General features: G+C 37.7%; 5 protein-coding genes and 1 pseudogene across 13 annotated transcripts; 2 read left to right on the forward strand and 4 right to left on the reverse strand.

Annotated features, from left to right (window-relative positions):
- Positions 1-34,462: 34,462 nt before the first annotated feature.
- On the forward strand, positions 34,463-938,728 carry EYS (eyes shut homolog; the record flags this gene model as incomplete). The annotated part of the gene is made up of 45 exons (XM_082305491.1): positions 34,463-35,216; positions 37,357-37,470; positions 92,801-92,971; positions 137,564-137,668; positions 137,940-138,079; positions 145,436-145,549; positions 149,014-149,147; positions 155,925-156,178; positions 169,855-169,959; positions 280,204-280,326; positions 291,705-291,809; positions 315,717-315,839; positions 317,609-317,722; positions 318,897-319,010; positions 319,462-319,575; positions 338,401-338,598; positions 341,013-341,134; positions 369,262-369,383; positions 397,794-398,053; positions 408,708-408,804; positions 409,825-409,932; positions 410,617-410,762; positions 438,241-438,412; positions 438,939-439,017; positions 454,878-455,077; positions 525,355-525,479; positions 535,281-535,405; positions 544,838-545,090; positions 629,897-630,087; positions 631,869-631,960; positions 649,955-650,105; positions 685,287-685,399; positions 708,315-708,544; positions 761,457-761,625; positions 769,824-769,973; positions 811,705-811,813; positions 815,814-816,034; positions 879,805-879,977; positions 893,726-893,908; positions 899,286-899,452; positions 899,639-899,783; positions 906,830-907,004; positions 913,013-913,185; positions 926,423-926,584; positions 936,495-938,728. The coding sequence occupies 45 exons, from the start codon at positions 34,463-34,465 to the stop codon at positions 937,682-937,684; spliced, it is 8,385 nt and encodes a 2,794-aa protein (XP_082161617.1). The 3' UTR covers positions 937,685-938,728.
- On the reverse strand, positions 208,836-210,459 carry LOC309588266 (spastin-like; annotated as a pseudogene). The gene has a single exon. The product of its transcript is annotated as a spastin-like (transcript).
- A 2,127-nt stretch (positions 938,729-940,855) lies between the features above and the next one.
- Positions 940,856-993,784, reverse strand: PHF3 (PHD finger protein 3). 8 transcript variants are annotated; one of them, XM_082305305.1, is made up of 17 exons: positions 993,588-993,705; positions 986,495-986,603; positions 982,658-982,926; positions 972,423-972,584; positions 969,421-971,245; positions 958,825-959,152; positions 957,619-957,796; positions 955,024-955,174; positions 954,745-954,901; positions 953,600-953,716; positions 951,217-951,348; positions 950,634-950,766; positions 949,879-950,074; positions 948,099-948,246; positions 946,531-946,620; positions 945,105-945,300; positions 940,856-943,905 (listed from the first exon to the last, which is right to left on the reverse strand). In XM_082305305.1, the coding sequence occupies exons 3-17, from the start codon at positions 982,899-982,901 to the stop codon at positions 941,723-941,725; spliced, it is 6,240 nt and encodes a 2,079-aa protein (XP_082161431.1). In that variant the 5' UTR covers positions 982,902-982,926; positions 986,495-986,603; positions 993,588-993,705; the 3' UTR covers positions 940,856-941,722. The 8 variants fall into 8 exon arrangements, with proteins under 8 accessions (XP_082161431.1, XP_082161434.1, XP_082161438.1 ...); XM_082305308.1 differs by lacking the exons at positions 982,658-982,926; positions 986,495-986,603 and adding exons at positions 972,846-972,920; positions 973,150-973,306 and having other exon boundaries at positions 993,588-993,628; XM_082305312.1 differs by lacking the exon at positions 986,495-986,603 and having other exon boundaries at positions 993,588-993,784.
- Positions 993,785-1,003,438: 9,654 nt separating this feature from the next.
- Positions 1,003,439-1,010,250, reverse strand: PTP4A1 (protein tyrosine phosphatase 4A1). The gene is made up of 5 exons (XM_082306863.1): positions 1,010,114-1,010,250; positions 1,008,424-1,008,516; positions 1,007,909-1,008,039; positions 1,006,206-1,006,280; positions 1,003,439-1,005,007 (listed from the first exon to the last, which is right to left on the reverse strand). Exons 1-5 carry the CDS (start codon positions 1,010,216-1,010,218, stop codon positions 1,004,890-1,004,892), a joined length of 522 nt encoding a protein of 173 aa, XP_082162989.1. The 5' UTR covers positions 1,010,219-1,010,250; the 3' UTR covers positions 1,003,439-1,004,889.
- A 279-nt stretch (positions 1,010,251-1,010,529) lies between these two features.
- Positions 1,010,530-1,018,786, reverse strand: LOC309588070 (uncharacterized protein). The gene is made up of 2 exons (XM_082306865.1): positions 1,018,530-1,018,786; positions 1,010,530-1,010,663 (listed from the first exon to the last, which is right to left on the reverse strand). Exons 1-2 carry the CDS (start codon positions 1,018,566-1,018,568, stop codon positions 1,010,568-1,010,570), a joined length of 135 nt encoding a protein of 44 aa, XP_082162991.1. The 5' UTR covers positions 1,018,569-1,018,786; the 3' UTR covers positions 1,010,530-1,010,567.
- An 82,441-nt stretch (positions 1,018,787-1,101,227) lies between these two features.
- Positions 1,101,228-1,124,751, forward strand: LGSN (lengsin, lens protein with glutamine synthetase domain; the record flags this gene model as incomplete). The annotated part of the gene is made up of 4 exons (XM_082306739.1): positions 1,101,228-1,101,257; positions 1,109,249-1,110,242; positions 1,121,076-1,121,254; positions 1,123,552-1,124,751. 4 exons carry the CDS (start codon positions 1,101,228-1,101,230, stop codon positions 1,124,749-1,124,751), a joined length of 2,403 nt encoding a protein of 800 aa, XP_082162865.1.
- Positions 1,124,752-1,153,433: the final 28,682 nt, after the last annotated feature.

The following is a 1,153,433-nucleotide window of genomic DNA, read 5'->3' on the forward strand; positions in this document are numbered from 1 at the left end:
ATTAAATATTTATATCTTGTCATTTCTTCAGGAAATGTTCTATCTTTAGTTCAAGCATATGAATTTTGTAACTGGAACTGGGCTTCTAAAAGGTGTGGAGTTTCTGACTATGTTTGTGCCTTTCTGCCTTGATAAACACAGAATATTCACATTATTTTCACAGCTTTTTATATTGGCATGAAATTGTTATGAACCCTAAAAAGCAGTGCACTGAACGGCATTGCCATTTCAACAACACCAATCAAATGTTGTAGGCTAGGCTTTCCACAGAAATGCAGATAATAGTAAGTTTGATTTGTTTCTCCTAATACTTGAATGAACATAAATTCTTGGTGTAAAGAGATGTATATTTATTTTACAGTGAAATGCTGGATCTAGACAAGGGAAAGAAGTTATATTTTGTTTTAAATATTATCATTAAGGGAATAATGTACAGTATAAAGTTACATAACTTAATAAAGAGTAGGCAGGCACTGGAACAGGCTGCCCAGGGAAGTGGTTGAGTCCCCATCCCTGGAGGTATTTAAAAGATGTGTAGATGTGGTGCTTAGGGACATGGTCTAGTGGTAGACTTGGCAGTGATAGGTTAATGGCTGGACCTGATGATCTTAAGGGTCTTTTCCAACCTTCTGATTCTATGATTCAGTGATTTTATAACAGTGCTCAGAATTTCGTGTTCATTTTTTGCAGACTTTGTTGATCATACTTCAGTGAAAGTTTTGGTTATATAGGGTCATATGTCTTTCTTTAATCAAATTTCTCCTAGCGAAACTACTGTCCTTGAGCAGCTGCTCTATCTGCCAGACTGAGCAGTGAAAATGTCTATTTTGAGGTGCAGAAGCAGCTGGGTCTCCTTAGTAGGTGCTAAAGGGAATCTCAGTCAGTGTCTAATGAGTTTACACCAAGTTCTGGTCCCTTGTGTCATTATTATTTAATCAATTCCTTTTTCAATCATAGTCTTTGCCAAAATGAACACTATTAACATGCTAAATTTCAAATATTTCATCTGTTTTAGCTATCTGTGTAGAAAAGGTGTGATAGTAATTTTCACTGCTGGCTTTGGGGATTGTTCTATAAGGACTTTTGTTTTCATTTTCATCTAGCTACAAAAAAACATAGATCAGCACACTTCCTCTAAAATGAAAAAAAATGAAGGGAAAAAAAGCTACAAAGCAAAACCAATATCCTTACCTGCAAAGCAGTAGCAAGGAAAATTATCCTTACATTAAAATGCACAATTTTTTATTATTTACCTTTGTTGTTGAAAAATTTTAATACCGTTTTCCATTTCTATGTGATAGATATAAATTGATAATTAATGATTCTGAAAAAAATGAAATATAAATTGTCAGTTTTAAAATAGAATCATTTAGGTTGGAAAAGACCTTTAAAATCATTGAGTCCAACCGTAAACCTAGCACTGCCAAGTCCACCACTAAACCATGTCCCTAAGCACCACACCTACATGTCTTTTAACTGCCTCCAGGAATGGAGACTCAACCACTTCCCTGGGCAGCCTGTTCCAATGCTTGACAACCCTTTCAGTGAAGAAGTTTTTCCTAATAGCCAATGTAAACCTCCTGTCATGCAGCTTGAGGCCATTTCCTCTTGTCCTATCACTTGTTTCTTGGGAAAAGAGACTGACAAACACAGTGTAATCAACATCAGTTAACTGATGATTTTATGTTCCACAGCAGATACAGAAGTGAAAAAATTAGAAACTCTATGCTATATAAAACAGTTTTTCTGATCTCCCTCACACAGCCCTACTTCCCAAGTCACAGTGAAGTTGAGTTGCATAACCTACACCTCCTTTTGATTGGAGAGCGTTTATATTGCAAAGATCACCATGCAACTTCTTTTCACTGTCAGTCTGTACTCAAAAGAGGTTCAGAATTTGTGGTTGAAGCTTTTTAAGGGTCAGTAGGACTGCAGAAAATTCAGTAAGATTATTATCTTAACTTCTTTCTGAATTTGCTTCATACATAAAAGGACTTGATTTCTGCAAAGACTATTAATATTTTATTTCAGTGAGTACTCAGTTATCTTCCACTTTCAAAAGAAAAAAGTTCTACCCTAAAATAAGTATTTATATGTAAGGTAAAAACAGGAGACAGTTGTGAAAATACTTGGTTTTCTTTGACATTTGTGATGGGTTGGCCTTGGCTAACATCCAAGCACCCACACAGCTAATGAGGGGGAAACCTTGATGGGATAGAGGAAAAAATAGAAGGAAAAGGAATGAGGAAACTCACAGGTTGAAATAAAGACACAAAAATCACTCACCACTTACTGTCACAGGCAAAACAGACACTACTTGGGGAATTTAACTTAATTTATTGCCAATTAACATAACCTAAACATTTAATTACTGCCTGAAGTATAGGGAAACAAAGAAGACGAACATCTAAACAGTTAGGAAAGTACCTTTCCTTTCACTTTGCCAGACTTAACTTCACTCCAGACACTTCTCCTCCCTGCCTCCTGGTGTCCACTTCCCTTATTATTGCCACAGGTTACATGCAGTCCCTTTGGTGAGGGTGGCACAGGAACAGGATCAGGGCATAACAGTTTCTGTCTGCTGCTTTTTCCTTCTCACTTGACTCTTCTGCTCCAGGATAGGTCCTCCATGGGCTGCAGTCCTTTCAGGGTGTCCCTGTGCCAGCATAAGCTTGTCCATGGCCCTCAGTCTCTTCAGGGGTGTTACCAGCTCTGCCATGGAGCACCTTATACTACCCTGACTTTGTTCCCTTTGTTCTTCCCCTGTGCCATTGTTCCATTTTTCCCTCCTTCCCAATGTTTTCTTACCTTTCTTAAATGTTCTTTCACTGAGGAGCCACCAGCTTGGTAGATGGGCTCAGCTATGTCCTATGGTGGGTCTGTTGTGAAGGCAACTGGAACAGGCTGTGTCCAGCATGGGGGAAGCCTCGACATCCTTCCACAGAAGACACCCCTGCAGTCCCCGTCCTCTGCCCCTGCTATGAAAACCTTGACATTTATGACAATTAGCACTTACATTGATGTTTTTTTGTAGGACATTGTCAGTAGTCTAAACCAGTATCTTGTATGAAAAATCACAATTTTTGTCATGACTGGCTTGTTCTTCATCATAGTTTATTTCAGCCAAGTTAGAAAGAGTGATGTGACTGCTGGGCATCTGTCTTCAGATCAATCAAATAAAACAAGCAGCTGAGTATGATTTGATTCAGACATATCTATGTAAGACACAAGGGGTTTTTTACTGTTCTTTCAGTGACTGAGAGGCAGCTAATAGGAGATAACTAGCCCTCTGCAAATCAGATGTTTAACTTATTTCTGAAGACAGAAATACAGAGCTTAATAGACTAGAACAGGAAAATAAGATTTTGTTATAAATGGATTCATTACTGTATCCCTTTAAACTGTGCACCCTCCAGCAAGGTACTGTAAAAACATGAGGAAGCAGATGCTACCTCAGGAAGCTTCAGCAGGTGCTCTTGGAATGGGATCCATGAACTACGTAAAATCTGTTATGTACCATTACCTGATAATGACTTCTTATTCTTACCTTTGGCTAGAATTCAGTACAGGCAAATTAAGATAACAAGATTGTAAAATATTTAATACATAAGCTATTCTGATGGTGCTGCAGTGGTATGTCAACAAAGACAGGAAGTCCAGTCAAATAGTTCTATGACAAAATGTCTTTTAAAATTAAAATTGTATATTAAAAAAAGAGAATCCCAAAATGACAGTATGTGCCAGGTCTGTACATATGAGCCTTACCTGTCAAATAATTTATAAGATAATATGAGCACGTAAAAATGAATTTTCAGGCCTTGGTACTTAGATCCAAACACTAAACCAAAACTGTTTCAAGCTCACAAAAATAACGAACTAAAATTTTCATGCCATTATTCAAAACAGTCTCTGATTGTAGGTTTATTTTCAAATGCATAATATATCTTTAAATTGTGCCAAATGCTCATGAAACAGCATGCTTTCTTCTAAATTGTGTGGTTTTCTTTATCAAGCTTATAAGGAAAATAAAATTAGTATAGAAAAATATTAGTAAATCAGATAAACAATATTACTATTAATAAAATAACACTATTTCGTATTCCATTCCAGTTCAAGTAGGTAAAAGCTGCTAAAAAAGAAAACTATACTTATTCCTCATACTTTTTTCCCAATATTTATTTAATTAGATAATTTTTCATAACAGTATTATTTATAAAAAACATGTATAAAAACTTTTAGATCCTGTCAGTTTATTTACTTTTGTTTCATACCAAAGTTTACTCTTGTTCGGCGATGTGTAAAGAATTCCCATCTTCAGTTCTAAGATTTCCACCCTTGACTGCCAGTTTGTCAGTTCCTCACAGAATCATCCCATGCCTTCACTCACATGCCTCCTTATGCATTGCATCTGATCCCGTGGCTTGTATGCAAGGCCTCTTCTCTGATCATATTTCAGGCCCTCTAAGGACCCATTTCTTTGATTCTGTAAGCATGTAGGCATTCAATCTAGTAAGCTTATATTTCTTTTTAATCCCATTCTTTTTTTCTGTAATTTTTCCCTTAATTCTTCTTCTCTGTCCTTACAGTGTAAATGCCTTCATGACAGGGACCATCTTACAAGTGCAAAGATGTCTTGCACACTGAGAGTGCAGCTATAAGAAATGTTATTGATATTGTTGTGGTTTAACCCCAGCCAGCAACTAAGCACCACACAGCTGCTCGCTCACCCCCCCCACCCCAGTGGGATGGGGGAGAGAATTGGAAGGGTGAAAGTCAGAAAACTCGTGGATTGAGATAAGAACAGTTTAATAATTGAAGTAAAATGAAATAGAATAGTAGTAATAGTAGTAGTAGTAGTAGTAGTAGTAATAACAATAACAATAATAATAATAATACAAAAATAACATACAAAGCAAGAGATAGGCTGTACAATTGGCTCACCACCCGCCAACTGATGCCCAGCATGTCCCTGAACAGCAATCACTGCCTCCTGGCCAACTCCCCCAGTTTATATACTGAGCATGACATCATACGGTATGGAATAGCCCTTTGGCCAGTCTGGGTCAGCTGTCCTGGCTGTGCCTCCTCCCAGCTTCTTGTGCACCTGGCAGAGCATGGGAAGCTGAAAAGTCCTTGACTAGTGTAAGCACTACTTAGCAACAACTAAAACATCAGTATGTTGTCAACATTATTCTCAGCCTAAATCCAAAACACAGCACTATACCAGCTACTAGGAAGAAAAATCAACGCTATCCCAGCTGAAATCAGGACAAATATGTAATAGAATACATGTATGAATAGAATATGCAACATTTTGAGGATGCTGCAACTTCTCATTTTGGAGCAAATTATGATTACATTAGTTAGCCTAGCATCCTGTAAAAGTGAGAAATTTAAAAATAGGTAAAGAGTAGAAGTGTTTTCTGGACAAGATATAACTTAACTGAAAGACATCCAATGGTAGCCAGGCGCTCCAGCTCAGCCTAATAGGAAAAGAAAGGGGGATTTGACTAGACAAGCAGGAAATCAATACCTCTGGATTCTAGACAACATGGAAAAAAAAGGTACCGCATCTCTCAAGCTCCTTTGAACTTCTTTGTATGTTAAGCAGGTGTTGGATAGGATTGTTACTTTCAACGCTGCTTGGACTAAATGAGACATTTTTCCTGTCCATGCGTGAACTTAAAGAACTCTTCTTTGGCAGATAATCTCTTCAGCATCTGCATGCAGCTACCTTGCTCCTTATCTCGGTGTTATTTTGTCAAGTAAACTCTCGAGCACATCCTAGGGGTTTGGCTTTGGTTTTGCAGTAGTTTGCCAATTAAAGTCCCCAAGGCAACCATGCAGGAGGTGATGGTTATAGTTGCTTTGCTATGATTCTTCTGATGTAGGTATTTTCTTTCATGGCTGAACCACAACTTCAAGAAGACATCCTAGGACAGACAGGAATGTAGGCCTCTACAGGGTATGAGGTGGCGGAGGCTTCTCTGTGAAGAGCTTCATTTTGTTTTACAGGAATGATGCTTATATGCATTTGAAGCATGATATTTCTGCTATAAATGGAAAAGACTTTGTAGTGCTGCCATCTATTAGTTGTTTGATAACAAAGATTTTTTTCTGTACTTTTTAACTTGATTATTAATATCTTAAATAATTGGTGACAAAGCAATTCCTGAAATTGCTGACAATACATTCCTGTTTGAAATTTGCACTGCCATTGATGAAATCAAGATATTTTTTTTTTTACTTTGCATACACATTTAATTAGTATGGGTTTTTTTTGTTCTCCTTGCAAGCCTCGTTCTTCTTTGCATGTTAAACAGAAATTATTTTAAAACATTCAGACTATGTGGATCTTAGATTATAATAACACTTTCTGCATCAGAACTAGATACTGGCTTTCATTTCCCAAGCTGAATATAGCTTGCTGAAGTTAAAACTTGTAACTCTATGGATTAAATGCAACAAATTATATGCACGCTTTGTAATGGACTTAATCCAGTGAAGATTTCTATGTCTTTTAGTTTTTTTTTTTTAGGGGGGGTGCTGGTATGCAGGAAAGCTGCAGAACAATTTGCTTTGTAGTTGTCAGATCTTGCACTCCTATTTTCAACATTAGACTTTCATCGGCTGTGTAGTTACAGAAGTCAGGAAGCTTGTACTGAAGAATAATAAAATATTTGTTGAAGAGATGCTTTATTCAGTTTAACTCCATAAACACAGACTACAGATTAACAGAGTTCTTTTAGATCTGAATTAACTGTAAGTAATCAAAAGGGTGTAAGAATTTGGTGAAGTACTCTCAGGTGATTTCAGAATGAAGGTCTTCCCTGTTTTTTAAGTTCATTCTCTTCTAACTAGCATATATACACCTCTCAGTTGCATTATTAGAAAGCAGAAATTATTTTAGACAAAAACACTTTCCAAAAGAGTTTTGGAAGTGATGTTGCCAAATAATAAGTGAATCATTCGATTTCAGTTTTGGGATACTGCATTCACTGTTGTCAGGTTACAATATTTGTGGCTAACTGTCCTTTTATAACAAATTAAACAATTTTAAAGCCTTGTTATGCGAGTGCAATAGCTTTATCCTTTTCAGGTATATCACACAAAATTTGTAGATAAAGGATAATTGAGATGAAAAGCTCTATAACAAATATAAAACTGAAATAATTGTGGATCAGGGTGCTGGCTCTTACCAACGGTAGTGTTTTTAACACTTCCCAGCTTTCTTATTCTCTGAAAATCCAAAGAACATCAGGTTCAGTAGATTTTTATTTTTCATCCAGTGATGTTACTCCTGTACTTACGCTGTTTCCTGCATGACACAGATGATGCTCTAAACTGACTAAAATGTTGGGTATTGTACGTTATGGTTTACCTGGGCTGTTACTTTTAACAATGCACCTGGTTGTGCAACTGACACTACATAGATTATGCTTCTGGAGTACATTATTTTTATTTTTAAAAATGAGAATTTGATGCCTAACAGGATTCTGATAAAAAGCTATTTTGAATTCCTGTTAAAATTTGTGAAATTTTTGGACAGTCACAAAAGTCTTTACAATGAGTCTGAATTACCAGAGAACTCAGCACTTTTCCTGAAATCACAGTATTTTGAAATCTGTGTTCTATTAACAGAAATAATTAACCTCCTGCAATGATTATTTTCTTGGATGGGAAAGGATGAGATATGTATTATTTTTTAGACTAGAAAATTTAAAACCTACATCTTGGGGTTTTTTTGGCTTTTTTACATTTAAGTAATAGATTTTTCCATTTATAATAAAGCAACATATAGTAAAACTTCTGATAATTAGTTTAATTTACTTTCCTTTTGCTATGTCTTATCACAATTGCTTCTGCAAATATGTATCATTACCTCTCAGCCACTAGGAGATTGTCTCAGTAGAGTTAACAGCTTTTTTCAAGTTCATTAACTGTTCTCATGATCATCACCTGAAATGCTTGACTGATCAAATCTCATTTTCCTAAAGCCTATAACTCACCTCTGTAAACTCATCTTTTACAGGGATCTTCTGTATGTATGAGGCATCATTAGCACTCCTTCACACATTCATGTGAAAGTGACTTCTACCGTAAAGATTATGTTTTCTACCACAGGAGAAGTTCACTCAGTTAAAGGCTGCAATAGACAGTTTTGAAACAGAGCATAAACCTCTCTCTCTCTCTCTCTCTCTCTCCTTCTCTTTTTCCAGTTATGTACTCTGGACCTAAGTGATACTGAGATGATGACAGACGTACACTGGTGGTACTAGATTTGTAAATGGGAGACCTGACCAGTAAACACATAGTCCTAAATACTGCACATGACAAAATGTATTAGGCTGAGCAAGACTTTTCTTTAAAAGACATTTTTTCTTCCTATTAGCTTTCTGTGTATTCAACATTTAACTTCACAGCTTTCTCCCACACACACCAAAATGTCCAATGTTGCAAATCTCCCTGTTTACTTTGAGAGAGTTTCATTCACATAGGGTTCATTTGCTGCCCTCTTTAGCAAATATAGGAAAACCTAGCATATGACTGATATATTTCTACAGAAAGTTACTAGGCATACACCAAGTTCCTAACTCTTGGCATTTCATTTTAAGCTCAAGTATAGGAAGGACAGAGATTCTAAATAGTAGCAAATGCTTCTAAGTAGCTATTGTGATTTGCTTATGCAATGTCTGCTCCATGCTACAAGGAAATAAATAAGAATTTTAAAATAGGTCATAAGAGTTTATGTTTGACTATTTCAGTCACAAAAGCAATCTGTGAGTTAGAGGATAATATCCTGGCCTGTTCTGTAAGAACGATTACTATCAATTAACTGAACAGATGTTAAGCCTAACTACTTTATGAGGAATTATTACCATTTTTAAGTATTTTAGTCTGATGGCTAGCTAGCAGCACATTTGTATATAGTTGCTTTTTTAAATGTTCCGTTGATTGCCAATTACAATTCTAAAATTATTTATGCATTTGTTAGGGAGAAATAGAAATTTCTGCCTTTTTTTTCCTAGTAACACTGAAGAGTATGTTGCTTATATTACTTATAAAAGATATTCTTTTTGGAAAAAAACCATAGAATATTAATAATAGGAAAAATCAAAATTATATACTTTTGTATTGTCAAAATGTGAACTGCCACAAACATAACCCAGTTCTATACTGTTATGAATCAAGTTAAATCTTCTGTCTGGTATGACAATGTAGTATTACATCTGTTCAATAAGCTCAAATGAAAAGGTTACAGCGTTATTTGAATGCATTAAATATTCAGTCTGAAATAATTAGCATCAGTTTAAGATTATTTCCAAATGCAACATATGCCTACGTATAATACTACAACAAAGATTTATTTTAGAGAAGCTGTGTAGATTAGCTGATGTGCTCTGTAGATATCAAGCTCTATATCACATCTTGGAATGATAGTTTAAAGAAAAATTGACACACAGTTGAATATAAGAAGAAAGTATGACTTGTACCCAATTAATGACTTTGTAATTTATAGATATGTGTGGATTTGCCTGTGGAAAATTTACAGTAGGTAAATAGGTTTCAAAACCCAGGCCAGTGTTTGAAGGTACCATACTGGGGCTGCTCTTATGCAGTCTTATTTATCTGTTTACTCATTCAGATTATGCAAGATGAGCAAGTAAAACTATCTAGTAAAGAAAAAAAGTAAGTTTCAAAAATTTGTTATAGCCCTTCACGAGACTTTTCAAAAGTATGTGCTAATTGGTTAAATGGAGGAAAGAGAAAAAAGTAAAACAACAGAGAGAGGAAGAATGCAATATTTACTAGAGAAATCAGGAAGATATTTATGATATAGGAGATTTAGGAGATTTCGACTCTATTTACTATACTAGTAAATCAAATGATTCCAGGGGACTGTTTTTTTGGTTTGGTTTTTGTTTGGGTTTTTATTGGTCATTTGTATATTAAATTACCTTAAATCTGTTTCGAAGTAAGGACGGCTAATTTACTTCTGGAACAGATAGATGTTTTCTAATGTACAGAGGCAAAGTGCCAAGGCAAAGTACAGTAAACTCTGGCAAAAGCAAAATGGGAAGCCATATGAATTGTTTCTGTACTCAAATAGTATGCGAAGGGGGAAGAGGATAAAACCAGGCTTGTTAGGGATGAGCCTAGGGGTAGCATGCCTGTGTTGGAGAAGAGACCTATAGCCCAACTGAGGTGCATTTACACCAATGCACGCAGCATGGGAAATAAGCAGGAGGAGCTGGAAGCCATTGCGCGGCAGGAAAACTATGATGTGGTTGCCATCATGGAAACATGGTGGGATGACTCACAGAACTGGAGTGCTGCAGTGGATGGCTACAAGATCTTTAGAAGGGACAGGCAAGGACAGAGAGGTGGTGGGGTAGCCTTGTACATTAGAGAGTGTTTTGACTGTCTAGAACTCAGCAACAGTAATGATAAGGTTGAGTGCTTACGGATAAAGATCAGAGGGAAGGCTAATAAGGCAGATATCCTGGTGGGAGTCTGTTATAGACCACCCAACCAGGATGAGGAAACAGATGAAGCATTCTACAAGCAGTTGGCTGAAGTCTCACAATCTCTAGCCCTTGTTCTCGTGGGAGACTTCAACTTACCAGATATCTGCTGGAAATACAACACAGCAGAGAGAAAGCAGTCTCGGAGGTTCCTGGAGTGTGTGAAAGATGATAACTTCATGACGCAGCTGGTAAGCGAGCCAACCAGGGGAGGTGCCCTGCTGGACCTGCTGTTTACGAATAGAGAAGGGCTGGTGGGCAATGTGGTGGTCGGAGGCTGTCTTGGGCTCAGCAACCATGAAACGATAGAGTTTTCAATTCTTCAAGAAGTAAGGAAGGGGGTCAGCAAAACTGCTACCCTGAGCTTCAGAAGGGCAGACTTTGGATTGTTTAGGAGTCTGGTTGACAGAGTCCCTTGGGAGGCAGTCCTGAAGGGCAAAGGAGTCCAGGAAGGCTGGATGTCATTCAAGAAGGAAGTCTCAAAGCCACAGGAGCAGGCTGTCCCCATGTGCCGTTAGTCGAGCAGGCCAGGGAGAAGACCGGCCTGGCTGAAGAGAGATCTTTGGCTGGAACTCAAGAAAAAAAGGAGAGCTTACCACCTTTGGAAGAAGGGGCAGATGACTCAGGAGGACTACAAGGATGTTGTGAGGTTATGCAGGGAGAAGATTAGAAAGGCCAAGGCCCAGCTAGAACTTAAACTGGCCACGGCCATTAAAGATAACAAAAAAATGTTTTTACAATATATCAGTGACAAAAGGAGGGCCAGGGAGAATCTCCCTCCTTTCCTGGATGCGGAGGGAAACTTTGCCACGAAGGATGAGGAGAAGGCTGAGGTACTTAATGCCTTCTTTGCCTCAGTCTTTAATAGTCAGACTGGTGATCCTCAGGGTATTCAGGCCCCTGAGCTGGGAGATGGAGATAGGATGCAGAATGAAGCACCGGTTGTTGAAGAGGTGGCAGTCACTGACCTGCTCCTCCACCTGAATGCCCACAAGTCCGTGGGGCGCAACGGGATCCACCCGAGGATACTGAGGGAGCTGGCGGAGGAGCTGGCCAAGTCACTCTCCATCATTTATCAGCAGTCCTGGTCAACCGGGGAGGGCCCAGATGACTGGAAGTTAGCAAATGTGACATCCATTTACAAGAAGGGTGGGAAGGAGGATCCGGGGAACTACAGGCCTGTCAGCCTGCCCTCGGTGCTGGGAAAGGTCATGGAGCAGATCATCTTGAGTGCCATTACGTGGCACCTGCGGGACAACCGGGGGATCAGGCTCAGCCAGCATGGGTTCATGAAAGGGAGATCCTGCTTCACTAACCTGACCTCCTTCTATGACAAGGTGACCCACTTAGTGGATGAGGGGAAGGCTGTGGATGTTGTCTACTTGGACTTCAGCAAGGCCTTTGACACTGTTTCCCACAGCGTTCTCCTGGAGAAGCTGGCTGCTCAAAGGCTTGGATAAGTGCACTCTGCGCTGGGTTAAAAACCGGCTGGACAACCGAGCCCGGAGAGTGGTGGTGAATGGAGTCAAATCCATTTGGTGGCCAGTCATGAGTGGTGTTCCCCAGGGCTCAGTGTTGGGGCCTGTCCTGTTCAATATCTTCATTGATGATCTGGAGGAGGGGTTTGAGTGCACCCTCAGTAAATTTGCAGATGACACCAAGTTGGGTGGAAGTGTCGATCTGCTGGAGGGTAGGAAGGCCCTACAGAGGGACCTGGACAGGCTGGATCGATGGGCCGGGGCCAACTGCATGAGATTCAACAAGGCTAAGTGCTGAGTCCTGCACTTTGGTCGCAACAACCCCATGCAATGCTACAGGCTTGGGGAGGAGTGGCTGGAGAGCTGCCTGGCAGAAAAGGACCTGGGGGTGTTGGTTGACAGCCACCTGAACATGAGCCAGCAGTGTGCTCAGGTGGCCAGGAAGGCCAATGGCATCCTGGCTTGTATGAGGAATAGTGTGGCCAGCAGGACCAGGGAGGTGATAGTGCCCCTGTACTCAGCACTGGTGAGGCCGCACCTCGAGTACTGTGTTCAGTTTTGGGCCCCTCACTACAAGAAGGCCATTGAGGTTCTGGAGCGTGTCCAAAGAAGGGCAACGAAGTTGGTGAAGGGTCTAGAGAACAAGTCTTCTGAGGAGCGGCTGAGGGAACTGGGGTTGTTTAGTCTGGAGAAGAGGAGGCTGAGGGGAGACCTTATTGCTCTGTACAACTACCTGAAAGGAGGTTGTAGTGAGGTGGGGGTCAGTCTCTTCTCCCTAGTAACAAGCAATAGGACGAGAAGAAACAGCCTCAAGCTGTGCCAGGGGAAGTTTAGGTTGGATATTAGGAAAAACTTCTTCAGCGAAAGGGTAGTCAGGCATTGGAAGAGGCTGTCCAGGGAAGTGGTTGAGTCTCCATCCCTGGAGGTATTTAAAAGATGGGTAGACGTGATGCTCGAGGACATGGTTTAGTGGTGGACTTGGCAGTGCTAGGTTAACAGTTGGACTCGATGATCTTAAGGGTCTTTTCCAACCTTAATGATTCTATGATTCTAAATATGCAGAAAGCAAAAAATGAATAGGAATTTGTGTCAGATAATAAAACAATTAGAAAAAAATCCGACACAAAAACTTCGGTAAAAATATTAAGTGACACAAAGAAAAATGTGGAAATACAGCACTTCTCCATTAATTCAGCTTCACAGTTGTTGCGTGGAGGTAAGATGATGATTATTACCCAATGACAAACGTAGGAATGCACTAGTAAAAAAGGGATGCATGCAGGGTACTAGCAGAAGTATTTCATGATTTGAAATTAACAAAAAGGGAATTTTTTGGAGGGTTTTTGTCATTTGATTAACAGACAAAAATAAAATGTATACAATTTTTAAAATATTTGGGCTTTTTTTCAGCTACTTTTCTGCTTTCTCCACTTTTAAAGTGACAAGAGGAGAAAGAGGCAAAGAAATGAAATAAAAAACCACTTTATTTGAAAATGGAAAATAATATGAAATTGTGGAATTTTTTTACACTTTTTATGAAAGGTTTCCTTTTTAATACAAAAAACTAACACATTATCAAAATTTATTGAAGAAGATTCTCCTCCAAGTGTCCTAAAATAATCAAAACAAGTTGTTGTTTGATCAACCCTGCTTATAAATCAGGGAAAAGTATGTTACTAACCACAACGTATAAAAAAATTATTGAACTTCCGTCTCTTTAAGAGGTCTACTTATTTCCATTTCATTCATGAGACTGTCAGTTTGCTTCTTTAAGTATTTTACACTGCAGTCAACTTATGACAAATAACTTGAGGTAGCTCTGCAGTACATGATCAGGTGGTTTCTCTTGACTCTACTTTCCTGTGTCTATCTGCATAATGTCACTATAAATTTGAAAGAATTGAATTTAATGTACTTTTACTGCTTAAAGGATTATAATAATTTTCTATTTGAACTACAAGTACGAGCGTGGAAAAAGGAACTAGTTAAGAGGATTACTTGTGAGACTGGATTTATGCTGAAGAGGCCAATGTCAGGCCAGAGTTTCAGCCTTAATTCTAACAGGTCTTCGTTTCATGGCTTGGAAGTCAAACCTTCAACGGTTTTAAATGTATCCTTTTGTAATGACACAGTATATCCACAAAAAAAAAGTTGAAAGATGCATTCACAAGGCAAAGCCTGGGAACAGAGTAATAGCAAATGTACAACTCAAAAAAAATCCCACACTCAGAAAGGCTATTACCGCTATAAATGGGGAAAATGAGTAAGATATAGTAAGGAAATTAAAGGAGGCTTTCAACTGCTATGTGGTAAGAATACAAAAATCTTTTTAAAAGTAAAATGTACCAATGGAAACGTATAAAGGAATAAAACTGGGGGCGGGGTGAGAAGAGAAGGTCTGAAGTTCTGCAGATAAATGCATTTCTAATGACTTTCTAGAAAAGCCAGTACCTCTCTGACCCTGCTATAAATTTTTTCACTAACATTTTTTAACTTGCAGACCCAGTCTGTGAAGACACATGGGAGTAGGTCTTTTTCTTCTATGTTTGTACAAGCCAATGTGCTAGAATCTTGTTATATGATTAGCTATAGGAATAATATTCATCACAATTAATGAGTAATGATTAATGGTGGTAATGACACAGAGAAGACGTACTAAGTTAGAATAAAATAAAGAAAAAAATGTAAGAATGAAAAGACAACACTGTACAATAGTTACATCACAAGTCTTTTGCTGTCCTAAATTAAAATCTTAATTTAGTCATTTTCAAGCATTTTAGTGACCATAACATGCTTTTAATAAGACAGAGCAAAATGAGAAGTCTGCATTTAAATCATATAGAATGATATGATTGAGTAGTTCTTCAGGAAAGCCACTGTCAGATTCCAGTACCCTCTGACCAGGTTCTTTTAGATAGTCCACACGTGGAAAGTGTAATGTTTGATATAAAATTTACTTATTTAAAAATAGTTGATGTTACACAGAATTTTTGATTTAGTGGAGTTATACAAAATATGCTGCATAACACAACACAAATATAAGCTAAACTTATCAAAATATAGCAAAAATTACAATATGCAGTTGAATCATAATACCAGTGATTATAATCCCATAATACATTCACTGTCACAATGCTGGGTATCCCCGGTCACCGCAAAGGAAAACATGGGTTGCAACCAGCTCAAGCTCCTTGCTGTCTTCAAAATTCTTTTGCTAGTTGTCTGGTTTTTATAGACTCTATTAGGTTTAGCCACGTATTCACACCCCCTATGCAGGTCTGGCTAACTCAGGGAGACATTCATACTTTTAATGAACTCAGGGAGAAACATTTACACCACCAGTTGATCCACTCAGCTGTTGATAGCTATTCATCTAAAACAAAGGTCACCCTCTGGTCGTTTGTGTTGAGATAAAGTCAGCTTCTTTGCAACAGCTGTGGTCAGTCACACCTTACGTTATTCCCTGACCTTCATGGGCACACCAGCCTTGCCCACCTTCTCTGAGCCTTCTTCTGTTGTAGGGGTTTATTGGTCAGTCACAACCACCTTCATGTGAAAACATTTCCTATGATTAGTATTGTCTGCTTTTTAGATTTTTGAGGGGATGTCAGATATAAATCCTACAATCATGAAATTTACAGTGTATGACAAAAAATATTATGAACAAATTATCATACCTTTTGCAGGTTTTTTTCCAATTATACATAAATACTAAGAACGGATGTAAATGTTAACATACTATTACTCTTTCTCGAGGCTGTTAAGTAGCTTACTTATATCCATGGCTGATAATTATCCATGACCTTTCCTAGAGGTTTTCATTTAACATTTGATAACACTCACTGAACCTTGAAAATTTCTTTGTAACTTATTAAGATTTATATAAGCTATTTATAAACTGGAAAGAGTTGTTTGTATCTTTTCTGGGCAAATATTTGCAATCCTGCATTCTCTTAGCATTCTATCCAGACTTCGGAAATCAGATTTGAGGAATTGAACTTTCTCAGTTTATGGTCTAGGCTGGCCAGTCATAAGCCACTTCCTACCTGAAAGCTATATAAACAAAAGTTTGACAGACCCACCAGCTTTAGCACAGATCATGATAAAGTTAATATACAAATTCTGGTTCAGATTCTGTTAGAACCTTGACAGATCTTGCCCAAATCTTGACTGTAATAAAGGTTTTAGTGACAATGGGTGCTGTGGAGTCATAAAGGGTCAATTGTTCAGAGAAAAAATTGTCATAGCTTCAGATAAATGAGTGAAACCATGGCAGCTAAGACAGCTCAGGGTTTGTATCCACTGCTTTTGAATATTTTAAATGTTGTAACCCTAGCTGTAAGGAGTTTCATCTTCAAATCTTAACAAGAATGTCATGAAAGCAGCAGCAAGACTAGCTTATGATTTATTAAGTATAGTTGGACAGTTTTTAGAATCTGAAATAAACACCAGGGACTGGCAGATTGCTGCTTTAACAGTTAAGCTTTAAATGTGAGCAGTGTCTGTTAAAATGTCTGTTCACCACTCTACCCTTATTGAAATAGTATGAAGCTGCCTCAGGGGAAGTTCAGATTGGACATTATGAAAAGGTCATAAAACCTTCACTAGAACAGGCTCCCCAGGGAAGTGGCCAGAGCACCAAGCCTGTTCAGAGTCCAAGGACCATCTGGATGATGCTCTTAGTCATATGGTTTACTTTTGGTAGTCCTGAGAGGAAGAGGGAGTTGGGCTTCATGATCCTTATGGGTCCCTTCCAACTCAAGGTATTCTATGATTCTGTGATTCTAAACCCATGAAGAAAGTGAATTAAAAAAGATCATGGAGATCCAGAGGATCATCATGACAAACCAATCTCCTCTTACCCATTGTTCCAACTGGGATTAAAAACAGATTTTTTCAAAAAATAATTCTTGGTAAAAGCATGGTATGAATTCTGAAATGTTTGAGTCATAGCCATACAGCTAACCTCCCCTTTCTTCACTCCCTTCCCAACTCCTTCAAAGAACTTGGTGACTATAGTGGGTTAACCTTAGCTGGATACCAGGTGCCCACCAAGCCACTCTATCTTTCCCCCTCCTCAGCTAGACAGGGGAGAGAAAATACGATGAAAGTCTCTTGGGTTGAGATAAGGACAAGGAGATCACTCACCATTTACCATCACAGGCAAAACAGACTCGACTCGGGGAAATTTATTTAATTTATTTCCAATTAAAGGTCAGAGTAGGATAATGAGAAATAAAAACAAATCTTAAAACACCTTCCCCCCACCTCTGCCTTCATCCTGGGCTCAACTTCACTCCTGATTTTCTCTACCTCCTCCCCCCGAGCAGCACAGGGGGACAGGGAATGGGGGTTGAAGTCAGTTCCTCACATCTGCCCCTCCTTCCTCATCACACTCTTCCTCTGCTCCAGTGTGGGGTCCCACCCACAGTAGACAGTCCTCCATGAACTTCTCCAATGTGGGCCCTTCCCAAGGGCTGCAGTTCTTCATGAACTCCTCCAGCATGGGTTCTTTACATGTATCCTTTCCACAGGATGCAGTCCTTCAGGAACAGACTGCTCCAGCGTGGGTCCCCCATGGGGTCACAGGTCCTGCCAGAAGACCTGCTCCAGTGTCAGCTCCTCTCCACAGGGTCACAGATCCTGCCAGGAGCCTGCTCCAGCGTGGGCTCTCCATGGGGTCACAGCTCCTTCAGGCCCATCCACCTACTCCAGCACAGGTTCCTCCACGGGCTGCAGGTAGATATCTGCTCAACTGTGGACCTCTGTTGGCTGCAGGAGGACAACCTGCTTCACCATGGTCTTCACCACAGTCTTCACGATGGGCTGCAGGGGAATTTCTGCTCTGGTGCCCGGAGTACCTCCTCCCCCTCCTTCTTAACTGACCTTTTTGTCTGTATAGTTTTTTCTCTCACATATTCTCACTCCTCTTTTCCCTCTTCTGTTGTGCAGCAACTTTTTCCCCTTCTTAAATATGTTATCACAGAAGCACTACCACCATCGTTGATTGGCTCAGCTTTGGCCAGTGGCAAGTCCATCTTGGAGCTGACTGGCACTGGCTCTATTGGACATGGGGGAAGCTTTTGTCATCCTCTCACAGAAGCAACCCCTGAAGTCCCCCTGTTACCAAAACCTTGCCATGTAAACCCAAAACTAAAAGAAGTCTCATCTACAGAAAACTCACCCCTGGAATATTGACTGTTCATTTAAGGCATGCCATATTTATAAATTACTTTTTCCAGTGTAGGCTCAGATAATATTAACAATGTCAGTGAGGCCTGATTTCATGTGTTTCAGTTTGTGCCCATTGCCTCTTGTTCTGTCAGTGGGGACTACTGATAAGAGTCTGGTTCCCTCTTCATTCCCTCCCATCAGGTATTTATACAAATAGTTAAGATCCCCCCTGAGCCTTCTTGCTTTCAGGTTAAATAGCCCCAGCTCTCGTAGCTTCTCCTCATATGAAAGATGCTCCAGTCCCTTAATCATCCTAGTGGCCCTTCTCTGGACTCACTCCAGTATGTCCATACCCTTATTGTACTGGGGACCACAGAACTTGGGGAGCACAGAACTGGACACAGAACTCCAGTTGTCACCTCAGCAGTCCTGAGTATAGTGGAAACTCCATCAGAACACAAGAAAACACTTTTTTTACTGTGAAGGTGGTCAAACACTGGGGCAGGTTGCCTGGGGAGGTTGTGAAGTCCCAATCTGTGGACATATTCAAAACCTGACTGGACACAGTCCTGGGCCACCAGCTCTAGGTGATCCTGCTTGAGCAGGAGGTTTGGACAAGATGACCTCTAGAGGCTCCTTCCAACCATTTTGTGATTCTGTGAAAGCCAAATATAGAACTCTAAATTCAAATGACACTTCTATATGTAGAACTGGGTATTCTATTGCCAAGAATCTACAACTGTATGTTGACATTAGTATCACATCCTTGACTGCAATACTTCAACTTTGATCTTTGATTTCCTATCTCAGGTATCATTTTTACAGCTGGTCTTTTCCACAGGAGCCAAGCCCAGGTGTTACAGAACTTGATTTGCAATGAAATAATTTATCTGTTCTAACATTCCAGTCTTCCAGATGATCTAAAAGCCAATAAAAATTCAGCTATCATTCCATGAAATAAAATTATCTAAATATTATTAGAAATATAAGTTTACTTCAGAATTTTTCTATCTGTGTTTCTACATGATACAATATACTAGACTATGCAGAGAATGATTAATAAAAATAATATGCAACTTCTAGACTAGGAGTACTGAAATGTCACATTCTGTAGATTTTAGAAATATATCTGTTTGCATTATTTATATAATGCAGAAATACAGCTTTATTTTACACAAAATAATTTTCAAAATTAGTGCTTTTTCTAGAAAACAAATTAGAAACATTGTTCAGATGTGCAGATTTTAAGAATGATGCTTAGTGATGCTTAGTTCGGATAAAGGACCCTAAGAAGTGAAAACAATTTGTGACAATTGAATTTCACAGATGGAAAAGTAGCAGTAATGCTATGGCAAAATGCAAGATCATGAATTAAATCATACATCAAATAAAAGTAATTGCAAATGTCTCAAATGGATATTGAAATCTCCAAGTATAGCTCATGTATTGCAATGTGTTATAGAAGTTAACAGATAAAATGTTTTACACAGATACTGCTTTTTGAATAAGGATACTTATGCACAAAACAAGCTGACAAAATGCTAGAAAACTTACAAGACCCAAAAGTGAGAATAAAATATAATTAGATTATAAATCTCAGTTATGTGAGGTGAATGCCCTGAGATGTTAGTCAATATATCTGAAACTGATTCCTTTTTCATTTAATATTTCTGGGAAAACACATAAAACAACAAAAAAATCCCATGAACAGCTAAATAGTATTTTCTAAAATTAAATGGTTGCATTTTTATCAACGTATGTACATTCCTTCAGAAAAAAATTGCTATGAATTAAAAATATTTCATAGCTTCTAGAATGTTGATACAACTTTCTGAAAAGCTTTAGAAGACATTTTACCAACAGTAAGTTGAATTAATTTTCAGATATTATTTACATAATAGTTAATATAATATTCAAAATTTACTGTGTGTCAAACATTAAGTCTTCTTAATATTGAAGACTTTTTAATGTTAAAAATACCACTGTGACTGATGCTATTTGTCACCCAGGCTAAAAAAATCCAGAATTTAGGTAAAAATTTCCAGTGTCTTCATTTCAAATGTTGCATAACATTTCTAATGCCAAAATAAGAATAATAAAAGTCAGAAACTCAGAAACTCTTTTTTTAGTTCTTAAATTACCAAGTTTTTCTGTTTCAGTTCAGATTAAACATTTACTTTTAATCACTCTTATCAAGAGGTGGACAATAGATCTTTTGGTGTGCTTTTAGAACTTCTTATGTAGTTCTCAGCTTGACCAATTAATTTTATAGGATTCTCTGTTTGTCTCCCTCTACTTGTGATAGATGGTATCAATTTTATTTGTTTGCTTGCACTTTGCTGTGTTTTACATAATATGCTAAAATAAATGTGGCTGGGCAGCAGAGAAGAAAGTTATACATGTTCCCTGTCCTAACAGATGCATATAGATACCTCTATGGAAAGAGTGAAAGATTGGGCTATGTTTGATTGCAGCTCAGTATGAGCTTTTGAAGAAGCTCTTGCAATGCAGGCGGTGAGCAAGAACCTCAGTAAGCAAGGATTGTCAAGCATGAACAGAGCCGGGGAGATCTTGGAAAGAACAGGGAGGAAGCTTCAGAGACTACAGGAAATACAAACAATTTTTTTTTTTTTACATTCCTAGAGAGAACAGTGTAGTTTTTTCAATCCAAAAGACCTCTGAAAACTGCTGGACCACAGCAAAGGGTATACCATTCAATTACACAATGGGTATTAGTAATGTAGTTTACAAAATACTTCTCTTCTTGTCTTATCAACTCTAACTTATAAGTCTTGTTCTAATAATCCTAGGAATCCAAAACAATCTGGCTCCTGAAAAAATGAAAAGGAGGTGATTCGGGGTGAGCAGCTATCAATCAGTTTCTAGGTTTAGAAGTTCTGGAGAGACTTCACTATTTTTTTCCGTTGTCAGATGTTCTAAGGGTTTTGTTTTGTTGTTTTGCTTTGGTTTTTTGTTTGTTTGGTCGGTTGGTTGGTTTGTTGTGGTTTTTTTTTCCCTGAGTTCTGCTGAGTTTTACCAAAGCCTACTGGGAAAAATGAAGTGCTCTTGGCAGGAAGCATTGAACCAGTTTCTGCTTTGCTCTGACAATTATAGTCTGCATGCTTCCTTCAGAGCTGAAAGCTACTCTGGCACATACATTTCTTTCATGAATGATCAGGAGAACAGCAAGAAATCTCTCACAGTTTTGTGAGAAATTACTTTTCTGACATCACGATGAGAGTCTGAATAAAATATATGCATTTTACTCATCCAATATTTACCATTGGGGCAATGTTGTTTTAAGAAAAGAAAATCAAAGTTCAGATACCAACATAAATTAATTTTGATGCATCAATAACCTTTTTCTTCTGAGCCAGGAAACATTGCTGCTTTGACTAGTAAAACAAGTATATTTGAATAAAGTCACCACTTGAATAAAAGCAGCATGAGCTCCAAAACAGATCTTTTCAGGCAATTAAATTCAAGCACAATCTCATCAGAGTTTCATAAAACTTTCTCTCTTACAGTCTGTTTCTGCAATGGAAACAGGTGACAAGATACCTACTTCCTCACAAGTAGAGAGTTTGAATACTGTTCCAGGAACACTAAGACATTTATGTCAGCAAAAGATAACTCATCGTGATCATTATTTGTGATGAGAATCTGGAGACTATTGTTGATACACTTTTTTTTTTTTTTTTTGCTATCCGCAGGTTTTTTTCCCACCATCAGTTAGAATCTGCTTTTGAGGTTTATTTGTAGAGTCTTGATTACCAAGTGTGATGTGACTGTCCATTTCAGCTGAGGTTTTAGGAGAACTGCAAGTTCCTTTCTAACATTATATGTGTTAGCTCTTCATACCATTTTGACATCAAGACTGAAATTCTCTTATGCAATCCAAATGATACCTTCTTCAAAATTTAGATTAAAACTGTATTCATCTCATCTTGACTAGTGGAAGGTTTGGCTTTGAAAATTATCTTATTTTTTCTATGCTGTATGTGAAAAAGATTTTCCCTGTGCACCTGCTGCAGCTTAACTCAGATAAATAGAACTGAGGTTATTGACAGTGACTTATAAAGGCTTGGCTGATATTCAGGGTGTTCATAGTGACTTCTGAAGACCTCAGAGGATTTGATTATCTGCTTATTTAGTCGGATTTTTCAAAATAGATACAGTGAGAATTGTGAGCTTTCTGATTTTTCATTCTTATCCCTGAAATGTAGAGGCCCAATATTCTTTATTCTATGAATTTATACAAGAATTATGATGGAGGCAACTAATACCACAGAAAATGGTACACAACCATGATAGGCAGCATTAATTACCTTTTTTTTTTTTAATTCTTTCAAGAATGCAGCTAACAAATTGGATAAAAAGCCTAAACTAAATTCCTCATCATCAGAAACAAGCCCTTCAAATTGGTCTAGATGAGAATGTTGTTGGAGGAGCAGTGGGAAGGTGGTTTAATTCTTGTTGTCCTTGTAAAGCAGCAATTTGCAAAATCTTAGCAAAGATAAACAAGTTATTCAGTTTCTCTTGTTACCTGCACTGGTATCAAATATATTAAATCTGAACATTTTAAGTGGAATGACTTTGTTAATTCTGTTATTAAACAGAAGCTTCTGTCATCTCTGTTAGGAATTTTCAAAAAAGTCCTTTTAGGAATATACATTATAAACATTATTACTTCTAGTAGGTATGCATTCCCTGTGTGTATGTGCTTCCCTCTCAGTGAAGTGGTTCAGTCTCCGTCCCTGAAGGCATTTAAACGATGTGTAGATGGGGCACTTAGAGACATGGTTTAGTGGTGGACTTGGCAGTGTTAGGTTTATGGTTGGACTTGGTGATCTTAAAGGTCTTTTCCAACCTAAATGATTCTATGATTCTATTTACACATTGTGTTAAGAATGAGATTTCATCACTATGTTAACCTAAATATTTATCTGTGGTTACATATTGTGTGTGCTGTGTTGTTACATATTGTGTTGGCAGCTATGGAATATTTACAAGGAAAATGTAGTTACTGAATCTGAATTCATAATGTCTAGGATTAAGTAAAACACAACACTATTGAACTGATAATTATCATTCAGACCCTTTAGTATTGTGAGTCATACAATTTAATTTATTATCATTATTCACAGGTCCAATTATTTTGCTTTTATATATATCTCAAACTACTAGTAAAACACCAGTCATATATTCTGGGTCATATATTCTGGGCAATTATTTTTTCAGGTAGACATAGACATTGTCTTTTGTCTTGTGCTTCCCAGCTCCCTGCAATAGTATAATCATATCCTGAAGGCATTTTTCTAGTAACTGAAATTTCCAGAGCCTGTTGTCTAGTCCTGAGGCTTAATGGCATTGTCTGACCTACCCAAACTATCACTTTTTCTTAGCCTCGAGAACATGTGTCTGCTCTCTGACTGCCTATTGGGAATGATTCTTGGCCTGATGTCTCTCACGGATTGTACTTGAGAATGGACTATAAAAGTACTAGTTGGTAATGGTCATAATCGTTCCAAGAACCAGTCTGACAGTATAACAGTATAGAAGATGAATGTCTTTTTCCCACTTCCAGAACTGATAAAATAAACTGATACTTGATTATTACTATAGGCATAGCTATTGTATCTTGTATTTTTTACTTCCTACCATATTAGTATATTTTAATACTTATTTAGCTCCTGAACAATACTGTTTGGTTCTCAGGTATTGCTAATAATTCCAGTCTTTTTTTTTTTTTTTTTTTTTTTTTTTTTTAACCATTTAGTAGAATAAGAGTCTACTTCATCATAGAAAAAATGCATTTTAGCATTTAAAAAAAAAAAAAAGAAAGAAAAAAATTACAAACAAAAGACAAAAGTGAAACTATAGCTATGATCCTTTCTGAATACTTTGATACAAATTCAAAAGAGAACTGAGCTTTCCTTTAACACCTGGCTTGCTTCTATGGTGATTCATTTTTCAGTTAAGTAGGACCATCTAGGAATCTCCAAAAATCTTATTCTTTCTTTCTCTCCTCGACTACAATTACAATAGACTGCAATGGTCAAGCAATCCTTGACTAGTATGGTTCCTTAAGAATGAACAAATCAGGCTAATACTTTTTCTAACACAGTGCTGAGACCAATTCACTGGGCCTAAATTAGCTGGAGTTGGCAAAAATTAATTTTCTTTTCAAGATTTATGCTCATTTTCAGGCAGACTAGTCTACATGATGGACTTAATTCCTTTGCTGTAATTAGGGAACAATTCTGTTGAATATAACAGTTTAACTCCTTGAATAGTTTAGGAAATTTTTTCTATTTTAGTTCACATTTAGTTCACAAGTATGTCTACATTTTCACGCAGTGTGGAGCAATAAGAGAGGATTTTTAAAGTGAAGCAGTATCATTGTTTAACCCCAGCCATCAACTAAGCACCACACAGCCACTTGCTCACTCCCTACCAGTGGGAGGGGGGGAGAGAATCAGGAGAGTAAAAATGAGAAAACTCGTGGGTTGAGATAAAGACAGTTTAATAGGTAAAGCAAAAGCCACAGACGCAAGCAAAGCAAAATAAGGAATTCATTCACTACATCCAATCGGCAGGCAGCTGTTCAGCCATGTCCAGGAAAGCAGGGCTCCATCACGTGTAATGGTTACTTGGGAAGACAAACAATATAGCTCTGAATGTCCCCTCACACACACACTTCCTTCTTCCCCCAGTTTTATATGCTGAGCATGACGTCATATGATATGGGATATCCCTTTGGTCAGTTGGGGTCAGCTGTCCCAGCTGTGTCCCCTCCCAGCTTCTTGTGCACCCTCAGCCTACTAGCTGGCAAGGGAGAATGAGAAGCAGAAAAGGCCTTGACTCTGTGTAAGCAGTGCTCAGCAGTAATTAAAACATCCTTGTATTATCAACACTGTCTTGGTCACAAATCCGAAACATAGCCCCATACTCGCTACTATGTAGAAAATTAACTCTATCCCAGCCAAAACCAGCACAAGCAGTGAAGCTCCCTGATACCACTACCTGATATCCATTCTAATCTTCTTCCAGGGGTGTTACTGCAGACTAGCCCTACACACATAGATCAACCATCCGTTAGTGGCTGGAGTGTACTAGGTACATTCTTGAAGTTTTTATTTCGTGTTTGTTTCATCTGAAGGTTCACTTATTCTGAGATTGCTTCATTATGTGAGCTAAAGCATGCTAGAGAGGGGATGACTTGGAGCTGGCTTCAGAAGGATATATCTGGTCTTAATGAAACTGTTACTGTAAATGCACCTCTAAAATACCTGCTATAGGAACTAAAAAAAAAAAATCAAATAAATGGAAACAAAGTGATAATAAATTTAAAACTGATTTGTGGATCTGTGTGTCTAGTGCAATAAAGATCAATTTGCTCTGCACCAGAGACTTATGTCCTTTATATGGTTCCAGATTTTGAATACTGAAAGTGTAAAAGATATAGAAGAATGAGATTCTTAAGAATACACTTACATAGTATTTAATGTACAGTTAATCTTAATTTAGTATGAGTTGTCTTAGTGACTACTTTCTAAATTTAGAAATATGCCACTTTCCCTAGTAGAAAAGAAAAAAAAAGTATTGAAAAAAACTAAAAACAAGATCAAAAGACAAAATTGTTTGTGAAATCTCTGTAATTATTTTTTTATTTTTAAGAAACTGTATGCTATCTGAAATTGATCTTTTCTAAGTCTAGCAATTTTAATAACTACTCTGTGTTTGGAGCATATTCATGAAAGTTTTACATTTTTAAAGTTTTAAAGTTGCAATCAACAATTCAACTGCACCTAGATTTTTCGGTCAGATTTTAACTACAGTTGAATGAAAACCGTATTGAAAATATTTATTGGTAATAGTACATTTGTTTGACTTTGAAAATGAGTTCATTGTAATATATAAAACAAAAAGCTAAAAGTACACTGAGAGTCAGATGTAGTATAAAATCAGGCATTACTGGGCACGTATAAATAGTTTTACACATAGTATATTTCATGATATAGTAATCTATTAAACTGAGAAATGTTAACATTCAAGGTCTAACTGTACTCATGGTACAGTGCTCATTACTGCATGATGTGTTAACATTTCCTTTTTTTTTTTGATGGTGTTATCTATCATTCACAGAGGTCTCAATTCAAATTCAATGAAACTAGTGTAAATATTCCAGTCAGCTGAGTGTTAGGTACTTCACATGTTTTGTGATTTGCTGTATTATAAAATGGGCTGATATCCCCATATGTAATTTAATAACATTAGCAGTACTTTTATCTCAAACTGTTTCATTGCTCAGCCTTTTACAGAAAAAGAGTACTGTTTTCCTAAGAAAATTCAAGCAACTTTTCTAAAAAGTAAAATTAGCATATAATATTCAATTATTTTTTATAACAAAATTCTTCAAAGAAGGAAAAGGAATGAAGAATTATTGGCTGACCTTTTCACCTCTCTGATGAGGATTTATAGATTAAATTCTAATATTTGTATTTTTTGATATGTGAAAACTGTAATGAAGAAAAAAATCTCTAAAGAAAAAAAATCTCTAAACACTGTGTCTTTGAGATTTTAAAGCAGTAACATCCTGGGTCAATGCACATTCTTCAGAGAATGTAAGAAAAAGTGCTGCATCAAGCATATTGACAGAAACAAGCATATTGATACAGCCTCTGTCAACAGGAGAAGCAGATCTACTTTCTACAGGCATGCTCTGCATAGACCATCTATTCAAGCAAGTTCCTCCAAAGGTTTTAAGTTAAGAAATAAAGCCATGTTTTATTCAAGCAGCATGTTTGATTATAAGCTTTTTCACAGAGAAAATCAAGGAAGACAGAACATACACAGAAAGGGTTTATTAACAGCTCTTACCTATTGCACTGTACAGATCACTGATTCCAGTCATCTCAATGACTTTCTGACTTGTCTCAAACTCTGTTCTTCAGTCCTTAGAAAGTATTGTCATCATTTTGGAGGCCTGTGACTACTCGTTAAGAGTTGCAAGCACCCAGCTCCCTATTGTGCCTGCCTCACCAGTCTCTTGAACCTTCTCTCCCAAACATGAAACCTTCCTTCATCGTTCTATCATGTCCTTCTATCACCAATGAGAAGATAAACTAGATTCACAGGAATCTACTTTTCAACTCTCCTCCAAAAGAAGTGCTAACACTGAACAGAAAATAACTCAAGTTTCACTGGTCATTAAGAATGAATGTAGTAGGGCACTCAACTGGGAGGAAGGACTAATGTGTTTTGATTCTTCTACAAACGGTTCTTGCATTTAAATTATATAAAATGCATTACTTTCTTCTTATTTTGCAGCAAATATACCTTAACAGACAAAGACACAATCCCAAAGTTTTTAGAGTGATTTTGTAGTGTTTTGTTTATGAAGAATCAACGGAGAACTCTGATAAGTCTCTTGAGGCCTGACTTTGCTTCACAGGAGTCATATTGACTCTTCTCCAATGTTTCATACCACGGGAGTTTTATGTAAGAGGTCATACACAAAAATAAGTTAATCTATTTAATTCTTGAGCTCCCTTACAACTGGGTATTTCATGGGGCCTGGTTCACTGTTGCTGTTGACTGTTTATTTTGTTTTAAACATCTTCTATCAACACTTCAAACCCTAACAAATCCTTTGTACCAGTCTCATCAAACTCTTTCATAGTGAATACAAAGACATATAATTTATTTTTTCTAAGTATCTCCCTGAGTGTTCCTTTTGTACCCAGAATGTCTGTTGGTCATGGAGGCTCTCTGTTAGGCTTTCTATCACTGCTGTCTTTCTAGAGATTTGTTGTTGGTTTTGATACTGTTACTTGTTCTTCAAATTCTTTTCTTCCCTCTAGTGTTTTTGTATGCATCTATGTTTTCACATTTAATCTACAAGGGTCTGTGATGTTTTTATTTCATTTATTTATAGGCAATTGCAGATTCCAAGGTCTGCTTCTTGCTTTCCTTCCTGTACCATCTGGTTTAGCCATGCCAGCTACCTTTTATCTATTTTCAAGCCCTGATTAATGGTACACATTTTTTGTCTATCTATCTCCAATACAGTATCCTTAGGTAATCTCTGCTTTTTCTATGAGCATTTAACACCATTTTCCTTTTTTAAGCCTCCTCCTAAGAAATTAATTGCTTTAGTAGCTTCTCTTTTAGAAATTGAGGACAATTGTGGACTCTTTTTTTTACTTTTGTTCCTTCTGCAAGCATTTTGAATCTACATACATGATGGCCACTGTTAGAGAGACACTCTTCAATTCGGAATCAGGACATATAAAATAACTAGAATCATGGCAAAGGTTGCTTTGCCTTTTGTGTTTTCTAACCTACTGCTCCATCAAACCGTCACTGATCCTATGTAAAAAATTAATATTTAATCTTTAATTATGCTGTGTTGAGCTATTTGTCCAATGTACATGGTAGCTGTAATCTCCCATTACTGTTTAGTTTCCTGTACTCACAGCCTCTCTGACCTCAGCAGGTCACAGCTGTGGTCACAGCCATGGTCAGGGGCTTCATCATGATCTTAGAAAGAGAACTAAAATAAAGACGACAGGCAAAAAGAATGTCTTTTTTTTTTTTTTTTTTTTTAATTTAGGGGAAACCATGGCATTTGAAATAAGACATACTTTTTCTAGCATCTGCTTTGCTTCTGTGACTCCTCAGACTGCCTTTTTGGCAGGTTTCTAGTCCTTACATTGGTAGGTGTGCATGTTCACCACACAAAGCTGTGAGTGAAGTAAATGAGAGCTGTGTCATGTGTAACAGGCACACAGGACTGGGTTTGAGTAGCAGTAGGATCAGGCCATGAACCGTCTTGTCCTCCTCTTGGGTGGTTCCTGAGGGTTCTGGACCAACATAAAGAGTGGTGGGGAAACCCACCTGCACCAAACTGTCATCAAACCAGAGGAGCTTATGGCCCTGCTCAGACATATGTACAAGAGGCACTGGTAACTGCTAAGGGCTGGAGACATGTTGGGGGAGGCATGCCATTCCACAAGGGTATGCACGTCCTCAGAGACTGCGGCCATGGGCAACCCACACCAGGGCTGGGACATTAAGGAACTGAGCATAAAGGATCCATTAAGCACAGGACAGCAGAAAAAATTGTGTTGCATGCAACATCCCAACCTCCTACAACCACTCTGGAGGAACTGGGACAGACTCCAAACAGACGTTTGGGTGTGGAGGTAGTAGGTGTTTATGTATGTGTTTGATCATTTGTGTGATTCTTTTTCTCAATATCAGATGCACTGAACAGAGTTTCATGTTGTCTGGTGTGCTGGTTTTGGCTGGCGTAGAGTTAATTTTCTTCACAGTAGCTAGTATGGGGCTGTGTTTTGGATTTGTGCTGAAAACAGAGTTGATGATAATACAGAGATGTTTTAGCTGTTGCTGAGCAGTGCTTACGCAGAGTCAAGGCCTTTTCTGCTTCTCACTCTGCCTCGCCAGCAAGTAGGCTGAGGGTGCACAAGAAGTTGGGAGGGGACATAGCTGGGACAGCTGACCCCAACTATCCCTTTATATACCAAAGGGATATCCCATATCATATGATGTCATGCTCAGCAATAAAAAGCTGGGGGAAGAAGAAAGAAGGGGGACATTCAGATTTATAGTGTTTGTCTTCGTTATGCATGATGGAGCCCTGCTTTCCTGGACATGGCTGAACAGCTGCCTGCCGATTGGATGTAGTGAATGAATTCCTTATTTTGCTTTGCTTGCGTGCGTGGCTTTTGCTTTACCTATTAAACTGTCTTTATCTCAGCCCATGAGTTTTCTTACTTTTACCCTTCTGATTCTTTCCCCCATCCTACCAGCGGGGTGTGAGTGGGCAGCTGTGTGGGGCTTAGTTGTCAGCCAGGGTTAAATCATGACAGCTAGCAATAAATCAGAGTCAAGTAAAATTCTCTGACTCAATAGTGGTATGCCTACACTGATATATGGATTGGTGAGTAAAAGACTAGCCATCAGAAAGCCCTGATAACTTCAGCGCTGGCTGCATCACCACTCCTTCTGTCTGTAGATATAGTATAACTATAAGGTAGAAATAAGGATTCTGTAATTTGAGGTGCAGGTAAATTCACTGTCTAGCATGTTCAATATTCTAGAAAATCATATTAGCAAATTAATAATTCAGCAAACACTGTATGTTTTGAATCATGTATAGTAAATAAGGAAAGGATCATTTACACAGAATGATTGGCATAAATACGGCATCATTTCCTAAGAATTATTAATTTTGTGATGAAAAATGTAGGGGTGCAAAGGACAACTTGGTATGTCATCAAGACAATTAGTGCATACTGTAAAACACACAGAGGTGGAAGTCAAATTGTGCAGGCACTATAATCTGCATATTCCTATATCATGTGTACATATTAAGTAATGCTTAAATTTGATGTTTTTAAATATGCATTAGAAATAAAGTGAGCATGATATCACAGTCCCAGGCAGCAGCAAACATGGGCTGTCCTGCAAGGGAAGGGTGCTGGGAGGGGGGAGTGACAGTGACATCAATGGCAAGCGTCGTCGTCCCACAGCATCCATGCAAGAAGTGCAGAGCGGGTCTCGGGATGGCACCCAAAGCTAGCCAACAGTTCAGTGGTTCCCAGGCAGATCCACAGTGAGAAGACAGGTCCTGAGATCAAGCCAGGAAGTCAGTTATTCAGGTCAGGGTCGAGGCTCAGGTAAGGAAGGTATAAGGTCAGCTACCAGGCCACTTGCAGCATAGCCCAGATGAGGACAAGGGCGAGAGCCTGAACTTAAATGAAGCTCCTGAGCGAGGTGAGGGACCCCCAGCAACCCTCCCCCCCACAGCTCCCTCTCAGTTCTTTTCACAGCGGTTTGATCCAAGGTCACAGCCTCACCCTACCAGAGCTGACCTCAAGCACAGGCCAGCAGTCCACAAAGTGTGGGTGTGGCATGTGGTGAGGTGGCAAAAGGAGGCTCATTCCTGGCCACCACATGGTGACATGGTGTTCCTAAACATTTTCTGGTTTATTCTCTTCTTTGATAAATTCTTTTTTTCTGAGAGGTTGTTAGAGTTAGATATCTTCTGTCGGTATTTCTCCAATCTTGCTTAAAATATACTTTATTTTTGTTATTACTATTTAATAACTCTTATTAATAGAAAAAAATCTTTAAGAGGCTGGACTGGAATGCAAATAACACAGGATTTATTTTTGCTTTTAAGTTACTTTCCTGGGGTTCTGCATAAACCTTTCTGCTTTACTTCTCCTTTAGTACAAAATAGAGCACTGTACTGCTTTTCACCCAGTCTTATGTTACCTTAAGAGTTAGATTTTTTTCAAGTATCTTACTGTGTGTCCATATAAGTCCCAGTCTTGGACTTTTCTTAGTCTTCATCAATTACACGGAAGCTTCTGGGATTATAGATAGGAAGATTTTCTCCTTGCCTAAACTTGATCTAATATATAACAGGCATCATAACCACTTTCAAATTTCATCTCATGACATCTTTTTGTCTCATGACATGGCATGAGCATTTTGCAGATATTTAATTTCTTGGCTGATTTTCTAAGTCACGTATGTTAATATTGTAACCGTATTTCATGCATAGTTCTTTACTTTTCATACTCTTCACTATATAACTTTTTTTCCCTCTTGATTTTATTGCTAAAAAAGCAATCTTTGTTCTCTCTTGATATTTCTTTTCCATCTTCCCCTGTTTTTTTCCACTGCTTTTACAAAATGTTTTTGTTTACTTAACATTATTAATTCTAGTATTCCCATAATAATCTTTCAGTTACATAAAGACTAATAATAATTTTTGTGAAGACAGTGTCAACTGTTATAATACTACTGATTACTTATTTTAAAATAGTTCAGAAGTTTTATCCCATACAAATATTGTGAGGAAGTACATTTTCTTTATTAGTAAAAATGAAGCTTGTCTATGATACCAGAACTATGCATAATTACATGAATGAAGGGCAAAATATATTATAACTGGGCAAGAATTCTTCTGCATTAGACATGCGGTAGCTTTCTTTTTGAAGTGTCTAAAAAGAAAAATAACCTTTTATAAACATCTATTTTAGTAACCCCTGAGAAAATCTCGTTATGAAAAAGGTATGTAAAGATGGGTTGCTGAATGTAGGATTTCTAAATATACAGTAATATAGAGCATAGACTTTTACACCTGATAACAGTGACAGATGTAATAGCAACTATAATGGATATAATAGTTCAACACTGCTACCTTAAAAGAAAAAATGTTAAATGATCCAAACTATACATTTGATAACACATTATCTAATGGTATAATTGAACATCATGAGATTTTGAAGATAATGGAATGGTCTCAAAATAGAAAGACTATGAGTATTTTTTTAACAAGGCTAGTAGTTTTCTTTTAGATCCATGTCCTTTCTTTTTTTCCATGGGGATTAGCTCCCAGGGGTAGAAATACAGAGACAGAGATAGGAATGAGATATTAGCATACTTGCCTGGCTGTGGAGCTAGGTGGTTACAGTACTTCAGCTGTTTGAATGCAGAATTGGGATTCAGCAATTAAATTAAACCAAAAACTATTCTGAGAGAAAGGTCAAAATCTTTCTGAGTTTGATATTCTAAGCCTCAAGTCTGCTATTATTACTACTAGTTAGTCACAGTCCACACCTTTCTGATATCTTCAAAGGCTTCAACAGTGTTGGTCACTCTCTTGAACAAACGTCATTGCGACAGGTTCACATGCAGAGCAAGTTACTAACAGGACATAGCTAAATTTTAGATGTTTTCATCCCAATTTAGGTGCCAATAGGAAAGACTGAGTACCACCCTTTGATATTATCCTATAATTTTCAACAGCTTGGTGACTCATGTAATATTCTCCAGCTTAAGGTTTCCACAAACAGTATCTTTCCTGTCCTACTTTGATCTTTCAGCATCGTCCAAAGTGTGCTCCAGAAAACTTCTGAAGTACATGGGGGAAGAGGAGGACATTTAATGAAATGATATAATTAAAGCCTTATCATAATCCATGTGCACTTTAGAGACGGACCAGGTGTATGTAGGTGTAGAAATATACACACCCACATGTCATTCCACGTGCTGTGTAAAAATAAAAAGTGTAAACAAATTTCAAAATATAAATGCTATTGTTTATTTTTAATAAATGGCTTCCCTTGTAAGATACAGTTTATTCTTTGCAATAATTTTCTTATTCGTAAGTGTCAGTTTAGAGGCCACTATCTTAAAGTGTAAAAGATAAATATACTGTGAAAAAAAAGGTATTATAGAACTAAAAGGGAGAAAACCCATTATATTTAAGGCAAATTAAACTGTTACTAACTCAAAGCTATTGACAATTTCTAAGGTATTAAGCATCATATTGAGTTTTCATAATTTTCAGTATGACTCCAAGAATAAGCTTCATAATCTTATTTTGGTTTTATTTCTGTTCTGTAATCATTCATCTCCATGCAATAAAAATTACCAGACATATTGAAGGTCCAAAAAAAGCTTTTCTATAAATTAAATAGTCCTGGAGGTCTCTGTAGTCTGCTGGCTTTGAGTGTGATACATCAGAAACCCCAAGCATATGATTAAAGACCTTTGGTTTTCAGATATATACTTTGAAAACTAAGGATTTAATTAGATGTTTTGCTTAGTGTATGTGAACATAAAAGACTTGAGGATGAACTTGTATATTTTCTTCATTGAAGACATAATTCACATGCCTTCATTTTCAGAATATCTACTTTTATGATGAAGAAATGATAAATCATTATCAGGAAAACATCTATGGTTAAAGCTCATGAGTAGAGCTTAGATGTTCTGGTTTACTTCTTAGTTTTGCTACAGATGTCCTATCTTAACTTGTTTATCATTAGTTTTTGTCAACAGAGTAAGGGAACATGGAAAGTATGCTTTTAAGCTCTGTATCTTCCATACACAAGTTCAACGAAACATACCAAATGAAAATCAAATCTTTAGCAGGAATAGAAACAGGAAAAATCTGACTTTAGCTACAGTGGTGTAGTTCTGATCAGTTAATTGGGCTTATTCCAGTTTCACATCAGTGTAATTAGATGTAGACCTTGTTTTGTTGTATATTTTCTATTTTTGTAATAAGGCTTTGATATTCAACTGTATTTGGTGTGAAAAACAAAATATTTTTCTCTGTTTGAATTCCTAGGCTGGCCTGGAAAATACAGATGAACCTCAAGGAACAAGTGTTCTGAAGCTGTCCTCAGTAATGAAGCAAGTGTGAAAGACAACTCCCACTTGCCAGGTGAAACAATGACTACAAAATCAGCAGTTCGCATGTTAGTGTGGTTTCTTCAATTATGCATTGTAAATGGGCAAGTAATATGTGAGAGGCAAATGACTGCTGAATGGCGAGTGGAACCAAAACCTATTGTAATAAAATGGACACCAAGGGAAAACGTCTGCTCAGACTTTTACACTGAATGCTGGAATACGAATAAAAGTATTACTGAGGAAATCACAGAAGAACAAAATCTCAGTATCCCTCAGATATGCCCCTTACAGCTCCAATTAGGTGATAGTCTCTTCATCTCCTCTGAGCCATCCTTTCAGTCCTATGGAATGAATTTGGTAAATGTCTCCAAGGAAGAATTTATTAACTGCCCTAAAGCTGGTTTTCTTCAAGAGCGGTTGATTTTTGTTTGCCAGATAAGAGGACTGCACCAAGTTGACCCTAACTGGCTTAGTGTTGGAACTCATTACTTTGCAGAGCTTCATAAGAGAGGCCCGCTGTTGTGCAACATGGGCCTTCGTGTGAACATAACCGTGAAGCAGCAGTTTTGCCAACAGTCTCCAAACGCACCATTATGCTCTGGGCATGGAAAATGTCTAAGCCATGTTTGGGAAAAAGCATATAATTGCCATTGTTTCTCACGGTATTCTGGAAGATTCTGCCAGGAGTTTGATATGTGCTCCACTAAACCTTGCCACAACAATGCCTCCTGCACTAAGAAATCAGAACTTTCTGGAGATTCTTATGAATGCACGTGTCCTCCAAAATTTTCAGGTATTTCTTTTCCCCTATAGGAATAAATGTTACATAGATAACATTTTCCTTAATGGATAATAGAACGGAGAGAACATCATTAGCAAGGTTTTTGTATAATTTGACTGTTCATTGCCACTACCACACCTGCACTGAGTCTCTTTTATATGTAGTCACTTCAAATGACTGTGCAGTCATTTGAAGACAGTTTGTACTTGCTTACATTCATGTGTGCATTGTGGGGAAAAACTGAATAAGTTCTTACCATGCTTCTTTCCTACTTAAGCACAAGACATAGGTAAGTACTTGTGAACTTACAGAAGTAACTGATTTTTTTTGTTTGTTTATTCAGCAGTTCAAGTTCTTACACCAAATAACATAAATCATTTGGAGTAAGCTCCCCCAAAAATAGTAAGCTAATCTAGTCAGTTAACCAAACTGCTGAAAAACAACAAATGGTTTTGTTGAAATGAACATTTCATTCAACCTGCCACAAAATCTCCCTTTTCAGTTTAAAGACCTTTTAAATTAAATTAGAGAAATTTTTAAAATCAAAATTTGTTTTTAACTGAAAAGTTAAACATTTAATTAGAAGAGCAAGCAAATCAAAATACTTACTCTTTTCTTCCAGATTGTTTTGCACTGTCAAGTTCCTTTCAAAAGGAGTTTGCTAAACATACTGTTATCACCAAATTAAATATTTCACAAATGAAAAAAAAAATCACCTAATTCTATCTAGTAAATATTGCAGTATTTACTCAAAACACGTTAGAGAAACTGAATCTGGGTTTGGGATCATACTACCAAAGAGTACAACATGATTAGATACATTCTTACCTAACCATTATCTCTATTTCATGGAGAAAGAAAAGGGGTTGAAAGAAGTTATGGGTATATTGTTTCTGCATTCAGACCAATGGAGTTCAGGAATCCTTTGGAAAGTACCAGAAATATTCATTCACATCACAAAAAGGATTGTTGTAGCTCTTTCTGTAGTTGTGGAGCAGAATTCTAGCAATGTTCCTTTGATGGACTGCACTTCTGTGCTCTTGCAATAGCTATGCTATGCTATGAAACACTGCTGATGGGTCAAGAACAAGTGAGGTTCATAGAACACAGAAATTAAAGATATGTTCCATAACATTTGCAGTAATTTATTTTTAATTGCTTTTCAAACTGCATTATGCAGGTATGAATAAGTCAATGTTATCAGAAAAATATTTTTACAATTATTCAAAGTTTAGTAAAATAGTGGGAAACATTGATGGTATGCAGTATGTTTTCTATTTCTTTTATGATTTCTGGGGACTGTGTTAAATGCTTTGAAAATAATAATATCAAAAAGTGTCTGGTACTACTTTAATTCAAATTAATGGAGAGATTCACAAGCAGTTCTGTTAAAAACAATCATCATGCTTAATGTTATCAACAAGCAATTCTTAAAATATTCTGTTAACCTATATGGGGCAGTGTTGGCTAATGCCATAGTTTTGTACTGGCAATACTGGTCCAGTGAATAAGCTGTAAGTAAACAAAAACAACTAGGAGATGAAACCATCATATATTATGGATGTGGCTGCACAAGAGTAAGGGAGGAAAAAGTGCCTCCCATAATATAAAGTCTATTAGAAATTTGAAAAGTTGCTGAAGCATGAATAATGTCATAGCAAGAATTCAGATGGCAAGCATAATTATATGCTATTTAGACCCAAATGCTGTAATAGCATAAACAACTTATAATTGGAATTGTAACTTCCAGAAAGCTGCATATTAAGAAAAAATGAGTTGAATTGGACTCCACATGAGAACATCTTTTGTTCTCAATGCCGGAAGAAAATGTAAGCTAGATTTGTGTCAAAAAGAAAAAAATACTACAGTGCTAATGTCATTTCTGCATTTTAAGCTATATGTGAATTTGTAACTATATAGCAGATGAGGTTGAGCACAGTAGCTCATATAACAGCAGCTGAATATCTGTCTGCCTTGCTTCAGAATTCAGTAATTTTGGTGAAAACTAGCAACCAACATTAGCACAAATACTTATCTATCCATCCACCTATCTATTAAATATAATGTTTTATTTTATATATAAATTTGACATTTCAGGAAAAAATATAAATATTTACTAAAGTTCAATGTTCCTATTATCCCTTTTAAATAGGTAAAAATTGTACAGAAATAGTTGGGCAGTGCCAGCCACATACGTGTTTCAATGGTTACTGCAGCAATGTTACTCCAAACACCTTTATTTGTGAATGTGACAAGGGCTTTACAGGTAAGAAACACCTTTGTTTCCTCTCTTATAATAACAGTTTCCTGTGTTATAATAATGGTGTGAACTTTTACTTTACTGAAACAGTTGTTTTAGATGATTGTTGCACAGTTTGCAATTTCCTCAGATTTTTTTTTTTTAATACATTTTGTAAAATAAAGAAATCAGGCTTCCATGTGACTGTTCTAAAATACTCGTGTACTAAAGTAAAACCATAAAAATGATAGAGGCTTTTCATAATTGGATCCCATCCACAAGTACCTTTCTCCTATTGGCAGTATGACAAAGGAAGACTCATAATCACTAACTCACTGGTTCTCAAATACAGAGTTCACAAGAATAGGATCAGAAGCTCTTGCTGGATGATTTAGAATGATCATGACACCTGTATTCATAATTTCAGCATCCTCTTAATAGATGTGCTAGAAAAATAAGATGGAAATAATTTAAAGAGTCAATAATGTCATCATTTAGTGGTGTGTTGATTAAAAAAACCAACTCAGAAGCTAATCGGTTTACTTTTGATATATTGGACATATAAGATGCTTTCATGAGAAAAGCTTGAATCAGAAAATGAATCTAAAGCCATCCTATTGTCAACACTTTTTCTTGGGGGTCAGAGTAGCAGCCAGACTTAAAACACTATTTATTCTTGTACTTCACAGCAGAGATTTACTGTGTTGGTATAAGAGAAGTAGCAATACTCAGAAGAACATTCTTTAAGAATGAGATAAGTATAAAGCTAGCACTTGAATATCCAAGGACACTAAAACTTTTAAAAATGTCTCTTTCTTGGAAGCATCAGTTATCCCTGGCAATCACAGAATATAAATAAATCATTACATTGCGATACAGAGTTAAAACAAAACAAAACAAAGGAAAAAAAAAAAAAAAGCATAAGGGAGTAAGAGGGATCAAGAGCCAATCTTTATTTTCATAGTGAAAGCCTGAACATTCTTGTTGACATTTAGTTAAGTCTGTGTAGAACTATATTTTTAAAAATGGGATAGATATGCCTAATTCTAAATTCCTAGTAAATCTGTCTTATATTACTCTCCTTTTCCTCCCTTTCCTTCACTGTAGAGGGTATCATGGTCAGTGTCATTCTGAGAAAACTAAAAAAACCCCTTTTTTTTTCAAAGGAGGAAAGTCCATCAGTAAAGTTTTCTAGAACTAGCTTTTCCTCCATGCATGTTCTGTATTTTTTAAGAACACTTATGTTTGTCCCTTTCACCCAAATTGCGCTGGCACATTGCTTACGAAATTTTCCACACAAAAATCTTTTGTATCCTTGCAATTTTGACCTAATGAGGGAGAAAAGGGGAGCAGAGAGGAGGAACAGCCTTCCAGATACAGTAAACCCAAACCCATAATGACATGGAAACAGTTCAATACACTCAGCTCTGGTGGATGGCAGCAATCATTGCAATCTACTCTCCAGGTAGCTGGTAAGGATTGAGAAGGAGACAAGGAGACTATGAGTGTAATTAGCTTCCTTTTTATTCTCCAGTTAGCTAAAAGAAAATTGTGAATCCTTTCTTGTTTCTAAGCATAATAAGTACCAGAGGAGGAGAAGGCAGACTTCCAGAATTTACCTCTTTTTTTCCTGCTCTGATGTAAGTTGCCTCAGGTCCTGCTGTAACAGAAAAGTATGGAGTACATCAGCATACCTTGCAACAGGACTGATTGACTAACATACAGTATAATTTTTCAATTATTTTCTGACCAAATGTGGTTGTTTTAAGTCTACGTTTCTTCCTGTGATCCTGTGTAAAAGTGTTTGCTAGTACTAAGACAATTTCAAGAACAGTTACCTAAAAAACCCCAACCCATGTGGAAACAGACATTTTTCTGTTGTTATTCCATCGTGGCTGTATTGTGTTCTCAGAGAAGATGAGCTGTCTAATTATGAATCTTGTATCCCAAATGCTATTCTACATGTGTGAAGTTGGCAGCAAATTCAAAACATTCCTCTGTTTTGACATTGAATTTATGCACAGAAAACACAAACAATACCAAGATTGTGCAAATGATGTTTAAGATTTGATAAACTTTGACATACCTTTTTTCTAAAATGAGGTAAGACACTGGCAGCAACTAGTTCACATGATCTGAATGAAAGTATGAAATATTCTTGTCACTGTAAATTGATGAGATGTAAATAAATTATAATAAAATTATTTTACATTTATAATTGTGATTATTATTTTCAAGCATTTATTCAAAATAAGCAAAGGCTGCCTTGTCCGAGTTGTTGTGTTCACAATGACAGAATGGCCCCATTGGACTAGTAATGTATATGTTTGTGTCAGTTATGTATTTTTATTTTTTATTGTTTAGTTCATTCACTGAGCTCTCAAAACTGCCTTCACTCTTTCCTGAAAGAACATTTTTAACATAACTTAATAACAAACATCTAACATTAGGCATGCCATTATTCTTATGATTGAATATTCCAATTCGTACCAGAATTTGCACCCTTAAACTTATTAAGGAATGTTCAGAGAAAGGGGATCTGGATAAAACAAGGACAGGGTGGGTATAGAAAGGAGGGACATATAAAATAGGCTGGTAGTGTGTGAGAAATCACTGGTCAGTACACTTCTCTGAGCCCTGCACCAAATCATTCTAGTCTATCCTTTCTTCTTATCAAATCCTTTCTTAACTCTCTTTCCATGTAATGTCAGTTTCTCCCTATCTGTGAGTGCTGTAAGGTCTAGATGCCAGAAACTGGAGAGACGAAAGTGACTGAATTTGGGGCCTGCCTGCAATTGGAGTTAGACCACTGTTGATACTGGTCCTAATGTCTGTCATGCCAGCAGCTGGAGCGAATGACGGTCAGCATCAGCAACTGAAGGGAGACCACAGATCGTATGAGTGCGTGTCTGCAGTGAGTGAATTTAGTGCCAGCAACTGGCATCAGACCTTGGGTGATAGTGGCTCCCATGTCTGGTGCCAGCTGGAGCAGGTGAGAGTCCCAGCATCAGCAAGTGCAGAAGGGACCAAGAGTGATAAGGGCTGTTATTATGCCTGGGCATGAGCCACTGGGAAGACCAGAATGTTTATGTTTTCCCCTAACCTGGGCGGTGTGTGTGTGTGTGCACACATGTGTGTGTGCACATGCATGTATGTGCATGTGTCATTCATTAGCAGACTTCAAGCTGGACTATCTGGTGAGCAGGAGGCCTGGGATCTGGGCATCAATATTAGATGAGCTGAGGTCCCATGCTACTATTCAAGGGCTCCACAAATGTGTCTGTCCTTTTGAACTAGAGAGTAAGGGGCTGCATGTTTTCCCTAGTGAGCCTGAATCTGATCAGAGAGGAGGACTGGGATTTGGCTGTTTGTACATATGTTTTATGTGTGTTCTGGTACTGTTATATGTGGCTGTTTTTAAAGGCAGTGCCCTGTCTATGGGCAGTCTACGTAGCTGGCTGTGTTAGCGTCCTCTGTACGTGTGTGTCTCTGGCATACACGCTGCTCTTTGCTTACTGGTTGAGCCTGCAAACAGGAAAGCAACAGCTGCATCCATTGGCCTAGGACAGAGGGACTCCCAGGTCTCTGGGTGCACTGGGCTGGGCTCCAGCAGCTGGGAAGGAGGCTCCTCAGGCCCCAGAGTCCACCAGAGATGCTGCCTTTTATACATCCCCTAAGAGGATGTCTCAGAAATTCTGATGGGTCTTGTGGTCCTGTTCTGAAGATGCACAAAAAATTAATGTGATTCATTCACAACCTACAGGAAATAGCAATATCTTAACTACCTCGGTAATGATAATGCTTAGTGTGCTTACCCTAGACAGTGTTTGGTGGATTAAGAGCAGTTGTTTTCCATTTGAATACATTTTGTTGAATCTGGGGGGCTTTTTATTCCTTAGGTGCAAAGATGGGAGGTAAGACAAGTGATTAAAAACCAACTCTCCATAGAGCTCTTGAGCTTGTTGGGTTTTTTTGCATATTCCTGTAAGGGAGACCTACATTCCCTGCCTTCCCCAAAGGTCCAATTGGCCTCTTTACAGGCCATAACAGGTTCCCTCCTCACTTGTGGGACAGGAGATACTATAAAAATGAGGTGGTTTTGCTTGGAGCCACTTTGCTAGAGCTTCCATCATCCAGGTGCTTTAGTTTAAAATGGTCTCTTTGCTTCATCAGTGAATTACAGCCAGCGTACTTTGAAAAAGGTCATAATTGTAAAAGGACTTCACTATGTATATATATGGAGGGAAGAATTTATTGTTTGTACAATTAGTGTTTTAATAGCCTAATAGTTCAATTTGTCTAATACTAACAGCCCAAATTAATACCCAAAGCCTTATTAATAATACCCTTAAAATATTATACAAAAATGCCTTTCTACTATCTATTTTTTTGCTTTGGTATTATGCTCAGCTTTCCAGTACTCCTCTTGGTCCCAAGAGCAATACATTAATTTCCCTCAAGAAGAAGGGGCAAGACTTGAAGCAAGTCATCAGAATCCTGAGGTCTTTGTCGGGAGGGGTGTGACATTCATGCTGGAAGTTTCTCCCCTTTCAGTCAAGGGTTCATCTCAGCCTATTTCTAAATGTTTTCATATCATTATCTGCTTCCTTCTCCCAGGCTGCCAGCTGCAGCCCAGCAGTGGTCCCCAGCTGCCCCCCACAAAGGGCTATGGTTTGTCAGGCAGTGACTGAGGTGGGGATGGTGTCATCCCCTTCCCAGCAGCGCCATTCCCAAAACTGAAGCTAGAGGAAAGGAGGCAGCAATCACTGGGACCAAGCACAGGGATTAAAAGAAACCAGATGAGTCCTGAGCCCTTGCACTGTCAGGTCAGCACACCTGAAGAGATATTCCTGCTACAGAATTTGTTTTTTAGTGTTCCTCTAGGGGGCAGGGATGATAGTAACAGGAATTTGGGAACGGGGAAGAGAAGAGGGCAATTAGAGATTATGTTTTTCCAGGCTATTTTAATCTCATTTGTCGTTTGTTTTGTTGGGTGTTTTGTTTTTAACTGACTGACTATGGTTTAATAAAACAGTTTGTCAAGGATGACAGTTTCCTCAGAGAAAGCTGTAGATTATGGGGATTATGATCCTCAGTCATATAAACATCTTGTGAAATATTCCCTGATCACTGCTCAATGTCACTGGAATGAAGAAAATATAGTCAAGCTTTTTAGCCATTTTTATGAGTGACACTGAAATGGCCATAGTTCTTTTAGTGTTAAGGAAGAAAATGCATGTTGTGTTTGGGGTTTTAGTGAAGTTATGAAGATTTTTTTAAATTGCATCTCTTCATGTATATTTCATGCTTGTTTCCAAAGTACCGTAAAATCTGTGACAGCATGTCTGGAATAAGAGTTTGCATCTCTCCCATGATTCAAGTATCACAAAACTATTTGGTTTTTGTTATAAAATACTTCCTGTACGAGAATTCCAGCTGATTTTTTTGCTTTGCCTTTTCTATAGCTTATTTTTAACATACTTTTAAAACAATTTAAAGTAGAAATTTCAAAGTTAGAGTTTTAGTCTTCCTCAGCACCCTTTGTTACATTTAACCTCTGTCACAAACTACCATTCAGTAGACACTTTGTTCCACTGTGCTTTCACCATGGTCCACAGGCAGTACGTGTCCTCACTTTCTGTGTATCCAAGTGAAGGAACTTAATGACAGGTGAAACTGATCTGATGATTAAGAGATTCAACTCTTCTCCAGACTACATACCTATTCTATGCCAGAGACCATAATATCTGTCAGTCATATAGGACCCAGATGTGAAAACAAAAATGCAAAGCCCATGTCCCTGTTCTCTGATCCAAATACTATACGTGCTTCTTTACTAATTGTTTTAAATTCAGAGTCAGCGAGTTTACAACATTTTGTTCACATCATGTTTGATTAGGGTACATAATTACCATGGAAAACCTATGTTTTCTAGGGGCTTGTGTTTCCAGAGAGTGATTCAGGGAAACAAGGCCCTGAACAGACTACTTTAGCAATGAAGGAATATTCTAGTTTGAGTGTTAAGGTAAATGCCCTTAAGTTAGGTGATGATATGTGACAGGACTTTTCATATGTCTTTTTGAGGCTAAAGCAGTTTAGGCAATTGTCACTTCACTACTAGATAACTCTAGTACAAATAGCTATAATTTACTCTTACAAACATGGTACAGATCAATCTATCTTAGCTAGTAGTAAAGGTATATACATGACAAAGACTTGTCAGAACTACACCAAATGACATGAATTAGTTTGTCTGACCTAGTAAATTTAAGTTTTCTTAAGTGTACTCTCCTGGTATGATTTCATTATACACTTCAGTAGTGTATTTTTCAAAACTTCCTATGACTTTTGATAATATTCTTGCATCACACATTCTTTTTGCCTTTATTAATAGAAAAACATAATTGATTTATAAGTAATTTTCATATTCATTGACTATATCAACTCAACATTAAGTATACTCAAGCAATATAATGATTGAATATATCTCTGATAGCACTTTACGACAGACAAGTATAATTACTCTGGGACAACACCAGACATGTATGCTTCTTGTAGTTTACTGTTAATTACTAAATAGAGTAGTTTCAAATGATGAGCAGCTCAGTGATCCTTTTAAAGGAGTTAGCTAACTTGCACTCAAGTATCCTTATTATTAACGTTATGTCAAGGCAAATTCCACTGACCTTTCCCAAGGTTAAATGTAGATCAAGACCTTGGAGAGTAAATTGTACATTTCACTGACACTCTAATCCAATATGTCAACTAGTAAGTCTTTAACAAAATGAATTGTAACAAATTATTAAAAAAAAATGGGGAAGATTACTGACCATGAGATGAATAACAATACTTAGTTTTACAGTAAAAAGTGGAAATTGCCCTATTATAAGAGAAGACTGACAGCTCTAAAATAACTAGGAAATGCATGGCAATGTGCAAATTTTCATGGGTGCTGTGCAGATTTTAAGTATATTGCTTATAAGATGCTTTGGGGATGTACGCTTGAGCTGCGATGAAGTGAACAGTTTGGCTGATGAAATGCAGGGCAGAATACTAAAAGATGACTCAGTTCAGGAAATGTTTTTTTTCCCTTGTCTTTTCAGTTTTGCAAAAGCACATTGTCAATATTGGCAGCAGTGTGATCTTAAACATTTGGATGAAAAAAAGTTTATTTATCACTTTCATTTTGTATTTAATTATCTGGGCTTTTAAAAAGATTTTTACCCCAACATTATGATTTGAAACTTTATTTTCTAGATTTCTAAAAATAAAATGCTCTGTACAAAATAAAAAACAAAAGAACTTATTTAATAGCTGCTTTATTTTAAAGCAAAAAAATGGTAAATTTATTTTTATTACTGTTTCAAAATTCATTAAAATGTGAGATCCGACCATACTTAGGCTATATGTTAGTGTCCATAGAACACATCAGCCTGTCGAATATAGATACTTTTTATGAAGGCAGGTATATGACCACTCATGTTATTTATAATAACTGATGTGACAGTTTGGTTCAGGATAAAGTAAATTCCTGGTATCTTTTTTATTTTCACCCTCGCAAATGAATAATTTTCCTACATATTCTTCTTGAGAGAAGGTTTTTTTTTCCCTGAAAGATTATTAATATCATACTCCACAATGAATTTCTAACTGAATGACTTTTTTTGATTACTTCTATTAAATTAAATCTATCTATTTTTAAATAAGTGATTGTGGTTTTTTTAGTAGTTGGAGAAGCAATATAATTCTCACTAAATCTTAACTAAATTAAATCACTAATGCAATCGCACTGTACACTTTAAATGAATGAGTTTGTTGTAAGGTTACAGAACCTCCACTATATTAAGTAATACAATTTTTCATTCTAACCCATGAGCTCCTTTGTTTCCTTACTACATTACTATTCTGTGCAGAAATGAGATCATAGAATATAACAAGGCATATCAGGCTGCAAATCAAACTAAATCTTTACCATCTCCTTACAGACAGAAAGTCTCTTCATTCTTTGCATACCTGTCCTTCACTAGAGATGTTCACTAGTAATTCTTAAATTACTTTCTATTACTGCAATTTCTATTATTTTTTGAATTTTTTTTTTTACAGTTCTTCAAGAAAAACAGAATAATGCCTGCACATGGCCTTGCAAAAGGTAGTGAGAAAAAATGTTTTATATTTATAGATGTTATCAGCTGAGAAATATTGATAGCACTGAACATGGAATTAGAAATAATCTGTAAAAGATACTAGAGTAAAGTGACAGACACTCTAGTGTATGAATGCTCATGGCAATTAAAATTCTTAAATATAAGTGTTTACACATAGGTATAAGAGTCAAGTGTCCAAGTTCCTATTGCATTCAAGGGACATCTAGTCAACACAAAGTGGAGCTAAGACATTTATTCAGCCAAGTGCCCCATGTTTAGAGTTAGTTGAATCACTCTCCAAGCTCCATTAACTGGTATTAATCATAGAATACCAGGTTGGAAGGGACCTCAAGGATCATCTGGTCCAACCTTTAAATTATTAGCATTGCAATATGCTGACATTACTGCAACTGTGGCTGAAATAGTTTGTAGTCAAATTTATAATTTTATAGAAGTATGAATATTTAATAGTTCACTTTTTAAAGATTAAAATCTTGGAAAAGGAAATATAATCTTCAGAAATATTTTCATTCTAAGAATCTATTATAATGATGCATTAACAGGTTCACTTTATAAGAATGTGTATGCTCTATGCAAAGTCAAGCAAAATTCTCCATACTAACCTAAAATACATCTTTGGCTAAAAGCATTTTTAGGCTTATAGGTTTAAATTTTCATTTTGAGTTTCCCAGCTGTAAATCACATTATACAGAAAAATCCCCCAAAACCTTTATGTGCAGGATTACAAAAGATATTTTTTTACCGAATTTCTCTAATCTCCTCTGCCTCAAGGGAGATAAATTTAAAATGGCAATAATGACAGATGAGATATAATTTGCCCTCAAATACAAGTTTTCTTATATTAGCCTACCCTCATGAGAGATCAGAACCATGGACACATCAGTTCCAGAGTACACGTGTGGAGCAGAAGGGCTGGGTTTATCTGTGAATCCAGCAACTTGCTCCCTCTCTGCCAGGCCTGAGATGACTGGGGATCATGAATAGCTTACAGCTGGTACTGTTGGCAGCAGGAGTCACTGGGAAACAGATCATTACAGGACTGCAAAACTAGGGGAAGAGCAGATCTGTGTCATGCCACATATCCAAAAGTAAGTTTCCAGTAACTGAAGACTAGTAGGAAATTAAGTATGGAGTAACAGATCAGGAAGGGGACAAAACTCCATGTTCAGTGCTGACTTACAAGATATGGAGGATAACATGGAAGACTGGTAAGAGACAGAGGTACTCATATGGAAGGGGTCAGTAATATAGATTAGAAAGAAAACACAGAATAGTTTGAGTTGTTACTGAGTAGTGAAGGAAAGTAGAGCTGGGGAAAAAAAAAGAAAAAAAACCTTTGTCTTATTATGGGGAGTAATTGGTTTAGGGCTGGCCATAAGGTAAAGCTTTGGAAATAATTCAAACAAACTAGTTTAATATCAGAGCCTTAAAGTGTTGGTGTTTTAACAAAAATACCAGTTTCAAAAGTTCTGTGAAAAAAATTAGACCACTGAGCACAGAACAAACATGGATGTTATTACAGTCAGCATGGCTGCTGTAAAAGGTAATGCTGCCTCACTTGTCTGCTGAAATTCTGTGAGGTCATCAATAAACATACAGAAAAATGAAGTCCAGTGGATATAATACAGATGAATTTTTTTTTAAAAAAGCCTTTAATGGTATTCCACTCAAACACTTAAGACAAACAAACAAACAAACAAAACCTCAAACAACAACAACAACAACAAAGTTATGTGGAACTGGAGGAAAGGATTTAAATCCAGTTAAAGAACAGGACACAAAGGGTAGGAGTTAATGTTCATTATTTCAGGATAGAGATAAGTCACCCATGCATTACCCAAATACTAACACCCAAATCAAACACATGTTTGATTTTATTCAGCATCTTCAACAATGATTTGGTGAAGGGAATGAACAGTGATATCTCCAGGTCTCACCTTTTTTTATTCCCCAGTGATTATGAAATTAATTCTGCAAATAATCATCAGAATTCATAATTCTAATGTTATTCATTTATCTCCTAGAAAGAATGTAAATCCAAATGCTATTTATCTCTAGTTGACATAACAATTGAGGAGAAAAGCTGAAATCTGACTTTTTTTTCCCTTCATATGATATATGTATGTGGAAATACTTCAAAACACACATAGATTTTGATTTACCACAGAAAAACTTCACTAGAATTTAGGAAATATTTTTGTAAAATGAAGTTCTTCAGTAAATCCATAGATTTCTTACTAATTAAAAAAAAATCTAATTTCATGTGTACATCACAGTACGAATCTTTAATTTCCCTTTGGAGAATCTTTTGCCTAGGTTTTTTTTTGAAAAATTATTGCCTGATTCCAGACAAGTGATACTTTATATTTCTTTCAACATTTCTATCTGCATCTTCTCAGTTTTTAATATAATTTGAGATAGTAAAACATATCAAGAAAAGTCCATTAACAAGACATTCATTTGGAATGTCATCCAAAATGAAGGTCTGGAGAAGCAAGTAAATATATGCAATGAAGAATTATCTCCTTCTGTTTGTTTTATCTGAAGTCTCCCTCACCTGCATGTAGTTTTCTGCAACCATTTTATCCAGAGAAGGAAGAGGTCTTTGCTGTAATTTTATGTCATCCTAGTCTTTAGATGGCATGCCCCTGCTTGATTACCTTCTAGCTTTTTTAAGTAGACTTCAAAGATGATTATTTATCCTTACCATGAGGAATACATATCAAGCATGATTGTATTCCTGCTCTTCCTCTTACAAATGAAAAGATACAGAAAGCAAGAGAAAAGACAATTTACACATCTGTCCTTTGCACAACAAGGATGACGAAAAACCAAGTCATTTTGCTGTAGGGTGTCTTTACTGCTTAAATGAGAAAGCAAGCCACAGTTATCTTTTTTCAGGCTTGATCTAGAAGGAAGAAAGAAAAAGAAAAGATTCTGGAAAAATCTTGGATCTCTCTGAAATCAAACAAAATTCCATTTTATTGTGGTCAGGATTTTCTTGGCTCCCCATGGCTGTGTTTTTAGCTGACTTTCTTTTTTTTTCCCTTTTTATTATTATTCCAGGATTAGGATTAAATAGAATCGACAATTAAAGTGATAATTTTTAAAATGGTTGATATTTCAGCGTTTTAAATGAAGGTATTGTTCCACTTCTCCATGCCCAAAAACTGACCCCTAGCTTTCTTTAGTTAATTAGTACAGACACAGACTGCAACTCTCAGTAACTATGTGTTATTTGTGTTATTGACTGAAGCTCACGTACACTTCAAGAAAAGAAAAGAACTTCATACAAGTGCTATAAGTGCATATGTACATGAAAGTGTATGACTAGACTCAATTACATGCCTTCCTAAGTATTTTGCTTGATCAGGGCCATAGGCTATTTCTTTCACACTTCCTTTACAACCCAGTCTTAAAATTTTGTGTTTGATGTTACAGTTGGGAGAGTCAGAATTCTACTAAAAAGAAAAAAAGATAGAGCATTAATAACTTTGCGATATAAAAAGAAGAGTAATTGCGTGCATTACTGTGTGACCTACAGTGATTTTTGCTATGAGTTTCAGTAAATAGTTTATATTACTAACTTGTTTTGAAATGATACATTGCAACTCGATTTGAATGAAGTTTAAAACTGAGATTTCTTATGAAATCAGCCTTACCAAAAAACACGACTCATAAGAATGATCCAAATGCTGCATTTTACAAATATGTTAAATATTACTGTAGTAATTATCTTTTATATATATATATAATACTGATATTTTAACAAGGCTTTGGAAGATTTAGGCACATCTAAATGTTCATAAGTTACAAGAAAGAAAAATAAATTATATCTCTAGGTGCAGGCAGCTTTTCTAGTTGCCTGCAAAAAAATAACAGTTCTAGTAAAAGTTAAACATTACATTTTTATGTATAGATAATAAAAGGAACTACAAAAATATTTTTTCACTGAGATTCAGTTAAAATACGATTTACAACAAGCTTAATTTTACTAGGAATATAATTTAAGTGTATTTATGTCAAGTTGATGTTCCTTTTCTTTTAGACATTTGTGTATAAAGATAATTGGTGTCTTTTATAGTCAGTCTTTACCTGCTTTCCATGTCCTATAAATTAATACAAGGTAAAGTCTGTGACTTCACAGCTGTAGTCCTGCATTATAAATGCATTAAAAAAAAACACAACAAAAAAGCAAAAAACCCCCAAACATCATGACTGAATGAGTATAGGACATTGATTACCATAGAATCTATTTTTGGTTAGCCTTTCATTTGATAGGGCCAGATCCTAAGTCTTGTGAAAATTTTTATAAGACAGAACTTCTAGTTTATCTCATGTTAACCTTAGTCATTTAACCAAATATTTAGTGTGTTCAAACACCCTGCAGAAAGATCTGTCTTACTGTTGCCTCTGGATGAAGTAAAGACAAATTCAGTAGCAAAAATGAAAATTCTGGAGAAAAATAAACACTTCCACAGGGTTTTGAGTTTTAAACCACATAAAGTATACTGTTAAATTTTGTTTCACAGTAATTTAGAGATTGTTATAGCCTGAGTGTTCCAGGATTTCTGTACTAATATTCAAGCATAGTATGAATACAAAGGCATAGTAAGGTTTTATTTTTTCCTTTCACTTTCTCAGTCCCATTGTTTTCTTCAGATACTTAACATAGCTGTTCATAACAATGTTCTCTTTATAAATCTGTCTGCTCATTTTAATCTGAATGCAATTGTAGTTCACTTTCTGTTTAAAACAATTATAGTAGAAACAATTGTTAAGGAGACATGTTAAGAATACAAATTTCTGTTCAAAGAAGCTTGGAGATCAGCACAGAGTTGGATTGTGTAAGATGGAAGTAGAATTTCTGCCTGCATTTTCCTCAAATACTTCACATAATTGCTCTGAATAGAGAGAAAAATGAACCCAATATTGTACAGTCCAGGGTCTACAGTAGTTTTTATTTAAGTATTACAAACATAATATTGTGACAGTAGGTATAATAATAGAAGCTCTAAGGTACAGCTCCTAGCACTTAAATGGCACTGATGCATATATCTTGATGGAATGATACAGATTGCGACCCTTGCAATACAAAAGCCATTACAGCTCAACAGCCTTTTGATATTTCAGGAAGGCATAATCATGACTAGAGAAGCCAAGTCCACCTGTTATCAGCAGGAGATATTATGAGGGTGCACTACCTTATGGTCAATAAGAACAACAGCAGTCTAAGCTCTAAACAGTTCCGAAATGGACAAATAGTGACCATAGTTTTAAAGCAGTCAAAGCATATGCCTTGAGAATGGACATGGTTTAATACAGTCACAGGATGAGTGACCTACTACGAATGCCACGTGATGCAGATGTTATAAAAGGTGCCAGCATGTATGCACATGTCATGTAAGAAACCAACTGTCTTGTTTTATAGATCTGTAAGGTAAAATTCAGTACATATGTCTTGAATGTTATCAGCTGAAGGAAAAGTAGGAGAGGAAGGAATGAAGGGAAGGGGAGAGAGAAAGGAGGGGGGAAGGAAGAGGAAGGAAGGAAAGTGAAGGAGGAAGGAAAAGGAAAGAGAGAGGGAGACAAGGAAGAAAGAAAGAGAGGGAGGGTGGAAAGAAAAGATTAGGCAATTTCTCAGAGGCCTCACTATGGCATCAAAGCTGACTGCAAGATAATGGTACCCACCTGCTCATCAGAACATTTTGTTGTTCACTTTGTCATGCTGTAACATCTCAAGATTTGTACAATGAGGTACCTTTTGCAATCCTCAGTGCTCCTGGGAAGAAGTTGTATTCCTAAAAAACCCACAGTCCCAGTCAGACAAGTGGCTGAAGAATCTCATCACATGTAACAACTGGTGATGATTCCAGTATCTTAGTTTCATTAATTATGACTTCATAACATTATACACCTGATTAGTTAATTTCCCATCTTTATATTTCACTTGTGAAAAAATGTCTTTTTTTTACAAAAGGGATAAAATAGATATAGTATACCTAATAAGGACAGACACATTTACTGTTTTGTGCTTTAAATCATCTAAAAATCTCATACCATTCTTCTTGTGTCTTCTTTTGCATCCTGATAGTGCAGGTATCTTTTTCTGTTTCAACTTAGAAAATAAATCACCTATACCGAACGAGCTATTTCATTTGACATTGATGATATGCTTTGGACTAAACTACATATTTAAATGATATTTTTCAACAACTGATTGATTGTAAATAGTTTTATTCATGTGATTTAAAAGAAGTACATGTTGATAAAGGCCTTACTATATAAAATATTAGCATGAGTTCTCAAATGCAAGAAGTGGAAGAATATGGTTAATCTCTCAATACTCTTGATGACTATATGATTAACGCTTAACAAAATGGTCTTCTGGAAAACAAATCTTCCTGAAGAAACCTTACATTATGTTTATGTACTAAATTTAGACTTTGGAAAACAAGAGCATCTGTAAAGTGCTAAAATACATAGCAGCATGTAAAAGGTACAAACAAAACTGATTGATTGACATTTCAGATGTAGGCGTAAATCATTAACTTCTGTTATTATTGTTCCTAACCTGATCAGTATGTTTCCATGTATGATAGGAAACATGAAATCAACATTTGTAAACCTTTTAAAACCAGGAGTGTGAACAATGGTGCTGCAGGTGATGCAACTACAGCTTTTAATATAGACAAATATAATCTCATATAACTAGGAGAAAAGAAAACATCATCTTTACAAAGAGCTTTTATACTTGCAAAAGGGGCTGTTACTTGATTTAAAAAGATGTAAAATTATCATAGAAAAACAGAAGAGGGCAAGATACCAAAAAGCAATCTAGAACCCGTCCCCTTCCTTCAGGGGGATTAGCTATATTTATCATCATAGAGGGTGCCTGTTGCAAGCTGTTGGCAGTGGTGGGGCTGCAGGGCGGCCTCTGTGAGGAGAGGCCGGGGCTGCCCTGTGCCAGACACAGCTGGTTCCAGCTGGCTCCAACTGACCCGCCGCAGGGCACGGCTGAGCCCTGTAGCCAAAATGGTGGCACCTCAGGGAAAATGTATTTAAGAAAGGGCAAAATGCTGCACAGGCATAGAGGAGTGAAGGAAAAAAATGTGTGAGAAACAGCCCTATGAATACCAAGGTCAGAGAAGATGGCGGAGAGGAGGTGATCCAGGTGCTCTAGCAGAGATTCCCCTGCAGCCCATGGAGAGACCATGGTGGAGCAAGTATTTCCCTGCAGGGAGTGTAGGAGTCTGGAGTGGAGTGAAATTGGGCCTGGGAAAGTGGGGAAGAAAGGTGTAGTTTTAATGTTTATCTTTGTTTCTCACCACCTAAATCTGTTTTAATTACCAATAAATTAAATTAATTTTCCCCGAGATGAGTCTGGTTTGCCCACAGCAGTAGTTGATAAGAAACCTGCCTGTCCTTATCTCAACCCACAGGCTTTCTCATTCCTGTTGTTCTTCCTATTTTCTGGCCCTGTCCTGTTGAGGAGGGGCAGTGAGCAAGCAACAGGGAGGGCATTTTCCCTTAGGCAAGGTTAAACCACGACAATCATTCATACCAATATTCTTCTCACATGTTCTTAAAGATCTCCAAAGATAAGAGCCTTCATAATCTCCCAAGCCATTCTGTTCTAGCTGCGTCATTAAAAGTTTTCTTAACAACTGATTTAAATCTTTTTTGCAAACTTATGTTTAGTGCTGTGACTTCAGCATAGCAAACAGAATCGACTTCCCTAGTTGCAACAGTCTTTGATGTACCTGAAAATGGTTATAGCTCTATTCAGTCTTATCTTCCCTAGTCTAGACTACCCCAAATATATTAATCTCTTTGCTATTTTCTACGTGCTTTGTTCCAGACTTTTTCTGGGGCCTGATAGTAAACTGACTCATCTATAATTCTTTGTTTTCTCTTTTGTTTTCTTTCCTTTCTAAAGTTAGGCATTACACTTAAATCTATTATTTCAGTGAAATGAGCTCATATGCTAGGCAGGGACCTGAAGACAATTACATGTTTTTTGCAAAAGTGTGTATTTGCTACAGTGTAATAGAACCTACTTACTTAAACTTTATTTCAAATTAAAAACCAAAACCAATCAAGCAAAAAACACCCTATATGTTTCCTTGTTCTGTCAGGAATGAAGACACAAAACATAAACAGAAAGGAATATAACATAGTTTCCTTCTAATAACCCAAGGAGTTGTAAAATCTCTATCTGTTGCACCCTGAAGACAGCAATACTCAAGGGCACTGAGTATAGGTGTATTAATATTTTTGGTAAATTGAGAAAAGACAATGACAGATTAAAAAATCCAGATGCTTGTACTTCTTTTGAAGAAGGTAGAATTAGCTGCATAATTATGTCTCTACTTAACTCAAATGTTACATCTAGTTTAAACAGAGTCATTAAATATAGGTAACCAGACCAAACACAGTCAGAAAAGCTTCAGACCAAATACTAAATAAAATTTCCTTTGATGACAATAAAACAATACTTAGATATGTAGCAATACATTGTAGGATACCAGAGTAATCAGTTCTGCATACCCAGTTCTGAAGCATGGCTTCTGCAGAATCAGTTCTTTTTCATGTAGTCTTGTGTACGCTATAAAGGCACTTCCAGCCATGCTGTGAGTTATGGGCAGCTTCATTAGCTTGTTACACAATTTTATGTCAGTAATTGGCCATTCGTGTGCATTGCACTGCAGTCTTTGATATGTTTCTGTACTTTCAAAGCCTCTGCTTTGAACTCTCAGGGACCCCTGCTACAGTCTTGTGATTATTCACTTTTACATACCTGTCTAGTCTGCAATAGCTGACAGTGCACAACACTGGTGTTTAAAAGCATATCACTGTATATATATATCACTTTCTCAACTAATTATTATTTATATCTAACTACTGCCATTTTTGTTACAGTTTTGAATGTGGTTCTTTTCAGATTATAGCGCAATCGTAATATGCAGTCAGTGGACACATGCATTTTGATCTTACTTGGTCTGCCCTAGAATTGTCTGTCTCTCCACTGACAATAAAGATATCTACAGAAAGCAAGCTACTAACTTGGTTGTCTCAGTTAAATGCATAAAATCTGATGAAGAGATTCTGTGGTTTTTATTTCATTAGCAAAGAAAAAGGGGACGAGTCAAACAGTATAAACAAATGGGGAAACAGGGAATGAGAAAATGTTTGGACATTAATTCTAGTTAATTGTTAATTTTAGTTCATTGTTTCAACATCTGCTAGATGCATTATGAAAAGGAATATCACCAATAGTATTCATTTATGAAGGAGCCAGTTCTGTAAAATATTTTTTTAAGGGAAAGCTACAGGCTGCTTCTCTTATGGCTGCAAAGCACACTGCTGTAATAATCTTTATTTAATAAAATATACATGAAGTATGACAAGCAGTAGAAAACAGCAAGAGCATTTCCACTTCCTTCCATAGGACCAGGAGAGAGTATGCATTTTCTTTTCTTAATAGCCCTGTACAGCTACATTATCAAGAACAATTCTCAGTTTCGTATTATAAGTATCATCAGTGAAGAACTGGAAGGATTTAGAGCCAAGACTTAATAATAACATTTTGTATAACTTAAGAAGAGAGGGCGACACCACAGAAGAGATCATAGTGGAAGAATGGCAGAAAAAGAAAAAAACAGGAAAAGGAGATTTGTTTCTATACAACTGAGTTGAATGATTGTGACCCTTCATGGAAGACAGGCTCAGAAAGTGGTATCAGCTGAGAGACTGAAGAGAAATGAGGAATCAGAGAAAGACATTTTAAATTTAGTAATCAGTATTTAAAGAAAAAAAATCCTGAAAACAAAAGAAGAGATAAAATAATGAAAAATAAGAGGAATGAAAATGTCTGAAATAAAAACAGAGCCATGCTTTGCAAAAAGCCAAAAGTGAGTGTGAGGAATACCAGTTACGCGTGGGAGTCTAGGGTAGCCAACAAGGCTGATGAATGAGAAGTAGCTCAAATGTGACATTCTTTGTTAACCATAAACCACAACAAATACCAAGAACAAAAGAGCTCTACCCCAGCACAGTGCTCGGCCTGAAATGGGAGACATGCCAAAGGCTCCATTAAGTCCACAAAATATATCACTATTCATTTTTATGGAAGTGATTGGATACTGGGATGATGGATGAATAGACAGATAGGTAGATAATACAACAAACAGAGATTGCTCATGGTTTGACTGTCATTATTCATATTTAGCAATCACAGTTGGATTGGTGAAGACAAAGCATACATTGCAATATATTGGGTTAATATTGATGAAAACATAGAGATGTAATATTTCTTTTTAGTTCTGCCTGTGCTGCCATTTCACTTACAGAGTTGTAAATTACACTTACTGAGAGAAAAAAACACAAGGTGATATGAAAACAAGTACAGACAGCACACTGAAGTCTCAAAAACTCTGACAAAGCAAATATTAAAAACAATAGTAATTCTAGAAAGAGGACAAATACTGTAGGAAATAATAAAAGTGATACAGTCAATAAAGGTAGATGTTACTATTTCACAGTGGTGTGATAATAATGGCTTATGAAATCCTTACAGGGGAGGAAAAAAGAAAGGCAATAAGACAGAATGCCATGAAATTGAAAAAATAGAAGATATCGTTTCTTTTTTCCCCTTTTTTTCTTTTTTTTTTTTTCAATTCAGTACCTTACATTAATTCTAGCTGAAATTCCAGTCATTGTTGTACTAAGGATTGTGCAAGCAAAATTATCTCTTCTCCAAAGACTTTATGACTGAAATAACATGACAGCTGAATTCTAGGAAATTGGATGAAGCTCCAAAGTCGCTCATCAGGACACTACAGGGGACAAGAATACAGCTCAGGTGCCAAATGTAAAACCCTGCTTATTTACTGAATAAGTGTAACCACAGTGGAATTCTGTATGCATAAATGACTTGCATAGTATGTATCGCTTCGATATATCCTAGTATAATGTGCAGGACATATCAAGAGAAAGTGACTGATTAACCAAAATCAAATTTCCTGAAAAGGGAAGGTTTTTGATAATACCTACAATAGCAAAAAAATTATGCACAACAATAGAAATCATAGTACCTGACTGCTTACCAGTTCATAAAAATGAGTGTTACTATGATGAACTCTTTTATATCCACAGTGATTTTACTTCATAGGAAAATATATAATCTCCACCTTGCTTAATATTACAAATGTTTCATGAAAAAGCTATAGCAATCAAATAACATATTCATCTATAAATGTTCAAAAGCATTGTGGCTTGCAAATCTGTATCAGACAACCACGTAGAAAGGTGATTACATTTGGAAATGCAAACCTACAAAGACTGGTTCTTAGAGAAGTGAGGTGTGCAAATATGCATGAGAAATGATCAGCAGTGACTTAACAACAACCCATTAACGATTCGAGTATTGAAGGTAAAGCTGTGGTAATTAAATTTGCTAAATATTCCAGATAGGATGCTCTGTCAATAACAAGAATTAGAAAAGTTTTACAGGAAGATTTGGGTGACCTGGAAGACTGGAGTAATAAAAGCATTAAATGTTATACTTTTAAAGAGTTTTAAAAAAAAAAAAAATGTCTGTTGAAACCATAAGCTCATCAACAGATGGAGGGGAAAACCTATGTATTTTGACTGATCTCAAAGAAATCCACACAGAGCTACCAGTACAGTACCATCATGAAAAAGGCAATTGCGATCTTGTGACATTTTACTCAACGTATTTTCAACTGACATATGGAAGTATTCGCACCTTTACAAAGTACAGTAATGAAGTAAGAAACTCAGTTGACACATATTCTGTAAAGTTCTGCTTGTCCTCATGCAAGAAAAATGAAGTTGGGCAAGTAAAGCACAAAGGAGTGAAGACAAGACTATATGAACTTTTTTTTTTAGTCTAGCAAAATACAGTGGGAGAAGAAATACGATATTTTGTTTTCTAAGTGGGGTTTGAAAGATTTCTGTAGTTGTGCTACTGTGAATGTCCTGTAGAACCAAAAACCTAGCTTGTGAAATAAACAACTTGACTAATTGTAAAATGAATCATGGAATGGTTTAGGTTGAAAGTGACCTCTGGAAGTTATTAGGTCCAAAACCCCTGCTCAAGCAGGGACACCTAGAGCCAGTTTCCCAGGACCATGTCCAGTTGGCTTAATATCTCCAAGGATGGAGACTCCACAACTTCTCTGGGCAACTTGTGCCAGTGCTGTTACCCTCACAGTGAAAAAGTGTTTCCTGATGTTCACATAGAACCTCCTGTGTTGCAGTTTGTGCCCATTGCCTCTGATCCTGTCACTGGGCCACAGAGACAGCTCTGTCTTCTTTGCACCTTCCCTTCAGGTATTTATACACATTGATGAGATCCCCACTTGAGCCTTCTCTTCTCTAGGCTCAGCTTTCTCAGTCTTTCCTCATAGGAGAGGTGTTCCAGTCCCTTAGTCATCTTAGTGGTCCTTCACTGGACTCTCTCCAGTACTTCCCTGTCTCTCTTATACTGGGGACCCCAGAACTGGACACAGTACTCCAGGTGTGGCCTCAGTACCAGTGCTGAGTAGAGGGGAAGCACCACTTCCCTCAACCTGCTGGCAAAACTCCTCTGAACGTAACCCAGGATAACATTAGCCTTTGTGGCAAAAGGGATATTGCTGGTGCATGTTCAATTTAGTGTCCACCAGGAACCCCAGGCTCTTCTTTGCAAAGCTGCTTTCCAGTTGGTCAGCCTCCGGCATATACTGGTGCTTGGGGTTATTCCTCCCCAGGTGCAGGATTTGGCACTTCCGCTTGTTGAACTTCATGAAGTTCATGTCAGCCCATTTCTCCAGCTGTCGAGGTCCCTCTGGATGGCAGCACAACCCTCTGATGTATCAGCCACCTCCTCCCATTTTTGTGTCTTCTGCAAACCTGCTGAGCGTACACTCCACCCCATCAGTTCAGATCATTAATCAAGATGTTAAACAGGACTGGACCCAGTATTGATCCCTGGGGTATGCTGTTGGTTACTGGCCTCCAAGTACTTCATGCCATGGATCATCTCCCTCTGGGCCTGGCCATTCACACAGTTTTCTGTTCCCCTCACTGTTTGTTCATGCAGCCCCATACTTCATCAGCTTTTTCGTGAGGATATTGTCGGAAACAGTTCCAAAGACCTTGCTAATGTCAAAGTAGACAATATACACTGCTCTCCCCTCATCTACCAATCCAGTCATGTCGTTGTAGAAGGTTATCAGGTTGGTCAAGCATGTGAATCCATGCTGACCACTCCTGATCACCTTTTTGTCCTTCATGTGCCTGGAAATAGTTTCCAGGATTAGCTGCTCCATCACCTTTATAGGGATTGAAGTGAGGCTGACCAGCCTGTAGTTCTCCAGGTCTTCCTTCTTATCCTTCTTGAAGGTAGGAGTGACATTTTCTTTCCTCCAGTCTTCAGGCACCTCTCACAATTGTCATGATCCTTCAAAGATTACTGAGAGTGGCCTGAAATGGCATCAGACAGCTCCCAACATGTATAGGCCCATCTAATCAGGACCCGTGGGGTTTTGTTTGTTCAGTTTGCTTAAGTATTTATTGACTTGATCCTCTTCCACCTTGTTTCTTATTTTTGCCCTGGCCTCCAGAGCCTGGGATTCCTGAAAGATGTTCTTGTTAGTAAACACTGAGGTGAAAAGAACATTCAGTACCTCAAATTTTTCCATGTCCAGTGTCACCACATCCTCTGCCACATTCAGCAGTAGGCCCACATTTTCGCTACTCTTCTTTTTGTCACCTATATACTTATAGAAGCCATTCTTGTTGCCTGTGACATTCCTGGCTGGATTCAATTACACTTGGGCCTTGGCTTTCCTAACTGTGTCTCTGTGTGCTCGGACAGTGTCTCTGTATTCCTCCCAGGTTATCTGTCCCTGCGTCCACCTTCTGTATCCTTCCTTTTTATGTTTGAGTTTTACCAGGAGCTCCTTGTTCATCCATGTAGGCCTCCTGGCATTTTTGCCTGACTTCCTGCTCATTGCGATGGACCACTCTTGAATGTGAAAGAGGTGATGCTTGAATATTAACAAGCTTTCCTGGGCCTCTCTTCCCTCCAGGGCCTTATCCCATCGGTCTCTTCCAAGCAGATCCTTTAAGAGGCCAGAGTCTGCACTCCTCAAGTCCAGTGTTTTGATCTTGCTTTTTTCCTTCTCTCCTCTCAGGATCCTGAACTACATCATTTCATGATCACTGCAGCCAAGCCTGCCTTCAGCCTTCAAATCCCCAATGAGCCTATCCTTGTTTGTGAGTGTGAGGTCCTCATTAGCCCCTCTATGACTTGGGCCAGGAAGTTGTCATTAATGCTCCCCAAGAATCTCTTGGATTGCTTATGTCCTGCTATGTTGTTCCTCTAGCAGATATCAGGCTGATTGGAGTTCCCCATGAGGACAAGCTCTTGTGAATGTGAGACTGCTTCTAGCCATCTGGAGAAGGTACCATCCACTCGTTCTTCCTGGTTAGGCAGCCTATAGCAGACACACACTATAGTCACCCATACTACTCTGCTCTTTCGTCCTCACCCGTAAGCTCTCACTCAGCTCATCATCCATACCCAGGTGGAGCTCCATGCCTTCTAGCTGTTTTCTCACATAGAGAGCAACTCCTCATCGTTGTCTTCCCTGTCTTCCCTAAAGAGCTTGTATTCCTCCATTGAAGCACTTGTTATACGAGCCATCGCACCAAGTCACTGTGATGCCAACAAGATCACAGCCCTACAACAGCACACAGATCTCCAGTTCCTAACATTATTCCCCATGCTGTGCACATTTGTGCATGGGTACTTCAGAGAAACACCCCAGCATGCTGATTTCCCAAAAAGGGTCTGTTGTTTTTTTCCATAGTAGTGCTTTGTAGGCACTTCCTTGTTTTCATGCAAATGCTGGAGGTGATCCCACTTAGGCCATGTTTCGCTGGTTTTGTGTTCTCTTTCATTCACATCACTTCAGGCACTTGTCAACCCGTCACTCCCTCACAGGGCTGCTGGTAACTGTCTCCTTCCTGTGTTTGTTTCTGGTTTACCAAGTCAGCCATCCTGCTGGCAATAATACCTTTGCCTTGCCTATTCAAATGGAGCCCATCTCTCCCAAAATGTAGCTTGTTCATTGTTATAAAGGTGAATATGCAACATCATAGTGCTTTCAAGAGGTCATCGGACTCCGCAGTCCAAGAAGTCCTTTTAGTTCACGTATACCCATGAAGAAACCCTAACCTGTATTTATCAACAGAAGGTTGTTAGTTGCCTGCATTTGTGGCAACTAAACAACTGGAAAAGAACTATTCATTCTGGCTTGATTTTTTACTTTAGGACCTCCAATGCAAATTTGTGCCACCAAGTAGTATTACATTTTCAGTATAATGTGCTCCTGTTAATACCATGTAATATTATCAATTCAGCTCACTCAATATCATTCTCATATGAGTCTTCAATGAATACTAATTGGAAAAAGGAAGTCTGAAAGGGAAGTTAAAATGATTGGAGAGAAAGAAGTACTGAAAAAGAAGACTAAATTATACAACTAAAGAAAACTGTAATAGACTGCTGTAGAAGAAACCAAGGATTATCTTGTTGATATTGTAGAATAAACTAAGGATTATTTAAGAGTTTATTAATCTTTATTAAAGAAGCAAAAATAAATGAAGATCCTTATTTAAAATATAAAAGAAAGAAATGAATAATAACAGAAGGTTAACCTGATAATCTAGTTGCTATGGTAACCATAAGAAGCAAAAGGCAATGGTGTCACTGCTGAATTGTACACAGTAGTAAAATAAATAAGTTAGTATTTCCTGACAGGAGAAACTCTGTATCATATCCATAAGTTGTAATGAGGTTAGTTATCTCTTTAGAAGCCTTCACACCAAACTACCTATTGCTTACTATACACCAAAGAAAATAATATACCAGCAGCACAGATGATAACAAGGTAAATATTTTCTTAATGTGAACATGTGTTATTTCACTTGGCTTCATCCTCACAAATTAATCTTGTGCTGGCTTTCTTCACATAGTGGGTCAGACTTACAAAACCAACTTTAAATCACATCATCAACATCCTGGTGGAAATGGTAGTAATTATATTTGCTTAGCTAATTTAATTGTACCATATATGTTACTAGGCTTTTTCAGAACAATTTAAAAAATATATCTTTAAAATAAAAATGCGACCAGTCCACAAACATTTTGTTCCACAAAAATTAGATACTTTGGTCTACATTCCTCTGCCACAACTGTAAACTTTACTCATTCTGAATAAAATAAGCCTTTTTCTACACCCCCCCACAAGCTCTGCAGTGCCAGACTTCCACCAGAATATCCTAAATCTCAAACTGTTTCCTTTTTTGCTGTAGACAGATAGGTTTTCCAGAAATGTTTTTACAGACTCATTACTAATTCAATATGGGAAGATTCAGTCTTGTGGCTTCTTCATGAGAAATTAGTCTCATTTTTGTAGCCACAGTAATTTATGGCACTGTTTTGTAGCCAATCAGTACCATAAATGCCATAAAAATGTTTTGTACTCTTCACTGCAGTCACTTTGAATGGTGTCTTTTGTCAATGTGGTTTGAATTAGTTTTTGCCTGAAGGCCTTTGCATTATCAGTATAGCTTCTCTGACTCAGCAAATTACCCTTAGCCTTTAGCTTTCCATATTGTGGTGGTACTGCTGCCACTGCGCTAGAGATTTATCTTGAGCAAGTCCATATAATGTTTCATCAGCCTTCTTTTCAGCCATTTATGTACATATTATATGGCCAGTGAAAATAGGTTTAAGCAATCTATTATCTGACATACAGATGTCTGGACCAGCGTATTTGTGCTTAAAGAAGCATACAGCTGTGCTGCTGATCTCAATATTCAAAACTATATTCTATCACCTTGTATCAGCAAAATCATTCATACAGATTCATGTGGAAAGCATTGAGATGTTTATTCTGATGACTGCAAGTTTCTTAACTTCTGCACGTTACATAAAACTGGTTTTGAAAAATGAATAGAACGTACTTTCATTAAAAAGGATTTTTTTTTCTATTTAATACAGAGATGAGTTTTTAATGTCCCAGAACCGAACTTGAGTTCATCAGTATTGTCATCCATGTATATTTTATCAGTAATGTCAACCTAGCTAAATTGTCCCACAGATTTTTCAGTTGTCCCACAGATTTTTCAGTTATTTGGTGGCAACACACAGATTGAACTGACTCTTCAACATCTTCTAGCTTTTCAATGTTGTGGAGCTGGATGAAGACCTTAATTTCCTTTATATTGATGTGCAGGCTTAATCGCTTGTTCTTGTAATCAAAGGAGTTGATGATATATAGCATACATCCTAATATGTGCATAATCATTGGCAAAGAACAGCCTACAGTACAGCAATTATATACATTTTGATTTAGCACAAGATCTCTCTCATGTATATGCTGACAAATACAGATTCCTTTATGCCAGCTAAGTACAACCTAGAGGTTGTACTACAGAACAAGCTGTTGCATTGTAACTTTTGCATCACTGAAAGACCTAAGCAGTCTGCTTTAAACAAGGACCTGTGCCCTCATCCATTATGAAATAAAAGAAATATATTTGAAAACTTGTCTGAATAACGAAATATTTCCTGAAGCCTTCAAAGAACCTGATAACTGATAGTACTGAAGATTTTAGATTGACTACATAGCATTTTTGTTAAATTTCCCTCATACAAATCATATCAGCTTGATCAATGTCATGATTTAACCCCAGTAGGAAGCGAAGCACCACACAGCTGCCCGCTCACTCCCCATCAGCAGGATGGGGGAGAGGATCGGAAGGGTAAAAGTGAGAAAACTCGTGGGTTGAGATAAAGACGGTTTAATAGGTAAAGCAAAAGCTACACACACACACAAGCAAAGCAAAACGAGGAATTTGTTTACTACTTCCCATCAGCGGGCAGGTGTTCAGCCATCTCCAGGAAAGCAGGGCTCCATCACATGTAACAGTTACTTGGGAAGACAAACACCATCACTCCGAATGGCCCCCCCTTCCTTCTTCTTCCCCCAGCTTTATATGATGTCATATGGTATGGAATCTCTCTTTGGTCAGTTGGGGTGAGCTGTCCCAGCTGTGTTCCCTTCCAGCTTCTTGTGCACCCCCAGCCTACTCGCTGGTGTGGTAGAGTGAGAAGCAGAAAAGGCCTTGACTCTGTGTAGGCACTGCTCAGCAATAACTAAAACATCCCTGTATTATCACCACTGTTTTCAGCACAAATCCAAAACATAGCCCCATACCAGCTACTATGAGGAAAATTAACTCTACCCCAGCGAAACCCAGCACAGTATCATAAGTCCTTCAGTATATATGCATCAGAAGTTTATTAGCATCAGCACTGTCAACCATAATTCTCCTTATAATATTTTTATCACTGAGAGAATCAATATGGTCATTATCATGCCTGAGAGGTCATATTTCTCTTTGTAAAGATGAACATTACTTTTCATGTGAAAAAATCTTTATGTGAAGTTTGTCAAAAGCACAGTATTTCTGACTCACTAGTGTCTCCTGTATTTCTGTATTTTAGTGGGAATACCATAAGTTTCTGTTAAATGTCTCTATTGCAGCTGTTCAGTAGTTTTAAGCATATCACAAAGGTGATACTGCTACTATCTGCTTCTTGATGGGTAGCTTAAGTTTCATTTAGCATTTTGTCAGAAATGATAGATGAATGATTTAATGGTGTCAAATTGTTCACTTTGCACCAGTGATTCAAGATTTCTCTTCCATCAGTTGACAGAATTTGATCATCTCCATTGAAATGTTGTGCAATAGCACCATCATAGGGGCATATATAATTTAAAGCCACTGTAGAGGTGTTTGATATGATACCATTTTGCATTTTGTTGACATTTATATTTTTCTTCATTAGCATTTTAAAACTTTCATTTATGGTAAGCAGCTTTCTTGTTTGCCAGTTTTACATATTACTCAAGTTTTGTGCCATATTTATACTTTAACAGTGTTCTGATGAAATTATTTTAAAAAAACCCAACACATCTCACATTCACCTTTGACAAAGGAAAGAGCCTCCTCTGATGTAGTGCATGCTGCCTGGCTTGCATCCTGACAAAAAACAAAGAAATATAACATTAAATTCATCCCAGTATCATCTACTCGATTCCTATTCTCCAGTGCAGGATCAGCTACACTTGTAACATCCCTTATAGGAAAAAGTATTTTCTTTTATAAGGCTACCACAAGATAACTACCATTGAATTCCGGATCAGTGTCCCTGTTGGCTTTTTTTTAGCACTTCCTATCACAAAGATATTTTTTGCCAGGAGGTGCTGGTCTGTTATGACCCCAGTAAGAAAGGCCCTCAGACTCTGTAAAGTATTATGCTAAATGACACTTTAAAATTATATCTATCAGAGCTAACAAAAGAAAGATAAAATAGTGTAGATAGTCTTATATCCCTATAGATTCTGGTAACCCTGAATGGTGCAGCATTGAAAGGTCCTCCAAGCAGTGTGCAGCACTCCATGCTGAACCTGTCCATGGAAAGGGTTACTCCATTTTCGTCATTAGAGCTATTATAGGATTTTCTTAGAAGGAAAATCTTGAAATCTTTCTTGTGCTTGAAAATTGTTATCACATTATCCCTGAGCCTTTTTTTTTCTTAAGTTGAACTCAAGTTCATTCAAACTGTCTTTGTAAATCATGTTCATTAAACTTTCAATACTTCTTTAAGCAGGACTTTCTGTAATGGTTCACTTTCTTTTTTTCCACTGTTTTTTAAACTGATCCAGTAATCTGAGATAGAACCGGATTATGTTTTCTTCAACTATTTATGGAATGCAATGTAAAATGCAGTATTAAATTTAATATAAATGGCATTGTAAGACTTGTTGTCCTTCATAAACCTAGACTGGTTTGACAAGATTTGTAGCTTACAACTCCATGTTGTCTTTTATGTTTGTTATTTTATGCTATCTTTATTGTCTTCCAGGTGCTTGTAAATAGCTTGATTATTTGACATTTTCCATTTGATCTTTTAAAAAGCTAAACAGCATTAAGTATGACTTCCATTAATTTCTTCTTCTCTGCTCTTCTGAGTAATTGAATCTGAACCCTTTAATGTGTTACAATTGGTATTTAAATTGCAATTGTCAGGCATCTTGTGACATATAGCACTCTATAGGTTGATCATCTGGCAGGCAAACTGCATCATACATAGGTAGTTCTAACATCTGCAAATTCTAAATTGCCCACAGTGATATAACTAGCAAATTGCTATGCCTAGACTATGTATGAATCTAGAATTTTTGCTTCTCAGCTTGTTGAAGTACTATATTAATGATGACCACCTCAAACTCAGGAGGATACTATTTTTATTTTCTTCCCTAAAACTATGCTTATCTAGATCCTTTCTTTAAATAGGAATTCAAGGGTTTGTCATTTCATGCCATCAACTTCATGACGTTGTAAAGATGTAGTTTTCTGACCTCCTATGTTCTTTCATCATAGTGAGTGTATTGCCTCAATAGTAGCAAAATAACCAGCTGGCTCTTTGTAACACGAACAGCTGGCCTACCAGTTCCTTAGGTAGAGAACTCATTTGTCAGTAATCACGTACTGTTTTTTTTATTTCTCCAGTTTGCCCACCCAGGCAGCTTCAAAGTCTTCCAGTTGAGATTTGCTGCCCAGGTATTTCTAAATTCCAACTGATATCTGCGTATCACTTTTTCTATTTTTCTGCACTGCGGGACTTAATATAGTCAGGAATAAGAGGAATAGTGCAGTACTGCTTTACCAAAGATATTCAAATTATATCATCATAGCAAGAAAAATTGCATAATCCCATTCAAATTTTCCTATCTGTGGCTATTAATTATCTATTGACATAACTAATTGAAAAAAGTGGGTAGTAAAGTGCAAATCGATTGTCTGCATATGGTCAATTAATATAATTTTCTCATATTTGGTAGTATAAAATGCAGAAACCTCTACAAATCTGGGTTATTTCAAACCTGCCATGTGTCTCCATTGCTCAGAACTGCAGCAGTGCCACATAAGGATAACAGCAGTTTCTGAGCCTTTAGGACTTTACGAAGTATCACTGTTGTCTTAATTTCTATCCAAAACCCAGCAGGCACCTAGGACCTGTTGGAATTGGTCCAGAGGAGAGCCACAAAAGTTATCAGAGGGATGGAACACCTCTCCTATGAGGAAAGGCTGAGAGAGTTGGGGTTGTTCAGCCTGGAGAAGAGAAGGCTCTGGGGAGGCCTTATTATGGCCTTTCAATACTTAGAGGGGGCTTATAAGAAAGATGGGGACAAACTTTTTACTAGGGCCTGTAGTGATAGGGCAAGGAGTAATGGTTTTAAACTAAAAGAAGGTAGATTCAGACTAGATATATGGAAGAAATTTTTTACGATGAGGGTAGTGAAACACTGGAAGAAGTTGCCCAGAGAGGTGGTAGATGCCCCATCCCTGGAAACATTCAAGGTCAGGTTGGATGGGGCTCTGAGCAATCTGATTTAGTTGAAGATGTCTCTGCTCATTGCAATGGGGGTTGAACTAGATGACTTTTAAAGGCCCCTTCCAACCCAACCTATTCTATGATTCTATTACCCCAAATTATAAACTATGCCTAAAGAAAAAAGTAGAGGAGAAAACATTTGACAGGTTACAGAAAACACTTTTTTATTTATACAGAAAATATTTCCATTTATACAAGTAATTTTTGCAACAGCAAGAAATTACTGAGTCACATTTTGATTGTGGTGGACAAGAGTATTAAACTCTTTTCTAAATACTGTTATTTAGCCAGTTATTGCATAGATGAGTATTCTTACCTAATTGTAGACTCTGCACATGTTTCACTGGATTGCATCCTGCTTTTCTGAAGTATTTTGCAATCCATATTCCATAGCAAAAAGCTGTCCCCAACACATTTTAATAATTTGTGTTTACAGACTCTCATTTGTATCAAACTCATTTTTCAGTGTGACCAACATGATTTTATGGATTTATTTCAGTGATCATTTACAAAAAATTGAAAACCCCAAGTCAAACAGCATTCTGTAAATGAATACACATTTAGAACTGCAAGAAATATGTTTGGAATGGACTGAATTGCAGCTGCAAGATAACCATGGCTTTATTGGGTAAGAGGAACAAATGGCTTCAGCTTATATTTAGTTCTGTGCAAAAAAGTAGCCAAACAGCATCTACTTCTGTACTTCAGTTTTAAATGCATTTTTGTACTTTGTGATTGCATTATTTATAACAAATTAAACTTGATTTAATTATATTCATTTACTAATCATTAAGTCTTTTTAAAACAATGAAGTTCTTCAATACAGTGATCTCTTATGTCCACCGATAGTATTAGATCACTGTAATTATATTTCTATATAAAGATATTTTCTGAATATTTGTGCTTTAAACACAAGGCAAAATTTTGTGAACCAAACATACAAGCATTCTGCGGTAAGTTTTTGTGAAAGTAGTATGATCTTCTCCACAGTAAGTGGGTATAGCTCAGTTTTATTAAAATTAACTGTGATTTCCCATAACTGTTGCTTTTCATGCTGTGGAGTGAATTCTTTCTGACTGATATGCAAGAATTTCTCTAATTGTGTATATCTTGTTGAACTTTTGGGGGAATTTAGAGAGGCTCCTAATTCTTGTGTCTTCGTGGAACATGGGTATAGTAGCATTAGAGTGTCAAAAAACAGATAAGCTGCTGTCCGTGGTGTATGTTACTTCAATTAGAAGTGAATAAATGTCATTTGGCTCGGTTATCTCAGTTGCACCACTGAAGAGAGGCAGTAAGCATATCAAACTGGGGTAGCTCAAGTCTAAATATGGCATCTGCATGTTAGACAAATATAGAATACTGAAATCATGATGCCTATAGAGTGTGAGTGCCTTGATGATTAGGTGGTAGATGTTTAGAGGGTATTTTATCACAGTTTTGGATAGAGAGAGAACTTAGTTGCCAAAGTCCTGCCACCAACATTAAAGCTTTCATGAGCTCTAGGCTGCAGTCTCTGCTTCCTCTCCATATCCACAAACTGAGTCTTCCATGCTTAGACTTGTCTCTCCTTTGAGTTGCCCATGAAAGATCTGATGACTGTAACTTGAGGTGTTCTCTTACTGTATGTTGGTATAGAACGTAGGCATACACTCATAATTTGATTTGTCCAAAAGAAATCTATTTCACTGCAGGAATAAAAAGCTTAATAAGTGTTCAGTACAAAACCCTACAGTTTCACAGTTTCTCACTGTTATTATTGGCCTTTAAAACCAGCAGGTACTCTCTACTCAATTAATTTTGTAGAAGATCACTTAGCAGGCACCATTTTATCAACACTTGACAACTAAAGAATGCTTTGCTTATATCAGTAGGGTTTTTTTGTTGCTATTGCTTTATAAAAAGAAAACATAATCAGAACTGTTCCTGAAACCAGTTTTATTCAAAATTCAGAAAGCCTTAATATATTGTGTTAAACTGTTGTACAATACAGCAGCTTGTGTGGATGCCTATTAACACAAGAAATCATACACGGAGTGTATCCCTGTAAAAAAATGCTGTGCTATGTGAGGAATAAAGTTTTTTTTAAATAGGGGAAATCACTGCAAACACAGAGAAGTTAGAAAGGTAAAGCAAATTGTATGTGTTTGCTGTTGAGATTGATTCATTCTGAATATTTTCTTTTTGTTCAATGGGTATCCTTGCAGAAAGTAAACTTGTAAGTTTTATTCTGACAGTACGTTGAGTGGATTGAACACTGTGGAGTCTGAAAAAAAAAGAAATTCTGCACATATTTTATTGATTTACCATATATTGTAGACATGCGATTCTATTCAATATAGTACAATTCCTTCTTTTAAACAGTGTTAATGGGGAAAAAAATTACTGCCGTTAGTTTTCCTATATTTCAACTTTTCTTGTTGTTTTTATGAACTCACTCTAGAGAATCATTTCTTTAGTTTGCTGCTGGCATCTGTTATTTTTCTCTTACTTAAGCCCTTAGTGCTTACTGGTCAACTTGTAGTAGCTTGTTCGAATGTAAAGCCAAAGTGTACACGAGCAGTAATTTGAAATTCCTTTTGACACTAAGCATGGCTACAGGAGCATATCAATCTATAGTCAAGAGAACTGCATTGCTTCTTCGTCTCCGTTTGTTACTATGACTTATTTCTTCCCTCTGGCTTTTCAGCTTTCTCCCAAGTTAATGGGTTCTCAACTCTGAGATACCTGATACCTTGTCTTGTCATTAATCACTCTGAAGTTAACAGATAGTACACCTTTCAGCACTATCTTGATTTTAAATTTGTCCACATAGTAATGAATCAAGGTCATGAAAATATAGAATAGTACCATTTGAAAGCAAAGCCTCTTTTCTTTTCATATTAGACAGTCTTTCATTTTAAGAAAATCTTTTCACATTGTTTCAAAAGAATGGCAGCCTGATTGAAGTCTATGTGTTAAAAAAGCTAATTGCACATAGAATTGGAGAGACCAGCATTTCCTGTAAGTAAATTTGAATTAAAGCAATTCAATTTATTATATCTAGAAATGTAAGGTGTTAAAGAAGCATTGTATAATTAAAGAATGTAATACATTCAGGTCTTTTACCATGCCATTTCAACTTAGAATTTTCATGTTTTGTCCATTATTATGTGGACAAATTGATCTGTACATTCATGGTCATACATTTCATTTAAATACAGTAGTTCAGGTCAGGAGCTCCAAATAAAGAAGCTTAAATAGTTTGCAAACTACTTTTAACCCATGGTTCATTTGGGATCCATGCTGGACTTTGCTGGTCTTGTCTGCAAAATAGGAAGAAAGTTCAATGCAGGGCAGAGAATGATTGTTGACTGATTATTTAGTTTACTTTCCAGAATAACTCTTCCAGTCCTGAACAAGCCATTAACACAATAGATACTTTATCACTCATCAGGGAGAGGAGTTGGACCCTGGGAGTGTTGATGTGTTTTAAAGACTTCAGTTCTTGTTTTAATTTTGACTCCCAATGATTTATAAATATAATAGGCCACTGTTCTGAGAATGCAAATCCCTTGAAAACCTTCCAGCACACTGACCATAATCACACAAAACAACTATGGCTTATGTGCGTTGAACCAAAAGCCCAATAACCAAAACATATAAAGTGTATTCACACTAGAAAAAATGTTTCAAAATTTTATCTACCTAGTCAAAAACAGTAAAAAAATCAAATATATTAAATATTCATAAGTATAATCCTCCAAATGCATAAATAGATTGTAACATTCTATATACTTCATTACTGGACTGCATCAATAACTATAGACCTTTTACAGCTTTGCTTAATGGAATCTCTTAAAAGCAGCCTCTGTACACAAATGCACACATGCATCTCTTACAGGCATAAGAGATTTAGAGAGATTAAGAGAATATCCTTTAAAAAACATCTTCTGTATGCTAATTAATAGTAATAGTAGTAATAATGAACATATATCGTGACTCAAGATCAGCAGTACCTTCATAGTTTTTGTAGGAATATTCAAAGTATTTGATACTATGCAATAAGACAGTAAATTAAGAATATAAGGCTGTACAGTCACAGTCCAGGTAGAAGAGAAAGGACTGTAAATGCATCAGAGTTACTGACACCAGTAACATCATTTTAAAAAAACAAGAATGAGCAGTATGGAATAATGGCACCTATCCATCAGAGCACTTAAAAAATGGAAGTGACAAAAAGAATCACTGTTTTTTGTCAGTCTCAGTTGATATGTTCGGTCTCTTTTAAAAAAAAAAGAAAAGACAAAAAAAGGTTGCTTCTTCCCTAGTGAACAACTGAGCAGACTTAGGGGAGAAGCCTCCACATGGCAGTGTAGCAAACAGGAGAAAAAGGCAGTGAGAAGAGAGACCACAGCTTATACAGAAGACTACTGGAGAGGAGTAAGGATCAGACAGCCAGGAGTCAGTGGTGTTGAAAAGAACTTCCTAGGTACTAGGGTGATTGTGCAGTTACCCAAGAAACCAAGCCCAGAAACAAGAACTAATCTGCAGAGAAACCATGGAGGAGGAAAAAGCTATGCATGAATTCCTTTTATTCCAGCTGGCTGGGTCACTTTGAGCTCTTTTTGTTTAAAAAACTAGTTGTTCTAGCTTATAACTCTAATAAAATCTGGCGTTTTCTTTTTTTAATTTTAAAAAACTTAAGGTGCTATTTAGAAACTCACTGTAAAGAAGATGTCCACCTCAAAGTGGTGGCTGACTTGGTGAGCTGTTCCAGTATATTTATATCCCACTGAATACAATAGAATTTAAATATATGCCTGTGTATTTTTGCATAAATTTTATTCCCTTGCTAAATCAATTCCAAAGGCAATTCTAAAAATTCCCAGCTCACTAATATCTCCTTCAGCTTGTTTCATAACTTCATCCATCCAGATGGTTTTCCATTTCTTTGAGGAAATCTAAAGGAAATCAAAATTTAAACAAAGCCAAAACCAGCTACACCAAAATCAGAACAAATTTGGTAGGAAAAAAGCAAACCAAAGAAAACCAAATCAAACCAAGCAAAGCAAAACCAAACTACAACTGTCAATTATAGTATTTTAAAAACTCGGTTTACTTCAAGAGGCAATGATGTGATTTGTTCTTGAGGTCAAATTACCCAAAAAAGGTACTGACACATTCTAATACTACTTCAAATCAAAGAAATTTTCAGATACATAGTGAGACTCAACTTGGGGATGCTTGAACAATACGACATCTTCTACTGGAAACAGTACTTAGTGGAAAGGTGGAAAAGGAATATGGGAAGTAAGCTTTCAGTCACATTACAGCATAGTTCTACATAGCTCACCAAATGGTTGTTGTGGGTTACTGCGGTGGGCAGCTAAGCCCCACACAGCCACTCACTCACTCCCTTGCAGTGGGATGGGGGAGAGAATTGGAAGGGTAGAAGTGAAAAAACTTACGGGTTGAGATAAAGACAATTGTGCTGGTTTCAGCTGGGATAGAGTTAATTTTCTTCATAGTAGCTGGTATGGGGCTATGTTTTGGATTTGTGCTGAAAACAGTGGTGATAATACAGGGATGTTTTAGCTGTTGCTGAGCAGTACTTACACAGCGTCAAGGTCTTTTCTGCTTCTCACTCTACCACACCAGCGAGTAGGCTGGGGGTGCACAAGAAGCTGGAAGGGAACACAGCTGGGACAGCTCACCCCAACTGACCAAAGAGAGATTCCATACCATATGACATCATGCTCAGCATATAAAGCTGGGGGAAGAAGAAGGAAGGGGGGGCCAGTCGGAGTGATGACGTTTGTCTTCCCAAGCATCATGGTTTAACCCCAGCCACCAACTAATCACCACACAGCCGCTCGCTCACTCCCTCCCGGTGGGATGGGGGAGAGAATCAGAAGAGTAAAAGTGAGAAAATTAATGGGTTGAGATAAAGACAGGTTAATAGGTAAAGCAAAAGCCATGCATGCAAGCAAAGCAAAGCAAGGAATTCATTCACTACTTCCCATCGGCAAGCAGGTGTTCAACCATGTCCAGGAAAGCAGGGCTCCATCACGCGTAACGGTTACTTGGAACAACAAACACCGTCACTCTGAATGTCCCCCCCTTCCTTCTTCTTCCCCGAGCTTATGTACTGAGCATGATGTCATATGGTATGGAATAGCCCTTTGGCCAGTCTGAGTCAGCTGTCCTGGCTGTGCTCCCTCCCAGCTTCTTGTGCACCGGGCAGAGCATGGGAAGCTGAAAAGTCCTTGACTAGTGTAAGCACTACTTAGCAACAACAAAAACATCAGTGTGTTACCAACATTATTCTCATCCTAAATCCAGAACACAGCACTATGCCAGCTACTAGGAAGAAAATTAACTCTATCCCAGCTGAAACCAGGACACCAAGTAGCCATTGTGTGTGATGGACTTCTGCTTTCCTGGAGATGACTGAACACCTGCCTGCCGATGGGAAGTAGTGAATTAAGTCCTTATTTTGCTTTGCTTGTGTGTGTGGCTTTTGTTTTACCTATTAAACTGTCTTTATCTCAACCCGTGAGTTTTCTCACTTTTAATCTTCCAATTCTCTGCCCCATCCCACGGGGGGGAGTCAGCAAGCGGCTGTGTGGTGCTTAGTTGCCACCTGGGGTTAAACCACACCAGTTTAATAGGTAAAGATTAGAAAATATATAAATTGTGATTAAAAAGTATATATAAAAAAAAACCTGAAAAACACACACAAAAAAACCCTAGAATTGAGACAGAAGAGGAAGAAACCCCTTCCATGAACATCATAATCATCAAGAAGGCATCAAGATTCCCATAAGTCTCATAGCTAAGGCTTGAACATTTACCCCCTTCTTACTGAAAAAGAAGGAAACTATCAGCCTTGTGCTCTAGAGAGAGACAGTGGGAGGGTGAACATAACACCGGAGAATGGAAATATTGGAAAATTAGTAAAACCTATTCTACAGGTATTTTGGGGCTTTTAAGTGTTTCTATATTAAATAGAGTGTATGGACCATTAGACAGTTAAAACATTAATTGAACTAACAGTAAATTATTAGATCATATGGTGTGTTTCCTTTTGTCCATAATATTTTGTGCATAATAGGTAGCTCTCGGTTTCTACCAAATTCATAACATGGGTAAGCAGAATCGAATTTTTCTCCAGTCAAAATCTGCACTGTATTGACCACTGTGTCCCCTACGCCATTTTGTCACTTCCTCTAGTTCTTGATCCAGGTAAATCCATCCTATCTTTCCCACTTGATATTATCCCAGTTCAGCCTCAGCCTAAATACCAGCAGAAGGGTAACACTGGTTATTAAACAACAAATGAGACAAGAAGTTATAGCCAGAAGCTTTCTTGCTTTTTGGTTCCATCTTCAAGAGCAGTGCGTTTGGAGATGTAGCTCTAGTCATCCAGTATCAGAAACAGTGGCATTAGTGTGTAGCACTTAAATAACTCAAGAATTCATTTAGCTAATGTTTACAGTTCAGATTTAGTTCCTAAGAATTCATGCATTAAGAAATAATAGAGCAGATTGAATGGAGCTGTCCTGACTGATAACACTGTATATTGAATGGGGCTGAAGAGCTCTCACTCTTGAATTAATTAATTAAGATTGCATTTGGTTTTGTTCATTCTGAAACTTGAGTAGTTTTAAAATCAGATAGGCAGCTATAAACAAAGTATTTGTGAACACATGTTCATTTCCTAGTGCTATTAGCATTTTTGTCGTCTATATTCTCAAATGTTTAATTTTGCATCGTTTAAAGCAAAATATTTCTGACCCTTCAAGTCAGGAATAGGGTAATTAGTACATTTTGTTAGTAAACCACCCAAAACCTTTTTGTTCTAGCTAACTTGTGCTGAGTGTATGTGTATTTTAATAATACTCTACAATACTACAGTATACAACCTTTTTCTTCTATGGAGTGGGAAAAATAAAGTTAGCAACTGTGACACAAACATGACTCAGCCAGAGCTTTGAATTGAACCTCCTTGCACTTTCTCTTTAATATGGAAGTGCTTTGAATTGTTAAAGCTATATTTTATAAAATCATAATAAGATCAATGAACTTATAGAGACATTATGACAAAGACAAATGAAAAAAAAAGTTCTTTGTTGTGTCTTTTCCTCCAATTTTGCTATCAGTTCCCCAGTTGTTTTGTCAATCCAGTTCTCTGGTTTGAAACAATTTCTACACTTTACTTCCTGGGACCACAAGAAAAATGTCTCTCTGCCCTTCACCATGGTACTTTAGCTCTCTATTTGTTTTCTTTACTTCTCGCAAATCCTTCGCTTTGTGCTTTGTGCTCACCTTGCTCACAGCTCTGCCTGGATTCCTGCAGCTTCAGTTGTACTCAAGAGTGATTTCACCCCTTCCACCCAGCAGCTTTCTTCTAATGCATAGTGCAGTAGACAGGAAAAGTTAAAACAGACAGCGTTCCTTTATGCTGCTTACTCACATACTTTTAAAAATAGTTTAACATATACTAACTTATACTGTCATTTTATATGAAGTAAAAAAATGACCTAACAGGTACCTAACTTTTTTGTTTGGAACTCCCTCCACCAGAAATACAAACTTCCTTTAAAAATTAAAGTTAAATCTCTTGCATAATGACATGCCACCCAAAGTTTGTGCTCTGGGAAATATTCCCAGACACAAAGTCACAGGACTGATAACACCACTATTCAGTATACTAATCTTTCTCCCCAGGCTAGTAATTAATTACCACTGATGAAAAAGGATGCTAGAATTCATTGCACAGTTTTCTTTATTCTTCAGAATAAGTATAGGAAGACTGACATGTTTAAAATCTCAAAATATTTGTTTTAGTACAAGATATTAACTAAAGTAATATAAAATAAGGTTGATTTTCCTAGAAACAACAAATTAATTTATTATTAACTGTTATGGCTTTTGATACAATTTAGCATTACCATTTACAAATGACACCTTTAAGACCCTCAGGATTTCTTGCAGTTTTATGTCTGAAATTTAAGACCTTAAGGTCCTGGCTCAGGACCTGATCCTATGGCAGGACCTAATAGCATCCATCTATAACTACAATGTAGGTTACTGAGCAGATGGAGTCAGGCTTGCCACCGTAGTGCATGGTGGGAGAATGAGAGACAACAGGCATAAGCTGAAACAAGACAGTGTCAAATGATATTAAGAAAATATTTTTTACTGTGTGGGCAGTCAAGGACTGGAACAGGTTACACAGGTTATACAATCTCCATCTTTGGTGGTTTAGAAGACTAGACTACATGAAGCCCTGACTAACCCAGTCTGACCTCATAGTTTATCTTGCTTTGAACAGGAGGTTGGACTACAGACTTCCTAATGTCCCTGCCCTTACACCCTATGATAACAATGGTGAAATAATCTTAAACTACGTGTGAATAACAACATTTAGAACCAGTTTTAGTTTCAAAATAGAAATAATCCTAGAAGCAAAACACATGCCAAGTCTACATAATTAAGAACAAGCTATAGTTTATATAAAGTGAGAGTGTTCTTACAATGACATTTTGAAATTTTTTCATTTTCCATGAAATTCATTAGGCCAGAGAGAGAGAGAGAGATAAGTCTGACTCTGGGCTCTGACCACCAGGACAGGACCCTCATCCTTATCCATGAAAGGGATAAGAATCTTGAACATATTATGCATTTCATAGTTGCTATATAAGTTCCCCAACCGCTAGACAACAAAGCCATATTCACTCACATCTTGTCATTCTCTCTTGCTCAGTAAATATGTAAATAGGGAATCCATAATTTTTCCTAATAGAGTTTTAAAGTAAACACACTGAACACTTGCAGACTTGGATACTTTTAACAATAACAGATACTGAATACACATAGTGGAGCTTTTACATTTACATATAAATAAATTATGGTTATACAGACTTTTTAAATAGAGAAAAGACAAATTTATCTTATAAGGAGATAATGACAACCTGTGGATTATGTCAAAAAGCTTTCAGAAAGCTTTGAGAATACCTTTGTTCATTTTGCTGATAGATTTAAATCCTTTTAAAATGAATTTAAGTCCTAAAACTTCTAATTTGCTGAACCATTCAAACATAATACCAATAAAAGCAATATTGGATCTTTTAAATTTAGAGCATTTTCAAAATTAATGGAGATTACAGATGAAAATAAAAATACTATATAGGAAAAGTGAAAAGATTACATTAACCACTGTCCATTTAATTTATTAGTATATGTGTGAATGAAATCCCTAAACACATATGTAGGAATACATCATATTTGAAGTTGCTTTTCTTCCAAGATCCAGGACATCATTTCATTGGCTTTCTTCCAAACAGTAATCAGTCATTTCAAAACATGTTTTACCACCTTGGCAGTAAAACCAACAGACTAAAAAAGATTATTTTTATCAATTAGCCTTTGCAGCTTGCTGCAAAGTGAATGCTTCTAAAGATAAACCTGTGCTAAAACTATATTCTCTGATTAGCTTTAATCCATTCATTTGTCAAACTCAGATGTTCTTCATTGACTGGTTGCATGTTATTCAACCTCAGCTGTCTAGAGTTTGGTATCTAACCTGAAAGGTTAGAACAATTAGAACAATTAGAAGAAAAACAGGTATCCCAGGAACAATTCATTGCATCTGTCCTAGATATCTTTTTTGGATGGAATGAACTATCTTTTAGAGTTGTCTAGTTTAAACTGTTAATTCTAACAGGGGTTAGAGTGAACATCTAGTTTTTATATAACCCAATGTATAAACTTGCATTACAGAACACAGATCTCCCAAATGGTGAGAGAAAATACAGTCATCTGATGCTGTAGAGTTCTGACTTACTACTGAAGGGGTCTTTTTAATAATCCAGCAATTATCTTCAATATTAAATTCATGATGGTTTTTTTTTCCACTTTTCCTGGCTTTCATTTCATTTGGTTTTGTTATCTTGCTGCCATTATATGTGTCAGTATGTACACAGGATTCTGGAAAAAAACAACTGCATATATAAAGCCAAAAAATTATAGTATAATTGAAATCTTGAGTCATCCATGCAGAAAATGTTTCAATAATAATAATACAGGTAAATTTCTTATATATATACACGTCTTGGTTTCTAATCCTTTTCCAGATGCTATGTGCGCCCTTTCCCTGCTCATTTTACAGCTGTTGGCAGCAGGGGTGTTATGGTGAGTGTTATTGTGAGCATCTGGAGTCTTTCACCAGGAGGAATATAATGTTTGTGCTGATGATTTCATCTTCCTTGCTCTAGGGTCTATTTAGGATCATGTTTATATGTTTGCTAACATGCTTATGTACTTTTTCTTCATTGGGCTTCAGTTTTACATCACATCTGAATTTACTATATATGGTGGGGTTTATGCATGTTAGATACTATTCTTTTGTTCTTTTTGTTGCCCTTAAGACCAGTTTTGTCCAGCTCCAGGTCTGAATTTCTTTAACTGTTCACTGGTTAGTTGTTTACAGCTGTGGGGTCTCTGGTGCCAAGCCTGTGCCTCACCTCTTATTATTCCATACCTGTACTGCCCTGCGCTGCACGCCATGTCTACAATTTTCAAGGCCTCTTTTACCACACCAGGCCTGTATTTCTTTGTATTACACCACTTTGTTAGAGCCATAAACCCATGGTGGTGCTATCAGCTTTTGAGGATGATTATTCTTTTTATGAGAGATCCCCAGACCCCATTCTTCTCTCGATATTAGTGCCCTGGCATATAGTCAGGCACTGAGTACATTCTACGTCTATAGTGCTTCCAGAACTACCAGGTGCTGCCACCCTCTGCCCAATATCCAGGGATTCGAATACACCCAGTTTGTCCCATTAAATAATGCTGATGGATGTAAAATTCGGCCTCAGAAAATAGAAATATACCCAAAGGTCACCAGAGACTAACAGTTAGAGTTCTAAGAAACTTAGAGTATTCAAAAGCTGATTTTCTTGCAAAAAGTATAATACTCTGTTGTTTCTCAGTCTAATAATGTTATCAACTGCTACAATAAGCAAACTTTCTCCTTCCCACCACAATTCTAATAGAATGTATGGATGTACAAAACTTAGTTATCTAATTTTAATTGATATTTATTTTGTCTTTCTGGTTTTCTTCTATAGGTACTCCTAGGGATTTTTTTTTCCTAAAGATTAATTCATTACAATAAATTAATGCATAACCTAGAATATGAGAAGATAAATTTGGATTATGAGATGATGTGATGTGGTCACTTGACAACATATCACACATTTTATCCATATGAACAGCTTTCATTTTAGGCATTAACACAACTGTTCCCTCTTGGGATTTTTTGTGACAGTCAATAATTCTTAAAATTTAGTAGCTAAGGTAAAAAATCAGCAATATGGAAATACTGAAGTTAAAAACAGCATCTTTTTCTCACCAACGTAAAGGTTACAAACTGTTTTTTTAAACAGCTATTCTCAACTTTTTTTCTTCTTCTGTCTCCTAGGATACAGGAGGTATCAAAACAGGTCTATTGGTAGCCACTCAGCCCATCCTACTGTTTTTGTGTTACTGTGATAGGCTCCTCTATTCCTGAGATTCAAGGGCTCTTTTTGCTCTCACTTTCTATACCACCCACTCTCTCCTCCTCCTCAATATTTTCAGTCCCCACTGCTGCCTCAGACTTCCCCTTATTCAGCACACATCCCTGGTCTCTGCAGTTGCCTAAGGGCACACCTTCCCAGAATATATTCCTATCATTTACAATTCTTCCTCAACCTGTACGGTGCTGATTGAATTTCAAGTGGGTATGTCTCCTGAAGATCTGTTTCCCAGGTCTTTAGTAGTTTCCTCAAATCTACAATCATGTTTCTGAACATTGTTAAGTAATTTAGTAGGAATTTATCTCAGCAAAAATCCTCTTTATCTGTAATGGAAGGACTTTGCTATTTAGACTTGTGATTTCTGAGGACCATGAAAAAAAAAAAAATTATATATCTTGAATATTTTCCTTTGTCAAAGACTTGAACAATCAATTATCTTTTGATAAGATTATTCCCCATGTCAGTTTCTTTCTTCTTGGCTAATTGTAAACCTGCTTCTACACTACTACAGATTAGAAAAAGAAGATATATCAACTTTAACAATAATTAACAATTAACTGCAAACTATAGAGACAAATGAATCACTGGCTTCAGTAATTCACATCTGTCAAACTAATTTTGAAAAGAATTTTGTTAAGGGATTCATAAGAATTAGTGAGTTCTAAAGGCTGAAGCTGTTTAGGGGAATTAAAGGGTCCAAATAACTGTATATTGCTGAGGACTCTATCTGAAAACTTGACAGTGGTGAAACTATGTCAACATTTTTGTCAAGTTCAATATTTACAGCTGTGTATAATATACTAGTGCTGTGAGCTGCATTTGACTGCAGGTGTAGTTTGTTGATTTAGAACTGATGTACAAAGATGTAAGCGGCTTGGTACCTGCTTACTCAAGCTTTTTTGTCTTCTCACACAATACAGTTTTGACTGCAAACAAGAGAGAAGGCTGAGCTACACATGATATGATTTGTTATAGAGGAAAGTGCTCGAGTATTCTAATGAATCCATTTGGTTTTTCAGCCCATACATATCTTTCATCATCAGTCAGCTGGCTGTGGTAACTTTGAGGAGAGAGAACAAAAAGTTAATCATTTGTCATGTGCTTCTAGAAAGTCTGTATATTAGCAGAGAAATACCAAAATGCCACCTTTCCAACTTCTGCTTTATTTAAGGCTCTTCTTGCTGGATTCGTATAACTAACTGAATTGCTCTATCAATATTGAATTACACTATCAATATTCAAACAATTGCATCTTTAATTTATTCTAGTTTCTGAGGAATTCTTGAGAATATTACTGCCAAAAGAATGGATAATAATAATAATAATATAATAATAATAATAATAATAATAATATAACAACTAAAAACTCCTGAATAGTTTTACAGTTCTTAAAGGTTTACATTTATTATGTTGTAGTCATGATATTGCTGAATATTGGGATACGTAGTACAGGCATGTTAGAGCCAATTTTTAGAAGTCTTTTAGGGAGCTTCCAGTTTCAGGTCAGTTTCTTTATTTGGATCTCAATAGGTGTTAGCCTAAAGCTTTTGGTGTTCAAATATCTAAAAACTACTGATGACTTCTACTCTCTAGGAAAGAAAGTTGAGGAATTTGGTGAATCTACTTATTGTATCTACTGATGCATTTTATCAATATCCGTTCATCAAGTTTTATAGGATTTCTTCTGATTTACACCAGATTATGTGAGATGATACTGACATAAGTTAGCAAATAAACACGTGATGGCCCCTAAACTGGGAGGTGTGTCATTTTGCATGTTTGCATAAGTGAATTAAAAATAACCCAACAAATCTAGCTTATATCACTTTACCAAAGAAAAGTGTGGCCAGAAGGTAGGCAGAATAAATTATTATGTAGACTGCAGTAAGCCTGTTAGCACAGAGTTAACAATCACTTTTCAAAAATATATGGTTGACTTATGGGTTCCACCTTCTAAAGTTGCCATTTATCAGCATATTTTACAGTGCCAGGAACAGAATTTCCATTCTAAAGGTGCCTAGATCATTTTTGAAAATGGGACTTCATAGGATATCAAAGTATCTAAGTCACCTCAAAAATGAAATCTAAATTTCAATATGGAGTTGCCAACACTACTTCATACAAGATACTTTAAGATGTGAAATAGTCTAGCTATACTAGAAGAGACCTCTAAGTGAGGTATCTCACATAGTGCATTTATTTTGTATGTCAAGTTATTTAGATGTTTCCAAAAATGTCACTCAGGCTCTTTATGTGTTCTTTAAAATCTCATCTAGTTTTATGGTGCTAGAAAGGTAAGTCCTAGCAATCATAAATAACCAGATTGCACATAATGTGGCTAAAATTGTTATTTGTGTTGTGAACATTTATAAAACAGAATGTCCCAAAGTGTTTTGAGTGGTTCAGAGTAATTCTGACCCATGTATACATAATTGTAGGCATCTCATCAAAACTTCTGTGCATTCAATGCCTTTTGAAGGGGTTTTGCTCTTTCTAGCCCTTTGTCGGTCTCCATTTTAAAGAAAAATAAAAAGTCTAGAAGAAAATTAATTTATTTTTTTAATTTAATTTAAAAAATATTCATTTTCCACATTGCAGTCATAGGGTTTTTATCTGTGAGGAACAAAATCTACAGGTAAATCAAGATTGGTGGAAGCAAAAATACATTTATTAATTTGACAGAAACAGCTGAGAAAAAACCAAACAAATAAACTCCCAGTTTTGGTCTACAAAAGCTGTTTTGTCCCTACAAGACTTCTTTTGCTTAATAATGTAGAGTATTTTTAATGTTCCTAAGGAGTCTACTGAGGAGGTAACTTCACCAATATATTATCAGGAATCTCAAACTGCTTTAATTTTTAAATAACTTCTATTACTATAATACCTAAGGTTTAAGGTAATCTTTGTGAGTAAGACAGAGTGTTCAAGATCTGCGAAAATAATTTGTTCAGTTGTGCCATACATATTACTTATCAGGATTGTACTGATCTGGTAAAATTAAACTGTCACATGATTTTGTGAATCTCAAGCAGTAGTACAGAGGTAAATAAAAATGTAGGAAATTTCTACATTGTCTCAACTAGAAGCAGACAAGCTCTGTCTGTCATTTACTCTACTGACCTCAGGTATTCAACAGAGATGATGATGATGATGACAAATGCAAACACATTTTCTTTTCAACTTTTCACTAAGAAGAAGGTCTAGCCAAATTTGCCACTGTCTTGCATTAAATTTATTTTATCCATGAAGTCACTGCTTTTCAAGATAGTTGATAGTGAATTTAAAAAAAAATAATTAAACATGAGTAGGAGCCAAAGTTACACTTTAAGTTAGGGGAAAAACACTACTCAGTCGTTTAACATAGTCTTGAAAACATACACCTATCCCATTTCTCAAACTAGCTCTCCACAAATGTGTCTTGCCTATCTCAGCAAATATGTATTTTGCAGATAGCACAACTGAATGCATGAATAATACACAAATATTAAAAGTAAAATCTAAGCACCACTAATATTAATAGGATCTTAAAGCTTGATATTAGTAATAAAGAGGACTGTACCATCTGAGCCCAAAACTAAAACCTCTAGTACCTAGCTTTACCATATGATTGAAGTGATTCTCTTGGTAATCAATATAAATCATAGAATCAAAGAATCATTTTGGTTGGAAAGGACCTTTAAGATCATCGAGCCCAACTGTTAACTTCGCACTGCTGAGTCCACCACTAAACCATGTCCCTAAGCACTACATCCACACGTCTTTGAAATACCTCCAGGGATGGGAACTCAACCACTTCCCTGGGCAGCCTGTTCTAATGACTGACAACCCTTTTGGTGAAGAAATTTTTCCTAATATCCAACCTAAACCTCCCCTGGCACAACTTGAGGCCATTTCCTCTCATCCTATCACTTGTTACTTGGGAGAAGAGACCAACCCCCACCTCGCTACAACCTCCTTTCAGGTAGCTGTAGAGGATTAGAAGGTCTCCCCTGAGCCTTCTTCTCTCCAGACTAAAAAACCCCAGTTCCCTCAGCCGCTCCTCAGAAGACTTTTGCTCCAGACCCTTCACCAGCTTCATTGCCCTTCTCTGGACACACTCCAGCATCTCAATGTCCTTCTTGTAGCGAAAGGCCCAAAACTGAACACAGTATTCTTCTTTACAGAACAAAGAATTAAGAATATTTTACCTTTATTGTGCATAGTGATCAAGTTACCTCAGTTTCAGAAAAACATTTATTCACATTTTCAGCTAAATATTGCTGTTCAAAGATTCAAGAGAGAAGGCCTAAGTTCCAAACATGCCTATGGGACATGGAACAACCTTATTTTACTGTTTCCTTTGATGTGAAATAGATATCTAAGCTAAAGAGCTTCCAAAGGTTTAACCTTTGGAAAAGAGGCAAATTGAGAAAACAACTGAGCAACTCAGACACTAAGGAAAAGCAGAAGCCCTAAGGTCTCCACCACCAAAAAAAAATAAAAGTGGTAGAATTTCAACAGGCAGCTAATCATTGCCATTACGAAGTATTGAAACTACCACTCATTACTCCACTAAACAGAAGAGAAGGAAATATGGTTTGCCAGCTTCACAAAGAACAGAAAGGTTCAGGACCTTTCCGTTTCCAATGGGATTTTTATAGACATCCACAGAAGTCTTAAGTAACACCTTGCCCATTGAGAATTTAATAGACTTACAGTGTTCCTTGAGGCATGTTCCCTTTCCCATATTATTAAGCTCTTCAGGAAAGATATTGCTTTTCAGTTCTAGCTGGCCGTAAACACACAGGCAATAAAGCAGAAAGGACTAGATGATATTTGTTCTAAATATAAGTTTATTTTCTTCATTAAGAATTTTACACTATCGTTTACTAATAAATGCTTTTATTTTCTGCAACGGCTCTTAACAATCCGGAAATATACATCCCTGTATTAGTAATATTAACAGCTAAAGATAGATGCCCTTTTGGTCATTTTACCCCTTTCTCTCTTCTGTGAAAGCTTTTTCTGTTCAATTTATTCTTGTTGCTTTACCCACAACAAATTTTTGTAACTGAAATGGTTTCTATCTGTTTCCACAGGAAACTTCTCAAATATCTCTAAATAACTTTTTCTGTTCAATGGTTCTACCTTGATTCCCATCTATACTAGATTAATCAACCATTATCTGTACATTGCAAACCCAGGGAGAACTTGCACCTCTTGGATTCTCTGTTCTTCCTCCTCTATTTCAGCTGCATCCCTAGGTTTCACCCAGCCCAGCATGTCATGCCCTTGCACAGCCTGCCTGCCTTCACTTGCGATACACATTCTGGTATTAAATTTCCTTGAATCGCCTCTGTCATTTACTCAGAACAGTATGAAGTATTTAATTTTAGTCTCACGAGTCATGTATATAAAGCAGCACTTTCAAATCTCTCACAAATGATCATGATGTTTTATTTCCTGTGAACAATGAGAAAGTATTTGGTTCTCCACTGAAAAGTGAGCAAATAAAGCCTAGTTTTGATGCCCAATAGAGTTCCTTCTGTTTTGGTTCACAGAGCATTTGCCACTTTGTTGATGTATGGTATCCATTTATGTACAGTTATAGACTTAATATTTTTGTGCAGGTTTATTTTCATATTTTGGACTTTTGCAGTTTAAATCACACAGACTTTTGTACTTTAATTAAGAAAATTTCTGTCCCACTCAGTATATTGACTTGATCTATTATCATTTAGGATTTTAATAAAAAGTGTATTTCCCATTCATACCTTTAGAAACCATACTGAACAACATCAGGCACAGTACTAGTCCACGAATGGCAGGAGAGACCTCCTCATCTTTAAGAGGTGGAATACTTCAGAATTCAGAAGTATTGAGTCTTTTACAGAAGTATGTGAGCCATCAGGAAAATACCTTGCATTTGAGCATAGGAAAGGTCTTGTTACCTGAGGGGCAACTGAGGAGCTGAATTAATACTATCTGGAGAAACTGTTGCCTTAGAAAAAGGAGTGATTAATCATTGCATTTTTAAAAACACCTTCCCAAAAGATGGGGAAGTAGTCATATCATTTTACTGTGGTAAAAACTGTGTAGCATTAGTGAATTTACTGTTAATGGATACACTTGTATTTTCTTCTGCACCTGGTGTGTGGTACACACCAGCAGCTGGCTGCAAGAAAGGTAATTTTATATCTAGACTTTCTGTGAGTGGGCAGCATTGGTGTTCTTGATAAAAGTCATAGCTGTCAATTTGAACATTATGGTATTCTTCCTGCTGCCCCTGGTAGTGTTTTGAACACCCCTTTCTGCAACAAACTGAGGCAGTAGTAAGTTACTTTAGGCTAAGAATAGTATATTGATCTGTTATAACTAGGGTGATGCCCTGCTGTTGCCCCAGGGAATAACAGCCTTCCAGAAGCAGTGATAGCCCATGCACACTGCCTTAGCAGTGGCCAGGGCAGCATCGGCTCAGAATCAGCCCAGCTCTATCTGCTTTGGCTATTTTAGAATTTCTGAACACTGTGGTTACTCAAGATAAAAAGTAAAACTAAAAGTTTACAAGGACTCTTGATGAGTTTTTCCAGCAGTACTGTAATTTTCTCTCTAATAGGCTTTCCTCTGATGGAAGCTAATGTTCTTCTCATTCATTTACTTCCAAAATGTCTATTTTCAAGTGTGCTGATTGGAGCTTTTGTATAAAGCACATCAGTGAGCTTTGATACTGCCTATTTGGTCTAAAATTAAGATTGTAGCCCTTATAATCTCTCATGGAGATTTGCACTCACTCTCTTCTGAGACCTGGATTTACAGTGCCTTAAGTAGATTTCATTTGGATTCAAACTTTATTGAAACTTCATATGCAGAAAAAAAAATGTGTCATTCATTGGTTTTGATTGATTAGAAATTTATATGAAGATGAAAATACTGTATTCATATTTCAAACATTAATTCTTTTAGTGCACCAATAGAAATATTGGTATATTTCAGGGTTTAAATATATAAGACAAGAACTTGTGATTCAGTGATGTTTTTAAATAGAAAAAATATAATCTTTCTACAAAGAGAACTTTTAAAAATATTTTTCAGTTTTACATTTTAAAGGAAGGGTAGCTGACAAAACTCAGGAAACTAAAGACAAGCATGAACTGGATTGGACTAATTATAATGAATTTTTAACTGAGCTGTGCAGATAAGGATTAGTTTAATTGCAGAAATATTTTCACTTAATCAACTGAAATCTGATGTTCCTCAGATTAAAAGAGCCTTATTTTGAATTTAGTTTCAAACTGAACAAGAGTGCTAAACATTAATAATGGCATGACATAAGAAGGACATGACGTAGGAGGTGGGCTTCTATAATTTCCGTTGTGAAACAGAACATATTAAAATATTAACAATAATTTTAACAGTTGAATTATCGTACTTGTCTTCATTCTCAGACTTTATGCTGTTTACTGCCTACTGTGTATCTTGGTCCTTGATTGTAGCTCCTAGCAACCACTTGTTTCATTTAAACTGAAAATAAATCTCTCTCCCACTAAATAGTTCATTGTTTATGCTAACCGTGAAATATTATTGCTTCATTCTAACTAAAGTACAAACAAGGGAATGTATATGGGTGTAGCATATGCTGTTCCCTGAAATAGTCTACTGTGCCTTATACATAATTGCTCTAGAAAATATTGATTTTTCATTAGAGGAATAAGAAAAAAGTACTGAAATCATATTAAAGAGTAGTATACTAAAATGATCTTTCACATATTTTAATCCTTGGAAAGAGAAATGGTTGTATAAATATGAAGCACAGAAAGACTATTAAAAATAAAAACTATTTATTTTAATCAGTAACCCCAGATATTTATGTAAATGGCACTATATGATATCTTAATGAACTGACTGATGCTTACCAAATGTGTCAGGAATGTGTTTTGACTTTTAATGGATTATCATTATAACATGGTAGCGAAACTAATGAAGACTAGAACGGATACGGTTAAATCAAACAAGGGCTGGGGTTTTTTTGTTGTTTGGTTGGTTTTGGTGAAGGGTTTTATTCTCTTCACATGTAAAAGCAACAGAAAATACTGGAAATAACGTTCCATTCCTTCAACTAAAATTCATTAGCTTTCCTGTTGGTCTATAGGATAATCTTTACTCACTCATTCCTGCTTTTTAATCTTCCACAATTTTCATTTCATTGAAGTAAACCAAACAAGAATTCACTCTGTTGAAAGACCATAGTGAACCGATCCTGCAGATGATGTCTTTAATTTCTTGACTTCTCCTCTTTAATCAGGATATTCAATCAAGCTGATAACTATTTTTTTTCATACTGAAGTTTCTTGAATCAGCTGTCTCCCATTAGAACATGGTTTCTGCATTTATTTTCCTGAGAATTTGAACAATATATCATAGCTTTGAGTAGCTAATCATTCATCAATGAACACTAAAGGGACTTCAGTATTTTCAGCAAATGTCTCTTTTTGGGTCTGACTGAGGGAAGAAATACTTCTGTTGAAATTGTTGGCAACAGAAATATACAGCACCTATGTCAAATACTATGCCTGTACTATGTTGTTATTGATATCAAAGTAAAATAGAAGGTTAAGCATCAAATTATGCAGTTAAAAGAATTTGCCTTGCACTTTTTTTATTTAAATCTCAAGTCACCATAATTTGTACAAACATTTTCAATATGCATTTGCGAGTTGGACTGATGTGTTGTTCCCAGCTGCATTGTTTGTTGCTTAAATATTGTCCTCCTTCAGGGGTTTACATTTGACTTCAGATTATACAGATCTATTTTTATGCCGTTCCCTCTTTACCTTGCTTCTAACAACAGCATTAAAGAGGTCAGTAAATGTTAACATGGCTATGAAGTTAAGTATTTATTTAAACATACCTAAACAAGAGGCACTGATGATGACAAAAATGTGTAAGTCTTTAAATGGGAATTTGGAATGAATTCCTAATTTTACACAACTATTAAGAGGTTTTGTATACATTTTGAGTCCAAGTAAATAAATAGATTTGCAAGTTTAGAGGACCAGTTGTTCATCTGTTCTGACCAAAGGTTGCTGTATTGCTTACCTATATATTAAGGCTTCTGTCTTGTATATAGTTAAAGTAGTATCTTTCAAAAAGCATTGATGTGAAGACATCAGCAACTGTAGAATCCAGTTCTTTCATGGTAGTCTGGTACAGAAACCTCCCTGGTAAAAATATGCAAGGTGTTTCTAACTTTGTTTCAGTTTGCTTCTCTCTTCAGTCATTTGATTTTGTTACACTTTTCTCCACTGAATTAACGATCCCTTTAGCGCTTGATATTTTCCCCATCCAAGGGCTGTAATCTAGTCACCTTTCAGTCTTCTTTAGAAAATAGATTGTGTGTGACATCAGGTTTGGGAATGACAGATTAAAAAGCTCAAAACAGCAATTCTCAAGAATTCCTTTTATTGAATTGATTTGTCAAACTCATCAGGCGTGGATGTTCAGGTGAAAGAGTACTGCTCTTGCTTTTTGCATAAGATGTTGAATACAAGAAATTATAAAGTAGAGGAATGTCAAAGACATAAGTAGTGTCAATGATTAAGAAAACATTCCTGCTCAAGACTGAATTCTTCCTAAAACACGTTAGGCAGTTGGTAGAGTTTTTTTTTTAATTCACTCTAGATAGACCTATGAAAGATGTGACTTATGTTTTAGACCATGAGTGCAGTGGCTGCCTCAGTACTTTAATTTAAAATCATGTAACAGAATCATAGAATTGTCTAGCTTGGAAAAGACCTTCAAGATCATCAAGTCCAACCGTTAACCTAGCGCTGCCATGTCCACCACTAAACCATGTCCCTGAGAACCACATCTACATGTCTTTAAATGATCCCCCTTGACCTGGTTAGGTAATTGGTTCCCAATTCACACTAAATGCACTGTTTTTTCCAAATTAACAAAAAGCAAAATGTAATGTTTGGCCTTTGCAAGGAGATGCCAAGGAGAAAAGAAGTTAAACACCTTTTTTGCCATCCTTGTACCATGCATTTTTTCCTTGATACATCTCCCATGCTGTGAATAACAATATTTCCTTATCTCCTCTCAAGCTTTTCTCTATTCCTCTTCTAGCTACTTTTAGTCTTCCCTAAAAGAAAGTTACACTGTCTCTTTTTTTTTAGCAGAACAATGCCCCTTTCCTCGTTTTGCTGCAAATAAGCATAGCATTACCAAAAAGACACCTCTTTCATCTGGTTTCCCCAACTGGCCTTCATTGTTCTGTGTTATTTTATTCATTTAGTCTTTCCCTGTTCTAATAATCCCATCTAGTGCCATTTTTTGACAAAAGGCTAAGAATATCTTGGTAGTGGTGGCAGAAAAAATGGGGAGGACTGAATGTATTCAGGGGTATAAACAATGGCAGGAACAATGCATTAATCCATTTTGCTTGTGGAATTAGGCTTTCTGGCTTTCCTTTGGGCAGAGCAGTTGGAGTCACTATTTTGCTGATTTGCCTTCTCCTGTTTAGTAATGTGGGTGGGTCAGGGGCACCCATTCTTGTCAAATGTACCCAATCAAAGGAAAAAAAATAGGATAAGCATTCATATATAACTTCATCTATGAATACTGCTGGGGTACAATATTGTACTGAAGTATAACAGGACAGCTAAATATTAAATTAAATAATAAGAAACAATTGACCAATCCACATCACCTCATGTTGTAAATATGCTCTTATATATGCACTAATAACAGTTAATGGCCTTGTTCTGAGGAATGGCCTTCTTGGCTTTTCCTAGTAGCAAGTCCTAACATCTGCAAGTTGCAAAATACTTTTACTGTGATTTGGTTACTATGGTGATGAGGGATTGCAACAAATTTATGAAAGATTCTTTGAATGTCCTCTGACGCTAAAGAGAAGTGAATAATATCTCCTAAAAGATAGATCCAATTCATTTTGCCTTATTGGAATAACTATTTCCAATGAACTGAGTGATAAAAAGGAAATTGTGCTTTGACCCTTTTTCTGCTAACAGGATTTTCTTGTACAGTGTTTCTTGCATCAGCTATTCTGATATGTAACAGAGGTAGTGTGTGATATTTGGATCTCCTAGTAAATGTTGTTCCATATACTTACAGTTGCTCTATGTAGCTATTCTATGTTGGTAAGAAAATTATTAGAGGCTTGCATACTTATCTATTAATTGGTTTAGAATGAATTAGCTATGTTTACCTGGCACTTTACAATTCTGAGTTAAAAGTATTCTGTTTACCATTTCAGGAGTATACATCTTTTTGTAAAGTATAATTTGTTGTTTTATGAATGTCTGTTTTTAATTCAGTTGATATAAGTGACTAACAAAATGGGGAATCAATACATACTACTACTTCAGAACAGATTTATTATGAAGTTAATGTTATTGCTACAGCAAATTATTGAAAAATGCTCCTAATGTAATCTGTAAGTATGTCTGAGGAAGGTGGTTTAAATCAGACTACCAAAGTACAGGATATGTAAAAAGCATATTTGCTACATAGTTTTCCAGAAGTAAGTGGAAGTAAATAATAATTCTGCTGTATCTTTGACGTTGCACAATTAAAAAGAGGCAGCTTATAATGGCTGAGGTATGCAGGCAGATTAGTAAATCCCTGCCTGGGGTTACAATAATTGAACAAAGCATGGGAAACTACTAGATGTAACATAAGAAGTTGCTGAGCTTAACAAATAACTGAGTGAGTGGCTGACAAAAGTTACAGATAGCACCATGAGGGATGACTGGATTCCACAGATGGTTTAGGGAGAATTTTGTGAGAGACAGGAAAGCTTCACAGATAATTAAAGGGGAGGGAACTGGGGACTTTTCAGTGATTATTTTCTTGCAAAGCCGACAGAGCCTGAGCAACCGTATCAGTAATCCCACATAAAGCCAAGATTATCTAAGTAACAGTATCAGAAATACTGAATTTGTGTATGGAGGTGACAAAACTGGGGCCAACAGGGACAAACACTTAGGTAAGGGTTGTTTATCTGGGAGAAGAAAATGTTAAAGAAAGGTAGGGATCAAGGTGGATGGGAGAAGTACGAATATGGGAAAATGCAGGGAAAAGGTGATAAAAGGGCTGTCTGAGTGTAAACAGGCTGCAGCTCATTACGCTTGTCTGGCTGAGCCCTGCATCTGATCACTGCAGTCCTTTTTCTTTACTATTTCTGTGTTACCACCCTTCCTAGTGGGCAGGGGTTAAGCTGAACTAGCCAGCAACTAGAATGATACCCAGATCTGGAATGACTCAAGGTCTGAGCCAGCAAGTTGGCAAGAGGTCCAGGGTCCAGGTATGGATATCAGATAGACTTAAAACCTGTGCTAATATTTGAGGGATCCATCAATGTGGGTTTCTGTGTGTGTTTAGAAAGCAAGGGAGTGTGCATGTTTGGTGGTGAACTTCAATACTGACTATCCAGAGAGGAGGAAAAACATTGAGCCATCCTTGTTGTTCACGCTCACATGACTGCTGTTTGTGTTTATGTGGTGCAGGGAAAGACACCACTCTCCATGTTGATCCATGTGGACACTATGTCTGTACTGTGTCTGTGTCTGTGTATGCATGCACGCATGATTGTGTGTGCACCTACTGAGAGTACGTTCAGCTTCAATACTGGCTGGATCTATAAACAAAAAAGGGAACAACCTCCCTTAGTAATAACTGCAGCAAAAGAGATGTCCAGTGACTCCTCAGTGTCATCTGGGACTATGGTTCCAGTTCTCATCCTCTCTTTGCTACAGATGAGTTTACTCACTCCCACATATTTCTACCATGTTTATTCACCAAGACAAACAAAACATGCAGGAATATTTTAAGTTCTTTGCTTTTTAAATGGTGATAATTTACAGGTGTCCCAGTCAGTAAGTGGAGCTTCACAGCACAGACAATGTAAGAAAAACATAATAAATAAAAACCTCTCAATCCCTCCTAAAATTAAAAAAGTAGAATTAATGAGAAATAATAGTGAAACACAACATACTGACAAGATAATATTTATGGACAGCATACCAAGAAGCATCATTCACTCAAACACTGCCTAATTTTTTATGCTTATTTTTTAGGTCCATTTTGTGAGGAACCTAGTGATCCTTGTGCATCTCAGCCATGCCTGAATGGGGGCATATGCCAATATAATCAGTCTGGATATGTTTGTGATTGTCCTGCTGGGTTTCTTGGTCAGAGTTGTGAAACTGATATCAATGAATGTTCTTCAAGTCCATGTCAGAACAGAGGTACATGTATCAATTTGCCAAATGTAAGTATAAACTTCAGAGATCCCTATTTGAACATAGAATCATAGAATGATTTGTATTGGAAGGAACTTTTAAAGGTCATCTAGTTCCACCCCTCCTGCTGCGGGCAGGGACATCTTCCACTAGGTCAGGTTTCTCAAAGCCCCATCCAACCTGACCTTGAACACTTCCAGTGATAGGGCATCCACAACTTCTCTGGGCAACCTGTTCCACTGTCTCACCAGCCTCATCGTAAAAAATTTCTTCCTTATGCCCAATCTAAACCTACCCTCTTTCAATTTAAAACCTTTGCCCGTTGTCCTGTCACTAAAGGCCTTGGTAAAAAGTCTTTTTCCATCTTTCTTATAGGCCCCTTTATATATGGAAAGGCCACAATGAAGTCTCCCCAGAGCCTTCTTTTCTCCAAGCTGAACAACCCCAACTCTCTCAGCCTTTCTCTATAGCCATTTTCATAGCACTCTTCTGGACTCACTCCAGCAGATTCATGTCTTTCTTGTGCTGGGTTCCCAAAGCTGGACACAGTACTCCAGGTGAGGCCTCATGAGAGCAGAGCAGAGTGGGAGAATCACCTCCCTTGACCTGCTGACCACACTTCTTTTTATGCAGCCCAGGATACAATTGACTTTCTGGGCTGCAAACACACATTATGGCTCATGTCCAATTTTTCATACACCAATATCACCAAGTCCTTCTCCACAGGACTGCTCTTAATCCATTCATCACTCAGTCTGTAGTCATACTGGTGACTGCCCCGATCCTGGTGCAGGACCTTGCACTTGTCCTTGTTGAACTTCATGAGATTCACATGGGTCCACTGCTCAAGGCTGTCAGGGTCCCTCTGGATGGCATCCCTTCCTTTTAGTGAATCAACTGCACTACTCAGCTTGGTATCATCCACAGACTTGCTGACGGTTCACTCAATCCCACGGTCTATGATATTACTAAAGATATTGAACAGTACTGGTCCCAGTATGGGCCCCTGAGGGACATCACTTATTGTTACTAGTCTCCATTTGGACAGTGAGATATTGACAGCAACTCTTTGGACATGGCTATCCAGCCAATTCCTTATCCATTGAATAGTCCATCCATCAAACCATATCTCTCCAATCTGGCAACAATGATGTTGTGTGGGACAATGTCAAAGGCCTTACAGAAGTCAAGGTAGATAGCATCAGTTGCTTTTCCCTTATCCATCAACACAATCACTCCATCATAGAAAGCCACTAGATTAGTCGGCATGATTTTCCCTTTGTGAAGCCATGCTGACTCTTTCTAATCACCTCCCTGTCATCCATATGCTTTGACATAGCTTCCAGGAGGATATGTTCCATGGAAGTGCCAAAACATATAATTCTAATGTAACTTTTTAAATTAGCCTTGCATGCTTCATGAAGAAACACAACATTGTCTGCATGTGTAGTGTTTCTAATATTTCTATGGTTAAAAAGCTCAAATTCCACATTTTCCATTTGGTTTCTTGGAGGTCGTTCTAAGAAACTACTGATGTTTCTTTTTTTTTTCCCTCTCTAATAAAATCTGATATAAAACATGATACCTCAGTCATCTTTATTACCTAGTGGTTGTTTTCTATTGTTGCTTTTCCTGTGATATCTGGTTTTAATTCCTTTTTTCCCCCTTTCTTTTTTCTTTTTGTAAAATAGAATAAATTCATGCAGACTCACAAAGGTTTGATAATAAAGTCGTATCTGGTAATATTTCAAACTGCATTGTCAATGTTCTGTCATTAGCATGACTATTGCAAATAGCAATGATTATACATAACAAAAATAGTGAAAGAAGAGTCCAAAAGCTCAGTTATCATATACCAGTGATACATACTCACTCACAGAAAGAGAAAAAAAGAGACATCTAAATTGCCAAACAAATCAATAGATTTCCACATTATGCAATCTGTCTAAATATTTTGTCTAGTAGATAAACTAGCAAATACTATTTTGTACTATTATTTCTATAGACAAACAGATGCAGTAGTTTGTTTCACACACATAGAAATCTCTCAACAGATGTTAAAATAAAATTCCCTCATGATGTCTTTAAGACTGATTCTGAAGAAACACCTGAACACTTCCAATTTCACTGGGGGAATAAACCCCTATATATGTTTCCTTTACTTTCTGATGACAAAAGGCTTATAAAGAACATTTCTTGATATAGAAAAATAAGGGTGAGAGTGTCAGCTCTAATAAATATTCTGTTTTGTAAAATAACTTACTGTTCTTACTGTGTAAATTACAGATTGCAGTGACTGACAGATGTCTCACCATCATAGAGAAGTATAGGCTGCTTCATATTGAAGTGGAAAAAGAACATAAGCTAATTTCTTTCCTACTTTAGTTAGTGAATACTGTTTGGTATCTGAGATACCTTGTGCATTGTTACTGTTTGATAGATGCAAACATTACATTGGAACAAATTCAGAAATGAGGAAAAACCATAAATGAATTATAAAGCTCCTTCTTGATTCAGTTATGAAATCACAAAGCCAGTCAAATTTAGAGCTGGTATATTTCCAGATAGCAAACCCAACTGTGGTATAATCTGTTCTGGAAGGCCTATTTCACTTGTCCTAAATTATGTTTGCAACCTATCTGGGGCTAGGACTGCTTTTTGTTCTGTCTTTGTAAACTGTTTAATATGATGAGACCCTGTCCTAGTTAGGGTCTCTATAGTAATGGAAGTAAACACTAATTTCTGTATTGCCTTGGTTACAACAAATAATTATTTCTAATTTCCTTCTCTTCCATAGGATGTGGCATGTATCTGCCTGCCAATATTCACTGGCAAGTTCTGTGAGAGGGTACTGAATCCATGTGAATTGTTGCCTTGCTTAAATAATGCAACTTGTGAGGCTCAACAGCAGAACTATAACTGCCGGTAAGATTAGAAATTAATTTATTTCAGTACTTCGTTGGATCACTTGATGATATCCCACTGATATCATCCAAACAGACATCATCAGTCACAGAGAACACAGAAAACTATAAACTTTTCTTTTAACAATTTTTTATTCAATTTTGGTGCCCTACTGTCTTAGTCTATGTGAAAACTCTTGAAGTACTACAAAAATAAGCAGTAATAAGTTAACCATGAGCCAGCAATGTGCCCCTGTGACCAAGAAGGCCAATGGTATCCTGGGCTGCATTAGGAAGAGTGTGACCAGCAGGTGGAAGGAGGTTATCCCTCTACTCTGCCCTGGCGAGGGCACATCTGGAGTACTGTGTCCAGTTCTGGGCTCCCCAGTTCAAGAAAGACAAGGAACTACTGGAGAGAGTCCAGTGGAGGGCCACAAAGATGATTAAGGGACCGGAGCATCTCTCTTATGAGGGAAGGCTGAGAGAGCTGGGTCTGTTTAGCCTGGAGAAGAGAAGACTGAGAGGGGATCTTATCAATGCTTACAAATATCTTAAAGGCAGGTGTCAGGAGGATGGGGCCAGACTCTTTTCAGTGGTGCCCAGTGACAGTATAAGGGGCAACAGACACAAACTGAAACACAGGAAGTTTCATCTGAATATGAGGAAAAACGTCTTTACTTTGAGGGTGACAAAGCATTGAAACAGGCTGCCCAGAGAGGTTGTAGAGTCTCCTTCTCTGGAGATATTCGAAACCCACCTGGATGCAATCCTGTGCAACCTGCTCTAGGTGAACCTGCTTTATCAGGGGGGTTGGACTAGATGATCTCCAGAGGTCCCTTCCAAATCCAACCATTCTGTGATTCTGTGATTCTGTGAAAAAGATTTAAAACATTTGAGGAGTTATAAATTGTTTCATAATTAATTCAGTAAGATAAAATATATAAATCCTGACACACTGATGACAAGTGAGACAATTAAACTACAGGTACCACTCCCATTCAGGGTGTATGATGTTTATGCTACGTTTTTGAAAGGTTAACACAAGTGTGTTACTTTCTAATTCACAGACATGCATTAGCAGGTCTCAGATTGATCCTTCAAGCAGCATATTAAAAAGTGCTTCATTCAGAAAGACGATGCTAAAAAATATCCATTTGAAAATAACAGAAGTGACCCAGTAGGTATATAATTTCATTCCATTTTAAATAGCTTTTTAGATATTTTCTTACACCACTAAGGAGTACAATTTGTGCTCTTCACATTTGCTTGACTTTTATCTGGCTGCCTGAAGTAAGTTCTGCTAAGAATTACTGAAGTGCAGTAAACAACTTTCAAATTTTAGGATATTCATAAAAGCAGAAAATTGAAAGCTATTGCACACAAAAGCCTGAAAACACATTATGAATGAACTTAGAAACTGTAAATACATAACAGGAGTATAGAACATAAAGTTACAGTCCGTCAGAAGAGATTCAGTTGAGAAGTCTGGAAGTAGAACTATGTTTACAGTCTTCCCAAAGAAGAATAAAAGACATATAATTTTTTTATACTTACACCTAAATACATATATACAAACATACACACACATACAAACACATACGCAGTTAGATCTTTGCATATATAGAAACGTATAAAACAGAACAACAGTGTTATCATTTATTTTCGAATACTTCAAACCAAGATATAAGCTACTAATAATTTACTATTAATAGCCAGTCTTTTACACAGTATGTTGGTGCATGAATAAGTATAAATGATGCCTGAAGCTTACATTCAAAAATATGCATAACATGAACAATTAATATCAAGATGCAGATTGCCTTTCTGACACAGTGGTTTAACAGTTTCAGGTTTTTTAAGTCACAGACTTGGAAGCTTTCTGATTGTGAGTCATGTTTTAATTCATTTTACCCAAAGGAAACCTACCATTAACAATGTTGGTTTATTCAGGAGGTTTGGAGCTGCTTATTCAAAGTTTTAAGTGGAGGTTTTCTTTCATTTTTGGTAATTGTTGTCAAAATACTGTAGGTTATGACTATGTTTAGTTACTCCACAAAAAACTGCATGTGTTTGATTCAGTGTAATACTACTACCTGATCCACTTTTACAACATTTCAACATTTTAAATAAATGTAATGGTGTTTAGCTCACATGCATATACAAATTCAAATAATAGCTGAATTGACCTTTTAATCCTTTTTTTTTAATCCTTTTTATTTTGTTTTGGCTGTCCTTATTCTGTCTGCTTCTCTTTATGCCCAAACTGCATTCTGCTTATATCCATCACCATCTCAGCTTCTATCTACTTATCCTTTCTTCTTTGTTTTCCATTCTAAACTTATAACCAGACTCAATATAATTTTCTTCACTTCAGTTATGATGTATGACTATCTTGTATCCTCATTCTATCCTTTCAGTCTTGATATCATATACAACTTTGTGCTAAGAATCTAATAGTAGCATTTTTTCTTAAATGTCAAAATTTAAGGTGAATTCAAATAGTCAGTGAACAAGGATATCCATCACAATAAATTGTGATTGTTTACTTTGTATGTTCTTCTATTATCCTTGTTCTTTAGGACAATAAAAAGTCACAAAAAATATTAAATGGTGTTCTGAGAAAATTTGTTCTGTTAGTGTCATCTTTGGAACATTACTGTCAACTTTCTTGCTGTTAATTTATTCTTACATTCTCTGACATTGGTATGTCTATTGCAAAACAACAACAAAAACCAAAATCGGAAAAATGAGCAAATATAAAAATTAGAAGAAACAATTTCTAAAATTGCCTTACTAAATTATCTATTTTATGAAACAGTCATAGATTATCTAAATAAATTGAATCAAGAAAGCTAGGAGCTCTTTCACCTAATTTCAGATTATAGGTAAAAACAAATCAGTAAAACAGTTGTAATTGAATTGTTCTGATTTGGTTTAAGTGTTATTTAAATATGGAGTTATAACAAAAGACACAAAATATTTTTTTTTACTTTACATTCCTTTTGTATATAAATACCATATATGGATGAATGGTGCTATAATATAAAGGACAACAAATATGCTATCTGTTGATATGAGTACTTTTGTTTAGAGGGAAAAATAAGTATGTAACTACCTGATATCTTTGAACATGCTGAAATAAAAGCAGCTAAGTATTATGAAAAACTTTTAGCTACAATAAGTGAACTGGAAATTAACAATAGGCTTTGCAAGAATTTTGATTCCAAGTACTTGAAATTGTAGCAATATAATTATAGGATTTACATACAGCAATTTTTTAAAGAGGAGGGTGAGGATTGTGTAGTCAATTGCTACTTGCATAGAGTGTCTTCCTGTGGTCATGTCTACACTAGCCTCAAAGAATATAGCTATTTAGACAAGGTTTTCCCATATCCACCTACCTCTGTCTAAATGGTCCTACAGATGGACTGTGTGGGTGCTCTCCAGGGGTTTCTGGTGAAATCCAGCCTGTTTAACACTTCACCAAAGGCTAATAAGTGACTTAAGCTTCTGGACATGCTAGATGCCTCTGTGCATCCCTCAGAGGCACAGCCATACCCACTGATTAGGCATCTTTAACTGATTTAGAAAATATGGTTAACTCAGATACTTTCTATTGAATGTTGTTGCCTGACCATTTGCTATTGAAAATATATCCTTTACTTTTGTATGCTACATAACTGTGAGAGGCTTCATGTATTCTGAAACCAGAGATGGCATTATTTTTTTAAATGGGGAAACATAAGCAACATGACTGAATCTCATATCCATTAGGAGCAAGAGCATAGAAAAAAAAGAAGCAATTCTGTATAATTTTCATGATTTTCAGCTTCTGGGACAAGTCTTAGACAAAGCACCCCTCAGAAAAAGTTAAAGAAACTTGCCATCTATTACTTTTGCATTCCTTCACAAACACAAATTTTCAGCTAACTGGCCATTTCCTTTCTCTTCTACTTAAATCTTTTCTTTCTATGCTCCCAGAAAGAGCCTTTAGACAGAGGAACATGCTAGGCATGTCTGTAATAACATATTGAGTGAATTTCACAGGGATTATGTATCTATCAAAACACAAAAGAGAGGTTTTGCAGTCTGGATTTTACTTTTTTCACATTTTGAGCAAGATATAAATATTCAAATATTTCTCTACACTGTTCCTTTATTGCTTTTGAATAAGACTTGTTTACTATCTGTTTGAATCTCATCTTTGTGTGTGTTTGTGTATAGGGGATTTTTTTAAACACTGGAGGGCTAAATAAGAAAAGGTTTTTCTCCTATTAATGACAAGTGCTGACATGAAGCAGCAGAAATGTCTGCAGTTCCTTTGCTATAGAAGAGTCATCCATGGCTCCATTGGCATCATATGGAACTAACAAACTGTCACAAAACAGAATGCTACTTTTGTCCTTTAAAGAAAATACTGAATTACAATTAAGCAAATATAAAAACAACCATGCATTGTCCTCTCCACAGGTTCCTTACATTGCCCCTTACATACCTAAGCATGTCATTATTGACTATTCTTTGTTAATCACTAGTAATGATTGATGCTAACTATTTTAAACCCCATTTATCATCATATTTCTAATTTTCTTCTCTGATGGTTTAATTGACACATCCTTTCTAATAGATTTCCAAAACCTCATTTCTAGCTTTTTATTAAATATTACCTCATTTGAGATTGTTTTTTGTTTCAGAAGATTATATGTAGTATTGGTATGAAAATGCTTTAATTAATTAAAAAAATTGTTTTATGGAGAACCAAAAATATCCAGAATCATGCAACTGATTTTTAATTGCTTGAAAACACATTCTGTTTATTTAAAATAACATACAAGGTCTGTTTTGTTACCACAAGAACATTATTTAATAGAATTATGGAATATAATCAAATACAATTAACTTTTAAAATGCAAGTCCTCTAAAATACACTGGTGTATTTGCAGCTGCATGCCAGGATTCACTGGAAAGAACTGTGAGGAAGTAATTGACTACTGCAGGCTGCTCAGCATCAACTGTCTGAATGAAGGATTGTGTCTTAATGTAATTGGAGGATTCACTGTAAGTAATTTAATACACGTTAAACTAATTCAGTGCTCCATAGTATAAAAGCTTCAGACAAGCAGAACTTGAAATGCATTCATTACTCTAACAGACAAGAGGGACATACATTTATGTGTTTGTTATTTATTTAAATCAATAACACAAGCACAATTCACTTGGGTAATATGGATTTTTATATTACTTTTCTACTGAGACTGAGTGTTACACTATATCAAGTAAGAGAACTGAAGAGTATTTTTATAGTAAAAAGAATATACAACTAATTGTGGTCAAGTGCTATTATCCACACAGATGATAATCACAGCCATGTTACAGCCTTTAAAAATACATTACTTGAATTAGAGGAGATCTGTTGCCATTGTTTTAACCAGAATCAAATTAGTAATTTAAACATAAGCATATTTAAACTTAACACAAACTTAGAAGTTTGATGATTAAACCGCAGTCCGGTGAGGTTGATTCCAACCAACAATTTGAAAAAAACATAATTCTGCTTGTTTTAACTCTCAAAATAGCTCCTGAAAATGTTGAGCAAGATCCATCACGTACCAAGATTCTTCTGGCCACAGCTTTTCAAAAGAGAGGAAATAGTTTCTCCAACAGCAGTAATTGGAAACAGCTTTAAGGTTATTCTAAACAACCACTTGTTCTGCAAATAACAGGAGATGATCACAGAATCACAGAATGGTTGAATTTGGAAAGGACCTCTGGAGGTCATCTTGTCCACCACCCAGCACAAGCAGGGCCACTTAGAGCCATTTATCTAGTTCTAGTCCACTTACCTGTTTGGGTGTTCAGACAAAATGTGTTAAGATTACTGTTACTCCTTGCTTCAGGGAGTGGGAAGAGCAGCCTACTCTGTAAGGGAAGGAGAGTTGAAGTGAGGTGACAGCAAGGCCAGGAGGGACAGTGTCCTCACCAACAAGGGGCACAATCCCTCATTACCCACAAGAACACAGCAGATCCACAGATTCAGCCGAAAGTCCAGTGATCACCAGACAAGTCCTTAGTGATGAAGGAGGTTTGCAGCCAAGCTGGGTGGTCAAGTCAACAGATCAGAATCAGCAAGATACAAAGCTGGATACAGGCATACTGAAAAAATAGCTCAGAAAAGGATCTAGTGCAAAGACCTGAGCTTAAATGCAGCTCATAAGTAAATGAAAGAAAGTGTGGACATCTCAGATGCAAGTTCTGTTTTCACAGTAGGGTGATCCAAGGTGACAATGCTGGGCCACATCAGAGCTGACCCTGAACACAGGCAGTTAAACCTGTGAGAGCAGGGAAAGAGGTCACCAAGGAAGAGTGCAGCGAAAGATGATTATAGGCTGGTCAGGCCAATTAGAGCCTGTTGATACATTCAAGGTCCTAACAGTTTCTCCTAGTATTCCTTGTAGTCACAAAAGCTAAAGAGGCATTGACATTTTCTCCCCAACACTTTCCACCGGACACCCTTGTGTTTGCTCATGTTCTTTGAGTCTTACCTGATCTGAAAACTGCAATATACAGGTGACCAAGGGTTGTTTCTCCTATTTACGTATGGGAATAAAGAGAAAAGAAGTTTCTAGTCATTTGTTCAAAGTGACCAGCCCATATTTTTGCACCTAGTTCTGTGTACACATTCAAAGTCAGATACTGTTGTGGACATTTCAAGTCTCACTAAGAAACAAATTCATACCACTGTTGACTGCATCACAGTCTCCCAATTGCTGCATCTTGTCCTTTCCCTTAGTCCCTGATCATAATTGCCAGGAGAAGCTTAGGTTGCTTAGGTTGACCTGTTACTCATTCAAATACTTGCACTTTCACAGATATGTAATCAGACCTATAACAGATCAGTAAAAAGAATCTTATTTAAAAGCATGATAAAGTTAGTGAAGGAAATACATGTAAATCAACATTTCAGAAATTAATGAGTACTGTATTACTAGAAGAAATAAGTATATTTTATCTGCTACATTCTGAATTCTGATAAAAATTCTTTTAAAATTTGTGTTTTAAAGACCTTTTTAATACTACCTATAAATATATATTAACTAGAGCAATAGTATCTAAGTGTATTTTAACACACAATCTGAGGTAATTTGCAAAATATTGCATATCAGAGATTTATGCTAGTAGAGTACTAAAACATCCATACTTAGAAGAACATAATTCTTGCTTTGTAGAGTATCTTATATATAAAGTACTCACAGAAGAATAAAATAGATGGCAAGGAATTCTCTCTGAGAATTTGCCTCTCCTCATTGTTGATAGCAGATGAAATAAATAAATACCGAGTCCAGTTCTGCTGCACTTAAATATAAGGGTTCATGAAAAGATATACTGATTTTAAAATGTTTGTGTATCCCAGTTAACTTACCTACATGATAGAAATATTAGATTCAAAACAGACACACTGGTTTTAGCTCTTTTCAGCTACTTATGTCCACTTATATCAAGCAATAACAAAAAATTACAGTATAACAATTAGAATACAAAAGTGATGTAATTAATCAGTGAGTACAATGTGTGTGACATATGCAGACATCAAAGTGAATACTAATCAAACACAAAAAGAAATGAAAAACCAAAGTTTTAGGAAATCAAACAAAAATTGTGTACCAAATTTTTGTGTAGTTAGTAAGTGTGCTAACATTTACTGCTAGACACAAGCAAAATAGTTGTATAACAGTAAATGTTTTCATAAAATAATCCTCAAAAATATACTTCCATGACCAGTATAAGATGTGATACTTTCTTAGAAGATGCTGAATTAGGCTGCAGGATGGAGCTAAATGACCTGGCACAGCAAAGGTTAGATTTTTTTTGTTTAAACTTTGATGCCTACAGAAGTGAATGGTATGGTATAGTACCTGATATAAAACTAGTATGGCAGGCCTTTGGGACTGACAAATAAGATTAAGCAGACAAAGGGAGGAAAGGAAGAAAAATACTAAAGAACCAGATACAAATAGCTGGAATTTTTGTTGAAAATATACATTGTACTGAACCACAGTTGAAAAACTTTGTCCTTTTCCTTGACAGTCAGTCTGTGGTGTGTCATCTTCATTTGGAAGATAAGCAGTTTTACACCAATTATAAGTTAAAACTTCTCAAACTTCTCTTTGAAGACACAGACAACTATGGATTCTGTCCAGCCATTTTTTTTTTTGTTTCTCTTAGTTGTAACTTTCCTGATCATAATTCTTTATTTCCCTATACAAAATATGTATTTTCAATATTATCAGAAAATCAAATACTGATAAGTAATTGGAGAATTCCAGCTGAGAAAAATTTGGGTATTCGATTTTATTTTTTTGGTTTTTACAAAAGCAGATTTGGAAGTACTGAAACATTCAATGGATTTGTATAAGAGGCACTAAGCAGTCCATCTCAAAAAAAAAAAAAAAAAAAAAAACGCAGCAAAATAATTTTTAAAAAATCAAGGTGTTGAATCTTGAAATCTGATTCTAAAATTCATTTTGCTTTGAAATTAATCTCTAGTTTCATTTCAAAGAGTAGTAAATACTTAGAATTGAAACAGTATAGCTTTATTTTTTCAGTATTCCTGTAACAGTTATTGGCACAAGTTCTTGATCAGTAATTAGTATTAATTATAAATAATTGTAATATTAATAGTTACTCTGCTTATATTTATTATATTCAGTAATTTACTATATGTTTCTAAAATTATTTCTGCCTCTATTAAGAAATCCCACTGACTAATACATGTTAACCTTATGCTAGATAACAATGCTTAGCTATAGGAAGCATTTATTGATGATGTTGTTGTGTCAGATAAACATGGGAATTGCTGCTTCTTAGGAAATGGAGCTTCTCTTTGCATTTCATATTCTCATATTTCATATTTTTATATCTCGATTCTCTTATCTCATATTTCAGACTACAGCTGTAGTAGTAACAAATAATTTCCTTTGTTCTTTCCGCTGTTGCCCATCGTCCTGGGAACCAAAGTGATGATATATATACTGAGATAGGATTTATCAATAGAAAAATAGTGTGCAGTTGTATAATTAATTCCAGTTAACATAGCTTAATGAAATCAGATCACATCAGACAAAGCAGATTTAATGAGATGACCTGACAGATAGTGATGGAGAAATATTTTCTGCTGCAGTTCACTCATTAAGAGAAATAAATCATTTAATGGAGCAAGTTCAATTCTAAGGAAAAAAACCTCTAGATGTTGATGACACTTCAATGCGTGTAACCAATCAGATGTATTGACACAGGAAAGTTGTTTTGTTTCCAAATAGTCACATGTTCTGCTTTTTGCAGCATGCACACCACACATCCCCCCCACCCCCCAACCCCATCCAGATGAAGCAGAATATACCACAGTTTGTGTAGCTAGATGTGCATGTTATGGCCAACTGCCAAGATGACTGTAAATGAGCTAGACTTCTGCCCAACATAAATTTTGGATTTTTTTTTTCAAAATTAAAAAAAGTACAAACTGATTAAAATATGACTATATTATTGGGCTATAGGCTTGAAGATCTGTGAAGTAGTTGTTATTCTAATTTTTAAATTTTACTTAGATTTTTTTGTAAACCATATTAAATTAACTAAAAATGAGTGAATAGTGAAAGAGAAAAATAATTATAAATTGGGAATTATTGTCCCCTGTGAGTGTATTTAATAGACCTCATGGCAATTTGGTTTTGGACTAGTGATTTGTCGTACTTTGACATAGTACAAAATAGAAAACTGTTTCTGTTGAAATGTGCAGATGATCGCAGAAAATTGTAGTATAGTTAATAATAAGCAAATTTGGTCAGTATTTCCTGGTAGGCTATACTACTTAGAATAAAATGTATTCTAAGAGAGGCAAATGCAGTGCTGTATGCATGGGAAAAGGGATGTGAGTTACACAATAACAACTGTTTCCTGAAAGTCAGTGATAAAGAAGACAACTATGAGCTCAAGGTGGATATTAAATTTAACACCACGTTATTGATGAAGACAGAAAGGCTATCCCTGTAGTCATAAATAGAGCACATTTATAAGTGGTCGTACTTCTGTGACTCAGTGGAGGGCACATCATAGGCATTTCTATCATCTAAATTGTTTTAACAAGGCTGAAAAACTGGAAAACTCTATTAACAATGAATTTTATGGAAAAACAACACTTTAAAACTATATTCTCAAATGTATGTACAGATTCACAAAGTTAAGCCAATCCATGGGCTATCAGTTTTCCTCAGAAGAAAAATAAAGGAACAGTTGTATTTGAAATATTTGATTCTGGGTACCAAAAAATGTTGAAGCCACATTAGCAAGGAAGTGCTAACAGTACTGTGCATAGTTCTGTGCAGCTGCTTCTTCTATGCACTACTGATTATAGCAGGAGCATTTTCAGAAATTGTTAGGTAATAAAATATGATGTAATGCAGTGTATTAGCAGTTTTCCATCAGCTTAAGAAGGCCAGGTCACATCTGTTCTGTCCTAGTGAATAACTTCGCCAGATACTAAATTTCATTAAGATCTACTACTGTGAGATCCAAAACCCAAGATTCTCACAGAAGGCTGAAGGCTGGAAAACTTATTGCGGATTGCTTCTAGTAGTCAATGCAGCAGACTCATTCCACTGATATTAAAAGGTTGGCAAAAGGATTATATTTCCCCGAGTTGCCATAAATACTCAAATCATTAAACAAAACCCGCTTTATTTGGGGTCTATAGAAGGTCAAATATATGGTGTTTATTTTGTTAGCTAGTTTCTAAAATACAGAAAGAAAAGATTACAGCCTTGCCTCAGTTTAAGAGATCTGGATATCATTTGAACATGACATTTTAACAGGTAGCAAATAGAGTGTTTGAACATTACAGATCTTCCTCTCTCTAAAAATACTGCTATGTGAAATTCTATAATTTATTATTGATTTGTCAATTATTGCAAGAACACTGCTACTGAATTTCTCCTGTTTTGGAGCTGCAATGTTGGAATCACTTTTTAAAATCTGTATAATCACAGTTAAACTTCTGAAGAAAATATAAGGTAGCTTATTTTTCTCTGATATCCATCATATGGGAAAATGTTTAATTAATACTGTCCTGATTTGGCAACTTTATCCTAAACACCTCCACCTATTCAGTATTAGAAGACAGGGACCACTGTTTTAAGGAAAAATTTAAATTGAAACAGGTTTAACGTAAACCATACTTTTACAGTTACTAAAGTGTGAATCAATTGCAGATTCCAGCAGAAGTTTATTCAATAAAACTATTAATCTGCATTATTTTGACAATATGATAACCTCCTGCTTAAAAACATTTTTTTTTAAATCTGCCCACAGAGACACATTTCAATAGACATTTCTATTTTCATGGCAAGTTTTATTTTTCTTAAATGGATTTTATAAATGAAAAGTCAATGTTCTTAATTTGCAGTTGATAGTATTTCCTTAGAGCTTTTAGTCTGAGTGTCTAAAGCAATTTATGGCTACAGGTATCTGTTATCCTTATCTTTATGTGAAGATGGGGAAAAGATGAACAGTTCCCGAAGGACAGCTGACAGGGAAGAAAAGAGCTGTTGTTTCTAATCACACTGCTGCTGCATGCAAACCACCTGGGGGTATGTAGTGGTTTGGGTAGAGTACTCCCAGTGAATTAGACTGGCTCCAGCAACACCTCTCACACAAGGAGACTGGGCAGTAAAAACAGGTAAAAAGGGAATGTAAACAAGGAATCACCTGGGGACTGTAAAGCTTTCCTCTAGGTCCCAAGGGGGAGTTGGCTACCTAACTATCTGTTTATCCACAGCAAGTTGCTTAGATCAAGGCAAAAGAATTATCCCTGCTTAAGATCTGTTTTTTTTCCAGAATCATTAGTACTAAAGTAAAAAAAAAAAAACAACAACAACAAAAAAAGCAGAGATACTGGATAAAAAAAAAAAAAGATTAAACTAATTTAGTGTAAATTATGAGGATAACAGAACTGTCAATTATCAAATTTTGGAAGATGAACAGTTTCTAAACCACAATATTGGGAAAGTCAAGGGTTTGAAGACTGTCAAGTTTCTGATATACCAGCTGTCTTTACTCTCTAGGGAAAGACAAGAGATTTTGCTCTTTAGTTTCCACCACCGAATTGCATAGAATTTACAGAGTTCATAGGCCAATTATGACTACCTACAGAAGTGCGTTGAAGGAAAAGAAGGTGCAGCCCTACAGCAGTTGCAAGCAGGAGATTTGGAATAGCTACACACCCTTTCCTATTTCTGCTCTGCCACATACTTCTTATGGAAGGGCATACAGATTAAAAATGCATTCCACTTTTTGCAGGATATAAAAATGCTCATTCATAGCATATTTTTTTATTTGCCTAACAGCTCCTTAGTTTGTTATGAGCAACTATCTTTCCACTCATATGGTCTGCATAGTGTATCCAAGTCTATTTTGTCAATATGCCTTTCTCCCATCATCCTGACAAACCACTCATTCATGCAAGGTTATGTGCTTACAGCTAACAAAGGAATTGAGTTATATAGGCACAAAAACTGAAGCTAAAAGATGAAGCAAAAGCAATGCTATTGTAAGGTCCATTTCCATTTGCACGCACTACACTTGAGACAAGGACTAAGCAAATCATACATATTGCTTGAATAGCACGGCTGTGTTGGCAAGCAAATAAACACTAGAGCAGCATTAAAGAAAGAGACAATAATTTGTGCTATAATTATGTGGTTTGCAGTTACACCTACTGTTGGTCATTCAAAGCAGATATTTACATTTTCTTTGAGAAGCTGTACTGAGACTTAAATGTGAAATTTTATGTTGGAATCATTGTCAATGGGTGTTCTGGTGCCTTCCAAAGGAGCAGCAGTAATTGCTGCGGCTCTCTGGCTAGTGTTCATACAGCGCAGTGCATTTAGATTGTGCTGTTAAGGGATAGTGAAGCCAACTAAAAAGAAGTAGTGCTTTTAACTTTGATAAGTAACTTGCAAAGTATGTATTCTGTAAACACCAGGTGTTTGCATATGCCCAGGGAATACCGATTAATAAAAACTTGTATGTATAAACCAGAAGCAAACCAGAAAACACCTAATTACATACCAACATGCATACCTTTCAGATAATTGCTCCCCAGTCACTGAATTTTTTCTTTCTTATATGGACATGCATTTAATAGTGTATATCAAATAGTATGATCCACTGTAACACGACAGAAAAATGAATATGATAGAAAAGGTTGGTATCTAAAATCTTGCCCTGCAGATGGCTCTGTGGCTGTTCATGTCATATTCTTTTGATCCTTTTCCTCACAACCATATATCAAAGCCATCGCAGTTATATTTGGAGTTTTATGGTGAATCTGAGATATTTCAATAACAAAGTATAAACCAGGAGGGTATATGGTTGATAAGGTAAAATTGTGACTACGAATGAATAATCATGTTCTCTGGTAAAGCAGAAGAGGCTTACATAGTAACATAAAGAACTGTCTTCACTGTAGGCAATATGTTTCTTCAGGGAGAGAGGAGAGGAGGGAACCTCTCTCTCTCCTGTGTTTTTTCCCCATATCAGAAAGCTGGTACATGATACGCATTCAAAAGAACTTGTGCAGAAATTACGATCAGGCAGACGAAGCTCCAGGTGTCATTCCTAACCAGACGACGTTTGCCCTTGTGGGTGCAGAACCAGACCTGTCAGCCAGCTGTCAGGCTGGGAATCAATCTTCTTCTTTTCAGGGGAGTGGCAAGCAGTGCCAAGCCCCACAGGCCTGTGGTACACACTACATCAGCCTGAACAGCCTTTGAGCAAACTCTGCTGCCACTGCTCCTCTTTCTTTGCCACTTTGTAAGTTCTTCTCTGAGGAGCCACTCTCAGTCCTAACACTTTTTGATACTATATCCCCAGAAGTCTGGCTAAATCTATAACCCAGAAGCAAAGCATCTGTATGCAGAATTAGCAATAATCTCCAGAACTGAGCTACATCAGTCACACTGCTTAGATCTCATAGCCCTAAGAAGGCCTCAGACATATTCTTAGAGAAGCCATTTGTATTTATTGCATGAGACGAGAAATAAGTTCTAGATAACATATCCAGAATGAAGAGGAAATATAACAGAGAAAACATTAACTTGTTTAACAAATGTAGTTCTTTAAAAAAAAAAAAAAAAAACAAACAACACACTAGGGCTTTTTTAAAGCTCTCTGCACTGTATCTATCAACATTTGTTTTCCGAGTATAAAACAGCCATAAGGAAACAAACATTTAATATGTTTGGCATATTATATATTAAAGCAGTTGGTTGGAGTGATAAAATTGTTATGAATATTTATAACAGCTCTACTAGCAATGCTAGAAGCAATGAAAATTGGCACTGCAAAATCTACTGCTCTCAGATGCAATTTTTGTACTTATGTACAACATATAAAATAGATTATTGTCATTTTCCTTTTAAAAAAAAATCTAGAGTCTCTCCTGCTGTTTTCTCCCCATGGACTATCTGAGCAATACAGTTTCATCTCCGTGAAGCCACTTTGCCACCATCATTAATTCTACTGATGTCTCTCCCATATTTGTCCTTCCAGCTGACTGTTCAAACAGCAGTAGTTCGAAGTCAGATACTTCCATTAGGGGCTAGTTTTGCACAAGTTAATTAGTCCATTTTCTTCCACACAGTAGCAGTAATTCTACAGAAGAGTTCACATAAATTTTGACATGTCCTATACAGCTTTGTGCTTCTTCAGTATTTAATTTGAACTTTATTAAAACCACCTTTTCCTGCTTTTCTTATTCTATTGAAATAAACAGCATCAAAGCACCCTAGGTACATTTCATATGTGCTATTAAGTATCTCTAAGCTGTACAGAAGTTAATGAACAGTAGAATTCTTCATGTAATAAACTAAATATCTTGCTTTCCAAGGGTTAATTTAAATGAAAAATATTTAGCCAAAGCTCTGATCATGTAATACCTTTATAAATCTTCATACAATGTATCTTAATTGATCTACTAGTATAGGATATAATATAAATACACAGTAAAATACACCAGAAATAACCAATGAGAATGTTTTATTTCATTTTTAAACAAAACTTCTGTGAGAAGATGACAAAGTCATTTTAACCCGTTGCCAGTAAAGTAAATAAAAGCATAAGCCAGCAAAAAGAATGAAAAATAAAATACACAAAATAGGTAAATATTACAGTGAAAGACATACTACATGATCAGTATGAAACATTTTTTATTGATAAAATGCAATGCCATTTCTATGAATTGTATGCAGAGGAAAAATAATTAGATGATTTTGAGATGATGAAAGACACAAATAATATAGGATGAGGTTTAGACAATGGGAATGGAAAGACAAAAATACCTCACAATTTTCAAGGAGAAAGGAAAAATAATCTTAAGAAAACAGTATTCAAATAAGAATAGTATCAGTATTCCTTATTACTTTTGTATTGTGAAATAGTTTCTGTATCAAAGACTATGCAACCTACAGTCCAGATGCTTCAATTTTATATAGAAAGTGATGAAATATATAAAGAGAGATTAAAACCTGTACCTGGGTGGAATATAATGTTCATTAAAAAGGGACCATATGCAAACATAAGTGTCTGTAATGCACTTTCATGTTGTAGAAACACAGAAAGGACGATGCTACAAAGCAACTATATAATTTCTTTGTTTTTCAGTAAGGAATATAATTTTTACTGCATATAACGGAGCCAGAATACATGTATATAAAAGTTTAACATGTTGGATACTAAATAGCCACAATGTTAATAACCACAGCTCTTTAAAAAATTCTTTTTAAGTAAACTTTCAATGAGCTGAGGTCCTATATATTCAACCACATACAATTATATAAAATAATATGTTATTTCCTAACGTAGCAACTAGGCAATTCAAGGATTAAAGAGAACAGAAAAGATTAATTTCATTTGGTATGAAGAAGTTCTCCAGCCAGAAGCATATTTTATTTTCTTTAGATAAGATTTTTAGTCTGTTTGCATCAATATGTATCAACGGACACAAACTGATACAAGAGAGATTCCTACTGGATATAAGGAAAAATGTTTTTGCTGTGCAGTTAGTCAAGAACTGGAACAAGTTGCCCAGAGATGTTGTGCAGACTCCAAAATTGGATGTTTTCAAGCCTCAGCTGAATAAAGGTCTGAGCAACCTGGTCTGATCTCATAGTTGACCATACTTTGAGCAGGAGATATTACTAGGGACCTCCTGATGTTGCTTCCCTCCTGAATTATTCTGTGTACTATAGTGTACACTAAATAACTAATAAAGCGATCTACAAACAACAAAAAAGAGCAACTTACAGATAACATCCAACTTTAATGTTTTCAATGAAATAATGCTATTATTGAAAAATATGTTCTTATTGCATAATATAATGTTCTTTTGTAAAATATTCATGTGATTCCTGAATATTATGTTTCTGTTTCCCTTGCCAGTGCATTGTTGACTTCTTATATCCTCAATGCTTGAGTCAAAACTTCACTAAATTTTTCTGTCCTAAAATTATGTTAGGCAACAGTGGAGTACATAGGTATTTAAATGGGAGCTATACAAGGACTGGAAATGTACAGTTTATACAAAATGTCCAGATTAATCAACTATTCCCCACAGTTACCCAGTTCTGGTAAGTAACACATAAAATCATAGAACCATAGAATCATAGAATATCTCAAGTTGGAAGGGATCCATAAGGATCATCAAGTCTAACTCCCTGCTCCTCACAGGACTACCTAAAACTAAATCATATGACTGAGAGCATTGTCCAGATGCTCCTTGAACTCTGACAGGCTCGGTGACTGACCATCCTCTCAGTGACGAACATTTTCCTAATGATAATATATAGCAATGTACATTGAAAATGTACTGAGTACATTTCAGTGTCAACTAGCTCAAGCTCATAGTTAAGCCTCTAAACATTTGGGCATTTTTTTCTATAGCTATACTTCCATTGTTGGTAGACAATCATAAACGTGCAATGTTAGATTATGATATGTCAGCGTCCTTTAGTGTCTCCCGCCTGAATAAGGTGTACAATCAAAATATTAAACAGTCATCACAATGGTAGGTTGCAACCAGAATTCCCTTGTTCATCTTGACACTTCAGCTGAATATATCTAAAGTCATTAGGCAGCTGTGCAAAATTTAAAAAGTTTTTATCTGGAATTTTCTGTTTTATGAATTTCCTTTTCCAATGTAGAAACTGGTGGCTCAGGATCACCAAACATTTTTCATATCTTAACAGAATCACAAAAAGCCTCAACAAAACCACAAAACCTTTATACAAAGAATTATTTTTTTAATGAAGCAATGAATCACATGGCAACAACTATCCCCAAAACAGAAATAACAAGTAGAGTGAAAACAGCATCTAATGTTTCTTTTATGTTGGTTGCATAAACCAACCAGAACAACCGTTAGAATATTTTTGAATATTTTTCACATTGAAAAATAATTGCACTGATTTTCCAAATAAGATGTCCTGATGATTGAGTGATCTTCAGCCAACAGGAATTAAACTGGCATCCCAGAGTAGCAAAGGATCATGATAATAGACATACTCATTGAAAACTAGAAAACTCCAGCTTTGATTATTCACAGTCAGGAGAAAATTAAGCAAACAAAGAAAGCTTATGTAAGCTCATGAGTTCATGAGAAATATGAAAAGAAAGTAGTGGCTGGGTCTTTCACAATTTCAACTTCTTTTACACTCTCCTGACTCAACTAATCTAAAAGATCTGTTGCTTTTGGGTAAAAGAAAAACAGGCCCTGGGTACTATGAGTCCTATGATTAATCAATAACATAAGAAAGAAATCTGGATTGAATTTTACTATGGTATTACTTTACTTTTATTAAGAGTGTAGGCTCAGTTTTCACTGTAAATAGAACAACAGGTACCTTTCATATCAGCTGAATCATGAGGGTTAATAGCAGAGGAAGAGGTGAGCTCCTCCCCTGCCAGTCCCGATATTTTACTATTTTGTAACAAAACAATACTGAATAAGGCCATTGCACCTTCACACATTTGCACTGTGTATATGAAAGCTGTTTGCTCAGCCTCACACCTTGCATATCAAAGTATGAGTTTAATAATATGGAATGGACAACTTCGTGTATCATTGAAATAAGTTCTTTTCCCACGTCTCATGAAAAAGTTCAAGGAATGGGCAAGCTAGCTGAGTTTGAATTATTTTTTGACAAAATCAGTTAAAATCAAGCCTGTGCTCAAGTTTAAACCACTTTTCAAGAATACAGACATTCCCCAAACCTCTTCTTTTCTGACTTCCCTATCTAATAAGGACCTGGCCCCTTGAGATAAGGAGGATGATTGTAGAAAGATTCCATAAAAGTTCAGCCAGCCAACTCAGCACTGTGTATTTCTGAAGTATCTAACTTAAAATAAAATCCTTTAACCTGTTCATTAATGCTGGTAAGATCAGACATACATTCTCCATGTGCTGTATAAATTTTGTGGTGCCTTCAGCAGCTGTTTCCAATACTGCACAATAAGTTTCTAGTACATGCTACAGCTTCTTGCTGATTATTTTTCATCCTTCAGTATCCGCCCTTTCTTCCTCTGCTACAAAACACTCAAAAAATGCACATTCTTAATTTACCTTTCTACGGTATAATTAAATATTAATAAAATTTCATTATTTTATAAAGTCTGATGAAAAGAGAGGTGGCACCTGCTCAAGCTACACAAAAGTCAAGTTCATTTTCCCCCTCCCTAAATGAAATGTGCATGGACAGAATTCTACTTCATCAGAGGGCAGAGGAACACTTGTCACTATAAAAAAGTAGTTTCTGTTTTTGCCCCATATGTCCACCTGAAAAATGAAAGAATATAATATCTGTTAAAACCAATTAATTAATTCAAGGTATGTCATTTTTCTGCCCAGACTCCTAAGTTTTACCCAAAATCAGGGATTTGCATGAATGAACATAGCATATTAGAGTTGATGTACCTCATCTCCTAATATCACTGGATATGAACCAGTGGCAAAGGCTCTGGCCCAAGTTCAGAGTGATGAACCTCTCATAACATCTGTTGATGTGAGAAGTTAAACTCCAGTGGAATGGTAGCCTCACTTACCTTTTTTTACAATTGCTTTATTATCTATATGCACATATTCATTATATGTCATAAAAGAAGGCTCATTCTAATAAAAATTCTAGATCATCTGAGGTCTGGATAGGGTGAGAGAGGAAGGGGAAAACAGGTGACTCTTCTTGCTAGAGTACTCCCCTGAAGGGGCTCTGGGCTTCATAAAGAAGTTTGAGGAATCTGCAGAGGTAGACCGTCACCTGAGAGACCCCCAATGAAAAAATTCACCTCTTCATAAACTGCACTGCCAACATATGAAAGAAAATCCATTCTGGATTATGCATGGCATAGCAACTGAAGAGGTGCAGGAGTTACTATCATCACAGTAGACAGGATACTACAGCTGTACTAGCAGAAAGCTGAGCCTCCTTTGTGGGTCCCTTAGCAACTCAGATCTGGGACTGAACGAGTAACAGAGATCAGCCACTTCAGCAGCCATCAAGAACCAACAGGGTAATAATGGGTCATATAACATAAGCAGGATGTGGGGAACTGAATACCTCCACTTTTACAGACTTTGCTAGCTCCCATATACTCTGAAAGAACATCGTTAAAGGAGAAGCCTAACTAGAGCATTTTCACTGAATCTTTGCACTCTGTGAATTGAGAGAAGAAATCACGTGTTCCCACAGCAGCATCACTTAAGAGCTATGAAAATGGAATTTCTGCCCTTGGAGTTTCCAAACTTCTAACAGTGTGGAATTTATTAGGTGGGATATCCATGTGACAAAGCAATGTACGGCCACTATGATTCATCTCCAGGAGTCTAAAACAGCATGTGTTACAGTAGTATTTCATACAAATGTGGAAGCAGACTTAAGAAAACTTTCAGTAAATAATTCTACCTTTCTTTTTTCTTTTTTGTTTTTTTTTTCCCAGAATAATTTGCAAGACAGTAATGTAATGCTTGGAAAAAAAAATGTTGACCCTGTGAAATGACAGATGTAGTAAGTTAGGACTTGGGGTTTAGGAGTTGGGGTTTTCTCCACATATTTTAAAAGTAGCAGAGCACCTTATACACATGAACATCTTCATTTTGCAAGTCATCTTGCCAGGCAATTGAAAACTGAGAAGAAAAATAAAAAAAGGTTATTATACCACTTTTCAACAAAATTACCAGTGTGCTGTTGGGGTGATTTCAATTCAGCTTAAAAAAGTCACTTAATGTTGGTGGAAAGTGCTGTCTTAAGCATCCTGGAGACTTGTCTTTTAATTATCCTCAAAACAATTCAGGTATAATCTGGAAATAGTGATTTAATTCCTGAATGTTGTCTTGCAAGTAATACATTTCACCCCAGGTGCAGAAAAGCCACTTTGCTAGATGAAAAGTAAATGTAGTTTTCACAACAACTCAGCCTCTGGCATTTTTCCCCACTCTGAGAACAGATTTTTTAAATGAACATGTATCCACCAGGAAGAAGGTTAAACTTAAGTGAACTTATTTGAAGAAGCTTTCTTGCAGAATGGACTTAATAAGATATTTAAAGAAAGAAAATACTGATTAAACAGTGTTAATATTGTAAATAGTAATGTTTAGTGACTGAGCAGATAAAAGGTTGAGTCTAGTCACTAAGAATTTCCAAATAAATGCCATCTTTATGAAAAGCAATCATAAAGGAGAAGCTATCCTATAAACTCCATTTTTATAGGTACAGCAGCAGAAAAAAAGGAGACCAAGGATAATGCAAGCCCACTACTGAATGAGATGGCTGACATTCAATGCCTTTGCCCTGTTTTTTACTGGCAATATCTGCTTTCATGTTTCCCAAGTCCCTGTGCCAAGTGGCAAAATTTGGAGGAAAGAAGTACTGTCAAGGATAGAGGAATGCCAAACTAGGAACTACTTAGGAAAAGGGAGTATATATATGTCCAAAGGGCTCGACAGGATGCGTCTAAGGCAGATGAGGGAGTGGATCAATGTAATCAGAAGTTGGTAAAGGCTACCTTCATCTAATACTGGCTTGCATTAGTAAAAGCGTAGTCAGAAGATCAAGTGAAGTCATTACTCGCTTCTGCTCAGCACTTGTGAGGCCACCCCTAGAGTACTGTGTGCAGTTTTGGGCTTCAATGTAAAAAAAAAAAAAAGTCTTTGACAAAATTGGAACAAGTCCAGCAGAGAGCCATCAACACTGTAAAAGGATTGTAGCACATGATGTATGAGGAAAGGCTGAAGGGTCTGGGTTTGTTTAGCCTTGAAAACAGAAAGCTGAATGTGGATATAATTCTTTTCTTCAGCTCCCTATTGGGTGATCATAGACAAAATGGAGCCAAACTTTTCTTAGAAGTGCACAGCAATAGAGTGAGAGGCAACTGGCACAAGTTGCAACAAGGGAAATGCTGTCTAGGTATTAAGTAGAAATTTTTCACAATGTGGTGTGAGTGTAGTTAAGCACTGCAACAGGTTGCCCAGAAAGGCTGTGGAATTGCCATCCTTGGAGATATTCAGACCTAAACTAGAGAAGATCCTGAGCAACCAGCTTGGATTTTAAAGTTGACCTGCTCTGAGCAAGGAGTAGAATTATATGACCTCGAAAGGTCTCTCTCAACCTAAATTATTCTGGGGTTCTATGAATGTAAAATATACTAACATACAGAATAAATCATATTTTTATAGTTTTGTTTGAGGAAAGCTTTGTATACTGAATGATAATGGCAGATATACCCATAGATACAGTAACCTAAAACATGCCACCATTTTTTTACATTTTTATAGTAGTGTCAAATTTAACCAAACATAACATCAGGGACAAGGACAGTACTTAGGGAGTGGCAGGCATTTCTGGAGATTGAGAGGAATGAAATCTGGAAATGGCAGAGTCATGTATGGGCATTGTCACAACAGAGAGGTGCAGGGACAGTAATTTGGAAAATAGGGACTAAGGAATATACAGCCGCTGGAGAACATTATATTCTTCCGGAACCTGGGAATGCAAGTCACACTAATTCTGTTGCATATCATGCTCCTCTTACATCTGTGTCACTCAGGAGATGACAGCCCGCTTTAGCTATCTGCTGTTTCATTAGTTCAACTCAGAGATACACAATGTGGGATTCCCATCACTGCAGTTCTCTTAAAGGCTTCACTTGGCCATCTGAATACTGTTCATTTTTACAAAACATGTATATCAGTTAGGGAATCAGAGATCACTGTAATGGGAATGTTTAGAAGACTGATAGGTCAGGCCAGTTTCAAACTTTAAAACAAATCTTTACTGAATTAATTTATAAACAGCGTACTTAATGCTAAAAGTTTTTGCACATTTTTAGTCATTCTCACTATGCTTACATACTGTTATTCTGCAACACTTTCTAAATTATACGTGATTATACAATACTATGGAGCTGATGCCATATAGTTAGTGCTGATGGCTATGGTCCTTGGTGATTCTTAGTTCCCAAGGTCAAGGTAATCTGTCTCGTGAGCTTTTTGATGTCACTAATGAGGTGATATTGTCTTCCTTTTTCTCCATGCTTCCTCTTCAGACTTGATGTTTTAAGTTATTTTATCCCCTCGCCCCCTTAAAAAAGGAGGGTCTCCTCCTGGTATTACTGGCCTTGGGGTTTTTTTGTGTCTTCCCAGTCATTCTTCTCCTGTATTCAGCAATGTTCTGCCTATTTTCCATGCCTTATGCTAATCTTGTCCTTTGGCAACTTTTTGTTACTTACATGATGTGCAACTGCACCTATCTCTGCCCTTCGGGTGGTACATTGTACACATACTCATGTAAAATTCTTATACATTGTGCCTGGCTACACTCACACACTGTTCTAAAATATTTTTATGCTACCGTTGGCTATACCATTTCATTCCCCTTGTAACTGAATTCAAGACAAGCTACTACTAATTATATCCTAATCAGTGCACTTGTAATTTATAGGTTTCACAGGACTCTTTTGCGAAGTTAATATAAGCTTGTATTCCAGTAGAATATTTTCAGTGTAATTTTTTTTTTTGTTGTTTATGGTTATAACCAGTGTCTTCCATTTTTTTAATGATGTGTCTTGGTCCTTGAAAGATATTGAAGTAAAAAGACTCTGCCAACATGTTTCTGTCATAATAATGTTTAACAATAATTCTGTCATAATAATGGAATAATAATGCTACATGTTTGTTCCTATGTTTTAATTCCATTTTTCTGTAAATGAAACTCTTTGTCCAATGAATCATGATTGTATTGTCATTGTCCCAAAACAAAAGACAGGTAATTTGTGAAGACTACCAAAGATATCTCCATTACTCCAGAAATTTATTTTTAATTAAAGGAGCGGCTCTAGCCTTGTACTTAAAAACTTCATTAGACAGCTTCAAATCTTCCCCTTTCCTCTGAAGAAATTATATTTATTTATTTTAGTTAACAGATTGGGTCAGAATGTATAACAGAAGCTCCATATTATGTTTTCTCATTACTGGTTGGCCACTGTCTGTCTTGCTGGCTGTTTTAGTATCACTGCCTGGTTTCTCCCTCACCTCCAGGCCTTTTAAATCCTTTTTTCACACTCAGTTCTTTTTCTGCAGGCAGCTCCATTCCTCACAGCGAGTAATTATCTTTGCCATTTCCTCCTACTCATGTGTCCTTTTTTCCCACACTTTATCAACAGACATGGTAGATGAGTTCTGCCTCTCTCAACTGTTTTATCATCTGCAAATACAGGCATGAAGAAGTCTCAGCTGGGTGTAACACTCTGCATTCTAACATACTTTTACTCAGTAGTAAAATACAAGACCCAAAGAAATTTTCTTCTACCCAAAGAAATTTCTACATTACCTTTTCATTTTGTGTTTTCTTTGTTGTTTTTTGTTTGTTTGTGTGTATGTTTGTATGTTTGTTATATCTAGTGTCTCTGTGCACCTGGATGGACAGGAGAATTTTGCCAATTTGCTGAAAATGCATGTTTAATTTACCCAAATAGTTGTTCTGATGGAGCAACTTGCATCGATATGAGCCAACTGAGAGAGCAACCTATGTTTCAGTGTTTGTGTCCTCATGATTTCACAGGTAAAGCATACACATATAATGTAGAAGTTTGTAGTTTCATTTCCTTTTAAATATTCAAGTACAGGAATGCTGAATTTTCAAAAATAAGGAATAGAGAAGTGTTTGGAGGAGTAATCACATTTCTTTGCATTTTCTGCCCTCTGCTCTGATGCCTACAAAATCTAAATCAAACTTAGAGATTACTTTTGAAGCTTCCCCATGAAGGCTGTAGTAGGAATAGACCTAGAGTAGGCTTCAGCCTCAGTTTAAGAGACTAAGTGTATGTCTACATGTAGAAGTTCTGCATATGAGCTAGATGTCTGCCTTCTCATTATAGTTCCTGGAGATCTAATTAATGAAAGCAATGGATCACAGGGAGTTTGTTAGTTTGTATCAGGCTGTATTTGTTCAGATAACTTTAGTTATTTTCCCAAGAGCTGAATCCCACCACCTATTTTAATCCCTCAATGGGCCACCAATGACTTATGCAACTTCATTTGGGGTGGGGTTAACTGATTCACTTAACTTTAGGCTTCTAAAGTAATGTGAGACCTAGTAAACAAGTCTTCAAGGTTCCATATATCACCAATAAGTAAGCATTTTTAGAGGGAAATTAAGACCACCTGTGTTAGGTATCTGTTAGTGGTTGGAACGCTTTCTTGAGGAGTGTTTCTCTTTTATTGGCTATAAAAGAAACCTAGAAAAATAGCCTAGATTAACCACATTGGTTTTTAGCTGGCAAGGAAAACAATTTCTAATTTTTCCTCCAGTCTTACTCTTTAAATAGAAGCTCATTTAAGGTGGATTGTACAATCCTTCACTAATTTTTGGTTAGAGAGGGCACTGAAAGAGAAGCATTGAATGTGATTCACTCCAGTTTTAAGTAACATTAAGGAAAGAGATATTAGCCATATGTATATCAATTTAAAGATAAGTGTCAAAAAGATTAACAGAATTTTAAAAATAATCAATTGAAAGATAGAAACTTGATATTTAGTACCTAAAGAATGAAAATTAAATTACTCTAAAGAAATGTTATTAATACACAGAGGAAATGGATTTTAAATCTAGCCATTGAAAAAGAAACCACAGCCAGTAGCAACAATCAACCTCTCTTTTCACTTCCACCTTACCACCTGTATGATTTTCTTTTTTCAATCGAATCTTGCGTTATTTTTTTTATTGGTGTGACAACCAAAATTATGTATTTATTAGTAAAAGTAATGTTTCACTACAATACTTCAAGGCTTTTGAGATAATAGAAATGTCTCTACTGTACAACATAATCATGAAACAAAAGTCTGTCAGGCTATAGTAAATGGCAATTTACGATATGAGTTCAAGTGGAAGTGACTTTAGTGTTCAGGGACATGTTACTATAAGGTCAAGATTCTTTCCTTTGTGGGAACTCATTGTAAGAAAGAGATTCTTTATATTGTAATAATTTATTTATACTTTTTACTTCTTTCTATTTTAAAATAATAAGTTACTCCTTCACTCTTGTTCCATAGCATTTTTCATTTATAGCTGTTTATTGTTTCTTTTATGTGCCTGGGAAGGTAGAGAGGGAAGGACAATGCAGTGGCAATTTTGGCATGTTTACTTGACTCTGAATTCAGTAATGTCTGCAACCAGAAAGGTTATTGCAGTTTCATGTCTAATTGTTCCTAATTGTGTTTATAAATTATAAACACTACAGCTGCAGCCTTTGCATCAACATTTAAATCATATTTGGAGTAGACTTATCTTAGGGAAAAGAAAGTATGACATGATGAGCCATTCTCAGCTGTAAAAAGCAGAACTTTGATTTAAAAACTAATATAAACATTTCATTTTGCTTTCATACTCTTTAATGAAACCTTGGAGAAGCTTAGCGTATACACACAAATGCAATTTTAAAATACATTTCTTATTTCTGTTTATATGTAAAATACATTTTGGATAATTGACTCAGAAAAATATCCATGTGTTTGGTTTAAACTTTCAAAGGAGAGAATAAAAAGGTTATAAAATATAGTTATTTTTGTTGAATAGACATCATGACTTCTGTGCTTTTGATTTCCTTCTACTGTTAGTTCCTTATTTTCCTTTTCCTTTTTCCCTTCTCTGAGTGGATAAAACCCCTTGTATCTACAACAGTACATGTAAGTAACATGGCTTATGACATTGAAATGAAACAATCCATGTCAGCAATTTCTCAGGTTTTCAACAGTCGACCAATTGTCCTTGAAGAAGCTTCCTCTAATTAATTACTATCTTTCCTTGTGTGTAGAGCAATCATATTGGCAGGAATTGATTGGGCATGCTAGACACTTCATTTAGGTGGTAGAAAAGTCCTTTAATTAAAATAATCTTACTGCTGCTAAAATGAACTGCACCCCAAGCAAACTCACCAAGCAGAATTTAAAGTACTACTTCAGTTACATACTTTTTCCTCATCTTCAAACTTTTCTTTTAGAAGACTCATTAAGATCATTCACAGATCAATTTATTTTTTCTCTTTCTCTCTGTTTTATTGAGTTGAGACAGGGCTGCCGATTTCTACAGGTACACAGGAAATTAATATAAACAGATTTGGATGGCACTTGCACTATTGAACTATGTAGGTGGTTTGAAATGGTCTTCTGTAGAAAGAATCTCTGGTGCCATGATAGCTAATGTCCCAGAGAAGAAGAGACGGGATATAAAATTTCCTATCTCTTTCACAATCTAGTTAAGACAATGTTTATAGTAGTGAACAAAACAATGACATGGCCTAATAGAAACACTTCTGTCAGGTCAAATCCACATTTTTAAATTCTTTTGTTCTCCAAAATGCAGTGACGTCATGGCTTAACCCTGGTGGGCAACTAAGCACCACACAGCCTTTCGCTTACTCTCCCCCAGTAGGATGGGGAAGAGAATCGGGAGGGTAAAAGCAAGAAAAGTTTTGGAAATCGAGGTAAAAACAGTTTAATAGGTAAAGCAAAAGCTGCATGTACAAGCAAAGCAAAATAAAGAATTCATTCACTACTTCCTATTTGCAGGGATGTCTTCAGCCATCTCCAGAATATTTGGGGAACGTCTCTCTTTCATGTTGAGGTACAGTGTAAGACTCAAAACTCAAATAGATAAAAAGAACAATAACATTTCTTCCACAGCTCTGTTCCCTGTACAAAGGTAAAGGAATTTTGGTAGCATCATGAAGGTCCCTATATCACAGGAGTGTCACTGGAATTACACAGCAGTATATATCTCAGCAACACATGCTGTCATTTTAAGCTTTGTTCATTGCACTTTATGTGTTATTACCTTTGTCATCTTTGAAAGAGAAATTGTTAGTGCACACAGATTTGGAACATCAATGACTGTGGACTGAAATAATGGAATAAAAGAAGTCACTTGCTAAGTGTTACTAGAGGAATTCACTCAGAATACTTGTCTTCATTAAATGAAGAAAAAAGGAAGAGCTCGCTGCTTTGCAGAGGATTCAATTTTCTCTTAAAGACCTTTCAGTGATTACTGACAGAAAGCAAAAATAACAACAAAAATAATTAAATCTCTAATACTCTTCAGCAGATGTCTAGAAATGTTTCCTATTGCTTAAAATGTCTTTTAGAATAGGGTGTGGCTGAATAGCATTAGTTAGGGCAAAAGGCAGATGGTTTTAGCTAGGGCACAGGTCCTTACAAAGATCTCTTACCTAAGAAGATACCAAGGGTAATTACATGAAAACACGACGGTTCTACTCTATCTGGAGCATTCCACTGTACTGACTGAGATAAAAGGATAGAGAAGTATGCAGTCCAAAAATAAGAATAATACATTAAACCATGTTGGCATAATATTTAATTTGAAACAGATAAACTCTAGAACACTAAGCGAGGGCTAATGACTAATGTACCATACTTGTGGGAACTCCAGGCAGAATGTGATCTGCAGCAGTTTAAGTCAACAATTTTTCTCAGGTCTTGATTTCCAAAAGAAATAGTAAGACTACTAAATTTTTTATGCTGGAAATACTTTTCTTTCTTTGGCATGCAGCAATTGCATGAAAAGCCAAAAGACTGTGGAAATGTTCTACCTGATACTTCAAAGAGAAATATAACATCAGTATTTAAGTTCTGGCTGCTTTTAAAATGGAACAAAATGTTCCCAATGTATGGGGATTTTTATGAATACGTTCATATCTCTTAGTATTTCAGTTTCTGGTTTAAGTCGCTGTACAGTGAATATATTTGGCCCATATGAATAAGAAAGAATTTCGAAAGAATTCCTGTCTATTGAGAATAACTACATATTACACCATTAACTTAAAGATGCTGTAGTTTGTTAAGAAGCATATATGATATCAATGTTTATGGATTTCTAAGTAAATAGTTGAGTAAAGTCCTCGACTGAAAGAGATGCTTAAAAATGTTCCCTTAAACTTGACATATAAAATACTCTAGCTGGCTACATCTGCTCATGAACTCCAAAAATTACCTTCACCCACCTCTGTCGAACTTTTTTTTTTTTTAAGCAAAGTACAAAACCCTTGACCTTTTACGTTCTGGGACTATTAGACCAGCACTCAAACCAGAGTGGTGCTCTACATCACTAACTGCAGAGAGGTGCTCTACTGCACTAACTGCTACATTTTCAATGTAGCAAAGTTTCAGAGACATAGTGGGAGTATTTCCTAATCACAATGTGTTCATGTGAAAGTCTGACTTCAAAGTCAGGTGCATGCAAAACAAACTACCCACTTTACCACTTTCTTCTCCTGCTTTCCAATTCCTACCAGCCTTCCACGGCTCATTTTACTAAGGCACACAACTCCCAAATTTACTCTCAGGGGGTTTCCAGAACTCTGCTGATTTGCTTTAGCTTGTCTGTCTCTTCTGGCTTTACATCTATCGATGTCTGTTCTTTCCTTGTTTACTCATCCAGAGTAAAACCTAAAAGGAATCTAAGATCTTTTCTCTGTGGATAGTTTCCTAAGTCTCTTATAGATAACAGCAGTGCATTATTCATTCTCATTACCCAACATACAAATCTGCTGTAGACAAGGGAAACTAGGAATGTGAAGCTTTCTTTAAGCATCCAGAGAGGCAGCTGGAGAGATAGTGTACATTCAAATAGCTGCATATCACTCCCAAAAAATCATCAAATCATCAATAAGAAAGAGGAAGAAAGTATGCCTTTTGTGTAAATTTAGTCAAAAAGCCTTCAGAACAACTTGTTTGAAGTGGTTTAAAAAGTTGATGATCTATAATAGCCATAGAAACATTTTTTCTGCTTCTCAACTGAGCCTGTGTTGATTAGCTCAACTGAGTACAGCATTTCCGGTGTTACCTAAGTACAAAAATTATCAACAGCATTATAAAATCACCTATCAATCACGCTAATGGTTTTAAAACATGGTAAGGTGTATAGTGTAGATGTAAATATAGCATGTTTAAAGATAGAAAATGCATTGGAGAGATGAACAACACTATCATGCAGACCTGCTGACTGTTTTCCTTATGCAGCTGATCTTTGTAGCTCTATTTTATTTCTTTAAAAGTTCTTAGTCTTACACTTTTTAGCTCCTGAAGTCTTTCTGTATAGCGGAAGCATTCAAGTTGGGATTTAGTGTGTCTGAAGAAATTATCATGAATGAAACTATGTAGAAAACATGAATAAGCAAAACAGTTACCTGTTTTACCATGTTCAAGTAAACCAATCCACCGCAGTATTCTTATACCAACCTGAACATCGACTTTCTTCTTTGAAGTATGGATAATCATGCTTAACCACGTATTGCTTACTTTTTCTCAGACACAATGTACCACATCATTAGCTGACATAGTCCAGTGTATCTCCACTGAAGCTAGAATTATGCTAACATATGAACTCAATCTTGAAGGCTTTCTTATGCTATTTCTCAAGCTCTGTGTTCAGTAGTTGTTCCTTCTAAAAAAAGAAACCAAACACTATTCTGTTGAAATACTATATACAATACTACAATGTGACAGACTGAAGGCATAGCTTCATCTGTGTTATTGATGTCTGTCATTGATGTATATTTTTTCTGTGACATAAACAGTTTTGATAGGCACTATAAGACCTATTCACTTTTTTAAACCTGTATTATATTGGAAACTTACGTTCAGCATCAACTGCTATACTTTGGTCTTCACTCTGGGACTCTATCTCTCTCTGAATAGCTCTGGTTTACTTTTTGTTTTTCTGAAATATACTTGCTTCTATTTCCTGAGACATATCTCACTTTTAAAACTTGTTCCTTTAAAATATTTAACCTCTTTAGATCTGTTTGTATTATACCTTTCTCCTCAGTATTTGGCACCAATTTAGTACAAACTCTGTATGTGATCAAATTTTTGTTTAATCTACTTTCCGGATCATTAATAACATTAATAAAATCATTAATAACAACATTAAATAACATTAGAACTAACAACAATCTTTGTGGCAAATTCAGGCTGTCATCTCAGTACACTGACATTCATCTTTACTCCAGGTTTATAACCCATCTCATCCTGTTCTCAATCCACAATTCTGGTGGATAATTAGAGTCAGTTTTCCAAGAAATTTTTATAAAACTTAAAACCACCACCTTTCTGGAACTCCAAGTGTAATATACATGTCACTTATTGCAAATTATTTTTCCTCTTGGCCAATGCAAATCAAGGAATAGAGTGCTTTAGGAGCAAAAAGATTGGCTGTGCAACTAAGGCTGTCAGGTTTGGTACCCACAATAGCCTGCTGTTGTCCATATCATGTTTGTACTAAGGACACTGGGCAATATCCTGATTCTACACATTCTTTAGGCAAACTCCACTAGTCTTTCATCAGGATGTATTCCTTACTGGACTCTATGATCTCTGGAACGTTAGGAACATTCTGTACAATGCTGCACAAGGAAGTGTAGCCAAATATTTCAGTATAGCTTCAGTACAGCAAAATAATATTTCTAAAACAGGGTAAACTTTATTCACCTGGCTTGGTGAAGAAAGTATAACATATAGAGAGAAATGAATAGAGCACAGGTTTGCTGCATTAAAAGAAGCGTGGCCAGCAGGTCGAGGGAGGTGATTCTGCCCCTCTGCTCTGCTCTGGTGAGACCCCACCTGGAGTACCGTGTCCAGCTCTGGGGTCCTCAGTACAAGAAGGACATAAACTTGTTGGAGAGGGTCCAGAGGAGGGCCACAAAAATGATCAGAGGGATGGAGCACCTCTGCTATGAGGAAAGGCTGAAAGAGCTGGGTTTGTTCAGCCTGGAGAAGAGAAAGCTGTGGGGAGACCTTGTTGCAGCCTTTGAATACTTAAAGGGGGCTTATAAGAAAGATGGGGACAGACTTTCTGGCAGGGTCAATAGCGATAAGACAAGGGGTAATGGTTTTAAACTAAAAGAAGGTAGATTCAGATGAGATATAAGGAAGAAATTTTTTACAATGAGGGTGGTGAAACACTGGAACAGGTTGCCCAGAGAGGCTGTAGATGCCCCATCCCTGGAAACATTCAAGGACAGGTTGGATGGGCCTCTGAGCAACCTGATCTAGTTGTAGATGTCCCTGCCAATTGCAGGGGGAATGGACTAGATGACCTTTAAAGGTCCCTTCCATCCCAAAGCATTCTATGGTTCTATGATTCTTTTGTATGAGAGAAGAATCTGTGAGGGTGATACTGAGTCCAGAAGTAGACGAGAGCACAGAAGTTAAGGGTAGATTGACAAATAGTATATGGGAGTAAAGAGAAAAGTATAAGAATGTCTGTCATACTGTGAAATCAACAGCAAATTCTGTCATCATCTAACACAGTCTGTAATCTTATGACATTCCTCTGAGTAAGGGAGTATCCTTTTCTCATAGAGGAGGGCATTGATATGCAGAGAGATTAAAATCCTAATTAGCTTTGCCTAATTTTAGGCAGCCCCAGCTGCAGATTGAAAATGTCTAATGAAGCCAGGAACTAAACTTACTTGTACCCTAACATTAAAAAAAAAATTATCTATTCAAAAGATCTTTGACAGATAAACCTGTTTGATCTGCTTCCATTGCAAGAAAGCTAGCTTCAAGTTCCAGTTTGATGGGGTTTTAAATGGAAAGTATAGAAGATCTTTCTGGGAACATAGCATGTTTTATTACATTTTACCCTGACTTTATGTCAGTATGTGGAGTAAGTGCACTGAAATGTGCGTATATGAATATAAATGATATTTATACTAAAAATTAAACAAACAAACAAACAAACAAAACCCCTTCTAACTGTTAAAGGTATCAGTCTTTCAGATTCCCAAATGAGAGGAAAATATCTTAGCTAAGATGGAAGTTAATCAGTTCATATAATGAACTTATGTGGGATGCCTACATACATATGTGATCAGGTGTAAGGGGTGTATTCAATGAGGCATTTGCAATTTTACTTTTGTTCTAGGAATGAAAGTCTGAATGTCTGAATGTTTGATATTCATCTTGTTAAAAGCTATTTTCCCTTTTAACATTTCACCTGACCTGTGCTGGAACTGAATTATTATTCAGTCTCTCAAGCATGCTTGAAGTTATTCAAGGAAATTGGAGGTGCGGGGAGAGAGAGAGAGATGTTTGCATTGACAGTGTAATCATCTGTGGTTTTAAGGTAAACAAAAATAAGAGCCAAGGTAAACGTTTTCTTGCTGATCTTAGTTGGATTATTTCTTTGCTAATGACCTTCATGTAGAGGCTACCAGCCAGCCAACCGTATAAGAACTCTCTTTCTGTTTCCATGCTTGTCAAAGCAGGTTCACTCAAATTTGAGAGAACAGTAATCTCTCATAGCATTTTATCTACCTCTGCAAACACACAGTTGTTTATGCTTTTTTTTTTAATCATTAACCTAATTTCTATGAATACCATTGAGAAGTCCTCATTTCAACAATGTAAAAGTAAGTTTGGCAGTGTGCCTTCTTAAATATGAAACTCAAATGTAAGTGAAAAAATATTCTTTTGAGATTTTTTATGGTTAGACAAAAAATTATAAAGCAGAGGTAATTTTGGCAAATGGGAAAATGTGAAAAACTGCAAAACTAAATAATTTTCTTTTTTTTTTTTTTAATTGGAAATGTGTATAATTTTCCATCACCTGTGACAGTTTTTCTTGGACTCATATGAGGGCTCATACAAACCACTCATTTTTTAAAAAATCTGAAGTTTTCATTAAGTACCCTACTGCACTATCTGGGCTTATAGCAAAGGTAGAGGAAGAATGATAACATCCAGAGCAGGTATCTGGTTAAAGAAGAGACCCAGCTAGGAGAGCTACAGGTTGGAGATAGCTGTTGGTACAGCTGTGAGCACACTGCCTTCCTGTAATATTCTTTGCTCCTCTTGTCAACACTGAAATTAATCCAATAAGCATTCATACAGAAATATCAGTGCTCTACTAGTTGCATCCTCACTGTTTGGCTCAGGTAGGTGGAGCACCTTCATGTCCCTTGGAGAGTTTCTGTGGGATGGTTAGGGGATCTGTGGGATCCAGAGGACAGAGGAACCTGCAGGGATGGTGTTGTTTATCCAGGTTGGGTAGGATGCTCATTCTGGAAGGTTCCCTCTCTCTGTGAGTGACTCTGTGAGTGGTTGTTCTGGATTTCTTCATATTTCACATACAATGATTGACTGATTCCTTTCAGACAAGGAAGAGTTTAAAGGAGAATGAAAGGGGATAAAAATAGAGGAAATTTCTCTCTTTCAGGCATGAAAAATGTTTTGCATATTCTTCTAGTATCCTGGTGTGGGTTTTTTTAATGAACAAGATTTTTTAGTGAGACCTATGAAGGGCACTTTGACTGGCACCAAAACAAACAAACGAGAATAAGACACTATTTCAAAGAAAGGTCTGCAAAAGACTTTGCCAAGGTCTGAATCTTTAAGACCAGATTTCCAGCTAAATCCTGGAGGCAGCTAAGAGAAGGGACAGATAATCTATTAAATGGTCAAAAGTCAAATTGTATGTTCCAGAATAATGAGTTCATTTAAGAGCCAAGGTTAATAAAATACATCTCAAACAAATATAAAGACATTCTGTAAAAAGTAGCTCAGCTAAAAGACTCTGTGCTAAAACAACAGTTACAGAGGAACTTTCAGGAAGGACTATTCCTAAGAGTCCTTGAATGATTCATTTCATTCTAAAGCAGGAGAAGGTGAAATTTTAACTGCATATTTAACATTTGAGAATATGTGCCCATGTTTATAATTCATGCAGCAGTAGACAATGGGGCTCAGTCATAAGCTGACTGGCCAGGGGAAGTTTTTCTGATCTTTTCAAAAGGCTTTTAATCCATCTCCATGTAAATAAAAATATGCTAGCTGGTAAAATTTGAGAATAAGTATACTAATGTTCACTTTAATTGGAAAATATTTGTATTAAAGTTTGAGTCCCCTTAGTCTATGAAGCTGGGACAGTATTTAGTGAATATATGTGTTTCACTTTGGCTGCTCTCAATCTCTTTTTTTTTTTTTTTTATCAGTATACAAACATATTTTATTCTAAGAGGACTGAAAAACTACCTATATTGATCTTAAATAAATCTTCATTTTAATATTTATAACTAGTTTATTAAAGACAGATTTTTCATGTAACCTATAATAGAATTTTCAAATTCTAATGTTAAAACCAAGTCATTTAAACTTGATTGTTCAACTGTCTGAGATAGTCAGGCAGACACTTTTAACACCATGTGTGAATTGTCATTTCAGTTCTTTATTTCCACTTTTTTTATTCTTTTCTCATTCACTGAAACTACTGTACTTTGAAAAGCACAAAGATTAATTACTATACCTAGACTTCTCTAAGAATACATTTACTGCACAGTTCTACACAACTCCAAATGAAAACAAGGAAATATTCAGAATCTATGAAAACCTATTTTCCGACTTCTAGTGGGTCCAATAAAGATTACTGTAAGTGGATTTATTGTCTTTCAAAGTAATTAAAAGTAAAGTTCCTGGGAGCGGAATAAATCCCGTCTAATTTTTAAGTGCCTACAGTGTAAATGTCTGTACCAGGCTTGTCACTCTGTGCTCTCTGCAGGTTCTGTGGAAAGAAATGAGAATTTTAAAGACTCCAATCATCTGACCTATTTTGGACGTAGAGTTCAGGGTGAGACAAAACATGCTTCAAAAGTTAAGAGTTTTTCATGGCCTGTAAATGCAATAGCATGGATGTAAAGGCCCACATTTCAGAAGGTGAATCTTAACAGTCCACGCTCTGCCAAATAACATATTTTTTAATGTTCCTACTAGCTTCTTGGTTGAAATGGTCAAGAAGTAATGGGTCTGTGTGTATGTCTGCATGCACACACATGTGTACATATGTACTAAATCTAGTTAGGTTTTATACCATAACTACATTCAAAAACAGAAAAAAGAAAAAAATACACTTAAGTTGTAGCTTGCTAAAATTACTTTCATTTTAAAGAAAAAAAATATGATGCAGTCCCAGTACTTGTGCACTGAAGAAAATCGTTAGGTCATGTAATATATTTTGCTTGATGAGCTCATTGCCACATAAAATAGGGAATGGGAAATGCTTAGTGTAGATTATCTTTATGTACTCTTTATTAACATACTGGTTGTTACATAGTTTCTGCAAAAAAAAAAGATAATATTAAATTCAGAGCAGAAGTGCAAAAATAAACCAAAGCAGATCACATACATAAAACTAAAAATAGCTCTACCAACTACAAGTTCAGCTAAACTCCTAAGAAATGCAAATTCTGATTTTAGAGCTTAAAATGTTTGGGTCAGTTAAAAATTAAACACTCTTATTAGAAGTGTTGACTTTTCTACACTCTGTAATATGGAAGGTAACTGCGAGTTATATTCTTTATAAGGACCTTCAGGAAGTTATTTGGTAAAATCAGACTTACTAGTCTGTACATCTCTAGCTGATTCTGTTATGCTCAAAATCTTGGTTATGGGCAAGGGAGGAGCACACCTTATATATGTGTAAAGCCAAGAATTTATTGGTCATGTATCTGAAATGTTAAAAATAGAATCATTATTGGGCCAGATCTAATCGCTGCAGAAAATAAATAAAAATGCAGTTTAAATTGGTACTCACACAATTTTTAATTTCTGCCCCTTTTCATGACATTATACTCTCCCTTTTCCCTCTTTCTCCAGTCTTAAGGTCAATAGTTTCATAGTGGTGGTGTTGGGGGCAGTGTTACAGAATCTATAGTCCTTCAGTGGGAGGATACAGGTGGTTTCTTCTTCATCTCTCTAGGATCCGCTTGGGGTCATTTCTGTATGTCTGCTAAAATGCTTTTACACTTTTTCTTCATTGGGATGCAGTTCTATTTTGTATCTGAATCTACTTTTTATGGTGGCTCTAATATATATTAAATATTATTTCTTTGTTCTTTTTGTTACCCTTAATACCAGTTTTGTCCAGCTCCCGGTCTGCATTCTTTAACTGACCACTGGTGAGTTGTTTCTAGCCATAGGCTCTCCAATGCCAAACCTATGCCCCATCTCTTATCATCCCATGCCTGTGTTTCTCACATCATATCCTGTGTCTCCACTTCTCAAAGCCTCTGTTATCATACCAGCCCTGTATTTCTTTACAGCATTGCATTAGAGTTGTAAAACTCATTCTACGTAGAATAACTACTTATTACTACTACCTATATAGAACTATGGTCGTACCATACAAAGATAAACAAAAGTAAAGCAAATTAGAAGAAAAAAACTGCTGTCACAGTTAAGCCAAGTAAAACATCACTGCAGGAAAGACAGGTCAAGCCTGACGAACCTCAGTCCTGAGGCCTTGCAAATTCAGTGCGAAGCTTATGGCCTGTTGCTAGCAGTCGCAGTATTGTATTGCAGGGCTACACAGTAAACCCCCTCATGTTTCCTTTCAGAATTTGTATTGCATTTGCCACCTTTCCTACTTCTGGTCCCAAAGTCAATTTAAATGATTGCTCACATGCCACTGACAGTACTTCAGCAATGTCATTATTTTAGTCCCTTTAGAATTCTTAGGTGAATATCATCTGGATTTGGTTATTTGTTATTGTTTATTTAAATGCACTCGTAAGTTTATAATCAGGTACAGACATACGTATGCCAGTTTATCTTAGCTGGCTGGCACCAACCCCAGAGCTATGTACTTGCCTTAGTGCATCATGGATTCTAAGCCAACAAACACAGATGAGAAGCAAGGTATATTCTTTCATGTTTAGTATGCTAATGTAGTTAAATGTCTCATCCCATAGTGCACAGAAAGTAGAAGTGGGGATGAGCTGCTTGAGAGGAATATAGATACATTACCTGAGTGTGCATGGATAGAGTTAGAAAAGCTAAAGCTCAGCTGGAGATGGAACTAACAAGAATCAGGGAGGACAAGAAAGTTTTCTCTTAGTATATTGGTAGCAAAAGAAAAGACAAGGAAAATAAGGGCCCTCTATTCAATGGCACAGTGGGTACAATGCAAAGTAAATTGCTTTTTATGCCTCAGTTTTCACAAGTGTGTGCTCAGGTGCCTTCCAGTTCCTTGAGCCTAGTAGCAGACAAAGTCTGGGAATGTAGCATCACCCACAGTAGAGGAACATACTGTTAGGAGCACATAAGTACATCGGAAATGTGCAGGTCCATGCGACCAGAAGAGACATACCAATGGGTGCTGAGGAACCTGGCCAATGACATTGTGAGGTCACTATCATCTTCGAAAAGTCATAGTAAGCTGGTAAGGTCCTTGACAGGAAAAACTTAAATGCCAACCCCATCTTCAAGAACTGAAGTGTATTGAATTGCCAGATTCTCCACCTGGGATGGGGCAATCCTGGTTATACATACAAACTGGGGGATGAAAGGCTGGAGAACAGCCCTGCAGAACAAGATCTGGGGGTTTGGGTTGATGGCAAGTTTTAATATGAGTCAACAATGTGCTATGGCAGTCAAAAGAGCCAACCATGTCCTGGGGTGCATCAAGCATAGGAGAGCTAGCCAGTCAAGGGAGGTGATTGTCCCACTCTACACTGCACTGGTGTGGCCCCACCTCAAGTACTGTGTGAAGTTTGGGGCACCTCCAGAGGAGGGCGACCAAGATGGTGAAAGGTCTCGAGGGCAAGACTTACGAGGAGTGGCTGAGGTCACTTGGTTTGTTCAGCTTGGAGAAGAGAAGGCTGAGGGGTGACCTCATCATAGTCTACCACTTCCTCAAGGGGGGCAGCGGAGGAGGAGGTGCTGAACTCCTCTCTCTGGTGATCAGCGACAGGACATGAGGAAATGGAAAGAAACTGCATCAGGTAAAGTTCAGATCAGACATTAGGAAAATGCTCTTCACTGAGAGAGCGGTCAGTTACTGGAACAGGCTCCACAGGGAAGTTTGTTACAGCACCAAGCCTGTCAGAGTTCAAGGAGCATCTGGACAATGCTCTTAGTCATATGGTTTAGTTTCAGGTAGTCCTGAGAGGAGCAGGGTCCCTTTCAACTTGAGATATTCTATGATTCTACGAATCACAAAATCACAGAATGGTTGAGGTTGGAAAGGGACCTCTGGAGGTCATCTTGTCCAACTCCCTTGCTCAAGCAGGGTCACCTAGAGCAGGTTGCCCAGGACCATGTCCAGATGACTTTTGAATATCTCCAGGGACAGAGACTCCACCACCTCTCTGAGCAACCTGTTCTAGTGCTTGGTCACCTTTGCAGTAAAAAAATGTTTCCTGATATTCATGCGTAACCTCAGTTTGTGCCCGTTTGTGGTCCCACTTTATTTCGCTGATATCTTGGGCCTAGAATTTGTAATTAAACAGTTTAACTCATAAGAACAGATACTTTGGTAAAAAATGTGTAAGGTCATTTTTAAAAATAAACAGTCCAACAGTAAATTGTGATCAAATTATTTTCCCTCTCTCTTACATTGTATAATTTCTTTATTTTTTTCCTTTGTTCCTTCTACCTACTGAACTTATTTCTGATAGAAGAATAACATGCTTAATTGCACACAAAAATCTTGTTTGAGTTCTCCAAGTATTGCATTTCTCAATTATTCAGCCCTCACTCACTATGAAGTGATAATTAGGCATTAAAAGCTAAGTGGATTACTGTGGAGATCTCTCCTGACATCCATTTAACACTTAATCAGATCTTAATACCATAAATTATGCATTTCTCAGCAGTATTCAGATTCTAATAAATTTTATAACAGTTTGGAGTTACCAGGTTTTCTTGACCTCATTGTGGCAGGGAAAAGTTGTACAGTTTGCTTGAAGAATACAGCCGTTATAAGGATTTCAGATTTATAGCAAAATAATTTTTAAGTTAGTTTGATTATACTAATATTTATTCATAAGTGTTTCTTGGAAAAGACAGCTCCACCTTCATGAATAAATACGAAAAAATGGATCCAAGATACATATTAAGGCGAAGTTTATTCCCAGCTTTTTTTTTTTTCAATTTTGCCCTCCAGACCTCATTAAGAAACAAAAATGGAAAAAACCTCCCACATTTCCTAGGAGATAGCAACTTTCTGAATGTATTTCAGTTGATTTCATAATTAAAATATGTATTTATTTTTTAGCATGCCTTTTTGCCAACCAATATTACACAAAGTTACATTTTATAACTCCTGTCCTGGCTGATAGCATGGCTTTCTAAAAGTATTAATCATGATGGTATCTCCCCAGAGATACAGATACATATAGTTACCATTAGTGTCAATACAAAGTGAGCAAATGAGAGTCTTGTAAATGTAAGGTCGTGTTGTCCATAGTTGCCCATGTAATATTACATATTATATTATAATAATAAACAGCAAGAAGTATCTAATTTCTTATTTTCTCTATTTTTTTAAATTTTATAGTAATAATAAACTTAAAAAAATATTTCTAACTTAGTAAGCTTTATAACTTACAGTAAAATATAATCATCTTGGCGGTTGAAAAATTGATATAGGTTAATACAGGGTTATTTTTGGCTGAGCAGCAAAGGGACAAAATAAACATTAAATGTCTGTATAGCATGCTGGTCAACCTCTCTGTAAATACATGAGATTCTACATGTGGTTCAGCACCTGTTGGCCCAAGATTTCTCGCCAACAAATCACAGCATTAAGGCCTTAATAAGTACATTCCTGTTTACATTTATAGAAGTTGATAAAAAGCAATCTTTAGGTCTTAGTTTGACACTCCATTCCAGCATATTAAAAGATGCAGTGTATGTTTCTCAAAGCTTAAGTGTTTTACATTAGGAATGGACTAAAGTGAATTAAATTGACAGAAATGCTTTGCTGAAACAGAGACATAGTCATTCCTTACCAAATTTTATACTATTAGTTCATATTGTCTTGATGTCTCTGGCTTTAGATCAAAAGGAGCACTGATTAAAAATTTAAAAATTATTTCATTATTTGAAGTAAAATTATTTCTTTTTTTTGCCATATGAAGAATTTCCAATAGAATGTTAACTTTTGACACAACATTTTACAGAACATATTATCTGATTAAAAGAAACGATCCCAATTTCTTGTACATCTCTCCCAAACATTTTTCTCCTGTACAGCTCTTTCATTTTTTCTTCTTAAGCCACTGAGTGAAGTAACACTGATTACAAACAAGTTGGTGGTAAAAACATCAGTAGTCTACTCTCATTTTCTTTTTGAAGTTTTCCTCTTTGAAACTTTTCAAAACTCCTCCACCTTCTTCTAGTTTTCTCAACAGTAAAGATTGTTTCACTTTTCCTTTCTCTATTCTTTATCTTTTCTAAAATTGAAAAAAAAAAAAATGGAACTCCTGCTGTAGAAATAGTAAATTAAAAATAAAAAAAATATCATGGAAAAAGGAACAATAGCACACCAATAACAAGAAAAAAATCTCAAGAACCTTCACACAGAACTCATTGTATTGTTTTCAGTACAAAAAAGAATAAGGAGAAAACCTTAATGTGTTTTCTTTCCTGTCAAATCTACTGGTTTTCCAAGACTAACGGTAAAGCTGACAGTCTTCCTTATTGACTCTTATCACATTGGCAGAGATATATTTCTCTTCCGTACATTTTTTTAGAACTATCCAGTTACAAGTTCAGTTATTTCTTCCTGCTGAGCTAAAAAAAAGTCTTCAGCTAAATGAGCAAGTAATTGTTCAGTGGAATGACACTAAAGGTTACCTCAGACAAATATGGACTAGCTTTTACCTAGCCAAAATGGAGCCCAGAAAAGACACAATGAATATACACATAATAGTATTGAAAGTCTTGAGTAGAGATGACTCACGCAGCAGTAAAACGCAGAAGAAAACACGAAGGTATTACCTCCATTTCAGATAATTATTTCCAGTGAAAATCCTCCCTCTTCAGCTCAGTATCCCCATTTTGGGTCCCATCTAAAATTGTTTTATAATGCTTTTGTTTTGACCTTTTCCTTTAAGACCTTGAGATTTTTTTTTTTATATATACATGGAGAGAAAGGCGTCTGGAAACTTACACAAGGTCTTTAAATTCTAACCAATTTCCAGAAAGATTATTTAAAGCAATAGTTATTTTACCAATATTACTAATACTGTTCTTGGCTTTTTGGTAAGAACATGATACCTTTTTAGGATTTTTTTTTTTCAACCCCAGGAGAATTCTGTGAGGTGCAAATTGATAACTGTGGTTCCAGTTTGTGTGAAAACGGAGGAACATGTGTTGACTATGAAGATCATTTTAAGTGCACTTGCCCTATAGGTGAGTAATTGGAAATTTATTGTATTTTCTAAACAGAACAAAGAAAATGTCATCTAAATATTTAAAGTTTAAGAAACAGCACCATAAAAATAGCAATATATCTCAATGTATGCAATGAACATTTTTATGAAGAATCCCACTTTTTCACTTTGTTTTGGAAATAAAACCACCAAATTACTCTAGTAGAATGGTGTTAACTGCTAACACCCTGAACAGACATAATGTCAATATTCTGAATGAACTGTGATTAAACATTCTCTTTGTGGTGCAGGTTTTGAAGGTGAAAGATGTGAACTGGATATTGACGCCTGCCTATTCTACAATATAAGCTGTGCCCCAGGAGCACTGTGTATGGATAAATCTCATGGATTTAATTACACGTGTTTATCACCATGTATTGGAAACACAGAGGTAGGATAAAGTGGTATATTCCCCTCAGTGTTTTTGGGAAATCAAACAAGTTATTCTAAGAGCAGTGAGCTGACAAAGCCTCATTTCCCATGGGTTTTCTGAACACAGTACTCATTCTTGATACATTCTCATGCTAACCTTCCTCTTTCCTGTGTAACACGCACATCCAAAAGTGCATGATGTGACTAGTCTGGTCATTGTCCGACAAACTGTGTAATGCCTGAGCTCTGGCTTTCTTGCTCTTTATACGTTTACTCGCTGATGTCTCCTTCTATCCCCTGCTTGCTGCTGCTATGTTGTGAAACTTCTAGGAACTTAAGGAGAAATTTCCTTGAAATGTTTGATATGTTTAAAAATCACTAGAGAGAAGACTGATGGTACACCAATGCACAGAAAGAATGACAAGAGCTTAATTTCCATTAAAAACAAAAATAAAGACCATAATCAATAAAAAAAAAAAAAAAGCAAAACTAAATACGCTGTAATGAGAGCTGAAAATGTAGTTAGAAAAAATCAAAATTCTCCTTGCAAGTTACTCTTAAATGCTCACAGAATATAGTAATGAATGCGATTTTTGTACATTCAAAGTAGTCTAGAAATCTTTAAGTTAGACACTGGCAACACTTAGGCCAAAATAGCATCCATCTTGTACCCAGATGTCTTTAAGAAATGTATTTGCTATATCCTTCTCACTTCCCTTTAGTGACCTTTTCAATTAAATTACTGGTTTGGGTAGGACTCATTCACATCAGGGTGGACTACAGACCCAGGCCTGTGGGTTACTGAGATTAGAATACGGGATAAAGTAAAATACCGTTGCACTTTTTTATGGTGATAGTTATTTTAAAAGCTATGTACACAATGCTACATAGCCCTTTCAAACAGCTGCTCAAACATGATAACCAGTGTTTCAAAGGCTTAATCAATTCTTTTATTGAAATACATTCACCGTAAAAATATACTATGCAGAGCAGGCAATGTGTTTACAAAGAAGCAATCAACATTTCTGTCACCTTGAAGTCCATCGGTACACACTCACCAATGAATATGAAATGTAACACTGAAATACTCATTGGCTCAAAGGTTTATATTTAAATTGTTCAGCATCTGGTAAATTTTAACATTTTTATGATTTAAAATGTCATACTGAGTGCAAATTTATTGTACATGGCATAAAACCATAATGATGCAATAATCATTACGGCTAGTTAGGATGGGAGGTGACGGTGTGCCAAGGATGCTGATGGGAGCTACTAAAACATTTTCCTGTAATATTTGCTTAAAAGCCCTCAGACATATACAATTTATTCATACAAACATTTCATAGCCCATCATAAATGTCATGTGCGAAAAAAATTTAATAATATATGTATGTATCTAATATATACTCATTGTATGAGACATTTAATTTGGGCATAGTGTGAATAATTAGTAGATTTTCTAATGGGAAAGGGAATAGAAACTAAATTAAAGGAGTTATATATTTGGATTTGACTTGTTTTCTTAGCCTACAGATCATTAAAGTAATATAATTTACTTATTGGAAAAAATAAAGGCCTTATTCAAACAAATGAATATTTGAATACTTTTTGAAGTAGTGTAAGTAATAATTTGAAATTAAAGGTTTATATTATTCAGTAAATTACATAATTCAGCTTTTAATTCTTTATTTATTCTTTGTGGGTGGAAAGTAAGTATATATTTCTGCATTCTGTCATTTCTTTTCCATTTCCAAAGGTACCTTAGTTGTGCTGAACTGCTTTACTTCTGTGCATTCAGCACAATAAGCTGAAAAGAATGGTACTATTTTTAATATTTTCTCAATAAACAAAAAGTAGATTTAAGTCATTTGGGCTCTTTTATCTCTATATAAATGTATAATGATACTAATGTGTAGGTTTTTTTTTCCCTTTCCCAGAACAACACTTAAAACATTAAGGTTATTTTTAATATTATTTTATTTATAATTTATCTTAAAATAAATATTTAAAAAAAAAGAAATGTGAATGTATTAAAACAGGGGATATCTTCCTTTAAATTTCAAAATCTAATTTTGTAACCAGGATAAAGCCTGCCTGCCCTGTACCTAGAATTATGAAGGACCTCCAAATAAATCAAAATTTTGGCATCTTTAAATTAATGACTTCCAACAAGATCAAATTCAGCCACTTCATATTATAATATCTTTTATTCTCTCATCTACTCTGGAAGACGTCAAAAGAAATAAAGAAAATATCCTTGTCCCATATGAATATAGGATGTATGCTACAAACCCCAATATTTTTACTATCAGGAGTTCATAGAGAATTGGTAAGAGCAGTGGTAATAATAAATAGCTGTAGTGCAACATACTAGGCGTAGATCATAGAACCATAGAATAACAGAACACCCAGGTTGGAAGCAACCTCAAAAGACCATCTAGTCCAACATTTCATAGGAAAGGGAGCCTAGATGAGATTATCTAGTACCCTGTCCAATCACATCTAGAAAACCTCCAGTGATGGGAATTCTAGCACATCGCTGGAGAGATTATTCACTTCAAAAGCCCACCTGTGACCCAAACAATCACAAATGCAGAGGCATCCTAAGATGTGTGATTATTTTTAGTGTCCATGGCTAAGTCCTATCGAGCCATTTTATTGCTTCCCTCAAAACACTAGTTTTCCAAAACTCTGTCAGCAAGCTTACAAAATCATAGGTTCTGTTAGCATTTCCTAAGAAAAGATTTGAAATAGTAGCAGTAACTATGGGAACTTCAAGATCTTGGCCAATGGCTATTGTTTTTTAAAAGAAATCATAAGAGTTAAAAAGTACTTTTCAATTATTTTTTATTCTATTTTCAGTTTTAAAATGTAAACAGACACACTTAGTGGGCATCAACTTGGTTTGTTAAAAATAATTCCCATATGAATTAGGAACTGAACCATCTCTGAAAATTCCTCTCAGTGTCTATCTACATCTTTATGGTACTAAAGTTGTGTCCAACTGGATTATTGAGCTCCACTTGCATAATTCCCTTGGAAGTTGTTTCCTCTTTTTATGAGCCAAATGATCCCAAGTTACCGTGTTGTTACGTTTGCAGACAGGATTACCGTTCCAACCTTCTAAATGGAAATATCTATGTGCTCAATACATACTTAGGGTTTAGAAGGGCTGCCACTTTCATGCTTGTCCTGGTCCTTACATGCTGTGCAAGTTTATACAGTTTCTGCATCTGTAGAAGTAAGACAATCACATAAATCATAGAAGAGTGATATAAATACAGCACAGATGCTTACGTTGTGTTCTTTGAGCTTGATGTATTAGGAGGGAAAAAAAAAAAAAACAAACCCACACTTAAAAGATCTTGAAAGCGAGAAAAGTAAAGCTTTTCTGGTTAACCTCAAAGTTGTACCTGCAAATAACTCTTCAGCAAATCTCGGTTGCTTGTGATGCATGTGACATGATGTGATGCTTGACTTTCAGATTAGAGGTTGACTTTGCAGTTCTGACATATTGCAAATACTGCACTGATAGTTTCATTTAAATAGATTTTTAAATGCCTTCACGAAAACAATTTGTGTATGTATTTTTGTCAATCTGTTTAATGAATTTATATATAAAGAGAGGCTTGTGAGCCTCAAATCTTGGTGGTGTTTTCAAGTTATGCCTTCTTGTTTTAAGGCAAACTTTTCAATATTCAAACAAGAGAGAAAATACTTAGATGCTTTAATAGAAGATTGCTCTGGGGAACTTGACAAAAAAATTTGAAGGTGGCTGTCTTTGAATCACTGTTTATCATCTTTGAGAACCTGTACAGGATAGTGAAGACAGGAAAAGTAGGAAAAGGCAGACATTATTTTATGTCTTATATGATTATATACATTCATATATCCAGAAGTAAAGTCTTTTTTATTTATCTAAAGGAAAGTAATGATAATCAATCCATTTAAAGTTTCTGGAAAAAAGTGTTATTTGTAAGAAATATAAAAAAAAAACCAAACAAACAAAAGGTCAAAGAGAGGTGTAGTTGGCCAAAAATTGCCAGAAGTGAATAACTTCAAGGCAATTTATTTTCTTCCTATAACAAGAATAGAAGTGGCAAAGTAAAAAGCTTTTACAAAAGTTGACATCGATCAGCTTCTTATGTAGTAATCTCATAAGCAAACTAGTGAAACAATGCACCTGCTCCAGCTTGATGTAAAACAGATATGATAATGATACTCAATTATTCTAGCAGTAGTTGCCTGGACAAATGTCCAAGGGAAATAGTAAGTAGTGTTCTGCAAGAGCCTGACTTGCACCATGTTCCACTCAGTATTTTCTTTCTGAATGGTGGAACAGATTACACATGATAAAACTGAATCTGACACCACCTTGGAGAAATGATCTGGAAAAGTAGGATGGAATTTAGTGTGTACATTTGCAAAGGACATGTGACATCTGTGAATTTCAGGATTGTTGTGTGAAATTAATCTCCAAAATAAGAAATGACTCTTAATTACTAGTGCTAGTAGACATTGCAGGTAGGGTTTTAGATGCTGAGCAATATAGCCATCTATACAAATATATTTTTTATATAGTTCTCTACAAACTTTGTTTCTTAGAAACTGCTTTAACAGTACTTACTGCAGTTATGGAATGGAAAAATATTGCTTAATTGTCAGGAACCAGAGTAGCAAAACTGAATTAAAGGAAACAGAGTGGAACTGAGTCTGCATAAATTAAGAGAACTAACTCATATTCTGGAGAACAAGAAAGGCATCAGGTTCTGCTTATAGGCAATATAAGGAATTTAAGCATTTGCTCCATGAGGAATAACTCAATAGTATCTACAATGTAGGTAAAGAATAAATGTACAAGCACTTAAATTAAGCAGCGCCTATTTCATATTAATCATACTTTTCCAATTTTTATTTTCATAATTTCTTCCAGACTTTTCTGCAAATATTTCTTGAAATTCTGATATTTTTGTTTTGAGGAGGGATTTTTTTGGTTTTTTATTTGTTTTAAGAAAATATTTTTATCTATTTGCTTAATGTACCATTACTCCACGAAAGAACATAGGGCAGATAAACTAAAATTACAGTTTTGGAAAATTTTGTATATCCAGGTACAATTGATTTTTTGGTAATAAAGCCTGAAGACTGAAGTAAAATTATATGCCTCAGGAGAAAAAAAAAAAACAACAACATATATGTGTGTGTGTATATATATGTATATATATAAAAAGTACAGTTTCATTCAAACTGCAGAGAATTCCAGGAAAAGTAAGATGGAAGAAGTGTTAGGAAACAATGATTGCACTGAGTAAGATCCTTATAGCTAAGTGTCTTATCTCGAGCAATGGACAACAGATGATATGTAGAGAAGAGACAGCCATATAGTAGTGTTACTGCAGAGTGAAGAAAGGAGAAGAATAAAATGTAATAATCTAGGGACTAATTATCTTTCCTTGCTGTAATAACATTTCCTGGTTGCTATTAGAAGGAAGCGATTCTTATGTTTTTATCAAGACTACATAATAAAGCAGATTTGTTTTAAAGTACTTGCCGTAGACAGAATTGTGATGAACAGACTGACCAGAAGAGCCCTTTTTTATATTCTGTTAAATCATATGATTTATGTTTAATCCTAACTATGAGGAAGGTTTACTTTGAGAAAAAGAAAAAGCTGATAGATGTGAGGATGCTGCTCTTTCTAAAAGTCCATTTGTCTAATTATTTTCATTTAAAAGTATTTCTTGTATTAAAAAAAAAAGTAACAAATCTTTGTAGTAACTTTAGAAAACCACAATGCAGGTTTGAACTTTAGAAAACCACAATGGTGTGATGTTTAGTAAGGTTTTAGTAATAGATTAATAAATTTATTTAACCTTAATTTCTTATAAAATCCTTAATCATTCTAACTCAGAGCTTTCAATATTTAAACCAATAGGGAATTTATTTTACAGCAGAGATAAAAATCCATCTGATAGAGAAAACTGCTAACTAGATTTGATGCTAAAAATATCTTCCACAGCTTTAATTTTAATTTAAAGCTGCTTTAGATCGCAGTAACATCTTAAAGGATAACACCCTTCTTCACAGTAGAAAGTATCAAAATTGCATAAGAATATAATATAATAATATTGTTGCAATATTGAAATATAACCTTTGTCTTAATTGTCAAAGTGTTTTCTAGATGGTTTCTTGAATGTAAGTTTATTGGACCTATTTAAGCTTTGAGAATATAGTAAGCCTCAGGACAAAATCCTGCAGAAATGTTTAAATAAAAAAGTAAGAAGACACATAAAACTCAAAAAAGAAAATATTTCAAAAACCATACACACAGGAGTTTTCTTTGCATTTATGTTGAGCTGTGCTTTTCTTCAAGAAGTTGTCCTATTGAAAAAGGATCCCAAGTTAAGTCTAAAATTCAGTACTGAATAGCAAAAATCTCTTAATTTAAAGGTCAATTTAAAACTTAATCAAAGAAAAATGAATATTAGAGGATTTCTGCCAAGAACTGTTATTATTACAAATCTTAATGACATTATAAAGGGATTCAGACTCAATCAAACTGAAGTACTAGTGCATTAGCTCATCTTTCAGACACCATTTTCTTTAGAAACCAATTGATTGGAAGGAGAGGTCTTAATTGCTTTGAAATGAAAATGTAGTTATGTGGTTTTACACTGGAAAAATTTTCATGGAAATGAAATGGTACCCTAAAAGTAAAATGAAGAAAGGAGCATTCATTCTGACCTAGAACTTTCTGTAATTTTTGAAGAATACAGGAAATACTGTTTTAGTAAGTAATATTAGTAAATAAAAGCTAAAAGAGAAAATGCTGTTCCAGTCTTAATTTATTATTTTTTCAATATCTACAGGCTGAAAAGAAAGAAGTTTCTGGTCTTTCCAGAGCATGGATATAATATATATATATATAAATAAAAAAGATTCAAGGATAGGTTGTGAATCAGAATTATGATTAAAATTTAAAAATTATTCATTTTTTTCCTGATAGCCACAAATTCAATTAAATTATACATAGATTTTAAGCACAGGAACAGTTGTTCTACTCTTTCAATGGAAAAATAACAGACTAGTTCACTATCATCCCTCCTAAAACAAGCACATTTTAAGGTCAGTTATGATAATGGCACTGTTAATTTGAATCATAAATGCCTCTTTCCAACTAAGGAATGAATTGATATATTGATTTAATGACATTCAGTATTTTAGGTTCTTGGAGATCTGTCTTTTGTAACATTACAACATAAAAACATTAAATAACCATATTTATTACCAACAGCTTATTCAGTTAAACTCATTGGGGAAAAGACCCAACACGTAGAGAAAAACCTCTTTATGTATTTGTATTTCTCATCTTCAGGTATGTGAAAATGGAGGTAGCTGCTTCTACAGTGAAGAAAACCAGAGATCTCACTGTGTCTGTGCTGTTGGATGGACAGGAAAAACATGCCTGGAGAATATTAATGACTGTGAGGTAAACCAGTGCCAACATGGAGCCACCTGTGAAGATGGAATTAATAAATACAGGTACTAACATGATGCTTTCTATACAAGCCTTCATAAAGAAGTTTATGCTATATGAAGAAATATTTCCTTTCAACAAGAATTACAAAGGGAGTTGCTATTGCAGTAATATTTTTCTCAGATTATAAAATGCCATGGACACTAACATTGAATGTGCATGCTTATTGAAAAAGACTGTGTAGTCTGAAATGTTGCACAGGAAAGCCTCACAAATATTCCTCTTTGCTGGACAAAGAAGTTAAACCAACTATGCAAATTCTCAGATAAACAAGTCATCTATTTTAGTAAAAGGTAACCACTTTATAAGCCTGGAGTGTGACATGGAGTGACTTTTCTTATTAAAACTTGAATTATAATTTTCAAGTGAATAGTTGAAATCCTGGGTTAGTTGTGGCTTTTTTTTTCCTGGATATTGACAAAACTGTCAAGTATGTGCTTTCCTTAGGGAGCTGTAACATGCTGTAGATATTTGAAAATTAGACTCTACAGGTATAGGGAAAATGAATGGAAAAGTCTTTCTTCAATAAGCAGAGTTCAGCTGTTTTTATCAGACTTGAATTATTTATTTTTCCTCTACAAAAAAACAGAATAACTAAAATCTCTCCATAATATCTGTGAATGTATTTTGAAAGGCTTTAATTTTATGCTCTGTCCTGTACTTAGAAGCACTGTAATTAATGTGCTTTAATGTTTCTATTTAGAAAAAGTTGCAACAGTGGACACAATTAAAATAGAAGTAATTAAAAATTTCTTCCACTCCACCTCTACTTTTATAGGATTTTCTGTATTAATAACTGAAATCCCCAAATAAGCACATAAATACAGGTAAGTATATGATTCTCAATATACCAGAGTTAAAAGGAATTTATGCCAGAGTCCTTATGAAGTATACATCCTTCCTTTTTGCCAGCTTGCAATCAACTCTTGTATCAAATTACTGGACCATATTTTGACATTTTATTTGACTGACAAACCTGTGTTTTTCCTGTCTGTACCAGGAAAAGAATTCTGATAGAAGAACAAAGCCATGTTTACCTTACAAAATCCACTAGCATTTACCGAGAAATGAATAGGTCTGAAGACTTCTGGTAAAACAAGAACTTTTGAATTTAGCTCACTAATCCAGACTCAGGCTACTGACAGAAAACACTTAAGTCTTACTTTTTCAGTCTTTAAAAGACAAATTAAGTTGACAGATCAGCCTGTTTATTTAAGGAACAAGAAAACATGCCATTAAGATGCCAATCCTAGATGTGCTAGCAGACACTTTTGTTATCAGAGAACCTGACCCCACAGAAACACAGTTGGTTATTTTGCAAAGACAACGTGCAGACTGTTTACTGTATAACACCTGCTCTGTTGACAGAGGATTGTTGTTTCTCAATGACAGTTAAGCATTTTTTAAGAGAACTGAACTATTCCTTCCTTAAAATTATGGTATTTCCCAAGAGTTATTTACTGTCAGCAAATAAAACAATTGCTATTTCCCATTTTCAGTACACCATTCAAACCAAAAGACTAGGAGAGGAAATGCTGAACGTAACTACTGTAGTCACCCAATTTTTTGAAAGACTCTTGCAATTTGCATTTCTATCCTAAAATAGGTATCATTTTTGATAAGGCAGTTATCAGGAGCTGTATTTGATGCAAAGTAGTTTCAGGAAGACATAAGAAAACTGTCAGCAGAATATATGGAGAATTAGATGTGTAAGTGCCATTAACAACACTACTGATACCCATTTTTAAATCTATTGTAGTCATTCAAAACATCACTTACCTTTATCTCCCCCACTTATTAAGTAAGCGAAAATGTTATGTATTAGTGGTTTTTTTTAAGGAAAATTAGTGTAAAACTTTAGACTTTTCTCCTAATTAAGAAATCTTAACTTCTAAACTATTATTAAACTCATACGTTATTGTTCCAGTGGTGGCTTTTTATAGTAATGCTAAGACCAGGAACGCATGGAAAGTATCCAGCTTAGCTTCAAGAACATCCCCTTCTTTTAAGGTCTCACATTCCACAAGCTGTCAGGTTTTTCCAGATCAGAAATGTCGTGGTTTAACCCCAGCTAGCAACTAAGCACCACGCAGCTGCTCGCTCGCTCCCCCACCGGTGGGATGGGGGAGAGAATAGGAAGGGCAAAAGGGGAAAACTCATGGGCTGAGATAAGAACAGTTTAATATAAGTAAAATAAAAATAGAACAGTAGCAATAGTAATAATAACAATAATAATAAAAACAAGTAATAATAGTATAATAGTAATACAAAGCAAGCGATATACTGTACAATTGCTCACCACTTGCCAACCAATGCCCAGCACATCCCCCCAAGCAGCGATCGTTGCCCCTCCCCTGGCCAGCTCCCCCCGCTCATATACTGAGCATGACATCATGTGGTATGGAATAGCCCCTTGGCCAGTCTGGGTCAGCTGTCCTGGCTGTGCCCCCTCCCATCTTCTTGTGCACCAGGCAGAGCATGGGAAGCTGAAAAGTCCTTGACCAGTGTGAGCGCCACTTAGCACTACTTAGCAAGAACAAAACATCAGTGTATCATCGACATTGTTGTCATCCTAAACGCAAAACACAGCCCCATTCCAGCTACCAAGAAGCAAATTAACTTTATCCCAGCTGAAACCAGGACAAGAAATAAGCACTCCGTTGTATGTAATTTTTCTAACTTTCTGTCTCCTTGCTATGGCATATTCTGTTTCTCCTCCCATTTTGAAATTACTGTCCCAGACAGTAGTGTCAATAGGTGTATATTTAATATATGCAGAAAATTTCTTTGAGTTCAGGATGGGGAATCACTCCAGGTGAGGGGGGAACTTTAAACTATGATATAGTATAACGTTCACTAAGGCTACATAATAAGAGCAACATAATCACAATAATAAGACTAAGGAGTTTCACTCCTTTGGTTTAGTGAGCCTTCTCTTATAACTAAAGTGGCCTCAATCACACTGACACAAAACCTCTTATTAATTCAAATTAATTATTGCACTTCCAGCTGAGTCTTTGCTGTTTGAGATATCATAACATAAGTTAATCAGCATGTATTTAAAGTGACAACTTCTGCAAAGAATTACTGCTGCTAACACTGGGTGGATGGTGTAGCTGTTGATATGATGAATCTAGCAGATATTATGCAATAGACCAATTGCATCCACACATGAAAAGTCTCAGCAATAGAACACAGAATAAAGTCTCAGCAATAGTAATAAAACAGTTAAAATTGCTATATACACACTTAGTTTCTACCCCTTTCCTGGTGTTATGCTCATCCTTCCCCTGCTCCTCTGGCTCCTGAGGCTGGCAGCTTCCTTCTGGTAGTGGTGGGTGAATTATCAGCATCTGGCATGCTTTGTCAGAAGAAATATGATGTTCATGTCAATAGTTTCTTCTTCCTCATGCTAGGATCTCTTGGTGTATTGGGAGCCTTGTGGCAGACACTGTATTGGAGGAGATAGTGATATTGAGCAGGCCATGTCTGGCAGTTACGCCACCTGCTTGGCCTTGCCTTTATCTAACAGTACAGCAAGGAAGTTCCTGTAAGAACATCCTTTAGGAACAGAACATCCTTTAAAGAAAAGCATCTCTTGACCTTTGGTCACATACACCTGAAAGAAAAAACAGGGAAAATTCATCACCTCAGTAAATATACAGTGCTGCTACATAAAAAAGTATTTGAATTTTCCTTTCAAAAGAACCTCTATTGTTTCATTATGTCCTCTGTAGGAGAAGAGAGAGAAGAACTGGTTTAACATGGCCCAATAAGAAGCATTTAATGAATAATTAAAGTGGAAGAATTCTTCAAGGACTTGATACTCCTGTTTTAAAATCCAAGAGGAGTTTTATTACTCTTTTTTCTTCACTCTTGTAAATTTATTCCTTGCCAACGTTATGTTTCAGACAACCAAGATACTAACTGAAATAAGTCCTAATAGATATTTTACTGTAGTCTATTTAGTGAAGGAGAGCAACAGAGGGAAAAGTCAGAATTTAAAATTCAATGTAGTTTCCATTATCTGTCCTGTTTCTCCTGTTTCTTCAGTCCAGTCTATTCAGATGAAGTTCTACAATTATCATAGCCCCAGGAAAGCCCAGCAAGAAGTACTGAGAACTATTAGATTAGGACATTTGAAGAAGCTGCATTGTAGGATTTACCATTGTTTAAAAGGTCATGATAAATTCATATGTTTTAAAAAACTTATTTTAGTCTACAGATATAGCTCTGAGGTCAGCATTTCATGAGGTTTTATGCATGAAAACTTCCCATTAATAAGTTAGATTTGGTGTACAATAAAGCTTGAATTGCCAAATCATTTTTCAGTATTGAGTATATAAATTTCAGCGTGTATAATTTAATCTTGAATTAATCTCACTAGAAAAGAGTAAAGCCTTACCTAGTGACACATTGTTAAACAAAATAGAATATTAAATTAGAATATTAAATATTAATTAATTAGAATATTAGACACTTCTTTGCATGATGCTAGCAAGACTATGAAAAGTAAACATAATTTAGATAACTTTTAAGTATCACAAAATTTAAAGCTTCTATTACTTTATTCATCCTTGACTTTTTCCATTTTCTGCCAGCTAGATAAATTAAGCTGTTTGATTAGATTATTTTTTTATATCTAATTTTCCATTTTCAAGCTTATTCATCCTATACTATATATGCAATTTGACTGCAGGACCTAGTTGGCAGTGCCATATAAAGTTAGTGCTCTGATATACACAGTTTTCTGTAGCAATTATAGGCTTCTTCCACTAGAGAAAGAGGAAAAATACTTTTCCTCGCTTTGCTACAACTCCAGAAGGTAGGTGAATATATGTCACAATTTCTTAGGGAATATCTCTGTAATAAGTTATACAACAGCTTTTCTGCAGAGAATACAGATGCTTACAAAAAGCCAAAGTGAAACTAAATAACCTTTTAGTCCATTTATGAATGTGTGTGCAGTTCATATTTCAACTAGAAAACAAAATAATACTGAGTAAATACAGTTAATCTGCTTGGACTACTCTAATAAAAAAAAATAAAAAACAAAGTAGAGAGATACTGGAAAGTCTTTGCTAATGTCAAGCTTCAGTGCTCCTATGTGCCTTCTGTCTCAAGATGGAAAATAGCTGGATCATCTCCTAGCACAGATCAGCATAACCACATCTTCAGTCTGGTCTTTGGCTTTTTTCAGTCATTTTAAAGATTCATCCATTGTACACAGTTATTTACTCAATGGCACAAGTCATAAATCTCTTTACTGCAGGCAGTCTGTGGTGATGTTGTGACCGCTGCCCTGCCTGGACTAACTAGTACCAACTTGCTTACCTGCACACCTCCTGTTCTAGACCTTCAGTAATAAAAAGTTATATCCTACTGCATATTGGTAGGAACATATTGCAGCTATGCCATAACCATCTGCATTTGAGTAATACATTCCTTCTTAGACTAAATTCTATGCCTGACTTATCTGCAGCTCCATTTAACATTTATTTCATAGATTTCATAGACATATCAAATTATTGTGCAATGTTAATGCTATGGACAAAAGAGGACATATGTGAAGCTAAGAAATTGTTATTCCTATTAATGTCAACAAAAAACTTCATATTTACCTTTTCTTTGGTGCCATACTCATCCTTTCAACGTTCCCCCAGTTTGTAAGGTTGAAATTTTAGTCTTCCTTAAGAACGTAGTTGGAGGGTGTCATTAGGATCTCCTGGTCTTTGCTGGGAGGTGTGTCCTCCTCCCCAAAGGGCCATTCCCAGGGCTGAAGCTGGAGCAGGGAAGGCAGCAGTCACTGGGACTCGAAGCAAGGCTTGTACCATTGAAAGCCAGCTCAGGCCATGGTAAGGCTGAGCCCCTTCACTGATATGTCAGCACACAGCTGAGGCATCCCTCTGATAAGGGCAAAAACATGTTTCCTGAGCTAGGGATTCACTCACAAATAGAAATTCTGGTATCATATATATCTGTATACAAATTCTTTTTGACTTTATTGTAGAGAAGCATTTCAGCTCTGCAGCAAATGAAAACTGCAAATCAATCTATGATTCAAAGCTTTTGATATCATGTTCAGTATTTTAGTACTGCTGAAGTATTAATGCAAGGTCATATTCATTAAAATCTAATGTGCTGATGGTATTTTTCCTACTACAAGTGTAAAAGACTTAATTACTTAGAGATCATTGGTCTTGATATTATTTCTAAGACAGTCAGGAAAAGATATTTGAAGTTCAGCTATGTCAGTGTTATACCAGCACAGTGTTTAACAAAACTGTGTTCAAGACCCATTTCATAGATTGACTTAGAGATGAAATAACCTCCATTAAACATCCTAGATCATTTAGAATCTTATAAAAATGTTAAAGCTACAAATAAATGCAATCAGATGGTGCTACACAAAGCCCACAGAACTGCACTTACACTATTATACATTAAATTTAAAAAATATGCACAGTTCAATCTGTATCTGCTTTGTACACAGTACTGTTGAATATATAATGCATTAATGTAGGTTGTAACTATTATATGTTAATGCTGTTAACAAAAAATGGACAAAACTTAAAGACCTGACTAGTTTAGACTTTTACTGAATAAAAATGACCCATTTTTCTTGAAAAATACACACATTATAAAGTACAGATTTTAAATAAAGACTATTACTAACTTATTAATTTAAATATATTTTAGCCTTCCTTTGCAGATCTTCCATATATGATGTTATGTACTAAAGTTATGTGTAAACATGCCATTAGAATTTGATGTAGATTATTATAAATTATGTTTATAAGGAATTTGTTGAACTTCTAGAATCTATCACCTCTAAACCTCAGTTTGGATTATAAACAATAAATGAATGATTCTTAGATGTTTTAATCCTCAACACACAATAAGAAAGTAACTTGCTATTAAGAGGACTAGAATACTCCTGTTTGCATTAACGTATGTGTTTGGCAAACACTAACAGAACAAATCCTCTTTCTGCACCATTAGTTTGTAGTTTTACATTGTTTTGGGCCACTGTCACAGATTTGGGCTTGAATAGCTGTGTAAGACAGTTACTTTGCTTCACATGACATGAAGATCCAGTTTTAAAGTTATTTTCTAATCGTGTTTACACTGAAGAAAAAAAAAAACACAACAGCTTCTGTATATGCAAGAAAGTAGTCACCTGTACTTAATAGCTAAACCAAGCAAACTTTTCACACTGAAGTGACAAGAGAAAACTTCATTATTTTATTTTTCCTGAGAAATAATATGAAATGAAGAGTCTAAAAAAATGAGAGCTTAATTTATCTGCTGCAGGAGATAAGCCATATTAAACTGAAAGACATCCAGTTATAATTTCAGCAGGAAAAACAAAGGACATTCCATTTTCAGTTGTTTTAGATTTTGTCAGACACCGAAGCACTGAAAAATACGATACTCATAACATCATTGCTTGTAATATGGAATCAGAAGCATGAAACTGAAACTATAAGATTCTTCATTGCATCTGTTTCTGTGTAGTTCTGTGGTATCTGAAAGTAAGCTACGCAACTAGTAATAATAAGGAAATTATAGAAAATTCCTTCTCTTTATCCTCTCTTTCCTGTTAAGGAGAGTTGTAAATTAAATATTCTATAAAATATTAATGACAAGAGCCACATTTTCAAAGAATGATTGGATAGTTGCATTTTCACAATGCACACACTAATCATTACTGTAAAAAAATATTTTTTGACTGCATACCAGTTAATCGAGGAAATAAAGGGATTAATTGCACCAGAAAAATTAGTATGATTGTTTGCTGTTTCCATACTGAAGTTTTAATGTTGGAGGATTCAGAAACTGTGCAACTAAAGGTAACTAAAAGTGCATGTGCTTTGCATGTTTATGCACAATGAAATTTCATGTAAATCAACATTTACATTTAGCTGTAAAGCAACTGTATGAGACGATTCGTGTGAACTTCATTCCTTTAAAAAGTGAGAAACAGAATCAGCTGGAGCTCTCAAGAGGAGGCGAAGATTTCTCCTTTACTAAGGAATGACTGATGTTGGAAGAGAGAATACAGTAGTTATACCTACTTTAAGTAGGTACTGAAGTGCAGTAGCAGCGGATCTGTAAAGCAAAAATGGTGGTCCTGAAGAACTCACGACCAGACGATACAAGATATGGAGGGCTTACTACAAGCAAGCTCTATTTTGGTCCATGGACTAAAAGCCCATTAGCGGTTGGTGTGCATTAGCTGTACTCCAAGGAGCACATCTACTGATTTAGTTTCAACTGAAATAAATCAATTTTACATGCTCTGATACTGCTCTGCAATGTGATACAAAACACTGCCATTTGGAACAGCCAGGAAATTAATCATAGAATTTTTCTCCTCATCTGATCGAAAACAGTTATACAGATGCACCTTGAGACACGAGGGAGCACAAAGTCAGGCCTCAGGTATTATAAAAAAAATTTCCTAGGGATCAAGACGACACAAAGTTGACAGAAGTCTGACTGGGAAGCCTGGACCTTCCTGCAAGGAGCCACTGGAAAGGAAAGCAGCTGATGTTTGTTTATATACATATAAAAAATAATAATTGTGACTCAGTCACTTTGTGATTTTGCTGTTTAATGAATTAACCATTTTATTTTCTAATAGTACTTGGCTTTTCCATAGATTAAAAGCCTTTTAATTATAAGAAAATGACTAAGCCATCTCTAAACTCAGTCCACTGTAGACTTCCACATAACCACAAACAATATCTCCTTATAAAGATACATTCTTTACTGTAGGCTTCTTTTAATCACAACATAAAAGGGAAAAATCACCTAATTTTCTATGTGCTCTGAAGCTACTCTTCAACTCTCAAAGCTGCACTAAGGTCCACAGATTACCTTGGGAGGAAAAAAAAAAAAAAATTAATTGGATTAAACACTATGAGCTATTCATTTTATACATATCCCTTTTCACCCTTCCTTTCTCTTCAGAAGTATTTCATTAATATTATGATAGATGGAGCTCCCATGGTATTCTGCTCTTCTCGATCTCTAGTTTGTACATAGACAAAGTTCTTTGGTCTTTCAAATTCTCTCTTGCCAAGAAGAATTGCAGGTAAAATTAGAGTCTAACTGAACAGAAAACAAAGTATACCACTGGTGGATACGGTTATAACTTCCTTAGTCCGAAAGTTATATTGCAAGAAGCTTTTGTGAAATAACATTCAAAATAGCTACCATCATGCTATCTTTTATAGGATCCTTTCTGTACACAGAATCTTACATGGGGTCTTTTTCCTACTGACTTACAATTATCCTGTTGGAAATTTGATAGGGATATAAAAATATCTAAGTGGAAATTTCCATAAGTCTAACATAAAAATGCAGGAATAATAAGCAAGGACTGAAGCAAACAGCCATATGAACATTCACTTCTGTTAAAAATAAAGAAAAAATATCTTTTCTGCCACATGGATCAGCAGATAAAATTGCTATAATCAAGGCTTCCTTAATATGTTAGTTAATTCCAGCTTCTAGATAACATCTTCATGGATCAAGAATAGGTAAGATTATTGTATGATTATCTCCTCCTGTATGAGGAGACCTCTGGACATGATAAAGAGAGGATCAATCAAAGAAAATATTGCCAAGTACAAGGGATTTTCTAATTTTATGAACTGTGGATCAGCCATGAGATAATCCAGCTTTGTTTTCATTCACACATTAAAAAAAAAAAAAAAAAATGGGAGAAAGGCATGACAGAGTCATCTCCAGTCTTATAAAATTTATATGTTATCCTACATTGTGGGAAAAAAATATCCTGCTGAATTTCTTTGAAATGTATAGATCAGAGATTTTTTCAGTTACAGACAGAAATTGCAACCTTTGTTTCTAATGATAAAGCATTTTTATACTGATTTTATGTCCAGAACAAGCAGGATGTAATATTGTTTTTTCTCTTAGTGATCTTGTAGCAAACAACTAATAATTTTCAGAAAAGAAATTCTTAAAATGCATAATAGTCATAGTTTATACCAGCTTTCTATTTGAATATTGTCACTGGAAGCTTGATATTAAAAGCTATATAGCTACTAGTTTGTCCTATCTAAATAGCTAACATTTTGATTATTGTGCAGTTCCATTTAACTGTTGCAAGCAGTCTATGTGAAACAGTTACTTAGTGACTAACTAAAGGTAAAGAAAGAAGATTGAAAAAAATTGCAATTCATTTGTGAGTAATTCAAAGTGAAAATATTGTTAACATTATTAGTCATTATTGACCTATATATTCAAGACTGGTGTTTTTGTTGTTTGTTTTTTTCTCCTCTCATTTCAATAACAGGTGCATATGTCCCCTTGGTTACACTGGCACATTTTGTGAACTTGATATAGACAATTGCATTGGAAACCAGTGCTCTGAATATGGTTTCTGCCAGGACCACTTGCATAATTACAGCTGTAACTGTGTGCCTGGATATGAAGGACCCTTCTGTGAAGTTGAAGTTAATGAATGCTCAAGTTCACCTTGCAAAAATGAAGCTACCTGTATGGATTTAATTGGCCACTTTTCATGTTATTGTGCTGCTGGGTTCAAAGGTAAGTTTGTTTCTCTTTTGAAGTGCCTTGTACTACAGATATGATTGTCCAATTCTATGTAAGTGATGTTTATATAATTGATAAATAACAATTTTATATATATATAAAAATATGTATATATTTTTGTGTTTGTATGACGTAACAAGGGTTTTAACTGAATTAGCATGGAAACTCTTAGATTGTGTCTCCTAATTGCTCCTCAGCTGATGTTCCCTCCACTAAATGTACAATTCTGAGCATGAGCTTTGATGCCATTGGCAAAAAAAATCATCAAGTTCCAAAACACAATTTTAATTGTATTATTTTTATTTCATTGTTATGCAGTCTTAGGTGTCATGAATTTAGTCATACACAGGCTGATAAGAACAAATGTTTTGGTACAGAAAAGGAAAATCTAAGCATGAGGAGGAATGAGATCAGCAGTATCATCTCTCTGCGTGTATGGAATATAAACAGCTATATTTGAGTGAGTTGTTCAGACTCCTCTTCTACTCAGCAGAGTCAGGGCATCTGCCTGTCTTAGACATCTGTTCTAGGATAAAATGGGCTGTAGAATTCTGCATTGGGTTATATGAATCCCACACAAGCTGATAACATGATTCCTTTTTGTCCTAATTTTCTGTTTTGTGTGAATACCCTGATACTCAGACTATGTGTGGGAGGCAGAAACTCATTTTGGATTCAGCACTCCCAGCCTTTAGGCTATATCATCCAGCACAAGCATTAATGCTCTGAATGCTTCTCTATCATTACTGACAATCTGTGGTACACTACCACTAACAAAGACAAAAATAAATAGTGTAGTATGCACAGTGTGATCTGTGCTAACTAATTGTTAATTTACAGCTTCCAAGTTGCTGAGAGCTCTTGCTCCAATTCAGGGAGCATGTGTAGTACTAGATTTGTAAGTCCCAGTTAAACCACTGATATAACACATGTATTTGGATCTTTCTGGGTCACTGCCAAAGTGCTGAGCTATTAAGTAATTATAACTTCAGTGCTAATTTTTCATTATAAATTCTGGCTAGCTACATTTACTTTTAACATTTCAACACTAACATTTTTAATTTCAAATATGTTTATATTCATTTACATATATAGACACATTTATGTGTGTGATATACATTTGCAGATTTGTTGTCCTCAATTTGAGTTGAGTATATAATTTCTTGGTCATTTGAATACACATTTAATAAAAGATGATATTTCCTCTTCATGCTCATTTATAAATAAATGTGTAAAAAAAGAGAGGATTGTCCCTGAGGTGGCCTAAATTCCATTAAGAGAGCACAACTAAAGGTAAAAACATACTGGCTCACCTATACAAAATCTAACATATTTCCATTTCGCTGCTGAAATTTCAACCCTTATTTTGCACTTTGCTCATCTTCCCGGGGGACTTCAACCACCCCAATATCTACTGCAGGGGCAATACAGTGGTGTATAAGATCTGCTTGGAAGAGTCCCATGGGATAAAGCCCTGGAGGGAAGTGGGGCCCAAGAAAGCCTGTCACCTCCTCCAAGCTCAAAAGCAATTAATCTCAAAGAGCAGGAAGTCAGGCAAAAACGCCAGGAGGCCTGCAGAGATGATCAAGGAGCTCCTGGCTAAACTCAAACACAAAAAAGGAAGCACACAGAGGGTGTAAGCAAGGACAGGTAACCTGGGAGGAAATAGAGAGACATTATCTGAACATGCAGTGATAAGGTTAGGAAAGCCAAATGCAGTTGAATCTGACACGGGATGTGAAAGACAACAAGAACGGCTTCTACAAGTGCATAGGTAACAAAGGGAAGAGTAGGCAAAATGTGGGCCTATTGCTCAATGAGATGGGGACTTAATGACACTGGAAGTGGAAAAGTTTGAAGTACTGAATGCCACCTTTGCCTCAGTCTGTACTAGTAAGACTGTCCTTCAGAAGTCCAATGACCTGGAGACCAGAGGGAAAGTCTGGAGCAAGGAAGACGTACTCTTGCTGGAAGAGGCTCAGGTCAGGGAATACTTAGGCAAACTAGATATACATAAGTCTATGGCCCCTGATGGTATGCACTCACAAATGCTGCAGGAGCTGGCAGATGTCATTGTGACGTCACTGTCAATAAACTTTAATTGATCATGATGATTAGGAGAAGTGCCCAAAGACTGGAGAAAAACAAATGTCACTCCTATCTTCAAGAAGGGCAAAAAGGAAGACCTGGAGAACTACAGGCAGGTCAGCCTCATTTCGATCCCTGGGAAAGTGATGGAGCAGCTAACCCTAGAAACCATGAATGACAAGAAAATCATCTGGAGTAGTCAGCATAGATTCACCAAGGGTTAGTCATGCTTGACCAACTTGATAAACTTCTACAATGACATGAATGGCTTGGTAGATGAGGGGAGAGCAGTGTATATTGTCTACCTTGACATTAGCAATGTCTTTGGAATGGTTTCCCACAATATCCTCATGAAAAGGTGATGAAGTATGGGCTGGATGAGCAGACAACAAGATGAACCAAAAACTGGATGAACAACCAGACCCAGAGGGTGGTGATTAGTGACACAAAATCAAGTTGGAGGCCAGTAACTAGTGGTGTACCCTGGGGGTCAATACTGGGTCCAGTCCTGTTTAACATCTTCATTAGCGGTCTGGCTGATTGGGACAGAGTGTACCCTCAGCAAGTTTGCTGATGACACAAAATTGGGAGGAGTGACTGATACATTAGAAGATCATACTGCCACCTAAAGGGACCTCAACAGGCTGGAGAAATGAGCTGACATGAACCTCATGAAGTTCAAGAAGGAGAAGTGCCAAGTCCTGCACCTGGGGAGAAATAACCCCAAGCACCAGTACATGCTGGGGGCTGGCTAGCTGGAAAGCAGCTGTGCAGAGAAGAACCTGGGGGTCCTGTTGGACATCAGGTTGAATGTGAGCCAGCAATGTGCCCTTGTGACAAAGAGGGTAAATACCTGGGCTGCATTAGGAGGAGTTTAGCCAGCAGGTTGAGGGAAGTGGTGCTTCCCCTCTACTCAGCACTGGTACTGAGGCCACACCTGGAGTACTGTGTCCAGTTCTGGGGTCCCCAGTATAAGAGAGACAGGGAAGTACTGGAGAGAGTCCAGTGAAGGACCACTAAGATGACTAAGGGACTGGAACACCTCTCCTATGAGGAAAGGCTGAGGGAGTTGAGACTGTCCAACCTGGAGAACAGAAGGCTTAGGGAGGGATCTCATCAATGTATAGAAGTACCTTAAGGGAGGGTGCAAAGAAGATGGATCTGGGCTCTTTTCGGTGGTGCACAGTGACATGACTAGATGCAATGGGCAAACTGAAACACAGGTGTTGTCTGAACATCAGGAAATACTTTTTTACTGTGAGGGTGACTAAACACTGGCACAGGTTGCCCAGGGAGGTTGTGGCATCTCCATCCATAGACATATTCAAAAGCCATCTGGACGTGGTCCTGGGAAACTGCTCTAGGTGTTCCTGCTTGAGCAGGGGGTTTGGACAAGATGAACTCCAGAGGTCACTTCCAACCTCAACCATCCTTTGACTTTGTAAAAATGAGGACTTACTTATATAAATGATATAATGGTATATTACTGGGAGGTACTCTTTTTTATTATTTTATTAATACCAACGAGGTATTATATAAAAGCATTCCCATAGAAGCAAATTCAAAGAAAAAAGAAATTTCACGATATTACTCATCTAGTGTAACTCATTTTCACATGTACTGAATATATTGAATTCTGATTTTTCATAGAGTATAAACCACAAACAATTAATAAGAGGCTGTTTAAACTTATAAAAATGTTATCAGTACCCTAGCAATTCCATTTTCATATAGTCTCCAAAGGTTTATGATCCTGGGATATTTTCCAGCACAGAAAAGATTTGAAGTTTGGTCATAACTGCATGTTATGAATCAGTGAAGAGTATTTTAGTGTAGTACTGAAAAAACACATTTATTCTTATCTCATTTCTTTTTCTGTGTGTGTTTGTTATGTCATTTATCTTTAATTCAATTTTTTTACATATCCAGATGTACTTCATTTTTCTTCATAAATAGTAAATTCACTTTCAGATGAAATATCAAAGGCAACAGTAAATAAACTAAAGAGTAAAAAAAGAAGTTATTGTTGCTGAGGACTCTGTATGTCTTTGGGGAACTATCATACTTTGTGTACTAGGATTCATAGATTTGCAAATAAGCCATAAGTTCCCAGCCACCAGTTTCGTTTCTCTCCTGATAATAAATGAATCCCTGGGTACTCTTTGATATAACATTAGAATCATTTTTTATTTCAGAAGCAAAATTTTACATAGACAACTCATAGCTGTCTCCTCTGTCTAGATGACTGATCAACCTGATGTCTATCAGCATTTCTCAAATGCTTCAAATTCTATTAGCTAGGGACCCCTTAGGCACTGTGATGAGATTTGTCAACATGAAAAGAATGATCTGATTTGGTAAAAAACAAGTTCATAAAAAATCCAAGGCTTGGATATTTGCACAGTAAAAACAAATACTTTGTAACATCATGTACCACAGTCTTTCCTTTTTGAACAGTAAACTGTACTTGTGATGGAAACTTTAATATGGAGACTTTTTGTAGATGTCTGGAGTACTCTCCACTGCCTATAAGAGAATTTGGCCTATGTCAAACTTGGAAGTTTGCAGCATGATCTTTAAAAATGGAGTAAGTAATTTTTTTTCAACAAAATTATCCCATCCTTTGATCATGTGATGACCCTCTATATTGCCCTCTCCTGGCTCAGTTCTTCAAACATAACATAATTCTGTTCACCTTCAAAGTCATTCCCAGTCTATCCCTTCTTCCATATCTTTGTGTTAACTCTATCTCAAAACATCAGTGTTCAACATCAAATGACTCCAGCTTTCATGATGACTGGTATTTCTAAACAAATACCACTGTGCTTCATTTCTGGTTTAAAAGAAGCTCTTCTTGGAAGTATTTGAAAAAAGGTTGTCTTTATCCAAACACATCCTGCATTAAAACTCTTATTTGTTTAGATGCCTACAAAAATGTGAAGACAGCTGATGAGAACTCTAAGTAGATAGACAATATTGTCTCATTGGTTTCTCTTGAGGGTTAGTATCTACATGATATTAATTTTATTTTTAGTTAAGATTTAGAAAATCTTTTTATTTTGAATATATACTATATCTCACATAACAACATACCGATCCATCATTGCTTTACCAATGTGTAAGTAACAAAAAACAGTATTAAGGCTCAATGTAGGTCTTCCAGTGGCTTTTTGAGTTTGACATTAATGTATTTTATATATGATGCTCTTCAGTATTCTCTCTTTTTGCCCAAAAGAGGAAAATGGCATGTGGGTATTTTTAATATCATTCTATTACTTTAAATTTCTGTGCTTTGGTTTTACTTTTTTATTCCACAAACACATCAGGCAAGTCCACTTAACATTTGGAGTATATCTGAGGAAGTATTTAAGTGTTTGTACTTTCACTAAGTTATTCATTGGTTTTAAATTGTTTGGATGTTTTTTAAATAGTTTCACCCTTCTGTGATAGATGTGAGCAGTGTATCCTTGATGCCATTAAGAAAAACAAATCTTGAAGGAAAATACATGAAGTTGTGTGAAAACCAATCCTTTTCAACACAAGTAATTTTAGGAACACTTAAACCCTCATACAAATAAAGTCTAGAACAGCTGACAAACACCCTAATACATAATGAAGATTGACCCTGTTAACAGGGAGCACCAAGAGCAAAGCTGCTCCATGATGGGAGTCATGAACCAGGATCCAAGGGTAACCCCAGTGCAGGCAGTGCCATCACTAAGCAAGGCACAGTCCTGCAAATTCTAAACAGGGTGAGCAGAGCCAGGGGCTGGTTCATGGAGCAGATCATCTTGAGTGCCATTACACGGCACGTGCGGGACAACCAGGGGATCAGGCTCAGCCAGCATGGGTTCATGAAAGGGAGGTCCTGCTTCACTAACCTGATCTCCTTCTAAGACAAGGTGGCTCGCTTAGTGGATGAGGGGAAGGCTGTGGTTGTTGTCTACCTGGACTTTAGTAAGGCCTTTGACACTGTCTCCCACAGCATTCTCCTGGAGAAGCTGGCTGCTCACGGCTTGGATAAGTGCACTCTGTGCTGCGTTAAAATCTGGTTGGATGGCCGAGCCCAGAGAGTGGTGGTGAATGGAGTCAAATCCAGTTGGCAGCCGGTCATGAGTGGTGTTCCTCAGGGCTCAGTGTTGGGGCTGGTCCTGTTCAATATCTTCATTGATGATCTGGAGGAGGGGTTTGAGTGCACCCTCAGTAAATTTGCAGATGACACCAAGTTGGGTGGAAGTGTCGATCTGCTGGAGGGTAGAAAGGCCCTACAGAAGGACTTGGACAGGCTGGATCATTGGACCAGGGCCAACTGCATGAGATTCAACAAGGCTCAGTGCCGGGCCCTGCACTTGGGTCACAACAACCCCATGCAACACTACAGGCTTGGGGAGGAGTGGCTGGAGAGCTGCCTGGAAGAAAAGGACCTGGGGGTGTTGGTTGACAGCCACCTGAACATGAGCCAGCAGTGTGCTCAGGTGGCCAAGAGGGCCAATGGCATCCTGGCTTGTATCAGGAATAGTGTGGCCAGCAGGACCAGAGAGGTGATAGTGCCCCTGTACTCAGCACTGGTGAGGCCACACCTCGAGTACTGTGTTCAGTTTTGGGCCCCTCACTGCAAGAAGGACATCGAGGTGCTGGAGCGTGTCCAGAGGAGGGCAACAAAGTTGGTGAAGGGTCTGGAGCACAAGTCTTCTGAGGAGCGGCCGAGGGAGCTGGGGTTGTTTAGTCTGGAGAAGAGGAGGCTGAGGGGAGACCTTATTGCTCTCTACAACTACCTGAAAGGAGGTTGTAGTGAGGTGGGGGTCGGTCTCTTCTCCCTAGTAATAAGCGACAGGATGAGAGGAAACAGCCTCAAGCTGTGCCAGGGGAAGTTTAGGTGGGATATTAGGAAAAACTTCTTCAGCGAAAGGGTAGTCAGGCATTGGAACAGGCTGCCCAGGGAAGTGGTTGAGTCCCCATCCCTGGAGGTATTTGAAAGAAGGGTAGACGTGGTGCTTGAGGACATGGTTTAGTGATGGACTTGGCAGTGCTAGGTTAACGGTTGGACTCAATGATCTTAAGGGTCTTCTCCAACCTTAACGATTCTATGAACAAGGTCTCTCACTATCCTGAGGCATCACAAGCAATGGAGCAGTTCCAGCGTCCATCCATGGAAGGAAGTTAGAAGCAGCAGAAGAAAGGACCAGAGACAAAGCTACAATGTACATACAAGCAGTCCATCCAAAGAGAAAAATTACTTACAGTGTGGGCTAAGTCCACTCTTGAGAGAGGGCCAGAGACAGGACTGGAAACAAACACATCTACAGAATAGCTCAGGCCAGATCTAGGTAAATACAGCTGAGTAGAGCTGAGCTGAAATGGAGATCAATGGGCAGGGTGTGTGGGAAGGTCCCAGGTGCAGCTGATCAGGGCAATTAGGGCCTATTAGTGGTCTCAGGGCCCTGATATCTGCTTATCTTAGCAGGGTCAACCTGAAATTATGAAATTATTATTTCTGCTACACAAAGGAAGGCAATTGGGTTTAGTTGGTTTGTTCACACACCCTTTCTGTGTTTGAAACACCTGCTTACATTTTCATTCATACAATTCCTGTTTTAACAGGGCAAGGTCATCCTCTGACCACAGCTCATTTCTGCTCCCGCATCTCCAGCACCAAACAGGGCTGGGCTGGGTGTATGGCTCAGGGCATCGTGCAGTGCAGCCTCTGTGGGGCCTCTGGCTGGCTTTTTCTGCTATGGGAGACTGATTATCCTTGGCACCTTGTGCCAATGTAGCCTGCCGGTCAGATATACAGCGTAATCCCATGGACAGAGATGAGCCGAGCTCTGGGAAGTTTACAGCTGAAGAGCCACAGACTTTGTCTGAGTTAAAACTCTTTCAGAGAAGCTAAGCCAGTGTAGTGGTTTAAGGCAACATCATATAAATCACTTTCAATCTGGAATAAGTGTTCACAGAAAGGTTTACACTGTATGAAGTAAATAAATGAAAAATACAATTGTTTTGGATTTTGAACTACTGCAATTTCTTACACAGAAAAGACCTTGAATAAAAGGAAAATTCACGAAGTGTGTAGAACAACAAAGTTGAGAAAAGGAAATATCAGTTAAATTCACTAAGGCTGCACCTTGACTGCCTGTCTTGCTTTTTCATAACTGCATTTTCTGCAAAGTAAGCAGAAATGTTACTCAGGATGATACTTCTCTTACCTAACACAATAACTTATGTTGCTTAGAAAGCAACAAAATTACACCATTTGTTCTCAGGTACATGACTTGAATGCTTTATATTTACATACATTTTACAGAATGGTGGACAGTAAGGCAGGAGTGTTGTGAAGACAACCTTCAAATATATTGTTATTGTTTTGGATACTATTTGAACTGTAAAAAATCCACTTGGCTTTCTCATAAATACTTCATTAGGATTACATTAAGTAGAATTTTAAATAATTTGCTTTTCATCTGGTCTGGGAATAGAAAGAATCAACTTATGTCTTGAAGTAATATTTCCTCAAGTAAGGAGTTTTAGTTAAAAAACAATATTCTGAGACATCCTTTTATTAATTGTGATCATCTGTCTGCCTTTGCATTGTCAAACTTTATATTCCATTATGCCTATAAAACAAAAGTTGGTATAAACAGTATGTAAATTAAACTTTGTATTTTGATATTTTTGCATGTGTTTTGTAATTCAGATAGAGATGTTAATAGTAGTGGTGGCAATTAATAAGAGATACTTATATAAAATGTGTATTACATTGAGAAAATAAGCTCTCAGATCAATTCCGGTTTTATTCTAATGTCTGAATGTTATATTTGGGAATTATATGAAGTTAAACTTATTCTGATAACAAAACAAAAATCAGTTTTGTGGATATTCTGCAAAATCTAAAAATTGTTCAATTATTCCAGATAAAGGGTGAAGTTAAGCTCTTCAAGTTAAGCAGAAATAAAACATCCAAAGTTTAAACCACTGAAAGGTGCAAACTTTCAATCTAGTGATCTTACAGAGTTGCTCTTACTTTTGAAGTGAAGGAATATTCATCGAGGCTTCATCCATTATATTTATGAAAGGAATATTTCTTTGTTGTCTTTGATCTCCAGTTATATCTACCTGAGAACTTCAGAATGTCTCCATTTGCTGAATAGCATGATTTTTTAAACAGAGTAAGTTACATCAGTAGCAGTGGTCAAGGACTAAATATCTTTGCCAAATTTTTTAGCGTGAACTTACTCAGGTCCTTAGGCTCTTCTCAAGACTTTTGTGCTCCTGCAGAATAATCTGTCTCTTTTGTGTCATCAATGTGCCTGTAGAAAATGTTGCTGTTAAACACTACGCCATTCAATTTGCAAGAGTGACAGAACTTTCCTAAGCAGCTGTAATTATTTGTTATATATTTTAACTACACTGCAATTTTATACAGGATAAAACGCACTATAGAGTTAATAGAAGTAGGATTGCCTCATGATCAGTTTTAACATTCTCTTTGTACTTCAGAATTAGGTGACATGATCCCTGTAAATTGTTTAGGAATTCAGACCCTGAGCTATGATTTATTAAATAACTAATTAAATATTACAGTTTACTCCTAATTATGTTTGGATGTGTTGTATTAATGTTAACCTTAAAAGTGCAAACCCAGAAAATATTTATATTAACATACTTTGATGTTGAAAGTAATTTGTAGCCAATTAGTGATTTTTATCTGATGTTCAAAGAAGGTTCTTATCATCCATTTCAAATGCATAGTTGAGATTAGCTGCATACTGAAAAAAAAGGCTTCTCTGTACATGATGTCCAGCTTTTTTTGTGTCTTCAATACTCAGAAAATATGGTCTCACAGTAGCTTCATAGATTCTTTCATTCTCTCTGAAATATTTAAAAAATACTGTCCATATATTGCCTTTGTACTCTGAGGACATGAGTTCTTAAATTTTCCCAGCAACTATTTGCAAGAAGTTTTGGGACATGCCATTTGTCAGGTGCGACTAGAAGTTTAATGGCACTCCATGTTATGGCACATAACCTAGAAGAGCTAGTTATTGTCTATAGTACACAAAAAACAATTACCTTTATTTTCACTATATGTACATTTGATTGGCAGAAATTGCACTAAAACATGAAGGGTTTTCCAAGTTTTAACATGATTCATAGAAAAAAAATACTATTCTCCTAGCCTTTTCTGAGATGTACAGAATTACCAAAACTGCACTGTTAACTTCTAGATGAAAAATAACATCAGTTTTTCATATCTGTAAGTAGTATATTTTTCAGTGGTTAGATAGCACAATTAGAAGGAAAACAAAAGTGATCTTGAAGGAATGGTAACAGAGATGCATAGGAACTAAATCTTAGCTGCATATGTCAACAATACTACAAGTTTGTCAGGAAAAAAAACAGTGAACTCTGTATTTAATGTGTTAACAGCATTTTCAACTGAAATATTTCATAAATATTGATATCTTTCTAAATCATTCTTCAAGTACTGTTAGCTAGCACAACTTGTAAATCAGTCAGTGGTTTTCGCAAATATTTTCATCAGTTATGAGAAAGGTATTCTCAATGCTTGGTAACTCAGATGAGGCTGAGTGGCATGTAATTGTTTCTTTGTCAGCTGAAGTAATTTAGCTGTAATAACAGCCTCCAGCATAAAATCAGCACCATTGTTATTAGAGCAGGGATTTTTTTCCCCCCATTTCATTGTTCTCCTAAATGAAGGATGGAATTCACATACGTCTAGCATGGCCATAGGTAAATAAAAGCAAAATGCCTGAAACCAGATAGTTTTGTGTTAACCAAGTATAGCATGTATATCTCTACTGTACAGTACTAGTTTGGACATATGGGATTGTCTAAATTGGAACTTAATCCCTTAATCTATGAAGTGTTGCAATATAGATTAATACATTAAGAAAAACTGCACTCACTGAAGTCTCAAAACAATGGGGGTTAGTGATATGATATCGGAAATGAAATTCAGTTTCTGATGCCACTAATGAGAATTTCTTAGCTATATGTCATAGCAGGTATTTATTTTTTTCCAAATGAAGATGTACAATAAATTATCTTTTTCTTCATCCTTTCTCATATTGACAGAATCATTATGCTTCCTGCCAGACTTGGAATGGGAGAATGTCTTTGACTTCTTTCTCACCTTTTCTACACGCAATCAGGTTTTGTCACTACTCCTCAACACAGCTAAAGCTCCAGCATTTGTCTCATGTCCCAAATGCCTCTAGCCTTCATTATTTCATAATCCTCTCAGGACTCCCCAGGTGTTGTATCATTTCATATAGTTCAGTCAAAACATGGCCACAGAATTAACCTTTTGATCAGGTGTCATTTTGCTTTTCAATTCTTCAAAGGGTTCACCTTGCCCAGTACATGCTATTTTTTGTTCCTTTTTGGAAATACTCCTCAGTTTACAGCTGCCCTCTGTGTCTTTGTTCTTTTCGCTTATTTCCTACCATCTCATCAGGATTTCTAGACTGAATGACCAATTTATGGTACTGTTATAAAACTGTTGCAGCTGTCTCTGCTTACTGTCCATTTCATCCCCTAAGGACTATTTTCTTGAGACTGAATACAGGATATCCTATGTTGCATTAGATACTGACATTTAGGAACTGAATTTCACCCTAAATGTTCAGCTTTAAAGTACAGATCTGTAGTCAGAAGCCTACATGTAGTTGACCCATTTTCCTGCTGAATGCCACACCCAATTTCCTATCCCAAAAAGAAAAGAAAACCAAAGGAGATGGATAAGAACAGTTGACAAGGAATTCTAGTTATACCTGTTACAGTCATGTCTTAAAATTATAATACTATCCAGTTTGGTAAGATATTTTTGCTGCCTTAGATTCAAGAGGAAATCAGAGCCATCTTCACATAAAGGCAGTAAGAACTTCACAAATCTTGGATATCATGAGTAAATGAGGATGATCTCATTCCATTATTTCCTTAAGAATTGCATTTGCTTTATTTTAACCTATTATCTATTAGGAGTACACAACAACTCAAGGGAGGTGAAAGAATCTGTTTCAAGGAGCTTTTCTTGTACATGCTGCTGCTTACCCCTGGCTTGTGGCCAGATGATTTTCTAGAGGAAACTTTTGTTTGTGCTACTCTCCACTTGTCTATGTAGAAAAGAACAGATGCCAATTCATTTCCATTTATCTTCCTCAAAAGAGACCTACCATAATCAGGGACTTAACTGTGGAAAAGGATCTGAACTAGAAAACATAAGGAAAGCAAAATATCAGAATTAGATCAGAAAGGCTGCACATAGTGCTGTTACCTTATCAGGACTTCAAAGAAAATTTTAAAAAATTAAAAGAACTTAGGAAATAATTTATATTTTGGCCAGTCTTGACTGTTTGTGTTCCTCACTGGTGCCACAGCCCACTCTAAGCAGCACTCAGCAGCTGCTGCTAGCAGATAGCTTTTTAGTTTACCGAGTTACCTGAACTCTCCCTGGTCTCTCTTTGTGTCTTCCCCTTTTCATCCAGATACATTGAAGTCTTATGGAAAATGCAGAGCATGTTTAGAAGCAGGAAAAAACCCTAATAGGAGCCACTCGGTCTTAAGTTTATGTGTGAAAGAGAACCTTGGTGTTACTATGGGCTTCTCCAATGAAGGCCTTTTATATCTAGTAGATTCACAAAATACAGGTTTTGAGAGCTGTCTTGGTTCATATGATGGTATGACAGGGTATGTATGTGTGCTGCAGATAAGAGACCAAATATTTTCTGCAGTGCAAAGAATTCAAAGGAATTTCAGCATTAGTTTTGGTTTTATCTTCTTCTGTGAGGTTCACAGAAAGCCCAGCATGCTTTGTACACTGCTGACCTGTGATAAGTACTGAACATATGATTTGCCTCTGTATTCCTGTGGCTGGAAACAGCTTTTCCTGTTACAAATCAAAGCAACCCCTATTGTAGATGACAAATCTATATTTCACTATACTTCCCAACTTTGCTCTTTATTATTTCATTCCCTCTCATCTGTATTTTGCCTCATTAAATATTCTCCAGTGACTTGATCATCCTCCTCCTTTGTATTACATGGAGAAAAAGAAGTATCCAGTACCATAGTACTGACAACTTTCTGTAGAACATAGGCTGAACTCTACTGTTACACATAACTGTCTGTAAATTAGTGTTGGCCTGATTTTCACATGCAATGATACTTCGCCATTCTTTTTCAAAGGAGATAGTGAGTGAAATGAAAGAAAATGATTGACATAACTGAACGAAAATTGCCTGAATATAGTAATTTTGTATAATGGAGAAAAGCTCCAGGATTATGCATACCCTCAGTAGGAAAGCTTTCTATTTTCCTGATTGTCATGCTTCCAATATTGCCTGACAAAATGGACTGTCTTGTAACCAATGATGCAGAAAAATTCATGACACACAGGATGTCTATCAGTATCCCTGTGTACTCAATAAGTGCACCTTGGCCAGTGGCGTCAACATTTAGACTATGACAATCCCATAGTCCTTTTTCATTACAAATGTGTCTCTATGATTTGAACATGCCATCACATTTGTCTTTTTTTTTTTTTTAATCTAAAATTCCAGGAGAAATATGTTCTATTCGCATGAATGAGTGTCTAGACAGACCCTGTTGGAATGGAGGAACCTGTGAAGAGAACATAAATGGCTTCAAATGCAATTGCCCCTCTGGTAAGCATTTATAGTTTTTATACAATTACTGGTGTCCCGATCCAATGTCGGGGGAGGTTTTGATACGATCCCAAGGACGAGATTAAGATGCAAACGAGGTCAAATGCCATACAACCTTTTGACTTTATTTTGGTGAACGAAGGGGTGAGGACCGGGTAGGGAGACGGCAGGGGGAAGAGAGAGAAAGAGAAAAAAAATTGAGCAAAAGAGCAGGCAAGAGAAAAAAAAAGAGAGAAAGACCGTGCTCAGGTGGGTGAGAAGAGGGCCACGTAGGGGAACTAGCTACCGCCACTCCAAGTCTGGCGTTATCCCGTCGATCAAAGGTCCAGTCGGTCCAGCCTCTGTGTCCGCAGGAGCAGCTTCCAAGGAGTGCACAGGGTAGGAGTAGAAGAAAAAGAGAACCTCAAAAGGCGCATGCGGTCCTTTTATAGGGCCATGCACATGCGCAGAACGGGTCTGCGTACATGCAGCTTGCGCTTCTGCTTTTCGCGCCCTGGTGTCTGCGCAGGCGTATGTGCAGTTCATGGCCCCGCCTTTTGCGTCGTGGCCTCTGCTTTTTGCGCCCTGGTCTCTACGCAGGCGTACGTGCAGTTCATGCCCCCGCCTTTCATGCCCTGGTCTCTGCGCGGGCATCCTGTGGTGGTTTTGTCGGGGGCTAGATGTCGAAGCCAGGAGATGGCGGTAGAACGGCAATGTCGAGACAATTCTGGTTCCGTAACAGTCCTCGACAACTGGTTTGGCACAGTGTGTGAGTTCCACATTTGTTACTCGGGTGCTATAAAGTCTTGTATGGTGAAAACATTCTGCTTACATTTTGAAAGGTACACAGCTAGTTATTTAGACTAATATAAAAGAAAATTTTCTCAATGAGTGTCCATGACAATTTGCCTATGACTAATTTTTATAAATAATAGATTACCTAGATTAAAAAGTACTTGTAGTACTGGAACACACTGGTAAAGAAATATGACAGAACTGGAGATTTCCAATTATTTAGTGTCTATTTGTATAGTCACCTTACAGCAACACATTCCTTAAAAAATGTGTAGGTTTTAGGCAGCAAAACATGTTGAAATTGAGCAAACATCCAAAATCCCCGTTTTTGGAATCCTGTTCTGCTGGTCATATTGCTCACACCTAAAAGAACTGAAGACTGCTCTAAAGTATGTATGACCTCAATCTAGATGCTTGACCATGTTCACTTTGTACCATCTGAAGTGCACTTAAGTATCCAAGATATTGTATGAGGCTGGAAGATATGGTACAGGATATAAGGGACATCTGAGATGGATCAGGCCAGGTAGCAGTTGAACTAAGCACACAGTGTAAAAAGACCCAGCAAAATAAACGGAGAAAGAAATACAATGTTGAAGATATTGCTTTGCTAATTATATATACGCTGTATAATTTGGGATTTTGTATGTTATTGTATGTTGACTAAGAAAACATAGAGAAGGGTGGGTTAGAAATTACTGACCTTACAAATCCTTTGACCAGGATCAGCACACTTTGTCCATTTTTTATAATCATTGTGGCCAAAGGAGTCTGGGGTAGAGATTTAGCAACTGGTAAGTTCATTCATAAATATGGATAAGAAATTACTGATAAATTCTAAAAAGATTTTTGTTTTTGACATGTGCATTTATAAGCTCATTGTTACCATGGAAAATATGGTCAGAAAAACTAATTTTATACAGTCATGGTCTAAGAAGTCTTACAGTACTGGGGTGTTTAGAAGAGAAACTGATAGTGATCAGTAAAACCTGGAAAAGTCAGAGTACTGAAACACAAGTCCCCAACCATCCTTTTCAAGCAAAGAAACTGCTTTTAAGAGTACTTTAATGTACTTAATATCAAGAGATCCTTAAATGCTTTAAGCACAGTATCCTGCTGAGCTGGGAACTGAAGACTATACTGGGTTATATTTTCAAAGGCAAGATGATGCTTTCATGTTTGTTGCTTCATTGGGACAAATGTAGGCATGTGTTCAAGTGTTTTACTGAATAAGGGCTGTAGCTAAACATTAACACAAACATTTTCTCCTGTCTTCTGAGATGGAGATTCTCACATTCAATGCACTGTTTTGCTATCCCATGTTTAACTCCCATTGGTGTTCACTGACAGTGTTAAATACAGTGGATTTTAGACCAAAGCATCCTACACCTCCTTCCACAGATCTGAAAGGAGATCCCTTTCATGCAGCAGAATGTGTGTCAGTGATAGGAAAGAAAATTGCTGGGACATTGTCTTAGTAGGTCGCTTGTGCCTCTTTCTTTAAAGAAAAGTCAGTCACTCTGTTGATGGACCTTATCCAATTTTTATTATCCTTCTTGGTGGTTGTGTGTGCATGTATGGTTTGAATGTCTGTAACTATTCATTCCTTTGTGCTGTGCCTCTGAGGTTAATCCAGGTATTCACCTGGAACAATGAGGTTTATGTAATGGACACAGATACACTAGAAACTATGAGTTTCATTCTGTTGACTCTACTAAAATACTGTGCATAGCAGTGATTCTTCATCATCATCAGTCGAAGGATCAAGTAACTCACAGTGAACCAGAGGTTATCTGTAGAAATGATCAGTTATTTTTGAAAAGAGTTAAGACTTTCTGTATTAGTATTTGCAGCTACATTATTAATATAAGGGCAAGCTGCATTAGAGAGGGGGAAAATTTTGTAGTGATGTGCATACCTAACAATGAGCTGAAAACAGGAGAATTTTAATCTAAATGTGATACAGGTTCCCTTTGTGCCCTTAGGTAAATTAATTAATATCCCAGTTCATATTCTCCACATGAAGGTGCAGATAAATAAATGTAACCATCTCACAAAGATATTGCAATGTTTAAATAGATAATGTCTGTAAATTGCCTGAAAACAAAAGTCGCTACATTACTAGATATTTTTACTGCCAGCTTGGTTCTAACAAGAGTATCACTTCAAAACATAAGACAGCTAACGTGAGCTAGTCTTTAATTGAAAAAATGACAATTTATGCCTCCATGCTTTCATTGACAACCAGTGTCATATTGGATTTCTGAAAAAAATAGGTTTTGCTTATCAGAGGATCTGTAGTTGCTGGCTTTTAGCAAGAAAGTAACAGTAAATAAATAAATAATAAAATCATCAAATAAATCACATGTTCAATAACAAAATACAAGGGATCACAGAGAATTTGGATACGCCTTAATGATCAAGTTTTTGTAAATTAAAATACTTGTATCTGCAACTGTCTGTCTGACTAGAACACCAATAACTTGTTTTTCACTGCCTATTTTTCTTTGGAATACATCTTATTCATTAGGTAGGTGGCTGCTATCTTTCCACTTTTCTGCTTTGCCTGCTGTTGTCTGAAACAGTCTCTGCCTCCATCTTATTTTTAGGTGCATGATGATGTCTTCCCAAATTAGACCTTTCAATATTATCAAATATGTTACAGATAATGAACATAAAGAGCTTTCCTCTGTATGCAGTGGAGGTTCTATTCTTTTTTTATTTAAATTATTATTTTACAAGGAATTTTAACTCTATTTTACTAGACACAGCTCAAGATACCTTTGCTGGGCAAGAAATATGTCAATAGCACCTCTGAAATGTCAAAAGTGAGCAGCATTATTTTTTTAACTTCAACTAAAAAATTTAAAGGCGATCATAGTTAGGAGTTATATACATTAAAATTCAATGAGTTTTTTTCTTCAAATTATGCCATAACAATAATGCCATTTATTTGGGGATATGAGAGCATAAGTTATCTTGACATACAATTTAGAAGAATGAAAAAGAAAGAGAAAAGGAGGAATATCCTTTTAGTTTTCCCTTCAGAAACTCACTATGCTAAGCTAAGATAAATCTGGAAGGACTCCTGAAGAGTTTTGTGTTAGCAATGGGTGAAGATAGCTTAATGAATGATCTTGGCATGGCTTAATAGTGAAGAGATGATGCATAAATAGTAAACCTATATGTTTTGAAAGGAAAGAGGTTTTTTAATCTTCTTTTATCTTATATAGTTTCTTATGTAAAGTGGATGTAATAGTAGGAATTTTTATTATTAAGATATATATATTATCAAAAGCTCATGTGGTTACACATGATATATAATGCTGTATCGGGAAATGCATAACTGTGCCAAAGAGAATGCAAACATGATCGATGAAAGGCTGGATTCTTCACTGTACTGTTTGGTATAGACATTTGGTTGGACCTGAAGAAACCAAGCTAATTAGCCTGATTAACAAGCAAGGTTCATTAACCCAACAAGAAAGCTATGCTAATAGTTACGCTGCTTCTGATACTGAAGTAAGCTCTTTCAGATATTGTGTCTTTATAAAGTACTATATTTAAGAAGTGCAGAGATACTAATACATTGCCATTGGCTGGAGTTAAAAGAACTCCATTGTCAGAGAAGATTTATAGACTGATCAAACTGCTTTTGATTGAGAATTGTGGTCTTCCATTTTTATTTTATTTAAAGAAGAGTTTGAAGTGGGACATAAACGCAAAATGAACAATGGGACCTCTGCTTTACCAGGGCAACCCTCCAACAGACCAAGCTCCAGTCTGCCATGTTTATGTCTGTAGGAACTTTCCAAGACAGTTTCTATATTTAGAAATTGTCATAAATACAAGTGTAAAGACCTCAGTATTTTTATTCACTGGAAGTTCCAAAGTTGTTGGGTTTTTCCATCACCAATAGTCACCGTGTTAATAGAAACCAAGGCACACTAGCATTGCACACTTCTGTAATTTGTATATAGAAAATACTGAACACATACTGTTGGATGCAGCCAAAATGAGAATTTTCTTACAATATTTATGTTCTTCAGTGTATTAAATATGTTTATATCATGTTTCAAAAGACAGAAGTATTCAAATTTAGCACAGCACTTGCACTTTTCTGTAAAAGCGCAGATTTTTTTTTCATTTTGAGAAAAATTTAAAAAACTGATTTAAAAATAGATGCATTAAAGTTTTTACTAAGCATGTGAAATACATTTCTTATTATTTGAATGATTGATGATACTGCTATCTCATTTTTAATTACTCTATAGAATATTAGTGAAAAAAATTATTTACATCAGTCATAAAAATAAGAGATCTTGATGATGTGCAAAATTACAAGCATTTTCTTCATTTCTTTCACTATTAAATAAAGGATAAATCAACAGGAAACTTCAATAGGAACCTTCCAAAATAAAATCTAATTGCTGGAATTCTTGTGCTATATATGATCATTAAAACAACAGTGAATAATGCCAAAATAATTTTTATTTACCTAAAACAAAATAATGATTTTTTTAATAGCCTTAGAACTGTAAGATACAGGTCACAAAAATTTCAACATAGCTGTGTAAAATAATTTATCACATAAAAATATTTAAATAAATAAGATACATTGATAGATTTAAAGCATTACAGTAATGAATAACTTAAAGTTGTTAAAACATGCTTCTTATTTTTAGAGATCCAATTCTGCCCTCTTTATGGCAAAAATTTCCTGTTACTGAAATTTGAAATTTTTACTATTTTTACCGAATTCTTACTTTTCTGATTCACATTTCGTATCTTATGTGCAGAAAACATTCTCTCTAAAATATGAGTAGGCGTGTCTTCTCTACCTAAGTGCCAGGAAAGTAGATTACTTCTGAAAACTTTGCTACTGTTAGCTGAACCTCAGTATTAATCCTTCTGAGGGCTCAAGAGATTAGCCTGTCTTGGAGTCACTGATGCACTAAAACCTTCTACAGTCACAACAGTAACACAAATACCAAAGTACTACTTTGATTCATTGGCAGTCCATATAGTATGTCTTGTCAAATCATGTTTTAACCCTCATACAAAAATACAAAATCATATTTATCCCCAATCCTTTCTCAAAAAAAACCCCAACTTTGAAGAAATTCACAAAGTTTTTCAAAAGATACATATTTATAATGAAGGGCATGTTCTCTTCAGATATACAAATTCAACCTCATTCTTTTAATGTAAAAAATAATAATTAAGAAAAATTACCACATCAATCTTCATATCTGTTCTGTCTCAACTGAAATCAGGCAAACTCCTAAGTCTGCATATGTGAACATAAACTAGTAAAGTAAGATGAACACCCTTAGTGATACATTTTAGCTATTTATAATGCCAAAAAACCCAAGTATTAGTAATTTGAAATTTTTAGTGAGGAATATATAGTGTTGTATTATATGAAATCCGTTCATTGTTTTCCACCGAGCATCCTATAAACACATTCAATATATTCTTAAAAGAAGAACTTTGGGGGGATATAAGAACAATTTTAAAAGTGAAGAAAAGACATATTTAAAAAAATTGTATGCTTTTTTGAATATATATGTCTGTATATCTCTATCTTCAGAGTATGTTTAGGGCTGTAATAAACCAAAATTTAAAAAAAAAAAAAGTTACAGTGTAGACATTCCTATTCCAAGACCTTCAATAATTTGCAATGAATATTTACATACTTTTAAAGTAGGATGCAGCTGGAATAAATACACAATGACCACAAACTGCTGAAATATTTAAATATAATGGATAAGAACTCAATACTGAGTAACAGAGAAGTGCATGAAAACTTGAAAAGAACTCTTACTTCTGGAAAACTTTAAATTTGAGAAGAGTATGCTGGATTCCTTTTTCATCCACCTATCCAGTGTCAAAAATGCAATTGACTTGGTACGGTTAAACATGACAGCAAACTCTTTTTTTTTTTTTTATTCCAGAAAGAAAACCCACATTTTAGAAACTAAGAGAACACTAGCAAGGAAATTCTTCATCTATAAAAGCTGAAAAGAAGGATGGCCTGAGGGCTAAAGCAATGAACTTTGATTTAGGAAATTTGCTGCAAGTTCTACAGTACTCCAGAGTGAATTTTTACACAATATATTTAATACCACAAGTTAGTCAAAACATTGGTTCTGCTAATATGCACTGTAAAATGATGTTGATGGCAGAAGGTTTTGAGCTGAGTTTTCTGATCACCGGCTTCTGCCCATCCAAATCTGAATTCTAATTCTAACCTTCATCTGGATCCTTGGTGCCAGTTTAGTTATGCATTCTCTCTCTAGACAGCTACCCAGATCTACCCTGAATGCTTCTGTGTCCTACACAGTCAGTTAAAATGACCAGAAAATGACCTTATTTAGTTTTAGTTTTCAAACTTACATATACAGTTCCTCCATCCTTGAGAAGCAGGATTGCTTTTCAGAAGAACCATATGTATTTAGCAAATCTAAAATTCACACATTTAACTTGCATGTGCTAATTTTACGGAAATATACCTTATGCTTTATTAGTTACTGTCAGGTAGTTCATTGTCTTAATATGTTGTCAATTTTAACACTAAAACTCTTATTTTCATATGACAAACCTCCTTTCAGCAGCTTTAAAAACAACACATTAAAATTCTCTATGGTACAGCTGAGATATTTCTTAGAAATTATTCCAGTACTCCATCCTGCTGTTGATAAGATATTGTCACTAAATAGGATGAAAAGAGGTCATTTAATCATACAGATCATTAATTCACATAAATGTACCTCAGCGTTGCTGGAAACCTGACATAACTGGAGTCTTAACTTTTAAAAATACATAACCAGAGAAAACTCCTGGCTTTTAAGCATTTGGGTTTGGTTGTTATCAGATTTTTTTTTTTGGGGGGGGGGGGGGGGGTGTTTCTATTTCCGTGTACTATAGTCTAATTCTGTATCACAACGTAAGAACCCCATCCATCAAAAGGTACAGGTTACCTTAAGTAATGGACTCTTGTGGGACTGTCCTTTTGTGATAGAGTACAAATTTTTTTGCATCTCATGATAAGAAATAGGACAGAGAGTAACATAAAATGGATAAAATGGAATCAGACAATGTCTTTAGCTACTGTATGACATCATTACGTAGTTCCTTTTCTCTCTGTGTAAAAGACACGCATGGCTTTCAGGTGAAAACCGTAACCATCTTTTGAAAGTGTTTAACAGGAAAGTAATTTTATAATAATATAGCTTGGGTGACTGGTTACTGCTCGTATGGCTTTTGGGATGCTCTGATGACCTTATACAAGAGATCTTATAAGCATTATATTTGAACTTCAGCATTTTAGATAATACTATTTCCATTTAGCTGATGAAGAGTATTGGTTGATTATGGCGTATGATTATCAACAGTGAATTTCTTCAAGGGAATTTTTTTTTGTAATGCTAAGACAGCATCCTTTTATAGGGCTTTCTTTTCAGGGGCATAGAATATACCATCTGAACATCATCTGTCTATCTATATACCTTTATCTACATGTGTATGCCTTTCTGAAAGGTATATATTTCTATATCTATACCTTTCTAAAAGAGTAGCTTCTGGAAAAGTGATCTCTGCCTCCCACTTGATATATGGACCATTGTGGACAAACTGAACACTGGCACTGTGTGACTGGCGTCTTCAGGTACATGGGTTTCTTGTGCACAGGCAAATCTCCAGTCTTCAAGGAGGAAGGGTCATGACTTTGGAACTTATCATTATATGCACACTGAAAAAGCTAAAACAAAGAATTGTGGCACACCAAATTCACTGATTGTGTTTTAGATATCTAGGACAGAGTGGTTTAGAGGATTTGGTTGTGCAAAGTGTATTGGGTATCCATAGCAAGATGCTGGCAATGGGGGCTGCAGGGTGGCCTCTGTGAGGAGAGGCTGGGGCTGCCCCTTGCTGGACACAGCCAGTTCCAACCGACTCCAGCCTACCCATGGCAGGGCACAGCTGAGCCCCGCAGCCAAGGTGGTGGCACCTTGGGGAAAACATATTTAAGAAAGGGTAAAACACTACACAGAATTTTGTGAGAGAGAGCAGTACAGAAAAAATATGTGAGAAACAGCCCCACAGACACCGAAGTCAGAGAAGAAGGTGGGGGAGGAGGGGCTCCAGGTGCCAGAGCAGGGATTCTGCTGCAACCCCATGGAGAAGACCATGGTGAGCCAGGTTGTCCCTCTGTAGCCCCTGGAGGAGCACAGTGGAGCAGATACCCACACTGCAGCCTGTGGAGGACCCCACGCCAGAGCAGGTGGATGTGCCCTGAAGGAAGCTGCAACCTATGGAGAGCCCACACTGGAGCAGGCTCCTGACAGGATCTGGGGCATGTGGAGAGGAAGCCCATGCAGGAGCAGTCTTTTCCTGAGGGACTGCAGCCCTGGAGAGGACCCATGCTGGAGCGGGTTTATCCTGAAGGACTGCAGCCTGTGGGAAAGACCCACACCAGAGCAGGAGAAGTGTGACAGGAGGAGGGGCTGTTATGGACTGACCACAATCCCCCCATTACGCATTCCCCTGTGCCATTTGGTGGGAGGAGGTAGGCAAGTCAGGAATAAAAGAGTGAAGTTGAGACTGGGAAAAAGAGGGGCGGGGTGTGTTAGGTGAAGCATGGTTTAGCTTTTGTCTTTGTTTCTCACTAACCTACTACATTTTTAACTGGCAATAAATTAAATTCATTTTCTCCAAGTTGAGTTTGTTTTGGCCATGATGCTCACTGGTAAGTGATCTCCCTGTCTTCATCTCAGCCCACAAGATTTTTCATCTTATTGTCTCCCCTCCTCCTGTTGAGGAGGGGGAGTGAGAAAGAAGCTGGGTGGGGATCTGGCAGCCATCCAAGGTGAACCCACCACACGCCCACAAGCACCAGTCTTGGGGATCAGCAGATTTAATAAAAAGAGAAGTAAAAATAGGTTCCTTCAATATTTTAACCTCCTCAAGTATGTCTTGCACCTACAGACAAAGTTTGTAGCAAGATATATTGTAAATTATTTAAAATATTTAAAATCCAGGTTAGCCAGTGATATAATTTACATGAGGAATACTGTTTATGATTCTTGAAATATGGTGAAAGCACCATAACAATAAGCCCTATAAACAGGGTGGAGAGGCTGTAGACAAACCTTCTGCTCAGTACTTTGACAGAGGCAAGTGCTGTGCCTAAGGGGAGACCTTATTGCTCTCTACAAGTACCTGAAAGGAGGTTGTAGCGAGGTGGGGGTCGGTCTCTTCTCCCTAGTAACAAGTGATAGGACGAGAGGAAACAGCCTCAAGCTGTACCAGGGGAAGTTTAGGTTGGATATTAGGAAAAACTTCTTCACTGAAAGGGTAGTCAGGCATTGGAACAGGCTGCCCAGGGAAGTGGTGGAGTCCCCATCCCTGGAGGTATTTAAAAGAAGGGTAGACGTGGTGCTCAAGGACATGGTTTAGTGGTGGCCTTGGCAGTGCTAGGTTAACGGTTGGACTCGATGATCTTAACGGTCTTTTCCAACCTTAATGATTCTATGATTCTGTGATTCTATGATTCTATGATTCTATGGCAGATATGTCGGGAAGATGGCACTGGAAAAGAAAGGGATTCCAAAGAGTCTGAAATCTGTGTTCCAACACAGCAAGAAGTCTTGCATTGTTAAATAATACCTTCTAGAAAGATGTTTTCCACCCATTGTATAGGAAGAAACTCCTGCCTCTTTCATTGGAGCAGAGAAAACCTCCAGCCAGAACTAGAAGTACTAAGGAAAACATGATAGGCACTAGCAGTGTGTCTCATTCCATCACTCACTATCATGTGATCTTTTTCCATCAGAAACATAAGGACTGTTCAGTGTTGATTAATTTGTATTCCAATTCAGTGTAATAAAAGTGCAACATAATGCCATCTTCATCAATGGAAGGAATGGCAGAGGAAATTTCAGTGATGATATATATGCAGCTAGTGTATTATATTCTATTTAATATGTGATATTGGAGGTAATATGGTGTTGGCTCAATACAGAGTGAATGCAATTCTTCACACGGTCTGTGAAGAAAACTGAAGGGCAGATAACTGATGAGGAAGCCCTAAAGGACAGTATTTGAATTTATGTTGTGCTCCAAGATTTGTTAAGACTAATGTGTCCACAAAACATTTTAGCTATCAGTGAATCATCATTTTTAGCAGGAAAAAAAATGTCAGTGAAGTGTGTTAGATCTGCTCTTGTTCCAAAAAATAATATACATGCTTTCAAAACCCGTGGATTCATTGCCTGTATATTTTTACTGTCTTGTAGCTTCATTGTACATTCTCCTCCTTTTATGTGGCTCAGTGTTCAGATTGTTTTTATTTGCCCCTCATTGTTTTTGTCATTTTGACAATTTATATTGCTTATTGAAACACTATTAATTTTTTTTTGCTTTTAAGTTTGTTTTATATTCATAGCTTCAGGTTGTTTTCTGAAGATGTGCCACTTGTTGCCCTGTCCATTCTTCTCCCAATGGTATTTAACACTTCTTTTGTTTGATGATAATTAATATTTAGAAACTCTTATTTATTGCAGGTATGCTCATACAGGCCAACTAAACTTCTGTTTCTTGCAAGCAGGCTAGTTAGCAAGCATTTTTTTTTTTTACTTTGTCACCTGAGTATTTGTGTTCCTTTTCTGATTGACCTGGTACTTATTTTGTTTATTTGTTTTAATTTTAAACCTTTTTTTTTTTTTTTTTTACTTTTATAGATGAGCTCTATTAGTTGATCCTTTCAATTCACATATTACATTCATATAGAATAAATAGTTTAAGCATTTTAAATTTGGGGGGACTGTTTATACATGTTTTATTCTTCCTTTAGTTCACTCTAGGTAAAACATTGTCTAGAATGCCATGATAGCATTTTATGGAGAGAGTGACTAACTCTTTTACTCACCTTTCTCTTCTAATCTTTCAGATAGATGACTGTAGGAGTAAAATGGAAGTTTTTATTTTTGTAGGTTTCAGTATAGATGAATATGCCATTAGTCATTGCCTTGCATCTGAAAAGTTCTTAACGTAGTATCTTGTTTTGAGAAAAATAAAACAATGAATGACTTGAAGAAGATTAATTTATTAAAATAACATAAAGACCAAGCAGCAGCTAGATAAAATTGTAACAACAAAAAGATTTCTAACCCAGCTGTTTCCATGACAACCTCCCTTTTCGGAGTTTCAAAAACCATTCCTGCGTTACTCCTGAGCTACTCATCACTTTCATTGTAAGTTATTTCAATGGATAGATATTTCTATTTTATCCCTATAAAAAAGTCAGGTGAAATACATGATAGAAGATATCTCTTTATTTGTATTATAATAGTGTCTGTGATGCCTGATTTATATTAGGGACAATTATACAATGTACTTTATGTACGTGCTTTCATTTTACAGTAGCATAGGCATTAATCTGATCCAGAAAGTTTTGTTTGTTTGTTTGTTTTTTAAGTGCAATCATCATTGTTGTGAACAAAATAGGAAATGGTTGGATATATTAAGTATTGCTTTCCCTATTTTGTAGCTGTAGAGACAGCATGAATACAGGTGGGATGAACATTTTGCTAGAGGTACCAGTCTCTTGTACCAGAGCTTAAACTGAGAGACCTTAGATTTAGAAAACTAAGTTTTAGACAGCTGAAGGTAGATGAGATGAGATGAATCCCAGCTGAAGTGATTTTCTCTGTGACTAGAGACACAGCAGTGAAAGTGGACAGAGGTCTCCTTAGCCTTTCTGATGCCTTTTTTCCACCTTTGCAACTGAATTTTGGGGATTTTTTTTTTTTTTTATTTACAGTTTTCTTCTCTGTTATTCTCATTATACCTTTAAGGTTTCAAAAAGGGTCCATCTGCTTTAATAAAGCAAAATTTTTTGCTTTAATCCACTGACTAGATCTGAAAAGGACAAGTGGAAAATGTGTATGTATGATAACTAGATGTGAATCATCAAAGTAATAACATGAGTGAAGTTATGTGCAGCAGAACGTTAAGGGCAGAATTGCAGTCCCTATAAGACAGTGAAAATAAGCTGTAATAAGGCACCATTAAAAAGTTCAATAAAATGAAACCTCACAAAAACTACCACACAATTTTATTAAGTTCAACCTTTTGGCAGCTCTTTTTAAAGAATAACTCAGGACTGAAATAGTAAAGCTACTGCCTGAATTGTTGAAGTACACTGATAATGTTCGAGGCAAACTGCATGCTATCTGCATACGTTATACCTTCCACAATTGAAAATAAAAATTTAAACTAATCAATAGCATGGTTTTGCTACAGCCAAATTACAGGCTAGGCTGCCCACATTATTCATCAGTTGTTGTATCCAGCCTTAATAGGCAGTCCTCAAAGTCAAGTACTCAGGCCAAACACAACCACAAAGGCCTTAGAACAGATTCACACAGTTCACTTTAATGACAATAAAACAATGTTGATGTAATTAGCAATAAAATAAAAGCTATGAGTGATCAGTTTGGCATAGCTATTTCTTAAGAAAAGAGCACCTGCACAACTCACTGGGGTTTACAACAGCATTATGTACCCAAACTAGGGGTAGCTCTACCCATGCTACTAGTTATGCTCAACTTTAATGATTATTTACATGATTAAACTGGGATCCATTTACAAGATTAATTGATTTTTCCACAAAAGATTTCACCTTTATTTAATTTGAGAACCAGTTATGTCAACTACCCTTCATTATGTATTTTCTTAAATAGCCTGTACATCTTAGACAACCTGTTCATCTATGCACCATCTACCTGGGTATATTTTTCTTTGGTTGCAGACTGACTTTTTTAAAGACATAGTATCTTACTGATGTTTTTCCTAAATAAGGTTCAATACAGCCTTAAAACATTCTTGGTCACATGTAAAGTTTCAGTTTCGGGGTTGCGGATTTCTTGTGATCCCTAGAAATTCAAGTTACATAACAATAATAAAACCATATTTTTATAAACACAAACTCATTTGTAAAATATACATATAATATCTCTAACTGCCTGTTATTAATATCTATTTATCACTGTTAATGTAAGTAATCAAACTTGCTTTTGGAAATTTATTTGATTTCACAAAAAAAAAAACAGAGGTTGAGGAAAAAGGTCTGTATGTACTTTCTCAGGGAAATATTTAAAAAGAAAGCACAGTGACTTTTTTCTATAGGTGATGAATTTTTCTCATTGGAAGCAACTTTATGAGAAGTTTCTTTCACTAAATTCTACATAAACTCATTTACTTACCCTGCCCATAGTTTTCTTCTGTCTTCCTTAATATTTCTTAATTGAATGAAAAATATCTTTTATTTGCGTGAGCCTGGATTATAAACCGTCCTGTACTTCATGGGAATATGTCATCACTCTGCAACATTTCTATGCCTTCTCTTATTACAGTGCTTATACTCCTGTATCACAATGCAGCCCTGCCACATTTTTTTGACTTCTTAACTATGACTTGAATTTGGTAACAGGGCTGGGAAAAGATACTTCATATCCTCACAGACCAACTTTGAATGGCAAATTTATCATTGATGGACACTGCCACACAATGAAAAATTGATCCATTGCAGTTAGCAGTGCAGAAGATCTGTTTGGACTTCTAGTCTGTCATCATAACTAGGCATGGTTATTCTCTCCAGCCTATTTTGGATAAACTGTGGTTAGATAGGAAATTGGCTATCAGGTTATTCTTTCTACTTAGGAGGCAGAAATCCTGTGCACAACCCATCCACAAGCAGTCCGAGAGGGCTCAGCAGCTTGCTTCCTCAAGCTTGTAACTCAGCCTGTGCCAGCTGTGTCAGCTGGACTTCCAGATAATAAAAAGCATGCTTCTGACAGCTGGATGGGGAGGCTGTACACCAACCAACAGAGAAACAGAGCACAGTACAGCTTGCATACAAGCTCAAGAGAATGATTCAGCTTTGATAACTGGGATTTAGTTAAAAAGTGCTGTTCCTCTTGGTCTAATTCAAGTTCCTTTTTTCAAGCAAGTCCATTTAACTTCCTTGTCATGGAATTAGCTTCCCTGTCACCCAAAACAAACCTTTACATTGTTTTTTATCTGTATTGGGTTTGGCTGGGATGGAGGTAACGTTCTTCATAGCACCTCATATAGTACAGTGTTTTGGATTTGTGCTGAAAACAGTGTTGACAATACAGAGATGTTTTAGTTACTGCTGAGCAGTGCTCACACAGAGTCAAGGCCTTTGCTTCTCACACTGCCCTGCCAGTGAGTAGGCTGGGTGTGTGCAAGAAGTTGGGAGGGGACACAGCTGGGACAGCTGACCTCAACTGACTAAAGGGATATCCCATAGTATGTGAAGACATGCTCAGCAATAAAAGCTGCGGGGAAGAAGGAGGAAGGGGGACAGTTGGAGTTATAGTGTTTATATTGCCAAGTAACCGTTACATGTGATGGAGCACTGCTTTCCCGGAGATGGCTGAATAGCTGCCTGATGATGGGAAGTAGTGAACAAATTCCTTATTTTGCTTCGCTTGCATGCACAGCTTTGCTTTACCTATTAAACTGTCTTTATCTCAACCCATGAGTTTTTCTCACTTTTGCCCTTCCTATTCTCTCTCATGCCACTGTGAGGGAGTTAGCAAGCAGCTGTGTAGGGCTTAGCTGCCCACTGGGGTTCACTAACCACATTACCATATCTTTTCCTCCCTGTTTTCGTTCCTTAAAATGAGATGCAATGATATACTAAAAGCATTAATGTATTATCATTGATCAATGTACATTTTAGTTAAACAGATTTGTTACATATTCTTGTATGCTTTTATATAAAATTAGCTCAGCTGTTGCCTAGCTCCAATAGCACAACAAATAGTTAATCCCACCAGTCATTTCCGTTCTTCAGGTATATGTAGGAAGTTATCAGTGGATAATCCTTTCTCTCACCCACCTATGTCTTTCTAGTTACATTTTTTTACTTCAATTATTCAGTCTTTCAACACAAATTATCTTCTCAAGCCTTTATATCAACAACTTTTCTAGTGCCAAGGTACATGCAATAGCATGAAATGTTTGGGTGTGATACCACATGACTTGTACAGAATGACAACTGTCTTCATCCTCCATGACTTGTTACCTTTGCTGAATTGCATTGACCTTTCTTCTGTCATATTACACTGCAAACTCATATCTAATTTGTCACCCATGGTCACCCACAGGCTCCAGTGAGAGAGAGAGTCTGTCTCTTGAAGTTTATCCTGTTTGCAAGATTTTATATTCATTTCATTCCTGTGGACCATTGCTGTAATACAAGGACTCTAAGTACTCTTCAGAGTGAAAGGAGGATTACCTTTATCCAGTGCTGTGATAAAGGTACATAGCCATAGCTTCTGAGACAGGCTGAAGGAAAAGAATGAATTAAATAAGGTTATTAAAATTGTTTCATTTTTCCAGAATAAAAAGCCCATGACAGAACTATACTCTGTCTTCAGAAAAAAAGTTAGCCTAGGATAAAAATAAGGTACAAATAATACTTTAAAGTACAATTGTTATGTCAATATTTTGTCACAGAATATCTCAGTTAGAATGTAAAATCCTGTTTCAAACCAAAGCTACAAAAAATGCAAACCAAAGTAAAACATGGCTAGTGTGATTCGTACTGAACATGGATTTTTCTTCTAGTATCAAGTGCTATAAAGTTTTGGGGTTTTTTTTGTTTCTGAAAGACCTAATGACTTAAGTTTATTGTGCCTATTTTGCCAAAGTCTTGCTAATAAGAACTATAACATGTATTAAATCTGGATTCACAAAGACAAATTCACATCTTTCCTGCCTTCCTTTGTAGGGATGGGAAGAGTGAGAGGCTATTCCAGTGGGCAGTTCAGATCAGGAATTAAATTTCGTTGTTCTGAATAATTCTCTGGAGTGTTTTCTAATCATATTAACTATGAACTGAACACTGAGAGATAAGCATCACTAACTACAGTTAGCTTTTTTGGAAACTTTTTTTTCCCCTTATTCTCATTTAACTGAGAAAACTGAACACAACATCTTAAATTTATTTGCATTCCTTTAACGCAGTGCTGGAATCTGCAAGAATTTTCTGCCTGTAATCTAAAATCTATGAAACAACTCTGAAGTCCTGTGAATAAGAGCTTCTTCCTTCAAGACATGTAGAATTTAAAGCAATAGCTGTATAATCCGATACAAGGGTTTTAACTAAATGAGATTTGGAAGTATTTTCCTTTTGTACTTTTTCCTCATATTTTTAGATTTTGCAAATTATTTGTGAATAATAATTCAAAAATAGCTATTTATGAATAATAATTGTGGCCTTACTAGGTGTTCACTCTGGCTAAGCCAAGTCTTTTAAAAGACTTGGTTTAGGTGCTTCATATTGACCAGACTTTGCCATGGGATGACTGAGCATACACCTCTGCTACAAACATCCCTGTATTTACCTAAATTCTTTAAGTGTCTATGGCAGAAAAAATCCTACCTATTAACTTCAGTGGTTGTTGTATGTATAAAGTTGCTGGTCTGAAGCAAAAGAGTTCCAGTTAGGTGACTAACATAAACAGGCTGAAACACAATATATACGAAAACATGATTTTAACAAGTTGTCCTGTTCAATACGCCAAAATGATGTAGGGTCTTACACATTCACATATAATTTCAGCTGACAACAATGAAAGTGGGTTACATTGGTTCTGTGGCCTTTATATTCAGAAGCAATTTTTTTCTCTTTTAATTTTCAGTATTAATCCAATACAACCCTTCTTTTGGGGGCTAGAGAGAGAGGAGCTTGTACTAGTTCAATGGCTGCGTATGGAAGACCAAATTGGGGTGTCTGTTGTTACAATACTTGAAAGAATATGATCTGTAATGTCCAATATTTAATAAATTTCTAAAAAATTTAGCATAGTGGCAAATCTCCCTCTGTTTTTCAGTGTATTCAGTTCAAAATCTATTGTGTTTTTTTCCTAGTAAATGAGTTATAATTTATGAGTTATATTTATTACTATGTCTTTGAAATTTAAAAAAAAAAATTGAAGGATGGCCTCGCTTATGCAAATTGTGCCTTAAGGAAAGCTTCAAAATATATAGCTTTTCTTTAATCTCAAGCCTTTATATGCCTGAATTTTCTTCTCAAAAATTTATGTAAGTTTTTGTCTAAATCTTCCTGAACTTAGATCAGATTAAACGTAGCATCTCTCTCACTTCCTCATCGTTTCTCACAAGTTTTAATAATGAATCAAATCCAGTGCAACACTAAATTAACTTTACGTCCTCTTTTTTTTTTTTTTGTTTCCTTTTTTTTTTAACATCTCTAGGTACACTAAAAGCCAGCTTCTCAACCAGTGCCAGTTATTTTATACAGTCCTGGAATACAGCTCAGTAGGGACAGAAATGCAAAAAACTGCCAAAAATATCCACTTTTCCTTGCTAGGTTGATTCAAGGAGTAGCAATCCCCTCAATAACGTTCAAAGCATCAACATGAATGCTTCAAATGAAGTTGCCATGAAAAAATATTGTAGCAACACATGAACATAATCATGGCTTCTTTTAATGTTTTGGTTTGATTTGATTTGATTTGTTTTTTTCTCCTAATGCTCATTACCAACAGCTCATTTCTAGGATCTACAGTCACGGTACAAAAAAAAATGCTTAAATTCATCCACAACCCTTTATCTACCATGAATAAAAGGAGATTTTGGATTTTGTGGGGAAGGGGGGCCTTTCATTGGCCATTTACAATCTGTGAGATTGTGCAATCTGCATCCTGAGAGCCTAGTTCTTTACACACAGACGTTACTGAAGTCACCCAGGAACTGAAGGTGTCTGCCTGAAAGTAAAACTCTGTTCTGGTCTCTTTAATTAGATAGTGCATACGTAGTTAGTGCTAGAATTTATTTATCTTGGCAAAATATGGAGGTCTAAACTGTCCTTGCTGTAACTGGCACATTATTTGGGGAAGGTATTATTCATAAAATCTTTAATGCTTGTCCTTGTTATACATTATATCTTTTAGAATTTCCCCATTAGTGGAGGCTTAAGTCTTCAAAATACATCAGTTTTTTCTTGTTCTTATGCTTATATTATACTTTATTTCATTCCAAGATATTTTCAATTCCTTCTTCAAAAACGTCCTAATCCTTTGTCATTGAATACTCAGTTATCTTAGTCTGCCACATGCATTAGTCAGCTGTTAGCAAAAGCAGTTCTTGTATTTTAGAAATTCTTCTTTGTGGAAAAAGGCATGCTTAGATTTCATAAGAAATTTCCTTTGGCTTATCTACAGACCAATCAAAAAATAAATCTCAAACAAGAGACTTGCTTATTCTTTTCGCCCTCCTTTCCACTCTGGGTCTAAACTTTTACAATATAGTATCTATATTCTTAGCTACTGTAGTCAAAGGATTAAAGATGTGACTTGATGAGGACTGAGGCAGAAGTTTAATCCTTCATGCTGTAACTTCCACCAAAAATTTAGTCATCCAGCTATTTTGAGCTAGTCCTGCAATTTCTAGCTCTATATTAAGCATGAGAAGAAAGACATGTGCCAGCAACTGGTTTGACTGTTTTAGCTGGGATAGACAAAGATTCAGGACTCCAATCTACATATTCACAACACACCTTAAAATCTTATCTTGCCAATGGAAAGAAATTAAAACTTCTAGGACTCATTTCACATAATGATTTAAATGTCTACCAAGTGATGATTCACAATCCAGAAATGCCTTTGTTTTTTCACCACTGATGTAAAAGTTATTAGGAAGACTAGATCAACTGTATGATGTAAGTCTGCACGGTAAATATTTATGGTTAGTAACACAAATCCCATTCTTGGTTGTTAATTATCCAAATTTTGCTCTTCTCTCTCACATCTCTAAGTTACTTGTCTTTTTTTTTTAAGAACATACATTGGAAAGGTATATTTATGAAACAGCTTTCTCTTCCCATCCTTTTTGCATGGAATTAAACAACATATGTAAGATAGAGAAGCATGGGACAGATAACATCCTGTATCACTGAGACCTGAAAGACTGATAGCAGTATTTGCATATTTGGTTATTATTACTTCCTTGTCATAGACTGTAACTTTTTGACATTTAAGATAACATGCTTAATTTTAGCCACATGATGGCCGAAATCCCTCATGAATTCCCTGCTGTGTTAGAATAGGAGAGCTAATGGTAAAGATTCTCAGTCATTAGAAGCATCAGAACTCAACTTTCACTTTCATGGGATATATAGAAACAGCACTTTTAGACTTGTGTCTTTTTGGAATTTGAAATTAGTCAGTGAGTTTAATGGGCTTTTTTCATGCGTACATGCAAAAAACATCATTACATAAAGTTTACTTCATAAAGAACATCATCACATAAAGTTTATTTTATAAAGAGATCTGGATAAACATAATAAAATATTTAAATGCTTAAGATACTATTTCTTAGTCTCTGTTTTCTAATTTTAATTATGACAAATTTGTAACAACGATAGAACTTTTTAACAAGTTAAAAAAAAAAGATTTTTGTATACATTCTAACATACAAAGTACTATCTTGGTTTCGAAGGAGAAACTAACAGCCAAGACTTTCAAGAAATAATGAGACTTGACATTTCATAAAGAGCTTTATTAGAATTTAGAGAAAAAATAGAATAATCTTACATTTCAGGAAGATTTATACCTAATTTAAAAGATAGGCTATCAGGACATGTATTAAGTTGAATACACTAGCTATCTTGTTGTGTTTTATGAAGGCAGCTGGTATTCAGGACATCTGAAGGAATAGCAGCAAAAAGTGCCAGTGTCTATAATGCTGTCCTTTATGAAAGTGTATTGATCAGATAATCGGGGCTGCTAGCTGTGCATGTGATGAATCAAATAATTACTTATTCTACTTAATGCAATCCACAGAAATTATTAGTTATACAAAATGTCTTCTAATTATTCATTTTCTGTGGAAGAATTAATGTATTTAAAATCATCAAAAGACCAGTCATTACCAACCAAACTTGATTACTCGGTGAAATGCACGTGAGATGCCTCCAGAAGAACAATCCTAAAAGCAGTGGAAGGAATATTATAAGTGAGTTAATTAGGTTTCTTGAGGAAGTACCTGCTGCCATGTTGAAACTGATATTTAGACTTCTTATTATTTATATCTAAAATGCCATATGGTTTAGCTGATTTTCAAATTAATATGATGAAAGTGAGAAAGGTCTTACTGGCTTGTCACTTCTTTACTCTGAGACAGTTGAAACCTATTTAAAAGTCTGCTTTTCTCAAAGTATTGCTCCAAAAGAATAGCCCATAGCAAATAACGAAGATTATCACTATTCTGCAATACATGCTTCCCTCCTCCTTCCTGCCCCCAAAAATGCCACCAGCCCTAGTAGTATCAGAGGAAGTTTGCTTGGCCACAATAGACCAAGTAACACAGTAGTGCTCCTAAGTGTTGGGATTTTTTTGTATTGTGGGTAACTGGTTTTATTGCAATATGTATTTACATGGGAAAAAAACAGAATAATAGTGTTCAACAACCGGGTGTAGCTACAGAAGCGGGATCTTATTAGAAAGACTTCAGAAAGCCAAGGTAAAATCTTGACTCTGTTGAAACGATATGGACTTCACTGGTTGTTTACAGTGAATCATGTATTTTCCAAGGTGAGTATAGCTTTGAAAAAGAGCATACTGTATGAACTGCTAGCTTTGGAAGCACTGGGAAAATATCATAATGCTAAGATGTTGCCTTGGCTGTCAAACTGCATTCAATTTCTGTATATTTCTTTTTCTGGGCGAAAAAAACATTTTAATAGAAAAATTTGGGTTGGAAGAAAAATGTCTTTTAGCCAAAACTAAATCAAACAAAAAGTGGTGTTGCCATGGTGGTACATTTTCTTTATTTCATAAACTACAATCTCTGATCGTTTTTACATGATAAATCATAGTCTCATAGCTACATCTTGGAAGCTGAAAGTCAAGCTTTCTCAACAATTTAGGCTGTTTTGATAAAATGATTGAAAGTTAAAATCCAAATACTAGCTCTGACAAAATGACAGAAGTAAATGGGAACCATGTATCATAGAAGGGTGAGCACTTGTCTGGACAAACAGTACAGAACAATTGGGAAAAGAGGAAAAGTGAAGAGACATGGATACTATCTGTAAAGCCTGGGGTGTAGAGCTGACTGAAGTGATGTTGAGTTAGCTCTATAACAGCAGAGACCTGAATCACAGAATGGATAGGAGAGTGTGCAGCCATCAGCAGATAGATATGGCGTAGCTGAAGCATGCTAACACTGGAAACGCATTCAACTGGAAAAGGTACTAGAGCCAGGAACTTTCCTCCTCAGTAACAAATAAGAGAAGAAATATGATATTCTGACAACCTCTGGCAACAAATCAGATGCACAGAGTTCTGAAACTGAGGAAAATAGCAATCTATCAAATGCATTGTCTTAGCAGCCACCTATGGGTATGACAGTTTGGTCAGGTTTTTTATCTTAATCAAACACATTTAATTGGATCCCTTTTACTGAGGTCTTTTTTCCCCCTCTCTGCCAGTAATCTTCTCTTTAATTTAAATGTTTAAACTCATTTTTTTAAATTGGGAAATTATTGCCATTTAAGAACACCCAAAATTCATTATTTAGGACATGTCTAGATGCATGCAATATGTTGTGTCATGTAACTAACTCTATATGTCACTCAGGTTTTTGCCACTCTATTTTCTTCATATTATTTTTTAAAGTTTTACTTTTATAAAAAATTCAAAGTAATAATAACAATTGAGTGCAAAATATTTTTATAAAGAAATACAAGACTATGAGCCAGATAGCGTTGCTGTACTAGGGTTTCTCTGCATTAAGGGAAATGTAATAGGCTCGGTGGATGAGTACACTGACTAGGTGCAGGTCAGAAGTTTCCATGTATTAACAGGAAAGATCAACTCGCCTTATAACATTTAAAATCAGTTGAATTCTACATTGTTTGCAGCTTGCAGACAGAACTGTTGCTATTTCGGTAGTCTTGTTGCCCTAGAACACCCTCTCTCATTTTCTCGGAAGGCTATGTCTTGTCATTCAGTTTTACTGGTAAATATACTGAAGGTTGGTTTTTTTTTGTCTAAATGGCAGACAGAGGACCTGACTATAAAAGCTTTATTGTCATTCACGTGATTGTTCCTCATATATATCTCAATTCCATATACTTTCTTTTAACAAATATAGCTAATAAACATAAAAAACATATTTATGATTTGTAATACAGGTGCATGCTCTCTGCAAAAATAAAATACCTGAAAATAGAAAAACAATGAGGAAAACCACGAAACTCCTCCAAATTCTAATTTGTTTTTTGTTCTGTATTTTGGTGCTTATCCTTATTAAGACGAGTTTAAAATAAATGTATTTCCATTCTGCTTTATGGTGTCCTGCACATTAGCAGATGAATCAACCTGTTAACTAGCCATGATGAAAAAGCTAAAATAACCTAGTGCTCCCGTATTTCCTTACAGTTGGGTGCTACATACATTTTTGAAAGGACATTTCATGTATTCTTAATTCTAAAGGCATTCATCAAAATGTATGTTATTCTATTACTGAATTTGGTTCTTTCAGATGAATTTCAATGATTACTTAATCACAGTGTATAATTACCAGCCTGTTTAGTAGTCCATCACTCGTGAATGATATTAATATTCACAGAATTCAACTGCTGTTTGAAAATATGGAAAGCAACCTCAAGATTCGGTTGCCTGGCACACAGATACGGACTGTAGGATCAATACTCTGGCCCTTAATTATTATGTAAGATACCTCTGTTTGAACACAATGAATTATATTTCAAAGAAATTAAAGATCTAAGGACATATGCATCAGAACAAAGAGTTGAATTCCCAAGGAAGATGCAGGTTTGGACATGGAATGATACAGGAATGTACTAAAATACTATGCAAAACATGGCATGATGTTGCTTTAATAACCACTTTATAACTAAGTGAATCCTCTCTTTGCTCTCTTTGTTTAAACTTTTAAGTTCATACTAACTGCAGTTACCATTCAGTTAAGAGCAAATTGTGATCATAGTGTTCAGCCATATTTGGAAAAGAAAGTTAAAGCCTTGATTTCTGCCTCAAAAATGAGTGTTATTATCACAAGGCAAGAAACTTCTGTAGAGCTCCAGTATGATTCTCAGAAGTATGAGAGAAATTGAGGTACAGGATAGGGCTAAATTATTTCCCCACTGCAGTGAAAGTGGACAGCCATAATTTAGAGCTTTTTTTTTTTAAAAAAAAAGTCATACTGTGTGTATGGTTATATGGTGTTTTGAAAGAATCCTTGAGGCCGCTTACAACACTTTCATATATTTGTTGTCCACACAGACTGAGAACCACAGCTTTTCACCTTGCTGGAAGCATCACTGCTATTTGTAGACAGACTGACTTCTGGGCAGTATGGTTTTGCATTCTTATGAGCCAGATTCATTGACAAAAGCCAATACAGGTTTACCAAAGGTAAACTGGGTTTAACCAACCTGATTGCTTTCAGTGATGAAACAGTTTGCTCACTGGATGAGGGGAGAATTGTGGATGTTATCTACCTTGATTTCAATAAAGCATTTGACACAGTCTCCCACAACATCCTTGTTGACAAGCTGGTTAAGAAATGGACTGGGCAGATGGACCACAATTGGTGGAAAACAACCTATACTACTGAGATCAAAGGATGGTGGATAATGGCTTGAAGTCAAACTGGCACCCATTCATGAGTGGGTTTGCTCAGGGTTCCATACTATTCCATATCTTTCTAGATTATATGGATGATGTGACTGAACATATCATCACCAAGTTTGTGGACGGCACCAAACTGAGTGGAGAATTAAGTAAGTCAGAAAGGAGAGCACCCATACAGAGAGACCTCACCAAGCTAGAAAACTGTGCCAAGAAGAATCACACAAAGTTCAACAAGGATAAATGTAAATCCCGTAAGTGCAATAACCCCAAAGAGCAGCCCAAGCTGGGGTCTTTACCCCTACAAGCAGGTAGGGGTATATCTCTGCCAGGAAGGCCCTGGGGTCGTGGTGGATAGCAAGCTGAACTTGAGCCAGTGGTATGTCCCTCAGCAGCAAGAAAAGCAAACCACATCCTGGGCTGCAACATCTAGCGTATAGTGAGAAGATCAAGGGAGGTGGTTACTCATCTCTACTTGGCATTTTTTTAGGCAACACCTGGAATACTGTGTCCAATTATGTTCCTCCCACCTGAAGAGAGACACAGGAAAGTTGGAAAGTGTCCCACAGAGGGACCCAAAATGATCAGAGGGTTGGAGAACTGGACATATGGAAAAAGGTTGAAGGAAGTGGGTCCGTTGAGCTTAGAGAAGAGACATCTCAAGGGGGATCTACTCACAGTTTTCCAGTACCTAAAAGGTAGTTACAGAGAACATCAAGGTACTTTCTTCACAAGGATGCCCAGTGACAGAAGAGACAATGAACATAAGTAGCTTCAGGGCAAATTCTGTCTGGATTCAAGAAAAGAAGTCTTACCTTGAGAACAATTCAATATTGAAATAAATTGTTCAGAGAAGTGATGAAATGTCTCTTGCTGGATATATCCAAGACTTGGCTTGTCAGAGCCCTGGATAACCTAATTTAAGGCCCTGCTTTCAACAGAAAGTTGGACCAGATGGTCTCAAGAGGTCTTTTCTGACCTAGACTTTTCTATTACTGTATACCACTAGTTGTGTATAGACATGCTGGTTGTAGGTTGCTTACAAGTAGGATGTGGGCTACTTCTGCATATCAAAGCCTCACAAAAGTGGGCTGATCTGTGAGTACACATTAATTCCAACTTCCCTATAACTTTATTTTATAAAGTAGCGTAGACATATCAGATTATTTCAGTATCAATAACTGCATAAATAAGGACTTTGAAGACTAATTGGATGAGGAGATCCTCAAAGGGAGACATAGCATTCTTCATCAGCTCTGGTAACTGTTATATATTGTGAAAGTAACGTAATACAGCACATCAGTTCTGACATCTGTGATACACCATATCTTTTCAAATTTGTTAAGTCATATGGACTTACTTTGTATCTTAAATCTAACTTGATGTGTCTGATATGACATCACTAAATTTATTGTTTCTGAAATTAATAGCAAGTTTTTGTCATGTCAGAATAGAAGCAGAATAGACACAAGGAAATGCTGGAACTGCACAAAACTGGCAACTTGCTTAGCTTTGGTCAAAATGACAGGAGTGTTTACAAACAGTATTTTCATGACTATTGTTTCACAAAGCAGACCGTTGTTTGGTAATATTTCACTAACACATTTGGAGGTTGTTTCTTTCCAAATATAGTTGTTCAGAATGGATTGAATACCAGTTATCCTTTTAACTATGACCCTTTGTTTCTTGGAGCTGCAGTACCATTCATTATTCACAACCAGTCCTGCAGTCTGAGTACTTTCTGAATATCCTCTGAGAAGTCAGAGCTTGTATAGAGGTGGACTGACACTGTTATACACAGTTTCTCCTGTGTTAGTTCTTAAAAGATGTTTTGTCTGAGCATATCAACATGTTCAGATACCATTATATCCAGTTATGTTCTAAAATATGTGCAGATACCACTATATCTAGTTATGTTCTAAAATATATCCCTGGATAGAGTTCATTACTCAAAACATTATACAAAACAATTTACAGTATAAAAATAATGAAAGAGAGACGTTACTTGCAACAGGTCAATAGGTCTTGCAATATCTGCAGTGGCATCCTTCATTGTACTTCATATAATGCACTTAATTACATTTTTATTCACTCAGTAAATAAATATCTAGGACTCCATTTTCATCAAGGCATTATTAAAATGATGAAGTTACTTTGCAGAATCATGTATACACTTCACACTTATACAATACATAAAAATAATTTTTTCCAGTGTACTGTAATAATTGCAAAAACACTCTAGAAAGTTATAGATTTACAGAATATTATATAGAAATACAAGAAATGATCTGTTGTGAATTTTTAATAGAGCTGGATACCAAATCCATTGGCAATATATTCTATGCTGCTCTGATCATCTAATTATAATTATTACATATTTTAGAATACATGGGTTGGGTCATCATCTCACCGATGTCTAAATATAAAATAATTTTATTAATTTACCTCACTTCACCATACAGAATCAATTACTCTGGTCTCCAGCCAATCTCACTGTAAAAATGTCCTTTTGTTGCAGGGATGCTTGTATATAGACAGTTGGAAGACATTGTCTTGACCTTTTAGTATGATATTGAATATTTTGTGAAGAGAGTAATTACAATATTTGGTTAGTCTAATAGCACTATCATCTTGTATACATATACCTATAAATTTTGTAATTTGGTCAATCATTATGCATGACCTAAAAATAATAATTCTATGGTTTTATCACACTGTATTTTATTTAAAGACTGCCAGAATAAACCTAAATTGAAAACATAAGATTTCATCTCATAATAGGGATAATGAAACTCTCAACGCAGCTGTTCAGTTTCATTCTCTGAAAGAAATCTCTCTTTGTTTGCAGAAGATAAAAGGTAGAAAAGGTATTTTTAGAAGTCAGTTATTGAAATTCAATATATTAACTAAAACATTCATTTATTTAAAACAAAATTCCAAATGTTTTGCCTAGCTAAGCAGTGTGAAAAAAAAATCTAAAGGCAAGGTGTAATTTCTCACAAAATACCCTGTAGGCTATATTTGAAAATCAATTTTATTTAAGTTCATTGATTTTTTTAACAGTAAGCATGTTAAGGACAGTACAAACATTATGCAATAATTCAATACCACAAATAAAGGATGGAGGAGGAGAACCAGGAATAAAGGATAAGCATCATCAATGTGAATAAATCACTTGGTGCATTCTACACTAAGCCATTTCCTAGTGAGGATCTGGTGATCTGACTGTACATCTTATCAAGTATGTGAGTACGCACATTTCATACACGTACGAATGAAGAAATATATCCAATAAATAAGATAAAAGAGTAGCAATATTTTCCATTGCATTAGCTGGGAACTACATTCCATACAAAAAGAAATGGTTGAGTTGCAGAAGGTTTCCTCCTTTTTAATCTTCCAGAAAGAGAGACATTTCTCACCCTTCCCTGTGCCCCAGCCCTCCTTTTCCAAAGTGCTAATAAAGGAAGGACCCGAAATAACTCCTCAGTTGAAAAGGCAAAACAAAGTAGGTGCAATAGTTATGCTGAAGTTGATTTTTTTTTAAAAACAAATCATAAACAAAGGAAAACAGAAGGGAATGCTATAACTGATCTGAAAAAAAAAAAAAGCAGGTAAGGTGAGTATTTGTAACATGTACAAGATTGGCTTTTATAGTAGTTTACCAGACAGGTTACATCTGTTATCACTATACTGCAACCTCTGCCCCAGGGCTGTCGCTCAGCAGAAAGCCATCATGCACTTGCCAGGAATTCTCTGTGCAAGTAACCGTTCGGGTGTAGCCAGGCTAGTATGCACTCCCAGTTCTCTCTACACTGCCTTTCTCATCACAGCATCTCAGGTCTGACCTTTGCCCCCTCTGACCCAGAGAAAGGCCTTTTCATCCCTCATAGTGAAATAAAAAATCAGCTAAAGACCACAAACCAAACCCAGTCCCCTCATTCATAGATGTGCAACAAATGTATTGAGGTTGGGTGTGTGTGTTTTGGTTTTTGGGGTTTTTTTTGCGTTGAATCTTGTATTTCTAAACTTTTCTTTCCATAGGCTTCAGTCTTGGGAGCGTAAGCATAAAGAATAGAAACCAATGCATCCAAACTTGTAGATTACCAACATATGTATAGGCTGTTATGGTAGTATTAGTGCATATGGCTTTCTTAATCTTGCCAAGGAAAATAAAAGTTATGTGCATAAATCTATCAAGGTCTGGGCTCTTGCTCTTAATTTTATTGATAATTAATTATGCCAGGGCAATTCAGAGGTAAGTCACAATACTTGAAGTGCTTACTACAAATTTCATTCTCAGGCAACTTGACTGTAAAATAATTTTTTGTTTTGAATTGGAGGCAGATACTTAGATCTTTCAAGTACTATACTGAAGAAAAAGAAGGTGATCAAATACTTGACTATGTCAATGTTAACTTCAAAGTATTAAATGTATGCATCAACTGTGTACTCTTTCACTCAGTCTTTTCACATTATATAAAATAGGAATTCTTTTTTTCCTCCACATTAAGAGTTAAAAAGTTTTTGTTTCTTTAATCAGATTCTGGGGAAGCATGTGTTTAAGCAACAGTGAGAACTGTGAGTTTCAAGCTCCATGGCATCTTTTTTTGCCTCACAGTGTACTGGAAATGAAATTGTATTCCAGATTCATTCAAGAAACAACAAGTGTTTTAGCTGCTACTGGAATTCCATTACATGGTAATGATAATGTTGCAGACACCTTCAGTAAGAAGAGGTGAATCCCACACTGAAGCTTTCACCCCAGTAATGTCCCAAAGAACAGCAGACCTTGTAGATAAGATTTCAGAAACTGGAAGCACATGGAGAGCCCCTAATAGCAATCTTGTCAGTTCCCGGTATGAAGTCCTTAGCCAGAGATGGTATTCATTTCATTCAGCTTGAACTATCTTTCTCTGAAATAGTCATGGATAAATGACATAGCTGCATAGTAAGCAGGGGAAAAGAGGTACTTTTAGTGAATGATTCATTTCGTCATTTTTAGATGTCTATTTTGGATGAAATCAATCACATTCAAAAACTTCCCAAACAGGTTTCTCTCAGAAAATGTAGATGTCTGCAAGCAAATAATTTTATCTCCCTGTATCTATCTGAACTCTCTCCTAAGGCTTTGTGTGTTTTTGTGTGTGTGTACACAGATATAAAATTATACTTCAACAAGGACTGCTCTGGGTTTCCAGTGCACTGGAAGAGCACTGCAAAGATAAGAGACTGTGCAATTTAACAAATTAATTCAGAGAGTTACAGAGACTGAGAATGGCATTTCAAAGGATATACTTTGAGCTATAAGTACCCTTCCTTCATTAATAAAACTGTAACTCTAACATATCTGAGTAGTAGGAGAGAAATAAGACTTTATACACATGACTGGGTATGATTTTAAACTATCCTGTAAAGGAAAGTTTGAATTGAAAAACTTGTTTCACAATGTGAACACACAGAGAGGCTTAAAAACTTCTGGTATACCAGTGGCAGTTATATCTAGTATGTGTTAATCTTTTGGATCAACTTAGGAAGAAATTACAGGAATGAAAGCCAGCTGACAGAAACATGTAAATAACATACTTTGGTTTACTGTGTGATGTTCATTATTACCATATAATGGAATTCCAGTAGCATTTGAAATATCCGTGTTTCTCAAATGATTATGGAGTCTTGCTTCTATCTTCCTATTAGAAAGCATTCACTTTTTTTTTTTTTTTTTTTTTTTTTGAAAAACAGGGATTTGCCAAGTCTTAACTCTTTTAAATCACTTGTATATGAACACAACCAATCTGAGGTGTAATCAAAACATTGTCAGAATGGGAAGAGATGATTACTCTTTCTAGAAATAGTTAATTATTCTTTCTGTAAGTAGTGCTCTGATATGACGTAATAAATTGAGAAAATATAGGCTTCCTCCTATATTTTCTGTTTGTGCCAATAATTTAGGTTGGAAGGACCTCAAGAGGTCATCTATGCCAGCCTCCTGCTCAAAGTATGTCTAACTTGAAAGTTAGATCAGGTTGCTGAGGGGCTTGTCCAGTCAAGACCTGAAAATCTCCACTGACAGAGATGCCAAAGCCTCTCTGAGTGATCTGTTCCAGTAACTCAGGGATCAATACTGCATCTGACTCCCTCAGCAAGTTCACAGATAACAACAAATTGGGGGAAACAGCTGATATGCCGGAGGGAAGGGCTGCCAGTCAGGGTGAGATAACCAAGCTGGAGAAATAAGCCAATGGAGCTTCATGAAGTTCAACAAAGACAAATGGGAAGTTCAGCTGCTGGTACAAAACAACCTCGTGCATCAGTGCTGGGACTGATGTGCTGGGGAAGAGTGCTTCAGCAAAGGTCCTGAGTGAGTGTCTTGATGAACAAATTAACACGAGCCAGGACTGCACTCTTGTGGTGATAAAGGCTAAACACAGAGAAGGCTGCTGTGGTGGCTTGACCCCATCTGGCAGGTAAGTCCCCACACATCTGCTGGCTCACTCCTCTGCAGGAGGATGGGGAAGAGAAACAGAAGGGCAAAAGTGAGAAAAACTTGCTGTGTGCAAGCAAAGGAAAATAAGGAATTCATTCACTACATCCCATCGGCAGACAGATGTTTAGTCACTTCCAGGAAAGCAGGGCCTCAGCACATGTAAGGGTTAATTGGGAAGACAAACACCATGACCACAAATGTGTCCCTCTCCCCGCCCCTTCTTTTCCTCAGTTCTTATTGCTGAGCACGATGTCATATGGTATGAAATATCTCTTTGGTCAGTTTGGGTCAGCTGTCCCAGCTGTGTCCCCTCCTAGCTTCTTGTGCACCCCCAGCACACTCTCTGTGGAGGCAGAGTGGGAAAAAGAAAAGGTCTTGACACAGTGAAAGCACTGCTCAGCAATAGCTAAAACACTGGTGTGTTATCAACACTGTTTTGGTCAGAAATTCAAAACAGCACCATATCAGATGCTATGAAGAAGATTAACTCCATCCCAGCCAGACCCAGTACAGCTATATTAGTAAGATCATTGCCAGCTGGCTGGGGTAAGCCATTATTGCACTGGGGAGGCCACATCTAAGTAATGTGTCTCATTCTGGGCCCCAGTACAAGAAATATGTTGATAAAGTAAAGCAAATCCAGCAGAGGATCACTAAGGCAGTTAGAGAGCTGGAATACTTAACTTGGGAGGAGACACACAGGGGCTGTCATGGTTTAACCCCAGTTGCCAACTAAGCACCACACAGCCACTTGCTCACCCTGCCCCCACACCGGTAGGATGGGGGAGAGAATCAGGAAAAAAAGTAAAACCCGCAGGTTGAGATAACAGTTTAATAGGACAGCAGAGGAAGAGAAAATAGTAGTAGTAATAGTAGTAGTAGTAGTAATAATAATTATATTATATTATATTATATTATATTATATTATATTATATTATATTATATTATATTAACGTTTCTGACATTATTTCCATAATGGATCTACTTCTTACAATTAGTGCAAAACTCAGTGGTTTCATGCATTTTCCCAGACAGAGTTAATTAATAAACAGTTGTTTTCTATCTGATACAGAATTCATTTACCTGCACTGATATATCTTCAGGGAACATGTTTTTGTTAGTAGTTTTTGCTGTTACATTTAAAGATACTATTTTTTTTAAAGGGAAAAAAGGAAGGTTTTTAAGCTGCTTGAAAGGGAGCTAAGAGAATAAAAGAACACTCCTTGTCATTTTATCTTTGAAGTGAAACCTTTGTGTAAGTAAATATGAGTCATTCGGATTTTCTGCCTGCTGAAGTAAAGTACTTGCATGCTGTAGTACTGCAGATATATATTGTTTCAATTACAATTTCTGTAAAATTGAGCTTCTGCGAAGGTTTGAACCAGTGAGAGTTATTGTTTTAATGTGTCCTTTCCTGAGGCACCTTCTAAATGATGACAAATAGTGATAGGATGAAGCCTCTATTAGGCTGCACTTCATAGGGTATGAAGCTGTAGTCCAGGGATACTGCAAAAGAGTAAAAAAATCATTAGGAACTTTAAAAGAGAATATAAGTTTTCTTTTATATATCAAGAAGCCATAATGTACTATTGCTGTGTTCAAGTGTCTTTCCATGATTTCATTATTAACCTTCATTTTCAAGAACTTTGTAACTCAGACATTTTAAATCATATTACAAATACACCTTATCTGTCCAAATGCATGCATGTTAATTTTGGTTAAAAAAATTGAATATACTTAGTTTAAATATATTGACATTATTGGTTGAGGGTCAGACAGTAGTAGCAGCCTGACAAGATGTTGCTCATCAAAGATCATGTGCTGAACTGGTGATGTTAATTCAGCTAAGGTCAAATTTGAACAAAGCTTAGTTAAAAATAATGGGTTGGACTCTCCTGTCAGGCAATTCAGTCTGTGAAATAACTGGGAGTTCAAAAAACAACCTAGACAGAAAAGATAATGAGAAGAAAAACTCTGAGAAAAATTAAATGTCAAGGCCTGAAAATGCAAAGAAAGGTAGCTGTGAGCTCTGCAAGTATCCGAGACTAAAGTCAATTATGGCTTCACTTAAAATTGTGCTGAGTAATTCAGGCCACTGATTAAGCTAAAACTGGACTACCCACAAGCTTGATCATTGCATATATGGGAATATTTTTCAGTATTAATGTATTTTTCACAACCTTGCTTGAAACCATTTTATTTTTGCCTACACACAACATGAAGTTGGGAACTTGTTTCACTGCCTCCATTTTCTCATTTCATGAGTTAATCACTAACCAATGTTCCCTTGGAAACCAGTAATGTAGGGAAAAGGTATACAAAAAAATGCATAAAATTGTTTGGAATTTTATTTTTTTTTTAATTTTTTTAAACTAGAAAAACAATCACCATTAACAGTAGAATTAACTGTACCTTCTCCTTCCCTCTTCTTCCATCCAGTATCAGCATTCACACCTAGACATAAAAGTTGACTGTAGAATTAAGTGGTCTTTCAGTTGCTGATTAGTACATTTGACCTCAAGATATTTTTAAAGCTCATTGCATGAATCACTAAATGATAAGCTACTGTGTTGGGAATCCTTTTTAACAGTGTTTACTAGAAATCTAGCAAGGAAAAGTTAGTGTGTATGCTTATTTACAGATGTTCTGGGTTACCAAAAATGCATTTGAGAATAATTGATTGTCAAAATCTGCAGGTATCTTCTCATTCCACGTGCATTTTGACTGGCTACTCAGTAACCAGCTATCTTAAACATTCCATAAAAACAAGTTCCTATGAAGTAAAACAAGTTCCTATGAAGTAATACAGTATCAGAAAGTGTCTTCTGGGTCTGAACTTGGTTTCCTGGTATTGCAGATGAGTCCATTTTATAGTTATTTTCACAAACCACTGAAGTTCCATTTAAAAGTGGTAAAGTTTTTTTCCATGACTTGTGTAAAATTATTCTGGAAACTCAATCACTTTGATGGCTTGCAACCTTATTTCTATTCAATCACAACCTGTTTATACCAGTTTATTTCTCTGCCAGTATTATTCTTTTCATGGAAATATATTTTAAGGAGAAAAGATAAGCATATTTATGCCTCTTTTGTGCTACAAATGCATAGTTAGATCCTTCCAACCCCTGTTAAAAAAAAATTAATCCTTTTTTCTGTCCTGTTGTACTGATATACATAATCTTTTCATATATATGAAAAGATTCATTTATATATATGAAAATATTATGTATATCAGTACAACAGAAAAATTACATGTCTATATACTTATATATATATATAGAATTTGTGTGGGTCACAAGGAATCATATGAAGAGGAGAATTTTTTGTAAAATGGATGTGAATGAAGATACAATAACTCATAGGTGATGAAGGGGTAAGATGTGTCCTGACTTGGGCCTCCTAAGAAAAAATCCAGTACATAACATTATTTGTAAAAGACAATTATCCTCACCACAGCAATATTTGTGCATCCTGACCAAATCCTATCCAATTGTTCTGCTGATGTACAGACTCAGCCCTGAGCTTGTCAGGTCTCTAGGAGATGACCATTTTCACATATCAATACCAGACTAATGCATTCCTGATTTTACTAGGCAGCTTTTATTCATTCTGTAATAGAATTTGAGTTCCTCTGAATTTTTGTCTAAGCATGAACTATATATTCTTTGCCTAAGTTTAATATGTTAATTACCTGCTTATGCATTGCATAGTTCCATAACTTACCAAATTCCTGAAAGCAAATAAGTATCATACTTCATGAAACTTCCGTTTTATTTATTTGCCATCAAATAGTCAACTTCAGACTTTTCTGAGATAAACAGACTTTTAAAAAACTTGTTAAATGCACCTTACATCTATTTTTTCCATACAGTGCTGCCACTTTTATACTTTATAAATGTTTTCTTTTGCATCTGATAAACACTAACTGAGTTGTACTTCACAGCACTCAAAACATATTTATTTTGCTGTATGTCAGAATAACTGCATATTGGGTGCTCCAGCATTTCATTTACAGTTTCCATTGACTTTGCATTTCAGCATGACATTTACTGTTGCCAGGTTTATCAGCATATTCTGAAATGAAAGTTTGGCCTTCTAGTCAGAATAAGAAAGTAGTATCTTGTAATATAAGTTGCATTGAAATATATTCCTATATTCATAAAAATACATTTTATCATCTTTTTCCACCTGTCTGCTTTGACAAATTTCACACAAATGACTATTTTTCTCATAATCAGTTTCAAGGAGATTGTAAATATTCATGAATTCATCTCACCAATATTAATTTGCTGGGTTTTTATTCACATAATAGGGAGTCTCTGATGCATCTATTATAATCTCACATACCTTTTCAACTTGACACTGGTAAATGAGATCCAGGAAACACATGCTTCTTCCATTCATAGAATTTAAAGAGTGATAATAAATTATTACAATCGTTCATAATAAGTTTATAACTATATAGGAGAAAACAATCCACACAGGAGGGAACCACAAATATATCCCTCTTTAATTCCTCTTTTTAATGTGTTCCAAATACATGCACTAGAAGATCTGTGTATTCCATTCTGTGTGATTAAGAATTCTGAGAGTTTTAATATTATTTGTTTAATTCTCAACATTGTGTGTATGCCCATATATAGTAAAGCTAACGTTAGACCTTTAAGGAGGGGAGGGGAGGGGAGGGGAGGGGAGGGGAGGGGAGGGGAGGGAAGGGAAGGGAAGGGAAGGGAAGGGAAGGGAAGGGAAGGGAAGGGAAGGGAAGGGAAGGGAAGGGAAGGGAAGGGAAGGGAAGGGAAGGGAAGGGAAGGGAAGGGAAGGGAAGGGAAGGGAAGGGGAAAATCTTGTATTCCTCTTACATTGCAAGTCAGCAGCATGGTTGGGTTTTACTTCTACACACAGTGGTGCCAGACAAAAATTGTGGGCCTGAGGTAGTCAATGACAGTCCAGCAACATTATGCAAGAGGACTGTGCAGTCTGAAAAACAAATCTGTACATAAGAACAAGGCTTAGTAGTAGTGTTCCTCATAGGAAATGCTGTACATCTGTATATAATGCCTATCCATGTTCAGCTGCTATTATAATACTGATATGGATTAGTTTGCTAGTAACCTATTTTATTTCACTAAAGTTATTTTAACAAACCTACAGATAGAAGGCTTAGTAAAAATAAGCATATAACTCCAATATTTATGTTCTGAAGTGAATGAATGTCCCACTTAAAAGTTCCCCAAACCTTGTTTCTTACCAAATTCACAAGTATATCAGTCTTGTCAGGATCTGGAAAGCATGAGCTAAACATTGAGCAAAGCCCAGTATGAATTCATAGAGTTCTCATTCTTAAGTCTATTTCTCAAGATGAATTTTGGCTCGTACGTATTCTCACAAGGTGCTTATCACATGGAATTGTACACAAAATAAAATGATAGGTTTTGCTTTCTTTAAAGTTGTTCTAATATTGTCACTATAATCTTTATTCATAGTGTAGTGGTCATGATAGTTGCCCAGTTTTTTCTTCCTTAATTGACATGCAAGCACTGGAGAAGCACCTTTCCATTGTCATTATGCTTGTTTTTTGACGTGCCATATCCAGAAGTTTGGTGAAGGAAGGGAGGGAGCAGACTTGTCATTATAAGATAATGAGTTGCTCAGCTGGCATTAGGCAATAAAATCAACATTTTTTTTTACTAGCAGTCAGAGTTCTACACAGCTGTTGTTTCAATCAATATAGAGCCCCCAGTGGTCTTAATACATTTTCATTATGTCCATGCATGACTGAACCCAGAAAGCTTACTGTAAAGAATAATCACAAAACAGAGAAATAGAAAGTGAGACAAGGATATGCATGAAATCAGGTAAAAGAAAGAAGTGCTGTGTGATGATCTACTGGTTTTGCTTCATTTGGCGCCATAAGATAGTACTATTTCACAGACACCCAGAGCAGGTAGACTTGGATTCATCTCATGGGTACTCTCCCTAGATTCAGATCAGAGATGACTGTAGCTGACGCATATGGCTGGGTGGGGGCTGGGTTGGGCCAGTCACAGCCTGCCCGCTCCCCTGGAGTGCTAGAATAGAATGCAGTAGCACTCCTGTGCAAATACATGAGATTGCATTGTCTCAGTGACTTGTTGGATCCTGACATTTCAGACCATACCTCGCTCATGGATTTCTTTACCATGCTCCAACATGTATTATAGATATGTTGGAGATATGTCCTTTCATTTATTTTTTTTAACATGCACATATATTCTTTCTTCAGAATTACTTATATTCTTCAGAATTACTTATATTTCTTTTTATTTGGGTGTGCTGCAGCAAGAAAACATTGTGTATGCTTTAATCTTGCTGCATACATTAAATTTTCAGGAACTGGATATTGGTGTTTGGATTTAGATTTCAGCAAAAGAGGCTTGTCTATGCTACAGCATACCTATGCATCCACTTATGTATCCATGCAAATGTAAACAAACAAGTTACGCTGAGGACATATGCAGATGCTACCTCATAGACTATTCCTTCCAGTATAAATTAGTTTACAGGGTCCTTATTTCAATTACCATTCAGCAGAAGAGCAGTAAGACTAAGAAATGTTCATTCTCCTAGTGTCTATTCTGCATACAGGAAATCATAGAATCATAGAATCATAGAATACCAGGTTGGAAGGGACCTCAAGGATCATCTGGTCCAACCTTTCTAGCACGATCTAGACAAGATGGCCCAGCACCATGTCCAGCTGAGTCTTAAATGTGTTCAGCATAGCAGAGTCAACCACTTCCCTGGGGAGATTATTCCATTGATTGACTGCTCTCATTGTGAAAAATTTACTTCTCGTGTCCAATCGAAATCTCCCTGGGACTAACTTGTACCCGTTACCCCTTGTCCTCTCCATGTGACTCCTTGTAAAAAGGGAGTCTCCATCTTCTTTGTAGCTCCCCTTTAAGTACTGGTACATGGTGATGAGATCACCTCTAAGCTTCCTTTTCTCAAGGCTGAACAAACCCAGCTCTCTCAGCCTATCCTCATACCGCAGGCTTCCCAGACCCTTGATGATCTTGGTAGCCCTTCTCTGGATCCCTCCAGCCTGTCCACATCTTTTTTGTGTAACGGGGACCAGAACTGTACACAGTATTCCAGGTGTGGCCTGACAAGCGCTGAGTAGAGTGGGATAACGACTTCTTTATCTCTGCTGATGATGCCCTTGTTGATGCAACCCAGCATCCTATTGGCCTTCTTGGCCGCAGCAGCCCACTGTTCACTCATGTTGAGCTTCCTGTCCACCAGAACGCCCAGGTCCCTGTCCACAGAGCTGCTCTCTAGCCAGGGGGATCCCAGTCTGAGCTGCACTCCTGGATTATGTTTTCCCAAGTGCAAGACCTTACACTTGTCTTTGTTAAACTTCATAAGGTTCTTGTTAGCCCACTCTTCCAGCCTATCCAGATCTTCCTGCAGGGTGGCTCTCCCTTGCAGAGTGTCTACTTCCCCACTCAATTTGGTGTCATCAGCAAGCTTCATCAGGCTACACTTGATCCTGTTATCCAGATTGCTTATGAAGATATTGAATAGCATTGGGCCCAGTATCAATCCCTGGGGGACCCCACTTGTGACTGGTTGCCAGTTTGAAAAAGAGCCATTTACCACCACCCTTTGGGTGCGGCCCGTCAGGCAATTCCTCACCTACTGCACAGACCACTTGTCCAGGCCATAACGCATCAGTTTCCCCAGGAGGAGGCTGTGGGGAACCGTATCAAAAGCTGTGGAGAAGTCCAAGTAGACAACATCGACCGCTCCTCCCATGTCAACTGAGCAGGTCACTTTATCATAGAAGGCCACCAGATTTGTCAGGCACGATCTGCCTTTTGTGAAGCCGTGTTGGCTTTTCCCAATCACATGCTTCATTTGAATAGCTTGATATTTCTCATCTCACTGGCAGACATGTTCTTCACCTGTTCTGGTTTTAATTCTCGAATAGGGCCCAGCACTGCAACCTTTGCTAATGCAGTTAAATCACTTCCAGAGTATCCGTCTGTCATTCTAGCTAGTTGTGCCAACTCTTTTTGGGTCAATGGACTTCCTTGCTTGCTTAGAAGATTTTTTAGCAAAATCAGTCTTGTTTTCTCATTTGGTAAAGACACATATACCCGTTTGGTGAATTGTCTGAGAACAGCATCATCAAGCTCCTGTGACCTGTTTGTTGCTGCCATCACAAGTATCCTGTCCTCTCCAGAAGACTGCACACCACCAAATTCTATTAAAAATTCTGTTTTTAGATGCCTACTAGCATCATGTCCACCTTCTTGTCTTTCACACAAAAGGCTATCAACTTCATCAATAAAAATTATAGAAGGCTGAAGTTCTCTGGCTACTGCAAATAGAGCACATGCCAGTTTCTCCCCTTCACCCACATATATTGAAGTTAAGCTCACTGCACTTATATTAAAGAAAGTAGCATTTGATTCTGCAGCAACTGCTTTGGCCAACATTGTCTTCCCATTTCCTGGTGGGCCAAACAGCAGTAAACCAAGTGCAGGAGCTCTAAGTCCTGTAAATAACTCGGGTCTAAGAGAAGGAAGGATAACAATTTCTTGCAAAGCTTGTTTAGCCAGTTCCTGCCCTGTGATATCATCAGATTTGACAGCTGGCCCACTATCAACAATTTCATTCAGGATAAGATTAGCAAGATTACTGTCCACATTTCTAAATATCTTCAAGTCTTTCTTTTTTCAAGGAGCAGTGGTAGGAGTAGAAGGCTTATTTGTTCTGCTGTTTTTAGGAGCAGCCTTATGAGTTGAAGCTGCAGGATTAGGTGCTGGTCTAGACACAGAAGTAGCTGATATCCCACTGTAGCTACGTGTTCTATGGTGACCTGAAAGGCCTGTGGATCCAATTTTTGCAATGGTTTTTGAATGAGGAAGGGAATTACTTGTGTGTGTTAAGGGATCCTTGTTTTTTGGAACAGCTCCACTTTCTAAAACCTGCAAGTGATCTTTGGCCATTGCCAAATTTGTCATCATTTTAGACTGAAGACGTTGAGCCCGTTCACACTGATCACCTTGACCAATTACTAAGACAGCTATTCCTTTTTTCAGTTCTTCAATTCCTTTCTTATACCATTCAACAGCTTGTTCCTTTTGTCCTCTCTCGTCCTCGTCGATGCGCAGGGCCATGGAGATGCACTCGAAGGCCCACTTGTGACAGGCCCACGCCATCTCAGGCGCCCCGCCGGGCTTGGGTGCATCACCGGCCCTGGCCCTGCTGCCCTTGGCAGCTATGAGGGCTCTGCGGGAGAGGCGCTCACAGAGCCAGGCAAAGAGCAGTCCGAGCTGCCAGGTGACAAAGTGGAGCAGGGCGAAGGCGGTGAAGAGCGGGTACGAGAAGTAGTACAGGTTTCACTTGTGGGGGGATGCCACTGACACCATCCCCATCGGTGGCACGGGGTGGGGTGGCCCAGGTGGCTGGGGGCATGGAGCTGGAGCCAGCTGAGCCCTTCTTTTTCCCTCTGCTGCCTGGAGAATTCATTCACCGCTGTTGCCATAACCCGCTGCCAGGGACTGACAACAACTGGCCATGGTGGTGGCGGTGGCAACCAAAACCAAACTACAGATTATTTCTTAGGGTTACAACTGTGGATATTTAGAGAATGTACCTCCCCTGTGTTTACTCTTCAAAAGGCATTCAATCCCAGGCACAGAATGGGGCAAGTTGTTCTGCCATCACACAGCCCCTTCAGCCTGTACTTTATTCAGTCATAAAATACCCAGCTGATTTCTTGAAGCCTACATAAAGTTAACCATAGTATGCCAGCTTTTTTCCTAGTAGTAAGTTCTCTACATTGTTTTATACATTCTTGAGAATCTGGATCAGTATGTCCTAAATGAAGTTACAGTTATGTAACAATCCTTGCTTTGAAAACTCCATATAGCAAACTAGGTCAGGATGCATTCATAAATGCTGAATCCTGTAATAAGAAGTACAGTCATTTTGTGAGCAGCCTCTATGAACCTATTAGTAATTTTCTTTGCATTCAAATTGCAAACAATTATATTAGCATCTCTCTAGGCTCCCTGTAGAGAACCATTTCAAATCAGACCTATGAGGGGTATTAGAAGAGAACAATGTAAGTACAAAGATATTCTGCTTCTGTGTGTCTGGTGATAAGGAGCCATACTCTATAGCTGGCCATTCACTGTGTGTAATTAAGACATAGGTAGGTAACAGAAACTGAAAATGCAGCACTAGATGAATGATTGCAATTTAACACATTCTGTAGTAGAAAACTAGCACAGTACATCAGATGAAGTAGAAGTAGTTTCCCTCTGGTACAAAGTGTCTCTGACACATGTGACACATGTAGAAGTAAAGCCTATAAACAAAGGCAAAAAGAATAAAGAAACAACAACTGCTGCCAGTTTTGGAATAGGATATCTCTAGTGATTTACTGAGTGAATCACTGCACTATATTTCTCAGTATTTACTGCATAAAACCATAGCTCTGGGTAGTGAAAATTTATTCCTTTCATGGTTTTTTATGCATTTGTGCATTTGGTATTTGTTGCAAGTTGATGCAGAAATTAATAGCAAGAAAGAAATTAATAAAAAACATGTTTCAGCTGTGCAGTCTTTATATTGGTAAAAATATTCTTGTTCAAATAGCCTTCTTATCATTCTATTAGGCAGATATATGTTCCACCAAACATTCTTGTTCCTATCAGAAAGACTAAGCCATAGATTTCTAAGCCAAGTCCCTGCTTTAGCATTTCAGTTGCTTTAATGTCCATAGGCATTTATTAATTTGACAGTAGAGTGGGGACATGCACAGAAAGGATATAGTTTTGATGGATGAGGACTGAAAACCTACATCGAACAAAAAAACCTGGCATCTTCCATTGTTATTTAACAAAAAATACAGCAATAGTACATTTTTTTTCTGTAAAACAGCACTGTTTACTAGAACAATCATACAGGAAGAAGGGTACAAAATTTTGGTTCCCTACTCAGCTTACATCTCCCACCACTGAGAACAATGCCAAGCCTTACTTATTGGACTAGCATATGACTTGGGCAAGATGTATATACCCTTTCTGTAGTAACCAGACTACTGCACAGTGAGGGTTTCAGGGTTCACAGATGTGAGAAAAAGCATGCAAGAGTGTTTGTGCTCCTCAACAGCCTAATGCTGACAAATTCCCACTGAAAGTATGAACTTGCATTCAGTACTTGTTCCCAGGAATGATTCTGTACTCTACTTGAAACAGGTCTGAGCTAAAACAGGTGTAGTCAAAAACCTGCCAGCCACAAACCTGTACTTTCCATTTTTCTTTCCCAAATATTGCATTTGTTGCTGCTCATTCCCAGAATGAAGCTGGGTACAGGGAGCTCAGAGTACACCCTGTTGTACAGGGCTTGGTACTGCAACAGTCAACCTTGAACATCTTTAGTTGAGAAGACACATGATACTGTATCTCCACCTTGCCCCATGAGTGGGGCATTCACTTTAAAAGAGGGGATGACTTCAGTACTTGTCTTGCACATTCTGGTACGCACATCCCAGTTCAACACAGGCACCTTTAAATCCAAAGAAAAATCCCTTCCCTGTTTCCTACTGACTTGTTTTCATAGTTTGCTGCCTAGTGCTCTTCCAGCTACAGGCTGTCTGATTCCCATTTACAGAGAGAGACACAGCTTTGAGCAGTGGATTTCATTGTGTCACTCAAGCAGGTCAGATACCCAACAACTAGGCCTAGTAAAACTCATCAGTAACATAATTTTATGGTTGTACCTGTAAAAAAAATGACTTGAGAAAATCATCATTGAACATCATCTTCTGATGAAAACAGGACATGGAGACAAATGACATTCGGTCCACAAGTGCAGGCTTACTTATGTGGAAGTTATAACCTGTGGTTATTGAAAGCTCTAAGAAATATAATGAATACTGTAATTAATGAACTATGCTTAGTGTAAAGTATACATATTTATCACCACAAACAAGAACATAATTTGAGGAGGATTCTACGAGTGTGAGTGTGTGCGTGTGCGTGTGTGTGAGAGAGGGAGAGAAGACGTTTACTGATTTGGTTTAAACCAACGTTGATTTATTGGAAGTATGCCATTTTTACACTATTTGACCTCAGATTTTACAATAAAGTCTACCAGGAAAACATATTGAAGACATAGGAATTGGAAGTCAGATGGAAGAACCTTTTTTGTTGTTATATTTCATAAGGACATCATGAAACTGTACTGTTTATTTGACCTTTTCATTTCTGACCACTAATACGGGATTATAAATGTCTCAATCATCTGTAGCTCATAAAATTTCTGCCTTTGTTATAAACTAAAATATATGTAAGGCAAATGAGGAAAGTGAGAGACAGTCTTACAAACATGAATTTATGGGTCTGCCCACTACAGTCTCTTCTTCAAACTTTATGTAGTCTTTTTTGTAAATGAATTTCATAGCTGTCATTCTGATATATTGATTTGTGCAAAATATACCTCAGGGCTCTGTGGCACTCTTCCTCACCAAAAATAACAACACAGTGGGAGGAAGAAATTGTAGCAAATTGACATTAAGGATAGCAAAAATGTGTCAGTAGAATGACAAATTTAGTTTGATTGGGTTTCTCATTCAGTCTGTATAGGAAGTTATGCATCTAATTATCTTTCAAAATGGCTTGTATTATACCATGCACTATTCAATGTAGCTTGAAATGATGTCCTTACCACTGCATCTTAGGTGGATGATTTGCTAGCTGATGTTGCTTAGAGCTAGTGTCTATGTTTGGTAATTTTTATTCCACACTTCTCTATCTGCATGATTTATAATTTCACAGGGGATTTTTTGAGAAAAAGAGCACCTTTTGCATAAGTCTTAAATTTTTCCTATGCATTAAAAAAAAAGAAAAGATTGCACCTATATGGCTGTGTATGCATGAATAGCAGATACAGATGTATTTTGCTCTGTTCCTTGACTTGTGAGTACCTCATGCTTATCAGCATATCAACAAACACTAACACATCCACCGTTCTGAACCAAATGCCTTATAAAAGCAGTGGCATTAGCATTCATGCTCTCTTTCTCCCTTTCACTCTTTCTGGCTTTGTAATGTATGTCTTCTCAACTTTCTGTGAGTTTACTGATACAGAGTTCTCGGACCATTATAGTTCACATATAAGTGCACAGAAAACAATTCAAAATGACAATATGGTGTTAAGAACCTCCATTCTTCATGTAAAAATGACTTGATACAGCTATACTGTAAGCTGTTTTGAACTTGTTATACCATATACATGTAATAGCTGACCTGTTGGCAGAGGTGGTAATTTATACTGCATTTTAAAACTAGTATGTTTTTATTAACCTCTTACATTGAAGTACACTGTAGTAGGTAGTATTTGGAATGCTCATTGTAGGTGCAAACTGGCAAGAGGCTTACATGGAAGACTTCACATGTCTTTGGGCAAGAAAAAACCTTTACGCTTGGTCTTAAAATTGCTCCACCTTGACTGTTCCATTAAGGTGCAAAGCAACCTTTGGCATTTATTATAATTCCATTCCTTTATTACTTAAAATTCATGGTATCACTGAGATAGGTGCCAAGTATTGCCATATAAGGAACTGGCTCAAGGCTTAAATTCTGTAACAAGCTTAATGCAAGACTCAGCCAGAATAGGGGCACATCAAACCCAAAATGCAATTCCAAAGCCTTCTGCCTAGACATTGCATAGGCTGAGAAACAAAGTGAAGACATTGTCAAAACCGTTAGAGAGTTCTCTCTCTAATGAGTCTTTTAACCATTAGGGTAAAAAGTCATACATTTTTGTCTCTATCTCCACATTTTCTTTGCCCATTGTATGTACTCTTTCTTCACTGAGGAAGAAAAAAGTGAACGTTGAATCTTTTGCAAAGATATCCAATGGCCTTGAGGCTAGGACACTCTCCTGGTAATAGAAGATGTCAGTGCAAATAATTTCAGGGTGTGAAACTCTCTAAATCAATCATTGGTTAGGATTCATGTCATAAAGCTATGAAGTAATAGGAACACTCTGTCAGAGAGCAGTGAGTGTGACCACAGCACAGACAGTGCTCCACAAACAGGGGCTGAACATTGTGGGCAGAGCAAGGGGCTGGTAGCAGGGGACAACTCAGACACAGTAAGCAATGAATCAGGTCCTGGGTCCATCAACAAAGTTCAGCCAGGAGCAAAAGGAAACAGGGCCAGAGGCAAAACCAGCGACAAGGGTACAAGGTGAGTCTGAAGGGTCCATCTACCTAGAGTGTAGGGCTGAAGTTCATCCATGAGACAGGACAGAGACAAAGATGGAGACTGACTCTCCTACAGCATTGCGACAACAGAAATTGGGATGAAATAGGGCTCTTGGGCCCATGGGAAAGGGACAGAGGAAGAAGCAGGGAGGCTAGGTAGGGCCACAGAGGCCTGGTGGTGCCCTCCAGGCCCTGACACATGCCTGTCAATCTCTTGTGTTTTATCACTTAAAACCCTGAAAGAAGATGAGTAAAGGTATTGATTCTCAGTAAAGGATTCCAGGCTTTACTCTTGAAGGGGATGGAGGCCGATAGCTAGAGATGAAATGGATTCAAGGCATGGTCATCTGGGGATATTTCTTATCAGCCAACTCCAGGTGGTTCCTCCTTTGGCATATGACTTTTTGCCATTTCACAGTACCAGTGTCACCCCAAATCCTGGTATGGGAACCTCAATATTTCACTTCAGCAGTATAACATCAAGGTCATCTATTGGACTGTGTGACAGATGACTTTCCGAAGATCTGCACTTCTAGGAGCAAAGCATGAACATTTTGAAGACAAGCACAGATTGTCACACTGAATCAAGGACAGAATGAAGATAGTCAACAACGTCGTGCAGTACCTCTGTTTCACAGTTGTCTTTAATTACAGTACAGAACATGACTTTTAAAAGCTAAAGGTTCAAGAATAATATATTCCAATTTGATTTGGGAAGAAATATTCTATTCTTTTGTTTTGGTTTGACTTTTTAACTTCCAATAAGCCAGTGCAGTATCCAGATATTAATAAAGCTCTTTTGCATTGAGCTATTGAAATTCATCAGTTCAACAGGAGTTCAGTATCTTGCAAATTTAAAATTGTGATCATATGTCCTCCCAAACATTTACTCAGCTATAAAGTATGGAAGGCATTTTTCTAGTTTCAAATAAATATGGTAAAAATAAAAAAGTAAGACTAAGATTTCCATTCACTTAAACAAAACAGTGTTACTTTAGTTGATAAAGTAAATGTGCAATATTAGTGACAGCAGCAAAAATTTCACTGAATTCTACATAGTTTGCAATTAGTTTGAATTTCAAATATTGGAAAGGTTTTGTAAAGTTAGGTATATAAAACATATTTTTAAAATGCATTCATACCAACTTACAGAAGTTAAAAAATTGCCTTTGTGCAAGTATTAAGATGTATTTGGCTTTTAATTAGTAAGCTCATCTGATTGCATATGGATTGTGAAAGAATTGAGTTATGAGGTAAAACAAAAGATCATGAAAGGTTTTCAATTACCACTGCCTCAAAATTAGGAATTTAGATTAATTTTTTCATATTCTATGCCAAACACAAATTTATTAAATGGATATTGCAGTTAGCTCTGTTTCATGCCTGCACAGTCAAGATAAGATATCTAGTAAGGAAAAGGCTATGGTCAGATAAAATGTCATAGTATTATATGCAAAAGAACCAAAGTCTGCTTAAGATGCAAAACTATCAAGTTTTTATAAATGCCAAATGCTCTTTGCAATATAATCTCTGTTTGCAACACTGCTTTGTCTCTTTTGCTCTCTCTACTCAGTAAACTTTTTTTTCTTTTTACTATGAACCCATTATGTGGTTGTCATTATTCATCTCAGTTATGAGCTACCTCCACAATTAGCCTTTTTTGTTTTGGCAGAATTGTTTATACAGTAAAGATTTTTTTTAATATGAGTAAAGAGTTATTAATAACACCCCTTGGGATTTTTGCCTGTAAGGGTAATTTTTAGTAATAAAACTCTTAATTTTGTTTGCTGGCATGATCTCACTGCATCTTTATATATTAAGATCTAGATGTTTCAGAACAAGGTCAAATATCTCAGGCTAAAAGTGAAAAAATTACCATGATTATGCCAAACATCAGTAAATACCTAAAGGGCTATATCAACCTTTTATAGAAACAAGGAAGGTTCTTCCAAGATTTGTAAGAGGCTGCATTATCTATCTCTAAACATTTTCATCTCTTGTAGTGCCACATCTATATGGTAGATTTGGTCCTGCTATATAATTTCCTGGAAAATACCTTAAGCCTCTAAGCCTCTTTTCAGTCATGCCAGGGAGCTGAAACTGAGTACAATGGCCTCTATTATTTTGATTGTTACTAAATGAAATGGAATTTGACTTCCCTTCCTTTTTTCTAATGCAAGGGCTATGTTTTCAGAGGGGTTTAGATCAAGCCATAACTCATTTAAGAAAAGTAAATGTTTCAAGAAAAGAAAATTCTACTGTACACCAAACAATGAAAAAGAAGAATAGCAAATAAAACTACCTTTTATTCCTTATTCTATTCATATGATCATTTACCAAAAACTTATTTTAGTAAAAAGCAGATTATCCAATGTCAACAGCAAGCTAGTCTGAACTCCTAGCCCTCAAGAGAATTGGATCTCTTATATGTAATGCAAAGATTCACTAGTTTCAATATACATGACATTTGTAATTGAAAATAGAGAATGAATAAATCTGAAGTGATATGTACTGACATATGAGGCTGACGTCCCTGTCACAACAGCCTTTTCCCCTATTCTTTCCTGCAGTGTCAAAACTCATTTAAAAGAAAGTTGACTTGATACGATTTGTTGTTTGTTTTTTTTGTTTTTTTATTGTAGATGCAAATTAGTTTTCTCCTTATACAGTTTAACAATGTTGTCCTAGAAGGAACAATAAGAAGAATGGGAACAAAGAGAATTATGGAAGGACCTTGATCTCATCCAGCGGTGATCTTATAACCTGTAGAGGTGGTGGTTAGAGCTGGAGGGCTGGGGTTATACGTGAGAACACATAGCCAGCTAAAAATACCTATGAAAGAAACATTATAAACAATTTAAAGTATTTCTGAGAACTAGTAGGCAGGATAATCCAAAGTATAGAAAGCTGTACATTGAAATTTCCAATACTGTAGTTTTATTTTATGAATTGTAATTTACTTGAGAAGTATTGCTTAATTGTTCTGTCAGAAACTAAACAGTAAAGATGTAAAATGTCTGGTTTATCTCCATTTTGGGGCCTCAGGAGGGGCAGTTTTTCTCCTTTCTGTTTCTGTTGTTACATGCCCCTTTGAGGAGTTCCCCAGTCTTTAAAAGCTTCAAGCAAGATTTTAAGGGAAAGGATCAAAAATAATCACTTCATCACATCAAAAATCTGCATAGTCTAGTTTGAGTCAGAAGAGGGTATGTCTAGAATTTCATATGGGGATACACAATAATATAGTCATTGGAGTATGGTCCCTTATCAGTGATACTTTTAAAAATAAAATTGTTAAAAATAAAACCTGTAGATATTATATATTAGATACCTGAAAGAAAACTGAAGTTTTGCTGTCTGCCAAATGTTCCTAGTCTTTACCTGCACAAACCAGTTTTGACCTGTACATGAGGGAAATTGTAAGAAAAAGAAGCCCATGTTAAACAGAGAAAAGACAAGAAAATTATTTCACTTAAGTGACAATTTTAAAACTTGGCACTAGACAATACTTTGCTTTATGTTTTAAGGAGAGCTTTTAGCTTACTTATGAAGTCTCTGAATTCTAATTTTGTATTCATTTCACTATCCTGTATTTCCCTTTGTTACTTGTATTCATTCACTCTTAGTTCTTTGGGAAGAAACATTAGCATTAAACCTTGACACGTTAAAAGCAGTACTGGGGGAAAAAAAAAAACAACAATATATAAAACCAAGATATCCATTTTGTCTCGTAGGTGCTTCAAAGTTCCTCAGAATTAATAAGATTTCTTATTTCTTCTCTTCCTAAATGGATTCTTTGGAAACAAGGTCTCTTTTTTCCTTCCTTTTTTACGGAGGGGTGAGTGGCATTTGTGGAATTATGGCCTAAACACTCCGGGGGTAACAACAATTGTAATAGAGCAATCTGTCCTCTCATATGCAAACTTCTCTTTACCATGTATAATTTATAAACAGATTAATCCGTAGGTGTTTAAAAAGTCAATTGTCAAAAGTACTTAAGTAAATTAGAAGCCCAAGTCTTATAGTTATATCCAGGCAAATATATTTTAGAAATTTAATTTCAGGATGTATTTTGTAATGTGTGATCCAATGCTCTATTTTGTCTCATTTTTTAAAAGAAATTATAACTCATGTTATCATTAAAAATGTTGGTCCATCTGCTTCAAAACTTCAAGTTTACAACAATGATAACTTCTTTCCCCTTATTTATTCTCTATAATGAAAGAGAGAGGGCTAAAACAATAATGTCATATCAGAACTTACATAATGCCAGTAGCCGATGCTAAAGATGGTTTTAGCATGGTTAAAGGAAGTTACCGGCCTTGTGTCTACATTGCATAGCCATATTGTAATGAAGTTCTCCAGTCCACTAGAAATATGTCTATTAGCTTAGGCAAGATAGGTAAGCTAATGCCTATTTAGTATGGACATTCAGTTTCCCTCACCCTTGAGACACTGACAGGATAGCACACTGTCTGCTCATTTTAAAGTCTGATGGGAAGTTAGAGTGGACAATGTTGAATGTCTAAAATTGATTAAACGGTTTATAGTGAAAGATGTAAGAGTCCGATTTATCAGGAAGAAATAAAGGAGGGTTGTGTCATAGCTCATAAGAAAACTTCCGTGATGTAGAAAACAGGCAGCAATGGTCTCCTTAGTGACAAAGATATAAGAAAGTTCTTAATGAACCTGTGTATTCTCTATCTCTGTAGCTGTCAATTGGGCTACGTGTCTTTCTAGAAAGACGAAGTGAACTGTAATGCCCTTTTGTCTACAGAAAGCCAGACCAGGTTGAAGTCCCTTCTGTCTTTAAACTCTACACATAACATACTTTACTCATCACTATCCTTGCAAATGTTCTGAACAATCAGCAATCAAACTGTTCACTGCACATTTGTAGTTTTGTAGTAAACAGAAGGAAGTTCTCAATGTTGCTAAATGGACACTGAATGTTTGCATAATGGCAAATGCACAGGGACAATTATTTTCATTCTTTTACTCCTCTAATTGTTGAGGAAGAAAAAAGGAAAATTAAAATTTTGAAAGGCACTTAGTGATTTTCTCTGTCAGGTATACCATCTGAGAGCTGTCATTATATTTTATGAAAATTCAAGAAGATAATTGACATTTTTATTGTGGAAAAAAGAGTCTACACTCTAAAAGTTCTAAGTATAAAATTTTTAAGGAAGCTACTATATGTTTAAAAAACAGGTAAATGGAAGACCTAACAAAAATATATGTGCTTTTACACTAAATAAGTTTAAAAGCTGAAAAAAAAATCCTAAGCCTAAGCATAATGTTTTAAATTATAAGACTTGTTTTCTAGCTGATATAGTTAGGAAAACCATGAAATTACCTAGCTGAAGTGTAATGGTCTCCAGTGAGTTATCAAAACTCAGTTAAAATAGAAAGAACACACTTCTGTAGATATGGGTGAATAAGACTTAACAAAAATCACAGAAGGATTTGGTCTGAAAGGACTTTCTGGAGATTATCTTGTTTAACTTCTGCTCAAAACAGAGCTACATTCAAGTTGTTCAGAATCTCATGCAGTAAATTTTTGAAAATCTCTAAAAATAGAACATCCCTAACTTCTCTGGGCAACCTTTTCTCTGTCTTTGCCATCTTAAACAGTCCTTCCAAAGCATTATTTTAAACTATTAAACTCAAATTGTTGCTTTAAATGAAGGCCTATCCTCTTTTTAGAATAGCTTTAATTACTTTTTTCTTTGTTTCTGCTCTTCCTTAATGGGGAAAGTCGTGGCATTTGCTTTTCAACTGCTGCAGCAATATGGGCTAATATTGCTACTGATCTTCCATATTTTTTTCCAAATTGAATACCTCAGTTTACTCATCTGTAAACTATCTATAATAAAGCACTTTCCTCCCTCACAGGGGTGTTGTAAGGTTTAATGAGATAATAATGTGCAGTACTCAAGATCTTCAGATAATAGATCATGTGTAAGTGCAAAGCATTAATTATTATCATTCCTGTCCCTCAGAGCATACTTTAAATTCAAAATCTATCAGCATGAGGATGTTTAGATTATTTTTTACCAACTCTGGTTTGCTATGACTTTTGTTCAGCAGTGTACTATGGGTCTCATATATTTCTCACCTAAATTTATTTCGTTTTCTAGAGTTCATACTTCCCAAATCCATGGTTTGTAATAAATTAGAAAAAAAAAATGTCAAAATTCTCATTATAAATTTACCACATTTAGGTGTAGTATTCCATTTAGGAGGCAGGAGAATTTCCGTTCAATAAAAATTGAAAAATTGTTTCTTCCTACTTTAAAAGTGCAGGGATTGATTCTGAGAAAGGTTCTATAAAAACAAGCCTGCCTTTATTAATTTGATGTTCTACTACCATAGCAAAAGTCCAGAACTAGGTTCCTAACCTTATATGTAGGCATCTCTAACATTTTTCCAAAAGGATGACTGCCTTGTAATATCCAGAATTCTAATTATGCAGATAAATTGAATGAAAATTCACCTGTCAATCAGTGCCAGGACACAGGTTGCAGCCCAGTAAATATGAATTCTGCCCTCAGCAAGGGGAGGCCCGGCAGTGCAGGGGCTCGGCCTTGCCGTGGCCTGAGCTGGGTGTCACTGGTTTAACCCCAGCTAGTGATTGTTGCCTTCCCTGCTCCAGCTTCAGCTCTGGGGCTATTGTATACAACACAGATGATTGGCTTGTATCCACTCTGGGTGGGCCTAGATCCATGTAAAACAGACTGGCTCCTTCCACAGCACTTGGACGTGTTTACTTGAACTCCATGTATGGGAACTCCATATATTTTTCAGTTCAAAGTGTCTACAAGGCATGAAAGCTGCATTGTAGCCCAACAAAATTTTGTAGCCTAAATGCAGCACAATAGCTTGAGATCAGAAATATGTGTTGTGTACCTCAGAACACAATATGAAAGCATGTGGCAACATTTGAGAGCAAAATCTTCTGGTATAGTCACAGAGGACTATGTAGGGCTGAAGTTTTGCTTCTTGGGAGCAATCACTGGAATAAACCGCCTGGAATAAACCGCCCCAAGAATCAGGTCTGAGCTTTGGTTTGGAGAGACCCTGCTGGAGACAGCCAGGCAACAAACCAAGGACCTGCAGGTATCACAAACTCTAGACATTCTGTAAACCTCTCCTGCTTTCCCAAGGACATGTCCTAGCCACCAGAGGAGCTGGAATGGGAACCTCCTCAGCCTTAGCTCTCACTGGAAGGAAGAGTTCAAGGAAAAGGAGTAAAATGAGATTGGTAGGAATGTGACTGCTAGTATAAACATTAGGACATTTAATAGATATTTTGTGTCTTGTGCCCCTGTTTCTCATTAAATGCTTTTTAGGTGAAAAGGAAAGAAGTAAAAGGCATGATAATTAAAAAGTCACGTTGGTAATAACAATGAAGTTCATCAGAATAACACCCAAAGGTGTGTTGACTTTGAAGGTTGCTAAAAGTTGTTGAGCATGAAGACACTTCTGGCTTTTCAGTTTATATTCCTAATGTAGCTGAAGGATGGCAGAATCTTCAAAAGCTTTGTACAATTTACTTCTGGAAGAAGACTGGAAGAGATTCGGGAATATTCTGGGGGGGACAGAGTTCAGGAAGTGACTGCAGTTTCATGTTGAACTGTTCAGAGTCAGCAGTGACTCACATGTCCTGATCTCAATAGAAATCCTGCATGGATAGGCAGGACAGCAGGAAAGGTGCATTTATTCACCTTGTTGAGACTCAGCTTGTAGGAAATCAATTGTAAAAACAGGGAGAACAGTGTGGCTTAAACTATATTGGATTTTTTTTCTAAATTACTTTTTGTCTTGGCTTTATCATTTCTCTTTACTTCATCTTTTTTTTTTTTTTCTTCCAAATTAGTATAGAATTTTATTTTGAAAATAATACCAAATGCACTGCTACTTATTAATAAATGAAATATGTACCTGAAAGTAAATATAAAAGCATTAAAAAGGGAACACTTTGTTGTCAAAGTGTCCCTATTGTTGTTATACATTATAGCTATTAAGAATACTGTTCTTGTGCTTGATTGCTTTCTCTCTCTCTCCACCCGCCTCCCCAGCCCTTGTCAACCAAAGTGTTAATTATACTGTACGACATACAGGGTGCTGTTGTCAAATACAACTGAATAATTGGTACTTAAAATCATTCTATCTATTAAAAATATTATTTGTTCCATTAAGAAGGTTGCATACCTGTTATCAATCCCCAGCATTTCATTTCTGCTGAAGTTGCTTATAAAATATTTTTGTATTAAATCATATTAAATGCATTTAATATATGCAAAACTAATTCTAACTGTTAAGGAATATATACCAGTGTGCAGCAATGCATAATATTTATGAGCAGAGCTTGTAGAAGACAGCACTATTCTTATGGGATTTATGTTCAATCTTCCATTCTTTTTTGTAGTTGTTTAAAGGGTTTTTTGGTAATTAAGCATTGAAAAGTATTTCCATCACTTTTACTGTCTTTCATATCTTCAAAGCAAAACAAGAGACATTTAGAAAATGGATTTTTCTGAAGCAAAGAAAATTACAAGAATATTATATGGACCAAAAAACAAATTACACAGTATAAACAATACCACATTCAGAGATTCATTCACATGTTCACAGCATAAACAAGTCATGATAATAAAGGCAGCTAACCCTCCTTCCTTTTTTCTTAGAATCCATAGCTTAAATACATTTTTAAAAAAAAGTTTTGAGCAGTTCTCCTGAACTGCCTGTCAACATTATATTTAGAATATTAGAAATTTGCCAGCCATTATCAAGTAGATAAATGTCATGAAAACACACATATTTTTACACATATTGTTGCATATATTTTTTACCAAAATGCTAAATTCCAAAACTTTTATGGTTCTTCTATTTTTGTAAAATTCTACTCAAGAACTTCTGCTTTCTCTTATCCCAACTTTCCTAAATCTTTCTATCCATCAAAAAATCAAGCCTCTCCACCTACTCATATTTGTCAGTCCAAGCACTTCAGAACAGTCTGATTAATTATACATATTGCCATGCAGCCCAGAATTATGCACTCCTTCAGTAAAATGCTTCCTTTATTTTTAGGTATTATACAGGCACAAGCAGCTTACCAATACTTTATATAGCAGAGTGAGTCAGTCAAAATGGGCTCTGATGAAGTGGAATAAGCATCACTCTCACAGAAGCAGGTCTTTATTTTACACTTTGGCCCTACCTACAGATTAAACTAAAAGGCTGTTAGATTAGCACTATAACAAATAAATTGATTTTGCACGAGGAGAGAGAGGACTGTTCTCGATCCTTGTCATACCCTAATCACATAGAACTTTAAAATTAAAAATTCTTTTCCTCATTTTTTGTGAGAAAAACAACTGTAGCTGTTTTTAGCTACCGAGAAGCTTTCCTATTGTGTTTTCTTCATTCAGATTCAATGAATCTCAACTGAACTGACTTTGTAACTGCACTCCACGAGTAGCGTAAGTGTTCATTGGGCTATTAAAATGCCTATTGGCCTGGAGCTTTCCTGAAGTGGATATCAAGTCCAAAGAGCAGCTGGAAGATACACAGGGAAACTAACTTTGAAACAAAGCTAGCTGTTGTTTCTCTAAGCTTCTGATCATATTTACAGTAGCATGTGAAGAGTAGACCTGAGAGCAAAATGAAATTGTTCATATTTTCCAAGTGTCCTTTCATTCATTCTGTTGGATATATATTAGGAAAACTTCTCTTGGTTATGAGAGACTCAGCCTTTTCTACAGAGATTATGTTGTTTGAGAATGATCTCTGGGCTTTCTGGAATGTTTGCAGCTCTCTTGGCTTTCCGTATCTAGGGACAAAGCATAAGTATTTCAGATGTGGAATTAATTTTCCACTTTACTATAGAAGCATGTAATGAATGAAATTTCAGTTTAATGTATTGCAAGAAAATGTCGGACTAACTGTATATGACCTGCTATGAATCAGAGGCAACTTCTATTTCACCTTGAATTGGAGACATAGTGGGCTAGATTCTTAAACATATATGTGTATATTTTCTGCAGCATCCCTTTAGTTTCATGCGGCATTTGAAACAGGAAGTTCTTGACTTTAGGTGTAATAAAATGTATAACATATGAGGAAAAATGTATTCACTTTTTTTTCCTTTTTTTAAATTAAAAAAAAAAAAAAGAAGCTTGCAGGGCTACTTTGTAAACTCTTTTTCAAATTATGCATTGCACATGCTAAAGCTTCTAATATTTCACCAGTGGAGCAAACACCAAGGCCATTCAAGTGTTGATTTCTAAAGATATTAACTGGTATCAGCTACTTATTTCTCTGGGGTAACTTAATATTGTCCTCTGACCCTGAAGAGTGACTGTGATCCATCATTCTTTGGTAAGCAGTCAGAGCTTCAGAATATGTACCTGTTTTTCTCTTATGAAGGAATAGCTTTCAAATTAATCTTAGAAAAAGTAGAAAACTGCATTAAGAGAAATATGCCTTGATTGATTTAGTATTATCCTGAGCTATTTTGATATATACACATCTGTTTGTACCATTGTACAAGAGAAAATTTTTTTTTGTTTGTTTGTTTGGGCAGGGGGCATTTAAATGACTCTTCATGTCACTGATACAATTTCTAAAATTTTCATATTGACTTCGCTTAATTTTTCTGCTGGCAATTGAATTCTTATTTTGTTGTAGTTTTCATGTTTGAAGACGATTGTACTAAATCAGATCTATGCTGCTTTATAGTCTGTGCTGTCTCCCACAGGATAAACTTGGGGATAAATTCTGACTTACACAGGTTCCAGTAAAGAATATTTAACTAATAATCTGATGTGAGTTTTAAAAAAATTTTCAGAGACTCAAACTGTGTCTTTTACATCTCAATTATTAAATGGTCAAGACTATCGTTTATCTTTTTTTAGAAACTTCAACTGAATTTTGAAGTGAAAAATACCATTTATCAGCAGTATAGGTCCTCTCCAGGAAGTTCAATAAAACTACTTAAAATGAAAAGGTTAGTTTCAAACACAATTTGCAGCATATGATGGCAAGGAGTACTTCTCACTGTGTGAGCTTTCAGAATGATGCACCTTGCAAATTGGATTAATTTTTTCTATAACTGTTTCACAGTAAGCCCAAGAGCAGTTCATAAGATGAAAACATTTAACACAAAAAAGAAGGTTGTGATTATAAAGTAAGGAATAATCTTTATTTCTACTAGATAGAATGTATATGTAGAACTATATCCAAAGAATGCTGAACTTTTCTAGCATTTTCTTTCTTTCCATTTGATTCAAAGACATTGGAATTGGACAATGGAGTGCTCTCAAATCGTGAGCCTAATTACCATAAGAACTATTTGGAAATTTTCTAGTAAAAGTCTATTTATGAATTCTGTTCTGGTTTGTAGAAGCCAAATATTTCACAGAAATATCTTGAATTCAACAAACTTCTGTCTAGTCATTGTGAAATTCACCTGGGTTTCCAAATACACTTCTGGGATCCAAATCTTTCAAAGCCTGTGACTTGAAGTGAACTTTCAGGGCTTCCAGGAGGCCTAACAGAGATCCCAAGGCCTGTAGCCCTGGTTGCCCTTGGAAAATCCCATCTGTCACTCAGTATCCAGGCTCCTTTGGCTTTGTAGTGGAGTGGAAAGCTATATCCTCTAATAATCTTTACAGTCTGGAACAAAAAAGAATATAAATTTCATTTGAAAAAGTTCGCAGAACAGGAGTGTATATTATCTTGTTAACATCATGGACAGCTTTGTTGCAAATTATTTCTTGTCAGGCTTTCTATTCCATAGGATGTTTTAAAATTGGTTCATATTCCAAGATCATCTAAGATATAGTGTGACCTAACTCTCAGCTTATCAGCTCTCAACCTGTGAAGTCCATATCAGCAGGTTGAAACAGAGGCTGTTGAACTCTCTCAGGAAGCCATCCTGATGACTTCTTCAAGTCCTTGGCTCATTGCTCCCTGCTCAGGTCTTCTGATCCCCCACAAATGCTGCCTGCAACTTCAGCTACTTGTCCAGAACATGTTTGCACAGGCAAATGGCCCCATTTCAATTACTAAGATCCATATTATTATTTTCTAATAGTACATAAATAATTTCTGTGGCTGCTATTCCATCATTAAACATGTATTCCTTATGGCCAGAGGCCTCCATTGTATTTGGGAATCCACTGACTTACATGTGAGGGCAAAAAAGCCCTGCTCTGTGGTCCATTCTAGGCTCGTGTGACTGTACTTTCTGTAGTTGTTCTTCTCATGTGAAACTCCAGGTTTCTAATTCTCTTGAACTAGAAACTGGAGGTTAAACTAGCAAACCTACAGATTTCAGGGAAATCACCAGAAGAAATGGCATCCAGCTTGGGCTTTTCAGTGCTACTTGATTTTCACAACTATTACTAACTTGGCAAGCCTTGTGACTGTAACTATTGAAGTTGACAGCTGACATTTGTTCTCAGCATGAATGAGAAACAGACTTTCTCTGGTATACTATTGACAAATTGTTCTTCTTGAACTTTTTCTCTTTTTGGAAGGCTCTTGCAATTTGAGCTTACTTAGTACCCACTAGAAAAATGAAAATGAGTTAATGTATATTAAATAAAAAAGAATAGCCTGCATACCTACAGCAGCAGTCGTACAGTTAATTTTCAAGTTCAATGAGATGGATTATTTTTAAGAAAAGAAGTATGATATCTCTTCATGGTATGTTCATGGCTTTGATGGGCATAGTCTTTGCTGGGTAAAAACTGGCTGGATCGCAGGCCCAAAGAGTTATGGTGAATGGAGTTAAATACAGCTGGTGGCCGGTCACAAGTGGTGTTCCCCAGGGCTCAGTACTGGGTCCAGTTCTGTTTAATGTCTTTATCAATGATCTGGATGAGGGGATTGAGTGCACCCTCATTAAGTTTGCAGATGACACCAAGTTGGGTGGAAGTATTGATCTGCCTGAAGGTAGGAAGGCTCTACAGAGGGACCTGGACAGGCTGGATCGTTGGGCCAAGGCCAACTGTATGAGATTCAACAAGGGTAAGTGTCAGGTCCTGCACTTGGGTCACAACAACCCCATGCAACGCTACAGGCTTGGGGAAGAGTGGCTGGAGAGCTGCCCAGCGGAAAAGGACCTGGGGGTGGTGGTCGACAGTCGTCTGAATATGAGCCAGCAGTGTGCCCGGGTGGTCAAGAAGGCCGATAGCATCCTGGCTTATATAAGGGATAGTGTAGCCAGCAGGACCAGGGAAGTGATCATCCCCCCGTACTTGGCACTGATGAGGCCTCACCTTGAATACTGTGTTCAGTTTTGGGCCCCTCACTACAGGAAGACCATTGAGGTGCTGGAGAGTGTCCAAAGAAGGGCAACGAAGTTGGTGAAGGGTCTAGAGCACAAGTCTTATGGGGAGCGGCTGAGGGAGCTGGGGTTGTTTAGCCTAGAGAAAAGGCTGGAGGCTGAGGGGAGACCTTATTGCTCTGTACAACTACCTGAAAGGAGGTTGTAGTGAGGTGGGGGTCGGTCTCTTCTCCCAAGTAACAAACAATAGGACTAGAGGAAGTGTCCTCAAGTTGCACCAGGGCAGGTTTAGGTTGGATATTAGGAAAAATTTCTTCAGTGAGAGGGTAGTCAGGCACTGGAACAGTCTGCCCAGGGAAGTGGTGGAGTCCCCATCCCTGGAGGTATTTAACAGATGTGTAGATGTGGTGCTTAGGGACATGGTTTAGTGGTGGCCTTGGCAGTGCTAGGTTAATGATTAGACTTGATGATCTTGAAGGTCTTTTCGAACCTAAATGACTCTATGATTCTGTGTGTCCTGTATTCTGTTCAAAATTTGTCATAGGTGATTTTGTTGAAATTTTTACAGCCAAGCATAAATAATTCTACACATACCAAAAAGTATAAAGGGTATTGTGTTTCTTTTTAAAGAACACAAGATTTTTTATTGTGGAAATAGATGTAAAAGGATCAATACTCTTACATTATTACAATTACTCTAGATGGTTATTTTCAATAATGCAATTATAGAGCTAGCATTATAAGAGGATGGTAATGAATATCAGTATTTATATCTATTCCGATATTCTTCCTTGTTTTCTCTTTCATGTTCCTGCCTGATACAAAACTACTTCCCTATGGATGTTTTGGCCTATATTCTGTTCTCAGCTATAGACTAAATCAGTGGAATAATTTTATTAAAATCATTGTATTATCTGTTGAAATTGATTGAAAATGATTTTGCATTAAATATTTAATTTTAAGACAACATTTAATCCAAGGATTTGGTGTAACCTTCCATACCACTTAGGTGAAATAATGTGGCATTAAGTAATCAAGGGCAAAATTTCATGTTTAACTTCTTGACAGCATACATTATAAAAAGAAGGAACTGTTAAAAAAAAAATCAATGGTCTTTTGCCTAACTAAAGACTGAGTAAGCAAATCAGGCTTAAAATGCATACCTACAAAATTATTTCAAAATCTGGTTTTTAATCTTTCATCAAGAAAATAATATGATAAGGAAAGAGTTTCAGCCTTTATGCACAAAGATGGAAATGGTCTATGTATTCTTTGGATATAGCAATGTACTACAGTAGACACCAAATGAGCATGTTCAGGACTTTGAAGTATGGATACCATCAGCATGATGTTCCTTACAGCTTAATTTAGTCTTCCTAGAAATCTCTCCATGGGTCTTTGTGCAGTGTGTGTGTCTCTGGGCATGCACGTATGTATATATGTGCGAGAGAGTATGCATACACACAAACTATACATATATATTTGTACATCCTTCATATTTGTCACGAATGGAAAATCAGAAAATGGATGTGTGATGAGTTACATCTCAACAACAGTAATTCCTTTATCCTTCCAGGGAGTTGGTTCCCCTCAGTTCTTTGCAAGGAAAGTTGTTTTCATTTTTTCCTCAGTTACATCAAAAACCTGCATGGAATTAACGATTTTTTTTTTCTTTAATCTTTCTATTAAATGATACAGATTATTTTCATAACAGTATATATTTATATAATTATTATTATTTGGTGAATAATTTGACTAATACCCTGTTTATTTAAAAAGTGGAAGCTTAATTAAGTGTTTGTTAGTTGTAAAGATATTTTGAAGCTATGCAGTCTTTGTATTCTTCATACCTCACGTAACAGTGTAGAGTGTGGATCTTGAACTAATTCAGAAGATACTTGTTAATCAGTGCAGCTGACAAAAAAAAATACTTATCTTGACCTATCTAGATGAAAACGTATTATTGATTGTCCATGTAAATGATAATGAGCTATGACCAAACCTTTAACCTGATCAAATATTCAACATATCAAGAACAAGAAAGAGATCTTCAAATTTTCTTTTTTTCAAACAGTTTTTTAATGTATTAATTGTTATTAAATGAAAGATTAAAGATTTTGGTTTTATCAATCTTGGGGTCATTGCAGCAGAAAAACACTGGATAAAAAATTTTCTTATTTTTAAAAAAATGCACAGATAATATCTATAAATGACTTAAGATAGGTTTTGCATGGTTTCTATTTAGACTGTAAGATTTCATTTTTAGACCTATCTGAAGGGTAAAAAATCATCATTTTGATTTTTACACTGCACAAGGGCAAGGTTAAAATGCTTTTCATTCTAAATAAGATTATATTATTTTTACTAGAAGTGGTAGAACAGAGAAACAAACTAGTGAGTACTGAAATATAGCTTGTTCAAGGTCAAGTAACTATCAGTAAAAATATTTTTCAAATACGTAGATTTCTTTAGAGACATAGGTTATTGTATTAGATCTGTATCAGTATGGTCTGGGTGATGAATGGATTGACAGCAGCCCTGCAGAGAAGGACTTGAGGATACTGGTGGATGACAAACTGGACATGAGCCAGCAATGTGCACTTGCAGCCCAGAAAGTCAATTGTGTCCTTGAGGGTGGTGAAACACTGGAACAGGTTGCCCAGAGAGGTGGTAGATGCCCCATCCCTGGAAACATTCAAGGTCAGATTGGACAGGGCTCTGAGCAACCTGATCTAGTTGAAGATGTCCCTGCCCATGGCAGGGGGATGTTGGACAAGATGACCTTTAAAGATCTCTTCCAACCCAAACTATTCCATGATTCTGTGATTCTATGGACCTGGGCTGCATAACAAGAAGTGTGGCCAGCAGGTCAAAGGAGGTGATTCTCCTCCTCTACTCCACTCTGGTGAGACCCCACCTGGAGTACTGCTTCCAGCTCTGGGGTCCCCCACACAAGAAAGACATGGACCTGTTAAAGCAGGTCCAGAGGTAGGCTGTGGGTATGATCAGAGGGCTGGAACACTTCTCCTGTGAGGAAAGGCTGAGAGAGTTGGGGTTGTTCAGTCTAGAGAAGAGAAGGCTCCAGCGAGACCTTACTGTGGCCTTTCAAAACTTAAAGGGAGCTTATAAAAAAGATGGAGAGAGACTTTTTGCCAGCGCTTGTAGTGATAGGACAGGGGCAACTTTTTTAAAGTGAAAGAGGGTAGGTTTAGATTAGATATAAGGAAGAAATCTTTTATGATGAGGGTGGTGAGACACTAGAAGAGGTTTCCCAGAGAAATTGTGGATTCCCCATCCCTAGAAGTGTTCAAGGTCAGGTTGGATGGGGATTTGAGCAACCTGATCTAGTAAAAGATGTCCCTGCCCATGGCAGGGTGGTTGAACTAGATGACCTTCAAAGGTCCCTTCCAACTTAAACCATTCTGTGATTCTGTGATTCTATGATACATGTGATTCTATGATGATCAATAACTAGGTAAGGTATTAATAGTATATTATTGTCAGTTATTAGAATATTCTTTTCTTCCATTTAATTTTTCCTTCTTTTTCTTTCTCTTCCAATTACATTTGAATTTTTAATGCTTAGGGTTTAAACACATAAATTTTCTACTGCATGTACTAAACGTATTTTATCTGTGATACAATCTCTTCTTTTCTGTGTGAATATAGTCCCTGTAAAACTATGTAAAACAATTCAGGACTTCACACATACTTTGCAGAGGTAGAAATGACTATAAAAGCTTTTTAGAAATAGATAATCAAGTTCCCTTTGTGCTGAATAACATTTTGCATGCAGAGACCTTGCCAAGGAGCACTCAAGCTTTGTTAGACGAAAAAGCAAGATTGTGCATAATAGTAATTGCTACATACCCTGATATCTGTAGCAGCAAACAAGTTTGCATGATTCTGAATTCAGGACAAAGAGATAAGGAATGAATATTAATCCTTATTGAAATGAATTAATTTCTGATAAAGGCAAATTTAAATGTTTTTAAAGAGTATTTATGCAGATTAAGATATCTACAATTATAGCTGAAATGAATGAAATTAACTCAATTATTCTTTTCAAGATAAAATATATCAATCAAAAATTATTATCAGTCTTAAATTTTGACATCACTACTTTTGATGACCTTTACAGCTACAAAAAAAAAAAAAAAAATTTCTTGTCAAAAATATTGGTAGTGGCATTTGGGGCACAAAGTTTATATATTAAAAATTAGGTTTACTTACAGTTAGCATAGTTATTTTCAGATTAGAAGTTTTATCATATATCTGTGATAAAGAATACTTTACTTTAAGAGGTCATATAGGGCAAAATAGTCCTTATTACAAGTGTTTGTTCGTAATATTGAAATAGATGGTTAACTACTTTTTAAGATGTCCATATTACTTTAATTCTTACTGAAGCATAATATGCATTTCCTGAAAATATGTACATAGTATTACTGTGAACATGATTTTACTAGCATTGGAATACCCTGAATTAAATAAGTAGCTTTTTAAAGACAGATTGTCTCTCAATGCATTTGCTATTTGTATAATAGAAATTTTCGTGCACACAGAGAAAAGCAGTGCCTGCCTCACATTTGCTCTTCTGCCATGTAACTCTGCACTCTAGTAAAGTTTTGAATGTCTAGGTAGCACAGTTTATGGGAAAACTATTTTGTGTTAATTTTTGGAAGTATGGAGGATTTGTTGGCATTAGTGCTATAATTCCTAGCTTAAGAATGGATTAAGTCAAGAGGCTGAGAGTGTAGCTTGATCATGAGCTCAGACCAGTGGGCCATGTGTTCCTACATCATGTGACATTGGTAATGCTGAGTAGTGCTACTCTTAATTCAGATGTCAGCTGTATCTCTTTTTGCCACAAATGCCTGTTTGTGACCACTGTACTATATCCCATATCCTGAATAGTTTAAAATTGGGGATAGAATCCAATTTGACCAATTGCATACCTAAAGTTAGGTAAACAAATTGTCTTGATAGATCCTTTTCAAGAAAAAACACCTGTTTTAATGACTATACTACAAACGTAGGCACTATCTTGTAAGGACTGCTTCACTACAGACACTGAAAATTTAAGTAAGTGCAGTCTAGATTCCACTTTGTTTTATAACAGTCTCTTCTCAGTCACTCATGATTTAAAGACTTAATTAAGAGATCATTCCAAACCACAGTGTGCAAAATTGATGTACTGAGTGATACATTCAGTACCAACAATTGCAATCTCAGCCTTCATTTTACCTTTTTTTTAATAAAAAAAAAGATTTTATCTTGTGATGAGACTTTGTGTTATTTCTCCCTGAGGAACCAAAGCTTTCATAGAGTGTACACTGATCTGACCTTTGTGTCCCTCCAGTGTTATTTCTAGTTGTGTGCTCTCTCTTAGCTGTCCATGCAGAGTGCAGCGCAATTTGGTAACTCATGGATTTTTCTGGAAATTGTGCTAATTTGGTTCATATTTTTACATATTTACACCTTCACAGGCATAACACTCAAAATACCAGTGATCATCAATGTAGTTAAAAGGCAAAAAACACAATGCAGATAAAAGTATCTAGAACCCACATTTCAAGTGGAAAAAAATTTCTTTGCATTACTTAATTTTTTTCTGATAAAAGGAAATGTTATAAAATGCTATAGATATCAGATAGATATAGAGATATATATATATATAAGGAAGAAAAAGAAAACAAATGTTTCAGGAATGGTAAAAAATATTGTCAGAGCAACTCAGAAAAAGTGAGTTAAACAACTTGGGCTTCAAGAAGGACTCTGGAAGGTGTGCACATAGCCACTTACATGAGAACTATTTAAATGAGAATAAGCTTACCCAGAACAGCAGACAAGCATAAGTCAAGTGGGAGTGATGATCTAAGAAGAGATTAATTGCTGCCAAATGTTCCTGATGGTGCCTTGCTGTCTGTTAATAATCCCTAGAAATTCTTCATCACATATAAATATAAACTCTACTTTCTATTTTATTCTATTTTTAATTATGGGAGGAAGTGGTGAAGAAGAAATGTTATATGGAGTTTTATGCCAGAAGGTATCATCAAAACATCTGTTCCCACTTTCATATTACAAGCTCTTCCTCTCACCTCTCTATATTAATCACTAAGATGTAACATATCAGTCCTCTTGCACAGTTGTAGGGCATAGCTTATGAAAAGGAAATGTAAAGATAAAAAAAGTCTTAGACCCCTGCAATGGTATAAACAGGTTAAAAGGAATATATTAATTTGATGTCATAAAAAAATAAAAAATGATAATATAAAAGAGAATTGCCAAAATTTGAGATCCCTGGCAATCTAGCATAGAGCAATATTCCTTCTCAAAGATAAATCCAATGATCAACCTGACCACTCGGATGTAAATAGGATATACTTCTTGGGTACAGAAATAGATGATTTTGGTGTTCTCTGTTCCATATCCTGTCTAGCCTGTACTGTATCCAGTTTCAGTTAGCATAAACTTGTGTAGATGTTTTGATCATAGCTAGAGAACAGAAGAGTATGAATGAGCCCTCTGCAGGTGACCAGCAAATTAGTGGTTTTGGCTGGATGGGTATTTTGATGCCACTCTTCTTCCGACCAGCTTGTAGAGCAATCTGTATCAGATAGGATGGCCAGTACCACTTCCCAAAACAAAGTCTATGAAAAACAGAATTATCACAGCAGGTTGCCTGTCTCACTAAGCAAAAACTTAAACATTTCAGTAAAGGAGATACAGAGCTGTCAGATATGAAGCTCCTTCAGAAGACAGAGTGGAATGGTGTTGGCGGAGCTTGGCAAATTGTTTCACTATGAAAATACCACTTGGATGATTACATGAAGTGAAGACTATGTGGCAGTAAGTTTTAGCCTTAGTTCTGACACTGCATCTTCCCAGAGGCCTGGGTCACTTACTCTCAGTTTTGATTTCCCCAGCAGTAAAATAGAGACTGTATGATTTCAAGACAGTGTCTGCTAATTCTTAGTTCTGCCAAAAACACATAGGAAGGACTCAATCCAGAAACTTCTAGAAGACAATATGTGCCTATACAAGGCCTTCCCTCAAACAAAAATTCTAAGAATATAAAGAAAATCTGATGCTAGTCAATCCTTTTGACAGTTTATTCTGTGTCATCAACTATTTCTTTATTCTTTTTATCATTTCCTCACCCAGTTTATAATTAATCTAAGCGAATCTGACTGAAGAATATCTGATTCGCTGGAATGAGTGTCTGTTAGCCAGCCAGTAAAATGGTAGGAAGGATGTCAAACTGTCTTTAATTATGGCTGAGGTTTCATACATTAAGGGTGATGGCTGTCAGTGATCGTTTATGTGAGAAAATGATATACACATAGCTCTTGGTATTACTCTGGATTTCAGGTTTTCAATGAGTTTGGCATGGCTGTCCCTTAGCAGCCTGGACCTTATTTTCAGAAAGGTTTTTTTGCTTCAATATTTTAAAAATATTATGAAGCGAGTTCCTCTTGTAAGTCTATGTAATGTAACCAAACATGAATTACCATGCCTTTAGCTCATTACCCATGGATTTATAGAAAATTCAGTAAATTTATGGAGTAACAGACTGTAAATAAATGTTTTCTCTCTTTTGAAAATAATATAACTCTATTGAACTATTTCTATAAATGGGGTTTGACTATCAGAATATGCTTCAAGAGAAAATTGGTTCAGATACTGTCCTCACTAGGACAGTTTTAGCTGACTTGGCTTATAATTTCAGTATAATTTTTCCTTAATATATTGTAAATCAGTAAGAAGAATCATTATCTATAAAGAAAAAAATCCCAAGGTTCCTTTCTGTCCTTGTTCCTGATTATGTTCAGTCACTCCTTGCTTTGAAGCATTCAGCAGAAACAACCAGATGTTGGCTCCAAGGCATCAGCTGTTCTCCCTTGGGTTTATGTTCAAGATTCCTGATGCTCAGTTGTTCAGTGGTGGTGTGGGTCTTTTTCTAATGACATGAAAGACTTTCTGCTCAGTTCTGTAGACACTATCATTCTGTGCAGTTCTGAGGCATGAACAAATCCCGGAAAAAAAAATCTCAAAAAGAAATTATATAAATGTGCTCTATTAATTTAATGGTAAACAGAAGACTACAATTCAGGTGAAAATGAAAATTCAGGCTGAATTGAATAAATCTACATGAGAGATTTGATGTATCCCCTACTGTCCTTGATGATATCATGCTTTTTAGATTTCCTTTCTTCTTTATTGTAATAATTTGGCCAAAGTCTGTATCAAAAAATCTGTATCTTAACAATCCATTTTACTTTCCCTTATATGTTCCCACTCCTCAAGCCTGTGGTCAGCAGATATTAATGGTGTCCAGCCCAAACCTCCCTCCTTCCCCCCAGACTTCCAGCAGAGATTCCTGTCACTGCATCACTGCCTACAAAGTATGTTGTGTGCCTCATTTGAACCTTTTGAGGGTCTTTGCTTTGTAGGCGTCATCCTCCCCAATTCCAGACCTTGCCCATGAAATCTTCAACAATCCTTATAAAATCTCTTCTTCCCATGTTCACAAGGAAGGATACTTGCTGCTTTAATTAGAGTTGCATTAAGGTGGTCTAGAGCCTGCCCATCATGTTGCTTTTGAAGCAAGTTTTTCCCCATCCTGTTCAGTTCCTCTCCCAGTATGAAGGGGAAAAGCAGGGGGAAAAGTGCGGATAGCCCTGTTTAATCAGTTTGGACTGCTGAATGCAGAGATTGTCTTAGACCAAGCCATCGGTTTTGGTGCAATCTGACCTCAATGGCTGGAACAGGATTGAGAGAAACAGAAGAGGTGAGAGAAAGACTGAAGGACATTTTTGCATAGTTGCTCATTTTTTCTTTATGTCTTTCTATACTTTTCACCATTACAGCAAAAGGATGGGGGAGGAATGTGAGGGATCTGCCTTGCCTGCCCCCACCTTGACAGCTGTTGGTGATGATACAGTATGTTTTCTACTAGCCCTTTGTTCTGATCAATATGTTAGAACTGATTTGTACCTTATGCATATTTTCTTTATTTAGGAACAAACAGATCTGGACTATCTGCAGAGACATAACCTGTAACCAGTGAGACTAACATTTCTCATTCACAATTGTACATTGAGGTCGGTGAAATTCCTTATAATTTATCCCAGCATAAGTGAGCACAGACCTCTTTTTTCAGCCCATCGTGTCTGGAGCCATCTCTTCCAATTAGATGCTCACAAGTTAATGGCCATTGCGGCTCTTGATGGGTCACAATGCTGTCTGTGTAGGGAAAGTGCATCCGACAGCAGCACAGACATGTTCCCATCCTGTAACCTAGGCACAAATTGATGTCGGCAGGGATAGAGGGACACTGTACCACTGTAAATTGCTTAGCCTAATAAATCTTACTTGCATAATTTGTAATTTGCCAAATTAATTTATGCTACAGTACCTACTTGTCACAATTTTGGCAAAGTTGCAATCACCTCTCTTCCTGATTGCAGCAGATTAGCTCCTGTCTACACCTGGATGACCTTTGACAGCCCTTTGCCCCAAAGCAGCCCTTTGAAATCAGTGATGTTACACACACATGCTCTTGGGATTTGTTCATGACTGATTTCTGTTGTTAAATTGTGTTCTGTTGCACAGCTTACCCAGATGTACAAAGACATTTGACATTATATGAGAGCCCCCAGCCAACTTTAAATTCAGATCACGTCTGTTAATCAAATGCAGATTTTCTTTTTCAAACTGGTGAAAGGCGTATACACCTATTTTTATAGTTGCCAGTTATAATAACAGTGTCAAGATAAAATACATGCTGGTAATTAGTAGAACACTAAATATTTGGTTAATGTGAGATTAAATGTAAATACAATGAGAATTTTAAAAAGTCAAAAGGTATCTGTTTAAAACAGGTAGAACATTACTTATCAAAAAAGACTATAGATAACCATTGACTTTAAGCAGTGGAGGGTTTTTTAGAATACTTATGTCTTTCATGGATTGATAATAATGTTTGATTTGATTGCCTATTAGATAAATATCCCCAACCCTAAACCTTTAAAAGTTTGAAACTTTGGTATCTGATGTGTTAAATAATTGCAGTTGACAAGTCATTAGTCATATGGTTTACATAATTATCCACACATATTTTAAAATGCAGCATATTAGAAACATTTAGTGTATTGTAACTCCTGATTTACTGTTAGATCAACAAAATTCATAAATACTGCTTCAGTGCATTTATGATTATATGTATTTTGCCTGAGGCAAATCTGACAGCCTGCATATCCATACTGCAGTCATCTATTCTCTCTCCTCATATAAACAATTAAATGAAGATACATGCTCCTAGCATCCAATGAAGGAGGATAGTCATAAGTTTTTATTTTCTTTGTTTTTTTTCCTTTTTATCTTAGCATGCACGTACTTTAACTGTCAGGTTTATACTCTTACTTGCACTTGATGCAGTCCACTTCTTAGTTAATTTTCTGGATATTTTTGATTTTCTAACATAAAACTCTTCATGAAATGTTTTTCATCCTTGATTAAGCACATTCAGTGTAGAAATAAAATTAAATGAGGAAAAAAGAATTCCTGGCAAAGTATTTAATTACCTGTTTTTATAGCCATTATACAATGGGGACTTTGGGGACTTGAATGTGAATAGGGAATGCAGAACAACGCCCTAAAACACAAAAAGCTGTGATTATTCTAGATCCTTATCTGCTACTGAGCTGTCAGGAGGAATGAAGATGAATTCCTATAGTCTTAACATGTTGATACCAGTACAGAAGAGACTAAAATAATTGAACTACTGTAACTGAAGAAATTATTGGCTTAAACATAAAATATCAGATAAGATATATCATGATACAAAGCCTTACATTGTTGTTATTTTAATTTTTAAGGCAATTACCTTACAAAAGTAGTCATAAATAAAGTGTTGAAGTGTCATTTTCTTCACATAACTAATATTCTAAAAAAACAGTGAATTTATACCTGTATAAGTATTCTTGAGTCTATCCTGTTCAAATAGAAGCAAAAATATAGGCAACAGAAAATATTGAGCTTCCCAACAAGTTTTATGAATGAAGAATAGACCAGTTCTTTTTATTACAAATCCTTTTACTTTGATGTCATTATTAATTTAATTGCTGACTTCCCTATATCTTCCTTACGCAGTCTTCTCTACATTCTGCCTAATGAGTCATGAGAAGTTATCACAGAAAGTGTCATAAACATGAGAATGTGTGGAAAACATTAGAAGTCTAGCAGATGTGGTTGCATAAGTCATCTTCTAACATTTAATTATGGAAATATCTGATTGTCTGCCAGATGATTTTATGCATAGTTATAGCTATTCTGATTACAATGTGGAGCAATTCAAATTGAAAACAGTCCTTATTATCCAAAGTTTAACAAATACCTCCCAATGAAGTACTGTGTCATCTTCCTGAGCTTTGGCTATGTATTGGACTAGCAAATGAAATCCTCATTATGGAGGTCTTGGCTTGGGGAAGTTAAGATCTAAGCCAAAGACAATTTAAATGTTATTTTGAGAAGTCACGGCAGTCCGGTGAAGATCCCGCTGACTGGAAAATGGGAAACATAACCCCCATTTTTAAAAAAGGAAAAAAGGAAGACCGAGGGAACTACAGGCCAGTCAGTCTCACCTCTGTACCTGGCAAGATCATGGAGCAGATCCTCCTGGAAACTGTGCTAAGGCACATGGAAAATAAGGAGGTAATTGGCGACAGCCAACATGGCTTCACTAAGGGCAAATAGTGCCTGACAAATTTGGTGGCCTTCTACGATGGGGTCACAGTGTTGGTGGATAAAGGAAGAGCAACTGATGTCATCTACTTGGATTTGTGCAAAGCATTTGACACTGTCCCACACAACATCCTTGTCTCAAAATTGAAGTAACATGGATTTGACAGATGGATCACCTGGTGGATAAGTAACTGGCTGTATGGTCACACTCAAAGAGTTGCGGTCAACAGCTCGATGTCCAAGAGACCACTGACAAATGACATTCCCCAGGGGTCAGTATTGGGATTGAGTGCACCCTCAGCAAGTTTGTCTATGACACCAAGCTGTGCGGTGTGGTCGGCACACTGGAGGGAAGGGATGCCATCCAGAGGGACCCTGTCAGGCTTGAGAGGTGGGCCCATGTGAACATCATGAAGTTCAACAAGGTCAAGTGCAACATCCTGCACATGGGGCAATCTCAAGCACAAATACAGAGGCTGGGTAGAGAATGGATTAAGAGCAGCCCTGACATGGGGGTGTTGGTTGAAGAGAAGCTCAACATGACCTAGCAATGTGTGCTTGCAGCCCAGAAAGCCAAACACATCCTGGGCTGCATCAAAAGAAGGGTGGCCAGCAGGCTGAGGGAGGTGATTCTCCCCCTCTACTCCGCTATCATGAGACCTCACCTGGAGTGCTGTGTCCAGCTCTGGGAAACCCAACATAAGAAGGACATGGACCTGTTGGAGCAAGTCCAGAGGAGGGCCACAAAGATGATCAGATGCACCTCTCCTACGAAGACAAGCTGGAAGAGTTGGGGTTGTTGAGCCTGGAGAAGAGAAGGCTCCAGGGAGACCTTATAGCAGCCTTCCAGTACCTAAAGGGGACCTACAAGAAAGCTGGAGAGGGACTTTTTACAAGGGCATGTAGTGATAAGACAAGGGGTAACGGCTTTAAACTGAAAGAGGATAGATTTAGATTAGATATAAGGAAGGAATTCTTACTGGCAGCCAAGAGGGCCAGCCGTGTCCTGGGGTGCATCAAGCACTGTATTGCCAGCCGGTCGAGGGAGGTGATTGTCCTGCTCTACTCTGCACTGGTGCGGCCTCATCTTCAGTACCGTGTGCAGTTTTGGGTGCCACAGTACAAAAAGGATATAAAGCTACTACAGAGTGTCCAGAGGAGAGCCGCAAAGATGGTGAAGGGTTTAGAGGGGAAGCTGTACGAGAAGCAGCTGAGAAGGTCTGTTAAGCCTAGAGAAGAGGAGACTGAGGGGAGACCTCATCGTGGTCTACAGCTTCTTCACAAGGGGAAGAGGAGGAGCAGGTGCTGATCTCTTCTCCCTGACGGCCAATGATAGGACCCAAGGGAACAGCAGGAAGATATGCCGGGGGAGGTTTAGGTTGGATATTAGGAAAAGATTCTTCTCCCAGAGGGTGGTGGAGCACTGGAACAGCCTCCCCAGGGAGGTACTCACAGCGCCAAGCCTGACAATATTCAAAAAGCATTTTGACAACGCCCTCAGACATATGGTGTGAATTTTGGGCTTGTCCTATGCAGGGACAGGAGTTGGACTCGATGACCTTTGTGGGTCCCTTCCAACTCAGGATATTCTATGATTCTATGATTCTAAGTGCCCTAAATCCAACATTACAGGTTAAGTAGCTATTGATGTGTGACTGAAACAAAAGTACAGAGGGGCAGTTGCTCTGTAGATATTGTAAATTATCCTGTACAAATAATTATCTTAAACTGTACAGTATTATAGCAAGATAAAAGTATAAATCTTCTTTCTATAAAGAGTTTAAAGTCTTTAAGCACTTAAAACTTGAAGTTCTCTTTGCTATAGCCTGTATCTCCTTCTGTCTCTGCTCTGATTTTTAACATAATAAAATATAGTTACAAGGAAAGCTAAAAGCAAATTTACAAATGGAAAGGGAGTAAATATAGTGACAGATCTGGCAAGAGCAATAGCTATATTCAGAATTTGAAATATAAAATATGTTGAGAGTAAATATTTCAGTAGAAGCAGTAAGGCTCTATTGTAAAGCAATGTACGGAAAATATATGCCATAGAAGTCCTTATAAATTTTCAGAAAACCCAGATATGCCACTCATTTACAACATAAAAAGTAAAATGAAGAAAGGCAGTTGTATTGTAGTTAACCAGCATTAAGCAAGGATGCAGATAGAAGAGAAAGCACTGTAAAATAAAGCTGTGAAAATCCCGGAATGAAGTAAATTACATACAGGTCAATGAACTGAATAAAGCTATCATCAGTGTTTACTTCCATAATATTTACGTTTTTAAGCTTTTTCTTGCTGTGCAATGATTTTATACATTTGGTTCAGCTATGCTACAGCTGCAGGAGTACATGCTGTAAACACTATGAAAAATCTGGCCCTGTACTCAATGCATTCCTTGTTTAATAGCATATAACCAGAGTTCATATACAATATAACATATGTTCTACCTTTATTCTTTTCTTCAAATAAAAAATAATTGTGGCGCATTATATATCTGGGTGTGTTATCTACTGATAAATGGTGATTTTTGCTGGACACTGTTTATATCATCACTTGCATAAAGCTGTGAGTCACAAGCCAGCTAGCCCAGAGTCCAGCTGCAAATGGCTAGGTATTAAATACTGCCTGTGTGAACAACTATGACATGGAAAACAATACTTGAAATATTTCTATTCATCTTCAGGATACAGCAGTTCCAACCTATTTCTGTTTCATCTTTGTTTATGCATCTTGCAGAGAGATTCAGCTGCATCATTTTCATCAGTAGTTAATGAGCTTCAGTGCAGCCTACTGGCTTTTAGATTCTTCTTTTCTCTCTGAAGGTGTTGTACTGCATTTTTCATTTTCTTATTTGTAAAAACAAGAACTAACACAGTCAGAACTATGATTTAGGTAGGTGAAACCTGGATTGCCTTTTCAAATCTGCTCAAGATATGAGAAATTCTTGTTTGTGTGCCTGTTTCCATTTCCCTGCTTTGTCTGTCTTGTCTGTGTGGGTTCTAAGCTACTAGAACAGCCATATTCCTATGGGCCATATGTATACCAGCATTTAGGCCAATGAATTTAAACATCTGAACAAACTGGAATCTGCAACACGTTTAACTAATAATGAAAAAGCAATAAGTATAAGAGAAAGAAAGATTAAATATGGACACAACTTGGAAATCTCTTATCAACAAGCTTATTTCTTTTTAGCCAAAGGCCTATTTTCTTTTCATAGAACTTATTTACTGTTGTTTTTAAGTTGATATGAAACCTGCCTAGAAGAATTTTAAAAAAACTTCTTCAGTTTAGACAGTTATAAAACAAAAAAAAATAGAAATAAAAGAGTCATGATGCAAAACTAAGAAAAAAGAAAAAGGAAAAGTGAATGGACTGTAGTCAGTCCTTGAATGATAACTGCACTTTGAATAGAACTTCATGAAAAGTATTTCAGATAACTATTCTAACACCAAAATATTCAATATAAAGATCTAAAAATTATATATATGTATAGATAATTAAGTCCTGCAGTGACTGACTGGTTGTAAACTCACAAGAGGAAATGCATGTTGACAAGATGAGAGTAATTGCAGCCTAGTGCTGGTGTAGTTGATATGTCTGCATTCCAAAGCCATAGATGTTTTAAATACCAGTTTAAAGGAGTAATGCTGAGTAATTTTCTCATATAATTAATTATGTGGTTATGTAAATTAGTTGTAATAACAGGAATCAAAAATATCAGAACAATTTAATTACTACACTGTGAAGCATATCTCAACTTTAAATGAATCTGTCTCATCAAACTGCTTCAGCAATTGTTTGGCTTTATAAAGAATTCAGTGAGTGTTTCTGCAAAAAGAAAAAAAAGGTGAAGTCATTTGAGGTTGAATCAGATTGGATAAAAACCCAATACTTTAGATTTTGTGGTAATCTCAGATAGAAGCTTGTTGGATAAATTCCACACACATATGCTGAAGTCATTTACTTATAAGTCCTATAAGCAGGCATGTGCTAAAAGGCTATAGCATTCTAAATTAATACCACTAATAATGCTGATATAAACCCTTTGATCTGTTTTTAGCATGCAGTTTTGACACAGAGCTTTAGAGACCTAGGACCCAGATGGTCTCTTGCCCGTTTTCACCAATGTCAAATGACAGTAAAATGCTATAATGTCTACATTATAGCTCTATCTCCCACTTTGAACAAGCATGAATTATGTTAGATGAGGAGAAATGGTGAACTGATTATGGTGAACGACACTAGGATGGAGCAAGTCCCACAGAGTGTGAGTGAGGTTTGTGTTACTAGCCACCGCCCCAGACCACCCTGCCACTAGTCCTGTGTCCTACTCTTATGGACAGTGTTACGCCACGTCCTCCCTTCCACTCTGCGATGACACATAGAGATTTCTGGCCCCATTTCTGACCAGCATACTGTCTCTGTTCGGTAGGAGGCCGCAGCACTGCGCTGCTCCCTAACTGAACCTCAGAGAAGCCTCATTAGCACCCTCCTAGAAATAGGTGGGTGCGCCCAAGGGCATCCATCTGTGGACAGGATTCTGGTCTGCAACCTACCCACTCACCCACTGACTGCCTCTTCCCACCATACAACCCATGAAGTCTCCCACTTTGGAATATAATAAATCAGTTTCCCACACTCGTTCGGTGTCTTCTGCAAGTTCAGTGGCAGATTATTCCCTGGGTTACATTGGGTATACCTGGAGTGGCCTGTTCTGGTTTGAAAAATGACTGTAGAGGAAACAACTGTTTGAAAAGAAAACTAAGAGATGCTACTCAGCCACATCATTCTTTGGCCATGTAATTTGTTTTATAGCCGGGCTGGTGTTCTGTTTTCCAAAAATGAAAAGTTTGAGTGTAAGCCCACACTGGAGTCCCTATTTTGAAAGTTTTATAAGATCTTTTTCATTCTGCTGACTCTGCATTTCTGCATAAAGGTGAATTTTATGCCATGCCAATGGGGTCCAAGTCCAGTAGAGTATTTAATCACCTGAGTAACTCTAATTATATAAATGACTCCACTGAAATCAATACCATTCCTCACATGCTTAAATTGTACCCCTACTTAAGTGCTTTCTTGGATTCCAGCCTAATATACTGTTATTAGAAGACGTGTTCCTTTGTATTTCAGAGAAATGCAACAATAAAGGGGTATTTCTGGAAAACTTTCATATCTCAGATGCATGCTCATTTCATAAGGTCAGACTGAGTCAATGGATCACATTAATAAAAATTATAAACAAACTGTGTCATTTAATATGTCTATAGATTCTCTTCAAATAATTTGCAAAGCCTCTTTTCATTACAAACATGGACATATTTAATTAACATTTTTTCTACATAGTCCTGTATGAATTAAGATGAATTAGAATGGAGTTTTATACAGATTTCATTCAGACCTGAACAGAATGATACAGTTTACTGTTATTGTCATTTCTGTGAGCCCAAGCAAGAACTGCTGTTTGACTGAAAGGCAGCATTACAAATTTCCACCTGAGAAGTAAAGATCTGAAAGTAAACAGAATCAGTAATAATCACAAGCTATTCTTACCACTGGAATGAGCAAAAAGTGTACATGATATGAAGTCTGCTGATAGAGGTTGTCTTCTACATCTTTGTATTCTATGCAATATTTCGTATTTGTTCAGAAAAATTTGATTGACTGAGGCTTTTAAGATTGTCCTTGCAAGACAAAGTTTTGAAGACCTGAAGCTTTCCCAAATTGTTTTAGAAATGCCAACCCAAGGACTAAGTAGAGGATTGCCACAATGGTCTCACTAGCACCATTCTTCCTATTCATATTTAACCTCTCTCAGTTCATACATCAACACCTTACATACAACATCATATTTTTTGCAACAGGTGAGATGTTGCTGTGATCCATAAGCCCTTTGTAAGTATCTCTGAACTACAGTTTAATCCTTACCTGCAAGTGTGGCCCACTTTCCTAGTTTAACCATTTGATTTTGGAACAGTTTGTCCAAACATTCATCTTACAAAGCCATGTAATTTTTATAACTTGCATGTCTCCATCAATATTTATTACTCTTTCAGCCTTACTTCCAAAGTAAGTGCAAATTTTGCTAATAGTTATTTATATTTTTATTATTAAAATACTGAACATCATTAGACCAAGAACAGATGTCTTCCATGTCTGTCTAAAAAATTCCTGCTCTGCAGAGGTTCTGTAGTCAAAATTGCTTACATCTCAGTAAACTAATTTTAATTTCAGTAAATCTGAGGACCCCTTATTTTGCATAGCATTGATGTGTTAGTCAGAATACTTCATGATACTAAACCAAAAAATATATAGAAATGTAATTTTTTTGTGTCAGCATGCTTTCTCTTAACTGTACTTGTGATCATGCCATAAATGTCAATTTTATTTGATATTGCCTATTTTCCTAAAATAGTGATCACTGATGTCATTTATATTGTTGTCCTTCAGTTCATCTCCAAGTTCTATCCAAATCTTACTATAACTGATTTCTGGAAGTACAGTAAAGCTAACAAATCTAAATCTCTAAGAGCCCTCTTACTGGGACTTTTAACGTAGCAGTAAAATGTGTGCCTCTCCCCTCCAACCCTCTGAAGTTTTCCTGTTATTCCAAGCTTTGTTACAATTAATAATAATTATCAGACATGACTCGGTTAATTCTTTTAATAATCTTGAATGAGAATCCAGTGCCCCGTAGAGTGAAAATGTAGTAAATTGAATACTCGTCTTTTAGTGTTATCTGTAACACTGATGAATAGAAAATATTTCATGATCACTGTAAAAATAGGAATAGTTCCTAAGTTAAAAGGAAAAACTGGTCTTGTCTCTTTAGTTTAGCTTCACAGTATTTTTAACAAATGCTTTAACAATGATAGGGAAAAATGAGTTTGTATGCATTAAAGAAAAATTTTGTAACGTGTCCATATGTAAAACATTTTTCTTTACAGTATTTTACTAATTTCACTAAGTATTTTACTTATTACTAATTTAAATCTTAATCTTAGTTGTGCTTCTTCGTAATTGCATTTAACCTAGATGACACAAAATTTGTATATCGGTAAATTCTAAAGTAAGGGATTTTTAACATTATTTCCTGATATTTGCAGTGTCATAAGTAATACTGTTTTGTTTATGTTCTCAAGGTGTGACACTATATGGAAGAATGACCTTCAGTACTTATAGTAAGATGTTGAGGTATGGTATGGTATAAACATCTGATGAGGAAGGATTATGCTGAGATTTTAACAGATTGACAATATCTTATCTTATAACTGCACACATGCTTCTTGAAAGCAGGAAAGGCAATTTACCCTCCACTGTGACTATTTATTAGCTTTTTAATTGTCTTGGACTAGTTCTGTACAAGAAACCATTAAATCATTGTTGAAAAGAAAGGATATGCATGGTGGGTGAGAGCATCTGTGTTGTTAATTTCTAAGTAAATAAACTGCACCTATTCAAACACTATTTCTAAAACCTGTTCAAGAGCAATTTAAGATAATATTATATTTTTGGCCAGTTACTTTTTAAGCAGTTGTTGCTGGAATGGATTATTGACACAAACAAAGCAGCAATTCTATAGTCACAACTGTCCTCAAGTTTGCGGTAGGAATACTCAGAGATGGCATTTAGATTTGATTCTCTAGAAATAAATATTGTCTTTGAATGAAAACATACAGCTTTTGAGGAAAAGTTTGTTAAAAATAGTAGGTTCTCATGTTTTGTTTCAGTAGGTGCAAAAAAACTTTATAACAAACTGATATCACAAGAAAAGGTTATTGAAACATATGTGCTAAAAGTAGTTTAAAGTATACACTCTTTGAATAAAAATTTAAGAATCTCAAATAGAAATTTTATGGCTGAACCAGTGTTCATGGAAATCAGCTCCCTGTAAGGGATTTGGTTTAAGTCCTTATACAACAAAGCTGAATTCCTACATCCCATTAGATGACAGAAGTACAAAGGAACTGTAGCAGATCTTGGTATCTCATAGAGTTTTTCCACTGTGTGCCTATCAGACTGACACTAGGTTTTGAGACGAACAGTGACAGGAAGTGAAATTTAATATGGACCAAACCCTGTGTGAAAGATGCAACATATAAATTGCCTGTGTGGGCATCTCTTGTGTTTCCATTTGGATGGGTTCTTTTTCCTGACATTGCCTCAGACTTTATTTGCTTTTTTACTGTTTCATTTATTTTCAAATACACCACAGTGAACATTCTCAAAATAAAATTTGTGATCTTAAAAACGTGTGGATAATATACATTAGCTATATCCTGGGCAGCCGATACTTGCTGCTTCTCATGATCTTAATATTAAGTTTAACCGTGTGAATTTACCTTATCAAAAATGTTTTAATGAAATCTCAAGTATTAGAAAGTACAGAACTGCTCTTTCCTCATTTTCTATCTTCAAGGAGACAGTTTCCAAAACTTAAGGACATAGGTGCCTGATTTCCACTGACTGCTAATTGCAGCTAAACACCTGACTTCCCCTGACAAAGTAGGTGGGGAATAACTCCCACAGGTACCTTTCATTTAGTCTTACTGAAAGTAACACCACAGCTCACATATCTAAGTACCTGACTTTATTAATTGCACTCAAGATTTCTTCCCTGTTGGGTTCTTTTATAAATATTAAATATTTTTAGCTTTCTTCTGTACCACAGGCCATGCTCAGATCCTAAGATAATCAGGAAGTTTTATCTAACAAATTCTCTGCTGTTCCTGTATCTAAGACTTTAGTCCACCTCTTGATCTTTAATTTTTTTCCCCCCATATAATTGATTTTTTTGGCACAGGTCTTAATTTTATGACAGTGTACTTAAAAGATTTCTGAAGAAGATGTGAAGAAAATGTTAACTCTTCTGAAAGAAGCATTTATTTCATGATCAGCAGCTTTCAGGAGTGAGAAAGGAGGAGATGACTGATTCAGTGACTTCATTAATTCCTGCCAGTTATATGTTCCTGTGACTTATTCTGCTTCTAAAATTAGCTGATTCCCACAACATTTCCCTGGAGAAATGCCTACTGTCTTTCTAAGATCTGTTATCACCTTTGATCTGTTTTTTAATTTTTAAATCGAAGAATACTTTAGCATAATCAGATTAATAACCTGTAAAGCATATACTCAAAAATCTTTAAGCAACTGATAGGAATCCAAGTTCAGTTTGGAAAGGCCAAAATTGGCTACAATCTGTAGACGTTTTTTATTTCCATTATGGATTATATATTTTATGAAGAATTCACCTAGAATGCTAAACGTAAAGTGAATGTTAGTTGTAGGATATGTGTGGACAGTAATATGCTAAGTTTCATCTGTCACATCCCAATCATATATTAGCATTCAAGTGATCCTTTTCTCCCTGATACTCAAATGACCATAGAGCTATTTCTTTTGATTTGCTTCTTAATTTACCCTATCATGCTTTCCCACTAGGTAGTTTCAATAACAAAGTATAACAGATATTGGAAAATGAAATTCATTTTAACTCTCAGAGGAGGTCCCTCCGAAGCCTGAATGAGTCACATTGTTTAGGATACCTGTGGGATACCATTGTACTTGGTTTAAGTGTCTGTATTTAAGGACAATGCTTGTTCAATATTTTCACCAGCACTATGCTCGCTTTTTAAAGGAAACATTTCTAACTACATAGCTAAGAGAATACAGAAGTCTTGGCTTTGCAAACTCCAATGCTTTGTGCCATGGAACAACACGCTTGAGACACTCTGTAACTATTCCCATACCTACTGGGGAAACAAGACAATTATCAGAAAGTTCTTTTGTTACCTGGCACAAGGGATATGAAACAATGCTGAATAAGTTTTTAATGCTGAGTAAATTTATCTTGAACAGACAGACTTCTTACCATTTTCTTCTTAGTTGTTTAGTAAATAAGGAAGTTCAGGCTAGTGTTTCTCTAAAAAAAGATAGCAGAAATAAATTTGGCTAAATATGGATTATACAAAGAGATGAAATTTAATAAAATATCTAGGAAAAGGATAGAGGAGTGAACAAGAAAATTTAAAATTTACAAATAGCATAAAACACATTTTTTAATTGAAATTCCTAGAAAAGGTGGGTCTATTAGTAAATTGAATAACAATAATGTTGACTAAAAATACTTCAGGTAAGTGAGGCTTTTATGAGAAAAAACAAAATAGCCTTTGATTTGTGAGTAAGGAAATACTGTTTCCACAAAGAAAATCACTGATCAAGAAGGGCAAATAATGAAACATTGGGAAATATACATAAAAATAGATATGTTAGTACAACTGAAAGAGCAAGCTCAAAATTTTTTTGTTAACAAAAGAACTCTAAGTTGGCAAGTGTGTAAGAATAATGGGACTGGAGAAAGGAAATGGAAATTTGAGTAAGTGAGGAGCAGATACTCTATTTTTTTAGATTATGACAGCATGGATAATTGATTTGTAGTTATGTGGTTTTGTTTGTGTATTTTATCTGTACAAGATGAATTTCTGTTGAGGGTAAATTTGCAAAGAACTATTTTGATTTAGCCTAAAGGCAGAATTTTTACACTGAGTAGAGAAGAATACATGATTAACTGAAGGTAATTCTGATAATTTATTTTTATATTAAGTTCCCTTACACTACATGTGAATTAAAACTTTGCAGTTAGCCAGAGTTCTATTCAGAATACAGGGGGGAAAAAAAAAAAAAAGGCTTGCATTTCAGTTGCTATATATCATTAACTCATGCTGGAACAACATTGTCAGGCGGTACAAATTTGAATTTTTTTTTTCCCCATCATAATTTCACACTGTAATGCCAGCATGATAGACTCATAATGGGCTCCCTATAGACACATACAGAAATCATTTTGTCATGGTTATCTCACCTTGTAACAGCACTGAAAGCAGTTGGTCTCCATGGTCTTGCATTAAACTGTCAACATCATTGTTAAAATTCTCTGTTTCAGGAAACAGTGATGGTACATCTTGAGTGCTGTGAAAAATAACTGCTTCATTGCCCATACTCAGTGGTTCTATAAAACCAGATTACTCTCTTATTCATGAATGGGAGGGGAAAACATTTTTCAGTAGTAAGTGATGATAGAGATTAACCATTTTTTTTGCTTGTTTAGCTGCCTCAGAATGATCACACCAACATTTTACCAACACAGTGCTAAATCTTGTAGCAATATTTATGTTTCTAGGTAGCTGTACTTTGGCTTGCCCTGATTTTCAAGCCATTTTAAATATACTCCAAACATGCAATTTTTCCTTATGGTTATTCAATTTCTCATACTAAATATAGCTCAGCTACTCCCATCAGAGAACACTTACTGGATTTTTTAAATTTCTGGGTGTTCATTTCTCAGTGTTTTTTTTCTGCTTGTATCCTGATCATAGCTTCACACCAGTTCACTGAGATCCTAGATGGAAGATAAATTTATTATCCTGTTGCTGCAAGAGAAAAAATTAGACTGACTCAAATTGTTTGGCTCTAAGGTCAAATCTTTTTTATTTAATAAAACCTCCCATTTTAATCATACCAGTAGAAAGCAGTATCTGTTTAGCTGTTCCAGCAAGGTATGTTAGAGTTGAATTACTCTTTGAGTACTTAGCAGATGAAATATATCTGGTATACCAAAAGCACAGCTAAGAGTGTTTAAGCAGTTGTTACAGCAGGGGTGCAGAGTGGGCCAGGAGAGGCCTCTGCCAAAGTTATGCAGCAATGGTGGTGAGGCATCACGTGGCACGGACTCCAGTCTTGGATGGAGCACAGTCCCCAGAACACCAAGAGCCTCAACCCAGACAGAGCTCCAGGGCACAGTGCTGCCATCCAGGTCTTGGGTGGCAGGCAGTGCCCAGTGGCTGCCCTGGCGCTGGAGCAGGGGACAGCAGTGGGGACTTGCCTCCATCCTGCAAGGGATGGAGGCACCTATTTGCTAGCCTGGTTTGATGTCCATGGAGGTGTACTGCTGTCCAGACACTTGGATCCAGAATGTTGTGAAGAGACTGCTGAGGCTTGACTGGGCCTCAGGACATTGCATCTGCTGTTCTTCCACATGGACACCAGCAATGTCAGGGAGACCTTGAGAGTAGTAAGAGCAACCATGTAGCTCTGGAAAAGAGCATCCAGGGCATAGGGGCACCAGTGGTGGACTCCTTGATCCTGCTGGTGAATAGGCAAGGCCTGAGGAGGAGCAGATGGAACTAAGAGTCTCCATCCCTGGAGGTATTTAAAGAATGGATAGATGTGGTGCTCGAGGACATGGTATAGATGGACTTGGCAGTGTTAGGTTAACGGTTGGACTTGATCTTAAGGGTCTTTTCCAACTTTGACGATTCTATGATTCTATGATTCTAAGAGAGGTTCTGACTGGATATAAGGAAAAACTTTTCAACATGCGGACAGTCAAGAAGTGGAACAGGCTGCCCAGACAGGTCGTGAATTCTCCATCCTTGGACGTTTTCAAGACAAGACTCGATAAAGCCCTGAGCAACCTCATCTGATTTCATACTTGACCCTGATCTGAACAGGTAGTTAGACTAGGTGATTACCTGAAATCCATTCCCTCCTGATGTATTCTATGATTTTGTGATTCTATGATAATTGGGTTAAAGACAGATGATATTCAGTTTTCCTATTTTATTTCTATACAATTATTTTGTTTTACAAATACAGAAAAATACATGTCTGAATTATCATCTTCATATTTCTGTATCATCAAAATTTGTAGTACTTAAAATATTTCCGCCATTTATTAATTTATTGGATTTTGAACCATCACAGTATATGTTGTCTCCTTTATTTTTGATATCTCATTCTCTCCCCTTAGGCTTAGACTGTAAATTATTTAGGATGCTGATGGTATCTTTGGCTTGTAAGTCTTTAGTGCAGTTAGTTGCAGGACTGTATATCAACTGGCATATAGCTAGTAGAAGAAATTAAAACATAATAAACTACATTCCTCTCTGGTAAATGCATTTCTAGCACTTCAAAACCACTGAACAAGAATGCCTGTCAACCACCTCCTTAATTATTCTGGAAACCCACAATGAATCATTGAGTTTACTTGAAATGTTAGCCACTTTGATTTCTTAAGGACCCAAAAGAGAACAAATTATAAATTCAGTATTAGAGTACCCTCTGGAATAAAATAACTAACATATTATTATATTTCTTAGAATTACTTTATCAGCACTCAAGTTTAATTAGAACTAGTAATACAGCTGAAAATATAATGGTGGTTCTTTGACAACTTGTAAAACTTACTTAATTGTTGTGGTTGGCAAAATTCTATTCACAGTAAAAGTAGTAAGGATTCATTAGAAAATAGATAAAGAATGTTTTTATGATTATTATTTTTGAAATCTTATCTTTTATATCTCTTCTGCTACACTATTTATTTGGGAATTTAATTAAATTCTCAAATATAAAGCTGAACTTGCTGATGTCAACAGCTCTTTCAGTGATGGAAACACAGAACACAGAGCACAAAAAAATTGGTTCAAAAACCAGATCTGCCACTACAGGAGAACTGCTTGTTCAGTGCACAGCAGTCAATATTCTATCACAAGGGTCTCCCTCTGTGGGTCCACCACTAACAAGTATGACTCTCTACTTCTATTCTGAAGTAATACTGAGATCAGGGTGAGATAAGAATTTCAAGAAGATGTTATTCTTGTCACATGCTCAGGAAGACAATAAGAGAAGCACATCCATCAGAGATCTTATTGCCGCCTTTCCATATTTAAAGGGGGTTTATAAGAAAGATGGAAAGAGACTTTTTCCAAGGCCTGTAGTGACATGACAAGGGGCAACAGTTTTAAACTGGAAGAGGGTAGATTTAGATTGGACAAAAGGAAGATATTTTTTATGATGGGGGTGGTGAGACACTGGAACAGTTTACCCAGAGAAGCTGTTGATGCACCATCATTGGAAGTGGGTCAGGTTGGATGGGGCTTTGAGCAATGCAGTCTAGTGAAAGATGTCTGTTCATGGCAGTGGGAGATGATCTTTAAAGGTCCTTTCCAACCCAAACCATTCTATGATTCTGTGATTCTTTGATTCTATGATTCTATGATCCAAACATGGGGTAATACCCATCAAGACCAATGATGACAGCAGTGAAAACAGCAGGACAGTTTATGACCAGTTGACATTGATAAGCAGCTGTATTCTGGATGGTCTGTTTTATCAGTATGGAAATGAATGTGTCTCATGCGACACAATCCCCAAAACCCTGCAAAGAATACTTCGTTAGTCAGCTCGATATAGGCTTTTAGATATAAATTTGCCATCTAGTATAATTCTTGTTTATTGTAAATAAAGTGACATTCTCTGTCAAGGGAAGTCACATATTTTCAATCCCTTCAAAATGACATCTTTCATAGAATCACAGAATCATAGAATCATTAAGGTTGGAAAAGACCCTTAAGATCATCGAGTCCAACCGTTAACCTAGCACTGCCAAGTCCACCACTAAACCATGTCCTCGAGCAACATGTCTACCCATCTTTTAAATACCTCCAGGGATGGAGACTCAACCACTTCCCTGGGCAGCCTGGTCCAGTGCCTGACCACCCTTTCGGTGAAGAAGTTTTTCCTGATATCCAACCTAAACTTCCCCTGGCGCAGCTTGAGGCCATTTCCTCTCGTCCTATCGCTTGTTACTTGAGAGAAGAGACCGACCCCCACCTCGCTACAACCTCCTTTCAGGTAGTTGTACAGAGTGATAATGTCTCCCTTCAGCCTCCTCTTCTCCAGGCTAAACAACCCCAGCTCCCTCAGCCACTCCTCATAAGACTTGTACTCTATACCCTTCACCAGCTTCATTGCCCTCCTCTGGACACGCTCCAGCACCTCAATGGCCTTCTTGCAGTGAGGGGCCCAAAACTGAACACAGTATTCGAGGTGTGGCCTCACCAGTGCCGAGTACAGGGGCGCTATCACCTCCATGGTCCTGCTGGCCACACTATTCTTGATACAGGCCAGGATGCCATTGGCCCTCTTGGCCACCTGAGCACACTGCTGGCTCATGTTCAGGCAGCTGTCAACCAATAGCCCCAGGTCCTTTTCCTCCAGGCAGCTCTCCAGCCACTCCTCCCCCAGCCTGTAGCTTTGCATGGGGTTGTTGTGACCGAAGTGCAGGACTCGTCACTTAGCCTTGTTGAATCTCATACAGTTGGTATCTTTGGTGCCAATCAAGCCACTGCCATAGGCAACAGTGTAAATGACAGCCCATAGTGGATCTGGATAATGGGGCTTATTTAAGAACAAACCAGATTAGAGTTCTTACCATACTTGGTTATCCCACACGCTCACCCACTTGTACCCCTTCGGCACTACATTTACCACGTTTTGATTTTCTGGGAAGCTTGAGCAGAAAGTCATGCTGGTTCATGCTGACCTGCTGCTCAAAGTTATCAGTCTTGGGCATTACTGACCACAGTCCCTGTGCATCCCCTGGCATTTGTTTCCATACATTGCTCTGATCTCCAGGCTCTTCCCACACTTCCAAGATCTTCACCTCCTTCTTTACCAACACCCTTTTTTACAATATCACTTCTTGTTTTCAGAAGCTCATATTTTTTCAGCGCCAGCTCTTCTCTCTGAAAGCCCAGCCTCCCAGTTCTCCCAGTTTGAACAGTCTTTGTGCAGAAGCACAACAGGTGATCAGATGGGTGATGCTCTCTCATGTCTCTCCATTAAGTGGAAGATTCAAGATGTGCAACTTTTATTTGGTCCAGGTGTTATCAAAATTTACAATAAGGCCACACAATAACTGCAGCTAACAAGTTGCAGGCTTCTGCTTGAGATGTTTACCCACACCCACATCCACAATTATCTGCTGTCTGCTAGCATTTACGATTTAAGCTTTTATTTTTCCTCTGACAGTCACATTAAGGATTTCTTTTTGTGATGAATGGTTATCAAATTTCAAGGATGTCAATTCAACCACCTTCATTGGGAGTCATATTCAGCATCTTTGCCTCTATAAATTATGGGAAATTAGGGAGCCTTCATTAATTCTTTATAATATAGAATTTGTGCAGGCTGTCGTGATTTAACCCCAGCCATCAACTAAGCACCACACAGACGCCCGCTCGCTCACTCCCCTCACAGTGAGATGGGGAGAGAATCAGAAGCGTAAAAGTGAGAAAACTCATGGGTTCAGATAAAGACAGTTTAATAAGTAAAGCAAAAGCTGCACACACAAACAAAGCAAAACAAGGAATTAATTCACTGCTTCCCATCAGCAGGCAGGTGTTCAGCCATCTCCAGGACAGCAGGGCTCCATCACACGTAACGGTTACTTGGGAAGACAAAACTCCGTAACTGCAAACATCCCCCCTTCCTTCTTCTTCCCCCAGCTTTATATGCTGAGCATGACGTCATATGGTATGGAACAGCCCTTTGGCCAGTTGGGGTCAGCTGTCCCAGCTGTGTCCCCTCCCAGCTTCTTGTGCACCCCCAGCCTGCTTGCTGGTGGGGTGGCATGAGAAGCAGAAAAAGCCTTGACTGTGTAAGCACTGCTCAGCAGTAAAGAAAACATCCCTGCATTATCAACACTGTTTTCAGCACAAATCCAAACCATAGCCCCATACTAGCTGCTATGAAGTAAATTAACTCTATCCCAGCCAAAACCAGCACAAGGCTTTATCAGCAAGAGGCAAAAATTAAGACTCAAGTCCTAGTTCAAATGCTACATACTCTGAACTATTTGTCATTTAGATTTAAGGTTAGTCTCCAGACTATTTCTAAACTTATGTTTGAGTTTTTCCTAGGGTAAAATTGTGTCCTGAATACTTTGCTTATAAGGACAGCTAATTTAAACAGACTTATGAATCTAAGAAGTTGTGGAATTATTAATATTCTGTTGAATTATTTAAAAGAAATTAACGATGCTCCATGTCCCCTGAGATATTAATCTGGAAAAAATGGCATCCGTCTTGCGCATCTGCTGGGTAATGAGCATATCACAGTTTTATGCATGAGAATTTTAGTCTATTGGATAGAATAGTTCCCATCTGGGTATTAGAGTCCAGATGCACAATTATTATTTCTAATACCATTTGCCCATTCTATTTCTTTTACAGTGAATTAATCAAGAATATTTTTGTTTTATTTCAGTTTAAAATCTGTTAGAAAAATCAATATAGAATAAGACATTAGTACAAAAAAACAGAACAGCCACAATAACAAAGGAAAGCAGAAACAGTTCTTTAAATCCCTGTAAATATATTGCCTTTAATACATTTAAACCAGGGAAAATTTTGGCTATGTAGATGTTCTGCATTTTCTTACAACTGTGTGCACTTCATAAGTTATTCCTTTTATTCGAGCTGTAAATCCTGTTATTCTTTTCACTCAAGCACTAAGTCCTGAAAATCACAAATGCAGGAAGAGTTTCCTCAGGCCTAGAGATAAATGAAACAATAGTTGTCCCTGTGCTGACTGCGGTAACAGGTATGTTCAGCATCTCGCTTGGAACAGAGCTCTTTGTGCTGGCATCTGTAGCTTTTTATCCGTGGGAGGTACCCAGGTGCTGTTCATGTGTCCTTAGTTTTGATGTGGCTTTAAAAATTTGTCTCCAGTAATGACATCCTCTCAAAAAGACAGATACTAATGTTAAAAAAAAAAAAAAAAAAAAGCTATTCTTAATAGGAATGGAAGAAACCACTCTGATACTTTTCATCTTTAAACAAAAATTTCATGGGGCATTTGAAAATTAGAATGGGTTGAAAGAAAAGCCTGGAAGATCTCCTGCTGTAGGACAAGTAAAATCAGTAAGCCCCAGCTTGCACAGTTTTTATACAATCATCCTGTCAGGGGGCATAGTTTTCTATTCAGGCCCACGTTATGGTTGTGTGACTAGCATCTCCCACATGCAAGTCTGTCTTTATTTTTCTCTGCGAGGGCAAGTCATAAAAGGATTTTTTAAAATAATTGAATACATATACTCTCTGCTATATGTTTGTTCTTAATTCCTATTGAAATTTGTTCAGCAGTCTTGAACTGGCTGTCAAGAAAGCTTTATCTCCTGTACAAATAATTCTAACCCTTGTACTAGACAATTCTAATGTGTCTGTTCTCTCCTTATTCTGAAGTTTTCTGATACTTTGGTATCCTAGGCTCAGACTAGTGAGTGCTTAAAAAATAAAAATATGACATGAAATCCCATAGGGATGCAGGGTGGTTTGCAGAAGACAAGATAGCTAAGTTATGGATGTCCTCCTTCCCCTCCTAACTCCGTGGAGTTACTAATGGCTTAACCCTGAACAGTCAGAGATGTAAAAGAAATCATTTGAATGGAGATTTAGAAAACTGAAACATCTGGGAGATGAGATTCTGTTCTTTAATGCTTCTAGATTAATCTCCAGTATTTGATTCATTTGGTTTAGATTAGTACTGCAACCAGAAAGTTAAGTATGTTTGTTGGTGACACCCTCAGCTGGACCAATTCATCCTATGAAGGTCAGTGGAATTCTGCAGAAGCAGAATAGTTTGCCTATATTGTATCCCTTGCACGACTGGGGACTTTATTCTTCCCTTATTAATACCTGAATGCACCTATTATGTACCTACACACAAACTAAAAGAATGATTGAGGTTTCAAAATCTGGAAAAGCTAGAATTAATGTTGCCAGTCTGATTTCCTGTACCCTCTCTCTTCCTGTCTGTGAAAATCCATTATAATCTCAAGTTGCATCATTTGTTTTTGCTTACAGTAGGCACAATACATTTAACCCAAGAGCAGATGTTCCTACACATATCCTCCAATATTCTTAGGTGTCAGTTAAATTCCAGAATATTATGGATGTCTTCTGTTTACAGGATTATTTAAAATTTTAAATTAAAAGGTAATAGATACTTTCTCTGCTTTTTCCTGTATTCTAACAGTTGAGGAGGCTTCTTTATTATGAATAATATTCAGTGCAGTGATAATTCAATCATAAATGTAATCTTGATTTTTGGAAAAATATTTTCTTCTGCCACATTCAGGCTGCTGATATATGTTGTTAATACAAAGCTGGCATGTTATCGTATGAAAATGTCATGTAAGCAATTTTATATTCTCTTTTTAATACCCAATACTATCACAATTCATTTATGCAGATTTAAGAAGCTCATGAGAGATGATGAGTACTTCTGTGAAAAGATCTAATGAATACATGTATACAGCAAGTAGCAGTAGCAAATCTAATTTTTACCTTCGTATAATACTTCGGATGCATTTTAATCTGAAACAAATGATAATATTCTTTTAGGTAATTTAATAAGACTGGTGAATAAGGAAATAAGTTTTGTTTCCCTGACTGTGTTGTTGTATTTGGTCCCCAGTACAAGAAAGACAGTGACATAGTAGAGTAAGTCCAACAGAAAGCCAGCAAGATGGTTACGGGAGTGGGGTAGGTTATACACAGAGAGACTGGGAGAACTGGGTCTGTTCAACCTTAAGAGGAAAAGAGTAAGGGGGATTTTATTGCTGTCTACGAGTGACTCATGGGAGGCTATAGAGAAGGCAGAGCCAGAGTGTTCTCAGAAGTGGTCAATGACTGGAGAAGAGGCAAGAGACCTCTCCAATCTCCAAATGCTGATTAGATTTTTTTTTTTTTTTACCATGAGGATTTTTGAAAACTGGACCAGGTTTCCCAGGGTAGTTGTGGAATCAATATGCTTGGATATTTTTTATTATAGGATCATAGAACAGCCCAGGTTGGAAGGGACCTCAGATGACCATTTGGTCCACCCTTTCGTGGGAAACAGAGCCTAGTTGAGATTATCTAGCACCCTGTCCAGTCACATCTTGAAAACCTTCAGTGATGAAGGCCTACCACGTCCCTAGAGAGGTTGTTCCAGTGAATGTTCTCACTGTAAAAAAATTTATTTCTTACATCTTCTTGAAAAGCAGTGCTTTCCTCTGACGAGACCCTTCCTTTATTTTGCCAATATGCATTTGAAATAGAAAATACTGTGTCATTCCTCTGGCTTTCTATCCAGCCAGTTCTGTGGATTGAACTGTTGTTCCTTTGTTCTCAGAGGAGGCTTTTAATAAAGTAATGATCTTGCTTTGGAAGCAAGACATAAAAAAATGTAATCTCAACAAGGAGGGTTCACACATTATTGCTGGAGGGGCAGACAGTTCAGTTTCCAAATGCACCTTATTTTTCAGTGCATAACCTATGTGCAAGAGATTCACATATAACCTACTTCAGTATCTGGCTTAGTTTGACATTTTAAGAGTTGAGACTTTAAAGACTGTAACATAAAATATTTTTCAGTTTTATGCTTTCATCCTTGGAACATGTCTAGGAGTCTTACCACTTTATACTACTATTACTTTGATGTAAAGTGTCTGAATTCAAACTCCCATGAAGTTGATCCTAGCTCACATTTGTATAAACGTAATTTTGTAGAAGTTAGTAGAGTTATACAAAAGATAGATATATATTGTTTCCTTTTTACAAATTATTATTAAAAATAAAATTTAATAGCAAAGATTTCTTGCCTTTAGTGAGTAAGGATGTGATCTAATAGATTTAAGCATCCAGGGAGTTCTTGTTAAGCAGGATGCCTATAGGGCTCAGGAAATCTCTCATTTCTCTGACATATTCGTAATGCAGATAACTTTTTCTGTGGTTGTGGCCTTTCTGCTAAGAATGAGAAGGAATTATTTAGACCTGTTTTTTAGATGGAATCATAATTCTCAAGTATCAAATATTACAAACATATTTTCATTCCATATTTTCTATTGAAACAGCAGCATTTTTTAGATTTGACCCACAGTTTCTTGGATTATTTATGACACACTGAAAATATTTTTTCCTTTTATGATTTATTCCTAAACATTAGTCTCTGAAAAACAAAATAATGCTGAGGTTTTGACATATGAAACATCATTATGAGTCATCTGACTGCATATATGTCTTCACAGAATATCTACAATTCTATAAAAATTACTCTATTTTTTAAAACAACTTCATATATGTAAAAGACTCTTGCAAGCAATGTTGCTTTCACAAAATTGCTTCCCAGTGAATCTTGTTCCTTTTCTTGACTATTTATGCCTTATTTTACCTTTCCATTAGCTGAGAAAACTATGGCTAGTACCAGTGGAAAGAGAGATCTCATCCCCATCTTGAGGATGAAGTCTAAATGAAGAATAAAGCCTGAGAACCAAAACTAATTACTTTGATGTAAGAGTGTGTTGGCAAAAAAATTATGAAATTATATCCTTAGTAAATAATTACGCTATATTTTTCCAGACCTGCAGCCCCAGAAACTGTCAGTTACCAATTCCTTCCTTGCGATAATTGAAGTAAACTAATTTAATATTTTTAATTCATCTTTTGGATGTATTTCACCCTTGAGTTTTCAGTGTAGAGAAAAGTTGTGTAGCAGCTGCATCATCTGTTACATGCTCTGACAATAGCTATTTGCCACTCAGTGAAGGCAATGTCAAAATATTTATGCAGATCATAATTTGTTTACCTACTTTTTATGCTAATACAAAACCAATATTTTATGATCAAGCTCTGAATTACAGTGTGTATTATATTATACTATACTATAAAATAAATTTACATTATATCATATTATAATTTGTATTATTATATATTATGTTATGTTATGTTATGTCATGTTATATGTTATTATTATTATTATATAATAATAATTTAAAAGAATTATTATTACTACTACTACTACTACTACTACTACTACTACTACTACTACTACTACTATTATTATTATATTAGGGGGTATTATAAATTAAGCCACAAATTATATCAATACATTTTTACATAAAAGATTCCCATAAATGTGCTCTTGACTGCATGAAAGTATGTACTTATGGGACACATGCCTTTTCACTGGACTGCGTGGAAATATTTATTCATGGGACAGGTGTCTCTTTGATAGCACTTATCATTGGCTGATAGAGAGAGGAGTTGGATGGATGAAGGAACAGAACTGTTTACGAGTTCATAGGGCATAGTGTTGGGATTTCCAATGTCATCATATGGTATAAGAAGGTGGAGGACAAAGGTTTGGAGTACTCACACAGAGGAAGGGTAAATGTTTCTTACAGCAGCATGTGTGAGGAGGGAAAAGAAATATGTATTCTGCATCTGCATGTGAACCAATAAACAGCTGGTACTTACTGCCAGTGCCACTGGTACATGTGATATTTGAATAAATGAAGTTCTATTTTATAACTTACTTCCTTAATACAATATGATCATTGCTACTGCAGTATTGATGTTTGAAACACTAAAAAGCCTCCTTTAAAATACAGCAATAAACTTACTTATAAGCCACTGCAAGAATGAAAATTATGTCTGATTCCCTAAAGTCAGGTAATCTGAATACAAAGTTACTTTGGTTTTGTGCTTGTAAATTCTAGCTTCTTCATATTCCTGACTTATGGTTTTGTGGGGTTTTTTGGTAAAGAAACATCATGTTGACTCCTCAGCGCTGGTAAGGCCACTCCTGGAGTACTGTGTCCAGTTCTGGGCTCCCCAGTACAAGAGAAACATAAAACTACAGGAGAGAGTGCAATAAAGGGGCCACAAAGATGACTAAGAGACTGAAGCATCTCTCCTATGAGGAAAGGCTCAGAGAGCTGGGGTTGTTCAGTCTGGAGAAGAGAAGGCTTGGAGGGGATCTCATCAGTGTATATAAATACCTGAAGGAAGGGTGTAAAGACAGAACCAGGCTCTTTTCAGTGGTGCCAAGTGACAGGACCACAGGCAATGGGCACAACGTGAAACACAGGAGGTGCCATAGGAATATCAGGAAACACTTTTTCACTGTGAACACTGACACAGGTTGCCCAGGGAGGTTGTAGAGTCTCCATCCTTAGAGATACTCAAAAGCTGTGTGGATATCATCCTGGGCAACTAGATCCAGGTGACCCTGTTTGAGCAGAGGGTTTGGACCAGATGACTTCCAGAGGTCCCTTACAACCTCAACCTTTCTGTGATTCTCTGATTTTGACTGTGAAATCATAGGCTCAGAGTACTCTTGAAAGGCTTTGCTGACATAGTTGTACAGCAAAGCACTGGCATGGATGCATTCATATCACAAAGCTGCATGCTTCATTCTTGTGGTCTTTACAAGTGGGAAGAAAAGGGGGTTGATCTCAACTGTCTCAAATTTGATTCTTAATGTTCCTTGCATTTTGCACAGAGTAAATTTGTCTTTTCATATTTCTTCTTGTAGTAGTCTTATGTCCATTATGAAGTTACCTTAGTTTTCTAAATCTGAATTGTTTGGCGATACTCACAAAATGTAAAATAGGAATAGTTTATACACATGATCATCTTTGAATTATCATTCATATTCTTATACCTACAAACTTTAACTAGATATTTAGTTTTTCAGTTTCATTACCATAAACTAATTAAATACAAATATACTATTTCCCCTCACACAGTATTTTGTGTACTATCCCAGTAGCAATAATTTTATGTTCTATGTTAACATTCACGTCAATTTCTTTTCATATTTTCATGTGTATGGAATTAGTGAAACTTGTATGGTATCCCAAGGAAAACTGTATCAAGCTGGTACAATTTCAAGCATGCAGATATATTTATATTTTAGTTCACTAATTTCTTCTATTTTCTTGTCTAACTTAATTTTATTATATTAAAAATAGGTAATTAAGTGTGAATACATGGATTATAATGTAGTTAAAAACATCCCTCAATTCATTCTTGATTTAAAAATAATGCAAATGAAGCTTGCTCTTCCTCATGTTCTTCCAGCACATTAAGATAGCTAATTGATGTTTGTGAAAGAGGCGTCATTTGACAGCATTCTGATCAGCAAGAAACAAACATAATCAAAGTATAAATTATATTGAAAATTAATAATCTACTTTAGCAGAAACAAATTAAGATAAATACAAATTACATTTAAATTGTGTTCTGTCTGCAGGACAAATTCTCTTAAAAATGTGACAAGGAAGAGACAAAGAAATACAAATCTATCAATATGTTTTCCGTTGAAATCTTTCAGAGTGGATAATTCACACTGTGTACACCAAGCAACTCTATTAAAGACAGATTCAACTTATGCCTTTAATGTCTTCCCTCCCAAACCTTAGGTTTATAATATACCAAAGGCAGCTCTGAACAGCTGCAACAGCATGAGGTGAACTATATAATGAAAACCTTTGAAAAACAGTCTCTGCTATCTGCAGCTCTATATTTGCCCCTATGATATTTCTCCTTCCCTACTAGTCCTCCTGTAACAAATATCCTCAGAATGTCAGGAACAGACACTGGACATTTACACCCCTCCTGAGAAAGGGTGTCCCTGCCATGACTTGTCACAGGGAGTTGTTGCAACATCCCAACCGGACATGTTGAGGGCTGGGAACTCTTGAGTCACTATAATTTTCTCAGATTTCAGACTGTCTCCAACGGGAGGACTTTTGCCGCAGGTAGGATCAAAATGCATTTTTTCTTTTTCTGATTCTGAAAGGGGAGCAGTAGTTCCTAAAACATTTGCACAGCATTAGCAAAAACTATAAGAATGTTAAGTATTCATTTAAAAAATTACCTGAGTAATACACTTCTTGGTAGCTCTGTTAAGAAGCTCTCTACAAAGTGTTGCTGTCGAGAGATAATTTCTGAAATAGGGACTGCTAAGAAAGAGGAGAGTAGCACTGAAAACTATTTTTTTTTTCCATTTTTAAAAAATGAAGTGCTTTTCTCTGTGCTTGTTAGTTTTCTGTCCTTTTAGGGGAAAAAAAAAAAAAAAAAAGTTGTTTGGGCCAAATTACAGGTTGTCAATCTGAATTAGTTTCCACCTAAATAGCTAGTTCTTAGTTAACTTCTGGGAAGTGTCAGAAGCTAACATTTTCAAAAGGACAGAACTGCTAGGAGAAAACAATTCTAACTAGTCAAAACTTTAAAAAATGGCCTGTAGCAACTACATTAAGGTGGGTTGGCGGCTATGCCTACCTACCTTTGTTTCCCTAAAGGTCAAAATGTTAAAAAGCACAGGCAAAAGAAATTTGTTCTGTAGTTTTTTAATACATTCACATGCAAAACAACTTTTTATTTGCATTTTCTTCTGCTCTATGTTTTACATTTTAAATGTATAAAGTATCAGCTCATTTCAGTGGTTTTAGTATTTTGCATTTTTTTTCAAGTTTCTTCAGTGTTGAGTATCATCAAAACAAACTAAAATATATAGGTCTTGGTTCACACTACAGGCCCTTTAGAACACTTCATTATACTTCAGATTAAATTTTGCACCTTTGGTTGTCATTTATGAGAATACCAATTTATCTTGTCTTCATCTGGCATATGTAAGTTAGGAGCAAGTGGGTTAGCTCTGCCCTCTTTTCCCACAGTGAAAGTTAATTTAAATTTTTTGGTGTTTTGTACGTCTGCCAAACTGAAATTCTGGCTCCGTGTTCCTAGGCTAAAAAGTAAGGCAGTTTAATGCCTTACACTGTTTCCAGCTTTAGCCATGCAGACATATACTTAAATTTGTCACAAAGCGGAATATGAGCCAAGTTAAAGCTTGAGCGGCTCAAAGCTTACGTGACCATATCCAGGGTTTAAACTTTGTATTTCTACACCCAAGAACACAGATCTTGTCCTGTTGTGGCTTGTTGAAAAGTGCTGAAGTTTAGAACAAACTGCCATTTCCTAAGGAGACAGGTCCAATCTGTTACGAGCTGCTGAAGCCAGTAGCCCAACAGTGGTGACACTGCAGCAGTCCCATGCTCCCAGGTCCAACCAGTAGCAAGGCTGGGAGGGTTTTCCCAACAGGCGCACACACACACAAATTCAGTATGTATACATGTATGCTCACAGCCAGCCACACAGACCACCACAGACAGGAAACATAGCACTCACACAAACACAAACAGCATCAACAGCCTCCTCCTATTCCCTTCTCTGTCCAAACAGGATTCAAGATAGTTAGGGGAAAATATATATACATATATGTACATACATACAACATGGATCCCCCTAGCAGCTTGGCTCAGACACTTAGTCTATCCAGTAGCTGCCCCTGGATCCCACTTTCCCCTGTTGCTGGTACCTAGGCATAAGAGACCAAGGCTACATGCCACAGCAGCTGCTGGAACTCAGACCTATACACATACACAGACAAATGCTCAGATACACACGTGCATGTACACACACACACACACACACACTCACCCCCCACTAACTGACTTTAGACTACCCAGCAGCTGGCCCCAGGATCCCCTGGTCTCTGAGCTGCACGGACACATGCAAACGCGTCTCTCCAGTAGCTGGCCCAGACCTACGGCCTCATCAGGAGCCGGCCACTAGACCTCATGATTTCCTCAGTCACTCACTTGGCCTTCCTGGTCCCTCCAGTAGCCAACTCACAGACCTTCTGGTCTCTCCAGTATCCAGCCCAGAATTAGGGCAGCTCCAATATCCTGCTCCCGGGTACTCCAGTCTGATGTTTGCACACAATGACATAAGCACCCACACCATGTGCATCCACCCCGGTCTCTCCGGTTGCTGACGCCCAGACACACAGCCCCTCTGACCCACAGTCCCACTCCCATTGCTGGCACTGTGACCTCCACACACACAGAGGTACAGAATAGAGAGAATAGAAGATTTCCTTCATCCAGGAAATCAGTTAGAAATGGAATTTAGTAAGAAGAAAATACAGACCAGTCAGGCACAGGACACGGTCAGACACACACACTGACCAGCACCTGTTGACAGGTCACTAGCACTTCTTATATCCTTATCCCTCTATTTTCCTGCATTTTTTCCTCCTCTGAACATCTAGTCTTGTGCAATCTTTAAATGCTCTTCCCCTGCACTCCGCAATGAGCCCTGGACTCCTGGGCAGTGACCCCCTGCAGTCTGGGAGGTGCCCAGGGTGCTGTCCCTGCTGACTCCTGCTCTGGGGTGGCCCCTGGGGATGAGGCTCCCCTGGAACAGCTCAGGGGGAGCTGAGGTGGGGGTTGGTGTCCCTGACTGGGACATTGGGGTGCCCCCACCTGCCATTGTACCTCTGTGCTCCTTTGCATGTGTGGAGACAAGTCTCTAATCACATAACATAATCTGTAAAACAATTTCACATGTTCAATAATTTCACCTGAAAGCAAAATGATTTCTTACATTGTGATGTATTCCTGCAAAATTATTTCCATCTATTCATTCTCCTCTACAAGACAGCCTATTGAGGAAAGCTGTTACCAGCACAGACGTGAGTTGTTTACTTTTATGGGCCACATTTAAAGAATTATTTAAAGAATCCTTAGAGATGGATTAAAGGGAGGTTATTTAAAGGGAAAAAGCCATTGAACAGGTCATTTAAGAGTAACAGCTTAGTTAAACAGAAATTAGGCAGAAGCTAATAAGGAGGCTAATTGTGGCAGGCAACTGGAGGAACGAGGTGCGGGATAGAGTAAATAGGGCAGAAGACTGTTGAAAGAATTTGTTCTCATTCTCATCTTCCTTTAACATTGCATCATAGTCATCTCTTTACTGCCTTCTTTCTTCCTCAAATTTTCTTGATGATTTGGCATGTCTCTGCTGGTCAGCAGTACAGGTACAGGTCTGAAAGAACAGAGACTTGTAAGGCAGTAGGCAGGGTGAGTGGGAGAATTTTCTTGTTTCCTCCTAATTTATATCTCCTCCCTGAGGGAGAGGAAACAAGGAAGAAAGTAACACTTGAAAGAAAAGGAGTGATTAAACCCAATTTTCTCTCCTGCTCCACTATTTCTTTGCCTGCTCATCCTCACCTGAAAAATCCTTTAGGAAGATGTTATCACTGCTTGCAACTGTTTTGTACTCTGAACATAGGGTGGTCAAACTCTCAGATCCCATGCCTTAGAAGGACGGTGTTTTGGGATGTCCTGGGTGATGATGTTTCCATATTTGTCCCTTGATATTTGGACAAAATTGCATCATTGACACAAGAACAGACAGCCACTGTGTCTCTGCTGACTCAGCTACTATGGAGTTAACCATTATAAATTTGGGAAAATGGGATTCAAGCCTGTGAGGCTGTGGCCAGGAAGTGTACATATATAGGGAAGGAAAAAAAAATATATATCTACATATGTAAGTTTCGTAGGGATCTTTTCCTTGAAGAATTAATACACTATACTATTACTGAGAAATCTTCTGACTTAATACAAATTGTATTGTATTTAAAACAATTTTTAAAATATTAGACATATGCTGATATGAGCAAATTAGCTATTAAAATCCTTTTATCACATCCTAATGCCCTTATTATTTTTACAGGTTCCAAGGACAGCAGTTTTAAGTCTTTGTAAGAAAGAAAATGTTGCCAAACCCTTGAATTTTTTGAACATTGTGTTTGGCTCAGAAGCACCATGCTGTCTAAAGAGACACAGGGCATGGTTTAATACACATACACCAGTTTTACAGCAGTATTAGGAAACTGCACTGAATTTCAGCTGTGTTGCTGTGATTTACAATGGCGTAAGTGAGGGCAGAATCAATCTTATGGGTTTTTTAAGCGGTTCAATTTTTAGCAGTGTGAGCTATCTTACAATTCTGTATATCATCGAAGTACCATGTCCTATATACAATAAACCTGTTGCATCCCATTATATCAATAAGGTACTGAATTCATAAGCTATTACCCCATACAATATACTTTTTTTTTACTTTAAGAGTGCAGCAATACAAAGATTAACTGAGATAAATGCAGATGTAATGAAATGGATCATCTAGGAGGCTGCAGAACCACATGCTGCAACCAGCTACTGTTTGTAGAGATGACAATGACTAAGATCCATCCCTTTTCTTCTTTTTTCTCCCAATATTCTCTAGGGAAATCCATATCCAAATTAAGATTTTTAATACAAATAAAGAAGTTTTACTTTGATTTGGCATGCTTTTATGCTTTCATGCAAGCAAGGTCCTAGAAAAATTTTTGAACAAAGAATATAAAGTGTGTGGAGAAGGAATTTTGACCTTCACAGTTGATGTGATCAGTGCAACCCTGTTATTTACTCAAAATTAAAAATTAAAGAAAGAACCACATTTTTACTGTTGCAGTTTGCTCATTTGACTAATGTCTGTTAACAGGTGAGGATACAGACCCAAGTAATATATAAAGAACTGAACAAAATAAATAAAGGAGTTAAATAGTAAACTAAAACATAAGGGAAGTAAATGAGGATGACCTATGATGTGAGAAGAATTATTCTCTTGTCATAAATAATTTTCTGCGTCTTAGTACTGTTCACAAGATTGAAAAAGTACACTTCCATAAATGCAGTACTACACATTCAATCAGTAGGCGAGTTGCACATTGGATTGGGATGTGCTGAAGGTTGTCTGCTCCTGACAGCTTGGAAATGTTGCTAAAAACAAACAGTCCTAATGCAGTATCATTCTGTCAACCGACAAATTAAAAACATGAGCAGACTCACCTCAGTTTATATTCTCAGTACCTTAAAAGTTAAAGCTTGTCTAGTGTGCTGGTTTTGGCTGGGATAGAGTTAATTTTCTTTCTAGTAGCTGGCATGAAGCTATGTTTTGGATTTGTGCTGAAAACAGTGTGGATAATACAGGGATGTTTTCGTTACTGCTGAGCAGTGCTTACACAGAGTCAAGGCCTTTTCTGCTTCTCACCCCACCCCACCAGCGAGTAGGCTGGGGGTGCACAAGAAGCTGGAAGGGAACACAGCTGGGACAGCTCACCCCAACTGACCAAAGAGAGATTCCATACCATATGACATCATGCTCAGCAATAAAAAGCTGGGGAAACAAGAAGGAAGGCGGGACATTTGGATTTGTAGTGTTTTGCCTTCCCAAGTAACCGTTACGCATGATGGAGCCCTGCTTTCCTGGAGATGCCTGAACACCTGCCTGCTGATGGAAGTAGTGAATGAATGCCTTGTTTTGTTTTGCTTGCGTGCATGGCTTCTGCTTTACTTATTAAACTGTCTTTATCTTAACCCATGAGTTTTCTCACTTTTACTCTTCCAATTCTCCCCCCATCCTGCCAGGGGGGAGTGAGTGAGCAGCTGTGAAGGGTTTAGTTGCTGGCGAGGGTTAAACCACTACAGCTAGGTCTGTCTAGATTCTTGATTTGATTAATTTGGTGATGCAGAATTTTTGTTCTATGTTTTTTCCTTTTTTAATGCTTGTCTAATCCAAGGATATAGGGACCTTTTATAAAATTATGGGATTTCCATTTCATGTCTTCAAAATTAACTACACTTTCAAGCTCTTTTCCCGTCTTCTCCTGGAACTTCGTCCCCTTTGATGAAAGTCTGAATGTATTTCTATTTTACTCCTAACTGCAGATTCCTATTTTGTTATTATTATTCCTTAAGTATAGCTAGTGTTATGATTAGGATAAGGTCATCCTTGTCATAACTTAGAACAATATAAATGTAAGATATGAACATATTCTACCTTCAAAAACAGCACCATTTTAACTGTCTCCCATACTTCACTTTTCTTGTGCTTCTCTGAACTCTTAGAAATTTCCTATTACACTGAAAACAAAACAAAGAGCGTAGTTAATTCCAAGCCATTGTCTGTTTATACTGGGATGATATTCCAGAGATGGCAATCTTCAGATTGCATTTCTAAGAAAAATCTTATTTTGTTTTTCTGACTGGTATTTTTAAGTCTTTCTTTGTCTTTGGCATTTTCTCTATTCTGAGGGAAGCAGACACTCTTCTTTTCAATCTTTATTTAAAGAAATCTAAGAAGAGATCTCAGCTGCCTAGTCTTTGGAGGTAAACTGAGCTCTGCATCTTCTTGTGAGCCATATGGAAGTGGTGGTACAGAATACCTTTGTAGGGAAGAAAATTGTCAATCACAGTTTAACAGGATTGCTTCCCAAACTAGGGCTTCTCAGAAAGTGAGACATTTTTTCCCCTGTGATTTGTGTGGGTCTCTTGTTAGTGTGAAAAAACTCTTTTTCTTTTCTTTTCTTTTTTTTTTTTTTCTGAGATGTAATGCCACGTTGTAGGAAAACATTGTAAGGTCTTCAATACCTTTTCTTTTTTCTTCCATTATTGAGCACTTCTAATAAGTTGGTATATCTAGTTCTTTTTCTTTTAGTTGGGTGACCCCCCCCTTTGTTGGACACAGGATAAAAGATGGCTACTGCTACTGTGAAAGATGAGAAATTATCAGAACAGTAGTGTTCTCTCATCTTTTCCATACAGAATTGTTCAAAGAGGCCAAATAATGAAGATTCTTTATCATAAGAAATAAAAGTGATGGTAACTTGACATTTTGGTGGCTAACAACAACAGCTAACATACTGAAGAATTTTCTTTATATCTCACCATGTTAAAGGAATATCTCTTTTCATTACAGCTTTGTTTCCCATCCCTCCTCTTTTGCTTTGTGACTGCAGGAAATTCTTACCTTCCTCTTAGCAGGAAAGAAAAGCAGCAAGAAGCTGTGGTAATAACAATTGTTAGTTAATAATTCATAATATTTATCTTAAAGAGAATAAGTGGCAAAAGTGTCTTTTTTCCTCATTTCAAGTGTACCATATGGAAAATTACTAAGGTTTAGGCCAAACTTCATAGAAAATGCAGAAGGAAATGCAAAAGATACTAAACATATACGTGCTAAAGAAATAGTGCTTTATTCTACCTATCAATGAATATAATAAAACAAGAAATACTTGAGAAATCAGGTATTGGATAACTGTTCGTTATCAGTCCCCTGAGAAAAGATTTTTTAAATTATTTCTGAGAAACCTGTATATCTATAAAAGGAGTGAATAAAGGTTCCCATCTGCCTTTAACAATCTAACTTCTTGAACATTTATTCTATCATTGGAAGCTGGCAGGAGTTCTCGTGTTAGAACTCCTCCTGAATATCTGATTGTGCATCTGCAGAGCAATCAGATACAAATAACAAAACCTTGAAGTTATCTATTTCTTGCCTCAGAAAGAAACAACTTTCACATTATTACTTTGAGAAAGGCTCTGGTCTCAGAGTTTTGCAGTTTCTGCGGTGCCAACTTGATGTTGTAGCAAAACTTAAAATACTAAATTTTAGGATGTCATGATTGGTACTACATGTGCCTCCAAACTCACTCCTCTGGACTTTTAAATTAGGAACTCTGATGAGCCCTGTGAAACAGCTAATAACTTCCCTGGAAATCTGATATGTTCTTCAAAGCTCCGAGTTTACAATGCATTAAAGAAATAATTCTATATTAATTAAAGAAAAACTAAACCTGTGATAAATCATGTATGTAGTCTGCTAGAATTTATAATAAAGGATTTATATTAATTAATTTTGCCTCTCAGCTTTTAATTTTCATGATGTTTAATCTCATAATATACTGGCAAATGATTGCTTGTGTTTAAAATATGAAGAATCATTTTACATGTCTTCACTCACGAGGAAGTTAGGTCACGTAAAACATTTTAAAACTAATTCATTTTGTCATGTTTTCCATTGGAAGTTTGAAACCACAGCACCCATCTAGTAATTTGTGAATCGAGTCTAATTTTACAATTTTTTAAAAATTTTTTTTCATGGCAAAATTCTCCGTTTACAGAACTGAATGTAAAATATGCAGGCTGAGTACTTGAGTACATTCCCATCATTGCACAGGTAAAATTGCTATCAGCTACCACTTTACATCTTGAGGGTTTTTATTTACATTCTCACTATAGAGCTCGTCCCAAAGTACTGTTCTGATGATAAAATCATAAGGAATAAACAAATAGGCAGTTCTGCATTTGGATATGTTGTGGAACAGTTATATTAAAGGACATTGGCGTTAAACTTATTAGTTTATAAGACTTTCAAAATGTCTTTTCAACAGCACTTAATCTCATTCTTCTTTTATTATTTTCCACTTTCTTTCGACATGAGGCTGTCAGCTGACACAAATCAGAATAGGCAAGTTGCCTACTCTGAATTCCCAAGTGGAAGAGAGTCAGATTGGTTAGGACTAGCCTTGGAAGTAAATGTGACAATGTGTGTCTATGAGAACATGGTATCTTTGAACCAGGTATATAGCAAACCGTGTTATCACAGCATAGAGCTCAGCCTCTGTTCTACCCCTTGCTTAGACACTTCATGTAAGCAGCTGTCCCATTAAGAGGTGTGAGCTGCTGTAGCTATGCTGTGTGCCATCCATATCAGGTCTAGTAAGTTCAAAGCTAGTTCAAAACCATAGTCAGACTGTTTTGAACAGGCTATAGCTCTTTTACCAAATTACCCCAGCTGAAACATACACAAGCTCTTCTGTAGCTACTTTTTTTTTTAAAAATAGAGGATCTTCAGAAAAGAAAATGCAATTTCAGAGTTGTTACTGTTCATGTAATGACCTGTTTGTGGCCTGTAATCCTAAGCAATCTGAGGAACTTTCCTAAGCAATCTTCAGTTTTGTAGAAACTAGACACATTGGTCACCTGCTGACTGTTGTGTTTCTTTCCAGCTAGTACTCATTACTAGAAGGGGTTTGGAGACATACACTTCCTAACATTAGTGCTTACACATGCAATCACTTGACACTACAAATGAACTGGGATATTTTGTTCTTTTGAGGTTTTTTATTTTTATTTCCTTTACAATGGCCAGTGATAGTGGCCAAGTGTTAAAACGGGAACTATCTCGGCAATTAGATCATGAAACATATTGCATATAATTCCCAATTTTAGCAGTTTAAACAAGTTTAAGTTTGTGATATGCAAAGCTCTATTTCTGGAAGAATACAAATTTGTTACAATAAATAACATAAAATAAAAAAAAAAAAGTAGGTCAATATGGAATATGCAAAAAATAACTCTTCAAAATTACCAATTATGCAATCATAAGTTGGACAATGACTAGCAAAGCCTCAGTTCAACAAAAATGTTCTGTGTTTTAGAAGACCATAAAACAAACATTAGTCAATGGGATCATAATAAAAATACTTCAGATTACACATTTGTATATATTTACAAATAAATACATTTACAATGTATTATTTACAAATAATACATTTGTTGGACTCTTTCAAGCAGTGAGAATTTGCAATTATCTTTGGGTTTTGAGTGATATTATCTCACAAAGATATCTAAGAATCTACAATGGAAGAATATACATGGGTGTAAAGACTATACCTATGCAGGAATAAACTGCACAAATAAAAAATGTAAAACTGTTTAGATTGCAGTTCTGCAGAGGGCAATTTGGGAGCTATAGGCGATTTGAGCTAGACATGATTCACAAACATCACAAAGTTGTAAAAATATAACAAATATTGTTCTGAGAAGCGTAATACGTGAGGATACACTACACATTACAGCCTGACTTAAAATACTGTATTATACATGAGTACAGGAACAGAAAAAACAGGAACTTGACTCATCAGAGATCTAATGAAAAACACCTGTGAGGAAATGTGGAAGAAATTGTTTGCTTGGGGTTTTTTTAAGCAACAGACGACTGAGTGGAAACATCAGTCATGGTATGTACATAAAAAAATCAAGATATGTAAAAATCTACAAACAGAAGGGAAATAAGTTTTTTTCCACATCCCTTGCAAATAAGCCAGAAGGGTTAACTGAGGTAAGGAAGTCTAATTCAAAGAAAACCTGCAGGAATAGTGAAGACAGAGGCTACTGGCCCATAGGGACAGTGGACCCTGTCCCCAGGAAAACTTAACCAAAGATCAATTTGGTTAAATCTCTATGAGTTATTTTCTTCTTGAGCTAAGGATGGTCTACGGTAACAAGGTCAACATCATAACACACAGGGACAGCAAGCATGATGGCATCCAGGAGATAGATCAAAGAGAGAGGCAGAAACATCATGTTACGTTGGTTCTTGGTTCTGTAGGGGGTGTCACGCATGGGTTTTGACCCTAGGATCCTGTTTGAGGAATGAGACTGCTGGGAAGATACAGGTTTATCTGAAAGAGCAGCTAAGGACATCTTTGCCAACAGACCTGTTAGTGAGGAGGGCATTAAAACGGTGACCAGCACTTTTCGTTCTGGAACCTTGAGTATTTTATGGTCCAAACATTCATGTTACAAGTGTCTACACTGGTAGCCCCTGCAGTTTGGCAGTCTATATCTCATAGTACCTTGTTGTAGGTTTTTCATCTTCAAGAAAGATAACTAGGCTGGCAATTTTGATATTGAAACAAGGTATGTAAGGTGGGCTTGGTGTGAGAAAGCTCACCTACTCTCAACTGAAATGAACTGGACATAGATGTGTATTTGAGCCTGCTGCATGAAGGATTATTGCAATATTTAGCTTGCTCCCATGCTGTGTTCCTCCTGGTAGCACAGCTGCATCCAAATATTTCACATCTTAGTTTACTTTTGATCTTGAATATGGGCTTAAAGGCTACATTTAAAATATCATATAAAATGGAATCAACAGCAAAGATATATATCACTAAAGATAACCAATTAATGAGGAAACTTGATTAGTAGTGAAAGCTAAATTAGACAAATTTAGTTCAGGACTTGAATGCTGTATAATAATTTTATGATACTTCCACTTTCTAGAAAATGAAGTCTGTTATCAAATATCCAAGTGGTGGGAAAATAAAGCTCACTGGAACTTAGGACAAGTGGGGACATCCTAGGTTATTGAGGCCAGTTCCACAACGCAACAGAGTGACAAAAAACTAACCTGGAAGGGACAGTGTGGAGTTCCCTGGTTTGACCTTAACAATGCTTCAACCTGAACAGCACTGCTTGTTTTCCTTTTATTACATCTACGAGTGGAAACAGTGTTTCACTTCAGGAAGAAAGCCTTGGGGAAAAAAGCGTTCTTAACAAAAAATCTATTCCCTGGATGATATTTTTATCATTAATGTTTACTAATGTATCCTCTCAAAAAGTAAGGACTAATCATATTTTCAAATATAACAGCATGGCTAGCAAAGCTGCTAAATTATAACATCTGTGAAATGAACACAGGAATTACAGTTTACCTCATATTAATCGCCATGATTTGTATCCTCTACCATCAATATATCAACTACTACAGATTATCTACATTTTCTTTGATAGTTAGGTAGAATCATGGGAAATATATGATACCAAACAATCCAGAATAAATAGTGATGATTTTGTGGTGCCTTCCAAAAAAGTTCAGTCTAAGACATGACTGAAAAGGAGATTCTTTGAAACCATGTCTGATATCTGATGTCTGTTGTATTCTGTGCAGTTTGTGCTCTGTATCTTATGTGAGAACTCAACTGTATATTAGAATTCATAAATAAATTCTGCAAGAAAGAGGGAAAAGAGATCACACATTGATCACACTGGGACAGTCCATTATTTATCTGCATTTGTTGTTATTTTCCTGACACAAATATCAACTCTATACAAATTATTTTTTCTAGCATTCATAAATGCATCATAACTTGACATTTCATGATGATTCTGAAGGCTTTTGAATTTGTTTTCTAAATGAGATAAGGTTGAGGGACTTTAAACATGGTATAAAAATAGGAAAGAAAGATGTAAAATTATCTGTCTTTCCTAACATATACAATTATTTTGTTTTATTGATTTTTTTTTTTATTTGGTAGTTTTAAAAATAATTTTCTAAGAAAATAAAAAAATTGGTAATTTTTTTGCTTTACATAAATAAACATCTCTTTAATAGTGTGGCATGCTTTCATTATACATTTTTCGCAGTTCATGTCCTGGGAACCTAATACAAAAAAGAATGCTTTTTCTCCATTCGAATCATTACTCTAAGGTACATGGAAATAAACTGAACAGAAGAAAAGAAAAACATTCAACAAGGACAATTTCATTTAATATATGCTTTTTTTTTTTTAATTTTAGTAACAATGAAGATATGATGTATTTTGTTCTTCCAATCAAACTGAATGTGTTAATGGTTGTGCAAAGATTAGTGGTGATATTTGGAATTACCATAGAACAAAGCTATAGATGTATGGTGGGTTGACCTTGGCTGGCTGTCAGACCCCCACCCAGCCACTTTCTGACTCTGCTTTCTCATCAGCATGGGGGGAGAAGATAAAAAAGCCTACACATTGAGATAAAGACAGCATCCTGGTTTCAGCTGGGATAAAGTTAATTTTCTTCCTGGTAGCTGGTGTAGTGCTGCGTTTTGGATTTAGGATGAGAATAATGTTGATAAAACACTGATGTTTTAGCTGTTGCTAAGCAGTGCTTACACTGGTCAAGGACTTTTCAGCTTCCCATGCTCTGCCAGGTGCACAAGAAGCTGGGAGGGGGCACAGCCAGGACAGCTGACCCAGACTGGCTAGTGTAAGCACTACTTAGCAACAACTAAAACATCAGTGTGTTATCATCAACATTATTCTTGTACTAAATCCAAACCACAGCACTACGCCAGCTACTAGGAAGAAAATTAACTCTATCCCAGCCGAAACCAGGACACTACTTTCCTTTTAGCAACATAAACAGCATTCTCATCTATTGTAATTAAGCTGTGCACTTTACACGTGCTGAAGACCTGACTCGTATGGCATGTGTTTTGTTACACCTCAATGTATTTGTACTCTGTATTTTTTTACTGCTACTTTCCACAGTAGATAGCACCAGACAATGGATGAGAGATAACTGATGTACTGTCTCTTATATTAACACAGGAAAATTCAAAAAAAGATATCATAAAAATACTAAAGTTACTCTAACACATGCAAAATACTTGAAAATCTGTGTATTGTTTGCATATTGCTATGAATGTCTTCTTACTTTCTGGAAGTACTTCCTACTCCATTTATTGCTTTATTCAAGCAATAAAGACATGTATTTCTAATATTGAATAAGAAATGAGTGAAATTTAATTTTTGTAAATAAAATACAGAAGCTCTGACTTCCAGATTCCTTTTTCAGGGGAATATGGATCCTTACACCTCTTGGTTTTAACTACAGAACAACATTTGGAATAAAAGTTTCATGCTAATAGCACACATAAAGATGAAGAAAATCAAAGCTTATCTTGCTTCCTTTGCAGGTTTTTCAGGTCAGTACTGTGAAATAGAAATGAATGAGTGTGATTCAGCTCCCTGCTTGAATGGTGCTGTCTGTCAGGATGATGTCAACAGCTATGATTGTTTTTGCCCTGAAGGTAAGTTGTTCAAAATAATTTATTTTTATTATCTTTGACAATTTTCAAAATTGCCTGCAGTCTGCAAACATCTTCTTGACAGTCTTCAAAACTATTGTTAAAATTTCCTTTCTATGAAAGTTATTCATTCTTTTCTGAAGTCTCATTTGCATTTTTGTCCACCCAGGCACCCAATAAAACATGCATGCTCATAAAGAATGGAGACAGATATACTTGTAAGTGCTACTTTTTTCAGACAAAAGCTCATGATTTTAGCAAAGTCTGAAGGAGTGGAGAAAACACAAATGTGCAGTATGTGAAATCCACAGAAAATGTCATCAATAAACTCACAAAGAAAATATTTTATCCTGATGTACTAACTTGCAGCTTTGTGACAGAGCATAGCAAGCAAATTACAATGGCCATAATAATGACTGTAATATATCTTCAGTACAAAAATCTATTAAAACTTTCACAGACAAAAATAATGTGATTTCCAGAGCTTCTGGTCTGTTTCTTTAAAAATGCATATCGCTCAGTGTTATCAGAAGTGTATGAACAAATTAGTTGTTTCAAGAAAAAAGTATTTAAAGGAAAAACTAAAATGCTTTAAAACATTTGAAATCACAGTGTCATTCTGAGATACTTTCACAAATGGGTTTCTTCTGAATATTTATACGGTTTTTTAAAATTGGATTTTTAGTTAAAAATAAAGTCAAGGTTGTGATTTATAACCTGGTACTTTGTTTCTGCATTTTAAGCTTTCTTATACTTGTTTGATTTTAATCTTCAAATAGTACTATTTTGTAAGTACTGACTGATGGTGAGTTGATTGTAAGCTATGAAGCTTACAATATTTCGGGTATTTATATATCAATGCAAGCATTCTAGTGGTGATGATAAGTTCAGAACCTCATCACAAAAGATGAAATTGCTACAAATAATTCTCATAAGTACAGCCTCTGTCATTAGTTAGTTTAAATTAGAAGCCAAAACAGATATTGGAAGGCAGCTTAAAATTAAGCTTGGAAAAGATCATTCTGCTGTTTAGTCTGCTTGACCAGCTTATAGAAAAATAAAACTTGGCATCCATATTGATAATTTTGTAGCTTCCTTGTTACCTGTGAGACATGGGTCTGATTAAACTCTAAATGCAAATGAGAACTGTTACTGTATACATTATTAATGAACTAAGGGTAATTCTAAAGTTTTATGACTTAAGGATCAGTGGAAATTGGTTCCATGGTCAGTTTGAGAAATTATGGGAATATGCCTTGCACTGAGGGTGCTGATAGCTTAGCATTAGTCATGGTCTTCCTGCAGCCATGGCCTGTGACAGCACTAATGATAGTCATTTTGTAGCATGACCATGAATTAGAATACATTTACAAGAGCGTAAAATGTCAGATATTGGAGTGGAGATTCTCCAGCAATTTCAAGTACAAAAAAACAGTTGGGCTTCTGAGTTTGCTAAAAGTCACTATGACACAAGAAACAAATAGAGAAAAAGGAGAGAACTAACTATTTGAGAGCTGATATTTAAAACTATAATTAGATGTCCAAATCCCAGCATCACTTATCTTCGTCTGCAATGTTCCCAAAATGGCAGAAGATATATAGATTCTTAAGTCTCTGCTAAAAAAAATGTTCAACTAGATTAATGAAAACACTGAATCCTAAATTTATTCTTTCAATTATTAGCTCCTTTTAAAGTATATTTGATGGCAAAATGTATTTTCCTATTAATGACAGAGCAGAAAAAGCTTTTAGAAAGATCTTTCAATAAGACTTCAAGATATTTTTTTTACAAGAGTAAATTGAAAACAATCTGGTTTTTTAGAAGGGACCCAAATACATGCTTTATAAAAGAAGGCATAGATATAGCTGAATAATACATAGCTCTTTGTTTTTTTCCAACCAAGGATTTGAAGGCCTGAACTGTGAAATCAACTTTGATGAGTGCACTTATGGCTTCTGTAAAAGCAATTCAACTTGTTTAGACCTGGTTGCAGACTATAGTTGTGTTTGTCCTCCAGGATTCACTGGTAAGATTTATTTTAACTCTGGAAAATACATTATATAGTTAAACTTTTTATTTCCTTTTCTGAAATTAAAACAAACTCTTTTTAATTGCATTTTGTTCAGTGTTTTAGCATTAATGAAAATAAATTCAACTCAGTTCTCTGTTCTATTGATAATCTGCTTTAATTTCCCTACTAATATGATAAAAATTGAAAGCAGTGTGTATGCTGTTTGATTAATTGATGGAAAACAAAACTGTATTTTGTCTAGAAAAAAAAGTGTTCAAAAAACACCTAATCTATGAAAAGTAGGTGAGCAACGATAGCTACAGCTGGTGCTGTTTGTCTTCAGAAGATCGTATCACAGCCATACTTGATTGAGACAGAAATGAGAATACAATTTTAACAAGAGGACACTTTGTTCTCTTCAAGAAAGATACCATCAGATCCTTATGATAAATAGGTTTTCAATTGCTCAATTATTTGTGCGTCTAACATGTTTAAGAAAATATAGCTCTTGCATCAGGAGCAGCCTTCACGGCCCTACTTTCTGCCAGAAGCAGCTAACAGGATCATGGGAAAATCAATAAAACTGTCTCAAAAAATATGCCATCTTAACAACTAATATGCTGTGATGTCAGGGACTGGAACACACTGACTTTGAGCTGCTGATTTCAGAGAGGCAAATACAGCAGCATTAGTCATAAGCAGTAACAAGAAGACAAGCAGTGGCAGTCTCAGAAATCATACACAGTTAGTGTGTGCTGTAATAAAAAAGCCAAACAGATAGGTACAGAGAGCTCAAAATCTGTGCTGACCAATGGAAAGGAAAGAAAAAAATGAGAGAGATCTATTATGGAGAAATGAAAGGTTAAAGAAGCAAGTAGAGCAGTGAAGGATAAGGAGGCAAAATTAAGTTACAAGTAAATAGAGCATTTCAGGTTGATAGTAACACCAGTGACATCCAGTTTAGGAGCACTTCATACATATTTTGTCAATGGTTAAAAATAGGCAGATGGGACATAAGGAATGTAAGATGATACACAGAGATTTAGAATCTGTGAAAGTGATAATAGTTGCAGTTCCCACAGATGTCTGTGATTTTGCTTGATTCGTGCCAACATATTCTAATATTATTCAGCATTACACAACTGAGATGTGCTCTATTTCCTACAGGATCATATTCTCCTTTTCTTCTTTCTTTGATAACTGGCTTTGCTGTCATGAGTTTGCATAGTATATGCCTATTTTGTGTCAATCATGAAAATAATGGAGCTGATTACAAAGTATTTGTTCATATAAGTAGAAGCATTTTTAATGCAATAATTTTAAAAGAAGGAGCTTTAAAAACTCTTACTGCTATACTGTAAGGATCAAAAGGGAAAACATCTAACTTTTCTGTAGTAGGTTGCAGTCAGTTTCAACTAGGGAATGCAGGAAAAGCTGTTCCTTTGAAAACACAGCTACACTACTTTGCAATATTATGGAGTCCATGTTACAGAACCAGAACTATAAACTAATGTGTGGGTGTCACCAAGGCAGCCTGGAACAGGGTATGTTCTCCTTAGGAGGAACACTTTATACTAGATTCATACCGATGCAAACAGTTTGCCAATAACATATCTGTTCATCCCAAGACAAAAAGGAGTCAAGATCTGTCAACAGTAAAACAGTTACCAGTGAGTTATGGGCAGATTTTAATGGATACCTCGAGGCCTATGTTGAAGTCATAGAAGTTCACATGACTGCATACTGGCCGCTATGAAAAGGCTCTAGTTTCTCCTGGATTTCCTGTATGAGAAAATTCATCATGAATGTGCTGTTGATCTCACTTCATATTGGCTTTTTTTGTGACACAGGGCAGCTCCCACAAGAAAACAAATTAGCCAGTCTACTGACTGGAATTGGAAGTGGGGATAACGATCCTCCTGACTACACTGAATATTTTCTTCTGTGCTCATGCTATTTGTATAATAAATGCACAGTCAGCCACTGTGGATGTCATTAGGTCTGCTGTCTCCACAGGCCTGCCAACAACTGCTTCAGCCTCCCTAGAAAGAGTCTTTGAAGCAAAATACTGAATATTTGAGCTTCTATCTTCTAAGAAAAGCAAACAGTGGTAAAAGAATGTTCCATGTCCTGAGTTCTAGGACTGATGTAAATGGCCCAAGAAGATATTGCCATAACAACAGTGATACACTCAAAACCTTTTTAAGGGCAAAAGGAAACATAGTGTATATATAGGATTTTTTTGTTTATCCATTTAATATTTAAGCAATGTAGAAATCCATATTACATAATGAATGTAGAAAAGCGCCATTAAAAGCACAGTCAAAATTGTTATACCAGAAAACTTATTAACATCTACCCATTTTCTTTGGTGTTGTGTTCAACGTTCCAGCATCCCTCGGGGTCCTACAGGTGCCAGTTTCAGTCTTCTCAGGAAGGAGTGGGGGAGTTTAGGCCTTAGTCATCAGCATCTTGAGCCCTTTCGCAAGAGAAAGATGATGTTCATGGTAGGGACTTCTTCCTCCTTAGTCAGGGGTCCAGTTAGGGTTATTTATATACACTTTCTCATCCAGCCTGTATCCTTCTCCTGTACTGCCAGCTGCAGCCTGGCAGTGGCCGCCAGCACCCCCAGACCCAGTCACACAAAGGGCTATGGTTTCTCTGGCAGTGACAGGCAGGGAATGTCACCCCCTTCCCAGCGGGGCCACCCCCAGAGCTGAAGCTGGAGCAGGGGAGGCAGCAGTCACTGGGCCAGGTGCAGGGGTTAAACCAGCGACACCCAGCTCAGGCCATGGCAAGGTCAGCACACAGCCAGGCCTCCCCCTGCTGACGGCAGAAATCTTATTTGCTGGGCTACAACAGTACCTCTGACTATATGGAGGCACAAGTTAGAAAGTTCATCAACAGATCTGCTAACTCCGTGTCGATTACATCTGAAATTTTTCTGATGAGTCTTCATCAAGGAAGTGAAATTTGAAAAAGTCCAGTAAATGTATAGGGCTGATTTCTTCTTTTCAATGCTTTCAAATGCATTTTTGTTTTCCTAGCACGTTAAAAGGCATTTCCAAAGAAAGTTTAGCTTTAGCATCTGAACTGATCAGGTACAAAAACTGTCTTAGGCCTAGCTGTTTGCTTGTCTTGCCATTTACTAGCGCCATGCCAGGCGGCATCACGCCAGTTTGGTGTTGCATGCCTTGTGCATGAACGCTCTGCTGGAAGGGCAGCGTTGGATGGGAAGGAGACAGCTGCCTGTTCGAATGGCCTTGGCTGTGGTTCTCCACAAACGGTGGAGTCCTCCCCAGCCTGAGGAGCTTGTTCCTTCCCTGGGACCAGAGCCGGGAAGAGGGAGCAGGCCTGGATGGAGGGAGCAGCTCACTGCTGCTGAGGAAAGCCAGCAGGACAGGAATACCCAAAGCAACTGAGCGAGTCCTGAGAGGAGCAGGGAGTCTTCTTGTAGCTTCTGCTCCCTCGTGCAGATTTTATTGTTAAAAGGGTGAGCACCTGAGTGCTGACAGCTTTGCAATCTGCTGCATGGAGTTTCCGTTACTCTGAGCAAGATAGGCAGACCGAGAGAAGCAGCTCCTGAGAAAGACAAAGACGACTTTCCCTCTCTATTAAACCAAAGCTTGCTCTCAAACACCCTCTTGTGGGAGTCAGCATGCACAGGATTACCGTAACTATCCCATAGTAAAGAGCTACCGGACAAATGGACAGATGGCGGCACTGCCACCTCCTTCCCTCACAATGTTTTGTTTGATTTTGTCAGTTAGAGCGGGTTTAAGAACAACTGGAAGTTAACATAGGTAAAGGCAATCCAGGTCTGTTAACCTGGATTTTGAGGCAAGCCTCAAAAATTAGAGAAAGACTTGCTCAGCACACCCACAGTAGTTAATTCTGGGCTTTATCCAAACCTGAAGAAGGTGAAGTAGGGAATTTTAATATTGAACAGTAGGAACGTTTAGTACCTTAAGTAGTAAGACACTTTGAATCAAAGCATCAATCAGGTGGGCTGGTATGGAATTCACCAGTGATACAGAAGGAGGAGGCATTTTTGTGAGGTGTTGGTTACTGATCATTTTCATTATTTGGGTGGATTTCCTCTGGTAGTGTAAGTGCCTGGAACCCAAGAATTTTGTAAGTCAGTCAGTGTTCTGGGATGAGAAGGCATGTTTTTTTCATCTCAAATAAGTGATGGGATTATATTTTGTCCATTGTAAACCCTTTGCCTATTTTAAATTTTAGAAGAGATTATTAATTAAATGGATTTCAAAATTGTGCACGTGCCTGAGTGCAGAAGTGATCCCTATGCTAGTCAGGTGACACCAGTGAACACTGGGTAGAAAAAACATGATTCCAAATTGATTTTTACTTTAGCACTTAACACGGAATTTTATTGTAATTTATATGCATGAGATTCTTAATCTGAATTCCTCACTTATATCATGGTCCATATGAATTCTCTATGTGTAACATTATCCTTGTTTTAGGCTTTGCCTGTGCCTCATTCATGTTTATTATTATCATGAGGCAGTATGAATCAACAGTCAAAATCTACCATCAGTCACATGTTGACTTAAATAAGCCTTTAGGCTTTACACAGCACACTAAAAAAAATTGCAAGCCTTTTAATATGCTTTCTGAAGATCAAATCTATGTAATTTCCTCTGGCATGTGTCGTAATATGAGCTTTCAGAATCCTGTAGTACATATTGAGGCTAAACAAGCGGTCCCTGCAACAGTGACCATTTGAAAACCAAAATTATGAAAGGATGTGCAGTGTCTTCTAGTTCAACTCACTCCATCACAAGGCAAAAGGTGATACCTTTTTTTTTTTGCTTTCAAATATCTTTCCTTGTAGGTTCTTTTTCTAAGGCTTTCTAAGCTTTGTTTTCAGTAAGCCTGCAAAAGCTGTTCTATTTTAGGCAGCTTTTGGCTGACCCAGATGGTTTTAGTTAATGTCAGGACCACCGCACAATTTAAAATCATTGAGTCACTCCATCCTCCATTTCATGCTAATGATGTCCAGTCCTGTCCTCAACAATTCAAAGGAAAGAACTGGCCTGAGAAATCTATTGGTGCTTACCCATCTTTAGAGACAGTCACAGATGCTCAGTCTCGCTTGCATCTCATGCATCAAATTATTGTTCCTCATCAATGGCCCTTACAGAAGCAGCCCAAAAGCCAGGTATTCTTTCTCTGATGTCCCCTAATGACCAAGTTTGTATAAACAACATGCATGTATCTAATCGTCAGTCAAAGCGCTAAGGTTTTTCAAACCAACCGAAGACCTGGAAGCTGAAGAGTTAAGAGGGCAGGATGGTTCCCCCGGCTCCTGGCCAGCAGAGCTCTGACTCATAGCGGGCCCATGGTGGCATGAGAGTGAAAGGCTGCCTGCCTTTCCCCCTGCTCAGCTGGGAGAGTGCCGATGGGCTGCTGCTTTTCAGAAACACTCCAGAAGGCTGGCTGTTGAGGGCAGGCTTCCCACAGTTGGGCATGCAAACTTAACGTGCTGGAAAATAAACACTGTTTATGCATACATGGAAATGTATTCAGTATGTATTATGGTTATTAGAGAATGTTTATCATCACGTCTAATGTGTAAATGTACCTGCTTCCCCTGGAAGGAATTCAGGTTAGAACACTGAGTGGAAAAAAAAAAAAAACATCAGTAGAGTGCAGAGAAGTCTGTTTAAGTTTCATCATGCTGGAAATTACATTACATAAAAAATTTTATAAACTAATACATAAAAACTATTGAATTGCATGAAAGAAAAACAAATCAACTATAGTTCAGTAGCAATGTTTTTTCCAGTCATGTAAAAAATAAGGAAAGTCTCTTTTTTTTTGTGAGAAATCAAACAGCACATTTCTCCAATAGTTTTCCAGTAACACAGTTGACTTTTTTCCTTCTTCACTCTTTGGCCTTTTTCCTTGTCTTGATTTTTGCTTTTTTTTTCTTTTTTTTTTTACACCTTTCTTTTTCTCAGTTCTGCAACTCCCTATAACTACTGATTTTGCTATATTTGAGGCATTTTACATATGTTAGGTGTTTGTTCTTTGCCCATTTTTTTATCCCTAGAACTGTTTTTGCCCAGCTCCTATGTTGGCTTCACTACCAGTAACTGGCCACAGGTGAGCTATTAATAGACTTGGAGTCTCCAGCACCATCCTACAAACGCACCTTCAAGGCCTCTGCTCTCTCTCTTGTACTCCTTCACACTGCGACCTTACTCTAGGGTCATAATTACCTCATTCTATACAGAGTAACTACTTGTTATTCCTGTTTGCATCTTATTAACAATAAGCATAACATGATGCAATTGTCCAAAATTAAAGAAAACTAAAACAAATGAGGCAAGATCCACCTGGCCACTAGACAAGTCCTGAGGCCTGTGGTGTTAGCTTGACACCAAACCTGATGCTGGCAATGGCAATGGCAATGCCATACATACTGGGCTACAGGGCTGCAGTGGTGATAACTGGGACATTACCCCACAGCTTGACTCACCTCACTTAAACAGTAGGTTGACCAGAGACTACTGCTTGCCCAGATCTGAGGAGCCTTGAGGCAGGAGGGGAAAAGCGTTAAATGCAAAGTGATGTTTTCAAAGCTGTTTATACAACTTTTATAAGAACATTTTTTTTCCTTGGCACTTTTGCAGTCAGGCAAGAAACAGAAGTGCATAGATTATTTGCTCTGGTAACAGCAGAGCAGCACCTGACAGCCACTTTTCCTAAGAATGTCCAGAACCTCCAAGGACAGGACATACTCATTCCACGTGGTGACAATGATGCTACAGGGCCCAGCTGCTGTCACAGAGATATATCTGGCTCGCAGAATTGTCTTGATGTTTTCCCAGGAAAGACTCACAGAAGGCTACGGGATGAATGAATTTATTCTGGAAGTTGTCTAACAACCCATAGATTGCTGGTTGTATGCTCTACATTAGGTCTGTATACCAGAAGGCAGTTAATGTTGCCCATTAACCACCTTGTACTGAACCTAATTACTTAGTTTTGATTAAAGCACACATTGAATCCAAAAACATTCAATCCTGATTTGAATGCATGAAGAGAAGCCAGAGTTTCACTGGCATTTCTTTCTCGTAGTAATCACCATCAGATTTAGAAGTTTATATGAAATATTTTATTTAAATTTTTGTCTTCAACTTCAAGCTATTGAGTCTCATTACCTTTTCTACACAAAATGAAAAAGCCTTTTACTACCCAAGTATTTTCTCTTTGTAAAGACACTTATACACTGTAATCAAGTCACTTCTTGGTTTTGTTTGTTCTAAATGAAACAGATGGAACTCTTTAAGCCTTTGCCGACAGCATGCTTTCTTCAGTTGTTGAATAAATTTTGTAGCATTTCCTGCATCCTTCCCATTTATTTTTAAATACGGAACACTTTAGTCAATGTTTTATGCAGAGGTACTTTACACATCAATATTCCTTCTTGGTTTTTTAAATACATCCGAGAATTATTTTTATTATTTTTTTTGTCACAGCACTGCAATAGCACTCATATGCTGAGGTCTTCAGCAGTCCTTTTCAGATCACTTTTGTTGTTTCCTCACATACAATTCAGCTACAGTTCAGTACCTATAACCTACATATCTTTTTCTTTGCTTGTATCTGGCAGCTGCAAGTGACCAGAAGTGACCTGCAGTACATTGAAAAATGTACTGTATAACTAAACAAAAGTTATCACAAGATTTCAGTTACTGCATATGCTTGCTCTCCTGTAGCAGGGAGATACAGGAAGTGAGAGTGGAAATGCAGAGTTTGTTTAAAAGTCAGTGTTGAAATAACAGAGTAAGGGCTTTTCATGTTCACCTACAGAAAAAGAGGCTCAAGGAAGTATGAAGTGGCTCATTTGTCTCATTATGTCTCATGAGAAAGACTTGAGGGGTGAATATAGGTTGAATGTGCTGTACTGCTCTCTTTGTAAGAGTAGGACTTTCCATCTATCCCTCTGTATTTTTAACCATGTACATTTACGGTGTGCATGAAGAATGTGATTGTTCCTGCCTGCTACTGTTAATATTTTTACTACATCCTGAGCGTCTTCTGCTTCTTTGGCTACTGCATGCCTGGACTCACCTCTATCTTATCTGACTAATACAGAAATGTGTTTTAATGGAGAGACAGAGTGGAGATGCAGATTTGGATAGAAGCACTAGGTTCCAAAGTGGGAGCTCTGTTATCATACACCAAGTAACTTAAGACCTTTCCTATCCTATTTTAAATTTCCTAGACTTTTTGATATGGATGACTCTTGGTCCTTCCTTACATGACCACAGATTTGGAATACTTGTCCTGAGGCACAGCAAATTTCCAGACAATTGAACTCACTACATGAACATAAAAGCCTTTGGACCTTCTTCTGTGTTATAAACAGTGTGTGTGCCCTGTAAATTATATAATCATAGCACTAGAAGAAGAAACTGAAGATCATCTATTCCATCCTCCTCGCAGCAGAAAACGTATACTACACTGTGTCATTCCTGATATGTTTATCTCACCTTAAAGAAGTCCAACGCCATTCCTTATTTTCCTCAGGCAATCTTTCCAGTATGTTATTATACTAACCATTAGGAGTTCCTTAACATCTAATCTGACTTTCACTGCAGTTTAAATGCATTACTTCTTTTCCTGTCCTCTATGAACATGGAGAACTACTTTTCTTATTTTATTTTATGACTGTCATCACATTTCTATTCAAATCTTCCTTATTTACACTTTACAGCCACATTCATTTTGTTTTTCCTAAGAAGTGATGCTTTCGAGTTCTTTGTCATTCTTGTCATGCTCATCTGGACTGTCTTCATTTGGTCCACAGGTTTCCTGAATGCAGCTCACTGCACAGTGCAAAGCTCTCCAAATGCAGCTTTACTCCAGCTAGATGAGAATGGAAGGATTACTTTATGCTTTGAACTGGCTATGCTCCTTTTTATATATCCCAGAACACTATTTTATTTGGAACAAAATTCTTGGTTTTGTTCCTACTTAACTTGTGATTTGCTGTATTATGATATCTGCCGCTTGTCCTGATTGGGGAACATTTGTTATTTCAAACTCTATCTCCAATTTGACAAAATTTGTGAAGACTTCTAATCCTACCCTCCAATGTACCTTTTTGTGTTGCCATCAATAACCTTACTCTGTTGTCCACCACCAAGACTATTGTTGAAAAAATTGCATGGAACTAGATGGACAGCAGACCTCTTTCAAAATCTGTGCAATTCATTCATCCATTTGGGTAGTAAAACCACTAACTAATGTACGAATATGCCTTTCCAACAATTTTTACTCATTTGATAATATTCTCTTGTAGTTCAGATCTCGATCAATTATTAGGATTTCACACGAGATAGCAGTAGAGTCAAGGAATATGGCATATGCTACTTTTTTTTATTAATCCACAAGGCCTGTAACTCTGGTGTAGAAGGGAATTGGTTTGCTTACATAAGGCTCATTTTTAAACATTATTTTATATTTCTAGGGTCTTACAAGTAATCAGTTTACTAACTTTTTCCCATATTTCCTCCAGGAACTGAAATTACACAAATGGATCTGTAATTTCATGTTTCTGTCTTTTACTCCTTTTTAAAGGCTGACTGTATTGAGTCCTCAGGTACTTTACCTATCGTTCACAAAGAAAATGACTGGTTTTATCAGCCAGCTCTTGAAGTACCCAAGGGTGAAGTTCATCAGACCAACCTATCTGAACATCTAACTCACCTGACAATTCTCCAGCCTACCTTCTCTATTCAACACTGAAGTTTTGCCCTTTAATCATAGGTATCAATTATGATAACAATCTGCTTCCAGCTGACCTTTTTACTGATGATTGAAGCAAAAGAAGCATTGAACAATTTGGCATGATTACCATTATTAGTAGCTGTCCTTCTCCATTGAATGGCAAACCATACCTTTCCTTCATCTTTAATGTTGAAGTACTTACAGCATGATTTCTCATTACCCTGACCATCCCATGATAGATGCATCTTATTCAGTGCCTTTGCTGGTCTCATTTCATGCCTACGTATTTATGCTGTACTTCTTAGGTTATCCTTACTAACCTAACTTATTTTTTATTAGTTAGGCATTTTCATCCTTTGAAAAACAGGAAGTGCCAAGTTGGTCTCCTAATACCCAGTGCCTTTTTCCCCTCAAAAAGATAATTTGTCCTGGTGTACTTAAAGAAAGCAGTACCTTTGTTAATTACCTTTTTATTTTAGTTCAGCCTCTCATCAGGTTTCACATCAGAAATTTTCCACATTCTTTTCAATTTTTCTGAATTCCTTTGGGTTTATGATGTTGTTCTCAACCCTCTCCTCTCCCTTCACATGGATCTTGATTGATCTCACCCAAGTTCTTCACATTCCTTTCTTCGCACTCTGGGATTACTCTTACCTTTTACTTAGAACAAAATCCCAGAAAATCTGTTTGTAGTTGCCTTTTCCACTGCTGCATGAAAAAATTGCCAATAGCACTTCCAAAAATCTTTGTATTTTTTAATGATTCCTTTCCAAAATGTTGTTTTCCATCACTTTCTGGATAGAATGCCAACAACCATTTTGCTCACTCACATCAGTGACAGCTACAGTTTTCCTTCTCTGTCACTGGAGTAGCTTCCGGTATTCATAGGAGCTCTTAATGTCTACAGTTGTCCCTTGATTTTGAATCAGTTTTGTATCGGAAAGATCCCAGTATAATTTATACCAGGCTAGAGCTTGCTCTAAATTAATGCCGTGCACAATAGAAAGATGAGGGACTGTGGATTTTCTTTGGTATGCCCAATGAGTTAATTGTTTTCATAATCCACTTGTTATGCTGTCTTCTAAATATTCTCCTCTATATGTCTTCTGTGTGTTCTCCTATATTTTTGTTGTTTCAGGTTTGAATTAATTTGAATTGTAGCTCAATTAAATCTCTTTAAAAGAAGAAAAATTAAGAAACAGCTGAGTGAATTTGTGGATTTCTGTTGGGATCTGAGAAGTAACTTTATTCATCTAAACATGAAAGCAACCTTGAGAACTATTTTTCTTATTATTGTTCCTGAGGTTATAAAACCTCTAAAATAGTTTTAAAATTGTGGCATATAATTCTAGTAATTATGATGTCGAGATGTAATGCTAGAATACACAAAGAATATATTTGCAAATGTAGCTCATACTTATTCCTTTAAAATATTTAATTTGTTAACTATCAGCTATGATCTATGAATATTTCTAGTTTTAAAGCTGTCAAGCAGAATTAAAATAGTGTTTCCGACCTGGAAAAGTTAAATTATGCAGTTGTCACTTGTACTGTGAAGTAGCTTTTCTGCTTTCCCAAACCCAGCATGATTTATAGTTTTAATGTTTCATTTTCTTTTCTGTCAGACAAAAACTGTTCCACGGATATTCATGAATGCTCCTTCAAGCCCTGCAAAAATGGAGGCCATTGCCATGATTTGATTGGTGAATTTTACTGTAGCTGTTTGCCAGGTAAGAAGTCAGGTGATATTTAGGTGAGAAATGTTCTGTGGTATTCAAGAAAGAAATATAGTTTTTCATAAGCACACAACTAAGTAGTCATTTATTTTGCTTGAAAAGAGAGAAGGACTGAGCAGGTATTCTTTAAGCATACTCTACGATTGCTATGCAGCTGGTGTCAGCAGAATTTTTTTACAAAACATAGCTTGTGTACCAGAAGTCCTGCCTTGCAAACTGATGAATGGAGTCTTAGAAATCAACCAACACTGTCAGTGGTATTCACTCCAGAATCTTTGAAGAATTCTGAATTTCTAAATCTTTGCGAAAGTTAATTTTTTTCCTTCCATGAATGCAGAATGACTTTGTTTCCTTCTTTTGTACTAGCAAAAGTTACTTTTTAAATTTCTTATTATACACTGAAGAAAAAAATGGGGAGAATTTATACAGTAGTTGTCATAAGGGTTGCGTGCAGTGATGAGAGAAGCTAATAACTGAAGTCATCAATAATATCAGACAAACTTTTCTATCTTCATATGGCACACATAATTTTTATCAAATATAAGGTATCTTACAAATACATGAACTTACATGCTTCAGTGTGGCTTTTTCTCTATAGAGTTAGATTGGTGCTACAGGCCAGCTTCTATAAGTTGGAATGTAATATCTTTTAATATAACCAGCTAATTTAAATATATGATACTTGTATAGTATAACTAATTGTTGAATTTTTTTTCCCTGCTATCTTTATTGTGGGTCAACTAGTCATCATCTGCTTGGAAAGCAGCAAGTAAAACATGAAATGATAGTACTTTTTCAATTGTAGTTATTTCATACTCTTATTTCATACTCTTAGGTCACTTGCATTGCATTAAACCTTGTTCCATCATGTCAAGTTATCAGTGTAATGTTAAAAGGACCAAGCTTATATGTGGACAGAAATATTTCCTTATAATGGATAGGAAAAAGAAGCGGTTAAAATTATTTTGTCCCTATAAGAATTAAATATGTTTTTATGTAAGAAATTTAAAAATTTATACAAGCTATTTAAAGTCTAATGTGTAAATATCTTGAAAGTTATTGAAGTGTGAAACACAGAAATAGCACTCAGAGCCAGCACTGCCACTAAATAGTATATGTGCTTAAAAGTATCTTGAATATATACATAAATACATATGGGTATTAGTATATATAGAAGTGTATGCATGTGTGTATTATTCATGTACATACATATGCATACAACCTCTTTTAGGACCTGAGAGTCTCCCGATAGACTTTCATGATGCAGAATATCTAAGTTTTGTCTTTTTTATTGTTATTATTATTAATTTCTATGGCTAATTTGTTAAGACTAGATTCTTATATGTTGATGTAATAGGTTAGTTCTACTTTTAAATTGCAAAGCCTATGACTATAGAGGGATGCTGGAAACTTATGACTAGCAACAGAAGGAATATTCTTTCTTCGCCTGCACACCTGCAACTACTGGACAGGCACAGTGCTCTGCAAATAGGTGAGGACAAAGCATATCTATCAGAGAAGGCACTGAGGCCAGTGGAACCTGAACCAACTGCTTGCACCAAGCACAAGTGGTGGGTAATAGTTAGAAGAGATTTCCTTCTGCAGGGGATGGAAGAACCCATCTGCCTACCTGTCTTCATTTCTTGGAAGATTTCCTACTTGTTGGGGGCTTGGATCTCAGATCCTTTGGACAGAATGATGATGTTCATCTTGCCCTCAGCCTGCTACCTCTGGCTGCCCACCCAAATGGGAACCAGCAGTCCTACCAGGGGAGACCTGGAACAAATCGAAAAGTGAAGAAGGGCCTGGGCGATGATGTAGCGTTTTCCTCAGTCTTTCCAGTGAAAGTCAAAGACTTAGGTGGGTTTGGGTATGTCATGCAGGTGAATCCTTGGCTGCATGGCTGGTAATGCAGACAGATCTTTAGCTTTTAGTACCCTCTCTGAAGAGCTACTGGTGAGAGATGTGGCCCAGCTGACAAAGTGGAATAAGAGCATTTTTGGCAATGGGCTTCCTACCCTAAAGAGAGGGTGCAGCATGTGATAGAAACATGAGGAGCTGGAAGTGTGTGTGCAGTTGCACAGTAATGATCTCATGGGGTTTAAAGAGACATGGTGGTCTAGCCAACACAAACAGAGTGCTGCAGTGGAAGGATACTGGGTCTTCAGGAAAGATAAACTGAGAAGGTAAGAAGGAGGAGTTTCATGCTATGCAAAGGAAAGCCTCAGATACACTGAACTTTGCTTTGGAATGAATGATGGGCCAGTCAAGAGCTTATAGGTAAGGATTAGCGGGCAAACCCATACAGGTGGGGTAGTGGGCATCTGCTACAGACGACCTGATCAAGAAGAGGAAGTAAATGAAGCCTTCTTTAAATATCTTGAAGAAGTGTCACCATCACAGGCCCTCATACTCATGTGCAACTTCAATGATCACAGTATTTGCTGGTGGTTTAATAGGGCTGGGCACAAGCAACCCAGGAGACATCTGCAGTGTTGAGAAAAAATTTTTGATACAGGTGATCAACCAGATGACAGCGGACATGTTCTCCTGGACTTGTTGCTCACAAACAATTTAAAACTAGCAAGGGATGTAAAACAGCCTTGGCCCCAGTGACTGAGTTGAAAAACTTGTGAGAAGACAAAAGCAGCAGAATCACAGCCCTGAATTTAAGGAGAGATCATTTTGTTTGAGGAATCTGCTTGACTGGATCCCCACCCTAGGAGAGCAAAGGAGCACAGGACAACCTTCTCAAACACAGTAATGGTCCATTCCAACGTGCAGGAAGCTGAGCAGGTGTGGCAGAAGGATGAAGAAAACATAGTCCTGTTGATGAATGATGTGCATGTAGTGACAAAGGGTACGAAAAGAGAGAGGTTATTAATGGCTTCCCTGCTTGTGTTTACTGATAAGTTCACCCTCAGGTGACTCCCAGATTGCTCTGCCTAGAGGCAGAATCTGTGGGAGTGAAGCATTATTCATGGCAGAGGAAAATAATTAGGAAGGACTTAAGCAAATTAGGCATACATAAGTATGTGGGACCTGATGAGATGCATCCACAGGTGCTGAGGGAGCTGGCTGGCATCATTGTGAGACTTCTGTCTATTATCTTTGAAGAGTCATACTGATTAGGGGAGGTTTCTGATGACTGGACAAAGGCAAAAGCAACCCCATCTTAAAGAGGAGGATTCAGATAACTACAGGCAAGTCAGCCTAACCTCAGTCCCTGGGAAAATTATAGAACAAATGCTCCTGGAAGCTGTGTGCAAGAACATGAAGGACAGGAAGGTGACTGGAAACAGTCACCATAGATTTACCAAGGCTGAATCATGCCTAACCAATCTGGTAGCCTTCTATCATGAAATAGCCAGCTCTGTGGATAAGTTGAGAGCAGTGGATGCAATTGACTTTTTAGCAAGGCTTTTGACATGACCTCCCTGAGTAATGCTGTTGTCAAAATGAGGTGTACAGACAAGTAGAAAAGTAGACAGTAAGATGGGCTCAAAATTGGCTGGACCACCAGGGTTAAAGGGTTTGTGGTAAGTGGCACAAAGCCTAGTTGGCATTTGGTAACTAGCGGCATTCATCATTATTTGATACTGGAATCAAATCTGTCTAGTGTTTTTATTAGTGACCTGGATAACAGGTTACACTCTCAGGAAATTCAGAGGTGATATAAAACTGGGGCAAATCATTGATATGCTGAAGGCTAGGGTTTCTATTCAGAGGGACTTTGACAGGCTGGAGAAACAGGCCAATAGGAATCTCACAGAGTTCGACAAACAGAAATGCAAGTCCTACAGCTTTGGAAGAATAGTCCCATGCACCAGTAGAGACTGATGGCCAACTGGCTGAAAAGCAGCTTTGCAAAAAATGACCTGGGGGTCCTGGTGTTCAACAAGCACAACATGAGCTAGCCACGTGTCCTTGTAGCAAAGTGTCCTGGGCTGCATTAGGAAGAGTGTAGCTAGCAAGTCTGGAGATGATTATTTTTCTACGCATGATTTGTGAAACTGCATCTGAAGGACTGTGCCTAAGTTTTGCCTTCTCCACTAAAACAAGGACATTGCCATACTGGGGCAAGTTCAGCAAAGGGCCATGAACATGGCCAGGGGCCTGGAGAACCTGATGTACAAGAGACGCTAAGGTAATTGGACCTGTTCAGCCTGAAGAAAAGGCTAAGAGAATATTTTACTGGGGTTTACAACTACCTCATGGGAGGACACAGGCTCTTCTCAGAGGTGAAAATTGTGGCAGGGCAAGAGGCAATGGACACAAGTTGGAATGCAGGAGAATTCTGGTTAGATATTAGTGGGGGAAAAAAAGCACTATGAAGGTGGTTAACTATTGGAACAAGTTGTCTGGAACGCTTGTGGAATCCCCATCCTTGGAGACGTATTCAGATCTTGACAGGATGATTCCCTGAACTACCTGATCTAGCTGGTCTTGCTCTCAGTGAGGATTAGACTAGATGGCCTCAAGAAGTCATTTCCAACATAAATTATCTTGTGATTCTATTACTAAATAAGGAATCTTGGCCCAATTTTATGTACACTTAAAAAATGTAATACTTGGAATATGTACTGTATGTAATACAAGTTGAATTTGAGTTGAACTACCTGTGCCTCCATGCACAGTCTTTAAGACTGCAAGCATTTTGGCCATATCTAAAAGTTTTCTATAATCTTTGTTAGGGTGTCACCTTTTATCAATCAACTTTGTAGCTGAAAAAAATAAAAGAGTTTGTTTATATGAAATGCTTTTCCAAAGCCAGAATTTGTTTGAATATTTAAAAACTTCTCTAATATCACTTTTTTCCCATGTGCATATTTAGCCTTCCACTAGGAAATGGCTTCATATCTATACTGAATTTTAACAAGGGAAAAAGCAAAATGAAAAACAAGTGCTGTAGTGGTGTAGCAAAACATTTATTACAACAGTATTCTGTCATCTGGAAACCTTGCCTTGAAATGGTAAAGAAGCACAGTTTGAGGAATAAGTGAGGAGTCACTCTTTAAAGTAACTTCTCCCTGGGTAATCTGACATTTAAGGAAATATTAATCTAGAAGATGTTGGATCTATAGAATGTATTCAGAAAGGCAACAAAAGTGATCAATGGAATAGAGCAACTGCCTTATGAAGAAGCAAGGACCCTTTAAGTCTGTAGAAGAAAAGCATGAGGGAAAAAGAGGAAGCTTAAAAACAAAATCATGAAAGCAGGGGCTAAGCTGAAAGCAGAACTGTTGTTCACCGAAGCCTGATGAGAAGAAGCAAGAAGGCACTTGAAGAACCTAGTGGGATTTTGGACTAAAACACATAAAAGAACTTTTAACAGGTGACATCATTACATTTCTTAATTTGTTACCACAGGTTGTGATGTAGCTAGAGAATTTATTTAGAAGGTTTGGTAAGGGATTAGACAAATTCACAACCAAAAAGGCTGTAAGTGGATACTAAAGGATCCTCTGACTTATTTAATACACCTGAATGCTTGGAGATTTCAAAGGGAACAGACTGATGCAAGTGGCCAAGCTAACATGCTCTCCCTAAATAGCCTCTCTTTTTCCTCTCTCAGACAGTTCTAGGCTAGATGCACCATTGCACTCACCACATAGGATGTTTCTTAGGTTCTTACAGGCCGTTCTCATGTTTTTGTCTTTTACAAAACCTTACATATATTACACAGTTTCTTTCCCATCTCCTTTCATGCCTCAGTGATGTATTATCCCTGCTACACCTAACTGAATATATAAATATTTCTTTTTTTTCAGTGGGATTAGTGAATGATTAGCATGATTGCTAAAGCAGACTGATTTTGAAGCAGAAAATCCTGTCAGTTGAGATGCTTGGATTGATGGATTCAACCTAGGATCAATTTTTGTTCAACTTTTAATACACTGAATCAAAGGAGCAGTACTTCTGATTAAAAGTAAACTCACATACAGAAAAATTGTAAATCAAATTCTTCTTCCTTTTTGGGAGGTTTGCTGTTTTTAATGTTTACCATGAAATAAGACTTTATTTTCTTTCAAACCTTTCTGGCAACACTTATTATGAAGTAGAAGCTTATACATGAAAGTTTTCACTCCAGGAAGAGGCCTTAGGAAAAGTGTTGCATGCTGTGACTCAAAAAATAAAGTGAATCATCAAGATTACAGATGGGAAATGTTTAGGAAATCATTCAGTCCTTCACACTGCTACTGCACAATCACTCTTAACGCAGAGTTTGTAATGATTTTTTTTTGCTTTGATTTCAAAGTTGCCCGATAAGAACGTCTGGCATTTCTTACATTAAACCATTGCTCAGCTTACCAAAAAGATTACCTGATGCATAGTTTACAATTCCTATTATCAATTTCTTGCTCCAAGTTACAATTCATTTATACACAATTTGTAGGTCATTTATTTTTCTTATACCTCTAACATCCTAATTTATACTGGGATAGCATTCTTTCTAAACAAGTCCATCTAATCAGCTGTAGAAATGCTATTCAGCAGTCTACCAAATACAGAAGATGCTTTGAGTATTCATATAGCAGAGTACAGAACTGCTTGAAGGCAGTTGTTAGTGGACTCAGTATTTTAGGGAAATAGAGGTTAATACATTCACATGATGTTAGCTCTTTTGCAAAGTCTTTATACTGAACCTGCTGTAGGCAGTCACCTCCATGAGATATCAGTGTTGACTCTTCATCCAGGAAGAGGGCTGAGGTCACTGATTGTCAGAGATGTTGGAGAAGCAGAGGGTATGCAGATGGCTCCCCAGGACCTGCCACGTACCTGACTCTTGCAATGGACTCTTACCTGGAAGCAATGAGTGAGAGGGAACATCATTAGCGGTCCTTCCCAGGAGTTCCTCCTTACATTTATAGCTGATCCACACACTAGCATTAATTTTTCTCTGATATGTGTGAAATGTTAAATATATTTTCAGTAACTCTAGTAATTCTTCTGTGTTTTTGAGAATCTTGGTATATTTAGATGTTTTTCTAACAGTGAGCTTCCTGAGAATGTCCAGCCATTTGCTACCATAGAAGGTCTGATTGTTCATTTCACTTTTTCATGGAAGTTTTTACAAAATTAGCTGAAAACTTCAATTGTTACATTATGTGTAATATTTTAGTCCTAAAAGGCCTAGCAGAAAAAGGTGACAATTCTAAAATTGGCACAAGTTATGAGAACCCTCTTTTATAAAGAAAAAAAAAATCAGAAGTATTCTGAAGTATTTTCAAAATAAAGAAGTAGAAAAAATAATCGTCCTAGGTTGTTCTTTGCTTTTTCACTCTGCAGTGTAGTGGCTAACCTGTCCTTCCTGTCTCCTGCCCGGTAACATTTACATCACACTATTTAAGCCTGGTACGGGAAAGGGTGCCATTTAGTTTAGCTTTCTAAGATGCATGAAATAACATATTGAATAAATCATTATATACTCATGAAACTCATGCATTACTACAGAAGGGTGGTTACTAGAATTTTCTGTATCAGCAAAAACATCAGACAAAATTAAGTACAGTAATATAACAGAAGAATGCTGATCAGTCCTAGCCTCAACCTAAGAGAATGGCAGAGGGAAGATGATAACAAGGCTAAGCAAAAAATGCCCCATTTGGGGACCTAGGACAGAATCTAGAAAGCAAATGTGTAACCTGCCCTTTCTGCACAGAACATCACCCATACCATCCATCCAGCAGGCTCAGATCCTGAAAATGTGAAAAAAGTTGTCTACCTTTACCTTCAGTATCTTATTCCTTTTTCTCTGTCACTGTTTCATTAAGGAAAACAAAACAAAACAACTCACTATTATTCATTATTTGGAATTGAGAAAGATATCATTAAAAAGAGTCCCTGACCTGCTCATCATCAGAACCGAAAGACTCAGAAAGACTAAAAAAATATGAGTCATTAATGGGTATTCCTCCCAAACAAAGAATTGATTGGCTCTGTGTACTAGGTGTGGTTAGGATGGAGTTAATTTTCTTCATAGCAGCCCATATGGTGCTGTGCTTTAGATTTGTGACCAAAGCAGTGTTGCTAACACAGGGGTGTTTCAGCTGTTGCTGAGCAGTGCTTACACAGCGCCAAGGCCTTCTCTGTTTCTCACTCTGCCCTGCCAGCGAGGAGGCTGGGGGTGGGTAAGAGGCCGGGAGGGGACACAGCTGGGACAGCTGACCCCAAGTGACCAAAGGGACATCCCACACCATATGGCACCGTGCTCAGCAACAAAAGCTGGGGGAGAGTTTTTCTAACATAGCTGTTGCTCAGAGACTGGCTAGGCATCAGTCTGTTGGTGGGAGGTGGAGAGTGACTGCTTTTCCATCACTTTGGGGTTGTTTGGGGTTTTTTTGTAACTTATTAAACTGTCTTTATCATGACCCACCAGTTTTCTCACTTTTGCCCTTCCAATTCTCTCCCCCATCCCACTGGGGGAGCATAAGCAAGTGACTGGGTGAGGGCTAACCTGTCAGCTGGAGTCAACCCACCCCACTCTGTTTGTTTGCTTTTATACTTTAAAACTTCCTCATGTCTCTTTTTTTTTTCTGCAGATTTCTACTTTTACTTGTTAGGCTCTTTTGTCATTATTCTGTGACTTCCAGTTTCTTGCTGATATTAATTTTTATTAACTTATCCAGTTTTATATTTGTTCTCTATTTGTTTCTTAAGACTATTATCTCTAGACATATGCTTTAATTGTAAGTTTGATTTTTTAAGCATCTAACATTTAGATCTACATAAGTAAAATTTCTTGAAAGATACCTTGTTGTCATTTATAGTTTTCAGTTTAAATTCTCTCAGCTGATTTTTCTTCTAATTGTGTTTAATTTTGTAAGATCTGTCGTTTGAAACTGTTAAACTATACCAGAGTGGTTCAAAAAAAGCTAGATATTCTTGATGGATGTATTAATTACAGTTAGATTTCTGATATTTAATAAAAATTAGTAACCCACAATAAATTTAAAATAATCCTGGAAAAGAAGAAGATGAGTTTGTTTGTTGGCTTTGTTACTTAATTTAAATGCTACATTTGCATAGTAATAATAAATAAATGCATCCAAAATTTTGCTTACATCTAGGTAGTGCCATCAGGGCTATTTGTAAGCAATCTGTAAGCTGGGTGATGATGTCTTCATTGTCTCTCCTTCTGACTCTCATGTGTACGTATGTCTAGCTACAGATATGCACACCAATCTATATGCATTTATGTATGTGCACACGTACAGAACCTCTTCATACATGCTTTCAGAATATTTTCTTATCAAAGTAGATTATTATGATATTTATGATACTTTCTAAATAACTCCATTGTTCATAAACTTAATGGAGGACACACTTTACTAAGCAATACAGTTCTTTAAAGACAGTTCTAGGAATTGAGTAACAGGTTGTACGTTTGCTAATGACATCCAGGAAGGCTCAACAAACATTTTTTCAATGCAGGCTGTACTTTTCTTTCTTAAGAACACAGATAAATTTATATAAATTAATTCTGCCAAACATTTCTGTTTTTCTTATTTATATATTTAGGTCAGTCATTCAGTTGTAGGCAATTGTAGTGACATTGCCGCTTGTTGCTTACAAAATGAAAAGCTATAAATGTCAAGGCAGCAGAAGGACAACATCAGTTTGTCTGTTTTATCTTTTCAATGATGTCAGAAGAATTGTAATGATATTGTAGTGCAACATTGTTCTGCTTTTAAGCCATAAAAAGAATGGGCATTTAAAATACTAATGTATGGTATGTGCAATATATGTAAATCAGATTTCAAGATATACGTACCTCTCCCTGCTTTCATTAATTTCACTAAAAGAACAAGATGACAGTGCAGTGTAAGTAAGTTTCCACACTCGTAATTTTCATACTTTTGTTTTAAGTTGCCATACATGTTTTAGTTGTAATACAAGCCTTAATATACACATTCCATGCAAAGGAAAATCTGCACTTCAATATTTATGTCAATAAAAATACTGGTAAAAAAGAACACAGTAGGTCATTCCTGAAGTGATCATGTAATTGCACAGACACTGTGTATTCAAAGCGTGCGTTATGATGTAACACATAACTGTGTATTCTGTAATACACTGGCAACTATACCTTCTATTTGTTTATATTGTTCCCAGAAGAACAGTAAGATTTTATTTTTTAAACCTAATCTTTATTATCTGTTAAAAAGTGGACTTAAATTTATAAAAGCAAATAAAACTCTGCAATTTCTACTTATGTGAGGTTTCATTGTATTATACTTACACAAATAAGCATTTAGTGAGCTTTTGCACTCAAAGACGGAAATGTGTATAATTTTGGTAAATTAAAAAGAGGTAAAACAAGATATGATGATTAAAAATATTTCTTGAAATAGATATACCTTTAAATTACAGACAGTTTTTACAAAAGATAAGAAGTAAATGAGGAAGTAAGAATAAAATTCACATGATGGCATTGAAAACCATTTTTTATATACCAGCACAGAGTAGGCAGTGTAACGAAGCATGCAACCAAGTGTTGGAGAAGGAAAAATATGGAATCCAAAAGCATTGTCATGAAAATAGGAAACAAGAAGCTAAGAAAGGGCAAATAAGAGCAATATACTTCGCAAAGTTCATTAAGGAGTCTCTTACAAGGGTTTGACATTAAGGGAGGCTGTGATGAAGAAAGAAGAAGTAAACTTGTGATTAAGAGAGCACATGGCGAATTTCTCACCATTGTGAAAGGATCTGAACTTATTAGGTGTAATAGCTTTACTAAGTTACTTTCTCTTTTATAATTCCATTTTTCTTCCTGTGTTCCTATCTTTATTAGTATAGTGCTTCATGCCAGTGGTAAGTGAAATTTTCCTGCAATAGAACAAGAAAAAATTGCTGGCTTCCTTCCTTTTTTCCAAAAATGTGCTGTCATTTATGAGGCTAAAAATACAGGAAAGAAGTTTCTATTGATTAACAGCTCATTCATAGCGTCAATTCAATCCTCCAACCCTAACAGATAACTTAAAAAATTGACACTTTTCTAATAGAAACAACACTATTTATTTCAAAGTGGATAATAAGACATTGAGTTACTGTTAACAAAAGCAGACACAAAACAGTGATGTCTTGAGAAATACTGTAGCAACCCATTACAAATCCCCCAGGTGAAGAAATATCTTTATGACAGCCTTTAGCTTGAGTCTATTCATTTCTAAAACTACTATAATGGCAGAAACACAATGAAATGGAATCAGCTGTTCTCTCAATGTTAAACAGTTGTTTTAAAGACGTGTTAAAACCATCATAGCTGTATTTCACAATTCAACAAAGTTATACTCTTCTATAAAGGATTTAACTCCCCAGCTGTTGACTAATTTTTCATTTGCTGCTTGTTATATTTGGCATCTTTGCATTTTTATTAGTCTGATACATTAATGGAATATGTTACCATATTTAAGTGCCTCTAGCTGACAGAATAAGCCCATTCACATGGATTAAGAAATAAATAAGATCACCCCAAACAAACAAACAAAAAAACCCTAAGGTTTATTACTCAGGTAAACAAATGAATCAGACCTAGAAAGCCACTTAATTCCATTTTGCATCTGAGATATCTCAAGGTTTGTTTGTATTCATATGACGACTGTGGACAAGAAGAATCTGAGGCGTAGCAGCTCCAGATTTCTACCCCACAGTTTCTTCCAGTGTGTACCCTAAAAATGGGATCTCTCACACCCTCATTCTTCGGTATGTATGATCCTTTTGTCAACGACATGCACAGATGTCATTATACCTATACCTTTATGCAGAAAATAAATATCTTTCATTGCCATATGCATGTTTAGAACAAGGCCCTCATGGACAAAACATAAATAATGCTAACTGGAAGGGTAGGCATGCAAGATTACCTGCATAGACAACTGACGACATGTAGAAGGGTATCTGGGCTTATTTATGGTACTGTTATTGGTGAGAAAGAAAAGGAGTAAGGTAAGACACTGATGGGTCTCTCAGAAAAGAGCACTCAAGCTCTTTATTAGAACCTTCACTGTGAAGAACTGTCTGGAGAGTACTGCATGCTATATAAAATCTATAGTAGTGTAGATAATTACATTTTGTAGTTGAAAAAATCATATTTTACTACTCTCATGATGATACTAACATTTTTCTAAGACTGCAGAGAGTAACTACTTGTGCATATTGATTTTTTGGCCACAGATATTTTAAAATTATGTTTTCAAGATGTCACTTATTTTCCACCAAACTTTATGTCTTTACCAGCTTTTAACTTCTTTTGAAAGCATACCTTGGAGATAATGAAACTTTGTTTCCCCATTTCAGAGAATGAGAAGCAAACACAAAGTTACTGAGTGTTAACAAAAAGCCTAAATTGAATGCACTATTAAGTGTAAGTCTGCTTATTTATAGTTACCATATAGAGGCAAATACATGAAAGTTTTTACTTCTTTCACATAAGCCAGCTCTAAGCATGCAGGGACTAGAAGGATATTGAGAGCAGCCCTGTGGAGAAGGACTTGAGGGTACTGGTGGATGAAAAGCTGGACATGAGCTGGCAATGTGCACTCAGAGCCCATAAGGCCAACCGTACCCTGGGCTGCATCAAAAGCAGCGTGGCCAGCAGGTCGAGGGAGGCGATTCTGCCCCTCTGCTCTGCTCTTGTGAGACCCCACCTGAAGTACTGCATCCAGATCTGGGGCCCTCAGCACAGAAAAGACATAGACCTGTTGCAGAGGGCCCAGAGGAGGACCACAAAAATAGTCAGAGGGACAGAACACCTCTCCCACGAGGACAGGCTGAGAGAGTTGGGGTTGTTGAGCTTGCAAAAGTGAAGGCTCCAGGGAGACCTTATAGCAGCCTTCCAGTACCTGAAGAGGGCCTATAAGAAAGATGGGGGCAAGCTTTTTAGCAGGGCTTGTAGTGATGGGGCAAGGGGTAATGGTTTTAAACTAAAAGAGGGCAGATTCAGAGTAGATATACAGAAGAAAATTTTTACAATGAGGATGATGAAACTCTGGAAGGGGTTGCCCAGAGAGGTGGTAGATGCCCCATCCCTGGAAACATTCAAGGTCAGGCTGGACAGGGCTCTGAGCAACCTGATGTAGATGAAGATGTCCCTGCTCATTGCAGGGGGGTTGGACTAGATGACCTTTAAAGGTCCTTTCCAAACCAAACCATTCTGTGGTTCTATGTTTCTAATAATGAGTAATTCTCATTTCCCTTCTGCATGGTCAGACATAGGTGGCCAGAAGGTGGCAGAAATGATCAGAGACAACGTTATGAGTATTGTTATATTATAATACTTAATTTCAATATACCTCCCCAAACCTACCTTGGACAATGCTTCACAAAACAGCTATGCAAGATGGTTCCTTAAAGGAAAATTAAGCCAATAATGTATGCATCCCACTGAGAGATTCCATAATGTTGAGAAATGAAGCATTTGTTACTAAGCAGGAACACTCATACCAAAAAAAAAAGGTATATATGTGCATGGGGTGAGGTATGGGGGTATATAAACACGTATGCCAACACTCACATACATAGTTTTCCATTTTTCCTGTTATTTTTCTTTATTTTACAGACTTCCAAAGCTTGAGTTTTAGTCTACCCACTGCTCTGCTTAGTCCTTAACATTGACGCAATCTCTGGCTCCTCTCTATCTTCTTCTGTTTCTGATATTAGAAATAACATTTCTTTTCAGACATCCTTTTCCAGAAAACAGCTATAGACACCTAAAATTTTGGTCAATATGCTTAAAATCATATTATTTGTAAAGCAGTTAAAGTGATAATCAAACTATGGCCTTTTTCCAAAGCTAGTATGCTGTGTCTACTAAACATAATTTTTATATGTTTGGATTATATAATATTTAACGATTGTTTAGTCCAAAACTTCTATTGCTGGAAATCAGATAACTAATAAGTGATTTGTCCAATACATGTCTAAATATATTGAAATTTCTAATCAAGGATCTAGAGGTTTTGGAATTACGATCTGCTATGTTTTTTGGCAATCTCTGATTTAAAAAAAAAAAATCTGGAGTGTATTTATATGGACAAAACCAGAATGGTCTTTGTTCTACTGCCAATTTTTTAGCAATATTAGCGTTCCTTATTTTGGACAGCATTTATTCTTTTCCTTTGACATTTCCATACATTCATTTAATTCTCCACCTATGTTTTTATTCTGTCTTTATGCTTTCCTGCCCTTCTCTAAAATAACTTCCTTCTTCAACAATTCACTGCCAAACTAATCTTCTACTTCTGATCCTGCAATATACTGAAAAATAGCTAACATTTGTTCAGTTTTCATTTTCTATGGCTCTATTTGCATTAGTAAGGAGTAAAAATATTGTATAAAATTCTTGATGTTGTCAGCTAACAGAATTGCCTGGCCAGACCTTCAGCAAAGTCTATAGCTGTTGCATTATGGTTTTTAATCACTTTTTTTTTTTTTCCCCCTACTTATCCGTTACCAGAAACAATCTTGGGTTTTTTCCAGCTTTTCTGGTATCATATGGTGTTCTTGTCTGATAAGAAATGAAGGATCATATTTGGATCTTATAATTATACTACCTTTGATAACTATAAAAGATAAACTAGAAAATACATGATGGATGAAAGGTAATGACTATGTGCTTTCTCTCTGTCCAAGAAGTTGCTTAACAGCAAATTCTAAGAAATGGTTCAACCCCAAAATTTTTGTTGCGTATTATCTGCCAACTTAAGAGCATGAACAACATGAATAGCAGGCTAATGTATTTTTATTTGCTTACTTGTCTTCCTGAATTTTACTTTAAAAAACTTTTACACTCCTGAGGAAATATATACCCAGCTCTATGTTGCACTTCAGAAATCATTCTCTTTTAAATAAAGTCATTGAAAATACTTTCTGTAACAAATCTAATTTATCTCTAAAATAAGAATATTTCACAGGAGAGCTTTTTATTTAATCCAGTGTAAGATCACACTATGGGGGGCATCTCATCCTCTTATCTCCTTATTTGTGTCACATGAATTCTGAAAGGCAGGCAATGCCTCCAAGACGTGACTGACGGAGGAAAGCAACACTACTTGTGCTGATTTTACTGGGAGCTTCATATTTCACTGATCTTTTTTTCAGAGATGTTAAGCTGAGTTAAATTTTGTGTAATTATCAGAAGTTAGAAAATATATATTAATTATTACTGTTGTTGTTTATATTGTTATTATTGCTTTATAACCAGACCTCTTTACTGGTTTATAAGGAGGTGTTGTTTTGAATTAATCATGTACTCTATTGAGGGAATGAAAGAGCTATTTCTCCTCATTAAATCTTAATTCTTTCCACTAGAAACTCTTCCTATTCTTTTTCAGAAAAAAAATAGATTAGCACAATAGACACAATAGAAAGACTTTTTGGTGGTGATACACATTCAGGTAAGGCTATCAATAATGAACGGGAATTGGATATACAAGATACATCACTAAAAGTAAGTAATAGCAGCAAGCAATTATAAATTAATTCAATTAAAAGGAAGTGTCAAAGAACACTATTAAAGCAGGAAAAAAACCCTCAAAACATAAGCTGTTCCATATATATTCTATTAAAGCATGACTGTTGCATATATCAGCACTGAAAAAAGGACACACGGAGAAAGAGGTGATTGTTTTTTGTTTTAATTCTAGACAGCCAGAAATATTCCTGTGTAATCTACCTGGAAACTACCAGTGAGAGAAAAAAAATCAAACAAAGTCCTCTGAGGAATACGCTTTTACAAAACAGGCATTCTGAAAAAAACTTTTAAAGAATTTTTTTATTTCCTCTTTTTCCTCTTTTTTTACGAAGAAATATGGCTCTGCTTCTGCTTTCTCACTCATGGAGCACCATCATTTTAATTCGAGTTAATCTTGATACTGGTGCTCTGAATCAGGTGAGAATCAAGGCATGTTATTTATTTTCTAAGCAAATTAGCAACATTTGAGTGGTAAGATTTTTTTGTTTCTAGATTACTGATCTATTCCTGTGAACTATTATAATTTTTTATGTTTAAAAAATGCCACTGGCCTAGAGGCTGAAGCCAGCTGTTACATACTGACCTACTAGCAGCATTGCTTTTTCCCTGATTCTAACCAGTTTTGCCTGCTTTGGAAACAAATACCTCAAATATTTATTTTGGTCTTGTTACACATAATTTGTTTTAAAAAATATCAAAGTAGCATGTACAGTCACTCCTTTATAGAGGGAGGAGAGGAGTATGTCTCTGGAACTTAGCTTCAATTATCTGCTGAAGTTTTGCAATTTTTCAGGTCCTGCAGTTATGTTTCATCAAGTGATATCATATTAGACTGATCTATGAGATGATGCAACAAAAAAATGATATGGAAAAATCAAACCTATTTCTATTAGGAAATTTCTTACTCTTATTTTTTCATTATGCATAAGGGAATTTATAAATGCCGTAGTTTTTGCACGTAAATTACAAGAAGAGATTATATAGGAAAGGGTAATATATTACCTGTTGGTAGTAAGAAACAAGGAATGTACTGTGATATACATCACCTTCTCAGTGTGTCTTGACATCCTCCCAGAAGAAGCCACAAACCCTGACCACTTTGCAGTCCTTCTGGTAAAGTGAAAATGGATAACTGCTATTATTTCATAAGGTTTTTCTTTTTCCTTTCTACTTTTGCGGCTATGTTATTCTGCAGTTGTAAAATAGCATTAGGTCCTGTTCTAATGCATCATACCATGAAATGATAAGATAGTCTGACACATTCCAGGGCAGCAAGCACAGCCAGAATAAAAACTTATTCTGTGGCTTTTTAGTGTAAATAATAGAGAATCTTAAGTTGCTTTCTGTGGTACAGTAATCAAACTTCTGTTGTAATAGCTATAAGTCTTCTGGTGTATTTCTGTAAGATGTATAGACTATGCCTCTGTTCTTACTTAATCCTTTTTCTCTAGGTTTAATCCATCTTTTAGTGGAACTGACAAAAATGTTCCTACAGTACTGGAAGATGTATTTGGCCTTTGTGGTCCTTTTCCTAGGTTTGAGGGGTTTTTTTGAAAGAAAAACATTGTAGAGTAATAGTTCTCTTACATCTTCTCATTAAATTGTATGACTTCAGGTCCAGCTTGTCCAAAGCAGTAAAAATGGTCATTCAGCTCAGGCTGCTAAGAGAGAAGTGATGTGCTCATTAGCCCTTATTGGCAGAAAAAAGTTCGAGACAGGAGGAGAATGAAGAAAAAGAAAGTGACAGAAAGGTCAGATCTTACAGAGAAATTTGAAGACCACTAGCAGCAGAGTTTATGAAGTCACTCATTTTAAAAGAACTTTCTAGATAATTAACTTCTGTTCTGCTGTTTTGCTCTATATTCAAGAAGAGATTAAGTACCCTTAAAAAAAAAAAAAAAAAAAAGGGGATGAAATGTATAGCTGATATTTGTGTAACTCTTTAGAAGAGAGAAAGAAAAGTGTGGATCTACTTCCTAACAGAGAGAGAAAGTTGTTGACATATGATGCCAAGAAGTTTTCAACATCCTTTCTGCTTGACCTTAATCAAAAAAAGTCAACTACATTGAACTGTCTAAAAGGAAGATCTTTGACCATAAAAAAAAGAATAATCTAGAAAACACTTATATGAAAATGAATACTTTAAAGTCTGTTTGGCCACTGCTTCAGCTGTGGTATTTAGAAATGTTTCAGAGCAATTTCAGAGCTGTTGGCTTGTGGATAGGTCAAATAACAGAACTGTAGAAAAGAGCAGAGGTGAAGTATAGAACTGTCAGGTCTAACTTAAATTCTTGAAAAAATACTAGAGAAAATGTAAAGATGAATTATTTATAAGTATCTGAAACCAACAAAAAGATGACAATCACTAGGTAACATGGATTTCTCAAAGGCAAAATGTGTGAAACCATTGCAATTTCTGTTCTCAGGTGGTAATAAACCTTCTGGATAAGGAAGAAGTAGGTGATATATAGCTTGAGTGCATCAGCATTCTTGTAAGGAAACCAAGGGAACACTGTCTCAGTGAAACTACCACTAAACAACATGAACTCACTGGAAAAAAATAGTAAAAGATGATAGTGATTCAGTGTTGAAAAGAATTTCACTGGAAGTGTTTTGGGTCCGCTAATGTTCTTCATCAATGTTCTTCATCAATGACCTAGATGATGGAATTGGAAACATTGTGAACTTGCAGATGGCACCAATCTGGGGGAGAGACAGGCAAAAGCTCTAGCAATGGTCTGGAAAAGAAAGAAGATTCAGTTGAGTGAAGATGCATCCTCTTTGGCAGTCATAAACAAATACATACAAATTGGGAACAACCAGGCAGTAATCTGCAAAAACAGACCCAGAGAATTCAAGCTGAATGGGATTCAGCAATGTACTGGTGTTGTGGGAAAAGAAATCTCTATGCTGAGATATTTGGTCAGGAGTTCTGCTTATGTAAGAAGTGATGTAGTTCCCTGCCATATATCAGAGTGTACCAGCAGGCTCCTGCCAATTTGACCTTGCCTTGCTGACTTTGACTTCCCAGCTTCATCTCAGACCTACCTTGTCACTGCCGGCTGTCTGGTCATCACTGGGCTGTGGCAGACCCTGGTTCTCAGCATTGGACCTGCTCAGCTCTTCTCATTTGGGTACTGTGGGACTGTATTAGTTGTCAGTGAGACTGTGCCCTGCCTGCCTTGCTGTCACACTCCCTATATGAATAATAAAAGGTGATTCAAAATTTGAAACTAAACCTAGCTGAACACAGTACTTTAAAAAACGGTGTTAAGATGTAGACCTGCCATGGAGAGTCACCATGTGGAATGTGTGTGTTGCCAACCATTACCCATCTCCCAAAGGCTATTAATATTTATTGCTCTAAAGGATTTGTGCCTCTGTATGGAGCTGTAGGTATTCAGATTTTGATCATGAAACACAGAAAAAAGTCGTTATTATCCATAATGCTGGAGTTCACTGGTGAATGAAGATTGTTATCAGAAAAGCCCTGGTGTTCAGTAAGTAGTGACCAAACTCTTAGAGAACAGTTTGTTATTGTTAGAGAACTCAGTTTAATCTGACAATTTGTTAATTTGTACATACGCCAGATAATTTACGTTTAGGTACCCAGAGTTCATACTAACCTGTAATATCAGTCTGATTCCACAACGGACTGCATTCATGGAACAGAAATAACAATGCCCTTTAACTCTCCTGCGTAGGAGCACAACCGAAGCATGTGTCGGTAAAAACAGATCTCCAAGGTTGAGCAGCACCTGCAAATTTATCAGTGAAGGGAAATTACTGCACCTGTCCCAAGAATTTCTGCCCTAGCACAGAGGTGACTAGGACAAATCGTACAACAGTAATTGCTTAGTAAAAGCCTAGAAGGCGGCCAGAAAGGCATGTGGATTCAGGCTCATATATGGTATGCTTCTAGGTCTGCAAGGTCTACCTGTGAGGTCTGTCCACTGGGAACTATCTGAATCAGAATTGATCTAAGCTGACCAAGCTTCATTGGGTCCCAGTCATAGAGCAAATCCATTTTGGAGAAAAGATATTATCTGTAGCCTAGATGAAATCTCCTTTTGTTGCCTGTGACAGGTACATCAGCTTGCCATCATTGTCACATTAGTGTTTACAGTAAACAACATAATATGACTGCGGCAGAACTTCTGTGGTGTCAAGAATATTTTAAAATGTACATATATTTGTTGATACCAAAGTGAGTGAGTGGTAAGCAGAAGGTGTACTGACTGCTATTTAAGATTCCTCTCCAGACTAAATTGACCTTAAACGACGTATACAAGTTTTTCCTGAAAAAAATATTTTTTAAGTCTTCCTGTCAGAAAATCATAATGTAAAATTCAAAATGAGTTGTCATGATGACTTTTCAGCAGCCAGTAGAGCTTTTTGAGGAATATCCAATGAAATGTTATTTCATCAGAAAATGCTGACATGATGGGATAAAAACTGGCTTTTGGCCTAGGAGATTTATTTTTTTCACTTATTACTTAGTTGAGAAAACTTTGCAAAAGATTTAAAACTGTTGAAACACTTCACTTCAAACCTAAATGACAGAAAATTGTAAATCTGTTAAAATTATATTGCCTTAGAATATTTATCTATTTATTTCAGGAATGGAATATGTAGGTAAGAAACTAAAGTACAAACACCCTAAATACTCATAATAGCACATTCTTACAACATGTTTTAACTTTATTTCAGATTAGGCATACATAAACACAAGTTTTGACTTGTCCCTGAGCTAGACTGCAAAATAAAATGACAACTGAATATCTCACAGGAACAGAATACCATTTTTCAGATTGTGGCTGTTGTTAGATCAGGAAGTCTGCTTGTGAAAATGAGCAGTCTTCAGAGAACACAAAAGCTTTCTTAAAGTCACACATGCATCATTTCTCAATCTCTTTAATTTTAGAATATGAAGTTTTAAAAACTTTTAGAGAGCAATTCTGTTATTCTAATCTAATTGCTGAAGTTTGAATTGTCTTTACTGAGAATTAGTGGGTTTTGATCTCTGAGTTCCAGAAACCCTATATACAAGAAGGATACAACAGAGAAAATTGCATCTTCCACTGTGTCTTTTGTAGTTGTGACTGGTCACTTCAATACAACAATCACATGTATTTATTAGAGCAGATGGTCACAACAAAACACTTTCCTGTTGTATTGTCTGAGGCAATAGCACCATTTTTTTCCCGGTCTTTCATCCAAAGGTGGATGATTTTTCCTCTTTATTACCATTTCTCTATTTTGTTCAACTACGCTATTATTAGTTGCGTAGTTTTTACAATTTTTACGTTATGCATAACTTTTGCAATAAGCACAATTTTTATATTTGAAATTCCAGAGGACCCAAGCAAAAGCAGGATTTCATTATGATAGGTGTTGAATGACAAAAACAGCAACAATGACTCTGTCTCAAAAAACAAATTAACAGAAGGGGTTGTATGTTATTATTATCACACCCAGTGCAAATAAGAAGAAATTAGCAACCCATTAGTATGTAAAAATCTTAATGACAGTGAAAATATTGTCTGGGTTTTAAATGAATTTATTAAATTCTGATATTTGTTTCTTTCAGTCTGTTTAAGTTTTTCCCAGCTGTAATTTTAAGAGGAACCATATAACTTTTTCCCTGGAAGTAATATTAGTTTAATAAGAGTGAATGAATGCACATCAAATCCTGCTGGCCCTGACAATAAGCCTTAATGGGAGGTTCCAGCTAACAGCTTCAGATGTAGCTGCCATCCAGAATATAAGGAGCCATGTAGTGAAATTGCCATGAATCAGTCTGTGGCTGGACTATGTCAGAATGGATCACAATGCAATGATCTCCCTGGAGAGTTTAAGTGTCACAGTCTGACTAGTAAAAATCACTTTTGTCATGAGGCATTTGGGTTTGTCAGAAAGAAATGTCTGAAGAATATAAATGTGTCATTTCTGAAAAAAAAAATATTTTAAAGACTCTGCTGCTAAATTTCCATTATCTAAATTCATGAAGTATCATCTTTTGATTGTCTGTAGCAGAAAAATAAACCAACACTTGCTCATTTCTTTTTATAGGAAATAGCATATTCGTAAGAACTGCTGCTGAATCTGTTTTTATAAGAAACTTCATACAAAACCAGATGTTTAATATTAAAATTTGGCCCTGAAACCACCACCCTTTGTTCTTCAACTTAATACAGTAACAACTTCAGATATATTTGTCCATGCTGCAACACTTTGATAATTAATTCAAAACACCGAAATTAAAGCATACATAGGTTAACATCTTTATTTCCAATCTATAAAGTTATTATGAATACTTATTTTTAGTTTGTCAAATGAAAAAATCATGTTGGCTTTTCTATATTCAGTATCTCCACTTGGATGACAGTCACATAACCGCATATAACAGTTATACATATATCTGTGCATAACTGTTACCATCATTGATTAATGTTTCCATTTTACTTTATCGTAATTTTTCATATTAGTTTTATGTAGTACTTCAGTAGACAGATGTTAACAGCTATTTACGAAGGCAAAAATGAGAGAGGTACTTAAATTTTTAATAGCAATCAACAGGGAGGAAAACTTCAGCTGTGTGAGAATGTTACACAGCTGGTGTTTGGGATGGAATAGAAACATAGCTTGAAGACACCTTTCTGCATCTACTGATTTGGAAACTAAAGTGACTGCATGTGTAGGGCAGTTTTAATATGCATTGTCTTGTATTTATGCCTCAAAGGGTTGTTATACAAGCCAGGATTTCTAAATCGCAGTGTTTCAGCAATTTACCCTGATGGTCAGAAGTTGCTGTCTTACCTCATCTAACCAGCTGTTCAAAAACTAAAACATATTCCAGATCACGAGCTCTTCAGTCATGCCCTAAGTACATGGTTTACATTTCCTTTAATTTGAAGACTATGCTAAACTAGGCCCAAGTAGGACTGAACTTTTAAAATTTTGTAATAATTCATTACTCTGGATCTGCACTTAATAAATGCTATAAAAACTGGATTATGTTTAGTTTTTAAAGCTATTGCAATACACTGTAGGAATACAGATTTGTTTCAACATATTTGACCAAAGATTCTTCCTTTTTCTCCTTGTTGTGTAAAACATTGATGAACACAAGGTCAGATATGGGGCAACTCGATGGCACACTAGAATCTCTCCTGGCAATACCTATGCTACTGAAGCACAGCATTCCTTTATAAATCTTTTTTAAAATGAAATGTGAAGTTCAGATCTTCAGCCAGACTTGGTATCCCAGTTTGTAAGACATTGGAATTAATTATATTTAGCTCACTGAACCAAATCTCTGGTTTAAGTCTTTAGTGGCTTTTCATGCTGTAATTGTTAAATTATAATAAATTGGTCCAGTCTCTTTTGATCTTTGCTGGAACATTATTTTTGCAAGAATCTAAAAATCTTTAAAAACTTTTTAAGTGCTTGGTTAATAGGAGAACAGAAAACTATACTTCTTATACTTTAACTCACTGATTTTTTATGACAAAAGTTACAACAAAAATGTCTAAAGTTTGAAACCTGGTATTTCTATTCAGCACTTGGATCCTAGCTCCACACAAAATGACTGATTTTTTAATTGCTTTACATCAATTAATTAAAAAATATTTATTGGGTTTGAAAACAACCATTTTTCAGTGAAACGAAGAAAATTACTTGCAACTATTTTTTCTGTATGTTCTAAAATAAAGGTGCTGTCATCAATGAACCATGTGATTTTCTTGCCAGATGATGGCTTCAGAAACTATAACACCATGGCCAATATACCCTAAGTGTAAAATGTAGATTCATATTTTATCTTTGAATTTCTTTTTTAAATTTTGTGTGCATGTAGAGCTCAACAGGAAACACGGATGCTCAATGTTTCACAAGATTAGGTTTATTATTAGCTATAAGTTAACGGGTTAAAAAAATCAGTATCAATAAGCTGCCAAACCTGTCAGATCTTGTAATACCTGCTTTATAACAGAATGTATTGGGACAATTTTCTTTTTTGGCTTGGAAACATAGGATGTTTTCTTAGCGTGGTATACAGAACGCCACACCAAAAATGAGAAGGCTTTTGTCAAGAGTGTGCTTACTGATATTTCAATAAAAATAGGAATATCTGCATAAAACCACTTGAAGAAATTGATATTCTATCAAATTTTCTTGAAGACCCATTGTATCTTGAATTGTTTTTATTATTATTGCAAGTATGGCTTTATTATACAGTTCTTTTGTTCCATGAAACTGAAACTTTCAAAGAAACTGGAATATTTTACTCTATCCTAAATAAAGTTTTGAAATATAAGTAAGGAACACAAAAGTACTTAGCAAAATTGGTGTGTTACTTGTCTGTTTTCTCAGACTAAATGTGGTAATAAAGGTTTTATATCTTCTGTTGCTCTATTTTTCATCAGGTTTTACTGGTCAGTTTTGTGAAGCAGATGTTGCTGCCTGCCTGTCACAACCGTGTGGAGCCTCCAGCATCTGTAAAGACATATTGGGTGGCTATCTTTGTTTCTGTGCACCTGGTTTTATAGGTGGGTTCAAAGGAGTGTTGTTTAACAAGTTTAAGTCAGTCTTACAGCACAGACAAGAAGGTTATTCAAAAGTAGCCGTAGATACAATTTAGCAGTGTGCCTCTGATTCAGTCAGAAGCAACTTTTGTTTCCTGGCACACAAAAGTACTTGGCTGTGTAAGAGTATTCAGCTGTAAAAAATACTGACTACAAGGGACTATTTCCACTCCAATAACTCTTACTTTATACTATTTTAGACAGAGTGTCTGTCTTACACTGATGTGATTGCAACTCCCAGCCATGCGCAAGTTGGCCTTAATTTATCTGCTTTGTGCTTCCTGTAACAATAAGGCTGCAGTAACAAGGGCCTCAACTGCCCAATATACATCCAAGATTCTGGGCAGGTTTAACTACTCATGCTTAAACCTACCCTGCAGGTCATTGTCATTAGTACAGAGTCTGACTAGATTAAAATTAGTTTGGTTATGTCAGCATACTGTCATGGTAATTCCAGATTTCAGTGTAAAAAAAAAAAGAACTTTTCTAAATACACATTCAGATCTTTTTGATCACCTGTATGATGAAATAAAGCGCAGTACGAATTCCCTGGAATTCCCTGAGTGGCAGGTCAGCTCTGCAGCCCAGATCCATCCTGTCTAACTGCAGAGACTTTGACGGGGCTCCTAAAGCAGGAATAGGATGACTCTAGAGTCTCTCGTGATAGTCAAGGAGGAAAGAGGCTACCAGAGGAATTCAGATCTTGAGTAGACTCCATACCTCTTAAATTGTTGCTCTACATCCTAATGTAGGCATCCATTTAGATGAAATAATCTGTAATTTAATAGCTGTAGTATTTGTGTCTGTAATATAATGAACTGCTATATCTTGTTTCTATGGTTGGTTTATTTTATTATTATCAAAATATAAAGTAAAATTGTTTGATGTTAGTTGTGATAATTCTTGGTGAGGTCTCATTTTATTGGAATGTTTGTTTAAATTCTTATATCTACATAATAGTAGATTATTATTTTTAATTTATACTTTCTCTGTTGCCAGATAAAGACCTCAAAACCCCTCTGAAACAATCAGGAACTTTTTACCTACCTTTTAGGCATAAATAATAATAAATTTGAGGCCATTATAATCTTTTTGGATAATTCATATACAAAATGCAAATAAATAGTTTCTGAGCTTTGTTCTACCTCAAAGGCCAGAAAAAATATTAGGTATGTATCATTCTCAACCAGAAGTCAGCATCTATAATTTTTTCCTCAACATATATAAAAATATAGGGTAATAGCTAACTTTTTGATGATTAGTTTCAGAAAAAATTTCTTAAAATATTTGGGCATAATGGAAGCCTTTCCCAATATTTCCCATAGAGATCTTCATAACAAATCCAGAAATTAATAAAACGAAAAAGAATATTATAGAAAAAGACTGTGATATTTTAATATTTTGTCTTAGAAATCATACTTACACTTTTGTGATGTTTCAGGAAAACTCAAGACTTTACTGCCCTTAAAATACGAAAAGATGCAAATTTTTGAGTAAATCTATAAATGAATCCATAAAATTCCCATCCGATCTTTGTTGAACATTATCTGTTAGATATACATTTCACTTTTGCCTTTAATCAACAAGAAATGAATTCCCCAAAGACAATTCATGGCTCATTGGTAAAAGTCCCCTGTACCTAACCTCAGTTATTTCATTTTGTTGTTGCTGTTTGCACTGGTGACTCACCGGTGGCATGTTCCTAATGAAGTGAATCCTTCACTTGTTTCCAGGTAATAACTGTGAGATTGAGGTGGATGAATGTCTTAGTGACCCTTGTCACAATGGAGCTACTTGTGTTGATCATCTGAATGCCTTCAGTTGCGTCTGTCAGGATGGATTTCAAGGTATTAAAAAATCCATAGAACTCTAACTTCGTAAATCTACTTTGAGTCTTACACCAATTTTTTAACATATTGGATGAGATGCGTGTATACTTATTTTAGTGTCATCTGAAGTTATAAACATGTAAATTCAGCATAAGCGCATCTTGACTAAAGTTATATCTACTTTGTTTTCATGACAGCATGGAATTAGGTGTTTTCTGCTGGTGGCTTAGCTGTTGAAAACGGATCAGTGGGGTTCAGTGAAATTTTGCAAATAGCATATACTGTTTTCTGTAAGCTTTTTAAACTGTTGGCAGATTTAATATAATAGAATCAGAGAAAAAACCTGTGCGGGAAAGGTTTTGTTCTTGGCATATTTGTACAATTTATATGAAATATGTAATCACTTTGATAAGTGGATGCATTAATATCTGCAGCTATTCTTTGCTTTCAGCTCAGATTAGGAATTTAAACTGCATCCATTTTCTTTTTAGTGCATCATTTTTTAAACATCATGGATTTTTAATCATTGAAATACAAAGCAACCTATAATTCAAATGTCACAGGGCAAAATATTACATTTCTACAGCTAGTTATATTCAGAACAACTATCACTTGCATATTTATTTATTAAAATTCTTTGAACTTCCCAAACCTTGCAGTTGATGTTACTTTTTATTTATTCTTCAAATGATAAAATTAATTTCACTCAGAAATACTAGCAATAGAGTATTTTTATACTTTAAGTAGCTATGTGGTTATGTTAGCTATAGTCTGGACTGGAATAAATTGTGTTCGTCTGCATCAGATTTCTTTTTCCATTTTCTGGGAGTACATCTGTTGCCTTATCATGAACATAAGTAGTATTTACTCTCATGTCATTGCAATGCAGTCCATTATATTTAATGATGTAATTTGTCTTCTATTCTTCTATATTCATATAATAAGAAAATTGTCTGCTTTAAGCCTTAGGAGTCTATTCAATGACTGTACTTTTAATCTTTTGGGAAAATTAATGAATAGCTTAAACATTAAAAATATCAACATGCTGTCATAGATGCCTAAATTTGAATACAAAAAGGGTGTCAAGTAGATTGCAGTATATGAGCTATATTTAGTTAAAATAAAAGTTGGTATTTAATTATATGTGGTATGCAGTAACTGCTCTCCCCTTTGTCTGATTGTATATTTACAGGCACAACTTGTGAAGCAAATATAAATGAATGTCACTCTTCTCCATGTCTTCATAATGCATCATGTTCAGACCTTATTGGTGGCTATGAATGCATCTGTCTAGCTGGCTTTACTGGTGAGTTGTATTCATAGTAAACCTTGTTTTCCACAGCAAGGTAGTCCACAAAGCATCCATTAAGACATCATTGACTAATTTGCTTGTGTTTCCTTCTCATTTCTCTTTATCTGCCCTGGTCTAACGTTTCATTTGCATTCCAACAAACTGGAACACTGACTCCATCTGTAAACTAAATAGCACAAGATAAATTAGTCTGCATTTAAAAAGGCCTTCAAAGCTTCCACACACCGGGAAGATTAGTTACCATTTAGCAACTCAGAAATAAGTTGTTATGTATTTGTGGTGATAAGAATTAAATGGATGCTGACATTGGTATGTGTGGCTCTTTCTTTGGCTGATGTATGTTAGTTTCTCCTCACAAGTTGCTTGAGATTCTTGTGGTGCAAATGAATTAGAAATTGGCACCTGATTGTCTTACTAAATGTTCAAATCTTTCGTCTTTTCGAAGGTGCAAGATGTGAAACAGATATAGATGAGTGTGCTTCATTTCCCTGCAAGAATGGAGCCACCTGCATTGACCAACCTGGTAATTACTTCTGCCAATGTGTGGCTCCGTTTAAAGGTAATGAACACCAAGGGAGAGGGGAAAGCAAATATAATTAACTTTAGAAAGCATTTCTGTCAATTGTCTGAACTCATTTCACTCTTCCTACAGCATTATTAGTCCTTCATTTTCTCAAGCAAAGCTTTCAAACTGACCAGCCAATTATGCCTTAGGCTGCAAGTAATGTGAAGTAAACTTTGTTTACGCATCTACCAGGAGCGCTTATTTATTAATCAAAATGGATACTTTAAAATCAGTTTGTTAACAGAAGAAGATTATTTACAAAATGAGAGGCATATGCCTATTAAGCTGCCATCACAAAGATTGGTTGCTTTTCTACACATTTTTCTCTCTAATTTGATTGGTCATGGCATTCTCTAAATTATTTTTTCATTCTCAGAAAACCATTTATAGTTATCTTGGAATCCATAAATTGTGTGTGATTATTTGTGTTGATGTTTTTAAAGGAAATACACTTAAAATGTAAGTTTTATTGTGACCTTTTTCATAGAAATTTTGAGGGTTTAATTTTAAATACTCACTGCTAAAATAATTTAAAATAACAAATTGTGTGGTGTTCCTGAGCAAATCTAGTTCAAGTGATAATCTCAATTAAAGGTGCTTGTTGATTGATAAATTAAATACAAACACATTTTTCCTCCTGAAGTTCAATATAATGATACATACTTTGGATTCCAGAATAATCATTAAAAGGCAATTTTCTTGGTATGTTGAGACAGCAGGGCTTTTTCCCTTTAGGGAAGATGGTTGCATTAAATTCATCATTCATGAGAAAAGAGTGAGCTCTAATGTTTGTTCTTATTATTTTAGTTAATGGTCAAAATACAGTTTGTCATTTTTATTAGTTTTAATTTATGTTCTGCTGAATAAAATCTAGTGTAATAACAAGGAAATGAGTACTGAATGAGTATAAGAATTGCCTCTGCTCAGAAAGATGTGAAATCATTTTCAGTACATGGTTAGAAATACTGGTCTCTTAAATACTTGTTTCACAAGGAGCCAGATTTTCAGAAGACTTTGGTATTCATTTAGATATTTAAGTAAGTGATTAAAATTTCAGAAAGTCAACATATCTGTAGTCATCCTTCATGAAGATAGCAGCGTCTAATACTCTCAATGGAAAAGTTAAACTCTGCTGGGAAGATTCATAAATGGTAACTGAGATCCTCTGAAAACATAATATTCTTGGTACAGATGTCTAGAATTTATATGATTCTTGTTGAAATAAAAGATTTTTTGAGACTGTTTACTTCTTTACAGGTTTACTCGGCATCTTTCAAGATCAAATTCTTATATTGATGTTACCTAGATTTATGACAGTATAAATAAAAGCAGAATTAGTTTCATATGAAAACTCTACCTCAGTTTCATGCCATCTGTTTATTTAGTATTAAACCACTGTAAATGTAGTCTTTAACAGATTCACAGTAAGCCAACATAATGGGTAGTTAAACTATGTTTTCTAATTGTGTGGAAATATTCACATTACTGTAACAAATAACTTTGCGTGCACTAATTACAGATTACAGAATTGCTTTATTAAGAAAGTAAATACATTATATTAACAGTAGAAGTTATATAGGAATATCTGTTTTATTTTTGGAATATTTTCACAGATTTTCTTGCTTCTTCTGTTATTCTCAGTGGAAAAGCACAAATGCTATATTATGAATGCTGTCATTTACTTACCAGAAAGCAATCTGAAGTTGTATTTCCATAATACATTGTAATGGTTTGATTCTCCCATCACAAAATCTGACTTGAAGGGTATGCACCGCTATTAGGAACATATACCAGTTGATCCGGATGTGTACAGCAGACCTCTATTATATAGAAAGTAGAATTAAGGAATTCAGAGCACGATTTGGACATTCAGGTGCATTCATGCCTGTCAGATTAAGCTAGAAATTGATTCTATCTATAGAAACTGGTTTGCATACATTTATCTTTCTTCCTAATTTCTTTGACTATTCTCGTTTGTTTATTTAGACAAGGAGACTATGCAAGGAAGTTTTGGGGTTTCCATTTTACTTTTTCTTCCCCTTTATTTCCTCTTCTTTAAAAAGAAAACAAAAAATCTTCACATTTTTCTTTCTTTCCATTTCACTCCTTTTGAGAGCAAGTATAGCTACTTCTTATTTTTATGTGGTGCAAACATTTTGATATTCTTAATATGTATTTTTGTATTTTAACATACTTTTATATTAGTCCTATATAAATATGAAAAGTCATCAGAAATTTTATTAAAGTATTATTATACACTCACAGTTTCTTGTGTTTTTCTTGTGCATTTTGTTGGGTTTTTTTAAAGCATGGATTTGTCTACTTTGACAAAATGTTTTAACTCATTCCATTGGCTTCCATAGAATACTGGAAGACATCCAAAGCTTTTAAGAACAATGATGCTTGGGCAGTGGTATATATCTGGATTTTTCTTCAAACGTCTGACAGTCCAGACTGTACAAATTAACTCTACAAGCCTGATGTATGAATGATGTTTTAGTTTTCCTATGGGCACAAACCTTCTTAAAAAACCCAATTTCCATGGTAAAGTCAAAGCATGGAGAGCACTGGAGAAGTAGTACATCTTCTGACGCTGTTGCTGTAACCCTAATAGTGACAAAACTAATGCATTCCTCTCCATCACTGTTCCCCTGACAGAGGATTTCCCCACAGCTAGTGTAGATCACTAGTCTTTCTATATAGTCTAGTATTTCATTGGAATTATTGCCACTGAAATTGCTACTTTTGACTTTTCCCAAATGTTCAGCTGAACAGCTTGAGGGTACTAGCAGTCCATCTATGCATAATTCAAAGAAAACTCAAGAAACTTATAAGACTGCCAGATATGAAATAACATCCTTGTCAACTTCTAGTAATGTTCTAATTGCTAAATATGATAATTGAAGTATTTTTATCCTACTTCAGCCAAGTTCCTTGTCCTGTGGAGGAGAAAATTGAATTTCTTTTTTCCAAAATCATAGAGCTTTACCTGTAGTCCTGATAAGGTATAAAATAATGAACTTCAAAGTCCATATACTTTCATACCATAACTCTTTTGACCTTGGTTTGGAGGAGGCTTAAGATTTGATTAAAGAAAAAAAAAAATCTATACTAGATTGTGTTATTACTGAAGAGATTCCTGTATAAACCCACACAGAAATCCTAGAAGTTACTGAGCCTCACTGATCATGTGTTTTAACTAAGATCAAACAGAGAAAAAATAATAGCATCTAAATTTTTATAAAATGCTTTTGCCGTTTGTAATAGTTATCTATGCCACAAACACTGTATGTGCTTGTGAATATGTTCTAATTACGCCAATACAACAGTCCACTTTTTAAAGTCCAGTTCTCTGTTTCTGCCTGCTTTCACTAGCGTTTTATCACTGACTTGTATAGTAGAAATTACTATTACACCTCACACTTAAATGCTGATTTGCTTTTTACCATTCTGCCACTTACACATACGGTAGTATAATGTTCTTTTCATACAAGATTTAACATAAGAACATATCTGATATAGTTGCTTCTGCTTGGTTCTAATGTATTAGTCTCTGCAAATATGCTACTAATAGAAATGTCTCCATCTTCCATCCCTTTTCTATCATATCTGAGGTACAACACTGATAAGTCATGTATATTGGACTTTTTTTATCAGAGAACATTCTGAAGTTAAGTTTTTCAGAAACAGAGAAAGGGGATCAGCTGGTTTTCTGTTGTTTCCCCTACTGGCAAAGTGACTATTGGAACTGGGAGCAGGAAGGAAGATAAACTTGATTTGGGTGCAGGACAAATCAAAGATTTTAATATTAGCAACAGGAGACAAACAGCTCAGAAGTATATTCAGCTACAGTTCTGGCCAATACATTATCACTGATAGTCTTTGGCAGTAATTTATCTATTACAGTATTAAACAGGCCTCTCAGCCCTCTCATGAGCTTGATTCCATTATAGTATCCTAGCTGGGGAGTTATTATAATAACTTTTCTATTATGATATTGATTCTACAATTGTAGCCTTTCTTCTAATAGAATCACAGTTATTATGGAATTGATATTAAGTGCTTCAGAAGAGAGCAGAGTGTGTGAGAAACGTATTGTGAGAGTGTATCTATCTCATTTAGGGGTCCTAACAGTTTCATGGAAGGTAGACTGAAAGCTCCTGTGTCTCTATCGCTGTCTTGTTCCATTAAAAATTCACACACAATTCAAGAACAGTGCAATTAGTAAATTTTATAGTCCCCATTGTTATATTTTATCTATCTAGATATATATCTATATTTTATCTATATTTATATCCAGGCTGTTCCTTCGAAGTGGAAGCATGTTAAATGCAGACCTGGAAGTATTTATTTACAGAGAATAATAGGAAGAAAAAGTTGATAATGATCACATTTTTTAAATCAACATGCCCTTTAATTTTTTTTCAATGAAAGAGAGAAAGACTCCTCGTTCTTTTATGCTATGGAGTAAAAAAAATATTTTTTCAAACCTCAAACCTACCATATTTTTCAACCCCTTGCTGGTCTCTGTTATAATTTAGCAAAGTACATTTTTTGTCTTAAGCTATTTATTGTGTCATAAGGCTGAAACATACCCATTATATTCTTCCATCTGTGCCAGCAAAATCAGAACTGCCTTTTTGGGTTGCTACAGTTTTACTTGCTTTCCTTAGTTTTAAGTCTTCATACAACTTACAGCTGGAGGAGCACATCGGTTTACAGATTTTATCTGGCTCTTGCTCAGTTGTATGAAGGGAAGGGGAGGAATGCCTGCAGTTCATTCAATTTTTCAAAGATGTCTTAGTGGAAGACGTGCTCAAGTGCTCCACTGATAAACACTGGTTTACTGTTTCTTAGTAAAACTGGCCCGCTACATAGTAGACGAGTCTTTCTTACACTTCTGAGTTGTTCTAGCATTACGTACCTACTTTCAAGGTACTCCTAGGTGCTTCACCCCAATCATTAGCTGTTTCACCCATATTTAGACTTATTGGTGGTTTTGGTGTTTTGTAGGAACCTTGCAGTATATTCAAATATTCTTCTAACAAAGAGCCAGGGCCGTAGTAATAAATGCAACTTTGCTGTTCACAACTTTGAAGTGCCAACATTTTTATGTATCACATAGCCACATCAATGAAGTTAGTCATAACTATTAGACATCAGTCCTTGCTGAGATTGTAGCAAAGTGGGATTGCTGGTGTATCAGGAATGCTACTTTTCAGCATTTTTAGCACGCAAAAGGAGAATGATCCCAATACAATTTCTAGACCAGCTCATTTTTACAGAAAATAAAGCCTTGTAAGGCTGCTTTATTCTTACTTGGGATTGAAAGCTAAGAACAGATCTTGCACTCCCACACCAGAAATGCAAATTTTCCCCATTTTCTACACCGGTATTTAAGGAAAAGGTGAACCAAACCACTTTACCAACATTTATGTGACCCATGGCCTGAGCCAGTATTCTGCTATTCTCAGAGAAAGCTCAGGAAGAGCGAAAGCACTAAAATGTCCCTTTCAGGTAGAGATTGTATATTTGGTATGTGATAGCCCTGTAGAAGTTGTCAGGAATATTTTCTTCTTTTTTTTTTTTTTCTTTTTTTTTTAAAAAAAAAAGCTGTTTAGTAACTTGTTTTTAATAAATGGAGGAAAGAAGTTTATCCTTTGATCCAAATTATTACATGAGTCATTTAAAAAAAAATGCTCTGTATGTGTTTGGTGTAGATGTTGCTAATAGGTATGACCTTTTTAATCAAATATATGTAATTGTAGAGGAAAATTGAAATTCAGTTCTGAGGAAATGTCTACTTATTTGTTGCAGCCTTAATGACACATGTCTCCAAATGTGTTCCAATTAAGATTAAAGCAAAAATGGTAATTGGCCATTAAACATGTTGCAAAAGAAAGTAAACTAGTGAGAAAGGCAACTCAGCAGAAAAAAAAATGCTTAAGTCTGTTGAAAAGCAAGAGTAATAATGGAGTTTTCAGCATAGGACACTCTATTATGGGAACAGCTAATTACAAAACAGATAATAAGTAAGAAATGTAAGTGCTCATGAAGGCAAAAAACTAGAGTAGAGATAATGGAGCAATTACTTTTTCAGTGCTCATAGGCCAAATCTCAGTCTTTCCTGTGCCAAAACCCATGCAAAAAGGCAGTTTTGCAAGACCTGTGGCTCTTTCTAGCATATCTCTGTGTTAGACCATAAAAGAATATCTCCTGTTCAACATCAGCTTATATCTGGTTTTGCCACTCTCTTGACACTGAACAGCCAAATAAAATTTTATTTAGGGGAAAAATGAAACTGGTGCATAGAGCTATGAAGGGCACTTTGCATCACATAGGAGCTTTTTGTAGGTAGAGAAGTGGAGTGGCCATGTTTGTGGTATATTACCTAGAAAATATGCATTGCTTCTAAGCAATAAAGAAGAAAGTTAGTCTAAAAGGCTATGCAATGCCTAAGTGGGAATCAATATGAACTGAGACTTGCTGTTGGCTCATATATGAAGTCACTGCAGAACTTTGGAATTTTTTTCTGGTATTTCTACTGTTTTATCTATTGTTTCTAAAAGTTGCTACCTAGATACATAAATTTAGGTGTTTCTGCCTCCAAAAGGAAACAATCCAAAGAGCAAGTCTTTTGCCTAGCCATTTCTACTGTCAATTTAGATACTCTTGGTTACATTAGATATCCACAGGGGTCTGGCAGATATGACAGGATCTGTAGGAGACTCATGGCCTTCCAGAACAGCACTGAGAACACAAAGGCATCTCTAAAAGCCCTGGTTGCTTAACTCTGTCCATACAAATTCAGTGAGGTATGTGTTGTAGTTTCAGCTCTGCTTTCAGTTTGCACCTTGGGACACATCTTGATCCACAAGAAAAATTTTCTAAGCCTTTACAGCTGTGAGTACTCGGGGAATACTGTATGTGTAAATCCAGTCATCTACAGCAGATAAGGGGTTTGAATTTCATTATTCATTCTGGGAGAACAGTGTACAAGAACCTTGGTTACAGGAAGATTTAAGTTATGTAGATGATACAAGGTATATTCATTGCAAATGAGAATCTGTATGTATCTGGCCCTTAATTTTCCAGAAAGTATTTGCAAACCACAATTCTTCAAAGACTTAAAACATGGTTACGTTTTCCCTGGCTGCCCTACAAATTATGAGGGCATTGCTGTTGTTCAAAGAAAAGCTTACCAAATTTGGGGGTTTTTTTTGGCTGGTGAAACAAATGTTTGCAGCTTTATTTTTCTACATGATGGGCCTATTTGTGGTGCAGGTTCATCTGCTAATACACAAATAAAAGTAATAAAACAATAATCCTGGTATCAGCTACTATATACAAGGTCCGGCCAATCTATCAGATTTTAAGAAAATGAAAACAGTATCTCAAAACACAGAAGGGTTTGGCCTCCTGAACTAAAGTTGGCCATTACTATATCTGAAAATGACACCCATGGCTCCTAGGCCATAAGGAAAAACTGAGTTTGATACCAGCTTTCTTTAAGTTTTCTGCATATATTAGTAATTTCAGGTGAATTCTCATGTAGTAAACAAAGATAAGATACAAGAATGAAAAGAAAAGCATTCCCATATATTTCAGTAGGAAATAAATTTGTGGTAATTGTTTTCCTTAGTAGCATTCTTTTATTTTCTGAGAAAGAGCGAAGCATGCTTTTAGCCTGAAATGTGAAATGCACAGATGTGGATACAGACATATCTTCATTGTTTAGTAGTTATAAAGTTGTATATTTTAAAAGAAAAAATGCACCTAAATAATATATTCAACTTCTATTTTTCTCTGTTTTTACAGAAATTTATACAGGTATGGAGCAATAATATATGCATCTCTGTGATTTTCATTTTAAAGTTTGTGATGTGGGTCTATCTCATGCTTTGTTGCAGCATTGTTGCATGGTTTGCATTATCATATAGAATTAAGGAAATGTTTTTTACTTGAAAAGTGCTAAGTATTGCTTTTCAAATATCGTTCCTTTAAAAAACAAACAAACATTGATTTTTAATTAGCATGGATTTCACAGAAAATGGCTTTTCACAGGTTATATATAGAATCACAAAGCAATTCCTTTCAAGGAAAGTAGAATTTGCATTCCCAGGAAAAGAATGGATTTGGTATAAATTTGAAAGTGAAGATAAGTCTTGCTATATTTTTAAACTGTTAGAGTAATACTTTGCTTAATTTCAAGTAATAATATATGCATGCTTCTGCAGGTATTTTTTTCTTCCTATCCACTTCCAGGATACTTCTGGTTTTTCATTTACTAGCCTTTAATCATCTCAGTTGTGGAGGCGTTTTGTTTTCTTATGCCACAAAGTAGATCAAGCTAAGCAGGCAGTTTATAAAATAATGGCAAGCTTAGAAATGCATCTGAACTTTTCAAAGTTATACAAAATGACAATTTTGAACTTTTAATAGAGACAACTCCATATTTAGCATTAAGATGTTTAATCTTTAGAGTTGCAGGGACCTCAAATTTTAGGCATCTAACTTATTGCTCATTAGTGTTCCTAGGATTTTATGACAGGTTTATGAAAGCCTTTGCAGGTGGGAGCCATTGAGCTGTATAAAGTTGATGAAAACCAAAACACAGATTTCTCTGAAGTGATCAAATAATTTTTTAAATTAAAATTATTTTATCCGCTAGTTTCAAAAGAACAGTCTTGGGAAAAAACAGAAAGTTGCATATAAATTGAGGGCAGGGATTTTTTTTTTCTTTGTTTGTTTTGTTTTTATATAGCCTATAGTGCCTTTGTACGCTAGATGATTATTTCCCATAAATAAACACATTTTTACTTTTATTGAATGGTATTCAATTTACTTAATTTACCTTGGAAAACAGTGGCGATTCACTTTAATCTTAGAAGTGTCTTTTCGCACTGTTGTTACAAGGTGAGTTACAGAAAGACTGAAACTTAATGCTGTTGCAGTGATGTTATGATGATGAAGGAAAAAAAACCTAAAAACATAGAAAACATCTAAGAAAACATATTTATCATGGAAGATTCACATCAGTCATTGGCTTTTACTTCATATATGAAATCAGCTTAGTGCCATTTTGAAAAAAATGACCTCTGCGTTCTGAACCTGAGCATATGAACTAAATAATGTCAATTTAAATAAAAAACATTCCTGAGTTAACATAAACTTTTGAAAATTGTCATGTATTCATGCAAGGCATATAAAATTAGTCTGTTGTAGATTTTCTCCCTATTCTTTCCTTACTGACATCCTTTAAGCTGGTATAATTTTCTCATTTCACTGAAGCAAAATGCTATTAACTTCATTCATATGATACACATTCTGTTTCATCAAATTTATAACAATGGTAATAGACTCTAAGCAAGGCTACTGAAATCCAGTGATACCAGTGTCATAACATTACTGGAGCTGGATCCCGATAAAATGAAATAAATTTAAAAAAATAAATTAGTTAGGTAGTGTCTAAAGATCAGATCAGCATCATAGTTTCCATCAGTGCAGCTAGTAGAACTGGGACTGTGACACTCATGTCATAATTTCACAGCACAACTACCTCCTCTGACCCCAGCCTGGTGCTCAAGGGCAAGTGCTGCTACCTGGTTGGTTCTTCCTCTCTTGTCCGAATCCCCACATGGACCACTTGGCAATGACGGCACTTGGGTCTGTCTTGAGAGCTTCCTGTCCTCATGAGTGCATATTTAACACCAGTACCAGACTACTTGGTATTATTTAGGAAATATTGCCATCCACATGACACACTTGTTGTTCTGGTACTAGCCATAGATAGTTTATTTTCACTATATTGTCATAATCATGCCAGCAGTTTGCAATCAGATATATTTTGTCATTGATTCAGTTTGTACTTTTACGGCAAAATGCTGACTTTGAAAGCTGTTGTCAGATTTAATTCCTTAAAATGTTAGTAGCAAATGGCTTTGTTACTAAATTATTTTCCAAAAAGAATAACAACATTGAAGAGATGCCATTTCTGATTATAAGATAATTCTGTACTACACATCAAAACGTTTAATGTACAGATTTATGCTGAGCAAATAAAACAAAAAAAACAAATGTTAATAGTTAGCATAAAGAAATGAAAACTTATCTCAGGTAATTTATTTTCTATGTCATTTTTATAAATTATGCTTTTGACTTTTAATAATAGCCTTAACAGAACAGTCTTTTTCAGCAAAAAAAATCTATTATTTTCAGTGTTCATTTATATTTAGAGATTCTACTGTAGTAATATTATAAGCAAACACAGTAGAAAAAAGTACTGATTAATATTAGCAGAATGACATTTCTGGATATGCAATATGCTTCTCATTCCTAAACAAACAAAAAGAGGATTTTCCAAATAAATTATTCATTATTTGATACATATTGTATGCTAATAGAGAAGCATAGTATATGCTATCAGTATATGCTTCTATATATATAGAGAGAAGTATATTTAATCCAATATATTGTGCCACTGAAAAGGAAATTGTCCTTCAATAGATTGTGTAATTTAATCATTTGTGCATATTCTTTTGGGGTTTGTTCAGGTTTATTCTAATAGAGAGGCCTTTAATTGTCTAGTAAAGTAAAGACAATCTATTCTTGTAATCAATAAAATATAGCCAAGAATTAAACAAGCAAAAAGGTTAATTTTGTCTAATGGATTAAATAATAAGCATGGTTGGAAAGATGTGCTGGACTTATTAATTCATTAATGAACTTCTTTGTTTGGTTCTTTCACATTTGATCTGTTGAGCATACTTTCTTTCTCTTTTTTGTCAGCTAACTATGTTTAGTGTATATTACCTTTTTACTCCGTGATGGCCAATTTAAAAATCCTGATATGTCAGTGGGAGAAGACAGTATATAAACCATTTCCCTGGCACAGCATTCCTTTCTGTCAACAATCACGGACTTACTATTTCAGAAACTTCCCAGATCAAGTGAGAACTTTCCTATATTTAGTAAAAAATAGATGTATTCCAATTGATCACCTACAGTTAAACATTTAATATTTATATATTTGCACAAAAATTCTCTAACAAATATTTTACAAGAAAGATAAAATGCAGAAGACATAGAATCAATCATAGAATCATAGAATGCTTTTGGATGGAAGGGACATTTAAAGGTCATCTAGTCCATCCCCCCTGCAATTGGCAGGGACGTCTTCAACTGGATCGGGTTACTCAGAGCCCCATCCAGCCTGGCCTTGAATGCTTCCAAGGACGGGGCATCTACCACCTCTCTGGGCAACCCGTTCCAGTGTTTCACCACCCTCATCATGAAATGAATGAATTCTGTATTCTGATTAACCTACTTTAATAAAGAAATTTTTCACCTATAACCTGTTTGCTGGTTGATTTATCCAAATAGCTTTAATGACACATTTACAGCTTTGTAAAAAAATGTTGATATGAGAGCAACAGCAGCAGTGCATTCATTGTACTAACATGTAAACACCATTGCCTATTACTATCCAACCCTAACCTTTGTGTAGATATGCATTTTTTAAAAAAAATCTACTTTAAATCACCCAACTACCTTTTATTGTTTTCTTCCTACTTATCTTGATTAGCATTAATAATCAATTTTTTAATAATGAATGATTTTCAGAATTGTATTAAAATTATATAAACAGTTGTGATCCTTTGAGTGAGGGAATGGTCTTTTAAATGATTAATTCTCAACACTTACAGTTAATTAATTGATTCCGGGAAATGGACTGAGTGGGTGGGAGACAGTCTTATTATTTTCTTTTTGTTTTCCCAATCTTCCAGTTTGAATACAAATGAAAACTTTGCCATTTCTGCCAGTAGCAGAAAAAGATTTTCCATGCAGTGATATGCAGGAAAGCTGGGTGGGACGAAAAAGAGGTTGAATTTCTAATTAAAGAGTGGTGAAAGTTGATTGAAAGAAGGCACTGAAAAAGCTGGTTTTGTGCTGTTTTGCTTTACTATAGCTAGAACAAAAGCAGTAATTTATGTTTCCCCTAATTCCTTAAAGAGGGGGAAAAAGTCTTTTTTGTCAGGGAACAATTTTGGTGTAATTTCAAATCAGTACAAACTTCACTGGAATTCATACCCTTCTGGGGAGCTACCTTGAGCAAGAATCTGAAGAAGAGGTATAAACCCATGCTCCTGCTTGCAGAACAGCATGGGAGGAAGGTGTACGAGCTCCTTACCAGCCAGACATGCATCCTGGTTGAGTTGCCATGCTGCCAGGGGAAGGAGCTGGGGAGGAAGAAAAGGCTACACAGCATCAGTGACGACAAAATGGAAGATGAAGAGGTTTTTTTTAAAGACCCTGAAGGGACAAAACCCTGATACCCACAGCAACAGGATCAGAGGAGGAGGGAAGGATCAGTAGAAGATACACTCACGCACAGGGGGACAGAGACTCTACAACAGTGAAGGCTGGAAGATGATTACTTCTGACAGCTAGAAGGAGACTTTCTCTTCACCTGCTTATGGAGGTTCACATATGGAATAAGTATTGGGCTGTGACAACAGGTGAGGAAGAGTCAGTTTCATCCGGAGAGGCATGTAAGCTGTCTGAGTCTGACGCATACACCTTCACCAGCACCACTAAAATGAAGCAATGGTTGACAATAGCTAAAGACTCCCTTCTCTGATGGAGAGTGGCACCCACCTGTTGACCAGATCTGATCTCTGAGGAGGTTTATTTGCATGTCAGAGGTCTGGATTCAGGATGCGGGAAAGAGATTGCCAAAGCTTGTCTGATGCCCAGATTACCACTTTTTGCTGCTTGTCCATGCAGGCACCAATGATACTGCTACCAGAGACCCTGAGCATATCAAAAGTGACTAGCGGACTCTAGTGGCAAGGGCAAAGGCTGGGGGGCCCAGCCAGAGTTTTCCACAGCACTGCTGGCAGGAATAGAAATGTCCTGGGGGTTAATATCTGATCTGGTATTGGCAAGACTTCATCTTTTATTACCATGGGATCCTCTCTGAGCAATGAAATCTGATGGGGAAAGATGGAATCCATCTAAAAAAAGAGGGGAGAGCATCTTTGCCAACAGGATTGCTAACTCTGTGAAGAGAGTTTTTAAACTACATTAATCAGGGAATGCAGAGAAAAATGTTAAGGGAATTGGAGGTACATGGAGATAGAAAGAATTGCCTGTGGGAAAGCATGATCAGGGAAGCCATCATACTTCCTTGGGAGTGCAACAGGGGGCCCATCACAAGTGCCTGCACACAACGTATGCAGCACAGGACAGACAGAAGGAGTGAGAAGTCTATGTGCTTTCTCAGAACTACAGCCTCCTATCAGAAGAACAACACACAGAGTGAGATAGCTCACATTACTGGTATGCTGCAATGGATGGATGCAAGCTCTCTGGAAATACAGGCAGAGAAGATGAGGAGGCTGGACTGAATTTCATGCAAAGCAGTGCCTTGAATGTATGGAGCTTTGCTATGGAAGGGGTGATGGTAATGCACTGCTCAAGCTGATGGGGCAGGATGAAAAGGGAACCATTTAAAGAAATATTGTGGTGGGTGTCTGCTACAGACAGCTTGATCCAGAAAAGTTTATGAAGTCGTCTTCAGGAAACTGGAAAAAGACTCATGAACACAGGTCCCAGTTCTCATTGGGATATTATCACCCTGACTTTTGCTGGAAAGACAACATGGAAAGACACAAGTAATCCAGGATATTTTTGGACCATGTTGAGTACAGTTTTTTGAAACAATTGCAGGGTGAGACAACTAGGGGAGGTACTTATCTGGAGTCTCTATTTGTGAATAAGCAAGAGGTGGTTTGGGACGTAAAGGTCAAAACCAGCTTTGGCCACAATGGCAGTGAGATGATAGACTTTATAGTCCTGAAGAGAAATGAGAAATTAAAGTAGCAGAATAATGGTTCTGGACTTCAGTGAGCTGGTTTCGGTTTGCTCAGGGATCTGCATGGCAAGCTCCCATTAGAGACTGCACTGAAAGGAAAACTGATTTATCTCGAAGGACAGTTTCCTCAAAGCACAGTTTTTTCCAATGTGCAGGAACTTAAGCAGATGTGGCAGAAAAATGGACAAATGGAGAACTCCTGACTGAACTTAATGAAAAAGGAAGCGCACAGAAGGTAGATGCAATGGTGAGCTACTTATCCAGAAGGCACCCAGTCACACAGGAACAGAATTAGGAAAGCTAAAGGGCAACTGGTGCTAAAACTATCAAGGCGACTGAAGGACAACAAGAAAGATTTCTATAGGTCTATCAGTAAAAAAGAAAGATGGAGAAAAATGATATCACATTGCTGAATTGACAAAGGACATGGAAAAGTCTGATACTCACTGCCTCGTTCACACTGTTTTTCCACCAGTGGGGGAGCTGGGCTTGTTCATCCTGGAGAAGAGAGTTTTAGGGGGACCTAACAGCAGCCTGACATTATTTAATATGAGCTAATAGAGGAGACAGATTCAGGCTGCTTTTCTCAGAGCACACAGTGAAAGACATCTATCCAAGCGTTCATAAAAAAAACCCCAAAACCTTATCATCACTTATTGGATTTGAGGTGATAAATATGTCAATATGTGTTAAAATTTATGAAAGCAACAGAAGAACCTGGAAGTGCGGGTCACCCCTGTACCTTCCTTTCTGAGTCTGTTCACATTGAACCTTTCCATTTCAAATATTTCCAAAAATCTTCTTGGAAATTGTGTTTGAGATAGTAAGAATCATCTGCAGCTGAAGCTTAAAAAAATTATGAATTTCTGAATGAGAAAAATCATTTTATCCATAGTTCTTCAAAGATCACTGTTTTTTGGAGGGACTGAGACTAGACAAAAGTTGATCAGTTACTCTTTGGTCAATGATACAATTCTCTACACACAGTGTAGAAAGAAAAGGCAGAAGAAACCCAATATGTTATTGAATCAGCAAAGCAAAATGTTTGAAATAAAAAAACACACATAGAAACCAGGGGTCTGGGATTATATTGAGAGTTTAAAAAAATAAAAAGGTAATACTCTTCTGAAATATATAGTTAACTCATGAAACTTTGCCACAAGATACTGAGATTAAAAACTTAAAATTAGCATTCATATGACAGAACTGTGCATGGTCCTATTTATACTGGACAAATATTTGTAAATGATAGAAACCTGTGGCCTTCAGAACATATGTCCTCACTGTTTCTTATTGCCTCTCTATTTTCCAATTGTTCACCAAAACTCTGTTATGCTCTCACCCAAAAAGTGGCATTATCTAGCGTTGGAGAAGAATACTACAGTAGTGGAAAACTGATGCACCGTGGTATGACTTTTGCTTTATCTACTAGAAATGTCTATCCCCACAAACACTTGGCATGTGAGAGGATGGGCAAATCTGTTTAAAGGTTCTTCCATCAACACAGAAGTAAAATGAGTACTGCATTACTGGATCATCTGACAGTTCCACTTACCATTGTGAGCCATGTGTTAAGCTTATTTGTGTGGGTGTGAATTCCACTTCAGGAATCAGCAGGGTTGTCACCCATGTCAAGCTGTTGTGATATAAAGATGAAAACTTCAGGGCAGAATCTCAATGTGCCATATGGCTTCTTTTGCTATGCAATTTCATGAATTCCAGATCTGAGAGTGCCGGCTGCCTATGGCAGGATCATCCTGCACTGGAGAGACCACTGGTGACATAAAGACAGGGAACAACTTGTGCCGTTCTTTTTCTCCTCTGTCAGCCTGACTACTGGGGTCAAAGGGTTGTTGGTTTTTTTTACCTCAATTCTGTTCCTACTTGTTGCTTTTGCTATTAGAAGCCTTAAGAATTCAGCCCTTAGATGACTCTGCCTTACAGTAAGGAATCAGCTCACTTAAAGTCCTGCTGACATTACGGACAGTGCATGTTTCATTATTATGAAGAAGGCCTGTTCATAGCCAGTGTGCTACTATGTGATCAACAGCTACTATGTGATTAACAGTAAAACAAAGGCAGGCAGCTAATGTGGAACAGGCCAACTAAATTTTGTCTATAATGACGGTACAAGCAAAGGAGGAGATATGCAGGCTCAGCTGACTGCAGCCAATACTAGGTGTATAATAACTGTGCGCCTGAGCATCCCCTTTTATAGCAGAGCCCAAATCATTTTACTGAGAACATATCTCAGTAAATATAAAAGTACATTTCCCAAGTTAAAGTTAAATAACATTCAGTCTCATGGACACCTTAATATTAAAGTTATCCAATGAGTGTTTTTCATCCTTTCACCATATCTTACAAATTTAAGGAATTTTAAGCTTTCAAACAAGTCACAGAATGGCACTAAGTGGCACTGTAGCTTGATCTCAACCAATATGCTGTAGTTAGAGGCTTGTTCTTCTGAAACCATAATAAAATATTCAATATATTCCTCCAGAATAAGCTAACCACTTAACTGATACAGTTTCCCCAAAATTATATCCAAAAAAACTGTATGAATTGCCAGTTCTGTTAGTTAGCAACTGGTCTACAAACTTAAAGCTGCTATATACTATAGGTGAGTTGTAACACTAGTTGATTCTTTGTCAGGAATTCTTGTCTGAAATGTTGAGCCTGAAAAGAAATTTAAAATTCTCAGTACTACTATCCATCTCAAGAACATGGCTTACCTCGTGCCCTGGGTGCAGGTGCTGGCAGCGGGGGCTGCAGGGCGGCCTCTGTGAGGAGAGGCCGGGGCTGCCCCATGCCAGACACAGCCGGTTCCAGCCGGCTCCAGCCAACCCACCACAGGGCACAGCTGAGCCCCGCAGCTGAGATCGTGGCACCTTGGGGAAACCATATTTAAGAAAGGGGAAAATGCTGCACAGGCAGTGAGGAGTGAGGAAAAAAATGTGAGAAACAGCCCTGCGAGCACCGAGGTGAGAGAAGGAGGAGTAGGGAGGAGGTGGTCCAGGCATCAGAGCAGAAATTCCCCTGCAGCCTCTGGAGAAGACTATGGTGGAGCAGGCTCTTGGCAGGAGCTGTGGCCCATGGCGGGTCTGCACTGGCACAGCGGAAAAATGTGAGGAGAAGAACTGTTATGGACTGATCACAGCCCCCATTCCCCATCCCCCTGTGCTGGTCAGGGGTGGGAAGGAGGTAGAGGATTCTGGAGTGAAGGAGTGAAGCTGAGCCGAGGAAGAAGATGGGGGTGGAGGAAGGTGGTTTTAGTTTTGTGTTTGTTTCTCACCATCCTATCCTATTCTATTCTTAATTGGCAATGAATTTGATCAGTTTTCCTCGAGTCTGTTTTGTCCGTGACAGTAATTGGTAAGCGATGTCCCTATCTTTATCTTGACCCACAATGATTTCTATTTTGTTTTCTCCACCTGCCCTGTTGTGAGGGAGTGAGAGCGCGGCTGGGTGTGTTGTCCCAAAGGCTTGGGTCCGTTACCTGGTGTGTATTGCCCAGTTTACACACAGAGTTGAGGTATTTTCCTTTATTATGTAAATGCGCAGATATGGGTGCATGGTACAAACCAGCACACCATTGGTGTAAGCTAACAGTTATTTATATACAAGATTTTAACAGGTGGGCATCTGGCAGCCCGCCAAGGTCAACCCACCAGAACATAACTGTATGGATTTGATTTTCCACATGACTACCCAGGTGCTTTATGTTGTAGTGTCACATTGCCCACCACTGGGTTAAGGTTACAGCCTGTCTAAGGAAGAGGGAGGTTGTTGGGGCAGTGAGAAGCTGCTCCAGGAAGGAATGGCTGGGCAACCAGAGCTGGAGCAAGGATGCTGGGCAAGTCGGCAGAGGGCCTGCAGTACAGCAAACCCTGGGCAGCTCCACCGGAAAGCATGGCATAGGCACAGCCCAGCCTCAGCAGCCACAGAAAGGCAGATGGGCTTCAAAGGGACTCAGAGGGGCATGTGCGCAGTTTGTTGCAGCCTCGAAAACCACCAAGTTCTGTCTGAAACTAAGCCTGAAAGAACAGACTTGCCTTCAGCAACACTGAGGGAAAAGGAGGCAGCTTTACAAACCCAAACCTATTTGATCTCTGTTCTCTCTGCCCTCATAATTTCGAGTTTCACTACTGGAAAACATGAATCAGTCTTGCTTATGTACTAACAAACTAAGACTCACTTTAAAGGGCCTTTTAGTCTTTTTTGATCTATTTATTGCAAATTAAAGATTTAGATGAGGGCATCTGTGACCCAAGATCACCATCACACAGTTCCTTGATTAGCCCAGATAAACGTACATAATCTGTTATACACTAGAGTGTTTGTAAGGAAAGAGTAAAAAGGGACTGTGAGTTTTTCTATTGCACGGAATTTTATAAATGATGGAGACAGTCATTCATTATTAGATACATACATAATTTCAGTAAAATAAGTTGTGTGTAGTCACAAATTGCAAGCAGAACAATTATATAAGGTTACTTGCATTTCATTCATCTTCAGGATTATGGGTTAATGTATAAACAGCTCATATGGTAGCTGTGACAACAGGATATCAGGAAGAAATAAAAGGAAGCTTCAAAACAAAATTAATTAATTATCTTTAAATACACTCTGAGATGTTTTAGAGGACAAAGGTAAACAGAAAAACTATAAAATATATTGAGATAGTCATGATGATTTTAAAATGCAATGTCACTATATAAACAATTTTGTTTAATTGTTAATAGATAAAATTTTCTTTTTTTGTTTGTAATTCTACAAAGCAAATAAATGTTTCTGCATGGTAATATACCTATATGTACCTCTGAGACCGTCCAACTCAATTTTAGCCAGGGATATAAAGAAAATATAGCTCATAATAGGCAGCAGCTGCAGGGATATGTTCATTAGTTAAACACTGACAGCTTTGCCATTTTCCTTTTCAGGTTTGAACTGTGAGTTTAGGCCTTGTGAGGCCAGCAATCCCTGTGAGAACGGAGCTCTGTGCATAGAAGAAATGAATTTGGACGTTTTCCCCCTTGGATTCCAGTGCCAGTGTGTGAAGGGCTTTGCAGGTCCGCGTTGTGAGATCAATGTCAATGAGTGCAGTTCTAACCCTTGCCTCCACGGATACTGCTATGACAGTGAGTTCAGTCTGGTTACTCACTTTAATGTAGAGTAGTCTTTCTGTTGAAGTGTCTGTAGCTACTGAGCTGCTCTGGGGAGAACAGTGGATAATTTACTGAAATTTAGCTTGTCTGAAGCTCCACAGGCAGTACCAGGAGGATTATTTTTGCCAAAATGCCTCAACTCCTGGCACTGGGGTTTGTGTGTTCAGGGGGTCAGAATTGCAGCTAATGAGAAATTTTAATGAGATTTGTGCTGTTTGCTTTGATACCTAAATTAGCCAAACACATCTTACATTGTGCATTCGATGAGAGAATATTCAGGTGCTGAAAAGGAGCTCATGGAGCAGTTAGGCAGTACATGTCATAATTCTATAGAGTCCAAAAACTGCATTGAATATCAAACTGATGCAAAAGAGAGTGTCTGTTTACTATTAAGCGCCTTCCATCACCTAACTGTGTAACTTACACTTTCACTGATACATATACTTAAAGGTTTTTAGAAGAAATTTGATGATGAATTACTTTACTATATTCTGTCTGGATTGGCAGACCAAGTTTAGTAGCACCCATTATGTATGGATAACTTACTGGAAAGTTTTATGGGGCTATTACCACCTATCAGACATTTTCTACGCTTGGTAAAAAAAAGTGAAAGTGGTAATTTTCAGAGAATCTTATAATGGTGGCTGGAAAAAAGAATGACATCTGGAGGTCATGTAGTCAAACCTGCATGAAGCTGGACTATCAACAGTGCTAGAACATGTAAGTCAGGGCTTTTTCTACCCAAGTTTTGAAAGCCTCTAAGGATGGACAGAAATTCCACAAACTCTTTGGGACAGCCTATTCCACTGATGCACTATGGTTGCAGTGTTCCCCCCCATGCCAGCTGAATCTCCTAAACTGTAACTTTTGGCCATTGCCCCTTATTATATCATCTAACACTACTAAGAGGAATTCAGTTCTGTCATTTGTGCAGCTGCCCTTGAAGTTACTGCTATATAGCCCTCTAACTATTAACCCTTCCCTGAAGGGACTAATACAGAGCAAGCCCGTCTGACTCAACTTTTCCTCATAGGTCCCACACTTTAAGCACTGAGCAATGGCGTTTGTCTTCTGCTACATCTCTCTCCTGTTTCCTCACATGCTGTTTAAAATGAGAATGATGACTGGAGAATTTCCCTGAATTTCAAAATTTTTACACAAATTTGCAGAAGATCTAATCAACTTACTGGCTTCAGATGAGATCCTGAAGAACTGACCCCAAATTGCTAAATATATCATTGCCTAAAACTCTCCCAGTTAAAAAAAAAAAAAAATCACTTTCAATAAGCTTTAAGAATTCTATCTTTCCATATATGGGAATAAAGCTTCATAGTTTATCTAGTAAAGACTATTTCCTAACAAGTTTACAGATGTTTTCTATGTACTCTCCATTGGTTCAGAGATATTTTTGAACTGGAATTTAGATGAGCTGCAGTAAAGTTCTTCATGCTCACAAAATGCCAGGTCTTTTGGGGATAGCTTGTCTTTGTGGTGCTTCTGGACTTGAGTAGTATCATGTGGATGTCTCAGTTCCTCTGCACTATGTGCACTGGCTGCAGAAAGCTGGAATCCTGAGGAAGCTAGGAAGCTCTTAGCAGATGAATAATGCTCCTGCTCTGAAGGACTTAAAGCATTTAATGAATACAATAGCAGCTACGTGTACAGACACAATGGCAGAATAGATTCCATGGTAAATCTCAGCGATAATGAAGAATCCAGGGACCTCTTTGAGGTTAGAATAAATGCAGGCCTGAAAGAAGTGCAATTATTGCTGTCACGAGCTCCTTAAATGGACATAGCACGCTAAAGATTCCTCTCCGTGTGGATCGCTAATGATGAAAAAGGGAGAGGATTCTTATCATTAGCTTGTTAAAATTCAGCATGGAAGCATGGAAATACATCATAGGTTGAGCTGCCAAATTCAACTCAAGCAAGTGTTCCTTTAATATAGTGGTATAACATGAGACATTCCTTACCAAAAAAACCCCCAACAAACCAAACAATGTTTAACTGCCCCATCGCATTTAGGCACAATATCAAAGATAAAATCTTATGTACTTTGTGTACAGTTTTGTGATGGAAGATTACTCCTTAGCTTATGCCTTCACTTTTTCAGAAGCTAGTAATGGGTCATTGATTTATAATTCTTATGTCAAAACATTTCACATGTTGAAGTAAAATGCAGTACATTAATCTGCTTTCATATTAAAAAGGTGGTTTGAGATATTGCATTTCATTTATTTAAATTTTTTAACATGTCCACACCTTTTAGGTAAAGCCAGTCCAAATCTTTTCCAGCTAGTAGTTGTAAGTGTAACTGACTTAATTTTACTACTCTCAGTCATTATTCTAAAACACTTAGCACTATAATACTCTCTCTGTTACAGTTGTCGATGGCTTCTATTGTTTGTGTAACCCAGGATATGCAGGACTAAAATGTGACCAGGACATTGATGACTGCATAATCAATGCTTGTGAACACAATTCTACATGTGTTGATCTACATCTGGTTAGTAGAGAATATTTTTTAATTAAGATGATTGTTAAGTTTTTTTCCTGAAATCTAAAGCAATACTATTGTGAGTTCTAATCCTCCACTTAATCCATATACCTGTCAAGAGTTTTATAGTCGTGCCTTCCAGTCACTGTTTTTTTCTTTATTTGTAATGATATAGGCAGTGAGAAAGACAAGTGTTTTTATCATTTAAAGGCAGTTACTGAGTCAACATGGTTATTTGGGGAATTCAAAAGGAGCGAAATATTTTCAACTAGGTGTGTTTATGGCCTCATTATAAGTGACAGGTATACTCATTTACACCGATGACATTGGCTTCAAAAGGGCTTAAAAATATCTTACCCCCCAAAATGGCTTTACTTTAAGTACTTCAGCATTTATTTTCAAAATTCTTCAGCTATATTAGTTTCTGAAACATGAAAAGTGTTAAAAATAACTTCTTTCTTCTCAGAAATAAAAGCATTTTATCAACTGATTCCTTCATGGGAGGAAAGAAGAAGACAGACATACACATTGTGTAAACTTTGGCATCAGAGGTGGCCCATGTTCTGTGTCGCTCCCTCCAGGAATCTATCAGGAACCAATTTGTTTTCCATGTACTCAATAGGGATGCTAAGACTATACAGTATGGATATTGTCTTCAAGAAACATTCAGACTGTCAGAGAAATTTGGGGTGGTTAAAAAAAAACCCAACCAACCAAACAGACGGTTTGGCTTTTTTTTTCTTCTAGTTTCTCCTAGCATGTTTGTGAGAACATTAAACTAATAACATGTTAAAGCAAGGTTGTAGAATTCAGATTAATATTAAGACGCCTAAATGTAGGTGTCTATATATGGCATGAGCTAAGCATCGAAGCACCCACCAAAGGTGCTAGAATCCTTGCTGATGCAATCAGCACAACCCAGACAGTGATTCAGCTGCCCATACTGTAGATATCCACTTTGGGGGAACTGAACAACCCTGTAGGTACCACTGACTGTATAGCTAGGCTGCATTAGTGCTGAAGAAGACACCCATGTTTAGGTGTCTGCATTTCTAGCTGAAACCCATCCCAGAATCCCAGAAGTGTGTGAGGAGTGTATGAGTTTCTGGGGTTTTGTTGTGTTGGTCTTTTGTTGTTTTGCCTTTTTTTTTTTTTTTTTTTTTTTTTTGTACATACATAAAGAAATTGCACTTCTTTCTGACAAATCCTGGTGGTAACCCACAGCTATCACTATTTCCTAAACTGGAACAGAAGTTATATGCTTCAAGAGAATTTTCTCAAATCCTCTACTCTGATTTTTAGAGTTGTTTCTTCTTTACACAGTCAGAATACTTTATGTATTTTATAAATTTTCTTGTCGATATGCTTCAAGAACTAGTCAATGCCTTGGACAAAATTAAATGCTTGATAAGGAGACCACAAAGCTTGTGACACTTTTGTTCTTGTCTTTGGACGCTATTGCAAATGCGCATTTTTTTACCAGTAGACTGCAATTAATATTTCAAGCTGTCATAGTGGACACATACTGCCATCTTAAAATCAGGTTAGAAAGCATTCCAGAACTAAATTTTATGCTCACAAGGCATGTACTGTCCTATCCTACATGAGATTCTGTTGTATATGTAGACATTCCAGGTATTATTCCTAACTACAGTTGATGCTTTAACTGAGACTGATAAAATGGAGTTGTATATGCAAAAGTTTAAACAACATCCTTCTGCAAAAAATAAGATATCAGAAATGGACAAAATTATGGGTTCTTCATAAAATAAACATATTGTTCCACCAAGGATGTCTGCTAAGCTTCACTGAATGAACTGTAATATTGATCCAAGGGGACTTTTTAATTTGGGCAAAATTAAACCTGACAAAGAATGGTAGCTCACTGCAATTTTTAATTCTGTTTTAGATTTTTCTTCATATGCCTTTTATGCTTTTGTTTTCTTGATTTTATTTTGTGTTTATTTTTGTCCTGCAGTACCTATACATTTCTCATCTTCTTTGTCACAGACCTATACTATTTTGTTTTAAATGGACTGTGACACAGCAAATCAGTGAGATCCATGCAGACTCATTGTTTCAGAGAAAGCCTGACATTAAAAAAATCTAACCTATGTGGATGTGGTTACTAACTACAGAAAATAAATACTGTAGAAACTTAATGGCAAGGTGTCATTTTAGCCCTTGAATTTGACCTTTTTCAGACCTCAATGGCATTCTCAACATAGTTCACCTATGTTGTCGACATTACCATAAGCATTCATATTAAAGTGTTCATTTTGATGTCAGTTAATGCACAGACAAAAAAATCTTCAGTATTTTGTTTCATTAGAAGATTGTTCTTTGGCATTTTTGATAGTAAAGTAATTTTGTGCTCCAAAAAAAGGAAAATGAATACAGAATGGGCTCTGCTAAATTGAAAAGTTAGTATCAGCATATTTTTAAGACAAGAAATAAGGATTTGCTAATAGCTTTATTTTGCTATAGCAATAATAATGTATTGGTATTCAATATTTCTACTTTCTCCTTCTCTATTCTATAGTCTATTTACTGAAACTAAAATTTCTGATATAAGTTTCTGAAATAACTTTCATGTGGATCATCTTTTAAGTTGAATCCAGAAAGGGACAAAAAAGACTCGCTCACTAAGTGATTGCATTATTCAGTTTGTATGCGACTATATTGTTCCACATACAATGTGCTTCTTGTATTCAGTATCAAAGACTACTGAATTTCTTCCACATCAAATGATGTCGTTTTATACACCAAGATTCCTCAGTGATGGATGCAAAGAGGATTAATGAATTAACATATATATTCATAAGAATGGAGGAAGATCCATTCCTTCCTCTTCTTCAGCCAGAGCAGCTGTAAAAGAACAGATATTGAGGTAACAATTCCCTAGAGAAGGAGTTTTTAACATTTAAAGGGTCTCCTACTCCTCCTCTAAAAGGTAATAAACTGAGGGGTTGGGAACAACTAAGGCATAATCAAGGAAGACTTAAAAACAGATGGAGATCTCAGGAGTTCCATAATTTATCCATCAAATACAATTTTCTTCCAAAGATATATTACAGTAACCTTATTATAATAGTCAAGGACCAAGGATCTTAATGTGAGAAAGAATTCAAATACACACCCTAATTGCAGCATATACTTCACAGCCTTTACCTTGGCTCTCCAGGCAGTAGGTGGCATTAAGCAATTGGGCCGTGGGATGAGATTGGGATGGGTGAAGTAGGCAGCTGAATGACACAACTATGTCAGCTTAAGGAGGCTCCAATTTTCTACAGCAGCTGAGAACTCAAGTCACCCAAGAGCTACTATATACCAGCACAAGCCACTGTCAGTCATATTAGACCCTCTGGTGGCTCAGGAATAATTAATTGGCTCCCCCTATGCTAATAAAAGTTCCATTCTACAGTCCAACAGCTCAAATACCTTTGATGCATTTTTCTAGGTCAAAGTGAGACAATTAGCATTGCCATGAATGACACTTGCATATTCTTCTTCAAAGATGTATTCTTCCTCTTTGGTGTTGGTAATCTGGTATAATATAGAGCCTTAAAACTAGATAACTGTGTTATCTTAACAAGGCGTCAGCAAAAATGGGCACAAACAATGATGCTCATGTGATGGGTTGACCCCAGCTGTCAGCTAAGCACCACACAGCCACTCAGTCTATCTTCTCCACGGGACTGGGGAGAGAATAGGAAGAGCAAAACCGAGAAAACTGGTGGGTTGAGATAGTTTAATAAGCAAAGGAAAGAGGAAGAAGAAAGAAAGAAAAAAACAAATCAAGTGATGCAAAGGCAATCACTCGCCACCTTCCACGTGTACACCAATGACCAGCCAGTTTTCAAGCAATGGCTACCTTCCCAAAACCCACCTCCCCTCTGTTCTTATTACTGAGCATGACGTTACATAGCATGGAATATCTCTTTGGTCAGTTTGGGTCAGCTGTCCTGATTGCATCCCCTCCTAGCTTCTTGGGCACCCCCAGCCTACTCACTGAGGGGGCAGAGTGGGAAAAAGAAAAGGCTTTGATGCTGTGTAAGTACTGTTCAGCAATGCCTAAATGTTGGTGTCTTATCAACATTGTTTTGGTCACAAATCCAAAATGTAGCACCATATGAGGAAAATTAACTCCATAACAGCCAGACCTACTACAGAATAGAATTCTACAACAGGAGGTTGGTTAAACTTGGCAGCAGGAAATCACAAAAGTTGGGTTTGTGATGCAGCTCCTGATGTTTTAAAAGGTCTGGTTTGTAAAATCTGTCTGTAGAATATTTATGTAAGGTGTTTATGTTGGCCAGTCCCACCAGGGATGTGGTCCCCTTCATTCTGATACAATCAAATCTTCTAAATGACTCTAACGTACTACTACACCATAAGGGATTAGTCTTTCTTTCTGAGTGGCATATTCATAATTTTAAGGTTTCTCTATGATAAATATTCTCAATACCATAAAATTCCCACCCAAAAAGTATTCCCAATGCTAATGTAAGACACAGTGAGCAGCAGCAAGAAGGACAAAAACTCAAAGTGTTTTGCTTAACTAACCATAGAGACAAGCAGGAACACAGCAATTGTATTCTCAAGATTCTAACAGTAGAGTGCTCCGAGACTGTATGCCAAAATGTAAGGGCAAATGGTTATAAGTGAGGACTCAAAAAACATTATGTCTGAGTTGCTCAGATAAAATTTGGGACATCTATTGTTTATTCAGGTCCCAAATTTGTTCATATAGTGAGACGGCTGGGCATTACATTAGTCACATGCAATGTTAAGAAAACAGAGTGCTAAATAGTGACAACCAGACATACAGAATTAACAGATGATTTTTAAAAAATAGAAAAGTCATCTTACCAACATATCAACTGCCATCTACCTTAAACAATATGTGACAAATTATAAAGTGCTTTTCTATAAAAGTATCATGGAAGAACAAGTAATTTTACCTGTTGCAACTAATCTGAGACATGAGTAAGAGGAACCAATTAGAGTAGACACTTCCTTCATGAGGTTGCACAGGCCAGCAAAAACTAAAAGCTGGTAATACTTCCAGTACTATTAGCACAGATGCCTATGCTATATATTCTCAATCATTGGTCAGCTCAAACAGAATTGTTGTCTTGTTTTGTAGCCTGACTATAAAAAACTTAAGATATTGAAAAAGGAGATTGGTGCTGGGAAGGTTGGTCTGACACTAGTTGCCCTTCATAAATCATTTATCTTCTTTTCTTTTTTTGTGTGTTAATTATTAAACATTCCTGATAAAGGTCTGTCTAAGTAAGTAATAGTTTTCACTGTAGTAAGAAACATTTGGCCAGTCCTCTTCTAAACTGGTGTGAAATCTTGGATTTACATGCATGTAGAAATAATTCAATTGTTCAGTCAAACTGATGGATCAAAATAATAGAATGAGAGAAGTATGAGAATGGTTGAAAGGCTGTAGCGTTGTCACTGCAAAAGAACGAGTTGCAGTCCTCAGTAATTGACGAAAAGAAAAGGGGTGAAGATTTCTGCACTCACTGTATAAGTAATGAATAAAAATAGAATAATACTGAAAGATATGAACAGTAGAATATTTTACCAAAAAAGCTAGCAAACAGTAAGTAAAAAAAAAAACTTTGGAATATTAGCCTCTGTCTGTGCTTATGGTAAGGCAGGGTTTATCCAGAGTAATTTGCAAATTCTTCTAAAAAAGGTTGAAATAATTAATTCAATGTATTGTGTAAAGTTGAGATGTTGTCCCTCATAATTTTTATAAGATCAGATGGAGCATGTAGTGTATATAACATAAACATTATTTTGGGGTATTTGCATTAAAAAAAAAAAAAAAAAGTAGCTTCACAGTAGCTCTGACTTCAGTTTTTGCTTGTACTGTTCCGTATGTCAAAATATAATGCAAATCCTGTCACTTTAGTGTATATGGATATCAATGCAGCAAATTGTAAGAGATGCTTCTTCAGAGCTTTGTTTCTGGAAGCTATTATTTCTATGTACTCATCACATAGTAAAATAAAAAATATAAACTGTAGGTAAAGTTATAGTTGTGTAACAGTGCTTTTAGTGCAATCCCATATCCTCTCTATCACTACTTGATTTAAAACACAGTTATTTCCCTTTCTATAAAATGTAATGTTATGGAAATGAGCTCTCCAATACAATAACAGAAGATACTGTCAATTTGAATCTAAAGAAGCAATGATTACTTGTTTGGTTTCTGTTTTTAAAGTGGCAGAAAAAAAGGACTCATAACAAGGTGAAATTCAGTCATTCAGGTCTTTTAGGAACTTACATTTTGTGTTGTAGGGAAGGTTTATGTGAAGAATGGAGAGACAGTACTATTAAATTTTTTTTTTTACAGAAAAAATATTCAGAGCTGACAGGAGGTCTACTCCACAGACCATATTTCAAGAGCATAACCCACAAGTAGGTTAGCTCATTACATAAATTGTGAAAGGAGGATTAATTAGAAGGGACTCTGGCATCAAGAACTAAGATACAAAGTGGTAGTTAACTGTTAACAATTTATATTACCCAAAAATAAATTAGTCAGGTCTTTGGACTAACCTAAGATGATTTCCTAAATTTGTCATCCACCCTTAATTTCCATTTAAAACAGAATCTCCTGTACTTTCTGCTAAACAGGAAGAAGAAAAAGAATCATGTCCAAAACTTATAATTTATTTTAGAACATTGAGAGACACTCAAGGCATGATGAAGTAACTGAGCTTCAGGAGGCTCTTCCTCCCAGCTGATGATAGCAGGTGGTCTGACACTTGAAATGAGAATAAAGACTAGATGGGCCTGCACCAATGAAAAATTTCCAGATTTCTGTGGGAGTAGAAATTCTCTAAGGTCTCAATAAAGCAAACAAGCTCTGCCACTGAAATTGGTCTGAAAGAGTACCTTGGTTTAACTAAAGGTCAGACCACATACCATGAATGACATACAGTATATAACCAGCAATAAGCTCTTAACAGTTCCCAAGTCACATAAATTCAAGTTGAGTTGTACATGACTTAAACTTATGCATTGACTTCACTGAGAGAATCCATGTGCTGAAATTGTGAATGTGCTGTTTGACAAATCAGTTTCAGATTACCAATTACGGATCTGAGAAAAGAGCTATACAGCAGCTGGAGTTCACTTAAGAAACTAGCAACCGCAGCAGTACTTCTGCAAAGTACTACTGCTAATACAACTCACTGTGCTTCCCTGAAGATTTGAGTTGCCACCCCTGACATATTTCATGTTCCACTTATATTTAGTTAAAAAAATGACCAGTGTCTTCATAGTCCTTCAACAAAAGTTTTTGAAGCTCTATAACTCCCTCCCCTGCCTTGTACTACAGACCTAGTGGATGTAGCAGTACACAGACTGAAAACTTAGTCATTATGAGGTGTACTCCTTTATGCTCTAATAAGTCCATTTGAGTGAAAGACATCTGAATGCACAAAATTAACTATTGTTTTACTGCCTTAGGATAATGTCCTTAATATTGATCCATGGAATTATACATTGCTTGGATAAAGTGATTATGATGTCTTATGCCTTACTCAGCTAATTGAAAGTTGAAGTCAGCAAACAAGCATCAACTTTCCGTTTATTGTTTTATTTATTACATTATTTTTAAATGCTTTAATTTGTTTTTTTTGAAAAAAATTGCAGACATATATTAAAATTCTTAGCTTTAACCAACAATGTCAGTAAATACCATAGGAGTGAAAGCCTTTTATTGTCTTTTTCATAAACTGAATTTGAAATACTCTACAGAACTGAATAAAAGCATTACAAAGTGGAGGAAAGGAAGATTAAGAGGAAGTTAAACATGGGCTTTCAAATGAGACTTGTGAACAGATGGCAAATCAATGCGATAAAGATACAGGAAGGTGGTCCCAGATGGTGTGCTGTAAGTTCTGCCAGCAGCGAGGAGGCTGGACAGAGAAAATCAGCAACAGCAGGGAAAGAAGTGAAGAACTTCACAACATAAGGGACAGGCTGGAAAACTGTGGCCTGTTTGTGGAAAGCATAACCTTAAATTCAATTTTTACATGATGTAGAGACTAACATTTTGTTTGAGGCGGGATATGAAGTGTTTGTATCTTCGAAAACATTAAAAGACTGGCAGTGGTATTATAGAGACTTGGGACTACAGAGACTGCTTGACTCATAAGGAAGAGAAGTCTACACAAGAGGATTTAGCTGCAGAGAAGTGGATACTGTAAATTGTCTGTATTTAGTAGATTTATAGAGCAGAAGGTCACAGAAGGGTATGGGTCCACAAGGAAATTACTCTGAAATAAGTTAAATGGTGAAATTTATAGGTCATCAATCAGTCTTTGAAAACTGCCCACATACATGTCTTTTCTTTACCATACAGCACACAAGACTTAAATTTATTTTTCAGTAAAAGGATGATGAACTAATCCATTTACTGTGGGATAAGTCTGAGCATCAGGACAATTACTGAAAAGAAGCTCTTGGACAGTAATTTCACACCCCAATTTTTATTGCAATAAGTCATTGTCTCTAAAGTCAAGCCAGATGATTCTGGGTAGGAATTTTTAAGCCTCATCTACACCCTATTCTGAGAATAGCATTGCTCATTTTCTCATGATGTATTTTTGTGACATTTGTTATCAAAGAAGCTAAGTATCTTGCCAATATTTACTTTTTAATTTAAAACACAGCTTCTATTGGCTTCAGTTGCAGGTGCTGAGTGTTCAGAAGTTCTGAAAATCACACCTTAAGCTGAAAATTCAGAAAAACAGAAAAGGAGGAATTTATTTCTACCTACAAAAGATACTTGCTAGGCTAAACCAACTTCAGCTAATATACGATTTATTTTAATTTCCTTAGGGCAACATTCAACTGAAACCATAAAATTAACTCTTCTTTCCTGGTTTCCTTCTTTATTCTAAGTACAAGTGAACAGAAACAAACGTATTTCCCGTTACTGCACCTCTAGAGCAGACAAGTTTTCTCATGCTCCCTTATGCACTGAATGAAGTGATGGAAAAGTATTTGATCCATGTAGGTAAAGACTCTTTCATGGTATTTAGGTGAAGAGGGGCTAAATTTAATAAATCATTAAAAAAACTTAGTTCTGGCATTTCCTAAGCTTTGAGTGTATATGATTTTGCAACTCCTGCATTTTCATTTTAGCATAATTTTTATACAAAATAAATGTAATGGATCCAAATCATTACAGGGATGGGTTTTGGTATGGAAACCATTTTCTGTCATCCCTATAGTAGACGTTTTTAACTCTTAAATGTGAGAAGATGCCACATATATTTGCACTCAGCCCTGGCCTTGCTCTGCTCCCACTGTAGCTGACAGAAAAATTGTTGTTGATTTCAGAGCTCCAACAGCCAAGTATATTCTAATTTCAGGATGGGCTTTTTGTGTAGTGGCCGATACTTGATGTATATTACCCCTTGCCAAGCAAATTTTTTACCTTCTTTATGCAAAAAAAAAAAAAAAAAAAAAAAAGTCCAGAATATTATCCATAGATTATCTTCTTCACAACTCACTACTAGTTGGAGAGCATTAGGTGTGCTCTTGAAGCACATCTTCTGGTTCAATTTCTTTCAACAGTACTCTGGTTTGTGTGCACTGAGACCACTGCGTGATGTGAGGCAAAGCACAGTTAAGTGAGGACTGTTGAGAAATTCATGTCAAAAGCATAGTCCTGATCTAAACTAAAACACTAATGAGTCTGAACTTTATGGACCCTGAGAAACATATGAACACATGGTTGTTTTTAAGTTACGTGGGCCAATAGATTCATAAAGGACAAGTCTTCTGAAACAGCAGTTTGTGATCTCAGTACGGACAACAGCTTGGAAATCTCTGGCTTTAAGTCTGTCCCTCATTAGTCAGCTGAGATACTCAAATTATGTGTAAGTGTACTGATTGCCTATAAATGTTCTCCATATGTTTGTCTGGTTTTGTGCCCACTAGAAAATCAGTGGTCCATTTAATGGAGCCAGACAAAATGTGCCAAGTGATTGAAATAATTTAACTCTTACTGGTCCATAACAGTGCATCTCATACCAGTTCACATGTGACAAACATAAATGAAACTCAGCATTCACACTTCCAAAAATTCTGCTTATTGTCCCAAGCCCTAAAAGAGATCAGAGCAAGGAGACTAAATTGAGACAGTTCTTACTGACAATCTGCCTGTTGGCAGAGGTATACTATGGAACTGAATTGAACAATGAAGAAACCAGCTAGTTGTTAGCACTGCACTGGCAGATACCAAAGAAAGTGCATTTTCTTTTAAAGGTGAATAGCTAGATGCTCTACATAGCTTCGCTGTGTGACAAGCTTGACTTATATCTCAGTGTCACATCTGTCTCGATGTAGTTCAGTTAGTGATATGAAATAGAAGCCTAGTGAGGAGGTATTTCCAGTTGCTTGATTCTGAGTACTGAGGACAAAGATATTTTGTTTCTTAATATATCTGTTTTTTGATGGATTGGGCGCTGAGTAGTGTTCAAAACCTTGCTATTCCAGTTTCACTCAAATTCAGTCACTGAGATATAGAAATACTGAAGAAAAAAAAAGAAGATTGTTGATGGAGGATTGCAAAAGTTTTCAACTGGTCTGGTTTCTTGTAGTTTATGAGTACACATACTGCTCTACCTTAATTACAGCACAATTGTATGAGACATTCCTAAAATGAGTAACTCTGATACCTACCGATACTATATACTTCCCTTGTCTCACGTTCTTGCTATGTTATGTCTGAAATGTCCTTTGAAACAAGTATCTGCACTTTACAGTCTTTGTAGAACAATTTTAGGATCTGCAAAACTGTTTGTAATTTCTCATTTAAGATTCATGTTAGAAGACGATTTCTGATTTTCATGTTTGAAGACACTAACAGAATATATAAAGTACTTTTAAAAATCAGCTGAGAAATGTTAATCTTAATATTAGCTTACTCCTAAAATACATATATAGTGTAAGAAATTGACAGTTTCAAATATTACTCTTTTTTTTTTCTTTTGTTAGGAGAAACAACTGTGAATTTTGTACAGCATAGCAAAACACAATACAATTTTTGGTTTACTCTGTTGCCACTTGCTGGTTAGCTATCCATCTGGGATGACTGTCACTAAATGAGTACTAAAGAAGTCCAAGCCTGGAAAGCATCTGCAGGGAAAAGTCCCAGTGCTATACAGAACAATAATGTGCATTCTGCATGTGTGCACACAGGGGAAAGACAAAAAAAGCACATCAAAGAGCCTGGCATTTTTATTTTCCCAAAACTAAAGTGATTTTATTACCTAGGCAACATTCCCAGTCTTCTCTGGCTGTGGACATATGCTTTTTAGTCATGTTTTAATAGTTGTTTCATGCTTGAGGAATGAACAACAATTGAGACGCTGTTTTTTACATGCTTTAAATATGTCAGTTTCATTAATAAGAGTAATTATGAACAGTAGGCTAAATACACCTTCCCACAGTATATATGACTCTAGAAACTCAGTTCCTCTTTCTCCTCAGCCTTCATTATGTACACCTGTAGCTTCCAAGTTCCCAGCTTTACCTTACTTCTGTTGTTTTTGGCTGTATTCCCAAATGATTTACAATTCATACCTTCCAGACTGTCAGGTTTTCTCCACTAAATCTTTGCACGCTAAAAAATCCACACTATTTCTATTAGTATCTGTATGCGTTTCATTAAGGGAGCTAAATAATTCTTGTGAGTTTGTTCTATGGAATACTGACTTGTAGCTGACGGAGGGGAAGGAAAAGAAATGTGTGAAAGAAACAAGCTTTTTAGCCTGATCTTTTAGCAATAAAAACATCCCTTTGGCAGAAAAGACTTTGGGGGCAAATTATAAGAGTAACCAAAGCTTTCAGCATTATGAAGAACGAATCAAGAAGTGAACTAAGACAACCACCAGTTCAGTAGGAATTTCTGAGTCTCCGTTCCCAGCTGCTCTCCATGATACAAGTGGCAGATGCAGAAAAGTAATGTGGGTTTAGACAAAAACAAATTATGAATAAATGCATATCAAGGAAAAAAAAGAATCAGAAATGTATTTTAAAACTGGGTAATTAATATACAAGAGTTAAGTTTGATATAATACTAGTTTTGATCCAGTTCAAGTGTACTGAATCTCGTGCATGCTAATCTAAGAAAACCCAGACTTCTACACAGTTTTAGGCTTTCCTCCTCTGTCTTTACTGAATATATCTCCTCCTTATAACAGCTGTCTAAATCTTCCCTCATTTTTTTTAATTGCCCTGATTATTTCGCTGTTATTGTCAGATGTACGATTTTTTTCTCTTCCTTATGATATACTAGATTTTCAAACCCAAGATATCCTTCTATTTCTAAACTGGCAGATAAACAGAACACACATCAAACTTACTCAAGTTTCATTTAGCAAGGGTATATCAGAGTATCTTTGTTATGTATTTTGTGTCTCTAACCTGTAGGTGAGAGAAAAATGCACTGCCAACTTAATTTCTGTGAAAATATCATTCCCCAGAAACAGAAAAGTCACAGCAATGCTTACATGGTTATAACTGAGACTCTGTATATTGGGAATGTCCCCTGGCCAATGTTACTCCTGAACTGTGCCTCCAAAGTGTCTGAAAGCGCACTCGCTGTCCCAGGCAGGAGGCATACTAGGGACCAGACCATTCTAATGATTTAATTTAATGATTTATCAAGTTTCAGTGCTGGGACACTGTCCATGTCCTGGCGCTCTTTAACCCACCAGGATAGACATAGCTGTTACTTCAGAGTAGTTCAAAGTCACTAGTGGGGCAATGATGTGAAAAAAATACATCTTTGTTCCACTGCATTACTCTTGTTTAAAATTTCAAAGTCAATAGAAGGATGGAGGAAAAAGAGGAAGCTGCTTCTTTTAGGAAGATGTTAAAAAAATTAACTGTAATTATCAGTGAGATTGAAGCTACAAGAATTTTTTTAATAGAGTAACTAGTAATTGTTACATTTGCATGCTTAGAGATACTCTCTTCCTCTTCTAGGATCACTGTATTAAAACAGCAAAGAAAGTCTTATCATCCTAAGTCATTATGTGATTTTCTTATCTGTAGCATTAAAACCACACATGTATGCAGAAGTGAATTTAGCAGTCAGATTATGAGCTTCTCCACTCTCCCAAAAATCTGAAACCTGTTCCCGCGAGATAACTCAAGCAGCTGCATCTCCTCCACCCTTGTCTGCACCGCCCATGGGTTACCAAATTTTATTTACCATTTTCCTACTAGAAACCCAGGTTTTCTCTGACTGAATCATGTGTTGAGGGAAGAAAGAGAAGAGCAAGCTATTAGTCCAGTTTGCTCTTTTTTGTTATTTCACACTGTTCTTGCTTGGAATAACGACAGCCACTTCCTCTTTCATCCTGTCTCTAGCAATTTTCACACTTCTTGACCCTACTTCTAGACTTGATTCTTGTTTTGGTCACGTACCCCTAATGCATACTGCTGCTTTATTCTTATGTACAGAATCTTTAAAATTCAATTCTGTACTGTCCTGTATAATGTCACAATTTATTCATACGAACCTAAGTCCCTCCTGTTTGGCTTCTTAGGCATTTAGATGGCAAATGAGCTTTTCTTCCTTCTCCTACATATATCTGTGCTTTTCATGAGGAAAAGAGTACACAGAAGGAAGCTTGATGTATTTCTGGAAAAACTTACACATGAGCACGAAGTCATTGTCTCCTACAAAGATTCTGTGTGTGTGTATGTGTATGTGTACAGTCACTTTTTATTATTCAATAATTGCTTACTAACAGATTGGTCATTCTGAAAAAAAATATTTTTTTAATTTAAAAAACTTAGAGTTTTTTTAAATTTTAGATAAAGACCTCAGTCTGCTTCTCATCTTCATTTTTAAATGAAGAGAATTATAAATTAAGGGTTTGTATTCTAAATAAGCACCATCCTGTTTGCCTTATAAAATTGAGACCTCCTTCCTCATCTATTATTGAGTACAATGGCAGCAACTAATCCAGAATAGTGCTTCTGCTGGCTTTTTCCATACATATCGGTAAACAAATATTTTTTATTCGTGTTCACAGTATGCATGTTTAATGAAATACCAAAACAGCAAGATGCTCTGCTGCACTTCATTATCTCATGATTTCTCAATGTACAGAATGTTACAGAGCTCTGTTTTGTTTTCTTCTGCTGTATTATCTTTCAGAAGATTATACACACATTATGCAAATGAAAATAAGAGCAGGAGCAATTCTTGAAACCATTTTTATTTTTAAAGTAACTTTCAACATTCAGCATTTTTAAGCAGTGATTTTTCTAGCTCTTTATACACTTTGCAGAAACAATTATTTAATTGGAGAAAAATAACTTACTTACACTTGTATTTTAAATAATTCTGCAACTATCCACTGACTTCTTAAAACATCTGATTCAAAGAAGCTGGTCCGATTTTTTCCCACTAAGTTTCAGTCTTGAATTTCCACCCCTCTATCCCTTACCTTCAGCTCTTGGTATAAAATTTTGCAACAGCAACTCATCCATCTTATGACTACAACAGCCTGTCCCTGCCTTCTTTAGGCCTATACTGGCCTGTGAGTTGTTACTAATGGGAAAGTAAGTCAAACCCTTTCCATGCTGGAGTAAATTGAACCACTTTGATGGCAACTGAAATCCAAGAAAAAATTCTTACCCTTGCCTTCTACAGTGTCCCAGATGTATGCTTCACTTTTTAGAGAGCTCGGCCCCAATTCTGGATCAGCAGTATAAAATAATTGGTCCTTATTAAGCTTCTGTCTCAATAATGGAATAATCCAGTACGGGACTCAACTTACTCAGTTTTCACTCTATAACCAGAGGACTAAGGGCTTTGGGCGTTTTAAGATATGCTTGTATACTGATACTATGCTTTTTAAAAGAAAATACTAAAGCTTTCTGTTAAAGTTAATGAAAGAGAAAGGAAAAAAAAATCAACTATGCCCAGTATAATATTGATTTAATATCAAAAGTTAAATTAAATCATATGCTGCTGCATGAACTTAAAGTTTTACTTTCCTCTGGGCATATAATCCAAGTGAAATATCCAAACACAGAATTTAGCAAGATATATGAAGTAAAAAGAATTTGAAATCTAATTTTTTTAGATGACAGATAAGTGTCTGCTTTGTTGTATCTCAACATCCTTAATGAAATATTTTAAGAAAAACTATGCTGTATGTGCAAAAATGCCCTCTCCACCCCATTCTCGCTCTGGTTTAACAACTATTTTGAAACTATATAGTTACAAATGAGTGGAATGAGTTTCAGCAAGCAATGCCTACCAAAGTTTTGTAGAAGAAAGCCCCTGACATTGGTTACTATGCTTTGGAAATGATAAAGCAGAAAATTTTTGAGAATTCCTGAAAAACAACTAATTTGTAAGAATAACATTCAATGGTAATATACTCTTTGCATAACTTCTATTTGAGACTGCATTGAGAGAACTAATTTTCTGTTTTCTCTTTGTTTAACCAAATGGAGTTGTTGTATATGCAAGGTGTTTATATTTTCCAGATATTAGCATCTTAAAATTATTTCACATAGCATTGCTGTACCTCAGGAACAAAAAAAGATGACACTGTAGGTGAAAAAAGGAGAGCAGTGATCTTGCATGTGTGTCTTGACAAACCATGGTTCTAAATTTATGTGCCTGAGATGGCTGCTGGGAAATACATCATGGTGATCTCCTAAGTCCAGAGTTCTCACAGTGCTCTTGCAGCTTTTTTCTTCCAAACTGCAGAAAACCCATTTCTCCACAGCATCCCTCAATTCACAGTTTGACCCATTAACAGAAGATGATCAAAATTAGATTTGCTAAAGATCTACAAATGCTAATAAAGATTGCTTAGTCAGAGGTTATGTCCTTCCATGCTCATTGCTCCGAATCTTCAGTTCCCTATCTGACTTTCCTATCCTATTTTGCTACTGCTTTCCCCCATTTAAAGCTCCCTAAGTCAGTACATCCCTCCAGGGTCCACCACTGTCTCCTCATATTCCTATCATCAGTTTTGCCCTTCAGCCTTTTTTTTTTTCTGTTGGCTTATAGTAACCCTTGCTATTGTCCCATTAGCTGCAATGGCTGCACAAATCCACAACTTCGTCCCGTTACTGGCAGGGCCTGGGTAGGATTCCATAAGTAGAAAAAAAGGATGCATCTTTAGTGGTGGAGAGAGAAGGAGGGAGAATAAAGATAAAGAAAGAGAGAGTCAGTGGCCTCATGATGACACAACTGCAATTACACAGATAGGAAAAGAAGAAATGTGATTTATCACATTTGTAGACAAATTTCAGACACAAATAATCTTTTTGTGGCTCATTGATGAGATTGCCTGTCTCATCAATATGCTGCTGAAATCCCAAGAATGAAGAAAAGCCCTAACCATGCACCAATATCATAAATTGTAATAGATTTAATAAATATGGGTAGTGGGTACGGTGCTTGCAATACCATTAAAAGGTGTGGAGCCTTATGAAATCCTGTAGGCAAGCACCCTCAATATTCAGAAATTGAACTTCATTAGAGTAATAAGAGGCAAGCTCCAGGAAGGCCCACAACATGCAAATTACAAAAGATTTTCCTTAATAAGATCAAGCTCTCCCAGGGAGTGGAAATAAGACAGAAAAAGTTATAGCTAAGATTAAATATTTTTACAGCCTTACAAGATTGGAATCAAAGTCTTTAAATTTGCTGCTATCAAACAGAGAGAAAAACCATTTCTCTCATATGAAATATGAGCTAACAGGTAAAGAGTTGTTAACCTCTACCATACCAAATACAGATAGAACCATAAAATCCCAAGTCATTATTTCTTAAAGCATAACTTCCCTAAGCTCACAGTGTAATCTAATTACAGCACAAATTGTTGATGGTTTTATCGCTTCATCCTAAATACTATTAAAATTCATTTTAACTATGTGTTAGGAAAACAAAGAGGGGAAGACAGTTCTTAACATTTGAATGCATCAAGTATTAAGTTAGGATTTTATTGTAAGAATACTCCTATTCCCTTTTCTCTTATCTGTATAAATGTTTCATAATGGAAATCCCTTCTTAATAGTTCTTTAATATGCTAATAAATCTAGAATTGACTTGCATTTTTCAGGAAAAAGAGAAAAAGGTTGTTAAAGTCTGGAGCTGCTGCTGCTATTAAAATCATGTTCTGATTTTCAAGACAAAAAGTAAGACAAACATATTCAAAAGAAGAGCCGGAAAACTTGACACTGGAAAAAGTTTCTAAAAATGGTGGGAGTTGGTCATGATGCCATTGCTCAGTTTATCTAGTCTGTCTCCAATTTCACAGTTCCCTTTTTCTCTCTTCCTGCTCGTAAACTGTATCTTTAAAATGGTGACAACCGTTAATTAATTAAAATGTATCTCAGTATTAACTTTTGTGTCCTGGTTTACAGCCTCTTTATTCATATTTTAATTGACATACGAATTTTAGAAGAAGTCTCAAAAGTAAACTCTCACTGATTTTTCAATTAAATAATTTGGTTTTCAAAAGAGTACTTGTCTTTGACTTTTGGTGACCTATTTATAAATCATGTTATGTAACAAGTGTATTAGACTGTTGGACACAATTTGTGCCTTTTCCAGAAAGTATTGATTCCTATAACAAGCCACTCTGAGACCATAAGTATTACTTCTAGAAATTCTCTTGCAATCAGAAACTGCTATGAATTTTTTACTTGTGAATGCAGCTATCACTAGGTGACTGCTAAACAGACTCTTCCAAGTTCTTAGTGTATGAACCAATTTCAGGTGTGCATTAACAAACAGCCATGTACTCTTAGTTTTGGTAATGCAAGACTGCAAGTGAAGGAACAGCGAAAAGAGCACTGAGGTTTAGTTTCCAATACAGAGGACACGTATCAAATACAAACATCTGCACCACTGTGTTACTTTTTGTCCTGGGATAAGTTCTAGAAAATTGTGCTGCCTTTAATGATTCAGAATCTGGGGACACTGGAATTCCCCTTTTGTGGAACCCAACCCGTCTGGCTCCAGGCACCCACTGGCCTTCCAGGAGCTGCAGCACTGGGCTCCGAATGGCAAAACTCTCGGCAATAAAGATGCTGGACTTTCTCATAAAGGCATGCACAGCGCTACCCGGACATTAGTAACGATCTAGCTGTATGAGCTAAAGACATGGGGGAGTTTCCACCAGACTTTAAACTTCTGTGCACATTGATCTAATTAAAAAAGCAAAGAATGATAACACAGCTCTGAAAACGAGCACAGTTAATCCCCAGGAGCTGCAAATTCAGCCCCAGGTGAACGTGGATCCATGTTCTCATTCTTTCAAATACCTGACTGCCAATGCACACCTTGTTTATCTCTGTATTGGTACAGCTATAGGATCTCCTGTTGGTTTATGCCCTGAGCTTTGCATCTTCATTTGCATGCTCATAACCTAACACTAGCACCACCTATTTTATTTGAAAATATACCCCGTAGGTAACTACTGCACTTCAGTTGAGGGCTGCTACCAGACACCACCCTGAGCTGCTGCTGACAGGAGCACTCCTCACTCACAGACTTTGAGCCAAACGATGCCGTTTGAGAGCACACTGACAGCGTGACAACTAACTGCGCCCCGATGTGAAAGCACTTTCAGTCACACATTTAACGTTAACGACCGACCCCGCCCGTGGCGGGGGAGATGGGACAGCCTGGGAGAGAAGCCGGGTGGGTCAGGTTAAGAGTTCGCCACACAACGTCCCTGCCCTGCGGCGTTGGGGGTGGAGGAAGGCAATACGGCGCGGAAGGAGGTGAGGCGAGTCACGGCTGTACTCCCAGCCACGCGGGCCGGTCCCTTCCTCGTCGCCATTAGAGCCCTGAAGCGCTCCACCCGCCGCCACGGAGCTGCCTCTGCCGGCTCTCTCCCTCAGCGACCACAGCTCCTGTCAGTCATAGGAGCAGGGAGGGAATACCCGGTTCTGATTGGCTCAAGTTCCCGCGGCGTCTAGCGATTGGTTGCCGTGCGCGGGTGCTCCTCGCGTGTCCCTCTGGAAGGTTCTCTGCGGGGTGGCAAGTGGCGCCATTAGCATGTAGTCACAGGGAAGTCGCCTGAGGGTCAGTGAGGTTTAACCAGTCCCCGCCTTGTACCGGGCTGCCACACTACACAAGCAAATTTTCTCGGTCCTTTAAAAGGAAACAAGCAAGCGGATCCTTTCAGTGAGAGCAAACAGCTATTCTGGATTGCTGTGAGGTACTGAAATGCAGAATCAGCATGTGACCAGCCAGTCTGTGTGCTTTTAGTTTCAGAGACAATGGGATAAATTTAATGTCATGAGAATTTAATATTAATGATGAAGGTGATGGTTAATTGAGGTTGATCAGGTCTCATTTTGTCACAAAAAGTTTGGGTTTGTCTTTTTTCTAATGTTTTGCTTCTTGATTGTTGTCGTTATGTTCTTAGGTCAGGTCATACTTCCCCCTCCCTCCCGCCTTCTCCCATTCTCATAATTTGGTTTTCATAGGTTCCTAGTTGCTATGTTAAACCAATTTCCTTTGTCCAATCGAGAGGTTCTGTCAGCCATTTTATGTCTATTGCTAGAGCTGATCCTTGTATCATGTCTTTTAGTTTGGAGAATGACATCACTTTCGTAATTTTACAGCTTGTGTGTATGATTTTGAAGCCCTCTTATTCTAGTCTATCGTAATATTGAATTAGATTGAATGAAATGTCTCTAAGCATACATATTAATATTGGACTAGGTTGAATAAAATTTGTTTATTACAGAGTCATGTTTTCTGCCTTGATCCTTGTCCATTAGCTGTCTAGCTGGTTGGTTTTATGCCAGCCATACTTAGAGCAGGGCACAAGTGCCTGGGTTTGGCACTTTCAAAAACTTACCTCTTTGTATTAGATATAGAGGCAGCACATTAATTTGTAATGTGATTTGTTATACGGAAATGCTCTATAAATTTAAAGTAGGGATGAGTGAAAGTTCAAAAGAGGAAACTTGACATCAAATAATTCTGTGAATGTCTGGGTGCTTCTAAGGATATTTGGGTTGAAGTATTTTCAGAACAGCCAGTTTCTTTAACTTTCCCCTACTTTTGAGCCTGAGGTTGGCAAAAATGGCACTTTGTGGTATTTGAAGTGTAGTGATGTGATAATGGTAGTATGCTTAAGATTTAAATTGGAATCAGCTGTTACGTTCAGGTACCAGATAGCTTTGTGTTATGGAAAACAGTAGTTGTTCTGCTGCTTTTTCTTACTTTACTTAAAAAGCTACCAGCAGCAACACCAGGTTTGAAATTCAGAAGCAAAATGTTATTCCTGTCTTGTCAGTACCTAGACTATTCTGGAATATCACAGTTAACTTCCATAGCTCTCATGTTACCTGAGATCTAGGGGCAAACTGAAAGCTCTGGACAAGCTTTTAGGTGGGTCAAGTTCCTGTCCGTACTTCTGTTTAACAGGCATGTGTTTATGACCTTTCACTATTCATTGAACAATTGAGCTGAACGTCAAACCAGATATACTGATCAAAGGCTGATACTCAAATGTCTGTCACTAGCTGGACTAGTTATTTGGTTTATTTTGCACAAACAACTTAAAGCTGTTGTTTTTCATTAGTTTTCCTGTGCTATTCAGTACCTGTCATGTTGAAGGTGATTTCTTTGACACATTTCCTAGTAAGCTCTCTAGGAGAGGAAGGAAAGGGGTATAAATAGAATAAATGGCAGAGGTAAAGAAATAGATTATTTTTTGTCTCTATCACCAATTATTAATCTGTATGAGATCTCAAACTGACTTTGGTTTGTTGTCATAAAATTACTTCTAATCTGGTTAGATTAGGCCCGTACTTAGAATTACATTTCTAAAAACAACAAAAAAATACAAATCAAAACTTGTTTTTTTTCCCCAGAAATCCTTCAGCTTTCCTAAGAAGAATCTTTCCCAATTTGCAGCAACAATTCTCAAACACTTTGACTGTCACAATTGTTTATTTTGGTGATTGTTCTTATATATTTCTTAGGGTCTTCTAATGCTCGTATTTCTTACAGCGTCTCCTGGAATAACATTTTAAAATTACTAGAAAGCTATAAGTTTACAGAGGCATGGATTTGTTATTGAGTATTTTTCCTTTTTCTGCAAACCTAACACATAATTTTTAATATTGGCCATGCTCAAATGGAAAACCTGTGTCAATATGAGTAAAAGCCATGTTGCATGCTTGTATTCCTCAGCATGTTATGGATGAATCTCCACAGAGAAAACTAACCCCAACAAGATTTCCATTGGACTATGACAACTGTCATATCTAAGCAGTGATGGAAATAATTGATTAAATTCTAAAGGCATTTGTTTGCAATGGGAACATGAAATCTAAAATAATTGGAAGAGAAGTCTGTGCTAGCATTAGTCATGATTTAATTTTAAGAGCACTAAACTTTCAGCAAAGTATTGTATTTTTACAAATGTGTCACTTTAAAATGATTACTATCAAAAGCAGCAATGATAATGAATTTATTAGCAAAGCTACCATTTTATGAAATGGTAGTGTATAAAGACATGCAGTGCAAATAACTAGTATTCCCATTCAAGATCATTTTCCTTGTGGTCACAAATTACAGTACAGTGCAGTTAGAGTTGTAAATATGCAACTGTCTAGATACCAGCCATATTTCAAGCTGGAGCCTGCCTTGAATGAAAATGTAAACTTGTCTTTCTACTGGTGTGCTGTTGAAATAAGATAAAAATCATACTTTTTGCACATATGTATTAAATGCATTTAATATACACAGATATAGAAATATTACAATGTAAGGCAAAACTCATTACAACTCATCAAACCTTGCCTGTACTAGCTGTTTTAAATATGCTTCTTGCTAATTTAAGTAATTCATTATTTAGAAGGTTGGAAATATAAGCAAATTAAAAATGTTCTTTGTTTCTCCTGTAAGCCTTGCTTAAAATTTAAATAAAAGAAATTCTGTTTTGTCCTTGATATCAGATAATATATAATTTATAATAACTTAGGTTTATTAGAATATTAGAATATAAGTAGGTTTGGAAGGACAAAGAAATATATTGGTCAGCATTCTTAATGTCAAACTGTTTAGGGAAGGGTATATGAATAAAAATAGAGAGTAGATAAGCTTTTGAAAATCTGTAATGCTATCTCAACTTCTGTCAATAGCTAGTAATTAATATTAAGTTATTTATCCTTGTATTTCACATTTTTCTGTGCTTAGTTCAAAAATCACGTAGGCTTTGTAACTTACATAGCAAAATAGGAAAAAAACTTTTTTTTAATAAAGTAACATAAGAATATGACAGCTAATTATTCTAATAGTAAGATTCAGTAACTTATTTTGATGATTTTTAAATAGTGGTTTTATCAGAACCATTCGGTTGTTGTAGCACTGTTTAGAAATTAGACTTTTTATTGTAATTTTTCTACACTTCTGAATCCATGTTTCATACTTTTTTCACCTTAGTCTTTCATGTTGCTTATTATGATTGTTCATGCAATTAATATCAGTATTAATAATCACATTGCAAACCTCATAGCACTTACCTCCAAAAAGTGTTTCTTTGCCATGAGTTAGGCAGTCTGACTCGATCTATTATGGAGTTATTAACTAATACTAGAGCAAGCCACATATGTCTTTCAGACTAGGAAGAACAGGGCCAATTGCAGATTTTCTTCATGCCTCAGAAGGCAATTTTCTTTCACTTGTGGAGCAACACTATTAATACATTCACTGTTCCAACATGCTGTGAAGAACAGGTAAATAATTCATTTCCAGAAGACTGAAAGGTAGTGGAGTTGCTGGGCCTTCACTCTGCATAGATCTTGTTTTAGCTTGGTTTTCTTTAGTAAAAGTTAAATAAGGGTTAAAGCAGCTGAAGATAGGTATAGTTATAGGTATAGTTATATATATATGTATATGTAAAAAACAGGTATAGTTTCTTTTTTTTTTTTTTTAAATAACCTTGCTTATTTAGGATATAAATACAAACAGACTTGCGTAATGAAAACAATGTCATCATAAAAAAAAATGGGAATAACCTAGTTTGGTTAGTGAATATGTATGGTTATGTAAATGGATAAATGAATAATAACTTAAAAGTGAAGCCTTAGAGTAGCAACTTGGAAAAGACCCCTAAATTAGCAAAAAAAGGCTGCATAAATAATGTTAGGAACTCAATATGGTTTAGAGCAATTGCAAATATGATTTCACAGATGCTTACATTTTTATGTTCACATTTATTTCACAAGGTTAAATGAACTGCTGTTAGCACTAACAAAATTAAGTTGCGTGAAGGTTTTCTGCAGGAAGAAGCCCTGCTTCCAACAGAACAGAATTTTGTGATGAAAAGTTTTCTGTAGAGACAAAAAGACCGTAGTTTTTCAGGAGGGAAAAAAAAATCTCAAAGGCAGACCTGGGTTTTCTTGCTGGAATACAACTCCCATTATGTACGAATGATAAGTAGTCTTATGATATGCTCATCCTGTTTGACCTTAATGGAAAAAGAGTTGCACCACAAGAAACATGGTCTCACAGAAGAACTCAGAACACATGGAATAACGGGAGATTTCTACATTTCCATTTGTGCATTGCAGTTTCCAGGCGAGGTATTTTTTGTCCTTTCTGTTTACCAAAAAATTAAAAACTGTAACACCCCCCCACTTCAAAATGCCCCAACTCCATAGTATCTTTAAAAATGAAATGACTTCCATTCAAATTTTGCTGTAAACATGGAAAAAGAACCTGGAGTATATAGCTGTATGGTAAAAATTCTGCTCAACCTACACATGCAAAGTACAGGCTTGAAGATGTACCATGTTCATAATTCAGATCCTTGTTGTGTGTGATGAACCATTTTCATTGTAGTTTCTATTTGCCAGATGTTCAGCTGCCATTTTCCAGTAAAGTAACATTGACTGGGACTTAAGGAAATGATTAATTCTTCATTTACAGTGTTGGAGAAGGGAAAATATGCAAATGCTCTTAACACTTTTTGACCACACACAGTTAATTGGATAAAGATATGCTGGTGTGCATATGTGTTTCTGGGTATGTATGCAGGACATTAAAAAAATTACAGTTTTTGGACCTGTGTATAGCTGGTAAAACCCACTCTTCTTCTAAATACTGTGCTATATATTGTGCAAGGGAAAGCTATGTACAAGGAATAACTATGGTGTTATTTATGCATTTAATGTGTTCTTTAGAGGACAAGCAAAAGATGATTTGGAGGAACTCAAAGGTACCACGTATTTTAATGTGTCTACAATGGATAGTAATACATAATTACAATAAATGAAGGGGAAGAAATACGTAAATAGGGGTCAGATCCTATTGTTTCAGTCTCTTGCTTGATTCGCTGCATACTGTCCACCATGCAGCTTCCTGTCATTTTATGTTGTTCAGTGTATACTGTGCCCTGACTGACAGTCCCACCTCTTTCAGCCTTTCCTCGTATGAGAGATGTGCCAGTCTTTAAATAACATTAGTGGCCCTTCGCTGGACTCTCTCCAGTAGTGCTCTCTCTGTCTTGTACTGGGTAGCCCAGAACAGGGCACAGTCCCCCAGGTGTGGCTTCACCAGTGATGAGAAGAGGGGAAGGATCACCTCCCTCTGCCTGCTGGGAACACTCCTCCTAATGTGGTTGAGTGGTTGAGTCTCCATCTGTGGAGGTATTTAAAGAACAGGTAGACGTGGTGCTCGAGGACATGGTATAGTGATGGACTTGGCAGTGATAGGTTAACGATTGGACTCGATCTTAAGGGTCTTTTCCAACCTTAACGATTCTATGATTCTAATGCAGCCCAGGAGGCTGCTGGCTGCCTTTGCTGTAAGGGTGCATTGCTGGCTTGTGTTCAACTTAGTGTCCACCAGGGCCCCCAGGTCCTTCTGTGCAAAGTCTTGTATCTATCGATACCTTTTTTATAATTTATTGTAACATAGCACCATCAGTTACTGTAAATCTACACAGAGATGAAATATTATATGACTTTTTAGTTTACCTATCCTGCGCCTACACGATACACATATATGTGAGTAATGTTTTGTGCTTGATGCGAGAGTCCTCATGTAATGAGAAACCTGCAAAGCATAGAATTTCAGTAGCTGATTGATAGATGTTTTTAGTGAGACCAGAAAAAATACTACTGCTTTCTAAACAAAACTATTGGCAGCCTCCTTTCACTTCTGATTTTGTCATCCATCTCTGTCAGAGTTTTTTGGAAGTAGGTCATTATCTCACATTCCTGGTTTACGTGAAAACCTAACCTGACAATAGAACAATTTTTAAGAGATGTCTAATAGTTACTTGTGGGTATGGATTAGTAGTCCCCATTTTTGCCTTTTGTGTTTGTATGTTTGTAGCATCTTTTTTTTTTTCCATGCTAATACTTGTTTTTATGGCACTGACAAATATGCAAAGAATTGAGGAAATCTCAGAAAAACTTTCCAATTCATTAAAGTATTTAATAACTAATTTGGGTGTGGCTATGATGTAATAGAAGACATTGACATGTGGGCTAGTACATGTTCCATGCTAATACTTGTTTTTATGGCACTGACAAATATGCAAAGAATTGAGGAAATCTCAGAAAAACTTTCCAATTCATTAAAGTATTTAATAACTAATTTGGGTGTGGCTATGATGTAATAGAAGACATTGACATGTGGGCTAGTAATGTAATTTGTCTCAATGTATTTTCTTTTTTTCTTTCCTTGGCACAATTGCCAGAAAACTATTTTCTCTTTCCAAGTTTGTCTCTCAGTATTTTATTTAAAAAATGCAAACTATTTTAACAGAATCTTTGTGTCTCCTATATTAACCTTTGATTTACTGTCGTTTCAAATAGTACCCACTTCTTGGACTCATGCTGCCAATTTTCTTCTCTCTTCACAGAGAATATTTTGCAGTTCTTGAGCCTGAGTTCGGGAGTACAGAGAAGTAACAGTAAATTATCAATTAAGCTTCTTTTTTTTTTCTTTTTTACCAGATGGAGTCCACAGGTTGCAAGTTGTATTAGTTGCGTGGAATAACTTTGCCTATGTAAAACACAGAGGACAAAATGTTACTTTCCTTCTTTGACTAGAATACGTAGTTAACGCATTAGCATATACTGAGGTTATCTTGAGTGTCCAACCTGCTTTCACGCAATTATTATCTTTCTGTTTTCTTAGTTTGCTCTGTAAATAAGGTACTGACATTTAGTATTTGTCAAAGTGCCCTCTCAACTTAGAAAGATAGACTTCAGTTTTATTTTCTGGCTTTTAAGATGTATCTCAATAGGTTCAGAAAATCCATGTTACAGAAATCATGGGTGTGTCCCAAGCAAGCATAGCATCTGTGTTAGTCAACATGAGCACAAAACAAATGGGAAAAATATTAATCATGAATATGCTGTGTACAAATTGGTTGGCACAAAAGTTGATTTGACCAGCTATAGTAGAATATGCATGTAAATAATTTAAGTACTGGAAACAGTGGAGCTGCTCAGTACTATATGACACCTCAGGACAAACATGCTGAGCTTGACTTAAAGGTTTAACTTCCTTTCTTTTTTATTTTGTTATCTTTGTTCCAATAAAAATACTCTAAGCTTTTAATTTGGCAGGAGGTGGTAAGAGTATGATCACAGAAAGGTCTGGGACAATTGCCCAATATGCATTTCCTTCAGAGTTCTGATGCTTATTATATTTTTAAACTGTATTAGGAAATTAAATAACTTCTCTTTACTGTTAATGTAAAAGTTCATAGCCCATATCTCTTTGAAACACTGTCGTCTCTGTCTGTTTCCAAAGTGCAGATTCGGTAACAAAACGGTTAAAACGCAGCAATATGATTTGCAGACTGTAAACACCTGTAGATGCCACATTTGATAATCATGCTGTGGCAGTTTATTTATGCACTCAGCTTTTAAAAAATCTCGTAAACTTTTTTTGCTGTCTGTTAATGCCTTCCAACTTACATGGATTTTAATAGGCTTTAAAATCTACCCTGAAGGCTGTTGCAATGTTTAGCAAGTAATGAAATAATTCACATTAGTCATGCTTACCATTAAAGGGATTCCTAAGTTTTGGTAGAAAGAAGCCTTGTTAAAAGCAAGCATGTTACAAAAGAAGCAATTAAAACTTCTGCTGAATAGATGTGTTTGCATTGCTGCCCCTCTCTAATTAATAATCAGTTCAGCAGATGTTCACCTTTCTCTTTTTTTTTTTTTTCGGTAGAACATAGGAAAAAGATTCTTTATGCTTTTCACTTCTGTGAGACTATGTCAAACACCCCATTGCATGCAGATACTGGATAATTTTGAAGCTGGAGATATTGGAATGTGGTTACAATTTGGTATAATAGCTTTGCAGTGTGATGAAAAATGTCCTGTAATACATGTCATTTTGAAGTGGATATACACACTGCTGAAGTTTTATTCGGTTTAATCAGTCAGAAATTTTGCACTAACACCTGGTCATTAGTATATTTAATACTGTCACCATAGAGCTAGAAGACTTGTATTTATGCTGTCTGGATTACTACCTAATACACCGTGTATTCTATCTAATACACTGTATAGGAGACAGTATTTCTCATGTGATGAGTTGACTAGTACTGCTTAATTAAGATACTGATACACAGTTTCATATTGAAGGTGTTAAACACATTGGATAGCTATATAATCCTGAGAATTTCCATAAAAAATTATTTTATATTGAGTTCTGTTTGGACTGCATGCTGAACAGTACAACTCAGATGATTGTAAATACATGTGTTTTAGACATAGTGTAATATCTAAACAAAGTAGCTTTATAGAAGAGAGTATCTTTTCTTAGAAAAACTTGGAGGAGCGAGGAAGAGATAGTAAAGGATTTGGGGTACACAAGTTGATTATACAAAAAGGTAGATAATAAGTAGTGTTGCATACTTAGCTCATATCCTCTCTTTTATCATATTAGTAGGTCAAACTATTGCTATATTTATAAAAATTCCAAGTTTTGAAATGGTGAAGCACCTGTTAGAAGACAAAAGTGCACAAAAATCAGTAATAATACCTGTTGTATTAAAAATACAAAAAGTAACAGGTTATTTATTTTACTTAATACATTACAGAGATACCAATGTGTTTGCTTGCCTGGATGGGAAGGAACATTTTGTGAATATGAATCAAATGAATGTAATTCAGAGCCTTGTATAAACAATGGCACCTGCATGGATCTTTTCAACAGCTATCGGTAAGTGTTGCATCTTCTCACTATATGATGATGTTCCAGGAATGACAGACTTATGCATCTAGTTATTCTTTCATTTCTCAGCTTGGGGAATGGAATGTTATTACACAAAGACGAGCAAACAACTTGTGTCATGGATACACTGCCTCACTGCACGTTCATTTGAAGTCAGCAGACATAATTAATTGTAGATGGAAAATTAAAAAAATGCATCAATTCAAAACGCTTAGCAAGTAATCTGGTCTGGAACTGTATTTTGTCAAAGAAAATACAGGATCTTTTTCTGACACATACGCCCTGTAAGCACAAGACATGCTTTAAGAGTAAAAGTAGTGGGAGTGGACATAGTTGTACAATCTTAGATGATGAGATTATATCTTTGCTGCCACCTTGTGGCTTAAAATGACAGCAAAATAGTAATTTAACTAAAATTTACAGCCACAGCGGGAGAAAGCATGAGGATTTGACACTAACCGTAACATTTTTAACTCAAACCCCAATCTTTATTTCATGCATGCATTTATGATTTAAAAATTATTTTATTCCAGTATTAGGAGGATAAGGACTCTGTAAACAATCTAGCAATCCACTTCTGGTATTTGTAGCCAGGATTGACTTACATTATGATGTCAATACTAGAACACTCCTGTGTCTGAATGTAAACTTTTAGTAGATACTTATACAGCTGCATAAAGAACGCAGTATAATGACTGTACACAGTACACAGTCTAGTTCTTGTGCAATGATTATATTCCTGATAATATAGACAATAATCAGAAAGAAAACCTACCACAGTTGAAAACAGACAAACAATTCCCCAAATAGCCAAAGATAAATTAACTAAGTTAAATAATATATATAATATAATATAATATGTAATTTTTGCAGTAGTTTATGTTCAGAATTTAACTGATATACTTCGCGTTATCCTAGACCTGCATTTACATATAGTATTAGATGTGTTATTTTGGTAATTTTTTTTTTAAGTCCAATAACAGAAAAAGAAGAGTCTAGTGAGCTTGAGAAAATCCGTTAAAATATTTTTAATTGCTTTTTTCACTTTTTTAAGTCTGTTGGGACATCATAAAACAATTTGTTAAAGATTTTTTTATTTTTGTAGTTCTTATTTTTATGAAGTTTGTAGTTCTTTGTATTCTACTCAAAAATAATTTCATAACTGTATAGTGTTTATGTCTGATTAGCTCTTACATTATGGCAATTTGAATTCTTACATGATATAATGGATTGTATAGGCAAATGTACAATTTCACCATCCTCAAGGACGATTCTAGGTTCCTGAATATTTTGCAACCATGTATCATTACCTGTCCTTATGTTTTACCTATTTCTTCAGCCTCTGGAAGCATTATATATATATATTGCAGAAGGTAATGTGGCTTCTCCTGATTTTATTCATAGCTGAGTCAACTACGTGTGAGCAAATCCAAGGACTCCCTATTGTTTAATGAGAAAAAAAATGCTCAAAAAGTAGTTTTTCTGGATTTGGCAAATACTGAACTATTACAGAAAATGTTTACAAGAGAATTGGTTTGAACTGTAAGCACCACACATATTTTTCCTCAGAGCTCTTTGTCCTAGTTGACATAACAGCAGGAAAATTAGTCGCATCATTGAATCATCATATACAAGGGTCATGATAAGCCAAACAAAAACGACTTCTTCAGAGAATACCTGTAGTTGAAACTGGGAGTCTAAGACTTGGCAACCCCAAGGAAAATTAGTCTAGACCAATTTTTTTGTTGTATAATCTAAAGCAATTTCATTTCAGTCATTAGAGTTGTCCTAGTTTATACTCACAGATGTTAAAAGACATTCTGCTTTTTTTCCACAATTAATCTTACTTAATATCAAAAAAAGCATTGATTTCTATTACCTCTTTTAACACTTTTCTCTTAAAAACTACAGCAACAAGTCAAAGTGTTCATCTTGTGGTAGCTAAGCAGTAGCAGTGACTAGTATCCAATCCTGAGGACATCTAGCCGTATCTTTGAAGTCAAACATAGTCTTTAGAACAGGATACCTGGATTTTAACTGCCTAATAGAAAAGGTCATTGGCATTCTTGAGCTGTGCCTAGGCATTGTTTTGGACAAGCACTAGTCGGTCTGGACCAAAGTCAGGCCCGGAACTGCTCTGAGAATGCAGCAGCGATAGAGAATGCAGTTTCCTTGCCTGTGGCCATGTTCTGAAAGTGTTTATTTTCCTGATGTAAGTTTAGCTGCTGGCAGGTCAGAATTTTCTGAATTTCTTTGAAGTTGGCCACACCACTGCTGGAGCTTGATACCACTTCTAATGTAAATTAATGTAAAGGATAGATAACATTATCTTTCTTTTATGGCTTGGTAATACTCATTAGTTTACTTTCTCTTCAGTATTTGCAGATCTATCTGAAAACAGCAGTTCTTGAAAAACTAGGTAATTTATTGTGCAACGGCATAAAAAATATATTTGTGTACAGAAAAAAAAGCAGAAAAGAATATAATAGAAAAGGAAATATTTTTGTACCAGGTTTCAAATCTGTAATAATGAGACTAATAATAAAAACCATAATTACTAATTAAAAATGTCTCTTTTAAGTTCACTTATTTATCTGGCACTATTCATTTTTGAACCTTGATATGAAAACTTGCTGCCAAAACTGAAGGATCAACAAGTGTGGCAGAATGGAATGCTTTTCTTTATGTATTCCATCATAGGAAAATAAATCACATGCCAACGCGGGGGGGGGGGGGGGGCCTTCTCAGTTGCATACTTTTATTTTAAAAAATCAGAGTAAGAAATTTGGAATAAGAAAGATGCTGAATCGATGGTTAAGCTTGAATTGGTAGATGTGAATAATTGGTTACATAATTCCTGTTTCATTCCAGTTAATTTTTGTTTAGCTGATAAACTAGGAAATTCCTTTTTCTCTCTTCTCACTTTTCAGTTTGGCACATGGCACAGCAAAAAAATGAATTTAGAGTAGTTTCATGCATATATTTCCAGTACCCTGTGAACCTCACTCTAATTCTCATGATAGCATAGTCTCTCAAATTATGTCTCTGAACATTTACAGACAGATGCATCTATTATCAGCTGAATTCCCTATTTCTCCTCTATCCTATATTATCATCTCTCCTGATACTTCTGAGGTTTTGCCCTAATAATATCAAACCCTAATTAAAGCCCTTGTGTCTCCTTTGCTGTTACCAGCTTACAGGGAAACTTTAAGTGAAAATCTCTTCAAGTCTTCTTGCAAAATAATAGGCAACATAGTTTTATGGATGAACTGGTGTTTCTAATGATGTAGAATAGTTTGGAACTTCGCTGTAATCGTTATGATGTTAAAACTTGGAGAATTAACCAAGTGTGTTTCCAAAGTACTCAATTCTTTCTGTATGTCCACATTGAATCCCACAGATGCATGCTATTTCCCATTTTGTCAATATTTGTTGTTGAAGTTGTTATAAAGAATAAAGATGGTGAGCGTGTTGTTGCTTTTCTTTTTATAACATACCACTGGACTTCTCCATATTAACAGGAGAGTAGACTTACTTAAGTATTTCCTTATGCCATCTGTTGATCTTATATTCTTTGTAACAGTTTTAGTGTTTGCTTCAGTAGAGAAAAGATACCCTTTGTTAGCGGTTGAATCCATCCACTAAGATACCATTTTATTATCTCTGTGTAAACTGAAGTGCAGTTCTATTTTTATACCTGTAGTTTATCCTTTTTTCCTCTTTGTTACTTTTTTTTTAACATTTTCCTTTTAAAAAAAACTTAAAAAAATATAGAATAGTCATCCTTACAGTATCTTGGTTCACTGATTGGGACTCATGCTGACTGTGTTAGTCAGTCTAACAGTGCCAGTCCTTAGCACCAGAGCTCTATCCAGAATCTCTACTCCCTATGACTTTACCATAAAGTATAAATTCCTTTCATTGTAACTTCATTAAAGATAAGTTTGTTGCAAATGAATATATAGATAACATATCAGTTAGGAAATTAGTGATCTCTGTGATGGGAATATTTAAAAAGACAGACAAATAATGCAAGTTCCAAACTTCAGAATGACTCCTTACTGGATTGCTGATACTCATTAACATTACACATTGCCAAAGGTTAATTCTTAATCGCTGCTAATCATTATCATTGTGTATACAACACCATTAGTCCTTAACCATTAGTAACTTTACAAACTAGTATTTTTATTTTTGTATTTATTTATATTTGTATATTTATTTATCATTTATGTTTATAAAATCATGCAATACTATGGAACTGGTGCTGTTTAGTTAGCACTGTTGGCTGTGGCTGTTGATGGTTCTTAGTTGCTGAGGTCAAGGTAGTCAGTCCCCAGAGTTCTTCAGTGAGGGAAGTAGGAACCACAGTGGCCTGTGTTCTTTTTTTTCCTGTCTTTTCTCACTTATCATCAATGTTTTAAGCTTCCTGCCTTCTCTCCAGAAGAAAAGTGTGATCTTACCTGCCCTTGACATGTTGTTTTTGGAATCGGGACCCCTTCTTGTTTCACTTACTTTTGCAGAGACAGATGTCTTTCCTGCCTGCTCATTCTCATCCATTAGATTTTACTTCTAGCACGTTTTCTTACACCCTATTTGTGCAGCTATATCGCAGGTCTCCATTTGCCCTTTCACAGGTACGGATATTACTTACATATTTAAGCGTAGTTGTGTTAAAAAATGCTGTAAGTGGTGTTACGGTATTATGAAATGCTTATTCATTTTCTCCGGTTATCCTATTTTAGTGTACTTATGTCTGGAACAAATATTAAGTACAATTCCTTTAGCCTGCTTCTAAGCACCATTTCTTGGGTGCAGTGGTCCTCTTCTTTGGCTACATATGATACAGATCCGAATTTTGTCTAATGTTATGACTGGGTCACAGATGGGTACTCAGCGAAAAATTGTAGACAGTTTTGTAATGTTATTTGTATGGCTCTTACTATAGGAGCTAGCTTTTTAATTTCCGAGATGACTCTGGTGCTGAAACACTTCTTTCCCACTAGCTTCTGCAAAGACAAAAGTTGGTAAAAGCCAACGTTACCTTTAAATATGAGGCTTAAGTTCCTTAAGCAGTTGTGAGAAATTACTGGTAATGTGCAAAAACGTTGTCTGTGTTTAAATGCTCTTCATTTAAACCCTTTTGTTGTTTATCCTGTCCTGTAAGAGGCCCTGGTTTTCCTAACTCCTTGTAGACTCCAGTTGAAATAATGAGTTGTGTTTGTAGTAGAGGGTCTTCTGAGTAATTTCAGAACTCATCTCAAACTACACTAGTCTTCCTTAGCAATGCTTCTTCAATTAGTAACCATGCCACAATCTTTCTTTGTCTTTACTTAGATAATAATTTATGCCAGCTGACAATTTGGGTAACCATACTGTCAACCAGAGTTAGACTTATTCTGGCTCTTCCCTGTTACTTTCTCAGTCCATTCTCAAATACATCATCTTGCCCTATAGCTCCCCTCTTTGCTTCTTAGCATTTGAAACCACATCTTTTCAGAATAAAAAAATAATTTTTCTTTAGTGTAACTGTCATCTACCTGTGCTGAGTTCTTAAAAAATGGCTTGTCTTATGTCATTAGAATGTATTCAGTGTTATGCATACCATGAACTTTAATTATAGTATTGTTACAGAAAAGCAGCATACTGTTTCGCTCTTCTTTTTTTCTCCCCTTATGGAGAGGATTTATTTGGAAAAGCAAAGTTAAAATCAGCCTCTGCGTTTTCTCAGAACTATGCAAGAATTGTTCTGTGCTAAGTTGTATAAGCAGGTGATTCCTAAATCAGGGATGGGTGAATATCCGAAAGATCCATAAGTAAAAGCATGCATATTTATGCAGTATGTTTTTAAGATATGCTTATTTCTAAATGAATGGATTTTTAACTATCATGGGATTTGAAAGTAAATCATGATATAATTATAATTTGAATGCTGAGTTCAGTCTGCCTTCTCTTTTTACTGGCACTGCTTTAAACTACTGCTATACTCTTTCTTAGTCCCCCACCCCCCCCCCCACCCCGAAGCAGTAAACAGCTTTTCCCACAGATGGAGATCAGCTTGGCATTTAATGGTCCCAGATGCCAAGCTCTGGAACATTTTTTTGCAAGCAGCATCTGGCTTCTTAGCTGGCGTTTCTTCAGGGTTCTTTCGCCAGCTCTTCCTCTCTGGCTGCAGAGACGCTTCCCAAAACATTTGTCTGTTGTGCTTCTGACTTATCTTTAGTTCTGACTTGTAAATTTTTTTTCATCCTAGTACCAAGATATGTATGTACCTCTTACTCAAAACCATCTTCAAAAGACTTATATGGACAGTCAGATTTACTGATGAATTAGCTAAAGAAATTTGTGAAAGCGCAAACAAGTGTTTCCTCCAAAGACAGCAAGTGTTTTATAGTTTCATCTGTGGTAATACTGCTAACAACTGGAAATGTGTAGTGTGCTGGTTGTTATACTGCAGCGTGTGAAATCAGCTTCGGGGTTTTCGTTGCCTTAGGCAAACAACAAAATATCGCTGTGCCATGTCAGTAGCATCTCCTAAAAAGTCACTGGCATTTTGCACCCCTCAGGGCATATTTTGGCCATGATTCAATAGTTCTCTGAAAGGACAGTGGCATTTTTGTTCAAAATCCCAATGAAACATGAAATTTAAAATAACACACAGTAAGTACCTGGAAAATACTCCCCCCCGCCCCGCTCTTCAACTTTTCCTTCCTGAACGGTAGAATTGCTCCTCCTGGTATATTTAATCATTAGGTGACATATTTTAAATAAACGTTTTATAATATCTTTTGGTTACAGACACCCAAAGAGACATGAAATGATCATTCGATGAACTCACAGGTTAAATGGAGGGACTACAAAACAGTTTCTAAAATAATGAGGTACCTGAGGCATAGCTTTGAGAGTGCATGGAATGTGATCCAAAAGTTACCCAAATTCATCATAGCTTTAGGGCAGTTAAACACTTCCAATGTAAATAATGTACAAATACCTAAGCACAGCTAACAGATGAAGCAGTTTGCACAGCAGTTTCTGGGCTCTGGCTTCAGATACGCTAGATTTTCTGGGAACTACTTGTGGGGTCATCAGAGGACTGCTATGAAGTCTGAGGAGCTTCAGGGTGCCTGCTGTTCCTGGGAAGGGATAGCTATAGGAGGCTGTGACTGCTAGCAAGCTGTAGCAGTTTCCCACAAGCTTTGTTACCTACTTTTCTTGATCGATGGGGACTTAGAGCTTTTTGTTTCCAGCTGACTCCTCATTAGGGACAGTCAAGCATCCTTTCAGCAAATGCTAGCAAGAGTGTGTGTAACTACCAAGCCTAGAGCACAGCCAACAGAGGGAGTAGTGTAGGAGGGGGCCAGAAACTCTGGCTGTGTACTTCGGTAGTGAGGTGCTATGGGGCACTATCCCTGACCATCCTCAGCACACTAGAGACCTCAAACCAGACTGAGCTCCTCAGGGAGGATGTCGTTCTGCAGGCCTGGGGCTGCAGAGATGTATGGGGCCTCCTGCTGAGGCTGGGACCAGAGGATACAGTGTCCTTGCCTGCAGGCGAAGTACTTGTGTGCTGGAAGAGGATCTGTGCTGCCAAGTAAATGAGCTGCAGGAGGCAGTCAGCAGACTGTGCAGCTTCAGAGATGATGAGAACAACATCGGATTCTCCAAGACCCTGCAGATAGAGGAACCTGAACTCCTAACTCTAGTGAAGGAGGACCAGCCGGAGTCTGTGCTTAGGAGATTTGGAAGTGGAGACTCCAGTGATGATGAAGGCTGGAAGTTTGGACCATCTTAGAATATTCCTGTTGTTCAGGTTTGAAGATAAGATGGTGGTGCATTAGAAAGCAGGTATATGAGCTAAAGTGCTGGATGAAAGAGTGGATAAAGCTTAAGGAGAAGTGCAAGAGAGGCAGAAAGCTGGGTGCTCATAATAAGATTTGGTCTAAAAAAAATGATAGAACAAAAAAAATGCCCCGTTGCCTTCAATGCAGATGACAACAGGTAGCATTGTTTCTTTGATTTTTTTTTTTTAATTTATTTATTTTGCCATAACCTATTTATGGTTACCTTAAAATGAGTATGTAACTCTTAATACTTGGCATTTTTCTGCCTGACAGGTCTTTGATGGAAGTCATCCCCCCATCATGTTATATAGCAATGACATTAAAAATTGAAATTCCATGGCTTGTCTTCTGTAGCTACAGTTCTAGGCAATAACAAAAATGCTGCCACCACTAAGTATTCTTGGGGGGGGAGAGTGAGAATTAAAACTAGAATGGATAGAAATAAGATAGGCAACGAACAGAAGAATGGCTGAAAATGTTTTCAAGACAGACTTCACTACCTCATTATTTCTAATCCAAATCTGTTAAAATGCTTCTGTTGCAGATGATTCATAATAGACTCAATTTTGCTTGTTCTTTTGCCCTTTATTTAACAGTTCCCTAAAAGCACATTCACTTTTTTTATTCGGGAAACTGTAGTAAAATAGGAAGTTTAAACAAACAAACAAAAAATGGTGCTGACACTTTAAAAATGGCCCATTAGAAATGAACGGGAAAACCATCTGTCATTGTTAGCTGCAGGTTAGATGTTTCATGCATCGGCAGTGTCTAATACATGCACAAAGGAACAAAATTTAGAAAGGATTATGGGCATTGCTGCTGACATTATATCCTGTTGAACCATGGAGAATGGGTAATAAACAGTTCCGCATAAAAGGACAGGGTGTAGATTCCCATTCTCTTTACTATAAAACTATATTTTTTTTTTCCTTTGATTTGAAAGGTCATTAGTAAAATCTTCATGTTGCACTTGTTAAAACAGAACCGATTTCATCAGTTTCATAGGTATTGTTCCTTTCACTTGCTTTCTTAAAGCAATTCTGAAGTAGTTAAGTGTCAAAATTTTTGTAAATTAGTTGTGTCAGTTTTAATGCCAAGGTGTTACCTGTGTTTATTTTGACCTGAAATAACTTTCCAGCCAAAACAAAAGCAAGGTTTCATCTTCAATTATGAGGCATTTTCTTTTGAAATAGAGAAAGATTTTTAGAGAATAGCAGTCACAATTTCCTTATTACTAACAACGTACAAGACTGTTTTGCAGACATAATTTTCTCTGTTTTGGGAGATAAGAGGGAGAAAATGAAGCCTGACTATATATTTAGTTGTAGTGTAGGTGAATACATTTTAGTTATGTCAAGCATTTCAGTAGTGAAATACTATCTAACCCAGACAGCATTGATTTTCATCAGTGGTGCTCAGATACTTAGATGAGTAGATTATATTACTGCCGTTAGGTCACTGGGGTCATGAAAATAACATATGTGAAAAAGAATTCTGCAAGACTATTAACAGCATAGAGTAAAATCTAGCATATGTGAAACTGGCAGTATATGGCCTATAGCTAATGGAAGTAAAAAGAAAGAGAGTTTTGTTTTGTTTTTTTTCCATTTAAGACGTGATAAAAGAAATTAAGACTTTCATTTTAAATTTTTTTTTTTTCTTAAAGATTGTGCTAGCAACTACAAAATTGGTTTTGGAGAAGAGTATAATTGTATGTTTAGAAAATATATGTTTGAAAAGGTATGAATTATTCAGCTAAAGCAGTTGCATCTTTGAAATGATTGCTTATGTATGATAGTACAGTATGAAATCCATGTACAAATTATGTGAAATGGTTCTAGTATAAGTAAACTGTACACAATACATAATTGGAAAATCAACATCGTCTTCCCCACCACTAGTTTCTATGGGTAATCGAATTTCAGTTAATGGTCTTTTGGGTTTGTCTGGGCTTTAAGCTGTTATGTACTGTTAGATCAGTAGAAGTATTATAGGAAAATTTATTTAGACTGCAGTTATAGATAGTACACTATTAAAGGTCCTCTATAAAGCAGTGCTCGCTCTTCAGCAATAGCAAGCAGACTAATGCAGGATCTGTAATTATCGTATTTGCTTTCACCAAATGCCAGTTTGGATGTCTGAAAAAACATCTATCACAGTTATAGTAGGAAGCCTTTATTTTTGAAGGTCACAAGTAGAGAAAAGGGAGCACAAATATAAAAGTCACACCTCTCTATGAGCATCCATAAGTATTGTTATGTATATCTCTTAGGCTTGTTCATTCCCTATCTGGCAGGGGCAGTCATAAAATTTTCATAGGTTTGCTCTATTGAAATAACTCAGTGAGACAGCTATAGTAGAAAGTTGGATTGTATATATTACAGTAGATACCAAAGGCAGATAAAGACATAGCTGACTCTTGGAGACCAATTGAAAATAATTTTTGTTGTTTCCTTTTATAGCTTTATATCAGAACAATAATCTTTTTAAGGACAAAGCTATTTTTGAAATGCTGGTTGCCAGGACATGACAAGTCGAATTTTGTTTTGTGACAGAATCTGTAGTAGGGAAATATCTACCTCATCTTGTGACTGCAGTATTTGAGCAGCATATATATATATATATATATATATATTTAACACTGAGAAATACTGTCTGAGTTGAACTTAAAAATGCTTACATTTGCTCTTTTCCTCTTGTTTATATGCTTGGAAGTTGTGGCACTCCTTTATAAAATATTTCATGGGTTTACTTAAATAATTCTTCTCAGGCAAACTTAAGCAAGGCCTGTGTTAGGTGATCTTTGGTAAATTTAGTTGTGGCAAAATGAAATGTTACTGCCTCAGTTATTTGTTGGAAGTTACAATCCTCATACATGATTAGGTGAAAGGTAAGAGATTATAATTTGACATATTAGCTTAAATCATTAATGAAGGTCAGTTTGTGCAAAACTTTTTTTCTTTTCTTTCTATTTTTCTAATAACGAATGCGAGAATAGAGGCATCCTTGCTTCTTAATCTTTTTCTGAAATATTTTCTAAACTGCCAGTATTGATGATAACAAACTCTGTAGCCTTTCCAAATGTTTTATTTCATACAGGCTCCTTTGAAAATCTGAGTTTATAATGTTGAAATTAGAATCATAGAATCATTAAGTTTGGAAAAGACCCTTAAGATCATCGAGTCCAACTGTTAACCTAGCACTGCCAAGGCCCCCACTAAACCATGTCCTCGAGCAACACGTCTCCCCTTCTTTTAAATACCTCCAGGGATGGAGACTCAACCACTTCCCCGGGCAGCCTGTTCCAATGCCTGACTACCGTTTCGGTGAAGAAGTTTTTCCTGATATCCAGCCTAAACTTGCCCTGGTGCAGCTTGAGGCAGTTTCCTCTCGTCCTATCGCTTGTTACTAGGGAGAAGAGACCGACCCCCACCTTGCTACAACCTCCTTTCAGGTAGTTGTAGAGAGCAATAAGGTCTCCCTTCAGCCTCCTCTTCTCCAGGGTAAACAACCCCAGCTCCCTCAGCCGCTCCTCATAAGACTTGTGCTCCAGACCCTTCACCAACTTCGTTGCCCTCCTCTGGACACGCTCCAGCACCTCAATGGCCTTCTTGTAGTGAGGGGCCCAAAACTGAACACAGTACTCGAGGTGCGGCCTCACCAGTGCTGAGTACAGGGGCACTATCACCTCCCTGCTCCTGCTGGCCACACTATTCCTGATACAAGCCAGGATGCCATTGGCCCTCTTGGCCACCTGAGCACACTGCTGGCTCATGTTCAGGTGGCTGTCGACGAGCACCCCCAGGTCCTTTTCCGCCAGGCAGCTCTCCAGCCACTCCTCCCCCAGCCTGTAGCATTGCATGGGGTTGTTGTGACCCAAGTGCAGGACCCGGCACTTAGCCTTGTTTAACCTCATAGAGTCGGCCCCGGCCCATCGATCCAGCCTGTCCAGGTCCCTCTGCAGGGCCTTCCTACCCTCCAGCAGATCAATACTTCCACCCAACTTGGTGTCACCTGCAGACTTACTGAGGATGCACTCAATCCCCTCCTCCAGATCATCAATGAAGATGTTGAACACAACCGGCCCCAACACTGAGCCCTGGGGAACAGCACTTGTGCCCGGCCGCCAACTGGATTTGACTCCATTCACCACCACTCTCTGGGCTCGGCTGTCCAGCCAGTTTTTAAGCCAGCGCAGAGTACACTTATCCAAGCCTTGAGCAGCTGGCATTGTGATAGTTGTTCAAATACTAAATGATTCACTAGATAAACTTTGATGCATAATTGACTACTGCTGAGTGTTGAAAATGCTTGAATAGTGCTCTTAAAATATATAAACGTTGGTACTGTATGGTTAAGTGATATCCTGATGACCTGATGTGTTCTGCTATACTAAATATCACAGCTGTCCTTGATTATCACTTGTTTACTGGCAGCTAATTTGTTCTAGGCGTAAAGTATTCAATGTGTTCTATATACAGAATGAAAAAAAAAAAAAGAAGATTATTTAACATGGAGCATTAATCCATTTGTTCAAAGAGATGGTTTTTTATGCCATCGGTTCCATTCCTGGATTTGATAGTGCTTTGGTGTCAGACTGAGCCAAAGATGTACAGTTTCTTCTGTAATAAACCTCCTTGGAGCTTGAGTAGATCCAAGGTAAAGATGAAGTGACAGTCCTGAAAGAAGCTTAAAAATAGGCATAGAACATTGGGAAAAAGGCTGATAAAGACATCTTGTTTAAATGACAAAAGTGTATACGGAGTTCAGAAACAGTCAGAAACGTGAGGGAGAGAAATGTTTCTTTGTCTCATCTGTTCAAATCATTCAAATCATTACACAGAGGTCATTTGCATAGTCTTCTGAATTTGTGTGCATTATGTTCAATTATTTTTCATGTCAGATTTTCTAAACGTCGCAGTAATCTGTCTTCAGGGTTAGATTCGTATTGCTTGCGCTTCATAAAATTTCAGAGTTGCAGCATGCCATCTACCACTTCATGTTGCTGTGCTAATTATTGCTAATAAAGATTATCAGTTGTAATTACCTTTACTTGGTCTTCTTTTGTTGTCTGTGGTGGAAGGAACAGACCAGGAGAGATCTGCTTTACTTCCTTAGAGCAAAAGTACCTTCTGGTGTCAGCACTCCTTACCTGAAGAGTTCACTTTTCTGTAATCGGTGCCATCTCTGTATACTAGGTGAAGAGCTTTGAGGTCAATTGGCAGAACTACTGTTGCATTGCTAAACTTCCCAAATGTAACAAAAGCCTTTCCTGCAGGGGCTGTTACCTGCTTGCAGGTGATTGATAGCTTTTATTTTTTCAGTGCAGCATTCTTCTTCCTTTCAGATTTCTCAGGTCAACGAGGACTTGTCTCAAAATCAATGTACTAAAACACAGTAAGTCACCTGTAACTCTCAGAAAACATCAGAGCAATACTAAGCTGGAAAAAGGCATTGAGGCAATTTCCATATCAACTAGGCCCTTTACACTGAAATCTAGTAGAGAGGAAGAGATTTCCAAAGGGAATAGTGCTGAAGGTACCACTTTCCATAGGTGCAGCAATAAACCCAATACCGAAAGACTGGCATTAAATTAAGATGGGGGAGCACAAGCAAACAGGCGACTAGGGAGATGGAAGCCTTTTGCTGAAGAATCCTTCAAAGATGGATCATCTTCCAGATAGCTGATTTATTCAACATCTGAGCTCTAACAGATTAACTTTATGTAACATCAGCTTCTTGGATGCAGCATGACAACTGATTCCCTCTGATTCTTGAAAGAATGAAATACTACTTTTTTCTCTACCAAAGTGAATCAGTACCATCCAAGATACTGGAGGTAGAGTCTTAACTTATTGTTCACCGTAGCATTGATTTACTGATGCTCTGTTTTCACAAGTGAAGGTTTTTCTCTCTGGCAGGCTCGATCTTTGGAGAAATGTTGCCTGTTAAAAAGGATGCAAATTATGTATTTTCCTCCAGATTGCTGGATGGAGTCTTGAATTACCTTGTTGCTGTTGTACTTGTTGTTTCAGTGTGGGATGAAGGACGCATAGGCAAAGAATGCAGCTCTTGATGTTAGTGACAACAGATGGTAAGATAAAAAGGAATGTATGTCCTTTTCTGTTTGCATTTTGTCAGAACAGAAGAAAGTCTAAAGGAGGTTTACTTCATAGACGGTGTTACTCAAAAGAGCAGCTTTACGTACCAGAATGCATAGACACCCTATGTGGGGGTCTGCAGTGATTCAAGAAATTAATGCTGCTACTCAGAAAATCGTTTTACACACTGAACACAAATTTAGGCAGATCTTTTTTTCTCTTTACCCTGCGCTCTGTGCTGACTTGCTCAGCTGCATTCCAAAATTTTCACATGACTATAACACCCTTCTGATATAACTTGGGGAATTTAGGAGAAGGAAGTTCCTATTTTTTTAAGGGATGATTTGGTATTTTTTAATCTTTCCATCATTTGTTTTGGAAGTCTTGAACATGGTAAGTAGTTTTTCGTAGCACCCTAGATAATAACCAAAACTAAAGCAAAACTAAAAAAAAAAATACTCCCAAAACATGAAAAACTTTTTTTGTAATTTGTAATGATTTCCTGCTGCATCTCAAATAGGACTTTCAGGAGGTAAGATTGATAGGAAGGCACTTTACCAACTGTTTTCTATGTGGTCATGATCTATGAACAAGACTGTTCGTACCAAACTGTATTGTATTTTCTGGTTCCAAGCCATATGACCGAAGTGACAGTAATAATGCTCAGTTTTACTTGTTTTGTCATCTTCCTTAATTAGAAGTATTCAAAGTATTCAGTGTTTGTGCTTTTTTAAGCACAAACATTCGTTCTAATGAGACTGCCCTCTAGCGACAGTTTTACTGGTGATTTTTAATTATTTTAATGTTTCCCAGCCAAAACAGAAAAGAATTTAATTTCATCTGGCTTTGTAGATAGGAGGATTTGCTGCAAAATCCTTCTTGAGATAAATATGCAAATAGTTTGATTGAACTGAAAAGGAACTGAGTGTACCTCATCTCTGTGGTCTAGTAGTCTGAAAGTTGCATCCAGTGTGATGTAAGATGTATCTTGCATTTTGATTTAGGAAAATGGAAAAAGAAAAAAAGCTGCATTAAAAAATTGGGAGTTGAAATACCCTTTGTAGGACATAAAATTCTGTTTCCTAAAATAGAAATGTGTGCATTGCAGCTGAACTAGAGCTTAAAGTAAAAGCTGAAATATAGCTTTCTGTCTTATGGAGCTGAATGTTACCTTGTGATTGTGTGAACTCATTGCTTCAAATAGAGGATTAAGGAGGAAATATCTGGAAAACAAGCAAATACAACTTTGTCTATTTGTGCCTCTAAAACATTTTTTTCTTTGTGTCATGTCCCTGAATACACAGAATATTATGAATTACTTGTAGTTATTGCTACCTAAAGGAAGAATGTGAGCAGAGGATTGTGGGAGCAAAAGTATACAGAATAGAGAAAATATATGCTAAAAAGTGAGAAAAAGGACAAGGATAAAAAGGCTGAAGCAATTAAACTGGAAGGGAATGAAAACTACCTAAGGTCTCTGAAGTTTTCTGCATCAAACATGCAAAAGGCACACTTACACACTATTCTAGTAGCGGAAACGTAATCTTTTTATCTCTTTTTCCGGCAATGTACCTCACAAATCCTTTTTCTCTCGTTTGGGGTCAATATCCACTTCTATTTTCAGCTTTAAGAACAAGCCGAAGGGGTTCGGCATACTTGTATTTGCAGATTTTAGTTATTTATTTGTATTGTACTTCATGTTTTCCATGTAAAAGGGTTAATCCTTCTGATATCTAATTCAGAAATCTAAAAGCAGAAAAAGATGTATCTGTCTTCAGAATGAGAAAATGCAAATAGCTTTTTCTAACGTGCATCAGGAATGTATTATAAAAGTACAAGTCTAGCTTTTGAAAATGGTAAGGAGAAATCAAGCAGTTGCTATGGAGCCTTCTGTTTATGGTATACTTTGAGTAGGACATGATGAAAATTAGCAGTTCTATATCTGATGCACTTCAGTTTTATGCCTGCTTTTTTAAAGACAATTATAATTTTAATTGTTTCAGTGCTCAGGAATATATGAATATAGAGGGAATAAGTATTTATTATTATGGTTATAATTATTAAAATTACATAAGCTCTACCAGCTCCACATACCAAAAAACTCTTACAACAATTTCTTCTTCAGTTCTATGAGAAATTTATGTGAAACTGTTCACTGCTGGACTACCTTTTTAGTAGAATACAGCTGCCTCTGAAATATCAGGGATTCATAGCATATCAGAAAGAAGAAGCTAGAACAGTTTAAAAAAAAAAGGGCAAACCAAAAAACAACCAACCCACCTGACTTATTTAATTTAGACTGTTAGATAGTATTTTCAAATTTGAGGAAAGCGGTTTGGTCCAAAAAGTTCTTTGTGTATCTGACAGAGAACCCTAAGTTCATAAGCCTACTTGCACTATTTCCTTTATAGCCAATGAAGATAAGTAGATGGAGAGATTCCTTCCAAAAGCCATTCAGCTTGTCTGAGATCTGAACTTCTAAGTAACTTCTCTCCACTGACAAAACAGCATCTTCAAAGTGGCTTAACTCATAATGTATAAACTCCCAGTGGTTAGAATTGCATGGGTGAAAGACAAGTCTGTTCCTAGCTGGTGTGCTCTGCAGTCTTTCTGAAGGCCAGATTCCTCAGCTGTTGTCGTGGTTTAACCCCAGCCAGTAACTAAGCACCACACAGCCGCTTGCTCACTCCTCCCTCCCTGGTGGGATGGGGGAGAGAATTGGAAGCGTAAAAGTGAGAACACTTATGGGTTAAGAACAGTTTAATAATTGAAATAAAGTAAAATAGTAATAACAACAATAATATACAAAGCAAGTGATGCACGATGCAATTGCTCACCACCTATCAACTGATGCCCATTCCATCCCTGAGCAGCGGTCCCCCTGCTCCTGGCCAACTCCCCCCAGCTTATATACTGAGCATGGCATCATGTGGTATGGAATAGCCCTTTGGCCAGTCTGGGTCAGCTGTCCTGGCTGTGCCCCCTCCCAGCTTCTTGTGCCCCTGGCAGAGCGTGGGAAGCTGAAAAGTCCTTGACCAGTGTAAGCACTGCTTAGCAACAACTGAAACATCAGTGTGTTATCAACATTATTCTCATACTAAATCCAAACCACAGCACTATACCAGCTACTAGGAAGAAAATCAACTCTATCCCAGCTAAAACCAGGACAGCTGTCTAGGTGAAATGGAGCTTAGTCCAGGGTGAGTTTTAGTTCAGATTGTGAGTAGATTTTTGAAGTAAATCTCATAGACATACCCAGTTACCATGCTTTAGTTAGCTTGTAATGTCAAATGATCCTGTACATGCAAACTGGAATCTTTCTGGATGAAACTAAATTAGAGGGTACACTCAGAATGTATCCCGTGTGATACAAATACTACTGGATATTCAGTCCATGCCAAATGACTGGAACTAGTCTGAAGTAAACCAGGCAAAACATATGTAGTGTTTATGTAGGGTCTGCACCAACTCCTTTGCTTCACACATCATCTCTATTTGTGCCATACTATGGGAGCATAGCCTTTGGCTCCTTTCTTTCCTCTATGTCATCCCAGTGTGGAGTGACATGCGCAGGATGGGCAATGTAAAGAAGACGGCTTCTGGCTGCATAGGCAGAAACAGTGAGGCTCAGGCACTCCTTTTTTTAAATGGGACTAAGATGATGTTTTGTGCTGCTTCATTATGATCCACTAAGAAAGGCACTCAGACTGTATATACAGTGTCACTAGAATGACATACATTGGAGCTAACACTACAAAGAAGAAGATAGTATATAATTGTACATCCCTTCAGGGAAGCCCCAGTTGTGCAGCATCAAATGGGCTTCTAGTCAGGGCCAGCGTGCCATGCAGAGCCTGCCTATGGAAGGATTACCCCATTCTGGTTATTGTAGCTCTTGCAGGATTTTCTTACAAGGAAACAACTCAATTCATTGTTTCTGCTGTTAAATAGAAAGGATGTTCACATGAGAACTTGTTGCTGCAGTCTTAAACAAAGGCAGGGACACACAGTTAGTGCAGTCGCATGTACTGAGACTCCTCTGTTAAAATTAGCCAGCAAAGTTTTTCCAGTGGTCAAGGGATGCACGCAACACAACACAGACCACACAGCCAAGGTCTACATGCTACCCAGCACAGCACGGTACTGGTTAACTGTTACATATATCACTGACACCTTGATGCACAACGGGATTCTAGTCTGGATCACTACAGATGCCTTTGCTACCTGTCTTTTGCAGAAGTTCTTGATACTTTCTTTCATTAGTAGACCATGAATTGCTGAAATGTGTGACTTGGATTAGTATTCTACTGCTTAAACAATCTTCCAGTGCTCAACAGTATTCACATTCCTACTGAACTAACGGACAAACGCTAGCAATAGGTGGTTCTTTTTCAATATTAGCAATGGCTATTGGGATCAAACTCTAGCTTATATTCATTCAGTGCTTCCACTTTGCTATTATTCAATAGATAATACACAAAGCATCAGTTGGTCAAGTAAATAGTTTGAAAAGTAATATATTCAAAATAAATAATAGATTGTTTTACAAATATTAGTGTTAACTTAGGAGGCGTGTTGACTTGCATAGTATTCAACAACCTTCATACAGCATATGAATAGAGGAGAAGAGTGAAAATTGTTTCAGCCAGTTTAACCAGGTATCTTAGGATACCTGATTCACACTGATCTCAGTGTAAATTTTACTGTAGCGTTCTTTTACAGATAAATTTGATTTCTCAGGTGTAATGGCAGCAAGGTCCATTGCATTTACAGTTCACGCACTGTATTATTAGTCATCGTACTACTACATGTAGTTTGCATTACATGATGCAAACTTCTCGGACACTTAAAATGATTAGGCATGCAATAAAGGGTTCATCCGTGCATGTCTGTTATTACCTGTACCATTCCCCAAGTATTTTATCTATGCTTTTTTAGTCTCTACTTCAGATTCAACTTGAAGATTGCAAGTGGTACATGTACTTCCAATAAGCCAGCATATATCTCTCTGTTAAATGAAGAAATTGTAGGTATGACAAAGGTAACAATTTTGTTTTCCTTAATTCCACCTTCCCACCATTATTCTAACAGCTGATAAAGGCAGATGGAATTTCTTCTATAATTTGTGAAATTGATATTTACTTACCAGTTTACTTTGTGAAAGACAAATTGCTCTTTCCTCACTTATTGATTAATCCTTTGGAGAGAGGTGAGAAGGGAAGAGGTGATACTTCTTCCTGCATGGCCACTTCCTTGCTGTACACATTTACACAGTTTGGAAAGATATTTATCATTTGGTCATGGCAGACATGAGTGTATTGAGGAATCAAAACCACTGGATAATGGATGAGCTTCTTGACTCTTTCTTCCTTTGTTTAATCTTTTTATGCCCTGAACCACTTCATTGAAATCAAACCAAGTTTATTTCACTGCTAATGAAACTCCCCATTGTCAGATTGACAGCCCAAGGAGCTGAACTTGCTTATTGACTAACCACAGCAGTGGTAGTTTAATACCACTTTCTTGCACTGAATTGAGAAGATGAGAGGATAGTTCAGTCTCTGTGTTCAAATTGATAACTCAGTTTACAGAAAGTGGTGATGACTATTGCAGTAATTGTGATAATGAAGGGTGATATTGTAATAATGAAGGATGTCCTAGTATTTCTCAAAGGCAAAGCTGAAAGGCTTATATCTGACTTATTGACATGGTATTGTTGACTGGGACAGCAGCTAACCACATCTGGAATTTATCTAAACCACAATTAAATATATGTATTTTTACTTTATTTTTAACTTACTTAAGAGTTATAACTTAAGAAGTTAAGAGTTGCTTTGGACAAATGCAAGCAACAAGACATGCCACTCCTAAAAAAAAAGTTGGTCACCTAAGCTGAGATACTGCAGTACTTTCACAGTGCCCAGCACTCCTTACAACAGTCAGGCAGACCTTGGGGATTCGTTGTACACCTGCACTGAACTGTATGATTCAGTTCAGGAGCTTGAAGTAGAAAGCACTGGTGTGGAAAAGATCCTCCTGTTACTCACATTAACCAAAAGTTTTCTGGCACACCTCAGAAAAGGGCAAGGAGTGAGCAAGTTTATAACACAGCATTTTTATTTCAGGAGTTAATTGGTCCTGCCTTCTTAACCGCAGCAATAAAAGAAATAGGAATTTTAGTCTTCGCCATTATTATCCTTTATGACTTTGCCTCGATCATTTAAATATTCAACCCCATTGCTACTATTCATAAAGATTACCATATATGTCCCATGTTAAGAATATGTAAAAAAAGAGCAGAATAAAAACTAAGAATACTTCTGCAATGTGGAACAGATTAAGCAACTAGTTTCATCCTCAGTCTTGGGCGTTTTTCCCTGTCACAGCTCACTTCCTTCTCCCAGGCTGCCAGCTGCAGCCTGGCTGTGGCCCTCAGCCCCCCCAACAGAAAGGGCTATGGTTTGTCAGGCAGGGACTGCAGGCAGGGGGGGGCGTGTCACCCTCTCCTAGAGGGGCCACCCCCAGAGCTGAAGCTGGAGCAGGGGGGGCAGCAGTCACTGGACCCCAGTGCAGGGGTTAAACCAGCGACACCCAGCTCAGGCCCAGTGAGGCTGAGCCCCTGCACTGCCGGGTCAGCGCACAGCTGTGGGCCTTATACAAGCAGTAGCAAAAGTCATAAAATCACAGAATTGTAGAATGGTTTGGGTTGGAAGGGACCTTTAAAGATCATCTAGTTCAGCCCCCCTGCCATGGGCAGGGACATCTTTGACTAGATCAAGTTGCTCAAAATCCTGTTCAGCCTGGCTTTGAACACTTTCCAATGATGGGGCATCCACAACTTTTCTGGGCAACCTGTTCCAATGTCTCACCACCCTTATTGTAAAAAAATTCTTATGTCTAATATAAATCTGTCCTCTTTCAGTTTAAAACTGTTGTCCCTTGTCCTGTCACTACAGGCCCTGGTAGAAAGTCTCCATCTTTCTTACAAGCTCCCTTTAATTGTTGAAAGGCCCAATTAAGTCTCCCCAGAGCCTTTTCTCCAGGCTGAGCAACCCCAGCTCTCAGCCTTTCTCCATAGGCATTGTCTTGACCATCCTCTGGACCTGCTCTAGCAGGTCCCTGTCTTTCGTGCACTGGGGACTGCAGAGCTGAGTGCAGTACTCCAAGCGGGGTCTCACGAGAGCATAGCAGAGGGTCAGAATCATCTCCCTTGACCTTGCTTCTTTTTATGCAGCCCAGGACATGATTGGCTTTCTGGGCTGCAAGTGCACGTTGCCAGCTCACGTCCAGTTTTTCAACCACCAGTATCCCCAAGTCCTTCTCTGCAGGGCTGCTCTTAATCCATTCATTCCCCATCCTATATTGATAACTGGTGATTGTGCCAATCCAGGAGTAAGACCTTGTACTTGGCCTTGTTGAACTTCATGAGGTTCACATGGCCCCACTTCTCACACTTGTCAAAGTCCCTTGGGATGGCATCCCTTCCTTCAAGTATATCAACTGCACCGCTCAGCTTGGTGTCATCTGCAAACTTGCTGAGGGTACGCTCAGTCCCACTGTCTATGTCATTGACGACGATATTAAATAGTATTGGTCCCAGTCCTGACCCGTGGGGAACACCACTTGTTACTGATCTCCGTTTGGACATGGAGACACTGGCTATAACTCTTTGGACACAGCCATTCAGCCAGTTCCTTATCCACATAACAGTCCATCCACCAAACCCATATTTCTCCAATTTAGCAGCAAGAATGTTGTGTATTAAAGGCCTTACAGAAGTCAAAGTAGATGACATCTGTAGCTGTTCCCTTGTCCACTGATGCAGTCACTCCATCATAGAGGGCCCCTGGGTTAGTCAGGCATGATTTGCCCTTGGTGAAGCCATGTTGGCTGTCTCTAATTACTTCTCTGTCATCCATATGTTTCAACATAGCTTGCAGGAGGATCTGTTCCATGATCTTCCCAGGCACAGAGGTGAAGCTGACAGGTCAGTAGTTCCCAGGGTCCTCCTTTTTACCCTTTTTAAAAATGGGCATGACGTTTCTGTTTTTCCAGTCACTGGGGACTTTGCCTGACTGCCATGATTTTTCAGCTGTGATGGAGAGTGGCTTAGCAACTACATCAGCCAATTCCCTCAGGACCCTGAGGTGCCTCTCAGTGAGTCCCACGGACTTATGTATGTTCAGGTTCCGCAGGTGGTTTCAAACTTGACCGTCTCCTAGGATTGGAAAGGCTTCGTTCCCCCAGTCCCTGGCATGAGGTTCAGAGGCTTGAGAGATGTGGGAAGAGAGATTAGCATTGAAAACTGAGGAAAAAAATTGTTGAGTACCTCAGCCTCCTCTGTGTCAGTTGTCACCAGTTCTCCTGTCTTATTTATCACAGAGGTACATTTTCTTTAATCTTCCTTTTCTGGCCAACATACCTGTAAAAGCCCTTCTTATTTTTCTTTGTATCCTTTGCCAAATTCAGCTCCAAATGTGCCTTAGCTTTCCTAATCCCATCCCTACACATCGGGGCAGCATCCTATATGCTCCCCAGGATACACATCCCTTGTTCCATTGCCTATGCATTTCCTTCTTATGCTTCGGTTTGTCCAGGAGGTTCTTACTAAGCCATTCTGGTCTCCTGCCTTCCTTGCCTGATTTCTTACATGTGGAAATCGAGAGCTGTTGTGCTCTAACAAAAAATGTCCTTAAGGTTCTGCCAGCTCTGTTGAGCTCCTTTGTCCCTGAGGACAGTTTCCTAGGCGGTCCCATCTGCTAATTCCTGAAATGACTGGAAGTTTGCTCTCCTAAAATTCGGGGTCCTGACTCATCAGCTGGTCCATATCCCTCAAGACTGTGAATTCCATCAGGGCATAAGCACTGCAGCCCAGGCTGCCACCAGTCTTGACCTCTCTAATTAGTTCATCTGTGTCACATTTGATTGGATACAAATGGAGAGCTCTAGGAAGAAGGTAGCAAAGGAATAACAGAAGTGGAGAGATTCAGATGAATTCAGGGGAGAGGAGGAGAGATGTGTGGGAATTTGAGGAGAACATCTAGGAGTGCCATATGAGAGTGGAGAACTAGTATCACTAGAAGAACATCAGAGATAAACTCATAACAGGGCTTTTGGTGGTGAAAGCTGGTGGAGTATGTAAGGTAGGTCAGATAGCTGAACAAAAAGTGCGTTAAGCTTTCAGAGAATAAAAGAAGAAAGATGTTTGTGGGAGGAAAGAGGAGAGAGAAAAATTAATATTTGAAGTCTCTGTGGTGACTGGAAGTGTATGTCTGGAGCTTTGTAGTGTATGTTGGTGCTCTAAATTCAAAGCTGTGCATGTATTGAAAGTGAGCTCTCATTTTACTACTTCAGATGGTCCAATAGCCTCTAGCTTACATGGAATAAATTCATCAGTGAGCACTGTGGCTTTTCAGGCTGTTAGTTGATTTGATTAAGTGCACTAGACAACATAACCTCTTACTGTAGAATGGACCATTGTTGCATGTACTGTATAGCTAACAGGCCGACCTAATCTTCACTGAACATCTTGCCATTTCTCATCAAGATCTTGTCAAATAAAGAGGCAGGTGAATGATGGGCACAGTGCATCCGAGGGTTCAGTTTAGGATTCCTGTTGCTTTGACTGAACCAATAAGGAAAAAACAGTTCTGCTGCATCTTGAATATTGCATTTTTTTCTGTAGAAACACCTCTGTCTGTGGCAAAGACAGGTGCTTTGACTGATACTTTCTGAAAATTTGGTACAAAATAGAGGACTGAAAAGACCAGTTTCTTTTATTTTTCTGCTGTAAGACATCTGAAAGCAAAAACTATCTCTTTCTGAAATCTGTTTTGTTCTGGTATAACCATCTGCATTACTGCTTTTGTCAAGCTTTGGCATTTTTCCAGAGCTGCTGGCTGAGCTAGGTTGGAATGAGCCCACCAACAGGCTTTCCTAATTGGTAGAAAGTCACTTTAGAACACTTAAGATTCAGAGTGGTTGACATGCTGGAAAAAATGGCTTTGGCTGAGGGCAGCTCTTACCAATGTGTGTAAATAACTGATGGAAGGGAGTGAAAAAGATGGAGGCAGACTCTTCTCAGTGGTATCCAGTGACAGGAGAAGAGGTAGTGGGCAAAAGCTGAAATACGTGAAATTCTACTTTAAGATTAAGAAAGTACTTTTTTTAATGTGAGGGAGGCCCGGTGCTGGAACAGGTTGCCCAGAGAGTTGTGAAGTCTCCATATTTGGAGATACTCAAAACCCGACCAGGCACAGACCTGAGAAACCTCTGGTTGACCCTGTTTAGGGCAGGGGGGACTAGATGAGCCTCAGAGACGTTTTCCAATGTCAACTATTCAGGGATTCTTAAGACTCTTCCCTGTTATTTGATTCTTTAAAACCTATAAGGTAGAACATAAGGCAAGTGATACCAATATATTTCACTGCAACGTGAGAAGTAAAAAGGGAGTTTTCAGGCAGGTGAGAACCAAATAATTTAATACTTAACTGACCATATAGAGATAGAGGAACTTATAACATTAATATTAGACTAGACCTTGCAATTTTTAATTTTTACTTTAATGTTTAAGCAGGTTGTAAAATACAAAACCGTGGATATGATTTATATTGTATATTTTCATTATCCTATTCTTTTATTTGTGTCTGCATGGAAGGCTCTTAAATCTATGGAGAGATGTATGGAAAGTCAACAGATAATACTTATGAAAGCTGATCTGTATGTGTTGGAGGAGTTCTACACATGTCACAATCAAAGCACCGTGTGGGGTTTATATTATGAAAATGAATAATTTAAAGAGAAGAATCATGCATGATTTGATTTTGTAGTATCAATGGAAATATTTGGATTTGGTTATTGAAAAGAAAATATTTATATGGATTCTGGAGGAAGGGAAATTAGTTTAAATTAAGAATTTTTACATCAGCCTAAGTCTTCTGTTTCTCTCATTATGTGTGCTAGTGCATGTTTCCTTGCTAGTGTATTCTTCCTCTTTTTGAAGATGTTGTAAATTATTCTGCTGTTTAATAGATGCTTTTGTTATTTAAAATTAAAATATCATTTCAACAGCCTGTCAGATTATTTTTGACAAAATTATTTTCAACAAAAAATAACATTGTTGGCTTCCCCCCCCCCCCCCCCCCCCCCAAGTTTTTCTCACAACTTATTGTAAAGCATAGAACAGAAGGAGTGGGATACGACTATTCTTGATGTCAAAACTCTTATAAGAAAGGCCATGTAAAAACTTTAGCTTCAGAATGTACAGCTATGTGTGAATAAAGATAGTGATTTTGTTTGATCTTAAGAGAAAATGTAAAAGATGCTTTCCAGTTTATTTTCTTTCTGGAGCTTAGCGCGTTTCCTGCATTGTTTCTTTAATTTTATAAGATTAGCTATGATAAAGTCGTTTCAGATACCCAAAGTAACTTGTATTTATGTGTATAAATATAAGTCTTTTAGATTTCTATTTATTTGGCTTTATGGAAGTTTTAAACTCACACAGTTTCTAAAAAAAATTCTGAATATATTCCTAGTGAATACAGCAGAGAAGTTTACAGGGAATAGCAAACTTTCATGCTTAAAGAGATTTTGATTAATAAGTTTGATTAATACTATAGTTTTTATATATGTAAAACTTGGATTTTTAGATCGCTTTTATGAAACTTGGCATTATTTAAACACCAGGTATTGGCAAATAAGTTCAAAAAAAGTTTATATCATTTCTAAACGATTTAGGAATAAACACAAAGTTGTGTACAGAACATCTACCATATTTACATTTTTCTCTTTAGAAGATATATGAAAACTTTCATTGTATTTTGCTAGCACTATTAGAACTTTTTATCTGAGTTTACAAGGTGGTAAAAGAACAGAAAGAAGTTGAGCAATAGCTATCTTTATGGGGTCTCCTAAAAGCATGCATTACCTTCCCCCCCTGCCCCTTGAAGATCCTGGAAATAATCTTGATTTTTCTAATGTGGTGAATGAAATGGTAATTTTGAAAAAAGACAGTTTGTTTGGGTTTTTGCCTTTTGATCAGATAATTTACGAGAACATCGGCTATAGTGTCTTAATTGGTAATCCACAGTTAAAAAACTCTGCTCTATATTCTATATTCTGTGCTTTTAATATTCCTAACACTACCTTACCTTGTTTAAATAACAGTTCTCATTAAGACAAAATCTTGCCTTGACTGTTAAAACTAGGCCTCAAGATAGACACTTCTATGTATTTTTTTCACATTTAATGAGGGTACCAGCGACTTCTTAGTAATACAGCTAGGAGTACAATAAAACTATGTTGTTGTCTCTTTTGCATTAATGTTGATCTTTACATCTCAGTTGGTAGCTGGCATGAAACCAGGGTAGGGCTGGCTAGTTGTGTAGTGTAGATAATGCTGTGTTTCAGTGATCTCCATCTGACATGCTGTTCCCTGTGGCCATACAGGATAGTTTTGATAACTCAAAGGCAGTTACAAAACTCATTAGGGAAAAGGAAATGGAACATGTGTTAGTTTGCTTCTCTGCACCTCAGTTACACCCATAACAGTTGGACCAGTTAAGAGTTAAACCCCATTCTAACATGAAGTGAAAGGCTCTCCATTTAATGAGCTTTCCAAGCTCCAAATGGAGCATAGAGAAGGTCCTACATGTCAGTTTGGAGTGGTTCATTGGTAGTAGTTTATTCAGAACTTCATAAATTAAGTCAAGAAAAAAAAGAGCAGCTGTAAACCAATTAACATCTAAAATACTTGTTCTGATCTGTTGGGACAGAGTGTTCTACTGTGTCCGGTGTCAGTGATTTGGAGATACATAATTTGTAGTAGAGGCTCATACTTTTCTAGATTGACTACTTAGGAGAAAAGTAAACAAAGCGCTGAGTAGTGGGTGCGCTGTTATTCAGTGGGTATCGCCTCCAGATACCAAATTGATGCTACCATGTATAGCAAAAGCAGATATGTTTGTTGTACTTAAACACAGATGAACAAAACATGTTTGTTTATAACCATATTTCCAAAAATGTGTTTTGGGTGCTGTAACTGATAAATGAGTCCTGAAATGTGATTTTTGTCATAGTTACTTTAAGAATGCCTGAATGCCTTTTGATAGAACTATTTTTCTTCCCGTGAAAAACATACAGTAACCTGATTTTCGAATACTCAGGACTTTCAAATGATAAAGTTCCTTAGTAATAACGCATTTCATTTCATGTGACATGGAAATCATACCCCATGAACCAATCACGCAGAACATCAAAAATGTCAAGGAAAATACTGTGTTTGTTTTAAAGGGGCCAGGTTTGCCTTTTGTCTGGCAAGCAATACCTGTGCCTTACAGAATAGAAGTACCTAATTGATTCTCCATTGAATGACCTATTTATTATTTAAGAGCAATTCCTTTTATGAAATTAGAACTATATTTGAATGGTTTAATGGTTTAATTACTCAGTATCAATCAAAACAAGTAAGAGCTGGAATGTTCTGTATTGTCTGTTGTCCTGCAAAATAGTTGCAGATATATCTTGAATTTAACTGTCTTCAGTGAAAGGAACAAGAACGTGTACCTTTTAAAGCACATAGAACTTTCTTTTATTGCAGCTAATGAGGAAATTTTTTCTGCAAACTTTGAAATCATAAGCGAATTGTTATCCTTGAATTTTTAGAGCCTTATCATCATATGTTGTAAATAAAACGAGATATTTATCTAATTCATGAAGATAGATTCTTTACAATCAGATGTAGTGTAGATTTTGGTCCAAGTTTTCTGTGTTGTTAATAACAGGTCTTCACAAGAGCACACAAAAACCGGAAAGAATGTCATAAAAAGAGGATTTTTCTATCATTTATTGTGCCTTTGTCCGCCTACCTTCTTTCTTAAAAGTGTACTGAATGCTACTTTGTGCATTTCATCCCAAACACTGAAGTACCTACTTAGTAGTTCTACACATATGAAAAGATGTCTTTCTAATCCTAAAGCTTAAAGAAATTTACGTTCCCCATTTGGTAATTTGCGGCAGTGTTTCAGCTTAAAGAATATCCACAGATGATTCTGTCAGCATTAACTAAACCAGGTGATTCTCCAAGTGGATAAATCCTGTGATTTAGAATAAGTCATTTTGCTTTTGCTCAAATAAATTGTGGGAGAAGAACCTGAATATAACTTTTATTCATAGTGCAGTCTGATACAATTGGCAGAAAAAAAGCTATGCACAGAAAAAGAATCTTGATTTTTTTTTTTTTTAATAGTTGGAACTGATTGGGCTAAGTTGTTGATTTTCATTCTTCTACCACGTTGACGCTTCTTTTTCTTTCTCCCTCCCTTCCCTCCCTTCCCTCCCTTCCCTCCCTTCCCTCCCTTCCCTCCCTTCCCTCCCTTCCCTCCCTTCCCTCCCTTCCCTCCCTTCCCTCCCTTCCCTCCCTTCCCTCCCTTCCCTCCCTTCCCTCCCTTCCCCAGATGCACGTGTACAGCAGGGTGGACAGGGCCAGACTGCAGTGAAGATATAAATGAATGTGATTCTGAACCATGCTTGAATGGAGCCACCTGTTACGAATCTGTTAAGCAAGGACAGTTTGTATGCATTTGTCCTCCATTTTATACTGGTGACTTCTGCCATCAGCGCTTCAGTCCCTGTGAGCTGCCTTACAATCCGTGCATAAACAATTCAACCTGCTTGGCACAAGTCGATGGAAATCCAATGTGCATTTGCAAAACAGGTATGAACTGGTATAGTTAATATTTTCTGTTGTGCTACAGAAAAGTTGCAAATATGCCTTGAATTTAATGCTATCTTCAGTGTAAGTAACAATGTATACCTTTCAAACCACATAAACCCTTCATGAATTACAGCAGGTCTATCAGTTATGTTAAAAGACTGGTAAGATAGCTGTCAGTTTGCCTACTATTAATTTCTTACATTATAGTACTTATTAAATCTATGGCTGTTTAGATTCCAGCAGTCAGAATTATTATTTCTGAGTCAGTTGTTACACGACATATAGACATGCACCTGGCCGGCAGAGCTGACAGACTAAATTGACAAAACAGGCAGGCAGAAGTAGATAAAATATATGCAAATTGTTAAAAGTACAAAAATTGGAGCAAGTTGGAAAGGGTTCGTCTTCTCACTGAGCTGTTAGGAAAGTCTGGCACATGAGGGGAGTAATCTTCCCCTGCCTAATGGATAGAGCGGATTGCTCTCTGTATGCACAACAAACAAAATCAGAACAGGTGCTGACAGCTTTCCTGGGTCGTGGTTTAAAAGACAAGATCTCTCCCTTGATGTACAAGAACTGTTAATGTGGAATGGAGCAACAGTTTAACTATGTAGAACATCACTATGGAATTCTGCACAGGAATTGACGAATACATTAACTAATTAAAACTGTAGTGAAAATCTAAGTAGGGAGAGTACAATTACTAAATTTGGAATTTAGGCAGGATTTTGAAGTCATCACTTTTATACCTATAAATGGTAGGGGTGTACCAGTGTCTTAGGGACCAAGGATAGCAAATACATTAATTGCAGTGTTACACCACTCACTGTTTATTACTCACTGTTGACTGAGCTGCAAGGATGTGGAGATAATACATAGAAATCAGCAGTATTTATAGCTTGTGTTTTTTATTATTAAGGTAAAGGTTACCACAAGTTGCTGAGTTAAAAAGAAAGTCACTGGGGAGGTATGCAAGTTGCTTATTGAAGCAGCTTTTAGAAAAGCTGCTTTTTAAAAACAGATTTTAATACAATGTATTGATTTTGAAACTTTTTTCAGAAATTATCTGTAGAGAGACATGTAGTTCAAGTCTTTTCTTTACATTCCTCAGAAAAGTCTTTGTTTCAAAACATTTTTGTGCACAGTTTCTCAAGAATCGAAAAAACTTGCAGCCAAGATTCTTGGGGAACTTTGATGGAATCTTCACGGATTCTTGAAGCTTGCAGCTAGGAATCTTCAGGGAACTAGCAGGGCAGTTATATGAACCAGTAACATGCATCGCAAACAATTCTTGGAAAGTGGAAAAAAATCACAGTATTGAAAAAGGGTAAAAGGCGTAATTCATGAAATGAGTTAATCATTCATGCTAGGAAAAATGCAACCACTTATTCAGGACTCTTAGGAAAAAAGGAGAGACAGTAAAATACATAAATTTAATTGGAAGTAGTTTATGGAAATCTCTTTCCACAGTTGTCGTCTTTTCTTTTATTCTCCTACTTTTGTCTACCATGTGCATCCCTTTCTCTCCCAATAAACCTGTCATCATTACAGATATGATCACAAAGGGCAATCACACTGACATAGCTAGATTACTCCGGAATACCTGACTTAGTACCAGATGGCATGTTGATTTAACTACTGGCAAGTTGTTTTCAGTGCAGTCATTAGATGGTATGAATCTGGTTTAGCAAGAGTAGCAAAATGTAGCTGTGTTTAGCAAGTTCTAAAGATTATCTTTAGAAAACCATATCTGAGGTGGGTACAATAGGACCCCAAAACATGCTATTGACTGTGGTACTTACTTAGAAGAAGAAGAGAATATCCACTGATTACAGGGAGCAGGGATTGGGATGCCATACTAGGACAGAGAAGGCAAAACCGGATAGAGTATAAATTGGGCACAATCAAACTTGATGCAAGATGTTAGCCTAGGACAGAGTTATTACAGCAAATTGGTAGGGAGATGATGAAGTCATGATTAGTAGCAGTATAAAGTAAAACTATGCATTTTTGTTCTTGCATGTATGTTAGGGAGTTACAGTTGTCTGTTTTTGCTTTAAAGATTTTTAAAATTCTATAAATAATATAAATGTAAAACTTCCTTTTGACGTGTCTGCCCTAGGTGTAGAGGTTTGCTTCCTGCAAGGAGATGGATTATAACATTTGTAACACAAAACTGGGCTCTCGTATTCTAGATTATAGAATAGTGTTAGACCATGAGTTTAAGTTAAGTTGTCCACACAAGCAGGTTCAACAGTTTAAAAAATTGTGATCTGTACAATTGTATGCTGGTATATTAATGGTTGCAAGAATGTTGTAGGGTAGGCCATTATTGCAAAAGTTTAGGAATCACTGCAATAGAGCAAGTGTGCCAAGACGTGTACAGAAAACACCTCTTATATACTTTGTCAGTAATTGATAAGCAAGGGTTTGATGAAGGCAATTGGGAAGAGATGGCTTTTCGAGCTAGTATGCATATACCCAGCATTGAATCCTACCATTAGTTTCTCCTGAAATGCTACATACTAAATGCAAATGAAACAGAGGAGGAAAGGACAACTTAGGGCAAATGTTTTATTGCTTAATTTATCAACATGTTCTTCTGTTCTTAAAGAATTCCGTTCTTGGAATTAATCTTAATAATAGAAATGAAAATCTAGTGTAACAGAAGAGAAAGGTAGGAAACGTGAGCAAAGCTATAAAATATAAATAATGTTGTTGAAATATTTGTAGCTGAGCCTGGGCAACTGTTCGTAAATTCCCCAGAAGGTCTACTTGCAGAAGATTCAAAGAGAAATTCAGCTGCATACGTAAGTGAACTAGAGGGTGAATAAACTAGAGGATGAACGTTAGGCCATGCTGTTCTAGATAATGTCAAGCACAAAAGTGTTAATTTCATAAAGGCAACCCAAAGGGGAGACAGGACAGTTTGGTAAAAATAGCTTAGCTTTCTGAGAACAGTTGTGTTCCAAGAAAGAACAGATGAGTGAAAAAGATATTTGCAAAATGAAGGAAAAACTATGAGAGGGCATGCAACTACAGAGTGCAAGATCAGCTCTCTGCCTAGGACTCCTGAACAACAGGCCTACTTAATGACGAAATGGGAGACAAAAGGTTAACAGTTATCACAGAGAAATGTGAAACCTGGGGAAATACAGGCACATAAATACTACAGAGAATTAACAAGACAAAAAATAATTTGCCAACATAAACGATGGGTCAGAAAACATCTAGTGTTTTCTAATAAAAGACTTTTTTTTTTAACAGTGATTTATTCTTCTGTGAGAATTATTAGTAGATGTATCTAGGAGCTAAAGCAAGGCAAGGACAGTAGGAACAGCAGATATGGTTGTTACTGACATAAAGACAGGAAGGGAAGGACAAGGTTGTTGAATTCAGAGGGTTTTTAGAATTCTTGCTTCTTATAATAGAAGGTAGAAATTAATCTCTCTCTTTAAAATTAGATGTAGATCTTTTTTTTTCATTAGTCCAAGTAATATCCTCAACTCAGGATGCTTATGCAGTTTCCTTATTACAATAGAAGCAATATTCTGCTTACCTTCAGTTTTGCGACGGGAAAATTCTCAGGAAACATATATGTAAATACGCTATATATTGCATATATATGTAGAGAGAGTGTTCATACCAAAGTTTTGAACAGGGTAGGTAAAACTGGATTATTTGGTCAGCATTTGTTCAGTGGCATTTTAATGAGCTGGGAAATTAAATCAGTGAAATAATATATTTGTTATTGAAACAAATACACCAGAAAGTCTGGATTAATTTGACCAGATGTAGATGTCCACAGTATTACATTGAGGAGGTATATGTACAGGTATACACAGTACACATTGAGGAGGTCCCCCTGTACTCCATTTACGAAGAGAAAGAAAATTTTCTGAGGCAATTCATTTCACCCAAAAGCAGACATACAAAGTCAAATGGCTCATGCTTTAGAAATATTTATGTCACTTTGCTGACTATATGGGCAGCTTAGGACAATTTGTTCAGATGGTAGATGGGCTGAATTCTTTATCACTTGCCTATTGCCTGGATTATTATTTCTGTAGAGATTTTTTTTTTTTTTAATCTACATAGTTCTGAGAAGCACACGATTGTAGAGAGTGAAACAAAAGAATGGAGACCAGTGATTTGTGTCATTGTAGCACTCAAGTAGTCAAAAGCTTTGTCATGTTATTTGTACTCATTGTATCTTTGAAGATATAAAGCTGGAAGCTGAGAAGTTGAAAAACTGGTTTATGCAAGAGGAATTGCATGGGTCATAAAGTTACGACCACCAGTTTTAGGGTGTAGGGAAATTACCTGTGTTGTTCCAGGGAAAGATGTTAATGAGATCTAAGGAGAGTACTGTGTCATCCCTAAGGAGAAACAGTAGCTACACTTTGTACTGGAATCAGCAGCCCTGTTTTGTCTTTATCCTCCAAGTACTCTTTTCAAAAGCAAGACTTTATAGTTCCTTTCTTGATGCTTCAAGGTAATTTCTGAAGTCCTTGTTATAAACAGTTCTTTCCAGGACTTTCTTACGCCTTTTATCAGACTACTGTCGATAACTCTTTCCCCTTCTTTTTTAATACCCTTTGTCCTAGCATGCTAATGATTATTTTCATTTGGTCTATGGCATCTTACAGCTAGAAGTTTGAACTGAGACAAAGTATTTTTCAGCCCATGTCTCAAGACTAAGTGAAAATTACCAAAATGTGCAAAATTTGTAATATATCAAGCAGAACTAATAAGTAGACGTTAAAGAACAGAAGTTATATAAATTGGAGATGGCCATTGTCAGGTTTCTGAGCCCTTCAGTGCCAGTTTCTTTTTCAGACGCATACATAATTCAGAAGAGAAACAGCCTTTTTACCATGTCTAACATTTCACACACTTTTGATTTTATTATGTATACATACCTATGTTATAGTGAATAACCTAAATACCTGCACTAATGATGATGGGGCTATTGTGATATCTCTGCTGCTTGCAAACATTGTTCATAAATGATTCACAGTAAGGAGACAAATATAATCCATGATACTGTGCTGATGAGTAAAACAGTAGAGAATTTATAGGGAAAGAATCCCGTTAGTCCTCTGTGTTACCTGCAGAGGTAAATTCTGTAATATTTCTCTGCAGTGGAATAAGGAGATGAAAATGACCATAACTATAACAGCAGATGTATAGCTTCTACACTCTGCATATTCCTGCACTTCGCAGCTCACAGAAGTCCCAGACATGGGACATGCAGACATGGAGACATGCAGTAGCCATTTCCCATATTTCAGAGAAACAGAAGGATCAATAGGATCTGTCCCATCTTAAGTAACAGCACTTAATTCTTCATCCATTGACCGCAAAACTACCACAAAATGTTGGAATTTCTGTAAGCTAAAATGAATATATCATTCTGCTTGCACATAAATTGCAAGCAAGTTTGAGCATACTGTCACACCCATAGTGCTAATGTTAAGTATGAGAAAACTAGGGCTTGAGATTAGATGAGCTGCTTTTGTGACGTTCTCCATATTTTCTCCATATTTTTAGACCTCATATTATTAAAGGCACTTTCATGCTACCTGAACTGTTAAAAATATACAGAAATAAAAGTAAATTGTCTAACACAAAGAATTGCAATGATTTTCAATTGTTTTTCATCTCCGTTAATTTCAAGACTTTCAGAAATTGCTATTACTATGAAAACTGTTTAACGTTTCTGAGATACATTTCGCTTCCTCAAAAAAACCTATACATTTTCCCTAAAATGACAAATAAATGTTCTAAACAAAGTACTGTCTCCCTGTGATTAAAAAAAAAACGTGGATAAGTGGTAATACCAATGAGATTTTGGTTACATCTTCAGTTTCTGTAATGTAGCAGGAACAATACTGTAAAATGTGTTTGACAAATAAAAAGCATTTGTTTGTCAGACTTTACAAGGACATTTGTCTAGCCTTTATATTGGCTACGTGGAAAAAAAAAAAGCCACTTGTTTCTTGAATTCAATATTGGAAATTTTGAGTAGGTATCTAATGGAATTCTGTATTCACAAGAGACAATGTGTGCCATTTGCTCTTCCTCATTGATTAGATGCATCTTTTCATTTAGAAGTTCAGAATGGTTTGACGTGAGTTCAGAAAAATTTCAGTTTTTCCACACAAAAAGCACGAAGGTCAAAAAATTGCATTTTTAATGTGTCACGTGCAAAAGCTGCTTTGTGAAGCATATGGCTGGAGAGCTACATCAAATCATTTACACGTGATTTACAGTTTGGATCTTAAGTTTGACTGGTTAGCGGTAGCAAAGGCAGCAAGTAGTTGCATTTAAATGTGCATATTACTTTCCTACACGTAGTACTAAATATTGCTACAGTAACAACATGTTACAGGACCAAGCATATTTTCAGGCTTTCCAGTAATATACCACTTTACAGAATAGTTGGCTTAAAAATAAAAATTATTGTGTTTTATAATTCAAATTAATTAGTCGTATTCACAGCATAAACTACAAAGCAAGCATTACAGTTTTATTGGCTGCATTAAGTGAATGCTTTTTTACGTACTGCAAATTTCTTTGCAACTGAAAAATGTTTGTTTCAGTAGTACATCTGATATGTTAAACATTTTAAGTTGGTTTCCCCCCATAGTCTTTTTTCTTTCCTCTTGCAACACATGAGATAATTTGGAAACACGTCTACATTACTGTAAAAATTGCATCTCTACATTGATTTTAGTTTAAGTGTCCCAGAAGATCACAGCTACGTGTGGCAGCAGTTGTAGCTTATACAAAATAACCTGATGCATTACATTAGCCTTTAAATTGTGCTTGCTATCATGTAAAATGCAAGAACGACATGAGTTCTTAGACCCATGAGATATCTCATAGCTTCAACAAGCACTATGTAAATAAACTACCAAGGTAATTCTTTCCTTAAACCAGTTCCACTTAGGTATGAGCATTTTAAGTATTCTTTTGGATCTGAAAGTAGTGTCTGTCCAAGTATATCCATAAAATAAATATTTTACAAATATTTTAATCGTAACATGGTAGTATACATTTTGAGGTTTGACCTCTCCTGTTTGTACGAGTGATGTGCACAGTGTAACACTTACCTATTTTCATAATTTACTCTGAGAACATAGATTAGGAGTGAATTAAATTGACTTATTAGCATGTGCTTTTATTGAAACATCCTTTGTACAAGCTTCATAAACTATAAATATACTACAGCACAGACACGCAGAAATTACGAATGAACGTTAAATAACACTGCTAATATTTTTGAGGTCCTTTTAATCAGATTTGAGTGTTTCTGATTAACCATTTTAGTTGAAAGCAGAAGTTTTTGCTGAAATCTGTAAAAATTGCTAGCAAGGTTAAAAATTCCTTAGAAAAAGTTGCTGCATGAGTTCAAAAGTTTTCATTGTGGATCAAAAAAATCATCTAAATAGTTCTATGTAGTTTTTAACAGTATATATCATTAAGAAAAAAAGATTGACTTTTTTATTAAAGAAGGACTGAGGTAATTTATATCAGTTAAAAAAAGACAATATTCAATAGTAAATTGAACACATAGATTGCTTGTTTCATGATGTAGCAGATAGCCAGTAAAATCTTTTGATGAAAACAGTATTTTTCTCCATTTGTAGGAATAATAAAGTAGCATACCTGCTGTATATTTACTTATTTTATGTCTTTTCAAGGTAGCTATATTTTGTTATGGGCTGGAAAACTGTGTACTTCTGCAATCAGAAATGTATCTAAGTGGTGCTTTATATATTCAGTACTATTTACTTCAAAAAGACTGTAAAACATCCATAACCAAGTGGTGATGACAGGCAGAAGCAGAATGATGAATGCCCTCCGTTTTCCTTTTTATGTATTTTAATCTGACAACTTCGGGTTTTTTTTGTTTTTAAAGATGCTTGCTCAGATGTTGTATCACAAAAGAACAAGAAGCTATTCCATATGCATTCTGTTAGTATTTTTTTAAGTTTTATTTTGTTAGCTTCACACCCTTTTCTGATTACCTTACAAAACTAAAAACTGTCTCTATATATTTGAGTTATTTATAATATTACACAGGTTTACTTTCTCTTTCAGTTTACTACTTTTCAGTGAAGTCCAATTTCCCCTGCCCACTGACATAGCCGCCTATTCTGTAACAAAAGCTAGTTTCAGAAATGGCAAACATTACAAATAAGTGAGAAGTCACAGATGAGGAAGTTGGCTACAGATGGTCCTGTGGTCCTGGTTTCTCACATTTGCTATGCCCTCCAATTTCTTAATTAAGCTGGATTTAGAGAAACATGTTACCTTTTCTGCTCTTTTTCAGTGGCATTGGGGTGGCATGTGTCAAAAGAACAGCTCCTGATTATTTTTTTTGTGTGTGTCAGTGACTGCTGTCTAGTACTGAACATGGAATTAGCATGCCACAGCCCAAGTTATAGTCCTTTCACCTTTCTTTTTTCCTTAATCAAACTTCAGGCAAGTATAGATGATGGCTCAAGTTGCAGTATTAAAATGCAGACTACATATGCTATAGATAAGAAAAGTATTTGGATTGTTCATTCTGGTTCTGGCCCGTTTGCAAATAATGAACTAAACCATTCAGAATATAACAAGGTTGCCTGTGCTGAGGGAACTACTTCAAAGCAGTACACTGGGACAGAGAATTTTTGTCCCCAATAATGGCAATTCTTCTACAAAGTTTTTGTGAAACATCATACAAATAGGAAATAAATGAGGGTATCACTTCACACTCAAGATATTTCTGAAAAAAAGAATAACATCATAAAAGCATAAGTGACTATAATTGAAGGGTTAGTTTGAGATACATTCCAGGCTTTATTTTCCAGCTTTGTAGCAGACACTGCTGTGAAGCCTTCAGCAAATATTCAGGACTCATTTCAGGCAGGTCTAGACAGGAAAGCCTTTGAACAGAAAAAATCCTGGTAAGAAGAAAATACCAACTGCTTTGATGTGGGCTGATGTTTAGATCGTACACTGGAGTGCCAGCAGAGATTTGTCTCTACAGCTTTCCCTACAACTGTGACCATGCCACTTAATTTTTCCAGTAATGATTTTTCTCTAGCTAAAAATAAGCCATACTCTTCTAACTGTGATCTTTCATGATTTCCCTACTTTCGTGAAGTACTTTGAAAACCACAAATACATAATATAACAATAGAAGTCATTACTATCCTTATTTTAGTATCTAAAAAAAGTACTGATAACAATTTTTACTTGTTGTTTTAATAGAGAATCCAGTAAAGCCTTCATCGTATTTATGATAATACACACTGAATTTCAGTGGCTGTTTTTATAGTTGTTTTAATTTAATTTCGATATCTAAGTGGTGTTCAAAAGCACTTAGGTGAACACCATAAATGTTCTTTAGTCAGTCTGCTGTCAGGGTCATGTGTATTATTTTTCACTACAGTGCAAGTAGTTTGTTCATTGTAATGGTTTCATTACTACATCAGTTGAAACATACAAATGCAATTTGTGCAAAATTCAACTAAGTAGCTATAGTTTATCCACTGTATAGAATTTTAACACAACTCTGCGTTTAGTAGAACATTTATTTATGTGAACATTGTAAGATGTAGTATGCTGTCTAAGAGCAAATTAGTATTCTTATATCACTGAAAAATCTCTTATTTCTCTTTAGCACATATTCTGGGACGTTTACCCAGGTGAATGTAATGCATTATGCAAGTAATGTACTGTGCAGATAAGATTTTGATCACATTTTTTCTTCATTTAAATATTAAAACCAGTTAAATGTTTTTCCTCATCTGCTGACTGCTTTGAGTAAATGTGGTCTCTCTAACTTCCATTATGCTCTGTAATATATTCATTATTGAATTAGCTTTTAGTTTCTGATATTGTCCCACACTCCCTAAGACAGCCTTTTCAGTCCTTTAAAATGGGTTACGTTTTCCTAGTGTATTTAGCCAGGTGCTCCATCCAAATCAGTTCTCTCTGGTTCATTAAAGTATGTTAAGACTTCTACTCTTTGGAAATTAACTAAGGAACAAAAATAATTGGAGAAGGTTCTTTTAGGATTGCATCCACTTGCTGCTCTTGATTTTTGGAGTCAGAGAGCAGTGAGGGCTGGCTGCTCCAGAAGCAAAAGTAAGCCAGGAGTCTTATCAAGGCTGCCAGGGCAGGGACCTCACTGTCAAGGGTCCTGTCTGACAGTGTCTGAATGAGGCGAGCAGGGCAGGGCCAATGACGGTGTCCAGGATCACCATGGTGTGCCAGCTTGCCAGTCAAGTCTACAGGGAATGGAGCAGGTCCAAGGTCAAGTGCCAGGGAGCTAGTCTGAAGGCCCAAGTCAGCATCCAGATAACCAGGTACGTGGCTAGGCATGCGCATGTCTGCAACACGGGTCAGTCAGATACCAAGGGCAAAGAGCCTTAGCTTAGACGCTCCCAAGAGAAGGGGTAGTCACCACTGATGCTTCACTCAGCTCTTCCTTGAACAGCTTCAAGAGCAGCTGAGGTTTCTCAGGCCTGCCACTTGCATTGTCTAAGCTGGTCCTGAGCTCAGACAGCCAAACCTCCAAGAGGATCTATGACCCTTATATTCATATTATGTAGTAGAATTCACTCATTCACAGTTAATATAATCTGTGTTGCAGGATTTGAAGGTACTTACTGTGAAGTTAACAGTGATGAGTGCATCTCCCATCCATGCCAGAATGAAGGTCTCTGTGTGGATGGGGTTAACCATTACAGGTGAGGAAAATTATTTGAACAACAGATACTCAGTGTGATGTGTGGATGTTTATCATCTAGCTATTATTTTGGTACTTTGCCTGTATTATGTTTGCTGTCCTTCAGTGATGTAATATATCTTTTTTTTGTGATGCATTTGACACTGTTATGTTACACTCAAAATCTTCTTGTGGGCAAAAAGACGTACATGTACACCACACATGTGGACCCAAGAATCTGTTGTAGGGCTAATTAAACTCTTAATAAACAAAGAGTTATTAGTTTGGTTACAATAATACTAATAGTCTAAGTTGAAATTAATAGAAAACAGTTTAATGAACAATATAGTTATAATTGTTATATAAGAAATCTTGCAATTATCTAGCTCTTGTCTCTGTTATGATTGCCATCACAATGTCTGTCTGGGGCCTGTGATCAGTGATTTCAGTCTTCCTCAAGAAGAACTGGCAGCGTTACTGCAAGTCACCAGCACCTGGAAGTCTTTGCCAGGAGAAGTGTGATGTTTACGGTGGGGGTTTTCTCATCTTCAGCCTCAGGCCTGCTTGGAGCTAATTTTATATGCTTCCTTGTCAGTCCTTTGCACTGTTTACCAGCATCTCCAGCCCACATGGACACAAAAGGCTATTGCTTGTAACACCGTGATTATCCCACTGTGTCTCACCCTCATCATAGGTGCTATTCCCAGAGCTGAAGCTAAAGCATGAGAGGCAGCAGTCAGTTGGCTCCAGGGCAGGTGTCAAAACAGGTGAAAACCAGCTCAGGCCAAGGCAAGTTCTGAGCCCTTGCACAATGGGGTCAGCACAAAGCCTGTGGCCTTCAACTAATAATGGCAAGAATCTTATTTACTGGGCTGCAGTCACTGTACTTGTGAAGCTTGTTGAAGTACAGCAGTTTGTAATGATTAGAAAAAAAACAAATATAATTTTGGAACCACCTAATTCATAGCTTTCAAAATCCGATGCATTTTCCTGGAATTTTGTAGTAAGCTAAAAAGTAAGATAATGACATCCTTTTTGCTAGGTGCTCCTGCCAACATGGCTTTACTGGGACACTATGTGAAGTGGATATTAATGAATGCTTATCAAGACCATGCAAAAACAATGGAACTTGCCTGGATCTCATAAACAGGTTAGTTACTATTAAATGAAAAGCAATTCCCTGATTTCCTTGTGTATAAAGTCTGCTTGCTGCCTTGAGGTTTGGATGGGACCTTCAGCATATGGCAAGGAGTCTGTGTTAAAATGAGGTAGGCAAATGCTACTGACAGCTATTTGTTTCTTATGTGACCTGAGAGGAAAATAGAAGGGAAACTGTCTTCAGCACAACTTCTTTTCCTCCTTACCTTTTTTTTTTTTCTTCCTTGTTTTAATTTGGAGTAAGAGTGAAATAGAGGAAAATTGATACTCTGCTAGATTGCTACATCTCTCTCTTTGGCTTCCAACAGTGACCTTTTCTAATGTAAATGTTTACAAATAGTGAAGCATAAGCAAAAGAAAAATTTGTATCTGGTATTTGTTCCACAACACACTACAGTTATTCAGAGACTTGTGTCAAAAGAACATTAACCCTTAAGTCATTCCTTATACCTTCAGCTAAAATTATGGTGCACAATTTTTCTGCTAATTTAAAAAAAAGAGTAAATTGCTCTGCTTGCTTCGGAAATATGGAAATGAGAAAAGTCGGTTAATTATTTTAATATAGATGATCATTAGGGACACCAGCCTGACATCAGGATATACATATAGCTTCAGAATATTGGAATAGATCATGTTGTTTACTTCTTGTTGACTTACTGATTTTCCTTTTCTGAAGATTCGTCTGTAGTTGTGCACCTGGCTACTATGGGTCTCTGTGTGAGATGGATGTAAACGAGTGCGAAACTTTGCCTTGCTTGCATGGAGGAAGCTGCATCAACAGGCTGGGAGGCTATCGGTGTTTCTGTCCCCCTGGATTCACAGGTATGGTCCGCTCTCTACCACAGTGGAGAAGGCTATTTCACACGATTTACATGGTTTTGATTTTATAGTAATGGCCTCAACTAAATTAAGGAAGAGTACACAGGATCATCTGCTTATTGGAGGATAAATCAATATTAATTCAAATAGAACTTTGATCCAGTTTTTACTAAGTAGCTCAAGATGTTATTTACATTAAGGCTTGATTTATGATTTCGTTAGTCACCCATACATTCAGCTGAAACACATTAAAAGAGAGATTGTATAGTGCAAAGAAAATCAATGTCTTCTGAATTCAGCGAAGGAAAAAAGTATTACCATAGCTACAGAGTAAATTCTACAAACATAATAAAATGCTACCTTGTCATTTGAGTTTGCACAGAACCATAGTAACACTTTAACTTGGCTGACCTGGTGGACTGACACTGTTGCCTTTAGCGTTAATCTTTACATTTTTACAGAACTAATGACAAAATATTTAATGGGTAGAGATGTAGTAAAATTTCTCAAAGATGATGTTGACATTTATTTAAATGATCTGCATGCTGCAGAAAAAGTAGTTCATGTTTAATTTTTTGATACATCCAGCTTAAGCAACCTGAAAACACAGGGGGTCATATGACTCTGTTTGCAGAAATGTTTATAGTTGCCTGCCACAAGTTGTATCATTTCTGCATTCTTTCTGCATAAAATGTTTTTTTCGTACCCATTCCAGCCTGTAATGAATACCACATAATTCATAAGAGCAGAGAGGATGCAGTTTGCATCCACTGAACTGAGAGGAATGTAATTTCTTCACAGAACAAAGAACAGGTACAGTTTGGGGAATATCTATGTAGCTGTATATCCTTCTTCCATAGTCCACGTACCGCTCGTGCAGTGTTCTTCAAAATTATCCTTGACATTTCAGCAAAAACTGGAAAAAATCTATATAATTCTCTTGCGTAAAACTTTCAAAGCTCTCCCCCTCTCCCCCCAGTGTTTTCTTCAGAAGGGCTATGTTCTGAATAGTACCTACCGCTGAGTATCACAGAAACTCTGGTTCATTAGGCAGTCGTGCTGCAGATTTTTAATTTCAACTAATAGATGTTAAAAGTTGTCTTCACCTTTATGTGTATGTTTCTGTAAGAATTCCCAGTTATATTTATAAAAGACAAGACACCTGTACCTGAAGGGCTTACAGGATGCTAATTTGAAAAGGAATAAGCAATCTGCAGGTGTGCTTTCCTTTTATGATTCTTCATTATTGACTAAGCAGTTTGGCTTGAGTTCTTTTCCCGAACACATTTAACCAACAAGGATACGATGTTGGGTTTTGTTGGGTTTTTATTGTGAAGGTTGTTTTAATCAGCTGTAGTAGTTTTTTACTATTACAAGTAGTTATTTACTGGTAAAAATCCCTTTAGTATATTTACAAGAATAGTTTTTTACTATTTACTGTTAGTTATTTACTAACAAGGGTGGTGTGATATTCAGGTGTCTATCAAACACTGAAACATTACTCAAAAATTAGTGATAGATTGCCCATCACTTAATTATAACCAGTGATTTTTTTGCCCCCCCCTCCCCGTGGCACTGTTTGGACATCCACTATGCAATGTACCAGTTAGATTAAGTCTGAAGGAGTAATTCATCCAATACAAAGTGTTTGGCATAGTAGTTGAACTAAGGCTTTAAAATGAAGTTGCAGTGTTAGCAGGCCCAGAAGTGAGTGAAAGTAATTTGATTTCAAAATGAGGTCTTTTCAGAGCAAGACATTGCTTTTCTGGATTATGAAGCAAAAAGAGCATGTGTCAAGTGTATGTTTCTCTGGCAAACATACAGAATCGTGATGTAGTTCTCTGATAGTTTGAGGTTTTGAAAACTTCTGGCAATTAAAATTCAAATAGCTCATAGCTGATTTTTCGTATTCAATTTAACAAATTTGGGGGTTTTTTTTGTTACCTATACTACAGAAAAGGTAATTGTACTGTCTGAGAGTACCAAGCTTTGGAATTATAAATAGTGAAAGAAAATACTTTAAAACTGCAAAATATTAGTATTTAAGGTACTGAATTTATAACAGTATAACAAAAGTCATTTATTTAACTCTTTGAAAGATAGGTGTATTTCCACTTTCATCTTCAGTAATATCATAAATTTAGGGACAGCCTTTTTTTTTTTGTCATGGACAAGGCCTTTAAAGGTACATAACAGCGTGTATTGATTTCAATGATCATTTGAATTTCAAAAATGTTTTACTGTACTTCTACAGAGAACTTCAGTCATTGACTATAATTATTAAAATATTATAGATTTATACATTTGAATGGAAACTGGAAACAAATTACAATATACATTAAATCGGTTAGGCCAAATTAGGTTACTATATTTCATTTATAAAAACTTATTTTAAAAGTATTAACTTTCATCAGACATTTTGAATGTTTTTTCTGGTCATCATGTAATTTAATGTCTTAGAGAAGGCAGTCTTTAGACACTGATCTCTTGCTCTGTAAACTCTAAAATTTTGGCAGCTAATTAAGTTTTCCATAAATTTATCTTATTTTGGATTTGTTTTGTCATTCATAATTTTATTTCATTTTAAATATCTGTTTAACAAAAATACATTAAAAATAATTTATTAACTATTAAAGTATAACTTTTTCTCAACACCGCTAAGGTGAAATCTACTGTTTTGCAGCTCGGGTAGACTCTTACAAAAAAATGATCACAGTTCAGATGACAAATGCACAGATATATCCTTTCTGTCAGGATGTAATTGGCAGCAACAATGGTGGTCTTAAACCCTAGATATCACTAATAAACCCTGGTTAAAGTCCTCACCCCAGATATTTCGGAAGATAAAACTAAGTGATCTGGGCATTCAAGAAACTTTTTTTCCCTGGCCCATAATGAGAAGTAATGTGACTTAATAAAGCAGTACTATATTAGAAAGAGGAGAAAAGTAACAAAAGGAAAATACCAAATGATCAACTAATCCTTATTTGAAATAGCATTAAACTTCCATGTTGAAAGACACAGGCCTGGAAAACTATTTTTGGTGTTTAAAGCTTAGGCACCACAAAGAAACTTAACAGTAGCATAGCATAAGGTCTCTACGTAACCAGTTAGCTGCAAAATTCTGTGAACTCTTTAATTCCCCAGTCTGATTATTCTTGTTCCATACCTCCCGTCTTTACATGAAGGAAGTCTGGCCTGGTTTATGGAACTAACTGTGGAAAAAAAATCTGTGGCTGAAAGTCCTAAGTAGACTAGCTCTTTACTCAAGATCACAATTGTTACTGCTTATTGTTTCTATGTTGGTGGTACCTGAGTGTTAGATATAACAACATAAAACTGAAAGATACCTCCTGAGTCACTGAATCAAAAATGTGTTCTGTCTAAAGGGTCAGCCATTCATTGGCTGGAGTGATGAATGTTAATGATTGTAACATGAACTGTTGAATTTGTACTGCCAGTGTTGTAAACAAGCAACTCTAAACATTGTGCTTTGTAATGTACCAAATATGAGATTTAATGTACATAGAGAATAATCTTTTGAGTAAGAAAAAACCACGCTTACATAGTCATCTTTTAGCACTAAGATACCCTTTTAAATATGTCTCACTCAGGGACTGTTTTTCTCTATATGATTCCAGAATCCTTTGGTTTCATAAATGTTACTATAAATACAGGAAATTTGCTCATAATCTAAGGAAATCAAAGGAAACTCAAAGGCTATGTCAGGTTCAATTTTGGCTTGGTAGGTTACTAAACCTTTGTTAGAGAATCTGAAGATACGGTGCAAGCAAGTAGAACTCCTGACTTTCTGTAGAATTATAAATTAAGTGGAACATAATCAGCAAGTTAAAATTAAAAGCAAAATAAGGAAATATAATCAATGAGTATAGCTATATCTTCATTATCACAAATCAATATGATGTTGCATTCTGGATGAGCACTGGTACACAATTATGTGAAGAATAAAACAAGAAAAAATACCTGTATGTATATTCCACTGAGTCTGATATTAAAAAACTGTTAATTAAAACACTAATATTACTTTCTCTTCAGCTGCACAATATAACATCTTAAAAGGAATAAGTAATTAAACATAATGTATTATGATCACTTACCCTGAAGGTTATTTTCATTATTGAGGTGTTAATCACTTCTTCTTTATAAATCTTAACCATCTGAAGAACCTTACGTCAAAGTATAATCCAGATGATTCAGACATGTCTCAAGTGAAATATTTTTCATGTTCATCAAAAATTTATTTTATATTCAAGTATAAACCATAAATGTCTGGGTCTGCTGGAAAATGGGTTTAATAAGAATACAAGTTTTTTGACTGTAGAATTTTGTTTGATAATTCCTAATTGCTTCATTTGGAAGGGTTCTAGGATTACCAAGTCATTACTGCCTTCATTGACAGACTTGGTAATTCTTAAGTCTTTTTTTTCTGATTTTCTTTACTTGAGGTTAACTAAATAAATCTAAGATCTCTTGCAAAGACTAGAAGTTTTTTCCTAAAATGTGTTGGGTTGACCTTGGCCAGCTGCCAGATGCTCACCCAGCCGCTCTCTCAGTGCCCCTCATCAACACAACAGAAGAAAATAAAGATGAAAAAACTCATGGGTCGAGATAAAGACAGGGGGATCACTTACCAGTTATCATCACGGGCAAAACAAACTTGACTTGGGGAAAATTTTTTTTTGTTTTATTGCCAATTAAAATAGATTTTTCAATGGTAAGAAACAAAGACCAAATAAAGCAACACTTTTCCCCCTTTGTCCCTACCCCACCCTCCCCCCCTTCACTGCCTCCACTTCATTCCCAGCTCCTCTACCTCCCCGCCCTGAGTGACACAGGGAGATGGGGGAGGTTGTGGTCAATCCATAACAGCTCCTCTCTGCTGCTCCCTCCTCCTCACTTTTCCCCTGCTCCTGCACGGGTCCTCTCCCTGGGCTGTAGTCCTTCAAGATACACCTGCTTGAGCATGGGCTCTCTATGGGCCACAGTTCCTTGTGCCTGCTCTGGTGTGGGGTCCTCCATGGGCTGCAGTGTGGATATCCTGCTTGTGTTGGGAGTGCTTTCCACAGGCTGCAGGGGAATACCTGCTCCACTGTGATTTCCTCCATGGGCTGCAGGGAAATCTCTGCTTCGGCACCTGGACCACCTCCTCTTCCTCTTTGTCTGACCTTGGTGCTCACAGGATTGTTTCTCACTTCCTCCCCTCACTCTGCCTGTGCAGTGTTTTGCCCTTTCTTAAACACCTTTTCACAGAGGCACCACCATCTTGGCTGAGAGGCTCAGGTGTGTCTTACAGTGGGTCCATTGCAGCCAGCTGGAACTGTTTCTGTCTGGCATGAGGCAGCCTCTGGTCTCTTCTCACAGAAGCTTCCTTGCAGCTCGCACCCCCCGCCCCCACAAACACCTTGACACCACCACCCAATACTCAAGATTTCAGTGGCTAAAATAGGCGGTGTATTGAACTGAGGTATACAAATTCAAATTTCTGATTGACACTGCCAATTATTGGACATCTGATCCAAAAGGTGCTTAAAAATGACCGAGTACCATGAAATCACTTTTTGCTGTGAAGGTTCAGTCATCATTTCTGCAGAGCAGTAATTATTCCTTAATTCTAAATAGCTGTTCTCTTAATCTCAGCTCTGCCCTTACAGTCTTAGCTTCTCTATGAGATCAGTACAAACTGACATTTGGAAGTGACTAAGGGTGCACTTAAGTTGTATGTTAAACCAAGTCAAAACGTTGGCTTAAGTAAGTAACTCATCTTGTATTTTATCTTTAATGCCAGCTCTGAGCCCCAGCCTTCCTTATACTGGGCCTCAGAACCTGCTGTTCATCTTGCCTACGTGACAATGAAAACTCTGCTCTGCTTTTTATACAACAGGCTGACCTAACAAAAAAGTCCCACAAGATCTAATCAATGAAAAGGGATAACATCTCTTTTTGACCTTCCCAGCTACTTCTGCAGCTTCGAACTGCCAGCCGACTCTGGCAGTGATTGCATCTGCACTCCTCAAACCTCTGTCTGTATTCCTTGCTGTTGATCTCCAGGAGAACAGGAGCAGCTACACAACTAACTGCAGTGACTATTAATTTAGAGTCAGAGGGGAGGATTCTCATGGTATGGTCCCTGAGATGTCAAAGCAAGATGCAGCTTGTATATCAAGAGAGGCCAAAACTGATTGGCATGCCAAGAACAAATCAAACATGCATACTGGCAGAACTGGGTTTCTGTATTAAATGTAGAAGTAGTAGTGTCTATCTTTTAGTTTAATGATGAGAGCATTCACGTAAATTTTGGGAATTTTAGGTTCAGTGAACACACCATCATGAAGGGGCAAATGTACTTTATGCATTTTCCTGAGAAGTGCTATAATGTCCATGCTATAAGTTAGCCTGATTTGTAAGGAAAGGAGGAGGCACTTCTGCTGTACTTATTGAGCTTCAACACTATTCAGCAAAGATTTCCTAGGCCAGGAAGAACATAGAACAGTAATATGTAACCTCATCGAGTATTTGGCTTGAGGTGTCAAGTCTAGACTGCTAGTTCCCTCTCCCTGTCCTGAGAGCCAAGGTCAGGACATAAACATTCTTTTTCATCTCAAAGTGATTTACCGTCTACTAATTAGAGGCTTAAGCCATACTTTAACTAATTAAATCTCAGTCTGGTAGCAGCTTTGTTCCAGTTCTTGCTCATCCTGTTTCAAGGAAGAGAGTGGTCAAGGTGTCATGGCAGAAGGCCAGCAAGGGTGAATACGAAACACCTGACTGAGCTCAGATGCAGAAAAGAAGCACACATTTGATGGAAGGAGCAGGGATGAGCTACTTAGGAGGAATATGAAGCCATTGCGCAGGTGTGCAGAGTTGAAATTAGGAAAGGAAAAGCTCAGCTAGAGCTCAGAATAGCAAAGGATGTGCAAAGCCACAAGAAGGCCTTCTATATGTACACTGGCCGCAAAAGGAAGGCCAATAAAAAAGTGGGCCTGGTTCTCAGTGGGCAGGGGGACTTAGTGACAAAAGTCACGAAAGAGTCTGAGGTACTCAAAGTTATATTTATTTCAAGGTTTACCACTAAAGTTCGGTCTCAAGCCTCTCAGGTTTCTGAGTCTAGTGACAGAGTTGAGGGTACTCCTCTTTTAACAAGCCTCCTAGTCGAGTATGATCCATAAACCACAACCCTCTGAGCCCAACCTGCCAGCCAGTGTTTTAGCCATACAGTTGTCCACCCTTCCAGACTCTAACATCCTAACTTGGGTACAGGAATATTATGGGAGATAATGTCAAAGCCATGCTAAAATCAAGATAAGTGACATCCGCTGCTGTCTTCTCTTCCACAAACCTGGTCATTTCTGCTATAAAAGGCAGTCAGATTATTCAGCCATGATTTTCTCTGGATAAACCTATAGAATTGTACAATAGTTTGGGTTGGAAGTGACCTTTAAAGGTCATCTAGTCCAACCCCCCTGCAATCAGCAGGGACATCTTCAACTAGATCAGGTTGCTGACATCAGAGCCCCATCCTACCTGACCTTGAATGTTTCCAGAGATGGGGCATCTACCACCTCTCTGGGTAACCTCTTCCAGTGTTTCACCAGCCTCACTGTAAAAATTTTCTTTCTTGTATCTAGTCTGAATCTTACCCCCTTTTAGTTTAAAACCATTACCCCTTGTCCTATCGCTGTTGGCCCTGCTAAAAAGTCTGTCCCCGTCTTTCTTATAAGCCCCCTTTAGGTACTGAAAGTATGCAACAAGGTCTCCCCGGAGCCTTCTCTTCTCCAGGCTGAACAACCCCAACTCTCTCAGCTTTTCCTCATAGCAGAGGTGTTCCAGCCCTCTGATCATACTCACGGCCCTCCTCTGGATCTGCTCCAACAGGCCCATGTCTCTTCTGTGATGAGGACCCCAGAGCTGGATGCAGTACTCCAGGTGGGGTCTCACAAGAGGGGAGTGGAGGGGCAGAATCACCTCCCTCGACCTGCTGGCCATGCTTCTTTTGATGCAGCCCCGTATACGGTGGGCTTTCTGGGGTGCAAGCGTGCATTGCTGGCTCATGTCCAGCTTTCCATCCACCAGTACCCCCAAGTCCTCCTTCTCAGCGTTGCTCTCAACCTATGCTGGTTGTTCCCAGTCAGCTGCTTCTCCTTCTGTTGCCTAGAAATGGCCTCTAAGAGGATTTGCTCCATGACCGTCCCAGGGACTAAAGTGAGGCTTACTGTCCTGTAGTTCCCCAGATCATCCTTTTGGCTTTTTTGGGGAGATAAGTGCAATGTTTGCCTTTCCTAGTCACTGGGGACCTTCCCCAGTTTCCATGGCCTTTCAGACATGATAGAAGGCAGCCTTCCAAGGACATAAGCCAGTTTTCTCAGCACCCTCAGATGCAGCCCTTAGGGTACTGAATTACAGGAAACGAACACAAGAATTGAATACAAGAAGCTATGTTTGGCCCAGTGTTTGCATGCCACAACAGAAACCAAGTTAGATTATTGAGTCCAACCTTTGTTACCTAAGTTCACTATTTGGATGTGACCTTTTGATAGTTTTATTTCAAATCTTGTATTTACAGCTTCAGCAACAGGAGAAGACAGTCCAGTACATATTTTCTTCTTTGAGGAAACATTTATTTTATGTGGTCTGTAAAGGTTACTATACTGTACAGCAGTGACCTCCGACTAGAAGGCTGGAGAAATGTATTTGTAGTTTCAAAGCAGTGAAGTTACTGAACAGCTAAGAATCCTGTTTGTAAGAAAGAAAGGTCTCTATAGCGTATGCAAAGTCTCTGGTCCTTAAGGAGACAAAATCAATAACTACCTAATTTTTTGTATAGATTATGCTCAAAATATGTGATGCTACAGGCCATTCATAATGAGTATTTGGCAACAGCAACTCTCACTGTGTATACAAATTAAATCTGGTGATTAGGAACTTGGATGACAGTACACTCCCCTTGTTTAGTAAAATATAATTGTTTCAGGTTACAGATCTGTGCCTTTAGGGAGGAAAATCTTTGTCCTTTGGCAAAGAATATCTAAATGTGAAATGTTTGTTCTTCATGCTCATTACTGTCTAATTTGAATATATTTAGTATAGCAATTCTAAGGTGATTTCACCAATGTCTTGTACAGTTAATTACTATTTGTCTTCAAACAGAACAAGCTTCTTTTTCTGGATTTCTAGGAGTCAGTAAAACAGGAATTGAACTATCTCTGCTTCTTATTTTTGACTGCTGAAAAGAAACAACGTGTTATTTATGAAGAGCATTAATAGAGAAGACAACACTTTGTAATGATAAAAAGGACATTGTTCGTGCAGTCATGTACATGTTAGGACTTGCACCCATTTCCCATTGGACCGTTTGCCTAAAGTGGTATCATGGATTGGGAGAAAATCTCAGTTTGATTTTCACAGACTTCAACGTTTTCTGCACCTTCATAGAGGTTACTAAATACAGCAACATTAATAAAGAGTTCAGAATAACTTCTGCTTCTTTTTGCATACGTCACTCCATACTGACCAGAACAAAATCTTGAATCCGATTCTTGCACATAATACAAGATCATGGTGATGCATCCTCTCCCACATTCTCACTCTTTCTGTAGCTGGTCTGTTTAATATTAATCATTTATATTAAGTGGGAAAAAAAAACCAACCAGAAAAAAACACCAGAAGAAATATTTTCAATATAAGATATCCAGTAGGTGAGCCATCTGTGCATTCTTTCAGTTTATGTGAAACATTCTTGCTCCATATCAAGCAGATCTGGAAACGTTTGAGAACAGTTTTTTAAATTCATTAGTGAAAATGGAGGAAGGTGATCCCTTAGACTCATGGAGCTGACAGCAGTAAGCATACCATACATAGAATCATAGAATCATTTAGGCTGGAAAAGACCCTTAAGATCATCAAGTCCAACCGTTAACCTAGCACTGCCAGTGCCACCACTAAACCATGTCCCTAAGCATCACATCTACACGTCTTTTAAATACCTCCAGGGATGGGGACTCAACCACTTCCCTGGGCAGCCTGTTCCAGTGCTTGACCACCCTTTCGGTGAGGAAGTATTTCCTAATATCCAACCTAAACCTCCCTTGGCACAACTTGAGGCCATTTCCTCTTGTCTGATCTCTTGTTACCAGGGAGAAGAGACCGACCCCCACATCACTACAACCTCCTTTCAGGTAGTTGTACAGAGCAATAAGGTCTCCCTTCAGCCTCCTCTTCTCCAGGGTAAACAACCCCAGCTCCCTCAGCCGCTCCTCATAAGACTTGTGCTCCAGACCCTTCACCAACTTTGTTACCCTTCTTTGGACACGCTCCAGCACCTCGGTGTCCTTCTTGTAGTGAGGGGCCCAAAACTGAACACGGTACTCGAGGTGCGGCCTCACCAGTGCTGAGTACAGGGGGACGATCACTTGCCTAGTCCTGCTGGCCACACTATTCCTGATACAAGCCAGGATGCCATTGGCTTCCTGGCCACCTGAGCACGCTGCTTGCTCATGTTCAGGCAGCTGTCAACCAACACCCCCAGGTCCTTTTCCGCCAGGCAGCTCTCCAGCCACTCCTCCCCCAGCCTGTAGTGTTGCATGGGGTTGTTGTGACCAAAGTGCAGGACCCGGCCCTTAGCCTTGTTGAATCTCATACAGTTGGCCCCGGCCCAATGATCCAGCCTGTCCAGGTCCCTCTGCAGGGCCTTCCTACCCTCCAGCAGATTGACACTTCCACCCAACTTGGTGTCATCTGCAAATTTACTGAGGGTGCACTCAATCTCCTCATCCAGATCATCAATGAAGATATTGAACAGGACTGGCCCCAACACTGAGCCCTGGGGAACAGCACTTGTGCCCGGCCGCCAACTGGATTTGACTCCATTCACCACAACAACTCTTTGGGCCCGGCCATCCACCCAGTTTTTACCCAGTGCAGAGTGCACTTATCCAAGCCATGAGCAGCCAGTTTCTCCAGCAGGATGCTGTGGGAAACAGTGTCAAAGGCTTTACTAAAGTAGACAACATGCACAGCCTTCCCCTCATCCACTAAGCAGGTCACCTTGTCATAGAAGGAGATCAGGTTAGGCAAGCACGATCTTCCTTTCATAAACCCATGCTGACTGGGCCTGATCCCTTGATTGTCCTGTACATGCCACGTGATGGCACTCAGGATGATCTGTTCCATAACCTTACTCAGCACTGAGGTCAGGCTGACAGGCCTGTAGTTCCCCGGATCCTCCTTCCAACCCTTCTTGTAGATGGGTGTCACATTTGCTAACCTCCAGTCATCTGGGACCTCCCCGGTTAGCCAGGACTGCTGATAAATGATGGAAAGCGGCTTGGTGAGCACTTCTGCCAGCTCCCTCAGTACCCTTGGGTGGATCCCATCTGGCCCCATGGACTTGTGTGTGTCTACGTGGTGTAGCAGGTCACTGACCATTTCCCCTTGGATTATGGGGGCTTCACTCTGTTCCCTGTCCCTGTCTTCCATCTCAGAGGGCTGGGTACCTGGAAAACAACTGGTCTAACTATTAAAGACTGAGGCAAAGAAGGCATTAAGTACTTCAGCCTTTTTCTTGTCACATACATCACAGTTTAAAATTTGCAAGCTAGATTGAATGGCAAACAAAAAAAATGAGCTTCATCAAAATGATGTCAGCCCCATGCTAATGAGTTCTCCTTAGAGACATGGTGGTAAATCCAGATACAGTACCATACTAACATGGCTAAAGTGCTTTTGGCCTTCCAGAGCTACTGCTTTGCACATTTTTCTTAGGGACTCTTAACATGTTACTGCATTTTGCTACGTAGACATGTGCTGATAGCTCTTTCCTCAGTTTTCTCATCTCTAAAGGCCTTCAGTACCTGACTTCCCTTATGGATTTCATGGAAAGGCTTGTTGCCTCTCTCAAAGTAATGGGTTTTGCTAAGGCCTCCAAGAATATTGGTACCATTCTTGTTATTTCTGTCTTGTTGCAACAAAGTGGCAATCAAAGTAGTCATAGTAATTGTTGTTGTTGTTATTATTACTATTATTCCCTTGTTCCAGGAAACCATGCCTCACAAGAATAGAATCACTGATAAACATTTTATCCTAATTATGGAAGTGCTGCTGTGAAGTTCTGTGGTTTGCCTTATGTTTTTGTTTATGATACTATGTATACCACATAAGCATCTTTTTTAGGACACACACATACTATTTAACAGAACAGGAACATTTGATAAAACTGAGACAATCCCCAGCTAAATAGATAGTAACTGATATTGATAACATCCTAATTTACCTTCTCATAAATATAATCTGTCAGATCAGTGTTTCAGGGTAAAGCAGATGTAGAATCCTTCCCTGAAGATTTTTTGAGCCGCTTGAAATGCAGAGTTCAGGGAATAGGACTATCCACTGAGAACATTTGAGAGCTTGTAGTCAAGTGATTAGATCTAAATCTTATCTGTTATGGTAAGCTATTAGGCGAGAATTCAAGTTTTCTAGGGCTTCTAAAGCCAAAATCAGTGTTTCACATTATACCTACAAGAAATTTGAGAAAGCCCTGCTGCAACTGTTAGAGCTGTTGCCTAGCTGTTACTCTGAGCTAAGAAAGTCTCTGTGCTTTTCAACAAACGTAACTTTGGAGGGGTCTTTGAATGTGTTCAAGTATGCCACTGTGCATGCTTTAAAGCAGTTTCTATTCTGTAAGAGTTACCAAGGCCCAGGGGATTGAAATCTCAATTTCCACACAAATTGCTCTGCTACAAATACTGTGACAAAGGAACTTTTAAGCAGCTTTAATGCCAGAACACCACAGAGGAACATTATGCATCATAATGCCAATCTGTTCTTCTGTGATGATTGTGCAATATTTCTTTGAGTTTTGTGTAAGGTGTAAATGTACTTAATGTCTAAATCTTTTATATTAAATTACTGTAGTATTTCTAAAAGATAACGTTACAAATTAAAAAAGACTATTTTAATAGCTATTTCTGATGGTGTGGTTTTTTTGCTATGCACTCAAAAATTCATGACTGGGAACTAGTTAGATAAAAACATGCAATTCATCACTTAAAAACCTGTGGGTGATTAAGTCAGTCACAGCAATAAATATCTAAAGCAACGACTGCTGAGTGATGGTCTCATCACAGAACTCAACATGCTATATGTTAGAACAGTTACTGTAAAGTTGTGCTTCTTATTTCTGAAAAGCATGGCCATGGTAGCGTCATGGATGGTTTTGGTTCTCTGTAGCTGTCTCTGCCAGCAATCTGTCTTTTATCCTCAACAGGACTGAGAGAAGTAGATGACTTCATGACGAGTATTTTTTTCACTAAAGTAGAATAGGTTGACCTTTCATGCTAAGAATCTAGTAGTTTTCTTAGCAACTCCATTGTTTTTTTTTCCTAGTTCGTAGTGGAAAAATGTATGGGGCAACTCTCTGGGTCTCACTGATTACATGACTTGGATCTGTTTTATTTCCCCGCAGTCAGCCTAAAGTACTGTTCTAAGTTGCAAGTTCTCATTTGAAACAAATAATGAAGGTGGTGTGCTGTAGTAATTAAATGAACCAAACATTAGTGCCTAAATATAGTACCCAAGGCATACCTGTATTCTAAATAATACATTTTCTCAGCAGTAATTAAGATTATTTTCAGTTATTAAGATTATTTCCAAGTGTTTGTGCTTCCTGCTTGCCTGCATCGAGTCTCAGTGTGTGATTAGCATCAATCTAAATGGAAAAAAAAAGCAGCCTACCCTTTTTGCATACTTTCATTTCGGATTTTTTTGGGGGAGGTTGAATTTGACCAGACTGTTAGTAAATAGCATAAGAATTTTGAAAATCATTAGGCTATGATGAAACACATGCTATTCACAAATAATTTTGCATATAACCATGATCAAATTCTTGTTGCGTTGTCATGTGCTTCTGTGCACCCATTGCATACTTTTGATCCCATGCATTTTGCCGTTAACCAGGCTACCAGGTCAAGCTACCGGGGAAATTTCATTCTTGAATCAGAGTAATTCAGGTTCGAAGGGACCTTTTGAGGTCTCTAGTCCAACCTCTTGCTGAAAGCAGTGTTAGCTATAGGGTCAGACCAGGCTGCTCAGGGCTTTGTCTGGTTGGGTCTGGAAGACCTCCAAGGACAGTATTGTTCTCATTTCTGATACGACATTTAAACTGTAATGTGAATAATACCTTACTTCATTAGTAGTAAGTGTGATTCCTTGTGTCCCAAGAAGAGAAAGACAAGTTGAGTTTTTAGCTATATAGTAAACGTTGACTTTTATTATCATTTGACTGTAAAAATGCATAACTGCTTCAGTTTTAAGTAAGACTGTTACAGACTACATAAAACATGCCTAATAGAGAAGAAAATCAAAAGCTATAATAATATTAGTATATTCTGGAGGCATTCAGGTTATAGAGTGATAAGGAGGTAAATGTGAATATTTTTTTTTACACAAAGCTATACTTATATTATTTTAGAGATGCTAGAACGTCTTTTTCTTGATGCGTTTACCACATAGTACAGCTCTCCAGTTTTCCCGTATTTTAATTTTATTTTTACACTCCATTTTATATTACAGTGTTAAAACGGCTAATAAACAGTGACTATACTGAAAAAAACACGTATTTCTCTGTAAGACTGTCTGTGTGTTTATATTAATATACATATGCAATATATGAAATATATACATTATATATACAATACAACATACCAATACCGTTCTTTTCTCCGTATTGAACTGTATTAGTTCAAATGAGAGATACTTTGCTTCTTAGAAATTTGTCTTTCAGTTACAAGTTTTCAGTTATCTTTTAGTTTTAAAAGTTTTTCTCAATTTTAGTAAAGTAATTGCTCATAGTAAACCTTATGTTCTTAAAATCAATGTTAAAATGTCGTAAATATTGAATTGATATTTGCAGCTTGCACAGCTACAATGTGACCTCCTCTGGCAATATTGACAACTATGACATTTTTGTCACGATGTTTCCAGTATTCAGACATGAATTAATAGATTTTACTTGCACTGTCTTGAGATTTATCTTGTTCTCCATCCCTTTTTGTAAGTTATTCATCTGTGAACTGAATCATAATTCTAAACTGTGATATCTTTATGTATAGCTTGACTTTATCATTTTGTAATCCAGTAAATATGATTTCTGCCCTCAGCAGGGGGATGCCCCGGCTGTGCACTGACCCAGCAGTGCAGGGGCTCAGCCTCGCTGTGGCCTGAGCTGGGTGTCGCTGGTTTAACCCTTGTGCTGGGACCCAGTGACTGCTGCCTCCCCTGCTCCAGCTTCAGCTCTGAGGGTGGCCCTGCTGGGGACGGGGTGACACACACCCCCTCCAGTCACTGCCTGACAAACCATAGCCCTTTGCATGCCTGGTTGTGGGGGGGCTGGGGGCCACAGCCAGGCTGCAGCTGGCAGCCTGGGAGAAGGAAAGAGGGCTGTGACAGGGAAAGGTATACAGGGAAACCCAAGCAGAGCCCAAGACTAGGGGAAGAAGAAAGTATCAACATCATGTTCCTTCAGACAAAGAGAAGAAAGAAATCCCCCACCGGGCACGTCACAGTCGTCCTGGCAAAGACATCATGATGCTGGCAAATCCTTGCAATGCCCCTCCCTCCACCCCCCAGCTACGATTTTCAGGAGAAAACTGTAGAGTCACATGTTAGACCCACAGGCACATTTGAAGCGTGAGCACACCACCAGTGGAAAGGGTTAGATACTGACAAGGTTTGGGGCGATTTTTGGTATAACCATTTTAACGATTTTAATATTGATACTTTTCAGTACTGATAATTTTGACTGTCAGACTGTTAAAACATTAATAGGACTGTCATTAAATTCTAGACTCTCTGTATGGTGTGTCGGTGACAAGTGGTGTCTTCATCAGTGACACAGGAAGTGGGATTGAGTGCACGCTCAACAAGTTTGCAGATGACACCAAACTGAGTGGTGGGGTTGACACACCTGAGGGACGAGATGCCATCCAGAGGGACCTGGACAAGCTCAAGAAGTGAGCCTATGTGAACCTCATGAGGTTCAACAAGGCCAAGTGCAAGGTCCTGCACATGGGTTGGGGCAACCCCTGGTATCGATAAAGGCTGGGGGATGAAGGGATTGAGAGCAGCCCTGCCTAGAAGGGCCTGGGGATGCTGGTGGATGAAAAATTGGACGTGAGCTGGCAATGTGAGCTCGCAGCCCAGAAAGCCAATCATGTCCTGGGCTGCATCAAAAGAAGCATGGCCAGCAGGTCGAGGGAGGTGATTCTGCCCCTCCACTCCCCTCTTGTGAGACCCCACCTGGAGTACTGCATCCAGCTCTGGGGTCCTCATCACAGAAGAGACATGGGCCTGTTGGAGCAGATCCAGAGGAGGGCCGTGAGTATGATCAGAGGGCTGGAACACCTCTGCTATGAGGAAAAGCTGAGAGAGTTGGGGTTGTTCAGCCTGGAGAAGAGAAGGCTCCGGGGAGACCTTGTTGCATACTTTCAGTACCTAAAGGGGGCTTATAAGAAAGACGGGGACAGACTTTTTAGCAGGGCCAACAGCGATAGGACAAGGGGTAATGGTTTTAAACTAAAAGGGGGTAAGATTCAGACTAGATACAAGAAAGAAAATTTTTACAGTGAGGCTGGTGAAACACTGGAAGAGGTTGCCCAGAGAGGTGGCAGATGCCCCATCCCTGGAAACATTCAAGGTCAGGTAGGACAGGGCTCTGATGTCAGCAACCTGATCTAGTTGAAGATGTCCCTGCTGATTGCAGATGACCTTTGAAGGCCCCTTCCATCCCAAACTTCTATGATTCTGTGATTCTATTCTTCCCTTTCATCTGTCACAAGATTATGAGTTTTTGAATTCCTGTTATTTTTAGTAGAAAATGTGTTTGATTCATTAAGATCTGATGCTGGATCTGATGCTATGACTACGCACAGCAGTAAACCAAGAAATACTTTGATTAGGTAGATTGCTGCTTCTGATGGTCTGTCTGGTCATGCTCCAGTCTAGAGTTCAAATACCTGAATAGCAGACAGTGCAAGCTACAGGTGATGTTTTTGTAGTTAATCCCTCTGGTTCTTGCATTCCCTTTTAAATTAAACAGGCAGATACAGTTCTCAAAAGCTATGCATGCATATCTAAGATCCATAATTGATATTTAATGGAAACAAATGTCTTAAAAGTTTTAGACCAAGCAAACTAATCTATATTTGTCTTAATTACTTTGTTTCCTGTAGTCTAATCTTGTCTTGTAAAGTTCTCTTTTCTTTCCCATCCAGAGTGGAAATCAAACCTTGTCTAAAGAAAGAAAAAAAATATTTATTTCAAAATAGCTTGCAACCACTCAAATTTTCTTCAGTCTGATCAGCACCAATTTAGCTTAAGATAAGCAAAGTGAAATAATAGGGACAGAAAATCTAAATCTCTGGTATTAGTCACTATAATAAATCTTTCTTAAGATGAAATGAACAAAACCAAGCTCAGCAACCTTATCAGCCCTAGTTTTTCATGCAGCATACTTAGAAAACTTTTGTTACAGCTTATTTACTCATAACAGGCTGAATGAGGCAATACTAAAATGATGTTAAAAGGATATTACGCTGTTCACAAGATTAATGTTACTTTGCCAAAATGAGTACTAGTTCTTTGCAGTCAGTTACTAATTTTAAGAGGCAACATATTTCTAGGTTTGTAAGATGGTTGTTTTAGGATATGATGATTGAGGCATTATCTATCAAAGTTAATTTATCGGAGATGAAAGACAAATTCTGCTAAAAAATGTCTTCTAAGGAGATTGAGGCATTTATTTACAATGTGGTTTTGTACATATGTGTATTCAGAAAATGTATTTATTATAGAAAGTATTTCAAAAGCCATGGAAATAAATTTATAGCTGGTAGAAATTATCACATACGATATTTTTTCAAGATCTATTTTCCGCATCTTCCTGTAATAGGTGAAAGACCTGAATTTTTCACCTAGTAGTCATCCCAGCTTGTTTTTGCTTTAATTATGAGATGCTATTACATTATTTTTCCATATACAAGTTTATCTTTACATTGCTTTTGATCCCAGATAGCTCAGCTGATACATTTTTTGCTCTGTATTATTTTATTGGTTTTTTCTCTTGTGCAAAAAGTCAGCTAAGAATGATGAGTTACCATTCTTAATCGTGGTCAAGATGGAGTATGTTTGAATACATATTTTCTATCTCTCCAAATTAAGATTTTGAAGCCATAAATAACTACCAGTGTTAAGTATCATATTCTAGTGTTTTTCCACAACTACTGATGATTTATAATTTTTTGCAGTTACATATAGTCTTATATATAGCCTTATCATAATAGTTGGTACTAAAATTGACTTCAACAAGAGAAGAACTAGATGTTGCTGAGTGATTCTGAAAGGACATCTCTCCTTTTCTCTCCTTTTCTCTCAACTCTGTCTCTTTTCAACTGGATATAAAATTTTCAGTTACCATAGAAGGACCTACTTTTTTTTTTCTATATCATGTATAAGTTAGTATATCATGCTAATTTACTATTCCTTTCCATTTTCAGGTATGCCCTCGGGAACCAGTTGGTTTCTATCTTGCATTTGTTTTTTGTTTCTGGGTAGTATGTCTTTGACTTTATTCTTACACAAAATTCTATGTTTCTTCCTTTTCCTCTCTTTTCATATTCGCCATTACCATAAATGAATATCCTGAATTTTTAATTTCCTGAAACAGCACTCAGATCTCTTTATCGTCTCCTAGAAAAGAAAGAACTGAAGAGGTCTATAAATTATCATCTTCCTCAGTCTTTAGCCCTAACAATCACATAATTTAATATTTGGTATACAGAGGTTTTATATATTTTTAAAATATATATGTATAAGTTCTGATATGTCTTCTTATAAGTCTAACAAGAATAAACCAGAATATATACTATATTTTCAAAAGTCAAAGTATTTTTACTCTCAGAAATGTAACACAAAAATATCCAAATACAAAATGTCATGAAAATGTCAAGTTTACTTACCAAGAGGGGAGGATCTAGAGATGATTATCACAGAAATTTCTTGTAAAAAAAAATCATATTATTTAATATCTAAAAAATTAAAATTTTGCAGTTATGTGCACGCAGTATAAAGAAACCAACCAAAAAAGTGTCTTAAAGTAATGAAGCTGAATAGCTGAATGATTTTAAGATAAATAAATCATTATGTACATTACATAGACTACAGAAATTGACGTAAGCACATCAGTCATAGGCAAAATGCAAAAATATGTAGAAAAACTTCAGAGTTGTTCTTGTTGGTAGTAGGATGAAAGCTTAACGAGAGCGCATAGCTAAGAATGCTTGTGCATCTTAGAGATCACACATAAATCAGAGGTGTTCGTTGTATGGTCCATTCTTATGTTCACGGTGTCTGCTTTCAGCCCTATTCTGTTGAAAGGCAAAAGCTCCTGAGGGCCTCAAGTTTTGTGACTAGGAGAGTTTGCAAAAAAAAAAATAAAATTTCTAGGACCCCCACCGCTATTTCAAATTCCCTCCTATCCTGTGCTGAAATACTTACAGGATCAAGTCTAGTATCTGATTTTTCAGCTTATTAGGTGCACTACAGCTTGTAGAAACTCAGTTGGATGCTGGCGGGATGGTTTATGAGGGAAGATGTGCAAAAGTCTAATCATTTTGTAATGGAAGGCTGAAAATAAATGCCGAGTGATCAGAAGAGGGAGAGATTCTAGATTGGATCTGAAGTTGATGAGAAAAATCCTTGAAGGCAGAGAAGGGTAATTTCTTATTTGGCTGTACAGTTGAAAAGATGAGTCTTGATGGAAGATGTAGCAATCTCTAGATCAGGATGTAGGTGTGGAATTGTGCAAATGCGCTCCAAGAAAGGCTGAGACACCCCCGGTTAATGAAGTAGGTTGAACATAAAAAGGGCATTGGAAAAGGCTGCTGAGTTTTCTTTATTAAGGTACGAGACAAACTGATCCTTGCTGTGAATGGATGATTTGAAGGAGTAGGAGAATAGTTGTCTCCTTTTCATCTTAGTGTTATTGTTATTACTTCATACTCTTGTCTTCTCACATCTATGGCATTTCCTTGCCTTCTGCAGCACTCCAACACACAAGGGAGCCCCCAGGTTACCATCAATATCAATAATCCCCCAAACGTGGTATGTGTGAGATACTTTTCCCTTTCCTTTGATGCATGGAGGCATTATTTGTAGCATGGTAAATACAATCTGTAAAGCAGAGCTCCAAGAGGTGGCTTCAGCCCAGTAACATACCTGGCCCAGTCAGAGCTATGAAACAATTTACAGCTGATGTTTTAAGTAAAGTGCTAGTTCTGTGGTATTATAGTCTGTCTCTCACAACTTTGCAGAAAGTTTGGTTGTATTATAAAGCTTATAATACAGCAATATTAGTTTTATTAAAAGTTTTCATACATTGAACAAGGATTGAAAAAGAAGGCAGGTTTCAAATTAAATGACAGTCACATTGGAAGAGAGTGACAGACTGTCTAGGTTACAGTCATGAACAACTGCCAGCCTTTTTGTGTCTACAATGTGACAACTTACAAATTTAGTACATTTTGCTCTTGGAAATAATTTAAATGAAAATGTTTATTCATATCAGAATGGATTAGTCCAGTGATGCTAAGGGATTAATGTCAGGGACATATTTGGCCTTATTTGTTCAGAGGGTATTAGAATATGGGTGTTGAATTTAACGAAAAAAATCTAGCATCTGAATGTAAATTATAAATAGTATCAAAAATATTTTGAGTTAGTGCATTTTGGTAAGAACATTTGAACTGGCTCCTAATATTGAGCAAGTTACTTTCTTTGTTAGACCTAATACTTCAAAAATTACATTATTTTTATTTAGTTCTTTTTTATTTAATTACTTTTCGTGAGTTACATGTATTCATCTTCATCTTTAAGCCTGTTGTAACAGTAATTATTGTAATGATTGTAGTCTGTATTCACAGTAAATCTCACAAATTCCTTTTAGGGTGGGAATGACAAAATGGACTTTTACTCTCTACATATGTCTGAAACTTTAACACTGGCAGGACTAAAAGTCCATTTTGCCTATTAATATTGCTAAAGCTTTCCTAGTCAGGGCAGAATATGAAGATACCAATACAAGGTGTTTCTGTTCTTTCCATCAGATTCAGTCTTTCTTGGCAGAACCTAATCTTAATTACATCTCATGATACCTGTTTTTTAAAGAAACTAAGCACAAAGTTGCATTTCTCTAGCTTCCCATGTAATTCCCTGCCTGAACATTACTTCATGAATTCTGGTTCCTGTATTTTAGATACACCTGGAGATTAAAGACATTTTGTGACATTAAGCATTCTCTTAAGCAAAGATCACCTTGAAAATTGATATACAGTATTTCACAGTATTTGGAAAGAAATAAAGGAAAACTACTGTGATACTTTCTTGGTGAACTCTAAGGAGTGGGAGAACTGAGGCTGAGAAGAAAAACTTTATTTAAGGAAACATTTCAGGACTCATGCTGGTATTCCAAAAACTCCTATACACACCACAAAAAAAGAAACTGTAGATTTAAAAAATGTGGAGCAAGCTGCATTACATGTATAATGATGTTAACAGCTGATAATAGTAATAGGCTTAATTTCCCCTAATTTTACTCCTCTAAAAACTAGGCAGCTAGTCCAAATTACTCATTTAATTTCTGTCTGCAGTCATTGCCGCCACTAGGACATTCAAGCTAAGTGGTGTCCAAGACATGATACAGGTTACCCTTTGAAGCTGCTTCTCTCTTCATTCATTTTAAAGCCAGTTTAGACACCTATCTTAAACTAGCTGCTTAATTTTACAATAGTTAGAATTAGGTGGGATGTATCACACTCTGACTTCCCTAACACAATATTTTCTGAATTCTGCTCTTTTCACTGCCACATGGAAGGTGAGGAATGGGCAGATACATTCTGCCTGCTGCCATTTCCACAAAATTACATATTTGTAGAAAAATAATTTTACAAGCTTTTAATATTGCATGAGCACACCCTGTCTAGAATACTAAAAATGGTTACTTTCTTCAATTTATGTAGTTATTCTGAGGGTTTATTTTTTCATTAATTCATTATGAATATTTTACTGGATTGTCCAAAAGGAGGTATGCAGGCCTTTACAAAAGACATGAGACCATACAAGAATAAAACATTTCTTTGCATTAACAATATGTATGACTAGTTCTGATTTGGCAGTTTGATCAGAATTTTACTAAACTCATTACTTTTTTTTTTTTTTTTCCAAGTCAACCAAGCAAGTGGAACCCATTCATTTTGTTTTCTTTTAAGAGCTGTTGAAGACTTGATTGCAATTTTATGGCATTTTACTGACATGTTCTCTTTTATTGTGACTACTAAATATATTAAGTCATATCTAGTTTAAGTCTTCAAGTTACAGAAAAGGAAAACCTCTTTATATAATGTACATGTTGAATATTTCTCCACAGTTTGATAATTCTGCATATGTAATTCTGAATACTTTTTATTTAAAAAAGAAATACTGCAATGATTCCTGTTTTTAAAATTCTCCAAGGTTATAACTGTAAGTTTTTTTCTAGGGATGAAAGGAAGATAAAAACTCCATTTTTTGCAATGCATCTTGTATTTTGAAACATAATTTTTGTAATCATTCATTGACACATTAAATTTATGCACTGAGTCTTCTTTTCCCACAGTCAAGTAATGGATTTTCACTGCATTGCCATTGCATTCATTGAGCTGTTCAGGTAAAAATTTATTCAATGGCATTGAGGTAGTAAATCAATGTAGCGTAAGTAAGAGTGTATCAGGAATGTAAAACAGAATATATTTAATTATAAGATGTTAATCATCTAAAGGAACTATAATTTTTCCTTTCTCAATAGATTATGCAGTAATGGAAGCACATGTGAATATGGAATAATTACCAATGATTATTTTAACCCTTAATCTGTCTTTCGGAATCAATATATCAATATGTGTCAACCTCTTCAAATGAAAGGCTGCAGCCATTGAGGTATCTCAGTCAAGCTTCTAATGGGTTGATTATAGTCAAATCAAATTTCATTAGGTGATTTTGGAATCTGCTACTAGTATATTGCTGAACTAAAATACCTTACTAGCAATATACTATTTTTTAAAATGTAATGTAATTTGATTTCAGGTTTATTTCCTTTAGTGGATGTATTACATCTATGCAGAGGATAGAAAACAGCAGCAGTGAAAGGTAGCAGTAGGAGTGAATGGCATTGGATTATTTATGAAGCAAACTATTTTAAATAATAATAAAAAAAAACAACTGAACTGAGCTATTCTAGGGTTTGCTTTCTGCAAGATCAGAAATATCTGCCTTAAAATTCATAAAATACTAAAACTGTTTTTTTAATTATTATTGGTTTCACATATATCTCATTATCAAAAGCAAATTACTAAATTGGAACTGAGAACCTTTAACTCTTAAAATACAGATTTGCACCTCCTGAGTAACATGTGTGATTAACTTGGAAAGTGAGTTTTTAAAAGTAAGTTGTATTGTTTTAGTAGGAGTGCATAGTACAAAACCCAGCAGCAGTCTGTGTGCATTAATACTACCCATTTCATTAATATGTCCTCTCATTAATTTGGTAAGTTTAAATTAGTGAGACTTCTTAGGAGAACAGACTTTTTTGTTTGTGTGGGAAGCTAATACCATTTATGATCAGCAGCGTTGGAAAGATAGGAATGAAAGCATGATTGATTGAAAATACAGCCAGTTATGAGAGCAAAAATGGGAATTACTCATTTATCAAAAAACCCCATAACCTTGGGACTATCACATTTTAAAACTCACGGTCTTTCCTAAATGGACCAGGAAAATCAAAAGATCTACAGTAATGAAATGACCTTTTTTTTGTAATGGTGTAGAATAGAAATATGATGTTACAGAGATGCCCTCACCATTCAAATACAAGAAAAATAATCACTTTAGAGTTGCAAGTAAAGTGAACTCAAAGTATATTATTGTGTAGTACTGCCGTCTTGCCAATGCTTTTGAAGTATTCCTTGATAAGAGTAGATTAAGGATTTTCTTCCCTAATGCTGACTTACAAGGAAAATTGCCTCTTTGATAGTTAGATCTTCTATAACAGAACAGATGAACTTGGCTTCTCTGTTCCTGAATTCAGATTTTGGCAATATGTTCACAAAATATGTATTTCTGAAAGTTTTAAGTTCTTACATGTAGTGATATCAAATAAGACAGTAGTGATCCAGAGAGTGTGACATGAAACAAAAGGAGCATGAATGATCAGAGCTGTTTGCTGAGTGCTTGCATGGGATGGGGGATAAACAGGCTTCAGAACTGCCTTCTGCTTTGTACCAATACATAGCTTAGCATAGTGCAAGTACCACTGCGCCAAGATCCGGTCAAATACAGAATCGCACAGCAGCCCCTCTCGGCTCATTTTCCTGGGGGTACCTGCCAAGTCCAATCTCGTGTTGTGCACTTTCCACCTAGAGCATGACATCAGTGCTCTAGGGCTGCTGGGGCTGAGACCACAGACTTCAAAATAGAATCTGGGATGTTGTTTTATTCTCTTTGACTCAGTTAGGAGGCTGAGAGTATATTGTGAAAAAAGCAATTTCCTCAAATATGTACAATATTTTTACATACCTAACATTCATATTAATGTGAATATTATACTATTGATCTTCACTAGGTGCAAACATTCCTTGTGATCTTAAAGTAACTCTATTTGTAGCATGTTAATAGATTTATTGCAAATGCCTGATGCTGATCTTTGGCTGTATATTCACACACGGACTAGACAAAGGTTAGGGTATCTCTGTGCTGCTTCTTGTTATGAATTCCTTCCTTTAAAAAGCTGCCAGTAGTTGGTTGCATAGTGTCATGGACTTATCCATGGCCAAATGGTTCGAGGTGCTCCAGCATGACCTTGTGCACAGCCACAGGTGCATCGACATGTACCTTCTCCAGTGTGAACTTATCCTTGAGCCACAATCCCTTCAGAGGTATACCTGCTGCGGCACAGACATAACCATGGCCACAGACACTTCGAGACATACCTGCTCTGGCATGGGCTTATCCACGGCCACAGATGCTTCAGGGTGGCCTGCTCCCACGAGGACTCATCCACAGGTCACAGTCCCTTTGACTCGAGTTCACACTGGAGTTCCAGCCTCTCCAGTACAGCACCACAGAAACAGCAGCGATGCCCTGGCCATCTGCCAGCCCAGGCGCATGGCCATTGCTGTTATCAAAATGTTCCCAGGCACAGCAAAGATGATGAGCAGTACAGCTGTACAGCAAGCAGCGAAAGCAGAGAACAGCCACTAACGAGCACTAGACTCTAATATACAGTCAGGCAAGCAAGCCCCGTGGCAAGCAGAGGAGCCTGCCAGTTAATAGCTAAACAGCAATATCACCTATAAATTCGATCTAGCACATTCCAGTCAAATCTGTCGTTATCTTGAACACTTTGAGCCCCACGTTGGGCACCAAAAACAACTATCATGGTCTAACCCCAGCTGGCAACTAAGCACCACACAGCTGCTTGCTCACTCCCCCCTGGTGGGATGGGGGAGAGAATTGGAAGAGTGAAAGTGAGAAAACTCACGGGTTGAGATAAGTACAGTTAAACAGGAAAGCAAAAGCCGTGCACGCAAGCAAAGCAAAGCAAGGAATTCATTCCCTACTTCCCATTGGCAGGCAGGTGTTCAGCCATCTCCAGGAAAGCAGGGCTCCATCATGCGTAATGGTTACTTGGGAAGACAAACACCATCACTCCGAACGTCCCCCCCTTCCTTTTTCCCCCAGCTTTATCTGCTGAGCATGACGTCATATGGTATGGAATCTCTCTTTGGTCACTTGGGGTCAGCTGTCCCAGCTGTGTCCCCTCCCAGCTTCTTGTGCACCCCCAGCCTGCTCGCTGGTGGGGTGGGGTGAGAAGCAGAAAAGGCCTTGACTCTGTGTGAGCACTGCTCAGCAGTAATGAAAATATCTCTGTATTATCAATGCTGTTTTCAGCATAAATCCAAAACAAAGCCCCATACCAGCTACTTGGAAGAAAATTAACTCTATCCCAGCCAAAACGAGCACACATAGTGATAATAAAAGGATATAGGAACTTCTAATTTACTCTTTAAATTTGTGTATAAAATAGCTGGGTTTGAGTTGAGACTGAGATACTTAAGTAAATACCTCATTACAGAAAGGCAAGAAATGCCTTTCATTTTTGTTGTGAAATGGAGAGCCCGAGGAGCTGGTGTAACTTCTGGCTTCTGGACATTTTCCTGCTCCAGAGGAGGACCTTTTGTCTTAACATTCTTTTCCTTTCCTCCACACCTGCCCTGGCCCACACACCTGAAAAATCAGGAGAATGTTCTTGCATTATCCCTAGTATACTGGTTTTGGCTGGGATAGAGCTATATTTCTTCATAGTAGCTTGTATGGTGCTGGAGGTGCACAAGAAGTTGGGAGGGGACACAGCTGGGACAGCTGACCCCAACTGACCAAAGGGATATTCCATACCATATGATGTCGTGCTCGGCATATAAAGCTGGGGGAAGAAGAAGGAAGTGGGGGGATGTCTTCCCAAGTAACCTGGGGAAGAGAGGGCTGAACACCTGCCTGCTGATGGGAAGTAGTGAAGGAGTTTCTTGTTTTGCTTTGCTTGCATGCGTGACTTTTGTGTTCCCTATTAAACTGTCTTTATCTCAACCCATGAATTTTCTTACTTTTACTCTTCCGATTTTCTCCCCCATCCCACCGGGGGGGAGTGAGCGAGCAGCTGTGTGGTGCTCAGTTGCCTACCAGGCAGTGGACAGTAGCTGCCTACAAAGAGACCTTGGTACATGGTGTTTGTCAATTAGTATTTTGTAAAGTACTCTTGAGACATTTAGATGGAAGGTGTGTGGCACTAATTTATGGGGAAGTTACAAGCAGAAAAGTGCACCACCATATCTCTCATGATGAATGTCTTCAAAAAGATTTCAAAGAATTTCGTATCTTACATCATTTACGGAAAGCCCTTGCATTTTAATTTCAGTTTGAGAAAATAAGTATTACAGTTAGTTCACCACCAAGACTCGTATCATTTTAATTCTGTATTCCTCTTATAGGAAACCTGTGCTATTCGTCTTTCTAATAACTGTGTAAAAAAATTCCTCTTGAAATTTCCATTTCTCTATTTTGCTTGCAAGTTGACCCTCAAAGCCACCTTGCCTTGCCACAATTACAGGTGTTATCATTGTAATGTATTGCAATATAACCATTCTTTTCAGCATTTGTACCTATAGGTAATTCCAGTGGGATATTCTTTATTGATGAATATAAGGAACTATATAAACAATGTATGTAAGTAAGAACAGTTTATCTGGAATTTGTAATATGAGTAGATAAACTGTTAGATAGTTTGAGTTTAGAATTTAAAGTTCAGTTGTATCTTCTGTTTTTTACACAGGTGATAGATGTGAAGTAAATATAGATGAGTGTACATCTGCTCCTTGCCTGAACAATGGAAGTTGCATTGATGACATCAGTTCCTATAAGTGTCACTGTAGGAGAGGTTTTATTGGAACAAACTGCGAGATAGATGTTAATGAATGCTTGCCAGATCCTTGTCTTCATGGAAGGTGGCTATTTTTATTTAACTATTATTATCTTCAATATAATGTACCTAGCTAGCAATATTTAAGATTTAATGATATGAGAAGGTTGATAAATGCACTTTTAATTATGTTCTTCCATAAAGTAAGAGTACAAGCACACTTAAAGATGACAGATGTTGCCTGCTTAAACTAATGTAAAATACTGTTACATTATCTCAGTTTCTCTTTCATTTTTGTTCATTAGCATAAACCAGTTTTCAGTACATGTAGATTAATTAGAGTTTAATATACTTAAAAAGGAATCTTTAGCTGTTACATGCCAACAGGTTGAAATGGGAAGACGTCTTTTAATATGAGAAACAGTATCCTTATAAAACCCCTGAGCACCCATAATACATACATTTGAAACCCATTATTAAAACTAATTAAAAGTGCTGTGGATTTCAGTAGGTTACATCAGACCACTATTTTGAAATGTATGGAATGATACTACTAGTGCTGAATCTGGAATTACACAGCTTCACCTGAATAACACTATTTTGTATTTCAGATGTATAGACCTCATTGATGGGTATCAATGCCTTTGTGAATCAGGATGGACCAGCTCAAGATGCGAGATAAATATTGATGTATGTCTTCAAATTTTATTTTTATTATAGGGGAAAGGGTAATATGCCGCTTGAAACTCATTTTTATTTAAGTAACTTCTGAATGGGTCAGTTTATGGAAAATTCAGTTGTTTCACATCCATTCTGAAAAGCTCATTATTTGTTACTTACATGAAACTGCATTAAAAAAGACCATTGAGAACATGTCTAAAGAACTTTAAAGGTGAAGTTTGAATGATAAATCTGAAAAGCCACAGCCAGCTAAGCCAACATTACCTGAAAATCATTTATCCCTCCGTTCAGCATGGATGACGTAACTACCTAATTCACATTGCGAGCCCCATTTGCTGTAGCTTAACTGTTTATTTGAATAGTAAACCTCAAGATGCAATGTTCTACACTGAAAGTAGGCATGACTCGTGTTTAAAATTTCGAAATACAGGTAACTGCAGAATTCTATGATATAAAACTGTGGTGTACAAAATACACTGCCCACTTCCTCCTCTTAAGTTCAAGAATATTTTTGCATTATCATGGGGAATGGCTGTGGATAAGAAGGCATCTGTATATGTGAGTCTGTGCCATGATGATTCCCATGGTCAGCAAACCATCTTGTAGAAGTTGACTACATCTGGCATAACAATGAACAGCCCTTACAACGTTGGCCACACTTTGGGGAAAGTATTGAATTGGTTGAGACTTTTTCAGGTTTTGTGCCAAACAGAGTTTAATCAGATCTTGGGATTTGATCCTTTTAAATGTATTTGGTCTCATGAGAAAGTCTGGCATGAGATCCGCCTCCCTTTGGGCTATCTGGCTTCTAATATTGTGCTTTTGAATTGTCAAAAACACATTCCAAAATGTTATCCAAACTTTTTTTTAACTTCCGTATGCATGTAGGGACCTTTCATGTTTTTTTATATATAGCTAAAAGTACTAGATAGATAACTAAAAATACCTCATATTACATAAAGGAAGTATGGTCTATAACTTTTCTGTTGAAAATGCATGACGGTCTCGCAAAGGAGTAAATCTAGCTGGAATATTATCTTCCAGCTTCCTTTCCAGAAAGAAAAAGTCAGAAAATAAGTAATTCAGCTCAACAGAGTGCGCATCGTGATATGATACTGCAAATCTGTATGATTATCAGCTGTTGTCAATGCTAATACAGAATACCCTTGGGTAATATTTTCTCTAGCAACACCCATGATTTACACTTTCCTCCATTTTATGAGAATGAGAGAGTAAATGACCTGTAGACAACTGCATAAAATCATATTCAAAAGATAACTACATTTCATACTGAGGTGTTTGAAAATGCATAGATTAGAAATTCATAGAAAGAAACAATATACATGTACATTTGACACATAAGTGTCAGAATGATGGCTTCATTTTTTGATATTCATTCTATTTGCATGCAGTGTGATTCCCAGATTAGACTATGCTGCAGGTGTCATATTTTTAAAGGCGCTAACACTGCATTCATCTTGCTCAGACATACATCATGCCTATGCAAGTCTTACAGAGATCAACAAGGCTTTCTGACTGTGTAGGGGTGTGCATATCTGGATGATCACGGTAGACTCATGCTCTGTAATTGTTTTCCTCTAGATTAACATCAGCCAGTTCCTTTCTTTAAAAAAATAATCAGGAATTAATCAAGGTAAATATACTTCAATATTTTCTTCACTTGAAGATACATTTCTTTGTATTAAGGTTTATGCAGCTGCATTGGGTGTAGGTGCCGAGCTTTTGTTTAGAGGGGGGCTGCAGGGGTGGCCTCTGTGAGAAGAGGGCAGGGGCTGCCCATGCTGGACACAGCTGGTTCTAGTCAGCTCCAACGGACTCACTGCAGGATGCAGCTGAGCCCCGCAACCAAGATGGTTGCACCTCTGTGGAAACATATTTAAGAAAGGGTGAAAAACCTTACCCAGCAGAGAGAAGAAAAAACATGTGGGAAGTAACCTGGCAGACACCAAGGCCATTGAAGAAGGAGCGGGAGGAGAGATTCCTCTGCAGCCTGTAGAGAGAACCATGGTGGAGCAGGTATTTCCCTACAGTCCATGGAGAGGACCATGCCAGAGCAGATGTCCACACTGCAGCCCATGGGGGGGCCCCATGCCACAGCATATGGATATGCCCTGAAAGAACTGCAGCCCATGGAGTGCCCACACAGGAGCAGGCTCTGGGCAGGGCCTGTGGAGAGGACCCACACTGGAGCCAGGGAAAAGTGTGAGGAGGAAGGAAAAGCAGAGAAGAGCTGTTATGAACTGACCACAATCCCGATTCCCCACCCACCCTGCATTGCTCAGGGTGAAAGGAGGTAGAAGAGTTAGGAATGGAGGAGTGAAGTTGTGCCTGGGAAGAAGGGGTGGGAGGCAGGTGGCTTTAGATTTTGTCTTTGTTTCTCAATATCCAAAAATCTATTTCTAATTGGCAACAACTTAAATTAATTTTCCCCAAGTCAAGTCTGTTTTGCCTGTGATGGTAATTGGTAAGTGATCTCTCTGTCCTTATCGACCTGTGAGCTTTGTCATCTTATTTTCTTCCCTTGTCTTGTTGAGGAAGGAGAGTGAGTGGCTGGGTGGGCATTGCACAGCCAGGCATGGTCAACAACTAGGCTGATTCAAAAAACAATTTAAAAATAAAATATATTTATGTGTGTGTATATATTATATATAAAACTCCCTAGACATACTTGGATTTTTTTGATTTTTTTCAGCCTGGATTTTTTCATCCTCTACATGTATTGCAATATCATTTGCAAGAAAATACACTTCAAGACTTTCTCAGGTTATATATTTTATGTATTTCTAGATATACCGTATAACTTTCACGTATCTCATATGGTGTGTGGATGTTGGAACTTCCCTATCTACTACAGTTTTCATTGCTTTATCATTTATAGATTTCATTCAAGAAAGAGTAAGAGGAAAAAATTAGTTTAGTTAGTTAATTAGTTAGTGAATTAGTTACAATACACATGATTTCCTTTGACGTTTGCATCTTCTTGAAATTGTAAGATGAATGTATGTAACTGAAAATTGATCTTTTCTCTCTGATATAGGTAAACATAGATTGCTAATATGGTCAGCAGAATATTAGTAATAGTCATTATTTCATACTTATTTTGGCTTTTTTTTGGCTGTGACTGATGAGAAGTCATTGGCAATTGTGCTTTTCCTGTGCTCAGCTAAGGCTGTCTTAATGCTGTCAAAAAGGAAGCAAAAAGTGTTTTGAGTCTTTACACGGGAGGATATTCAGCTTGTTTGTGCTTCTGCTTGTATCTGATAGGAAACTGTGATCATACAGCATCTTAGAATTATTTTGTCTGGTTTTACTGATCTTTTCTCTCTGTTTTCATAGAAGACAAAAACAAGCGGGAAATCAGGAAAGCCAATTAACTTTCTGTGCAAAGGCACCACAGCTGATGCACCTGTGGAGTCAGAGAACAATATTCTGCTAGTCCAAACAAATAAGCCATTATTCACCAGGACTTGCCAGATTGTACAAAAGACATGAGACTTGGCAGCCATATAATTATCTGCGATTTGATTGGGAAGAACAATAGGATTCAGCTTGCCTAACTTGAGGTGTCTTTGAAAGCTAGTTGTCTTTGCACTTATAGTCAGTGAAATGCGGTGAATATTCAGGGAGATCTGTAGAGCTGTTCGACTGATATTGAAATGGACACCTGCATTTCATTAGTGAGTCTAGACTCCACTGACCACGATGACTGGGTCTTAATGGGCTATAATAGGTAAGCCAGAGAGTTGAATCCCCTCACCAGAATTCTCTCCGTATATGTGTAGCATATACGTGTGTGGCAAACATTGGTGAACGTACAAAGAGCCTCACAGGAGCTGGATGCTCTTGTTTGTGCATGTGTGGGACTTCTTCACGCTCAGGTATTTTTTTACCTATTGCTGACTTGTTTAAAGAGGGTTGAGTAAGATAAGTAGTTTCTTCAAAGAAGCTAAGCTAATGTAAACTTCCAAAAAGTAATGTAGTTCATGCTCAAGATGCAGATAGGTAAATCTAAGAGTGGGAGGAGAGGGAGATAGCCACTTCATTCTGCAAAGCACAACATGTGTGATTACCCACCTGTGGGACAATTTCTGTGTGTGTAACACTGCAAGGACCTGCTGGCCCTGAGGTACTAATCTTATTTTAAGTAAGAGTGACTGAATTGGAGATTCTATTAAATGGAGAAGTAAGAGAAAAATAGAGATTAGAAACTGGAGAAGTAATGAATGAGAGCTACAAGAATGTTGCAGAGGAGTTTCACCTCTGAAGTGGTAAGCTCTCTGCTTCTAGAGAGTACGGAAGTCTTGGGGAGGAGGACATCCCACTGATAGGCATATTTCTGATCTCTTACATAAGAAAAGCTTATTAACTGATATCACAGTATGCTCTTGCATCAAGGATTCTCCAGCAACAGAGAGTATCTTAAAAAACAGGACTATTCAATTACTGGGTGCATAGGTAACTGGGTTTATGACATCAAAGAAGCCTTGGATACAAAATAATCTGCTTTGCATCTGGAAAGGTAGTGGATCTCACAATATCTCTAGAGACATTACTTCAGTGTACTGGAAAGGAACTGATAATTGTGACCTGTGTTGATAACCAGTAATGGAGGAAAGTGTAGGAGGGGTGTTCTTAAGGGTATAAATTCAGGCTGGGCAGGAAACTGAAGTCTAGGACATGCATTTAGCTTTCTTTGAAAGACTGCCAGTTCCATATGAGACCTGAGAGGCAGACAGAGATTCAGCCCCAGTACATGAGTAATGTGCTGGTATAGACCAAAGCAATTCAAATGCAGTTGAAAATGAAAAACCTTTTGAAATTGAAGGAACCTGTACAAGAATGGATTGTACCTTTATCATCGTGGAACCAGGCTATTGAATGAAAATCAAAATGGTTGTAGGGGAATATTTAGACTACTTGCTTGTGAGATGCTGACAAGTATAGAAGTGCATGATTTAAGAATGACAGAACTTAAAATTTGAACATGACTGATGTTCAGCGTGCCTCTGAAAAGACCAGCCTCTGGCTCAAGAGGTGTTAATGACAGAGATGATGTCTATTAGTGACTGTAATACAGCTAGGTTTATGACTGTGGCATGAGAGAGCATGCCAAATACATCCAGCAGACGGACACTGAATGTCAGGAAACGAAACTATGTAAAAATGAGGAGCGTTGTCAAGTAACTTAAGAGGAGCAAGCCAAAACCACAAGAAACTTAGAAGCAGAGTAGGGGCTATTAAACAAATAATATGTTAAAAGCCCAGGTAAAATGTGTGCCACAATTCAAGAACACAGAGTGGCCCAAAGCCCCTGAATGACTTAAGGAGGAAACAAGGCTGTCACGAGGCAAAATTGGCATTTTAACAAATGGAAAGCTTGCCCACGTAGGAAGAAGAGAAAAGTCTATGAAACACATTAGTTCAAATGTTGGCAGGAAGGTCAAAAAGCTAAAACACAAATTGAAAAGTACCTTGTAAAGGATACTCTTAACTTGTAAAAAGCTCTTCACATCTATCAAAACCAAGAGGCCAGGTAGGGAACTGGTGAGATTACTTGATGGCTAAAGTGTAAACTGGGCACTCAGACAGGGTAAGGTCATAGCAAGAGAAGCTCAGTGAATTCTTTGCATTTGAGGAATGCCAGAAGGACCTCACAAAATGGAGAGAGTGAAAAGGTGGCAGATAAGCTTCAGTGTAAGATAATGTATCTAGGGAAAAATAGCCTAATACTGACCTACAGCTGAATTCAGAACTGTCAGTTACAACTCAGGAAAGAAGACTTGGAGCAATCATTGACAGTTCTCTGAAATCATTTCAATGTGTAGTCACAATTAAGCATAGCAAAAAAACCGCTGGGCATGATCAGGAAGGGTACGAGGAACAAGACAGAGGGTGTGACTTCACTGCTACATAAAACCGAAGTGGGCTCACATATTGAGTACTGTGCAGAGTTCTGGACCTTGCATCTCGAGGATGTAGTAGAGTTAGAGAAGCTACAGAGGGCAACAAAAATGATATGAATAGTTGCTGTATAAGGAGAGATTCAAATGGCTGAAACTATTCTGTTTGAAGAGGAGAAAGCTGAGGGGAATGTAATTAAGGCTTAGAAAACTATGACAGTGGTAGGTAGATAAACTTAAATGGAAAACTTCTTCACCAAATTCTGTAGTAAAAGAATTGGGGGGACATGATGAAAATAGTTGGAGAAACATTTGAAAGAAATAAAAGTACTTTCTTTCACAGGAAGCAGAGAACCTCTGGAACTTGCTGCCACAGAAGGCTGGGGAGGCAGGTGATCTCTTAACTATGTTCAGAAAAATGAGGCAAGTCATGGACAACAGGTCCATAAATGAATGATAAATGAACCAGTCAGGGAAGTATTGTTTATCATGGCTGATTAGACAGTTCTGCTTGCTGGGAGGATGCATGGGACATAGACTGTAGAAAGTGGCAAAGTTCACATGATTTTCCTAAAGTGGTTTTCTCTCTGCCACTGTTATAGACAGAATACTGGGCTAAATGGAGCACTAGTCTAATCCAGCATGTTCCTGCTCTGTATTGTTGTCTAAAAAATAGGTTTATTTTTATTATTTTTCTCTTCTCCTTGTGTCCATAATCCAGAATTTCAAAGCAAAATATTTTGGTCATTTTGAACTCATTTTGAATTGGATGATATTGGGTAAAACCGACATTCTGGAATATGGAAATAAGTTTTCCCAGTTCATTCCACAAAATGTTGTATGTATGTTTAATCCACCAAATGAAAAAGCTTTGGGAAGTTAGTAATTAAACAATATGAATATGTGATAATACTAACAAATAATTTACAGAAAAAATAGAGTAATAATTTTACTGATTAAAAAAAGTACACTTTGTTTATAATTTTGTTAAACATAAAATAGAAATAGGCATCTGTAGCATTCATCTCAATTCTTAATGTAAATCTCAGACTTTTACATGGTAGCAATACTATTGAGATTTATCCCAAAGTAAGAGTGCACTTGAGACTCCTATGTGAAAGGAAAAGTCCATAACTTAGTGAACCACACAGTTTAAACAGTGCTATTTTAGCAAAGGAAACCTGGGCCTTTTGGTCTCTTAATAGCAGTCATAATTATATCAGATGGTTGCACTCATGATAAATAAATTAAACTGTGGTAAAATATCTTTCAAAGGAACTGAAATGCACACATACAGTTTCCCACTAATGCACTGAACCGTGGCTATTTTGCATAAATATGAAATCATATTAAAACATTAAATTGTACATTTCCTGTGAAGTAATACTGTAAATTTAGACTTTTTTTTTTGAAATGTAGATTCAGGGTGCATTACAAAACATATGTATACCATATTTTGTACATACAAAACCTTGCTTAACACATGAATTAGTTTCTAAAACATTTATTACAGCACTGGTTTCCTTTCTGCCTACTTTTTTTTTTTTTATTCTATTCCAAACCCTTAACCACATGGCTCTTATTTGTCACAAAAACCTCCACTCTTGACCTGAGAATAATTTTGCCTTCAGTCCTATCATTAAATGACTGGAAACATGACTTCTGAAAGCATGTTTCTTTTCTGGTGCAGTATCTATCTTTGAATTCCTTTCTTATATCTTTCTTTTCAACTCCATCAAATTCAAGTTTTAAAGCTCTGTTTGGTTCTACCTTCTACATGTCAGTGACTTCCAGCTGGAATCCATTTTTTTCACAAATACCGGGATGCTTGCTTCCACTCCCTGAACTGATGTTTGAAGCCACTACCTTTTTCTGCTTCAAGTCTTCCCTTACAGTTACTCACTTCATAGTTGTCTGCAAAGAAATCAAACAAGAAATGGTACTTGGGGCTTTAAGTCATAAGTACTCACAGGAAATCAGACCGTATAATGCACCACATACCTACAAGTGTGTCAAAAGGTAGATTTGTAAATAACTTATGTACATTTCCGGTAGACTCTTTTTCCCCTCATAGTGGATTTGTATGAGTTATTTATGTTCAGAATTAGTCTGCTTTATAATTACCTTTTTTGATATAAAGCAAAACTTCACTTAAATAAAAATACATCTAGCATCACAATTCTTTTTGCCTTGCATCTCTTTTATAGAAATAGATTTTGAAGAGTTGTTGGAAATATTTTTTTATTTCTGATCAGAGTTTCCAAGGAGGTCTAATGAAAAATAGTGCTTTCTGTAGGAAAAGGGAAAAAAAAATCCTATCTTCTAAAATGCACTTCCAGATTTTGTTTAAAGAAACAGAGTTGAACTTACACATTGTTTTGAAAAATAGTGGATTTTCACTTTTTGTTAATTTGCTAAAATGTGTCCCTTCATAATTGTTTCAAGCTATGGATTGTGACTATGGAAATGATACAGCGTGATATGTAGAAAGTTGGAATTTCTTAGGCAGGTTGACCTCACTTACAAAGACAGATGTCAGTCTGGACCCACAGGTTTGGATAAGGGAGCAATATGCCTTGAGCAAAGTGCTGTGCCTTTCTAGGTCAGTTGCTAGAGTCCAGATTTCAGAACAATTTCCTGCCAGCAGAACTGGTGGACTGTGCCATGCCAGGTGGGCTCTCTTAAGGGACAGTCATCCCTTTCCTGGTACAAACACGATTTACTACACCATGACATTCAGAGAACAAAAAATAATAAATTATTGTGTTCGAGTAAATGTAGTGGATCTTGGTTTGCATTTTTGAACTAAGTATTGTTAACCTAGAAATTTTAATATTCTTTCACTTTTTTGCCTTGACTTTTAAATTGTCTTGCTATGCTAAGAAAATCAATGAAGACTTTTATGTACCGTAACAATAATTTAGTAAAAATAAAGCCAGAAAATCACCATTCTGTTCTCCTGTCAGAAGTGTGTATATTCCTTTCATTTACAGCCCCATGGAAACTGATACTTGTATTTAACTTTATGTTTGCCTAAAGCATATGTTTTAGAGATATATCCAGTCTTTATTTAAAAACCTAAGGAGGTAGAAGACCAGCTACTTTTGACAGTCTTACAGTGGCTAACTCTAAGTAGTAAAGTTGGACCTTATCTCTAGCTGGATATGTCTAGATTTGGGAATCCAGGTAGTCGTTTTTGTACTGATTTTCTCTGGGAGTTAAAATACTTATTAATGTGTAATACTTCTTGTGAAAATAACTGCACTGCCATTATCTCCCTCTGTTTTCTTAGTGATAAACCAAACCTAAGAACACTCACAGAGCCATCAAGACTTCTGGAACTTCTTATAGCAAAGAACTCTCACTGGTTATTGATCTTAATAGCTAGAAACAGACCTGTACTCCATGAATTTGTCTAATAGCTTTTAAGCCATATATATTATGTTTCCAGCAGTATCATGAAATTGAGATACATGATGTAATAATGTTTTTGACAAAAAATCTGTTCTAAAAATTCTGTTAAGTGTTATTTTCCTTAGACTTAGCTTACTGTAAAGCATTTTATCTAAATCATTTTATATTCTCAGTTTTTTTGACATCCTTTGTAAAAATCAGATTTTAGAACTTGGCACAATATTTCAGTTTCCCCTAGCCACAAAAAGACGAATAATCACCTGTCTAAGTGTAAGTCACAGTTCCCCTCTCTGAAGACTTAAGGATAGCATTAGCAATTTTTTCCGTAGCTTTGCAATGGGAGTTCATGTTGATAGCTTGTCCATTATAACTTTCAGATTTTTTCCAAGGTCATTGCCTGTTAACAACACATAAACTCAAAGGATTCCTTGTTAGATCAAAATGGGAAAAGTGTATGCTTTACAGAAAAAAAGACTTGGGGGTGGGGGGGGAGCCTACTGCAAGGGGGAGCTCTACTGCTTTACTATAAGGAGACCTGAGATAAGAAAACACAAAGATACTTGGATGAGAATAAAGTGTGACAGATTGGCGAAGTGAAAAGTTGGTAAAAACTCTATACAAATAATTACAATTGTGTAATTCTGTTTTGTTAAATCATTTCATTTATTTATAAGGGAGCTTATTGAAGCTGTTTTAAAAGATGAGCTGGGAAGGAGAGTATCGGTATGCTGTAAAGTGTGAGCACTGGGCATCATTTACAGATGTGATGATGTTTGAAGAATGAGCAGAGCACCCTGATTGAAGTTAATAAGGGGCACTTTTTTTTTTGTGTGTGATTGTGAAAGAAACAAATCCCTTTAGAGCGGGAAGAACCTGACAAGATGAGGCCTGAGCAGCAGCTCTTCTGGCTGCCTGGTTTCCTTAGAGATGGATGGCTGCAGCCCTGATTTGACTGAAGCTGCCTGTGAAGGGAACAAACGAGAAAACAGAAAGGGAAAAGACAGAGGGCAGTTACGGCCACAGGAAAAGCTAGGCAATACAGCTCAGTTTGGACAGGTTACTTGATCAGATATGACAGAAAAAAAAAAAAAAGTTTTACAGCCTATTAATAAAAAGAGGTGTGGTGAGTTAACTTTGCCAGATGCCCACCCAGCCACTCTTGCACTCCCCCTCCTCATCAGGATGGGGGAGGAAGTAAGAAGAAAAGCTTGTGGTCAAGATAAGGACAGGGAGATTGGTCATGGTCACCAATTACCGTCACAGGCAAAACAGACTTAACTTGGAGAAGATTAATTTACCATCAATGAAAAACTAAAACATTTTTCTCCCAATCTGCCAGAAAACATGCCTCTGTGTGGGCTCCTCTCCACAGGCTGCAGCTCCTGCCAGGAGCCTGGTCCTGTGTTGGCTGTCCATGGGCTGCAGCTTAATTTGGGGGACATCCGCCTATTGTGGTGTGCTCTTCACACACGTGGCGGTGTGGATATCTGCTCCACTGTGGTCCTCCGTGGGCTGGAGGCGGCTAATCCCCTTCACCATGGTCTTCTCCAGGGGCTTCAGGGGAATCTTCAGTGGAGATTGCCTCAAGCACCACCTCCCCCTCCTTCTCTGACCTTTGTGTCTGCAGGGCTGTTTTTCACACTTTGTCCTCACTCCTCTCTCTCATGCTTTGCTGCACAGTGTTTTTTACTCTTTCTTAAATAAGCTTTCCCAGAGGCGGCACCACCGTGGCTGTGGGGCTCAGCCGTGCCCTGCGGCGGTTTGGTTGGAACCGGCTGTGTCCGGCATGGGGCAGCCCTGGCCTCTCCTCACAGAGGCTGCCCTGCAGCCCCCCCGCCTCTAAACAAAACCTTGCCACATAGAACTACCTTAACAGGACTGCACCAGAGAGATACCTGAATTACCTCAATTTCTTTTCTTAAAGGAAGCAATCTGCAAGGCCTGGGATAGTGTGCTACTGCTTGGGCAAGAGTGCAGTAGGCCTGTGAGGCAAGGCTGATGATTGTGAATTTGGAGAAGTTCACACACACAGCCCGTACGCTGCTGCAGCAACAGGAAAGCCTTCTGCCTCCTGTTCACACCCTGAGTGATTTTCTGTGTTCTCAGAGGAGACTAAAACTGAAAGTGTTTCTTGAAAGAAATAAAGAATTCTGAAAGAATGATACAAAAAGAGTACTCTCTGTTTCCAGAAAGTCCTGAGGAATCAAATAAAAAAGTCAGAGACAAAAGCTGTCCTGCTACTGCTCCTCAGTCTTTCAGTTACGACTGCTCAGTGGTACCTGGAGATCTCAGCACTTTCTCTGCTTTCTAAATGGAATATTTTTGCTGAGAACTCCTACAAGGAACTGAAAGTATTTTTGTGACTTTTGGGGGGAGTTTCAGTTTGGTATTTTGTTCTTTGTGTGGGTTTTTTTGTTTTCTTTTAATCATTCATTGCTAGCAAGTTGTTGGTAGAAGTTACAGAAAGGCATAATAGGAATAAATGTTGCAATGAAGTACTTGCTCTATGCACGTAGATTTCATCTTGGAGTAAGTGACACTGCATGTAGATGTATGGGCAGTTCTGTTCAGGAACCACTAGCTGCATTAACTACTCCTGATACTAGTGCATTCATACTTACTTCCTCGTCTTCCATCGAAACTTTTTCACGTGTTTCTTGTCAGATATCAATATTAAAATTATAAAGGACCACCTATGAGACCCTTTTATGCTGCCAGTGCATTCAGTCACCTTGCAAATACCCTATCTGTCAAAAGGAAATACTGATTTCTGCCTGCTGTGTTGAATACACTGGCATCCACTGTGGCATTTGGAATCTTAAGGCTTAAGGAATCTTAATGGTTACCTCCTTCTCACTATTACTGCACAAGGCTGTTTAAAACACACATGATGTCACCGTAAGAAAGGATGAATTTCTGCAGACAGTTGCTCCTGCTTCCACAAGCATTAGTAGTTCAAGTTAAAATATATTTAGAAAACAACTTTCTAAAAAGCCTTATCAAGAGGGCTTGTGCAGAAAATGACTATGCATTCTTACTTCTTAAATACAGATTCCTTTTCAACCTATCCTATTCTTATTTTTTTTGTATCTAGCTAGATTTTAAAAGTTTCAGTGAGACGTCGATGATTTCTGTCTTTTCCTTCTAAGTGTCAGTGCTGACTTAAGAACTTCGCATGTCCCCATCTTCAAATAGTTCTCCCCTCCACAATACTTTCTGAGTTATACCTGCGTAACTGATTATGGGTCACGTGCTGAGAAACAAATTAGAAAACTGGCTTTTGAAAAACATCGAAAAAAGGTTTATTTGGTCAGGTTTTGTTATTGTTATTTTGTTGTTCTGTTTTGGGGTTTTAACAAGTGTTTTATTCTGACTCAACTGAGAAGACAATGCAGCATTATTTGCGGTGAGGAAATAGCAGGGAACAGAGGAAGAAATTAAGAACATAATAAGCCAGAACAGCACCTGAAACATTCATAATCTAAAACCACTGGCAATTCCTGAAAAAGTTTATTCCCCTTTGATTTCACTAGGAAATGGAAGTCAAATTACTCTTGGGCTTCAGACCTGGATTGCTGATCAAGATCAGAGCATACATTTCTGTTCTGTAACATAACCTGCAGATTTTTAGTTGCCGTAAAGGTGCCAACTTTACGAATACTATCAGTGTTTGAGTGTATAATGATGGTAACAGAGCTTCCCTTTTGCTCACAACACTGTATACCTCTTTTCCCCAGAAATGGGATTGAGGAGAGGAAAGAGGAAAATGAAACAGAGAAACTGGCCTCATGATAAGTGAGGTATTGCAAAATAGGTTTCTTTTCTGCTACTGGCAAACATTGGATTCTCATGGCAGACATTGCAGTCACCTGTATTTATCTGCAGATGAACAGCATTCAGTCTATTAGCTTGAGTTTTCTGTCACCATTTAAACTTGATATTTATTCTCTGTATCTGCCAACCAATTATTGTAAATTTCTAAGGGACCGAGCCTGTGCTGCTCTCACTGACTGCAGGAGTGGTAGTGATATTTGTTTGTTATACTCAAACAGGTTATTTGTAAAATTTTGGGAGGATTACTGTAAGATCAAGGCATTGTCTTTGAAGTTTAAAAATTATGCATTTAGTAAAGGTTAATAAAACCATTGAAAATAAGAAGGTACAAAATGAAGTAGAAATAAGTGAGCAATTGTGGCACTTTTGTGTATCGACAAATTTATGTTTTGGAAAAACTAAAATGACCCATCTTTGTGAATATTATTTTGGTAATTTTCAGGTTTCTTAGTTAACTATTCCAAGGCAATTTTCCTTTGACAGGATCTGGTAACTTCTAGGCGAGAAAAGGTTAAAGGAGGTCTTATTAGGTTGGGAACTGGGCACCTGAGGTGCCCAAGAAAGTCTTTTTCCCCGACTGTACTGGAGAAGAGGGAGTATTTCTAGGACTGTGAGTCCCTGCAACTGTTACTCTGATTTGGGAACTGTCTGGTTAGGGGTCACAGTTAAGATCCAATCTCCCATTAAAAAAAGGAAGACAAAACTGAAATAGCATTCGTGGTTAGGTGAGCTTGTCTTCAGGGAATCAGGGTGCTTGGGAATTTTCTGTAGAGCCAGCTATTCCCTGGTGTCAAGCCGTAAACTCAGTCCCTGACAGGATCTAAGATAGGCAGGACTTGGTCATAGCTGTGTTGCAAATTCAGTTTGCCATCTAACGTCCTTGTTCTTTTAGACTACAAATTACAGCATTTGGTGGTGGTGTGGTAGCTCACCTACCTTGGTGTAAAGTTATTATTTGTGGCATTTTAACCGTAGCTGTGTGTCTGTTTACTGAAGCAGTTTTCTTGCCTGAGTTAAGAACAGGGCAGACTGGCACTTCTCTGGTAACAGAGTGTACGCCAGCTTTTTGCAAGTTCAGTGATGAACTTTTAACTGCAGTGCACCAAAATACACTGGAAAGTGGTAGATGTTATTTCTTTCCTACAAATTGTCTGGTTTTTTATGTTACTGTAAAAACTAATTAGCAGTTTTGTAAAATTTTACAAGAAAAATACATTCCATAGAAGAAAATAAAAAGGTTTTACATTGTTTGCAACTTGCTATGACTGTGATGGCATATTGAGCCAAAACTGTGAACATTTGTCCGAGCTTGGAACTTACCCTTAGTTACTTTGATGATTTTGATATTTTTTTGAATTTTAACTTTTAAATTATAATTAGGTAAAAATATGGTCCATTAATTGACAGATTTTTAATTTATTCTGCTAATGAGCAAAGCCGTAAAACCGGAAGTAGTAGAGAGGGATACAAGTGAATACAGATTCAGAAGACTAGACAAGAGAAGTTACTGGAATGGAAAAAAAAAAAAAACAAAACAAAACAGAAAGTTGGAACTGTGACCTGAGATTTTTTTATAAACAAACCAAAGAAGACTTACATTTGCCAACAACAAGTGTAATTAATATAGCAAAAGGCTACTTCTAGAACCTAGACACAGGATTTTTGGCAGTCTGTAGAACTATCCCCATCTTCCTGTGGGATGTATAATTCAATTAGTTTAGTAATGCTCACTAATAAATCATCCTATATACACCCAGCTGGAGAGCTTGTAGGAAAGTAAGTTGTTTTCTCACAATTCCCCATGGATATCTGAATTTACATTCTGTCAAAGCAACTGTAGTACCTGCAGGAAATCTGAGTGCCCTTGGATATCCTTAAAGAATTAAACCTTCTAAAGTTATAGGAGTGTGAGAATAAATTTAAAATACTGGATTTATCTAGACTATTTGGGCGGTGGCAGCAGCAAAATAAAACTCCTCTGGGATATAGGCAAAAACTAGGTTTCTGTGCTTAAGGGCAAACCCACATTTTTGCACTGGCGATTGCCCTGACTAAACTCTCCTGTAACTCTGGAGAAACATTAATTTGCTGCTACTTTGCATGGTTTGAATTTGATGACTTTCACATTAGCTTTATCAGAGGGAATTGTTATTATGTGAACACGTAAACACGTCTACCTGTTTCTATTTGCAATGTTACGCATTAATTGATAATAAGAAAGCATTTATCAGGAAATACTGATAAAAGGCTTGTGTACGTTGGTTATATAACTAATTTTTTATTCTGTCCAGAGTTGTCCTACTAATGTGGCTTTTTTCACTGCAATAGGCCCTACTATAAAAACTTAGAAGGAATAATTACATAAACTATGGCTCAAAAACATGCTTTAAAATTTTAATAAAGGAATCATGAGTGGGAGGCACGTATTTATGGCTGTAAGACTGCTTATATAAAAATACATTTGCATTTCTTCAAGATTAATTAGTTGGAACAAGCATAGTTTCAAGACTGAGTATGAGTTGTAATGAAAGGATCTCTATATAAACAAAAATTGCCCCAAATTAGAGACAGACAATAAAAAAAGTCCAACACACTTTTTCTAATTTGCAGATTCAGCCTTTTGCACTTGCTGTTCATATGAATGAATAAATAAAGTGTTTTAAAGCTGTGTAGTCAATGCATTATTATTTCTCTCCTCAGGAATGTGAATCTGGTCCTTGCATTAACGGAGGTTCTTGTCACGATGCGGTCAATGCATTTGTTTGTACTTGCCTGAGTGGGTACACTGGCAGGTTTTGTGAAGTTGATGTTGATGTTTGCAGTGAGCCTACACTGAACTCAGTTCTTTGTTACAATGGAGGCGTATGTGTTGATGGACCTGGAAGAACTTTTCATTGCAGGTTAGTATGAATACTGTCATATAACTGCTTTAGTTAATACATATTGATTTGCTAAGATTTCAGGGCAGTGTTGTTACTATGTGCAGTATGTGAACTCAGTTTGATTTGATGCTCAAGCTAGTGCTCAAAAATACTGTTACCTTAAACCATTCACTGTTTAACATCAGGCCCTTTATCCGGAATCTTATCTTCTAGTGCTTTTCAGAATTATATGTGGAAACTTCTAACATAAACCGACCCTAAAAAATTTAAAATCATTATGTTTACAGATATGTATGTACTCCTGCGTTTTGTACTCAAAGAGAAAATTAATTTGCAATCATCAAATTTAGATGACAGTTTGTATAGTATGTGTGCACAGGCATAGATCCAAAGAAATTTCGTGTGATCCATCATCATCATTCTCTGGCTGTTTAAGGCTTCTGACTAAATAAATGTAATCTTATAGTTTATATACTTGTAATACAGAGAAACTCCTTTAAAATTCAGCTATTCTATAGATTGTATACATTATTCTCTACTATATGTAATAAATACATCAACTCACAATTATTAAGTCCCTAGTCAATTGCTACATTTGTAGAAATACTAAATACTAAGAAAATATTTTATAAACATACTTAAGAATGAAGCATAAATATCTTCCCCTGTACAATCATGTTTTCAATATCTGGATTTTGATTGATGGCCAAAATTGAAGCTTAAGGATAATAGTTTTATTAAAAAAAAAAAACACACCTGCTAATGTTAAGGCAAGAATGATCATTCTTAGTTGTGTGTGATGGTTTGATAGCTTTATAATGTACTGTAAGAAATGAAACTGATACAGGCCCTGGTAAAAAGTCTCGTTGAACTGCATGAGGTTTGCATAGGTCCATTCCTCAAGCCTGTCAAGATCCCTCTGGATGACATCCTTTCCCTCTAGTGTATCAAGTGCAGCTCTCAGCTTGGTGTCATCTGCAAATGTGGTGAGGGTGCTCTCAATCCCACTATGTCATTGATGAAGGTGTTGGTCCCATGATAACTCAAATATGTTATGGTTTAGCTTAAACCTCTCAATACATAGTAAAATAATTCACATTAGCTTACTTCTGCAGTGGGCTGCTACCTGCACAAAGACTATTTCTGTGGGTCAGATGTCTGGTAATTTGTTTAGCCCCTATTGTTTGATCACCAGTGTGAAAATTCAATCCTGTGCATTTTCCTATTTCTTCTTTCCTGGCTCGTGTTCAGTCTAGCCTCCTTTTTTCAAGCTTTGGGTGCTGCAGCATCCTTTCTTCTTTCACAAATGAATCTTCTGAATTAAATGAAATTACTTCTATTTCTCCTCTCTTCTGCTTGGGAACTTATGCCAGACGTTGTGAGGGTAGCTAACTTGCACCTGCTTCTGGGCCCAGCATTGGCCATCAGGAGGAGCTGCTCAATGAATCAAAATCAGGAAAACTGCAAACAATTAAAATCAGGATTTTTAGTGTTGCTAAGATCACAAAGGTTTTCATGAGTGATGTGAGACTACAGTAAGGTAAGTTGATGTGATATATGGTTGTGAGCCTGCAGAAAGAAGTGCCATACTTGATATAAATTTCTTCTGAGGGGGTCCGGGAAAAGGAGTTTTTTCAGCTGATTGATTGCCTCTTCTATGTTGATATGCTTCAGAAGACAAACATAACTCTCTTTCTTACCCTTCAGCAGCTGCTACCATTCCAAGTAATGTGTACAAGGTGAAAATAAGAGACATAAAAACATCATTAAGTTGGGTTTGCTCCTGTACTGTGAACATTATGATGTGAACACTCCTTCTTTTCCACCATGCCTTCCACTTGTTTTAAGCAGTCTGAACAAAACTCATGTACAGACTGGAGAATAGGACTGATATGGAGGATGTAAAAGCAGAGTAACTGAAAAATAAGGGAGGGAGAAATAGCTCCTACTCCAGCAAAACGCCACAAACATCCAAATGAATAAGGAGTCTTAATGCCTGTTACACACTCACTGTGGAATGGGCAGGAGGAAAGACAAAATCCTGTATCGTTTAGAGTCTCCCTATTTTGGGGATCTGGCTTGGGATGTTTGTATTATTGTGGCTGGTAAAACTGGAAATAGCAAGTAATGAAAAGTGTCCAGTAATGGGTAAGTGTCAGGCTGCCTTAACTGTGGGCAGCACTGCCAGCTTCAGCTATGGTGCATGCGATATTTTACCCAGTAGTGCAGTGAATGGAACTTTTCTTGAATTATGTGGGAATCAATTACATGAACAACGCTACAGGCTTCTTCCTGAAATGAATATGAAAAATACCCTTTGGGATAGCCCTTGAATTGTGTGTTATCTGAAATATTTTTCTGTCTTCAAACCCTTGGTTTAAAATTAAAACAACTCATTGGAAATGAGGGGGGTGCTGGGAGTTGTAATTCAGTTCTATCCTGGGCAGACTGCCACTGAGTCAGGGCTTCAGGAAACAGATTACCATCTGAAAGGATGCCCACCTACCTTGTTTTGTATTTTAGTCTTCTTAATTAAAAGAACTGGCTGTCACAACAACAAACACTATATAAATTAGCAAATTAATAATAAAGCTATCATTGGGCTCAGGGGGGCTTTCAGAAGACAATTCAGCCCAACCTACATATGGTTCATATAATGAGTATGTAATAGGAATTCTGAAGCCTTTTCATAGTATTTTCCAAGGATTTTAAGGAAGAAAAACTGTTCTACATAGAACGCTCAGATTTTTTTCATTATATTTAATCCACAGCTGGTTCTTCCTCACTTTTGCATCTTGTGGTCCCAGACCATTCGGTATGATGTTTGACTTGGGATTTGAAAAAGTAAAAATAACAGTAATTAAAAAAAATTCCTCCCTCCCCACTTATGCTTGCATTGAGCCTTTTTCAAATGTGCATTTCAGGTACTTCCTGCTGACTAGGTTCAGAAGTCATACTATCTTGAGAAGGATTATCTGTGCAGTGCTTTCAGTCTGATCAGGTGGAAACAATGTCAACAATCTTATGACAGGATTAAATCATGGATTATTCCTTGCCTTAGATTAAGTTGTTGAATATTATAGCTTCATTGTACTTTTTCAACACATTATAGCCCATTTCGGTTTTGCTATATTTTTGTTAGGGAAAACAGAGGTAATTTTTGATGTTATTCTGTCTTTCATCATCCACTCCAAGTAATTTTTTTTCAGAAATTACGTGTATTTAGTGGTATAAGACAACTTCGTTGGTCTTAAAGGAGAACTGGGCTTGTTTACCCTGGAGAAGAGGAGGCTGAGGGGAGACCTTATCGCTCTGTACAGCTACCTGAAAGGAGGCTGTAGCGAGGTGGGGGTCGGTCTCTTCTCCCAAATAACAAGCGATCGGACAAGAGGAAACGGCCTCAAGTTGCGCCAGGGGAGGTTTAGACTGGATATTAGGAAAAATTTCTTCACTGAAGGGGTTGTCAAGCATTGGAACAGACTGCTCAGGGAAGTAGTTGAGTCCCCATCCCTGGAGGTGTAGATGTGGTGCTTGAGGACATGGTTTAGTGGTGAACTTGGCAGTGCTAGGTTAATGGTTGGACTTGATGTTCTTAAGCGTCTTTTCCAACCTAAATGATTTTATGATTCTATGATTCAAATAAAGTGCAATTATTTAAAAATGTTAATTATGATATCTACCACTCATTCTTATTTTTCACTATGAACTGATTGTAATGAATGCAATGATACGTAATGAAGGGCTGGTTACTGCTGTTTATAATCTCACATGTACATGAGAAGAGGTTGAAGGACCTTTGATTCATATTTTACCAAGCATTCACTAGCATTGTAAAAGAATATAACCTTATAATTACTTGAATACTAAGTTAAAGGGGCAAATAATGTTGTCAAAGCAGTCATAGTAGTGTGTTGTATATATCAGCTAGTATCCTTGGAACATCTTGTCGAAATCTTTAAAATTTACCACTTTTGGACATCTTCATCTACATCAGGAGAAATTATGCTGGAAAAAATCTGAAATCTGTGTAATTTAGTCTGAGTTCTGACTTTCATAAGGATTATCCTTATGACTAGTATCCTTATTACTAGGGACTAGTATTACGATGGAATGCATCATATTAAACTGAATTCAAGTATTAATGAAAAGACATCCACAAAACCTGTGAACAGCTTAAATTTTTTTCTTTCTTTAGATTCTTCATGTGCCAGTTGGCACTTGGAAAAGCCTTTTGTTTTCTTCTTGTAACTATTTCTTCCCTTTTCTTTCTCTCAGTAAAATCAAATTGCTCTTGAAAAAATTTGCATTACATTCTTTTATATATTTTCTTTATTTAATGTTTTTCTTGCCACAGTTGGAGCACATGTACAACATGTAATTAAAACCCAAAGCTGTCCTACAATCTTATTCTTGTGCTGTTTAGGAAAAGCTGGTAAAAATAAACTAAGTATATTCGTATTCTTGTATTCTACTGATAAGGAAGCAAAGTTTAGATTTTAAAATATCTTGTTTCCAGTTCCCTTCTATTTTAATTTGCTTTATCTGTGTGAGCAAGGTGTTCCACTGGCACACCAGGCCTCATAAATAGCTAGGGCCTCTGCAGGGTTCCAGGAAGGGGATTAAAACAGTTCAAGAGTGGACATGCTGTATGAGCAGAAAACTGGAGTCTGAAAAACATACTACTCTCTAGCTCTGGCATGCAGACTGCACATAAGATAAGAAATCATAAAGTAGAATGGTTCGTCTTAGAGCATGTATAAGGTAAACAGTGTATTGCTGGTATGAAGCAGATATTTGGGGGTGGAGCCTAGGCGTGCAGAGTCTTATAGGGCAACCTAGGCAACTGTATCCCAAAAAGCTGCTATTTAATTCTGTCATGGTATGCAAAAGGAGTTAATCTGTATGATTTGTTAACTGAAAAGCTTAATTTAATTCAGCTGTGGATAGGCAGCTTGCAAGGTCTGACCGAAGTTGCAGAGTACACATTACACAGAGCTATGTATCTAAGTTTCTCAGAGCACTGATAAGCATGAGAAGAAAGTCATTTTATGATATGGAAGGAGTGGGTCCAATTCAGTGGAACATTTGAATCTCTTAAAACAAGCAAGTTGTAGAACAGTAAGTTCTCACTTTCGTATGTGCTGTGAATGCATACGCAGTATTCTGTTTCTTTCTCTGTCTCCTGTGTGAAAACAGATGCCCCTCCATTTAGATGTAGATAACAAGATGGGTTCTGCATGACTTGCTGATTTCTTAATCAACAGCAGTTAGTTCTTTACATTTAGTGAAGCATGAATATTTTAGGGTTTGCATTGTGTGTGTGTATTAGGTTACATGAAAATACAAGAATGGATGTACTGGTTCAAGCCAAGAACCATCTAACCCTGTATGCTATTTCCAACGGTGGCCATAAGCAGATCGCCAGGAAAGAATACGAAAAGTGCATGCATATTACTTGCCCTCCAGTACTCTCCTATGCTCCCTCAAATGGGTTTTCTTGAGTGTGTTGTGGTTTGTTCAGTACAAGTTAGTGAGCCTCTAAGTACTTAACAGTCTTCCCTTGAACCTATATAAACTTCTCTAAGGAGGGAGCTTTGACTAGGCAATCTCCGGAGGTCCCTGCCAACATTAGCTGTTCTGTGACAGTACCATTCAGAAAGCAGACCCACAGGTCCAGCCTGTTGCATGAAAGAATGCCTCCCTTTTTTTAATTTTAAGTACTTCTTAATTTTAAGTAATTTTAAGTGCTTCTGTGAGCTTTATTTCGTGTCCCCTAATTCTGGTATGGAAAAGGAGAATGAAAAGCTGATTCTGAGCCGTCCTTCCCTTGCTTTTGTGGGCCATTGCCATATTGTCCCATGTTCCTTCCTTTCCAGGCTAAAGATTTCTGGCTTTCCCAGTCCTTCCTCCTTCAGAAGCCTTCCCAAACTTCTGGTCATCCTTGTTGCTGTTTTTCAAGGCTTTTTAATTTCTATTTTGTCTTTACTGACACAAGGGGACAAGAAGTACACACAGTATCCAAGCTATGGGTCAATCTGTGATTTATACAGTGGCATAATGTTTTCTTTCTCCTTCTCTGTTCCTCCCATAATAAACAACTAGCGTTTCACTGATGCTGGGAGGAGAGGGAACACAGGTGTTTCAGTTTTATTCTTAAACTGGCTGATCACTGAGCTGTAGTTTCCATGGAGAATGGTTAAAGTTGGCGTACTAACATATTCGTATACCACTCCATATATAATTACTTTATCTATTAATATACATATAAATATATATATGCATAATTTTTCATTACATTGCACTTCTTTATTTAATCAAAATCCCATTCTTACTGTCAGAGCAATAAGGATAGGTAATTATGTTAATGACAATTTCTAACCATTTATTCCATTTTATAACGACAAGTGCTGGTGTCTCAGTGTGAAAAATACTAACTGTAATACTATCAAAAGAAATAGTATAATAAAAATGCATGTCATGTCCTGTATTTTTCTTACTTTCTGGATATATAGTAAAATTCCTTACTTACACATGTAACAAGCTTATAAGGAAAAAAAGAACAAGTACATTGTAGTCTTTATTTGCTACATGCTAATATAAAGGATGAATGTAATAAACTGCATATGCTAACTGGTACTCTTAACATATCTCTACACTTTCAACTAAGAACTGTAATCATAAAAACATTAATAAGTAATTCTTAAAAAGTAGTTCTCCAAGTGAATTATAGTTATGAATTATTTTAGAAATATTTTTAAAAAATCTTATTGAGAAGAAGCTTTGGTGCTTGTAGCTTGCATACTTTCTAATAAGTTTTGATTAATATGTGCCTTATTGCTCCCTTGTTTATTCAGATTGGATCAAATTGATATGTTGCTTGTTTTGTATGATATTGCATGAAAGGTAAAGGAATAGACCATAGCTGTAAAGAGGCAACACATCCATTTTGGAGAGGTTTCTCCTATACTAGCAAATTTACCAGAAGGTCAAGATCACAGGATTTGGAATGAGTATTTAAAACAAACAAGTAATGTGTCTAAAGATGTTTAATGTGTGCAATATGCCTGACGGAATAGCTGCTATAGCTGTCCCCCCTAGTGCTTCCGGGCAAAAGTAGAGAAAAAGTTATCATTCTGTCACTCACGTGGATATTTATATTGATATTCAAATATCAAACCATTTTAAATATCTACAGAGGCATTTTGCCAATTAAATAGCAAAATAGAAACAGGAAAAGTGGAAAATGGTAAGAAGCTGTAAAAGTGGAGCATGAAGAAAGGCGAGGCATTAAGAAACATATCCCAAACATGGCTACTGTTTTTTTTTAATAGATGCACGTTCAGTATTGTTGCACTTTACTAGTGATATTTACAATGGTAGTACTGCAACTAGCTAAAATTACTCACTCTCCTTACCATTTTAAAGTTCTAAAATTCAACAGTAAAGTACAATCTGCTAGAGAATTAACATTGTCTACAAGAATGCAGACAACAGTGTCTGGAAATGAGGTGCTAAAAACTAAAAGGAAAAAAACACACCCAAAAGCAAAACACAAATCTAGTACAAATCACCCAGCTGCCCAGAATAAAACCATTTTAAAGCTTGTATCTGAATGGCTATTGCCAATTGTTATATTCTGCTTTTTTAAGCAAACCTTTTAAAAATTCATTGCCTGAAAAGACACAAGATGCCTCTACCCTATGTAGGTATTGGTTTTGGGTTTTGTTTTTGTTTTTCTAGCTAAGTTGGTTTCTGACTTCCTGAAACAGAAGCCAAACAAGAATAGCTACTGGGAATCGCGTTCACATCCCCATTATACAAGAAGCAGTGACTGAACAGTTGGGAATGTGCCTATAACAGAACATTTCCATTTATTCTAGCCACACACAGAGAATATTTAATTCAACATTACCCAAAACATGCATGCCCAAATAAAATCCAACACCTGGAACAAGATTTAAAATCTCACAGTGCTTTAAGATGTAATGTGCTGCTTACTTATTCAGAATTCTATATGGAATACTAAAGCGTACTACACAAGTGATTCAAACACACATCACCTTTGATATTTTTGCTGTTGCTGTCTTCAAAATTTTGTGATATTTGTGGCATTCTTTTTTCTTTTTTTTTTCTAAAATATATATTCTGAGTGCAGGTACACAAATGGCACACGTAATGCTAACAGATTGTTGACAAAACCAGTAATAGACCTATCATAAAAGTTACAACATCATTTTAAAAAGATGATTTCTCTGTTTGGTTGTATTAAATTAACAAGTCATATAATGTGGTAGTTGAAAATGTTTAATATGTTATTGTTTAAAATCCTTTATTTACTGTTTGCATAGTTCCAATCTACTGGCATTTTGCAAACATAAGAAATGTTACTACCTTGTATTTTGAGTGACAGTCCACAGGTTAAAAAAAGGGCTGTGTTTCCTATGAAAACTGCTAGCTCTGACAGGAAGACACAGTTTACTAGAATCCTTGAGGGTATTTTTGAATAATTAAATGAATGTGCTCAATTTTTACAATACAAAATAGCCACAAGAAGTAAAAAAAAGCAAGGGAGAATACTATTTCTTATTTTATAAGAAATTTAGAGGTATTAGTGTTTCAAATTGTTTATAACAAAGGCTTTTTCTAAACTGCATTTGCTTGTCCATAAACTTTGGTCACATGGAGAATTTGAAGGACAGTATCTTCCAAGTCATTGTATGAAACAACAGAATTTCCACAGTTTTTGTTTGATTGATTGATTGATTGATTGTTTTTTAAAGGGCATTTATTGAAAAAGTTACAGTGTAACTTACAGCTATTTGGTTTTGTTATACCTTGCATGTAAAAAGCGAGAAAACAAAGTAGGTCTGAAAAAAAAAGAGACTTCACTGTAACTTTTTTTTTTTTTTTAGTACCAGCTGTTTCACATTGTCATTCAGATGTACAGATTGTTACTTTTCAGAGAAGGGCAAGGGCAAGGAGGGCATTATTCAGGTAAATTGCTCATTTTTGAAGCCCAGAATAATAATAAAAATTGTTTTTCCATCTAAGTTCAGCATTGAAAATGGACATTTCAGAATTAGTCTCCAGGGAAGCCATACAATTTTTGACAAGTGCATGTGTGTGCCAGTATGTGTGAATGTGGTTAGTTACTACCTTAGAATTTTACTCTATATTTATAAATAAGCATAAATAAGTCCATCTGACAGAGTAATAGTAGCAGGAAGATACTTTTTACTGTAAAAACCTTCTGTAATTTCAACTACTATTTATATTTACTCATATTTAAAAATAGATATATGGTATTGTGTTCTGTGCCTGAATGTGACATACAACATAATTCTATTAGAATTTCTCTGAAGTGTCATGAATTGTGTATATTAATGCAACTGGAATTAAATATTCTTTCTGTACTTGGTTTTGCCTGAGATGCTTCATTATTTCCTGAAGGTTTCATGCTGAAACTCTCAATTTCATCTGTGTAGGACACAGATAAAGATCAGTGTTCACCAAGTTTGCATTCATCTGCACTGGAGAATTAGTGCCTTTCCCTAGGAATCAATCCCAGTGATGTAACTTTTTCTCTTTAGAAGCTACTATAGTGTAGCACCAGGTAATGGCTGCCATGGTCCCATAAACAGCTTTTTTTTCTCCAGCTGTGTACACTTGAATTACTTCATGTAGAATTAACCTTATCTTAGGAAGCACTAATGCTAGAAACAAGTCAAACAACTATTGTAAAATAATCTTCCTCAGCGTTTGAACATCGCTGTAAAACTTTTGTTCACATTGTTGATATAATTTTCAATAACTTTCTGTCTAATAGTTCTTTATACTCGTTATGTTAGAGAGTTGGGGGAGAGAAGATGGAACATAGGAATGGCCATTTAATGTCAGACCTCAGCTTCATCTTGTTCTCCATCTCATCTTGTACTGTAACCAGACTTCAGAGGAATGCCTGAAGAACTTGGTAGAAAAACAGGTTTTTTTCCCCACCTCTTCATCTACCACCACATATAGTTCTCAGTTTAATTGGTCAGAGGCAGTGATTGCCCTGAAGCATAAGTTTAAGTTCCTTCCCAAAGGTTATTTTTAAACATTTTTACATTAAATATGGATATTTCTGTATGCCATAAAATTCCTAAGCCCTTTCAAACTTTCCTTCACATGTCTACCATTAAAAATTGCTCATCTGTCATAAATACGATCTGCAATAGTGTTGTGTAAGTCATGCATATTGCTTTATGTTTCTTCCTTTTTTGATTTCTTCCAGAACTCAGTTTTCCGAAAACAAGTATTTGTCATTCTGGATAGGTGTCCCCTGAGACACTGTTTCCTGCAAGACTGTAGGTGCTCTGGCTTGTTCTCAGTGAGGACTAGGGAATATCTACTTCAGACACTAGATACTTTGGTTCCTACTAAGTATTCCTGTGATTTTTCTCATTTCTCATCAACAATCTTCTTGTGATGGTCTCACAGTAAGAAATATAACGGCTGTTTGCTCTCAAATAATAAATAGAGAGAAACAGAGACTCTTCTAGGAAGTGACTTGCCCACCTTTGCTTTCCAAGTAAATGTAGAGGACTGGCAGAAGCTAGTTGATTGCAAGATTGATGAAAGTAGGGAACAGAAGACATAATTCATCACTGCTTGCGCTTTGTACTTTGTTTATATACTCACTGTTCAACTGATTTGAAAAGGGTAATAAAAACTAAAAAAATAACACATGCAAACACGCAAAGAGATGAAAGAGACTGCAGTCATCAGGAAGAGTCTCTGAGACTATCCTAAAGTTTGGCTGTTTACAACCCATTCCACTTCTGAAAATTTCCTCTTCCTGTTTGGTAAATGTGCTCTGACATTTACTAGAAGAGTAAAATCTATTCTTTGATTATGTTTGATTTTTTTTTTTTTTTCATCAGCAAACAGGTGTCTCCTATTTTTATTCCTTCCAGCTATTTAGTGGTGTTTGATGCAAGGCTTGGAAAAGGTTAAAGACTTCTTTTACAGCACAACATTGTAAAGTTTAAGCCAGTTTTCTATTCCACTTTTACTTTTATACTCGTTAACTACTTTAATTTGTTTTGTGTTATGTTTTGTGAATCTCTCAACAGTTTTCAATACCTGCAGCTGGCTAGATTCAGAAATTAAGATGGGACTCTAGGTACTACATTAGCAATGTGGGCACTGAAGTCATCTTAGTATGGTAAACTTTTAAAAAACCAGGATGATATGAAACTTGTGCAATGCCTTAGTTGTATCATTTGAAGTATCTTCTTTAGAGAGGTGGCATGCACTGGGAAAAAAATGAGAAGCATCTGTTTTTCACTCCAGGTCTTGCCAGATTTGGAAAACCAAATCAGTTTTAACTGAAAAATTAAATTTATAGATTATTCTGCAATCCCAGCAATCCACAGGCTTGTTTCCTGAAACTCTCTACAATGAGAAGTCTACCAAACGTGGTACATTAGGCGCTGTTTAGGATTTTTCTGGTACAAGCTGGTTGAATGATGAAATAAAAATTAGATAGTGGGGAACATTAGACAGTGGTAGAAATGCAGTTTTCTATGAATTTAGTTAGCAACTATTTTTATTTTCACTAGTTTTGAAGAAGGGAAAACTTTTCATTTTTATTCATAATCTTAATAAAATTGATAGACTGTTAAAAAGTTGTCACTTGATAGTATTTGTCAAAAATGGCATCTGAAGTATTGTTTTTTCCCTGCTTCAAAGGGAAATGTGTGTCAGCCACTAGTAAGTAGCGATTTCTTTTGTGTACTGGCTCACTGTATCAATAAGTTTGTGTTATATCAATAAGTATATATATGTACCTAATATATAACATACAACTCCATATCCATTTGAGATAATATTTCTCCAAGATGCTGCATGTAATTTGAGAAAAAAAATTGCCCTTTTACGTTTAGTATCTAACAGGGGCCTATAACTCACTGAATTACAGTAAGTATCAGCTAGTCATTTTATATGACTATAAAATTGTATTTTGTCTGACTTCCCCTCTATTTCTGAACTAGAATTTAATATTCTGGGTTTTTTTTAATATCATCATTTTAAAATAAATAAAGAAAATCAAATTACATTCTCATAAACTATTATATCTTCTGATTTATTAGGGAAAAAGTAAAAATGTTGAAAAGCTCCTTTTAGAACACGCTGTTTCACTTAATTTAACCATTAGAATATGCATGCATTTGAACTGTGTTTTGCTTTCAGGATATCTGTTTTATATGTAGGAGCTCTCACATAAGGAAAGTTAACATGAGTGACTTTATCTCTGTGATTGTACCTTTGAGATCAGATACCAAAATTCAGGTTTGGCTTTAGTTAGGTTTTTGCTTTTGTTTGTTTTAGGAGATGACTTTAGATATGAGGGTCAATAAATACAAGTGAAATCTGATGATATCTAGTAGCATAATAACAAGATTGTTTAGACTGCAACCTACCAAGAAATAACTGGTATGTATGCACATATCATTTATGCACATGTTCAAATCTGGGTTCTGCCAGAGTATGCTCATCAAGTAAAGAAGATGTGAGAAGTCCAAGCATAGGTTTCCTTATAGTCCGAACTGATTAGTTTTTATGATTGTAACATTTCAGTTTTGTATGCTTATAGACAGCAGTTAGTAAGCAGTAGCAGATAAAGACTGACTTTGGCTGCATTTGCAGAGGGATTTATTTGGGAATTCTCGTAAAGACCTATAAATAAGCTTGTGTTTGAAACTAGGAAACTTAGTTGATTATGGACTAGTTAAACTATGGATCAAAGCTTTTTCTTTCCTTCTGCCGTGAATACTACAATTAAAGAGAGTGGATAGAGAGAAAGACCACAGAGGAACAGAAAAAGATTGGAGAAAGAAATGTGCATGGATTAAAATATTGGCACAGAAGTATTTACATTTGAATGAGATGTGGCAGAAGATGATGTAGTGATGACTAAGCTTATGTGGGGACTGGTAAAAATATAAATTAGAATCTCAAAAAATTAACAAACAAACAGATGCATTTGCTGATGGAGAGTACACCTGCTTCAGGCCATAGTCCTGCCTCTACCCCTTTGACAACACAGAACATTCACTGCAGCTACAAAGTTCACAAATTCGAGTTTTACTGAAATGGAAGAACTCATTCCAGTAGTAAGAAGCATGACGGGCCCCAGTATGTCTCCTTCCTTCCAGCAGGAAAAAAAATTGCCTGTAAACAGCTTGACAGTGTAGCTGCAGACGTTGGGTTGGTACCATCTTACTTAGCATTCAGCTAGACTACAGCACATCTACCATCTACTGGTCAGTCTCTCAGAAAATAAGGGCATTTAATGGATTAAGTAAAATTTACAGAGGCTTAGTCTTTTCCTCTGCAGTCCAGCTTCTCTCCAAAAGCTTCATTAGACTGGTAATAAAAGGTCTGCACAGTCTTGTGAAATAAGGAGGGGAAATAATCATAGAATCATAGAAATTTAGGCTTGAAGGTACCTCTACAGGTCATCTGTTCCAACCTTTGACTTAAAGTAGGACTATTGTCAGTTCTGGATCAGCTCATGGCTTTGTCTAGCCAAATCTTGAAAGCCTCCAAAGAAGGGAACTCTACAGTTTCTCTGAAATTTTTTTCCAAATGTCCAGCTTGAACCTTCTTACTTATCATCTGTGACTTCTGGCCCTTCTTGTATTTTCTGTCATTACTCAAAGAGAATTAATCTCCATCATCTTTGTAACACTCCAGGTAGTTGCATGTTGTTTGAGCACTCACTGGCCTTCTCTTCACAAGATTAAACGAGACAGTTCCCTTAGCTTCTCTGTGTAGATCATGTCACCTATATGCCCAATTATTTTGAACTGGACTCCCTTCTGTTGCTTAACTGAAGGTGGGGACGATGGGGGGAGTGAAACTAGACATAGTATTCCAGATGCATCCACACCATTGCCAAGAATGTCTCAAATGCAACTTGGCATCCACTATACCCTCAGGTTATACTTTTCAGCAGAACTGCTTACTCATCAGCTTCCAGCCCATACTATACCATCGGTTCACTCTGCCTCAACCACAGAGCTTTGCAGTCCTCCTTACTGAGTTTCATGAGGCTTCTGCAGGCCCAGCCCTTGATCAAGCGTGTCAACTCTGGGTTAAGATTGTGCTATTCAGAGTGTCACCTCTCCCCCCATCCAACTTTGTGCTGTATGCAGATTCGTAGAGTATATACTTGGTGTTGTAACCAAGATTGCTGAGAAGGATATTGAACAGTATAAATACCTGAGGTGTTCCACTCATTACCAGCCATCAACTAGATGTCAAGCCACTGGTTACTGCCCTGTGAGCCTGGCAGTCTGGCCAATTTTTAGCTCGCCTAATTTTTTGGTCATCTAGCTCAGATTTTGTCATCTTCCAGCTGAGAATGCCGTGGGAGATGATAGTGTCAAAAGTGTTGCTAAAGTCAAAATACATTAAATCCCCTCACTGTCCCCCCATTGGTATAGCTACAGTTTTCATCACAGAATACAAACAGGTTGGTCAAGCAATATTTGCTCTTGGTAAATGCATGTTAAATGCTCCTTATTAACTTCCTGTCCTTTATGTGTTTGGAGATGAGTTCCAAGAGGCCATGCCCATGACCTTCCCAGGGACTGAGATGAGGCTGATTGATTGGCATATAGTGCCCCAGTCTTCCTTCCCACTTTTCTTAAAGGTAAACATAATATTAATCTTCTTTCAGTTATTAAATAGTCCAAGGTCACTGACACCATTAGTAATTATGTTGTTATGAGTATTACAACAGCCATTGTCTTTTCCTGACAAATTAGCATTTTTTTAATTTACTCTGGGTGGCTGACCACTGATAGGAGCACAACAGAGGAGTATTTGTGTTCATTGATGATTCCTTCATTTGCACTAACACAATTGGGAAATTTCAGGTACACACTTTTTAAAAAATTGTCAATCTTTGTAACACCTGGTAGCAATATCCCTTACATGCCAGCATATAAGTCATTCCTTTTTAACAGCTGCACAGTTCATCTACCCGTGTCCTCTTGGTTAGCAAACAGCAACTGAAGGCATTCCAGACGATGGTGGTGGTGTGGTTTTTAATGGAAAGGGGTATTTCATCAGGTAGTGTTATCTTTGCAGTCATGGGGAACACTCCCTACAAGTCCCCATAAAAGAATCCATTGTGTTATTCTGAAGTTTTGCAGCCACTGCCTATTTTGCCAATTTTTTTGGCATTTTTTTTTTCTCTGACTGATACTTATTTCATGAAATTTGAAACAGATGTGTTCAGAATGAGGTTGCTCCAAGGCAAGTCTTCCAGAAGCAGTTGTTTAGTCTTGCTGTCTTCTTCTTGTCCACCTCCCAATTCTTCTCCAGACTGCCTCCACCAGCTGGTATGCATAACATTACAGACCTTGTAGAAGCTAGAAGGGTTTAACTTCCCACAGGATAAGACCCAGATGGATCAGCACAAAGTATCTGTGTAGGCGTTTTATCTGGATGGGGTGGTAAAATCAATATCAAGAACTTTGTCTAGTAGTTCAGGCACAAACATAGCCACACCTACAGTGAGCTGCCAATCAGTAGGAGAGTTCAGATAATAGCATCATACCACCTTAATTGACTATCACTGCTGTAATTGTTATACAGTCAAATTGAGATGAATGGAATAGTGTGTGTAATGTTTTAGTGGCCCCCAATTTATATTCCCCTCACTGAATTTGTTGTTTAATTAGAGCTGTATGAATAGAGTACAATATACCAAGCGTAAGTAGCTGAATTACCATTTGCTGTTGCAAGTCTTCTCTTTTTCCTCTTTCGTTGTTGTACGGTACAGAAACAAAAGACCTAAAAATAAAAATCAATGCTTCCTAATTTTGAGGGCCTTTGGGGTAGCAAGTTGAGTATGTGACTGACTGACATACAACAATAGCCACCTTTAGGGATAGGATCTAAATACCTTTCCAGGTTGTGTTCTCAGTAATGGAAGTTGTGTTGAAGATGACAATACCCAGTTAAATCCGCTGTTTTGAGTATTATGCTGACAGTTCATTTGGGTTGTTTCATATATGTGGATACTTTTTGAGAAGCAATGACAGAATTTGCAGTGATTAGACTATTTTTCACTTCGTTTTGAGGGAAAAGTTGAGTGTTTCTACCTGCATAAAAAAAAAAAGCAAACCGTCAGTGTTAATGACATACATAGGCAGACTTCTTGGTTGCCTTGTTGTGGCAGGTGTGCAAAATCAGAAACTGAAGTAAAAGAAAGACAAGTCCAGACTACTAATAAGATAAGTGTGTTAAGGGATGCTACCAGTATGCATCCTTTCAGAGGCCTGAAGTAGCATGTGTGGTGCATATTGCTGAGATTATTCGGAAATTGAGAGCAAAGCTGAATGCATGACCTGCTTTCAGATGAAATGAGTGCTGCTCCTGGTAGCTCAGCATGATGTTTTCTTTACACTCAGAGCCAACTGCTTCAAAACAATAAAGAAAATCCTCTCCAAGGCACAGATGTCCTTCAAATAGGAGAGCAACAATAGCTGGCAGTGAGTGGAAGCTTTGTCTTTTGGTATATAATTTCAGACATCTCCTTTCCTCATGATTCATACAGTAAAATCCTATTCCAGGAAAACTGGCATCAGCAATATTTTATATATATATCTATCTCTCTCTCTATATATATATATCTCTTTATACATACTTACACATACATGCATATATATGCACTGTTTTCTTGTGAAATAAGAGTTTAACTGGAAAAATAAAAAAAAAAAAATCCAAATTTCCAGTACTAAATACTGCATACACTGAGTTTAAGATACATGTTTTAAATTGTTATAGTAAGCCTTATCACTGTAAATAAACCAACATGCCTTTACCTGGAAAAAATAAATGTAGTTTCTGAAGGAAAGAGTGACTAATGACTTCTGTACATTGCTGTGAATAGGTGGGCACAAAACTTGAGACACAACAGGGCTTGATGTTCAGAAAATATACCCAGTCTTTTCCATTCAGGGCTCCTGAATTTTACTTTTGAAAATGTAGGCATTGAAAATATTACATTAAAAAATAACGGCGTAAACTGGAGGCAGTGCAGATGTCAATGGTTCTTGAATGTCCCTATTTACATGTAAAATAATTTTCAAATATGACATGTGTGTGGTATGAGAGAGGATGTTAAATGTTAAATATTTAACATTTACCACTTAGGCACATAACATGTATTCAATATTTAGTTTTTAAACAATACCCAGCTAATTTTAAAGTTTGTAAATTTCTGTTGTAATTTTGATCCATCTTTATTTCCAGTTCAGATTGACGTTTTCCCCCAAGCAAAGTGGATCTATGTGATTCTTTCAGATGTTCCCATTAGTTTGGCTTTGTACCTTCCAAGCAATATACTGAATAATGAAGGCGGGGTGTGTGTGTGGAAAAAGCACCAATCAAGTGGACAGAGCCTCTTCAATATACTTTTTGAAGGCTTACAAGCACTGATCGATCATATTATTGTAAAAGGTATCAAAGAGTGAATTTGAGCCAAGATAAGCATTACTGAATACTGGGTGCTTCTCAGAAAGCATTTAGCATCTCCATGATTAGATCCATTCTGTACTCATCACCTTCCCAGTTTTCTCATCTATTACCTTACCATTTACTACTTATACATTTCATTAACTTAGATTCTTTACTCACTGAATTTTCTAGAAGCAGCTCTTAGAAGTTATTAAGCATAGGCCACACTCTGAACCTTACACTTGTTGAGACACACCATACTCTGACAGTGAAAGCACAGTAATCAGTAAGAGTATGGGAGGTACCATGTACTGCTCTGTTTAAAATGTAGCGGGATCACTCTTTCGAGACTTATGTGATAAATGCAGACAAATCAAACCTTGCAACTCATCCAAACCTGTAAAAATAGTAAGAAAATGCTGCAGGAAATACATTTTGCAGCCGTGGTCTGAGTTTGGAAGCTGGCACAAATGAAGAGAAGTATATCGGGATGGTGCTAGAATGCCATCATAAATGAAATAAAATTTAGGATCCTGTGGTGAACCAGTCCTTTCCTAGGTGTGGACTGCATCCTTTCACCTCCTTGGCTCAGGAATACGAGCTGATCCATTGTCAGAGCTTCCACCCCCTCCCCTCCCTGCCTCGCCCTTCCTCACTCATCATCGGGGTGGGGGGTGGGGGGGTAGAATAGCAGTCGGGAGGTGAATATTGCTTCCTGAGTGTACAAATGCACAGGGAAGAGGGGAAGGGAGCTTCATCCAACCTCGTAGCCCTCTCTGCAAGAAAACATAGAACTGGACCTATTGAGATAAACAGACACAACATTCTGGTCAGACTTTTCAACATTTACTTTTCTTAATATCTCTAAATGATAAAACACATTCTATTTCGTCCTTGCCATTCTCCCTCTTTTTCAGAAATGAACATTAAGTACAGTCTAATGTTTACTTTGATTTTGAAATTTTAATAAAATGTTACAAGAAGCAGACATAAATTTCATAAAGAAACTTTCTCTTTTTAGCTCCCTTTGCAATACAGCATAGAAAGTTCACTAATGTTTCAGTCACCTCTTTAAATCTTTATTTTAGCCACATAGGAGCCAATATTGTGCTCTTTAGAAAAACAGCCAGCTGTACCTGAACTTCTGTACAAATAATGTAGAAAAGCGGACTCTCTATATATATTCATATGTATATGTGGTAAAGTCGCCACAGAAATCAACATCTCCATTTAAACTAACACTTTTCGTTACTAGAGATTATTCTGACCTTCTTTCTTTCTGATCCAACACGCTTATTTGAAGTAGCTTTCAAAGTTGAGAAAGAACAAAACTCTGCTGTCTTTTCTTGTCTCATGAAATACCACTGTATTATGGCTGAATTTCAAGACTAGTGAGACTGCAGCAAGTTTGCGAGAACAATCATACCAATAAAGCCCTCTACTGAAGAGATACCTACTTGCAAAAGGAACTTTCCACCACAATTAAACTGCCTTCTTGAATGACACAAGCCATAGCAGTACCAGGAATCATCTTCTTGTATAAATCACGTCTACCCAGAGTTTTTGTCCCTCTAGCTGTGTGGGATGGAAATGTGATTTTTTTTTCCCCATGTTAATTGCATCTATGCTAGCAAAACATTTAAAGTTCAGCCTCAGCCATTTTGTCTTTCTCCTCAGGAAAAAAATTGGCTATCTGACAAAATGATAACTGAACATGAACATTTTTAAGAGCTAAGCTCACACTGCTGCCAAAGCAACACCTGCAGGAGCAGCATATGCTGCATTGGGAGTGCCTGGGAGTTGCCAGAGCAGTGTTACTAGCTGGAGGGAGGAGATGCCTGGCTCTAATGATCTGCAGCCTGCAGACCTGGCACAGGCCATGCACGGGTTTCTTCAGAATTGAGGAAGGTGTGACTACAAGAGAGAATCTGCAACAGTCACTCGGGTGCAGTCTGAGCAGTGCACCTCTGTGTCGAAATAAACTTTCTCCAAGTGCCACCTGTTGTGCCTAACATGTAACTAAACATGCAGAAATATATGCAGATAATATGGAGTACTGGAGATTCAAGTCATACACTTGCATGCAGTGTATATATGTGTGTATTTCTTTTTCCCTGTTGAACTGAATGCTCAGAAAACTTACACAAAATATGCTAAATGACGGCTGTATAGGTTATAAAGTCAAGTGGTTAAAGTATAGAAAATGCTTAATCTGTCATTATGGAAATCATGTATATTCACAGGAATACAGTCTTTGTGCAGCCACATTGTATTTTGAATAGTGCTTCATCTGCACTGAGTAAATATGGAAGGACAGACAAGACTATTCAAGAAACTATAAGCCTGACTGTTCCAGCAATTGAATTTGTATACAATTAGAATAGCCTTTATTTTCCTGGTTCACTACATATTAACTTTTTCATTGAAGATTTATCTTGCAAATTTTGTTTTCTGGATAAGAAATTAAGCTTTTTTTTTTTTTTTTAAGGAAATAGTCTCCCCTCCTTTAAGAAGATATAGCTTCTCTATTGGCATGTTTCACCTACCATTTTCAAATGTATTACAGATTTATACAACCACAGCATTATCCATTGGAAGGAATTCATGGGCATGGTAGACATGTGAATGACACTCTGAAGTACAAATTCTATCGTTATGTTAGGCATGTGGCTGGCAGGATTTCAACAGATGGAATTAAATGATTAGCATAAGGAAATAGCTGATTTTAACTACACAAGGTGGTGCAAAGCACAAGTCCTGCTGTGTGATTAGTCCTTTATGTTTATTCATTCACATTTAAGTAGTTCCCTTCTGTGTGAAGTAGCCAGCAGTGCAGTAAGAATGTTCCCACCAGAATACATACTTGTTACTGCCACTACGGCATCTTCTGTGACAAGGATCATTACTAGCAACAGTATGAAACTATTTTTTCAAGAAAATGGAAACATTAAAAGAAATACCCAAACATGGAAATACTGCTGAAATTGTAACACTGTTGATTTCCACATTTTCTTCAAAGTGTATGGTCAATTTTATTATGTGAGATTATTTGCATTATCTATGTGAACTCATCTAGAGTTTTGTCCAGCTGCATTTTATCTTTTCACAAGTTATTTCCACTTCTAAAGATTCTGCAGTTCAAATAATGTTCTTTGTTATCCCTGTCTTTTTGATACCACTATCCAGCATTGCTTTCAGGACTCTCAGCAGCACTTTAACTGCCCTCCCCTTTAATTTACGCGGTGATCAAGTAAACCTGCAACCACAAAACCAAGTATTGCTTCAGTATCCAGCAGTCACAGCGGAAGACAGAAGAGCATCACCAAATGTTGAACAAAATGTTTTGGCTCTTTTTTGTTGTTTCTTTGTTGAGGAGCTGATCTGTTCAGTAAGAACTCTTTGGAGGACCATTCAGTTGTGTCAATTTCTCAGGCCAAATAATCATCACAGTGTTTTGTTCACATACTTAATAGATCTCTTAGCAGAAAAGTGAACCACAGTTTTGAGCACAGATCAGTCATGGTAAATATCTGATTGTTCTTACCTCCTGCGTTGATGCTAACCCATATCCTGATCCTAGCTTCTTGTTTGAGAATTATTTAAATGGATTGGTACCTGACAAAAGGTTTATTTCTGATTGATAATAACATTAATTTTCTCTGCAAATTAGCGGGTATGTAACAAAATTCAAATAGTAAGAGCAAAAAAAAAATTTGAAGGCAACTGTGGAATTAAGATTGCTGCAATTTAATAAACTTTGCTTTACTCATAAATAACAGTATATTTATTGTGGGAGCAGAAAAAAATTCATGGTGTCAGCTACTATGCATGTTTGTGATCAGTTTGAAAATGATGTGATAGGTTGGTACGTTATTATTACTTAACTTTAGCTGGTTGTTGAAGCAGATTTTCTTGTTTGTTTTCTGGTAATTCATTTCATAGTCACACAGGGTGGGTTTTAACAGAAGCAGTTGCTGTCAGCAGTTCTATTTATGCCCCCCCCAAATGAAACAGGTTTGTACTCTAGTTTCTTCCCAGCTCCTTGGAGTATTGGACAAAACAATAGAAAACACAGTATATTTGTAGAAGAGAGAAACAGGAAGAAATGTTTCATTCTGTTTCTAAAAATAAATGTCTATGTGTTAATAATGTTAACACATTTTAAAATTAATAGATCTTTCTCTTATTGCCCTGAGATACAATATTGCCCTAAACCAAGGTGAGGGATTTTTTGGTGTAAAGTCAGAGAGCTCTAGTTCCCATGTTTTGCTGACTAAACAAGAACAGCTAGTTCGATTCAGTTCCTCTCCAACTCAGGCTCACTTCTCAAAATCATTTGAGTCTGTAGGAATGTAAAGGCCAGAGAAGTTAGTAGTTATTAAGGGTAACATTTATGGGTAGGAAGGAGCCTTTGAGACACTTGGGTATTGTTCCTGGACTGAGCTGTGGGGCCAGAAAAGCTGTTAAAGTATCTGGGGTATTTTTCTAGCATTTGTATATTCTACAAAGATTGTGCCAAGGCAGATGGGATACCACAGTGCACCACTGACACTGCCTCCTTGTCACTAAAACAAACTATACAAGTAGTACTGAGGAAAACCACGGCTTGCTTTTATCCTGCTAGCTTCCAGTTCTGGAAAACGGGAATCATGCGGACGGGGACAGATGCATTCGATTTCAATTTTTGTCTTTAAATAATTCTTCCTTTCTCATTGACTAAACTTCTGACTTTCTCCTTTCCTTGGTGAATAGCTCCCTGTATCCGGTAAGAGTTTCTGAAAGAACAGCTTAATGTCAAGCGTTAACAGTGAGGAAATCCTGGCCCTAATATATTGAAAGCAGGTATTCTTTAGGAGAAGACTAAGTTTAAAATGTTAAATTCAAAGTTAAATAAAGCATAAAATTAATACATTTTAATATTACTTTATATTTCATATTTATCTTTTCCATAAATTCAGTGGATGTGTTTATTATCTTCATATATTTGAAGACAAAATAACCTTGTTTAATCAGTCACTGGCTTATAGTTGTACATCTGCCAAATTCACATTTTATTAATTACAGGAGAAATATCTTCAATCATGAGTCTTTGAAATTAGCATAATTTCTTATTTGAAATTAATGTTGACTATCCACTTGCTTTTAAGTTAGAGTAATATTCCTGCATTCAAACCAAATTGCTAGGTCTGAACACATATACGTGGCCTGCAACTGAGTGACAACCCTTTTTTCAGTTGACCTAAGCATTTGAATATGAGAGAAATATCTCATTATATTTTTTCTCCTGAATTACTGTAGAGCTTCTGGATGCTCAGTCTGCAATGGGTTATAGCAGAGGTTTTCACAGCCTTTCTTCCTCTAATGTAAGTCAGGCAAATAGTTATTTTTTTGTCTTTACTCTGAATTTTCAGCACAGATGTGTATTCTAAGCCCAAACTTCTTGAAAAACAGTATCAATGATACAAACATCTGAAAGCGTTAAAGCTTGCTTTATATCCCGTATTTCAGGATACCTTGGAAATATCACCGTAGTAGTTTAAATTGCCTCCTTTTCTATTTTCTCTTATCCTTTATTTTCTCTCAACGATTTCTAATTTGTAATTTTTTTTAGTCTTTCATTCACATATGTGGTACCATCACTTTCAATGTTAAGGCCACCTCATTAGCTATCTTTGGAGTATGTGTCTCTCGTGATTGTTCATTATCTGTAGAATTTTTCAGTGCATTAACTGCTAACTGCCAACCTGAGTACCTTCCCTGACCCTTTACAGAACTATGTTCCACCCTATCATCATTAAATCTACCCCAGAACACTGTATGCTTATGTGGTGGAGAGTGGGGGCTGGCTCACAAGTGCTTGCTTGTGATTTTTGTGGTGAGAACAGAAAATTTACCTTAAATGTATATTTAGAACTGCAAGAAAAAATTTGAATCAGTTGCTGAAGAAAGTAAATTACCTAGAAATATAAAAATCTAAGTTTAATGTTGGGAGCATCTTTCCTACAGAATTCTGAGTTTAAGTCTGGTGAGTTGCAAAGCTGGATATAACTTTCTCATTCATGCTTTCTTCATGTAGCTAGTTCCTTACTGTTTTTCCATTAGCACAAGTATGTAACAGTTGCCAAAGATGTCAAATACCAAATTTTAAGGCTTATCTAGAAAAATAGTCTAATTTGGTTTCTTTATTGAAGTCCAGGATGCACAGAGTTCAAATCACATATAGTATCGTGTTTGATATTTAAGCTTAAAACTTGTCACACAGGACTATACAAAACTAACTTTTCCATTTAGGAGAGAAAATGCTTCACTACACAGACCAACCAGTTCTTTAGAAATGTGTCATTTTTATGGTTCTAATGTTTCCTTTTTGTCGGTTTAATTCCTCTTTTTCATGTTTGATTTCTTTCTTCAGCAAAAAAGTTCACCTCTTTCAGTGTGTGAATTCTTGTGTGCTAATGCTATTTCCCACAGACTGACATGCCTCAGTGTCCTGAAAGATTATTTCATGTATTGTAAGATTATTTCCACATCATTGTATTCTTGATAATACAGGATGCTGGGATCAGCTGTACTAAATCCTGAACAAAGCAATGTAGCCTGGTCATTTTATATTTGAAATATCATAAAAAAGACAATCAAAAGACAGTTCTATTCTAAAAATGGGAAGAAATAGTAATGATACAGGCTGTTTCTTTAGAAACAGTAATCAGCAATAGGCAAATGTGTAGTCATAGAACTAGCAAAGACCATACTGCATGTGAAATCTGATGACTGAAAAATTCAGTGAGCTGACCAGTTAGATTTATATGTGATATCTGACTGATTCTGACTGGCAGTAGCTTACCCATTAGCAAAGAAATAAATGAACATGATGTACTGGGTGTAAATTACTAAAGGCTAATGGACTCATTTTCAAGGGTAGCTTTTCTGCTATTTTTTTTGTCTCTTAGTAAATTTAAATGAAAAAGCAGTCCATTGTAATTTCCATAATACTTCATGGAAAAGAATACTTTTTTGCAACTGTTGTGGGTTAACAGCAGCCAGCAACTAAGCACCACACAGCCACTCACTCCCTTCCCCCTGGTGGGGTGGGAGGGAGAATTGGAAGGGTAAAAGTGAGCAAAACTCATGAGTCGAGATAAAGACAGTTTAATAGGTAAAATAAAAGCCATGCAAGCAAAGCAAAACAAGGAATTCATTCACTCCTTCCCATCGGCAGGCAGGTGTTCAGCCATCTCCAGGAAAGCAGGGCTCCATCATGCGTAACGGTTACTTGGGAAGACAAACGCCATCACTCCAACTGTCCCCCCCCTTCTTTTTTCTTCCCCCAGCTTTATCTGCTGAGCATGACGTCATATGGTATGGGATATCCCTTTGGTCACTTGGGGTCAGCTGTCCCAGCTGTGTCCCCTCCCAGCTTCTTGTGCACCCCCAGCCTGCTCGCTGGTGGGCTGCGGTGAGAAGTGGAAAAGGCCTTGACTCTGTGTGAGCACTGCTCAGCAACAGCTAAAACACTGATGCGTTATCAACACTGTTTTGGTCATAAATCCAAAACGTAGCCCCATACCAGCTACTATGAAGAAAATTAACTCTATCCCAGCCAAAACCAGTACAGCAACTCTCTGTACAACCTCCAGTGAAGTTTTAAACCTCACTGCATGTAACCTTTGTTACTGCAGTTCTGACTTACCAGAGTATTAATTCCTAGCTCTGAAAAGTCAGATGTCATCTGGGACTAGGTACTGACACTTTCTTCAGTTGACATGAAGAAAATGTCAAGCTAGTAATCATAAGGGTAGAACATAAGAAGCCAAGATTGTTGGAAATAGGTGCCCGAAATTAGATTAGTTTAAGATTTAATTAAATTGATGAAGTTCCACCGAGCTTCTACTTGCAGTCAAATGGAAGTGGCAGGCAGGTTTAAATTGTCTTTTGATTATATCTTTACATTACGTGTCTCATGAGACTAACCTCTAAACTTAGGCACTTAAATTTAGGTAGTATATAACTTCTATACAATTCTACATTTTATACTGTAGTATCATCCATTCTTCTCTGTGTTTCTCAAGATACCTGATTCAAAACTATTAATCTTTGTAAAAAAATCCTTGAGTCACCTCTGCCTCATTCTTATGTGACAGCTGGAATAGGAGCGTGAAGATAACACACTTAATATTCTGGTTATTATTTTACAAAATCATATTTTTAGAGTTTATTTTTTTTAACATACTTACAAACATTTTGACAATTCAAATAATTAGGAAGAAAGCTGACTATGTTTATAGGCAGGAGTCAGGAAAGAGATTGTGATTGCCCCTGCCACAAGGTACTTTAAAGATAAAAATATAGATTAAAATTTGTAGTATATATGCTATTTTTTCCATTTTGGTGGCTTTCTCTGGTAAGTTGTCTATATGTGCATGTATCACTGGTAGTTAATAATTACACAATGATCACACAATAATTACACAAGACCTGGATAAGTGTGCTAAGCTTTGAAAGACCTAGATAGTATAGACTTAAGAACTTACTAACTTGGTGTACACTATCTGTAACCTAAGAGACCTAACTTCAAGTACACGTTTCTTGAAATCTTGACTGGAATGTCTTGCAAAGGGAAGAGATGATACACCATCTCTACCTTTGCATCATGCTTGATAGAGCAACACTTCATAGTGCTCAGCTTGCAAGTAACTTAAATGTAACTACAAGTTTACTGCCTAACAATTGCCATTAGTTTGTAATCATAAAATAGTCAAGTGGGCAGTAATTCTCAGAGCACCGTTATCACACATCCTTATGATACATTAAATGCCTTTAGCAGGACTCATACATTTTTATGGAGAGTAAATGAGAGTTGCATCCCTGTGTCTGACCCTAATGGAAATTTGCAGTCTCAAAAGTCAACATAAATCTTTCTGAGAGCTGTACACAGCATTCAGAAACTGAGTAACAGCTGTTTGTCTCCTGAGAAGGTTATGCATTTTGTTTCCTCTGTACTGTTGTACTACTGTTGCCAGCGGTTATTATTTTTGAGTACATGTATATACACACACAATTTTTAAAAAATTATTTTAAAAGCTTCATTGAACTTCTCTGATCCATTTTGTCCTCTTTTGTTAGGAGAAAAGCCAAATCCATTGATGTGATTGTTTTTCATAATGCATGTCCATGGCAGATGTTCATAATGAGATAGCTGTAGAGCTCTACTGACAAGAATAGATAGGTATTGGCAGAAATACTAAGAGAATGATAGTCATTATTGCCAGATTCTCTTGAGTCTCAGTGATTAGTCTGAAAAAAATTCTGTTAAGCAGAATTCAGTTAAACTTACTAAACAGTAACACAGATTTATACCTTTAGGAAATACGTCACAGAGGGGTTTTTTTGTCTTAATCTGCTAGTGGAAGAAAAATGGAATGCAGATAAGGATATATTCAGTAACAGCAAATAATTAAATTTGGACTATATAATATATTTAAGTTCCTTATTCACACTGAATGTTGTATCCAGGTTCATCTGAGCAGATACTTTGTGGATCACTAAGTATCCTTCTTCTAAACCAAGTTTATTCTAGCCCAAGATGAGGTTTGTAACTACTGCTGCAGACAGTGGTGGAGCCACACTTGCAAATAAGGGCAAGTTCCTTTTTTTGAAGTGTAAATTCAAAAGGATATTTTAAAATGTTGTAGAAGCGAACAGCCAATAGTCAGAAGTAAGAAGGTAGAAGCCAAGGAAGATGTAAGCCACATGAATGCATCATTTTCTAAGAAGTACAAAATTTTTGTGCATCTTCTAATTATCACAAGAAAACAAATTAGCACAGTTAAAGAAAGCTAGACTAGGAAAGGAAGTGTTGATTCTGCGTTTGCCTTTCCCTGAACCCTCCGCAGACTAAGAACGGGGTTCTGGTGTGTGAAAGGGCATTCAAGTGAGGATGTTGCCATTTTCATCTTGGTGAATATTTGGCATGTTTACTTGTGAATATTGCTGTTAAAAAGTAAACATAATTCTGAACATTTCAGCCATTGTCCAGATCCAATTTATATCAATCAAGTTTTTAATCTATCAAGATTATATATATCTTCCTGTCCTGGATACATAGTATACAACTTCAACACTTTCTGGCTATCTGAAAACACAATTTATAATTTAAGTCTATGTGATATTTTGGGAGAAGAGGTATCTTTGGAGGAAATATTCTGACTAAAAATCTAGAGCAACTCAATATATGTTGTAAATTAAAACAACAGTGCTCGAAGTAGAGATTCTTGAAATTAAGCATGTTTTTCATTTATTTGTGGCTAAATTGGAACCGTTGGCATTTGAAATATAAGTCAACCCTAAGGATGATTTCTTAAAACTAGGTTATTTATTAAAATACTTACAGTGTGTGCATATCCACCCATACGGCTAGTATGGACCTATTTAGAAATGTAGTATTTTTTCAAACCAAAAGCTGCTATAATGTATGATTGTTAGTAGCAGATAAACATATCATTTTTTTCCCTTTCAATTCTCCAGGTACTTGTATTCACCTCCATTCTTTTATTGCCTTGAAATGTGAAACATTAAAGATGCGCCAGCATAACATGTACTCAGTTATCTTTCCCTTGCTGTGCTGCCAGGATTCTGATTTGCAAATTATCAGATACATCTTCTTTCTCGTCAAAATGTCTTTTGCTTTATTATGTACTGCACAACCATCTGTCACACTGACAGTATTAATATGTGCTGTTTCTATTAGATAGTCTCCATTGTTTAAAGTGAGTGATTTTTCTGCTTAAACTACATTTTTGTAGCAGGACTGGAGTGCTCTGGAGTGTGGAGTTGTGTGCTTTTTTGTTCCATTGTATTTTTCTTCTTGTTGTTCGTTGTTTACAACTCACATGACAAACATTTTAGCTTCACTCTAAACCAATGCCCTACTTTACTTGGGGAACATATATTATAAAAGCTGGAGTTGTGCTACATTTAAATGAACCAGGCAGGCCTACAGCAAAGCTCAGTGAAGAATTTGGTTTCCTCCTGCTATAATGCTTTGTGATTTGAGTTATCCCCACAGAAATGGTACATATTGCCTCAAGTACTACAGCTTAATCCTGCTTCTGTGTAAGTCAGTGCCTACTTTTCCATTCACTTAGCAGTGCATACTCAAGCCTTACATTGTAAATGTGACTATGGAAAAATTCCTGTTTGACAGTGTAATCTTCTGGTATAAATTTACTTATGTATCATATAAGAAGTTTATAATAAGACAGCCTTTACAATCAGGATTGTTTTACATATGGAACTAAATCAATGGCTCACTGCTAGCGTGTCCTTTCAGTGACTGTGGTTGTTACCTGATGGTGTTTTTTTTTTTCTTTCCTACACACAGAAATCAGATTTATATTAAAAAGACTTACTTTACCTTTATGAAATAAATAGCTCATAACTGCTACATCTTTTGGAGATACCTCATTTTTGAAGCTTACCTATTTTAAAATGTTTTTCAGTCTTTCCATAACATCTCAGTGATTGATTCTCTCCCTAGTTATGTAATAGTTATTCTCTACTTGTTATTTATTCAGATCATTGTCCTAAATTATTCTCTGATGAGATTAAGGCCAGATTTTAGACCTAGTAGCAGGTGCAAGAGTCATTCTCTCAGATCACTACTTGTACGCCAGATCTTGCGTTAAGCCTCATGAACATTGTTTTAACTTTATGGTATTTCCCTAAAAACGCTGCAGCTTTCATCAGACAGCTAGCAATCTATGTGGATATCAATGGCAAATTATTTAACGTCAATAATTTTGTTATAGACAGTCTCTAGTTTCCTTCTCCTTACCTAACTGAAACAAAAAGAACCAAATGGGAAGACAAAACCAAAGAAAGAAAAAATTCTACAAGATACCGTGGGCATAAAGCCCACAAGAGATAGGCCGTTTTTAGTATAAATCTTTTGGCTTCATAAAAAACAGCAGAAGTACGACACTTTATACTTTCAATAGTCTGTCCCATGATCATTTTTGTTCCTGGTTATGTCTGCAATATGCTGTCAGTGCTGTACCTTAAGTACATGCTGTCTTTTACAAAATCTTGATCTTATTGGGTGGCTGTTTCTAGAAGCTTTACAATATTTTTTCTAGAATTTCTAGTGTGCATAGAAAATAAGCATCTTGTACAGATTTTTTTCATATCTTAAATTACTGAAAAAACCTAATCATTGGGTTATTGCCCTCAATAGCACCATTGCATGTTTGTTGGTAAAAATAAGGCTAAGCATTTGAATGACAACCTCTACATTTTCATTCTTTTCATGATCAGTTTATAGAGAAGTTCACTGAACCAACTGACGTGTCTTCTGTTTTTTATTCTTTATTTGCCAGCTTCTAATCTATGGTTGAATGGATAACTCAGTTTTGATTAAAGAAACCAATTTCAACAACTGTTTGGCACTATCATAGATTTCAAGTGAAGCTTTATACTCCATAGTGTTAATCTTGGTTGAATCAGTTTCAGCTTCGTACTGTAAACTGATATTCAGCCTTTCATATCTGCATGACAAACATAAATCACATGAGTGCTCTGTTGGTTTGAATCTCTTTTTCTTGTATATTATCTAAGAAAAAGTCTTTAAAAATTATAAATACTATCTGGATTTGGGGATTGCATGGATTCATGATGATTAAGATTCTGAGTAATAGCATTTCATAATCTGGAGCCTTCAAAGTGTAAAATTCATCTTCTTACAGTGCATTTACCTCCCTGTGTTAAATTTGAAATTGTAGCAGTTGTATTTTATCTGTAACTTTGTTTTCATTAGCTACACTAAATTGTTTTTTTTTTTGTTGAGTTGTAATAGCTAAAATAATTGTATTATTTCTTGTAGACTGGGATTCTGTTTCTCACCATACAGAACAGCAGTTTCTTCTCTATAGTGGTTTCACAGAATCACAGACTGGTTGAGGTTGGAAGGGACCTCTGGCGGTCATCTTGTCCAACCCCCCTGCTCAAGCAGGGCCACCTAGAGCTGGTTCCCAGGACTGTGTCCAGATGAGTTTGGAATATCTCCACGGATGGAGACTCCACAACTTCTCTGGACAACCTCAGTCACCCTCACAGTGAAAAAGTGTTTCCTGATGTTCAGACAGAACCACCTGTGTACAGCTTGTGCCCATTGCCTCTGGTCCTGTCACTGGGAACCACTGAAAAGAGCCTGGCTCTGTCCTATATGCACCCTCCCTTCAGGTATTTATAGACATTGATAAGATCGCCCCGAACTTTCTCTTCTCCAGGCAGAGCAGCCCCAGCTCTCTCACCTTTTCCTCATAGGAGAGATGCTCCAGTCCTTTAATCATCTTACTGGCCCTTCACTGGACTCTCTCCAGTATGTGCATATGTCTCTTGTACTGGGGAGCCCAGAACAGGACACGGCGCTCCAGGTGTGGCCTCTCCAGTGCTGAGCAGAGGGGAAGGATCACCTCCCTTGACCTGTTGGCAAAACTCCTCCTAATGCGGCCTGGGATACCGTTAGTCGTGTTTGCCACAAGGGCACATTTGCTGGCTCATGGTTTCAAGATTATGTTTTTAAAAACAAAATTACAGTAGATTTCAGTGAAATTTCTATGTTTGAATAAAAGTAAGGTGGGATTTTTTTTTTGCTCAAGCAAGACTTTTTTATCAAAAGGTTAAGGTAAATAACCATATCTTTAGAAAATGAGCTAGATTTGTCATCTATATTCTATAAGTTAGAAAGGATTCGGTTCTTTACACTGGAATTGCTTTTCAGTCTCTGGGCTCAGTGGCACTTGCCACGAGTCAATAGGAAAAACTGCTCTCAAATACTGAATATGCACAATCAAGCCAGTGAGAATAATCTGCATGAGCACTGGTGTGAGGGGGATTTTGTTAATTTTGTTTGTGCTTAAAATAAAATAAGCCCCCTCTGAAACTCTTCACACTTAACATCCAAAATGGGCTGCTCCTCTATATTATAACAAAGCATGAGTAACAATTATTCTTCTAATTTATCCTATGTCATTTGCTTTAATTAGCTATGACAAAATATCAGTCCATTGTGCAAGAGTTCATTATCTTTGTAATAATATGGCAATAATCCCTTCTTTCTCTTTTCAGAAATTCCTGATGCATTTTTCATCAAAAGGCCATGACTTCTAGCTTCACAAAATTAGTTGAAACATAATTTTTCAATACCTTTAGGATGTTGTATCAGCAGTTGCACTTTAGCTTGTGACCCTGACTTTTCTTTGATGGCCATTCACTGCAACAATTAGTTTCTTAATGATTTCTTTGATTATGGTTTCCCTAGGCATCCTACCTTACTTTACTAGGAGTTTCTCTACCCCATTCCTCCCCACCCTGTCTCATTTTAGGGAATGTCTATATTAATATTTTTTTTCTTTTTCCATGGGAATTCAAATAGACTATGTAACTACATAGTAACCTGACTACAATATAGTGGGATCAAAAGCAGCATTCTTTTATTTTTCTATACTACTCGTGTTCTTTGCACCATTTTAAGTCACTGCCTATATTTGGGTTTTTTTAATCTTTTTGTTCTATTTTGTTTTTTTAATTCAAAGTCAGTTTCTCTTACTGGTCTCTATGATGCTGAAATATTTACCGCTATCTATATTCCAAATAGAGATGGCAGTGACTTGTTAGTCCTTGCTTTTTCTTTCTGAAAAACAAGGATCTTACGTCTTCTGCTTTATTCTAGCCCCATCTGTAGACTGCGAAGTAATACAGCCATTTAGAATGTGCATAAAGACCTCTAGATACAATGTACTAATGAATTGTAAAATTTTAACTTCTCAGCCAACTGACACTCGATGCCAGTGCATCCTGGAGAACATCCAAGAGAACAGCCTTTCACAAAGCTCATGCTGAGGTGTCTACCTGGCCAAACGCCAGGAACGTATGGAATGACACATATAACCTCAACTGCAGTTCCATTACCTGCAGCTGTTTCTGCAAAATCTAGTTTATGTCTGACTGATCTCGTGTTAAGACAGTCTTTTCTAAGCTCTGGCAAGCATCGTACAGAGGTGCATAGAGAAGAAGATGCTGCTGAATCTCTGCTTCTCTCAGACTCTAAAATCATGAGCTGGTTGAGAGTTGTCTTTGTGCTCATCTGGCCCTCCATCAAGTTTTTCTGCAGCTCTTTGGTTCAGCATTGCTGCAATTGAGACATGTTGGAATATTTTCTTTAGAAGGGAAGAGCGGTTTTGGAGAATTGGTGATGAATGTCTTGAAGTGAGTCACGTCACCAACTCCCTTCAATCAAACAATACGGTTCTTGTGGTAAAAATGTTAAGAATAGTAGACCCATATTCACGTAGATTTCTTAGGGTGACTTCACATCCCTTTCCCAGGGACAACTCAGACTAAAAGCAAGAATAAAACATAAGAGTTCTGACTTCAGGAGAAAAAAATATTTACATAATGGCAAAAACCAGATACAGGCACCCTTAAGACTGAGTCTTTAAAGTGTTATTTGGTGGTTCAAATGCAAGTTCATCTATGAAGATTTACACTTCAGTCTGCGGTCAGATGATTTCTCAAATCATGCACTGAAAGACAAACAGTACTGTAGTGTAACCTGTGGTCTGGGAAGCAGCTGAGCATAAGGGCCACAATGACAACTTTTCTTTTCCTTGCTACTTGTTCTCCCTTGACATACCTGTCAAATTACGAAAGAAACTAAGGCTTCCATTATTTTGCCCAGCTGTTAAATGTAAGTTATGATTCAGCAATTTTAGGGCACTGATTGCTGTTCTCATGGTCTTGTTATTTACTGATGCACTCAGAGAACCATTCCTTAATTATGTGAGCAAATATCTGTACTAATTTTGATTTTTTCAGATTAAAATATTTCTGGAGGTTTTTAATTTTTTTTTTTTTAATTTAAGAATCTGAATTCCATACTGCTTTTTCTTTGACAATACGGATTGGTATTTAAGGGTCAGTTTTCTGGCAAATTATTTAAATGTTTAGGCACTTTTCTTCAATAGCACATTCATCCACAAGCAGCATCTTGGGTTTCAGAAAAATAACGGCTGGTGGAAGATGCAAGGCAACTATGTGGAGCAACCCGTTGTCTTTTGGTAAGCATCATGCATCTAGCATGACAGCCCTGACAATGAAATGCCAAGTCGGTTGCCAAATTCTAGAGACAAGATATGTCACCTGAAATTCATCTGTTCTACAATTTAGAAATTACTGCTTGCCAGCTGAGATTTTCACTGATAGAAAAACAACGAAAACACCCAAAACAATTCTTCACACTAAAATAGCAAGGTTTTTAAATGTTATGTTCAGTCAATCCCAAACCTACCTTCTTGCTCACATTTTGGTCTTTAGATTAGAAAGGAGACTAACAGAGAGGATTATGGCATTGATTAAAACATCTGCACACAGAAACAGTTATAGCAGAATGAATAATTTAAAAATCAGACCTTAGAAGTTTCTTGTTTGCCGGGGAGACAATTCATTCTTCCATGCACAAGTTACCTTGTACAGAGTCCTGCTGGGAACAAGAAGAAAGGGATAATGAATAAAAGAAGTAAAAGTCACAGAAAGAATAATCCAGATTAATGTAAAATTAGAAAAAACCCTGATATCGATATCAAAGAAATAAAGAATTCAGAACATATATTGAGATAGAAAGGTGTGAAGGAAAACAAAGTTACTGCCAGGGGAGCATCATGATTTTGTCTTGATTAGGAGTTGAGTAACTGACTATAATGAGTGATGGGCAAGGTGAGCAAGAACTGAGTGCGATGGGCCTTGGTACAAGCAGTGGATCAACAGTGACAGGACACCAAAACCTGAAACTGCTGGAAAGGTGTAGTGTGATAAGAATGTGGGCAGATTCGATTGGTGGCCCGTGCCAACATCTGGTTATAAACTACCGCTGTAATAAGGTGTGGGGGGCAATGTTACAGAGACATTCAACACTGCATAAAAGCAAAGGACTGAGGTGGAACTGAGCTACCCCGAGAGCCCAAGAGAGAGGTCACGGCAGGGACAGGTTTACACTCAACAGCACACACACACATGCGCGCACTGTTGCAGTTAACTGCAACCTGCTCCAGTTACCACTCCAGCGAGTTAGTTAGCACAGTCCAGCCTGAGGGAAATTTTATCCAACCAGTCTCAGTGTGGGACTGCTAATTGGAAGAGCAAAAGTGAAAAAAAAAAAAAAAGTCAAGATAAACACAGTTTAATAAGTGAAGGTAAGAGAGGAAAATAAAAAAGTGATGCAAAGGCAATCACTTATGACATCAGCTCCCACCAGCAGATCGATGCCCAGGCGGTCTCTGATTAAGGATACTTTGGACAGACTACCCCCCCCCCCCAGTTTTCATTGCTGAGCAAGATGTTTTATGGTATGGAAAATCCCTTTGGTCAGCTCAGATCAGCTGTCCCAGCTGTGTCTTCTCCCAGCCTTTTGCTTGCCCCCAGCCTACTCACTGCAGGGGCGGAGTGGGAAAAAGAGAAGCCCTTGATGCTGTGTGAGCACTGTTCAGCAACAGCTAAAACATTGGTGTGTTAATCAGTACTGTTATAGTTACAGATCTAAAACATAGCACCATACAAGCTGCTATAAAGAAAATTAACTCCATCCCAGCCAGAGCCAGTACATTCCCCCATCCTGTGACAGTTACTACATAAGGCAGACATGTTCCTAATTAAACACAAGAAAGAGTTAAGACTTTTTGGTTGAACCTACAGGTACATCAGGAAAAGACAGACACGTGAAAATGGTCTAGTACTAAATGGGGCAGGGTAACTTTGGTGACTACAAAAAGAACATTATTATGCCTGTATTTGAAGAAGACAGATCCAGGGAACTACACTAAGTTTTCATGAAAGCTGTTTCCAGACACAAAAGAGTCAGGGTGACTAGGAACAGCCAGTTTATGCTTACCACAGACAAATAATCTTTAACCAAGCTGATTATCATCTGTGACCAGTTCCATCCCTGTGGGAGACCAGGTGATGTTGTTTACTTTGACTTTAACAAGGTATTCAAAAGAATTTCTCACAGCATCCTTGTAGCCAAACTAAGGGGACATGAAATGGATGAGTAGACTATAAGATGTCTGGAAAACTGTCTTGACATCACCTCAGAAAGTAGTGTACGGTAGTTTGAATCCTCACTGGCAACTGTTATAAATGGTGTTTCTCAGGATTTGACACTGGGACTGATATTATTTAATACTGATTGAAGGGACCTGGAAGATGGGAGAGGATACACCCTCAGCACATTTGCTAGTGATAACAAACTAAAGTGGGGAGAGCAGCTGATAAGCTGAAGGGCAGCATTTGCTGGCAGATGGACCTCAACAAGCTGGAGGAATGAGCCCATGGAACCTCATGCGTTACAACAGAGACAAATGCAAAGTTGTGCTTGTGGGACTGACTCCCTGCATCAGTGCAGGCAAGGGATGCAGTGGCTGAGGTGCAGCTCTGCCAGATATGACTTGGGTGCCCTAAGCAATTTGGATCACTTTTGATGTTATCCCTGTTTTGAGCAGGAGGCTGGACTACATGACCTCCAGAGGACCCCTCCAGCCTAAGGTTTTCTCTGATTTTATCCTATGATTTACGTGCTTATACCAAATCTTTTCTTACTGCATTCTGAGGATGGCTTAGAAGGAAACTATGGCATTTGGTTAAAAATCAAACAGGTAAAATGCCAAGATCAGAAGGAAAAAATTACACAGTTCAGGAATCTCCAAAAGATGTATCAAAATTTGTTTGGCTATGGGTGGATGCTTTTGAAACAGTGGGCCTATAATCATACAGAAATTGCCTTACATCAGAAATTACAATAAAGGTATAAATATCTTCAGGTAAAGAAGGAAATACTTGGTATTTTGTATGTGGCTGCATTTTAGTGGGCAAGCTAGACATAGCCCTTTGTCTCCTGAGCCGCAACTAGCTGCAATAGGTTTTAAGGCTGATAGAGTTGAGATGTATCAACATACAATGCTGCTTTGAAAATTACTGTGATCGGAATAGAAAATCACAGCCTAACACCACATTCTCTATAGCTTGTTCCTTCTGTATAGAGATGAAGAAGAGAGAGAGAGAGAGATTTCATATGATGTCAATTCTGGCCCAAATACCTTTCTTTCTTTTTTTTTTTTTTCATTTCAGTCGTCCTGCACTGATATCAGTGGATGCATGGCTTTTTAAATATCTGAATAAGCAGTTAAACATACCTATATCAGGCTAAGAAGAAATTTTAAAGGTGACTATGTTATCAGATGTTCACATATAAATGAAAATATGGGTTACATCTGGTAGGAAGATGAGATTTAAAGATCATGCTCGTTATCGAAGATTTATCAGTACATGCTAATTCATTGATGCTTGTTTCAAACAAACCAATGAGCACTTCAGCACCATAGAAAATCAGACATTAAAATTAATCACGGATTATATGATCTTAGAATAACAAACTACGTAACGCTATCAGTATCTTTACATCTCTGTCACTACAATGTTAACCAGCTCTATAACATTATAATGAAATTCTGCGAATCCTGAGGTAGCATAGCCTTGGAATAGTTCCACAATGTCCAGAATTACACAGCAGTACTCAAGGTTAGTGGGAATAGTTGAGGTTTCTTTATTAATAGTACTTTGCTTCTCACTGCATCTATAAACGTTAAGGCAAACATGTACCAATCATTTTAATAAAGAAAATAAAACTCCATAACATATTAGCTGAGTTTTAAAATGGAGACAGTGTTTATAATAGAACTACGGATATTACTTACATTCTTAGTAATGAAAACACTAACAACAAAAGGCCATCCAAAAATCACATAAAGAGTGAAACCAAACTCACAAAACGAAGGACCACTTCCTGTTTTCTGGAGACTTGAATACAAAACCAGTGTAGTCTTCATCAATAACTAATTAGCTAGACATACAATGCCTAGGCTTCTATGTTTTTGAAGGGAAGAAAGAGCAAATAATTTTTGCTTCGGATCATTGCTCTATAGATGGAGTGTGATCAGTAGTCATCAGAGAAGCCTTTTATTTTCGCCCCGCTTTAATGCTAACTCCAGAATTACTTGGGTATACAACAGTCCTTTATAATAGATGTCACTTTCATTTTGTGAATTAACTGAAAAATGAAAATAGAATTCTTCTCCCTAAAGACAAGAACAGATCACTTTTGTGGTTTTATTAAGCTGCATGCATTAAGATCACAGTCAAATAAAAGTTTCTGAGCATGGGAAATGTTAATATTCATTACAAAAATAAGAATGTTAGAAAACTACTTAATACTTCTCAAAATCTATTTCAATCACTGACAGCTTCCGTCTCTGTTACTTTTTTAACAGAACTGCATAAAATAATCAATGCTGAAATAAAAAGGGCAGTTTATCTATGTTCTCCTAAGGCAAGATATTCTCTAGTTCTCTTTAAATTGTGTTATTTGTACTATTCTGCCCATGATTTCTTATATAAGACTAATATTAGAAATGAGCATCCAGATGAGTAGTTCTTTTATATTATACACAGATATATTTCCACACCTGCTCCACATCAGCATTTACAGTGATTAATATTATATGACTTCTTGTGACTCTCAGTAATATTCCATAACTCACTCTTTCCAAATTGTTTAATGGGTACGGCACTTTTAAGTAGAGTCCTACTTCTACCGAAATACAGTCTATAATGTTTTTAAATGCGAGTGAATTTCAATTACAGATTAGTTCAGGATCACAACATCTCATTCCATTACTGATGGACTATGTTTGAACCCAGACCCCTAAAGATCAAACACGGGTGCTAGGAACCTATTATGTCGTCTGTTCATTTAAAGTATTTCTCATGGTGTACTGAGCACAGCCTTCCTCCCCGCATCCCCCACCCTCCCCACTTATATCTTATTTGAAGCCCTGTGCTTTGGTAATACTACTGCATTAACTTAGAGTGAGACCTTCACAAACTTCTTTTTTTAAAACCTCTTGTAATTCATGTGGTGTTTCTTAGTCAGGAGGACTGCTCTGGAGAACAAATATTTTTGTGCTCTGATAGACTAGGCAGTAATAACAGAAATCTAGCCTATCACCCCAGCAATAAAGTTCTACCTCTTGGCAAAGACCAGCCATTTTGGTATGCAACAAGAGTTAGCTCATCCTATATTTATGTTAATGTTGGGTTTGGTACTGAAAGTAGCAACATACTGTTACAGGTGATGCCCTTTTTGTGTGCAATGCAGACAGCTGGGGCATTTCACCTCCAGAATAAAACATACACATTTAAATTTCAACATGTGTCTATGTTTGGGTGTACACATATAGGCAGCTGTCTGTGCTGCTCCTGTAGTCAATGAAAACCACTCAGTACAGTCACTGCAGCCTGAAAAGCAATTCAACCCTCCCTAGAGACCTGGAGCTTAACTAAAGTGTGTTTCAGGCTCTGTTGCCTAAATATTGACATCAATGCCATTTCAAATACCCTAGAGCACCCAAAACTTTTACAACAGACTAGCAGATATGACACAGTATCTTTGAGAGATCTATGGGTGATCTGGTAGCGGTCTGAGTCTGCAGCCCGTAAAACAGTGGGGTACTGAATTATATCCCTAAGGACAGTCAGCTGTATGTCTAAGCTGGCTCACTAACTAATTTTACTGGCTAGGTCTTTATCAAATATGGGATCTTAGGAAGGGCATACATTAATGTTTTAGTTTATGTAGTGTGCACTTTTGACATATCTTTTGATTGCCACATTTACTATGCTTTGATTCATATAATGGAGTGGTCTCAGAGTACACAATAGATTTATTTTGGATGAAACTAAACCAGATGTGCTCCAAAACCACACCTAATGGTATCCAAATGCAAATGGGCTTGGCCACAGGACTAGACCATAACTAGTTTAAAGTTAAAAAAGTAAAATGAGAAAATGCAGACAGTATGGCTGTCAAACCCTCAGAATCAAATTGATCTTCAAATCCTCTCCTATCGGTCCACATGTCTTGCAAACCTAGACTGATCCCTAGGTACCTTATTAGGTACAAGCATATTTGCTTGTTGACATCTAAATTTAGATCCTAGGCTTGTGTATTAGTATCAAGTATACACTAACTACTGGATTAAGAACACTTCAATTTGCAGAGGCAGTGGGGACATCTTAGAGATAACAATTTTATAGTATCTGATTTGTGCAAAAATTCATACAACAGCTTTAAGAGTTATAGACTCTCTATGTTATAATCGATACTCTGACCTATATTGGTCCCCATAAAAAACTTCTAGTAATAAGGCTTCGCTTTTTTAGAAAAGTTAATTACCAGTGTACATATACCATCTGTTACACAGCACCCTTGTTTAACTCTGATTTGAAGCTGTATCAGAGAGGCAAACTGCATTCTTGATTAGTATTGATTGTTGGTGTGGTGCTGACCCAAACAGATTATAACAGGGGAATTCAGGCTGGAGTGGCTGCAAGAACAGAACCACACTCCTCAGTAACATAAAATATAAGATTTATTTTCTTAGTGGGATAGGTATAGCAACTGTACAGCAATTCCTATTGTACAACACACACGCACATTTATACAAATACATTCACACCGAGCAAGGCCCCATATCCTCTGGTGTGGTTGTGGCCAGCAGCATGGACCTGGCAGGGGCAACAGGACAGTCACACCTGGCTGGTCCCAGTCCTGGTCTGGCCTTTACGTGCAGCACTTCTATTTCAGGCTCAACCCTCTCTGCAGCATTTGGTGTTTACAGATGTGTTCCCCCAAGGGACTACTGTTTTCACTACTCATTGCTTTTTAACTTGGATGGTTAGCACAATGACCTTGCTAGTCGAGTCAAGTCATCCTAGATAAATCTCTACAATTTTCTCTCCATTTAAGACAATTAGCAGTCATTACCTGGGTTACTACCACTTTCTGGCCTCCACCCCAAACATGCTACAAGAATGTAAAGTTATTAGCAGTTCATCTGTGATTCTCTGTTACTTTACATAGGATATGGCTAGACCATTATAGCAGAGTAGAGAGAGGTCAGATCTCCTCATGACTGCTTTTCAGTAGACCTTCCCCATGGCAAATTACCTGTTCTTTGTTTTATTAGTGCATAGCAAATAATGTCATCAGTTAGAGCTGGGCAGGTGTAGTGCAGGTCTCATTTATTTCAGGTACGTTTCACTCTGTGACTCTAGATACAGGATTTTAGTCTTTTTTTTTCTGTATTTATCAAAGTAAGAACTTTACAACATGACCAAAATCTTACTCCCTTTTGTAAAGAAGCAAATTTCAGTGTTTTGCCACTAATCCAAGGGTGAATTCATACTGCCTCATCAAGATGTTGTAACATCTCAAAAGTAAGTAATTTGGATGATTCACAACATTTAAGGAAAGAGGCATGGAAAATTAAGCCATTCTATTGGAGAGCAGGAACAATAAATCCAAACTTTGTCAGTTTATGAAGATTAGAATATGAATCTTTCCCACCACAGACAAAAATACTACCCATTCAGTTTTATAAAGGGTCATACTTGAATTCTTCTCCTGCATCATTGTATTTTTGTGAAGTTGTCCATATCTCTGCGTATTTTGCTGAACTCTCTACTCTCTGACTGCATAGATATGGTCCAATTTTAATTTCCTCCAAAGGCAAGGGGACCAGGAGAGCTCTCTGAAATGGTCACTGTGGACACACACCATCTTCAGGTATGACAGTGCCAACTAAAAATACTGTCTTTATTGCACATTACTGCTCATCAGTGGTGCCTTTAACCCTGTGTGCCCCATGGGATTGTTATCAGCTACTGGAAGTAACTGCCAGTAGCAGAAATGATTGAGTGAAACTGCCCTAATCCAAGTCGAATACAGCCAACTGTATTAGTTCCAACTAGCTTTATTGACAGTTTAAGCCAATCTGACTGTCTTTGCTTGGAATGGGCTAAACAAAACTTGTATTAAATGTCTGTATGAAGGCCTGCAGGGCTGTTACCCTCCAGTAACAGGTGGTAACAAAAAGCTATTCTGTTCTACTGTATGTCTCCTCTTGGCTGCCTACATCCATGGTATTGGGAATAATTTCCATCTTCTGCCTTCAACTGAAAAGGTACCCGAAAGATTTATTATTGGCCTTAAATTCAGTAGCTGGTAAAGGAATCTACTGCAGACAAAACACAATTCATTTAACTAGATAATTAACGAAAATATTAAGATGATATGAATATATGAGAAGAAAAGGGAATTCATATAATGTATAAATTACAGTCTCATCACACATTAATTTTACAAATTAATATTTCAAATAACTTCTATCAACATTTAAATTCTCTAGGTAGTACAAAATTTGATCTTGGTCTTGATATGATACAGTTTTAAAACTAGAAGCTTCCCAGTTTATTCACCATAAATTTAGAGGCTATTTGATACAATGAATGCAACTGTTTTACAGCTGTATTTTAACTGTAAAGAAAAGAACATAAAATACACGGAAAACTTTATTTACCAAACTTTTTTTGGGTCATGAAATACATTTTAACTATTAATAGATTATTCTTGAATTTTGTTATATTTCTTCCAATTAAATCTCTCTATGGAACATTTCCCTGTCACGTTATCCTTTTGAGTTTATGTGTGTAAATACATACACAGTATATGTGTGCATGTGTATATAGATGTGTGTGTGTGTATAGAAAGGGATATATCCATATATTTTTATATACAGCCACATATGATTTTTTTAATAGCATTTTCTAACCATCTGTGTGAACTCCCTTTTCAATATGGACATAAGGTACTCGCTATATAACAGAGTTGAACATATGATGAAAGTAGATGTAAAACAAAATAGTAGCATATTTTGACTGCTCATCAGTAGTCAAGTGACCTCTATTGCTAGTCATAGCCATGAGTGATTTAAATAGTCCATCAGTGAACACCCAGGGAAGTATACATGAGGTACAAGGAAATAAATGGAAATATTTTCTATTCCTAGGGTATGTGTCAAACAGTTTACTATTGAAGATAGAACTATATGGCCTCATTGAATAGTTAAACACTAAACTCTTTGCCTGTTACTTCTAAACAGCTCAACGTATTTTAGCACAGCAAAATGACTAGATTAGGCTTAACCCGTGCTCAGAAGAGGATATCGTCTTGGATGATGATGGTCTTCCTTTGGTATTCTTCAGTACTAGTAGAATAAGATGTCTGAGCAAGTCAGAATACATTGTTATCTGATCAGAACACAGTCTATGAGTAATGAAGGTAAAACAAAATGCATTATGATATATATGCATGTCATATATATATATATATATATATTTCTACATGCCAACGACACCAAGCTGTGTGGTGCGGTCGACACCCTAGAGGGAAGGGATGCCATCCAGAGGGACCCTGACAGGCTGGAGAGGTGGGCCTGTGCGAACCTCATGAAGTTCAACAAGGCCAAGTGCAAGGTCCTGCACATGGGTCGGGGCAATCCCAAGCACAAATACAGGCTGGGCGGAGAACAGGTTGAGAGCAGCTCTGAGGAGAAGGACTTGGGGGTGTTGGTTGATGAAAAGCTCAACATGACCCGGCAATGTGCACTTGTAGCGCGGAAGGCCAACCACATCCTGGGCTGCATCAAAGGAAACGTGGCCAACAGGTTGAGGGAGGTGATTCTCCCCCTCTACTCTGCTCTCATGAGACTCTACCTGGAGTACTGCGTCCAGCTCTGGGGCCGCCAACATAAGAAGGACGTGGACCTGTTGGAGCAAGTCCAGAGGAGGGCCACGAAGATGATTAGAGGGCTGGAGCACCTCTGCTATGGAGACAGGCTGAGAGAGTTGGGGTTGTTGAGCCTGGAGAAGAGAAGGGTCCAGGGATAGCTTATAGCAGCCTTCCAGGTCCTGAAGGGGGCCTACAAGAAAGCTGGAGAGGGACTTTTTACAAGGGCGTGTAGTGATAGGACAAGGGGTAATGGCTTTAAACTGAAAGAGGGTAGATTTAGATTAGATGTAAGGAAGAAGTTCTTTACTGTGAAGGTGGTGAGGCACAGGAACAGGTTGCCCAGCAAGGTGGTAGATGCCCCATCCCTGGAAACATTCAAGGCCTGGTTGGATGGGGCTTTGAGCAACCTGGTGTAGTGGAAGGTGTCCCTGCCCATGGCAGGGGGTTTGGAACTAGATGATCTTTAAGGTCCCTTCCAACCCAAACTATTCTATGATTCTGTGATTCTATGATAGATCGTTTTAAAAATGTAGTATATAGTATTTTTGCTCTTTGAAGTGGAAGAGAAATGTTTAAGTGTACATTATGCTGCAAGTGATGAAGAAAACCAACTGGAAGGAGAAGGAAATTTCTAACACATACAGTTGCCTGTTACTGTGAGGCTTGAACAGGTTCTTGAAACAGTGATCCTTCCTGCTTCTGAATGCAGAATGGTGGACCCTACAGATGATATTTGAAAAAATGAGGCTACATGTACACAATCAGTTTAAACAGAAGTTGACAGGCTTAATGAATAAATTTCTGGGAGCGATTTTATGATCTGTGTTTTGCCAGAAATCTAATAGTTAAGGCTAGAAATCCCTCTGAATTTAGAATTTATTAGTCTGCAGGGCTATGGTAAGGATTGGATATAAAGGAAAGCAGTTGAACGCTAATGTAATTAGGGATTATGATCCATGATGAAATTCTTTTTTAATACCTATTGCAATATAGAACCAGATATACTTGACTTCTAGTATGATTATAATTTCTTTAATATCTTTAACAGGTCAAAGAATTAATAAGGAATGCTAAACTGACTTTCTTCCTTGGGCATCAGTATTTCATGTTTAAATCATGGTTCTAGCTTTTTTAGCTTTTCTTATTTGTATATTCACTACTTTTTAGGTCCAAATACTTTTTTTCCTTGCCCAGCCTTCCGTCTTAACAAAAGCTACCTGGAAACAGCTTCCCTGCCAAAGAACTACTTGTAACTGGGAAATTGTTATTATTTTGCCAGTGTCACCTATTAAAATTTAATGTGATACTGGAAAAATAAAAAAAAAAAAAATAGGTGAATTACTATGTGAAACCATACCTTCTTTTCTTTTTTGAAGTCTTAGATATATATTTATGTTATAAAACCACTCTCATTACTATTCTCTAGCTGGTTATACAATCAGCTCTTGAATAGTATAACACTGGAATAATAATTTCTGATAAATACAAGGTACATATGTTTTAATCTTCCATCTAAAAAAAACACTAGAGAGCATTTATGTTTTATACCAAGCACTGCTAGTAGAAAATCTGAGAGCCACATCAAGCATTTTGTTTTCCCAGAGCAAGCACCTGCTGGATTATGAGATTATATGTAATACCCTGGCAATTTGCCAGCACTTTTATTTATATAGATTTGTACACTGTGCCTTCTAGCAAATCTCTAAGCACACTTGAAATCAATGGCCTAAAACCAAAAGGGCACAGTCAGCCCTAATCAGATTTTGAAACATCTGCAGCTTTATAATTGACAACTGCTAGGTTTAATACAACTGCCTATGGAAATTTTTTTTTTTTTTTTTTTTTTATAAGACCTCAGCAGCATCTCTTCTTCGTGTATGCCAAGGTCCTTGAGACTGATATCCTTGCTGATTTACATCTCAGCCGCATTCTACATGGCCTTCTTCATTCAGAAGCAAATGAACATCCAACATTCAATTTAAATCAAAGCATCTGGTCACAGTAACAACACATGTGCCTAAACATGCACATGCACTTTGGAAGTTGCAGACATCTGCATGCACAAATCAAGTGCCTGCCCTAGAAATGGGTTTAGTGAATTTACAAGATCTAATGTCTGGATATGTCCAAGTATTAAAATTTTTGAGGTGCTTTCTTAGCCTTTTCTGGACAATATGCATAGAATGTAAACTTGTATTTCATTCAAAAATCAACACTAGGAACAGAAAATAAGCTCTTTCAAATGCACTTCTTTTGACACATAATGCTGAAATTGTAACAGACATCTGCAAATGTTAGCATTTGTAATGGCAAATCAGCTTTCTTGTATAAAGGCATTGGAAATATGCATACAGGTGTTTATATGGATATAAGTGTATATATGTATTTGCAAATGAAAAAGAGTTAATAATGTGTACAAATATATATAGTTCTGCATATTCTTTAAAAAAAAAAAAACCAAACATATGTGATTACTCTTGAAAGATTACATCACATTCCTGTTGTAGAACGTTTACCCGAAGAAGCTTATATACCTGCAGGAGCTTATTCTAGCACATGTTTGTGTAGGCGTGCACACTTATTTATAAGATTTTTTATATGCTGAAAAAGAGAAAAAGAATACTGAGAAGTATGAAACTCCCACCTTTTTCCACCTTTTTTTTTTTTTTTCATTTCAGGTCTTTCAGTTTCTGTCTTTAACAGAACAACATTGATTACTGACTGTGGAATTCTGTTGTAGCAAGAAAAGGATTTTTTCCCCATATTATATATACTTTAATTTTCGTTGACTGTTGTTCTAGATATAGTAATACAGAACTATACCTGTATTTAGGAAAATGAATTTTGTGTCTTCCTTAAGTGAGATATTGTAGGGCATGGAAGGGCCAAAGATATAAAACAGTGATTGCAGAGATATTTGACAAGCCAACCCCCCAATTTCTGTTTATTCTTCAATTTGAAAACTTAGTTTGTATACTCTATATTTAAACTTCTGTAAGACCTAAGCTACTTTCAACACTATTCTTGATGAATAAGTATACAAATACAGCAGGAGCTAGGGCAGTTACAGGTATTTCTTCTTGAGAAGTAGGAGAGTGCAAACTTTCACACAGGTCAACCACATAAGACTGAAGATATATGGAAAACTTGATGTGTGATGAATAGAGCCTAAACAGAAGGGGAGGCACTGTGTGCACGCAGGATACCCATTGAACAATTCTCTACAAGATATGTGAACTGCCCTGTGTTCAAAAATGGCATATCTCCCAAGGAAACTTTTGTTGCTGCTATTTTCTACTATTGACATAGATGGATCATTTCCTGCTGCCACTGAAAACAGGCTTTAAATATTCACTGGGGTTCATAATCCTCTATGCAACTTTTATAAAATATTACTGCACAGCACTAGTAAAAAATGTCATCTGTGGAATGTTTTTTAAGACAGGCAGCCTGATAAAACAAGAGATGGTTTACATTTTTCCTGTTAATTAGTATGAGAAAAGTAGTTGTAAACATCTCAAATGATTACACAGCTTAATAAACATACTACAGTTTGGAATTAATTGAGTGTTAATTGTGTTATTATGCACATATGTGTAAAAACAAAATGGAAGTTTGAAAAAAAGCAGGAGTCTATTTATACAACTGCGTCTCCTCTTCTAATGTTGATTAATCATTTGCATTTCTGCTGAATGTGTTATAAGGCACTAATATGAAATATAATAGTAAGCATCATAACCAACATCAGGATTAATAAGTTACAGATTATTATTTCTGATTGTTCTGTATTTATGTCAGACAGAATTAGCAAGTCGCTATAGAATCATTGAAAAAGATTAAGCTAGAGGGTATTACATTATGCAGAATAACATCCTAAATTTAGATTGCTCTAATTTGGTAAGTTGTTTATGTTACTTTTGAAATGGCTACCATATGGAATGCTTCAGGAATTTTTACTGGGATAAAACCTCATCTCTTTCTCACTGATACTTTGGATGACCTTGAGTATCTCACTTCTCTTTGACTGTGTTCCCATCCCTCTGGCTCCGTCTATTTATATTGCTAGCACTATCTCTTACCACGTGTACAGACTCATAGATCTTGATCTGGCTATTTTGATGTTACATTCATACGAATGATAATAACGACAACAATAAATGTATCAGTGATGCGGTTCTGTGTCTACAGGAAAAATGTAACACATCAACAGTGGGTTTTTTTGCCAGAGAGAAATCAGCTGGAAATAAATTGTTTGTTAAGTCCTTTAAGTATATGTATCCTTTTCAGAATTGAACAGGGCCAAGGAGACTTAATGTGCATAAAGATGAACTAGTATTTTTGTATGGCTTGGCAGATTGTAACTGAAATTATTTTCTCCTGTGAAAGTCACTGTAACTAAGTTCTAGGATCCCTGCAGTATTTCATTTCTCTTTGAGAGTTGCAGGGCAACAGCAGCAAAGTAGTTTGAGTCACTCATCTTCTTTTTAAGGCTTTAGTTCACATTCAGCCAAAGAAGTTAAATTAATGGTTTTTTTGTTGTCAGTAAGAGGCACAAAGAGAAATATATTACTTATAACTTCTATCTAGTGAGCAGTTATTGACTTCAAAAGAATGAGCAGATCAGGCTTAGAAAGCCACTTAGTACAGTTGTGCAAGGTCTTGGCATCCTAAATTGGCTGGAGTGAGAGAACAGTGGCGTAAGGGAAGCATAAAAATTGTAGGGGTTGGAGCAATTTGGTCCTCTCTGTATGTGCTCAGCACAATGTCAGAGTCAGTAAGATCAACAAAATGTCATAGAGTGTTTTTGGCCTATTTTACACTGCTGCAAAATGTATTTAAAAACTGTAGAGGGATTGGGGAGCCTGAAGTTTTGTGTGAGGTTTACATAGCAAAAAGGTGAGGATGGAGCTGGACTCTCATGATTTTTCGTGATTTGGCTCACTGACAAAGTCCACGAGGAGAAAAGAAGGGGCTAATGTCATCTTCTGACAAAGCCTCTCCCAAAAGGGGTCACCTCTGTGTTAATCCCAGTTTCTTCTTTTACAGAGTCTGACCTTTACTTGGCCAAATTTGTCAAAAGTCTGCTAGGTCCTAGAAAAAAGAGGAAGTTCTCCAGAGCATGCCGGAGCATTTTATAAGATGTCCTTAAGTGGCATCATTTTTTTTGTTTACTGTTGTTTGGATTTGACAACTACAGCGTGCAGGAAAGACCACATTCAGTGTCACCACGGCTTCCCCTTTTGCATTCAGTAACAACCAGGTGAGTGACAAGATGTGAGGAGTGAGAAATGAGGAGACAAGAAGCCAGCAAAGCTGGAAGCGAGCAGAGGGGACGCGTCTGCAAGGAGCCCTATCCCCTCCTGCATGGTGAGGAGCTGCCCAGGTGGTTGTGCCATACGTAGGCTGGCCAGACTGCCTGTCAGAAAATGTCATTCTCATGTCCCCCGCAGAGGTCTACACGAGTGCAGTGACCTAGCTCAGCCTCAGAACAGGGTGAGGAGAAAGCAGGATGCTCCTGGTCGCCATCTGAGATGGCCTGAGGTGCCCTCTGGGGATGCGCCCGAGCGTGGCCTCGCAACACCCAACACCCACACCCCATCTCCAGCACTGCCATGAGAGGGCGTTCGTTCCTTCGTCGTCCACTTCTCGTGTGAACACGCGGCATGAACTGTCTAGATGGTGCAGCCAGGCGTAGGAGAAAGGCAGACAGTGAATTTTTTTCCAGCAAGTTTTTGTTGGGGTTTTCCCATTCTTTGGCAGTTTGTGGATACTTTATTTCTTTGGACAGGGTTTGTTATGGAGAGCTTTTCGCTTGCTTTTCCTTTTGCATTTTCCCTTCCAACAATTAGTGGGGAGTATGTATATTTATTTTAATTTTTGTCTGGTTTTTGTGCTTTTCATTTCCAGAGGTGAGTTTGGGGGTCAGGTTTATTTTTTTGTTCGTTTTCTGTTTCTTTCAGCAGCCTTTCCTCACCCTGGCAGCTGCTGGCACAGGTTGTTTATTTCTTGTTCTGGTTTAGCTTTGCCCTGGATCCAGACCGCAGCTTCCAGCGCCTTCCGGCAGCTTCCGGGGGCTTCCGCAGCTCACGGCTTCTGCAAGCCGTTCCCTGATTGGTGGGATCCTGCTTGTTAGCTGTTTCCTGATAGGCCGCTTGGTGATGCAAGGGGGGTTCCTTTTTTTTAATCCTTCATCTTCCCCTTTCACTCCCTCGCAACCAGATTTTGTAGTATGGAAGACGCAGGTCAAATTTTCTACTTGTAGAATAAGATAGATAATTTTCATTACAAGGCCATGACATGTTTAAAGTGTATTTTCCGGAGTGTTAGCAGGGAAGTCTTAAGTTATTGCCATGTTTTATTTTTCTCCCTCCTCTGAACTCGTGGCACGTCTGAGGAGTGGCTCGCTTTCATGAGCTGCCATGTTGTGAAGCACTGCGGGCAAGGGACATGTGCGCCTCACGAAATTAAGGTCTGTAGAAGTTGTTACAAAAAAAATTAAAGTGGTGGCTTACAAAGTGTTAGGTAACTTTCTTAATGGATATTTATGATAGCTCTGTGAATGCCAGGAAAGAATGAATGAAAGTAGAGGAAACCAGTTAAATCAAGCCTTCAGGTGTAAATGCTGATTGTTGTGCCTGAATCACGAGATCTTAACTTTCAATATCACTTTCTGTGGAGAAGAATTATGTAAGTCTTTATGTATGAAGTCTTATGTAGCTTAATGGGCAAGCTTTTTACCTCATCGGATAAAGTTAGGTGTAGACCTGCATTTCCTATTGTGGTTTGAGCTGTGGAGAGCAATGGAAATGACTGAAGGTGTGAGAACTGTCCTGTGGTGCGATGGGTGGGATTCAGTTGTCTGAACAAGGTAGCAATTAGTGTTATCAGGTGCAAAGGGGAACACAAAATATATGGTGGAACCATGAACTAGTTTTATCAGCCCAGGGCTCCAGTGTACCTAATTAATACAGAAAAACACAGTAGCAAATGCAATTAAAGTTGTTGCATATTATTTTTTAATACCTGCCTTTTTTTGGTGTTATGCTCGCACTTCTGATGTCCCTCCATGTCCTAAAGACTGACGTTTCAAGTCTTCCTTATGCAAAATGTGGGGTAGGCTGTGATAAGCCATTAGCATTCTGATATCTTCTCTGTGAGGGGCATGATGCTGAAGGGGGGGGGCTTCTTCCTCTTCTGTTTTTGGCTCCACGTGAGTTTCTTTCATGTGTTTCCATATCACAGTGTGCTTCCTTCTCCCGGGCTGACAGCTGCAGCCTCCTACCCACAAAGGGCTATGGTTTGTCTGGCAGTGACTTGGGGGCTGTGTGTGACACCCTCCCCAGAGGGGCCATCCCCAGAGCTGGAGCTGGAGCAGGCGAGGCAGCAGTCGTTGAGCTCAGCATAGATGCTACAACAAAGCAAATCCGGTTCAAACCAAGTTCAGACAAATCTTGAGACCCTGCAGTGCCAGGTCAATATAGAGCCTGTGTCCTTCTACTGTTAATGGCACAAATGACATTTACTGGAGTACAGTAGGTGTTAAGAGCAATTGTAATTTCCCTTCTGAATCTGAGACACAGACAGGGTAGTAAATGTGATATGGGACTTGCGGGAAAGCTAAGCACTTCTGGAAAAGTAGCAGCAAGCCTGGTGGAATACATTAGATGATTGCCTAAATTGCCACTTGGTATCTCTGTGTAGGTGACTGAATCCCACCCATAACACTATGGCTAGCAACCAAAGGCTAGGAAACAAAAATAAGCAGAAGGCACTACATGCTGCAAATGGCCACGAAGCCTTTAGTCAGAGAGTACAAAGGAAGTTCTAAGCAGAGCTTAACAAGTACAGCGCACAAAATGGAGTAGATAATGGAGGTGTTCAAGGTTGGAGATGCAGTTTTAGGCAGATAAGGATTTGAACAGAATCTTCAACTTATTCCTAAAAGACGGGAAAGTAGTTGCATTGTAATACAAGTGTTTTGAAAGGACAGGAGAGGATTAATGTCAAAGGTGCTGAAAAGTGATGGGTTAAGATGGATAATATATTATTTCCACTACTAAATTTTACAAATGCAGTTTATGACTGAGCACTGCCTAACACCATAAGAAGGATGGGGACAGGCTGTTTAGCAGGGCCAATAGTGGTAGGACAAGGAGTAATGGTTTTAAACTAAAAGAGGGTAGATTCCGACTAGATATAAGGAAGAAATTTTTTACAATGAGAGTAGTGAAACGCTGGAACAGGTTGTCCAGAGAGGTGGTAGATACCCCATCCTTGGAAACATTCAAGGCCAGGCTGGATGGGGCTCTGATCTAGTTGCAGATGTCCCTGCTAGTTGCAGGGGGGTTGGACTAGATGACCTTTAAAGGTCCCTTCCATCCCAAAGCATTCTATGATTCTATGACCATCTTTATGCTAATATCTTATCCATTTTGGGGTAGCGGAGTGAGAAGGGGGAGAAGAATCCAGTTCTTAGCTTAAATCAGGAACTGGAGATGATCTGTTGGCAGCAGCAGTGGTAGCTTAGCACAGATAGTCATCAGTATTTGTAACATACAATGTAAGGAAGGCATAAGTTGTTCTTTCTCATGTGCAATAGGTATGCTTGCCCTGAAGGGGAATATGCTCTGCTAAGGAAAAACAAAGATGCGAAGTCATCGGAAAAAAAAGTTACATTTTGCATTCAGTCTCACTTAGAAAGTGTGAGTACCAATTTCTGTAACTGTTCTTGTTTATCCTTAATACCTATTTTAGTTTTCTGCTTTTACCAACTTCTGTAGTATCTCTGCATGTTTTACGGAAGGTATGTATTAGTAACAAAGTCTAGAGGTGTTTTTTTTTTTTATACAGGATCTTGCAATTACACAGTATAAGAAGAAAACTAATGTTCTGGTTAGTGTGAGGAGCTCTTATTTAATTTAATTAAATTCTTGTTTCATCCCCGCCGACACCTATACAATCTTTCCAAGAAGTTGGCATGTAGTACTGTTCTACATTATTCTTCCACAATCATCTTCAATAAAGCAATAAATATATGTTAAAAATAGCACAGTAAGTGCTATGTTTGTACTCAAACGGTTCTTCACAACTTCTCTCTTTTTCCACTGTTTTATTGTGTGAAAATTGTTTTCAGCTCTCCAAGAATTATTATAGCTTTGTCCAGCCTTTCAAAGAGGTGCTCTGACTTCCTCTGCGGGAACGCTGTTTTTAAGTGTTCTAACTACATTGTTGGCAGTCAAATACGTCCCTTGATAAATAAACTGACTTGACAGAGTTCTTCTCTACTACTATTAAATGGAGCTGTATGCGCTCCTAAAATGTCTGCTGTGCAGAATTGCTGTGGATCCTAGTAATCTGGACAGATTGCAATATTGTCTGATCATGCTTCTGGGGAATCTAACGTAACAGTTTTGATTTTAAATGAGCTGTTCCTACCTATTAGAGGCATTTTTTATATATCACAGTTCCTCCTTGCTATGGTAGTTCACTAGCCTTCTCCTCTGACCACCACCATGGGAGAACTTTTAGTTTATCTTTCTTCAGCCAAAGAAACAGTAGCAGTGACTAATCATGAACAAGTAGCATTTTTTCCAGGTGACACTATTGCTTCACTTTCATAAGTCAATTTGGGTTCGGAAGGGATTGTTTTTTGTCAGACTGTTTCCAGATTTCATAGTGCTTAATACTAGAAGCACCCAGCAGAGCCTGTAGGTGGAGAGTGCACTAGAGGTATGAGAAAAAACTGAGGAAAAAAGGTTCAACTAAATTTTAAGTCTGGTTGCCTCTCCCAATATGTCGCATTAAAATTTTGATTTGTGATAAAGCTGCACAAGAGACATCCTTTATATGCAAAGCCAAGAGTTTACCATAGGTCTAATTGGAATCTTAACAGTCTTGTGAAAGAAGTATTATTAGTGCAGTTACAAAAGTACTAAGACTTACCATGCAAGTTATCCAATTATTACAGTTCAGTTACAGTAATAATAGTTTAATAGTTAAAACTGACAAATAAACTTCCCACTTTCAATGGTTTCATTCAGGAGGAAAGGGTTATGGTGAGTTGTCGTCCTGAATCCTTTGCCAAGGGAATGTGGTGGGGCCTTCTTCCTTCTCATGCTTGAGGGGCCTATACTAGAGGATACTTTTAAGCATTTTCTAACACATTCTACATCTTGCTTCTTTTGCATTTCTGTGTTACATCTGCATTTGTTATATAAGTTGTGTTTTATTTACGTTGGAAGCTTCTCTTTTGTTACTTCTAAAGCCAGTTTCAGCCATCTCCAAATGTATCATCTCTTCAGTGATCAGTAGTTAGTCAGTGATGATTTGTTTATAGCCTTGACCTGTCATCCCGTGTTTATATTTTTCAAAGCCTCTGCTGTTATCCAGTGTTTGTATTCCACAATACCGCATAATTTATTTTGTGCACAATAAACTGTGTCACTAGAATAGTACTTGTTATCTCTATCTGTTACTCACAGAGCTGTATCAGAATTATTATAACAAGAGACATAGCACCACACAATTGCACAAAGATAAACAAAACTCGAACAAATTAGCTAACAGTCTGCTAGAGCTAAAAAAGCTAAAACAAAGCTCCAGGCAAGCGTAAGACAAGTCCAGACAAATCATGCCTGATAAGCCCCAGTCCAGTGGCCTTGCAGTGCTAGAACAAACCCTGTGGTTTCTCCTTCAGCGATACCATATCTACTGAGCTAAAGGACTACAAAAGTGAGACACAGGGGGACAAACTGTGTCGACACTATTTGTAAAACTGAGAATATATTCTCAAATGGAACTTATTACATTCACTTGTTTTTGAACCATTCAAAGTCAAAATGGCTAACACTAAGAATCAGCTGAGACAGCCACTGTGAAACGATCCCTGGGGATTCTAACAATAAGCTAAGGCGGGTAGGGAGGTTGGTCTTGACAGTAAATAGCAGCCTGCTAATGAGGTGGTCACAATTATGTGTTATAACTGTATTATTAGAGTTGGGAAGTACAGAGGTCTTAAAGAGTACTTGCAAATAACTAAAGTAGTACAGAATGTTTTATATCAGAAGGGTTATCTCTCTGGGTAACCTCTCTTCTCTCCTGTTCTCCTTTAGCATTTTGTGAGGTCTTCACTTGTTTTATAAACTAATATCCACAAAGGAGTTTAAGTCAAACACTTAACGTGAAGGAGCATGAAATATTGGCAATGATCTCTCACATTAGATCATGTAGTCGTTCACAAAAGAAATGTAAAGGAACAGCGTGACAAAAATTACAAAAAAAAAAAAAACCAAAAAAAAAAAAAAAAACCAAAAAAATCCCCACCACACAACTGAGCACCTCAGCTGTAATACAAATCAAGTACCAACCTTTGCTGGTACTGACAAAGATCAGTTATGGGGTGAAGTTGTGAGCAATCAGTGGAAGTAACTTACTTCAGTGGAAGTAAGTTAACCTGCAGTCCTATTTACATGAGCAGGCGTTTGCAGACAGTGACCAAGAAAGCAACAGCTTAGTCTTCTGGCGACTTTTTGAGGCAGTGAGAAAGGACACCAATTCCCCAAAGCTCTCTCGCTTCATACTTCAAATTGAGGAGCAGGAGTAGTAAGAGAGAGCAAAATCTGGTGGATCTTAAGCAAGCTCAGAGGATTTCTCTGCTTGGTCTGTTAAATGTTTACACGTTCACACATGTAGCCGGGGGTGAGGCTGCGTGCAAATACATCCCTTCTAGCCAACCAGCCACACTGATCAACACAGCAGTGCCTTTACAGGCACCCACATAAACACAACGGCAGTCACATACAAATGATCAGCATAGATTGCCTGATCCTTTTCTTCCTCTCTGGCTGATGGTCTTGATTTTCACTAGTGGAACTTCCACACAACCTCTCCATCTTTATTCACAGATAAATCCATATTCATGGATCCCTCAAATATAAAGTCCAGTATCCATACTCACACCATAGGCCCCTTAACCAGTTGCAAGCTCGGACTGGGGGTCTTTCCAGATGCTGGTCTTCTCATTGACTAGTCCAGCTTTAAGTTCACTGGCTACTCATGTCCACAGACACAATAGAGTGAGGGTCACACAGAAAATAGTAATGGAATTTATTAAGAGGATAGTACAGACTATGGGGATTGGGTGGAGGGAATGGCCAGAGAAGCATACTGATGAGAAGTTTGTTTACACATGACTACTATTTTCTATTGCTGTTCCCATCACATGCATGATAATGTTGTTTCCTTTCTTGCTAGTTAGAAGGTTCTGGTTGAACCTCTCCACTGTTGTGCTTGACTGGTTCTTTCAATGTCCCATCAGTTAGTGACCTGAAAGGTCTTGTGTTTGTTATCATCTCAGTTAGTTATCTAACGCTCCTTAAGGTTTGTGTCATCCTATTTCATTTATTACTTTTCTTATGTTTTCTCCTTTTTCCTTATGATGAATAGCTGTTAAACAGATATCCTTACAAACCAGGTGTCCCTACATTCCAGACGTCCTTAAGGAGGTATGTGACTGCTCCAAGGGAAAAAAGCAGGTTGGATTTAGCTTTGAGATGTGCTCTGTCTCAGAAATCCTCCTAAGTCTAGAGCAACATCTTTGATAGCTTGAACAATATAACAAAAAAGTCAACCGCAAAGAGTACATTTCTTTCCAGTGAAAATTTTATAATCTAGCATATACTCCTGTAGATTTCTCCCTCAGGATGGCTTTCAGCTTGGAACAATGAGTGTTTTGCATGTTCTTTAGGAAACAGAAATCCCCGACTGCAGTTACTTGTCCATAATTTGCGACTTTGCAAAGTAAAATACTTCTCATGAGCAATATTTGATTCTGGCTATTTATAAGGAGGAAAGAATTTTAAGTGTAGAGACACTCAGAGTAATGAGAAACTTTTTAGAGAGCAAACAAATAAGTAAGTTTTTTAGCTAAGTGGCTTTATAAATACAAAATCTCACTACAGATACAAAACTCCTAGTAATATAACACTAATAATGAGATCCATTTTGCTTAAATCTGCTTTGCAAAAATTAGGCACCTGTGCAAACAAGTTGCCTGGGTTCAGCTAATATTGAATAGAGCAACAGGCACCCTCAAACTATGAATTATCCCTTCCCGAAATAAACAATTGAATCACTTTCTGGAGATTGCGAGCTAGGATAGATATCTATCCTATCCTTTTCATTATCTATCCTATCTACGGTAGTATGAATTGCTCTCTGGAAGCACCAGCCTTCCCCCGCTGAACACGGGGAGATCTTAGATGATGGGGGGTGGGGGGCAGTACAAATAAAAATTGCTTTACTTCATTTTCTGTCTTGGCTGGAATAGGTTGAAGACCATTTTGGCTACTTTTGTCATGATTTGGTGGCTGTTCCAGCACAAAGAGATCACGAAGACATTAAGAAGCGATGCCTTTAAGTGGATCTATATAAAATCTGCTAATTCAAAACTTCCGTTTTCATGTGCATGGTTCTCAACACAGTCACATAAGGAGCTGATTTGAGCCAAGGAAGTTGGACAAATAAATGGTGTCTGATATTAATCTGTTTTCTTGTATCCAGGATTGTGAATGAGTGCCTGGATAGTACACAAACATGTCAAGACTGGTATTATGAGAGTTTGCATAAGCTAATGACCTGTCTTAACATACTCATTCATTTACAAGAACTATTAACAAAAAGCTCAGGGAGACTTCTGTTTGAGCAGGGATTGACCGGATAATGATGGCTTTTCTGTATGTGAAATTTGAGTGCAAATCTGGATTATTTTAGCAAACAGCAGAACGGTGGCTTTTCATTAGTCCTGCAAGGACACATGCACACACACATGCCAGTTCCTCCTTTAATTCTGCCCACACTGCTGGTGTGTGAAGAAATGCATCTAGTTTCCAATTGGGTAGATTAATAAAATAAAGAAAGGAGTGCGTTAACTCTAACACACTTTCATCAAGGCTTAGCCATGCTGGTTATTTTACTGTATTCATTCTAGCCTGATCTTCCACAGATTAACCTTTCTTATAACACTGTCACAGCCCACCGACTGTGATTTAGCAAGTTCGTAATTTATCACTTAATAAGAATGTCCATGTTAACCACAGTGGGAGATTTTACTGGCAGTAAAATCTGCTTTTTCTCTTAGGGAAAATAAAGGCTGTATCCAAGTGGACTGAGAAAGTTTAAGGTCTCTTATAATGAAAATGACCTTAGAAAGAACAGAACTTTTTATTGGCAAATGTTTAGTATGTGTTGTGGTGGTCCTGAGACCCTTATTGGCCAAATATTTTTATAAATAAAAATGCAGACAATGTCCCAAGTATTTTTGTGTATCCTGAGTAGTAAAAAAATAGTTTTATTTAGCCCACATTGCACTTAAATTATTATAGTCAGGAATAAAGCTCTAAATATCATCCTTACTGCCCCACCATTGCATTCTCTTTTTTTTTTTTTTTTTTTTCTATAGAGGTGATAATTTCTCTATTATATTAACTCTTTTTCAAGCACAGAAGAAAGCTGAAAAGTTGCAGAGCTTCCAGCTCCAATCTTGTCTAAACTACCTGAATCTGTTTTGGGCTGTTACATACAACATTCACCCTCTGGGAAGAAGGATGCCTTGCACTAGAGTATCTAGCATAGTATGCTGACAGGGTCGCTTTTCTAAGAGGACTAAGAGTAAACTGCTTCTGTTTCCTTCATTCCTTACAAAGCGTTGATGCATCAGTTCATTCTTCCTTGCATTTACTGCTGTGAATATAAATCTCAGGAAATACGTAGTAGAGATGGGGCCAAAAACCGGTGATAAATGTCTGATGTCTTTAAACCAGTCAGAGATTTCTGTAAGCCTATGGTAAGTTCTCATTGTTAATGAAAATCTGTGGCTGTTAAAAGTGAACATATGGATAAGGTCACAGCCTTATGGTTTGTAGCTCCTGTTCTAACATCAGTTGTCCGAGAGAATGGTGCTATTAATTACCCTTTTCAAATTCGTTTTACCTTTGCAAAACTACATTCTATAGAAACTGATGACGAATATAGAGAAGTTCCTGGCAATAAGAATCAGAAAATTTACAAAATCTGGACCTAGATCTCTTGGACTATGTATGTGACTCCTCTTTTCAACTTATTTTTTCTCTAATAAAAAATTTTCATACAACTGTGAAATGTTTTAATCATTGAATGACTTCTCCCATAAACAAAGCAAGCAGAAAGGAAAAAGATGACTCTCTGTTACTTCAGGTTATAAATCTCTGGGAGGGACTCCGATGCTAATGTGACAGGAACATAACTGTAGATGAATAAATGGAAGAAAGCCCTCTAAAATCAAATCTACACTCCAGTATGTTATTACTAATTTTTTTCTTTTTGATTCACATTCACTATTCTTTAAAATAGAACTAACATTTCCTGACAACCATGGAGAGCTATAATTTATTTTTACTTCATTCTAAGCAAAATTCTACTTCAGAGGTAAATAAACTTGCTTCATTCTTGACAATGCCTCCAAGGAGAATTCAGAGGAGGGAAGGGAAAGAAAAAAAGTAACATGATATGCTAGACCTGTAGCTTGGGGAAAGCTTCACTGTCAATATTCTAAAGTTAACAATCACAGTATCACCCTTGGGAAGGGTTTTAGAGAAAATAATCCGAGAAAAGCTCTCTCGGGAGACTTCTATAAGTTCCCTACTGGCTGCTTTCTCAAATTCTCTCCATAGAAATGTGCTTCAAAGTACATCAGGAGAAGCAATTTTCTGTAGTATTAGTGATAAGGCAGCTGACTCATATTACTTTGAACTCAGAGTCATTGGGCTTATGGAGACAATCAGTTTAACCCACCAGTGAAACCACAGTAACAACAAAGATCTATGCTGATCCAACATAGGATCCCAGAAATCACTAAGAGTTCACACACACGTACATAAAAGTTGGTGGGGTTTTTCCCCCGTCAATTTTTCAGAATCTAAAAGCAATAGAACATTTTTTTTTTTTTTTTTTTTTTTTATATGGCATACACATTGGTTGGGTCATCTACTGCATCATCGCCAGCATCCACAGTCTTCAGACCAGATGGATGACCAGACAGCAGATAATTTGCTTTGATGCAATACCTTCATTTTTCAGTTTTCCACAGGGAATTACTGCATCTGAGCTTAACATGAGAAAAGTTCAAAATCTGTGGCTGATGAAACATGCATGGGACAGTTTCCACCAAGATGAGTTCATCTCGTGACCTGTCCAGCACCCACATTTTTAGTGTTATGTGAAGGCTCTGGTAAAGCTGACTATGAAAGTTGTTTGAAATGCATGATGCAAAGCTTAGAATAATGAAATATCTGGAAGAAGGGTTTCTCAGCTGAAGTGATTTGCCTATAGAAGTTACTGCTAAAGCAATGAGGTGCTTGGTCACTGTTAGACAATTATAAAAGCTTCCTCTCTGAATTCTCTATCAGATTCACAGTAACAACCCTATAGCTATTAATCTCACTTTCAGAAAAGAAATATATCAAAAGTTTCAGTAACTTGATAAGTGAAACAAGAATGCTATAAAAGATTCTACTTCCAATAGTTTTTTATTTGAATCAAATTAATGTTACAGTCATGGATGGTCAAAGGATGTAAGATAAGCAAGGATTATGGGGTGAGACAACTAAAACAGTATCAGTTGATTTAAGATGCAAATTTTCTTTGCAAATACTGCTTTTTTCAGATGGGCTGTGATGTGTCAATGGGCAGGAGTATACAGATCTAATGGTTCATATAAATTTTCTTGACCATTTCTTTTAACATCAACTATGGCATTGTGAGAAATAGAAGGAAAAAACCCACACCAAAAACATTGTCACCAGAGGATGCTCTATTGCATTATCTCATAAAGTATCTTTTTTTTTTTTTTTTTTTTTTTTTTTTGTACAGAATATGCTTAGAGTATAGATCAGTTAATGAAGAAATTCATGTTATATTAGTGTTTTCTGAGATGGGTTCCTTAGCCAGGTTTTGGCAAGCTCTGAAGAGGCCTGGTCTCTGTCTTAATTTCTGTAAATAGAATTAATTCTTGAGGTAGGGAAATCAGTTGAAAATTTCAGTAGTTATGTAGAAGTTTCTGGAAAAGCATATAGCTTTGTGGTGGGTTCATAGAATCATAGAATAGAATAAACACAGGGAGACCACTGGCAAGCAGACTTGACTTGGGGGAAATTAAATTTGTTGCCAATTTAAAATAGAATAGGATGGTGAGAAACAAAGAAAAAAACTAAAACAGCTTCCCCCCACCTCCCCTTTTTCTCAGGCTTAACTTCACTCCTTTGTTCCCGACTCCTCTAGTCCTTCTCCTTCCCTCCTCCCCCGAGTGGGGCAGGGGGAATGGGGAATAGGGGTTGCAGTCATTCATTGTATAACCTGATGACAGTACTACATGTATACATTTATATATGAGGCAACATTTTTTTGATGTGTATTAAGGCAATACAGATATTGTGTAGGTAGATGTGTAAAATAAAAAAAAAAACACGCAGAAATTAGAGGAATTAAGTTTGAAAGAAATAAAAAGATCTGAACATTCAAAACTTTATAAACCTCACACTGTAACTTGCAAATGAAATAGATTTCATTTTTCAAAGTAATGTTGTTAGGGTCAGGATTTTGACTTGCTCTTGTATTTCTTGAGAAATAATCATTTCAGTTGAATAAAATAATGTTTGTCTTTTTTATTTTGTCTGTGAATAATCCTACTTAAAAGGGCAAAAATGACGCATTGGCTTCCAGTAAATTGGAACTTATGATCCAAAAGGTTGGCTGTTAGAGAGTGAAGTATGATAATGACTGCAAATTTATTTGGCACCATAGATGAATTTTCCCAATAAATTTTTAAAGCTTTAAGAAATCATGTTGTAATGATATGTATATTTAAAATGAATCAGTGCTCTTCCTCGTTTTTTCTTTGAAATTAAAAAGGTTCTGCAGAAGTTTGTTGTGTTAATACTGCTCAGGAAGGTCATGCCTCAGTAATGCTAAAGTAAGGGTCATGTATTTAATCGGAAACATCTCTAATAATCCTGAAGGTGGTTGAATTATCTAGTTTTCCTTGCCCTTCCTTTTTTTCTTTCCAAGCTGGCATATGAGCATCGATTAAATGAATGATAAGGTCCATGTTTGATCGATTTTTCACTTTTTTAATTTAGAAGGTAAAACTTTCTATCACATTTGAATTTGAGAATTATGGTTGAGATAATAGAGGTCTGATTCCAGTGGAAGTTAAAAAGGAAAAAGTTGCCTCGCAAATGTCAAGGCACCTTGTGGTCCAAGATGATTAAAACTAAACTGTTTGCTATATGAATCCCAAGGTGCTGCTACATCTCAGCTTCCATGACATTTAGCCAGTGACTTTTCATAGCTTGTTAATAATGTATAGCAATCCCAGTGTAAATTTGCAGTGACAGAGCTGGGCTGTTACAGTAGAGCAGTTAACTAGATTTATTTTGGACAGAAACTGCAGATTTGAAAAAGAAAAAAAATCATGACTAATATCAAAAGAGATTGCACATTTACAAGACTATTTTACTGAAGACAGTTGCTCAGGAGAGGTGCTTTTCACATTGATCTATTATTCTGTTCAAAGTCCTAATTACCTAACTGAGAGATATTAACACAACATTACCCCACTCATCAAGGTTAACATTCATGAAGAAAAATTGATGTCCCAAACAAATTTGATAGTGTGGATTGGTCCATAAAGTTCACTGATTTTACCAGGTTGAATGAGTCACACAGGCAGGTAAAGGTTACAGCATAAATGCTCTTTTCTAAGTACAATTGCTGTTAATCATTGCTCCCAGATAAACCTAATAAACTTCTGTGTTGTAGAAGCCATGTTTTTTCTGAACCTTATATCTCACAGATGTACAAATTATTCATAAGCTGTAAAAGGTTACAAGACAGATGAAGAAAAAGAGGGAGAGAGGAGAAGAAGGGTACAGATAAAAAATAGACTCAAAGAATAATGAGTTACAAAGCAGACTCAAAGAATGATGAGTTACAGCAGGATATGAATTAGAGTTGTAGGGAAAACTTTGGCTGACATTTGGGTTCTTGCAGATTTTCTCTGAGGCTGAAAGTTTACTCACATACAAGAAATTTTACTGTCACTGCAGCTATAATTGTGATAGATCAAAAGCCTTCATTTAATTCTCTCAATAAATCATGAATCAATCACTTTGGAATTGTTTTAAATGTACTATTTGGTGTAGTAGAAATGTATGCATGCCAGTAGCCCTTAGAATACAGAATTAGCATGAAGTAAAACTTTGACAAGTTATCACTGCTGCTTTTTTACAAGAGTTTTACATAGGACATGTTGGGCTTTTATTGAAAACTTCATCTAGGAGCTGAAGTCTCGTACTGATTTACTTGCTCTTTATATGGAAGTGTGTCGGCAAAAAATACAAATATTTTGGCAACCTCAAAATTGTTATTGCAAACTTCTGATTAGGCTTGAATAACTCCACTTCTGCATAGAACACTTCAACAAGGCTGCAAAGTGCTCTTACCCCTTCTCTGATGAATCTTTCCAATACTGATATAAATATGGAATTTCTTATTTTTATAGAAGCAGTTGCATATTTTTATTTGTTTAAATAGCTGCAAGGGTTTGTTTTTTTTTTTAAACTTATGTACTTATATAACAAGCTAGTAAAATAACTTAGCTTCTTATTTAGTATACTTTTAAGGAGCAGAGCAATTGTGGACATGTTTCAGATTTTTCTACAGTTAGTGTTTTGATCGATAATCATTTATACAAGAGACTCTAGACAGTTGAGCTTATGCTGAAGTGTGAGGAACTCAGGAAATAAGAAGACATTCAGACAGATCTTTCCTCAGCTGTGTTCTGATTCATTAATAGATTCCTCTGCTGTTTTTTTAGTTTTAATCTCAAAAAAAAAGGTTGTTGCTTTGATGTGGAAACACTGATAATCTTAGGTTCAATCTGACAAGCTCTGGACTAATGGAAAAGTAACCACTTAATTCTCCCAGTGTAAGTTCTGTGAATTCATTACAGGAAGTGTGTGTTTCTCCCTTATTATTATCTGATAAATCATAATGTCCTGCTTAAGTTATCCATATATTTTTTTATTTGGCAATTTTCCCTGCTGCGTTTGCTATTTTAATTATTTTATTTTATGTCATGAAGAGCAGGAGTGCAGACCTGGGATCAGTCTCATATGTGCAACAGCTGCTGCATTAAATTGTTAAATGTTATATATAAAGTAAGGATTTTTCTTATTACTAACAATTAGCGCATGTCTGCTCCACTGTATAGCCAGCCTTGGGGTAGGATGTCTGCAACGCTGTGAGACAGGACTATTTAAATCAGGCAGATCACATTTTATCTGACCTTTGATTGATAAAACATTAATAATGTTACAATTTCCTGTAGTTCTGTAAATCTATCAATATTATAGTAGTAAATGCTTAAATTGTAGTTTAAGATTACTAAATCTGTGAATGTTTCTTAGGGCCTGATTCATCTTTCCTAAAGAGGTCAGCTAAGTGCATATAGACAACGCCCTATTAACTCCACTGTCTTTCTGTATCTATACAACTGTCTTAGGTTAAAAGGTCAATTCTTCATTATATTAATGGGCAGCCCCTTAGACAGCTAAGCCCTCATCCTGAATGAGTCTTCTTTCTTTTAGCCTGAACTGTGTAGCTAGGCCAGCTTCAAGCTTCCAAATTGCTTTTATACAGAGTCCATTACAGGCCCATTCTCCAGCCCCTGTCCTGCCTGTTCCCTGATTCTGTCTAATGCGTCGCTCACTCAGTTTAAACGTCCTAGCTGCTTTTTGCAAAAAGACCTTCAGTGCATAACTATTCCTTCTACTGTTACTGAATCAAAGTACCACAAAGCCCTGTGAGGCAAGAACAAAGAGCCCCTTCTATCAACCCCTTAGTGAATCATAATGAAAACCATAATGAAAATCATCTTAATAAAGCTAGAATGCTGGATCTGACAAAATAAATCTTCCCAACATAACCTTGTTATGCAGGACCCAGGCAGCAGAGATTTCTTGCTGCTTTCCAATGACTGAATCTTCCCAGGTATCTGCAACCACTTGTGACATCAAGTATGAGTGAAAGGTACAAACCTTCGAATTTCTTTGCCAACTAGCTCTATGAGCAAAACAATCTTCAGTGTCATCAAGGCATAACATGACAATCTCTGTTATCTCAGCACTTTGGGGGATGGTGAGCATGAAACCATTGTGTTATGGAATCATCTGCTGGTAACTAATGAACCTCTCAAACTGAACATCTCACTGGAAGCCAAATTTGAAAACTCAACTGTGATAGAGGCATGACATGAAGAACAGGCCTGGAAGTATCTCTGCTTTATCACTTCCAACACCGAGCAGAGATGTAGGGATACAGGCAAGGAAGAGGAAACCTGAGGTGGACTAGCAGTAGTTACTGGAAGGACTGAAGACTGACACTGAGGATGAGGAAACTGGTCTTCTACAAGCACAGTCTTTGTCCCAGAGCTGTTGCTTTTTAGACTTTTAGATGAAAGGGGCATGAAAATAGTAATTGCCCTAATGCAGCATCATTAGGGCAGTAGCTCTTCCTACCTCCGGATGAGCAGTGCCATGGCAACTTCATCAGTGAAAGGGCATGGCGTGACCCTTCTATTCTTCCTGTTCCTTGATAGCATTTTCCTTTTGTCCCAAAAATATGATTTTAAAAAGCATACTTTACTTTTTAAACTTTATTTCCCTTTTCTGTTTCTTGAGTGACTCTCTCGTGTTCTAAGAATACTGGTGTTTGGGTCTTTGCTCAGCCTGTATTTCCCTACCCTAAGTGTTCCCAGCCTCTTGTTCTATTAGTGTGCTTGCTCTCTCTCAAATGTCCCACCTGATGTCTCTCAACACTTATATTCAGTAAAGTAATTCTTGACAAGCAAAGTTATGTCTTACTCATTATCTATCTATCTTTTCTGTGTTCATCTCAGCCAATAGCCCAAAGGGCAAGCATAAAGAGGAAGCACCTTTAAAATGATCAGTGGACTTTGTTCCTGATTTAGGAATTTCAGCTTGGAAGTACCTAAGATGTTATAGTCACACTTCAGGATCATTTTGACCCACAGGTTTCCTAGATGGCTTGGGATTAATTTAGATATAAGATAGGTCTTACCAGATGGGTGGTGAAACTGGCCACTGATTCTAAACATGTGTATATATTTAAAAGGCAGTTTATACACTTAGAGGCACGTATGCCTCTTCCTTTCACTTCTGTTCTTCATTGTGCTACTTAATATAGGTGCTACTGAAACAGTGTTTGTCATAACCGGGGCAAATGCCCATTAGCTTCCTACAGGACCTTCAAGGTCATCTTAATAAACTCCTACATTCTTTGTAGAAGACAGAGTTTCTATTCGAGCTGACATTAATGGAGAGAGGAAAGATGGCAAAACTGAAAGTTTCTAAGTATTGTTACATCACAATTTGCATTTAATGTCAGATGCAGGTTGAAAACTGCAAAGGACTGTCTCCTACAGATACATGGGAGATTTAATCGTGACTAGTTGGCTGTGTTTTTTCTGGGAGAAGGAAATGAACCGTTGTCTTCCACACCACACTACTCCTCAGCTAAGCATTTTGCTGACATGCTTATTCCCATCTCTGTTCTTTACGACCGTGTAAAAGTACTAAAGTTACATTCTTCCGTTTCAAATCTATCCAATTCAATAGAATCTTTTCAGTCTTTTGTTCAGCTGTTGCACTGGCGTATGCCCAAATTAAGATGATCACTCCTGATAATGATTGATATAAAGGTACAACAGAAAAGGGACTATATTTGCACCACGTTATCTCAGCATTTTATATGAGAGAAAAAAGCTGTAGAGAATGATAGGAAAGAGGAAAATCTTTGCCGTCATCTCTATAAAGTGGTCATAATTAAATAGTGAATGCATTATTCTTACAGAAAATGAGCAGTATTTTTTTGCTGCCTTTCAGTACTGAACTACTGATCTTCTATTGATACCTTTGTAAGTTTAAAAGCTCAGCCTTCACAATGTATTAGCTTTCTTTATCAGATAAGCTCTAAGAGTTATTTGCTGCTAAACCTAGATATGCATTTACGTATAAAGGCATAAATTGTTTTTTATTAAATGGTAATCAATGTACAAGATTTTCAGAGGTCATACTTTGATATGAAAGCTATCTAAAAGCCCCTGTTTTTCATTTGCAGAATGGTCATATCCGAAGCACCACATACAAATGTGTTCCAAAGTATTTGAGTCAGGTTTATTGCCATTTATAGCACAAGAAGTGTTTTCTATATCTACTTACACTTTTTAATGTCAGTTGTATTTAAATTCTATTTTTTTTGTTCCTCCTAATGCTCAAAAAGAAATGACAGATGGGAGGTAAGAATGTGGAGAGGCAGAACAGAAATATAAATTTATAAAAAAAGGAGTAGGAATGAAGGAAGGTGAGAGCGACCAAAAATTTAAGAAATTATCGAAGTGCTTGTCATATCCTAAGAAGTGTTAACTTTATTAACACTCTTAATAGAGCATACAATTTATTGCAATTTTGGGAAATTTGGGAAAGCCACTGATATTAAGGTGTTGTTTTATGACTTGCAAACACTTACCCAGTAACATGGTTACTGCTAGTTGTTTCATAGTTTCTCAGAATCATTTAGTTAATAGAGTGCCTACCTCTGCAGTCATGAAGCGTAATTTATATCTAATTATGCTATCTGAACACAAGCAAACTGAACACTGTGGTATTGTAGTGTTTACAAAAGAAACTGATGTGGTAATCAGTATGTGAAATACTTGCAATATTCTTAAATATTCTTTAAGTTGAATAATTGTCTGACTTGGTGTTGCAGTTTAACGCCAGACAGCAACCAAGTACCACACAGCTGCTCGCTCCCCCTCCCGATGGGATGGGGGAGAGAATCGGAAGGGCAAAAGTAAGAAAACTTGTGGGTTGAGATAAGAACAGTTTAATAATTGCAATAATAATAATAATATAATAATAATAATAATAATAATATAAATATAAAAATTGTAGTGAAAAGAACAACAAAGAGAGAAACAAAACCCAGGAAAAACAAAGGATGCAACTGCTCACTACCCGCCGACCGACGCCCAGCCCGTTCCCAAGCAGCGATCACTGCACCCGGCCAACTCCCCCCACTTTATATACTGAGCATGACATCATACGGTATGGAATAGCCCTTTGGCCAGTCTGGGTCAGCTATTCTGGCTGTGTCCCCTCCCAGCTTCTTGTGTACCTGGCAGAGCCTGGGAAGCTGAAAAAGTCCTTGACTAATGTAAGCACTGCTTAGCAACAACTAAAACATCAGTGTGTTATCAACATTAATCCAAACCACAACACTGTACCAGCTACTAGGAAGAAAATTAACTCTATCCCAGCTGAAACCAGGACACTTAGGAAAAAGAGTACCTTGTGCAAATTGATGTATGTGGGATTTGATTTACTGGATATCTAAGTGCTTTCATGGGTTTATGTTTTCTACCTAAATTTCAGTTTGAAGGCAAAGTCATATTTTTTATAACTTTTCTTTTTTGGTGGTGCCACCATCACTCTATATGGTATTATACACTTAATAAATATTTGGAATGTTTTCAGTACAAAATAGATTATTTTACCAAACTTTTATACATATATGTATATATATATATATATAATGTTCCAGCTCCATTTTTCTACCTCAGTGTCTATAGAGTTAGGCCCGTGGCTATATAGTTTGTGTCTCTGAAGTCTCAAGGCTTTGTAGAGCCTTGATTCTCTGAAGTCTCAAGCCTTGCTGAGTAGAAAATCATCCAAATCTCATCCAAGCTGTATCCTGTGATATAAAGCTGATTCCATTCTATCGATTCTCTCCACTGGCGTTACATCAACCTGCTGTGCTAGTCATTCTTGCTCCGACTAGTTATGACCACAGTAACTCTATAAACTGCTCTTGTCTTTACTGGGTTCTACTCTTCAGCAAGTATACACATCACGTATAAAAATGTGCCCACTTGAAGCTGCCAACAGGAGATTTCTTAAAAAACTCTTCAAAAGCTTTAAGCTTTTCTTCAGTGTTTGAGTTTTACAGACTAAAACGTCAAGCCCACTCACCTTAGATTCATATAGGTATAGTTATTCTGTCCAGAATTTTTACATAATAAATGCATATTTATTCCAGTTTATGTTGTAACTGCTTTTTTTTTTTTTTTTAAGTGAAATGCCTGTAAGCACACCAAAGTATAAAGTTGAACAAATTTTAAACTGTCACAGTATTGCCTGTGTCTAGTTGCCTTTTTTCCCAGTAGGATATTCTTTCCATTGTTTTATAGGCATTCATCCTTCTGGTCCTCCTTCCCATATCTGGGTGAAGTCTCTCCCTTCAATATTTTTTTTCTTTTCTTTTTTTTTAATATGCTGTGTAGCCAGTAGAAAGACAAAGGTATCTGCAGAAAATTATTTAAGCTTTCAGTGAACAGAATCATCCTCTCCACCCCTTATTCCACTGAGCATAGGAGAGTCCTGGGGTTATTACAGTTAGGTGGGATGAATGTGGTTCTAAATCCTAGGCTTTGACGTTTGCCAATAGGCCAAACTATATCTTCTCAGTAGATTTTGCTTAATGTTTTGTGGCCAAAGACCTATACAGGTGGTCTTACCTTACGGCTCGCTCATTAAGTCTTATCCATGTTTTTTCTCTTGCACGTTATCATTAGATATTTGAAAAATAGTAATATGTGCATGAGTTTGTACATTTTCCAAGCAGTATGCCATCACTGTCATCTGTAGTTGATGTAGACTTTGGTAAATCTGTTCTGCTGTCATTGGCTTGGTAGATTCCAAATTCCCATTACCCAGAGTTTATTCCATATAAAATGAAAAAAATATGTTCTAATAGTCAAGGCAGAAATAAAACAAAACATAATTACCAATACATAGTGTAATGATCCTTCAGGAAGTGTTATACATACCTGTTCTGTGGTCCATCCTCCTTCTCTTTTGCTTCAGGATCTGGAAAGCTAAGGTAGACACTGCAGATACTTCATTCTAATGATGTGTTTTGTATTCACACAATATAGCACCTTGAAGAGTAGGTGACATGACTATTCTCATTTACTCAAAGGTAATTTTTCAATGTACGTATCTTCCTCTAAGTAAGGCATAAAGTTTTATGCTCTTCATTAGAGCCAAGACAACATACAAGATGTGCACCACTTGCTAACAGGAGTTTTTGAATGCAGTGCCTCATGTGAAATACATCCATGTACAACACATCACAAAAGAGTAAATGTTGTAAATACCATTATGGGGCTCTGTTTTGCAGAACGTATTTGAGTATATCTGTAAAGCTGTGTGTATGTATGCGAGGATGTGTCTCAATAATGAGATTAGTAAGATTTCTGAGCTTCATTAGAGGTCTTGTGAGTCTGTTTGGGTCAGTTGTATAGTTATACGGAATCATATGGAAATATTTTGGTATTAATGATCACATAGGATTTACAACGAGAAAAATACAGAAGAGTTTTTTCAAAATTACTAATATTTGATAACTAGAATGATAATGAAAGCATGGTCCCTGGAGGTTAGCTTTTATGCTGTAGTTATATTTAATGATGCAATGTTTCTCAACAGGCAGTTTTCCAAACATAGACTGCAGTTACTTAGCTAAATAAACTATTTTAGTAGACAAACAGTCTCCCAAGAGTACATTAAGAAAGGTTTGTACTCACCTTGCTAGAACCAGTAAACTGTAATTGAGACTGTTAGGTTTGATTATGATCCAGATGTGAAATTTGTGGATGAGTTTTGCTGTCACAAATTGCCTAGAAGATCGCCATGGATTGCAATGCGAAACTTGGAAGAGTTCCAGTAAAATACTCCTTAAAACTGAAAGGAATATATCATATTGTGTCTTGTTAATGCACATACTTTATACAAATTGTTTCTGCACAAAGTATATTTTATATGATGGTTATGCATAGTATAACACTTTGGAATGTTGTTTGCTTCAGGTGTCTTGCTGGATTTTCTGGACAGTTTTGTGAAACAGAAGTTAATGAGTGTAATTCATCACCTTGTCTACATGGCTCAACCTGTGAAGATCATATCAATGGATACACTTGTAAATGTCAACAAGGTAACTGACGTCTGACAGAACAGTCTTAAACAATGATGGTTTTGAACTGCCAGTGTTACTACTGAGAAAACTGGTAGATTATAGCAAGCTCTTTGTATATAACCTATAATGTACAAAAAGATGAACTATCTCTTTGACAAGCTTTTTGAATGAAATCAAAAGAGAATTAACTAGTCTAATAACCACGTTAGAAAGACTTAAAACTAAACTCAGTTCATTAAGTGAGTCTGAAGAATTATCTAGAGTTAGGTTTATTATGTATGATCTTTACTAATGTAACTTACTAACAAACAGTCAAGTAGGCACTGTATAGTGACTAGATAATTTAACTAGCTACAGAATAAGATTGATGTAAAAGAAATTCTGAACATTTTAACTAACATTTATTATTATTGTTGTTGTTATTGTTGTTGTTCTCACACATACCCATGCTTAGGTCTGCTGGCTGGGATGAAAAGAAATTTTCTGAACAATTATAAGTAGAATGAAAGCAAGCACTTTCTAAAAAAAGTGGGAGCTGTTTTCTTGTGCTAACATAGATCAACTTAAACAGGTCTTGTGACTTAGGAAAGTATAAGGGGTTTAGTATTTATACAAAAGCAAAGGTCACAATCAGCCTGCATTGCCACGCAATCACAAATTTAATCCGTTCGGGACTACTCACCATCTGCTGTCATGTCTATTAACAAAGGGCCTTTTGTCAGCCTAAGTAAGGTATAAGTAACTGCCTTGAAGCATACTGCTCCATAATTCAGTTACTCTTAATTTAAGAATTACACTAATATCTACCTCCTGAAACTTTAATTTTTCAGTTTAAGTCTATTGTTTCTTATTGTACTGACCTGCACTGCTGAATACTTTCTTTGATGGTACTGAGCCAGGGTTTCTTAGTGATTATTTTAGAGATTATTTAGATATATTCTGGAAGATAAATATTCTATTCACCCATGATATCTTCATACATCTCATCTGCTTATTCTCTTTGTAATGAGGTATTTTTGCCTTGTTGGTTTCCATTTACAATCTATAAGATATTGCTAAACTCTCCTGATGTTGTGACCATATATGTATTACACAAAACTTTTCTACAGACTTTCTAGAAATCTGTTCATATAATTTTTACATAGATTTATATCCATGCTTGTCCTTCATTAAAAAGAAAACATACAAGGAATTGAATATTAATAAAATAAAGTTGCTGGCAGAGGGGAACCTCAATCCATCCCACTCCTACCAGTTTGATGCCAGTGCCAGCAATAGATGCCCAGAGCCTGGAGAAAGATCACAGGTCAGCAGGAGAGCACCTGAAAAGCAGCACAAAGGAATTCCAGCCACTCCAGCCAGTAAGTCAGCTTCATTGGGAGCCCAACTTGAATTCCTCTATGCAAATGCACGTAGCATGGGCAATAAACAAGAGGAGTTAGAGACGTGCACGCCTGCAGGGCTATGATCTTACTGGCATCATGGAGACATGGTGGGATGGCTCCTATGACTGGAGTGCTGGAATGGAAGGATACAGTCTCTTCAGGAAAGACAGTCAGGAGAGATGAGGAGGGAGTGTTGCCCTCTATGTCAATGGCCAGCTGGAGTGCATGGAGCTCCGCCTGGGGATGGATGAGGAGCTGACTGAGAGCTTATGGGTCAGGATTAAAGGGAGGGCAGGGACAGGTGACATTATAGTGAGGGTCAGCTACAGGCCACCCAACCAGGAAGACCAAGCAGATGAGGCCCTCTGTAGAGAGATAGGAGCAGCCTCACGTTCACAAACCCTGGTTCTCGTGGTGAAGTTCAGCCACCCTGATATCTGTTGGAGGGACAACACAGCAATCCCACACATTGCATAAGCAATCCAGGAGATTCCTGGAATGCATTGATGATAACTTCCTTCTCCAAGTGATAGAGGAGCCAAAGAGGAGAGGTGCTATGCTGGACCTTGTTCTCACCAACAAGGAGGGGCTGGTGGAGAATGTGAAGCTCAAGGGCAGCCTTGGCTGCAGTGGCCATGAAATGGTGGAGTTCAAGATCCTTAGGGCACTGAGGAGGGTGCATAGCAAGCTCGCTACCCTAGACTTCAGGAGAGAAGACTTTAGCCTCTTCAGGGATCTGCTTGGTAGAGTACCATGGGATAAAGCCCTGGAGGGAAGAGGGGCCTAATATTCAAGGATCACCTGCTCCAAGCTCAGGAGCAATGCATCCCAACAAAGAGCAAGTCAGGCAAAAACACCAGGAGGCCTGCATGGATGAACAAGGAGCTCCTGGACAAAGTCAAACACGAAAAAGAAGCCTACAGAGGGTGGAAGCAAGGACAGGTAGCCTGGGAGGAATACAGAGAAATTGTCCAAGCAGCCAGGGATCAGGTTAGGAAAGCTAAAGCCCTGACAGAATTAAATCTGTCCAGGAACATCAAGGGCAACAATAAAAGCTTCTATAGGTACATTGGTGATAAAAGGAAGACTAGGGAAAATGTGGGCCCTGTCTGGAAGGAAACAGGAGACCTGGTTACCCAGGATATGGAGAAGGCTGAGGTGCTCAACAACTTTTTTGCCTCAGTCTTCACTGGCAAGTGCTCTAGCCACACCACCCACGTCGCCGACTGTAAAGGCAGGGACTGGGAGAATGAAGAACCACCCACTGTAAGAGAAGATCAGGTTTGAGACTGTCTAAGGAACCTGAAGGTGCACAAGTCCATGGGACCTGATGAGATGCATCCATGGGTCCTGAGGGAACTGGTGGATGAAGTTGCTAAGCTACTATCCATCATATTTGGGAAGTCGTGGCAGTCTGGTGAAGTTCCCACTGACTGGAAAAGGGGAAACATAACCCCCATTTTTAAAAAGAGAAAGAAGGAAGACCCAGGGAACTACAGGCCAGTCAGTCTCACCTCTGTGCTGGGCAAGATCATGAAGCAGATCCTCCTGGAAACTATGCTAAGGCGCATGGAAAATAAGGAGGTGATTGGTGACAGCCAACATGGTTTCACTAAGGGCAAATAGTGCCTGACAAATTTGGTGGCCTTCTACGATAGGGTTACAGCATTGGTAGATAAGGGAAGAGCAACTGACATCACCTACCTGGACTTGTGCAAAGCATTTGACACTGTCCTGCATGACATCCTTGTCTCTAAATTGAAGAGACATGGGTTTGGCGGATGGACCACTTGGTGGATAAGGAATTGGCTGGATGGCCACACTCAAAGAGTTGTGGTCAACAGCTCGATGTCCAATGGGACACGAGTGATGAGTGGCATTCCTCAGGGGTCGGTATTGGGACTGGTGCTGTTTAACATCTTTGTTCGCAACATGGACAATGGGATTGAGTGCACCCTCAGCAAGTTTGCTGATGACACCAGGCTGTGTGGTGCGGTCGACACCCTAGAGGGAAGGGATGCCATCCAGAGGGACCCTGACAGGCTGGAGAGGTGGGCCTGTGCGAACCTCATGAAGTTCAACAAGGCCAAGTGCAAGGTCCTGCACATGGGTCGGGGCAATCCCAAGCACAAATACAGGCTGGGCGGAGAACAGGTTGAGAGCAGCTCTGAGGAGAAGGACTTGGGGGTGTTGGTTGATGAAAAGCTCAACATGACCCGGCAATGTGCACTTGTAGCGCGGAAGGCCAACCACATCCTGGGCTGCATCAAAGGAAACGTGGCCAACAGGTTGAGGGAGGTGATTCTCCCCCTCTACTCTGCTCTCATGAGACTCTACCTGGAGTACTGCGTCCAGCTCTGGGGCCGCCAACATAAGAAGGACGTGGACCTGTTGGAGCAAGTCCAGAGGAGGGCCACGAAGATGATTAGAGGGCTGGAGCACCTCTGCTATGGAGACAGGCTGAGAGAGTTGGGGTTGTTGAGCCTGGAGAAGAGAAGGGTCCAGGGATAGCTTATAGCAGCCTTCCAGGTCCTGAAGGGGGCCTACAAGAAAGCTGGAGAGGGACTTTTTACAAGGGCGTGTAGTGATAGGACAAGGGGTAATGGCTTTAAACTGAAAGAGGGTAGATTTAGATTAGATATAAGGAAGAAGTTCTTTACTGTGAAGGTGGTGAGGCACAGGAACAGGTTGCCCAGCAAGGTGGTAGATGCCCCATCCCTGGAAACATTCAAGGCCTGGTTGGATGGGGCTTTGAGCAACCTGGTGTAGTGGAAGGTGTCCCTGCCCATGGCAGGGGGTTTGGAACTAGATGGTCTTTAAGGTCCCTTCCAACCCAAACCATTCTATGACTCTGTGATTCTATGAAAATCAGATTTTATTTTACGTATTTTTTTTCATTCTGAAGTGTCCCTAGTGCAGTTTACAAAACTATATGTAACAGATTTTAAAAAAAAAGAAGTATGCAAGATACCAAAGCAACAGTGTCTGTGTATGTGCACGCACGCTTAATCAGAGTCAATATGGATAGTTTATTCATTTGTTTAATCAGTACTGAGGAATGATACTCTAACACGTAAGACTTAAATGGAAGTATCTTTGGCTTACTAGAGCCTAATTAATTTTAGGCCTAACTTGCTGACAGATTAATATTTTTATAGCAACTTTTTTTTATGTCTAAGAGATACCCAATAATCCAGAAAGACACTATACTCCTGATGTATGAACCACGGAGTGAAAAATTTCTGGACTTTGTCATACAGAGGGTCAGAACTCATGATCATAACGGTCCCTTCTGATCTTAAAAGTCTGAGTCATGACCTATCTTCAGTACTATATATCTTTTTTCCGCTCAGCCAGTTAAACAATGGAAATTCCACGTGGATAAAACTATATTCTCTCTTCAGAAGGCATAGGCAAGGAAGGAGAGGTGGTGCGGTAGCCTTGTACGTCAGAGAGTGTTTTGATTGTCTAGAGCTCAACAAAGGTAATGATAAGGTTGAGTATTTATGGGTAAAGATCAGAGGGAAGGCTAATAAGGCAGATATCCTGGTGGGAGTCTGTTATAGACCACCCAACCAGGACGAGGAAACAGATGAAGTATTCTACAAGCGGTTGGCTGAAGTCTCACGATCTCTAGCCCTTGTTCTAGTGGGAGACTTCAATTAACCAGATATCTGCTGGAAATACAACACAGCAGAGAGAAAGCAGTCTCGGAGGTTCCTGGATTGTGTGGAAGATAACTTCCTGACGCAGCTGGTAAGTGAGCCAACCAGGGGAGGTGCCCCGCTGGGCCTGCTGTTTACGAATAGAGAGGGCCTGGTGGGTGATGTGGTGGTTGGAGGCTGTCTTGGGCACAGCGACCATGAAATGATAGAGTTTTCAATTCTTGGAGAAGTAAGGAAGGGGGTCAGCAAAACCGCTACCCTGAACTTTAGAAGGGCAGACTTTGGATTGTTTAGGAGTCTGGTTGACAAGAGTCCCTTGGGAGGCAGTCCTGAAGGGCAAAGGAGTCCAGGAAGGCGGGATGTTATTCAAGAAGGAAGTCTCAAAGGCACAGGAGCAGGCTGTCTCCATGTGCCGTAAGTCGAGCGGGCCGGGGAGAAGACCGGCCTGGCTGAAGAGAGAGCTTTGGCTGGAACTCAAGGAGAGCTTACCACTTTTGAAATAAGGGGCAGGTGACTCATCCTTTGTTGGATGCGGAGGGAAACATTGCCACAAAGGATGAGGAGAAGGCTGAGGTACTTAATGCCTTCTTTGCCTCAGTCTTCAATAGTCAGACTGGTCATCCTTGGGGTTTTCAGGCCCCTGGGCTGGGAGATGGAGATAGGATGCAGAATGAAGCCCCGGTTGTTGAAGAGGTGGCAATCACCGACCTGCTCCTCCACCTGAATGCTCACAAGTCCATGGGGCGCGACGGGATCCACCCGAGGATACTGAGGGAGCTGGCAGAGGAGCTGGCCAAGCCACTCTCCATCATTTATCAGCCGTCCTGGTCAACCGGAGAGGTCCCAGATGACTGGAAGCTAGCAAATGTGACATCCATTTACAAGAAGCGTCGGAAGGAGGATCCGGGGAACTACAGGCCTGTCAGCCTGACCTCGGTGCCAGGGAAGATTATGGAGCAGATCATCCTGAGTGCCATTATGCGGCACGTGTGGGACAACCGGGAGATCAGGCCCAGCCAGCATGGGTTTATGAAAGGGAGGTCCTGCTTCACTAACCTGATCTCCTTCTATGACAAGGTGACCCACTTAGTGGATGAGGGGAAGGCTGTGGATGTTGTCTACTTGGACTTCAGTAAGGCCTTTGCCACTGCCTCCCACAGCATTCTCCTGGAGAAGCTGGCTGCTCACGGCTTGGATAAGTGCACTCTGCGCTGGGTTAAAAACTGGCTGGACGGCCAGGCCCAGAGAGTGGTGGTGAATGGAGTCAAATCCAGTTGGCGGCCGGTCACGAGTGGTGTTCCCCAGGGCTCAGTGTTGGGGCCTGTCCTGTTCAATATCTTCATTGATGATCTGGATGAGGAGATTGAGTGCACCCTCAGTAAATTTGCAGGTGACACCAAGTTGGGTGGAAGTGTCGATCTGCTGGAGGGTAGGAAGGCCCTGCAGAGGGACCTGAACAGGCTGGATCGATGGGCCGGAGCCAACTGTATGAGATTCAACAAGGCTAAGTGCCAGGTCCTGCACTTGGGTCACAACAACCCCATGCAACGCTACAGGCTGGGGGAGGAGTGGCTGGAGAGCTGCCTGGCAGAAAAGGACCTGGGGGTGTTGGTTGACAGCCACCTGAACATGAGCCAGCAGTGTGCTCAGGTGGCCAAGAGGGCCAATGGCATCCTGGCTAGTATCAGGAATAGTGTGGCCAGCAGGAGCAGGGAGGTGATAGTGCCCCTGTACTCAGCACTGGTGAGGCCGCACCTCGAGTACTGTGTTCAGTTTTGGGCCCTTCACTACAAGAAGGCCATTGAGGTGCTGGAGCGTGTCCAGAGGAGGGCAACGAAGCTGGTGAAGGGTGTAGGGCACAAGTCTTCTGAGGAGCGGCTGAGGGAGCTGGGGTTGTTTAGTCTGGAGAAGAGGAGGCTGAGGGGAGACCTTATTGCTCTCTACAGCTACCTGAAAGGAGGTTGTAGCGAGGTGGGGGTTGGTCTCTTCTCCCTAGTAACAAGCAATAGGATGAGAGGAAACGGCCTCAAGTTGCGCCAGGGGAAGTTTAGGCTGGATATTAGGAAAAACTTCTTCACCAAAAGGGTGGTCAAGCACTGGAACAGGCTGCCCAGGGAAGTGGTTGAGTCCCCATCCTTGGAGGTATTTAAAAGATGGGTAGATGTGGTGCTTGAGGACGTGGTTTATTGGTGACCTTGGCAGTGCTAGGTTAACGGTTGGACTCGATGATCTTGAAGGTCCTTTCCAACCTTAACGATTCTATGATTCTGTGATTTCTATGATATGTCCCCTCACTCTACCTGGCACTGCATATGGCTGTATACCACTTCACCAATACAGATGACTTAAAAACTTAAAAGATATATTTTTTATCATTACACTGCCTCACACAGAATACATTGTCAAGTTCAAAATTTTTCTCCTTATTTTTAAAGCTAGTAATACTTTAAATATATTTGAATATAGACATTTAAAAATTGCTTGCCAGCCACAGACTGTAACTGCTGCTTCCATGCAACTGTACATAGAAATGCTTGGTGTAAGTAGAAGAAGCTTCTCTGAGGCCTTGGAACTCACTCCTGCTGCTAACATGTTTTAAACACCTTCCAACCTAAGTGTAAACTGCCTTATTTTTACTTTTTTTTTTAATAGTAGCATTCATTAGTAGGCATGAAAGATCTCTACATTATATCTCCACCAGGAAAAGACACAGTGAAGGAGCCACATGCATTACGTATATGCAGCATGGTTACATATCTTTTTTTTTTAATTAATGTGGTATTTTCAAATGTTATTTGAGTCTCTGAAACAGCTGAAGAAGTTAGAAGGTTACAACTCAGAAAAGGAGTGAATTCGGAGAGGCAGGGGAACCTTTGGGAGGAATAGCTTTTTGGAAAGTTGCACAACTGAAGAAGGGGATTAAAAGATAAAGAAAAATATCTCCCAGAGACAGAAAATAGAAATGCTTGAAACAAATCTGCTTTTGTTGCAGGCTATTACTGTTCACATATGATAGGTCTTGGATTTCTCTGCTATCCTTCACCTATAGAAATATGGAGATGGGATTGAGTATTTTTGGGCCTGTCAAGGCAACTGTGGGAAAGAATGTTCTACAAGGCAGAAAGTCTGAGATATCCAGCAACAGATCCCAGTTGTAATTTAATGAAATGGAAAAGGGATAGTGGCAAGACAGAAGTAGAAGAACAAGGCAGATGATTGCAGCTTTCCAAAAACCTCCAGAGAACAAAATGAAGCATGTGGTGACAGGATGTGATACCAGAAAGGGGAAATTACTTAGGTCTGACAAATCTATTCTGTAATGAATCATGAATTTTGTAAGCTATTGTCCCAGTAGCAGGCCCCTTAGAATAACAGATGCATGTTCAGGATCTGTGGCTGCAGCTGCAGGCTGTTCAGGTGCAGAAGCGGCATAGAGAGCTGTAAACTGTATTCTAACAGCATCTCAGACAGCTCAAAAGCAACAACGGCAGCCATTGGAACTAATAGCAGCATCACAGCTGCGGTCTTTAGCTGGGGCAGGCTGCAACTCTACCAGGGCAGCTAAAGCAGGACTGGAATGTAACTGGTGGGTCCATTTGACACATGCTCTGAGGCACATGCAGGACAGGGGCAACTAGATTTGTATCAGCTGAAGACTGCTGGGTTTTTTGGGGCTGTGGGAGTTTATTTGTTTGTTTATAAATGGGAAAATTTAATTGGAGAGATAACAAATCTGTAATAGGCGATGGGTGTATCATGGCAGAAGGTCTGGTATTCTTCAATAGCTAGCCATATTTTACAAAATTCTGGGTTTGTATTTACCAAGCAAATGGGCTGCTTCCAGTTCAGCTTAGCCTTCGAGGAGCAAGTTCCAGACAGACGCAAATTACATGGTATAAAAAACAGCTTCCAGATCAGATTTTGGCCTCTGATTTATGGGTGTTCTTAGTTGTAAAGGAGATTTTTATAAGAAATGCATGTTAACAAAAATGCCAGTAATCTGAGTATTGAAGTATAAGAAGATGGTATTCTGATGGTATTAAAAAGCAAACCTGTATTTGCTCAGAAATTGTCCTCCACATTGATCTGGTACAGTAATCTGTCTCAGAGTTTCTCTTTCAAACTTTTTCCCTTTATTTTCTTTTGTGTAACTGTGACTATTTTCATCTATCTAAACCTCCAGTTTTCCTTCCCCAGTGTGGCAACAATGCACAAATTTAATGAACAGGATAAAAAGGTCAAAAATTAAGATAGGAAATTCCATACTCCTTCAGTTTAAATTTTGGAAAAAATATGGCTTTGGTTGCACTATGCAGATCTGGAATGAGATAAGAGGTTTTCAGTGAGCGTTTAAGCCTTGCCAGTTCTTAGCCACAAGAGAGATGACAATACAGATAATTCTGTAGGTGAAGGGCAACCCAGTTCGGTAATGAAAGAATATATTCAGGTTTTATTCTTATTTGCTTACTTATGTCTCTACAGAAATAGAAGTCGGGAAATATTAACTTCCCTAACAGATATCCAGTAGAGTATAATTGTAAAGTCCATACAGTTTGGGTTGTGTTTGTTTGTTGTTAAACTATTTCTTTTCTTTTTTCTACTTTGAGAAACCACAGCCAAAAATAGTTCATACCCATCCTATGCTATATATTTGTATATTAGTGAGGATTGATTACAGTTACCTATAGCTTTTTTTGATTGACACTCGATAAATGGATTTAGATTTTAATGGGTCTTGGTTTTGGACTTTGTTTTTTTTTACCTGACAGGATGGGAAGGCCTCCATTGTGAGTTGGATGTTGATGAGTGCATATCCAACCCCTGCATACATGGCATCTGCGTTCAGAAGGACCCCAGCTTTGGTTACTCCTGTTTTTGCAAGCCTGGATTTGTGGTGAGATGCTAACATTCTTTCTTCTCCTTCCCTTAACCTGACTATTTGTTGTTGCACAGAAAATACTGTATGGAATCCCTTTCCTTTTTAACCTCACTCAGATAAAACACAGCCTTGCTGAAAAACACAATATTTTCGTAACTGTTCCTTGTTTATTTTGTTTGTCTGTTTTACTAACAGGAGCTCTAATATTCCAGGGAAATAGTTACTTAATATCCACAAAAAGTGGAAAAGTGTGAGTGTATATAATGGCTTTGTCAGTCATCAGAGTACATTAGTATTTTTAAACACCAATTAATATTTTTTATATACCAATTAGTATTTTTATTTCATATGCCAATTAATATTTTTACATACTAAGATAACTCATACTTGAAACTATTGCATACAGACAGGTATTTTGAGAACAGGTTCCCTGAAACTAAATCAAACAATTTCTTTGAATGCTTGACCCTGCGGGCTTCAGTCCTATGTTTTATTCTCTCTGTTTAACATACCAAAAGAATCCTTTGAGGGTGGCTAAGTGTCAGTGCTGTATTCATCTAAGGCTGAAATTTCCATGCTGCCACCACCTTTTTATGCCAGTTCTTTCTGTAGGTGAAGACATGCAGTTGGTACCTACAATTTGAGCTTGTGCTTTACCTCATCACACTTCAGGTTTAACTTAATAGTATCATTTAACAGTTTAGGGTTAGTAACAAGGAGAAAAAAGAGTACATGTTTTTTTAATTTTTTTTTTTCTTACTTCAGTGATTCTTATCTCTACAACTCCAAGCTTGAAATTGTTATTTGAATGCCTTTTCTTTATAAATGGTGACAGTGATGCTTATTTTAATACCTATGTACCATTTATTTGGTGTATTTATGCCTGTAAAATAGAAGGAACAGATTATTGCAGGTAAGATTCAGATTTACCTTCATAAATTTTGTGCAACCAAGTTAAGAAAGAAATTAGTAACTTTTCAGATATGAGCCAGTTTCAGGGCTTCTTTCTACAGCAGAATATTCTCCTTTACAGGCAACAAGGGAAAAACTAACAAAGCAATAAAATGGAAAAAAAAAGTTTTTCTAAAAAGTGAAAAAGACTTCTTTCTTTAGTTTTCGTCAGGCACCATATTAATCTCTGTCCCATGCCCATTCTCTCAAGGGGATCCCCAGTACAGCTGAGGATGCTAGCACATGTCAAGGAGCACAAGTGTCATGTGGGCTGCTCCACAAGGGAAGGCAGGCCAGGAGCCAAGGATAGCAGCAAGGTATGGAGGGGCAATGACCTTACAGGTAAGGGCTTAGAGTCCCACAGTACCCGAACAAGGATAGCAAAGCAAGACCAGTGATCATGGTAACCATCCATAAAGTTCTTCCAGAAGTCCAGGTACTGCCAGGAAGTCCATCCATGATCACAAGGCAGATCTAAGGTTAAGCCAGGAAGTCAAGGCAGCAAGGCAAGGTCAGGATCAACAAAGTACTGGCTTTATTATAGTAGGCTTTGGCTTTATAGTTGAAGATCAAGGGCAAGGGCCTGAGCTTAAATGCAGCTTCTGAGCTCAGGTATGAATTCCCCAGATGACACATCTCACACATCTTTCTCACAGCTTAGCTCTTTTCACCGCAGGCTGATCTGAGGTTGCACAGCTGCACTGTATCAGCACTGACCTTGAGCACAGGGAGCTAAACCTGTGAGTGTGAAGGAAGAGATTGCAGTGATGGATTGCAGAAAATCATGAGGCTGATCAAGGTCTTGACAATAATATGATCAAGTCTAAAATACCAGAAGACTGTTGTGTTAAAGCTCTTATCACAGGACATTTCTAATTCCTTCTTCACACACACACCCTAAACATTCAGAGTGGAACTTGCCATTCTAATCAAACTTCATACCAAGTGCTCCATCATTAGTAGTAAATGAGGAACAGGCTGTCTTCTTTGTGTGGTATAAACATGGTGCCACATAATGAAAGCCTTTATGGGTTACCTTTATAGGTAACTGAAACTGCTATATTTTCAGGAAGTTTACATCCACTTCCAGAATAAGAGGTTATGAATTCCCTGAGTCTGCATCCATATTGGCTACAATCCAAAATGTGGAGAAAGGATTCAGTGTAACCTCATTACCCTCAATATAACCATAAGTTTTTCCTAGACTCAGAGGACTTATTATATCTGAAACCAGCAATGGGAAGGCATCCCTGGGTTTGTTTTTTGGTTTTTTGGTTGGTTTTTTTTTTTTGGCTAAGGCTCACTCCTGGTGTTAACTTAAATGAGAAAAAGTAGAATACCCCTGCATTCTAGATTTAGAGACTACCACTTCCACTAGCTTCTCCATTGTTCCTCCCCTATTTGATTACAGTGCAGAATCATCATTCTGAGACCAGTAGGTTCTTTATTTATCTGAGATATCACTATAGAAATCCACACAGAAAGGATTGTGTGGAGGCAGAGATTTTCTCTAAATAAAGTAATAGAGGGAGGATGAAGGTCAGTTTGAATGTGGCAGTGGATTCATATTTCACCACACGTCAGTTCTCTAGTGTACAAATATTAATGTGGCCGACTTCCACAAGTGTTGAATCTTCTGTGAAGAAAGCAGAGGGGAAATGAGGAAAATTATAAAACACTAACTGGGGTGGATCATTTGATTCTGGGTGCTGTCCCAAGTTCTTTCCTTCACACAGCAGCCAGTGCTAGAGTTAACATTTGTCCTCTTGAGAACATAACACAAAAGCATTTTATTTTTACAGATAGTTTAAAGCATTCAGTATTTCAAATTGATGATGGAATGGTGTAGATATACCCATGTTCATTTCAGTCAAGATCTTAATTTGTTTCAGCAGGTAAAGTAGCTTAGTAAAGTACTTTCAAGAAGATTCTGGATAGCCCAATAGTTGAAGTTGGAAGGGACCTCAGGAGATCATGTAGTCCAACTTCCTGCTCAAAGCAGGGTCAGCTACAGCAGGTCGCCCGCAACCACGTCCAATTGGGTTTTAAATATCTCCAAGGAGAGACTCCACAACCTCTCTGGGCAACCTGTTCCAGTGCTCAGTCACCCTCACAATGAAAAAGTGTTTCCTTATATTCAGAAAGATTTTCCTGTATTTCAGCTTTTGCCCATTGGCCCTTCTCATGTCAGTGGGCACCACTGAGAATAGTCTAGCTCTGTCTTCCTTATAGCCTCCCATCAGGTATTAATAAACACCGATGAGAACCCAGACCCTGAGCATTCTGTTTTCCAGGTTAAACAAATTCCAGCTCTCTCAGCCTCTCCCATATGAGAGATGCCCTAGCCTTTAATCATCTCTTTTGGCTCTTTGCTGGTCTCTCTCCAGTAGGTCCATATCTCACTTGAACTGGGAAGTCCAGAACTGGATGTAGTATTCCAGATGTGGCCTCACCGTTGCTGAGTAGATGTGAGGCATCACCTCACTCAACCTCTTGGCAATGGTTTTCGTAATGCAGCCCAGGATTTTACTGGTCTTCTTTGCTACAAGTGCACATTGCTGGCTCGTGCAATGTGTCACCCACCAAAACCTTCTCTGCAAAGCTGCTTTCTAGTGTGTCAGCCCCAAGCATGTACTGGTGCATGGGGTTATGCCACCCCAGTTACAGGACCTTGCACTTCCCTTTACTGAGTTTCCTGAGGTTCCTGTTGGCACACTTCTCTATGCCTCTCGAGGTCAGTATAAATAGCAGCAAACTCATCTGTCATATCAACCAATCAATCCTCCCAATTTTGTATTGTGAAAACTTGCTGAGGGTGCACTCTGTCCTATCATCCATTACTGAAGAGTTTAAGTAGTATTGGGCGTAGTATGAACTCTTGGGTTACATCATTAATGACCGGCCTCCGGCAGGACTTCATGCTGCTGATCACTGAACACAGCCCTTTGAGCCTGGCAGTTCAGCCAGTTTTCAGCCCATCTCACTGTCCGTTCATCTAGTCCGTACATCGCCAGCTTGTCTCCGAGGACGTTATGGCAGAAAGTGTTGAAAGCCTCACTAAAGTTGAGACAGACAACATCCACTGCTCTCCCCTCATCCACCAAGCCAGTCATCTCACCATAGAGGGCTATTGGGTTGGTAAAGCATTATTTCCCCTTCATAGCTCCATGCTAACTATTCCTAATCACCCTCTTGTCCTTCCTGTGCCTAGAAATGGTTTCCAGGTGTCATTGTTTTGTCAGCTTCCCAGGAATTGAGGTGAGGCCGACTGGCCTGTAGTTCCCTGGATCTTCCTTCTTGCCTTTCTTGAAGACAGGAGTGACATATGGTTTCTTCCAGTCACCAAGAATTTCTCCCAGTTGCAGTGACTATTTGCCCACAATTTTGTAAAATCTGTATTTTACCATAAGGGCTTGGTAGGTTGAAAATGGATTTTAATAATGCATATAATCTGACTAAATTTACTGACAGACTATCCTAAGAAGGAAGAGACTAGCCCATAAGAATGAATACATTTTTTTTGTAGGATGCTTTTTGCAGAGTACAATGGGTACAGTTGATACTTCCCCACAGTCCATAGCAACTGCTTTCTTTTTGTCTTCAAAAGCGGGCTGGCCAAAACAGGGTCAGGTGATGATGAAAGATATATCAGTTGAGGGACACAGTCTTTTTATATGGAAAACAGTCAGACCCTCATGTTAAAATAATATCATTTTGTTCATTAAGTATTTATACTTACCCTACATGAACACAGCAATGGAGAATATAAATTATGCTATTTTTTTAGTATTTATTTCTCACAAAAATTCTTCTGAATGCCAAATAAAACCATCAGAGAGGAAGCTTAAAATCTGTATGAAGAAATTATTTTTTCACTCAGTGCAAAATTCATTGGTACAAGTCAGTGTTGCATGATACTGTAGAGAATAAAAGTACGAAAAAATCCAAAAATGGGTTAAAAGGAGGATAGGTTCATCATTATTTAAATTACTCTTCTAAATGTTACCCTGGCTTAAGGAGTCTTTGAATTACTCATTGCCAGAAGCTGGAAATGGTATATTTTGTGAATTATCAGATGCAAACTCTGCTTGTTTTCTTCCTGTGTTCTTCCCCAAGTATTCATTAATAGCTCACTGATGATAGAGCTAGAGAGATATTTGACCCGTTGGGGCAGCTTTTCTATTAGTACATAGCTTGCGTGTTAACTGTACAGTATGTTGTAGAACAAGCCCTTAGAGAAGAAAAAGTAACAAACCTCTGAAGTAGCTGGAATTAAAGGTGTATTGTCTTTGCTTTTATTCCATTATTCACTGTTCCATCTTCAGTCCTTCAGATTCCACTATGCTTTGGGAAGTCCACAGTAGAGAAAGAAAATGTGGGGGAAAAAAAAAAAAGCCAGAAAAATGTTTGACATGCCTATCTTCAGTATGAAAGATAAGGAGTTAGGGTCTAAACATCTCAAGATGTATATTTGGTAGGCCCCTGATAGATTCTGGTTCCTAACCATGAGTAAGTGTGGGGTGGAAATAGTGGAACTCCCAGGGAAATAAGTATTCAAGGAACTCCAGCTACAGTGTCTGTTAAGTAAATCTTCTGTAGTCTATGTATGTAATGCTATCTGAAGTATGGATCATAAAGTATGGATCATGAAGTTTCTCATAAATTTTGAGAAGAAAAGCATAGCCAGTATATAGAATTAATGTTTACTTTTTAAATGGAAACATCTATAGACATACACCTACTTTTAAATACAAATCTGCAGCATCTGTCTGCATGGAAACTTTTAAAGCATTTACAGACACTTTCAAGGCTATCAAATTTATCTATGACTATTTAATGTACCCTTCATGCACACTGGAGGTTATCCACATCTGCTTTGTTTCTATGAGTCATAAAATTATAATCAAATGCTCTTCACCATTACATGTAGTAGTAATAAAAATGCACTAATTTGTCACAGTGAAAGTCAGAATGGAACTTAAGATTTATAGGATTAAGAAAGGTTATTAGACAGAAATCTTATTCAAACTGATCATTTGTTCTATGTGTGGAATTAGAAGAGAGCAAGGAGGGAATGTTTTTTTATCATTGTATGGAAATCTGACATATAAATTGGCCTGCTGTTCCTTTGTGCTTTGGAATACTGACACAGTGAGTGATTTTATAAGATGCCATGAATTTACCAGATAGCTCATCTGCTTGCCAAAACAAATTAAGAACTTGATTGAAACAAGCATGGATGTATCTAAATCATTCCAAAACCCTCAGTTTAACCTCTTCCATTTTAAACAGTGAATGATTTAAACTACTCATAAGAAAAGTAATTTCAGTTTCTATGTCCGCATTTCTGCAGCTTTCTCTCTTGCACCTCCTATTGTTTCCTAATATCATAAATGAATTTAATAGAGTTGATAGAGATCTCAGAAAATGTAAGTTGCTTCAAGTTCTGTGTAAATACCTACCCAGACAAGAGAGGCTATTTAAGCAGCTTTTCTGAGGGAAAGTGTGCAATGAGCACATGCTTATTGAGTGCTAGAGAATTTAGTTTAATTTTTCTTACATGTGTCCCAGTTGCAGGAGAAACTTCAGTTGGAAATCATATCTCTTAAATGTTAAACATAAGACACACTTTACAGCATATCAGGCTTCAGTAGTTTATAGTATTCAAAGAACATATTTTTTCAATGCATCAATATGATTTGCACTGAGAATTTAATTTCTGAGGCTAACATCATAACACTTGAACATCATTAAAACATTTATGATACCAGTTAAGTGGTTTTTACAATATTTTCCTTGGGGATACAGGTATTATATTAATTTTTCACCACTTCCCCCAGTATTCTAAGTGCAGACAAAACCACAGAAGTATAAAATAATGACAGAATGAATGTGTTGAAAGATTACAAGATCTTTGTATATTGTTTTCAGTCTAAATGCTGTTTCAGACAATAGCAAGCCTTTTCTGGATCTAGCAGGTGATTTGGGATACAATTTGAGGTGCAAATACCTAAATTCATGTAGATGCCTATCTGTGCACTGAGTACCTATATTCACGTTATTCTAAATGGCGACCTAGTTGATACGGTCAGCGTGGCCTAAAGGGTTGTAGGACTGCCCAGACACCTAAAGCCTAAACCTGGGTGTCTGATGCCATTTTGAAGTTTGCCCAGCTTCCTGCTACCACGGGGAAGGCTGTGAGTTTTCTACGGATTTTGTGTTACATCTGCCAACACCATCTAGCTGCCTCAGAGATACGAGAGCATCGCATAATAATTTGGTTTCCAAATCCAGTCCTGGGTCTGTATTATGGTGATTTATTAGCTTCTGGAGCTTTCTTGACTATAAGTGTGATTTGGTTGCCTAACCATAAGCACCTAATGCTATTTGAAACAGTCTATAGATTTCCGCTATATGTTCATATGTCAGTTAGAATGACATAGGACCTGTATGAAACCTGCAGCTCCTGGTTTGTCAGCTGGGACGCAGACAGGACACCCAGCGATTCCAAAAGTGATACTAGACACCCACATTTAAGCAATAAACTCCCTCAGAATCTGTACTGACTTCAGTGGGAGTTTAGACTCCTAGCATGCTTGCAGTTACTACGTAACACCTGCATTTGAATGTCTCAGTCTTAAACCAAATCCCAAGCTTTATGTCTGTGCTGCTAAATGAAGAAACAGAGAACATTTCCAGACACTGAAGCTCACTGAATGATGTATGTAGCTAGATGGAGACATATCGATGTAGATACCATGAACTTGTTAGACCAGGTCTGGTGTGGTTTTGACATGATCCAGTGAACACTTCCACAAACAGTTCTAACTCATCCCTGAGATATTTATACCTTCCTCTTACCAACAAATGACCTAGAAGACACCTGTTTTAAAGACTTAGTGAAATTCAAATATTGACCCCATTGCTAGTTTTTCATTTTCAGACCCTTTCTGGGCTGGCTTTATGGAATTTTCAGTTGACAGAATAAATAGTTTGCTAATATGTAAGCAGTAAAATTTTGATTTCTCTACTATTTATGTGTCTTCTGTCTTTGTGTAAAAAAAAAAAAAAGGCAGAACAAGTAGTTAGAGGTAAGATTGAAAATTGAAATTTATGCCCTGCACCAGCTAGCTTCTAGACGTTCTCCTTACAGTTTTGCATTATTTTCCAGGTTTCTTATGACATCTATTAAGAGAAGGCAGGAAACTGAGCTGGCGAATTAGAAGCCTCAAGGAGGAGATCAGGCTTACTCCTTTCCTTCAAAGAGAGGGAAACATCTCCCTCTAGCTGGCATTCTTTATTTTGAAAATAAGACTTGGATGCTTAAGACATTCTAGTCACCAAAAGGTGATTGCAGGATATTCTTTACACCTAACCACTGGTGGTTTGAGGTTTCCAAGGCCTGATAATATGGTTGGCCTCAAGGCTATCTCTGTCAGCAGTTGTCTAAAGCAGCATATGGTAAGAGGCAGCAAAAGAGCTAAAATTGTGATCATGTTATGTAGCCTGGAAATGGTGATGAAAAAATCATGAACAAGCTCATTCAAAAAATCCATAGATTATTGCCAAAGCTAATGTGTGGTTATGTGTGGTTATGTGCCAGATGGTACGTTGTCAGAGATGCATGTCTTTCAGGGATGACACTGTGCATATTTTAAATGGCTGTCCAGATATGTAGGATGCTTCTAGATAGGTGTATCTCTTCACGTAGCCCATTACTTCATTACAACAGAAGTGAAAATAAAATGAACCCAGGGCTGGCTTCTGCATATATTTATTTCACACTTCAAGAATGCATTTAATTCACATAATTGTTGCTGTAAAAGAAATGCATTATTTCTTGCCTTTTTTACAGACCACTGAATATGAACATTTTTAATTTGTTACTAGGAAGGATATTTCAGGCTTCCCATGAATTGTTAGTCTTGATAAAAAATAAAAAGTGAATGCCAGGTCCAATTTGAGACTGTCACTACATTTTTTCTTTTCTAAGAGCTATCTGTGAACTTAATGTATTAGCAAGGTGCTGTGTGAAGATTTGGTAACAACAGGCAACAAATACTGAGCTATGGTGTACAAAAAGAAAGAACATTAACTTGACAGTCAGAACAAACTGTAGGTTTTTAGACAGCTAAGTTCTCTGTTTTCTGTATAACTACATGGTAACTGAAGGTGATTATTTTAACCACTTTTTATTACTGGTGACAATACTATCTCTGATACTTTGCAATTACAAATCTGTGGGGAAATCATTTTTATTGAGAATTTGTAATACTAAGAGTCAAAATATCGTTTAGTTAAAATTTAAACTATACAACTATCCTATTAATTTAGTTAAGTAATATTTGCCACATGATTAGATTTGCTTTTAAAAGTGTGGACAGCTTAATATAAGCAAACAACATCTTAGAATCAAAGGAAAGCAATAATTTGAACTAACGTGACTATGAAATGCAAATTGCCTTCAAAAATGGCTTTTTTAAAATTCTCTTTCAGGGAAGAAGCTGTGAGCTTAATTACAATGATTGCCTTATACAGTCCTGCTCCACTGGGTTTCTTTGTGTTGATGGAATAAACAATATCACCTGTTTACCTACTATCCCCCAAAGCAAGAAAACTGTAACTGAAGTGGCTGAAGAGTTTCCTGCTGAGACTTTAGACAATGACCTTCCGTCAGCCCTGGCTGTGTCTATGGAACTTTGGTCTAAACATGCTGCTCCTGATTCTCATACAGGAGAGGTGTCCCAGGGTAAGTAGAAAAGCTTCTGAGTAATGCATATATCAAACTTCTTTCCTTGTTAGTGCTTTTTAAATTGTAAGAATATTCAAAATGTATTCATTTTCTTCTTAAGAATGTTGTTTTCTGCTTCCTGTACTGCCTTCTATTCTTTCTATTTAATCCATCATCCTTTCTTAATTGTGCTTAAATGTAACTGGAAAATTACTCTTTTCTCTCAAAATAATTTTTCCCAGCATCTTACACATCTGGTAAGGAAAACTGCACATTCTCTCAGCTTGGTTTTTGGTTTGCTTTTCTAGAGTGTACAATTTCATATGCCTCATATTGTTTTCGGCTCTCTCTGATCCTAATGTCAGTCTTCCCTTCTTCCTTGGCTAGTCAGCAGCAGAAAGATAATTTGCCTTACTCCATGGGGAGTTTGGTTTTCCTTTCCTAGTTCACAGCTTATTTGAGTGCTTCCTTTTCTGTGCATCTAGATGTTTTTTTCACTAAAAATATCTGGAACAAGCCTCTCAACATCTCTGCCATTCTGACTGTTTATAGTGATGTTTTTGGAAAGCTAAAAAATTGCCTATGCTGTTATTTTTAAAATACTTGAAGAAAAGTCAACACTAACAGAAGTTCAACATTCTGTTTTGAAGATTGTAGCTTCATTGTAGCCTCTTCATTTTACTAAAGCTAGGTACGATACAGACAGTGTGTGTGTAAGGCATCCTCTTTACAGTTAGTTTCAGAATTTTTTGCTTATATACTCTTTCAAAGTAATTACTTGTATAAGAAATAAGCCAGGAGTCCTGTTTATTAATTTGTGTAAATGAGTTTTACCAAACATTTGATTTCTGTACAGACTAGTCTTTTGGGGATATACCTAAGCTTTTGTTGCATTCTTAATAGGTAATATTCCTTCTTGATATAAGTAATGACACTGAGTGAAATGCACTTAGTAAATGCAGTTACATCTGTATATCTTCCAAAATATCATGTCAGCTAGTTTGCTGATGTTCTCAATGGATAAGATTTGTAATTAATTCATTTTATATTGATTCACAGTAGCAGTTTGATTTAGAAAATTTAATACTATTGTTCTGGGCAATGCCACTTGTTCTGATGCTGGCCCTCATAGAGAATACGAATAATGGGAAGGTTTACATTTACTCAACTCTTGAGGTCACTAAAACTGCTTCTACACTTCCATTAAGAATATGATTTACAGAGTTGTATTTGTCTGCTATATAATACTTTGGTAAGACTGAATGAGGTTTTGGTGGCCATGTAATTTGCTGCAGACTCAGTTTAGGGCCAAAGTTGTTCGTTTTTTCTTTTCTCTTATGTGTTTGGTGTTTTTTTTAGTTTTTCCCTCCCTACATTTTTATCCTTAAAGGTCTGAAAAAGGCAGATATTTTCAGCTGTGGGATACTTCTGACCACTAATTTGGCTAAACTGATCTTTGGACTAGGAGGACTGGAGAGTCTTCAACAGTGTTCAGGATAGCAACCTCAACAGATGCTCTCTCTTCACACTTTCTTGGTTCTGCTGTTCAGGTCTCAGTAAAAATTAAGTCTGATACCACACCTGTGCCATATGTGGCTACTGATATTTCCATAGATTTAAGGTCAGTACCTCTTCCCCAGCATGATTATGATACAATCTCGTTTATCACTAGTTCCTTAATGACACTTTCTGTTTGCCCTACACAAGTTGCATCATTAGAGCAGCACCAGACTGTTGCTTTATCTGCCACAGACGTGAGTTCAGTAATTAGTAACATACCAGGGACTGAAATAGAATTAAATAGCGAGTCATTACTCTCCTGTGGATTACAGTTTACAACTGATTCTACAAGTGCAACTTCAGTTCTCTCTAGGTTGCCTCAAAAGGGTCCTGAAAAATTGTCAGTGTCTTTTCAGCATCAGAAGAGCAGTGGAGATTACAAAGTCCTTCAGTAATTTCTCATTCCCCTACTAAGATATATATTTAAAAACAGATATCTTTCCTTAGTTTGTTAGTTAGTCATGAAACTCAAATGCAAACACCTCTTCCTAGTGAATATTTGGCTGTTACTGCTTCATCCGTCAGCCAGAGACTCAAAAACATCAAATCACAGTCTGCTGATTCTTTAAGTGAGTTCAGCCAAATATGTGCAACATGTTCTATGACTGGAATAAAACTGATGAATTCTCACACCAAGTTCTGCATAGCAAACAGGCCCCATTTTATGAGATGTTTTGGATGAACTTAGTGATATTAACCAGCTAGTACACACCAATGGGAGATACTGCTGTTACTTCTGGGTATTTATTGTCTTCATCTAGCAAAATAACGTCATCAGTGGAGTTCATAAAACTCTCATCCTTGCATCCCACTACAGGAAATACACACACATCTCCAGATGATAGAACTGTCTGTTCTGCCTTTTCCTTCACAAGAATCAGATACTTATCTTCCGTGTCATATTGTCTGACTATTTTTCCTTCAAAGACCATCTCTTTATAATTGTAATTTTCATCACTTACATCCTTTAAAGAGATAAATATAGACTTGACAAAATGATTAACTACTATTGAGCAGCTGATAACAGAGGAAATTCAACAATTACTGGAGTCAAAACTGCATGATCCAGTTATGGAGATCTATCATTCATTAAGTCAGGGTACTTTCTTAAACATTCAGCTGAGTAGTCTATTTCAAGAATTACTTTTAACCCACATAGTAAATAGTAGTTCTGAGTTCAAAACACATCTACTGATAAATGCAGGTGAGACTCTTAAAATATTTTTGAAAACAGTCTGGTCAAGTGTTCTTGTTTTATATCTTCTGCCTACAAAAACTTCAGATATAGACTTACTGACAGATGCCGTGAAAAGCTGTCATTATTCTAATCTTCTAGTGATGAGTTATCTTACTTGATTTTATCTGCACAAGTCTCGTCTGTGCAAACAGAAATTTGTAAAATGTTGGTGACAAAGCATTTATCTTTACATACCTGTTATCCTACTTTAAGTTCTGCCTTACAAGAATGTTAGCAATATTGTACTGAAACACATGGGATGAGCAGACGCTACTGCTGTGCGTGATAAGGGACTCCTCATGAATCTAACACTGTCTTACCTAGACTTCACAGTATATCTGCAGTGGATTCAGTTTCTGGCCTTTACCAGCTGATGTTATCTGTTGAGTTTCTTATTTCTATTCAGACAACTTTTTGAGGTGGTGGGATGTTTTTATACAAAGATAAAAGTCTCTGTCAAGGTTGCCAGGTGCTTGAAAGAGATTTATTGTAATCAGGCAGCAGCCTGTTCAATGGATACAACACCTGCTGCTGTACCTGACACAGATGGTTATTCTTCATGTTCTGCCACATAGGCTACTAGATCAATATAGAAGCAGGTTGGAGGCTGCTATAATGCTGGCAGGCAATCAGCAACTGAATAGTTTCACTTCACTACAGTAAAGTTTCCAGGATTTCAGGTGTAGCTTTCATCACACTTACATATAAATTCAGGAGGTATCTCTATGGTTACAGTATATGAGTATCATTATTAACATTTTTGAATGTAAAATGAGTATAGAGAAAAATCTATTTTTATCTCTTGAGAGAATCATTTTTATATATAATATAATTAACTTGCCATTTCTCATTCCAAAATGAGACAGAAGATGGCTACATTTTTTGAAAACAGCACTTTTGTAAGAACATTACAACTCTTTCAGAAATAAAGTCAGGGAATTAAAAGAACACACAAAAAACTAAGAATTCTGGAATTAAATTTTAGGGAACATTGATTGGTTTGGACTACATTTTTATAAAAATACTTTCTACAAAGTGAATACCCATCAAGCCAAGGAGAGTTTTTTTACTTTTATTGCTTTTCATTCTTTGCTTGGGGGTTTATGTAGGAAAAATGGTTTTATTTCATCAATTTAAATCACATGGAAACTTTAAAAAGGATTCGAGACTATGGGAGATATGTATAAGGAGGTGCCAAAAGACAAGTAAAATTTTTTTTTGTATGGAGTAACAGTTTTTTTCCTGTGAAAGCTTGTCCATGTAGATTTCATTCTCAGTATGCATACATAAGTACACAGAACAAATTCTTTCTGCCAGAAATGCCTCCTGATACTGTGCCTGCACTCATGAGGTCAAGTTGTCTGAGCATACCAGTCTGGATTCCCAATGGATCAGGATATGAATCAACATGGAAATAAATCTCAAGCTCCACATCTAGTGGATAACTACTAGCTTAAAAAGGTTCCCTCAGAACTGGCAAATAAAACCACGGTTCAGGTTTTAACAAAGTCTGTTAATCTCTTTTTTTTCTTATTCTTTGATACCCTCAGTGTGAAGTTTATTTGCACGGATTATGCCATACACTTTCTAAGTGTTTCTTTCAATGCCTGTGACTTGTATGGTAGCAAGTGAACTCTTTGGGGTCCATATTAATCCTGCTTATTGGCTTATACAATATCGAGACACCTAAAAGTCACCAAGATCCTAGTATTGCATACTAGTTTAGTTGACCACCATCTGCTTCCTCTTTGAAAGTGGGAGGCCCAAATATACCAAGAATAGAGTTGACACACACTTTCCTTTCACCTTTCCTGTAAAAGCATCAGAGAGATTTATATCCTAGTCCTTCCTCTGAAAGAGACTGCCTTAGAAAGCAGAAAAGGGCTTTAGAGCTCACTTCTTGAGTGGACCATTGCTTAGGAGTTAAAAGAAACAGGTATTGCTGCCGTGATTCCAGTATCCGTGCGTTCAAAATATGTGAACATACGTAAGTTATGAGGTACACAGAAAGAGACCTAAAAGGCAATGTCTTTCAGTAGCTTATTTTCCATGGCTGGATCTTTTTTTTTTGTAGTGGAAAGAATAGATGAAGAAGAACAGTGCATCCCCCAAAAGTAATATTTGCCATTGTGTTGATGCATAAGCAAATCTATGCCTTGTTCAGTGGAAGAAATAGGACTATTATAAAGCCTAATGAGAAATGCTCTGGGATGAGTAAGATCCTTAATACACTGAGATATCCATAGTAGAAGAAATGTGTCAAGCTGTTAAACCTGTTGTACACTTCTGTGCTTACTAGACTTAGTGTATTTAGTAGTAACCCATATTACTAAAACTTGGGAAAAAAAGACTGATGATCCACCATCAATAACTTGCACTCTGGGGAAGATGGGTACTACATACTTTTCATATGTTTTAGTATTGTTATTCTCATCTGACAATGAGTTCATACATTACAGCAAGTTCTAAGAGAGTTTAAAATAGCAGGGTCCTCTAGAAAAGAGCTATATGAGAGATGGGATCTGTTTGGCAGAAAAGTATATTCTTGGTCTGGTCTCCAGGTGTGCATTTCAATTACCATACCATTGTTTGTAGCAAATAATGTTTTGTAAATAAATTTGTTCTGAGGAAAATACATGTTTATAGAAAAGCTTTTATGGGACCAGAGGGAATGATCTAAGCTCTTCATCACATAGAAATGTCTGTTAGCACTCTGCAAAGTTCTGTATGCATGCTTAATATCCTTGTCCATAATATGACCACGCTCATGTTGATGTGAATATTCTCCTGATCACAATTGTAACGGCAGAAGAGCTTCCACCTGAGTTTTCAAAGCTCTTCAACAGGAAGATAGTCAAAGACATTTTCTTTAGAGGTAGTTTCCACAGGTATCCAAAGATCTATGAAGACATGTAATGATTTGTTCACATGGTGCCTCTGGCCTAGATTATGGAGCTCAAATGTATTCTACTATCAGCTTGAAAAATAAACCTGTTTTTAAAAATGCAGGGCTATTTTGGGAAATTTTGTCTGCATGTTTACAGACCACTTCTGTAGTAATGGCTTCCATAGAGGCTAACCAGCAGCAAAAGTAAAACCAGGGGAAATGCAGGCCCTCTGCTGAACGAGGCAGGGAACCTAATCACAAAGGACACAGAAAAGGCCAAGGTACTTGGTGCTTTCTTTGGTTCATTCTTTATAGGTAAGACTGGCCTTTGGGAATCCCTAAGACCAGTGAGAAATTCTGGAGCAAGGAAGACTCACCCTTGAAGAGGATGAGGTGAGGGAACATTTAATAAAAATGGGCATATACAGGTCTGTTGGACCTAATGCAGTGATGCTCCCATAAATGCTGAGGGAGCTGGCTGAAGTCATTGCAAGGCAACTCCTGATAATCTTTGAAAGGTCATGGTGATCAGGAGAGGTTTATGGTGACTGGAGGAAAGCATATGTCACTCCTGTCTTCAGGAGGGGCAAGAGGAAGATTCAGGGAACTACAGGCCAGTCAACCTCACCTCAATTCCTGGGAAGCTGATGGAGCAATGGCACAGGATGGAGGAACAAGAAGGTGATTAGAAATAGTTAGCATGGAGCTATGAAGGGGAAATAATGCTTTACCAACCCAATAGCCCTCTATGGTGAGATGACTGGCTTGGTGGATGAGGGGAGAGCAGTGGATGTTGTCTGTCTCAACTTTAGTGAGGCTTTCAACACTTTCTGCCATAACGTCCTCAGAGACAAGCTGGCGATGTATGGACTAGATGAATGGACAGTGAGATGGGCTGAAAACTGGCTGAACTGCCAGGCTCAAAGGGCTGTGTTCAGCCAAACAGCATCCTGGGCTACATTAGGGAAAGTTTTGAGACCAGGTCAAGGGAGCTGATTCTTCCCCTTTGTAAAGCACTGGTGAGACCATATCTGGACTCCTGTGTCCATTTCTGGCCCTGGTACAGGAGAGACATGGACTTCCTCAAGTGAGTCCAAGAAAAGGCCATGAAGATGATGAAGGGATTGTAGCATCTCACATATGACGAGAGTCTGAGGGAGTTGGGATTTCTTAGCCTTAAGAACAGAAGGCTCAGGAGGTGATCTTACCTTATCAGAGGGACCTTATAAGTACTGAGCCAGAGACTTCCCAGTGGTGCCCACTGACAGAACAAGCGGCAATTGGCACAAATTGAAATGCAGGAAATTCTTAAATTTTTTTTTCTTTATTTATTTTCTTTTTACACTGTTATGGCAGTCAAGCACTGGAACAGGTTGCCCAGAGAAATTGTGGCATTTCCATCCTTGAGATATTCAGAACTGAACTGGACAATGCCCTGAGCAACCTCTTGTAGCTCACCCTGCTGTGAGCAGGTGGGATTGGATTAGATGATCTCCAGAGGTCCCTTCCAACCTCAGTTGTTCTGTGATTCTGTGATACCCTGTAATTGTTAGGAGAGAATTGCCTTACAGACATTGTTTAAAAAGACTCCTAGTATTTACTTCCATGCAAGTATCTAGTTAGTCACCAAGGGTGGGATTCATCTTACCTATAGCTATCCATTAGTTAATCCATGTAAGCTATGTCACTCTGTAGTAAGTGAAGAAAAATGTCACGACCTGCTTTAGACATCTATTCTGGGATAGGATGTAAACTCTTCTTCTTTCCTACATATGTAGTATTCTGCTTCTTTGTACTTTTGTTTTTGGCAAAGGAACTGAATATTGGGCTGACTTTTCTGTTCATGTTACGTGTGTGGATGGTGGAGCTCACAAAGACATCTGGGAGATCAAAATCAGTAGAACCAGATATCAACGTTAACAACACGTCTCAGAGAAATAGAGCTACTACACAGCAGCTAACTGACTTGACTTCTATTATTTGTGGAGAGTAACACGCATTAAACAAATACTTTACTGAAGGGGCTTTTCATCCCTCTATTGCGCCGCCTACTCCCACTGCTTAAACTGTTTGTGTTCAACATGTATCATTATTTCCTTTAAGACTGCCTAATGTATGACGTGGGATCTGAAAATATGATTAATAATAGTCAGATTGGCACATACTACAGAGGTCCTCATGTGCAGGATTACTTTGTTTAAAATCTTGCTCTGCCAAATTTCAAATTTTGATTTCTCACTTGATCCCATTCAGTTGTTATTAATTAAAGACTCCTAGGAGGAAGGAAAATTCAGAGCCTTCATTGTTTTTTACACACTGTTTTCCATAATAATGTAATGCTTTTCCATCTTTCCCCTTAATCAAGTTCTATTCAATTATATGAAACAGTGTATGCTGAGGTTTCTGAAAAATGCTGAAATTACATGACACCTTCGCCTTCTAATTCTGTTTTATCATATTGATTTGTGTCTGTTACATTCACTAGATCTGCCATCACTCTCATGATTCCTTTGAACTTTGTCTTTTATCGGTTCTGCCAGGCATATCATTATCATTCAGCCCATTTTAGTTTCCCTGTTCTCAATAGCTGTAATCATATGCTGATTTTAAACGTGTCTTGTTATATCTGCTATATCAAGGAAGGAAACACTTTTAACATAGTTAAGATGCTAGCTATGTAGGTTAGCATGGAATTTCACGCAAAGTGAATGCATTGAACCCTGATACAGTATTTGCACTGTATCTGTAACTGCTAGAAGCTTGAACTTGGTAACGTTCCAGACCTCTTTCACAAGCAGTCGTTCTCCCCAGTGATCTGATAAAGAACACATAGAAGTGTTAATGCAAGCCTGGCCTGCTTCTGCTTTTATTTAGGTGCAAACTGCTGCCTTGAAAACAAAAGCATTTTGACAGCCTATAACTTTGAAGTGTGTTTTTCACTCGGATTGCTTTGTATTCAGACATCTAGCCAAGCAAGATATATAGGAAAATCTGTGGGAATTCTATGTACATGAGTGTCATAACAAGAAAAAGGTAAACAAATTAAAATTAATCTTTATTTAAAAAATTATACATCATTTGTTAATTTCTAAGTTCCTATATAGGAATTAAAATGAGTACATGAATATATTGACATGTAAGAATCTACATATGTAAATGATATATGTTGTGTATACACATACCCTGTTGTCTATGAAGTTTGTAAAATACACTCACAAACACACTGAGAAATGTTCATACACATACACATTCTGTACTCCTGATATAGACAGGTATGTTCTATACTACCAATATGAACAGTTCTTAATTCAGTAACATTGAAAAATATTTTGTCCATTTTGAAAATACTGACTTTTAACTTCACTTCATCAAATATTTAGCTCTCAAGTCAATAATCCTTAGTATTCATATCACTAAAATGCTATATCCGTGTAGTAAACAATGTTTCTTCTCTGTTTAAACATTGTGTAGATATATAAAAACATCTGTCAATATTTCTTAACGCCGTACTTTCAAATCTGTCATCTAGTGTGTCATAACAATGCAGAATGATCAGAAAATTTGAGAAGATCAATATATGGGTAACTTTCAATCATCAGTTTTTTGTGTGAATCTCTTTTGATGTAAGTAAAATGGTGATAGCAGAGGAAAATATCTCAGGTGTACTCTTATTACAGTGAAATCTGGAAGACAAATTTCAGAAGGAATAGAAGGAATAAATTTTACTCATCTGCAAAAAATATCACACTCTAATATGTGAAAAGTCCGCAATATTATAGCACCTGTGGCTCATTTATGAGAAAATGGGATTGACGAAGTGTGGAATAGTGGTTTATATGTCAAAATATACAAAGAGTTTAAACAAGTAAATGAATGACAAATCACAGACTGTAAGGTTTAAGTCCACCCTAATGTATGTATGGAACATCCAGTAAGCTTCTTAGTATTGTAACATACATAATATTAAAAATATTTACACTGTATCTGACGAGCATAGAAGTGGTGTCGATCAGATGATGGGACATTTCAGCCTTCATAGAAAGTGAGGTTAAAGAAAGTATACTGCGTTAATAATTTAATGTTGCTGACTAAGTAGAAATCCTTCACATTTTCATTTATTTTATTATGCACTCATAATCAAATGAAACTAAGATCAATTAAGCCAGTCTGTTAAATTAGGTCACCTCCTTTTCATTTCAGAAATATTTTACCTTGATTTTTTCACTTTCTATTTTCTATGTTATCAGCAGGCACAAAAAAACATAAAAATATAAAACTCAAAAAATGTAAAACAGGATCATGATGACTTCAGGTAATATTTTTGCTAACCATTTTAAAAACTATGATGAGAAAGTAATTCATAGTATTCTGTAATACCTGACCATATACTGACTGGCTTCTTTCCATAAAAAGTAACAAGCGGACTTTTCACGAAGATTGCATACAAGGATATATCTATAATGAAAGCCTTTTTACTGATGATTGTGATTCACAGCAATAAGAAATACTTTGTACAAATGACAAAATAAACTCTTTAGTGATAACTGTATATTTTCCGAACATGTAATTAGGTTTAGCTTTTAAAAATAATGTTACAATAATTTAGATAGGATGTTGTTGTCCTAGCAAAAAAGATGATAGTTATAGGTGCCAGATTCTTACCTGTGATGGGTTAAATTTCCCTTTTGAATTGACTACTATGTTCTGCCTTCTAACCATCAAAAGTGTTCCAGTAATATTTAAACATTTTCTAGACTTCGTATTGTCCATCTGCACAGAGGTTCATTTTGCCTGATATTCCCAGGACTATGTTAGTTTACAGCAGAAAGAATCGTGATATTGGGAATAAAACTCTTGGCATGCATGCCAATGATAGCAGATTTTGAGTATCAGGTATATAGAAACCATCTTAAGAACAGTATCTGTGACAGTCAGTAGCTCCGTGTCATTCGTAGTTTCAAAGCCATTGGCATCTATGAGCAGCATCTACTCCTGGGCCTGATAGATCACCAATAGCATCTTCTGTCTTTGAAAGACAGTACTCTAAGGAACTTCCTACAGGCATAATTAACTTCCATATGATTATTAAAAAAAACGGGAGGGGGGGGGGAGCAGGGAAAGAATAAGTGGAATAGAACAAGTATTTCTGGGTTAAGGAAGCTATTGTTTTCCCAGTAACTCAAAAGAGTTTTCTGCTTTTGTTAAATAATGTCAGCATTGTATGTTAAGGTTGTGTATATGTTGGTTTAATGTGTAGATTTTTGGAACAACCAAACTATATAGCATTTGTGTTAACATTCATCAGCACAGCCAAGAGTACTGTTCTGGTATCTTAAAATGTCATTTGTGCTGTAGGTTCTGAGGAGCCTAAAAAGATTAGGGTTGATTTTCTTTGAAGAACAGCAAATGAAAGATATGAGGAATTCCGTGCAGCTAAAATTTGGCATTTACATTTTAGGGCAGTTAGTGCAATTACTGAATTTACTTAGGCTTTGCTCTTAAACCCATATGTTGAATGTATTCAAAATAAATAATAATGATCAGCTTCTGCAGTTTAGAATAACAAAGGGTTTAGAGTCATGAGAACCCCCTACTAAGACTTCCTCTTGTTATTTATTTGAAAATCCTATTATTTGGTACAATATGAGGTGCATCCCAAATGCACAGATTGCTCTTCAAAGATACTGTTACATGCCCCGGAGTTAAGTAATCCTTAGGGATGATTTAGCAGCATTCAGGAAGCATAAATGCTGCCACTTCAACTGTTCCTTCAGCTTAGTGGAGGAAGTAAAGAGGTTCCTGTATGATTCCCTCGAGCGAGTAACTGCTCACCGGCAGTGATAAGTTCTGGTAATAGTCACTGGGATCTGGACCAAAGAGAGGAGTACAATAGGAGGGATGCACTCTTGGATTCTAGTGCAAGGTCTCTTGTTCAAACAAAGGCATCTGCATTTAAATTCTATTGCACAATGAATACAAAGTATGACAGCTATCACCCACCTAAGACTAGAGAAGAAAAACATTAAGGGTGGATGATGTATAATTTTCCTTGCAAATAATAACCATAATATTTCTGAGTAACTTTGAGCAAACTTGACCTGTATTTAAGTTTAAATAATGTGAATTCTCAGACTTCATCCTGCTAAGAAAAGATAATCAATGTTTAAAGGAAAATAATTCTTTCCTGATTCGGTGCATCTCAGAAACACTTTTCCTTTGATTGTGATCTCTGCTTGCATGGATGTTACAGTAAGATAGAGGAACTAATGGCCAAACATTATCTATAAGTCTCAGTTTTGTTCTTAAATCAGTCATATCTGTACAGATGTAAAGAGGGTAGTGTGCTTTTGAAAGTAAAAGAAAAAAAGTCTTCTAAAATGCTGTGATACGTGATATGCAAGTGAAGGAAGTTGTACGATGGGGAGGGTGAAAAGGAAAGAATTATCTGAGGTAGAAAGGTAGGGGACATTGTAGGGTCAGGACGGGATAAGCATAAGTGGGTGCCCAGTGAGGTAACAGGGGATAAGAATCAAGGAGGAAACTTGACCAAGAATGTGAGAGCATTCAGGATGCCATGTTTAGGAACAAGACCTGAAATGGTACAACAGGTTATTGGTCCTGAAGAAAACTAGCGTGCCTGTACTCTTCCCAGATTCCCTTCAGTTTCTGCCAATGTATTAATCCTAAAAATCTCCATATTTACCCTGGTGGAAACAAGTGGCAATACCTTCTCACAAGTAAAGCAGTAGTCCTCCTACTATGTGTCATGTAGGCTCTCTATTTTACCCTTTCAATAACTCTAATTTTAACAGGCTTGTAGAGTTGTGAGCGAGAGTGCATTATGCACCTCAGACCTTCGACCAGGGGGGTTGTCTTGTTCCAAGTAGCCAGTAAATCTCTGTATGCAGTTATGGGAAACATAAAATGACTTCATAAGCCAATTGTGTTTTTCCCTTTGATGTCACAAGGGTCACTTTGTCATAAAGAGTGAACTGATTACTCAATACTCTTGAGATAATTATGCCTGATTAACAGTAAGCTTCCCTGTGGCTTGACTTGGCCTGGCCAGCAATTTCTCATACATAGCAGTTCTTTTTTCTACTTGAAAAGAAAGATGCAACACATTTTTCCCTATTAGTAAGTACACAGTGTGGAGCTAGAGCAAATTCTTGCAATTATTTGTTGTCTCAGCTCTGCTTCAGAAGTTAGAGGTACCTTAAATACCTTTATGTACCTCCTTCCTAGCACTGCCAGTGTGTGTATAACTAAAGAGTTGATGATGAATGCCTGTAACTACAAGAGGACAAATAGGATAGCTGAAGAGGTGCTGGAGCTCTGCCTTTTCTGCGTACCTGAATTGATCAAGAATATACCAGAGGAAAAATGTTTTACCCTTATTATTGAAAATATTGGAAATAGCTGTTCCCCAGCTAAAGGTTTCAACCTACAGCTTTTGGGCACTATTTTCTGTATTGTGGGGAAAAAAAGTGGCTTAGCCTTTCTTGGCATAATTTATTGTAGAGGCTCCTTTTTTCTTCCAAGCTGGGCAGGTGCAAGGCTGTTAGTCCGTACTTACATCATGATTTGTATTGTAGCAAACTGTCGTATATTCCAAATACCGAAGAAACCCTGCATTGTAAAGTATCAAAAACATTTAATCATATGGCAATTCAGTCATTGTGTGTATCATAAGCAGTTTTTGTACTAGTAACTCTAAAAAAAATGATTTAAGAATAACTGTGTTTAGAACTATTCAGTGTTCAGAATTTATTTAATATCACAATAAATGAGTCAGAAAAGTTTGGAGGGGATAAAACATACTGAAGATACTCACTTTAGAAACATGAGTTAAAAGTCTATCCTGTCTTTCATGATAGAAGTAGGAATGAAAGAATCAGAATATTTTTCCTTACACAAAACAGCAGTTCTCTTCCACCTTAGTGCGTCTGCCGTGGGTAGCAGTGTGTCTTTAAATGTTTGAGCATCTCTGTGTACTTTTTGGACCAAGTATTCTCAGTTTCTTCTGATTTCCTAGTTTTCCGTCTGAATATTCAAATGTTGTTGTTTTTATCCTAATTTCGAGAATTCACTGAGTATTGGCAAATATCCTAGTGTATAACATTTTCCCTTAACTGTTGGAGACTACTGGATGTTCCTAAATGAATACCAATATTCGTGTCACAGTTTTATTCAGTCTTCTTAATGGTCTCTTAGAACTATTAAGCAAAAGGGAGTGTTAAACGTGTGCAGTGCAACACCACACTTAACAACGCATTTAATTTAAACTAAGAATACTTATTTCAATGAAATAACTGGGATAGAATAATACCTTAAAGGAAAACTTGAAACAGTAATTATCCAAATTGTGTTCTATGGATCTGGTTTTAAATATCACATCTTAAAAATTGCAGGACATGGAACAGTATAATGAATTTTCCTATTTCCTTTTTTCTTCTTTTTGTGTACAGATACCATCACTTACATCCTTGCTTTTCTCTAATCTCTTTAGAGATAGTTTCCTTGGTAACCTTAATTTTTAATGCATGCAGCCACTTAATATTTACATAAGATGGGGATACTGGAAAAAAGTTTAAAGATCATTGTACTTCAAGTTAGAATTATGAAGTATGAGATATCTTTTCCTCCAATATTGTGCATATATCACATCTGTTTCTGGAAAGGATGGAATTTTACTTAATGAAGACTTTTAATGAATGACTTTGAATATAATTATCTTTGTAAATATTAGTAAAAATAATAGTTCTTTTGCTGGTGAGAGGAATTTAATTGCTTTTATACTTAATATAAAAGCGCTCTAAGGGAAGTAGAATTTGAAACAAGAGACAGCTAGAACTACTGGTAGTAAGGAAGGAAATCTAGAATTTTTTTCTGGGCATATGGCAAATCTTAAGTTCTACCCACATGTAGAGACAACTGGGTAACAGTGATTTCCGAAAATACAGTGTTAGGACTTGAGACTGGGAAGACTTTTTTCTTCCCTTCCCTTCCCTTCCCTTCCCTTCCCTTCCCTTCCCTTCCCTTCCCTTCCCTTCCCTTCCCTTCCCTTCCCTTCCCTTCCCTTCCCTTCCCTTCCCTTCCCTTCCCTTCCCTTCCCTTCCCTTCCCTTCCCTTCCCTTCCCTTCCCTTCCCTTCCCTTCCCTTCCCTTCCCTTCCCTTCCCTTCCCTTCCCTTCCCTTCCCTAGAAAGAAGTGTTCTTTTGCTATAGGACTTTTCATCTCTCATTCTTTCAAAGTTCTCTCTCTGTGTCAGTGAGAACAAATTTTCAGCAAAGCCTGGAGGATGAAATCTATTTCCAGTTCTACTGAGCTTTGTAGTGAAGGTGAAGTGCAGGCTGGACTGCATCATCTCTCCATAAGGGGTCTGAGGATTAGTCTCCTGTGGGGAGGAGGGAGAATTCTCACTAGCGTGTCTTTAATGGAAACACTGGCCAGAGAGGCAGAGTCCCCACTAACCCCAGCTGTGGCAAGGAGAGACATGAACTCTCTCATGAAGGGAAGAACTTGGATGTGGAATCCTTGATAATACTTATCCCATGAGATTTCTGCCATGGACTTCTATCAAAAAACATATTGTGGATTTGGCGGGGGGGGGGGGGGGTGGCTAAGGGTGTAGGGAGATCATTTTTCCCATGAATATTTTAGTTTTCTTATAGGCTACTCTAAAGGTTTCAAACTGTCTAGGAAGTGTGGAGGGAACAGAGACAGAGAAAGCTCTGGGCCTCTGGGGAAAGAGGAATTGTCAGACAATTTAGATATACTTAAAAATCACAAACTGCCAAGAATGAATTGTGGCTAAATAGAAGCCCTTTTAGTTTATCAGTTTGACTCTCTTTTGACTTGAGTTACTTTGGAGAGATATATGCTCTCTTGATTGCTAAAGGTGCTGTACCATGTGCATTTTGATCTTACAAATACAAAGAAAAACTAAAAGTTGTAAGTTCTAAAAGTAAGTTGTTCTTAAGGGCAAATGACTACAATGCAGAAATAGTGAGATTTGGGTGAATTAATGTATCCAGTTCATCCTACACAGACTTCTCAAGGCTATCTGGGTGAACAAATGTATTGCTGTGTTAAAAAACCTAAGAACATTTTAAAATTTTTATACTCCCATGTTTGAATGAATATACATGCCTAATCATTGACCTAGTTAGTAATCTTTTCTGAATTCAGATACATAATAAAATATTCATAAAATGATAAGAGTTCAGTGATGAAACCTCTGTAGATTTTTTTTTTACACTTCAATATAGAAAATGAGATATTTATCTTAAACATTCTTTTAAGAATTAACCTCAGCATGACTGCTTATTAGAGCAGTGTTTCATTAGAGGGGTAAGAACTGTCCAGTCAACAATTTTTTTTCTATTGAAGAGAGAAGAAAGCCTATATAATATTGGACAATTTGCTACGTGGTTTTGATTCTGAAGGGCATGTTTCAAACTTCATATTATGTAATGCTTTAGTAGTTCCTCTCAAAGTTAACTTTGGAACGAGGTTTTTCGATTCTTCTGGAGTTTGTGGCTTCTGCGAGCCCTTTTCATATACGTAGAGTATATTTCAGAACTTTGTAGAAAACTCATGACTTCCAAATCCGAAAGACAGTCAGTCTCCGAAACTATACACCTCTTCTGTATGTTAGGCATTCCCACAGTTGTATCTGATTAGCCTACCTATCTCTGCATGAGTCCTCACAATATTTGAAAGAGGAAGAATCAATACTAGTTTAGTCACCTTTACGGCAGCTTTTAGCCTTGTGCATATGACATCTGGTAAACAGGCTTCACATGCTGATTTGATTTCTGTGAATGTAGTCGTAACAGATGTTCTTTTAGGCCATAAGACATCCATTTTTACTAAATATATTTTAGTATTTTGGAATTCAAAATCCAAAATCTTGAGTTTTGAAATGAAAAACGATAACTTAAGAACTTCATTATTAGGGTTAGAAGTGGGCTGCATTTACTACATTTATTTTTTCATTAGTTTATATTAAAAAGGGGTAGGAGGGAAGAAGTGATTTATTTTTTTTCCCCCGCATAATGCTTTAAAGTGGCTATATCTATTATTGTACCTATTTCTTAAGTTCATTCTTCTATCTAAAGTATGTGAGTCATTTTTTCCTCTAGTAATCATTTGCCTTTTTTATTCCTCCTTTTTTCTTAACATCAAATGTACAAAGGAAATAGAGTGCCTGTCAGCGGTACTGTGGTGCTGAGTTATAATCCTGACCCCATCTAAAATGGTGAACTATTAATTCTTACAGTTTTTATTTAAGACTACTGGTGAGCCATCGTGTTGAAAGATAGTTTCCTGTTGAAGACTGAAAAATAGAGCCAAGTTCTGTAATACTGACTCATCCAAAATTCCGCAGTTATGTGAAATTTTTTCACTGTAGCCTCACTGGATTTTTTTTCCACAATGAATAGACTGTCTCAAGATCAAGTAAAGAACTATTAAACTCTGTTATTTATCTTCTCTTCACTTAAACACAGTAGCTTCAGGAATTGTATAAAATAATATGTCATGACAAGGACTTGGCAAAACCTCAGAATGTACACTCCTATGTGGTCAATAGTCCAGGCGATGAACCTCAGTAGCTCACACAAATAAGACTGTAAGAATAGTTTGGTTAAAAATTCATCCTTCAAATTTTTGTTTGTTTGTTTTAATATCTACGGCATTAAGTCCATTATGATTCAGCTTAAGAAGTTATTCACATTAATAGCGTGCTAGGTGTATTAAAATCGACAACTTCTTGTTCAGGAACAAAACCACCTGAATCCTTCAACCACAGTATACAGTGAGAGTTGTACCTGTATTGCGAATAAATGGAACACTTCAGTATAAAAAGCTGTCATTATGTCACCTCTTGCTGATACTGAATTTACTTGAAAAAATACATCTTCAAGAAATAGAAAAGAAAAAGTAGAATTTAGGTGCACCGCGTTCATATGATGCAGCAGAAGAACTCTTTGGAGCTCTGTCTTTTGACAGAATATGCTTCTGTTTGAGTTTCTTGTATTCATCTATGTTACTTCAGTATGTAAATTTGCTTCTTAGTGTTCTTAAAATGTTTAAAATACTACTCGCTAATGTACTTAAATAAGTATATGCAGCGATTAACTTCCTTTCAAGGTAAAGTGGAAGTTTTTCAACGTAACGTATTCAAATATTTTCCCCATCCTTTCTTCTTCTTACTCTCCTTAATGCAGCTTTTCAGTTTACAGGTTCTAAGACTTTCAATGTCCACATTATCCTTAGGTACGCACACACGTATGAATTCATGCATTCTATATGAGTTGAATCTTCCTTTGCTTTAATTATATTTTGGTTGCCTCTCTACACATGGTCAATTTGCAACACATCTAGATTCCTAATCTCACTAACAATCTTCTGGGAGAACAAAGTCCTGTATTTTCCATCATACTTTTTGTGGAATATGAGGACTTGAAAGCATGTGTGGTCTGTCTTGGAGTTTTTCCCACCTTTCTGCTTCCTCTTTCCCTATCTTGGAGGCAAAGGGTAAATGAACAGCACTGTCACAAACTGTAATTTTAATAAAATTAGTTTGGAATTTGAGAAAAAATGTGTGCTTGAATAGCTTTGTTGAAATCAAGAAGAGGAGACTCTGAAATGGGAAAACAGCTTAAGAACTTATATTACCAGCCAGTAGGACATAAATGCTATGTAGAGACTCTAGCTTAATAGAAAGCAGAATTGAAAAAGGCAGTGTCAAGTGTCTCTTCTTAAAGTGGCTTCTGAAGTTTTGTATATAAACTCCTCTTCTTAAAATCAGGAGATTGAATAGAAAACAATCAAGATCAGCTATCAAACTTAGATTCACTTGTAAAAGCATTTTAAGCTTAACATTAAAGAAAGTTCAGTGTGTTATATGATTCAGTATATTTTACTTCAGCTGCTCCTGCAGGCACAGTATATGTTAGGTAATCCATGACCATTCGTTTCTGTTATTCTCCCATGAACTGGTATGGGTGATCAGGGATTGGCACTGCTGGCATAGAAACCGCATGCATTGAATTTTGTTTTAGAATGAAACACACTCTCTTCTATGTCTGTTTTATCATCTTTGGGATTATGTTTGTCTCCCTACTCCAGCTTACATCCCCAAATTACTGCTGGGGTCACAGATGTCTTTGAGTCCACGGGACAGAAATAGCTGTGGACTCCCTTGTAGTTTAATATCATGTCCATTCTGTCTCCCCTTCCCTTCAAATGCATACTAACATATCTATCTGACACAGTACCACAGTGAAGCACTTGAACAAATAAATTGTTTGGACATCTTGGGACTGATTGGAATTACTGAGTTTTCATGAAGTGGAATGCTGCTGCTTTCCATTGTTTGAGGTCAAATTTGTGCCTTGTGGCATCCTAACACATTTATGAATCTTGAAGTCTTGGAAAACACTACTACCTCCAACTTCCCAGCTTCTGAAAAGAGGGATCTTTTTGTTCTTGCAGTTTTTATAATTGCAGGTAGAGTATCTTCAGTATTTCTCCTGGGTTTTGGAGATCTTTCTTTTTTAAGTTCTTAAATCAGTGAGTGGCTTATTTGTGTTGCATATATGTAACTGTGTAAAATGGATGCTGGAAACATAGAGCAGGCAGGTGTAGATGGGGCCATGCCTTTAGTGCAGTGACCGTTCTTTCAGTTTGCATGTTTTCAGAAGTTAAGATATCTAGAACCTCCTTTCTATATCAAAGCTGTAGTAAGGATAACTACTTTTACATGAAGATGCATTTTCTAATAGAAATAAAAATCAAATATTTGCAGCTGTCTGAAAAAAATGGAATTATAATATATATTTCTAAATTAATATCAGTAACTGCTAGCTTGAAACTATTCCATCAGCATTAATAATAAAGTCAGTAAAGACACAGAAAGAAGCCAAAAATATATACATACTGTGATCTGCTGTTTCCCAACTATAAATAATTCTGCAGTCAAGTCTCTTACTTTTTAAAATTATGTTTCTTTGTAACAAGGTGACTTCGCTAGAATATTTACTGGCCTAGAGTTGAAGGTAAATGATACAAGTGTGTGCACAACTGTGGCTTCCATTTAATAGATAATTAAAACATTTCTTTAAGGTAGAAGTACAAAAATCAGGACTTATTTTAATTGTTGTGATTATTTACAATATACTTCTAAACTTGCCAGTTCCCATCTGATAGGTAAATAATATTCTGAGAGTGACATTTCTTTCCTGGAAGTCTTCCTTGTAATAACCATAAAAAGTTCATTGGTGCTTCCACCCAAGGCTGCTGTTGTACTAATTAATTTGGGGTATTTTTTAATTTTATATTTAGGTCTCTGGTTTTGTTTTTCTGAGTCTGTTTTGCTCTGGAATTTACCCATAACACCAGGTGTAAGCAATGTTCAGATGAGCTCATAAAGCTGACAATAAGATATGGCTTCCAATTCATTAGCAGAATTCTCATCTGAAAGGCGGGGGATCTCTTTTTACTCCTCAATGTTATGATAAGACTGATTAAAAAAATTGTATATACTTATATACAAACACATGCACGTGTGCACGTTTGTGTATGTATACGTTTCATAGAAAGCAAATTCTGTGTATAATCCTACAAGCATTTACTAATGGGTATAATGCTTCCTGTCATGAACTTGATTTTACTGTAATGTGACTTGGAGAATCTAAGCCTCAGCTAGTTGTCTGTGTTTTATTACACCAATTTTAAAATCTTTGTAGGCTCTATTAAGTTTATCTGCTTAAAATATAGATCACTTTTTTTACATATATCATAATTCAGTCTTACATACATACTTTTTTTTCAAGACATTGGGTAAATGAAAGTTGCTTTTATCAAAAGTAATTTTTTTAAATTAGAAAACAAACAAAAAAAACTGTTGAAGTTTCAGTGGGATATAGTTAGATAAGGATATTTTAAATTATTTTTACTGAAGCACCTTTTGTGCTATTTAAAAGTAATTACTAGGTTATTGCTATAGTAACTGCTGAAAGTATCATGCCCCATTCGCAGCGTAACCATTTGTGGGTCATACAAATGATACAGATGTTCTTGGACTTAATTTGAAAAAGCTGTTAAAACACCCATTTCACTGAACTTCAGCATTATAAAAATTGTTCTGTATATTTTGGAGCTATTAAAGCTTAATCCACTACATTTGTAATGGATGGTTAATCATTGCTCTGTACTAATTTCAAATGAAAACATTTCAATACCAACACTTACTAATAAAGCATTAACTCAATGAGATTGTGAAGTATCCACTCATAATCAACAGGATCATTATAAAATTTCTGCATGCTTTCTTTCTGACTCTGCTTTTAGATAATGCCCTACATTAAAAATTGCTTCAGTTTTGTAGCAGTACAGGCTGCTGCTGTATGCAGCTTTCCCTTACAGAAACCCTTAAAATACCTTTATTAAGCAAGCTTGATACAAACTTGATTAGGTTATTCCTGGTAACAATTTCATTCAGATTTGTGTTAGGAAAAAAAACGGTAAGAGTGGCAAGAAGAGCAATAACAATTCTGCAAGTACCAAAGTGTTTGCCTAATGCATAGTGTAATCTCTTGCAATGTAATTCACAGGGCATAATACAGCATTGGCCTATAAGATGTAAGCAACTGCTTACACAGGTGCATTGCATCCATGGAAATGAAGCAAGTAAATGATTCATCCTTCTAACCAGTGGGAGGTAATTTTATTTATTTTGTAGGTCAACATGCTTTTCTTTCCCAAGAGATGACAGATGATGAGGTGAGATATGATTTCACAATTGAAAGTCTCAGCAGGCTCAAGGGAACAACAATGCAGTATTTCAAGGAAAAAAAATATTCTAATACACCCTACTACTGTTCAGTTCTTGATTCCTTTACATTCAGATGCATAACTGTATACTTCAAAGTTAAAAATAAATAAATGAATTATGTTACTAACTGAACTTTGAAATAACATTTTCCACTTGGGAAAGTTATTAACTTTATATTTACAATCATTCTAGCACAACTGTTACATAAATGCTGTTTTTAAGTTCAGATTTTGCATTAAATTATACTTCTGCTCTGACCGTAAAGGACATTGATTTCTGCTAGTATAATAGTGGGCAGGGTGCATATGGTTCTGCTCGTCATCACAGAAAGTTGATGGGTGGGTGCAGCCAGTTCCACTGCCTTAGTTTTGCAGTAATGCCTTTAAAGGGTTTGAAAGTGGAAGATTGTTAAACGCTTCATAAGAACTCAACTTTTTTTTTCCCTCCTTCAGATCCTAGTCAGAATTTTCTAGACGGAAAAATTAAAATTTTGAAATGGGATGGGGAAAACCAAGGAGTTATATTGAGTGACTTTTCAGTATAAACTGCCTTTGAATAGTGTGGGATTTTCCCTGTCCCTCTTGCTTTCTGTTTCTTGAAATTTTTCTTGAAATTAGCTTAACAGACTTTGGGTTGGCAGCTAAAGGACACTTCTAAATTTAAGAATAAAACAAAACAAAACAAAAACCCCACTGATTAATTTAAGTACCGTTGTAACTTACTGAAGAAGGGCAGGAAGGTTTCTATCTATCTGATTAGTACAATCACATTGGCTTTTACTTTAAGAGGTTTTTTTCAGTGGAAGCATCATTTCATTTACACTCCAAATACATACCCTGAGTCTACGACTGAATAAAACTTCTGATCTTACAGATTGCTGCAATAAACCTGTATGTCACACTATCGTGTTCTAAAATTTGCTGTGACTAACATGAGGGATATGATTGATCAGGTTAGTAATCAGGGTTTTTTGCATGTTAACTTTTGGTCTCCTAAGGTTTCTATTTTAAAGACTGAAGAGACCCCAAAAATGTATGTGCATAATTGTAGGCTCATCAAGAAAATACTTATTAGCATCTTAAACTCTGTTCTTTGCTAGACAATAAATCAGATTTCATATGCTACAATAGTTAAAAATAATATTGTAACCTGGGGATGGGAAGGAGTTGTTTGTGAAATATGGATGAGTTTTTAGCGTTATTCTTTGAAACAAATTTCCTTAGATGGATTGTTATCAAACACACACACATCTTTTGTCTAGCTGGTCCAAGAGTTGTCTTTGCCTCCCACTGAATAGGGATTTACCTGTCAGCTAGCCACATCTGTTGACGATGTCACCATCTTTCTTGGTATAAAACTAGGAAATTCAGCTTTTTCCACTTAAATCAAGGTACTTGCAGATATTAGTGATACAGTTTTCTTTAGGTTCTTTTGAACTTGTGTCTCAGATTAGGATAATCTAGTTCTTTTGTGGTTTCTTGTTTTCTTTACTTGGTACTCGTCTTTCATGTCCCCAGCTTTAAATCCACTCTTCTGAATATACTAACCGCAGTGCCAGAAAGTTAGGCTATTTCCTGTCAATGTATGAAACAGAAGGAGAAGAGAAATTGTCCCTTAAAATGTGATTATATGCTGATTTTGAAGCTGATTATAAAAATAGGGTACATAACCAAAGTATAATTCATTCTGAACTGTTTTCTCTTTGAATTTGTTTATCCTGATGAGAAGCATCAGTAGCTTTTTTGTTCATAGGCAAGATACCAGCCCTTACTGCTGAACTTATTTCTCTTCCTTCATGTTCCAACACTCAAATTCAACAGAAAAAGAGCAAACAGCAGCAGTGTATAGATTTTCTTAATTGCTGAAGCCCCTGGCAATGACCTAAGCACAAATGCATGGTTTAAAAATACTGTCTTAGAAATATATTAGAAAATTCCATTTAATAAAAGACAAAAACTATTGCCTTAGTTCCTGAATTCTTACTGAATCCGAAAATGTTTGGAAATAAGTGTGCACAATATCTGACTTGGAAAATGCAAAGCTAGCCGGGGCTTCTGCAAAGGTAATAACAGTTCCTTTGGAGTTAAAGTTATCACCAGGATAGCTTGCTATTTTGTATACTTTCTGTTTTCTAATACAGAAAAAAAAATGGTTTAAGAAACAATAAGCATAATATAAGGTGTATTTATTGACTATTCTAAAAGCAAGGTAGTTGAATATGAAATTAAAACAAACCAAACACATACACCTTCCAAGTATTTTCAAAGCAAGGGAGTTAATGAGAGACTGCTTTTTACTGCCAGGATTCATAACTTACTTGTCATGTTACATATAACTTTCTTCTTCTCGATGTGATCAAAGCCCAGTCTCCAAATTAGCTAAAGTCTGCCTGGTGTTTTATTGTTTATAAAGCATACCAACCATGGTGCCTCACAGTGTTCATTTAATCTCCTGTCACTTTATATTTAGCAGGTATCAAGTATCACAGGCTGCTGAGATATAAATTTGCACCTGAAAAGAATACAAGTATTTAGCATTTCCTATTCAGTACAACATGTTGGAATATACCAGGGAAAGGAGGAGAATAGAACCTAATCAGCTACACCTCACCTGGCCCTGTTTTATAACTTATTCACATTTACATTTAAAATCCATCGATAATTTGTGGAAACAGCCCTGGAAGCAGGGATGGAAACCAGTAGTCTGTTCTTCTGGCTGTCCTAATCACAGGACTAGAAAGTTGGGTGCATTTCTCTCTGAGTATTTAGTGCTCTTTTCCACAAATATAAAGCAGCAATGATAGAGATTGTCTATCATTGCAGAGTACTTAGAAACCGTCTACAAAAAGCACTCGAGGAAACTGGTACGGCTAAATATTGTCCAAATGAAGAAAATTAAAGACAACAAATAGTGAAACTCTGGAAGGCTAAACATAAAAACATAAGGCAAGTCAAAAAGGTTTTGAAGAACAACTAGCAAAACGTCTAATCTAATGACAAATTTTTCTTCTGTGTTTCAAGGGCAGGATGTCAGTGAGCGAGTCCATAAGGTTGATGGATAAAGGTAAAAAAGGAGTAATGGAGAAGCCAGGGCCATTACAGAGAAACTGAAATCAGTCTTTATATCTTTACACTTTATTCTGTCTTCACTTACAAGAAACTGAGGAAGCATTTAGGCTGGATTCCTTCTTTGAGTGTGAGTCTTCAAAAGATCCCTTTGGAAAATAAACTACATCGATGATAGCTGAATAAACTGAGAAAATGAACGTTAGAAATTTTCTGTGTTTTCAATGCCGAGTCAGTTTTAAGCAAGACATTACTGTGATGCCAGAAAAGGTTTTAGGAGAGCTCCAGGAAACTACAAGCCATAAAACTGATGTCCTGCTGTATCAGGGAAGGTAGTAGAAATAATATTTAAGAATAGAATTGGTGAATATGCAGCTAAATATGACGTAGTTAAGAACAGTCAATAGTTTGGGTTTTTTTAAAGAGAAATTGTACCCTAAAACCCATTGGAAGGCTTGGAAGAGTTAGCTGTGATGTGGATAAGGGATTGATGGAGGCTTCCTAAATTTCCAAAAGGCTGCTGCTGAGTCCCATAAAACAGACTTTTAAGGAAAATGAGCAGCTAAAGGGTAGGAAACATTAAAACAGTAAATGTTTATTGCAGCTGGAGATTAGTAGTGAAATTCTACAAGCTAGTAAGTTCTTTAATGCCCTGAAAATGGAATAATCAGTGCAATGAAAAACAGTTCACTAAGAAATCAAGTTAGTCAGTTGAAGAACTGTAGAAGAAAGAGCCTTATGACACTGTGGGACTGTATTATGAAATGGCATAATGAAATACAGCCTATGTCTGAAATGGTGGACAGGCACAGAAGGAAGATAAAAAAATCCTGACTCAGTTTACAGTGACAAACTAAGGATCAGTATTGGGGTTCATGCCTGATATTTGTATGAAAGTGTCAGCTCAGTGCTGAGTAATCATAAAAAAAATCCCAAATCAAGTGTTAGGAATTATTAAGAAACTAAATGGGAGATTCTGTGGCATCAAAGATGATACAGCATAGATGTTCATACCTTGAATACTGTGTGCAGTTTTGGTCTTCCTGTCTCTTTTTGAAGAGATATAATAGAATCGGGAATGATCAGAGAAGAATATTCAAGTTATTATTGTGAAAGCCATCAAAGCTACATCTGAGTTGAAGAATAATAGGAGACTAGCAGAGGCACTCATATGTTTGATCTGTTCTTGTCTTTCTACAGTCATTCATTTTAAATACTTCTGCAGAATGGGGACTTCTGAAATCAAGCAATAAGGCTGTTGTCACGTTTCCTATGACAGAATTTGGAATTCCACCCTCATTCTGACAGAATTCTGGATTGGTCATCATAAACCAATGTTAAGCAAAAAACCCAAGAACAAACCATTTTTGGCTCATCTAAGTTGGTGCAATTCAATAGTTGATCTGTTTCACCTTGGAATGCCAACATAGTGTGGCGTTTTTACAGTAACATAAATTGTTTTATAATTTTGCTTCTACATTAAAGAAGACTTTCAAACTGTTGGTCTTTATTTCTAATACTTAGTCACTTCCTTTAAGGTCTTTGCAGCATTGCTCTGAACAATTGGTTGTATTGTCCTTCTTCATCCCTCCCCTACCTTTTTTTTTTTTCATGTGTAGTGCAAAGAAGCTGTAAAATCAGTTGAATTCTGTTCCTAGGGCCAACTTCTGAAATGAGGATTTTCACAGGGAAGGGCATATGGCTTGTCTCACATGTTGATTTCTGCTCTCTCACAGCCCCTAGAGTAGAAGTTTCCAGGCTAGAGGTATAATGTGTTACAAGAACTGGGAACAAGTGTTGCAGGAGACTTGCTCTTAACCAACACGACAATAAAGAAATTGAAAAGTGAGTCATGAAACCTGGGACTTATTTTAACTTCTTTTCCTAAAAATTTGGTCTTGCTAGAGAAACAGAGCTTAAAATTTTGGCTTCCTTGTGATAGCAAGAATGCAACAATTGTCCCAAGTTCTGACAGTTGTTGAAATACAGTTAATGTCAAAAAAGCTCACATTGTCTTTCTCTGTAGAAAATCCTATAGAATAGGTTTGTCTAGTGGAAGAGGAATACACAGAGTTAACTAATGGGCGAATGAAGCAATTGTACTCCATGGAAATTTTCAGTGCAAGTTTGGTCAGTTAAAGTCACAAATTAAATATGCCAATTAAGCTTTTTTTAAAAATAAGCAATGAGATAATTATCAGTGTCAGGTTGGAAAGTTGCAATAGCTACACTGGTTTAATGATTTGTTCTGAAATTGTACTTGACAGTTGAGGTGAATAAACCTTGTTGCATAAATCATTATGAGTATTTTGAACTCCCTCAGGCTGCTTAGAGAGCTATAGATGCAAAGGGCTTATTCAGTCAAACATGAATCTGTTCTTCAAGGTTTGGGCATCTCTACCAAAATGGAAAATGACGAGCAAACGTACCTCTTAAAAGGTGGGGGTTTTATTAATTTCCTCATTTTAGTATTAAGTGAGAAGGGAGGCTGCTTCTGCCATGTGTTTTGCTTTTAACATCACCTAAAATAACGTGCAGTTCCTTAGGCTACAATATTTAGACAAAGATTGGAAGTGTATGCCTACATTCATAGTTAGGAATGTGACCGATACAAGTGTCCACACCTAAGAAGACAGGGTCCTGTGTTCCCACTCTTGCAGGATTTTTGTGTGTGTTTTGTACTGAAAAGCTACTGACTTCCAGTTTGTCCTTTCTGTTTATTTCATAATGTCTTTCTGCTTGTTACCAGACTACAGTGCCAAGCTCTTTACTCTTTCTTTGTAAGCTTTTAAACTGCTTTACTCTTTGAAATTTTTTGTGTTTGCTTACTTGATGATGGAGTCCATTAATTGCGTGATCTGGGTTACAACAATTTCACATCTTTCATAGGATGGGTGGGAAGTATCCTTATAATCTAATCATCAACAGGCAGAAGACATAGATTTCAGTACTTCTAGGTTGTAAATGGCATAAAATTCAGGGATTCTAATTAGCTGAATGCATGGGCAGTTGAAGCCAAGACATCTGCAGAGTAATGACTCTGTTTCACCCCCCAAATAGGTATGAATGTGAAAGTGCTCAGAATGCCAGTAGTTCTAGGCCCACACAGTAGCAGAACATGATTACTAAATCTCTCGGGTTGAGGAAAAGGTATCAGTAGTTTGTCATATTGGCTTTGTGTATGCTGGGGAAAAGTGTAGTAAACCCTAATCATCTTGTTCATCACTATGCTGTATTTCTTGAGGCACCATTAAAGTTTGTTCTCTATCAGAAAGGTACAGATTAACCTAAATTTGGCTTAAATTAAGTGTTACTTTGAAATAACACTTTAAGTAAAAATGGGTTATTGTGCTCAACATAGAAATGCTGGTTTAGGCTTTGAAAATACTAGACTTTTATAAGCATTGAATACCTCCTATATAGACTTAGATTTGAAGAAGAAATTCTCCTTTTTTTCCAAGGGATCACTGAGAGCTTCTTAAGAACCTCTGTGTTGATATGCAATACAGTTTTGTTCTGTATTTGTCATATCTTTAATGTTTCATGAATGTTTGGATTCGTAATAACTTTTCTGAATAAGGGTGTCTTTTGTTTGTCTTTATTCATGGAAAAAAATATTTACAGGTAAACTAGAACTATGTGGGAAAGCTAACAGTGTCTTAGCATAAAACATGGCGATGCCTCCATAACCCCAAGAAAGCCTTCAGCGATGGCTCTAGATGGAGAAGAGAGTAAGAAAGTTGTATCATGGAACAAAGTGAAGAAACAAGAGCTGGCTTTGTGGTGAAAGGAAATGCAGGGACTGAAAGGCAGAGAACAGATGGATGAGGGATAGAACCAGGACAGGAAAGCAGTGACTTATAGTGGAGTGCTGAGTTGGGAATACTCCTGAGTTGCAATAATCATGGGAAATGGCAGGAGAGCAAAGACCCGTTTGAACAGGAAGCAGGAAAGACAAGGTAGGAGGTCCAAATGGGACCTTTTGGACAGCATGGCTCTTGTGATATATTTTGCCTTTTTTTTCATATAACTGTGTGTTAAATTTTTCCTTTCTCCGTCATCATGGCCAGATTAACTTTTACTTAACAGAAGCAATGCTAAATGCGTTGACTTGTATAGACTTGTAAATTTATGGAATAAGAATATTGTTGTACAACCTATTTATAGCCCTTTTTAGTCCCATTCCCTGAATTTTCTTCAAAATGTAATGTTTGCTGGAGTCTACTGATAGCTTGGAACAATAAGTAAAGTATGGTCTTCTCTGCAAATATAAATAGAGCACTTATTCCATGACGTATTTTCTGGGGAGAATCTATTAACATGCCTATCGTTTTGGCAGCAGGGAGAGCAAGTGCTGTTCTGCTGGTATTAATTAGAGGGTGAGCAAGAGGCTGAGAGTGGGGACAGTCCCAATGTAGGAGAGAAGGTGGACAGTGCTTTTTTTTCTAGACTGGGGTAAAGAGACTTCCATCACACCATGAGGCAAAACCAGGACACAGTAAACCTAGAGATGCTGTTGCTTTAACTCTGATGTAGGACTTGGTTATGTTTTTGTGCGAAGTAGAATTACGGCTGGAGAAATGAAGGACAGACTACTTGAAATCATAGTTGTATAATGCTTGGTCCTAAAATATCTGAGTCTCGCTGGAACTAAGTTCTATAATGATGTAAGGACTATGAATTTTTACATCCTCTAGGGCTTATGTAGTTTAAAACTTAGAGGCTATGTTTGACAGCAAAAATCTCCGTGTAGTTTCTACTGAGTCCCTTGGAAAAAATCTTACTGTCACCACCAAAGTACAGCTATGTGCCTGCTCTCTGTGTTTCTCAGATACCTCTCATTCTGTGTTACTGTTACAAACTCCTTGCTTGCCCTCTCTCTTGCTCTGTTTATCCCAATGGAGTAGGTGTGCTTTTGAGAAAGAGCCATTCTCCTCATTCCTCAGCCTGCAGTGTTTCTGCTCACCAGTAGTGCAGTAGCAAGGCAAAAGCAAATGGGTATTTTCTCTTTGCTGCTGAGGCGTCCTTCTAAAGGTAAACTGTGAACAAACAAAAAAGATAAAGATAAAGCCTCTGTCATCACTAAGTTAATCTCTACATTTCAAAGAGTCTGTCCTTGAGCACAGTAAACTTTAGTTAAACTCTTTTGGAGGTGGAGAGGGAAGGGAGAGAAAGTGAATGTCAGGGAAATAGGATAAATGTTCACTGACTTAAATGAAAAGAGCTGTTCATGTAAGCAGTCACTGAGGAAAATACTGCAAAATACAGGGCCTGGAGCTTAAAATACTCTGGGGATCTTACAGAGTGCAAAGTATGAGAAATTAGATAGTGTTTTGACTTACAACAAGGTATGAGTTGAACCACTATGTTTTCTCAAGAGGATGTCTTCAGTGGTGTGTATTCCTGAAGTCAGTGAGAAGTAGTGAGTGCTTTCTATCAGCTCACAGACTTATTAATTAGATCTGGCGCGTGTGTGGGTTTGGGGGGCAGACAGGGTGCAGGTAAAGTGACCAGGAAGGAGAAGGTAGTCTGGGCTTCTTAGACTCCCCTTTGTCACTGATTTACTCTGTTTCTATCCCTTCTCTCTTTTTTTTTTTTTTTTTTTTTTTTTAACTGAATCTCTTTGTGTTCTGCTACAACTGTTTGGTCAGAAGTTAATCAATTTATTCACAGTATGGTGTGTCTTAAAATCCCATCATTTCTGATACCAATGAAATGATGCCCCTGTTGCAAATAAACAAGTGATCCTCCTTCAGGACTCAGCTGAATTGGCTTTCTCTTTGAAGTACATTTTAGCACCAGGACATGAGTGAATGCCATCCTTTTCTCTGTGTGATAATGCTTCGAAATGTAACTGTTTGTAAAATGCCAAACAAAACTATTCTCCCCCGAGATTGAAATGTTATTGTCAACAACTTAAAAAAAAAAAAAAAAAGCCCTGCCACATACCGAGATTGTTGTAAGAGGCACAGCAGTTAATTTCAGAGCTATGAAATATTGATATCTATCCTCTAACCTTGAGATCCAGCAGAAAGTATGTTCGTATTTTGCTTTGTTAATATCCATTGAGTTTATGGAAAGTCAGTGGATATGATAGTAGAACTTGATCAGAGAATATTTGTATAAATAGTCAGATTCTGTTTGTACTAGTATATGGGTGTATAAAGGACAAACTGTCATTTGTGCAAACATCCAGACAGTCAAAAAACCCACTCATATGTGTGCTGATTGAAAAAAGCATAGTGACTGCAGCTGAATAGAGCTGTTAACAATTCAATTAATTTTTAAATAATATTTTGAGAGTGCTACTTGTGTAATGTTCAATTTGAATAGAGACAATAAGATTGCTTGAAAGTGGTCAGCCAACCAGCTGCCAGTACCCATTTTACACTGACCAGTGATACAAGGTTTATTTTTTTTTTTTTATTTGCATTTCAATTGTTTAAATATTTCCAAGGAGATTTAGTTATTCATATTTCAAAATCACTGGCTGAAATATGGTATACGAATGAGAAAGAATTAAGAAGGTATCAGTCTTAGTTGACAATAAATTTTATTGTTTGACAAACACAGTAAAATTCTATAAAAAAGAACATGAAGTTGCAAGGGGTTTTTTTGTTGTTTGTGACTTTCTAACATGATCTAATTTGCAGGCAGCATCTACTTTTTCATAGAAACCAAAGAACACAAAAAACCATTAATATATGCTGACTTGATTTTTACCTCATTTTTTACAAGGGAATAAGGAAAAAAACTTCCCTTCTTATAGCTGTAATACCGCATTCTCTGAACCCTGTCATGTGTCAGTTGCTTAAAGCAGAAATTGCAATTGCAAGCAGTAGTGTTCTTTCTCCCCTTTCACAATAGCAGAATGAATTAGAAAAGGAACTCAAGAAAATCTCGTTCTTACTATTCTTTTAATCTATATGAGGTGATATTCAGCGCTCTAGTAGATCTCAGTATCTTTATAATGTAAACAGGCATCAACTAATTTGTGATAATTTATGGCATGTGATGTGAAAAGTATTTTCAAACGTAAGTAAACTTGCTAGTATGCCTGTGAAAGAATGCTTTGTAGATTCAAACTTCTGAAAATAGAACCATTCTGTATTTTAGTAATTGCATAGGTTTTTAAAAAAAAAGTTTTTATTTATTTTCAACAGTATTAGCAAAGCAATAAAGTTGAAATATATTTAGGAGAATTTTTCAAACTTTTAAAAATGTACTTCATATAAGGCATGTAGCAACTCTGTTAATCTGAGTGATAGATTTCCATTCACCATTCTTTTTCACAGAGTACATCCTACCATATTTTTTTAAAAATATATTTTAAAGCTTACTATATTAGAGAATAGCCACTCAATTGCTCAGGCACAGAAAGAGGTGAGGTGAACAGGGAAGTTTGAGGGCTTTGTGCCTTTGATTCCTTCTGGAGAGTTAGACAGGGTTCCATGCAGGCAGTGGACATAATGTTGTATACTGCCCAGAATATTCTGTATTTCTATGTTGCACTCAGCTAGCTTACATTTTCTACAATAGAGAAGAGTATTCACAGAGAAAGGTGTGTCATAATGATGCTGAGCAGCATCTGAAATACTGCAATTGCAGTGGCTCAATCAACAATTTTCTGGTTGCAAAGATACATAGTAGAAACTGAGATGAGATACACAAATTGTTAGAATTTCTTACACCCCTCTCCTGTGGCAGAAAGGAGACCATTATTCTGACTGTAAGTATAGAACATTTATTCAGGATTTAAGCAGTCAACTAATGAGGCACCCATCTCAGAGGGTAAGTTGTCTAAACATCTGTGGGGTATGATGCTAGCATAAACTATATTAAAACAAGCTGCTAAGCTCTGCTGATTTTGTAAGTGAGGTGAGAGTATTATGTGTAGCCAGAGTGGAAAACATGTTTTAACACCTGTGGTTACACCTCAAAAGACGCAATAATTACGTGTAATAAATAGTGGAACCAGTCAGTCTGCATCATATTTGAGTTCCGGCATCAAGTTCTTACATATCCAGGAATGTTTCAGAAGAAGTGAGATTTCTGGAAATCCTTCTTCTTTGAAAAGGGGATAAAGATGTGAGAAGTAAGCGCATAACCAGACAAGTAATTTGAAATTAAGAGTTGAAGTTGAGGGATTTTGCTAAAAATGGTGTGAAATCACAGAGGGAGCCATGGCTGTGTAAATGAGGCTGGCTGGCTGTGTTTCATGGAGAGGTAGCTAGAGCAGTTGGGAGGGAGTTGGAATACAAGGTTGTGGGGAAGCCAAAACCAGCACAAACTTAGGCAGAAGTAGTGCTGCCAAAGGACTTAATGTGCCCGTGTATGTGAAGTAGGAACAGGGAAATTAAATTATTGTTAGAGCCTGTAACAGGAAAATATGGGGGACTGGCTGGCTGGGGAGCAGCTCTGTTGAGAAGAACCTGGGGGGCTGCAAGCTGAGCCCGAGCCAGTAGTGTGCACAGGTGTGGTGGTGGTATGTTTCCTTTGTTCTTGTGCTGTCACTCTCATGGCCGTGCTCCTGCAAATCCTGATGATGTCGTCATGGTGGGTTCTCATGGGAAGGAAATGCCAGTGGCATGCAAATCACCTCTTCTTTCCCCTTTTTCCTACTTACTCGTTGTATTTTTTGGTTTACATTAGGGAACCCCATAAAATGCATGTGCAAAGCTTAACCAGTTAGTGTGCAGCACCTGTCCATGACTGAAGCATGTTCCAGTCAATGCGAACAGCATCGTTAAGTGTGAACAACCTATAGGGAGTTTGAGCAGTTCCTGATGAAAATTTCATGCCTATTGTGGTAAAGCTTACGCACCAGAGAGGATGCCCAGGGAAGGCTGCTCGTCTGGGTGTGTGCTAAGTCTGCGGACTTGGAGGTAAAATCTTCAGACGTGTACCTAATGTACTGGACTCTGTCCATCACTGCACAGATTCCAAGTACTTCTGCAGTGTTTGTTTTCCCTGCCATTTGGAACTGTGGCTTCTCAGTGCAGTGGTGGTTATGTGAAAGTATTGCTTCAGCTTGCAGGGTACACAGGTACTATTTCAAGAAAATTACTGGAATACAAGTGCAATATTGCTTTCAAAGAAAGATCAGTGATTGCAACTTCTTAATTGCACAAGTGAGGAAAAATGGTTGGTTTTGTTTTTTTTTTTCTCTGTACCATTGTTCAAAGGCATTTCATAAACTTTATGCTTCAAGGTAGCAGTTGCAAGTGCATTTTTCAAAAAATGTGAGTGTACTTTTTTTATGGGCTCAGGGCAGTTAATTAAGCATAAAGCACTGCTGAATTACTTTGATTCAACACTGAACTTAATGTTTGGTTTTCATCTTCCCAAAGACAATTTTTAATATTTACCACAACAAATCCTAGGAGAGCAAAACAATATGGGTTGACTTAAAAAATTAAAAATTGTGGAAATGATAAGAAACCAGTGCATTTGCTGCTAGTTTGCCTTGATCAGCCACGATAGATTTAAGGTAAAGCCTCTTTTTTTTTCTATTGGAAAATGGTGAATGCCTCATTAACCTTTCTCCTGTCACCCATAGCTTCCTAGACCTTTCTCATACTATTCTTCCATCCTTCCTACTCTATTTAGTAAGAAGGCGATCGTCCTTCTTTGTTATTTTTCCAGTTCTACACTGACAGTCTATGAGATGGGGGACCAGACCACTCAGTATTCATAGTATGGGGACATCACCAGTACATGAGCCTAATGAGATCTTTTCTGTTTCCTTGTCTTTATGTTCTTATTGTCTAACATCACTTCAAACTTATCTACATTGACTTTCATTTACCGTTTTATTGCTCCGTAAGTTAATATTGCAAACCCCTTCTACATTATTTCCAGTTCACTTGGTGTAACAAGCATCAGCTCAGAAACTTAAGCCGTCATGACCTGCTAGAACTGAAGGGGAAAATGTAGCTCTGTGGTTTGAGGGTGTTATTTCAGCTTTTAGCTGGAAGGTTGAAGAGTCACAGTGGACACCCAATCTTAAAAACAGAATAAAGTGGAAGTGCATGTTTATTCTTTTGTCAGGGTGACTTTTACTGCATTGTATAAATTATTACTGACTGTAGGAGTAAGTTTAGCAACTGTTTTATGCTGAGTATCTCACTGCTTATGATCAAATTTGTCCTTAACCATAGTTCCTATTATAAATCTAGGTAAACTATGTGCGCATATGGTAAACATATGTGTGGATATGTGTACACAAATGATTTTTTTTGTTCTTGCCTCTAGAAGGATAGGATATAATTCATGGAGGTCAGCATTATGCAGTATATCAGCCACTCTTTGTCAGGATCAGGCTCTTCTCAACCTAGACTTCTCATCCTTTGCTCTCATGATCAGACTGTTATTTTCAGGTCATTGCCAGGTCTTCATTAGAGGTAGGAGAGGCATGAGATCCTTTACTTTGAACAAAACAGTATCCCAGGAAGAATGGGATTTAAATCTAAGCTCTCAGAATAGAAAGAAAGGCAGAGTCATTATTGATGCAGGTATTTATAGATACAGTTGTAATTAAAAGCAGCCTTTATACAGGATAACAAATTGCAATTAGGGCAACTGCCTTCTTGCTCTGAAAGATAAAACCAGAAAAAATGTTTGTGCCTGCTTCCCCTCTCCCACCCCCTGCCCAAATGAAAGTTCCAAAAGAAAAGGTTCAAACCAGAACACAAGTGAGACTTTGTGAAGCTGGGGAAGGGAGTGGTAGCATTTCTAGCTTCTTTAAAACAAGAGAGAAATACAGTCAATGTTGAACCATGTGTAGCCACTAGAAGATAGCAGGAACATACTAAATCACAGCTGTGTTGTGGTTTTTTGAAGTATGTCCTCCAGTCATGAATCAGTCTGATTATCCTTAAAAGTGGTTCAAAGTAGTCCCTTTCAGATTGGTCCACTTCTCAGTACTGCTCTTTTTCAGATTGATCAAAAGCTTATAGTAGATTTCTTTTTGTGCCAGGGACTTAGCAGCACTGAGCACTGCTGCGGCGTGTGACTAGTCCTCATCACACTGCAGAAAAGTAACGATTCCTCTTCCTCTGCTCTCTTGGGTACAGTCAGTTTTGTGTTCACAGCTTAGCACGCACCAGTAAGATTTGATCCCTCACTAATGTTGGCTACTCTCTTTCTGGTTCTGGGTGAAAACTTCAAGCTTCTGAAGTTATTCTCAGTTCACAAAGATGGAAATCTTCTTTCATAAACTCTGAGCAAATATATGAAAAGTAGGTAGCAGCTTGTCATGGTTTAACCCCAGCCGGCAACTAAGCACCATGCAGCCGCTCGCTCACTTCCCCCTTGGTGGCATGGGGGAGAGAATCGGAAGGGTAAAAGGGAGAAAACTCATGCATTGAGGTAAGAACAGTTTAATAACTGAAGTAAAATAAAAATAGAACAGTTAAATAGGTAAAACAAAAGCTGCGCATGCAAACAAAGCAAAACAAGGAATTAATTCGCTACTTCCCATGGGCAGGCAGGTGTTCAGCCATCCCCAGGAAAGCAGGGCTCCATCACATGTAACGGTTACTTGGGAAGACAAACGCCATCACGCCAAATGTCCCCCCCTTCCTTCTTCTTCCCCCAGCTTTATATGCTGAGCCTGACGTCATATGGTATGGAATAGCCCTTGGGCCAGTCTGGGTCAGCCCCCCTGGCTGTGCCCCCTCCCAGCTTCTTGTGCCCCCGGCAGAGCAGGGGAAGCTGAAAAGTCCTTGACCAGTGTGAGCGCCACTTAGCACCTATTCAGAGACAGCTTAGCACTACTTAGCAAGAACCAAAACATCAGTGTATCATTGACATTGTTGTCATCCTAAACCCAAAACGCAGCACCATACAGGCTATCAAGAAGAAAATTAACTTTATCCCAGCTGAAACCAGGACACAGCTACAGTACCACTGGCACTGCCCTTCTTAAAAAGAAGATCAAAATTCCTGCCAAGTACATTGAGAAGGACCCTGACCCCTTTCTTCAGGAAAGGATCTGGCAGATAGAGTCCACCTTCATCAACAGTAAATCAAAAGTACCTGTATATTCTGGTCATCCTACCAGTTATCTCTTAACAAAGTTTTCTGAACATATTTTGGTGCCTGACTGTCCCGATCCAATGTCGGGAGAGGTTTCGATACGATCCCAAGGACGAGATTAAGACGCAAACGAGGTCAAATGCCGTACAACCTTTTGACTTTATTTTGGCGAATGAAGGGGTGAGGACCGGGTAGGGAGATGGGGGAAAAAAAAAAAGAAAAAGAGAGAGAGAGGAAAAGAGAGAAAAATAGAAAGAGCGTGCTCAGGCGGGTGAGAAAAGAGCCACGTAGGGGAACTAGCTACCGCCACTCCGAGTCCGGCGTTGTCCCGTCGATCAAAGGTCCAGTCGGTCCAGCCTCTGTGTCCGCAGGAGCAGCTTCCAAGGAGGTGCACGGTGAAGGACGAGAAGAGAAAAAGAGGACCTCAAAAGGCGCACGCAGTCCTTTTATAGGACCATGCACATGCGCAGAGCAGGTCTGCGTACATGCAGTTTGCGCTTCTGCTTTTCGCGCCCTGGTCTCTGCGCAGGCGTGCGTGCAGTCCATGGTCCCGCCTTTCGTGTCCTGGTCTCTGCATGGGCTGTGGTGGTTTCGTCGGGGGCTGGATGTCAGACCCAGAAGATGGTGGTAGAACCGCAATGTCGAGACAATTCTGGTTAGTCCTCGACACTGACCTCGCATGAGTTTTGTGGAATGAACCTAAGTGCAAACACAGACCTTTGACTGTTGGAGGACTAGATCCAGTAAAGCATTTAATACTGGTAAAGTGGCACCATTCACTGTATAAACACCTTAGAATATCAGTCTATTTAACATGCAAGAAGGACACTGGGGAAAATTTCATAAGTGTGATGAGAGAGAGACAGGAGACAATGATGGTTAGAGAGAAGCTGAAAGAAAAGAGCAACTGTCTGACATATCATTAGAGAGGGAAAGGGAAGGCAAAGTTTGATCAATAGGAATGTTTTAAAAAGATGTGTTAGTGAAAGAGATGAGCAGTCGATCACAGTAAAAAGTAAAGATAGAGCTAGAAGCAAGTTACATAACTTTTATATTTTTTGTGGTGCTTGGCTTATAGACAATTTTATACCCTCTTGTGACAATAAAGTATGTTTCCTTCTTTGTTTTAGGAGAGGAAAGCACTCTCAGAATGTGGTGGTTATTAATAAATGTGTCAGCCATTACTTTTTATACTTCCTAATGCACACTGTAGCTTAAAAAAAACCTATCACCCCCCTTTTAAAACTCTCTATAATGGCTTTTGTTATTTGGAAATTCTGAAAATACAGTGACTGGCAGCTCATATCTACCAAAGGCTTTCTGTTTTAATGATATGATCCTGATAGCTGCTTACATGAGAAATAACACCATGTTCAGAATATAGACTTTTTGTCATTGCTAGTTCCTACAGTCTACTGGCCTCTGAATGGCTATAGCTTCTCCAGTCTACCACAGCTGCAAAATCATTTCAGGTAGCCAGAAAAAGCAACCTAACTTCTGTATCAGCCTTTTCATCAACAATTTCTGATTAACTGTTGTATCAGCCATATTCTTGGGATGGGGGATAGGTAAGGGAACAAAACTGGATCTACAGAAGCTACATCTAAAGCTGCCACAGAAACTGATGTTTCCAGTTTGAATCTGCAGTAAGGGCAAAGAAAGCATGCTACAAAGTAGCTGATGATATGAATAAAAAAGTTATAAATGTAGTTTGGAACCAGAGAGTGCTCATTTTAAGGGAGATGGCTGGCAAACTGGGATTTCTTCAAATAGGTAGTCCAGGTAAAAGCCCCATCAGTACAGCCATATGCAGCTAGCTGCTTCTGTGCTCTCACAAGGCCTTATAGTTCTCCTGTGTTTTATTATATCATTTGAAACAATATTAAGTAGGGAGTAAGCCAAGAGTTCTTCAGAATCTGATCTCAGTGGGTTGTGTTGAAGGGTTTTAAAACCAGCACCTTTTCTGTCAGTTACTACAAATTCTATTTTGAATTTGTGTTACCAAGAACGTTTTTTGCTACAGATTAAAACACTGATGTTTTAATCTATTAAAAATACGTGAGTTAAGGGTAACAATGCTGAATGCAAAAATGAATCAAAATGGCTTTCTAATGTTCAGTCTCGGGCCACTGCCTCATGGTTTAGACAACATGAGACAGAGATGAACTTTGCACTGATCTTCCTCAATGGCAACTGAGATTCTTCAGCTAGTTGACTTTGGGCATTCATAAAGCGCTTACCTGCAAAGAGACTTGGGGTTCTGTGCCAGGAACTGGAAAGGTAAACGTTAAGCAGTATCACATCAAATGGTTAGTTGATTACATCCTTCTGTGAATCTGGTCCTTTCAGAGAACCCAGAAGGTTAATAAAGGGAATCTAAGCAACAAAATAAATTCTAAAGAATAGTTCTGTACAACCCTGAGAAGCTTGCCAGGCTACATGAAATGTATCTTGATGCATAACAAAAACTAACCATAGACATAAAGTCTTGAGTAGAACAAACGACTGGCACTGAATCCTCTTCAGTCGTCAGCAGCTACCTGTATTGGGAACAGGACTGGAGAAAAGCCTTTCTACACTAAGACTAACTGTATGAGCTCCCATAGGTCTGTATGTATATATATCTGCCAAAAAACTCCAGTGAAATCACTACAGCCTGATGAAATATAAAATTGTGCTGGTTTGGATCCTTCTCTACTGTTCTGGCAAATGAGATAAATACTCAATTCTCTGTGAAACAGAATGTCTGCCTCTCTGTCTCTTACTGAAGAGTTAACTCCTGGCCTCATCAAAATTGCACCAAAATTTACAGGAGTTTTAGGTTTGATTTTTCATGGTGCTGAAGTTGCATTACCTTGTGTTGTTTGCTCTTGCTTTTGCTTTAATGTGCTGTCATCTGAGTCACTAGCACTGAATCTAGAGGGATTTAATAGTCTACAGCTATGGACATGGTACTGTGATCTCTGTATTCTAACTCTAACATCTCTAACTTGTCTTTGAGTAATTTGAAGTTTCATTATAAAATATACGGAAACCAAAGCAGTGTCCCAAATCTGGCAGGATCATGTAAAACTAAGCTTACGCAGAAATAAGTGGTTGTCTCTTTCAACCTGGCATGCATTTCTGAATATTGACATCTTTGGTTTCATTTGTTATCTTTCTGAGATTCATGCACACACACATTAATTCTTTCTCAGAAGATGACTGGAAAACTTATTTTGAAAAAATTTAAATATACAGTGTATTTTCAGAAGGGAGAAAACAGGCTGAAATGAGACATGTATTAAGTAAGTGTGAAGACAAAATCCTAATCAAAACTCTCACAAAAAGGAAAAGAGAGGAAAAGATATAATCTTATCCCTTGCTGAAACTCATAGTAATGTTACTGCATAAATACAGAAGAAAAAAGCTTTCATAAACCAGAATAAATCACACTCGAAGACTGGGCTTGGCACAAGATGGAAGAAAGGTCTTTGTGTGTGTTGGAAGCCTTTACTTACCCCTTTTCTCACCTGAATCTTAAGAGAATTTCAACTTAGTTGGAGATGAACATATAAAAACATCCAAGGAAGCTCTTCAAACTTAATCTGGGTGCATTTTTTAAATCTTCTATTCCGTTTTCTCTGTAAATAGTGTCTATTGGTAATCCTTATTCACTTGTTATCTTCGTCTTACCTGCACATTTCCTTAACTGTGGGGAAATCCTTAAAAGTAAGGTTTTGGCATTCCCCAGCAATTGCTCTTCACCATCCTGGTGCATACCTGCAGAGGCTGTGTTTTGCTAGTTTGAGTGCATGTACTGTAGGGGTCAGTCTTCCCGCGATCAAAGATAACCAAAAGAGCTCATTGACATCAGGAAAAGCTGTAGAGACAAGGCCTGATCCTCAAAACTTGAAAAAGACTATATGAAAACCAGAGTTTCATCATTGCTATCTCTTGAGTTGAGAGAAGTTTGATGCTCATTGTAGGCATTACTGTTGCTGTTGCCATTGAGTTATGAGCAGTGGGATAAAGGGGTTATATCAAATATTGAACAATAAAAAATTTAGTGAAAAATTTAATTGAAAAGATCCGGTTTTGTCTTACATATATTAGCCTTTCTACAGTCATGCTAGAGATCAAAATTCTTTGATGGGGTTTCAGTGCCACTCAGTGATGCGTGAGCTGGTTTCAGACTAAATAGATTCAAGTTCCCAGCAGTAGCTGGTTCTAGCCAGAGGAGGTTAGGCAGGTCTCACCACCAACCTGCAAAGGTGGCTAAGGCGGTTCAGAAGCCAGATCAGCCCACAACTCGATCAGTGCTGTGCCTGAGTTCAGGTCAGGTGGCCTGCTCATCCATCCACAAACTGCATATCCATCCTTCAATGACAAAATTGATCGTATGTTGTCTGTATATTGTTCCCATGTAATCTCAATTTCTGAATTGTGAAGAACATTTTCCAAACAGGAGCAGAAATCCTTAATTCTTTCAGGGATTTTTAGACAGTTATTTTAAAATATGTCCACTATGGTACACATTGTAAAAACTATTTCACTTTATAAGGGAAAGTGGAAAATGAAATGCTAAACTCTAATTTCTTCAGAAAAGTTGAAAGTTGAAAAGTGCCAGAGCTGTCAAGATTTGTAAATCCTTTATGGTATTGCTGCATAAGAAAGACATCAAATAATTACCAATGAAATCTAAGCATAAATTATGCACATTCGATATAAGAGAAATCAAGATGATCTATAAAAATTATAACTTTGAAGTTCTTTATCATTAGTAATTTATCAAATAGCCATTTTACAGCATGCTAATTAATTTTCTATACTCTGAGTACATTTATATTTCCTTTTGAAATCCAGCCTATTGTTACTAAATCAATGCTGCTATTCAAACCTCTCCAGGGCCTTAGTACTCTTAAAAGTTCTGCTAGTTTGCTAAAAGTGTTATCTCCTCCAACTCTCATTGAAATCTTAGTCACCTGATAAGTAGTTAAAGGGTGTTTTTTTTGTTTTTGTTGTTGATTTGCTTGCTATAGTTTTGTCTTTTCTGTTTTAAATTTGGAGAGGTCAAGGAAGTCTATTAACCATAGAGTGCAGTTAGACAGAACATCCTGCTCTCCTCTGGTCTGCATGAAGAATCTTTCGCTTCAGACTGCTGGGGAAGATACTATGTCCTTGGGTACTTACTGGTGGTTTCAAGCTTGACTGGCAATACCAGTAGGGTAGCCAGGGCAGAATTTCAATGCTGCCTTTCTCCTTAAAGGTAAATGGGGCTGATTTTATCTAAAAAAATTATTAGGAAAAGGTTGTTTCCTTTATTTTGCACACTGTTATCACCCGTGTTTTTGGATTTAGGACATACCAAGAAGTAGATATTTTATAATTTGTGGTGTGTGCATCAAAATGGAGGCTTGAGTGGTTTACTTAATGCTGTTTGTCTTCACTGAGAATTAATAATGGCCATTCGGAGTCCCAAAGACTCAGTGAGGAAAACTTGTGCCAGTGTAACAAGCGGGCAAGTCTCAACTCTGAGGAACTTTAGAAAGACAGGAAGTTTTTGCTTACTTTGAAGAATCATGCTTATGGTCTAATGTGTTGAAAAGCCTTTTAGAAAGGCATTGGCCTTTACCTGTGATGCTTCTAGTCAGAGGTTACCTTTATGCAATTTATGACAATTTCATACTCAAAAGTATGAAAATCCTTGCAATACCTAAATAGTCTTCAGTTCCACATTCCTCATGTTTTCCTCTTTTCAATTCTTTATTGAGTGGAATCTGTATTTTAAGGAATTGATTTTTTTTTCTTCTATTTTTTGAATTTGTAATAGATCATTAATGAAATGACATAGATCTGAAGTGTACAGGGAGTAATTTTTAATTAGGTCAGGAAAAAATTCTAAACTCTACTGGAAGAAGATTAACTGAAATGGAATAATTATTTGATATTTCACACTGTATGGGGAGATATATTTATGCTCGAGGTCTATCTTGTGGTTATTTTGTTAAATCTGGAAGTTTGAACATACCCAGTAACTGTATCCATGTACTAGAATGATTTGATATATATATAAAAAATAGTTTCTTAGCTTGGATAGAATAAACAAATTTGTACTGAGAAACAGTGATTTCACTTGATTGTGTAGCTTTAATTTGACAAGGAAAATAATAAGGTAGTATGATAGTTAAAATAGTCTTTGGACTTTTTATGGAACTGGGAAGATTTTTAGAATAATACTGTCAAGCAAGTCCCTAAAAACACACATGGTAAACAGGAAAAAATGGGAAAAAAACCATGTGATAACGTTAATTTATCTTCTACAATTTTTAAAGTTTTCATTCTCATTGAGAGTTCATTGAGAACATCTTAACAGAAAACTCTGCTGAGACAGAGATAGCAAAACCAATATACTGATTGCTTTTTCAATGAACCTAGATGTAGCAGAAAGTTTTCTTAAAGAAAGCATAGCAGTTTCTGCCAGAGAATTTCAAGATAGAGAACAAATGCTGCTGAATTACCACTTGCCCTAGAAAGTTTGTCTTTGTCACTCTTTACCATTGTGTTATTAATCTTTTCAACTAAGTTCCTTCTTGTTCCAGACATATAATATTATTTTTCTTACTTGTTTTCTCATTTTGTTACTTTTTTTTTTTTTTTGTCTCCTGTCACTGGTCTCATTTTCTTTTTATATTAATGAGAAGAAATCTCGTCTATAGTTCTAAGGGAGCAGTCTTCAGTTTTCACGCATCTCATTCCTTTCTTCTCCTAACTTAGCTGTGGTTTAGTTTTTTGGTTGTCTACAAATTCTTTCTTTCTTCATGTTGAGCTACATCTACAGGAATATGAAATCACAACATGACATTCAGAATTCCCTGCTTTTCATTGTCCAGTCCTCTTTTTCTAGACTAGGCTTCTCTTTTCATCACACTTCGATTATCATTAAAATATGCTGTTGATTAGAAAAATCACATATTGTAACCCCATGTGTGAATAACTCCCTCTACCTTACAGCTCTTGTTTGGAAGACTGTCCTTTAATATTAGTGTCTAGTCTGCCACTGATGAGTAACAATATCTGTGAGCAATCTTTGACCAGTACTTAGGGCAAAGGACAAACAACAGAGGGAAAACAAAAAGCCCTTCTTTTCCCTCAATATGTAGTTCAGTCCTGAAATGACTATATTAAAAAAAAGTCATTGAACTTGCTTTTATGTTCGCTTGTTTATATGCTCCTACATACTTTACTGGCATATTTTTACCGAATTTTCCTCTGATATTTTATAATCAGCATGAATCGAAAATTGAATAGATTATATTTTATTTTGTATATAGTCATCAGAACTCAGTCTTATTTGCAGTATCCTTTATCAAACTGATTTCTCTTCAAATTACACCCTCAGATGCTACCGTACTAAAGAAAATAGAATTGTAAAGATGTAATTTAAAGTCTATTTTGGGAATAGTCAGCTTCCATAGAAGTAGCCCAAGGAAACACTTGACCTGCAGAAACTTTATTACTAGTGATTTTGTTCTTTTTCTTGATTAGGCCAGTGTTTTTCAACATTCTGCAAAGCTGCTTTTTTTTTTTTTTGGTGGTAAAAACACTTGAAAACAGAAAATGAAGTAGATATGAGTGGACCTGGTGTATTGCTTCTCCATCTGCTCATACTGGTATCCTAGCAAGACAAGGATATTTGCTCGCCTCAGAATTTTCAAGAGGCAATTTTGTAAATACATGACAAAATGGTACATTCTTCATAATGATAATGCTTTGAGCAGATGTGCTATCTCATGAAGAATAATGTGCTGTAGATTTTGGAAAAATCTTGAACTTTACTATTCTGGAGTCTTCATTTCTTCTCATGTTACATCCAAGTCCATCGATTATAATGGGCCAAGCTGATCTTTCAGCCAAATGTTTAATGCAATGCCATAGTACTTAATTCCACGTACACATCTCAGCTGACCACAGATTGCTGTTAGGGAATTTGTATATATGGTATAAAATTTCCATGAAGTTCTAAATAGCTTTTAAGATTTCATCTCCACATTCTGTGTGCAGCCTAGCACGTTTTGAGGATGAGCACAGAACTGGGATGGATGCAGCCAACATCCCATTACTCCAGCCACTCTCCTCTGTGACTGAGGCCAGAGTTGCTCTGAGGGCCTGGACTGGCTGCTGAGGTGGCAGGTATTGCAAAGCTCTTTTAAGTTTAATGTTGCCAATGGACTGAGAAAAGGAAAGGAAAGCCAAAGGGGAAGTTTGGGTTTTTCCACTAACTGCTTCCTGGAGCTGCACAGTAACCTAAACCAAATTTCCCTTTCATGATTCAGAGGTATTTTGGGGTAGAAGTAAAGCATGGTGCTTACCTGGCTTGCAAGACTATAAATTTAGTATTGTCATTCCTGAGGTGGCGTTGCTGGCCCCTGTCATGTGGACGACAGTCACTAAGTGACCACTGACTACCTATGCAGGGACTTTCAGTTCTACTTTTCTGAGATAAGAGAAGGTTACACGTCCTTAGTTGTTGCCCTGTTATTCAGTGTTTTGGATTTTTTGGGGGTTTTTTAATGTCTAAATGGTTTATTTATGTATAGAGCCAGTAGACATAAGTTTGAGTCCCAGTCTTCCTATGAAGGATCAAATAATGCTGTTAGCATTTAATAGAAGTCAAAATGGGAGCCTGTAAAACTCCCAGGTAGACTCTCTGAGCATCCAGTGGAAAACACATGGTTTTACGTTCACACTTACAAAATGGAAGAGTCCCAAGAGCAAGCTTTCAATGACAATTTTGAATCTTAATGCTCTCTTTCCCTGGAGAAAAAAGACAGGTGGTTTTGTTCCTTGCTAAAACAATTTTGTGTTTCTAATGGAAATTTATTGGTTTCTAAGGAATTTGCTGTAGTTTACTTCTAGTGTGACTTAGAACTTTGTGGGTTTATTTGCCTTTTAATAACTACTGAATGTGTTTTGTGTGTGCTGCTAATCTTCATTTGTAGATGTTTTTCAGGACAAAAGGTGGGATTTTTTTGTTTTGTTTTTCTGAATTGCCTCAACCCTAAAATATAGAAGTCCTAGGGGAGAGAAAGTAGCAAGTTTGATTTTTCCCTTGGTACATTTCACACACAAACATTTTTGTTTCTGCAGTTGGGTAACAAACATATCTCGGTTCACTTTGCATTGGAAGTGAGGAACTTGAGGCAAAATGCACATTCTGTGAAAGGAACACACAGAGGCCTGCAAGAGCGGAGACCTCTGTCACTGTATGCCGTCGTCTCTCATGTTTCTTGCTTCCATGTGAGGCCTGGGTATTTTTTTGTGCACAGTATAGCAAATAATTCACTAAACTGAAAGTCAGGTACAGGACTTTGTTGCTCTGTGACCTTGGGTAAGTTACTTCTCTGCCCTCTGTGGCCATGTGGCTTTTGTGGATTATCCCCTGAAAAGGGCTACAAAGTCAAAACTGCTACTTTCTTTGTCTCAGTACAGTCTTACTATAATGAGGGTTTAATGCAAATACTTCAAATAACTGAGTCTTTGAAATAAAGAAGAAATTAATTAGAATTATTTATTTTTTGTTTATTTATTTTAAATTTAAGGCATCTCTTCTAACTAGACATTTCTTGTTATATAGAGAATTCGTATATGTGCTTCATTGCCTGGTACAATGGGAAATACCAGGTCAAGGAAAGACTTGGCTGAAATTTCTTGATCTGATTTTTTTTCTAACACATAAATGTAAAATGCTAATGCTAATAATAATAATAACAACCACCCCCAAAACTAACAAAACCAAGGTCAATGAATGATTTGATTTTACCACATTGAATTTACCACTTGGCTACTTTAACTTTAAAAAAAAAAAAAACTAAAAAATCTTACATCTAGCAGTTTTCTCAAATGGTTTTACATATTCCCATCAGCTGTTAGTATAATTTTCTCATTTGTGTGCATATAATGAGTACAGTTAGATCGTTTTGTACACAGGTGTGTCCAGGCAGTTCAATAAATTCCTGCTGTGATAAAAAATGGCAGCCTGTTTGTATTCTCCCAAGGAGGTCACATGGATGGCAAGTCATTATGTTGTGTCAAGAAGTGTTCAACCTGGAGCAGGTACCAAATTACAGTGCTGTAGCTCCCTGTTTGTGACAGAGGCATCTGTCCTGTGACATCAATTCTGGACCGACTGCAATGAAACATCCTTCATTACACTGCATCTAATGTAGCACAGTCCAAGCTTTAATATTCCCACCAGTGTAATGGCTGCACAAAGTTTAATTCTTGATAGCTTTCCCTGAATGCGAACAAGAGACGAATGCCTGGTGAGCGGCTGTATATCATTTAGTCATCTCCCTGCGGAAAGCAGTCATTTGAGCTAGATTTAAAATTAGAGAAGTCACAGACTTGGGCACTTACAGAGTTTCCCCTTTGCCCATAATGGAGAAGAATAATGAGTTTCAGTACAAATTGTAAGGGCTAAAAATATTGCTTTGTGCAATGAAAATTGTGCTGTTATATATCACCTCCCCCTTCCTCTGACACTTTCAATCAGCTTGTCAGCTTTCACTGGTAGATAATTTGATGAAAGCTTTGCACTGAGTAAGGCTTTTTGCTCAGTTGTATACAGCAAAAATACTGCTTGTGTCAGGACCAATTAATAATGCTGAGCATGTTTTCATGTATGTGAACAGTTACTATAAATCTTTTTTCCATGGAACACCACGATCCATAAGAATAATGTTAGCAATAGGTACTAATGGCATACTTTGTGGCTGGTCTAAAGATGTTACAGTAGCCAGCTGATAAATTTGATGACAGCTGACAAACTTCTGATACGTTAGGATGCTTGTAGACTCCTGGCCACTTATTTTAAAGCTTCGTTTCTTGTGCTTACCTTTAACCATCCTTAAAGGCTACAAAGCTATATATGGGTGTTAGCCCATGCTAACATCTCTCTCTCCTTCTAGCCTTCAAGAAAAAGTGGGGGGCTGGCACTTAAGACATTTGATATTTAGAAGTTTTATCTATGTTCTCTTTTTTTTTTTTCCCCTCTTGAGGCTATAAATGCCTAGGATTTTCATGACATTTACAATCCAAAGTACATATTATTAAAAGGTATGGGAAAAAATATCTGGTAAGGAGAATATGAAATGCATAGCAATGCTTCCTAATAATAATAGCATCTCAATTGCAAAATAGTTGTTTATGAGGCAGTTACTAGTGGACGCCCACAGGATCTTTCTATCTTTTGCTCACTGGAAATGATATGCCAAGAGATGGGGAATGCAAATACAGCTACAAAGTCCTCTTCGATGACAGGATCTGAGCAGCTGAAAATTAAAGTAATTGAAAAAGTTAATGTGTCAGACATTTGACTGTTTTGAGAAAAGTGTTTGTTGTTTCAGCTGCTTCCATTCTCTCCAACCCTCTTTCACTTTAGATACCAATATTTGCTCATAAGTTATAGAAAGACTCTTTGTTGCTGTGTTAAATGATTTAATACTATTAACCAACTTTTTTCCTTCAAGGATTGACAAATCTATATTTACGCCTCAGGAGTGTAGCCTACACATTATATTTGTCAGGGAAAAATCCCTCCCGTGAGCACATTTTCTTTATTTTTAATTTTGTGATATCAGTAACACATCAGACCTACCTTGGAAATGCTTAATTATTTCTTGGTTACTTTATAGTTCAGTGCTATAATTTTCATCCTCTCTTCAGCTGCAGTCTATATGGAGAACAAATTAAAAAGACAGAAGCAATAAAGTTTGTATATGGGTCAATTCTGTTTTCTACCTGTTTAGTGTGGGCACAGGTTGTAAATCATTACTAATTCAGGAGATTTCTCATGATCCCTGGGCTGTAATCAACAGATTCATTAATAAGACCTAGTACAATTCCACTCTATTCTTAATTCTTTTCACTAACTCCTGATTAATGTGCATTACTTTACTGCTAGGCTTGCCTTTAAGTACTATTTATAGATTAGCTGCATATTTTTCATGTTTGCATTCATTTAATTAATTCTGGCCAAAAAAACTTCCTACTAACATATATTTCTACTTTTACCGATTTTTCGTGCATAGCGAATATTTAAATTGGGAAAATGACACTCATGCTATTTTTGATTTTTTTTAATATACACCTTTATAAAAAACTACAAAGGATAAAAGTTTGGGTTTTCCTAGAGATTTTAACAACCCACAGAGAAATTTGATTGTAATAAAAAAAAAAAAAAGTAAAACTAGACAATACAGTCTATTCCACAATTATTGCTCAGGAAATAAGTATAAATTCGTGTTGTCTGACAGTGCACTCAATTTTTTTTATTTGCTTCATTTGAAAAAATTCTGGTTTGAGTCTCAAGGGTTGTATTGGTGGCTGGGGTAGGGGTGTGATTGAATTCACTCTTAGATGTGTCATGTTTCTTAGGGGAAAGAGGAGTAGATGAATGGATCCACATACAAATGATGATATCTGAGGACTGTCAAGTGAAATCCTAAAATGTACAAGACAATAATTCAGCTGCCCTACTAAGGTTCTCAGAAAAGAAGATATTAATCATTTTTCAGTAAAAGCATCAATTGTTTCCATCTTGTTTCTGTTTTCAGTCCCTGCTTCTGATATGCTGACTTCATAAAAGTCATTTCAGCGTGTCTACATTTCCCCATCTCTGCAATGGGTGATTAATATATTAGATCTTGCCAGTGAAAAGCTTTGAGATCCAGTAGTAGAAACATACAATACCAGAACTTACTATTGCATATCTCTTTATCAAAGGAAAGTGGCTTGAAAGGAAAGCACTATTTATAAAAATCCTTTATGAATTTTTTTTCACAGCAGTTGATCAGTCTGTGACTCTCCTTGTAAGTACAATTACGAAGGAAATATATAGGAAGCCATTACTTCTTGTACAGGTGGCTGTGGTGCATACCTGGTTCCGTTATTGAAGTCACAGTGCTGGGTTCAGAAAAGAATAGAATCATAGAACCATAGAATAGTTTGACTTGGAAGGGACCTTTAAAGGTCATCTAGTCCAACCCCCCTGCAATAGGCAGGGACATCTTCAACTAGATCAGGTTGCTCAGAGCCCCATCCAGCCTGGCCTTGAGTGTTTCCTGGGATGGGGCATCTGCCACCTCTTTGGGCAACCTCTTCCAGTGTTTCACCACCCTCATCATAAAAATTTTCTTCCTCATATCTAGTCTAAATCTACCCTCCTTTAGTTTAAAACCATTACCCCTTGTCCTGTTGCAACAGGTCCTATTAAAAAGTCTGCTCCCATCTTTCTTATAAGCCCCTTTTAAGTATTGAAAAGCTGCCATAAGGTCTCCCTGGAGCCTTCTCTTCTCCAGGCTGAGAACAGAGACATTTTTCAGTCTCCAACTTGCAGGATGTCCAGAAGTCCTCAGAACATTATATTCTTAATGGTGCTTGCTCCATGGGAACCGAGTTGTGATACAGCACAAGAGGGCTGGAGTAAATCTGTTTGTGTGCTTAATTCCTTTAGATTTTTCATATATAAACTAATTACATCAGTTCTCTTTCATGATCTGATTATTGTATTAATTTTGAACCTTTATGCAAAGATTTTAGTTGCTTTGCTGATACTTATTTCATCTCCAGATTAAGTTAGCTATAAAAAGCTCATTTTACATTACAAAGCATTTGACCTTATTTATTTATTCACATAAACCCAACCGTTTTAAATGTAAATACATTTCAGTAACATCAGTGCCCTTAAGTAATTTTAGGTTGTAAGAGGCACCTGGCTATGTCTTATCTTACCCAGAGAGAATTGTCTCCCATAAGATCTTTCTTTTAAAACTAGAGACTCTAGGAAAAAATCTAGAACTTTTCCCAAGAGCTCTTAAAAACAATCTGTGTATTTGCCTTGACAAAAGCATGTAACATGTACCCACGGAGATTTGTTAAGTTTTCTGACCACAGTTAAAAAGGAAATGGTGTCTTTATTGCGGATTTTTCATATCCTTAACATAAATCCTACTCTGATTTCTCTGATATTTGTTTGTTTTCCTGTGCATTCTTTAAACCATTAGTGGGTTACAATGATTGGTTATCAGTCAGGCAGAATAGGTTCTCCCAGTAGTCAGTCTTTGTCACATTACAAAAGCAAGGGAAAGAAGCGATCTGACCCTATGCCATGAAAAAGATGTAAAACATGGAATGCAGCAGTGGACATCAGCTCACTTCATCTTGATTGTCATGAATGGCCTGAGCCTTTCAAGATACAGGCATGCCTAACTCCTTGTGTGTGTGTGTGTGTAAAAGGTATGGGTTTGGGGATACAAAGCTTTTTTAATGTTACAGTGATCATGGAGACTTCTATAACCATAGAACATTCCCTCTGAATGACACACTACTCTTTTCAGCGTTACTCAGTTGAAAGTTAGATCTAGAATGTAGACTGAAACTATATTTGACTCCTCCTCAGGGTTCGCTGAATTTAAGATGTAAAATGTAGTGCCTCTCATGTGATTGCTGCCATCATTTTTTCACTCAAGGGTACAATCATGGGATTCATCGGTGTCTGGAATGTCTTCTGCCTCATTATCTCCTGTAACCCCAATATGCAGCTAGTCATACAAAAATTCCTGAACCAGTGGGGTTTAGGTAAGAGCAAAAACATTTAGTAGGGAGGATAAGAATACAAGTTTCTGTGGGAAAATTTTGCAAAGTCAAACTCAGGAGAGAGAGAGTCATTTTGCAAGGCTTGTGGATGACCTGTAAGGCCCTGAACTTGGAGAGGATCTCACCGGAGAAATGATGAGAAGTCCAGGGGCTGGATAAAAGAGTTGCTGTGTGTCCTGGTTTCGGCTGGGATGGAGTTACTTTTCTTCCTAGTAGCTGGTATAGTGCTGTGGTTTGGATTTAGCATGAGAATAATGTTGACAACACACTGATGTTTTAGCTGTTGCTAAGCAGTGCTTACACTGGTCAAGGACTTTTCAGCTTCCCATACTCTGCCAGGTGCACAAGAAGCTGGGAGGGGGCACAGCCAGGACAGCTGACCCAGGCTGGCCAAGGGGCTATTCCATACCACATGATGCCATGCTCAGTATATAAACTGGGGGGAGCCGGCTGGGGGGCAGTGACCGCTGCTTGGGAACTGGCTGGGCATCAGTTGGCAGGTGGTGAGCAATTGCATTATGTATCACATTATTATTATTATTATTATTATTATTGTTGTTGTTGTTGTTGTTGTTGTTGTTGTTGTTGTTGTTATTATTATTATTATTATTACAATTATATTTTCTCTTCCTATTATTCCGTCTTTATCTCAACCCACAAATTTTACTTTTTTCTTTTTTTTTTTTTTTTTCCACGATTCTCTCCCCCATCCGACTGGGGAGAGGGGGGGAGTGAGCGAAGGGCTGTGTGGTGTTAAACCACAACAGTCCTTTTTGGCACCCAGTGTGGGGCACAAAGGGTTCGAGATAACGACAGATCTGACCAGAGTGTGTTAAAACAAATCTGTGATAAGCATTCATTGTATTAGTTTAATAGTCGCTGGTCGCAATGTTGATTTATTTGCTCTCAGAGTTGTTGGGCCTGCTCTCGGAGCTGTGTTACGTAACGCCTTCTTTGCCATATGCACTCCCTGCGGTGCTGTTCGTCACCTCTGGGAGTTGGATTAAAGTTATCGCTTTGCTGTACTGTGTAACGCTAGCTTATGGTATAATAAAATTATCGGTCATGAGATTGTACTCAGCACTGCCGTCATCCCTGTGCTTCGGGAGCCATCTCTCGGAAACTATTAATAATTACACTTCTTACCTTTTCTTGGAGAACCAATCTATGGGGCAGACAGAGAGACACTTTCCCCTGCTCCTTCACCTTCCCTTTCTCCTTCAGGCTAGTTACAACAGCTCTTGAGAATTTTTAATATCCTTGGGATGTTCAAATCAGTATGTTCCTATTGCTATGTCTCCTGAATGTGCTTCAGGTCTTGTTTAGGGTTAAACAACTATTTAAGAATACTATCCAGATAGCTACCCCCACAACAGGCACTGCGTCTACTCCAACCCTCGCAACAGGCACTGTGGTTACTCCAACCCCTGCGACAGGCGCTGCTGCTACTCCAACCCCCTCAACAGGCGCTGCAGCTGAACCAGAGAACCAGAGAACCAACCCATGCCAGTGTCAGTCACCCCTATACAGAAGAAAAAATACACAAGAAGATCAACTCATTTAGTAAGGAAGGAAGATGAACCAGGACCATCACAAGAACAGGAGGAGGATGAGGCAGAACCCATAAATGAAACAGTAACCACCTGATCCCTGTCCCTGAGTGATCTGCGAGATATGCGAAAAGATTTCAGTCATCGTCCAGGTGAGCACATCATCATCTGGATGCTCTGATGCTGGGATAGCGGGACCAGTAGCCTGGAATTAGAGGACAGGGAAGCCAAGCAGCGGGGATCACTTTCTAAGGAAGGGGGCATTGGCAAAGCGATTGGCAAAGGGGCACAAGCCCTCAGCCTCTGGAGACGACTCCTCTCACGTGTGAAGGAAAGGTACCCCTTCAAGGAAGACGTTATATGTCACCAAGGCAAGTGGACCATCATGGAGAGAGGTATCCAGTACCTGAGGGAATTAGCCGTGCTGGAGGTGATTTATGATGACCTGCACAATGAGCAGTTATCCAAAGATCCAGATGACGTCAGGTGCACATGACCCATGTGATGGAAGTTTGTATGGAGCTTGCCATCATTGCACGCAAACTCATTGGCAGTAATGACATGGAAAGACGGAGAGGAACCAGATGGTGGATGAATGGGCTAGCCAACTCCGGCAATACAAAGAAAGTCTTTCTTCCTCCCTACAGGCCTGCATCTCAGGTGTGGAAAAACTGTCCAAAAAACTTCCCGGGAGTTCCAGCAACTCAAAGAGAATATGTCCTACTTCCCACCTGTATGGACCAGTATCTCAGCCATTAGGAGTATGTGTCCCTCTGCTCAAGAGAGAGGATATAGTGGATACACACCACAGGCCACCCTGTGGTTTTACCTGGGTGACCACAGAGAGGACATGAGGAGGTGGGATGGAAAATCTACCTCAACCCTAGAGGCACGGGTACGTGAGTTGCATGGAAAAACCATCACAAAAGGGGGTTCTTCCAGGAAAACTGCTGCTCCAGTTTCCAGTGAGCAGTTCCCCAGACAGACTAGGGTTGATTTTACTTCCTATCTTAATAAAGGGACTTTTGATTTGCATTTACAAGGAGTAACGAATGCTATGACCAGGACTAGAGGGCCCCTGCCTCCAGCCGGATGGAGGAAAGGGACAACCGCATTTACTGGACCGTGAGGATTCGATGGCCTGGCACATCAGCCCCACAGGAGTATAAGGCTCTAGTGGACACCAGTGCACAGTGTACCCTAACGCCATCAAGCTATAAAGGGGCAGAACCCATCTGTATTTCTGGAGTGACAGGGGGATCCCAAGAGCTGACTGTATTGGAGGCTGAAGTGAGCCTAACTGGGAATAAGTGGCAAAAGCACCCCACTGTGACTGGCCCAGAGGCTCCGTGTATCCTTGGCATAGACTACCTCAGGAGAGGGTATTTCAAGGACTCAAAAAGGTACCGGTGGTCTTTTGGTATAGCTGCCTTGGAGATGGAGGAAATTAAACAGCTGTCCACCTTGCCTGGTCTCTCGGAGGACCCGTCTATTGTGGGGTTGCTGAGGGTCAAAGAACAACTGGTGCTGATTGCTGCCACAACAGTGCACTGGCAGCAATATTGCACCAACCCTGATAAACTGGGGGGAGTTGGCTGGGGGGCATCGATTGCTGCTTGGGGACTGGCTGGGCATCGGTCGGTGGGCGATAAGCAGTTGCATCACTTGTTTTTCCTGGGGTTTGTTCCTCTGTTTGTTGTTGTTTTCCTTTTCACTACAGTTATTATTATTGTTGTTGTTATTATTTATTTTCCCTTCTTTTTCTGTCCTATTAATCTGTCTCTATCTGAACCCACAAATTTTACTTTTTTTCTTTTTTTTTCTGATTCTCTCCCCCATCTCGCTGGGGAGAGAGGGGACTGAGCAAAAGGCTGTGTGGTGTTTAGCTGCCTGCCAGGTTAAAGCACAACACTGTGGATTCCCAGGCTGGTCTTTGGCATTTTTACAGTATGTTGTGATCATGACAAAGTTGTACAGGGAGTGGGGCTAGACTGAACAGAGCTGTGATTTACAGGTTTCTGTAGACCACGGAAAGATGGGGATGCAAGAATTCCAGCATGTAGCTGAGAGAGAATGCATTTATATAGGTAGAGATGAATGTTTAAGTAGAAGACAAAAATTACTAAGAGAAAAGAGTTAGAGTAGAAGTAGAGATATAATGAAGTGATCAATAAATGATAAATTACAACTCTGATCTCTGCAGAAACTTGTTCTGTTGTTGTTTAGGTGTTTGGGGTTTTGTTTGCTCGGTTGTGTTCTTTTTTTAAAAAAAAAAAAAATTTGGAACAGGATACACTGTAGTAGAGGGCACATTTTCTCCTTTTTCCAAATCCCTTTCCCATATATTTTGGCTTCTTTAGCACTGTCTATAAACATGTAAGGCTAGTCGAGGGCAGGAAAGTGGAGAGAGGTACCCGCTGTTCTGCTGCTTGCTTTAGGTTCCAGCTGCAGCTGTCTAAAGTGTGAAACTTCGAAGATACAACTCAATTAACTGAAATGACACTGACTTTTTTTTTTTCTTTTTTCTGTTACCTGTGCAGTTTCGTAAGTGGGTTTGGCATTTTACAGACACGTGGAAACATGGTCCCTTTCCCCACAGAGCTTGCAGTAAATGTGTCAGAGCGCACCAGAGATCAGCAAAATTAGGACAGGAAAAGGAAAGTGAGAATTCCAAGAAAGACAGGTAGTGTTTCGTTGGTTCCTCACTCTGTATCCTGGTCATGACAGTAACCTGACACTTGTCGATACAGCTTTAAAGCATGTTGTTATCAAGAAAAAAGTACTACTCAGCTGGACCATCACACTAAAATAAAGTGGATTTTTTGGTTTTCCCTCTTGTGCATGCGGGCATCATTCTGCACAGAAATCCTTCGGGTTCAACAAAAAATGTGCATATGAATGGCAGAATTGGATTTCCTGCTCTTCCTTCATTCCAGAAACTACCCTTTTCCTCACAATCTGTGGTGATGATAATGACCGTGTTTAAAGCATTATTTACCTTCCATAGGAAAATCATCTTTGTCTAATAAAAATCAGGTTTGTGTACATGAGAGGATCCTTTTGCAATATATTCTCTTTTCAGGGCATTAATATTGTGGGAGATAACTCAGCTGATATTTTATTCCTTTGCTCAACTGCAAATTATGTCTCATTTTTCTAGTTCTTCTGATACATGTAGATGAGTGACTTTCAAAAGACTGGTATTCAACATGCAAACTGTAATGGGTAAAGGAAAGCTGTTGCTATTACAATTATAAACGACGCAACCTCTGTTGCATCTAAGCATTTCAATTTACTGACAAATATGATTATTGAAACAAATCATGGTTTAAGCAATGGAAGAGAATTTAGATTTCATTTTATCCCCAGCAGAAGGGCTTGGATAGGGAAATATTAGAATCATAGAATCATAGGATCGTTAAGGTTGGAAAAGACCCTTAAGATCATCGAGTCCAACCGTTAACCTAACACTGCCAAGTCCACCACTAAAACATGTCCTCGAGCACCACGTCTGCCCTTCTTTTAAATGCCTCCAGGGATGGGAACTCAACCACTTCCCTGGGCAGCCTGTTCCAATGCTTGACTACCCTTTCGGTGAAGAAGTTTTTCCTAATATCCAACCTAAACTTCCCCTTGTGCAGCTTGAGGCCTTTTCCTCTCATCCTATTAGGTGCTTTACAACTATGAGCTCTACACCTGCATGTTCCTTGTGGCACCTGAGAGGTGTGTGGACTATTTTACACTGGCAGCAGTGCTTTATTGTTGTTTTCAACACTGTATCCTGATGCAGTTCTAAGTGCTTGCTGTTACATCCAATTTCAATCAGCCTTACAGTCCACCTCCTGAAGCAATACATTCTATAACACTAATATTAATTAATTATCTCAGAGTCCTTGTCCCTGCATTCTTTCCACAAGCTCAGTCAATATAGTGATGGAACATTTGCCTTCTAAAACAGAAAAAAAAGAGTCCAGGAAACAATGATGGCAAAAGCGAGAGGGACAGTGCAAGCCTATGGGATGTGGACTGCCTTGTAATTATCAGGTGTTTTTTTTCCTGACATGCATTCTTTGAGTATCCCTTTTCACAGATGGACAAATAGTGGTGTTTCTGGCTCTCTAAGGGAGTCCTGTTTGAGCTTACTTAATGTTGAGAACAGAATGCAGAATTCCTCAACTATTGTCAGCTTTAGGAGATTAATTTTTCTTCTGTGCCTACATTCAGCTTGGGTTGTAGTTTCATCTCTCTGATGTTGTTTTGCGTACAGTGTTCCATGAAATTGCATTTATTTACCCCAGAGTATTGATTACCTGATTACTGAGGCTGAGAGTTGTTCACCAAGACAGAACAAGTTTGTGCCATCAAATGAAAAAAGGAGACAATTCTGTGAACTCCTGCTGTTCTACATGATCCAGGCAGAAACTGGGAGTGTTGGCTGAATGTTAGTTTTGTGTACCATTACTGTCTAATTGTGAGTAGTTCAGTTAGGTTCGCTAAGCTCCATATTCTTTTACCTGAAAAGACAAGAGTTTCTCTTATACTTAAGGGAGCTTAGTTTATTTGTTGTATATAAGTTCTATTTAGTTCTATATTTTTATGCAAATGGTAGTCATCTAATACTTAACTACTATGGTAGCCTAACAACTCGAATAGATGGATTGGATAGATTTATTACTGAATGCTATCAGAGATCTAGTAAGACCAGATATTGAGACTATAACATCTTAGGACACTGCTGAGGTTCTTTGATGTGAATAGAAAATTCTGAACACATTCTGGCTTAAACTGTATGGAAATATGATGGACATGGAAGTGAATGCCATCACTGACAAACACTGAGGGGGGAACATTGATAGCCTTAGATGTCAATTATTACAAATGCTGAATTTTAATGTTACATTATCTCTGAGATGAGCTAAGTACAGAAACTAAACAAAGACTTCAAAATAAAATTCAGCTTTGCTGAATTATGTCTGTATCTCAAGAACCTTTCTGATTAGAAGGGTTCAGAAATGGGGGGTCAGAAAAGGAAACTTTGGAAACTTTGCTACTATGAGTGTCAGGTTGAATTTAATGTCCCAGAAATTAAATATCTTCCTTTATTTTCTGATACTCAGACCTGAGTGTTCTTACAAGACTCCTGCAAGATTTACAATTTTAGCTGACAAGTCATAAGCAGAGATGATGATTCAGTGCTCTGTGTAGCTGCAAAGCGTCAGTGACATTCTTCAGAATGAGTAGGAACTTGCTACTACAGTCATCATCATGCATTGTGCAGAGCTAATCCATTTGCACGAGCATTGTAGAGCTCCTCTATTGAGATTTAGTCTGTTTTCCATTTCACTATGAAAAGATATTTTAATTTTGATTTAGTTAGAGAATACCTAGGAAGGGTGACAGCTCTTGAATGCAATTTTCATAGATCTCTCTCCACTGAGATGCTTGTGGTTTTCATTTCTCTATTCTAAAGAATCCGTTTATGGGGTAGCTTTATGTATATCATCAGAGATCACATTTTGCACTGTCAACATTTAAGTAAGACACATTCCAAGTAGAAAACAGGTTTCTGTCTAGAGAAGTTTCAGGTTTGTATGTAATTATATTTAAGGTCTAAACTAAGCGGACTCTGCAATTTTGCTTAGGATATCTAGGAGTAAAAGGATATAATCTCATAGACTGAGATTCATAGACTGAGAATTGGTTCAGTTTTGAAAAGTTAATGTAGGTGTTGCTAACTGCTTCAAGTGATTGAGATGTGGTTAGTACTGTCAGTGAATCTGAGAGAGCTATTCAGCTGACCAAGAGTTCAATTCAGTTGGCTAAACAGATGTCAAGTGAAATATTAGATTATCCTATGCATACTAGAAGCTCTAGATTATCCTATGGATACTGAAGGGCTAGAAGATATGATTCCAGTATCCTCACCAAGCAGGGTATCCTATGGAATCTAAAATGGTACCAAATATCTGTGTTCAGGCAGCTAAGTGTCAAAGCTCCACTGATTATAGTAGGAATTTAGTATGTCTTCATATATTTATCAAAACACTTCCATTTAGGCATTTACATCTTGAACTGAATCCCACCCCTAATACATGTTTTGTTTCTTGTGAAAAAGGTCTCAGAGTTTGTGAAATCTCTGTCAACAGATTTTTTTTTGTAGGGAAGTCAAAAGTGAGACTACAGCTTATGTAGGTGCAGAGGACCAAGCCTTAAAATAGTTTGCTGTGGTGCAGGTATCAGAGTAGTTTTACAAGCACAGAGTTCAGCACTGTGAAACCTCCCAAGGAACCTGAGCAATTAGCCCGTACTGGCCACTGCTCTTCTGACATTTATACTGCTAGCAGTATAAATGCTACCTTTTTAAGATAAGAGTTATTTTTTGGTAACCATGGGGGTCCATTGCAGTAGGTGCAAGCAACAACTTCTGCCTGTTGCAGTTGTCATAGTTCTGAAATCAGTGTTAGGAATCCATTGATGGACCATCTCAAGCACCGCACATTGAATTTAGTTGTATGAGCAGCTGAGTAGCTTGAGAAATGTGAAGTTGTCTCACTCTTGATTATCTTAAAACACACACTTAATTGCACAGTGTGGGAGGGGTATGACCAGTCAAGTAGAGTGAAAACTAGGCCAAAATGTACTCAGTGAAGACAGGTAGCTCACTCAGTTATGACTGCAATTTCTTTCAAGATGTTATAGTTAGAATGGATCCCAAACATGCCCTACTTACATCACCTGATGACTGTAAAACACAACTGTGCGGAGAGGATTCTAAGCTCGTTTTTCTGTTGTATCTTCTTATGAGAAAATAGAAGAAGACAGAGGTCACCTCAAGGCCCCAGTGGACACTGCCATTTTAAAGAATATTTCACCACGTTCCCAATGAATGTAAGAGTGAAAAGTGGAACTTCCACCAACTGCAGTGCCTTGAAGAACCATGGCAACTATAGGACAAGCAGGAGCTCTTACAGAACTATGAATAGATATCTGATACTCTCATCTGTTAAATTAATAAAGAATTGTTAGTTTCATGCTATCTACACATTTAAAAATTGTATGCAGGGAAATATCCCCTTTTAAAAATACATATATATTTGGTGAATTTCAATGTGAATTTTGGAGGCAGTGGGTAGAAATAAGCTGACAAATGTGCTTTTAGTTACTAAGTTAAGTTACGCAATTTACGTCTATAACTGTATTAAAACTTGCTATGGATGTGGAAGAAGACTTTTCAATCTCGTTTGTCACATGAGATAGAGTTTGCACCACTCAGACTACTGGCAGGGAGTAAAAAGCGGTCACAGCCTTCTAAGCCTCTCCTCATCCGGTCAATCTGCTCTTGCTGTTTTGGCCAGATGCAGCCTCCATGAATCCAAAGTTAGCCAGTTTCTCGCCTTTTTGTGTACATGTCTACTTTGCTTAGATGTTTCCTGAGCATTTAATTTTGGTTATTTGCATTTTTTTAAATGTGCTTTATTCATTTTTTCCTGCATCTCTTAGCTCACCTAGAGAAAACAAGAGTACTTAGTTTACAAAAAATTGAACACCAAAAGTTTACCTCTGTGCTTGCATACATTAGAAACACTGGAGAGTCACTGTTGTAAAATCTAAGCTAGAGAAGTCTAGCTTTGCTGATAGTTCTGTGCCTTTTTGATGCTTTAGCTCAAAAACACAAAAAAAAAAGGTATTGTGAAAACCTTTATAGCTGTAAAGAGGTGAAGCACTACCTGATTAGGTGCATCTTTATTAAATCTGTTAGCAGCTTTATAAAGTATATCAAAGACTCTTGATGGAAAACTCTTCCATGGTAATGGGACAGATGTTGACTGAATTAACAAATTGACTCTGTAAGTAGTGGGCAATTCTTTAACTGAGCTTGTTTTTAGGAAGTATGAGGTATATTGATTGATGGAAGGTTTACTGCTATTAACAAATAATACATAAGGTTCACATCCAGATTTTTCTTCCCTTGTTTTTTTGTTTGCCTTTTTTTTTTTCCCTTTTTCTTCCATGCACTGTAATGTTTTAACTAATACATCATTTAAATGTGATGTTTTCAAATGACAGCATGCGGTAGCTGTTGTATATTTTGTTTGGTTTTCTGCTAATTCCTCCAATGTCATTTTCATTAACACTTGGTGGAACTTATGAAGTGACAGTTATTAGCTAATGCTTGTCACCTTCTTAAGCTCAAGTATTATATTGGACTTAATACATGTATAAAAAACTTCTGAATAGTGATTCAGACCATTAAATGCCTCTCAAATTGCCATAAAAGGCTTGCCTGCTCATCTCCTTTTGAAGCAGAAAGTGTTCACTGGTATAATAGATTTTCTGTGATCTACAATGACAGGTTTATAGGTGTTAAGCATCAAAAGGCTCTTTCTAGTTCTGCATTACAGGTACGATCACTTTAAGACCACTAAAAACAGTGAAATTGCTGAAGCTCTCATATGTGAAGCAGTATTACAGCTCAGTGATATTATGTTAAATGAGGAACCAAAGGTAGAGTGAACTCCAGGGAGATAATAAAAACTAAGTGTATTATTTGGAATTAGTGCATGCAAACTAATTCTGAATCTCCCAACTATTGCAGTCCCATCAATAGTTGTGTTCTCATAAACAGCCATAAGGAATTTCTATGAAATCACAATCTATATGGGCCCATTCATGGAAAACACTTTCTTCTGATTCTTTGAGGTAAGAGTATTAAATAGAAAAGAAGGGTCTTAGTTGCAGCCTATCCACCAGTATCCTATTCATGCACTAATGAAACGTGGGGCATCTGGGTACATGTCAGAATAACTAGAAACGCTTAGAATCTTTGCTTACTTTTTTACGGCTTGCTTTAGTTTCATACTATTCTCCACAGACAGTTAAATCAAATGGAGTACCTTAGATTTACTCATCCACTGTAGTCAGATGGAAGAAAAATATAATAAAACACTCTCTTGTTTGTTCTGCAGTGTTCTACACTTTTGTGTCTGGTTTTAATCCCTTTGAAGCATGTTTAGTCTCATAAGTTATTTAGTTTTCTCTTAGTGCCTAAGAGAAAAAAAAAAATGTGTTATTTAAACTCTTTTCCTTTATCATTAGATAGCCTGTCCACAGGATGGGAACGTTAACCTGCTGAGGAAATTCTTGTAAAGAAAGTCTGCATAGCTGTAGGTTGTAAATGAATTCTCCTCTTTTCATGATTGTAGTGCCATATTCTCACTCCTTTTTAAAGACCTTTCTTGACATCAGCAGTAATCTGAAGCCTTAGACAGTAGCTTAAAGGTGAAAATTGAAAGGGAAGGCTGTGAGAGGACAGATGCATTTATATAAACAAAAGTCTTCTATAACCAAAGGAAAAATAAAGTTAGACTTTACCTAGAGGTACCAGAGTGTCCTGGTGCCTTTATCATTCTTATTGGCTCTGAATAATTAGCTCTTTTCTGTGATAAAACAGAAGTCTTTATGATAGACACTGCCTCTGAATAGGCTACACTTGATTACAGAAATAAACCTCAACCAGAAAAAAGAAAAGTTTGCACCACAATTCCGTTTTTTTCTCCATGTATGTTGAGCTTCCATTGCACTGATGGTGAGAACTCAATCCAGAGGTAGTTAAGTTCTCTGTAAAGGGAATCCCTCCATGTGTTCAGTGAAGTTCATACCTCTCATGTAAGCACTGTTACATCATACGTGATGAAGTGGATAGCAGAGACGAGGTTAATCTATAATGAAATGATCTACTGCTACTTCAGGGAGGAGGATATTTTACCAGCACATTAAGGTTAACTGTTTCATCTGGAACATAGAGGCAGTGGAGCATCTGTGTAGAAAGCAGTTATGCCAAGTTAATATATTCTATTTTTTGCTGAGAGCAAATTTTTTTCTTTCTCCAAAAATCTGAAATAGTTTACCTTACAGGAAGGGCTGTATCTATGCTGATGGTAGAGCACCACATTAGGAAAAAGGCTCAGGTCACAGTCTCCTTGACTCATCTGTTTAAGAGCATGCTACTGTTCTTGGAGAATAGCTATAGATGTTGCCTAAGCAGCCGAGGTTTACATTGTCTACGAATCCCATTAACTTTTGCAGGAGGGAGCCTTGAGGCTCTTTCATACTGGGGAGGTTAGGAGCTATAAAAATTTGTGCCACATAGGCCAGGGACAAAGTACTCCAGTCATTCATACTGCAGGTGGGTTCATGTCTTGGTTTGAGCTTAATAGTGATGCAGGTCTTCTTGTTTATAGTTCCCTGCAGATCTCCAAGTCTGGACCTATTCACGGCCTTTGGTCCTCACAGCACGGAAACCAGAGAGGTTTGGACTTGGGCATATTCTACATAGTGATGCCTGATATGTGCTGTGAAAGTAAAGACAACCCTTTACACTGCTGTTAAGAGACGCTGTTCTGAAAAAGTCTCCCCAGCAGCAGTGGCTCAAAGTTAGTCACTTCTTGAACGACCAAATGTAGGTGCTCCAAGAAACCTTCAAAGTTTGGACTATTGGAAGCCAGACAGAGTATCTGCTCAGCAGATTCACCTGATGGCTGCTAGTTTGCCATTATAGGTTGAGACAAAGAAATAAAGTGAATATAACACCATCGGGATTCTAAACAGAGAAATTCAAACTCTGAATCACAAAAAGGCACACAGACAGAACCCGCTTAGTGGGCAAACCAACCTGCCAATGAGTATCAGCTCCCTCTTTGTGTTACAGGCAAACCTCTATAGATCGCTGTAGCTATTTATTGTTCTCCAAAAAGTCTGATCCTTGTTGCCAAGCAACTACTGCAGTTTTGTTACATGTGTTTGATATAACTACTACTGCATTTTCTTGCCTTAAATTTAATTGTGAGAAAATTCATCATCTTAAATTTAGTTGTTCTTCATTATGGTTCTCCTCAGCAGTACAGATTATCTGTGTGACACAGCAGTACAAGCTGTGTGAATTGTTACCAAAATATTCCAGAGGCAACCTTTGCCAGAAAAAGTCCTAAGAGTAGCAGAAGACATAAATGACAACAGGCTTGTATGACAAAGTTTAATTTTGTTAGAGTAGAATATATATATGAAATTTTTAAGACACCATCTTTCTGTCAGGAGCTAAGCAATGGACGAGGATAGAGAAAAATTCCGTAAAATTAGTTTGTATCCTTCCCCTTTATAGGATGTAAACTATGTAGAGTCAACACTCAACGGTTATAGAAGGCTGCTATTTTTTATAGTATAAAAGTAGATCTGTTAACTTACACAAACTAACGAGAGACTGATTAATCAGAGTGTGTTTTGATTTAGATTAGGTTTCTACTAGGAATGATATCCGAGATCAAAACAGAGCTAGAGTTTGGGACTCATCATGCTAAAATCTCTGAGCTGTTCTTGTGAGAGATTTGGCCCAGCTGAAAGGCATTATGCAACACTAAACCCAGTACAGTGGAAATATATAATAGGTGATTTCTTGAGTTTTCTGCTAGCTTGGAATTAACCTTAAAATAGCCTTTTTTCCTTGCTCATCTATAGATGAATCTGAAGATGTGCTGGAATCCCTTCCAGTAGAGACTGGAATATTTAAAAAATAGATGTGACATTTGATTTACTTTGAATTCAAGTTCCTGTACAGTAGAAATCATAAGAAACCTAGCTTCAGAATAAGAATTGAGACCAGTTCTTACTACAGCATTTCTAGTAGTTAAAAACAGAAATTTATTTTCTTTTGTGATATGAATGTGTCTTGAAACTTCATGATTAATCAGCACATGTGGAAACAGAAGACTGCACCAAACATCATGGTAACCAAATACAATGGTAACTAAAGATACATCTGCTACTGTTTTTGTTACCTTTTTTGTTACTAGCAATTTAAAACTTTATGTATTTAATAGAGTGCAGGTTCTAGACACACTCCATTTGGTTCTGGTGACTGAAAAGTAAACATGTAGTCTCTCAAGGCTTTGAAAAAATGGTTGTGTTAATTTCCTAAAATTTTAAGGACTTGGTTAAGAAAGGAGAGGGTGCAAGGAACTTTCCTGTAATAGATTGTTTTTCATAGAATATGAGATGTCATCCCTTTTATTCTGGTTCAGTAATGTCAGAAGCTTCTGTTTGGAATGACCGATGGATAAAGTTTTACCAGATATTGTTACTTCCTAGGTTAACATAGAAACTAGGACCAGAAACCACTCAGTGATCAGTAAAATCCTGATGCAATATCTCTTTCTCTATCCTTTCAATTGAGCAGAAAAAAAGGGACTTTTCCTAACCAAAATGCAAGTACTCAATTTAGTGTGTCAGATGGCTTCTAAATCAACAGCAGAAAAGAAGGGAGTGGGGGGATCAGTGCAGTAACATCAGTAGGAATGTATTGAGTGAATATATGAGACAAATTGGATATTGCATTCTTTAATTCACTGTCCACAAAAGCAGTAGTACAAATTACTTCATTGTTTTATTTGGAAAACCATAGTGGTTAATTTTTAAGTTCATTGAATTTGGAGTCATCTCACATTCCTTGAATTTGAAGCTTCCTTCTCGGAGAGATTAGGGGATTTGGGGGAACTGTGAGAGAAGACAAACGTAAAGATTTCATTCAATTAATTGAACTTCTCTTACGTCTGCACTCGAGTGAATAGGTACTTCTCAGAACCTTGCAGGTGTATGGTTGTTTTTACCAACTAGCAATTTTAGTTCCAACTTTGCCCCATCCTGCTGCTTTTCTTTTTCTCCCGTGCTTTCAAGAACATATACAGTAACTTTTAATCACATCAGAAAAGTCAGCTTGGCTGGCTTAATTTGCAATAAATACTGTTTGTCTTATACTTGATCACTAATAGTCCATAGTTTGTCCTTAGCAAGACTTCAGAAACTAAAGATAGACTTCATCATGCCTAACCTCAGAGATTTATGACGATATCCATATGAGAGCTAGGTAACTAGTGCAGCGCAGTAAATATGATTTCTGCCCTCAGCAGGGGGAGGCCAGGCTGTGCGCTGACCCGGCTTTGCAGGGGCTCAGCCTCGCTAAAGCCTGAGCTGGGTGTCGCTGGTTTAACCCCTGCACCTGGGCCAGTGGCTGCTGCCTCCCCTGCTCCAGCTTCGGCTCTGGGGGTGGCCCCGCTGGGGAGGGGGTGACACACACCCCCTCCAGTCACTGCTCGGGGCTGGGGGCCACTGCCAGGCTGCAGCTGACAGCCCGGGAGAAGGAAACCTGCTGTGACAGGGAAACGTATAAAAAGAACCCAAAGCAGAGCCCAAGCCTGAGGGGAAAGAAACGTGACACTTCTGGCAGCTCACTGTGACCCCCCTACAACCTCCCACCCCCATCACTCTCGAGGAAGACCGAAGAGTCAACCTTAGGACCCAGCAGGACACAGGAGGGATGAGCATAACAGCTAAGAAAAGGGATAGCTACTAGGAAGACTCTATTGTCTTGTAACAATTTTAACTATATTAATTAATGAGACATTTCTGTATTAATTAGATAGTACGTGCTATGAGACCTTTAAAACACTGATTTCGTGGTGCCGTATAAATGGTGGGTTTTGCCTATGGCAGAATTTGGAGCCTGACACTAGACTGCCTTTATGCAGAGAAATAGATGTTTTTAGGGTGTGATTCATCTCAAGGAATACACCTAAAATCATTCAGATAAATCACGTTATAGAAGTTCCTCTCTCTCTCCACCTACCATAAAGCAAATCCGAATAATCCTGTGTCTCCCTGCTCTCAGATAAGTGCCCTCATCTAAGGCTACAAAATCTATACTTTCCTCTTCACTTCTGGTTTTCATGAATTTTGCCACTCTGAGGGACAAAATGCCCTCTGGGCTAGCTTTCTATCTAGTAGCGAGGACATTTGCTAATACGTAGAAGATACAGATTTTGAGTCCTAGACAGAGAAAAAAGATGAACCCGTGTCTCCCACTGGCTGAACGGTATAATAATTGCTTTGTAGCATAAAGGATGAACAGTGGCACTACCGTCACCTCTGTGGCACTGCTGTAAAGGAAAATAATGATCCCTGTTTAGTTCTTTGAAAGTGCAATTGTACGTGTCAATGCACAGCAGAAAATTCTGGCCTTCAGCTTCCAGGCGGATGGATCTGCATGCGATCCTTAATCAGACACCTGGCAGCTGAGGAGGGTTCAGAGTCCCAGCTGCTGTCTTCCCTGCTTTCTATTATCTAGTGTTAGATAGGTGCCTGCTTCGTATACAGGTTTTGGATTATTGTTCGAAAATGCTTTATTTCCCAAGTACTGCATAGTTCTTGATCCCATTTTAGGGAGGCAGAAAGCCACACTATAGGGATTTAGTCATGATCACTGTAGTGGAGATGGTGCTCAATCAGTAATTCCCTGAATTATGTAAAAAAACAAAAGTAGAATATTCATTATTTAGCAAACTGAATTTTTAGATCGCTATTTTTACATACATTTTGATTATTTCAAGCCCAGTATATCTGATTATACCTTTTTCAGACTAAATAAGAGGTTTAACCCATTATCTTTTTTTCTTCTTCCTTTTCTAAGCATAATGCAACTGATATAAAACACCATATTTGCATAATCTTTCCCACACTTAATTTGCAAATATATCTCCTGTTCTTTATTCTTACAAATCTTTTCTCAGCACCCATCCAAAAATGATGCATTCTTTTAACAACATAGAATTTCTTAGTGTTAAAAGATGACCTAAATTCTGTTCTTCTCTGTATCTGTGGTACAGTTGAAGTCATACAGTCAAAATCCTGTTACAATACATGAGTCCTCTGAGGTTTCTAGCCAGGTGACAGCCTTGTTCACTAGGCTACAGCTAGAAGTCTTGGACATCTCCCTCCTTTTCTCCGTCCCAGTGGATTTTGCATTCACTTCTGCAGAATGGCATTATTAAGACATGAATATGATCCATAACACTCCTAAGGAAGATGAGAGCTGTAGGTTAAACCTCTTCAGGCAGAGTTTTGTAATATATATGTCTCTTCCTTAGTCGTAATGTGTGTGTACGTGTGAATTGTTGTCATGCATTAAATATGCCTACTGTCCATATAAGAGAAGAAAACGCTGCTCATTCCTTCAGAGGGCTTAGCACTATGCTCCTTATGGATGGAGAAGCCTGCTTTGTACTTTAAATAAGGGAGCTGGTTTTAAGTCCTTAGAACTTCGAGCTGCACACAAAGCTCAATGTGCTGATCAGTTTAATGCTGTTTTAACTCATTTCCTGTACAGTCAGAAGCTGATCCTCCTTAGACCTTTACAACAACCAAGTTTTAAAAAACAAGCCATTTTTGATTCTGTCCTTAGCAAGTTGATAAAACTTGTACATATGCAGAAGGAAAAGCTTCATAATGCAGCTGATGGAAAACATAAGCCGCGGAGTTTTCCTATTCATGAGAATGTAATTTTTAATACTAACAATGAGTAATGTTGGGATTTTACTTTCATTTAAAACCTTAAATTTGAACATTTGAAAGATATAAGATTAATTTCTGATGTTTTGGATCAATTAGCATCAAATAATTTAAATGTATTCAATTGAAAAATAATAATTTGGGGGTGGGCTGTAAAAGACACTGGCTAGATCTTTTATATGTCCTTAATTGTGAGATGGTCTTTCTCTTTTCTGTTTTTATCGTATTTCCCCAACATGTATTTGTAGTATTAGATAGAAAGAAATTAACTTGGAGATGTTAAGTATAGGCATTATTTGCTAGCCTGAAATTTTACTTTACTTAACCAAATTGACTATAAATTTCCCATCCCATGAAGAGAAAGAAGCGTAGGACCTTTACAAACCAATTAAAGAAGACACAGTGAATAGCATCAACAACAGTTATAATCAGTGCTTTCAATATTTCTCTAATGCCGGGAAGACCATCCTAAGTAATACAAGCATTGTATACTGCCATACTATAGATCACACTCTAAATCTCTATGTGCTGAGCTAACACCAGTTTTCAGGAGAAAGCCTTTGTGTTCCAGGCTCTTTCTGGTTTTCATTAATGACTGTTCCCCCAAAAGTGTGCACAGCACGTGCTCCTCCTTTTATGAAATGCACTGCAGCTATTTTGTTACTTTTGGCATATTAGCAACTGAAAACAATAAATCTTAAATCCTATAGTGTTTCTCTTTACCCAAGTGATTTTCATATGAATGTTTTTTGGTGAAAATCATATCTATCATACAAATATCTAAAGCAGGCAGCTATTCTTTGTTTTTATATTTTTTATATCTGAAAATACTTTTTTCAAATTGCTTGCATTTCATGCCTACCATTTCTAATAAATCAAACTAGGATTTTGGAGAGAATTTTAAACAGAGTTGGGTAAATGAAACATTATTGTACCCAAGATTATAATGAATGGGATTTTTTCACATTTTATTTGGTGTGAATAAGGGTTTTTTCCATCCCTCTCTATATCTGCTGAGAATGTGCTCTAGCTCCCAAATAGTAATCTATTTTTGCAGATTTTTTTCTCTTTGTTTTGGTCAAAACAGAATCCAGTGTTTGTCAAGAATTCCTCAGTGACTGCTGCCGTGTGGTATTTAAGCATAAGTCAGTATTTGTAGTTTGATTTTCCTGAGTAATCTTTACTTGGAGGCATCAGGGATAACATTGTTTTTCTTAAATGGTATTTTATATAGGACAGGTAAACACTGGGCTTACCAGAGGTGAATTTTAGATTTCTGTGAGCGTTAACAAGTACATGTAGATGGAAGTGCTTGGCATATTGCCAGATTGGGCAGAAAATGGAATAACAGAACAACAACAACAAAGAATTCTGCATGGGCTTGGCTGTGAAATGAGACTATTTCCAGTTCCTATACAAATTGTAATTTTGTACCTCAAGCCTTCCTCGAATTCCTCAAATATTTCTGTCTTGATTGTTTACATTTTTGAGATTGGAGATATCAGAAGCAGGTAAGGTAGTGTTTTACATTCACCCTGCTTACAAAGATTTTTTTTTTTTATTGGAAGATAAATATACAGACTTTTTAAATATTAGTGGTATGCACAAGATGTAGAAAATACACCAGCTTTATTCCTACTTTCATTTCAGCAATATAAACAATCGTAATCAGAAAATTATGTAAAGGCTACTAAGTAATAAGTATAAAGTTGAAACAGTGATTCTTCTGTAACCAGCTTATTGATTGATAGCCATTTCGTATCATAAAAGGGGGTAGGCATATTAGGAAATCCATGACCTGAAATTATAGACATCTCATCCATTCAAACTCAGAACAGTAAGGGGCTCTTCCTAAAGCAGACTACAGTTGCAGTGGCCCTGCTACTTGGATGAACAGAGATTTATAAAACCAAACAAAAACTCCTGCTGTCTTCTTGGGCAAGACACTTTCCATATAGACGTTAGTAATTCTCCAAGTGACTAATATAAGATGGTGATCTGGGATCTTTCAGTAGTGGAAAGAGAAGCCTTTGCAGAGTTTTCTTTCTGTTCTTTTAGAAAGTTGTCTTGGGATGGGGTGAACAGTGGGCATTCCTCTCCGTTGGCTGAACAGGAAGACAATGTGATAGAGAGCTGCTTTCCAGCTTTTGTATGGATAAATTAGATAACCCAGCCATTGACCAAGTGATCCTTTTAATTGACACTAATTCTGAACCCGTGCTGTCCTTCAGAATGTGCCTCAAACATAAGTAACTGTACATTTTCTCTTTTTTTTCTGTTTGGCATTTGGTGCTCTAGCAACACTGTAGAGCGGAATAAACTTTCACACCCATAGGGAATTTGCTGATAAACTAGTGAAAGAAATAGAGTATTTTGTTAAAGTTATGGAGAAGCTCAATAGATTTAGCTTGTAAGTGAATTGCCAAATAGCAGCTGTCAGAGCTTTGTCTCTATCTACAGTAACTCCTCAGCAGAGGAAAACTTCGGGTTACTGTGACACAGGAAGTGCAATCATTTGTATAGCTAAAATCTGTATAAAACTGGCATGATTTCTGTGTCAGCTCATGAAGCTGTGCAGCGATTTCTGTGGTCTAGACCCATATACCAGAACAGAGCAAGAGAATGACTCTGATTAAGATGGACATCAGCAAAGAGTATTGCTGAACCTCTGGCAAAAGTGGGTGCAAAGTCTAAACAGAGAAACAGGCGTTCTTTCATATTTTAAGTTAGTTTTTGTTTTATAATGAAATATGTATGAGAAAAAATACTGGAGAACTTGAAATGGCATCCTCTTGGTAGAATATTCAGCAGAAATGAATGGTGTACATCACAAAAGTACAACTGTAGACTTCTACTGTGTGAACATAGTTCATTTGATATAAAGGAGACATTTTGCTTATGGTAAGAACTGGAATATATAACAAAGATTTTTTTTTTTCTTATACTGACCTAAAAGTAATGTTATTCCCTGTAAAATAAGAATTGAGGTTTCTTTTAATTTTTACCTTAGAGATAAACAGTAACAAGTTACTCATCTTCTTCCTAATTCTCTCTTGATTCTAAGATGTAACTGTTGTACTTAATGGATTAGGGAGGTGGTAAGTAATTCCAGACCAAGTGGAATTAATTAGAAAATTTAGTATGGCATTTTCTATTCTGGCCATCACTTTATGACCATTCTGAATTAAATCTGAATAAGATATCTGAAGGCATCCATTTGAACAATAGTACTGGGCAGATTGTTTGGAGAACTTCAGGTCCCTTTGCAGAGAAAGATCCTTTTAAATACTGGGCTGCTTCTTTATCTCCTAGAACATCTAGAGCTGACTTTGGTTTCCTCTCAGTTGTGGAAGAGTGAGTACCATGCCATCAATGCAAGAAGAGCTATTCCTGTTTTGCGTTTGTGACATGAAATCCAATTCCACCCCTACTGGCCTCACCTTACTTCAGTGCAAACAGAAGCATAAAGCTGGCAGGGACCTCTACAGACTAAGTTAATTCTCCTGCTGTTGCAGATTGCCAGATAGTATAACCACTTTGCATAAGCTTCCACCTGAGTTCTGATCACAGATAATCCTGCCTTTTCATTTTCACAGTTTCAGAAATGCCATCAATATTCCTCTTTAGACTGAAGCTCTTAACACTTCACCTTCCTCTCAGCTTGCATTAGTGTCTTTGCTCCCATTACTTTTCGTTCCTGGTTTCTCCTCTCTACTGTTTCTCTTTTAGTAGATAGGATCCTTCCCTGTCCTTTCCTCATTGTTGCTCGCCCATCTGAATCACAATATATTCCTAGTTTCTCAACTGGCATACATCGGGGGGGGGGGCCTGTTATCTCGATCACCGTCTCCTTTGCTCCATACATGTCTGTCTTTGGATCTATTCTAAATCTGATCAATGTTTCCAGCTTTTGTTGTTGTCGTCTTCATTTTTGAGGTCTGTTGGAAAAATCTCATATATAAATGCATGCCTTTGTAACGTAGTCAAATACTATGTATTTCGCATGGTTTTTTCAGAAGCAAAAATTCTTGTTCTTGCCACCTTAATTGTCTGTGTCATCTCAATAGGAGACATTTACCTATTTACTTTTATTTTTTCCTTCACAAATAAAGGTATATGGGTAACTGTTATTTGTTTTGCAGCCCTGATTGCTAGCTAGCTAGCATTTTTCAGCCATTTTTCTTTCAGCCATGTCCCCTCAGTGAGGTTTGCAGTTAGATTTCTGTTTAACTTGATATCATGATCAAAAGTGGGCAACTTTCCACAAACCCTTGTTTAGAAAGCCAGTATCCCAATCACAATGTAGTTTCTTCAGAGTCCAATCTGCACTTAAAGCAAAGACACTACAGTCAAGCACAATACAAACACATGTATTTACTCTGAAGCAATGAGAAGTTTCCCATTTTTCATTACCACATACAAATTCCATACACATGGTTATTTTGGAAGACATCCTGTGTCTGCATACTTTAATCTTTATGATTCATGCAAAATCTTCGCTACGGAAAATTTGTGGGGCTTCCTTTTGCACTGCAAGTTCTTCTACACAGGGGAAATTATTCTACAGTGCTTACACTAGAACTCCAAATGAAAACTTAAAATTTTTCAGTATAGAAATTACTTCAGATGTATATTTTGAAATAAATTACCTAAGCAGCACTATTATTCTGAATCTTCCTCATCCTTTGAGCTGCCAGTTCCCATATTAAAAGGCTATCAAATACGAATTTTGCATTTATATGTTGCAAGTGACTAGGTCACATACAAAACAGGAGGGTAAGCAGCTGAGACTATATATTATAATATATACACATATAAAATTTATGAACCATCTATTTTAGGCTTTGAGTTTTGGTTTTGTGTAATAGGTTGTGTCATAAATGATACCTACTAAATCTCCTGATCCTGGTTTTAATCAAGGTTTCATTTGTGTGACCTTCAAAACATATACTGAGTTTTATGCGGTGTAACATTGGTCTGCTGTGTTATTAATGGTTCATTCCTTATTTATATTCTTAAATATTCATGGCAACATTTGTTTCTGTAGTACTTGTTCACATTAGCAGACCCTAGACCACTGTGACTCAGAAAGTGAAACAGAAAATGGTATGTTGTAGGCATCTGTCTTATGCCTCCTTTATTGGACATCATTGAGGAAGCTAATACTGTGAATGATGAGTGTTTTTAACGTTCACTGAGGTTTCTTTTGTTGATGCTTTGCCTGCATGCAGGTCTTCATTAGAACTTATGAGTTAAGTGGGAATAAGATGCATACCAGCATACAAGACAGCCTGCAAGCTTCTATACTTGACGTAAGATGAAGTAGAAATAAGGCTCACCACACTCTTAATTGAGGGCTTTAGTATTTCTTTCATAAGACAGCCACATATTTGCACTGTGAAGTACTTTGGGGTAAAGGAAAGCAGAGAGATACAGACAGACTGAACACATATCTAATATATATAAGATATTAGTTGAAGGTGTCACAACTTCACCAGAAGAGGTGATTGAAATATTAATTCAGAGCACCATGGCTTCACTGTTAGGATCAATAGCATCAGCCCTATTTGTAAAAGAGAGCTTGATAGGGCACTACTGTGAACACTATCCATGTCTGAAGGTGCAGCTTCAGTTGGGACTGTTTTCAGGTTCCATATGTCCAAGATAAAGACAGGTTCTGCAGCTGACATACCTGCCCAGTAACAGTTTTGGCACCACTCTGAGAGCTAGCATACATAGCCATGACCAAAACAAGGCATGCTGAAGGCAGAGACATGTATTTGGCCAATTTAACTGCAACTTCCTTATGCAAACTGCAACTTGCTTATGCAAAGTTGCAACTGCAGTAAATACAACCTATTTACTTATAAATACAGAACAGATAAAACTTAGCTTTCAATTTTGTGCAGTGTGTGTCATTAATAGGTAAAAGTAGTTACTATAAATTATGAGGAACAAGCATAGCTACTATGCAAGCCTTACGATGCCATCTTGCCACAGTATTTCATCAGTGACTGAGGAGAGATGGTTTTCAGGATGAACATAGTTTTCATCTTAGGACTCCACGAGAATTTCTCCAATAACCTTCAACAGCAGGAAGCACACTGCTGAGAATATTTGTCAGCAAATCACCTGAATATTGCTTCTCCCACAGCAGCGTAGTGCTAAGCAAATTCAAGCTAACTTGCTAAATCAAAATGTTGGATCTGTGAAGATCTGGATCTGGAACAAGAACAAATTATTCAGAGAGAGTTCCATTATCCTTCTGCTACAGTAGATACTGTACATGCATCCTCAACTAAATGCATAGAATACACAATATTATTGTAAGTGCCGCTTTTAAGCAACACCATAGTCGGAGAGTCCACGCACCTTCTTCATGGAGATTTTTTTGGCTGTATTAGAAAAAAAAAAAACACCGTGAAACAAATTTAAAAAATCCATCCCTTCTACCAGTTGATTTGGCCAGATAGAAATATTGTTTTGTTCTAGATTTCACAATGATTTTTCTTGTTTGTTTTCTAGTCAGAAAATAATCCTGCTTAAGTGATTGATTTGGTATTGGGGGATAGGAGGGAAAGGATGATTACTGTCCTGATTTTTCTTGTATTAGAGATTTAAACCTCATGCTTTCAGTGTGTAGTTCTTGCAATGCATTGCAAGGTTTTGATTATCATGCTATTCCCATCTGTATTATTTATTCTGAATAATGGGGAAGATAAATGCCTTCTGGAGTAACCTGCAATACTATAAAGGACATTTTAAAGCCATATTATGTACACTTCATGCTGTGACCACTGATATTGTTTGTAATCTTTAAAATAGTTGATTAGATGTTAAAATTAGTTCCTTTCTGTTTATTCAAAGTCTAGTTCTAAGAGACTGAAAATAACAAGTTGGTTTATAAGTAGGAGAAGTGAAAAAGCTTGGTTTCTTACGAATACATCTGCTTCTCTCCCAGTGGTGGCTCTAATGCTTTCTAGCCGTGGGGGTTATCAACATGCAAGCAGTGGCACTGAGCTTGGTGCTGGCTGTGTGCCAGCTGCCAGCACTTTGTTGAAAGGGCAACAGAAGGGAAAGATTTTAGCAAAGCTTGTGAAGTTCTGCTGAGAGCAGGCCAAATTATCCCCAAGGTAAGAGCTGCTCCTGATTTCTGCTGTAATAATACTTGATCCTCTCTGTGTCCCTTATGGTACATTTAAAAAGGAAAGAAACAACAGAGGCTTTAGCTGAAACAGAACCACACACAACTGAGTTTTTCCTAATTATATATATATATATATACACACACACATATGTTTTTATACCTTCAGTGAGAGAATCTTTTCTGCTCACCTGCTGATTGCAGTAAAACTTAACACCTCTCTCCATTATCTGTATGTTGTTGAGCTAGCCCCCATAGTAAAAAATCTCTTTGTGTGACTGGCAGACAGCAGTCACACAAGTCTCAGTTCATCTCACTAAGCTAATATTGTAATTAATAGATCTAGTCATGCAGTGTATTTGATGTTAAAATCCACACTTAAGCATGAAAGAGAATCCTGTTTTAGGAACTATTTATACTTTAATGATAATAATAAAACAATTTCCTGCACTAATCACATTTCAGGTGCCTTATATAATTGAAATGCATTACTGCTAAAAGACTCTGCCCCCTTTTCCCTGAGTTTAAGGAGGGACGAAGATTTCCCATGTTCTCTGTTCTTTGCAGTCAATATATGTGTGAAAAGATGTAGGGAAATTATTATTTTTTAAATGTATGGTAATCAGCTAATTTATTTACTGTTTTATGTATACTTTTAAGAAAAAAATCAGGCAATATCTGCTGTCCCACTCCAACATATACATAAGCATATAGCATTCACTGCTCTTGCTGCTTGTGTGAACTATTCTTTTCTAGAAAATGAATTATGGGTGTTTATTTGTAGACAGAAAAATGCTTTTTCAAAGAATAAGTAAGTAGAATACCAAATTAAAACAGAAATGCTTGAAACTTCCAGAATTGTCATGATCCTCTTCATCTGTAGACATTTCAAGTAGTTTCAGTATTAGAACATAATGGAATCAATGCCTCAGAATTTTTACCTGGCAAGGTAGATCATAGCCACAGTTTACCTGTACTAGGTGATTCTGGAAAGATGTTGAATCGAAAGTGCTGACATGAACATGTGTAAATGGCCATCAATCCAGCTGTCAGAATGCAGACATCAATGAAGACCAGAATGGAAATTAACAGAACTGGGGAGCTTCATTTTAAACATTACAATTGAGTATCTGTCATCCAAAAATAATTTCAAAGTAATTCAGGAACTCTCTGCATTCATGGATAAAGGTACAGGTGTTAGAGCTCTCCAAACTGTTATACCTGGGGAAAAAAAAAAAAGGTACATCTGATTTCCATTTAGTTTGAAACGGACTCATTTAAGTTATACTTTTGAAAGATTGTTGGAGCACAAATGTTTTACTGGCACATACCATATGGCAGTGTGAGGCATAGTCCGCATTGCTGGGCACAGTCCAGCATTCCAGTCCTTCCTTTCCATGGGGAGCTCTCCAGAACCTCTTTTTTTGGCCCATATGAGTCATAGAAAAGGGACAAAAATAGAGCTATTTGCTGGTGTTCGGTGAGTTTTCTATTAAGTAAAAAAATTAGAATAGTTTAAAAGAAACTCTTTTCCTCCTTCCCAAGAGATTTTAAAAAGTGTGTGGTTTATGTATTTTATACATATAGACATTTGATACGTATTAACTCTCGCTCTCTCTCTCAATATATAAAAAATGGAAATTATTACTGTTAAGATAATCCACTCTTATTCTTAGATATAAACATATTTCATGCCCATTTTTACCATAGTATCCAAATACTGTAAATAATAAACAAACTTATTTACATTTTTAAAAGGGGGTTTTGCTTCCACTTCCCATAAAATAAGTCTATATTACAGAACGTTGCTACTTGTATGATTAGAAATCTCTGAATTTCAATCTCTACTGTACTCTTGGCTTATTTATACCTCTCTGCTTTCTAAAGAACTGTGCTGTTTGTGCATACATATATTTTTTGAAAAATAACTTGCAAAATGTATTTTGTAAGAAAATCTTGTACATATAGATTTTTTTGTTGTTTCCGACTGTATTTTATAACTCTTGAACAGAATGGGGGGGAGAGCTGAAAATTAATGGAAAATGCAGCCATTTGTCCCCTTTATGGGGTGAGCAGGAAGAGTAAGTGCAGATCTCACTACCAGCACCATTGCAGACTGACTTTTGAACATGAAGGAGTTAGTTAGGAATCAAAACACGGATGAACAGGCATGACTGACGTGTGTCTGAGGAAAGGAAAGATATACAATAATTGCAGGAAAAGGGAAGGAGCTTTCTGGTTTTTAGGGTCTGAATTTCCATTGCTTTAAGGCAGCTGAATTCTATGTATGTGTTTGTGCAGGTGTGTATGTGTATGTTTAGGCTAGAAGCAGAGACATTGTAGATTACAGGAGCTCTACGACAGCCGCGTTTTCCTTTCACAAGAATTTTGCAGTCTACTTGAATGCATAGCTCTGTTTAAGCATGACAAAGGAACAGTGAAGAGGGTTTATTCATAACTGTTGTTTTTCTTTGCTTGAAAGGTGCTTGTGGGCTGCATTGGCAATGGTTCTGGATGTTAACCACGTTTTATTGTTGTCTAGCACGCCACATTAGAGAACATTTCAACTTTGGAAGAAAAACATAACTATAATTCTCTGCTAGTCATGCAGCACAGGCTTCTTTGACAGCGTAAAACATAGGTTCACTGTAACTGTGGGTACGTTATGTGGAACCAAAGGTGAGGCAGATCACAGTGAAATAGCATTGCATCTGGAAATAGAAACAATGGTTGAAGATCATTGCTCTGCTCTGTCTTTAAGGTGTTTCAGCTGAAAAGACTAAAACATACAGCAGAACATGAGACTCATTTGAAAAGAAACTAAAACCTTTTAAATACTGATTACAAATATGAAGTAGGTTATTGTATTTAAGGGAATAAAGAATAAAAGTTATGGATTATTTTGCTGTGGCTGTCCTCCAGGACTCACTGGAATGACTGACCTTATTTTAGAATGCAAAAAAGAGTGATTGACATGACTCATTAAATGTGAAACCTCAAAGAAATGCAGTTTTTGGAGATAAAACGTAGAAATGTAAAGAAAATGAAAGCTGAGGTACTTTCAGCATATTGAGATTAAAGGAAAAACACTGCTATGTGCATAGGCCACCTGAGACAGGAGGCTCTAAAAGAGGTAAAAAAAAAAGGCATCATATGACTAATATTATCCATTCACTCTGCTTTTATATTCTGTCAGAGTTCACAAAACTGGGGAGGCATAAAGTCTTTATAGTTAGGACAGCACGCATGTTTCTGCTGTGGTAAGTTACCTGGTTCTATTTAAGACCATTTTCTCTTATCCTCCTGTCATTCCTGTCTACAAAGAGCCTGACTGTCTTAATAACCTCCTTGTTAACTGAAAGGCTGCTGTTAGGTCCCCCTCAAACCTTCCCTGAAGGCTTCTCATCTTCAGCATGAACCCTTGCTCTGTCATGGCAATTGTTTTTCCTCATGTGAAGCTTTTTTGCATGTGGCAACCTTCAGCAGTGGTTGAAATGCAATCAAATCACATCATTAACACTGTGCATACCTATTGGTAGTATGGAAAAGGTAGTGTGTACCTGGAAAAACTGAATTCCCACTATAGGTACAAACACAATTGTACAGTAAAAATAGTGAATGAAGGAAGTGCAAACAGCAGTTTAGTATTTGAAATGATTTATTGATATTAAGTGCAAAGGTTAGATACACTGTAGTTTTGACAAAATATTTAACTATAATTGACAGTAGTTAGAGTCATTGTTTGAAAATCTCCAGGGTGCAGAACAGTAATATTTTATTAAAGACATAAAGTCCAGCTAGAAATGGAACTCTCACTAAACAGCTTTACCACTAAGAAAGACTGGTTGTAAAAATCTCCCTTCTTTTTTTTTTCAGTAGTCAACTTGAAGATAAAAGTAATACTAAAAAAATTTACCTTTTGTCCATGTATTTCCCATGTTCCTCAAAAAGTAAAGAAATAAGCTCAGAGTTTCACAGCAAAGTATCATCGCTGAATTTGCTTTATGCCATCCTAATTGGAGGACTGAAGACTTATTTATTAATTAAAATGAAATTATTAGTTTTAAGGTCATTGAAGAATTGTTGCCAGCACTAATCTCCCCAAAAATATGTTCACAAAAATATTTGTTAAACTTCAACCTTCTATAGGTGTTCCTGTAATTTAAAAGGACGCTGTGTATGAATACTCATAGGAAAATGAAATGGTGGGGAGGGCTAACTAAATATAATGATGTTTTAACTGACTTAAGATCTGTAATTCTTTGCAGTGCTTGTACTGTTCTTCATGTGTCAGTGGTTGAGGAGCTTGTCCATCCTATACCAGTACATATTGAGTTAAATTCATCTTAATTGCAAGAGCTTCTCATCATGCTGTTGCCCAGACACATCTGCTCCTCCCTCACTTCTCTTCAGGTTATGGCAGCTGTCCCCCAGCACACCTAGTCTAAACTCCTCTTCATTAGGTTAACAAGCAAAAACACTCTTGCTCCACCTTGGTTAGATGTGTCAGCAAAACAGCCAGGTGTTTTGCTGGATGAGTTGGCTGCTGGTCAGGACTTGAACCCTCACTGGTGGGACTGAGGGCCCCCATGCCTTCCTCCCTCACGCCCAGAGCTCTGCAGTCACTCTTGATGCTTCGGGTTACCCAGGCAGCGTTGTTGGTGCCCACACGGAAAAGTAGCAAGGGTTAACCATGTGTGGGATGGGCAAGCCTTGTGGGTCCCTGTGCAAAATCCTGGATCCTGGCCCTGCCAGGCAGCAAGCCTCCGGAGACATCAGGTCAGACTGGCAGATTGATGCCTCCGTACCCCACAGAAGGGAGGGAGTCTTCAGTAACAGTCTCCCTCGTCTTTGCCCGCTTCTGCAGACACAAGGTGTGGGCTGAGCTGGCTCTGAGGGGTCTCCTGAAGCATCTTGTTTGCCCTCAGCAGTTCCCTGGGCAGTTGCAGGTTGATCAGGAGCTATCCCTCTGCCACCAGAGGTCACAAACTTCCAGCCTTCTCCATCTCCACATCCCCCCACTGCTACCTGTGGGGCCATAACCTCCAGCTGTGCCTGCTCCCTTGCTTTGTGTGGCTCAGCTTCTTCCTTCCATACATTTCTGCAAAACCCTCATTTTCCCTGATGGTGCACAGCTGCCTCTCCCTGCTGCTCCCTTACACAGTGCACTGAGAGATCCAGCCACAAGCAGCAGTGAGGGGCTGAGAGGGGGCCATGGCGTATGGGGCAGCTGTTGGCGTCACCATTGGTGGGGCAGGACACCAGGCCACCACTTATGTCTTTGGCTTGCCTGCCAACCAGACTCACGGGAGGTGGGAAGCACGGGTGGATGCCCAGTGTGGTGGGCCACACACACCCTGGCTGAGGAAGCCATGGCGCTGTTTATGGTGGAAGCTAACAGGCAGTCCCAGGAGAAGCGTTCCTCTTCGCGTGCTATTTGTGTAAGCCTGGGCCATGGGGTACCACTGGAAGTTGGCTGTTGGGCTGGAGGGGTCTGTAGCCAGGCCAGTGAAACAGTCCTTGCTCTGACCTTTTCATTTCACTTTTCTAAAACTTTTTATCACTTGGCATTCCCCAGTTTTAAACAAGCATAAGTTTCTTGTGACCATAGTTATATACTGTTGTTAGAGATCTGTTCTTTCTTTATCAAAAATAAATAAAATTTCTAAATAGCAAATTAATAGTTCATATTTTTCATGAGAGAGTCCTTCCCACAGGCAATGATGCCTTCTCTTTGAAGGTTGTAAGGTGTTTCTAATTAAAGGAATAGTAAATGATGTAAAAGATGTGTCAATGAAAGAGGAAAAAATGATAGCTTGAACAGGAGTGTTTTATCCTAAGGTATAAAATAACAAAAAAGAAGAGCAGTAGAAAAAAGAAAAACATTTATTAGAAACCTCTCTGTGCCTGAATCAATACAAACTGCAGAGTATGCATTAGACATAGAAATATCCAGAGACAGAAGCTCCATCGTCCACAGGAGCATACGCTCATGAGCATATCAAAAGTTTTGACTATCTCTGCCTGTCTTTAAAACCAAGACTTACAGTTTTGTAGCTCTCGAGAAGTTTTAAATTTGAAGGCCTCTGTTCTGAAGCTGATGCAGCTGAAGCTCATTGGAACAGACGAAACCCAGTAGGTACTGACAAGAGTTGATGAATCTTGCCAGTTGACTGTGCTGCAGACCTGCCTACCTATATGTGTACCATTATGGCTAGGTCTCAAACCTTTTAACATTCTGACATTAATGGGAATTCATGTAAACAGAAAAACGCGGAGAGCTGTACGTACACGGGGGAATGAGCTACAGCTGAAAGGATTTTATAGGCCAAAGGGCTTTCCTGTTTCTTAGGAAAGAAAGTGTTAGACATTCAGAGTCAAAGATAAAATACATTTTCTTTTTTTTTATTTTTTTATTTTCTAAAGGCTTGGGTGATGAACACTCTGCTTTAGGACAAATAGCAATCTAGGAAGCCAGCTCTAGAGGTCAAATGAAAAAGCTGCATGTAAGTGTAGCAGAAGGATTATAAGCAAAGCTTATGTTCTATAAAAAGAGATTGTATACTGTTACAAACAATGTGAGAATCTGTATAGGTAAAACCACAGCAGTGGGTTATGTTAATAGCTATTGTGGGAAGGTATGTAGCCATTTGTGATTCAAGTAGCACATTTTTAGTGGTTTCACAAAAATCTGGAGCCTGCTAAATATTCTTCGGTGCTTTCTCTCATTAACTTTTACCATATTTATGGACATAAAGCAATTGCAGCAATTTTACTATTGAGCTGACTCCTTTAAAAAGCTTTCTGGTTAGCAGCATGAATATATTTCCCATCAGAAGCCAAATTGCCCCCAGTCCGTGGAATAATGGAGTGTATTGTCTTGCAAGGCAGGATCGTTTGTGAGCATAGGAAGATAAAAAGCATGGATGTCAGTGAGAATAAAGTACAATTTTTTTGTCTGCAGTGCTCTGTGTACTTACTACAATTATATGTGGAATGCTAAAGGTAGACGCACTAGCTTTTGCTTGTTTGGTCTTTCTTGAAATTTTGTAGATAATCACAGATTTTATTCTCTTGTAGTGAGATTCCTAGGGGCTCAGATGCCTTGTGTTAGCAAAGCACCAAAGAACTGACGTAATTTTGACCTGTTCTCACCTGTTTACTTAATTATGTGCTGAACAGTGAAAAAAACCCACAAAACCTCCAAAAACCTGAGAAGGTACAGGAGGAATCAGGACTGCAGGAAAGAGATCTTGCATGCAGCTTTGGTGTCCTTCAGCCTAAGTGGAGTCAAGAAAAAGAGGTGGTTAGGTATCAGTATCTCAGGAGTGTGGCGATAACTGAGCAGTTCCATGGGAGAAGCAAAACCGTGTGCGGGGGCAGTTCAGGGCAAATGGAATGAGGGAAAGATTTAGTGCTCAGTGGTGAGCTCAAGAAGGAAGACAAACAAGGGTTAGGAGGTAATCCTCTAAAGCTGTGTCTGCCCTTTCTTAGAGAAATTGTCCTGTTTATAAAATGGAAGAAGTTTTCTATCCAATTTTGGGTTTGGTTGGTTGTTTTTTTGTTTTTGTTTTTTTTTTGTTTTTTTAATTTTTTGAAATTTACACATACAGGCTTATATTTCAAAACAGGATTTTTAAAGATTAAATACATGCAAAATTATAAGGCCATCTTTTTTGCATCACTAGTCATTGATTGGCATTGCTTGAAATTTTTGGTTTGTTTTACTGTGTGTTGTACATGTACATATGTTACTGATTTGTTGCTGTTTCTCTTTTCACTCTTCCTGAGAATTTAAGAACTTTGTTCAGGATGTGACCACGGTGACTCTAATTTTGTAAATAGGTTTCTGAAAAGTCATGAAAGGATAAAATTCAGCATACTCTTACAGTGATAAACAGGAGGCCAGCATTAATAGTTTATAATTTATCCCAGTATCATTGATGTTCAGAATTTAAGCATATATAGTAATGTATTTGCTATTGGAGTTGGTGTTAGAACAGATTAAAATTTTGCTTATGTTGGAAAATAGAAATGGGATTTGTGACCTTCAAAGATACTCAGAATCACTGTATAGATGATTCAGTGAAACTTGAGCCAAGCAAAATGGAATTATTCAGGTATTATGTGTTATACATTGTAGCTAGGTTCATATTGTTGCACTGACTTTTTTAACAAGATGGGTGAGTTGTTACTGTTACTTCAAATTTTTATCAGTCTCATAAACTTGATCAAGCAAATAATTGTATGCTAGGTGATTCTTCAGCTGAGACTAAGGCATATATCTGCTTGTGCAAAAATCAAAATACCATAGCTGTCCTAAAACAAAACAACTAAACTCCTCATGTTACATGTGTGGAAGAGGACACACATTTTTAATTCCTTATGAGCAGATAAATATACTGATCTGAGGCTCAGTTGACATATTGGCAAGTAAAAAACTGGGACAAGTGCCTGATTATATGCATTTGTGCATTAATCAGTACCTATGTGCACGTTGAACACAACACATGAGAGACAAAGGATGGGGAGGGAAAGAAAAGAAGGAAGAAACAAAGGGAGGGAGGAAAGGAAGGCAAGGAGGAAGGAGAGGGAAGGGAGATGAAAAAAGAAGAAAGGAAGGGAGGGAAAGAGAAACAAAGAAAAGAAGGAAAATAAAAATAAAGATAAGATGAAAGAAAAAGAGAAAAGAGAGAGAAAGAAAGAAAGAAAAAGGGAAGGAAGGAAGGAAAGAAAGACAAGGGAAGAAAAAGGAGAAGAGGGAAAGGGAGGGGGGAATAAGCCCCTTTTAAGTGTACTCCTCTGTCATCTGATGGGCTTGCAGCTGTGTATTAACACATTTTTTCCTTTTAAATAAGAGCTGCATCTGCCCTTGCCAGGTATGGCACAGGGTGCTGGAGGTTACGAGGGGTCTAGATAAATCAAAGAGACAAGCTAGATGTAGTCAGAAGGGAAATTTTTAGCTTTCAACCTAGCAACATCCCATTGTTTGTTTTAGACAGAAATAGTTGACATATTTGATTAAGATGGCAATTTCATAATTAGGATGTGGAATGTCTTCCTCCCTTTCCATGCTGTGTTGTTTCTGCAAAGACTTCAAACTCATTCATTCTTGCATCAAAAACTATGTGACTGCTTAACTTTGAAAAAAGTATTCGTGACTTACAGGGAGCCAAAGCTGCTAAATATATTCCAAGTGTTATCATCTTCATAGCCTTTTCTTTCAGGCATTGATCCTGGTTGTCTGCTTAATATAATTTGATCTAAACCTTTATGTCTAGTTTCATAAATTTGCGGCGTTAGTCTTTGACAAAAGAAAACTAACATCAATTTTCAGATTCATGTCTGTCTCCTTGACAGATGTAAAAGAGTATCCTATATCTTTGCTACCATTAGCAGAATAAGAAACCAGTGGGTGAAGAAGAAGAATGTCTTTGTATCCTTATATCTCTCAAAATTCTGTTTACAGACTTCAGTTATGCTCGGTATTACGGTGATTCTTACCTGGAATTTCAAGGCTTGCATTTGAACATGCAAAACTTCATCCACTTGGAATTTAAGACCTATAATCCTCATGGACTCCTCCTGTATATTGAACAGAGCCCAGAAACAATAGGACATTTTTTAATGCAGCTTTTCATCAAACGTGGCACCTTACAGGTAAGGCATCAAAATCTCCCACTGAAGGAGAAGTAAGTAGAAGTTAGCATCTGTAAAAATTTTTTTCTGTTTCCTGCTGTAGAAGATAGTAGATAGAGATAGAGAGTCTTGAGATTCTTTAGTATTTTAAGGAAAATATTTGTCAAAGTTGCTATCTGTTAGGGCAAATTCATGGCTAATGTGATTAATATGTGTCACAAGAGGTGGTGCTTGAGGAGAATTGAATCCAATCAATAATTGGATGAATCCAATTATAACTGGAATGTCTCATATCTAAAGTGCGTATTAAAAGGCAAAAATAAAGAATGTAGGTTTTGTCTTAACAACTGGTACGAATTAAGGTATTCTGTTCTACATATGAAGCCTGAACCTACTGAACCTCCTCATGTCCAAGTTCATTAAAATTGCTATAAGAGGGGCTGTGGAATTGAGTGAATTGTCATAGGAAAATTTACTGTGTAAGGAAATAGAGTGTCTCTTTGTTACCATGTGGCTCTGAGTAGAAAGAAACCTTCTACTTGACCTATCATGTTAATTCACAGTTCCACAGGATCCCAAAAAACTTCCAAAAATTTGCTTTGCTTTTGTGGACAAACTATATAGGAATACATTTGTTTATAAACATTAATGGTTAAAGTGTGTATCCCAGTATATCTTTACCTTTGGCAAATTATTCCTTCTTTTCTGAGGAGGAGATAAAGCTTGAGCTTTATGAAGAGATGGGCAGAAACTAAAGAGGCTATAAAAACATAGTAAAAGAGAAGTTACTTATCTCATAATGGATCTTCCATTTTTGTGTTAAAGATTTCCAAAATTTTGGCTGTAATTATATTCTTCTGCAATGACTGTGAAATGGTGTTAGGAACAGCAAATTTTAATTATATTTGCCTTCATGTTTAAAAAGCATGTTCATACTAAAAAGATATATAAATTGCAGATAAACAGAAAAAGAAGAAAATAACCTGTTACTTTATTTTGTTATATTGTGATTTGCTGTGGTTTATTATATTGTGACTATCTTTATCCAGAACAAATGAGATTAGTCAGGGGCAGGAAGTTATCCAAAGTTTAGAAAATATTGACGGCTTTAAGTCCATCTTACTTGTATTCATGGTAAAGTAATGATGCAGAAAAATATTTTTCTAACATATCATAAGCACCATAAAATATGAAAGTACTTTAATTGACAAAAATCTATTCAGAGATCCCAGTGTGCCATGTTAAAACTAATTGAATTCACTTAATCATTCACAAAGCCGGTCAATTAAATGTAGATTTAAAGCCCAATGAACAAATGGTTCTAAGCTCACAATCAAGCTACAATTACAAGTAGACAAACCATGAAATCAAGTGCTTGTTCGCATTAGTATAGGAAATTAAATGGTGTTCCAAAATGCTCAAGCCTGCATGCTACATTACGTGTTTGGAAGTGTAAGGAGGCCATAAAATGGTAAGTAAAATTCACCCGTGGCCAATGTTAATTTCAACTGGGTTGCAGATGGTCAAGTTCTTTGCAAATCAGGCCCATAATACCTGATTGTACAATACACAGAGATTAAAGCATTTTCATGCAGGCTAGGAAGCATATATGTGTGATTGTATATTTCTGGTACAATAGATTTCCTGATCCAGATCTTTAAGGAAAACTTAGTTTTCCTTGATACACATGACATTCTTCAGGTTTTTATGAAGCCATTTGTTATTTTTAAATTCAAGTTTCTAAGCCTGTAACTGTTTAATTATTAGAAATTAAGTAATAAAAGCATTTTCCCACTCTGTAGTACCAGTTTTCATGTGATGAAGCAGCAGAAGTCAAAAACATCACTACTACTGCTAGAGTGGATAATGGACGCTGGTATAAAGTGCAGATTAGGTAAGTTTTGTATTTTATTGTTGTCTGTGTTTATAATTGCTTCAAAGATCATCTAGGTTGGATAGTTCGTAAATTCCAATGATATTATATCCCATTAGCTATAAGTGATACTTGAACATGTGCAGTAAAATCATGTTATGGCAGCACGGACTACAACACATCCTTGGAAAGAATGGTTAAAACTATAGTACAGTTGGACAGTGCTCATCACATCACTGAAGCGCTCAATGGAAATAAATTTATTCTCACTGAAATCATGTACCATAGCAAAGATAAATATTCAGGGAGGGAAGCTACTGTGCCGTAGGTCCAAGCTGCTTAGTGCAGGAAACAGTTGAATTGCCAACAGTGAGAGTGTGACTAATAGAAAAATCTTGGAAAACAGATAGATAGGTAGAAGCAGCACTATGACTTTTGTTGCTGTCATTGACTTGCAAGTCATAATAGGATATATTACTCCTGTAAAAGTAACAATACTGGCAACTGAAGGAGGATAAAATGAAAGGAAAATGAAGTAGGTAGTAGGTTTTCCATGTTCTTTGTTTCCTGTCATGGCAACATAACGGGAAAGGCAAATGTATGTTTTGGAATAATATAAATACTCACCATTGTAAGAATCCACAAGAAGGCCAACCAAAGCAATCACATTTGGCTATCTTACACGAAATCAAAAGGGAAGAAGCACCTGGTGGTGTCTGGGAATAGATGTGCGGAAAACCAAAGTCGAGCAGGCTTTGTAATCAAACATTGGTGACTCCCTTGAATTGTGAAGCTGAACAAAGTAATTCTGACCTACCAAATTATGACCTACCAAAATCAGCTGTACTTCTGTACTTGATTTTGAGAGACGGACATCTGCACTTCCAAAAAAAAAAAAGGGGGGTGGGGGAGGTGGGGGGCAGAAAAAAGAGAGTCAGTCAGAAAAAAGAGAGTCAGTTTTTGGTTTAGTTGAGATTTCCAGAACAGCAGTCTAAATACAGTTCAGACATCTGTTATAGATTACCAGGGTGCACTAATCTTGTTACTAAGTTAAACTGGGAATCTGGATCACTAATAAGAAGTGGATCCTTTTCAAATACTTGTGAAAAAAAGATTCTTTGCACAGGGGCAATGGTGACCTGCATGTATTTTGGTTTTGTTTTTTATTTTTAACCAAGCAAACGTACATATATGTATCTAATGACCAAAAGTCTGTGCTGTTAGAATCCACAACCTTTTAAGAACTTGGAAGAGAAAGTTTTGGTTTCGTTTTATGGGAACATTAGCCATGAGTCCTAGTGAGCTCTCCAGGTGCCTGGTTCCTATTAGACAGATTAAAATAGGTCCAAGTCCTCTAGTCCAGCAAGAAGAAAGAGAGCTAGCTGTCTGCTTGTCTCTCAGGAGCAAATGACTCCCTAAAAAGTTTGTGGAGGGGTACAAAAGGAACAAAATCCTTTTACTGGAATAAGCCTTTTATAGCTAGATCTGTCCAAATGTAGCTAAATGCAGCACTCTTGCAGGGCAGCTACAAGCATTGGAACAGGCTGCCCAGGGAAGTGGTTGAGTCTCCATCCCTGGAGGTATTTAAAAGAAGGGTAGACGTGGTGCTGAGCGACATGGTTTAGTGGTGGCCTTGGCAGTGTTAGGTTAACAGTGGACTCGATGATCTTAAGGGTCTTTTCCAACCTTAATGATTCTATGATTGCATGAACTGGACCCTTAGCTTCTATGGGAAGCTGTAGTGGTGATTGTATCCATTGTATTGTGCCTTGCTGCCTCAGATGTGGCAGTGAGTATCAGTGAGAGGGACTACAGTTTGTTGCTGCATTTCAGCTATCATTGCTGTCATTTTTTTTTCCAGCATGGCAAATCAGTCTCAAGCTCCAGACGACACAGTAAGACAATGCAGACTAACGTAAGGAGCAAAGGCCAGTAATTTACTGCAGTTGTGCTTATCACCCACAAAGGGAATAACATAAAACCAAACCATGCTAATGGAATCTAAAAGCAAGTCTAAGCTCCTCTCTCACCAGGATGGAATAGAAGATATCTCTATGACACTGATAAAAGTGGGATTCTCTAAAATCTTGAATAACATACCCAGTTCTGTTTATTTCTCTGCTTTTGACTCCCTCTCAATCTCAAAACAGAGAAAGTAGAATTGGATTTTTTTTTTAGAGAAGAGATATAAAGATGATAAAGGCATTAAGCAGCTTCTGTGTGAATGGTGACTAAATAATCAAGGACTCTGCAAGTCCATTAAAGACAACTGAGGTAGAATACCAAAGAAGTCTAAAAAAACCCAAGTGACACAGAGAAAGTGGATAAGGACTGGAGACATAAATTTTTTAGTCTGTTAGCTAGTTTAATCCATTAGAATTCTGTTGTTATTCCTTTGTTGTGCATTTTAAGAAAGGTCTAAAATCCTGAAGATAACAAAAGTATGAATACCTGAACCCTCAGTACTGTAGGAGACTTGATGAAAAACATCCTTTCCCCTGGCACCAGAGCATTAGAACTGCCATGTCATTGACATTACTCAGGGATGCATTAACTACCATGATGTGAGTGCACCTATTTTATGCATTTTCCCCCGCCTCCATCGAGCAGCATATAACTTGAATCGATAAATCAGCCTATGTCAATAGCTGGAGAGAAAAACAACCCGATTTCTATTTCCAGTGTTACTTTTGAGCCTAAAAAGGAAGGAAGAAAGAGTTATTTTCTTTTATGTGCAGAGAACGGTAACTATTTCAGGACAGCTCAGGTAAGATGGACCACACTGATTTTTGCTGTTGAAAGAGAAGGAGTGCATACTATTTATGGGATTCAGGCTGGATGCCAGGTGCCCACCAAAGCCACTCTATCACTACCCATCCTCAGCTGGACAGGGGAGAGAAAATATAACTAAAAGCTCATGGGTCGAGATAAGGACAGGGAGAGATCATTCACCCGTTACCATCATGGGCAAAACAGACTTGACTTTGGGAAATTAGCTTAATTTATTACTGATCGAATCAGAGTAGGGTAATGAGAAATAAAAATAAATCTTAAAACACCTTCCTCCCACCCCTCCCTTCTTCTGCGGCTTAACTGTACTCCTGCCTCCCTCCCAACAGCGCAGGGGGACGGGGAATGGGGGTTGCAGTCAGTTCATCACACGTTGTCTCTGCCTGTCCTTCCTCCTCAGGGGGAGGACTCCTCACACTCTTCCCCTCCTTCGTGGGGTCCCTCCCATCGGAGACAGTCCTCCATTAACTTCTTCATCATGAGTCCTTCCTACAGGCTGCAGTTCTTCACAAACTGCTGCAGCGTGGGTCGCTTCCATGGGGTGCAGTCCTTCAGGAACAGACTGCTCCAGCGTGGGTCCTCTGCGGGGTCACAAATCCTGCCAGCAAACCTGCTCCAGTGTGGGCTTCTCTCTCCATGGGGCCACAGGTCCTGCCAGGAGCCTGCTCCAGCACAGGCTTCCCACAGGGTCACAGCCTCCTTCAGGCATCCACCTGCCTCCGGCGTGGGGTCGCCCACAGGCTGCAGGTGGATATCTGCTCCACCGTTAACCTCCATGGGCTGCAGGCGGACAGCCTGCCTCACCATGGTCTTCCCCAGGGGCTGCAGGGGAATCTCTGCTCCGGTGCCTGGAGCACCTCTTCCCCCTCCTTCACTGACCTTGGTGTCGGCAGGCTGTTTCTTTCACCTTTTCTCACTCCTCTTTCCAGCTGCAATTGCACAGTTCCCCCCCCTCCCTCTTAAATACGTTATCACAGAGGCACTACCACCGTCGCTGATTGGCTCAGCCTTGGCCAGTGGTGGGTCCATCTTGGAGCCGGCTGACATTGGCTCTGTCAGATGGAGGGGAAGCTTCTAGCAGCGTCTCACAGAAGCCATCCCTGTAGCCCCCCTGCTACCAAAACCTTGCCATGCAAACCCAATACACAGGCTAATTGGTGAGCAATTACTAATTATTCACTCTCTTAACTTTAGTAGACTGGAAATGGTTTTGGACATTGTTTTAAGACGATGTTGTGGAGACGACAACAAGTTGGGTGGGAGTGTTGATCTACTGGGCGGTAGGAAGGCTCTACAGAGGGACCTGGACAGGCTGGATCGATGGGCTGAGGGCAACTGTATGAGGTTCAACAAGGCTCAGTGCTGAGTCCCGCACTTGGGTCACAACAACCCCATGCAACGCTACAGGCTGGGGGAGGAGTGGCTGGAGAGCTGCCTGGCGGAAAAGGACCTGGGGGTGTTGGTTGACAGCTGCCTGAACATGAGCCAGCAGTGTGCTCAGGTGGCCAAGAGGGCCAATGGCATCCTGGCTTGTACAAGGAATAGTGTGGCCAGCAGGAGCAGGGAGGTGATAGTGCCCCTGTACTCGGCAGGGGTGAGGCCGCGCTTCGAGTACTGTGTTCAGTTTTGGGCCCCTCACTACAAGAAGGCCATTGAGGTGCTGGAGCGTGTCCAAAGAAGGGCAACGAAGCTGGGGAAGGGTCTGGAGCACAAGTCTTATGAGGAGCGGCTGAGGGAGCTGGGGTTGTTTAGTCTGGAGAAGAGGAGGCTGAGGGGAGACCTTATTCCTCTCTACAACTACCTGAAAGGAGGTTGTAGTGAGGTGGGGGTCGGTCTCTTCTCCCTAGTAACAAGCGATAGGATAAGAGGAAATGGCCTCAAGTTGCACCAGGGGAGGTTTTGGATATTAGGAAAAATTTCTTTTGTGACAGGGTGGTCAAGCACTGGACCAGGCTGCCCAGGGAAGTGGTTGAGTCTCCATCCCTGGAGGTATTTAACAGACGTGTAGATGTGATGCTTAGGGACATGGTTTAGTGGTGAACTTAGCAGTGCTAGGTTTACGGTTGAACTCGATCTTGAAGATCTTTTCCAACCTTAACGATTCTATGATTCTAAGATTTAAAATCTTAATGGCACAGATGTCGGAAGGATTTGGTTAGAAGTTGCTTCTTCTTTTCACCTTCACATGTGCTTGAGTTACTTAAGAAAATTTATATGCTGTATGGAAAAGTATAACCACTGCTTTACATAGTTTTTTCTTTATTAACAATTAAATACATGTTGTTGACAATTAGATTTGATAGAGTCACTCTTGAAATATGTTACTTGTTTTATGAAGTTAACATTTAATTTAATTAACTGTAGTATAATACAGCACAGTAAAACTTAAAATAACTTTGGTGAAAAATTGCCTTAACTTATTCAGCAGCTGTCTAGAGCTTTCCAAACATTGTTTAATCATCACAGAACTGATTTGCAGTGAGATAAGTAATTTAAATTTTAACAATGGTATCTGGGAAGTTGGCGAAGTCAGGATGGGAATGTAGGAGATACTGAATTCTATAACATAGCGGACATGCAGAGTGTGGGATTTTCTTTGTTCTGCAGATGTTAAGTATTATGAACGGACATCATGGGTAATAAAAAAAAAATGGTTTTGTAGTAGTTTGTTGAAAGAAACTGCTCATTCTGATTACTTAAAGTATTCCTATTTTTTTGGAGCCCTTTGAACGTGGCCTTGTGATGAAAAGATTTTTGTCTTTCAAATTCACTAAAAGCAATGCATTTCAGTTACTGAAGATAAACCATCTGGAAAGAATATACTGCCTCTACAATATCATATTAAATGAAAGAAATAGACTTAAAAGTAGTGAGTGTTGTGTAATACAAGTTGAAATACAGTGAAAATTAGGTAGTGATAATATCTTCCTTTTCTGCTTACAGGGGAACATTTTATTGCTTCCTTTATCCCACAGAAATCATTCCTGGTGTGAATAAAAGAAATGTCACACCTTTTAATGTTTGCAAATAAACGTGCATATTACTGTCAGACACTACACTATATCCAGTTCTCGTAGTCCACCAGAATATTCATGCTGAAAGTAAAACAGCAGCATTGCTGGAACACATTTTTCATGATGATGGAATATTGTGGCTACAACAGTTGTAACAATTTAATAAAACTGGATATAATAACAGGACTGGATTTGTGTCAAGATCTTGGATAACCTGATAATTTTGGATAAGAGATAAGTTCTTGTATAAGATTAGTCTTTATTTATGGCATTGGCTGCTAAAACCAACACGTTGCCAAGGTTTGCCTCAGAGCAGTGCCTGAGAGTTCTGTTTTAGATGTAAGCTAGTACAGTTGTTTACTAAGTCTAGCTATTAATGAAAATCATTGCAGCTGTTTCACTCATATATCTGATTGTATGGTTTTGGTTTTCTTAAGAATGTTACTAGGGAAGTGAAAGAGCTACAGTGAAAAACTGATATGGGCGATATCCCACAGGGATTAGATTTCTGCAGGGTATTATGAAGGGAAGGAACTGTTAAAGGGACTCAAGCATTGGGAAGTTTACATGTTGGGTTTTGTTGTGAAGACACAGTTACCTTACTGGCAATGCAGGGGATGCTCTACCCCACAGTCTTCTCATTCCAGCGCTTATAAAACTATATTCATTAACTGCTTTATGATTTATCTTCTTCAATCTTTGTCATCAAAACAAGTTGATAATGTAACATGTATTGCAGAAACAGGCCAAACTGCAGCAGCAGTATTAGAAATTTGTCCTTTTCTTGGTCCACTATGCTCCATTTCAATAATCATTTCAGTACTGATAATAATAGTGTCTTAATTTCATTGATTAAAACAAAACATTTTTTATTTTACTTTTAATCTCAGATCACAGTTGTCAATTGCTTTAGCAAAGCTATCAGCTTATAAATTGCATTATGCAGTAGATATCACCAATACAACTTCTTTCTTTAAAATAAATCGATCCACTTTGAATTTTTTTTAATCGACTTGTGACCATTACGATTAGAAAACTGGTGTAGATTCTCTGTCAGTCTAGAAACCAACTGCAAAATGTAGCAATTTGCTTTAAAGAGTGCATTATTCTTCTCCTTTAACTCATGATGTTTGCAATTTGAGGTTTGCACTAGTTAACTATAGGACTTCTGGTGATTGATTGTCTTGGTTTTGAGACGTAGATGTTTTCTGATTCCTCTAGTCAGAAAAATACCTTTCTAATCATGCCATAATGCAGCATATGCTCACTCTGGAGCTTTTATATTGCTTGCTTTTGATAGCTTTTTATGAAGGCCTGAGATAATCCATATGGTGCAAAATATGCTGTATTTATTATCCTTCAGAATATGCTACAAAGCTCCTATTTTCCCTAGGGCTTTCAGGCAGGTAAGATAAGCAGATGATAGATAAAGTGGTTAGAAAAAACTGCAGATGCTTCTCTGTTTTGTTTCTCTTTATTTCACTTTTATTGTAAATTCCTATTTTTATTTTATCACAAAAGAGCTGAACATTGGCCTTGATTTTTAACACAACAGCATACAGGTGAAGAGGTCATCCATCTGTTGTTTCATGTACTGTGTAAATGCCATATACTCTACGTAATGAAAACATGCTTAATGGGTCAACTCCTCAAAAAACAGTGTAAGCCACAACATATTAATAGCAATGGCTGCTACTTAATTAGAGTAGAAGTGTATTCAATATTTATATAATGCTGTAAGAAGTGTATTATTGGTATAAGATAACTTAATGCTCTTTTCATTTTCTGGGCCTCTCCCAAGGAAGCTATCAATAGACTTGCATCAACTGCAGGACATTTGTTGATGTACTTGGACATACCCAGGGTTAAGCCTGATTTGTATTTATTACCATTACAAATGATTTAGGAAGTTGTTGGACCTCTAAACTGGCTACTGATAGGGTCCTCACAAATGTACTTTCCTAGCCATGGCTGTGTTGGTCTTTTTTTTCAGTCCTTCCTAAAGTGCCTAGTGTAAAACTAGGGGTATATGAAATACAACACAAGTGCTGACTTATCTCATAATTTCTAATTTTTGTATAGTCTGAAACTTTTCCCAGCTCAATGGTCTTACTTGGAAAAAGTCCAGTTTATTAGATTTAGTCTAATTCATTTATGATATATTAACACTGGTAATAAAATGACATTTCTTGTTTCCTAAATTCCACTGTGTCTTGATAACCTAACTAGGTTATATCTGCTAGTTACTGTCCAGTATCCATTGCAGAGAGGCTAAGACTGATTTGAGAATATAGTTTCGATGTACAGATGTATTTAAAGTGGAACAAAAATTATGAAAACTTTTGAAATAATGATACTAATGTTAAGACCTGGATTTGTAAGGTGGAAAATAGGAATGAGTTGATCATGAATTATTATGAAAATTGGAAGGATTCTTTTTTTGGTTTGGTTTAGTTTTTTTTGGACAGAGATAAAGAAATTTAACCTAAAATACTTCTGGTGACTATCACACAGATGAACAGGAAGAACTGAAGAATATCCCTCAAAAAGGGTATTCTGGAATACATCTGAAAGGAAAAAGACACTGAGTTTGCAACAACAAAGAGTGACTATTGGCACAAGTAGCTCAAAAAGTGGAAAACTAATTTCTAGATGCTGAAGACTTCTGTTACACAGTGACACTATTACTGCCCACTGGCAGAGCATGACAGTGCCACAGAAATGGCAATGCTGAATTGAAGCAAGAGAATCAAAGGAGATTCTGATTCATGGACTGTGAGATTGAAACCAAATAGGAATCAAAAAGCACTAAATAGAGGAAAAGTTTTGAAATCTTGCTAGTCAGAATATCTCTCATGTATTTTCCCGTTCATTCTACTAACTCGCGCAGTACATTTAGAGAGAATTAATTTGGTTTTAATCCTTTCTTAGATAAGTGGAAGGGGAGCTAGGCTAATAACATTCCCTCCTGTGACTAATTTTATTCATTACTTTATCTCATAAATACTTGATACTTAAATGTAGCTTAATGTATCTTTCTATTTGGAGGTCAAGTGTTCAAAGTAAATGGTGGTTCTTCTTAAGAATAGATGTTCAATCAACAATGGTTTTCAGATTATACTTTTTTTTTGTCCAAGAACCTAATCCTCCCTTTTTTATGACTTAGAGCACTAGGGAAATAATGACTTTGTAGATGCTAGAGAGGAATAGCAATGTAAATACAAATACATCTCCTCACTAAAAATCATCAGAACAGTTAAACAATAATAAACTTAGATAAGTAAACTGGTTTATATATAGGTTGAATACTGAGAATGCATTGATGGTATCAGCTGCTGAAGAAATATTAAGGAAAGTGATAGGCAATCAATGAAGTTATACTTACCCAGTTTGCTTTGTGAGTAAACATTGATTTCTGTAGCTGAAGATTATTTTTGTGTACAAATACCAGAAATTAGTTTCATGTACAGTCTATAAATGCAGTTATTTTCTATTAATCTTAGGTATTTTCAAAGTACCAGTTAGCTTAATTTTTTTTTTTTTTTTCTGAGAAGAGAACATCTTAAACTTCAGTAGTAGAACTACTTTACCAAAATGATTATCTATTCTTTGAAGTGTCATTATTGTGAAAAACAAAACTATATTTTTATTTCTAGATTCACAAACTATTCATTCTTTCCTTACTTACAATTGCCTTTCTCTGTCTTCAGTAGAAAAAGCAGAGAAACAACATGCCTGCTCTTACTGGCTGCTGCATATCACTGAATTCCATATTTTTTAGAGATGACTGTCTCAACAATTTATGTATTTGCCAGAGGCTTTTCCTCAGGACATGTCCTTAGCTGGTTGTCTGTTTAAGCATATTTAAATCATGTTCTATCTCATGTGATCTATAGAGTAACTCTTAACTCCATTCTTCACATTATTAATTTCCCAGACTGTTCATAATTTTATTCTCAGAATAGCCCAAATTGATAATTTTTCAAAGTAGTTACAATATTGACTGACATCTTTTATACGTTTGAAATATTTTTTCCGTATAAAAACTAATAGAGCACAACAATATCCTATTTCTGAATGTTTTTTGTTATTTGGAAAGCAGATCTAATATATATAATACACACCATCCTGTAGTTTCTTTTATACACTTAAATGTGCTGAACCCTTTGACTTCCTAAACAAAATGATTTTAAGTTTTCATGTTTTCACATGTGATATCAATATATTTTATACAATATATGCATATTAATTAAGAGTAAATACACCAGATATCACAGAGGGAGCTTAGGGGAAAAACAGTGTAGCATTTAGAGAATATTTTATAGAGCTTCTTTTCCCCTCTATGGATGAGCATGTTGCATCATTTGAACACTACAGAATAAGATACCATAGGCTACCATTGTTATCTAAGATACAATTTCTAAAATTTCTTGATTTTAGAGTTCCAGACCAGAAGGGACCACGCATTTGACCACCAAGGGACCACTAGCTTGACCTTTTCTATGTCATAAATGATCAGTATTTTGTTCAGAAAGCCACAGACTTCAGTTAAATCAAACCCTTCTATTTCTTAAATATTTTCCTAAGATACATTCTACTGTGGTCACTTCTTCCTAAACCCACAGTATTGGTGAGGGATTTATATATCCAAATGATTCTGGCTGGCCAACTGCAGCCAGTACTTCAGTGAAAAGCTGAAAATAAAAGCTGGGTAAAGATTCCTTTCTGACCCTGCTAACCCTGTGTCTCAGGTATCTGACCCTGACTATAAGAACAAGCAGTGGGAGACATCTGAGAGGTGTAATTTACTCTCACCTCAAAGATTTTTTTACCTGCTAGCTATCCTTTCACCACAAAACTCAAGCTCTTCTATTTGAGAGATGCCCCAGAGAATGGAGAAACAAAAATAATTAGCCAGTTCTGTACTGGGAGAAAAATGCTGTTAGGCATTGCACATTGCATCCAGAAGCCTGAAGGCATAAGTTTTATGAAAATTATTGTACTGAGGCAGATACGAGGCAGCATGAGTATTTGAAAGATAATGCAAGCCATCCTTTTCTCAGTGAAGAAAGAGGGATATGCAGAGAGCGGGACAAGCAGTACAGCTGTCTTGTTTATTCAGACAGAGCTGTTTGAATACTGTACACTGTAACTCCTACTTAGTGAGAAGGAAGCTGTCTTTCTACTTTATCCTGCATGATTCCCTTTCAGTCAGAGTCATTTGGAGGCAGGGAGATAGCTCCTCTTCTGAAAGCAAATAAGCTTTGTCTCCCTAAAGGACGGGATGGAGCTTGCAGAGTCTGCAGCAACAGCGCAGACTGGGAAAATCCTGAAAAAAAACAGAGTCTGCCTGCTGTAGGAAGCAAGCACTAAGGTGAGCCTTGTAAAATCATGGAAGGAAGGAGATTTTTTTCGGGACCAACAGTATATAGTAAAGAATTTATTCAAGTTAGAGAATAAATTTACTTTCAAGCCTTTTTTTTGCTCTATCACACTTATTTCTACATTTTCATTATTTAAAAAGTTACCTCTTAAAAATCTGGTTATCTTGTGCTCTAAACAAAGTCTGTCTTTAAAAAGAGGGGTGTCCTTTTATATGTTTTTGGAGAAGCCACTTCAACAAAAGGGGGACAATTCAGAGTCTCTTCAAAGGGAGACTTTTGGCCTCAGGGAGACTTGGTTGTTTTTTCCATGTTCAAGCTGCTTTGTTCTCCTTCTCTTAATTTTTTTTTTTTTTTTTTTAATCTGGCTACTGGCTCATGCGGGCAGAGCTCAAATAAAGAACTGATCCAGTTAAAAATATGTACTTTTTTTTTGTTTTCAGCTGAATGATTTCCTTAATGCAAATTGCTGTGCGAAGAAGGGAGGAAGTACATTTGAATGTGCATGGAATAAAGGCTGGAACTTAGTCCTTTGCCTAAATTGCCAGTCAAACCACACCTAGAGATGTATAAGAAATGCCAGTGAGATGATCCAGGCTCCACCGTATCTACTGTACCTATTGACAGTTCTCCATTCACTTTCAGAGTTTCTCTAAAATGTAGCTTAAAGCTTGTCTTCTTAAGATGAGCAATTTAACTTTCTTTCAGAAACAAGCTTTCTTTCAGAAACAAATTATGCTGTTATACTGCTGATCTTACATGAGCATACTCCTTTTGAACGTTGCGTGGTAAAGATCTCAGTTCTGCATTGCCAGACATGTCTGAATACCCTTTGCTATTCTGAAGTCTCTACAAGTGCTTTATTCATTCGACAAGAACTAAGATTTCACAGAGAAAGAAGGAATAGCGTAAATGGACAAAACCTAGAAATTATGACAGAGAAACTTGGCATTAATATTTTCATATCTTGCAGTTAGTTTCCAGAAATTGAGAAGAATGAAAGTAGACTTTCTTCTTGCATATCTGTCTTTGTATACAAAAAAACCTGCACTGATCAGATCTTCTAATAAATCAAAGGATTAAAACTAAGTGCATTTGTATGCAGCTAAATATTATTTTGTTCTGCATCAATGCAATGTAAAGAAATCTTAATTGGAATGAAAAAACATCATGAAATCAAAGCTCAATATGTTGTGCATGTTTTTTATATTCCACAAAGAGTGACTATTTATCGTAAACTTCATATGAGTCAACAGAGAATAAGCAACTGCCTTTTTCTAACAATGTAATTGAATGCAATGGATTTAATTATACTAAATTGATCATAATAACAGTTAATAGCAACTTAATACCACCAATTAGTTTGATACAAGCTGTTGTTTTACAGCCTCTTTAAGATAAAAGCTTAGTTAATCATGCCACATCTTGGGTACAAATCACTTCCTACACCTTTTCAGAACTCTGCCATCACAAGAGATGCTCAGAAGTTAAAATCTGGAATCATCAAAGAGACAAATCTGTGATCTATTCCTGCTCAGATAATATAACTAAATAAATACTAAAAACATTTCTGTCATTGCTACTTTCTTTTACTTTGGATCTCAAAAGAGCTTGTTAGTCTCACTTCTAAATTTTCTACTTTAACTTCTGAAACAACTTATTGTAGGGACAGAAACATAAACACAGTAGAGTAAGACTGTAATAACAGGCAACATACCTAAAACTTTGTTCTATAGTAGTTTCTGAGGAACATAAAAGGATGCTTATGGATACTAAAAGTGGGTTCAGTGTTCTGTGGCTCTCTTGGCCCCATGTCACAAGCGTAGAAGTGATATTAAGGAGAACACAGACAGGGTATAGAGACCAGAAATAACGTTGGCCTGAAGAGCTGATGTAAATATGAATCCCCACTGTGTAACTATCTTCTTATTCAGTGCAGTCTTTCAGTTTCACTGGAAATAAAATGTCAGTGTTACAAGTCTAGATCCAACTCTAAACTTGCCACTGTCTGAATGCTTGAATACAGTACTCTCATTCGGGCCAAGCCTTCCTCTAAGTGAAACTTTATTTACATCTACATCAACTTGAAATAAGTGCATATTGTTTTCTAAGTTTAATTTCTGTAAATAGCATTTAAGGTTGTTACAATGTGAGCAGCAGAAGACTTGAAGCTCTCCGAACTGCAAAGACAGACATAACCAGAAGCATAGATTATTGTTTTTTCTCTAGCTAAATCTATAGTAGTAAATAAAACTGAAATCTTTGGACCTGAGGCCAGCTGACAGGTCCCAGGTCATATCTATAAAAATACTTATTGCAAAATAGTTTGGCAACATTTAAACTAGGAATGATTCCTGAATTGCACTAACCAGTGAACTTTTTCAGTTTCGGAACTGGAGATGACAGCTAGCCTGGGTGGCAACTGTAACAGGAACTGTGGTAGCTTCATAAAAATATGGATGATTATGTGTCAGGACTTGAACTCATGTTGTGGACCTTTTTTGTTTAGTAATGTAGGTGTAACCTCTGTGAAAAGAATAAGGGGGTACCTTATTTATTCATTCCTTAGAATATGAAACAAAGATTATTCCTCCCCCCCCCCCATATTCTTAGAGAAATTTGCATCATGCCTTGTCATTAGCTTCATTGTTCTTACTTATTTAGTTAAATCACTCTCTAAGACCAGACTAAGAAATCAGCCCCAGGTCCAGCAAATATGAGTCTTCTGTCAGAGAGAATGTGAAAAAATATGTTGTCGACTCATTAGTTCATCTGCAACATGAGAGTGTGTGTTACCTGGTGTCTCAATAGGGCACGGTTGGCACCAACAGATGTGAGCAGTCTAAAATGATGCATCTTACTGCAGAGTGAAAATTTAATGACTCTGAGTGTAACTGGTGTATTTTCTATCTAGATAAATCTACTGAGGGTGATACTAGATTCTGTCTTATTCTCTGAATGTTATTACTATGGGGCTGGGGGGGATTTTGCTGAAGAAGAATGTCACAGGATTGAAGAATCATAGGATAATTCAGGCTAGAAGGGACTTCAGGAGGTCTGTAGTCCAACCTCCTGCTCAAAGCAGGGCCAGCCAAGGGGTCAGACCAGGTTGCTCAGGGCTTTTTTCAGTCAGGTTTTGAAAACCTCCGAGGGTGAAACCTCCACAACCTCTCTGAGCAGAGAAGTCCGGGGTTGTTCCAATCTTAAAGTTGTCTCAAACACCCTCGCAAAGCCTTATGATTTTTAAAACCAGTACTGGGTCAAAATTGATCCCACCTTTTAAATGTGCGTTAAGAAAATGTTAATTGTCTGTGACAACAGATCTATTCTTTTGTTGCAGTTTTACAAAAATAAACATCTTACTGCAAGGAGCAGTTTGAGTATGAAACCAGAAAATGAAATCTAGATATAGAGTGAAAACAGAGGGAAACAGGAGTTGGCTTGCATTTTTTTCAGCTAAGAAATCTGTAAAATAATAATTAAACACAGTGAAAATGAAATACGTTTTTCAGCTTTAATTAATCAATCAGTTGTCTTCAATAAAATCAGGGAACTTTGGGGGTTTTTTTTTAGAATATGTGATAATAAAACTTCTCTTCAATTCTTGTAGTTCACAACTCTTACTTGATATACCTGTTTGCAAACCTACTTTTGTTTTTGTTTAATAAACTGAATGCTAACATTGCATCCTAAATAGTTCAAGGGTAATTAGTGAATTGTTTATTGTTGTTTAGCACGATCACGTTCAAAGTGAAATTGCTAGAGATGGGTGAAAGTTTCGATCTTGTTTCTAGAACAAGAGATTTCCCTTTCTTATCAGGAAAACCAGATTAAAGAAGCTTTAGTCCTAGCAAGGCTGCACAGCATGACTGACACTTAATACTTTATCTGGACATCCCCCTTTCCCTCCTCCTCTTCCCCCATTTGTTTTAGTACCTTTTTATCATTTTATGATAATCCCAAACATCATTTAATCATCACTAACAAATGTCAGCAAGTAAAGACATTATGTAAAAGGATTTGGATTTCATGCAGATATTGTCATGTTTAGGTACCGTTATCCCAACAGTTATCAAATTATTATCTGACCTTTCCATCCTTCCAACCTGCGAGGCATTGGGCAATGGATTTAATACTGTTTAGACAGAACTCATCTTCAGGTTATAATTAATAGGCCAGTATTTAATCATTACATTTAGGTGAGTACAAATGAGGAATCTGTGAACTATTACTGCTGGGTTGGACTGAGGCACAATTACTGGTAGCTTACCCAGCAAAAGTGCTTGAGACTTGCTGTATGCGTTTCCACATTTATAATTATGCAAAAATCTCTGTCTTCTTGCTTGACCTTTAAAGCAGCCAATGTGCTGATTGTAGAAAAAGTATTTTAAAAGCCTGATGGAAATTTCATAGAGTGCCTATGTGACCTGGTGATTGTATCATCAGCAAATGCTAAACAATAATGGTTTAAGGTTGTTATTCTAATTTGGCCAGACCCTGCTAGATTCAATCAAGCAAAATCAAAGGTGCATGGCTGACATTCCAACAAGCTTAGGGCAAAGGCAGCTCACGCTATTGAATTGCATTAACTTGTTTTCTGACATAACACACTGGGAATTAGCTTCAAAATATGTTTATATATGCACACAAAAATACCTCTGCATATCCATCGTATATGTCCAAGGCTAACGTGAAAAGAACTACATTTGTAAATAGGTTGCTTGTGTAATAGAAATACACACATGGTCACATAACCAGTTACAACATTAGCATCTCAGAATGTGTAGAAGAAACAGTAATTTAAAAGAAAATAAAAGAAGTCATTTGGGCAGCTTTCCTTCATTTAGCACATCTGTTAATTAGTTTAAAAAAATAAAAAATGCCTGTCAGTTCCCCTCCTGACCCTCTTCCACTCCAATCTTAAGAATTACGTTGCATTAAGACAAGTCTGACTTAAAATATTTCATAAAGATCACTGTCCTATTATGCCTTTATTCATAAATATTATATCCTTTTATCAGAAAGAGAGGAAGTTTTAGATATTTAAAAAATCAATACTTTTTTTCCTTAGAACTCTCAACAGAGCTTTCTGCTGTAGAATGAATGCATCCAAAATGTCACCCTGGGTTCAAGCTGTAGGAAAAACTGCTTGATCATTGCAAACAGAGCTACTGAGAATGCATGTATGAGTTACACACATTATCAGCAAACTTCCTTTGTAAGCAAATAATGCAAATGGTATGCTGCAGAACCTTGCGTATGTGCTTAGACACACAACCATTGCATAATATCTACAGAACATGGTATGAAAATATTCCTTTCCTTGACTGCAGTTCTGGCTGTGATTTTCTCCTTCCTTTTCTCATTCATGTTAGCTATTAATTAGCAAGTTTCAAAAAACTTTGTAAAAATTGAGGAGAAAACAAAAAAATCCCCTGAACTTATCCCTTAAGAAGTTTATTTTTAGTCCACAGAATTAAAACCCCAACTTATTTCTCTTCTTTAATGTTTATTTTAACAATAAAACAAAACTTCATATTCTTCACCTGAAGTTATTTACCATAGGATGGACAGACCATTTTGCTTGCAAAAACATCTATAGTTCTGTCTGTTAAAGGCTAATACCATGTTTCCATATTTTTCTGAAAGTATCACAAAAACAGAATTATATGGAAAACAAACATAGAGAACTGTTTGCAAATGTCACTAATGTTAAGTCTCCATCCTCTGAATTAAAAACTAATAGAAGACCTTGTCAAATACTATGTGAGAAATCCTTTATATATCATTATCTGACAGAAGATAGTGAAGAAAACTTTCCATGCTCTTTTTGTAACTAATGAGTTTCAGAAGCTAATTTTACATTATCAAAGATAAACTGAATTCATACTTTACCGATAGCATCCTAGCTAAATTACAGACTGTTGCTTTTATAGTTTTGTTTGCTATATGCTATTTTTACATAGATTTTTTGTGCCATCTATATTACAGACGCACTTGAGTATTTTTAAACACACAGCTGATTGAACTCTGATTTGTTCCGTGTGCGGAAAGGATAGGCTGAAAGAAATTCCTGCATGAGAGACTCTTGTTTAGTTCTGATATTTCTTCACTGTGCTTTCTTTCGTGAAGATAGGGTGCTTGCTGCCCATTCGTTATCGGAATGTAAATAAGCTTCGCATCATATTAAAAAATTCAAAGAAAACCAAATTGTTTACTTTGCGCCTTCTGTTTATTGTTAACAATTTATGCATGCTGTTCAGAGCGACACTGTTAAGAGGGTGTGTGGACAGGGGGAGGGAAAAGGGAATGTACGTATTAATTTCAGGGCCTAATATTACTGCCTTTGGTTTTAGGACTAATGCTTTTGAAGATAAGTATTACAAATTGTAGTAGGTCTGCACTCTCTAAAATGCACTTTATTTTAAATTGCTTTTCTGGGTTATCTTTCTTTGTGATGAAAAAGAGGGATATTTAAAATATTTGAAGTTAATGGATGTCTATTTTTCAAATTACAAAGCCTTCTTGTTATTGTTAAAAATTGCCTAACTTTTTTATTCAGCCATTATTACGTGTTTTGGCTTTTTTAGCAATTACACTGCTCAGATTTATGATATGGCTTCATTTCAATGGAAGTTCAAACCTCAAAGACATGCCAACTTACAGCTTGTTAAACAGCTTCTTTTACATTTATAGTCTTCAACATAAAAACAGCTATTTACTTGATTTTCTTTCCTTATTGGTTTAGTAACAGCCTAATTAATTGTCAGATAGACAGTAATGTAAACTATATATGGTGGTAAAATGTGCCTATTTCTTAATTTATGCAGGCAAGGCATGGTACCATGTGAAGCAGAAATGTCGATCCTGGGAATATCTGCAAAGACAAGTATGTCTAGCAATTTCTGGTCCAGTTCACATTGGCTTGAAACAGGATCCGTATTTGTTGGTGGTTTGCCTCATCATTATGCAATAAAACAGGTATTTTTTTTCTTACTATTTATTTTTATTTAAGATGATTGTTATTTTGGGAGTGGCATATTGAATAGGATATAACTGAAGAGATTTAAACTATGCAAAAAATAAAAATTACTTACAGCATTTTGAGGATTACATTTAAGGGATGTGTATGGTCCCTTGCAGAGTTTTGCTGGTGCCTGGGACTTTGGTAAGTGAAGTAAACAGAAACAGCATTCTGGCCTGAAGTTATGATCTGCATTCCTGTTTGTGTTGAGTAGGCAGAGTTAAGGAGCAAATATCAAATTCAGAGGAGGTGCCTGTTACCTCAGATGCTAGTTCTTTGAAGATGTGAAAAGTATAACTGCAGTGGGTTCCGTAACCAAAGAGGCTCTCTGCTTGCATCCTGTGCTGGCACAGACAGGTGTGTGTAAAAATGGACCAAGCAAGAGAGAGGTAACCTCTGGAACTGCATTAATGAATGAGACATATGGTAAAGGAACTTGAACTTGTGGGGCCATGTATGCAGCTAGGGTAAGGGCGTATGCAGCTAGGGTAAGGGCATATGCAGGGGTGAGAAGTAATATGCAATAGGGCTAGCACAGAGTTAGGGAAGAAGTGAGCTGCGAAGGTGTTGAGAGGAGTACGCACAGGGTCATGCAGCGCATTGGAGAGAAGTGGATCATTACTGAATTGTTGTTATGGAGGAGTTTGGGTTAGAGTAGTCATGGTAACATACAAATCACTTAAGTAACTTCCAATTTAAATATTTTTTTTCAAGCAGGATGAGTATAGATGGTGATTTCTGTTGAAATGACACTATGACACTCACACTCGTCACACTCACACCAATCAAAGTCCCAGCCCCTGTAATTCATTTGACGCTAGCACTGCACACCCAGGGGACACTCACTCTGGCTCCTGGCAGCATGGCCTCTGTGCAGAGCACTTCCCAGCGGGCTCAGCCTTCTACATCTTGTCAGGTGTCTGAGTACGGAGTCCCCCTCTACACCCAAGGGGTTATTGCCATAACTATGGATAAATTTTTAAAATTAAATTGTTGGCATAAGGTGCCAGCGGCCTTGCTAGTCACATAGCCCCAAGTCAATCCCTGACTTTCACCTTATCTAAAGCTAACCAGTGTTGCTACCTGGATTATTTCACCCTCTAGTCTCATGTCCCAAATGTGTTATAAGAATGTAAAGTTGTTCCGCATTACATAACAAAGGTTATCTATGAGTCTTTATTTGTTTTTTTGCACGCTTAGTGGAATAAACTAAACTGTTAACACTGGGTTGGGGTAGCCCAGGTCTCATTTATCTGAGCAGTAATCTTTGGGTTGGTGTCACTCCACAACTGTAACGAAGTTAATCTGCGGGTTTTTTTGTTTTCCCAGTGCACGGCAGAAACATGTAGTCAGAGCTCGACATATGTAGTCCAGATTTCATTTTTTTTGAGACATACTTTCAAGTAGGGTTCACCCTGTGATAATTGTTTCAACCTTTTTATTTCTGGTCTGTTCTTTGGTAAGTGAAGGTCATCTTATTATAAGGCGAATATGGTAATTTCAAGCACAGATGGTTTTGATGCTGTTATTGTAACGCAGCATTTCTAGATTGCTTTCACCTTATAACAAAATGGACAGTAACGAATGAAGTGACAATACTGTTGAAATCCAACTTAAAAGTTCCTGTGAGTAGGTGCTTTTAGGGTTGCAAAATACTCTTCCAAAAGTATACTTCTAAATACCTCAGACTGGCATTAAAAGAGCATGTAAAATAGTATTTGTAGTCATATAACTTTTCCCTTAATTCAAACATCCATACTCAAACTGTCCATTCATCTGGAATATTTTATCCTATTAGTTGCATATAAAATTTTATTTACTATAGAAATGTATCTTCAAGAAATGTTCTATACTAGTAAGAACTAAGAAAATTATATTTTCAATGATTAAATTACCTGTCTTCTGGAAGCTAAGACAAATGTTTTTGGGGCTCCCCTGCAGAAATTTATAGTGAAGGCTTAGATAAGTTCAGTCCACGGAGTGTATTTAGGAGAAGGTACAGAAGCAATTTGTTTGAGGGATACACGTAATAATGTGTATGTGAGAAGGAAGTTTGAGATGGTAAATAGCTCTTCACCAGCCAAAGGCAAAAAAAAATCCAGAACAATAAGTTTACCTTAGGTAAGTTAAAATAGCGATAAAACACAATGGTTTAAGGGTAATTTACTGCTAAAACATTTTGCCTATATATGTGTTGGATTGTCATATCAAAATGGGCTTTGTTTCTTTAAGGATGTTGCAGTTCAATAGATTATTCCATTCTTAACACAGGATTAATAGGTGAAAAGTTATGGTCCATGTTTGTTATTTAGATGATGTAATAGATGTGGGACGTGCAAGTGCTCAAGCTGATGATAACCTCTACTAGTACTTGGAAAGCATATGTTCATATAGCTTCCCCAAAGGTAAAAATACATCCTCAACTCTCAGTTGCCTCTCTGGTTTTCCGTGAAGCTTTTTTGCAGTTCACTCCTTTCTGTTTGAGATTGCCTCAGCCTTTTCTTTCACTTCATTTTCTTTGCTCCTTTGTGATTTTTGCGTTCATTTTGATCTTAGTGTCTCATTTTGCCCAATTTTTACTTTTTTGTAGCTTTGGGCAAGTTTAATTTTCCTTGGCCTCCCCATCAAAGTCTGTTGGCTATAAGCCACGTACAGTCTATAAAGGCTATATTTTTCCATTTTGTCAGGGAATGGAGAACTGCCTGTCCGAGTTCTCTTTATGTGGGCTTTTCAATCCCAGCAGTAGGAAACCACTCCAGGAAGTTTCTTTCTCATCAGCTTTGACCCAGGCAGTCAGGCTTCTGTTGTAAAACCTTCATCATCCCCCAAACAGAAAAGATCTGTTTCTGACCTTCATCCTGCAGTTCGCTTCAAGGGAGATTTCTGCTCCAACTGAGACTCAGCTTTTTCTGGCAAACGCTCTGATCACTCTTGGAGTCAAGCCTGATAATGACCCTTGTGGTATCCATAGTATCTGCCTAATAATACATTGCCTTGTTTTAGATGAGCTCCTTCTCTCACAGGAGTAGTTCACTCTGCTGTTGGCTCTCCTACCTTCCAATATCGTGGAAGTTGTAGAGAGCAGTGACTTCAGACCCTGGACTGCTTCAGTTTCTGTCTGACAGGAACTTCTAGCTGTCAGTGCCAGAAACTGTTGACACGGGAGTTGCGTATTACTGGAATTGGCACATGCTACACTATTAATTTCCAGGCTAGATTTCTCTTCCTTTCTTTATGAGTGAAGTTTGATATGATCTGTGAAGCCCTCAGGGTAAAATACTGTGTCCTCTGAGGATTTCCTATACTGCAGTTTCCTAATCAGCTCTCAAGTGTCCAAGCATTTTTTCCACATATTTATTTTTTGTCTCTGTGTTTATTATTCAGTATTGCTTAGAGTCAGAATGCCCTCAACATGTAAGGCAAAGTGCAACTTGCCTTTCAGTCTCAAAAAGTTGAAGCTTTCTTTTCCAAAAACAAGAGGGAAATTATCTCCCTATCTTGACTGCTTTTCCTTTTGTTCTTTAATGCCATTCTATATAATGGATACTATATGGGGTAGCCTTTTACTGTTTCTTTAAGGGAGAAAATTGCTTCAGTCTTCCTTAAAGATTGGTTAGGAAACCATAGGGTCTTTCAGGAATTATTAAGAGAAGTTATCGTTTCTCTGTATGTACTCATTGAGTGTTTTGAGTCTGTTCTGAACCTGACTGGCATTCTGTCTTTTATACACCATTTTGAATAGAAATATCAATAAACAAAGTCATAATAGTTCTAGACGGGAAGGCTTGATAAGCACCAACTATGTATGTTTCCGCTGCCCAGGGTAATAACAGACTTAGCACACTATCAACAGAAGTTTGGATTTCCTTCCTAGTCACCCTCTACTGATTTCCCTGGTTGCTGCTACAGCTTGGAAATGCACTTGAGGAGAACAGATTACAGCCTTACCCTCTCTCAAGGCAGTGATATATTTAAAAGAACATCTGTGACATCTGAGGAAGCAATGCCATAATACCCAATAGATTTCTTCAGTAATTAGAAGCTGTCAGACTTCCCAATTCTCTGTGCCTAGTGGCAGGGGTTGGTGGGGAGAAACACTACCAACAGTAGAACAAGATAAAGTTATGGACTATTTCAGTAAACCGGACATATAAAGTATCATGGGTCCAGATGGGATGCATACAAGCATGTGCCACTGGCTGATGTTGTCACAAGGCTGCTCCCTGTCACCTCTGAAAGACTAGAGCAATTAGAGGAGGTCCCTGATGACTGGAAAAAGGCAAATGTGATGTCATGTTCATCTTCAAAAAGACCAAGGAGGAAGATCTGGGTAACCATGAGCTGGTCAGGCCAATGACACAGCTCAGTTCCTGAGACAATTGTAGAAACAAATGAAGGAAAAGCAGGTCCTTGGGAACAACTAGTATGGATTTACCAAGGGGAAACTCTGCCTGACCAGTGTGATTACCTTCCATGTTGAGATGACTGGCTCTGTGGACAAAGGGAGGGCAGTGGATATTCCTTACCTTTTTTTCCCAGACTCAACTTCATTCCCAGCTCCTCTGTCTCCTCCCCCTGAGCGGCACAGGGGGATGGGGAATGGGGATTGTGGTCAGTCCATAACAGCTCGTCTCTGCCACTCCTTCCTCATACACATCTACAGTTCCCTGATGTTATGTACCCGCAGGTCAAAGACAGTAAAAGTATTTGCCTGGATGTGAATTAGAGGGTAAGGATCTGAAGACGTGGGTAGAAAATGAGATAAGTGTGCTGAAACACCTTGGTCGAATTTATCCAAGTTCAAGCACTGCAAACTGTTTCACGCCAGCAAGAAATTGTTTTTATGGCTCTCTCTAAACTGTCCTTTGCAAAGTTTAGTGGATTCATCTGACAGTGTAGGGAGGCAGAGCTGAACAGTCAGGAGGAAAGCTAAACTATAAATAGCTGGCTGGCAGACACCTCATCCTGCTGTCTCTACACAGCGAAAAGACTCCCATTCAATTCTGTGACGGATTTGTTTATTACTTATTTTTAAATCATATCCTATTTCTTTGTTAAAGAATGTGATGAGCATACTTCAGACTTGTCACATGTAAGAAACAGGTAAACAGCAAAATCAGTTAAACAGTTAAATAGCATCATCTTTTTAAAACATTGGGTTTTTAAAGTTGTTTATGATAGCCATTTTCTGAGTCTTAAAAATCAACAACAGGGGAATAGAAACGAAATTGCACACAGAAAAAAAGACATTTTAAATCAGAAATCAAAAAAAAGAATGTATTTTTTCTGAAATCTCAGGACATGTTTCAGAATAATTAATTTCATGCCAGCTTTAGTATCATTAATTGTTTACAATAGCTTGTTCCTCTGCAGAGAAGATAAGATTGGTACACTCAAAGGGAAATTAAATATTGTTTTCAAATACCTACAGCAACAGTTGATTGCAGTAATAGTGTTATTTCTGCTGCTATAATTGCTCCAATAATTTCTATTTCTAGACTTAATAGTATTTTACTATTGAGAATGTGAAATGTCATTATATCTTCATATTCCTTTTCAACATAAGCAGTTCTCTATAATTAAACTTTGCAAGTATTCAAACAGGGAAGTTTCAGAAGGAAAGGAAGCTTCTGTACCAGGAGAACAATCTTCTAAATAAAGTAAAGATAAAAGATTAAGTGGAAAGTATGCAAATATATATATGGGCATTGGTATCCCCATGTTACCAATGGGGAAATGGAAACAGATAATTGAGTGATATGCTCAGGATCATAGTGTTAGTGTTGTAACTAAGATGAGAGAGATATCATTATACATCTAAAGTCTCCCAGTTAGACTACTAGCCCATACATGGGTGACCTTTCTTGTGGGGGCACATATTTTAAATACATAGGTATAAAATATGCTGTGCATATATAAGAAAACATACAGGGTTTTTATGAAAAAGAGATAGTGTGATATCACAATCATATGATGCTATGAAACTGCCCATTTAGTCTCAGAATATTCTGAGGTTTTACCATATGTAGATAAATATATTTCGAACATTTTAATAAATGATTGCTAAAAGGTATAAAATGACATTCTTTCTGTCGCAATTACTCATCCACTGAATTCAGTGGCATTGAGTGAAGAAACAGACAATGTAAAACAGATGTTACAAAATACAGAATCAGGCCCTTAATTTGGGATGATCTGAAAATAGTTTGCTCTATGTTACAGCTACTGTGCTTCTATAGACCAAAGCAACAGTAACCCCTCTGTAACTGTCTAGTTAGACATAGTTTATGATCCATTTCCCTTGCCAGAGCTTTGCAAAGCAGTGGGAGAATTTAGTACAATCTGTGCACAGTATTCAGGTTTGATTATCTGGCATTCGTCTTATCTGATAAAGCTGGAGAATGGGGCTCTGACAGTAACTTTCACATAAGAATTTATAAAAATATTATATTTACATAATGCTTTAACACCCTGCTACAGTAGTCATCAGATGTGAGCAAATTACAGTGGTCCTGACCCAGTTAATGCCCCCTGGGCCACCGTGTTCAACTTGAGAAGATTCCTGGAGAAGCCAACAAAGGAAAGGACATCCAAGCTTTCATAGGATTACAAGACATACTAGGGTGTTACATGGCTGCAACTCTTTCCTACAGTGGTATGAGCAAGAGTGGGTAGTTTGAAAGCTTAGAGGGGCCAGTTCTTGAACCTCCACAAATTTCCAGTTGGTCCACGGCCCATCTGAAATTTTCATACTTAATTATTAAGAATCATATGATTGGTATACAATGAGGCCTGTAGATCGTTATAGTTTTTTTCATTAGATCATAAATCTACTTGGCAATTGTTCAAAGGATATTTCGTATTTGATATAATTTAAAGCATCGTCTGCTCCATGAGTTTAAGCTGTAGCTCAAAATAAACTAAGTGGAAGCTAGTTGCTAGGCATTAGTCTTCATTCAAGGTATAGAGGAATATAGGTGCTTAGCTTGTAGTAGCTACGTACTTGAGTTTGAGGTTCTGCTGTGATACAGAAAATGAAAGTGAACAGTGTTAACTCTTCTGTCCAACATCTTCATGTGGTTTCAGTGCTACATTGCGGAATTTGTGAGGCGTTCCTGTCTGTATCAATTCCAGTGCCTGTGTTTTTCAAAAAAAGGAATGAAAATATTTGTCCTTATATTTATGCCACTCCCTTTTAATTTGACTTTCCTTACATACATTATACGTCTTCTAAGTCCGATCTGTTGTCAGGTTTGTGATTACAGTATTCAGAAAGGCTTTTTCAGAGTGTTTGTTGGTTTGAAATGCATTGTACATCCTGAAGAGTGTCTGATTTCTTCTTGGATCTTGACATGACAGCCTTAGATCCTGAGGAGTTTTCTTCTTTCTCATGTCCTATTTAGGATATGCTCTGGATCTGTCTTTGTATCACCTGAATGCTTATTCTAATTAAAAGCTCTGCTTATTCTACCACAGGCTGGTTTATATATTTATATGCTTTTATATAAATATACAGATAGAGATTGAATAGGTATTTGTCACATCACCAAAAATTCATCTTCTACATGTTGTTAATTGTTTTATTGACTGCTGTCACACTCACTGCTACACATTCTTCTTTAGATTGAGAAGTCATGGTCTGCATGCTGTTTCTCATACAATTAATCATGTCCCTGAAATCCGGGATCCTGTCTTTCAAGTGAAGAGATAATTCTGCAGTCCTCTGCAGGGAGCTGCTGTTTGACTGTTCTGAATAGTTTCTTGTGATCAGCAAACTTTTTCACCTCAGTACTTCATATATTCTCAGATAATTTGTGAATGTGTGTAACAGCACAGGACTCAGCTGGTGATATTTGTGACAGTTAACACATGTGAAAACTGACCTAGTGTTTGTAATTTTTGTTTCCTTTCTTTTAACCAGTTTATTAACCCAAAAAAAGACCTTCCTGTATTTCCCATGACTATTAATTTTCTTTAAAGACTTTTGCTGGGGAACCATGCAAAAATATTTTTGGAAATGAAACCAGCTATGTTGTTCAATGATCCTCTCATATAGGACCATTCAAGGAATACTAATAATTGGGGAAGGATAACTTCCTTTTACAAAATTTTACACAGATTCTTTATGTCATTTTGTTCCATGTTTTTGCTACTTGCATTCTTTATTACGACTTTTAGGAAATTGCTGCTGAATATAGATTTGCTGGGGTTTACTTTGCTTCAATCATTTTGGCCTTTCATTGTCCCTTTTAAAAAAATTGGTATCTTATTTGCCAGTTTCCTGTATTTTGGTACCAAATGAAATTTAAGTGAAAAGTTACATACCATCGTTGAACAATTCCAGGCTTCCTACTTTTAACATTTTAGATAGTTTTGATGAGTACTGGAACAACCTCCCCAGGGACGTGGTAGAGTCCCCATCACTGGAGGTTTTCAATATGTGATTGGACAGGGTGCTAGATAATCTCATCTAGGCTCCCTTTCCCATGAAAGGCTGGACCAGATGATCTTTCAAGGTCCCTTCCACCCTGGGCTGTTCGATGATTCTATGGTTCTATAAGTATTTTTTCCTGCCTGAAATAAATTATGTCCCAGAACCCTTTTGAATATGCAGAGTTTTAGATTTAATTTGCCATATGGTCCCTTTACACCCTCTACCTATATTTTGGCCTGAAAGATGTCATCTAAAAGTCTTCTTTACTCTGCTATTTTGTCATTCAAGCTCCGTTTTTTTAAAAGTTATGCCTGAATTTTTTTTGGCTAGACTGTACATAGTTATCTGAACTCAATGGAAGTGTTTTGCTGTAACATGCAAGCATTTTACCCATTAGTTTTTCCTTTTATTTTTATCCTAACTAACCTCTTCCTGTTGCAGTTAAACTATTTTTGGTGTATTTTTAAGTGTGTTTTGCTCCCAGAAGAACACTGAAGTTGAGTACATCATAGTCAGTGCTTTTAAATGTTTTTTTTTTTTTTTTTTTTTGATGGTTATGTATTGAAGCAGATCCTATGCCTGGCTTAATGCAAAATCGAGAGTTATTTCTCTTGTGGCTTCTCTAATTGTTCCAAGAAACCATTATTTATAGCATCTAAAAATGTAGTCCCTGCATCATATCTTGTCATGATTTCTAACCAGACTGCTTGGGAGTAATTAAACTCTCCTATTACTGTGTTTTCTGCTGTACCCTTTCTAACCTGCTTTAGTATTTAACAAGCACTATCATCATCTTGGTTATGTGGTATATAATATAGCTTTAATATCGTATTTTTCTTTCTGCATGGAATTTCAGTGCAAAAGGATTTGTTCTAGTTTGTATATATTTATTTGACTGCTTTCTTTATATTGCCTTTTTTCTGGTGCAGCCTAGGCCTTACATGATTTTTACTCTTGCATCATAATATCTCAGTGTTTATTTTTCTACCGTCAAGATGCTTAGCACATTCTTATTGTTTGACTGCTTCTTTTTCTTTTTAGAATTCAGATATTTTTCCAGAGGCAGTTACTTGTCTTTTGAAAAGAAATAATGGTTTAGTGGTTTGACAGAAAGGGAGTTGTATTTAAAAACACACAAATTGTTCATATTCCATTTTTTTGTAACATATTTACCTAGCTCAGTTGTATTATGTGTATTTTGAATGTGAATTTTTGATTTAAAAAAAAAAAAAAAAAAAAAAACGTTTTCCAGATAAAGAGAGAAATGTAACGGAATTAAATTCCAAGTCAGTTTTAATCTAATTGCAGTATCCTGAATTTATGGCTGCTATATAATGGTAATATACTGTCTTGCCTAATCCCATTGATCCAAAAATAAATATATATGAGACTTAAGATATTTTGCTGCAAGTTCTGGATGTATACCATGCTTCCCTGTTGGGATTCTTTACTACTAGTGTGCCAGTAGCCCTTACCATCTAAGGGTGTGATCTTGCTAGGTCTTTGAGGCTAAACAATACAGAGAATTGATACTGTCAAGGAAAATCTAAAATGTTCCTGTAATACTGTATTAGTTGCTTGTGTTCTTCCTTTCAAGTCAATCTGTGTTGTAAAGTCTGCAGATGATGATCTTGGACATTGCAGTATTGGAGATATCAGCTTACTTAAAGAAAAGAGGTAGGCACAGAGAGCATTGTAGTGAATAGCACCACATTCTATTTTTATTTTTTTCTAAATTAGATTAATCAGTATGCTTATAGGGATATTACTCATTTGTTAATACTTTCCTTTACATCTGAATATGCTCATGTCAGTGTTTTGGAGAATTTATTATTGATTTATCTGCTTGAAACAAGTTTAAATTCTTGCTGAAGATCAGTATTAGTACTGTGCGATCCTTAAAGCTAAAAAAAAAAAATCCCAGCTCATACAGACTGCAGTAGTTTTGGATTCTGCTAGTTATAGTAAAGTCTAAACCTAGACTATATTAATCAAAATGTGCAATAAATCTTTCTAGTATGTCTATATTATTCCAAATTTATAATATTGGAAATGCAGAATGGAAGACATAAAAAGTTAAGTATAAAGACCTCTTGATTCTTTTTATTCAGTTACTAGTACTATTTCCTGAATACTTCTCGATAACTCTGTATGGAAAAGTTCATATTAATTTGGGTGATTTTGCTAGTTAGAGATTGCACTTCATATTTTATTAGGAAGATAGTTGAGAGAAGTATTTTTGACATTTATAATATTAGACTTCTTATTGATTGTGAACATGTATATTAAAAGCAGCCATCTTTTTTCTGCCTTTTCTGCAGCTAAATTCTGTAATACTTTTACTGCTTCTTTTTTTAGTTTCATTAGAGTTGTTACAGAGAAGTTAGAATTTCATATGTGTATATATGTATATATGCATGTATTTAGTATTATATTATGTAAACAGTAATGCAAATACCAATATTATATTAATTAACTTTTGATGCCAATATTAATATGATGTTAATATATTGTATTAATATGATATTATTATTAACTTTTTCCATAAAATCTACCAAATCTTTAACAATATAATCTCAAACCAGAAAGCAAAAAATATCCTTCACTGTGTTAAGTACACAGACCAGAAAGTTTTGCTGGTGAGGAATCAAGATCTTTTCTCAGTGATCATCTTCTGCGTCAAATTAAAGGAGACACTTAAGGTTATATATAAAGTGATACATTTTCACATGGCTGTGCTTCACAGAAGTGCAAAAGTCTCATTAATATCAACAACTTTACATGAAAAAATGCGTTTGCATTCCGCATATATAATATGTCAGCAGTCCATAGTATAAACTGATTACTATAAGCAAGATTAAAAATGTAATTCAGTCTCATTAGATAACATTAGAATGCCACGTTCATTATACTTACTAGAGCTACAGATCACCCAAACCCGTGTTATTATAGTTACACTATATTCTTGCAGAAGAGAAGCCAATGAACTTTAAGAAGTTCATGGCCCCGGGCCATCTGTGCAGCAGGCCTTGGCTAGGAGCAGCCACAGTGAATCAGAACGTTAAAAACAATGGGTTTGCTCTCCAAAACTCTGGGCAGAATCAGGATGCTGAGCCAAATAGATTATTCCTGTTTCTTATTTGTATGAGAGTCTTGATATGCATTGCTTTAACCAAGTTCTCTAGAAGCTCTTTTATGCAGTTAGAAATAACCAGACCTCTCTGTTTGTGCATGGGGAAATCAAACTGCTGAAGCTTCTGAGCCTGAAATTAAAGGAGTGTGGGGAAAAAAGGAAAAGAAAAAAACTAGCAAAGTCTCCTGCTAACCCTGAATGATGATGATTGCCACTGTCTTACTGCAATCCCCTCAGAATTTGACTTTATGGAAGTTATTTTTCTCAAAAGTATTTTAATTGTTTTGTACTTACAGTGCCTGAACTCAGATTTGCGTGTTCTAAATGCTTGAAGCTAACCAGATAGCATCCTCAGTAAATTAAGACTCATACAAAGGGGATGTAAACAAACCCTATATTTGGAGAATTTAATAAGAGATTTGAGTTCAGATTTCTGTTTAGTATGGAAGAAACATTTTCTTTTTTTGACTAGTATTTCCTATAGAGGGAAATAAGGGTTTGGGAAATAAAAGATAAATTAAAAGGAAAATAGTATGGTATAATTCAATTTCTACAGGCAACTGGTGGTTGCACACAGATGAATTGATATATGTCGTGGTTTAACCCCAGCTGGCAACTAAGCACCAGGCAGCTGCTCACTCACTCCCCCCTGGTGGGATGGGAGAGAGAATCAGAAGAGTAAAAGTGAGAAAACTCGTGGGTTGAGATAAAGACAGTTTAATAAGTAAAGCAAAAGTCATGCATACAAGCAAAGCAAAACAAGGAATTCATTCACTACTTCCCATGGGCAGGCAGGTGTTCAGCCGTCTCCAGGAAAGCAGGGCTCCATCATGTGTAACGGTTACTTGGGAAGACAAACACCATCACTCCGAACATTCCCCCTTCCTTCCTCTTCCCCCAGCTTTATATGCTGAGCGTGATGTCATATGGTGTGGAATAGCCCTTTGGTCACTTGCGGTCAGCTGTCCCAGCTGTGTCCCCTCCCAGCTTCTTGTGCACCCCCAGCCTGCTCGCTGGTGGGGTGGGGTGAGAAGCAGAAGAGGCCTTGACTCTGTGTGAGCACTGCTCAGCAGTAACTAAAACATCCCTGTATTATCAACACTGTTTTCAGCACAAATCCAAAACAAAGCCCCATACCAGCTACTATGAAGAAAATTAACTCTATCCCAGCCAAAACCAGTACAATATACCACTGTAAAAATACATATATATTTGAAAGAATGTACACATTGTGTATTTCTGTGTGACACCAGAAGGTTTTTCTGTTGTAGTACCTCTAGAGGATCTGCTTGACCTCTCTCTCTCCTCTTAGTCAACATGTAAAATACAAGAATATCTGCAACCATTTCACACTGTACTGAGCTGAAATGCTCTTCTACTTGGTATTTCTTGCTCTGAAGTTGTCTTTGCCTTTTGGATTTTAGGAACTCAGCTTTGACTCCCTTTCAGCTTTGTGCCAGCTCTGGGTTTGTACCCCATTTCCTGAGACACATTGTATTTTTTTGTACTGACACCAGTGATTCAAGTCTTATCCAGGAAGACAGGTCCATTGTGGGCATTCACTTGTTCACCCATGAGAGAAACAGTGGGTCCAGTGCAGAATGGGGCAGAGGAACTGGTTACAAATGGCATAGAAAGGGCCGAGGTACTTGATGCCTTCTTTGCTCTGGTCTTTACCCGTAAAACCAGCTTTCAGATATCCCAGGCCCCTAAGACCAGAGGGAAAGTCTAGAGCAAGGAATACTTACCATTGGTGAAGAAGGACCAGGTTATGGAGCACTTAAACAAACTGATCATATGTAAGTCAATGAGGCCTGACAGCTTGTACCCACGAGTGCTGAGGAAGCTGGCTAATGTCATCATGAGGCCACTGTTAATGATCTTTGAATAGTCATGGCAATTAGGAGAGGTTCGTGAAGACTGGAAGAGCACAAATAAAAGAGTGTTGATACTGATACTGGGGGTTAATGCCAAAGCACATACTCAAACTCTGGTTTTTGCACCTCTCCTTGGTCTATTGAGTCTTTTGCTCTGGAGCCACAAATTGGAACTTCTCTGCAAGGTATCTTCTGTGCATTGTCATAGTATGGCAATATGGCCAGTGAGAAGACAGATACACCTGTCTCCTCACTGGCGTGCATGCCTTGAGATGTGTTGTTGAAGGGCTTTGAAGGTTTTCAGATTCAGCCTGCCGCCTTCTGCTAATCCAGCGTGCTGTTTGATCTTGGAAACTTCTATCCAGCATTGAAAGAGTTAGGGCAGACATAGTGTAATGGAATTTTTCTTCTATATTAGCCCATGCAAGATTATTTTCCATCAGTGAGGCCTTGCTGGAGCCTGACCAGGCAATTTGGCAACTGTTACCCTCTTACTGTCATCTGTAAAATGAATGAACTATGACTGCGAAACCCCCAGGAATACTGAGTACCTGTATGTATTCTGCTGTCTTTTTCCTTTACTTCCATGGCTGCATCAGAGGAATATAGAGGCATGTGTCTCACAGGAAAGAGGGATGTGAAGAGACTGACTAGAAGAAAAGGCTTATTCTCCTGTATCCCTCAGATTTCACTAGTGAACTGTTTGGGCTTTGTTCACCAGTAAGAACTCATCAATAAAATATCTGAAACTGCAGAATCTGTCTTGAATGGTACCGTGGAGGACTTTTCAGCCACTGCCACCTGTTATTCCGTAGTGCTGAAAACTGTTTATGATCTATCAAGTACCTCCTCCTGTTGGTACCCTTTGTACTTTTATTTTTGCACAGGGCTCCCAAAGGAAATGGAGGAATCTACAGGAGAGAACTGATTTAAGTCCTTCACTCCTTTAAAGCTATGTCATCCCATATTCCCTCACAATCTTTCTAATGACTCACAGGAAGAATGAGACAGTTTCTTTCTACCTCCTTCCCCTAGGTGCTCCTCAAGGTCAACCTCAACAGTCATTTAACCAACCTCACAGATGGCAGCTCTTTATCCATCATGGATTACCTGCATCATTCCCACCAGATCATTCTTGCATATCAGCAGCCTTTAGTATGTGTTGGAAGACTTGATACTATTTTTCTCCTTTCTCCCTTTTACTTCATGCAACTACAATATCATCTACCATCTTAAGGTCCTCTTATATTCAGTGCTTGGCCTTAGATACAAATGGTCATTTGATTAACTTCACCATCCTGCTACCTTCTAAGCTTCTGTCAGTTTTCAGGAGTGTGGTGGGTTAACATTGGCTAAGTGCCAGATGCCCACCCAGCCGCTCACCCACTCCCCCTCCTCAACTTGACAGGGGGGTAAAATAAGATGAAAAAGCTCATGGGTTGAGATAAAGACAGGGAGATCACTTACCAGTTAATTTCATGGCCAAAACAGACTTGACTTGGGGAAAATTAATTTAATTTATTGCCAATTAAAATAGATTTGGGTAGTGAGAAACAAAGACAAAATTAAAACAATAGCTTCCCCCTCACCCACACCGCTTCTTCCCAGGCTTAACTTCATTCCCAACTCCTTCCACCCCAATCCCAAGTGGGGCAGAGGGAAAGGAGAATTGTGGTCAATCCGTAACAGTCCCTCTCTGCTGCTCCTTCCTCCTCATGCTTTTCCCCTGCTCCTGCATGGGTCCTCTCCACAGCCCACAGTTCTTTCAGGAAACATCCACCTGCTCTGGCATGGTCCTCTCCATGGGCTGCAGGGGAATAGCTGCTCCGGCACCATGGAGCAGGTATTGACCTTGATGTTTGCACTTCTGGTTCTCTCTCTCTCTTTTTTCCTGCCTGCCTCCTCTGCCTTTGTGGCATTTTCAAAGAGCCGCCACCACCTTGGCCGCGGGGCTCAGCTGTGCCCTGCAAGGTGTTGGTTGGAGCCGGCTGGAACCGGCTGTGTCTGGCACTGAGCAACCTCGGCCTCTCCTCACACAGGCCACCTCTGCAGCCTCCCCACTGCCAAAACCTTGCATCCTATATGAAGAGACACTAATTTTATCAGAAGAAAGGTGCTGTTTTGGTGATATGCAGAGATATGATTTGATGATGTGCAAAGATATGATTCTGTTTCTGTAGAGATTATTTCCTTATTTTGAAGAACATTTTGGAGGGATGACACTGTTCTGAACTTGCATGCAAGTTGCTTTTATGAATTTGCAAGTTCAAATCCAGGTGATCATTTCTTTTTGAACATACTGGTTACGCTGCAAGATCACTTTTTGTCTTCCAACTGTGAGGGCATTTATTTTCCCATAGCTGCCAGGCTGACCTGCTGTTAAGATCTTCAGTCTGCAGTTGCTGTTGCCACTTAATTAGTCCACAGCTCCTGCATATTCAACAGGATCCTGGCAACAGCTACAGCCCATTTTTGTTGGCAAGACACCCCCCTGACACCTTATCTTGATGTGTGGGTTGATGTGGGAATTGTCCTGGGGGAAAATTTTCAGTGTCTGTGTGATGCTTTCATTCTTTGACAACTCTGCTTCTCTTAGTGACATTAGCCATTTGTCTCTTCTTCCTATTCAGTGTACAAAATTCAGGGCAGTTGCAGACATGTGGGATGACTTATCTTCTGCTGACCATATTCAGCCCTTTTTATCCAATAGCTTTCCATGTTCCCAAATTGTCTGACCTACCTGGAAGCGTGGCAGTGTGTATTCACATAACACCTTCTCAGGTACCTTGTCAGGTACTTCACCTTTGTTTGCCTCGTGTTCATGGTCCAGTCTGGAAGCTGGTTTTTAGAAAGTGATTGTTATCTTGAAAGTGGCAGCACATAGCATTATGGGATGGAAAGCACATTCAAGCAGTCTGCTACACAGGATCTGTGGTGGTTGATGGAGCTATGCCTTCACATTGACGTCTTGGAAGTCGATGCAATTCATAATGTATATACCTTTGAGAATTTTAAGTATAGATTTGCAACCACATGTCATACAAACAATGAAAAGAAATAATTTCCTTTGTCTGGAAGCAATGGAGCTCAACAGATGGCATCATCTGTGAAGATGATATTTCAGTAATTCCTCTGTGTGACTCTCAGATCATTTTGGAAAATTTCAGGATGTCTGGTTGATGATAAGTGAGCAGTAAGGCTTGAACAGTTAGCAGGTAACTTTCATGAGCCCTTAGAGGATGTGTTTGGTATCAGTCCCTTCCAGCAAAGCTTAAAGCTTAAAGACACTACAGTGAAGTGACTTAATGCAGCAGTGCTCTTCAGTGCTTGCATCCCAGACATCTGTCATCTGATCACTTTGGGTTCCTTCCAAATACTGACTGAACATTATACTGTTCCCAAGGAGCCTCCCAAAGCTTGGGAGGATAGGCTGTAATCATTCATTGCCTAAGTGTACTCTGGGATCTTCTGTAAGAAGCTTGATGGCAGACTATCTACTTGGAGTGAAAATGTATATGGGCACACTTTCCTGGGGGAAAAAAAAAAAAAAAGGTTTCACACAGAAAATTCACATGCAGTCCACAACTACATTTGTATGGCTCCTCACTCTGGCTTACCCTTCCCTTTCAGTCTTGTCGTGGTTTAACCCCAGCCAGCAACTAAGCACCACGCAGCCGCTCGCTCACTCCCCCCAGTGGGATGGGGGAGAGAATCAGAAGGGTAAAAGGGAGAAAACTCGTGGGTTGAGATAAGAACAGTTTAATAATTGAAGCAAAATAAATTAGAAAGGCAAAACAAAAACCGTGCACGCAATCACTACTTCCCATCGGCAGGCAGGTGTTCAGCCATCTCCAGGAAAGCAGGGCTCCATCACGCGTAATGGTTACTTGGGAAGACAAACGCCATCATGCCCAATGTCCCCCCTTCCTTCTTCTTCCCCCAGCTTATATATACTGAGCATGATGTCATATGGTATGGAATAGCGCTTGGGCCAGTCTGGGCCAGCCCTCCCCCTGGCTGTGCCCCCTCCCAGCTTCTTGTGCACCCGGCAGAGCAGGGGCAGTTGAAAAGTCCTTTACCACTGTGAGCGCCACTTAGCAACTACTTAGCAAGAACAAAACGTCAGTGTATCCTCGACATTGTTCTCATCCTAAACCCAAAACACAGCCCCATACCGGCTACCAAGACGAAATTAACTCTATCCCAGCTGAAACCAGGACAGTCTCTTTTTCAAGGCAGAATTATATCTAAGAGACTCGAATGGTGGTCACTTCACTCTCCCTATAAACAATGAAGAAGAACAGAGAAGAGCTAGGGTTTACCCCTCAGAAAAGGGGATGTGTTGACCGTGCATACCAGCAGATACCAGCTAGTGGCCTGTAATCTTCCTTTGTAGTTCCTGTGGTGATACATCCTGATGGTGTAAAACTAAAAGGGAGCTGTGTGACAGCAATTACTTCCATGTAGTTTAGGTACGACCCTTTCAGCTTCAGGAGAAATCAGACCACAGCCCATTTGACAAGGCAGAAGTATATTTAACAGAATGTATGTACCAGTCAGGCAACTAATGCAATAATTACCCAAATGACCCTATCAATCGGTGGTTCCCTAGAGCAGTTGCTCATTCATTCTTTCTGTGTTCAGGAACTGTAGGTTCATCTGTTGCAGACCGGTTCTTTCTGCAGCTGATGAGAATGCATAAATCTTACCTTGTGTTTCTTTATGCATTCCCCTTAGCACACAACTAAAATCCAGAGTTGATCTCCTTGAGCTATCAATTTACTCATCGGTTAACTTGGTTTTGATAACAGTAGATGTCTAGGCATACGTTGTAGCACTCTCATCACAAAACTCAAGCTACATGAGAAAAAGCATGTTATGCAAACTTCCTACCACATTTTAATAGACAAAAACGATATTCATCTGTTCCTATTTGATATATGTGTGTTTTTTCTCCAATTTTTTTCAACAGCAGAGAGGTTTATGCCACGAACACAAAGTTTTGGGCATACACCTCCATCCTATTAAAATGCAAATCCATCAGTTTTTCTTCAGGAAAAAAAAAAGACAATTTGCTGCTAAATCCCACGAAATCCCATTGAAAATTACTTTTACTGATTATACTTGTGTGCTTTGGATGGCAAGTGGAGCAAATTGTTGCCATTTCTGATAAATACAAACTTAGTAACCAAAAGCATACATGTGGTTAGAAAGTATATTAAGGTCGTTAATTTATTATTCTATAAGCATATAGTGCTACCCAAACTGATAATAACAAAGAAGAGATATTATTATCTCAAGATCTTTGGTCTCATAGATGTGTTTTTACAGTACTCTGGGACAGAAATTTTTGGGTGTATTTCTCACCTCTGTCGCCATTATCACTAAAGTAATATTTGCATCACTTTGCATTTCACTAACATCTTTAGTGGCAGTTGTTTGTATTTCCATGTGCTGACTCACAGTAAGCATTACATCAACTACTCTTGTCACGTGCCTGAGAAATTCCAGATTCATGTTGATGAACATGAATCTGGCTGGGCTGGAGCTAATTTTCCATACAGTGCTGTGTTTTAGCCTGGTGACCAAAGCAGTGTCGCCCACACAGGGGTGTTTTGGCTGTTGCTGAACGGTGCTTACACAGTGTCAAGGCCTTCTCTGTTTCTTGCTCTTACCCCTCAGTGAGTTGGCTCAGGGGTGGGCAAAAGACTGGAAGGGGACACAGCCAGGACAGCTGACCCCAGCTGACCAAAGGGATATCCTGTACCATATAACATCATGCTCAGCAATAACACTGGGGGGGGAGTTTTTCCAAAGCAGTCATTGCTCAGGGACTGGCTGTGCACCGGTCTGCTGGTGGTGAATAATTGCTTTTGAATCTCTTGGGTTTTTTCCCTCTTATTTTTCCTTCACTTATTTAGCTGACTTTGAAGAGTGGCTGGAGAGCTGCCTGGCAGAAAAGGACCTGGTGGTGTTGGTTGACAGCCAGCTGAATATGAGCCAGCAGTGTGCTCAGGTGGCCAGGAAGGCCAATGGCATCATGGCTTGTATCAGGAATAGTGTGGCCAGCAGGACTAGGGAAGTGATCATCCCCTTGTGATTGGCACTGGTGAGGCCACACCTTGAACGCTGTGTTCAGTTTTGGGCCCCTCACTAGAAGAAGGACACTGAGGTGCTGGACCGTGTCCAAAGAGGGGCAACGAAGTTGGTGAAGGGTCTAGAGAACAAGTCCTATGGGGAGAGGCTGAGGGAGCTGGGGTTGTTTAGTCTGGAGAAAAGGAGGCTGAGGGGAGACCTTATTGCTCTCTACAACTACCTGCAAGGAGGTTGTAGTGAGGTGGGGGTCAGTCTCTTCTCCCAAGTAACAAGCGATAGGACAAGAAGAAATGGCCTCAAGTTGCACCAGGGGAGGTTTAGGTTGGATGTTAGGAAAAACTTCTTCACCGAAAGGGCAGTCAGGCACTGGACCAGGCTGCCCAGGGAAGTGGTTGAGTCCCCATCCCTGGAGGTATTTCAAAGACATGTAGATGTGGTGTTTAGGGACATGGTTTAGTGGTGGACTTGTCAGTGCTAGGTTTACAGTTGGACTCGATCTTAAAGGTCTTTTCCAACCTAAACGATTCTATGAGCAAACACAAGTTTGCTCACTTTTGCCCTTCTCTCCACCATCCGACTGGGGGGGAGTGAGCGAGTGACTGAAGGGGGACTTACCTGCCAGCTGTGGTCAACCCACCACATTCCCTCAACCTCACTGTCACCCCAGAGGGACCTCTGTGGCTAACTTCTGTCACATGCTCACAATGAATCACACACAGTATTCTCTCTTATACTTCTATTAGGTGTGATTGTCGATTGGTAGGTTTATATGTACTAGTCTTTTCAGTATGTTAAAGGTGTGTCCAGAAGTGAGAGCCCTGCCTTACTAGCTGATAAGAACTGTTACTTTCACAAGAATCTAAAACTGTCTTTATAAAGAAATACCAGGGCAGCCACTAAGAAGTTCTCTTTACTATCTAGAGATTATATGTTTCAGCCTGGCAATACTCAATAAACACCAGCATTTCTGAAATTAAAAGAACATTAATAATTCTTTGGGAATTGGTGTGATATCTTATGTTGAAGTATCTGGTAGTAGAAGTATCTGGTTTATAAACTGCAGAAAACTACATTGAAATGTACTCCAGCAAGAATATAGTCATATGAGGTTATATACTTCCCCTAATCTTTCAGTGAAGGGAACGCTGAAATACGGGGTTTCCTCATGGATTCCTAACATAGGGCTGTATAAATACCTTCACGGTTGATATCCTCCTGATCTGACCCAAATTACAGGAAGCTACCCGGGCATGATATTCTGCATGGTTTCTTTAACCAAAGAAGACCAAAAGTCTGTAAAATAAGAAACATCCCAGGTTTTAGTAGAATGAAAACTAGAACGTTTAACCTCTTTATAATGAAAGTTTAACATCATGTCAGACAAAATAGGAGAAAAATGGCTAGATGCAATCCTTCCCCACCCATCATGATCTTGCAGGTGGGTTTTTAGTCTCTCACTGCCTTTCTGAAGTTTAGTGAATTTGCATCTTCTTTGATCCTGTTTTCCTCTCCATCACCTCTGAGCCCAGGTTCTCTGCTGTGTTCTCCTAACAGTAGTGGTATTGCCTGTCATCTGGGTTGTTCTCTGGAACTTTTTTTTTTAACCAGAGCCCACTCTGTGGCTCCTTATGGAAATAAATCATATCTTTGCTTTCTACGGGTGTAACTCTTATTCTTAAGGGAACATAATACTAACTTAAAATAGAAGCAAATATAGCGTGCAGCCTATTACAGCAGCACACCAATAGAAGACAGTTTGGGAGAACCCTAGAAGTGCTTCTCCAGTGTTAGTAAGACAAAGGGTTTTGGTGACAGCTACAGTATTTGTAACTTGGTCCCTATCCTCACTTGTAGTCAGTCACTCTTTCCTCAATGTGTTTAAATTTTGTGTAAGGTCCAACTCAGTTTGAGTTTTGGCAAGTTTTATTTCATCTTTATGCTTTCCACTTCCAACACATACCATTCTTTGCTGTTTCTTTGTGTGTGTGTTTGTGTGTGTTCTTCATTATTCCCAGTACCCTCTTCCAGCTGGTGATTGCCAGATATTTCTGCCACTTTAATTAAGGAAATTTCACACCTCCCATCTTTAATGTTTTCAGTTCTTTAACCGATTCCTTTAATTTTGTGCTTTTTCCTTCCAAAAGAGAAAATCTTCATTGAAGATGTAATTTTGTTTGTTTAGGCTCTGCTTAAATTATGGTGATTCCTATTTGGTCCTTCCAGAGTTAATCTGGGTGACTAGTGTTTCTATAGTGTCCTTGAGATTTATCAAACTAAAATACAAGGTATCACCATCTTTTTTAGGCTGAGTGTGTATTTGATGAATTAAAAAAAAAAAAATATTTTGCTGAGGAATAGAGACTATCAACATCAAAAGCATTTGGTCTCCTCTTATGCGTGCTAAGTTAGTCTCGTAGTTGTGTGATTTCCCCTAGAATCTACTTCTCTAATAATGTTTGCAATCTCTCTCCGCATTCATTCTCAGTCCCAGGATCTTCCATTCTCATTGATCTTCTATGTACAAGTTTCCATTATTTCAGTAACAATAAATTGCCTTTGTGTATCTTGGCAGCTTTGACATTTCACTGTGTTGTTTCATTTCTTTTCCCAACTGCAAGCAATGTAGCAGAGGCAGTTTTCGTAGAAAACTGTAGTAGATGGAGGCCATTCCTGATCCCTGGCAAATAAGCCCTTCAGTGCTGTTTGCTTAATGGCTTCACTCTAAACTAAGTATCTGAATGTACCTATTGGGCATGCAGCGAATAGCTGAGGCTGAAAAATAGTCAAATAACACATTTGCCAAGCCAGCGGGAAGTGCACTCTGCTCGAAAGGTAGAAGCCAACTAAGCTGTTGTAATATAAAGGAAGAGTCAGTATTAAGAGAGGAACATGGGGATCACATTGTTTGTAGATTTGTGATTTTTGGTGTGCATCATAAAAACAGGAAGGTAACAAAGGAACTGGCAGCTCTTAGACATTAAACCATTGGAAGTGCAACTCTTATTTTGTGCTCTTTCATCTAAATGAAATGAGATTTGGAAATGAAAGAAGAGAGAAGGAGGAAACACTTAATAAAATGGAACTTTGGGGAACATTAGCATAAAATCATTAATTTCCTATTTTATTAATATTAACGCTATGCTTTTTGAAGGCAAAAGGAGTAAAAATAAGTAACTGTGTCAGTGCCTGTCACTCTTCTGTGGTTTAAACCTCCTTATTTACATATCTAGCTTCTACCTACTTTAGTGTGCTGGTGTTTACTAAATTCTGAGAATTATATATATAACTACTGAGAGCTGCTTTCTCAGTATATAATAGCAAATGGAAAAAACATTCTTTGATTGTGTCACTGTCTCATTATACAGATTATCATTCCAGGTTACAGAATGCTGTTATACAGGCTATTGTTCACAGCATGGGTAGAATAGTATGGAAAAAGAGAGGAAAAAATTAAAACCAAATACATTTATAGAATGTATTTCAAAGTTAACAAAAGTTAATTATAAGATGAAATGTTAACATAAACCTGAAATGGTAGGAATATCCTGGCTTTTCACGTGATCCTGTATTGTTTGCCATTTGTGAGCTTGTGTACTCAGTATCTGAAAACCAAGGCTATTGACTTTGCCTTGTAATCAGCTTGTGAAAATGGTGAAAACTGTTTGTCCATGCTGCAAACCTGCTGTCTATCTTCTGATTGCTTTCTTGCATACAGCAGAGTACTTTTGAACCCCTTACTGGGGTTGGAGGAGAAGGATTTGAATGAATTGGATGTATTTAGTTAAAAGGGATTCCTGGTTAACAGCGTAAATGAGTGCATGAATGCAAACCTGTGTGTGTGCATGTGCACGTGCATGTGCATGTATTCATTTATATATGAAAGTTCATTCCTTTTGGCTTCTGAAATTCTAATAGTTGAGTTATCATGTGAAAAATCTTTTACTAACATGGCAAAAATACCCTGCTGAAGAAATGCCTGAGATCATCAGGCATCCTGTGGCTTGTAGAGTTTTTGTGGGAGAGTTTGTAGAGTTCTTGCAGAGAAGGATCTGGAGGTCCTGGTGGACACCAAGCTGAACGTGAGCCAGCAGTATGCCCTTGCAGCAAAGGAGGCTAACGATACCCTGGGCTGCATTAAGAGGAGTGCTGACAGCATGTCAAGGGAGGTGATCCTTACCCTGTGCTCAGCCCTGGTGAGGCCACACCTGGAGTACTGTGTCCAGTTCTGGGCTACCCAGCATAAGAACCATGGCCATACTGGAGAGAGTCCAGCAAAGGGCCACGAAGTTGATTAAGGAAATGGAGCATCTCTCCTGTGAGGACAGGTTGAGAGACCTGGGACTGTTCAGCCTGGAGAAGAGAGTGTTCAGAGGGGATCTCATTAATGTGTACCAATATCTGAAGGGAAGGTGTAAAGATGACAGACCCCGGCTCTTTTCAGTGGTGCCCAGTGACAGGACCAGAGGCAATGGGCACAAACTGAAACACAGGAGGTGCCATATGAGTATCAGGAAACACTTTTTCACTGTGAGGGTGACTGAGCACTGGCACAGGTTGCCCAGATTGGTTGTGAAGTCTCCATCCGTGGAGATATTCAAAAGCCATCTGGACATGGTCCTGAGCAACTGGCTTTAGGTGATGCTGCTTCAGCAGGGGGGTTGGACAAGATGACCTCCAGAGGTCACTTCAAACCTCAACCATGCTGTGATTCTGTGAAATACCACAGCCTACGCGATCTGTTACTGTTCTCTTTTCTAGCATCCTGTATTGGTTGCTACTGGAGATCTAGGATACAGGTTCAGTGCCTGGTGAAGATGGTTCTTTACTCTCATCTAATATTTCTGTTTCTAGGAGAAAGCTGGGGGAAAAAAACTAAATTATTTTTCATGGTCAGATGTACCTTGTGGTGGCAGTAGAAACCTCAATGGCTGCAGAATAGTGGAAGAGAGGGTTCAGAGCCCTCTGAGTACCAGATCTCTATACTGTTATTAATGACATTTGTAATCTCTATGAAGACTGACTAGAAAACTGAATGCTGTTAGCTTGGTAAAATGTATATTGCGTGAACACCTTTTTTTATATATATCATTCCAAAGCCTTTTAATAGCCTTGAAAATCTTGTGACAGTTGGAAAGGTTTTTTTCAACCAGAAGGAAAGTGCTAGAGAAAGAATACAAACGCATTAGAATCTCAAGAAAGGGGAAGTGGCTGACCCTATGGTGTTTGCCCTGAATAACAGCCTGAGGTATGTTGAGAGTAAAAATAAAAGAGGTAAGAATTCATCTTGAGAAGAATAGAGCAAGTCAGCATTGAGGCTTAAAGCAATGCTCGGGAGGGAGAGGAGGGAACTCAGTTCCAGGATCTGAGCGATGGGAACAAGTAAGGAAGCAGTTTAGAATCTGCCATGCATGTTTAATTATTTTAATACTTGTTTTCAATTTTTTTTAAATTAAGAACTTACTTACTTACTTCATACTTCCAGTTTTTAGAATATTGTTTGATTTCTCCTCTAGCTCACCTACTGCATAATGTGGGTTCAGACGAATCTGATGGTTTTATCTTCTCTGGCTTTCCTGGGGAGTATCAATTCCAAATAAAATTTGTAAATGCTCTGGACAAGGACTCTAAGAGCATGAAACTCAGGGCATGTATGAGAATCTCAGGACTAGGTGTGTCTTTTGACAAGTATGTGAACAGCATACGAGTCAAGGCGGGGGGAGATAGAATTGAGTGCTAGAACAAGAGGAGATGTTCCACATAAACTGACATCTTCCTCTGGCAAGGAGTAGGCAGTACAGAGATAGTTCACAGCTCTGGGGAAACATATATTGTCATAAGTCTCTCAGGACTATGATTCTCAAACTGGGGAGAAAAAAGCTAAAACAAATAATTAGGTAACCGAATCCAACTGCTTACCTCACTCCTTTGCTAAAGGTTTTTGTTTCCTCAGGAGAGATGAAGAAACAGGTCATGGGTCCACTTCTCAGTTGTTCCAAGTTAAACTGCCATTAATCTCAATCTATGCTAACATGTTGAATTATAGATTTATTTTCCTGTTCTGTTACATTTGTCACAAGGGCAGTAACATCTAGCTGAAAGACAACAGTGCAGACAACAGTGGGTAGTAACCTGTCAGTTGTGTCATCAAAAATTGATAAAGGTTTTAAATTTTTACTGACTGGTAGAGTTCATTGGTTTTGGAACACAAAAATTTGTCTTGTCTTACTACAGGAAGAGAATTAAATGCATTTTGGAAGTACATGGATTCATTACCTTCTTCACGCATCTCGGTTAATGTTTTTATGTGATCTGTCTACTGTAGATACACCTCTGATCACATAAATACATGTGACTGACATCTTGGTGACCTTGGAATGCACGCGTGCTCCTAAACACCTTGTTATGTGTCGGGCAGCTCTCCTTGTTACCATGTTCCTAACACTGCAAACCACCATAATACCAGTTCTCACCTGGTCCTGATAGCTTATATATGCCACCCTGTTAAACTTAGGATCCTCTTAAGTATTTTTGGGAAGTGAAGACATTTTTTGAAAGGCATAGTGTGCTAGCTGATATATTCCTTACATCTTGTGTGAGGAATACTGTGTTTAGTATTTAGTTACCTTGAAACCCTTTTTGTCTTAAAAGAGGCTGAGCTAGAAAAATAAAATTACGTATTTACTGTATACAAAAACAGACAATCCCGTTGCGGAGGTTTATAAAACATGTACAGGCATGACAAAAGAAAGCACAAAATCATCAAAATTTATGAAGAAATTTTCTTCTTGTCTCTCCCTTCTTCAGCTGAGGTACTTTGACTTTCTTAGAACTCTGACAAAATGAACCCCTTCTGAATACCATATACCTCAGGTTTCATTAACTAAAGGAAAGCCTATTTTGTTGGAATATTTTAGCCTTTATAGCCATTTTTTCCTTCTGCAGACCTCCAGGTGTTCCAGATAAATACAATCATTCTCCCTGAAACGTATGTATTTCTTTCTTATGCAGGGGATGGTCTGATAGACCATCATATGAGTATTAATTCCTTTGATATGCAATATCTTTATTTTAGATAAGGTGTTATCTCTTTTAGTTCTGACAGTAGATGTACAACTCCTTGCTTCAACGCCTCCCTTTTCTGTAACTCAACATTTAAGATTCAGTAAGAAGTGTTTCACAGTGAATCTTATTTTAGATATCATAGAATATCCTGAGTTGAAACCGACCCATGGGTATCATCGAATCCATCAGTACATAAACACAAATACTTGATACAAACATCTCTTGGGTCAAATGTTTGTAGGTCTGAGCTATTGGTTATTGATTGGACAAGAACCAGAACTACAGCAGTTAACTGGCTTGTACTAGTTAAGGGTGATGGACTCCAAACACCTTTCTTCTAATGTGCTGTAATACTGTATTACATTGGTGTAGCACAAGGTTGCATTATGATTAACTTCAGCATCACTCTGAAAAGGGGAAATGCAGGGAGATGAGTTGGTTTCCACAGTTAGTTGATAGAGCCTGTACTAGATAAGAAAGATAAGTCTGTTTTCCAAATTTCGTTCTACATGTTCGAGTCATCTCAGGCCAATAATGCTTCCCGGCTTGTTCATGGGCAAGGTATTGTACCACATTAACAAGAGAGAATTAAAACAGGTAAATTACAGAACTTACTAAGAATTGCAATAGCAAACACAGTAAGTAAATCATGCATTATGCTTCTAAGCACGAACACTGAAATTGTTTACAGAAAGGCCAGACATTACTAGCCATAAAACTTAGAGAAGTCCTTCCTTACCTCAGAGTCTTCATATCACTTCTGAAATGCAACGTTGCATTTGCTTAACTCTAAGGCAAGGGCAAGTTTAAAAGATAAGGATCTTGGCCAAGGACAAACTTTCATAAAAATGGAAAAGGAGTTTCTCAGTACCCTTCAATCTTTCAGACTTACTGATTTTAATTAATCCTTTGTGGCTTAATGAAGCATTCTCAGCCAGAACAAACTGGCAGAATCACGGGAAATTGACAGTGAAACACTTACGCTCAAGTTTTACACTGCCAGTCAATTTAGGTGAGGAAATGATGCAAGAGGAACGTGAATGCCTGTTATATGGTGAGCTGGCTCCAGCAGAGTCTGGGACCAGGCAGATGACCAGTCTGGTTCCCTCTGTAAAGCCCAGCAATCCAGGAGGTGGTTTACCAGTACTGGTCTGCTCACAGATCCAGTGTGAGGGCATAGGCTCAGTTCCCTGCCCTACAGCGCAGGAGGCTGGAAGAACTCCTGACTTTTTGATTTCCCATAGTGGGAGAACTACCAGGGTAGCGAGTTCTGCAAACCCTGATTTGAGTTGCTAGAACAAATGAGAAATGAGGAGCAGAAATGTAAACCTGTACCATCCTAGACAGTTTGGGGTTTTTTTCCCCCTGTTCTGTCCATTTTTTTATGCTTTACCATTCTTGTTTCATGAAAGTCTTGTTCAATATCCATGGCAGATATGATAAACACAGATTCAGAATAATAGCAGCTACATGAAAAACATAATCTTGATTTAACTTACTTCTTAGCCCCTTTTTAGTTGTGTTAGTATAACTGAACTAAAATGATTTTTTGGACGTTTGGCTCAGAATCACAATTTCAGTGTAAAATCCTCTATTATATTAACGTAGCAATTAAATGAAACTTTGATATTATGCATAGGTTTATACAGTGTTTCATTTAATGACCAGTACAGGATGTAGGAGAGATTTCAGTTCCTTTGTGTTTCATCCACTTTATTTTATATATGGTGACATGTAGGCAATCTTTCCAGTATACCTTCCCATTTTTCCTTCCCATTTCTGTACTAGTATTAGTACAGAAGCTGAAACAATATTCCTTTTCCCATATTTTAAGTGTTTTATTTTATTACTTTGGTTTTCAGAACCAATACCGCTTTTCATTTTCCTACACATTTTGAAAGGTCATTAAACTCTAATAAAAATTGGTTTATACTAATCTAACAATAAAAATGCATGTGGATTAGAATTGGAACTGAGTAGGAAGAGTATTAAAAAAAGTAAATATTAGAAAGCGCAGTAACAGACAGCATAGATACATCACTCCCTCCTGCCTCCCGTCTACTTCAGCAACACTTCTGAAAGGAAGGCGCATTTCTCTCTAGTCAGTGGCTATACAAATTAACCAGACTAATGTTGTCCATTTTGCTTGAACTACTGGAGTTAAAATGCACAAGGTTTAATTTTTATTAATTGGTGTTTAAAAAGTTTAAATCAGGAAGAACAAAAGTGTTAACATTTTTTGGTCAAGGTGATGTCTGAGTGACTAATGTTGCTTTTTAACAAATCTGTGAAAATCTGGTGGCTTGTAGAGACTGGAAAAAATACATATCCTACCTATAGCATGTTGCCTTGAATGCAGGCAAGCTTCAGTGCTCACTAAATGGCAGAATAAAGTTCTGTTGGATTAAGCATGTTCTGTTTGCCCTGGTGCTAATTTGGTAGTCTGTATAGCTTTATTTTGTGCTGTATTTAAATCAGTATCTAACCCAAGAACATGGGTTGTAAAATGACATTTCTTAGAGAACAAATTCTTCTTCAGGGGGAAAGGAACACCACCACCACCACACCCCCAAGGAAGTTAGGACTTTTTTGAAAAGGAGATTATTTTTGGTTTTCTGATGTTGTCCGATATTGAAGTTCAGTTGCAGTAGGTTTTGAGCAGGTTAAAACTGAGATGGTTAGTCAAATTTGTTGCTGTTTGGCCAATCTGAAGAGAATACAGCGTTGAGAGTAGAATTTGCTTAGTTTCAGAATTCATTATGACCATTTCATACGATTCTAATCACTAGCAAGAACCAGAACTGGAGTAAAGAAACCATTCTCTCAAGGTTGATTTTTATCTTGGAGTTATGCATTAATTTCCAAACTGTTCATCATGTTGTTAGTAAACATAAATAAAAATGTTATCAGAGTATTCAGAAATGTGTACCTGGGGCATTTTGTTTATGTTTAAAATATTACAATTTGAAAAGTTCCACAATCATCTTTTGCAGAGACTTCTACAAATCGAACTCCAAAATCAGGCATATTTCACAGGAATCATGAAGATGTGAAAGATTACTGAATTGTGTATCCTGGTACACTGTAATACCTATAGTGAGAGTTTTTAAGATATACAAAATTTATCTTGAGTGGAGACAAAGGAAAGATTGTGCTATGCTTTGTTTTCTTTTGAGTTAATTATATTTTTTTTTTATAAATGCTCTTATCATAAGCCAAAATCTCATTATATTATTTATGAATCTGTAGCGAAATGACAGCATGCAAGCTCATTTCACTAGGAACCCAATTCTAGGTTAATTCTACCTAACAGCAGCTCTAATTTGAGTAGTCAGTAAGGGATGTTAATAAATGGTTTGGCATATATGTGTGAACTTTTCCTACCAGGTAAGTATCTGTACTCATTTTTGTCAAGTATAAAGGGCATTTAAAGAGCATGGTTACTATATGTCAAACATATCTGCATAGTTTCTGAATAGTGAATTGTACTAAATTAAATTTCTGGTGTTGCTATGACCCTGACATTTTCAGGCAATTTAAGTATTACAGTTTGTCAGCATATTAATGTATTTTTGTAAATGGAAGGAAAGCCAGCTACATGTGAAGTCTACATTTTAATACTCTGCTAATCACAAACACGTATCTATTCTCAAAAAGAGCAGAATAAAAGCTGCTTACTTTTGATTATTTGTATCAATAACCCTTATTCCTAAATATGTCTACGAAGATATTAGGTTTTTTTATAGATTGCATAGCACTCCAAAGGCAAGTAATTGTCTGACCAAAGTGTTTATAATTTAGTTATGGTTACAAAATAAAGAAGTATTTTAATATTACTTTAGAGGAATGCATTGCATTCAAAATATACACATATTGATGCAGGAGAAATTATTAGGATCCCAATCAGTATGTTTGTTTTGGGGGGAAGGAAAACACGTCGTTAAAATATTTGCTGATAATAGTACTCAGGGGAATACATAGATAAATGTCTATTCCCAAACCAAGCGATTAATTTGCTGTTCAGTGTGCAAAATGGATCATAGGTTGCCATAGTGAATTTTCCCTATACCAACCTGACATTCAGAGTCTTGAATGAACTTAACTAGGCACAGTAGCTGTCGTAAATGTTAAAACTATATTGTACCTGACCTTTGTGTTTACTGGTTCCTTTTGCTTTCTATATTTTTGTTTGTTTGTTTTTACAATCACAAGAATGAGGGCTTTTTTGAAAAACATACATGGTGTGACTGGAACAATCATAAAGCTTTAGTGAAACTTCAGTAGAGGGTAAAGGAGAGAAGAAGAAGCAGAGCTCTAACAAGATGATTTATGCAGCCAATATTAAAACACTCGTAAATTTTTCATTTTTTTAGGCAATGTTATGGGTCGCATGTCATTTCCAACTCAGAATTGTTTAACCATTTCTGTCCGTGTTCATATTAGATTTGCAACAGATCCCGCATCCTGTTAATTTGAATATTTTTTTATTTACTATTTATAAAAGGCAGGAAAAAAAGAATAACAAGCATCTCTTATAAAAAGTAAAATGTGCAACTGAATAGGACAATACATTTTCAAAGATTACCTGATATAATTTGTCATGATAATGGCAGCAAAAGCAGACTGGTGACTGTAACACTTGGCAGTCCATCACACCTATTTCCTTGCCAAAGTGACTGGTAAAGGAATGATACGGGAGAGAGACAGCCTTCTGTTGTCCATGATCCATATCAATAATCTATGTCAGCCATTGTGGTGTATCAAATGATATTGTTCTTTTAATATGCCAAGTGTAACTTTGAGGAGGGGAGTGTTCACATCCAGTCCTCAAATGAGGGTTTTGTTTCTTTCTAGTTTTCATGAAACCTCAGTGCAATCCCCTAAAACGTGTTTGCTACAGAGGGAGCCGACCTTCCCCGTTCCAGCGCCTGAACTTTACTGACTTCAAATGCCACCTTAAACGGTTACATAACTTTCCACAGCGTCACACTGCAGTAATATATCTGTTTTAAAGTCTTAACTGCCCTTAAGCCTTTGCTGCTAAAGAAATAAAGAGTGAACTGTTAATGAACTTCCTTGAGCCCTTCCCAGGGGTTGGAAGGCCTGTTCATTTTGTTTATGGTGTGCGGCATGGCACAGTGTGTTATATTTCAGAGCAGCTGAACAGTGCAGAGGAAAGCAATTCGCCTTGCTTCTGCTGTGTCGTACTTGTGCAGCACATCTCTCTGCCGGGAGGGAGAGATCTCTCCTTTCCTGAGAGAGCTGGGAGCAGCTTTGGGCAGCCCCAGGCAGAAAGCCTGTGGGAGAAAAAGAGACTGGGGCAGTCCTGAGAGGAACGGGGTGCTTGCTTACTTAAAGTTTGGAGGTGACTCTCGGCCATCTTGTAGAAGTGATGGCAAAAAGGAAATTTTCCTCAGGACCTAGAAGCAGCTGTGTGTGTCTGGAACACTGAATGTTTTTGACACCAAAGTCACTGAACTTTTTAAAAAGCAAGACTAGAGGAAAGGGCCCTCCCTGAAAAGACAGAGGAGGGAGGTGGGACGTTTATCTATCTCACCCAGCACATCAGAAATCTATTAAATGGTTGCTGTGTTCTAATTTAGTATTTTGTGTTCTAGTAAAATCTAGTTTTAAAATCTTTTGGTCTTTCAAAATGTCTTTTTCCTTTAAAGAAAAGGGCAGGTGGTTCTACCTTAAGGCTCTGGACAGAGCAAGAAGCCGTCACAATATGAAATGTGGTTTACTGGCTGGTAAGGAAGAAGGCACATATACAGGCTAGAGGTCATCATTCTTTTTATAACCTTTAATGATAAGAAAAGAGATAAGGAAGACTATTTTGGAAAAATCTTTTCCCATTAATTTGACCAATTTTTTACTCCATTTAGACTCACACCATCCACAACATCCAGTGGCAGAGTTCCTCAGCTTAATTTCAAATGGTACGAAAAGTACACCTTTAAGCTTGCTTTCGTCTTCGCACTGATTTATGTATTTCATGTCCTTTTGACCCTGTATTGTAAGAAACTGTGAAAACTCTTTATTTGTTTGTGCACTGCTCTGTTCTAACTCTCCTTGCTGGCGGGTTTTGGTGAATAAAGAATCCTAGTCTATATAGTTACTCTGTGTTCAGAAACTCATATATATCGTCCTTACATACCTTATAGTTTTTACATATTGTGAAATTTTTGCATACTGTGAAATTCTCTTAGAATTTTGTTTTTGCTCTCCTGAGTAATGCAGGAAACATTGAGCCAGTTGTGAATATGGTAGAGAGCACAGACCCTGATACAGATTGCTGAAGGAATTTCTAGGAGTTCTCCATACTGAGAAAGCTCACTGTTTATTCCCAATTTTTCTGCTTCTGTTTTAATCATTCTCTTCATCTATTGAAGACCTGCCTTGTTATCCCAGGGTGACTGAGTTACTTCAGAATCTTTTAGCACAGAAACTTGTTAAAAGCCTTTTGGAAATCAAAGGCTATGTGCCAAGGCATCCTTTTTCACATATTCGGTGTTCCTCCTGTGAGTTACGATTTCCCTCCTCAGAAACCGTCTCAACTATATTCCCCAGTACATTATGTTCATCTCTGTATCTGTTAATTTTCTTCTTTAATGTAGTTCTTAATGGTTTGTCTGGAATGGAACTGGGACTTACTGATACATAGTTTGAGGTGTGCCTTTGCATTCCTTAGTCTTGTCTCACTTTCCCAAATCATAAAAAGCAAAAAAGACCAAACAATCCAAACCCAGAACAAACAAACAAAAACCCCAAAAATCCACATCTACCATTCCTGTGCTTTACATACCATTTTAACTGATGGTCACAGTGATTTCCTTTAGGACTTCTGGGCAAACACTATTTGGTCTTTCGTTTTTTTTTTTTTGCTACTGTTCACTTTGTTAATTTATTTGAAAACATTTTCCATTAATAATTCAATTTGAGATCTCTGATGTATCCCTACTAAAAGGCAGTTCCAGCATGGGAACCTCCTAGACCTCCTCTACATTAAATTTTGATTTGGAGAGTTCTTTTGCATTTCCTGCTACAGACTTATCTCTTTGAACATTCCTTTTATACTTTGATGGTCTACTGGCCCTACAGCCTTTCTGTCAGGCTTATTGCTCCTGTTGGGTTTTAAAAAGCATTTACTGCTCACAATTATGCTTTTAGCAAATTGTTCCTCAAGATCTTTTTATTTTTCTTTACCTGGCCTGCTTTATTATATTTTTACTGCCAACATTTACATAACTTCCTATTTTCCTTCATTTGGACATGACTTCAACTTTTAAAGGATGTCTTTTAGCCATTATAAACATTTCATATCTTGCTATTTAAACATTCCAGTTTTTGATGGTCTCTGAAGTATTTTTTTTTTCCAGTAGTTTATTCACATTTTATGTGAACCTCTGATAGCTTGTTTTAAGTGTTCATCTGCATCTGCTTTACCCTTTGGGATATTGCTTTGAATTTCCTTTTAAAAAGTCCCTTCATTTTTATGTAGTGCTCCTGTATGAAATGATGACCTCAATGACTTTTTGTTGTTGTTGTTTCTGCAGGTATCTAAACCTGCACATACCTAAACCTGTCTTCACGGCCAGTGTTAGGAACGGGTCCTCTGCAGGGGAGAGGGCCAAACCAAGACTTATTTCTCCTCCTATGGGTTTATGACCAGCAATCATTTGGTGCCTCAGGTCATACCCTCTTCCACTGTTACTGTGTTTTCTTCCCTAGTAGTCTCCCAAGGCCCCACTTGAATGTGTCAATGACTTTCATCTTCATGGACAGTCCTAGCAGTACTTTTTTCCTATTTTGGCATGAAATTTATTATATAAACTATGGAGTCTTACCTGTTATGTGGCCCCAAGAACAGGTACACATGATCTGGTGTGACCAGGAACCTGTCCCAGTCCAGTGGTCCAGTTCATAAAGACTCAGTTGCAACATTTTGGGTGGGGTTTTTATATAACACCCCTCAACATATTTTGTCAGTGTCATTTGTTTAGATGGCGACGTATGCATAACAATTTATTGTTCTGTGTTTTTTCAGTGCCCCTACAGTGATTTCCATTTTTAATAAGTCCTTAGGCATCTTTGAAACATGATTAATGGTAATTAATAGATATCTTTTGAGCAGGGAAGTACTAAGCTTAAAAGTAGACCTTTCAAAGCTTCCTTGTTTGCCATTCCCCATGACCTCATCTATAAAATTTGCCATTCCCTCATCTATAAAAAATAAATACCTGATTAAAGGTAGAGAAGTCCACTTTTTGCTGGTGTCTCACTATACCTGTGGTGCTGTCTGTATGTGCAAAACTCTATGAGTTTATTTTTAAGTCAGTACTGCTTATCTTGCTGTAATTCCTTTTCACATTCAAATTTTTTAATAGAATTTCAATAGAGGAAAAATGGAGACCAGGAGGGTTCTTCAGGAGTAGGGTTAAATTATGTTACAAATCTTTTGCAGAAACTTAATTATTTTTAAAACTGATCACAATGACAACAAGCAAAAGAACTGTGTGCATTTTCTCCTTTGTAGATACCTGGACCTGTCTATAATTTCACTGGCTGTATACAAGTCATAGAAATCAATGATGTGGGGCCTTTCAACTTCTCTAATGCTGTGGGAAGAAATAATGTCGACAATTGCAGGTAAATGACCCTCTGTGCCTTTTCAAATCAGAAGAAACGGTTTGTGATGATTTTGCTTTCTTCCTTAAATAGGGTGACCATTTTAGATAATTTCAACGATGGTTACAGAAAAAAATTGATTATATAGATGGATATTGTGCTTTCTTTTATGTTTCTGAAGCCTTTTCTTTATGTAAGATGCTTTTTGCAGAGTGGTGCAATTAAGCTTAACAGCTTATATAGAGTGAGTTTTCACCCAATGAATGCTGAAAAACTGTACTAAGCAAGATAATCTGCGACAAAATACAGGAGTGGGAAGCGGGGTGATGTGCTGGTTGTGTTTCTACTGATGGTTTTGGGATTCCCATTAATCTTGTAACAAATGCTGATGACTTGCTGCTACACTTACTATATATGAGATTGTGAAAAATGCTGGAAAGCATTGTTTCTGAATACATAAAAAAAACCCACTTGGTTTCATTTTTGCATATTCACATTGCTGTTGGTCATGCATTGACTGAAATAAAAGGCTATACAGAGGCAATGATGTAGATTAGGATTCTATTCTGGCATATAAAAGGTTTGAACATGGAAAAGTGGAAAACAAAACAAAGTAGAGGTGAATTGCATTTGTAGATCATGAAGTCTCAAAACAGAGTATGATTTTAGTCATAGGACATATGTCTTATAGCCCTGGAGAATTTTGCATAAGCCTTTTTACATATGGCTTTAATTTTTTTCCCTAAAGTTTACAGAATAGTTTAATTAATGATCGTGTGCTTCTTTAAACAGTATGTTAGGAAGCTAGTGGTAATCGACTAGATCATTAATTAAAGATCCATGAGATCTGGACTCTGCACTCACTTCTACCACTAGCCCCTTAATGAACTTACACACATCACACTCAAAGTTATGAAAGCAATGTAAACATCAAACCCGTTATCTAATCAGCCACCTGCCTCAAGTCCTAGGCATCTAAGTTTTTGCCAGTAAAACTTACTCTGAACATAAAGTTCAGCTTGTTACACCTGCACAGACCTGCCACCATTTTAATTTAGAAGGGCAGCTCAGTGTCACCTCCTTGTCTAAACTTGACGAAGACATAAATCTTTGCACCCTTTGAGTTGCCCAAGGCATTTTGTTTGGAAGATGGTCTCTAAGTGCATTTAGCAAACAAACAGTTCTGGGTGTAAATCCTGCACAAAATGCAGAACTCTGGCCTCTATTGTGACAAACCCCAGCTAAGAAAGAAGTGATGGCTCCACTCTTGCCTTTCTGTACAGAGGCTTTTCCTAGCTAGAACTGTGGTCTCCTCCAAAACGGCACATACTCTTGTCTGTGGAACTATGCCTCTGTGAAGAACAGAAATTCATGAAAGCGAGTAAGGAAGCTACTTCATGCCTTTAATTCAGGTATTAACTTAGGAAAAAAAACCCTTGACTTCAAGGACTATTTATATATTAGGAAATAAATAATCATTGGGAAAAAATCATAAGCCATCTCAGACGTCTCCTCTGGTTACTAGATTAGGAAATTGTTCTCCATTTTGCACAGGCATTAGAGCTTTGGTGTCCCAAATCCTAGGCAAGATGTAGCTCTGGTTTTTATACTAGATAAAAGAGGCATAACTTTAAAGTCAGGACTATTATCATCTTTTGTGCTTTCTTTCATTCTCCAAAATAATACTTTCTCTGAGACAGGTGTCTACATCCTTGGTCTTTTTGACACCATTCTTTTTTTCAGTTTTTCCTATTGCACAGTTTATATAGCCATTCATTTAAGAACCGAGCCTTCAAGAACCAAGAGGCGAATGAGGCCTGCTTTGTCCAGTCTGTGTATATAACATATAGAGGGATACAGACAGGAAGGAGAAGGCTTATAAGCAAATTCAGCTTTGTTTCTTTTTAAAATTGTTTCATTTAGAATGCTATATTATCTATTATATTATAATCTATAGAATTATATTCCAAGATTTACAGTATTTTGTATTGATTCTGATACTTCCCTTCATAGTTAGGCAATTAGCACAGAAATATGTCTGATACTGTATAATATAGATATTAAAGATTGCTTTATTTGAATCAGAACTCAGTTATTACAGTCTAGGGCTGTTTCTTGCAAATACTTACTGTATATATGTAACTGATTAGATGAGCAAAAATGACCTGATAGTTTGTATAGATGAACCGTGGAAATAGTCTTATACATAAAAGGATGCTGGGCCTCCTCAGTCCTCTGTCCTGGACAACATGTGTTCCTTTTCCCTCCCTGCTTGTTCCAGAATGCTGCAGATGAGCCTAACAGCGTCCAGCCCCATGCAGAGCTGGCTCCATCCTGGTCCAAATCACAGCTATTCCTGTCTGTGAAAAGCTGGAAAACAGAACTGAAATTAGTCTGAATTTCCTTGGTGGCATGGTTGTTCCATAGGAGTGGACTGCAGGGAATCCTGGCAAGCGTTCTCCTTTACTCATTCACTGCCTGTAACACATGAATTTTGTATCTGCCCACACATGGTAGCTTGCGTCATCCTTTGCTCTTCGCTTCAGGTATAACCCACACGCATCCTGAGCGTCATCAATCCTTACGTATAAAATCTGCTTCTGAGGAAGCGTCTAGGAAGCCCAGCTGCCATTCTCTTTTTGCAAGACAGACTTTTTGGGAAGAGACATTTGTTTTGAGAAGAAAGGGGAAAGTGCTTGAAGAAAGTTGCTTAAATAGGGCAGTAACGGATTATATATGTAGTTGCTGAATGCTAGAAAGCCTGGTGTACTTACGTTGTGTTTGCAGAATTCATATGGTTCTGTTGATGCAATATTGCTACAGTTGGAGCTGCCTGGCAGTAACAGAGTACGCTACAGTGTGGCAGACAAAGCAATCCATTTTCTTCCTATAAGAACATCCCTGTATTTACCATCCAGTGGCACTGAGTATTTCTGTTCTTGCTGTTGTAATTTTTCTTTAATTGACCTTCTACCTATTATCACCTGTTCTTAGATTTTTAATCCTTTTGAATGCCCCTGCTAGCGCATATTTAGCCATACTCTAGTGGCGTTCAGTTACCCTGCAGGGGTTTTTATTTCTTGGTGCCCCAGCAGCACGGATTACTTCATTATTGTGGTGTAGAAGGTCAGCCAAAGGAAGAAATGCAGAAACTTCTTAATGTGTATGGGCTTGTGAGTAAATTTTAAGGTTATGAATTTTTAATAGGTTTGAAATTTACTCAAATGTGTTCTGCCATTTTTTTTAACTGGGTCTATTTGAATTTTAAAATACTAAAAGGATGAGCTAATATGTGCAAGGAATATAGAGAGCTTTCAAAAACAAATTTTAGATACAGTTCATTAACCTTTTCAAAACTGTTAGCATCACTACTTCAGGACAAGTCAGTACCTTTCATAGGATATTATATACTCCACGTTGCTTATCTCAGAGATCAATGCAATTTAGGTTACTGTTTAAAATTTTTTGAGAATTAAGAAATTTAAAAAGTGTAGCCATAAGATTAATTTCACTGGCATATGTATCTGACTATCTGATGTCTAAAATGCCCGAAATATATAGGGCAAGAATGCTGTTTGTTCCTTTAGCATTTGTATTTTGTAATGCAAATATGATACACTGCAAAGGAAGGAGAATTATTTTAACTGGGTAGAACTAAATGGGAGATGGGGGCAACATGGAAATTCCATTTCATGTCATTTTGGAAGGAAGTACTAAATTCTGCTTAAATTCAAGAGGATGATTGGTAAAGGCAGCCCTGGACAATTGGATAAGATCAAAGACCTTAAAACTTGCAATAACCCTGATCATTCTGAAAGGTGCAAGATTTCTGTGCATGCTCAGAAGCACTGAGGTTTCAAGCGTGAGGCTTTAACTCAGTTAATCTATAAGGTCATGGCCCAGACCTTCTGCTAATCAATCACATGCATCACTGTTTAAGCCTGGAGTTCATAGATACACTACAACACATGATACCGTGGGGAGGAGAGAACGGCTAGGAGGGAGGTATTGCGCTGAGGGTTCATCAGAGCTTCTTGCCATAAGATGTAGCCAAAGTGGAATAAGAAATGGCAGAATAATGGTATGGGCAGGAGAATGAATTTAAGCTTGACTCTCTCAGAGCAGATTTGCAGCCGTAAAAATCCTCTGAGCTATGCAGCTTTTGCTTTCAGGAAAGGTTATAATAGAATTGTATCAATTAATAAAGGTCAGCCTCCAATAGGTAGTTTTTTAGAATTATGCTAGACTATATACTTATCTAAATCTTGTCAAAGTTTATGTTAAGATTGTTTTAAACTACTCCTGTGTCAGAGCTGTGAATATATAGGCAATTTTGAAAGAGATTATATAATGGCCAACAGCAGTAGAAGAGACAATTGGAAATAACGGATCTCTGATGAGATCTGTTAAGAAATGAAATCTTTTTTATTTTTTCCTTCTTCTGAAGCAAGTAAGATACTTGTGATGTGTTAATGCAGTATAAAGCTTCTGTAAGTGTTTCAGAAAATGTTACTGGAATAGATTTGCAGAAAAAATTACTATCACTTTCAGGTAGAGTACAGATGACAGATATAAATGAAGCTTTGAGTCCCAGTATTAAAAGCTGGTGTTTACTGCAGCTCACTTCTGTTTTAGTGTCTGGGAGCTAGGACTGCTTTATATTCCTGTAAGAGTTTACTGCGTGTAGTAAATTCAAAGGTTCCAAACACACACACATATATATAATGCATATGCATATGCATATGTAAATGTGTATGCATATACGTGTATCTATCCAAGCCATGATTTGTACTTTTTTAAAAAAAATCCTTACAGGGAAACAGAAAAATACTGTTTGCTGTTTTGCTAAAAGAAGTCTTAGTGATGAATGCAAATGTACAAGACTGATTTGCACTCACAGACAGGAGCTAATAAGCTGAGTTCTTCATTACTGCCCATTGGACAGATTGGCGGTTGATTTTTTTAAAGATTTTATTTTGCTGTTAATTTATCTTAAGATGTTTTTTCCAGGCTGAAACTGAGTTTCATTTCAGCGAAGACTCTGATTGCCATTTGGATTTAGGAAAGAGGTTCTTGAATGTGTATTACCCAAGTTCCATTCCATCAAGAGGACTGATGGGTTTCCTAATGCATGGCAATTTCCTCAGGAGCTATGCAATACATTTTGGAGATCTCTACATTTTTTCAGTAAGCCCTCAGTTCCACTTTCCCCTCACTTATCCACTCCAACAAGCTCTAAATCCCCTTCCTTATGTGTGAGCACTCCCCTGTCCATTCTGTAGTTTTCTGTGATATTTTTACAAACATCCCAACAGACCCCTAACAGCTTTGTGAAGTTCAGTCTCCTGTGCAATTTCTCAGCATGTCTCTTCCTCTATGGAAGTTCCTTCTTTTAAGAATATTATAAAACATCACAACTCCCAGCATCTAACACCAGGCGTCTGAGGTGTTTGATTTCTGTCTGAGGAATGAACTGCATACTTTGGGAAGTGGAAAGCTGACCCTGTTGAAAGTTATTTTTCAGTTTGTTGTAAAAGTCAGACAGTTACCATTCCACACCTGGTAAAGGAAAGGTGCTTGTGGTGGTGCATACTGTATGTTAGAGTTCTTCATAAGAGTCCATCCAAGACTCAGGTAAGGTTAAAGAGTTTCTTTATATGAATCCACCTGAGCTGAAAAACTGAAGTTCAATCAAATGTACAAGCTGGCTTACACCCGAAGGGGAAATCACAGAGTTCCAAACTTAAGCTCTTCTGTCTACTTACATCTTAGTTTATGAATAAATGCAAGATCCTATGAGAAGCATTGAGCTTCTGTTATATGTGAAAGAGAGATTATTCAGACTTTAAGTTATATTCTTACATCTCAGCATAGGTAGTTATGTTCATATTTTTTCATTAACAGTTTGGAATTACGTGCTTAATTCTGAAACAGCAAAAAAAAAAAAAAGACTATATAGTGCTCCTCGACACTGTAGAAGGAAATTATTAAATGAACGATTCTGAGAATATTTAGTTTTATTTATTTCAGGTTTTCTGTGTTTTCTGTGATTAACGGAGATTGGACTAAATGTGTCTGAAGTACAGAACTGAAGATAAAGCTTCAAAAATATCATTCATTTGCATTCACCACATACATGATGCTTGATATTATGTTAATAACAATTCTGTGCAGTTTTAACATAGTGATAACAAGCATTTGTTCTTCTTTATGCATTTATTTTGTTACCTTTTTCTCTCTTATCTATTGCTTTTGCTGGCTGATAACATTTTCTGTGTGTTTCTAATTGCCTCTTCCTCCCTTTCCAGTGCCTGAGTTGCTTTTATATACTTTCATCCTCTTTGCTTGATTTGCCCTTCTTGATTTCCCTCATCTTTTACAACGCTTGTTTGCAATGTTTTCTTTTCCTTTGTGAGTTTTGCTGTCCTGTGCAATTGTCTTTCTGTTCTGTGTGTGTACATGAATTCTGGGCATTTTTCTGTTACCTTTTTTTTCCTCCTTTGGCATTCCTGTTCAGATGATGACTTTGCAGTGATACAGACTTCAATGTTGAAAAAGAAATAAAAAGAAAGAAGTGACAGATCTAATCTTTCCTACTGTTATAAATCCTCAAAATCACTGTAAATTGTTGTGTAAGCCTTTAGCTCAATCTTTTGAAGTATTCTGTGGAAATTGATTGTGATGGATATTAGACAAATCCATGTGTCAAATATATGCAGGTGAGATAATGTGTGTTTGTAAATATTATATTTCTCTCCCTGTTTCTGGAAAAGATTGCCTCTCATCAGCATACCACAAAACTAAACATCAATCTTTTTGGGGGCAACTCTCTATTTCTAAAAGATTAATAATAATTTTTGGTGATGTTTATCTTGACGTTACTTAGTCTTCTGTAACTTTAGACATGTGCATTATACCAACAGAGGATTGTTTCTTAATTCTGTCAGCAGAATTCAGTGGCAGTCACTGTCTGTTAGTGTGTCAGTAATGAACAATTGTAATGGGATCTTGATTTCTGCTGGAATTCCCAGGTACCTGCATGGAAGCTAATAAGACAAGACTTGAAGGATACCATACATTTTTTTCTTCTGTTTTCATCAAGGAGCCATTTGCAAGAATATGTCTCAATGAGGCAGTGTGTTACTGCAAATGAATAATACCTCAATTAAGTATTTTGGAAAACACTCTGACACAGTTGCACAGAAAGGAAATTTTGTTATGAATAAGACTCAAAGGTTTTTTAATGAAATTGTCTTTCTACTACTGTTCATGTGTACTTCATTATTTTATAATATATTTGTTTCATGTGCTAAAGAAAAGGTTCCAGTGCTGGAGAAATGCTATTTTGCACTCATGTCACACCTTTGTATCTATTTTAGTGCAGTTATGTAACAGTGAATATCTCCAGTTACTGGTGATTCTTACTCTATATGATTACTCAGTTTATGAATGGAATTTATAAAGCTTCTTTCACCCCAAATACTTAACCATTACATATAAATTGATCCCTTTATACATCAGTAACATAAAGTGCTAAGCTTTAATTGGAACACTCATAGTATAGAACTGAATTTGTTACATAAATACTTTGGGAAGGAGAAATATGTGTTAAAGACTGCTGTTACAACAAAAAAATCTATATCTGCTTTGGTCTCTTTACATTGAGTGGTAGATTCAAAGTCCCACAAACAACTGGGATTAGTGTATAAAATCACATCCACAGCACATTCTTAAAACATGGAAATGAGAGAGATGATTGCCTATCATCAGGTGCCTGTTCAGTAGATCATCACAAGTTCTTACATAGGAGATAAGAGAGTTAAGGATCTGACAGAGCTCAGTGGACCAGCATGGGATGGTTCAGAAATTCTGGGAGGCATTACAGCCTAAAGGACAGCACAGTGAAGTCTCCATACTTGGAACTCCTTCAGTGTCAAGAGTGATCAGAAGTAGAAGGCTGCCAAGATAGCTTAAAAGCCTTTTTGCAGTCTTTCAGCCTTTCTTACCTGTGCATTATATGGTAATCTGATGGGTGGTGAGGTGTAGGATTTCAGCTGTATTTTTAGCTCCAGCAAATGAGGAGGACCCCTTTTTTGCTTTACGTCAAATATCGTCGTTCCAGGAACCCTACAGATTGCTGCAGCATTTTGGGTTGCTCTAGGTTAACGACAGTGTTCGTTACCTTCTGCCAAATTGTGTAAAGTATTTATATTTTCCCTAGAAATTCTGTCATCCAAACAGGAACTGTGCTTGAACATGATTAGCTTTTGAAATGTAAAACAATGAAAAAAAAAAAAATTAAAGAAGATACAGTTTTCAGATTTATGAGAAAGACTCATTTTCTCATGAGTAACTTTTTCATTTCAGATTTCAGCACAGCTTCCCCTACAAACAAAATAATATTATACACATGAAAATAGAAAGTTTTTGCTAGAATTATAAAAAAAGGATTGGGCTGAGAACATCCCAACTTTCCTACAAAACTGGAGCAGATTCACAAAGTAAAAACAATTTTTCAAAGTTCTTAAAATTTCACTACATGTATTTTTCACACCATTAATAATATCATGTGTCATAGTCATTGCAATACTCTTTGGAAACTTTACCTTAATGCTTAAGAAAAATTATCTTAGTGACACAAGATATCAAGTGGTATGGTTCAGTAGCTTCCTGAAATAATCACTTGGGCTTCTAGCCAGACAGGTATGTAAGTAATAAAACCCTCTTCTTCTACTCTCTTAGAATAGAAAAAATAATCTCGATTTTGTTCTGCCCGTCTAAAACTTGCAGATGTGTGCATGGATGGTTTGACAGAATTCTGCTTTACGAATATTTCCCTATATATCTAGTCTTAAATTTATTACGAGCGGTGGTTCAGAAAAGCCAAGTATATAACGGGAAGAATTGTCTAAAGACAATGGAATAGTAAAAGAAATTATCTTGCATGCTCACCTTATTGGACTACAGTCACACTTAGCTTTAGTGTTAGCATTTGATGTCATTCCAATTACAGAAATCTAGAAATAGAGAAAAAAAGGTTTTGTTATATATTCACAAATAATTAAATTTGGGAGCAGGTTTCCATGACTTCCAAGGTATGTGCAGAGGGTGCCTTGTAATGGAGATGTAGTTGTTCTTGTTATTATACCAGACTGTATTGTGCAGAGAGGCATATTAGATAGAATAAGTAAGAATGAGAGTCATACTGAAAGGAATAATTTGCCTACTGGGAGCTTGAATCGGTATAATACTTTCTCTTTGACTTTTTTCATCTTTGAGATTCACTTTTGAATTTGATACAGAAGTAATAAGAAATCATGAGTTGCCTTCAACTGCTAACAGCCAGAATGTCAAGACAAAAGTTTGGAAGTTCAGTTTTATTCTGTCTAGCAGCTCTCTGCTGGCATCCATTCTGCATCCTTCCTTGTGTCAGTGAATAGACCACTGGACTTCATGACTTACAAAGTATTTGTGGGTTTGTAAATATCTCATTTAACAAAGCTAAAAGTGAAACAATCAACATCATAAAACCTTGTGTGTTTTTATAGAAAATAAAATCCATCACAAATAATATTCCACTTCTTGAAAAAGATTTTGAACATTTTTTACAGTTAAAAAGATGGTTTGAGCTTCTCTTTGGCAGAGCACTTTTAATAACAACTTTCCATTTCAGATCTAAAAATTATTACAGAATCCAAGTTTCAAAACCAGCTTTTTTCTAAAAAGTCCCTTATATTATTGATATCCAAAAGATGTCCATTGTAGTGATATGTATTGTGAACCTATAAATCAAAATTTGATATATTAATGTGCAATTAACAGCATAAAAGGTATTTGCAATAAAATAAAATTCCTCTAAAATTGCTCAAACATTGCAGGTTTAATTATTACAAGAAAAGGAAAGCCTGAACAAAGGAAACATGTAGTAACTTTTTTGAAATTAATTTTGTACAAAACTCCATATTTGAAGTTCTTCTTTAAACTGACCAAACCCCAAAGGAAGAACAATGTCCTGAAGAGTTATGTTTAGTTAATGTAGACAAGCAACTCAATGTAAGCTTCTGGAGCAAAATGATAAATGTGATTTCTGTGCGTCTGAACAAGAAAGTAGGAAGACAATTTCATTTCTGTGTACACTATTGATTGTGATATTGGTTGTACTGTATTTCATGTATACTGGTGTGCACTGGAGCAGTACCTAAAAAGTACAACAGATGAAAGTTATAATTAAAAAATCCTCAAATAAATTGGTGATTTTTTTTTTTTAAAAAAGAGGTATGCAGAAAGATACTTTAGGAATTCAGTCTCTCTGGTTTTTTTTTTTAAATATGTCTGAGGTGATTATAGCATATACGAAGATAGCGCATATGTTTAATGAGAAGAAACACTGGACACAGAAAAGGTTTCTTTAGCTCAGCAGAGACCAGCATGTTAAAACCAAGGGCTGAAAGCTGTAACCAGAACATCTGAATTGGTAATAAACCAAAAAAGCTGTAACTGTAATGATGATTATAATTGGTACAAACTACCAGTTGAAGTGGTGGCTTCTTCATGTGTTGCTGTGTTAAAATTAGACTGCGTGTATTTCTAGGAAGGATTGTCTAGACAGCTATAACTTATTAGGCTTAGTACAGTTGTAACTGCAGGAAATATGAAGGTCTGAGATAAACAGAAGACATGAAACTGATGTAAGGTGCATTTAAAAAAAAAAAAAAAGAAAGGAATTATGTGCATAAAGGAAATAAACCGTAAATAAGTAGTACTGAATATAAAATAGATGATGCAGGCATGGTTGCGTGTCTAACCTATGTTGCTAAGTGATAAATTGTCATACGTTCTTATTACCAGGAAATCTCTACATCTTAGATGCCATCACTCTTGGACCCTAAAATAGAAAATATTGAATAAACTGATAAAATATATAATTATTTCTTAAAATATATAATTATTTCTTACTGTAATATGTTCTTACGTAAATGAGGCTGTGAATCAGATAGTGTCTGTATTGGCTGATTAATGTATAAACAAGTTATTATCAACAGCCAATAAATGGGCTTCTCTGGGGAGCTGCTAAGCAAAATTTTATTTTCTACAGGGAATGGGGATTGTTTTTTTAAGGCTGTAATATTAAGTAATGCAATACTAGAAAGATATATCATCCTTCAAGGGACCTTGGTTATAAAGTTAAGAAAACAGTCTTATCCCTACAATACTTGATTGCAGCAGAAAAACAAATATATTTACCAGTAAAAGAAACATTAATTCCTCTACAAAATGCACATAAATATTTTACAATTACCTAATTTCTCAAAACCTAAATTGATTATTAATAGTTTATGCGTTTTTTCTTTATCTGTAACCTGCATGACTGTTTAATCATAACCTGTCTGACTCTTGCTCTGCAGTACTGTACATATACAGTGCATCAGTGCCCCCTGCAGTCTTGAAACGCTAGTATAACGTTTAAAAAAATATGCTATTGATCTTTGTTGAAGTAACTATTCAGAAAAGGAACAGCTTTAAATCCTGTTGTATCCTTTCATTTTCTCTCCTTCCTTTTTTAAAAGTGAAATCGCAGCTCTTGGGTAAAGAGAAAATGCTTCAGAAATTTAACCCAAAAATCAAGACAGATCTTGATACATTTGTGAGAATTAAAAAATCCTTTTTTTTTTTTTTTCTTAAAAAAGCATGGCATATGAAAAGCAGAAACCAGAAGCATAAGCAATTCAGAATATATGTGTAAACTTTAAAATTAACAGTTACAAAAAGAAAGTCTGGCTCTCGGAAGATCAAATTCTGTAATGTGTAGGATGTTCAGAATATACAGAAATCACTGCTTCATCTGTGCAAAACTGCAGTAGGTATTCATGTATAGTTTTGACAGTTCACTCAAAATCACGCATATAATGTAAAGATAAGTTTGGGTTTTATGTCTTCTCCTTCAGCTTCTACTCAAATCTTTCTCAAATCATTGGTAAATTTCTAGAAACAATATTAGTTATGGGTTTGAGGATTTCTTTTGAAGCTCTGAAGTTTAAAGGCAGCAGTGGTTGGTCATAGCAATAGTAGAAATCTTAAGTAATTTGTCTATGTATGGGGAGAAGGAAAGATTTCAGCTCATAAAACCCTGAGCTGTTAAAATTACAAGCAGTGTCAAAAGACGATGTGAACATAAATGAGTTGAACTTCAAAAAACCACCTGTCTCTATGCTATGCAAGAACTTGTTGAGCTATATATGCTCCAGACCAGCTTTCTGAAGCTCAAATCAAAATGTTAGATATTTTGAATTTTGAATTCTAAATGAGTTGTCTAAATTTTTCACAAGGAAACCAAGAAAGTAAATAAAAAAAAAAAAGAAAGAAGGTAAGCACAACAAAGTAATCTCTTATATCTTTGAACCTCCTGATTGTGTTCAGATGATAGCTTTCATAAAAAGCTGTTTTGTTGATATGGTGATGAGGATTTGGCTGATATGCTTAAATCTGACCTGCTTTGAGATAATGACCCTACTAAATTGCTAATATCGATGCCTGAAATATAGGTGCCCTTCATGACTAAAAGTTGCTGAAGAAAGAATGGCAGAAAAATATAGTGCAATTTGAAGGTAACAATGAGAAGTATTCACTCACTCTGCCATTGAGAATATTCTCCCAGTTTTGCCTCAGGTTTCTCTTTCTTTGTCTCTTGCTTTGAAACTTGTTTTGTAGTTGGAAAGATCAATGACTTTTGGCAACTGTATTGCCTAGTTCCAAATCATAACCAGGTAATTAAACCTCCAATGACATAACGTTTGGGTTCAGGTAGTGTTTGAGATAGATAACCAAATGCTGTTAGGATCAATAGGTACAAAATATCGACTTATTCAAATGTTACTCTCAAATACGTTGACCACCTGATGATTTCAATATAACATACTTTTAATTTAATATGTTCTCTGCCTCCCTATGATCTTGCCATGTCACAGCCTTTGGGCTGATAAGAAGATGGGAGGGTATGAATAATCCATTTTTAGCATTTCTCTGTTAAGAAACCACTGTCGTGGTTTAACCCCAGCTGGCAACTAAGCACCACACAGTCACTCGCTCACTCCCCTGCAGCGGGAGATGGGGGAGAGAAACGGAAGGGTAAAAGTGAGAAAACTCGTGGGTTTAATAGGTAAAGCAAAAACTGTGCCTGCAATTAAAGCAAACCAAGGAATTCATTCACTGCTCCCCACTGGCAGGCAGGTGTTCAGCCATCTCCAGGAAAGCAGGGCTCCATCACATGTAATGGTTACTTGGGAAGACAAAGCGCCATCACTCTGAACATCCCCCCCTTCCTTCTCCATCCCCCAGCTTTATATGCTGAGCATGATGTCATATGGTACGGAATAGCCCTTTGGTCACTTGGGGTCAGCTGTCCCAGCTGTGTCCCCTCCCAGCTTCTTGTGCACCCCCAGCCTGCTCACTGGTGGGGTGGGGTGAGAAGCAGAAAAGACCTTGACTCTGTGTGAGCACTGCTCAGCAGTAACTAAAACATCCCTGTGTTGTCAACACTCTTTCCAGCACAAATCCAAAACATAGCCCCATACCAGCTACTATGAAGAAAATTAACTCTATCCCAGCCAAAACCAGCACAGTAATCCAGGTCGAGAAAAGGCAGCTCCTTAATTATTCCTAGTCCTAACCAAAACTGAATAGTTTAGTGCAACACAGTGGCATGTTGTTCTTCTGCTGCATTTGATCTTGATTCCTATGCAGACAGTTTTGAGTACTGTTCTGCAAGCTGAAAGGAAAGACAGAAATCTGCTGACAAGGCATCTGGAATTTCCTCTCCTTATTTCTTGTCTGTGAACTGTTATGCTTTTCTTCCAGTTGTTCACACTAATAATAACACTTCTCAGTTGCAGTCTTGATAATGCTGCCTGTTACTATCTCTCCATGTTTTAAGATTTTGCTAAACGAGTATCACATTCTCTTGCTAATGTTAAAGTCATATCAATCTCTTCACTGCAAACTTAAATCTCTTAAAGGTTTAGAAAGATCGCTTTAGGTTGTAACAGGTTAAAGTAAGCTCTACCCTTTGCTGTAAAGGTATGCGATTCATAGGGAATGCTTTTAGCAAATGTTTTGAATACCTAAAAATGGTTCAGGATGTTTTTCAGTTATCTAATCAAAACATGCATGATTTTAAGTGTGACATAGTATGTAGAAGTAGGAATTCATCCTCACTCGTCACAGTTTATTTGTTCAGTTCCATCTGTACTCAATGGAGAAAGGCGGTCACCTGTCTTACAAATGGATGAACTGGAGATGCCTCTCTCTGTATATAGATTGTCTACAGGGAGAACCAAGGTGATCGGCTCAGGCAGGTTTCCAAACTCTTAGGCAGATAATGTTTGATGAAATGAATTCTGCCCTAAGAGTTTTATTGGCAGATGAAGTTTCTTCAGATATTTAGGAGGGAAAAGGCTATTTTGGGTCGTGTTTTGATGTGTTGGAGAATTTGGAATTGAAAAGAGATTGAACATGAGGTCATAAGTACTGAGCATTTTAATTACTTTGTTATTGATTGTTCTTGCTGCTGTCATTGTCATTGTTACACTATTTGTTCACTCTCAAGTAAAGTGAGAGTGCTCACTACAAAAACACAGTGTGGCCAAAATTCAAATAGTTTTCCAGTTACGTGAAAGAAAAATATTTTGTATCCTAGCATTTAACAACTTTGCTTTAGGAAAATCCCATTAATAAGAACATAACATAACTTTGTTTAGTGTACCCTTACAGTCATTTCATACTAATATGGAGATGAATACCAGGGGACGCACAGGGACCGTGGCTGGTAACAGTCAAGACCAGCTACTATGAGTAGCAGCTCAGTGTGAATCAACATGACTTTCCACCTGAGCTTCCCAGACCAACAGCAGCCTCCCTGTTGGGAAGGAAAGTGGAGACCCAGTGAACATAACGGGGCATGGGGTGGAGTGAGGGCATGAGGGAGTGTGTGAGATAATGAAGCAGGGTGAAAGCTCTAATCTTGTTGGTTGTTAAGTATCAGATCCACTATGGGCTGTTGTTTACTCTCTCATCTGTGGCACGTGCTTTATTGACTCTAAAATAATTTTTTTCCTCATAGAAAGAATGTACATAAAGGCCTATTATTTTAGTTCCTTATCTGTTACCCTGTAAAATGCTATTTAGGAAGGTTTCAGTAGTATATTTTTTTACTCTATCTGTTAATATCACAGGAAATTTTTGACCTGTCATATTTACAACATTCTTCCATATGCACTCGATGAGAATGCAGTAATATTTTAATTAAATGCCAGATTACTGATGAATAAATGATGTTTGTGTTTATGCATGCCAGCCATCTCCAGCATTAAGATATAATTAGAAATTAAGTCTGGAAGAAAGAGTAGATAATACACAACAGTACTCTGCATTTTTAACTCTTTCTGTACTAATGATTTCTACATGTCTGTCTCATCTTGCTTGCAAGCCAGCTCTCATGGTAATTTCAAGTGTGTGATACAGAATGCCTTTTTATATTCCCATCTCTCTCCAGTCACACAGCCTTTGAATAGCAAAATGCTTTCTATTCAGCAATCTTAATTAATATTTATAAAGCAATGTAGGCCTTCCCTACTTCTATTATGTAGGCAAGAACTATTTTCAGTACATGGGAAAACAAATGCAAAAAAAGATTAAGGACTCTCTGAAAATTATTTAGATGCCTAAACTATTCTTATGTGAGGCACCTAAAAACACAGTACTCTCAAAACTGCATTTTATCTGTAATATAATCAGGGTGCATTGAAGTTCCAGTCTGCCAAAGTGTGTGTTTCCATGCATTTCTAGAAGGACCTTCATTTTCTTGAGAGTCCCCCTCACTCCTGTTAGGGTCTGAGAATGCCTCTACTCATCCTTAAAAAGTGTATCTATCTCACAGAGGGCAAGATCTACTATGCATGCCCAGAAGAAATTGAGATGAGACCGTATAAGATGTATCCTATGGTCACAGATACCTGCTTTCACTTTTTGTTCTTTAGATCAATGGTAAGAACACTGTTCTGGTTTATCAGACACTTGACTTCATTTGTGTCCTCAGCTTGATGGAATTATAAACTTGCCAGCCTGCTACCAGAAGTTCTGTAAGAACTCCCCAGACCAGTCCCTTGGTCTGTTCTGTCCTGCATGGAACAAGCATTCATTGGGTTGACTGGAGAAAGGAAAAGTGTTTGCATATGGTTCCCCATCCCTTGCGTTAGAATATTCATCTGGGTACAGACTTGGATTTTTCTGCTGTATCCACCTCTTGAAGCATTTCATTTTCTTTCTTGGAGAGGCAGGGCTCTAGCCATCCAGAGAATCTTCACTGTGAGCAAAGACCAAAGGCTTGGGTACTATAGTCCTGAGAATTACAATGCAGAAGCCTTGCCTGAGATGAATTATTACTTAGGAAAACAATTTCATATTGAGGATCTAGAAGTGATTCTCCTTTATCCCTCACAGACACATTGTGCGTTAATATTTCATAGGTAGATCTTCCATTTTGGAGTCTAAATTATGGATGGCATCATTGAAGTGGAAGAATGTCTTTAGCCCTTGAAGCTCTGATAAACACTAGTGACTCCATTCTGGAATTGTGATTTTTTAGACAGTTCTCACGGCATCTCTGTTACAGGAACTCAAGTTACCCAGGACAATTTACTCAGCCATTGAGGACTGGGACAGAATCATTATATTCTAATCTTGCAGAGGCTCTTCAGAAGGACAAGTACAGTGCCATGTTAAAAAAATAACATTTCTGATCTGCTGAGAGAATCTTCAAGGAGGGAATGAAAGTATTATTTTTCCAGTTCAAAACCACTAGTTTCAAGAAACAAAAGTAGTTGCATAAATCAGCAGAAAGATGCAGTACTCAGGCATTTCAAGTGCTGTTTTTCTAAACGGCAGCTAAGATGAAACTGGGAAGAGGTTTTCTAACTGTGAGTATTGAGTAAATGTAAAAGAGAAAGCTGAAGTTCAGACAGATTCGAGATTTGCTTAAACTTCAGAAAGTTTAAGATTTGCACATTGGTCCACTCAGTGCTCAGTAGTTTTGATTGCTTGCCTTTTTTTGAGTTTAATGTTTGGATGACAGAACATTGAGGGGCTTGAAAGGGAGGATGGGGAAGGCTATGAAGCAGGAAAACCAAGCCAAAGTAAAGATCAGCGTGAACAACTGAGAGATTCAACACTCACTCACTTCTGCAAGCAAGCCAAGTAAAAAGAGGACTGGATTTGGTACAGAAATTCGGTTCTAGCAAAACCATTATTTGTCAATTTAGGGACTAAGAGGGTTTTTTTCAAATATCATCTAAGAAAGATCCATCTAAGGAAGACTCGCTTTAATGTCTTGTTTAGGAAGGCTTTTGCTATTACACTTTCACCATAAAGTATTGTTGCTACAAATTCTGTGTCACATCAACTTATTTATCTGTTGTAAAGTCTGTGGAATCTATGTGCTTTAAAGCAAACAGAACAGGAATATGCCTCGTAGCACATGTAGTCCCTTTTCCTCTTTCCCCTTTCATCTCTCTTTCCATACCTGACGTTTCTTCCCACACCTGGCACTGCTATGCATCCTGGAGTTCATGATTTTTGCTTTGGATTTGTAAACGAAGCTTTCATAAACCTCATTATATCTGTTAATTGCATTCTCACATCCTCAGCTGCATTGTAAATCGAATATATTATTTGCATTGCTAAGAGTTTGCACCATTAAATGAGATGCTGTGTGCGCAAAAGCAGTTGCAAATGATGTTATACCAACTGCGAATTTTTAAATGGAAAGCTGCAACTACAGGATCACTGAGTTCTGCTACTGAATGTTGTGCCTAGTAGGAGGGAGAAGCTGGGCTCATAGCCTGGAACATACATTGAGAACTGAGTTTTTTAAAGAGATATGCCAGATCATAAGTCATCTCTATTAGGAAAACAGACACCTGATTCTTCCAAATCAAACAAAAACTGGGATGGGTGAGGAAATAAGATTCAGATATAAACTGCTGAACAAAAATAATCCCTCTCTTGTAATCTCTTAAATTGTTTTCTCAATTACCGTGTCGAGTGATTTAAGTGGTTTCTCCAGTAGAGTAAGTGTGCAGATACACTGTTCTGCGGATTCATTGAAATCAGTGAAATGCTACTTAAAGTATTATTCTTGATATGGTTGTGAACAGTGAAATAAACAGCCTGTAAAAGGCTTTGTTCATTCTTGCCAAATTACGTGCAAGGTACTAGTTTTTTATTCCTGTTTAAACCAACATTTCCATAAAGTGCCATTGTTTTCAGTTTCATAAGGTTTTTGAAATTATATTCTATCATGCATGCTAATGTCCTTGAAAAATCTTTCTTTTGGCTCCAAAATCTAAAACATGTGCTTAAAATAGTATTCTGTCACAACCTAAGAAAAATGGCATGTACATACTTCTCCACCGAAGAAAATTGCAAATAAAAGCAGTTGCTTCCCAGCACAAATTACTTTATTGACAAGCTAAAAATACAAACTTCCTTATCGCACTCATATCAGATAAGGCTAAATCCATTACTTCAGTAATAAAATGTTAAGTGCGTAAGTACCAGAAGATATAGGCAGTGGTGATGTTATCATATCATTGGGACCCTCGTGCCATTGCATGTCTCATCAACCTGCTTCCTGGAAAAGTGTCAGAGTGCTTCTGCAGACATGGCTGCCATCAACCTGATAATGAATTACTTTGGGGACAAGTCTGCTCTCTTTGCAGGTCTCAGTTTGAAGTCCATTATACAGATAGATCAGCCCTGCCAAAAAAAGGGGTTTTTTTCTTATACTTAGGTGGAATTTCTTGTATTTCGGTTTGTGTCCATTGCACCATGTCCTTTCACTGGCCACCTGCAAGAAGAGTCTGGCTCCATCTTTTCCCCTCCCCTCCCCCTCAGGTATTCATACAAATTTACAAGATCCCCCTGAGCCTTCCCTTTTCCAGGCCAAACAGTCCCATCTGTCTCAGCCCCGATCACTGGCCCCATTGCAGGTATTAAACCAGCAACAACCAGCTCAGTCCCCAGCGAGGGACTTTTGTTAACTTTTTAATCCGCAGTGCCTCTAACTGCCCACACTAATAGTTTCAGGCTCTTTTTGAAAAGAGGAGAGCGTAGGGGAGCGGGAAGCACAGTTGGTTAGGCTATGTGTGCTTTTGGTTTAACAGCGAACATGGTCCCTAAGTGCTATATTCCTGCTATTGAGTTGATCATACATCTCCTTCAGTGGTAAAGAATGTAGTATAAAATAAACAAGACTTCAAATTGCACTAACATCTATATTTAGACAAGCATTTCAAACTTACATGCACTCAGCCATGAAATACAAGGTTACAGGCCTCTAAAAGTCAGCTGTTTGAGGTCATCTTAGGATTAAACACAATGTGTTGATGCTTGCAGCAAGTTAGAAGATCTTCGTGTGCATTATTGACCTGGGAGGCCGTGACAGGCTGGGAAATTGAAAAGAAAAAAAAACAGAAAATTGTGGCCTTGTTGTGTAGTACCAGTGAATCAAGTTTTGCCTGATTTATTTTTGATACGCTTTGTCAAAACTTCTAACACCTCAATTACTAAATTACTTTAAACGCTTCCCAGGTGTTTATTCAAATAAATGTTTTAGTTAAACTGCGTTGAGCCGAGGTCATTGCTTATTCACAGCAGCAGCTTGGATGGCTTGTGAGTGCAGCTGCAGACGTTTCCCCACTAACCAGCCCAGGCAAACTCTTCTCCGCTTTTGCGGTAAGGCAGCGAGCCGCAGGGCGCCTGGAAGCGGTGCTGGCACGTAAGCAGTCAGGCACCATCTAGAAGCAAAACATCCAGAACACCACGGCAAAGGCTGACACCTTGTGAAAGACTAGCAAATGAACCGGGGAGAAATCAACCTGCCAAGGAGATTTCCTTTCTTTCTTCTCCGTGGATTAGAATGTCAACCAAAAAATGAAGCGAGGCTGCATTACTTGCGCTCATAAAATTTCATTTGAAGCACACTCCTGTGATTCTATTTTAGAGAAAAACAGTAGCTTCCCGCCAGAAAGGGGATGGGAAACTTCCACAGCTGGAAATCAGTGCTTCCAGTGGACACCAGAATGCACGGTTTGCCAGTCAGGCAGATATCGCTCTTGTTCGGTATTTTACCACTGACAGTAGCTGTGACTAGAGTCAGAGGAATAAATTTTGGAATGGTCATCTACAGGCTTATCTGTCATTAGAGAAATGGTCTTTCTAATAGCTAGCAGTGAGAGCTTAGTTTACGCCCCAAGTTTTATTTAGTTTTTGTTGTTGGTTACTTTTCAGGAGGAACAAAAAAATCAACCCCAAATCCCAGTAATAGCTCCCAGCAAATTTCTCCTGTAAATATCTGATTCTTTATGTAAGCCTACTATTAGTTCAGAGTTTCTTGAACATTTAGGTTATATTTGGGGAGAAAATGAAGATTTTAATTTTTTTTTTTAATCAGTGTTGTAATCTCAGCAGCAGGTGACTAAGCATTTTCAATTCGCTGTGCTAGCCTGGTAGAAGAGAGCACACACGTTAGTGCACTCTTAATACTGCTCTGAATGGAATAGCCCATATGAAGATCATGTTTGTTATTTCCCTTAAGAGAAAAGGATGGTTATAAACCCAGCAATTTCTTTGTTGTAATTCTATTCATATAAATGGAAATGTTGTTATTCTATTCATGTAAATGGAAATAAACAGGAAGTCACTTATTTTCTTAGAATTCCAAGCATCTTATCAGCAAGTCCTCAGTCTCCAAAATCTTTTAGGGATTTGTTTTCAGCCTTCTTGTTGTCTGCCATCTTTTTGCATGCTTTTCTCTCACATAAAGTGGATGGCTTTTAACTGCCTTGAAAGCCCCGTATCCTCATTTCTAACGACCATAGTGTGTGTGTTTTGGCTGTCTTATGTTTTGGATGCAGTCTGCGTCCCTGCTTCAGTATCCCCTTCTAATGCTTCCCTTACCATTATTGCTCTGCTTGTCTCCTCTTTGCTGTCAGATAAGCCCTGTGTCCCTTTTGTTCTTTCCCAGGCTCTGCTCCTTTCTCAATAACTGTGCCTTTCTCTGGGTCACCTTAGATATTTACTTTGTCCTGAATTATTTCTGTCCTTCCTCTGTCCAGCTTCTTTTCCTCCCTACCTGCCTCTCAGCATGTATCATTTTCTTTGTACAGGTGCTGTATTGATAATTCAGAGAACTGATTTTTCGATAGTGACATTTACAGACAACATACTTACTTGGGATGCGTTATACTGATTTCTTTTAGAATATTATGAAGTTTGTTTGTTAATACTTTCTAAAATATGGATTTCAAAAAGTAAATTCTTAAAATCAGTTTCCAGGTTGTCATGACTAAATGGGATATGTAAAAAATTTGGAAGCTAGATTTAAGAAGACAGATGCCTGGAGTGGAGAATGCAAAGTCAGACTGAAGGTGTCCCATCACACTGCTATGTCCCCATCTACCTTGCTTCTGCAGTCACACTCTATTCTCATGAGGCATCATCCCTTTCGAATGCTGCTTTTTAAGACCTACTCCAGCCTCTACAATATGGTGAAACAGAAGTGTTAGCTGATAAAAGAGCAAGTGATGAGGAGAGAGGGGAGGGTGCAGCAGGGGCCAATATATGATTTTTTTAATATTATTTCTTGTAAAGCCGGTTTATACTACCATTATCACCAAAATAAGTAAGACTTTCGCTGTGATGCCTATAAACCATTGTATGAGGTATTTAATTTCTATGTTCTGTTTTGGCCAAAATGTTAGTGTCATTTCAGTTCAGCCTAGTCTCCCTTTCTCTAATATGATTTTTTTTTAGAACATTAAGATATAAGCAAAATATTCAGAATGTTTAAAATTACCAATGAAACAAAATAGTAAGGTATTTTGTTAGATTACTGTTGCCAAATTTCAGAATTAGAATCTGCTTTCTGGAAAAAAGCAAAACCTCTTGAACTTCATAAAATGAAAAAAAGTGTATCACTTATGTAAAATTTAGTGAAAACTATATTTTTGATTGTGCAAGCTTATTAAATAGTCATGAATCTTCTTGTGACTTTTAATTCCTTTTGTTTTGCCATAGTAATTTGCTCATAGTAATTTGTGTGTTGCACACAAGTTGTTCTGGTTGGTAAATCGGCAGCCTTAAATTTGTATGGTTTTAGTGAGTCAGAAGTTTGGCTCTCTGGTTAAAAAAAAAGCAGTAATAAAAAGAATTGATAATTAGGACAAACTGGTGGTATTGCTAACTAATTTCTAGAAACTTTGAGATAGGAAGTAATTAAAAAGGAGGCAACTGATTAACACATCAGTCTAGTAGTTAATGTGAGAGATCAAAAATTCATATGGCAGAGATAATGTCATTCTAAATAAGAAAATTTGTGGGGAAAAATGGAAACACATTCATCTCTCTTTCGCTCCCGTCCCCCCATATAGTTATTTCTATTAATTAAAAGACACTATTGCTGTATTACAGCATTTTCCTTCTGCATACGCATGCTTAATCTACTTGGATGGAAGTCATGTCTTCTAGAATAGCCTTATGAGATTTGGTAACTTCAAGCAATAAAATATTTAATAATACAAGCCTGTATTTATTTATCACTCCATTGTTGACATCCACCAAAAAGGAATTATGAGAGTATGTACAAACTGTGGTACATGCATGGAGGTTACTTCTTGCTCCCTCACAGGGAAAAATACCTTCATTATCTTTTTGCTAGGTTTCAGGATGGGGACTCGATTTGGGAATTACTAATGTACTCACATTTTCTTAAATATAATCTGAATTTCTAATCAAAACCCCTACTGTTTTTAAATGAAGCTGAAGTGTAGTGGCAAAATCAGGTCTCAAGATTTTTTGTTTTGTTATGTTGTCTCTACCCTTTCAGGATTCCTGTACCCACACCTCTGTCAACAGCATTCTCTATGGTTTCTTCGGATGTGCCTGAGTTGCCTGAGCCAGTTGTGCCCTCTCAGATCTCCCCTGAGTTGCCGTCTGTATGCCAGGAAGGACTGTGCCATAACGGAGGGACTTGTCATCCTCTCTCTCTGCCTACTGGGGCCACCTCGTTTCAGTGTGACTGCCCACTACACTTCAGTGGTCGATTCTGCGAAAAAGGTACTTGTGGTTCATTCTTTCTGTATTAGTTGTGAAATGCAAGTCTTTTTATGCTTCTCTGGAGCAGGAAAAGGGGAAGAGGTAATAATAATCATGTTCCTCTGCTTTTTGTCGCAGTTACTGTTGGTAACTCGGGACTAGATTCATTGAGGTATTTAGAGTAATGCTTATTTGCAGCGTAAGATGGGTGATATCAGTTAGGCACACTAGTAAGAGTTGCAGACTTGAGTTAATGAAAAAAAATTGTATTATTTGTGCAAGTTGTTGTGCACTGTGTTAATGAATGTTATGCGACATATTATTTCTGGGATGTTAAGAAGAAAGTTAACATGAAAATAAGGAGAAGATTTGCTCAAAAGATTATGTTTTCCATTTCTACAGATTGGGGTTTTTTTTGCCACTGTGCCTCGTCCTTTGTTGAAAAAGGCTTTTTTTACTCTGTAGCTCATTTATATTTCTGTTGTACTACTGTTGCTCATAAAGCACAGATTAGTCAAATGAACATAATTTAATTAGAATTTGAATAAAAAATAATTCTTTGAACAATTCTGGTTTCTTTGTAAAAAGAATCAAGGCTATAAGACAAACTGATCAATAACTGCTAGGGTTTCTGTTTAGTAATTGTAATTATTTTGCATTACTACTTTTCAGAAAGTTCTTTTTTATGACAGATTTTATAGCTGGCTTCAAAAACTTCTTTAACTTTTAAGGTACAGTGGGTTATAAATGGTAGTGGATAATTCTCATAGTATTAAAGGGCATTACTGGTGTACAGGAGAAGAAGAAAAAAATTGTCTAGATTATGGTTATATAACTAACATCCTCCTAATGATCTTCCCATGGTATGATATACAGGCAACTAGAGTTAAAAATGCCCTTGCCAGCCTGCTGGTATATCTGAGCTAATATCACCTTCCATTACTGTCTGAAAGTAGGTCATTACACTCACTATATGTGAAAGCAATCAATGACACTGAGCTCAAAAAAAAAAAATTGTTGCGTGTTGCTTAGCTATCAGAGAATATTTTACCTTTCAGCCTTTCCCAAGTTTATAATAAATTAAATCATATATTTTCAAATTGTCAGTGTTAAAATTGAATTATGTGCATATCTTCTGTGCATTTGGTATCTGGGCATACTATTTGCACTTGCTTTCAATAAATGGCAGCTGTGCAAACTGCACCATAAAATAGTGGAACTAAAATAGCGGGCCCCCTTCAAAGATAACAGATTTAGTTACCATTCAATGTGTGTTTCAATGAAGTATTTTCAGTATTTCCATAAAGTGTTTTATTTATTTACATATATTTTATGTGCCAGAATTACATTCTGTGTTCCAAAGAATGCAGTTGGCATCCTTTGTATGAGCATCATCTGCAGTATTTTGGATGGGAGAAGGTTTTGGCTTTTTCCAGTGTTATTCCAGGAGTAAGCTATGTTACATTTAAGAAGGAGTTTGATAGACATCCTGTGGTAGTACGCCTTATCAGCGTATATGCACAACCACTCTGTTGGGTGACACCTTGTCTGGACTCCTGGACTGGTGCCTTCTACCAGGGTCTGATTGCTGCCCTCTTCTGACCTAGTCTTACCTTGCAGTTGATCTCTCAGTCTTCAGGAGTCTTCTACAGTTTGGTGTTTTTAATGAAAACTGGTATAATCTATGTTTGAATCATATTATCTGGGCTGAGTCCTTACCTCCCTGAGCCACAGACTCTGATAGAAGTACCTTCCAGACCACCGACTGAAACAGCTTTTTTTGAGTTGCTCATTCAAAAATACATCATCCTAAACCATTTTCTTCTTTGAAGCTTAACCAGTACAGGCCTGCTGAGTTCATACAATGGGATGAGTTGACTGTCTTCCAACTACATTTCCAAGGGAATTTCACATATATATCTTACCTGTGTAAAGGAAGGGGTCCCCTTCCCTCTCTTTCTGTGACTTTGTTTCAAAAATCATGTGAAAATATGACTGAATTATGACTACCCGAAGAGCAAATTAAAAGCAAAGCAAATGCTCTTCCATATGGCAATGAAGCCACAATGCATAGTCCAAGGGCTATCAAAAGAGACTTCAGGGCCTTGGGACGGTTGGTAAGGGAATCTGGAGCATGGGTGACTTTTTCCTCACTCCTTCCAGTTGTGGGCAGTGACACTGGAAGAAACAGACAGGCCCAGTCGCCCTCTGAGCAACCGGATCTCGTTGAAGATGTCCCTGCTCATTGCAGGGGGGTTGGACTAGATGACTTGTAAAGATCCCTTCCAACCCAAACTATTCTATGTTTCTATGATTCTATGACTATTACAATAAGTCACAGTTGTAACCAAATCTCTGATGATTAGGACTGAAGCGTCCGACGTTAGACACACTGATAACTATTCCATTCAATAAAATCAGAGTGCAAGCTTTAGAAAAACCCTGAAACAAGTAGCTCCTTTTGAGAATATACCCTCAGCTGTATAATCATATCATCCTTTTAATGGTTGAGTGTCTAGTTTCCATGAGATACCTTTTCTTTTTTTCTAAAATTGGAAGAGGTGCCATTTGCTTTGCTGAAACTTGCAGGCGTGCTCAATGATGAGATTTTAACAATGATCCATTTTTCTGCATAGGATGTCTTTTAATAGTTCTGGCACTGGCAGACGAACATTTCTCTTCTTTTTTCCTTTTGTGTGGAGAAGATGAATTAGAGAGTTCCTCTTCTCACAGAGCTCTGCTCTACAACCCCACCGTCAATACAGGGAGCAGCTTCCCGCTTCGTGCTTAGCGCTCCCAGGTCAGCCAGGGCTGTGGTATGTGACAGGTTCGGCGGCAGCGCACTGGGGCAGCGACAACCCAGGGCATGTGCTGTCACATTGCATGTTTATATACATCAGGAGCAGATCCAATGTATCCTGTCTTTAGCAGCTGAAAAGTAACTGAAGCATAATGTGATTTTATTTAATCCTAAAGCTTCAACAAGATTGATAATTTAGTGTAATGAGACCAGAAATTGCCCAACTGAACTATCATTATAAACCTTTGATATTCAGGGACCAGTTCTTCAAGAATTCTGGATAGAACTTACAATTACAGGAGATAAGGGCATCTGTAATAATTTTATAATTATTTACTATAAAACTTGCAAGGGAGAAAGTAAATTATCAAGTATGCAATCCAGAAACTTTGTTCCAGTCAAGGAAATTGTCTCCTGACTCCTTAAAGATAGCTGTGATCTGTTTTAATCGTGCTGTAACGTACACCTGTCCATTTCAGCAAATGTACTTCTTAATCATCTTCGTGATCTACCTTGTACCTAACTAAATTTCAGCAAGAAAATATATCGTACACTCAACTGACATAGTAACACTCAACATGGCGTGTCACAGGGGCTTATATACAAACCCTGTGTAGGCATCTTGGCTTCGTTAGAATGTGTGCATTTACTTATTTCGTGTCTAGGTTAAGATACAGCACATAGTTTCTTACTAACAACTGTATATTTCTGACAGCATATATGACCATCTCCTAGAATGAAAGCAAGGGAATGTCATTATCTCAGTTATGTGGTTCAACTTGATAGCGTTTTATTATATGCAATGTTGCGTTTTCCTATTCAATTTCTCCTTAGCTAATAAACTCTAGCAGCTTGTTCTGCCCTTACAAGAAATATGTTCAAGTCCTAAGTGTCATTATGGATACATAAGGCCAAACCAGTTTATTTAAATACGTAGTGTATTTACTCTAAAGTATCAGATACCTCTGAAATCTGAAATGTCCTTAAATGATAATTTTGAAAAGTGGAAATCTGTGTCCATTTTTCTAAGGAAATAGAAAATTATGGATATGAACCAGTGTATTTGCTGGTCAAATTGAAGATATCAGCATTGGATATATGCCAAAGTATACAAAGTGAGGATTTAGTCTAAAGCATATATGTGCAACCATCTGAGGCCTCGGTTCCCTTTAATACTGCTTTCAGTATTTTCCTTTTTTTTTTTTACTACAAATTACCAAAGTTATCTGGAAATGAGAAGTTGCTACAAGCTTTATTTTAAAAGCTCTGACTTTAAATGCAACACAGAAAATTTGCTGCCAATGTAAATTTAGTCTTTATTACTGGGCAGTGAGTGCTAGGTCATACAATAGAAAGGGAGGATTGTATAGATAGGGAATAGAGGGAAGGGTAAATAGCGTACTCTGAGCTACCTTTTTTCTTTTTCCTTTCTGGGTAAATAAGCTTTTTTCCTTTAATATGAAATGTATTGTTCTTTCCTCCATGAAACAATTCTTTATTAGCTAAGCTGTTGTATCTGCTTCATTGTGAAACCCCTACACACGAGTGGAAAAAAACATAATACTTCTGCTTTAGCATGAAGGCAGATGGTTGTCTATTACTGTAAAGTTCATAGCGATAGGTTTGGAATATCACTGTCTTGCATGTGCAAAGAAAGTATGTCCCTGACTGTTAATTATAAGATTAACATTTTTAAAGTCTCCAAAATTCTGTAGAAGTTTTATAAATTGTTCAATGAAAAGAATATTTAAATGTCATGTGTTAAAAACAGGAAATCTGTTTAATTTGATATGTTGCCTGTGTATATTCTGTACATTACTTAAAGGTCAAGGTCCTTTGACAAAGCTGCAAAACCCAGAGTAAAATGGGAGGCTGTTACAGGCATTTATCTTGCAACAGTCCCACCTGGAGACTTTGCTACATTTGCTCCCTGGGATATACTTGTTGAATTCCTGATTTGTTGAGCAATACTTGATAATATCACCCCAAGTATCAGAGGTTTCTTTTACTAGCAGCTATTCTAGACACTGTTCCCAACGTAAACATTTCTAACTTTCATCATTGGCTAGTAACGTTCATCTCTGACAATGTTTTTTGTCTTTATTTATTTGGTTTTGAAAATAAATGTAATTAGTCCAATTTCTGTGATTTCAGCCACATTTAGAAGCATACAATCTCATATCTCCAGTAGCTCATAGATCTGTTTATCTCCTTAATAATGTTTATACTGTGTATGTATGATTTAGAACAATTTCCAACAAAAAGAAGGATGAGGAAGGGGGAATCATATAAAGAAGTATGGGTGAGAAAGGGCAACCGTGCATTTATCTCCACGTTCAAGTCTCAGTTTGAGGTACCCAGAAAGAAAAACAGGATACTGTTACCCCATGTCCTCTGTTTTTCCAGAATTCAGGTGTTCTGTCACCCATTTTGTCCTTCTTCGAAATAATTTATCTGTGAGCAGAAAAAAACAATGTGTTTAGAGTTATGTATAAACTTCAATAATTAATTTGATGTCATAAACCACAGCCAATGTCTAAACTCGCGAGATACCTATTGATTTCTCACAAAATGCATTTATTTGTGTATGTAAAACTTTTACATGAACTCTCTAGCTTTTGGGTTAGATTTGAAAAAGAGTAGTAAGTTTTCCCTTCAGAGTTAGCATGTTTTTTTAGAGGATGACTTAAAAAATTAAGAACACGGTATACTTGTTAAGAACAAACAAGGATTTAGCTGGAAGTTAAATAACGTGTATATTGGCTTTGATACACTAGTTGCCATTATAGCAATTTTAAAGTTGTGTATAGAAAATGGCTAGCCATTCCCATACAGTTTGATACAACAAAATTCAACAGAAGTACTATTTTGGTGAGCAATGCGAAAAGGAATTCGCTAAATTAATGTAAACTTTCTTCTCTGCACTTTCACTCATGGATATAATCTTGCACTTTGATATGAGGCTAGGCAAACCTTGTGAAGTGTAACTTGGTAACCCTTCGTAATACCCTGCGTCTGTGAGTAACCACATTAGCTGCAGAGTCACCTGGACTTAGCATATGGTCCCTATTTTTTTTTTCCTTCTTAGTTCACAAAATTATGGAGACATTTTTGAAGATGTCTAAAATATCTCCAATCTGATGCCATCTTGTTTGATCAGTTACTACATATCAGGTTTTTATTTTAATGTGGGTTAATTTGCTGAAGTGTTTTTGAAATTGAAGGAAAACAGGATTTTGAGGGAAGAGCAGCTGGATTGACAAGGAAGTGGTGAAGCAATTTTTGACTAATCCTTCTTCTGCCCTCCTGAAGAGTTTTGTAGAATTTTACCACTTCAAAAGCAAGTGTCAGTGTAACTGAGCTTTAATGCAACTTAATATTACATTTTCATCTGATTTAGAAATTATGTCCCAGATCCAGTGGAGCGTGTAAGCTTTACATGTATTTAACTGTAAAAGTGTAAGAAATCAGTGTGATTCATGTGCTTCATGTTAAGGATGCAGGTATTCTGCTACGTCAGATCCTGAATTAGGATCCATCCATTCTGTTCCTAGGTTAGTCATTTGTGTAGCTTATCAGTTAAAAACAACCCACATCTCAAACCCTTTTAGAGGACTTAATGAAATTGTAAAGGAATGTGGCAGTTTTCTATGATTATTAAGGCTAGATTAAAAACATGATTAAATAAGAGCTTAAGATACACCTTAGTTATACCTGGAGGGAAGATAATGAGAAAGAAAGAGCTTATTGAGATAAGGAAAGAGCTCTTCAAAGCACCAACCAACGCTAACAGCTGGCGTTCCCATCTCTGTAAAGCTATTTATCATTGCAACTGCCACATACCCCCAAACCATGAGCTTCAGAACAGCTATAGGGTCTACTGCTATAGTGTATACTATAGAGCTATAGGGTTCTCTTACTGAACAGAGAGTTGATATATATTTCACAAGTCTGTTCTGGGAAAGAACATTATAGAGCCTGTTGGGCATTAGTTGCTTTGAAAAATATGGTGAAAACAGTTAATAGTGATAGAAACATTTTAAATAGTTGTCAATTTGCTAATATATTCTCCGTTTTTTATTCCCATCCATTCACATCCAGTCATAAGCCATTTAAAATAATTAAGTGTCATTTTTAAGTATTGTTTACAGATTATTATTTTTCATTTGGATGTTATTAAAAATGAGATAGTTGTAGCATTTTGTTATAAAGACTTGCATGGATAAGCACTTTTCAAGAAGTTATGCTTTTATTTCTGGGAAAAACAATTGATAAAAGCAGTAAAAACTTCTTTGTCTCCTCATGTAGATCAGACCTGTGAAATTTTGGCATTTCTAGCATTAGTCATCTGAATCACTATTTCTTTAATGTGGATGAAAGTTTTCTTGTCATAATAATCTTTAGGAGAATTGAAACAATTTGATAACAAACACTATTTTGGACAAGAACAGATAACAGAAAATGAAATAATGGTTTAGAATTTGTGGGGAACAAGCTTTCTTCCCTTCATTTTCCTCTTAAAAACGTTGGTATAAAAATTGATTGTTTCTAAAGCTTGTAAACTATTCAGCTGCTAATCTCCCAGATCCTTCAAGTCATTTATCATTCAAAGATAACCATCGTTGCATAGGTGAAAAATACTTGCTTTTTTCCTTGCATTACTTCTCCATTTCTGGCATTTTCTGGAAACACCTGCTTTCAGTAACACCTGAATTGCTGCCATTTGTTCTGTGGGTGCTAATTTGCAGATAATCGTCATCTGCAGAAATGTTATGTGTCTCCCCAGGCACTATGGCAATGCTTATTTTCTGACCTCGACTCATTTGCATTCTTCCACAGGAAATAGCATGGAGGTATTACCTACAATTATTACCTAATACCAAGCAGGTGAGGTATTAAATAATGTCTTTGAGCTTTATTACATATCCTGTAAGAAAGAGACATAGAAGACTGGGTTTGCTTTTATAGCACAGAATAAACAGTAGTTCATTAAGCCTTTTACCACTGAAATCACCTGTGTTACCAAGTTAGGATAATGGTATATTGTGCTACCTTGACATTTTGATTTCAAGGATGCTGTGATTAAAAACAGAGGGGGGGGTTCATTCCTGGATAGAAAGGTGTGCAGCTGCTGGTCCGGTCCCAGACCACTTCCAGGAGCTTCAGCTAGCTGAGAGTGTGAACTGAACATCAGAATTTGCTAGGGACCTCACTAAAGCATCCTGCTCAGGGCCATGCCGCCTGGCAGATCCTTACACGTCACCTCCCAGAGCGAGTGGTCAATTTGGGAGGACGCTGGCTACTTACATGATGTGGTTACAGAAATGGCTTTGCTGTTTCCTGGCCTAAGCATAAAACTCTGACTTAAGCGTGAAACCCCCCATTATTTCTAATTAAGAGTGCCTGACATGTTCCTTTTCATGCATCTTCATGGAACACTGGTGCTTGTGTTTACATAAAATCTGAACCTATTGTTGTTTAAAGGGGAGGAAAATTTACGATATAAATGTTAGGAAATCACTGTTTTGAGGTTCCTCAAGACAGCAGACCTCCCTGTGAGGAAAAGAAGTCAGCTTCTCTTATGTAATATAAAAAAGCCAGTTTTTCTTCCCACCATTGTAGTTCCTTTACATTTTTGTAATAACAATTTTTGGTGATAAAATATGAAAGTAATTATATAGCAAAAACATTTTAGCTATTTAGCTACCCAGGAAATTCAGGATTCGAAAGGTGAATTTCCTAGTAGCACAGTATACTTATATACTTGCATTCTACATGTGTGTAGATCAGTTCTGTGCAGAATGTATGGGAGGTTCGAAAGCTTGGGAGCACATAGAGTCCCCCTGTGTTTCAGTGGAATTAGTGAAAATACTGAATACATCATCAAACAGAGCAAAGAATTGAGGCATTGCCCAAACAAAAATTCAAATTACTGTCAGATCCCTACTTTCTGTTAGATTCGTACTTAAGACAGGAAATTGCATAAATGAAAACAATTTTCCTATGTGAATTGTATTGCCCTGTATCAAGAATTTTCCTTAATGAATTCTTTAGCCCTATAAAAGACAAAATAAACCCACTGTATTGTAAATACATAATAAAAATCTCTTGCATAGTGAATACAGTGGAAAATATGCAAATATGGGAAGTAAAACCAAGAAAATAAAGGCAAGCATCCTATTAGCCTCTACCAATCGTAGTGGGAAAACATAGATTCATCTGACTTCCAAAAATGTTTTCCAACACGTGGCATTATTCTTAATAACTATCTTATGGAAATAATCATAGCTGTAGTGGCTGTTTCTTTTTATTCTTATGAACAATCTGTTTCAGCAACTGGTGAACTTCAGCAAAATAAAGAGCATAAATCAACCAAAAATTTATATGAGTAAAATATGTATGATGCGGCAAAGTACAGCATTTAAAGTTTCTTTTAGAGTTTAACAGCAGAAGCCTAGTCCCTGTTGGACACCTTTCTCTTCACATACATTTTCTCATATAACAGGGAGTATGCTACTGGGGTTTTTGTTGCAGCACAGTTGCAAAACAAAAAAAGGTTTATCACTGCAGGTTTGTCTGAGGTTTAAATTATGGAGTTGTTATTTTAATAGCAAAAACCCCCACAAGATGGGAGTACTACTAAATACGTGTGTACTTCATTAAATGTCGTTAAAAGCATCGGAGAATCAGCATGTAACCCTCTCTGTTCCTGGAGATTCTTATATAGGAGTTTTATAGGAACTCCTATTATGTTAATTCTGCTCTTGATATAGAAGCATTTTAAATCACTCATAAAAATACTAACGCATAGAAAAGGTGCGGAAAATCAAGGATTTCCAGTCATTAAAAAAATCGAGTAAGAAGACACATTTCATTCATTGCTCTTTGAAATCCAGCATAAATCTCTTCCTTTCAAGATGAATCCAGGCAGACTCAGGTGAGGAAATGATAAGATGAAATTCAGTTCTAGATGATCAGAATCGGTCTCCCATTTCTTGACATTTCTGGAGACGGGACTGGGTGCAGTTGAGAATAAAGTGAAGAATGTCAGCCCAGATTTAACGCCTGAACATTTCCATGAATAATCCAGATGCTGATGCTTGACGGTCTGAAATTTACCCAGAGATGCTGGGGAGGCAAAAGATTTAAAAGAAACAGTAAACATAAATTTTGCCAAAACTGAACATTGTGATCCGAAATATTGGCTCAAAATATGTTTGATGCAAAGGTCACCGCTTTTTTCTTTAATTTTGTTTATAAAACAACAAAGAGTTAGTTTCACGGGGATTTAGGTACATTAACAAGGTAATTAATACTTTGGTCCCTTTAAGATAGGCTAAAAAGTTGATGATATTTAAGGAAAGGAGGGGAGAACAGGATAAAGAAACTACTACTGTGTCACTTAACAGCAGGCAGGGCAGATTTCTGAGGGGGCAGATTTCTGTGATAGGGCAGCTCAACACTGAAAATATTCTTGAAATACTAATCTAGAAAAGCAAAATAAAAATGAAATGAGGAGTTATAAAGAAAAACATTCATCAGCATTATACTTAATCCAGCTGAAGGTATCTTACGAGAATAAAGAAAAAAATCTTGGACACAGAGAATGCTAATAAAAACTTGGAACTAAGGAAACTAATGTTTTATACTTGCCGTTTGCCACAAACTCTTTCAGCTTCTGGTGTTATCATCTTATCTCAGTGCAGAGGTAGTCTACTGCTTTGTTGTTGTTAAAATGAGGTTTCAGCAGGAACCCTACCAACCCTTGCATTTCTCTGCATTTTCTGTTACCTCTGAAAATACATCATACGTTTTCTGCATTTCCAGAACGGAGACGTTCTTCATTCTTTCTTCTGGCTCCAGTAGTGGCACACTGAAATCCTGCTGAGTTGTTACAGTTTCAGAAGCAGTAGGTTATTACTATACTAGTATATTGCTGTATCTTATTTTTCACATAAACAACCTGCCAAAAGTATATAGGACTCTAACTCTATGAGCAGTGGTGAAGCTTACTCATAATAATCAATAAGCCTTAGTCATTGTGCATGACATTAGGATTCTTATAGGTTCTGGCAATATCTTCATTTATCTATGCTATGATTTTTTGCTCATAACATGGCTATTTTCATTCTCTGCTTTAAAAGGTGCTCTCCTAACAAAAAGTGTCTTCCCCCTTAACATTTGATTCATGAGTCTTTAAGAGAAGATACAATCAGACAATGTCAGCCTACAAAAAAAAAAAAAAAAAGGTGAGGGAGAAAAATGCTGAAGGCATCTATGGAAATACAGTGAAATGTCATTAAAAGTAGTGTCTTTGCTAATAACAGAAATGCTTCTTACTAAACCTGATCAACACTGTTTCTTCTTTCTTTCTTAACATTATGTTACAGACCACGCAATATTGATATTATGTCCTTATTTCCTTTCCAGCTTTGCTCCCCCAAATAATAACAAACTGGTTATATGCTATTGTGTATATGTGTATAATACACAAAAAGCATACAGAAACACTATATTTCAACTTCATAATAGTTCTGGTTTTTTTCCTGTTGCCCTTTTTCACTTGTTTATTCTCCCTTTTGTTGTAGCTGTTACAGTCCTTCGTGACTTGCCAACCCCCCCCGGGGCAGCGTGAACAGAACAGAAAAAGGCTGACTCTGCACCTCCTTTTTTATGAGCCACAGTATAAAGATAGGGATATTTTTAACATCTCCTTGTATTTGACAATTTCTTTGTCACTCTTACATGCATGATAGCCTGGCAAAAAGAAGGGAGACCTGGCCTGAGGGTTTTCAGTCCTTGCTCAGATGGAAGGTGATGTCTTCTGCCTGGAGCCAGCCCACTGTTACAAACTTGCATTACTCTTTTTGTAGTCCAGTTATGTGGAAAACATTTCTGATTTCCAGTCCAAAGCAGTTTAATCTAAAGTTAACTATACAGATACAGCAAGGCATGTGTGAGTATGTTGGGTATCAGCTACAGCATTGCTCTGTGAGGCAGTCTGAGCCACCAGGCAGTTAGGTTAACAGGTTGGACTTGATGATCTCAGAGGTCCTCTCCAACCTTAACGATTCTATGATTCTATGATTCTATCTAGCAGTTGCTCAGCTTGCTCACCGGGAACAGCGTTTGTTTGAGCTAATCTGCTCAGTTCACACGAGTCAGCAGGAGATGCATTCGGTGGTGAAGGCATTCGTGGTGGCTGTGGTTAAAGGTGGTTGTGGTGGCCTCTGTGGTGGGAGGGTCAGGTCGGTAGAACTGTTGTGTACCACATCCCATTTAATAGAGAATGTGGGTGAGACAAGAAGTTAAAGTGAGGTTCTTTACTACTAAATGCTTAGTGGAAAAAATACTTCTACATAAAATACTCCTGTTTTCCTATTGCTTTTATGTGCTGTCTGCGCATACTTAGTGTGCTTTGTGGTTATTTATTAATGATGATGATAATAACTTTGAAAATGAGATAATACTTACCAAACAAAACCTGAATTCAGTTATCTCTTGGTAGAAATCTGGGTGTAATTCTAAAACCAGTCATATTTAGTCCAACCAAATCCAACTTAGCCTTTTTTTTCAAAAAGTGCATGAATATTTCCCTATTGTCATCACTGAATAAAGACTGAGCTATGAAGTTTCTTCCTTTTTGGGGGGAAAAAAAAGGATCTTTATTTTTGTTGCTTCCATTTGTATTTTCTATGCTGTAATTCAAATATTTTATTCTGGCACAAAAATGGAAAACTATAGTAGACTGAAATATGGAAAACTAGTAGACTGAAGGTATGGCAGCATAACTATTAGATAACTACTCAGAAGAATAATGATGAAAACAAAAAATGAAAAAAGGTTAACTTTCAAATATCTTCATAATGTTTGTAAATATTTAATAGTTTCTTTTACCCTTAATGTTTTCGGACAACAGCATATGTAGAATAAAACCAGTAAGTTTTCCATTCCATACTTCACTGCATAGTGTTATGAGGTCCTTATTTACTTCCTTTTCTAATCCTCAGATGTCTGATCATTCAGATCAGCAGCTTTTGAAAGCTAATATAATATCATAAACAGCATGAGGCTCAATTGAACTAACAGCCATCATGGTGTTCAAAATAAATAGAATGTGGTGAAGGAGAAATGGAAAATTTGTGGAAATTTGGTGTTGAAATTTTGTTAACGTATTGGTCACCTAAGGAGACAATGTTAGGAAATGACTGGAGAATTTGAATAAAAAGCTGAATAACTTCACTGCTATCAGCCAGAGATTACTTCAGAAAATATATCCAAATACTGGTGTTACGATTTGACGTTAGTAATTACTGTGCTTTACTCGTCTTGTCTTTGACCACAAAACCTATGGTCTGTAACTTGGGTTTTTCTGCTGGTTCCATAAGCTCTTCTCTCAAAATGTACGGTAGCTTGCTGCTTATTTTCATTGCTTTTGTGACCATTGGACCGTCACGTATGTGATACAGCAGAGAACTGAATCCACCACCCAGCTTAGCTTGGTGCTCTGCACATGTCACATCAGATCTACAATAAGAATAAAGGAAAGGGGGAAAGGATTTTGGGAGGAATAATACATGTATTCTGAGATGGCCTGAATCGCTCTAGTGAGACCACAGAAATGGTTTTCTTTGGCTATACATAGTGGATTATAAAGCTGAATTAAAGGTAGCAAAGAAAAAAAACTCTCACCAAGGTGGAGCACAGAAGGATATTAGCTTCCAGAGAGTTTGACTTGAAAGAGATATGTTTTGGAGAAAGATGATGTCACGTAGCTTTGCAGAATTAGTTTCCTGGAGCCAACTATTCAGTTGTTTCGTGGTAACAGTAGAAGAGGTACTTGCACAGACAATGCTCAGTGTAAGGGAAGAAATAACAAAGCCAAATATACTGAAAGAAAAGTAAAATAGACTGTCACAAATCAAAGAATGTGACTGTTTCTCCGTCAACACAGTGTATTTGAGCAAAGAAAGAACAATCAGATAAGGAAGTGAAAAGAACATCCCTGCATCCACCCCCAAGTAAACCTACAATAATTTAGTAGAGCAAAAGCCTATTCCTGGGAGTAGCTTAGGGAGAGTGCTTCAGGACACTAGAAGCAGCTCCATGCATGCTCTGCAAGAAACTGATTTTCCAGTTACTGATGTATTTTTTTCTATTGTAGCCTGACAAGTTCAGTGCTTGGTAGAGAAACTGCTACTATTAAGTAGCACAGACTAAAAATCAAGCTCTACTATATTCTTGAATTAGCCTCAGACTCACTGTATGACCTTGGACTTCTGTTCCCTCACTGCAAGTCTTGCTGCACATTCTTCCGTAGTTTTTGTGGGATCATAATAATGGGATTCTGCTTGCCAAGTGATAATTCATTCTTCCCTTCTTTATGTAGATGTTTCTTCAGATTTCCAGGGCTGCCTCTGGAAAGTCCTTATTTACGTCCCTTTCTAATCATGGGATGTCTGATAATTCAGATCAGCTACCTCTGAAAGCTAATACAGTATCTTAAAGGGCACGAGGCTCAGTGAATTAGCAGCTACTGTAATCTGTCAGGTTTCACAAATTAAATACTGAAATATGTCAGATAGCAATCATGTCCCACAAAAGTAAATTCCTAAACATTTTTTTCTGCCAAGGATCAGCAGCTCACCCAGAGGGGCTGTGTTTTCATAGGCAGAACCAACTGTCCTGAACTCAGCACAGGACAGTCAGCAAAGACAAATTCACTCTCATGCGAATGCTTGGGAATAGAAACCTTAGATTGTGGATGCAGGTATTTCTGATCAGCAATTTTAAATCCACTGCCCAATAGTTTAAGACCAACCACAGATACTCCATGTGTTTTCAAGGACCCTGTTCATCATACGTGTTCACAGAACACAAACCTTTACTTTTGTTTCTCTGAAACAGGCATGTGCACATTATCAGTGATTTTTTTTCTTCTTTCTTATCCCAGAAGAAATTTTCTTTCCTCAAGGGAAAGCTTACCTTTGCTTGGATTTGAAAACTCAATATATTAATGTGCAAAAAGAATCTTGAGGATTCATTTGCACTGACCAATTTTAGAATAATATATATTCTGTATATCATTACTATCATTGTACGTCAAGTATCCATAATTCATTCTTGCCAACAAATCCTGTTTGTTATTGATAAAAAATATGCCTGTCAGTCTCATAGTTGCATAAAGGCAATTTCCCTCAGTTTTAATGGAATCAGTTGCACGTATAATTAGAAAACTTTATCTTGGTGCACCTTTCCTTGGTGATTGGCTGATATGAGAGAAAACATCCTTTTGTAAATTAGATACTCAACATATATTCAACATGTTAAGAAACCTATAGTAGCTCAATATGTGTTTTCTCCTGAGAAAAATCTAAGTTCATAGTTTATCTGGTTTGGTATAGATTTCAGAATCTTGCAATTGAAAGAAAATCCAGACCCCACAGTATAAATGTTACTTGCCTTGCTAGAATATACGGCTGTTTCATGATATGATAACTTTTATCATATCATATTCCAGATTATGCTCCCATTATTGGTCTTTTGAATTATATTTTGACCAGATGCTGTGTGATTGCGCTACTCTATGCATGTCCGCATGATCAGTGACAGATGGTCATGCTCTAACTTCCTCGGAGAAATCACTGAAGCAGTGTGTGAAGAAATCATAAATAATGTGATTTTATTAGCATGGGAATTCACACATTTGGGAAAATTACTACCATCTGTGTGCATTAGTGCAGCATGATGCCTTTTAGACCAGATCTGATTCATGCCCTGCCAACTTTGTATAGAAATTGAAGTAGTAAGTATTTTTCCGTACAAGATCGTGCAGACAGGCCTCTGTATGTCCATCTAATTGCTGGCCTTAGAATACTGGAAAGACATTATTGCCAACATTTTCATATATGGCTATATGTCAGAGTATTCTGATTATGATAGAAAATAGATAAATATGGCAATTTTGTTATATGCCATATTCTCCATCTACAAGAAGAGGGTTTGTCTGGAAGCTGACCACCCTGCACCAGATCATATTTGCCATGACTCATCCATCAGGTCTGCAGAACACCATGATAGAAAAGTTTAGCAGACATACTCTCCTCATACCACAAGTGGGAAATTAAAAGGGGATATCAAAATATATTTTAAAGACTTGGACTTAGCTTTAGGTGTGTATATATTTAGGCTTTGGTTAGTTCCTAAAATATGGACGTCAAGCAGGATTCAAACAGTTGGTTTCTAGAGTTCAAATCATTTCAGCTTCCCTCCTCAGTATCCTACTATTCCACCTGAATCTCTGGTCACAAAAGGAAGAAGTTCTATAAATAAACAAACAACATTTTACAGACTTCCCAAACAGATTCACTTGTCTTCATCACAAAGCCATAGGACCTGCAGGATAAGGGATACTTTTCGTGTTACTTCTGGAGATATCTCAGGAGGTTTATGAGACCTTGGTACCTTTCATCCTAGAGTGTTTATTAAAACTGAAATAGAGCAATTTGGCATTAAATTAGGTCAAAGATTTTTTGGCTGCTGTCACTTTCACTTTTTGTGTCAAACAACTTTCTCCCACCCTCCTTTCAAGTAAAATTATTGATGGTTTTGATTGAAAAGGATAAGTGTTTAAAGCCATTGAAGACCTGTGGTGGGTTGACCCTGGCTGGACACCAGGTGCCCAGCAAAGCCGCTCTGTCACTCCCCCTTCTCAACTGGACAAGGGAGAGAAAATATAATGAAAGGCTCATTGGTCAAGATAAGGACAAGGAGAGATCACTCACCAATTACCGTCACAGGCAAAACAGACTCGACTGGGGGAAATTAGCTTAATTTATTACCAATCAAATCAGAGTAGGATAATAAGAAATAAAAATAAATCTTAAAACACCTTCCCCCCACTCCTTCCTTCTTCCTGGGCTCAAATTCACTCCCAGTTTTCTCTGCCTCCTCTCCCCTGAGTGACGCAGGGGGACGGGGAATGGGGGTTGCAGTCAGTTCATTACACGTTGTCTCTGCCTGTCCTTCCTCCTCAGCGGGAGGACTCCTCACACTCTTCCCCTGGTCCTGCGTGGGGTCCCTCCCACAGGAGACAGTCCTCCACAAACTTCTCCATCATGAGTCCTTCCCACAGGCTGCAGTTCTTCACAAACTGCTCCAGCATGGGCCCCTTCCATGGGGTGCAGTCCTTCAGGAACAGACTGCTCCAGCATGAGTCCCCCATGGGGTCACAAGTCCTGCCAGCAAACCTGCTCCAGTGTGGGCTCCTCTCTCCATGGGGCCACAGGTCCTGCCAGGAGCCTGCTCCAGTGCGGGCTTCCCACAGGGTCACAGCCTCCTTTGAGCATTCACCTGCTCCAGCATGGAGTCCTCCACAGGCTGCAGGTGGATATCTGCTCCACCGTTAACCTCCATGGGCTGCAGGGGGACAGCCTGCCTCACCATGGTCTTCCCCAGGGGCTGCAGGGGAATCTCTGCTCCGGTGCCTGGAGCACCTCCTCCCCCTCCTTCTTCACCGACCTTGGTGTCTGCAGGGTTGTTCCTCTCACATATTCCCACTCCTCTCTCCGGCTGCAATTGCCAGTGTTGCACAGGTTTCTTTCCCCTCTTCTTAAATACGTTATTCCAGAGGTGCTACCACCATTGCTGATGGGCTCGGCCTTGCCAGCGGTGGGTCCGTCTTGGAGCTGGCTCTATCAGACATGGGGGAAGCTTCTAGCAGCTTCTCACAGAAGCCACCCCTGTAGCCCCTGCTGCTACCAAAACCTTGCCAGAATACAAGACCTAGTCACATCTAGGGCTTTAGTTTACCATTTTTAGCCTCTAGAGCTGTCTTAAATCAGTGGCAACATGATCCCTAATAGACATAACATTAAAAGTCACCTGTAGTTTGGCAAGAGAATAGATTTCTGAGCTATGATGGCACTTTCCTTGTCTTCTGTCTTTACAAGCAATTTCCATCTAAGTTGCTGAAAGTAATAATGGAAATATACATTTTAATGCAAAATCTTAATGTATCAGTACTATTTCCTAATTTTTATCCTTTGTATTCTTTAAGAGCTGGTAACAGCTCTCACATCTTCAGTGTTTAGTGTGTTCTAATCTTCTGTCTTCAAAACCTGAAATCATCCAGATCTCTGCCAATACTTTCTGCAGATGTCTCAAAAAGCAATGAAAGGCAAAGCTGTCTGAACTCAGTCCGTTAAGATGATTTTCATCTGAATGAAGACTTGCTGTTGAGTAGTCTATCACTTAGAAGTCACTTAGCCAGCACTCCCTGGTATCACTGGAGTATGTGTGCAATTTGAATATTGATGCAACAGCTGCAGGCATCCATTTATAATTTCATGAAAACTGCTGTCATTAGATCTTCAAGAGGTCGAGACAATACTTTTTGTTATTTGTGCTCTTAGCATAGAGTATCAGAATTCTCATGGTGCCTTTTGCAGGGAAAAAAATTCAAACAAATCTTCAACACAAAATACAGTGCATTTGTGTCGTTAGTGGAATATACAAGTAGGCAACACATTTTGAAGAAGTACCTGATCAGAGATGATTAAGTTCTCATTTTCTATTGCATACTCCAGAAATTATGAGAAAGTTATCTAATATATAACTGAAGTCATGTGGGTATTTTAGCAGTAATTTATAAACTTGGCATTGACTTATGTACATCAGCCATAGATGAAGTACTGTACAATAGCAACTTCTATGCATTACATAATGAAATAATTTTTACTACATTTTATAAAGGAGACTGTTCAGTATTATGTATACAAATTAAACACTTGTTGAAGAATTTTCTATTTGAAATATGCAAATTGAACTTAAGGAAGACATGTAACTGAAGTAACACTGACAAGTCCCTGGTATTCTGTGATTTGCTTGGAGAGAGCTTCAGAGAAATTTAGTAGCGCGGAGTTAGCAAGGCCATGAAAACTCCTGCCCATGAGAACAAAAGTCTTTAACTAAAGTTTAATGAGAAAAGTATTAATAATTGTCCCCAAACTAGGGTAAAGTGGAACAGGAAACTTGCTATGCTTTGGTAGTATTGATTATGGCCTCCTAGAATGCTTCATTATCAGCCAACTATGCATTGCTTATAAATGCATTAGAGTTCTGGGACAGATCGCTCATTGTTAAAATTGGCAGTTTAATCCCTAAAGGCAGACAGGGTGCAGAGCTAGATGTGTGTGGTCCCTCAGTAACATCCCTCTTGTACTTCTACTTCTTTCCAGATAATTTTGTTACAGACTATAAAGTATCCTATTGATTGAGCTCTGAAAGTTGTAAATGTGATTTATGAGCTATATTTGATTAAAAGTGTGGCTGCTCTGGGGGACACAGACATTTCTTCCCCCTTGGTCTAACACTGTGTAAATCACTTAAATCCATTGCCTGAGAGAGTACGCCCTTATAAAAGACTAGTAAAAATGGAAAGTTGCATTGGAAAACTAGGTAGAAGAGCTTTATTTTAACCAGAGTGCTAGGCAAAAAAAGATGGATGGGCATAGAACTAAAACACTGCAAACATTATTCACTGCTAGGTAAAATAATACAATTTCTGCAGCAAATTTTTAACTACAGCAGTTTGAAGATAGTAAAGTATAACTTGACAGCAGGTTAAGTAGCTAAGCTGTCACTCCTGGCATTGTCTTTTTAATTATACTTTTATTTGATATGCAGTGTTATGTATCCAGTTTTCTGTCGACAGGAAGGAAGCTTTATCTTCTAAAAAAACATGCAGAATATGAGAAGAATAGTTTTTAAGCAGACAACACATTTTCCCAGCTTTCTAGAAACAACTATTTGGCTTTCAAATTGCTTATATATGAAATAACGGGTGTTTACAGACTTTGGACTTGCATCGCTTTTAAGTTAGAACCAAGTGAACACATAGTGAAGATCTGTGATATGTGTTGGTGTCCTTACTACTAATTAAGATGACACATTTTGTGAGTGCCCACATGACTTATCTCTTGTGGCTGATATCCAGTGAGGTTATACTGTGTAATTTTAAAAGAAAAATGTCTCTCTCTTTATCATCAGCCTATAAAATTGGCTAGGATACCATGCTTGCTCTACCAATTGATCAAACTAACCTTGCAATGTACTGCAACTTTTTTCCTATATTAATCATATTCCTAATGAGACTCATTTAGCAAGAAGAATATTTCAAGTCTTTGTATTTCAGCATGTGAAGGATTCAGGAAGTTAATATTTAACAAGAGTTGAAAAAGCATTTTTAAAAACTGATTGGGTAACGTTTCCCTAGTATGCATCAACTTTTCATTTTAATTTTTTTTAACGTAACACTGATATTAGTCGCATTCTTCTTGGACGCAAGATGTAAATAGCTGTATTGATGTACCAAATAGACAGTAACAGAAACCATGTGATAAAATTTTAAAGCATGTGACAAATTATTTGTGAATCTTTAAGCATACATTCCTATACATAGGTTATATCTATGCCGCAGTCACAGTCGGTTAGCACCTGCTGGTAGCAAGCTAGCTATGGTAGCACTGAACCCAAACTGTGATAAGAAACTTCCATGCATAACCCTATATAAATATTAACTGTATGCAGTTACGTGAATGGAGCCCTCTCTACAAAGGTGTACCTCTGTGAAAGTAAGCTCTAGAGACTGGATAATTTTCCTGTCTTCTCAGCTCAAACCTGCCAGGAGCTTTAACCAATCTTGTCAAATTTCTCACCATAGTTTCAAAAAAAGAAGTGAAGTCCCATGGAGTTAGTTTCCAAGCTTGAACACCCTCTATTCTTCTGATATTTATGATTGTATGTGTGATATTAAGGTAAAAGTAAGTCTTCACTCACACAAACAGAAGCTTGTATGCCTGCCACCCTAATAAAAAATAGTTAACTGAAGCTCTAGAGCAGCCTTCAATTTGCTTTATGGTTAACTAACTTGATTTTGGTACCTCACTGCTTACTAGTGGTGTTTGTCTCATGTAACTATATTTACCATATAAATGTCTGTATCTGAGCTAGATGTCCTAGATTCCTTCAGTTAGCGAAGAGAAGCAGACATTTCTTTGGCGTCCATTATCTCACCCATCTAAAACTGTTCAGAGGAATCAGGCACTCAATGTGCCTATTTCCACTCACTGACTAGAAACAGAGTCTGCATGAATAACTCATACTGGGCCAGGTGAACATGAGCTTAGAAAAGCAGTCAGCTAATGACAACAGTTAGGCCAGAAATCAAAATCAGTATTTTTTGTTTTTCCTAGTTCTAGGCACTGGTTGTTTTTTTTCTTTTATTCTCTTGATAATTAGTGATGTATTTTATGTTAGCTCTTATTGCCAGGTTTCAAGAGAAGAGACACTTTTTACAACAACAATGGCTTGAGTCTTCCAATGTTTTCTGCTCCTCCAGTATATGAAAAATATGCTCCTCACTGAGTGATTGTTTGCATAGATTTTACTCCTACTGCTCATACACTGCCAAACGTCAGATTTTAATTGATTAAGAATGTACGTCGTGGTTTTGTGTATCCATCATACCTCAACATAGCTACATATGTACTTCTTCCACCATACTGAGCTCCAAGCCAGCTGTAGTCAATTATATGCCTGTCAGGTCACTGTCTTACCTGCTAATAAGAATATTCAGTGACTGATCTCCTGGATTATGCCCTTCCTATTTCACTGCAGCACCAAAATCACAGCTTTATTTGTTCTGGAGCCTCTGTAAACTCTTAGTGGTTCTGACTTCACTTCATACAGCACTGTTCAGAGCCACTTTTCTGAAGAGATCAGTGCCCATCAGAAATGGGACAGCAGTTAATTCTTTCCTTCTCTCCCTCATTCTCTACTTGTGCATGCAGTGCTACTCCAGGAAGTAATACAATTTTAATATCCTTAAAACTGAGGTGTTTTTAGAAGTTACTGTCCTAGTATCGTCTCACATGATTGCTTGCTTGCCTGCTTGGATATGCTTGTCATCGCTGGCCAGCAGTAGGAAGGATTCATCAGCTGTATTGCACCCTAAAGGCGTACAAGAGAACTAGAGGAAGTATTTTTGATAAGAATATTAAAACACTAAATGAATTCAGGAAATAAGAAGTTGTCCAGTCTTAAATCATTATTAGCCTATTTTTCATGGGCATTATAACTCAAAAAAGTGGGAGTAGAGATATTTATTTACCTGTCTGTCTATACATACTTTCTTTTCAAATCTGAAAACACAGAAACTGTAAATGTAACTTCACTGTAACAGTGTAGGACATTGAACACTACTTCAGGAGATGTTAGACTTTGACCGTTAAGATGTAGAACAGAGTCTTCAGTGATGGAGATCTCTCTTCTGTTGAATAATCCAAGGGAAGACAATTGTGAGAGAAGTGTACAGAAAAGTATAGAAAGACAATGGGAGAAAAGTTTGATTCAAACTTTAAAAAACAGATGGAAATTCTGAAAATATTGAAACAAATACTGAATTGTTATTCCTTAAATAAAATTAATTCATTTGACAATAGATCACTTTACATACAGCAAGTATCTGCAGTCCTTTAAAGCTGGAGTCAAGCTTGTATCCTGTGTGCTAGGAGAGAGCTGGATGTGAATCTGGTTTTGCCCCAAAGCAGAAAATCTGTATTGATGCCATGCTGTTCATGAACTTTGTTGAAAGCATACTTTGCAATGAGCTCAATTTTGTTAGAATTTAATACAATAAGTGCAGTATAAGCAATCACTTTATAATTGTCAGTAAGTCCCTTTCTAGTAGCCTTTCATTGGTAACACTATAAAAAAATAGGTGTTTAAATCAGGATATAGAAGGGTCTGACACCGAACTGACAATGTGGAGACTAAATGGACTCAGACACTGAAGCACTTTTAGTCAGATATGTATTTAATGCTAATGAATGACAGGCCTCCCTGCCCGTGGCGGGAGAGATGGGACAGCCTGGGAGAGAAGCCAGGCGGATCAAGGTAAGGTTCCTCGCACAGCGTCCCTGCACCTTGGCGGCAGCGGTGGTGCTCGTTGTTGTTGCGGTGGGGCGATACATCACGGAAGGAGGTGGGCAGGGTCAGCCCTGGGCAGGGCAGCGCTCCCAGCCATGCTGGCTGGGCAGGACCAGAGGCCATTAAAGCCCTGAAGCGCTGCAGCCGCCTCATGAGGAGTCTCCACCCGCTCTCTCCCTCGGCAACCACAGCTCCTGTCAGTCATAGGCGCAGAGAGAGAATACCTGGTTCTGATTGGCTCAGGTTCCCGTGGTGCCTGGTGATTGGCTGCCGCTCTGCAGGCGCTCCCCGCCTGTTGCTCTGGAAGGTTCTCCCCACCCAGGTAAGTGCTGCCATTAGCAGTTAGTGACAGGGGAGTCACCTGGAGATCAACAAGGTCTAACCAGCTCTATGCCACAGTAAACAGAGAGTTAAACTCAAAGCCCGAAGCCAAGAACTGAATTTTGGTTATCGTCCAGACAATAGTGTGTTGTGTTTGAGCCTGCTGGGCCATTGGCGAAGGTGTAGGTTTCCTAACTGCCTTAATGTGCATGGCTGACTACCCTTAATGAGTATAAAGACTTGAACAGAAACACTGCTTTTCCCCTATAAAATGAAGGTAAGTCTTATTTAAGAGGATTATTAGACAATTGGCTATTGTTTTATGGCACTGAAATGGTAAACTCCTATGTAAGTGTTAATTGTATTTCACTGGGTTTTGTTTAGCTAGGATCTGCGTATAATTCATATTGGCATTATTTGGATTCTTTTAACACTAATAATAATAAAACAGGAAATTTGCTAATGAGTCCTCATTTAGTTGACGCTGCAACATCACCCTAAGGCAACAACAGCAGCATTTTTTTCATTATTATTTTAATCTAACCCTCTGAATTCTGAATAGAAGCAGATATACAGGCAAAAAAGAAATTTTTCATTTTTGGCAAAAAAAATTAGGACAATCTACAAGTGCCTTAGAACTACTTTATATAACCAGATTTTTAAGTGTCACCTAGCTTTTTAAATCACTTTTCCCAGTTGCTCTGCACTTTCTTTTTCTAACCAAGCCTGCCAAATACAGCAGGCTTAGCTTATCCTGTGGTGATGCAGCTGCTACTGCATTTTCACTTCTGGGAAGTTCTGACTAATTGTGAGTGCCAACCTTCACATGGTAGTAAAGCCTAAACAAAACAGAAGTCTTTCAACCCCTGTGGACCACTGTTCTCTTTCCAGTGGTTGTGCTATTTTTCCGTCTGTGGGCATAGGAGACTCTCATGTCTTCTCCTGCTTTTTCATAGATAATAGAGGTTTTCCTCATATCTTTTTTCATAGATAATAGAGGTTTTCCTAGGTTTTTTCATTTTCACGCTCAAAGCATGCTGCCAGATGACACCAAGTTGGGTGAAAGTGTCGATCTGCTGGAGGGTAGGAAGGCCCTGCAGAGGGACCTGGACAGGCTGGTCACAACAACCCCATGCAACGCTACAGGCTTGGGGAGGAGTGGCTGGAGAGCTGCCTGGCAGAAAAGGACCTGGGGCTGTTGGTTGACAGGCACCTGAACATGAGCCAGCAGTGTGCTCAGGTGGCCAAGAGGGCCAATGGCATCCTGGCTTGTATGAGGAATAGTGTGGCCAGCAGGACCAGGGAGGTGATAGTGCCCCTGTACTCAGCACTGGTGAGGCCACACATAGAGTACTGTGTTCAGTTTTGGGCCCCTCACTACAAGAAGGACATCGAGGTGCTGGAGCGTGTCCAAAGAAGGGCAACGAAGCTGGTGAAGGGTCTGGAGCACAAGTCTTATGAGGAGTGGCTGAGGGAGCTGGGGTTGTTTAGCCTGGAGAAGAGGAGGCTGAGGTGAGACCTTATTGCTCTCTACAAGTACCTGAAAGGAGGTTGTAGCGAGGTGGGGGTCAGTCTCTTCTCCCTAGTAACGAGTGATAGGACGAGAGGAAATGGCCTCCAGCTGCGCCAGGGGAAGTTTAGGTTAGACATTAGGAAAAACTTCTTCACCGAAAAGGGTGGTCAGGCATTGTAACAGGCTGCCCAGGGAAGTGGTTGAGTCTCCATCCCTGGAGGTATTTAAAGAACGGATAGATGTGGTGCTCGAGGACATGGTATAGATGGCCTTGGCAGTGTTAGGTTAACAGTTGGATTCGATGATCTTAAGGGTCTTTTCCAACCTTAATGATTCTATGATTCTATGATTCTATGATTATATACGGTCAGCAGTATTTGCAGTGTTAGCATCTTGTGTTTGTTCTGAAAGATAATCATAAAGATTGAATAGCTTGTGAGCAGCTGCTTACTGAGGCCACCCATACTTCATATACTTCAGAACACAGTCTTTTTAAGGTACAGGTAACTTAGTGGACTTAAGCCTTGTTCCAGCTCACCTTGCAGCCTGCCTTACTGGAGGCTCAGTGCATGATTTCCTCAAGACAAGGTGCATACTTGAGAAGTACCACAGAGGTCTGAACATAACAGAAGCAATTCTAGCAGACCTAGATACCTACAAAATGAAAAAACAGTCTGTCATTTTCTCCACAGTAACATCCATTACTAACAATATCTCAGATTCCGGATATCTTAAACTATTTGCTTAAGCAGCTGTGCCTGTCACTGGATTTGATAACAGTATATTTAGCTGCTACCTCAGCCATGCATCATCTATTGCAGGGCTTTTTCAGCATTTTGTCAGCAAATGACAGCCTTTCCAAAGGATTTAAATAAAAATGTCCATTAAGTGGATGTAGTATATTGAGTTTATATTTGCATTTAGCTTTATCAAACCTCACGATCCCACATTTCAAACTTAGGGCTATTTTGTATCTCATTACTAGTGGCAACACCTCCATGAAAGAAGTGGATAACAGACATTGATAATTGAATGTCCTGCCATATTTCATAAAGTTTCTGTGAAATTGCATCTTATATATATACCAAAGTTAGCTGTGTGTCACTTCATAAATGAACCTATCCCCTCACCAGCATTTCCAAATGACTTTCAGGTAAGGAGAACACAGACTATAATACTTTGTGTCTGCAGAGACTTTTCACTCTATCTAGACAGGTACATTTTAGAAAATGCCCTGGGCAGTTGGGAATATATTGTTGAAGAATAAAATACAGGTCCGTCACTAATGAAGGGATCTCCAGTGGAATATCTGGATGTATCATGTCATATCATCACATGGCTGAAAGAGTTGCTGCTTCTGACAAAATTGCAGCTTTTCGTTTTAGGACTCAGGCCCATTGAATGGCAATTATTTAGTTTGGATACTTTCAGGAATGTGATACAGTAATTTTTTTAATGTCCTCTCACCAAATGCATTCCTGTTCCCTTGTTTTGGTGATACAAAGGTTGGTACACCTTTGCTTTGGTCACTGTGTAGATATTTTTTTTGTCAGAGTTTCTGTTAAAAAATCCTACTGCAGTAGATCATCATCAGTAGAATATGTACACACAGCCACTCAAGGAGGAAACTGCCTCTTATCTCCCAGTAAACGATGAACTTTGAAATATGTTGTAGCTGTATTTTGTGATGTACCTTCTGTTCCCACTAATTAGTTGTGAAAACTTTGCAGAGAAGGAACTGCCCCAACTGCTAAGTCAAGTCTCTGGACTGAATGCTTTGAACGTGTCTTGAACAAGAGAAAAATATGATCATGCACAGTACGTCTCAAAACCCACTGGCTGTCATAAGGCACTTCAGTGTTTGTTGTCACTTGCATATATTTCATATAGAAATTTTCATATTATTTTCATTATTTCTCATTTTACCTATGATATCCTAATGAACCACTTATATACTGATAAAAGTAACTATGTATGAAGTATCCACTTAATGAGTCCTTTAAATGAGTGACAGAATGACAGAATCAGTTGCTGTCTTTGGCTTTTGCGTATTATTTTATACTATTTCCACTCATTTTCAGTGTGCTCTATCATCGGTTACACCTGATAATGTAATTTTTATTTGGGAGGATAAAGTATATTTTATCTGTTACAATGATGTACGCTTCAGAAAAGTAGAATTGCTGTCGACACAGATTTTACGGCTTGCATACTTAGGTGTTAGGATCCATTTCAGGGAATCTATCCATAATTTGATGCAATAATATGTACTCTTCTTCAGGAACAAATGAAGGTCTTGTTCTGTTGATGGGAATGAAGGTCATATATTTGTAACTAGTGGATTTTGCTGACACAATGCAGCTTAATAAACTGTCATGTAAGTTGACCCAAACATCTTGGTCAAAAAAGCAGAAAAATTAAAGAGAACGTCTATTAGGAATGTTGGAGCAGAGTCTTAAATGTGCTTTCACTAGCCTTTAACAGTGTCTGTCTGCAAGTTAATTCCAGTCCTAACAGCTACTTCTTTGATACCATCATATACTTACGTGACAGAAATATGGACTTCACTGTTAATTATAAAATTATGATACTTAGCGGATTCCTTTAAAAATGGAGAGAAAAGAAATTGTGAAGATATTTGAGAAACAGAACATTCTGTAAAAGTTATTTATCCTTTGCAATGGCAGGCTGTTTTTTAGCATCAAAGAGTCTCATGCAACAAAACTGTAAGATCCCTGCATCTTTTCTCCAAATAAGCAGAGTGCTTGTAACAAGTGCACCAGCAGTACTGGCATCCTCACTGAATTACTGACAGTAACATTTAGAGCATTTATCTCTAGGACATGACAGATCTGCCTCCAAGCTAACCGATGGGTTTAAAATTATTCATAGTACAAGTTGTTATGGCATGGTACTGACACTGCATCAGAAATGGGATAGAACAACCAAATCTTTTTATGTAGATCATTGAAAACTCACAGTCTCACAGTGATTACCTCACCTCAGCAGAAAGGTCCCAGTGCCACATTTTACACTGTTTATTGATGTGCAGAAGCAGCTTGAGACTGAGCAGCTCTTGGTGCTGTGAATGTGTGGTAACCAGAGCTCTACCTCCCTGCAGCATGATTGTGTGCTATATGCAGCGTGGAAATACCCACTGTCTGCATACCTTAACAGTTCTCACTCAAGTGATGAATGTTGTACTAGATGATCTTTAAAGGTCCCTTTCAACTCAAACCATTCTATGATTCTAAGTGGGGATGATGGGCATTTTTTCTGAGGCATAAAGGTCAAATGAGTTTAGCCAGACTTAGTCTGTGAATGTTAATTTTCTTGTTTTCCTTTCAATCTGTACAGTTAAATTCTAGTGTTCTAGTGACATCTTTGGGACATGAGTCAGACTTTACACAGTCAAAATTTCAGTTTGTTTCATTTAACCATGTGCTGAAATAATGAAACTGTGTTCTAAGTGTGAAGTAATGCCCCACTGATGCCATGATACAATATCTAGCCTTACTTTATGTGTAGTAGACCCAAAGAAATAGAAATATTCTGTTACAAACTTTATTATACCAAATTTCAGTGGTCATTTTACATCAATATACGATGTTGTACCTATGGAGACTGGAGCTCCATATCAGCTCTTCCATAACTATGACAAAAACTTTCTCACACAAGGTGATGATGCTAAAAATTCTCTATGAAACACAAAATCCTGAACAAAAAGTGTTGCAATTTGCTCCTGTTATTTTATGCAACAGCCATACCATTTTGATTATCTGAAGTATAACCACCACAAACCTCTTGTGATACTTGAGAGTTATTTGTTTTGTTATGAAAAATTCTGAACAGTATCATGCCAAAATACCATGCACGGGAGAAAGGTATAACTTTCAAAAAACTGAGTTTAGCGATGATAGTCATTGTATTATACTAATATAAAATATAATCTAATGCAGAATGCATGAGTTAAATAAGAGCAGGAAACAAATACCACAGAAGCTTTTGCCAAGTGTGTGTTGGGGGTTCATTATTACTATTTTAGGCTAATTAAGCCATCAAGGGTGTTCTGGTCCTTTAGAAAGTTGTGTTTTCCACATGCCTGCCCTGAGGCAGTACTCTTTTCATGATCTGTGTAAGAGCTAACAAAAAATTAACACTGTGAAGTGTTCTGTTTTCTAAGAAGTTGAATGCTTATTTAGCTTTTGGAAGCACAAAGATGAATGCATGAAGCAAAATGGTTATTTTTAGAGATTTTTCAGAGGCTTGGTAAGGTGTGAGTCTACTGTCTAATTTTTCATCTAATTTAGGATATTATTGTAATCCATGGTGATAAAAATTGATTCTGTAATGCTCTCATTTGTAAGATGATTTAAGCTAACATGTTTTACTGTGCACTGAAATGTACTGAAAGGATTCACGATTCACATGATTAAAAGATCTTATCTGAGGGCGCAGTAATAAGCGGCTGAAGAACAGTAACATTTTAAGCTACTACATCTAATTCATAAATGAACATGAGCATAGTATCAGCATTTCTACTATTTCCAAAATTGTAGCTCATTTAGAGAAAGATTTGCCTGCTTTCATTTTCAAATTAGCAAGTTCTTCTTGCTCTCTGTCGTATGCCTTCTGATGTTCTTTTTCAGATAAGTTAAACTTCGATTCTTTCATTAGATGGTAGTATTTGTGAGAAGAAAAAAAAATCCAACGAATTGAGGAATGAATTAAATTTACAGATAGAGAGACAAGGGTTAGACGTGTCTGTATGAACATGAGGGTTTTGAACAGGAATTTCTCCCATGACACCAGAATGCATACCATATGGAGAAATAATTGAGGGCTCAGGGCTTCTTGAGCTCTCCCTGTAAGTTTATGCTGGTAGAAGCTAGTTTCTTAACAGAGGATATTCTCTTTCATTCCTTTTGACATCAGGAATGGTACTTTGTTGTATTTTTGTTATGCCTATATACTCTTAATTCATGAAGACTTTTTTTATTTGTAACTTGCAATAGTAGAATCAGTTGCTTTCTCTCATTATTCTCAGCAAGTGTGCTGAAAACTATAATAGGTTTTCTTAGTTTTCAGATTCTGAAGAGAAATATGAAGTTCTTCAGAGAAAAAAAAAATCATTTCAGTTCTGGAACTAATTTCTTGGGGTGTAATGCAGAACTGCTAGCAGAATGTCCAAAGAACTGTTTCATGGAATTCAGATTTTCCCACAGCTATTAGGTGGTACAGGAATAGTACTTTTTAGCTAAGTCCTCAAGCATGTTAGAGAAGATAAGTTATGATTTGTTTTGTCTTTTTAAGGCACTGTATATTCTGAGGGGAGAGAAACCCTCATCCCGGTTGAAACCACTGGGGACTCTTCTGCTTGTGTTCTTCATGTAGTGTAATTAAGCAGTGGGACATTTTTGTAGGATAGTGTGGATACTAAAAGTTACATGGGTTCAAAAAGCAACATGTATAAATTCATGAGATAAAGATTAATTAAAAGATATTAAATGCAAACACAAAATCTTTGGCTCATAAAGTCCACAAGTTGCAAATTGTTGGAGGAGGAAGAGTATTTTTCAGAAGCATCACTACGTACTTGCCATGTTCCTGTCCTCTTCCGTGGCATCCTCACTTAGCCCCTATCACAAACAGAATCCTAGGCTAGGCTGTGGTTGGACTACCTGTTCTTATGACATGAGGATTTTACTTGTGTAACAGCTTGGGTCATATGCAAGTTTCATCTGTGTTACAGCTTGTCTATATCTAGCAGCAAAAATGAATGGGGTGGCTGTGAGAGTCTCTGTGTGTGTGTATCTGCCCCAGATGCAAGTCCTAGTTGGAGGGGTCAGCACTTGAGAACAAATTCATATGTGAAGATACAATATCTTGGATCCCTCCTTCATATTTCCCTGTTCGGAAATCTCCTTTCTGATGTTTCTCTTAATAGAGCTCTAATCTGTGACCTGCACCAGCTGCTGCTCTGGTCCCTTCCCACCCCCACTAGGAAAACAGGAGGATTGCCACTCCAGCTGAAGGGAACAAATTATTAATTTATTTTGTTGATCCATCAGGACTTTGTTTTTTGTCTCCTTGATACCTAAACGTAGGCAAAGAAGAATCAACATGTAGCCAACCATATCCTGGGCTGCATCAAAAGAAGTGTGGCCAGCAGGTTGAGGGAGGTGATTCTGCCCCTCTACTCTGCTCTCGTGAGACCCCACCTGGAGTACTGCGTTCAGCTCTGAGGTCCCCAACATAAGAAGGACATGGGTCTGTTGGAGCAGGTCCGGAGGAGGGCCATGAAGATGGTCAGAGGGCTGGAGCATCTCTCCTGTGAGGACAGGCTGAGAGAGCTGGGGTTGTTGAGCCTGGAGAAGAGAGGGCTTCAGGGAGAGAAGGCTCCTTGTGGCCTTCCAGTACCTGAAGGGGGCCTACAAGAAAGCTGGAGAGGGACTTTTTACAAGGGTGTGTAGTGATAGGACAAGGGGTAATGGCTTTAAACTGAAAAAGGGTAGATTTAGATTAGATAAAAGGAAGAAATTCTTCACTATGAGTGTGGTGAGGCACTGGAATGGGTTGCCCAGAGAAGCTGAGAATGCCTCCTCCCTGGAAGTGTTCAAGGCCAGGTTGGATGGGGCTTTGAGCAACCTGGTGTAGTGGAAGGTGTCCCTGCCCATGGCAGGGAGCTTGGAACTAGATGATCTTTAAGGTCCCTTCCAACCCAAACCATCCTATGCTTCTATGATTCTGTGTTTTCCCTCCAGACACCTCCTTACGCAAATATGTGAATCTAATTAAGGACCAGGCAGTACATTTTTACAGCAGTAGTATCAGTTCTGTTGCCACACTTTGTGTTCCCTGGCAGAGTTGTATGCCATAGTACCAGATATATTCATTTATTACCAAAGAATAAAAAAGGAAGTCACACAGTTCTTAATATAAATGAAAAATTCCCATAGCTTAAGAAGCAAATATGTCAGCTTGTAAGAGTTAGGTGGCTGGGGAAGGTATCCGTTTCAGTCTGTATGTTCATGTTATTATTTTCTCTCTCTTGTTCATCTTCTGCATTGAAAGATTTTTAAACAAGTCCAACAAAGCCAACATGGTAATTGAGCAAGACCACTACTGTGTGCTCTTAGTAATGCCAACGTGATTTACAAATTCATTTCATGTTTGGGTATAACATTGAAAATGTTTTACTGTTGAAATAATGGCTTTATTTTACACAATTTATTCTTTAAAATCAATATGAAGCTTCTTTCAAAACAGTTACTCCTCGGGAACAAAGGAACATGCACTATATAATGAGGTTTTAAACATCTGTTGTTTATTTACATGCTGTGCATAAAAGAAAAAAAAATATCAAATTTTCATTGTGTTGGTCCAAGATACAAAAAGATATTAAGTATATTTTTATGATAATTTATATTGTTAATAACAGCCGCTCACACTTTGTGGTAGCAGTCACTATCATACTTAGCTTTACAGACTCTATTTTGGTTTATACTACTGTATCTGACATCAATAAGCAGTGTAGAAAAACAAACAAAAAGGTAAACTTCAATTTTTATAAGCATGCATTAAAATAAATGTGAATTTAAATCAGTCTAAACAAGACTGCTTAGTGTCTGACTCTGCTAGACATTAGATAATAAAGGTAAAGAGCACTTTTCAAAACGACAGATGTTAGTTATTTTGTGTTTTATCATCCAAGTTATAAACTGGAAGTGGTATACTAATGATGTGGGTTTTTTCTCTATTTGTTTTTTAATTTCTGGGAGGTTATTTGACTTGAGGAAAGTGTGTAGTAGTCTTTTTTTCAAATAAGAGTTTTTGTTCTTTTGTTCTTTTAAAAATCTAGAAGTAACAGCTGACAGTCCAAAACTAATTAAAGTGATTTAGTAGATAAATTAGATTAAATGTGTCTTGGATCATTTACCTGCAGTTCATCCATTGTGATACTTTTTAGTAGGTTTGTTACCAAATGAATGTAGTAAAAACCCAGAAAAGCAATTACATTTTCCAATCTGAAATCCATCAGCACTGAGACTGTTAGGAGGAAAATATCTGAGGTGTGACTCAAGGTAAAATACGGTTCAAAGAGGAAAGATCAGACAGCACTAAGACGCAGAATATTCCTCTGTTAATAATTAGATACCACAAGCTAAAAGGGCAGGTGTTCCTTATCCTGGGACATGTTCTTGTGAACATATTTTGATTTTATCTCCCTTTCAGTGTGTTTTGAGATGTGTTTCTTTCAAAAGAATAATCAGCACTGCTACTGCTCTAAACTGTATCTGAGCTATGCTGAATGATAGTTCATTTCAGCCTTGTTTTTTTCTTCCCATATTCATTTTTCATCTGTAATTTGAAAAAGAAGCAATTTCATAGGTGATTATTTATAGCCAAGCAGATATTAGTAAGGCAGATGGGGAACATGTATTTAAAAGTAGCAGTAAATGTGATTTCAGTATTGTTTTATTCACTGGTTTCCTGTTTTCTTTATCATGTACTAGAGAACCATAATATCATGTGGTGTTAGGGGCAGAGCTGTGACATTGCTGTAAGGTTGTTTTACAATTGCAGTTGCTCATCAGACTGGGAAAAATTTATAGAAAATGAATACTAGAGTAGTGCAAGTAGTTCTCAAAATGAAACTTAACTCAGCCCTGCCAATGACTTTAAATAAAATTTCCCATCCTAAAGTACCATGTCATATTAAAAGGGAATTGTTAGTAACTGTGTTTTGTTATATAAGAGCAGATCTTGGGAGAGGCTCTACTCAGCTCAGGCCCATAGCCTCTGGAGGCAAAGAATTAAAAGTGTTACTTGAGCTGTGTTTGTGAACCAAAAACTGAATATAATAAATTCATGGTGCAGCCTCTACCTGTTCTTCTTGGGTTATGCCAGTGATGCAGTTAAAATGGTGTGATTTATTTTGTTTTTGCAGTGACTCTTAAGAGATACTATTTATCTCCTTCTATTTCTCCTTTTCTATCCCCAATATTGCATTTGGCCAAGCCTGTCATTTTGAAATGACCTTTCAGAGTTTGCTGGAAGAAAAGAACACTTGGTATACCAACAGTCCTGTCAAAAAAAAGAGTGCTATGTCCTTTTTTCTAATAATTCTAGCAATTATTGTTCTGAATTCTGTTACTTCAGACATTACAGACCTTTTTTAGAAATTTTTGCAGTTGTCAGTCAATGAGGATCTTACTATGTTTGTTTTGAAAGTTCTATTTTTAATCTTAGGACTCTAGGCAGATATATACTTCCCAGCTATTATTTCCAGTATCCAAGGCTGAGCAAGGAGCTTTGCCTGCTTTTCAGAGCTATTAATAGTTGGTTTCTCAAAATGACAGCAAACTACATTACGATGCCTTCTAGATGGCCTGGAAGCATTTTTCCAGAACAATGTCATGGTTTAACTGCAGTAGGCAGCTTAGCACCACACAGCCGCTCCCTCCCTCCCTCCCTCCCTTCCAGTGGGATGGGGAAGAGAATAGGAAGGGTAAAAGTGAGAAACACTGTTTTCGTCACAAGTCCTAAACGTAGCACCATACAGCTACTATGAAAAAAATTACCTCTATCCCAACCAAAACCAGTACACTCATGCCATTGAAATTTACTGTGGAACATCAGAGGTTTAAACCTGAAAGAATAACATTATAGACAGTAACAACAACAAAAGTACTGAACTTCATAAAGTAACTCTTGAAATTCTAATTAACATGGCAAAAGACTGGCACATAGAACAATTAATGCTATTCTAGATTATTGGTTAATTTTAGCTATATAAAAGCAAAATTAAGCTTTTCGTGTTTTGATAGTATCCTCCAATATGTTAGGTAATAGAAATAAGTTAGTGCAAAATGGTAGATAATCTGTTATTTAATATGTATCAACCATAGATCAGTGATAAATGGAACAAAGGAGGAAATAGCAGTCCCTAAAAGTCACGTTATTTTGCTATCGGTACGTCAGACTGTACGTTTATTTTACTACATGCCAGTGATATATTACAAAGTTAGCTCAGAAGTATTTGAGTTTTGAACCTGTTCTGCAAATTAACTGCTGATGCAGTATAGACATCAGTTGTTTTAAGTAAAACAAATGCTGCTCAGCTCTGTTGGATATACTAAGTGCTTTGTGAGCAACTCTAAGGTCAAAAATAGAAATACACTAGCTGAAAAGCTGGAAGCTTTCCATTGGTGAGGGCAGAAGACTTTCTAGCTCTGAAAGTTTGGGATCTCTGAAATCACATAATCCTGATTATCATCTTGCCTCATGCATTCCTCTCTGCCTTAGTACTGTTTTGATTTTAGCAGCTGCTCACTGAAAGAATGTTAAAGCTAAATCTAAAATCGATATCAGACGTGAGGTGGAGTATTAATCTCTAAATCTTGGAGCTGATGAGAATATATGTTCTGAAATCATGATGGATGGAGGGAAGAGAAGATAATCAGAAATGCTTACTTTTAAAAGGAAGGTGTTACTGAATTCATTTTTTCTTATTCTGATTCTGGATCAAATTGAAGCTTTAATAGTTTCACAAAATGTAATGAAAAGTTAGTGTTTGTCTCTCAGGTGTGTTCACCTCTCCAGTCTGAGAAATTGCTTGTATCTTAGCTCACTGTATTAAATCTTACTGATTTCCCAACTTCATGTGTAGCAGTGAAGAAATAGTCCAATGGAATATATAGGTGGATTTATTTCAGCTTTAAAGAAATAAATGTCTAACATAATAATGGGGTTTGTTTACCAAGTTGTCTATGATTTTATTAAAAAGGGGAAAAACAGCCTAACTGTCACAGCAACATCAGCAGCTTCGTTTTGAAATGACCTTTCAGAGTTTGCTGGGAGAAAAGAGCTGATATACAAACATTAAACCTCTAATTGAGATGTAATAAATTGCGTAAAATTATTATTTGTGGCTTGCCAAGGAAGATGTATGAATTGGGAGACATTCAAATGTCAAGCATAATATAAAGTTACGTGTCTTGAGACTGTGCTCTTGTGTGCCACAGTATTTTGTGTGCTTTGTTTGTACAAAGCATTGACCCAAATCAGAAAAGGAGAGAAAAGAACGCTCTTACTGAGACCAGGCTCTGTCGTTTTCAACAGCTTCAAGGAGACAATTGCTCCACTCACCTGTAACCAGAAATTAATTTTCCAAGTCCTTGAATTGATGTGGATTCTTGATATGGTATCCTGATACAGATCTGTTCTTCTGAACTGCAGTTCTATAGGGTCATATGAAGCAAAGAGTAAGTTTGTACAACATGATTTGTACTTCTAACATAGCCACTTGGCTGTGATCTAAGCAGTTCACTCAAGTGAAACAATTTTCTGCCCCCACCCCCCCTTCAGACTTCAGAGATAGATTCCATCTGCCTTTTATAGCCATGAGTGAAAAATATTTCTCTTCTGGGCTGGGTTTTCTCCCCCATATCTTCATCACTTTTCTTTCTCTGGATCACATCTACAAAATGCTTGTGGGCACAAAACTCCTTGCAGTGATTATAATGTCATTTTTCTTATGTTATTTGCTACATTTTCATATTGTCTTTGAAGATGTCCCATAGGATAGAAATGCATTAGGTTGAGAAAACCTCCCTGGATATCCTTGATAAGCTGCTATTCAGAAGGATTTCCTAATGAAATAATTAATAATTAGGAGTTGTTAAAACATTTCTGTCTAAATATGGAATGTAAATGAGTATATTGTATACAAATTCATATGGTTCCATTCTGTCTTTAACACTGAAATTTACTGGAAGCGTTTATGCCTGTATTTCATGTCTAAACTTCTGGCCTGAAAATTTCCCTTTTAAGACAAGGGTAAAGAAAAGGTAGACTATTTCAAACATCTTCTTCTGGTTGTTGGAAGCAGCATATAAAAAATGTGCAGTGTCACAAAGTAATAAATAATGCAGAATAACATAAATGACTACAAGCAAAAAAGTTAGTGTTTGCACAGTGTGTTTCATCAATAGTTTTTAAGCTTTGCTTAGGAAATGGGTTCTGCAGCTGTGAAAAGAAATCAGGAGTTTGATTTTTTTCTTTTAATTTGAAACATTAAGAAGAAAATGTGATGGTTACTGGGACCTAGTATTTTGAGATTACTGCCACTATAAACTCATCATGTCTTTTCCAAACTTGAGCCAGCTGGTTCTTCAGTCTTGCAGAAATTCATCAGTCTCCAGACCCAGTACTCCATAATGTGGAAACCCCTGGATGATCTGATGGGTGTCCTGAAATGTAGGATTTCCTTCCTCAGAGCTGGAGACCAAGGGATCTGAAGATTTCTAGACCCTAAGTAAGGAAGTGGGAGCTCTGACCTAGTTGACAGCACAGGCCTTTCGTGTTGTGTTGAGGTACAAGTCCATGACGAATGTTGCTGTATTTGTTTTGTTGCCTGGAAGAGAAGGTTATTTTCCTCCTGGGATCCTTTGTAGAAAAATCCATGTATACAAGAAAGTGTTTCTTAAATGTTGGCAAACACTGGAAAATAATTTGTCATTTGCTTTCCAGCATTTGTGTCATTTCACTTGCGGTATTTTCCAAACTGTATTCTGGTGGTGTAGCTTGGCCACCTGGACTGGAAGTATTATCAAGCAGAAGTTTTGCTTATCTTGAAACTAATGTGTTTGAATTCTTCAGTAAAGCTAGGGAGAAAAGGAAATTTTTGTCTACACATATTTTCTGTAGGATAAAATCATCTCTGTTCTTTCGTTGACCACCTTGCTATTCATTTAACTCTGTATATTTACAAACTAATGCTGTAAATCAAATCAACAACCTGTTTGAGTAGACCTACTTACACCAATGCAAAGGGGATTACAGTAGTGCTAAAATCTATTTCTGTACAGTTAAACAAAAGGGAAATTATGTTAGATGGTGTGTAATGCTTCACTGAAATCAATAGCATGTGGTATTTAGCAGTAACTGGAAAACTGTACCAGGAATAGTTCTGAAATAAAAGCTTTTAGTCTGGAGTAACCACTTGGCAGGTTCTCAAGTAAGCCACAACCTAGAGTTGAAATACTGCTTACTTGATTGTAACATTCTCTTGCAATTTCATGTGACTGAACTGGTTGGGTGCCTACAACACTAAGCCTGATTAAACCACTTTGAAATTATTGCTGTTGGGATTAAGTGAACATGTATGTTTGCAAATGTACCTGTTTCCCCCAAATGTTGCTCCCTTGTAATTGCCAAAATAACCAGTTACTGCAATTCAGATTTATTATTGTTGTTAAATATTAACACAGTAAGTATTATCTTAAAATCAATTGGAAAATACTTTTCTAAGACCATTCAGTGTTAGATATAGTCTACTGCAAATGTTTAAACTGATGATTATATGTAAGTGACATTTCTAATTTGGTACTTCCTAACTAATACAACAGTGGCAAATGTTAGGAAATGAGGGAAAGGAATACGTAAGATGCCTATACTTCTCCATTTTATATTGTTGCATTCTTCTATCAGAAAAAAAAAAAAAAAAAAATAATAAAAAATAAATAAATTGCATTAGCAAAACTTTGAGGAGGCAGAAAATTACTCTGTTTTGTGAATCCTTAAAGGAAAGGGTAAATACATTGAAATGTCTGTTTTTCGAATTCCTGCTCTGATGCTAACTGAAGATTAATCTACCTTAGTTTGTTAATAATTTTAGCTCTTAAATATTCTTCTTGGTCTGTAATTTGTTGACCAAAAGAAGCCATGGCAAGGTGTTAATATAACTGGGAGATGGAGAAGAAATTGCTTTCATATTCCTATTTTGTGGCTGTCATTGTTCCTCTTAAAACTTCACATTTTGAGAGAGCAGAAATTAGCAATGTTTATGTTCACATTGTTTCTAACCTTGCTGATTCTCACCTGCAGACATTGTCACTGGCTAATCTCAGGCTCTTATCATACATGGCAAGACAGTCTTTTTTCAGAATAAGATCATAACTCTATGATTTGAATCCAAAGGCCTTGAAACATCCCCTACCTCAAGCCTCAGGGACAAATGTAAGATGCTAGCTTAAAAAAATTAAAACATTGCAACCAATCCACTGGCTCACTGTAATTAAGAAGTAGAATCAAGTATATATATTCATTTGAGGTTTATGAAGTAGAAAAGCTTACACTCTCTGATTCAAGAAGTTAGAAGGACTTCTTGATGAACTTGCTGTTTGTATTTTTAATATCCTTTTGCCAACATACAGCATTTATTTTTATAATTCTGTTGCAGCTTAGTGGATTTTATTGATTTTATTGTCTGACCTCCGAATTAGTTTTGTAAATGGAAGCTTAAGTTATGAAATTGCCTTTGAAATCCAGTTTTCCACTGAATACCACATATTTACTTTTGCTGCATCATGACCTGTATAATTTTCTTATATTTTTCTTAGCATCATGTTGCTCTTAGGTCTTTGTTTGTTTGGGTTTTTCTCTTTTTTGTGTTCCGGTAGCTTATTAACCACTTGTTTATGCTGGACAATATTCTGCCCATTTATTTGCAGCTGCACGACTCTTTAGTATTTTGATATTTTTAACTAAGACATATATATATATATATATGTATATATATGCACTAACCTCTGCCCCCCCAAAAAAACAACAAAACCAAACCAGAAGTATTTTCTAACAAGAAAATTTAACTAGTTTTCTGGAGAAACACTGAATGTATTGACCACAAATTATTGTGTATCAAAATAAAGAGAGGCATAAAAAACAGAATTTGAATATATTCCTATAAATATGGTTTAGAGATCTTGCAAAGTCCTAGGAAGCAGACGGAAATTAATTTCAAAACAGTCGTCTAAAAAGGTCTAATCAATATTCTCCACGTTAAAAGCATTAGTAGAAGGATGTCAATTGATCGTTGGTTGATTAACCACTTGACACCCTACCAAATTAATTTCTCAATTTTATGCAATATTTGTTAAAAGATGAGGAGATCATTCATAAGTAGTTCAAATGAACTTCAGTAGTGCATTACCAAAACTTTAGCAGGAAGATAAAGAAACTTCTTCATTTCATAGGAACACAGTAGTAGTACCTCTGAAACACTATTTTCTCTTTTTTCTTTCCACATTTATGCAGGAGGAACTTATTTTTACAGGGAAGGTACTGATAGCTAGAAAATGAGAAATTTCAGGAACTACCCTTGCACCCTAAAGCTATGAAAAGAAGCTCAGATTAGAATTCAGATTAGATTTACAGAGTTCTGCAAATTATGCATCTCTATATCTAAATAATAATAGGAAAGTTCAATCAAAACCTCATCAAAATCTCCTAGGAAAGTAATAAAAATTTGGTGCACACACAATGTAGCAATACATAAACTGTGTTATTTATATGAGCAGATTAAATTTAGTGTGCTTAAAACTACAGCTTACATTTCACATTTAATATTGATCATCTACTATCTGGTGCTAACCATATGAGAAATTAATCTGCAGTGTTATTCAGATGGAAGATTCCTCTTCAGCTGACTAAATATGCCACACACTGAAAAAGTCTGAATATTTGTCCAAATTAAACTTTTATAGCCAATTACTTGTCAAGTATTTCTCTGATCCTTTGGGACAGAAATTTTAGTTTATGTGTTCAAGCACCATTCCAGAGAATAAAATTAAATTTAGCTGGCAGAAGTAAAATTAAAGTGACTGAAAATGCATTGATATCTCATAAAGCAAAAAGATGGCTTTAGAATTTTGATAAATATAAGAATTACAAATATACAAATAAGGTGCGCACAGGTCGATGATCTGTTATGTCAAGTGGCCGAACTGCAGGAAACAGTCAAAAGGCTGTGCAGTATTAGAGGAGCCAAGACAGAGATAGATAGGTGGCTTCAGAGCCATGTTCCTGTGGCAGACACCACTGAGAATGAGGCACGTTGGACCCTGGTAACTAACAAAAGCAGGACTCCACATCAGCCTGCACCCTCCACCATCAAAATCAAAACCAGATATGAAGCCTTAACAGCTGAGGACACCCATGAGCAAGGCCTGCAAAGCCCCCTGCAACGGAAACTGTACCAGCAACACACAGTGAACACTGTAAAAAGAAATGACGAGTACTCGTAGTGGGTGACTCTCTGTTGAAGGGTACTGAGGCACCCATCTGCCGACCTGACAGGGAGTCACGAGAGGTATGTTGTCTTCCAGGAGCTAAGGTTCAAGACATGGCTGAGAGGGTGCCACAACTCATCCAGAAAATGGATTATTATCCGTTGTTACTATATTAAGAAAAACTTCTTCACCGAAAGGGCAGTCAGTCATTGGACCAGGCTGCCCAGGGAAGTGGTTGAGTCCCCATCCCTGGAGGTATTTAAAAGACGGGTAGACATGGTGCTTGAGGACATGGTTTAGTGGTGGACTTGGCAGTGCTAGGTTAATGGTTGGACTCGATGATCTTAAGGGTCTTTTCCAACCTTAACAATTCTATGATTCTATTTCATGTAGGCATGAACGACACTGAAAGCTGAAACCTGGGTAAAATCAAGGAAGACTTTCAAGCCCTGGGGGTGCAAGTGAAAAACATTGGTGCCCAGGTTATCTTTTCCTCCATTTTGCCAGTCCGAGGGAAGGGAGTAGCCAGAAATTGGCGCATAATGCATATCAACTCCTGGCTACATGGCTGGTGCCGTCATGAGAGCTTTGGCTTTTACGACAATGGGACATTCTTCGATGACTATAACATGCTAGGGAGGGATGGAATCCACCTGTCTATAAGGGGCAAGAGAATCTTCAGCAACAGGCTGGCAAACTTGGTGAGGCGGGCTTTAACTGAAGGACTCAGGGGGGTGGGGTCCAAAACAGAAATGCTCATGCCACCACATCCAACTGGGGAGTAAGTTAGTTGTGGAGATCGGGGGATGTCTCAGAGGGCTGGAGGAAGGCAAATATTACCCCTATCTACAAGAAGGGCTCAAGGGAGGATCCGGGTAATTATAGGCCCATCAGTCTTACTTCAGTCCCCGGGAAAGTTGTGGAACGGATCCTCCTGGGGGCCATCACGAGTCAAATGAAGCACGTGATTGGGAAAAGCCAACACGGCTTCACAAAAGGCAGATCATGCCTGACAAATCTGGTGGCCTTCTATGATAAAGTGACCTGCTCAGTTGACATGGGGCAAGCGGTCGACATTGTCTACTTGGACTTCTCTAAGGCCTTTGATACAGTTTCCCACAGCCTCCTCCTGGAGAAACTGATGTGTTATGGCCTGGACAAGTGGTCTGTGCAGTGGGTGAGGAATTGGCTGATGGGCCACACCCAAAGGGTGGTGGTAAATGGCTCTTTTTCAAACTGGCAACCCGTCACAAGTGGGGTCCCCCAGGGATCGATATTGGGCCCAATGCTATTCAATATCTTCATAAGCGATCCGGATAATGGGATCAAGTGTAGCCTGATGAAGTTTGCAGATGACACCAAATTGAGTGGGGAAGTAGACACTCTGCAAGGGAGAGCCACCCTGCAGGAAGATCTGGATAGGCTGGAAGAGTGGGCTAACAAGAACCTTATGAAGTTTAACAAAGACAAGTGTAAGGTCTTGCACTTGGGAAAACATAACCCAGGAGTGCAGCTCAGACTGGGATCCCCCTGGCTAGAGAGCAGCTCCGTGGACAGGGACCTGGGCGTTCTGGTGGACAGGAAGCTCAACATGAGTGAACAGTGGGCTGCTGTGGCCAAGAAGGCCAATAGGATGCTGGGTTGCATCAACAAGGGCATCATCAGCAGAGATAAAGAAGTCATTATCCCACTCTATTCGGTGCTTGTCAGGCCACACCTGGAATACTGTGTACAGTTCTGGTCCCCGTTACACAAAAAAGATGTGGACAGGCTGGAGGGATCCAGAGAAGGGCTACCAAGATGATCAAGGGTCTGGGAAGCCTGCGGTATGAGGATAGGCTGAGAGAGCTGGGTTTGTTCAGCCTTGAGAAAAGGAAGCTTAGAGGTGATCTCATCACCATGTACCAGTACTTAAAGGGGAGCTACAAAGAAGATGGAGACTCCCTTTTTACAAGGAGTCACATGGTGAGGACAAGGGGTAACGGGTACAAGTTAGTCCCAGGGAGATTTCGATTGGACACGAGAAGTAAATTTTTCACAATGAGGACAGTCAATCATTGGAATAATCTCCCCAGGGAAGTGGTTGACTCTGCTACGCTGAACACGTTTAAGACTCAGCTGGACATGGTGCTGGGCCATCTTGTCTAGATCATGCTAGAAAGGTTGGACCAGATGATCCTTGAGGTCCCTTCCAACCTGGTATTCTATGATTTTATGATTCTGTGAAATAAAATATGTACACATTTAGCTGAGACTCACTGTAAAACAACAGAAAGTGAAGCTATTGGGTTGCATTCATTTGTGTAACCAAACAGTTCTCATTATAATGAGTATTCTATGATCTCTAGTACATCAACATGTTAGGAAAAGTCTGAGTTTCCAAACGTATTCTGACAGCTGCCTTTTTCCCCCTGAAAACCAATACTTTATTTCATTCACTCCTTTTATCAGTTCATTAGACTTGAATCAAAAATGTGGATGCTAATGCTCAAGTAGACCTTCTGTGATACTTTACAGAACAAATATATTAATCAGTGAACTTCAAAAGATTTTTACAAGTCTTTGCTTCATTAAAATTTGCTGTAATATGTGTCACAGTGACCTTAAAATCAACCAGCTTTTCAACATCAAATATCGTAGTGCATTATGACAACTCCAGTGTAAATTATGGTTTTATATTCAAATCCTACTTCAGATTTTTTCCTGTAATTGGGAGAGATTGACAAATAGAAATGAAGATATAAAGGACCTTCATTTCTCTCCTAGATAGGATTTTTTTTTTTTTAATAGGTAAAACTGGTGATTTTGCAGGAAGATCATATTTCCTGTCAAGTATGTTGAGCTTCAAGAAAATATTAGATAATAGCTTCCCAATTTCCTCTATGTCAAATTCAGGAAAAGAGTTAAGTACTTGTGCATCATTTTGAATTCAAGTGGTAAAATACATCTGATTAGGTACTAGTGTCAATTAGAAACATTCTTTTCGCTTCAAAATCCAACACACTTAGGAGCAAAGTAATAAATTTTGGAGATGGAACTAATCAAACAGATAAATGACTGAGTTGTTTTCAAAACTACTAAAAACAGATAGTAAGATGCTGATTTTGTTTGTGGATTTGGACTAGCAACAACTAGATTGTTTGGGATTTTTTCAACACCCAACTTCTTGACTATTTTTTATACCTTCTGTTGAGGTACTACTGTCATACCTGTTTTCAGAAAATCTTGACCTGAATATGAATGAATAATTTTCCTTTTTCCTTTTGCTTTTCAGACTGTTCCACTTACTTACACATCTGGTCTTACTTTACATGCCTATGTAATATCCATAAAAAATAACAGAATTTAATAATTGCACAGCATCTCTCAGCTGGACAGTTTAGCATGCTTCATGGCCACTAACTGAATAAGCTTCATCTTATTCTGCGAGACAGGTGATTTTCTTCCTTTTGCAGATACACAGGAGTTGGCCGGAAATACTGAATTCTCATCTGCTGTAAACCGATGCAGTTATAACTTTGCTGATGTACAGCAACTGATGGTCTAGGCAAAAAAAAAAAAAAAAAAGTGATCCTTTCCTCATAAAATGTGAGGTTGGAAGAGGAATAATGAGGGCTACAAAATAGGAATATGAAAATAATTTCTTCTTCTTGTGGCTCCCTGTTTCCCAAAGCATATGAACATCAAACTGGTTTACTATGATTTTGTTTTGTCAGACAGGCAGCTAACTCTTGAACTTCTCAATATTTAAGGAATGCTAAAACAATCAATATATCAATTTTTTTTCCTGAAATAAAACTAATAACATATTTACATTGGGTTGATCTACTTATTGCAGTGCAGCTGCCAAAAGCGGAGGGTAACTTGATCTCTAGGCACTAGGTAATGACAATTGCTATATGTTTCAGATAACTATGGAGCCATTAATTTCCTTTATGTTAAACGGTGTGCATATCTCTTATCTTCTGTCACGCAATCTTAGCAGTGATAGGGAAAGCAGAACAAGTCACATAAAAATTACCAGCTGGATCAGGCCAGCAGGTCATCTAGCTTGATATCCTGTCTCTGAGCAAAACCAGTCACAAATATTTTGGAAGAGATATAAAAAACAGGGCAAGTGTGATTTTCCCCAAAGTACATTACTGCAGCTTCCACCAATCAGTGAGATTTGGATTTCCTGAGCTGTGGTTCCATTATACTTGCTGGTCTGGTGGATTGGTTTTCCTGTATTTTTCTTAATTTTTCATGGGTTTAGGTTTTGGGTTTTTTCATGTTAATTCTTTTGACCCACATAACATCTTGTGGCAATAAATTAGCCAAAACAAATATGTAGTCTGTGAAAAGTTATTTCCTTTTGTTTTTCAAGCCTGTGACCTGATAGTGTCATTGAGTGCCCTTAGTTTTTGTGTTTCAAAACATGGAGTGGTCATTTCTTATTCACATTTTCCTCTGCATGTTGAATAGGCCTGATCTGTTTCTCACTCTGGAAGACATACCATCCCTTTGATCATCCCTGCTTCTGTTCTGTGTTTCACTGTACCTTTGCAGATGCATTTTACCAGGCTGCTTGGAAAATTCAGAAGAGACTTATAATAGCATCATCTGCTTTATTTTCCTAGAATTTTTTAAACTCTCTTCATATTGGTCCACTTGTATGGCACTTTCCTTCAATGAAAATGAAACGATGTCCTGCTCTTAAGCATTGCTTATGTGACCCATTGCCTCTTAGTGCTTCCTCTGAGTCTTCACGATTAAATATACTGTCTTTCTGCCATTCAAAGCCCCTAGCTATCTGCAAAGTAAGAGATTAAGTCAGTGATCTGAATTCAGATCTCCCAGTTGACAGCAGAGAGTATTATCAACAAGGCACCAGGCTGGCCTGATAAAGAAAAACTTGTGCATTTTATTCCATATGGATTTTTTGCCTTGTAGTGTAGGAGTTCAGTTACAGCAAGCAGAAGGTTTTTGTACATTGAAACAAATGAATGAAAGCAGCAAGGGTGAGATTTATTTTGTTTCATATTTTATTGTCTGGAAACAGCTGAACTCACCTAATGAATTATTTCACAGATTTCTAAAGTTACAGTCATTGAGGAAATGATTATTTTATTTCTGTGCTGTTGTAGGTGTGTGTGACGCTTTATGAAATACCCAAGTCAGATTTTGTATGTACCAGACATAATCCCTAGGAATTTTCTGAATCATATTTATTTCACTTTGATTTTCTTCCCACCGTGAACATGAGATAAAAGAATGCATTACTCTCAGGTAGTTAAATTTGGTTCCTTGGGATATTCTGTGAGCATGAGATGGATAAAGCAAGTCACGTATTCATCAGTCCCTTGATATTGCTGCTAAACTGACTTTTTGCCTGCTGGGAACACCTCCATTCTTGGTAATATGGAAAAGGTTTGCTGCACTGGTCGGCAAAGTATTTATCGACTGTGCTTCTACTGTATTCTTTGAGTGATGGAAAAGAAGAACAAGCACAGAATCTGTCCATAAGTTTCAGATCTCTGTCGTAGGATGTTTACCACTGTAACTGAAAAATACAAATAGCAAATTCAGAGTTTAAGCCCCTGACTAACTATTCTGATATCCTGTTCAGTTCACATCTCTAACATTTCAACTCCTGTATTAACTTGTTTTTGCCTAAAGAAAATCCTCCAGCAGGCCATTTGGTTCTGATGCATAGACATCAAGAGTGAGAATTGTTCATCTAACTTCAGATATTGCCAGTGTACATGTCTACAGCTAAGCTAGTGACCCTCAAGTCCTTTTACAGGTTGTGATTCATCTGGCCTTTTTAGATGTTTATTATAAGGTGAGGAGAATCACATCCTAGGATTACCCATTTCTCTTCATTTAAAGAGGACCGAAGAGTTATCTACCCTGTGGATTGTAGACAGCTTGGTCAGACGTTTGGTCGGATCTCTCCTACCAGAAGATGAATGCATTACTTCCCTTTCTAGGGCTTTGTGGTGGGTTTTTTTGTGATACTCATCCTTACTATTAAAAGTGCTACTTATTTCTCATTTGAATTTATTTAGTGATGGCTGGTGCAGTTGATGGGTCTTACTATCTTCAAGATTTAAAAGTCTATTTTTAATAGAATTCAGTAGAATTTAATAAAATTCAGTAATAAGACAAACTTGTCACAAAAAGCAAACAATGCAAATGGAAAATTAGAGATAGGAGTGGAAACAGACTGATTCCAATTTACTAGCAGTGGAAAACTGTATTCTTCCCCTTACTGCTGTTTATTCTCTAAGACAAATGGGATCATAATAGAAACTTGTTAAAGTTTTCTCAACATTTTCTTGTTATACTATGTGTTATTATGAAAATTGTAGTCAATAATATCCCAGATAGCCTATTTATTTCAGTAGAAAATTTGATCCTTCAGTTAAACCATTAAAGTATAATTCTTAGCAATATAGAATCATAGAATAGTTTGGGTTGGAAGGGACCTTTAAAGGTCATCAAGTCCAACCCCCCTGCAATGCACAGGGACATCTTCAACTAGATCAGGTTGCTCAGAGCCCTGTCCAACCTGGCCTTGAATGTTTCCTGGGATGGGCCATTTACCACCTCTCTGGGTAACTTGTTCCAGTGTTTCACCACCCTCGTCGTAAAAAATTTCTTCCTTATATCTAGTCTGAATCTGTATGTGCTGTTCAGGCAATCCAAGACCCAACTCTGTAGTCTCTGTTAGGAATTTTTGCAGGTATTGTATCTTAAATTACTTGTAGTCTCCATTTTTACCCTTAAAATGTTAGAATTTTTTTTTTTTTCTTCCAGTATAATTGAGACCTATAAAACCATTAAGTTACTTATAGCTGATTGTGCCTTGTACTTACAAAGTCTTTTTTGTATATTAATTTTGTTTATCATTGTATTATGTTGCTTCCTGATCATTGACATATTTAAGTATCTAAAGATGAAGCTTGTATGCAGATAGGGATCTGAGTTTGATCAATTTGGGTTTCAGACACATATATCCTAATAAACACAGTTTGGGAACCAAAGTTGCCATTCAATAAGCCATTTCGCTTATTGAAACAGGGACATACTCTGACTCTAATAGAACTGTGTGCCTTAGAGAAGTTTTACTGTATTAGTTTTCTCACTATCCTCTATTGGTATAGTGTCACATTTGTCACTGTTTAGTTGTAGTAACAGTTAATATCTCAAAAAGTTACATTGTGCTCAAAGACCTTAAACATAGGTTAAAGAATTATGATGCAATTCCTTTGTAGAAATTCTATGTACTAAAGAACTGCTGTGCTGGTGACTCCGTTATGTTACCTCTCCTTCTTGTAGGGGACATGGTTGGTAAGTCCTTATTGCCCTTCAGTTTTTCCCTAGTGCAGAGGTCTCCAAACTATTTTGATTGCGCTCCCCATCAGTGAAAAAATTTTGAGGACACCCCGCCAATGTATGCATATGTATTTATTCACAAATTACATATAGGTACTACTGCAGTTCTAATATTTTTGTTCCTGCACCCCAGTGAATTGTCTTGCCTACCCCCTGGGGTGCATGCACGCCACTTTGGAGACCACTGCCCTAGTGGAACAGTCCCTTGGGGTCAGGGACAGAGCTGACAGTGTTAGGAGCCCCAGGGGAGAAAGAAGTAACCATTTCTTCTATCAGCCTGTCCTGCGAAATAAATGAAGTACAAAATTACTTATTGCCAGCAACCATCTTAAAATATGAGGATATATAAGTGTTACTAGAAAACAGCGTAAAATACTCTCATACTATGGTAGAGTCTTATATGCATGTTGTAGCTGGCATCGATAGTATTTCTGTTATTAGCTTATTGTAGTTCAGCATATGCCCTCTTTGGCTCTGATTCATGGAACCTACCAGCCTGCGGCCATGCTGAGTGCTGCATGGGACTTTAATTTCTGCTAATTCAGAGTTTAGTAGAAGGAGGGAAGTGGAATAAGAGAGTCCAGACAAGCAGCTTTGCCCATACTATTCTGCCTGTGTATTTCATCACAAACCTAAAGATTTTAGGCTCTTAATACACAGACTCAATCAACTACATCAAGGAACAACAACTGATTTTTCAGAACCATGATTCTATCTTAGTAGATCAACAAGTTCTACTGGTAGATACATGCATTTTCTACATTTTTTTTTTCCTAAAAGTTACTTTTTATTCCAAGTTTTTTCACAGTGTATGGGTGTTTGTTTCAAGGCTACTGTTTTGTTGATTTTTAGAGTTTACAGTAACCATGTTTGTGTACTATGTATGCATGCTAAACATAATTTAAGATATCTTTTCACTGCCTGCCATTAGCAATTACATGTCTAAATTGAAAGCATTAATATGTTTGAGACACTTAATGATTTCTTATGGTCCCTAGAATGTCACCCTTTTTAGAATCCCATGTCAGGGAATTTTGTACTACTATTCAACATAGCCTTATGGAATGTTTCTGTAGTTATCTGTATAACATAGCAGCAATTTGACAAGATTTTCACTTAGAATGATGGTGTTTCTTTTGTTTATGGATTTCTTACAGTTTTGATAACAGTATTCCACTATCAGAGATCTCCTAACACTCATATCTTTATGAAATATCTCAAAGGTTATTACTAAGGTCTTCCAAAAATACTGTGAATGTCATTAGGTTTATCTTGATAAGCTTTAGGAAGAGTAATGCTGTGTGTGAGGCTGCAGTTTGCCGCAAACAACTGTTTACATTGCATCAAACTATTTCCTGTTATCAAACTGTTCACTGCTATTACTGAATTAGTTTTAAATGCTGGGGCTACAGTTAGCTGTATGTATGAATTCTCTTCAGGATAAAACATGAGATGTGAAAAATTATTCAAAAGTGGGTTTTAGATTTTGTTACCTTCGCCAAATCCAGCAATACTGAAAATGAATTTCTTGTTGCTTGACAACTATTGAGGGTATTTAAAATGTGTTTCCACTATACGCAAGATTAAACAAGAATACTTAGACTTAGTGGATATTGCTACAGGTGCCCTTGGAATGCTGGGGTTCCTACATGCTCTTCACTGTCTTGCCATATGCTGGGCTATTTGCTTGACTAATGCTTGCCACTGAAGTACAGTTTCCTCTCCAGATGTTCTTTTGGAATTGAGTTCTTATTTGTGTATTAATTTACTCAGAATTAGCTTTATTATTTGTCAAGATTTAAAGAACAAGAGAATATGTGTACTTAAAAACAATTTTGTTGTTACAGAACAAAGTTACAAAAGATAAAATGACAAACTAGTATGATTAACAGTAAAGATTCTGCTCTGCTATTCAAGCACTTCAGCTAGCTCGTGACGCTTGCAAGTTAGCTTTTAAGCCAAATGGAGAAGAGTGCCCTAGAGAGTGTTCACGGGTACATTTTCCTGTAGAGAGGATGTTCTGTCAAGGCAAGCTCCCTGAGGCTGGGAGGTTCTTCCCTGCAGGATCTGCGGCTTCTCATACCACTCCCTCCCCTGCAGTACCGGACGTTGAAAGTACAGCTGGCCATGTCCTGTTGCAGTACTTCTCAACTGTTGGATTGGAAAGCTTCACGGTTGATTCCTCTTCCTGGGTAGGAGCTTTTTCTTGGTGTCTTGTTCTGAAGAAGCCTTTGGTGGCTTCTTTGCTTCATTGTGCTACCTGTAGAGGTTGTATTCCTTCTTCTGATCTACACTGCAGATAATCAGTCTCAGTTTGTGTGAAGATGAAAGCTCAAGGAGATATCCGCTGTTTAGTTTTCTCCCACTTAGACCCATCATCCAAGGAGAGGACCAACCCGTGTGCTCTCAGTGACCTCTTTACTGATGTTGTACAGTTGTGACAGATCGCAACTGTTGTAAAGCTTTAGGGCAGAGAATGACTGTTGAGGATCAGCAGGCTAATAGCCTCCACTCCGTGGGGAAGAGGGCATACTCTGCAGCTTTGCAGTTCTGGATGGCTTTGTTGGCCAGGTATGAGTTTAAGTCTCTGGTGAAGTCTCTCTTTGCTATATCTCTTCTGCTGATTCCTGAGAGGACTTCACTGCATTGGTGATGGAGGCCTAGGCTGCTTTGGGTGCAACACTACCAGTGTAGTCACTACAGTTGAAATAGTGTTTTTCTCAGTAGTTTTGGTTATCCATTAGTGCAGAGACCTCTGCATGCAGGGTGCTGGACTCCCTGGAAAGTTGCAGGTCTTTATGGAAGATCTCTCCTTTGAAGGGAACTATCCCAGGTAAAGGACTGATGAGGTTGTCCTTCCTTTCAAGATTGCCTGGCTATCCTATGCTCCTCTCTTTCTCCTTCCCCTCCCCTTCAGCTAGCTGAAAGAAACTTCACAAAATGTAGAAACTAAATTGTGTCAGTTAATCTCGAAGTTGAGTATTTTTTGAAAACTGCCCAATGAAAGACGTTTTAAGAGCTTTAGCTGCAAGGTGTACCACTATATTGTGAGTACTGTACTGAACTGAGGTTTCTGAAGGCACTACATTTGCAGAATAAGAATTAATGTTGTCTGCACGGAGCCTCTCTGTGAAAGATCACAGAATCACCAAATAGTTGAGATTGGAAGGGACGTCTTGAGATCATCTAGTCCAACCACCTGCTCAGGCAGAGCAGGGTCACCTAAAGCAGGTTTCTCACAACTACATCCAGTCAAGTTTTGAAAATCTCCAAGGATCGAGACTTGACAAACCTGTCTGCGCAACCTGTGCCGGTGTTTGACCACCCTCACAGTGAAAAAGTGTTTTCATGTGTTCAGGTGAAATTTCCTGGGTTTTGATTTGTGTCCATTGCCTGTCAGGCGCACTGCTGAGAAAAGTTTGACTCCCTCTTCTCCATCCCCTCCAGTCAGGTATTTATAGACATGGATAAGATCCACCCGAGCCTGCTCTTCTCCACCCTTAGGAGTTCTGGCTCTCCCAGCCTTTCCTCAGTCCCTTAATCACGTTTGTGGCCCTGCACTGGGCTAGCTAGATCTGCTAGTACTGTTTCCCTTAAAAGTATGAATTTAATTAGACAAACGGCATTCTCATAATTGTGTAGGTCTGCTTCTGATTTGCAATGCCTTTGACCTTTACCTCACCCTCCAAAGGAATTTTTCCATCCCGTAGTTTTTCACTTTCTCCAACAATCCTGATTTTTGCAAACCTACCATTTAGAAACGTAACTACTTCTTGCTTTCCATCCTGCCTTTTTTTTGCTGTCAGATTGTGGTGTTTTTTTTTTTTAATGAATGCCCTTCAACACGTTTGTTTTACTAGAGGTTTCATTTTGTTCTTTCTTCTTAAGTCCAATAAAAATGGCAGACAATAAACCATGGGCAGATTTCACAAACAAACAAAAAATTAATAAAGTGAATAAAAATTTTGAAAAAAATATCCACGTACTAGTCATGCCTATGTGCAATCACCAGTCACAAATCCATTGCATAGTTTTAGTTCATTAAATTCAAAATTTCTTTACAAAAATATTCCTGAACTCAGACTGCTTTTCTTGTTGCTCATTCCGTATTCATATCCCTGGTGATGAATTTGGACAGTCTTCAAAAGGAGCATTGCTTAACTAGGATGCTTAAGGCATCAGGAAGACATTCTGCCTAACCTCAATTAGTTTTACTCTATTTTTTCTTGCTTGAGTGGTATTATTATCACAGCTACAGGGGGAAAAAACCCAAAAACATAATGACAAAGTTAATTAATGCAATAAATGTTGAAAATGTTAAGCCTTCATAGTTAAAAATTTTCTCTTGCAACTATTTATTTTCAAGACAGGAGTAGTGTAGTTGAAAAATTTATATAATGCCCAGTAGCATCCTCATCATAATTTCAAAGCCAGAACATTTGAGTATCCTCAAAATGAAGAAAACCTGTGTTTCTTATCTACAACCAGAAACCAAAAATACTTCACAGGACATGTGAAGTCATAGGACAAGTTATGCACAGACACATCTGTAAAGATGCAAATTTGTGACAAACTTCTGAACTTTATTGCATCTTCTAGCAGTAGTCCCTCTTATAATGATCTTTTCACTTCTGGTAATATGCAGATGCTAGACCATTTTCATTTTCTGCATATTGAACTTGAATGTTTGCAGTTAAATAATTTTATATGCGTACTCTACGAATAATACAGTTGATTACAGTATTCACAGGTATTCAGAAGAATGGATATTTTAAAATGTGCTTTGCTGATTATATTGTATTTTATTATTTATTTTGTAATAAATTAATAAAACTAGCTTTTGATTATTCATTTCAGACACAGCACTGTTTTTTCCATCCTTCGCTGGAAATTCTTATTTGGAACTACCTTCTCTAACATCTGTATCTGAGACCAGCACTGCATCTGGGCAGGAAACAAGCAATCTGACGACTCTGTACTTGACAGTGAAAACAACTGCTCTAAATGGCACAATTCTTTACAGTGAGTACCAATGATACTTGAAGCTAAGTATCTGGTTTAGCTCCTTCAGGTCCTTATTAACTTCAGTGTACATCAGCTGGCATTTCCTATTCAGCAGCAAAATGAGTCGTTAAAATGCAGTCGAAGCCTTTTGGTGTTCTAATGCATGATGCATTATAAAATTTGAACCATAGTTCTTTGTGTTCCTCTGGAAAGTTCTTCAATTTATGACTCATTGAGCAAAACATAACCTACAACTGAAAATGCTGCTTCCTGACAAGAAAGAACATAGTAAGCATATGACTTCAGTAATAAGTGTTACAGCTCTAAAATACAAATGTTGAAGAAGTTTTGAACAATTTGTTACAGAGAAACAGCTTCTGCATAGTTGGATTGAGACTCACTGTTTATTATAATTGTGATCTTGGTTCCAAAGATTTTTTGACTTCCAGAAGTATCTTAAGTTCTGCAAATTTGCCATATTTCAGACTATTTACTGTGATTCACACTTCAGAGGATTCTTTTGTGGTCCCTGGAGAGTATACTTGCAGATTTGGACGTATGCTTGTTAATACTACAAAAGAATGTTGCTTCTTGCCTGCGTATTTCATTCCTCAGTATATGGCATGAATTTCTGAGACAGTGTGCTTTTCACTAGTCAGCATGAAAAATAGGCTTTTTTGCCAGTTGAGTATTCCGTTATATATTTTAGCTTATAATTTCTATCCAAATGGAAAACCTGGAAAGTGAGGTGATTTCTTCCTGAACCCAGGAAGAGCTAGAAAAATATGTGTGCAATCTATGTGATAGATTTACTCCACAAAGACAAAATCATTAGGAGCATTCTCTGTTCACTGCAGCTTCCTAGTGTTTGTCCACACAAAGAAATATCGTTGATTTAATATAAATTATTTTGATTAATTTTTTTTATTCTTATTTTAATCTGGAAGTAATATATGTGAATTCACCTGCAGTGTGTAAATATTTATAAGCCAGGGTTAAAAGTAGTATAAGCTTCATGGCATTATTTAATTATGGCTTTTATTATCTGTATAACACTTTCTTTAGATGTAAAACACTGTAGCCCCAAATTGAACATTTATGCTAACTGCTTTTCAAAATGCTATCTCAAATCCTTGTATGTCATAGCTGGGCTGTTGCTGCAGCTGCCTAAGCTACATGGCTGCAGAATTTGCTAAGAATCATGGATAAGTGGTGATGTGGCAGTTCTTTATGTTGAAGTGTTTTATACTTGTTAGTTATTTCAATTTCAAGAGGAGTTATTTGTCCTTCAAGAAGAATTCACGGAAGGTCACTGGAAGTACTTTGAATATACTTGGCATTTAATGATTTTGTTTGCCTCATCACTGCAAAGTAGTTGGCTTCCAGCCAAAGTCAAAGTAAAGCTTGCTATCTACCCATAAGCCCTAATGAGTAAGCATGCCTGTTAAAAAAAAATCCAACATGGAATTTTCTCTGCTATTCTCAGGAGGAAGTGGTGTTTTCTGAAAACCTGGATAAGTGTACTGTACTCATTCAACCAGAGCCAAATTTGTTTCTATCACTACTTGTTGGAAAAGGTTTTGATCTGAAAGTAGTAAATTTATGAAGCTGGGGAGGGATGGTGATCAGAGTAGCTTTGAAACAGAATTTGCAGTGCTGGATGCTGTTTGCCTAACTTACAGCTTAACTATTTTACACATAGTGAATTTGCTTATCTTTGCAAACATCAAATGTGCAAAATTTGTAACTGAAAACCAAATTCCAACTCTTTCACTATCTGTGCTTTCCCATAATTAGAAAAAAATATAAGATATTTGCTTCTCTGTTGCATTTTATACAGAAATTACACAAAGATGAACAGTATATCCTCTCCTTTTTGTTTCCATACAGCTACAGAAGGCAGAGTTACAACCTAAGCTTTAGTTAGTAGCAGGTATTCCACACTTCCGTTCGCAAACATCATTTAAAATGACAATCCATTGAAAAGCATATTGAACTTCGTAATTTTTTTAGGAGATGTGTCTGCCTTTTCTTTTTAGGTTTCTGCAATTGTAAGGTGAGAGCTAGCCTGTACGTGCAATTAATGGGCTCCTTAGAGTAGTGTTGAGAATCAGAAATTAGTGTTATCATGAGCTTTCACACTATGATATAAATCTGTGTGGGCTGTGGAATTTCTGCTTTGCTGATTGTAAGTTTTCAAATTGTTTTGAGAAACCTAGAAATTGTCACATTTTATATGTTTATTTCTGACCAACCGGTATGATAAGTCAGGTAATCTGCACATACTTCACATGTCTCACAAGTGTGGTTAAGTACTTTGGATACACAGTGCGCAGAGATTTAAGTGTCTTGGGCAGCATGGGATGAAGCATGCAGACTGCCTCAGAATTATGTACTGAGAGTTTAGGTGCAGCTGAAATGATGCTGTGAAAGGAAGAGAGGATGTGTATCTTCTTTGTGTACCGAGGGAAAGCACAGTGGGCATAATTGATAGTTGTATTACGCTCCTTAATTTCCTTTTCTGTATCCCAGTGGATCTGCTTCTACCATTGTTTTTAATATACAAATGGGTTTGAATCAGAAAGTATGCATAAGAAGAATATTTAAGTCAGAATCTTAAGGGAAAACGTAAAAGAATTAAAACTTGGATCTATCTTTACCTAGTATACCAGCCAGTGAGGATCAAAAAAGGAGATGTGTGCCTTCTCCACTTGTTCACATTCATGCATCTTAAAATAAAGAGAACACTTAGAAGTACCGATGCATTGTTGTAATACCTTTTAGCAGTCAATGTAAATACATACATACATAAAAATATACATAAGAAACATAAAATATGTATATACAGAAAACAAGCCTACTTATGGGCTGATACTCAGAATATGAGAAACAGTAACTGTTCTGGGCATGTCACTTTACTAAATTGCCCTATATTGTTGTTGAAAAGAATTTTCCTGTTTAATACCTTTATTAGCAAGGATTGTATCAATGGTTGGTTGAACGTAGCAAATGCTAAGGACTAACTGTTTTTTGTAGAGGCTGCCAAAAATAGATTGTCTGTTAAAAACATGGGGAAAAAAGATAGGATATAAGTGATTTATAGAAAATTACTACACATTTAGAAGCAAAGAAACTAATCCAAGAAGAACTGGTTTGCACACCATTTTTAATAGATTATAAACCATCATCTGTTTTAATGCAAACACAAACGTACTTACCTTCTTAATAATGATATGTTCCCTAATTGTTTTCAGTGTGTATTTAAGAAGCATACAAATGGTAACAGCCAATGGACTAAAAATGTCTGGACTTTTTGCAGTTACCTTATCTTTAAATTATTGGCAGAATGTGAGGAGATTTCTCTTTAAATATGTCAGGAAAAAAAGTTTGAAAATCTACACAATTATTACGTTTGTGCCAATAAAGGTTAGCCATCATTTGAGAAATATTTCTTTGTTGAACACAGTATGCATTCTTACATTTTTTTATTCTATTTCTTATTGATTTTTCTTGTTTGCATGATTTAATTTCATCAACATGTCAAAGCAAATTGTGATATTTAGCCACAAAGCAAAATAAATTGCAAGTGGTCATAAAAAACTGATACAGTTATAAAGTTTTACTTCACTTTTAACAGAGTCAGCATAATGCTATTCACAATCCCTTCAAGGAGAGATTGTTTAACTTCTACTATATATGGTATTCTATAACTTCTGACAATTGGATTTCAGATATCACAGCCCATGTTTATAGCATTCCTTAAGGACACCAGCTCCTTTTTCATCAGTTGCGCTCATAAATTATTTCCCTGTGCTTTCAGAAGCTCTGTTCCCCAGATCTACCAGTATTCCACCTACGTCCCTAAAACTAAAGATGAGCCTTTCAGGCAATTGAGTCATAGTCTATTTGTCTGTTATTTCAGCTGGCATTCTCAAGCAGAGCATTTCACAGTATCCTTCCTCTGTGTCAAAATATGGGTTTTGCCTAATAAAGCTTCATCCCATAGTTTAACGGGAAATTAAATCTGTCTTCTCTAGATAGGCAACCATTTGAGCCCAGTGGCCACTTGCTTGCCATCATACTGATGTACGAAAATAGCCTTCCAGCTTGCAGTTTCCTGTGAAAGAATGATTGCTGAGATCTAGTTTCTTTGACCTGATCCCCTCATATAATGTCTACTAAGGTCAAGATAAGTTACCTCTAATATCCAACAAGATTTTTTACTCAAATGGTTCCTGATCTCTGTCTGTTCCCAGAACCTGTCTATTTTGCTTAAGACTGGGGCTTTTCCTATGAAGACAACTTCCCACCATATACACTAGGCAGTATATGCTCTTTCACATTGCCAGAACAAAATTCTTCAGAGGGACGCTCTGTTTCGTCATGTTAACTGTAGAAAGATTTAAAGGACTGTCCTTTCAAAGGATCTCATACCACCTAGGAGATAATAAGAAGAATGCCATTAGTCACCTCTAAGAGTGACTTATAAGCACTCCCTAGACTAAAGATCAAGCAGTAACACTCGCTGAGATCTCAAGGAGTAATGCTACCTTTGGGGGAGGTGTCCCAAATTTTTTACTTTACTAGTAATAACAAGGACCTTCTTCCAAGTTTTCACTAGTGGATAATGTGAATGGACAGACAAAGTCACTGGGAGAAGAGAAATAAGCTATTCATCTGTAACTTCACTTCTTCAAGACGTGTTGTCAGTATATACATTCACAGCCCTCCCACACTTCATTCTCTTTGAATTCAGTGTAACTTACAGATTTACTTATTGATAGAAATTGGAAATGCCTGGAACAGCATGTGTGGGGAGGGGAGAGGAAGATAAGGAAACAAATGATGCAAGATGTGCATATATCAGTTATGCTAGTGTTAAAAAGCAGTGACTTTTTTAACAGTGATAGTGCAATACATTTTGAAAGAGAATTATCAAACTATTATAGAAGGAAATCATAAAAGCCAAAGGCATAAAATCCAGTCAAATTAAAGTAGCTTTCGAGTTAATTAGGTATTCAGAATACAAAATATGTCTAAGTGTAAAAGATTTTCAGTAGGTCATCAGGATTTGTAACAGACTGAAGAAACCCTGTGTTGACTAGAAAGCTGCTCTTGAGGAGGGAGTTTACGTGGTGAACTGTTTCTCTTATGAACTGTACAAAAGCAAATGGTCAGGAAGTTGCAAGCATCTGTTGCCTCTATCTGCTAAAATATATTATCATTTTCTTTCTGTTTTGTCCTTCAAATTAAAGTTGATCATTTTCTCTTTACAAATTAGTAGGTTTTCCAGCAAGGAGCTGTTCCAGGTACGCCTACATTGTTTATACCTTTCTGAATAAAAATGTTAAGCGATGTTAAAAGCTGTGGCTATCTCCAGCAGCTCCAGGCATGGGACTCCCTCCTGCCCAGCTGCTGGAACCCAGCCCAGAGACTTGGGGGTCTCCAGCCCAGGCTGATGGACATGGCTGCTGCTTTCCCATTTGCAGGTTAAACCATGCGAAGTTAAGCACGTATCCCAGAGACACACAGACACGTGCACACATGCAGACGCACACAGAACACGACACGGCTGGCTACACAGGCTGCCACAGGCAAGGCACTGCCTTCAACAGCACCTGCCTAGAGGACTCACATAAAACATGACTGTAGAAAGCCAAGTCCTCTCCTCCTCTCTGGCTGTTAGAGATGGAAGCTCACTAGTGAAGGCACACACATGACACTTGCTAGATTCACAAGCGCATGCACATTTGTGGATCTCTCAAGTACCGGCATGCCCCTCTGTGTCCATCCAATACCCCTGCCCAGATCTCAGGCCTCCTTACCCACTCCACAGGTCTCCTACTCTGTCTCATCGACAGACACGCTCACATGTCACGAGACATGCGCTCACACACCCATCCCCCAGGCACTCCACACTTGGGGGTCCCCCAGATACCAGCATGGACCCTCTACCTATCTGATACCTATGCCTGGACCTGGGGCCTCCTACTCGCAGGTAGTACATCTTGAAGTTTGCTAGCAAATACACTCACCTATACTCAGAAGCTGGCACGAGGCACACAGGCTGGGACCCGTGGTCCCACTCCAGCCACTGGCACTGAGTCCGTTGCTCACTTCACGCATACCAGTCGTTCCCAGTGACTGGCAGCTGAGACACTCACCCATGCCAGTAGCTGGTACTGAGACCCTCACTGGCTGCAGTTGCTGGCCAGTTGCCTACACCCTCAGTCTGACTCCAGTTGCTGGCCCCCGATGCACTCAGGCCTCTCTCATCAATTAGTAGCACCTAGACCTTGCAGCGCCCTGTACACACACCCACACACAAGCACACTTATCCTGGTCTTTCCCAGTAGCTGTTTTTTAGGACACACAACATTACTTCCTCAGAGGCTGGTGGCTGAGACCCCCCCATCTGCTCCAGTTGCTGGCACTGAGACTCCCACTGGTTCCATGAGCTGACACCACAGGTGGGGGTGCCTACACCCCTGGTCTGACTCCAGTAGCTGGCACCAAACTCACTCACACTGGTCCCCTCAGTAGCTGGCACTCAGTCCTTGCAGCACTCTAACATGTGGGATAGAGAGTGAGATTACACAGATAGTTAAGAAAGGATTTAATAAGAAGACAGGACAGACTGCAGTGATCAGGCGCAGGGCTCAGTCAGACAAGCGTGCCGACCAGCCCCGTTTTGCATGCCATCCTCCCCCTTTATACCCCTTCAGGTCTGTTCCTCCTTTGTTCCTCCCCAGTTCCCTGATTGTACACATTGCCTCATTGGTTTGCATAGTTTCACAAACACAGCCCTCCCCCAGTATCCCAGACCACCAGGTTTGCACCCTTCTCAGTTGCAAAGTCCAGGCTAGCATTCTTTGAAGTGATGCCTGAAGTGTCTTGATAGCCCATCCATTAGCGTGACTAACAAGATTGGTTTCTTGTCATTGCTTCTGTTACTTTTTGTTTGTCACATCTGTGTTTTGCTTATTGCCTTTCCCTTTTCCTTAGCATCCCATTTGATATGGTTGTTGATCAGGTAACCTTAAGGAAACAAATGCTCTCTCCTACCACATACCTCATAAAAAGTTTATTTGTATGGTGTATGTGTTGTGTGTTTTTTCTCAACTCGGCTACAGACAATGGATAGGAGATGTGCTCCAGACAAGCTGGAGAATTAGATAAGGATACTATTCTGGAACTCAAGGTTCCAGGTTTCCAAACATTATGATTCTGGAAGTTAGGAAGACCATAGTAATCTTATGCTCAAATACTGCTGAACAAATATATGCAGTAAATTCAATTTCATGACCTAGCTATTAAGTCTTTTTTACTTCAGTTAAACATAGTAAAATATAGTGCAAAAAACAGATCAACATTTTAACAGTTTGTCTTAAAGGGGAATAAAAATCCTAAACAGGAACTGTGTCTTACCTTCTGTGAGAAGTAAATACAGTTAAATTCAAAGGGCAAATTCATAAAAAAATACCTGTCCAAAATAATTTGCAATTATAGGTGTCAGTTCTTTTTTTAGCAGACGAACCATGTGCCATCAATCATTTAAACAGAAATATTTTGCTGTCATATTTACCATATACTATTTAGTGGAAGTGAACAAAGATTGAAACAGTTTTTTTAAATATCTTTTTATTCTTACTTTGAACTGTGCAAGTTACACAGTATGTCTGATGTTTTGTAGATAACAATTATTCTTCTCATCAAGTTTGAAATGTATTATTAATTGGGAAAGGTGAATTGTTCATAATTTTTACAGAGATTATAAGAAAGAGATATTCTCTTATATTTTTTTTTCTATAATATGGTTGAAAAGCTGAATGAAATAGTGTATCATGATATTCTAGTATTTTTGTGATTTGCCTTTTATATTGTCACCTTTGTCACCTTAATGTTACTGCTGGATATAGAGAAAAGTTCACCTTCAGTTAATGTAAAGATCTCCGTAAGGTTTATGAAACTACGGTGGTATAAACGTAAATTTTGTCTTTTGGTTATTTTATTTTACTTTGACCTGTTACCAGCTGTTGACAGAGAGTTTAATTTTATTCTCACAATCACTCACGCAGAGTCCTGTATATGGGTAGAAGACTCCTCACTGTCACATAGGCATTATGACTGGCGATTGCATTCCAGTAGTGTGGAATATTTTTGGAAGGTCCTACGCTTTCAGAAGTGTGACTGTCTCCATTTTTTTTTTTTCAAAGCTAGTGAAAGAAATTTTGGAGAACAGTTTCTTCACTTGTATCTTGTGGAGGGAAGACCAACAGTTCGATTCAGCTGTGGAAACTCTCAGAACATTCTGACTGTATCTGTCAATCAATCCATTAGCAAGGGTATACCCATCCCTATCACAATAAGGTAAGAGTTTACCACTGTGTTACACTATAAAGAGTTTTAGTCATATATATTGAGCAATAAAGTGTGGCCTCACTTTTTTTTGACAATAAAAAGACAAGTCATATTGGAAAGCAAAATTGTATGCATATTTGGAAACCTTTTTCATAAGGTAGTGTCCTTGTTTGAAAATACATTTTAGTTCACACAGATTAGTTCAATCCTTTGGAGAACTTGTGAATCATTCAAACTCCAGACACTTTTACAGATACAGATGAAGTGACTTTGAGAACTGAATCAATTTAAGCATAACGTTGGAGGTTACAAATAGGTAGCTCATAATTTATGCTTATTAATTTACACATTGAATAAATTAGATTTGTCACCAGAATTCTAGTGCTAAATATAGGACTAATTTATTGTTTAATTTTAAGATGAAACATTAAAAATGGGCATGCTAACAACATATCGCAATGCAGTAGGCTGTCATATCTACATATGCAACTGTACTGTCAGCAGTATACAATGCAGGCTGACTAGTACTGTCATTTTTCATCTAGTACACACAATAGTTTACAGAATGGTTAACTTACAATTTTGGAAAAGGTGTTGGTATCATGCCTTGGTAATGGATTAACTCTTATTCATTCATGGAATTTCGTATGTGCAAGTTAGGAAAAAGGTAAGAATGAAATAATATAGATGTGTTATATTTATATTAGTAACATTAAAATAATGGTAAATTATTTAATGTTTACTTTAAAAATATTTTAGAAGTAATTCTGACACCCATCTAAAATTTCAGGTTACTGTGATTAATGTATTATTTTATTTATCACATAGTTGAAGTATCAGAGCTAATTGCTACACCTGAACTGTAAGCATTTGTGATGTGAGGGAACGTATTGCACAAGTTATTAAATTAAAGTTAATTTTTAGCTAGGACCATTTTTGCTGTTAGAGGATGGTATATGAAGGAGACTGCAAAAGTTACCCTGAAACATGCACATCAGAGTTTCCCAACTTACCTTCTTACTACCAAAAAAGGAAAATAAAAGCATCATACGAAGATTTTTGTATTTGCCTTCTGAACTGTTTCTGTACGATGTAAATGTTGTGACATTCTAAAATGTTGCTCATGCCAGGAGGTTTGATGATCTTGGTATATGGAGTAGATTGGTATGGGGAGAAGAGACTGTTTAGGCTTTTTTTTGGTTAGATTTTATGCTCACCCCATAAGCTTTACCATATTATTTTAGAAACAAATTTCTTAGAGTATAAATATGAAACCTCTTTTCAATATATGGAAGGATGAAAGGATCTACCATTTAAGAAACTGTTTCATTTCCATCTTTCTTCTCAGCCACAGGCCTGTACATTTCTCTTACGCTCCATTTAAAACAGGTTTTTTTCTTTTCATGGAATCATAGAATCGTTGAGGTTGGAAAAGACCCTTAAGATCATCGAGTCCAACCATTAACCTAGCACTGCCACGTTAACCACCACTAAACCATGTCCTCGAGCACCACGTCTACCCTTCTTTTAAATACCTCCAGGGATGGAGACTCAACCACTTCCCTGGGCAGCCTGGTCCAATGCCTGACTACCCTTTCGGTAAAGAAGTTTTTCCTAATATCCAGCCTAAACCTCCCCTGGTGCAGCTTGAGGCCATTTCTTCTTGCCCTATCGCTTGTTACTTGGGAGAAGAGACCGACACCCACCTCGCTACAACCTCCTTGCAGGTAGCTGTAGAGAGCAATAAGGTCTCCCCTCAGCCTTCTCTTCTCCAGACTAGACAACCCCAGCTCCCTCAGCCACTCCTCACAAGACTTCTTCTCTAGACTCTTCACCAGCTTCGCTGCCCTTCTTTGGACACGCTCCAGCGCCTCAATGGCCTTCTTGTAGTGAGGGGCCCAAAACTGAACACAGTACTCTATGTGCGGCCTCACCAGTGCTGCGTACAGGGGCGCTATCACCTCCCTGAGGTGATAAATTCTATTTTTATTCTATATTATTATTAATGCCTAGAATTAATGAAGCAAAGTCACATAGCATACATTCAAATCTAATTACTTGTTAGCTGAGAGTGCATTAATATATTTTAGGATTTTTGCACAAATTGTAAATGTGTATAAAATTTACGAAGAAAATTCTAACCCTTCCTCTCCCTAGGAGCCAGCGGATAAAGAATTTTTTTCTATTAGAAGATACTTGATAGAAGTATACAGCTCAATACTAACAACAATTCTAAGCTTGTTTTTTAATCTCAGAGACGAGTCTTGTGTGAGACATTGGTCAGCTAATTGTCTGCACTGTATTAGCTGTGGTAGCATTGTCTCTGCTTCATAAGATTAAGACATTAAAATGCTGTACAGATTTCAAAGCCTAATAATACCTTAGCAACAAATGCAGCTAAATGGCATTGAAAAGATTGATTCTAGTTATAGAATTCAAGTTGACACTGAAAAATAAATTTATTTCCCTCTTTTTTGCCTTAAAATTAACACCTGTATATTTATGGCTTCATTCTCCATGTTGTTACACTAAAAGGTAATGTCAGTTCAATTTACACATTATCTTTGTTTACTGGAATTTATACTGCTATCTTTAAAACAGTGGCATACTAAATAACTTGCAAGGTGTGATTGTAGACCATGACTGGTGGGGATTTACATGCATCTGAGTTTATGGGCTTGGCCTTCAAAATGACTAGTGACTATTCTTGTGAGTCCTTCTGAAATGTAGAGAGAGCAGTATATCCTTCACCAAGCAGCAATAAAGATGTAATCCTTCAGCAATCATCCTTAACCTCTGCCAAAGAAAAAAGCAAACTTGACAAGGCATTTGTGGTCCCCCAGGATCTTGTATCGTAGGCTGTAAAATATGAATCCATGACAAAACTGTTGATTTGTGTTCATTTAGTGGCTGTTGAAGATAGAGAACTCTATCTGTATGTTTTACCTGCAAAATTAATGATTTTTCCCCCTGTAATGCAGGAAAAGAGACAAAGACTGGAATAAATAACTATTTTTGTTACTCTTTGAAAACAGTCCAATTGGGAGACAATATTTCTGTTAAATTGTACTTTGGATAAAGCTATAAGATCATATTTGACAGATATTGTAGTTCTGGATGCAACTATGACTCCAGTGGATAAACAGCATAATTAACATGACCCATAACGTCTATAGAAGTAGATTTTCATCTTCTTAAACTTTTTCTTTCTAAATCCACCATATACAGGAAGCTAAGTTATCCCCATATTTTACAGATACTACTTTCTCTTAACTATATGATTAGTTTACTTAGATATGGCCATTTCTTTCAAACCTGGTGAAGATTAAAGAAGTTTTAAATGTTCAGTCATTGTCTTTACAGTCCGTGTGAAACAATAGCTTTATAGAAAAAAACAATAAAACTGATTGCTTACTTTTTTTGCCTTGCCTAAAGAAACTAGAGCCCTGTTTCAATCCAGTTTTATTCATTGTTTCAATTTCTATTTCTTTTAGAATAATTTGATTGCTGGTTTTGAAAATGTGTGTTTGTTTGGGTTTAATTTTTTGTGATTTCATAATTGAGATTGTATTGATCTTTTCAGTTAAAGCTTTGAGCACATACTTGAGATGATACAGTTTGAATTGCTTTTGTGGATTTGTTCTTTAAAATTACTCAAAGAACATTAGTTCAAACACATTTCATTCCACGTGTGGGTTCTGAAATGCGTTTGCCTGATGCAAAGTTGGCTGTACGTTATTTGTGGTTAAAGTGATGTGACTGTCACTGGGGCCAGATGGTGTTTCTTCAATGCAGTGGTTGAAGGAAAGTAACTTCAACAAGAAAAAGACTGAGATAATCAAGTCAACAGGATTTTTCTAGATAGTGGGATGGACTTTAGCTTTTAGAGTAGGAATACTGATTTTTTTTAGACATCTTACACTTTTCGTCTCTAAATGATAATTTTTTTACATTATATTTCTTTAAAAAGTTTAGATTGTCTGTTCTAGACAGTGATGGGGGACACCAGATTCTTTTCTGTTTGGACGATTCTAGGCAAACATTAATTAAAATCATGCCTGTATAGGATAGTGTCACTCTTTTCCATCTTATTTACCTGCAGAACTGTCAGAATTTTGCTCTGGAATTTAATGAACATAGTGCTCATCCCCACAGAGCTTTATGGTTGTATTATGTACATTAATATTCCATCTATCTTCCAAGTGTATATGCAGTTGTTTCCAGTTTTCTTTCACACTTTAATTAGTGATATGGATGTAAGCATTTACTCATGGCTGAGAAGGGCACCTTTAGCTGTCCATAAAAGCATTTATTTGTTAACTAAATTATTCAGTTAATGTTGTTTGGCCAACTGTAGCCTAGACCATGCAGTTGTACAGAAGCTGCTGAAGTTTATTATTTGGTCTTCATGCTTCAAAAGCAGATGGCATGTTCTGAACTGTGAAAGTCCTAAACACGTTTTTTTACCTCCACATGGAAACTTTGGCAAGACGTGATGTACTGAGTGCAAACCACATGATTATATTAATCAGTGTCCATGTTTTTACCTACACTTTCACTTCCTCCTTTTCCACAAAGGAGACCGTTGTTTGGACTGATCTTACAAAGTTTTTTATTGCATGTGCATTCTGCAAAGGTGTTTTTAAAAAGAATATGTAAATCACCATCCATACAATCTGTTGACTCATTCTGAGTCCTGAGGTTTACCTATTTCATTTCATCATTCCAGAGAGATGTATGTTTTCATATTAGTGCATACTTTTAAGTCATCATTTTATTAGTATTTACAGGTGCCAGGTGCTCTGTGTAGTGTGCAAGTATTACTGAAAATTACATTAAATCAGTAAAACAAAAATTACTAATTTTCTGGTGTTTTGCTATTGTTTCCAACATTACCAGTTACCTAGGAATACAGGATTTTTTTTTTTTATTTGAGGAACTGGAAACATCTGAGCAGCTCTTTGTAAACGTCGGTGGCTTTGTATCTGAACAGGTATATAGTGTAGCCTATATTCGTGATGTGTGGAAGACATTTTGCTGCCTTCAAATACTCCTAAGCTTCATACTTGAGATACTGAGTTCCAACATAGTCAATTATGTGATGAATGAGAAATGGAAAGGTGTTTTGGTAGATAACTTGAGTCAACTTGATGCAATGTTGCCATCATCTTATCACACCTCCCCTTTTCAAAATTCTTTGAAGGTTAACAGTGAAAGCAGTCTGGGAGAGACTTAAGAATTGTTATTCTATCATATGAATTTATAAATTGATAAAGAAAACACATTTATATGTGGTTTTGAAATGGAATATATTACATACTGTATATTTTAATTTTGAATTTTAAATCAGCACATACATGAATCATACCCATGTGGATATTGTGTTGCATAAAACTGGAAATGCTGTAGGATATTAAGTAGATTTAATAAGTTTTGGATTGAATTTGGAATTACTTTTGGAAGGACTGTATATACAACTATACATATTTATATTTATCACATTTCCTATAGAAATTGCAAATCATGATAACTCAGCATAAGTCAGTGGAACAAAACCTAAAAATGGCTTTCATAGAGATGATTTTCCACTGAAATTATCCGCAGTTGATGACGGTTTATCAGGCCTTGTGAAAACAGTAGTGGACTCAGTTCATTTTGTAATGTATATCTATTTCATAAAATCATCATCACATTTGCCACTATAAAGTGGGAAGTTTTGTGCAACATATGCTTATATAACGTTTGTTCTCTGAAAACCTTAATCCCAGTTCTATCAATCCAGCTGTTACAGTTTTATGTAGGTAAATCACATCATCTGTTACTCAGTCCCAAAAATAGTGCCATAATACATGCATTACATCAAACTAATACATATAAATTCTTGTATATGCAGTTAAAATTGACCATTTGATGGAATATTAGAATCAACCAGTTAAATTATTCTGTGTGCCCTGCTAGCTGAAATAATTCAAATAAGAGAATACATTCTCATAAAGAATATAGAAAAGATTACTTTTTGTTTTCATTTCAATTTCAGATTTTGTGTTTGAACAGAACATTCAGTGTATTTAGAAACGTATGTCACTTTCTGAAACAATTTTTTTGCTTTCCTTCAGCAACAGTATTCCGTATTTCATCAGTGATCTGTCAAAGCCAACAAACCAACAGCTATGGCTATTCCAGTTCATTAGCTACTGACTTGAAGAGCAGATGTTTGAATTCCTGTACCCTTCATGCTGTGGCTTAGAGTAGGCTGTCTTAAATAAACTGACCTTACAGGAATATCTCAAGAACACAGAAGCACAAAATCACATAATTGTTTAGGTTGGAAGATGATCTTGAGATCATCTTGTCCAACACACCTGCTCAAGCAGGGTCTTGTAGAGCATGTAGGACCATGTCCAGTCAGGTTTTGACTATTTGAAAGAGGCTCCAGTCCCTTACTCGTCTTTGTTGCCTTTTGCTGAACTTGCTCCTGTAAGTCCGTATCTTTCTTGTACTGGGGAGCCCAGAACTGGATATGTCACTCCAGATGTGGTCTCAACAGTGCAGAAGAGAGGGGAAGAATTATCTTCTTTGACTTGAAGGACAGTCTTGCCAGTAAAGACTGAGGTAAAGAAGGCAGTGAGTATCTCAGCCTTTTCCAGGTCCTTTGTCAGCAGATCGCCTTCCCCATTCAGCAGTAAGGCCACATTTTCTTAAGTCTTCCTTTTGCTGCTGATGTTCTTGTAGAATCCTTTCTTGTTGTCCTGCATGTCACCTGCCATAGTCAAGTACAGGTCAGCCTTGGCTTTCCTAACCCTTTCCCTGCAAGATCAGACAGCAACTCTATACTCCTCCTGGATCACCTGCCTGTGTTTCCATACCTTATGCACTTCCTTTTTATGTCTGAGTTCAGTTAGAAGCTCCTTGTTCACGCATGCAGGCCTCTTAGCTGCATTTGCTTGATTTCCTACTTGTTGGGATAGACCTTTCTTGAGCTTGTAGGAGGTCATATTTGAATATCAACCAGGTGTCCTGGACCACTGTTCTCTCAAGGGCCATATCTCATGTGCTTCTTCCAAGCAGATCCCTGAAGAGACCGAAGTCTGTTCTCCAATGTCCAGGGTTGTGCTCCTGCTTTTTGCTTTGCTTCCTTCTCTTAGGATCCTGGATTCTACCATCTCATGGTCACTGCAGCCAAGGCTGCTTCTGACTTTCATGCTTCCAACCAGTTCTTCCTTGTTTGTATCAGGTCCAGCAAAGCACCTGCACTTCTTGGCTGCTTGATCACCTGTGCCATGAGATTGTCAATGCCCTCTAGAAATCTTCCAGATGGCTTGAGCCCGGCTGTATTGTCCCTCCAGCAGATACTTGGGTGGTTAATAACTCTGATTCTAGTCTGAAAATTCTGCCAAAACCTTTTGCATCTCTTTCTTAATTGGGTCATGACCAGATTGATTGCTTCATTCTATTATAAACGAACTGTAGATCCCATTGGATTTGGTGATTTGTATCTTCTCAACATGGGCAAAGGCTAGGAGAATACACATACTAAATAGTGTTTCTGTGGTAAAGGCTTGCAGACTGCTCTCTTGTTAGTTCCATACAGTACGTACTGACTTAAGAATTCTCTTCTTTCACCTTCTCACCTTTTTTTTTATGCAGTTATCCTCAACATAGGTAATTCACTGAGCTTTTTATGGCGGCTGGTTAAGGGGAAGGTAGAAGTGCCATGTGCTTTGACCATGATTTTTTTTCCTTCTCCCTTGAACAATGTGATTTTTAAGACTGCAATTATGATTTTATTTTGATTTTTATAATTTCTAGCTGGGTAGATTTATTCTCATATGAAATTGAATTTCCATCATTAACTGATTTTGGATGGTTTATTCCAAAGTGACTCACCACAGACCAGCTCATAGTATATGGACTCACAATTCTTTCATCTTCCCATTCATAGTATGTCATTCTACTTTTATCACAGATAAAAGAGCTATATCACTATAGAAGTGATATCTGCTGTGTTTTCATATTGGCAATTTAGGGAGCTGCAGTAAATGTCATTTGAGTACCTGCAAGGATATGTAGTCCATAAGCTAAAACAACTGATGGAAAACAATGCATTGAAGAAGGTTTAATGACGTCTGTTGCTAGGTGTGAGTTTTATTCAGTGTCTTTCAAATACATTCATATCAATATAAATTTTTAAGTGTGAACTGTAGCAACAGTTCAGTAATACTGAGTAGCATAGTACAGCACTGTGAGCTGCCTTTCCTGAAGTGGCAGGCATCCAGACCTCTTCTCACAGTTGTGGTGATCAGCATCCTCCATGATATTGAACTGCACTCTGAGTCACAGATGGAATACTATGACCCACCTGAAACCACAGAGGCAACATAGGAAAGGCAAAGTATATTTACCACCTTTCAAAGACAAAGATATTGAAAAAATATGAGACTGTTGATTACTTATGTTATTTAAGAAAAATTCTAATGAGTTGTATTCACTCCATCTAACTTTACCTGCTTTCAAGTTAGGTGTCTAGTCTAAATGAGCTTGTCTGTATTACTATGTGGATTTATGGCAAAAAATAAAAATTCATACAGTACTCAGACTATAATTGCTCACTAGGCCTTTTTGCCTTTCAGCTAAAAGTTGGCAGCTTGTCTTTAGGTTACCTACCTCCATTGAAATATAGAGGTCAGTGTTTAAATTACGAACATTCTGAAAAGATAAAAGAATGGGTTTGCAAAATAAAATTTATTCTTTCTCACAATCTTTTTCGCCATTGATAACCCCTTCTTTCTGTTGTAATTACTGCAACTTCAAATCTACTTGAAAATTCAAGGTTCTGATGTTGTGAGCCTTAATGATAAAAGGAATACATTTTATAAATTTCTTTAGTACAATGAAATATAATAGTGCAAACAGTGACAAAGTTATTTGAATTTTAATCAGATTTCTCTTTCTTAAGTCCTTTTAGTATGGTGCAATTTCCAATCTCCTGTTGAACACGGAATTTGAAAAATTAGATTTTGTTGGTAATTTTATGTAATCAAATTTTATGTCAAATCTGGCATTCTGTTAAATTAAACTCTGTCTGAGGGCAAATGCTGACTTTTAACTCAAAAAGATGCTCTGAACTTGAGCTTGAAATTGACATAGTAAATTCTTGTCTGCCCTTCAGTGTCCTGAAAATAGAGGGCATAATTTAACCTGTATTCCTCAAGGTATCATCCACTAGAATTTAAACTTTTTACTTGATAGAACAAGAGATGCTACAGATGACTGTATGTCCTTTAAGAAACAAGGATAGCTCTTATTTTTACCTATATTATTATCTGTTTTAAGAATCATAGAATCATGGAATCATAGAATCTATGATTCCATATTATTATCTGTTTTAAGAATGTAACATACTTCGTTTGTATTACTAGTGCTGCTAGAGGGTATTTATATTTATAGCATGTTCAACTTAGCATAACAAAGCAAAATCAGGTAACACAAAAATCACAGTACTTTGGCAGTAGTTTATTTTGGATTGCATTTACCTTTGTAGGATGAACTAACTCATCCTAAAAGAAAAGACTGGTAAATTCTGTCTCATTTAGAGACTTTTAGTGTAAGAACATATTATTTGAAAACCAGCACAAGAAAGAAGTTCTACCAATCTGTGGTTTTGTTTGCACAAGTATAGTATCCTAGGAATAGCTGTATTTATAGTGTACATATGTGCATATTATATGTGAAGAACGACTGTCATGAGGTCCTGTCTTCAGACCTGTGACAACTGGTGACGTTTGACTTCAGTAAAGTCATTCTACTTCCTAGACAGCATTTATATTGAAAACAGAGATACATATTTTGTTTCTCATTTTGCAATGCTGTTTTGCTTGCCTGCGGGCATAACTGTCTCATAAGTATGTAAAATAATTAATGATTCACCACAGAGACTTGAAGATTTAATTTTTCACTAATGTACAAGAAATACAAATAACTGTTTTACGATGGTGAGCAAAAAAAAAGAAATACTTCTGAAGCCACTTCTGTCTTGTCAGTGGTCATTTTGACATGAGTCAAGCTTTATATTTTGTATACTGACTGTCCCAGTGAGAGTATAGCCTAGTGGTAGAATGGAAATTTTTTTAATCTTTCCAATAGTTAAGGTGCATTCCTGGCCAATAATTTTGTTGCATTTTGACCATTCTCCATCTCTAAACTAGAGGACCATACTTTAAAATAATAATGAAAGTTGATATTCTCAGTTTTGACCACTAGTTTTATTATGACCTTTTTTCCTAAGTTGAACATTTCAGTAATACCCCTCATACCCTGAATTTCATTGCTGTCAATTATTGACTGTAAAGAAATACCAAGTGGTTCAAGATAGTGTATTTTCTTTGTATTTTTCCTACTAGAATTGAAATGGTAAAAGGAATAGGACTAATGAAGGATGCTTACAGACTTTGTCATATCAATATGCACATGTTTAAACAAGATCAGATGTTTAATGACCATGGTAATCTCTAATGTATGTTCAGTATTTCATTGTTACACATATTACAAAAACGTTGGTAATTAGATAAGTGGATAGATTGTTAGTTTTGCATGCTATAACCTTCACAAAGCATGACTAAATTATTGTATAATTCCGAACATTCTAACAGCTTCCTGTTTAGCAGCCCTTCTTATAAAAAGTGACATAAATAATAGCTAGTGTAATTTTCAGAGTCAAGAATAACCAGAAAATCTCATTTTCCAAAGAAAGCTCTAGGATTAATAATCACATTAAAGGAACAGTTTCAATACACTGTTGATAATTGCAATAGTTATTTATTACTTTCCTAGTGACTGATGTTGCTAATAGCAGTTATTAGTTTATGGGATTTTACTGAAGCTCTGTGTCACAAGTCACGGGGTCTTCTAAAGACAGTGAGCTGCGGATTCACCAGAATTAAGGTACACATTATAAAAAATGCACATTTCATTACCTTTTATTTTTAGATTAGGCTTTGTGTTATAATTTTAAAATTCCAAGTTCTGAAGAATCTCTGTATTGCTGCAAGGAAAATGTCAAGATTAAAGTTCTCATAGTCTGTATAGCCTAATTCCTGTTTTCTGGATACATCTGCTTTGAAAATTATATGATTTGCCTTTCAGCAATGTTACAGCTAAAGCATTTGTAAGTGTTCTTTTTATTATATCATGGAAATTCTAAACAGCATTTAACCTAAATTTCCAGAATTTTGCTAAGCTCTTCAGAACTCTCCCTTCATATATTAAAGGAGACACTGCTTTAATGGTGCATACTGATCCTTTCAAGTGTGCCATAGTCCTTTTTTTTCTGGGGGCTACATAAAGCATTGTATTCCAAATACTGTTGATGCGATTGCTTACTCACTGCAGTTTCTCTAGATAGATAGCTTCTGCTCCATAATCTCACGTGATTCACTTTTTCATCGTCTTGTGGCTGGGTGAGACTGCATGAAACAGATGATAGTAAAGATTTCCAAATACTGGCTGTTCCCTCTGTTCCAGGGAAGAAGCAGGATGCAGAGCCCTTCTGACCTGCTTGGAGGGAAGAACAGCTCTTTCACATACATGATAGTAGAAAGGGATTTCAGTACTACTGAAGAGGCACTAGGTATTCTACATGAAACAATGCAAATATCTGTGACTTGAAGGAGTCACTGGATTACAGAGGGAATAATAAACTACTAAAATTAAAGGTAATCCGGTGTATTTTTTTCAATATTCAATATTTTTGTAGTTTCAATATTTATTTATTTATTTCTAAAGTATATAGAATGCTGTAAAATTCATTAGCTCATTATCTGTTTCACCCAGTGCTTCACGAAGAGGACTTTTCAGACAACTGTTTGGTTTCTGTTAGTTTGGCACAGCACATGGAACTATCAACAGAGTGTATTGCCAAATAGGTTATGAAGGTGCCATGTTGTCTTCTTCTTAAGAAGTGAGATGATAGTAAATATTTACACTGTTGAGTATTTGTGAGTTCTGAAGAGCTAAACAAAAAAAAAAAAAAGAAAGCAAAGCAATTTTTTTTAATTCTCCTCCTCAAGCCTGTTGTTGCTTAAGTGGAAGATCAATACAGAAATAAAATTGGTTCACTGTGCTTGTAACAGTTTGCAATTCTCTACAGGTTTGCTTTAGCTGAAAGCAATAGGAAGTGCTATTTGCTCTGTGGATATTGCAAATAAGTAAAAATTAAAAAACAGTAGGCAGCTAGCCTTTGCATGAGTGAGTGTCCAAAAAGGAGTGGTGGAGGGAAGGGGAAAAAAATGTGTATCTCCCAACAAACCAGGCTGGCTCTCTTTGATAACACGTCATGAGCACCAGTAATTGTAGAGGAGTCAGAGGGCAGGTCTCCACAAATAACGAAACAGGCGGTGAAGTCGTGCAGTCCAGATTGCTGTGGGGTTAGCTGGGTTTTCTCCTCCGTGCTGAGGAGAAGGTTCTTCCTAGTCTAGGTGATCAGCTCCTAGCTCAGCAGCAAACCTCCCACGTGTTTTTTTTTAGAGAGTTTGGTTAACCTTAGCTTGTTACTTAGTTTGCACAGCTCTAAAGTGGGAGTAGTACTTCCCTATCTGAGAAAGCTGTTCAAAAGATTCAATGTATTTAATGATCTGGAGACACTGGTATTACCACAGTTCTGAGGGCAAGTTAACTATTTAAACAGATTTAAAACAACGTGGCATTGAGATCCTGGTGCGTGATCTGCATTTTGTACTATGCTCAGTCCACCTCTGTGACCCAAAATCATCACAGGACCTCAGGTATACTAACTTGGGATCTCTGTTTCATACAGTTCATTGGAAATCCTTTTTTCATGGAGGATGAGGGAAGGAAGAAACAGTGATAGTTATTCTGTGTTTTATTATTATTATTTTATTTTAATTGCTATAACCTTACTTCTAACTTCTTGCTTTCTAAATAGATTTCAGGAAGATGATATTTAATATATAGTTTGCACATACACAGAGAAGGGACAAAACAGGACATCACACAGCTGACTGTTTCAGGACTAGCCAGTTTAGGCCTAGTTTTACGTATTGGCAGTAAGAAAATTTGGTGCTGCAAATTGAATCACTTGATTAAAGAGAGTATTGAGTAAAATTTACACATACATTTGTTAAATAGTCCTGCTTAGTAGTCAGGTTAGAGAGAGAGGCATGTGAGGTGCATCTTTGTGAAAGTCTGAAAGAAACTCATTTAAGGAACACAGCCGAGGAAGGAAGGTATTTCTCTCCCCTCGAGTGAAGTACATCAGTTATATGACGAATTTATAATCTGGAATGTAGTTAATTCAGGTAGGAGAAGCTTTTTTATTTGTTTCTCCACCACCTTGACTGTCCTTATTATCCTTTACTTGTTCTTTGAAGCACACATTGACCTGGCTTTTTATTAGGCCATAAACTGTCCATGAAACTTTCTTCCCTGCTTGCTCACCATTGTGTGCCTCTTGCCTTTTGTCCCACTCTCTTTAGCTTTGTTGATCTATTTTCTATGTAGTTACTGATGCTGCTGTTACATCTGTGATCACCTTCATCCAAAGATGTTTTGTCCTTTTGTGACCATTACTTGATCTTGTCCTTGACGTGGCTGGAAATGCAGAATTAAATAAAAATGCACTTCACTGGAGGCTGATTGCAGATGGAAATTTAAGCTGTGGGTAAATGTAGCAGAAACTAGAGGGCAGACACCTTCACCAGAAACAGGTTAGGCGTGCAGATTTGTTCTAGTATTACATCATGCAGTTCAAAACAAATAGAGATATTTTTAAATAGCTAGGACTAGTTTTCAAAGGCATTGCTGTCATACTGGTACTGACAAGGTTGTACAATAAGACAGGTTTTCAGCTAATAAATTTACATCCACATGTGAGTAGCTTAATCTTTTAGCAAAGTGCATGCAAAGTTTATAGAAAGAAGGTGTCCTGGGTGCAGGTGCCCAGGCGCTGGCAGCGGGGGCTGCAGGGCGGCCTCTGTGAGGAGAGGCCAGGGCTGCCCCATGTCAGACACAGCCGGTTCCAGCCGGCTCCAACCGACCCACCGCAGGGCATGGCTGAGCCCCGCAGCCATGGTGGTGGTGCCTCTGTTGAAAGTACTTAAGGAAGGGCAAAACACCATACAGGCAGAGTGAGGGGGAAAGAAAGAGGAACAACCCTGTGAGCACCAAGGTCAGAGAAGGAGGAGAGGAGGCGCTGCAGGCACCAGAGCAGAGATTCCCCTGAAGCCTGTGGAGAGACCGTGCCAGAGCAGATATCCACACTGCAGCCCGTGGGCTGCCGCAGGAGGGTATTTCGTGAAGGAACTGTGGCGTGTGGAGAGCCCATGCTGGAGCAGGGGAAAAGTGTGAGGAGGAAGGTGCAGCACAGAGGAGCTGGTTTGGACTGACCACAACCCCCCATTCCCTATCGCCCTCCTGCACTGCTTGGGATGGGGAGATACAGGAGTTGGGAATGGAGTAAAGTTGAGCCTGGAAGAAAGAGGGGCAGAGAGAAGGTGTTTTAATTTTTGTCTTTGTTTCTCACCACCCAAATCTCTTTAATTGGCAATAAATTAAATTAATTTTCCCCACACCAAATCTTTTTTGCCCGTGATGGTAATTGCTAAGTGAGCTCCCTATCCTTATCTCAACCCAGGAGCTTTGTCATCTTATTTCCCTACCTCCGCTGTCATGTCGAGGAGAGGGAGTGAGAGAGTGGCTGGATGGGCAGCTGGCAGCTGGTCAAGGTCAACCCACCACAGAAGGAGCTGTGAAGTGATACAGAAAGTGATTTTTCTACATTCCTTGCATACGTAGTTGTGTGGGCAAAACTTTGTAATAAATATGAAACCTCTATAGTTTATTCAAATTATAACTAGTGGTGCCTTGTGTTGGATAAGGTTTTATTCTTCCGTTGTTCAACAGAAGGTAAAGGTGAATATATTGTAGAATTCTTGTAGTCACATTGTAAGTGTTAGCATATACTGAACATAGAAGAGTAATTAATGTCTAACATTACTGGTGCTATTGTCTTTCTAGAGGCATAAAAAACATCTTCTGCATTACAAGGTATTTCAGGATATAGTAACTATCTTATCATAGTTTGTAAACAGGTTCTCTGGGTCTGTGGAAACCCTGTGCTTTGCTATGAAATGACAAAACTTTATATAAAGCCAAATCTGCATTTGAACTCACACTCCAAGTGAACTGTGTTAAACAGACATGTAATGTGGAGGTTTGGAGTACATGAAAATAAAATTCTTCTCCAGGCTGTGGACTACTGCCTTTTGTGGAGGCTTTGCTCAGCTGCAGTATTATATGTTTGCTGTACATTTCCCCATTTGGGGAGATGCTGCTTATATAGCACCAATTCACATCTGTGCCTTGGGATATGTGTCCCTGTGTTTTTTCTTCTACAGCTTCTATGCAGTTTGCAGTGCTGGTCAGCCTTTTGCATTGATGGTGGATATGAATTCCTCCTGAATGGATGGGTTTTAGTGAGAACACCAGGAACTAGGGATCTATACATTGTCACAGAAATTGTTTTATCCCCCCTACAGTTCACATGGCCTTGTCAGAGCTGCCAGCACCTAGAGGACTAGTACTAATGAAAGATGTGAATGTGGGAGCTATAGTGTAGCATGCTGTGTTGCTACTAAATTCTCAGCAGCTGTTCAAAACACCTTCAGAAAATACATTTTCTCTTGCATTTGAATACATTTTATGTAAATCTGACAGGTGGTTTTGCCCCTGGGTTTTGTTCCCAGCACTGTCAGAAACAATCTTCTGCAACCTCTTTTGTTCACCCATCTGGAAAATAACAGGATTATACTTGCCTGCCTTCTGGGGGAGGGTGTAAGTTTTGCTCAATGGCAAATGTTGTGAAAAATACAAATCCAAACACCAGTCTGTGGCTGACATAAGACAAGGCATGAACTGACCATTTCTTCCCTCTGCTGAAGTAGGTGTAAAGCACTTTTTCTGAACCAGCCAAAGAGGAAGGTGTATATTATTAAGATTGTGAGTTCTTCCTTCACCTTTAACAGAAGAGAAGCACATATTGCTTTGTTTTGGTGAATTTATCTGGACCAAATACATATCCCTATAATCTTTCTATAGAGTCTCTTTTACCCCAGATTTCTAACTGTATTTCATGTAGGTAGTGAATCTGGCACGTCTATCGTACCACTTTGTAAATGGTGTTTCTTCAGTTCCCATATAGAGCAGCATGTACACAAGCAGTTTTACTGAAGACATAAGGTGGAGATACATAAGATAAAACAGGCTCACAGTGACATGAGTGGAACTTGCTGGTTGCTCGATGCAGGTAATGATCTCAGCAGCAGTCTATGCCAAATGTATATACATGTTTTTCAATTTTAGAACTCAGTGTGGTGATGCACTGAGGTTCTCCCAGCCAATGATGCAGTACTGCTGGTCTTGCTAAATACCCAGTACCTGCTCCAAGGGCTAGAAATGCTTTCTAAAGCCTATATTATTTCATCTGTTTCCTCTTAACCTCTTTAAGCCTCAAATTTAAGCCAGAAAGTTTTTGGGTTTGTTTTGTTTTATTTTTTCTAAAACACAGAGCGTATATTTAATAATAGGGAAATTCTCTATTTAATAATAGAGACAAGTGGTAGGCATCACCATTCGCTTTGTCTCTAATAAAAATTGCAAAAAGTCTTAGAATGCTAAAAAATAATCCTATGGCATTCAACTGTTCACACTTTCCAACACATACAACATTCATTCATATTGAATAGCAAATGGTTATGTATTATTACATATTCTACATTTCAGCATAAAGTATTTTGAGCCAATATAACATCTGCAACATTTTATTTTCTTGTGAGTTTTACACTGATCAGCATCTTACAGCATTTGGAATTAATCTATCTCTTATTAAAGTCCTCTTTGCTCAGGAAGGTATTGTCAGTCTTCCTGGGCAGGCAATTGAAGAGAAGGCTGATTAACTTAGTCTGATTAGCAGTGAACTACTGCAGAAATTCTGCTGATCTGACTAAAAAATAATCTTTTGGGGGATTTGGTAATTTAGGTTTTTGTTGGGTCAGATCTCTAATCACAGTCCCTGAACAGCTGCATCAAGGTGCTATTCGGCACCGTTCTTTTTGGCAACATCACAGTCTCAGATTGACTAAAACTGCCCCTTATTAACAGTAGGTTAAATATGAAATATTTTACTAAAGCAAGTATGGCAGTCAGACCCAAAAAGAGGCCTAGATCTTGGAAAATCCTCTCTCATTCTTTATAACAGATTCTGTTGACTCTTACTTTGGCGACTTAATGTGTAGAAGACAAACCTTATCCAAAGACAGTGGGTCCGACACTGTCAGAATTAGATCAGTTCATAGCACTGCTTTGTGATTTAAAGTGATTTGTCCATATAATTTTAATGGCAGCTGATCATGTTTTCTGGAATGTTTGCAGCAAGGTTGTGGGATTTTTTTGGTATCTTTTATCCTCTTGTTCATGTAGGACTAAATAGTGATTAAATGCAGAACACATTTTTGCTCTCACTTAGAATTCTTTCTATAATGTTTTCTTTTTTTTTTTCTTTGGCAAACTACTCAAAATCTACTTTAAGAAGACAGAGAAAGGATAAGATGTCATTTTTCTCAGTTATGAGCAGGAAGACTGTTAAGTATGCCAAAGATTGCACACTGAATACAGAAGACCAAAGGGCCAAAACATTTACAGCTACATTAAGTAGGAAATGAAGCAGCACAGAATTGTTCAGTTTAAATTCAAGCTGAGCTGCAAGAAGCTGGTATATCTCATCTCACCTTACACAAGTTCTTGAACTAAACATGAACTAACATTTTGCCACCTGCAACTTTCATGGCATAGTGCTGCTGCACATTCAGATTATGAAATCAATTAAATTGCCTAATAACTGGGAAAATTGTAGGTAAATATTCTATACTTTCCAAATCTCATTGCATACCTTTAATCAACGGAAAAACAGAAATTCAGAGATTCTGTTCCTCCAAACTGCGTATTCAAACATTTGAGATCTTTTAGATGTCAGCAGCTGAGAGTATCCCTGCTCATTTCAATCCCAGATAATTGAGGATAGTTTTCTGTGGGCTCCAAGTAACTTCTCCTATAAAACTGGTGTGCTTTAAATAATTATCATGGATGGAGGACAAGTAGATTCCAAAACACTGAGTTGATCAAAGCTGAGTATTAAGAACTTTGCCTAATAAGCTTCTTACTCTCCCCTTTACAGTTTTCCCTCTGAAAACAAGCATGCTGTCTATTTATGTCAGTGTAGAGTTGGTTTCTGATTCAAGCCAAATAAGAGGTGTTTCTGCCCTACCTACCCAAACTGTTACATTGACATTCAGCAGTGACAACAGAAGACAAACACAGAACTTCGTTTGCTCCCTCAACCCTTCCTGAATGAGAAAAGGGTGATAAAAGGAAGACAGTGAAAAGAAAATAAAGCTAATTAATTATGCAGTAGTTTTTCCATAATAGATTCCCCACACAACTTACTCTGCTCATCTAATTATATGCAGCACATATTACGGTTGAATCATCATCAGCATGCACCCAGCTGTTCATATGCCAGGCACAGGTTTGGGGGGTTATTTTTTTCCCTCCTGACCAGACAGTAGCCTATTTTTGTTATTTTTTTTTTTAATTTGAAAAACATATGTGTTTACTGAAAGCAGTGGTAGGATTAGCTGATCTAATCTTGCTCACCGTGTCTTCTTGCCCACTCTCTTCCTCTGGCTTGCAAATGAGAGGCAGATGCACAGTAGGGGAATTTTTCCAGATTCATCATTAAGCAAAGCACTTAATATTGACTGAAGACAGATAAATATTTAACAACTGCTGCAATTTAATCAGTATAGTGGGTACATTCTTTAAAAACAAGTTGGGTTTAGATTGATTCTTCTTAATTTCTAGTAACTTCATATAGGAATGATTACTTAGTGAATATAATCATGACAATCACAGAACTTCCACTCATTACCTGACGTATTTGGCATTCTTGGGACATGATCTTGGGCAAGTCTTTTAATGTACCTTTGCTTCAGCTCCTTCCTTGTAATACAAGATTTGCAGAGATCTTGTTATAAAATTTATTAATAATCACAAAGTGCTGAGATGCATAGCTAAAGACTAAAATAATCTAAACAAATAATTTATGTCTGATAGGTAAAGGTGTTTCGTAAAATACGCTGCTCTTCAGTGAAAATATTTAAAAACAGATCGACTTTGCTTTAACCTACTGTTGTCCTTTCTGTCCTTTCAACAAGGCTTTCACCATTGTCCCCTATAATACCCTTATATCCAGATCAGCTAAGTGGGTGGAAAATTTGATGGTCAGCAGTGCATAGTCTAGCTGGCAGTGAGTTACTAGTGGCATCCCTTAGTGCTCGGTACTGTGACCAAAAGAAATAATTAAGTAGTGCATTGAGTCCTTCAGAGGAAAAGAATCTTCCAGCACGGCCTCCTAGGGATTGCTTCATGAGCATGTCAGAGGTATACTGCTATGAATGCTCTTCTGACCGGGTTAGAAATGTTTTTACTATACCACATTCTTTGAAATTATCCTATTTTTCTTCTTCTATTTAAATTTGAAGGACAACTTTCTTCTCCAGACCTTGGAAATATATGGTATGTAGGCTGGGATATGTTGATATATTTAGTTTGATCATTTTTTAACAAGCCTGGTTTGTTCTTGCTATTTTGGTGTTTAGAGCTTGAGAGAGTGACTTGAAATGAAAGATAACTTTTTTTTTTTCTTTCTGAAGCAACACTTCTTTTTTTACAACCCATCTGATGAAACTCAACTACTGATCATCATCGAATCCTCTGAGTAAAATGACATCCACAATGTGATCATGTTACCATCCATTTTTCTATAGTGCCCAGTATTCTTTTATCTATTGCAGTAAAAAAACCCCTATAAAATAACCTTTAGAGAAGGAATGCTGTAATGGGACCAGCTAGAATCGTGAATACAAACATACAGAAAACAGCATTGAAGTATAAAAAAAACAGTGTATACTTTGATTTTATGGTGGGCCATATTAAAGGAGTGTCTACCTTTACAGCCCCTGTTAGGACACTTAGGTGTTAGAATGCTTAAAAATTGTCTGTCCTTCAGGCTAATTCAGACCACTTCAGTGAGTTTATGTTTGCTGTTGACTGCAGAGGCAGCCAGGCACCTTACACCACAATGTGTCACTCACACATGTTAAGTTGCAGCATTTAGTATAAATTGATAGGGAACAGGACAGTGTATGGGACAGGCCTGACTCACACCCACACATTATGAGGTTCCCTCCCTTTTGGGATACTCAACATTGACTCTCCGAATACAGAAAAGAAGTTTAATAAAACCAGAGAGAAACTAGAAGCAGCTTGTCCTCAGGCTAGTGTATATTATTCAGTGACCTTAATGACTTCAAAGGATGTAAGAAGTTCTTGAGCGAGGTGAGTCCCCTTCACAGTAGTACAAGCTCAAGTTCATCCTTGTGTTTCTTCCTGTGACCCAACAAATGATACATTCCTTTCTGTGTAGTGGCCTGCCTTCACTGAGAAGGCTGGAAAGTGGTCCTACTCCATCTCAGCCCATTCTAGCTTCCACCTGGGTGACTAGGTTGTTCTCTTGGAGTGTGACGCTTTATGGTTGAAGACGACTAGTCAGAGGGTCTCCTACTAAACAAATTTCCTAACCACAAGACTTTTTTTATAGAAAATGGGCTTCTGAACACCTGCCTTTTTTCACTATGTTGTTGTTGTGATTTAACCCCAGCTGGCAACTCAGCACCACACAGCCACTCGCTCACTCCCCCCCAGTGGGGATGGGGGAGAGAAATGGAAGGGTAAAAGTGAGAAAACTCGTGGGTTCAGATAAAGACAGTTTAATAGGTAAAGCAAAAGCTGCAAACACAAGCAAAGCAAAACAAGGAATTCATTCACTACTTCCCATCGGCAGGCAGGTGTTCAGCCATCTCCAGGAAAGCAGGGCTCCATCATGCCTAACGGTTACTTAGGAAGACAAATGCCATCACTCTGAATGTTCCACCTTCCTTCTTCTTCCCCCAGCTTTATATGCTGAGCATGATGTCATATGGTATGGAATATCCCTCTGGTCAGTTGGGGTCAGCTGTCCCAGCTGTGTCCCCTCCCAGCTTCTTGTGCACCCCCAGCCTACTCGCTGGTGGGGTGGGATGAGAAGCAGAAAAGGCCTTGACTCTGTGTGAGCACTGCTCAGCAGTAACGAAAACATCCCTGTATTATCAGCACTGTTTTCAGCACAGATCCAAAACATAGCCCCATACCAGCTGCTAAGAAGACAATTAACTCTATTCCAGCCAAAACCAACACAGCTGTATGCTTGTTTTAACATGTAAGTGTTTATTATGCATACTTAACAGGTCACACTCATTAAGGGAATGAGGAAGGGGTTTGGGCACCCTAATGTCTATCTATAAGGCATAGGAGACCCTAGGAAGAAATTAAACAATGAGGTGCTCAGGGTAGGAGCATCTGGAGCACGTGTGGTTACATTCTGAAGGACCCTTCTGAGGCACCATCTTGAGCAACCTTCCATCGCTGACCTTCCTGTCAGCAGGGGAGTTGGACAAGACCATCTCCAGAGGTCCCTTCCAACCTCAATTCTGTGATTATGTGATTGTGAGGCAGAAAGGAGGTCCTGTCAGCCTTTGAGTCTCAGAATATAACATAGATATCTGACTTACACTGTTGATCCTGGAGAGTACGTGTCAAAATGGTTTTTGTGTTTGTTTTTCTAAACCTACATTTTCCAAAGCTTGCTTACACATGGGGTTAGATGTTTTGCATACTGCATATTTCAAAGCTCTTCAGTAGTCTGTACATGTTTTTATTGAAATGGATCTTTTACTTTTCTATCAGACTCGGGCTCTGAGGAATTCAGTCTGTTCTATGATCCGTGTCCATGGAACCATGGGTTATGTGCAGGCGGATCTCTTACATCACCTAGCCTGCCCTTGTCTGCTGTTGGTTTACAGTTTGACACAGGGCAAGTCATTTCACTTGTTTGATAAATGGAAGGATTAATAATGAACTTATTCATAGGGCTATTGCAAAGATTAGTTGGCTAGTAAGTCTTCAGTCCGCTCTGCAAGTTTTGATATGCATTTACAAAACAGACTTTTCCTTTACATGGACTGCCTGATTGCTCTATGTGTCACTGTGTTTTCACACTCATATGTGTAGTGTCTCAAGGACAGCCTCGTGCTGCCTGCATTCTCCACCAGTTTGTGAAAATGCAGCCATGGTGCTTAAACATGAGGATCAGTTTGTGGCTTCCCCTATACTTTAGTGTCTTCTGCCGGTGCACTGCACGCCAGATTTCTTCTTGGTGTGCCTGATTGATTAGTGTGGGTATGGTTATGCCAGGAAAAGGGATGATACCTCACTTAATTCAATGCTTATTTTATTAACTAAGATTAAGAAATCAATAATAATTAAAATTAGAAAGGCAAGAATACCAAACAAAGCACTACTCAAGCAACAGCAGATCCTAGTAACAACGCAGCACATCATACACATCACACTCAGGTGTGACCTGTTACAGTTGCATGCTGTCTGCAGCCCATGCCACAGCTGCAGCAGGGAGGCCATGCACCATGCTAATCCATACCAGCAGGGCCCTGAATGCATCCGCCCTCCGGGGCTCTGGCCACCAGGGCCGGCTCAGAGCCCGCACAATGGAGGACACCCTTCCCACTGGGGACCGTGGGGAAGAGCTCCCAGACAGTGCTGTGACATGAACACAGCCAGGGCTAATCCCAGTCCACCAGGAGCTGCTTTCAGCTGAGGCTCCACCGTTGTGCCTGGCCTGAGCTATTGCCCAACCACCCACCAGCTGTGCCTGTTCTTGGCCGTGTACCCCACCAGTTCAGGTCCCAACCTCAATCCCCACCCACAGGCTGACCATGACTCAGCATGGGCCTGTGTTCTGCACCAGGAGGTTCTGTTTTGATATGAACCCAGTAAGAAAGGCACTCAGAGTCTGTAAAGTATCATTTAAAATGCTATTTATTAGGGCTAACACTATAAAGAAGGAGAGGATAGCACAGGCATCTTACACCCCTTCAGATGCTGGTAACCCCAGGTTGTGCACCATCAAATTGGGTCTCTGACCAGAGCGCAGCACTCAGTGCAGATCATATCTGTGAAAATGTTACCTCATTTTGATCATTCGAGCTATTATTGGATTTTCTTACAAAACAACTCTGTTCACAATTTCTAGAGCTGCCCTGCTTCTGGCTGGGGTGGTGGGACAGGCCTTGGCTGCCAGACCCTGCCCTGTCACCCCAGGGAGCCCCTGTGGCTCATGACACCCCAGCCTTGAGGGAGCAGCTGGCCCACACTGTATCCTGACCAGTCAAGTTCAGAATATAACACTTGGTCTACCTTGTTCTAAGTCCAGCAATGAGATGAAGGTTCCAATACTTCCTCCTATGAGGCAGTACAAGTTGGACCTACTGATGGTGGCTCCTCTAGGGTCTTCAGACCATCTTTTCTCCCACCAAAGTTTGCGTAGTACCATGGTGGGTTTACATAAGCAGTCTCCTGGTCTGAGCATTATGTGGGCACTCAGTCAAGTATTAATTTCAGTGATTTCCTCCAGTCACCCTTTTCATGTCCTGTTGCTGGTTCCTTCCTCATGTTACTTTCTGTACCAGTCTCCAGGCAAAGTTATTTACTTCTTCATGTTACTTTTGTGTCACTGCTATAGCTAATCTCCAGGCAGACATGGTTGACTTCTCCCCACCAATCATTCTTAGTGACCCACTTCATTACAACTAATAGCCATGAACACTCCTGCATAGCATTTGTCTCTGACAAGTTTGTGGTGACCAGAGAGGACCATTCAGACCCTCTCACACAGTGAGATCCAAAAAAAATCCAGCTCCTATGAATAATCCTGTTTAGTTTGATGAACTGAATGCTGACTGATGACGCTGAGTGTCACCTGAATAAAAAGATCTAGTATTAGCTTTGGTTATTCTGTAAAATAATAATTCTGTTAAACCATCTCAAACCAATGGTTTCAGCAGTTACTGGACCTGTCTTCTATGTGTGTATTTTTCTCCCTGTGATATTTGTCTATTATGAGCTGTTCTTCTATACAGATGCTGGAGGACTCAGGCTTTCAAAACACTTCTTGTGTTTCAGTACATAAAGGTAAAGTTTGTGATATGCCTTGTTATGACAAATATGGTATTTTGTATGTTTATGAACTCAGTCATTTGTTCTGTAGTTCCCCAAAACTTCATAATACGTTTTTTACCAAAAAGACGGGCAGTCTGAACATTTTCATGTTCTTAGTTTTTCACTGAAAGTGTGATTTACTACTAAATAGATCAATTTATGGGTAAGATCAAACCAAATGAGATTTATTCCTGCTGTGGGAACAAATCTGAATGAATTCACTCTTCCAGGTGGGAACTTTGTGATCTCACATTATTTAATAGGATAGTTAAATTGACTCTGATTTAATTTGTGCATATAATCTACACTGTTGCAAATCAGACACAGCTTAATCTGAACTGAATTTTTGTCAGTTAAAAATGTTTATTCTGATAAATTGAAACTTTATTCAGTGCTTGAATTTTTACCTAAAGTATCTACATGGTTAATAGCATTGAGCGTGCATTTGAAATTAAATAGTTAATCTCGGGTTTTTTTCTTGTAGTGAAATATTTTCTAATATTTCCAAATTCAATATGTGTGTATTGCATTCATAATATTTAAGTGAAAAAGTGGACATCAAAATGAAGAAATAAAGCACCTCATCTGTAAGGAAAACAAAGTTGTACATGCACAGCAACAGTCATTGTGGTGTTTGTTTACACTTCCATAATTTCCTTAATGACTTACATTCATAAAATATAACCTTGTTAAAAGTAGTCCTACATAAGAATTTGCCTACCCATGAAGAAATGTAGCACATTTCACATCATACAAGATTGCCCTTTTCCATGAACACCTCGTACCTTCTATTTCTAAAATCTGATTAAAGTAATCCATCTTGTTTAAAAAACAGAAAACTTAATAAAGGGTGGCCTATGAACACACATTTACTCATACAAACTAAATGTATTATATTTACCTTGTTTTTCTTATTTTGCAGTTAATATTCATGAATCTTGTGCAGTATTTATTTTCCAAATAATACACTTCAGCTCAAATATACATCACTAATCAAAGTGACTGAAAAAAATAGGTGAGGCATTTGTAATACATTATAAAATGTACATCGGGCTATTTAAGTAGTCTCTCTTGAAGCACATCCAGATAGCATTATAGTCTATATTTTACTTTTTATATTCAAACAGGGAATAAGCATTATGATCCTGTACTTTCATGTATGTTTAAGAGTAGCTTTAAAGAAAATTGCAGCTAAAATGTGTATACATGTATCACAATAAAGCAGTCTCTTTTTTCTTTTTTAAATAGTTTGTTATAGCTTAGCAAAATGTTCTTAGCTGTTCATATCAGATGCTGTGATTTAGACAGCTTCAAGTACAAAGTACTTATAAAAATATTATGAGAATCTTAATTTCTTTGACGTAGCAGTTCTAAAGCTCATACTTTTGTGATATTAGGGAAGAACACAGTATATGTGTTATCATAAGGAGACTGCAACAAAATAGCTCATGACTCTGGTCCAGATAAAGGCGAGTGGACTACTTGAATCAGTTTAGATGACAACAGTAAACTTAAGGTTCTGTGCAATTCTGTATTTATATATGTATTCTGAAAGCACAGATCTGCTCCTTTGTGTGTTCAAAGAAATAAGTATCAGTCAAGAAACAGTTATTCAAAAATGCAATTAGCTGATTGCATTGCCTGGCACTTACGCTTCACAAATCAATATATCTTAAGTCTGGTAAGTGGGCATGTCCTTTAGCATTGTATTATTGTATTATTGACTTCAGGTGAGTTGCTCATGCTTTGTGAAAGTAGATTGGTAGTATACCCAGCACTTTTATTAGTAATGCTACCTCTCATTTATCCCAAATCAGAGTTATTCTTTACATGTGTTGAAGAGGGCCTGAAGGGATTATGATAGCAAAGACTTACCTTCTTTCTTACTGATGGTGTCAAAATGAGAGACAAAATGTTGGTGAAGGTTGGAGGCCCAGAGATGACTCTCTTAACTGGCGTTACAGCTCACTAAGAATGATCAATTAGTCATTCCCAGTTTCATCTGGGCTACAAAGGGTGTATTACCCTTCTGCAGTATGCTCTGCAGGTCTGCTTGTCCCTTTGTTTATGACAGCATCAGAAGTAATGCTTACCACAAATAAAATGCTAATGATAGTTCTTGTCATATATAGAAAACTATTCTTTAGCAATAACATATATTTGCACCTTCAGTGAGACTAAAATAATAATTTGCCAAATTAAGCAGTACAGTGTAGAACTCAATATCCTATTTTAAGAAGCTGTCCTTGACTCACATCCTCTTGCTGTATTTCAGTTGATCTTAGTGTAATCCAACTGAATTGGGCATTCTTAGACCTTTATGGAAGAGCTGAGTAGGGGATATAGGTGCTTCAGCCATTGTTCCTGAGTTGTAACACAGATTAGGTGTCTGCCTCTTCCTTTTTTCTGACTAGGATGCTTTTGAGAATATGAAGAAGCAGATGACTTGAATGTCATCAGCAGAGCCCAAGAACAGGCTGTCCAAATATCACTATGAGAAGCAGGTACATAAAGTTTGCCTAAGTCTCAATTAGGTCAGTGTGAGAGTAGCTCCGAGGTCCAAAGACTTCAGGTTACAAAGGATTAGAAGACGTCAGCCTTAAAGACTCTGAAACCAATATATCTTCTTTTTTTTAAAGTGTAACTTAAATGCATAAAACTGAAATACCAGCAGGATGTCTCTTGGTCATGAGTATTAGCAAAGATGCCAGCCTCAACCTCAGGGTTTGCACTAGTTGGCAATGGAAGGATTATAGAAGGATTTTATTCTTAAGAGTCTCCCCAGAATTTCCAGTATGAGTATATAAATTGTTCCTTCTTTGCCATTCAGGTGACAGAGTCTTTTTCTCATTAACCACACTGCTTAATCTATTTTTGTCTTAGTTTTCCCATGTAGAGGGGAAGTAGCAGTTCATTTTAGACCATCAGAGTATGCAAAGGAAAATTAATTAGTACTGCCTGGTAGAAGCAATCTATGTTACACATTGTTGTATTTCTTCTGTCTGTAATATGTAAGAACATAGAAGATTCTCAGTTGGGGATCATTGCAGTATTGCATTTTTATCTGTACAACGTTGCATTGATGCAGCTTTATGCACGTGTCAGGTGGCTTCCTAATTTTCATTCATAGGATCAGATTTATGTGAGACACTAAATGGAAGACTATGTGTGAAGACAGCTCGACATAATCATTCACTCTATATTCTAGTGCAATATTAAGCTCCTGCTAACTCCAGAAGAGTTGCTATGCTGCTGGGAGTGATAGCCCTCCTCAGGGAAGAGGAGACATAATTGGTAGGACATCACCTACTATGTATCTCTGCGAGCATATTTCCAACTCTTTTTTGAGGCGTTTTGTTGGCAAGGTGTTAGGACGATTCAACCCTCAACATTTGTTTGAATTGACCTTTTTCATTATTGTCTTGAGTGGAATTCCCCCCCTCCCTCAAAATATGGTATTTTGGATATGCTATTCTTTTCCTTTATTCTTTTCTTTGTTCTGTTTTAAGCATTCTAACAAGCACAATTTATGTATACACAGAAAAACTCTTACCACTGTAGGCAAATTGTTATTATAACCGTGTTGTAGATAAACATTGGTTGTTGTCAAAAATGTATGTATGCATGTATTTTCTTCAAACTTTGTATCTCATAGCCATTTCACATGAGATCATTGCTTTTGTACATACATACACTGGTTTCTTATTTATTTTCACCAGTACTTTCATATGCATGAGATTGAGTCAGCTGGTAGGTAGATCTGCGGTGCAACAATGTAGATGGTATCCAAATATTTTTTGAAATTTGAGGTTTTACCCAGTGCCCTGTTTCATATTTTGCCAGACTTAGAGCAATGTTAATTTGCTTACTGGGAGATAATACTGAATGTTGCTTATATAGAGTTATACTTTGCTTCTACTGATATTAGTCTTTTCTAGATGAAAGCATGACCCAACACTTTTTTTCAGTGTGTTCAAAATCACTGTAACTACAAGTGATTTTGTACTTAAAGAGAATGATATGGCTGATAGTGGACAGATAGTCATGTTTCTCTCGAGAATAAAAGATCTCTGACTTGGTAAAGTCTTGTACTTTTGTAGAGTATTCTCCTTGTAATGTTAGTGTTCAGCTGCTCCATGCAATCAAATTTAGGCTTCAGTTTATTCATTGTTTAGCAGAAGTCTCCCAACTCACCCTTCTTCAATATAATAGTGCACTGTTGCATTTGATTACTATTCTGACTTCTTCTAAATTAACAAAATCACGTAATTTAGTTCCCCTAGACAAAAGTATCTGACTTTTGAGATAATAGATCAGTGTTAGGGAGCTCGTTTCCCATTTTGTTTGCTGAAATGGTTTCATCTGCACTTAAGGGAGGAACAAGTCAAAACCTAGTATGTAATGACTCTTCATATAAAAGGTTTCACTCTTTTTACATCAGAATATTAATTCAGTGAAGATTATAGTTGAATTTCCCTCATTTTTTCTATATGTCTTCCACACATTTTATTAGGTGTTGCATAGGCTTTAACTGGAGCCTTTTAACCAAAGGAGGAAGCAAACTTTCCTTTCTGTCATTACATGATTTTTAAAAAATTGCTTGAATGCAATTACATCTATATTAAAAATCAGTGAATGAGATAAGCCAGATTAGAGGGTAAGAACGAGCTGTTCAAAAGACTGCAAGCACTTTCCCTGAGGAATGTTCATCTCTGGAGCTCCAAAGAGTAGAAGAGTAGAAGTCTCTCTCTTTGGTATAATGCAGGCTCAAAGAAAAGTTAAAGGTAGCCATAATGAACATTAAAACAGCCTTGTTGAGGTGCATCAGATACCCAGTTGGTACGTGAACCTGAGGCAATGCTGTCAGAAACAGGAGAAACCAACAGTGTTCAGACTTAAAGGTGGATTACTGGGTTTAAAACCACAGGGTTTTATCAGCAGTAAAAACTGATTCCATGAATTCATCTAACAGAAAAAAGCCCACAAAAATACACAGAGAAGCCTATTATGATCCAACAGAGAACAGTCAGTACATAAGCACAAGTGCAGTAGATATTCTCCATCCTTCTAAGAACAGGTTGTCCCAAAACTCAAATTAGAACATAAGGTTTTCGTAGGAGGTGGTGCCTACTGTCAGGATCAATTTTGTAATAATATATCCTTCCAATACTGTCATGATCATGAATAATGATAACAATAACTACCATAATGATGATGATAGCAGCTATTAAGTTTTGTTGTAGCTTCAAAACTCTGCAGAGCTGTTAGTGCTAATTCTTCCAGTATCCTTGTGCTATTCCCATTTTTGCATGTGTGAAATGGAGATGTCACAGTCTGTGTTTGTTGTCACGGTGCACTGATGTACTGTGTTTACATCAGTGCAGTCCCTGTGAAGCCAGTAGAATTGCAGAGATATGATTAAGAACAGAATTTACACTTTCCTGTTAGGAGCCAGTCTGAGAACAGTTATCTTTAAAGTCATGATTCATAAAATATATATGTTGAAGAAAAGCGTTCCATTGAAATAAATGATCCTTGGGTGCATGCTGCCTGTAGTATGCTCAGTGATATATGCAACAGAAAGAGTCCTATTAACCAATCTACTAAAGGAACATATACTTGACTGTTGGACTGGCAGAGCTGGAGTAAGCGAGGCATAAAGCAAGCTAAGTAGAACCTAGCATAAACAGTATCTGTTTCACCTAAAGTAGATATTACCATTTTCGGCTAGTAATGTGCTTATACACAAACAGGAATTTCTGGGGGGATTTTAGATTCTATATAATGTGTGAAAAACACATTAAGTAAAGAAATTGCATCTTCTGTGCAAGGTAGACAACATTAGGCAAGATAAAGTGTATTTGTCTCATGCTATCCAATTCTACTAGTATCTCCACAGCAAAAGAGAAAAGATACAGTTTGAAGGTGAACAAAAGCATTTCCCTTTCTTCAGCACTCTCTAGAAAGATGTTTTTTCTTAAGTAGGTAACATTAGATTTGTGTATAATAGAATCTAGTCCTATATAAATTCAGAGAACACTGATTGTTGCAGTCACTTCTATTACGGTCTTCTTGTTTGTATATTATGAGACCTGTTCCATTCTTTCTTTACTTTGCAGATGGGCTCAATTATCTGAAAGATCACTTTTTACGAAATCTGAGACAGATTTTTCAGTGTTAACATTACTTCACTGAATCGTATGTAATTCTTCTGATAGAAATGTTAGAATTATAGAATTGTAGGGCTGCAAGACATCTTAGGTGATCACCTAGTCTACACCACTGCCTTAGTAGGGCACACTTATGCCATATTCATCATACCTGTAAATTAAATGTTTATGCCAGTTCTGACAGATGTTTGTCTAGCCTGTCCTTAAAAACCTCCAGTGGGTGAGCCTGTACAAACCTGTGCAATTTACCTCGTTATCCATACTATTAGAGAGATTTTTTATAATGTCTGACACAAAGGAAAGTTTACTTATTTCTTGTTTGTAGCAGCCTTCTACGTGCTTGCAGATTATATTGTGCATCTGATTTGCCTTGTCTTCTTCATCTCTTTCAATTTTGGCTAAGTGATGGATGGTATTGTCAACATCAGATATCCACTGCAAGAATGCTAACAACTTAAGTATATATCCTGGATTTGATGAAACCTGGTTTTAAACTTATCTTGCAGCTCACTTTTACAGATCTCCAGTGGTTCTTGAAGCACTTTTCTAGTCTTGATTCTCTTGGCCCACTTATTCTTCAATGCGATGCACCATTTGAAGGCTATTATCAGGCCTTATGTAGCAGCAACCATAGCAATGAGGGAATGCAGATACCAAACATGTTGATGATAGTATGGGAACAGAAAATCAGAGATTAGTGAAAATGGATTAAGCAAAACTCCTGCTGATTAATAAAGTGGGTCGTTAAGAAATATGACGTCATTCATTGTCCTTACCTTGGAAGAAAGCAGTAAAATGCTTTACATGTCCACTGTCTCTATACCTATCCATATATCCTGTTATTGTGCTTACCTTTTCTGTAACAGGATGACATTGTTGACTTATTTTCAACTTGTCATCTACTCTTAAGGATCTTTACTGTGGAACTGTTACCAGCTATATAACTGTTTCCAAGTCCTAGGAGCTTTCAAAATCCACTGTGAAGTATGTTTTGCTTATAATTATTATGCCATATTAAGCATTGTGTTCATTATGTTAATAATAGATTAATTATTACTAGATTATGTGAAAGGACATGACAAGAAGCCTAGCAAATTACCCCTTAGAAGCTAACTGGAAGAAAGCTGATGATTTGCAGCAAGTCAATTTCTGGTGAATCTTCATTATATTAATTTGTCTTTAATCAAAGAAAATGTCATGGGAATGGAAGAGTAGTATAAATAAACATTTTTATTTTTTAAATACCTTTCAACATAAAAAAAAGGTTCTGTGCAACAAAATAATGGCAAAAAGTGAGTGTCAGACTGACTAATCTTTTCATATTAAAACTGGGTGGAATGGAAGCACACATGTGGTAAACAAGTTTGAAATTTAGCGGGTTCACTTTGATAGTATTTAAAATATATTCTCACAGCATGTTAATAATGGAAAACTAAGAAGTATTGTTCTCTTGTGGATACTTCATTTCTTATAGCTTGATATATGTATGACTGGAGAAGGCTCAGCAACTTTAATGTGAGAGCCATGTAAGGGTGCTATTATTCTTCCTGGATTAATCAGAACTGAGGAAGAGCTGGCCATATTTTTCTCTCTTGTGTTAATGCGAGTCCATTGACATGCGTTACACTTTGTTAGAGTTTGGCCTGCTCTCAGAAGGCCCAGCAAGTATTGTGATGGCAGTTTCAAAGTCAGAATTTTAACAAATGGCATTCTCCAAATGTACGGCAAATTACGCTAGTTGAAAGTCTGCTAAGAAACAAAAGGCAAATAATACCTTTTAAATGTCAAACTCTGTATTATCTTTATAGGAAAGTGCATAAAATGTCTGTAAGAAAGATTTGAAATGGCAACATAACACTGGTTTTATTAATATGGTAGGATTTTTGATAAGAAAATGATTACTTCCTGGAATATGCAAAATCACATGGGAAGAGCTATAAGATTTTTCTGTTTCTTGTTGCTTTTCTCATTCAGACATGTAAATTTAAAGATTTTTTTAAAAGACCTATGTGGAAAACTGGGAGAAAAGGAGGCATTTAGTACAAAAATTATGATATTACTGTGCAAATCACTCTGTGTATTACATAGGAGTTCTAGTGTAAGTATCATACATACAGTTCAGTTCAAACTTCCTCATACATTTTCAAGTGTGGACTGAAATTTTTGTTATTTCCTACAGATAAATCCAGAAGTCTGGCAGAAAATCAAGTGTGTTCTGTGGATAAAACAACCTTGTCAATAAATCTATAATCAAATGCAAATAAGAAACATTTAATTTAAAAGGAAATTGATGTTGAAAGTGGTGCCTAAGACTGGTGTTTCCATAAAACTGTGTATTTGTGTTAAAACAACAGCTAGAGAGTTCCTTTTTTTTGTTTCATTGGTTGCAACCACAATGAAGAAAGAGAAAATTGAGTGTTTGGAAGATTTTCAAAGTCAAAGTATAATGTAACTGGATTGATGCTCTAAAAACTCAGTTTTCAGGTTTTTTTAAGCGGTCCTTTTTGCAACTCTTTTCATTGAAAACAATAAGTAGTATTTTGCAACAATGCAATATGGAGCACTTAGGAACAAAATGAGCTGAATACAGAGCACTATGTATAATAGTAGGAAAAAACTCCAGTTCAGTTTGAAATATTTTTGCTTTTCTGCAGTAGCCAGTAACAGGACCTCTAATGACCTTTTGAATCCGGAAGAATCAGTGTGGTACTGCAGGACCCACTATGCCATACAAACACACCACGCTATGTAAGGCGAGCAATATAATTTGTATCTAGCTATAGTACCCTTATTATTGGGTACAAATATATCAGAGCAACTGCTTATATGCATAAGGCAGGCTAGATCCGCAAAAATATTCATGTGCATTACTATGTCCACTCTTACGTATACTAATTGGCTGTCTAAGGGCTCACTCTTTCAAACTTGTTTACCTTTGTGTATTTTTCTAAGTTCTTCTTTTCCTACATGTTCTAGTAAAACTGATCAAGAAATAAGGGAGGTATTAAGTACAAATAGCAGAATCTGTTTTTTAGCATCATTAGGAGGAGCAGCCTTCTATGTGTGGCTATGAGGAAGGTGTCAGCAATAACGGGGAATGTAATGTTCAGTGTAACGCTGCCAAAGACTGTTAACTGTTTTTCTTCATATAGTGAGGAACAACTCTTGAATCTTACACAAATACCAGGCACTCTAAGGCCCAATTAAGAAAACACTGAAAATAAACCATCAGCAAAACTGTCAGATTTTCTGCCCCATCAGAATAGACTTTAATAGCTATGGTTTCTTCTCTCCTCCAAACCCAGACCTCTGACAACTAGTCACAGAACTGTAGAATCATAGAATATCTCAAGTTGAAAGGGACCCATAAGGATCATCTAGTCCAACTCCCTGCTCCTCTCAGGACTACCTAAACTAAACCATATGACTAAGAAAGTTGTCCAGACACTCCTTGAACTCTGACAGGCTTGGTGCTGTGACCACTTCCTTGGGGAGCCTGTTCCAGTGACCAACCACCCTATCAGTGAAGAACCTTTTCCTAATGTCTAATCTGAACTTCCCCTGATGCAGCTTCATTCCATTTCCTTGTGTCCTATCACTGGTCACCAGAGAGGCAAGATCAGCACCTCCCCCTCTGCTGCCCTCCTTGAGGAAGTTGTAGAGTGTGATGAGTTCACCTCTCAGCCTTCTCTTCTCCAAGCTGAACAAACCAAGTGACCTCAGCAACTCCTCATAAGTCTTGCCCTCAAGATCTTTCACCATCTTGGTCACCCTCCTCTGGACACTCTCTAATAGTTTCACGTCCTTCTTATACTAAGGTGCCCCAAAATGCACACAGTACTCTAGGTGGGGCCACACCAGTGCGGTGTAGAGTGGGACAATCACCCCCCTTGATGGGCTAGCTATACTGTGCTTGATGCACCCCAGGACACAGTTGGACCTTTTGGTTGCCAGGGCACACTGTTGACTCATATTCAACTTGCCATCAACCCAAACCCCCAGATCTTTTTCTTTGGGGCTGCTCTCCAGCCTCTCATCCCCCAGTATTTACATATAACTAGGATTGCCCCATTCCAGGTAAAGTTTCTGGCATTTGCTCTTGTTAAATTTCATATGGTTGGTGATTGCCCAGCTCTCTAGTCTATCCAGATTTCTTTGTAAGGCCTCTCTACCCTTGAAGGAGTCCACACCTCCTCCTAGTTTAGTATCATCAGGAAATGTACTACTGTACATTCAATTCCTGCGTCCAGATCATTTCTAAAAACATTGAAGAGAACTGGCCCTAAAATTGAGCCCTGGGGAAACCCACTGGTGACTGGCTGCCAGCCTGCTGTAGCCCCATTTACTATAACCCTTTGAGCCTGACCCATCAGCCAGTTGCTCACCCAATGTATTATGGACTTGTCTGGCTGTGTGCTGGACATTTTATGCAGAAGGATACTGTGAGAGACAATGTCCAAAGCTTTGCTAAAATCCAAAACCACCGCATCTACTGGCTTCCCTTTGTCAACTAAATGGGTGACCTTGTCATAAAAGGAAATTAAGTTGGTTAAGCAGGACTTTCCCCTCATGAACCCGTGCTGACTATGACTAATGAGTGCATTGTCTCTCAAATGTTTTTCAGTAACTCCCAAAATAATCTTCTCCAGAATTTTACCAGGCACTGAAGTGAGACTAACAGGCCTGTGATTACCAGGGTTTTCCTTCTTTCCCTTTTTGAAAATTGGGAAAACATTTGCCAGCTTCCAGTCAACTGGGACCTCTCCAGACTCCCAAGACCATTGAAAAATAATAGGGAGAGGTCCCACGACGACATTGGCCAGGTCTGTCAGTACCCAGGGGTGAATTCCATTGAGCCCCATAGATTTATGCGCATCCAGCTGGAGCTGTAAGTCTCAAACAAGTTCAAGGTCAGCTGGGAGCTTATCATCCAAAAGTTCACACACACCTTTTTTTTTTTTTTTTAAAGAAAAGGACATCAAGGCATTACTGCAAGACACTATTAGGGGTCAAAGTCATTTGGGATTTTTCATCTTCTGTGCTTTTGACTACCCCCTTCCCTTGCCTCTCGTTCTCTCTCCCCCTCTCCCCTACGAGTACGCTTTTACAGTTGGCCAGCTCGTAGCAACTAGAAAACCTGAAATTTGGTGTTGAATGACTGGAGGTTACAACAGATGTTTCATTGATTTCAGATAAAATGTCAGACATAAAATGAGGCATTCATTTTTATAATTATCATTTCTTAGTGTTGTAATTGAAAGTGGTAAGAAATTCCAAAATTTGACCTTGTTCGAATAGGAGAGGGTAAAGAGACACGTGAACATTTCCATGGAAGCAATATGTTGAAGTTAATTTTGGGAAGAGAAGGTGTGTTTTTAATAAAATTTTTAAAATATATTTTTTAAGGGAAAAAAAATAGTAAGTCCAAGAATTTTGGAAAGAAGTACCAAGTGATTATTAAAACTGTAAGACACAGTACAGATTTTCACACTTGTGAATTGAATGAGCTCAGACAAAAGTGAAATCACTGTTCTTGAAAAATCTCCTGTATTGCTTGACAGCTGGTTAGATGTTCCCTTGATAACTGCTCTGCTTAATCAAGGGTGTAAATGAAGCCGCCGTTTCAGTGTTTTGCAGGAGTCATTTTAGATTGTGTCTTTAATATCAACACTTTTTCAGTAAAGAGGATTTTTGTGGGGATTTTTTCCTATGATGTGCTGTTAAGTTGGGCTAGTGTTTGTCAGCTTGTATGAAGAAAAATAGCAAATAGTTCTAAATGTAATCCTCCAATTGTGGCATTAGAAAATGGACAGTAGAATAACTACTTTATAATCATTTTTCAGAAGACCAGAAATCCTGGTCTGCTAGCAGTGTGAGGTCTTTGTTCAGAAAAAATCTTAGCATGATAATTTAGCTTGGATAAGAACAAAAGCCAGTTATCTTTATAGTGCTTGGGGTTTTTTTATACCTGATGATCTGATCTGACATTTTAATTTTGTTATACCTCTCCTTAATCTGTTAGAAATATGGCTGCACCTTCAGCACTATATAGAAAACATAATTGCTATAAACTAAATTTTCTTAAGTATGTTTACACAATCATGAATGCACCATTTTTACATGATTATATTAGATAATTATAATGCATGAATGCAGTTAAAAGTCCTCCGGAAGTTCCAGTCTCCGAACCTATTCTCATCCATATTGTCAAATATGTAATCAGTTTAAGATACTTTACTGTGTTTCCCTTGATATAAACTGGAAGCTGAAGCAATCGTGCTATCAATTAGGGCTTAAGTCAGTCTTTCCAATGATTAGCAGAGACATTAGTATGAATTTTGTGTTCATGCTTTCTACTGTGCTCCTTTAGTGCCACCTGGTGACTAGCTTGAAAGAAAAAAAAATACGATTGCATTTCTCACGTGGAGAAGTAGCTGTGATAATTAAAGCTAAAACATTTGCTTGAGCAGGATTATACCAGGTAACATTTGATTTAGGAATGCCTCAATCTTAGCTAGTTTGAGAGGATTTCTTTCAATATCATTTCTAGGCCTAAATTAATCCAGTACTTAATATCTACAATTGTATCATAGCTATGAGCATGTTAGGTAAACATTGCACTTTGCTGGAAATTCAATGTTTATGCACATAATTAATCAAGATGTAACAAGTAATGGCATTAATCACTGTATATAACTTCTGTTTTGCATCTGTTGAGGTCCATGAGACTTCTGTAAAGAAACAGCCCCTGTAGTACATCCTTTGTTAATTCTTGTTCTTAACAAGCTTATATAAAATCCACAGCAGCTATGAAAAAATCATGTTATTCTAAGCCAAGCACAGAAAAGAAGGCTGAACCTCTTCTTTTTTCAAATCTGTGGAAACAAATATTCAACTACATCAGGCCTGTACCTTAGCATCTTCAGGAACAGGTTGGGCTCCACATGGCTCCAGACCTATTATTTGGATTATTGTGCATAACATTCCCATACGTCTTCCCCACACACCCGTTTCCCATACCTGCTCCCCACACACCCGATTCTCTACTGCTCTGTGAATCCTTTTTATATCATTATGAGTGTGATGTGCATGAATCACAGTTTTGGAGCCTGACAAAATAATCCTGCAATAGGAATCATACTGCATTCTCTCCTGTCACTGTCTCTGGAGGGAAAAATACGCTGGCTTTGAGTGCAACTGAAATATGCCACTGAGATGTGAGGCAGATGGACTGAAATGCCTTCAGCATCTAAACGAGTGAAAAAGCACAACTGAACTAAAAATACTTCAAAATTTAAAGATGTCAGTGATTAGCTGCTTTCATCTCAGGTGTTGTTAATGTGAGGTCAGTATCTCATAATATGAGGTTAATTAGAAAAATAAAGAAAAAATGTCAAGAGAATAAATCATCAGTTCCATTTCATCTTTTCTAATGTAGATAATGGATTTCAATCTTCTGTGAGATGTGTGCAAGAATGCAACTGCATTTATCCAGTTGCAAGATTAAGACGGATTTAATCTTGGATTATAAGAAATATATTATCAAGTTATAGAGCTACATGAAGTGGTATTTTAGTTCAGGTCATTTCTGCTGCAGAATATTTCAAGTGCGTTCTTTTTTCCGTCATCGTTTTTAAAAACAAGTGCAATTATGTCTTGCATATGTCCATATTGTAGCACTTTGTGGTTTTAAATGCTATCGTGAAGATAGAGACAGCATTTCTGTTTTAATTGCCATTTTTCATTATTTTCTTAATTTTCTCAGAAAACTGTCTTTTGGGCTCTAATTTTCCATGCTCTGTCACTTTCTAAAAGCTATTCTAAACGTATTTGAGTAATCTAGCAAATTCAAACAGTCCTAATTTTGTGGTAATGTAAGCATGAAAAATATTCATTTTGTTCACATTTCAAATGACAGTTTTTCCTTTCTATGACATAAGACAGAGAGAAATTTCAAGTATTATTTCCTTGGAAATCCTTGCAGAGAAAGGAACAAATACTGAAGAAAGTAGTGGTAACATTCCTAATGTGCTCTCCAGAATACAGGGCAGTAGGTTGCTGCTTATAGCCTGTGTTTTTTTTCTCGCAACTCAGACAGTAATTTACTGGCTGACATCAAACAAATCAGTTCTTTTCTTTGAGATTTTATTGCTGAATCTTAAAAAAAAAAAAAAAAAAAAAAGTATTATGTCCTTCGTGAAGTTGAGACCTAACAATCAAAATCACTGTATAATAGCTGTTGTTTATAGATACTGGTTTTTTTCCTTGGAATTTATTTTTTCTTTTTTCTGACACATTTCTTTAAAGGTAGAAGGCAGCACCACGTATGCCTGCATAGGGGTGACTGTGCTATTATCTATATGAATTTAGGATACTTGGGCTTGTATACATAAAGATACCACAGTAAAGACCATGTCAGCATCGAGTAATCTTTAAAGCTTATTTTAATTGCACCCATTTTTAATCTTCCACTTTTTTTCCCCCAGCAAAGAATCAAAACAAGAGAAATTATGTATACAAAACAGTGAGAATGTATGAATACCAGACATTTGCAATGAAAGTTTACAATGCTGAATTTGGCTTGGATGGCTAATTGCTTGAAGATGATCAAACTGACATAGACCGTATTGTTCTTTTCTTTTCCATTAGATGAACATTCTTCTTTATTAACTTTGCCACATCACTTAAACTTTTGTTCTTTGTGGGCTAGACTATTATAATGTGTGCCATAAGGGGTTAAACCTTGAATTGATTTAGAAACTGCAGCAGATGTGGACTTCAGAAGCCTTCCTGAAAAGCAGAAGCAAGGCGGGGCAGAGTGTAGGCTTTGCCATGAGTATGTCAGGTCTATACTACAATATCCACTCAGAGTAGAAAGCACCAAGGACAGCTTATGAGTTGGTTTTCCCCAAGAGAATCCTAAATGAGCTGATGTTCTTTTACCTGAGAAAGTTATCTTCATACACTGTGATTTACCTGGACAATTCCAAGCAGATGAAATATGAGTAGGAATAATAAATAAACTTCAAAGTATATTTTACATATCAAGAATTGGTTGGAAATCACAGTAGATGGAAGTACTTTCTCCAAAATTGTCCTTCTTCCAAGTATCTAAAAAGGACATCACAAAACTGTCTGTTAATATACCCATTATTTATTAAGGAGGAACTTCTGTTTACTCAGTTCACATTTTATAATGAAATTGTGAAAATTAGCTGATCTTCAGAACAGCAGACGTTGCTTCTGGCTCCCTGCATTGAAAATCAAAATGTTATGCTAACTTTAGACTACATAAGAAGGAACTTAACTTAAATATACTTAAAAACAACATAAATTTTTTTAACCGAAAATAAGAAAGAACAATGAACAGTTTTCAAACTCATTTGAATAGTCTAGGGGTCTAGATCCCATTTCAGAAGGTGATAACAGAAGATGCCATTCCAATATCTGTCTTTTAAAAAAATTTTAAAACATTGCTGTTCCTGGTTCAAAAATAAGAAAAGTGTTACATACTTACAGAGGTGAAATAATTTAGCACATTTCAACCCCATGCAGCAGAGCATGGTGAAAAGTCAATGAGTTAGTATTGATTGAATTAGCTCTGGAACCAGAAGCAATATAACCATTGGAAAGGTAGGGTTTATTAATATGGGTGCATCAGCTGCTGATATAGATATACTGCCTATGAGACTTGTGTTAGTAGATGCACTGGTTTTTTACTGCTCACTGAGAAATCACTGCACTGCAGTGAAAGTTATAAATATTCATTAAGGGCCTAATACTATATCCATTTATGTCAACACAATGTTCCCAGTAACTTCAGAGCTGAAAACTGAGACTCTAAATTTCATACTGGGTCTACAGACAGGAGGATAAAATAGTAAGACTGTTGACACAGGAGTAGAAAAGGAAAGCTCAAGGCATACCATGGAATAAATCATACCATGGCAGCTGCACACAATCAACCAGGTGGTGGTGTATGAAAAGGTAGGCATTTGAGAGCACGGTAGGTCTTGATGTGGTTCATCCAGGAGTAAATTTGTCCTCGGCAGTGCTGAGGTAATTTCTAAGATTAGTAATATATGCTTCTTGTGTTCAGGACATAACAGGCTTTAAAATATGTTAAGTCTTTCAAAAGTCTATGGCCTAACATAAAAATTCATCTATCCCAACACAAAATAGCTTATGAGATTCCTGTCATTGTCCTTTAGCATTTGTTTGGCTAAAAAAATAGAAAATTTGGCAGTCCATATAAATGTATAACTTTTTTTCAGAATCTTTTGTAAAATCTATTGTGTAACTTTTGTGAAATATTGCACAGAAATGTAACATTATTCTTGTTAAAAGCCTTACTCTGGAAACCTAATTCTATGGATTTGACTGAGCAGTTTCATGTGCAGAGTGCATGTAGTCAGTAAACCTTAACATGCTTCCCAAAAGGAGGCCCATCACATTCTCTTAAAGCATGTGAAAATTGTAACTGAGGCAAAGTGGAATTGGGAAGCACTTCTACAAAAATTGCAGAGCTCAGTTTTAAAGAATCTATCGACCACTATTCTCCTATTCCGCCATTGCTGCAATAATGTTTATGCAAATTTCCTTTCTAAATACAAAACCAGTATATTTGAAAATCATCTTGTTGGATTGAATTTTTATTGCTGATAATACTAATATCATTTCATCAGATCTCATCATAGAAAGAACCTGAAGAATTCTCAGTGTTTTATTGAATGATCACTAGTATTTACTTTACAAATTCCCTTAACCTTATATTCTTCTTTATCTCTGAAGCTCAGTACCAGAGTTTACATTAACAGCACGCTTCCCAAGTAGCGATAACTATATCACAGTGTAATTTTGCTGCTCAGAGGTATGCAGCCTTTCATTTCTTATTCTATTTCTGTTTCCCCTGTAGGGCAGGAAAAGGAAATTTCCACCTGGGGAGTTCAGCATCATTCAACATTGATGTTACTTGTCCAACAATCCTCTGTACTAGGGAGACCATATGTCAGCCACAGTTAGCACTTACAATTTATCAGTACTCACTTAAGCATGTAAAGTTCTCTTTCTTCTTGTCTCTGTATACATTTCAAACACTGGAGTCAAGAACAGTAGGAAAGCAAATAGAAGAGGGACATTAGTAGAAGAAACTTGCATCTTTTGTCTCCTGGGTAGTCCAGGTAGCCATGAAACTGGAATTACTAGTGTCCAAAGATTGTCGTCCTTTATGGAGACAGAAGCATCTTTTTCACCTTGCCTTTGCTGTGTGAGGTTTGAATACTCTGCTGTCAACAGCATAAACAGTAATGAGATCTTCTGTTTCCTTCCAGCTATATGTTGCCTGTGAGCAGTCCTGAAGGTTACTGTATGATTGAAATGGCTGCAGATGGAAATCCTCCTGTACAACACAGACTTTCTCTCTCATATCAAGCATCTCAGGTGAGTCTTCAAAACATCAAAAAATACTTATTTGCTTTGAACATTTCATCAGCATATGCACTTTAGTTATTCTCAAAGGAGAATAGGCATTCTAACTTTTTCTAAAGGAGGAAATGTAATTCCTTCTCAGATATCATTATATGTACTTAATTTCTCTTTAATATGTCTTTTCACATCAAGCATCCGTAGTATTTCCATTAACTTCTTCAGTTTACTTGACTCTAAAACTTGTTTCCACTGCCTAAAGTCCATGAAAAGGACACTGATACTGCAAGAGGAAAAATAATGTCAGCAATGTCATTTAACTAGGCCATGGTGTTATTAGAAACTATTCAGATATTGTTAAGCAGTAATTCTCGTTACTGTTTATTTGCAAGCCACGCTGTCTAGTGGAGGGCAGTTATGAATCATCAATGACTTAACCTGGTGTTAGTATTGTTGCTATGACTTCACTTCTGAATAGTATTGTAAAAATGACCGTCTCCATTTTGAAACTGGTATCAGAAGACTCATTCTAAATGGGCAATAGGCCGTCTTTCCCAGATCTTGAGTTTTTCTGTTATTCTTTGTCTCCGTGTTATTGCCTCTCTTTGTTATGCATTCTCTCATCACAAGATTATTTCTGCATGATACATTTTAAATGTTTTTGGACTTGAGAATTTTAACTGTGATTGACAGCTCACTTTATAAGTTTGTTCACCAGAAGGCAGGACAGTTAGCTGTAGAGATGCTAATCATGATGTGCATATCACAGTGTGCACTGCCAGTTAGTAACAGAATTTCTTCCCTGTTTCTTCCCTGAGTCAGTATCTAGGTGTTTGTTCAGTTTTATATAATGAATTAACTTGTATTACATATTGCTATTAGCCCAATGAGTTGTCTGTTCATAGCTTCCAGACAATCAACCTGATATTCTGCTGCAGAAGGTTCCTTCCTCTCTCCCTTTATGTCTTAGGTTCATAACTCTGGCAGAATGTAAAGCTAACACTATTGTCAGCTTCTTCTTAGAGAATCTGGGGAAAGGACTGACTTACCCATCAGTTCCTAATTATATAGAGAAGCCAGCAATACCTTACTCATAGAAAAACTTACAGGTAGCCACCTTTGATGCCATGCACCAAGACTGTACGTCAGGATATTTCTGCCTCTAATCAGGAAATTTCTTTGGTTCCTAAGGAAGTCCACCACTCTTCTCTGTTTCTTTTTGTGGGGGTCCACGGTTAAATTTCAGTTCGTATCATGAGTGGGTTTTTGAAGTGAATGTTCTGGTCATGCCCACTTACCACACTTTGGTTCATGTGGCAGAGCAATCCTGGAGCATGCAAGCTGAATTCTTTTAGGATAAAACAGTACAGAAGATGCTCTCTATGAATGCACTTAATGTGCTGTAACCACTAATGGGTATGTCATGGCACCAAATTACACTTAATCCAGAATAACCCCTAGCATGGTAGGTAGTATGAATGTATTATCCTTACGACTATTACACTTTAGAGATCTGCCCCTGTTTTCTTACAAAGTACACAAGCAAAGAAAGAAAAAAGGAAATTTCTTGTCTCTAGGAGGACTAATGAATTTCTTCCTGTTACTGGCCAAGCTAATCCTTCTTACCATTCAGGCTCCAAGTGAAGAAGGACATTTTCAAATTAGTATTTGAAAAGTTAAGCATGAGTATTACAGAAGTTAACATAAAGTTAATATAATGTTTTATTAAGCCTGCTATGTTCTTAACAAGACTTACAGGAATTCTTCCTGTGTGCTTCCTTAAAATATATTCTGGTTAAGTCAGTTAAATTCAGAACAGGATCTTTACAGAAAGAAATGTGTATTAAGGTGTACTAGCACGAGTTTGAACATCTAACATACTATGATAAAATCCATTGATGCAAGAAACTGAGCAGAGCCTACTGAAGTTGTTCTGTGGTACACTGGATCTGCCCCCAAGGCCAGTGGTTCTGTACAAGCCCAATAATAAAAAGATTGTGTTGCAAGAGAAGTGTTAAAAACACTTTTCTTAATCATAGACACTGTACATTCCAGTCCAATGTTTTGCTTAATTCTTGTAACAGGTTCATAAGCAGAGAGAAAATGTCTGTCTGCAAACACTATTTACAAATCTTGTCCATAGCTACACTGGTTTATAGCTTTGTTTGAAAGGGGATAAAGTCAAGTGATATGAAATGAATTCGACAAGCGCTGAGCCGATGTCTTTAAATTCCTTCCACATGAAAAATCTGATTTAATTTTATCCATGCTTTAAAAGAAGGAGGTTTTTTTTTTCTTTCCCGTCTAAATGAAAGACCTTGTATGTAGAGGAATATCTGGAGGTATTCATGTTCGTTGTATCTCCAAATTTCACTTGAAATTGTCAGCCACAGGGCTCCAGGACTGATAAAAGCAAGACAGGAAAGAGCAAAGCAAAAGCATATGGATGTGTGAATTTCAGATAAGTCAATGTCATGTTTTTCTCCTGTTCCTAGTTCTTTATAGTTGATGCCTGAATATAATAGTGAAGGCCCCTTCACTATAAATTATCTCTTCACATAAATTATCTCTTTGTTTTACACATGCTGTGATATATTTTTTATTCCATTGCTTTATTCCTACTTGACTTGAATTGGTTAGGTTTCACCCACTTTCTGGATTGATGGTATCGTACAAATAAATGCATCACAGTGTGATACACTTATGAAAAAATTAGGATTTTTTCAATTCCTACTGACAGGCATTTAACAAAGGAACTTAGGAATGGTGAAACCCCATGTCAGAGCTCCAGAAAGTCAGACACCAGCTTGAGGAGTGGAATTCACAATGCTAAATGAGGCACAGATCCTTTATATGTGGTGGTCAAGGGTTTGACTCCTGGGTCAGGTAGCACAGGAAATACCATACTGAGCACTAATATGATTTGGTCAGTCCCAATTTGAAATAGTTGTGGGTGTTTCTTTGGTACCTTTGTAAGGAAGTTCTAGGCATTTGTGGCTCTAGAGTTTGAGCTGGCAGTGTGCCCAGGTGGCCAAGAAGGCCAATAACATCCTGGCTTGTGTCAGAAATAGTGTGGCCAGCAGGACCAGGGAAGTGATCGTCCCCCCGTACTTGGCACTGATGAGGCCGCACCTCGAAAACTGTGTTCAGTTTTGGGCTCCTCACTACAAGAAGGACATCGAGGTGCTGGAGCGTGTCCAGAGGAGGGCAATGAAGCTGGTGAAGGGTATAGAGAAGAAGTCTTGTGAGGAGCGGCTGAGGGAGCTGGGGTTGTTTAGTCTGGAGAAGAGGAGGCTGAGGGGAGACCTTATCACTCTCTACAAGTACCTGAAAGGAGGTTGTAGCGAGGTGGGGGTCGGTCTCTTCTCTCAAGTAACAAGAGATAGAACTAGGGGAAATGGCCTCAAGCTGCACCAGGGCAGGTTTAGGTTGGATATTAGAAAAAATTTCTTCACTGAAAGGATTGTCAAGCTGAGGCTGATTGTCAAGCAAGAGGCTGCCCAGGGAAGTGGTTGAGTCCCCATCCCTGGAGGTATTTCAAAGACGGGTAGACATGGTGCTTGAGGACATGGTTTAGTGGTGGACTTGGCGGTGCTAGGTTAACAGTTGGACTCGATGATCTTGAAGGTCTTTTCCAACCTAAACAATTCTATGGTTCTATAATTCTATGCATATAATACTCATAGTATAGAAATGAGGGAAACAATGAGAAAACCTTACCATGATTATTGCGGTTACGGCTGGGAATTCCAGTTTGTGTTTCATGGGATGTGTGTTGTCTGACATGTCTGAAGATATGCAAACACATTAAACCACTCTCTTTATATGATTTTTTTTTTTTTTTTTAAAAAAAGAGAACTACATTTTAAAAAAGAATCTCTTCAGCAAGTATCATAGTTTTTGGCCAGCTTCAAGTAATGGCTATTTCCTTTATCTCTAATTATTATTCATTCATTGCTTACAGTAACATCACAAATCATGTTCTTTTCTGGTGATTCTCTTCTTGTTTCTGCAGATCACTTTTGGATCAATCTTCCTTGGAAATGTTCCTGTTCATGAAGAGGTTCATCGATGTGCTGGGCAGATACATGGCTATAAAGGATGCATTAGGGATTTTCAAGTTAACAACAAAGAGTTGTTCATCATAGATGAGGCTCTTGGAGGGAGGAATGTTGAGAACTGCAATGTTCCAATATGTGATTATCATCCATGTCACAATGGTGGGATCTGCACCAGGTAAGAGTTACCTTTTAAATCATTTTATCATCTATTTACACTCTGTGGCTGGTAGGTTCATCCTTAATGAGAAATGACCATAATTTTCTGTGTAATGAAGTAATCACCAGTCTTTTGTCCTGATAATGTTAAATAGAAAATGTGACATCTTCATGCCTAACCAGAGAGATTTTATACCTTATTTGCTTACATGAAAAGAGATATAAAATGTAATTACATTGCCCACACTGCATACATATTAGGTTGCTGCCAGAATTCCTTTGCGATCAACTAGATCAGTTCCCCTACAAGGCTCAGTGATTTAATCAGACTCTTTGTATAGAAAATTTGGACAGAAACACGTAAGGTCTCATTCTTCTGTCTAACAACTCTTTATCTTACTAGGCCTTGTATCCTCACCCATCTTCATGGTGTGCTCCTGGGTACACAGCATCATGCTATGAAAACAGTAGCAATTAAGTCAGCACCTTCACCATGTGTGAAGAAGTATTGTCAAAGAACCTTTGAAAGTTAAAGTGCATCATGCTGAAAGAGGAAATGGCGTTCAAAAGAGACACAGGCTAAAAGCACAGAGGATGATGGTTCAGTTGAATGATGGTTCAACTGGAGCACAGTAACTGTTTAAGCAATAGTAACTTGATCATTGTCTAAGGCACTCAGCATTTAGGAACCACATTTCTGTTTAAAATTGGTAGAACTTGTGAAGTAGTTGCCATGACTATTTTAAAAATTGTACTTCATCTTCAAGGCAAATGCTGAACAGAACATAGTCTAAAGTTCTTTGAAAGCTCTTGACTGCTGTGTGTTTCTTAGGTTGAGGAGACCTTGAATCAAAGTTTTGAGGTGCTTCTCTGCCTCTTTTGATTGATGTGAGCACACAAAGAACACCAAACAGGTTTTTGATCTCTGAGCCTTGTTTGACTAGAGCACAAATGAGAACAAAGCAACTTTATGAAAACATACACAATTTGCCTACCAAACTGGTGAAACTGACTATGTACTTGGGAGTAATGAGTCTGTTTCTCGTCAGTTGTTCCTTGCTGTATCTCTGTCATTCTACTGATTGGCCTGTCTTCTACCACTATGGAATACAGTTTCATTTAAAGCTTGGGTCCTGAATAATTCATAACCATTGGATTTGTTTCCTGCCTTTCTGCTTTCCAACTGCTGGCCTCAGCCCTTTTCAGAAATGCTTTTGTTCTGAAATGGGCCACTGCTCCTCTGTCCAGAGGAGTCATGGAAGAATGTGCATGTGCAAACCAGGGATAAGCAGCTCTATAGAAGCATGATTTTCATGATTTTCTACAGCAGTCAATGGATTTTCAGGGATCACCTCCAAGCCCAAGAATGATCCATTCCAATGATCAGGAAATCAAGTGGCAGGAAGTCTGCGTGGATGAACAAGATGCTCCTGACAAAACTCAAACATCAATAGGAAGCATACAAGAAGTAGAAGCACGGCCAGGTGACCTAGGAGGAATACAGAGAAAATGTCCAAATATGCAGATATGGGGTTAGGAAAGCCAAAGTCCATCTGGAGATTAATCTGGCAGGGGACATGCAGAGCAAAACCAAATGCTTCTACAAGTACAGCGGCAGCAAAAGGAAGGCTTGAGAAAATGTGGGCTTGCTGCTGAATGGGGCAGGTGTTCTGGTGACAAAGGATCCAGAAAAGACTGAAATACTCGGTGTCTTCTTTGCCTCAATCTTTATTGATAAGACTGACCTTCAGGAATCCTGTTCCTCTCAGACCGGTGGGAGAAAGTTTGGAACAAGGAAGACGTACCCTTGGTGGAGGAGGATCAGATTAGGGAACATTTAAACGAACTGGACATGGGACCTGATGGGATTCACAAATGAGTGCTGAGGGAGCTATCTGATGTCATAGCAAGATCAATGCTGATAATCTCTGAAAGATCAAGGTAATTGGGAGAGGTTCCTGAGGACTAGAAGACTACCTTCAAGAAGGGCAAGAAGGAGGATCTGAGGAACTACAGGATGGTTAGCCTCACCTTGATCTGTGGGAAGTTGATGGAGCAAATTGTCCTGGAAATTGTTTCCAAACGCATCAAGGACAAGAAGGTGGTTGGAAGTGATCACCATGGATTTATGAAGGGGAAATTGTGCTTAACCAACCTGATAGCCTTCCACAATGAGATGACTGGCTTGATGGATGAGGGGAGAGCACTGCTTGTTATTTACTCAACTTTAGTAAGGCTTCAACACTGCCACCCGTAACATTTTTAGTGACAAACTGATTAAATACTGGCTAGGTAAGTGCACAGCGAGGTGAACTGAAAACTGTCTGAAGGACAGGCTCAAAAAGCACAAAGATCAGCGACACAAATTCCAGATGGAGGCCGATCACTAGCAGAGTACCCCAAGTCTCAATACTGGATTGTCGTGGTTTAACCCCAGCCAGCAACTAAGCACCACGCAGCCGCTCGCTCACTCCCCCCAGTGGGATGGGGGAGAGAATCAGAAGGGTAAAAGGGAGAAAACTCGTGGGTTGAGATAAGAACAGTTTAATAATTGAAGTAAAATAAATTAGAACAGTTAAATAGGCAAAGCAAAAACCGTGCACGCAAACAAAGCAAAACAAAGAATTCATTCACTACTTCCCATCGGCAGGCAGGTGTTCAGCCATCTCCAGGAAAGCAGGGCTCCATCACGCATAACGGTTACTTGGGAAGACAAACGCCATCATACCCAATGTCCCCCCTTCCTTCTTCTTCCCCCAGCTTATATACTGAGCATGACATCATATGGTATGGAATAGCCCCTTGGCCAGTCTGGGCCAGCACTCCCCCTGGCTGTGCCCCCTCCCAGCTTCTTGTGCCCCCGGCAGAGCAGGGGAAGCTGAAAAGTCCTTGACCAGTGTGAGCGCCACTTAGCACCTATTTAGAGACAGCTTAGCGCTACTTAGCAAGAACCAAAGCATCAGTGTATCATCGACATTGTTCTCATCCTAAACCCAAAACACAGCCCCATACCGGCTACCAAGACGAAAATTAACTCTGTCCCAGCTGAAACCAGGACAGTATCCACCCCTTATTCCATACCATTTACATCATGCTCAGGTCCCACATTATCCAATACATCCTCTTTAACCACCACCCCTGTTGTCCCAAAAATGTCCATTGAGCTCGTTTAGTCCATGACTTTGGGCTCCATCTGTGATAGTGGTCACTCAGGACAGGAGAGGTGGTGAGGTGGTGTGTTGCGTGGAGTTATTGGGCACCAAAGCCAGCTCAGGTCAGGTCACTGCTGCACTTGCACTGCTTCTTGTAAGGCTTCTCCTCCATTGGTTCAGGTGGTTCCTGCTACGGTAGTTCCTATAACATGCAACTCAGATCATGGGTTACAACAATTTAAAGGTATTTCCATCACAATCTCCACACCTGGCCCCTTTGGGCTAGGTTTAACATTGCAATGAACTCCTCCCCTTACTCCTAGCCTGGCTAGCAACAAGGGGTTCCTGCTATAGTAGTTCCCATAACATGCAACTCAAATCCCGGGTCACAACAATTTAAAGGTATTTCCATTACAGTCTCCACCCCTGGCCCCTTTGGGCCAGGTTATAGGGTTTAACACTGCAATGGAGTCCTCCCCTTGCCCCTGCTTCGGCGTGGGGTCCCTCCGACGGCACAGTCCATGAACTTCTCTAACGTGAGTCCTTCCCACGGGCTGGAGTTCTTCACTAACTGCTCCAGCATGGGTCCCCCACAGGGTCACAAGTCCTGCCAGCAAACCTGCTCCAGCGTGGGCTCTTCTCTCCACGGGTCCACAGGTCCTTCCAGGAGCCTGCTCCAGGTACAGGCTTCCCATGGGGTCACAGCCTCCTTCGGGCATCCACCTGCTCCAGCATGGGGTCCTCCATGGGCTGCAGGTGGATCTCTGCTCCACTCTTAACTTCCATGGGCTGCTCTGACATGGGATTATCCACGTCCACAGACACTTTGGGGTGTCGTGCTCCCGCAGGAACTCATCCACAGGTCACAGTCCCTTCGACTCGAGTTCACACTGGAGTTCCAGCCTGTCCAGTACAGCAGCACAGAAAACCAGCAGCGATGCCCTCGCCATCTGCCAGCCCAGGCACGTGGCCATTGCTGTTATCAAAATGTTCCCAGGCACAACACAGTAAGATGAGAAGCAGTACAGCAAGCAGTAAAAGCAAAAAGCAGCCACTAACAAGCACTACACTCTAACATACAGTAAGGCAAGCAAGCCCTGTGGCAAGCACAGAAGCCTGCCGGTTAACAGCTAAACAGCAATAACAGCTATAAATTCGATCTAGCGCATTCCAATTAAATCTGTTGTTATCTCGAACCCTTCGAGCCCCACGTTGGGCGCCAAAAAGGACTGTCGCGGTTTAACCCCAGCCAGCAACTAAGCACCACGCAGCCGCTCACTCACTCCCCACCAGTGGGATGGGGGAGAGAATCAGAAGGGTAAAAGGGAGAAAACTCGTGGGTTGAGATAAGAACAGTTTAATAATTGAAGTAAAATAAATTAGAACAGTTAAATAGGCAAAACAAAAACCGTGCACGCAAACAAAACAAAACAAGGAATTCATTCACTACTTCCCAGCGGCAGGCAGGTGTTCAGCCATCCCCAGGAAAGCAGGGCTCCATCACGCGTAATGGTTACTTGGGAAGACAAACGCCATCATACCCAATGTCCCCCTCCTTCCTTCTTCTTCCCCCAGCTTATATACTGAGCATGATGTCATATGGTATGGAATAGCCCTTGGGCCAGTCTGGGTCAGCACTCCCCCTGGCTGTGCCCCCTCCCAGCTTCTTGTGCCCCCGGCAGAGCAGGGGAAGCTGAAAAGTCCTTGACCAGTGTGAGCGCCACTTAGCACCTATTTAGAGACAGCTTAGCACTACTTAGCAAGAACCAAAGCATCAGTGTATCATCGACATTGTTCTCATCCTAAACCCAAAACACAGCCCCATACCGGCTACCAAGACGAAAATTAACTCTATCCCAGCTGAAACCAGGACATGGATCCAATGTTGTTTATCTTCATTAATGACCTATAAGATGGGACAGGGTGCACCACAGAAGAAAGGGTTAAATAAGAAGCAATGAGGAGTAACTGATACACCAGATGGGTCTGCTGCCATTCAGAGGCACCTCAACAGGCTGGAGAAATGAGCCAACAGGAATGTCACATTGTTCAACAAAGGGAAATGCAAAGTCTTGCACCTGGAGTGGAATAACCCCAGGCACCAGTATAGACTGGGGACTGACTGGCTGGAAAGCAGCTTTGCAGAAAAAGACTTGCCAGTTCTGGTGAACAAATAGTTGACCACGAGTCAGCAATGTGCCCTAGTGACAAAGAAAGCCAACAGCATCCTGGGTTGCATTAGAAAGAGAGAGTGGGTCAAGGGAGGTCATTCTCTCCCTCTCTTCTCACCTGGTTTGCTGGTTTTCATATGTATGTACACACATTCTTCAGTCAGTTCGCAAACTGTCCATATTCAGTAAGCTTCACCTTGCTGGGAAGATCTGGATGCCGTGTTTCACATCCAAATTCTGCAGCTCTGATTTTATACTGTTCACTTGGCAGAATAGAATTTGCTTTTTCAGAGGCTGATCATTCCTCTTAGCTCTCAAGACTGCCAACAAAAACTATCACAACAGATTATCTGTCAGGATCTGGAGGTGTCACTTGGATAGGTTACTAGGTAGTGGTCCTTAGAGGAGCAATTCCTGCATCCCAAAGTCCTGAAGCTTCATTTTGTCCACAGTGTGTGCAACATTCTCTTTCCTAGAGCGTTAAACATATATGTGAGAACAGACTGCTCCATTACTGTATAAAATGTAATCAAGCAAATCACTTCTGCTTTCCTGAGAAGGGTGACAGATCTAAAAGATTCACTTCTTGATAACTCATCTACCTATGTGCACCAATTTATTTGTAGAGGATGTAAACAGGGTGGCAAGCTTGGATGTAAATTTGCCTGTGCTAACAGCCATTTTTCAGGAGTACTGGCAGGCGTTTTACACAGAATGCCAGGGTAAGAAACCCCTTTGGGGAATGCTTCAGTTTGCTGTATACCGATTCCATTTTCCACAGGTTTGAGCAGATTGAGGAAATATGGGAAAACAATGACTTGTATGCCTCCTGACCAGCCTTGGCAGATCTGGCTCCAAAATCTCTTTCATCTGTACCTGAACACTCTGCAAAGTTTGTTCCTCTGAATCTGTTGTCTTAAGACCTAAGTTCAGTGCTTCAGTGGGTGAAGGATCCCCTGAAAGGAATGATGAGAGATTCTGTGCTATAGACTCTTCCTGTACTTCTTTCCAGACAGTTCATGCTAATACTAGGAATCTATTTAGGAAATGTGCATACTGTAACAAACTCTGTTCAGTAAATGGACTGATTTTAAGTGTGGTGGGCTTGTTGTCACCTTCTTCCTTCAGTGCTTTAGTTACAAACAGCCTTTGGTACCTCTAGTAGCTGAAAGACACGAGTTTGTCCCCTTACTCCACTTTAAATTAGTTGCTTTATCCTAGGAACTATTTGATTAATTATTTGGTCATCAACCTGTCACATCAGCTTGGTTCACACCATGTCATGTGTGGAGCAGGAGAACTGAAAAGCCAGAGGTGGACATTTTGCGTATAGGTTATGGGGAAAAATTTCCAAGCTTCAGTCCCAGTGTTCAAGTGGTGCATGTGGACTATACAACTGTGTTATCTTCAGAAAAGGAGTTTATAGGCATGAGACTGCAGCCAATGAGAGCCATAAATAATCTATAGTGTTAAAAATATTCCCATCTGCACCATTAATTGTCCATTTGCATATTTATTACTGTAAAAAAACTTAGTTGTATTTAAAAAAAAAACTTCAGATGCAACAAGTAACAATTTGACAATTCATATAAAACTATTATTGACTTGTTTAAGATTTTTGCCAGTTGTTTCAATTACACTGTTTAGTGGCAAAAAAAAGATTTTTCATTGCATGTTATTCTTCGGGTGCTTGGCAACTAATTAGAGCTTTTGCTTCTGAAAAGCCATGAAGTATTACATAGCAAATATGTCAGCCATGTTTTATAATGAACACTGGAGCTTGTCAACGCATACCACTGGGCATAGACAGGTGTGTTTCATAAGAAACATTTTTTACAGTCATTCTTAAAAGAAAGTTACTTGCCTTTTCTCATTATCAGAGTACAAAAATACTATTGTAGTGTTGATCTTATTAATTACAATAATTATGCACAAGAAATTGATTTCACAGAAAAAAAATGTTTTCTTTGTATTTTTGGTAGCAAGAGGCAGGGATGAGTATGTGCCTAGTTTTCAGATACAAAATTTCACAATGCAGCAGGGGCCAGCACCTCGCTGTGGTCTGGTCACTGGTTCCATCAGGTGCCAGGGCCTGTCCCACTGCCCCAGCCAGGAGCAGGGCAGCCAGAGGGCACCGGGGCAGCCCCAGCCCCACACATTGGGCACATCTCTGGGGGCAGCGACGAGCTGAGGCCAGGATGGGACACTGGTCCACTGGTGGGAGATCAGGATCAAGCCCAGTGAGGGGAACCAGGTTCGGACACAGCCCTGAGGTGGCCAGGCAAGGCCGTGGTGATGGGGACGGGCTGCACAATCACCATTTTGCTGGGAAACTACTGAAAGTATCGTATTGTGTAATTGGAAATCTCTAGTTATCTTCATTCTTTTTAAGTTAAGATCCACTCCACTTTCATTAAAAAAAAAGTGTTATCTAGGTTCCATTTATATTTTGTCTAAAAAATCTCTCTGCGTATAGGTGCCATGGTTTAACCCCAGCCAGCAACAATGCACCACACAGCCACTCGCTCACTTCCCCCCTAGTGGGATGGGGGAGAGAATCAGAAGGGTAAAAGTGAGAAAACTAGTGGGTTGAGACAAAGACAGTTTAACAGATAAAGAAAAAGCCACGCACGCAAGCAGAGCAAAATAAGGAATTCATTCACTACTTCCCATCAGCAGGCAGGTGTTCAGCCATCTCCAGGAAAGCAGGGCTCCATTACGCGTAATAGTTGCTTGGGAAGACAAAATACCGTAACTGCGAATGTCCCCCCCTTCCTTCTACTTTCCCCAGCTTATTATTGATGAGCATGATGTCATATGGTATGGAATATCCCTTTGGCCAGTTGGGGTCAGCTGTCCTATGGGAATCATAGAATCATAGAATCGTCTAGGTTGGAAAAGACCTTCAAGATCATCAGGTCCAACCGTTAACCTAGCACTGCCAAGGCCACCACTAAACCCTATCCCTAAGCACCACGTCTACCTGTCTTTTAAATACCTCCAGGGATGGGGACTCAGCCACCTCGCTGGGCAGCCTGGTCCAGTGCTTGACAACCCTTTCACTGAAGAAATTTTTCCCAGTATCCAATCTAAACCTTCCCTGGTGCAACTTGAGGCCATTTCCTCTCGTCCTATCACTTGTTACTAGGGAGAAGAGACCGACCCCCACCTCGCTACAACCTCCTTGCAGGTAGTTGTAGAGAGCAATAAGGTCTCCCCTCAGCCTCCTCTTTTCCACATTAAAGAACCCCAGCTCCCTCAGCCGCTCCACACATGACTTCTTCTCTAGACCCTTCACCTACTTCACTGCCCTTCTTTGGACACGCTCCAGCACCTCAATGGCCTTCTTGTAGTGAGGGGCCCAAAACTGAACACAGTATTCGAAGTGCGACCTCACCAGTGCCAAGTACAGGGGCACTATCACTTCCCTGGTCCTGCTGGCCACACTATTCTTGATGCAAGCCAGGATGCCATTGGCCCTCTTGGCCACCTGAGCACACTGCGGGCTCATGTTCAGGTCGCTGTTGACGAACACCCCCAGGTCCTTTTCCGCCAGGCAGCTCTCCAGCCATTCCTCCCCAAGTCTGTAGCGTTGCATGGGTTGTTGTGACCAAAGTGCAGGACCTGGCACTGAGCCTTGTTGAGTCTCATACAGTTGGCCCCGGCCCATCGATCCAGCCTGTGCAGGTCCCTCTGTAGGGCCTTCCTACCCTCCAGCAGATCGACACTTCCACTCAACTTGGTGTCATCTGCAAACTTACTGAGGGTGCACTCGATCTCCTTGTCCAGACCATAGATAAAGATATTAAACAGGACTGGACCCAGTACTGAGCCCTGATACCACTTGTCACCAACCGCCAACTGGATTTAACTCCATTCACCACCACTCTTTGGCCCTGGCCATCCAGCCAGTTTTTTACCCAAGCCATGAGCAGGCATGAGCAGTCCCAGCTGTGTCCCCTCCCAACTTCTTGTGCACCGCCAGCCCACTCGCTGGTGGGGTGGTGTGAGAAGCAGAAGAGGCCTTGACTCTGTGTAAGCACTGCTCAGCAGTAACTAAAACATTCCTGTGTTATCAACAGTTTGCAGCACAAATCCAAAACATAGCCCCGTACCAGCTGCTATGAAGAAAATTAACTCTATCCCAGCCAAAACCAGCACAATAGGACAAAAGCCATTCTGTTTCAAGAGTATTTAATCATATGCTGTATCAGATGAGTAGTTCAGTACAAATCTAAATTTCTAATTCTTTACATAGTCGTTATTTTATTAGTTTTTAAAAACAAAGTACTTACTTTTCTATGTAAATGCTCTGTTGCTTTTAGAAGGACTTTTGCAAGTTCACTAGCTCTTTTACCGCACTTTAAATCCATCCTAATGTAGAATTCCAGACTGGTTAATTTCAGAGGAAAAAAATGACAACTATTCAATAAATTTATGGTTTTAGTGTCATATAGTTCTGTGACTAGTTTTGTGAATTCAAAGCTCATTGGATTTGAAGGTATGTGTTAGAACAGGGCATGGAAAGATTAACCTAGGAAGCTCTTAATATTCTGTGTGGCCCCCTGATCATATGAGCCAGATGTTGCAAACCAAGCTCAGTGTTAATTAAGAAGACACATCTGTGTGTGGGAAATAAACTCATAAAATTACTTCATCAATGATTTGACAATTATGTCAGCCACTACGCTAGTAGTAGCTGATTTATACATTTGTTTTAAATTGTATGAAGACTCAAGAAAATGTAAATGTAGACAAGCTTAGTTTTTATAGTGCAGAGTACAATCTCAAAGTTAATTGCTCCCACAAACAATCATGTTTCCAGTGTCTCAAACTATTCTTACAGTGATTATTCTTACTGTTGTTGTTCCCCATGTATTGATGCAGCAGATGGGTCCATTAATGTTAATCAATTAACCCAGACTGAAAAATCAAACTCAATTAGCAATACATTTCAATAGAGAGACACTTATCTTCGGATTTCAACCTCCATGGATGCTGTAATCACCAAAAATACACAAGGAATGTAATTTTTCAATTTTCATCCCCTGATAATGTAAGAAATACGTTCCAAGATATGTAGGTCTCATTTGGAAGGTACCTTTTCAGCTATTAATAGAAAAAGCCTTATTTTAAATCTTATTTCAAAAACTGTTTTCTGCATGCTGGGCCATCACACAATTCTTCTTAAACCTTAAAGAACTGATCACCAAATGAAAAATTCCATCCAAACTGTTTCCTAAAGTTCATCTGATAAGGTTTTGAATGCCTTTTTTTAAAGTTATAAAATGAGTTCTAGGTTAGCTTTCTTGTAAGTTAAAGGAAATTTTATAGTTGGGCTTGGTTAAGTGACAGAATTCCATATGCTGCAGATACTGAGGAGACCAGGTGAAGTGACTTAACAAATTTTGTGGTGTCTTTTTAATATGTATCCTCAATGTTAATTAAAAGAAACAGTAGAAAAAGTCATTATGAATATGACTGTTTTAGAAAAAAAGAAGGAGCTCAAACTGTAGACTTTGGGGACACTAAAATGTCTTTTCAGCTTTTTTCTTACATCTCATTTTCCATTTCAAAGGGTAGTCATGGTGAACCTTTACCAGATCATGTGCCAGAAATACTTGTTGTGCTTCCTTGTGCCCATAGGCCAAAATGTGTGTTATGTCAGGTTTTGGCTGAAGGTATTCATCTAAGGATAGGCTTTCGTGCCCTTATTAATACTTTTCTCACATTTCTAGCAGAGCTGCAGTTTGCTTCCAGCTCACAAAATCTGATATGTGTGTTTGTTGAACTAAGGATAAAATTGTTACACGAGAATGACTAAGTGCCCATTTTCAAACCAAGGAGCACTGAAGCACCTCCCAAAACTGCTATCAGCATTGCAGGCTAGGTTTTTAGAATTGCTCATGGATTTCCTATGACTGCTTTAGATGTAGGTGTTCTGGGTAAGAAAGGAACTAGCTAGTCAGAAATAGCAGAATTGATCATATATCTAGGATCTTTTTATATATCTGTTTTATAGCCTAAGAGACTCAGGCCAACTTATTATCTAGAACATCTGTTTATTGGGTTTTTTACAAATCTAAGTCCTAGTTAACTTCAGTAAGATCCATATTAAGTCCAGAACTAATGTTTTAAGTTCCTCTGTATTCAACTCTTGCAGAAAGATAAACCAAACTAAGGAATTAAATTTCATTTAAGTTGATTTGCAAAGGAAGATTTCCAGATGGGAGTTGTGTATTCTTACACATTTTCAGAATTTGTGCCATATGCACTTATGTAATACTGATTTGTATGAAGAAGATAACCTGCTTCCTTTTAAAGGGCTGGGTTTTGGGCAGATCTGTCAATACTAAAGATGCTTACTTGTTTTACAACTCCAGAAACTGTTGGTATTATTATTCTGATTCATGCTTACACACACCATTATTTAGGAAGATTAGTTTGGGGGCTTTAATTTTTTGGATCCTCTGCTTTTAATGAGATTAGGTAGCTAGTGTAGCTGGAGTTCGGTACTTAGGAAAGTAATTCACATTTGGAAATCCGTTGTTTTTTCTAATGCTTGCTTCAAATTGGGCTTCGGTGCAGAAAATAATTCATTTAAATTTATTTCCAAACTGTTTTCTTTTTCTGACATTTTTCTGATTGTTCATTGTTTTGGGTTCCACATGATCTTAGGAAAAAATAATGCCGTTCTTACTAAGAAAAATCTTTCATGTCATTTTTGAGGAGTATGAAAGATAATGCCATTGAACTTCTCGGAATGACCAAAATCCTGTTGGACATGCATTTGTTACAACAAATTTTCACAGGAAAGTCAAGTAAGCTAAAGAGAAAATGTCATCTCCAATTTTCCTAACACTAGGTATTAACAGATAGAGAATTCATTTACCCAGTTGATCTTTCTGGTAAAAGGAATTGCATTTGGCTTAAGCCCCATATAAAATCCCTGCACACTTTTTCTGAACTGAATCTGCATTTCCTTAAACTGAAAACAGAAAACTGAAATTTTAACCCCAGCTTCTCGCTCTTGAAGTTTAGATAGTAAATTGCTCTAATCCACAGTTGTGTTAGGATATCTATTTCAAGACTGAATTATTTGAACTAGGTGTGTCTCACTCCTGGCATCAGAAACAGATTCCCGTTTTATTGTACTTTATTTCTTAGACGTTATATTCCTCAGGTTATAGCAGTATGGAGAAGAGATTTGACAAAGAAATCAAAGCTGTTTTCCATTAAGCTGGCAGTGTTAAGAGCTGATGTTTTAGATTTTAGATAAAACATCTGTAAACCCCCAGGAAATTGTGCAATGATAATGTATGAGGAAATAGCAAAATACAAACTCATAAATATTATTTGATATAATAGTACCCAACTGTTGTTCTTAATTAAGCATTTAAAATATGCATCTTCTTTACTAATGATTAAAATGTGGTACACTCTTCAGAATTTATTTGCTTCAGAGCGTCATTTTATCACAGAAGTATTGTTGAAATAACAAATTCTGGCAATTGAAAAATAAGCCAAGCAAACAAGTTAGAAAAAAGTGATGTGCAAAGAGTAAACCTTTCTCTGTTTTTAAATTAGGCAGTACAGTGGTGGTTCTATTAAAAATGTCTATGGAAAAATCAATTTTTTACGTTCTCAGATCTGCAGATTTAGTATTCGATTACTGTGAAAAGTAACACGCTGAAAACAGACCATGCAGGAAATCAAGGATCCAAATATAAATAGGACTTCAAATTCCTGACTGTTTAGATAATGTGCAAGCTGTGCACAAAATTTGTTAAACGTGATGTTTATACATCATCTCAATTCAATTGTACTTAAATCAGAGAAGCTGCCGTGATGTGGTGGGTTGACCTTGGCTGGATGCCAGGTGCCACCAAGCCACTCCATCACTCCCCTCCCCAGCAGGATGGGGTTGGGGGGAGAAAATGAGATGGAAAAAGACACTTGTGGGTCAAGATAAAGGTAGTTTAATAAAAGCAAAAGCAAAGGCTATGCACAGAAGCAAAAGGAAAACAAATATTTTATTCTCTACTTCCCATGAGCCCGTGATGTCCAGCCACTTCCCGGGAAGCAGGGCTTCAGTATGCATAGTGGTTGCTCCAGAAGACAAACATAAATAACGAATGCCCCCCCCCCGCTTCTCATCCTTTCTCTAAGCTTTTATTGCTGAGCGGATGTCATACGGAATGGAATATTCCTTTGGTCAGTTTGGGTCAGCTGTCCTGGCTGTGTCCCCTCCCAAAATGTTTCCCACCCCCAGCTACTGGTGAGGGGGGAAATGTTGGAGGGACAGCCTTGGTGCTGTGAGAGCACTGCTCAGCAGTAGCCGAAACACTGGTGTGTTATCAACACCCTGCCAGCTACCAATACAAAGCACAGCACTATGAGGGCTGCTATGGGGAAAATTAACTTCATCTCAGCCAGACCCAATACACATGGCTAAAATTTTAGTGTGGGTATTGAAATACCAGTAAGTGTCATTTTAATACCAGTTATCTTAGAATGTTTTGACTCAATTCCCAGAAGTACTATGTAACATTATTTTCAAGAATTACAGCACAACCAAATCAGTATTTCTGATAGCTTTGATTCCAGAAGGGCTATCTTATTTGGAGTAGCTTTAAAACACAACATATCAACAAAATGAATTGAATACTATCTTTCTCCAAGGCCAGTGAGATGTTTAAGTGTATATAGAAATACTCAAAACACTGTTCATACATATTTGTCCAGCTGGAGAAGTAGTGCACGGATTCTTAATAAGAGTTTCACTCTGCAATGAATCTTGACAAATAGTATAGCTGGTACTCTTTGTTATAAATTGTATCATATGTAGTATGTGTATGAAAAATGATAAATGTGATATACTTTGCACTAATGGTTTTCCAAAATTCCACAGAGATGATCCTTTCAGTGAAATGTATAAGTTTTCCATAAGGACCCATTATATGCTCTAGCTGTTTACTCTAAGTTATCACAATAAAATTACAAGACTGGTACTGCAGAAGATGAATAATGCACTATCTGTAATATATGTTAGAACATTTATTCCTTTGCTGCTAACCTAACATATACCCCGACCTACTATTGATAGATTTCTACACTTCAAGCAACGGAAATTACATAAGGTAGAAAAAAATTATGAAATTTCAGTTCTGACTAGTGTGGTTGACTGGAGATTGAATGGGTGGGAACATCATTGTTCTGAATCTGTGTTTTGGGGAGCTTATCATTGAAAGGAGGAGTGAAGTTTATCTGAGGTAACAGAACAGATTTTGTTACAGTTTAGAGAAACCTTCTTCACCTTTGGTATCTTGTTGAATTTGAGGGCATGCTTAATATTCAAACAGAATTTGGGAAGTCTGGATATGAGGTATGATCTTGATACAGAAGGTTACTGTGTCACCAAATTTGTTTTTGTTTCTTTCTTTCTCAGTAACAGCATTTATTTGTCTGCTTTTTAGAAAGATAGGAAACAGGATTTTTTTACCAGTAACCCTTGGTTTTTGGATTTAGTAAAACCAGCCAACTTTGTGACCATGTGTACAGATAAATACAAAGAGTGGTACCCACATAGTCATAGGAATTTCATGCTGCATGTGCATGCATATAATGCATTTAATTAGGCTTCTTTTAGCTAGCCAAACCTAGGTAAAAGATAGCTTTTAGGGAGGAGAAAGACAGAAATAGAGGAAACGTTCCATCTGTACGCAGAGTATCCACAGGTGTCCAGCTGTCTATTCAAAGGCAAGGGTAACCTCACTAGTCCCTCACTTTTTTCTCACTGCCTATGGATCAATACACACGGTGCTTGTACAGTCTTCCCCACAACTGGCTCCAGTTATTTCAGATTAAATATCATATCTCATGTTGTAAAGGTGGGAGTGGTTTTTTTTTTTTTTACTAGGGAAGACCTATTGAAGTTGTGTATTACTCTTAAGTGAAGGGGAGCATAGAAGATCAATATGTTATTCATAAAGAATCCAGAGATGTCAGAATTATCTGGTGTTCTGCTAGGGAATTAGTGCATCCGTCTTCAAAAAAGACTGTCTTGGACAAAAATACGTATGAAACAACTAGTCTTGAAGGCTGATTCTCTGTAACCTATAATATCTTAGGAGATATGAAGGTAGAAGGACTGTAGAACCACAAAAGTTCATTTGTCCTTCACCAGGACCCTTCCTCAGGTCACCTCAAATCATAGTCAGCACAAGGTCTAATATGGGTCCATTCCATAATCTGTGGAGCAGATGCTACCTAGCATTGCTGTAGACTAGAAAACCATTTCACAGCAGCACCTTGAAAGCTGATGTCATTATTTTCAGTAGTGGTTATTTATTGTCTATCATCTCATTTATCTATTATTCAGTATCAATACTGTTCGATTACTTATCTAGAATACTGTATTACTAAATAAAAAGTCCTGCATAGCTTTAAAAGTCTTAATGTTTCCTTTAGGGACATACTACTCTTTTTAATAGTTGTGTTTGTATTACCAGACTTATCAGTGATACCCAGTTAAGTTATGCTCTTTGTGTGCTTGTAAGAGTACAGCTGGTATTGCTTCTTCTCTGCTTCAAAATCAGGTAGTGCTTAGGAGTTATGAGTTAGAGGATCAGAGGAGTCAAGGCATGATTTGTACTACTCCACAAGGCATGAGAGTTCAGTAAGGGGTGCTATGTTCTCTTGTATTCAGGTCACCTTCTCAGTATGCCCATCAATTTAGCCTTATTGTGTGCTTTGGAAAATTCATCTGGCTTGGAGGTCAGCATGTGCACTAGATTTCTTCTGACATTGCCTCAGTAACGAGTTTTACAGACGGCTAAGAAAACATTTCATTACTCTGAAGGGAAGCTACACAGAAGACTGACCATGCTGGTTCTTCTTATCATCTTCTAATGTGGTTGTGACATTTGAAGTGGGCCATATGAAATAGTCATATGAGTTTTTGGACATCCTACTCATTTCTGTACCTGGATGACTTCAATATATATTAACATATAAAGTACTTGAACAGACACTTTACTTTGGTGCGTACATAAAAGAGAAGTACTAGCAGTTTTCCACACTCATGTCTGAATAGTAATAGAAATGAGATCAAGTTCTGAAAAAGTCCAGTGGGAGGGAGCACCTCAGGAATCCCCCAAGGTGATATGTCCCAGACAGAAGACAGTTACTCAGCTTCAAGAGTGTTGTTTTAAACAGTTATTGAAACTGCCAGTTATAAGGGCTCCTCTGTGCAGCACTGTTACTGACATTCTCTACATTCCTTTGTAAATTTTCTCAAGATTACAGAGGGGTATGTTAGCCTTCAGTTCCAGAAGCTCTGGACATGACATCTCTTTTCTGTTTCCAAACAGCCTTTGAAGCTGCTAATAGGATGTGAAGTTTCATAATTTAGTTACTATGTCATCATCTTTGCTGCAATCATCAGGAATTAGTGAAGTGTGAATTAAATATCTGTGTGGGAACACAGATACAAACACATGTGTATGTATATGCACTCAAACAATTTAATTACATGGTGGCTATAGTTGTGCTATATGTATTGTTCCTTTGCTCATAATTGTCTTCTCTTCATTATACTATGGAGTTTTATAATATATTGTTGGTGAGGGTGCTAAGGGCAGTTTACATGGCACCAGGCCTGCTGGAGACAGATGGGGTTCACCTGTCACAAAGGGGGAAGAGGAGTCTGGCTCAGGAGCTAGCAGGCCTCATTGAGAGAGCTTTAAACTAGATGCGAAGGGGGAAGGGGATAAAACCAGGCTTGCTTGGGACGAGCCTAGGGGTGGCATGCCTGTGTTGATGAAGGGATCTATAGCCCAACTGAAGTGCATTTACACCAATGCACGCAGCATGGGCAATAAACAGGAGGAGCTGGAAGCCATTGCGCGGCAGGAAAACTATGATGTGGTCGCTGTCATGGAAACATGGTGGGATGACTCACACAACTGGAGTGCTGCAATGGATGGCTACAAGCTCTTTAGAAGGGACAGGCAAGGAAGGAGAGGTGGTGGGGTAGCCTTGTACGTTAGAGAGTATTTTGATTGTCTAGAGCTCAATGAAGGTAATGATAAGGTTGAGTGCTTATGGGTAAAGATCAGAGGGAAGGCTAATAAGGCAGATATCCTGGTGGGAGTCTGTTATAGACCACCCAACCAGGACGAGGAAACAGATGAAGTATTCTACAAGCGGTTGGCTGAAGTCTCACGATCTCTAGCCCTTGTTCTCGTGGGAGACTTCAACTTACTAGATATCTGCTGGAAATACAACACAGCAGAGAGAAAGCAGTCTCGGAGGTTCCTGGATTGTGTGGAAGATAACTTCATGATACAGCTGGTGAGGGAGCCAACCAGGGGAGGTGCTCCGCTGGACCTGCTGTTTACGAATAGAGAAGGCCTGGTGGGTGATGTGGTGGTCGGAGGCTGTCTTGGGCTCAGCAACCATGAAATGATAGAGTTTTCAATTCTTGGAGAAGTAAGGAAGGGGGTCAGCAAAACCGCTACCCTGAACTTTAGAAGGGCAGACTTTGGATTGTTTGGGAGTCTGGTTGACAAGAGTCCCTTGGGAGGCAGTCCTGAAGGGCAAAGGAGTCCAGGAAGGCGGGATGTTATTCAAGAAGGAAGTCTCAAAGGCACAGGAGCAGGCCATCCCCATGTGCCGTAAGTCGAGCAGGCCGGGGAGAAGACCAGCCTGGCTGAACAGAGAGCTTTGGCTGGAACTCAGGAAAAAAAGGTGAGCTTACGACCTTTGGAAGAAGGGGCAGGTGACTCAGGAAGACTATTGTGAGGTTATGCAAGGAGAAGATTAGAAAGGCAGAGGCCCAGCTAGAACTTAAACTGGCCACCACCGTTAAAGACAACAAAAAATGTTTTTACAAATATATCAGCGACAAAAGGAGGGCCAGGGAGAATCTCCCTCCTTTCTTGGATGCGGAGGGAAACATTGCCATGAAGGATGAGGAGGAGGCTGAGGTACTTAATGCCTTCTTTGCCTCAGTCTTTAATAGTCAAGCCAGTCATCCTTGGGGTTTTCAGGCCCCTGGGCTGGGAGATGGAGATAGGATGCAGAATGAAGCCCCGGTTGTTGAAGAGGTAGCAGTCACTGACCTGCTCCTCCACCTAAATGCTCACAAGTCCATGGGGCCTGACGGGATCCACCCGAGGATACTGAGGGAGCTGGCAGAAGAGCTTGCCAAGCCACTCTCCATCATTTATCAGCAGTCCTGGTCAACCGGAGAGGTCCCAGATGACTGGAAGCTAGCAAATGTGACATCCATTTACAAGAAGGGTCGGAAGGAGGATCCAGGGAACTACAGGCCTGTCAACCTCACCTCGGTGCTGGGAAAGGTCATGGAGCAGATCATCTTGAGTGCCGTTACGCGGCACGTGCGGGACAACCGGGAGATCAGGCTCAGCCAGCATGGGTTTATGAAAGGGAGGTCCTGCTTCACTAACTTGATCTCCTTCTATGACAAGGTGACCCGCTTAGTGGATGAAGGGAAGGCTGTGGATGTTGTCTACTTGGACTTCAGTAAGGCCTTTGCCACTGCCTCCCACAGCATTCTCCTGGAGAAGCTGGCTGCTCACGGCTTGGATAAGTGCACTCTGCGCTGGGTTAAAAACTGGCTGGACGGCCGGGCCCAGAGAGTGGTGGTGAATGGAGTCAAATCCAGTTGGTGGCCAGTCACGAGTGCTGTTCCCCAGGGCTCAGTGTTGGGGCCAGTCCTGTTCAATATCGTCATTGATGATCTGGAGGAGGAGATTGAGTGCACCCTCAGTAAGTTTGCAGATGACACCAAGTTGGGTGGAAGTGTTGTTCTGCTGGAGGGTAGGAAGGCCCTACAGAGGGACCTGAACAGGCTGGATCATTGGGCCAGGGCCAACTGTATGAGATTCAACAAGGCTCAGTGCCGGGCCCTGCACTTTGGTCACAACAACCCCATGCAACGCTACAGGCTTGGGGAGGAGTGGCTGGAGAGCTGCCTGGCGGAAAAGGACCTGGGGGTGTTGGTCGACAGCCGTCTGAATATGAGCCAGCAGTGTGCTCAGGTGGCCAAGAGGGCCAATGGCATCCTGGCTTGTATCAAGAATAGTGTCGCCAGCAGGACCAGGGAGGTGACAGTGCCCCTGTACTCAGCACTGGTGAGGCCACACCTTAAGTACCGTGTTCAGTTTTGGGCCTCTCACTACAAGAAGGACATCGAGGTGCTGGAGCGTGTCCAGAGGAGGGCAATGAAGCTGGTGAAGGGTCTAGAGAAGAAGTCTTGTGAGGAGCGGCTGAGGGAGCTGGGGTTGTTTAGTCTGGAGAAGAGGAGGCTGAGGGGAGACCTTATCACTCTCTACAAGTACCTGAAAGGAGGTTGTAGTGAGGTGGGGGTCGGTCTCTTCTCCCTAGTAACAAGCGATAGGATGAGAGGAAACGGCCTCAAGCTGTGCCAGGGGAAGTTTAGGTTGGATATTAGGAGAAACTTCTTCACCGAAAGGGTGGTCAGGCACTGGACCAGGCTGCCCAGGGAAGTGGTTGAGTCTCCATCCCTGGAGGTATTTAAAAGACGGGTAGACGTGGTGCTTGAGGACATGGTTTAGTGGTGGCCTTGGCAGTGCTAGGTTAACAGTTGGACTCTATGGTCTTTTCCAACCTTAACAATTCTATGATCCTATGAATTGAGTTTACTTTGTATCTCTCCCCAGTTGTAAAGATGAGGGCACTGAGAAAATAGGTAAAATCCCCAACAGACACGCAAACTGGAGTATGTTTGGACTGAATACTGTTAATGAAACATAAATAAAAATGAACAACATTTATTCAAGATGCATGACTGTTGTCCTGTAAATAACCATTTTTTTCTATTTTTATTTATGACAGTCTTAGCCCTGCAACTATTCACAACTTTAATTTAATTTATTTTCTTCAGAATTATTCAGATCAGGTGTCTGGAGAAGCCAAAGAAAAATCACTGTAAAATACACAGAAATATGCTAGAAGACAGTATGACATCAATAACAGAGATGTTCAACCTAAAAAAATTCTTCTTAACAACAAGGGGTTTTGAGTTATAAAGAGTTAGCATTTTGAACACAAATCTTGAAGTAAAACATGAAGACTGCTACTACCTGTAGACTGAAGAATATCCAGGAATTATTCTTTTTTGTAGATGTATATGATAATATAGCATCATAGTATTTCAGTTGTCAGACTCACCCAATTATTCAACGACTCTTCCATTCTGTAAACCATTTTCAGAAACAATGCAGTATATTTCTGTGCTGGAAACCAAGCACAGTAGTTCATTTACCCAGATTTAAGCTCTTTCCTGGATACCTTCAGGGATTAATTATAGACTTCACACCTTACCAAAATATTCAGAGATTGATTTAAATCCCAAAATTCAAGCTAAGCATGTTTTCATCATGTTATCATTTTATGTAATCCAGATTTTTTTTCTTGGCATTTATTAGTATTCATGACATTGTTACGTGGATTAGAGTCGCTACCTGGATAAATATACTAATGTAATGGAGAGAATAAACTATTCAGAAAAATCTAGGGTAAATTGGACTGAAAACCATTTGGAGTTAAGAATCATTAACAAATAAATTGTTATTGTAAAGGTGGCTAGCTTTTTTAAGCCTTTTTTTAGCTTTGCTCCAAGAAGATTTCATGGAGAAGTTAAGGTGAAAGTTTGCCAAAGGAATGGAATCTCCCCTTCTGCTCCTCTGGACACCCAATCCATAAGGTGCTTTTACTCCAAATTATATGATATGCTTATAGCTGATAATTTAATGAAATTTCTTTTCCCTCAATTCATGCCTGATACAACCCTACTCTCCTTTTATCCAAAAGACAGTATCCTAAAAAAGTCTTCCTAGTGACTAATATCAAACCTGTCAATTGGGCAGAAGGTCTAAATGCCACCCCCCAGCCTGGAGACTACATGGAAACAAGAGTTACGATCCATTTCCTTTTCCTGGTGCTTTCTCTCCGTTTCTGATTCTGTCAATACGATTCTTATACCCTCGCCTTCCCCAGGGTGAAATCTGCCTACTTAAGATTCACTTAAACCCTGGAAGCAAAGTTGAAGTGGGACACAGGCTTTGCACTGCCCCTTGGAAAACAGCTCCTTGATTTGTCACTTACAGGGACGACGGAGCGAGAATGCAATCTATAAACATGCATCTGGTTTCACAGTAAGTTAAAGGTAGCCACTCACATTTTAAAAACTGATGCAGTCTTTGAGTATCCCTACTATTTTCCCTGCTTTGAAAAACAGTGAGGTAGACAAACTGTATTTGTTCCACTCTTGGCAGATACCTGTTTAATTGTTAGGCATTGAAATTCTTTCAGTGGACAAACATAAGATGTTTTTAACATTGACATCTAACTTCAGTATGTATGCTTAAACTGCAGTGAAAAAGGCAAAGCAATCAGGAGTTTATCTCATTTGCTTTACAAGTGTTGAGACTCAGCATCCAGATTTATAATGTGATAGTTATGCCAGCTCAAGATTCAAGGCTAAATTATAAAGTCGGTTTTCAGCTTCAGCAAATGCTCTCTGGGTCCTGCTGTGTTTCGCTTAATAGCAAGGACAAGTGGATTCCATCTGTAGGAGAGCATGTTTTGCATATGAACTACTGCAAGGCAAGAGCCAATACTGAGATGGAGCAGGATTCAATATCAGGACACTCTTTTTATTTCTGGGCAGTTCCTTGTTTGTTTTCAAGCAGGTCTTTAAAGTTGGGTTGATGATTTAAGAGCAGACGTGGGGTTATAATACTTACTTTTAAAATGAGAGGATGTTTGTCCTGTACTTTGATGGTAAAGTGCTGTGATTTAATATGAAAAAGATGGCATTCGCGGGTGTGAACTAATCTTTCTAGGTGCAGAATGTGTACAAAATGGTAATTGAACTGAATATATCTTTTTTTTCTGCCTAGAACTAATGTAGTTAAAACCTCAGATTTGATCCATTTTTTTAATGGATAAATATTTGTGGAGTAGCAAAATCAGTTGTGCATTATTATATAAGTGTATGAATAGATAAATTTGTACGTGTGAATATATAATGATTTTGTTTATCAATATGGTTTTGTCCATATTTTGGAGTGCGTTTTTTTCAGTATGAATTGGGCCATTCCTAACTCCTGGATGTTTAAATTTGCAAGCATTTTCTGTAGGCTACTCTTGATAATATGCATTTTTAGTAACTTTGTCAATATATGTGTATTTCTCAAGTCCTTGACACAGATCACATGTGTATTCTGTCATCTTAAACTAAGAAGCTAGGTACACGTACGATTAACTTTCCTTAGACAAGAACACTGCAACCTCATCCACAAACCCAAAAGAATACCCAGAGCATCCTGAGTTCACCCACCACAGATTACCCCAATTTACAAAAATAAAATTGGAGACAAAATGAGAAAGGTTGTTTTTATGTCAAATGTCATCTTTTTACTTTGCAAATGTTTGATTATGCGCTGTCCAAGAGCCCGTGTATGCAAAATAGCCCTTTATTCAAAAAAAAACAAACAAACAAACAAAAAAAAAAAAACGAGGCAAAGTAAAATACTTGATTTGTACAATTTATTAAAAAAATAGAGATCATAATTTAAGTAAATGGGTGCTTCAAAAACTCCTTTTCTTTGCCAGGAAAACCCTGGGATCCTTGGCTGGGAAAAATCCTTATTCTCTGTATTTTGTTCTGCTACATCTGAGTGGAACACTGTTCTGTGTCTCTGGGCTGGTTTTAATCTTCCTCTAGGTTCTGAAAGGGAAGAGCTGTGGGTTACTGCCACCTACAGCTGGAATGCCACCCACTCCCAACCAGAGAAACAGCCCTTGCACTAAAACCCCTCTGGACAAAATGCAGTAGATCTTAAAGGTGAGCTAAAGGAGGACTTTGCAGAGCTGGTAGTAATAGGGTTTTGCCAGCTTTTTATGACATTTAAATAAAACTAGGGCTACAGAGAAAGTAAATCCCCCAGTAGCATATTCAAGCAATTTTCTTCTCATAAAAGCACCTTCCTACTGGCAGTAGCTTGGCAGAAATGTTGCAGAGTTTAAATTTCATAGAGAGGAGAAAAAAACCTCAGCTTCTGACAATCCTTATGTCAGCTAATATTTGAAACACTCAGATTTACCAGAAAGAAAAAAAAAAAGATTGTACTATGTTGGACCCTATTTAGTCATTGGCGTTTTGTGTATTGCAACTATTTTAAGACATTTGAAATGCTCTTTGTCTCCTGCAACCTCAGTCCCTCCTCCCCACTGCATTTTTATCTCTGCAGTTTTTTAAAAAAAAAAAGCACAATCTAAATTAAGACCTCAGGAGAACAGGAATAATAACGCCCAGCAGTGGTGTGCCATTTTCTACGACTGCTCCCACCTTTTTTGTTCTCTGCTTTATTGCTGTATCTTTTTCAATAAGGAAAATTCAGGGTTGCTTACTTCTAATAATTGTTCTGTGCTGCTTAAACTAGTAAATATTGGCATGAAAAATTCTGTGTGCATGGGAAGGAAGGGAAATTGTTGTTGTTTGTTTCCATTCAAGTGTATCCTCTTTTTTTCACTACTACTGTGATATCTGAGATTTTTCTCCTATGCTTTTCCCAATTTCATTTCACTTTCTATGCTACATTGAAAAAGAGTGCTCTATGTGGGCTGATCAAGCTACTTCACTCCCAAAAGGATTTCTTATGTAAGTATTTCCAGTGGGATTTAGCAAATGATGTATTTTAGTAGAAATGCTGTGTTCGTGAAGGTATCCTTGCACAGTGAAGTGTGTAAGCATACAGGCAAGAGCCTGCATGGCACTGCTACCTTATTTTCATTCGCAGTAGAGAAAACATTTTTTTATCCTGCATTTATAATTTAGGAATTAAGCTTGAGACTTTTTTTTTTTTTCATTTTTGAAAGCAGAATGAGCATAAGAAAAAACACAGGAACACATTTGCTACTAAAGAAATTAAATCAACATATCCCAGCCATCCATCAGAACTGCCTTTTGTTTGAGCAAACTTATGCCTGTAACCAGCATTTCTTCAAAACACTTACCTTTCTTCAAACAGGAATTATGCACTGACATCTGAGTCACAGAGGCAGAAGTACATATTCTTTCAGGCAGCATCTCCAATTATCTTTCTTGCCAGCAGATGTTAGGGGCATATTCATCTCTGCCCAAATATTGTAACCATTAATAATTAGTAATTGTACAATTCAGTGTTTACATGTAAAGGAGCTTCATCCTCTGATGCAGGATTTGGAGCTAACACTGCCAGTGGAAAAAGAAAATGGAGCTTGGTTGTCGTTTTACGTCTGAGATTACACCATTTTAGAGTGCTGAGATTCCCTTGCCTTATGTGGAGTTACTCTGATTTATACCAGTGAAGTGAAAATCTAATCAAGCCCACAGCTGGATACATTCAACAACTTTTTGTTCACTGAGGATAACTCTGGATTGTATTGATCTGCATTATAGAACTGAACAGAAAACAACAGGAGGGAAATCTGAGAAACAGTGTCTCATTTAGAACCTAATAAAAGTTCTTAAGATGCTTGTTTCATTGCCGTACTTGGCTGGATCATCCTTAGAAATCAATGAAGGGCCTGCAGTCAGAAGCATGCATAAAAATGTCTTGGACTTATTAAGTGCCTTCTATGGATAGAAGGTAAAGACTAGGGGCAGGGGGGATACTACCAAAACCACTGCAGTCCTGTTGACTGAAAAATTGTCCAACTTTGCCTTTATTATTGTTTTCAGAAAAGTGTAGCCAGCTAGAAGGGAAGAGACAGGGTGGTATAACGAGAGATGGAAAACAGAGCAATAAAGCGCTGTTTGAGTCATTTCAGGCTGCTGGATGAATGGCTCTGTAGGAGAGAAATTGCTGTGGTGTCACTGGCTTGCTGCTACCACCGTGTGTCACTGTGGATGTCAGTGTAAAGTGAAACTGGAGAAAAGAGAAATCCACTTGCCTCTCACTTCTGAGACAAAGAAAAGGGCAAAACCTGTTCTACCTCTAGTGATAGCAGTCATGGATAAGTGTATGTGTTGCTGTGAAGTCTGAGAATTCATCCTTTGAAAAAAAAAAAGTCTTTTCATCTCGAGATGACATTGCAACCTTTACCATAGAGTGACTTAAGTGATCCACACAGGCCTGATTAATAACAGCAGGGATAGACTGTAAGCTCTGAACTAATATAAAGTCAATTCTGTCACATTTGTCTTTCAATATTTTAGGCATTAATATGTATTTAATGTTGCCGAAATACAATGACTTGATGTGTTCCTTAGAGCCCACCGTTAGCTGAATGCATATTAGCTCATGATTAAGCAGTACAGCATTTTTGTACTCCAGTTTAAAAATGGCTTCTGAATAAGTGCAGTGCAAACAGAGAGGGCAATTGCAAATAAACACTTTCAGATCTCCCTATTTCAGAATGAACATGTAGAGGAGTATAAACCTGGCCTGTTTTCTTAATGCTGATTTAATAGAAAAGGATGATTAAATCAATACTGTATCCCAGAACCACATCAATATGAACGAGAATCCAACATCTCAAGGATATGTTACAGCCAGGAGACTTACTTGATTCAATTATTTATAATGATAGTGTGCCAATAATCCTGACTATTGCGTGAACTATTAACATTTTCCCTCCTCGCCATCATCCTGGTTTCTGGAAGGAGTTAATTACTGCAAAGCCGTCAGGTATTACAGAGATCTTCAGCACAGAAAGGTGATATAATGATATCGCATAGCATTCATGAAGTGTTACAACACTCTTCCTAGAACAATTTTCCAATTAATGCATTGAACTGTAGGAAGTTATTTCCCTTCCCACTCTGCTTGCTTGGGTAAAGAAACATATCTTAACAAATGAACTGGTTTGATTTGGCTTGGCTTTACTCTAAGGAGGAGACAGTGAGGGTTTTTTCTTTCCTCTGTGAACATATTACCCTTTCCTACAAGCAGTCACCATAGCTACTGGTAAACAGCATTATGTTTGCCTTATTCTTTCTGTTTTGGCTATAATTCTTTTTCAAGAAAAAAGGAAAGTGGGCTGATTTTTTTCAGATAACAGAAATCTTAAGTAATAACCAATTAGTTCTGTCTGAAAAGTGGGAGTCTAATTCAGGGTTCTCCTTTATTCTACAGAGAACGTGACTGTGAACCTTTGCATCTGGTTGTAGCGAACTGAATGCTTCAAAGATTTTGTTCCATTAAGTGCTTTCATCTGTGTTTGATACAAATCTGCCACAGTGCAATAGGATAATTATTTGGATGTCCACATTTGCAGTTTTTTCTGTCTACACCTATTTTCTCAATTTAGATAAACTTTAGGTTGTCTCAGAGAGTAATTCAGATTATTTTCTTTCAAGCACTTCCTAGCTCCAAGAGTTGTGTAAAATTAGCTGGTACATTCATTTCGACTTACAGTTTCCTAAATACATAAGCACAACAGTCTCTGCATGTTCAGAATTATGTAGCATAAGAAGCCAGGCGCAGCCTATACTGGCAGTCCTTTTCCTATCTTAAAATTTTTACAGATATTTGTCACCAGGAAAAGCTGCTTAATTTATGTGGTTTAAATCAGGATCAAAGTCATTTATTGATTTGTTAATGATGTGTAATTATTGATTTATTAATGACATGCAATAAGTGAATGAAACATTCAGGATCAGTATCAGCAATGCCACAGATAAACCACAGTATTAGAACTGCAGGATGTTAATAAACATCTACAAATTTCTAAGTAACTTTCTGTAACTAACCTACACACACACACCGGGTGTGCACACCCAGTCCCTCACAGGCAGTGTGGATTTTGCAAACACTCGAAAGTGTGGGTCCCTCACATGCAGACCCTCCTGTGGAGATGTGGGTGCTCCAGCTGCTGGCACCCTACTGAGGCACCAGCATGGGCAGGCACCCCACACAGCCCCACGTGCACCCTAAGGACAGGTTCTCCCGTGCCACCGACACACTGTGGGTCCTTGGCTCAGTGCAGACTGCTGCTGTGCCCCACAGGGAGCAGCTGGGCCTCATCCAGGCAGGGCTGGGGATGCCACCAGGTGATGCCTGGCAGCACCCAACCAGGATCACTGCTCCTGACCCCCTCTCTCCCAGCACCTTTTACAAATTCCTGTGCTTCTACACTGCATTTCAAGCTGACTTCTTCGTTTCAAAAGTCTCTGTAATTCCCTGGTTACGGCTTCATCTGGCTGATGGTGTCGTGGAGTTCCTCCATAGCGTTATGAGTTTGGGACAAACACTCGGGTGGTTTTGGGTGTCCCATCACACACACCGTTGCACACTCGCATCCCTATGTTATCAGCTGTTGTTTTCAAGGACATTTTGCTGAAGGTGGGCCAGGTAGGCACACCCCCACCCAATATTATTGTACAGTTTAGCAATTTTCAGAATACTATCAAGTAAATTATCTACTGAGGTCCAGATATTTTATATTTATTTAACATTATGGGAGCATCACCCTTTTTTTTTTTCCTGAGAAAGAGTTTGAATAGAATAGAATAGAATAGAATAGAATAGAATAGAATAGAATAGAATAGAATAGAATAGAATAGAATAGAATAGAAATGAATTGAATTGAATTGAATTGAATTGAATTGAATTGAATTGAATTGAATAGAATTTCAGTTGAAAGGGTCCTGTAATGATCATCCAGTCCAACTGCCTGACCAATTCAGGGCTGACCAAAAGTTAAAGCATGTTGTTAAGGGCATTGTCCAAATGCCTCTTAAACACTGACAGGCTTGGGGCGCCGACCACCTCTCTAGGAAGCCTGTTCCAGTGTCTGACCACCCTCTCAGTAAAGAAATGCTTCCTCATGTCCAGTCTAAACCTGCCCTCGCGCAGCTCTGAACCATTCCCACTCATCCTGTCACTGGATCCCAGGGAGAACAGATCAGCACCTCCCTCTCCACTTCCCCTCCTCGGGAAGCTGTAGGGAGCAATGAGGTCGCCCCTCAGCCTCCTTTTCTCCAGACTAGACAAGCCCAAAGTCCTTAGCCACTCCTCACAGGACATGCCTTCCAGCCCCTTCACCAGCTTTGTTGCCCTCCTCTGGACGCTGCATTCATGGATGTTCACATCCTTCTTAAATTGTGGGGCCCAGAACTGCACACAGCACTCCAGGTGAGGCCACACCAACACCAAATACAGCAGGATAGTCACCTCTCTTGACCGGCTGGTTATGCTGTGTTTGATGCCCCCCAGGATGTGGTTTGCCCTCTGGGCTGCCGGGGCATGCTGCTGGCTCCTGTTGAGCCTGCTGTCAACAAGCACCCCCAGATCCCTTTCTGCAGGGCTGCTCTCCCGCCACTCCTCTCTCAGTTTATACTTGTGCCCAGCATTACTCCGTCCTAGGTGCAGAATCTGGCATTTGGACTTGTTAAATTTCATCCCATTAATCATAGCCCAACACTCCGATGTATCTTTCCGCAAGGCCTCTTGTCCCTCAAGAGAGTCAACAGGACCTCCCGGTTTGGTATCATCAGCAAACTTCTTAATGGTGCATTCAACTGCTGCATCCAGATGATTGATAAATATATTGAACCGGACTGGCCCTAGAATTGAACCCTGAGGAACGCTGCTGGTAACCAGTTGCCAGCCAGGATGCTGTGAGGAACAGTATCAAAACCCTTACTAAAATCCAGCAAAACTACATCCATCACCTTCCGTTCATCCTCTAGGTGGGTGAACTTATCATAGAAGGATATCAAATTAGTTAAACAGGACTTCTACCATTTTTCTATTACATCAGACTTTATGGTCTGCTTATGCTGTTTCTTTTTTCCTAAAATCAATAGAGGAACTACAAGAATTGTTTATAATGCATGAAAATTAGTATGTACAGTGTTGAGTTTGATACACAAGTCTGATCATCAGAGTCCAATGTTTAAAAAAAACTTTGAAGGAGATTTTCAAAAAAGAATTCTGTAGTATCACATATGCTAACAGTGCAAGAAGTTATAAAAAGAAGGACCAGAGGAACATATTCTGAGATATCAAATAACGTATATATAGCAGTAGAAAACATGCAGAAGATGGTAATTTAGCATTTGTAACCCAAACTGTAGGCAAATACATTTGCATGAACATTATTTGGTTATTTAAGGTAGCCTGTCATCTTTGTTTTCCAAATTAGATACACCCATAGAGTCCAAAAAGAAAGGTGTCACATAAACTTGCCCTTGTCCAGTATCAGTTTCAAGTTCTAGATGAACTCATTCAGAGCTCTGACAGATAATGCTGGCAGTGCCTGTCGAAGCTGTCTGCTCCACTTCTGTGTTGGATGAAGGAATGTATGCCTGCATCTCATCACCCAGTTTGGCATTTTAGTGTAAGCCAGGTGGATTTGTATTAAGGTACTGAGCTGTGAAGAGGAGCAACTGAACCATGGTTACACATTCTGTCCTACTGATTGTCCTGCAGTGGTGTTGCCTCCAACAGGGGATGGTACTGACAACGGAGGGGTTGAGACTCTTGACCAATTTGACTGCTTATGAAGTATGTGAAAGCCAGAGATTACAGAATCCTATACGTAGCACAGTAGTTTACCTCCCCCTCTTTTTTTTTTTTTTTTGCTAGGTTAGGTTGGGTTTTTTGCTATTTTTTTTTAGGATCACAAATTATTAATTGGGATAACCCAGACTTTATTCCCTTTATATCCTGAATAACTGAAGTACTTCATCATATTTGTAAGTCCACTGAAGCCATGGATTTAATGGCAAGTTGATAATTGTAACTGTCTAGCTTGAGCTACTCCATAGCATAGACAAGAGAGTTTCATCACAATCTATCTGTTGATAAAGCCTGTTATTTTTGCTTTAGCATATCCCTTAAAATATGTTCAGTCCTTTTTACTGTTCCAACATAATTTGGGCTTTCTGCCACTTTAGCGGCAAAAATTATTTACTGGTAATATTTGCAGTCAATGGGACTCATTAATGTACCTCTATCTTTTCTGAGACAGAGCAGTGCTGCTCTTCACTCAAGGCAGATGGTATAGTCAAGGGTTTAGCCTTATGATGATACATCACATCTAATTCTTCTTTCAAATTTTCCTCAGGAAATACAATTCAGCATTGTATTTGAAAGCTGAGGTATTGTTCTCTACTAAAAAAGATTGCGTCTGCCTTGTTGTATTTCGTCCTTTCTGACAACCATTTTTAATCATTTTCCATGTAGAATGTGAAGAAGGGTGTCGTATGGGTGTAGTCAGGTATTGTTTCATATAATGTGAAATATGGAGAGTAGCTGATTTGAAATTAAATACTGTTCTAATCTACATGTCATGACTTTGATGTCACATTCAGACTTTCAGTACAGTTAAAATTCTTTTCTGAAAGCCAAAAGAGTATTCAATTTCAGATTCAATTTATTTGCTTATATGTAAAAACTAAATACAAATATTTTTATGTCTCTATATATTAATAAAAATATCTGGGCATACAGTTCTATTTATGGAGTTCTAATTATGTATTATTTCATACTTACATGTCTCTACTAAAAGCTTAGGAAGATTTGGTGAAGAGATGTCAGATAAGACAGGATCTTTACTTATCAGGAATTTTTTAAGAATTTGAAAAGGTTGGCTATTTTTTAGATCTTAGATTTACATACCAGTAAAGATTAACTGAGGTTCAGTTAATGTTTGGTTACTTAAAGCTGTAATACTTGATCTCTCCATTAATTGTATTTTATTATTCATTGGTGATATTTTATAAAGAGACTTTCTAAGTACACTAATAAGAAGTTAATGTGTCACAGATTAAACATCTGTGGAAGATTACAGAGCTCCCCTTTCTTTTCAAAAGAACCACGTAGGACAAATCTACAAACAACAGGAAATGTTTCTTTGCTACACATTTGACTGAAGAAAATTTCTCACTTTACACTGAAGAATGAGTGTCAGAGCCACACTGACACTGTTGTGTTTCATAGTTACTGACTCTTTCTTACTTTTCTGGCTCATAAAATAAAATTAATGAGTGTTCCATCTCATAACTATAGGAGAGCATTAGATTTCAGAGGTCAGTGTGTAACTGGAGAGGATAATTTTTTCTTAATTATGTTGAAGTCCCTTCCTCCACCATCTTTGTATATTTTAAAACATTCTGAAGAATTTCTGTTTCAATTCTGAAGAATTGTCATGCTGAGTTGCTAGTGCTAAAAGCTGGGCAAATTGGTGATCCCACAAAGTGCTCACAGTTACATTTTCTTAACATGTTGCAGAGTCATTCCTCTATCTTCATTGCTAAGCCTTACTGTTTCATTAAATAAGACCTGAATTTACCTTCATGGATTTTGCATTTTGCACTTAAGTTTTTAGACTTAATAATGGTAACACTTCTCCATAACTGGACACTTTTATGTCACTTCTCATAAGCTGGAAGAATTTCTTGCTGCGTTCCTGACCATCACTTAATATTTATACCTTAATGGAATAGACTTAGTTTATGAAATCAATGAAAGTTTGGGTAATTAATTTTTTTTAATTTTCATCAGTACATGCTGACATTCCGTTAGTGGCTTGTTCCCTTTCCTGATCATCAGAAACCAAGCTAATTAGCACACAGGATTTCTGACTTGTTTTCACATGGTTTTGGTCCAAGTACACATGTACAGTGCCTCTCCAAGGCACACAAGTATGTTGGCATATTTCAGAAAATCATTTACTGCATCTGGACTCTTAACTGTTGAAAGTCTGCATACAAATGGAAATGTAGAGTCTGGAAACACTATTCTTAAATCTCACTTAGTATTCTTGGAAGCTATGGACACAACAGATATAAAGCTAAATAATTAATGCCATTGTTGTGAAACATAAGTAAGAATTTTTTTTTCTTTTTTTTACATAGGCATCAAGGATTCATGGCACTGCATCTGGTATGCATCTATAAATATGTAGAACAAGGTCAAACTTAAGCTTGTGACCCAAAGAGAAGATTAATATAATAAAAATGAAGTTAGGCATTCAAGTTTTAACTGGCATGTCTGAGTTTATAGAAAGAAGTGCCATACCCTGTCTGTAGAAACAGCAATATGGTAAGAATAGTAATTTCTTGGCAGTTGCAGCTATGCAGTAAATGTCTTCCTGAGCTCCTTGTGGAGAATATTTTTCCTTAAAGAAGCCCAGAGGGAAAGACATATCATATAGCAGAAACATGTCAAGGAGGAATTATCTGGGAACTATTAGAAAGACTGGGCTGCAGTGCTGGAAGAAGAGCAATGTTACAGAAGTAGTATTTTTAAAAGAATGGTGCAGAGTTAAAAGGGCTGAAAATGCCTTTAAAAACTTAGTATCTAATTAGTGAGAGGTAAGATAGGCATGGGATGTTGTCATATCCATTTGCATAAAAATAATTGGAACTGAATGTTACAAGCTGCAACATTTAAAAGACTGTAGTGCTAACATATGAAGGTCTGAATCAGCCTCTCTGAGGCTGATAGGAGATGCTGAAATATGACAAGCCAGCATAACAGATAAGAAGCAAAGGTTAGAGACAAATTATGATTAATTAGTGCAAAATATAGACTGAAACCCTTGGGAAACTGAGAGAAGATTTTGTTTCCTTTATAATTTAGAAACAATCTGAAAATAGTTCCTAAGACTACACAAGGCATTAAGAGTGGGAAATACACATATCATTCACTCTTACCTTGTCTTTACCAAATTTAGTAAGAAAGGTTTCAAAATTTAGAATTGATAAATGAAATAGAGTTGCCAAGCCACTCTCCATCATTTATCAGCAGTCCTGGTCAACCGGGGAGGTCCCAGATGACTGGAAGCTAGCAAATGTGACATCCATTTATAAGAAGGGTCGGAAGGAGGATCCAGGGAACTACAGGCCTGTCAGCCTGACCTCGGTGCCAGGGAAAGGTCATGGAGCAGATCATCTTGAGTGCTGTTACGCGGCATGTGTGGGACAATCGGCGGATCAGGCTCAGCCAGCATGGGTTTATGAAAGGGAGGTCCTGCTTCACTAACCTGATCTCCTTCTATGACAAGGCGACCCGCTTAGTGGATGAGGGGAAGGCTGTGGATGTTGTCTACTTGGACTTCAGTAAGGCCTTTGCCACTGCCTCCCACAGCATTCTCCTGGAGAAGCTGGCTGCTCACGGCTTGCATAAGTGCACTCTGCGCTGGGTTAAAAACTGGCTGGACGGCCGGGCCCAGAGAGTGGTGGTGAATGGAGTCAAATCCAGTTCGTGGCCGGTCACGAGTGCTGTTCCCCAGGGCTCAGTGTTGGGGCCGGTCCTGTTCAATATCGTCATTGATGATCTGGAGGAGGGGTTTGAGTGCACCCTCAGTAATTTTGCAGATGACACCAAGTTGGGTGGAAGTGTCGTTCTGCTGGAGGGTAGGAAGGCCCTACAGAGGGACCTGAACAGGCTGGATTGTTGGGCCGGGGCCAACTGCATGAGATTCAACAAGGCTCAGTGCCGGGCCCTGCACTTGGGTCACAACAACCCCATGCAACACTACAGGCTTGGGGAGGAATGGCTGGAGAGCTGCCTGGCAGAAAAGGACCTGGGGGTGTTGGTTGACAGCCGTCTGAACATGAGCCAGCAGTGTGCTCAGGTGGCCAAGAGGGCCAATGGCATCCTGGCTTGTATCAGGAATAGTGTCGCCAGCAGGACCAGGGAGGTGATAGTGCCCCTGTACTCGGCATTGGTGAGGCCACACCTCGAGTACTGTGTTCAGTTTTGGGCCCCTCACTACAAGAAGGCCATTGAGGTGCTGGAGCGTGTCCAGAGGAGGGCAATGAAGCTGGTGAAGGGTATAGAGTACAAGTCTTATGAGGAGTGGCTGAGGGAGCTGGGGTTGTTTAGCCTGGAGAAGAGGAGGCTGAGGGGAGACATTATCACTCTGTACAACTACCTGAAAGGAGGTTGTAGTGAGGTGGGGGTCGGTCTCTTCTCCCTAGTAACAAGCGATAGGACGAGAGGAAATGGCCTCAAGTTGTGCCAGGGGAAGTTTAGGTTGGATATCAGGAAAAACTTCTTCACCGAAAGGGTGGTCAGGCACTGGACCAGGCTGCCCAGGGAAGTGGTTGAGTCTCCATCCCTGGAGGTATTTAAAAGACGGGTAGACGTGGTGCTTGAGGACATGGTTTAGTGGTGGCCTTGGCAGTGCTAGGTTAACGGTTGGACTCGATGATCTTGAAGGTCTTTTCCAACCTTAATGATTCTATGATTCTATGATTCTATGAAATGTTGCCAGGAAAGAGGCCACCAATATATATTTCTCACCAGTCAAGGTCAGTGGTCAGTTCAAGCAAAATCTTTCTAAATTGGTCAGTCTGTGAAGTTACTAGGTCAAATAAAGTCAAAGTCTTCCTTTACCTGGGCTGAAATTAGCCAAAGATTAACTTGAGGTTGCAAACGTAACTGTTTTATTATGCAAGTACCAGTTTATCAGTCCCTGCATGCTGAATTGCATTCTTGATATTATTTTTTCTTCATAGCAACTTCCTTGAAATGACTGCGGAAGTACTAACAGACCACAGAAAAAAAGAATTTTTAGTAGAAATATTGATGCAGCTTTCTGAATCAACCAGCTACTACAAAAAAATTCAATGTTTTTAATTCATGGTCTTCCAGAGACCCAGGAGACTGTCTTGTAGGAGAGAAGCAGGAATAGAGTGTGAGATGGTCTGGAGAAGGCTATATAGTATAGCCTTTTTATTCTTCTTGAAAGACCTGTAGCCTGTGGAAACAATTTCACATCATTACTTGCACAACTGAGACTTGTGCCACTTTACCTTGCATTGTCTTTGGTAATTACAGATGAGAAATGCCACTTTTGAGGGAGTATTTGATGGTGACGAAAAGAAACTAATAATGTGTATTCCGCTTGAGAAATCCTAACTAGGGGTTGTAATTCTTGACAGTCCTTGGTGGAGAAAAGTAGCATTTTTTATCACTGGCTAATTTCTCTTGAAAGTATAAGAAAGTATTTTGGCAAGTTGGGAATCAACTAATAACAGAAAGTTAGTGCTTGACTCTCGGACCTGCAGACTGAAGTTTTTTACGCTCTGCTGGTCACTGCTTATTTTTTTTTTTTTTTTAGATTTCATGGGCTTTATTATCACAGAGTAAGGCTTCGCCTGATACAGTGAAAAGCAGATTAGAAACAGATCACTTCATCCGATTCAGTTTTCATTAAAATCCTTTAAACAATACGTTAGTACGCATTACTTCTGACATACCCAAAGGTATGACACTGATCCTGTTCTGACCTGCTCAACTTACCTGCACAGTTGGTAATTCCAAGTCATGCATTCACTTTAGCTCAATATAAATTAGACTTCTGCTGCAACAATCATAAATGTTCTTAATGCTTTCTGGAGTTTGTATGAAGCCTGCATGCTACTAGTGTTGCACTAAATGCTTTCTGCCTCAAGGATGTTTATAAAATCATTCCTAACAGCTTCCTTTCAATTTGTTTTATATATTAGAAAAATAAATTTTCTTCAATGCAGATTTATATACTTACCTTCCAAGGAAGCTTCTGAAATATGGGCAAAAATTTGACATAGCATTTTAAAGCTGAATGTATAAATGTGTTTCCCTGAGAAGACCTTGTGGTTTTCAGTACTATATCACTACAGGATCTCCACAAGGTCCACCTGACCCAAAAGGGGAAGCACAGGAACAAATAAATAATTGCCTTTCAGAAGGAAACATTGTAGAATAGTATGAGAGGTGCAGATACTCTCTAGGACTATTGTATTTTGCAGCAAAATTGTCAGAACTGTTAAGTTGTGTGATGCCGGTTCAGTGCTCAGATAGGAAACCTCTGCAGAAAACCCAGGTGGCAAAGAATCATCGTTGTTGATTCAGCAAGGGACACGCACTCCTTTAAATCAGTTCTGGGTAAACGTCTTAGTCCGATGTTAAGGAACACAACAGTTCTCTTTCAGATGAGACCTTAGGCATGAGTCTTACCTGCTTTCAATTGCTAAAAGCTTTCTGATGTTTCTTATGGCAGATTTACATGGGAGTAACCTACTGGCTGGAAAAGATCGATTCTTGCAGTTCTTCTTGCACACCCAAATAAATGATCATTTCCTGCCCAGATGTTCCGTTCTCATTAAGCCACTATTATTTTCCTTGCTAAAGAAGACTGCGCTTAAGTGGTACAGACAGGGATCTCTTAAGTATATTTTTTAATTTGATTTCTTAACTTCAGAATTTGTGATTTGGTATTCCATAGCTTAAGCCACAATGAGCTTCACACATTAGTAAGGCATTCATTCACTTTCTTATACATAATACAGACAGAATACAACTTATCACCAAAGTTATATCCCTACCTTGATTAAAAAGTGAAAGGTTTTTTGGTAAATTAAATGTATTAATTAAAGTAATTTTAAAATGGGTCCTTTGAGAAGTGTCATTTGTTGTGTTGGAACATTTTTTCCAAATACAGCAAAACCTCTTAGCTAGATAAAACTTGCAGAAATCTTCTGTATTGACTGTATTTGAACAGTTATTTCTCTTTAGATGTGGTAGTAAAACCATTTTTTTTAAATTCTTTGTAACTGGGATTCTATTCCTTTTAGCAGCAGCTGAAGAAAATATTCTTTTCAAAAGTCCACAAAGAATTTCTCTGCCATCATCTGCTGTGTTTAGTGATTCTGAATTCATGGCAGCCTTTGGCAGAAAAGGTAATCCTCATCTCTCCAGAGGATAGCATAACTTCATCCAAATAGACATAACCATTTCAAAACAGGAAAACTTCCCATGTAACTCTCTGTAAAAAAATTTTTAGTTTTTAGCCCTCATTGAAAAACTAGATTTCCAGAATGAAAAACTAAAGAATGCTACTTTGTATTGCACAAAATTCATGAAAATTAATCTTAATTAAAAGCCATTTAGAAATAATATGGATATGTGTTTGTGTGTGTACTTATTTCAATAGAAATATTCTTTCAACTAGTTGAATTCGGTGAAAATTGCATCAGCAGGAAAACTCTTAGGGAAATGGAGGAGAGCAAGCTCTGCACATGGCGAAAGGTGTAGAAAGTTCAGGGGAGGAATAGAGAACATAGGTCTATATCCACATGCAAGGAAACAGGGATGCCAGAAACCATCTGATTCTGTTCAGATTAGGACAGTTATTGTAGGAAAGTTTTATCAGCCTTTCTGAAAACACAAATGGATAATCACAGTATTAAGGGTGGGAATATTTTGAAGAAAAATGCTTTTGACTACAATAAAATAATAAGCATTACAGGTCAAATTCCTCTTCGGATATGAAACGATACCATCATTAGTACAATGGGAGTTTCAAATTGATGTTCTTTAATATTAAAAGATTATGTTTACGATTAGTTATCAATTTACTTACACACTTGGACTGAAATTTCTTTCTTACAGTGTTTTTACTTTCTGCCACAATACTCATCAGGCTCTGTAGTTTAAATTTACAGTCTATAGGTTATTTGGGATTTCAGCTGATGGCCAAAAAAGCACATTTTGACACAGTTGTGTTCTTACGCATGAGGAATTTGCCAAATAATACAAGTTTGCAGCAAAGTTCTATCATGTCTGATCCTGAATTATTCAATAGATTATTTAGTGTTTGTTACAGTATATACTAAAGCAACTGAAATTCAAGAAGTCACTCTCCTGTAAACAAAGCCTTCTTGTCTCTTTTCCTTTTCCCTATTCCTCCTCTCCTAGACAAAGCAATCCCTGTGGGAGATGGCTATGCAGGAGAGCATGCTGGGATGTAAAGTGTGAGCTCCTGAAAATGGTTCATTGTCTGTTGTACCGTTGTAGAAGGGAAGCTAGGAAGAGATAAAAATATAAAAAGTATTATAAATAGCAAGTTCTCTGCTTTACGCATGTTTGCATTTGTGTTCCTTGCCTCTTCTGATCTATTTGCAGGTTCCCAGCTTCTTTTAACAGAGCGACATTTATAAGAGGTTCCTTCTCGTGAGTGAATAAGAACTGTATTAGTCTTTTCATAATTGTAACTTTTTGTGTCTTTGTATGGGCAAGCAAACAGTTAGATATGCGTAATTAACTTTAATGGGAGCCATAGTAAGTACTATATGACAGCTTCCAAACGTCGTTACAGCTGTCCTCTGTATTATACCTAATATTCTGGCAGCCATTTTAGATAAAATTTAAGTGGTACAGCTTTACATAGCTTTTTTTTTTTAGGGAAGAGATCCGCTTTTAATCAGACTATACTGGTCAATCCATAAATCTCCTGGGAATCTTCTGCATGACTGCAGTTTGAAAGCCTAATTATAGAAACTAAAATATATTGAAGAGGGGGCAGCAGTACAAATAATTTGGAAAACAGAGCCTTATTTTGGCATATGTTCTCAGCATTTTCTTATATTTAAGTATGGTGTATCATTTTAACTAAAATATTTGACCCAAAGTATTGAGAGCATGGCACAGTCATTTGTGCACCTATTAGGACCACTGGGTTTCTTACTGACTTTCTTTGCACTGAGCCGTGGCAGTGACTCTGCGTTCATTCTCCTTGAAAGACCGTTGTGAACAGCTCAGCTTTGCAATAGAATAATAAACAGTGCAATGGACAACTTGCTTAGGCATTGCACTACTTAATGGAAAATACTTGGGCAAAAGAAAACTAGAATTTCTTTCCTTTCGCCTTCGTTCTAGGCTGAAATCATGCAGATATTCTGTACTAAATCTCGGTATGTACCTTACCGTTATGAATTTGTTAGCTTACTTTTTGCTGCCACCTAGTGTATCTTATAGTATATAGCCGAGCTAAATTTGAACTTTTTTATAAAAGAGGCCATGTCATTAGAAGTGATTAGATTTGTATTTATCATATAAAAGGGAGAAAAAAATAGAAAAAAAAATTCTAACAGCAAAGACTTTCTCCCTGTGTAACATAGGTCTCTCTGTGTGCTGTATATTCTCCTGGGCATTGTTGAGCTCTTTTGACCCTGCATCTTTATTTAGCATCATTTGTCTCATCTAAAGAAATTCTTTTAATTCTTTACAGCCATTTGATTCATCTGTGATCTGTGCAAACTTTTAAGTCTTAGGTATACATTTATTAATACTCTTTAATCTTCCTGTTTCTCATAGGGTATGAAATATTATAATTTGAACTGTTTGATAAACATAAAATGCTGGAAAAATGGAACATTTTGAAATTACAGGCATTCAGTTCAATAGCTAGGTGTTACAGTGTCTGAAAAATATGTCTGACTTGGTATTTGTTTGCAAGGCATGGTGAGTCTGAATATTTGATTATAAATGCAAGCTAGCCAACAGACAAGTAAGCATTTTCAATGCTGAAAATGCTCAAAATCCGGTGAACATCCTTCACTGTCTGTTTGGACTGCTCTAATGTTATTTCACCTGTGTAAGCAACTTCCATTTGCCTGACTGCTGTAATTATTAATAGCTAAAATCTGTCTTGAAATTAAAAGTGATTGTTTGTCAGGTTGCCACTGTCTGTATTTCTTGTTTTTTCCTTATAACTATCTTGGTAATGAGAGAAATGAGCAATGAAATATATTCTGAAATTGTTAGAATTTGCTTTGTATTACATTATTAGCTAAACTTATGCTGATACACATGGCCCAGGGAGGTTGTGGAGTCTCCATCCTTGGAGAGACTCAGTAGCCGTCTGGACATGGTCCTGGGCAAGTGGCGGTAGGTGACCCTGCTTGAGCAGAGGGGGTGGACCAGGTGACCTCTGGAGGTTCCTTCCAGCCTCAACCATTGTCTGATTCTGTGATCTTTGAACGGGAAATTCTGCTTCTGGCACAGTATTATATTTCCTCTGTTTTTTAAGGAATCTGAATCTGACAGCTGGTTTTGTTTGCCATAAATATCATTGTTAAGTGGATTGTTCCGGTTTAGTAGCAGTCTAATAATTTTAAACATTTGATAATGGCTGGTACTTCTGTTAAGGGATTTCATAAAAGTGCCTTTTTCGTATTTTAAAAAGTATAGGCTATCATACTGGATATAAGCTTAGTATGGCTTAGTCACAAATGCCTGTGGATATTGCAGAAAAGGAACAAGTGCCAGGCAGAGGAAAATAGGATGAAGAGAATTGTTTTTAATCTTGTTTGCTTGATATTGCTAAGCAACAGGATTGTACTGCTTTAGGGTCCCCTCGTGACAGAAATGTGTTGTACACTTAAGACAACGCCTGCCTACTTCAGGAGTTGAAGAGGCAAAGGTATTCCTTTCTGGTAAACTATGTGAGCACTGACTTCTGTAATATATTTATATGTTGACTGAAAAACAGACTCCTAGACTGGCAGATAAAGCCTGTAGTTTCTGTGAGCATAGCTTTTTACATCTAAGGGTGTCCGAAGGACAATAAAATTATGTATAAGATTAACATGACCCCTGAATCTCTCCCTTGGTTTTATAAGGTCTAAAATAGCATTCAGCAAGATAAACACAGTGGTTCCTTCAGCTTTTTCTGAATGTGTGCAAATGAAGCAAAGACAATGGGGAAGCAGGGGCAAAAGGAACTCCTTTGTTCTTTAACTGCTTCTTATAACGCATTATGGATTGGTAGGAAAAATATAACAGTAGTTTGCTGTAAAATGATACTTCTTTGCATTGAGATCAGTGAAGGAGGGTGAAGTAGCACAGTGTTGAAGAGAATATCTGAGACACTAAGAAGAAAGGACAATTTACAATACAAAAGTAGCATAATTTTAACATCTCATGCATTATTAAATAGCCTGTGATTTTTGGGTTACATTATGTCTCTGCTATTTTAAGAAATCTGTAAAAATGCTGTGCAGTATTATTTCAATAAAGCTTTTATGTAACTGTATAAAATTGCAGTATATTAATGCAAATGTACAGAGCCTTATTGCAGCGGAGTACATTAAGATAATGCTAAACCAAGGGCATCGTAATATACGTAATAAATTCTATATAGTAGTTTTGATTTATCATATTAGTATAAGAGCATTATTTTATCCAGATGACCACAGAGTTTACATTACAGACAGTTGCCAGAATCATAAACATTGCAAATTGTCATAAAGCAATTCTGAAACCTGACTGATGAAGGCTCGTGATTGTGCTGCCTAGTACTTAAGCCTACTGCCGTGGATACCAAAGCTAGAAGCAGCCAGTTACACTCTGATAACAAATTGCAAATACACAAAACATTTGTAACATGCTGGGCAAACTTTCATTTGCTAAAATGGTTCATTCCCCAGTTGTACCCACAACGAAATTACCAGACTGTTGTTTAACTTTTCAAGAATTTAAGCGTAATGAAATAATCTTAAAAATTGTGATCTAGTGGTACAAATCGTGTTCTCAGGCTTTTGGGACACGGAGAACCCCTACAATATACAAAAAGTGCTCAGCAGTATGAACTGCATTAAGTAGTGTGTGGGTGAGGTTTGTCACTCCTGCTTACAGATGGATTTGAGGAGTGGGGCAGCAGTGAGATGTGAGCTCCCTCATCTTCCCAGCCTACAGAGAAAGGAGCATGGGAACTGTAAAAGCTACCAAGCTATTGACATCTTCAGGCTTTCTGTTTATATCAGTCATCTCCATAGTAGTAGAGCAAGGGCATGAACAGATCCGTTACCATGGTATTCAAATATTATATTGCCAGATCTGACTCTTTCTGTGTGTTAAACACCTGTTATAATAGGACCCAATCCTCAGTGATTTCACAAGGCACTGCCTGAGTGATCATTAACATACAACGTTAATACACTTCCATTGATACATCACTTCAGATCGGGGGTGTGTGTGTGTTTTGTTTTAAATATGGAAAAGGGGAAAGAAAACTAAGGTGTAAAAGAATAATATTTAACAATGTTAAGAGGCTAGTACAAGGAGGATTTGCTATTATGACGCATAGCATCTCAGTTTTTTCAGAAGGAATTAAATGCATATGGTACCAATAGTCTTCATGTAGACTCAACAGAGAACCTGGAATAAAGTAAATAGAAGTCCAACATCTCCATAAGCCACTGCAATGATTTTAGTTGACTTTACAGTCTTTCAGATCTATTTTAATTTCAGTTTTGAGAGTCTGAAAACAAACTTGTTAAGCCCATTGCTTCCAGCAGCGTTTCCACTTTGAATTTCCCCAACTATAACTTTTGAAAGATGAACTCCAGTATTCTTTCAGAGGGTAGGCTTTTTTCTTCCACTTACTGAGTGTCAGTCTTTATTTGCAAGTTATTTTTCTAGAGGTTTCACTATCATCTGCATTCAGGATTTATGGCATTTTTGAAACAGCTACTCTTTTTTTTTTTTTAAATGACTGACAGCTATTCAAAAAAGCAGTGGAAGGGAAACTTTTCCTATGGTGTTACATCCAGTATATCATCATGTACAGTCTTAGGTTCATCTGCTTGGGTTTTTGATAAGTTTCCATGTCTCTTTGTGATAGTGATAATTGCCTACTAGTTATTGTCACTTTTCTCCCTTCTGATCTGTATTAGATATCAGCAGTGGCTTGGAATTAAAAGTCTTAACTATTAGGGGGTTCTTTTGATTGTAAGCAGAATTATGTTGTTCTATGTAAGCTTATTTTTCAAAAAAATATGCTTGTAATAACTCAAGTTCCTATTCTTTTAGGAAAAAATATGTTTCTTCTAAAACAACAGTTAAAGGTGGTGGAACATCAGTAGACACGTCAAAGCTAGACTGCTTGTGTATGAACTTCTGTGAAGGGAACATAGTTTTACAGAAAAGTTTTCTGGGAATGTACTAAAGGCTCAGGTAGGCTTATAGAGAATGTCCTGAAGCCCTTATTACACCAGTGATGTTTGGCTAATTTGGCTAGTTTGGCTAGCACTGAAGCCATTTTCAGCATGCTAATGCAAAGGATGTCACACAGCAATTTGCATGTAAATATCTTTAGTAAGTTTACTTTACGAAACTTTAGGAATACTATGATATTATTGGTTTTGCTTCTGAAACCTTGCAGTTATGAGCCTGACTTCAAATACAAATGCAAAAATAATCATAGTAATTTCCCTAATTCAGAATAAAATGGGTAATTTTGCACCCAGCAATTTTCAGCTTTCCTTTCCAAATGAAAATCTTTCAGTGTTGAAAGACAATAAAATAGTGTTTCTCTCCAGCCAGTACACTAACGCACTGAAACTAAGGCCACGGAGTAAATATTGCTGAATGGAAGTAGAAATATTAGTTCATTCCGTTGAATCAGTAGTGTTGGATGAGTCTTTATGAGCAGACAACATAAGCTGTTGTAACAGAATTTATTTTAAATATGCATTAAGGATTTATCTGGATCGTATTTCCACAGTGTTTCATGCTGATATTTTTAACCCACCCAGAAAAACAAAATTATACTAATTTTACACATGAAGAACCTTAGCATAGAAAAAAACTTGTGTTCCCTTAAGTGAAAAATAATTATTCAGATTCAAAGTTGAGTCCTGCCTCTAACTTGAATTCCTTTGCTACCACAAATTAGTATATGACAGTCTTCTTAACTCAAGTTGGTTGCACTAGCAGAGGGATCTCATCAGGCTGCTTTGTAGGTGGTATGTCATAGTGAAGCTATTGCTGTCTTAAGTATGCTCTTCAGTGAAAACTTCTAAGAGATTTGCCCAAGGCCTGAAAATCTGTGGAAGAACAAAGATTTTTCCCATACCGTGGTTCTTAGCACATTCCAATCCTACCGTATCTTCTGCGTAAATACAGCAGGACTCATCAGAAACTGAACAGTAATGAGCCTTGTACCATCAGGAGCGTTTATTCAAAATGCAGATGACTGTTTGGCAGTCATCTGGTTTTTTATGTTTTTGATTCTTTGCTTTCTAGAGATTTACCAGTTTTAAAATGTAGTTTTCAATGGCAACTGCTCGTCCTGAGAAATGATACATATCACAGTTTTCAGAGCAGGAGACACTTGTGCCTTCAGGACATTCGTAACACTGAATGTATTGCTGCTGACACTTGGAGACTAGACAGCAGAAAGTCTACTTTAGATTTTATCAATTTTGTCTGCCTTAGCAGCTCTATTAGCTGATTTCTAGAAAAATTGATGATAGATGAAAATGTAAATTTACAAAATTCCAGGTGAATGTCATGTTTTCTTATCACCATTTTCAACCTTAACTCGTAATAATGTTTTCCTTTATATTCAGGAAATGTCCGATGGCCCTTTACAATTAGGATGTGCTTGTATCCTTATCATCTCTGCACAACAGCTCTTTGAGATAAATTGCCTTTATCTGCCTTGAATGGAAACACATTTAGAAACAGACTTAACATTATTTTACTTCAAAGCATCTTAGAATATAATTAACAGCTTTCTAAAACAGGCATTTTAATGTTTTAAAGCCAGCAGGGTGTGACATAATAAGCAAGACGTCATTTTCACTGCTTTCGCCACACAGAATGTGGCCTTTTCCTAACTTTCTTTAATTCATTATTTTTAACTGGGTATGCATTTTAATGATTGTGGGGTCACTTTAAACATTAACTGAAATACAGACATAAAAGGTGATCTGAAATTAAAAGGGCAAGTTGCAACTGCATTATAACAGTCACATCTTTTAACCAGGCCTAAGCATGTGTCTGGTGCATTGATATTGTTTACCTGTTCTCCCTCATATTGTAGAATTTGAAATATTAAGAAAAGCTTTATTCCACTTAGGGCAAAGAATTAGGGCATGTGATTCACTAGATACAGAGCTTTTGCTGTCTTTCCCAAAGCTTGTGATAGGTAAGCCATCCTTACAATATTCCCTGCTGCAAGTTGGTTCTTGACCCTGCTCAAGGCCCACTATAACATTTTGCTCATATTACCTTATCCTTTACCTCTAAAGGCTGATCCGTAGCCATCCAAGACAACTGTGAATAATTGTATGAGAGTGCTCATAATACTGAGTGACTGAGTGATAAATAAATGTGGATGGAAATTCAATATAAAGAAAGTTAATACATACTGAGAAGTAAAACACATTAAAAGAAGGGAAGATCTTAACTTTGCAAGTGGAAGGGTTGGCTCTGAACCAGCACCTACCTCTCAGGAAAGGTTTTGGAACTTTATAGTTTCTAATATTCTCTGAAACAGTTTTTGAATAATCTATGAAATACACCAGCTCTGTGCTCAGTAGCAATTAAGAAAGCAAAGAGTAAATCCTTAGGAAGGAAGGGGAAAAAAACAAAACAAAACCCATCATGATGCACAAATATGAATTGATAGGGCTCCATTACTCCACATTATTTTTGTCATTTTATTCTCCCATCTCAGAAAGGAAAGTGAAGTTAAAGGATAAAAGGTGAGAAGGATGATCGAAGAAATGGAATGTCTCCATTCAACAGATTATCTTGAGATTTTCTAGTGTGGAAAAGAGATGTTCGAAGAGTGTTATGAAAGATGTCTACAACATCAGGAGAGACATGAGAAAAGCAAATAGACAATAATTGTTCAGCTTCTAATAGAAGAACTTGTGTGCATCACATGAAAGAAGGAGGCAGAAATTCAAACAGAGCAGGGGTAGATACTTAAGTAGTACTTTATACATAAGCAGTGGAACAGTGCCACACAATGTAGATGTTCAAAGCTGACGTGGGTTTAGAAAGGGGTCAAACAGGTCCATGGAGAAAAAATATCTATTAAGGACTGTGAAACACATCTGATTCAAGACATCCTTTGCTACAGGTCACGAGAAGATGAATGTCGCTTAATGTTGCATTATAACTATCCTCTTTCGTGAGATGAGAGTTTTGTCCATTATCACAAGATAATGGTACACATGTACATTGGTCTGACCTGGTGTAACTGTTCTTACATTCCTATCTTCTTATATAATTGTACCAGGTATAGCATTCCTGTATGTTTCTCCCTGCAAGTCACTGTAATTTGCTGGTTGGCCTGCATAAAAAACTTGAGACAATACTGAATTGCTTTTGGATGCTGTTGGTCCTAGACACTAGACACACCTAGCATCCAGTGTAGATCGGCAAGTCCAGAACTCTGCCTGACCATCTTTTCCCAATAGCGGAAGCAATTTTCTAGTTCTGAATGCTCTGAAATACTCTTACAAATAACACGTGAAGCAACACTCCCTCCTTCTCCAAGGTAGTATCTATAAGTATCACAAAATGCCCTACAGAATCAAGTCCCTGGTGTGCTTTGGTCCATCCTCTTGGGTCTCACCCTCCAGTATTTCTTTGTACAAGAATGCTTACAATTATTCTGAGAAGATCACCAATGTTAAGCAAAGGTAAGAGTTGCTTAACGGCTTGATGATGATACATGTTCCCCATCTTAGATGATTGCCTTGATAGCATGCAGCCTGCCTCCTCTGCAGTCCTTTTTGTTCCTGGATTTCAAGGACTACACTAGGCCAGACCAAAAAGTCTCTGCATATTTTGGTGTGCTGCTCAGCCCCCCTTAGTGTCAACTCCAAGGACATATTCATAGCTCTGTGGGCATGCTACTGGGATTTGTACTGGCTCCAGGGGAGGTGGTTTTCTGTATTTGCCATCACAGAACCCAGGCAAGGAGTCTGCTGTGGTCTGTGGGCCAGCAGGAACAGAGTCAAAAATGAAGTATGAAAGCCTTTAAGGATATGCAGGATTTCTGCTTTCTGTTTCTTGATTAAATGTGTTGCAGCCTGGTTGTCACACAAATCCCAACCTGCTAGTGAACTCACTCTGACAAATGTTTGTTGTTATCAAAATGCAGAAGAATTGCAGGAAGTTAATGTCCCTTGCAAAGTCCAGATTTTCCAGCCTTTGGGCCACATCATTCGTCCTTGAATAGCATGCCAAATGCAAACTCCTCCAGAGTGACTGTATTGCAGTTCCTGCTACAGTAGCTCCTAGGCCCATTTGGAATTTGTCAGTTAGTCAGTGGGATGGGTTGACCCTGGCCAGCAGGTAAGCACCCTCCAGTCACTCGCTTGCTCACCTCCAGCAGGATGGGGGGCAATTGGGAGGGCAAAAGCAAGAAAACTGGTGGGCTGAGGTAAAGCCAGTTTAATAAGTGAAAGAAAACAAACTAAAAAAAACCCAAATGATGCAAAAGCAATCATTTACCCTCAGCAGACCAGTGCCTAGCCAGTCTCCAAGCAACAGCTGCTTTAGAAAGATGACCTCCCAGTTTCTGTTGTCGAGCATGATCTGATACGGTGTGGGATATCCCTTTGGCCAGTTCAGGTCAGCTGTCCTGACTGTGTCCCCTCCCAGCTTCCTGCCTGCTCCCAGCCTACTCAGAGTGAGAAACAGAGAAAACCTTGATGCTGTGCAAGCACCATTCAGCAATAGCTAAAACGTTGATGTGTTAACACTGCTTCTGTGACAAATCCAAAACACAGCACCATACAGGCTGCTATGAACAAAACTAACTCTTTCCCAGCCAGACCCAGTACAGCCAGCTGGAATAAATGGTGAGAGCCTGATTCTCTGGTCTGTTGCAACAGTAGTGAACTATGAAATATCCAGTAGATCACACTTCAGTAACAGGTCAATGTATAAAATCACAAGTAATGTCCACATCCAGCTGCCTTATGTCTTGTTTAGGTTTTAGAGAATGTCCTCACTGCTTGTCCGTTCAGCAGCAATTGGCTTCTTTGGTGGGAGTGAGAGACTATGAATAAATGAAGTACAAACTTTGGCCTAAATCTAATGCATGAGGGACCTAGCTAGTCTCTAGCAAATGCTAGTTCCCAACAAAACCCTCATGTTTCAAATCCTGCATAAAATTCAAATCAGAAGAAAATTAAACTAATGTTTTTTGTAATATCTGTCACAAGGCAGACAATCTCGTCAGTGTGAAATGTTTGCAGTATTAGAAGTGTCGTGGTGATAATAATAGGATAACAATAGTAAAAGCTTTAAGAATATCGGCATTTTTAATGGAAAGCATTTTCTTGGGAAAAAAGAAGATCTTTTATTTTGCTGCTGAATGTGATGGAGTGTAATAACCAGGCTTTTCACTTTTCACCTCTTTTCTCTTTGCCACTCATAATATTTCAAAATTCTTAATTTTGGAAACATTACCAGAGTAGCAAAAGAAAAAAATGGCACATGTCTCTGCTACCCTGTACTGTTTCAGGTGAGGAGGTGTAGCCTGGCGTCAGTGTGTTTTGACCACAGGACAGGTCTTAGCAGCAAAAAGTTTCCATTTCAAGAACGCATGTCACGTAAGCTCAAAGGGAGTATGGCTTTGTCTGCCTGCAGGAAGAAAGGGTTCCGAGTTTCTCCCATGAGTTAATAAGACATGTCAAAAATGAGTCAGATAGATCATCAGTTCTTTTTCATATCTCGGAAAGGAAGAATGTATGATATTGCCTCATCAGCCACAACTCTTGTGCTGGGAGATCACTAGTTTTCATTCATAGGTCAGAGCACAGCTGTGAATCCTGTGAGCCACTGTGAACATTGCGCTAATTTCTTCTGGGACAGTGGGAAGGAATTTTCTTGTCATCAGATTGGCTGCAATAAAGTGTGTCTTGGGGCTTTCTCACAGGGTCTCTGGCATGCATTTGGAAAAACTGTGCTGTTGCAATATGACAGGTGGTAGGAACGTGGTGCAGGTTGTGCTCTTTAGAGGGTTGCGTTCCCTGGCAGGCAGGAGTGCACAGTGACTACAGAGCAATGTACTCGTTGAAATGATGATGAATGGGGGATGAAGCTTTTTAGTAGCTTGGGTAGTAAGAGGGCAATGCGTTTTCTCCAGGATACTTAACCTTCATAAAACAGGACCTAATACTATTTCAGGCACTGCCTGCAACTGTTTAAGAATGAAAGCACATTACCGGCCATTCCCTGGCAGGTGGTGACGTATGAGGAAGGCGTGATTAATGTACGGTTTATGATCCTGTATGATATATGCTGGTGATTCTTAGATGAATTCATAGTGCTAGTGCTCCTTGCATCTTATTGTATCACATCAGCAGCACAGCTTAGCTATGTATACAAAAAGATATTTGATAAATAACAAATAGAGTGCTAAAGGGGCTCCACAAAAGCTATGTTTTTCTTGTCTTCCCTAAAATTCGAGATTTATGGAGTCCTGTGTAAAATAGATTAGCTTGCATGTTTGGGGCATAACTGCACCACTTTGGAGAGAAAGGTGACCCTTAGATAAAATGACAAATATACTAAAATCTTACTTGCAGTTGCATAAATCAGAGAGTTTTTTAAAGCCATGTCAACCACTTTTTATGTCTTCTACTTATAACTTTTACTTGTACAGTTTCAAATATTCTTTGTTTACTAAGTCACTTCATAATATCTATTTTTTTCTATTTTAGCATTTATTACAGATACTCTTACTGTGCATGAGTTAGTTCTTAATAGTAACTGTAATTAATGCCATATATAAGTATTGTGCTGTATAGAACTGCTTTTAGCAATAAAAAATTTAATCTTCCTTAAAACACCAGAAGCTGCATGCTATTCTCTCTGCACAAGTGATGCTGCCATAGCTACCACCTGCGGAGTTGAACAATTACAGCAGTGGAAAAGCTTACCATAGAAACACCCTAGCAATGAATCACTCCATTCTTCTAGTACTGCAATTTCCGGTCTAGCATAAATCCAATTGCTGGAACACAGGAAACACATGAATGATACCTTGGCATAAACACTATTTTAGATTATACTAGAAGACATAAAATTATATTACACACAGAAAATACGTTTAAGGGTAGCCATCCAAGTTACAGAAATTTCTGCCAGGAAAGATTCTGTGCACTGCAAAATCTTGGAGGATTCGAGCCGGCTTCTTACAACTGCAACACAAACTGCTCTTACTCTGCTTTCTTCACAATCGCAATGAAGATTCAATCCCAGTGAAGATATCCCATGTTTAGTTGCATCAGCAGAAACTCTGTCACAGGTCCTCTTCCCACAAATACCAATGATGTGACATGAATTTTATTGCTGTTTGACAAATTAAAAGATTATTAATACTAACATATTGTAAAACAGTTCAGTTACTCATCTCTTTGACACCTTTAAAAAGAAATGGTAGTGTAGGTACAGAAGGAAAGTGAGATTTTAAAGGAATTTGCTCATCATATAATAGAAGATACTAATTAACTCTACTGATTTTACATTTTAAATAGTTCAGTTGAAAAATGGTTAATAAATGTTTTTAATCAACTATGTTTTATATCAGTTGCAGTTAAAGATCTGTTAATGCCCTTATCTCATAGATGATACAATGTCAAACTGACCTAACAATTTATGTCATTCATTATGATATTCCATGTTTATGTAGATCACATATAAAATACTCTAAGTGAATGTTAACAAAGTCAGGATTTCACAAATCAAATTTAAAAAATTAAAATGAAAGCAAATGGAAAATGATACCTGTTTTTGGCAACAATATATCATTTACTACTTTTCTACCCCGAATGCACATCAATTTAGTACAGAATTTATATACCACAGACAATACAATTCAGTCATAGCTGTGCATCAGTAGGGCTTTCAGTATTCTTGTACCCTGTTCTTCAATATCCAACACAAAAAACAATTTGATTACCAAGTCTCCATGCAAATCGAATATTTTTTATTTTGATTTTCGAGGCATTTGATTTGTATCACATCCTGATTTGTCACACAACAGCATATTTTTGAGTATTAACTTTTCAGGATTACATGACCTTGAGTAAAGCAAGAACTCTTCTTATTTTTTTCCTTTTTTGCAACGAGGAGAAGCACGTGCATCAAAGAATTCAGCTGTTTTATGAGCTTCTGTAGTTGCTAAGTGGTTTCATGGAGATCTTTGTCTGCATTAAAGCATCTGCCACTGTGCTGAAGATTATGATCCTCATGAAATTACTCATCTGGTTCAGACACAAGCTGAACATTCACACCATGGTCTGACTCTTCAACACATTAAAAGCTATTGTGTTGGAAATTCAGTCACAGGTAGGAGTTTCAAGAGAAATATATTCTTTGGTGTGAAAGCTATTTAGTTGTGAGGGGACCTCAACTCCAGGGAACTGCCTTCCAGTCCTGAATCTCTTAAAAAGGCTTTACAAAGCCCGTTAGAAAATGGAATCAGTTAAAAAAGAAATTCCTCTCCTTTGACTAATAGTTGTGTAATTCATTTGGTTAGCACAGATGACATTTGTATTTTTAATTTTTACACCTGTAAAATAACAATGCTATATAACCTCAGATTCTATCAAGTTCTCATGATTCTAGGGCACTTTATGGTAGAGGTCTGAAATCACTTTTGGACTCCAGGTCCTGTTCTAGGTTAGTCTTTTAGTACCAAGTCCCTCAGAAGCTTTCTGGGAGCACTTTTCACATCCTCTTCAGAAATGAAGAACTTTGCAGCCAGCAGTGCAAGAATGAGAGTCTGTTGCTCCGGACCAGGAATCATCAGCAGGGGACCTGTCCCTGCCTTTCCTCAGGCATATAACAGAAATTGAGAGAACTGAGGTTCTAGTCTGTACTCCAGGGTTACTTTTTCTTTTTGTCAATAAATTTCTAATATTAAAGCATAAGCAGTCCAGAAGTAGAGAATGGGATTCCAGTTTGCCTTCTTCCATCTGACCACCTCAAAATTAGATTTCTGATTCTAATTATGCCTATTTGTGTTACAGTGCATGAAAAGCTGTGACTTTTCAAGAGCACCACAGATTTCAGTAGAGCTGTCCTGATTTGGCCAACTGAACCAGGAAGCCTGGGAAAACGCCAAGCACCTGCTGTCATTACCAAATCACTGTGTAACCACAAGCAGGATGTTTAACTTTCTTCCCCAACCTATTGACTGAGCTGTTGAAATAGTCAGTCGTGCCTACTAGCTCTAATGTGCATTTCACTGATAGGAGTATTGATGTCAAAGTAAGAAATTTCTGCATTAATATTGCAGCCGATGTGGATTTGGTAACTATGTTTGTTTTAAGTTGACTGAAGGAAGTAAACAGGAAAGGTTAAAACGTATTCTTTCCTCTGACTGCACTAGCCCTCTGTCTTACTTTTTCCATGGCGTTTTTTGTTTTTTTATTTTTAAGGCACTCTCACTTCCATTATGTGGTAACTTCAAAACAAACATGTGACCACAAGGCAACACAGTTCATTCTGTGCTTGTTTCTATGGATACAGAGAGGGCATGCCTATAAAGCAAAATGAAGAGATAATGCTTGTAGAAAAGGCACAACTAAGGTAGTTTTCATGAAGATAGAATGAATAGCAATATCAATACATGGTAGTCAATGGAATAAAAGCCCTGCTTTCCTTGAAAGATTAGCAGTCAGGATGAAACATCCCGCCATGTTTTCACTGCAGGTGGTAATGGTGCTAAGATTAAAGCTAAGTCAAATATGTCTAATTCTACTTCCATAACCACCTCATTCTGCTGTGAAGACATAGCCTCAAAACTTTAAGGCAAAAATACCGATAGACCTTCCAAATCACCATCCTTGCTACTGAATCAGTGGGGTAGAAGTCCTTCTGTCAGAAGAGTACAGTGTATGTTAGAGACTGAAGCACCATTCATTCCACCCAGCAGCGAACAGCCATATCTGTAAAATGGTCAGACATTGGAATGAGACAGTGTAATATCAGATTGTTATTAGCAATTGTTCGAGTACTTTCATTTTACATGGATAGACATCATACTGACCAACTCAAACTGTCCTGGTTTCGGCTGGGATGGAGTTAATTTTCTTCTTAGGAGCTGGTATAGTGCTGTGTTTTGGCTTTAGGATGAGAATAATGTTGATAACACACTGATGTTTTAGTTGTTGCTAAGCAGTGCTTATACTAAGTAAAGGACTTTTCAGCTTCCCACGCTCTGCCAGGTGCACAAGAAGCTGGGAAGGGGCACAGCCAGGACAGCTGACCCAGACTGGCCAAAGGGCTACTCCATACCGTGTGACATCATGCTCAGTATAGAAACTGGGGGGAGTTGGCTGGGGGGCAGCGATTGCTGCTCGGGGATGTGCTGGGCATTGGTCGGTGGGTGGTGAGCAATTGTATTGTGCATCACTTGCTTTGTATTTTTTTTTTTTTCTCTTCCTCTGCGTTCCTATTAAACGGTCTTTATCTCAACCTGTGGGTTTTACTTTTTTTCCAATTCTCTCCCCCATCCCACTGGGGTGGGGGGAGGATGAGCGAGCAGCTGTGTGTTGCTTAGTTGCTGACTGGGGTTAAACCATGACATGCACACTGCAAAATAAAAAATGTTCAGAAGACACGAAGAAGCTCCTTTACATTCAAAGGTTAATATTGTCACAGACACCATCTTTCTAAATCTTCATTATAGTCACCCTTTATCTAGAAAACTATGTAAAATCATACGTCTGCTTTTTCCACAAAACTACTCTAAACACTACTATAATTAAATGTAAATGATTACATACATATTTCCAGTCTGAATTTGGGTTACTTTAGTCATTCATTTGGAAGTTCAAGTGTCTTATTTAAAAGAATGGTTTGTTTCCATTTCCCCGAAGTTTGCAAGATAAGATAGCCTGTAGAGCCAGACTGACAGGATAACTCCCTGTTATTCTTCTGCATAAGTGTAAAGAAATGGATCGGCATAATGATATCAAGGAAGAAGAACTGACTCCTTTCTCTGAAGGAAGTCTGGCAGCAAATAACAGTACTGCTAATGCTGCTGTGATGCAATAGTTTTCCTCTAACATAAATTCTCCTGTAATTTACTTTTTCAAGATAGTCATTTACCTTTTGCTGCAAATAAGTCAAACTACCTGGCTTATCTGACCTCTTGAGTGCAAGCTAAAGAGAGACTAATCTCATAGCATTTTAAGTTAGAGCTGTTTAAGAAAATGGTACACAAATGGCCTTTTGTACCAATTATAAAGGTCAGCTGAAAAACGGACTTTGTGTGTTGCATTTTGCATGAGTTTAGCCTGGTGTGTCACACAGCTATGCTAATCCTCAACAATGGAACAACTCTAACAGTTAGAGTTCGTGCATGTTTGAAAAGTGCCAACACTCAGTTTTATAGCATTTGATTTCACACGTTTTAGGGCACCTTATATCCTTCATAAGTCATAGCCATCATCCAGGAATGTGTGAAATTCAGAGCTGAGGCAGCAATCAAAGTAAAAGGTCAACCTACAAGACAGAACAACTCACGCTGTTGATAAAGACTATATTGTAAAAAATTGAAAGCACACAGTGATTGCGAACTTTTTACTTCAGTCGATGTTGTCAGTAGTTCTAGTACTTAGCCCTTCACTTGCCCTCCTCATGTTCAAATAATTGTGCAAGCTTAAGCAATTAGTTTTTGTAAAAGGTTTGTGCAGTCTCCTATAAGTTATCTTTAATTCGTAGGAGGAGAAAACTGTAGTAGACAGGTCAAGATTTGGTCCTTCAAACACACTTATATTCCTAACTGCTTTTTGTTTTCAATTTTTGTGACCTACCTTTGATGTCATTTAAAGAAATAGCTTAGTCTGAATTAATTGTAGATATTCAGGTAGAGCCATGGGCAAAGGGAATCTATGAAGTTTTCCTTAGCCTCCTACAGTTCAGCTAACGTGTAAACAGAAATCCTGTGCTGCAGGGATTTCTTACTCCTTCTGAGACCTGGTGGCACCCCAGAGAAGGGGTGTGCAAGAAGGCAGTGCTGTGGCTTTCTTCTCTCTTATTCCTGACAGTAGAGGAAGATATCTGGACTACAATGGGGAAATAAGTGAATCTAAAGGAGATGGGAAGAGAGACAGACAGAAGATAGACGCCCAGAAGCTTTAAGAGACATTTTGTTTAGGAAGTCAAAAAAATGGTGTTTGGTTGTTGTGGGAAGTCTTTATACTACATTCAACATGAGAGTGCGATGCCTGATGGAGGCCAATTTTACCATTCTTGTTCTAAGAACCACAAAGATCTAGGGCGCTTAGATTTGTTTTTTTCTGGATTTCAGCACCACACATTCCATGCTTACCATGTAATTAGATATATCTCCAGTGATGAAACACCACTGGTGGGCTGAGATAAGAATTAGCTTTCGACTTTATCTTCCAGTATATGTGAGGTGATTCCTGAAAATCAGTGTTCTTCAAACGTGACCTACCAATTCAGTTACATCATGTGACTGATGATGTTCTAGTCTGAGGACTGTACAAAGCTCTTTGGGAACTTCCCAGTCTTATTTCAATTCTCTAGGAGTTACTATATTAGAGTTAAAGCTCTTGTCAGTCAAAGAAACCACAGATTGAAAAGGCACGGAGGTGTGAATTACCTTCTGAGGCAATTACCTTGGTCACTGGTAAGGAAACTTACATTATCTAGTTTGTGCCAACCAGAGAATTTCGACTAATCTACCACCTTTCGTAAGCACTAAATTTGTAGAAAATATGGTAAGTGCAATTGCTTGTGTCATTCATATGTCACCTCAAGCTTCATAATAGGTTTAGATTCAGGTGTTAATAGAAATGAACTCAGCCCACAACATCCTAGGATTAGATATTTGAGAGGCTACAGCCTCCTATGCTGTATATATAGTCATTAACTTCATTTGACCAGGAGCTTGAAAAAATATTTTCTATAGGCAAATGACTTGTATTTATATCTCAAGTTATACTCTTTCAAAGAATATGTAAAAGTTCAGGCAGTGTCCTGCACTGCCATCTTTACTGATTACGTCAGTGGTGCATTTTTAATATACTAATTACACCATGACATGGTACAAGAAAAGTACATTTCTTAATATATATTAGTTTATGTTATTGTTTAATCATATTTGCTGTAATGCTTAGGCAGAAGGAACAAGGGGCTACATTTCACTAGCCACTGTGCAAACACAGGGAATATCTGTCCACAAATGCTTACTGCTTTGAGGTATGATTTGTAGGGAGGAATATTATCTTCTCCTGTGTCAGCTTAAAGAATCAGAAAAAACCAGCAAGCTCCCAAGGCCCATGGATAGACAACAAATACAATTAAAAAATTACAAACTTTGTGCAAGCTTTGAATAGGCAAAGCGGAGAGATAAGACTTTCTCATTAATGTTAAAATATTGTTGTAAAAGTATGGCTCATAGTCATCCCCTTCCATGAAAAAGCATTATCATAACACCTGCTCTGTCCCAGTTAAAAATTCTTGTGTACTCTTAGCTGTCCAGAGAAAAAGCGGAGTGCGTGCCTGTGCACCCAGTTTTGTGTTTTCATTAAGAAGTGAACAAGCGACGTACAAATTTTCTTTTGGCAATCAGTGAGAAAAATAGGGTGCAGATATAATGTGGAAAGATGGGCCCTCTAAGAAAGATTCAATTCAGATTCTCCTCCATGAAGTTCATTCAGAATTTATCTCTTGGGGCATTTGTAGGATTGTTAGAAAAGGGAGTATCCAAAGTGGATGGTAAAGATGATGTCAGTTCAAAGCAGCTGTGGTTTATCTTGTCTCATTCTGATGTTGTCAGGTTTTCATAGAGCATTTTGTAATTGCTGTTTTTATTCATAGCTTCAGGTGCATTTCATTTTACATGTTTTATCAACATTAATGCTTATACGTAAATGTTACACTGTGTTACATGCATATGGTAATATGATCTCCACTTTGTTGAGCTAGAAAGAGAAAGTTCAGAGACTGAGTTGAAACTAGAAGGACTTGAGATGGTACCTGGGACTGAAAAGAAGGCTGTGCATTTGAATTAACAGGAGGTATTGGGAAGTAATTGTGTGAACAGGGCAAATCACTGCGGGAAGGTGATGATGCCCTCAAGTTCAAAGCCTAACTTGCCCTTTTATGTGAGTTCTTAAGAGATTCCTGGCTTCCAGCCTTGCACATAGACCAGGCTTACAAGAAAGTACCAATGATCAACCCCATATGATTAAGAATGTTTTTAAAATAGAAAGGGTAATAGGTGCTAAGTAATACAAAGGAAATGCTGAGCCACTGATTATTAGAGTTGCAAATAGGTAGAACTGGTTACAATGCAATGAAGAAGTGGCTATGAAAACTTCTTTCTGTAAGTTGAATTCAGAATGGAGTAGGAAGAGTTTGCATCTATGAAAGTTTAAAATAATAAATACATAAATAAAAAATCTGTTTTAGAAACAGAAAAAAAAATATTAGGAAGAAACTGAGAAAGAGGAAAGTATAACAAACATCTAGATTTACACTAACTGTTTCTCTTTCTGCAGTAGACAGTTCTGGATTTAGATTATAGTCATTATAGTTCAAAATAATTATGATGTTGTGAATTTAAAGTAAATGCTGTTATTTTACAAACTATTCAAGATTATGTTCTTCAGTTTTGTTGTTATCCATCTCCTCGTGATCAGGGTAGCAAACTGCAGTTGCTCTTTGAGGAGACTTTGAAATTTTGGAAATGACTAAATTACATAGTTCTGCAACCTATAAATTCATCTAGCATTGAAGTAATGAATGTTTTTGTGCTAAAAGATTGTTCTAAAATTCTAACAGAAATGAGTATTCGTATACAATGCATGTTTAATGAAAACAGTGCAACAAGTGATATGCTGCACACCAATGTTCAGTGTTACTGCTTTGGATATGGTGCTCGCAAGCCCTGCTGCAAACAGGAGATATATTGAAACAAAGGCTGTTTAGGGCTCTAAGGACTGCTGGGAGCAACTGGAAGCTTTCTGTCATAAGGAATTATGAGAGATTTTCAAAGGACAAGCAGAAGTTAGGCAGTGTGTGATTTCAGTGAGAGGTGGAGATCTGGCTTCTACCTTACGCTGTTGAAAATGTTTATGTACTTCCCTGGCCATGTTTCACATTGTGCTAATTTTTTATTATCAAAATCATAGCCTTTCAACTTTAAAAAAAAAAAAATCATTTCATTTTTATAAATACATTTTAGCAGATGATAACATCTATTTACTAGCTTTCCCATACAACACAAAGAAAGAGAAAAGGTAGATTTAACTGAAAAAACTGAGGAGACTGGGGAAAGGAGTAGTGTCAGAGCTAATTACAGCCCTTACGTTGGACCCAGCCTGACAGACCATGATTTCTCTTCCTAGATGTGGCCAGGGAATGGATTGCTGCCCACATAAATTGTTCTCACCAACCACTGCTTGCTGTACTTTTTCCTGAGGGATCCTTAACCATCCACCATTAAGTGTTATGTGTCCAGAAGTGCTTGATACCACAGTTGTGTATCTTCTTGTGTGACAGGAATGGTCATACTTGTCACATTACAGGATAGGACTTTTTATGCATCATACTTTTTAATGAAGGTGTATCCTTCATGTGATGGGGAATCACCTGTGGATTCACCATCTAAGTGGAAAATGGAGGCTAAAGAGGGTTTATAAAAGAATCCAGAAGAGGCTTCATGATCCTGAATAGTTAGATAGTACTGTGTTAGATATTTGAATGAGTACATTTTAAAATCAAATTTAACAATCCTAAATTCCTGAAAATAATGATATCTTTGAAGGTCTGAAATAGATATTCTGCCAGTAAGCAAGAGCTCCTCCTCCTTCATCAGTTCCATAAACCAAATTCTGTGCTTCCCAAGTCATAACTAACTCAAACACAACTCCAGTAAACTTTCTAAGGTTTAGGTATTGTTTCAGGAGTGGATTCTTGTTCAGGGAAACTCATATACATATGCTTATGATAAGATTGAGCAGATGCTTGTTGTCTGACTGGGATGGATTAAGCATCTATTTAATTAAATTTTTTCGTTGGGTCCTATAAATTATTTTTCTGTTTGAGCTGAACTATTTTGTATGCAATGGTCTCTTTCTTGTATGTTGGCAGCCGGCAAGCAAGGTGCTGGAACCTTTTTGTCACTCCTGTTCTCCTTTTTGAAGTGGAATTGGAACCTTCCCACTCCAGTACTTTTAACGTGGATCAAATAATTTGGAAGTGTCTTTTAAATGGGAGCTCCTATTTAGTCCATGCTAGAACCAGTATAACTCTGAGTATAAGCCTGCCTCAAAGAAAATTTGAAGTAAAACCTTTTTTCCATGAGTGCACCCAACCAATCTGGAAATATTTTCCCTAGGACTTTTCAAAAACAATTTAGTTCACAAGTGATTTAGACTTGGTTTAAAGAGAGCTTGTCAGTGGTTGTTTATATAAAGAGTAGCAGTTTAGAAAGTGCTTTCAGTGAAAGGAAAGAAAATTTAAAGTGAATCACCAGAGCTTGCAGAATAATAATTCCTGATAGGGGAAAAAAGGATTCAAAACAGTAAAGCTAACAAAAGCACTCAGATCTAGAGAAGATACCGTAATTGAGGAAACCTGGGTGAAAGTACTAAAGCAGCAGGAAAGCTGAATTGATTTTTGGGAGCTGTATAATACAAGGAAAGATTGGCAGATATATTATATACTAGAAAAATTCCTGCTGTGCACAAGGAAGAAATGCCTCCTTTATATATTGTCCTTTGATATTTTTAAGATTATTGGTGAGATAAGGTTATTGTTCTGGCTGCAATGAGTTTCCGCAGATTTGGCTATTACACAAAGCTTTCAAAGGAAGATCCTAATCACCTTTTACATTATCTTGGTATTTTCTGGAAAGAGATTTAACGAACCTTTGCATGAAGAGTAATTCAACTTAAAGTTTAAACTGATAAAGTATGATGCTCCTTTCAGTTTCCAGTAATTTAAACCAAAATGGCACTAGGAATAAATAATAGTAACAACTTTAAAATAAACTGAATTGCATCTACTATTTATTAACTGAAGAAGCTTGGGAAGCTGTTCCCTCCAACTTCCATAGCTTTGTCCCAGGTAATATAGTGAGAGCACTAAAAGAACTTGTGTCGTTAAATATTGAACCCACTGCGACACATAGTTTTTGACATTCTCAGCTTAGCACTGCCATGATTAAAGGGTGTTGAGCGCGCTTCCTTTCAGGAAAGCCCTCTCGCATACAACTACACAAATGGCATGTACAGTGCTTTCAGTGGGAATCACAGAGCATAGCGCTCCCACTTTAGAGATGGAAAAAGCACAGGCATAGAGAAAATTATACTCTGCTTTGGAGAACCAGAGCACTGTATCTCTAGAGTACAAATGATGTCTATGACACATTGTACAGAGGGACTGTAATCTTTTCTTTTAGAAACAGAGTTAGTTTAAAAGCCAAAACCTGTGGTTAAATACAGCTGTGACTGTATTATTAATGTGTTACAATCCAGTCTCCTCTGCATTGTGCAATATTTAAAAAAAATAAGTTATCAAAACCTGTGTTGGCATCCCAAAGGTGTCAATCTTATACAAAACTTTGATTTCATTGAATCGGGTCACTGATGTAGTACTGATTCAAGGAGAAGAACTTGTATTATTGAATTACCAATATCATGTCATACCATGCAAACACTTCTTGATGATTTTCTTTCCAATGCAATGTCTAGACCAAAGATCAAAGGAATATTTTAACATGGGAAATGGTAATGAAAAGTGTGTCCCTTACTGTTTCAGAGGAGGATTATAAGAATGTCAGAGAACAGTTTATCTTCCTTACACTTTTTTTTTTCATATATCATAAAGCTGGTGATGTGAGGTGATGGTGCTCTAGCAGTATTGTTCCTGTCTCTTCCAGGAGTATTGTCCTTGTCTCTTCCACTCCTTTTCTACACTATTTCTGTCTCTTCTTCCATTTTCTCTCACTGTTTGTGACATTCTTCCTTCACATAATTCTGTATGGTTTGGGTTTTTTCTCTGTCTACTTCTGGAGTTTGTCAGTACTCCAGTTTAAAATCTGGAGCCTTTTTTCATATATAATATACACCATGGCTGCCTGATTTTCTTTTGATGGCTTATAAATCTGCATCCATATTAGCAGATGATGTAGTTTGATAGGAGTAGATTTATAGGGCAAATCAATTAGTGCTGAGGACCCAACATCCTTATTATTTATGTTTCGGGGATCTTTAACTCACACTAGTCCTGGTCTGGCCCCATGGACTGAATGCCCATTAGCAGCGGGAGTACCTGAGGTGTGAGACAATCTTCTGGTGCAGGTTCATCTGGAAGAAATTGAGTTCGTGTATTCTTGAGACCACTCCACAATGTTAACCAAGAAATTTCAACTGGGGACAACAAGGTGGTTTGCTTCAAAACCATGCTCTGGATCTGAACTCAAAGACTAATATAGACATAGAACACATTTCAGCAAAACACTCTAAATTTGTTTCTAATTTTGCAGACTCAAAATTCTGATATTTTCCTTGTTTCTTTCATGCATTATTCACTTTCTTCAGCTCGTGTATGTAATTATCCAGTGACGTTTTCTTGGAGCCATTCACAAATGTACACCATAGGCAAAAGATATTACTGTTCTGATTTGCTGTCCCCTTTCATTTGCTTCTTGCATTTATAAAGGATAGCAGGATATCATGAAATTGTGAAATCCACTTGGGAGGAGAGAAGTCCTTGGTCATTCAAGCATTTATGTGTTTCTGTAGCTGAGGTTAATTCAGCAGAGTATGGGAGACCTTGTCCTCTTCTTAGCTAAATACAGTGACGGACTGCTTTGAGAGAGAATAATAAGTCATTTGGGACTTCATATTTCAGTATACTAATTCCTGTGAAATGACTGTGATATTTTTTTCTGTGTGGTTAGCTGTTATTTTTTTAAGCTTTGTATTATTTTGTAGAACTTTGTAAAAACTGTTTTCTTTGCCTCATTGGGAATCGCTCTTCTTTGTTATTAGGATGTTATGGCATCAATAGTGAAATGTTAGAACATTGCTCATTTTGATAACAATAAATACTTCACAATTTGCTATGAGACCTGTTATTTTTAATCTTCTCCACAACAGCAAAAGTAAGACTATAAAAAGAAATGACCAATGTTGACATACACAGCTCAAAAGAAGAATGTATGAAAATTGGTTTTTTTAAAGGTGAAGACTAAAGTCTCTGTATTTTGGCAGTCAGCAGCGATGATCTGTCTTCTCTTCTATAAACGAACAGAAACACATTTGATGATAACTAGTTTTAGAGATCATCACCATCAATTGTAGATTTCCAGGAAGAATTCAGTTTATTGTTGCTTTTTTAATTAGCTGAACTGTGTAATGCTGATATTAAAACCATTGAAAGCAGGCTTCTCAATGCTGCACAAACGAAAGCAATCCAGTATCTCATTTACATTCCTCTCCTGGTGTCTGCAGCAGATCTATAAATAGAATAGGCTACACACAGAAATTTATTATTGCAGCTGACAGCAATTTTCTTTTGCAAAGGTGTCTGGAGGCATTATTCATGAGATTCATTCTGGTAGACTCTCCAGCTGAGATCCTCGCTCCCCAGAACTGCGGGTGGTCAGTTTAGAAACACACTAATCAACTGCTATGCACAAAGACTGTCACAAGACTTACTTATTTCCCTCTTTTAAAAATTACAGGAGTTCTCTCAGCTCCAGATTATTTTCTCTGACCTGATTGCATGGATATTATAAGCAGTGAACAGATTTTTAGAAATCTCATGTATTTGACATTTTATCACCGAACATCCTAATGATTATGCAGTTATCTGGAAAAACGTAATGACTGTGGTTTGATACAGGTCACATCATGTCTTCTGCATTCATACCCACAGGCACATGTGACCTTATCAAGTATAAGACAGACATGTTTCTGTTCAATACCGAGGATGTGTAGTAATCACATGAACTGACCTATCTAGCTGTCATCTAATTTCAGTCATAAAACAAAAGGAAAAATCAAATAAGACCTTTAATGAAATTACAGTTATAATAGGTGATAGATGGGAATGTCTTACACTCCTGCTTTTCCTATCTGATTTTGGTTTTTTACCAAATCTGCCATTGTGCTATCTTTGTGTCCTAAAAAAAAAAGACAATTCTTACAAACAGAATATGCACATTTCTAAATGTTTGTTTTTATCACCCCTCAAGACTGATTGCAACTTATTTTTTCCCTTGTCTATTATAATATTCTTTCTACGACTGAGAACATAAGATGTATGAAAGCAGAGATATTACCTGTTTATTCTGGTTCAATTTCAATTTAATCATTACTGTAAGTATTCATATTTCAGGGTTTTTTTACATCCTACTGTGTTGTCACAAGCTATATGGAATACCTGAATGTACAAATGATGTTTTCCATTTGCAAAGTAAGCTAGTAATTTTACTTTTTTTTTTTTTTCACTTTCTTTCCTTTTTTCAGACATAATAGAAGAGCTGTTTTATTGTAGCAGTTATTTTGACTATGTTATGAAAGCACCAGCACAAATAACTAGTGAGACAGTAGAAAAGTCACATATCTTACCAGGAAAGGGAAGATAAATTAAAATATAAAATTAAACCCAAAACAACCTCTCAACTCAAGTCACCCATAAAGCATTCTGGCATCTCTAATGCCAGGTACACAAGCAAAAAAAAAAAAGAAGTTAAGAGAGTAAAAACAAAGAAATATATTACAACCATAAGTCAAATGTCACTGATTTTCTGTGAGTGTAAAACCCATCCTGTTTTTTTTAAGTGTTTTGGTACTTATACATTTTTTTTTGTTTTTAATTTAAATTTGTCAGTGATGCAGAAAATTGGTTTTGTGAATGCCCTAAACTCTACTCTGGAAAACTCTGCCAGTTCGCGACTTGTGATGAAAATCCATGTGGAAACGGTGCTACGTGTTTTCCAAAGTCCAGACGAGATGCTGTTTGCCTTTGTCCATACGGAAGATCTGGCATCCTCTGCAGTGATGGTAAGAACCATATTCTTCCTGCATTGGTCATAGTTTCTATCATTCATAGAAGTTGTGGTAAGAACAAATGCTTTGAAGGCAAAACACTGAAAATGACAACCTCCTCACCTACAAACACAGCCCAAAATCCAGTCACAAGCAAAGAATGTCTGAGCTGAGCAACCTCCTCGTGTGTTGTTTCATAAAAGTGTCGGCCAGAGAAAGGGAGACAGAGGGATCAAAGAAGCTGAGAGCAGACAAGCTAGGAAATACCAGGTAGTGTCTGATGTTTTAGTAATTTACCTGGAGAAAAGCTGAGAGATTTGACTGAGAGCTCCTTTGGAGAAATTAATTTCTCCTGTAGTTTGATTTTTCCTCTACTTAGGGAAGCATTACTCTGTGCGTTTTGTAAATAAGAGGAGTGTATAAACAATACTTCCTGGATTGTAAAAATACCACCAGGTGCTAAAATTTGATTCATTTCTCAGGTCAAAAAGAGGAACAAATTAAAATTTACCAAGTGTTTTGCTATGAAGCAGGAGATAGGATGAAAGGAAATTAATAAAGCTAAGTAAATAGGTCATTTTGACTAATATTCTCAAATGAAGGCCTTTTATTCCTCAAGCATTGATTATAATGATTGTTCTAGGTCAGAAATTCCTGTGTGTGAATATCCAAGGGATTCTTTTCCCCTAACATTCAATGTAGCAAGAAGTAATGATTGAAAAATCTGCGTATAGAAAATGATCACTGGTTCTGAGCTGATTCAGCAGTTCATATGAAGTGCCTTTTAAAATAAATATTAACCAATGTTCAGGTTCGATCAAAGTCTACATTGTCTTTTTCTTCATATCATATACATCTTTACCTCTTATTTAAAATTTTAATTTCCAAAATTTTCAGTAGATGGACATTTATGTTTTGTCCATGTTTTCATCTAATCCTAATAATTGATAGCCAATAGCAAATATATAGGCAAGTGTATGAAACATGTATGATGCTTCCTTGGTAATCTTTCTTAACTTGCAGTAGCACAAGACATTGGGGCTTCATGTGCTGGGGCTGGTATCTGGGTTAGCCCTTGATAGATTTCTTTTCTTCCATGCACTTCTCTAATTGGTGCTTGAGTCCATGTAAACTTGATACACAGCATCCTGTGACAAAGAGCTCCAGAGCTTAAGCATATAGCTTGCGCAGAAGTACTTCCATTTGTTTGCTTAACTGCACCAATTGCTAATGACATTAATGCCTCAAGCTTCTGTTTGAGTGGATGTGTCAGAGTTGTTCCCTGGTTTGTAAATGTTTCCCTGTTCCCCTTCTCCATGCCTCTCCTGATTTTATCTATATACTTATTATAACCCTCTCAAAATTATTTCTGAATAGTCCAAGCTGATTCATTCATTTTTGGGGACAGCAGCCATGCTATATCTTTAGTCATCCAGGCTGCTTTTCTTTGTTCCTTCTCTCAGTTCCACTGCATCCTCTTTAAAATGAGGGTCCAAAGCTGACTGCAATATTCAAGGTGTGATAAGGCCACTGCTTTATACAGTGGTGTTTGACATTTTTTTGTTTTACTCTCTGTCCTTTTCTTAACCATTTCTTCCATTTTATTTCCTTTTGTGCGTACACTGACGTTTTCATGAAACTGCTTATTAAAACTCCTAATACCTCTTTCTTTGAATGCTGATGGCAAGTTCAGAGCCCACCATTGTGTATCTAAGGCTCAGACTGTTCCTGTAGTCTACCTCAATTTACATCTGTCACCACTGAGTATCATCTAATGCTTTTTCCCTGTAGTCGCTCAATGAGACTCTTCTGCAACTTTTTGTAGTTAGCTGTCTCTAAATTAAGAGTCTGAGTAAAAATTGAGACAGCCTACATTGAGAGAAAATACACAAATTAGTTAGTTTGATTAGACTACAGAGCTGAAAGTTTTGGAAGCACAGAAAGAATGAGAATTTATTGAGTGGAAAGGGAAATCTCTGTCTGGATCATCACTGTAAGCAAGCAAAACAGGGAAGAACACCCAGCTTCGTAGGACAGAGTATAAATCTAGGGTCAATAAGCCCACGACATAAAAAATTTTTGAAATATGAAAACTATTTTATTGAACTGTGTCTTAAAGAGTTTAGAAGGAATAGAAATAAACTGAGGACACACAGAAATCTTTTTAAGCTGGACTTTGCATTGAAACTTAAAATGAGCTGCAAAAGGCCTTTTTATCCCATACATTAAAACTGAACAAAGAGGGGAGAAAGAGAGCCACAATGCAGTGAAGGCTGGGTGCAGCCTTAGGGATAGCCTTAGCAGCATCAAAGCCACACATTTGGTGAGGTATTTGAAGATAATGATAGATTGCCTAATTACAATGGTAGAACTATGTAAATTGTATTAGACATAGAAGACAAATTTAATTGTTTACTATAACAGAATGAGTGGCCCAGATAATAAATTTATTAGAAAGATATGGTCCATAAAGTTTAAAGTCTAGGTGCAGGCATTTTTAACGAATCACCTCCTGTTTAAGATACACAATAATATTGTCTCTACTATTAAGATTAGTAACCAAGTGCATGCTACTTTGTGTCTGAAACACTGAAGAAAAGCTTGTTTTTCCTAGATGCTTATCAAGTAATAGTTGGTCTTCATCAACAAGAAATGTGCAAGATGTTACAATGATTATTTGATAACATGAATATAGCAAATGTACCAAATAGAACTGCAGATTTCATGCCAGCATTGCTGCTCCTACCAATAGAGATTATTTACAAAAGACAAAGTAAGGATAAAGAAAGATGTGGACAGAGCCACAAATGACCCCACTACTACAAGTCTGGCCCATATCAGAGCTCCAGCTGCCCTCTGTTAAGAGTTAGAAGTCACACTAAGAACAATATCAATCTCTACAAATATGTAAGAAAAAGTGATAATAAAACTGTTGGCAGTATTGAATGGGGGGGGGGAACAAAAACGCTTGGCATGACAAGTTAAAAATACATCATTTTATGGGGAATGCACAACATTCTAAAAGTGAGAAAAATATAAGGCTACTGTAAATATGACAAATCAGGCAAAAATTTAAGGACAGATAGGAACTTCTATTAGACAAATCCATATAAATATGGAAAACCAGACAAACTCCTGGGATTAACAAGGACTTTTCTTCCATTTCTGAAGCAGATGGAGCATACTGCAGTCTAAGCTGGCTGGGAACAATTGCTCTGAGTTTATCTTAGTTATGTTATGCTTGTTTCAGACATCAAGAAAAGCTTCCTAAAAGCATGTCCATTTTTCCAAATATATATAGTAAAATGCATTATCTCTCACTAGACATCTTTCCTTGCTTTTATCACTAGATGACAGTGTTATTATGACTTCAAGTTGACCATTATATATTGAAATCTCTCTCAAGAAGCTACATAGCTAAGGCATAATGGGCCAACAGGGATGTGGGATGATAATATAAGTTAGAAGAGAGGACAGGCTGCACTGATCAGGTGAAGGACACAGCCAGACAAGCGTACTGGCCAGCCAACTATTTACATGTAACTGGCCCATTTTGTCTCTGTATCCCTCTATTTTTCCACACTTATTCCTCCCCAAATCACCTAATTCCCTTCTTCTCACCCGCTTTGGTTCCTCCCTTAAATATCCATAACTCCTGTGGTATTCCAAACTGTTCTTCACATACATCCCGTAATGTGTCCGATACCCCATGGCAGTTACACCCCTCTGTCCAAAAGGTGCTCCAGCGTTGTCTCGTCATGTTGGGTGTCACACCTGGACACTAGGGCTGAGGGTCTTCTGGGACAGCCCTGGGAGAGGCCTGGACAGGGTGTCCCTTCCTCTGAATCCCTAATTTGGGTTCCCGCCTACCTATGGACTGTGCTCCACTGGGATTGTGGGAATGGACCTGTGGTGGCCTGATGGCTCCTAGGATAGGGCTGGGAGTAGCTGGGGCAGGGTATTGACTGAGTTCCCCCACTTCCCATTGTCTCTCTGTGCTGCTTTGTGGGTGTGTGGGCAAGCATTTATCGCATAACCGAACACTGTTGATTTGAGGAATTAAATGCCCCCATGACTTTCAACTCAGAGGAGTGGAGTTGCCTGAAACAAGAATTTAGTCACTTAGTAAAATAGAAAACAGGAAACATTTAGCAATGCACATCATCAATATGCAACAATTTGGAACAGAGACTATGTCTACACGGGCAGCTTGACTCAATCTCCCAAGTGACTTTGGTTCTTTAAGCTGTACATAAAGGGATCTATATCACTTCAACTGAGTCTAGTTATTGAGCTCTGGCTTTTCAGTAGTTTTGTGTGAAAGCAGCCAACATTCAAGCCCTAGTCTGATAAATTTCCTTTCACATTTAATTTAGTAAAAAGTTGCTTGCATTGTGTTTCTTGCAGATTGTAAATCTCCTCCAATATTTAGGATCACACTGGTGAATGAAAACGTTTACAAGTAGCACCATTTCAGACCAAATGAATACACATTCTCCAACGGTGCTATGAACATTTTTTTTCTGTAAAATGCTTTTTAAAATACTTCCTATATATTTGATTTTTCTGCTTTTAAAAGTTGGTCAGGAAGACATATCAACAACTTGTTATACAAGTGATGATTAGGTTAGCACTAGAACTGCCTGTCATCCACAGAGATTTGTCATTTCATAGGATCTAAGACTTAAATGAAAATCTGCGGTGCTTTCTCGATCCAAAGAGAAAGCTTGAGCTCAGACAGTTAGAGAGATGCCCATATCACTATACTTCAACTCTTTTAAAATGAAGAACTCTAATTATAATGAATTGAATATAAATGTTGCCAAATCACTGTTGTTAACATGAAATAAAAGTCAAATACTTTTAATGAGCCTAAACGATATGGAAATACTATTGTTGTATCTCACCAAAATAAGCAGAGTTTAGGACACTGTTCTCGTACCTCAAAAAAAAAAAAAAAAAAAAAAGAAAAAGAATTATTCAATTGCTACCATCCTTGTAATCAGCCTTTATTTATTTTTTCTATTTTTTTTTTAATGCTTTCATCTAAGTACAGACTGGGGGCATTCCCTGATTGGTACAGGAAACTGATACGGTCTGTAAAATATAAGGCCAGTATGTTTGAAATATCTGCATGTAAGGAATTTCGGTATGTAAGACACAGAAATTTTAAAGAGGAAATATCATTGTACTGCAGAGCTGTGATGGCCTCATAAATGTGAGTGAAGCAGAAATGGTTCATTCACCAGGAATGGAAATGAACACCTGGACTTCTAAACTCTTGATGTTGTTGTTAATTGTATGCTATACAAGAAACTGCGCCCTTCTGGGAAGCTGTTGGTCATAATATGAAGCATTTTGTTAAGCCAGGAATCAAGAGCAAGCACTTTGTAAGCACAAAGGTAAATTTAAAAGGAGAAGGATTTCAAAGGAATGTGCATTGCTAAGATCAGTAATTGTGTCAATTACAGTGTTTTAGACCAAACTTCAGTGTTTTAGTTTCACTATGTTTCACATATGCACATATGTGACAATGTAACATGGAGTCCTAACTGTAACATTGTATTTAATAAGCACACACAGAAAAAGGCCACCCACAGCATGAGTTCACAGCAATGTAAGTATGTTCCTTGAAACATTTCTGAGCAACATTTCTGGTAATGCTTCACAGTCCGAAGGATTTCAGCAGGTTTTCTGTAGGATGTATTCCCTCCATGTACAAAATTCATTTCAAAGTGCTGAAGTGGGAATAGTCACTTGCTCCAAGCTCTGTAGAGTGAATATCAGCCTGCAAGCAAATTGCTTCTGTGCAGCTATGTTTGGCACACAATGTCACCTTCAGAGTTGTTTGGGTCTGCAGACTAAATTGTGCAGTTCAGTGACAGCAGATGCCCAAAGGGAATTTCTTCAGATAAAAAAAAAACTGCATCACAAGGTTTCTGGTCAGTGGTAAGAGACTTTGGGGAATGCTGATCAGGATTGCTCTTCTTCCCCTTCAAGAGCATTTATTTTCTGGGTCATTTGCTTTTAGCTGGGCCTTAATTTCCCCCTCCCCTCCAATGTGAGGAATGTCATAAAAATTGTACAAACTACACAAAGGCACACTCACACACTCTTAATGTCACTGCTGTATTACCAGTTTTTCAGATTCATATTTTCACCCTTGAGCAGTGAAACCACTTTTATTACTTCAATCACAGCTTCTAGTCAGAAGTACAAGTTACTAGTCCATGTGTTTAAAGAAATAAGCTAAGCTAACAGGGCCTACAGGCTCCATGACTACTGAGACCGCAAGACAAATAAAAGGAATACCTAAGTATTTACTGGGGGTGGGAAGGGGAAGGCATACACCTGATTTACCCATTATGCGATCACTAACTCCTCATACAATAGTCTTCCAGACATCAAGAGTCTTCCACTACCACCTTGAACTCTCAGCTGAGCTTGCAGCACCAGCACCCCTTAACTTTCCCTCCTTGCACTTCCCAGAGTTTCGGGTGAGGAAAGCAACTTTCTTATTAAAGGAAACAGCTTTAATGTAGAACTAACAAAACATGTAAACTAAATACACAGGAGCAGACAATTCCACTGTCATAAGTCAAGCAAGCTCAAGAGGAAAAAGAAACTGTATGATCTCTGGAAGTGAGGTCAGGCTTCGCAGGAAGAGTACAGAGCTGTGGTTCCTTTATGCAGGGAGAAGACACAAAAGGCCAAAGCTCAGTTAGAGTTGAAACTGGCCAGTGTTGTTTCAGATAACAAGAAATGCTTTTTTTAAGTATGTTAATAGCAAAAGGAGGTCTAAAGAAAACATTGGGCCAATACTTGTTGAAGATGGTCGTCTTGATTAATAGGGATGAGGAGGCATTCAATGCATTTTTTGCCCGTCTTTAATAATACTGATAGACCTTGGGCTGCCCGGTCCCCTGAGTTGGAAGACCATGAGTGTGGGAACAGTGACTTTCCATTTGTGGACACTGAAATTGTAAGGGACCAGTTGTATCAGCTGAATGTTCATAAGTCCATGGGACCTGATGGAATTTATCCCATAGTACTGAAGAAGCTAGCGGATGTTATGGCAGGACCCCTCTCGATCATCTACCAAAGGTCTTGGGAGTCTTGGGAGGTCGCTGCTAACTGGAAGCTAGCCAGTGTTATTCCAATCCACAAAAAGGGTGTGAGGAAACACCCAGGGAACTACAGGCCAGTTAGTCTAACCTCAGTTCCTGGAAAAATCATGGAGAAGATGATACTGGGTACTATTGAAGGGCATTTAAAGAACAATGGAATCATCAGGCACAGTCAACATGGGTTCACAAAGGGAAAGTCCTGTTTAACTGATTTGATATCGTTCTATGATAAGGTCACCTGCCTAGTGGATGAAGGGAAGATGATGGATGTAGTTTTTCTGGATTTTAGTAAGGCTTTTGATACTGTCCCTCACAGCATCCTTCTGGACAAGTTGTCCATCTGTGGGATGAGCGGGTTCACGGTGCACTGGGGGAAGAACTGGCTGCGTGGCTGGACTCAAAGTGTTGAGGTGAATGGGGCTACATCTGGCTGGTGGTGTTCCACCAGCAGAGTTCCTCAGGGTTCAATTCTAGGGCCAGTCTGGTTCAATATATTTATCAATCATCTGGATGCAGCAGTTGAATGAAGCATTAGCTGATGTTACCAAACTGGGAGGTCCTGTTGGCTCTCCTGAGGGACAAGAGGCCTTGCAAAGGGATCTAGATACATTGGAGCATTGGGCTATGATTAATGGGATGAAATTTAACAAGTCCAAATGCCAGATTCTGCACCTAGGACGGAGTAATGCTGGGCACAAGTATAAACTGAGAGAGGAGTGGCAGGAGAGCAGCCCTGCAGAAAGGGATCTGGGGGTGCTTGTTGACAGCAGGCTCAACAGGAGCCAGCAGCGTGCCCCGGCAGCCCAGAGGGCAAACCACATCCTGGGGGGCATCAAACACAGCATAACCAGCCGGTCAAGAGAGGTGACTATCCTGCTGTATTTGGTGTTGGTGTGGCCTCACCTGGAGTGCTGTGTGCAGTTCTGGGCCCCACAATTTAAGAAGGATGTGAACATCCATGAATGCAGCGTCCAGAGGAGGGCAACAAAGCTGGTGAAGGGGCTGGAAGGCATGTCCTGTGAGGAGTGGCTAAGGACTTTGGGCTTGTCTAGTCTGGAGAAAAGGAGGCTGAGGGGCGACCTCATTGCTCCCTACAGCTTCCCGAGGAGGGGAAGTGGAGAGGGAGGTGCTGATCTATTCTCCCTGGGATCCAGTGACAGGATGAGTGGGAATGGTTCAGAGCTGCGCGAGGGCAGGTTTAGACTGGACATGAGGAAGCATTTCTTTACTGAGAGGGTGGTCAGACACTGGAACAGGCTTCCTAGAGAGGTGGTCAATGCCCCAAGCCTGTCAGTGTTTAAGAGGCATTTGGACAATGCCCTTAACAACATGCTTTAACTTTTGGTCAGCCCTGAATTGGTCAGGCAGTTGGACTGGATGATCATTACAGGACCCTTTCAACTGAAATGCTATTCTATTCTATGCTGTTCTAAATGCTGGCTTAGCTCCCTCATCTTGCCTCTCCTTCCCGAATTATGCTATGTATATTACATGTCCATACAGCAGGCCTTCCACCTCATTTCCATGGTTGGTCCCTGGGTAGCTCCCTGTCCTCTCCATCTCTCTGCATCTTACCAGGCACAAAGGACAGGGGAGCTGCAGCAGCAAGTTATTCCTTCACCTGGCAGCCTGCAGTCCCTGATCTAATACCTTCTAATGCACAGAAAGGCGTTCCTACTGGAACCTTGTGCCAGAGGTCTGCGTGCAAATCAGTATTTAAAATTGGTGATTGTAAATATATAGGAATTTATAGAAATGCATTTATAATTTGCTTCATATAGCTTTGTTAAGCAAGTTACTTCCATCAGGAGCATATGTTGTAGCTCAAATATCCAATCTTCTTGCTGCTTCATTAGAAACGTGATGGGTAAGAGAAGGAATAGCCCAGCTGCTTTTAAAATATTTTTTCTAAACTCAGTTAAGAAAACATTTTGCACTCTGTTCATCAGTATTTCTGTGCTCAAGAGCAAGTTTTGGTTTATTGAGAGCTATACTGCAACCATTAAGAGAAACAGTGGCTGCAGAATTTTGTGATGACAAAGGGCATTTTTCTGAAGACTTTTATACAGCTTGGAAGACTGGAAAATACAATGCTTGGTAGTAATTTCCATTTCTTTTTCAATATTGTCTTTGCAAATATCTGAGCTGGTATTTAAGAAAACTGAATAATACTCATCCCACAGTGTATATGGCTGCTGATCCTGGAGCCAGACACTGAGCTGACGACTGTTCACAGTTAGTCAATGATAACATTAAAAAGTGGATTATCTGATTGTAATTCTGTAGCCTGAAGTCTTCATCTCTTTCTATCCCTTTCATCTGTCTTGGTTTTTGCAATGTATTGTAAAGGTGTGGTTCAAGATGTATTGGCAGTGAATGCTGAAAGGAACATTAATTTTAACTCATAACAGAAAATTCAAAGATAATGAAACCATTATTCTGTTTCTTCTTTGTCACTTTATTCTCTCCTTTTTGTTAAGATTTTTTTCAAACTATAGCTCATTTCTTCTTACCTCCCACTTTTATGCTCACCTCTGATAAGATGTACAATATTAGGGAAGTAGGTAGCCAACCATATTAATATATTCATATAATGGGATAATTTGTCATTATTTGTTTGTGAGGCAATGGGACATATCATACCTTATTACTTGTTCAGTACTGGGAATGCAGAAGAGGACAATGATGAATGGCATAGGGCTGACAGAGAGACACAGGACAAGATCAAGGACAAAAAGTTGATAAAAGGCTTCAGTACTCTGTCAGAGCAGTGTGTGTTTTAGGCACAGTGTTAATTTGGAGTGTGTTTTTGCATGGCCATTGTGACACATCTCACTGTTCTTTACCACTTAAGACTGTACACTGCAAGACCAAGAGTCGAAATCAGCTTGGCTGGTGTCTAGGCAGGAAAAGGGAAATAACCCAATGTGGTTAGCTGTGCCCTCTGCTATTTCAACCAGCCCCAAACATTTTATAAATAATGTTTTGAACGACTGTGTACTTCTTTCCCCATATGGAGATCTTGAAAGCAAAGTGCAATTCTTGTATCCAGTTCTGGTAAACTGTAGGCAAAATGGCAGTGTAGGTAAAGGTCCAAACCAGAATGTGTATCATGTTTTGGGCTGGAGATAGAGCTCCCAGCTTCTTGCCTTCATATAGATGTTCATTCAGGGTGCATCCATGTTAAAGATCATGGATGTAGGCCACTCATTCAGCGTGCTCTCAGAAACAGCTATCCTGCCTTCAGGAACTCTTAAGTAACATGTCACGTTGACATTCTCTGATATATCTTCTTCAGGACTTTGCATAATATTCTTCAAAACATGTCACTTCTGTCTAAGGTGCTTCAAACTTGGACTGTCGCTGTGGTGTCTCTAAGAAGCATTTTAAGCCTGTTGACAGTGTCAAGATTTTGACACCTGACAGCTGACTAAATATAGCACACACAACCTGTCTGCAGATGCTGAGTATTGCTGTCTATATTTACTGGTATTAGCATTTTTCATAAAACTGTTTATCTTCCTGTACCATTTTCTATTAATTTATTGCTATTAAACTTCAGCATCAATTTGGCCTAGTAATTTTTCTCTCAAGCCTGTTTTCTTAGACGTTATCCTAAAGCAGGAGAAAACAATAGGTGAAACCACAATTTAAGACAGAATGGCCAAACTTTTCAGTACTGCGTGGAGCCCAGGCCATACGTAGTATCACAGGCCTTATGTAAATGGTGATACTAGTCTCTGGAGCCAGATGAGACAGCAACTTCCTATGCCAGCAAACTTACCAAACTAAATTTTGGATAACATGTTTAATTTACTGAGGCCAGTTCCCACTTCTGCCTTCTTAAGACTAGCCACATGCCCCTCTTTTTAGGTAAAGGTATTTAAAGATAATTTTTTTTTTTTAAAATGACCTTAAATAGGAACAGTTCTGTTATCAACACAGTTTTGTCGTGACTCGAACAAAACCTCCACCCAGGAAATCTGTCTATCACTTTGTTACATAAGGAAACGCAGAGAGAAAAGCTGAATCTTGTCTCAGTAGCCCCAAATTTGCTGCCCCCCAGCTCATGGGCCAAAACTATTCTTGCTTAAATGAGATATGGTTTTAGTTGTAAGTATGAATTGAGATCTTTGAGCCTCTTGTTCTAGGACGTGTCAAAACTGCAGTGAAATTGAAACAGGTATGTAGTAACAATCTAAGAATATGGATATATATAACAGTTTTCTGTATACTGTGCAGTACCTGGTCAGTGGGAGCAGCATCCTTCTACTGTCCAGTTCCTACTGTTGTAGATCCCTTTGCAGGACATTCCTTTGTCAATGTTCAATACATCTTTATAGGGAATGCTGAAAGGAGTGAGTAGAAAGGCAAGAAAATAATAACTCAGTTAGAAAGCTCCAAGCAAACAGATGAGACAATGGCATATTTCATCCTGGGAATAAAGTGTTTTACCCTGCTGGGAATAACTTGTCAGGGATAGACTCTTCAGTGGCCCCTTGTCAGCAAACCAAATTACCTGGCTCTGTGGAGGTACATGATAGAATTTGCCTTTCCCATTATAAAGGGAAGTAGGAGAAGACAATAAAGGCCTCCTTTATTTTAAAATCTTCTGGCCTCTTAAATATTTTGTGTTTTATAAATATATATATATATATAAATAGACAGAAATAAATAAAGAATAAAAATATAAACAAATATAAAATATGTGTGTGTATATATATATATAAATAGACAGAAATAAACAAAGAAAAAAGAGAAAGGAAGAAAGGAAGAATACTTTGCATTAAAGGAGCTGCCTGTCTGTCATAGCTTCCCGAGAAGCAAAAAATGCAGAACTTGAGCCTTCCTCAGGCATGTTCAGGTAATCTGAGGGAATACTAGTGGACGGCAGCCAACACCGAATTTAAATATGAGAGAGTTGTGCTTTTCCTCCAGTGCAGCACATGAATCACAAAGGTCTGAGACTTGAGGTTACGTTCAGTCAGACTAGGCTGAGAACAAACTCATTGCCAGTTTTCTTCTAATTGGGACAAAATCACTGTTTCATATGGAAATTTCCTGGCTCCCATTTAAGATCACAGAACAAGGCATAATGTGCCACATGTGTGAAGTAGTGCTTAATAAATGGGACAGTACACTCTGTATTGCTGCATACTCCAAGGCTGTGCTGGAAAAGGTTTTTCAGAGCCTATGTCTGCACCTTTTGTCAGATGCAGATAATAAGGCAATGTCTGCCACTTCAGTGCAGGTTTCCCAGGCTGCAAATTTAGAAACAGATTCCCCAAACTTGAGATGGTGATATCATTTTCACAATTATCTGTGATTGTTTCTCCCACACTGTAAGTATTTAGGGCCAGATGCTTAAGGGTACTTAGGCTAACATAGATTTACTTGGGGAAGATTATAACTCTTTACTGGAACTTCCCAATCTGGTTTGTACATGGTGCAGCTACATATTCCTTCCTCCCCCAATCCCTCCTACTGCCTTTATTAGTAAAGCTGGATCCAGCCACATTTGGTTCTCAGGTTGGTTGGAAAAAACTGCTCAAATTGTTTAAATCTAGCCCCATACCTAGTCTTTCAGGACTAAGCTTTACTTGCCTATTCTTCCTCTCTCTCCTGTTTTTCACTAAACCATATTGTCAATATGAGCATCATGTTATCTCTGCTCTGAGCATCGACTACAAGAATTGACTACAGCAGCCTGGCTACTTGGCTCCAGCAAGCAGCCCTTGGGGCTGCGTGGGTGCTCAGTACCAGTGCTCTATTGACTGTTTACCAGTGCAGATATGTGTATAGACTTGATTTTATTTGCTTTTTATTTGCTTTTTTAAGCCCACAGTTCTTCTCAGCATAAATTATCAACTTCTGTGTCACAAAACCAGTAGGTGTTTGAATGAACTTGTAGCCTTCACAGCTTTGGAGGAAGCAGGAGTATATAGTTGGCAAAGGTATTTTAGAAAAAGCTACATGCTTTGCTTGGTCAGTGCCCAACATAAGGGAAATTTTCATTAAATTGAACCTAAATGACACTAAAAAAAGGTTAAATAATTTGTCAGTACTGTAAATTGTACATTTTTGGATACGCAATTCCTGAATATCCAGACAGTTCAAATGATGGAGCAAATAATGTGAAAAATATAACTCATGTAGGTCCTATTCACTGTGCTGCAAATGCATTTTTATGACGTTTCTTTTTATTATTTCTCTACCTGTGAAGAATTATTATTCCTTAACCTCTTCAGCACATCCTTGTACTCACTTTCACTCAGATGCATGTCAGAGATGGCATTTCTTTTAACAGAATTTCTTCGTATGTTTTCGTCTGTCTGAGTTTTGAGTATATAGTGCAGCGTAGTTCTATTTGTAACAATGCTGTCTAGAATCCAGGAGATGGCAGTAGTTGCCAATAGTTCCGTTGTAAAAGCAGCCTAGTTACAAAACCTGGAAAACAGAGATTACACTCAGAGGAAAGTCAAACTATACCTGCATGTGTGTAAAATATTACAACATATAAAATTATCAGTATTATTTATTAGTTTTTAAGTTCTAAAATGGGCTATTAAATAGAACTTGCAAATACATATGTTAAAGTATTTGCCCTAACATTGAATTTCTTTTTTTTCAATCCAGCTATTAATATTAGCCAACCTAGTTTCAGTGGCACAGATGTCTTTGGCTATACCTCATTCCTAGCTTATTCTACAATCCCAGATATCACCTTCTACTATGAATTCCGCTTGAAATTTCAGTTGGCAAACCACCACTCAGCTTTACAAGATAATTTGATTTTTTTCACTGGACAGAAGGGCCAAGGTAAGCTTTATTTTTATTACCTATCCTTACAGGCTTTCAAATATTCTTTAAACAAGTAGGATAAAAATATACACAGCTTTTTCTTGATTCTTTTTAGGATATAATTTCATTAGGAGGAAAATAATCTCTTCAATACTTTATTGTTTTGTAAACACACAGTAAGTAATCAGATTGTATAAATGTTTCTTTTCATTAAGAAGTATAACTGCTTCCAGTAATTAAAGTCAACAGTTGATCTGATGCTTGAGGTAGCATATTTCTGAACAAAATAAATGGAAACCAGAAGATTAAGGTTCTTTTCAGTCGTAAACATAAATTTCATTATTGCTTACATTTCTTTAGTGCCCAGTTTTGAGAGATGCTGCCTCAAATCTTCTTCCACTGATACTTACTGTATTGGAAAATCAATCCATCCATCCATCCATCCAACGTGCCACAGCCGCCCTGCTGTTTCTTCTTCCTGTGTCCTCCAATGACCTGCCACAGGAGCAGTCATGAATTGCTGCTGTTGTCACAGGACTCTCAACCCTGAAATCCAACGCTGTGGCAGCCAGAATTAGGCTCTGTGTTATTTAGGTAAAACATGAGATGCTAACCCCAGACATCACTCAATGCAAGTTAACACAAGCTAGCTATGGGGAATCAAAAGAGAATACCAAAAAAAAGTCTTAAAAATAAGACACATTGCACTAAAGTCTATCTCAAAAAGGCCTGCAAGGCCTGCAGGGTGTACCCTGTAATGTCAAAGTCCTTATGGAGTATAGGTCTTGCAACCATATTTAGCTGACCTGAGTAAAGAAAATTCTTACTGGTGTCATTTTTTATTAACCAGAATACTAGCATTCTGGGCTTATTATGTAGTTGTCAGGCAGAAACCTGGCTTTTTATTATTTTGCATATAATTTTTTTGGTGAACGCTGCCGTATGGTAGTAATGCGTTTCTGCAGCCCCATGTCAAATGATGGGTGGGCAGCAGAGTAGCAGCTGTTGGCAAGGCTGAGAAACAGTGAGGCGCCTGGTAAGTTACTGTGTAGCAGTTTTATTTATTTTCTCCTTAGTTTAAATGGCTGGGGAGACTGAGTAACCCCCCATTTTAATTACTGGAAAGCAGTATTTCTTACCAAGTGAACTTTGCTTATTTCACTGAGAGGAGATGCTGTTGTCCTAACAATTTACTTTTAGCAAGTATAAAGCAATAATGCTCTCACTGTGAGAGGCATGAGGTTTTTCACAGCCTGTGATCTTGCTGTAAGGAAGCTTTTTTAATATTCCATTTACATTTCCCCCTTTCTCCATTTCAACCCATTTCTCATAGTCAGCATGCTCTTGCAGTAGCCTACCCGATTCCCCTCCACCTCTCACAGCAGTCAGGCTACCAGTACTCTCGATTTCCCCCGATCATAGCAGACACGTCCTCTTCTTTATGTCTTGGGGGTATGGCTGACCCCTGGCTTGGGCTGGAATACTTGAAAAACATCTCCTGTTCCCACAGGCCAGGACAAAAGTTGCCAGTGTCTGTGTGTGTCCTGAGTGCAGGTGCCCCGGTGCTGGCCGGGGGGCTGCAGGGCGGCCTCTGAGGCGAGGCCGGGGCTGCCCCGCGCTGGACACAGCGGGTTCCAGCCGGCTCCAACCGACCCACGGCAGGGCACGGCTGAGCCCCGCAGCCATGGCGGGGCACCTCTGGGAAAACATATTCAAGAAAGGGGAGAAAACACCACAGAGGGAGGAGGAGGGAACAAAAAGAGTGAGAAACAGCAGAGGGAACACAAGGCCAGAGGAAGAGGAGGAGGAGGAAGACAAGAAGGAAAAGGAGGACCTCCATGCCACCTCCCCAGAGGAGCAGATTACCAACACTGCAGCCCATGGAGAACACCATGCCAGAGCAGATGGATGTTCCCTGAAGTAATTAGAGCCCGTGGAGAGCCCACACCGGAGCAGAGGAAAGGTGTGAGGAGGAAGGAGCGGCAGAGAGAAGCCACCATGTACTGACCACGGACCTCTACCCCCACGCACTGCTCGGTGGTGGAGGAAAAAGAGCCCGGAGTGAAGGAGTGAAGTTGGGCCTTAACATAAGCTAAGCTTATGTGAATGGTTGTTTGGTACTTACTTTGTAAGTAGGAGTAACAATGTAAAAGCAAAAGCAAATCCACTTGTATTGCTAGCCCTGTGAATATTTTGATAGCAGTACTGCAAAAGTGTGGCAGCTTTTGTCTCCTGTTTCCAAAATAAAATTTTTCAAATTTTAGATCAATTCAGGCTGAATACATGCTAACTACCATTGCTTTCAAACTGGAATAAACAAATTTGTCCTTTCCAAAAACTTACAAGTATAGTTCTTTACTTCTGAAAGAAGAGGAGGTAAATATGTATATGTATAAATATGGATGTGTTCATTATCAGACAGAAAAAAAGGAAGTTTGAAAGGAGAAAACCTATATTATTCACTCGACTAGAAATAAATTATTTTCAGGAAATTGAAAAACAGTGAATATAAAGGTCTTCAAAATTAAAAGCACTAAAACACTGATGGTTTCAAAGAGCACACATCTAAAAAGAGGAAAGTGCTGCTAAGTGTGCTGTTCGCAACTCAAGCATGAGATTATTTATACATACCAAACATTTGCTCTCAGTGTAAATTATTTTTAAAGGATGTTTACTGTAGTCCTACACTGCAGGACACTTAAAACTGGTATGTATAAAAGTGTGCTTTTTCAACAGCTGCAGGGTTTAAATATAAGACAGTAAAAATAGTTTAAAACAGATAATTCCAAGTTTCATTTGCTGCCCTCTTGCAATAAAAAGGTATTGTGCTTGTTCCCACCCTAAAAAAAAACTTTCTTTTGAAGGTTTTCTGATGATGATAGTATATGTAGTCCTAAATGTAAAGAAATTATTTACTTCATATTTTCAAATAAATGAATTCTAACTGAGTTTAGGAAGACTTCAGAGAATTAAAGCTGTTCTGACTAGAGAAACTTCAGTAACAAATACTCTAGAGCTAATAACAGATACAAAAGCAGGAAATTTTTCCTCCCCAAGATCCATCTATTAGTGTATACTCTACAAAATAATCACTGTTGGTTTTCATAGCTGAGATATTTAAGTCACTTAGCTTACAACCTTGAAAGTGTAAAATGTTAAAACATTTGGGATCTGATTCTATTTGCAGTTATATTAGTGTAAGAAAAACTAAGTCAATAAAATTATGCCATTGTAAGACTAATGCATAAGTAGAAATCAACCATTTTTGAATCCCTAAATAAGTGGATCAGAAATCAGCAAAAAGAATGTGAATTTAAGATGGCCCGATTTCTTTGAAACCTACTCCAGAGTCTGTTTGCTTTTCCATTCTTGGTACAGATGAGGAGTAAGACAAAAGAGTTAAAAAACAACAAAACAGTTAAAAGCTATCTCATTTTTGCAGACTATTAATTAACATTATCTTCACCATCAGGTCGATTTTATAGAATGCTGATACTGTTGCATTTCTTTTTATGTACTTTGTTTCCAAGAAAGCATTTTAAAAATTCAGACAACATTTTAAATAACACTTTGTCTTTAATGTGCCTCCCCTAGTTTTGCAGACCAAATGATGTAAGTACATTGCGGACACTGCTGAAAATAGAAACTTTGGTAATTATTTAAAAAAACTGTTATTTACAGTTTGGAAGTCCTTCACTGGTAATGTGCCAATGTAACTGAAGGCAATGGGGTTTCATTCAGTCATGAACAAATCATTGCAATAAAAATGAACAGTGTTTGTGTTCTATTCAACTGAATTTAACTGCACATTTTGTACAGAGGCTGTGTATTCAAATTCTTTGGAATAATCTTTCCTTTTTATATATATATTCATGTTGCATCAAAATAGTAACTGTATAGAAAAATCAAACTTCTGTATAGAAAAAGCAGAGTACTGTTCCCCCCACCTCCCTGCATTGCTAATGCAGCATGTGAGATCAGGGAAATATGGCAGTTTTGGCTGTGAAACAGCAGTATGCAGAGCTTCAGTGGGAGGACGAGATATACATATCATTGCTTCTTGTGGGGAAAAGCCCACTTCCATCTTTTGCAAATGAAGAAGATTCCCCACGCCAGGGCCAGGGGCATCAAGACACACATTTGAAATGAGGGCCACCATTTGACACTGCAAGAACAAACAAGAAGAGACCTTCCCTAAAACAAATACAAAATGAGATAGCCTTATGAAAACAGATGAAAATATCACATAAAACACAGTTTACAGGCATGAGATTGAGCACTGAATTGCTTGAATTCACAGGAGAGTTGTAAAAAGAAAATGATGGCTTTGAATTTCAGTTCAGGACATCCTAATTCCCTTTACCATGGTTTGTATCCCGGTTCTTTTACCATGCTAAGAGTATGTGCAAAAGAAAGGGTGGGGTTTTCTCTGACTAATGGTGGTTCCACTCTTGCCTATATGAGAAGAGGGAGGGATTTCTCTTCAAAGATGCCAGTGTAAAACTTTGTTTACTTGGATAACAAGGAATGGGTCCAGGAATTGAAATCTTACTCATAGGCTTTATGTCAGACTTAAAATCTTTCAAATGAGATTTTATAGTATAGCACCTGAAAAGCACAGACTATACTTATAGCATGTAGTCCTAAATGTAAAGAAATTGTTTACTGCAAATTTGCAAATGAATGAGTTCTAACCTGGAAGTTTAAGAAGACTTCAGAGAATTAAAGCATACAGTTGTTCTGACCAGAGAAACTTCAATTAACAAATACTCTAGAGCCGCCCTAATCAGGGGCAGCTGCAATAAAGTCTCCAGCCACTCTCAGGTCGGGGGCACCTGACTGAGCTTGACAGAAGCTTCTAGAGCTTCCTCAGGCCCACATCCCTGTTGCTTCCCTTGCCTCGCAGCAGCAGGTGCCCTCAAGTTTTGAGGCTGTTAAAGTACCTACCGTGAAAGCTGAAAGCATGCTAGAAGAGAATTAAGTCATGGGCTATTCTCACATGCAACTTGGAATTTCAATTTGTTTTTTTTAAGATTCTGGAGATAGTTGAGAATTTATTCATGTTGCGGAGGGAGGAACAGCAATGACTGCTAAATCCACCAGGCTCAACAGGTTTTGTGGATGTCACTAACCTACTCTTGTGTGAAAAAGAACTTCCTTCAAAAAGCCTGTAAATATGTTCAAAAACTCTGCAGTTTCTATTTTAAATCCTCAAGAATACTGGTAATACTATTACAAGTTAAACAGAGAATATTAAAAATATATACAAAACTTAAAACCTTCCCAGCTAAAATTTTCCTGAACTGATATATTTTCAGTGGATATGGAGAATATTTTATGCATCAGTATTCACTAAATCCTGGAATAAGTAGTTATTCTATTTTTGTCTTTTCAGGTCTGAATGGAGATGATTTCTTGGAGTTAGGCCTCCGTAATGGCAGAGTAGTATATAGCTACAATCTAGGTTCTGGCACAGCAACAATCATTAGTAAACCACTTGATCTGACACTCAATATTCACGTCATCCATCTTGGCAGATATCTTCAAAAAGGCTGGCTGAAGGTAAGAAATTATTTCCTTTAGAAGGATAGCTTTTAGATGAAAGTGTTCTTTTTTCTCACATTTTATGTGGAAAGTTTAAAAATTACTTCTGTGTTTCCCTGTTAAGTTTGGAGGACTGTCTTCATTAGGAGTTCCTAAATCAGGTAAATTCCTTTGTTGTAACAAATATAAATGTTTCATTGAAAGGTGGACGATCAGAAGAATAAAACTGTCACTTCTCCTGGGAGACTGGTTGGACTCAATGTCTTCGGTCAGTTTTATTTAGGAGGCTATCGCGAGTATACACCAGAACTCCTACCAAAGGGATCCAGATTTAAGAACGGCTTTCAAGGTAAAGATTATACTGTTTTCAATTCCTTTTAAAATATGCATTAGATTGTTTCAGTTGCCTTTGAAATAAAGATCTAAAATCTCTGTCTTATAAGGAAACAAACTAAGATCTCCTTGACTGAGATTCCTGTGGGTTTTTCATTATTTCACTACGATAACTAAGAAACATGATGCAAAGAGAGGCTTTGCTAAATATTTTTAATATTTTCTGTATCTGATAAAAATGGAAGTTTGCCATGATATCATTTCTTCTTACCTGTCCCTGTTCTACAGCATCGCTCCAAAAGGACTTCCTTTCTCTGCGATAAAGTAGTTTAGATTCTTCTCCCAGCTAGCTCTGACCGTTGTCACTGGCAGTCCTGGTTTGAGTCACAGTTTTCATGCTGAAAGCTTCTTTCTGATAGGACACCATGAAACCTGATTTTTTTTCCTGACATCATGATCTAGGTCTCTAGATAGGACCTAAGCAATTCCTGTTAGGAATGTTTCAGCTATTTATCTAACATAATAATTCCTACCTCGAAACTGATATTTGAAGCTCTGTAGAAATCTTAATTCAACTCCTACCAGATCAGCAATGAAGCAAAGGATTTGCTCATAACACTTCTTTATTTGCATTCCTTACTTCCATAGAAATAATGTGCTCAATATTTGTGAGGTAAACTTCAGTTTATTTTAAGCACTGGAAAGCCTTTCAAATGAAATAAAAACATTTTGCCATAGCAGAGCAAAGTTTCAGTTCTCAATTATAAAATTGGGGGCACATTATGAAAGGTAAGCGTAGCAATAAAATTCACTTTCATACACTACTACGCTCCATTTCCACTAAGACCACATAACTGCCTCTTTTCCAGTCATCACCTTACTTTTTCTTCTTACACAGAAACTTCTTCAAAATGAATTTCTTATCCTATAATCAACTTTTCTCTCAGAAAGTCATATGAATTAACATTTCATCTGTTTCCGTCTTTTCAGGAAGTATGAATTGAATAGTTATACTTTTCATAGCTTCTTAACAGCTTGCAAATTGGCATATCATAAAACATAATGTTTGTGCAAGTATTTTAACAGTGTCAATATTTGTGAAGTACTTCTGGCTTTTTTTATAGACGTGTTAAATGTTAGGGGTGACCAACAGGAATCTCTAGTGCTTCACTTTAACCGGAAACCTTTTGCCAGTTTTACAGGTTCCTCATGTTGCAACTGTTTTGCAATGCCGAAATTTCGGATGAATATTCTTGCAAAAAATAAAAAATATTTCAAAGTTCATGTACTGTTAGTTACCATACTATTTATTGATTTTTCTTACTGTTTAAAAAGAAGTGTCTACTTCAAAATTTTGTCAAACACTTAGTATATAAACAGTTTTCTTTTTGTCCCTATCATTCACAGTCTACTACATTTGCTAATTCATTCCATGCTCCCGTTACCAGCAGCAGCTTGTCTCTGTTCTCCAGCGCATACTGACTTTCAAGGAATCTACACTTCCCTGTGACCAATTTCCTATGACATTTTCTTATGTAGTCAATATCTCATTTGTTCTTCTAACTGAGAAATCTCCCCAGTTTCAGCTCTCAGAAATAAACCTCCATAGCCCTTCTCCAGAGTGGGAACTGCAGTACCATTAACATAAAAGAAAATTTTGAACCATTTTACTTCAGCCAATCTGCAGCTATAGGGAGCCCTGAGAAAAACTCTGGAAGAGACAGTCAAGATAAATTTATCTAGCACATAGTTGATTAAACCACTCAGACTTTTGGAAAGGTGCTGTTGGCTGCTTTTAAAGACGTGATTTATTAAAACCATTTTGCTTCTAATACCAGAGTGTACCTCTCCTTTTGTAAGCAATCACCATTGGATCAAGAAACATTGAGGTCAGCCTTGCTGCTGCAGACTGTCCCCAGTGTCAGTGTGCAATCATTTAGGATTTTTACTCTGTACAGCTACTGTTTCAGACCATTGCCTCCCTTACCTGCAAGCCTTTAGCAGTTGTTGTTCAAATAATTTCCATGAGGGAGGAGGAAACTGAAAATAAATGTGTTTAATGAACTCTAATTTAATAATCAAAAGATTGGGAATTTTAAGTTTAGGAAATTTGAGGATCAGCACCTAAAGATTCTTTTGATAGGCTGAAGAATGTTTGATGGTACCTTGAGCAATTTAGAAAACTTCCTTCAGCCCCTGTGAGAACCTGAATAAACTAGTAAAGGTAGAGCTCAGATGAAGCAGCCAAGTTCACGTGGAGTGTGAGGTGCTCTGAGCTTTGAGCTTCATCTGAATTTGTAGCTCCTTGTGGGCTTACAGGAGCCTTTTGTAAACGGGAACATGGTAGGATTGTTTACTTAAGTGTCCAGCTTTTCTTCATTGTCCTGTAACAGTGTAATTAAGGGACCTTTGAGAGTTTTCTGAGGTGTGTAGCAGAGCATACTGCAGCTGGTCTAAAAAATCAGTTGGGTTTTAGGTAGCTGCAAGTCTTGTGGCCAAAGAGATTCAGCCTGCTCATTACAGACAATCTGAAATGGAGTATAAAACGGACTGCTTCATGTTCAGGTCTGCAGAACTCAACCCTGTGACTCACGTACACAAAATGAGATAGAGAATTATTTGGAAAAAGCCAGAAGTTACAGCTGAATTTCCAGACCTCATATCTCTGAGACAGGCAGAGAGAAATCTGGTGTCAGGGAGAAAAAAATAGAGGGAAGGTTCTGATGCTTCGTGCTCTGTGCTACCTTGATGGCAGGATGCAGGCTCTACCCGTAGAAGCACTTGGGGGAGAGCCAGGGCTTGCACCTAGAAATAACTGAAGAGCAGAGAGGGAGGAGCAACTGATTGTTCCTGTGGTTGTGTTCATAAATAGGATGAAGTATGGCTATAGAAGCAATCTGTTGTTTGACAGCAAATAGTGTTAAATGGAGGAGTAAAAAGGCAAAAGAAGCTCTTACCATAAAGCTGAACTGTTGAGGAACCTCTTTAGCACTGAAAGAGCCACCTCTTCACATAAATGATTTTGCAAAGAAGTAAATAAAATTCCAGCTACTGCAGTCACTTTTTAAACTAAAGTAAACCCGGAACTCAGTTGAGTTCCAAATAGATACAAATGTAGCCTTGTGGTCAAAGTTTATGTTCATAATAAGCTAGAATACATTGCAAGCCTGCCAGGGCAAAGACTACTCTTCTTTATGTTCCTGCATCAGAGATGTCACAGAAGGAAGGTGACTTCTGAAGTAGTTTTTAATCAGTGTTGCCTCTTGCATCACGGTATGATTCATACAGGCCCTCTGGGTATTTGGGTCACAGCTCAGAGCAGCACTGGGTAGTCATTGTGGGGGCCATCTTCTCTTTTAGACAAACACCCCACTACTCACAAGCAATCAAGAAAAACAGGGGAAAAGTAAAGCACTTTAGGACAGGTAGAATTTTAGAAATGTGTAAATTCAGTGTTGCATTCAGATAGACCACAGTTTATCTATCTATCTATTTCTGTCAGTTCTCTTGCTGCATTTTTAGTACATCTTCTTGAAAACACCTGCTTTGTGTATTTTTTAATCAAATTAGTACCAAGTGCTTACAAGCAGGTAAGGGAGAGTAGCGAGAAATTTTTGAAAAAATTATTTGTATGATAAGGTGTCCTGGTTTCAGCTGGGATAGAGTTAATTTTCTTTTTAGTAGCTGGTAGAGTGCTGTGTTTTGGATTTAGGATGAGAATAATGTTGATCACACACTGATGTTTTGGTTCTTGCTGAGTAGAGTTTACACTAGTCAAGGACTTTTTAGCTTCTTGTGCTCTGCCAGGTGCATAAGAAGCTGGGAGGGAGCATAGCTAGGACAGCTGACCAGCTGACCAGACTGGCCCAAGGGCTATTCCATACCGTATGACGTCATGCTCAGCATATAAAGCTGGGGGAAGAAGAAGGAAGGGGGGGACGTTCGGAGTGATGGCGTTTGTCTTCCCAAGTAACCGTTACGCGTGATGGAGCCCTGCTTTCCTGGGGATGGCTGAACACCTGCCTGCCGCTGGGAAGTAGTGAATGAATTCCTTGCTTTGCTTTGCTTGTGCGTGCGGCTTTTGCTTTACCTATTAAACTGTCTTCATCTCAACCCGTGAGTTTTCTCACTTTTACTCTTCCGATTCTCTCCCCCATCCCACCAGGGGGCAGTGAGCGAGCAGCTGTGTGGTGCTTAGTTGCTGGCTGGGGTTAAACTACGACATAAGGATATATCCGAAAAAAAGTAAAGCTGAGTAACGAAGTCATCTTTTTTATGATAATCTCTGAAGTTTCCTTAATCCATTGTTGGTGGCTCTTTGGTGATTTGTGAGCTCTACTTGACTGGGGTGAAAGCTATAAATTAAATTGAGAGTAAAATAAAGTCATTGACAGAAAGCTCTAATTGTGGCCTAAGGAGTCACGAAACAAAAGATTACAAACAAAAAGGTAGTATATCCTCTGTCTTGTTGCATCTGATTTTAGCTTACTTGCATGAAACTCTGATCTTCAGGATCAAACCAAGTTTAACTCACAAATTCAGAAACTTCTTTTGAGTTCTTCTTGCAAACTTGGCTGTGTCAGAAAACCTCTCTACTATTCAGAATAGTTGGCAGTTTCTCATTAAAAGAGGCCCAGAACTGGCAGAGCAAAGGGAATTCAGGTCAGAAAGAAGGCGCATTCATCAGCTGATCCCTCGGCAGAAGGTTATATAGTGTTTGCTATGACAGGCTCAAATTGCTGCTCCGAGTTCTTTGTCTGCATCCCACTGACTAAGAATTAGAAAAAATAAGAAAATTAAATGAAAAATTCAGCTGAACTCATAAAGCTGGGCCAAAAAACTCTTGTACCTACTATATGCTTTGTTTACAAGTGCTCAAGAACTGTTTCTACCGTAGATGTTCTGCTGGTACAGTTAAACCAGTCATCAACACAAATGCCAGTTTATTTCCCATTATGACCTTACCAGTTCTTGGGTACTCACTGTGCTTTCCATTGTTTACACAGAGCTCTGGGCTGCTTTTTCTTAGCACTCCAGCAAGACTGAGGAGACTAGAACATGCTTTATCTGCCACTGATAAACAGGTGAAACATTAGTTAGGATTTACCAAGCATACAGTGGCCTAAAACCAACACCGTTAAAAGCAAAGAAGCAATAATATGAAGATTGCAAATAATCATCAAACCAAACTATTTTTAAATTGCTTAACATGAGTTTTTTAATTACCAATTATGTGTCAATATAAACAGAACTACAAACTGTGTAATATGGAAAAAGTCTGCCTAAGAAAGCTACTTTTACTAACATTGTTCTAACTATAGTTAAAATAGTTATCTTGCTATAAATATTACTTATATTTTGTTCAAAATGAATTATGTGATTATATAAAAAAATTCACAATTGGACATTCATTGTCTTTCAGGTGCAAGTCTTTTTTCTTTTGTGATTTCAATGAATCACACAAAAGCTCATATTAAGTGGTTTTTAAAAAAACAGTGTGATGATTACTTGCAATCTCCATATCATATCCTTTTCCTGCTTTTAATATTAAGCAGAGAGCCTCTGGCATGCATTGCTGAATACCTGCTATTCTCATGATTTCACGCACTGTGGGAATTTGCCATATCTCAGCTAAATTGTCTAAATCAGATTTGGAAAGCATTTCCAAATACATTACTGTACTGATTTAACTAAAGTGGTTTAAAACCTGATTTTATTTTAAAATTGTATACATTTATGTATAGATCTGGATGACATTTCAAAAGTGCTTAAGGCTACCTTTAAATTTGACCCTAAGTCACTTGGATGTTCAAGTATATTTTGAAAAGTTACTTAGGGTTTAATCCAAAAAGATATAATATATGGTATAGTCTTCATCTTTGCAGTACATAAATAAGCATGTGGATCTGGAAATGTGACTAAGAAATACTGATGAATTAAGTAGACCCATAAGGCTAACCATCCTGTGCAGTCACTAGGAAGAGCAAAGACTCTCCAAAGGGACAATCCCCAGAAAGCCCACAGGCTAAGCAGGAGCTGCCTGGAGGTAGCAAGTAGGGAACATCTCTGCTTCACGCTGAAGCTTTGGCTCCTCTTTGCATTTGGGATACCAATGTTTAGCAAATTAAAAGAATGTCAGGGCATAGATCCAGGCACTGGCACTCAATCATCTCTACAAATAAATTCTTAAAATTGTCCCTGACAAATACCTGGTCTGTGACAACTATCATTTTTCCAAACAAGTCTTTGGTGTATTTAGGGACTTAATATAATCTAGGAACCATTTCCCATCCATAGTCTGGATGCAGCATGCTGTTCTGGAAAGTAATAAAAATTTGGTAAAATAATCATGACTATACTAGGTTGCTTGCCTGCAGGACCAAGTAACAGGCCATGGAAGTGTTTACCTTACTAGTATACATTAAACTTTTGAATTATTTTCGGAGATTAAGGGCCTAAAGGAGCAGCAGACACCTACTTTAAAATGTGATCATGTGCAACATGGTCTGTATGTACCAGGGACTGAAGCACTCTCTTAAGAAGGGGAAAATCTGGGTCTTTCCCTGAAGGGGCTCCTTTTCAGCCTAAGGAAATTCAAGTCCACATTCCTTGCCTGCATTATATTAGTCAGTGTTCTCTGGATTCTTACATATTTTACCTTAAAGAAACTTCTTGGACTCTGTTCTCCTTTTTTTCTGTGTTTTTTTTTTTGACTGCTTTTATCTGATATAGATGCATTCCTGTAAGAGCATGTGTGTGTAAACACAAAATTGCACCTAGCCACTCCTTAGTCACTGACTTCATATTCTGTCTATTCCTTGAGAAATTACTTCTGTTGTTTTACCTATGATTAAATGAAGGAACTTAAAATCATCCACTCATTTGCCTGAACCAAAAGTAGCAAGCATACCTTTACCTCATGTAGATGGTACGATTGTCCATTCACTGAAGACATTCTGGTGAAACTCATTCATTGAGGGTTGACACTGTCCTGTTGTTTTGTTTGTTTTGACTTCTTGTATCTGTTTTACACTTCATTTATTTTTTCTTTCTACTTTTGAGGTTGCATTTTTGATGTTCAAGTTCGCACCAGCACAAATCAAGAGTTTAAGTCACCAGGGACTCCAGAAGGTCACCCCAATTCTGGTCGCAGTGTTGGACAATGCAAGGATTCCCCATGCAGTTTAATAAAATGCAGAAATGGTGGGAAGTGCATAGAAGGTGGCTCTACTGTTTAGTAAGTATAATTTTTTTTTTTTTGTAGACTACAGCACAGACTGATCTCTAGACTAATAACTATGGTAATTTAGTGTCTTGATAACAGAAGTCTTCAGGAGCCTGTCACTTTATTAGAAAGAAAGAAAACTGTTGAAGGGTTCATTCAGTTACACAGAGAATTTTAATCTTACATTAATAAAATCAAAACTCAAGTATTAAAATTATGTTATAACAGTTCCTGGGGAACTTTTTAAAGAAATTCCGTGGACTGGTTCTGCTCCACTGAAGTCACCGGCATCCAAACTTACTACAAAATGCATGGGAAGAACTAGATGTTTAGGAAAGACCTTTTTTTAAAACTAAGTGAGAAGCCTAGTTAGCAGAGAACAAATGGCAAAGAGGAGAGCTTGACTGCCTTAATGTCTGAACATGACTGATGGGGCAAAAATAGGTGACTTCTGTTTCCTGGAAAATAGTATTTTCATCTAAGAACCCCTTTCTGGAGTAAACCACTGACTGTCCAACATCAAAAGTTCTGAGCCAGTTTAAATCCTTAGGAGCTCCCCTACCTAGCACCTGTGCATTCTTCTCTCCTGCTCAGTCTCTCCCTAATACACACTCCAGTTGTGATTTCTGTGGATACTTTCCTGACTTTCAAATGCACCTTCCCTGGTCACTTTTTATGCCATTCTCAAGTGTTCATTCACCATTGCCTTTCCAAATCGGCTGGCTGGCCTGCTCATATAAGACCTTCTTAATCCATTTCAAACAAAACAAGGTGTGTTAGTAAGGATCTCATGTTAAAAATGTTTGAACTACGTCAGTTTATCGTGTAAGGTGTTCGCCTGGCTGATCTATGGGATAATAAGTGGTGGTGAGGACAGCTGGCCCAGAAGATGAGCTTATGTTCTTTCATGCCTTATCAGTAAGTGTAGATGAATCTTAGTGTCCAGACTGTAAGGCATGCAAGAAGGAAGTACATTTGCAGTTCCAAATTGCTGTTGTGTGTCAACACTTCCATTGTAATAAATCTTGTTTTCAAACACTTTGTAATTCAGCTGTAAAACCTTTGCTGAGGAACACTTTTGATTTTCAGAGTATCTGCCAAGATTAATTATACTTGCTTCCCCTCATGTGCTTTCACATGTGTTCCTTTATTTACACGTATTTGCATAATTTTTTTAAAAAGAGAAAAGTGCTGATTTAAAACATCTGAAGACTAACTGAAAACACTGCAGACAGCAACACAGATAAGAAGAAAAAGACAGTCTTTGCACTGTGGAGCCTCTTGATATTATAGGCAAAGTTCTTTTTTGTCATTGTAGTTTCATAATTTGTATTCCATATGTTTAGGGACTGCCATAAAATTGGCGGGGGAGTGTAATTTGTTTTTTCTGGGTTTTGTTGGTTTGTTTTTAATTTGTAGTGACCTACTACTGAATGACATTCCTCTCCTCATATTTCAGGACAGCTACATCTTCACAGACTATGTATATATACATGCATGTACCAGTAACGGCCATTTTTTCCTCTCACAAAAAAGTGAAATATTGCCAAAGAGGTGTCGATGTAGCATGCATATAATTTTTGTCAATGTATAGTAGCTGTCAATACCGTCTCACATTTTCTCAGAGGGAGCTTCTTTCTGTTTTCAAGTCTTTGAAGAGCAGAGTCCTTGAGGGAACTGGATTTGTGTTCAAATATTTTCTTCTCCTGAAATGAGGTGTCTCCAGGGGTTTTTGTTGCTGTTTTCAGCTATTTTTATGTCTTGCTTTCACCACCCTGCCAGAAAGTGTGCGGTGCCAATAAGCTGTAGATTCAGTTGCTTTGATTTAAATAGAAGCAGAAATATACAGCATTAAACTTTACATCTGGCCAGCAACAGAGCACAACTACTATGTTTTAACAAAATAAAGAGGAAGTATTCTAATAACAAAATGAAGAATTTTATGTTCAAGGACAATAATATCCTCCATTATTTTATTTATGGCACAGAATCATATACAATGGAAAATTACATATAACAAGATTGTCTGTAATGTGTTACGGCTATTGCTTGTTGCTGAAGTAAATGAAAAAGTATGTCTTATGTGCACTTTGAACGTAATCATACATAATGGGCAGGATTCAGTTTGCTAAATGTAAGAATGTAGTGTCACTTTAGATACCTCTGGGTAGACCATTTGGCCTTCAGCTGCTGCTTCAGAAGCTTAGGACTTGCATAAGTCTTCTGTCATATCTCCAAGCTTCATGTGGATTTCTCAGTACTCTGTAGCTTTCAAAGAGCATTAGCCACTTCGGTTTAGGAAATTAAATAATACCCCTATATGCTAGAGGGATGCCCCATAAAATGAGCTGCTGTAGTTTCATTATTAGGTTAGCTACGATGAGAACCAATTTTCAGTGCAAGGATGGAACCAGTCTTTAATGCAAGGACATACTTTTATAATTTGTAAGGGAAACTCTATTTAATTCTTGTGGAAGACACCTAAATTCAGGTGTCTGAATTTGCAGGGCCGAATCCCTCCTTTTTTACTGCTATAAGATTACTTGTTTGATTTGACACCACATTTGCGTAACTGTAGGAAGTTGCAGGTTTGTTAGCATTGAGCATGACATTTTACACATGATATTTTTTATGTTTAATGTAAGAATGCTCTTTGTTTAGTTTAGGAAACCACATTGGATATAAGCAAACTTTCCAATTCCTTCACAAAAATCCTTTAGGACTTTTATTTGTTTCCCTCTAAGGTTCAAGAAATGCTTCTGATTTGATTAGAATTTTGTGTAGTAACATACAGATACATTGCTTACATAGTTTATAAACTGAAATTACTTTTCATTATTTTTTTAACATGTTGCCTGAATTTTTGCATAATAAATTTCAGGGCTTGGTCTGTAATCAACAGTGACATAAACTTGTTGTCCTTCCTCATGTAGAAACTGTGTTACTTGTTTGAGAGCTCAGTTTGGCTTTGGTAAGGGACTTTGAGCCTGGAAAGCCATTCTGTGAGCACTGCATGACACTGTTAAGCATTTGACAAGAAACAAACAAGAAAAAGACAAAGACATTACATTAAACCATACTTTAACTTCCTAAATACAAAGATTACAGAACTCGAAGTGTTATCTGAAATTTCCAGAGTTGAAATTAATCTTTTGTTGTATTTCTCTGGGAGCTGTGAATTTGAGAGTTCTTGCTTCCTGAACTGTCTGACTTTGCCATGTATATTCTGTGAAGTGCACCCTATTAAGGGTCCTTTGCAACACTAGGGCATTCAAGATTATCCAGTTTCCTTTCAGACACACTATCAAAGTTGTATATGAAAGCCTTCCTATCCTTTGTCCACCTAAAAATATTTTGGCAGTTGCTCTTGAGAAACTCAAAAGCTGGAGTATAGAAGAATCAATTTAATCCATGTTCTGCAAAAACCCTGAAAATAGGGAAGTATCTTGCAGTGAGATTTAGCTCCTAAGACACATCAACTTAGACTGTCTCTGGGTGAGCTAAAAGTATAAGATCCTATCAATCACAGTCAGTGGAGGTCCAGGCCTTTCCAGTTGTCTGGACATCGGCATTCTAATGGCACAGATCCTGGGATACCTTTCCTATTCTTCACAGGGTGTCCAGAAGAGCACAAGTTTTCTGCAGTTCTTCTGTCTTATCTGCTAGTTTCACACAGATCTCTCAGATACACCATGGCATGTCAGATGGCACCAAATGCCTGTGTTGAGGCAATTGAATGCAGCACCTCATCATTAGAGTCATGCATGTATTGGTTTGTGGGATGGATAGTGCCCCAGTTCCCCTGACTCTTTCAGCTGGGTCACCATTGATTAGCAATGAGCTCAGGCACCTACTCCAGGATTCCATTGCCTAAACTTGAGCATTCAGTGGTCTCAGTCAGAATCTTGTCTCCCTGGTCCCAAGCTGCCTCTCTCACATACCTCTAGGAAGGCAACTGGAGGCCATCTGGGCACCTAACGTAACATAAAATTAGGTGTCTTGATCTCAGAATGAATCTCACCTCTTATATCTAAAGGAATTCAAGGAGCATCTGGATGATGCTCTTAGTCATGTGATTTAGTTTTAGGTAGTCCTGTAAGGAGCCGGGAGTTGGACTTGACAATCCTTATGGGTTCCTTCCAACTTGAAATATTCTGTGATTCTAAATGGGTCTTTAAATCCCTGAGAATCAAGGCACTGGTGACATTGCCATTGGGTTCTTCTGGTCTGGAAAAACAACAAGCAACCACAACCAAGAAAATACACAGAAAACTGGACCAGCATGGCAGGCCACATGATGGAAAGGATTTGAAATGCTGCCTCTTCCCTTATCTCTCTAAAGATTAGGAAATTTTGGATCTAAACTTCTCAACCCCAGTCCAACTTGCTTAGGAGTGTTAAGCTGAAGAGGTTGCATTTGTTCATACACCTTTGCCACTGTATGCCGCAGAAAATACGTTCAGTTCCGTGAAAATAATTTTCAATTCATTTAAAAACCTAACTTTTATTAGGTTCTAAAAGACAAGAATGAAAAGAAACTTGAACAGACATATGCAGATACAAGCAAGGGAAAGGGGAAGAACCTTTGTGTATGCTGCCCAACAGCAGTAGCTTCAGCTCTAAACACCCTGCCTCACAGCACGAGAAAGGGACATTTCTGTTTGCCACTCAGGGAGTTAAATTACTTCCCCTTCTCAGTAGCTTTCATGCATCAAAGCATAACATTTATAGCTGAGACAGAAAGCATTCTCATGCTGACTTTGATGAATTGAGGTGCTTTTGCTTTTGCAAGGTCTGGTCCTCTTTTCCCCTTCATTTCAAATAGCTGTTTATCACTCTGAAGGGCTTGTTGGCTGTGCTTTGTTTACATGTTGTTGTCTGATCTGAAGGTTTGGTGAAACAGCAGAGTTTCACAGACTCCTCATTGTGTTTTGCCCAGAAACAGTGGGCTGATTAATGGAGAAAGTGTAGCTCAGTGAGTTTGAAGAAAAATTCAAGATTTTGCACATATACAAAAAGACAGGGGCAAAGAATCAATCAAAATATATGAGGTTTCATTCTTAGTCTTGAGAGAGAAAGCTTCCAGGGAAAAATCAATATGTGCTTTTATTCAGGGGAACAATTTTTTTACCATAAAGTGTCACTAAATTCTAAAATACAGATGGGTCTAACATATTTCATTTTAATTATTTTGAAACTTTTTCTTTTAGTGAGGAGAGCATTTTTAACATCAATGCCAAGTGTATTCTGTATTTAACATTTCTATAGAATTCATACTAATTTTAAATTAACAGGTTAGTGTGAATTTTTTTTTATATTCTACTGGCCTGGATGAAAGAAAGGCATAAAGAGTAGCGTACACTAATAAGTCCAATGTTTCAGTCAGTTTAGACAATTCGCTTATGGCATAGATTTACAATCATAGATACGTAACACTCAGATTGCCACCTCTTTCATGATCAAATCCACTGTCCTCTTTTCCATCAAGTGCTTCACCAAACCTACCTCTGGTGTGCCAATTAGAAGAATTTAGCAAATGAATAATGGCTAAGTGAAAGGCAGTTGCTGACAGACTCCTGTTACTAGCTAAAATTTGGAATTGTTAGCAGTTCCTTTATAGTGACATCTTGTTTTGTTTATGGCTGCTCTTCACTGCTTTCCTTTCCCTTTTAATTTTCACTTTGACTCCTCCTGGTTTATGAAGCCAAGGCCTTTTTGAGTTATGTGTAGAGCAAAACACAAAAAAGCCACAAGCTTTTATTTATTTTTTTTTTCAGATGCTAATATTGTAATGCTAAGATTCAAAATAAAATGTTTCCTATTAAGTACATTTTTTTTACAATAAAATAAACATTTCATAAAGTTAACTTTGTTACTACACTTTTCTCTTAAACATTTTGGATCAGATGACTAAATATAGGTATCCAAACTTGAAAATCTTGATTACATTGCTACTGACAAGTTGATTTCTTTTGGTAATAATGTTGTATTCTTTCCTTTCACTTCCTTACCCACCGCAGCTGTGACTGCCTCACTGGATGGAAAGGTGCATTTTGCACAGAAACGGTGTCAGTATGTGAACCAGAGCACGATCCTCCACATCTGTGTAAGCAAGGCGGTACCTGTGTGCCACTGCCTAATGGCTACACATGTCACTGTCCTCTTGGAACAACCGGTACCTATTGTGAACAAGGTATGTCAAATGGATAGTACGCTTATGCAATAATGCCCAGGCAGAAAAACACAGTATTTTGTAATATATCAATGAAATGTGACATAGACACACAAAGTACTAAACAGATTTTATCTAAGCGGTGCTCCTTTCTATTAGAAAAATCAAGTAATTTAAAGCTATGAATTGTTAGCTACTGTTTTCTGACTCTGCGTATTTTTAACACCATTTGTTCCTTCAGTTTTTTCAAATCATTCAACCAAATTCACAGGCAGCACAGCGTTGTCAGATACCGAGGGCACAGGAAGCATTGCAGAGCAGCCATATAGTGCTTAGTTCAATTCCCAAGGTCACCATAACAAAGTATGTTGAGAAATACACTTAAGAACTCAGTAGTACACTTGTGAGTACACTTCAGAAGTAGGAAGCATCTGGGACCTTATCCAATTTCTATTGACACTAACGGAGAGGTCCTGTTGACTTCACTGGCTATTGGGTAGGGATGCACTGAGAATGATGATAAAAGATGCAAACATCACTGTAATAATTTTCAAGTGTCTGTTCTCCCTGGCTTCCTTCCAACATGTCACCCTCAAAATATGTCCTCAGTTTGCCGGTTTTGCATTTCTTACCCTCATGTATAAGAATCCTTTATCTGTTTTCTTCTCTGAGGGATTGCACAAATGAATATTCAACAACGTGGATACATAGGTGCCACAAGCTCAGGGACTTTTCCTGTAAGTGTCTGAAGCGCCTCTGTGTGCAAGGGGTGTAGTACCGTCCACACTCTCTATTCCGCAGCTCTTAGATTCAGGTTAATACTGTACAAGCTTATGTTTTTCCTTCGAGAAGCTCTCTTTACATCTTTTGGAGAACTCCAGTTACTGTTACGTAGCTCCCTTTTCAAACTGCCTGCCAAGGTCCAGCCTCCCTTGTGCCTACAGAGCGAGTTTCAAGCACAAAACTGACAAGCTGAACTGCATTTGACCTCATTTGCAGTCCTCACCCTATAGATGGATACAGTTTTAAAATCCCATTACAGAAAGCACTTGCAATTGGTAGGCTCAAATCAAAGAGAATATAGCTTCTGGAAAGTCATTGTTAAATTCTTTATTCCATGTAAGAATGTCCTTGCTCTGTTGCCTCTGCTGTAACGGTTTTCAGGGCTCTTTATATGAACTTTTCAACTTTGAATTCTCATTTCAAGTGAGGTTTTCAAAAGTAATGCCATCTGGATTCAAGACACTGATCAACAGGACATGTGCTATACATAAAGCAGGTAATTAATCAGGTAAACACTCCTGTGTTCTGGTTTCAGAATAGATTTGGATCTTCTTCAGATGGCCACTATTACCAGTACAAATAGCTTATATCTGAGCAACAGAAAATTGTATTTCTTGTAGATTGTCATCCTTTTAGTAATTCCTCCACCTGGTAAACACATTAGAGGGTTCCTCTCTGTTTTATTTAAAAGCTTTCTTTTTATGAATAGGGACTATGGGTCCTGACCAAATGCTTTGCCCTGCATTTCACCTTACTCTGGCAGAATAATGAATTGTCATGAGATTTTTCAAAGCACAGTTTACACTTTTAGTGGATGGCAAATTGCTAAAAAACAGCTGCTTATCAAGATTGAATATCTCATCTCTGGATTGATGGTGGTTATTGGAGCCAAAAGAAAAAGAGACAGAGAGCAATGAACAGCCCAGGGGACCAGGAGAGAACAAAGGGAAATTAAATGATGGAGACTAATGAATGTGCAAGAAAGAAGGAAAAAAGTGTGAGAAAAAGACAGAAGAGATTTATAAGGCAAAAAAACAGAGGAGAATAACAAAGAGTAAGAACAAATAGGGCTTTACCAAATAATAGCAACTGGTAAATACAGTACAACAGTATGGATTGCACGAGAACAAGTCAGGTGAAGTGAGTAAACGGGACAGTAGGGGTAGAACCACAATAACAAGGAAGGGTACTCTGAGCACAAATGTTAAGGGTACTTAAACATAAACTGACAATAATCAAGCACTAACTTGCCTAGTAAACACTAAAAATGTGTGTGGTTCTTTATGAACTATGTACAAGAGATGAAAGCATACGTGCAGATGAGGACGTAAGTGTTCTTAAAGAATAACGTGATGTGTCCTGCTTAGAGCCGTGACTCAAACCACCAAGGATGCGATGACTGTCAGCACAGAGATATGATACATTATGGTTCAACTTTAGAAGTCGGAGCTGCACTAACAAGTGATCAGTAGTTGGAAAGCTAAATTAGAACAAGAGTAAACCCAGGGAGAGCAAGATTAGTTAAAGAACATAGTTTTAACAGTTCATGTGGCCTGATATTCACTGTGCTTACTTGGTCCACTCTCACGATGCTCACTGCCAAAGTGTAAATACTGAGCAATATTCTTAGGAGGTTGCAGTAAGATGTGTGTTAAATCATATATTTTAGATTAAATTAGAAGAAATGAACCCACTTGATAAAGAGAGGGTAGCAGTTTCAGTTACCCTGCATTTCCTACAGGCTGTACATGATCAATTAATATTCAGCAAGTAGCACACAAGTATTTTTTGGTCTGACACTGGGAGCAAATATTTCATTGCATATTTCAATCTGCCAAAGCAAGTGCCAGGACTTGCTTTTTGTAGGAGAAAGATCAAGAGGTGTAGCAGGTAGGCAGCACACTGATGACTGAAGTGCAGTAGGAAGATACCTATGAAATTTAAGACCTACTTTGGAAAAGTAAGCATCCATAAGGAGCACTAGGAAAAGAGAAGAGTGTTGGAAATTAGATCTGAACGGGTCCAAGGAGCAAAGCCTTGTCAGGCAAGGCATTATACATATACATTAATTCTAGATTAATTTAAAGCTCCACTTCTTGGGGGTACTGTGCTTTTCAAACCCATTAATGCTTATAAGACAGGATGGTTCTTCGAGTGTGTTGGGTTTCTAAAGGTAACACTGATGTAAAGAAACAAAAAATGATTCATTTATACTGCCAGAAATAAAAGTGGTTGTAATGAAATGGGTAGGAAATGGAAAATTTATGCAGGAGTCTTCTTTATTTAGTGTTAACATTGCTGTCAGCACTCAGACCACTTCTAAGACTGTTCATGACACATGAAGCAACAGATAATTCTGTTCCACTGATTTGAAAAGGTCACAACTGTAACAGTAACACAGGAAAACCAGCCCAAATCCTGAAGTGCATAAATGGCAACCAAATATTGGCAAGATGTGGCACAGTGTTAATTCTTAGTTAGCACTCCTTTAACCACAAGGATTAGGAATACGGAGGAAGTAGTTTATCTAGGTTTCTTTTAAAAGTAGTTACATTTTCCAGGACACCAAAATATGATGTTAACAAAATCTTTTGTTTGTTTGACTTGAAGTTTGCAACTGAAGTACCAGACAACTCTAAATTGTCTTCTGATTAAGAAGTGAAGCTTCAGCCCAGAGCAGCATGTAATTTAGTCTAGTTATTTCATTAACACACAGTGCTCAAAACCAACAAGAGGCTCCAGCTCCCACCACTTTGTCTGGGAGAGTCTACTGCATGGCTTTGAACACCAAATTCCAGCTTATTCCATTTGGCCCAATGAGTTCCTTTGTAATCAGATATCTCAAAGGGTTCCTGAAGAGGGAGGAATCTCTAAGGACCTGGTTGTTTCAGCTCTCCTGCAAGTATACAGCAGACCTATTGGTTTCAGTGTGATTACTACCGTGAGAAAAAGTGGCCAAGATCCAGTGTCAAGGATGATTCTTCCTGGGGAAGAAGCAATAATCTAAAACCCTTTTGCTGCAGATAGTTTGATTTATAGGACATCATTATGATACATGTGAACACAATATCTTTTTCATAACTAGTAATTATTAAGTGTTGTTAACATTAAAAATACAGACATGTTATCCGTAGTGACTGTCTGCAATTATATTCTAATCTCTACTAAATGGTAATTTAGCAGCTTATTCCTCTTGTAAGAACAGTGTCCTTGTGTGAGGCCAATAATCCTGTCTCTTGCAGTGGCCAATAATGAAGGTTTAGAGAAAAGTTTAACCCAGCAACAATATATGACATCTCCCTGAAGTAGTATTCTAGCATCCAAACATTTGTGGGATATCTTTTTTTCTTTTTCTTGCCATTTGTTTTAATGGACTAAATCAAGTTTCTCATCTTGACATAAACAGTATCACTTAAGGCAGTGGAAAACTTGAGCAAAAATAAATTTGGAGTCAATGAAGTTTCTCTGACATTCTGTTAAGCATTGAGATATATTTCCACATAAGGTAGAATTGCTCTAGATGCTAAGCATATGAAATTTATGTCCTAGATAATTTACTGTATTTTGCAGAGCAATGAAGAAGACCTGTAATTTCGGATTAGTTAGTTGTGAGATTTCACAGACCCAATAATATTCTCATTTAAGGGGACAGCAGTGTAATAGTTGAAAGATTCTATAGATGGCAGTATTGGAGAAGAATTGCCAGTGGCTAAAATAAGCACAGTTTTCATCACAATATTCTTATAAATTTTAAATTATTCAGCAGTTTTCTTCTTTAGCAGGATTAGTTTGTGCCACATACTTTCATAAAATCTATTAAAATAGTTTTTCTTGACTTCAAGGCATCATAATGGAATGCTGCTGCCCTTTTCACAAAGAAATGAGTTAATAAATAGATTTCTTCAACTATATATTAGTCTCTGAATTCCATAGCTACAAATACTGCCTGTCAATGTACAGCTCTTGAAGAAAGGAAAGCAAATGTAAAGAGCTTTTCATTGTTCTGTCCTCAATTTAATGAGATACTTGTCAATCAATAAAGCCATTTCCTTGATGAACAAATGGCAAACAACTTCCTTTGGCCATGTTTATCAGCTCAAGTCAACTTTCTAGATATTATTCTGATGTCAAATTCCATTATTCTGGTAGAAAAATACAGCAAAATTTTGAAAATATCTGATAACCTGACAGAAAATAAAAAAAAGTAACAAAAATTCTGTAACTATTTAATCCATCCCATAGTCATGATGGATGAATGAAAGAAAAATGGCAGAAGCTGACATTTGGAATAATTTTTACTATAAAGATCTTTTTCTTTCTACATAGTCTAGAATGTTACTTGACATATTTTGACTGCTATTGTAAGACAAATTAATTCACAGTATGGTTTAGTTGAAAACTTTTACATGACCAGACACCTTATGTACCAACACTCAAGCACACATACGTGTGTGCATGCGTATGTTGGATTTATCTGACAATGCAGTTAGGCTTGCTGGCTTAATGCACAAACTATTTCACAGTTATTATTTGGAAACTTTTGTTTCTGTGTTTGACCATTTAAAGGACAACTGCAGGCACTTCTTACCTTGTTGTTTTGAGTCACAGTGACTGTTGTGTTCCCTTAGTCATTTAAGCAACACTGGTTGCATCAAGCTGTCTGTTTCCACTATTATTTTTTGAAGCCTTGTGGCAACATAAGAAAAATCTTTAAATAGTAGCTATCGCACTCATGTCCTATAAGGATAAAGGGTGCTGTTAAAGTTTTACCTAAAAAGCAATCTAAACTTTCAGATTTATCAGTAACAGTCCAGTAAACTTAATATTCATGATAGGCAGAAGAAAACATGCATTTGTAATATTTCTCTGTATAATTTAAAATGTCAAGTAGAATAAAATGAGTTGCCTACTTAAATATATGCCACGGATTAATCGTATATAAACTCAAGTGGAAGTCATGCATGAAGAAATGAAGGCATTGATATGCAATACAACAGTAATGCCCTCCATACCAAGTCAGCCATGAGTGACATGATGTCCCAATAAAAATTCAGTCATGCACTTATCATTCCCTTCCAGTTACCCAATTGAATAAGGACAAGATACAGCCAGCTAACTAACACTCAGCAGGATGGCTCTGGAATTATTTTCAAACTTCCCCTATGAGCATGAATCATTTGCTGAAAATATGCTAGTCACCTTACTTTGTAAAGATGTTCAGAGTTAGAAACTGTGTCAAGGGTAGGAACTGGTTTTAAAGGCAAGGCATCTAGATTTAAGTATCTACATGTGACTTCAATATGTAAGTTCTCATTATGGTTAATGAACGCCTAGTCAATAGAGTCAGTGAAGCTATTTAGCTATAAGAAGCTTTTCTAAATGTAGATGCTTAGTGCGGTTTGAGATGCCCTGGCATTCCAACTTGTATCCAAAAGCACCCAGACAGATATGGCACAGGACCTGTTGGACACCTGTGCCTTTCTGGAATGGCATGAGAAGGTAAGGCAATAGAGGCTGTGAAAAAATAACAGTAGGTTACAATAGTAGGTACCTACATTTAGGAAATTGAGTGAAACGTTGGAGGAGGCTACTTCAGGATAAGGTGAATCTCTTTCTAGATCTGTTGACTCTGTTGTATAGCGATGCTATACAGTTGCCTGAAAATAGGACCTGGTTACGTGCTGCCATATATCCCTCACAGCTTCCAGCTGCCAAGGGCAGCAGGTCCTGCATTTGCTGTTACACCAGCCAGGCCTATGTGGATGTCCTGGATACGCTAAAGCATCTCAGTGGCAAGTGACAAAGATGTTTAAGCAACTGAATCCTGTCTTATGTCATAGTTGACCATAATGGGTATTTTCATGCCTATAAATAATATGTGTGGACAACTAAATGTAAGTGTCTCAATGCCAAAATTAATTCCTCCAATTTTATAGTAATCTATTTCCCTGACTTAATTACTCTCATAAACATTATGCAGAATACCAGCTTTCTTGTAGTCCAGTCCTTCTCAAAGCAGGCTTGCATGGTTGTCAGACTAAATCCAGTCCAAGATATGAGTAAGTGATGATCTCAATTTGAAACTAGGTTATCAAAGTTTTAGACATGTAATTCTTTACCAGGCTGCAGTGAGATACTCAGTCCTGCTCAATGCCCTAGTCTTTAGACAATTGGAGGCTTCCAGTGCAGAAATGGTCCCAGTGAGGGAATCTCAGACTGAGTGTTTCTTCTTGCAGGCTTCATCTTGAAAGCATTTTCAGAACATTTCAGTACCTAGAATAAGCTTACTACCAAAGCCAGGCATGGATTAAACATTTGTAGATTTTGTTTGTATCACATTTTCCTACTTGCCTAGTGATTAAGCATTCATTTTAACTATCGTGATGCAAATACTTGAACCCATATCTGTCATATCCTCAGAGAATACAATAACCACTGAGCAACGGGGAATGTAAGGTTTTCTTTTTTTCCTCTATCATCTAATGTCTGCTAGGAAATTTTTGTTTACTGAAATATTCATTGGACAGAAGAACTAGAAATTATCCACATCCTGGCTATAATATCCATATCCTCAGATGCAGGAGAATCAGGTTCATATTTCTGGTGCAACTGATTTCCTAGTACTGAGGTTTCATAGCTGCTCCCAGTACAATTCGCTGGCTCACGTGACTTATTCTTAGGCACTCATCTCTTAATATGTGTCATACTGAAAGACTGAGGTCTACTGTTTTGACTTTAGCTAGTAATAGCTATTTTAGGCTTTGGAAAGCCAGAAATCTCTTTAGGGATTTAGCCATATGCTTGTAGATGTTACTTCTTAGCTAATTAGGTCTCTAATTAGCTAACAGTAGAGATCACAACTCCACTGCAGCAAAACCAAAAAGAACTGTAGACTTCACTTACAAAACCGCAATCTTTTGTTCCAGTATTGCTCAGAATAATGATTGCCTCAGTCTCTCCTCTTCAAGGACAGCAAGGATTACTAATGGCTGCAGGTCTTTCATGAGTACATTGTTCTAACAACTGCTGTAGTCGAGTTGTGTCCATAATCGATACTTTTTTTAACATGCTCTGCTTGTTACTGCACTAAAAATGGAAGTTGAACTACACTTTTTTTTTTTTGCTATATGTGAATTAGTTTAAAAGTTATGTAAAGTTAGCTCTTCAAAGATTAAATAAAAAGTGATAATTCAACAGAAAAATATATTACCATTTAGATAAGGTGAAATTATTTTTTTTCAGGTTTTACAAATATTTACCCAGAAAAAAGAAAAAAAAGCCCATGCAATATCAGTAATCTTTGAGCTAAAATGTTAAGCAAATTGCATCTTCAGATGAAGATTTCCATACAGCCGTATTTGTCATTGTTTTCCAAACTGAAAAAAGCACTGGTGGAGCTGCTCACTTTCTCTCTATGAAGGAATGAAACTGCTGAAAATTTCTGACTGTGGAGTTTAAAGCTTTCAGACAGGTGTTTATTGCTAATGAACTGTTAGAGCTGCACTGTAAGTGCCAGGGCCCCGAGCGCATCCTCCTGCTTCCTGAGGGTTTGCCTGCTTGGTCTCAGAGCCAACCTAGCGATAAGGCTGGTGTCTGGTCTCAAAGACAGCTCTGCTGAGAAGCCCCAGCAGGAGCTTCCTCCTGCATTGCTCAGAAGCAGCTTTTAAGTAGAGGCTCCTGCCCTTGATCCCTCGCTGAACTACACTGCAGCGTCATCGCATCCGTGCCTTGCCTGGCCATGTTCATCTGGTCCTGGACTCTGACCCACAGACTGACTTGCAGGCTTGACCTTAACACCTGCTCATCACTGTGGAACTGCTTGGTGATCTGGCCTCTGGAGCTGGCCTGGCTGCTCTCCCTGGGCCTGTCCTGCTCGCTTCACTCCAGGCAGGGCCCTGGCTGGAGAGGCTTCTGCCCTGCCAGCCATGTTATATCACTCCTGGCCCCTGGCTCCCAGCCCTCACTACTCTGTGACAGTAAGCCTGGCTTCTAACACCACCAAAATGAAACAAATGCGGAGACAAAATTATGGTCAGGGCAGCAGATTTATGGTGTTAAGTGACAGAGTTCTATGAAAAATCTTGTTTGATATATTTACTTCCAAAAAGGATTTGAGAGAAGAAAAGCAAACTGATATAGCTAGTTAGTACCACAGACTGACCCATCCATCCAAACCATGATGTTTTGCCTTCCTCCAGTCATCAGGAACTTCCTGTGATCACCATGACCTTCCAGAGCTTACTGATAGTGAGCAGCCTTGTGGTGATATTGGCCATGTCCCTCGGCAATCAGGGATGCGTCCTGGCTGGTGCCCTGCCCATGTGTATGGCTGATTGGCTGATGTGCTCCCAAGTTCTTCATCTGCCATAGATAATGTTTCACCTCCCCAAGCTCAGCTACCAGGGTCAGGGACTTTGGAGGCTTGATCAGGCTTTACCAAGTAAAAAATGAGCCAGACAAGGCTTTGACTATTTTGGCTTTTTCCTTTGTCACTAGGTCCCCACTCCTTTGAGGAGTGGCCTCACATTTTCCTTAGCCACCTTAATGGAAGCCCTTCTTGTTTCCCTTCATGTCCCTTGCCAGTTTCAACCCCTGCTGAGTTTTGACTCCTAACTCCATCCCTGTTCAACTCGGGCGCTGGCTCTGTGTTCCTGCTGGGTAGCCCATCCCTGCTTCCACAGCCTCTGTGCTTCCGTCTTGGAGCTTGAGCTCAGGTTTTTCATGTTGACTGTTTTACTTTTCCACTGCAAGTTTCCTTGACACGCTGAATAGCAAAATGGGCTTGCTGAAGGTTTTGAGGCAACAAGCTGCTTGAAGAAACTATGAAAATGTAATGCCGTCAAAATGTAGACTGGGATGTGTACAAGCACTTCTGCTTCAATGGTGGGAACTGAACTGTGAGAATAACCTAGAAAGATTTGTTCATAACAATAGTTGAATAGGATGTGTGAGCATTACAAGGCTGATCAAAGGAGGATAGCAGGAGGAACCTGAAAGGTATTAATGTGTAGTAGAGGGAAAGAAAAGCACGCTTCAGCAATAGTACTTGCAGGAACTTAGTGTTCCCATAGCTCTTAACTGGTCTAAAGGGATTTAGAGTTTCTCTTGGTATCATTTAAAAATGTATAGCTTCATCAGATACTAGTACTCAGCTTAGAAAAGTGAGTCATTAATCAGATACAGAACAGAAATGTTTGCTTAAATGCCTGTTGTGCTTACAATGCACCCCACAGTGCTGAGCACCCTAGTGAGTAATGTAGTAGTTACACAGCACAAGTCCTACAAATTTAGCTTATAGGGTTGACAAAGGCATCCATTCACCTCATTTGTTTTAGAAAAGAGTTTCTCTGGAGTAAGCATATGTAACAAAGGAACTGTCTTTTGCAAGTTTAGCCAAGCTTCTTATTTTCTTATCTTAGGTGGCAAAAAAAAGGCTGTTGCCAAGAAAATAACAGTAAAGTACCTCAGCATTTGACATGACGTTAGTTTTGCATGTGCCTGCCATAAAAGCAAATTGAAAAGCTTAAATTGTCTTATTCTTTACCTTAAAAATTTGTCTATCTATAGATGCAATTTTGCAAAAAATGAAATTTTGTATTGATCATCTCTGTGCATTGCAGTAGAATTAAAGCGTTCTGTTCTGAGATATGGGTGCACATTTCTGTGTACCTGTCAAGTCAGATCTTTCCCATGCATCTCATCAGTACTTACAGGATCTACAGAGAATTTACAAGCAGATTAGAAGTCATTCTAGTATTTCCTGTAGTTAGCCCTGCTGCATTGTGGCAAAATATGTTGTTTTCTGTCATTTGTCCAGATATATTTATTGGGAATAAAACCACTTTTTTAGCAAAATGGGAATAAAATTTTTGCATCTTGGAAGTTTCAGAATGAAGTATATTAAATAGAGTATTTTATATCTATAAATCAGGATAATACCTCCTTTCTAAAGCATTCTGACATCTGCTGCTGAAGGTGTGGGTGTTACTTTTTAATACACTGTATATAATGTAAAGCCATGGATTTAATTCATTCTCTGAGTGATACTATAAAATCACCTTTTTTTGGTCCTTGTTCTCTCTCTCTGCTCCAAGGCTTTTTATCATAGCAATCTTCCTTTCACATACCTTCCAATGATAAGCAATGTAGCATTTCAGTCCTTCTGCAGCTGAACATTTTGCTTTCACACTCATCATCGTCCATACTTCCTTCATAAGCAGTAAAGAATTAACTATGTTGACAAAGTGAAACTGAATCTGACATGAAGACTTTCAGATGCCTCATTGTACACTTCACCTGGTATGACCTTTTAAGCAGCAGCATATTTTAATATAAGATTGACCACTGTGGCACAGTTCCTCCATATCTAAGTCTTGCTGTGCAAAAATTTGATAAAAGAGAAGACTGACTTCCAAATGATGCATAAAGCAAAAATGTCTATGTACAAAATGAATTATTATTTCTGATTGATTTTTAAATACAAAGACATCAGTATAGAGATTACATCTTTACCTACTAACAGAGAACATTGCCTCTTACGTGCTTAAAAAAATACAAGCACCTAAAAATCCACATGAAAATTATTGTTATTTTGTCTTTTGTACCTGATATATGTTTATAAGTTTTAGTGATATAAATTACATCACCTAATCTGTTTAGCAAGTTTTATTACTGTTTATCTTCCAGGGTAATTATTACTCTTAAAACTACTTTTATTTCTGTCAGCTTTTAAGTATAGATGCTGGAAGTTCACATTTCTGACATTATGTAATATATTACTACAGACACTGCCTGGCCTTGATATCATAACAGCTATTATGATGCTTAGGATGGGAGTGATTTGTTAATGTAATGCATTTGCATGAGAATACATATATAGCTTGAATAACAGCGCATCAAAAGCCTGATTCTGATCATTCGAGCATTTCATAAATCCATTATAATTGGTATTTCAGAGATTAAAACTTACTTTTAGACTTACTGAGAATTCGTGAGGTTGAATCCATACACCTTCCTAAGAAGTATTAACGGTAATCTAGTGGGGGACATGAACAAAAAGGCCAGCTGTATTGTTACTACCCATTCAAGAGGCATCCTCAAGTCATTATGCTGATAACAGGTGAGAGATCTGCATCCTGTGTAATGGTTCATCTGCCCGCTGGACACAGTCCACCAGGAACACCTTGAACCCTATTCCGAGAGAGGTGGTGTGACAAATAGACAAATTACAAAGTAAGAAAGTAAGTCTTGCAGCATGCTGACTGCATACCAATCTAATAACTAAGGCTCATCTGCAATAGGCAATACAAGGTACAACTGGATGGCAAGTGGATTCACGAGCAGACACTATGCAGAAAACTTGAGTGTGGAAAGGTAGCAGAAGGTTGCCTAGGAATGCACTACATGGACATTTTGACTGAAAGCAAGTTACTAGAAAACTATGAAATTGGGAGCACCAAAATGAAGATGTTGGCCTCTTAGAACAGAAACAGCACAGCTTCAGCAGGAAAACCGTGAAAAGTGAGGGGGGCAGCAGTTACAGTTCAGGCATTAAGTACTGCTGTTAACTAAGTAGTGAAAAGGGCTTATCACACAGGTCTAAATGTACCCTGCACATCTGAATAGCTTGACATATTCCAGTGAACCCACAAATACAGCAAACTAACAACCACATGATAATGAATGAGCTAATAACTAACATAATTATATCTCAAATATGTCATGTCATTATAGTGGGAAAAATTGGAAACCGTTTCAAATGACATAAACAGCATAGAAAAGTATAATCATTAATCAGTTGGCTGAAGGAAGTTTAACCAGCCCAATTTCTTAGGGGTATATGAACAGTCAGCACTGAGAGAAGTGGTAAGACAGAATGATGAAGTTGTGTATAGCTCAAAAGTGTATATTGTATGCTCACTGTAATTGTGTCAAAGTGCTCCATTTCAGTACAAGATAGGACAATTTGAATTATCAAGCATCTCAGTATGATTATCCTAAAAACAAATTTCAGCAGCAATTAATGAATACATTCCACTTAAAATGTACATTCTTAAGACACACAAAGCAGTTCATTAAAAATCCTCCACTAAGGTTTTCATCTGTATGGTGAAGAAATCAATGTTTATTCTGACTCCTGCAAAAGTATGTTGCATTTGAATTTTTAAACAATGTAAAATCTACACTTACATTTATTTGAAAATGAACACTAACAAGATCACACTTATTTTGCATTACAACTACAGGCTTGATTGTTAATGAAAATAAGGCACACAGAAGACAAAGTGGCATTGATTCGTTATTATCTAAGTTTTATTCTGTATATAGGTTATTTTTAGTCTTTGGAAAGGGAAGAATTGGAAGTATTATGTACAGCATTTATGAACTATACAAAATAACTGTAGACAACTGGTGCCGTAATAATGCAGTCCTCTCAAAATATCTTTCAGAAGACATTTCCTCTTGTATTTTTCAGATAGTTCCATTAGTGATCCATCTTTCAGAAGTAATGAATCATCATGGATGTCATTTGCACCCTTTTATATCCGGCATAAGACCCATATCAAACTGCAGTTTCAGCCTCTGTCTCCAGACGGTATCCTGTTCTACGCTGCACAGCATTTGGGTACTCAGTCAGGTAAGGATATTCCAGCTTGCTGGTACCATACACCCAGATACTTTTTGAAAAAGAAAGGCAGTGCTTTGAAGTGATTCAGGCATTCGGTCTCTGTAACTCATTGTCCATGGTAACTGGGTTTTGAACTGTGAATAATCAAGTTCATAAGAAAAAATATGCATAACAAAAATTTGGATTAGTCCAAAGCCAGCAAGTATTTAATGAAGTCGTTCAGGAAACCATTTTCCCCTGAAAAGTAACTGTAGGCAGCTTTTCAACAGGCATTTACTGATACTGCTCCCACAGTTTCAGTGCAGCTACTCTAGGATTCATAGTCTGGTGGTTTGGCCCAGTGTTTTAAAATGACCAAAAATAAAGCAATATAAAAACTGATGAAAGTTAAGTGAAAGTGAACAGACTATGAGAGAGCTAATGAAGTTCATCAGAAGTTTAACTTTTTATTACACAATGCTGAAAAGATGGCTGGTGCAGCTTGCAAAACATACAAGTTCTGCATTTGCCAGATATGCAGAGTGAAAAACCAATCTAAAGGAAATATTTCTACTACTTATAAAAGTATTTTAAACTTTACCAAGTTAACATTCCTAAAACTTCACAGCAGGAAAACATGAATTGCCAAGCAGTGTAAGTACATTTTAAAATGTAGTCTTTAAGGTGTAATTTTTTTCTAATTACTTTATTAGCATACTTCATCTTTATATTGCATTTATGTGGTGTCTTGCACGTTTTGAAACAGAAGCATTATATATCATTCATAACGTGATCTTAGAGCAAATTTGCTACTTGTATTAAGTAGTACATTATGCAAAAATGGGCCTTTGTATGACAAAAAAAGCACTTAACTATTTATCATGTATTTTTGCATTCCTTCGTTCAAAGACTAAAGCTCTGAGACATTTCAATAAATGTACTCAGCCCTGCATGCATATAAACACACATATGCCTGATTTACCACCTTCTTATTCTGTACACAGATGTTTTAACAGGCTGCTATTTGGTAAGACCAGTAACACATCATACACTGCTGGCACCTCCAGTTTGCCTTGTTCTAATTACAACCACATAGGGAGAAGCAGCTTCAAAGGAAAATATATGGAACATCTGTAATACAAATACATTTATTTGCAAAAAGAACTCTGTCTTCTACAATGAATCTTTTATAATTCTATCACTTACAGGCCAAATTCTGAGATTCTCGGTGAATAGTTCTCTCCTGTATAAACTAAAGCATTACAGGGGCCATGAAAAATAGAAGAGAAAAAAGGATCTCTCTCAAAAGAATGGCCAAAGGTCATGGAAGCAGCTAGCATATAAAGAAATTAAATATCTCTTTGGAAGCATCAAAGAGAGTGCTAAGTCTGTTTAACTTGGGCCAGGAGTGGTTTAGCATGAGCATGCCCTCATTCTATTGCCATTCATGAATGTTTTGTTTGCACAGGAAGGAATATTTTCTTTAAATCACTTTCTAGAATCATATCGATTTAATTTCAAAACAAAAAACATCTTCTATAGAATAATTTAATTTCTTTACAAATTTCCTACTCCCATTTTCACTGTCCTGAAGTCTTCAAAGATTTAGGAAAAGCTAATTGTCTAGCTCTTTATATTTGCCTTCATAGAATCCTGTCAAACCCAGACAGAATTAGACTGATGAAAGACTCAGAAGTATTCTTAGCAGCCAGCAGATGTGAAAGAGCTTTCTGTTGGGGATTAGCTTAGAAAGCACTTTATATAAAGCCTTTTCTTCTGCACAGTTATGTAAGATTTAATAAATTGATTGCTGAAAACACAGGATTTTTTTTCTAAAATTCCTTTTTAACAGCAAATAATTAGAACTTTTTTTTTTTCCTCATTAGGGAATGCTGTTTTCTTAAAAGAAATGAGCTCTGACTATGCAGCTAATTTAGCAATGATACTGAGTTGTAGCATCTCACAGTGGTACCGTTATACCTTGGCTTGGCTTGTCACCCATGTAAACACTACACTGGGACTTTCCCCTCAGGGGCATGCCCCTGCCAAAAAATCCTCCCATCATTAAAAAAAAAAAAAAAATCTTTAGTAGGTGAAGAAATAAACATGAGACTTCGGTTGAAACATTTCCTTCTGGCTTTGTTCTTTTCAAAGAACATTGCATGTATTTCTAGAAAGGGTGGGTAGGTGGCTCGTCTCCTTGCTCGAAAGCTGATATGCTGGTGCCAGCCTCCACTCCTGTAACAATGTGATTACTTCAGCACGCACATTTATACACCTGGCAAATTGGCATAAAATGGAAACTATCCTATGAATCTGTTAGCAGAATTTCCTATAATTCTGTCAGTCATCAGTTTTCTTGCTTTGTCAGCTGTTTCTGAATGTGTATCATGACTTAAGGCTGGTAGTGTTAATTTCTGCAGCTCCTAAGAAAATAATTTCCAAAGTTTGGCAAAATTTTAAGTGGCTAACTATATTAATAGTAAGCTATATTAAGTAATTTCTGTTGGGGAAAACAAACGCAACAAGTGAGCTGTGTATGCATATTTTAGTTTGGAAACTTGCTGACAGAAAGACAAGGGGGCTTTTTTCCCCCCTCTTTGATGACTTGTTTTATGCCAATGAGGTGGAAATGTGGGAGATGCAGACAGTTGTATGCACTGCTTCTGAGTGAGGTCTCTGCAAATAATACAGCATTCTTGTGGAGTTTAGCAGAGTGTCGGTAGAAGGCCAGCCCATTTCACATTTTCTCAAGTGCCGTGTATCCTATTTCTACCCATGAAAGTGTGAGAGCCCCATTGAATAAATAGCCTCTGATTCAGACAGGGTTTGCTGGATGCCCATCAACCACTTGAATTTACATAGCGACCACTCTATATACTTGAAGGCCTTGGCACTCTGGGTAAAAGGCAGTAAGGAGCATTACTTTTTTCGTTGAGTTATAACATTACTGAAGCTTTACATTTGTTTGTGAAGGTGGAGTATGCTGTAGACTGTCTGCACTCTTCCAGAGTTCAGGCCCGGGTGACGGAAAGGGTTGCTCCCTGACGAGAGGAGAAAGAACAGTTATGCTGAGTGACTAAGAAGGAAGTCAGGATAATGAACAGAATGGGATGACTCACACTAAATTTAATACTCAACATTTGCAGCAGCCGTGCTCTGTCTCTCTTTAACAGGATTATGTTACCTACCTGATCTGAAAAACCTCAAAACTGTAACTCCTGATATTTAAGGCATTTCAGTTTAAAAACCTAAAGCACAAAAATAAGAGGTAGCCAGTGTGGGTGTGTGACGCCTGCATGGTTTTCTAAGACATTGTTTATGGTGAAAACTGAATCATGGAATTGGACTAAAATCCTTTGGAACTATTTCAGAATTTCTAGAATACCCACAAGGGAGGAGTGTTGTTTTCCTAATCAGAAACAAATGGATTATCTGCCCACTTTTAGAAGAGAAACTAAAGAGTGGTTAAGTCTTCTGTCTTGGCAGCCATGTTTCCTTGGCTGACAGGGGCATCACTTCTGCTTTGTTACTGGTTTTGGGATCATTTGTCTGGGATAAATAAGCAGCATAGGAAGCAGAACTGCCAGCTATCTGTGTGACAGAAGAGTCATCTCCATTGTCCTGAAATCTGTTGCATATGAAGTGTTGTTGCTACCCGTTTGCCACTGGCAAGCAAGCACTTGCAAAAGGCTGGCAAATTGAGGTTGCTCAAGGCAGGTGGCTCCTTCTAGCTGCTGAAATATGCCAGGGTGACAGTGGTGACTAAAGGAAGCAGAAAAAGTTTCTTCACCAAGGAGAGCAGCATTTTTGAAAGGTGAGGCTGAATGGTCTAACCTGCAAATAGATAACCGCCCACCCCTTCTCGGTGCATGAGCATCACTCCGTCTGCAGGGTTGTTCTGGATCCCAGCTGCGCCCTTCTGCTCTGGGATGGTGCCACAAGTGGAAGCTGGAATCTACCTATTGCCACAGTGACTTTTTTTACGTTTGAGAGATTTGCAGGCTTGGCTTCATACCTGTTCTCAGTCTTGCATTAGCTGTGAGATGCGGCTCCATACATGGTGTAGAATAATTTTCTAATAATCCATGAAAGCACATCCATGGGTAGCTCCTGTAAGTGTGCATTAGAGGCGCTGGCTATGGTCATCACTAGATAAAAGGATCAAGTTGCAACAGCTGCAACAAGCTGCCATAACCTGTCAGCTGACTGATACCTAACTGTGTGCATGGCAAAGGCAGAGTCAAGGTTAACAAACCTCTAAAGACAAGGAAGGCAAGAAAAGATGCAGATTAAGCTGAGAACAACAAACTTACTTAAACCACGCTGACATATTATTGGCTAGCAACTAGCAGCAGGGGCTGCAGAAGGGTGGGAGTATGGCTCATCTCTTCTCTCTGTCCCTTCGTTCCCTTATTCTACCCATTTATAGACCTCCCTCTTCTGCTTTGCTTTCTCTCCTTGGCCCTGGGCCTTATTCTGGCTCCTGGAAATGCTCAGGAGACCAGCTGTGAAGGACAGCTGCTGGTCCGTTAGGTTCTCTCTCATGTGGGGACCACAGTGCATCACCTTCCTTGGCCGTAGAGTACAGCCGTTTAGCTGGAGGCTGACATGGCTATTTCAACCCCTACTAGACAAGAAAAGTTCTGCTCCTGGACAAATGCATAAACGGTCACAGTGTAAGAGGGCACGATTTGGGTCCATGGAAAATCATACAGGATAGCAGGGTGAAAGGAACACTGTGAAGAACAGGATGATGAAAAAAGGAAGAATGAAAGCAATGTGATCAGAGTTCAGCAAGGCAGGAAGGAGCAGTGAGCAAAGATATATCTGGAGCTATGATGGTTATAGGATTCATCATACCAACAAGAGGCAATAACACTGTTGGAGACACAGGCACTTTATTATGGTGGCTTAAAGAGGTCAGCGTAGAGTGAAGATGAGCACATACTGAAACTAATCTATGGTAACAGAGTTCGTATTCATTAACTGGGGATGATTCCTGTGAATATTACTGCTTATGAGAGTATAAGGTTCAAATGTTCACTCTGTCACCGAGACAGTGCCAATGATCAATAAAGGTTTCTGAAAAAGAAGGTGGAAGGAGAGGGGGGGAAAGAAATGCTACCTGGTGCCACAGTGGTAGAAACTGACGTTCTGGCCTTGAGCTAGAGGAAAGAAAGGTGAGGTAAAAAAGCAACAGAAGGCATAGACTGAGGCCAGCAAACATACATCCAGAGGTGCCATCTCAGGGCTTCGAAATGGCTGAAGGAACCAAGACTATAGGTGTCCTGTAACCAGGAAACCACTGTCTAGAGCTCTTGAGACACCTACTCTGCAAAAGCTGCTGAAGCACTGAGCTCATCAGAGCCTCTTTCCCCAGCAGAATATCATAGCATAGAGGCTTCTGCTTCGTAACAGAGGATGAGAAAAAGGACAAGCATCAGATGTCTTACAAGTCTTTGTAAAGGAAACTAGACCTTCAGTAGTCCAGGAACTGATCAGTGAGTTTCAAGCAAACAGGAGCCTTTAGAGAGACTTGCAACTCTGTATCACTGGGGACACAACAACGGCATCAAAAAGGTGAACACCGCTAACTAGAAGACTGCATCCACTGCTTCCAAAATTACTTAAAAGGATGTTCTGGAAGTTCCTTTGGCCTTAAAAACTAGTAGGAAATCCTTCTTATTGTCAATTTGCAATGAAGTGTAGGAAAAAATTCAGGTACTCTAACAGGTAATAAAGGCTTTGCCTTATATGCATACACATGGAGCACAAGGGTAGACTTTAAGTCACTGTGCGAAAGAGACCCTGAAAGAGAAATGTTAAAAATACTGTCCAGGATACCCTCCCTGCCCGTGGTCTGTCAGCCTAAGATCCTCTGACATTGTAGTCACTCCTCCTAGGAAATATATCGGCATTAGGCAGATTTGATAGTGAAGGCAGTAACCGCAGCGATCTTTGCCCAACACGGCTGTGTAAATTTAACACTATTGCATTTGTTACGCTTGGTAGCGCTTCTGGCATGAATAGGACAGCTCAAAGTAGAGGGCAGCATTCCTAGCATGCATTTCCAACTGTACAAAGCTTTGACACATTACGATGTAGATGAGTTCCCTGTGGTAACATAAAAAACATGGTGACCTGATACTGCTTAAGCATGATCCCGTCTCAAGACAGGGATATACAGACACACCTGCACATCTACCTAAAGGCTGAACATGAAAGGGCATTGTCACCATTTGGGAGAATTTAAAACTTGACTGTGTGACAGTAACCAACTTGCTGACAGACTTACATACTTATTCAGAGTAGTAGCAAGCTGAAAATTTTTGTGATACATTCAGAATCCATCATAAGAAGTCATATAAGCAGGAATCATCATGGATAATCCATGATCTCACAGTATTAGTCAGATGTACCTATAGGAGACTTTTCATTAACTCCCAGTTTTAGGAACTGGCTGCTCAGGACAGAGTTGACTTGGCTTCTAGGAATGCTGACATCCGATATGGGAGCAGGTGAGACTTATGCACATTCATTATGAAAACCTGAAAATGAAAGTGATGAAGAAAAATTGATACCTGTTTTGGAGCGCTGGCTTCTACTATGGAACAGAGACAATCCACCCTGAGGTGGAGCAACTTTGACCTTCAGTCATTTGGTGAAAATCCTGAACTAGGGTTTGCCAGTAAAAGTGCTATTTTAAACCCAGAACCGTTCTTAAGACAACACCTGCCACAAAATCCCCTTCCCCTGAGTGCATCACAACTGAATGCTGTAACCATTGAAGATTTTGTTCAACACCCAGGGTGTTGACATGTTGTGGTTTCAAGCCACAGCTAAGCTACAATAGCCTATTTCCAAAGAAGATTCAACCTTGAGACAGATTACCTTACAGTTCCTTGCACACCGTCCAACAGGTTGGGCAAAGACTTGCGTGCACAACAAAATAACGACTGTGAGTGCATACCTCAGGAGTCTCTCTGCTTTTTTTGTGACACTACTGGTGTGGATAATAGTCCATATTAGATGAGATGCTAATCTGAAAAGCTGGAAGCAAAGTTGTGTGTCCTGTGTGTAGGTTGTATTTTCTAGAAAGCAGGGACCAGCTCTAAAGTCTAGTCCTGGAAAAACTGAGGATGTCATCTCCTTCATCTTAACAAAAGCAAACTTCCTCAGAAAGGTCTTTGGCCCCAGTTTGGGTCGTATGGGACAGGTCTGAGTAATGCTCAAACTGCAACAGTAGAAACCACCTTGCTTCATGTTCTCCCATACTGAGACTGCTGAGAGGAGAAATTCAGTGGTAAGAATGCCATTTGATCAAAATGGTGATGCAATTCCTGTGATGGCATAGGCCTGCACAGGCTGCAGCTGTGCAACTCGTCCCTCAGACAGGGCAGATTGAGGTCCCTGGTTGAAAATGTCACTGGCTGCTGAAGGGAGGAACAAAGAGCAGCCCATAATTTGCCTTCACTTTGAGAAGTTTCATGGACGCTGAGCACACAGCACCTTATATTACAGTCCTAGAATGTTTTCAGCCAGTTGTCCCTGAGTAGTACCTATGGCACGATAAACTTCATGGAGAGATACTGAGCTGAACCCTGGGATCAACATCCACATCATAAAATTTATCTCAACCCTCTGCTGTTCTCGCCAAAGACTAAAATGGCAAGTCATCTGTGAAGAGAGAGGATCTAACCAGGGGAGTAAGAAAGTGGCTCGAGAGCCTCAGGGAGAGCTGAAATTGGAAAGTATAATTTTTTTGTTCACAACTAGCAGAGAAGAAAGTTACTCCAATTTGAAGAGAGGCCTCAAATCTGTGCTAGAACATAATCCAGAGTACTCAGCCATACCCTCTCCTTACACTGTAGGTCGCAGATGCAGTAACACAGATTTGCTGTTGTTATAAGACTAAATAAGACTCCAAAACTCACTGCAAGTACATTAGCAACAGACATCATTAGGCTTGAGTCAGAAGCGCTACGACCAACTGCTGAAACCGTGTCCACTTTTTCCTAGACATCAGTGAAGCACTATTCTCTAATGCCATCTCAGACAGATCATTGTCAAATTTGCAAAGCTACCAAACAACTTCCCCGCAGGCCAGGAAGTCTTGGAGAACTTCCAGCTTCGCCAGTTCTTGATTACAAGACAGATGAGCAAGCAACCCTGGTCAGATGTTTGCCTTCTTCCTAGACAGCAAAGAATGCGCACTCATGTCTTTATGCAAGTCCGCATGTCTGGGTAGGAGAGGGGATTGAAGGCTGCCAAAGAGGTAGTTCAGAAACTTTTTCTGCTGCTCCTTTCTTACCCTAGGACTGAGGTCCTGATAAAAGAAATAGACAAGCAGGTTATGTACATTGTTCAAACAAGCAAGCGAGATGAGTGCATTCAAACCATGCACTGAAAAATTAAGCAAGCTTAAAGCCACATCACTGAGCAAGAGAAACCACAAGTGAAGAGAATTATATTCGTTTTTCTGAAACAAGTAGAAACAAACAAGGTACTCAAAAAGAACACTGAATGCAGGGAAGTAAAACAGATCATCACAACTGGAACTAGCAAGCTAGAACGAAGTGCTTGCCATTGCTGGACTGGAGTTGAAAGAAGGAAGAGCCGCCTTCTCCTCTGGGGCAGGGAAGGTGAGGCACGAAGCCACTAATACAACTGAAACATCTCCACCCTGCCTGAATGGGAACCTGAACAATTGCTGAAAAGAGAGGTACAATTTTAGCAACTTTCACAAGCCTCCAGTAAATTAAACCATTCATTTTTAACTTCACTAAAGACAATGTAATTCAAGGACTAGAAATACTCAAAAATTAAACCCCCAAGAAAGCACACTTCTTCTAACACATTCTACTAGCAGGTCCACCCTTAATAATGCTGAATCTTTAAGGAAATGGTACTTTCCAAATTTAAAAATATTTCTTCATTAGCAAAATACTACATGAAACTTAAGTTTTACTGGTAACTATTAGGAGAGAGAGCTTACATTCAAATTTAACAAACATATTTATCAATCATCTAATTGATAAAAAAAGAAAAAAAAACAACCTTATGCCTACTATTTCCAAAAGCAATATAAAAAAAAGTTAAATTGCACAGGCAAACATCAAAAAGTTTGAAAATGTGACTTTCATTTGCAGATTCTTCTGCTGTCCTCTTCTGCCTCCCTGTCACCTTCCCCCATCAGACTCTGTCTCTGCCCTTACATACCTTCCTTCCAGCTCCTGTTCCCTAACCTTTCCCAGCTTTTCTTCTTCATGTTTGCACGTACAGTTCGAAGTGGTACTCGCTCTCCTTCTATACTGCCGGTAAGACCACAACACCGATACTACAAGAAAAGATACCTCCCTCCTCATGCTTCCTGTCATGGAGGCCTCCAGAAGAACAATTCAATAAAAAGCTTATCTGTTCCTACAGCTGTCAGATTAAACCCAAAACATCCCCCTTGCAAAAAGCAGCTTCAGGGAAAGCAGAGTCTGTTTGGTGCGGACAAGCCTTCAGTGCCTTAAACTGACAAATCCATCAAGCCTTTATTCAGCATATGAAACTGAGAGTATTCTGGCATTTGTAACTTGGCCAAAACTTGATTCTTTTTCACAGGAACACCAACTCCCATTCCCTGGATGCCAAAGTGATCCTGTTTCCTCCTACCTCACAGTTATCTCGTCTCTGCACCAAAGCAGAGCTTTTTAGAAGCCTGGGCTTTTTACTTTGAAGCAAACACGAGCTCACTTTCCAATAATGAAAAAACAAAAGGCCACAAGCAGCTCATCAGGGAACATTTCCGTTTGTGTGATTTAGATATGATGATGGTACAAGGCTACTGAAAATAAGTTACTGAACTAGGGAAGCGCAGGCATGAAAAAATCAGGATTATGAATAAGTGCTGCCTCTAAAAACTAAAACTGTTTTATACTGTTTTTTACAGGTGACTTTCTATGTATATCATTAATGAATGGATTTATACAGTTACGCTACAATCTCGGAGACAAGACAGTCATCCTACAGACCTTTCAGCGGGTCCATGCAAATGGAAATACGTGGCATTCACTCAAAGCAGGAAGAACTGGCAATGAAGGCTACTTGGACCTGGATGGCATCAACATTACTCAAAAAGCTAGTCCTGGAATGAATGCGCTAGACACGCACACAGATTTTTTTGTTGGAGGGGTGTCTTCCTTAAACCTTGTTAATTCTATGGCAGTAGAAAATGAACCCACAAGTTTCACTGGTTGTATACGAGAAATTGTTATAAACAACAGGGAACTGAAGCTTACCGTGACTGATGCCAAAGGTGGAGCCAACGTCGGTGACTGTGACGGAACCGTTTGTGGGTACGCAGTGTGCAAAAATAATGGAACATGTCAAGTTGAAAACTCGGGCTTTTCTTGCGCCTGCCCACAAGAGTGGACAGGGAGCACGTGTGAACAGTCTATTCACTGTTCACAAAACAGGTGTGGGTCTCAAGCTCTCTGTGTTCCTCAACCTACTTCATTTTCATATATCTGTATATGCGCACTAGGCTGGTCAGGTAAGTACTGCGATAGCAAAATCACATTTTTTATAGCAAAGTTCATCGGCAACTCTTACATCAAATACACAGATCCTTATTACGGAAAAAGAGACCTCCAGTATAGTCGCATTTCTTTAAATTTTACTACCAATCAAACTGAAGGCTTAATAGTATGGATGGGAAAAGGTGAAGATGAAGATAATGATTTCCTTGCCATTGGTCTTGCCAATGGAACATTAAAAGTTGTGATTAATCTCGGAGAAAGAATCTCTGTTCCTCTAATTCATAGCAAATACTCCACCTGTTGTGATGAAAGATGGCATTTTGTTACTGTAGTTCAAAACCAAACTTGTATTAAGGTCTATCTTGATGAGGAGCTAATTCTTTTTGAAGATATCGATCCACAGAGGAAATACACTGCTTTAAACTATGGAGGCATTTGTTATTTTGGTGGGTTTGAAATTGGCAGGAAAGTCAATATAGTCACTACAGGGCTTTTTCAGAAGGAATTCGTTGGTAAAATTAAAGACGTTGTGCTCTTCCAAGATTCTAAGAAGATTCAGCTAATGAAAGCAGAAGGGTATAATGTTTACAATGGAAATTAATTGAAAAACTGTTTAAGGGTCTTTAGAAGTGATGAATTTCCTTTTCCTCCTGTTTCTTGTGTTAGCTGGCCACGTAAGACTCGGGAACCAACATAAGAAAGCACTTAATAAAATTGTCCCTAGCTCCTTTTCTTTTTTTAATGTTGAGTATTAATAGCATATATAAAACACAACCAGCTGTTTTACTCATAGAATTACTTACATATACTCTTTAGTATTTACTTTAAAATAATGGGAGTCTGCACATTTTTTCTTTATTGCACTGGAAATCGTTTTGTAGACAAATGGGTAGTAATTAGCTCATAAAGCCAACCATCACTCCAGTATTAATCGTGTGTTGCTTTATGAAAACAGATGACTTACCTGTTTCACCAAAACTCTTAAGATTTTATTAGAATGCAGTTTCTCTTTTATAATTTTGTAACATTAAGGTCAAGTGTAAAAACTGCAGTTGGGGGGGGGTAAGAAAAGGTTTACTTGGGGCAAAAAGCATGTTTGTTGTAATGAGAATTTTTGAAATCATAACGTCTGTAATTACTTGTTAAGTCCACAAAGATAACGAAGTTGTCTTCCCTCCCTTCTGAGTCTCTATCCATCGCGTGTGCTTTTATGTAAAAGGGTAGAACTTAAGCCTGTCTTCATGCTAATACACCTGAAGAAGAATGATGTTAAGAGCAGAAAAGGTATTTTACTTAATTACTAAACAGATATAAAATACACCTGCTGTTTCTCTCCAGCAGAGGTGTCCCCTGTTTGACTACATGAAAACTTTTTGTTTTAACCACTCAAAACTGGAACGCAGGAATGTGGCAGTCTGCTTCAAAAGTAGAGAGTCTAAGAGCTGCTTTGCTTTAGCTATACCTTTCTGGCTTACATGCCCCTAAAGGAGACAAAGGTTTTGGCCACAGAAAACTGAATTTCCATGACTAGATTTTTCATGAATTTATAATCTCAGAAGTAAATAGAGCTCTTCATATATAAATGCAAAAACTCTATTCCTTCTTAAAAAGTTCAGTTATATTCTAGTTTAGTGAGCAATAAAACCAAAATACATCAATTAATATTTTAATGTGCTTAAACAAATTATTTCTGCTGGTATCTGTATTTCTCATTTGACTGATGGCTTACTGTAGAAGTAAAATACTTAAATAAAAATAAATAGTGATTGAGTCCTATCTTTTCCTTTTTTACTTTACTATTGCTCAAAAGCACATTATAAACCATCACCTCCTTGCATGGAAATTCTCTGAATATAAGTCTTCAGCGGGTACTTATCAGAAACAAGTTACTATTTCTTTTGTTTTTTGTCTTTCCATAAAGCAGAAACAATAAGCACACTAAAACTAGGTGACACATTACGTTCCACATAACCATAATGAGCACATAGCAATGAATGCACTGCCAAGGCAGTTACAGATGACTTGAAGATCACTAAGGGGGAGGGGGGGTGATGGAACTACCCCGAGATGTTTTAATAAGGATCTGCAAACATCTTTGCGAGGGTCTTTCTACCCTCCTCAGCTGCTCTGAGCCCCCAAGCGACCAGCCTGATGCAACAGAGCTGCTTCCCCTCTTCCCAGCAGGCAGCTCATGGAGCCCACTTGGCATTTCAGCTGGCTCCAGCTTCTTCTCTTCCAGTTTCTCTGAGGAGGGCCTTGTATATGACCATGTGATGCTGGGGAAGGGAGCATATTTAGGGTTTATCCTGTTCTCTCTGGGACTCCTGGTGTACTGCCAGTTCCTCATCAGTGCACGCTGCTTTTTGTGGCCTGAGCAGTGATTCAGTGTAAAACAAGTAACAAGTCATCGGAGCACTTCCAACTAACACGAGTGTTGGAAGGAGAGTGACTGAAGGCAATAGAGAAGACAACATCCTTTATTCCTGTAGTAGCGGGATTTATTCCCATTACACTAACTCAGATTCTAGGACCAAATCCTGGAAACTGTCACTGCTTATCAAACTCTTAACAAAGCTCTCCCTCAAGAGCTGTTTTACTGTGGCTCTCTTTGGCTTCTACATGCAAGAAGCAGGTAGTAAAGCACTTGGCAAACTTGGAAAATGTTTACATATTCTTTCCAAACGGATTATTTCTGGTAGTTCTGGCAGAAAGCATTCCTGTCCCTTCCATACAGACAGCTGCAATTTTCATTGCTCCCAGTTTATTTTTAGAGCACAAATGGATGTGAATGTGAGAGATGGAACTCCCGTGGATCAGGAGGGGACTATTTTTGAACAGGTCAAAAGAAAATCTTCACAAGCAGAGCTGCTGATTTAGAACTTACTCCAAAAACCAGACCAACGCTTTGGTGCACTTCTATGTCTAAAGAACCCTGATGTAAATATTTAAACAAAACAACACGTGCATAATAATACCACGTATATTCAATGGCACTACTGCTAGACAGACCATGGAATTAATTTGGAAAAGACTAATTTAATTGCATCATGTTATCATGCTATGAAAGTTAAAAGTTTAAATATTGCTTCTAGCTACTAACAAACTGAGGATTATTTTTCTTAATGAATCTTCTCAACTATGAGCCTGAGAAACATTACTTAATGAAAGTCTACCACCCCCTTTATTTGGTGCAAGATTTTTAATTTTAGTCAATTTGACCATGAATTGCTACCACCTGCAAGGTAGCCAAATGAAATTTTACCTTAAAATATATTCATAATTAAAACTAACAATTAGCATGTTGTTAAACTGGAAAGACCTTTCTGGAAAGAAGAGGCTTTTCTACAGCAAAGTGCAAAACGCTACATCAGTACATAAGGTCATGTACTCAAAGTGAAAAACAAAACACTGAAAACCAGAACAATAAATCGAAGTTTTTCTTTACATAGTGGAATATTTTTGCTGTTTCTGACAGACTCAACAAAATGACCAGGGTATTTTAAGAAGTATAAAAGCAGGAGATTTTAGTTTGTTTTCAGGTTTGCTTTTTTTTTGGCTTTCTGTTTTGCATCAGTGGATGGCAGTCACTACAAAATACCAATTTACTAGAAGTCCCAATGGTACAGACACCCTTCTGCCCCTCTCCTCCCTCTTCGCCCCCCGAAACTCGAAACGACCGAGCCATGAAGTGTACAACAAATGTGGCATTCTGTAACTCAGCCTGCTATATTCATTTAGCCTAGTTTCACACCTATGAAATCAAACACACACAGTATGTGAGAAAGTTTTATCATTTTAGAATCAAAATATCCCTTAAAATATTTACATTTTACAGTAAAAAGGATAGCAAAACACAAAGTAATGTACAAGCTTAGGTATTCAAGTTTTTGAAGCATGGAAAATGGTAGGAGAAATGAATTTACTACTACAAATCATATTTTCAAGAATTTAGGTTAAAAATGCTTTCTTATTAAAACAAGTGCAGTTTAAAGCAATAACATTCAAGCAGCTCAGCCTTCCAATTTCTGGTCACAACCTGCTTCAGATGCTTAGGAAATACTTGAAAAACTAATGAAATACACTTGAATTATTTTATTGTACTACTGAATAACTTAAAAAACTCTTCACACCACCGAGCATATTATATTTTGTTGTAATGTGTGTGGATTCTGAGGCTTTGCTACAGTCTTTAAAAACAGTGCAATTTAAAAAGAAGGTTATTGTATGAAATTCACCTTTAAAATTATCAGAGCATCTTAAAACAGAAGAGAGCACAAATTACCAAAGGCAGCAACTATACTGCAGACTTGACTAAAGCCAACTTCATCAGCTAAGAAAATTTCTAAGCCTTTATTGCATATTAATAAAAGAAATCTTTAAAATTTTGAATATACAGCAATGTAAAATTTTTAAAAATATTAAACTCCTACTTCTAGCGATAGTTGGTATAATGAAAAAAAGGATGAGTATTGGTACACCGAGTGGTACCAAAACACAGACTTGTTTCTGCAAAACACCAACACTGAATAAAAAAAGATGGCACAATCCTAGCAGGCTTTTATTTCTTTTTTATACAAAGTTTACGACATTACTCTAACAGTTTATTTAAATAGGATTTTAAAAGACTGCCTGCATCTTTTTACCTTTTGCTTTTAGTTCTGTCACTGTGGTCCCTATGTCTCTCTCTGTTCTTTTCACTTTCTCGTTCTCTATGCTTCTCTTTGCTTTTCTCCCTCTCCTTATCTTTTTCATGAGCCTGTTCTTCACTTTTAGGCTTCTCTGTCTTTTTTTCTGGATTTCTAGTCTCTCTAGGGCTTTTTCCATCAGCAGCCCTGTCACTGTGTGGAGATCGCAATCTTTCTTTGTCTCTCTGTCCTTCCTCTCTACTCTTCCTCTCTCTCTCCTTTTCCTGGTTTCTGTCTCTGCGTCTATTTCTTTCAGAATCTTGCTCCCAATATTTTTCATTGTTCCACTCTTTTTCATGTCTGTCTTTCTTTTGGTGATGGGATTCACTGTAAAATCTTTGTCTGTGTTGATCATTTTTTCCTCTACTGAACCCTCTCTCCAAATGCTGTTCTTGTCTGCCCCAGGGATCGCTGTGGCGTCTTTCTGGTCTCCTACTGTCTTTACTCTGAAAAAAATTTTCTGGCCCCAAAAATCTTGATTGTTTGTGGGCCACTGGTAGCCCTTGTGCAATGGGTCCGGCATAGTGTGGTGGCTGACCTGATAAATGAGCTACTGGTGGCCATGGCATCATTGGATTTTGAGGAAAGCCAAAGCCTGGAGGAGGAAGAAGTGGAGGTGGTAAATGAGGAGGAAATCCAAACATAGGGTTGTTTTGTGGAGGGAAGTTATGAGGTGCAGGAGCCTGAAACTGAAATCCAGGTGGATTAGATTTAGGATGCTGAAAATTCTGCTGTGGAGGTCTAACAGATGAGAAGCTGCCACTTGTAATAGGGCCTGGGACTTTGGAAATAAATTCAGAACGAGAAGAGTTTTCGGTTTCAAAATGAGATGAAGTTGCTGCTGGTCCTCTTCTAAATGAGTTCACTGTTTCAATGTTTTGCATCAGCGCATCTTCCTGTGAGTGTCTGGTATCTTCCGCTTGTGCCGCGCCTGCGTTATCTGCTTTTGCTGCAGTTGAACTGTACTGCGTCTCGTTGGTTTGCGCATCACTTTGATACAGGTTTAAGCCCGCTTCTCCAGAAGACTGTTTATTCTCTGGTTCCAACTGATCATTTCCTGAAGCGTTCTGTCGGTCTTCATTTCTGCTAACGTCTCCTTCCTTGTTTTCCGAAGCATTAGCCTGCTGGCTTCGTCCAGCTGCCTGTCGTGGGTCTCTTTTAAGATTAATAAATGGCGGTGATTTAGAGGTATTGGCAGCAGTACCTTCAGCAGAGCCCACATTAACATTGTTCTCACTGGGTTTTTTCCCTGCATTTGATGAGGAAGAAGAAAAGCTGGAATTTGTGGTCCTTCTAACTTCCTGTGCAACGTTCTCCTTGTCAGGTAACTGCCTCTTTGGGTCATTTTCTTTACTTTCTTCAGTTTCTTTATTCTGTGACTGAGCAGATAAATTTGCTAAAAATGCTTCTGTGGAGACATCTGGAGGTTTTCCCTTAAGAGTCAGCCCTATCAAAGATCCAGCACTTCTTGCAGAACTTGAGGTCCCTACAGCTGCTGCATCCGCAGTTACAGCAGCGTTAGTGGATTCCTGTAGATCATCCAAACCAGTCTTTGCTTCACTGACTTCAGTAGTTACCTCAGCAACATCCATGTTTTCTTCTTTTAAGGTTGCTTGTTCATTTAATAATGGTATGTCTTCACTGGGACTTGCTTCTGACTTGCCGTGTTCATATACCTGCCCTGTTGTACCCAACAGGCTTTGGAGAATATCATCCACTGGCAAGGGTTTATTTGCTAGCTCCAGAGTAGAAGGCTGATTTTCCCATCCAACCAGGACTCCAGGAAGAAATCTGAGAGGCTTTGGTGGTTCATGTTTGGTACTTTCCACCAATGGTTCAATAACTGCTGGAACATCTTCTATATTAGATTGCTGAGGTTTATTTCTCTGCTTGTGTAGCACAGTTGTGAAGGAATTAAAAAAATCATTTTCCTCCTCTTCTTCTAGTGCCAACTCATGATGAGAGACTTCAGGTTTGTTTGGCTTACTTTTCTTCTCTGGTGGCAAGTTACTCAAGGTACTTTCAGAAGCTTCATCCACAAAACTACTAGTAACGCTTGCAACGGCAGTAATCTGCCTCTTCATTTTCTGGCGAATTATCAATCCCAGTAATAAATTTGGTCGATGTATTTCAATCCCTGTACAAAATTGTAACAGCAATTTATCATCTCCTTATGTTTTGGTTAAAGCAATCATTTTAGCAAAAATAACCCCCATACTCTTACAATATATTATAGAAAGTATTCAGTTTATGATATTTGAAATTTCCATCATTAAACATAACAAACAATACTTGAAATAATCAAAAAATCTATTTCTGACATAAAAATTATGACTTCAAACATTGCAAATTAAAATTCCTTTAGGTACTATATCACCCACTATAACTTCCAAGTACAGAATACAAGACAGTGATATAGGACATCTCGTCACATAAGAAAAAGCACAGAAGTTAAACATCATGTTAGTCTAACACAGCTACAGTCTGGTAACAGTGGTGGCAAAGCACAAGAGGGGGAAAAAAAAAAAGTAAATAGTACACTTGCAACCACAAAGTCTCCTAATCAATTTGTGTTAGACATACTTCAAAGATTTACCAAGAGTGTCTTTCCAAAATGCCTCCCTCATACCAGGAAGGCACCGTGTTTCAAGTTATACTATTAGCTATCTCTTCACTATGTCTTTTGTTCTGTATAATTTAGGTTCTTGCAAAAAAAAAATTATGAGTTGTAGCTCATCCTCTCTTCATTTCAGCTCTGCCTATCTCAAAAGAAGAAATCATCCACAAATTTTTATAACCAAAATAAATTGATACAAAATAATTCAGGTGTAAGCAGAACAACTGAGAGCCATTTCAGGATCTTTTCTTCCTTGCCCACCTGTTTTTTTTAAACTTTCCATGTCTTTTTTTTTAAGGAAGTTTAGAACACTTGAGAAAAAAGGAATTAGTGCATTTCAAATAATGAAAAATACTATTTTAATGTTACAGCATCAATTTGGAGTTCAGTATGTCTACTATCATAGTTCACTTCCATCACTGAATTTACTGAGATTGTAACCTACAAAGCCACCCGGGTTAGAGGAAGAATGTAGTAAACATGAAACAAAAGTTACACACAGTAATTTTTTCGACAACAATACTTTAAAGTATCAGAATAATCTTACAATGGCAAATTAACGTCTTTTCAAGGAAGCTAATATAATGTTATGGAAAACTCATGACATGTCTGAACAGAATAGCTGGCATTTTAAAATTTCATTTTCTCTTACATTTATGTTGCAAACTTCTTTTAGCAGTGTTATGATAATAAAGGTCCGAATTCCAAGCTGTACTTACCAGGCCCGTCAAAAGGCACAAGATGATGTGGGACTTTATCTGAGGAACCTAAAGGGATGAGGTACAAATCTTTCACTTGCTTCATGTTATTGGCCGCTACACCATAGCGTTTTCTACTGCTGAAATATGCAAACAACAACGCGTAGGATATTTGATCCTCTTCAGTTACAGGGGTAAAGCGTACTACACAGATCTCCTGTTTACAAAAATAGAGGGAAAAAGACGGTCAGATACATTTTTCTATGAAATTTTAATTGTTTTAGTGACTGCTCTTTATTTATTTAAGCACAGTTCAGAGGAGGAGAAAAAGCCTCCCAAAGAAAGCAGAGAACAACAGAGGAGCAGAAACAAGGCCAAAAATAATTATGGAAAACTGGAGAAAACAAATAAAAAGCATTTAGTATAAAAAAAATTAATGACAGTGCATGACAGAAAAGCCAACATTTTATCAGCCAGCTAAATAACAAGTTTTAGGGAAGCATGCCAGCTTCCAAGTAATTATTCCCCTCCCCACCCTGAACATTACTAGAAGGCTTTATTTTGTAGTCTATTGTGTCAGAGATATCCATTAATACCAGGGAAGGACCAGTATTCAGATCCCAAAATTATGACCAAAGCCCAGCTCAGGAGTCAATGCTGGGGCTGATGCTGTTTAATGGCTTAATTAATGACCTGGAAGATGGGACAGAAGACACTCTGCAAAACTGAGATGACACCTAATTAGGGGCAGCGGTCGATACGCTGAAGAGTGTGGGCTGCCATTCAGAGGGACCTCAACAGGCTGAAAAATGGGCTGACCTTCATGAAGGTCAGCAAAGGCAAATGTGACATCTTGCACCTTGAGATGGAGCAACCCCATGCACCAGGAGAGGCCAGGGGACGGACTGGCTAGAAAGCAGCTTGGCATAAAAGGACGCCGGGTCCTGGCGGACAAGCTGAATGTGAACCAGGCCATGCCAAGAAGGCCAACTGCATGCTGGGTGTCAGAACCGGAGCAGGCAGCAGGCCAACACAATGATTATTCCCTTCTATCCAGCACTCGTGAGAGAGCACCTGGAGAACCCTATCTAGTTTTGGGCTCCCCAGCCCAGGGACAACCTGCACACAGCGGGACAAGTCCAGTAGAGGACCACTGAGATGGTTTTGCATACTGCAACAGTACCGAAACAAAAGGGTAACACTTGAGACGTGTGAAGTGGTGTCCAAACATTCATGAGTTACTGTCTCAAAGGAATACAAGTATTCTCAAACAGCAAATGACAGGTTAAGGCTAATAGTAAGAAAATAAACACCATCAGCTGCCATCCATCCCATCAGTTATCCTTAAAAGTGTCATGTATTTCACAAATATTCCAGGGAAAAAAAGACCTTTAGGGTGAATAGGGTGAAAGTTAAACAGCAAGCCTTCAATATGTAAAATTCTTACCTTGGTCCCTGAAGCTTTGATTTTTTCGACATACTCCCAGACAGTGTGAGGAGATATCCTGCCACCTACTTGAATACTATCAGGTAAATCCTGTGAGAAAGGACAACAGAAATCTGAATCCAACATAAAAATTGTGGTAAATTCTTCATCCAGTATGTATTTAATATATTCAAAACATACTTAATTCTTATAGTTCTTAAATTATAACTTTAAGATATCAGTAGAAGTTACAACAGTAGAAACAAATTAATTTACATTTAAATTTTGGATATTTAAATTAGGATTTTCAATGCAAAGTTAATGACCTGTACTAAATTAGTTATCATTCAATACTGTTCATCTATACCTTCCCCAAAATTATTTATTTCAGTAACATTAACTGCAAACGTAAGTGTACTGCGCTCTGGAAACACTCAAGTTATCTGTAAGATCAAACTGCTATGAGAGCCCCACGCCTATGAAGGAAGGTTATTTATTGTATAATAAACTTTCAGAATCTTAATCATGAGGGAAAAACATAACCTACACACACGTGCATATAGAGACATAAACTTGTTCTTGGATATTATCAAGTTTACTATTCACAAGTAACAAAAATAGACTTTCAGACTCATTTAGGAACACCTAAGAAAAAACAGTTTTTTGAAATAAAGCAGAAGAGTTTTGAAAAGCACATCATATTCGTAAAACAATCCCTTAGTATTAAAGGGTACTGCATGCCCTGCACTTCACCGAAGATATACAGCAAAGTAAAGATAATCACATTAATAGAAGACTTCAGTCTGTTTAATTAGAAAGCTGATGCATCCTGTGTCACCGGCAAGAAGCAACACTGAGCCTTTTGAGCTCTCTGATCTTTATTTTATGACATGAAGACAACTATTATAAGCAGTTGCATCCTTTTCCTGCCTCTCAGACACTGAAGAGAACACTACATAAACTTTTTTTTTTTTTTAGGAACAATTTAGTCTTACAGTGGAAGGTTAGGACCAGAATTGCCAACAGACAGGCAAAAAAAGAAACCCTGTTACGCAGGTTTTTGTTGAAGATGAGAAGACTTCTCGCACTGTCAACAGAAACCAACAGTAGACACTTCTCTTCCAGAAATCGGTATCGACTTATTTAATGCTTTCAATTCATAACCAAGCTACAATTTTCTCACCTCTAATTAAGAAAATGGATGCCACACAGGTGGTTATTTCAGTAGCATATTTTGTCCTATTTTTCCCTGCTACTTTATACTACAGAAGATGCTCCATAATAAACAAAAAACAGTTCAACTCTTATAAAACCAGCTCTGGAAATACTGCTGCTCATGCTCAAGAAACATCTTACAGTGAGATGAGAGCAAAAGAACTTGAATCCTGATGAACCACGGGTCTGTGAAGGACAAACTGAAAAATACTTACAAATACATACCCTAACCTCTGTCCTCCCACAAATACTTTACCCAGTACAATGATCATGCTTCACTGCCTTTCATCATTATATGATTATTAGCCTACAAGGTAAACAAGTCGCTAAAGTTAATACATGAATTTTTCGTTCTTTGCAGTAAACAAAAGTACCTCCGTTAAATACTCAAAAGAGCCAGAAACTGGATAAGCCTTAATAACAAACTTTGCCACTGAAGGCATATTGATAAAACCCTTCCAGATGAAATTCAGGCGTGCCAGAAACAGACTTTCACATTCCACAGTACCAGGTGTTTCTGACCTAAAAAACGACAAACAAAAAAACACTTTGTTTAGAACATGACATATCATGCAAGATCCTGTAAATCAGAATCTTTCTTTGTAAAAGAAATTATGTGTCATTAAGAATTTTCTTTTTCGGTTAAGCATACTTGAGGGTCAATGAAAAGAGACAGGCAGACAACCACATTTCTCATCTTCCAGTGGAGCAGATGTACGTTACATGAATTACCGTCAGATAAGCAGCACATTAGTTCACTACTGTATCTTTTGAGTATGGAGAAGTTACTTAGTCCAAGAGTTATTAAATGCTACTGAAGAGGACACACAAGCACATACAGCTGCTGCAGACCTAGTAAGATCTTCCCCTGCCACAGGAAGGGGAGGAGAAGATGACACACTGCCCGCTGGCCTATCTTCACCCCGCTTTCCTACCTCCTAGGTTTTGTTGCAACGCTGTCTGTCCACCACCTGAATATCTGCGTCCCCCTTCCCTCCTTTTGTCCCACAAGCCAGCTCCTCATCTCTTCCCACCCATGCATCACTTCCACGGCTTCTGTGAGCGCCTCCTCCCAATTCCAATATCATCAACGGTACAAAACAGCATTTTTCCCCACTTCAAAAAAAAGTCTCAATAATATTTTTCAGAATAAACGGAAAGACTTAAATAATGTCACAGGACAGTGTTTCTCAGCCTGGGGGTTTCCTCATGGAAAAGGTTACAGCCACATTTCAACATTTTCCAACATGTTATCAAAATATTCTAGGCAGGCTATCAGCAGTTTTAAGCTAGCCACCCAGTAGCACCAGATGTTGTACTGTTACAGTAACACAGTAACCTGTTCCTTTCTGTCTACACTAGAAATGACATCCTTGAATCTTCAGCGAGCCACTCAAAGAACACTGTCCTGTCCACTGTCCTTGGTGAAGGATCCCACTGATGCCCTGATAAAGGCAAAATCTCAGCACAAACTCCAGTCAATTCTAAATAACTGGAAGTCAATGTTTTTCTAGCAATCCCTTCCTCAAACCAGAAAAAAACAGCCTCATGAATTGCAATTCCCTCTTTAGTGGGTAGCAGAGTAGAGTGTGGAAGAAAATGAAGAGAGATGACAGCAAATATGGCAAAACATCAAACAAGCTGCTGTTATCTGTCATTTCTAGAAAAATGTTGTTTTGAGATTTGAAACTAGCCTGATGTACCAGTGTAAAGTGCTCTGTTTAGAGCAACCTCAAACTCCCTAGCTTTATATATACATGTACAAGCACACACTCATTCAACTGCAGCACTGTACATATTACCGTCCTTAATAGCAAAATACAATATGAAATCTATATTCTGACTTTTTTACTATGAACTCAGCTGCCTCTTTAGGCCTTGTTGCACCAGCAAACATAAGGTAGTTTACTTTTCCCCAAAAGAAAATGTAGTAATTAGGAGTTTGTAATCATAATAATATATGTACTATTATTTATATAAATGTATAGCATCATTTACTCCAGCAGATAATCCCATTCCTAAGAAGAGATGCACAACTTCAAGTACACAAATGGATTAATGAAATGCCATTAAAAAATTAACTTTAGTCATAATAGCTTAACAAGATTAATAACGTCTTTCGTTTAAAAATACTGTTTCTACAGTTTATATTACTTTGGGAGAGGTGTGAATGATGATTTTGATGAGTCTTGCTTATCATCTTCCAGTAATTCTGAAGCTAAAATACTTGATGTTGAAGAAAGCGCGTCTGCAATGCTCTCAGCTTCGTTGTCTGACTGCTTCCGTGCAACTCCAACAGACACCTTCACTTTTTTCGCAGAAAGATCATCAGTAGGTGGTGCCATTCGGCCTGCAGAGAATGAATTGCAATGCTTTTTATTTTTTATTAAAGAAACAAAAGAGGGCTTCCTCTTGAAGACATGGAAGACACACCAAAAATACTACATATTGCCATTGAAGTGGGATAAGATAAAGAAATGATACATTTTATACATATTTATGATATGTATTATTATGTTAATATTCCTTTTATACATATTCATAAATATTTATAAAATTGTATAAATTTATACATTGTATATATTTATACAATATTATACCTAAATATTGCTATTGTAATGGGACAGGATAAAGAAATGAGGAATCAACAATAGCATGTACACCCATTAAAGGGATGTCCTTCTCTGCAGTCTTTTTTTTTAAATAGAAGACAACTTTATGCCAATACCCTATCACTTTAATAGTCTCTTTTGTAAATTATGAAGTAAAACATTGCTTCCAGATCTTTGTCAACAAAGTAGGGAAAAAAAAAGCACATTTATTTATATTCTTGAGGTATACTGAGATTTATGACTGAAAAGCATTATACAAGCATGATGTATGTATTCTGTCATGCTTTTAAAAATTACCTATGCAGATTTTGCAGTTAAGATCGAAGAGATGATTTTTATGTTGACTTGTGGTATCTGGAGATGCAGATTCATTTATTTCTTTATCTTTTTCAGCTTCCTCTGACTTCTCAAACAATTTCATATTAGGTTCCTAAGAAAAGTCAAACACATTTCAGTTAGCCTTTTTCTTCCTCTGTTAATATTCCTAATATTGCTATCTGTATTGCTTAAATATTTTATGGTATTTTCTTCCCTTCAGACATAAAACTCTCCCTTCAGCTGTATGGCCTAAAGGCTATCACAAAATCTACAAATGTATTAAGAGAATGAATTCATATTCCTAAATGTGTTTTTGATAAGATTTAGAATATTTTCTACTATTGGCAGAATTTATCATACCATCATGGACACAACATGGAAAAAAATAAAAAAGCACCAGGCCCAGAAGTGAAAGTCAATGAGGATAAAAGAAAAATTAAACTCAAAACAGACCTAACATATAATTACAGATCTGTACAACAAAATCATAAACAAACAAACCACTTTACCACCATATTATCTATGAACTAAATACACTGTGTTGCTGTGTTTTCTTTTCTACCTGAATTTCCATAACTTCCTCTTGTTCTTTTATCGGCGTTTCACTTTCAATTTCTATTTCTCCTTTGTGAGTAATTTTTGTGATAGGTCTTCTTTCAACTTCCCTCTGTTCCTTCTCAATCATTTCAATCGTCTGTAAAAACAGGGAGTTATTTATATTTACTTCCATGTAATAAAATTTGGAAATCCACAAACATACAGCAGAAAATATGATTGCAATTAGGAAACCCTCGAGGAAAAAAAAGAATACATTCTTATTTTGCAAGTGGGAAGTAGTTTCACGAAGCGAACGCACAAGCAGCTGGTCTAACTTCACCTACAATGCAGTGAGTACTTATCAGGCATGCGTTTAAACAAGTTATAAAGCAGACCTTCAACACTAAGTTTAAAGATACGTAATTCTGGGAAAAAAAAAAAAGGCATCAACTCTTTTCCCATAATCATAGGGACAATGTAGGACATAAATATATATAGATTTGTATCATTTTTCAAGATCTTGTTTTTGAGTACATAAACCTAACACTCTACCTCAATAAAAACATTTAAACGTATTCTTAAAGGAAAAGATGTGCTAATTCTGATCAGCGCGGCTGCTTTGCCCTGTCGCAAAAAATAAAACATAAACTGTTATTTCTAAAATTGCTTCTTAAAGCACATTTCTACTTCTTAAGCCAGAAACAGTTTGCGCTGGCTGTCCCCAGTATTTTAAGCCTGGTTTCATAAGGAAATAAGGATTCCATGATTATTTTATCCGTCTGCCAAACACCTACAGTTACTTTTGAACACATTGGGAAAACTTAAAAAAAAAAAAAATTAGTAAGTAACAGTCTCAAAGTCTTGCTTAAATAGAGGAATGAAAAATACAGTCAAATGATACATTGCTATTTATTTTATGTGTTGTATTACACTTCAAATTCTAGAAATTTTGAAGTATTTCTCTGAAATATTTAGGACCCTTCAGTAATTTTTGAGCAGCATATGCTCTCGTTTTGAAGCTGCTCCTCACAGCAGTGGACTGTTTTGTATGGTCTGTTTTCAGTATTTCATTGATGTTTATAAAAATAAATGTAATGAAGATGTACTGAAGATGGGCTTTAGCTAGCTACAGAATAAACAAACATTTCATGCCTTTCTAGGCCCTCAAAACAACTTTGAGATAATAGAATAATTCAACAACTGGTTTTGCATAGGAACTAGCAAAAAGTTGTCATGATTCATAAACAGGTCTAGTCGCAATATGCAAAGAAAAGGAAAAAACCAAGAATAATTAATGTCGCAATGCAAATCGCAGTCTCTAAAACAGCATCCCACTGTACTGAATCCGTTATCACTGAACATTCTTTCATTCTGAGCACACAGAATTCAAGAGGATGAATTTCCATCTATTCTGCCTACACTATTCTACACTACCTACTCAATATTTTTATTGGAAGTCATCTGATATAACCCACAATTCCTAGTATCACAAAACCCGAACACAAAATGCATACCAGTTAACACTACCCAAATTTTGTGCCTTTCAGTTCTACGAAGTGGCACATAAATACCAAAGATTCTGCCGACCCAAATCCAGATGTTGTAAACTAGAAAACTTGATGCTGTAAACTGGACATTTCTAAGCAGCTACAGTTAACTACCATCAGACTAACTGCCCAATAAACATGGTACTATCTAAGAAAAAGGCATCTTCTATAAAAATAATACAGCTCCTTATATTCCTGCTTCTCCTTCTAAATCGTCAACACAGCTATAAATACAGTGTGACTTTCTGTTTCAAGAAAAGTAAAGCTCTAACTAACCTAATAAACTTCCTACACTTTGTTGGAGGTTTTTTTTATTGTTTTGTGTGTGTGTTTTGTTGGTTTTGGGTTGGTTTTTTTTTTCCCCTTTAGACTGCTTTTCAGACTGGCAGAACAAGTTTTCAGCTTCAGGCCTACTTCTTGGTGGGTGAATTGTCATGCTCCATCAGTATGTAAGTTATAAACAACACCAGTTCAGTTTGGTTTGTCCAGAGAGATCTCTCTCCCTTTCTAAGAAACTGGTGTCTATATAGCTCCAGCTAGAGCTTTAAAATCTTGTTGGAAATAAGGACAAAGAAGCCTTCACTCTTGAGACAGAAGAAAAGAAGAGCACGCAGCAACAAAGTTGCACGGCAAAGTAAAATGCATGGTTTTCCCCTTTCAGGAATTTACTATGCTTCTTTCACTTCTGTCCTAACAACGCCTTTGGGTTTTGAATACTAAATAAATTATAGAGATCCTCCTGATTAGTCAGAGTTGCTTTGTGCAACATGCATTCTGTTCTTTCTACATACACTTAACCTGAAAACAGAAGTTAAATATGCTTAGGCAGTCAACTAAACAACATAAGTTGACAAATCTCACGTGTCTGTTTTCTCTCTGTCTCCAAGCAGCCAGTTCTTTGGAAGCCAGCTCTTCTGGGCTCATTTTTATTAGATGGTCTGGAGTAACCTCTCCTTTCAGTACTTTCTTAAATAAGATCTAGAAGAAAGAAGAAAAATTATCTGTTACCATCAGGACAAAAAGAGCTCACAGCAGGAAATAAAGCAGAGAAGCAACATACAACATACTCCGTACAGCTATATGGATCATGTGGTTTTGTAATTATCTCCCACTGTAGGAAGCTGTACTCATTTAATACATAAAAAGCTTAATTCCAGAGTTCCATTTGCTCTGCATAACAGAATGTATCTACATATACCCTTAATGATCATATTAACTGTTGTTCCAAAGGAGAAAGTGAGTTTATGCCCATTGCAGCAGTAACTCAAGACTTTTTTTTTTTAAAGCTGCAAATCCCCTGTATTACACAGCAGAAAGAAGCTAGTATTAAAGAGGATGTCTATGCTTTTTGACTGACTGAACTGAATTCCTAAAAAAACCCCACGATTCAGCAGTATGAGCAAAGAGAAGCCAGTGACAGAAGTTAGCCTGTTCATATAATTTATAGTTGGCTAACTGTCATAGCAAAATACTACAGACAAAACAACTTGATCAGAATAACTGATAAAAGGACAAATGATAGAAGTTGAGGAGGCGAGTATGATGTTGAATAACAGGCTCATAGAAAGCAGAAAAGAGTGAAGACCAAGCTTGAGAAATCTGGGTATGAAAAAGCACAGTGAGACAAGCTGCTGGACAGTAACAAAAATAACTGCAGTAAGCAGGAAAGAGTTATGGGGGGAGAGGGACACCCAAACAACAGATCACTGGCAAAGACAAACACTTAAACTAAGCAAGCTATATCCACTACACTTTGAAACCCCGCTATAAAAAGTACACTGGGAGCAAGGAGTTGAAGAATTAATGATGGGGAACAAGCAGAAAAGAACAGAGAGAACACTCAGTGCACAAGAGGACAAACGACATCAAAGAGAGGAGGAAACCTACAGAAAAAAAAACAGGATAAACTGTGAAAGAATTAATAATGTATCTACATAGAAAACTGTTCCTTTAATCTATGGCAAATAAAGGATTTCTGTAAAGCACAACAGACAAATAATACATACATTGTTTTTAGGATCTTTTAGATTGAACATTAAACTTCTGTATTTGTTCTTATACTTTGAGTCAGTGTCCCGAAAAAAAGAAAACAACTCTCTCTCAATCCTTGTGGCAACTTTTGCTGCTCTCTCCTCAGGAATCTTTAAACTGGAGTCTGTCAATCTGTGAGAGAACACAAGAGAAATTACCAAATGCTTCCAAATACTTAATATTTTTTTCCTCTGCCTTCTGAAAGAAAATAATTACAAATACACATTAATAATTTCATTCAATAATATATCTACCTTTTCATCAGAATTTCCTTAAGAGACTGCTTGACACTTTGTCTTATCTGATCAGCAGAAGGTTTGGAAGCTGGCACAGCTGGCAGGTGTGTTGCACTAATGGATCCTTTCTCATTTTTCTTTTTCTTAATTTCTTGTTTCTCATGAACACCTGTCAAAACACACAGTTAAAAATTGTAAGCTACTCAAGCCACTGCTATAGACTTTTACCATTGCTAGATGTCATAAAGTTTTATTTTTGAATCGAACTTCAAGGAGAAGGAATGGACTCACAGGGTTGTTGTTTTTTTTCTTATTTGGTTTGGATTTTGTATTACATACATTAATGCAGAAAAAAAATTTCCTTAGCAGAAACAAACAGGACTTTTACTCTTTGACTTCAGGTATTTTCTTCTACACTGAACCAAGATGATCAGTGCTTATTAGTTTGATCTTAAGTAGGATTTTTGACTCTGAATTTTTGTGAAAGCATAGATTAATTTTTCAATGAGTAAACTGAGAAATAATATACCAGGAAGCACTTATTTTAAGCATATTAAACTTCACTTTAAAATCGAGTTTTTCATTAAACTTAGCATTTCTATATCTGTTAGCCATCAAAATTATTTCAATTATAATAATCTCAGCTTCTGATTCTGGTAACAGACACTCTTAAACAAGGCCATTATAAGTTTCGTGTCATAAATAATACAAAAAATGGAAATTTCTAATCAAATTAAAATCATTAAAGCAAAAAACCCAAATTCTTCAAACTTTAATTTTCAGAGTGTCAACTGAAAGCTCATTTGTCTCACCACATGAACGTGTCACTAATTTAGAGCAGTAGCCTTCTATTTATGAAAGCAATGGGAAATAAACAATATTAATTTATTCACTTTCTACTCTGGAAAAAGAAACAAATTGAAGACTGATAAAGATTGAACTTGAGTGTTTGACAATAAAAAGAAGTATTTCTTTATTATCACTTTCACCTATTGAGTGCAACTTAAAATGCATTAATACCAGAAGCAAACTAACTACATGTTCAAGCAGCTATAGAAAGACAGATTTTCTTTTCCGTTGGGCAGACTGAGTGGTTGGATCATCAACTCTCCCATTAATGCAACTATGACCCCTACCAAAATTACCAATTTCCCCTTCCTCACCAGCAAGGTGGTACAGACCCAAGACAGCCGTTTGCCACTCTGCACTGTGATCTCAAGTATGAATATGCGAGGCTTATTAAGTAAAGCAGCTCTAATACTGCTTTTATTTGCTCAGTATATTTTTTTGCTCATCTCCTCCTCAGAAGGAGGATGAAGAACTGCACTAAAACATTTTCAAAGTTGTAGCCTGAGGGGGGCGGGGAAATAGAAAACCTCCACATCCCAGCAACATTTTGGCAGTCTCAGCCATCTGAAAACGCAATGCCGTAACAGGGAAGCGATGGGCAAGATTAGCAATAAACAATGCCACTATAAGCATAATTCAAAGCAGTTAAGAGACTAAGACAAATGTGCTGCTTAATAATTTTATGCTAATTGTCCCAAATGAGACTGCCAAGTCTCCCCTCTGTTAAAAAACATTTTTAAGATTAACTTCTATTCTGAAATCATCATCGTAAAAATCTTTTTGTCATGTCCTAGTTCAAGTAATGTATTTTAGAACAATTCAATTGTTTCACGGATGCCAAAGACTCATTTCACTCCCTGAAATTTGCAGTTAAAAAGGATGTCAATTATTTTGTGACTCAGAATTTTAAAGTTGACCAACAAGGTATTTGAAGTCTAAAAGATACCATTCAGTATAAAATACTTACATTGAGATTTACATTTAACCCTGACATTTTCAATTGTTTTCTTCCACCAAAAAGAGTTTCTAGAATGCATCAGCATTGGCAAACGACCAGAAGAGCAGTTTTTTTGGTTTGTTTTTTTTTTTTGACAAGAATTCAAAGCTTGAGTTTAGGAGTGAAAGACACAGTTCTCACAGATAATCTCACTACCTTTGCTGCTGAGATTTCAGTACCAAATGACAATAACTTCATATTACCAGGATCTTAGCAGAGTAATGCTTCCTGGAAGGGAGCTGGGGAGGGGTAATATGTCCCTTCAACCTTTCGAATAAAATTTAGATTAAAATATGATGGCTCAGTGTGCAATATAATGTTCCCCTTTGAAATGAGTCGATACAATTATTTATCAGTTTGTGCAAAAGATATCAGCAAGTCAAAGTATAACTTATATAGCAATTAAACCACTTTTATGTACATTAAGTATTTAATAGTATTTTATGGAAGACTATTTCAAAGTTTTCTGCAACGTGAAGTGAAGTTTAATACAGAGATATCTTTGTGTACTTTTTCTTCCATTCTTGATTATGTGAGCATCCTCTACTATTCAAACAGGAAACAGTCACACATCTAACACAGGAAACATTTACCTGCTAAACAAAACTGAAAAAGAAATGAGAAATAAAGACCATAAACATCATGGAACAAACAGCTCTTCAGATCACTATCACATGTGGTTTGAAAAACTGATACTATAAAGTCATCATTCTTCACTGAACATATATGTGAATTACAGCCTGGAATACTGCACCAAACCTCACTACCTGATTTCGTGGACCTTTCAACAGCACTAAGGGACTCTTTACTCATTTTTTCATTTTTATCTTCAGGGGACCTCCGAGGAATTACAGCAGTTTGTGATCCTTTTCGAGCAGGAACATGTTGCCCTTTTTTAGTATCCGCGTCTCTGGACTCTGACAAGTTCTTCCCATCACCAGATTCCTGAAATAAACATTTACACGTTAGCACACTACTGAATGCTACAATGAGCCACTACGTAATTACAACACATTTTTCTCATTTTTTTAAGTATACTGTATAATGAATTCCCTGAATGCATGCGCCATCGTATAATATTTTCTAAAAAGTTACTGAGCAATATCCCAAATTACTGCCAAGTATTTCTTAACAATCTCTTTGAAATTTTGCCTGAAGACACATCACAGGCAGTTTGCAGTTAAACTCTATGTTGAAAACCACTACATTTTCAGTCATTTTAAAAGGTCAGGGATACCAATGAACATCCCTTAACCAGTTTTAACCACATATCCACAGGGAGTCACTTATGTTTAGAAAGCACATGTAAACCAAAATTAAACAGAATAGCTTACGTGTCAGAATTACAATACTACTATTCAGAAATAATACAGAAAGGATTACTGATGATTAAGTTATGATAAATATGACACTATACACAAAAAGACTCTAAAGAATTGTAATAAAATTATCTCACTGCTCTCACAAATTATCCTTTGGTTAGTAAAATGGGACACAAAGAAAGCAGCTCTAATTAAAATTTTAGGCATTTTCTTCTACATACAATATGAAGCTAAAACAATCAAAACTACCATACTGTTTTCATATTGTTTTACAGATATTTAAAAGACCTGTGGTTTACAGCACACAGCAAATTGACAGATGTCCCATAAAAGCGTTTAGAAATCTGAGAGAAAAATGCACAAAGTTCTTCACCGTTTCTATATACATCTATATATATATATAGGTGTATATACACACACGCATATGACGTGCACATAACCCTGCTCAATATAAGAGGAGTTTAACAATATCATCTCAGAAGAGTCAAGCCAGTTAGAAAATGAAGTAACTCTGAAAATAATAATGGAGAAGTTTTATATTAGATTCACAAAAATATTTCGAACATGGTATTTTAAATGGCAGGGGGTTATGAGGAAACTCCTTCTACCCCCCAATAATTAACAGAACTTTAAGCATTAAATACGACTCACCCGTCTGAATATTTTGACTTTGTGCTTCCCAGTGTCCTCCGTTTGCTTTGTTTTCTCAGTTGTTACATTTAGATTACAAGTAGGTATTTGCTTCGACATCCCTGGTTTTTCACACTCAAGTGCTTTTTCTTCTCTATGGACTTCAAGTTTCACTTGAGTATCTGGTACGCTTTGATCAAAACACTCCATTTTTTTGTCCTCTTCAGCACAGCACTTCACACACACATATTCTTTATCTTCTTCACCCATCTGCTGTGCTTGCAAAAGACTCAGTCCAACACAATCACCATGAAACCAATCATCACATCTACCACAGCCTACCATAAATCTGAAAACAAAATAAGACATAAGTCAGTGTATAGACTACAAAAGAAGATACAGCAACTTAAGCAAAATGTACTACACTTGTTTTGATTTGTGCATCTCAACAATTCCTTCTTACCTGGTAAGTGATTTTCTTTGTAGCTTTACATCCATCTCCAGCCTTACGACATGGTATGATCTTCCTGAGAAACAGGTTTTTTGCCTTTTTGCCTTTTGTAATAGTCCAAGAGAATATCATAACCTCATTATGTTTTTTGTAACCTGCCCCCAAATCCTACCAACAGGATTTTTTCAGACTACTATTAAAAAAAAAATTTGATAGTAATATAAAGAAAAAAAAAAACACACAAAAAAAACCAAACCCCAAACCAACTAAAAATCCACAACTCTCAAAACCAATAAAATTTTGTTTGAAAAGACTTGGAAGACTTGAAAAGAAAGTTTTCTTGCAAGAGCACATTATCCTTGCTTTCCTTGAAAGATGACCATCATCCTTACATCGGAAATGTATCAAGTGCCACCTTCCCCAGCAGTAAGAGATGCTTTGAGAGTTTTGACAAATATGATCAGTACAGAAACATCAAGATACTCTAAATGAGATGGTATTTTACATCACGTTCCTTAGACCACTATTACTGAAATACTAGTGAACACAGGGCCAGGAGTTTGGCTCCCAACTACATCTGGCTAGCTGGCAGTGACTGATTAGCTCATTTTAAATAAGCTACATGCCACTTTTGCGTTGCTCAGCTATTTTATTCAGAGCTAATAGTTATTTAAAGAATGTGTCAAACATTAAAATGATACCATATAAAGGACACTTTTCATCTTGCAGTCACTTAAACTGTGCCATTATTTTGAAAGTAAAAGTAACTTTAGGTATGGATATTTTCAAAGTGTTGTAAAGATTACTTGGTCTAAAATAAAACCATAATTTCTGACTATTTTGCAGAAGTATTTTGAAAACTTCATTAGGTATCACTAGTACCGAATTGCACTGAAAGGCACAATTTCCAGTGGAACTATTTTGGAAGGATGTGGAATTTCAAAGTTAGAATAAATCTATTCCAGGAGACTTAATTGGTAGTAATTATTTTTTACAATCCTTTCTTATAGTAATGACTCTAGCATCATTACTAAAGATCTGCTTTTAAATTATGTAGGAAGATCTCTTGCATTGTCCACTTACATTCTTTTTCCCTTTTTATATCTTTTTTTGTTTTATACTTACATAAAATATATTAAATATATGTACTATGATATATATCGTCTGGATGAAGAAAATAAGATTTCAAGTGTATTATAAGAAGCGTGAGTGCTTTGCTAACACTGACAAATTTACTGAATAATTAGTTTTTAAATTCCATAGAAGACAGATCTGGTTTAAAAAGTAATTCAATGAAATGCTGGTTGTTTCAGCAATATATTCAACAAGCTAAATACACTGACCTGCAAACCTTGTATCTTTAATCTAATATCCTATAAATCTCTTTCATAAGATGATTCTAAGGAAAATGATTCCTAATTATGTATGTTCCTATTAAGGCTAGGATCTGCCATCTGCTGACTTACCTACTTTGCAAAACCATATAAATATTACAGAACATGCTTAGAGGAACTCTCATTCACCAGAACTGTAGATGAACACTCCAGATGGTTTGATGCAGGTGCTATATATAGAAACTACAGGTATCTCAAGAGATGAAATATCTATTGAACAGCAAGGGCTTGAAACACAAGAGAAGGAAAGCAGAAAACATTGTGGCTTTATGTTCTATCCTTGCTTACCCAAAATAAATCAGGATTAAATTGTGCTGAAGAGCATTTTGATGCAAAATGAGTGTGAGAAGATTTAAAGCTCCAGCAGTTTGAGAAAAAGATCATTTCCAGCTTCACTAGCCTGTGATGCTGTTTGCTAGATTTGAATAAACCAGTTTTTAATCTAGTTTGTGAAGAAAACTATTTTCTCTTTTTTAATTTTCTTTTTTTCTGAGCTCTAAGGACATTTTTGGTATTAGTCATGACTAGCACACAGTATCTGCCTATCTATTTAGTAGTTTCAATTAGGAAGGCAGAGGTTCCTTCACATTTTGTCAGTACCTCAATCTTTTCACATCCATGTTCCAGCAAAGCAAAGATACAAGAAGGTAACATTAGGGGACAACCACTTCCGATGGTCTTACAGGAGTAATACCATAACATTCATAAACACAACAGGAAAACAGGAGAGAAGCGATGGGACTGTAACGCAGAGACGACTGCTCCTTTCTGAGACCCTAGAGCCAAACACACGATGGCAGGATATACAGCGCAAGTGCCTCTTTCACAACTGCAAGGACGCACAAGATGATGCTTTACATAGGATAAATCTCACACCACAGCAAGAAAATATTAGTAAAGCTTTGGGAATACTGAAACTGGTTACAAAAATTCCAAACATTAAGATTTTCTACAGAGCTGAAATAAGATCAAAGCATACAGTCAAGTGCTTCTTGCTTAGAGGATATTTTAATGTACTAATGAATGAATGCCTTTTGGTTAAAAATAGAAGGAAACCAAGAATACACCGTCTTGAAGCCACAACTACTACTTGATTTTTTTATTAAAAATATATGGGTTTTTTTTCCCCTGTTTGGAAATTCAGGCATTGGAGACCAATTTGTTAAATAAGCAAGGCAGATTGCAACCTTTAGCAACCAAAACAAAATTTTGATTATTTAGAAAACAGACTAAATTTGCAAAAAAAGCAGAGATGAACTCCAGAGACTAAAAATACGTAAGATGCTGCACATCTTCAACTTTAAATTGACAGCACATGCAATTTTCCAGCTTAGCTCACACACAGTAAGTGGGCAACAGGAATAGTGTATGATGAGTAAAGCACCAGATAGGCATCCAGTCTTACATCTTTATTTTCAGGTCTATTAAAAAAAAAAAAAAAAGTAAAAAATGAATTCAGCTCCGAAAGAGATCATTCTTCACTAAGAATATACACCAAGATGGACAGATGTCATTCAAGCCATCATAAGCAAACTACTGAAGATGGAATATCCATTTGGCTTCATTCCAGTCTTCACAATAAGGCTTCAATTACACTATATTTAAACACACACAATAAAACTTCAGAATTCAGGGTTCAGAAACTAAGACTACAAAGAGAATCTGGAAATGTCCATGAAGCCTGTACTATAAAACAGAATGTAATGTTTACAATTGTCTTGCTTAAACCTAGTCATACAAAACGGTAATAAAAATACTGGTGCTGCCTGCCCAAGAAATTCACTATTTCTACTAGTATTCTCACACTAGTCAACTGCAAGACTGTGACTTCTGAAGCTGGGAGAGAACATACTGATTTTGATACCAGTAACGTACATAATCCTTTTCACCATAAGGCCACTTTTACATCTTTATCTGTTTCACTCATCTGCACACAAAACACAATTATGATTTGTAACAGCAATTATAATTGAGTAATGGGCAATGCTCAAAGCCTAAAAAGGAGTCGAGGGAAACTGAAGCCTGGCTTGAAGGATCAAGGATGTCCTCTTGCACAGCTGTCAGAGTTGTGACTGAAGAGGTTCTGATATCTTGGACTATTAAAACACCAAAGATTCTGACTGTAGATTGCTTCAAGTTTGAAGTGCAGGAGTTTTACCCATGTTGTAAGGCTGGATTGGAAGATGTAAAGCTGAAAGAGAAAGAAAAGTGTGTTTTAAAATATTAAATCATACCACATTCAATAATAGAATTGCTTTCACTGGACTTTTAATATAAAAACAAAATTTTGTTCAAGAAAAGATCTAAAAAGAGCTGACAGATGACAGCAGACAGTACTACAGTTCATTGGGGCCTTTGCACAGAGTATGCTACTGTTTCATTCCTTTTAAAGAATCGTCTTGGTAGTCCACACATGAGCATGAAAAGATGCACCTTAAAATCAGAAAGTAATAGATGATACATAAAAATACATACATACAATACGTACAATAATTAATGCAAACCTTCCACAATCTCTCTTAGGATTCGGAGATTTCCTTTGGTGTGTTATTTGCAGTAAATTAAATTCATCTGTTAGATGAAAAACTCAGGCTTGGACGATTTATTTTCAAAATGTACAGGCCACGTTTTAAAATTAATTTACATACATTCAATTTATGTAACAAAAGCAAGTTTCCATAGAAATCCATTACTATGAAATAAGATTTTAGAAGTAAAATAGGCAGAAACCATCTTATTCATAAAACAATTGCCTGTTGTAAAGCTACACTTGAGTAAAATAAAAGACAAAAAATTGGCAGCTGTCAGAATAGTTCAGTGTGGGCCAGTAATCAGCCTTTTAAGATTAATTATTAATGTGAAGTCCATTGCCACAGAAAATCATTTACTTCAGAAATAATTGCCTCTCTTTAGTCCTTTGCATTTGTGGTACATAGCACAGGGAAAACACTGCAACAGGACTCAAATCTCCACAAAAAAAAAAGGGGGGGGGGGGGGGGGGGCAAACCAAACTATTTCAAACAGCACCCTAACCCTGAACTTACCTAAGAGTAAAACCACTGTTCACACACTTTTTAAGGACTTAAGTATTTAAAGCATGTCCCACATCGGCATCCCCCTCTCCCTTAATGGCACTGTTCACCAATCTTCTATAAAATCTGTTGTAAATTTGTATTAACATTACAACTGTGTCTCAGTCGCATTGATGCTACAGTCCAGACAACGTTAAAGCAGAGACACTGCATGGAGGCAACTGTTTTTTCCTTCAGCTAATAAAGATGTTACGAGTAGAGAAGATATTCACAGCAGCTTTAGCAGAGCCTGTGTTCCACAATGAAGTAGTATGGGCTCCATTCAAAGCTCAAGTGAAATGAGTGTTTGTCTAAAAATAAACAAAACAAACAAAAAAAAAACCACACAAACCCATTTGCACTGCCTTGTCAGAGCACATATACATGAGCAGTTTCTCTTGTTTGCTTTTTGTACAAGTTTAACACAGGTGACATGATTTTTCAGGTTTTGATCTTCTAAGAAACAAGAACAACCTATCTTCAAAGGAACACTATCAGCAGATGTCTTTACGTGGAATTTGCAGCACAGGAAAAGGACACTGCAAAGGTTTCCTAAGTATTAAATTTCAATAACCCAGCTTATATTATATAAAAGTTTCTTTTTTCCTTAAAGGCATAGTTTTCTTTGTTTTTCATGTTACATGAACCTCTCCAAAAAGGAAGCAAGCAGGGAGATACGCAACCCTATGCTCTCTGAACTAAAGGTGAATGAATGAAACATGCCCAACAACAAAACAGGAAAACCAAAATCACTGAACTTCCCAAAACTCTGAAAAAAATGGGTACAATACATCTCCTAACATTAATCACAAATCTGTTAAAAAATCATTAAGAAAAGCTCCATTACCAGTGGATTCTACCCACATGTTGCACGATCAGGACTGTACGTTCTATAAACTGCATATATATACACATACTTTATAAAACATTATTTTATTCATGCTATCCATTTGCCTGATTCCCTAATGGTACTGGTAATTAATAATAATCCTACCAATACTGCAGCGTAGTAATATAATCCATATAAAAACTACTAATAAAATGATACAGCTGTAAATATAAACCACACTGGAATCCTTCCATTCTTTAATTATACATTACAATGCTATTTTGTTTATACTGTCATGCAGTTTTTCTACACCTGTGGGTGGACATGGATGATAGCTTTTAACATTGCAAGGCTTTTCACAGTGGAAGAAAGCAGTAACAGAGACAGAAAACTTAAAAGCATCATCCATGACTGTAAACTGATGACATCTTGCATAATCTGCAGATTAACATGCTCATACTATTCAATGAACATGTACTAGCACTCGGGCATCATAATTATTCTAATTACTGTTTCTTGTGAAGAATGTTGTGACAACAATGATTCATTTGCTGTATATGCATCCGCCCTTAAAAAAATATGCACATGTAACTTAAGGGTAGTTCTAAGTTTGGAGTCTTAATCTCCTTCCTCAACCATTCTCTTTTATATTGGCAGTGCAAATTATATGATCACCTGGTTCCAAAATAGTTTACTGAAGTATTAGCACTATTTTCAAAAAACAAACATCCTAATAATAACCTTTACTAGAGGAAAAAACAGTTTTCAGATTATTTTTTTTTAAACTTCATCCATCAGCCAAAGTAATTTTCTGTACTACAGTTGTGCAGAAACTTTTTATTGACTATGTGTATGCAAGAGATCAGAAATACTATATCTTTGCTAAATCAACTCCTGCACTTTCCAATTCATTGCCTTTACAATAGTACTAATTTTTCCTCTATATTAAAGCAGAGTTGAAATGTGGTGAAAAAGAAGACCCTAAGTAAAACTCTGGTCCTGCATCACTTAAATTTTTCTGTGAGATCTGAGAAGGCCAGTTTGTGTCTGATCACACAAACTGCATGACCGAATCTCAAGCAACAACAAAACGAACAACAACAAAAAAAAAAATAAAAAAAACAGGAAAAAACCCACAACACAACAAAAGAGAATACCCACACTCCCACAGCCTATTAAAAAAACCTTATTAGAATTGTAGAAATCAAAAGAGGAAGTTACCAGCAACAAATTAAAGCTACAAACTTCCCTTGTGATATAATGCTTTCTAGAAAACTTGCTTAGAACGTTTCAAGTTATGTACTATGAATTATTAACCAGAAATTGGTGGAACTTCTTTCATTAAAGAAGACAGAGTGAAGATAAAGGAGACAATCTGCAAAACATCAGTTAGGTTTATGTCTATCTGTAAAAGAAAGGAATGAGTTCAGCCCTCCAGCCTGCAGAGAACTTGAACATCTACAGTGAACACTGGAGAAATTTATAATATCAGCCCTTACATCAGAAGGATGCATATGATGCATAGAAGAAGAAATCTTACATTAGCAGATTTCTCAATGTCTGCAGAGCTACCATCTTCATCTAGTTCTATGCCAAGAAATTAAATATTATTTTTCCTTCAACTATCTTTAAAGATCTTCAATCTGTCTTCAGGAAAAATAACTATTGTTTGTGACAAAGCTTAGTATTTTTAACATCACTTGAACTCATTAAGAAGTTGAGGTAGTAACTTCAGTCTGTAGCACTTTTCTATGTGATATGCACATCCACACATATACACACGTTTCATCTACAGCTAGATGAATGAAAATTTATGTCTACAATTTATGTTATTAGCCGATGAGAAAACCTCCGACAGCAATATGGGAACACAATGGCAAAGTTACACAAGTTGAAAGCAACACTATGATGAGTAACAACAATAATTCAAACTCTGCACTGAAAAAAACCTTTCAGATATGCTGAAAATTACTAAGTACAAAAAGTTACATCATAATTATCTGACTTGCCCAGAAACATAGAGTTTAGTTTTCATACGAAAGGACAATTATTTTTTAGTTATGTTGCAAAGGTAAATCTCTGAATGGGAATTAACACAATCAATCAGATAAACAGACTGAAACAATTAGTCCTAAAGCCCAGCATTGACCACCCACTCTCTGGGTAAGGGAGATGTAAAATACAAAACAGTATGTTAGTTCCAGCTTAGAAGCATCAAGACAAGTGGAAAACACAGCATGAATAGTCACTGTTCAAAGCTCAGGTGCCAAAGCATGACGATCGATTAACAGAAAAAAAAAAACAAACAGGCACACCTTTTATAAAGCAAGACACATTATAACTCGGTAAACTTTTTTTGATCATGCAAATCACATGTTTGTAAAAAAAGGATTCCTCCTTTTCCAGCCAAATGTGTTGTATCTGCAGTGCAAGGTAAGCATACTTTGACCTTGCACGTGGTCAGCAAATTATTGCATTTATTCCTGAAGATATAAATTGAATCCATTTGTCAAGTGCTGATTCTGAAATAAAACAACATACAAGTACCACCCTTCTTTTACTGTTCTTCTAGCAGGCGCAGCAAGATTACTCTGGGGCTATGCAAGGCCTACGTAAGCATCCCTCTTTGGGGATTCTGTACACAAACAAGGCTGATGAAACAATCTCCATGAATTATCTTCGATCTGAACCAATTTTCCAAGCTTAGTATTACATTATTGACAAGTTAGTGGCTTTGCATTTATTGTAGGGAATACAAAAAGGTTCAAGTGACGACTATTTTGCAGCCTGAATTCTAAATATGTTTCATTAACATGACATACTGCAAAGCTCTTATGCACATCATTTCCCAACTCAGGGCTGCAACTTCAGTTCAACTTCTTTTTCTAGAAGTAATTTCTACCGCAGCATTGATAAAATTTCCAAAGTTTAAATAACCATAGAGCAGGATATAAACACAAATATGGTTTCAAATCTTAGCTCTGCCTTTGACATTTGTTGAACTTACTGTCATTTGACAATATTTGTGTCTCACATTTTCTCCTTTTCTCCTACCCAATGAACGGGGAGGGGGGGAGGGAAGGAAACAGGCTGGCCAGCTAAGGTATTACAAAAGGAAACAAAAATTCCTTGAAAAGCAATCCAAAAAGTGAATTAAAAAAACCTTATCACTGTAGTCAATTTTGATAGTTTTAACGTTTTTCCAAGTGATAAAAGTGAAATTTATCATGTCAAGCTTTTTTTTTTTCTTTTGCACTGTACTGAAAACATTTTCTTGTTCTTGAACCAATAATTAAACAAGTACAAAAATGCCAAGGCACTTGAGATACAAGTTTTGCTTTCTCTTGTATCTTAATGAGATCAAGCACATCTGAAATGTTTTGTAGCATACAACTACAAAATAGAAGTCATTTGAACAAATTAAAACTTCATTTTTTAGAATAGTGATGATAAAAAGTGCTGGACTGAGAGTCTTAAGTTTTCTATTAAGCATGGGGCTCAATACTGCATGCTTCCTCACTCCACTAGTGCGTCTCAGTCACATTCTATATACAAAAATTCTGTGTTTATGTACCAAGTATCTTTCTACCTTTAGCAAATCTGATCTTTTCTCACTGAAACTGCCGGCTGTGTCAACAGTTTTGTAACACAGACATATTTTAAAAAAAAAAAAAAAAAAATTAACAAGACTGACATCACACAGTTGAGAATACCCATAATCACCATCTGTGGCAACTCATGGGCTCTCAATCTGACCTCAGCTAGTCATCCATACACTATACTATTCTTCTAGCAGCAGTAAGAGCTGGCGCTGCAAAATTGGTTTGTTGCATTTAATCTTATATCAATGCATAGTATGTGTATCTTCTGTAGCATTACTTTGACTTTATAAACTAAAATAAGCAGATTCAGTTCTGCCTCACTGCTGTATCTTCCCAGTATTGGTTAGATCCATTTAGTATTAAAAATCAAGACTTTCTGAACTCTAACAAAACATTCAGAACAAGAAAACCCATAGAATATTTAAAATGTTAGCAAAAAATACATCGAAAACAGGAACAGTTCAATTCAAAGCTGAATTTTTAACAGATATCAAGCAGTTTAAACCCCCAATATACATATTTTGCATATCATATCATGAAGCAGCTTTTCTGAATTTAAAGAATTCATTGAAATACAGGCTACCCATGTACCACTGTGGTAACACATGAGATGATAAAAACTAAGGAAATGCAAACTGCATAAAATTAAACACTATTACAGAGGCACAAATGGTAAAGGGAGAGTCCTAACAACAAAAGGATTTTAAAAAAAAAAACAACAAAACCTCCCCCTCCTCGTTACTCCTGTTGCATGAAAGCCTCACAGCAATGATTATACAAATTGAAAGAACCTCTGAATCTCTAGGTATTAGAATCACACTTCTACCACATAAAAGTCACATGCAAACAACTATTTGATTTTTTTGGTTGATGGTGATCCTTCAACTTAAGAGGTCTCTGGAAAGAAGGAAATTACAACCTGAAACACAGACATCTTAGTCTTATTTCTTTCCTACAAAAAAAAAGTCAAGTTTAAAGTACATATTTTAACCGCACAGCAGAATTACACATTCCTCAAAAATGTATTCATATAATAAAACATTTCTAGTAAAATTTTTTGGCCAAACTAGTTTCTAATGCTCTACTTAAAAGACAAAAAAAGAAGTGTATGAGTGCAAAGGAAACTAATTGACAGTGTAACAGACAGGCTTCCATTATAAGGCTATGCATTTTTGTTTTGGCACCAGCACCATGAAACATTCGGTAAGAGAGCAAAAAAATTATCTTCTGAGACCAACAATAAATTCCTCAGACACAAAGCCACACACACCTGTTGCCATGTGGCTTTTTGCAAAAGCCACACTGCTTGTTAGGCACCCAAACATGTTTGCTTTCAGTAGCAGAGGTATGTTCCAAGCCTTCCCGTTTAACAGTTGAAATGTTATCTGGAATGAACAACGGAGGTTCATCAAGTGAAAGACTTTTGCTACTTCTTCTCTGGCGAGGCTGAAGATTCTTATCAATTCTTTTTGTTTTGTTTTTTTCTTTATCATCCTCCTTCAGATGTTCTACAATAGGGGGATCTTTTGTCTCTGCCTCTTCCTTTGTGGAGCTATTTGTTTTTAGCACAGCTGCAACCTGATGTTTCTGACCCTGGGCTTGCTTCTGACCAAGATTTGAAACATGCCCTGATAATGGATGCACGGAGTGGTGGGTGTCTTTAGAACAGCTTTGATGAGTAGGAGATTTCTCACTTGCTCTTTGAATTGATGACTTCTGTACTTGCCCAGAAGCCTGAACTCGGGGTATTTTCTTCAGCATTGTATTGGTCTGCTTTTTTACGGTCACCCCTGAAACACAGCTCTTTGCTTTCAAACCCAGATCAGATTGTTTCTTCCTAATTTTAACTGGATTATTTGGATGCTGATGACTCTCTTGCTCATCTGCATTCCGCTTCAGACTTGCTGAAGATGGACTGTGAAGACCTGAAACAGTAAGACCAGCTCTTGTTCTTGAACGTGTTATTTCTTGTTGCACTGTACCTGATTTCTGTCGAGTACCTGCAGTCAGATTTTGCTTATTCTGTACTATAGATTTACTATGCCGGGGCCTAACGTTCTTTTCACATTTTGATGAAATGCTAATTTGTTTATCATCATCCTGAAACGTTGATGCCTCAGGGCCTTCTACTTCAGTACTGCTGACCTGCTGCTGTACATTTTGGCTTGTTTGGTCAAGAGCAGTGCTATTTAAAATGCTATTTCCTGGGTCAGCAGAAGTGAACTCTTCACTTTTCAAGTCTTTATTATCAAACTCTGTACTGTCCAATAGTTTCTCAGATGATGTTACAGTTTTCTCCACTCCCTTGTCATCATCTACAGGTTCTGTTACACATTCCTTTACTGACAATGTATTTTCACCAGGAACTTCCACACTGTGGGAACCTAAACCACAATCGACCCCCTCTTCTACCGAGCCGGACAAATTTGAAAAGGTCTCACAAATTTCACTTGGATTCACGCAGACGCTAGATGGATTATTAGCTTTTCCAGTTACCCCACTTTGATCACGCTCTTCTGTTTTCTTCTCCAATTCCTCTGTTTTATTTTCAGTCTTTTCTTCTGAAGAAGTTTCAGAGCCCATTGAATCGATCACATCATTTGCTTCTTTTTTAACCACAGTAATTTCAGTATCTGCAGATACTGAACAAACTGACTCAACATTCCCAGATTCAGTCTTCGTTGCAACCTCTGTTATTTCCTTTGTTTCTCCGGGAGAAGGAGAACAGGCTCCTGCTGAATTAGCATAACTTAACTCTTGGGATGTTTCCTCAACTTTTGCCTGCTCAAGGGTTTCAGACTTTATTTCATTCACCCCTTCAGGACCAGGAAGACATTTTGTGTTACTTTGGGATGCTGTTACTGCCACTGCCGTTCCTTCTGTCTGTCCTGATCGTCTTGTACTACGCCTAACTTCTTTAGGCTGTTCTGTTTTCAAGGGTGCAGCGACATCTGTCTCTTTAGCTGGACTTCTCTCTTGTTTCTGTCCCGTTTTTGAAGCAGATCCACTTTTTACAGATGATTTCTTGGTACTAGCAAGAGGTGCGACAGTCGAACGCTTGGCTAGCGTGCTCTGTCGCAAACTCCGTACCTGTTCTAGGAAGGTAAAAAGAAAACGTCTTAGGTATACTGCGTCCTCCTCTTTGCAAACACAAGACTTACCTAAAATAGAACTGATTTAGCTTACTGACACAAAGAAAACTTAAAATTTAGTTCTTTACTAAGTTCCCTCCCCCCCCCCCCGGTCTCTACTTTAAAAAGTTATAAATTACTTGCATTTCCATTTTACACTGCCACGGTTTGGATGTAAAAATCTCATTATTCTAATGGCTATGAACATCTGAATAGTATACAGAAAACAGAAGTGATGATAAGAGTATCAAAAACCACTCTCTACTTTTCTACCACTCAACTTTTTCTACCTCAAGTAAAAATTGCACAACTAAGTTATACTGTGATTAGAAGAAGTATAGCTGTGAAGTTTACAAAGCTTTTAGAGAACACATTATATGAACCTGAGATGCAGTCACATTCTCACTTGGTGACTTTTCTTCCATTTTCTAAGCAAAAAACCATTCCAGTGCCTTTTTAAAAAGCATATTCAACAGCTTTGTACCACAGGCTCTTATTTAAATTCTGACTTCCCTATTAAGTAATTTTATCTTTTTAACTCAGTCTACTCTATAGGGGGGAAAAAGCAGAGCTGTCAATAACTCCACCAGTTCAACAAGTTAGAAAAACCCTAACCATAATCAATTAGCTACCACACGGAATCTAAATATTTGATTAAAATACTTATTAAGCATATTGAGATATTTTGATGAAAGACTTTATGCCTGCAATTAGTATAACCTAATTTAAAATAAAAAGAAAATACACAAATAAAAACAAATAGAATTAAAATTTTAATTGGAAATAAGGAGCCATGCTAACCTAGTATTCCAATGCCGTTTGCAAATACAGCATGTTTTTGTTGGTGAAGAATCACAGTGCTAATCTGATGCAGGTAAAAGGATCAAAACCTCAAAAATTAGTTTAAGGACCACAGGCCATAAGGAAGACATCAAATATCTAACAAAGAGGAATTAAAATTGAGTAGTACCCTATGGATGCTGACTTCTAGGTCCAGTTTATAAAAAAATAAGTGTCTGTACTTGAATTCACACAACCAAATAGCAAAGCTTTACTTTAAGTTTATAAATGTTGAGGATGTGGGATTATAAAAATTCAGCTGACTTCAAACGTGCAAAAACACAATCTATTGAATGATCACCTTGTGCCATTAAACGTGGTGATTTTCTTGGTGATGTGACTGATGTTTCTTCACAACGGCTCCTCAAATTCCTGTTAGGTAAAACAAGCTCATCTTCATCAATGGTGTCATTACCACCCTCTTTAACTCCTTCTTCATCCATAATATCATCAAGACCAATAACTGGAAAAAAACAAAACAAACAAGAAAGAGCCTAAAACTTAAAAGAATCAAAAAATGTTGCAGCTGTAATGCTAAGCAAGACAAGGGATGAGACAGGGAAAAATAAATAAATTGGCCATCTAAAAAACAAAAAGGGGGGAAAAAAAATGAAAAAAGGCAAGACAGAAAATTCCCATGTGAGGCAGTTTCAGTGTAGAAGAAGCTATCGCCCAAAGTTCAAAATTTCTGTAGATAGTCCTTATAGCTTTTTGGTGGACTCACATTTTTATTGTTTTTTTTGCCACAGGAAGGTCCCCAGTCTTAGAGGATCAGCTGTCCCTCACTGTCCCTTCCCACCTAAGAAAAAGTGAAGAAAGGTAAACAGCAGAAAGAGCTGATCCAGAAGTGCAAAGAGTTTAAAAATCACAGTTTTCTCATAGGATACAAGTTTAAAACTCTAAGTCCCACCCACATCACGTATTTGCATCTGCAGCCCCTTTTTGGAAGAGCACTGAGTGCAGCATGCACTAGTCTCCCAGGAGAGTCAGGGAACATTGTCTTTGTCGAATTCCTATCCTCCACTAACCTGAGAAGGATCCCAGAGGTTGCTCCTGAAAATAGGTTTCCTAAGAGCCAGTCAGGCCACTGTACCAGCCATTCTCCTCACTTTCTCTAAGTCTGGTTCTGCAATGGTAGCCTCTCCTATCCCAAAGATCCTACGTGTGATTAATGAATCCTGGTCCCTGTGGGATGCGAAATTTGTGAGATCAAGCCAAACACCCAAGTGATTTTACAAAACATGTAGGAGGGTCTGACAAATACAACACAGACTCCAAACAACCAAGTATGCCTATTCGGGCACCTACCTAGAAGCATTTTTAAGATAAACTAACTCACATGACAGAAATAAGGTATCTAAAAATTTCTAACAATTGCTTACTTAAAACTGATGTAAATTAATAAATTTATCTTAGAAATCAAAATAAGCAAGAAGTTAATAGAAATTAAAAATTGTTAGAATTTTTAGACTGTCTCAGAAAATGTGTCAATTCCTGCTCCTTTTCAAGGCTGATGTTATTGCAACTTAAAAAAAATAATGCTCTTGTGAAGGCACTATGATAATGAGCATACTTTTAAAATAACAAAAATTGAAAGCTGTAAAACACTACTAAAGCCAAACAGTGATGAATAAAGAAGTCTATCAAGACTGTAATTCAATCCACAATCACCTGTCATGAAGAATTAAAAAAAAAACAAACCACAACCCAAACAACCTGTCAATTTTCAAGTTCAAATATTAGAAAGATTTTAAACATCCTCTTAAGGAAGGCTGACCTTGGCACCAGGTAATCTGCACTCTGGACCTCCGTAACTAGATGGCTGTCAGGAGCTGAAAGCTAGGAGTTTCTTGAGCTGACAATTTATTGTTACTCATTTTATTTTAACCATAATTTTTAGTTACTGAATTGTATACATCAGTTTACAGGAAAAGTGTGTTTCCAGAAATTACTGGCGGCTTTCGCTTTCCAATCCACAGAGCCACCTTTACGATACACAGATATAACACACAAGCTGCAGGGGAGCGATAATGCTGGTCTTACTCCACTCATCCAAATGTTCCTTAATCACTTATTTGCTATAAGCTACATACTGGGAAAAAGGACACACTGGCAAAAAGACGACATTGTAACTGCCCTGTTAAGACTTTGTTTTCCCCTAAATATCTAATACTGGCCATTGTCCAAGATGGAAAACTGACCAAGATGGACCCTCACCCTAACTCCAGCTGCCCATTCTTGTGTTCTCAAAGACTACGTCCTCCCAACAGCTCTGCACTTTGACATTAGCGTTCTCATTAAAGAGCGTTCCTACAAAACGTGGAACCGGTATTCAGGACCAGACTGTGACAAAGGAGACTCCTTTCAGATCCTCTTCTGTTTCTTCAGTGTAGAACTAAACTACTAAGCTACTGAAGACAACATGACAAATAAAAACTACTTGGACAACTTCTGAAACAGCTCTGCAGCAGATTTCAGCGCTGTCATTAGAGCATCAGGCTCTACAATGTTCTTGATCAAGTTACTGAATTTACACACCCTCCTTTATTAATAACAAAAGGGACACATTCAGTCTACTATTAACAGACAGTTTGAAATATTAGAATTAAAGTATTTTCATACTTACAAGACTCTGTGCTGTAGCTTTAATTTTACAGAGGAATTTGAAGCACAGAATCTTGCTAATTTCAAACCACCTGAGCTATAACTCGGCTAGTACAGCCCCATGAGGCCCCCAGATGAGGAGTATTCGACACAGACCCTGCTGGGAAGAGAAAAAGTGACAGAGAATAGTAACAGATACAGAGGAGACAAGGAAATTAAATTATGAAAGGGGAGTGGAGGTAGAGAAACAGCACTGGGAAAAGTAAACGAACAAAAGCAAAACCAGACAGAACTAAAAAGAAAAGACATATAGAGGATCTTAGTAATAAATATCTAACGATTATCTCAGTAATAAACAGAAATTAAGACAGAAGGATAAAAGATAGAAGAAAAGGAAAAAAATAAAGGAAAAACATATCTGAATAGAAAAGTTGTACAACAGTGTACAACTGAACAAGCTGAAAATAAGGAAAATATGAATCACGTTAAGCATATTCATACTGGAAGAGACACCACTGGCCTTCAACTTAGTATTTCGAGTCTCTCCATTATTTGTAAAATATTTATATTTCCAAACTATTGTGCTGTGCTACTGACTCATTTTTATATATGTTATACAATAATAGAATAACATACCGTAAAAATAGTTTACTTGCAAATTTAAAGTAAAATTTTCCACACATTAAAACAAAAGTGTGACAGTTTAACTCTTCAGCAATGTAAAATTGAGGAAAACAAGCACTACTTGGTGGGGGAAGAAGAGGCAAGGAGAAGAAAATACCCCTAAAAGCATCATCAAAATCTTTGAAATTTATAAATCTTTATTTTTATTAACATTAGTCTTCCCTTGATTATCTTCAGTCAAAATTAGACAGAAATATTCAGGTTTTCGATACACTGGTCAAGGTAAATCTCAAGTGTAGAAATAAATTTATTTTCTGTAGATGTTAGCCCTGGAACAGAACTCCACTATTGCTGGTTTGCGTTGTTGTAAATGCTACGTCTACCTGAATCACGCCAACAGCAGGACTGAGCAAGTCCCTGGTGGATTCCATATTTTAATTCTACAAGCATCACAAATGATATGGAAATAGTTGAATATTTTAAAATTTCTACTATGTTATATGCGGATGATAACATAAAAACCTAACATTACACTTCAATGAAAAGAACAGTAACAGTCTAAAGCAGTAAATAACACGTCTAGGTAAGCCTTAAGAAGAGCTAATAAACTCTAGTAAAGCAATGAAACGTATATATTGATACTGAAAAAATATCACTCTCAAGACTGTAAATGAAGATGGTATATTTTATATGAAAACCTTTTTCCTATTAACATTTGTGATGCATATGTTCAAGAAGCAGAATTAAAAATGCCCTTTGTTAAAAAAAAAATATTTTCAAGAGAAATTAGGTCACTGATGATATAACTTACGTAAGAAAACACCAAATTCCAACTGTTTTATGAAAGTTTTTCTGTAAGCCTGTAACCTGTTTAACTGAGAATTTGCCTGTGAGTACCTTGTACTGACTGCCAAGTGCAAGAAAAGAATCACAGTAAGTACCATGTGAAATATTAACTAAACATTTACTCCCATTCTCCATTAATCTCTAAATTGTAAAGAGGCATTTTTCCTGTCTTTAGAATTAAAACCTAAAAAAATCAATTAGGATTAATAAACTTAATACAGCATGTATCTTGACAGAGGACTGAATCCTCATTTTTAAAAAAGATGGAATTACATCACAGGGCTACCGATTTATGTTTCTTTAGCCACAGGAGCCTGTTACTTTGGTAATAAAGAGTAGTAAAGCACAAACTCCAACAACAAAGTAAAAACACACCATCAAACCAAGCACTTTAAATCAAATTAAGTTATTTTACTAAGAGAGCCTTTAGATGAGCTCTGTGATTTGTAAATACATAAACTGCCTTGCAAATCCTATTACAGATCCAACTTCTCTCCATCCATAAAACTGATCCAAAGGAATAAATAACTAAAGTCTTCAGAAGGACCTAAAATGGGGAAAACTGGTAGTTTGTTGCCTACAAACAGAAAAGTATGCAAAATAAACATTCTCCAAGTTCTCAATATAATACCAATATAGTAAATTTAAATTTTATACAGGAAAGTTACTACCTTGGTCACAAGACACTGTGCAACTGTTCACATGGACAGCTTGGAGGAAGGAAGGCATAACAAGGTAAGGAAACTGAGAGAAACAACTGTAGACCCAATTTTGGGTTACAATCTGGAGGTTACATTCAAAATTACTTCATATGCAGGAGGAAAAATACACATACATTTCACTTTAGTGAAAAGAACCTGAACTGGCTAACACAGCCAGACAGGACAGTACCTAAAGAAAAGAAGTATTTGTAGTCAGAACAATTGGTTTGGCTCCAAAGATTCAGTAGGTGATCAAGGTTTTAACAGAGGTAATGCTGCTTTCAACAGTACTCATGAAAACACAGGCTAAAACTAGAATGAACAGACTGCACTTGGGGGAAACACTCTCTCAGCAGCAATCCAGAGGGACAGGAAAAAAAGGGCAATTAAAAAGATGTCCCCAACAGTCTTTGTACACTCTTATAGGGTCAGACTTTCTCATCATTTATGAGAAATACCTGATTTGATAAACATACCCATAAACTAAACTGGTTAAAAGTTTGATTTTATTATGAAACCCAGAAATGTCTCCAGATGATACTCAATTCAAATTCCATTCCCTCTGTGACACATATAATAAATCAAACTGCCCCAGTAAATGACATCCTGAAAAGCTACAGAATTCATGACAGCTGAGAAATACCAATTTAGCATGAATGCTGGTTATTTAGTTCACTAGCATGTGACCAGTCTGACCTGCTATGCTCACAAGCTTATAAAATTAGTGGATAAGCTTCCAGCATGTCTTCCAGCAAGAAATAACACAACAAAACAGAAAACCTGTCACTAGGGTAGCATGCAAAGTTGAAAAAAGGTGTTGTTCTCAAGAGTTACGTCATATCGTAAACTTCACAGTTTCCACATCTGACCAAGGAATTGCTCAGAAGGGGAAAAAAAAGCAACCCCAAAAGTACACATCCACACCCACCCACACCACTCAAACATTAAAGACACCCAAGAGCTGTTCTACATAATCTACCCTCCTATGTTAGTCATTCAGTTCTTGGAAGAACAGCCACCTGACCACACTGATGAACAGAAGCACAGACACACCTAAAACACGATATGGGACACTTCTGATTGTTTCAAGAACTTGGGTTTCATTTACTTCTCAAAAGCCTCATTTTGTCAAATTCTGTCCTTTAACTGGCAAAGAGAGCAGTTATATCAACTTCCACTATCGACACTACATCTTTCTGCTATTACCTACTTCAGGACAGTAAATGGCCTCCATTACTCTTAAGCTTCTACGAGCTGCAGTGAATAATAAGATCTGTGAATAGGTTGTACCACAATTGACTGAAATAACAGAAAACTTCCTGTGCTATAAGAGCAGCAATCTGCTCAGTCTAACCCCACAAAACCAGCAACCCAACTACATCTTTACAGTTTAGCAGTCACTCCACAAACACATCCCCAAAGTATTTCAGCATAACATCTGTTAATTTGTCCCATAGCCTTTCCAGCTTGTGAGAGAGTCATAAAGAGTTCCTTCTACCCCTGCTCAAAGCCGTTACCAGAATCACCTGGAAAGAATCTTCTTGTCTTCTCCAAATATGTAACTGTTCAACCAAAGCTGAACATGACAACCCCATTCTATTACATGGTGGTAATTACAAAGCAAGCTCACCGAGTAGACAGACACCAACAATATCATCTACCTGAAGAAACCATTTGGATCTAGTACAAACTGGATTCAGGCCAAGACATGAACATGAGACTGCTTTACTGGTACTGATATAGTTCTTCCCATCAATAGATAGGCAACAGACATCCATTCTCACACTCCTTGCCATTTGCATACACCAGTACTGCTGACTATGAAATGCTCAGCACAGGAAAGACATGGACCTTTTGGGTCCAGAGGAAGCCCGCAAAAACGATCAGAGGGATGAAGCACCTTTCCTATGGAGAAAGGCTGAGACAGTTCGGGTTTTTCAGCCTCGAGAAGAGAAGGCTCCAGTAAGACCTTACTGAGGCCTTTTAATACTTAAAGGGGGCCTACAAGAAAGATGGGCACAGTCTTTTTAGCAAGGCCTGCTGCAACAGGACAAGGGGTAATGGTTTTAAACTAAAGGAGGGTAGATTCAGACTAGATATAAGGAAGAAATTTTTTTACAATGAGGCTGGTGAAACACTGGAAGAGGTTGCCCAGAGTGGTTGTAGATGCCTTATCCCTGGAAACATTCAAGGTCAGGTTGGACGGGGCTCTGAGCAACCTGATCTAGTTGAAGATGTCCCTGCTTATTGCAGGGGGGATGGACTAGATGACCTTTAGAGGTCCCTTCCAACCCAAACCATTCTATGGTTCTATGATTCTATGCTACCATCCTCCCCAAGGAAGCATTTATAATCCAATTTACAAAACTTGCATTTTCTGTGTAGATGCCTCTGATAAGCAGTGAGTGGAAACCAAACTTCAACTCACAAAAATCTATGTGTTTGCCTTGTAGAGAAGTACTTGAACTGTTTAAAGGACATACAACCAATTGCTACCAGTATCCATCACATACAGTCAGACAACTGGTAACTCACCATAAAGAGCTTAGTATTAACAAAAAGCTTAGTTCATGGTGAATGATGTGCAATATAAATCCTAAATCTGAGCAAGACCAATGCAACGTTGATGAGTAATAACTTTGGATTAGGCCAGTAAATAAAACCCAACAAGAACTAATGTCAATGCAACAACAAGAAAAAGAGCAGAAAACAAACCCATACTCAAAACCAACTTAAGAGCAAGAGAGAAGGGGTTTTTAGACAGAAAGACCTGACTTCTGAAGTAAAGCAGAGAAAATGTTGTCACAAATCTCAGAAATCTGGTATGTGGGTAAGCAGGCCTGAAACAAGCCTTTCTCAAATCTTCTGCCACTCATACGTACTCATGTTCACATAAGAAATTTCATATTTAGAACACGGTACAAGTTCTTTGGGTTGAAGGCATATAAAGATACTATCTTATTTTGTGCATAGGTTTACACACACTCTTGAAATCTGCTCAAACCAGGCTTTCAGAGAAGTATTAGTGAGCCATGCCTTCTGCTCCTCCATTTTATCTGTGACACCCAATACCATTTTAGCCAAATCACCTGCTCAGTCCAACTATTTTTACCTTTATCTCTTCAGCTTGCTCACAGCAACCAAATAAGCTGTAGCATGAGATCTTCATCACTTTAAAAACTGGACGGAACAGAGTATGTTCCAGTTATTCATGGAGCAGCAGGCATGATAAATCTGTCCCTTGCTGGCCCTCTGAACTAACTTCCATGAACTTTTTACTCTTTTTCTTAAACCGTTGCATGGCCTAGGCATGGGTTATACAAAATACTTTTTGAAGGTCTAAAATTGTGGTAAATAAATTTGTGCCTCTGGAAAAAAAAAAAATCTTCAGGAATGAAATCAAGAGTGTAAGAAACACCACCATCCACCATTTCAGTATTTCCTAGGTCTTGCCCTGCTTAACATAAATAGATAACAACAAATGTACCTAAACCTAGTAAAACCTCAGTTAAAATACATTTTTCTAGGTACACTTCTAACCCTAGTGAAAGGTTAAGAGAAGAGCCAACAACCAACCATTCTGTTACCATACTGCTTAATGCACTACCGAATAAATTCACAGTGAGATCCTACATGGCGGGGGGGGAAGAACTGGAAGGATCAGAATACAGCAAGCTATCATTCTGTATGACACACCAATGGTGGTGTAGCTCTAAGGAGGTAAGTAAGCCAAGTTTTCTGGGGAGAGTTAGGCTTTTTTCTTTTTTAGACATATTGATGTTGGTATACAGACAAGCTTTCATGCATACTGTCTGGAAAAAACAGCCTTTGTATGGGTAATTCTTACCAAGAGTACTATCATCTTGCACAACTGCATTCTTACTGGCAGACTACATGAACTGTGTTGGATCACCAACAGTCTCACACAAATCAAATAAATCATGAGCTATATGAATACTCAAGGAAGAAAGACAACAAAGAAACTTTCCTTCAAACTGAAAATTGTTCTCAACTAAAAAACTGTAAATACATACTGCGGTCCTACCATCTCAGAATAAGGACAGTTCTTATCAAGACCTACAAAGAACAAGCTACAGCAAGAACACTTCATGTCCTTTTGGATACCTACTACATTAATGCCAAATTGTATGTTTTAATTTACTCACTGAAATGTGGCTCTGCTCTTGCTTTCAGATTTAAAAAAAAAAAAACAAAAAAAAAAACAAAAAACATTAAATTCATGAACTCAGCATAAATCAAATCAGTTTTGATTCCCCTAGCCTGCAGACAGCCTGAAATAGTAGCCCCCAAGTAAATGAGTTAGCTCACTTATTTCAATGGACAGCAACCTTAAAAATTGTGATTATTTAAGTATCAATAGTATTATTGCACTGCTGATCACTTTTAGCAGAAATATGTGCCAAAAAGTCCCCAAAAGTCTCCCCATAACTTCCAAAGTATCCAGCTGTACCCTATGAGGTAATGCAAAAATTTTATATAGTATAGGTTTAGTGGAGAATGCACATGATGCAGTGTGAAACAAGAGTCTGCATCACTGCTGTACTGGAAAGAAATAAAAAAATTAGAGGAGGATTTTGGTTTAGTTGTGTACATTGTACAGTCTTACGGACATTAAGAGTGAGACAATTTTGTTTGGTGGGTTACAGACAAAAATGTATAAGGATACAGACTATGGCAAGAATAAACAAAAACATTAAGGATGGCCTCAAATAATGTTCTATTAAAGTAGTAAAAAGATCAAATATCTTGTTTTGGTTTTGTAGTTCACTTTTTCATTGCCTCAGCCAATATCATCTTTGATTTACAGTTTTCCATATTGTAATACCACTTAATTTAGTGAAGGTGAGAATTTAGTTTGTTATTAGAAACAAAATACATATTATATCAGGAAATTATCAAGATTTTCAGAAACAGTTCATAAAAGTTACTAGAAAAAAAAAAATGTTGATATAATCAAAGTTATCTGCATTAATCTACAACACTTTTCAGTAATGAACCTAAAAAACTGATTTTTTTATTTAAACCTCCAGTCAAATAAAAAAATACTACTAAGTATAGAGTATATTTCTGTCTCTTACACCAAACTCAGTGTAATTATTCCAACTATTCACCAATATAAATAATTTTAGGGATTGGATCACTTTTTTTTTTTTAATCTTCCAAAACTACTCCACAACTCCTAAGATTATTTTTATTTAAAACTTTGCTCTAAATTGGTTCCAAATCAGGTGTTTCCAAACAGTAAAAAAGAACTGTATTATCATTCCAGGGTTTTGTTTGAAGCCAACCAAAGCAAAACACCCAGAATCCAGTATTAACCCAGTACTAGAAGGCCTAGCACTAACATAATAACCCTGAGGTCAGAGCAGTAATTTGTACAACTCCCATGCTCCTACTACTAATTGAAAATTATTACATTTTTTGAAGACAACTAGCAACTTCACTGATCAGGTACAGTACTTACACTAAACAAATCACAACTTTAATTGGGAATAATTTACACGTACTCAAGACAAAGCCTAAATTATTTCTGATCCAGATTAGGAGCCTTCCTCTATTGTTATGCGACGAAGTTAAAAAGAACTGCATGTGGTCTACATGCCAGGCATGTAAGCAGCGCAACAAAAAGGGCAGGAAGGAGACAGAAATCCCAAATTATTATGTCTACATTATGAAAAAGGGTTGGTACTAGAGTATAACTGTATTTTAAATTGTAATCTTAAAAAATTGTAACATTTACCTGTTGAACAAGGCATCTGGAAATTGGGATCATTGCTATCCAAAACAGGCAAACAGAACTGGGCACTTGCAGATCCTAGCATAGGATCCTTATCGCTGAGCATGTTCTTCAGCGAATCCTCTAAGACATTTTGACTTGTACTAAAATCCTCACAGACTTCATTCTCCAGGTTGGATCCTAGAAATAGGGCATCATCTAAGTGTTCAGTAGGAATTAAATGGTTAAATGTATCAACTATATCCATGAAGACTCCTGTGTGTCTTTCAGCCCTATAGAAAGACAAGAAAAATACCATAAGAAAATAAGCTACAAATTGTAAAACACCTAAGAAACCAGCAAATTCTTTTGGCTGTTGTGTTTTATAAAGAATGCTTAAGGTATTTTAGAATTGTAAAAAAAAAAAAAAAATTAAAAAAAAAATCTGTTTATGGCTCAGTATGGCCCACTGCATATCTAAAAATCAATTCTCTAACTGATTATTTTTAAAAGAAATCCCATGCTAAGTTTATATTAACTTTGCTATCAGCATCAGAGTGCTGCCACTTTTACACAGTGTGTATAACAGGGTTAACTAAAACAACTCCTTTCTAAAATTTGTTTAAACCTGAACCAACCCAAGGGGCTGGGACACCAGAGGGAGGGGGAAATCAAGAACAGGCGACCTTGGTTAGCAGCACTGTGAGTGCACATCTTTCTTTACCTTTAAATGTAAAAATGTGAGGTCAGCTTCCACTGATATCAATGGAGCTGAGAAAGCTCAGGAGCCTGCCATACTAGACCCAAAACTGAGAAGGACTATACTTCCATTCATAGAGGAACTACCAGGTACTTCATAGCAAGTAACTATTTTTAAGCAGCAAGGCCTTCTCTCTATTATTTTTCACCTATCATTACACTCAATAAAATTACAGAAATTTTTATGCAAATCTGGCCTCAATCAAGTAGATGAAAATTCTGAGCTGGCTTCAAAAGGGCCAAGAGCCTTCTAGAAACTTCAATTTTGAAGAAGTTTACATAAAACTTAAGGAACTGTATTCAAAGATGGCACCTACATTTTACAAGAAGGGATTCCCCATTTTTTAGATCACTTCTTTGCGATATAGCAGAAATGCAACTATGGCAGCAGAGATTCAACTAGTAAGAATGTATAACTAACTACACAACAGAATGGAAAAAAAGTCAGCAAAACGTTTCTTTGGAAGTTTAGCATAAGCATATACTTAGAGTGGAGAGAGATAATTATAATAAGTACGATCACAGAAACAAGGAAAATAGAGTACTGCAGTAGTGCCTGGCTTAATTTGGCATGCAGGAAAGTCTGGGAGACCAGTTTTGGCACACACAAAGCTGTTCAAGCTTTTTGAGACAGAAAAAAGATATACATTCTCTCCCGCTCCTTCCTTCATCATCCTCTTCCCACACACTAGACAGGATTTATTTTTTTTAAATGAACGCATTAATTAAAGGAGAAGTAAGATTTAGAGTTTGTAGTGCTTGAATTACTTTCTAGATCCCTATACCAGCAACCTGCCACTAAATAAATCCAGTACCTACTCATGCTTACTAGAACAGTAAGTATGCTTCCTTATACACATTAATGGGACATTTCTGTTTCAGCAATCAACAGCGAAAATCCTAGCCATACACGTGCAAGAGCTCTGCTACAATTTCAACCCTATTTATGCAATTTATTTAATTGCACAAATTTACAAGAACTACAGGTGAGCATGAAAATGTTTTGTTTTGTTTTTAAAAAAAACATGACAGTCCTTCTTCATTCTCCCATAGAGCAGCCCAGAAGAAAACAATGGTCAGGTATGGATGGCACTATGTCTTTGCAGAGCATGGTGCCTTTACAGTATCTACACGCTAACCATGACAAAACAGTCTAATACACAATGTCCCACTGACCAAACAACCAGAAAGAAGGAAAGTCAGGCCAAATCAGGTGCATTTAGTAAGGAGGCAACAGTCTTACAGCAGCAAGTATGTTATAATTGGAAAGCTTGCTCACCAAACAATGGACTATTATCAAGCAATGCAGTGCATCTACATATACACCATGCCAACCAGCACCTACAGCAATCCACATTCTTTTCACAGTTGTCAAAATAATTTTCAAATTTAGCAACAAATAAAGCAGCAAACTAACGGAGGAAGTGCTATGCTGCACTGTATAATTTATTTTTATTATGCCATGTAATTACAAGAATCTGATACTATACAGGATAAACTACAAGAGCTGCAGTGGCTCAAAGTAAGAATATAATTATAAATGCCCTAATCCAGTACTTTAAAACACTTTCCTGTAATGACAGGGTTTTTTTCGTATCAGCATCACATGAGCACAAGAGTAACAGACACAGGATAAAACAATGGTGGACCCTGACACTAACAAGTGCCAATGACACTGCAATAGAACACCCGTGAATTACTGTAAGAAACTTTTTGTACACAAAAGCAAAGAGTGTCAGGGGCTTTGAACACATTTACAATAATGCATCTCAAGTTTTCTTCTGGATAGGAGGGAAACATTTATGTAATTGTTACTCAAATATTGCTGTTACCAAAGCAGTGCTCACCACTTCATTAAGAGCAGTGGTAAGTAGCAAAGCTCAAGCAGAATGTTAGCTCTTGCTACACAAATCACTGCTGACAGAAATTAACCAGTCTTCAGCAATGTGATGAAAAAAGAATACCTACAAGTTTCGCAAGACTACCGTCCAGTCATTCAGAACACTAAAAGCACTGCAAAATAACTAACTGTCAAAGCAACTATACATGCAATGGCCACAGCCACCTTCAATGACACCTAACTAGCTATTAGAGAAAATTCAAGAGGAATTTGTTTGAAAGCTTTATTTCTGGAGCATGAGTCTATGATCAAGTATAAGTTCTATCCAAATTTTGCATCAAAAAGTCACTGTAAAAATATAAACAAAGTGGTGCTGCATAAAAATCATACTACCACAAAATCTAAGATTAAAGAACTTGTTCTACAATTTTTAAAATAGTGAGAGGTTATGCCAGAAAAGTACATGAAATCAAAATTTTGCTTTACCTGGTTCAAGAAACCATGGTTCAATTCTTTGTGTAACTTGTACAGTACCAAGTTTAGAAAATTATTTCTAGCATTACTAGATTAACTATCACATGAAGTGTAGGATCTGCAGGACCCACAATGAAAGAGACACTTGTTGCTAGACAGCCAATTGTTAGAAACAGTTGCTACAAAAAAAAATAAATTCTTCCCTTACACAATGCCTAAAGTACATGAATTTGAACTGTTTATTTTGCATTTGAAACACTTTGAACACCAGGAAAAATAGCCAGAGGTACAGGTAAAAACACAGTTAAGTTTTTCATGGTCACTTATTTCCAAGGATAACTCTAACAGCTCCGAGGAGGAATGTATTGTTTCCCTGGAACACAGCTGTGTCCTCCACTTGAACCCAAAAGGCCAGTGGCTTGGCATCACTCACAGCAAAAGTGCACATACCAAGTGTACTCCCATCGCACAATAATTCAAAAGCATTTTCCCATTGGGTAGTTAATCAGAAGCAACAGAATATGAAAAGTCTCATGTATGGAGAACCAGTGAGGAGAGGAGGATTCACAAACAAGGCAAAGGAGCAAATGACAGAGGAGGAAGTCCCAGACAGGTTCAGTCTGGACAGAGATGAAACTTCTCCTACCCACTGGTTACTGGAGCCTTAGGGCATGTACTGAGACTGCTATAGCACAGCGAGATACAGGAGAGTGGGTGCAATGAGATCTGACCATCACAAAAAGCTAAAGGTATCAACAGCATTCTCTTCAATTCCTTAAATAAAGTACCTTTCTCTTATACTTTTGAAACTGATTTGTTTCAATCAGTAGGTACTCATAGAAGTAACCCACCAACCAAAATCTTTCATTATTAAGTGATCCGGCAGTTAAAACAGTCCTGTTGAAGAAAAAAAGCATGTCAGTTAACCGTGACTTCCAGAATTTCTCCCACATTATGTTTACCATAAAATCTCAATCAAGTGCACCCTTGGTATGTTTGCAGGCAACAACAAGCTGGGCGGGAGTGTTGATCTGCTGGAGGGTAGGAAGGCTCTACAGAGGGACCTGGCCAGGCTGGATCGATGGGCTGAGGCCAACTGTGTGAGATTCAACAAGACTAAGTGCCAGGTCCTGCACTTGGGTCACAACAACCTCATGTAATGCTACAGGCTTGGGGAAGAGTGGCTGGAGAGCTACCCAGCGGTAAAGGACCTAGGGGTGATGGTCGAAAGCCAGCTGAATATGAGCCAGCAGTGTGCCCAGGTCGCCAAGAAGGCCAACAGCATCCTGGCTTGTATCAGGAATAGTGTGGCCAGGAGGACTAGGGAAGTGATAGTGCCCTTGTACTCGGCACTGGTGGGGCTGCACCTTGAATGCTGTGCTCAGTTTCGGGCCCCTCACTACAAGAAGGACACTGAGGTGCTGGAGAGTGTCCAGAGAAGAGCAATGAAGCTGGTGAAAGGTGTAGAGCACATCTTATGAGGAGCAGCTGAGGGAGCTGAGTTGTTTAGTCTGGAGAAGAGGAAGCTGAGGGGAGACCTTATCACTCTCTACAGCTACCTGAAAGGAGGTTGTAGTGAGGTGGGGGTCGGTCTCTTCTCCCAAGTAACAAGCAATAGGATGAAAAGAAATGGCTTCAAGTTGCACCAGGGGAGGTTTAGATTGGATATTAGGAAAAATTTCTTCACTAAAAGGGTAGATGGGTACTGGAAGAGGCTGCCCAGGGAAGTGGTTGAGTCCCCATCCGTTGAGGTATTTGAAAGAAGGGTAGATGTGGTTCTTAGGGACATGGTTTAGCGGTGGACTTGGCAGTGCTAGGTTAACAGTTGGACTTGATGATATTAAAGCTCTTTTCCAACCTAAACGATTCTATGATTCTGTTCATGCTCTCAACATCATTTTCTTTTTCAGTCTGAGTCTTCCAGCTTACAAAACTCATTTCTTCAGTTGTTGAATTAGTTTAATTAAATTAGGTATGTCATAATATTGCCTCATATCCCAACAAATACTGGTATGAAATAAACATGCTGTAGGATCTGATATGGCAAGATTTTTATCTTGTCCCCATTTACTACTTTTCCATTACAGCTGTAGCAGCTCTAAATGACTTTCCAAAATTAAAAGATAAATAGCCAAAATGATCATTTGTTAAGAAAAGAAACTGAGATCTCAAACAAGCATATCCTTTCAAACTAATCTGAGAGGGAAAGGAAGACTAATAACTGGACAAGAGATACTGTACATCTTTAAGGTTTCTCATTATTCAGTCTGTGAAAGAGGCAACAAATGACTTAGGTTCCTGTTTTATTATTTTCTTATCGGAACAGAGCAAAACAGTTTAGCGGAGATATCCAACTGCATCAGCACATCTCTATCATCTTATCTAAAATCCACCTCAAGCAGAGGTGATCACAAATTGTATATACCACTAGAAATCCTATGTGTTTCCTAACTGATGTACAGGCCAAGCATCCTCTGTCTTTGACTGCATTCTAAATTAAGTCTCCCTTAAACACCAGGAATGTGCAAGTGTTTAATGTTCCAATTACATATTTGGATTTTCATTAGATACATTTGTCTTGATATTTTATTATTTTCCTTTACATATGTTTTATTCAGTTTTAATAGTGCTCCTACACCATTTATTTTACTAAGCAAAAGTTAGGTTTTACACTTTCAAATAACATTCACTGTAATTACTTTCTCTCCTCCCCTCTCTGCCCAGGGGGTGACTTCCATATATTAGTTTACATTTTAAACTTGACTTTCATATATTAGCTTATATTTTAAACTTAAGAATATAAAATAGAAGTTCCTGTCTTTTTAATTATTGTCAATTTAAAAAGAAATCTGCTCCTCAGAAATTGGACTTCAGAAAAACAAAATATTTCTACAAAGAAATTTAAAAAAAAAAAAATGCCTAAATTGGGAACAAAGGGGGGAAAAAAACCTGAAGGAACCTAACCAAAGAAAGGAAAAAAGCTCACACTGCTTCTTTAGGATACTCAAAATTCTAGATGTTGAAGATCTCATCTACTTTATTGACCTACCCAAATCAATGAGTCTGAAGCTGCTGAAGATAGCATAGTAACATTACAATTCCTTCCATTTCATTTATGTACCTTTCTGAATAGTGTCTGTTGCTTCCAATTCACTGAATCTGGCTAGTGCTTTTAAAAGCTTTTGTAAATCTAGTTATTGACTGGACTAACATTGGAAACACTGCAACACTCAAAATCTAAGACTTGGTCAGTTGTCCTGCACACCAAATGACTGAGAGCAAGGACTAGTCATAACAACAGTAATAGACTCCATTGAAAAAAATCCCTATTATATGTGTTTCTTCAAGTAGCAGTAACAAATGCTGGTCAGCAAAGTATAGAAAAGGAATGGAGCTATTTGGATGAATAGCACTTTAGATGTCAGAACAAATGGGAAAAGCTGACTCAGCACTGTCACAGAGGAATCGAATAATAAGTAACAATAACTGACAAAAACTTTTCAGGAAAGAAGGGAAACTGCACCTTAATTGACATGGAATTAGCTAACACCACAGGCAGTTAAAAAAAAAAATCCCTCGCCTGAGTCTTTTGGCAATTACTGTACCTGAAAAGAGCATTCACAGTATCAAATGTCTATCTTTGTTCACCAGAGCGGTGATGTAAGACCACCCCATGTGCTCACTGACACCCTGACACTTACAACCCACCAGCAATCAACGTCGCTTCAAAGCGCTGACACTGAGCACAGGCAAGTCTTACTACCATCCTCCCCCTTCCTTGTATACAAAACCTTAAAGTTTAAGGTCACAAGCACCTAACTGAAAATTAACGCGAAGTTGCCATGTGTCCATGTTTTAAGCACTAGAACTTGCGTTCATTCTTACAGCATTTATGGATATTACAGCACCAAATGCCAGAACTGAGACAGGTCCTCTGCACTAACAGATTTTGGCCAACAGAGCTCACAGTCTAAATACATCATGGGATAAAAAAAAAGAAAATCAATACCAGACAGCGCATCAGTGGCAGAGTTGGTAAGAAAACCTCAACTTTACAACTCTCATACCAATGCACTTTCAACTCTGGTTCACATTGACTCAAATCCCATCATCTAGGGCAGTCTTCAAGAATTAAATTAACTGACAAAACATTTTTGACAGGACAAGCAATTTGATTTATGAGTATATGAATTACAATATAGCCACAAAAATATGTTCAGAACTGCTAAAGAAAATTTGGATGGAATATGGTTTGCTGAGCTTTGGCCTTTGAGCATCATCAGATTTGATCTTTCTCGTTGACCCATCTCCCATCAAACAGGACACTGTCAAAGACCTGCCTAACAGCAACACGTACTCAACACGTTTATTTGAAACATTAATATTGCTGTATAGGAGGCCCAGGTACACTGACAAAGCTGCAGGCCAGAAACATCAACCCGAAAGTATCCATACGCCACTTGTTCCCCTATTTAAATCCCCTATTAATTATTTATTATTTTAATCTCTCATTTAAAATTAAAGATCTAGCTTCAAAACCAAGGCCCTGCCACAGATCAAAGAACAAGAAATGTAAATCTGAGCATTTCATTCATTCTTAACCAGCTCTTCTATACTATTTTTGTGTTCCCCTCACCCTAAAGTCTTCAACTGACCCAAATCTTATCACCCTGCTACTGAAACCTCGATAGTCTGACACATCAGATAATAACCACATCCCAAAATCTGTCTATAATCTGAAGTTGTATGCTGCTCCCCTCACTGAAACAGCAGATCCCGTACTACTTCCCATCACAGTATTTGAAAGAAGAAGTATTTGAAAGACAGTTTGAGATATTTTATTAGACCTTCACTATCCAAAGGAATTACATTCACCACCCAGAACTGTACCTCATTTCAGTGAATGGGAAGAAGTAAATTTCAAACCAAGGGTTTAATTACAAGACAAAGAAATGCAGAAAAAGTATAGAGGAATCTTTTCTTAATCATACAAGATCAAATTATTATATCACAGAAAAACAACTTAACAGTTATCTTTTGAACAGAGTAACCTCTCCTCAGAAAAAATACATTCCTCACCCTCACTTTACAGCTAGAAGAGGCACAAAGCGCTGCATTAGAAGTTGTGTTCTGTCACAAAAAAAGTCTTTACATTGTGAAATCTTTCAAATATATTTTGAAAAGTTGACTGTTTTCCTTTGCTGGACTGTCCTATCAATGACTGCTCTTGAATCCCACAAAAATTAAGCATAATCAAAGATTATACATCATTTTCTTAATCTCTCCATCACCGCGTATACCTCTAGAATTTGTAAGCTCACTACCAAGAGACATTTCCCTGAAAAGAAAAAGACAAGGACAGATAATTTTTCCATCACTATTGCTAAGCTCTTCAGCTCTTTTCCACCCTCAAGTTCCTCAATAATCATTTCAAATATTTTCAGCTTGAACATAGTATAACTGTTAAGCTATGTAACAGGTTACACTGATTATTTGTCAGTCACCCCAGACAGAATAATCTCATTTGTAATACCTTTTGAATTTGTCAGTGTCTCTCTGATAATGATTCATTTGGAAACACACATTAGAATCAGATTTTTCAGAAATAGTTAGAAGCTTAATGGCTAAGCCTCATGAAGCTTTCCACAGAAATATACCATCCATCATGTAGCTCTATTGACACCACTCAGGCAGATGTCACAAGCTGTCCATATTTTTCACTTTTTGCTGCTATATAATGAACACTCATATCCCAATTTAGTGGACTTTATCATTGCGACTTCATAATATTACCTTTCAAAAATATTCCTTTGCCATAAAAAAAAGTTTCTGACATAATATGCCAGAATAATAAAATAAATTTATAATTTCCTAGAAATTATTTATCTCCCCTTAGTATTTTTAAGACTTGGATTTAACAATATTTAAGGTGACCAGGGAAAATTAATTTTTTAAAAATAAAAACTTCCATTAAAATAACAGCTAAAAAGATTTCATACAGCATACATCGCCTCAGCTCTTTGCACAACATGAGTAGTATTTAGTCCACAAGGTAGAACTAAGTCTTCTAAAAAGAGGAGGTCACAGAAGCATGGCAGATAATAATTACAGACTTTTTAGAGCTTTTGCTTTCTTAGAAACACATTACCACTGTGTTGAATTACTTCAGTTAATTACATTGAATTAGATCTGGCCAACATAGTTTGTAGATAGGTGCCCTTTCAGCTGCTTGAAATTCCTGAGGGTTTGCAAATGTAAAAATGCACATAAAAACTGAACGACTCAGTAACAGGCAATGACAGCTGAAAAAAAAAAAGTCTAGGTGTTCAGAACTTTATATGTATAATCTTTAAAGCTAACTACAGAAATTAAAAGCAGAAGCTACTTGGTGGAGCAAAAAGAGAACTAACAGTTTCATTGTGGGTTACACACTAGGTGTAAAGACCAGTCAAAGTTAAGTTATTCCAAGAAATAGAAAATCCAGGTTTTCAAGATCTCCCTTGCAGTGTGTCCCAAACCTTAATTTATTAAGCAAAACAAACCATGAATTAGTGGTGTTAAAGAGATGCCATATGTTTACCATCCTTACATTTAATCGTACAATATTTCCACTCTTCAGCAATGTTAGCATCCATTTTGTAAAAGCAAATGTATAGAAATTACATAATGGATTAACAGCCACGTAAAAGACAACACCACAACTGCAATTTGCATGGTACCGCTGTTGTCATCCCATGTTGCTGTCTTCCCTCCCTCACTTTTATTCTTCATTCTGAAGACTGTTTCTACTAACTCAACCTACACTGCACAGAGTGCTCTTCTTCCAATCCGTCACCTCATGGCTACAACAGGTCTCCATTGTGCAGACCATATAAAAAGCACACTTGCAATCTCATGGATGAATGGCTCTTCCAAAGCTTTATAGATATTAATTATTTGCATTCCAGTAGCAAGCAAGACACATTGCCTCAGAAAGAGCATCTCATCCAAGAATAGGATCTGGAAATACCACCAGGCCACCAAAGCCCCCGGGTACCGCCAATGACATTTTCTCCCACACTTCCTACAGTGGGTACTACATACAAGAGTTAAACACAGAAATTGTTGATGATGCTAAGTTTGAGAGACGGGAGGAGGAGCCCGGAACAGGTCAGACCAATAGCAGGAAGAACAGCAGGGTCTAAATTGGTGTTTGTTCCTCAGGTTTGTATGGGGCAAGAAGGCATCAGCGGCTCAAGAAGGGGGGAGGGACAAGCACTGCCAAGAACGGGCAACACCTCGTAAACGCGGGGCAGGGAAGGCGGTGCTGGAAAGCCAGCAGCAGCACGGCTCCGGGCAGGGAGCCTGCGACACGGTCCCGCACGGACGCCGGGGCGGGCGGGGAGACAAGAGGCCTCCGCAGGCAGCGCGGCCGGGGCCAGAGCGCCATGTCAGGTGCAGGGCGAGGAGCCCGGGACCCGGCCGGCCCGGGGCCCGCGGGGCGCAGCCTCCGCAAAGTCAGCGCCGGCGCCGCGCCCGGGCGGAGCGGAGCAGCCGGGCCTCGGCCGGGGAGCGCCCCCCGGACCCGCAGCCAGACCGCGGGCCGCCTCTGCGCAAGGGCCGGCGGCGGCTCCGCCTCCGCGCCCAACCCGTGCCGGCGGCGCCGCGGCGGAAGCAGGCCGCGTCCCACCCGGGCCGAGCCGCCGCGCTGGGCCCCGCCGCCAGGCCAGGCCAGGCCGCGGCCCCGCCGCCGCGGCAGGCCCGGCCCAGCCCAACCCTGCCTCGCCCGGCCCGGCCGCCCGCCGCGCCCCGGCGAAGGCAGGGCGAGGCCGCGCAACGCGGCGGGCCCCTCTCCCCTCCCCTTCCCCCTTTACCTGCCGCGGCCCGGGGGCGGTAACTCACCCTGCTCCGCCGCCCAGCGCTGCCCCGGAGCCGCGGAGGAAGGACGCGGCGGCCGCGCCGAAGGGAGGGCGGGCGGCGCACGCAGCCCCGCGGCCTGTGGGAGCGGGGGTGCGCGGGGCTGCCCCTCCCCCGGCCCAGGTGCTCCCGCCCGGCTCGGCTCGGCTCGGCTCCCCTCGGCTCGGCTCGCGGTGCCGGCCGCGTGCCCGCTGCCCCGTAGGCGCGCCCCCGCGGCGTCAGGCGAGCAGCGCCGCGCCGGGCCCGGCCGCTCACGTGACGGCGCTGTTTACGGGGGGGGCGGGAGCGCCGCTGCGCAGGCGCCGGGCCGGGCCGGGGGGCAGCGGGGTGCTCGGGGCGGCCGGGCCGGGCCGGGCCGGGCCGGGCCGGGGGGCAGCGGGGTGCTCGGGGCGGCCGGGCCGGGCCGGGCCGGGCCGGGGGGCAGCGGGGTGCTTCGGGTGTTTCGCGCCGCCTGCAGCCTCTTCCTGGCGAGACTCCGCTGCCTCGTGCCGTAACTGCGCGTACGGCGCCCTGCCGCGCCAGGCCCCGCGAAGGCGCTGTCAGCAGAGCCGGCCTCCGTGGCTCCGCCGCGGCTGGCCCGGGCACCCTGGCGGGGGTCGGGGGCCCAAAGAGCGAGAAGCGCCTGGGTGGCGGCCCCGCGGCGGCAGCTGCGCGGGCCGTGCCGTCCGCCCGACAGGCCTGGGCCTGCGGGTCGGCGGAGGGCGGCCGGGAGGGCCGGCGGGTCTCCCCCTGAACCCCATGGCGCAGGGGACAGCGGGGCCGCCGCAGGCCGCTGCCCCAGCGGAGGATGGCCGGCCCGGCCCCGCTCCGACGGGTGCCTCTCTAATTCTGTGGCCTTCGCCTGCAGACAGCAGCTGCCAGCCGCCGCGGTGCAGGCCGTGTTGCACAACCTGCTTGCCCGTCAGTCCTTCCCGTGCGCCGGCGGCCCTGGGCAGATGCCTTCAGCTCCTGATGTGCCAGGTTCATCCGTTAGTCCGGGTCCAACAGGAACAGTCTGCGGAGCCGGTCAGTCCCGGGGAGACGTGTCTCGTGCTGCCTGTCGGCACATGCGTTTTCTCCTTGGCCTTCGCTTTTCCTGGTAACGGTTTCTCCATGTGCACCTTACGTACCTGTGGCACACACTCCCACGAATCCCCAGCAAAGGGGCTTTTATGATGCGAGTTTATCAGGTCATCAGAACCTGAAGTAATTTAGTGTCTACATAATGTTATCTAAGAAAAGGATTCTCTTCCCAGTTTGCATTATAGCGTTAGTTAAATGCAACGTGTCACTCCTCTTTCAGCCGGATGGCTAGCATTAAGTGCAGTACTGGGGTTTTATTGCATATACCAAGTTTCACATTAAATACATCCCCAAAAAAGAAACAGGTTTTGAACATTATTTCTAACAATCGAATTCTAACAATCAAATCTTCTGAATGACTGTATATTAACACTGACTTTACATATTCCTTATATTCTGTAATGAAATGCAAACGTTTTACGATGTCAGGACAAAAAGAGTTAACAAAAAGGTGAGGAAGTTAAAACGGATTGGTTTTCCTTTGGTTTCTTTTTTTCAGTTCTGTTTTGAGTCTTTGAGATGTGTGTTCTCTAGGGCCTTCTGTGGTGCCATAAAGGCTGAAATAACATTGAATATTTATCTTGCTACCATCACAGTAAGAAAGGAGGGTTTAAACTGAAGGTGCAGTAACACAGTGATGTTTTCAGCCACTACACAGGGTAGTTGCAACAAGACAGTAATACCTTCGAAGCAGAACACTGTTTTTTACCCACTCAAACTTTTTTCTCTCTGTCCTTAAATCACCTCTATGCAAATCACCACAAGTGTTTTTTTCCAGTTTTCTTCCTGTGCTTTCCCAGTTTCAGACATTCTCTCTCTTTTCCAAGGCAAGCATTTTTAAAAAAATACTGCCTTTTTACGATGGCACAGAACTGATCTACTGCGCTGATTGCACTAATTTCTTCAAAGGCTTTTCAGGCACAGTCTTTCAACAAAGTGCTAAACCTGTAATATATTGTCGAGATTATCCTAAGAAATGAAATTACTATCTGAAGTGAAATTCAGTTAAACACATTCCCATCCCACTGCATCACGCAAATTTTCCGGCATTCAACCCTTTTGATCTCATTACTTTTGACATAAGCACCAGACAAAGCACTCCTAGTAATCTGATCATTGTTCATTGCCCTATTCAGTTCTTTCTTTACACTTTTGAAAGTCACATAACTCCAGTGACCCATCTCAGTTTAATAGAGTTTGTATACTTCTCTTTTGCCATGACCTATGCTGTGCCAGTCCCTTTATAGTCACAATTGCCTGTCACATATATAGTGAACTTGCCCAGTCAGTTGTAGCACCTATGTTGTGGTTTAATTTAACATTTAAAAAAAAAAAAAAAAAACCAAACAAAAAAAACCACCACAATGGACAATTTAGTAGGTATTACAGAGATCTTTGTATACAATGACAGATCAGCTATACACAATTACAACTGCACCATCTGCTATCTTTCCTAGCAATGTTTTTATCATGTCATCCCTTTGCACATGCTCCTTGGTAATAGTCCAGATCTTGCAAGTTGTTTCTATTGGAAAGCAACCTATTTATTTTCTGGAAACAGTCTACTAGTGCCCTGAATACGAGAGAAAGCAGCAGCAGCAGAAGGCAGTTTCTTTGCTTTCCAAGTTCCAAGTCTCTTTTCAGCCACAACTCCTTCCAAGAGGTTCCTGAATTATTTTCCTTACAGCCCTTCCCTGCCCTTCTGTTTTTTTCTAAACGGCATTTTTGAAAATATGCTATACACAGTCAGATATTGTACTAGTCTTAAACATGGCTCACTTTTGAGTGTTAATTACTAGTTCTCCAGCTGTCAAAATGTAGAAAGGAGTTAGATTGTTCCATACACTTAACTGGATAAAGAAGTTATTGGGTATGGTAGCAGACTAACAGGTTTTCTACGATGCTGCAGGGTAGTATTTGGCACTGTCAAAAGGTGAGATATGTTACAGCAGTAGGCAAATAACTATTCAAGAAAAGTCTCACAGGAACATCTTTTTTTGGCTGGGTATGTCTATTTGAATTTTCTCAAGATACTTGATTTAAATGATTTTAAAACCCAAGTGTCGCATTTATTTTGTAAATTATGTAACTTCTTAGAATGTCTTACAAAGCAGAATTAGACCTCTGAAAGAAATTCAAGTATATATACTACAGCAGCCGTTGCATTTATCTGCCGAATTTAGAACACTGAACAAGCTTATTTTTTTCTGCTGTTTTCTGAAAAGTCATAAGTATTATACTTGCACCTCTTAATAATTAGATAACTGCCTTTCATACCACATTTGCCATGATTTTCCTCAGGGTGAACAGCAGACTCCCTGTTCACAATATCTAGGATTTGCCAATATCAATAGTTCAGGAAGCGCCACGGTTAGCTCATTTGAAGCCTATTGGATATAAATTATTGTGAACTAGTATCCTTAGCAAAATTTAAAACTGTTAGTTCTTCAGGTCTTTCCTATTTCGTGTTGTAATAAGAATTCTTTGACTTATTCAAATGCAGAACAATAACAGCCAATGATCTAAAATTTTCTAGTCCTTTAGGAAAAATGCACATCTTTTTATTAAGAATACCTGATTTTGACACTATTTTCCCTTTCATTGCCCACCTTTCCTTGCTTCAGTTAGTACAGGAGCTGTAACATGTTCCACTTTACCCACTTCCCACCAAGTTTAAGATAAGATCATTCTCTTTCCCCACATAGACTCGTTAGCAGCTGCCAGTCGTTAGATCAAACAGCAGTTGCATGTCATACTCTAGAAAGCAGCAGAAAAGCATTCAGTTCCACAGGTGAATGGCACTGTGGCTTTAAAATCAACAATACAGCTTGGTGAACAAAGGCGAGCTTCTGAAGACAAAGGATGTTTACCCATTGATTGTATGACTAAGTCGATTTTAGTAGAGACATGAAACATACAGAAGCTACAAGCTATTTCTTAAGAATTATCCAATGGAAGACACAGATTCAGGACTGAGAAAAGACATTTTACCCCAGAAAACAAGACGGAGTTGCAATTATTTGCAGAGATTTGTGTAAAATAGGAAAAAAAATCCTGGAATAAAGTTTTGGAGCACTAGAGGAAAACAAACTATGATAGCTAGCACAAGACAGGGCTTTGAGACTTACCTCCCAAACTAGTTTGGGCAGTTGCTGTGGAACTGCTGCTAGAGTTACTAATCCTCTGAATACCTGAGATTTGACGGCAGTACTGTTTGCCTTAATTTTTATGTTCTGTAGAGACAATTATATGTTAGTAAATGATAATAAAAAATAATTTTAATAAATGCTCATTTGATAATTTATCAGGGCTTTTTTTTCCTGTGTAGTTGTAAGGTGAGATCTGAGAAAGCATCAATTATTATTTTAAGAAGATTTTATTCATGTAAGTAATTTTCTATATGTATTCTTACAGCTTTATTGATACATGTTGTAGCTCGTACATGATATATCTTGCATTAAAAATCTGTGCAAGTTTTCTGTAAGGCTGATTTCTGACTTAGGAGATTTCCTCTCTGCTTTTCCAGTAAGGTTGAGCATTGTGTTTCCTTTGCACACATGTTCTCCATTCATCTCTACACTCTATGCCTGTTCAATAACCAGTTGTCTTTAGTGTTTTTCCTGCCAACAAGTGTGATATTGCATCAAGTAGCAAGGGCGCGGGTATAGTGCTAGAGACTGGCAATATCCAATATCCTCAGCTGGGATTGCTGAATTGTGCGGCTGTGCTGTTGGATATCAGAGCACAGAACCAAGAGACCTTAAGGTGACCACTGTACAGAAATAAGTGAATTGTTTCTTAATCACATGATTCTAAATAAAGAAGAATTTAAATAAAGACTAAGGAAAAATGCAATAAAATAAATTTGTTTATGAATGAAGAATATATGGTACATCACTCTGGAAAGCAAAATCAAGTGAAAGACCTTAAAAGATTCAAAGTTTGAATTTGATATTGCTAAAAGTCCTCCAGGCTGTTGGTGAAGAAATCTTGTTAAGCACACATGCTTTAGTTTGAATTCATCTGTCTTGCACAAATGTAACAAGGACTATGCATGCCATTCTGATATTCCTCAGTCAGCACAATGCTTGACCATATTCCAGACTTTATGTAATACTATTAACTAATTATATCTCTCTCTATTTTTATATATTATATATAGGCTTACATATTATGTATTATATATTTGTTATTATATGTACATATACAAAAAACTGCAGTTCAATCAATTGTTGAGAAATTCCACTCAACCTCTCTCCAGCCTTCCATTATTATTTGTTATTGTCTACTGCTTTTTCTACCTTAAAACTGTTCTACTAACTCTCCTTCTCCAGTTTAACTAATAATTTCTCATGTGGCATAATGACCTCTGGAAAATCCATTCTGCATTTTATTCCACCTATGTTTTCTGCCTCAGAATTTGTAATTATCATCACAGGCCCAAAGCTGCCCTACTCATTTTTTTTTCCCCATTCTTATGTATAGATACTAAACTTGCTAACCTCCAGCTATACAGTACTATGTTTGCTGTTTGAATGAGTGGGAACCTCCATAGCTATGCATCACAAACATTATATGATGTGGCGTGCTCGTAGGGATGCTGGCTGTGCGCCACTCAGCTCTGCAGTAAATCCGTTCCTAGCCTCAGCATCCTGCCAACACAGACAGGCCTCTGATCCCAGCGCTCCTCAGGGAGAGAGGTTGGGTATGTAGGGAGACAACTGCAGTTGCATGGTTCAATCCCAGCCTTAGCTATGATAGACACAAAAAAACTGTGCCCCTGGGTGCCTGCATCTGACTTCGTCATGGTACACAGAATAGAATATTTCAGTTGGAAGGGACCTACAATGATCATCTACTCCAACTGCTTGACCAATTCAGGGCTGACCAAATGTTGGAACATATTATTAAGGGCATTGTCCAAATGCCTCTTAAACACTGACAGGCGTGGGGCATTGACCACCTCCCTAGAAAGCCTGTTCCAGTGTCTGACCACCCTCTAAAGAAATGCTTCCTCATGTCCTGACCTCCCCTGGTGCAGCTTTGAACCATTCCCATGTGGCCTATCACAGGGTACCAGGGAGATCAGCACCTCTTGCCTCTGAACTTGAAATGTGAAGAGTCAGTTCTTTCCAAATTTGGGGGTTAACATTTTCCAATCTCTCCAACTAGAAAATATAAAGCTTTTGGGAATTTCTTCCATGTGAAATATTCTCATTCTACATCCTTATTTCCATAAACTTTGTAGCCTTTGTCTTCTTACTCAACACTGAGGCACAGTAGAGAAAGATGGAGTTTAGGAGCTATTAAGGCAACTGGACCAGGTGGGATGCATGCAAGGGTACTGTTGAGGCTGGCTGAAGTTGTTGTGAGCCTGTTCTCATCTTTGAAAGGTCATGGTGATTGGGGAGCTTTCTGATGACTGGAGGAAGGAAGACTTCATGGACACCTTCAAGAAAGGCAAGAAAGAGAATCCAGGGAAACACACACCCATCAGCCTCACTTCCTTTCCCAGGAAGGTTATGGAGCAAATCCTCCTGGAAGCCATTTCTAACCACGTGAAAAAGAAGGGATTTTGTACAAGCCAACTTGGATTTACCCAGGTCAAGCTATGTCTGACCAATCTGATAGCATATGATGACATGATTGCTTCAGTGGATGAAGGGAAAGCAACAGATGTCATTTATGTTGTCAAGTCCTGCGTCTGGGATGTAATAGCCCACTCACTGGTACAGGCTGGGGGGTCAACTGGCAAGAAAGCAGCTTTGCAGAAAGGACCTGGTAGACAAATTGAATAGAAAGATTGCATCAGAAAGAGAGCAGGCAGCAGGTCCAGGGAAGTTATTATAGACCACATCTGCAGTACTCTGTCCAGTTTTAAGCTGCACAGTACAAGAAAAATATTGACAAACTGGAGTGAACCCCGGTGGAGGGTCACCAAGATGATTAGAGACTTGGAGCATATGGCATACTGAGAGATCCATGTTTCTTTGCCCTTAAGATGAGGCTGAGGAGGGAATTTTACTGCTGTCTCAGCTACCTAGCGGGAGGATGTAGAGAGGCAGAGATAGACTCTCTTGGAAACTGAAGCAGGCAACTTGATCTTCTGGCACTGTCCTTATCGTTTCTTGTCAGACCACTATTTAACCACTATTACCTCACAAAGATGTTTTCCACCGATAAGTAACTTGTGTTGTTATTGAGATAATTAATTATCAATGCATTGAGGACAGAACACATTAGAACAATATCTATCGAAATTAACAGCATTCATGCAGGTGATCATCAACAGGAAAATAATGCCTAATAAGGCTTGCTGTGGTTACCTGTAGCATAAATCCATCTCAATAAAAATCGAATCAGATTGTAATTGTCAATGTTTATTACACATTACAAGCAGGGTATGTTGAGAGAAATACCCAATACTTTACCTGATACTTTCAACTATTGCACTTAGACAAGTTAGGTGAGATTTATTTAATCTATCTGTAGATATCAACATTGCAAAGTGAATTTCCTGTTCCGTGCTCCCTTTACAGACTATGCTCTCACCTATAGAGAGCTCTTCATCTAACCTGCTTTACGTATCTCTTCGCATATTAGTTGCCTGCGAAGTGCAAACTCCCTTTCACTGAGTGCAAGGGAAGCCTCTACTCACATGTAAAAGTCTGTATTTGTTTAGATGAATTCCTCACAGCTATTAAAAAAACCCACCAAATTTCAGACTGATTTTAAGATTTGAACTCAACTTGTGAATTATAACTATTCTTTTTATTACAGTGGTGATAACCTCAGTAGGGATTACATAAAAATGTACAAAAAGATAATGTTGTTCTGAATAGATTACTATGAGTTCTAGTTTGACAGCCTCCCCGTACTTACAGAAAATACTTGTTTAATGATACATAAATCCCAACAAGTCTAAATATTGTTTTGAATACTACTTCTCAGTACCTATTTAAATTATATTGCACATATTTGAAAAAAAATTGAAAACCCAGTGTTATTAATGCTGCACAGTGAACCACTCAGAAGCTTAAAAAATGATACAGGTAAGGTCATCTATGAAACCTTAGTCTGGCCCTCTCAAGTACAAATACCTGATTACACAAGATTTTTCCCCCATCTCATCTGCAAGGATGAACAATGGTCACATGAATGAGCAGTGCTTTACTGCTTTTCTTATGGCCAAAGAAGATCTTAAGCCTAACCTAGCATTTGTACTCAATACAAAATTACACGTTTTTCTACTGTTTCTCCTGCAGTAATACAGATGGGTCTGATTACTTCCGAAATTACTGCTTATCTCCACAACTGCCCTCCTTATGTAAGCACTGGAATGAATGGATTTTTATGCATGGAAAACTGATGACCAGGGATATTAACAATCAGAAGTATTAACTAGTTTTGAGAAGTCAGTCTGAAATGCTTCAGGACTGTTCATAAACATGCAGTACTACATAATTTAATAAAAGTACAGTTTTTATAGACCTCAGTTGAAACTGACTGCTCAGCACTTCTGAGAATCAGATGCAAAAAAAAAATCAGATTATACCTGATTTTGGATGTCCAGTTACAGAGTATCTTGTTTGACTATCTTTCCTCAGCATTATTTAGGACAGAACAATATAAAGAACCCATCAGTTTTCTCCTGCAATAATTGCAAGATCACTCTCCCTCTATTTGCCATAAATATTTAACAACTCCTACATGCTAAGGAATCCTACAAACACTACCACCGTTTACAAACCATGCTCACCCAAGCCATTAGGTCTGCAGCACATAAGTCTAGTAGACAAGAATATTATCATGTAATTAAGTACTGCCACAACATAACTCTTGAAGAAAGGACAAAGCAGTTACATAGTCATTTAAGCATCTGAAATTAAATGTAACAGTAACACCTGTCTCCCATGAGAGGCTTTAGCCTTAAGTGAAGATACAGTAATTCCATTTAAGCTTTTCTTCCTTTTTGTTTGTAAATCCATATAAATTACATAGAACTTTATTTAACTTGCTTTATGTACTTCTATCTGCTATCTTATCTTCACATTTTGAGTATGGTCAACATTTTAGTCCCTAAAACCTACCAGAGTTGTTAGAAGAGGAAGACACGTTTTCTGTTGCTTAGGGATTTATGTCTAAACGTGGAAACAGTTCAGAAGTTGACTTGATCTTTGCTTTAAACAGATACACACTCGTTATGCAAAAGCTTTTCCTCTTTAGAAATCTCAGTTTACTGAAACCAACTAAAGTCAAGCCCAGTCTCAAGTTTAAAGAGTTCAAAGGACCAAGCTCCCGTCACTAACACGTTAGAGCTCTTAACCTAAACACATCCTTCCCTACCCACATAAACACTGTGGAGACAGGGCCTGAGCTTATGATCACCAGTAAGAACTGCATTTCAGCTGGCTACTAAGAGCATCTTCCATTTCTCATCAGGCAGTTTGGTCACCACTCTCTGGAAACTTGAATTTGCACAGGTCTTAGCTCACATGAATTTCTGTGATATCATCTGTTCGGACATAGCTTCAGTCTTGACAATGGAGCATTGTATTATACTATTTTGTAATTTAAGTCTAATGGTACTGATACAAGCATTCTCCAAGCTTTACAGATACATATGCTCTCCTGCATTTACTGCAAAGACAGTTTCAAGAACACTAAGTCACCTATTTTAGTACTGGGGAAGGGAAGTCAAAAGTAAGCTACATAAAGAAATACTGTACTTTCTGCTATTAATTTTGTCCACATTTATTTATGAGTAAAACAAACAGCAAGCATTACAGCAAAGGGGACATTCAGGCCCAGATTTAAAAAAAAGAAAACAGATGCCTGGATAGATTCTGAATTTAGGCACCTCAAGATTGCTGACAAACTACACAAAAATAAGTGAAAATCATGAGCATTTCAGCAAACTTCGTAAGTGCATTTCAGTATTTATTTAGATGTTTAAGCTCTCGCACTAGATTTTACAAGCTGGTGAACACTGGCAAAATTATTTCTCCCACAGAACTATAACCACACATTCCCAAGACAGTATAAATATATGGTTGAACTAACATTAATACACATCACCATTTTATCAATTACATAATAAAACAAATTATCAAGTATCCAAATATTAAGTTACGCAGCTTGAAAGGCATACAAAATATTACAGAGGTCTGCCCAAGTCATAGCAGAAACTCAAGGAGGAAAAACAAAAAAAAAAAAGAAATCACACTTTCAACAAAGCAATAGTTGGTAAACAACTTTCGATAGGTACAGTAAAAGAAACTACAAGATTTTTCAGAAATTTTCTGATTAAGAATTTTTAGCTACAATAACAAAGCATTTCTACATTTTAAAAAAATATTTACTGAAGTAAAGGGCATATTCTATACTTCCTGCACAAGACAAAGGCAACATTTTACTAGAAATATTAAATAGCCCCTCCCAACCTTTTCAGGCCCTCTGTTAAGTTGCACATGAAGTGCCAACATTAATTTTACTGTAAGGCTTTTTGTCTGGAGACATTAAAGACTTGTGTGCTTCTGTACAATTTAAAAGATTTTCTACATGAGTAACCAGAGAGTAATGATTTGTAAAATGCAGAGGTTTGGATAACAGAAAGTAGAGATGCTGGGGTAAAAAGTTGCTGTAATTCATAGTATTAAAAAGACAGACTGTGCAAATCCTGATAATTCTAGTGCGATTGTGGGAGACAAAACGTACAGTGAGCAGGCAAGACTATCTTAGAGGCCATATTCTTCAACATTGAAATGACTGTAGAAAAAAAGATATTAAGGTCTAGATAAGCTGGTAGTTCTCACTTCATCAGAACTATGCTCATTTATAAGGAAAAACATGTAGCTGATATGCTGGGTATTTTGGCACCTAATCTCTCTACAGATTGATTTATTTTAGTACCCCAATTTTTAGTAGTTGAAACTAGGTGGGTAAGACTCAACAGCATGATTAAAGGATATCTGAACTGGTAATTAATGAACAAGGAGACAGCTCAGAAACAGAGTAGAGCAAAAACATTTACTGAGTCTCCAAACAGATGGATATTTATCTAAACATACAAGTTGCATTTCTACTAAGCCTTTAGCCTATTAAATACTCCTAAGGAAGCTTCCTTTACTACTAAAAAGTGTCAGACTCATGTCTTTGGCATGCAGTCTGCTTAATTCTAGTTTCCATCCTTTAATCCCAAAGAAGTACTATAGGCTGTTGAGCTTTACTGAATACAACAATTATTTCGGTGACCATTGGAGTCTTTAAAACGCAGACGCATCTTGGGGCGGTATTTCTCCAAGTACAGAAGTTGCTTGCTGTTAAAAGCTCCACGCCGCTTCCTAGATGGAGGAAAAAAAATATTTTAAACAGAACATTAATCTGCTGCCCAGTGAAATAATATCACCAACCAGAGAAAAATATTTTTAGGTCCCTTAAAACAAACACCATTAAGTCAAGACTGTAACCAAAATAAAGGTAATTAAAAGTTCAGTGCCAGGAAAGAGGGTGGTAGCTTCCTTTCACAAATACCTCATTGGACCACATGCTCAAAGGAGTACATATCATTTTAGACAGTGTTTTAGCCTCTGATATACAGAAGTCAAAGATCTTACATTAAGATCTTTAGAAGAAACTTCAAAAGAAAGCTATAGAGCAGATGTGATAGTCTTCTTAAGAAAGCTGAAGTTATTCAGTCTCTTAAAATAATTATGAAGAATAGTACAATATTAAGAAAGTACATAAACATTACAAATCCCCCATAAGAAGTTGAACAGAAATTGAGCTTTCTTGGTTTTCTCAAACCAGAAGTGTGTGAAAGAGGGGTACATTTTTGTTGAGTGTTTGGAATATGTACCTGGCTTCTTATTCCTCACTTTATATACACAAGCCTGTTAAGATGTACCAGCTGAATTTAATTCTTTAAAGGCTTGACAATTACGCAATAATTATTTTGGTATTGTTTATATGAGCTGCAGCTTCTTTTAAATATAGTTGAAACCTGCAAAGTTAAGGCATTGAGACTAAAATTGTTCTCATCCAACTTACATACTTTTACAAAAAAATCCAAGGAAATATTTTTCTTCAGTGGACTACCAGGAAAGACTAGGAGGAACTGTTTAGCACACTTTGATCTAATACAGAAGAAAGGATCCACAGACATGAATCAGTGTTAGCTCTAGCTACTAAACAGAACTTAAATTTCAAAGGTATTCTGCCTCTCGTGTAGAAAAAATAAAGACAACCCTGTAGATCTAACTGAAAGTTAGGGTTTTTTTTGGGATTGTTTTGTTTTTTAAACTTGCTCAAATAATTACCAATTCTGGTCTCCACAGAAACAGAAGATACCCATCCCACAGGCCAAGTCCTACAACACTGACTGTATGCAGTATGTGTGTTAGAAAGTTCATATGTACTAAATATCTTACAAAAAAAAAAAAGAGTAAAAGACAAGAACAGCATTCAGAATTTCCTTTAGTGCCTAAGGATATACTAATGTGTTACATCTTGGAAACAGCTAGATGTTAGCTTCATACTTACTGTCTTATGAACTGCACTGCATCTTCATACTTCATTCCACATTCTATCAGTGCAAGAGCCACTAAGACCGGAGCTCTGGTGGTTAAAAAAAATACATATATATATTCAGTTTAGCATTTGCCAGTGCATATACTTAGAAGAAAGTTTACTTTCCCCAGTTCTCTTTTCTATCCTTCTGTGTCTATCTGATGTTTCTTCCCTGGGGAAGCAAAAAAGACAAGCAGAAGGCATTTCTACATTAACTGAGCCATTCTACCATCTATTTTCAAGCTACTCAACCTCATTAAGAGAGGGGTTTAAATGAATACTTGTCAACCTTAGCTCTGTTCATCTGACTTTAGGTATAGGAGAGGACAACAGGAATAAAATGCAAGTAATCTTTACCCATTTGTTTCAAAGCCAATTGATTCTGGGGAAGAGTTGCATATGGGTTTCTATTCCCACAAACATGCATCACTAGAAGCAGTCAGGAGCCCAAAGCAGAAATCAGAAGAGGAGTCAGGTCCAGTAAGAACTGACAAGTCCTATAACTAGTGTCACGAGTTTTAGCAACAGATGCAATCCACAGGCTGCTGCCCACCCCCTAGGATTTCCTTGTTTGCCACAGTATTCTTCATCCGACAGAATACAGTTTTCAGTTAGGAAAGCTTAACACAAATCAATCTGAAATACATTAGCAATTTATGGCTAAAAAAAAAAAAAGACAAAACCCCATGCCACACAGACTTGTGCATCTAGTAGCAAGCTTAAGTGGTTTTATATGTTCAGGGATTTTAAAAAACCTTACATGATAAAAAGCTAGGATGTTCTTTTCAACTAGTTAACTGCCCAATTTTGAGGAAAGAAACAGATACCATTGTAAGCAGCTGAAGAGGACTTGTTTTGGTAGCATTCACCACTACAGTCAACTTTGTTACATGTGAAGCCATAATGCAAATGGTGGATAAGCCAGCCTTATGGACAGCAAGACCAGAAACCTCCATTTTATATTGGAAATGCTGGAACACATGGCTAGAATATGGCAACTGCTTTTTGAACAGATCTAGTTCCCAGGTAGTCTAGAACAATAGCAGCAAAACCACTATGTTCTCACAACTGTCGGAATTGTATTTAAGATAGTGGCAGCAGACAGAGGGAACAGGGCTAAGAGGAGTATATTTAGCATTATCCACAAAAATTTTGAGGCTCAGTGTTAGAAATGAGACAGAAACAGAGCTTTGGGACTTTGGAGAACACTTTTCATCCCCCAGCAGAGATGAAGTTGGTCTTGATGTGCCAGAGAACCCCACTTGTTTGTGGCTAGTGGTTACAATACCCTTGGTACAAGGAGGCTGGCAATACTGCTGAAATAGGGATGAAGGTGAGTCACTAAAAACTAAACACAGAAAAAAAAAAAAAAGACGACTTCGCAAGACAAAAAGTATCAATGGGACACTCATCAATATGCTTGGTACAAGAATATATTCATTTACTTCATTCAGTAGTTTTTGTGAGAGTGCTGTGATAATAACATAATCTGTTGACTAAAAGGCATTTATGTCTAATATATACATACAACAGTTTCCTGTTATCTGAACTACTTTTAAGTGTGAAGTTATTCCAATACTGGGTATGTGACTATTTTACATTTGCCTCAAATAAACTTTTGTACTAAATCTTTGCCCAGGGATGGCAATTCAACAGATCTTTAAAACTTTACCCACCTTCCAAGACCAGCAACACAGTGTACAGCAATACAACAACCAGGTTCTTCACGAAATTTAACTTTAAGGAGGTTTAGCCAATCATCAACAATCTGGTTGGATGGTGGAGCACCATCATCAAAGGGCCAATCCTAGAATATAGCATGACATACATAAATAAAAACATAAAGATAGAACTCTCTATGCTTGTATGTTGTGTGCATACAAAAAACCCCGTAGGGGACACAATGGACAAAAAAGCTGACAGCTAAGCGAACCACTCAAGCTTATGGTTTTCTAATAGCATAACTATAGCAGTATTAGGAATATATTCCTTTGAATCCATTTTTATTGAGCAAATCATTTTGCTCAAAACTGGATTTTTCTCCTGACAAGAGAGGATGTCTCTAAAGCTTTTGCCTCCATCAGCTGCTGGAATACAGTTGTAGAGTTAATAAGGTGGTGTCAAAAGAAATTTTTTTTGGGGGGGTGGGAGAGGGTGGGTTGGTTTTAAACTCTGCTTCTACACTACTTACCAGAACCTGAATGCCTTCTTTTTCCACTGGAGCAGTGTCGTAAGTAGCTTCACATACTCTTACCACTGTGGTAACGCCATATTTCTTAAGTTCCTAGGAAATGGGGAAAAAAACCAACACAACACCTGCTTTAGGATCAAACTGACTTCACTTCACATTTTCTCAATATGTTAGCTTATTAACTCGTTCCAAAATTTTCAGTAAGTAAACTCGCACAAGTGCTTGCCACCCTGTGAAGAACACAGAAAGCTGAAATAACTGAAAACTTGTGTGTGGTATGTGCCAGATACCTTTGAGCTCTTCTGCAAACATTTCTGAAGATTAAGTTTTGTTATGCTGAATAAGACTTTTTTTCTTTTAAAATAAAATCCAGATAAACAGTGATGAAATAAGTAGTCCATCTCCAAAAGATCATTCCCTTTTAAGGAACAGGAAATTTTCCTGGTTTGCAAAGCTACATACTTCACTAAAAGCATCCTGAATGAGTTTTGGATCCTCTCCTTCTCTCCCTCTTCTTAAAACAGGTTTGTAACACCTCTTACTGATAAGAATTATGAGCATAGGACAATAACTTATTCCAGTTCCTGAGTTGTCATAACTACAGGATAACAAAATTTAACTCTCCATTTTGTTTTTAACCTCCATTTATTTAAAAAAAAAAAAAAAAAAAGAAGAAAGCACTCACTCTTCATTGTCCCTGCAACAACCCATCATTCACACTGTAACTGTCATGGTAATGACTGAAGCATAGCCTAAGCATACTTCATCTAGGTGTGAGAGTATAAAGGCAAGCAAACCTTATCTCACTGTATTGCTTGTAAATTATCCCACACTGAATGCAAAATAGAAGTATAACACACCTAAAATCTTGCTAATGAGGGACTGCATTACAAACTCAGACTTTACCAGGAGGTAACTTTGGAGGAACCCATTGTTAGCATACGTGCAACACGCTTTTAACTGTGCACTTTACAGCTCCAACATGCTAGATGCAAGGTTTAGATGACAAATTCAGATACTTGCAATATACATCAAGCCACCTGGCTTTAGTCAGTAAATAATTTCAGCATGTACCAAAACAGCTGAAGTAGCTTCAGCAGCTCTGGATGCAGAGCAAGCCTACCACCATACATTTCACTCAAGTAGACACTATGACACTCGGAGCATTCTTTTAAGCTACACTAGAACGACGATCTGCTAATACTGAAGAGAGATAGGCAGGGAAAGCATATTGCGATCCTGTTATTTGTTCTTAAGGTTCTGATTCACAATGTATAGTGAATTATTCTCTTTTTAATCAGTATGCAATAGGTGCAAGGGAACATCACACTTCTTTAGATGAATCTAAATGTGAGTTCCTACCACTAGCAGATCTTTGTATTGTTCTACACATAACTCTGCCAGATAGTTCCTGTTTTCAGACCTAAACAATGTACAGACAGTATAATTACTTCTTTGCTTCACTTTCAGAAGTATGTTTTTGTGAAGTATCTGAAAGTATATCTGAATAGATTTGTCTGTAGATCTCTGAAGCCTGGCATAAGTATTTGAAAAAAGTCAACATACAGTCTCAGCACCTCTTCATATGGCTTCCACAACTGTTATCAACTAGTAAAGAAATAAATTGTTAATATAGCATGCTGTTCAGGCATTAAAAAATACATCAGTAAGAATTCCGTCCTGACCTTACCTCTATGAATTTGTTTAAAGTTGCATTGGTTGGATTGTGTGTGATTAGGAATCTCATATTCTTGTAGGTGATTTCCACAGGAGCTGGGCGGTTCATTCGGGCCATATTGATTTAGTTAAACATGCAACAAGATTATGAAAGGGTTAAAAAAAATTCTAATACAGAAGTGATTTAGAGAAACTGAAGTCTACTTCACTATACTCCACGTGAAAATCTCAGTGCTTGGAAGTATGAAGTTGGGAACAATGGGAAATGAAATGAACCTCCTAACAAGAAGCAGCAATTCTTCAATCCAGTAATACTGAGGCAAAAGAAAGGCAGTGCACTGAGGTTTACCCCATCCAGGTCCGAATTCTGTTGTTAAATGCTCTGCCAATTTCAATTCAATACTTCTTATCCTGGTCAACCACTCTTAGGGGGGCTTCTTGGTGGAGTAGTAATGAATTTCTACAGTTCACTTGTCTGCATAGAGGTCGTGCTGTGCCTGGCAGTAGTCTCCACTGCCCTTCAGAAACTCCATAAATGTGTGACCAAGAACACCACAGAACTGCTGTAAAGAGAAGGGGGGGGGGGGGAAAGGCATAATGAGCACAGGTGAAGCAAGATTATTTTGAAGACACCAAGCATTATAAAATGAAAAAATAAAAGCAGAGCAACTAAGCAGTTTCACAAGGTTAATTTTTTAATCCAAGAATTATGTTTGCATAAGAATCCTATTACCTTTCTTAGCAAGGATTACTTGAAAAATACATATATTTACTTAATACAAAGTTTCCATATAGGGTTGTTTCAACACCAAAAACTGAAATATATTAAAATATCAATTCAAATGTGCTAAACATAGCAACAAGAGACCAAGTTTTAAGAACCCCAGTATTTATAAAGCATAGCTTTTCCAGGATACCCATACAACTGTATTTTCCATATTCTGAATTGAGAGACATCACAACACCTACTTAAGTTACACTAACCTTAAGTAGTCCCATGAAGGCAGGGATGAGATTCCTTCAATATTCAAGCTGAGCATAAGAATTTCTAGTGTTTAAACAAAACTACCAGTCCCTACAGAGATGCAGAATCACTTGTCTTAAAGGCTAAAGACTTACTTTGCATGTAAGCATCATTAATTCACACACAGAACAGCTAGTAGGAAAAAAAATGCATCTAAATACACCTGTCTCAAATAGGAAGCCTTGAAACCAAATGCAAAAGTCTTTGTGGTCTAGCAAAACAATGCGAGCTGTTGAACATGTTTGAGACTTTCAAGGCACACAGATTTCTAACTAAGGAACGTTTCATATACTAAAGGCTGAAGACACACAGCAGCCTTTATCTGCCTTTAACTGCCTTTCTACACCACGACGTTATTAACATACCAAGACAGTAGTAATAGTCTAGCTAAAAACACACGCAGGCAAGTTTATTGAACAGGTTATTCCTGCCCAGTGGTGTGCTATTCTGCTATGGTTAAATTTACATATAAAACTACTGCAAGTTGCACAACTAGGAAGTAGATAGCTGATGAACTGCTCTGAGTTGTGTATTCATTTGCAGATGTTGCTATGCAAACAAACCAAGGATATATGCTTTTATGCACTGGGGAACCTTACAGCAGAGTAGTTTTGTGCCCAGCCACAGTTCCAGTGCTGCTGACAATACCTGCCTAGGGAACAAAAAGGAAGGAAAGAGAAGTTTTGTTTCCCAAAAGCCAGATACAAGCTGAACCAAATGCCCACTAAATATACTTAGGTACTAGAGAGAAACGTCACTGATCCTGCAACTATTTAGCAGAAAAAATGACTTATGTTGGCCAGTGGACTCCAAACATTGGAAGGAATCCATGTATTTCTATGCCCAAACAAAATATTGCCCAAGACACTTTGGAAATGGATTAGCTGAGCATGCAGTGTTACAGAACTGCTATCACAGACTTACTTTCTTAAAAATGTGATTTCTAGTTCCTAGCAAACAGAAGATGTAACTTCATTGTAACAATGTTCAAATTTTTTTCAACTACAAACCAGCTCCATGCATCCATCCACATATATAATCAGGGCAAGCGTACATGAGAAAATAAGGAGAAGAGACAGTATTTCAGTGCTCTACACTCAAGCCTTTCCAGTCAAAGGACCATGAAAGAACCAGCTTGTGCTGAAAAGCTTCCCAACCATGAGAAAGCAAATTCAAAACATCAGGTCCTAAAGACAATTGTACAGTAAGTCCTGATAATAGCCAATGTCTTAATAGACTTTTACCAAAGGGCAGGAAGAAAAAGCTACATGCAAATAAGTCATGCCATCTAGGATTTGGAGTCAGACCAAGACTCCACTGCAGGCACTAAACCATACACCATAAGAATACAGCGAGCCTATCTAAGAACGATTAGTATTAAGCAGAAGTCACAACAGATCAATAGTCTAATAATTGTTGAGTTTTCTAAGAGGTATCTTAGCAGTAGAGGAGTTCTTAAAATGAACTACAATTTAAAGAATTGCAACCATGTTTTATGTTGTAGACATGGCCTTGCTCCATTCAAAAGTCCAGAGAAGGGGAAGTTCAGTAACAGAGTAGGAGTAGCAAAGAAGATAAAAATCATTAAGACTTTGGACTGTAGCAGATGAGTAGAGCTGCATCACACAATGTTACAAAGGACCTTTAGAAAAAGCAGATCAAACACCTCCAGGCATCCTTTTCATGTTTTCAGATAGCTTATTGGTAATAAGTTTTAAGGATGCACCTTAATCACAGGCATGGCTTGCAAAAAAAAAAAAAAAAAAAAAAAAAAAAAAAGCCTGCTAACCAAGACAAGAAAGAAGTCAGCAGAAAGAAACTAATAGGACAGTTTCACATGCACTTTGCTGCTACTCTAGAGATACTACCATCACCATTTCTGTAAAGGCTGTAGGATTAAGCTTGCCAGTTACTTGCAAAAATACTATTTCAGTTTATAAATTCAGGGACAGTGAGAACTCTAAATGTAATAGTCATGAAAAAGGAGTAAGAAGAATCCTCTGAAGGCAGAGGCCAACAGAGTAACAGGAACCAGGAAAACTCAGACTCGGAAGAACTGCAAGAATCATCACCTGACACCAGCCATGCCCTAACAGAAAAAGGTAGATGCACATTAAAAAGACTCCTAGAACCAGACCTAGGGAACACCTAAAATAGCAACTGAAAAAAAGAACTGAAGATAGCTTATTTAAAGTCACTCTCAATTAGTTTAAGAAGCAGAACAGCAAAAAGGGACAGGACAGCTTTAAGATGATACAGCTGCACAAGGTCTTGCACTGCTTTTCGCATGCACTGGCAGATCTCATGTTTATCTCTTCTTAAGACTGCTAAGAGGAATCATAGCCGGTCCTTTTCCCTGGTAGAGGATGAGGGAGCAGAGGCTGTCAGAAACAGAAAAGCCTGCAAGTGAGCTTGAGGAGACAGAACGGGGTCACTAGGGTAAAGACGACCTTTCAGTCCAGGGGGGAGAAAGAAAGTAGTGTAATTGGAAACAGTTAACACGACCCCATACCAGGGCAGGTAGGAAGTAATCAGGATTCATCCAGCCTGGTATGCAGGCTGCCTTCAGTATGAAACTAAGAGTACTCAAGACAATACCAGACAAACTCATCACAGGGGTAAGGAGGAGGGCAGGCAGCAATGCATTAGTTAAGTAATAAATCCTACTTTTTAAATGTAGATCGTTAATCACATCTAGAAATTGGGTGCACAGTTCAAATTCTTATACAAAGTAGAAGCAAGTACATTACGCAATGTTAAGTTTAAGTTCTATGTGTAATTAACCCCTACAAATGAATTCACTTCGTTAATACTGACTTAACAGTTCGCAATTAGACACATCAGCACCTTACTAATTCACACAACTAAGGACTTAACCAAGCATGTATTTGAGCCTCACTGTTTGCCTTGGCAACTGCCACTGCCACTTTATAGAGCAGCAAAGCTCACATTTTCCTTTGATGTGAATGCCATCACTCCTCACCATTGCTACCCAGAAAGCTCCACATGCAGACCAACTCCTTGAGGCAGCATCAATCACGCTGTACTATCCTAAAACAGCTTTGCCAGCCTAGTTTAGTTCTGTTCCTGGAACCAAATGGAAATTACAGACAAGTACTGTATCGGCATGCTGTTTGTGTTACGGCATTAAGCCAGAGTACAAGGCTTCACCCATCTTCAGCAAAAAGACCTGAAAGATAAGAAATCATCTATAAATAGTGTAGTAGTAATTAAGACCACCTTGGGCTTATTGGGAACTCAAATGATACGAGCAACTTTCAAGAGGCTTGGAAATACAGCTTTAAAATTACTGTATTGTCTGAGACAGTTAACTACTTGGTAGGTAAGCTATCAAAAAAGTCAAGATAGTGTACAGAAGCGTAAGGCTGCATAAGTGAAACTCAAATGCATAGTATTGTATGTAGAAGTTTCTTTAACAGAATGACACCAACTCAACGTTTGTACCATCAAGTTGGGTACTCCAGTATATTCTTTTCTATTTCAATGTGAGTTTTCCTTGGGGAAAATTAACACTGAAGGGTTTTGAAAACAGAAGCAGCAGTTTCTATTAGTAACAGAAAGCCAAATAACATTTAGACTGTTAGATCTATCAAAATAAGCTTGGAAAACAAAACTAAGGTTAATATGCCAGGACCACCTATTGAGAGAAGGTATCCTGTCTAATATGGGATAAAGTTACATTAGTTACAACTGCACCATCTACTATCATTTATGCTAGGAGAAGTTAGAGAACAGTTTATGCAAGCAAGAGGAAGGCACCCTGAAAATAAAGTTTTAATTCATGCCCTTCTTCGGGACAGGAAGCTAAAGTATCTGTCTTCACTGACAAGCAGATTCACGTGTACGTTAATTCTGGGTTTGAAACAATCACTTGTGTCTGGCAAAAACTGCTTATGAAAGTAATCTATTAGATTGTTACCGATATGTGGAAAGCAGAGAGGTGTAAGGCTATCCCATGCTGTTGACATTCTTCTTTGCAACTCAGTAGCATCTTGAGAAGCATGCAAACAAAAGTGCTTGTTTACACAGTTAATGACACTTCGCTGTACCTTCAGAAGATGTGCAAGACTGTTCACAGTTGCTCAACCCACCTGCTCACAGACCAGAAACATTTACACCCAGAATCAACTATGTGGGATCACGTTCTCTGAAATCAAGACCTGCCACATGCTCACCTACTGAAACCACAGACTCAAAACTAGAAAACTAAAATAAGCTACATTTCATTACAATTAAGAACACCTGCAAGTAAGTTCATTGTTCTAACTTGCTACCTGACAAAAAGTTACTGAAGGACAGAGGGACAAATACCCCTGACTTTCTCCTACTACTCAAGGCCTAAGTAGCAACCGCTAAGGCAGACAAGGAGGAGTGGGAGGTTAAGGGGTACAAACTGTGTGGAGCAATTACACAAGGTAGAGGCATACCTTCATTAGGTATTATTGACAAGATGCACCTCCTATCTACTGGACACAGGAATGGCTGTATTACGATATCCATGGTGATAACACTACCCATTTTGGACCAGAGAAAGCAACCCATGGCCTAAGAAAATACACTCATGCATCATGGACAGGAGATTCCAAAGGTTTATCATGAATTTGTTACAACATGCTCTGTGAAGGAAGGCTGTTTCTTGTGGTTCAAGTATGCAGTTTAGGGGGAAAAAAAACATTATCTCAAAACTTCCTGTATAACAAGTCAATGCAACTTCCAGATGATGAAATTGAGGCCATATGACTGTCTTCCTAGCTCTTCTGCTCGGATCATGAAAAAACGAACATGCAAAAAAGCCTTAACAGATATTGGGGAAAATAAGACATCACAGAAACCATTTCACCTCCTTGTCTAATACATTCTCTTTTTGAGTTTCTGAAAGCAAGGAGTCTCAAAATGACTTAACACTGTCACTTCAATAGCAAACAACATAAATCCTGTCGTCCTTCTTAAAAATTATTCTATTATGTTTTAAGCAATAACATGAGAAATTTAGCATATACACGTGAAGACAGTTATTGCTGTATTTTATCAAGTCTAATAAAGGTATGAGTTGCATCTGTAAAGAAAGCTGTAAGGAGTTATGGACTTACTTTTAACACAGAGGTACCTTTTGTATTCATCTGATAGAGGCTTAGTTTTTTTTAAATATAAGGTGACAATCTGCTACTAGTTTAGAATTCAGAAATACCCTGATCTGGGCGTTCTAGTTAATGTTTAAGAGAACTGATCACTTACAGTCAGCCTACACACTGGGATAGATCCAGCACTCTTACGTGGCACGTATTCTGTCAGAACAGGAAGGTTTCACAAGACAGAATTTATTAGATAAGGCTAAATTCCATTTATTTACTGCCTTACTGACACATTTAGTTTCATTAAGACAATGACATCCTTCTCCCTTGGCTCCTGCCACGTCTGTCACTCAGTTTTCTTTCTCTCACATTTCCTCCCATGGCTGTGCAATTTCTGTATTGCTTCTTCCACATATTCCCCCGTGAAACGATTCTGTTCCTGTAAGACAATTTCAAAACCCTTTGCTGTTCCATCAATGGAATACTAAGAGCTGACATTTAAGTGCCATCTTCAGGTTTTTTGATTTGACAGTTTTATGAGATTAAAAGGAGACAGGGTTCATACTTCTGAGTCACCGCTTTGGAAAGACTCCACAGATGCAGGTAGACATATTGGAAAGTCGTCTCCAGCAGCAATAAGAAACACCAGAATCTCAGGACCCTTGTGCCACACAGACTTTTGTCAGCTCATAATATTTGCAATGCATGTAGCTGGCTACCGGACAGCAACCAAGACCTGCACGTAAACAACACTAATTCTGTTTCTACTATTACCACATGATAGTTACTTGATTTTGGTAATGCTTTGTCTTTCTTGCTTCTCTGCTTTTGGAGGGCGTACTACCACCAGCAAGCCTTGCACTGTTTGTGCTTAAATACACACTGTGCTCTGCAGTCGCAGTCGTCAGGCAGCACAGACACTGAGATGACTAGGGATGGGGGGGGAAAGGACGCAAGCATATAAGGAGAGTGAAAACTTCTGATGCTGAACTGTGATGCACCTCCAGAAAGAAATGCCTTCCCTGAAAAGCCAGATGGCAAGGTCTTAAAAGCAGGTTCGGTCAAAATTACAGTATTTGACTGCATTCGTGAGCTTCTGAGGGTCAACAACAGACTGTTGCAGAAACATCCACTTCAACGTGTACCTAAATGACTTTCCCCCTCTCTAAGGAGCCATCTAAAAGCCCGGGCTGAAGAAGGCCGGCTGCATACGTGAGTTCGGGCGTACCCCACCTCTGCTGCACAAAGCTCATTTTGGAAAGGATTCACGTCCTCGCTCGCGGCCGGCTCTGACTCCCCGCCCGCCCACGCCGCAGACAAAGAAGCCGCTCGGCCGCCTTCGCTCTCGCCCCGGTGGCCGCCGCACACGTGCGGCCGCGGCGGGGGGCGAGCGCCGGCCCCGCCAGCCCTCCACGCCAGCTAGCCACGCCAGCCGGCTGGCGGGCGCCCACGGGCAAGCCCCGGCTTGTCCCGAAAGCCCCGGGCTCCGGCGGCCGCCACCAGCGCCGCGTCAGCCGCGGGGCGCCGGGCTCCCGGCCCGCCTGTCTCTCCCCGGCGAGGGGACGCTGCCCCGGCCGCGACGCCGCCCCGCGGGCCGTGCCGTCGCCCCAGCTGCGGCGGTCACGGGTTCGCATCACGCTTCGATCAGGCTCCCGACGCGGAGCCATCTTGTCCCCCGGAGCCGCCGCCCGGCCCCGGCCTCCCCCCGGCAGGGGGCTCCCGGCCCCCGCCGCCTCCGCGCCGCCGGCCTGACACGGCCCAGGGGCGCGGGAGCCGCGGCTGCTGGGGCGCTGCCCTTCCCGGTGGCCGCCCGCCCCGACAGACGCCGCCAGACAGACACCGGCGGCGAGAGGCCGGGCCGGCGGGCGGGGCCGGCGGCAGCCAGGCTCACAAAGCGGCTTTGTGCCCGGGCCGGGCCGCTCGGGAGCCGCGGAGAGGTCGCCCCCTCCTCCTCTCCCGGCAAAGGAGGGGAGAGGGGCGCCGGCAGGCGGGAGCGGGAGGAGAGGGGCGCCGGGGGCGGGAGGAAGGCCGAGCCGCGCCGCAGCCACGCTGGCTCGGCTCCCCTGCGGGCCGCCCGGGAGGAGCCGCAGCCCGGCGCTGCGAGAAGCCGCCCGGAGCCGGCTTGGCCCGGGCGACAGAACAAAGAGACAACATGGAGGAGACGGGGGGGGGGCGGGGGGGGGGGGAGGCGAGAAGAGGCGCGGGAGCCAGGCAGAGGCGGGCAGCCGGCGGGGCGCACGGCCGGCAGGGCGAGGGGCCGGGGGAGGCGGGCCGCGGAGGGGGGCGCGGGCGGGCGGGCGGGCGACACTCACAGGAGTATGGTTACTCATTGAAGACTGTAGCCTGATCATACAGCCGGGGTGCGGGCGCCACCGCCGGGGGCAGGAGGAGCAGAACCAGGAGGACGCGGAGGCGCTGGAGGCCGCGGAGCTGCCGGAGGGGGTTCGGCGGCGGAGCGGGGATGGACCATACAGCTGCGGCAGCGGGCGGCTCTGCGGGCTGGCGCGGAGCGGACGCGGCTGCACCAGGAGGGACACTCGGCGCCGCCTCCCGCACAAGCGCCCCGGGCCCCGCCCCTCGCTCACGCACGTCAGCGACGAGCGTGGCGCCCGCCCAATTAGAGGGGCCGCCAGCGCGTCCGGGGCGGGAGCCAGGCCGGCGGGGGGGCGTGGCGCCGGCAGGCTGGGCGGGGGCGGGAGGGAGCCGAGAGGCGGAGGCAGCCGGCGGGAACCGGTTCGTGAATGAAGCGGGCGGCGGCGGGGCCGGGGAGGGGCGCGGCGCGGCGGGGGCAGAGCGGGACGCGCGGGCGGGCGCGGGGATCGCCTCCGGGGGCCGGGCCGGGGCCGCCCTGCGCGGGAGCCCCACCCCCCGCTGGCCGTTGCCGGCGGCTTCGCCGGGAAGCGCCTGGCGCGGCCTCCGGCTCCCCCGGGGCGGCGAGTTCTAGATTCTTCCCCGCGCCCCCGGTGCAGGGTGGCCGGCTGGCGCCCCGCTGCCGCTGCGGCCCGCCGGCTGCGGCCGGCCTCTCCCCGGGGGGGATGGTCGAGGGCAGGGCGCCCGGCGGGGCTGAGGGGAGGGTGGCAAGGGCAGCGCGGGCGGCTGCGGGAGGGGGAGATGGTGCGGGGCGGTGGGGTGAGGCGAGGCGGAGAGCCGATCCCCGTGAGGGCAGCCGGAGGCGCGGTGGCGTATTGCGGCCCTCCGGCGTCGGAAGCGGAGGGCCGGGTGGAGCGGCGGTGGAATAGCCGCGGCTCTGCCCGCGGTTTAATCCTTCAGCCGCTTCGCTTTCGGGCTGCAAAACCTCTTCTGCGAGTTTAATGCTAAGAGGAAGCTCTCGGCGCGTTTCGTCCGCAGATTATTCTGTGCTTTTAAGTCGAGATAAAATCATGATTTCTGGTTTTACAGATGGGAGAACAGCCCAGTAGGCCACAAGTGGTGTGGGAAACAATATGGACTCTCAGCCTTGTGCGCTCTCGCTCCTGGGAAGCACGGTCTCCGAGGCACAGGTGTTGCGGAAGGGCAGGCATCTCGCGGGTGAGATCTGGCGGTGGGAAACACCTATGGTATCGCCGCTGTGCGTAACCGGTACAGGCGTGGGAGTCCGTCCCCAGCTGGACACCGTCAACCTGGAAAACACCTTCATGTGGGTCAGCGCTAGCTTTATGAAATACCAGGCTATTTTTAGCTTCAGTTAGTCTGATACTGTTCTGGTTATATTTTACTAGTTAAGCCTTTCTTCTGCATGTTATGTGATTTACTACAGAAATTACAAGAGTCTGCAGAAGTTGTTTTTGATCTAAAAAATAAACAGCTCAATTCTGAATCTCAGCAGTTTGTATTGACTTGTACAAAGCAATAGCTGTTCTTGTTTTTGCCCAAATTTTCTGTTTTTCTATAACCTGCAGAAACCATGGTTTGTACAGAGGAGGTTTTTGTGGAAACCAACACATGAGAGATGTCTTAATTCAGAACATGTCTGTATTACCTTTCCCTCCACCTGGCTTCAGGTGGGTATAAGCTAATTTCTGACCAGGAGACATGTCTCTGCTAGGGTAATATACACAGCTTTTCTGGGCTATAAGTACATCTGGGCTGTATTTATTTACATTTGCATTTTGTGTTTACTGACTGACTCAGGGCACACATCTGGTGAACTTGCAGCTGTTTCTACTTCTCCATGTAAAACTTCTTGAAAATGTGCTCAGAATCCTATAAAATAAGAAGATGATCCCAAGGTTAATGGCTGCTTGGAATATTGTGTATTTGTTGGTGCTTACAATGTTAGGAAGGTTTTAGGGAAAAAAGAGAAAAAAGTCAACACAGCTTCTCTCGTCAATAAAGCTTGAGGAATTTGCTCTGGATAGAGTTCTGAGACAGATTAAACAGCTCTTTACCTGCTTTAATCCATGCTGGTTTTTCTTTTCTCCAACAATGCAAGCTTTTGTTTACTGTTTGATTGCACATTAAACTGATCAGGATTTTAAGATCAAATTACTTTCTGCTGCAGTATCCTTTCAGTACTGTAGCCCAGTAGTTTACGCTGGAAATAAGAGTCACTGGCAGTTTCTTTGAAATTATATTCCCTAGGAAAAAAGGATTTAGCTCAGAAAGCTTTTAGTCTAAAATCACATGAGTTTTGTTTTTGAAGAAAGAATGCCTGTGTCATTTTACCTATTTAATATTACTTTTTATTATGATAGTCCCTATCTGGACCCCCTAGTTGTGGCTAATTATGTCATACTAGTTGGCACTTAAGATGCAGTCCCTGTGGTTTACGCCTTGAGATGACAAGAGATGCTTGGAGCGTTAGAAGTAGATTACAATAAAGTAGTCTACTATTTCATACAACATGGACAGAGTCGAAGATATTTATAGGAGAAATAGACAAGTGGATAGTTACAAGGTGCCAACTAGTGAACTTATGAAACAAAGTGGGTTGAGGAGTCAGGAAATAACAGAAAGAGACAAGCCTCCTGAAGAACTTTAAAGATCAGAAAAAAAATGCTTTTAAAGAGTAATCTGTGGGGCAAATTCAGAAGAAACTGATATTATCAGTTTGAGAAGCAAAGATGTGATCATCACCATTGTGGTATTAGGAAGATTAATACAACTTTTATGATAGGAGACTATAATAGGACAAAGTTTGAATATATTTTTGAAGCAGTGTGAGTCAAAAATAAAATTTGGGCATAGCCTGAATGTCCAGCACTTACCTAGTTGGTGATTATCAATATTTTTTGAAAGTTTTAATAGGAAGTTGTGCATTAAAACAGTCAATTTAAATAATACCGAAGTTTCAAAAATCAAAATGCTGTTATACCTTATGATTACTTTCTTTTTTATAGAACGTGCTGTTTTGTAATCTCTGATAATTTGATGTTGCCTTATTCTCTTAAGTGCAATAGTGAAAAAAATTCCCTATTCACTTTCTTTATATAAAAGTGTATGTACTTTATATGCTTTGTTAGCCATTTTTGTCAAGAAGGAGAATCCTAATATAAGTAGGAAGCAATTTTTTACTTCTGATCATCTTTGTCAACCTTCCTGTACTTACAAAAAATCCATTATATTATTTTTTAACCAGAGGGACCAGAACAGGAAGTAGTCTTCAACATGCAGTCACACAGTGTCCATGCATCGCTTTGAAGTGGTTTGTATTAATTTCTTGCTAATAACGTGTTCCGGTTTGAGAATGCTGCTTCTATGGGATTTGTGAAAGTTAAACTATAAAATATTACCCTTATGTTTGAAATATGTGTCTTTATGTATCAACTAATATAAATATTACTCAAAGACTAAATAAAAATACTGATTCTTAATGTGCTTTTCGTTTGCAGACACTTGACTTCCTTAGTCCCTCTAGACAGAAGTCAGTTGTCGCTGACATTTATGTGGGTCTTCTGGGTCATAACACAAGGGCAAAAAACCCCCAAACAATTATATACTGGAAAGAAGTACCAGAATCTGAATTTGTTTAAGTGTCAGTTGGATGTAGTTTCACTGTGTTTATGTGGACTAGTCCTATTTTAAATTTGAATGGAATCAGGGGGATTTTATATAGATATTGATGTCATGTTCATTACTAGTCTATCTGTATGGAATTAACTTCCACACTTAAGGGTTTGCTCATTAGATCTTTTGATTTGCTGATATTAATTCTGGCTTTTTGTGGTGAAATTTCTGAAGGCTGTATTTATGCCCCTGTCATGCCAATGTTTAAAAAGGTGAAGCGCGTTGACTATGACCGGGTTAGACTGTCATCTAATAGAAAACTCATACATGACTAAGCTGATTAAAACAAAAAAGAATTAAAGGATAAGAATATAATTAATGCAAATTAATGTAGTCTAGGGAAAATAGCTGTTGTAAAGAAAGCTGACTTAATGCTTTGATAAGGTTACAAGATTGGCATAAAAGTAACTGCAAAGCTCTAACACTAAATGTTCATGTTTTTGAACAGTTTTATCAGAGGAGTGTAATCAAAGATCACTGAAAAAACCAAGTGTGACTGATGCAAGTGATGAATAGCAAGTAACAACGATGTCGACATAGTTATGCAGAGTAATCTAGATTGCTTAGTAGCTCGTGTTCACTCAAAAATGTGTTTTAGTACAAACATATGCAAACTCATACAGCTAGAACCAGGAACACAAGCAAGATTTATAAGTTTTTAAGAATGCTTCTGTTACTCTAAAAAGAGTCCAGGGATTGGACAAGTAAGTCAATATTAACTCCTAGGGCAGTGGTGTGGTAACCGTAAAAATGATCCTTACGTGATCCTTAGGTATATAACGTGAAATTGTGAGAGGGGGTAGAGAGATTTTTATTTTTAAATAGCATCAATACTAACTATTGAAATACCGTCTTGTGGTTGGTTGACCTTGGCTGGTCACCACGTGTCTGCGAAGCCGCTCTATCACTCCCCTTCCTCAGCTGGACAGGGGAAGAAAAAAAAATACAATGAAAGCCTTGTGGGTCGAGATAAGTACAAGGAGATCACTAAGCAATTACCATCACAGGCAAAACAGACTCAACTCAGGTAAATTAATTTAATTTATTGCCAATAAAATCAAGAGTAGGATAATGAGAAATAAAACCCTAAATCTTAAAACACCTTCCCCTCACCCTTCCCTTCTTCCCAGGCTCAACTTCACTCCCAATTTTCTCTACATCCTCCACCCGAATGGCGCAGAGGGATGGGGAAAGGCAGTTGTGGTCAGTTCATCACGCGTTGTCTCTGACGCTCCTTCCTCCTCAGAGGGAGGACTCCTCACACTCTTCCCCTGCTCCAGCATGGGGTCCCTCTCACGGGTGACAGTCCTCCATGACTCCTCCAGTCCCCCCTCCCACGGGCTGCAGTTCTTCACGAACTGCTCCAGCATGGGCCCCTTCTTAAATATGTTATCCCAGAGGCGCTACCACTGTGGCTGACTGGCTTGGCCTTGGCCAGCGGCAGGTCCGTCTTGGAGCCAGTTGGCATTGGCTCTATTGGACATGGGGGAAGCTTCTAGCAGCTTCTCACAGAAGCCACCCCTGTAGCCCCTGCCGCTACCAAAACCTTGCCATGCAAACCCAATACACATGTGCAGTTCTGTTGACCACAGATCTCCCAAGTTACCTTATTTTCTGATATAACCCCCCCCCCCGCAATGTGTCAGGAGCCTGTGTGTGGCATTTTTCACGTGCCCTATTACCTACTCCTTCCTTTACACTTACCGCTCCTACTCTTAGCCCTATTTCTCCTCTCTCTTCAGATTAGGTTCAGTGCTGCGGTGTCTCAGATTCTGTGATCTTCAGGTTTTCTGGTGAACAGGGTAATGGAGTGGAAGAGACTGCATGACAGTGTTAATTGTTTCTGTAAAATTTGTGTTTGAAATGTGATAGATCCACAGCCATGTCGTAGAAGAGATAGTGACATCTTGGTGAGAATACAAAGCTGCAAAAAATATTCAAAGACTGGAAAAAGTTAGTGAGATGTAAAGGACTCTCCCTATTTAACTCAAAAAGTAGATTCAGCAGTATCTCACAAGGAGAAAATATAGGCTTCTAAAGGTTTCTTAACTTGAAGAGTAAGGTGGAATGGATGAGAAAAGTCTGACAAATTCACATGCTCTGACAAATATAAGTTACTTGTTTCAGTACAGGAATCACCGGGTGAAATTTCATACACTGTGATGCAAAGGAGGTCATAAACTACAAAATACGTGAAAATTTAATGGGAAGACTTTTAATAGAAGATCCTTTATTTGAGTTTATTTAGCTAGTCCAAACTCCTCACGGTATTTACAACACAAAGGAGGTGTATAATTTCTTAAATTTTGTCTTACCTGGAAATTCTACTTTTAATATTTCTGAAGTTCATTAATACTTAAAATTTGACTGAGCTCTTCTTTATATTTTTCCACTGATGATCATTTCTTTGTGTATATGTAATTCTTCTAAATCACTTAGTTTCTTGCTCTTGTCAATTTTTACTATGTCAGCTTCACTTCTGTGGCTTGATCTCGTTTATTCCCCCCTCTAGCATAGTTTCCTCTTTATTGTTTGATGGCTGTCTAGAGTCAAAATCTGTTTTCAAACCGCATCGTTTTGTTCCATCCTTTAAAAAGTCTCATGACAGTTAAACATTAGTTCATTTCTCTCCTATGTCCAAGTGTCGCTGCATAGCGCAGTCAGGAAGCCTGTTCTGTTTGCACGGCCTGGGTGACAGCATATATTTGAGCCCTCTGCTGCTGGCATATAGTGCCTAAGGAACACTGTTGTAGTGGAAGATGGATGGAACAGACCTGTGCTCTAGGCTAGAGAGGGGAACGTTTCTGCTATGGAAATTTCTGTGCTGATGTGCTGGAGATACATTTGATGTATTTGTGGTTTTGAGTGGAACGAAGTGGTGGAAGAGTGATACAGAATTAAGCTTACTGTAGGAAATGTACATGTATTGCTCTAGCACATTGTCAAAACTTAAAGACTTTACAGTGGATTCTTCATATTTATTTGGTTTCTTTGTCCATGCATGTTTATTAAAAAATATTCTGAATTCATTACGAGGATTTAGCACAGACCTTTTAGGCCATTAATGTAAATAGGCACTTCATATACAAGGTGTAGTATGCTAAAGGTTTCTGGTACAGCATCATGATCTTGGGCTGGATCTTGTGTATATGCTGTAGTGAGAGTGAGAGTTGTTTGCCATTTTCAGCTCTGAAAACTGCTTCTGGTTTTGTAAGAGGAGGTCATTTCAGTTTCTTTCTGGAACTCTGATAATATGCATTGGCCATGGACTGGTTGGAAGGAGTAGAGAACTGCTACTGATACTTCACAAATGCAGCCAAACATTGTGAAGCCCTTTTTCAGTTGTTTATTGGGAAAATTCAGTGAATTCCTCATGTTGCTTCTGTCTGTTCAATAGAAGAATTGTCTCTGTAATGGACTTTATGCCCAATATGTGTTAAAACTTTGGAAATCTGCTAAAGAAGGATTTTTCATGACTGAAGAAGTCAGGATCTTTTATAGGCACATGCTGTAATTGTCACTTGGCAGGTTTAACATTCATAATTGGCACTTAGGCAACATATAATCCAAATAGATGGTGATTTAAGTATTACAGGAATAATCCTAAAGTTGAATAGTTTAAAAAAATTTGCACAATATTGCTTACAAGTAAGTTTTCTCTTGTTACGCACTTTTACAACATGTCTACTTATTTATTCCTATTGATACATTAGGAAAGCTGGGTCTTTTTGATTTCATTTAAGTTAGATTTTCTCCAAACACTCTTTTTGGAACAGTCCAATGGTTTGACATGTATCATGTATCATGGATGTATCATGTATCATCTTATATTTTTACTATACAAAGAATATTTTTTAAAGAAACCAGACATCTTTCTTGTAGCTCGACATTTTATTAGCAATTCCAGTTTTAAAATAAACTCCATTGTAGAAAAATTCCAAAACTTCTAATATCTAAGCATCAAGATACATTTCAAGATTTATTTTTATTTAATCATTTGTAAGCAAACAAGATCTGGAGACATTTCCAAAAGTCTGGGCAATGCGATATTAGAACTCTGCAGAAAGTATTCCTAAGAATTAACGCTACAAACTTTGGAGAGAACCTCTGAAAACGAGCACATTATGCTGCTCAGTGGATGCAAATAAAAGCCTGAAAACCTCTGCTGTCTGTATTATTAGGCTCATAAGGCAGCTCTGTGGACCATACATTTTCTGAAGCCTCTCAACCTGTTAGTGATTCGGTAAGTCTGAACTTGAACAGAAGCTTTCAGAGCCAAGCACTGTTTGTACAAGATGAAAGCTACCGACCTCTCTGATTTGACTAAAATACAATTAAAGGTAGTGCAGGAATCATGACTTTTTTTGAAGGTACCGTTGTGAATACCACTGGCCATAAGTACTTTTCCACTGCTCATAGTTTGGGGTTTTTTTGCTATGCTATTTTCCATTTTTATGTACTTTCACTATCCTTACTTAGGAAAGAACAACAGATACCTTATTTTAGTCTTCTTTCAGAAAATATCCTGAAGCTTTTATTCAGGTTTTACTCTGCCGTATTCAGGCACATTCTGACATATTAAACTAATTTTGGAAACAAATAAATATGACTTCGTCTGATCAAGAGCTGAGAAAAACGTAAGCTTTGCCTTTGGAAGTTGGCCTTTAGTTTAAAAGATGATTACTTTTCAAAAGCATCTAAATTATCTCAGGGCATAAGTCACATTTTCCAAGGCAATAGTTACTTGGGGATTCCCAGCTTTAGATGGTTCCAGCATAAGGGAATTAACACCCTTAATTAGATGTTACGGATTCCTGTTCAAAATATGAGAAGAACTAGGAGACAAAGAACGGAATCAGTAGGAGTCAGCATAGCTCACTGGGAGATACAGCAGACAAAAAATGTAGAGGAGAGGAATAAAACTTAAATAACTCGGTTAACTCTTGGGGGATGAGGCTGACTTTATTTAGTCAGGCTGCAATCAAGGGAAGAAAACAGGCAAATATGGGGGTAATAGTCCTTGAACATAACAATGAAACTAATATTTTTTAAAAGTAAACATTTTAAAAACATTCTATGACCTTTAAGAAAACTTACTAAAAATGCTTATTAGTTCAGAAAGAGGTATCGGTACAGCCTGAAGGTGAAGAAAATTATCAGCGAAGTAAATGGCTACTCCAGTCAATTCATAAATACATTTCAGCCTGTGCAGCACCATCAGGATAATACTGCTTGAAACATATTAATTATTTTCATTTACCTCCTTATCCATCATAATCATGAACATAAAAAAAACCTAAAAAGGTTCCTACCTATAATTTTCTCGTTCCCACACTGCCTTGCTCAAATCCATTCATTCTCTAGAAACTAAAGCAGCATGCATTCTTCATTATTACAATTATGTAACCTCTTAACTATTTTTGTGTACTGCTTTCTCTAGTTGCAGTACAATTTCTTTATTTTTAAGGATTTTCACTTACCTGTGTTTGACAACGGTTCCTTCTGCTTTTTCTCTGCTGTCATTATAGGGACCAATGAAGAGTAACAATATTGTTTTCTTCATCTTATTTGCCACAAGACTACATATTTAATTTTTCTTTATTCCTGTGACCTCAGTCCTGTATCTTGTGCACCAGGCTACCTCAATCTTCTTTAGAACATTCCTCAAGGATTGCAGTTTTCAACCTCAGAAGCAGAGGTGAAAATTTAATACTGTATTTCCCCCTGCTGAATGGTCAGGAATTCAGTTTTATATTTAGTCTTAGGGATCAGTTGGTTTTCCTCTCCCTTATGCTCTATGTTTTTTCTATACTGTCTCTATCAAGTTCCCCTGACCTCAGCTGTCCATTCCTGCCTACATATTTCCATGCTTTCCTTATGTTCTGTCTTCTGCCATGTTATTATATGGCAAAAATGGTGTAAAATATTGTCTTCGAAGTAACTGTCATTGCCTTAAGAGAGTGAATTCCAAGAAATTTCATTAATCTGGTGTTGCATTATATAAGATATAATGTAAATCAGGAAACAAATTGATAAATACAGAAAATGCTAGTCAGAGGACTGACTTGTAACATAGCAAATTTATGAATTAATATTCACACAAATTCAGACATTTAGCTCAAGCTAAATCAGAATTATTTCCCTTAAAGTGGAAAAACAGACACCTAACTTTGAGCTGCACCTCATTTAGAAACCTGCTGCAGTAGGATATATCCCAGTTAACTTTTGCCATCATGAGTTAGGTGTCAAACATGAGTTAGTGGTCTAGGCTTCCTCTGTAATTTAGAGAGGGAGACAGAAGCCCTTATAGAGGGTAATTAATCCTGTTCTGAAATAAGTATTTAAGATGGGATAAATTGCTTTTCGGCAGTATTTCTTTTGACTGTAGAGAAAGAATGAACAATTAGAGTGAGCACTTATATTCCAAAGTGGTCACATGAGGTAACATGAATTCTGTCCCCCGTGGGCAACTTAAGGTGGATGGTTGTAAAAACTCCCCCATAGTTTATCACAGACTCACGGAGTGGCTGAGGTTAGAACAGATCTCTGGAGGTCATCTTGCTCAGGCAGGGCCACCTAGAGCCGGTTGCCCAGATCTGTGTCCAGACGGCTTTTAAATACATCCAAGGATGGAGACTCAACATCCTCTTTGGGCAACCTGTGGCAGTGCTCAGTCACCCTCACAGTAAAAAAGTGTTTCCTGGCGTTCATATGGCACCTCCTGTGTTTCAGTTTATGCCCATTGCTTCTGGTCCTGTCACTGGGCACCACTGAAAAGAGCCTGGCTCTGTTTTCTTTATGCCCTCCCTTCAGATTTTTATATACATTGATGAGATCCCCCTGAGCCTTCTCTTCTCTAGGCTAAACAGTGGCAGCTCTCTCAGCCTGCCCTGCTATGAGAGATGCTCCAATCCCTGAACTCTCATTCAGCTCCTCATCCGTCCCCAGGCAGAGCTCCATGCACTCCAACTGCTGTCTCACATAAAGGGCCATTCCCTCTCCTTGTCTTCCTAGCCTGTCCTTCCTAAAGAGCAGGTCTCCCTCCATTCCACGTGCCTCCTTAGTATTCAAATGCCTAATTTTTTTAAATTGGTGAAATTATAGGATTGGCAAAAAATGTAAGACTATTCAACAGCGCACAGCTTCTGAAACTGAATTCTGGTATTTCCACGTCTGTCTAATTATATTCCTATTTGTAGTACTCCTTAGCTTTGTGTTAGTATTTATTCATGCTAAAGTGTACACGTTCAGTGAGTCAAACTGTGTGTAATATTTTAAATGAGTGGCCACGAATATTAAAAAGATTTTTCCCTTTTAACTGTTATAGTAAATAATGTCTCAAGCAAAAATAAATCTAAAAGTAAAGGGAAAATTCTAAAATCACATTGTAATACCCTGAATACATCTAACGCTTACTGTCCTATAGCATTTAATATAGTGGTATGCAAACAATAACCATATTAAAGTGAAGCTTCTTCTTTGCATTATAAGTCTCCCCAACAACTCATGATAGGATGAAAATAAACCACCTTTGTGTTCTGTTCAAACTGTAGAATTTATGTGGCGTTGGGTGTCATGCCAAAAGTGATACTCCAGGTCTTTCCAGTCTAAAGTGACAGGGACTCTCCTTACCAATGGCTTTAGCGTATCACTCATCTGAAAAAAACTACCCCATCAATATCTAAAACCATGCTAGGTGTCTGGCTTAGTCCTCAGTCAGAAGAAAGCATGTCTTCTGAGTCATCAGTATCTGTTCCAATACTCTACCTGGTGTTTTACTTTGAATTGTGCTATGTACCAAACAGAGCTTTGTCCACTTAGCTTGTGAAAACCGATAGAATTGCAGCACAATCAAATGTGACTATTGATAAATACATTCAGTTAGTTGATACAATGCATCTACTGTTCCACGGGAGGTGATTTTCTGCCTTTCTTCTGCAAGATTTCAATACGATCTCTTAACTCATCATTCTGAAGTCAAACAGTGGTACTGTATTTAGAGGACCAAGTTAAAATGACAGGTGGAGGACTTGCAAGCCCTAAGAACATATGTCCATGTTTCAAATTATGCAGTTGAATCTAAATTTCTTCTATTTCAAATGAACTTGTAATCTTCAAGCCTGTGGGAAAAATTTCTGCTTTTGCTAAGATTAAAACCAGTCTGATCCCTTCTGAAGGACAGAAGATCAGAGGAAAAGGAGGCTGGCTAAGAACCTCAGGAAGTCACCCAGTCCATTTTCCTGTCCCAAAGAGTTATGCGTCAGTGCATGTCACTCCTGACAGATGTTTTTCTAATCTTTCCTCACTGTGCTCCAATATTTGGGATACTACAGCCTCTTAGACACCTGTTTTAGTTCTTTGTTATCCTTATCTTGAAAACATTTAGAAACCATAAGGAACAGAAACCATCATAATTTCATTTTTACAGCATAAAAAGGTGCATTTGACCTGAAATGATTTATGCACTTTTAAGAAAAACGAAATAAATGAAGGACCTCACATGGTTTCCAAATACAACTATGTCATGGTATTGGCCTAATACTGCAGGGTCAGGGCACTTGCTGAGGACTACAAGACCTTAAATTTAATCCTCTCTTTCATCTTCATGGATCTGAGCCTGCATCTCTCAGAAGACTCCCTTAATCCTCAGACTGTACCGCATCTCTAGTATATAGTGAGTAACTAGGGCCTCCCGATCTCTCCTGTTACACTCTCTAACAAGATGTAAAAACCTTTGCTGGAACATGTGCCATACCTGTTAGCTAAGTGCCTACCTTCTCAGTCTTCTGGTCTCTGACTCAGTGATTATTTATGCATTATATCCATAGTGAAACAGTATCATCAGTGGTCCAGGATGGTCCAGGATAGACCAGTGCTTAAAGAAGCAGGAACCTGGTTTTAAGGTAGGTCTGTTTGTTTCTGGATAATGATTTAAACAGAAGTCTCAAACCTTCCAGGATAGTGCATTAACAACTAGTAATTTATTTCTTATTGCTGGATTTAAAAGAGCAAGGACATACACTGTATTTCAAACATATTTTAAGCAATTCAGCGTAAGACTGGACACTAAAAGGCTTGCAATGGGATTAATGTCAATTTAGAAGGGACAAATCCCTAGACTGTAGAGTTGATGAAGCTCTATGCTGTGACTATACTTGACCTGAACTATGGACATAACTTTAGTTAGTGTGACACAAAAAGAGGAATTTGGATTCTGATTACTGCCTTCTGGTGGGGGCATTCAGCCAAATTGAACCCTTGTCTTCTGCTGTTTATGTAAAAGATGCAATAGGTCAGTCTTTAAACAGTAATTTAAAAATATGGTTTCAACCATACATGGTGTTGAAATAAAAGATTTCAGGTATGATTTTGAACAAAGAGTTTACATTTGCCATGCCTTTCAACATGAAATACAGGCGTTAGGACGCACCATTTTCCACACATTTTGATGTCTGTAATAAATGGTTTGTTGATTAGTAATGTCTGAGATCTCCCTCTAATTTGGGAGGGAGGTCCAATAATCTAAAATAAAGTTTGCTTTATTTAAGTAAACAGTTTTTCTGTTCATTGGACAAAATGGTAACTTCTGATTTTTTTATTAAGGACTTTCTAAATATAAAATATAATACAAAAAAAAGTTTAAATTAATAATTAATGTTTTTAATGACACTTTGTCAAAGTTCTTCTGCTGGACTAAACAGCATAACGAAAACTCCGCTAGTGCCCTCCTCCCTGCTGGTAGTAGTTAGCTGTCTGGTTAAATACAGAGGCTTGCTGCATAAGTGCCTTGGTTTTCAATGAATATTCCCCTAAATTAAAAAGGATAAAAATGATGTTTTTAACTATATTTCCAAGTATTGTTAAAATATTTTAAATATTAAAGTAATATTCAGTTTTTTCTTCCAGTTTATATTTCAGTTTAAACTTACTACATTTTTTTTTGCCAGGTCTGTTTTCATTTGCATTTACTGTTTTGAGGTCTGGGATGTCTGCTTCAGCCTTGTGTTCTTCTGTGCATTTTGTGCCAACTTTATGTTTCTAATGATGGGGTTATTTATGAAAGTAAGCCAGACATGGTAAGTAGGAGAAAAAAGAGGAAACCCAATAGCAATAATTTCCTTGCAGTCTTAGGTATGGATGACATGGCCCCCCAAAAGCAAATCTTTTCAGCTTGCATTTTCTCACTTGGAGGGAGGACAATGGAAGGAAACTAATACTTCACAGCACTCCAGAAACAGCTTTGGCCATTTTATAGAGTAACCAGTGGACTGGCTGCCTAAATCAGTGCTGGAGTTCTATAGGTTTAGGTTTATTCTGAAATTAAGCAAACCTCGTTCCTTCAGTCTTTTACTCCAGAGTACATATTTTGCCTCTTATCCTGCTCCAGTTGGTCCAACTCCTTTCTTGAAGTTAGATGCCCAAAACAGGATGCAGTACTCAATTTGAGCATCTATCCGTGTCTGTGGGAGTAGAAATGATACTTCATATTGCATTGTCTGCAACACTGTTATTTATGCATCCCAGGATGATTTATTTTTTCACAATAGTTAGACAGTGTTGATTCACCGTGGTTTGTGAACAACAGTGACTCCCAGATTCTTTTTTGAAGAAATTCTGCCCAGTCATCTTGCAGTTATACTTTTGGTAAACCCTAAACAGAATAATACTTTGAACTTGTCTTCTTTTTTTATTGCATTGGTCTTTTCTCCAATTTGTTCAAGTATTCAAATTCTAATTCTATCATTAAATCTGCTTATACACTCTCCAAAACCTAATAAGAAATGCAACTGTAATAAATTACTCTTTTATTTGATAATCTAATTTACTGATTACACATTACTGAATAGTACCAGATGTAAGGAAAATTTATGTGGTTTTATACTCAATCATCCCTCCCTCTGGACAATGAACTATTAATTTTAAATTTTCTTTAAAAAAATAGTTAAAATAGCTTCCCAAGTGCTTTTGCATCCATCTTAATTTAGTTTCATCAAGATATTTTTCTTTGATTGTTTGAAATAAAGTCTCATGAAAGTATAAAAAAACTTTTTACAAGTTAATACGTATTATCTTTTCTTCTTCTCTCCTATCCACAAGGCCTATTCCTGTTTTAGAAGGAGATTAAATTGGTTTAATGTAGGGAATTCCCTACAAATCTCTGAGGCTATGTCTTAGAGACCTTAAAATTGTTTGGTTGTTTATTGCAGTATTTTTCTGAGAACTGCAGCTGGCTGACTAGTTCATAAGTTCCTAATTCGCTCTCTGCCTCCTTTTAAAATGTGTTGTGAACCTTATTTACCTCCTACAGATAGCGTGTCAGAAAATTCTCTAGAAAATAGGAAACATGAGTTTGAGATTAAAGACACATTTTAAACCCAAGGCAGTCATTCCCTTAGCAGTGTGTTAACCTCAAGGCGGTTATGCAGAAACCATTCCATTGTAGTCTAGAAGGAAAGAAATAAATCCAGGTCCAGCCTACTCTCAAGCAACAATTCACGACAGGATCATGAGTGGACAGGAATGGCTTACTGTTGTCTGCTATTATATGCAACATTTCTGGAGAGGGTGGATTTCAGACATGTCACTATCCTTGGGATTTTTTATTGTTTGGGCAGCAGAGTCTCAAATTTTTATGTTGTTATTCTGAGTCACTTGCATATTGCTATGTGCTATATATGTCATATGGATGCCAAATCCTCAGTTTTGAAACCTACTCCTGGGACCAAGTGCTTAAATATTTTTGTTGGATCTCTTTTCAGATCTTCTTTGAATAGAGGATGCAATGTGATTCTAGGCTAAGGGTTTCCAGATGAAAATACCAGGGGCAGGGAGGGCACAGGAACAAACTGTATTGGAAAGACAGGTGGTGGTCATTCTTAGGAGCAGGTCTGGTAGACACTATGGTGACCTTTCTGAGGGAAGAACTGTGACTATAGGCTTACTGGATTTTGCTGCCTTTTTGCAAGGTTAATAACATCTCTCTAAAAAAACAGCTAAGGAGGAAAAAGAATGCATGTGTAGGGCAATTCCGTTGCAAGAGGAAACTTATCTCTTGAAAAGTTCCCAAAGATCCCAATACACTGCTTGGCAGAAGTCCAACATTTTTTATTGGGACTTTTAAGATCATTGCTTCCTATACAAATTGTTCTTTGTGCCACAGATCTTGGCCAGACAAAGTGTAATTTGATAGTGCCTTTCCTCAGGCAGGCCAGATCATATGGGCTGTGGGCCAACTGCTGTAGCTGGTAGGTCCTCTTTGTACTACTGCTGCCATTGAGCGCCTTGGGTACCTCCTAATTTCCATAATGATGCTATGTGGTCCTTTGCCCTCATCCCACCAAGCTTTCTCTTCCTGTGTCAGTGCCAGGCAGAAATGTTGCCTGAAGAAATGTGAAGGAGTGGTAGTGTAGGAAAAAAAGTAGGGAAAATTATTTTTAATCTCAACTATTCTTTTGATCAACCTACCATTACTAGACTCCACTTTAATATTGTTTTATGAATCATTTCCACAAAATCCCGAAGAAGAGGAGAAGGACATAGTTCATTTATAAAGCACACAGGGCACTCAAGTGATTTGACTCTGGTCATTGCAGCAGTACGAACAATAATTAGACCTCAGCAAAAAGGTAGGTTATTTCCCGCTACTGGTTCCTTCCATCTTGTTTGCAATACGTTTTTGTACAGAGCACCACAGCTATTTATAAACTGCAACTGGGAGCTGAGAATAAGAAGAGTTTTGTGTTCATATAATGACAATGTCAGGAGAGCAATACTTGAGCTAAATTGGGATGGCCTCTACAAAGCCCTATTTTTATGATTGTAATACTACTGGTATTTTAGGGCTTGAAGTCTCTCAGACACAGCCCCAGCTTCAAGTGATTTATCTCTTCTTACATATAAAAATAAATCAATTTATGTTAAAAAGACTTTTTTTTTGAGTAAAGCCAAGCTCAGTACTGGTTTTAATTTTAGCTATATGAAATTAGTCAATAGGACAGGCTGTTCACCAGAAAATACAAGCAGTTTACAAGAGGAGGCCAAATAGTGGTTGTTACAATACTGTGTTATTTTGAGGAGAGAGTAGGGATGTGGGTAGACAGGTAGATACATTAAGGAAAAAAACATGTCTTCCAATGCCCTTGCAATGGTAGAAAATGCAGTACAGTTCTACCTAGTCTGCATATGCCTGCAAATGAGAATCTTGGATATTATTTTTGTTTCTCCTTTCTCTTGTTCTAGGGAAAAAGACGACTGCACAAGGGAGTGGGGAACCTCACATTTCCAATCTTACTTATGCTTTGCAAGGGAGGTATCATTCCAAAACTTTCTAGAAGAAAATTCTTCTCTAGCTCATTTGCCACTAAGACAAGACACCTATGGTGTTTGGTTTGGAGCAATTTGACCTGGAATTATTACCTTGCAAATGCTGTCTTCTAAGAAAAAAAAAAAAAAAAAAAAGACATAAGCTTTTTTCACTCTCTTTGGATACACTGGGATAAAATGCTGTAGAAATATGAGCTAGAAGCAAATTGACTTAGTGTCAATTTGAGCTCCTACCAAATTATTAGATTCTATTACTAGAACAGAAACCTGCAACCCAGTGCACCTCCTGCTTTTGCCAAATAGATGTTACAGAACTATATATTAAAAGATATACATTTTTAGATTTTCTAAAGAAAAAGTTTTTTAAAGCAATGAAAACTCTTCAAATTTGGCAAGATACTTGCCTCTCATTTGAGCATACCAATAAAATAACAGTAAGGCATGTGTGATTCCCTTCTTAAAATTATGGAAAAGGAGTTTGCAGTTTTGATTTACAACTTTCTGGAACTGGAATTAAAAGCAATGCATTACTGCTCGGTTCATGGGTAAAACACCTTTTAAACCTACTGTTCATATTCATTCAACACAAATGTCTTCGGAGGCAATGGGGAATGAGTCAGCATCAGAGCTGTTATTGTTTTTAACACTTCCATGGATATGACTAGGAAAATATAGTTAAGAAAATGATAGCTTCTCATTTTCTGCAAAAGGACATTTAAGAATAATGGGACTTACACGGCACTTTCAAAATGTAAAACAAGTACAGACATGTCCTGGTTAATAATTGCCAATTGCCTTTTGTCACTGTCTAGTGATTTGGAGATCCGAGACGAGAAAGGCAAAGGGAAGTATTAAATATAGCTGTCCAGCTGGTTAAAACAAATAATGGAATAGAAAAGTAGAACAATGACATGAAGTTAAAGAAAAAAAACGGGTAAAGTTCCTTTTTGATATACATGAGGATTAGGTAAACTTGTACTCTCATCTAATTACAAAACACAACCACTGATGTTGCTATCTGATAATTGCAAGTAAATTATACAAATTTACAAATATTGATATTCACAGAGAACTGGTTTTACTCCAACACATACTTAACGAAACATTGTTAGTTGTTAATATTGCTAATGTTTCATGAATAAGGGAAAAGGTGAAATTAATTAGCTAACTTTTTTGACAGAGGTTTTTTAATCAGCTGTGGTTGTACTAGAAAAAACAGCTATCTATGTGTGTAAAAAATGCCTTGTTGAAACTAACTTCCATCTTACTCCTTTGGTAAAGGGAAATCTAGTATATTAATATCCTGAAGCTACAAATACAGAAAGTGTTCTAACAGCTCAGCAATTTTTTCATGTATTTATGCTGTTTACATGCTTAAATGCTGATATAGGTCAGTGAACTGTAGCAAAGACCTCTGTTAGCCATTGGAAAAGCCTAGAATCCAAATACACCTGCACTTTGTACCCAGTGTCCATAATCAAATGCAAGTCTTTCTACTGGCCTTTAGGGGCACGGAAGTGAAGTACTGACAGCTTATGAACTTGTTGCCCAAAATAGCTTAAAGTTAGCTTTCACTGCCAGTGCTTGTACATGTGTTGTATTCCTCTTCCTTACTACTGTGTAACGTCTCCATGCCTCTGAATAAGGCTGAGGAAGAAAAATTTGTATGCTGAGGGAAAAGCAAATACTGACATAGTTTAAGACCAGCAAAATTTTAATAAATTGTTGAGTAACTGAAAGAGCAGACAGTGCATGCTGGGTCGCTGAATGAATTTTGAAGAATCAAAGGAGACTGTGCAGACAATCCATTGAGGATTTTCTCTTGAGGTCAGAGCTTACCAAGACAGGACCTTAGAATTTCAGTCAGTAAGAAAGATGTAAATAGACAATGATTATAAAAAAAGAGAATAATGGGGCAGGAATCTCTTAGGGAATCTGTTTCTGAACCTTGTGTTTTAGAAGCACATCCTACAAGTATACATTACCCCATGAGCTGAGGTGATCCAGTGCTCTTTACAATCGTTCTCACTTATATACCTTGCTGTTAGTTCTGTACTATGTTTAAGTACCTTTGCATTAATCAAAGTCATAAGACTTATGACTTAATTTTGACACTTAATTTTTATCATGTGATTTGAAAGCAGCAGGATTTGAGGATAATTTTGATAGGGAACAATTAATAATACATGGATATGTATACAAACTCAAATGATCTTTTACATAAACAAAACCCCATAATGGAATATACAGTATTCTTAGTAAAGCATTAGTGAAGGCATGAGAACTCTTTCTTTTCCATTTTTCAAGTCCAAGTCACTCTTTGTGAGAGAGGAATTGTGTCAGTGCTTCAAAAGTCTTAGTCTGAACCACCTGCTTTCATATGTACAAACAGAATAAATAAATGCTAATGCATACATACATGCATAACTGGTACTAGTTCCTTTAGTCACAAACAGTTTGAGTAATCTCAGTGAAACCCATCATCAATTTATAATCAATTTTGTATTTTCATTATGTAAATCAGGAGGAGTTAAGAAAGCATGTGGCAAAGCTTACTTACAGTGCATCTATAGAGAATGATGCTGACTGTATGGTCCTTCTATCTTTCAGTACATTTTAAAAGCTCCTGTAATCTTTATCTATTAGGAATTCTGATGAAACATTTAGAAGGACACAAGATAGAATATTTCTGTTATGGTGCTTAAAATGTTAGGTGCAAACTCTCTTCTGACTGTAATGCAAATTGGTCTCTATGTATTTTGTAAGAAAGCTTAAAACATATTGCCATTATTGATATAACATGGGAACCACAATGCAGTGCACAGTTAACTGAATTTTAACTTTTATTAAGTTTAGGCTGCAGTGTTCAAAAGCTGTTCTTTTATGTCATGTGTATGGAACAGTGATATTGTATTTGGTCCCTAGCAGCTTGCCATGTCTAATTAACGCCTACACATGTATTTGAATGCTATCCTAACACCCATAATTTGTAGAACCTTCGTTATGGGTAAACTTGCAGCAGTGCAACAAATGTAATGAAAAAACCCCATCATTTTTATCTTGTAGAAGCTCCAGTGAATAAAACAAGTTCAGTCTGTATCTTGCTCATACTGCATTGCTTAGAAAGGTGATCATGATTTCAGAGGGTTTTTGATCATGGGATTCTTTTTCTGACTGGGATTTTGGGATGCTTCTAACGTACATATTATATTTGGCACACCCAGTTATCCTGATCTCAGGATGCGTCAAGAGTTTTATGTTCTCTTTGCATTTGTGATCTTTAAACTTATTAAAATATGGATGGTGTTCCAGACTTAACTTTGAAATATTACACCAAAGATTGTAGTTATTCTTTTGTATGATTTTCTCCTGCATAATTGTAGTTTGTCTCTAGTCTACCACTGAGATAAAGGACTTTTACTTTGTAAAATTTATTTGCTATGGTGAATTTCTCCTGCTACTATTTTAATCTTTGTTGATCTGGATTTATAGTGACCTCTCTTAGAGAAATTGTTTTGTATAACCTGTTTTTTTCTTAGGATTTAAATGATTGCTTCTGCTGGATCCCTGAGTATTTTTGGTCTAGTTTTCATCTTCAGGATTATTTCTGTTTTCAATTAGTTGGGTTGCTGTTTTCTTGGTGACCTACTTGGCTATCACAATGTCCAGACTCAGTCTTTTTGGCTATGCTTTTCTTTAAAAGGCTCTTTCTAGAAATCTGCCTGCTTGAACAGCATACATATAAAACAACAGTTCAAGTCTTCTTTCTGATGATGTGCAAAATTTGCCACAGCATCTGTTAATCTTGGTGTTTTTCCATGTTGGCTTTAACCACGGTATTGGAGTGAACGTATAGGCATGTTGTCTTTTCTATCAACTCTAAGCTGTTGAATATTACAATTCCCACTTTATTCAAATTCTAGTTGCAATGTCCAACTGTGACTTCCCTTGGACAATATTTATGTCAATGGCATAAATGGCACTTTCTTACCAAGTAAATCTATTCCTTTAATAATTGAGAACCACACCTACAAGAGTAAGCCAGTGACAAAACAAACTAGAAAATATATTCCTGCTAACTCTTTTCACATCTCTAGATTTAACACTAAGGACTTATTTATATGGCTGATTTTAGCTGGCTACAGTTAAAAATATAATTAAGTATATTGACATGTAGCACAGACTGGAATTTCTAACCTTCCTCAAAGTCAAGTGATGCTAAAACAAACTGGTCAGTAAAAATGTCCCTTAGAGGTGAAACAGGACAAGAAATGTTAAACTGTTGTCTGTTCTACTATTCATTTATCTGAGTTCAAAGCCTGTAGGCAAAAATCTGGGATTGAATCCTTTCTCCATTACTGTATCAGTAATTTATTTTTCATTATGGTCAGCAACAGAAAGGTTAAAATGTGTATAAACAGAGCTCTGTACTAAGGTAGCACAATCACATAGCAGTGACCATGTTGCAAAGCAATGGGGGACAGTGTCTCTGAAGTGACTCTTCAGCTGTCACGAGAGTTACAAACATGCAAGGCAGGGCATACGGTGAGAAAATAGACTGTAAAGGCAAACTAGTCAGTAGTAATTAATAACAATTATAGGGAGAAGCAATCGTGGCAGTCATAAATAAGTCCTTTTCTATTTAGAGGCTGTAGAATTTGCCATTAACCACAAACTTAAAGTGCTGCCACAGCAGAATTCACTTTTTTAAAGACTATAGACGTATGCACAAACATAAAAATGGGAGTAAGGTTGAGAAACCAAGCACTAAAAAGTTTGTAAGAGCCAGAATGAAATATGCCTCTGCAATCTTAATTTGGCATCCAAGTGCCTATGTATTATGATATAGAAGCACATATTTAAAATATGACCTAATTCATTACAGCTGAGAGTGCACACTATTTGAATTCTTCTCTGAATCATTACCTTTCTCACAGATTTTTCTATGAAATGTATCGCTTGCATCTGAAATCACCACAAAAATTCATTAATTTATTTTCCCAATGCCTATGTGAAATAATGGAGTATTTTATCCCAGTTTGATTTGTGGGAAGCTGAAGTATGGAGAGGTTAAGGTCAAAGGGATCCATTAATTTCATGTGTCTAACTGAGAAGGCTGAGGCCTCATTTTTCAAATAAGATAGTATTTTTAGCAACTCGTATGTCTAGAGCAGAGGTCCCTCTGACAACTGTTACAGTCTGAGTGCTTAACACTTAAAAAATCAGCCTATGTGGTTGCAGTTTTCACTACTTGTACCAGAACCTCTCTGAGGCAGAGCAGCTGGGGACAGCCAGGAAAGGGAAAAATTTCCAAAACTCCGTGTATAAGCTCAGTCATTCACTTTATGGAGATTGTGCAGGAACAGCCTACTCATCACTACAAGCCTTGTAAAGCTTTAATGTTTTCAGTGAGTATGGAATTTGTAAGGATTTTGACTGTTATCTCTCACAGGTCTTTATGGGCATGTGAGTGGCACTTTAAAGCTTTGTAATGTGGCCATCTGAGATAGTATTTCACAGGGACAGCAACAGGTCCATCCTTGAAATATCCCTATCTTGCTCAAGTTCAAAACCATGGCACAAAATATGGAGGAGGGGAAGACAGGGGGAGAGTAAGATGGGGCTAAAATATTACCAAGAAATACATACTTTTAATATGTAGAAAAGAACCTGTTTTTCCTTATTGTCTTCTCGTAAATAAACAAAATGTTATTGCTAACGTTTTCTAAGTTTCCAGGCTCAGACAGATTTCCAGTATGGAAAATGTCAGATTAAACAGCTATTGTTGGGCAAGTTTAAAATAACTGATCCAACTTCTACTGGAAAGTATTGTCTATGGTTATCTCAGCCACCTGTCCTTCCAGTAATTCTAAGAGCCTCATTCTGCTCTAAATTACACCAGTACAAGTCCAAAATAATTTCATTTTTGTAAAAGAAATAACATCAGTACAAAAGTGATATCAAATAATCAAAATAATGTCAAATAAAAAGTTATTTTAAATAATTTCTTTGGTTAAACACATAATGCCTAATATAAATGTACTGAATACTGAACAGCTAAAAATGAGGTAATGAAGTATGGCTTTCTTGCTTCATTAAGTATTTAGCAAGTATTTCTATGTCCAGTTGCTTTTCCAGACACACTCTGGCAGTTTTTCTAGGAGAAAGCCTAGTTTGTTTTCTAGGTTGCCTTCAATTATCTGCATCCTGACAATCAGAAATCCCAGATAAGCAATTTAATGTACATCAAATCTTTTTTATTTTCCAAAACCAGATCAACCCCTCAGCTAAGGGACATGGAGAAGTGCATACATATCTTTTATAATGAAATCCACTGATGTTCATAAAAGAACAATCCTATGCCGAAGGACCAGAGCTCTCTTGCACTTGTATTGAGTAAATCAGGAGTTATTTCAGTGCCATAGAAGGAAATACATGACTCTAAAACTGGGGCAAATGAGAGGAGTGAACTAATTTTAATAAAGTTACATGGAATTAACAGTTAGGACAATTTCTATTCTATTTTCAACTGTAAGTCAGATAAGAAGGTAATGCTTAAGTTTATGTCAATAAAGAGAAGGACAGAACAGTCATGAGTTTGAACGTGAAAAAAATGTACAAATTATGATAAATTAAGCATATTTTTTCTCTTTTTTTCCTTTTGCACATTAAAGTAAGAAGTTAAATATCTATGAGTGTCTTGTCTCTCTAGGCAAATTCCATTGTCCAGAAAATCTATTTTGATGAAGAATTATAGTCAGGACTCTGACTTTTGCCTTACTTCTGCTGTAGCAAGCACAACAGTGTCTTAGCAAGACTAGGATTACTCTTATCCTCCTTATGTTGCCTTTGTTTTCTTACTAATCTGGAAATTAAAAGTATCAGATGACATCTTGGACTTTGTATGTATCTGGAGCTAAGTCAAATCTTTCATGCATGTACATTGCAGTGGCTTTTCGTCATAGCAGCAGCTGTCTTACTTTCCCTATATCCTTTCTTTGAATTGTGACTTATCAGTTTCTCACAGAGAAATCCAGTCTCTTTTCTTTGCTAATAACCTTATTACTTAACTTCAAGTCTCATGCAAACATTAATTCATTTTAAAATTGTGTTACTTTAATAATAGGAAAAGTGGACAGAAAATATATTACATTCCTGTGAAATTAGTCATTTCAGGATCTGATAAAAATATTAGGCATATCATGAAATGCTTGGTATTATAGGCATTATAGGCATTACTGGCTTCTGTCAAGGCTTCTATGAACTCTAAGGAGAGTTGTGTGGAGCTAGCTTCTTTTTCTGAAGGAACATATAAGGATAAGAGGCCTTAGCTCCCCTTCTACCTCACCCATATTCTTCTGAAAATGGTTAATTTTTTGAAATAACGTAGTAACTTCATGAAATAATATTGGTAGAATATTAAGAAGTGACACATGTTACTGTATGGTTTTAAAAATAAGTATGTAAAACTGTACAATTTTATAAATAAATTTTATAGAAAACAGATTAACCTTCTTTTGAAGGTATTGGTCTCAAGTAATCAGGAATTATGTACTACAGATAATGCTTACCTGCTACTTACAATCATTTATTGCAGTTGTTGAAAAATTTATTTGTTTTGCCAGATGCGAGTTTTACAGTATGACCACAACATGTGTTTAAATAGCTGAAATATTTCCTCACACTTGTACAAGTTATTCACATATGAATTACTGTTACATATTTTGAAGAAAATAATAACCTTAATTTCAAGGAAGTGGTATGTGAATAGAAATCCAGAAAGATTTTCATAGAAATAATGTCTTCCCTCCCACCGATTTCAAGAGGTTCTTAACAGACTCTAGTCAAAGGCCTTTTAATTCCTTCTTTTTTAAACAATAATAATCTTAATAATGACCTTCTAAAATAATAATTAAAATATTTTTGTAATATTCATCTTTCATCACACATCTAAATGGAAAAAACAAAAACTTTAGAACTTTTAATTTTTTTCTTCAAGAAAGAAACATGAATACTTAAATGACATTTATAAAACATTTCGAATAGATAATTTGTTTATAGCTACTGTAGAAAAATATTTGCAATTATTAAAATAATTTTTAAATGTACTTTAGGTATTAGATCTAAGTGATGTATATTATCCCTGCTAGCCATGAATTCAGTCTCTGGGAATGACCCAAGCATGTGGTCTTTTGGTAAATTCTTCCCCCCTACCATCAGACCTTATATTGTTGTTTTTAAGGGTTAGAAATGTGTTGCAGAAGACAATACAAAGTGACCATATATCCTGAGTTGGCCTCAAGTGTCCCAGAATGTAGGCACATCCTGACAAAAAGAAAAAAAAAGCAACATTTTCTTTCATTTCCTTTCTGAAGCTGTTGAACTGGATCAAGCAAATAACTGGGTTAAAATAGTAATCTTTTTTTTCCTTGGCTTATTTTTAACTTGGATCAGCTTCTCAATCTGGTTCATCCATGGCCACACAAATAAACGAACCAACAGAACAATGGGGGCAGCACACAAACAGAAGTGAACAGCTGGGATGGAGAGAAATGGGTTGTTCAAATTCAAACTATCATGGGAAGTAGTGGTTGTGAAAGTATCTTTAAATGGGTGACGTATGTCATCCAGGAGGTGCTTATCTTTTCCTATTGAGTACAGAATGAGACCTTGACTTGAGTGGTCAGCCTGGTTAGGCTTAGAAAGATTTCCTGGTATAGTTGTAGCAGTAAACTGGTAGAATAGCTCCATCCATGCCTGGTTTCTTTCAGTACAGATCTGTCTCAAACAAATTCTGTTTGCCTAATACATAGGCAAACCATTAGTCCTCTTTTATTTCCCGCTTCAGTGACGTTTTCTTTACTTACCTATATTTTGGAAATTTTTAATGTTATTTATATAGAACAATATTGTCAGTGTTCACCTTCCTAGCTTGATCCAATAGTAAGTGAAAATAGTGCGTATTTCTATTGGCTTCAGTTGGTGTTGGGTTGGGTTCTTGGTGAATGGTCCTTAAAGAAGAAGAAACATTTAGAAGTGCATTAGTTCATATGTTCTATTTCTACCAGCTGTAACATCATTTAACCTAATATCTTCTTTCTAGCAATGTGAGTAGCCACTTCTATTTTTGCAAAGAGAGTGATAAAAGAAATAAAAAGAAATTAGATTTTAAATGAAGTTTTTATTTCCAAGCATAAGTATAAATAATTTTCAAAAAGATGCAAACCAGAAGAGAATCCTGTCTATCAGGGAATCCAGCCCACTTGACTGGCAGAAGTCAAATATTTTTCATGGGTAAGAAGTATAATTGCCACAGATTATGAAACTTAATTCATACAAAATAATCAAATCATGTAATTTTTGCAACTATGCAAATTTTAATCAACAACTCTTTATATTAAATATTTTGTTTTTAAAAATCTAATGAACTTGAGAGTGTCAAGTCAAGATTATGCAACAACAGAAAACCTCCTAGAAAGTATGATTACTTTGGAGTTCCTCCAGAAGTAGAAGAATGAAAGTTGCCTTACCTTTCACAGCATGGCTGCGTGAACTCTGGTTTTCCTCTTCATGCTGCGTTTAGTAAAATAGCAAGAGGGGCAGTGGTGCGGAGGAGAAAAGAGTGAGACCTAACCACTTCCCGCCAGACACTCTCACAACACTAGATTATGTACTTCTCAGTAAGATCATGCTTAGCCATGGTGGTCATGTCCTTCCTTTCTCTGGTTTATCCCAACAATGTGGGCCAGAGTGAAAATATATTCTACTTGAATAATTTTTAAAATATTAATTTATTTAATCCTATTGGCAGTCTCATACATCAAGGTTTCTTCTTCAGTGCAGTTTTAAGGCCACAAAAGGAGAAACTTCCTTTTGAAACTTACTCTTCATTGAAGTAAATAGGCATTTTGAATACAAGAGATCTAAATTAACCTGTGAAGAACGATGATCACAAAAGATCTGTTTTCCATTGCATTTGTTTCCTATGTTACTAATAAGTTGGTTGCACTGTTGTAAGAGAAGAGTGGTAGCATTTGTGTTAGTTTTCTACATAATTCCAAGAACTGCTTTCACTAAAATGGAAAGATGTTGAAATATCCAGGTTTGCCATGGCTGGAATATTTCTTGGATGTGTACATTTTCATGAAGTTTCAGCAGAATTTAATATTATGATGGATCTCTGGTAGGGTTCTCTGATTACTTCTAGTGATCACGCAACTTGAGTTCTTGAAATTTAAAGAGTTGTTTCAACAGAATTTAATCTGGGAAAAACATCTACTTGTTTTTCTTTTCACTCCACATCAAAATGAAAGTAATCTCAAAAGCTATTGGCAAATGGAATAGTTTTCCATATAATCTTAATAACTAACTTTCTTTCCAGTAGAATTACTAAGTACAGTAACTACTGCAGTTCATCTTTATTAACAGAGGCATGGCTGGCAAATCCACTTCTGGTACACTCCCTGAGATGTAGTTTAATAACCAGTGTGTGTCAAATGTCAGCTCTGCTGTTCCTCTGGGATTCCTTCATCAAGAGAATACATATGCTGTCTGTGCTATACAGTCATTTTCTAAAGCTATCCTCGAACTTGCTTGCCTAAGACCCACAGAGGATTCAGAAAAACAACAAAGTCATTTTTTCAAACTACTACATGAGTAGTTTTAAATATACAATGTTTTCATCATCCTAAGTCAGTGAAAGGTGAAAATGCCATTTCAACCAACTGTTCCATAAAAATCTGTCTTACTGCCCAGAAAAAGTACTGCTGTTGTGTAGCAATCATGAATGAGGCAAAGCTTGGTGAGGAAGAGACACTTTCTTCTCTAAGTTTCCAAACTGAGCGGTATTCTGGTTCCTTTCTGAACTACACATTGTTGATTGGTCATCCTCCTTTAAATAACTTTCTGACATGTAGTTATTCTAAACATGCCGACAAGGGCTTTAAAATAGAAGATAAAACATTTAGAATATTTAGTTATTACCACACAATGATATGATTGCCTGTCCTGAAATATACTTTGGGAATTCATTTCAAGGATCATATGTTCATAATGGATGCTTTTGCATAATAAATTAAATGCCCTTCAAATATGCTATGGTTTAAGAAATGACATGGGTTTAATTAGATGACTTTATGACTGGAATGTACTCTGTCTGTCATGATGAGACACTGGAAACACTGGGACTGAATCCACAATTCTCCAGGAAAACCTCTACGGAAAATACATGGAATTTACCCTCATCAACTGCAAAACTGGTCAAAATTTAGTAAAATATTGACATCTTCATGGTATTCGTAACTTTATTTCCTTTTCAAAACCAAAGAATGTACGGACATATGATCTGCACAGAAGAAAAAGCTTTGAAGTCATTCATTTATGGGTAGAAATTAATAACCACTCTATTTTACTTTAGTAAATGCAGGAATTAATCAAAACAGTTGCTTTTTGGAAAGTACATGTTCAGTCATTTGGGGGCTTTATGTGTTTCTGTGACAGATTTCCAGTTTATATTTCTAGTCTTGTTTTTGAAATAATATATATCCACACGCATGCATACACCTGCCCATCCTTCTACCCATATATATGTATATGTATAGCGTACATATAACCACATTTTGATACCTATTCTGAAGTGTATAACATTGTTTTGTGAATTACATAAACTAAGATAGTGAAATACTGTATAATTCTTTGTCATCAATTTCTAAAAATACGTGACTATTCAACTAAAGAAGTCCCTCGTACCATTAGAGTTTTATTTCTTAAATATAAATATTTCTATTTATATTTCTATTTATATTTCTAGTCTTGTTTTTGAAATAATATATATCCACACACATGCATACACCTGCCCATCCTTCTACCCATATATATGTATATGTATAGCGTACATATAACCACATTTTGATACCTATTCTGAAGTGTATAACATTGTTTTGTGAATTACATAAACTAAGATAGTGAAATACTGTATAATTCTTTGTCATCAATTTCTAAAAATACGTGACTATTCAACTAAAGAAGTCCCTCGTACCATTAGAGAGTTTTATTTCTTAAATATAAATAAAAACAGTGAAGACACAGTGTACGTTAATTTGATCCTTTTCTTACAGAAGACAAAAAAAACAGAGCTAAGAGATAAGGTTGGGAAGACATCATTGGGGAAAGAATACAGGAAGAGGAAAGGAAGAGAAATCAGAAATTTTAGTCTTATAAGGTGTTGACAAAAAAAAAATAAAAAAGGTCTGGGCTGGGTTACAAGAAGGAAAAATGAGAGGAGGTTGAAATCATCTGTCCTGAACTCATTCTGTCAGTTAGAAATAGGAAATACCGCCTTCGGAAATCTGAATACAGTTGATCCATTGACTTGTCAATCACAGGAGGATTTCAGTACACTGATTCCAAAGCCCGATTTACATCACTGTAGGAGTTACTGAGTGAGGATTAGGGAAATAGGAGGATTGCTTGGGAATACAATTTCTGAAGGAGGTTAAATGTGAGGAAAAAAATGGAATGAGCTAAATGGAAAAGATAAACTAAAGAGAGGGAAAGAAGAGGAAAAAGGAAGAGAAAGAGAATCTTGCTATAACACTGTGGATTATTTTTGCACAGACCCTCATGTTTGCTATTTTCCTGGGACAAATTTTTGTCCAAAGTGATCAGTTGATGCCTATGTGTAACAAGTGCTTGATGCTCTAGTGCCTCCTTAGATAATGAAAAGTGATTGTGATACCTGGGACTCTGGCTCTATGAGCAGCTACTATGTGTGAATATTTCATGGCATGACTTGCTTGACCTACTTAACTCCTGGTTTGAAGCATTATAGTGAGCAAGAGATGAACATTTTCAAGCTTGAATGCTCACTTAAGTCCTAAAACTAGAATTAAACCTGAAATAAATAACCAGGGGCAGTCCATGTTGGTGGAGCCAACACTGCTGAGCAGCTTCTTCCAGACAAGATGCTTCTTTCACTGTGTGCATGGCTTCTGAGGATTTATACTTGAAAATGTTGGCTTTGTTCCTCAGAATATTTCTGTTCCTTTTGTAAATTTTCCACCCCACTATTTTGCATTGTCCAATTGTGTAGACTAGGCATTGTCTCATAGGTCCTGAAAACTGTGTTATGCTAGAAAGCTACGTGAAAGACTATTTACCTGTTGGTCTCAGAGCCTTGCAATTTTTTAGGCATTTATTTCCCCACAGTCGCTGCAAGGTGGGGAGATAGCAGTTCTCTCCGTTATCTGAGGCAGAGGTCTAATACCAAAAGATATTTAATGCAAAAGTCTTTCACTCAGGTAGTGCCAACTTCCTCAACTTTGCAGACACAAAATCCAGCAATTCTCGTACTGTGTGAATTTCTGCTGATGAGGTCCTTCTGCAACTTTACACTGGATGTCACTGCATTGTTTGGGGACCTACATTGAAAACTGTCTCCTGACAGGATTGCCAAACCAGACATCTTCCTAGTTATCTTCTCTTAGGGACCAATTTAGAGGATGCTCTCATACCATTCCTGATGAACGATAAAGACCTTTACTGTCTATGTGGTAGTGGATATGCACATTCCGTTCAAAAAGCAATAGTTGGGGCACTCATGTGAGAAGAAAAAACGTATATTCAAATTTTCATTTTAATGTATCAAGATCTGGAGAAGTGTTCCCCTTTTATGTGAGAACACCTTAATCAACAGAATATAGAGGAGAGAAAAAACCACACTGAAAAAGTTTCATTTTTATAACATAATTATTCACTAGTACAGAGAGAAAAGACAACAGAGTAGTTTTAAACTGGGATATAGGAGAGTCAAGCTTAGATTTCTGTTTCAGTATATTTTATATTTTGCAACAACTTTGACAAGCAAGACTTTCAGCTGTAGTATTGGGCAAAATGGAACAAGCCACTAAAATTGATTTATATAAGCAGAGGATAAAATCTACAATTTAAAAAAAATCACATATTTCAAAAATCACAGCAGGCAGGTATTAAACATTAACAGATACTGATGTATCAAAACAGAGAAAGAATCGCTTCAGCCTTTAGGCTAATGAAAATCTATCCTGAGGATAATTTATGTAGTGACTTTTGGCATTTTTGGCAGAATTAAATGGCAACAGGATAACCCCAATCTGTTACCACAAGCAAGAAAGAAAAGACTTTAATGTTCTGCCTCTCATCTTACACTTTCCATAGATGTTTTTTACATCATACCTCTCCTGACAAACATGAAAAATTAATGATGGGACTTTAAAATTTGTCTGTGCACTACACCATGGCCAGGATATATGTGTTAGTAGAAGGCTATCAATATCACCACTAGAGCTCATTTCCCTTGCACTTAGACATGTGCATTTTTGGATGTAAACCAAAAGAACTAAAGATTACTAAAAACATGCAGGAGCATCCAAGTCTATAGTGCTGTAGTCAGCAAAGAAGGCATAGAATCATAGAATAGTTTGGGTTGGAAGGGACCTTTAAAGGTCATCTAGTCCAACCCCCCTGCAATGAGCAGGGACATCTTCAACTAGATCAGGTTGCTCAGAGCCTCATTCATGTTCAACTCTGTCAAAGGTGTGCAGGTGGACGGATACTAAGCCCTCTGTAAAACTCCACAGGTTCCAGCTCCAGTTAAGGGGACGGAGAAGGGGTGCCCATTTGGGAGGAGGTATTCCCATGGGACTGCTCCTCCTGCACTGCCTGTGCAGTATTCTTTCCCTGGCTTCACACCGTAACCACCGGGAGAGAGCAAAGCAGATGTTTCTTCCTGGAGCTCTGTAAAGTGACCCAAATCAGGGAAAACACAAACACAATCAAAATGAAGTTTGGAAGGGTGTGTGTAACAACAGGAAGAATAACCAGGACTTCATTCAAAAATCAACACCTTAGTGATGTTTAAGATGAGTAAAATAGGTTTGAAAAGCAACATTGTGACATCTACAGCACTTGTTAAAATTTGTTTTCATGCTGAATTAGATGAGATTCTGGACTATACCAAGAACGGACTATACCGTGAGCATGCTATACCATGAACATACTCAAAGAAAAACAGAAATAAAAGTTAAGGGACTGCACAGGTCTGAACAGTCAGCAAAAAACTGCTAATAAAACTGAAAAGTCTTGATTTCTACTTGTGCTCTAACAACTGTACATTCCTAGTGAGTTTACAAGCAAGAATAGCATGAAAAAAAAGGCAGATTTAATCTCATTATTTGGAAACTGGGAGTATTTTATTCAGCACTAAAACTATCGGCATCCAAATGCAGGGAAAATTTACTTTTATCGTTAGATATGAATGTTGCTATGTGACTAAACAAGAGATTTCAGATATCATTGTTGTCAGGACTTCCAAGAACAAGAGTTTACTCTCGTTATAAAAAGAAAAGTGTAATCTGATCTGTTACAATAGAAATATCTGAACATTTTCCCATGGCATGTTATCTGTAAATAATGGAAAATTTATGTGCGCTAAACAGTAAATAATTGCTCCAGATATACTGAATTTCATGTCACGTAGTCTGTCCATTGTTAAACTTTTAGGAAACGTTAACCCAGAGTATGGTACCCTGTTATGCTAAGCATAGATATCACCAAACAACTAAAACAATTATGAATATGCCAATTTTTAACTGTGTGAAAGAGTTCTACTACACAAAATTAAACTTACAATTACATAATTTAAGCATCAATTAACAATATTTAATGCTGTTATTTGAACAGAGTGAGAAAAATTACAAATGTATCAGAGTAAAAATGTTGTTGATCATGAAAAATAGAGGGACATTCATAAACATGTTGCAGTAATGTGATTTAAGGGCACATATAAAGAAAGACCAATGGCATCTAGAGCAAGACATATGCATGAAAGTGATACTCGGCTAGACATTAAGACCCTTAAATTTAGATTTTTATATTTGGACACATGCAGACATGCCTATGGCCCCATTATAGTCAATGAAAATCTAATCAACACAGTTAGTGGAGTCTAAAGAGCAGTTCAGTTCACCTCAGAGCAGACAGACATTAAGGCTCACTAGCAAATAAAACAGTTCCACAGCTTAAATACCTGTAACACAAATTTAGGTATCTTAATTTCATACTCAATGCAGTCATACATCAAAAACCTTCATGTGGCAGCTGCAAGGGCTTCATTTCAGCAAGTCATCTTGACTGTTTCCTTGGTGCTTAGAGTTTTTGTTTCTGCACTGTCCCAGTTTAAGCAGCTCAGTGCTTGGCTTCTACCTTTGCTGTGTACTAGGATCCAAAACCTACCCAAAACAGCTGTTAAGACTTCAGAGGAATCCGGTCTGAAAAACCATACTCCAGATATGCCTAACTGTTCCACACAAAGATTTGAGGTCCTTCAAATTCAGTCAGAGTTCTAGCTCTACTTTCTAAAACATAGCTAATAGAAGAGATAATAATGATGATTCTCTTATCAAGAACTAATTTGCTTCATGGTCAAGACACTCACAGAAGGAACAAATTTCTTAAGGAAGTTCTTTGTTCAAGTGATTATACATTTTATTTTAACTGGTCTCTCTTTGGGGACCATTTACAATGAGTTCAATATTAACATCTCTTTTCTCCTCAGCTTTGTGGGAAGTTTATATAAAAAAACTGAATGTGAGGAATTACAGAAAGTGATTTTAAACAAAACTGATTTCAGTCAGCCCTAGGTTTTAACTCACGCATACCCACATACTCACAAGCACAGAGGTGTGTATGTCCAAGTGATCTGGCAAGGATCGTCTGTGTGTTATGTAGATGAAAAAGGATCTTGGTTGTTGATTCCTCATTATGTCTCTTGGCTTCCTCTTTACTGGTGATAACAAACAGGTTTTTGGACTGCTCTTCAATAGCATTTAGAAATCAAGAATTATTTTAGGGTGATTCTTCTGTTTCAGAATTTACTTTCACTTTCTATGAATCTTAGACAATGTGTTACCCATTGTATTTGTTTCCTCATTTGAAGTACCTTTAAGGTTACAATCTGCTTTCCTGTTAGGATAAGAGGAACAGGAATGATACATACAATATGGTGTGTCTTTATTGCCATCCTCCTGTTATCAGACCATGGGCCCTCTGATCTTGACAAAACCACATTCCTCAGTCTTTGCCAGTTTGATTGCTGTCAGTTTTGGCCTTGGCCATCAACACAGGCCCTTCTTTCAGCTCTTGCTCTATTGTTCCTTGTGGTGCTTTTGCACACAAACTTTTCTATGTGTAATTCAGCCATACTAATCTTAGTGTTTCTCTTACAAATCTCTACTGTTGGACGAATCATGAAGATAAAGAAAATTAAGCTTTCTTTCACTTCACATATATAGTCAAGCAATTTTAATTGCAAAATAGTTGAACTTATTAACTTGCCTGTATCTTACCACCAGCTTAGCCTCACTCAGATGGAAGGGACTTTGGGGTAGCATTTACAGTTGGTAGAATGAATCTAGTAAATAGAAATCTGGAAAATCTGAAAAATTATAGTAACTGCACTTCTCATTAGATAAATGAGGGTCTGACTTTTTCTTTCTACTGGGATTTAGGCTAGTGAAATTCTATGTTATTGTAATCAATACCGCCCAATTCCTTTTTTTGTTCAGTGCTATTGGTTTTGATAAGAAATGTTCAGTGTCTCAAACCCTCAAATCAGGCAAAAAATAATGTACTGAACTTTGTTATAACAAGGCATAAACAAAAGGAAAAAAAATTGTACTCTGTCTTGAAAATTTTTAAATTTAATGTTTTAATTCCAGCCTTAGTACTGAAACATTTTTTTTTATGGGGACCAAGGCATATCCATCACTGAAAGCTTTTAAGGACAGAATAGACAAACTTCGTCAAGTGTGTCAAAACTGATCCTGCACTGCATCAGAGAGAACGACTAAATGACTTTCTGAGATCCTTTCCAGGCTTGTTTCCTATTGTTTTGTTAGTATCATGTATGAGTCACAATTATAGGATGCTGAAATTCCCATAACGTCAGGAGGTTACCATATATAGATAGAATTAATTTTCTTCCTAGTAGCTGGTATAGCTCTGTGTTTTGGATTTAGTATGAGAATAATATTGATAACACACTGATGTTTTAGTTGTTGCTAAGTAGTGTTTATACTAAGTCAAGGACTTTTCAGCTTCCCAGGCTCTGCTAGCAAGAAAGTGCACAAGAAGCTGGGAGGGAGCACAGCCAGGACAGCTGACCCAGACTGGCCAAAGGGCTACTCCATACCATATGACGTCATGCTCAGTATATAAACTGGGGGGAGTTGGCCATCGGGCAGTGATCGCTGCTTGGGGACATGCTGGGCATCGGTCAGCAGGTGGTGAGCAACTGCATTGTGCATCACTTGTTTTGTACATTCTATTATTGTTATTGTTATTATTGTTATTATTGTTATTATTGTTATTATTGTTATTGTTATTATTATTTTATCTTCCTCTGCTGTCCTGTTAAACTGTCTTTATCTCAACCCACGTTTTTTTTTCCGATTCTCTCCCCCATCCCACCGGGTGAGTGAGTGGCTGTGTGGTGCTTAGTTGCCAAATGGGGTTAAACCACAACACTATAGTAGTGTAGATGTATATACATATATATATATACACACACACGTACACACAGTTTGTTAGTGAAAAAGCTCTCAAGTTGGTGTTTTAAAAGAGATATAAAAGCAAAAGCTCTTTCTCATGTTATACTTGTCAATAAGTATAATTCTCAACAAAAATGAATCTAAAGTGTTCCATTAAAACAAGACAAAGTCTTTATTTTGTATCTGGTGGAATTTTAATATGAATTTATAAAACTTGAAGGTTTGAGAACATAGGGTTTATTTGATTTTAGATACAGTTATGAAGTCTAATGATAAAAGCAGTTACGCCATATCTGTGCAGCGCCAGATTATCTGGTACAGTAGATTAGGACCAATTCAACACGTGCTTGCAAGGTCAGGTCATGAATGGTCACTGCCTGCATTGGAAAGATCATATATTATGCTTTTGTGCCAGTTGTTTTTCTTGTGTATTTTATGTGATCTTTTGCATTGGCTTGTGTCTAACCTTCCCTTTACTTTCCACAAATCTGCCATATCCAGAGGTTTTCTATCTGCTTTTTCTTCAGAGCTGAGCTGCTGCCCCAGGAGGCAGCTGCACTGGAAGCTCACTCTGCCAGATGTAGCCACTGCTTCTAGTTAACTTTCCACCTGGGCTGGAGTGAGAGCATAAACACTGCACTGGAAGGACTTTTGCAGGTGACGATATTTGTTTCAAGCATGTGAGTATTGACATGTACCCAGCCACTGACTCACCGCTGAGCTCAGTGGGACACTTAGAGCGTGGAAATTGTGCAGTCCAGACTGACTGGCTGGTTGGGACCTGCTAACTCCATCACCACCTCTGGTTCTCCTGTCCTCATTCCACTCAATTTCTGAGTTTCTAAAGAGAAAAATGAATGTTAGCAGATAGGTGTTCTATAAGGACTGTGAACGGATGCAGAAGTTTCAAATGGGGATGGTGACATTCCTGTGTATCACATGCTAAGGAAGAATGAGTGGCTGTTAGCAATTCTTTACTTAAGCCTGTGTTAGGTCTTGGAGAATTGGTTTCATTTCCTGCCATGCTCTGCTCTGATCCCAGGACTGTCTTTCTCCTTGATATTCTGGAATACCTAACCCATGGTCAACCCTAGCACAGCAAGGGGGGCAATTGTTCTGTTTCAGGCAAGGATATGAGAACACCTGTTTGCTCAAGCCAAGAGAAGACTGGATGCATATATCTAGTAATGTTTCAAAACGTGGTACTGCAAGGAAAGACAAGCACTCAGGCAAGAAGTATTATCATCAGTGGGTCAGTGGAAAAGCAAAATTTTGCAAAGTGGGCATACCATGAGATGATTGGCAATATATTTGTGTCTTCTGGATATCCTTCTGCAAGGAGAGGGTTATTGTTCCTTCCCTGGAGATTAACTGATTCTGCTTGGCAAGAGAAACTTCCAGAGGTGATAGGATAGGTCAAATGGAAGAGAGTGAAGAGTTGTAGTAAAGAGCTTGGTACCTGCATGTGAAGGAAAGACTCTGTTCAGTCTGTGAAATCCATCATTCAGTGGCTGTAATGTGACAGGAACATTGATACATGGGGTATATGTGGGCTTTGCACAGACAGGCCACAGCTCCAGAGATGAAATGGAGCCTGGGGTAGGATTCTGGGCTGGGCTTCATAGCTATAACTTCATAACTATATCTCTAGAAGCAGAATGGGTGTAAGTCCAACCCATAAGATGTCCCTGTTCTCAGAACACCCTGAGCCTGGTTGTGTGACCATAAAATGGAAAACAGTTCGAGCCAAAGCATATACATACTCATAGAAGAGGACCAACAGTACTGCTCACCTGGGCTAGCTGTAGAGCACCCTATGGACATTGAAGCTAATTTTTCTTGGTTTCCACTGTAGCAAATAGCCTTACGCATTAGGTGATGCTTGTGCGCTATTCAGAAAAGCCATTAATAGACCCAGAAGAAAGGTCTTCATCCCCAGGAAGGATGAAGCCATCTTCTCATAATTTGGAAAATCTGACAGGTGTTCCTGCAGACCCTTAAAATGTTCTTCCTTTCTTGAGATTCCCTGGGTGTCCATGGTGGTCCTTCAGAGAAGGAGTAAGGTAAACAGCTAAAGTCAGTGACAGCTTCAAACATTCATGTAATCCTCCTCTGCACTCAGGGCATCAAACTTGAAAGCACTGCATGACTATTCTGAATATGGCTTTAATAGCTCACAGGGGACACAGATAAAAAGCATCAGCAGGAGTATATACTTTCATTGGACCAGCCCTATATCTCAGTCTTTGCTATTCAGTGTATGATACTATCAGGGAACTGTTGTGGTTTGGCTGATCCAGTTGTGCCTAGGCAAAGAACTTGTTTAGAAGGAAGCTGTTCTGGATGAAGTATCAGCATCTGAAAGACATCAACATGCAGCTATAGCTTACTGTATTTACCAGCTACTGAGAATGTATTTACAATTACATTTATCAAAATGCATTTATTAGCATTTTATCAAAATGTATACTGGAGACCTGCCTTGGCAGTGAGGTATTTCATGTCTCGTAAGTTCTAACAAGATGTGTTGCCAACAGATTGTGACTGCAAACACCTCAGTGCTAATAGCCTAACAGGAAAAAAATGGGAGGAATGGTGGCTGCATTATCCTTTTGCTTAGGGGCTGGGAAAGAAACATCGTTGCAAAGTTTGAATAAGCAAGTATCACATGGCAAAGACAATAAAGCGTAGCAAAAGAACAAGCAGAAGCACTTCCATGGTATTTAGAGGATTAAATGGTTTTTTGTGTACCTCTGAAGATATAGAAGACACAGCAGGACTGAAATACTAGACTGATAAACCAGCTCTTTTCAGAACAAAGGGGAAGGAGCATGATAAGAAGTGATGCGTTCATACCCTTAGACAGAGAATGAGAAATAGGTTATAAACAAATTCCGATTTCATAGATGTACCAGACTCCCAAAAATTTGCAGAACAGAAATGATCCCTTCCTTTTGCCGATGTGCTTTAGTTCTAAGTCACAAGTGAAACCACAACCAGAAAAATAAGTGAATTCAGCAAATATGATCAAAATGTTTGTGGGTATGCTGGTTTTGCCACTTAGTGCTAAATTAGCAGTTATCTCATGAGAGGGCAGAAATAGACAGCTGGAGTGATAACCTCTTACAAGATTCCAGCTAAATCAGTCCTCTTCAGTTTAGGTGCAGTATGGTTAGGTGGCATTTGAGTGAATCTACGCCTCAGCAATCCATCAATGTGTAAACACTAGAAATTATGAACTTAGCTTTGAAAGGGCAAATTAAAACATTATTTTCTCCATTTATTTGTTTGCTTTTGTAGTGAGGAAGCTGTAATTTAAGAAGAATTAATTTATGGTCTGTCTGATTGTGTAGCAGGCGTATTGAATTTAAATATCACTATGTTAGAATTTGCCCTGCTGAACTGGTAAATACAGTAATTTACAGACAATTAGCTGCTTGCTGATGTCTTTCAGATGCTGATCACCATGAAACATATCCCGCATGCCACGTCTGTGCAAGCAGTTCCTGCCATCCTGCCACTGCTGCCTATTCATCTGGGCCTCAGATTTCATAAGCTCATTTCAGCAGTAAGTAATAATTTGACATTGTTCGCAAATTTACAACTATCTGGTGCCTGAATTGCAATGATGCTGTGTGCTAATCTGACTAAAGCAAACTGACAGAAAGCATGTAGTCACGTCTCAGACCATCTAGAATTTTGCAGCTATCAAGAGATTGTCTACTCCCAATACATTTAGCAACTAAAGCATGTTAAATTATTAGAAAACAGGCCTGTTTGTTTGTTCTGTTCTCATTGAACCTCATGGTTGTGGATTTCTCAGTGTTGTAACCATTTGAACTTGATCTATGTCTTTCCTTGGCAGGGATCTAAAATCTGTTGCTTGTCTGTATCTGGTTTATCATCTGCACTATCTGAACCACTAGTGATTGCCTCTACAGAGCATGATATGCCTCAGAGTCCACATGTCCAGTAATCTGCCTGGCTTCCAAGCAACATTATTTAATAGCACTGATGAAAAACAGGGATATTCCACAAAATAATGACTACAGTGTTTAAATTCCTCCTAGTAGTCAAGGAGGAAGTACACTCATACACAAAACATGCAGAGAAATTAAAAAGAGCTACACAGCTTAAAGAAAAAAGGAAATGGTTTATTATCAGCATGAAACCTCAGTAGTATTGTCTTTTCTGAACAAATTATTAGTTTTCGATGGTTTCTAACTCCTCCACTGCATTCAGGGGGCATTGTATAAACTAAAGCATTAGTAATAAAGATGTGAAAGGATCTCTGCTTCTGTTTTTTCCTTTTCCTGCCTATGCCATCACCTTCCCTTGGCTATTTAACAGTACAGCACCTCCTTATCTGTTAGGAAAACACATATTACATGAACAGGCAAAACTCCAGTTTAGTCTCATCTCTGGAAGTAATGAAGTCCACTAACATGGGCTCCATTGATACTCCCTACACTAACACCTGTCACATCACTTGCTGTTGTCTAGACTGAAGCTCTTCCATGGACTTTGAAAGGAGAAATGGTCTCTGAAATTTTCATTCTCTGCACTACTTAAAATTAGACAAGGGCCCCAGTCCTGAAAACTGGTAGGTGCAGGGAATAAACCTGGATAGTATCAATAATTTTCAGAAAACTACTCTCCAATTACATTACTGAGGGTTTACAGAAGCATATCCTAAGACCTTGCACACAATGAATGGTTGTCAATGCAAGCGTTGTGATGTACCCCAGACAATGTACTTTGCTAATCACAGAACTGTAGAATCATTTAGGTTGGAAAAGACCTTTAAGATCATCGAGTCCAACTGTAAACCTAACACTGCCAAGACCACCACTAAACCATGTCCCTAAATGCCACATACACATCTTTTAAATACCTCCAGAGATGGTGACTCAACCACTTCCCTAGGCAGCCTGTTCTGATGCTTTATAACTGTTTCAATGAAGAAGAGGGCTGCAGCAGATTGAAGCAAGGTCCTTTTCATTTGGAATTGTAATTGTGACTGTGGCTTTAGGATGCAATCATCTCATTTCTGGAAATCAGACTGACACCATCAATTCTATCATATAAGAGTAAAACAGCCATCAAGAGCTTCTACACATTGCCAGAGCTGGGACAGCATCAAACAAGTAATTTCATCACTAGCTTGTAACCACTACCCACCCACTGATAAAAAGTCCAGCCATAACTTTTGTTTTGAAATATGCTCACTTTAGAATAGGATTGAATGAAAAAACAGTTGAATTCTTGTGTCAAAGTATAAGAACAACTCTGTTAGATCAAGACAACCATCTGTCTAACTCACTGATCTGTCTCTGACAATGGCTACTAGTAGATACTTTGGGAAAGACAATAAAACAGGGCAAACACAGAATGATTTTTCCTGTGGTTATACCCTTATAACTTTCAGCAATCTGAGACTCAGAGACTTTCAGAATGGAAGTCTTCCATGAATTTTTCCATTAATTTTTTGTAACTGCTTTTTGAGCCCATTTATACTTTTGGCATCCACAACATCCTGTGGCAGTAAGTGCTACAATTTAATTATGTGTCACATGAAAAATACTTCCTTTTGTTTGTTCTAAACCTGGTAATTTCATTTTGTTCCACCTTGTCTTTGTGTTATGGGAAACAGTGAATAGTTATTCCCTATTCACCCTCTCTATGCCTTTCACAGTTTCTACATACTTCTCTCCAATTTCCCCATTTTTATTTATTTATTTTCCATACTGAAGAATCTTAGTTTATATGATCTCTCCCCATGTGAAAACATTCCAAATCCCCAATTATCCTTATTTTCCCATTTTACCGTATTCCTTTGGGGCAGAATCAGAGTGCCTTATTTCCATTTTTTTCTTTACTGTTTTCGTAATAGTTCTTGCTATTCTGTTTTCTGTTTTGATCACTTCTGAACATTGAAAAGATGTTTTCAGAGAACATTCCATAAGATCTACTTCCAGGATCACCTCCTCATGGTCATTTGAAATCTAATATTATGTCTGTCAACTTACAGTTTGTTTCCCTTCACAATGATAGGTATGAATTTGCATTCGTGAAGGATTAATTTTATTTCCCACTCTATCGTGCAGATATTCTATATCATAAGACCATTCTGCAACTTTTCCTTGTCAGTTCCAGTGCTGACTCTTGTAATTCATTTTGTACTGCTTGGAGATTTTTTGACTCACGACTCACCCCTTAACCAGATCATTTAAAAATATGTTTAATATCATATGTCTAAACACAGATACCTGAGGGTCTCTGCTGGTAGCTTCCTTCTTTGTGAAAAATCTATCATTTATTTCTAATCTTTATTTATTGTTCTTTGACCAATTACTAATCCATGAGAGGACTTTCCTTCTTCCTCCCCTAACACTGAAGTCTTTTAAAAGAGCCTTTGTTGAAGGATCTTTTAAAAAACTTCTTGAAAATCTAAATTCATTGAGGAGTTCAATACTAATTCCATAAGGTAATTATTGCTCATGATAAAAGAAATAATTTATAGTTGTCAATCAGGGGTTAGGATTCAGCCACGCTTATGCTGCCAAAAAGTCCAGACTTGACACCTGTCAATGTCTAATCTGTCAGGAAGAAAAGCTCAGGGAAGTAGCAGGAGGCTAGTGTTTGAGTCTCTCCAGGCAATGTTTTCAGTTGACCACCTTTCTGTGGTTCCAGTGGAGGACAGTGGGCTAAGCAATACTCTAAACTCCATGTTGATGATTGACATGGGAGGATGAAAGCTGGAAGCTATTTTTTTTTCAAATGAAGATTCAGCTAGCTAGTGTCTAGAGATCCACAGTAACAACCAATTTAGAGGACTTGGATATCACTGTAACCAGAGATAAAAGTCAGTGTGCATTTCACTGCAAATCTTCACTAATATGTCTTGATTGTGAAGACAGAAGTAGTTTCCTAAGATTGAATAACATGTAAAGGTACCCTATAAAAGGGCTTGGCAAACTGATGAGAAGCTAGGCTGGAATGAGATTTTGATGAATCTCTTCCCATTTTCTTGGACACCAAGAATACAGTTTCTATATTTTATAGTCTTGGCTCCACAAGGTATTGTGTTTCCTCAACAGGGACATATTTTCTCCTTTAGCACTCTTTTGGCCTCTTTTTTGCTCCTTGACCTTATAGGCTAGACATACCAGTGTACATTGATAACAGTGATCCATTTGGGATCATGGGATAACAAAGAAACAGAGATGACACAAAATGTAAATGTATATAGTCTTAACTGCAGGAAATAGGAACCAAATGTATCTCATTTTCAATGAGTGAAACTTGACAAGTCAAGGAATACCTAAATGTAATCAAAGTAGCAGATGCAATCTTGCCAAACCTTCTAGTATTTTTTTTTTTTTTGCAATTTTACTGGCTGATAGCCATTCTTAGCTGGAAATAAGACAGAATTTAATCTCTGAGCAATAGACAAAATTTACTATGACCCATCTTTAGAGTTATTGTGGAGATTGAATTTTCTTTGTCTGGGAAAAGATGTCAGAATATTGTGCATGGTGTCTGTCAAATATCAGCTGGTTATGAGTAGAAATTTTTATGTTTGGGTGACAAATACCAAACTGCGGTAAGGTTTAGATGGGTAATGGGAATTGGAGATTACTTCATAAGAGATGACATCTTAGAAGAACAAAGCAGTTTTAAATACCTGTAACTGGCATGTTCTTAAAGGTGTAGTCTGCTAAAATATATATAAATAAAAAATAGAGGGTTTCAAGGGGCTGAAATTGAATATGATTTATAGAAGAAAATACATTTGAATAGAAATATGTAATAAATCTGCACTGCTTCTTAATCTACCACCCAACATAAAAGAAACATAAACAAGCCTAGATATTTATTCTTCATTAACTCTATTGAACCTCTGGAGCCTCATTATGATTGTGTCTTGCCTGTTGGACTTCAGTTATGCACCTAAACTTGGACATATTTATTATACACATATGATTCAAAGTTTTGTTATGCAAGATAGAAATTTGTTACAGGAATAGAGCAGAATTGTTGACTTCAAGTCAACACTGAATTTTGAGATTAGAATAATAAAATAAAAATTCATGAGGCACATTCATTAGCTTTTTCCACAGATAAGGACTTACTGACAGAGTAGCATCCTTGTTAAGTAAGCTCTCTGACAAATGTAGTCTGTTTCTGTTACCAGAGTAATCCTGATTTATCCAAGCATATTTAATGTTCAGATATTCCACAAATAATGGCAACAAATAATTTGCAAGCTAAAGTGCTTTCTTTGATGCTGCATCCAGTATTTTTCTAGTCACTGTGTTTGGCAACCAGAAAATTACCATTTGGATTTCCTACCGCTTTGCTATTCAACCAATATTTGTGGCAGTTCCCGATTCTGCCCATTCCTTATTCCCCGAACAATCCTGGCCAATATGCACAGAATCTTCTTTTTCATATCAGTATAGATAAGAGTGTGTAGAAGTTACAGTCACAAGGTATTGTTTCAGCTGACTGGTTGGAAGACAGACTTACTTATGAAGAGTACAGTAAAAGGGGAAGACTAAATTTTATGCTTTCAGTAAAACTTTAATTGAATCAGAATTCACAACAAAATTTATTAAACTTTCAGAATTCACTGCCTTTTGATTTATCAATCTGTAGTCCTTTGCATATGTGTGATGCTCATGAAAAGCTAAAAATCCATGTTATTAAACACTGCATGTACATATGGCTCTTCCTGAAATGAGAGTAAAGAAAGAAGAGGAAAAAAAGGAAGTAAGATGATAAAGAAACACTAGGAAACAACATAATTTGCTGAAAGCTTCATGCTATCTCAGATGCAGATTCCTGAGTTGCATGTAAAATCCCCCATTTAGAAAACCAGCTGAGCCTCCTATTAGAAGCAATTATTGTATCTTGCAGCTACCCCTTGTATTATTATTTGCACAAGGATTATAAAGAAGGGTTATATCTTTGTGAAAATCTAGACCAAGATATAGTAACTCAGTTTCATGTCTTGACTTTCAGTGTGGTTTCTGAAAGGATTAGCTGATATAAAAGAACTCAGCCACGATACGTTCTTCCCCTGAGACAACCCATGTTCGTTTAAGAAAGGCTTAAGTCCCCAGCCGTGCACCACAGAGTCTTGTTTGCCTCTCATTTAGCACAGGCTGCCAGGCTGCCTTGCACAGCCTTTGGAGAGGCAGAAAATAGGCACGTATACTGCATTCAGAAGCAAAACAGAAAAAAAAATATGCTTGATTCATACCAGGGAACAATTTTGGAGACCTGTAAGAATTCACATATTGTTTTCCCTCAGAAAGTATACCGAATTCTCAAAGTTTATACACATGAATGTTTTCTAACCTAATTACATGCCCAAGCATCTCAGCAGTTCACTGTCTGCAGTAATTTGAATCTAAAACTCACTAACTTTTGCCCTTGTTCTGGTTACTGATGTTTTTGGAGGATACAAGCTGACTTTAGGGATTCCTAGTTTCCTTAACGTCATCTGACATCCATGATTGTGCTGGCCTGGACTTTAGAGATACTCCTTTGACCTGCTTATATTTATTTGTGAGACTGATGTACAGTCCCGAGACTTAAACTGTACTTGATCCTTCTCCTGCCAAAAGTAACAATGATAGAGCCTAAGGTATTAAGGGTCCAAAAGCCTTGATTTTGACTGGGATTTTCCTCCTGCTGTGAGGAGCAGTGCAATAAGCTCCCCGCCCTTCACTCAGGTGCAGCTGCTACAGATAGATCAGACCCACTGAGCATGTGGATGATGTGTGGGAATAAGGCCAACATATAGGAACACAAGACTTTACTTTTACTTTTTACTTTTACTTTTTTTTTTTTTTTTACTTTTTTCTTTATATCAGATTTCAGGGCATTTACTATTATTAATATTATCTTATAAGTTGTTACAGGGCTGATGCTGTTTAGCCTATGTCTAAAAGATGTGCAAATCCCAGAAAACAGTATTTTCTATCTATTCTGCTGCAGCCTGCTTTCAGCCAAGTGTAGACAGTGGTATGAGTGACAAGTCATTCTGCTCATGCCCTTTGTGGAAATAGAGCATTTGGAGAAGGTAAGTGGACCATTTCACTGGGCTGTGAAGACGGAAGACAGGAGAGATCTTGACCCTGTAGAGTAGTAATTAGGGCGTGCGCTGGGAGGACAGTGACCTGGATTTTGAAATGTTTCTGTGATGAATGTTGATATTAGAGCATCATAAGTAAAATATGTAAAACACCTCTGGATAAGCATAAGTGCTTAGAGCTCTGTTTACTCTCTTGTTCACCCAAAAGAGAGTTTTTGCCTACTTCGTCATGTCCCTTCTTATGTTTGTGCTGTGTGGCCAAATGACTTTTATGTTCTTCTGCGTACAGTGACAGTTCCAGCAAAAATGATGGTGAGTACCATTGGATTCCAGTTAATCCCTTGTTTGGTGCTTAACGTACAATCCAAAGTTATTTGGGCTTAAATTTCCTCCAGTAGTGGAGAGTGCTGAAGTTGCACATCCCCCTCACTGAAGGAGATGTGACATCAAACTGATGTTCATGCATAAAATTTAAAGGGCAGTTCTGTGTCCTCAGCCTTTGTTCATGTTTTAAATGTAGTCCTCACTGCTGAATTCTTCAAAATATGGCTTTGAAAACAAACCCTCCACAGATAAGTCTGAGTTTTTGATCTCTGGGGATAGGTGAACTTAACTGCAGGTTTGAGAAAGGCACCAAATCTCCAAAAGAGAGACCAGGCCCCTTTTTTTTTAAGTGATTCCTCTTGTCTGACCTTAGAAAATTTCCTTTTAACATGTACGTTGTGAGGGGTGATTCCATTGTCTATGTTCCTGTCTCTTTCTATAGGCTATTTACAAAATCAGGGTATCTAGCAGAAGGTTATGTGGTGATCAGATACTTAAGCTAGACATCATAGTGTTTATTTTTAATAAATAATTTCTGTACATGTTAAAGCTTTGTGACTAATATATATTTCATCCCCAAAATTCACAGATCTGTAGAATTTAAGAGGGAGTATCTCAGAGATATCTGTATCACCAGCTCATCTCAGATGAGCAGAATATCTGCTGTACATCTCACATTCCTTGGCTGCTTCTCTTCAGAAATAGCAGACCTGTATACATTTCCCATTATTTCAAGACACTGCCTTAGCCAGTAAGAAGAGGGGACGTTGGGTAATGCTAGGTCAGATCCTAGGGCAATTACGAAAAACATTTTTGTTTTAAATTCAGTGACAGGAATTCTTATTACTTGAAAATGTTTGATGGCAAAGAAATAAAACAATAATTATGTGGGTTGAATTTTACACTGAGCTGAAACAGTATTCCAGAAATACTACTGGAGATAAACAGCCAAAGGGGATTTCTGGTAATTAGGTATGATTTCCAACTGAAAAATTAAGCCAAAATGATGCAGATGCATTTTGCTACCTCTTTTTAACACATAGTCTAACTTCTTTTGTTTTTCTTTTTCCATTTTTTCCCACTACTTATTATTTTTATTGTAGTGTCTTGGGCTAAACTTACTGTGGGCAGAAACTAACTTCTGCTGGGGTAGAAATTGGCTTTCTATTTTATACTTGTACAGCACCCGCAACATAGAGCTTAACTGAAACACCTATAAGGGATAAATAATAATATTTTAATGCATGGCAAGATAAGAAATGATGTCCAGTGCTGGAATATATATAGTACTAAGACATATAATCATCTTTTAGAAGGTTTTCAAGATAGATAAAAGAAATATAACATCAGATAAAACTTTCTACTGACAGACTTGTACAAAATGGTTTTCATACCACTGATACTGGTATAACTGTTGGACTGAATTTTTTTTTCTTGTAGGGAAGCTGCAATAAAGAAGGACTTGTAATACCCATTACAGCTGCGTCATGGTGAGACGTGTCAGGGCCCTGAGAGCACCAATTGGCCTTAATGGCCTTGACCAGCCTCACCTGGGACCCCCACCCTCTGCCCTGGGGCTCTTTGTCCTTCATTTCTATCCTGAAGCCTGAGCTGTGGTGTAGGTGTGCTCGTTTCTGGGATGGACCTCAGACCTATGCTGTAGGTGGCTGGTCTCCTGGATGGACCTGTTAGATGTAGCTCCTGTCTGAGACTGTCTCCAGCACTGTCTTCTTTGTGCCTGACCGAGCTCCCTGGATGGGCCCTGGACCTGGTTCACCTCTTGCTGTGTCTGTGGCTGTGGAGGGACCCTGCTACCAGCCCCTGTGGGACTGTGCCCTGCTGATGAGGTGCTACCTATGCTGGGGTCACCCTTGGCTCCTGATTTGTCTTTGGTGGTTGCCTCTCACTGTGCCTGAGCATGTGTTTAATTTCTGTTTGTAGCTAGAACTGCTAATTTTAAGGGGAAGTCTTTGCCAGAATTGCAAAATAAAAAAGCAGCTATGCAGAGAGATAACTGTCTTCTGCTGGTTAAAAAAAAAAAAAAAAAAAGGTGGGGGGGAAAGAGGGGGGTAGCAGGAAAAAAAAGGCATTTTTTTACTCACAAAATGCTTAAGCGCAACATTTTATTGACTAATTGTTTGCTTTGCAAAATTAATACTGTCATGTTGAAATATTAGGTGAAAAAAAACATGTTTCCAGCTGAAAGGAAATAGTAATAGAAAGAGTAACAAAATGAGCTAAGCATAGTGTTTGCTGCAGTGTTCAGTATATGCTGTTCAAGGATGTGGCTATGGCAGAAGCATTTATGAACAATTCAATATTCAGGTCTGGATGATGAGGAAAGCTGCTCTGAAGTAATTTCTTTGACCTCCAGAACCAGTAGTATTTCTTTAGCATTTTGTTTTGCTTTTCACTAATCAGTTTCTGCATCAACAATGCTGGCTGCTTTCTTCTACTGTAAACCCTGGAGTTTCTGGAGTGCACTGTGTCTTTGTGCCTGGATGTGGGCATGTGCATGCAGGTGACTTAGAAAATGATACCCCGGCTTTGCACTACTGTTTAATTCCTGGAAGGGAAGCTCCTTGTACCACATCCTGTCACAGCCCATGAATATGACCACATGTGCTCTTATTTGCCTTAATAAAACAAGAAAAAAGTTTTTAGAAAGCTACAGCAAAGGGAGATGATTGTTTACCAAAAAATATTTTCTTTACTGGACTCAGAAAGATACTTAAAACACATTCCAATACAAATCTTTTGCCTGCAGAAAACTTGGACTCTGGATGAGGAATGTAAATTAAATAAAAGGCATCAATCAGGCTATGGGCAAACATCCCTTCTGAATCCACCTGTCTCAGCTGAAGCCATTAATGGCCCCAAATGCACCACCTAGTTGTTTAGGACTTGGCTGCCAAAAGGCTTGTGCATTCATTTTCTAATCTACTTTCAGGCAAAATTGACAAGATAGTCAGTGACAGTTGTGATACGAGACTGCATACCAGCACAGAAACCTTTGCCTGAAGTACGTTGGGGATTGCTCACAGGATTCCTCCCACAGCAGGATTGTAGGGTCAGCAACCTCCAACAGACAGATGGGAGCGACCAGCCTGGGACTGCCAATGTTTTCAACCGCCTAAATGAAAGTTCACCGTTGCCTAATTTGTTAGCTTTGTAATGCTACCTTTTAGCTTTCATGCACTTTGTGACCTGAGCTACATTAGGTTTGTTTCAGATGTGGTACAAATATAGTGGAATACAAATGTACTTGATCATGGGCATTAGCAAATTAGGTGGTGATGAGTAATCTGTGCTTTCAGATTCTCACCGAGAACAGTTCTGAAACACTTACAGCTTAACAGATGTGTCAAGCAGAAAATAAGCTATATCAAAGTGGAATATTAAACAATAATTATCTTGCAATTTGATTAAAATAAATTTCAACTGCCAATTGTTCGTCCTCCAGATTTCTCAATATCATCTCTGAGGTGAAATCTGTGAGTCTGTCTTCTAATTTAAGATGGTTAGAGTGGGAGAACTGGCATTTTTTTACCTCCTTTTTCCTTATGTGTATCTGAATATTTGATATGTATAAGTACATATCAGATACACACTTTTATATACAAAAGTGGACTATTTACTTGTCTCTGTTGTGTGCTACTCATGTTTATAAAGAATGAAATATCAGGACAGATATCAAATCTTCCATATATTTCACTGAAATACCAATGAAAATTTAATCTGATTTATCATCTCTTAAAAATTCTTCCTTCAGTTAAGTTGTGTTAGCACTTTCTGTTCATGGAAGATATCACACAACAATTTAGTGTGTGATCCTGCTGATCTCAAAGGTGGCATGTACTGCCATGGGTAGATAGTATTTGCGATGATGCAGTTGTAGTCTTTTTAGTGACTTTAGAAGCTTCAAGGAATTACACAGAGAAAAAGAATTTCAGAAAGTTAGCTAAATGTAGTGAATTAGCATAAATATCAAACATAAGGGTCTATCTTTGACTCAGTTATTGGTTTTGTTTGGCATTTCACATAGAAAGGAAAGATCGCATCAGAGCTAAGTAAGTCAGATGGCACTCTTACAAGATGCCATACACATTCCTGCCAAGGTCAGCAACCTACACAAATTAAGCCCCAAAAAACAAGCTACAAGACTCTAATCAATGTCAAATGAGCCTAACAAAGCAGGCAATTTTTTTGCAAGTTTTTTTTTCTGTAGTCTAATTGAGGATTGATTTGTGTTATAGAATATTTTCCAATGGACAGAAAAAAATACTCTATTGATTTGTTACCACATCTTACTGTTTCTAAATATCTTAGACGGGTGGTTGTTACTTTGCCACTATAGCAGGCCTGTCACTGAGGGACCAATCTCTGGCAATTTTCCATTGTGTTATGTGAGCCAGAGTTGCTTTTGACCTCTGAAGAAAAGGCAGAGGTTTCCAAAGATTTAGAAAAGTATTTTCAGCAAGATGGACACTAGGCATAGCCTCGTCACCAACTCTACGCTTTGTTCGATGGCTGAAACTCTGGCATGGAGGGACTCACAGCAGGCAAGTACATCTCCTTCAGGTTTCCCAGTCCTGAGTTCCCTTTGAAGGAATATCTTTGCTCAGCAGCCTGGGAATTAGAGCACTTGCCCAGAAAATACAAGACCTTGGCTATCACCCTTGTTCTGGGAGATGCTGAAACCACACCTTCCTTGTCTCAGAGTCTGGGGAGCATGTGGCTGCTGGATAATCTACAGTGTGGATGAAGCTGGACCACTGTGCAGAAAAGACTGCAAAAAATTCATGGAGCCAGGAAGAGAAAAACTCATGGGGAATGGGGGAAACATCTCTTCCCAATACTGTTTGTGCTTTTTATCCCCTGTCTCTTAAATGGGTATTGCAGAGGCAGAGCTCAGATCAGGAACCAGAATGAGAAACAGTCTCTCAAAAAGTCTGTAGACACATGTGCACTCTTGTTTGCCCTCTCAGGCTAGTGCACGATGTAAGGCACCCAATGTGGACAAACTGTGTATGCACAAGGGCTGAGGGTCCTGTTGCAGCCCAGCAGCTGTAACAGTGGTTGCAGCTGAGGGAATCTCAGCAGCATGAGAGGTCACTTCTGGTCCAGGCACATTCAGCCCCAAAGTCCAGACTGTAGGTAGGTGGGATTGATTTCGGCCACTGTGACTCTAGTCCACTTCAATTTGTCCATGAATTGTCATATTTCACAAACTATGTGTAATATTGTTGGACTTCATCAAAGCCCATGGGGAAAACGTTGTGAAAACAGATGTTAAAAATGCAGTTTATTACAGATATGGGCCTATTAAATTGAAGTACGTTAAGTGGTGAAATAAATTGTTAAGAAAAATCAAAACTAACAGACAATTGCAGGCATTCTCTTGGGGAGAAATCTGTTTTCTGCTCAGCTACAAGCTCAGTAATGGTGAGATATGATCCATTTAATGCAGTTTGAAATGTAAAAGCACTCATACTAGATTACATTGTATGAAATGTATGCTCTAACACTGCATTCAAAAATAAATATTGCAGTGTTGTACGAGAACCACATATACAAACTTTTCTCCTCTGGGAAAGTTCAGCACCCCTTTGTATAAAGAACTGATTTTATCACCTCAGAAAATTCTTCTAAAGCTAGTCACAGTTGTTAGGATTTTGCAAAAATACTTATGTTGTGTTTGTCCTCATTAGCAAGCCAAGAGGTGCTCCTTCTTAGCATTCAGCACCAACTCCAACACTTCAGTGAATAGATTAATAATGAAGAGAAAATGGGAGAAAGAAGCTTTCTGTCCTTAGAGATTGTTTAGATATGAAGAGATTAATAGCAGTCACTGGGGGATCTGAACCAAGAATCCATCTTCAAAAACTTACCAGGTGATAATGGCACAAAGAAGTCAAAGCCAGATTTAAATAAAAATTTTGTAGACTCCTATGGGCAGCTCCAGGTCCTAAGATCCAAGAACCCTCACATTTTAAGTCCAGATGTGAATCTTTTTACAGTGCAGAACCAGGCTAATGTAGCAACCTTCAGTTTAATGCAGTCAAACCAATCTCGGAATCTAGATTTTATTTTTTTTTTTTTTAGGTGTTTGGGGTTTTTTTTGTCAAACAGAAGTAAGGTTTATACAATTGTATGTCCTGAGGTTACTCTGCATATATGGTGATTTTCTGAATCCTCCGTCCTGGGAAGTCCTGTCTGATTTCTATTACATTTGGGAAAATGGTAGAGATCTCAAAAATAATTAAGCTCCAAATTTTATGCAAATAAATGAACAGTTAGAGGAGGGGAAGTCTGTTAATTAAAGCCTGCAGTAGAAATTTATACTCTGTTAGAATGTGCATGAAAAAGAAGCTTGGAGCCTGGAATGAAAAGCTTCATCCGGACAGCACTGTTTGTGAAAAGCAGCGCTTCAAGGGCTCACATCTGGCCAAAGTCAATCAAGTACAAGGCACAAATTTATAGGAAACCAAGCTTTATTAACTTCAATGTTCAGGGAGAGATTTGTTTTACTTAGTAAATAATTTATTCCTTCATTTTTTGTAGTCTGCTGTGCCTCTGCTTTTGGCTGGGTTTGGGAGCAGAAATGCAGTAACACTGTGAGAAAGGCCAAGGCATTTCTGAGCCAGTCTAAAGCAGAAAGTCTGGGCAGTCATGTGAAAATAAATTTGTTATGAGATTTGCAGCCCAGCTTCTAAATCAAATAGGTTTTGATAATAAGCATCCATTACAGCACGTCTTGTTTCAGTCTTTCTTTGGGTTGTTTCTAGATGGCTGTCACCTTAGTATAAGATATATTAATTCTAATTATCTCATCTAAGACTTCTCTTTCCTTGATATATCATTTACAAAGAAACCCCCTCATTGCTAGGGCTTAAACCACTTTGTTCCTTCTTCACATCTCTGATTAAGACAAAGCCTTTTCCTGATTGCTAAATCAGAATCTCTGCTAACTGTGCAACCATGTGTGAGAGTGTCTGCAAGGAAACTGTATAGATGTGCATATACATTGAGGCTTCATGAAGCAAAATCTATGAAATTATGGAGCTCTTTCCAAATGCCTATGTCCAAGGAAGCCAACATCACTGAAGCCCAACGACAAGGTTGATCAAAGTGTAGTTTATGACTGTGTCAGTGTTGCAAATGTACGACTGAGTCAAATAAATTTTTTCTCCTTTCTCCTCTGTTTTTCTGCAATGCACAGTAGATCAAATTTAATGTTTCTAGCATGCAAATGGCAGCCTCAGTAGCTACCGTTTAAGCTTAAGAATATTTGCAGTGGGATTTCCTAAAAGGCTTCACAGAAAAAAAGGCTCATTGTTTGAAGCCCAATTCGTCTTTTGGTTAAGACTGATCAAAATAGTTTATGCAGATTTTCATAAGCTTTTTGCTCACACTGTGTATTATTTGGCTTAGTGATCACATCTGAAAAGCATGGTTTTAATAAAGAAGTTGAATAAGTAGATTAAAGTAAGTTCCAGGGGCTGCCTCATTCCAATGGTAAACAAAGTAAACTAGTTTGATCAAGGCAAGGTAGGTTATATATAGCATGTGTATTATCATTACTTCATTTGCTTATTGCTTTACATTCGTATTTAAAGTAGCCAACATATCACAGATGATAAGAAAGATTACTTTTTAATGGCCAACTGAGCTCCTTGATATGTTTTTACAATTTCTTCTCATAAAGTAAGGAGAACTGTTGCTGTAAACTCTAATTCTAATTAGCATCTCCCAAACACCTAGGAATCAATAATTTGTTTACAAGCCCCTGTAAGGAATGACTGAGCTAATCACTTTGAGTACAGCCCTTGTCCAAGGACAAATCCATGCTCCTGTGAATGCCTATGCTAACTACAGATTGATTTTATTGACTCAACTATTTAGCATTAGGTGAAAGAAATGGTAGGAAAGAGACTTGTAATACTAGTATCTCAGGCAATGTGTGCAAACAAGACACGTAAGTGCAGGGTTGAACAGGTTCCCAGGCCTGGAATTGGGAGGGAATTTTGCTCAGGGGTGTAGTGGTCACGGACTGCTGAGGATTTTGGAGGTTTTCTGGCTTTGTTAAAATCGTGCAGGTGTATTCCACACAATCACATTCCTGCAAGTGCTGAAGGGAAGGTGCTGGTGACCCGGGCTGCTCTTTGTCCCTGCTGCTGTGGCTTGATTCAGGCCTCCAGGACGCTGCTCTCTCTGAGCCGCCTTTGCTTCTTGGAAATCTCCAGCACATATAAGATGACAAGTGAGAACATTGGTGTGGGCACATGATTACTGGCAACTTTGATATTAATCAACAATCAATCGTACGTACCAACTGAACACCAATGACATCTTTCTGGGGAAGAAGCAGTCAGTCTCACTGGGCAATTTATATGTAAAGAATTCTACTGCTTTTCCTATAGTATTTAAAGCTTCTCCAGGGTATTTCCCTAATGAAGAGTTTAAGAACATTTGACCCCTGGCCCAAAGTCTGGTTGTGTCACTAACTCTGCAGCCCCAAATGTTTGAAAGCGAGCGACCTAGAGCTCTCCGAGTCTGAGGCGGAGCAAACAGGTCCCAGTAAAGTAAGATCTATTTAATTGCATCTCGTCATTACAACAATATTTATGCAGAAACAGTATTCTATTGTGATACATATTTATTTTTTTAAAAAGTGTTTTTCCAGATGCATGACTAATCTCGGAAATCCGCGGGTCGCTTGGGATGCAGGTAACCATGGTTACTTTGTTGCCTAGCGACACCTGCCTTACGCTGCTGAGCGTGCTCCTGCTCAGGCCACTTCTGGGCAGCACAGCTCACTTCAGCTGCCTCCCCAAACCAGCTCCCTTGACAGAGAACAAGTTGTTTTGGGCTTATCCTGCACTCCAGGAGATTAGAACTGGAGTTGGTGTGTTTCTCTGAAAAAAAGAAAGAGGGAGCCAGCCAAACTCTGGTCTCTCATATAGCAACATAAACCCAGTTGTGGCTTAAGGCAGGACCTGACTCAGTGAGTTGATCTAAATCCTCAGTTGTGCTGTAAGACACAAGTTTGCACAAAAGTTCATTTGGGGCAGAATTTAAGGGTATCGGTTAGTTTCTCAGCCCAGACACAGAACAAGTAATAACAAACTAGGATCTGGCTCCTTTACTGGGTGAAATGCGGCATTACTTCGTTCAGAAACAAGTAATGCTCATTTATGCCATTTCAGAAACAGAAAATGCATTTATTTTATAAATAAGATTTTAAAATGCACTTATAAAAAGGCTACAAGTCAGATTCTCCCAATGATGTCAAATTAATGTGTTAATTGCAAATTAAGAACAATAAATTTACTGGACTTGGTTATGAAGGGCTTCTCAAATGCTGCTGTTTTATGCATGCCATGACTCACCAGCATCCAGTCTTGGTATCCAGAGGTCTGCGGTTGGTGTCACAGCCTTGGGCTCTGCATTTCAGAGCATTTTCTCAGAATAATGACTTGCAACCACTTTTCACCTGAGCACTCCGGAGAGTATTTGTGGTCTAGCTGGATTGCTTACACAAACAGGAGGAGAAATTGCTTATGTAAGTCAGGCACTTTTGGTGCAATCTTGTCTGTCTGTAAATAGGGATGCCCTTGTCTTCCTCGTCAGCCTTCCCCTCTGCAGCACTCAACAAACCCATTGCCTTGCAGAAGGTACAGACAAAAGAAAATAGTTTCTATGCTTACAGTCCTGAGTTTGCCCTTCCAAGCAGTGTTGTGCTGAACAAGAGCTCCTTTAGGAGCTTTCTTTCTGGAGTATTGATATGTTTTCTGCCTCTGGTACATACAGATGTACAGTTCAGTTAATGTGTTTTTGCAGTAAGTTCTTGAAAATACCATTGTTCTGCTTCAGTTAATTCTTGCTGATGACTTCCGTGAGGTTAGTGCCATAGGCGGTGTCTCTTATGCTAAATGTTCTGGAGTAATAAACTCAGTCATCTGTAGTGCTAGATTGTTAACCTGGTCCCTGGTTTGGGCTGGATCAGCTCAGACTCCTCCCAGCAGTTCTTGGGCACTACTTGGGAGTTAGTACAGAATAGAAGTTATTCCCTCTAGGCAGTCTGGAAGCAGCTGCTGTGCTTTGGAGAGAAAGAGTGGTCAGTAGCACAGACATAGGACATTCTTGTCTAGCCGGTTTTAGTATCAGAGAGAAGTTCTGGGCATGTCTAATCTGCTGTAAAGGAGTATAGTACTTTAACTGGTTTATTCCAGCAAGTTGCTTACTTGCCACCTCTTGAGCAGGTTCAGCCTGATCACTTTTTGCAGAGATACAGGCAAGTACGGGACTCTCATTCTGCTACATTTCCTGAGATCCATTCAGAAAACCAGAAACCTGCAAAAACTGTTGGCAGGGTGCAGATGTTGGCGGTTAGGGTGCAGATGTTCTTTGACCAATGTCTCTCATGGTGAACGATAATGTTTCAGGGTGCTTTCTCATTTCTATGGGGATGCTAGACTAGAAAGGACCACCTAGATCCACTGAGTGATGTTCATCTGCGTTTATCTGTTAATTCTTGTGTTGTAATTAGATTGCTAGCAGTAGGGGGCTTGTAAAGCGCATAGCAAATGGGCTTATGATTCAAGACTGCATATAAGCTCTACAGTTCAGTAAGTAATGAAAGAGCAATGGCCTTAGCCAAGCAAGGGGCCTGTGTTGCCCAGTGTGGTGCTGGTGTCCTTGTACAGTAAGAAAAGAAGAGAAACTTCTTGCTCACTTGGAATGTTGTCTAGAATATTTGTAAGAAGTGCACTTCTCCTTTATTTCTTTGCCTTTTTCAGAGCCTATTGAAACTTTAATTGTTCTTCTCTTTGTTTTCCATTGTAATTGCTTGTCAGGACTACTCTCAAATTACACCCTTCCTCTCTTTCTGTCTGTATATCCTATATCCTATGCTTAGCATTAGAGTTGTATTTTTTGCTGTCTACATGCTGTTCCTTGTAAAAGGCTTCCTCGTTGAATATCATTTGTTTTTCTGTGTTAATTTAGGATTATAGTTCCCCTTACCCCATTTGCAGCCCACATACTGATGCAACTTCCCCTTGTTTTGTTCCCAGATAAGTATTGCCACAGTACTTTAATAAAATGATGTAGGACTCTGTTTACAAAAGAGTGCTTCTGTGGTATCTTACTGCTTTCACAGGAAGCTTAACAGCTTGCAGAACAGTAAGTGGGAAATGTTTAGTGCAACATTATGCCAACTTGAGGACAAACTGTTCCTCTCAGGAATGTTTTCAGGCTTAAATGAGAGGAAAATCCCCCTTGCAGAATGTGAATTCTTGGAGGGGGCGGGGAGCGACTGCCACTTCTTTGCCTTGCCAGAAGCTCTAGTTCTCAAGCACCTTCCAAGTCTTTTTTAGATCAGCTGTAGCGTACGCTTAGCAGCAAGGAGCATAAAGCTGTCACTGGCTTTTCCAGAGGAGCAAGGATTCCTCTTTCGTGGATGAGGCAGTAAATCTTCCAGCCTGCCTCAGACCACAAAGGTTGGCTTGTGCCCACAGATGCTGGGAGGATGCTGAGGAGGGAGACATGAGGCCATGGCAAAGCTATTAATGTGAGTAAGCAAAGACTAACAGTGTAGCTGAAAACAATGTGAGACAGAACAATTCAGAACTTAAACAGTGATGAGTCAGACTGAAAGATGTGGCACTTCAGCCACGGATGTGAGCCACCCATCAAGAAGATAAGTGGATATTAATGAATTAATGATTAGTTTGACTAAACAGTGAAAGGAGTTGAATTTAATACTGTTCTCTCTGTTAATCCTCCTAAGTGGTAAAAAATCGTTGGCAAGTGGGCTCTGCCCATCAGTGGTATTCTTAATTTCTGGACCTCAACCTCAGGTTAAAAAATTCTGCTGGCTTTCTGTGCCTGTTAGGTCCTGGATTCATTAAAAGGGAACTGTGTGGCCATTATCTGTAAGTGGATCCAGGACTTTCAGATGGGTGGCTGAGCTATACAGGTGTGCTGGAGCCTGAAGGCACAAGAAAATGTGTTGTGTGTTTTCTATTTTATATCCAATCTTTGGGGCAAGGCAGCATTTGGGTGCTTTAAAGCTGACAGGGTGCTCAACTGATGCTGTGAATTTCCCATAGGGAAAGTACAGTGAGCTGCAACTCATGGGTCTCAAAATCCCAACAGTGCCTGAAGACTTTGTAAAGTCTGAATGAATTTCAGCCCTGGATGCCATAGTCCTCCACCTCAGAAATATGGTCTAATAAGGGAGGAAAAGAGGAATAGAATGAAAAACTCGTCAGATAAAACCTGAGATCTGATAAAGAAATGCCATTCTTCACTCTAGTAAGGAATGTCTCCAGTAAATCATGGGAAATATAGTCTGGCCAGGAAGCTTCATAGGAGACAAAGTGGGGTAACAGCTTCTAGACCACAAGGCCCCTGAAGCCATAGTTAGAGTTCAGTATGTAGCAAAGAATGCTTTTACGTTCATGATAAAGTTAATTATTGTGTTTCGGTGTTTTTCATTAAAAAATATTTTTTCTATGGAACACCCACATTTTTCAGAAACTGCGTTTGCCATGAAAAACTATTTAACAAAATTCCTCCTTCATACGTATGCATAGGCTTCAGCTACATCTGATCAAGGGGGCAGGAGCATTCCCTGGGAGGACCCACAGCCCAGGTTGAGGTCCTGCTGGTGTGCAGAGGGACCGTGTTCTGGCCTGGGTGCCCAGGTTACCTTCAGGTGGAGGCTGGGGGGAGCTGAGGCATTCCCAAGTTTCAACTGGGTAAGGATTTAGATAGGGTGAGCTTGTGCTTTCAGACCTGCTTGCTGGAAAGTGTCCCACAGCTTAAACAGCCAGAAAGCACCGCTTGGTGACTTGGCCCTGAATTGCAAACTTGGTAGGCAAATTACCTTTGCAAACCAGCAACAGCAGAAGACTTTCTAGAGAAGGTACACTGGCCAGAGATATGCTGAAAAGATTAATTTACATGACAATAAAAAAGTTCAGAAACACATTTCAGTGCTCCAAAATTTTTACCTTCCTGTAGAACTAAATACGTTGTGGGTTTTTTTTTTTTTTTTCCATGAAAGAAGAACCATTTTTCTGCAGAACACATTAGTCATTTTATGCTTCAAAACTCACAGGCAAAATTGTTAGGCGGGTGAATTTCAGAGGGCCAGTACATGAAGAAGTAGTAGATTTACACAGAAAGGATTTTAGTTTTTCAAACACATAGAAACATTTTGGGGAAGGAAGAACTAACTAGAAGATCCTCCTTGATACCTCTGAAACTAGACTGTGGACACGGGGTTTGGCAAGCTTTTGAGGGATTATTTGAAAAGTCCAAAAGATCCTTTAAATCACGTGGAAATCCTTCTTCCAATGGTAATCCTGCCTTAGTAAAGAAAAAGGAAAGAGCATGGATGATGAAATGTTTGCTTTATATGTAAGAGGATGTACTGAGAAATGTAAAGAAAACATTACATTATGATGTATGAACAATTTTTCAAGTGGATTTCCAGCACCAATAACTGTTTAAATTTTTTTTTTTTCAGGTGATTAAATTATACCTGTGTTGGGTGATAGAAAACATCATAGTGAGGACATATGATGTGGCCTGTACTTCCCCCTTACATCCTTGGTAGCAGTTAGTCTGTATTCATAAAAAGACTGGACTTGAAAATTAAAAACTGAGTTCAAGACCATCATTATGAGAAAGTGAAGATTAAAAGGACAGCAGCTTTGGTTACAGTATTATTCCTCTGTAAATTAATGTTAAGTGTCTGAAGCTTCATTAGGTACAAAAATGTCAAAGATGGAGGCATTTTCATAATATTATTTTGCTTGCTAAAAGCTAACAGTATGTTTTATTCTCACAGAAAATTAATTTCTAACAATGCTTCTTTCTTTGTGGCAGTTTTGCAATGGCTGCACCAACTCATGCAACAAAATGAGAACAAGTATGACAGTAAAATAAAATTTATTGGTTTGTTTTTTTTTTTTCTTTAGTATCTTCTACAAACAGTATCCATATTCCTGCATCCTAGATTGACTTACACATGACATTAAGTCTCCAAAGCAGGACTTCAGGAAGCAACAGTAGTCTGAAAGCAGCAAAGGTCAGTACGTTTTTGTGCTGTGCTGTTTTTTCCTCATTTTTATTAGAAACAGTTGTGTGAAAGTTCTACTCCTGGCACTCATTTATCTCCCATGTAAAATTATCATAAACATGTGTGTGAAAATAGGATTTTTCATGACAGTCTACTGCAATGTCACATACACCTTTATGTTGTTCATGGAAAAATAATTCCTTTATACTATAGTATTATGGTAGATAGTAACTAGTTAGTAGTAACTAATAGATGCTTTATTGCTCTTCAAAGATGAAAATCATTAAATGAATGCAAAAAAGTGGTGGTGTTATACATAATTCTCAAAGAATAAAAATCCTGGTTTCATGCAAATGTTTATTTTCATAATGATAAAAATCAGAGCCATAATAAAAAACCCCTTGTAACTACACCATAAAATGAGAATGCTTTTCTCAAGAAATGTTTCCACAAAGCAACAGAGGTTCTTTGAAAGAGCCATATTCAGTGCACAGTAGTGGATTTTATTCAGATAAGCAAAAACAATTACTAATTGTCATTTCTTGAACAGATTCTTTAGAGACGCCTCTTGTGTGCAGTAGGTTCCCTGTCCCATAAACTAATACAGCAATGAGATAGTTTCAGCAATCTGCATCAAGCCACTTCTGATAAAACTCCTGATTTTAGTGGGGTAAAGGCATTTCAGTAGCATGAAAGGCTTTTGGAAAGGAGGACTCCCACAGGAATCCACAGTATTGCCTCTTAAATGTTGATATTGCGGCTATTTATTAGCTCCAGGCACAGGATGTCTGGTGCAAGCCATAACAAAGTCTCAGGGCTCTACAATGAAAAATCTGTTTTCCTAAATATTCATAAAAGAATTTAATACAAAACCCATCAGCCAAAAGTTTGTATCATAATAAAACTTTACGAGTCTCAAATATTTCCCGTGTTCCATGGTAGCATCGAATCCCCTTGACTGATTAAATAGGTTTACAGGTTAACGACCTCTAAGAAAGCTTTGTTTTCCATCATGTTCCTGGAGTATTTGGTATCTTTTATGTTCTCACTTTAGGCTTAGTTATGAGACTGAAAAGAGGAGCCGAAATGAAGAACATCTGCCTGAAGGCAGCCAAGCACAAATTGCAGGCAAACACAGAAAAACAGGCTGAAGATATGGACAGACCAGAATAGAAGTACCCGTGACGGATGAGTCACCTAGTTCAATAAAGAGCAAACCTGAGATCGAGACCATATTAGCTATCCATAGGTTAAAATGGAATGAATAAACTCCTTCAGAACAATGCAAAAAGCTTTCAGGTCTGGTAGTGGTGTGTTGGAAAAGATGCTTTTAAACAGGCATTAGACATAAACAACAAATATCAAAGCTTCTTAAACTGCCAAAACAAAAACATAATGTTGTGTTTCAGTCCTTGGAGCAATTGGCTGGCAGGGAGAGAAACACAGTGTTCTTCGAGGGGGTTCATTCTGCCCCTAGAACTTCATTATAACTATAAACAAAAGAGCTGAAACAGGCTAAGTAAACAAAACTAGAAACGGTTTCTTCTCTTAAAATCCAAATGCAAGTTAAAGTACATTGAAGAAAGAATTTTGTTTCATTTGTTCTCTGCTGTCCTGCCATTGCCTAGTAACATTTTCAAACAGTGCTGGCTACCACTTGGAATCAAAATTAGTAGGAGGATTGACTTTCTTCCCTCAAAGAAAATATTGGCTCTTTGATGAAAAATTGGATGCTGAAGGTCTGAGCCTGACCTCATCAATTTTCAACCTCAAACTTTTATGTTTAAAACTATGGGGTTTTTTTATGTGGAATGCTGCTTTCATGCCTTGTGGGAACTGTGGCTCAATTGCTCGCATCGCATTTTCTTTCATGATTTTCAGTGAAAATGCAACATCTCACATGAAAAATGATCACATTTTAGTGTTTAGTAGAAACAATTTTCTTCTGGAAACAAACCAACCAAACACTGAAACTTTTCACAAGGCAATGCATGTTGGAGCTCAAGCTTGTGATGCATGAAAAGCAAATACTGCCTCTGCTAGCCACTTGCAAAGCTGTGGTAAAGGACATTGAAAATTTACCTGACTTTGATGTTATCAGTTCATATAAACTCACATATAAAAAAAAAAACCTATGCCAAAACCACAATTTAGGATGAAGGGTCAAGTGGCACAGAAGCTAGGGATCACTACACCTACAGTTGCCTCTGAAACCTTAATTTAGCTACTATGGGAATCCATTTTCTACATTAAATGAAAGAGGCAAACAGGAGGAAGAATAGGATGTGATTACATAATTAAAGACTGTATTGAAATGTAATTGTGCAAGGGAGCAGAATAAAGGTTGCCAGGAAATCATTTATCTGATGTTTCCTAACTTCCAGTGTCAGATCTCAGTTCCTCAGCCTTCATTCCCCACCGGCTGTGGTGCCACAGTTGTATGGCTGTGTTAAGGTAGCGTGGTGCCAAGCTAACATATTACCGCACTCATCTGTGCTTTTTAAGTTAAGCAGACTAAAGCAACAAAAGTGGCTGCTAGAGCAACTGCTGAAGTGTCTGTCCAGCATCTGGAGTGAAGCTGGCCAACATCTATGTTGCTAACAGCACAAGCAGAGCTTGCTTAGGAGCAGCAGCACCTAAAAAAGTAAATGACAGCAATAGAACTTGCAACCTAAGTCATATTCTTTTTGCATATTAGTTTTGAAGTTAATTCCTTAGCTGTTTGTTTGAAAAGATGACTGAAACAACTTCTGTTACATGACAGTGTAAGAATCTCCATCATCAGATTTGAACGCTCAGTTGTTTTTCACATCACTGATGTCAAAACTTGACAGATCTGACTTTAGGACAAGTCAGGAGTCTGTTATTCATTCTGGGAATATGAATTGATGTGCCAGTGCTTAGATACCCTCATGAAGGAGAAAGAGAAACAACGGTGATTCTTCTGTGGAGTGAATTTGTACTCTATGTGGGACTTCTTGATTGAGAATGGGTAGCAGTGGCCTCCTTTCAAAGCATGGGTGAAGGGATCTTGCTCATTTTAGCATATGTTTTCCATTCTGCCGTGGTTTAACCCCAACCGGCAACTAAGCACCATACAGCCACTCACTCACCTTCCCCCCTCCGCAGTGAGAAGGGGGAGAGAATCAGAAGGGTAAAAGTAAGCGAACTCGTGGGTTGAGATAAGAGCAGTTTAACGATTGAAATAACATAAAATAAAATAAAATAATAATAATAATAACAACAACAATAAACTGTAAGGAAAAGGAAAACAACAAAAAGGGAGAGAGAAACAAAACCCATAAAAAACAAGTGACGGAACCACTCACCACCCACTGACTGATGCCCAGCCTGTCCCTGAGCAGTGATTGCTGCCCCCCGGCCAACTGCCCCCAGTTTATATACTGAGCATGACGTCATACGGTATGGAGTAGCCCTTTGGCCAGTTTGGGTCAGCTGTCCTGGCTGTGCTTCCTCCCAGCTTCTTGTGCACCTCCTTGCTAGCAGATCATGGGAAGCTGAAGAGTCCTTGACTTAGCTTAAACGCTGCTTAAACACTGCTTAGCAACAACTGAAACATCAGTGTGTTATCACGTTATTCTCATGCTAAATCCAGAACAGAGCACTGTACCAGCTACTAGGAGGAAAACTAACTCTATCCCTGCTGAAACCAGGACACATTCCTACTGCTCACTCAGAGTTGGAAGTCCTCGAGCTCTCTGCATGGTTGTGCTAGGAAGCGTGGGGTTGGTTGGGTGCTGAAGGCAGGCTGTTCACTGGGTGAAGTGTGATCTGCTTCTCATTCTTAGGCATGAAAAATGCCCAAGCCTGTAAGATGTGGCTCAGCTCTTTTTCACCAGAATTCAGCGATGACTCCTACCTTACAATATATGTGTTTAGTTATTTTAGTATTGCCAAATATCAAAGATTTGGTGGAAAAGATGGTGTGATAAGAACTTCTCAGAGAAGGAGATGCAATACTGTTTTGTAAGAGTTGTGGAGCCACAACCAGCCCCGTGCAGCAGTATCTCATTTTTGAAACAATCACAGAAAGGTTACTGCAATAACTAAAAAAGGTATAAAAAAAAGGAGACCTTGAAAACTAGTTATTTCTCCTAAATTCTTTTAAAGATGCTCTGGCGAAGCTGTGCAAAGGACTCCTCGACTCTCCATATGGATGCTGAGTCATTCTGATGTCAAATGCCCTAAGCCTGCAGGAAATTGCAGGTTTGTTGTTGCTGAGTCATAGTGGCATGTACATCTTGTTAACATCAGCTGGCATACAGGAAGGACCAACACACATCTCTCACTCCTTGCATCTCTCCTTGTCTCTCACAGGCTGGGAGGACTGCTTTTGGAGATGTCCTAGAGAATAATGCTAGGAATAAACTCAGATGATGTTTATTTCCTGGTTGCTCCTTGAGCTCCTAATTAAAATGGAATGCTAGGTGGAGGAGAAATGAATATTATATAGAATAGGTCATTAATGACCTTTTAAACTATTCTGGTATTTCTATTAAAAGATCCTCTTCCCTGCTTCAATAAAGGAAAGAGAAGAAGCAGGGTCAGTACTCTGTGTCTTTTACACGTGGTGCTAGCAGTACCACTTATTATGCACCACTGAAGGCACCACTGAAGACAGCCTTAATTCCCATTATACAATACTGGGTTTAGTTGTTTATACTTTTTTGAAGCACTGAGTTTAAGCCAAAACTTTTCATACCCTGTCTGTGCCCCTGGCTGAATTCTATATTTCAGCCAAATAATTCAGCTCCTTCAGTGAATGAGCCTAGGAACAAAGTGCCACTTTGCTCATCTTAGTACTTCAAGGTCCTTTCTTTGAAATGCTGCAGCACCACCCTGCTTTGAAGCAGAGGGATAGCTCTCATGTAAAAAATAAGCCTTCCATCATGCCTGTGAAAATCCTCCCAGTTTTTTTCAAAGTCTTAATAATTATGTCAATTGCAATTCATACAGGTTCATGAAAGTTGTGAGAAAGCTGTTACTTTAGGCTTTTTAGATATCTCCTACAGAAACTAGGGATTGTTGCACATTTCATTTTTACTTTAAGCTGTTACTTTACCCTTAGCTGACAGGATGTGTTATGTGTACTTTCCCCACAGAGTAACTATGCTTCAATCAATGACTTTGAGGGAACTCAGAAAAACTTTTCTGGGCCACTTCTACCCCTATACGGGCTTTCTGTACATAGAAGGGGAAGCAATGTGGAATAGTGCTTGGCTGAGAAAAGAAAGAATTGCAGAAAAGGAGAATGGTGAGATGGGGTCTGTGGGGAAGAAAGAGAAGAATAAGGCACAGCTGTATAATGGAGCCTAAAGACTTCCTGGCAACTGACTGTGGAAAGGGTGGGACCCTATGTGTGAGGGTCAGAAAAGAGCCTGGGAGAAGAGAACAGGGATGACTGGGTGAAGACACTAGAACAGACATGCTGGGAATATAGGCTGGGACTAGGAGAAGAAGGAAAGGAGTGTAGTACCTTGAATTATGGAAGGAGAGATAGGTGATGGAAAGAGAGAGGTTACAAGAGGAACCTCTTAAAGAAGGAATAGCAGAAAAGTTGTTGGACAATATTTGTCTCTGGAGGTTGGAAATCAAGATGCTGGAGAGTCTCCTTTCTCTTGGTATAAACAAACACCTATGGAAACCTAAAGGGAAAAGTTAGGATGTTTATCTGTAAGTGCAAAGAAAGTATTATACTACATATACACCAGGACATTGAATTAAGTCTACATAGAAAACCTTCATTCTAGTGTTATTTAACTTCTGATTTCCTAACTTTGAAAGTTTTAAAATGGTTGTCCTGTATCTTTATAGTGTTTTTGTCTTCTGTGTAGCTTAATGAAAATTTTTTTCTGTTACCCTAACACTGCAATATGGATCACAAGGTCAAGCAATTCAATCAGCATGCTTACATCCTTTGAAACTAGTTCATTCTTTTTATACCTTCTTGTCAAGGAAGGATTTGTGTATTTTGAATTGTGTTTTGTTTTCATAGACCTTCCTTACTTGTGTGTTTACACTGGAGAAGGCAAGGCAGTGACACTCATCTTGCATAATGAACTTTGCAATGATCCTTAGTTTCTGTAAGATATATCTAACAAAATTCTCTTTTTTTTTCATGAACAAAGATTGATGTACACTGCATGAAGTTTAATTGGACTTGAATTGTGTTTATTCTGAGGCTTTACGTGATATATTTGCATCATTCCATATACAATACCCAACTATTACTTTAATGTGAAAAGCATCAGGAAAATATATTTTTACTAATCAGTATTATTTGTATATTGGTATGTCTTGCGAGAGAGTTGAAGTGGAAGATTTGGTTAGCATGGAGGACAAATAGTGAGATGATGAGTTTTCTACCTAAAATTCATAGTTATAAATCTAGCCCACATACATAGTGACCAATGATTTTGATGACTGGTAACAGTACTTTTACATAGCTTCTAAGAAATAATTTATAAAAGCAATTGCTGCCCTGATACAAAGTACCATTAACACTCATTTTACCCTATTCTTTCTCTCCTAGAACCAGTAAGGAGGGAACATTCACTCTCCATAGCACTCCCAACAAGTATCTCTTTGAACTTGCAGATCCCAGGGCAATGTGTGGTGAGGAGTATTAGGCTCTAGTGCTCCTCTGCAAACAGGAGCAGGGATTTTAATGAGAGCAGACCTGTCTAGCTTTGGGAGCAGCTGTTACTCTTGAGCAGAAGTTTCTTCTCTCTCTCCTACATCTCAGAGAACGAGAATGGTCACACTGCAAACACTCATCACACTAATGAGGTACTTAAGCACCTGTTCCACTCTGTGTTAATCCTGTTTCTAGGCAGATGTAGCCTGGCAGCAGCACAGTCACTGTCTCATTATTACAAGGTCAGGTTCCTCTTTGCTGTTTTTGTCATGACTTTTACCTTGCACTCCTACACCTAACATTCTTACGCTTGACTAGATCAGCCTCCTATATGGATCACTGGAAAAAATCTGTCTTCTAGATTATGCTGAATCAGTAGCAAAGAAGTGGGGATTTGGCACCTCTTCTTGTTCATGTAAGCGGATAGGGAGTCTTTCCTCATACTCTCTCTGGATCCCGTTTGAAAGGACAGTCAGGTACTTGCTGAAGATGCAAGCAGGTGTCTACAAAGAGTATTCATTCATTATTAAAAGTAGCTACAGGGTAGAGGGAGTCATTTGTGAGTGGGAGTTTGAACCTCTGGACCGAATACGGGAAAGATGAGCTTGCCTATGATACTGTAACTGATCAGCTTGGAGAAGGCAGAAGCATGGTAGATGTGAAGTGGCCTGATAAGGCAATGAGGAAGATTAGTCAAAAATTACATCTACACAATGCCTTTATTTACCAATCTATGCCAATATTCTTCAACTTATTAAAAAAGTTTACAGAGGCTCAAGGTTTGCTAAATAATGACCTCTGGACTATGGCACAGGGGGACGAGTCCCTCACCGTTACCAGAGTGGCAGGAAACAATTTGGCAACTGAATTCCTTCAAAGGCTCATGGCACAGATCATAGGCATTTCATAGCCTAGAGGCTGAAGAGCCAAAGGAGGCTAGAACATTTTATGGCCTCCTATGTGCTATACCACCTCTACCTCCTTTTCCCCCATTGGACTGTCAGCCTAAATGTAAAGCAGTACATGAATATGGACAAAACCAGCTCTTGGATCCCAAGGTTAACTGGAACTGCATGACTCATGCCCTTATGTCTAATCTCTTGTGCCTTCCAAAATGGGTTTAGCATATCTAAACCACTTATTAGGAATGGTCCCTGGCCTGCGCTAAGCCCTGAACTGTGCCAAGGCATTGCTCAGTGGAATGCCACCTGGCATGTAGGCATGTACGAAACCCATGTCAGGCTCGCTGGTGGAGGGAAATGTTGTAATAGTCCACTATTGACAAGGAAGAGTGATGGGCCATGAGTACACCATTAGGGGGCCTCCCAAACTGATTTCATTATATGCCTTCAGTCCATTCATCTGTTGTGCGCATGGATGCTTCCATACTATTGTCTGGAGGTCTATCAGGGTATGAATCATCCTCATAGGCTTGATTAAAAGAACAGTAATGACAATACATAAATCTGCTTGTGTAGCCTTGACGCAGTGGTATTGCAATGGATAGGGTAGAAATGCTAAGTATGTGTCTTACAAGGCATCAGAGGCAACACACTTAACTTCACTCTGTCCAGTTCCTTTCCTATTATAGGTAATGAGTATCTAATTCAGTGGTTCAACCTCGAGAATGTTTGCTTTAAGTATGACAAATGATAAATGACATTTGTGGAATCCACTGATATTACCTGACCCAAGTAAATGTGCAAAGTTGCAGCACAATGATGATAAACATTCGCTATATTGTTTGCTGCAGTATGTGCTGCTGTACATATTAACTACTTTTAACTCATATGGTTGTTTTTTATAGCCAAGACTCTTTTCCACAGTTGCAGATACAGTCCCAGTAACAGTACACTACAGAAAGAGCCTCTGATTCTTTCCTTCTCCTTCTAGGTATGGACAGTATTATTACCTCGGTAAGTGTGTGAGATATGCACAGGTGTGTGGGAATAAATCTGCTTTCCAGGATGCTCTATTGAAAACATCCAGATTACTTGTAACTTTTATAAATGCCATACATTAGGCAGCTACGTGTTTCCATTCTCCAACTGACTTACTAGGTGCTGAAAATCCCATTACATCTGCTCCGTAAAGACCCTTACAGGCGGTAGGAAGGAACTCAGAAAGGCACTTTAAAGTGGCCTGGTAACCCTCACTGTTTAAAAGTATTTTCAGCAAGATTTTGCTGCCGTTCTTTGAAAACTCTTTAATATTGATACCAATGCTGTCTCCTTGAGAGCAACAGAAAAAGTATACTCTGTTCTTTTGCAATATTTTCTAACTTTTGTTGCTGTTATTTGAGGCAAGTTTTTTTAATAAATAGATCAGTCATCCTTAATTCAGTTCTGAAATAGCAATATGAGCAAGAAAAAAGAGTGACTGTGTCTTGTAACCAGTCCAGTCTTACCTGGGACTGAAATATTATGATGCATTTAATAATTGCATGGCGGTTGCATGATGTCATCCCAAGACACAGTTAAGGCAAGGTATTTAGGGACTTCCATACCTTAACACGCTTTTTACCTAAATCACCTACCCTGAATCATAACTTCAAATCATCATAGCTTTTTTATCTGGACATAAACTGGGTCATTACTGGGTCAAATCTTAAAGCTTATGAAAAGCCCTCCCACTAGCACCAGCTGTAATAGGATTCAGAGGCTGGTTTTACTTGGTATCTAAAATTGCATATTGGGTCCTCAGGAGATTTTAAAAAAACCTTTTTTATCTAACTCCCATTTAAGTCACAGGCTGTTTCGGTCACCTGTCTCCGTGAGCATTGGCAAATGGCATGAGCTTGCAGTGAGGGGAAATTTGGTATCAGATGATCATCAGCAATAAGAGCGATAGGATATGTGAATGAAATTTCAAATAGCATCTCTTTGTCTTTAGAAACTTGACCCTAACTCCTTAGGCCATGAAAGAGAGGTTACTTAAACTGATTTAATGAGCTGCTAGGGTGCTAAACTAGAGATGGAACAATGAAATAGAAAGTCACAGTCCTTATGAGTTCCTGAAATATTTAGACAGTTCCCATCCATCTGTTCCTGTCTGTTTGACTGTATTTATTTTTCTAAGTCTGGCAAAACTAAATCCCAGCTTTCAAGTACAGCTCTTCCAAGACTTCTCCTCGAGACCAGGAACACTAGTGTCATGAGTCTTGTAAGAATTTCTTTCTAAAGAGATTTTCAACTGTGACAGAAGACTAACAGCATGAAAATAGTTAGGACTACAGACAGGTGGAACACTGTTACCAAAGTATTGAAGTACATCAGAGTGAAAACATTTTGCAGAAATGTGTTTAAGAATATACAAAGTTTTCGTTTCCTCAGAGGCAGGGAACCTTCTTACATATTACTATTGGTTTTGGGGTACCACCTAGAGACACTGGATATCCATGCCTAAGTCCATGCCTTTCCTGACATGTAGGTGATATGAGAAGAGGCTGATCTTAATTGAATTTGAAGTCAGTTGCTGTGACCACTTACCCCCTCCTTCATTCCTTTTCTAAAAGTGTTATAAAAGTGTTTTAAAAGTTCTGACTTCATTTTAGCACGGGGACAACTACACTGTGAAATAGTGAGGAATGTTATAAAATGGAATGGGCGACCTCAGTCAACTTTTTTGAGAAATTCCTCCATTAATAACTGAAGAATGTAAGGGTCCTGGCAAATTATCATAACCCAGCTAAATAAGTTGAATAATAAGTGGGTTTTAGCTATTATTTTTCTGGGAACAGAACCTGTTTAGAGATGGAGAGTGCATTGCAGGTTTAATAATAAGCCTATTACAAAGCAAGATTACTAGTAAATCCCTTGGCATTTCTACTTTCCTGCTAGCTATTCCTTGCAGCTTTTCTTCAGTAGTGGAGATTTCTTTTATGCTGAAACTAAGTACTTTTTCTTGTCTAAATAATGTAAGATGTTCCTATTAGTTGCAAATCAAGTACCTACTGTATCAAGGTATTTCATACTCGATTTCAGAATGATTTACAGCCTTTTGACGTAAACCATAAATCTGTGAGGATGGTGCCACCTAATGTAAACAGAGAACATGACAACTATTTTCCGTTTATTTGACATTGTTAAATTACAAGTTGGGATTGAAAGGTTAAGAATTTAGTATTCTTTTATCCCTTCTGCCTAATTATCTGGAAGGCTATTCTGCCAGAGATTTCCATGGAATGACTGAAAAGGTCTCATTCCTACAAGATTCACTTCTATTATGGTCTTTTTTCATCAATGTGTTTTGAACTATTTTAAGTTTTTAAAACATAAAATACAGAAAATGCTTGACTAAAAATCTACTTAGGTTTAGCTGCATGCAGCTCTCCTGGCTTCAGTCGGATTCCTCTATCACCTGAGAACATCTTCAAACACCACTGGAGGAGAAGACAGCAGAATTTAGCAGATACTCCTCCCACCAAGAAGAAACAAAGGAAAATGACTCAGAGAAAGCCTAATAGAGTAGCAGCTCTCGTGTCTTCTTTCTACTGTGTATGCTCTTTCTACCTGCATTGCTGCAGACTTAGCCTTGCCCAGTCACTGGTGTACACCTTTGTGCACACTTACTGCCACCATCATTTACAGAAATGGAGTCGATTGAGATTTTGAGAGTGTGTATTGTGGTTTGCAGAAATTTACCTCTTCTGCATTGCTGTAACTTCAGGTATGGAGTCTCAGCTCTGGCTGAACATGGTCAGAAATGTGTTTTAAAGAATCTTTTCCATAAGAGGAAAAGGATTTTAAAGTTGTATAAAGGCAAGGAGAGATTAGGTACCTGCCTTGAAGAAAGACATTATGGAGACCTGCTTTCAGACGCTCTATTTCTTAGGCCATTTTGGGATAATCAGTATGGAAACTGTGGGTCTGATATAAGCTGAGCTGTTTAATACAGTGCTTTACAAGCCATAGTGCCCTTGTCTTCTAACTTGTGTAAATGGGCTATATAACTCTTCACTTTTTTCCATGTAATCAAGTCAACTCATTCAATCATAGTGGTTTGGGTGAGGCTGAGTGTCGGTATCACTTAGGGTGTTTTTTGGAACTTCTTTCTAAAATTAAAGTAAGGATTCCTGATTAAAAAACATCCCAAGCATAGTTATGAATAAATAAAGAATAAACATTGTGACTGTGGATGCACATTTTAATTAACTAGAAAGTCACATCTTCTTTTCACTGATCCTCTTGCTCTTTCTCTCCCCAGGCCCATGTGTGGTGATTGTAGAGAGCTGAATAATATTTCAGTCACACAGCTTTCATTAAAGCTATCAAAAACATGCAGTTAATTCCCTGAGTTCAACCTTGAAAACATAAAGGTTACTGTTTATCCCTGTATCTGAGAGCATGAGCACTTTTAACTGGCTTAGGAGCAACCATTGCTTCATGTGGTAAAAATCCCCTTTATATGAGTAGAATTATGTTATATTAAATGTTCAACATTACTGTGATATTCTTTGGGTCTTTTGAGTGCCTCTTTGTAGAAACATGAAGACGGGTGAAAAAGCACAATATTCAGATGCTGGGAACAGGACTTACAAGAATCAAAAATTCAGTCATTACACAGCTAGCAGATAAAAGGGGTGCAGTATCATCTATACATACAAATTATTAGGTGAAAGGAGTTTTGAGACAGCTATGACCTTTTTATGTTATTTATTGACCCCGCTAATAGGCGTTGTAAGTAGCAAGTAGCTTTTTCCTTCACACAGAAAGAATTATTGTTTTTATTTCTAAACCAGCCAATTTGACTGGGGTTTGTATTTTGCTTAACATACTCGTATCATTCTATAGTTCAGCTGACCCTGGTACAGCAGAGATGGCTATTGTACCAGACTATAAAATCTAAGAGAAGGATTTCTTTCCACATAAAACACAAAGCATGTCCCCATGGTTTGGGAAAGAAAACTTCACTTGCAGTTGAAGAGTATAACACCCAATAGATTCTAAATTTAGTATAGTTTTGTTTTTCCCCTATTCTGCCTAACTCATCTTTTTAGATGGATTAGTACTCCACCCTCCTTATATAACCTTTAAGAGGCTAAAAATGCTCCTTTTTGGGTATATCTAACTGTGGGACAAGAATGCCCTGCAGACTGCTCATAGTCCTCATTACTGGGTGTGCTCCTGGGTGTGTCCTGACTCTGTGTCAGGAAAAAAGTGAGTGTATGTCACCCTCCTTTTGACCTTGCTTCTCTTGAAGGGAAACTCAGGTGTGTTGGTAGTAAAGGAGCTAAAGCAATGGTGCAGTAAGTAGTCAGGTCTGCACTGTCTAGGCCAGATCAGTGCAGATCAGGTCAGAGTGGACTAAATAGTGTTGACTGAGCCACTGAAATCAGTGAGGCGGACCAATTAATATCAGTGGCTAGCTGCACACGACTGAATCTGGACATCATAAAATAAAAGTCATAACTAAGGCTAGCTTAGCACAGGGCTTGACAAGAAAAAAAGAAAAATCAAGACCAAAAAACCCTCCCCCTAAACCACCAAACTCTCAAAGAAACTGTTCCCTCTGGCACTGGCTTGTTTTCAAGGCTTCCTTGAAACCATGAGATGATAGAAATATATTTTTTTAAATGAAAGCAGAGATTCTTAAATTGGGGCACTGGGGCTCCAAGAAAATGCAAAAGCTATTGTGACACCTGTCATAATATTATTGAGTGCTGTTAATAATATTTCTTTAGACTGTTCCCCATGGGAAAACATGACAATTGCTTGATACTATTGATTCTTTATAAGAAAATCAGAACCATATTCTGATTTCAGTGATCCTTAGAAAAAAATAGATTTTGAAGGTTAATGTTGGTTAAATTCATATAACTAGGCTTACATTTTTAGAGCTGTGATCAGTTTGCACCTGTATTATTCTGATTGGTTTCGTTTTCTTGTCCTAGTTAGGAAAGCATTTTAAGACTCTCTATGCCCAAGTGCGGCTAAGCTTAGAATGACTTTTTGATTTTCCCTTGCTTCTCTCAGATCATAGCTTATGTGGACTGGAAGAGAAAGGCCATTGATGCATGTTTTTCATATAACCATTTAAAATAGTGAACTGTTTGGTTTGGAGTGTAGTTACTAATGTCATCCTAATTATTTCAGCAAAATGCTGTAGATATCATTGGGTTCCCGCTGATGTGACCGAGATCACAGTGTAATCCCCTTGGATTGAAAGAATATCATCCAAAGGAAAGGGACCCCCCCACACCCCACACCATATATTCTATGCTAACAGAATTCAAAACCTGCCTGGAAGAAAAGCTAGACAGAAAACAACTTCAACATAAAATATATCAATTTTACCAAGGCAGAGATTAAGCCTGGTGCTCCCTCTGTCTAGAAGAGTCTCTCGCTAGTGTTATATAGAATTAAGCTTATATTTCTTCTCTTTATCTGACCCAACAATTTTGTATTCAGTTTACATCAAGTGGAACAATTTTGACAAGGAAGATTAGGCACCTTTGTCATCTATTCCTTTACCAACAGCATCTGTTGGCCTGATTTTGAACAGATCAGAACAGACTAGACTAGACTAGACTAGACTATTTCAGTTGAAAGGGACCTACAATGACCCTCTAGTCCAGCTGCCTGACCAAAAGTTAAAGCATGTTATTAAGAGCGTTGTCCAAGTGCCTTTTAAACACTGACAGGCTTGGGGCATTGACCACCTCTCTAGGAAGCCTGTTCCAGTGTTTGACCGCCCTCTTGGTAAAGAAATGTTTCCTAATGTCAAGTCTGAACCTCCCCTGATGCAGCTTTGAAGCATCTGAACATGATTGTTAAGGGAATAGGCATGGAGGGTAGAACTGTATATTTAAATCCATTCAGGCATGAGTGGAATTGAAATCATAGCTACTCTACCCTAGATAAGTATACTTTATTGAACAAATGAAAAGTACATGCTCCTTTCTGTCTGAACAACAAAAATGATCTACTAGGAAAAAGGGAATAAATACATATGAATACAACAAGTAAACCACAGTGTTCTGTGTATGCAAATAGTGTAAAGGAGAATTTATTTTCATAGTGGACAGATTTACTGAGGAGATAAAAATAAATAATACTGCAGTTACGGTGTAATAGCACAAACACATCAAAAGATCTAGGTAATTAGGCTAATAAAGCTGGGGTCAAGTTTTAATCAGCAGAACTACAAAAGTTTAAACTAAGCATAATCACCCAGTACAGAATTCCTTTCCAGCTATCAAATGCTAAAAATTGTTCCAGAGATAATCTTAAAGATAATTTCCCTTAGGTTTATTTTAAGATTCCAGATGTTACTTGAGAAAGACCCTAAAGTCAGCAGATATAAAGATTTTTTTTAAAAACAAGTGCGTTATGTGGGCAAATATGTACTTTTTTTTTGTTTGCCAATTTAAAAGAACAAATTAAAGTAGCCGACAATTAGTTTCTCCTTATTGATTGTGTGTATATATATATATATATTCTTTTTGGACAGGCAATTAGAAAATTCAGAACTGGAGAATGACTTGTGTGAATATTGTTAATAGTCTCAGATTACATACTAAATTTCCTAATTTTCCTATGGTATACATCATTACTTTAAATGACTGGCATAATTGTGTACTATGGAACCACTGTTAGTTCCTCAGCAAAACTACTTGACAAGTCATCTACCAGGCAGGCTGAAGTATTTGCACACAGCAAGGAGGTTGGAGCAGTCTGTTCCTGGTGTACTTGAAGGATGTTTCTCCTTTTACTGCTGTATTGCCATGGAGCACTTCTCATTGTTGAGTTAATACATTTCAATGGCAGCTTGCAGTCTGCTATTTGGTTTAACTTGGGAAGGATTTGGAAGCTGTATTGGAGGCACATCTAAACTCCCTTCCTAAGTTTAAATGGAAGGCCAAGGCTGTTAAGCATCATTTTGCTCCTCTTTCTGCAGCGGGCTGGGCTGTGTGCGTAGGCATAACCCTGGAAAAATTGAAATGATTGAGGCATGGTAGGTGTCTTGCTGTGTTTACCTGGAGGGCGTGGAAGATGTGAACAAAGGCAAGGGCGATAAGAGGTTGAAGGCCATAGAGACCATAAGAGAACAATGAATTTTTCCCATCCTTCTGCTAAAATGAGGTTGGTAGGCAAAATATGAAAAGGCTCTTGAAGGCTGACTGGATATGGAAAAGAAAAAGCTGTGGAGGGTGGTAGAAAGTAACAAGAGGTAACAAGAATCAAGTCATGATGCACTGGTCATGGTCCATGCTGACAGCAGATGGTAAGCATCTAACCTTCTTCCAGCATGGGTTCATGGCCTCCTGAATTAGCATGGTTCTGGAATGAACCATCAAGATTTTACGCAGGATGCAAAGATCTGTAGTTACGGAACCTTGGCCTGTGACACTGCTGTGTTGATGACTCAAGTAAAATCTGTTACATCTGTGAGGAATTTGCATGGTAAATTAATGTAGAAAATCCCAGCTGCCACAGAAGATGGTGTTGGTGCTTCTGTTGTGCAGTTTCTGTTGTGCAGCTTCTTCCAGCTCACCTCGGAGAGTGCGTCATAGCTAGACAGCATTACAGGAATAGCTGTAAAACTGCAATATTGTTACTAATGCTCACATGATGTATTTCGCAGGATTAGAAATTCAAGCATTAAGTGGATTTAATTTAATCCAGATTAATTGCTAAGTATAGTCTGCAGAGCCAGGTGCAACCATAAGGTTCACTGGGAGGAATGTCTTGTGCCTTGCTTGCTGGTCTCCCTCCCCAGACCTCGTCACAGGTTATGCCTCAGCATGGGGTAGGTGGGATGAGCTGTGAGGCAGCCTTCCCGCCTGGTGCCATGCTGGAAGAGGCATGGGAAACCACAGACACAACTTCCTAGCTGCTGCACAGCTCTGTGGCTGTTCACCCACTGCAACATCTGCCTTGTGGCAGTGTGTGACTGCCAGGGGTGTGAGGATATATTGCCACAGTGGTGGTGAAGGAGGAGGAGGAAGGTGTATTGGGCAGAGCTAGGGACACGGCAATTCTTGTTCTAGCTATGGTCTTATTTTGGTTCCGATTTAATATTCTTCATTGCCTGTCTAAACCCCTTAATGTTATTCTGTAACTTGTTTTTTAAAATTCTATTACAGTGACAGCTGTAGGCAGGAGCAAGTAAAGCAGCATATGCTTTGCAAGTAAAAGCTGGCCTATGAGGAAAGACTTTTGGCACAAGGCTCTATTTAATATATGAAGAACAGACTGGCTTCCAGACTGGAAGAAAAATTCTATTTTTGGCAGAGAATGAAAGCAAAAAATAAAGCAATAGATAAAAGAAACAGAATAATAAGACAGAGGAAGCAATGGAAAGGATGAAAAAATATTTGATTGCTCTTATTAGGAATGATGCAAACACACAAGGGCTTGTCTGTTTGCGTAAGATTATCACTTTGACTCATACATTGACAAACTCTTCATGATCTCCTAATCAGTGGTTCTTTATAATTTGAAAAGTAATTTTAAAATTTCAATATAGAAAGTAAATCAAATATGTTGACAAGAGTAAAATAAATAAAAGGTCCCTGCATTTTGTTTGCACATTTGATATATAAGGGACCAAGAACTGGGAAAGGTGTCATAAGGTCTGGCATTTCATTTTAATGCTGAAATTATGGTGAGCATATATTAAAGCATCATTTGAAGCACAAATAGTGCTACAGTTTCAAATAATCAACCTTTTTGACAACTGTGGTTATTACAAGTATAAAATAATTGCTTATTACCTGTTGAGAAGATTTCTTATACATGCCATTGATGTAAAAGCTAACTTCATTAACTTCTAATACATCTTAGGCAAATTTTTCAGTCCTGTCCTTGTCTGTGAGTACCATTTGTGCCTACCTTTTGGCACCTGCAAACAGAGGAGCGAGCAGCACTTCATTGTGACATGCCTAGCTACCGAACTGGAGTATAAATCACTGGGCAATAAATGGGGAATACTGGATAAATGCAGTCATGCATAGTGAAGGCATACTTGTGCGAATGCGTGAAGAGAAAACCATATGAAGAAATCATAAAAGAGGACCTAGCAGAAAGGTAGCTACAGTAACTGAGTAAGGATCAGTACAACTCCAATCTCTAATAATTTTTCTATTTTTATATTTTATTAGGTGGCAATATAAACTGGAATTTAACTATCAATCAGAAGCCTTTTGCAAGTCTTGATGCTCAATAATATTTTATGTCAGCTGTGAAGAAATGGTGAAGAAAAAGGCACTTCGTGCAAGACAAACCACAATGTTGTTTAATAATGATAGCAAGGCACAGGGTTAGAGGTAAAACCAGAAATATATCCTGTTGGTGAAGGAACACATTAAGTTAGATTTTCTTGAAGGGATTTTGATGTTCGAATTTCTCCTTCGGGTTTGTAATGCAGCCTTTAGGTATTAGTACAGAATTTTATAGATTTGTGGTGGTGAGGGAGAGACTTAGTGAATATCTCCTTTTGCTGGCCATGTAATTGCCAGCCTTGGAACTGGGGAGCTCAAGGGTCTTTGTTCTCAAAACCTCCTGAGATAAGTCTGTAGAAAAGCCATCTTAGCTTGTATATCCATACAGTACTGTGTAGTATGGATGTTAGTTGGCACTAGCCAGCTGGCACCAGTTTGGAAATTTCCGTGTGTTATAAGAATATTATAAGTCTTTAAAAGGCCTTTTATTTTTAAGGCTTCTGAAATTGGAGGAAATAATTTTCAATTTTAACTGTTTTCTCTGTTAACCTTTAGTTACCTACTTTAGCTGTCTTTAAGGAGAGGACTACTTTTGAAGACAGTCAGGGTTGATAGGTGACTTTTGGCATACCTGACAGGATCAGAAATGGGAGGTGCTGCATCTCATAAAATTTAGGTGATAAAAAGAAGTGATAAAATTATTCTGAGAAATTTTCCATGCCTATGAGCAGACGACAGGATATAATCCTCCCTTCCACCAACCTGAGAAGCAGTAGGCACTATCCAAGGCCTATCCCAGATACAAAATATGTATCCTCTAAAGTTTCTTTTGAACAATTTAGGCATTTCAGGGGAGCCACAGAAGTTAACAGCTGAAGGTAACCTACACTAGTGGGGAGAAAAAAGTGTTTCCTGGTGGATGCCCTGAGGCCTGATTCTTTGCTGCTTAAAACAATGTTAATTCAGAGTATACAGAAATTTCCCCTTCTGGAAAACCAATTTGAATGGGAGAAGAGTACAAGCAGTGATAATTTTAACATCTTTTTTGGAAAATACATGAAAAACACCCTGATGTCAGTAGCTGGAATCAGAAGTAGTTCTAAGCCACGACGATGGTGAAGTTGTGTGTATGAAGGTTGCTGGCAGCTCTCCAGCAGAGAGCTCCCCTGAACTGGCAGTTATTTGCTGCACTAGCTGTCATCAGAGAAGCTGTATCTCTTTTTTGGCTGCTGAAGAGCCACTAATGGGATAATGAGCAGTTTGCACTTTCTCATTACCACTTATTCATCATAGACAGTGCATACAAAGTATCTGTAGTTAAAGTATTAAGTGATCATTTTCGTGATGTTTGGTCTGTGTCATATTTCCAAAGTGTCTAGGTTTTTAGATTAGTATTTGATAAACTGTGGTTGAAGCTCAGCATATTTCAATTAAATAATTATGCAAACTCATGAAATCAGTTCTATATTCTAAAAGAAAGGGATCATTTTGTGTAGATCTCTACTTCTCCTCCAGAAAACACTCTTATGGGCTGTTCTTCTGAGGCTCCCTTTCCAGTGATGCTACAAAGAACATATAGCTATCAAAATATTAGACTACATGACACACACCCTTGAGGAACTGGGTTTCCTAATAACAATGTTAAATATGATTTTGTAGCCAGTATAAGCTGGAAAAAAACATTTTTAGCACAGAGTTATGCTAATGTTAAGACTGAAACCATCTCAAGGCTTCTTAGCAAAGAAGATGAACTAAATTTTGCTACACCTATCTGAAGGTATTAAAGACTGGAAAAGGTGCTTCTGTAATCAAGTGGAAAAGGAGGAGGGGAGGGAAGATGGGACAAGCAGCTGAAAGAGGAAGAGCCTGAGAGGCAGGTCTGCTCCAGACCATCCATCTGCCAGGAACCAAGGCCAGTGGGATGGGGGTGGTGCAGATGTTTCTCACAGGTGCTTCCCTGATCAAGCTGTAGCTATTACTCCATACTCTTTGACACTTTCTTTGGTGGCCAACACCAAAATCTGTCCACCTTAATTTTCTAGGCCTATTAACTTTGCATCTTGATGCTGGAAGCTGTTGCCTCATTTAACAATGGCCATTCACTCTGGGCACAGATAAGTATAGTTATAAAGGATTTCTGTACAATCATAAACTTTTCTGTACTTTTTAATACACTTACCTTTAACAAAAATGCCTCTCGTGGAATTTGGTGATAAATGTAAAATAAACATGGTCCTGTTCATTTTCTCTTCTCTTCTTTCTCTTGGATACTAACAGAATACTTCTCTTTCTTAGAATGCCTTCCTCTCTGGGGTTTTTTTTGGAGAAGGACTGTAAAGAGGTTTGTTTTTATGAAGCAATACACCCACATCCATGTGAAAGCAGGTTTTTACAAAAGCTTACTGACAGAAAATGTCTTTCTGAATCTGTATATAAAAGATATATGCAGATATAGTAGATTTGGCCTGATTTATCTTATTTGCCAAAGGTGGGAAGATGAGGAGTGTTACTGAACAAACTGTGCTCTTTGCAGTAGTCCCTGTATTGTGGTAGATGTGAAATGGGCTTCCACCAGTTTCTAGACCAGATTCTCAGCTTCTCTGATCAGCGCAGTTCTACTGAAACCAGCAGTCTCTCGCAGGCACGGGTTAGTAGAGAACCCTCTCCCTCTTATATTTCTCTCTGTCCAGAAAACAAAACAAAACAACATTGTTTTTAGGAGGATCTAATAGGCACTTGAGATGGAAATAGCTGATCCTTCCAGTGCTAATGAAAAGATTATTCATTACTAATGGATTTTGCCAGACTGGCGCCTCAAAAACTACACTCTTTAAGGCACAAGTTATTCTTTCTTGTCTTTATGTTCTGTTTAGCAGAACAGAATACAAAGTATGGTAGACATATTTTGTACTTGCAAAAATGTAATGAAGTTGATTAAAAATATGTATAAATGAGTCAGATGTACAATCATAGAATAATTTAGGCACCTGTGGTAGTCATCAGGTTTGACCTGCCACTTAAATCAGGGCCAACTTTGAAGTTGTATGAGGTTACTCAGGGCCTTGTATGGTCAATTTCTGCTTATCTCCAAGGATGGAGCTCCCACAGCCTCTCTGGGCAACCTGTGCCAGTGTTTGACCACCCTTGTTGTGAAGAATATTTTTCTTCCTCTGACAAATAAGATTTTTAATGTGAAGTGTGTCTTTTTCAAAATACGAGCTGAGATTGTTCAGGTTGTTCATTCAAAATGGAAGAAATGGAGAGCTAGAGGGCCTGTTTCTGCCCATCCTCTGCTTCTCAGACTGTTTGGTCTGAGTAGTCCTGCTCAGAATTGTTCTCCTCTTGGCACAGCTCGTCACAACATAGACTGACAAGCACCTCTGCCATGGCAAGCTATAGGTCTATAACACCTGTACGTTGCCTAAAAAAGGGATCTGTGCAATTGTGCTAACTGTTATGTGTTGACAGTCTGAGGTCCATTTTTTTTAAAAAAGTATTCTTCAAGCAAAATGCTCACTTCCATCCTATCTGTCTTGCAGGAGCCCAGTCCTATAGAGCTGAGTGTTGATTTTTTTAATGTCTGCTTGACAAAATATCAGATCTTGTAAGTAAACCTATTTCTTGAATGCTAATAAACTTTCATTTGTTGCCTGCTCTGCTGTTACAAGTGGGGCAGTTCAGAACAAGGGCAGTTACAGAAATTGCACAGACAGAGTCACAGTTAGGAGTTGTAGCCTTTCAGTGCCTCCAAGACAAGGAAGGATTTTCAGAATCATAGTTTGGGACTTGGGCACCTTTATTTATGAATTTCACTGAAGATGCCTAAGATTTTTGTGGACTATAGCTCCTAATGCATGGTCATTATTTTGATGGGGTAATTTTAATAAACACTTTTTTTAAAAAAAAAAATAATTATTTTTTAGAAGTATAGAAAATTGCCGAACCTGCATTTTTGCAAGGTTAAATGCCATTCTTAACATGATGCTTAATTGAGTTTATTAAGTCACCAGTTGTTGGGAACGGCTGTTGTAAGCACAAATGACATGCTCATCCTGTAATGTTATGTCAGCTAAAAGAATGAAGCGTCAGTTAAACATAGTCCTTTGAATTAATGTTAAACCTGATAAATAAAAAAGCATAAGACAAGCTTAACTCTCTAATCTGTGAAATATTTTTAGAGATCGAATAAAAAAAAAGACCCCTCCCCCCAATTCTAATACAACTAGATCCACCAACATCAATTAACAACATACAAGCACCTAGAATAACAGGCTAGTACTGCATATTGTTCTTGCAGTGTGCTGTGCCTTTCAAATCCCTGTCCATGTGCCTCAAAAACATACTGTTGTTATAATGCCCAATATAGGTTTTACCTCTAAGGAGCCTAACAATAGCTTCTATTCCAGAACAGAAATTGCTTGTTACATCACAAAAGCCTTTTGTGAGAAGAAAAGTTGAGCGAAACAGTTTTATACTCAGTTGTCTTTGTTTCCAGGCAGGCAGGCAGCTGGTAATGTGCATTTGTCGGTTTACTACTTTAACGCTGTTCCAGAAAGTGGTGCTCTTGGCTGTGACACGTTGGGGTTGCTCTTTATGGTTCATCATCTGCATGGTCTTCTGGGAAAAGAACTTTACAGCAATTCTGCTTTAACTAACCTTTATTGTATCTGTGCCTATAAATATGGGATGTCTTTCTACTAGATTTTTGCTAGGCCATTTCTAATGGTGACCTGAACTAGAATGAAGTGGACATGAACAAAAAGGAAGACCTTACTCAGCAGGTAAGAGACTGACTGTGACTGATTTCTGAGCAGATATGTTGATATAAAATACTTTTTGCATTCACTTCAAGATTTCAAGTGAACGAATACTTCATTGTGGATTGTGTGCAAGGCTCCTCATGCATGTACGTTGAGCATGGTCTAATTCTGAAGAAAATGCAGGTCAAAGAAAGGCTTCTTGTTTAAGCCGGAAAAAACCCATTTGCTTTAGGAAGCAGATCTAACACATTGGGACTTCCTATGTCTTTCATTTGTATTAACTCTATCAAAAGTAATAGAAGTAGAGGTCTAAAATCTGATCCCATTAATATTTGTGGGAAAACAGATTGGCTTCGTTAATGTGAATGAAAGCACTACAATTTGTGGACCAGAGTCTGACCTGAATTAGAAAGTGACACTCTTGAGTCAGGCTATGAACCTAAGTGGAGCTGCTCAGTTTCTGTATGAGTGCATCAGTTTCTGTATGAGTGCATCAGTACAGATTCTGGTCCTGAAGTTGTAATATACATTTTCAGTAAAGTAAAAAAAAATAATAAATGTACCTATTATTTTGAGTAGTGTCCAGAAGATCTCATTGTGAAAATGTGAAATTAAAATGTTTCATTAAAATGTTTCATTAAAAATATAAGATGTAATGTGGCTTGGAAGTGATGGTGCAGGCAGAATTCCTGAGGTTACTAGACATTTTTATCAAGGTGAACAAATGGATATTTTATATGCCAGAGATGCACCTACTCTGAGTCACTGACTGCATCCTAGACCATCTTTGTATATGAAATGAGTCATAGAAATTAGACTTAAAAGTCATTAAGTCCATTCCCTTGCAAATGTCTTCCTGAGGATTAGTCAACTGTTAAATGGATCCTGCTTTTAGATCTCATTTACACTGCTGCAAATTGGAGATGACACTGCCAGTGTACTTCTGTGGTCCCAAATGGCTGTGAAGGCAGGATCAGCTTCTTCATTTTGAGACTCTATCTTACTTTGGGGATTTTTTTTTTTTTTACATGGTGCAGGTGGCATAGTCCAAGGGAAAGTACTTGCAAATAACCTTGCCACAAGGACAACTCTACTGCTGTGAGGCAGCAAGAGAATCAATGACCTTGAGGAGCTCATCTAATAATTGTGTATATAGTATGAAGGCTTTAGATGGGAGTAGCAGATAAAGGAAGACGTCAGATGTGAAAATAAGTGACACAATATTGTGAGCTAAACTCATTCCATTCATTTTCACATGAAGTACATTAAGTATCTTGAATATATTTAAAAGTTTCAAAGACGAAAGGAGACTTTGTTTCTGCTCCTAACACTACCACACATCTTCCTGTGACCTGTGGTAAGTTTGTGCTTCAGATTCTCTAACTGCAAAATAATCACATGTACCTAATATTTCTGCCACTTGCAGGTGCTTCACCATGAGGTTTTTGTAGCTGTAAATCACTCTCAAAGAACTACTTCATCAAACAAGGTCACTGAGCGAGAAATTAGTCATAGCAATATCTTGACAATGTGCTGTGATCTTCATGTCTCCAGCTTACAAGCCACCGGTGTCTGTTTATCGTAGCACATAATGTTTTAGCACCGCACACAAGAGCCAAAACCCCTCTCTGTGCCTGGAGCTACTCCCTGGAAATGTCTGTGTTGTCCTCCCTGTGACTCCATGGGCCAGATTCCCTCCTGGTACAAATTTGTGTAGCTCCAGTGACTCCAGTGAAGCTGCATTAATTCCCAGCAGTAGAAAATTTGTTCCTGTGTCCTCTACTCCTTCGCTGCCTGGTTACTGGGGGAGCAGCTGGGCAATGCTTTCCATCTGTCAGGGGAAAGGGCAGAGAAAGCACTTGGGCATGGGCATACTTGCTTTATGGGCACTATTGTCTAAGGTCTTAATCAGCATCTCTTGTTAAGACCTGACTTCTAGTTTTTGAAATTCATTACTACACGAAAAGATTAATTAAACTTGACCGTACCAACCTAGGGGAGTTGTAAAGGGTAACCTGGTAACAGCCAAAGTGGGTCAGAGAAAGTTCCTCAGCATTTACGGTTCCACAGCAATTGAAATACTTTGGGAAACTGTGTTACATTTGAAAGTAACGATGTGAATAATATCACATGTCAACATAGTTTGAACAATATTTTTAGACTGGAAACATTTCATTTCAGTTTCTCAACATTGTTTTATATGATAGAAAAAACAAAGTCAAACCTAAGTGAAGCAGTTTAACTTTTCATAAATAAAAAATTCAGCCAACCAAACCATCCATATTTTGGCTTTTCTGTTTAGGAAGAGTTTTTTAGTTTCCCATGTTTGTCTAGTTCATAGTTATACCAGATTTTGATGTCCTTTTCAAAATTAATCTTTTGTTCTTGAAAAATCTTTAGCAACAACTCAGGAAAATCATTACAATTTGACCTCTTAACAGTCTGTTAAAATAACGGTTAAAATTAGTTGATGATCTGAAACAAAAGAGAAAATGAGATTGTGACTGAGACCCCAGTGCATTTTGCTGAGTGGCTGTATCACTTTTTTGGGTAGCCAGTAGCAGGAACATTGGGTTATCTTGTTGATTAGACATACAAAAGCTGCTGTTAGAGTTGCACCTTGCCTCTCACTTTTTCTGTGATAGAAATGCTTCTGCAGCTATTCATCTATAGTTGCTCAGAGCATCTTTTAAACTAACTTCCTTTCTCCCTTTTTTCTCTTTCAAATGCTATAGTGTGAGTTTCTTTTTCTCATTTTCCTGTCTCTTTTTGTCAACACATTTTTGAGAGACGTGTATAAACCCCAATAGTGTTTGCAGTCTTGCCTGAGGTTATGAAGCAAATAAAAAAGGAGAAAAATAGGAGAAAAATAGAAGGTCCCCTCTGCAGCTCTGAATTTGTCTCATAGAACATTACAGATATATTTTCAGTCACTTATAAAATCCTTTTAAGGCAAAAGTTCAAGAATTGCCTTGGATTTTCACCTGTGTTTCACACACCAGAAACCTCAGCACTTATTATTCCTCCCAAAGGCAACACTTTACATTTCCAAATGTTCTCAGCTTGCCGATTGGCAGGTTTACAAATGAACTGCCTTTTGGCAGTGCTGTATTTCATGATACAGTTAATGTTCCACTTCAGAGCTTGTACAAAGCCTAAAAGTGAACGCAAACTGATTAAGAAAAATCGCTTTAGATGTATGTTTTCAGTGTTACCACAAGATATAAAATGTCTATCAGCTGTAGAAGCCTAATGGCATGCCAGAAGTGGCATGCAATTGCAATAACTAGAGCAAGCAACTTCACCTGCACTGTTGTCGTGGTTTATCCCCAGCCAGCAACTGAGCACCACACAGCTGCTCACTCACTCCCCTCTTGGTGGGATGGGGGAGAGAATTGGAAGGGTAAAAGTGACAAAACTCTTAGGCTGAGATAAGAACAGTTTAATAATTGAAGTAAAATGAAATAGAATGAAATAGAATAGTAGGTAGAATACTAGGTAGTAGTGGTGGTAGTAGTAGTAGTAGTAGTAATAATAATATACAATCATAATATAAAAGTAATATCTATATAATTGCTCACCACCCGCTGACCGATGCTCAGCACATCCCCAAGCAGCGATCGCTGCCCCCCCAGCCAGCTCCCCCCAAGTTTATATACTGAGCATGATGTCATACGGTATGGAATAGCCCTTTGGCCAGTCTGGGTCAGCTGTCCTGGCTGTGCCCCCTCCCAGCTTCTTGTGCACCTGGCAGAACACGGGAAGCTAAAAAGTCCTTGACTAGTGTAAGCACTGCTTAGCAACAACTAAAACATCAGTGTGTTATCAACATTATTCTCATCCTAAATCCAAACCACAGCACTATACCAGTTACTAGGAAGAAAATTAACTCCATCCCAGCTGAAACCAGGTCAACTGTGCTGAAATATTTGCTTGCTGATACTGTCCTCTATTCTTTCCTCTTCCTACCTACATGGTGCCCTAATATGCTGCTGTAATGCATAAGTGTAGGCCTTATGCTCTGTCGATAGTCACAGACGTCCAGACTCTCGTGTATCAGAAGTGATACAGGAGGTATCTAATGAAGACAAGCAAAGCTGTTATTTGTATGAGTTGAGATTATCCACAATGGGAAATGAAGTCTGATCTACCCCTACTCTTCCTGCCTGTTGTAGGACTTGCGCTGGTCTACCTCTACTGAAACCTCACCAGGTGCAAAACCCCAGTGCAGAGGGGATCAGTGTACCGGCATGAGTTGCAGCATTGGGGCAAGAAGTCTCGATGGAAATCAGAACTTGGGGGAGTACCAATACCTATCAATGATGGTTAACATCAGATACATCTTTTAGAAAGAAAATTTAAATCTCAGATTTGTTGCATAACGTGGCCCACACTGTTTATATTTTGGACCTAATCTTTCTGGCAAGAATATTTGACTCACCACCCAAGTGTTCACTTGCTAAGAAAGAGAAGCAAATTTTGAAACTTTCAAGACCTCTCACTTAGGGTACCGGTAAATATTTGAAAACAAGCAAACAAAAACTGAATGATGCTGAAACAAATGTTGGCTAAAAGAACTTTCAAGTAGCTTTAATATCTCCTGTTATGTTGCCATAAAGCAACAAAAATGTAGGAACATTCAGCAATGAAATACAAAATAATCAGAACTTTTGCCATATTAATGCCATGACTGTTTTGCTTTTGGCACAACAGGACACATGGTTCCATGAAATTAAGTCATGATCTGTATCCAGCTCACTTGCACTGTAACTCATTCAAGTTGCTAATTTACTTAATTATCCTTGTCTTCCATAAACAAAACTTGCTAGAAATAAAAAGTTAAAGAGATAATTCTTAAGTCCTATTTCCTGGGTCCTCTCCACTCTGTGCCCAAGTACTAGGCCTTTTCTGATGGTAGACACCACATGAACTAAGGGACAGTAAGGCTCTGTCGTAACTCATGCATGTGACTGTTTTTAATATGAAGGGATGCTGTATTTGTACCTTGCAACAAATCTAGCACTGTTTAATTCACTGCAGAAAATACTGTGAATGATTTCTAAATGAAAGTCCATAAATGTCTGAGTTTATTTAGAAATGAAGAGTCATTCTCATGCATAAAGTCGTGCCTTGTGCTGATGATCTTAAGTAATGCATAGGTTGCTCTCTGTAAGAGATTTTATTTGAAGGTAAAAATCATCACCGTTTTTGTTTAAGAGCAATGGGTGCAGTATCTCTTTCAGGTCTATGATCAAAATGCAGTACCATAGTCACAATTTCTTTATGGAAAGTAAACCCTTTGCAGAGTACTATAGCCACATTAGTTATTAGAGTTCTATTGCAAATGAATGTTTCCATTAACAAATTTACAAGTGGTTGGTCCTTATCCTGCTCATCTCTATTCAGAAAGAATTTGTTTTGGTAAGGATTATAATGTGGGGATGGTACCTTGTGTTCATGAAACCATTTAGAATGGTTAATTATGGGAGCAGGCAGTTTTCTGATGTTTTGCTTTTAATACATGAACTACTCTCTGTCTGATTTCAGTATATAGTTGTTATACAAAAGGATGTGCTCATCTTTCCTTCAGTCATTATGCTGAACATTTTTCAGAGATCTACAATAGGAAGAATAGGCAAGAATGTAGTCTAACATTAAAATTTGCAATGGTTATCTTTGAGCACAGAGTGTGAGAATATATTATAAAGCAGAAACACAGATGGTGTTATGATTATGTCACTGACTTTAAGTTATTCAAAGGAAACAAAAGAATTCTGAAAACTTCATAAAGTGGAAATCAGGATATGATGGCAACCTCTGCCACAAAAGATATTTAAGTAAATATTTTTCATAAATCAATTAAAAAATACAATCTCTTTATGACTATGGCTTTCATAGCTGGAACTCTTCTCTCCTTTCTCTCAGAAAATAATTTTATACATCTAGAAATTTAACTTGATGCCTGTCTTATTTCAAAATTACATGGGTTTTTCCATGGGCAAATACTGGTTCCTCTACCCCTACTATTTCTCCCCCAGCTTCATTCACTTCCTTGTATTACTAATAGAGATGTTACCATTCTCCATTATAAGTTGTTCGTGCCTGGTTCATTATTCAAGAATGCTCCTTCATTACATTTGTATTCCATAACAATAGCAGAGCTATAGGAATTAGGCCTATTCTGCATGGGTGAATGTGTAGAGGTATCAGCAATACACCCAGAATTATTTTATGGGGTGTATTATGGGAATAAACCAAAGCCTTTTGATGAAGAAATGGATTCATTAAAAACAGAGTGCTAAAACTGAGGCAAGAAAGGATTTCTGTCGTGAATGAGCCAGTAACTGTGATTGCAAGTGGGCATCACAAGCATGTCACTGTCGAGACATGTGCATGGGAGTTACAGGCACCGAGTGGCTTGCCCTCCCCGTAAAGCTGGCAGCCAGCTGCCTTCCACGCTAACAGCAATGCCCCAGTGAGCTCCCAAAGTAGCTGTAAGTACAGCACGTCGCAGAAATTTAGTGCAAGGGGGAGAGAGGAAGGAAATATTTCTGTGAGCTCTGTGTTAAGAGAGAAATCATAAGCCTTTTTTGAGTAGATAATGATGGAAAATAGCATAATGAGAAAACAGGGAAAACAGGGAGGAATAATATAGAAAAAGGGAGGCATTAATGACCTTAATGGAGGCCATGTAACTGTTTCCTTCCATATGCGCATCAGATGCTGCTGCCTTTTCTTCTGCGTGCTTTTGTCTGCCAACAGGATTCTGTTTTGCCTTATCCAGACTGGCATTCACTTTGCTTTTGTGCAGATCCTTACTTCTTCTGGAAATTCAGAAATTGGAGACAGTGCAGATTATTCCTTTGTGGAAAAGGTAAAGAACAGTCTCATTCAGAGGACATCTCTTGTTTTCCCAGTGTTTTTACAGGTGTTAATTCCAGCCCAGTCCAAGCAAACCAAGGACTGTTGGTTAAGCTACCAAGTCTTAAATACATGCTTGAGTAGGTATTCATAAGCAATATAAAAATTTTTGATTGGCTATGGAGTGATTTATATTTTGGTTAAACCGTATTACAGAGTCTTTTTTAAGGCATCGTGAGATGGAGAATTCAATCCCTACCTTGATAGTTTGTGAAATAATTTATCACCCACAATATTAAAATTTCTGCTGTTTTTTAATTTGAATGTATCTGGTTTTGATTTGCTGTCCTTTTCCCTGTCACCATTGGATTAATCACACTTGCGGTAGGATCAGGATACTTAGGAGGGCCAATGATCCAGACACTTCTTGATATTCTTTGGGATAATGCAAACAGATTAATTTCTGTAGCTCCTTTTTGCACCTTCTCCACATGTTTACATCCATTTTAAAATCTGCTCCCAGCACTATGATTTATGATATAAATTATATCAATGCCATATATGAAGGTAAACATAATCTTCTGTGTTTTTCCTGTTTACACATCCAAGTATGGGTTTGTCCTTTTGACCACTGCCCTGGAAATTCAGTTATTTGGCCAAATTAGATCCTGGAATTCATTTAAAAGCCATTTATTTTCAGGTTTCACTGCCCATACTTATAAGGATTGCCAGTGTTCTGTGTTTCAGGGCAATAAATTTCCTTTACAAATATAAATGCTTTTAATATGAGCAAGAATATATTTAAATGTAATTATTAAAATATGTTTTTTTCACATTTAAAGTCCACGTTTGACAAATGAAGTCACATAATATACAATGTCTTATATTTTAATAAACTAAATTTGCCTAAAATCTGTATTATTAAGGCATTTTCACCAATTTTGTTCTAAAACACAAGAAAAAGAATTCTGTGAGAATTTTTAAAATCAAAATAACAGAATTTGAGGGTGAGTAAGTGTCTACAGAGACCTCCATCAGAAAGAAGTAATTGAAGTGCTACAAGGTAAATGCAGCTGGTGGTAGTACTCCATTGCCATGTTCTGTTTCATTCATGCATGTTATTTGGTTGTATATTTTATTGCTGGTTACAGAACGCATCTGAAAGTGACAATGATGAAGTTGATGGCAACAATATATGTGGTTTCAGAAAGAAAAAGGGAGTCAAAGGTCCTACAAAGCATGTTCCTCCTTTAGAAAATGAGAAGATGGAGAAGTCCCACACCTCAAAAATCCCAGATCTTTGTCCCCTTCGGGCAACCAGTGGTTGCTCAGAACCACCATCAAACCAGCCTTCTCAAAACCTGACTAGCTTTCCTCCAGTACAAAAGGACAGAGGGGGTCGTGACAGTTCCCATACTGGCAGCAACGTGAAAGAAGACATGTCTGGAGAAACACGAGAAATCCAGGAAAATGCTGACACTGCGAAAAGAATAATAGGAAAAATGCGTGAGGAAATAGATACACCAGATAAAACGGAGCTGCCCGTGGGTGTGCAGCCTGCCAGGAGCACAGGCAAAGCTGGGTGCACAGAGGCAGCACTCAGGGGAGATGGCAGTGAGAAGGCAGAGAGTAAGCAAGAACAAGGTGAGATGGAAGAAAAAGATGTCAAGTTTCATGTGACAAAGATGGGCTCCCTGGGCAGTACTGTAACCACACAAGGAAGCAGTACTGCAGTGTCCTTCACAGGGGCACCTGACATTTCTAAACGAAGTCTGCAAGAGTTGAAAAACCTGCGGAGTGAAGGTCCTCTGCCTGATTATGCGCCCAATTACAGTGGCAAGGCAGGTGGCACTTTTTCTCAGAAAAATTTGAAGCCCCGGGAGAAAACAGCTGACAAGCAGGGCCGACCCTTTGAGACTTTTAGTCCCCATTTTGTAGATGAGAATCGAAGGTACCACAGCTTCCACAAGGAGGGAGTGGGGCAGCAGAGCAAACCTCTCCTGGTCCTCAGCTCTGCTGGGTCTGATCAGCAGCAACCAGCAGGAAGCGACGTGGATCAACTTATTCTGAGACTACCGGCAGCTTCTACACATGCAGAAAACATGGCTCCCGAGATTCAGTTTGATTCCTCCACAGGCCATGCCGGTAAGGATATTTAAACATCACCTGCTGTTCTGTTAAAGAAAATGATACTGTTGTTTTGTGGGGTTTTGTTAAGCTGCAAACTTTAGTCACAGCTAGCGCATGAGAGAATTGACACCTGTGGTTTCTGTGTGATTGGGACAGATCAGAAGTTGTACTCTACACCGACGCTGCTTGCTTTTTTTTTTTTTTTTTTAAGTAAGGCATTTATGAAGCCCAGCTGCCTGCCAAAAACTGCCACACACAAGTGGTCACATCTTTTTCACTAAAACTGAAATATTTCCTCATTTAAACTGAGCTCAGACAACATTTCCCAAAGGTCTGCTAGATATTGCAAAGCTCTGATGGCGTCTGGGCTTCTTAGAATTTCCTTTTTGTTAACATTTCCAGCAGTGGAAATTGCTCCCATGTGGGGATGATGTTTTCAATTATCTGTCCTGTGAGAGGACTGGAATGCAAAAACATCTAATATAAACTATAGGGGAAGAAAAGCAAATGAGGCAGAGAACTTTTACTTATCTTCATGCTGTTCAATAACTCCATTTTGGAAGTGTTTATAGAGGCAATTAATTGCTACTAATAGGCTGTGGTTTCTTTGAAACTGTAAAGGCTATACTTCTGGGCTAGCTGGATCAGCAACCTGAAAGCTACTAATAGCTGTGATAATGTAATGGGCTGGAGCACTTCATTGTTTTGTGTCTATTCCAGGAAGCACACAAACAACAATTTGCCAGCTGAATAGATACCAGATTAATAAATTTCCAGGAGCATGAGGCTCAGATCATCAGCTTTTCAGGATAGATGTCTTACCCTCTGACTTATCTCACTGATACAAGCAATATTAATCTTATCTCTTCATTGATAAAATTTGTCCATCATTAACTACGTAATAAAATATAGTGGTAGCAATTATATTTGTTCAACAATATTAAGTTATCCTGCTTTTTTTAAAGTCTCCTTTCAGATGGGTAGAAATATTGCTATACATACTCTGAAAACAGACAATTAGAATATATCAAATATTGTTAGCTATAGCAGGATTTCTCAGTAGACATACTGTGTTACCCAGTTTGAACAAGTCTGAGCAAGATATCCATGAACATTATCGGTGCTAACTCAGGGCACCGCATGAGAAATATAAAGCTTTGAAAAGATATTTTCTGCTCAAATCACTCTCTATTCATGTCTATTAGAATAAAGAGGTTAGAGGATTATTTCTCAGCCTACATTCGATGCTGTTCCCTTTCCAGATTGTTTTTCGCATTGCTGAAAGGCTAGCAAAATGCATTGTCAAATTTAGATTACTGTTTTCTCGTTGTCTGCAAAACCAGCAAATATATTTTAAAATATAGGAATAACTATTCTTTGTCATAACACCATTTACAAGGTACAGGGAACTGATGAGATTAATTGTAGATCCCACAGGGAGATTTCAACACAATTTTAGCCATTTAAAATGAAGTGGCTAATCCAAGTTTATTACCCAGTCAGTAGAGAAAGACAGTCATTTTGTCTTCAAAGAGGTATTAGGGATTGATGAGAAACTGACCTCTGGAGGTGGGCATCTCTTTTCACTCAATGGGGAAGAAATCCCATGATGATTAGTTTAGATTATTTGCCTAACTCTGAAATACCTAAAGCTACCTGGATTTAAACCTACTGCGTATCACTGACAATAACAATGACTGTAAGAGAACTATAGATGTGAACTAACTGTGAAGGGAAGTGGGGGAAAACTGTTTTGTCTCACCAGAAATATATCCAAACCAGAAAGTTTTGGAATCTCATGAGGTTTGGATTCCATTTGGCTTTGACCAAACAAACTGTAGGGTTCAGTGTGTGTTTCCACTAGTAAACAGAATGCACAGAAACAGTTTCTACTTATAAATGTATGTGTATGAAATTTAATTTTCATTGAATACATTCAGTAACTTAACTGAGAAAAGAAAGTTTTAGATAACATTCTGCAGTCTTTAATGAGCCTTTGCATAAACCGTATTTCATTGCCGTCAGTGATAATTTATTAAGATTGAAAAGATAAACGCCTAAATATTTTATTTTTATGACTAAAATATTATCTTAAATATTTTAGTTACCAAAGTGCCTGAATAGAAGTCTTGGATCTAAACATATCTTGATACTGAGTAGATCTGAAATACAACCTCTTGTATTTTGCAAGTTTTCAAACACTTGAACTTGTTTAAATCAGAAATCTTGATCCAAAATTTTCCCAAACATTTGATTTAAAAAATACACATAAAGAAGTATATTGTTCCCTTCCTCTCTTTGTTTCTTAAATATGGAATACAAAGTAGGAGAACATTGAAATTATATGACTATACATACATACATGATTATTACAAACAGTGCCCAGTGTATTTACTTAGTTGCTATGTTGAGCACTATGCACATTTGGATGCCACAGCCAAAGCAGGAATATGCCTTATTGTTCTAAAAGTACACACTTAAGGGACAGTCTCTAGAGGTCAGCAGTAGAAAGGCTAAGACTTGTAGCTGAGCTTTAGTGATTCAGTATAATGCGGAGGACGGAAATACAGTCATGTTAGTTATGTGGTTAATATCTCTCCAAAATAATAAATCCATATATTTTTTCCAAAATTCTGATTGGAAATTGTGGAAATATTACTGCATTTGTCCATTGCTTGTCAGCTCTTTTACAAAAGAAGTGCTTGGACATGGGAAAAAATAATAGAGAAGAGGCAGACATGCAAGATATTTTGGTTAATATGAAATTTCATGTATATAGCATTATATAATATTTCATAGTATGTATATACACACACAAATGCATGCATGTACTATATATAGTATATATAGCACATAACCTAAGTATATATTGACCTCTCTGAACTCAGATCTTATCACACGCGGCTCTGCATGCTAATAAATTAGAGTATTTATACTATGGTAGCCAGAAAGGTAGCCAAAGGAAATAACTTTATTTGAGCAATGTGAAGTTCCCAAGGATCATGATACATTACACTGTTGGGTTTCTCTTTGTCACAGGGGGCTACCAGAGTTAGGGGCTGCTGGTGGCTTCAGCAGCCACCTGCACTGCATATGGTCAGAGGGACCTGCAGAGCCTGTTGCCACCACACAGGCTTAGGAGAAATTTCTCTTCCAGACCTTATGAGACAACAGCACCTCCAGGTAGCTGTAGGTGGGCAATACACTGGAATCAGGCTGTCACCTGGGGTTTCAAATTCCCTTTGTACATCTTGGTCTGTAGTTGGGGACAGAAAAGTTTATTCAAATCTCAAGTGCAGACTGCAGACCTGGTCCCCCAGAAACCTGAGCAGCTCCAGGAACAGGTCCTCTCAACAGGGCTCATCTTCTTAAGCATACATCAAGTGAGGCCATGTAAATATGACCAGGATGGGATCAGGAACCGTAGGAGGGAGAAGGAAATTTCTGAAGAAAGAAAATATGACTTGGCTATAGCTGCAGGCATCAGTAGCTACCTAGTGACTGTTGAAATTTCAAGTGCACAGAAAAAGAAGGTTTGAACTGTTATGTTTGAAATGTTATGCGGGTGCTGACCCCAAACACTAAGTTCCTTTGCTAAATCGTCATTTTAAAGAAAAACATTTCAAATAGCTACTAACAGGTTATCTTTTATACTTACGAGTGGAGTTCATCAGTCCTACAAGCAATTACCTTTTCCATTACAATGAATAATCTCATGTTGTAATTCTTAACTTGTTTAAAGTTCTTATTTTTGGTAATAAGGTAGTTACAAAGGACAATACCTGGTATTTAGGGGCAGAAGTATGCAAAAGAAGACTTGAACAAAACAAATAGCCTAGGCTTTTTGCTCCATTGAAATTAAAATGTTTGCCCACACGCTTTTAACAAAAATTGAACTCCTTCTGTGGTTTCACTGTCCTCTGTGCTCACGTGGAAGAGGCACATCTGTCCCCACTGCTTCTGCTAAGTAGGTCTAGTCAGTGGTGAGGAAATAGAAATGGAGACTCTTCAGGAGCTGTAAGTGGACAATCAGGAGATAAAAGTGGACACAGGAGAGGTACGTAAGTTCCTGCTCCAGGTACCTCATATTCACTGCCTCTGGAATCATTCCTGCACAATAACTATGTCTTACTTTGGGGAATACTTAGGACTGTGTTTTTCACTTGCTACTCTTCTCTGCTTTGTATTTTACATAATCTGCGCTGTTCTTGCATCTCTGCTAAAGTGAAAAACCAAAGCCAAAGCCATACTGTTCCCTCATGTTCCTTCCTCATGCCCTATCTGCAGTTCAATAAATTTTTTCTAATATTTCTTTTTCTACATTTTGAACTCGACTTGAACATAGCAGGACTGAAGCTCAGCTGCTTTCTAAACCTTCTCGATTGCCCTTATTTTCTGTTGAACAAACCATCATATATTCTGCCAGTTTCTTTCCTTTTCCCTCTGAACTGAGCTATATACAACTTGCTATTTTTTTCACCTCACAAGCTGTAAGAGCAGCTATTTTCCTTTAAAGCAAACAAAACTCTTGGCCTTCATCTTCCTTACCAATAGCTGAAATCTTTCTACTCTGTGACTCTGTATGATTTTCCATTTTTTTCCCCTGAATCTATAGAAAACAAAAATGCTCAGACAGCACTTCCATCCTATGTTTCTGATCTATTTTGTCCCCTTTCAGGTGAGATCCAACTCATCTGACTCTGGTGCCTGTAGTAAGCTAGTCATCCTGTGACTTTACAAGAGAAAGAAGTGTAATCCTTCCCACCCATTGGAGATGCTTACTTTCTTTCTAGTAATAGTGAAAGGCTGCCAAAACAATTAGTTTAGACCTAATGTAAATGAAATGCATTCTCTGATGAAACCTTCAATACTGTGCAAAATCTTCTCTTCCCTAAATAACCTCGCTTCCCATTTAATGTGGCGCTTTCACTCATTCTCACTTGATTTTTTTTAGTTATGTCAAACATTTTTAGACCAGAAAGGGCTATTTAGTTTGCAATAGTGCATCCTCAGTTCATGGAACTTTGCTCAGTGATTTCTTCCTTAAATCCAAATTTTCTGTCTGAGTTTGAAGAAAGACATGCCACTCTAGATCCACCATATTTAGGATTATTAGTTAGGTAGTTCCAGTGGGTATTACTCACCTTAATTTTTTTTCAGACATGTGCACGTTTTGTTTTCAAATCCTCTTGCCTAGGTGGAATATTTTTTGACCTTTCTATAAAACTGTAATAATTTTCTCATTTAATACAGAAGAGCCATTTTTTATAAACCACCCTGGAAGATAGAAAAAAAATGGGCGATTTATTTTATTTTTCATCTATTGAGAAATAAAATCTTAATTTGTATTCCATTCTTGATGATGTAGATCCTCTGAGAAGTTGTGTCATGTTGTTGTCATACAGTTTGGAAAGAATAATTCAGGGATGATTGAAGCTGTTCGTTGGTCTCTAAATTAGCTATAAAACTCACGAAAAAGAGCTGAGCTTCTCCATGGGCATATCAGTAAAAAAGCCTGCTTCACAGTTAAGATTAAAAAAGAAAACAGACTATCATGAGACAAAGAAACGGATGGAAAAAACATTGAAAGTATCAATATCAAACAGATCAGGGAAATATTTTTGCTGTCTCCCATGCTTTGATAAGTTTCTGGTATGCTTACATATTTATTCCCCTGTTAGGGGTCCTGTAGGGGAGGAAAAATAAGAGGTAGGAAACACCTTTTTAAGTACTTTACTGCAGAAATCAAATATTTTACTGACCTATCAGTAAGCATTTTTGGTGAAACTATTTTTGGGTGAAGAAGAAACATAAGTTTCATAATGTTTTCAACTGAAAATTCTTCTGACCAGTATTCACATCAATAGTACTGTTCAAATGTAACCCAGTACTCATTTCTATTTATTTACCATGTTAAAAACCAGATGGGAATAGAAAAGAGAGGCTTTAAATACTAGCAAAAAGAATGATGTCTAGCATAGGAAAAGCTGTGATAGGAGGTTTAAGAAATAGAGACTGTCAATGTTTGAAGACAAACATGAGAACAGTGAGTAACATGCTGTACAAACCAAATAGACTGGCTCTTCTTAAATACACAAACCGGAATCCTGTAAAGAAGAGCAGACATTTAAATTAGTACTGATAGGAATTTCCATATGATTTAGAAGGGTGTAGATGTGTGATTACCCTGTGGGATTCATTGCCAGTGGATATCATGATCACAAGGTATCTGTTTTTATAAAGGGGGTCAATATTCACATAGATCTTCAGAGCACCTTGTGTTAGATTTCTAAGGATGAAGAATTTAAGACAAATCTGGATATTAACCCTTCTACTCCTAACCACCTTTTTAGTGAGGAAGTGCAAAACTTATTCTCTTTAGACAGATTATTTTGCAGGAACGCCTTGCCTGTCCTGTTAATAGCCGATACCAAAGACAGCTCTAGCGTGATGAAACGCTGCCTTGACTGGCATAGCAATTCCTATTCTTGCAAGAGTTTTTATTTCCTTACCACTCTGAGACAGTAACAGGTGCCACAACGTGCCACAGAGCACAGGGACATGTGCTCTGATGCTAGGTGGGACTCAGGCATGATCAGACCCTGTCTCACGGGGCAGGAGGAGGGTGCGCAGCAGCTGTGTGGCTGCAGCAGGGTTGTTTCAGGAAGGAGCACATCTGGCACAGCTGGAGACAGAGTGGAAAGAAGAAACTGGGGGAGGACTGATGGAAACACATCTCCTTCTCCAGTGCATGATTTGTATCTGGAGTCTGCCTGCTGGGGTCTGCTGTTATTGCCTTACATTACATTGGTGGTTGTGTTTCTCAGTGAAGAGTTTCCAATATTACTACATTTGTTAGGTCAGCCTGTTCCTGTCATTGTCAAGTCCCCTGGCTACATGTAGCACTTCCTTATTGTTTCATCAGTTTGACACAGTCACCTCTTATAGAGCTGAGAAATTGTTTGCTTTAGACGCGATGTGATTTAATAAGGGACCATGGGAAAGGATTTCTTTGAACAAGCAGATAATGAGAGATTGATTTCAGACATGTGCACTTTCTTCTGTCATGGCACTTTTCTGTTGCTGAGAAGATAAAGCTGATGTTAACTATTTGCCCTAGCCAGATGTCAGCTGCCCTCAGCAATCTGAATGATTTCAATATTAATAATCTAAGAATGGCACCACTCTTCCACTAGAAATAATAATAATATAATTTGTATAATTTGTAAGTTTTTTGGTAATATTTTTAGTTTTGTGTTATTAATCTTTTTTAAATATGTGAAGATAGTTTGTTTATATTTGTAGATATTTTGTACTAATTACAACAGAAACATGAGTAATACTAATTTTTTCTCCCTGGTAACTTAAATGGGAAATACAGATGGAACCATAGAAAAACAAACATTAAGCTCTTTTCTGTGTACTACTGATTTGATCTGGATATCTAAGGATCTGTATGTACCACCCTGCTTTAAGAAAGATGGCCAGTCTGGATTTATATTTGATTTTTAAAATTAAAATCTGAACCAAAATCTGAGCATCTTGTGTAATTTACATTCATGTTTCCATAAGTAGATTTTCTGAAATGAAAATAAACATGCCATTATTTCTAGAGGCCCAGAGAGCTAGGGAAACAGTTGTGCTCATGAAGACAATCCTCCCTCATAAGAATGTAAGACTGTGTATCTAAATCAGCTAGACCTGTATAGTACTTATTTATTAGCTACCTTATCTCCAGTAACTAATGCTCTGGATAATGACTATATGAGCTGGGAAAAGACAGAGTACTCAGTTCCCTACTGTACCTTTCCAAACTTTAGTCATCATTGGCTTCATGGACCTAGTTTGCCAGTGATTTATTTAGTGGCTACCAAGAAAATATATTTGGGACCTGTGCTGGAGAAAATTAAGTACTGTCAGTAGTTATACACTAAATACTATTTAAGAAACAAACCCCCTTTCATATTTCCAAAATCAGTTGGAGATATTAAGTCATGATGATATTTTTTTATCTATCATACAATTTACAGAAACTTATTATTTCAATGGGAAAGATAATCTGGAAATAATATAAAAGATGAACTGCCTCTAAAAAGTATGTGAAAGCTGTGGGAGTGTTTCTATTGATTCTAACAGATTTTGGACAAAGGCTATTGTAAATGAGTAAGTATCTGTCTTTTGACTTGCAGGCTGTCTAGACTGGTATACAGCCCAATTTTAGACTAATACTAGACTGATGTATAAGTTTCAGTCTCATCATTTAGAAAGACCTGTCATTAATCATAACAACTCCAACTGGAGAAGATAAATTCTTACTTCTTCAGTTAATAATTTTGCTTGCTTAATGTTCTTTAAAAACATTATAGGAATTTTCTGTTAATTTATGTTATTTCATATAATCTAATTATGTATTTATGTATTTATTCAAGTAACTTTAGCTTGAAGACAAAGATATACATAAAATCTGGAAAATTACCTACTATTAGTAGATGTTTAAATTAAGTATATTTATACATTTACTTTTTAAACAAACTCATACATCATTAATATGAATGCATATCATATTTGTGTTTTTCTTTGATATTGATTTTATATAATTTATATCTTTTAGGAATACTGATTTAAGGAATTACTTGGGTCAGATTTAAAGTTGTTGTTTTTCATGAATTATATGTTTTTATCTGAAAAATGTTTGTTCAGTGGATGAAAATTTAACAAGCAACATTTCAAGACATTGTAAGAAATACCTGCAAAATTTACATCAAAAGTTGACAGTATACTGATGTCAAGGGTTGCCAAACTTTGCTTTGAGTAATATGAAGACATAAAAATCTCCGTGTGACAGGTGGTAGACAAGAAATGTTTACCATCTTTGCACAGGAAGTTAAACACATATCAAATAAGGGATTGATCACTGCTTTTACAAAGGCAAAAACCTCAGTCTTCTATCCCTGGAGTTGAAGAAAACACTAAGTACTGTAATCTGTAGAAAGATTTTCAGAATCTTTTTAAATTCTATGAATCTAATAAATAGCCACATTTTATTATCTGTTAAACTTGTAATTGATGGTCAGGTTCATAAAGAGGACAAATCTGCTAAATGTCAGTAAAGATTTATGTTGTAAAACAGTGTTATGGGATGACTGAAGTGGTTCAGATAACTATTACTTGGATGACATCTGCAAGACAAGGCCAGTTTACGTACCCTCCCTGCTCACTATTGTGTTTTGCCTGCATCTGTAATAGAGTGGGTGTTACACAAAATATTTAAACAGGACTTCCTTATTTAATGCACATCTTTTAAAGGATGTAGTGCCTTAGTGTTTATAGAAGACAGAGGAAAAAAGCTATTTTCACAAGCAACTTACAGCTGAAGTAGACCAAAGGGAAAGATGTCATGAGAAGTGGATGTGACAAAATTCTTTTTTTCTTGCTTCTACCTTTTCGATTTTTACTGTTTACCTATAGGCTCTTATATTTACTTAAAGTTTTGTCATGTGCTTTCACCTATCGTTCCTCAGGGAGCACTGTAATTACTTAACTTCTTCTTACTTTACTGACCTAAATTATCCTTGTCACCTCCTTGCCATCTGAAGTTGGAGGATGCTCCAGTAATATTCAAAGGTTCCGAGAAGTCTACGACTGTGGATGAGTTTGCTGCCTTCTCAGGGAACAGACAGCCTTGTGCTGGGATAGCTGGAGAGCCGCCTTACAGCCTTGCAGCTGGCAGTCCTACTTGCCCCAAAGGAGAGGTCAAAAAAGATGTGTTTGTGCCTGCTCGCTACTGCTAAAGGATATATACTCCAGTTTGGGTGGTTTGGTACTGGAGAGATTGGGAGTGCTCCCACCAGCCTTCGTAGTGCCTCAGCATGAAGCTTTTAACTTCTGCTTGAAGGGTGGTGATGAATGGTTGCTGTTGGTGATCTTCCACTGCAGATCTGAAAGAGCTGCAAAAATTCATCTGATCATATTCTTAGCCTCCTTGGAAGAATGGAGGACTTTCCTCCCAGAAATGTAGAAAGAAATATTTTTTCACATTTTTTTCATATCTTAATATCAAATTTTACCCTTGGTCTAGTTAGTTTATTCTACTAAGCGGAAATTAATACCTTATGTAGTTTAACTTGAATAATAAAAATACATAGACATTCAAAAGAAAAGCAGGCTGAGAGATCAAGAGGTTGTGAAAGGAAGTTACTGTGCCCAGCTCTCTGCTCCATTATGTTATATGCAGATGTTACTGCTTTCATGTCAAGAAGTTTATGCAGTCCTACAGCTGCTGTAATACAGTTAAGAACACAACTCCATAACAGCAAGCACATAAATGCATAAACTTCTAAAAGTCTGCTGCCTGTGGCGGACAAGACTGCAGGCTGCCTCAGGAGGTCTTGAGAGAGTTTTAGTAGAAGACAAGTGCCCTTTTTATCATGTTTCTGTGTCCACGTACTTTTCAAAGGCATTGAAGAAATATGGTGTCTGAATTCTATCAGCTTTCAGTGGGAAATAGGTATCCAGCTGCTATTTGTGCTCCCTAAAAACACCCAACAAACCAGCTGAGGTATCCTTCAGAAATTCCTGGCTTTACCGCATGATTCCCCTGTATTCTCCTACCAATATGAAAAAACATTTAAGTTACAGACCATTACAAAAAATAATCAATTTTATACAGGTCCTCAGGGAAAAAAAAAGTGTGTTTATTTACAAAAATGTTTCATGATCCATATCTTTTTCTTATTTTTGTTTTTACACTCCATGTCATAGTTTCCCACTATTGCTCTTTTTAAGAGAACAGCCTATACTCCAGCATTCATTATGTTGTTTGACGTGAACATTCGTCTTCACTTATAGCATCCAGCAGAGAGCCTGATGTAAACGGCCTCGGAAGTCCAACTCTCCTTCAGCTGTTCTCTCATATTGAATTTATTAAGCAGCAGATGGCCAGGGACAACGTACAGTTTGTCAGATTTGAATCAATAGACCTCCATGGTGTGTCAAGATCGAAGAATGTTCCTTCTCGCTTTTTTCATGTAAGTTTTTTGTTTATTTAAGTTTTTATTATTATTTTGTTTATTTAAGTTTTATTATTAAGTCATTATTTAAATGACACTTAAGTGTCATTTAAGTTCTAGCTGTACCTTTATGTGTTTCCATGGCCCTGTCCTTAATTTATATATATTTTTTTTTCATAGTGCAGGCAGAAACTCAAACTTAGAACAAATTATCTGTTCCCTCCACTTGTTAATGTTCCCAAAGGATCTGGACTTTTTTCATCACTGCAATCATGTATTCCTCTGTACCCCTGAATGGTAATCTAATTAAGTAAGGCTAGTAATTTCAGTTCTTTGAACTTCTAATAAACTCTTTCCTCAGAATTATCTTTTCAGGTTCAATGCATTATAAAGATTTTGTTTTACTGAACATCAGTAAATTGCAAAAAGAAAGGAGTAAACACTAAAAGAAAGATGACTGAATGAAAGTCACTTTAGCTGTGAGAAATTTTATAGTCATCAATCATATAAGAAAATACCATTGCATTGCATGATGACTTAATAGCAATATTTGCCATATTGATGATTCAGGAAATAGGAACCAAATTAGGAAGCAATCCTTACTGTGTTTATCCCTGACTGAACAGCCTTTTCAGTATATTGCTTCTGTGATACTTCATGTGCATAACCACATTATACTTTCACTCATATATCACTATGAAGCTTTACTGAGTGATCACAAAAAAGATATGAACATGGAAAGATGTAGAGCACTTCTGTTTTAAGTTCCTTCTAAAACCTAAGCCATGTTTTTTTATTTTCCTTTTAGATATTGCTAAACTGCAACTGTATCATCTAGATACAGTTTGCTGTCTATCTCTGATGTCATTTGGATTTTATCAAAATAAACTCTCAGTCATTTTAATTCTTGTGAGGAGTAGTAAGTTAATTGCAACTCCTCTTTCAGTTACTATGTCAAATTGCAAATGTCTAGATCAGCTTGTTCAAAGACAGCTTTCATGTTTACCTTACCATATGAACAAATTGGAACTTTGGAGGATGTTCTAAATTTTTGGACACTAAAAAAATGTGTATGCGTGCACACACACACACATGTATACATACAGAGTGACTGAGAGTAATTTCCTTTTCTTAAATTTTTTTGTACATTTTTTTGGGTGGGGGGTTGGAGGAGGGAGAGGTAGTACTGTAGGATAATCACTTTCAACACCTTTTCAGTGTCAAATGCACAGCTTAGGCATCTTGGAGCAGTATTCACCGTACTGTGCAGTTTTGGTTATGAGTGTCAGACAGGGAGAATTGCTACCACTGGACTACCACCTACTTAAGAGAAGGCAGGCTTTATTTATTTATTTATTTTAAGAGAAGCCACCATATGCAGTTCAACAATTTTCCATCTGGATAGCCAAAATTTTGTTTTTTTCAGCTCTGAGCTTGCTCCTTTTTAGCTTTGTTCTGCCTCCTCTGCTCACTCAGATACTAATCCTTTCCCCTAGAAAAATAAAGATAATATGTAAACATGAACCAAATTTCACTTGATAGAACTTGGCATCATTGCAGTTTTCATCAGCTAAAAGTTTGAATGTACAGTAAGTTGTAAAGGTGCTTGTTTGAAGGTAGATGATCCTTCATTTGTGTAAGCTGAAGCTCTCTGTTCAAATGGAGAAGAAAGTATAGGTTTATCCTGTTTGCTGCCTAGAAGGGGAGTACTGAAACACTAGAATAATTCCTTATTTAAAATTTAAAATGCAGGTAAGCACCCCCAAACTTACTAAGTCCAGAAATTGAGAATTTTCAGTTAAACTTTGCATCTGAAAAATGGTGAAGTATGTGTTATGGCATTTAAAAAGAAGTCACAGCCTAAATTCATATTGCCGTGAGTCTTGTGTGGTCACTTGGATCTATGTACAGGAAATGCTCAGAGGATATGAAAGCCTTATAGAGTAACTGTAAATAGAAACTTGACTTGCAAAGTTTGCACCTAACTGGTGATGCCCATAATTGTATGAAAACCATGCAAGATAGGTGTTGAACTTTTTTTTTTTTTTTTTTTTTTTTTTTTAATTTAAAAAACAGTTATTGGGATATTTGATGCCAGGGTTTCCATACCAGTCTTGTATAAGGTTGTTCTGCTTCATAATGGCAGAGTAACTGGCTGTTGCCCTCCGCTTTAGTGATTAATGCATTTCAGTGCTCTTTTAGGAAAAAATGCTATTGTTCTTACTGAGAATCTGAGTTTTATATATTTTACATACATAAAAATACTGTTAAGTTATTTTCTCATTTGGTAATCTGTCATTCTGTTCTGTGTTTAGGAGAAAGCAATTCATGGTGTTGCCATGCCCAGAAGTTATCTTGAGCTGACACTGAATCCTAAAGATAATGAATTAGATTACATAAATGCAACCAATTTTAATTGTGACATAATCCTGAACCCTGATTTATCAACGTTTCGAATTCTGCCCTGGACTGAGCAGACTGCCAGAGTGATATGCGATTCCTTCACTGTGCTGGGTAACCCACTAATGACCTCACCAAGGCACATTGCCAAGAAACAGCTGAGCCAGCTTCAGGACAATGGCTTTTCTCTACACTCTGCCTTCACTTATGAATTTTGTATTTATGGCATTACTGAGGTTGTAAATTCAAAGACAATATCCTTTCCTGCAGCCACGATACTAAATAACCATGACCAGACTTTCATTCAGGAGCTCATTGAAGGAATGTATTATGCTGGTGCCAACATTGAAAGCTTTTCTTCTTCCAGTGGGCCTGGGCAAATGGAGATCACTTTTCATCCAACATTTGGCATAGATGCTGCTGACAGTGCCTTCACGTTTAGAACAGGCATTAAAGAGGTGGCTAAGAAGTATAACTATGTGGTTAGCTTTTTCTCAGAATCGGGATTCTACAACTCAGGGGCTCTGTCACATAGCCTGTGGGATCTGAATGGCCAGAAGAATTTGTTTTCTGCTGGTTATGGAGTTGAGGAGCTCTCAGATATTGGAAAAAATTGGCTGTCAGGTCTCTTGGCACACACAGCAGCTATCAGCTGCTTGATGGCTCCTACCACCAGCTGCCGTAAGCCTTATTCTAAATACAGTAAAGAATCAAAAGAGACTGTAAATGCAAAATGGGCATATAATGATAACAGCTGTGCCTTTAATGTAAAATGTCATGGTGGAAAAGGCACTCACATACAGAATAAATTAAGTTCTGCTACAGCAAACCCCTACCTGGTGCTTGCTGCTACTATTGCTGCAGGTCTAGATGGAGTAAAGAGAGGACTTAGATATGATGATATGCTCCAAGAAGAAAATCACACTGCTGATCTGAAACATTCATCAGTCCCTCTGAAACTAGAAGATGCTCTTGTTGCACTTGAGAAAGACTCATGCATTAAGGAAGCATTAGGTGAAACTTTTGTCCGATATTTTGTTGCCATGAAACATTATGAGTTAGAAACTGAAGAAATGGATAGCGAAAGGAATAAATGCCTGGGGTATTTTATTTAGAAGAAGCACTCTTCTCTAGTGATGCTGTGTAAATGCATACAGTGAATGGCTAAGAATCTTGAAATCAGTAAATATATTTAAAAATGTTTTTAATGCTTTGGGATTTTTTTTCTCATTTATATGATATATGATGATTGCATTTTATTGTCTGTGTACATTCAGGACAGTGCAAAGGTGATATTCATGAAATAATATTAACAGGCTTTTAAAAACCAGTATTTTTTTCAATTTAAGTGAACAGACCTGCTGGTGAAAAGAAGAAAAGAGAAGGTGAAATGGAGAAGAGCCACTGTACAACTGTAACAGGACTGTATAATGTGCAGAAAAGTAGGAATAATGGGGATGGTGCAGGGGGACAGGAGAACTAAGGATGGAGGGGAATTTCTTGTTCAGCATGGTTATGGCATTTCTCCCAGCCTATTCAGTAGCTGAAAGTGTTGCTAAACCAGAAGAATCTGAGTTTGATTTAAAACTTAGGCTAGAATAATGGACATTGTAGAGAGAGGAGCAAAGGACTGAGGCTGTAGAACCTGAGAATCAGGAATCAGTATCTTAATGGTCATAAATAAAAAGACAGGAGGGATTATAAAATAATCTATACATCAGGAATTCTGCTGCTGAATGAAGTTTGCAAGAATTATAGTGGATAAAGATACTAAAAGAAATCAAATGGTGGCTTGAAGGGGAATGATTCATAGAAAGCCTGGAGTCTCAGGCCACTGTGCAATAAAAAAGGAGCTGGTATTATATCTCTTTTGATAGTCAATGGGTTAATTCAGAGTTGAATGGCAAATGAGGAAAAAAAGGGCAAAGAAGTCAGATAATTAAGTGCTTAAACTGGACTTTATTGGGAAAGCTGATGTTATCAAGGATGAGGAAGATGACTGTGAAGACAGGAAGAGAAAGAGTAGGTTAAAACCAGAAAGAATGAGTGAAAAGATGTGAATCACTCATCCTTAGATGAGTGAAGATGTGAATCACTCATCCTTAGATGAGTGAAGATGTGAATTCAGAGACTGGCAAATCATGGATAAAACAGAGGAAGAAAAGACCCATCTTAAAATTAGAAATAGCAGCTGGTGTAAAGAAAAATAATGTTTTTAGAATGGCAGGAGGTAGGTTTTAGATTTGCTCTCTGTTTTTGTTACTGTTGCTGCTGTCACTCTTTATTATTAAAGATAATCCTCGTTTCATACCCAGTCTCCACATTAACAGTGATTTCTAACGTTCTTTATCTTGTCACAATATTTTGATCTACATGTAGGAATTTGTGAGTGAAAGTGTTTGGTCATCAGTGGAGTGAAAACAAGATTTAGTCAATGTTTCTGCCAACTTGCAGAACTAGAAGGTGTGAACAGAAATGTGCTAGTTGCCTACTGATGGATCTTCCACTCTTCTGCTACAGAGTATTCTACTTGAAATTTAGCACCTGGTATGCTAAAACTTTGTGAGATTCCAAAGAAGGAATCACTTCATACTCAGGTAGCAAGAGGAAATAAATAATCTAAGGAAACATGATAAATCCATTCCCTTGTCTCAGTCTGTGGTTGGCGGGTGGATGTGCCTCTCTCCCTTACTCACCTGACACATTTTTTTGGGTGCCCCAGATTATGGGATTATTTTTCTCTGCTCCAGGCTGATTTGCTTTGGTGGGACTAGTCTTGCATTTAATCAGAACTTCCCATTCTGAAAAAATGCTTCTCTTTTGCTGCCCTAATACTTCTTCAGGGGCTCTGGAAATCTGTCTGTCTTCTCTTTCTGGTTATTTCCCACTCTCATCTTCACAAGCTCTTGGCAGAAAACGCCCATAAAAATACTTTCCTTGCTCAGACAGCTTACTTACCATACTCATTATTTAGTCCCAACAGTCACACAGGTTAATTGCTGTTCCTTGTTCTTCGTCTGGCAAGGATGTAATAAAGCACAACACTTCATGTCTGATATGTGTTAATGTGACAGGATTTTTGTATGGTAGTAAATACCCTGGCTAAGCAAAGCTGTACCAGAAATGTCTATGGAACATGTCTTAAGCTTCTACAGGCATAATGATCTTAATTTTAAAGTTTATCTAGAAGTTGATCTTGAAATAGAAACAAATTCCCACACCAGAGTTTCTAAAATCCAATTTCAGATCTGTATCTCTTTTTCACAGATTATTGTTTAAAAATAAAGCATATTAAACAAAACATAAGTGAACTCAACCTTCTCAATGAAATACCTTATAAAATGGAGTTACATTGCTCTTTCATTTCTTTTGGGACTTGGAAAGCTACCCTGGCATAACACTGACCACATTTTCAAGTTGAAATCTCAGAAGATATTTAGGTTCACTTTCTACATTGTACTTCTTCTGGACCTGATTACAGGGATGGTAAAATGAATGAAAGTATCAGATAAAAACATGTATTTTTCTCTTCAGTTTTTATATATATTAGTAGGATGTCATGCTACTTACTGTGCCAATTTTCAAACAATTTTTTTTGTGAGTTTATAAGACACTGTGGTTTGTCTTGGATTTATAATTATGTGTCACTGTATACAGTCACTTTTTAAGAGATAATATATAATGAACTCCTATAACTGAATTTAATGAACATGAACTTCATTATATATATTATATGTATTAACCATATTGTTTTCTTATCACGTTGAAGAAATAAAAACATCAGACCTAAACACTTTGCCCTATATGTCCAACTATCTGATTAAATTCAGTTATAGAAAACCATTATTTACAAACAAAAGCCAACCAAGTAGAACTGATTTTCTACGGGTTACCTTATAGCAAGATAAGATAAATCTACATGTATTTTCTAAGTAGCCCTCAATGACATAGGCTCTGAAAAGACAGTGACTATATAAAACATATAAAACATGTCATGTTATAAAAACATGTCATGTTTCTGGCAAATGAATGCTGTTTTTTTTTTTTTTTTTTAAAAAAAAAAGAAGGGTCAAAAATGCAGCTTGAAGCTAGTGTGTCCTAAATTTTGGTCAATATTCTGTTCAATACTGTTTCCTAAATATGTTCTATATAATAAAAATAAAATAATTCCAACTCTGTGGGAAAACATCAAAAATATTTATTTCAAAATAAGCAGTTATGAATTTTTAAAGTTGTGTGCATCCCCAACCAAATTTTCATGCATATTCTTTAGAAAGGCAACAAGAAAAAGATAACTATTTCATGCTGCTCAATTGAAATCAGTTCCTATCGACTGCTGTGTCGCTAACATTTCATCTTGAAGTGTTGTCTGAAAATACTCTTCACTGTTCTACAGGTCCAAGATCAATGTCTTGAGCATCACTAGTTAGATAATTTAACTTGTGCAGTGTTATAAATTAAAAAAAAACCAAACAAACAACCATTTGAAACCTGCAGTTTTGCATAAGGGGCTGCCGATTTTCCAGGATACTACAGTCAGATGTTGCAAAGCTTTATATAAGAAATTTCTCATATTAATAAAGCATCTTTTAATCTTTTCAGTTTTAATCAGAGTATATATTTATATATTTGTCGACAAAGTGGTACTGCTTTTGACATTGTGCTATATCATGACTGCTTTTTCTACATGTTTGTCCATGCCAGGCCTTGGTTCCATAGCACGCAGAAGAATTACAAGGAGCATTGCTATCAACTCCTAAGCCTTTTAACATACATTCGCAGTGCCAGCAGGGTAAAGGCATTATGGTAGTTCGCAATTCAATATATGCAGATATATAAACAGTTGCTAGGCTAGCTAGGCTTTTTGATCAATACCATTAATAATCATTAAATAAACATTCCCTCAAAATAGTGAAAGGATTTTTTTTTACCCGAAAAGTTAGAAAATCTTTTTATCATTAACAGCTAGGGTATATAGCCTTTTACTAAGCCATATATTTAACGGTTGGACTTGATGATCTTGGGGGTCTTTTCCAACATTAATGATTCTATGATTCTATGATTATGGAAGAATATTCCATATTGCATGTTATATAAAGTCTTTAGAATTTGCATAATTACTATACATCAACAAATCTTTTCAATGAAAATAGAATATAAATGAGTGCTATGAGTTATTATTCATTAAAACACTGTGATACACTTCCTGTGGAAAAACTCTCACTTCACATTATAAGCAAGACTGTAAGTTTGATGAGAGAGAGATTGTAAATTTAGGTGATATTTTTCAAAAGTTGCTTATTAATAAAAACAACAGTTGATCTGAAACTAGTAGCAAACATGAAGAGAATTGAGTGTATAATTTCAGTGGAAGAGCAAATGAAGTAAATTTTACAGAAAAATCTAAAAAGAGAAATGGATAATTATAAAAGATTTGCCTGTCAAAATGGAAGAATGTATAGAACAGGATTTGACAGGGATCTATCCTGGAGTCCAGTGTTCATTGTTTTCCCTAATCACCTTGCTAATGAAACAGAGAATAAGGTTACTGTGTTTGAAAACACCAAATTTGGGGTTTTTTTCCCCACTTATGTGAGAGGACAAGACAAAAATAAAAAATGGTGTTAACAAATTGGAGAAATGTTCTGGAAAAAAAAAAATGTACTTGAACAAGGGTAAGTGCAAGCTACCACTTTGAGACAAGGATGTGAACTGCCTAAGTACATGTTTGTTTAGTGAGGAGTCTGGGTTGTGTTCCATTTCACCAGCTCAGCAATTTCAAAGAAGAGGAAGATCGGGAAATATAAACAAGGGTATAGCTTGCAAGAACCAGAAACTGATCCTTTTGCTCAATTAAGTTAATCTCAGGATTTGATAGTAAGGTACTACATTTTAAGAACATGTAGAATATCTGGAGAAAATCCAGAAGGGACCAGAGCAAACAATCAAATAAGTCTAGGACTTATTTACTAGGAAGACCTGAATGACTGTGTTTAGCTTAGAAAGAATATACAAGGTATAGGGGTTAATAATGGTTTTCAAGCATGTAAAAGATGCTGCTAAGTAGCAGAATATAATCTTTTCTTCCTATCCATTGCAGTTAGAACAGACTAACAGACTTGTATCAAGGAAGATTTAGACTAGCCAATCTGGAAAACTTTATAGTGTTAAGGAGAATGAAACAATGGAATTGACTTTTAGGAAAACTGGAGTCTCCAATACTGGTGATCTTCATGTCACCAACATGCTTTTAACTGGTACCAGGTGGATCTCTGTGGAAACTGGCAGAGTTTTCATAAAGGACACTGAAGTGTAATTTATGACGTGCCAAGACAGAGCATCCTTAGATGCATGAAGTTTATAGGCATAATAAGCTGGCTTATTTTCCTTGTTTGCTGGGGTCTCATGTTGCTGTGTGGTTGTGGAACAGACTGCTAGACTGTGCTGATAACTGAGTTTATAGGAAAGGAAATATACTTTATCTGTATTACAAGATAAAAATAATAACTAAATCACATTACTTTTTAATGGGGGAATTCTGTTAATAATGTGTGTATGCAGGGAAGAAGGTAGACCAGAAGATAATGTACCAGCAGAGCAGTCAGAAAAACTCGTTCACAGTTACGGTTAGACACACCATGTAATGAAACAGTAGGAACACAGTGAAAATGTATTGAAACACTATGCTATCGTTGCTCATGTTGTGCAATGAACAATGAAGGTATCTCACACCCCTTGTTACACATCATGTCTTCATCTATTTTGTGATATACTATTAGAAAATAACACAAAATCTACAGAGTCCTCCATACAGCAGCTTGTTTTGAATTTGGAAATGCCTTGCTTCTAAGGGCTTCAGGTTTTGTGAGATATGAAAACAGGATTTGATTTATTAACTAACATTTCTCCAGCATGTCAAGCCGCTGACACCGGGTACACAAATACTCAGTCTCTCTTCTTTCAGGCTCCAGCCAGAGGGCAGCAGTGTACTGTGCAACTTTCCTCTGGGATCTCAAGCTCTCATGCTGTGCTGAAAAATGGCACATTAAATATAACTATGTATTTTATATATGTACTTACAATATTTTAAAAAAGGGTAGTATGACAGCTGAAAGCTAATGCATATCTTTGTAATTTTTTTAGTTAAGCTTAGTTAACTGTTGAATTTGCATAGCCTTTTCAGTAAAGGGTGAACTATAGGACTCAAAATACTATTTTCATTCTTAATATTATATAAATGTTAATCTAGTAAAAGGTGTGTGTCTATATTTGTGTGTGTATGTGTCTCATTTTGTGTATTCTTTAACAACATTGCAACAAAAATACAAGTCATTTAATGGCAGTATTCTGTATTTGTAATTGAATGTATGCTGTCACTGGAAGTTCTTTCATACTTCCATCTTATTAAAATACTTTGGGAAGCCTGTTTGCATCTAGGGACTGCCATTTTACCTATACTGAGTACCTTCCTTTCCAACTCATTTTTTCCTGTCTGCTGTAGGAAAATCATAAATACATAGTACATAAATGCACTCTAGACACACCTATTCCAGCCAGCTTTCTATTCCTGAGCAGAAACCTAACTCTACCCAGAATTTTTGGGTAAATTCTTGGGATTTATCTACACAGTCTGGATATCAATCAGCACATGGGATATAGTCATTTTTAAGTGGTTTTGACTACATTTATGTGTATGGCTTGGCTCTGCAAGTCTGCTTCCCCACCTCACATTTTTCACGTATTAAATCTCTTCATGAAGTTGCAGCATTCAAGCCTTAACAATCCCCTTCCTCCAGCCCTTTTGTTGCAATATCTTAATGATTTTTTTAAAGTGAAGAGCTCAAATATGTTCAAAATTCTTTAAAGCTTAAAAAAAAAAAAAAAAAAAAGGATCCTGCAAGGTTGTTGTAAAGCATTAATTTACCTGGTCTGAAACTCTGCTGTTTTGAAGCATTTTTATACACCATCTGTGGAAAACAGACAAATGTGGTCCCGGGATATGGCAGTAAAGGAAGTAAAGAGGAGAGGAATTATTTACAAGCAATTCCACTAAACACATATGTTAGACTTGAGCAGGGGATGTGAAGAGGGCTGAGCAGGTGAGAGTGCTCTGTGCAAGTTCTAATTCATCACCTGAGAAAAATCCAGAAAGGCAGCGGTCAGGAGACCAGCTCCTGGATGAAGAATGATTGGTTGAAGGTGAGAAACCACTTGAATAAGTTTGCAACTACAGAGCAATTTTCTTTGATTGAAGGTGTGCAACAACAATTGTTCAATTTAATCTGTAGTTTAAGAGTGCTTTTTGATTTCTTTGCTGACACTAAGCTCTCATCATAACAACATCCACCAATAGTGCTTTCTGCCATCTCACACTGGCTATGATATTCCATCCTGGTAAATGTTGTGTCCTTAGTTTTTCACTGCTTTTTTTTTCATTTGGCTTATAAAGCTACAATATATCTGAGATGGAACCTGTTACTGCTTACAGGATTGCAGTTAATACATGACATTGTTGTGTATCTCTTCCATACACACTCTACATGGTCTTTCTGTAGAATATCACGTTGAATTCAAAGCTACTGGGCACAGACTCATCCCACCAAATTTTAGGCACTTAACTGCTACACCACGGTTAGTGTTGTGGTTTAACCCCAGCCAGCAACTAAGCACCACACAGTTGCTTGCTCACTCCTCCCTGGTGGGAAGGGGGAGAGAATCAGAAGAGTAAAAGTGAGAAAAATCGTGGGTTGAGATAAAGGCAGTTTAATAGGTAAAGCAAAAGCTGCTTGTGCAAGCAAAGCAAAATAAGGAATTCATTTACTACTTCCCATTGGCAGGCAGGCGTTCAGCCATCTCCAGGAAAGCATGGCGCCATCATGCGTAATTTGGGAAGACAAACACCATCGCTATGAACATCCCCCCCTTCCTTCTTCTTCTCCCAGCTTTATATGCTGAGCATGACATCATATGGTATGGAGTATCCTTTTGGTCAGTTGGGGTCAGCTGTCCCAGCTGTGTCCCCTCCCAGCTTCTTGCGCATCCCCAGCCTACTTGCTCGTGGGGTGGTGTGAGAGGCAGAAAAGGCCTTGACTCTGTGTAAGCACTGCTCAGCAGTAACAAAAACATCCTTAAATTATCAACACTGTTTTCAGTACAAATCCAAAACATAGCCCCATACCACCTACTATGAAGATAATTAACTCTATCCCAGCCAAAACCAGCACAGTTAGGAGCGTAGCTCCCATAGAACCCCAGTGGCAAAAGATAGACATCTCCAAAGAGCAACTAAAATATTATATTCTTTTCTATGCTGCATTGTTTAAATTCTGTTGCAGTGGCTTTAAAGTCGAGGCTAAGGACAACCTTACTGAAACCTGCTTTCTTATACATCGTTCAACAGTGTACTGGGTCTGGCTGGAATGGAGTTAATTTTCTTCATAGCAGCCCATATGGTGCTGTGTTTTGGATTTGTGACTAAAACAGTGTTAGTAACACAACAGCGTTTTAGCTCGTGCTGAGCAGTGCTTACACAGCATCAAGGTTTTCTCTGTTTCTCACTCTACCCTGCCAGTGAGTAGGCTGGGGTGGACAAGGAGTTGGGAGGGGACAGAGCTGGGACAGCTGACCTGAACTGGCCAAAGGGATATCATGTACAATATGATGATGTGCTCAGCAATAAATCTGGGAGGTAGTCTTTCCAAAGAAACAATTGCTTGGAGGCTGGCTGAGCATTGATCTGCTTGTGAAAGGTGATGAGTGATTGCCTTTGCAATACTTTGGTTTTTTTTTTCCACTTTCCTTAATTGTTAAACTGTATTTATCTTGACCCATGAGTTTTTCTTGTGTTTGCTCTTCCAGTTGTCTCCCCCATCGTAATGGAAGGGGAGCAAGCGACTGGGTGGGTTCTTAGTTGCTGGCCACAGTCAACCCACAAACAGTTATTTGAATACTTGTGCCCCTGGCCCAAGACAACCCTAGGTGAAAGACAGTGCATTATCTAAAAATCTGGGAGTTTTTGGAGGGGGAATAATGATGTGTAGTGTTAGCAATGCTAGGATTTTTGTGGAAAAGTCTGAGGGTTTTGAAAACTGGGAGGTATGAGGAACACATAGTATACCGTCTACGCCTTGGCATTAGATGTCTTGGAGAAAATTATCTCTTCTGGATGACAGTTTATTAGTGGATGGATTAGCAGCAGAACTGTTTTAATCCAGATTTTGTGCTCTGGAGACTGCTTTTAATATTTAGATATTTCATTGGCTGCAGGTATTCTTTGCCACATAGCAGCATCAGTGAGTTGTTGAAGTCCAGCCTATTCTCCAGCAGGACTCAGTGAGCACACCATTAGAGAGTCACAACAGAGCTGCACAGTGAAATCTTCTGTGCCCCCTAGTAAATCAGAGTTTTTCACACTGAAGTTACAGTTACAGCTACACGATACTGGAAGTCAGTAAGAAGAGTCTCACAATGAAGCTACACTGTAAGGTTCTGTATACTGTACAGCAAATCAATATAAATTTACAACAGAATTACATGCTAAGCTTCTCCGTATTATATGCTAAATCATGGAGCTTCACAATAGGGTCACCTCTAAGCTCCCATGTAAAATATGATAAATCACTAAGTTACAGCAAGGCCCATCAAGCACCTTGCTTTATTTGGGCTATTATTATTATTGCTGCAGTGATATGGGGGGCATCTGTCTTTGACAGGTAAAGTTAAGGAAAATGGCAAATCACTTTGACTTTGAGGATGTACGTGGAATGTGGCCACCTTTTGCTGATTCAAATTTGTGCTTCCTTTGGGATGCTCACAATGCTGCCTGGAAACACGGTAGCTTTGCAACTCACAGGGACATGTTAAGAAAAGAATTTTAAACATCCAAAGACAGTGAGATGCTCTCTTTAGCGTAGGTATTCTGCACATTGCTCCATCACTGCTGCCCTGCTGACCTCACTTGACAGTGAGGATGAACTGATCCTGGGGCTCCGTAGATTGCCTTAGCAGCATGTGCATTCATTAAGTAAAAAGTTGAAAGTAACTTTCAGTTCTCTTTTGGTGATACTTTGCCATTCAGTGAAGTCTTCACTAGACACTGGAAAAACAGTATTTGCAAGAAACTGTGAAAACATCAGTTTAAAACTTACTTTAGTTTTGTTTTGATGAGTAGCTTCAGATCATAATCACTAACATTTTCTTTTCATAATATTGTCATTGAAAACTTAGGGGAGGACTCTTAAGGATATATGCTTACAGAAGTGTTTGTACTGTAAGTCTAGTGTGCTGGGCGTTGGAAGGGGAAAGGGAAAATTCATGCGGACAAACAGGCTTCAATAAAACCAGCAGAATGAGAAAGAAAAGCTGATGCTGATCGTGGGAAAGCAAAAGAAAACAAAGAGAGATCATATGGCTGCTTCAAGCAAAAGGGTTCATCCTGCATCCAACTGAATACTTGGCATGGAACCAACTAACAAAGAAGTGGGTGGGAAGGATGCATCTAGAAGCAGTTTCCAAGTGGAAGTTATTTTGGAGATGGCTTACAAAGCTTTGGGAAGTTCAGTATGTTGATGGAACTTCCTCACTCAGAGAATGTTTTTGACCTTGAAATACACATCACCAACAGTGTCAAATGATGTCATTGTACTGAAACATCAAACACTAGTTATAGAAGCCACAAAGACGCCAATTGTTACTCAGCTTCTCTGGAGTTCTCTTAAGTGTAAATGACAAATTAAGCTATCATTTTAAAAAGGGTTTGACTCTAAGCCCTGGAAGAGACACTGTGTGCTATAGGACTGGTGTGTGATCTATACTAACTCAATGAAGAGCCAATAAAGGCAGGCACTACAATGGCATTCTGCAGATAGCAGTTATCCATCTGCTCAGCTGCTGCATCAGCTGAACCCTGGTGGATCGGAGAAGCCCAAAGCTTCCTGCTCTATCCCATGGGTGTTGCCTTGCAGCTGAAATGCTGCTTTCATCCCCTTGCCTCTGTGCTTGACTCCAGGAATGACAGTGTAGCTTGTCATTTGGATCAGGGCCCAGCCAAAGTCACTTGCAGTATCAACTGATCTATACATTGTTTAGTTTATTTCTTTCTTATGTAAGAAGAAAAGGGATTAATGTATTTTAAAATCTAGAGTCCATACAGGCCATTTCTTGGAGTCTATGGGTGGCCTTCATTATGCCAAGCATTTTGGATGCCAGTAATATCTCTGTACTGTCATTTTTCTTGTACCACTCAAACTAAATGCTGCGTTGGCTTGTTTGTCCCAGGACTGGGGCTGGGGACTGTGCCGGCAGACTCATGACAGAGGTTTATTTAACCTGTATCTAAAAACTTCTGGGAACAGAAGTTTGCCCAAAGGCAAACCCTTCTAAGACTTTCTGTGCTTCCACACATCCCCAGTGTGGCACTTCCTGCGGCTGATCAACTACCAGGCACAAATTAGTTGCTGTGAACAACGGCACTTGTATGTCATGTGATAAAAGCTTATCTGCATACCCACAAAGGAGCACAGAAGGGCAATGGCACATGAAGGGGAGGTCAAATAATACCCTGCTCTGGGTCCTCCCAGGTCCATCCTAGGAGCCATCAGCCCACCACAGGCCCATCTCCACAATCCCAGAGATGCACAGAGCCCAAAGGCAGGTTGGAACTCAAATTAAGGATTCAGAGGAATAGACACCCTGTCTGAGCCCCTCTCAGGGCTGTCCCAGGTGTGCATACGTGGTGTATATGTGTGCTCTGTGTGCATGTGCCTACTGGGTATATGTGCTCAGCCTTGCTAGTGGTTGGACCTGCGGCATGGAGCTGTGGCAGCCTCACCTCCCTCGGACTGCTGGATCCAGAACAATATAGTTTCCCCATACAGCATACACATAAGTTCTTTTAAAAATGAGGTTATTCCGATTCTTCTTACAGAGCCACATACAGGATAAATGCCCTGTTGTGGTTTAACCCCAGCTGGCAACTAAGCACCACACAGCTGCTCGCTCACTGCCCCCACCCAAGTGGGATGAGGGAGAGAATTGGAAGGGTGAAAGTCAGAAAACTCATGGGTTGAGACAAGAACAGTTTAACAACTGAAGTAAAATGAAATAGAGTAGTAGTAGTAGTAGTAGTAGCAGTAATAATAATAATAGAATAATGATACAATAATATACAAAGCAAGTGATACACTATACAATTGCTCACCACTCGTCGACCGATGCCCAGCACGTCCCCGAGCAGCGATCGCTGCCCCCCGGCCAAGTCCCCCCAGGTTCTATACTGAGCATGATGTCATACGGTATGGAATAGCCCTTTGGCCAGTCTGGGTCAGCTGTCCTGGCTGTGCCCCCTCCCAGCTTCTTGTGCACCTGGCAGAGCATGGGAAGCTGAAAAGTCCTTGACCAGTGTGAGCGCCACTTAGCAACAACTAAAACATCAGTGTGTTATCCATCAACATTATTCTCATCCTAAATCCAAACCACAGCACTATACCAGTTACTAGGAAGAAAAATCAACTCTATCCCAGCTGAAACCAGGACATGCCCATAAACTCAGACCAAAATAAATAGAAGGAAAGTCCATATAGCTTGCTCTGTCATGTCATATCTTATTTTAAGGACAAGAAATACTTAGGTAATCAAATTTAAATTTGACCAGGAACCTCCAAACAGCACACATCCAAGTTGACAGTCAAACGTTGTTAGCATCTTAATTTTGTCTCATTCAGTAGATGACTATTCCAGCAGTTCTGTGCAACCTGCCACCATGTGAAGATGCCTGTCCAGCAAATTTCAGAGTACAGCGTATAATTTCTGCAGCAACAAAATGTTTCCCAAAAGCTCCCATGAGTTTTCCTTCTGAAGTGTGAGATCTAATAGAATGACGATACAGTTTGGTATTTTGCTGTTTTTACTGGCCTGATTTCAGAGATTAAAGGACAAGACACACATTTGATGGCATTCACATTTGTATCCAGCTTAGTTTATCTAGTGGCTTCAAGTGTACCTCCAAGAGTCTTGAAAAGAGGCTTTTATTTTAAAGATTCTTGGGTAATAGAAGAAATTAGTCTGAGGTTTAACTTTGCAGTGTCTCTTGCTGACTTACAAAACTTGAAGTACTACTAGTGTCTAAATAGCTTTTTTTCAGTAAGGACAAATTATTCAAGTGAGCCTGTTTGGAACAGAACCATAAAAATATTTTTTCCTATACCAATGTTACAAGTGGAGATGGGAACATGAAGAAATGGATGATTAAGCAGCACAGTACCAAGCCTAAAACAATCATAAAATGTAATTGTCACCTACTAAGAAAGAAAAGAATTTCAAGATTGTTTTTATTCTCATTGATTTCCCCCTATTTTGCTGGATCCTGGTCTTGGAAAGAAGAAAAATAAAAATAATATTTTCTTAGTCTTCTGTCTGTGGATCACTGTGTCTTAAGCATGCATTTTTCCTATGCAAGAATATAACTTTTTAATATTTATGTATGCTCTTATACCAATCAAAATCAGCGCTATTAATTATCATAATTATAATTAATTATAATGTTAAAAGTTATGTAAAATTAAGAGGTTTTTAAATATCTTCTTTTCATCATACTCGCTTGTCGTTTCTTCTTTTAAGAGCTGTTCTGCCAACTGAGTGCATAATAACTGACTACATTTTTTATCTTTGTTCAGGATTTTGGATGAGTTCCTCCCTAACCATTCCTCTCTACAGCATGCAGGCAGAGATATCCTATAGCTCTAACACAAATGCTGTTGTTTTTTTTTTAAATAATTTCCTTCACCTGTTATAGTGTAGACACCAACTATGTGTATTTAATTCTAAAACCAGTTTGAATAGACATTATGATTAAGAATTTCAATGTGGAGATGTCAGAAAAAAAGTAAGATTCTTACAGAAAGCAAATCTCACCTCCAGTGAGATGTATGGAATCTTATTTATTTTAGTGCAGTGACCCCAAATAATCACAGTATTCAGTTCCTTGATTTCTTTTAACCTGTTTAAACTCTAGGCCTTTGCCTTGTAAGATTTTACATTTTTAAAGACAGAGGTGAAAAAAAATCCCCATCCTTCTGCTTCTTCAAGATCAATGCATTGTTTTGCTGAGTAAATAATAACAATGAAAGCAATTATTAGCTTTAAGAAGATTTATTCTAGCTCATATGATGCTTTAAACATGATTCCTGAGATAGTAGGCTATGGTCTCAGCTTCTTGTATATCAGACCTTATACTGTGAAAATCCTCTCTGATCTGTGTAAGGGTACTATTTTTTCAGACCCTTTTGTTTCAAAATCCTCTCCTTAATGCCTTCATTTTACATAATACTACCCAACAGTAGGAAGCCTTCTTAGTGTTTGGAGGCTTGCCCCTTGTTTTCCTTATCCTCATTTTACATCAGTTTAAATCCACCTACTTGAGTAGAGCTGCTCTGTACTTACACCATGGTGATAACAGAATTTAACCAAACGTTTCAGCCCTTAATTTCATCTTCATGGCTGGTCTACTTAGTTGTTTCCTTCTACACAGCAAACTGAAGATACACAATCAGATCTTCAGATGAGTCTACTGCAAGGGACGACTGTCAGGAAGGACAGGCTTTGGCATACTCACCCTTTGTGGTACAGACTCTTTTATGCTGTTGCATCATTGAGGGCTAGCTCTGGGTCTCCAGAAACAGCACTGAACAAACACCGGCTGTAGTCTTTCTTGCAAAGTGTTACTGACACCGTGATGTCAGAGATGTGATGAGGAGCGATTTTTGTGCTTACTGACAGAGTAGATTACATTTTCCTTGTTAAAAGGTAAGTGAATATGAGTCATGACTCTTATACATATGTCTGTTTTGACAAGAATTAACAGGACAAGAGTCCTTGTTCCCTGATCATCCGGAGTGGGAAAAGGTTAAAACATACTTTGGTTCTTTTCTGGCAGAGGATGCCCAGGTTGCTACCCACAGAAACTGAGATGAAGCAGGATGAGAGGAAGCTAGTGTACATCAGTATACATCCCAGTAAAGGATAAGACAGGATGTGTCCTAGGCATCATTGGCTGAAAGATCTCTTGCAACTACCAGTTTAGATATAGCCCTGAAGACCATGTTTATGCCTGGGGGACATTGCTAGCTGTTCTTTCACTAGCATAACCGTCTGTTTTAGAGAGAGGGTGGAATCAGATATATTAGTTTTTCCATATAAATTGCAGCTCAGAACTATGCCAATAGAATATATCACCTTTCACATGTATATTGAGGCTTAAAGAGAGAGTCTCTTTCCTTTTCCCCTGCCTCCTCATTGCTGAACTGTTTCCTGTTAAATGGAAGGGGTTCATTCCCTACCATGCACTGGCTCCCCTCTATCAGCGTCTTTTAGAGACCCCTTCTCTGATCTCTCTTTGGCAGGCTCTTCCTGCTGGTTCATTGTTACTGCCCTCTTGGGATTGCCTGGGCTCCCATAGCAAATTGCATCTTCCCCAGCTGTGGTCTGACTTGGTGAGAGAAAAAGGGCTTATATCTTCTGCTATACCTTAGATATATGGCCACTGTCTAAAGCCTGCATATTGCCTCACTGACTGCAGCACTCCTGAGCGTGTAACTTATTTCACCTGTTTGCCTAGGCACTTTATACTGCTCTGCATGACTCATTATTTGTATTGCAGGACTGCCTACAGCAGTAGTCTGCAAATCAGGAATTACAACTGGAAGCAGAGCGATAGTAGGAGATATAAGGGAGTGTTAGAAGAAATGCAGTTGTTTTTTACTGTATCTGCAGTTGTGTGTCTGGAGGCGAGCAAGAAGAGAAGCTGCAATCATAAACAATTTGGGAATGAAGCCCATGGTCTCTAGTAATGACTAAATCCTAATAGGCAAGGTACAATAGAGATAGCAGTGGGAGACAGAAATATATGGCTTACAATCTATGTAGCTATTTATATAATTTTAAAAGGTGGGGGTGAAATGGTATCCCTTCACCAATATAATGAATAGTCATATAAAGGTCTGAGAAATAAACGTCAAAAATGTTTCGTCCAAAGATCAGAAGCATTTCGCTTCTCTCGGAGTTTCCTAGTGTGGGTTTTCACAACGGTGAAGATAAAATTTGTCTATGTGGACATATCATAGTCTGAGCCTCCATTCAGGAGGCTGATGCACTGCAAAGTATTAAGTAGCAGTGTTTCAACAAATCAAATAAATGTCTAATCAGTACCTATGCATTATGCACAGCTATTTCATGTTGTCAACAAAAGGATTCAGGATTTGTAGAAGCTTTTAAACTCTTTTTTTTTTTTTTCCTAATTGAGAAGAAATAATCTGACAGGTTCATTCCTCATTTTCAAAGGGTCCTCAGGGTGTAGCCGCAACTATGCTAGTTACAATTCAATTAAGTGGCAGTCTAAGCAGAATAAATTACTGTTATCTACTTATATAGAGAGTTTTCACATTATCTGTAAAACCTCACCAAAGGATGAAAAAGTCTTAGGAATTTTGAAATTTTTCATCAAAGTAAGTTTCTAATGTTTACAGTTTTACAATCCTTCTCCATGTTGTAGAGTTTTGGCTGTAAGATAATTGAATTGCAAAACTGTGATAATATTCCTATTTTCATTCTAGCTTTTAATATTAATTAGTTGCTCATATAATCTCAAGTGTGTGAATATGTATATATATTTCGACGTAGGAAGCAAGCTAAATCAACAAGATCTGAATGCATGTACAATATTAGTAGGACAGATCAATATTAGTATTATTTATTAACAATAATACCATGTGTTGGAATTGATATGATTCCTATGGACAGCTGTATTGCACCAAACAGAACAGAGATGTTCCCATCCCTAGCATAATAGCATCTTCATTGTAGTCAATTTTTTTCTGAGCTTCCCCTCCCAAGATAGCTCTGTGCTCTCACCAGTCTTCTTCTAACATTCTCTTCAGCTTCAGGCAAAAACAATAATTAATGATAAGACTTGAGTGGTGTACAGCTAAGTACTAAACCAGGCTGCCTGTTCCCGTCTCTGCTAGTTACTTGCTCTCTGATCTTCAGCAATTCCTCAGATTGATTGTAGGTAAAATTACGTTATGAAAACTGTGATGCGTATGTCTGCTGCTTCAAAATAGATTAATTTAATTTAAATCTGTGGTTCCATGGGACTCTTAAGATCTTTGGTCTAAACAAAGGTCTGCTAAAGCTAATTAAGGACATTAAGGTAAAATTTGCTCTACAGCAACAATTATCTCTACTGGAAAACCTTTCAAAGTGTCTATACTTTGAAAAATGCTAGAAAAAAAAACGTTAAAAAATACTGATTTAAGGCTAGGTCTATGCTAGAATCTTTTTATAATATGCTGATACTAGTTGCAGATATTCATAGAATCACAGAATCATAGAATGTCCTGAGTTGGAAGGGACCCACAAGGATCATTGAGTCCAACTCTTGTCTCTATATAGGACAACCCCAAAATTCACTTCATATGTCTGAGGGCATTGTTCAAATGCTTCTTGAATATTGTCAGGCTTGGCACCATGACTACCTCCCGGGGGAGCCTGTTCCAATGTTTCACCACTATCTGAGTGAAGAATCTTTTCCTAATGTCCAGCCTAAACCTCCCCTGGCATATCTTCCTACCATTCCCTCGGGTCCTATCATTGCTCATCAGGGAGAAGAGATCAGCACCTGCCTCTCCTCCTTCCCTTGTGAGGAAGCTGTAGATCGCGATGAAGTCTCCCCTCAGCCTCCTCTTCTCCAGGCTGAACAGACCAAGGATACCAGACACTAATATTAGTGTTGTAGCTGTGAGGGTATGAAGTCTGGGAGGAGAAGGAATATCTTTGTTAGATGATAAACTTTTATATTAAAAATAATGATGCATTTTTTAAGATAAAACTTACCTATTTTTTTAAACTATGTCAGTTGGTCTAAAAAAATTACTGTATCACCTAAAAAAATCACAATACTTAGCAGTACAGTTTTCTATAATATTTGTAGTTGTAAATCTTAATGTAAACACAACTATGCCCTGGAAAAAAAAGTTTTTGCTAGTGCATTTTAGTTTGTTGGAGTGAAGCCGGATACGTTACACTGCCAAAAGACGTATCTAACTTAGAAACGTCTCTTGTTACAGCTGAACAATAAATCTTTTTCTAATGTCAGCTAAGTCTATGATCTTTCATTTCCCTTCACTTCTCTTTTCCTTTCCCGAGATTGTCCTGGTTTATTTAGATTTGAGTGGTTCTCATTGCAGTTACACTTCTAAGAATTTTACAGCATCAGTCCTTTGCTGAAATCGCAATGCATCAAGGATTTGATGGCTTTGCAAACAAACTTTTTCTAGATTGAAAGTCTTTTTGTGGGAAAGTTAAAGAAAGTTAGTTAAAATGTTTCAGTAGATCAATGCTGTGGCAGTGCACGAAGTTTCAACTATAGAGGGATTTACAGATCAAAACAAAAAGCCAAACATTGTGCAGACTTAAACAAGAGTCCTCGGAAGAGAAAGACTTATTTCTCACTCCAGTAAACAAGTTGGCAGCTACGTTCAGCACAAGTATAAATTTCTTGCAGGCCTTCAAAAATAGCTCATGTGGCAAACATCTCATTAGTTCATTTGGGAGACCCCAAATATGCATAAAAAAGTGCTGTGCATGACAATAACAAAGAAATGGTACAACAACTCCAGCAATACTCTAGCTTCCACACCCTTTAGTCTGACAAATATCTTGTTAAGGAATGAGTGAATACACTTGTTTAGGAGGGTATAGAGGGATGTCATGTGAAATCTCATTGAACTCCTCTTGATTTTGTGAGAGGACATGACAACTAGTTTCAACTGCTTTTTCAAATTTAATGAGAAAGGTGATTTTTCCCTTGGGGCATTAAAGGATCCCTTACCTTCACCAAAGTCTTCCCCCCTCACCCCACGCCAGGCCTTTTGCCATCCCTTGAGCCCACGGCTGCGCTGCCCGACCTTGCTGTGCTCTGGGCTTGGGAACACATATGCAGATCCTCCTGCTCACACAAGGTTTTGCAGGTGTAGATGGAAGCCTGGGCTGGATTTACTGCCAAGTTTCAAGAGGGAAGACTCTCAGAAGCTAATAGACATGTCTAAACATTTTTCTCTCCTATTGTCTTTTACTTTGTCTATGTACGTATATCAAAATAATATACATCAAAATGATGAAAAAGGATGCCATATTAGATTGCCTTAAAAAAATAAATAAAAAAATTATTATTTATTATATTTGTATTATTGGCATAGTCATGATATGCATGCAAGACTGTGTATGGAGGAGACAAGGAATATCTTTATAAACAAAACATTCATGACCATATACTAGTAATGCAAGAAAAGAGAGGAAAAATGAGGAAAATAATACTTCTGGGGTGAAGATTTATTTTGGTCCAAAACATAAACAGGTCTGGTTTAGCTCCAGAGAAGAACTTGCGTGACTAAAAAAATGTCCTGATTTTCTCCAATAATAGCAGTTGCTTAATAAAATACTATTTCTCTCTACAAACCCACCTCATTATTATTTGTTAAGGCCTATCTTTTGCACAGGCCAAGGAGAGGAAAACAGAAGTATTCCTCTAAAATAATACAGCCGATTGTGCTATTGCTTGAATCCACCTTCAAATATGCAAGCAAAAGCACTAAGCAGCTCTTACACGCAAAGCAGTATGCTCCTTTCCATCCACTAGATAGAGCTAGGGGACTTTATGCATCAATGCAAAGTTCTTGGCGTGGCATGCTTGTTTCTTCTGCCAGGAGACCTGGTGTTCCTCTGTACTAGCCTGGAAATTTAAATAAACGTGTTTTCAGAACTGGGTAGGTTTCTGTGTTTGTAAGCTCATTTTATATCATATGTTGAATCTCATGCTGGGGACAGTGAAATAAAAAATAGTATTTTCCTTCTTTTATCCTTTTTAATTTTTATATTTGTAGGATATGGCCTTGGATCCTCTTAGTATGCATTTATTTTTATGTGTTAGCTTTCTTCATATTAATAGAGGTATTTCAGCTTCAAATCTTACATCAGACATACCTTTTTGGCTTACTTGACAAAATGACTATGAAAACAAGTAATTTAATAATTAAAAAACATACCTATTGAAATTTAATGTCTCTCAGAGTTTATTCCCTTGACAGTGACCTAATATTTTACAAAAATGTGAAACTGAACATTATGTTCTGAGATTTTATATTTTTGTACAATGTGAATTTTGGACCTTATAACAATGTTGTAGGGGTTTTTTTCCCCCCTCATCGTTGTCAATTTTCTTGCTTTCCTTAAGGAAGAACACTATAAGATTGAACTGAAATCAAACTAATAAAGTCCCATAGATATGAATCCAAAAAGTATAGCTTTCTAATGATGCAACTGAGCTAGGGAAATAGATTTTTATTGATTTTTTTTATACTGTCTTATGAAGTTTTTTGAAAAAACACCATTTGCCATTAGATTTTATTGAATTAAATAGAATGATTCAAACAGCTTTACTTTGAAATTATATCTCATATTCGACAGTGCTTTCCCTAAAGTTACTACACTTGCAAAGGAAAAGACTGGCCCAATAGACTTGCGATTAAGCAATCCATCTCTCTGAGGGAGGGCTGAGCCTGCAGGAGGCAGATGGAGGTGAGGCTCTGTCTGCAGCCAGCTGGCCTGCTCTTTGGCTCTTACTTACAAAGCTTGCAACAAGGCCATGAGAGCAACTAGGGACAGACAGAACAAAATGCAGGCATTTGAGGGAAAATGATCAGTGGAATGCTTGGGAAAATGGGATATTTCCATTTTCCTATATTTGTTTCTTTTTTTCCCCCTCCTTTGATTTATTGCTTGTGTTTTATAGAAGAACTACATTCAGATGCCTGAGTGGGGGGAGGCATGAGAAGGCAAGAAGGCTAAACACTTTTTCTGTGGGTAAGAAGAGGGAGGAAAAAAGGAATAGATGAGAAACTTTCCCCCTGAGAAAAAAATACCTAGTGATTAAGGAATCCAAGTTCACTCTGCAGAACCCCATCATCCTACATTTGAGATTTTTCTCTTCCCTGACTTCTGAACTGGTTAGCTCTGGTTATCCTGCTTGCTCTAGGGATGATGCTTCTGTAAACAAGCTTGACAGGCTTTAAAGCAAGAGTTACAGCACATGGAGTGTAAAATGTTGAGGAAGACAAAAGCAGATTCTAAATTAGGATGGATTTCCATCTCTTTCCAATCTCTGCAGCGAAGAGGGAGCATGAACATTTCATGTTTCCCATGGTAGGTTCTGCACATTGTACACTATTTCTGATGATCATAAAAGAAAAGTTACATGTGACTGCTAGGTAGTAGAAGTGTGGTCTCTTACTGACAAAGAGAGAGAGCTTAATTCTGTTGTTCCATGAAAAGACAGATGTTTTCAAAACATACTCAAGTACAGTATCACTCCTTGCATGTGATAAGCTGGGAGATAGAGCAAAGATAACAAGAAATGGCCACTCAAATTTGTATTCTCAGTCAGCATCTCTCATATTTAAATGTTTGCAAGAATCAGACTAATGAGTTTGTCAGAAAAGTTGAATCTCAAATATGATTCTGTTCCTGGCGATATCACGTTATGCTTTCAACCCAGGGACTGCAGGTACCGCCTTATCAGTGCCTTTATTCACTAAAATACACCTAGGAACCCCAAGGCAGGAATGGTACAAATTGCAATTCATGTTAGTGTTATACATTTTTTTTTTTTCCCCATTCTTCCAGAAGGTTTGCCACCAAAAAATTCCTTTACAGCTTTCTTAGCAAAATCCTTTGCTTGAAAGAACCATGTGTAAAAACATGCATGCACACACACATTAACTTCTGACATAGGACAGAAAACACTTGAACCAAAAAGCATAGTATTTAGCATAGTGCTAGCTATTTCAGTCACTAACCTTTAGACTGGGCAGGTAGAACAGTGATCCAGGGTTTGTGCCTAAGGAAATTTGCATCAGGTCTTCTCTTTTCTGCTGACACATATCCTTTTCATCTGAGATGACCGATGGTTTCCCATGTTGATTTACTGACATAACATACCCTTCTGGGAGCCAATGGGTATTTATGTGTTTTGGTTCTCAGTGGTATTTCATGAATGTCCTAACTGCAGACTGAATTGCTACTGTCAAGACTAAAGACATTCATCCCCCTGCTCAGTGGTTGAGATGGAGATGCTCCTTTCAGTGAATGACTTCAGCATTTATTTGTATCATTTCCATCCAGCTACTTCACAGGCTTAGCCCAGAACCTGACGCTACCAATCCTAGCAAACCTCAGCGAGCCTGCTGAACACACAAGCTCTTTCTGCCAGTCCTAATTTCTCCATGGCCAGACAGACATAAAAGACTTTGATCATTAGTTCTGAATGAGAAAAGTGGTGTCGATGTCCTGTCAGGCTTACCATTACATAGACGACCTGGAAATTTGACTTTCATTTGTTTTCTTTCATAAAAGTTCAAATATGCTTTCAGACATTTTTCCATGTTTTTCCAATTTTCTGATTTGGGGATCAGTATAAAGCCCCAGTTTATTAAACTGTGTAACTCAGAGAACATTATTGTGTATCTGTGGAAGAAAGCACCAGTGAAAAGAGTATTAATCGGACACATAGCATATTTTATTTCTCAAAGCTGTTTTCTCGAGCTGAGGAACATTTTTTCATCTCTTTGTCTCTTCTCATCTTCAGTTCTACTTTCCTTTAGATCTAAATTAATTTTGAATTCTCTTAAAAAAAAACCCCAAACAGTATGGGAATCAATGGCTCTAAAAATTCAGCTGGAGCTGTTTTGAGTAATTTCTTTTCTACATTGAGCTAATTCTGCTGGGCATCAGTTTCAGTGAAGTTGAGGCATGTGGCTGGACTATGTCAGTCTTGGTCCTTCCTGTCTGAAGTGGACATCAGTCATCTCATCTTACCTTAGATGTACACAGTGTGGGTGTCTTCCTCTAACCTAGTTGTCCTGGTTCCTAGTCCTTCTTGATTTTGATGCATCTGTCCTGCTATAGACTTCAGGTTCAGGATTAGATGAATTGTACCCTAGCATACTTATTTTCTCTCCATTCACTGTAAAGAGATCCTACAAGGTCTAGCTCAAATTCAGAAATTCATATTATAGGCATCTTCATTTGGACACATTAATCCTGCTTGTCTAATCTACCTGTATATTTTATGTGGATGTGATAAGAATAATGCCATTACACTCAGTTGCTGAAAGCAGTATGTAAAAACTCTTCCAGTACTATTTCAGCTCCAGCAAACTCTATTTAGCACTTGTTCATTACTGAATTATCCAGTACACATGTAAGATATGTGTTTAAAGCTTTCTTTATAAAGCCAAATTTATTCAGACTGGAGACCTGATATTTGGATCAATAATGGCAATCCAAATAAAAAGTGTGTTTCTTTTTAAATTACACATGTCCTGTTAAATTATACTCTTCTGCACATTGCTGGAAAAATGTCAGACAAGACACTAACAAGACAATAAGGCTCAAAATCACCTTATTTTCCAAACACTCAGGTTTTCAGCTGGGAAAGGCACTCCAGGACACTTTTCTTTATTAGGCTATGACCAACAAATTATCTTCAATATTTACAATGATTTGCAGCATCATACAACTGATTGATCTTCTGCAAAGAGTGCTTTGGTTTCCTTATGTGTATCTTTTCTGTGGTAGTTCATGAAAGATATATATGTCTAGGCTTTTGCAGAAAGTGAAAATATTAATGTGTAGAAACGTGCCAGAAAAAGGTATTTTCATCTTCCACCATATCTTCTTTCAAGTTTTTTAATACTTTACACACTGATAAACACAGATTTAAAGATCCGTATTTATGTTAAATGTCTAGAACATGAAACAAACTGCCAAAATCTAATGTGGAATTTAACCTTTTTTTTTTCTTAAAACAAAAACTTATGAAGGTATCCAAATAACCACACAGTGCTGTTAGCACTTCCCTAATCACAGTCTTCATAACATCACCGTAGCATACGTATTGAATTCCCTATTAAAATTATCACACTTTGTGCTCACTGTGTTTCAGTTCCGTTTTCTTATGTGCTTGGGAAAAAAATAGTGTATGTTTCTCTCACAAGTATGAAAGATGCATTAAAGGTTTTGAAGGTCTTGTTTAAGGCAACTGAAATGTGCACTTCACAGAGATGACCTCTTTTATTTGTTCTGTCAGGATTCATTGCAATTTTTTAATTCAAACAAGTGAACTTTCAGAGCTTGGCATTTTGTTGTGCCTGGGTGAAGCAAAGATGAGGTAGGCAGACGATGCAGAGGGTGAGCTGAGGGCAATCTGTGTTAGGATTTATGCTTTCCAAGTGTTCAAATATCATTGTCATAAAATGGACAGCAAATTAACTGTCCACAGTTATTAAGACAAACAGAAAATATTTTGAAAATGACATCTTCCAAAGGTGTAATGTTCTGCTTCTGAATAAGCGAATACAGACCAGCTCAGGACTGTGGAATTCAGCCAGAAATCCTTCCGTGGCCTGTGCATAAGAGGAAAGTAAGTACAACTTAGTCTTTTAAAATTCCACGAAAATATTTTTTCATTTTCCCTATGTTTTTCGTTCCAAGAAGTTACAAAGTGAGACGTGATCTGTACTGTGTTGTGGGTGAGCCAACAATAGCCAGCACTATGAATAATGAATCAAAAGCCTTAGAAGAACTCACTTTAGTGGCTGGCTTGGGTGCAAACAGAAGAGAGAGCTGTAGGATTCAGGAAGATTAATGTCAGCTTTTTCTTCTGACCAAGACTATTTCTCATTCAATGTGTATATTTTCTTCTATTCCTGAGTAGTTCTAGGACATCAGTTTCCAAATACACACTTTACAGAGTAGCAAGGAGTGTTACACACCAATGTAGCGATATGTGATATTAGTATTACATATTAAAATATCATTTTCTTTGTAATTAATTTCTGCTATACTAAAATTATGTTAATACTTAAATTAATATTTATAATAATTTTTTTCGTAATTATTTCTTTCCTGATGTATGTTTCTTTTACTTGCTACACTGCTAATTCCAGGAAGGAGTGGGATTTGTTGACTTTTGTATAGCTCAGGGTTTTTTTCAATTTTTTTCTACCTGCTGGTTATTAAGGGCTTTGTCGTAGAATTACAAATAACTTCAAATATTTTGCATGCATATGGTGATGTCTAGCATATATGAATTTCCTTCCTTTCCTTTTCCTTTTTTGTTACCATTTTTGTGTGAGTCTTACAAGCAGGTTAAAAGTTTCAGAGAAGAAATTGATACATTTGATTTAAATAATTGATTCATTGATTAAATTATGAAATATGTTAAATTATTTGAAATTATATAATACTATTTCTATTGATATGGAAATATAATCAGTGAAAGGATAATCAAAATGATAATCAATTTTGATTAAGCCATACTTCCTGCTGGCTTTGAGAAAAGGCACTTGCACAATTATTTACTTTTCTTATATTGATGAGCACATCTGGATTTGAGAGTTAAGAGAAGATTTCTTTGAAAAGTACTTCTGAAACTCTCATTTGCAAAACTTTTGTTGAACATCCTGCTGATATATCAATCTCATATTCTTATTTGACAGGACAGTAAAGTCAGTATGCATTATAGGCATTATATATTACATTAATTCCAGTTTGATTTTCTGGCATGATTCTATCTTGATATCTTACCTGTCTTTACCCTAAACTGTCTCTTAATGTTTTCGGTAGGTGATCTGGGAAGAGATGAGAAGAGAGTAGTGCTGTTAAGTCTACCTGTGACAGGTTAATTATTTTCATCAGTATCTAAATAAACTGCACAGATGACGATAATGCATTCCAGGTAAAGGCAGTTTTGTAAAATGTTAGAGTTTAGGGAGAGGTAAATCCCCAGGACATCAAAGAAACTGAATATAGTTGCTATGTATTGAAAAATCTCTGAAGTTGAAAAATTATGGAAAAACTTGAAGGAATTCAGACAGAAATGTAGCTTGCTGAAGAAAGAGAAACACAGAAGAGCCATTTTTAACTACAGATCCTGTAGGGGAGAAGACGACTTGCAGCATGAGAGATACCTGTCTGCAATTTGGAGGAGGAAACTGCAGTATTCCTTATTGGTGTGGTGTTTAAAAACAATACTCAAGAACTATACGATGTTGCACACACTTCTGTTCTTATGCAGAGTATGACAGAGCATAATACATTTATGAGAATTGTCCATATTATTTATCACACTATCACAGGAGCTATGTGATATGGATGATGTGATGGCCTACATAGTTCAGGAAAGAGTGAATTTAAAGGGCAGAGTTTGTTCTAGTTGGTCTCAAGAAGGCATTTCCCAATGGGCTTTTCTCAGCCTGTTCTCCATGGTGTGTTCCTGCTGTGCACTTCTGCCAGCATCAGTTGCATGGCTTTGCAGTTAGCCAACTCAGACAGTTCATTCTGCTAAAAACTAATCCAGGAAAAAAAATATTTTTCAGTAGGACCAGTATCCATGTGCCTGATCACATAAGCACTTGTGCTGACACAAGAAAAAGATTGGGAACTTGTAGCCAAGGACAGGTTGAGATTCAGTTTGCTTAAACTAGCTTAAGCTTTCTGCAGAACAACCAACCGACCTTAAAGGGACAAATTTTATAGACATATTACTTAATTACTATTCTGATACTTTATTTTCACCTTTCGCTTGCTACAAAAGTGCTGAATCAGATTGTGGCATTTTTGTATTGAATTTACCAGAGTACCTGCTGATATGTCACAGATGATATTGCCCATAGCACTAGTAAAAATAGCATTTATTCAGATTCCATTCAATGGGAGCTATGTTCGGATTCATCAACAGTTGTGATGCATTTAAATAATAACAATAAACTTGGCCTTGAAATGTCATTTCCTCATTTTGCTTTTTTCCACTTTAATCTGGATACAAATCTCAGATGTAGGGCTAGATAGGGGAAACTATGAATATATCTCATAGGTGTGAATATGTTAACAATTCTATAATTCTTACTCTGTAAGATATAGTATTGTAGAATTTAGATGTCAAAATCCAACAAAACTGGTTATTTAGCTCAGCCATTAGCCAGAGATATTAAAATTGCATGCAGAAACCCCCTTACAGGAGATTTTTTTGTCCAGTTGCGCATTTTCCAGTTTTTTTGATTTTTAAGTTAAAGTACAATTAAACACCCAAATCTTTTCTCATCTGAATGTAATCAGAGTTCCAAACCTTTTGGCCTTGCTCTATCACTAATTAATTACTTATAATATTTTAGATTGTAAGGAAGGATGGCATTTATAACTATTTTCAGCACATCAGGCAATGAATAGCTCTTTTATCTAGGGATGAAGAGCAACAGAACTAAACTGGAAGAAAAAATTCCTAATTACAGATACATTTTTTCCCCTATGACTGACCGTCAAAACCAAATTGTGTCCAAAATAAAAGCAAATATTTTTATTAATTATTTGGTAGAAAGGTTGTATGTTAATGGTTTAAAAAACTCTCAAGTTGAATATTTCTTTTGCATTTATTGAAGACCAACTTTATGAAATTAAATGATTTTTAAATTAAAATTCCTTATATTCTTATATTCATGTAGAATACTCTGGGTTGCAATTACCAACAGATACATACAGAAGAAGCAAAACTAACTCGTGTGTTTTTCTGGTCTCTCTAGACTTAAAATATCACCTGGATTGCAGAGACAGTCTCATTTCTGGTTTCATTTTTTTGTATGATGAAGTAATCGCAAAAAATATTTTGTTCTTCCTTCAAGCATTCCTCTTAAAGCCTACTGTAAAATAGAAAGATATTTTGAGAGACGAGATCTAATTATCTATTAACTAACAAAGCACCCCACAATTTCTATTTAGGATCTGGGATGTCAGTAGGGATCTCTCTGTGATTTGGAAGCACTGGGAAATTTTGTCTGTTCACATGAAACTTTGTTCTATTAGGAATGGTTCAGGGCAGCAGTTTTCCATATAAATTTTGATCCTTTTTAGTATTAAATTTTCTAAAATTCAGTTATCTTTCTTGGCTTTTTGATTCTTCTACCTGATAAATATTCAGACAATTTTTCATATACATTTGATTTCTGAGTGAGAAGTGTCATTCAGATTTTTCTTCTAGCTAATGTCTCTGTTGGGCTCACTCCATGCCCTGCTGTAGGAGTGGTTTGTCCCTAGAATAAACTAAAGATTTTGCTGTAATACCCTCTCTTTGGTTTAACCTGTCTATTCTGCATGGTGGTTACCATTGTTGTAGGAGTCATTTTTAGCTCAAATAAGGATCCAAAGGCCTGTTGAAGCCTTAGACTGCAAGCTGTGAACCTTCGCCTAGATACGCTGACCGTATGCTGAACTCCTACCTAGCTACATGAAGGAAGGCCCTGAAACTGGTGCAAACCAGGAAGATAAGGTAGCTGAAACCATCAGCAGAAGCTGCAACTATTCAAGATAAGAAAAAGAATGTCCTGCCCAGAGACTGAGAGAGGATCCAATGAGGAACAAGATGACCCCAGACCCAAATATTACTATTGGACCCAACTGTCGCATGAGGGGAGAGGAACTTAGACTGTAAGGGTATAATTGCCCAGGGATCTCTTTGTTCAGGGTCCCTCTCCTGAGGCACTTAGCTCAAGCTGCTCTTCACCGCTGTACCACTCAATAAATTCCCCTGGTGTACTTTGTGTCGAAGACTCTGCTTCGGGGAAACCTAGGGTCGAGCCTGAGGGGATAGGAAGTGCCCAAGGAGTTGGAAAGGGGTGCCCGTCAGCTCAATGGAGCT

This window comes from Platalea leucorodia (genome assembly GCF_965183815.1).
Source record: "Platalea leucorodia genome assembly, chromosome: 3".
NCBI classification, from domain to species: Eukaryota; Metazoa; Chordata; class Aves; order Pelecaniformes; family Threskiornithidae; genus Platalea; species Platalea leucorodia.

Bases quoted from the DNA above. Each gene is read 5' to 3' on its own strand.
- PTP4A1 (XM_082306863.1), bottom strand. From the start codon at position 1,010,218: ATGGCCCGAATGAACCGCCCAGCTCCTGTGGAAATCACCTACAAGAAT. The intron at 1,008,517-1,010,113 runs GTAAGGTCAGGA...CCCATTTCCTAG, and splicing joins CTTTAAACAAATTCATAGAG to GAACTTAAGAAATATGGCGT. The intron at 1,008,040-1,008,423 runs GTAAGTAGTGTA...GCTATATTCTAG, and splicing joins AAGAAGGCATTCAGGTTCTG to GATTGGCCCTTTGATGATGG.
- PHF3 (XM_082305312.1), bottom strand. From the start codon at position 982,901: ATGGATATAGTTGATACATTTAACCATTTAATTCCTACTGAACACTTA. The intron at 957,797-958,824 runs GTGAGTCGTATT...TGTTTATTTCAG, and splicing joins AAGTCAAAATATTCAGACGG to GAATCTGGTGATGGGAAGAA. The intron at 953,717-954,744 runs GTATGTATTATT...TCTTTCTTCTAG, and splicing joins TAAAAGATCCTAAAAACAAT to ATCTTATTTAAGAAAGTACT.
- LOC309588070 (XM_082306865.1), bottom strand. From the start codon at position 1,018,568: ATGATCAGGCTACAGTCTTCAATGAGTAACCATACTCCT. The intron at 1,010,664-1,018,529 runs GTGAGTGTCGCC...TTCTCTTTACAG, and splicing joins CAATGAGTAACCATACTCCT to CAGTTCTGTGGTGTTCTTGG.